Source organism: Ambystoma mexicanum, chromosome 14, assembly GCF_040938575.1.
Source record: "Ambystoma mexicanum isolate Mex_15411 chromosome 14, UKY_AmexF1_1, whole genome shotgun sequence".
NCBI lineage: Eukaryota > Metazoa > Chordata > Amphibia > Caudata > Ambystomatidae > Ambystoma > Ambystoma mexicanum.
This window is the reverse complement of record NC_090940.1, coordinates 30,473,737-31,627,169: the sequence shown is the minus strand read 5'-3', so window position 1 is coordinate 31,627,169 and position 1,153,433 is coordinate 30,473,737. Positions and strand designations below refer to the sequence as shown.

General features: G+C 47.8%; 2 protein-coding genes across 2 annotated transcripts; both read right to left on the bottom strand.

Moving 5' to 3' along the window:
* Positions 1-121,307: 121,307 nt before the first annotated feature.
* Positions 121,308-230,418, bottom strand: EAPP (E2F associated phosphoprotein). Its single transcript, XM_069638457.1, has 6 exons — positions 230,180-230,418; positions 199,698-199,879; positions 170,322-170,432; positions 166,476-166,596; positions 130,743-130,868; positions 121,308-122,220 (listed from the first exon to the last, which is right to left on the bottom strand). The coding sequence occupies exons 1-6, from the start codon at positions 230,290-230,292 to the stop codon at positions 121,950-121,952; spliced, it is 924 nt and encodes a 307-aa protein (XP_069494558.1). The 5' UTR covers positions 230,293-230,418; the 3' UTR covers positions 121,308-121,949.
* Positions 230,419-382,256: 151,838 nt separating this feature from the next.
* On the bottom strand, positions 382,257-853,201 carry SNX6 (sorting nexin 6). Its single transcript, XM_069638456.1, has 14 exons — positions 852,953-853,201; positions 852,781-852,831; positions 750,126-750,230; positions 748,958-749,068; positions 748,044-748,165; positions 713,805-713,928; positions 647,067-647,162; positions 612,501-612,606; positions 530,776-530,851; positions 487,333-487,372; positions 486,601-486,687; positions 439,471-439,630; positions 402,449-402,534; positions 382,257-382,966 (listed from the first exon to the last, which is right to left on the bottom strand). The coding sequence occupies exons 1-14, from the start codon at positions 852,956-852,958 to the stop codon at positions 382,913-382,915; spliced, it is 1,224 nt and encodes a 407-aa protein (XP_069494557.1). The 5' UTR covers positions 852,959-853,201; the 3' UTR covers positions 382,257-382,912.
* Positions 853,202-1,153,433: the final 300,232 nt, after the last annotated feature.

Genomic DNA, 1,153,433 nt, shown 5'->3' with positions numbered 1-1,153,433 from the left:
ACCAAAGGCGGACCTACCAACACTGACATCCCCATAGTGGGCTGTACCCCTGGTGCAGGTGGGTCGGACAGAACAGAATCCCTCCCAGAAACACCTGCCTGCAAAGCCACATAGGTCTCATCATCCGAATCAACACCCGAAAAGAGGTCTGGGGAGGTGCACCCAGAGACACCCCTGGAGAGAACGGTCTGCAGCAAGAGTGGGTTCTCACCCACCACCACACCCCGTCCCCCACTGGTGCCCGGTCCTGCCTGAGATCCCTCCTGGGTCTGCACCATCTCCTCACCCTCAACAGCATCAAGTGCGTCATCCCCTGCAGAAACATGAAAGACAAAAAATGACACATGTCCCACATGACTATAACCCTCCCAGGCATGCACTGTCACTGAGTTTGAAGGGGAGGAAAATGTCAGACACTGATGACACCAAGATGGAAGAGCAACACATTGGCTGCATACTGGCTAGCAGAGCCATCACACATTGGCCTGTGTGTGGCATGTCCAATCCACATACATGACACATGCCATATCATTTGACAATAGGGCTGAGAAATGCGTAGTGAAAGTGGGGGGATCAAAACAATCAGCCTGAATGAACAATGAGAAATACGGAACAATGTTGTTGCAAGATGCCACTTCAAGGGCAACTGGCGTGATGTTGCACAAAAAGTCTACTGTGGGCAGAAGGGATACTGTAATACCCAAATCCAGGGCCGCAGAATGTTTTTGAATGAAGCACATGGGTGACCCAAACCACTCAGGCACTCAGGCACACACACCCTCCCCTGGCACTCAATCCGAACCCCTCACACACACAACATACACATGGATCACACACACATGCATGTGCACTCACCGGACAATGCCTCGTAATCTGGCAGATCTCCCACACCTTGGATCTGTTCCTCTGTGATGTAGGTCCCAGCAACAGACTCATGTACAGTGAGTTCAATGTCCTCTTGTGGAGACCCACCTCCAGTTACCAGTGTAGCGGCATGACTTGAGGCCAGCTTTTTCTTTGCCCTGCGCTTAAGGTCATTCCAGCGCTTGTAACACTCACCAGCTGTGCGCCTCACTAATCCAAGGGCACTTATGATGTCCGCGACGGTCTGCCAGTGTGCCTGACGTTGAGCAGGTGTGGTCTTGCACCCTGAAGTGATCAACATTTCGCTGTCATGTGCGGACACATACTGCACAAGTGCATCACGTTCGGCATCATTGAAGATAGGCTTCCTTTGCGTGCCGGACTGCGTAGCCATGTCTGGGGTATCAGCCTGTAGTGGACGAGCACTCTTCCTCTTTTTTTTGGAAGGTGGTGGGGATCCTGAGTGGCCTACGCCGCTCTGGCCACTAGGGGCAGGAGCACCGGTGGACTGGGTAGTTGGAGTGTGGGAATGAACACTGAGCATGGAACTTGGTGCAGGCATTGGCTGAAGTTTTACGTAGTCAGGGGGGACGATAGCAAGATGGACTGGGACCAACACTGCCCTGGCTGAGAGAGTCAGAGCTGGGGTGGATGGAGCTGCAGCTGCCCCTGCAGCCTCCCCACCCTGCCTACTCGGGGCAGCAGATGACATAGCTGCCCCTGATCCACGTGGCCTGGTGACACCAACTTGCACCGCCACACGTGGTCTAGACTTGGGGACCTGGAAGTCAGCCTGGGAGTCACCCTCTGCCAGGTCAGGTGCCACAATGGGCCGGTCCAACAAGGGCTGAGCAGAGATGGTGTCAGCCACGTTTCCCTCAACTATGGGGGGGGAGGCATGGGTGTCCCTGACTGGTCCTCCACACGTGGGGGGCTAGGGGTACCCTGCAAATCCCAGCCACGTCCCCTACTGCGCCCACCACGGCCACCTCTTGAGGCTCGGCCACCTTTGCCACCCTTACCGCTTGGTCACCTCCCAACCACGGCACTGATGTTGATGTGCGTATGGGAGTTGCAGTAAACTATTGTCCTGGGCAATTGGGTGTCAAAGGGGTAGGGTACTAGATGGAATTCGTACCCTAGTGCTCTAGCAAGGCTGTCTGTGACCCCTGGGGAAAGATGACGGGTCACGCAATGCACAGGCACCCCAAAAACAGAAAATAACGTGCACGTAACCCCTCGTAGACCACGTGCGTGGAAAAATGAACCCGCACTAGGCTGTGGCACCCAGAAACACAAAAATGAACGTACGCGTGTTACATGCAGCCTACAATGACCTCTGAAGGGGTACGCGACACACGGGGCAAGCACAGTTGGTAAATACGTGCGCGACTCACCGTCTGCCTGGAAAATGAGCGTGAAAAATACACGCGTGTGCGCGTTCGCAACACCCCCGCCAAAAAAAGAATTGTACACTGTCTGAGGAGACAGGACAAAAGAAGAAGTGAACGCTGTTTGAGGAAACAGGCCCAACAGAAAATTAGAAAAAAGCTGTCAGAGGTAACAGGGAGTACGAACTAGAAACGCTGTGAAGTAAATCACATGTGAACCGACAAGAAGTACAGAATTCACCCACTCGCTTTCCACGAAAAGCACGTACAAGGAAATGATGTCCTACACGTGCCTTTTGAACCGGCCCACACGTCCAACGTCACTTCTGCGTATACGCGCTAAGGCCCTAACCTCCAATTACACGAGCTGACACTCGGCCGTGCAGTTCTTGGACGTGTAACATGCACCCGGGTTCAGGGAAACGCCTGCGCGCGCACATCACAGACGCGCTTACGTGCTAAGGGCCTTTTGTGCAATGAAATTGTGTACGCGTGCTGACTGCTTACGCGCTAAGGGCCTTGGCTGTCTCTGTTCCTGGACATGGAGGGGGGGGGGTGAGGAATGGGTGCTGATGTCATGTACATGTATGGTGCACATGTGTGTGTGTGTGCCTGAGAAGTGTGTGTGTGTGACTTTGAAACACCATGGATGCACGTGACTTTGAAGGCAACATCTTGGTTTACATGGGCCCTTCTACATGGATGTTGATGTTGATTGCAGGCGCACGGACTGTTTCTGCATGTGTGTTGTGTGCATTCACCCATGTGTTGTGAAATGACAGGATGGAAGTGACATTTGACAGTGCCACTCATGTGTTATTGCTTCCTGTCTAGGGTATTTTGTACTGTACCCTGATGCTTGTGTTCTAATTCTCCCTCTACGCAGCATCAAGTGAAGAAGAGGGTGGAGACGGCGCTGTGGAGCCAAGCGGCGGGGATGCCTCCACTGGGCGGCGACGCAAGGCCCAGCCACACTCCCAGGAATTACCATCATCCGGGAGCGAGGGGGCTGGTGCTGCGTCTGCCTCAACGGCTGTGGCGGAAGGGCCGGGTGAGCCCCCACAGGGGCTTCCAATGGCGGAAGACGGTGGGGAGACATCCAGGTTGGTGGTCTCCACAGAGGAGGAGGAGCCCGCTACTGAGCCGCACATGGGGCCTGGTGGGGGTAGTACCACTGGTGCAAGTGGTGCAGTCCAGGGCCAGGGTCAGGAGGCAGCACAGATCACCGCGGAGGGGCCTGTGCATGTCGCTGTCCTTGACCCTGTGACTGCACCATCATGCACCAGCAGGGAGGCCCCGTCCCATGCCCGTCCGCAGGTAGGGGAGAGTGCCATATCACCTGCCTCTCCACTACCTGCGGACGAGGGGTCCCGTGACCGTATGGGATCCGTCCTGGTGGGTGTCGCGTTGCGCACGTGTGTCATTCATGAGGACGTGCGTTCTTCCTGGGCGGAGAACGCACGCCATCACGAAGAGCAGCGTTGTGACGTGGCACTGCTGGGAGGGGCCCTGGTCGGAGGGTTCCTACATGTGACGTGCACTCTGGCGGACCTCTCCTCCTCTGTGGAGGCTATGCACCGGTTGTTTTCCACATCATCCTCCAGCCCAGATTCCACCAGGGCCCCCTGTGGACCTGGCCTGACCAACACAGCCAGTTTGGTGGAGATCCCATCCCTGCCACAGTTGGGAGTTGGCGGTCCAGCAGGGGTGGACACCACAACTGGAGACCAGCAGATGGAGGATGTGCAGGCACCATCGGACAGGGCACATGGACAGCAGCGGCAGCAGGAGCAGGCTGTAGGTGGGAGCAATGATGGCTCGGGGCCATCGACATCAGGGGGGCAGGCATCGGCCAGAGGGCAGGAGGACCCTGGAATGGATGTGTCTTCCGTGTGGCAGCGGTTGGGCCATGCGATAGATGCGGAGCGGCAGCGGGCGGAAGAGGCACGGCTCACGATGGTCAGGGCGGAGAACTCCATGCGTAGGGCCCTGAGGCGGGCCGAGTGCCTCGAGGCCGTTCGCAGGGACCTGGAGTTCCAGATGTCATCATCCCTGCGAACCCTCGGGGCCATGGAAGAGGACCGCCTCTGGGACATCGAGCAGGAGTTCGATGATGCCCTGGCCCGGAACATCAACATGTGAGCCGTTGGACTTGCCCGCTGCCCTTGTAAATAGTTATTTAGTTAGTATTAGGTTTCCTTTGTTTTTTTCTTTATTTTGGACCTTTTGGACAATGGACCGCATTTTTGTATATAGTTTTTTTATTAGGTAGGAGTTTTTGATAGGTTTCGTTTCTTCAGTTGGGATCATGGACCCTTGATTGTTCATCTGTGTATAGTTGAATGATGGATTCTACTTTTTTGTTTGGATTTCCCCATGGAGCAATGGTTTTCACGTTTTTCCCTTGGATTTCATTTTTGGAACTGTGACTTTGGACACCTTTCCTTTGGATTATGATTTGTTTTTTTTCATTACTTTACAGACATGCATCTTTTCTTTTTTAATTTCCATTGTTGTTTGTTTGATTTTAATTCCATTCATGTTGCTTTTAATACATTTTTTTCTTCAAACTTCGATGTGCGGTATTATCTCATTGGTTTCATGCATGTCATGATATGGGGTTTGAGATTCACTTGCACCCATTGTGTGTGTGTGAGGGACATGTCTTCATCTACATACTTGTTATTGGGGTTGTGTCATGTAATTGGCATTTCTATGTGGGTGGATGAAATACTTGGGTGGGTGTTTGGCATATGGAGGCTGCCCATAAGGGCCAGGGATCGAGATTGTAATGAAGTGTTGGCTGGGGGACATGTGTTGGGGCCTGTTGGCAGGTGCCCCGCATTGCTGGGGGGTGGGGGTTCAAGGGGACATTAGTGGGACATGAGTGGGTGTCTGCTGGCAGGTGCCCCACACTGCTGGGGGGTGGGGGTGCAAGGGGACATGAGTGGGGGCCTGCTGGCAGGTGCCCCGCACTGCTGGGGGGTGGGGGTGCAGGGGGACATGAGTGGGACATGAATGGGGGCCTGCTGGCAGGTGCCCCGCACTGCTGGGGGCTGGGGGTGCAAGGGGACATGAGTGGGGGCCTGCTGGCAGGTGCCCCGCACTGCTGGGGGGTGGGGGTGGGGGTGCAGGGGGACATGAGTGGGGGCCTGCTGGCAGGTGCCCCGCACTGCTGGGGGGTGGGGGTGCAAGGGGACATGAGTGGGGCCTGCTGGCAGGTGCCCCGCACTGCTGGGGGGTGGGGGTGCAGGGGGACATGAGGGGGACATGAGTGGGGGCCTGCTGGCAGGTGCCCCGCACTGCTGGGGGGTAGGGGTGCAGGGGGACATGAATGGGACATGAGTGGGGGCCTGCTGGCAGGTGCCCTGCACTGCTGGGGGGTGGGGGTGCAGGGGGACATGAGTGGGACATGAGTGGGGGCCTGCTAGCAGGTGCCCCGCACTGCTGGGGGGTGGGGGTGCAAGGGGACATGAGTGGGGGCCTGCTGGCAGGTGCCCCGCACTGCTGGGGGGTGGGGGTGGGGTGCAGGGGGACATGAGTGGGGGCCTGCTGGCAGGTGCCCCGCACTGCTGGGGGGTGGGGGTGCAAGGGGACATGAGTGGGGGCCTGCTGGCAGGTGCCCCGCACTGCTGGGGGGTGGGGGTGCAGGGGGACATGAGGGGGACATGAGTGGGGGCCTGCTGGCAGGTGCCCCGCACTGCTGGGGGGTAGGGGTGCAGGGGGACATGAGTGGGACATGAGTGGGGGCCTGCTGGCAGGTGCCCTGCACTGCTGGGGGGTGGGGGTGCAGGGGGACATGAGTGGGACATGAGTGGGGGCCTGCTAGCAGGTGCCCCGCACTGCTGGGGGGTGGGGGTGCAAGGGGATATGAGTGGGGGCCTGCTGGCAGGTGCCCTGCACTGTTGGGGGGTGGGGGTGCAAGGGGACATGGGTGGGACATGAGTGGGGGCCTACTGGCAGGTGCCCCACACTGCTGGGGGGTGGGGGTGCAAGGGGACATGAGTGGGACATGAGTGGGGGCCTGCTGGCAGGTGCCCCGCACTGCTGGGGGGGTGGGTGTGCAAGGGGACATGAGTGGGGGCCTGCTGGCAGGTGCCCCTCAATGCTAGGGGATGGGGTGCAAGGGGACATGAGTGGGGGCCTGCTGGCAGGTGCCCCGCACTGCTGGGGGGTGGGGGTGCAAGGGGACATGGGTGTGACATGAGTGGGGGCCTGCTGGCAGGTGCCCCACATTGCTAGGGGGTGGAGGTGCAAGGGTGCAAGGGGACATGAGTGGGAAATGAGTGGGGGCCTGCTGGCAGGTGCCCCACACTGCTGGGGGGTGGATGTGCAAGGGAACATGAGTGGGGGCCTGCTGGCAGGTGCCCCTCAGTGCTGGGGGGTGGGGGTGCAAGGGGACATGAGTGGGGGCCTGTTGGCAGGTGCCCCACACTGCTGGGGGGTGGGTGTGCAAGGGAACATGAGTGGGGGCCTTCTGGCAGCTGCCCTGCACTGCTGAGGGGTGGGGGTGCAAGGGGACATGACTGGGGGCCTGCTGGCAGGTGCCCCTCAGTGCTGGGGGGGTGCAATGGGACATGAGTGGGGGCCTGTTGGCAGGTGCCCCACACTGCTGGGGGGTTGGTGTACAAGGGAACATGAGTGGAGGCCTGCTGGCAGGTGCCCTGCACTGCTGGGGGGTGGTTCTGCAAGGGGACATGAGTGGGACATGAGTGGGGGCCGGCTGGCAGGTGCCCTGCACTGCTGGGGGGTGGGGGTGCAAGGGGGTAATGCGTTGGTGATCACTAGTGCAAGGTGACATGTGGCTTGGCTGGGGGGGCATGCCCATGGTGGATGGGCTGCCTGTGGGGCATGACCAGGGGTGCAGGGTAGTCCCCTGTGGTGTGGTCTGCCTGCAGGTGCTGTGGAGGGTGTAGACGGAACACCTGGGAGGACCCACACTGCCAATTCACGTGTAGGACTCCCCTGCACCCCCAGAATACACGTACCCCACTCGCACAGGGCCTATCGCGTGTGAAACTTGCCCGCACCCCAGTAATACACGTAGCCTGCTGTAATCGCGTGTGGAACTTCCCGCCCACCCCAGTAATACAGGTACCCTGCTGAAATTGCGTGTGAAACTTCCCCGCACCCCAGTAATACACGTACACTGCTAGAATCGCGTGTGGGACTTTCCGCGCACCCCAGTAATACACGTACCCTGCTGTGATTGTGTGTTACACTTCCACGCACCCCAGAAATACACGTACCCTGCTGTAATCGCGTGTGAAACTTCCCCGCGCCCCAGAAATACACGTACCCTGCTGGTATCGCGTGTGGGACTTCCCGCGCACCCCTGTAATACACGTACCCTGCTGTAATCACGTGTTGAACTTCCCCGCACCCCAGAAATACAGGTACCCTGCTGAAATCGCGTGTGTAACGTCCCGCGCACCCCTGTAATACACGTGCCCTGCTGAAATCACGTGTCAAACTTCCACGCACACCAGAAATGCACGTAACCTGCTGAAATCGCGTGTGTAACTTCCCGCGCACACCAGTAAGACACCTACCCTGCTGAAATCGCGTGTTTAACTTCCCCGCACCCCAGAAATACATGTACCCTGCTAAAATCACGTGTGTAACTTCCCGCGCACCCCAGTAATACAGGTACCCTGCTGAAATCACGTGTAAAAATGACCCGCACCCCAGTAATACACGTACCCTGCTGGAATCGCGTGTGGGACTTCCTGCGCACCCCTGTAATACACGTACCCTGCTGTAATTGCGTGTTGAACTTCCCCGCACCCCAGAAATACACGTACCCTGCTGAAATCGCTTGTGGAACTTCCCGCCCACCCCAGTAATACACGTTCCCTGCTCGCTGTTTGCTGTTTGGCAGCCCTGTATACTGGTCCACGGTTAGCGCAGCCCTTTGCGATGATTTGTGAATATTGATGGCTTTTCCTTGCGAGAGGGCGTTCTTGGGGGCGTAACTGGCGCAGCTGCAGGGTCGCTGCGCCACTCTGCGCTACTGCTGGTTTTGGAGGCTGAAATCCATGAATACGCTGTGCGTGGATATCGATTTTAGCGCACGCGGCTGGCGCAGACATTCGCACGCGCACACTGTGCGCCAGCCGCGTGCGCCACTTTTGTGTGAAATTCTATGAATTACCCTGTTTATCTTTTAAAACATGTAATGATTAATGTATTTTAACCACTTTCTTATAACATTGTTGTGATGTATTTTTCTGTATTCTATTGTAAAGGTTTCTAATGTAAACCATATACAAATACAAAATAAATAAATAAAAAAACACTTATGAGTGACCTCCAGCTTTTGCCTCACTAACTACATAGTTCCATATTAAAACATACCAGAAACAATGATCTAGGTCTTCTTTAACTTGTCACTAATGGGAAACAGTTTAATTAATATCCCAGTGCCTTTGGTCTAAGCAGAAGCAATGGAACATGTTCGGTGCTTTAAATGCGGGGCTATCAAAGGGTGGGTCGATAAAACAATTTGGGGAGGGGTTCTGTCTGCAGGCAGGTCACCCACAATAAGTACTGTAATGAAGAAGTAGTAAGTGGAGGTGATGATTTTTTACCATTTATTTATTTATTTTATTGTTTAAAGCCCAGACGGAGCTCATGAGCAGTGAATGCACTAGCTAGTGTTTCGGCTGGAATATTTAACAGTGGCACAGTACTGTCTGTTGCGGTCAGTGCATGAGTCTATTAATCTATCTGGTTTAGTACTTGGTCAGGGATCTTCTTGTACATACGCTGTCTTATATTGCAATTGTATAGTGCCTACTGCCATATGTTGTAGCGTTGAAATACTGCTCGTCAGAGAGGCAAAGGAGGGGTATCGTGGAGCACTGGGTAGTGGTAGGGAGGAGCAAAGTCCAGGTAGGTATTTGGGATTAGGGTGAGGCGTAGATAAGATGCTGAGGCAGGCATTGGAATGAACGCTGGAGGAGACTGCATTCATCATGGGATGCAGTGCTGAGGAGAGAGGTATTTGCCTCACCGTGGGCTGTGTCTGGAAGTTACTCATCGAATGGGGAGCCTGGCTATGTTGAATCCATGCCCAGGAAGTCACAGACTGCAAAGCCCTTTGACTTCCTTCCTTCCCTAGGCCCCCAACACACATTGGGAAGGGGTTGCATGTCAGAAATCCGAATGTGCCAAGTTTGAAAAATCTCCCCGAAAGGCGAGCAAAACGACCGTGTTTATTTTTTTGGCTTCCTATGTACGTAAGTACAATCTCGCTTAAGATGCAACAGTAATTGCAGGACTTTGCAAGCACACCAACACCGTCCGCGAAACTCTGCAACGACCTTGCAGACCACTTCAAAAACAAAATCATCAACATCCGCAAACCATTCAAAGCAGACCGTCTGATCTGACCACAACCCCAAGCTACACCCGGGAGGAGCACCCAAACAAACTACCAAGCTTTCCAGAAATATCAGTGGAGATATTCGTCAAACTGGTGAATGAAAGCAAACACTCAGGGTCCCCCGAAGATCCATGCCCACCAGACCTATACAAATCAATTCTTAAACAAGGAACGCCCATGGAATATCACAGGCACGTCCTCAACCATTCCATTGCAACTGGGAAAGTGCCACAAGCCTTCAAAACTGCATACATCAGGCCACTACTCAAAGATACAGCGGGAGACGTAGAGGACCTCTCCAACTACAGACCTATCTCCAACATCCTGTATACAGCCAAGCTGCTCGAAACTTACATATACAAAACGACCCAAGAGTTTATAGAAGAGCACGGCCTACTAGACCAGGCACAAGTTGGCTTCAGACCACTGAGAGGAACGGAATCAGCTCTACTCTCAATATGGGACGATCTAAAAATCAACGCAGACTCGGACAACAGCACTGCCTTGATACTCCTAGACCTATCGGCAGCATTTGACACAGTCGACCACAACACACTCATAACAAGATTAGAAACCCTTCAAATCCAGCCCGAGAGATTCCACCCGTGTAGTACCACAAGGATCTTCCTTCTCCCCGCTACTATTCAACATCTACCTGTATCTACTTATCAGAGTCATCAAAAGCCACGGCCTCACCTGCTACAACTACTCTGACGATACACAAATAATCTTCAAAATACAAGACAATCCCGAAAGAAACTCAACGCTAGAAAACTGCCTCTGCGATGTATTCTTCTGGATGAACTCCAATTCCCTCAAAATCAACCCAGGAAAAACGGAAATAATGATCGTCACAAAAAATGGAGGAGAAAACCAATTCATCCCTTGGCCAAGGGAACTCGGGACTACCCCAGCACCCTCGGCGATTGTAAAAAACCTGGGGGTTCTGATGGACAATAATCTCACGCTAGAGCCACAAGTAAATGCTCTCCTCAAGAAATGCTTCTTCCTCCTGCGAGCGGCAAAGAGAATCTTACCGTTCTTATCGTTCGCCAACAAAACGACCACCATCATCGCCCTCGTCATGTCCAAAGTAGACTACGCCAATAGCCTATACCTAGGCTTGCCTGAACGACTCCTAAAAAAACTACAACACATTCAAAACACGGCAGCCAGACTACTTCTGAAACCTCCCCAAAGAGAAAACACTGCACCGGCACAGAAAACACTAAATTGGCTACCAATAAAACAACAAATAAAATTCAAAACAATGTGCATTACGCACAGAGTAGTACACAACGAAGGCGCTGAGTTCCTAAGAGACAAACTGTGCCTACATCGACCAACAATAACGCTCAGATCAAGCATGGACATCTGCCTGGAACTGAAGCCCTACAACAAAAGAAAACTTGGAGGATCCTCCTTCTCTCACCAAGCCCCGAAAACCTGGAACGACCTTCCAAAGTGCATACGTAACACAAGAAACCACCTATTATTCAGGAAATTACTCAAAACCTGGCTCTTCACGTCTTAACTAGAAAGACTGGCCACAGGGGCACCAACATAACTAAAAACATCAATGAACGTAGAGCGACCGCGATACACACCGATCAATCAATGGGAAAAGCTGAGGTAAATATCCCACGGCATACTAAAGGACCAAACGGGAGACAGTCGCAACACGACCAAAGACAGTAAACATAGTAAACTAAGACAGAAAGACTAGAACAAATCATCAAGAGGAACAGGACCTAACTATGACCTTCCCCAACAGCCCTTAGAACAAACATAGAGAGGGAAAGGAAGCACTGCATCACGTGCCCAATGCAATGGGTGAGAAACAGAATGTTTCATCACTACACACGATCCACCAATACAAAGCAGGAAGCACAGTGCCCCACCACACAAAACTACAACTAAACAACAGTCCCAAGGATGTTAACCCACGGAAATCAAAGAACCAGTCAGACAAGAAGGATACGAACGTCTGAATACACACGCTCACCAAGACGGATCCACTAGGACAACACTTCAACACGGCCCCGACCCTGAACCACTCAAAGCCTTAACCGACCAGGGTCACACTAGATCACCTGAGAATAGATATCATCCACCCAGTCCCACACCTGAAGATTAGGTTCAGACGCACCCACCAATCCAAACTATACTCAATAGGATACAGTTGGATCAGCGCAACACCACCAAATTGAGTCAGCCCATGAGGAACCAGCAACATCCGAACCCACAGGTATACAACTCTAACAGAATCATAAGTACCTGAACCAGGATACAGACCCCACTAACCCAACCCTCAATCTTCTGCATACTTAAACCCACACAAAACCACACAACCATCTCTCTCCCAGCAATCCGCAAGCACTTTACCACACGCATCAACAACACATAAACTTCACCCACAGCACTCGAGGCCCTCATCTGATCCGATACTAGCACAAAAGCCCAGCACTCTGTGTATACTGCCAACAGCACATCACTTCTCCCACTCTCCTTCTCCCCTCCTCCCGACTAATCCTACACCCACCCTTCCTGTTTACAGATCCGCGGGACCAATTGCGTTGGTGACGGTGCGCTATACAAGTACTGCTAACATAACATATCAGGTATGTGGCAAGGTTTGCAGACTTTGCGGCCCCTTGAAGGCTTATTTAGAGTTCTCTGGTCCCATTTTCACAACACAATAATATTCAAATACGGTTGGTCTTTCATCCCGAATGAATCCTAGGTTTATTCTGACACTGGCACTTTTCGACTTCACTGCCTGGGAGCTAAGTTTCACACGCAAATATGATGACACGCTTGGGGAAGACAAAGTGAAAAGTGAAACAAATACACACTACCTAGATCATTTGGCAGAATTATCTAATTTGCCACACTGCCCTCAAGTGATTTGTTAAAAAATGTAAATGTAAATGACCAGACCTCAGCACGTTCGTTGGCAGGGCATAGTGTCAAGCTGCCAGGTCAGTGGCATCATCAGTCAAAGCAATGATGCTTTGAACCCGCAAACCCATCCCCTCACAAAGAACTGAAATCAGCTTGCAACAGGACGCATGGCGGGAGCCAGGCCTGGAGCTAAGAATAGCAGTAGGGGGAGGCAGGCACATCAGTAGGGTTGGCAAGTATGCAGAGGTGCCACATCAAGGGGTGTCCAAAGGGGGCCACGGCCACCCTCATAAACACGCTACCCCTCCCCAACATTTCTAGTGACCTCATCAGGCCACCCCTGTGAAAAATATCGTGGGGCGCCATTGCCTGAAGCGTCCCTTCAGATAACTTTTTCTGGTGGTGTTTTTCTGTTTTGCACATAGGCTAGACTACGCCCTGCACACAGCCTAGACTGCACCCTGCACACAGGCTAGACTACGCCCTGCACACAGGCTAGGACTACGCCCTGCACACAGGTTAGCCTACGCCCTGCACACAGCCTAGACTACGCCCTGCACACAGGCTAGACTACGCCCTGCACACAGCCTAGACTACGCCCTGCACACAGGTTAGACTACGCCCTGCACACAGCCTAGACTACACCCTACACACAGCCTAAACTACGCCCTGCACAGCCTAGACTACGCCCTGCACACAGGCTAGACTACGCCCTGCACACAGCCTAGACTACGCCCTGCACACAGGTTAGCCTACGCCCTGCACACAGCCTAGACTACGCCCTGCACACAGCCTAGACTACGCCCTGCACACAGCCTAGACTACGCCCTGCACACAGGCTAGGACTACGCCCTGCACACAGCCTAGACTACGCCCTGCACACAGCCTAGACTACGCCCTGCACACAGGCTAGAATACGCCCTTCACACAGCCTAAACTATGCCCTGCACATGGGCTGGACTACGCCCGGCACACAGGCTAGACTGCGCCCTGCACACAGACTAGACTGCGCCCTGCACACAGGCTAGACTGCACCCTGCACACAGGCTAGACTACGCCCTGCACACAGGTTAGACTACGCCCTGCACACAGGTTAGACTACGCCCTGCACACAGGCTAGACTACGCCCTGCACACAGTCTAGACTGCGCCCTGCACACAGGCTAGACTGCGCCCTGCACACAGGCTAGACTGCGCCCTGCACACAGCCTAGACTACACCCTGCACACAGGCTAGAATACGCCCTTCACACAGCCTAGACTACGCCCTGCACACAGGTTAGAATACGCCCTTCACACAGCCTAGACTACGCCCTGCACACAGGCTAGAATACGCCCTTCACACAGCCTAGACTACGCCCTTCACACAGCCTTGACTACGCCCTGCACACGGGCTAGACTACGCCCGGCACACGGGCTAGACTGCGCCCTGCACACAGACTAGACTACGCCCTGCACACAGCCTAGACTACGCCCTGCACACAGCCTAGACTACGCCCTGCACACAGGCTAGAATACGCCCTTCACACAGCCTAGACTACGCCCTGCACACAGGCTAGACTGAGCCCTGCACACAGGCTAGACTACGCCCTGCACACAGGCTAGACTGCACCCTGCACACAGGTTAGACTGCACCCTGCACACAGGTTAGACTGCACCCTGCACACAGGTTAGAATACGCCCTGAAGGAGCACCTCTACAGGTCCGAAATGCACTGGCCACTGCTGTCTGCCTGCATTGTTAATTTCTACCAAAGCATGTTCACAAGAAAATGATTGCAAGTAGAACAAGCATTTTTTTTTACTCACATATTATGACCATTTTGTGCAGCCATATAGCGGTTTCCTAGAGTGTAGCCATCTAGCTGTTTGCTACAGTGCACCTGTATAGCTGTTTCCTAGAGTGCACCCGTATAGCTGTTTCCTAGAGTGCAGCAATCTGGCTGTTTGCTAGAGTGCACCCATATAGCCGTTTCCTAGAGTGCAGCCATATGTCTGTTTGCTAGAGTGCAGCTGTATAGCTTTTATCTGGAGTACAGCCACATAGCTGTTTCCTAGAGTGCAGCCATATAGCTGTTTGCCAGAGTGCACCCGTATAGCTGTTTCCTAGAGTGCAGCCATCTGGCTGTTTGCTAGAGTGCACCCATATAGCTGTTTCCCAGAGTGCAGCCATATGGCTGTTTGCTAGAGTGCACCTGTATAGCTGTTTCCTAGAGTGCAGCCATACGGCTGTTTGCTAGAGTGCAGCTGTATAGCTGTTATCTGGAGTGCAGCCACATAGCTTTTTCCTAGAGTGCAGCCATATAGCTGTTTGCCAGAGTGCACCCGTATAGCTGTTTCCTAGAGTGCAGCCATCTGGCTGTTTGCTAGAGTGCACTCATACAGCTGGTTCCTAGAGTGCAGCCATATGGCTGTTTCCTAGAGTGCAGCCATGTGGCTATTTTCTAGAATGCAGTGTATAGCTGTTATCTGGAGTGCAGCCATATAGCTGTTTCCTAGAGTGCAGCCATATGGTTGTTTCCTAGAGTGCAGCCATATGGTTGTTTCCTAGAGTGCAGCCATTTGGCTGTTTCCTAGAGTGCATCTGTATAGCTGTTATCTGGAGTGCAGCCATATGGCTGTTTCTTAGAGTACACCTGTATAGATATTTCCTAGAGCGCAGCCATATGGCTGTTTGCTAGAGTGCAGCCATATAGCTATTATCTGGAGTGCAGCCATATGGCTGTTTCCTAGAGTTGCACCTGTATAGCTGTTTCCTGGAGTGCAGCAGTATAACCTATATAGAGTGCAGCCATATGGCTGTTTGCTAGAATGCAGCCATATAACTGTTATCTAGTGTGCAGTCATATGGCAGTTTCCTAGAGTGCAGCCATATGGCCGTTTCGTAGAGTGCCCCCGAATAGCTGTTATCTAGAGTGCAGCCATATGGCTGTTTCCTAGAGTGCAGCCATATGGCTGTTTCCTAGAGTGCACTCGAATAGCTGTTATCTAAAGTGCAGCCATATGGCTGTTTCCTAGAGTGCAGCCATATGGATGTTTGCTAGAGTGCAGCTGTATAGCTGTTATCTGGAGTGCAGCCATATAGCTGTTTCCTAGAGTGCAGCCATATGGTTGTTTCGTAGAGTGCAGCCATTTGGCTGTTTCCTAGAGTGCATCTGTATAGCTGTTATCTGGAGTGCAGCCATATGGCTGTTTCTTAGAGTACACCTGTATTGATGTTTCCTAGAGCGCAGCCATATGGCTGTTTTCTAGAATGCACTGTATAGCTGTTTCCTAAAGTGCAGCCATGTGGTTGTTTCCTAGAGTGCAGCCATTTGGCTGTTTCCTAGAGTGCATCTGTATAGCTGTTATCTGGAGTGCAGCCATAGGGCTGTTTCTTAGAGTACACCTGAATAGATGTTTCCTAGAGCGGAGCCATATGACTGTTTGCTAGAGTGCAGCCATATAGCTATTATCTGGAGTGCAGCCATATGGCTGTTTCCTAGAGTGCAGCCATATGGCTGTTTCCTAGAGTGCACCCGTATAGCTGTTTCCTAGAGTGCAGCAGTATAGCCTATATAGAGTGCAGCCATATGGATGTTTGCTAGAGTGCAGCCGTATAGCTGTTATCTAGTGTGCAGCCAGCCATATGGCCGTTTCCTAGAGTGCAGCCATATGGCCGTTTCCTAGAGTGCACCCGAATAGCTGTTATCTAGAGTGCAGCCATATGGCTGTTTCCTAGAGCGCAGCCATATGACCGTTTCCTAGAGTGCACCCGAATAGCTGTTATCTAGAGTGCAGCCATATGGCTGTTTCCTAGAGTGCAGCCATATGGCTGTTTGCTAGAGTGCAGCCGTATAACTGTTACCTAGTGTGCAGCAATATGGCCGTTTCCTAGAGTGCAGCCATATGGCCGTTTCCTAGAGTGCACCCGAATAGCTGTTATCTAGAGTGCAGCCATATGGCTGTTTCCTAGAGTGCAGCCATATGGCTGTTTTCAAGAATGCACCGTATAGCTGTTTCCTAGAGTGCAGCCATATGGCTGTTTGCTAGAGTGCAGCCATATAGCTATTATCTGGAGTGCAGCCATATGGCTGTTTCCTAGAGTGCACCCGTATAGCTGTTTCCTAGAGTGCAGCAGTATAACATATCTAGTGTGCAGCCATATGGCCATTTCCTAGAGTGCAGCCATATGGCCATTTCCTAGAGTGCACCCGAATAGCTGTTATCTAGAGTGCAGCCATATGGCTGTTTCCTAGAGTGCATACCCTGGTCTTTTCGTCATTGTACTCACACACTTTGTACAGAGGTGTTTTTGGGGGCATGTACCTTTGAACATTACCCTAAAAAATTGAGATATTCAGGTATTAGCATTACAGAGTGGTGCAAACCCCACCTCCAATCCCAGGCGGACTACCGGGTAACAAAAGCAGAGCTGGCAAGGGACTACATGGCAACAGGGGAGGCCCAGCAACACTCCCAGCACCATGCTTGAACAGTGACTCACTAAAGACTGGAGAGAAAGAGAGCAAACATCCCCTCTGGCCACATGGCTGGGTGAAGGAAAAGGAAGACTGAAAAGGTGGCAGGGCTAGGAGGATTTTTAAAGACATCCTGGCCCTCAAGGGTATAGCTCATCTAAAGATTGGCCGCGGTGAACATCTGATTCCAGGAACCAATGGGAGCAGAAGGAACCTCCATAGGTGGGGAGATGTTGGGAAGGAGACAGGGTCTTCCCACCCTCCTAAGGGATACCAAATAAGACACAAACGTTAGGAGACACATTCAGGGAGCACACAAAGGGGGTGGACGGTCACTGCAATGAATGTATTAGAAGCCATAGAAGAGACGCAAATGCAAACGCAATCTTAGACCAATGGCAGCCCTCCTAGAACAGGCCCAAATGTGGCGAATGGGATTAGCTGCTTGACTATTAAGGTCCTCGCATCAGTGCAAACAGCACTCCCACTCCAGCCAGGTCCCACAAAATCCTACATTGTTCCAGAGAGTTACAGGCCCTCGCACACAGGAAAGAATGCACGCTGTAAGGGAGCAGCGCGCCTCTTGGCAGTACCGTCCCACGAGACAGATGGGAAGGCCCCTGCCTCCATGATCCCAGCACGAGACATATACAGCTTTGCAACGTTTTTATCCAGAGACCCCCGCATGCCACAGTATCAGCCAAACCCAGACCATCGACCATAAAACGTTTACACCCCTCGATTGATCACCGAGATCAGAAGACCAGGCTATCGCGCCTATAGAAATGGGTCATGTGATTTGTGCAGCGAGGTGCAGGGTAGCAACTAAATTATAGCCCAAACCTAAGGTGGAGGGCCTTCGGCCTTGCTGAGCTGTCTGGGAAAGAGTGAAGTATGGCCGTTAGTGTGACCTCGACTTTCCTACAGCCCATTGATACATCTGCCAGGTGTTTGCAACAATGATAAGTTAATAGTGCATAACAGAGTAGCCAATTCGTGTTAGACCAGCCTCACCACGGATGACAAACCGAGCAGCACCCACATGGATGGCGATGGACAGATGAAGATGGACCAATGGCTTGGCATACCATATGGAGTAGACCCTACATGTGTAGTGCCCATAAAATTGGGATGGTAGAATTGTATTCTATGGCAAGACAGGAGGCTCTTATTATGCATTCACAATCTTTAATCTGAACCACAGCACCAAAGAAATAAAAAACTTTGTAAAACGAAAGTTTGCAAATAAACACAACGTTATGAAACAATGCAATGGGAAACATCCCAGTCCAACATGGTGGCCAGGGCATGCCCTGGAGGTAGCCAATGGGCTGCGAGCCAGTCCCATATAGGTCCATTCCTCTAGCAACACCTCCTCTTTCTTTGCTGCTGACCCACAGCTAAGTCACACCTCTGTTTTTTTCTTAGACTGTGTTGCATAGTGTTACTTTGTAGCAGTTGGTCATTATTAGCACAGGAAACAGCGTTCGCGGGGAACGTGTTTCCTTTCATGTTATAGCGTAACGTTACTGCTGTTCTTTATTTCCTCAGGCAGGCAAGCGGAGCGTTTGTTTATTTAAGCCCACGTTCGCCTGCTGAGGTGATTTGCTGAGCGCGTCGCCTGAGGGCGTCACACTTCATTCATTGTTCATTGCTTTCATGCTTTATTTCCTCTCACGAGCGTGGCGTTGGTTTCATTAAGCCCGCTTCGTTTCTTCTGAGGTGTTGCATGCCGCCTGAGGGCGTCGTGCATTCATATGTTTGAAGTGTTTCTTTCAGATACTGTTGCGAACGCTTCTGCGTTCCATTTAAACTCGCGTCCCTGTGCAGGGCCGCAGCATTCTCCTTTGTTGTTGCACGTGTCGGCCAGTGTCAGGAGGTTTACATTCTGACTGGCGACACGCGGCTTGTTAAGGAAGCTCTTGGGCACACGCAGTAAGCGTGCTGCTTCCTCTATACAAGGTTGGCGGTTCGAGCCTGCTCTCCGCCTGGAGCAACACTCCCAGCACCATGCTTGAACAGTGACTCACTAAAGACTGGAGAGAAAGAGAGCAAACATCCCCTCTGGCCACATGGCTGGGTGAAGGAAAAGGAAGACTGAAAAGGTGGCAGGGCTAGGAGGATTTTTAAAGACATCCTGGCCCTCAAGGGTATAGCTCATCTAAAGATTGGCCGCGGTGAGCATCTGACTCCAGGAACCAATGGGAGCAGAGGGAACCTCCTTAGGTGGGGAGATGTTGGGAAGGAGACAGGGTCTTCCCACCCTCCTAAGGGATACCAAATAAGACACAAACGTTAGGAGACACATTCAGGGAGCACACAAAGGGGGTGGACGGTCACTGCAATGAATGTATTAGAAGCCATAGAAGAGACGCAAATGCAAACGCAATCTTAGACCAATGGCAGCCCTCCTAGAACAGGCCCAAATGTGGCGAATGGGATTAGCTGCTTGACTATTAAGGTCCTCGCATCAGTGCAAACAGCACTCCCACTCCAGCCAGGTCCCACAAAATCCTACATTGTTCCAGAGAGTTACAGGCCCTCGCACACAGGAAAGAATGCACGCTGTAAGGGAGCAGCGCGCCTCTTGGCAGTACCGTCCCACGAGACAGATGGGAAGGCCCCTGCCTCCATGATCCCAGCACGAGACATATACAGCTTTGCAACGTTTTTATCCAGAGACCCCCGCATGCCACAGTATCAGCCAAACCCAGACCATCGACCATAAAACGTTTACACCCCTCGATTGATCACCGAGATCAGAAGACCAGGCTATCGCGCCTATAGAAATGGGTCATGTGATTTGTGCAGCGAGGTGCAGGGTAGCAACTAAATTATAGCCCAAACCTAAGGTGGAGGGCCTTCGGCCTTGCTGAGCTGTCTGGGAAAGAGTGAAGTATGGCCGTTAGTGTGACCTCGACTTTCCTACAGCCCATTGATACATCTGCCAGGTGTTTGCAACAATGATAAGTTAATAGTGCATAACAGAGTAGCCAATTCGTGTTAGACCAGCCTCACCACGGATGACAAACCGAGCAGCACCCACATGGATGGCGATGGACAGATGAAGATGGACCAATGGCTTGGCATACCATATGGAGTAGACCCTACATGTGTAGTGCCCATAAAATTGGGATGGTAGAATTGTATTCTATGGCAAGACAGGAGGCTCTTATTATGCATTCACAATCTTTAATCTGAACCACAGCACCAAAGAAATAAAAAACTTTGTAAAACGAAAGTTTGCAAATAAACACAACGTTATGAAACAATGCAATGGGAAACATCCCAGTCCAACATGGTGGCCAGGGCATGCCCTGGAGGTAGCCAATGGGCTGCGAGCCAGTCCCATATAGGTCCATTCCTCTAGCAACACCTCCTCTTTCTTTGCTGCTGACCCACAGCTAAGTCACACCTCTGTTTTTTTCTTAGACTGTGTTGCATAGTGTTACTTTGTAGCAGTTGGTCATTATTAGCACAGGAAACAGCGTTCGCGGGGAACGTGTTTCCTTTCATGTTATAGCGTAACGTTACTGCTGTTCTTTATTTCCTCAGGCAGGCAAGCGGAGCGTTTGTTTATTTAAGCCCACGTTCGCCTGCTGAGGTGATTTGCTGAGCGCGTCGCCTGAGGGCGTCACACTTCATTCATTGTTCATTGCTTTCATGCTTTATTTCCTCTCACGAGCGTGGCGTTGGTTTCATTAAGCCCGCTTCGTTTCTTCTGAGGTGTTGCATGCCGCCTGAGGGCGTCGTGCATTCATATGTTTGAAGTGTTTCTTTCAGATACTGTTGCGAACGCTTCTGCGTTCCATTTAAACTCGCGTCCCTGTGCAGGGCCGCAGCATTCTCCTTTGTTGTTGCACGTGTCGGCCAGTGTCAGGAGGTTTACATTCTGACTGGCGACACGCGGCTTGTTAAGGAAGCTCTTGGGCACACGCAGTAAGCGTGCTGCTTCCTCTATACAAGGTTGGCGGTTCGAGCCTGCTCTCCGCCTGGAGCAACACTCCCAGCACCATGCTTGAACAGTGACTCACTAAAGACTGGAGAGAAAGAGAGCAAACATCCCCTCTGGCCACATGGCTGGGTGAAGGAAAAGGAAGACTGAAAAGGTGGCAGGGCTAGGAGGATTTTTAAAGACATCCTGGCCCTCAAGGGTATAGCTCATCTAAAGATTGGCCGCGGTGAGCATCTGACTCCAGGAACCAATGGGAGCAGAGGGAACCTCCTTAGGTGGGGAGATGTTGGGAAGGAGACAGGGTCTTCCCACCCTCCTAAGGGATACCAAATAAGACACAAACGTTAGGAGACACATTCAGGGAGCACACAAAGGGGGTGGACGGTCACTGCAATGAATGTATTAGAAGCCATAGAAGAGACGCAAATGCAAACGCAATCTTAGACCAATGGCAGCCCTCCTAGAACAGGCCCAAATGTGGCGAATGGGATTAGCTGCTTGACTATTAAGGTCCTCGCATCAGTGCAAACAGCACTCCCACTCCAGCCAGGTCCCACAAAATCCTACATTGTTCCAGAGAGTTACAGGCCCTCGCACACAGGAAAGAATGCACGCTGTAAGGGAGCAGCGCGCCTCTTGGCAGTACCGTCCCACGAGACAGATGGGAAGGCCCCTGCCTCCATGATCCCAGCACGAGACATATACAGCTTTGCAACGTTTTTATCCAGAGACCCCCGCATGCCACAGTATCAGCCAAACCCAGACCATCGACCATAAAACGTTTACACCCCTCGATTGATCACCGAGATCAGAAGACCAGGCTATCGCGCCTATAGAAATGGGTCATGTGATTTGTGCAGCGAGGTGCAGGGTAGCAACTAAATTATAGCCCAAACCTAAGGTGGAGGGCCTTCGGCCTTGCTGAGCTGTCTGGGAAAGAGTGAAGTATGGCCGTTAGTGTGACCTCGACTTTCCTACAGCCCATTGATACATCTGCCAGGTGTTTGCAACAATGATAAGTTAATAGTGCATAACAGAGTAGCCAATTCGTGTTAGACCAGCCTCACCACGGATGACAAACCGAGCAGCACCCACATGGATGGCGATGGACAGATGAAGATGGACCAATGGCTTGGCATACCATATGGAGTAGACCCTACATGTGTAGTGCCCATAAAATTGGGATGGTAGAATTGTATTCTATGGCAAGACAGGAGGCTCTTATTATGCATTCACAATCTTTAATCTGAACCACAGCACCAAAGAAATAAAAAACTTTGTAAAACGAAAGTTTGCAAATAAACACAACGTTATGAAACAATGCAATGGGAAACATCCCAGTCCAACATGGTGGCCAGGGCATGCCCTGGAGGTAGCCAATGGGCTGCGAGCCAGTCCCATATAGGTCCATTCCTCTAGCAACACCTCCTCTTTCTTTGCTGCTGACCCACAGCTAAGTCACACCTCTGTTTTTTTCTTAGACTGTGTTGCATAGTGTTACTTTGTAGCAGTTGGTCATTATTAGCACAGGAAACAGCGTTCGCGGGGAACGTGTTTCCTTTCATGTTATAGCGTAACGTTACTGCTGTTCTTTATTTCCTCAGGCAGGCAAGCGGAGCGTTTGTTTATTTAAGCCCACGTTCGCCTGCTGAGGTGATTTGCTGAGCGCGTCGCCTGAGGGCGTCACACTTCATTCATTGTTCATTGCTTTCATGCTTTATTTCCTCTCACGAGCGTGGCGTTGGTTTCATTAAGCCCGCTTCGTTTCTTCTGAGGTGTTGCATGCCGCCTGAGGGCGTCGTGCATTCATATGTTTGAAGTGTTTCTTTCAGATACTGTTGCGAACGCTTCTGCGTTCCATTTAAACTCGCGTCCCTGTGCAGGGCCGCAGCATTCTCCTTTGTTGTTGCACGTGTCGGCCAGTGTCAGGAGGTTTACATTCTGACTGGCGACACGCGGCTTGTTAAGGAAGCTCTTGGGCACACGCAGTAAGCGTGCTGCTTCCTCTATACAAGGTTGGCGGTTCGAGCCTGCTCTCCGCCTGGAGCAACACTCCCAGCACCATGCTTGAACAGTGACTCACTAAAGACTGGAGAGAAAGAGAGCAAACATCCCCTCTGGCCACATGGCTGGGTGAAGGAAAAGGAAGACTGAAAAGGTGGCAGGGCTAGGAGGATTTTTAAAGACATCCTGGCCCTCAAGGGTATAGCTCATCTAAAGATTGGCCGCGGTGAGCATCTGACTCCAGGAACCAATGGGAGCAGAGGGAACCTCCTTAGGTGGGGAGATGTTGGGAAGGAGACAGGGTCTTCCCACCCTCCTAAGGGATACCAAATAAGACACAAACGTTAGGAGACACATTCAGGGAGCACACAAAGGGGGTGGACGGTCACTGCAATGAATGTATTAGAAGCCATAGAAGAGACGCAAATGCAAACGCAATCTTAGACCAATGGCAGCCCTCCTAGAACAGGCCCAAATGTGGCGAATGGGATTAGCTGCTTGACTATTAAGGTCCTCGCATCAGTGCAAACAGCACTCCCACTCCAGCCAGGTCCCACAAAATCCTACATTGTTCCAGAGAGTTACAGGCCCTCGCACACAGGAAAGAATGCACGCTGTAAGGGAGCAGCGCGCCTCTTGGCAGTACCGTCCCACGAGACAGATGGGAAGGCCCCTGCCTCCATGATCCCAGCACGAGACATATACAGCTTTGCAACGTTTTTATCCAGAGACCCCCGCATGCCACAGTATCAGCCAAACCCAGACCATCGACCATAAAACGTTTACACCCCTCGATTGATCACCGAGATCAGAAGACCAGGCTATCGCGCCTAGAGAAATGGGTCATGTGATTTGTGCAGCGAGGTGCAGGGTAGCAACTAAATTATAGCCCAAACCTAAGGTGGAGGGCCTTCGGCCTTGCTGAGCTGTCTGGGAAAGAGTGAAGTATGGCCGTTAGTGTGACCTCGACTTTCCTACAGCCCATTGATACATCTGCCAGGTGTTTGCAACAATGATAAGTTAATAGTGCATAACAGAGTAGCCAATTCGTGTTAGACCAGCCTCACCACGGATGACAAACCGAGCAGCACCCACATGGATGGCGATGGACAGATGAAGATGGACCAATGGCTTGGCATACCATATGGAGTAGACCCTACATGTGTAGTGCCCATAAAATTGGGATGGTAGAATTGTATTCTATGGCAAGACAGGAGGCTCTTATTATGCATTCACAATCTTTAATCTGAACCACAGCACCAAAGAAATAAAAAACTTTGTAAAACGAAAGTTTGCAAATAAACACAACGTTATGAAACAATGCAATGGGAAACATCCCAGTCCAACATGGTGGCCAGGGCATGCCCTGGAGGTAGCCAATGGGCTGCGAGCCAGTCCCATATAGGTCCATTCCTCTAGCAACACCTCCTCTTTCTTTGCTGCTGACCCACAGCTAAGTCACACCTCTGTTTTTTTCTTAGACTGTGTTGCATAGTGTTACTTTGTAGCAGTTGGTCATTATTAGCACAGGAAACAGCGTTCGCGGGGAACGTGTTTCCTTTCATGTTATAGCGTAACGTTACTGCTGTTCTTTATTTCCTCAGGCAGGCAAGCGGAGCGTTTGTTTATTTAAGCCCACGTTCGCCTGCTGAGGTGATTTGCTGAGCGCGTCGCCTGAGGGCGTCACACTTCATTCATTGTTCATTGCTTTCATGCTTTATTTCCTCTCACGAGCGTGGCGTTGGTTTCATTAAGCCCGCTTCGTTTCTTCTGAGGTGTTGCATGCCGCCTGAGGGCGTCGTGCATTCATATGTTTGAAGTGTTTCTTTCAGATACTGTTGCGAACGCTTCTGCGTTCCATTTAAACTCGCATCCCTGTGCAGGGCCGCAGCATTCTCCTTTGTTGTTGCACGTGTCGGCCGGTGTCAGGAGGTATACATTCTGACTGGCGACACGCGGCTTGTTAAGGAAGCTCTTGGGCACACGCAGTAAGCGTGCTGCTTCCTCTATACAAGGTTGGCGGTTCGAGCCTGCTCTCCGCCTGGTTTATTCTATGTGTAAAATTTCCCAATTACATTGTATTTTATGTATATATAATTACAGGGTAATTTATGTATAACATTACTGTGATGTTTTGTTGCCCTCACACGCTGCTTGTGTGATTTGTCAGTTGGACTACAGGGATTGCCTGTGTACTGCCTAGGTGGCCCTTCCCTGAAGGTTTTGCACCCTCGTGAATTGAGGGGTGTCAGCCTGCTCGGCTACAGTTGCTGCAGCATTGAACCTGCTGTTTATTGACATACAAGTATACATATATATTTTACCAAGTAACATTGTTTACGTGCTGTCATGGATAAGGGGGTGCTTCCCTCCTCTGCAGATGCCAGCACTCAAGTACGCACTGCCAAGAAAAGTGATAAGTTGGGAGAAAATATGGGGGATCAAGCCTGTCATTCCCAGCCTTCAGTGGCGCAAGCTATTCAGTCTTCTTTGGACTCAGCCTTAACAGGTTTGAATAACACCTTGGCGTCAGCTTTTAACAGGTTAATTACCTGCATTGCGGATTTTCATCCCTCCCAAGATGCTGCCCCATCTGTTGCAGCAACCCAGGCCCCTAAAAAGTGTACAGCCAAAACTAAACATATCCAGGGACAACTCAGTCCCCCCATAGCCATATCACCTGTGTCTTCCCCTAGGAGAAACTTAAAGCGCGGGTGGGAAGAGCCCCCGTCAACCTATCTCTTCCACCCCCTGGCCAGCCCCCGCGCCTTTCGCGCCGGTGGAGTCACCTATTGCTGTCTTATCCTCAGAGAGTTCAGATGATTCTGATTCGCCCCTTAAGAGGCGGAAAAGGAAGGTGACCTCGGTTGCCCCTCAGGAGGGTACCCTTCTTGATTTAAGTGGAGTCCCATTCTTTGATCCTGCCCTGATACAACATCCCAGGTCAGCCGAGTGGCAGCCCTCTGAAGAGGTTTCCTCTTTCCTCAAGTTCTGGATCAGACGCCCTATGCCCTAAGAGTAACGTAATAAGTTAAGGTCGGAATGTCCCAGACCTATGCTCGCCGACAAGGTGGCTTTAGCACCAGAGATAGACCAATCTATGGCGGCTTTTCGTTCCCAGAAGGGGAAAGACCCCAAGAGGGGGGTCGACAAAGCGTGGCGTAGCTGTCAAGACAGACTGTTGGACATCCTAGGTCCAGTCACGCAGATTTTTGAAATGGCAGAAGAGGCGGTATCCTCTAATACCCCGGTAGATGTTAACGCATTAAGTGGGTGGATTCAGCGCACGGTTTGCCTGCTCGGCAACGCTAATGCCTCCATATGTAGGGAGAGGAGGAAATCATTATTAATGAGGTTGGACTCAAAACTGGCGGACATGTCAGAGAGGGAAGGGGGCCCTTCGGCTCAAGGTAATTTGTTTGGGGATTCTTTCCTCAAGGATCTATCTGCATATGTTCATACATTTACGGCGCTGGACAAAGCGCAAACTAATATAAAAAAGGTATTTGCCCCAAAGGTTTTTAACAAGGCTGGACGAGGTAGGGCCCGCTCCTCCGGCCGGTTTATCCAGGGCTCATCCCGTCTTAGTGGTTCCTGTGTTTCCCCCTCATTAGGAGTTTCTTCAGTTTCAATGGAGGGGTAGAGTATGGCAGTTTGCATCCCTTCCATTTGGCCTGTCTTCAGCTCCATGGTGTTTCACCAAGCTCATGAGGCCTGTGATGGCTCTCCTCAGATCCAGAGGGATTTGGATCATAATTTATCTGGACAACATGCTTCTGCTAGCCCAGAATTATCAAACGCTGTGCTCTCATCTGAAATTCACTGTGACCCTTTTACAGGATCTAGGTTTTGTGATAAATGCCAATAAATATTGAAGCCTACACAATGTCTCCAGTTTCTGGGCTTCAATATAGATTCAAAGCTTTGCATCCTTCTTCTCCCGGACAGCAGACTTTCCAAGATAAAGAAGGAGATTCGTCTGCTCCTCAGGAGAGGGAGGATCTCACTCAGGCAGTTAGCCAGGGTCGTGGGAATGCTGTCGGCATCCATTCAAGCTATCTTCCCTGCTCCCCTACATTACAGAGCGCTACAGCGCCTGAAGGCCAAGCATTTCCGCAAGTGTCTCTCTTACTTGCAGATGGTGGAATTGCCTCCAGAGGACAGGTTGGAACTCCTGTGGTGGCTCAGGCACATGGAGGCCTGGAATGGCAAAGCAATTTTTGGCCCATCTCCGGACGTCATTCTGGAGTCAGATGCAAGCAGGGCGGGTTGGGGAGCCAGATTGGGTCAGGTTTCCACAGGGGGGAAGTGGTCAGAGTCAGAGAAACAACTACATATCAATTGTCTAGAGTTGTAAGCGGGGTCCTTTGCAGTTCGAAGTCTCCTCAAGGATCAGGGAAATTGTTGTGTTCTACTCCGCATGGACAACATCTCTGCAGTGAGGTACATCAATCACCTGGGAGGCACCAGGTCCAAAGCCCTAGCGCATTTGGCAAGAGAGTTTTGGCACTTTTGCCTGGACAGGGATATCCTTTTGAAAGCAGAATATCTTCCGGGAGTAAGCAACGAGGTTGCGGATTGGAACTCCAGGCACCTGCAAGACAGGAGTGATTGGATATTGAACAGGGCTCTCTTTGCCCGCATAGCGTCCCTCTGGGGTCCCCTGGCGATAGACTTGTTTGCCTCAAGACTAAATGGTCAGGTTCCCAGATTTTACAGTTGGAGACCAGATCCGTTGGCTCTGGCCACCGACGCTTTCCTGCAGGATTGGTCGGGTCGGTTGGGGTATGCCTTCCCTCCTTTTGCCATGATAGCTCGGGTTCTAGTCCAGGTTCGCAGACAGGCAATGTCTCTAGTTCTGGTTACCCCCTTTTGGCCCTCTCAGGTTTGGTTCCCGGCCCTTCTGGAATTGGCGGTAGATGTTCCCTGTCTTCTCCCTCTCGATCCCCAGTTGCTGGTGGATCCGGGGGGTCTCCCTCACGAGTTGGTCCTGCAGGGACACCTTGCCCTTATGGCATGGCTTGGAAGTTTTCAGCTCTTCCTGGTGCTTCAGAAGACTTTTGCAAGACTATGTCGGTCATCAGGGACTCCTGGGCGCCCTCTACTAAATCTGGGTATTCCTCAGCATGGAACCGCTGGGTTAGCTGGTGTGTGGCTAGGCACCTCAATCCCGTTTCTGCCTCTCCTGTAGAAGTGGTTAATTTTCTAGTGGAGTTGTTTAAGGAAGGGAAAGCCTACAGGACTATTAATGGTTTTCGGTCAGCTATTTCAGCGGGTCACCTTTTGGTTAAGGGAGAACCTGTGGGTATGCACTTTTTGGTGCGTAGGGCCTTCAAATCTATTCGTATTAAGGTTCCACCAAAACCGAAGTATTTGGTTCTTTGGGACGTTAATATGGTACTTCAGCTCTTCAGGTCCTGGCCTCCTAATGAAGTTCTGTCCTTGCAACAGTTATTTTCCAAACTTGCTATGTTACTATGTCTGGTGTCTATTAAGTGGGTGTCTGATATCAGAGCTCTGGATGTGGATAATAAGAGGTTCACCCCTCAAGGGGTTACTTTCTTTATCTCACGAAGGACTAAATGCTTGACTTCCTCAATATCCTATCAAGCTTTTCCTGAAGATTGTAAATTGTGTGGTCAACTGTTTGAAATGTTTTGAGTTGAAAACTGAAGGTTTTAGGCCTCCGAGTACCTCTCAGCTGCTGATTTCCTACAGGAAACCCCATAAACCAGTCTCCCCTTCTACTTTGGCCAGATGGATCAAGTAGGTTTTGCGGGAAGCGGGAGTTGACATGTCCTCTTTTGGTCCCCATTCAGTCCGAGGTGCTATGGCCTCTAAGCAACCTTCCTGGGGGGTAGTTTGGAGCAGATTCTTAAAGCAGCTGACTGGTCAAGGGAGTCAACCTTTAAAACGTTTTATCATAAACGTATTGCCCATGCTGCTGTGAATGTAATGCAAGGGCTTTGAACTTGCATAATATGAGCCTCCTGTCTTGCCATAGAATACCTAATCCCCCACACTAGCGTGAGAAGGGGGTTTAGAATCTATAAAAGACAAGGAAGGGAGTATTATTACTGGTGTTTGGTTGTTTCAGCTTTCGGTTGATGGCTTCGACTCAGGAAGAAGCAGGATGTTCAGATCCAAGTTGCAGAAGGTTTCAGCTTCTGCCGTTTCCATGGGAGTTTGTTCTTCGTTTTGTGTGGAGAAAATTTTCGGTGGGCGTGTGAAGAGGATCAGTGACAGAAAGAGGAGGTGTTGCTAGAGGAATGGACCTACATGGGACTGGCTTGCAGCCCATTGGCTACCTCCAGGGCATGACCTGCCCACCATGTTGGACTGGGATGTTTCCCATTGCATTGTTTCATAACGTTGTGTTTATTTGCAGAATTTCGTTTTGCAAAGTTTTTTATTTCTTTGATGCTGTGGATCAGAGTAAAGATTGTGAATGCATAATACTCGCCTCCTTGTCTTTTATAGAATCTAAACCCCCTTCTCACGCTAGTGTGGGGTATTAGGTACTGTATAGTATAACGTCACCAGTGACACTGTCTGTAATTACAAGGTACTGCACGTGCTCTCAGAGGGCAGAACGTTCTCATGCAGCAGAGTCCTTTGGTGATGTTTTTCCAGTTTTGTGGAAATAAATACCTGTTACCCTTGCAAAAGCATCCTGGGTCTTTTTTCCGTAGCAGGTTGGGTTTTTTCTGGTGTGAGCGTACAGGGGCGTGCCTTCATTTGGTGACTCTGACGTGATCCCAGCGCCCACCTACAGCGATCAGTCCCCAAAAGCACATAATATCGAGTGGTTTACAGGAGCCGTCTTTACAGAATTCCTGTCTGCTCCTCGGAGCGGGGCGCGGCTCCGCAGAGAGTGCGAGCCGGTGTTGGAACCCCGTGGCGGAAGAGTTTGGGTGAACATGCGCATGTCAGTATACTCTTGCAAGTAGTAACAAGTGAGGGAAGGGTATATAGGAAAGGGTGAGGGGTTGTGAGCATGTGGAGTGCAAGGTCATTGGTGGGGTGTGGTTGTGCGCAGTCTGTGTTGTTTTTATTATTATTGAATTTTTAAGGAGAATATTAAGGAAAGGAAAACAGAGTGTTAGGAAGTTTCCCCGAATGAGGGGAGAAGGTGGTACCACTTATATTGTGTAACAGAGGATTAAGGAAATAAATCAGAGCCCCACATAATTAGTGGATTCGGGAACAGCCGTGGTTTTAGCTTGTTATGTTAGTTTATTTGTAGAGGCATTCTGTGGATAGTGATGTGTGTTGGGTGAGTGGAGAGCACTTGGTAGAGGGGGGAGGAGGAGGAGCGGAGCACCATGGATGAGTTTGAGGATGACGGAGAGAAGGAAGCACAGCAAGCACCCGGCATAACACCTCGGGTGGAAAGCTTGTGGGATGAAAGAGTATGGAGCTTTGGCCGGATGGCAGTAGCAAGGAAAAAGGGAAGTATCAAGAGAAAGGACAGGAAGGGACAAGGTTTACAGATGTCCCTGATACATAAAGGCGTGGGCAGAGCTTGTATGTGCCATGGGTGCAGATGGACAAAAACAATCTGATAAAGGCACTCCCACCGTTGACAGCCAAAGCGGGGAAGAGGATATATACATTTGACAAACAGACTACGGGTGTACCCCTTGCAGTTGGCGACATGAAATGTTTGTTGGTATCACTAGTGGGAGAGCAGGTGGGTGATATGTGGATTAAAGCAGGACACCCAACAGGGAGGTTAGACAATGATGTGCATGATGGCACCCTTCAACAATATCAGGGCACAGGTGTGTGTCGCACTTCGGCGCAACTACACAAAGAGGCCCGATTTGCAGTCCATAAGGCAAAACACTATGGGTGATGATGCAGACCCTGCGCAGTACATTATTAAGATTCAGGAGATGTGGACCGCAGACACGGGAGACCAATGGGACCGATCAATTCCTCTTTTCTATTTTGTCATCAAGAGGTGCTTGCCGAAGGAAGTACAGAAAGCTCTAGACAAAATTATAGGCATTGAGCCAAAGAGGCGGGCGGAAATACAGACGATAATAATACACCACTGCAAGCGAATAAAGGAGTGTGAAAGTGAAGCAGCCCAGCAAATGCATGCAAATTAGGTGAAAATAGTGCAAAAGAAGCTAGCTAAAGTAGCTGTAGAAGGTGCGGTAGCCACACTGACACAAATGGCGAGCACAGTGAATATACAGGACCCATGGAGGTCCGGATGGCAGCGTTTTGGCCAGAAAGAGGACAGGGGCAGTGAGGAGGAAGACAACACTACCCCACCCAGGAGTGGCAACAGGGAGGTCAGCAGCATGGAAGGGATGGATTTAGGGGAAGCTGAGGGGGCTTTGGAGGAATGGGACCAAGAGGAGCAGGCATGGGTCCCTACCAGTGTTCGAATTGTGGGAAGTGGGGACACAGAGAATGCAGAAGCAGACAAGGGGGCGGATATAACACGTACAACACTTACCACCCACCGCCTCAGAGCACTCCACAAATGTCAACACAGAGATTACCTCTATCCCCTATGAGATACACCAAGCTTATATACACAGCTCCTGCCACGGCCCCCAGGGGTGCAAGCACTGCAGATACAGCCCCAAAAACAACAGCATCCACAATAGTCTATGCCGCAGCAGGGAAACGGCACCAACAAGGTCCCGAATGGTACCATAGTGCCATACAGAGGGGTGAGCATGATGGGTACAAACACGTTCACGGGGTCTAATACCTATCCAGACTACGACATCCCACAGAGAGCGCTTGCATGCCCAGTCCAATCTATGAAAGTTCACCCTGATGGGAAACCGTTGGTGTGCGCTGAGATAGTAAACAAACAACTTAATTTTTATGGTTGACTCGGGTGGCACAAAATCATGCATCAGTGAGAGGGATATCTTGCTCTCAAGCAAAACTCTCGACACGCAGGGCTTCTCTGGGGCTGTCTCCACGGTTCCATACACATACATCAAAATAGTGGAGGGAAGGTGGTGTGGGCCCCCCTACTGTATTCTGAAAGTTCACCAGTTAACTTGTTAGGCAGGGACCTGCTGCTTAACAAGCTTAACATGATGATTTAATTCCCTGACAACGGTATAGTTTGCGTCACACCAGGGATGTGCACCATACGGGCAATGTTGATAATACACGCAATGAGGGGTGGGGGAGAGGTGGAGATTCAAGCCATTGTGCAATAGGGATAGGGAGGCAGGAGCCCTCTTTAAGGTTGAGAGAAAGGGTATAGGGACCACCCCTAGACTGGGAACACCAATTGTGTTGTGTACATATTTTAAGTTAAAACAATGTTTTTTTTATTGTGACTCATTAAGCCCCTTGTCAATTGCTCAACGTATCTTTTTGGTAGCCAATGGGATAGGAGTGATTTTGATTTTTTTGATTTTTTTAGTCCTGTTGTCAATTGTTTAGTGTTCTAGAGCTTCCTTTATTTAGGACAACCACAAGATAGTACTAATATGGCCATTCCAATCACATGGGTGCTTTCGGAGCCCACATGTCACTCTCAATATTATTTTCAACTGGTTTAAACTTAGTTTAAGTCTGTAGGACCTATCCCCCACACCTGCCCCCTGTGGAGGTGGTCTGGACTGAGTGGCAGCCCTGATGGCCAACCAGAATGGGTAGCCACACAACATTGTCCTCCCAAGCCCTCTCTAATGATTTGTTTGGCCAGTCACTTTTTACAATGTAATCCAAGGGTTCCCTCAGACCCTGATCAAACCTGGTGAATAACAATGTACGGTTCCCATCTAGAACCCAATCTCGCTCGATCACCAGACAATTTACATAATCATGTTTGAGAAGATTTTATGGTGTCTTGGTTCTCTGGCCCCTCTGATCCATAAAGAACAGAAACGTAAGCATGTTCATGCTAATCCCTGGTTTACTCTAGAAATTAGCTCTTAAAAGAAAAGGCCATCAATTAGAACACTGTTGGTGCTCATCACACCAATGCTTAGACAAGGAGATGTGCAATAAACATTGGTTGACTTATAAGGCTATTGCTCAGGCTAAGAAAGCATATTTCTTAGAGCAGATCTCTAATGCCTCTTCGGATAGCTATGAGCTTTTCAAAATATATGGTGAACTCGAAGGTAGATGTAAGGCTCGATATTCCACTATTCAGTCCCAACAGATGTGTGATGAGTTGGCATCGTTTTTGGTGGAAAAAGTGGCTAAGTTACAAGAGTAGTAAGTTAGAGCTCAGAATATATTCATGCCCTTGTGATTGTATTGCAAGTAATCAAAGAGTATAAAAATGTCCTGTCCGGGGCAGATATAATAAACTAAGTTCATGGACTTAAACCCTCTGCTGTGTCACGGCTCCAAAGTCCAGGTGCTGGAGTGGCGCGAACCAACCACCCCCACTGCGGTCTGGGCACCTGCAAGGCAAGGCTTACACAGGCCGGCGAGACCCCAGCAGGGTAAGAGGGTTAGGATCTCGTTGGTTGGATAAGTCTCGAACAGAGGGTAACCGGAGCGAGGGTTAGGAGAGAGGATGTGGACAGGCAAGGGAACACATGGGAGAAAATGACAATAACAAAAGCACTAACACTCCCCACACACAAACTCTGTGTTTACATTACTTTGTAAATTCAAAAGGCTAGATTCAAAAGGCACTTAGCTCTGTGGTTGAGTGCTGGCCTCCTGCCTGCGCACTCTTAGGTCCGGAGCTCGGACCAGTTCAAATGCTGCAAAAGTGTTTCAGTATTAGTGACCTGTGTTAACTTACATAGGGGTAATACAACATCCACTTAATCCACAGTGAGGGTTGGGTTAGTGTTGGTGCATGCACATGCACACTAGGTACGCCTACTCGCAGAGCTCAACAATACCCAATCATTGAGAGTGAGTTCAGAACATGCGGCCCAAGTTTGCCGCATGTGGCTTAAGCGAAATGAGATCCATCGTGCCGCCAAAGTTTGCCGCACGCGGTCCAACTGTTAGACACCCCGTGCTGCCAAAGTTTGCCGCATGTGGCTGCGATCAGGAAGTGCTCTCCATGCTGCCAAAGTTTGCTGCACGTGGCTGACAATGCGTTTTTACACGTTAGTCGTGATGGGTCGAGGTCGCCATAAGCGGCGTTGATTAAATACTGTTACAAGCGCTAATAGGCACTTAGCTTTTGCCCCTAGCAGGGGACATAAGTATGGTTGGGCGGTGCCCCCTGCGCGAGCCCCTCAGCGGATTTCCAATGCTTCCTGGTTGGTTCCGTACTCTCTCCCCGTGGCTGCGCTTCTAATTCGTTCGCTACAGTTTCGCTGCACTTATCTGTATTATGCGAGGGGCCGGAATGCTGGCTCCTTGGGGCGGGGCCCCTCGCCTGATCAGCGTCGGCAGGAGCTCTGCTGGATGCGTCCGTTCCGGTCGGGAGCTTTAGCACAAGCCTGTGCCTTAGTTCTTAGCGTGTGCGCGAGCCCCTCCCAACCTGGGAGTGGAAAAGTAGTTCCTGGCCCGGAGGCTGCTGGGAATTGTGGTCCGGTTAGCCTGTTGCCTGTAAAAGGGACAGAGAAGCCTTCTATAAGGCTGGAAGCTGTTCCTTTGGGGTTGTTTAGTTTTAGGGCTGGTTCTTCTGCGTCATGGACTTCTTTCTACGCCCTGCACCCTGACATGCTGCTTCCCTGGATTCTGTACCTTCCAAATGTAAAGAGCATGTGGCACTGCTGGCGGAGGACCTGCTTAACATCATTAATGCCTCTTTACAAAGCTGCTGTTATCCTTCTCGTCTGAAAGAGGCCCAAATTGATCAGTTATTAAAAAACAACATTTAGATTCTGTTAGGCCTAAAAACTATAGACCACTTTCTTACCACCTGTTTTAAGCAAGATCATAGAAGGGGTGGTTGCTAATCAGCTGAGTTTTTGGAAAAGGGAGATTTCTTAGCCAGTATGCAGTCAGGTTTCTCGTCATCACACCACGTAAACAGTCATTTGTATTTGTGAAAAGGTGCTGGAGCTACGGGATAGACGCAATCCGGCGGCCCGCATCCTCCAAGATCTATCTGCAGCATTTGATACTGTACAGCACAGTATTCTCCTGCAACAGCCAAGAGGTTATACATTTCTCAGGCTCTGTGTTAGCGTGGCTGAAGTCTTTCCTTAAGGACTGCAAAAAACAAGGGGGGGGGGGTGGTCCTGGGAGTCCCTCTGCCGGACATTAGTCTCAGTTACGAGAGACTTACCCAGAGTCTTTAGCTCACTATCTTTCACAGAGGAGAAATATCCAAGACATATTAGTCTTTGTCCTGCCCAGGGGCAGTCCAGCACCGAAATGCCTGGCAATTCTCCTCTGAACAAGAGTAGCAACAGCAACCCCAGACACGTGTTTCGGCCTGGTTGGACCTCATCAGTAGGGTGGTGCTGTGCCTCTTTAAGAAGTGAGCAAGGGGTCCACGTGTGGATTCCCATATTAACTTAGAGTGAGACCCAAAGGTACTTAAATATGCAAAAAACAAGGGGGGTCCTGGGAGTCCCTCTGCCGGACTTTAGCATTTCCTTAAGGACTGACATCAGAGAGTCCAACCGGGCAATTGTGTTTCTTCTCGCAAGCCTTTATCCAGTGGCGTGCCACAGCAGGCAGCTTTATCTCCCCTACTTTTTAATATTTATAGGCTGCCTATGGCTCAGTTACTTTGAAAGACACGGTTTAAATTTTTTATTAAATGTGTTTGCTAGTTTAATTCCAACATCATGTTATTAGACAACTCTGTTATCCGCTCGACTGCTCAGATAACCAAACTCTCACCCGCCCAGGCCTCCCCTTCCGCTAATACCCACCATAAACGCAGCTGGGCAGCAGGTGTAAGTGGATCTAGGTCACCTGGCCTAAGCCCCGCCCACCTGGTGCCTTCTTGGTTGCCGCTCCTTTTCAACACTTAGCAAGCCCTGCCCACCTGGTGCCTTCCTGCTTGCTGCTCCTTTTCACCACTTAGCAAGCCCCACCCACCTGGTGCCTTCCTGCTTGCCGCTCTTTTCCCTACTTAAGAAGCCCTCCAGCCTCTTTTCCTTTGCAGCTGGGGAGCAGGTGTAAGATGGCCTAGGTCACCTGGCCTAAGCCCCGCCCACCTGGTGCCTCCCTCCTTGCCGCTCCTTTTCACCACTTAGTAAGCCCCGCCCAAATAGTGCCTTCCTGCTTGCCGCTCTTTTCCCTACTTAAGGAGCCCTCCAGCCTCTTTTCTTTTGCAACTGGGGAGCAGGTGTAAGTGGATCTAGGTCACCTGGCCTAAGCCGCGCCCACCTGGTGCCTTCCTTATTGCTGCTCCTTTTCACCACTTAGCAAGCCCCGCCCACCTGTTGCCTTCCTGCTTGCCGCTCCTTTTCACCACTTAGCAAGCCCCGCCCACCTGGTGCCTTCCTGCTTGCCGCTCTTTTCCCTACTTAAGGAGCCCTCCAGCCTCTTTTCCTTTGCAACTGGGCAGCAGGTGTAAGTGGATCTAGGTCACCTGGCCTACGCCCCGCCCACCTGGTGCCTTGCTGGTTGCCGCTCCTTTTCACCACTTAGCAAGCCCCACCCACCTGGTGCCTTCCTGGTTGCTGCTCCTTTTCACCACTTAGCAAGCCCCGCCCACCTGGTGCCTTCCTGGTTGCCGCTCCTTTTCACCACTTAGCAGGCCCCGCCCACCTGGTGCCTTCCTGCTTCCTGCTTGCCGCTCTTTTCCCTACTTAAGGAGCCCTCCAGCCTCTTTTCCTTTGCAGCTGGGGAGCAGGTGTAAGTGGGTCTAGGTCACCTGGCCTAAGCTCCACCCACCTGGTGCCTTCCTGCTTGCTGCTCCTTTTCACCACTTAGCAAGCCCCGCCCACCTGGTGCCTTCCTGCTTGCTGCTCTTTTCCCTACTTAAGGAGCCCTCCAGCCTCTTTTCCTTTGCAGCTGGGGAGCAGGTGTAAGTGGATATAGGTCAACTGGCCTAAACCCCACCCACCTTCTTAGCCCTGCCTCTTCCTCCCTGCTCTTAACTGTTGGATGAAGGGCGTCTTTCGCCCGGGCGTCCAAAGTGAAAGGCAGTCAAAGGAAAGGGCTATTGCTGTTTGAAAAATGAATGGTATATGGGGAAAAAAATTTACTCAAATGCCCCAGTTCTTTAAGAAATAGAAGGTTTCTATTAGGTGAGTCAAATAAAGTTTATTGACACGATCTTCAATTCATAGTTGTTATACAGAAATCAATTCTCAATGTTATCTTCACACTGGTTCCACATGTCATATTATCCAAAATTAAATCCCATTAATCAATTCTCCACATTGGTTCCACATGTCATATCATCCAAAATCAAATCCCATTAATCAATTCCCCATTGATTATTTATTTATTTATTACATTTGTTATACGCCCAGACCCGGGGGTATCACGGCGTAGTTACAGACAACGGGGGAATGCAATCTTAGAAAGTACACAGAGGAAAATACAGGAATAACAGTCAGTAATATACAATAATATGCGAGGCAGTCAAGAATATACAGCAAAATGCAAAGCAGTCAGATATGTACAGTTAATTGGAGCGGATTAGTGCTCTAGTTCAGTTAGAACTTATTGAAGAGCCAGGTCTTCAGGAAGCTTTTGAATTTAGGGTAGGAGGTTTCGTTCATAATGTGGGTAGGTAGCGCATTCCAGTGTCTAGGTGCCAGTGTTTTGAAGCTACCACCCCCTGCTTTCTCTCTTTTGTATCTGGGGGTTTCGAGGTATGCGTTTTTGTTGGACCCGAGAAGTCTAGTCTGGGGCTTCATTGTGACTGTATTGTTGAGGTATTTGGGTGCTTTGTTAGTCCTGCATTTGTGGGTCATGCTCAGGGTTTTAAATAGAATTCTGGCTTGGATGGGGAGCCAGTGGTGGTCTCTTCTGGTGTTGGAGATATGTTCAGATTTTTTGATGCCTAAGGCTGCTCTGAGGGCTTTGTTCTGCATGAGTTGGAGTTTGGCTAAATTGGTTTTGGACGTGCCCAGGAAAAGGATGTTACAATAGTCTAGCTTAGACAGTATGAGTGCTCTGGCTAATGTAACACAGTTTTTGGCTGAGAGGAATTTACGGCTGAGGGAGATGAGTTTGGAGGTGTAGGAGGTGGACGAGGCTAATGTGTTTACCTGTTTGGTCATGGATAGTGTTGCGTCTAAGTAGACGCCCAGGGTCTTGACTTGTTGAAGAACAGGGATTGTGGTTCCATCGATGGTGAATGATTTGAAGGCAGGCTCAAGGGTGTTGATTTTGCTGGAAGAGCCTAGTATGAGGAGCTCTGTTTTATCGTCATTGAGACAAAGGCTGTTATTGGCCATCCAGTTTTGGATGAGTGAGTAGATTTGGTTAACCAGGAGGGAGTCTTGTTCATGATTGCCTGAGAGAGGAATGAGGATTTGGGTGTCATCGGCGAAGTTAGTATAGATGACACCCATGGCATCCAAAGCTGCAAATAATAGCTTAGTGTAGGCATTATACAGTGTGGGGGATAGGCAAGAGCCTTGCGGCACACCTGCTGGGACAGGCACTGGGTCTGCTGATTCTTTGCCGATGGACACTCTGGAGGTCCTATCAGCCAAGAATGATTTGATCCAGTTGGTAGCGCTCTGAGCTAGGTTGAAGTTGTTTGCTAGAGTGTTGCAGAGTTTGTCGTGGTCGACCAGATCGAAGGCCGCTGAGAGGTCCAGGAGCATCAGCAGACAGAGTTTGCCTGCTTCTTTAGTGGCATCCATTTGGATCTTCAGATCAAGGAGGGCTGTCTCTGTGCTATGGTTGGGGCGGAATCCTGACTGGCGGTCTCCTAATAGTTGATGTTGTTCCAAATGGTTCTGAATTTGGCAATAGGCTATTTTGTCAATTATTTTTAGGAGAAATGGGACCGTTGTAATAGGTCGGTAATTAGTGGGTATTGAGGGGTCCAGGGTTGGTTTTTTAAGGAGAGGTGTCACCCAAGCTTTTTTAATACTGGTGGGGACTGTGTTTGTGAGGAAAGAGGCATTGATGAATTCGGTAATTATGGGTGTGAGGGTGGGGGCACAGAGTTTTACTAGATGGGAGGGGAATTGGTCTTCTTTACAGTTGGAAGCTTTGAGTTTCATTATGGTGTCAAATACTTCTTTGTTAGACACTGGTGTAAATTGAAATGGGGGGCCAATAGTGGCATTTGATGTAGTCGTTGATATAGTGGGTGGAGTTTTGTCAGCTAGGAGCGTTTTTTTATTATCAATTTTGTTTTGTAGTAGGAGAATTTTAGATGAGAGTGCGCTTTGTATAGTGGTGCACCAGTCTTTGCTAGCGTTAGAAGGTGCTGAAGTTTGACAGGGGTTTTCGAGCTCCCTAAGGATGGTAAACAGTTCTTTGCTGTCGGAGGACGCATTAGTAATGCGGAGGTTGAAGGCATTGGCTTTTTGAGAGATTATAGCTGATTTATATATTTTGTTAGCTTCAGCGAAGGCTAGTGCCGATTCTGGGGTATTGTTTTTCTTATGGAGGTGTTCAAGAGATCTTTTAGTGCGTCTTAAGGCTACAAGTTCCTCATTAAACCAAAAACAGGAACGTTTGTCAGGTCTACGGGTTTTGGTGGTGATGGGAGCAAGTAGGTCAATAGTTTGGGTAAGGCATTGTTGGTATTGTTCAGCTAGATAGGAAGGGTTGTTAGTGCCTGGAACCGTAAGGGCAAGGGCAGCACTCAGGACTGGAGTGAGTTTGTCGGAGGAGAGTTTTTTGATATTTCTAGTTTTTTTAGGGGTGATGTGCTCTGTACTGGCATTATCTATGGTGAAGTTAATTACATAGTGGTCTGACCAATTGACTGGGAGGATGGAGTCAATGGTGATTAGAGAGTTGAGCGTGAGAAGCCAGTCTAGGGTTCTTCCTTTTGAGTGGGTGGGTTTATCTATCAGTTGTACGAAGTGCATTTCTGACATGGCTGTATAGAATGTAGAAGCTTCTGAGTCCAGGGGGTCATTGTATCCTAGATTAAAGTCACCGAGGACTATGCATTTAGTTTTAGGCTTGATGAGGGGCGTTAGGAGTAGCGGTATGTCCAAGTCAGGGTGTGTATTTTTGTTGGGTGATCTGTATACCACTAGTAAGTTGGTGGTGGTTTTGGGGTTGGAGGTGTACTTCACTAGAAGTTGTTCATAGCCTTGTATCTGTTCTATTGGGCTAGCTCTGATTTCCAGAGTGGTTTTGGCTATTATTGCAACTCCACCTCCTTGGGTGTTTGACCTGTCTGTTCTAAGGATACTGAATCCTGGGGGAATAGCAAGGGCTAGAGATGGTCCTGCTGCTGGATGGAGCCAGGTTTCAGTGACCACCAGCATGTCAAGGTGTTGGTCCTCAATAAGGTCATGGATGTCTATGGCATGGGCACCTAATGAGCGGGCATTGATGAGTGCGCTTTTGAGGGTGGAGGAGAGGGCAGGGGGTGGTGTGTTGTCTAAGATGGTGGAAGAATCAGTGGTTTTGTTATTGGTTTGGTGTTTGAGTGGTGCGTTGTGGAGGCTTTTGTGTTGGAGATTAATGGGCGTGGTGTTTAGTTTGGTTGGTGTATTGGGTGTGGTGGTGAGTGGGGTGGGTAGTAGGGGCATTTTAGTTCTAGACATGAGTCTATTGAGTCTTTCATTACCCAGGATGGGTGTGGTTGTATCATGAATGCTGATAGGTGTGGTGTGATTGTATATGGACGGGTTGGGACTAAGACACGGGTGGTCTAGGTTTGCTCCATTTTTAGTGGAGGTGGGTGTAATGTGGGTCTGAGGGGATGGTATGGGGAAAGGGGGGTGTGTGGGGAGGAAAGGGGTGGGGCAGGGGATGGGGAAGTGGCGTGGACAGCCTGGTCTAACTAGTCCTTCGCCAACCTTGATGAGATGACCTCTTGTGCCTGGTGTAGCATTGGGGACTAAACAATAGGGGAACATGATAATGGTAAGGAGCGCCAGCATTATATTGGTAGGGTCTGAGTAGTCAGTGATATAGTTTGATGAACTATTTAGGCACATGGGCTGGGTACAATAGTCCAGCGCAGGCAGACAAAGCCTGTGTTGCTAGCAGGGTGCACAGGCAATGGGTCACAGGCAATGGGTCACTTAAATTCGATTTTAGCAATTAGGCACAAAAACCATAGGTCACAAGCAGGGTGCATAGGCAGTGGGGCACCTAAATTCGATTTTAGCAATTAGGCACAAAAACCATAGGTCACAAGCAGGGTGCATAGGCAGTGGGGCACCTAAATTCGATTTTAGCAATTAGGCACAAAAACCATAGGTCACAAGCAGGGTACATAGGCAGTGGGGCACCTAAATTCGATTTTAGCAATTAGGCACAAAAACCATAGGTCACAAGCAGGGTGCATAGGCAGTGGGGCACCTAAATTCGATTTTAGCAATTAGGCACAAAAACCATAGGTCACAAGCAGGGTGCATAGGCAGTGCGGCACCTAAATTCGATTTTAGCAATTAGGCACAAAAACCATAGGTCACAAGCAGGGTGCATAGGCAGTGGGGCACCTAAATTCGATTATAGCAATTAGGCCTACAGGTGATAGGTAAGCAGTAGAGAGGCACATGCTACTTAGGTGGTTTTAGATCCAGTAGCTGAGAGGCAGCCTAGTGTTGATTTTTACTTGTGGTAACAGCATTAAATAGTCTGTTTAAAAGAGGCAAGCTCAATATTTTAAGATCATTTGTGAGACCGCATGTGTGGCAAAGTCATGGTTATAGGTACTTGGGTTACCTTTTATGTTGCAGGTGGGGGGTCTGGCTGACGGCAGATACAGGCACAAACAGGAACCAAACAGGTGCTGGCCTTGTAACAGTGGGCCTTGGTGCATGTGGGCCGGCTTCGCCTGCCGGTGATCAGGGATTGGCTAAGGCGCTAGGCCAGCCAATCCGGTTGCAGGCAGGTCCTTGGTAGGGAGTCAGGCAGTCAGGCCGAGGCCAGGGCAGCCATCTTTGATGAATCGGCTCCTCGTGGGCTGTAATGGTGGAGAGGGAGCGCTGGCAGGCATAGATGGTGCACTGATGCTGCATTCAGTGCATCATGAAATTTAAACAGCTTCTTCAGAATCGTGAAGAGCGCTCGCGTTGCAGGCGCGATTTTCGAAAATGCGGGGGGGGGGGGGGTGCACAGGGAACCCAACAAAGATGCCTGGGCTTACCTGGTGCACTCCGAAACTTGCTGGGATGAGGCACTGCTCCAGCAGTGCCTCTCCGGATCTGGCAGCTGGCTTCTAAAGCTGTGCTCGAGATGGGGCTCGTCTTCTGTAGTAAGCAGGAGGATGTAGGCCGGCTTCGCCTGCCGGTCATCAGGGATTGGCTAAGGCGCTAGGCCAGCCAATCGTAATTGATAGTTACAATGGTTCATCAGGAGAAAAATGAGATAATACTGGTCTCCATTTGGTGTACCCGATAGTTTATTTAATAATTGTGCTTGGTATCGTAGGTCAGGAGTTCATATATTGGTCCCGTATGGTAAGTTAGGTTTCATTAGTGATTTTCATTTTTCAATTTTACATTGTTCAAAAAATGCTAGTTAACCAGAAAAGTAGCTGATGGAGGCTATGGTGAGCCGTGCTTTCTCCTCGGATGCTTTCGCCTGCTGTTTGGACCTGTTCGGACCAGGAGGATTCAGGGTCCGATCCCCTGCTAAAACAGCAAGTAAGCATGCACCAACATGTGTTTACACCCTCTGTCCCAACAGGCCATCCCCACCCTCCCTGGTCCCTCCGTGTTGTTCCCTTGTGCAACCCCCCTTCCTGCACACAGGAGTCTGTCCTGATACATCCTGGTTTCACCATCACCGTCTTGTGGCCAATGCTGGATTTGACTTTTATGGACTTCATTGATTCACGGTGCGTCACCCTTTCTGATGGTGGCCCTGAATCATGCTGTTCCCATCATCATCTTGTAGCCTGGCTTGCAACATTATGTGTTACCACTGACTTCTGCAATTGTATTTGCTCTCTTCTCTTGCTTCTCCACTCTTTTTGACTGCTTACTCTCTGTTCTCTCCTCCCTCCTCCCCTTACTTTCTTCTATGCACTTACTCTATCAGAATTGTCCCTGGACCTACTATGATAGCAACCTTGTCTGTCGCTCTCCTATCCCCTTACTGTTGCCCCCCTCCCTCCAGCACTATCTGAAACGTTGTCAGGCCTAGTACGATAGTCACTTGTTTTGTTCCTCCCCTCCCTTTCTGCGCCCATCTCCCTCACCTTTTTTTTCTCCGGCTCTACCAGAAATGTCGTCAGGCCAAGTGCAGTAGTCACCTGTCTGTTTACATTTCCCTCCCACTCTCCCCTCCCTTCCTTATCTATGTCTGAGCTGCTGCACTATCTGAAATGTCGTCAGGCCGAGTACGATAGTTAACTTCACATCCTTACTGTTCATGGCCTGTAAGAATGTCGTTGTATTTTCCCTTGTTCCCTTCCTTGCCTTGAAGCGCTTTGAAACACATTGTGTATAGGCGCTATATAAATAAACTATCATATCATATCATAACTGAACAACATAAAACACGGCTTGTTTTTTGCTCATCTCTACAGAGGATGTTATTGGTAGCTACCCACAGTTGTATTCCCTTAGTGTCCCTAATTGTCTATTTCCGGCTGCTGGTGTCTGTGAGAGTTCAGGGGGGTCTATCATCTGGTGATCCAAACAGGTTTTGCACCAAAGTATTCCAGGTCGTTATATCCTCTGAAGCTTCCCCTCCCTACTTGGATGGCTTTATATCACACTGCCGCCTCTGCCACAGACCACCTTTCAGATTCTCCCACCACCTAATTATACATGGGCCCTATTGTGATTTCCATGCTATTGCAATCCTTCTCTTCGGCAGCACCCAGGCTAGGTCTATCAGCCTGTTTTCCGGCTTGGATGCTTGAGGACATGTGAATATGCCCAGTAGGCAAGCTTCCGGACTCTTTGTCTCACTCCACATACTAAACCAATCTGATCGAACTAGAACTACAAACACCGAGCGCCCAGGTGTTTGTAGGTCCCACAAACCTCTTTCCTTTCCCTATATCTAGTTATGGCCCCTTCCTTATTCATATTTCCATTTATTGCCAAAACAACTGCACCACTGGACAGCACCTAAACATGTGTCCCATTCCAGCTTCCCTTGTTTCACATCGCAGACATACCCTCACCTGAGACCCCGGGAAGTGTGACAGTAGCTGCAGCATCATGTATGTCCTGAGTAAGACGTAGAATTGGGTAAGCTTCAATCTAGCGTTCCTTGAAATAGCTTTCGGGTACAATAGGGCTCTGGACCACTCGCTGTCTGTTATCATTTTACCCGTATCTGATTCCCATGCACTCTTTCCCTTGGTCACCTCTGTCAGCATGACCCCCAGTAAACCCTGATACAGCCTGGACACCCCGTGTCCCCCCTTCTGACATTATATAGGAGCCCTAGCACTTTTGGCATTGTCTCGGGGACTATGGAGCTCGGCCATCTCGTATGTATTGCATGCTTCATCCTGGGATATGTCAGGGACTGCCCCTTATGCACCCCAAATTCCTTCACCATCTGCGGGAATCCCTGACTCCTGCCCTGGGACAGTAAATCTCCTACTGTTGCTATCCCCTTGCTATCCCAATACATCCTAATCTGCGCCAGGTCTTTATCGTTATTCCCGCAGAGGCCTGCCAGCGAGATCTGACGTGAAAAGGGTTCTCTGAGTTTGAGCACCACCTTGGTTCTGGCCCAGATTTTCCTGCCTAGTCGCAAAATAATGGGAGGGTCTGGGATCTTACAGTTTTCCAGCCATATTACATACAGGGCTATCCCTACTGTGGATAGAGTGTGCTCTACATTTTCGTGGTCTGCTAACCATCCTGCAACGTGTTGTAGTTGTCCCGCCAAATAGTAAACCTCAAAGTTTGGCAGTCTCATTCCTCCATCCACATATTCTCTTTGTAAGGGGTCTAGGGCCATTCTGTGTCTGCCCCCTCCCCAGATGAACCCTCCTATCACGGAGTTGAATTCCTTAAAGAAGGATCGTGGTATGAGGTAAGGGGCAGTCACAAAGGGGTATAACAAACAAGGGAGGGCCACCAATTTAAGAAGCGCAACCCTACCCGCCACTGAGAGGGGCAGCTTTTCCCAGAATCTAATGGAAGCCTCCAGCCCAGCTCAAGCTCGTAATGTATTCCGTCGGTGGGTCTCTGCTGCGTCGTGGTGGATATCTATACCCAGGCACCTGAATGTTTTGGTTTTCCACTGCAGGCCCAGAAATCACGACTCATCCACTCCAACCCAACCGCCCAGAAAATGTACAGGACTTCTCCCTACTAATTGATAAGCCAAATAAGTCGGCAAAGTTTGTTAACACCTCCAGGTACGACTCCAATGTGTCCTTCAGGTTTCGCACATACAGTAGTATGTCGTCTGCATATAATGATAACAAATGGTGCACCCTGTTTAATTGTATCCCTGTGTCTTTAGCTTCCTTCCCTTGCTTTGTGCCCCTTTATGTAAGGAATGGTTCTGATATGTGTTTACCAGTTCTCACTCTAGCCACAGGCCGGGTATAGCAGATCTGGACCCATCTTATGAACTGTTTGCCAATTCCAAAGCTTCTTAGGGAGGCAAATAGCCATTCCCACCGGACCAAGTCAAAAGCTTTGATGGCCACCCTCCATAATTCCCCACATTCATCTTCCATTTCTAAAATAGTTTCTCGATTTTCACTGCTCTTAAATAACCATGCCCGTAGCTTCTCTGGCTTGTCCTCTTGTTCATTTAACCTTTCGGTATATCTTGTGAAACCCTTAGTCGCCCTCCACTTGTTTAATTTTTCCCTCTATACGTGACAGGTCCCGTTCCAACTCTTTCCGTAGCCCCCCTGCCTTGGTTATGGCCGCCCCACGTATCACCACCTTAAACGCATCCCAGAGGGTCCATTCCACGTCCACACTGCCCTCACTAAAAGCAAAGTAGGTATGTATTTGCTGGACAAATTCATCCCTTAATGGTCTATTTCGCAGGGATTCGTCCCAGAGCGTGCACGTGGGTATCAGGGCAGGTAGGTGGCTAACAATTCAGTCCACTAGTAGGGGTGAGTAGTCAGAAAGGGTTCTTCCTCCGTATGAAGCTCACACAAAATCCCCCAGCTGATCCACCCCAGTAAGGAAGTAATCTATCTGTGTACACCCCACCCGAGTAATATAAGAAAGCTGTCTTAGGTCCTTCCAACCACCTCCAGATCTTCTGCAATTCTAAATCATCCAGATCTCTTGCAATTCTAAATCTCTCATAAGTTCTAACAGGACCCTTACAGGAGGGGACAGTGGCATATTTTTGCCGTCAGATCGGTCTAGCTTCGGAGCAGTCGTACAGTTGAAATCCACCCTCCCCATATCCAAGTCATACCTCTGAAAGGGGCCAACCTCCCATACGGAGATCTGAAAATGGTAGCAGCGTTGTGGTTGGGCGCGTATGTGTTAATTAAACAGATCTTTGTTTGTTCTAGGTATCCATAGTATTAATACCCTTCTGCCTTCATTATCCATGTGTATGCCCACTGCCCTAAAGGACACTGATGGGGGCACCAAAAGGCGCACCTTCCCATCCCACTCCTTCACCACCTGCGCCTGTCTCTCCCCAGTGAAATGTGTTTCCTGGAGCATCGCTTTACATAGTTATTTAGGCCTCTCGCATCCCAATAGGCCACTCTTTAAATCTCAGCCATGTGAGCTGTTGCCACCCTTTTCTCCATTATACATTATGTTTGCAAGCCCCGTGGGTCCCAACCACACCATTGTGTGTCTCTGGACCAACATCCCGTGGACCGCCCTCCCTCCCAGATCCAAGCCATGTTGTAATTGAAACCAAATTTGTCCAACAAAAACTGAAATAAAAACTGCTCATCAGAGACGTCGTGTAGAGGCATAACCACCATGTGTCCCGTCACACCTTCGGGTCCTGAAGGCTGGGTACCTCCTGGTACCTTAACTACTCCTCCCAAAAAGGAGACGTTAAAACAAACACGTCAACTCAGGGGTGGAATCTACAGGTCACAATAGGTAGACATGTTCCGACCATGTACTCATTCTCCACCTCCCCCCCTCCATCATGCATGTCCCTGAATGGTTTGTGCATCACAGGGCTCTATTTTACATTCCAATCCTGTAACGACCGGAGGGGGGGGGGGTCTGCACTTCCGCTCTCTATATGGTAGAGGGGAGGCACAGAGACCCCTGCCAAGATTCTCTATTATTGGTAGACGTAGTCGAGCAATCAAGGCCTAGCTTCTCAGGAGGTGATGCGAGCTGGTTCTTAAGTACAGTGTAGTCCCCAAGCACCCACAAAGGAATGTCCACACACTGTATTGGTTACAACACAGTCTTTATATAATATTCAAGGTCATATACACGATCACGATAACTCACTTTGTACTCCGAAAATCAACAATGGCAAATATGTACAATTCTAAAGTGGTACCACTAACGTTATTAGATCTCCTTAAAGTGCATACGGTCAGAATGACACACAGATCAAAATAAAGAGGAAACCAGCAGTAGAGAGGAAGGAAAGCAAGATGGTTGAGCAATAGGCAGAATACTGGTACCTACCGTTAAACACAGTTCTGTGTGGAGTTCCCCCACCTGGGCAACCTGTAGAAGAAAGATACAAGCCCAGTCCATATATTGTTCACACTAGACTTTCCAATAGTTCTGCAACCCCAAAGTACCTGGCGTTGTAGTGTTCCACGTCGGGGAAATCGACAACCCTTCTTGAGTGTTCTCCCTTTCAGGCAGGAGTCACGGGTCGTCGAACGTCCGACGGAGAATAGGTCGAGCTACGACAGTGAAGTGGCCGCGTCGTTCCTAGCGTTGCTCGTTGACAGGGAAGCATAAACGTCCTGCCAGGAAGAGGTGTGCAGGGCACCTCGGTGTCGATAGTTCTAGACCGCAAAGAGTTGAAGAACTGTGGCCCAGCAAGTGAGTCGAGTCGTCGGTGTCTCTGTGGTCTTTGGCTTTATCCCTATTATCTGTTCTCCTCTGTGTCCTTCAGTGCAGCCTGATGCTGTGCAAGGTTGATCCAGCACGTGTCCTTCCTCCTGCCACCCAGCTACATCTGTGGTAGCCTGTGAGAAGGAACAAGTTACTTACCTGTAACTGTTGTTCTCCAGCATGGGTCTGGCATGGATTCACATGCTCATGAATATTCCCCGTCGTCAGGCTGGGAATCCTCGGTAAAGAAAAAACCAGTATCAGTTTCGTTTCTGATCTGTCTTTCGTAGTAATAACCAATCACTGGTCTCTGCGTCATACTGACCACAGCCAATGACTGCCCTCTACCTAAGCACCGCCTCTGGCAGCCATCTTCAGATTTGGAAGCACGTGAAGTGGCAGTATGACCAAGTGAAGAGCCGCAGAGGGGTAGGCGGGAGGGTTCGCATGTGAATCCATGCCAGACCCATGCTGGAGAACAACAGTTACAGGTAAGTAACTTGTTCCTTCTCCAGCATGGGGTCTGGCATGGATTCACATGCTCATGAATAAAGAATACATAGCAGTACACACATGCACAACCACGGGAGGTGGCAAAGGCTCAACATTAAGCATCACATCAACTCAACATTAAGCATCTTACCTCCTCACCAGGCTCACCTCAGGCGAACAGGTTGCGCAGCACTGCTTGGCCGACCCTGGACTCCTCCCTGGAATCCCGGTCGACGCAGTAGAATTTCGTGAAGGTGTGCGTCGACCTCCACGTAGCAGCCCTGCATATGTCCAGCAGGGGCACACCAGATAGGAACGCCGTGGTAGCTGCGATCGCTCTGGTGGAATGGGCTCTCGGACGGCCAGGCAGCGGTCGGTTTGCCAACCGGTGACAGCACATGATACAGCCGGAGAGCCATCTGGAGATGGAAGCCTTCGAGAGAGCCTTCCCCTGATTGACAGGTCCAAAGTTCACAAAGAGTTGTGACGTCTTCCGAAAACCCTTCGTGCGGTCCACGTAGAACTTCAGCGCTCTAGCTACATCCAGCGAGTGCAAAGTCCTCTCAGCCGGCGACGAAGGCGACGGGAAGAACACAGGTAACACCAAGGGTTCGTTGAGATGGAAGTCCGACGGTACCTTGGGCATGAAGGAGGGGTGCGTCCTGAGCACTACCCTCGTGTCGTGGAAAGTCAAGTACGGGGCCTTGCAGGAAAGGGCCTGGATCTCTCCCACTCGTCGTGCGGAGGTGATGGCCACAAGAAAAGCTGTTTTCCACGATAGAAACTTCAACGGGGCCGAGTGCAGAGGCTCGAAAGGAGGTCCCATGAGCTTGGTCAGCACCACGTTGAGCTCCCACGCCGGGGCCGGAGCCTTCACCGGCGGGAACGATCTGAACAGTCCCTTCATGAACTCTTTCACCAGACGATGAGACCACAAGGACGTCCGGCCCGTGGTTCTGGTGTATCGGGAGATCGCAGCAAGATGAATCTTGATGGACGCATGTGCCAGACCAGCTTTGGCCAGCGTCAGCAGGTACGGCAGTACTTGGGGAGCCGTAATCCGTAGAGGGTTAATCTTCTGTGCGTGGCACCAGACAGAGAACCTCTTCCATTTGTGTCCGTAGCATTTAAGAGTCGAGGACGCCCTGGCCTTTGCAAGAACCTCTCTGCAATCGGCCGGTATGTCGTATCCTCCAAACTCTAGTGCTGCAGGAGCCAGGCCTGCAAGTTCAGCGACTTCGGGTCGTGGTGGAGGATGGCGCCTCCTTCCCTGGAGAGTAGATCCGCGTCCGCCGGCAGCTTGATCGGCGGGGACGCTGACAAGTCCAGAAGGTCCGGGAACCATATCTGCCTCGGCCACGCAGGTGCGACGAGGATCATCCTGCACCGTGACCTCTTGAACTGGTTGACGAGCCGGATTAGCAGAGGCAAGGGAGGGAACGCGTAGAGGAACAGGCCCTCCCAGGGGAACGAGAAAGCATCGCCCATGCTCCTCGTCTGGGGAAACCTGCTGGCGAACCTCCGGCACTTGGTGTTCGTCGCCGTCGCGAACAGGTCGATCTGGGGTGTGCCCCACCGTCGGAAGAGGCGATCCACCAGATCCTGCCGTAGTTCCCACTCGTGGCACGAGCGCAGCTCCCTGCTGAGTGAGTCGGCGATGGTGTTTTTTATCCCTGCCAGATGAAACGGCACCAGAAAAATCCCTTGGGCGACGGCCCAATGCCACAGGTCCTGCGCCTCCTTGGACAGCGCTGGGGACCTGGTTCCGCCCTGTTTCCTGATGTAAAACATGGTGGTGGTGTTGTCGGTGAAGATCCTCACCATCTTGCCCTTGAGGGACGGAAGGAAGGACCTGAGGGCCCAAAACACTGCACGGAGCTCCAGGACGTTGATATGTAGGGACTTCTCTGTGGGGAGCCAGAGTCCCCTTGCGTGCAGATTTTCGGTGTGCGCTCCCCACCCTTCCAGGGAGGCATCCGTGGTCACAGTCTCCTGGTGGGCTGGGGTCTGGAAGTCCATGCCCGCCGTCAGATGCGCGCGGGTGCCCCACCACCGTATCGCTCGTCGGAAACTCTCGTCGAGCTTGATCCTTTCCTCGAAGCTGCCCGTCGTCTGGATCCAGCGCGCATCCAGGAATTCTTGCAACGGGCGCATCCGGAGCCTGCACATGGGAATGAGGTAGATGCAGGAAGACATCATCCCGAGGAGGGACTTGATGGACCTCACTTTGGCCGCGTCGGCCACCAACATCCGTTGCACCTTGCCCAAGATGGTCCTGGTCCTCTCCTCCGACGGGGAGGCCAGAAGGGACACTGTGTCGAGCCTCGCTCCCAGAAACAGTGCGACTTGCGCGGGCACCAGGTGGGATTTGGCGTAGTTCACGGAGAATCCCAGGTCCGTGAGGAGTTGGACGGTCCTTGCCGTGTGGACCACGGCGAGCTCCCTCGTCTTGGCGCGGATGAGCCAGTCGTCCAGGTAGGGGTAGACGTGGATCCCCTCGCGGCGCAGCTGCGCCGCCACCGGTGCAAGGCACTTGGTGAATACCCTGGGTGCCGACCGTAGTCCGAAGGGAAGGGCTTTGAACTGGTAATGACGCCCTTGGACCACGAATCTGAGGAATTTGCGGTGCCCCTTTAGGATGGGAATGTGGAAGTAGGCATCCTCCAAATCCAATGACGATGGGAAGTCTCCTTCCTCCAGCTGACCCAGGACGTGCTGGAGGGTGACCATCCGGAACTTCTGCGCCTTGATGAACTTGTTCAGACGTCGCAGGTCCAGGATGGGGCGCCATCCTCCCGTCTTCTTCTTCACGAGGAAGTATCTCGAGTAGTCTCCGGAGCCCCGAAGCCTCTTTGGGACGAGTTCGATGGCGCCCTTTCTGAGCATCGCCTTTACCTCCAGGAGAAGTTGAGGGACGTGAAGTTCTTTCCTGGCCACGGGGGGGGACGCGCGGGCACCTTCTTTGAAACTCGAGCGCGTGGCCCCGGGCCAGGGCGTCCAGCACCCAACGGTCGGTGGAGATGGACTCCCACATGCTGACGAAGCCCGCCAGCCGGCCTCCCACCGGGGTGCTTCGGTGGGGGCCCGACCCCAAGGCCGGTTCAATCCTGCTTGGACGCGGCCTTGCCGCCTTGACCTCCTTGGCGACGACGGCGGGGTCCGCTAGACTTGCCTCGTCCTCTGTAGGCCTCTTGCGACGACGAGTGGGCCGCTTGACGGTAGGAAGCGAAACCGCCGCCGGAACCTTTGGAGGCGCCCTTGCCTCCGCCGCTCCGAAAGGGCGTCCGTCGTTGCAGGACTCCAAGGGCCCGGGCCGTCTCAGTATCCGCCTTGATGGCCTGAAGGGAATCGTCCACTGTCTTCCCAAACAGGTTGTTCCCGTCGAAGGGCATGTCCAGGACTCTGGTCTGGACGTCCTGCCGGAAGTCCGTAGCTTTGAGCCATCCACGACGTCGAAGGCAAACACCGTTGCCCAGCTGGCGGAATCCAGTGTCGGCGATGTCCGTCGCCACGGTGATGGCGTGGTCCGAGGCCACCTCACCTTCCTGCAGGATCTCAAGGGCCTCCGCCCTCTTGTCGTCCGGCAGAAAATCCAGCAGGGGAGCCATCTTGTACCAGAGCTCCCTGTCGTAGCGGGCCACGATAGCCAAGGCGTTGGCCGCTTTAATCGTCGTCGCTGCCGACGAGATGACTCTACGCCCCATAGTATCCAATTTCTTTCCCTCGCCGTCCGGCGGGGAAGTCGATGTGGAGGCCGCACCCCCCCCGCTTTCTTCCTGGCTGCCGCGGAGACGACGGAGTCCGGGGTAGGCTGCGCCCGGAGGCATAGGGGGGCCGTGTCCGGGACCCGGTACTTTTTCTCGTACCGGTCTCTTCTAGCTGGCGTCGTGGAAGGGTTCTTGAGGAGGGAAAGGCCCTCATCCCAAATGTCGTCCAACAGAGGCACTGCGAGGACCGTCTTCCTCTTGGCCTCGCGCCGCTGATAAAGGAAGCCTTCCTTTTTCTTCTCCTCAGGGCAGAGTTGGAAAAGCTTGGAAGCCCTGGAGATCATGGAGTGGAAAGATCCGATCTCGTCGGGCGGAGAGGCCCTGGTGGGAGGCGACGACGGAAAATCCTCGTCGTATGCCTCGTCGTCCGTACCCGTCGCTGCCGTGTCAGTCCCCGTATCATCCCCTCGGGTGGACGGGGAGGAGGGCTGGAAGGGGCGCGACGGTTGAAAAGGAGGTGGTGGATGGATCCTTCTTTTCTTGGTAGGGGGAACACCAGAAGGTCCCGGTTCTGGATCCCCCGACGGGAGAGGTTCCTCCGTCGGTAACGGTAGCCTCGTCCTTATCTCGGAGCATAAGGACTGTATGGCCAACAAAATGGCCGCCGAGTTGTCTTGCGGCGCTGGCAGAGGGGAATCCGACGGGCGAGCAGGGGCCCCGTCGGTATCCTCGACGATGTCGCTGTCGTCACCTGCGTCGGGGTCCATTCCGACGGGCTGGCCTTCTTCCACGCCTAGGCCGTGGCTTAAGACCTCGATCAGTTCCTCTTCTGAGGTTGAGGCCGACTCTACGACGACGCCCTGCCCCCCCTTCTTCTTCCCCACGGAGGGTTTCACGGGGGTCCTATCGATGGGCACAAAGGAAGACTCCCTCCGAGGAGGCAGGGAGATTCTGGGCCCTGAGGTCGCCACCACTGGTGCAGCCACCACAGGCTGAGCCAGGGCCGCCGCGACCGTTTCGATAGAGGGCTTGGTCGGATGGATCAAGGCCTTCACCACCTTAGGTGCGCTCACCGCCTTATCCTTGAGGGAGGGGGCACTGCCACGCTCCTCCTCTGCCTTAGAGCTCGACCGGGGCCTCTCCAGGAGCTTCGCCAGGTGCTCGGCCTTCCTCTTACCCGACCCAGAGCGTTGGCTCGTGGTTGATGGTGCCGGGGAGGGTGCGCCCTGCCTGGCGCCCGTAGAGCCCGACCGTTCGGCGCTCCCGGTGCCAGCGGACTCGCGGTGCTTGGCCTTATGTTGGGCCCCCGTCGCCGGGGCCCCCTCAAAGGTCTTAGAAGACCGCTCGGATTTCTTCTTCTTCTCGCCAGACGGGCTCTTACCCTCCAGCCAGTTGGCGAGACGTTGATGGCGGTCCTTCATGGTCCGTTCCGACATGTTGCCGCAAAACGCACAGTCCTTCTCCACGTGCGTCTTGTCCTCATGAAGGCAGTAAAGGCAGAAAGAGTGTTCGTCCTCCTTGAAGACGTTCTGCAGCTGGCATCCAGGGCAGACCCTGAACAGCTTTCCGGGCGTCGAGCTTCCCTTCTCCTGGGCCATCTCCGAGACAGGGCCTGAGAAGCTTCTGGAGTCCTCCGAAGTGTAGCTCGACGAAATCTTCACCCTTGAGGGGCACAGATGAATCCGACACGGGTCCCCGTTGATCGGATGTAGGATCGGTGGAGCTTGAGGCTCTTTTGACCGAAAGAATCGAAGTTTTTTGTAAAAAGCGCGAAAAAATAGCACTAACGCTCGAGAGCAATAGCACGAGGATCCCAACACATGAACGTGCGGTAAAAATCTGAAGATGGCTGCCAGAGGCGGTGCTTAGGTAGAGGGCAGTCATTGGCTGTGGTCAGTATGACGCAGAGACCAGTGATTGGTTATTACTACGAAAGACAGATCAGAAACGAAACTGATACTGGTTTTTTCTTTACCGAGGATTCCCAGCCTGACGACGGGGAATATTCATGAGCATGTGAATCTATGCCAGACCCCATGCTGGAGAAGTCCCCATACCCATGTACCTTTCTCTCCTGGGGGCTCCTCAATCAGCCACTGTCACTGGCCCCTTTCCGGTGCAAGTGCGCTTCTTGAAGAGGGCAGGTATCCAGAACATTCGCTGGTGCTACAGCTCTCCCAGATGCCCTCTGCTTTCCACGTTCCCACTAGTATATATCCGGTGGGTCTTGGGCTGCAGGGCTCAGTTCTACGTTGTTGTCCAGCCACTCCTCCTCTGGCGAGTCCTCCAGCCAACAGTGCCCTTTTGCCTGCCGGCAGCTTGCTGAGTGCTGAGCTCTCTATCTGTAGTCTTCAAACCCCGCACTAGGGCACCACTGGTCTCCCCAACGACCAGTCGCCCTTCTACAGGCCTCATCACCACATGTCTGTCTTTAGAGTGTCGTGCCTGCCATTTTGGATAAAGCAGGCACTAGCTCTTCCTCTTCGGTTTTTCACCTGGTCAGAGCTTTTGACACTTCTCTGGGGATCAGAGAGCTCTTGTGCGGATGCCTCTCTCCCTGGGCTGAATATTTAGGCTTTTTTGTGCCCTGGATGGACGAAAAGAATCTCGATTGAGGATCTTCTTGGGAGCTTGTGCGAAATGCAGCTACCTTACATCACCACTGGCCACACCCCCAGACAGGGCTTTTATGTCAGCTATATACCGACAACACACACATTCTGGTTGACTTTCACAGTAATGCTGATGATGGTCAAGCTGTAGAAGTATGCCTAGGTTTTGGGCATCAATGGATGCAAAATAATGTTCTTCACCTGAATGGAGATGAAACGGAAGCGTTACCGTGAGGCAGGATGGCACAATCACCTCTGCCTTTTGTATGGCCTGGTGAACTTGGAGCTCTCTGAAACCGGTGGAGTCCGTCAGACATTTCTGGGTAGTTTTTGATGATCAATGATCATGTGGTTGCCAAAAAAGCACATTTCCATCTCTTTTTTATTTATTTATTGGACATTTGTATGGCGCCTATAGACAGGTGTCTCCAGACGGTGTCCAGGCAAAGTTTCAAAACAATAGTTTCTAATTACAAAAGTTCTGAAACAAAAGTTTCGAAAAAAAGTGTCGAATGTTTTTGTTTTAATGTTAAAGGCTCTATTTTAATTTCTATAGTAAAATAAGTGTTTTTACAAAAATAAAACAGGGATTTGGAGGGACCCCCATGAAAAATAAAAGAATTTAAAAAATACATTAGAAACTTTTTTTTTTGGACACTTTTGTGTACAGACTTTTGTCATTCGAATATGTGACTGTCGAAACAGTCACTATGAACCTTTCTAGACACCACAAGATGGGGCAGGGGAGACATGGGAATCAAAAAAAGTAGCACAAAGAACGGTTATATTGGCCTTGTGCCAATCCTACCATGCAAGTGCATGACAAGGTGGAGGGAGACATGCAAGAGTGGGGTACCTCAAAGGGTGGGGGCGAGCAAGTGCTGGGCAGGCCAAGGCAGCAAAGTGGAAGGGGGGGTGGAGTGACAGGGAGGACCAAATTGGGCTACTGCAGGGAAGGGAGCCAGAGGGCAAGTGCTAGCAAAGGACGCTGGGGTACTGGTGGGGGGTGGTCTGGCCCCTGTATGACTGTGAAGAGACCAGGCCCCAGTCGCAGATGGAGTTAGCAGGGGAGAGAGAAGGAAGAGGAGAAAAAGGAAAGTTGAGAAGTTTACAGAACTTAAGAAGATCTGGCTCAAGTCTGAGGGGGAGAGGGTGGCCATTCCAGAGGGAGGAGCCATCTGAGGATAGGGATCTACCTCCCACTCTCTGCTTGTAGAAGCGTTTGACCTGCAAAAAGTTGGTGCCAGAAGATCGAAGTACTCTGGCCATGAGGTATTTAGGGAGGGAAAGCTGGATGTAAAGAGATCCCAGGCCCTACACAGCCTTGTGGATGATGCAACCGGTCTTGAATTTGATCCTTGTGAGCCAGTGGAGAGTTTTTACGGGTGGAGAGATGCAGTCCCTGGGCTTAAGGCCAAGGATAAGTCTTTGCAGCCCTATTCTGGATTAGTTGGAGGGAGGCAAGTTGATGAAAAGATGCTGTGGGGGGACTGGTAAGGGGTGGTCTGGCCTTTACTGTTAGCAGATGTGCCAAAATGCTGGAGAAGAAAACATGTATAAAAGCTTATCCAAGCGGTGGTGCTCTGTCGAGCGCAATACTGCCAAACAATATTCTTGGGACTTTCTAAGAAACTGCTTAGGAAACTGGAGGCAGTTTTAAATCGGGCAGAGCGGGTGATCTGTGGTCTTACCATGAGTCTGAAGCAAGACTGCATTGGCTACCTAGTCTCAAATTGAGACAAGAGCCCTAAATACAGATATGGAAGATTGTTCATGGCACTGCCCCTTCCTATCCGACCAACATGGCTTTACCCTACATTCCCAATCCATCCCTTCGGTCTAGTGCCAAGGATTTGTTGATTGTCAGCAAAAACTCGTTTTGGGAGTAGACCGATGTGCACTCAGGGCTGTTGCTTATGGAACAAGCTCCCATTAGCCATGCGAAAATGCTCTTCATCGTCAGCCTTTAAATTCAGACTTAAAACATATGCTGTCCTTCGATGTGCTGTGGTTCCATTTAGTCGCCTTTGTCCAGGGGCGCCCCCAGGGGGTGGCCAAGGGGGGCCATGGCCACCCTTATAAAAATGCTGGCCCCCCCATTGGCCACCCTGCAAAAAAGCAAACAAAATAATACTTTTTTTTCCGCACTGAACTGTGCATGGACAAATAACATGCACAGTTCGGTGCGAAAAGAAATATCTTTTTTTTTTTAATTTTTTGCCACAGGGTTAGAGTGGCACGTATGATGGTGGCCCCCAATTACTGACTGATCTCACATGCTCAGTCAGTGAACCCCGAGTGAGGGCCTGAGGTGGAGAAGTAGAAAGGCATTATGTGGGAGAGAGGACACAAAAGATGATGAGAGGGAGGAAGCAAGAGCAAGTGGACTGGGGATTCAGCGACTACAGAGGGCGGGGGGGGGGGAGAAAGCACGAGCAGGGAAAGTGACTGTCCCCACTCCATCCAAGTAACGGCTTAAATTAGTTACATTTTCCTTTCGAGTTGGGTCCCTCTATATTCTGAACAAACAAGCAAAAAACTTGCTGAGATTTGAATTTATGATGTCCTTCCAGAACACTCTCTTTCTCTCAGCCCACTACATAGAGATGTATGAACATGAAACCCTTCACTCCACGCTACACATTATTGTTAGTACTGAGTTCACACGAGAATAAGCACTGGAGCTGTGGCAGTGAACGTTTTTGTTGTTGCTCTGGGCGAAAGGCCATTTTGTCATCCCATCCAGACACAGACCCTTGCATGGCGCAAGCACCACGGCCACGTGGACTATTTCCCTCTCAGGTTTTAAACTATCTTTTTAAAACATAGCAGGAAAGATTATGAAATGACTATAGCAGGAAAGATTAAAAGTGAAGACCCCCATGCACCTCTGCCCCCAAACACGCACGCACACGCATTGAGCAGGTCATTGCTTCAGCTGTGCAAACCTTTAGCCCATTGAACAGGGGAGGCACCATTAGTCACAAGCACTGAAAACTGCAATCTACCCCGCCAAACGGGACCATAAAGATTCTTCAGCACGAATGCTACAACTCAACATGTAGTGAAGGCCCCTGTACACCTACCTATCTACAAAATGTATAGCATAGCTGAATTCATGATACCCTTGGGAAAATAAAAAGATCCCTGGGTGACTGTGGGGAGCATGTGTTACCAGGGTATCTTTATAATTATTCTAAGTGCAAGACCAGGATCCAAACCTGTGTTGCTATGTATGTTGTCAAGTTGCCCCTGAGCTATCCACCCGGCCTATGTAAATGATAGCATTCATGTCTCCTATTTGTACCTTTACTCAACAAAGGGCTGCTAAATTGATGTATGAACAGGGAGGCCAGAGTTCTAATGCCAGCTCCACTGAAGCAATGTGTGTGATTCTTGGCAAATCACCTTATATCGCTTGTCCTAAATCCCCTAAATTGGCACAATTGGGAGCATTCAAAATAACTTAAACCCTGTATCAAGCATTACATGAAAACTAAAAAGTACATTTTACTATAGAGTTTTTCCTATCCCCCAAACAATATAGATATGCAGTACCTGTCCATCATGAAGGATAATGGATATTTAATTCTTTAACTGGTTTGGGTAGGGAACCCAAGTGAAAACAGTTCAGAACTGGAACCAAAGAGGGATGCTGAGAGCACTATAAGAACATGTTTATTACCACGCTGCGTCTGCACTGCACGTACTAGGAAAAATGCATGTATGTTTGTTGATTTATTTATAAGCAATATCTGACCCAAACACAGGTTAAGATGTATAAGAGGGATAAAGCAATTCAATTCAATTCCATTTAAAAATTGGAACATCTGTACAGTATATCTCAAAATTGGGAATTTGCCCTTCCACCCACAGATGGCTGCAGGAAACAAGCCTCGCTTTCACTGCAGACATGGCTGTGCATGCAATGCCTACCCATGACAGCCACTACCCTGCAATGCTTCCCAATAAGTATCTGAATAAGCACACTGTGCATACCTAGATCCTCAGAACATGAGCGGCCACTGTGACACTAAACAAAGCCGAAAGGTGAGAACACTTGAACGGGCACTCATCTTGCAGAAGCGCAGACAAGCAGACCGCAGGCCGTAGTAAAATGGCAGCATACGCACCCGGAAATAAACACATCCTGAGCCTGGATGTGCGCATTTCTGCATTGGCTCATGCTTCCAGCCAGGCTGTGTTTATTTCCGAGTTTCCATCCTCGACTAGACTGCATGTAGGTTGTTGTGCGCAAAAGGCTTTTAGGAACAATTGTGCAGGGTCTGGTCAGTGGTTTACGTCTTCGGTTCACCATCGCCAAAGGTAGAGGTTTTATTTTGTTGTTGAATTGAAAATAGTGTTTCTGTAACGACGATATGCATTTTACTTAATACAAACATGAGTACAGTTCTTTCCATTTCAGCAGAGCTGTCATGATGTGGATATCTGTTGGTGTGGTTGCAAGTGCTTGCTTATGGCACCTTATTCTAAAGGCACTTCCATGGTGCCTCCAAGTATCAAAGACTGATGATATTCCTTGAAATTTCAATTTCTGTCAAGTCATTTCTATTGGTGCAATCCTTATGCACATTTGGAGGTTTGCATGTATTTTGCCCCAGAGAGCCTGGACAGAGCTCTAATAGATGAGTTCCCTGCATCTGTAATGATTCTGCAATTTTCTTGTTTTTGTCGTGTTAAAATGCCATCTGCCACTAATGTTACCAAAAAAGTAGATTGGGGCAGGTGTGGGTGGATTGGGGGTGCGAGTGAGACCGTACGGAATTGAGGGCACTGCATTTGCGGGGAAAGTAGCAGGACTTTTTTAGTGGCTCACTTGCCCACTCTTGCAATTGCTGGATACTCCCCTGACCACCACCATAGAATATTCTCTTGCCTCATCCATGTTCACTCGAGCTTTCTGTCCGGGTTGCTTCCTCCCTGAATAATATGATTGTGACACTTTAGCAAACTGTCCTCTCCTGCTATATTTCCAGCACACCCCTTTTATTGCTGAACAACCTGGGTCGGACACCATGTGACCTGTGAATTCATACAGGAAACAAGCACATTTGAAGCTTGTTCCCACTAATGGTCTTCCTCGAGCACTTGGAGCTTTGTTCTTCTTGGTCACCACTGCTTTTATAGCTTGCGCTGCTGGAAGTGGATCCGAGGTATTCTTAATAAGGCTTACTTACTGCCTCTTTGCCCGAACAGTTCATTAATGTGGTATGTTTGGGTCCATCCGAAAATGTGTTGCCACCCATTGCTATTAAATAAAACTTGAACAAGTCTTCCCACTCTGTAATGGGTTCTCCCGGTCTGTCCAAAAACTTGGCTGGAGGTGTTATTCCCAGATTCGCCATTCTTTGTTCCTTTTCTACAACTGTCCCTTTCCACAAAACAGGATAATTCAGCTGTTCTCTTCCACGATCTTTACTCCACGTGGAACATTCTCTGCTAGCTGGGTCTTTAGTGGCGCCACACTTAATTTGTAGACTAAGTACATCTACTTGAGTAGCCACTCAGATTTGGCTGGTCTATTCCTGGTGTGGTAGCAACATGTAACATCTGTATGTTTTTGCGTTATGTTTAGTGAATTCACGTTGACTAGTTGCACATACGGCATATCATATTTCTTTGCACTTTGGATGGGCTGTGCATGAATACAAGAGGAGAAACTATGTGGATTCCCTATTAGTGGTAGCAAGCATTGTTATAATTTAGTTTATTTTTTGGTCTATGTGTGTGTGTGGAGTGTTTTGCTTGTAGCATAAGGATATTTAGATTTTGGTGTCTTGTGGGCTGTATTTTGGGATTGTGCGCATGCTTGAATGTGGTACTGGTATTAGTCTATGCTCATCAGATACATTAATTAGTTAACTGTTAAATAATACATGGAACTATATCAATGTGCAATTCGTTCTCTCATATTCACATAGTTTTCAACTGGACTACATACTACATCACCATAAGAGATTTCCTGAAATTCAGTTATGTGTTTGTTTTGGTGTGCCACCCCAAGATTTCATGTGGCCTCATCAGGCCACCCCTATGAAAAATGGCTGGGGGCGCCACTGCCTTTGTCTAGGCTGGTTTCTTAATGTTTTACGCTTGTTTACCTTTGTGCCAGTTTCAGTTTTTTATGTACTATGTTTACACCTTGATACTGCTCACCCATGGTGATGAGTTGCACTAAGTGTTACTACTGCCATCTTGCTGCTTTAGGAAGTAGGTATGTGCACCTGCTGGACAATGAATGGTCAGCAGAGGCAGTTTGTATCCCTCTTTTGGCCACACTGGCTTGATGCAGTGGTTTGGGTATCTCAGTTAAGGATTTCTGTTGATAGTGGTCCAGTCCAGGCTTCCTGTATCGCCCTGCTGACTTTACCTCTGTGTTGTCGGGCCTTTCGTCCTGGGACCATTTACGCTGCTTCTTGTAGTTTCCTGTCTGGGTCTTCCACTATTCTGGGGGTAGCTACCCCCACGTGGAAGGGTAGTGGCACATCACTACCCTGTCTCCTCTGCTCCTTTTTGTCCGTCCTGGGTCTCCACTATGACCAGCCACCGTGGGGCAGTCTTTTGTGTCTGTGCCACCCTCCCTGCCGGGCTGTAGCAATCTTTGCTGGGTTCCCCCATGTTTCTAGCCAGTATTTCCATCGCTTGCTCAAGGGGCTCCACCATGGGAAGGCAGTGAATGATTCCTTTTGGTCATTGGGTCATCTGTCAAAAACATACTTTTATTCAGTGTTTAAACTTCAAGTTCTATAAAAGACAATTCAGAAATATAAACTACAAAATAACATGTATACAGTATTGGTTCAGTGCACAGCTGTGTAGCTAGCAGAAGATGGATGCAATAGTAGTTATGGAGAGCAATGCTTGCCGCCTCCGCCCACTATTCATCAATAACCGTATTAGCAGGGCCATACCTGATGATCCTGCCTCTCAACAGCTATGCCCTGTGGCTAAAACACACAGTGCCAAATACCACATCAGGAAGCAAACATTCTCTTAGATATGTTATGGCCGGCATTGCATGACGAATACCTGCATTATTCAAAATATGTCACAGGTACATACGTCTCAAACGGTCTGTTTTTTTAACAGGTTATTAAAAAGTGCAGAATGTTTTCTATGCCGGATCCACACATTGGGCAGAGGTCAGATTGACTCCCCTGCCACCTTTTAGTTGTGCCGGCTACTGGTAGAAATCCAAGCCTGAATCGGGTATAGAGAGATTTCTCGAAAGGCTAGAGAATAGTGTCAAGATAAACCTTAAACCCTAATTCTACTGTGATTTTAAGATATTCCACTCCAAATTTCAGTTGTGTGGCATCGACTACAGGTTCTTCATACATAAGCCTTTTTACCTTAATTTTCAGAGTATTCAAATCGCAAACCTGAGGTACCTGTGGTTTACTCCATAGATCTGGCATGCTCAACTCAAGGAGATGTTCCTTCACACACACCAACCACTTTAGGCTTTTCTCCCCTTCAAAGTTCATAACATGGCACAGAGCATTCCAATATGCCTCTAGCCCCTCCCCATTCCAAACCCTGGCCCAGAACATTCTGGGTCTGAGCCGAGACCCTGTTATTATCAAGTTCTAAATCAACCAGAGCTGATGGGGCTGACACAGGCAGGAGTAATAGTTTCTTTAAGAATTTATTTTCACATACAGACAGCTCATGGGTGTTAGTATGTCCCCCATAGTTCTGAGCCAAACGTGGATGCTGGTACCGCTTGTTTATTGTAAAGTTCCAAGACAGGGGAACTTGCACCTCTACCATGTTTGGTGAATAAAGACAAAATTACACCACAGTATTTATTTGGGGATAGCGCTGCTTTTCTTACTTGTGGCTTCCCAGCTACCAGAGTCCTCAAACCGTACTCTGAGGTAATCGAACTGAGTGACTTGTTCAATAATGACACAACATGCACACAAGGAACAAGTCACGTACCTGTAACTTGTTCTCCAGCACGAGTCAGGCATGGATTCACCTGCTCATGAATATTCCCTGTCGTCAGGCTGGGAATCATCGGTAAAGAAAAAAACAGTTTCACTTTCAAACTATTTCTCCTCTAAACCAATCACTGAGCTCTGGGTCATAATGCCTCCAGCCAATGACTGCCCTCTCCCTAAGCCCCTCCTCTGGCAGCCATCTTCAGATTTGGTAAGCACGTAAAGTGGCAGTATGAGCAATAAGAGCCGCAGCGGGGACGGTTCGCATTTGTGAATCCATGCCAGACCCATGCTGGAGAAAAATAGTTACAGGTAAATAACGTATTCCTTCTCCAGCACGGGGTCTGGGATGGATTCACATGCTCATGAATAAAGAATATATAGCAGTACAAGAATACACAACCAAGGGAGGTGGCAAGGCTCAACAGAAGCAATTACTCTTACCTCCGGAACAGGCTCACATTCAAGCAAACGGGTCACGTAGAACTGCTTGGCCGACCCTGGACTCCTCCCTGGAATCCCTGTCGATTCAATAGAATCTTGTGAAGGTGTGCGTAGACCTCCACATAGCAGCCCTGCAGATGTCCAGCAAGGGCACACCAGATAGGAATGCCATCATTGCAGCAATCGCTCTGGTGGAATGGGCTCTGAGATGGCCAAGTAGCGGTCGGTTTGCCAACCGATGACAATGTGTGATACAGCCGGAGAGCCACCTGGAGATGGAAGCATTGGACAAAGCCTTCCCATGGTTCACAGTACCGAAGTTCACAAATAGTTGAGACATCTTCCGGACACTGTTCATGCCACATAGAACTTCAGAGCATGAGCCACATCCAGCGAGGGCAAAGTCCTTTCAGCCGGCGAAGGTTTCAGGAAGAACACAGGCAACACCAAAGGCTCATTGAGGTGGAATCCAGAGGGAGCCTTTCGCATGAAAGAGGTGTGCGTCTGAAGCACCACCCTTGAGTCGTGAAAAGTCAGATGCAGCCGTTTGCAGGATAGTGCCTGGATCTCACCAACCCTCCTGGCAGATGTGATGGCCACAAGGAAAGTTGTTTTCCATGATAGGAACTTGAGAGGGACCTGATGCATAGGCTTGAAGGTGATTGGAGTGTTTGCGAGTGTTCCACGTTCCATATTGACATTTTGGTCTTGCTGCAGTCCTTCTACAGTGGTTGCCATCCACTGCTGCTGAGAGGAGTCATTTACCTTAAAACCCTCACCCTCGGCGTGAGCGGAGCGTGATCGGAGTGCTTGTGAGTGTTCGCAAGTGGGAGCGGCGATGGCTGCCTGTGCCTCCTTGGCTTCGCTGCCCCTCATTGTGTCACTCGAGGCTTGTCGTGACTGCGGGGGAAAGCCTGCAGCACTGGGAGAGCTGTACGTGCTGTCCCTGTTACCTTTGGACTCTGACTCTGCTTGGTCTATCGTTGCTGCAGTGGCATGCCAGCCTCCCGAGGACTTCTAACTGGCTGTCCCTCCCTCCAACTGACTACACAGTGCTTGCCAAAGCCGTGAAGGTGGAGAATTCTCTGTAAGGCTAATTTCCCAAACCTAGTGAGTCCCCCAGCAGCTTTGCTGGATTTTTGGGGTTTATTTTTTTCTCTCCTGCTAAGAGTGAGATTCTTTTGCTCCCACTCTTAGACATGATTTGAGGTGTTCCTTTAACGTTCCATGTGTTTTATGGGCTATGGGGGTCTTTTACTCCATAGGGTCTCATGTGTTCTTTTGATATGGGTTACACAGCACCCTCCGTGCCGTAACCCAGGGGTGTCGTAGCGACCCCCCAACATAGACTCCATACCCTGGGACTGACTACTGTCTCCCAGGGCATGTAAAGTCACCATTGGCTTTGCTAGTCCCAAATTATGAGCAGAAACCAGTACAAACCATCATATTGTGGACGTACTGGTCAGGGCAATTCGATTGCCTCGGGATCTGTTGTTCGAGGGGGCACGTCTCCGTCCCCCCGATCGAGTTTTGGCTGGTGGCAGTGGATACTACTTTTTATAATCGACCGCAAATATATCTCTATGGCATTTTCCCATTGTTCGAGGCTACCAACTTTAATTATTTAATTCTTATAGCCTCGAACATACCGCCGGTTTATTTATTTAATATTAATTCACCGGTTGGTATTTTTTGCCAGAACTCGATTCTAAAATGGCTTGTGTGTTCTCTTCTGTGACCCCAACCCAAGTCGAGCCCTTTGTTCCACTTTTTGGCAGGCTTCTCCACAGAAGCCTCCAAAAGTGGTGCCATTCTGTCTGGGTAGCACAGGGGGTGTGGGAGGGGGTTTAGACACCCTGGACTGAGTTACCTTGGTAACTCAAGCCGCACTCTTGTGTGATTGGCCCAAGTGGTGAGCCGGCCGGCTCACCACTTAGCATATTTGATTGACAGCTAGGCTGAGTGAATGGGGGTGTGCTGCATAAAAGCAGGGCTTTGGGGACTGGAACTTCAGAAGTCACCACAGGACCTAAGAATCCGAGGAGGGAGAAGCTGAGCCGACCTGCAACGACGACACCACCGGTGGAGCCCTGCTGAACCGTCTCACCACTTTTCCCGACGACAGAGGAGAGCTCCAGTCCGGAGAGTCTTCTTCCTTTGACTGGTGGGGATAACCAGTTTTGCCTTCTTTTCACCTTCCTGGAGCATCTTGTGGCCGCCTTGCCCGTGCCCAGCACCCCGGCAACCGGAATACCACGGTTTACCACTACCGCGAAGAGAAGGGTAGTGCCTTTTAACCGGAGGACTCCGCGGCTGGTTTCTTCCCTGGTATTGCAACGACCTTCATCTTTCCTCCACGGCAAGACCTCTTCTTCCACTGGACGAAACACCGACTTGCACCTGCTGCCAGGAACAACTGCCCCCGCCTGGCTTCCCTTGCGACAGATCGTTTGCGGTGACAGTAAAGCCTCGACTTTCTAACCTGGGCTGGCCGGGGACAACCTAGCTAACTTTTCCTGACTTTACTTTCATCCTTTTTGCACAAACTATCTACAAAACTCTTTGGGCATAACCCCACTGTGTGAACCTGGACCCCTTCTGCTTGCTCTCTCCAAGTGTGGGCCTTGCAATTGACTTCCTTGCTCTCCAGTAGAACTCTGCCTATCCTGCCTTACTGTGGTTCTTTAAAAAGTATTGGAACTTGTGTGCTTCCTTAACTCTGCCTTTTTCCTCCCTTTCGTTACAACTTATTAGAGTGTCATCTTATGTTAAGCGCTCACCTCTGTCTGAAAATAAGTGGCGTTTCTCACTAAGACTTGTCTAATAAGTGAATAGGGTTGTATAAATATGATAGTGACTGTGTGCCGAATTTACTCACCTCGTTTTTGCTAGTGTAAATTACAAGTGTGTTTTTAAATAAATAATTATATACTTTTACACCAAAGCTCCGGTCAGTGTTTGTTTGTACTACTGTGTCTCTGTACCTGTTGTGTATACTCTGCATACTGCCTAACTCTTCTTGAGGGAAGTCTGACAGCTCAGCCACAGCTACCAAGTGAATCTGGGTGGTACAGACTGCTACCAAGTGGGTTTACTGCCAAACACCTGTAGTCTTAAATATTTTGCAGTGGTCCCAGAGGGAACTGCACAGGTTTCTGCCTAAGACTGCTGCCCTCTGACATTATTCTACCCTGTCAGTTACGTGAAGCCTGTGTGCCCGTGAGAGAAAGTTTGCAGGGCGGGAAATGTTTCCTGTGCGGTCTCTGCTTTATTCGGTTCTTGCTGAGATCGTAGCTCCCACGGCGGTAAACCTGCAGCGCGGAGACAGCTGCGTGAGCTTCCCTTCTCGCGTGATAACTACGTGGTGTTTAGTTACGTGACCCCCCAGCATGGGTGCCCTTGTCATCTTCTCACTGTGTGTTTTGCTTTGGGACTTGCTGAGTTTTTTTCTCTGGGACTTGGGGTGTAACGTTCCGTGAAACTCAGTGCGGTTGTGAGGATAAGTCAGCAGTCCTTTATCCTCACATTAAACCTGCTGCTTGATCTGGAACTCAGGATTTGGGGAGAACTGGATTTTGGTATTTACTGTCATCCTCGGTGGCCCTAGAAAAGTGCACTAAAGAAAGAGATAGAGCATGGATTGGAGTAAAATAACATCACTGGGACAAAGTATTTTTGGTGAGTGTCGGAGTCGATGCCGAGTCTTTAGGACTCTTCAGGAGATGTAGAGTTTAGAGTGACCATCTTACGTCTCCTACAACTGATAACTCAGCACAATGGTCTCGCTGACACGGCTACGTGCAAAGAAAGTGCCCTCTTCTGAATCATCAGCGGTTATTGACTCGATGTCGCTATCCATTCCCATCTGCTCAACATGCAAAATAGACAGAGCTACAATGAAAACAAAGAATGAACAATATACCTCCACAAAGGTAAGTGGAGACGTGCGGTGCCCTGCCATTATGGCCTGAATTGAAGATGCTGTACAAGATCAAGCGCAGTTAGCAAATTACATTCAGGAGAGAGAAGTCTCTCTGAGACAGAATCAATCGACATCTAACGCCCTGCAGCAAGCCCCCACTGCTATAGACTCTATAATACTATCCAGCAGTACTAACCCAAGTCCACAGGGGAATGTGGACCTATAGAGGAACCAGCCCGAAAAGCTGTGATAGACGAGCAAAGAGAGGAATTAAGTCCAACTTCTATTGCCAGCGATGGCATACAGAACCAACCGGAACAAGAGATTATATTTAAGGACAAAAGTAAAGAGAAACCCGCTACCCATAGAACCAATGCGTTAGAGGACGCTAATCTCCCAGACAAAGGTCGGATCTTCGATACAATAATGACCAATGAAATCTCTATCAGAGAAGACAACCAAAGAAGATCAATAAACTGCTGACAGTTGAAATAAAACAGAAGGAGAACCATATGACAGCACAAATGGCTCAACGTGAAAAAGCAGTGCCAGCCAAACGACTATGGCAACAGAAATTCGAGCACGAGACGATTTTTACCAATAATTCCAATTAAACGCACAGCGGCGCAAGTCGCAGGATGGCTAGACTCTCATTAGATATAACAGAAATAGATTTGTTGATGCATAATCATGAAAAAAGAATTATCAGGAATCTAATAAAATTCATGACGGCAAAGATGGTAAAATGCTGAATACTGAAGCCTGTATGAATAGCCTTAGTAAAAAGCAAACCCTAACAGGGCGAGCTAATACACAGCAAAATAGCACAATTACACAAACGCTGGTGGCAGATGGAATTGAATTAGTGCCCTCTATAACAACGGAGAGCACAACTGCTGCTGATAGTAGTGCGGGACAGAGACAAATAAATCATCCAGCCAAACCATCTACCCAAACAAAAGATGTCCTGGGAAAAGCGAAAGCAGATGTACTGAAGAAGAATATAGAAAATCCAGCAGACCATACTTTGCCCACAGCTGAGAGGTTTGCAATATTTGACCCTAAACTAAGCAGATTGAAACTCACAGAGCCCAAAATCTGAAAGAGACAGGAAACAAAAACAGAATAAACCTGCAAAAAAAGGAAACCGGACAGCGAGAGGTTCACACACATTTCTGCGCAATCTGATACTACCAACAAACCCGCCCACAGCGCAACAACCAAGACAAAAATCTACACAACACTCCAAAAACATTACAAAAGGATGATGCTAATTCTGCTCCAACATTAAAATATGCAGTACTGATTAAAACGAGAGAAGAACAAGAAATGCAAGAAATACTATTAAATCTATCGACATATGTGACAGATCGAGAAAATACATTAAGTGGAGCTGAAAGCGGCAGAACCTTGCTTCAAGATCAAGATGAATCATTATACATTGTAGATGTATACGAACAAATCCAGTCCGCGAATACTGATAAAGACATTCTCTCATGCGAAGATATCTCAAATACAGATCTAGAGATATCAATAGCAACATCCGCAACAACTAATAAAACATGGAGGCAGAATGACAGATCTTTCAGACAAGCCAGCATCACTGCATGATAAAACATGATTGCCGAAGTTCTTTATTTTATTTTGTACTTTTTTTAAAGCGCTCACACAGCCCGCGGGCATCGAGACGCTGTTACAGGAATTGTTTGTTTTTTAGTTACATAATTGTTTTTTTTTGTCTTAGTTGCGTATTTATAATGTGCTTAAATACCCAGAGGTTTCTAAGCGTGGACCGGGGGATCAAACCTGTGTTGCTTTGTGTCATCCTGCTTCCAAGGCGTGCACTTTGCTGCTGAGCTATCCTGCCTTCTATAAGAAGGCAGACTCAGAAGGAGCCATCCAGTCACCAACAACAGAATCGCTGTAGAGATCTAAAACGACCAACATTTATTGACGCATGGAGTAAAACCGACCCATATATGGTAAGGATAGAGCATTTAGATGCCCAAAATGACGATCTAATCCTCAAAAGATCCAATACTTTACACCTACTACATGCGATCCCTAATTTCTGTAATATAAGCTCTAAACATATTCTTGTAATAGAATTTCCTATTGAAGGCTAAATGGACATAGTGGAGATACAATTCAAAACAGCGAACACACAACTTAGTCAGAGACAGCTACGCTCAACTGTGAAGTTTGGGCTTCTGCTGTTTAAAGAATCTTTACAATAAGTCACAAGAAACATTTTAAATCCACCATTCGACAGAAGGAACAACACACATGGGAGACATACATTTTTTTAACCAGAAAACAGAGAGAAGTAGGCAGTCCAGAAATGACAGCAATGAGAAACAATCACTCAGTAGAAACCAAGAAAGCAAGCAACAATAACAACCACAACTCACGAAAGATCTGACGATAGCTATATGTTAATGGAATACGAGAGGCTCATTAAATCTTTTTAGAAATGGTAATCCAGACCTACAGTCTTTCGATATTACATGCCTATAAGTGACATGGATATAACAATAACCAGTATGTGATGGATACATAACAACGATGAATCTGGCAATCTTGAGAGCAAAGGGTCGCCCCTCTGCAGGTTTACTTATGGTGATCAAAGCAGAAGCGAACATAAAGATTGTAGAATCACTTAATCCTAATCCATTCACACAAATTACCATATTGGAATTAAAACCATCAAAGAAGACGTATGAAACACGAGATAGATTTGAAAAGAGAGTCGAAAGACTTGCCTTGGTGAACCTATATTGGAGTTCAGCTGCTGTACAGGAGATCGCATTTATCGATACTGTACTTTCGAAAATCGACGCTCTGCAACTGAAATACAAGCAGATAGAGTTTATACTTTGCGGTGATCTAAACATCCATTTATTTGACAGAGATGGAACGAGAACTATCTTTGGAAACCTTGAACCCAAAGCCCAATCATGGGTGAAGGAAATGGACAAACAAGATATGACACTCAAATGGACTGCTGCCAGAGGATTTACCACCCAAACCAACATGGACGAATGGGGCATTAATTGCACATCTGGATTATATCTACACCTAGGATACTTTGAGAACTAAAATTAAAAAAATAAAAGTTATCACGTCACACTTGAGTGACCACCATAAAATGATTATGAGATGGGAAGTGCCATGTGAACAAGCACAAATAAAATCTTTGCCACAACTTAACGGATCAAATAGACTGTGCTTAACGGATTCTCAAGTGGGAAGTCTAAAAGAAGCTTTCCGCAATACGAGATTGTCAGACAGAGAGAAACTGGACTATGAATGGCTATTTAACCCCCTTCAGATCAAAAAAAGGTGGAAGACAGAAAGAGATGCGGAAACATGCCCACGGTTATAATACTCAGATTGTACACAAAAAAAGGAACTGAGGATGAATATTAAAATAGCAAGGAATATGAATCCAGAGGAGGCTATAATCTCAATCCAACATCATAAGCAACAATACAGAAACTGGATTAGAAACGATCAAGCACAGATTGCACAGAACGGTCCGGAGAAAATGCTCAACGCATTGTCAAAAAGAAACACCAGAGACCTATGGAATCTAATTAACGGAAAAGAAAATCAAGCAGAGAGACTCGTATCTGGAGTTTCTGAAGACGAGTGGGTAACATATTTCTCACTCTTAAATGGAAAGCAAAATAATACAACTGAGGAAGAGAATCCAGTACCCAGAAGAAAATGGGATAGAAAATGGGATTAGGAGGAAATACTTAGGCATATTAGACCCCTAAATGGCTCAAGAGCAACATGCACTGACTGCCTTAGCAATGCAATCATCAAAACAAATCCAGAAACATAGGCAGAGATATGCCTACAGCTATTTAATATCAGTAAAGAATTAACCTTGCTTCCATAAACTTGGAAAACCACAACTCTAATCCCAATCTATAAACAAGGAACTAAAATGTCACCGTCCAATAGCCCTCCTGGATCCATTGGGAAAAGTGTTTTCAGCAATGTTGCTGAAAAGACTAACCGAATGGGCCAAAAAGACATGGCGGTTTGATCCAAGACAAACTGGATTTACCAAGAATATGGCATTTAGATTGTTATCCTCTGCTAGCTGCGCTCTACACCTGGGTTTAGTGTGAATGCCAATAAGAGACAGTACAGTTCGTTTTCAAATTTCTGCTTGTGTGGCTCTATTTATTTGTGTTAAGCATTGTAAGCCAACATGAAATCAAAATGGGTGAACTTTCCCAAAAGGATTATTTTTCAATTGAAATCACTAGTGTTGCTACCAGTCAACAGATAAGGAACTTTTTCTCAAAAGGTTCAAAGCCAAGAAAAATAAAGTTTTGTAAACTGAACATTAAACGTTAAACAAATCCTGAATTTAAGCTTATTTGACAATTTGTGTGACAAGAAAAACTAAGTGAATGAAACCAAGTTTGCCAAGTGCTTTACTCTGCTTGCTGCCAAGTGTGACAAATGCTAATTTCTGCTGGTTTGCCGACACGTGTTTCAACCTGCTGCGGTCGTCTTCAGGGCTAAGCAGTAACCATCAATATCATAAAGGATGTTACAATGTTGTAATTCAATATGAAATAATGATATAAATATCTATTTGCACACATTGATGAGAAGAAAACACGAAAAGGACGAAGGAAAAGGAAGTAAAAAAAAATCGGTAAAGAGGTGGAGAGAAAGAAAGAAAACAGTGGATTAGACTATTGTCATATTGATACTTCGTTACACTATCAAAACATCAGAGAATGCACTAGTCATTTACTAGAGTACATGCTGGTCAATGTGAATCCAACTTTCAATTTACCAAGAATGTGGGCACGAAGGTTAATTTAATGCTCCTTAATCTCTTAAAACAGGAAGCCATAAAAAAATAAACGACTATATATGCAATTTTTGTCGATTTACAATTGGCATTTGATACAGTTAATCGACAGAAGCTAAGGGAAAAACTGTCACTTTGGAAATGCCCCAATGAAATATTAGCACCAATAAAAGCTCTATACTCTTAGACTTCGATCCGGGTCAGGCTATCAACAGAAGATGTCTTGTCATCGATAATTCCAACATGGAATAGCCTAAAGCAGGGCTGCCCCTTGGCTGCTACATTATTTAATCTATACACATCGGATTTGGGAGAGAGCCAAGCGATGATAACTGCCAATCCCCCGAACTGAATGACACCGAAATCCTGTACATGATGTATGCAGACGACATTGTCCTCCTTGACAGGACTCAAGTAGGACTTCAAAAGCGACTGACTAACCTAGAACGATACACTGAGCTGAATAAGCCAAAGATCAAAATAAGAAAAACACAAGCCATGACATTGACAGTATGCCCGAATCCGAAGAACAAAATCCTGGCAATTTACATCAAAGGGAAAAAAAAAGGATCTTGTAAAAACTGTTAAATATCTAGGCGTCTGGCAGAATCGATCTGAAATTGAATTAGGATGGTCTGAATATCTAAAAACGAAGTCTCTCTCATTAGCTCGACAAGGACTGGCAATCCCTAAAAAATATGAAAAGTACTCTAAAACCGGTGATTACATTCTATCATCAAAAGGTGCTAGCCATTTTGCCATATGGGAGTGAGACCATGCTTAATCTCCCGAGACAAACTTGGATTCTAATAGAAGGCTTTTGTTTGGAGGAAAATATTGCCATTACTGGCGTCCTATCCAATGCCATGAATCAGATTCGAGCTAGCCCTACAATCGCTGGAATCAGTGGTTAACTGGAAACATCTTGATTTATACAGAAAAACGCTTGTAGATGACAACATCCCCCCCAATAGATATTCTTTGTGAGAAGCAGACTACATCAAATGATGCTGCAATAAAGATCTGGAAAGAAACGTGCATACAATTACTCCAGAATGCTAAAGCAACGCAAGAAATGCTAATCAACCGGCCGTCGAGAGTAAACACCAAAATCCAACTTAACGACTGGATCAGTGCTACAGCTAAAAAAGCATTATATCAGGTGGACATTAAACCAAATATTGAAGTGAGAGCGCTCAACCAATTGCCACACTATTTGATACTGTTCCTAGACCAACGGATGAGCGACATGTTTCTGAGACTAAGATTGAACGTATTGCCCACTCGAGAATACCTCAGTAAATCGAAGCAAATGTCATTGGAAGAAGCCTTCTGCAGATTCTGTAACAGCAGAGTGAATCGCTTTTCCATCTTATCATGGAATGCGCGGCGGTAAAAGAGAAAACACAACTATTTGCATCCATGCTGCTGCAAGAAGCTAGAGAACTAGATCCAGAGGAACGCTGGGCACAGATAGTGTTAGGCAATAATAATGCGCTCACCTACAGAGTATTGCAATTTTGGGACACAATCATAAGTGCTGGTGGCGAAAAGCAAAGATAAGGAGAAAGATATTGACATATGAATTAGAAGAAGAAAACTAAGTTATAGGGTAAAAAAATAAATCGATGAAGCAATTTTTTTTAAAGAGTCTTCATTAACCTGGAATTATAATTTCTTTTTTTTCTTTTTTTAAAATTATTATTATTTGGTTTTTTTGGTTAAAATAAAAAGTGAATAGGCAATGACATTTTCTATGATGTATAATGTAAAGTTTGTTATCAACGAAATCATTTTAATAAACATTTTTTTTAAAGAAATTGGCTCGAAGGGGCCCACCCATGAGCCTCGTCACTACCACGTTGACTTCCCACGCCGGGGCAGGCCCCTTCACAAGCGGGAACAAAACAGTCCTAGTAGGAATTCCTTAATGAGACGGCGGGACCAAAGAAGTGTAGTGGGAGATAGCCGCCAGATGCACCTTGATAGAGGCATGCGCCAGCCCCGCCTTTGGCCAAGGACAAGTATGGAAGAATCTGTGGGGCCGTGACCCTCAGAGGATTAATCTTCTGCATCCGGCACGTCACAAAATGCTTCCACTTGTGCCCGTAGCACTTCAGAGTCGATGATGCTCTGGCCCTGGCGAGGATCCTCCCTGCTGTCCGCCAACAACTCGTACCCTCCAAACTCTAAGGCTGCATGAGCCAAGCATTCAGGTTCAGCGACCCTGGGTCGTGATGTAGGATTGCGCCTCCTTCTCCAGCGAGCAGATACACAACCACTAGCAGCTTGACCGGGGGGTGACATTGACAGGCTGAGATGATCCGGGTACCAACTCTGCCTCGCTACGCTGGGGTGACGAGGATCATCGTGCATCGGCAACGTTTTAATTGATTTATGACTAGCAGCAGGAGAGGCAATGCATGCAGGAACAGGTATTGGTGGTATGACAGGCTTTCCGCGCTCTTCGCTATAATTTACAGAAATAATCATGTTGTATACAATCAGATTTATATCATCGCTGATACTATGCAAAAATAAAAGACCAGCGATGATATAAATCTGATTGTATACACATGATTATTTCTGTAAATTATAGGGAAGAGCGTGGAAAGCGTGTCATACCACCAATACTTATTCTCCATTATTAGGTGTCAGTGGGTACGCCTATTTCATGATTCACGCAGCGCAGCTCAGTTCCATTTATGTAATTTGAAGAGGGCAATAGCGCACTGTTTTAGGGCTACTACCCACAACCACATTTTGTAGCATACAGGAACAGTCCTTCCCCTCGGAAGGCAAACATCCCCCATGCTCCTCGCCTGGTGGAACCTGCTGGTGACTTTCTGGCATTTGGAATTTGTCGCCGTCGCAAACAGGTCAATCTGGGGTCTGCCCCACTTCAGGAAGAGGCAGTCCACTTGATCCTGTCGAAGTTCCCACTCGTGGCAGGAGCACAGCTCCCTGATGAGGGAGTCGGCAATGGTGTTCTTGACTCCTGCCAGGTGAAAAGGTATGAGGAACATTTCTTGGCCAACGGCCCACGGCCCAGTACTACAAGTCCTGTGCCTCTTTGAAGAGCACTGGGGATCTAGTGCCCCCCTGCTTCCTGATGTAGAACACCATGATGGTATTGTAAATGAAAACCCTCACCACTTTGCCCTTGAGGGACAGAAGGAACGACTTGAGGGCCCAGAACACTGTTCACAGCTCCAGGACATTGATGTGGAGATCCCTCTCCTCCAGCAGCCACAGGCCTCTGGCGTGGAGATGTCCGGTGTGGGCTCCCCAGCCCTCCAATGAAGCGTCCATGGTGAACGTCTCCTGGTATGGGGGGCTCTGAAAAATAGCACCCCCAGCAATGTTGGAGCAGACGCCCCACCACCTTATCGCTCGACGGAACTCCTCATCGAGAATAATCTTGCCTGTGAAGCTTTTGGATACCTGGATCCACCGAACGTTCAGGAATTCCTGAAGGGGTCGCATCCACAACCTGCAGAGCCGAATCAGGTAGATGCAGGACGACATCATGCCGAGCAGCGACTTGGTCTGTACCGTGGTGGTCAGTGCCAACAGCCGTTGCACCTTGCCCAGCAAGGCCGCTATCCTCTCTTCCAAGGGAGCCACCCTGCAGGAGACAATGTTGTGCCTGGCACCCCAGGAACAGCACATTCTGCGATGGAATCAAGCAGGACTTCACATAGTTGACGGATAACCGCTACTTCCCTTGACATGGCCTGGATGAGCCAGTCGTCGAAGTACGGGTACACGTGTTTCCCCTGTAGACACAGAGGGGCCGCCGCTGGTGCCAGGCATTTTATTAACACCCTGGGTGGCGACTTCAGTCCGAAGGGGAGGGCCTTGAATCGGTAGGGCCTTCCCTGTACTATGAAGCGCAGCTGCAACGTGACCATCCTGAATTTTTGGCACCAGAGGTATTTGTTGAGACGCTGCAGGTCTAGAATGGGCCTCCAGCCCCCAGTCTTCTTTTTTACCAAGAAGTATCTGGAGTAGACTCTGGAGCCCCAAAGTCGCTTTGGAACCAGCTCTATCGCCCCTTTTCTTATGGCCGGTACTTCCTGCAGGAGCTGAGGGATGTGCTGCTCCTGCCAGGCCACCCTAGGTATCCGCAGAAACTTCTGCTGGAACTCGAGTGTGTCCATGAGCGAGAGTGTCCAGCACCCATCGGTCGGCGTAGATCTTGCACTCGCTGATGAAGCCCACCTGCCGGCCTCCTACCGGGGTGCATGAGTGGGGGTCTGAAGTCCTGGCCGGTTCAATATTGCTTCAGGGCCTGCATGCCGCCTTGGGAGCGACGACTGTCACCTCCATCAAAATCCTTGGAACGGCCTCTGTAGTCCTCCTGTGTTGTGGACCGGCAGGGTTGACGGTACGAAGAGGACCCTCTGCCAAAACCCTGACGATCTGCCAGACTTCCCGCCAGAGGCACGAAAGGATGGGCTGTGTTGAAGAGTGCCCAAGGCACGGGCCATCTCAGTGTCAGTCTTAATGGCCTGCAATGACTCATCGACAGCCTTCCAGAAGAGGTTGTCCCCATCGAAAGGCATGTCCAGAACCCTCGTCTGGACTCCCTGACGAAAGTTGGTGGCTTTCAACCAGCCAGGACGACAGAGCCAGGCACCGTTCCCCACCTGTCGGAACTCTGTGTCTGCGACGTCTACGGCCACCTTGATGGCATGGTCTGAGGCCACCTCCCCCTCCTGGAGGATCTCAAGCACCTCGACCCGCTTGTCGTCGGGGAGAAATTCCAGGAGCTGGCCATCTTATACCACAGATCCCTGTCGTATCAGACCAGGATCGCAAGTGCATTCGCTGCCTTGACCGCCTTTGCCGCCGAGTAGATTACATTTCTTCCCATGGCATTCAACTTCTTCCCCTCGCTTTCCGGAGGGACGCTGGACGAAGACGAGTGGGTTAGATGACTTCTTCCATGCTGCCGCTGAGACCACTGATTCTGGGGAAGGCTGTGAGCATAGGCACTTGGGTGCAGACTCAGCCACCCAGTATTTTTTCTCCAGTCAATCCCTCTTGGCCAGGGCCATGGCCAGATATCTCAAAGCTAGGCCTTCCTCCCAAACGTCATCCAGGAGAGGCACTGCCAAGATGATCTTCCTCTTGGCCTCACGTCGATATAGTAAACCTTCCTTCCCGGTCTTCTCTGGTGTCAATTGGAAAAGTTCTGACACTCTGGCGACCATTATATTTAACAACCCCACCTCGTCCGGGGGAGAAGCCCTTGGCTGCTGCGGACCTCCCTCCATGGCCATGTCGCCCTGCGTCCGTAGCCGTCGTCCGTCCCAGTGTCTTGGGGGGAGAGGGCACATGTGGAGGTTCATGATGCGACATGGGGTGCCACTTTCTCTTTTTCGCCGGAGATTGGTTCGGAGCCACCAGGGCCGGCGATGTCGGCGACATCAGTTTCTAAATCTCTGACACCAGGGTGTGCAGGGTCGAAAGGATGTCCAGCAAATCATCCCTCAGAGGGGTCGGGTGGTAGGCTTACTGGGCCCCGCGCCGTCTTCGGCAGGTCTGCCGTTGCTACCTCCGTCGTCATCCCCATCGGGATTTTCCCTGTCGGCATAGTCGTGCCCCACTTTCTCCTGGATCATGTGTACGAACACCTGGTCCTCCTCATCAGAGGAATAAATATTTGTACCCTGTAGTATGGTTGAAGCATCCTCTTCTGCCCCCCCTCCCCCCTTTTTTGCATCCTGGGGGGTCTGGTTCGGGCTCAGGGATGGCATCCTCTTCTCCGGTGTCCTCTCCACCGGCTTCGCCGATGCCTCCCGTCTCGGGGGCAGGGATACCCTGGGCACTGCCGGGGCTACCTTCACTGGGTCAGCCCCCTTGGCCTTCGAGAGGGCGGCCGCCAGCAACTCGATCGTCGACTTCAACTGGCCCGCCTGGGTCCTTTGGGGCAGGTTGGTAGTCTTTTCCTGTGCCTTAGTCTTCACTGGCTTTTCCCACAGCTTTGCCGGCTTAGCCGATTTCCTCTTCGAGGAGGAGCTGGAGATGGAGGCAGATGGTGAAGATGAGCAAGACCCACTTGTGCCGAACCCCCATCTAGACAGAATTGTGAAGACTAGCATTGCGTCACATCTAGACAGAACTGTAAAACTAGCTTGCGTCACATCCAGATAGAATTGTAAAGATCAGCTTGCGTCACATCTAGACAGAATTGTTGAAGGTCAGCTTGCACCACATAGATAGAATTGTAAAGATTAGCATTGTGCCACATCCAGACAGGATTGTAAAGGTTAGCTTGCATCACATCTAGACAAAACTGTAATACTAGCTTGCCTCACATCCAGATAGAATTGTAAAGATTAGCTCCCGTCACATCTAGACAGATTTGTCGAAGGTCAGCTTGCATCACATCTCGATAGAATTGTAAAGATTAGCATTGCGCCACATCCAGACAGGATTGTGAAGATTAGAATGTGTCACTTCTAAATAGCGATGCCACTAACCAACCCCACTAAACAATCTCACCCCTCTGCATACACTCTACACAAACACACCCACACCTCCAAAGCACTACAAACCGCACGCAGTTCACTACAACGCAACAAACCATAACACACATATCCTCACACAACACCACAACGGCTACCAACCGAAAAGCACACCTAAGCTCAGCGAACAGTGTTAACCCGAACAGAGGCTGCCAGCAGCACATCACAGCTCTCTTGTTTCTTTTCCCGCTCAACCTTACTAACCCATCCTACCCTTTTTCCTTTTCAGACCCACCAGAGGACCACCCCGGTGGTGATAGTGCACAGTATAAATATCCTTTAACATTAACATAACAGAAACAAACTCTTTTTGCTCCCTATTATCGCTTTATATTTCAATCTTAATGCTCGTGCCACCACGTTATCAGACCCCTGTGCGCTGTTAACACAGGACACAATCTCCCTTTTTGCACTATGGCGGGGAGCATCATACCAGCCTGCCTTGGGCAGAGAGTGTTACTTTATTTTAGAAGCTGACTGGTATACCAAGGGAATCAAATTATTTTTGAGTTGTTCAAATTCACACATTATCGTATTATCACTAGAATCTTTATCACAAATGACAGTATTACATTACTCGTGGAGGCATACAAAGATGATTTCGTACCCCGTTTCTGTCAGGGCTGGCTAGAGTAGTGACCTGAAAGAGTATGTACATAGAATTAACATTGTGGTAGCCCAAGTTAAGATGGAGAGAAAGAAACTTAATCTGATTGGTTTAAGGAACAATGCTATGTTTGGTTTGTCTGATTGGCTGAAAGGATAATGGGTTGGATTCTGGGGAGGTGAGCAAGATTCTAAACTGCCTTTCATCCAAAGAAATTCAGTGGCTGGTTGTACATTTGTTAAGCTCCTTAAGTAAGGCCTTTCAGAGTTCAGAAGATTTACCAGAGAAGAGAATCGTTTGCTGAGCCAGAGTGAACAAGAAGACCTCAGGTGGTATCGTTCTTTTAAAAGCTTAAAGATTTTCACAGAGAATTTCCATTTTTTCTAATAAGAAGTTAAAGTGTTAAGTTTAAAATTAACTGAGAGAAAGAACGTTTACAGTTTAAATACAGTAAGCAGACGTGTAAAGACTGTGCGCGCAAGTTTTAAAGTTATAAATTACAAGGAAAGTGTTTCAAGACTGTTTAGCGCCCGCGAGGCCTCGTGTCTTCAGCAACATAGTTATGGGAGCGTGCGGGTATACAGAGCGATAGAGCGTGAGCCCATTTTTACAGAGCGCAAGTTGTTTTTAGCGCGTGTACAATTTTCGCGTGAGTGACGTTGCGTACGACAGCTTGTGTTTGGTTGCGATAGAGCGCGAGTCCATTTTTACGTCGCGTGTGATTTTTCATCGCATGCACGTTTTACACGCGTACGTGAATTAGTTAAGGTGCGCATGTGCTTTTTAGCACGTGTACGTGTTTTCTCTTTAATACGGTGCGCGTGTGATTTTTTCAGCGCAAGGACAATTTTCACATCTTGTGAATTCGCGTGTTCATCGCAAAACGTTCGCACTTGTAAAAAAGGAAAGATTCACATGCAGAAGCAGGAGCAGCAGCATTCAAGAAAGTTAATGAGTTTCATTTAAAGTAACCGTCACGCAAAAGGAATTCAATACTTCTTAGAAAAGACTGCATTGTTTTTAAAAGCATTTAAAACTCAAATCTCAGAGTTTAATGTTCATAAGGAGCAAACAAGAATATCTAAGTCAGTGAACTGCTTGCAAGAGTCATTACTTAGGATTCTAAAGAGACGAATGACTGGTGACAATATGCTCTAAAGTACTACAATTGTTCTATACTCCATGCAGATAATTAACCTCTAAGTCTTAAACAGAGGTTTAAGAGGTAAAGAAGGAGTTGTTTCCAAAATAATTTAAGATAAGAAGTCTACACTAATGTATAAGTAACAAAGTGTATTTGTTTACTACAGATACCAGAGCCTACCAGACGGTTGCAGGGCTGCAGTGTCTCCGTTGTTATTTTATCCAAATTCCACTTTCCCTTTCTTGGGGTTCTCAGCTCAGCTTTACTTTAGGGTTGAGAGGTGAACTCCTAGTGAGGGTCTGTGGGGCCAGCATCAGCTCCTGTGGAATTCGTTCAAGCCGGACCCTGACAGTTTCAACAAATTTTCCCATCTAACCCTTTTTCGGGCATGGCGAGATAATACCACCAGCTGGTAAACATGATGCACTGTGGTCCCGTCTACCCCCCTGCAGTATCCCATAATTTCTGCTACTAGTGAACTGTGGTCCCGCTCTGATCTTTTACAGATTGTGAAATCAACAATCCTCGTCCAGTCGGCGTGGCCAGAAGCAGATCGATGCGGATGTGAATTCCTGAGGCTCCTTCAGCTGCCCAAAGAAATCCTGAAATATCCTGCTATGCATGACAATTCTTGTCAAAAATCATACTAACCGCCCGACAAGTATGCAGAGCACCACCGGGTGAAACTTCAGTCTCGACGGATAACTTGTGGCAGATTGAGGAGCTACGGACCAGGCCCTATGCAGGCGCGAACAGATGAGCCCAAAATGGCTGCGCACTGAAGGAGGTAGCCCAGAGCTGAGGAGGTGGTTGAGAGGCGCCCGCGACGAAGAAGCGATACAGCCCGTGACTACATGACCAGCAGCACTAACAAACTGCTGAGATTGTTCCCTGACCGGAGCTGTGAACCCCCTGCCCGCTGCGACAAAACACTCTCCCACAACCTGTGGTCCGTGCGGGCACATAGTGAGGAAAGCACCCACGGTGCTCCGATGCAACAGGGACCTGGACCCGAAACGAACCTACCAAAATCAGAGCAACGGACTGCTGTGGCTCTGCCCCTCCGGAGCTGGCTAAGCTGTGCCAGCCCTGCCCGATCCATTGGAACACACCCTATGATGGAGCCCCAGTCGAGCCGGGAGGAGGACTGCGTGGACAGCCCGCGGACGCAGGGGTCGATTGGCTGCAGCGGTGTGAGGTGGAGGGTTGCACTCCTGTCGGGAGCCACCTGATCTCCGAGGTCAGGCTCGGAGACAGCAACTCCGACATTCCACCTCTCCCAGACCGGCAGACCCTCCGGCGCCACGGAACTGGAGCCGGGATGGCTGCCGTGTCGCCCAGCCCTAAGGCCGTGCACGACAGGCTGATATGCTCCCATCCACTGCCCAAACACGGCACTCCAGGGGTAGAGGGGTGAACCGATGCTGCCCCACCAGCGCTGCCATATACCTACTGAAAGTCCCACTCCACAAGCAGAACAAAGTAATAACGACGCGCTGCCATGGACACGGCTGAGTGACCCACACAACTGCAAACCGAAGCGACACACCCAGCAGCACAGTGGGTGAGTGCTTGCGAGACCCTGCTACATTGCCCCACCACTGAGGTCCCAGCACACCATCTGCTGCCCCAGGACGCGACTCCAGTAGCTGCCACTGCGGCTGCCGAGGCGCGGGCAGCACTCCAGAGCCCTACTTCTCTTCCCTTGTGGTGGTGTGACTGTTGCCAACAGTGGCACAAGCTAGGGGGCCTGAGTGACCCGGGGGCCTTGCCCACTGCAGATGGCAAAAGGAACCAAATGAAACAATGCAAGGTTTGGCAAAAGTGTGCTCTGACACAGCCCCCCAACCACGCTTAAACAACCTGCCTTAACCACAACGCGACGACCGCCTGCCCCCCTCTTGGAGAGCGAACGGTGGCGCCTCTGACCATCGTCTGCGGTGGGACGTCAATCAGCGAACTCCTGCTCCAACAGCGTACCTACCTCAGCTGTCACGCTGAGACACACAAGCCTTGGACCAAAAACACCACCACGTACACAGGGGAAAGCGCAAACACTAGACTTCTGTCCTGATGACCATGACCCTACTCCCACACCGACAAATGAACCCTAGCCCACGTGGACACAGGAGAGGGTTTGTATGAGGAGCAAACGGACTGTGTGGAACGGAACCACCAAGACACCGAATGGGCAAACCCAAATGAAATATCATGCTCTCCAAGAAACCCTCTGACAACACCTGCCGCGATACTGACTCTCCGCCTTCCCACCCGCTGCAAGCTCGTGGGCAACCAGGATTGGGTGAGGCGCTGGTACCCTGTACCACCTATGAACAAATACACCAGCCCGTGCGGGACAGCCCCCTCCCCTCTCTGACCCGGCCGTGCCCGACACCCAGCCACTGTACCCGACTACGGAACCGGGGCACTCCTATACGGTAAAGGTGTGCGCTTAGCCCTGACCAATCATTGAATAACTCTGGTTCTCTACCCTGGAGAGTGTGGGCCACAAATTGATTCTAAAAGGCAACAGCAGGACAAAGATCTGACCTCATTCTACACGCCAGGCAGTGAAGCGACCACTACCATGCTGACTTGCTTCCAATCACTGTCGTACACCCTCTCTCTGCATAAAAAGTAATAAGCGGAGGGCGAAGAATTGACAAACAGCTGAGCAAACCAACCCATGGTGAGCCATACTAGCGTCACTGACCAACTGACCACTCTCCTACATGAATACAGCCAACGGCCAAGGTGATCAATATCAAACCACAACGACAGCGAACTAAACTGTGAGACCTGGACTCGACCAGCTCTGAGGTGTCCTAGCACACAGGCCACGTGACCCCTTTGCTACTCACATGCGGTAAACATCAATGTGCCGTTGTCTATGTGCCGACCACATTCCGCTCCGATATCGAGGTTTACCGAGAAAAGCCATCCGTTCTACTCTAGGGAACGGACTCCCGGTACTGGCAACCACTAACTGAACCCATAATGGGCAAAGATAAACCTAAAAAGACGACCACCCAGTGCAGGATCGATCAGTACACCACAACACCTGCAACCTTCCCTACATACCAAAAACAATCAGACAACATGGCAGACGCTGGGAATGCTCTGTCCCTAAAGGATGTCATGGCTGCATTCGCTGACTTGCGGGCATCCATGAAGGAAAAAATGGATGGCATCAGCATGGATGTCTCTCTCCTCCGACATGACTTGCAAAACCTAACCTCCCGTACGGGAGAGGCTAAGCAGTGCATCTCTGGAACAGAGGACAGGCTACGTAACATGGAACAGCGCATGACCCGAGTGATGGTGCACCTTAACACAATGGAAGAAAGGGCGGATGAGGGGGAAGGAAGATTAAAACTCAACGACGTCAGCCTCCTGGGACTACCGGACAAGACAGAAGGGCCAAGCATGGAACTATTCCTAGAACAATGGCTAACACTTATTTGAGCCCAAATCGTTCTCCAAATTCTTTTTCATCGAGCGGGCCCATCGCATGCCATCCGGACACCCCACACCTGGTACGCCGCCACGTACAGTAATTGCGAAATTGCTGAACTAGAGGGACCGCGATGCGGTACTTCAGATAGCTCGCACTAAGGGCGTGATCACACAATGGATCCCGAATTGCCTTCTTCCCGGACTATACTAGAGAGGTCCAGAAAGCCAGACAATCTTTTGATCAACTCAAAAAGCACCCCCAGCCCCTAAATGTGAAATACAGCCTCCTCTTCCCAGCACAGTTCAAAATATATCACCAAGGCACGACAGTACACTTCACAGACCCCAAAGATGCATGGAGATGGGCAGAGCAACACATTGAAGGTGACTGGAGTATGGTAAGGACCAATAAAAACAGAAGACCCCGGCTACCACCCCGATCGAAGCCTACCAGCCCTACCACCAGTAGCACAAGAACCTGACCCACCACCACCACCACTGATCGATGACCGCTGACTAAACCATGGAGAGGTAACCTAACCCTATTTTATTTTTATTTTTTAATTATCTTCTCAACAATACAACCAAAAAAAAAAAAACATTACCTGGTCGCTTACAATAACCCAATAACTCCCTCTCCTCCCTTCCTACCCAACTTTCAAGACCAACCAGTTCTGCACCGCAAATTTCGTGCACCGAAAGTTATCATGGGCTATTCGTATCCTCGTAGGAGGAGCTGTCCACCTTCGGGCTGAACAGAGTCACTGTGAGCGCCACCCATTGTAGTAGGTCATTAGTAGTGTCTTGTCTTTGTTGGCTTTTGGCAGTCTCCCAAGCTCCTGTTTCGGCCGTCGGCCATCTCTGGAGGTCTTCCCACCATAGCGATAAGCTTGGGGGCGTTTCCAGCACATGGCGATGCGTCTTTTCGCAAGAATGTACATTAGGTCCTTGAGTCTATTCAAAGGCTTGTTTTTTTTGTTTCTGGGGTATCTACACATGTTGCATGCTTTAGGTGTGTGCCCCTCCAGGGTGATGTCCGCATTGGCTACCTTGGCTTTGATTTGTGCCCAGAAGGTCTGTATTGCAGGGCATCCCCAGAACATATGGGTCATTCCCGCATAGGGTTCTTTGCATTTGGGGCACCCCATAGCTTCGGCTCTGCTGAATCTGGAGATGTCGTCTGGGGTGAGGTATGCTTGATTCATAATTTAGAATTGTATAAGCTGTAGCCGGGCATTTCTAGACACTTTTTTGTGGTAGCGTGTTATGGCCTCCCACTCTATCTCTTCGAGCTGTAGGCCAAATTCCAGTTCCCACTTCTGCTTGCACTTGAAGGCATGCTGGGTGATGCAGTTGAGCAGTGTTTCGTAGATTCTTGAGTTTTCATGGCCCCCCTCAGCAGCCTCTCGGTGCTCTCGTAACCAGTGTCGAGGTTCTCTGTTGTGGGCCAGCGGCCTGCTAGACTTTACTACAGCGTTGTGCAGTAGGAACTGTCCTGTTGGTATCCCAGAGGCCCCCTGCAGCTCGGCAAACATTAGGATACTGTAACGCTCACCTGATTCCCGTAGAGGCGCCGGTCTTGACTGGGCGTATACCGTATCTGCAAAGGTGATGTGTAACACACGGCTGGCTCTTTGGGCTGGACCTCTGTGCACTGTATGTCTGACTTGAAGGGTAAGATGTCTGCAGATAGAAAATATGGGATTAAGGAACTGGGTTATTGAATGTCTCTCTCTTCTTCCCTTTCTCTTCTCCTGTAGAACCCCAAAGGTTAACGCTCTCACCTTAGGTAAGTGAACGCCGTGCTCTCCATCTGCCTCGGGGCAGGGTGCTGTAACCAGTTTCTTCACTGGATAAGGGGAGCAGGCCTCTTGACTTCAGAGGACTGCTGTCCGTCGTTTACTGCACGAACGGTAAGTTTCGAGTAATTCTAATGTCTTTAAAGTCTTTAGTAATGATGTTTCTTGTTTTGCAGGGTTCCGGCGATGGCGGATGACGGGCTGAAGTGAGTTGAAGATGGAGCCCGTGTGATGAATAGAAGCGCCTTGAAGCACGTAAGTAAGCGCTTGTTGCCTGCTTCACGATGCGCTCTAACTGTCTTTTTATTTTGCAGGTACAAGTTCGGAGCGGCTGCAGGGTGCCGGAATACTCACTGGGTTAGATGTGGAAAGGAGTAATGGCACGTGAGTATTAAAGTTCCCCAATGTCTTTAAACGCACCTTGTTTTGTCTTTCAGATGCGGGATGCAGCGCCAAAGGCCTCCGGAGCGTGCGAAGAGTTGGTAAGCTTTTGTCTTTCAGATGCCGGAATGCAGTGTGAAGACCTCCGGAGCGCACAAAGAGTAGGTAAGCCTTTGTCTTTCAGATGCCGGAATGCAGCGCGAGGCGTTGGTGACAGCCGATGGACCAGGTAAGTGAAGAGCTGTCACTGAAGACCGTAATGCTAACCTGTTCTTTCTTGTCTTTATAGGTGTTGCTGAAGACTGGATTCAGGATGGTAAGCCTTTTTCCTTAGGCCCAGGATCAGATGCAGAAGACACGATGAGCGTTCTGCTGCAGAGGATGCAGAATAACGCAAAGCAAGATTCATCCATCGGGTGTGGTTTAAATAGCCTCCTGTAACGCTTAGGTGTCTCCTTCCACAGCCACGCCTAGGTAAGAAAAGAGTTCCTGCTTTCCAGAAGAGTTCCAGTGTTCTGAATCTAGGGAGTGGCTCCTGCCCCACCCAACAGGCAAAGTAGTTCCAAACAGAAGAGGATCAGAGGCTCAACTGGCAGGCAAGTAAGCAGCATGGTCTGATGCAGGTAAGTCCACCCAAGCATTATGAGCCCGGCGCTATGAGCGCTGGGACTGGGCATATTTATGAGCCTGGTGCCACTGGCGCCAGGACTGGGTCCAAAAGGTCCCAATTGGGACTGGTTGGCACTCGGAACCTGGGTTATGGATCTGCTTCCAAGGGAGTTGGGAAAACCCTGACCTTTTGGAAGCAGAGATCATGACAGTACCCCCCCTCAAGGCCCCTCCCAAACCGGGCTTCTCCGGGGGTTTTGGCTTGTCAGGAAATGTTCGGTGAAATCTTTTGATTAGGCGAGAAGCGTGGACATATTCAGCAGGTTCCCAGGATCTCTCTTGGGGGCCGTAGCCTTTCCAGTCAATTAGGTAAAATAGTTTAGATTTGGAGATCTTGGAGTCCAGAATGCTTTTGACTTCAAACTCGAGTTCTCCATCAACTAGGATAGGTTTTGGAGATTTAGTTAGTCGGGTTTGAGGTTGCACGGGTTTTAATAGAGAGACGTGGAAGACCGGATGTATCTTCATGTGCGGGGGCAAGTCCAACTTGACCGCTACTGGGTTTACTATGGTAGTGATGGAATAGGGACCAAGGTATCTTGGGTTGAATGTGCGTGGCCCTTTTAGAGGTAGATATTTGGTGGATAACCAGACTTGATCCCCTACTTGATATTGAGGGGCTTCCTTCCGATGTTGATCTGCTCCTTTCTTGTATTGTTCTTTAGCCCTTTGAAGGTGAGAAACAGCTTCCTTAAAGGCTTGGGTGATTGTAGAATGCAGGTAGTCTACTGCTGGTGTTTCAAGATCTTGGAGGGGATCCATCTCCGAGGTTCGAGGGTGACTGCCGTACAAAAGAAAAAACGGGGTTTTCCCAGTTCCCGAATGGACAGAGTTATTGTAGGCATATTCGGCTATCCAAAGGATGTCTTTCCAAGTTTTTTCAGTTTGTTGCAGCATGCAGCGTAAATACTGTTCCAGAGTTTGATTGGTCCTCTCGGTTTGTCAGTCGGTCTGAGGGTGGTGACTGGTCGATAGTCTCACATCAATTTGAGCCGACCGACAGCAACTTCGCCAAAAATGAGAAATAAATTGACTACCTCGATCCGAAATTAGAACCGAAGGAAAACCGTGCAGTCGGACGATGTTTTCGAGAAATTCTCGGGCCAGAGTTGCTGCTGTTGGCAAGCCTTTGAGCGGAATGAAATGCGCCATCTTGGAGAATAAGTCCACGATTACTAGAATCGTATTGTATCCGGAGCATGGAGGTAGATCGGTGATGAAGTCCATAGAAAGCATATGCCAAGGGCGAGGTGGGATGTCAATAGGGCGTAAGAGGCCTGCTGGTCTTTCCTTTCGACTCTTGTTTTGGGCGCATACTCCACAGGACATTATAAAGTCTCTGATATCTTTTTTCCAAGACGGCCACCAGAAGTAGCGCTTGATCTTTTCTGAGGTCTTGGCCATACCGGGATGTCCTTCCATTAAAGAATCGTGATAACAAGAGATTACTTTTTTCTGTAAATCTGTGCTGGGTAGGTATAATCGTTCTTGGAAATACAATAAATTGTCCTTTACTGCAAAGTCCTTTCCCTGCAGATGCCAATTCTGTATGTCTGCTGGAGTTACAAGTTGCCTGGCCTTATCCTTAACTTCCTCTATGGATTCTGTGGCGATTACACCCAGAATTCTTTGTTCGGGAATGATTGGTACAGGTTTAGGGTTGATCAAGTGTTCTTCCACTCCCATCCGAGAAAGGGCATCAGCTTTACCGTTCTTTGTACCAGGTCGATAGGTAATTATGAAGTCAAACTCTGCAAAGAATAATGCCCAACGGAGTTGTCTAGAGGATTGGGCTTTTGCGGTTTTCAAATATTGCAGGTTTCGGTGATCCGTAATCACAGTAACAGTGTGTCGGGCCCCCAGCAGATAATGCCGCCAAGCCTTAAAGGCAGACTTGATAGCCAGAAGTTCCTTGTCAGTAATCGTGTAATTGATTTCAGGAGGCGAGAATTTGCGGGACCAAAATGCCACGGGATGCAACTGATTGGTTACCGGGTCCTTTTGTGATAGAACTGCCCCCATGGCAAGGCTTGAAGCATCAGTTTCCACGATGTAGGGGAGTTCGGGGCGAGGGTGTTTTAAGATTGGTGCAGAGATATATTTAGTCTTCAAATCCTGGATAGCTTGTTCCGCCTCGGTAGACCATTCAAAACGTTTGTTTTTCTTTAACAAGGCAGTGATGGGCTGGACTATTCGAGAGAATTCGGGGATAAACCTGCGGTAAAAGTTAGCGAAGCCTAACATGCTTTGCACACCTTTTACGGAGGATGGTGATGGCCATTTGAGAACTGCATCGACCTTCTTTGAATCCATACGCACTCCGCCAGTTGACAATATGAATCCCAAGAATTCAACTTCAGTCACGTTGAAAACACATTTTTCCAACTTAGCGAAAAGTTTGTGTTGACGCAATCTTTCGAGGACCATTTTCACGTGTTTCCGATGTTCAGATTCCGATGAAGAATAAACGAGGATGTCGTCAATGTAAACAACAACACACACATCTATGAGCTCTCTGAGGACATCGTTCATAAAATATTGAAAGGCGGCCGGGGCATTGCAAAGTCCGAAGGGCATGACCTGATATTCAAATAGTCCATACTTGGTGCGGAAGGCCGTCTTCCATTCATCACCCTCTTTTACTCGTACCAAGTGGTAAGCTCCTCTAAGATCCAGCTTTGTATATATGCATGCTTTTCTGACTTGGTCCAGGAGTTCAGGGATCAAAGGTAACGGATATCTATTCTTAACGGTGATCTGGTTCAGGGAGCGATAATCTATACAAGTTCTAAGGTCTCCTTCCTTTTTTGGAACGAAGAACAAAGCTGAAGAAGCAGGGGACTTGGAAGGACGAATAAACCCATTTGCCAGGTATTTATCCAGGTATTGTCGAAGGTGAAGGTTCTCAGGCTCGGTGAGGGCATAAATTCTACTACAAGGAGGAGTAGATCCAGGTATCAGGTCTATCTGGCAGTCATAAGACCTATGAGGAGGTAGAGAGTTAGCCTGTTCCTTCCGGAAAACATCTTGGTATTCGGGAAGTAACTGGGGAGTCTCTGAAGAAATTGCTGCCAGTGCAACACCAGGTGGAGGGTGACAAGTAGAGACACATTCTGGAAACTGGACCGTTCTTGCTCGCCAATCGATCAGAGGATTGTGTTTCTCTAACCAAGGTATTCCTAGAATAATCTGAAACTGAGGGGCCTTGATCACATCGAACACGATCTTCTCATGGTGTCCATCTTGACTTACTAGCGTCACCTCTTGAGTGGTATGCGTTACTGGCCCGGAGGCTATCTCCGTGCCATCCACCGTAGTAATGACGTCCTTTACAGCCTTGGGACAAAGAGTTAGATTCATCCTCAAAACCATTTCATGATCCACATAATTGCCGATGGCACCGCTGTCGACGTAAGCTTCAATTGCATGTAATCGATCCGGATTATCAGGGCTAATGAGGACCATAGGTATCACGAAATGCGAGGTCACGGAACTGGTTTTCACGCTCGGCAAGAGGACCTCTATTCTTGTCGGGCGAGGTCGTTTCCCTGCTCAGAGTTTGTAACTTTGGTAACTGCAGCTCCTACTGCCTTCTTGGCAGGTTTCACCGGACAGTCTCGAAGAAAGTGCCCTGAGCTTCCGCAATAGAGGCATAATTGCAACTGTTTTCTCCTTTCCCGCTCCTTTTGTGTTAGAGGACCTTTCAGACCCCCTATTTGCATGGGTTCCCCGGGGTCTACTCCTTTGGAAGGAGTTGGCGGTTTGAAAAATACTCGAGCATCAAACTTGGAACGATCGGCCTTCCTGTTCTGCAGTCTGTGATCTATTTGAACGACTAAGTCTATATAGTCCGAACAATCTTGTGGGGGATTCACTACTTGGGCTAACACATCTTTGAGCTCTCCACGTAGACCTCTATAAAACAGCGTAATCCTTTTGTCCTCAGGCCATTGAGTTTCTACTATCAGTCTGTTGAAAGACGCAATATAAGCCAAAAGGTCTTGATTACCTTGTCGCAACGAAAGAAGCTCATTGTCCAAGGCCTGCCCCTGTGAATGTCTTGCGAACAGTTTTTCCATACTGAGCTGAAAAGCTTGAAAATCATGGAGGACCGGATCATCTTGATTTACTAGAGGGATCGACCAGTCTGCCGCATTGCCACTAAGGTACGAAAGCACGAAAGCTACTTTAGCTTGATCAGTTGGAAAGGCTGCTGGCCGGCATAAGAAATGCAACCGGCACTGATTGATAAATACTGCAAACCTCTTTGGGTCACCAGAAAATCGCTCGGGCGGAGCCAGAGGTACATTCCCAGGTAGGTTGATCTGCACTGGATTCATAGAGGATGTAGAAGGAAGATTTCCCCCAGATGCGGGTAACGGGGTCTGTCCGGCTTGTGACTGTAGCAATTGTCTAGCGAGATCTGTTCGCTCCTTGGAAATAATCAGTTCCCTTCTTAGAGCGTTCGTTTCCTGACGGGCTGCATGCACTTCTGCCCTTAGTTCCCCAAGTAACTGGGCTAGCTGGTCGGTATCCGAGGTTTCCATAGCGCCTGGACGGGAGTTTTGTGGTAGGCTTTGCGTTCTGTAACGCTCACCTGATTCCCGTAGAGGCGCCGGTCTTGACTGGGCGTATACCGTATCTGCAAAGGTGATGTGTAACACACGGCTGGCTCTTTGGGCTGGACCTCTGTGCACTGTATGTCTGACTTGAAGGGTAAGATGTCTGCAGATAGAAAATATGGGATTAAGGAACTGGGTTATTGAATGTCTCTCTCTTCTTCCCTTTCTCTTCTCCTGTAGAACCCCAAAGGTTAACGCTCTCACCTTAGGTAAGTGAACGCCGTGCTCTCCATCTGCCTCAGGGCAGGGTGCTGTAACCAGTTTCTTCACTGGATAAGGGGAGCAGGCCTCTTGACTTCAGAGGACTGCTGTCCGTCGTTTACTGCACGAACGGTAAGTTTCGAGTAATTCTAATGTCTTTAAAGTCTTTAGTAATGATGTTTCTTGTTTTGCAGGGTTCCGGCGATGGCGGATGACGGGCTGAAGTGAGTTGAAGATGGAGCCCGTGTGATGAATAGAAGCGCCTGGAAGCACGTAAGTAAGCGCTTGTTGCCTGCTTCACGATGCGCTCTAACTGTCTTTTTATTTTGCAGGTACAAGTTCGGAGCGGCTGCAGGGTGCCGGAATACTCACTAGGTTAGATGTGGAAAGGAGTAATGGCACGTGAGTATTAAAGTTTCCCAATGTCTTTAAACGCACCTTGTTTTGTCTTTCACATGCGGGATGCAGCGCCAAAGGCCTCCGGAGCGTGCGAAGAGTTGGTAAGCTTTTGTCTTTCAGATGCCGGAATGCAGTGTGAAGACCTCCGGAGTGCACGAAGAGTAGGTAAGCCTTTGTCTTTCAGATGCCGGAATGCAGCGCGAGGCGTTGGTGACAGCCGATGGACCAGGTAAGTGAAGAGCTGTCACTGAAGACCGTAATGCTAACCTGCTCTTTCTTGTCTTTATAGGTGTTGCTGAAGACTGGATTCAGGATGGTAAGCCTTTTTCCTTAGGCCCAGGATCAGATGCAGAAGACACGATGAGCGTTCTGCTGCAGAGGATGCAGAATAACGCAAAGCAAGATTCATCCATCGGGTGTGGTTTAAATAGCCTCCTGTAACGCTTAGGTGTCTCCTTCCACAGCCACGCCTAGGTAAGAAAAGAGTTCCTGCTTTCCAGAAGAGTTCCAGTGTTCTGAATCTAGGGAGTGGCTCCTGCCCCACCCAACAGGAAAAGTAGTTCCAAACAGAAGAGGATCAGAGGCTCAACTGGCAGGCAAGTAAGCAGCATGGTCTGCTGCAGGTAAGTCCACCCAAGCATTATGAGCCCGGCGCTTCCAGCGCTGGGACTGGGCATATTTATGAGCCTGGTGCCACTGGCGCCAGGACTGGGTCCAAAAGGTCCCAATTGGGACTGGTTGGCACTCGGAACCTGGGTTATGGATCTGCTTCCAAGGGAGTTGGGAAAACCCTGACCTTTTGGAAGCAGAGATCATGACAGATACCATGATCATCCACCAGATCGCCTAGGGTAGCTACTCCACATGGCTCCCATGTGCCTCTTATTATCTTTTGGCTCCCTGGTCTGGTTGACATGATTGCAGCAAGCAGGATCTGAGGGGAGTAGGGATCAGTTAATTTAATAGCCTTGCAGGTTTGTTTCCATATCCGAGTTCCTAGTAGGATTAAGTGTGTATATTGTTGTTTTGTTCCTGGCGCGATCCAGAGCAGATCCCCCAGTAGCATTCGGGGGATTGCCGGCTGCAGGAGGCGTGTGTCTGTTGAGGCGTCATCAGCCATCCATTGGATCACGTTTCAGTTGCGCAGCCAAGTAGTAGAGTTCGGAATTGGGGACCTTGAGGCACCTTTATCATAGGGTCTCTGCATTGTCTCCAGGGTGACTCTATGCCTTCCATCTTGCCACAGGAATTTCCTGCAGAGCTTGTTTAGGTCCTTAAAGAATTGTTGTGGTATATTGTATGGGACGTTAGTGAAGAAGTATAGGAGCCCGGGCAGATCCACCATTTTTAGCAGGCCTGCTCTGCCTGCGACCGAGAGCGGTAGTTTGCTCCAAAAGTCTATTGATTTCGCCAAGCCTTCCTTCGCTCCAACTGTATTCAGTCTGTGCTCACTCTTGCGGTCTCGGTGGACTCTAATGCCCAGGTATTTAAAGGAGGTGGGTTCCCATTTTAGGGCTAGTGTTGGGAGTAGTTTGGCGTCAGACTGACCCAGGGCGGCCAGGGGGTACAGGCAAGATTTACCATGGTTGATCTGAATCCCAGTATATCTATGGAATCCCTCCAAGGTCTCCAAAATGTAAGGTAATATGTGTTCTGGGTCTCTTAGGTAGAGGAGCATGTCGTCAGCATACATAGAAATTAAGTGGGTTACTCAGTCTATTGTTATGCCCCCGGTCTCCGTATTCTTGTCTGAGGTATGCTGCAACTGGTTCAATAGCTATGATGTATAACATGGGGGATAGGGGGGCATCCTTTCTGAATGCCCCGAGATAGACTTCATTTGTCGGAGAAGTTGTTATTGGTGCGCACTCTGGCAGCAGGGTTAGTGTAGGTGAGCTTGACCCATTTGATAAAGCTTGGCCCTATTCCCATCCTGGACAGGGTGGCAAGGAGCCATTTCCTGCAGACCGAATCAAATGCCTTAGAAGCGTCCAGGGACGCGACTGTGCATTTTTCCTGTTTTCTTTCGGTACTATATATGACATGATGCAGCTTGCGTAAATTTTCGGTGATGGATCTACCAGGCACGTACCCAGTTTGGTCATGGTAGTTTAGGAGTGGTATGGCTTTCCGCAGTCTCATTGCCAATAGTGCCGTCAGAATCTTGTTATCTACATTTAGCAAGGATAAGGGTCTGTATGAGCCACACTCCATGCTATCTTTATTGGGTTTTAACAATCGTATGACGACGGCTTCCCTCATGGTATCTGGGAGGAGACCTGTTTCATATGCCTCATTAAACACTTGGGACAGTAGTGGAGCAAGTATGTCCTCGTAGGTCTTCTAGAAGTCTCCTGGGAGTCCATCTGGTCCCGGTGCTTTCCCGGAGGGAAGTGATCTGATGACGGCCGTGACCTCCTCAGGGGTGACAGGTCCTTCTAGGGACTCTTCTAGGTCTTCTTCTAGGTTCTTCTAGTTGTGGTGGCCTGATGATGTCTAGTACATCATCTATCTCAGTGTCAGTTGGTGGCGAGGGATCAGTGTAGAGGGCCTGATAGTACTCTGTGAATGCCAGGTTTATTCCTGTTTGCGAGTGTGCATCCAGGCCGTCTGCACCCCGGATTAGACAGATGAGTTTTCTGGGGGTTTCTCGTTTGTAAAGCCACGCTAGTAGCTTCCTGGGTTTATTGCCTAGGGAATGGCTTCTTTCTGTGTATTTTGCATAGCTAAGTTTCCCTAGTGACTCCCAATATGTCAGGCAAGTCTGCTTTAATTCAACTGTTCTGCGTATTTGGGTTGGGTCTGAAGAAGCTATGGTTTCCAATTCTTTCAGCTCTTCCTGTCCGGTCCTGGCGTCTGCGTCTGCAGGAGATGCTGAGCCCCACAGATCTCTCAAGAACGTTTGATCAACAACTGTCTTAAACCCAGTTAAAGAACTAACACTCCCAAGGGAAAAGGGGAAGTGGAGAAAATAAACGACAGATGCCTACTTCTGGTGGGCTGCAATCTGTAGAAGGAGACATTAATGTTTATTAAATAATGAAGACATGCATTAAATTAACTCAATCTCTAAATATCAAATAATTTAATATCTAAACCCATACCTGTCCAATCTCCGAAATAACCTTGGAGATTAATTAACTTCTTTTTCACAAAGACCCATTGAGAATTTATCTTGCACAGTCAATGTTCAATTTCAGAAGGGCAATGTGAATTTAAGAATGCATTTTGTTCCTTAACCAAAATTGCTCAAAATAATGAGTTCAAGAATATGCAATCTTCTTAAATTAAACAGGAATTCACTTTCGAGTGTTCATTCATTCAACTGCATTTCATCCTTTCTCAAGCACATTGTATTCCTGTTCAGATGTTTCTTCTACTTTAGTAACAAATGCGCAATTAAGAGTTCAGATGGTATTTTAAAACTTTTAACATGAACAATAAGAATGAATTCAGATCCTGTTCAACCTTTGAAGCACATGCGCAATGCTAATGGAATCCGAAGCTTTGCTTTTGACTTAAGCACTGTAAATGAGTTCAGATGCTGTTTACCTTTTGAGCACATGCGCAATGCTAACGAAAACAACTGCTTTTGCCTTTGACATGCGCACAGTAGACAAGTTCAGGTGCTGCCTTATCCTTCAGAAACATGTGCTATGCTCATGAAATCAATGTGTCTTTACTTTCCACATGCGCACAGTGAATATTTTTAGATGCCACCTTATATAATGGCGCGCAAGCGTAATTAAAAGCCTTGTGAATTCAAGTTAAACAACATCAAAAACTTAGGCTCAGGTATTTTCCTTAAGCAATCTTCACTCACGCAACCGTACTGAAACTGACAGACTTGAAATCAGATCAGATACGAGACAGCAGTAAAACAAGGACACTTCTCCTTCGCGCATGCGTGAAACAAAAATGAAGGCTCTGAAGCACTGCTCTAAGAAAACTGCGCAGTTAAAATTCCAAACGCTTCTTCCTTCAGTACAACGTCAGAAATTCATAACCGTGTCAATTACACGGAGTCATAAAAAGTCAAGCAGATTTTTGAAGTAAAATGAAACCAATCTAAATACCTAAACTAAATACCTAACATGAATAAAGTGATAAAAATAAAGCAACTTTTCTCCAGCTTGAGAAAAAGCGACGCTCCCACCAAATTATCAGCTGAGCTTGTCCCACGTTGACCAGCTTCTCAGGAAACAATATTTATCTTTGTAAACTTCACCAGAATCTCATCAAAAGGCCTTGACGCAGGAACTTAATCAAAACAGGACCTTCCTTCTTGAAGGTGAACAATGAAAGGCAGTTTAGAATTGTATGGAAGGTCAGAGGTTCATGAAACTTCCAATCAGGAACTGGCACTACTGCCACCATGTTGGTTTGGGGAGTTAGCACTCTGATGAACAGAAGTTAAGATCAAAAACCCAAAATCAGATTAAAACAATAAATTAATTAAATCTATAATCTAATTTCATTTACAAAGTACACCTACCTAACCTGGGACCTGACAGTACCCCCTCCTTAAACCCTGACCTCAGGGCCAGGTTTATTTGGATTTCTTCTGTGAAACTTAGATACTAATCTTTCCGCATGAATATCAGATTCTGACTCCCAACTTCTTTCCTCAGGACCAAACCCCTTCCAATCAAAAAGATATTGAATCTTTCCCCTTACTTTTCTAGAATCAAGTATTCTTTTAACCTCAAATTCTTCTGAATTAGTTTCCAAAACAATTGGTTTAGGAACTGGTCTCATTCTGATTCCTTTTGACACTGGTTTTAATAAACTTACATGAAATACTGGATGAATTTTCAAATTAGTAGTCAATTTAAGTTTGACTGATACTGGTCCTATCACTTCCTCAATCTCAAAAGGACCCAAAAACTTAGGACAAAATTTATTTTTTCCTTTCAATTTAATATTTTTTGCTGATAACCAGACTAAATCACCTTTAGCATAACTTGGACTTTTCTTTCTTTTAAAATCTGCAAATCTTTTATACTCAGACTTACTTTTTTGTAACATTTCTTTTGCTTTAGCCCAACCTTTCTGAATTATTTCAGTTATATCTTTCACAGCTGGACATGTCTCATTTACTCCATCATTCTCACATAGAAACCGAGGATTATAACCTCTTCCACAAAAAAAAGGTGACATGGAAGTAGAGGTTTTAGTAGAATTATTATATGCAAATTCCGCTGTCCACAACAAATCCACCCACTCAAACTCTCCTTCGACAAAACATCTTAAATATTTTTCTAATTCCTGATTGATTCTTTCTACTTGACCATTAGCCTCTGGGTGATATCCTGACGTTAATTTTATCTTCAAACCCAATCTCCTACAAAATTCCTTCCAAAATCTCGACACAAATTGAGACCCCCTATCTGAAATAACTTGACTGGGAACTCCATGCAATCGTACAATTTCTTGAATTAATTTTTTAGCTAGACTTGAAGCTGTAACTCCTCCTTTCATGGGAATAAAAGGACTCTCTTTAGAGAAACAATCTACCACTACCAGAATTGTGGAGAATCCTCTATCGTTAGGTAAATCTACAATAAAATCTAAACAAATTGTATGCCAAGGCCGAGGAGGAATAGGCAAGGGTTCAAGAAGTCCAGCAGGTTTTCCAGTCTCATGTTTTGACTTAGCACAGACTTCACAAGTCTTTACATAATTTAAGACATCTTTCTTAATACTTTCCCACCGGAAAATGTCGTAGAACTAAATCCAAAGTCTTATGAAAACCCGGATGTCCAGCTAAAACTGAATCATGACAATCTTGTAAAATGTTCTCTCTAAGGTCCTCACTCGGGAGATACAACTTATCCTCGAAATAAGGTAAACCATTTTTAATAGTTCTTTTAACATCCAACTGTGCCCATTCTTTCATCTTCTGAAAATTCAGATTTATTTTAATTAACTCCTGCAAATCTTCTTTTTTAGAAGAGTTAGCTGAAACAAAATGTTCTTCAGGAATTACAGGTTCAGGTCTTAACTCCAATTCTTTTTCACAACCAGGAAATTGTCTGGATAAAGCATCCGCTTTACCATTTAATTTCCCAGGTCTGTATGTCACTACAAAGTCAAAATCCGCAAAAAATAATGACCAACGTAACTGTCTGGGAGTAAGAGTCTTAGCTGACTTAAGAAAAAGTAAATTTCGGTGATCAGTAAGCACCGTGACAGGATTTCTGGCACCCATCAAAAAATGTCGCCATTCTTGAAATGCAGCTTTTATTGCAAGTAATTCTTTATCCATTATTGAATAGTTACTTTCTGCTGCAGAAAATTTCTTTGCGAAGAATGCTGTTGGATGAAGCTGACCAGTTTCTTTATGCCTTTGAGATAAAATAGCTCCAACTGCAAAATTAGAAGCGTCTGCTTCTACAAAGAATGGTTGTGTTGGATCTGGGTGTAAAAGAATAGGACCAGAAATAAATCTATTCTTCAAGGTGTTAAAAGCCTCTTCCGTTTCTTGATTCCAAAGAAAAGGTACACCTTTTTTTAAAAGTCTAGTGATAGGAGGAATAATGGATGAAAAATCTTTGATAAATCTCCTATAAAAATTAGCAAAACCTAAAAAACTTTGCACTTCCTTGATCTTAGTGGGAGTCGGCCAATCTTTCACTGCTCTGACTTTTTTTTGATCCATTTCCAAACCTTGAGGAGAAATCACGAAACCCAGAAACTCCACCACTTCAGTATGAAATTGACTCTTATCAAGACTAGCAAAAAGATGATCGTGTAACTTCTTCAAAACTTGTCTTACATGTTGATAATGTTGCTCCAAATTATGTGAAAAAATCAAAATGTCATCAATATAAACTACGACAAAAGGATCTAGAAATTCTTTCAAAACATCATTAATAAAGAATTGAAAAGCCGCTGGGGCATTAAATAATCCGAATGGCATCACAAGGTATTCAAACAAACCAAAACGTGTTTTGAAAGCAGTCTTCCACTCGTCTCCCTCCCTAACCCTAACCAAATGGTAAGCTCCTCTCAAATCCAATTTAGTAAAAATGGTTGCTCCTTGAATTTGGTTTAACATTTCTGGAATCAATGGCAAAGGATAGCGATTCCTAACAGTGACTTTATTCAAAGATCTATAATCAATGCAAGCTCTGAGCTTCCCTTCCTTCTTGGGTACAAAAAACAATGGTGAAGCTGCAGGAGATTGTGAGTGTCTAATAAACCCTTTATTGAGATTTTCCTCAATGTATTCCTTCAAGTAATCATTTTCCTTCTCGGTCAAGACATACACCCTACTACTAGGTAAGATTGCTCCATCCTCTAAATCAATTTTGCAATCATATGATCGATGTGGAGGTAACTCCCCTGCTTCAACCTCATCAAACACACAAGTAAACTCTTTATAACACTCAGGCAAAAAACCCATCACAGCTCCAATAGAATGTTCTTCAAATCCATTTTGAGCTAAAGCCACCACTCTTCCACTTTCAATACTCTCATCTCTGATCTCATACTTACAATTGAAACAATGTTCCTTACAAATTTCTGATAGAAAATCTAATATTCTTCTTCCCCAGTCAATTGTGGGATTATGATTAGTCAACCAAGGCATTCCCAAAATGATTTGTAGCTGAGGAGCATCAATAAGTTCAAAGACAATATACTCAGAATGATCTTTAACCAGTGTCATAAACAAAGGAACAGTTTCATGAGTGATGGGCCCCGAGGTTAACTGAGAACCATCTACTGCTCTTACTTGCTCTACTGCTATTTTTTCAACTAATGGAATTTTCATAGACCGAGCCAATCCCCAATCCATAAAATTACCAGTTGCCCCTGAATCAATCATGGCTGGTCCTGATCCTTTTAAAACATCATTCAAGAATAAGGATACGTTAATTGTTACATGAGGTACAGCCGCTTGAAGGGTATTCGCCACCTGTTGAGATCGAGAAACATTGGACTGCCCTCTTTTGGGAGTGTAAGGACAATTCCCTAGAAAATGACCACTACGCCCACAATATAAACACAAGTGATTAGCTCTTCTCCTATCCTTCTCCTCTTTAGATAATGGTCCTCTTATTTTGCCTGACTGTTCACTGACTTTACTCCTTTCTTCCATTCTAGGTTTTTCAAAACGCTGACCCACCTTGACCTCTCCAAAACCCTTTCTACGTTCATTTCTTCTTTCTCCCAATCGAAAATCTATTCGCATAACTAAGTCAATTAAGGCATCACAAGAAGTGGGACGATCAACCATGGTTGATAAAGCGTCTTTAAATTCGTCCCTTAAACCTCTGTAAAATAAGGACGATCTCTTGTCCTCTGGCCACCCTGTTTCCAAAACTAGAGCTCTAAAAGCTGTTACATAACTCACTAAGTCCTTATTTCCTTGTTTTAAATCTAACAGTTCCCCATCTAACTCTTGTGAAATCATTCTTCTTCCAAACATCTTTCGAAACTCTTCTTTAAATAGAGCAACATCTTTCAAAATTGGATTCTCTTGAGCAACCAAAAGAACTGCCCAAGATGATGCATCCCCAGTTAAATAAGATAACATAAATGCAACTTTAGCCATGTCAGTTCTAAAACTCTCAGGACGACACAAGAAATGTAACTCACACTGTGTAACAAAAGTTGAAAATGTTTTAACATCTCCACTAAAACGTTCTGGGGACGCTAAAGGAACTGATGTCTGACTCAAAATGTGTTTTCCTACTCTATCTTCATCTCTCCCGTCTGCTCTTTCCAGAACTGGGGGTTGTTCACTGTTCCCTGTGGCTCCCAACTCCGAAGACAATCCTTCCCCAGAATACCCTACTCTCTGGGTTCTAGATTCCCCAATGGATTCTTGAATCCGAGTCATCTTAACTCCCAACTCCTCCACCTTTTTATGTAATTTTGAATTCTCTAAATGAGAAACTCTTAATTCTTCTCTCAGTTCTTGGATTACTTCTCCCAACTGTTCCATGATGAAATCTGTGAGACTCAACAAACCAGGCAGACTATTTTTTGGGCCTTTCATCTGTCCGGTCCTGGCGTCTGCGTCTGCAGGAGATGCTGAGCCCCACAGATCTCTCAAGAACGTTTGATCAACAACTGTCTTAAACCCAGTTGAAGAACTAACACTCCCAAGGGAAAAGGGGAAGTGGAGAAAATAACAAACGACAGACGCCTACTTCTGGTGGGCTGCAATCTGTAGAAGGAGACATTAATGTTTATTAAATAATGAAGACATGCATTAAATTAACTCAATCTCTAAATATCAAATAATTTAATATCTAAACCCATACCTGTCCAATCTCCGAAATAACCTTGGAGATTAACTTCTTTTTCACAAAGACCCATTGAGAATTTATCTTGCACAGTCAATGTTCAATTTCAGAAGGGCAATGTGAATTTAAGAATGCATTTTGTTCCTTAACCAAAATTGCTCAAAATAATGAGTTCAAGAATATGCAATCTTCTTAAATTAAACAGGAATTCACTTTCGAGTGTTCATTCATTCAACTGCATTTCATCCTTTCTCAAGCACATTGTATTCCTGTTCAGATGTTTCTTCTACTTTAGTAACAAATGCGCAATTAAGAGTTCAGATGGTATTTTAAAACTTTTAACATGAACAATAAGAATGAATTCAGATCCTGTTCAACCTTTGAAGCACATGCGCAATGCTAATGGAATCCGAAGCTTTGCTTTTGACTTAAGCACTGTAAATGAGTTCAGATGCTGTTTACCTTTTGAGCACATGCGCAATGCTAACGAAAACAACTGCTTTTGCCTTTGACATGCGCACAGTAGACAAGTTCAGGTGCTGCCTTATCCTTCAGAAACATGTGCTATGCTCATGAAATCAATGTGCCTTTACTTTCCACATGCGCACAGTGAATATTTTTAGATGCCACCTTATATAATGGCGCGCAAGCGTAATTAAAAGCCTTATGAATTCAAGTTAAACAACATCAAAAACTTAGGCTCAGGTATTTTCCTTAAGCAATCTTCACTCACGCAACCGTACTGAAACTGACAGACTTGAAATCAGATCAGATACGAGACACAGCAGTAAAACAAGGACACTTCTCCTTCGCGCATGCGTGAAACAAAAATGAAGGCTCTGAAGCACTGATCTAAGAAAACTGCGCAGTTAAAATTCCAAACGCTTCTTCCTTCAGTACAACGTCAGAAATTCAAAACCGTGTCAATTACACGGAGTCATAAAAAGTCAAGCAGATTTTTGAAGTAAAATGAAACGAATCTAAATACCTAAACTAAATAAATACCTAACATGAATAAAGTGATAAAAATAAAGCAACTTTTCTCCAGCTTGAGAAAAAGCGACGCTCCCACCAAATTATCAGCTGAGCTTGTCCCACGTTGACCAGCTTCTCAGGAAACAATATTTATCTTTGTAAACTTCACCAGAATCTCATCAAAAGGCCTTGACGCAGGAACTTAATCAAAACAGGACCTTCCTTCTTGAAGGTGAACAATGAAAGGCAGTTTAGAATTGTATGGAAGGTCAGAGGTTCATGAAACTTCCAATCAGGAACTGGCACTACTGCCACCATGTTGGTTTGGGGAGTTAGCACTCTGATGAACAGAAGTTAAGATCAACAACCCAAAATCAGATTAAAACAATAAATTAATTAAATCTATAATCTAATTTCATTTACAAAGTACACCTACCTAACCTGGGACCTGACACTTCCTCAGTACGTGCCAACAATGACATGATATATTTTTGGGCTCCCCGTTGGCAGCAATCATTTCACCTCTAATCACCACTTTATATGCCTCCCATGCTGTGCTGATCACCGTCTAGATTTGTCTGCCAATAGTCAGTTGTGCCTTGCCTTATTTGCTTGCAAAATGCTTTGTCCAATAGCACTTTGCTCCTGAGTCTCCATGAGGGTATAAGGGGTCTGGGTGCCATAATTGTCCATGTGGAACCTAACCCTACTAAATGCCAATCTACAATAAACTGGTGGTCTAACAAGATAATGTACCAATATGGAAACCATGCATGGACCCTATACTGGGCGGCCCCAGGAGGACACTCCCTCCTCCGGCCTCAGGATATGCCACTGCGGACTAGCGGGGAAAGGTTGTATTTTATGGGACTTACGAACAATTAGCTTGTGTTAATTTTCTTTCTTACTTACCAGTTGGATAGTCGACAGTTTCGTCTATCACTATGTTTGGGCGACAGATACTTCAGGTTGGGTGGAGTATAGAGAGGGGGGGGGGGGAATTTAATGTTAATGTTTTTCTATTTTTTCATGGATCCATCACTCGAACACACATACCCAGCGCAAACTAACCATACAACCAATCTCTCTACACAAACTACCTCCCAACACGGCTGCTCACAGTCACACCCCCAAATGCCCAATACGGTAACACCTGGAAACACTAGGACCCTGAAGCTCCTGACATGGAATATCAATGGCCTGGGCAGTGGGATCAAACTACGCCTAGTAACACAGCTTCTGTGTAGACACACGCCTGACATCACTGTTAGGCAGAAACCTGTGCAGTTCCCTTAGGGACCACTGCAAAAGATTTAGGACTACAGGTGGTTGGCAGTAAACCCAATTGGCAGCAGTCTGTACCACCCAGATTTACCTGGTAGCTGTGGCTGAGCAGTCAGACTTCTCTCAAGATGAGTTAGGCAGTATATAGAGTATACACAATAGGTACAGAGATACAGTTTCACAAGCAAACACTGACCAGAGCTTTGGTGTAAAAGTATATAATTATTTAAAGACACTTGTAAATTACATTAGCACAAAAAGAGGTAAGTAAATTCAACACACAGTCACTATTATATATATACAACCCTAATTACTTATTAGACAAGTCACGAAGTGAGAAACACCACTTATTTTCAGACAGAGGTGAGCGCTTAACCTAAGATGGCACTCTAATAAGTTATATAAAAAGGGAGGGAAAAGGCAGAGTTATGAAAGCACACAAATTTCAATACTTTTCAAGGAACCACAGTGAGGCAGGTTAGGCAAAGTCTACTGGAGAGCAAGGAAGTTCAAATGCCAGGCCCACTCTTAGAGAGAGCAAGCGAAATGTGTCCAGGATCACACAGTGGGGTTATGCCCAAAGAGTCTTTGTAGATAGTTCACAAAAGATTGAGATCAAGTCAGGAAAAATTAGTTTAACAGGCCCCAGGCTAACCCAGGTTAGAAAGTCGAGGACTTACTGTCACCCCGAACGATCTGTCGCAAGGGAAGCCAGGTCGGACACAGTACCCGAAATGGGAAGAATGCTCCAGCGGGGGCAGTTGTTCCTGGCAGCGGGTGCAAGTCAGTGTTTCGTCCAGAAGAAGAGGAGGTCTTGACGTGGAGGAAAGATGAAGGTCGTTGCACTGCCAGGGAAGAAACCAGCCGCAGAGTTTTCCGGTTACAAGGTACTACCCTTTTCTTTGCGGTAGTGGTAAACCGTGGTATTCCGGTTGCCGGGGTGCTTGGCACGGGCAAGGCGGCAACGAGATGGTCCAGGAAGGCGAAAAGAGGGGCAAATTGGTTATCCCCACCAGTCAAAGGAAGAAGACTCTCCGGACTGGAGATCTCTGTTGTCGGGAAAAGTGGTGAGACGGTTCCGCAGTGCTCCACCGGTGGTGTCGTCGTTGCACGTCGGCTCGGCTTCTCCCTCCTCGGATTCTTTAGGTCCTGTGGGGACTTCTGAAGTTCCAGTCCCCAAAGCCCTGCTTTTATGCAGAAAACCCCCATTCATTCAGCCTAGCTGTCACTCAAACATGCTAAGTGGAGAGCCGGGCGGCTCACCACTTGGGCCAATCACAGAAGAGTGTGACTTGAGTTGCCGAGGCAACTCAGTCCAGGGTGCCTAAACCCCCTCCCACACCCCCTGTGGTACCCAGACAGAGTGGCACCCCTTTTGGAGGCTTCTGTGGAGAAGCCCGCCAAAATGTGGAACAAAGGGCTCGACTTGGGTTGGAGTCACAGAAGCAAACAAACGCCATTTTGGAACCAGGTTTTGGCAAAAAATACCAACAGGTGAATTTATATTAATTTAATAAACAGGTGGTATGTTCGAGGCTATTTTAAAAAGTGGTAGCCTCGAACAATGGGAAAATCCCATAGAAATATATTCGCGGTCGAATATAAAAAGTAGTATCCACTGCCACCAGCCAAAACTCGGTCATGGGCGACTGGACAGTGCCCCCTCGAACAACAGACCCCGGGGCAAACGAATTGCCCCGACCAGTACGTCCACAATATGGTTTGTACTGGTTCTGTTCACAATTTGAGACTAGTAAAGCCAATGGTGACTTTACATGCCCTGGGAGACAGTAGTCAGTCCCAGGGTATGGAGTCTATGTTTGGGGGTCGCTACGACACCCCTGGGTTACTGCACGGAGGGTGCTGTGTAACCCACATATCAAAAACACATGAACCCCTATGGGGTAAAGGACCCCATAGCCCATAGAACACATACAAAGTCAAAGGAACACCTCAAATCATGTCTAAGAGTGGGAGAAAGAGAGTCTCACTCTTAGCAGGAGAAAAAAATAAACCCCAAAAATCCAGCAAAGCTGCTGGGGGACTCACTAGGTCTGGGAAATTAGCCTTTACAGAGAATTCTCCCCAACAATCACTCTCCTCACTGAGACCCACCCGGAGGGTACGTTGTGTACCCTGTTCCGACGCACGAACTACCACATAGCGATGCATGCCAGCTTCTCTATGGGCTCGAGAGGAGTTCTGATATTAGTGCATAAAAGACTCCCCTTCAAACTCTCCAATGTAATGTAAGATACGAGCGGCAGATTTGTCCTGATACATGGTACACAGTGGAACCTAACCCTCGTGATCCTAGCAGTCTACTCCCCACCCTCGCTAATTGCCTACTTGATCCATATCACATCACACCCATAATTACTACCAACACAGCCGACATATGGGTGAGGGGACTTCAACGAAGTCATGGACGTTAACCATGGCCCGCACACACCTACGAGGCAGAAGCCCAAACGCCAACACCAAACTGGCCACCTTCACCTCAGCGATTGGGATGAAGGATGTATGGCGAGACCTACACCCAACCGAACTAGAGTACTCTTACCCTTCTAGGGTCCAGGCCTCACTTTCAAGACTGGACTACTTCTTCCTCCCAGCTACAGATATACATAGGACGACCAACGTGACGCTGCTCCCACGAGGCATCTCAGATCACTCTCCCTTGCTAATGGAACTCATAACAAACAGGCCACTCTCCCCCCTCCCCCCTCCCCCCTCCCCCCTCCCCCTCCCGGCGGCTCAACAGGTACTATCTGGGCTTTCCAGATTTCATCGAACATATTCGGAAGAGCACTACCGAATACTTCAAAATAAAGATCGGAACGGTGGATAACCCAGCAAAATTATGGGAAGCATACAAACCAGTTCTTCGTGGAGAGATTCTCTCCTGGACATCGGCCCACAAGAAAACCCATCATCAGTCAATAATTGATGCAGAGCAAGAAGTGCTGCAAAAAGAAGTGACATACGTTGCTACTGGGTCACCAGACACACATCGTGCCCTCTTACTGGGCAAAGAACACTTACGCAATATTACCCTGGACAATACTAGACAAGCGCATTCAGAAATGCGCACTAGGTTGAATGAATATGGTGACAAAACCGGCAAAATGCTCGCCTGGCTGGAGTGCAGAGACGAGGGCCATCCACAGGTCAGAGAATTTAGAACGTCCGAAACCGAACTATTGCAAACGGACCGTGATATTACTGAGGGCTTTGCTAAATTTTATACTGACCTGTATAAATCCCCAGAAGAGCCCTGCAACACTGCGGTGCTTGACAAGATCACATTGCCCCAACTAGACAGAACAGAGAAAACACTCCTCGATAGACATCACAGAAGATGCGATCACAGCAGCCATTAAACAACTGCATGCAGGGAAAACACCGGGACCCAACAGCTTCCCGATTGATGTATGGAAAAGGCTGGGAGGGAATGCACTGGCCCCACACCTACTCACAATGTTCTTACACTACAAGGAAAAAGGGACCCTGTCACCTGACCTCCGAAAAGTTACCATTGTTATCCCAAAACCAGACATGCCCCCGGACAGCTGCAGTTCGTATAGGCAGATTTCTCTAATCAATGGTGGAACAAAAATCCTAGCTAAAGTTCTAGCAAATCGCCTACAAGGAGTAATAACCTTGCTGATTCACCCAGACCAGTGTGGCTTCATGCCAAAGAGATCCACATGTATGTTATGTTACGTTACTTGGCATTTATATAGCGCTTTATATATTACTGGCTGCGTTAGGCCTGAAGGACGCATATGTGAGCAACAAGGCCGGAATGTGCTCGGCAAGCTGCAATTTATTAGGGTGATGGGGTGTTTGAGCAGTCGTATTCATATGTGAACAGCTAGGCCGAATTAGTCAGGGGTGTAGCTGTGTTCTAGTTATATGATGGTGTATAGTAGAGAGTAAGCGTAGTGATGTGAAAAGATGGTCATCATTAAAGCGCCCGAGACCAGGCAGGTGAACAGGATGGCAGGAAACGCAGCGACACATGGACACATAGGGACAGGGGAATATGAAAGGAGGGTACACAGTGATACAGGGTGGCATGTTAACGTTTACATTTCTATCTAGATGCGATTCAGGATAATGTTAGCAACTCCACCCAAGTGTGGGGCATGCTAACATTTGCAATTCTATCTAGAATCGACTAGAATGTTCGTGATTTCATCCAGGCGTGGCACATGCCACCGTTCGCAACTCCATCCAAGTGTGGCAGATGCTACCATTTATAACACCATAAGTGTGGCGCATGCTATCATTCACAATTCCATCTAAGTGGGCACATGCTATCATTCACAGTTCCGGCCAAGTGTAGCACATGCTATGCTTTGTAATTCCATCTAAGTGTGGCACACGTCATCATTCACAATTCCATCTAAGTGTGGGAGATGCTACTCTCTACAACTCCATCTAAGTGTGGTGCATGCAAACTTTCACATCTCTATCCAGATGCGACGCGGGTCAAAGTTAAGAATTCCATCTGAGTGTGGTGCATGTCGACATCCACGCTTCTATCTAGATGCGACGCAGGCAAGAGTTAAGAACTCCATCTGAGTGTGGGGCATGCCAGCACTCACAGCTCCATCCAAATGCGGCACATGCTACCATCCTCAATTCCATCCAAGTGTGGGGCACGCCATCCCTCGCTATTCCATCTAAGTGCGGCACGTCATCCCTCACAATTCCAGCCAAGTGTCGCACACGCTATCATTTGTAACTCTATCCAAGTGTGGGACATGCCACCATTCATAAATCCATCCAAGTGAGGCACATGCTATCATTCAAAATTCCATCTAAGTGTGGTGCATGCTAATATTCACATTTGAATCTAGCGGTGACGCAGGCTAAAGTTAAGAATTCCATCTAAGTGTGGGACATGTTATCCTTCGCAAGTCCATCTAAGTCTTTGCAGGCTCTACCTGGCACTAGAGAGCCACTACCCGGCAAGACCCTATAGCACTCCTGGCCATTGATTTGGAAAAAGCCTTCAACTCGGTCTTCTGGGAAATTATGCAGAGGATGTGATTTGGGGAAGCCTTCATAGGGTGGGTCCAACTCTTGTACGACTCCCGCGAAGCGGAGGTCAGGGTGAACTGTTGGCCACTGCATGACTTCCAATTGGGCAAAAGAACGAGACAAGGATGTTCCCTGTCCTCGCTATCATTTGCGTTAATCATTGAACCCCTGGCAATACTGTTATGTCACACAACATTGTGGAAAGGTTTCTGCTGGCAAGGAGGCGTAGAGGATAAAGTCTCCCTATACGCTGAGGACCTCCTAGTCTACTTGGGAGATCCGCTCCACTCATGCCCAGAGGTCACGAGATTACTAGAAAAAGATCGATGCTTCAGTTGACAGAGTGAACTGGTCTAAATCCATTCATTTCCCACTCAAAGGGGCAGGACAATGTATCCCGGTGAACTGCCCATATCATGTCGAACTGGAACAATTCCGATTCCTAGGAATCCAAATCACAGCAGATCTCTCACACTATGTAACAAAGAACCTACACCCGATCACAGAAAGATTCACTAGAGACGTCCAACATTGGACACTACTCCCATTAACACTACTGGGAAGAGCTGCACTCTTCAAAATGTTGGCTCTACCACGCTTCCTCTATGTTCTACAGAACGCCCCACTTCACATACCGGTCCTAGAATTCCACAAAATTGATAGCACCCTCAGAACACTGCCATGGAGAGGGGGGCCAGCACGGATAGCGCGGCAAACACTTAAGCTCTACATGGGAGGGAGGCATCGGCCCGCCGCACTTTCAAACTTATTACTGGGCTGGGCAAATGGCGGTAGTCAACGATGTGTAGCATGGGGATAGGGAACTACCCCACATTAGAGCACAGATCGTGGTGATGCAAGATATGTCCCCGCTAGAATGCCTCTATCAAAAACGTAAACCTCTATCTCTGCATACAATGAGGACACATTACTTCGGTATGGTACGATTCCCACAAACACATAGGCTGGACTGGGAAAATCATGCCAATACAAAGACTATGGAGAAATGGTAATTTACCAGAGTTAGACAAGCTGCCAACATGGCCTGGGTGGACATCTAGTGGAATAACCAAAGTTGGCGATGTGATTACAGGTGGTAAAATATTGGCTTTTGAAGATCTCGCCACCCATTTTAATCTTCCCAACACGGAACTCTACCACTACCTTCAATTGTTACATGCAGTGCGCATACACCTACTATCCGACATGCCAGATTGCACACCAATCAAAAGAAATATAGCGCTGGACCATGTAGCCGCCCGAGTCACCTCCATCATGTACAATGCTAGGTCCTCTTTCGCCACACCCAAACTCTGCAATCTGAAACTTACATGGGAGGCTGATGTTGGTCCGATACTGCCCGAGGACTGGTGTCGGTGCAGATGTACCTGCGAGAATGTGCAATTTCGGCCAGACTCCGACTGATCGAACTAAAAATCTTACACAGGGTGTACTATCCACGAGTAGCACTTTACCGTTGGAACCGAGGCACCGACCCTAATTGTCTACGATGTTCACACAGAGAAGGCACCTTCTTTCACATACTGAGGAAATGCCCACGAATTCAAGAAGACTAGCAACGCTGTTGTGACAAACCCTCTGCGGTCCTTGGCTGCACCATCTCTAGAGACCCTAAACTGTTGCTACTGGGAGTTGAGGAGGGAGATACGACACAATTCGAAACGTTATTTCTCTCCACAACCACAGGTCTCATTACAATATAGCCAAGTTATGGGGATCCAATGTAACCCCACCCTTTACAGAATGGGTCAGATGTGGACATGTGCATGCTAATGTAGCAACGTATCTATACCGCCAGAGGATGCCCTGGGAAGGCAAAATTATCTGGGAGAAATGGGCAAAAGCACAATGACTAAACAGTATATCAATAATGGATTTATGGTGTTATGCACGCTATGAATGACATTAACTGCATTGTTGGAAAGTCTTGGATCCGTGCTTTCTTTGTTTGGCTTTGGCCTATATAATGTATATATACATGTTCAAAAACTAATAAAACGTTATATATATATATATTTTTTTTTTAAACAATCCTAGTCCAGTCATTTCCTGAAATTAAGTAATCGTTGACAAAGGGGTCAGGTCTCTGGGCACCAATCATTGTAAACCACACCAAGGAAGAAGCCTGTACTTGCACACACAGAAGTTGTTTGTTCTTGTTGGAACAGTTTTTGTCGAAACTGCCACTGAATACTTATCTCTGGGTTCTAGGATGGGCATTCATTAGAAGAACAAGTTACTGATCCCTGGTAACGTTCTTTCGATTGCATGTCCTCCCACGTATTCCTCATCTTTGATATTTCCCAATATCCAACTTGCTGCTTCGGAAAAAATAAATCCCAGTAGAGGGCAATGTGCGTCGATGCCTGTCGAGTCGATGTCCCTTGGAGACTTCCGTGCCGATGTCATCACAGGTATAAGTAGCGCGCGCAGCGTCCGTTGCTCAGTTCAGTTTGAAGCGAAGGAGCGCCTTAAGTTTACTACCCTTGAGGGAGTGCATACTGTGACCACAAGGGAAGTTTTACTTATGGGTAGGTAGGGAGGGGTAATAAGGAATTTGTGAGAGGAACATTCAATTGAAAGAATGTTACCAGGAGTAAGCAACTTGTTCTTTGAATGGATTGTGTCCTCCCAAGTATTCCTCATCTTTGATACTCTCCCAAAGCAGAAATATAATCAGGAGGAGGGAGCAAAAATAGAGTAATTAAGTATGCACAGAGTGCGGTACTGCCTTTCCAAATTTTGATTCTTGGCTAGTGGAGGAATCCAGGCTATAGAATTTTGTAAAGGTGTGTGCAGACGACCATGTGGCAGCCGCACAAATATCCTTTAATGGAACTCCTCTCTGAAGAGCTGACTAAGCTCCGATACGCCTGGTAGAATGGTCCCTTATGTGTTCTGCAGGGTCTTTACCAGCCAATTTATAACATTCTGCAATTGTTAAAATGATCCAACTAGAGATGGTTTGTTTGGTGATGGCTAGACCCAACTTATGACCTGTGTAACACACAAATTGGTGGGTTTGTCTCGGGTTAGCAAGTCTGCTAATGTAAAACCTCAAGACACGCTTTGGATCAAGTTTGTGTAGCCTTTCTTCCCCCTTCCCTGGATGTGGAGGAGGGTAAAAAGAAGGTAAGGTTATCCTCCGAGTAGTGTGGAACTCGGATACCACCCTGGGAAGAAAATTAGGCTTCACTATTAAAGCTACTCTGTCCTTGTGAAAGACAGTGTGAGGAGGCTTGCAAGACAAGGCCTGTAACTCACTCAACCTTCGGGCAGATATTGCCACCAAAAACACTGTTTTGAAGGTAGTCTTAATGGGCACGAATGAAGAAGTTCAAAGGGAGTACCCATTAAAAAGTAAGACTAAATTTAGATCCCACAGGAGCACCTGAAAAGGAGTTGGGGGATAAACATTAGTTAACCCCTTCAAGAATTGTATTACCAGAGGTAGTTTAAAGTAGGAGACTTCCTCAGCAGTACGCTTGAAAATGGAAAGCGCTGCTAGGTAACCTTTGATCGTACCAATCTGGAGTTCCAGATTTGCTAAGTGCAACGGAAAAGACAATACTATCGGTGTATTGCATGAAAAAGGGTCAATATTCTTATCTCTACACCAGCTGCAGAACTTATTGCAACGGCAGCGGTATAAGGATTTTGTTGCTGGCCTTCTGGCCGAAAGCAACAACTCCATTACGTCATCCAGGAGGTCCCAATCTTTGTATCTCAGCCTCTCAGAAACCATGCGTGAAGGCGGAGTCCTGATATCTGGATGGAGAACCTGACCCTCCTCTTGCGAGAGTAGATCCGATTCATTTTCCACAAAGAGGAGGACAGATGACACGTCTAGAAGGTCCGGGTATCACGTTCTCCTGGCTCAATGCGGGGCAATTAGGATCATGGTTTTCCTGAACCTCCTTATTACATGAGGAATGATGGGGACTGGAGGAAATGTGTAAAGGAGTGGAAATTCAGTCCATCCCGAACGCGTCCCCTAGAGCTCCTCTCAGGGGAAATTCCCTGGAGCAGTACAGTTCACACTTCCTGTTGGCACTGGTCGCGAACAGATCCACTTGAGGGGTTCCCCAAAAGTCTCTTGAAGGACTTCCTGAGCTAGTCCCCACTCGTGGGAGACTGCACTGTCTGCTCAGAGCGTTCGCCGTCGTGTTCTTCTCTCGGGCTAGGTGCACTTTCGATAGAGATTCCTTCTTGTATTGCCCAAAACCAGAGCTGCATTGCCTCTCTGCACAGTGGAGGTGACCCTACACCACCTTTTTTTGAGGTAGTACATGGCCACTATGTTGTCCATCATTATCAGGACATTCTTTCCCCATACAGATGGCAGGAAAGCCTTCAGCGCTAGTCTGATTGCTCTCAGCTCTAAAATGTTGATATGTCGTTTGGACTCCGATTGAGACAAACAACCGCCGATGGTCAAATCGCTGGTATGAGCTCCCCACCCCATGAGTGAGGCATCAGTCACTACTGTTATCTCCAGCCATGGTTGCAAAAAAGGTTTCTCCTCTCAAGAGGTTTCCCCCGACAGGTCCACCACTGAAGGTCCAGTGAGACTCTGGGATTTGTAGGCGATCCGACATCCTTCCCGAGAACTAGGACCATTGGTTACTGAAAGCCCATTGGAGGGATCTCATTCTCAGGCGAGCCTCTGGCACCACAAAAATGCAGGATGCCATGAGGCCAAGCAACCTCAGCAAGTCGAAGGCCGAAGGATGTTGGGCATTCTGGAACTTTGTCACCATCTGTAGAATGTCTTGAGCCCTCACCTCTGGTAGCGAGGCTTTTCCCAGGGATGTATCCAGGACTGCTCAGATGAATTGGAGTCTGTGTGATGGTATCATGTGGGACTTCTTGAAGTTGAGGGAGAAGCCCAGTCTGTAGAGGGAGTGGCATGCAAAACTTATGATCTAGGACTTGTTCCAGGGAATTTGCCCTGATCAACCAATAGTCTAGGTAGGGGTAGACATGAATCCCCCCTCTGCCGAGACTCGCCGCCACAGCCACCATTAACTTGGTGAAAATCCTCGGGCGGAGGTTAGCCCAAATGGCAGAACCTGAAACTGATAGTGCAAGTTGCCAATGGCGAACCTCCAGTACTTTCTATGCTTGTGATGGATAGGCACATGAAAGTAAGCATCCTAAAGGTCCAATGATATCAACCAATCCTGAAGCTGGAGGGTCTGAAGGATTTGAGAAAGGGTCACCATCTTGAACTTATCCTTCCTGAGGAACTTGTTCAAGTCTCTTAAGTCCAAGATGGGTCTCAATCCTCTGTCTATTTTTGCTATTAGAAAATACGGGGAGTACCAACCCTTGTTCCTCTCCGCTACAGGTACCGGTTCTATAGCACCTTGCTCTAGCAGGGTTAAAATCTCCTGCATAAGGAGCGGATCCGGAATCTTCAGAGTTGTCTCCTGGTGGATGACCGAGGTGTTTGTAGGAAAGGCAGACAGTAACCTTGCAATACCCAAGCATCTGAAGTAATAGCCCGCCATTCTGTCAGATGTTAAGTTAATCTGCCTCCTACCGTTGTTTTGTCATGGAAGACCTGAGATGTTTTGGGGCTGCTGATGGAGATGCTGAGGGTAAAGCAGCACGCACCTGCTGTTGCGGTCTTAGTACCCCTACCCCAGGGGAATGGTCTGTCCTTTTTTTGAGTTGGCTGTCCTCTCCGAATGCGGAATAGCAGCAAAAGGACCTACCCCTCCAGGGAGCACCTGTGGGGAGGTTTTGGAGTTTTCCTTATCGCAGCTCCAAGGGATTTGGCTGCTGCGTTGGAAGTTTGCAGCTCCTCCAAACTTTCATCAGCTTTACTTCCGCATAGGTGTGTGCCATCAAAGGGCATGTTGAGAAGTCTGGACTGTACGTCTGGGGCAAATCCCACTTCCGCAACTGCGCAAACCTGCGGATCACTCGACTAGCCACCATGGCCCTGCTGATGCCGTCAACAGAATAGAGACCGGTTTGGAGGGATTCGCACATAGCGTTCTTTCCATCCTTGATAATGTTCAAGAAACCGTCCCTTTCCTCCCCTTCAGGGATATGGTCAGCCGCCATTGAAACAACCACAAAGGGTGTGCGTGAATCTCGCCAGCGTGCACGTGGCATTAGCAGACTTTAGTGCCATGCTGCATGCCGAGAAAACGTTCTTGGCCATGGCATCAAATTTCTTGTCATCACGATCTTGCGGGATTGTAGGGTATGCATTTTGCTTTCCCGAACAAGTTGCAGCCTGTACAACCAGACTTTCTGGAGTTGGGTGCTTTGAGAGATAGAGGATCTGAAGCAGATGCTCTATATTTAGCCGTCAATCTCTTGTTAACTGCAGGGATCACCTCCGGTGTTTCCCAGTTGGAAGATACCCTTTTATGTAAAGACTTGTGAAAAGGGACAATAGGGTCATCCTGTGGTCCCTTGTCGAGTATATCTGTCAGGTCATCTTGTTTGAACACAGGTGTGGGCCTAGACCACCCCATATACTCCATCACCCTAGTCATAAGCAACCTGTAATTACTTTCAGCGTGATCTCCTGGAACAGGCCTACCAAAATCAACTTCCGGGGAAGTATCAATTCCACTTGCTTCATGCAAGGATTCCTGCAGGTGTTTTAATCTAGATTCCTCTGATACCAATTCTTCTGGGACCGAGTGCGTCCCATACTCAAGACCAAAGGGTCTTTCCTCTTCAGATGTCTATGCCTCCTCATATATTGAGGATAGGATCTTAAAAAAAAATCTGAACGAGGTTGTGGTGTGTAGTTTTTTCAAAAGTAGAAGCAGAAGGCGTTATGGATGTCATTATTGGCGCCAAAATAGTCGCCACCAGCGGCTTCGATGAAACAGACAAAGGCTTCAAGGTTGTCGATTGAGTCGACAAATGTCGACGTCTTCGACAAGATTGAAGGTATAGCCTTGTGCTGCTTCGAGGTGGTCGACACACGAAGCATCAGTGACTTCTCCTTCAAAGCGTCCGTGACTTCTCCTTCGACAGAGGCACCAAGGGCGTCGATGACACACTCTTTGACTTAACCTTGAGCTGATAGTGACGACTTTTGTGCATTCCAGAGGCTTTTTCTCGACTAGAGGGTTTTTCAAGCTCTTGAGGAGTCTCCCCAGCCGAGGTCGACAACTCATGGCTTCTATGTGTTTTTTCAGGGGTATCGCCTCTAGGTGCCTTGGAGGGGGGCAAGGCTGCATTCTCGAACACCTTTAACATGCTTTTGCAAAATTCCTCCCACTGTGCCGGGGTACTGTTTTTCATTGGACAAATAACTCTCTCGGGAAACTGGGGGATTAGGTGGACAGCGACCTATATTGCCTTTTCTTACTGTGTTTCAAAGAGGAAGAATGATGTGATCCACTTCGAGAGCATGACCGGGAGTGTCTTTGTGACAAGGAGACGAAGGCCTCGACTCGTCTGAAGTATGTTTAGAAGGGGTAATAGACTTTTGTGGCCTACCTCTCTCCAGCTTCCATCTGCTCTCCCTCAAGGCCTTGGCCGTCATGGACATACACTCGTCTTAATTCAGAACATGGATGCTCTGCCCCAAGGCACCACAGACGGACCCTGTGTGGATCCACCATCGACATCTTATCACCCCCCGGTCTCAGCATTTTTTTTAAACCAGACCGGGGCATAGATGGAGCCGATAACTAAACCATATTCGTCGAAGTGTAGTATAAATTTTACCAAAAATCGATGAATTTTGATGTTCTCACGGAACAGAGCGTTGCGTTCCCGAAGCTGCGAAGCGCGGAAAAACAGAACTGAACAAAGGACGCTGTGCGCGCTACTTATACCTGTGATGACATCGGCATGGAAGCCTCCGAGGGACATCGACTCGACAGGCATTGACGCACAGCAGCCTCTACTGGGAAAAATAAATTCCGAAGCAGCAAGTTGAAGATTGGGAAATATCAAAAATAAGGAATACGTGGGAGGACACAATCCTTTCGAAATACTCTTTGGTTGGTCTCTCTGGTCCAGGGGTCGAGGCACAACCGTATTTCCCTTTAAACAACATAGCGGGTCTTCTGCTTTGCTGAATCGTCTTTCGGGGCTCCTATTCTTCCTGAGACCACTGGATATCTTGATTGGGGTCTCCTTTGGCCCTCCCTGGGGTTATCTGGGGCTCAGTCTGCACCTGTGGTGTGAAACAGACTTGGCTTAATTTTCCTTCATAGGCATGTATGACGTACCTTGTCCCTTTGATGTCTAGAGACGTTTCCACTCGCCCTGGAACCTTCTTACTGCTGTTTTGGACTTTCCCCTGCCCCTCCCTTTTGTTCTGTCCCTTTTCCCCCTCACCACCAACATTTTTAAAATAAGTCACTTGACGCATTTGTTTAGCCACTTGTCCGTCTCCCCCTCCCACCTTCTTGTTTCCCTCCTCCTCCTTCCCCACCCAGCACTATCTAAACTGTCAGACAGTAAAATAGTTGCTTGTTCTGTTCTTCTCAGTCTCCCTCTTTCCAATCCCCCCTAACCCCCTGCTCCTCTATTTTCCGGCACTACCTCAATTGCTTTCAGGCATAGTAATGTAGCCGCTTGTCTGTCTCATTCTCCTGTCCACCCCATTCCTCCCCTTCCTATCACCGTCATTATGCTCTTACTCTTCATTTACGTCCTCCTGACCCATCTGATCGCAGCTTGTGTCTCCTTCCCCCCCTTTTGTTCCAACCCCACCCTTACCCCCCCAGCACTATCTGAATTATCGCCAGATCTAGTAAAATTAGGCGCTTGTTCTGTTCTTCTCCCTCACTCCATTTCCACCTACTCCCCCAAACCCCTCACGTTTATTTTCTGACACTACCTCAATTGCCGCCAGGCACAGTATTGTAGCCGCTTGTCTGTTTCATTTCCCTCCATCTCCTCAGTCTCAGCATTTGCACTATCTGAAATGCCGCCAGGCTCGATAACGGATTGTTGTTTTTTCACATTCTGAATGCATCAAGGACTGTAAGAATGGTCATTGTATTTTCCCCTTGTTTCCCCCCCTTTTCCTTGAAGCGCTTTGAACACAACTGTGAATAGGCGCTATACAAATAAACAATCAATCTGAAGTAATTTCGGGGGTACTTACCTGCCCCGGACACACTTTCTATAACCCACAAGGGGTTTAGGAGTTCTAGAACAATTAATATTAACCAGTGATTTAAAAATAAAATGTCAAGTTTTTCTCTCCTTTCATGATAAAGTGAATACAGATTTACACTATAATGCGAGTCAAAAAGAACTACATGTTATGTTATTTTGCATTTATATAGCGCCTTATGTACCATTGGTATGATCTCAAGGCGTGGGAGACTGAACGCCCTCGGCAACCGTAGTTCAAGTCAGTAGGGAGAGTCATAAGGTGCATGTGTACACCGGATATGTGTGCAGCAGGTGTGGCACTCGTATGATAGCTGCTTTTTAGCGGTAGGTGTGGTGGTTGGGAGATCGGTAGTATGTGTTCAATCTCGCAGGGTGATACCAGACATTCTGGCTGTGTTAGACCTGAGGAGAACGCCTAGGCTGGCGGGTGCGATACCAGCTGTGTTTAGTTAGGATGATGGGGAGTATGTGGCAGGTTTTGGTATGATAACAGCTATACCGATAATGTGTCATAGTATCGCTGTGTTCTAGTTGAGTGGTGGTGTATAGAAGAGTGTAAGCGTGGTGATGTGATATGGTGGTTTTCAGTAGGTGCTTGAGATCGAGCGCCTTCATGCTCCAAGCACTCCAACCGTTTTTGCACAATGTCCATCCATGCCCTCCATCTGTTCCATTCTATCCGTCGCATGTACTCCCATAGTTCTATGCACTCCATCTGTTCAATCTGTTCCATGCATTCCTTCTGATCTATGCACTTCGTCCGATCACACTCGTCATCCGCTCCACACACTCATGATAACCTATTCTGTGGGAATTTTCCCACTCAGAGTTAGTGGCTGTGACTTTACCGGCCATGAAGTGAACCGGTCATTGTTTATTTTTATTGAGCATTTGTTAGTCGCTTTATACAGCAGAATTGTGTTTCAAAGAGCCACAAGGCTAAGTGGGAAGCGAACAAGTCCGAGAAAAAATAAAAATAAAAAAAACACAGACATAGTCGTCCTACTAGGCCTTGTGGTATTCCGACCTACAAGTGAAGTTGTTCAGGGTAACGTGATGGGCAAGGTGCTTAGGGAGAAATCAGAAATCAAGGAAAGGGTAAGTGCTGGTGGGGGGCCCAGGAGGGAAGTGCCAAGGGGGAGGCCTCAGACTAAGTGCTAATGCGGGTGGGAAAGTAGAACTGCCAAACAAGGCCCCACAGGGGTAGTGGGGGGGGGGGGGGGGGAGGGTCGGGTGCAGTTGCTGGTATTGACTGGGTAGAAGGTCCTGATATCCTGTGGGATTCATGAGGACCAGGCCACCAGTCTCTGCGGCAGTGGGTTGATTAGCAGGGAAGGGAAAGAGGTAGAGAACAGCCGAGTGTGGAGCAGTTTCCAGAATTTAAGGAAGTCCGGCTGAAGTCAGAGAGCAGGGAGGCTGTTTCCAAGGGAGGCACCAGCCAAGGAGAGACCAGCCCTCCCCACACTCTGCTTGAAGAATGGTTTGACAATCCAAGAGTTAGAGGAGCGGAGGGCTCTAGCAGAGAGTATTTAGGGAGGTAAAGATGGAGATAGCGTGGTCCCAGGCCTCAGAAAGCCTTGTGGATGATGCAGCGGGTCTTGAATTTGATCCATGCTGCCACCGGGAGACAATAGGGAGATTTTAGGGCTGCAGAGATGGTCCCAGGTCTTGAGGCCAAGGATAAGTCTTGCAGCCTTATTTTGAATTAGCTGGAGGGGCCATAGGAAGGAAAGAAGGATATTGAGAAAGAAGCTGTTGCAGTAGTCCAGCCAAGAGAGGACCAGAGCTCTGGAGGCATTGAGCTTCTGGGGGAAGGCAGACTGCCCCTGAAGAGGCGGCGCTGGAAGTGAGCCTTCTTCATGTGGGGGGGCGAAGGAGAGAGTGGAATTGAAGATGACCCAGAGGTTTCTGGCCTCACAAAATGGTGAGAGTAGAGGGCCCAGAGAGGGTGGCCAGAGGGTAGGAGGAAGAGGGGGTGCAGGTGTCCCAATGGGAAGGATCTCCGTCTTACTGGCATTAAGACAGAGCTGGTTAGCTTCACACCATGACGGAATGGCGGACAGGCAATCGGGGATGAGAGAGGAGGAAGTTTGAAGGAAAGCTGTGTCATCAGCATAGCACTGGAAATGGGGAGAAGGAGGAGATCAGGTGTGCCAGAAGGGCGAGATGGACATAGGAGTGCGCCCTGGGGCAGGTAGAAAGTGTGATGGTGGAGGAGAAAGGGCCCAGTTGTATCAGGGAAGGGCGGTTAGTGATGAGGTCAGCCAATCCAGTGACCAGTCAGTGATGCCGAGGGTATCAGTCGTTTTAGGAGGATTGTTTCCAAAACGTTTTTGAATGCCTCTGGCTGTCAACATTTTCTACCCTCTAGCACCATTTGTGTGAAGTGTGCATTCGTATTATTCCAATACTATGCCATAGAGGGTCAGAATTCATGTGGTTTGTGGTGTTGGCCTTAATCTCCATTTTTCCTGTGGCCTTAATCTCTATTTTTCCTGTGTGGTAAATTGTCTGGTTCTGTTGTCTTCCCACCCTTATCTATATTTGTGTGCTTACAGGTCTAGGGCCTACAAAATATAGCAGAAGTAAGTTGCGCCTTTAGGACACTGCCATGTGCTGTGCAGGCACTAGGGATTTGTAACTGCAATGTTAGAATGTCTGTCGCCCCCCCCACCCCCTCCTCCTCCACTGCCCTGTATTTATTTTGTAATGCTGTGTATTATTGACTCAGTATTTAAACTGAGATCTCTATATGGGTAAGCTAATATTTTCTAGAGATGGGTGTGGTCCAATTGTACTTTTGCGTCGGCCTGCTACCCCTACCTGAGTGTAGTCACTGTGTCCACGTTACATACATCTACGGAACGTTTGGCTTCCCCTTTTGGTTGGGTGCGGCGACATCCCTCTACGGGTAGTGATAGTAAAATAAATGCCTTAACACTAGAGAACACACCCCAAGCTTCAGATGCTCTTCAATCCTGAACTGCAGCACCCCTGCTGTTACAGTGCTGGGAGCAAACCACTTCTTTGCCAATGCCGCCGGAAAGAAGCAGTAAGCATCCACTGCAGAGATCTGCGTGCTAGCTGCGGCCGAATCCTGGCAAACCCGGCTCAGCCTTAAGGTCCACAGAGGCAGTATCAACAAGGTGGGAATTCATAATGGCAGTATTTAGAGCACACCTCAGTCCCTGCATGCACCTCCCCCACACTCGCACCCCTTTACTAGAACAGACAGCTCTGACTTGCAGAGCACTGCTTATTCCCCACAATTGAGCCAGACCCAATGGCTCTGAATGTACCACTTGCACTTCCAACAAAGATTAAAAGAAATATTACTGATAACCGTGCCAAACGGTTGCAGAATATTCTCATTCTGGTGCCCGTCTGGAAACAGTCAGCTCCAAGTGCAAGTATGGCAGACCTCCACCAGTAACGATCAGCCAGGGTACTGTACCAGCAGCTTCCTGTAACCCTGGCCAGGCTCCTGAAGAAGCCGAAGCAAGCAGAACACAAAGTTGTCCAGCTGAGCTTCACCAGGAGAGTAAAGAACCACGAAGGGCCTGCAAAGGACAGACTCCCAAAAGCAGACTTCAGGTCTCTGAAATAAAGACTGCAGCTGTAACTTGATAGATGCCATTCAAAAGAGGACAGGGAGAAGCGGGACGACTTACGATGCCAGCCAAAAGGAGAACACAGCAAAGCCACTGTGGTGGGGGCAAAAGAGGCCATACCAGGATCAAAGCTAAGGTTTAAGACCTTCCATGGGGCGTGTAGGGGGGAGCCTAGCAGAGACCCGCTAGGAGAGAGAATTCCCTTCACATCACCCAGTAGAGCGTCTACTAACCGCCCCCCTAACCAGATTCTGGAAGATAAAACACAAAATGTCAAATAAATTGAACAAAAACTGAATGGCAGCCATCCAGGACATTTTTTATTTCAGGCAATGGCTTTTGGTGAAGCAAGTAAACACCTGCACATTTCTTTCCGCCATCGACCTAGTCCTGGTTTGTGACCCTAGAGAATGCGAAAGGCCACTAAACATTGTCACCAACAAGTCCTGTGAGCGAACATCAATTACTGCCTGGGATAAACAAAGTTCCAGCTTAGGCTCAGAGGGCAGATGAGGTGCTCCTGAAAAGGTGCATTTTACTTCATCCTGCATGAAACATGTTTTATTGCAGCATATGGGTGTCCCTGCACCTGGGCGTCCCTGCACCTGGGTGCCGAGACGGAAAAGGCCAGGAATGTGCTTTGCACAGAAAGACCAAACTCACAAAAGAATAGGATTCCTGGCATCAGTCTCTGGTTGATTGGACCACAACATAAAACAGCAGGTCTCACCCCCTGCGGCACCCAGAAAACAGTTGTGAGCAGGCGCGTTTTATCCTGCTGCAGTTTTGAGGCCACCAAACATCAAAATACACTAAGGTCCTTAGGCAACAGCACGCTTCAAGCAAAGTTCCCAAGCCGCAGCCATTTAACGAGCTCCATAGAGAATGCTTTACAAGATGTACAAAGTTTGGTTCATGTAGCTCCACGATTTGCACTCCACTAGCAGTGACTAGCGATCACGTTGAAGAAATGATAGACTTCGTCCTTGTCATAGACTGCCACTTCAGTGGAACACTCCGAGCACTTGACTGGGTGATACGTCTCAGTCTCCTGCTCTGCTGGCTGCTGGGGTGTGTCTGCCACCCTCTTCTTTTTGGGTCTTCGCTTTTTCCGCCGGTCCAGGGCATCTTGATATTTTAGGACCTCTTCCTTGTTGACGGTGCAGTTCATCACAAACATGGCTCGGTACTGTGTCCTGTAGGATTCATGCCTGAGGGAGCGGAAGAGATTAAGGAGTCAAGGAGTGTCAGGTGTCGTAACAAACATACAAATGCTCTCATCCGGGTAACTAGGAATAAACTGCATTCTTTGGTCCCCCACCCAAAATTCCCAGTGACAGGATTCACAAGTGTTCATTTGACGGCTACCAGTGGTCTCGCAGTAATGGGGTGAAAACCAAGTAAAGTAAATTCCTCTGGTTTTTAGCCCAGGTGTCCCAAAAAGATCAACACTGCTTCTGGGCAGATCACACAGGGAAGTTCATAGGAAAATGGGGGAGCGTCAAAAGAGGAGCACGTGCAAAGTGGAGAATGGAGAGAACGATTAGCACAAAAAGGATCATGAACGGTATTAGGACGGCCATGAGCAAGAGCAGAACAACTCTAAAAAGGCAGTAAGGTATGAAGATGGAGTGGTGAGGCTTTTCCAAAGGTGAGCAATGAAAAGGCGACTGCACCCACAGCCAGAGATAGGCAAAATGGAAGTAGTTCCAAAAAAACGGGCAAGTGTAGCTGGCAATGCACATATGAAGGGGCCAAAGAGTAACCAGAAATGGGGCAAGATTGTGTCTGTGGGCTCCCCCCGTCCCCAGCCCCTCCTCTGCCCTGAGGCAAGGCAAATGGCCATTTTTTAAAAAAAAAATTTATTTACTTGCTTTTAATCGAAAAAAATGATTTTTACAAGAACCTTTCTTCTTCAGATGCGCCAAAGGCGCTTTTCATGGTCGTTTTTTTTGCGATGACAATTCTCAGGTCATATTCATTTTCCGCCTTCTCTCTCAGGATTACTCTGTTATTTAATTGTTCCTCGTATTTAGCTTACAATAGGCGACCTCTGCTGTTTTCATATGGGCCTGTGTGTTGGAAATCATTTTGAAAGCTAGATCTATCAATTTTACTGTCGCTATGGTCCATCTCGTTGTTTCTCCTGAGATTAGCCTATTCCAGACCGCCTCTTCATCTAGCGTCGTCGCCCCTTGCAGACATGATTGTAAATATCTGTCTCCGTTTGTGCATCTTAGGACTAGATGTTGCAATGTTTCCACTTCTTTATTTTTGCATAGGCGGCAGCTGTTATCCATTTTCTATGATCTAATGGCTAGAATTTGGTGGGTCATCAGCAGGTTTAATCTTGCCTTCAAAAATGTGCTCCTCATCTTTTTGTTCGGAAACTTTTTGCAGTAATTCAGTGGCTCTTTCACCCTATTAAAAGTCGGTGGAAGGTGGGTGAGTAGCTTATTTACTCTCGCTGTGTCTACAGTACGGATCCAGTCCATGAGTTCAATTTTTATCTTTACTCGATCTGGATTTGTTTTGAGATCTTCTGTGCATGATATTTCCTTTAGCGTTTCTTGTATTGTTGTTGCCCAATTGTTGAGCGCTTTACAGGTGCCCATTTTCAATTCTTCTGATATCACCGCAAATATTGGTAAGGAATCGGCCATTATGATTTTTCTATATAGTCTCAGCTTGCTTTGTTTCACTGATGAGGCCAAAGAGACCAGGCCCAATTCCCTTCTAATTGCGGGCATGGAGGTTGATTTGGGTAGGCCTTATACTGCCTTCCACATGTGCCCTTCCAATTTTTGCCATATTGAGTTCGGTAAGTTGAAGGCGGCTTCCATACCATAGATGATAGAAGGCACAACCTTGGCCTTGTAAAATTTTATCGCTGGGACAATGGAGAATTTCCCAAATTTTTTGTCAACCAGTCTAGTTTGTGCTGTAAGTCTTAACTTTGTCCCATAACTGGTCTTGTATTGCTTTGTCGCCTGTTGATCCATCTAAGGTTACCCCTAGGTATTTAAACTTGTCGACTACTTCCAATTTGGCGGTCTCCAAATGCCAATCCAGCTTCTTATTTTTGTTTGCGTTTTTTTCAAAGACCATCACTTTAGTTTTTGTTGTGTTGATTTCCAAATAATTTGTTGACATATAGTTTGCCAGATTGTTCAATTTTCGTTGCAGCCCAATTGGCGTTTGGTCGATAATGAAGGCATCGTCTGCGCACCATAGTCGTGGTATGATTTCATTTCCAATTTTTGGTGGGAAAGCTCGTATTTTTTCCTCTTCGATCTGGTAGTCACCCAAAAAAGCAATGAACAGGGCTGGGGCTAGTCGGCAGCCCTGTTTTACACCTCGCTGGATTGCAATCTCTTCCGACAAGATGCCTTGTTTACTCAGTTTTACACTAATTTTTGTATTTTCATGAAGCGCTTTTATTGGGGCCATGATGGACGTTGGGCATTTCCACTTGCTCAGTTTTAGCCATAGTTTTTCTCGGTCGATTTTATCAAAAGCTTTTGATAGATCTACGAATGCCAGGTAGATTCTTGGGGCTCCTTTTACTTTCGCTTTCAGGATCTGTAGGATCAGTATATTTATTGTCGTGCCTCCCTTCTTCTGAAATCCTGTCTGAAAAATGTCGAAGCAGGGTGCAGTCTTTGCCCATGTTCTGAAATGGATCAACAGCTGGGTTGCATAGATTTTGCCCACAATGTCTAACAGCGCTATGGGCCTGTAGCTTTCCGGGTCTTCTCTTTCGCCTTTTTTATACACTGGCACAATTATGGCCTTTAGCCATGTTTCCGGGACCATTTTTGTCTGGGCACAATGTCAGAAGATTTTGCTTATTAGCACTGCCCAAGCGTTCGCCGATTGCTTTAGGTCGACATTAGACAGCCAGTCGGGTCCGGGGGCCTTTGATGTTTTTAAATTTTTGATAGTCCTTTCAATGTCTGTAGTGTTTGCCACGTTCACCCAAATGGCTGTCGGGTCCGATAATCCTTTAGTTGTTTGTGTTTTCGGTCGCTCAAATTGTGCCGTTAGATATGTTTTCCAACTTGACACAGGTACTTGATTTGTCAGTTCCGGTGGCTTCGAGGGATTTGTTGCTTTGATTATTCTCCAGAAATCGCTTGTTTTCTTTGAGACAAGACTTTTCAACATTCTTTCCGCATCTTGTTGGTACATCCGTAATCTATGTTGCTTTAGCCACTGATTATATTTCTTAGCCTCCATCTGCCAGTTTTCCCAGTCTTCCTGCTGGTCTCTTTTTCTTGCAATTTTTCTTAACCTCCTCACCACTTTTCTTCTTTCAACCACCAGTTTATCATGTGTGTGCAATGCATTCGACGTTTTCTTCTGTTGACTCCTCGCTGGTTTTTTGTATGGTATTAGAAATGGTATGTAGTTCGGTCGAGTTTGTGGTGCTTGTCCTTGGGCTTCCTCTGGAAGTCTATATCTTGCTGTTATCGTTTTTACATCTTCTTCTGTTAGACGAACTCTAGATTGCTGGTTGTTTATTTCGAGATTGTGTTTGTACACATGATTTTCTGTTTGAGATCCTGTCCATTTACATGTCAGCAGATTATGATCACTGTGTGTGGTTCTTTGAACTTTGTATTCTTCAATTCTGGGTAGGAATTCTGTCGACACAAAGATGTAATCTAGGGTAGCTTTTGCATTCAAGCTCTCCCAAGTTGGGATGTTCTTTTGCTTCGGAAATAGAGCTGCGATGTTATGAAGATTTCTTGGTTTAATCAAGGTCTCCCATGCGATACCTCTCTCTCGGGTCGTGCCTTGACACTTTCCCAACTTTGTTTCTTTGTTCCCCTCCCTACAATCGGCGTTTAAGTCACCACATATGATGATGTCCGCATTCATGTGTTCCGTTTTGATTTCGTCTATCATCTCTGCCATTTTTGCGCAGTACGTTTTGTTTGTCATCTTTTGGGGGTTCCAATACGTGTTTATTATGATGACTTGGTTGCCAATCATCTTGCTCTTTGATTTTCCTTCGTTGGTCCATGTGGTCAGTATTACTAGCATCTCATATGATTCATGCAGTTTTATAGGTGTTGCCAGGCCCACTCCCATTTTCGTTGCTGTCAACAGACCTGAGGATGGTCGGCCTAACAAGCCCTTGCTTGCAGGTGCTATTTTCACTACATAGCCGTCTAGACCGGGTTTTTCTTGTAACCAAGTTTCTTGTAGACATATGATGTCTAGTGCGCTTAAGTCCACGTCGCCCGGTCTGGTTAGATGAGTATATCCTCGTGTTCCATGACCCCAGGATGAAACATTTCTTGCTTTCTTTTTGGTCACCACTACTTTGTTCATCCCACGTAGGTGCCGGTGACCGCGTTAATTGCTAGTTCTCTGTTTTGCGCATTAAGGCTGCTTTTAGCCATGCTAGCGGGCCCGTGTTCATTGACATCTCCTTTGTTTGTCTCCGGGGTGATTTCTTTGCTCTCTCGTTTCTACTGTGGCGGCCAGTTCTCTCTGGGCTAAAATGTCTCTGAAAGCGTCTTGGTTCCGCTCTCCGGTGTAGGTTATGATATTCTGAGCCCGTGTCCTGGTGCTCCTTCCTTGACTGCGTGTTTTGTTGTTGTTTTTCGTCCTTATGGTATCTTCGGTTCTCTTTTCTGTCTTCCGTTCGTCCATACTCCAATTCCAAATCGGTACCCTTTTCTTCTCTATGTTTTCCTATTCTATTAGATCGATACCGCTCTTCTGTCCGTGAAGTAAAATGGTATGGCCGCCTTCCTTTTTCATCATACTGAGGCTCTTTCTTTTCTTTTTGTATTTCTCTTTATTTCTGTCAACCCAAACCCATTTTGGCGCATTTCAATAGCTGCGTTTGCCTCCGTGTCTTGCCGGATTGGTTCTTTCACGTGAATGTATGCCTTTGCGATCTTTCCTCTATGGTAAGGCTCTACTAACGTGATGTCTTCTGTTTTTATCATTTTCAGCGCGTTCATTTTGCTCATTAATTTCAAAATCGTCTTCCTATTTAGGATCATATATCCGCTTTTTGGATCTAGTTGCTCAAGTTTGAATATACGTTCCTGTTTTTCAGCTTTCGACATACCAGTTCTTCTGTTGTCCTCTGAGCTTTTTATCACCTGTTGTCGGTGTGTTGTTGACCGCTCACTTATTCTTTGCTCTTTTGAGGGTTTTCGTCGTTCTTCTCTGTTCTTTTTTTGTATCTCCAATTCTGTCCTCTTTTGGGTCTCACTTGCCTCTTGGCTTCTTTTTGGTGTTTGGGCTTTCATGTTTTGTCTAATTTCTATTTCTTTCTATGATTCTTTTTGTTTTTGTATTTGCTGATCTGTGTTCACCTCCATCACTGAGTTGTTGGAGGCGGTCTCCCAATGTTGGGACAAGTTCATCAAGTTAGTATCACTCATAAAATCTTCAACCGAAAGGGGAGAGCTTCTCGTTTTGTCTCTTTTCCCTTCTCTCAGCCTTTTTTCTGGACTTTCCTCTCTAGTTCCTTTTTTTTTTCTTTTGGTTTTTCTGATTCCTGCTGCTCCGCCTTCTCTTTTGTTGGATCTTTCTCTGCCTTGTCATTATTCTTTAGTTTCAATATTACTGGAGCTTTTCTCTGAGGATGATCTCGGAGTCCTGATTTGATTGGGTATATTTGTGGGGGTTTGAACCTTTCCTCCATCACTTCCTTTATCTCATGGTCTCCTTTGTGTCTATCTGTGATTGCAGCCTTTTTACTTTCCAACTCCGATTTTTAGTTTTCTGATCCTCCTCCTCCGTCCCCCTTTTTAAGCACTCAATTTGTTTTTTTAAGTCCTCCAGTTCTTTTTCCCACCCTTTCTTGTAGGCGTCATTTCTTTCTTTTACAGCTGTGATGTATCTTTCTATATGCGTGATTTTTGTGGACATAGAGGCCAGAATTGATGTGTTATCTTGTATTCCTTCTTTTATTGTTTCATATAGTTTGCAATATGGGGCCAGTGCGATCGTTATTGCAGACATGATTGTTAGTAGATCCGGTTTTTTACTTGGGGACTACTTTTGTATCGACGTGCCTAATTCACTTATCCTTCTGTTTTTCGGCGATTTCGGTGTGCTGGCTATTTTCCCTGGCGTTGCCATTGCTTCTGTAAATAGGCTATCGCTTAACCTGGTTCTGTGTGATGTTTCCTCCGACCTTGTGCACTTAGGTTGTTCTTTCTGTGTTTCTCTTTGCTGGTTCACTCCATGTAGTTCTCTTACTTTCTCCGGGGTACGAAGTAGCTGGTCTAAATTCGGGTGTGCTTTTGCCCAGTCTTGGCAATCCGCGTTTTGACGTTGCTCTTTTGGTTGGAACACCCTCTCCCGGGCCAGGGCCTGTCTTTGGTTGTCGTCTTCAGTTCTTAAGGTATTCCCCCTCCTTCAGAGGGCGCCTCCTGATGTTCTTTTAAGGTGCTTAGCTTCCGTCTTTCTTCTCTTTCTTCTATTTGCCGCTGGATTGCTTTCGCCGCATTCTTTTTTTCCTGCAAGAGCTGCGACAGACCTATAGCTGGTGATCCTTCTAGCCCCATGGTGACCCAGGGGGTCTGTTGGCTATCCCCTCCGGAATTTACCTCGACCGCTTCCAGCAGTTCTGCGTCCGATATATCGTTTTCCGGGTCTAATTTTCGTTTCTGCTGGATGAAGAAAAATGCTTTCAATGTTCCTGACAAGGATACTGGCAAAGGTCCTTTTTTGCATTCCCTCATCTTTTTTTTGCGGTTTCTTTTTTATATTTTCTCCTGTCGTTTTCGTTTTTCCTAGCTGTTCACATCCTTTCTCTTTGGTATTTTGTTCATTTTATTCGTCTTTTCTTGATTTTTTCTTTGCGTTGTTGGTTTATTGGTAGTTATCCTTTTTTTCTGTTTTGCTTCTAGGGCTTTTTTCTCCAGTTCTGTTTCTGAATCTGAGTCTGACGTCCCCGTTTCACTTTCTCTCCAACTTTCTTCTGTGCTGCTTTCTTTCCCTTCGTGCCTGATGGATTTATTGATTGGCACTTGCATCCGATTCTCCTATTGCGTTCTCACTTATGCCTAATTCCTCATCAATGTCAGCAGACCCTGGCTTCCTGTGTACGCTTGCTTGTACGACTGTTTTGGGAACCTTCTCTTGTGGCCAGTCAAGCCTTCTTCCTTCCTCATTCCTTCCTCATTCTCTTGTGGTAAACTGTCCACATCCACACTTTCCCTTTCTTGAGTGGCAGTCAGATTATTAGCCTGGCTCTTTGCCAATTCCGCTATCTGCGTCCCTTTGGTATTCTCGTTTGGGCTGTTTGACCTCGGACTTTCTCACAGCGTTTCTCTAGGCCACTCCCCTCTGTGTTCCCCATCCGCGTGGGGCTCCTCCCAGCCCGCCCTAGGTCAGGCAAGCCTGTCTGTCCTGCTCCGCGGTTTGCTGGCTTTTCCGGTGATTTCTTCTCCCTCCGTTCCCTCCGGTCCTCGGCGTCGCGGCGCTCCTGCTGAGGTTCCGTCAGCGGCTGCCCTCCGGCTGCCGTTTCCGGAAACCCACTCGCCTTAAAAGCAGTGTGCAGGGCACTGGTCACCTCGGATCCTGGTAGGTCTCATTTTCTTTCACCGCTTGGGTTTATTTGCGGGACTTGTGGTTCTGTTGTTACTTGTGCGTCTTCCGCCTCTGGTTCGACGACGCACAAAGCTGCCGTCGTGCAAGCCTCTCTGAGCTCGTTGTTCATGCTGTTGTAACGAGTCCTCGGAGTATGTAGCTCCTTTTTTCCTTCGTGGCCAGTTTCTTCACTGAGAGGCGTCTTGGATTTCAGCCGCCTGGCTGGCGATTTCACACTCCTTAGACGCCGTTTGCTGTTGTCAGTATCTGAATCTGCTACCACCTCGTCCGGTTTTTCATTTCTACTATTTTTTCGCCCTTGATGTAACGGTGGTCTCTCAGATTTCTGGGCTGCATCCATATTGCGTCTGCCTCTGCCCCCGCGGACTCCAGCAGACAACTCTCCTCACCCAACTCCACTCACCGCTCCGCTCTGGGTGCAGGGTTTTTAAGCCCTCCCACACGCTGTAGTAGACAGGGGAGAGAGACTCCAGCAGACTCAACTCTCCTCACCCAACTCCGCTCACCTGGCCATTTGAACAAGGGTAGAATGGTATTAACTCAAGTCATCTCACCAGTCTCACTCCAAATGTGTTCATGTGGGCTTTGATCCTGGCCTCTTTGTAGTTTAAATTCTTTTTTTTTTTTAAAAAGGGTTGTGCCCAGGACCACAACAAGGTGTGGGGAGAACACATGCAAAGGTAGGGAAAAGGAGGCAGCTGCACACAAAGCTATGAGGTGATCAGGGTGGGCTAAAGTGAAAGGTCACATTCAGGAATGTACAAAGTGGGTGAAGCATGGAAAAATTGGCCTCACGGAAGCAACGCTTAAGGGTGGGCAAGGAAGAACGTCCTACTCAACTGTGGGCTTGGTGAACTAATATCAAGGAAACCATGGCTAAGAATTTGATGTGGAAGATCAGTGTCTGGCCAGAGGAAAAGGCTGCACTAAACGAAGAGGAACGCAATACTGTCAGAGAAGAAAAGTTAATGGAAGAGGCCCCTCTTTCAAGGGTGGGCACGAATGCCTTCTAAACCCAAGGTAAGCACCCTTTCTTTGCATTACTCAAAAGATGACTGATATTAACTCTACAGAGTAAATTCAGTACTCCGTATACCTGGCACCAGACTGCACTTCTATAAACTAGAAATGATGCAAGACCCACCTTTGGCAGTCTAGACAGAGTGTAGTCATGCAGGCTGGACAATTCAAGATGGCGTCGCTGTTGGGAAGGGTCTCGGGCTGGAGCTGCTGAGGTTGGCCAGGAAAATCTCTTCTTAAATTACTGTACCTGAAAAAAAGAGACCGTCAATTATGCTGTGATAAAGAAGTCTTCAATGTTAATCACCTTAAAACTGACATCACATTACTTGACATTCCTGCAGAGGAAGGAGTCACTGCAAACATACTTAAAGAAGTCTGAAGTCATGGTCTCCTGTGCTTCATAGTCCCCATCACCCGTGGCCAGTGTGGGCGTCAAAAACGTTGGTTTTATGCCCCTCCCACCTCTGCATTTCTGGTCTCTAGATGCCATGTGCTCCGGTTGTTTGCCCATTCCCTTACCGTGGCTACTATCTATCGGCCACCTGGTCAAATTTCCTCCTTCCTCTCCGAGTGGGCGGACCTCTCCTCAACCACTCAACTCCTCTTTCTTGGAGACTTCAACATCCACCTGGATGCCTCCTGTCTCCCTTCTGGACTCTTTCGCGACCTCTGCGACTCACTCTCTATTCTCCCGTCTGGGCCAACCCATTCTGCTGGGCACACTCTTGATGCCCTGATCTCATCTGACCTTCCCCTCTCTGTCCCTCTCTCCACCCCTCTCTCCTGGAGTGATCACTTTCTCCTCTCACCCTCCCTACCCCTCAGGCAAAACCACCCTCATCACTGCCATCTTCCTTCTCGGTCATCCGACCCGTGAAGCGTGTCAGTTGAGGCTTTCGCTGCCACCTTCTCACCCCCTCTTGGCTGACTCCCACCCTGACACAGCCCTCTCCACTCTCTACTCTGCTATATCTGATACTCTTGATATCCTTGCCCCTGTTATGAGAATCCGCCTGAAGCCCAAAGCCAAATGTAACTCCTGGTATGACTCGGATCTTGTCACCCTTAAACGCTTGTGCAGGGTGGCAGAGAGGAAATGGCGTGCTTCATGTTCATCCTCTGACAAACTGGCCTGTCGCCTGCTCCAAAGGCAATACCGGCTCTCCGTTCTCACCAAGAAGAGAGCCCTTATCCAAGCCTGCATCACTGCGGCATCTAACAATTTGGCTGAACTCTAAAATCTGCAAGGAGCTGGCCAAACCTGCTGCAGTCTCTACCTCTCCTGTCCCCTCCCAGGCCCTCTGTACGGCACTGGCCTCTCACTTCCATTTCAAAAACTCAGGACATCTTGTCCTCACTCTCCTCCTATCACCTCCCCCCCTCTATTCCCTGCCCATCCTCTGGCCCTTCTGCAGCCACCCCTCCTCTCTCCTTCTCTGCCTTTCCCCTTTTTTCTGCTGATGAGGTTGAGACAAGTCCGATCTATGAAAGTCTCGTCAACACAGGTCCACCACTGCTCCTCCAAAACTATCAAGGACCACATCGACTCCTTGGCTCCTGCCCTTGCTGACTTCTGCAATCACTCCTTCGCCTCTGGAGTCTTCCCATCCCCTCTCAAGCACTCCCTTGTGCACCCTCTTCCAACCCGTCCTGCCCAGCTAACTATCGCCCTATCTCTATCACTCCTTTCCTGGGCAAGCTCCTGGAGAAACTTGCCTTCTCCCAGCTTAATCTCCATGCTGAATCTGTCGGTAGCCTTCATGACCATAAGTCTGGCTTCAGAGCTGCCAGAAGCACGGAAAATGCTCTCCTGAACATCCGTGAGGACCTGCTCTCGAACCTGGACTCTAACATTCCATGTGTTCTCATTTTGCTCTATCTCTCTTCTGCCTTTGACACTGTCAACCATACCATCCTGATTAACCGTCTCTGTGATAACTTGGGTATCACTGGTCAGGCTCTGGCTTGGCGGACCTCTTTCCTCTCAAATCGACCCTCCCAGGTCCAACTGGGGTCTTTCCTGTCTGACATCTTTTTCTCTACCTGTGGTGTCCCCCAGGGTTCTAACCTCTCTCCCTGGCTGTTCAACCAGTATCTGGCACTTCTCACCCACCGCATCGCTGCTCTCTGCCCAAACTTTCAGTGCTATGCGGATGATACCCAGCTCATTTTCAGGCTACCCTCGGCCTCCTCTTCTCCTTCCCTCATCTCGGACTGTCTTTCTGCTATCCAGGAATGGTGTGCCGCCAACGACCTCTGCCTTAATGCCAGTAAGACCGAGATTCTACTCATCGGTACACCCACTCCCTCCTTCCCTGCAGCTCTCTGGCCGGCCTCTCTTGGCCCTCTTCCTGCTCCTACCTGCAAGGCAAAAAACCTCGGGGTCATCTTCGACTTCACACACTCCTTCTCTCCTCACATCTGACGTTTCTAAGAAGTCACACTACCAACTGCACCTCCTCAGAGGTATCCTTCCTTTCCTCTCCTTCCCCCAGAAGCTCACTGTCTCCAGAGCCCTGGTTCTCTCGAAGCTGGACTACTGTAACAGCCTCTATCTAAATCTGCCTGCCTCTACTCTCCGCCCTCTGCAACTCATCCAGAACAGGACTGCGAGACTTGTCCTTGGCCTCAAGCTCAGGGACTGTATCTGTCCAGGACTGAAATCGCTTCACTGGCTCCCTGTGGCTGCGAGGATTAAGTTCAAAACCCTCTGCATTGTCCACAAGGCCTTCTGGGGCCTGGGGCCAAATTACCTTCAACTCTCCCTTCCTAAATATCTTCCTTATCGAGCACTTCGCTCTTCCGCCTCCAACTCCCTCAGGGTCAGCCGCTTCTCCAAGCAACGAGTTGGGGGGGAGAGATCTCTCCACAGCAGGGGCCTCCCTCTGGAACAGCCTTCCTGCCTCCCTGAAACTTGAGGAGAACCATCTCCGGTTCCGGAAGCACCTCAAAACCTTCCTCTTTGCTTCTGCTTTCTCTCTCCCTCTCCCCCTGCTAAATCACTGAAACTGTACTGAATCAGCAACTGGGCCACTCACCAATCTTGGTCCTTGGCCCAGCCACACTCCCCTGCACTGCCTTCCTGGCAACCCCTACACTGCGGGACTGTCTCTGTATCCCTACAGCCCCCCTTCCCAGCACTTGTCTGCACTTGCCACCAGCTGGCCCTTATTTATCTTGTTCATTACTAACCCTGTACTGCACTTTCCCCTCTCCCTTTCCCCCCTTGCACTTTTCCCGTCCCCCCCTACCCATGCACTTGCGCGATCTGAATGACACCTGGCCTAGTAGGATCGTTGTCGGTCTCCCCTTGTTCCCCCCTCCCTGCCTCGTCGCGCCTTGAAACACTTGTGTATAGGCACGTTACAAATGCCATATCATATCACAGGGTCCAATGTTCTGGGAGAAACAGGCTTTGGCCATTTAACCATTCCACTGTGCCCCGGGTCTCTTGGTGTAATGGAAGCTGACTGTATATCCTGTCGGGCCACTGGGAACCAGATATGGCCCTTTGCACTCCAAGGAACACAATTTAATTTTTGATTTCAGAGTGACTTGTGCTTGTTGATGGTACCGAGTCAGAGCTTAATGGCATCAGGAGGTTCCAGGTTGGCAGCATGTGCCCACAATGCCTGGGGTGATGAGAGGCAAGTCCACATTGATAAGAGCAGCTCTCTAAACCCGGTGTCTGGGGCCAACAGAGGTCAACACAACTATGCTCTCCTTAGATGGCGGACTGTCTGAGGGGTAAATGTGGCAAAGCAGTCAAAGGATACCGACTCTTATGCCGGGGCGGTATAGTTTAATATGCAATAGCACAGTGAAGGACTAGCCGCACAATACATCAGTACAAATATTCTCTATACAGGTTTTACACAAAGAATTTTAGTTTTGGCTATTTGGTGGCACTAGTTAAACCGCCACTATTGCATTAGAGTCCAGTTAGAAGGGTTTCGGGGTGTTTGGTTATTTACTCACCCAGTGACTGACTCTCCACTACCAAAAACACATCCTCCTGCGATTATTCAGCTAACCTTATCTAGCAGTACACCATAACATTTACACTGTCTGCCACTGTTCTCTCAAAGCAGTCTTCCCAGTGTTAATGCTTTAATTGCCCTTATAAACGCAATACCAGTTTAATGAAAAAATGTCTTCAACAAGTGTGCCTTCAGCTACTTGATTTATAAGCAGTATGCATGTCCTTGCACTGCCATCCAGCTAAAAAGCAGCACTGGAACAGTCAACAGTTTTGACCATCTTCAATTTAGGAAGGCTGTTAAAACCTGTTTTTACTTGTTTCTTGTGATTCTCGGTTGTCAGCTATAGTGCCAGGTTGCCTTTTGGTGTTGGTTACGCTACACCTCTGGTGTGAAAAACTAACATAACAATGGAGACCCTGCAAAAGGACTCACTAAAGGGGCACAAGCTGGCAGCTTGGGTCTGAGGTAGAGTGGAGACTTGTCACACACTCCGGAGCGACTCTTGGTTCAAGGCAAGTTATACCTTTCACCCCCATAGTGCCTTAGGTTAGAAGAAATGCTCGTAGCTGGATTTTCCCCTGTGCAGCAGCAGCGAACCAGTCTCCAGATTCCTCGGTCGGGAGATGAATGAAGGACTCAAAGGGATGTCTCAGAAGCAGTCTCGAGAGAGGACCCTTGACACATATTTCTTCGGTCTCCCTGGTCAGTCTGCAGTTTTGGCGCCTTTTTCTCTCTGCACCAATAAAGGACGATTTTGCCCAGCCGATCTTCGATTCTTAAGTCCTGTACACTGGTGAGGGACCTTGGACGAGTCAGATTGTATCACTGGAGGTTCACATGGAGCTCAGCAAAGACTGGGATGGATTCAGCCTCTCAAAGACACAGCCCTGCAAATGGGTAGGAGGTCTCCCGGTATTCACGCTCTGCAGCTCTGGAAAGGCATAGCACCTCAGAAGATGGCTCAAATTGCAGTTTGTCTCAAGGCTGGTTGGTCCCACCAGCCAAAAGGGAAGGAGGAGTCTTCTTGGAAGCTCCTGTGTCGAGTGGAAAATATGGTCAGGACAGCAGTGGTCACTTCATGGTGATGCAGGGGGTCTGCAAGCGTCTCTGGTTGTCTTCAGCATCGGTTACTTCAGTTTCCAATGGTCGACTTGCCTTTCACCTCAGTAACCTCACCTTTTATTCAGTTTCACCACACTCCTCACAAACTCAGCATTTTACAGAATGGGGGTGGGGGGGTGGCTATCCAATCAGGACAGCCAGCCCACCAATGGGAACTGGTTCCATTCAGGCACTCAAGCAGACAAAGGGGAGTGAATAACTCCTCCCCCACCTCCTGACTGCCCAGACCCGAGCCTAGGAATGATACCAAAGGGTTCCTTCCAAAAGGCAAAACACACACACACACACCCTCCCAGAATGGTAGGAGGAAAGAACAACCACAATGAAAAAATAAGGAACCACCATGTTACAACTTAGGTGACCCCATAGTGCACAACCGGGACAGTGAATACAGTCTGCGGTTAAAAAAAAACAAAAAAACAATAGGTGTTAGAACACGTCCACTGCCACCAGCCATAACTAGAAGGTTGCCTATGTGACTAAAAAGTCACATGAACAGAATGGGTATCCGCTTGGCACTCCACACAAGGTGGTGTGTGTCAATCTCAAACCATAAAAGATACAGAGTATATCTCCATCATTAAGAAGAGCAGAAAGGGTAAAGAAAGAATCTCAAGGAGAACCCAAAAGGTTACCAGCAACACTGCCCCCAAGGAGCATGTTTGCTGCAATAGTAAAATACAGATGCCTTAAAAGATATGGAGAAAAGTAGACTCCATAGTAAAGGTAAACCAGAGAACAGAGTTCCAAAAGACAGAGCCCATAAGAACAAATAAATGGAAAAAGGCTTCACTCCTTCAGGATTAAAGAAAAAGGTCCAGAAGTCCAGCAAAAAGTGCTGGGGGTATCACCAGGAGAGGGGGTGAAGCATAAACATGATAAAACTCCCTAACAGTAACATAAAGGGGGTGGGGGAATGGAAGTGCACCCTTAGAGTTTGAAATGGAGCAGCAATTAAAGGGGAAGTTCACTCAAAAATGTTATGGTCTCAAAAGATGGGCCATAAAAAATACACAAAAAATATTTTTCAAGAAAGTTCCTATGTAAAATGTTGAGCAAATTATGCTCAAACACTAGGAAGCATCCATTTTATGAAATGAATGAGCCTCCTGTGCTTGTGTTAAGCTCTGCTCTCGCGGCAATAAGGAAGCAAAAGCCACCTACTGGTAGCTTTTGCTTATTACAGCCTGAGAGCAGAGAAAGCTTTCAGGCTCCTTCCTCCCCCATGCTGTTGGCGAGAGGTTACATTTGTGATTTAATGTTCCTGCTTTCCCAGAAAGTTAAAGCGAAGTCCAGGCAACTATAAAAACAACGTCGGTGTGGTGCAGTCCTGGGGCAGGTGCGGCAGTGACATGGAGCATGACTTCATGCAGGAGCAATGTAAGCCTTGGGGCGGTGAAAGGCGCCCCGGTTTATACTTTGTATTTGAACGCCTTATTCCTGGAAACTAATCTATTGGTGAAACATGCAGCCGCAACACTAACAGGCCCACTGTGGAAATAGTGTAGTGAAGGCACTAAGAATTACAATCATTTGCCTTGCTTTAAGCTATGCTGTATTGTTTCTCAAACCGAAAGGGCAAAGGCCAGGGCATTGTAGGTACATCGTGAGGAAGGTAGAAAAGGCTTGGGAACAAAGGCAGCAAAACCTTTTCTATTTATAGAAAGCTGTTAAATATTTTCTGAAATGTAACCAAGCCAAACTTGTATCTCGACAAAGAATTCGATGCCAACGAACGAAACACAAAGAGCAAATTGCTGGAACGAGGCCAAGCATGCAAGGAGACCAGTCAATATGGCAAACAAGGAAACACTTCTCCATGTGCTCTAAAGAATTCCCCTATGACGAAAAAAGAGCCAGAGGGCAGGGTGCAAAGCATCAGGGCACGCATTTATGGAGTGTGGTGCAAGGACTCTGAGCAACAGCAGCTTATTTTAAAGGCTTTGATTTTCATGCTCAACATTGACAGTGCCTAAAAACGGAGATTGCCCTGGAGGAGATGCCAGATGCCGCAGCCGTTAGGCAGGGGTTTTCAGGCAGGGTTCAAAACGGCTAGAAGCCATTTATCTCCGGCTACTAGCCAAGGAGAGCCCGTAATCTTGACAACAGCTCCTAGGGGTTACTTTTGGCTTCTGAGGCAAACGGGTGCCCTACAAGCATACATATATGCTTGTAACTATCTGTGAATGTGTATAAAGAAACATTACACATATCTAGATCTAGAAGACATTTAAAGCATGTTAATGTTCCCACTTAAGTTAGATTTGCAGCACACGTATTTACTAGCTCCTGGTTCTCTAGGGGTAGCTCCTGCCTACTAGGCGATGCGCAGCTCCCGCTCATGAAATCTTAATTTCGCTATGGGATTTGGGGAAACCTGCTGGATAGAGGCCAGCCTGCCTCTTCCAATGACCATAGGTTGGGTAAACTACTGCACCCGCACCCAGATCAGAGAGAATGCGGTGCATCCCTGGACACCTTCCCCATCACGTGGAAGCTGGCCTGACATTTTAGGACCATGAACACTACTTTTAAATGAACACGCTGTACATAAATCACACCACCCAGCTGTGCACTCCAATAATCCTAATATTTTTTTAGCAGGCTATATAGTATTACTGACGTTGGAAATGACACCCATTATGAGCTTGCACACATGGAGATCTGTGCATCATCTTGAGGCGGCCTTACCACGACAACAGGGAGATGGAGGGGGTCACATGGCTCGGGCTTCTTAGGGGACCCGAGACCAGCCATACCGTCTGTATGGAGTGACTCTCGATTTAAAGAACACATTTAAAAAAAAGCAATAAGACCATTTTAGAAAACTGCAAATGGTCATGCCCCTACTGCACACAAGTGCGTGCAGGGGCATGACAGGCACGGCCAGATGAGGGAAGTCGCGGGAGAAAGGTAAGTGTATATAGTAAGTGTGCGCGTGTCTGTGCGGGGCAATGTTTGTGGTGGGACCGGAGGGAAATGTGTGTTTGCGCAACTGTGCAGGGGAGGAGATCGATAAATGGTTTACCACCGACTATGGTTATGCTATATAGTACAACTTCCCATGCCCACTTTCATCACTTCAAGGCATATTGAGCACCGGCTACTGTGTTACTTCTGAAGGGCTTCAGTATTTAGTATACATTCTTTGCAACAGAAAATAGAAGAATAGTTCACTACAAGAATCACTGCGCACCATTCTCCATAAAAGTACAGGCAGGCCACTTGCTCATCTCTCCTCTAGTACTCAGCCTATTTTGGAACAGGGAGAACCTCTACACTTCATACTGTAGCTCATTATACCCTCTAGAGCTCATTCTTCACAAGTCTAAGTCTTGGCTCTGACTCTGCTCTCAGCCGGTGAGGCACTACCAGAACTCCTCTTGGTTTTTATCAGCAGAGAATTCCTTATGAATATATCGTTTAAAAGCCCCCACTACTCGTAGGCACTGTTGAGCACACCTAAAGACGTTCACACATCCATGACACGACTCAAACATAATCCACCGTAGCATTGCCTGCCAGAAGATTTACTTGCCATCAATGTGCAGCCTGCTCATCTCTTAATCCAATGTAGTTTCAGGACAGCACTGATAGCTTTACCTGCCTCTTGCTGATCCTCAGACACCTCACTGTTGCATTTCCAGTACACTTCAACTTGCACCCATCTACTTGGCGTTTTACCTTCACCCTCTTGCCCTTGCCACTGCCCCCCCCCCCAAGTTTCCTATTCACTAACAGACATAGCCTGGTCATTTGCCTGAGCAGGCTCACAATTCGTCCATTTGGACAAGGCTCATACCGTAGCGGCGTGCGCAGTATAAAAGATACTTAACATGACTTCTTCCAGCACCAGTTTCTGGGTCCCGTGGGCTTCCCAAGTTGAGGACTGAATCACTTTCCTTTCGGTTCGGGATGCAGAGGAGCAGAGCCACATCTAAGAAACTGCTGCCCGCAGGCTTTCTCTGGATCAACTAGTGGTAGCAATCGCAGAGTAGGAAAGATCGTAGTAGCGCGATTTAAGATACGATAAAACCATATTCGAAAAGGGTAAGGCCACACAGATGTTTTGAAAAATAGTACTTTATCTTCTGAGAAGGGAAGCCAAATGTTATGCAAGTGATAAGAGTGTAATCTCTCTGAAGAGATTTCGAAGATCAAGATCTGTTACACTAGGATCAGTGGCAATGTCAAAGGTCAAACATGTATCATGAGGTGCAAGGAAGTCCATATTCACTCACCTGCAGTCAGCCTCTGGAAGGAATGAATGTGAGAAACAGACAGCATTCTGATTGGCGGACCGCAATAAGTTCCTGATGCAGAGGTACCCTCCCACTCCCCCACGATTAGTAGAGGTGCAGTGAAAACGTTGCAACTTAAAGTTTGCAGAGGCAGCCACAGTCTGTTTTTGGGTAATGACAACTCCAGTCGAGATTAACCTCCAAGGCTGGGCTATCATGCAGCTGCGCTGTTTGCCGCCGTTGTGGTTCTGATACTAAGAGGCAATGTCAGCGTGGCAGCAGTCCCATTACAGGTAAGACTTGTCTAGTTTATGGATGATCGTTTTGAATTTTGAAACAGGCTTCCGCCGCTGACCGTTACCGGTGTTGACTAAGCTCCTCTACATGTCCAAATCAGCTATGGGGTTAACTGAAGGCCTGATCTGCATGCCGTTTGAAGTGAAGGTTTTGGGGGCGGGAGGGGGGGGCGGGTAACAGGAGAGGGGTTTCATCCATGCAATTTATAATGGCAGTCAATCCTGGAATGACGAGGCAGTGGAGAGCTTGGCTTGTAGTAGTTGGGTGGAGCAGCTCTGCTTTGAGGCAGGCAACTTGCCCTTAGTGATCAAAACAGCCAAGTCGTTAAGGCCATCAAAGTGACAATTGAAGACTTGAAAGCATGGCCGGAGACTAGATCAACGGTAAGAAGTCAGAACGCCTGCCAACTCACAGTAACGTGCCACAGAATCAGGCTGTGCCATGGTTAACCAGGCTAAATATGGGGGGGGATTACTGATGGACAATCTAAAGACTTGGGTGGATGGGTGGGTCACGATCAAGCCATCTTTCACATAACCGTGCAGGCGCTCTGGAAATCTGGATCCTTGGAGGCTTTCAACCCGCCTGCGTATGCTGGGTGAGGGAAGAGCACTGGCATCAGTTCCCACTGGTCGTGGAACAGTCAAAGCATCCTACAGCATAAAGCTGAATCCCAATAGTACTCCAAAGAGTTAAATATCCATTAAAAAAAAAAAAGTCAGTGCAGTGCATAAATGGCTTAGTTAAAACCAGACATGGTTACCCCCCCAGAGGTATCAGAACTTGGCACCTCTCAAAAGGTACAAGATAGACTATGTCCATGCATTAACCATGAACACTTGGAAAAAACTAAAATGTTCACGGCATTTTATCCCCTTAACATGAAAATGGAATCTCTCCATTTGGAGAAGGCCGGCCATAGTCCTGGGGATCATCAAAAACAGGATAATGAGAAACCAATACTAAAGCAAGAACCTTTATGGACCATTTACATCAGTCTCTTTATGGACCCTATACGTTGGTGCAAGCCGCCCAAACGTTTTGCTTTTCCTGTGCTGGTTCACCAAACCTTTCTCCTAGTGAGCCTTTATCGAAGGCCAGAATAGCAATACAATTTTGTTTTGCCCACTTAAGAGTACCTAAGACTCACAATGGGCTTTCCCAAAAGGCACCCCCGCATTGTCCCCGAGCAAGTGACCATGCTACGTTACACCGGTGGTGTCCTCCACCCCCAGATCTGGGACGTGTACTGGAGCATCAGCATGGATTGTTTAGCCGGCAGTGAAGCTGTGAACTGGGGCTTCCAAGGAAGTATGCACACGTGGAAAGTTTGCTCTATTCCAGGGTCGGTAGCATAGACGTAGAGGCTTAAAGAGCATTTAGTATTCAGCTGGACATCTTTTTGCGATTTTGGTACTGATGTCATGAGATACGGCTAAAGGCCGCAAGCCAACTGTCGGTTGACGCAAAAAAATGCGGTCTCTGGCCAAGTAAGTGCTGGCTAGAGAGCGATATCCTTCCCTCTCCTCTTGCCTGGTAGGGTCAGGGCTCGGACTCCACATTGTAGTCAGTCATTTTGTTCTGGGAGCAAACTGTTGTGCAAGACACAATGTGCTGGAGAGTTAGAATCTTACTATGAACTCGGGCATCACGGCACGAGGCTAGCTATAGTAAGGGCAACTATTGGCAAAGATTTTTCTTTTGTAGCTTTCCTTTCATTGACTTCAACGGAACCCACAGCTATTTGCTATGGCTTGACCGTGTACTGACTTGGAGGCAAGTTGCTTTACTTCCCTAGCTCAACTATTGTTGTGGGGCGCTGGTTGGCCATGGGGTTACCACTGCCATGTGTAAGATTCCGGAATTGTTTTTCTGTAGCACACATCACCTTACAGTGAAGTGCCGCGGGGGAGCAGTGCAATGCTTTTCTTTTTTAGAAGTAACATTTTCGTTATCATTTTGATGTGCTCAAGATAGGTTGCTGGCAGTGAATCACATTAAGCTGCTTATTTCATGATACTCTGGGCACATTTATTTTTTTACTGCATATGCCTTTATAGGACCACAAACTCAAGATGGCTGTGCATGCGGTTTTCGCCCCGTCCTTCATCAAGCTTGTTTTTTGGCCTTCTTCCAGCCTTGTCAAATACAGCTTGAATCCCTGGCAAAATATTGTGCAATCTGGCCAGATATGGGGGATGGGAACCAAATTCACATTCCATCCAGAGGCTGTCCATGATTGCAGAGCCTTTGTCAGTTTGGGTAACACCCCCCAGCCCGAACTGAGGATGAGAGGGTGTCCTGCCACCGTTCACCAGAAGCCAAGTGTTTCCCAAGGAAGGGGGTGATAGATATGGGGTGGCAATTGGCTGGACAAGACGGGCCTGCAGAAGGTTTTTTCAAGAGGGGGCACACAAGGGAGTGCTTGAGGGAGGAGGGGAAAGATCCAGTAGAAAGAATGGTTTCAGAAATCAGTAAGTACAGGGGCAAGAGAGCCAATATTGTCCTTAATGGTTCTGGAGGAACAGGGGGAGACCCGTTTGTAGGATGCCTTCATGGAGCGGGCTACTCTGGTTAACTCATCCGGTGTGATAGGAGAGAAAGGCAGGGGGGCGAATGAGCAGCCATAGGAGGCAGGAGGGGGGGAATGGGGTGGTGGGGGGTGCTCCGGAGGTCCTGGGTTTTTGAAGTGAAGTGTGTGGCCAGTGCGTTGCAGAGAGCCTTGGAGGGAAGAGGTGGGGGAGCCTGCAGAAGGGTTGGCTAGTTCCTTGCAGATAAGAGTTCAGCTGTGTTGTTGGATGCACCAGAGAGGCAAGCCTGTATGTGGGCCCTTTTCTTGGAGGGAATGGAGAGTCGGTATAGCCTTTGGAGCAGGCGACAGGCCAGTTTGTCAGAGGGGGATCCTGAGGTCTGCCACTTCCGTTCCGCAGCTCTCTACTCGCGCTTCAGGGCTGCAAGTTCGGAATCCTACCAGGTGTTACTCTTGGACGCAACGTTTCAGGCTGATCCTCATGACTGCGGTAAGAATGTCAAGGGTGTTTGTCATGGCAAGATGGAGGTTGCTGACAGAGGTAGAGTATGTAGTGGGGAGAGAGGGGAGGGGGGTGGGCGTTAGAGATATTTCTAATTTCTGTGCTAATTTCCTTCAACCTTAGAGACCTTCAGCTCTTTTGCTGGACTTTAGGACTTTTTAATTTTAACCCTGGAGCGAGAGACCTTTTTCTCTCACTCTCTCGTGTTTTGATCCGATTTGGATTATGTGTTTCCTGTTTTTGGAGTCCGACAAACTCCATAGAAATCTACTTTTTGTATGGCGACACAGCACCTTTAGTGCAGTGACGCAGAGAAATCCTTTAGATTTCTCATAAGAGGTTTAAATACTTTTTCTTGTGAGAACTACTGTTCGAGAATAGCAAAGCCAAATTGACTTTACTTACCTTTTCTCTTTGTAGGTCCAGCACACCATCTTACTTTGAGTGCTGGGCATACCTACTAGCCCCTTTTAAATGGCTGGTGGCAGTGGCTTAATTTACCTACCATTGTACTTTTTTTCTTCAGCAGGCTGAACACTCAGCTGCAGTATAGCACCCATGGGTGACCGTTTTGTCACAAGGGCCCAAGTCTTTTTTCGCCATTTTCTGTTTGTGAGGTCTTTCTTTAGGTTTTACTCTGCGTGCCAACCCAGGTTTGAGCCCTTTGTTCATTTTGCCTTTGGCGGGCTTCAGTCCTGAAACCCACCACTGGCTCCAGTGCGTGAGGGAGGTTGCCAAAACTCCTGTCCTGTGTCTCCTGCTGTTTGAGTGACAGCCTAGGCTGTGCATGAATGGGAGAAACCCGCTTTAAAGGTGAGGCTTTTGGGACTAAAGTGAGTCGACCACTGGGAGAAACACCAGACGAAGAAACCATGAACAAAGCTTGCTACATCCTCCTGGACCTTTGAATTGCCTGGTGAAGCCCTGCTGCTGTGCTGAAATTCCTTTTTCTGATCAACAAGAGAAGTTCCGGAAGGGATGACTTCTTCCCTTGGCTTAGTGGGACCAACTAACCCTGAGACGAACTCCACCGGATGACCTTCCCCGATTGGCTGTACATCGCTGCTGCAAGAACCGAGTGCCAGGGGTCGAGACCCCCCAGAAGCAGGACGACCAGAGCTCGAGTCCCCTCACCAGAATGCAGGACTCAAGTAGTGAAGGAAGCCCAACTGGTATTCGAGATCCGCAGTGGTGCTGTTTAGCACGCACTGAAACCGTAAAGTGCTGCTGATCTGAAAAGATCCCGTAGCTGCCAACGAACTCCAAATTGCTGCCGCAGGAGTCCTCCAGATGTCCTCCCTCATGTCCCCACGACTGAGGCTCAGGGACCCAGGATCTACATCGCTGCACCAAGACAGAATCCAGCTGGACCACTCTTCTTCAAACCAGAGGTACTGTTTAGACTTGGGGTACTTACCTCAGTGACATTTTGAGCTGTGCTTTTCTCAGTTGAGACTTGCATTGGCTTACTTTCAAGTTGATGCCAACTCTGCTTTTCACAAGTGTAACAGCTTGTGACCCTACAAGTGATTTCTACAAAACATTAACTTTGTGCAAGACTTATTATCAAAGACGTGCCTCTGCTCCATAGACTTTGGCTGTCCTGGCTCCCTGCAGACTCTTCTAGTCCATTGACTGATATTGACTGTTATTGCTGGGGAAGGCTTGTCTAGACTTCATTGGCAGATGCAAGTATACGTGCATGCCTCGAGAACCCGTTTAACCTTTCTTCTTCCTTTAATCTTGCAGCCTCAGAATCTGCAAAGTATAACTAGTGATATAGAAATGCCATTACTGTCCTTGTGAATGAAGTCACCTCCGGGTGTAGGAAGTGTGTAAAAAGCATCGCTAAAGAGTATCCACTAAACTTATACTTTAAAATACTTTCCCAGAATCAGCATATTTGATTGTTCCATATCTTGCCCTTTTTAAAGAACGCTTATTTAAAAATGTATGTTAAATAAATGAATAACTATTTATAACTGAAACCTTGAGTGTAAGTGTTACTTGGTTACTTGTATTTGCGAATTTCATTGCTACTGCTCTACAGCTCACATTTACCCCTCTTGAGATAGGCCTGGCTGCTCAGTCACACTACCAACTTGTGTCGTACAGACCTATATCAAAAGGTGCGTTACCTAATACCAGGCAGAAGTGTTGTGTAGTCTCACACAGTGTTACTTCATCAATTCTTACCGAACAGTGGGTGAAGGTAGATGCGAAGGTAGCAGATGACACTCATTTCATCGGAGGGATGTTCGTGAACGAGGTTGGCAGGGGGAGGTGCAGTCAGAGGGCCAAGAGGACCCAGATGAGAGGAGAAAATGGTCTAACCAGGAAAGTAGGGTGATCGGGGGCCGGGTGAAAGATCAGTGTGGATGAAGTCATCAAGAGTGTGTCCTGCCAAGTGGATAGAGCCTGAAGGGAGAAGGGAGAGCAAGGTGCAGGTCACGGAAGAGAGTGGATGCCGGAATTGAGGAGTCAAGGTGGATGTTGAAGTCAGAGGAGAAGGAGTTTAGAGGTGGTTGAGCGGAGGAGGAGAAATCAGCCCATTCAGAGGGTAACAGGGTGGTAGAGCCAGGTGGCCTGTAGATCGTGGCAATGGTCAGAGAGCAGGTGGGAGAGATGACCAGTTTGCAAAACCAGGCTCACGAAGGAAGTGGAAGGCTGGATGGGGGAGAGGGAAGAAGGGACCCACTCAGGGAAGAGAACAACCCTACTGCCAGCACGGCTAGGGCGAGGCTTGGAGATGATTTTATAGCCATCAGGGAGTAGGGAGTCCAAATCAGTGACTGAGCTGGCATTGAAACACATCTTGATAAGAGCAAGGATATCGAGGTCAAGGTCTTCAAGGAGGAGGCAGATGTCGGCAGAGTGTTTGATGGCAGCACGAGCATTAAGCGGGAGTAGATGCAAGAGGTCACCACCTTTGAACGTTTTCTGAGAAGGGGTAGAGGGGCGTGGAACCCCATTCTGCAGGAGTGGGGGGGGGAACAGAGTGGAAGGAGTAGCAGGTGTGGGAAGGAAGTTAATGAGGTGCCGGTCAAAGATTGGGTTGAGGACCATGAACCAAGATAGTGTCAGTGTGACATGAATGATGCGAAGCCCGCCAAGAGTACTTCCCATCCAGTGCCATAGAGATAGAGATAGAGATGAGGAGGAGTCCATAGATCTGGAGAGGGGACAGAAAAGAGGATATTAACCAAGATCTGTCTGGAAGTTGCGCTGACATAGGCGTCTGCGATAGGTAGGCCAGGGTTAGTGGTCAGGATGTCTACACTTTTTTCTTCCAGACTTCGTGAGCGTGGGGGGGGGCTAGGTGATAGTACAGCAATCAGAAAAGATAGGGGAGATGTTTAGTGCCATAGGGGCGGCGGAGGATAGGAGGAGAAAAAAAAAAAAAAAAGGAGGGGCTGCACAGCACAGTACGAGCACAAACTCACCAGGCGGCCGGTTGCATGATGTTCTGCAGGGATGAAAGAAGGAGGGGACCCTCAGGCCTGGACAGGCACAGGCAGGGGCCTTTGAGGGTGGGCTGGCTAATGAGCCTGCCAGCTCTCCTATTGGCCCTTTGTTGTAATGGAAGGCCAATCACTGCAATTGCAGTCAGCGAGAAAGGAGAGGAACTCTGTGCCCGAGAGGAAAGCAAAGGTGGTGGCCATGATGGAAATCAGAGCGCCCGCTGATGGGGAAGCCATGCTGTACAACACGGGCACTGTGGCAGCAGCTGGTGAAACACGCAGGTGCGCGTTTGATGTACAATAGAACTGGAAACTTTTTTTTTAAATGCCCCACAAAATGCACTCCGCGCAGATGCGCCAGTAAATCAGGCAACAACGAAGATCAAGCTTGGCCAATGTTTACATTCACGAATAATCACAAATAAATGTTAAATCGTGCGTGGGGTCTCTGGACAAAACCCCTCATTTTCAAGACCATCCACCACATTGTGCAATTGATAACCCATCATCTTATAATGTTGAAGTTCAGCAAAGACAATCCCATGTATCATTTTAGAAAATAGACCAATCTTGACCCTGTCCACTCTAGTGTGGTCCAGGAATTGAACACAGGCAATATCTGAGGACGTAATTGTTGTCCGGTTAGATATCTCCTTAAATAAAGCCAAATCATACTGTCCATTAAGGGGATAGTAACCTCAGTCTAAAGTACGCTCCAACATTAGATATATCACCATAAGGTGGCTTGGCCTTAGAGGTGCCTGCAGGTTGACGTAATTGCCACCCAGCAGCTAATATTGTAGGTAAAGGACAATTTGTTTGGGCAACGAGGGCCCATTGACTAGCACATGCTTCAGTGATTTGGCTACAATTGCAGGTTTATTAACTGTCTCCTTTCTTCCAAAGTATGGAACATCGGAAACACTTTGTGGAAAAGATTGAAGTAGAGACTAGGTCAGACAGAGGAACTGCATAGCTTGTCCTAAGAAAGGGCCACACTAGGCATCCTTTTTTGATAGGTTAGAAGCAGAGGGTAGAAGGCACCAATCTTCAGGTATAGCCATCAAAGTTTCCCTTGCTTCCACTTTTCACTGATGTGAATGTCTGCATTTTCCTTGGACCTATGAAGGCTCAAGGCTTCTGGAACAGGATCTGTAACGTCCCACCTATCAGAATAAACTGAAAAGCAGGTTTAGTCAAAACTAACAGCCTCTGTGGCCGACATTTTAAATTGATCAATGTCCTCGGGGGGTACATGGCAACTTTACATTATTTTGTTGCAAACTGATTTTTACGACATGGGAGCCAGTTGTGGAGATCACCAATACTCTCCCTTATCTGATCTAGTAGAGGACCATGGGTCTCCGTGTCAATTCTTCTTTGTGTATAATCTTATCAGGGACCAGATTGAGGCCTCACCATCATTTTCTTGAACCCTCGTTTGCTTGGGCATATCCTTCAGATTTTTAGATTTTCTCTTTGAACCTATTAATATTCTTGAGCTGCCAATTTAGGTACCACATCGAGGTCGATCATAATCTTATGACTGCTCACACCATTACACACTTTGGGGTCAAGAACACAACCCCCAGATCTAGCTCGCCCTGAAGAGACTTCGGTACATTTGAGTCTATCAAAGGTGGAGTAGGGTTGTGACATAGAACATCGACTGCGATACACTGCATCACAGACTTAAACATCACACCGCCTCTTCACCTTGGCCACAATAGTCCCTCCTGAACCACAGATTCACTTTGAAATCGAGAGTCATAATGAAACATTCAATAAATGAACCACCACCCAGAGTAGATCCTTTATGGATATACGCACCTCACAGAGTTAATACTGTAAGGTATCGTTCCCTCGATCCAGTGAGTTCAAGATCCACTCCGCAGGTGAAATATTCGCTCTAAAGGAGCAACGATTATTTTCTGACAAAGGGACCTGGGATGACTAATGTGCAGCATTAGCAGAAGTATTACCAAAAATCAATGGTGTATTGCACTGGAGTAAATCCCCGCCCAACCTGAGATTACGTATGAAGAATGATGATGAAGCAGGACAGGAGAAACTTCAGGCAGACCACCAGCTTGAAATCTACGTAAGTGAACGTCCACTTTCAACTCCCTCCCCCAGCACCTGCCACCCCTAGGAGGATCCAGCAGTGGGCCTGGGTGAACTGGATGAAAGTACTCCCAATTACACGAAACGCCCAAAAGCTACACAGGGATCACAAAGGCTTAAGGTAGGTAAATACCCCAACCAACACAGTATTTCAGCACGGACAAAGTTGCAGCAGGGGGGACTTCAGGATCTGCAGCAAAAAATCATGTCAATGAATTCCTTTGTCATAAAGACGGAATACAGGGCTGGAGGGGATTTTGCAGCAGGGATCAACGGGGAGGGGATCCAGTCAAGAGTTTCTTCGTAGCTGGATGCAGCTCTGTGGTTTTGGCGCCCTTTTCATGAGCCAGAAGACTGAATATCGCTGATTGGATTTGCGTCGCTGATCTGGTCCAGAGTTCTGGTGAGGGGACTTCAAGAACTGGAATCACGTCTCTCAAGTTCCAGCAGGATGCCGCCAGAACACACTGGCTAGAGGTCCCAGAGTATTGGCGTATTGCAGCCCCGTAAGGTCGCAGCACGACATGGGATGGCTGAAAATGCAGGTTTTCTTGAGTGTAGTGGATCTCACCAGGTCACTTGGAAGGGTAACAGCAGGTTCTGGTTACACAGCAGGCTCTCGGTCGTTGGTAATCATCTCTGCTGTTTCTTCCTCTTAGGATTCAGGTCCAGTGGTCAACTACGTCTTCAGCTTCCAGGATCTGACTTCTATGCAGGACACCAGCCAATCCAACAGACGTGCAACATTCAAACTTGAAGGATTGGCAGTCCTTTCAGGACAGCCAGCCTCCCAGTTTGAACTGGATTGTCGCGGGCAGGCTTGAAGACAAAGGTGTGCAGAGTTTTGGACTCCTCCCTCACTTCCTGCCTTCACAGACTCTGGAGCCTGGGTGGGTTTGACCAAGGTCTCCTGCCTAAGATAAAAATCACACAAAAGGACTTTTCTGCCCTGGAGGGCAGCGGAAGACCCAAGAAGGGACAAAACGCACTGCAAAATGGCAAAAAATACAACAGGGGCTATTTTGGACAAATGAGCACCCATGGGTGCCTTTACCGCAGCTGTGAAAACAGCAAAGGTACACCAAATATGTAAAAAGGTTCAACTGCCACCAGCCATTAAAAAGGTAAGCTTGTCCCTGTAACAGAATGGTTACAGGGCTAGTGATTAAGGGGATACATTGCATCTCCCCAGCACTCCACATAAGGTGGGGTGTGCTGGTTTCATCTAACAAAATGTAGAAGGAATAGACATATCCTTTCTACCCTTGGGAACTGTAGTTCTCAAAAGACAGATAGTAAAAGGGGGGCCCCACAGGGCAACGCTGTAACAATAAAATGGTATACACCAAAAGTTGTCAGAGGATAAAATTAAAACACTATGGAGGGTCTTAAAAATTACACCCATACAAAGTGTAAAAGTATCTGAGTGTGGAAAGAGGTTCCCACTCATGAGGTATAGGGAACAACAATCTACCAGTCCTGCAAAACGTTCTTGGGTTTTCACAAGCGAGGTAGATTTAGCACTAAAGTAAAAATCTTACGCAACATCCCTCTTAACCTCTTCTTCCAAAATCCTCCTCCTTGGTGGCTTCAACATCTAACTTGACTCCCTTGAATCATCCACCACCCAGTTTAGTTGTTCAGTGTCCTCCGACTCACTCTTTTTCTTTCTTCCGGCCCGACCCACTCTGGACGTACTCATTTCTGGCGACATCCCCATCACTAATCCGGTCACCATCCCCTGATCTGCCCCTTGGCCCTCTATGCGAACCACCCCAGCACTGCCAGCCTCCTTCGCCGCCATCTGACCTATGAAGTAAGTGCCAGTTGCTGCCTTTGCCTCCACCTTCCTCTCCCCTCCCAACTCTCCCTCTGTCCTTGCTAACCATCACCTCTCCATCTCCAACAACCTTGACATCATTGCCCAGTCATGAGGATCCGCCTAAAACCGGCTTCCAAGAACAACTGGTACGGCTCTGATCTAGCATCTCTGAAATGCAAGTGCAGAGTTGCTGAACAGAAAAGGTGGCAGACCTTAGTTTTATGCTCTGACACACTGGCCTGCCACCTGCTCCAAAGGCAGTATCGCTTCTCTATCCGTTCCATGAAGCAGGGCCACATCCAAGCCTGCATCTTTGGAGCCACTAACACGGCCAAATGTTTCAAAATCTGCAAGGAACTTGCCAATTCAGTTGCAGTTTCCACCGCTCTCCTTCCATCCCAGGCAAATTGCTTTGGCCTCCAATTTCACATCAAAAACTCAGGAAGTCTAGTCCTCGCTCTTCCATCGCCATCTCCACTAGGAGTCTGCTCCCCTGCCTCCCTTCCTTCCCTCCTCCCTCACTCTCCTCCCTTCAGCACCAGATGAGGCCTCTGAACTAGTCCGCTATATATATAGGTCTCCTCCAAAAGGGTGCTGCTCTGCTCCAGAACCATTAAGGAAAACATCTTCTTGCTCGCCCCGGCTCTTGTTAACTTCTGCAACCACTCCTTCACCACAGGCTCTTTCCCTCTATCCCTCAAGCACTCCCTTGTGCACCCTCCATTAAAAAAGCTGTCTGCTAACCCATCCTGCCCAGCTAACTATCATTCCATTTCCATGACCCCTTCCCTGGGTAAACTCCTCGGAAAGCTGGTCTTCCCCCAATTTACCCTCCACACTGATCTTGTTGGCTGCCTTCATGACCATCAATCAGGACTGCAGGAATCCAGAGGCATGTAAACCACTCTTCTGAACACCTGTGAAACCATGCTTGCAAATCTAGATTCCAACTCTCCCGCTGTTCACAATCTCTTTGACCTCTCCTCTGCCTTTGACACAGTGAACCATTCTATCCTCAAAACAACTCCATGCATTGACCGGGCACTGGATTGGCTGACCCCTTTCCTCACTAACTGCCCTTCCCAGCTACAGCTGGGGCCTTTCTCCTCCACCGCCACACTCTACCTGTGGCATCCCCCAGTGCTGTATTCTATCGCCATGGCCCTTTAATATCTCTCGCTCCTCTTGCTCACCTGACCTTCTCTCCTCATTCCCAGTGATATGCCGATGACAGCTTTCCTTCAAACTTACTTCTTCTACCTCATCTTCCTCTTATCCCCGACTGTCTGCCATTGAGGCATGGTGAGCAGCTAATGACCTTGGCCTTAATGCCAGTAAGACGGAGATCATTCTCATTGGACACCTGCGCCCTCTTTTCCTCCTACCCTCTGGCCACCCTTTTTGGGCTCTCTACCCACCCCCTCCCCCCCCCATCATCCTGCAAGGCCAAAAATCTCAGAGTCATCTTCAATTCCGGCCCCTCATTCACCCCTCACACCATGGACCTTACCAAGCAGGCCAACTTCCAGCTCCACCTCCTCAGAGGCATGCTCCCTTTCCTCACCTTCCCCCAGAAACTCAATGTCTGTAGAGCTCTGTTCCTCTCTAGGCTGGACTACTGCAACAGCCTCTTTCTCAATCTCACTCTTTCCTCCCTACGCCCCTCCAGCTAATCCAGAATAGGGTTGCAAGACTCATCTTTGGCCTCAAGACCAAGGACCATATCTCTCCAGCCCTAAAATCTCTCCGCTGGCTGGCTGGATCAAATTCAAGTCCCTCGGGTGCCTAGGACGCCATCTCCAACTCTCCCCCCCTAAATACTCCCCTGCTAGAGCCCTACGCTCCTTTAATCCAACTCTGACTGTCAAACGCTTCTCCAGTAGAGTGGATGGAAGGTCTCTCCTTGGCTGGTGCCTCCCTTTGGAACAGTACCCCTGTCCCCTCAGACTTGACCCGGACCTCCTTAAGTTCTGGAAACTGCTAAAAACTCTGCTTTTCTCTACCTCTTTCACTTCCCTATTAATCACCAGAAGCTGCTGTGACCAATGGCCTGATCCTCATGAATCTCACAGGATTCCAGGCCCTTCTTCCAAGTCGGTACCAGCTCCCTGTCCCGGTCCCCCTTCCCAGCACTTCCCCACCCATGGGAGTTACCAGCACTTTGCCTGAGGTTCTCCTCCTTAGCACTTCCCTCCCGGGCCCTCCACCAGCACCTGTCCACTCCTCTTGCTCAAATCACCGGTTCTTGCACTTCTGAATGCCACAAGGCCTAGTAGGACCACAACTGTATATTTACGGTTTTTGCCATTGTTATTATTTCCAGGTCCCTTCCCATTTAGCCTTGTGGCGCTTTGAAACAATTCTGTTGTATAGGCGCCTAACAAATGCTCAATAAAATAAAGGGTCCTGCAAACAAGCCACAACACAGCAGGTCCTACAAACTGCACAGAAACTCACCCAACAACACAACAGACAAAGCAGACTGCACAATTCAAGTTCTAGAAACACAACCTGGAAGCACCTACAAATAAAAAGGAGGATTTGAGATCAGTCAGTTCGCTCACAGGAGCATGTGACTGATTTCCAAAAAGCATCTATTGTGGCCCGAGCATCGCTTACAGGAGATCCTGTACAGGAGTGTTGGGAGGAAGGCGCTAGACTTCCACTAGTAGGGAGTTTTCTATCATTTTTTATTTTGCTCCAATTCACAGATCTCTTTTCACCAAGTGAGGCCCTGGATAGGGACTCCATGGCATCAATTCTGTACATGCGCCCCTGGGATTTCCCAAGAAGCCCCCCCAAAGGTACGCTCTTGTCAGTTTCCCCAAGCAGGTCACTCCGCTTAGTTACTCGTGCAAGTCACTGGCTGGTGGTAGATCCCCTAAACTGTTATGGCAGAAATCCATTTGTTAGTTCTTTTCCATCCCCAACTTTGAGGTCATTAAACTTTTTTTTTTGCTAGCATTTTTAAAAAAAATCTATTTCTGGGTACTATGGGAAGTCACTCAGGAGGCGGACAAGCGATCATTTCAAACAAGCTTTCTTCAACAAAACAAAAATAAGGCCTATTGTATCCCCATCTCCAACAGCCCTCTGTCCTGTCCAAAGCCTAATCTACACCGAACACTGTCCCCAACACTAACAAAAAGGATTACAAAAATAAAATAAAAACATAGGTCCGGCCCGGGCATTCTACTGAACCAAGTGTGAAAAACCAAAGGGTGTTTCACGAGCTAGTCCCTGGGGATCACGTAACATACTCAGGTGGCCTGGGAAAGGCCATTGCTTTTGGATCCATACCCTGGGGGTGGGAAAGCGGGAGGGAAGCACCCAATGGTGAGACATTGTATCCCCACCATTTCCACAACCCATCTAAACCCCTATCCCAATGTATTTTATGGAAAACTACAACTTCCATAATTCCTTCCCACTTGGTCTTGACAAAAGTACTGCACCAAAAATGAGGAATGTGGCTAGAGAGATAACCTTCCCTCACTTGCACTGTTCCTGTAACAAGGTCAGGCACGTAGCTTTAACAACTTACACCTTACACTTATTAGCACTCCCTGTGAAAAAATAAAAAGTTGCGTGCCCAAGCACACTTCGAGCGAGGCTCGGCACGAGAAGTAAAAGCTCTTCCAAGGCTGATGCGAACCGGACGGTGGAAGCTGGAAGGCCAATGGGCTGATCTACAGTAGAGCAAATCGAGAAACGGCTAGGAAATATTTCCAAGCTTTCGCTAAGCCGCAAGTGTTCGAAAAGAAAAGCCAAGTGAGCGGGAGAGAGAAACTGCTTTGAGCTGTGAGAGATGATTGTATTAACACAGTCAGTGAGTTATCAAGAGGAACAAAAGTCTGGTTGTTGTTAAAGAGAAAGTGACTAGCGAAAGATATGAACTGTGAATATGCCTAGAAGACAAAGGTAAAAATATGTTAATTGGTAATGTGTCAAGGAGGCAAAAGCAAAATATCAGAATGTTTTGGAAAATAGCAAATGAAAGCGGATAACTACAAGTACCAAGAGTCATTGGTGCTGTAAGGAATAAGAACTGCAATTACCAAGAAACATTGGTATTGCATATGAACTTTTGGAAAGGCTAAGAAGGCAGACTAAAGAGATTAAGAATTAAAAGTAGCAAGGAGTATTGGGGGTCTCTGGATTACTGTGGAAAGTGAAATGAAAGACTGCTGAAAGAGGTTTAAGTGGTCATGCAGAGGTTTGTGGAAATGCCTTGCAGTCTCGAAAGTCTCGATGAAAAAAAAGATACATTAGATAAAACAGGGGGGGGGGTCCACACAAATGAAAGGCAGGCTCCAGCCCGGCGGAGGGAAGTCTGTGTAGAACTGCGAGACATATGGGTTTAATTCACAGAACGTTTTCCAATGGGGCTTTGTCATTATAAAGCGCTTTTGTGAATTAGGCCCTGTGTGATGAATAGAAATAAGACAGGCTCGAGCCCGGCAGAGGGAAGCATGCGCAGAACAGTGAAAAGCTGAGAAACATATGAACGGTGCATTAATGGCAAGGTGAGTGAAGCCTAAAGAAAGTGACTCAACTTTTGGAAAGTGAAGGTCTAAAATAGAACTGTTAAACTGTGCAAGACGGAAAGCTATGCCATCCACTCCAGAAAACACTCCACCCTGTGGGATTGAACCTGGGGAAGGGAGAGGGTGCTGAAGCCATTGACATTTCTTTTTGAGACACTTTTTCCCTTTTGTATTTCCGTAACACACAAGGAGGGCAGGGTTAGTTTTTTTCAGTATATGCCTTTTTATTTTGACCTGACTTGTACATGGTGGTTATTTAAATGGTCAATATTACTCCCAATGCAGAGTTAGGGCCAGTTAGGAATTCTACCATCCCAAGCAAAACACTGAAGTAAGGTTTTGAAACTTGTATCCATTGCGTCTGTGTCTACTGCTTGATACCATGCCTTCCTTACACAGAAGGATGGGTGGCTTCTGACCCCCACCCAAATGTCGTATGTTTCTCCCAGGCCCCTTGCCCAGTGAGATGGTTCAAAGTTCAGGTTTGCCAAATATCTCTTTATTCTTCTTTTCCCAACAGTCTGTCTTTTTGGGTTGTTGCCCATCTTGAAATATAGTGCCTCTAACTGTAGTTCTTCCTTCTCCCTGCCATAGAGGTTTATTGCTCACGCACCCAGTCTTGGGATCTCTGTTCCCTCAGCCCAGTCTTGGGGTACCTGGTCTCTCGGGCTGCCAGTCTTGTAGAATGCAGCAGCTCTCTGTGGGCTTTCTCGCTATTCATGCAGCCCGTGTGGTGCTACTTCCTGGCTCTGCCTCGATCTCCCACTCTGTGTCAGGTGACCTTTATGTCGCTCCTTACAACGAGATTGGCAATCCTTTCGGCCCCTGCTTCATGATAGGATAGATTATTTAGAACGCGCTTAATACCCAGAGGTTTCTAAGCGCGGACCTGGGGATCGAACCTGTGTTGCTCCGGGTCGTCTTGCTTCCAAGGCGAGCACGTTGCCCCCGAGCTATCCTCCCAAGACCTCATGCAAGGTTCGCAACCGTAAAGGGTCAGAAATCACACCAGCCACTTCTATAGGGATATAGACAGCCGTCTCTTGCAATCCCCATATAGAAAACCCAAGACATTAGTTCTCCAGGGACAGGGGAGGGTAACAGATGTTAATGTTAATGTTAAAGGTCATTTGTACCGCGCACTATCACCACCGGAGTGGTCCCCTGGCGCTCTGGCGGCTCTGAAAGAGGGGGGGGAGGGGGGGTTAGTGGGTGGAGGCTGGAAAAGTGCAAGATTGCAGTGATGTGCTGTTGGCAGCCTCAGCCCGGTGGTTCCGTCGGCTGGGCCTGGGGTGTATGCGGCCGGTAGTCGTGTGCTGATGTGCGAGTCTGTGTTTTTTTGTTTTGTTGTTGCAGTGTAGTGAAGTTTGTGCGGTTTGCTGCGCTAGAGGTTTGTGGTTGTGTTTGGTTTGGAGTTTGATAGGTGTATGCAGAGAAGGAAATTGTTAATGGTATTCGTTAGTCATCTCTATCCTGGACTGAACTGGTTGGGTTCGTGTAATCTTACCCGACGGGATGCTTGTACACCCTGAGCTTCAGGAGGTACGTGCCCGTTTTTCCATTCGAGGCCGTTTGAGGATCTAGCTGTCCCCTCCGCCCGCTCCCTTAATAACCTTGCATGCTCCTCACCCCCTCCACATGACTAGCGCCGCTGCTAGTGTCCATACACCCGGTTGTGTGGTGATTGGTGGTATCTTGTTCGTTCCACAGCCTCGTGGAACCTAGTTGTGGCTGTACGGGCGGTGGGGGGATGGTAAGGGTTGGCTGGAGTAGTTGTATCCATTTCTCTGGGTCTCGCGGGTGGACCCCTGTGTCCAGCGTCAGCCCTACTGGTGCCCAGGGTACTTCTGTCGTTTCTAGGGGTTTGTCAATGTCCTTTTTTGATGAGTCGTTTGTCTTATTGTTGTTTCGGTTTTAGTCTCCGGTGTTGAAGAGGCAGGTTTTTAGTAATTTTCTGAATTTAAGGTGGTCTTTGGTGTTCCTTATTACTTTTGGGATGTTGTTCCAGGTTTTCGCGGCTAAGTGGTAGAAAGCGGTGCCTCCGAGTTTCTTCTTGATGTAAGGTTTTTGTTCGTCGGATTTCGTTGGTTGACCTGAGCGGTCTCGTTGGCTTGTATATTGTTATTTTTACAGTACAGGGATGGTCTGTCCTCTAAGAGGGTGGTGGAGGAGGGGCAGGGGACACCCATAGTGGGATCCTGCTTACCCTGACCCCTAGGCGATAAGCTTAGCAGGCTCACCGCCTTAGTCCCAAAGGGGGTGGCTAGTGCTGGGGAGAGGGGATCAAGTCCCTTGATTTGTCACACTATTTTTGTGCTCAGATGGACTTCTATTGAAGAACCCATTTAAATAGAACTCTTCTTGGGGTACTGCCCAATAGCAGTCCCAGTGGCTCATCTCTTCAGGTGGGCCCTGAAAACCTTTTAGCTGCTGGTCTTGACATTGAATTCCTCGCGCCAAGATGCCCTTGGGTGAACATGCGTGCTCTAGGTGTCCCTAACATAACATGGGAAGTTCTGCTTTTTAGGCACCCCATTTTATTCCCAGGAGTATTCCATCACCCTGTAAGTGGGTTGGGGAATAGGATGGTAGCAACTGTACTTTGTTTTGGGCTGCAGCCGGGATGTAGTAATTAGTTCCGACCAATGCACCTAAATGGTAGACATTGGGGGTACGAATGTATCCTTTTAAGCCACACTAAAGGCCATTTTGTTTCGCAGTATTTGTCTGTGTGGACCACAAGGCATGGCCAAAAGAGCAGTTTTGTAGGCGCACCCTGATCCCACATAGGTAGGCATCCTTGATAAGTGTTTAAGTCAGTCTAAAATGGCTTAAGGCGAGTGTGCACCCATAAGTATGTAAGTATGAGATTTAGATATATAGTTGGGTTGGCGCAGCAATACCAGAATGCTGCATGCATGTGGTTTGGCTTAGCCAGCCCCAGTGAAGGAGTGGATCAGTGGGCTCTGACCCTAAAGTCCCCTGAAAGCAGCAAACTAGATGGGCTGCTGCCAAGAGCCCGGGTGTGGCCATACTGGTGGCAACCTGGCTCCTTAGTCCTATGCATTGCTGCTTTTGTTCATGGGAGAAATCTCTTGCTAGAGTCTTCCATTGCTACTCCAAGCCTTCCTCGCTGGACTGTCTGGCCATCTTCACTTGCAGCCGCTTATCGTCGTTCCTGAAGTGCCTGAAGGTACCTTCTGTACTCTGCAAGCCTTGAACTGGGAGGCTGTTAAATGCTCCACCTCAGCTCCTTGCAGGGTGTCTCGGGTCACCTCAAGATGCCTTCACAGTGGCACCATTCCTGCTGGTTGGTTTGACCCTACCATGACCCATCTGATGTGACCTGCAGCTGTGCCTTCCTGAGCACTTTTACAACTGTCAACGCATCTGCAGTCTCCTTGCCTCTTGGTTAACGGTCATAGGTCTGCTTCCTCGCCAGGACTGCCTCATCTTGGTGCTGGCTGCAACTTGTATTGATTGCCGGCTGACTGGAGACCCCAACCACTTCCAAAACAGACCTAATCCCACCACAGACACTACTCGTGCAGCCCTTCGATTCTGGACACAGGACACAATGCAGCTAGTGCTCTTCCCTAGGCCCCAAATCTGTAGCTAGTTCCCATCTGCCATCCTGGCCCTGGGAACAGAGGTGTTATCCTGACATTCCCCCAACCCAAGGGCCCCTCAGACATCCCAGCCTCCTGCAGCTCTGACTTGCAAGTAGTTCTATAACTACCGTTTACCCATAACCGCAACAGGCCTACAGGATTTTTCCTACTTATCCAGACAGAAGAACTTTTGGAAACATTGTAACATTCTGAAAAGTGACAAACTCGTGCTTACCCGAAATGTGAATTTTTTGCCTGGCCACCTTTGAAGCCATTGTGTTTCCTGAACAACATGTGTAGTTTTAAATAGGTAGCAGCGATTGTATCTACGCCTAAGACGAATACATTGCTGCAGATTGCTAGTCAACATCGCCTGATAAAGCTGAACTGCATTCCCCCATCATGGTTACATGTTTCTTCCTTGTCTTTAAAAATGGGCAAACTGGTGCCAGGGCAGAATTACATTTTGTTGGTTCTAACTTTCTTCCTCTTTTTTTCTGGATCTCAAGCCTTATTTTTGTTTTCAGAGGCACTTCTACTGCCGGCACCCCCTCCCTCCTCACCACCACAGCTCTCCAGGCTAGGGTTGCCTTTTAAGAACCCCATTGCGGCCCTAGGGTAATTATATTGGTTCAATGTTCTTTTGCCGAAGACATTTAATAGGGGGCTCCACGCCACCATACCCCCCTCCGCTAACAATACCACCCCACCAAACCCCTTACCCTAAAAATACATATATGTGCCCCATCGAAGTAATTTTGTCGAAGTAAATTGCCACATTGTAATTTACTTCAGCAAAACGACGCAATACTGATTGGATCACCCTACAATGGTGTAGTGTAGTAGGCTGGTTTATTTATATTATTGCTTCACTAGGTTAGCAGCAGATTTTACCCCTTTAGTAGCCCAATGCATCAGTATGGCAAACCACAGACCTGCAACCAGGGGGCCGATTATGATGGATAGAGAATCAAAGGAGAGGCCATATCCAAACATGCAATATCTAGCCAATTGGCGGCCTGCAGAGGAAACGAAATATGACAAGCCTATGAAAGGCCAGAGACATGGAGAGAAGGAGCAGGGCACAATCAGAGAGCTCGAGCTGAAAGAACACTTTGAGGCGCTCAGAGATGCCAGGCAGGATTCTTGCTTGTGGACTTGTAATCGCACAAAACTAGGAGGGGTCTCCAGGTGGTTAAAAGGCCCAGACCAGGAGTTTGCTCCATCAGCTCAAGTGCTGAAGGGGATTGGAGCACCTTCAGAATTCTGTCCATGGGTAGAAGGCTTAAACAGGGTATATGTTCTGACCCCTTTACAACTAGTGAGAAAGGCACCACAGCCCTTAGAGTGATCTATGGTATTAGAACCCTGAACCAGCAAGAAGTCGACCGGGCCCTTGCCTCCCGGTGCAAATTACAAATCAGACGGGGGGCTATAGCCCTGTGAACAGGATCATTGACAAAGAAGAAGCTGGGTGCAAGATAACAGACGAAGTTGTAATTTGAGCACCTTGGAGAGTAGCGTACCACCACGACAGGCATTACCCTAACAATGGTTTATCCCATCCTGACACGCAAGAGACCCCACTCCAAGGAGAGAACTGCTGTCACATTGTAGATAAACCCCTATGCTGGTACTTTACGACTGACTTGAGCCAAGAAGCAACCAAGCTCTCCAATTGGTAGTGGTGGCAGAGCAGCACAGGCCGGACTCCCAGGAGGCGCTGTTGAGTGGTGAACAAGCAGACGCTTCATTTATAGCCAACGAGAGAACATTCCTCCACCATATTTTTTTTATGGAAATATATGGAATCTTTATTTTTTTTAAAACAACCAAAAATTCCCACCCCTTACAGACATGGAAACTTTGTAAAACAAAAGATGCCACAATGTATCAGGTAAGGGAAATCATTTCAGGAAGCGTTTTTGCTAAGAGTTTAATAAGAGCATCTCCTAGAGGAGAAAATGCAGCACCAGATGGCAACATTTCGCCCGTCGTAGGCCAGAAAGTTTAAGATGACCATGGTAGATCAGTTGCGTGGATTTGGGGCTGTCTTCAGTGGGACAGGGTAACCTGTAAAACTGTCCAAAGGAGCGGTTTCTAGCGTTCTGGTGAAGTGAGAACCACAGAAGACACTTAGTGAAGCAGTGGCCCAGGGATGAAAAAAAGAAAGGCTCACCAGCAATATCCTAGAGTCAGGGTAACAATACACTGGGACTGAAAATGTCTTCAGCCAGCATTTGGCTGTTTCCAGTGGAAGTCGTTCGGCAACCACTTTAGGCTCCAGCAAAGATAGACCCGCACAATAGGGACCCCAAGACTCATGAGAAGCGGGATTATTAAAGATCAAGCGATTCCCAGGACGATAGGCTGAGCCAAATGAGCAGAAGTGCAGAGCAGCTGTGGTCGGTAATGCAGAGTTTCCACATAGTTCTCGGCACAGGATTTGGCTTCCGAGGACAGGGTCAGCTTTAGAAGACCCCAAGAGAATGAATATCGAAGGAAGGCTTCTAAAGTCACACCAGACAGGAGCAATGGAAGAAGGACCAGGAGGCAAGGTCGGCGGTGAAGGCCCCTGGAGCATCCCAGATTTAAGCAGAGCCACAGTGCTTGCCTGAGGCACAGGACACAGTCTCTCTGGTATTCAGAGTTCAGAAAATGAAGGGGCACCTGCTTCTGCAATGGTTGTCCATATCAGATCAGGGGAAGGTGCACCGCAGTCTGTTCCTTCTGGTCGTCTGGAGAGGAAGAGCTTCAAAATCAGATTCTTCAGTGCATCAAGGGATGCTGGTGCAGATCTTTGGTCCTTTGCAGAGCAGCAGGCCTGCCAGAAATGCATTTACAGAGTTACACCAGTAGAGAAGACGAGTGGAGAAAGTGGGTCTGCTTTAATTCCGCTCTGGAAGCAGCAAGTGAACCCAGCACCCAATAGCACACCAAGAATCATTCAACAAAGGGAGAACCAGCCAGTGGCAGAGCATCACTCCAAATGCAGCCACATATTCTGGATAAGGAATGAATCCACACCATCCAGACAGGCATCTGCAGGTGCCACTCAGAACTTGTTTCTGGCCGACTACAGCACCCACTCCTAGTGGGCAAGCATCCCCAGGACAAACATGGCCGCCTCACACATCCACAGAGGGACATGAGATGTCATGTGACTCATATCTATATATGAGATATGATGCATTTTATTTATATCGCACCCATACACAAGTGTTTCAGAGCGAGACGAGGCAAGGGAGTGAAACATGGGAGGACAACAACAATGATCTTACTAGGCCCAGTGACATTGAGAACGCGCAAGTACGGGGAGAGGGAATGAGGACAGTGCAAGGGATAGGGGAGGAATAGTAAGTGCTGAACACATGATCAAAAACAATAGGTAGTGCTGCCAGTGGTTGTTAAGTGCTAGAATAAGGCATGGGTTTCAATAAGTGCAGGAGGGGGGCTGTAGGGTTGCAGATACAAACCCAAGTGCAGGGGTTGCCAGGAGGCAGTGCAATTATGCGGCTGGGTGGGCAGGGATCTGGGCCCCAAATCAGAGGGTAGCCAGATGCCCAATGCCAAAGCAGATAGAACAGGGCAGAGGAAGAGCGAAGGCAGAAGCAAAGAGGAAGGTCTTTAGGTGCTTCCGGAACTGAAGATGGTTCTCAAGTTTGAGAGGCAGGGAGGCTGTTCCAGAGGGAAACCCCAGCCGAGGAAAGAGATCTACCCCCAACTCGTTGCTTGGAAAAGCAGCGGACCCTGAGGGAGGTGGAGGAGTGGAGAGCTCGAGTAGGAAGGCATTTCCATAGGGAGAGTTAAAGGTATTGCAGCCCTAGAAGACATTGTGGACAATGCAATGGGTCTTGAACTTAATCCGTGCAGCCACTGGGAGCCAATGAAGAGATTTCAGGGCAGGAGAGATACGATCCCTGGGCTTGAGGCCCAGGACAAGTCTTGCAGTCCTGTTATGGATGAGTTGGAGAGAGCGCAGAGTAGTTGCAGGAAGATTTAGGAAGAGGCTGTTGCAATAGTCCAGCCTAGAGAGAACAGAGCTCTAGAGACAGTGAGCTTCTGGGGGAAAGAGGAATGGAAGTACACCTCTTAGGAGGTGCAGTTGGTAGCTTGACTTCTTAGCGACGTCAGATGTGAGGAGAAAAAGGAAAGCGAGGAGTTGAAGACCCCAAGGTTCTTAACCTCACAGTGGGAGCAGGCAGAGGGCCAAGGGAGGGGCTGGCCAGAGAGTGATAGGAAAGGAATGTTCAGGTCTGCCGATGAGGTGGATCTCTGTCTTACTGGCATTAAGGCAGATTGTTGGCGGCACACCACTCTTGGATAGCAGACAGTCAGATGAGAGAGGGAGAGGAGGTGGCAGAGGGGAGCCTGAAAACGAGGTGAGTGTCTTCCACATAGCACTGAAAATTGGAGCAGAGCAGCATTGTGGTGGGCAAGGGGTGCCAGGTGTTGGTTGAAAAGCCAGGGAGAGGTTAGACCCATGCGGAACACCACAAGTAGAGAGTGAGATAGAGGAAAGGAAGGAAGGACCAGAGTTGGAACTGGGAGGGTTGGTTGGAAAGCAAGAAGGTCAGCCAGGCCAGGGCCTGATCAGTGATACCCAGGTTATCAGGGAGGCGGTTGAACAGGATGGCGTGGTTGACAGTATCAAAGGCAGAAGAGAGATCAAGCAGGATGAGGACGCAAGGGGTGTTAGAATCAAGGTTGGAAAGACGGTCTTCACGGATGTTCAGGAGAGCAGTTTCTGTGCTATTGGCAGCTCTGAAGCCAAACTGATGGTTGTTAGACAAGATTGTACGCAGTAACCCTGTGGGAGACTGCACCAGCCTTGTCCTCTTGCCAATAGGTAATCCAGCCTTTGGTAGAAGTCTGTACTACACAAGTTGCTAGAGTGACTGAGCAGCCAGGATTCTCCCAAGAGGGGTCAATGTGAGCTGTAGGGATGCAACAGAGATTCAGTGACAAGTGTTCAAATAACACTTATACTCAAGGTTTTTTATTAAAATAATTATTAATTTAACTGTCAGTTTTAAAATAAGCCTTCTTTAGAAAGGGCAATATATTCAACAATAAAATACACTCCTTCAGTTTCAGTTAAGTAATTAGATACCCTTTTGGGAGCACACACAAACAAAAACACTTCCTACACCCTGAGGTGACTTCATTAGCTAGGTCACTGGACATCAATATAGCACCAACACTTAATGCAATACTGGAGGTTATGGAAAAAGGAATAGGTTAGGGAAGGAAACCGGGGTTAACAAGTTTCTCCAAACAGGTAAGCACTTTACAATCCCCCAATGAAATATAGGTTAACCTTTCCCAGCTAAACAAGTAACTTATGTATGACTTTTTGGTGGGACAGATAAACACAAAGTCAGAGGATAAGAAGAGTCTGCGGGGAGCCAGGACAGCTAAGTTCAATTGAACAAAGTCTATGGAAGCAATTGAGTGTTTTGTTGCAAAAAGAATCACTGTTGGGCCACAAGCTGGGAGGCTCGTGAGAAGCAAAGATGCAAGCAACTCTGCAGAAGGCAGCAAATGCAAGTCTCCAGTGAGAACAAGCAAGCTACAGACAACCAGAGGTAAGTACCTCTAGGTACACAGTACCTTGAGTCAGAAGAAAGGGGTCCAGCTGACTTCTGTTCTTATAGTTCGGCAGATCCTGTTGTTCCTGGGCCTTGGGGACAAGAGGGAGGACGTCTGGGGACTCCTGCACTTCGGTTTGAAGATCAGCAGCACATTGCGGTTTCAGCTGCTTCAACATAGCACCAACGCGGTTCTTGGACACCTTGTGAGCTCCTCTTGCTTCTGGGGTCCAGCACTCTGTTGAGGTGGCTCAGGCTTGGGTCCGTCCTGCTTCGAGGGGGGTCCTTCGGATCTTCCTGGAACTCAGGTCCATCTTAAAAACGATGCACTCGATTCTGGTGTTCCTGTCCCCTGGCACTCAGTTCCAGCAGCAGCAGCAAAGAAGTACAGCCAGCAGGGAGAGGGGTTCCAGTCAAGTTCATTTTGGGGTCTGTTGGTCCCACCAACGGAAGGGTAGAAGTAGTCCTTTCTGGCCTTCTCTAGTCAAATCGAAATTTGGAGCTTCAGCACTGCAGCAGGGCTTCACCAGGCAAACCAATGGTCCAGGAGGGTGCAGCAAGCTTCTCTTCAAGTTTCTTCTTCAGGTCGACCGCCTTCCTTGCAAAAGACCTTGCCTTTTATGCAAGCTTCTCCCATTCATGTGCAACCGAGCTGTCACTCACAGCAGGGTGGCTGTCCTCCAAGGACAGCAAGCCAATCACCTTTGGGTGCATTCCTGTAACCAAGGAGACTAAGCACAGGGAGTTTCAGGAACCTCCCTCGCTTCCTGCCCGACACGCTGGAGCCAGAGGCGGGCTTCACCCGCGAATCCTACCAAAGACAAAACAACGGGGCCAAACCTGGTTTGCCGCAGAGTAAATCTGAAGGACTTTACTAACAAGAAATGGCGAACAAAGAAGACTGGGGCCATTTTGACAAAAATGGGCACCCATGCATGCAATACTGCAGCTGAGGATTCAGCCTGCGGTAAAAACGCACAATGGTAGGAAAAATAAACCACTGCCACCAGCCATTAATTGTAGTGAGGGTAACAAAAAACGTTACATGAGAAGGTAGACAAATAGGGGATAGATACTAAGTAACCCCCCGCAGCACTCCATGTAGGATGGTGTGTGCTGGGTCTACAAAGATAAAAATTTAAGTAAAGTCAATTTCACTTTACTACTCTTGGAAACAGTTTATCCAAGAAAAGGTATTTAAACCTTAGGAACATCCAAAGGGCTTCTCCAGCAAAAGAGCTGGGGGTCTCCAAGGTAGAAGGTAATTACCACAGAATTGAGAATTCTCGATAACAATACAGAACCAACAGCAAAGCACAGAGCACAGCAGGGAACCCAGAAGTGAAGAATACAGGCAATGCCACAAACCGTGGAGAACACCACAATATCAAAACAGTAGAGACCATCAAAGTCAATATCATCAACAAGGCACACTACACAAGCCTAGAAGAAAGAACGCAGTGGAGCACAGCAGTGTCAAAAACAGTACAAAATAGATCGAAGAAGGGAAGGGCTAAATGAGAGGCGAAGGAAGGGAATGGAATGGAGGAAGGGCGGGCACGGAACTACAATGCGAGAGCGTGCATGCTGCTATAGAAGCAAGGGAAAGCATGCAGCCAAGTTGCAAGGGAGCACACGCGGCCTGAAGTTCATCCATGCAATCCCTTTTTGTTCTATTTGCACATTGTTACAGAGGACTCCAAATAAGACAGAACCATGTGTCTGAGGCTTCTGTTGGTTCTCTTGTTCAGAGTTGCCCAGCATTTCCGTCATGGACAGCCATGTGAGTGGGACCAATTTGACATGCAAATAGTACATCTCCTCTGTTAAGGCCCAGTAAGCTAAAAGCAGACTCTAGACATTCCTTAGTGATCACTGTCCCATGGCCTTTTCCATTGGCAGTAAAGTAACTCCAGCTTTTGGCAACTGTTACTAAGCAAAGCAGTCATTAAACATGAAGTTAAATGAAGTTGGGACATTGAAATCCCGGAAAGGCTAAAATGTAGTTAGTTCGTGGCCTCACCCTCGTCGCTTGGCATCTATCCAGGCCTGGTCTCGGTCGTCCTTCTGAGGGTCATACAGCAGTTCATCATTGGTCATTATCCGATGCTTTTGCTTTCGCCGTCTCTTGGTTGTTACTTGAGCTGAAGATGGAGATAAGGTACCAGAACAATATTCATGACAATACAAAACGGTTCAAAGGGGTTGAGGAGGTATTAGAAGGCTAACAGGAAGACCACAAATTGGCCAGGAGCTCTGGCCGCAAAGTAACTAGAACGATGGGGAGAAGGAGAATCACAGACCACAAATTGGCTAGTACCTTCGGGCGCAAAGGAAAGAGTTAACTAGATTAATAGTGAGGAGAATCACAGACTCCAGAGCGGCAACTTGAGCCAGGATATCCCCAACATGAATTTCACTAAACTGCTGGATCCATAGGAGTGCATGGCACCAGTAATGATATTATGGGGCATGAATATACAGACACCAAGAGTGGGAGCAAAAAAGTAGCTGGAATGATAGTGGACAACAAACCATATAGAAAGGAAGAGTGAAAGATCAGACACATCTGGATCAGAGAACCCTATGATACAGAAGGGGAGAAAGGTGACCAAAATAACAGGAATGTGTACAGAACCATACTTTCCAGAGTCGGGAGATGAGGAGATCTGAATGTGAAGGACAGGACCCCAGGGCTGAGTTACAATAACCATTAGCCACAGGGCATACCAGATCCGGTAATCCCTCCGTCTGCAGGTGTTTATTTCCATTAGCATCCCAGCAGGTTTATCTAGGATGCAAACAGGGTTTTTTTAAGCTGAGAAAAGGCGCATTTGCCGTTTGTCACCCTAAAAAAATGACAACATGATAGACATCATGGACAAGGGAACTACATATAGTCCCATCTCCCTTTCAATGGTAGCCATTACTGTGACAGGAAAGCGCTTGGAACATGAGTGTTCCCGGTGTGGCGAGGGACTAAGAAGCTTCAGGTAAGTGGGACAGGTAGTAGGAGAGGGAGATGGAGATGGAAACTGATGGGGGGGAGGGGAGAACACTTGCCTGTTGTCCCAGTGGCGTGGTGGTGCGGGACGCAGGCTTTACCATGAGGTAAAGCCCCTGTTTTGAGCTTTCCGATCGGCTGGGAGGCCTCCTGCCCCTCCAGGGGTGCCAATATTAGATAAAGCACTGGATGAATGCCTAAAGGGTCTAGGGCTTACCAACTAAAACTAAACAGGGATCACTGGTCGCAAAACCTACCAGTAAGACGGAACTCAAAATGTTAGAACGTCCAATCTAAAGGACTCCGTCCATGTCGGGATTCCTGTATCCAATACAGAGTGGCAGGGTTTTACCACCCAGCTTACTTCAGTCTCTGTATATAGAGCCCAGCAGTTTAAGAAGGTTCAATGCACTATCAAAGGTGTTTAACCTCCGCCTTGGGGTATTCCTGTGAACATTACTAGAAAGTATCTCTCTTCCTTACTTCACTTGCAGGGTCACTGTTGGGGTGCATTATTTTCATCCCCCGCGTCACCCCAGGGTAGTTGTCCTGGACCAAGCCCCCCTTTGGTGACAAATTCTTAGTTCTCCTAGGGGCTCCCTAGTCTTGTCAGCAGACCCTCCAATTCTCTTCTCTCTCAGTCTGGCATGTAACCATCAGCAGACCCCTCCCTTGATTCTATTCTACTCTGTGTCTTGGCAGCAGATTCTGTGATTGGCTCTTTTCCAGTCCGCTCTATAATTCAGTTTTGTAATGGCTGACTTGTCAGCATTCTCTCTGGTTCTCTCCTCTCACTGGCCCCCACTGGTATGGGAGACCTAGCCCCCTGATTATTTTCTGCTCTCTCCAAGTCATCAACTGGCTGATTTTCTTCTGTTCTCTCAGTGTCTGGCCTCTGGTAGTATATGATATAGCTCCCAGTAGTCCCTCCCAAGATTCATTTCTGCTCTCTGGCTCTTCCCTACGCCCAACGCCTGGGATTTAGCCCTCAGCAGGCTCTTCATTCTCTTGTTTGGTCTGGTGTATGCCAATGGCTGGGTTACTGCCCCAGGCAGGCCCCTTTGATCTCTGACAGGATCTGGAATAAAGTGCCCAACAGGCTTTCAATCTTCTCTCACCCCGTTATCTGCAAGGCACGATAAAGCTGCCTCCAACCACAACAGCAGGTGGGCAGTTCCTGCTCTCTTTCTGGTGCTGGTTTCTTCCAGTATCGGGGCGATAGCATGCTGTGGCTCTTTACTGCTCATCGTGAGGGAAAATAGTCTTACTCCATGAAATGCACTCAAGACTTCTATAGGTCCTTGGAATATCCAGATTGATCATTACTCAATTGGCGTTCCTCTAATTCCTGCTTCCCCTTCGTGTATGACTGGACTGGTAGCATTCCACCAGGTTTTCTGCAAGTGTACGTTCGTCTCAGAACCACCCCTCAGATTTTACTACTTCTCCCCCGCCCCCTACTCCCGATAAGATCTAAACACCTTATCCCTGCAGGTAGCCCAAGATTTAAAGACCTGGCCCGCCATTTTCAGTTCAGGCAGAAGGAGTGCCCAAAATCTCAGGGCACATCACACTGGTGAGACTGTGGCTCCGTCTATAGCTGTGTGGTCATCCCTGTCCAGGGAACTTTGTAATACTTGTGCAGGTGATCACAACTCTACCTCATGCCACACCTTGCAGCAGGCAGGCAGACAGACGGAACACAGCAGCCTGCAAACAGAACCCAGGTAAGGGGGTTTACTAAATGAGTTCTGCTGAGTTGACAAAACCTCAAGTCCAAGAGGGATGCCCCTTTCTCCGGGATCTATTCTGGCACTGCTGTCTAGACACTAATTAACAAGGGTCCTGGGAGTCCCTCTGCCAGACATTAGTCCTGGGTACGAGAGACTTACCCAGAGTCTTTAGCTCACTATCTTTCACAGAGAAGAAATATCCCAAACATCAGTCTTTGTCCTGCCCTGGGGCAGTCCAGCACCGAAATGCTAGGCAATTCTCCTCTGAACAAGAGTACCAACAGAAACCCCAGACACGTGTTTCGGTCTGGTTGGACCTCCTCAGTAGGGTGGATCTGTGCCTCTCTAAGAATAGTGAGCAAGGGGTCCACGTCTGGATTCCCCATGTAACTTAGGGTGAAACCCAAAGTTACTTAAATACGCTAATTATATATTATAACCAGGACTAATGTCTGGCAGAGTGACTCCCAGGACCCCCCTTGTCAATTTGCACATTTAAGTAACTCACCCTAAGTTACTAGGGGAATCCAGACGTGGACCCCTTGCTCACTATTCTTAGAGAGGCACAGCTCCTCCCTACTGATGAGGTCCAACCAGACCGAAACACGTGTCTGGGGATGCTGTTGGTACTCTTGTTCAGAGGAGAATTGCCTAGCATTTTGGTGCTGGACTGCCCCAGGGCAGGACAAAGATTGATATGTTTGGGATATTTCTTCTCTGTGAAAGATAGTGAGCTAAAGACTCTGGGTAAGTCCCTTATAACCAGGACTAATGTCTGGCAGAGTGACTCCCAGGACCCCCCTTGTCAAACTGCTGTCTAGACAGCCATATCTTCCTGCTTTTCAACCACTGATCAATAAATAAAAGGAACTTGGGTCTGCTGGTTCTACCTTTATTAGACCTTAGGGTTTACGAGGGACAAAGAAATGGTGGCACTAGGGTCACAACAGCAAGTTCCTGCGCTTAGGCCCGACCCCTGTTCAGTGTGTCTGAAAGCTTGGGGCCACACTCAATCTGCTCGCGCTCACTGCACTGTGACCTCATGTGCCTCATCAGCTTTGTGGAAGGAGTGACCGCCCCATCACAGTGCCCACTGTGCCAAAAGAAGAGACACAAACACCCATATATTTACCCGGCTCTTCGTCTTCTGAATCAGAATCAAAGTAAACTTCGTCATAGAACTCAGGCTGTCCGGCTTCCACCAGAACACCTTCGGGTCCTGGCGTGGTCCCAGCAGGAGCCCCTGCACAAACAAAAAACAGTACACATCAACTCCTCTGCCAGATTCCAGAGGGAGGCTGAATCGAAAGCAGTAGGTAGAAGGAGCATTTATATGTCAAACCAGTGTCGGGGCATGAAGGACAGGACCTGCCCTCAAAATCGTGAGGTAAGAGACCCTCTATGCATAATGCAAATGCTCATGCAGAAGGAAGGAGTCAGACCTCTGCCAAATCCACAAAGGAGTCCCCGACGTACGAAATAGGCCATTGCCTCAGGTAGATCAACAAAGGTGCCTCAGTGTTTGAAGATTTCTCTTGGCCAGAGGTTAAGTGATCAACATTTTCTTTCAAACAGTAGGCAAAGCAGTGACCCAGATTACTGCCCTGGTTCACCTACTGGTAAGGTGGCGAATGACAAAGCCAGACTCAAGAGGTTAAACATGCTTTATTTTTCCCCATGTGAGGAACCATGAATGAGACATGGACACAAGTGGTTTTGGCCATGAACCTTTATTACAAATAAAAAAAGGGGGTTGGAGAATGCCCCTCTGTCCCTATTCTAAGAGGCATCCCCCCCCCATCTAACATAAAACTAAGGGTCTGTATGATTTCAAGATGTCCAAAGCAAACTGCTCTGTGTCAAAAGTACTATTCTGGCCCTCACATTCAAACACAACTAACTCCAAGGTGAAACGGATAATATCTTTGGACTTAAGTAGCGTGCACATGTTCAGAAGAAGGATACATTCAATTCCAACACAATGGGTTTCAGAAGGCTAGAATTCTTTGTTCCAGAGGGTGGTTCCATTCCCCTGGATTTCTCTTCACTTGTTTTCATCAGTTCCTTAGGTTTCTTTGGATCAACAATAGAATTGGTATACAAAACAACTTGGCTTTTAGTCTGCATCTTTGTAGGATACCTGGTGTACTCGCCCGTCAGGGTACCGAGCGTCAGTCGAGTCCCCCAGGATAAGTACTTTCGGGTCCAGCTGGATGCTAATCCCTGTAAGGTCTCTAATGTGCGAGAGAATCTCCTTCCAGTACAATTGAGATTGGGGACAAGACCACCATAAGAGTCCCAGTTTTCTTTTCTCCCCATAACCCCCTCTGCACCTGGCAAGAGCCCCGAGTTGATTTCATGTAGACAGGGAGACCTAGCACTGGCACACTTTTTTTTACCAACATTCTTTCATCACGGTGCATCAAGACACCTTGTGGGCCCTTTCCCAGATGCGAGACCAAGATTCCAGCTGGATATCCATTTCCAATTCAGCCTGCCACTTCAACATATAAGGTAGGATATCCGAGTCCTCGGCCGGGTCAAGCAACATATAGAAGGCAGTTGTGCGTTTTGAACTAAGTGTCAGGATCCCATGGCACATTTACACATGTTCTAAGAGACACTATACTAGAAAACCCTCATTTAAGAGATTACACCATCACACACATATGTAGAAGTATGGTTGAATGAGGTATAGATGTTGATTCTGAATTTTACATTAGATTATTTAAATACATTTCCTTAATGTTAATCTAATCAGGAAGTGTCTAATTTCCCAAGCCAAGATGGTGAGTCTGTTTCACAACAGTGATTGGATGAGAAGTGCTGTGAGGTAACTTGGAACTTTCCCCAAGATTCTAAACTGCCTTTCATTCCAGTTTCCTTAGAGGAAGGTAGCAGTTATTTTAGCTCTGAAGAAAAAGTAACTAAATTTGAATTTGAGAAACTATTTAAGAAGAAGTTACTCTTGAGAAGATAAAGTAGTTCAAGAAGAACTTATCCTGCATTGAAAGAACTATATTCCATACAGATGAAGCAAGCTAAGTCCATGAGTGGAATGACAATGCATTACTTACCGTAAAAGCATTTCTGATGGTTGTATCTGCTTAGATTCACATGCTGTGCATAGGTCCGACATCCAGTGGTCACTGCGGAGTATTGCATTTTGTTTTTCGTAGTCGAAAAGGGGACGTCGACAAGGCGTGTCTGAAACACTATCCCTATAGTGACGTGTGTTGTACCCACAATCCCTCACGCGTCGAGGTCCCTCTGTTTGTATTTTTCTGCCCTGAGGGAGCCTTCTAGACGTGAGTGAGTACAGAAAAGAGAGATATAAAAGGAAGTCTATGTTCCTTCCATCCGAGCGGGGAGGAAGGGTGGGCGCATGTGAATCTAAGCAGATACAACCATCAGAAATGCTTTTACGGTAAGTAATGCATTGTCTTCTGATGTTTGTTAATCTGCTTAGAATCACATGCTGTGCATAGACTAGCGAGCAGTACCCGGAGTTGGTGGTGGGTTATGAGAAGGAACAGTAGAGAAAAGAGGTCTTAATACTGCCTGTCCCACCTGGGAGTCAGATCTCGAGTGTGCATCTAGACAGTAGTGTTTTGTAAAGGTGTGCACAGAACTCCAGGTAGCCGCTTTGCAGATGGACTCAAGGGGAACATTTGCAATGAATGCTATGGACGCCCCCGTGCCTCGAGTAGAGTGTGCTCTTGGCCTAAAGGGCAGTTCTCTCTTAGCAAGAGTATAGCAGAGAGTGATGCATTGAACAATCCATCTAGAAATAGTGGACTTTGAAACTGCATCCCCTTCTCTTCCTGCTGCCACCGAGACGAAGAACTGATTAGTCTTCCTCAGTAGTCTGGTTCTTTCCATGTAGAACATGACCGCTCTGCGCACATCTAGTGTGTGCAGACTTTTTTCTCCCAAGTTGGAAGGATTTTGAAAGAACGTTGGTAGTTCTATAGAGTGGTTTACGTGGAATTTCGAGATGAATTTCGGAGCAAACCTTGGGTGCGTGCGTAGAACCACCTTATCTCTGAACTGTAACGAAGGGGTCTAGAACAGAAAGAGCCTGTAGTTCACTTACTCTCCTGATGGAGGTGATAGCTATTAGAAAAGCAGTCTTAAGAGTGAGGTCTTTAAGAGATGCTTTGTGCATGGGTTCAAATGGTGAGCCCATGAGTCTGGTAAGTACCACGTTAAGGTCCCATCCGGGAGCTGGGTCAGCTATCGGGGGGGTGTATTCTCTTTACTCCCTCCATGAAGGCCTTTATAACAGGGATCTTCCACCACGACACTGAGTTGGGAAGTGGTGTATGCATAAAGTGCCGCTAGGAGGACTTTAATGGAATTGAACACTAGACCTGAATCTAATAAATGGGTCAGGTATAGAACAATATGTGTGGGAGAGCAGTCAATCGGGTTGATGCTCTTTCCTCTGCACCAGATGACAAATCTCTTCCACTTGCTAGAATAGCAGTGGCGAGTGTTAGGTTTTCTGGCTTCCCTGAGGATGTCCATGCATCTCTGCGGGAGCTGTAGATGTCCAAATTCTATGATCTCAGGAGCCAGGCTGCTAAGTTCATGTTCTGGGGGCATGGATGCAGAGTCCTGCCCTTGTCTTGTGACAGCATGTTGTACGGGCAGGGGAGTTTCACTGGGGGAGATAGAGACATCTCCATCAAGTGAGCGAACCATGGCTGTCGGGCCCACATTGGGGCCACCAGTATCATGGTCACTTGTTCCTGGTGCATCTTGTGCACCACCTTGTTGAGAAGGGGAGTCGGGGGAAAAGCGTAAACACATTTCCCTGACCATTGCATCGACAGACCGTTCCCCTTGGATTGGTTCTGGGGGTACCTGGAGGCGTAACTTTGGCATTGTGAGTTCTCCAGGGTTGCGAACAGGTCTATTTCTGGGAATCCCCATTGTCTGAAGACGTCGAAGACGATGTCTTTGTGCAGTCGCCAGTCGTACTCTTCGGGCAGGGGGAAATCTCTGCTGAGTTTGTCTGCCAGCAGATTGAGTTCCCCTGGTACATGTTGTGACAGTAGGAACATGTTTGGTTTGAGAGCCCACTTCCATATATTTTGGGCCAGTTTGGACAGTCCTGGAAAGTGGGTGCCCCCCTGCTTGTTGATGTAGTACATGGCTGTGGTGCTGTCTGTAAGGACCATCACCGTTTTGCCTTGTAGGTGTTCCTGGAAGGCTTTTAGCGCCTTGAACACAGCTAGTAGCTCCAGTAGATTTATGTGTTTGGATGCTACGTTCGGAGTCCACACTCCGTGAGCAGTCTGATGGGATAGGTGAGCCCCCCATCCTGTGAGGGATGCGTCTGTGGTTAGAGTGGCTTCCGGTGCGGGTGTGGCAAAGGGTTTTCCTCTTTCCAGGTTTTCCTTTGTCCACCACCGTAGCGAGAGAACCAAGGCCTGCGAGACAACCACTAGATCGTCCCATAGTCCGCTGGCCTGACACCACTGGCTGTTGAGCCACTTGCATTGGGCGCATGCGCAGGCGCGCGTGAGGTACCAAATAAATACACGACGCCATCATGCCTAGCAAGCGCATTGCTTTGCGTACCGTCACCTCTCGACCGGCCACATATTGAGGGATCTGAAACAGCATGTTTTGGACCCTCTCGGAGGGGAAGACGAGGCCGTCCTTTGTTTGAATTAGAACCCCTAGGAATTATTTGATCTGGCTGGGGTCTAGGCTGGACTTCTTTTCGTTGATGGAGAAGCCCAGCTGGAACAAAAGGTCTACAGTCTTTTGGGTATTGGAGAAGCACGTTTCGTAAGAATCCCCTGTTATGAGCCAGTCGTCGAGGTAAGGGTAAACTGGGATGGACAACCTGCGCAGGTGGGCCGCTGCCACTGCCAGTACCTTCGTGAATACCCTTGGTGCAGATGCTATGCCGAAGGGTAGCACTCTGAACTGGTAGTGTTTGCCCTCTATCATGAACCCGAGTTATTTTCTGTGCGCTGGCAACATTAAAATATGAAAGTATGCATCTTTCATGTCTAGTGTTGTCATGTAATCTCCTTGTGATAGCAGGTTGATCACTTCCTGTAAGTTCACCATACGAAACCTCTGGGGTTTGACAAACTTGTTCGCTGGGTGCAGATCTAATACAGGGCGCATGGTTAGATCCTTTTTGGGTACAAGGAAGTACATTGAATAAATACCTTCCGTTACCTGAGATAGAGGCACGACCTCTATGGCTCCTTTTTCCAGCAGTTGTTCTACTTCTTGGAGAAGGATGGCAAGATGTTCTGGTGTCATGCGTCGTCCCCTCGGGGGTCTGTATGTTGGGGAACCGTTGAATTCGATGCAGTATCCGTGGGCTACGGTGGAAAGTACCCAGCGGTCTGACGTTATTCCCTCCCATGCTGGAAGAAAGGATGTTAGCCGGCCCCCGACCGGGAATCTTCACGTCACTTGGTTTTGTTGGGGGCTTGGGAGCCTCTGGGGGTGGACCCCCGACCTCTCCCTTTGCCACGGCGCTGGCCTCTTTGGCTGTACTGCCCACTATTGGTCTGGTAATTGGTGGCAGGGTACTGTTGCTGCTGATTCTGCCGTTGGCGTCGGCCACGAAAAAAGCGTTTGTTGCCATAGCCGCGTCTGGTAGTGGGCTTAGAGATCTGGTCAAGAGTTTTGATAGTATCGAACTCTTTTTTAGCCATCTCCAGAGCCTCATCCACCGCTTTCCCGAAGAGGTTTGAGTCTTCAATAGGTTTATTTATTAAAGACGCCCGTGTCTCCGGTTTGAACCCTGAGTTACGCAGCCATACATGGCGTTTTAGGAGTATTCCCTGAACGAGGGAACGTCCCGCTGTCTCTGCAGCATCCAGAGAGTTCTTCACAATGCTCTGGTTGACCTGGGTTCCTTCGCCAATAGTTGATAGCAGGCGTGTCCGTAGTGGTTCCGGCGCTTCCTTAGCGTCTTTGCGCAGTTTGGCCCACTGCGCGTCCGCGTAGCTAGCAAGCAAAGAATTGTTGTTCGCAATTCTTGCAGAAAAGGCAGCCGAGGATGTGACTCTTTCCAAGGGCATATAATCTCTTGCCCTCCTTGTCAGGTGGTCCCTCGCTGGTGGACAACGGCACCCCTGCCCTCTTCCTTGTATTAGTTACTACAATGGAGTCAGGAATAGAATCTCCCCTGATGTACAGCGGGTCTGAGGGTGAAGGAGTGAAAAGTTTTTCAATTCTTGGATTAACTCCTCTGATTAGTGCGGGCGTGGATAGCGAAGGGATGATTCTTCTCTTCACTGAAGCGAGGAGGGGAATGGTCTGGCTGACCGGGGGTTTCTCCTTAATTACTCTTTCCACAAAGTCTATTTCAGGAGAGATCTCCCCAGTGTCCAGGTCGAAATGTGCTGCTGCTCTGCGCAACAGGGCATTGAATGTGGGCTGATCGTCTATGGGAGACGTGTTCTTAACAGGTAAATTGTCAGGAGGATTTAGGTTCAGGACATCAGTGTCCGAATATACTGATGGGGATTGCCAGGGATGTGAAGGCCCTTCTTCTGGATTTTCTCCGAAGCCTTCTCCTACCATGTCTGGGCTGTCTTCCAGACCTTCCTCCTGGTTCTGTCCCTCTTCATCGTCCACAAATTCATCCTCCTCCTCCTCCAAGTATTGTTCCTCACCAGTGAGGTCATACACATTATGGAAATCTGAGGCTGTGTCCTGCTGGGAGGGATTGAATAGTCTCGGATATTTAGCCCTGGGGTCCTCCTGAGGCCCTTCTCTTGTTCTCTTGGGGGTGGGAGGGTTCTGGGTCTTCATAAACCTCTCCATTCTCTCCATGCAGAGATGGAGCCTTTCCATGGTCTCATGGGGTACCCCTGAGCGGTCTAGCGGGGGAAAATTAGTGTCTTCCGCCTGAAAACGGCTCGACCTCTCCCATAACGTCAATGAAAGTGTCCCGTCGCCTTCCGAAAAGCCTTCCGGTGTGCTGGGGTCCCCCCGACTGAAGGGGGTAGTCCCTGTCTTTCTTCAGGCTTTTTCAGCGTGTCTTTCGACCTTTGCGTAGCGCTCGACGTGTCTTTCGGCGTACGCTTCTGGGCGTCGGCTACAACGATCCTCGCCAAGCTCTCTGCGACTCGTTTGTCAGAGGAGGGCTGTGGTTTCGACGTTACGGGTGTCGATCGTTCGACGGCGGCGTGCGCTCTCTGCTGGTGCGCGCCGGCCGATGGTTTGGGGGCGGCGCCCTTATTTGCCAAAAGCCCAGTCGCTGGTTGCGAGAGGGGCTTCGAACCTGAACGGTCCGAGGAGGCCGCTGGTGGAACCTGAGTCTCCTTGGGCGCTGATGCTTTCTTCGTCTTCGACGAAGAAGAGCCGTGGGTTGTGTGCTTATGTGTGGTATCGTGTGCGTCAGTGTCGCCGGGGTGTTCATCCCCATAAGCAGGGCGTAAACCGAGCCCGTCGGGGCCGGGGACAGACGACGAAGAGCGCGAGCGCTCTTTAGAGGGGTCTACGACTTCCGTAGCGGAGGTCGTGTTATCACGTTCCTCGTCACTGTCGGTGGTAGCAGCGGCGGGTGAGGAATCGGCCTTCGACATAGCGTAGGCCGCCCACTTCTTGACCCTACGGTCTTTTAGAGTCTTTGGCTTAAGAAGCCGACAAGCCGTGCAACCCTCCTCTTTGTGATTGAGGGGCAAGCAGCGGTTACACCGTGAATGCTTGTCCTTCCAAGTGAACTTGCCCTTGCAACGCGGGCAAAACCTAAAGGGTGTCCTCTCCATAGCCGAGGCAGCAAATCGTGATAACGACCCCAAGGGAAAGGAAGGGGAAAGGGAAAGGCATTCTCAAAAAGGAAACAGATGTCCCACGACCCCACTCTCCCTACTGTATTTGGCCTGCGAAGCCAGGCCACGTGTTCGGCAACGCCGAAGGATCTCCTCCGCTCGTCCCCTCCGTCGAAGATCTTGCTCGGCGGAGAAACAGCTTCACAACTGCGTCGAGGGAGGGATCTATGTGTTATATATTAATAGGAAAACGACCAAAGGTCGAGGAGATGAAATCTGCAATGTCTCTCGAGGAGCTCCGCGTAAAGGCGACCAGTAGCTGGGCGGAAAAAACAATCTGAGGGACCTCGACGCGTGAGGGATTGTGGGTACAACGCACGTCACTATAGGGATAGTGTTTCAGACACGCCTTGTCGACGTCCCCTTTTCGACTACGAAAAACAAAATGCAATACTCCGCAGTGACCACTGGATGTCGGACCTATGCACAGCATGTGATTCTAAGCAGATTAACAAACATCAGAAATCATTATATTTATTATTCAGGTGAGTCAAGAAATATTTTTTGAACTATAATTCTACAAAGCAATGAACTTAATGTGCTCTAGCTCGAGTTGTTTACCGTCTGATAAGTGAATGTTTGGTTTTTAGTACTTGCGGTTGCAGTTACTTTTCTCTAATTTAGCGTTTAGTATAATAAATGTGCTGAACTTTGGTCAATATTGTATAATAGAGTTTTAAAAATACTAATTTCTTACTAACCAAAAGAAAATATTTATTTGAATGTTTGCGTGCGCGTGGCATTCGTTTTTGATACTTAGAGGAACGGACCAGTAGACGTGTATCCGACGTCCTTTGTTTATATTTACTTCCTGGTTGTGACGCATGAAATATTTTTGTGTAATCGGTTGCGCGGCAGCTGGGTGGATACTTGGATTTCCTTTGGTGCGCAGATCTTTTCCTAATCTCGTGGTGTGCACGGCTCCTTTTTAGTGCGCGGTCTTCTTTAGCAGCGCGTTTTTGTTCCGGTATGCGCGGCTCCTTTACAGTGCGCGGTCATCTGCTACAGCGCGGAGCCTCTCAAGAGTGCGAGGTGTGTGCAGCTCCTCTTCAAGTGCGCGGTTCATTTTATGAAGGCGCGGTTTGGATTTGAGGCGAGTTATTTTTCGTTTGCTTCGTTATTTTTTATAGAGCACATCTTCAACTAGATTCCTGAATCAATTTCAGTCAAGGTATGAGCACACTATTTCCGGACTTTAATAGAAGCCTATTCCTTGTCAACACCTGTTCCTCAGTTAAAGTGAAAGTTACCAAGAAAAAATACCATTAGCAATTCATTGTGATTTGGAGAAGTTAACAAACATTCAGTCAAGGACATTTATTTTCCAAGTCATATTCTTGAAGTATATTTTGGACACTTTAGCTTCATAATAAAGACTCCAAGGTTTTCAGTTTGAATTTAAAGAAGAGATCAAAGAAAATATTTAAAGATACTAAGCAATAATAAGCCTATCAGCAATTCAGCATAGGCTGCAGGTATATATATATAGATGTTAAGTTAACTAATACATACAAAAGTAATTGAAATTAATTAGAGTAATATTAATAGAATATTATATGTGTTTAGATCTTCACACTGAAGAAGCATCTAGCCAGTATACCAGTTCCAGATGAATAACCAGTAGAGAAGAGGTCTACATAGAATACCAGTGAAGATCTGCTTTTGTTTTGTTCTCCATTCCCCTTTGGTTTGCCAGTTTAGTAATTATATCTTTTTGAGATTGTTGAATTGGCACATCTAGGGGGTCTGGTGGGCCAGCATCACTTCTGCAGGAAGATTCAAGATTGGACCATGACACTAAGCCCCTGGGACATGGTCAACTCAATCCCTTTGGGTTCCCTTGTCCCCCTACCGGCAACGTCCCCGTTTGTAGCCCAATGGCAGTTTTGGCTATGCCGGAACCATGCTCCTTCATCAACAGCAAATCTAGCCTTACCCAAGGTCAGCAGGGCTATAGCCACATACATGTGGCCCAATCAGAGGATCCCCGTTAACTCCCCATTTTGTGAAAGCCAACTCCCTATCCGAGGGCTGAATCCAGGGTTCTCCAGAACCAGGGACTGTGGACCCAAACCTACAGGGAATCCCAACATTCGATAGCCCATGTCCCAATACCCTAGGGAAGCGTTGGTCGTATTCAAGAGTTTGCCTCAGTCCTCCCGAACCCTGGGAGGAACAGGATATTACCCAAATGTATCAATGCAGCCCTCGTTCCATTTCCACCCATTTCTTTGCACCCCCCTCCCCCCACCTCAGTCCGTCCGCACATAGAACCAACTTGAGCAGCTACGAAATACCTTTTGAGTGAGGGGATCCCCAAACCTCCCTGCCAAGGTGAGCACAGAAGCACTAGTCTACCCAGTCAGGGCCTATTCCCTCTCCAAATGAACTTCAAGATCTTTGCCTGTAGCTGCAAGATGGGTTTTACTGCAATCTGGACAGTCGGGGCATGGAATGCATATAGCAGCTTAGTGATGAGGGGTATCTTCACCAAGAAATGTTTTGGTGGTCCCACTTTCCCAAATCTTCCTCACATTCCCCAAATAAACTTGGGAAGTTTGCCTTATAAGCATTTAAGCCTGGGGTGTTAAGTAAATCCCTAGTTATTTTATCTCGTCGGGTAACCAGTTAAGGCACAAGGAAGGAAGAATGTCTACTTTGTCTGGTTCCCAAATGCTCACTCCCACCGATTTTCCATAGCTGGAGAATCCAGGGAGAGCCCCAAACTGTTCAATTACCTCCAACGCTCAAAATAACATTGTTGCCATAAAGCCTGATCTTGTGCTGGTTGGTCCCTGCTGTCAGTCCCAAGATGTCGTGGTCTTCTCTTGTTAAGTGGGCTAGAGGCTCCATAGCTAGAGCAAAATGCAATGGTGACAGGTGGGTACCCCCGTCTAGTGCCCTTTTTGATGGCAATCAGGCCTTTATGTACCTTGTTTACCCTCACCCGTGTAGAAGGAGCCACACATCTATCAAGCACCCACTTACAATATTGTGTACCAAAACCATAACTCTAAGACCTCCCGCAGGTAGGGCCATGCCAAACTGTGGAAGGATTTGTTTGCGTTCAGCTTTGAGCGTGCACCCATTTCAATCAGATTCAGTGCTCGCCCGACATTGCCAAATGTGGATCTGAACTTTATAAACCTAATTTGTACCTCATTAACTAACTTGAGCAGAATCCCTGTTAACCTACTGGTTAGAATTTTTGTAATCTTCACATCACAATTGAATAATGCTAGAGGTCTGTAAGATGTACAATCAACCGGGTGTTTCCCCGGTTTCAGGATAAGCTATGACCTGGATTCCCCCATTGATCCCGAGACCCACCCACTCATCCCAAAACAGCTTCACCAGCTGGAGAACTAATTTGGCTCAGAAGCATTTTTAGACGGCATTGGGCAAACTATCAAGTCCTGGGGCTTTGTTACTCGGGAGATTTCCAATGACAGCATCCACTTCCAGGGCCAAAACTAGGTTTTCTAACGTGGCTTTATCGGTCTCCGATAATTTAGGAAGCCGGAGCCTGTCAAAAAGGAATCTGGCCGCCTCCCGCTTAGTCTCATCTCACCCTAAAAATTCAGTAAAGTATAATTCGATTATCTGGACTTTGGCTAGATCATCCCAGCAGAGGAGCCCCTCCTGGTTCCGACCGCATTGCGTGTGTGCTGAATTCAATTTGGCTACTAAGAGTATGCTTGCCTTATCTCCTCTGATATAATATTGCTTACTACACATTACGGAGTTCGCCCCTAACCCTGCCTGGAGCGGCTCTATCTTAGCCTGCGTCACCCTGAGAGCCCTATAAGTGAATGTATCATATTCCACGGTTTATGCTCTTACCCTAGCCCTAAGCTAGAGCCCCCTCCCCTGGGCCTTATCACAGGTCAAGACTGCTGGAGGCTCCACTATGCTTCTCTCAAAAGTAGTTTAATTACCTCACCCATTTCACCACTGGTCCCTCAAAGCTGCAGTGTTTAGTTGCCACAGAGCACTCTCCTGCGGCAGTGCTGTGAGACCCAGTAAATTGAGTGACACTGGAGCAAGGTCAGTGTACTGCAGGGTCTTTCTACCGCATCCGAGTAGCCCACAAGATTCGTGGCCGTCAAGATCAAGTCTAATCTAGAGAAAGATTTATGCACTGATGAGTAGAAAGTGAAATCCTGCTCTTCCTGGTGATGAAAATGCCAGGCCTCCATTACATCCAGCTCTCAGCAGGTTTGTGATTGCCCTGAAATTTCAGAGAGCCAGGGAAGTCTTATCCGTGTGTGGGTTGATTACACAACTGAATCTCTCCCTATGATCAGAGCACACTTCTTGAACCCCAGAATAATTGGTACCAGATCTCAAATCAACCCTACAATTGTCAATGGCAAGCCCTCTAGAGTACCCTGTAAGTCTAAGTATCTCCCTGCAGGATCTGCTTTACCGCACCCACATTAAATGGGAGTCCCCTTTTTAATAAGATACCCAGGACTACTGAAGTACATTTGCGGAGCCCCCTGCTTTGGAGCCTACTCTCATCTTGGGGGAGCAAGTGGATCTCCTGAACGTTCGCCACATCCCATTTCAGCATCCACAGGCATCCCAAATTGTCCTGCACTTCATATGGGAATTGAGGCCACGGGCGTTCCATTTACCCACCAACAGTGTCGGAGGCACATTATCGAATTAGGCCTGGCTGGTTCTGCTTCCGAGACCTCCATGTTGGGCAGCTACCCAACCCACTCAGTCCATCCTTCCCGTACCGTCCCCACCCACCCACGAGAGTTGTGTATACCCTGTGTGTCCGGTCTAAAACCAGATTTTTGCTCTCCGGCAAGTCCATTACAGAGCTTAGCAGGGCTTCGACATAGGAGGGCAAGTCCTGGTCCTGTACCAGTTTAGGAATGCCACGCCCTGAAAGATTTTCAGCATACTCCTGCTTGACTGGAACCACTTCAAGCCGCTGCTCCAGTGCCTCCAACCTCTCCGAGAGTACTGTCTGCTTGCGGGCCTGCACAGCCGCCATCCCTTTCAGTTCTACTATGCCTGATTCCACTCCAGCTGCGCGAGCTTGTAGGTCCTCAACCAATACAACCCTGTATTTCTTGGGTAAGGTCGTGTTTCAGCTCCACCAACATAGCCTTGATGTCGTCCTTCGTGTCCGATGTTCCCTGGGGGGTCCTCTTCTAGCAAAAAAGCGCACGGACCTGCTGAAGCTTTTTTAGCAGACACCTCTTGGTCAGACAGCATTTGCTTAATATTTCCAGAGACTGGCACTCTGGCTTTGCCCCCCTCCCGAGGCCATCGCCTCCCATGGGAAGGTGGCGAGAACCCACCTCATCAGACCTCTCTATGCCAAAGGCTCTGCGGCAGCCATCTCCCCCTCGAGGACCTGTCATACCTGGAAAGGTGGGTCCCTGAACTCCTATTAGCCCTTGCCTCCTGCTGGCTTCCCTTCGACGATGCACTCAGAATTGCGGTGCCTTCTTATCAAGCTTCTGATGAGCTGGGGTGAGGCCACCTCCTGCCAGGCCCTCTGTTGAGCCCAGACCAGTCAGAGCAAGTCTGACCCCTCCCAGGCAAGACACGGTTAGGAAAAATTCCTCTTTACTGCACATTTCCTTCCATTTCTATGGACCCCCAAACTTTTTGCTTTTATTTTCATATCTGACCTGTTCTTTTTTACAGTGCTACACTGTCTTTTCATCATCTGTTATGGGAAAACTGACATGTCCTTCAGGCTGTCAGTTCTGGGAAACATGGTTTCCCTTAGTCTTGATACTTTGTTACTACTTTTAGTAACTGATTATCCCGTGTGGTAACGTTAGTGTAAAATGCAGTACAATGGGGTACACTTTGTATAGCCCTAGACTAACACTCAGAAGGTTTGGTTACTCCAGGTCTGCCAAATGAACAAGCCAGTGGCAGCAGTGACTACAATTTTTTTACACATTTTGTTTAAGCATTTCCGCGTTCGGCTATTAACTGTGGCTAGTGGTTAAACGTGGCCATTCTACAAGATTTTGGCCATCATGTCTTTTAGCCTTCCTGGCCTTTGAGGCCAGGAAAATCCTTATATGGACTTCCAGTGCCTGGGAAAGCAGAGGCTTTTGGCACTACTGGTGGGCTATGTGCGTTAGCTACATAAGTGTCATTTGAAATTAATCAGGCGAATAGCAGTGCATTCTTGTAGGGAAACAATCCTTTGTAATTAAGAAAGCTACTAGAAAAACATTTGGATTAACAAAAGACAAATTTTATTTTTATTGACACATAATTTGAGGTAAAAATTCAAGTTAAGTTCACATAGTAAGTGCAGTCTAAATTAAGTCAAAAAGTGATTTGAATCATAATTTAAAGAGTATGACCCATTACAATTCATTTAGTCATGAGTTTAAATAGTGGTAGTTCATTTTGGAAAAATTCCAATGTTGTTTGTGGACAAAGTAAATGTGTCCTAATGGAGATTTCCTGTCACTACGCGTTTAGAGAGGGAATCTCTTCTTCAGGTGATGGCAACTCAGAGCCTTCCTATAAATTACTCATAAGTGGGCAACTGTCGCAAGCATAAATCATAATTTGCAAATTGGCTCGGATGCGATAAATGGAGAGAACCGACCTGAAAATTCCGTAAAATCTGGCTCACACCAATGTGGTTTGTGTTGGGTGTCGCCAAGACCAGGAAGGATCTGTCTTTAATTAAATTAAAATTCAAATCACTTTTTAGACTATATTACTTACTGAGTGTTATGTGAACAGCTTGTATGTTTTACCTCAAATTGTGTCAATTAAAACAAATATTTTTCCTTTGTTAATCTAAATGTCTTTGTAGTTTTGCCACCAGTGCTCCTGAATGGACTACTGGTGGGGTGCGTGTGTGGGGCAGATGGGTCATTGGCTAGTGGGAGCTGCTGCTCTTACCTGGATTTTAATAAGGAGAGGACCCCTGCACCCACTCTAAGAGATCCTGTCAGAATCTGAATGAGCCAAGACTCCTGTCCAGCTACAAGCAAGACTTGCAAGGAAACCCTGGACCTGTCGGACGGCAGCTTGGCGACCAACTTCTGCTGCTGTATAGAAAAAAAGAGTTTGGAAAAATGTACTCGCATGCGCCAACCATAGAAATTTAGACAAAATATTAGTTCAGTGGTGAGTCAGACAAGTTTTTAACAAAATGAGCTCCAGTTGCTTTTTCTGGAAAGAAAAGTTTCCAATTCGATATTGGTATTTTAAAAATAATTATTCTATTTTTCACAATGAGAATGGACAACCAAATAATAATAGTTATGCGTTACGTGTTTACTTCACACCTTATTTTATCCACACAATGTACCATGCATAGATCCTTGATTTCTGTTAGGTGTTTTCTACACACTTAATATTTTCCACAAAAATTACTTCTTTTCATCATAGAGTTACCACAACTAATACCAACATCAGATCCTTAAATCAAATTTCTTTAAGGTGTTAATTCCACACCTTTTTTCCGGTTTGTCTCTCTCGATCCACTCGTTCGGGAGTTTATCATGGCTTTGAAGGACCATAGAATTCATGAACAAAAGATGAAATAAGCCTATTTTGACCAACCCAACTTACATTTTGGATTATAATGCATCTCCTGTAAATGTCTACCAAGTAAAATCGGACAGAAATATAATCACAAACTTGATACAAATTGCAAAATATGTCCTCTCCGGATGAACCATTGTTAGCCCCAATGGGGAAACACGTGTCGAGAGAGACATTTTCGAATAACTAAGGATCAGTGCATACTACTTGATGTGTAACCGGAAAAAAAGGTGTGGAATTAACACCTTAAAGAAATGTGATTTAAGGATCTGATTTTGGTATTAGTTGTGGTAACTATGATGAAAAGAAGTAATTTTTGTGGAAAATAAAGTGTGAAGAAAACGCCTAACAGGAATCAAGGATCTATGCATGGTACATTGTGTGGATAAAATAAGGTGTGAAGTAAACACCCAACACATAATAAGTTATTTGGTTGTCCATTCTCATTGTGAAAGATAAACTTTATTTTTTAAATACCAATATGGAATTGGAAACTTTTCTTTCCAGAAAAAGCAACTGGAGCTCATTTTGTTAAAAACTTGTCTGGCTCACCACTGAACTAATATGGTCTATAAAACTTTCTATGGTTGGCGCATGTGAGTACATTCTTCCAAAACTCTTTTCTATATTGCATCTGTGTAGCAGCCACACAGCCTTGGAAAAACACTCATGCAGACAACCCAGCGCATCTATCCAAGATTGCTCATTATATATTTCATAATATACAATAGCGGTCGCCAAGGGAGCATTTCTTTATTTGGCTGCAAGGTTTTCTCAACTTTTGCTGCTGCCCTGGTAGAGCCCTGCCCTGTGGAAGATCTCCAGCAGTCCTGCTCGGAGTCCTACGAAGGACAGCCTTCGGAAGTGCGGCGGTCTGAGTTGATGCCTGGATCTTGGAGGATCTTCAGCATGTGCAACCCAACTTAACAAAATGGTGTGGTCCTAGCATCAAGCGGACCAGAGATAGGAGGGGAACGTCTGACCGCAAGTGAAACCCCTTGCGTCGCCGGCATGGGTGGCTGTCATCCTAGACCGCCTACCTGCATCCATTCCCGTCTTGAGAGGGGACCAGCATCGCGTTCTGCTGCATTCTTGTGCTGGGAGACCTTGCACCAGCATTAGACACCGACCGGAGAGCTGCTCGAACCTGCAACCCCTGGCCTGAGGCCGACAGCAGGAAAAGCAGCCTTGGACCCTTGTCAATCGACCTGTCAAGTCCTGTGAAGAAATTTATGGGGGTGAGTTCTAGCGATACTTACCTGCACCCCTAACTCCATTGAAACAAGTTTGGATAACTTTTAGATTACTTTGGCGCTGCCAACACTTGTTCACACAAGCACTCCGATGGTTGGGAACACGTTTGTTAGGTAGTTTAACAGAGACCTTACCTTAATTTTTGTCCAGATTCACAAAACTGTATGGAACTGCTGAACTTTTGGGCACAAGGCCCCATACAGGGATGGACTTCTGCAGTTAGGGTTGATCATCTGTGGACTAGTAGTGCCAATATTAATCTGTACCTTCCTTTTCAGGGGTTTGATACTTTTTTTTAGTATTAAGTGATCGAGTGATATTACCTGTCATTTTCACTGTTATTTGGCCATTAGTAAAAGTATTTTTATACCAGTTTGTCCAAGTGTGTTCCGTGATAATTTCACTGTGTGTGCTCATTGTGAACCCCTTACATGCTCACCACCTCATCAGACTTAACCTAGACCACTCGCCTTGCTACCTTGAAGTGGTTTGGCTACAGCTCCCAGACACAATATAGGTTGGCCTTCTATTCATCTGTCCACCAGGCCAGAGTATAGAAAATCAGTCCCAACAGATAGCCAGCTCAGACCCCTGGCAGTCTGTGTTGAAGCCAAGGTCGCAAGCAGCAACATTGTATGGCGAGCGATGGAACGAACATTGTTAAAACGCGTGTGATAAGAGGCGCAAGTAAAGTTGAACTGCTGATGAGTGATTGGACTCTAAAAGCAAGATACAACACCTTTGACAGAGTGGTCCAGCAGCACGTGGGTGCTCAAAGTTCTCTGTAAGGTATCCAGCTGAAAAGTGGGAAAATCTAAAGTGAGAAATAGGTTGCATCAAGAAGAGAACGAGTAATTGTGAATCAAAGTGGTCTTGCGACGGGTTAAGCAAAATCTTGCACAGTCGAAAGTCTTCGATTTCGAAGCAAACAAAGTTTGGAAAAGTAGATAAGTTGGTCTGAGCCCGGCAGAGGTGGGCGCCCGCGGTGAACAGCAAATCACCCAATAAGATGTACATGAGAATCTTGAAGAGAAAGGAACTTTTAATGTTTGTCACATCAGGCCCTGTAAAGAGACATTGAATGGCAGAGACATTTGCACAGAAGGCCCTGATACTGAGATTTTGAACTGCATCCTCGTGCTAGAAAAGGCAGAGTATGTGCTAAGCTCGAGTATGCCGCCTTGTCCCCGTGCTGAAAACGTGGGGAAGGGAAGCCAACAGCTTGAATAGCCTGACATTTCTTGAACACTTCTTTTGCAGAACATTATTTCCCCCACTATTTGCATTTAGAATTAAGGATTGGCAATAGGTTTATTAGTATAGGCCCTTTTATTTTGGCAGACTCGACTGGGACTGCATTATTTGATGGTTGTAGCTTGCTCCCATCTTTAGATTTAGGATTAGATAGGCATTTTTAAAACCCAAGTTCAATAAACACCCTTGAACTGGGATCTTACTGTTTTATACCATGCCATCCTTACAGGAGTCATACCAAGAGTTGCACTTTGAGGTAGGCTTCAGACAGATTCTCATGGCAAGGATGTCCAGAGTGTTGGAGATAGCAAGATACATGTTAGAGAGGGCTGTGTCAGTGAGAGTCAGCTGCAAGAGTGGGAGGAGCAGAGAAAGTAGAGGCAAAGGCGTTCACTGACATACGCTTCATGGGCCGAATGACTGAGAAGGTAGGTGGCAGTGCTGTGGTGGGCTTAGCCCGAGGGACAGAGTTTCAGATGAAAGGAAAGCAGGAAGTGGTCAGTTCAAGAGAGGAGTGGTGAGGTGGGGCCGGGTGGATGTCTGAGGAGATGAGAGCATCCAAGGTGTGTCCGGCAATGCGTGTCAGACCAGAGGGTAGAATGGAGAGACAGTGTGGAAGAGGTTGCAGAAGAGCCTGAGTAGGGTCTAGAAGCATCCAGGTGGATGTTGGAGTCCAAGGAGCAGAATTGGAGAGGTAGAGGCAAGGAGAGATGGGTAGAGGTCAGTCCACTCGGAGAGGAAGAGGGCAACCTGGCCAGGTTGCCTGTAGATGGTGACCACAGTCAAGAGGCCAGGAGAGAAAGAGCCTGCAGACCAGGCATTTAAAGGAGTAGACCTACGTAGGAATGATAGAAGCAGGGACCCAGTCTGGAAAGATCGAGCTACTCCACCTCTGGGTCGGTTGATTCTCGACTCGGAGAGGATATTTTAGCCATCAGGGAGGAGTGTCAAAACTTGTGACAGAGCTGGCCATTAACCATGTCACAGTGAGAGCAAGGGCGTGGAGCAGGTTGCCACATTCAAAAGACTTCTGTGGTGGGGTACAGGCTCGAGATACGCCCTGCAGAAGTAGTAGAGGGGCCAAACAGTGGGTAGAGGTGGTAGAAGGGGGTGGCATAGTATCCAGAGAGGAGGAGGGTGCCAGAGAGGCAGAAGAAGCTGGTCACGGAGGAGCCAGAGGGGTGCTAGTAGGAGTAGCAGGAGAAGGAAGGAAGTTGGTAAGACGCGGAGATGCCTATCGAAAAAAGTGAAGATTAGGCTGAGGGCCCTGACCAAGACAGTGCCACTCAGATAAGACATTAATGATGGTCTTGGAGGAATGGAAGAAGGACAAGAGGACCTCCTGTGAGGGCTTCGACCATCCGCACGGTGATTGTGCGTTCGCCTGGGCTTTTTTTGATCTTTAAGGAAATGGAATGATGGGAGATCAACCTCCGAAAATGTGTGGGGCTAATCCGCACACATTTTCTAATGCTTGCTGCACAACAAACCTATAGTCCAGTGTACTGTAGGGGGACAGCCTACAAGCGTAGTCCTCCCAGTCACGCTTGACAGGCGACAGCGGGGGGTGCACGAAAACATCCAGAGAAGGGCAACCCCTTCCTCGTCCCATGGCCAGGCTAATTAAATATCAAAAGGCTCCATGGATCTGCCCTGATTTATTGCCCAAGTCCTGTGTGGTGGCGGTGCATATTGATGAGCTAATTGAAGCAGGCCTGGTCACAGAACTTAATGGGCAGGAAAACTAACACCATGTGTCAACTTAGTTCCCACCCCTCTGTATGAATGACATGTCTGGGTCCACTATTTACCGTAGACAACCCCTGCAGAGAGGACCCCTTTCAGAGCTGAGAAGTATGTGGGTTAAAGGGAGCCAGGAAGTCTGCTCTCGTCACAAACTTTAAGGGAGACCTGTGCTTTGATCAAGAGCCACAGAGGGCTCAGTTAACCAGAGACACTTTGATCTACAACAGACAGGAAGATGGGTGGCACTTACGAGTACATGGCGTCACCTCTTACCTTTCCTGTTGCAAAGCACTCTGGTCTGACTTCAGGCAAAACAGAAGATTGTTGGTGGGGAAGCCGGATTGGTTCCTTAAGGTAGGCTTAGCCTGCACTAATCACTGGCGCCCATTTGGCTGTAAAAGAGGGCAGAACCCCTCACTTAACAGAGAAAGAAGAACTCAGCATTGGACCCTGGCTGAACGTACAGTCTACCTTACAGCTTCCGCCAGTGAAGGAAGGCCAGGATTTCCAAGAGGGAAGCAAGATCCCTCCCTAAACATCTCCCAGGGAACAGAGCGAGATACCAGACTCGGGAGCACCCGTCCAGCAGCTCCAGAACCGGTACCCAGCCAGCACACAGCGTGCCCTGCTAGGTTCTGCCAGCAAGCAAAGGACAAGGCCACTGCCTGTAAGCACTTTCCTCAGCTTAGGTCGTCCACCTTGAAAGGATGCCATGAGCACTGCGAAGAAGCTAGGAGTGCCACCCAAGCATCAACCAGCGCCCATCTTTTAAGGACATTTTCGAGGCAGTTAAGCCCTCGAACCACGACTGGCTGCACCACTGACTTATCACGTTGCGGTCAATAAAGCCGCCCGAGACACCTCGACCAGCCTTCCAGATCCACCAACCAGCACAGAGAACGATTCTTGACCCAGAGCCGCCGTGTAGGCCAGCCTGCAGTTGTCCGTCCAGCCTCGCTTGCCGAACTGCCTGCTGCCCGATACCCACAGCAGTCTCCCGTCTTGAGCTGCAAAGCGCCCTGGAACCGACTCAGCGCTGTCTAGCATCAAGATCATCTCAAGCACCAGGTACATTGTGGTTCCGTCCCCCTGGTCCTTCTCCGAAGCCCCCTAGTGACAATTAAGACCCCTTGCTTCTGAAACCAAATAACCTTGAACAGTTAAGACGGATTGCTTTACTGACTACCCTCCTGTCAGAATCCACAGTGCATCCCTTTACTTCATGAAACGGTCCGTCCTCTGTTCCTTTACAGGGTGGGTTGCATTTTGTAGTGCGCTAGAACTGTCTGTTGTAATAATAAAAAAGTAGTTATTTTTTTTTATACAACTTTGACTGGACAGCCTCTTTTGTCATAGGGTAATAATTGTATTTTAGCTGTTTTGCAACTAACCAACGATCCACAACCTTGCGGAGATAAGCCGGCCGTTCCGTCCACATTACCAAAATTGGACAAGGAGGTTTATAATTGACTTGTGCGTTCCAATCTGTTCGGATCCCTTCTGGTGACCTAAAGGTGTGGGGCTGGTTGATGGTTTAGAAACCGATATTCATCCCTGGGCACTGGTGCCCCGGAAGTTAATACATCAGACCTCCCACAAGTGCCACCATTAAATCAGGTAGGGGGTGAGGGGACCCAGACCATATGAGGGGTCCATAGGCCTGGAGAGGGAACAACAAAGAATGTCGGTGAGATAATATAGGTATCAGCTATAGGGAGGCCTTGGCTGGAGACCAGGATGTGCCTCCTGAACATCTTCCTTCCAGACTTAGTGTGAGGGATAGGAGATAAGAGTAGCAGCTAGAAAAGATGGGGGGAGACGTAAAGCACCATGGAGGGTCCGAGGCGGATGTAGGAGGAGGGAGCGAAAGACAGGGGAGGGGGGGGGGTCACTGGGCACAGCCCAGTGCGCACAGCATAGTTATTCACAAATAATTTGAACCATGGGTGGGTCAGTTTAGTAGAATCCAGCAATTTCTGCCCCCCCCCCCCCCACCTACCTGGTTGGTAGCAGCAGGTTGACGGCGGCAGGCTTCACTGCTTCTCCGGCTGACACCGGCCAACACCATATGAGACTGCTTTGAGGGAGTCACCCTTTGCCATTGGTCCTTCGTCAAAGGGGGCTCACCTAATGAGAGCCCAGTTGTCCAATGGAGCATGGTGGGAGGGAGAGAGGGAGGGGAATCTTAACAGGGGAGTGTGTGTGCTAGGCACTGCAGCGCATAGCAAACACTTTTCAATAAAAAAAAAAAGTAAAGTAAGACCTGGTGCCTCAGAGGCACCTTACCTGGAGCCAGAGGAATGGAGCAACGGAGCCAGCAAGGGACCAGACCCTCGTTAAAACAGGACAGTTGTCCGATGGGAGCATGGGGACAGGAATCATGGACGGTGGAGCGGGTGCCAGGCGATTAGTGCACAGCAAATGAGCATTGCAATTTCAGTTTCCTGCCCTTTAGGTCAGACATGGCCATATACAAGAGCCCTGCAGAGGATGTTCTGCTCATTAATTTGTGACTTATCCGGATGGAACTGGAGGAATTGAATCGTCCGTTACCAATCCACATCACAGCACAAGGGTAACCAGTGGCTGGGCTGCTTGTTGGCTGGCAGCCTCTCCATGATTGTACAGCCTCTACCTGTTTGAATGTTGATGGTCCTTTACACTGGATAGGTTGGATCTCCACCAGCCTGAATTTGGGATAAAAAAAATCCCATCACATGATCCAAGCATCGAAAGGACCGCAAGGGAAGCACCAGAGGAGTCCTGCCACAAGTAGCATTGGGTAAAGTGAACCACCACGTTGCAAACCTCTGAATTCAACTAGACTGGAGAGATCTGAGCATCCTGCCTCCCCCCTTTCTTGCTCTGGTGTGACCAACAGTCTGCAGCACTGCTCTACATCCATTGCCTCCTGAAAATCGGGTGCATCATTGGCCTACACTGCTGCAAAGGCACCTTGTAACCGTGGGTCTGGATTATGGCGCAGGTATTCTCTCTGCGCTGCTGTGACCTCATCACAAAGAATGGCCTACCTGGGACCACTCATCTGGGTCCCTCCTGTGCAGTGGAATCGGGAGGGGGGGTGGGGGGGAATACTAATCACAAAATCTTTACCCTTTTTGGAGGTCTCACCACAAGCCTGCACTAAATGTTGGGAGACTCCAAGAACCCAGTGACCCCTCTGCAGCCAAGCGGAAGGTAAGCCTTGTTCTCAGCACAGATGCTATGTTTTTGATTCATTCGGGCCCATATTGCTTACCTCACCCTCTCTAACAGCTCCCATTTCCATATAAATACATTGGACTTAAGGACTGATCTTTAAAGTAGCAACATTAGTAGGAGCCTAGAACAAGAGTCCTTTCTATTGTGAAGGATGGCTGGCAGTCCACATTTTCCTTGGACCAAGGATGTGGAACGCTTTGCTGCTTGAATTCTTTAATTGACTTTCAAACAGTTCAAGCCATCTTGTTGGGCTTATTGTGCCCTATGGTCGAGCCATACGCGTGTGTGAGATCGAATTGCCTCAGCTACCCTTTGACTAGAGTTACATACGTTGCAAAGCTGGACATTGGAAATAATACAGTTGAAGACCTTAAGAACTGTTCAAGTGCTCAGAGAACAAACTTATAAAGCTTGACATTTAAAAAATGTGACCAGTCTTGGATCTGTTCAGTGTATATACTTTGCCGACTCTGGTATCCTATTTGGGGGTTTCAAACTGTGACCGTTTATAATGTTCTATATCTGTAGTAGGTTTACCTAGCAAGAGCATTTTTGCATTCACCAGTGTGTTCCTCAGCTACTTACCAGTCTTTGGGAGCGTAAATTGTCCAAGCCTTTAATCTGCCACTCTACCATTGAGACATTGGTTAGACGCAAGGGTCAACCTTGTTGGATCACGAAATCGACTTCTCAGAACCCCTCACCAAAGTGAGCTCTAAAAAACCCCTTCAACAGGCGCCAATAAGTAAATTAAATTCATAATTTGTGTACTTCATTCTGTACTAGCACCACTAAACACTCAGCTTCTAGACGGCACCACCTGCCCCCATGGTCAAGTTATAAAAAAACATTAAAGTGCGATTCAACTGCAACCTAACCAAGAAAAAGCCAAATCTGTCACCCAATACTGGAAGATACCAAACAACGGACAAAACTAAAAGAAGCATAATGAAGGGCTAGGGATATCAGAAGAGTAAAAACTTAATGGCAATGCCTTTCACTTTGGTCTGCCCATAAAAACAGGCCAAATCTGAATATACCACACAGAATAGAAGGACAGCCATACCATTGTTAGACGCACAAAAAGCATTCAGTAGGGTGGAACGGGTGTCCCTAGAGGGATTACACGGGTGTGGGCCAAATTCCAAAGAGTGGAAACAAGGAATATACTCCAACCCAAAAGCAAGAGTTAGTATTAACAGTATTACTCCCTGTACATTCAGAGTTAGCAAAGGGACAAGAAAAGGCTGCCCAATATTAGTTACCCTTGTAATAGAGCTGCTTGAGGTGGGAGACGTGAAGGGTTTCAAGGGACGTGGACAGGAATATTAAAAACCACTTGTTGGTATGAAGCGTGTTATAAAATAATTATAATATCCTTACCGTGGACCACCCATGGTCCTCCCTTCCAATCCTATGAAGAGAAATAAAGGATTGCGGGATGATATCAGGGTACAAAGTCAACAAGAAAAATAAAGCTGTGATTAATGACCCCCTTGGCACCTGCCGGTCGGATGCACATCAAATATATGTTAATGTTAAAGGACATTTTTACCGCACACTATCATCACCGGAGTGGTCCCCTGGCGCTCTGGCGGTTCTGAAAGAGGAGGGGAGGTTGAGAGTTAATGGGAGGAAGCAGGAAAAGTGCAAGAGAGCAGTGATGTGCTGTTGGCGGCCTCAGCCCGGTGGGTCCGTTGGCTGGGCCTGGGGTGTTTGCGGCCGGTAGTCGTGTACTGTTGTGCAAGACTATGTGCGTTTTTGTTTTGTTGTTGCAGTGTAGTGAAGTATGTGCGGTTTGTTGTGCTGTAGGTTTGGAGTTTGAGAGGTGTATGCAGAAAGGGAAATTGTTAGTAGGGTTGGTTAGTTTGCGTCTCTATCCAGAGTTCAGGCGCTCGGCTTGCGTGGTCTCCCCGATGCGGCTCAGTCCAGATCTGGGTCCGACTGGCATATAGGTTCCTTACTCCTCTGGCCCCCATCTCTAACATGCTCTCTCATATAGACAGGGAAACTTAAATGAGATTCCCTTTAAAGTGTGTGAAGTGGACCTGAGAAGTAGATAAGTTATTTGACCTCGATTTCCTACCTATGAAGGAGCAAAGGTAAACCCATGGGTGAAGTAATCAGTCACTGCCTTCCTCAGAAAGTTAGGGATACAGTTTCCAGGACCAGTTGAGCGGCTGGCGTTTAGGATTCAAGCCAGATTCAATACACAAGAGAAATCCCGGATTGCATTCTTGCAAACCTTTGATGCTGCCCAATCTATTAATTGGGTGCAGAGGTACCCAACTGAGTGCTCAAACTCGTATATAATCCAAGATTCGGCATCCTTACCATGGAGACGAGCCCCAAAGCAAAGAATCAACCAAGACACTCAGGAGCGTGGTCTGCTGGCCTGCCTGCAAAGCACAACCCAGCCTTGAGACAACCCCAAATATCAGACACATTGTGAGCAAATCCTCCATCCCCGTTCAATTTAAATTACACAGGATATAATTGTTCCATAGATGTGAAAGTCTGACAGTCCAGTTGGCAAAAATGGTCTGCCCGTTGCAGGAGAGGGGGAACCTTAATGCATCTATGGTGGTCATGTAGGGTTAAACAAAATTACTAGGCTGATGTTCTGTCCAGGATTAAAGAACTAGATTATAGATCGGTCTGATCCAAGTTGGACACAGATTTCTTTGGTCTCCAAGGCATAAAATAAGAGGGGAGAGGAGCGAAAGAGCGCGAAAGAGAGCAAGATTCTTTTTTAAATAATTGCAAACCAGTGTCCGTTCATGCAGCAAACCTTTACATTTTTGCAGACATTTTGTGTCTTGGGTACAAATAACTTCTGGTGACATTAAAAATATTAGTCCAACATTGCTAATCAAAAATATTTTTCATTAGCAAACTCTGCTAATACATTTTTGAAAACTAATGTATGCCTTGGTTTCAGTGGTACCAAGCCAGGCGCACGCAAAGACAGAAGTCCGGAAGTACAGGAAGCCTGCGGGGTGGCCACTGTAGGAGATTTACCGCACAACAGTGTATACATTGACATCTCCCTATCTGAAGAAGCTCCCACGGCACCTGGACGAAGAAGCCGGTTAGAGGGGGAACACAGGCGAGGCAACAAACCGCAAAAACTTCACTACATTGCAACAACAAAACAAAAAACACAGACTCGCACAACAGTACACGACTACCACCAGCTGCAAAACACCCCAGGCCCAGCCAACAGACCCCACCGGGCTGAGGCTGCCAACAGCACATCACTGTTCTCTTGCACTTTTCCAGCTACTTCCTACTAACCACCCCTCCCTTCCTCTTTCCAGAGCCGCCAGAGGACCACTCTGGTGGTGATCGTACGCGGAACAAAGGTCCTTTACAATTAACATTCATAAACAGACAGGCATTCACTCAGGCCAATACATGCTACATGGCATATTGAAGCGAGAGAGCATATGTCGGTTGCCCGCATATAGCAAACTAATGGCAAAACACAAAATAGTAGATGTTTTATATGACAGAGCAGAGGGCGGACACACCACATCGCGAATATATGACCTCTTGCTGGCGAGCGGGTCTGCCCCCCTCTGGCCGTAAAGGACAAATGGGAAGTGGATAAAAGTTTATTTTTATTTTTAATAGAGACCCAATGGAAGGAGATTTTAGGATATCACAAGAAAGTGTTCGGGAATGCGAGATTACAGATGAAACAATGAGTGACAGAGCATACATGACACCGAAGCAAATCTCTCAGTTGCCGGGGTCAAGGTGCCCCAGGTGCAAGTCAGCTGATGCAGGGATGCTACATATGTTCTGGGCTTGCCCGGTAGTGGGGGACATATAGATTACACAAAGGGCGGCCAGGGCCTACATGCTTTCCCAGAGGCCTACATGCTGGGCCACTTTCTGTGTACAAAGGGGAGGAAACGGGGCACAAAATTAAAAGATTTGGCGTGCATCCTGGCCAGATGCAGGATTGCCATGTCATGGAAATCACCAAAAGGCCCTAATATTGATGAATGGTGGAGAGACATGCATAGGTGGGGCAGGGCGGATTCTGCAGCATGGAGAAGAGCGATGAGAAGAGATACGGTGGATGGCACAGCAGTAGATCTCCAAGGGGACATGGTTGAAGAGACCAAGTATTCTTGGTGTCAGTATAAACCTATGATTGATAACTGATTTTATACCCATTCCAGAGGTGTTTGGAGGAGTGCGGGGGGAGAATATTTATCAAGTGTTGGAAATGGTATTGTTGGTAAGAGAATGGGGAGTAAACTTAACAAGGGAGGAGTATTTCAATTCTTGTATACCTGCAAAAAAAGAAGAAAATAAAATGCTACACTACACACCTAAAATGATGCAGCCATAGCAACAACGTGCTCCCCTCACTTTTTACACTTTCAGCGTCACAACCTTAGGAATAGCCCAGACCACCTTTGGTGGGCCACAAGCTGCAAACTTTATTTAGTGTGCCTGGAATAGTCTGTAAGCGGCAGGGGGGTGGGGGGGGTGGTAGGGATCTAGAGAGTTTTTCCTCATTAAGCACCACAATGCCCCATAAACTCCGCACACAACTGGCACATCTCGTCTCGGTAGCACCAGCACACCACATAGATACAAGTTAAATAAATAGAGAACCCTATCTTGCACCAATGGCACTATGATTTCTGACTATTCACACCTGGTTTAACAAACCACTGAGCGGTCTACATAGGATGCCTCACAGAAGTGAATACTGTTTCCGAGCAGTAAACAGTCTGAGTCTAGTGTGGTTACAACCTGCTGTACCCCGGGGGTGTCCCTGCCAGAAACACATGTAAACGGCAGTGGCCAGACATTGTTCCTATGAGTGAATAGGATACATGTCCCACTCACCCGTGTGTCTGCTGTAGCGATGGACGAGCCTCCCTCGACCCAGAGTCTTCACTTCCCCTATTTCACCCGGAGGAATACCTTGATCTTTAGTAGGATGTGCACTCCATCCTGCATTTGCAGGGGCACGATTCACTCATGCGATTGGTGCTTATGTCTGTAGGCTGAGTTCAGATGCCAAACGCTGTTTTATGCCTTCACAGCGAGGACGGGAGTTCAAGGCGCCAGTTTCATCACTGGCTAGAAAGTCCTTCCCACAAGTGAACGTTGCACGGAGAATGTTGAGTGTCCAAAATTGTCCGTATTGACTTGGTTTGCTGGTATTTTTGTGGGCGAGTAGCGCTGCGTGTAGAAGCTAGCTGCAGGTAGGTTTGCGCAGAGCCTTCAATTGGAGAGCGCCTGGTAATGTCTCTCCCTTTCCCTGGCAGGAGAAATTATGTGGTATTAGCGCCTCGAGTACGGGTTCAGCGCTACTGGAGACTTGGTGGTTAGGTAAGTTTGCACAGAGGCTTTTGGTAAGTATGCACCGCATAGAGAGAGACTTGGTGGTTAGGTAAGTTTGCACAGAGGCTTTTGGTAAGTATGCACCGCATAGAGAGAGCGCAGTGAAATAAGTGTCCGTGTTTTTGGAGCGAGCGCAATGAATAATGTCTCTTTCTTACAGGGGTTTGTGCGCTCGTGCAACTGACCTAGATTCCAGCGTCGCGGGAAGATTCTGTGAGTATGCGCAGCGTCACTGATGTGCGCGTGTTAACGCTGTTTTCATTGTTCTTACAGGTGCCGGTGTAGATGTCCCCTCTTGACTGGAGATAGCTGCGGCGTGGAGTAAGAACCAGGTAAGCTGAAGCTGAATGATCCGGCGCGTGTAAGCAGAAGCAGGATGATCCGGAGCAGGTGAGCAGAAGCAGGATGAGCCGGAGCAGGTAAGCAGAAACAGGATGATCCGGAGCAGGTAAGCAGATGCTGGCTGATCCAGAGCATGGCAAGTGTGTTGCTGATACAGCTCACAGTAAGCAACACGAAGCACTGTTAGAATCTTGGGTGTGGCTTAAATATCCAGACACACCCAAACACTAGAGAGCTCATGAGTTATCATGCACTTCCTGTTTGGCAACAGGAAGGGGTAACCAAGAAGTTACTACGAACACTAGGAAGGAATGAAAGGAGGGATTTGTTATGGGTTTTGTGTGCCTATGCCAGGCCTGCCAAGCCTCCACCCAGCTTGCCCCAACTACCTGCCTGATACCCATAACAACATGGTTATGGCTGCTTGCCTGCTTTTCAGAGCGAGGGCTACAGCTACCAAGCCCAGATATGGCCGGATTGAGAATGGGGTCGGATTCAGATCCAAATTCACAGGAGGAAGCCTGGGAAGGGTTGTGTGAAAGGTGAAGTTGGCCACCCCACCAACTGGTGGGCTGCCAGATGTTTAGATGGATGCAACCCTGCAAGTGGGGAACAGAGTTTGCCCACACTACTATTGTAAAGCAGAGCATCATCCACTTTCTTAGTCTGAACAAGGGAGCCCCTCACTAGTGACCATGCAAATCCTTGCACGGCTGCAACAGCGCAATGCAAGCTATAGCAAGGTCTCCTGCAGCTTCAGCTAGACAAGAGGAGTAACCACCTGAACACTGGATGGAACAATCTGCACAGGGAGGCTGCACAAGGAAACTTAAGCCAACCTCAGTGAGGAGACACAAAAGAGCTTTGCATTCACTTCAGGGAGATGACTGGCCCAGGAAAGTAACAATGCTTCAGAGTACAAAGCCCAGGTGTTCTACTCTTACCTGTGTTTGGAGATTTCCAGCTACCCTCCAAAGCCTTCATGGTGCAATTCAACTCCGCCGCCATCTCCTTCTCAAATTCATCATCACTGGAAGATTCGCTCTCGCCAGTCAGACATTCCCGGATCAGCTTCCGCTTCTGATCAGGCGTGCCATGCAGGAGTACGTCCACCTCATCTTCAGAGCTGCAAATACAGAAAATAATAAGTAGGGGCAGGTATGTCTCCATGGAAGCATAGAAGACTTAATGGGTCAGTAATTCATTGATGTCTAGGAAGCTATTGGCAGATGTGAGCCTTTCCAGAGAGACACAGGCTAACATCAGGGCACTTTGCTCGAGTTGTAAATGAGAATGTATTGACGCAGATTGAATGAATTTGTTTTACAAATATGAAATAATCGATACAACAATAACCATGCAAATGCGTGCATAGAATCACAATCTAATATAACCATATCAATAAGAGAGAACATCAATAAAACCCAGAGTCACTAACTCGTTAAAAACATACTAAAGGTCATAAAAACATCAGGTTGTTGGCTCATGGAGTGAGTAATACAATTCTCCCCCTCCCCGCCCCCAGGCATATGGGATATAGCATACAAACACTATTAACAGACGATTCAACAACCGGCAGAAAGCAGGTTTGCAATAAGATAGCCCAAAGCCTCCAAGTAAGGTTAGGAGATATTTCCTCCACAAATCATTGTACCGGGGAGAAAAAGACCAAAATTTGCCAGATTTTCTATTTTGCCACAGAAACAATTGCCATTTTTATATTTTGTGCCAGACCAGTTGCAAGTGACTGCCTTTACTTGAAAAGTGTTTAGTCTGGCACGAGACGGAAGTAAACTGTGATAGGAATTGGTTAGAAGGTCCAAATATCTGGCCATCCAAGTAGAGGGTGTTGGGGTGGTTGATAAGTGTCCCACGGGTGAAGAGAAGTTTGAATCACGTGCACCATATTGGTGGATAGGGCGACGGCAATGTTGACATGTGACAACATAGTATGAATCTAGTGTAGCTAATGGGAATGAGATCAGCGTTATTTTTAGTGTTTGCGTTTTAGTCGATACATTTTCGAATTGCATGTGCACAGCAAAAGTGTCAAAACTACTGACAATATAAACGCTATACAGGTGTGTCATTTCACATAGTGCTTATCAGGCAGCGGGGAGCTCTACATGTGTATGCAAGGTAAGAGATCTGCAATGAGAAAATCATTGTGAGGGGATGCAGTAGTCCTTAACATATATGTATAGGTACACATGGGGTCTGGGCAGTATGCATACACAGATCTGTTGAATTGTGTGGCTAAAAACCTGTGTTGGGCAATTTAACTGTGTGACTGAGTTTTACAAGGTTGGGGAAAGAAAAGACAGCAGCAGCTGCGATGACTATCAGATGGTCCGTTTAAGACAGGCCTTTTTATGGTGCATTGTGAAGGGGGGGTGCAATCTCTAAGTATATAGGAGTCTGTTACTGAATCACAGGAGGAGTCCGGCCACCTGTTAGTGCTGGACAATTAAACCTGATGCGGGCTGCTTGAGGGGAAAGGAGCACAGACAGATCATTGATTTTCAATAGAGTCGTCTGTGGGTTGGAAAATGTTAAGTCGCATAGTTTAGAATGAAGTGTGACGCCAACATGTTTGGGCAATAAAACCAGCGACAATAGATCAAAAAGGAAATGTGTTCGCTCTCCTCTTTACATCAATAGAATTTCCATAGAATAGCCGTGTGAGTCACAAGTAGGGGTAAAGGTTTCAAACTAGATGGAACCTGCGATAATGGAAATTGTAAATTGTGTAAACTAGGAGATGGGACTATGACCAAATATGGAAAGGCCCCAGAGGGGTATAGTGTAAATATGAAACATGCAATTATAAGTCAGAGGATGGTGCTTAGATGAATGTATCCAATAAGTGTGGGAACTGAAGGGAATATGGTTACATTGTATAGGTTTAACCAACCATGTGTAGGGGTGAACAAAACCTTTGGGAGTGTTAACTGTTGCAAACTGTATATAATACGTGTGAGGTTTGGGGAGACAAGTTAGTTTGACTCTGATGTCATCTAACCCCTCCCGGCTCTTTGTACAACTTGCATTACGGACAAAGCGTGTACGTACTCTTTAAGGGTGGGCCTGCTTTTAGTTACAGTGATCAAAGGCTCAATCCTACATTTGGCGTCCCTGGGTGGGCCCCAGGCTCTCAGTGACATTAGGGGTCTCCGGTCTACCCAGCTTGGCTGTGGAACGGTGTGGTACCGTGGCCCGGCTGCGCAGGCCAGATTAAAGGAGCACCACGTCAGAGAGCTTCGGGGTTCACTTTCGTGAGATTGCATCTTTGCCAGGTAAAGCAAGAGGGTAACAGAGGAAAATATGTTTTTTTTTTAATTCTTGGATAGGGCACGATAGGCACATGTAAGGATAGATGAGGTCAAGCAGGTTGGAAGAATTTTTGGGAGGAGTAAATTCATGGTTCTAGGTCGTACGTTTTTTTACCAAGTTTGTTAATTTAGAGGTGTTGTCTCCCGCACCTGCACGTCCATTGTAAGGAGTCTTGATACCCTTCAGGTTGCTCGTCTGGTTGGCAGGATCCCTTGCCTTAAGGTTAGGTGGCATTTTAGGGTAAAACCACCTGTAGATACCTTTCTGGAGAGTACCCTTGGTAACTCCTTACTTTGTATCGATTGTGAGGACGGAGCCTGCATCTTGCTTTTTCTTGGTTAGTAAAAGTAGTGAAGGGTATCCTCCTGTAGACAAGAGTGTTGTACTAGTAAAGAAGAGATATACAGTATTGTTGTAGGGGAAAGCATTTCACTCCTTTTTATGCTTGAGTAATCTCAGAGAAGTAAAGAGGATTTTTCGCAGATGCGAGTTTTGATAAATATGCTGTCTTTAGTGTATACCTGATTACAGTGACGGTGTGGTGAAGAAGTAAGGAGAGAAAAGTGCAGGAAATTCTTTAAGAAAAAGGGAAATAAAAGGGTGATTGTGGGCAATTGTGCTGTGGGTTTGGTTCCATCGCCATTTTTGAAAATTTGTGCGAGTTACATTGGTCTTCAGTATGGAGACTCCATTGAATCATTTATGTCAGGGGCTCCCTGGATACAAGGTAAAAATGTTGAAATACCATCGAGAATGTTTGAGGGAAACAAAAGGCAAAATGCTTAATTCCTGGCCTAACAAAGGGTCTTATGATAAGGGTATGTTGGAGAACTTTCCTAGTGACCAAGCATAAAAGTTTGAAATTGGAGAATAGATTGAATATCTTGGAGTTAGAGGTTGTACCAGAAGGACGTGAAGACCCATAAAAATGAGGATTTTTGAGGAGGGGACAAGAAAGGAGGGTGTAGGAGTTTCTTCCACACCGTCCCCATATCGGTGCTATCCTTTGACACCCGCAGGATATACGAACCCCAAGTTTGAACCTCCATACTCCCAAGTAGCCACTCCAGCGGTCCCCTCCCCCCTCCCCCAGAACAGAAGTAGAGAGGCAGGAACAACGGAAACTGATAGAAGCAGTTGGTTTAGCAGAGAATGAAGTAATACAGTTACAACAGAGCAGGAGTGAAGAACAGGAAGGAGGTAAATGTAGGTGGAGGAGGGAGATTAAAGGCATGGTTAGATCCTTGCTAGGTACAATAAATCTGTTTTAAAAAGGGAGTAAATGTGGATTTGGAGGAAGGAAATGCCACCACAGGTACAGAATCAGAGCAAGGAGAAAGAAACAGCATGCTATGGCAACGCCAAATATGCTTCCGCCCCATGGAAAGAATAGGGGATGTGGCAATAGGGACAGAGGAAGAAGAGGGTGAATGGGAAACCGATGACAAGCAGGGAGGACAAGGGATAGTAGTTGTGCCTCCTGCTCTAGCAGTAATTTGGGAAAGCACACCATGGGGCCTTTGGACAGGTCATGGGGCTCACATGGCTTTAGGGAGAGGCCAAGGACAGATTGAGAAAACCCCAGTAAACGTAGGGGCAACTCAATTCCCACTACTCCAGAAGGGCCAGGGGAAGGCATAGTATGTCCTGTGGTCACACATGGGCCGGAATAATCTAATGAAGACGCTTCCTTCGCTCACCGCAGAGGGGGGCGTGGATTTATGCTTTGGAAGAACAAACCACTGGTATCATGTTTGCGATTGGGGACATGAAAAGCCTTTTCACTGCCTTGATGGGGGAACGGGCAGATGAGCTCTGGAATATCCAGGAGTTCAATTGAACACGAACACCTATGATGGAGCAGCCTTTAAATAATTATAGGGCACATGTTTGGGGGGCATTGAGAATGATGTACCCAGATGTGTCCGACAATGAACCTAAATGAGTATCCTACGGACCATACTCAATTCAAGAAATGTGGTGGGCAGAGACGGGAGAAGCAAGGGACAAGAATGTGGCTATCTTCTATCACATGTTTAAAAAAAGGGCACACGAAAATAAAGATCCAGGATTCTGCGCCCAGTCATATCAATACATGTTTTAATGAGTTAAAGGGCAACTCATTAAAATATGTATTGAAATGACTGGGCGCAGAATCCTGGATCTTTAGTTTTGTGCGCTTCATAGTTTATGACGGGTTTCCAGTGGCTTACCGTCAATCCAGTGAGATGCAACCTTAACTAAACATTAACTCCAGGAGAAGCAGGGGTTTCCTACTCCTCTCCAACTACATGAACATTCTCCACCTACGTGGATTAACATCACTATTACTCTTATTGTGTAATGGGTCTTCACGTCCTTCTCGTACAACCTCTAACTCCAAGATATTCAATCTATTCTCCAATTTCTTACTGCAAATCTCGAAAGTCATCCTGTGGAAAAAGTGAAAGAATTCAAATACCTGGGGGTAATTTTAGACAGTTCACGAACGGAATTGGCAATGCAGGACCACCTAAAAGCAACGACCAAAAAGCTAACAGCACAAGCAAAGGCAATCAACAGAAAGTTTGGTCGCTTCTCGCCAATTCCAGTTCTGGACTTTTATAAACAAAAGGCGGTCACCACTCTTACGTATGGAGCAGATGCATTGACAAACGTACCGTCGACTGTGTGGCCAAAATTGGAAGCGACTTTGTGGAGATCAACGTTAGGCCTTCCTTATTCCACATCTGTGATGATAATAAGACAAGAACTAAGTTTATTATCACTGGGAGGCTTAGTGAGAATCAATACTCTGATGTTATACCGCAAGTGCATAATGTCTAATGAAACTATACTAAATTTAATTCTCAAAGAAAGCAGGAGCGGTAAAAACAAGACGCTCATGGCTTGGTTTAAACAAAAACCATGAGGTACTGGCCACCACGGAATGTGACGAAGAGACTTAGTAAGAAATCCAACTAAAATTCAAACAAGATTAAAGGAGCTTGATTGGATACAAACTCAAGCAGCAGCTGCACAGAACAAGTTGACACGTCGCTTGCCGTTGAACATCAGGAAGTACAACGAACTGCAACCATAGGTCAAAAAATTCCCGTGTAGGCAGGCGTGCAACTTGTTAATGAGCGCAAGGTTGAATCTTCTACCGACTAATGAAGTTTTGGCGATCAGAGGAGAGTCGTTGTCCAAGGACTGTCGCTTTTGCAAGGGGTCACCAGAAATAGAATCAATCCAACATCTACTCCTGTCATGCCCTAGCACACGCCAAATAAGAACAGTGCACTTGAAGGGAATATTCTCAGAGTTCGAACTTAGTGACCCAGACGTGTGTTGGGCTAAACTGATAGCAGGAGATAGAACCTCATGGCAACTAGTGGCTTTTAAGATCCTAGAATACATGAACAAGACACTCTTTCAGCCGCTTCGGCCAACAGACATCCTGTGATCCCTTTTCCTTCTCTTCCTCTAGCATCATGAAAAGACTTGAGTAGACAAACAGTGTTTTGATTGGTACAAGCAATGCACTTCTTCCTTTTTGTAAAAATCTTTTAGATTAAATCAAATAAAATAAAAAAATAAATAGTCTTATTTGACCCTTCAGTCGCCAAACAGACCAGCTGTACCCATAAGCCTGACATTGTGTATACGTTAAAAAAAAGGGGCTCACCAAATAAGTTCAGCACGACCTGAATGAAGTAGTAGGAACAGAGGGCAAGAGTTGGCAGGAAATTCAAGCACACATTGTGCATTTTTGTAAAAGGCGGCAGGAGAAAGAAAGCATGGAGCAAGCACAGAAGGCAGAGGGCAAGCTGGTTCATAAAAAGTTGGCAAAGACTTGTTTAGAAAGAGCAACGATAACGAGCTCCACAGAGGAACAACAGAGACAATCAGGACAGCAGGGACAAATGGAAACCGAAATGGGACAAGGATGGACAGGTACGTTCCTGGACCGAGACCAATGAGAGCGTTTCCACGGGCTAGCGGGTGATTTTTACGGGGCCCCGGTTTAATGGGCCGATGGGAGGAGGTTATGGGTGCAGTGTTGGGCATGTGGGAGAATGGGACACATCGTACGGGACCATCGAAGCCGGCCACAATATTTCAATGCACGTCCCCCACAAACGAATCCCCAAATTTGCCATATGGCCCAAGCTCTTTGCCATTTTAGCAAGTCCAGGTTGATCAACACCCAGGAGCTGGAATGGAACAGATCTGTGCACCCCCACCGATCGTGTCAGCCCAGGCACCGGTACAGGCTTGGGATAAAAACCCTCTACCCCACAGTTACACCAGAGCAAATCTGTTCATAGGAAATCCTTTTTCACCTGCTGGTGCTCATATGTACCAAGAATAGGACAGCCAGTGCCCCAGATAGGGTGCTAGGAGGACACGATTCCTCGTCACTCCTGAGGCCGCCAACTAAATCCTGCATCAAATCCTGCATTCCTGATTTACTAAACAAGCAAAAAAAGGCTCCATATACAGCAGAACCTTTCCACAACGGACCGCTGCAAGTTGGATGAAAACCGATGTGTACTTTGGGAGCTACACGGTGTTGAAACAATGCAGACCATCTGTGAAGGCGAACCAAGATGGCTGGCGGGACTGAGCAAGGTGCGCATAGAGACGCTGTCGATCCGAATGCCCTGTGGACCTGGGCGACGCTGCGACTCCACAACTGGCCAGGACGAGCAAGCACCGTTTCCAGCTGAAGGAAGACCGGGGAAGAGGAGAGGCCCAACACGTGCAAGCACACGCGGACGCAAGCACACGCGGACATCCCCCGATACCGGGAGTGAAGTGTGCTGCAACGGAGCTGGCCCCACCGCGGTCTAGAAGCCTGAGCGAGATGCGGCCTGCCTCTGATGCACGCCGACAGCACTGAGGTGACGCAGCCCACCTAAAACGGGAGGACAGACCTGGTAACACGGATACACCAGTGTAGCCGGAGGATTCCTCGGGCGAAAGCGAGCCAGGCGGGCGGCAAGATCTTCCTGGCAAGTGAGTGGCAGGAAAAGAGACTTGTGTGCAATAATAAAAAATAATGAACACAGCTGCAGTAGCGCCTATACCCCAGCACGACGGAACGCACTGTTACAACGCCAGTAATGTAAGTCTGAAATGCTATGGGATCGCTGATTGCAGTGCTTGGGAGGTGGACCGTGGTGGTGTGCTCCATGCGATGTGTGACTGATCGATATTAACAAATCAGGCAATATCTTATTTCATTGGCGTACCAAACAAGCTGCGAGCTACACCATGACACGAATGTTGAGCGCCTAAATTAAACGGTAAAACAAGCGTTCTGCACACGCCTAAGTGAAGTAAACCTGCACACCCTGCAATACTACTGCGTGTGGCCACGCACTGCACTACGAACTGGCGGTCGAGCTGGGTACAGCGCTGCATGTAAGCACAAGTGGTGGACATCAACCTACAACGGGGTATTGGTGAGAACATTTGGCGCTAGCCACTAAATACTGCAGCTGACCCCGCTGCCACAAGGCTTGTACCCCTAGTCCGTGACACCCTCACACACACACAATACATATTACCTCAGTGGGATTGAGCGACTGCAAAGGCACTGGGAGTGGCATACACACCCAAGACGTAAGCCGTCAAATTCTCATCGGCGCGCCATTGAACACTATGGAATAAATGCTGTTCTACTTGACCGTATTGCCGCTACTCACATGGAGGAAACGACACGTACACTCACGCAACGACCCCACTAATCTAACACGGTTTGTAATGCTGAACTCATTACGCAAACCACCGACTGTGTGGAGGGAGTGGCACCAAGAATAACTTGCAAGCCTGATTCGCATGAAATAGCTGCCTGCACAGAAAGGAGGTGATGCTGATGCACCGGAACTGGAGAGCCGACCACACAGTGAACTAAACAACCAGCATCACAGTACCATAGATGCAGACAACCAAACACTGATTAAAGCACTGACGAGCGATACATGTAAGGGCGAAGATCGGACAGACTGTTCTGCACAAAGCCCCGGAATAACCGACATCTGGAGTCACCTCGTCGGCACTAGAGACGACGCAGAAGACGACTGAGGAGAAACTAGATAACGGCATATTAAAGCTAGATTGTTCACAATGGGGGAAGAGTGAAAAACCCAACAACGCAGAGCAAAATGGAACAATACACAATCTCTGCTACGCCTCCACAACCGATGCAAACTAAGGTGAGCAACATACCAGAAGTGGAGGATGGAGCTATATCCCTAAAGGATGTTATGAATGCCATCAACTCAAGAACCTCCATGGAAAAAAAGATGGACAGCATAAGTATGGAGATATCGCTACTGCAACACGATCTGCAAAAACTCACGGCCCACACCGGTGAAGCTGAGGGCTGTATATCAGAAACTGAGGACGGCTTGAGAACGGTAAACCACCAAATGGCTGAAACACTGGCACGCCTCAAGGCACTTTAAGAGCGCGTTGAAGAAGGGGAAGGCAGAGCGAGACGGAACAACCGGATCCTTGGCTTGCCGGAAAAAATCGGAGGGTCAGAGCATGGAGCTGTTCCTCGAGCAATGGCTGGCAGACCTATTCGCTCCCAAGGCCCCATCAAAATTCTTTTCTATCGAAAGAGCTCACCGAATCCCAGCAAAAAGACAAATACCTGCAGCCTCCCCGCGGACGGTCATAGCAAAACTCCTGAACTATAGGGACCGGGACGCCGTATTACAGATGGCCAGAACGAAAGGCTCCATCACATACAATGGCTCCAGGATTGGCTTCTTTCCCGACTTCACCAGGGAGGGACAGAAAGCGAGACAGTCCTTCGACCCACTTAAGAAACGTCTTCAAACTCAATATAAAATATGGATTACTATTCCCTGCACAGCTGAAAATGTACCACAATGGCACGACTGTGCACTTCACAGAACCCAGAGAGGCATGGAGCTGGGCCCAAAACCACCTGGAAGGTGACTTGAGAGCGAACCGCAGGCAAGACAACGGTAGAAACCGGCCACGACCAGAGAGAGCACCACCCGAGAGACCACGACAAGAACCTGAACTACTGCCAAAAGGAGAAAATAACTGACAAGAAAGTGGTCAATTTGATAACAAAATACAAATCAGGATGCAAACGATGGCAACGCCATATTTAGACTATTGAAATGAAGAATAAGCCACCAGATTAGTTGGCGGCCCACCCGAACGGACCCCCACTACAGTGCAAAGAGGATAGGTAACGCTCTTATCTATTTACTGCACGCCAGCGATTGCAGACGGGAATGAATGGAACATTGAAAGTGGAGGGGGGATAAGAAAAGTTCTGAACGTCTGTTCAGGCATTAGATGCCGCAAGTTGAATGGGTTATAACGAAGGGGGTTGGGGAACGTTTTAACTATGGTTTTTTATGGGCCCGGTGGGCACAGCACGCTTACTCCTGTGAAGCCACAACACACTGCGAGTCAACAGTTTGAACTTCTTCTCAAAACCTCATACATACTACTCAACAGAAGCCCCCCTACCGCAGATGGCAGCGTCGGGCTCCGACACAAGAACCCTGCGACTCCTGACATGGAATGTCAATGGTCTGGGTGGTGGGATTAAACGTTACACAAGCTATAAACAGGCACTCGCTGGATGTGGCGATACTCACCGAGACCCATCTAGCGGGCACAGCCTGCAATCTATTTAAATGCAGCAACTACCGCATGGCACTGCATGCTGGATTTACTACAGGCTCGAGAGGGGTTCTCATACTGATCCACAAAAGGTTACCCTTCACACTCCAAGGTGTCACAGGACACAGGGGGTAGATTATCTATAGGACCGGGACACTGTGGAACCAAACTGACAATATTAGCAGTGTACGCACCACCCACATTGCGGTCTACATTCATAGAGGATGTAACTCCCCTGATAGTCAATGATACCTCAGACACACTAATCCTCGGGGGCGATTTTAACGACGTCACGAACGTGGGCATGGATCGCACGCACCTAAGGGGCAGGAACCCTGACACTCACACGAAACTGGCTACCTTCATCACGGCATTGGGGCTGAGGAACGTGTGGCGTGACCTCCACCCCTGAAACCACGGAATACTCATTCCACCCAGGCGTCCATGCTTCCCTTTCAAGGCTGGATTATTTCTTTCTACCAACCACAGATATACACAAAGCGGTCAGCGCTACCCTACTCCCAAGCGGAATCTCCGACCACTCGCCCCTACTAATAGAACTGACAAAGATAAGGCCACTTCCTCCACCCTCCTGGCGACTTAATAACCATTACCTGGGCTTTCCGGAACTTGTAGTACACATCCAATAGACCACAAAGACCTATTTCGAACTAAATGCAGGGTCAATCGATGACCCAGGGGTGTTATGGGAGGCGTACAAACTAGTGATGCGAGGAGAGATCCTCTCCTGGACAACAGCACATAAGAAAGCACACGTAGAGAAGGTGAAAGAAGCGGAAGTACAGGTGTAGCAAGCAGAACAATCACACCTGGCATTAGATCTGAGACTAACCGTGCACTAGTTCTTGCCCAAAAGAAACTGCAAAATATAGCCCTAGACAACGCCAAGACAGGGGACAAGGCAGGTAAAATGCTAGTGTGGCTGGAACGCAGAGATGAAGGGCACAAACAGGTTAGAATGATTAAAACCGATAACGCAGAACCGTTGTTAAATGACCAGGACATTGCCGAAGGTTTTGCAGCTCATTACGTTGAACTTTATAAAGCCCTCGAGACCCGCACAAACATCTCTGTACTAGAGGAGATTACCCTACCAAACTTTACGAGCGCACAAAAAGACCTACTAGATGCAAACATCACAGAAGAGCTGGTGTTAGCCATATCACAGCTCCAAACTGGGAAAACGCTGGGGCCGAACGGCTTCCCGGTGGAAATATGGAAGAGAAGAGAATACGCATGTACACACACTCTAAGACACATGGCCAACTGCCCCCAGACCTGAGGAAAGCTACCATGAGCGTGACATCCAAGCCTGATAAACCCCCAGAGAAATGTAGTTCGTACAGGCCCATTTAGTTAATAAATAGCAAAACCAAAATCTTAGCGAAAGTACTGGCGAACCAACGACAGAAAGTTATTACGTCACTGATACACCCAGATCAGTGCGGCTTCATGCCCCAAAGAGCCACACGTATAAATATACACAGGCTGCACATGGCACTAAAAAAGTTCTCCTATTCTTCATGGTCCCCTAGCGTTACTAGCAATAGATTTCGAAAAGGCTTTTGACTATCTACTGGGAGGCACTGTGGGAAATAATGTGCCGTATGGGATGTGGGGATCAATTCATGGAATGGGTACAGCTATTATATAAATTCCCTGAGGCCGAGACCAGGGTAAATGGGTGGCCTTCTAAACCCTTCAGACTGGGTAAAGGGACATAACAGGGCTGCCCTTTATCTGCAATGCTCTTCGCACTGGCAATGGAGCCCCTAGCTATATTATTAAGGGACACACAGATCTCGTTATATGCAGACGATCTGCTTCTGTAGCTGTCCGACCCCATATCCTCCTGCCCAACAGTAACACTCTTACTAGAAAAATATGAATCCTTCAGCGGGTTGAGGGTAAACTGGCCAAAATCTATATTGTTGAACGAATATGAAGCGAGAAATCTCCATCCAATCAGACTGATTGAAGATGTCAAAACCCTGGAATGCCCTACCACTGACCCTATTAGGGAGAGCAGCTTTATTTAAAATTATGGCCTTGCCACAATTCCTATACATCCTCCAAAATGCCCCATTACTCATCCCCACAAAGGAATTTCACAGGATCGACAGAACCCTCAGAAAACTCCCGTGGAACAACGGACATCCGAGGCTAGCACTCAACACCCTACAACTGTCCATCTGGGAGGGAGGCATTGAACCGCCGCGCCTACAGACATACTACTGGGCAAGCCAAATGGCAGTAATAAACTACATGCTACATGGGGATCCATCGCTACCACACATTAAGCCTGATGTCGCAAGAGGAACGACAATAACCCTGCTGGAATCCCTATATCGGAAAACCAACACCACCACCCCCAAAAAGATGTCATCCCACCAGGCAATAATATGGGCAGAGACACACAATCGCATACACTGGGAAGGGAAAATCACCCCTGTGCAGCCACTGTCGGGAAACAAACATATCTCTGGGCTGGATAAACTCCCAAAATGGCAGAGCTGGTTAACAGCGGGGATAATAAATGTGGGTGATGTGATCATGGAAGGAGGGATTGTACCCTTCGATGAGCTAGCTGGTAAATGTAACCTCCCTGTTAATGACCAGTATCGACACACAGCTAAGTCACACCCCGTCACCTCCCTGATATGAGCAATATGGCAGACTGCACCCCCATAGAGAGGAACCTAGTCTTAGACCGAATAGATGCCAAAACCACCTCTGTAATGTACAATGCTCTTACCTCCTTTGCCACACCTGACTTAGTGAATCTGAAATCCAAGTGGGAAAGGGATGTGGGAGAGATCCTGCCAGAAGACTGGATAACAATCCTAATGTACCCAAGAGAGACCGACATATCAGCCAGACTTCGCCTCATACAGCTAAAAATTCTACACAGAATTTACTACCCAAGGGTAGCACTGTATCGCTGGGGTAAAATCACTGACCCTAACTGCCTACGCTGTTGCCAGGAGGGCGGCACTTTTTTTCACATACTATGGGACTGTCCACACATCAAACTATACTGGCAACAATGCTGTGATACATTGTCTAGGGTACTGGGCTGTACTGTGGCCAGAGATGCAAAACAAATGCTGTTGGGTGCAGAGGACGAGGGTGCAATGTCACTCTTTGACAAATTACTGTTTTCAACCTCCACAGCACTAATCAAATGCAACATAGCAAAACTGCGGGGATCTAACGTAACCCCGGAACATGAACAATGGCTAAATGACATAGACGTGTGCATAGTGATGGAGCGAAGAGTATATGCAGCCAGGGGCTGCCCTGGAAAAGCTGATAAGATCGGGGGTAAGTGGGACAACGCTCATTAGGATGTCGGAAATTGTATACCAGAGTATCCATACAATGGATGAGAAAGTGTGGACATGTAATACCGTTATCACTTTGTGCTACGAAACAGGCACCCATGAAGTGTTGGAATGTTAAGGTTGATGGACTCCACGGGAGTCAATGTTCTATTTGCATAGTGCAATGAGAAAAATCAATAAAAATGTTATATCAAAAAAAAAAAAGTCAGTAGTGGTCAAAAAGGACAGGGTGGTTCCGGGCACAGATGAGGAAGGAGACAAATGGCGCACTGTGTTGCGCATCTATCCGACGTCATTGTTAAGAGACGTGTCCGATGAGCAATTGTTTGACAGCGCAGAAGAAGGAGAGATGGTCTTTGAGATTGAGGTGCCTTGCCAGGTAATGATAAAGCATAGGGAAGTACCACAGACTATGCTCGTCAGGAAAACCGCCATATTTGAAGAAGGATTTGGAGAAAGTGCAGGAGCAGTACAGATTAAATTAAAATCAGGAGCAATATTGCCACGAGTTATGTAATAACCCATTTCTAGGAGGAAAGACTAAGGGATTTTTGAGACCATTATGGCATTGGTAAAACAAGGCATTATACAACCATGTGTATCCCCATATAGAATACGACCATCTACCCTGTGAAGAAAGCAAAGGGGTCCAGGATTTGCGACCTCCGAACAACATTGTTAAAGCAGAGTTTCCGGTGGTACCAAATCCTACCACCATTTGTAACGCTCACCTGGTATCCATGGGGAAGTCTCTCAGCCTGATACTGGGTCTTGTTTTCTTGGATAGTGTGCTCTCCGTCCTGCTTTCAGCGCAGGGGCACGTTGATTGATGCAGACTCGTTGCTGCCTAGTTACTTCACTGGCAAGAGTCTGACAGGTAAGTATAATGAGTCTTTTGAACAGTTCTCCAACTTCGTTCCTTTCCTTCCTTAGATGATGGCCGGCGTCCGGGGATGGCGGCGTGCTGCTGAGATGAGTAGCGCTGAAGGTGAGTGAGGGCGCGATGCAGCCCTTTCATATTTGTATTGAACCGAGTTCTTTTTCTGTGTCTTAAGTGCCGCAACGTTTTCAAGATATGGATGCCGGTTATGAAGAACAAATGCGGCGCCTCTAGATGTTTCCACGCTAACCTGGAGTGTCTTTTCCCTCTTGCAGATGGATGAGAAGTTACGGAGACAGAGTTCCCCCAGAGCGGCTGGGATTCAGATAAGCGTTTGAAGCTCGTACAGTCTTTAAAAATAAGCGAAGATTTGCAGAATGCTTACTAATGCCGTTTTTCTGTTCTTTTCCCTTAGGAAGCATCGTGCCGGGATGGGAATGACACCGCCGAAGATGCCCGCAGAACAGAAGGTGCGATGAATGATGGGCAGAAGCGCAGTAAGGTAAGGCTGTTCCCAACGGTGTTCTTGCAAGAGCTGAGCGCAGATGAAAGATGCAGGCCTACTTGAGACCGATCCGAACACGGCGAGTATCACGCTGCAGGTGCAGAAAACACAAAGCATATTTCTCAGCCTGGGCGTGGCTTAAATAGTCTCTGGGTATCCCAGGTGTATCTGGGCTGATCCACACCCAAAAGACTAGACTGCACATGCAGTTCTGGGAACTGAAATATGTGGGGGCATCCATCTTGTCCCCATCAATGCACTACAAGTCTAATCCCCAATGTTATCCTATGGGAGTGAGTGAGTCTGGTGCCACAAGCGGCAAGTGGGTCTTTGGAGGGATGGAGAGGCCCTTCAGGGCCATGTAGGTGATTGTGGCCTGGCTCCAGCCTGACATCTTGGAGAGCTGGGGACATGATGGGCAGGAATCATGACACCATTCTCTAACATCCCTACTGCGGCAACCCATTTTACAGTAATTGATTTTTAAAAATGCCCTTTTCTCGGTCCCCATATATATTCCCAGTACCTCACTGCGTTTACTTAGCGTGGGCAGAGATTTGAGAATACTAGGTTACCCCAGGGGCACTGGGAATCCCCAAGTGGTCATTCAAATGGATTTGGGAAACTTACAAGTGCCCAGTACATGGACGACTTATTGGTCTGTAGCGCTTCAGAAGACCAGTGTCGAGGAGACATCAGCTTCTCACCCTGCTCACTGCGAAGGGGTACAAAGTGGACAAAGAAATTGCAGTATTGCCAGACAGAGGTAGTATATTTGGGCCAGGTAATATTGTCTGCAGGAAGAAAGGTGATGACAGAGAGCCGCTTCAGTCCAGAATACACCTCTGCCAGTTATGCTAAAACAGATGCAGCAGTTTCTGGGGCTCAAACTATTGTAGGCCCTGGATTTTTGACTACTCTAGTTACACGAGGCCCTACTTCAAGCGCTTAAGGAAGCACAGAAAGAGAAGGGCCCCGAAGATGGTCAGAGGAAATGAGAACATGTTTTCGGGAACTAAGACTGCAATCAGAAATGCTCCAGTTTTGGCGACCCTGAATTGTCAGAAACCGTTTTTTTCTATTTCCACATACAGATGGAAAGTTAATGACAGCATTCCTGGCTAAAAAATACGAATTAGGTAACAAGCCCTTTGCTTACTACAGATGGCTTTTGGATTCAGTTAAATATGGTCAGTTTCTGTGTGAAGAAGCTCTCACAGCAGCAGCTTTTGCAATACAAAAGCCTTCAACCATTACTATGGGCTTCCCGGTCACATGTGGAGCATGTAGTTTTTGCTATCTTGGAAAAGTCCAAGTCTACTTTGACAACCCAAAGAGTATCAGGGTATGAAGTTATTTTGTCAAAAGCGTCTGTACATCTGGTAAGGTGTCACCTAGTAAATCTGGCAACACTTAGCCGAACCAGTGAAACCAGAAGATGTTGCCCACGACTGTGCAACTTATGATGGAGAATAAGAGGACAAATGTGAAGGAGGGTGCCTTGGAAGGAGACTAGGTACTCTTTGTGGGCAGGTCATCAACAATTGATCAGGGCACTGTAAGAGGCACACAGGGGCAGCGGTTGTAGTTCTTGTGGATGGGGACACCGGGTTGGAGTGGAGAAACTACTGGCTCCCCATTACTCAGCACAACCAGCAGAACTAGTGGCACTCATCGAGGCTCTAGAGATGAGCAAGGGGAAAGCAGCCACTATCTACTCCGACTCTGCAGATATCACCACCACTGTACATTCTGGGTTATCTAGATGAAAGAAAAGAGGTTTACAGATCAGACAGTACCCCAGTCGAGCATGCTGCGCTGCTATTCTGACTAATCTAAGTGCAATGTTAGCGCTTCGAGGTAGGAATAGTGAAGTGTGTGGTGCATACTAATAGAACAGATTTAATATCGCTTGGTAATGATACCGCAGACAGAGCGGCAAAGGAACCATTTTAGAACCTCCAAAAATGGAAACAGTGTCCCAACAGGTACAATTGCCAGTCCTGTATACTGCAGTCCCTTTGCTTCAAATAGAAGAAATACAGCGAAAGGCAACTCAAGAGGAGAAGGAGCTCTGGGCAAAGAGGGGATGTATGCTCTAGCTCACAGACTTGTTGTGGAGACAGGAGTGGACGGGAAAGGTAGTAATGCCTGTGAAACTGCTTTGTGTGGCTCTAGAGCAGCTAGATTACGCATCACATATGTCCCGACAACAAATAGCAACAGAACTCCAGAAGTGGTTTATACCAAAAATTCACAAAAGAGGCACGTAGGTTCATAGGGAAATGTATCGCTTGTAAACAATTAAATCCTGGTAACACTGGTAACACCATGAAAGCCATGAGAGGGGTAATTCCCTGTCCTTCACATTGACTTTGTTGATATGATACAGAAGTGTAATGATTTCAGGTATTTGAGGGGCGTGGCAAGCGCGCATGCCGTGAAGACGTGTGCTCGAGGAGCTCCTGCAACGGGTGGAATCGTGCCGAATAAATAGTTTGACTCACATCCGAAATAATGCTGGCAGAAAGGGGAACCTCTTCCCTACAACTGGACGCCACTCCTAAAAGAATCGGACCCGGCAAGCCCTAAAACGGGACCAAAGAAGAGGCGCCCCTCGGCCTCACAAGATGGCGGCGCCCGCAGCGCTCGTGGGGTTTTGGGGCCCGGAGTTCCCAGACAATGAGATCCTGATAGGCCAGCGGGGAATCCCCCACGCTTGCCCCTTCCCCACACCATCTGTGGTGGGGTGCCGGCCTGCCCCTGGACCCATGCAGCCTAGCAGCGAAATCCTGTGGCCCCTGGGAGGTCGAATCCGAGAGGCGGCCTGCGCCGGGAAGAAGAGGCGGACCCCTGGAGCGAGCGGACAGGGAACTACAGATGCAGGCTTCACCCTTTCTCCGCACCACCCGAGGAAGATCCCGGCCGGAGCAGGAGGCAGCGGTGATACCGGCGAGGGACAGGAGACACAACAACGTGATCCCCTCCTGCCGAGACCCACGAAAGGACGCCCAGAGCCGGGCCCCAGACGCCACCACTTTTGCATGAGATCGGGTACCTCGCAAGCCTCAGTGGGGATCTCCTCTAACCCTACAGGGCGCTGGGCGCGCCGATCCGAGGTATTGTGCACACAACAACCCTGATACTCAAATAGCTCGATACTAGAGTCGGCCCAGGGACCAAGAGTAACTGAACATAGCGAAACATCTATGGACCAACATGTTTCCCACCTAGCCTGCGGCATCCACTAAACGTGAACCACTAAACCACTTAGTGCGTAAAAAGGGCAGCGCATTGGACCTAAAGACAGATGTCCCCGCCCAAATCAAAGACAAAATTAACTTCGACAATGGACTCCTACACGACGGTGAAGCCTAAACAGCCGCTACAACAAGAGCCTGTAGTCAACGCGGTGCCACTGGAAACAGACCCCAAAGAGACACCAGTCCTACAAGCTATTGCAGCACTATGCACCTCTATTGAAACTAAGATAGAAGAAATGAGGGCGGACATGCAGCTCATGCGCCAGGATGCCCGCAATCTAACAGAGGGTAAATACGAACAAAGATACCCTGCAGGACAACGTGGCAAATACTTCGGACCTGAAGGCAAAAGGTACTGGACTTAGAACTGAAAGTAGCGAGACCGGGGGCGAGATCCGAGGATACGGAGGGGCACGCACGGCACAATAATATCAGGATTTTAGGGGTCCCGGAGGACATGGAGGGACCGGACCCAACAGACTTTATAGAGACATTGCTCCTACAAGAAATAGGGGCAGGAAAACTCTCCCAGGGGTTCTCAGTAAAACGTGCCCAGAGATCTCTCCAGAAGCATCCTCCACCGGGGTCACACCCACGTCTGATAATAGCGAACATTTTAAATTTCCGCGATACAGAAACGATACTACGCCACTCCAGAGAAGGTGAAGAGATTAGAAGACAAGACTCCAAAATAGTCATATACCCTGACTATACTCCCATGGTCCAACGAGCCAGGAACTCCGTCATACCAGTGAAAGCTAGGCTGCGAACACTCAGATACATGCTGCTCTACCCGTCTCGCCTTAAAGTCTTGCATAAAGGAAAGGCAATCTTTCTAGAGTCCCCTAATGCAGCAAATATGTGGCTTGAGCACAATAATTTAGCGGAGAACGAAGAGGAACTACAGAAAAGTAGATCAAAGTGAAACGAACGATAGGAACACAAACACCAATGGAAGGTCCCATCCTGGAGATTAGATGCTCGATTAGATAACGCAAGGGACCACACCAAGAACACAGCAACGCCGGGCAGGAACGCAACGAACCACGAGCAAATACATCGCTGACCCACCCCCTCATGGAAAGGGCAGGTCAAATGCCTACGCACTACCCGCACCGAAAGGCCTGGAGTGGCCCAGAAGGCTCGGGAACCCCTGAGCGCTGCAAGTTAGAAGCAACTGCTGGGGGCAGTTCGCAATTACATGTTTTGGTTTATTCATTCATCCGAATGAAAGTTACACTAGTTGGTAAGTCTACAGAATATATTAATTTGGAAGTGGGGGCGGTGGCAGGAGAGGGGGACACATTGTGGGCAACCTCCCTACAGGACAGTGAAACCACCAATACCCCCCCTAAAATAACATGGCCAGGAAGATAAAAATAATGACATGGAACGTGAGGGGCCTTGGTACTCATCTCCGAAGGAACAGGATTAAGTCATACCTGCACAGGAAAAAGGCAGGAATAGCGCTTTTACAAGAAACGCACCGCACGGCGGGATCCATGGCTAAACTCCAGGAACATTGGGGTGTACAGGGATTTGGGACTGCCTACTCGAAATACGCTAGAGGGGTATACACCTGGATTCTCCCCCAACTCCCTTTCCGACTATTTAAGTTTGTAAGTGACCCAGAAGGCAGATATGTGATTTTGTGGGGACACATTGAACAACAAGAGCTCTGTATAGTGAACTCTTACCCACCCAACAACAACATCTCGTCCCACTTGGCCTTGATGTACGAAAAAAAACATAGAAATAGCCTCTTCATCTGGGGCGGAGATTTCAATTGTGTGCATGTCCCCATGCTAGACAGATCGTTACCACCACCTACCGCCACAATGGCTGCCACGACAGCGTTAAATACGCTGACGGACAGATTAGACTTGGCTGACATATGGAGGGAGCTCCATCCCCACACTCAAAATTACTCGTACTTCTCATCCCTGCATGGCCTCCATACGAGGCTAGACTACATCTTTGTAGGCAGAGAACACCTATCCCAGATGGAAGGAGCAGAATACCTGGGGAGAACAATCTCAGACCATTCTCCCTTAATAGTAGATTGAAATTACACTGGCCCCAGACCCCCTATCCCTATGTGGCGAATGCCAGTAGAGGCCCTGAAGGATCAAGCATTCGGGGATGAATTACAGGACAAGATCGACGACTACATAGAACTAAATAAGAGAAGCGTAGACCATGCGAGCACAGTATGGGAGGCCCTAAAGGTGGTGACCATGGGAGTGATCATAACAAAAGCAGGTGGCATCAGAAGATTGCTACGTGATGAATTAGCGCAGGGTGAGGCAGAGATTGAGAGGCCCAGACTGATCCCACAGACCCACTGCGACACGAAGACAGGCTTAAAACACTTCGCGAGTGCTCGAACGCAAGATTTTGTCACCAGAACGACCTGAGCACACTCAGAAGCGGATAGACCCGGTAGGCTCTTGGTGCGGCTCTACAGGAAGGAACACCCTAGGCACACCATTACTTCAATACAAGACGAGCAGGGCAATGCATACCAGACCCAACAAGACAAATGATACCTTTAAGAATTATTACAAACACGTATACTCTCACGGAACAGAAGTACCTGGGGACCAAATAACAGATACCTTAGAAGAGACAGGGCTGCCTAGGCTCTCTTCAGCACAGGCTGAAGCCTTAGAGGCAGACATTACCATAGAAGACATTGCTGAAGCGATTAAGACACAAGCTACGTGCAAGGCCCCCAGAAGTGATGGGTTACCCTCGGAATTCTACAAAACTTATAGCTCCTCCCTGGTGCCACTCTTACATGAGGTTTTTCAAGAAATATACGAGTGAGGTATATTACCTGACAGCATGAGGGAAACTCTAGTGATCCCAGTTCTCAAACCAAACAAGTCGGCTGAGCATTGTGATTCATATCACCCGTTAGCTATGCTCAATTATGATGTTAAACTGCTAACCACAATTCTAGCTCAGAGGCTGTCCAGGCTGATCGGGGATATTGTGCACTCAGACCAAAATGGGTTTGTCCCAGGCCGGAATAAGACCATAAACTTACGCAGACTCCAACACATCATTAAGCAAACTGACATGAGTACAGAACCCTATGCCCTACTGTCGCTCGATGCCATTAAGGCGTTCGATTCTATATTTTGGGAGTGGCTACTAGCAGTCCTAAAGGAATTTGGATTCGGCCCAAGGTTTGTCAGATGGATCCGAATACTTTACACTGACCCGAGAGCATGGGTAAAAACTGGGAGACACGTATCAGAAGTATGGGAAATCTGCAGAGGTACCCGGCAGGGCTGCCCGCTATCCCCCATGCTTTATGTACTGGGACTGGAACCCATAGCCCTTTATTTTCGGAAACAATTTTTTGATGCCGGAATAAGGCTAGGAGAGATAGACCACATCATTTCACTTTACGCAGACAATGTCCTCATGTACGTCAGAGACCAGCATCTTTATGTCCCAACTATGTTAGAAGTTCGACAATTTTTACAAAGTCTCAGGCATACAATTCAACAGAGCTAAAGCCTGCTTATTCCCTCTGGCAGGCCTTAAAGATAGAAACCTGAAGGATCTCCCAACGCTAGGGATACAGTGGCAGACCACCAAGTTCCGCTATTTAGGCATCCAGATAATGCACACTCCCCAACTAATGCGCATGAACACAACACAAGTGCAGTAATATCCGCATTGCGTAGATCAATGGCCTTCTGGGCGAAACTCCCAATGTCAACAATGGGGAGAATCTCGCTAACCAAAATGATTGTTCTCCGTAGGTTCCTGTATAGATTCCAAAATGTACAATATTACATCAAGAGCCTGTTCTTCCGCCTGCTAGAGTCGATAATCCGCAAATTCATCTGGGGACAGGGCAGGCATAAAATAGCACACTCCACACTAGTTCTACAATACACCCAGGGCGGAATCCAACTCCCGCATTTCGAAAAATACTATTTAGCAGCCCAACTCAGCTTTGTGTCCAAATGGCTGGCCGACGAGACCACATCCGAGACACCCCTACTACAATCCCTGATCTCTCCACTACAACTGAAAGAACTTATTTGGGTGCCACATCACCTACTGCAAAACACACCCTTTACAGTCACCCTGGGGAAACAAATCTGGCAAAGGGCAAAATCACCACGACACCTAACACACCTGTACTCCCCAGAAATACAGAGGATCTGGGACCTGTGCAAAACAGACTCAGACTTGTTACATCTCAGGGCCTGGGAAAAGAAAGGGGTTTACACATGGGGAGACCTGTACAAAGGAGGCTCCCTCAAAGAGTTCAGCTCACTACAGATCACTGATGGAATACCCGCTAGCCAATACCTATGGTAGAAAGATACGCGAAATAGCGAGACATAAATGGGACACGTGGCCAGAAGAGCCCGAGTCAGATCCTTTCACAACTCTATTATACAACTTAAGAGAGGGACAGAGGCTGGTTTGTCAAATATACGGACACCTCAATGATAACATCATTCCAAAAGGAGAGGCTTTGAAAAGCAAATGGGAAACGGACACTGGCCGAGCAATGTCGGAAGGAGAATGGAACAGGGCGCTAACATTTCCTAAGGCCGTATCCAGAAACCACAGATTCTGCTTTATACAACTAAGCGTCTTGCATCGGACTAACCTCACCCCTCACAGACTAATGACATTTAACAAGAATGCGAGCCCCAAATGCCCATGGTGCAAAGCGGACAGGGCGGACCTCATACATATGTTTTGGGAATGCAACACAGTGCAATCTCTATGGGCAAAGGTCAAACGGACATACGAAGAAGCTGGCACCTCCAACTACAGATGGACCCCTGAAGAATGCCCCTTAGGAACATATCCCAGACCGACCAAACTCAAACATCAGGTGAAATTAATGGACTTACTGTGCATGGTGGCAAAAAGACATATCGCCATCTCCTGGAAAAAGCCAGCGGGGCCCAGAAATGGCGCCTGGCACAACAAACTTATTAGATGGATTAATGCCGAAACACGGGCATGGGAGGATAGCATTGCCAGAGCCACCGATGAGTCGAGCACCACACTAGAAGCATGGAAGGAGATAATTAGAACTATAATCTATCCCTCGGACGACAAACCTCCATGAGCAAACAGTCTAGACCACGCAGAACTACAGGAACAAGAAAACCCACAAGGGAGGCCCCTAAACACCTAACGGCATTGCCAAACTCAAGCATTTCCCCCCTTCCCCACATCGCCCCCTGCTGAAGACCTTGAAACTAGACGTTGAAGACCAGATAAGGGGACAGTTAATGTTATCATGTTAATGTTTGAGACGGTTCTCTTTTCTCTACTTTTTTCTTTGTTATAACATCAACGATCTTGCATTGAATGGCACAGCCGGTATGCCTTGCGTTTCTATGTTATGATAAATGGCAATAAACAAATTTGAAAATAAATGATTTCAGGTATTTGATTGCAATTGTGTGTCCATTTTCCCCGATGGCTCGAGGTTGGTCCCTGCGTGCACCCTGATGCAAAATCAGCAGCTACATTTCTGGTGAGGGAGGTATTTTCACAGTGGGGAGTATGCAAAGTCCTGAGATCAGATAATGGGAGCAATTGTTTTTAATGCATCATTTGCCGAGACAACATACCTTCTGGGAATCAAGCACAGATTGTGCTTGGTGTATCACCCACAAGCCAATGGAATAGTGGGAAGGCTTAATGGTTTGCTTAAAATGCAGTTTAAATTATGTAGTGAATTGCAAAAAAGTTGGCTGTACTGTCTTCCATTGGCCCCGTTTACTTACAAAATAAGCCTGGGAAAGACTACCACCTCAGTCCTCAGGAGGTGGTGACGGGGCGTAGATTGAATACACCACACTCACCAAAACGCACGCAGAGGTTCAGGTGCACATAAGGCAGCAGAGATTCTTGGAGAAGAGTTTGGGGAATAGCTTCAGGCCTTGACGAAAGCATTAAGATTGTGTCTTTTCAGGTTACAGCATCACAACAACAAACAATGGGAAAAGACAGCAAGATCAACAGCAACCATTGCTACTCCCCGGGGACTCAATCTACGTGCATTCCTTTTTTCGCAGCTGGAATTAAAGGCATTTCCATGGGCCTCATTGAGTGATCTTTGCTACACCGACTGCAGTAAAGTGGGGGGGGGGGGGAAGCAAAACTTGGATCCACATCCATGTTGTACGAAGGAATACCAGAGTCCCTACACCGACACCAGAGGAAGAGTAATCCTAAAAACATAAGTGTGCCCCAAGGAAACGCAGTTCATGCCGGTGAAAGGGGCGCACTGACATTGAGAAATGTTATTCACACTGTAAAACAAAAGAATGCATGTGTAGATCTATTTCTCTCGATTTATGTGGTGTATGTTCTCAATAGAAGGGATGTAAATTGGTCAGAGTTATCAAATACTATGGATACGGCCGAAAAATTAAGAGCACAACAAGACCTTGAGATAGGTTTTGTAAATAATGATATGGGGTAACTTTAGAAACAGGAAATGGCGCTCACGGCGTTGCATCAGATAATTTGTGGTACCATGATATGAAGAGGGAGAGCATATGAAGAGGGTGGGGAGAGAGCGACAGAGTCGTGTTAGATTTGCTCTCTTATCCCCCATGCTTCTGGTGTCCCTAGATTATTTATTCCCGACGAGGTAGAGGTAGCAGAGGCATGGTGTCTAGTGTACCTAGCCTTGTGCGGGGTCAGACGGCCGTTTCAGGGGCAATCTGTAGCAGCTGCCATCACTCCAGTTGAAGAATGTTTACTATTAGAAGAGGAAAAACAGAAGGATGTCCGTTGCATACAAAGTGTAGTTATTGTTATTTATATAGCACTGCACATATCCTTGGTATGATCTCAAAGCGCTTGTGGGTTGTACGCCCTGGGGGACCGTAGTCCAGGTCAGGGTGCACTCAATATGTGAGAAGCTGGTGAGATTGCCTGATGGTAGCTGCATCCTAACATTGGGTGCAGTGGTATTGAAAGGTCAGTTGAATGTGTGCAGACTTGTGGTTGGTCTCAGACTTCATTCTGGCAGCATTAGGCCTGTGTGGGACGCTTATGTGTGCAGCTAGGCCAATTATTTCATGGGGTATAGCTGAGTTCCGATAGGATGTTGGTGTACATGATTATTGTTTGCATGTGAGCAGCTAGGCTGAAATTGATCGAGGGGTATAGCTGCGCTATATTGTGTGTTGGTGTAAAGTAGAGTGAGCATAGTGATGGGAGAGGCGAGTGTCCGGAGTGGATGTTTTATTCTTTAGTTCAATCTTGAAGGACTAATTATCGTAAACAATAAATGGGAGCAAGGGGGTGAAGAGCAGGAGGATTGGTGGGACTTCCTGAAGCAGGGGTGGCACAAATGAACAGTATCTGGAAGTGTATGGAAAAAACATATGAACTTTTTAACATGGCTCAAGGAGCCAGAGAATCCTGTTAAGATCCAGTTACTTACACATTTTCCTCTGTGTTTTAAGGACGATGGCACAGTGTCTGTAGGCACAAATCGGAACTGCAGCATCACCCTTCGCATTGCTGATATGGTTGGAGGTCCGGCAGCACTTCGACTTGTATTGGGCCCGTGGACCCTTTTCCTACAAGCAGTTACCTCCGGTCTGGAGAGGCGTTTGCAGTCACACCATCTTGCATGTGCCCATCCTTGTGGTTCCCCAAACCCACCCACATTCGCAAAATCCAAATCGGAGTCTTCATTTGTGCCCCCGAACAATTCAGAACTTCAGACTTTCGTAGAAACTGACTCCTTGACATGATCGAGAAGATCAAACTAAATCTCATCAGCATCCACCAAGGCTCTTATGAACATTGCTGAACGATTTTGACTATTTAGCCAGACAGGTGTTTACTTCCCTTTTGGCCCCTGGGGTACAGACTGGGGCCAACTCGAAGTGGTTAAAAATAGTTTGCTATGAATTATTTATGAATTCCTCTGAACCAGCATTTAGGGCAATTAGAGAAGGATTCAGGGCATGTTGCACATGCGTACCTCCCAATGACTTGGACAATGGAACTCTGGGCTAAACGATTGCTGCATTGCCATGGAAAGGGAGGGTGGAATTGCTGACTTTTTTGTTCTCTTTCTTGGGTGCCTTTATGGATGAGCGTGCCTATGAAAATCATACCCCATTTGTCTTTTTTTTTTTTAATTATCTTTTGTTCCCGTCAACTAAGCCTATGGTGCTGCTCTCCCCAAATGCACAGAGCCGCTCTATGATGGTCGTGACCCTATCTAAGGCTAGGGCCACTGCCATTCTATCTCACATGGGTACTCAAACTGATTTTGAAATGAATGCAGGAGTCGTTTTATGTCCTCCACCAGGTTGGGGTGAATATGTAGGACAATGGAATTAGTGGAAGAGCGAATTGGTATTGTTCGGCAGAGGAGCATGGGTGCGAGGGGACTAACATGAGGGATGGCTGTAAGGTTTCATTCCCCCCCAAGAAGGTGAGATTGATGAGTTGGAAATTGGTTTGTTAATGTATTAACTAAAAGGGGGAATGTTGGGATGGTTGATAAGGGTCCCACGGGTAAAGAGAAGTTTGAATTTACACATGCCATATTGGTGGCTGGGGCAACAGCGATGTTGACATAATGTGGCAATTTAGCATGAATCTAGTGTAGCTAATGGGAATGGCCAAAGGAAGGAATACCAAAGAGAAAGGGGAGGCAGGAGCCCCGATGAAGACAATCGCTGTCTTACTGGCGTTGAGGCAAAGGTCCGTTTGCAGCACACCACGACTGAATTGCAGAAAGTCAGGTAGAAAGGCACATAGAGCAGAAAGGCACATAGAGCAAAGAGAAATACAGGTGAAGGGAACCACCCTCTGAAACAAGGGTCTCTATCCTGGAAGAACTTGCGTTGGAGCAATTTTTCCCCCCTGTGTGTATCTTTTTCTAAACCTCCCAACGTTAAAAGACACCTGTTCTCTTGTCTTTTCTGGAAACGTCATCTTTTCTTGGCCCCTTTTTGTCAGGTACCAGACAGGGTGTGGAACCGAGTGTCCTGGTATCCGTTGTGGACGAGCTGGCCATGCCGGTTGACCGGGGTGGAGTGGAAGCCCTGATAATGTTACATCTTGGGGCGGCATTGGCGACCACTCCATCCTGGTATCCCGCATGGCCGCAGCTGGCCTCTCTGGTCCAGTCCTGGTGTACACCCATCCTGACTGACGGGGGCCAATCGCTTTCTCCTTCTCCCCTTCTTTATTCCACCTTGTTCTTGATGCTTTTTAACATCCATGTGCAGCCTTTGGTTGGCCTTATCCGGTCCTACGGCGCCCGGTGCTATTCCTATGCCGGCGACACCCAGACCCATGTCCGTTAGATCTCAAGCAGGCAGAGGTGTTGTTGTCCCTGTGCGAGTACCTGGTGGCTGGATGAACAACTGGCTCAAGCTTAATAGGGACAAGACGGAAGTTCTGGTCATGGGTTCTTGCCCCATAACCCCCACGCCCACCGTCTCGGCTCTTTGGACTTCTTCCTTTTGGCTGTCTGCATTGGATGTTTCTCCTATTCCGGTGACAGCGGTGAAGAAGTTGGTGGTTTATCTTTCGCAGTTTGCAAAACTGGTCACTTCCCCTCTTAATGTGCTCTGCAAGGTTTTACCATTCTTGCCTACTCGTCTGCGACCCCAGGTGGTTGCCTCGCCGGTTAAGAGTCACAGACTACTGCAATGCCATTTCCCGGCCCCGCCTATTGCTCTTGTACATCGGTTGTAGCTCTTGCAGAATCTAGCTGCTTGGGTAGCCCCATCAGGCCCATATGGATGTCAAATCAGCCTTGTGCTCCGCTCCCTTCACTGGCTCCCGGTGGCCAAAAGGACGTATGTAAATCCCTTTGCCTGGACTATCGCCAGGGGGCAGATTACCTCCAAGACAAGTTTCTGCCTTACATTCAAAGGGCAGACTCTCTGCTCCGGTAATGCTTGTCTAGTGATTATTCTGCTTATCAAGGATCGATGTCAGCAAATTCTCACTTTCTGCTAGTAAACTATGGCATGATCTTCCTGTTGCCCTTAGGTGCATTGAGAATCATCTGCAATTCCAGCGCTCCTGGAAATACTTGTTATTTTTAGGTACTAGTGTTGCCCTTTATGATGATTGAGTCCTAGCGCCAACATGCCCTTGAGTGAACGTGTGCAGTAGAAATGAATTTAACTGAGCATTTCCCGTTTCACTGTAGAGTTTAGGCGAAGAATCTGAGTGTATGGGGCAGGACCTGGAAATGTAGATACTGTTGTGTCTTGAAGAGCGCACTTGGGCACACTATTCCAGGGGGTGCTTAACCACAATTAGCGCATCACTCCAAATGGGATTACAGCTTTGAGGGACCCTCAGCACAGCTACATTTAAGCAGGGTTCGAAATTGGCTGGAGCTGGGAGCCATTTAGCTCATGGTTATAGCCAAGGGGAGCCTGGTTAGCTAAAAACCAGCAGGTGCTAGTTTTGACTTCTGTGGCAAGTAGTGCCATAATAACCTAGCTATGTGATATTATCTCAGTATGTTTGGGAAGGTATACAAAAAGCAAACTAAGAACACACCTAAAAGGACAATTAGAGCATATTGGATAGAATAAAATGGACAAAAAGTGGGTTTGCATCTAGAGCAAAGTTGGATATGCTGCACACTATTTACTAGCGCCTGGCTTTCCAGCCGTAACTCCTGCTTAACTGGTTATGCCAGATAGCCAGGAGCTGCGTTTTGCTCCTGCTCAACAAATCCCAATTTCGACCCCTGTTTAAGCACCACTATGCCACCATTCAAGAAGGTCTCACCAGCAGAAAAGCAATCAAGATTGCCGCTCAACAGTAGATTCCCCTAGAAACTATTTGAAAGGTTCCTTACCAAGACCCCCAAAACACCTTTGGATAAATAGCTGCTGGGTCCGTTTCTCCATCCCCAGTTCATGCACAGGATGCTGTGTGGCCACCGCAGGCATTTCTACATGAAGATTTTAGACAAAGCTACCCATTTCCAATTTAATCAAAACACTTGCATTCAGAGTGTGAACCTTTCCCAAAACATCATGTCACATGTGTTAACTGAAGTGGGGGGTGACACAAACGTAGCCATACAACTTCACAGTCTGCCTCGGAAAGTGAGGGCCTCAATCCTGAATCCATAACCAAGAGAAAGTCCCGATTGGCCAGCATCAAAGGTTTGCAAGAATGCAATCTAATAATAGGGACCCGAGGTACCCATAACCCATCAACCGGCACTGAACTTGGACCACCTCAATGGAACGAAATACAAGTGACGCCATACATTGATTAGACGGACCTGGCCAAGATGCAATACATGCCCTGCTCCTAAGAAACCTTGCTCTACAGTCTCTACAGGGGCCTGACACGAAGATGCAGAAGCACTGGGCATAGAGAACACAATCATAGCTAAGAACCAAGATAAAGCCCAAAGAAATGTATTAGAAATACCATGAACCTGTGGAAGCAATCTCCTACCTGGTCCGTCTTTGGAATACTGGACTACCTGGTCTTTCTGGCGCATTCTGGAATGTTCAAGTGATCTAGAGAAGGAACCTACAGTGGCTGGAGGGGGGAGTCTTTAAAAAGGACATCCTAGCCTCGTCTGTAGGGTCTTATCTGGTGGGGACGGGTCGGGGCTTACCTGTTCCGTTCACACACACCCATCTCCGGCTGCAGAATCACAGTCAGGGTGATCCCATGGGTCTGTACCCACTTTCTCTGTGTGGTGGGAAAGTTCCCTGGCTGTGAGGAGCGTACGAGTGAGTAGAGGAGTCTCCTGGGGGCCTCGGCTGCTCTCCCCATACATTAGTAAATGTGTTCTGTACCTAGCTTTGAGCAGGAGCATGGCGGGAAGCCGTCAAGGGAGTCTGGGGGGGGGGCATACATTATCGGGGGGGGGGGCATACATTATCGGTGGGTATGGTGGGGCGCTTTCTTGGTCGGTGTAGCAGGCCCCTCCCTCTCTGGACACGGTGGGGTGCTCTGAGGGGGCCCCTCCGTCTGTGGGTATGGGGGGGGGGGGCAATACCCGGGCAGGTACTTTTGAACATGGTGGGATGCTCTCTGGGGGAGGGAACATGGTCTGATATGGTGGGGTGATCTCCAGGGGCAACGCTCGATCTGGTCCCCTTGTCTAGGGGGACAGTGGGGGGGGGGGGGGGGGCTCTGAGGGAGGGAAGCGGGGTGCTGCCCAGGGGACTGTCTGCAGGGTTCTCCTCTGGCTACGGCCGGGCCCATTACCCATAGCTCTCAACTCACACGCTTTTGGCGGGTGTCACCCGCCTTCTAAACAGCTAACTCACCCGCCAAGCCTCCTGCACGCCCATTCATTTCAATGGGTCTCTCACCCGCCAAAAATAAAACCGGGTGTTTTCACCCGCCTTTGTGACACAAATGGTTGAGAGCTATGCATTACCTGCTCTGGCCGCGCTCCTCGTCGCTCGGCTCTTCCAGCTCATATGGGTCCGAGTCCCGCAGGAGGCGGCTCAGGGTGGGCAGCGGCGCCCGCAGAACCCCCGGATCCATCATAGACTAGCAGTGGCCACTCGGTTTCCTGAGATGCACGCACACACGCGTATCCAGTGTCAGACGTCACTTCCGTCCTCGCAGCAATAACAGCCATTAGGCAGCGCCGCTCAACTTCCGGTACAGAATGTTTATGATGGAAATAGAAAGAGGGCAACAGGAAGCCACATGCCTAAGGGTAGCACAGCATGTTGTGCAGAACCTTAATTCATGGTTGGCCATAAACATTGGCCCTGGTTAACGGTCTGTAAAAATGGTGTCTCCAACCTTTAGCTCTCCAGATGTTATGGATTACAACTAACAGAGCCAGTGATGCACACCTCTAAAATTAGATATTAGAAGAAGATAAGTAAGATTATATGGAAGTGAATTCATAAATTTTAGGTGCAGCGGAGGAACTGAGGTTATGTTACTTGGCATTTATATAGCGCCTTATGTATCATTGGTATGATCTCAAAGTGCTGGTAGGTTGAACGCTGTCATGAACAGCAGTTCAAATCCGTAGGGAGAGAGCGTCATAATGCATAGCTCTCAACTCACATGCTTTTGGCGAGTGTCCACCGCCTTGTAAAGGGCTGACTCACCCGCCAAGCCTCCTGCACGCCCATTTATTCCAATGGGCGTCCCACCCGCCAAAAATAAAATAGGGTGATTTCACCCACTTTTGCAACACAAATGGTTGAGAGCTATGCATAAGGTGCGTGGGCACACCAGATATGTGTGCAGCTGGTGTGGCAGTTGCATGAAAGCTGCTTCTTAGCTATAGGTCACAGTCTGGAGGGTGGACACCAAGACTGAGTTCTGGCTGTGTTAGGCCTAAGGAGATGCCTAAGCTAGCGGTATGTGCTCAGCTAGCTGTGTTTAATTAGGATGATGAGGAGTTTGTGGAGTCATGTTAGTATAAGAACAGCTATACCGAACGTGTCATAGTATAGCTGTGTTCAGTTGAGTGGTGGTGTATAGTAGTGTGTTATGGTGGTTATCAGTAAAGCGCTTGAGACCAAGCGTTCCATGCATACCATCTATTCTATCTGTTTTATTTAGTCTATCCGTTCCATCCATTCAGTTTGTTCCATCCACTTTGCCCGTTACATCCATTCTATCCACTAGTGCCTTCCATCCACATGATCCACTCATCCATTCCATCCTTCCCATCCGTTCCAACCAATTAATCCGTTCCAACCAATTCAGCCGCTCCATCCACTTCATCCGTTCCATCCACTTCATCCGTTTCTTCTTCTTCTTCTGTTCCATCCACTTCATTTGTTCCATCCACTTCATCCGTTCTATCAATTTCATCCGTTCCATTCACTTCATCTGTTCCATCCACTTCATCCGTTCTGTCCAGTTCTATCTACTCCATCCGTTCCATCCACTCCATCCGTTCCATCCACTCCATCTACTCCTTCCGTTCCATCTACCCGATCCGTTCAATCTGCTTCGTCTGTTTCGTCCGTTCCATCCAGTTCCTGCCTGGCACAAGACCCCTACACAAAACAAGAAGCGAGAGAAGATTCAACCTGGGAATCCTCCCATCCCCTGCAAACTATCACATGTTGGCAAAAACCAATTACTCAAATGTTTTAGAAACTATGTAAATAATGTTAAATAAATGTAAAGAAAAATTACATAACAGATTTTTAGAAAAATATAAATGTCTGTATATTTTTGGATTTGCAGGTACAGAATGTACAGGAAGTATACAGAAAGAAGCAAACAAACAAAATAGTCGTCAGTTTTCTGTGGCGACGCATTTCGAGGAATTGATCCTTGGATTACAACTCCCATCAGCCCATGGTCAGCAAAGTCAATGGTGAGCGATTATATTGAGTGGTAGTATAAAATATGTAAAGACCTACAGGTGGCAGAGCCTTGTATTAAGGGGGCGGGGGGAGGTTGTATTTGTAAAGATGTGTGTGTGGCAGTCGTTATGGTTGACCACCCTTCCCAGGGTTTGTGTGGTTTCACGTGCTGATGGCACCATCTGATTCTTCTAATAAAAGCAGCACGCCGCTACCCACGGCCCATCACAGCGAAGACCCTGTGAAACCAGCCCCACTGTGACAAGTCCACACAGACCATGATGACTCCTAACCCACGACTACATACTCAACTCGAGAAGATGGAGTAATGAGGCTCAAGCCTCGGTATCCAATAATCACTGCTGATGGATACAATCTGAAGGACAGCCGTGCGTCAGTTACCCCGTGCATTGCCTGTAGGCCTAAAAATGGGCTCAGCTTAAAATAAAGAAAAAAAAGGCTATCATGAACATGCCATCTTCCTGGAATAAAGGTTTTCAACATGTCCCAGTAAACCGTTAGATCATGAAGCATATCCTAAGGTGATTCAAATCGGCACAGTAAAAGTTGGGATCCCTCATGTTTAACATTCTTAAAGTGGACCCAGCAAAAGCAGAATGCTTAAAACGGATTCAGTGAATGCCATGCTGGTGTTTTCGTTTGTGATGCTACCACCCCACTGTCAAAGATATGTATGTGCGAATGTAATGACTGTGTGTGTAACTATTGTTTCGCCCCGCTACTCCAAAGTGGAAAAACGTGTAGCAAGTGCTTGGTGATATATTTAATGTTGCATAATGTCATTTTTTTTAACTTTATACCTGTGGCATGGGTATGGTTCACTGCACCTCTGAGGGCTTTGCAGTGTCAATTGTCATCAACACGCGTGCCACCATGTCATGCTTCTAATAAAAGGGGAGCATGGCTTTCCGTGCGCCAGTTACCCACTGAAATCACAGGCTCCCGTGTCCAGCATGCAGGAGGGGGTGCGGCCCTACCGGAGTCCATAACAGCAGTTATGTAATAATAATAATAATTTGCATTTATATAGCGCTAAGAACCGAGCGTGCATGGTGTGTGGTGTTCATTTATCGACCTCGATGGAAGGCTGGGATGTCAAAGCGAGCACTCTACTCGCGGTGCTATCTGAACGGCTGTTCACAACGTATGTTGCATCAAAGTAATGTGCTTAAGCCTGTAAGGCATACATGCCAATCCTCCCGATTAGGCTAAAATAATCCTAACCCCAATGCAATCCTATGGGAAACATTAATTCTCCTGATTACTGTGGTGAAATCTCCCTCTCAGGGGCTCCCGGATGTTGGCATGTCTGGTATGGCACTAAACATTTTTTAAAAAATTGTACTGGTGGTGAGCAGGGGGTGGCAATGCCTTCATGCATTTCAACTCTGTAGTATAATACTTGCAAGGATGACAGGAGGCCTCTTGTAACAGTGATGTCCTTTAATCAGCATGCGACATCATTCAACATACATATGCATATATGATTGGTAAGGCCTCTTGGGCAGCTTGCCTCGGTGATAAATGGATGCAGCTGGGAGGCTGTAATGTCTTAGTGCAGGCCGGGGCCGACTTCTCGGAGGAGCTGGGAGAGGACGTCTTCCTGCGTCCTCTGCTGCTCCCGAAATGCGCGCCAGGCGCGCGGGGGCGGCCCTAGTGGCCGGGGCCGAGATCTCGCGAGAGTTGCGGCTCTCGCGACATCTCTACACACCTCCCCCTGATAATGCAAAGGCAGTTCATTGCAATACATAGTCATTGTATCTCACCGGTCTTCTGTGTTCTCTTCTTGGTCGGTCTTCTATCTCGCTGTGGGCATCCTGGTGTTCAGGTTCTCGATCTGCTGTAGGTGCCTCTGGTTCCATCTCTGTTTCCTCCTTTTCTTCGCCATCATTCTCCAGCTCACGTTCTTCTTCTCTCTCGCAGTCCATTCTTCCTACTGCTTCTGATCTCTCCGGGGTCTTTGCTCTCTCTTGTCTCTTCTGGAACAGGGCTACTCTTTCCAAGTTCCAAGTGCGCCCGTCTTCGGTGCGGACGTGGTTGGTTCCTCTGTGGATCACTTTTATAGGTCTGATGTATCGAGAGCCCGTGATTTGATCCTTTGTCGGCAGTCGTATTTTGATCCAATCTCCCTCTTTAACGTCTAACGCTTGTTTAGTTCTTCTCCTTCTGTCGCTCCACGTTTTCATGCGTGTCTTGCTGTTCTCCATTCTCCACACCACCTGTCATGTCTACTTCTTCATCTTCTCTTACTTTAGTCAGCCATGGTGGTATAAGCGTCGAAGCTGCTCTTCTCAATCTTAACATTCGAAACGGGGATATTTGAGTGATCCCGTTGGGAGTAAGTCTGTGGGCCGCTATGGCCTCCTTTGTGGTCTTGAGCGGGTCCATTCCGGAAGCAGTTGCTAACTGGATGGCACCTTTTATAAACCTGTTGGCTCTCTCCACCAGTCCATTTGCTTGGGGATGGTACAACGCTGCTTTCTTCTGGCGTATGTGATGCTTCCTCAGGAATTGATCCATGTCCCTCGAGACTAGTTGTACCCCATTGTCCGTTACCACTTCGTCAGGGAGTCCTTCCCTTTGGAAAATTTCTGTGAGGACTTCAATTACTGTTGCTGTGGTGATGTTGGGGACAAACTCTGCCTCAACCCACTTTGATAAGTAGTCCACTAGTACTACGCCATAGCGATGTTCGGGCGCCATCGCCTCCAAGGGTCCAATAAAGTCTATACCTACTTTTGACCACACAGCCTCTGGTACTTCTGTGGGAATTAACGGCGCCTGTCTGATCTTTAAGCACTTGTCGCTGTTGAGGCATTCATGACATCGCTCTAATATGATGCGGATCTCTTGGTCCATGGACGGCCACCAGTAGGCCTCTCTCACTCTGCGACGGGTCATAGTGTTCCCTAGGTGGCCCGCGTGAGCTCTGCAGAGAATGGTTCTTCTCATACCTGCAGGTGGGATTATCTGGTCCGTTTTCAATATTATTCCATCTGTCTCTGATATCTCATCTGCCACCTTCCAATATGGCCTCATGCCTTCTGGAATCGCTTTTTCATTCGGCCACCCTTTCCTGATCCACTCTCGTATTCTCGCCATGGTCGGGTCCTTTCCGTCTTCTTCCAACCAATGCTTCTCACTGAGTTCTAAGTAGTCCGGATCTTTGAGATCTGTAATGGATGCCACTATGCACTCCTCTTGCAAAAACGTGGTGGCCTTGTCTTTACCCTCAGGTAATCTCGACATGCAGTCTGCCTGCGAGTTCTTCCATCCTGAGATGTGCTGTACCTCAAATGTGTACTCCTGCAGTTTGGCTGCTATGCGTGCCAACCTGGGTGTTGACGCTTTGGTGCCTCCTGGACTGAGCATGTGGATGAGGGGTTTATGGTCGGTTACCAACCTAAATTTTGTGCCCCACACATGTTCTGAAATATTCTACGGCCCATGCACACGCTAACATTTCTTTTTCTATGGTGGAGTAGTTCTGTTCGGCCGAGGATAAGGCTTTCGAGGCAAAGGCTACTACGTGTTCTGTGTCACCTTTCTTCTGTGTTAGAACTGCTCCTAATCCGTATGCACTGGCGTCTGTGGTGATGACAGTACCCCACTCGGGGTTAAATGGTTGCAGACATGGTGCTTCCATTATGTGGCGTTTTATACTTTCCACCGCTTTCTTTTGGGGTTCTTGCCACGAGTACTCCGACCCTTTTTTGAGGAGTTCGCGGAGAGGTGCTGAAGTTTCTGAGAACTTAGGGATAAACTTTGCGTAGTACTCCGCCAGTCCAAGGAACGACCGTACTTCTTCTTTGTTGGTGGGTTCTGGTGCCTTAATTGTGGCCTGCATTAAATTTTGTTAGGGTACAAAATATCCGTGCAAGGGATAAGTCCCAAAGTACTCAACTTCCTTCGCCTTGAATACACATTTCTCGTAGCCTAACCTCACCCCCGCTTCTTGCAGCTTGGTCAGGACAGTTCTCAACGTGGTATCGTGGGTCTGTTCGTCTTTTGCATAGACGAGGATGTCATCCTAAAAGTATGCCACATTTTTGACTTTCCGGAGCAGGACATCCATCATTCGTTGAAACGCCGATGCAGCCGAGGATAAGCCAAATGGCATCTTGGTGAACTGATAGGTGCCAAACGGAGTGATGAATGCTGTGAGGGGCTTGGATTCCTTGTGCAATTGTATTTGGTGATACGCGTTTCTCATATCCAGTTTTGAGAATATTTTGGCGTCTTTCATCATAATAATTAGTTCATTTATGCTCGGTAGTGGGTAGCTGTCCGTGATGACTTCCAAGTTCACACTGCGAAGGTCAATGCAAACCCTTAGCTCTTGAGAGTTGGGTTTCTTTATGAGCACGACTGGGCTTAGCCACTCTGAAGCTTCTACTTCTTCGATGACGCCATCCATCCTCATTTTGTCCAATTGACTCCTGAGTGTGTCTCTCGCGGTTGCTGGTACTGGCCTCACACGATGTTTGATTGGAACCGCATTCATTTTAAGCATAATTTTGTGGACGAATCCTTTGATGTGCCCCGGCTCCTCCGAGAAGAGTTTGGGATAATCACTTTTGACTATAGGTACGCTCCTCCCGCAGACAGAGAGTACTTGGTCTTCCGAACTGGGATCCAGCTTGATTTTCAATTTGTCTTGGTCGTCCCATCCTAATACAGCTGGGCCCTCTTGGCTGAAATATACTCTGGTGGTGGTTTCCCTTCCTTTAAATTCTACTTTCCCATTGATGTAGCCCAGTAGGTCAACTGACGCACCTCCAAAAACCGTGGGTTTGTGCCGTGTGGTGAGCACTCGAACCTTTTCCGTCCCCATCATTTCTTTGTATGTGCGAATGGGAATTATGGTGAGGTCCGACCCTGAGTCCGCCATGACTTTTGTTTCCATCCCATCTATTTTGATTATGCAATGGGGTTTTTCTCTCCTGGCCCGTGTGCTGTTCACCATGATGACGGTGGGCCTACCTTCATCTTCCGAGGACGACTCTCTTTCCGTGTTGCGACTCATGTTGACGTTTGTGACTTTCTTGTTTCTCCAGCGACACACACTCAAGAAATGGCCAATGCGTTTGCAGATAGAGCACTCCTTATCTCTGGCCGGGCACTCCCTGTCGAACGCCAGATGTTTTGTGCTGGTACACCTGTGGCATTTCAGTGGTTCTCTCGTGCTGCCTTTTTCTTCTTTCACGTTCGAAGCTTGTCTCCCTTTCTTCGGGCAAAACGCCACTGCTTGTATTTCAGTGGAGCTAAGGCTTCCCGTGAGTTCTTTTCTTCTCCCAGCTGTTTCTTCGACTGCTCTGGCAATCTCCATTGCTTTCTCTAGCAGTAGTTCCTTCTCCATAATGAATTTATCTTGCACTTTCCTGCTGTTCGTGTGAACTACCAGCATGTCGCAGATGAGGCTCTCCGCATTGGCGCCAAAATTGCACAGCGCTGCCAATTCGCGTAGCTTTGTGACGTAGTCGTCAACAGGTTCTGAGGCTTCTTGCCTGTGGCTATAAAAATGTATTCTGTGCAGAACCGTGTTCTCCTTACTGGCAAACCTTTTTACGATTCTTCTAACTGCTTCTTTGAATACGTCATCGTTGTCACCAACCACCTGGCCCGGGGTGAGACTTTCAAACACCCTCTGTCCTTCTACCCCTAGGGCGTTAAGTAACATTGCCCTGTGCCGTGCCGCCGAAAATCCTGCACCGCCTACTGCCTCTACGTATGTCATAAATAACGGTTGCCATTGCGGCCACGGGATGGCGGGTTTACCTGGAGTTTGTAGGAAGGGCGGATGTGGTGTTGCGCCTTGCATGGTTCGCGTGGGTTGTAGTGGTGATCCTCGTCGCCAATTTATGTAGTATAATACTTGCAAGGATGACAGGAGGCCTCTTGTAACAGTGATGTCCTTTAATCAGCATGCAACATCATTCAACATACATATGCATATATGATTGGTAAGGCCTCTTGGGCAGCTTGCCTCGGTGATAAATGGATGCAGCTGGGAGGCTGTAATGTCTTAGTGCAGGCCGGGGCCGACTTCTCGGAGGAGCTGGGAGAGGACGTCTTCCCGCGTCCTCTGCTGCTCCCGAAATGTGCGCCAGGCGCGCGGGGGCGACCCTAGTGGCCGGGGCCGAGATCTCGCGAGAGTTGCGGCTCTCGCGACATCTCTACAAACTCACAATCCGCCCTGTAATAAGTTTACTCACCCACCAAGCCCCCTACACTTCAATGCACTTGCACCCACCAAAAACAAAATCGGCTGTTTTCACCACCCAGAGGACACAAACGGCTGAGAGCAGTGTGCCATTAAGTTCCATTACACATGCAGGTAGAGTAGCCAGCTTTACAAAATGTTTTCGCAGGATACTTTAGAGGGAGTGGTGCACCAGCATGCGTGCGTACATAAGCCACATTTACAGACACTTTTTCGCAGGATACTTTAGAGGGAGTAGTGCACCAGCATGCGTGCGTACTATAGCCACATTACTTTAGAGGGAGTGGTGCACCAGCGTGCGTGCGTATTATAGCCACATTTACAGACACTTTTTCTCAGGATACTTTAGATGCAGCAGTGTATCAAACAGTCTGCAGTCCTGTACAACATCATCTGTGCTTCTCTTTTTACCTGTATTAATCTTTTTGCTAATATGTGTAGCATAAAGCATTTGAACACATGCACGGCAAACAAATACCAAAGCAACTGTAAGCCATCATACAGTGTACCGAAATATAATTTCTTTACTCCGTGGACGGTGCCCGCGTTTAGGCCTTCAGCAGACAAACATTTCTTTAGGCTTTGAAATAATTAGAAGTGACATCACAGAAATGGTCATCACAAGGAGCATCAACAGCCTTTGACAATGGGGGGCATATCTAGTAAAAATAACAATACAAAAAGTTGCCATGAGCAAGTAAGTGAGTAATAACTTTGTGGTGTGCAAGATATGAATGGACAATATATTTTATGCACGGAGCATATCGATATTCTAGGAAACCACGAGTGATACCTTCTTCTAGTAAAAGATGCAAACGGAATAATTTCCAGTGATTTCGATAAGACACAGTGGGCCTCATCACGGGTTGGGCTGTAGCCCTTAAATGCGCTGGTAACGGTATTACAGCCGCATTTAAGGGCTGGCCCTATCACGAGTTGGGCGCTAAATGGGCTGTTTTACCTCCAGCCTTTCTCTGGAGGTGAAAATCCCCTCTTTTCGGCTGTATTACCGCCGGCTGTATTAGCCCGCATAATTAGCGCTGAAAATACCCCATTGAATTCAATGGACCCAGTTGGGAATGGAGATTTACCGTTAACACCCAACTCGTGATCCGGCGGTAATACAGCCGGACCGGTCGGTGCTAGGGCTATTACAGTCGGCGGTATTACAGCCGGGAATACAGCCCAACTCGTGATGAGGCCCAGTGTGTAAGGTTTGGATTTCTTGAGCTTTAATGATAGTTCATTTCAAAGCATGCCTTGAAAAGTACACACGTCATATATAAACTAACTGACAATATACAAATAGTTTTTAACACATGGAAGAAAGAATATTTTAGCTTACTCGTCCCCATTCTGCATGTAGATTTCTGTATCAGCATGCAAAGTATTGGAAGCCTAAAAAAATCCTTTGTGTTTTAAACATGTAATTATTTTACACAGCTTGCAGCACAGCAAGCTCCCATTTCTCACCTCCACTATTCACAGCACTTAAGGGCCACGGGCCAAACGACCTCCCCACCCCCCCCAAGAAATGGCACTCTCACTACTTTGACTGGGAATTCAAACTCCAATTTTTGCCACTGTATTGTTCTGCTGCCACAAGACAAGGGGCCTCATTACGAGTCCGGCGGTAACCGAGCCAGAAAAACTGGCAGGTTACCGCCAGACTCGTATTACCATTCCGCCTCTGTGATTCCATGAATTACCGGGGCATTACGACCCCGGTGACTCTGGAATTCTGGAGGTGTAATTGTTTAAGTCCCCATTCCCATGGAGCCCCATAAGACTCCAAGGGGACCATGGAAACACCGGTTCAGCCTATGACAGAGCCGGCATTTCCATGTCCGCCTGCAGGCGGGTGGTGTTAAACCCGCCTACAGGACTCGTAATCAGCCGGTCCGGAAGAACTGTGGTGGCGGTTTTACCACCACCGTTCTTTCCGGACCGGCAGGGTCGTAATGAGGCCCAAGGTCTTACCAAGATAGTGACAGAACACAGGGGAAACATTGCACAAAGGGTTTAGCACTGGTAATGTTTTGGTCCTGCCTGCAGACAAGCACAGCCAGACCTTTCCAACATCCTGGACAGGGTGTACACTGGACGTGGGACAATGCCCATAAAATCTGGACAGTCCAGCAAAATACGCCACAGTTGGACACCATACTCCTGGGACATGCAACACTGTGCAATCATTAAACAACAGGATATATCTCCTCTTTATTTAGAAACATGACAGAAACGAAACAGAGCATATTCCTAACATATCAGTCATAGGATAAGTCATTTTAAAACTTGATAGCTAGACTGCACACCTGAGGTGTCTTCTGGATTTACTAATGTTATGTCTTTCATTCAGACAGCCTTGACCTACACTCTCATCGTCTACTCCATGCACACGATCACTCAATTTGCCCTGTGAGAAGCATTTTCTGAGAACTGCATAGCCCCACTTTCCAAAACTCGTCTAGGTAATTTAGCAGAATAATATTTTTCAATAACAACATCCTCCTTCCCGCCATACCACAATTCCACTTTTCCACTTGGCCCACATTAGTCCTGCTGAAACACCCTTTCTTTGATTGATTGATAATTTATTTCTATTGCACTTGTACACAAGTGTTTCAGAGCGCGACAAGGCAAGGGAGGGGAACAGGTGAGAACAAAACAGCAATCTTACTAGGCCCAGTGACATTGAGAACGCGCAAGTGCATGGGAGAGGGGGGAGGGTAAAAGTGCATGGAAGGGGGGAGAGGTGGAAAGTGCGAATCAGAGGAGAAACAGATAAATAACAATAAATAAATAATAAAGGCAACAAACAGTGGTAATGCAGCCAGCAATTTGCAAGTGCTAAGTTTAAGGCAGCAGAAAGGGTAGGTCCGATAAGTGCAGGAAGAAAAAGGGGGGGCTGTATGGGTACAGATACAGACCCCAGTGCAAGGGGTGGCTCGGAGGCAGTGCGGGAGGCTGGCAGGATGAGCAGGTTCCTGGGCCCAAAAGACAGAGGGTGGCCAGGTGCACGGTGCCAAGAGAGAACAGATCAGCAGGGGAGATGGGAGCGAAGGCAGAAGCAAAGAGGAAGGTCTTGAGGTGCTTCCAGAACCGGAGATGATTCTCCTCAAGTTTTAGAGTGGCAGGGAGGCTGTTCCAGAGGGAGGCCCCAGCCAAAGACAGAGATCTACCCTATACACCACTCAATTTGACTGCATTGCAGCTAACAGGTCTTGCATGTCCTTGGAAACCTTATATGGTTTACAAATGCACACCATATCCCCCACTGCAATATCTTGACATGAATTCATGTTGCACTCATCATATTGCAGTTTGTTTTTATATTGATCATTCAACACTCTAGACCTTATATCTTTCGCCATTGGTGTGGGCAACCTCTGACTGACAAACTTGACCTATCCCAGCTGGCACTGGTTTGCATACAGCCCCCTACTTCATAATAACTTGGACAGAGTAACACCCATTACAGAATGTGGTATGATAAGACTACAACAGGTTACTTATTGCAATATGCACGCCCACCTGGTTCCCCACAGTACTCTGAATGCAGCGCTTGATCATCTTATTGGCCCTCTCCACAAGCCTGTTCGCTCAACGGTGATACAAAGCAGTTCTCCAACTCTTGACTCTCAACTCACTCAAAAAGGCTTACATCACCCTTGATACACATTGAATGCAATATTGGTTACCAATGTTTCTGGTACACATTCCCTACAGAAGTTATCACACAAATACTTAGCAATACTATATGTCATTGGACTAGACATAAACTCCACCTCCAATTAACTAGAATAGTACTTGACCGCAAACACAACAAGCAATCATACAAGGACAAGTCCTCCAATGGACTGACAAAATCAGAGGCAATTTTAACCCATGGCCTTTTTGACCAATAACCCATTTGCATTGCCTCATGTCTAGTTGTCATTTGTGAATCAACCGCACTAAGCACAGTACATTGTGAGAAACCAAAGGGAGTTTCACTTGCTAGTCCCCAGGGATCTCTCTCTCAGGTGGCCAGAGCACAGCCATTGCCCTTGGATCCTGACCCTGCCGCTGGACCAGGGCGGGAGGATCATCTGTGTGGGGGATCTTCGGGGATTAGAGGGTGAGGCAGCCGATGGTGAGACACGGTATTCCCCCCTTTTCTGCGCCCATACCCCATCCTATTTTATAGGATTCTCCAAAGTTGCAACTCCCCTCTGTGAGAAACCAAAGGGAATCTCACCTGATAGTCCTCAGGGACTTGTCATCCAGGTGGCGAAGACACAGCCATCACTTTTGGATCCAGTTCCTGGGGGTGGACCAGCGTGGGAGGATCACCTGGGTGAGGGGTCTTTGGGGAGTGGGGTGAGATAGCCGATGGTGAGACACAGTAGTCCCCCCTTTTTTATTTCTCTACCCCATCCTATTTTTTTAGGATTTTCTAAAGTCCCAACCCCCCCCTTTTTTTACACAAACACTGGGTCGAGGAAGAGGCTGACAGAGTAACCAGACTAACTCTCTCACATCCTACTGGACATGTCCCGTTAATCGGGTCAGGCACTTCACCCTAAGTGCATACACCTGATACCAATTAGCTCTCCTCGTGTTAAGAAAGGAAGAAGGCAATGTGCACGGAATCTCACAGTGTACAACTTTGAATCTAAATATGTGCATACAAAACCCAAGACTTGTGTATACTAAAACCCAGGAGAAACAATAATACCTATATATGAAAAGGAATGTGGGGTAAGCACTTAGAACCTCCTTATGACTGAAAGGAAAGTCAGCAAACTCCTTACCCACTATGCTATTACAGATACTGACAGCGCTAAACCCACGTAGAGGGCAAGCAAGGACAGGATCTGTGAGCTGACACTCTGGATGATACAGAATAAGGAACTTAGAAACTGTACTCACGAGGACCGGAAAGACCACTTGAATGTCAGTAAACTCACGAACCCAGTTGATCAAACAGGAACCCTGAAGGCTATAACAGCAATGGGTGGAGGAAACTAAATACATAAGACCCTAGTCAAGGGGCGAGTACAAATAGTGATATAACATAGTGAGGAAACAAAAGGGCATTTACACTGGGACTAGTAACAATAACACCCACACCTAATAATCCATGGGAAATGAATGCAGAAGTGAGATGGAAAACATGGAATGGATCCCAATAGAAAGTAAGGATCAGGAGCAGGGAAAATGATATCACAAAAGGAAACCTTGAGGCAGGAAGCTAAATCTATAAAGGCAAAGACTAAAGCATCAGGTTTTTCAGTAGCAAAGGACAGCAACAAAGAAACAGAAAACACAGGCGAATTGGGCAGCATCAAAGGGTAAAGCACAGAGACAGGCTGTCTGCAGACAGAGGAAGACAGAAAGGGAAATCCAGCGAGCAGAAATCAATTAAGCACAAGAATCCGAAATCCAGGGCAGAGGAACAAGAAACAGGAACTGGGCACTAGGCACAAAAGCTAGGAACAAGGAACAGGAACTAGGAACTCGGCACAAACGCTAGGAATGGAACAGGAACTGGGTACTAGGCACAAACGCTAGGAACAATGAACAGGAACTAGGTACTAGGCACAAAAGCTAGGAACAAGGAACAAGAACTAGGTACTAAGCACAAACGCTAGGAACAAGGGACCAGTCACAACAGGAACACAGCAACAATGACCAGCGCTGGACTGAAGCAAACTGAGGCTTTTAAAGCTGCTTAACGAGCACACCCCTCAGGCGTGCCGCCTGCTGCACCTGCAGCCACAGGTGTTGCCTATCCTCCACCCAGCCTTGTCCTGCAAGGGAGGAGGTGAAGCAGTGAGCCAGGCATTCTGGGAAGAATAGTCATTTGATTAAAGTAGCAGTAGCATGCTGGCTGCCAAAAACCTGGAATGGATCCGGAAGGGAAGTAATTTGGGAAATAAGGTTTTAGCACTCCCAATTCATCAGGACACTGTAGCATAAGGTTCGGAGGAAATGTCCAGTAGGGAATAAACCCCAAAACATGCCCCCAAGTGGCGGGAACGGGAGCGAAGGGAGAAAGCCGTGACACTTTGCACGAATAAAAGGCAACACCTAAAGACACACTCTAAGCAAGGCGGAACACAAGAATGAGCAGGAATTCCAGGATGGAGGCACACCTACGGGAGCAGAGCAACAGATCAAGGGACGAGAGTAGTGGGCTGAAACCCCCAAGGCTTACCTATGGGAGTTCCTTGCCTACGACAGGCCGTGAAAGATGCGTGGAAAAGGCCAGATCCCACAATTGAAGATTGCATTGTGTTTCAAGGACGCCAGCAACCCTCCCGGGTAAACGGCAGAGTTGGGGAGGCGAGGTCAAGCCTGTGGTACTAACCTTGACTCAAAAATCAGAAAGTGCCAAACAAGAAAGAAGCACACACAGCCGGTGAGTTGGCAAGCGACCTGAGAGACCGGTGCGTTACAGTGAATGGAGTAGCAACATCATATCATAAGAGAAGGATGCACGCGTGTGGATGAAACGCGAGGAAAGGAAGACCCGTGAATGAACTTTAAAGTGAACTACAGCTGCAAGATAAGCGATACTAAGTAACGGAGTGGTCTTGTGAAAAGAAGTAGCCCATTCAAAAGTCTCAGTAAAAGGGGTATGGTTTGAAGCTAAAGGGCGAACAAACAGCAAGAGTGAAAATAAATAATGAATGTTGATTCAGAGTGGGCCTGCGGTGGTCAGTAAGCAAAATCCACGCACATTCAAAAGTCTTTGACATCCGAAAGGGGTTTGAGCCTGAATGAGGGAGACCCGAACTGCATTAAGCTTGGGGAAGGGAGCCCCCTTGCAACTTTGTGTGCACTGTATCATAAGAGGTCTGAGCCCGGCAGAGGGGGACCTTTGTGAGAGGTTTGAGTCCTTGCGAGGGGGGCCTGCAAGAACGGTGTGGTGAAAGGTCTGAGCCCGGCAGAGGGGGACCTACGAGAACAATGTGTTGAAAGGTCTGAGCCCGGCAGAAGGGGACCTTTGTGAACCCTTTGGATAAAATATTATTTTGGAAAGCCAGGGAAAGGAACTTTAAAAGTGAAAGGCCAGGTGGGCCTCGATCCATGGTTTTGAACTGTGTACTGTGTTGAAAGCTGAGCCAGAGTGTGTCATCCTGCCTATAAGGATCGCCTTACCTCGCGAGGCCTAATGTGGGGAGGAGAGCTAGTTCACCCACATTATCATTTGAACACTGACTTTTCATTTTACATACATTTTCTTCTTTTTATACTTTTTGTTTACAAGAGATAGGGCAGGCATTAGGTTTTTGTTAGTATAGGTCATTTTGATTTGACAGACTCCACTAGGACTGCTTTATCGCTTGATGGTCGAGACTACTTCCATCTTAGTTATAGGGCAGAATAGGAGTTTCTCCAACCCCAACATTATCAATCTAGGTTTTACAAATTGTGTCAGTGTCAATACTTGTGATACCATGCATTCCCTACACGCCCCCACCTTTCTAAAGAGGCTAACACTTGCATATCTCATTGGACATGTCAAGTTAATAAGGTCAGGCACTTGACCTTAATCACATACATCTGATACCCATTAGCTCATCCCACATGGATAAAAGGCGGAACATAAAGACACACTCTGAGCAAGGTGGGACACGAGAAGGAGCAGATCATCCGGGGTGAAGGCAAACGATTGAAGCAGGACTGATCGAGGGACAAGAGGGAAGGGTATCCCTGCAGGAGGTTGTTACCTCCAGGAAACCGTGAAGGATATGCAGACAAAGGCAAATCCCAGAAAAGAAGAAGCCTGCATTGTATTTCAGGGATGCCAGTGACCCTCCCGGGTGAACGGCGGAGTTGGGAAGGCAAGGCCAAGCCTGTGGTATCAACCTTGACTTGTGAATCAAAGCCGCAAAGACAAGAAAGGAATGTACACAACTGGTGAGTTAGCGAAAGACATGAAGGCCGGTATGTGGCGAGGAAAGATTGAAGCTACAAAAGTGTATCTCACGATTGAAGGATGGGTGCGTGCTGATGAGATGCGAAAGAAAGCAAACGAATAGTGAACTTTAAAAGTTACCGATAACTGTGAAGCCAGTGATAGAGTAGCAGAGTGGTCCGGCAAAAGGAAACAGCCCACTCGAAAGTCTCAGCAAAATGTTTGATGTTTTGTGATAAAGTGACAAAGGGAACAAACTATGAAATGCACAACGGTCAAGATTAATCAAGTCGAAAAGGGAAGTTAAAAGGGGATTGCTTTAAGAGAAAGATTTCTTTGAACTTTTCTCTGTGTGTTTAGGAACTATCAAGACTAAGAGACACTGGGGCAAATAACACAAGGGAAAGCTAAATTTAAAGTTGAAGTGGTCCTGCGGAGGTCTATGGAAAAGGCCTTGCACATTCGAAAGTCTTCGACATCAGTGAAAAGTCCGAGCCCGACTGAGGGGGACCGCGAACAGGAAATAAGTTACGGGAAGGGAACCACTAACGAATGTGAATGAAGCTTGTGGAAGGGAACCCCTGCAAGTGCTGGGATTACGAGGGCCGAGCCCGACAGAGGGAGACCTACATGAACCTTTGTTGAACTTTGAAAGAACATTTGGTGAGCTGGAAATAAGTGACTTTAATGTGGAAGGCCAAGCAGGCCTCGACCCACGTTCTGAATTGCTTTTTTTTGATAACCTGAGGCAGAGTGTGTCATCCTGTCTATGGGGGCCGCCTACTCCATGCAGTCCAACGTGGGGAGGAGAGCTGACTCAGCCACCTTAACCCTTTATGTTATAACACTGACTTTCCTTTGCATACACACTCCCCTTTACACACTTCTTGTATTAGAGATAGGGCAGACATTAGATTCTGTGAGTATAGGCCATTTTGATTTGACCGACTGACTAGGACTGTGTTTTCTTTATTATTTGATGGTAGAGACTACTCTGATCATAGCAATAGGATAAAGTGGGAGTTTTTCCAAACCCCAAGAATGTAATAAAGGTGTTCAAACGTGTAGCTCATCTGTCAGTGTGATACTTGTGATACCTTGCCTCCCTTACAACATCCTCCCAACAACAAATCCACGTCCCTGTCCATACATAGCCACCAATGCTGATCCTGTAACTGTTTGTCATTGTCATTCCACAGTGCCCCCCCAAATGCAATACATCGTAGTTTATTCTGTACACACGTTGAAGGTAAAATTTTATATTCATGCATCAGCAAAGCATCCTTATTGGAGAACTAATGAATTTTAAGAAAAAGTTGAATTTCCATAAGCACTTGTTTCTTTAGGCCAACCGTTCTCCTTATACCACATCACCTCCCTTATGGTTTCATCCTCCTCCAATGCTTTCTTCCATTCTTCATCTGAAACCTCATCACACAGACTTCCCACAACCAATTACACCTCACTCCCTACAATAATATCGTTCTTACTCACTGCCACTGGTAACATAGACAATATGCCCATACATTCTCACTTCCACAAACGTATTCTGTTGTGTAGAAATACTTGTGTAACTTTGAGGCTAAACTAGACAGTCTCACTGGTATTGCAAGATCCTCCAGCTTTAACCTTTCAACAAAGGTTTATGGTTTGTCTGCAAAGGGACTGCTGTACACCAGTACCCCAAAGATAGGACTGAAAATGCTCCACCGTGCGCACAAAGGCATGCCAAAGGTCCTTTTTTTCGTTAACTGAATAATGTCACTTTGCGGAGCACAAAGTGTGTGAACCAAATGCAATTATTTATCTCCCACTTTCTTGGTCATAAGAACCCCCAACCCATACGTACATGCATCTATCGCCAACCCATGGTACAACCTCATAAAACACATGCAAGGTTTGTGTGGAAATAATCACATCCCCGATGCCCTGGAAACCTTTTTTTCGAAACTATTTCCTCTTGGTGCACCCCATTCATACGTCACCCTTTCTTTAACAATTCATGTAAAGGTTCAGTCTTGTTTGCATAACCACTCATGAACTTTGCATAGTATTCACTCAAATCTATAAAGGATAACAACTGTTCACTATCCTTAGGCTTGGGTGCATCCTTGATTCCTTTGACCAATCCTTCCCTTTGCTTTATCCCTACGGCCAATAGACCATGCCGAAGATACTTCAGAGAAGAAGTTAGGAGAACCTATTGTGTTCCTCTACAGGGTCATGTCCATACACTATAGAATACTTAACGTTTGTTAATATTCAGTTATGCTCTTCAATAGTCGGCAACAAATCATTATGGAATGCCACTACTCCTTTTACGTCTTTGAACAATACATGAATCACTCTCTGAAACATCAGCAAAGCAGATGCCTTCTCATATGGCAATCCTTGGAACTGGTATGCTCCTTCTAGCATTGAAAAACCTGATAAGCCACTCAAACGTCAAAGTGGGCACCTCAGGGTGTACTACCTGATCCTGTTACCAAGGTTCGTGCCAAGGAAGAACAGGAATTGGGAGGTGTTGGAAATACAGACGTAATTGGAAATTGCAGAGCTTAATGGTGCTACAGTATTCTCCAAGCTTCACCTATAAGCGTGATACCACCAACTCAAGGGAAGCAACGAGTACCAAGAAATTAAGACTTTCCTAATACATACATCTCTGCAGATATAAAAGACAGATTGTGCCTTCTGCGGAAAGAAGAGTTACAAAACACCAGCCAAACTATCCTCTGTGATCTGCAAGGTCTCAAACACGAGTTATGAAATTCTGGTATATTCACACACTGAAGACAATCTCGTCCCAGACTGACAGATGTTTTCCACTAACTAAAAGATCATAGGCTGACACTTGTGAGAATCCAAAGGGTGTCTCACACACTAGTCCCCGGGGATCTGTCATCCAGGTGGCCAGGACACAGCCATTGCTTTTGGTTCTAGTTCCTGGGGGTGGACCAGTGCACAATGATCACCTGGGTGAGGGGTCTTCTGGTAGTGGGGGTGAGACAGCCGATGGTGAGATGTGGTATTCCTCCCTTTCCCGTACCCATGATCCCTCCTATTACATAGGATTATCCAATGTCCCAACCCCCCCCCTTTTTCACAAACACTGGGCTGAGGAAGAGGGCGACAGAGTAACAATGCTAACTCTTTCACATCGTATTGGACATGTCTCACTAATTGGGTCAGGCAAAGTCAGGCACTTGACTAAGTGCATACATCTGATGCCAATTAGCTCTCCACACACGGATAAAAGGCAGAACATAGAGACACACTCTGAGCAAGGTTGAATACGAGTAAGAGCAGAACTTCCGGAGCAAAGGCAAACCTACTGGAGCAGAGCAACGGACCGAGTAACGAGAGCCACGGGTGGAAAACACCAGGAGTTCCCCACAGGAGGTTGTTGCTTCCAAAAGGCTGTGAAATATATGTGGAGAAGGCCAAATCCCAATCGAGAAGGCTGCATTGTGTTTCAAGGACACCAGCGAACCTCCCGGGTGAACGGCAGAGTTGGGGAGGCGAGGCCACACCTGTTGTCCTAACCTTGACTCACAAAATGAAAGACAGTAAAAGACCAGAAAGAAACACACACAACATGTGAGTGGGCAAGTGACATGAGAAACCGGTGTGTGCTAAAGAAAGGTTGAAGTAGCAACATTATATCACACAATTGAAGGCTGGACACGTGTGGGTGATACACAAAGAAAGGCAGACCTGCAAATGAACTTTAAAGTAACGATAGCTGTAAAGTCAGTGATACTGAGTAACGGAGTGGTCTGGCGAAAGGAAGTAGCCCACTCGAAAGTCTCTGAGAAAGGTAAAAATTTTGTAGTGATAAAGTGAATGAACTGTAAAAGCGAGGTGATCACAATTAACTCAGAGGGAAGGGGCTTTGATGCATAAACAGTGAACTACTCAGACCTGGAAGCACTAGGGCAAATGACACAAGAGTGTAAATTGAAAAGTGGAAGTAGTACTGCAGAGATCTGTAGAAAAATCACACACATTTGAAAGTCTTCGACATCAGGAAACGGTCGGAACCCGAGTGAGGGAGACCAAAAAGGTAATAGGTTAGGGGAAGGGGACCCCTAAAGGAGGAGAATTAAGCTTGGGGAAGGGAACCCTGGCAAGTGATTTCTTTTGCTTTGAGAGGTCTGAGCCCGACAGGGGGAGACCGACGAGAACCTTTGATTTAAGAGGTCTGAGCCTGACAGAGGGGGACCGACGTGAACTTAATGGTGAACTGTTTTGTGGAAATCGGAACCTGAGACTTTAATGTGGAAGGCCAGGCAGGCCTCGATCCACGTTGTGAACTACCTTTGTGTTAAGAATCTGAGCCAGAGTGTGTCATCTTGCCTACGGGTCTTGCCTTGCTCTGTGCTGTCCAATGTGGGGAGGAGAGTTTGACGCAGATACATTTATTCTTTATATTTGAACTTTGCATACATCATCTTCCTTTTACACTTTTTGTACAAGCGATAGGGCAGGCCATTTTGATTTGACGGACTCGACTAGGAGTGTTTTATTTCATATTTGATGGTCGAGACTACTGCCATTTTAGCTATAGGGCAAAGTAGGAGTTTCTCCAACACAATTGAAAATTCACTAAAGGTTTTCAAAACTGTACCTTTTGGGTCAGTGTCTTACTTGTGATTCCATGCCTCCCTTACACACTACACATGAAGGGCTATCAATTACTCAGAGAGATGAACATTTATTGGCCATGTGTTCAGCAAAGATGGTATAAAGGCAGACCCAAAAGAAGGTCTTGACGATTAAAGTTGCCCCACAATCAGTCAGAGAGATGCAAGGCTTCCTAGGAATGGTCAAGTGCCGTGATCATTTCATATCGCAACTTGCAATGTTGGCAAAACCACTAAGAGACCCCCCCAAAAAGCTCCTCCAAGTGGGACTGGGGTGACACACATCAAAAAGCCTTCCAGCCCATCAAAGATGCACTCATTGCTGATACCAGAATGTCATACTTTGACACGAAAAAGAACCATCAAAACAGTGGTAGATGCTAGTCCATGTGACCTTGGAGCTGTGATCGCTGCCTGATTAAAAAGGCAAGACCTATACTGATGCCTATTCCAGTTGGGCACTCAAACCCACAGAACAAAAATACTCGCAAATTGAGCAAGAACCAATCACAGTAATTGTGGCCCTGTCTACCAATGGTGGGACTGCACCATGCAAAAGGCTAATGTGGGGACACTGCCAAGCAGAAGGGCTAAATGTGGTCCAGAACAAGAGATGAGACAAGGTAAGTGGGATGGGGAGGGCTATGGGGAGTGGAAATAGGGTGTGGGGGAAGGGAACCCCAAAAGGAACATGCCCAAGAGCGTGTCACTGTCTGGAGAGAGTGTAGGAGGCTTTTAGGGAAACTGGGAGGGCAGTCCTGGTGATCGTATGTGGGTTGCACAGGGTAGGGACAGCTTTAAGAAAGGATTACCATGATATAAACAAATCCGAAATGACAGAGGGAGAAATAACCAACAGTTATTTTTTCAAAAATAACATTTGGTTTTTTCCTCCAGCAGTCATTTCAGATAGCCTGCTCCCTCCCACCTACTTATTTACCTTCTGGCGGCGCACAGCGATATGTGCCGCCGCCTCGCCATCCCTCTCAATAACATGGAAGGGAACCGGCACTGCAGGGTCCTTTCTTTTTTTAAAACTTTACTTGTCCCCCGCTTTCCTTTTTATGGAAGCAGGGGCACCCCGAAGTCCCTGAATGTCGATTAAGGAGAGCGAGACACACCCCCACAACCCCCGTCACCTTGATCGACATATTTGGCATTCGTTTTTGTTTTCAATGTCTTATTCGGCATTTTAACCTGTACTTTTTTTCCTCCAAAATTTATACAGATACCTTTAAGACATAGAATCATTTTAGTATTACGAGACATTCACAACATTAACACACACGCACACAGACATTGTTTTAAGACCACCACAGACCATTAACTGCTCATCCCCATTATCAAAGTAAAGACCACCACCCACCTATGAGGACTGATAAACCGATGATAAAACTTGGAGCTGGTGTTTGGCTGTGGATACGACAAGCCCACTGACTTCTTTTCCAGACATTGAAGACGAGCAACACCCCAAGAAGCGCAAAGCTGCCGATATAGAGATTTCCATAAACCTTTTTGCAATTGAGGGACCTGCTCAAGCAACTGGAAACAATGAATACTTGCAGCTGATTCTAACAACACTTGAACAGGACTAGTGTAAACATTTTAAACATCAGCAGACACCACACTCTTGAAGCAAAGGCACTTTTCCTCTGCTGTACCAGGAATCTGGCATGAGCTGCTCGACTCCTACGGAACACTCCGAACCAAGAAGCACTAAAATTGTGAATCAGGGGGTGCTCACGAAAAGGACAGTGCTTTTAGCATACAGGAAACAGCAAATGATCGTTAAGACGAAAACGTTCCCTAATGAATAAGTATGGTTTCCAGAACATTATCAGCAGGCTGGGAATGTTGTGTGGACCTACAAACGATGGGAGTCCTGACAACCCCACTGACCAGACACCTCTCCCTGTCTAATCATTAACAAGGAAGAAAGACAATTTCTGCTTGCTCCCGGGAGGATCCCATCTTTTTTAAAACATTTTTTATTTTTTTTATTTTGATTGGTTTATACAAACCTTTAAAACACTTCGAGTTAGTCCAGACCCAATACATAACAAAACAAGACAAAACATATGCATGAGATAAAGTTCCGTCCTTTTGACACGGTTTGTGTCTTTAGTGCCAAAGGAACCTTGTCAGGGAGTGATTAGTTTGCTTTGTGTGATGACTAAGCCATGTTAGACACTATCCTAATGTCCTTGTACTTCGGTGTCAGATATCTCAAGGCTCCTTTCAATCTCATGCAAAAACAGGGTTAACACCCTTGTCAGTTTTGTGTTTGAACCCATGAACATCTGCTGCCACCATTCTTCCTCGTTCCTCAGTGGATATTCATTTAACATTTGGCCAAGATGTTTAGTTCTTAGAGATCTAAAGAAGGGGCAGAATAAGACCAGCTGTTTAAGCGTTTCGTCGCAGGCTTTACAAAACCTACATACGATATTAGACTTATTCTTTCCAGCCCAGTTCTTTGTTCGATCTTTAGTTCTAATCAGGTTTAGGCAGAATCTCATGTATGTGGCTCTCCTCCTGTTGTCTGGGAATAAGACCACATAATTTTGCAGTTTATTGAACGCTCTTGCTTCACTAGGAGCGTCCCTCATTGTTTTGGAAGACCTTCGGTCTTCGCTGGTTTGGATCCAATCGAATTCCCAGATCTTTTTCTTTACCAACAGTCGATTGTCCTGCAGCGTTTTGGTGTTGGTCTCATACATGGTCAGAAGCTCTTCACATTTCTGAAACCATCTTTTACTAATCGACAACTGCTCAAGATATCCAGAAGTAGAAAAGGTCTCGTATACAACAGCGGATTGTCCTGCAGCGTTTTGGTGTTGGTCTCATACATGGTCAGAAGCTCTTCACATTTCTTAAACCATCTTTTACTAATCGACAACTGATCAAGATATCCGGAAGTAGAAAAGGTCTCGTATACAAACACCTAGGAAGTGATCCCGAAATGTAGAACATAATAGTGAGCCATGGCATCCCAATCTCGCTGAAGATAGAAGTTGTGTATTCCATGTATCCACAAAGAGGTTACGTATGCGGCGCGTTCAAATCACTCCTATTTGCCGCAATTGAATGGTGATGCCTAGAGGTTCATGAGAACTCTAACGAATCATCCCTCTAAAGGGGCGAGCCATGAGCTCCCCTATTCCAGGTCAGAGTTCATGTACACAGACATTTCCTTCAGATAAGAGAGTGCGACCAGGTGGCAATTGCAGAAATTCACAAGTGAGCGTCGGAAGGAGCGCAAGGCTTTCTGACATTCTCACAGAGGCAAAGTGCTAGTTTGCAATCTACAACGGTTAGTTTGCAATTCTCACCCACGCGACGGAGCGTGTTGTCCTGCAACGTTTCCTCTCTGCATGCCTTTCATCCTGGAGCTTGTGTGAGAAATAGAGCAGTTTTCTGGCCGGTGTTCGAGGTAGGTGCACCCCTGCACCTCAAATTGAATTGTGGGCACTTTCTGGGAAACATTTGCATTTTTGGAACTTTACATTTTTTTCTCACCATTTTGCCTGGAAATAGCGCATCGTCATCACGCTTCTGGGCAAGTAATTGCTTAAATGTGCCTGCTGCCATGCACCTAGAAAGTTGTCCTGGGGTCGCCTTTCGCCTGCAAGTCCTTGCACAATGCGGTGCTTCGAACATGGCTGCCTGGGCCTTTTCTCCATGTGGGGCATTGTTGTTGTTGCTATCTGCCCCCATCCAGGACAGTGATTGGTGGTGGAGTTTGCCTTCAATCACTGATGAGGGACCAGCAGGATTAGCCGCCCCCCTGCCTCAAAGGCCCACTCTAAGGCCCCTGTCAGCCTACCGGGACGCTACATGACGCTACTACAACAGCCTGACCCTCCCTGAGACTGCCAGCTCCCTCAGCTATGAAACTGCACTTCCAAGACTCTCTCACTTCCCCCTCCATTGTTTAGTTTCCCTCCTTCTGCCTACCCTTTCGATTTCACTTCATTGACCTTCACTCTACCTTCTTGCTTACACTGGTCTTCCCTTCATGCTCTTGTCTAAGCACCCACCTATAATCCTACCTAATTTCTTGTATCTACTGATGCCTTAGCAATTGCCTTGAAAGTCAAATTTGGTGTGTTTAGAAATGTGAAATTTGGGTGTGTTTAGGTAAGTGAAATTTAGGTTTGTTTCTGTAAATCATATTGTGGCTGTGTTTTTTTCTGGGTTTTTTTCACCTTACTTTGGCCCTCATTTGTGACCTGCTAGCCCAATGAATGCTCCATACCTCAGATCTTGTATATTTCTCCTACTGCCACCTCTCTCTACCTGCCGATGGCGTTATCTGTTTCTCCTATTGTTTCCAACTGTTTCTCTATCAACTTTCCTTCCCTTTTCACTAAATCTGGTAAGAAGAAATTCAAAAAGGATATCTTGTTTTCCAACCCAGGTCTCCCCATCGCTGATACCTATTCCAGCGCCTCTGCCAGACAAACCTTCACTGACATCTTCTTTTTCGATCCCTCTACAGATATCTGGACCCCTCATATGATCTCTATGCTCTGTCCTGTCTCCTCCTCTCCCATTAATGGTGGCACCCGTTGGGAAGCCTGTATGGATCTTTTCCCATCCCCCAGAGTCTTCATTAACATCTATCTAAATGGTACTGTCATGGTGCAAGGCCCTCAGGCTAATCTCTTCCTCTTTGATAGGCGGTTCTCTCGCCTCGTCACTTCCTCTCATCTCCAGCTGTCCCCTACTACTTGCCCTCCTCCACTTCCTCCTCTGCCCCATCTCAAGCTCCTTCCACACCTCCGCAGGGCGTACCTCTGATCTGTACTCCTCCACGGAAGGTCTTTAAGGCCGGCAACCTTCTCCATCTCGCCACTCTTGCTTGGCTGTTAAACACTCCTCTGACATCTGTCACCTCCTAGAAGCGGTCGATCTTGATGTCCTCGGTCTCACCAAGACATGGTTCATGGCCAGCTCTGTCACAAGTTTTGACACTCTCCTCCCTGACGGCTACAAGATCCTTGCAGCCCCCAGATCCAACCAGCCTGGAGGGGGTGTAGCCCTTATCTTCCGAGTGGATTCTTGCCTCCCTCCTTCCCACTCAAGATTACTCCTCTTTTGAATGCCTAGTCTGTAGGCTCTCTCTCTCTCCTAGCCACTCCCTTTCTCTCTTACTGTTGCTACTCTCTACCTGCCCCCTGGTCAAATCACCTCTTTTCTCTCTAAGTGGGCTGACCTCGCCTCCTCCCTCTTGGCCTCAAACACTCAACTTCTCCTCCTTGGTGACCTCAACATCCATCTTGAGTCTACCGGTCCCACATGGGCACTCTTTCGCGACCTCTGCAATTCACTCTCCTTCTCTATCCTTCCCTCTGGCCTGACTCACTTTGCTGTGAACACACTGATGTTTTGATCTCCCTCTCTATCCCCCTTACCACTTCTCTCTCCTGGAGAGATCACTGTCTCCTCTCCTCTCTCCATCTCCTCCCCCCAAGCCAAGTCCACTCCTGAATTGCCACCTACCTTCTCTGATATCCGGCCCATGAAGCGTGTCAGTCGAGGCCTTCGCAGCAACCTTCTCCCCCCCATCTCCACCCCAGGCTGACTCGCACCCTGACACAGCCCTCTCTCTTCGACTCCTCTATTTCTTCTACTCTTGACACTTGTCCCTATCATGAGGATCCGTTTGCAGTCCAAAGCCAAGTGCAATTCTTGGTATGACTCTGACCTAGCTACACTCAAACAGAAGTGTTGGGCGCTGGAGAGGAAATGGAGGGCTTCTTGTTCATCCTCTGACAAACTGGCATGCCGCCTACTCCAAAGGCAATACTGACTAGCTACCCACACTAAGAAGAGAGTCCACATACAAGCCTGCGTCTCTGCGGCATCTAACAATTCAGCCAAATTCTTCAAAATCTGCAAGGAGCTGGTGTCATGATTCCTGCCCCTCATGTCCCCAGCCCTCCAAGATGTCAGGCTGGAACCAGGCCACGATCATCTACATGGCCCTTAAGGCCCTCTCCATCCCTCTAAAGACCCACTTGGAGTCAGACCTGGCGCCTGTGGCACCAGACTCGCACACTCCCATAGGATGGCAGTGAGCATTGGACTTGTAGTGCATAGGTGGGACAAGATGGATGCCCCCACATATTCCGGTTCCTAGAAGTGCATATGCAGTCTAGCCTTTTGGGTGTGGTTCAGCCCAGAGATACCTGGGATACCCAGAGACTATTTAAGCCACGCCCAGGCCGAGAAACGCGCTTTGCGTTTCTCTGCACCTGCAGTGTGACACTCACCGTGTTCAGATCGGTCTCCAGAAGCCCTGCAACTTTCATCTGCGCTCAGCACCTGTAAGAACAAGAACACCATTAGGAATAGCTTTATCCTGCAGAGCATCCGCCCATCATCCATCGCTCCTTCAGTTCTGTGCGGGCACCTTCGGCGGTGTCATTTTCTTCTTAGCACGCCGCTTCCTAAGACAAAGGGAAAAGAGCAGAAAGAAGACATTAGTAAGCATTCTGCAAATCTTCACTTACTTTAAAGACTGTACTAGATTCAAACACTTACCTGAAACCAAGCCGCTCTGGGGGAACTTCATCTCCGGAGCTTCTCATCCATCTGCAAGTGGGAAAAGACACACCAGGTTAGCATGGGAAAACATTCAGGAGCGTCACATATCGCGCTTACTCACAGCGTTTCTTCTTCTTCACTGGCATCCACACTGAAAACATTGCGGCACCTAAAAGACCCAGAAAAACAAACTCTGTTCAATACAAGTACGAAGAGGTCACATCGCGCATTGCGCTCTCACCTTCAGTGTTACTCACCTCAAGCAGCAAGCCGTCAGCCCCGGACACCGGCCATCATCTAAGGAAGGAAAGGAACGAGAATTAGAGAATTGTTCATAGAGACTCTTTATACTTACCCGTCGGACTCTCGCCAGTGAACTAACTAGGCAGCAACGAGCCCGCATCAATCAACACACCCCTGCGCTGAAAGCAGGACGGAGAGCACACTACACAAGAAAACAAGGTGAGGTGTGGACCAAGGGTAAGGGTTGGACCCCGGGAAAGAAGGGGTTCGAGCATGCAGAGACAATAGAGAGTTAAACCCTACCAATCCTGTGTTTCAGGCCCAGTCTCCGGTGGAGTAGACTCCAGGGAAGGGTTCAAGGTTGTAGGTGGTCAGAACAGGCAGAGTGACGTCCCCGTGGATACCAGGTGAGCGTTACAGCTGGCCAACCCTGCTGCAGTCTCCACCCCTCCTCTCGCCTCCCAGGCTCTTTGCAATGCTCTTGCCTCTCACTTTATCTCTAAAAACCAGGACATCCTGTCCACCCTCTCCTCTGCTCCCCCTCCTTCTCCCTCTCCCTCTCCTTCTCAGCTTGCTGACCCTCCCTCAGGTACCCCCGCCCACTTTCTCTTCCTTTCCTCTTTTTTCCCCCTGATGAGGTAACTAGACAAGTCCGATCTATGAAAACCTCATCAAAACAGGTCCATCCCTGTTCCTCAAACCATTAAGGACTACATTGACACCTTTGCTCCGGCCCCTGCAGATTTCGGCGAACTCTCCTTTGACTCTGGCTCTTTCCCCTCCCCACTTAAGCACTCCCTTGTGCATCCTCTCATCAAGAAATCCGCTGCTGACCCATCATGTCCGGCAAACTACTGTCCAATTTCCATTACTCCCATTTTGGGTAAGCTCCTGGAAAATCTGGCCATCTCTCAGCTTAACCTTCATTTCAACTCTGTTGGCTCCCTCCATGGCCACCAATCTGGCTTCAGAGTTGCCAGAAGCACGGAAACTGCACTCCTGAACATCCATGAAGACCTGCTCTCCAACCGCGATTCTCACATTCCCTCTGTCCTCATCCTACTTGATCTCTCCTCTGCATTCAACATGGTCAACCATACCACCTCGCTCAATTGTCTCCGTGACAACCTGGGTATCACTGATCAAGCTCTGGCCGACCTCTTTTCTCTCTGATCGACCATCCCAGGTACAACTTGGGTCCTTCCTATCTTCTATCTCCCTCTCCACATGTGGTGTCCCCCAGGCGTCTAACCTCTCGCCCTGGCTTGTCAACCAATACCTGGCAACTCTCGCTTACTGCATCTCCATATTCTGGTCAACTTTCCAGTGCTATGCTGATGACACCCAACTCATTATCAGGCTTCCTTCAGCCTCCTCCTCTCCTTCCCTCATCTCTGACTGTCTAATCGCCATTCAAAACTGGTGTGACGCCAACGATATATGTCTCAATGCCAACTAGACTGAGATCCTCCTTATTGGTACACCATATCCATCCTTTCCTCTCACTATCTGGCCAGACTCCCTTGGCCCTCCTCCTAACACCATCTGCATGGCTAAGAACCTTGGGGTTATCTTTGACTCTACACTTTCCTTCTCCACACACATCTCTGACATCTCCAAAAAGTCAAACTTTTTATTGCACCTCCTTAGAGGTACTCTGCCTTTCCTCACCTTCCCTCAAAAGTTCACTATCTCCCAAGCTCTGGTTCTTTCCAGACTGGTTTATTGTGACAGTCTCTTTCTAAACCTATCTGCCTCCACTCTCCGCCCTCTACAGCTAATCCAGAACAAGACTGCAAGACTTGTCCTTGGCCTCAAGCCCTGGGATCTTATCTCTCCAGCCCTGAAATCCCTTAATTGGTTCCCAGTGGATGCAAGGATTACATTTAAAACCCTCTGCATTGTCCACAAGCCTTTCTGGGGCCTGGGTCCAAAATACCTTCAACTATCCCTCCGTAAATACCTCCCCTCTCAAGCCCTTCGCTCCTCTGCTTCTAACTCCCTCAGGGTTAGTCGTTTTGCAAAGAAACGAGTCGGAGGTAGATCTCTGTCTTCGGCTGGTGCCTTCCTTTGGAACAGCCTCTCAGCCACCTTGAAACTTGAGGAAAACCATCTCTGGTGACGGAAGCATCTCAAGACCTTCCTCTTTGCCTATGCCGTTGCCCCTCTTCTCCACTGTTGATCTGTTTCTTCTTCTTGGCGTTGTGCACCTGGCCACCCTCTGTAATTCGTACCCAAGTACCTGCTCACCCTGCCACCCTCCTGCACTGGCTCCATGCCATCCGCTGCACTAGGGCTCTGTATCTTTACCCATACAGTCCCCCTCTCACATTTCTTCTGCACTTATCAGATATACCTTATCGGACTGACTTTCACCTTCCACTTGCTCGCTGCACTAACATGGTTTATCGCCCTTATTATTTAATATTTCTGTTTTCTCTCCTCTGCGCCGCACTTCTACTCCCCACCCTTCCATGCACTTTCCCCCCTTTTCCCTTTTCCATGCGCTTGCGCTTTCTTAAATGTCACTGGGCCTAGTAAGATCGCGGTTTTCTTTTTTGTTCTCCATAGTTCCCCTCCCTTTTTGCCCGGTCATGCTCTGAAACACTTGTGTACTAGCGCGATATAAATAAAATATAATTTCATTTCCAACCACTGATATGCAGTTTCACACAGCGGCCATGACCGTGACCCGCAGTTAAGGAACTGTTGTCACTGCTCCGGTCACTGCTGCACCCGTTGGTAGGCTCCTCTTGCTCCACACCATCCCCAAGGCATGATCTGAAGACCGCGAGTATGAGACGATCTTTACCCTATTCCAGAGAATAAACTCCAGATTTCCTGGATGCTTCCACAGAAGTCCCTGAGATTGGAAAATAAGCCCTTCCAGGACCATCTGTCAATGCCCCGATCTTTGAGTAGGAGCCCCTATTCTAGAGATTGTCTTAGAGACAATGCTGCCATTCCTGCAAGGACTTTGGTCCTTACAGGTCCATAGTCTTAGGTGCATACTTTGAACATAAATTCCCACGCTGAAGAGGATGTTACGTTTTAACCAGTTTTAACACATGACATTGCAGCTCCCACTGTGCTGAATGACACGCACACAAATAGGACATTAAAGCCTGGGAGAATGGAAGTCGTGCACTGGGGTGGGATGCTAAATGGAGAACTTTGCATCTGCTCGTGACTCCTGAAGTGCCTCGCGAAAACTCCTACACATGCTCCATTCGCTGTCTGCTTCCTTGAGCCATAAGGGTATCGCAAGGGTCTCTGTTCCCCATAAACAAAAAGAGGAATAGCTGCACTGCCACGGGTCCCAACTGGACTCCTCGGTAGAAAACAACACAGAACACTGATAAGGGAGTAGAGGATAAAGACAGGAAGGCCCTGTCCCTCCAATGCATTTCCAGCATCACACCAACGTAAAGTATAGATGATGGATAACTATGATAACCTGAAGGCTGAAAGAAATGAAAGGATTTTGGGAATACCGAACTGTGAATTAAATTAAACTGACAAGGCCAAGGAAGGGCCAGGTAAGCAGTGAACTTTGAAAGTGTGAATAAGCCCGTGATCCGGGTGCTTATTCCCCGCAGGAGAGTAAACTTGGAATTTGAGGTTGCTTTATTCAATGTTACTAATTGAAGTGAAATTAAGCTAATTTTGGATACCGAAAGAAAGCAAGAATGATTGAATACCAATTTGATTGAAATCAGTTAGTGACATTCCCTGATAAAAAGGAATATGTTTAAACTGAAAAGAACAAGCATTGGCAAGTGCCATAAAGATATGAGGAACTGTGTAATTTGAAAGAATAAGCATCTGCAAAAGCTTTCAGAAGAATTGATAATCTACCAAGTTTATGGTGGCAAAACAAGCATTGAGAAAGCTGCAAAAGGATAAGTTCAATACCACTGAACAGTGAAGAAGCAAGCAAGGTTCGCCGGTTGCATGACCTGTAATGGAAGGACTGTGTGGTCTGATGACTGCGCCTAGAACAAGTACACCCAGCTAAAGGAAAGGCCACTTAACTCATCTATAGGTCCATGATTGACTGTGATGGATAAACATGTGTATTTGGAACTGAACTTTGTGATATTGGTGAAAGGCATCGACGCCTGAGAAGCTGGAAACTGTCCCAAGGAATTGTGTTGGTTTTGAACATTGAGGGACTTGAAAGCTTGGGGAAGGGAACCTCTCTTTTTGGTAAAGTGAACTATCCTGAATCCTGGGCACGGGAGAAACCCTTTACAACCAAGAGCTGGAAGAAGTTCTGAACTTTTATTTTAACACTTATTTTGGCACTGACATCCCTACACATTATGTACAAGTAGATGCGAGTGCACGTATAGGTTGTGGACACAAAAAGACATTTACATTGGACTTCCTTACACAGACTATCATTAATTTCAGTTAGGTAGTGTAATCCCCACTTAGCATAGGGCAAGTTAGTCCTTTTCCCAACCCTCTTGATTTGAATAAAGGTTTGTAGCCCAAACTTCACTCAGTTGTCTGCGTCTGCTTTCTGATGCCTTCACAAATGGTGTCAGGGTGGGATACGGCTCAACCGATACAAGTTGGAGAACCCTAACATTTGAAAAGTTAAGCCCCAAAGCGCCAGATCCCTCAGTAGCCACAGAAGAATCTGTTGGTTTTGATATCTGCCATAGTGGGGAAGAAGTAATTCTACAGGTGAAAGAAGATTAATACCCACTGATCTGGTCTTGATTCCACCCGCACATATATACATCAGTTTGGCTCCCAAGTCAGGGTTAGCATGGAAATTTGGTATTGATGTGCAGGTCGGGGTTATAGACCCAGACTTCAGGGGAGATATACAGGAGTGGCTGCAAATCCACGGGAAAGATCGCTTTCAGATCCATCAGTGGGATACAATTGCACAGGAGGTGCTCGAAAGGGCAATGCTTCCTAGGGTAAAGGAAGAGGCCCGGAAAAGAAGTAACAGAGCGAGGTAGCCAAGGCTTTTGGGAAACTGACGAAACACTTGACATCCCATAAAACCCTGAGTCCCGAAGGGTCATGGAAGAAGAACCAGAAACTCTTCCTGACCTAGCCTTTGCCCAAAGGAATGACCCAGTTAGCTAAAGCCTTCCTACAAATTATCCCAGAACAAGTAGACAGTGAGAACGAAGGACCCTTTTTATTTTTGAATCAGTGATTGGTGTACAGGGGGGACATGTCTCCAGAGGGAATGGCTAGACCAGTTATACCCAAGCGCCATAAGCAGGTTGTCCTAGAGATAGCACACTCCCATCTGACAGGCGGTCACTTAGGGCAAACAAAAACCCAGGCACAAATTCTAGACAAATTCTATTGGCCAGGAATTCCCACAGACATTAAGACCTTTATACAGTCTTGTGCAATCTGCTAAAAGACCAGGGCCCATATGATACCTCTAGTACAATTACAACCACTCCGAATCATTGAAGTTCCATTTTCTAGAATAGTCCTGAATATTGTAGGTGCCTTGGAAACATCAAAGTTAGGGAACAAGTATATCCTAGTCATAGTAGACAATGCCACTAGATATCCAGAAGCCTTTCCCCTTAGAGCGAATACCACCGAGCAGATCCTGAAACCCTTTTCAAGAGTAGGGTTTCCCAAAGAAATAGTAACAGATCAGGGCTCTACATTCATGAGAAAACTCATGGGGCAAGTGAAACAACTATTACACATTACCACCCTTAGATCTTCAGTATACCATCCACACACAGATGGCCTTGTAGAAAGGTTTAATAAAACACTGAAGACAATATTACGGAAGGAATTGGTATCAAATGGTACCTTGGGCTTTATTTGCCGTTAGGAAGACCCCCCAGGCTACTACAGCATTCTCCCTGTTTAAATTACTTTATGGGCGGGAAACCTGAGACATCCTGGACATGTTAAGAGAAACCTGGGAGGAAAGAGAGGAAGCCCCAATCTCACTTTCCCAAACCCCACACAGTCTTAAAGAACATATGGCTAGGGTAAGATCTTTAGACAAAACCCATATAGCCAAGGCACAAGAACAGCAGAAAACCTCGTACAATCGAAAGGTCACCTTACGATCTTTTGCGGTACGACAAAAAGTACTAGTGTTGCTGCCAACCTCAGAGAATAAATTAATACCCAAATGGCACAGGCCGTAGGAGGTTCTAGAACAGACAGGAACCTGTAACTATACAATTTCCCAACCTGACCGCTGAGTGAAAACCCAAGTTTATCATATAAATCTCTTAAAAGAGTAGAAAGAAAACCCTACCACCATTTTGTCATGTTTATTACTAGATTACTCTGATAGAAAGGTACTCATCCCTCCGGAACTTAGTAATAACCAGAAACAAGATCTTTATGACCTACTCCTTCAGCTCACTGACATGTTTAAGGAGGAGTCAGAGAGAGTGAAAGGATTCTACCACTATACCTGCACCCCTGAGGGCAAAGTGGTACACCTAAAACCTTATACACTACCTGTTAGGAAAAATTTCATCTGTGTGTAATTTTCCCTTTATTTGTGGACCCCCCCAAACTTTTTGCTTTTATTTGGCTATCCTATCCTGATTTTTGCCAGTGGAGCACAGCCTTCAGCTGCGCTCCCCTTAGGCTTTTGCTCACTTCTTATGAGGAAACTGACACATGCTTCAGACTGTCAGTACTGGGAAACTATGTTTCCCTTAGTCTTCGACTATGTTACCATTTCTTGGTAACTTTTTAACATTGCACAATGTACCTTTCAGTACGGTGCGCTGGTGTCCTTTTTGTTTTATGGCCCTAGACACCCTCAAAGGATTTTTTGGTGATTGCACGAGTGTGCCTGGGACGAACTGGTGGCAGCAGTTACTTTTTATAAGTGTTTTACTTCTTTTTACTGAATCTCATCGCGTTTAATGCGTTGGGTGCAAGACTGTGGCCAGGTTGAAAATGGCCGAGCCACAAAGTCTTTTGTTCTGTCCCATGGCCATTTTGTCCCTTGCCTTCACCCAGGTTGAGTTACCCGGGTTTTCCTTATTTGGACATGCAGCTTCCCACGAAAACCGATCTCTTTCGTGGAGTTCTGCATGTCAAGTGTGTGTGTCCAGAAAGCGGTTTGGGACTGTCTGGTTCCAATCCACACTACTGGTGTCAGTATGTCTGGAGTGCCTGAATGACTGGGACCACTGTAGACCGCGATTGGTCCATGACTGGGATGCCTGCATGATAGCAGATCTTCGATTGGAAGTCTTCGATTTGGCGCTAAGCTGATCTTGGATAGAGAAGGGCTCTACTTCCATTCCAGGCTGATCAACTGAGTTCTCCCCAAACTACAGAAGGAGCCAAGTATCCTGTATGAAGAACTGGACTTTTGGAACCACTGGAGATGTATTAGAAGGTTTTGGCTCCCTTCGCCCTCTGCTGTCCCGTCAGACCCCTGTTTTCTTCATCGATCAAGAAGGGCTCCAGGGCACTTCGCCCCTAAGGAGTACTGGGAACTACTCTCAGTGTCCCCTGCTTACCTGCCGAATGAGCCCCTTCAGAAGTGTTCCTGGGCCATCCAGAACTGTCCAGCTCTATTTTAGGGTATCCCGCAGAACTGCTGCCATCTCGAGTTGAAACCCGAGACTTCAGACATTGCTTGCTTGTGGTCCTGTGCCCTCGCACACCCAATTTCGTAAGCCTAGCTCCTCTAAGTCCCGAATTAGGAGTGTGTGCAACGGGGCAAACATCTGTGATTCACGCCTCACTACCTGTTGGCGACGGTCGCTGTAGGTGTCTTGCTGACCCGCTCTCCTGTGCCCTGAAGCCTGCTGCACCAGAATTTTCTTTGCATCTCCTTTGGAAGGTGAGAAAATGCAACTGTTTCATCAAGGATGATCATTTTATCCTGCAGCCGCTGAGAGCCAGAGCGCTGCAAAACTGCAGGACTTGAACTTACTAGTGACCTCGACTAAACTGGCAAAGTTTGGTCTGGACAGTGCCGAAGGTCGGTGAGTACTTGCATCACTTACCAGCAGCCCCCTGGCACAACCAATCTCTTTTACTCACGAATATCCCTAAAAAAGTATTCGATTTTGGCTCTGTTAGCCTGCGCTCCCTAGCTATTCTCACCATTTAAAAACTACTCTGCCAACATGGGCATACCCTTCTTAAATAGAGGGAACCAATTCTTCATCACCTCAAACCCCTTCCTGACTTGCTACAGCTCTCCCAAGAAGACCTGCTTTTTGTTCTGCCTGCACAATTGTGCGTTTATACGCACAACTGTACTGTTGAGCACAAGGCTCCCCACTTCTTAGGGCTGGACTTGAAAGTTAGGGAACGACTCCGAAGAGTCTAATGCTCCTAAGTGTGTTAACTCACCCTTCTCTTTACAGGTTGTAGCTGTGTTTTACTCATTTGTCGCGTTAGGAAACATATTGTATATATGTTATATAGTAGAGTATTTTGTGTAGTAACAGTTTTTATATAACTGAAGTTTACTGGTGTCTATTGGTCTGGCTGATAAATGTATAGATATTTCTCATATACACTTGTCTAAGAGTAATTTGTGATTCCTTACTGTGTGTGTTCATTGTGGGCTTTCGATCACTCTCACCCCTCCTGAGACTTAGTCTTGACCGCCTGCCAAGCTACCTGGCTTGTCTAGAAGGTTCCCCTGTTTCACTAAACTGAGGGTGGCCTCCTAAACCTCTGCCCACCAGGTCAGAGTTTAGTAATCCAGCATAACACTACCTGAGGCAAGGAAAGCGACCATCATCCAGGAAGTCAAGCAGATGCTTGAAGCTAATATTATTGAATCATCTACTAGTCCCTGGTCTTCCCCCATCATATTAGTAGCCAAACCCGATGGGAGCGGGAGATTTTGTATTGACTTCAGAAAAATCAACGCAGTATTGCCCTTTGATGCTTACCCATTGCCTTGCATTGATGATTTTATTCACTGATTTGGTAGCAGTGTATATCTCTCTACCACAGACCTTACAAAAGGCTTTTGGCAGGCTCCATTATACAGTCCTGAAAAAGAAAACACTGCCTTTTCTACACCCCTAGGCCTATTCCACTTCAAAGTTCTACCGTTTGGGCTACATGAGGCAGTTGATGGACAAAATCTTACAAGCTTACTCTGACTTTTGTGGGGAATACATAGACATTGTAATGCACAGTAAAACCTAAACCTGGGAGGATCATTTCTATCACCTCTATACAGTCATGATAATCTTAAAATCAGTGGTGTTAACAGCTAATCCTAACAAATGCAAATTATCCCAATCTGCAGTCAAATACTTAGGCTTTTTTGTGGGGAATGTCACAGTACAACCACAACACGACATGGTTAAGGTAGTCGTAAATACCGCTACACCCAAAACGAAGAAAGATCTTCTTAGGGCTTTCTTAGGACTAATTGGTTATTACTGTAGGTTCACCCCCAATTTATAAAGTAAAACTGCTAGACTTACTGACAAATTGAAGAATACAGAACCCCAAAAGATCAAGTGGAATGAAGATCAGAAGTGTTATATAACCTTGAAAGAGACCCTCTGTAAGAGCCCCATCCAAAAGTAGCTGACTTCTCCAAAGATTTCATTCTTCAGACAGATGCCGGTCTAGCTGGATTGGGAGCCATCTTTTCCCAAGACCAAGACGGCCTGCAACATCCAATACTCTACATAAGTAGAACACAATTTCCTAGAGAGAGAAACTATTCTGTCGTCATGCTGGAAGCCCTTCTCATTAAATGGACAATTATACATTTAAATTACTATCTGTTAGGATGGAGGTTTAGACTAGTCACTGACCATTCACCCCTGGTATGGATTAGCCAAATAAAAGAATCCAATCCACTGGTTATGCAGTGGTTTCTGGATCTGCAACCCTACTGTTTCACAGTGGAACACAGGAAGGGACGAGATCTAGGAAATGTCGACTTCCTGTCTCGCTTGCCCTGTGAAACGTCCAGACCCACCCGGCATTGGAGAAGATTATGTGAGGAATCTGAGGGCGTCCTCACTTTCCCCAATATATATTCCTCCCAGGTGACCAGGGAAAGACACTAGGGGGTGGATATGTGAGGGAGGATCACCTGGGTGGAGGAGACTTGGGGAGTAGGGATGAGGCACCCTTGGATGAGATACAGTATCCCCCATTTCACTTTTATAAAGAGTCAAATGTCTCCCAGGCTTTTATAGAGTTATCAATATGTTCCCCATTATTCCAGAAAACACTTTCCCAAAACACACCAGTCAGGTACTGAGCCGAGGAAGAGAGCACCCAGAGTCTTGCATCCTTCCATTATTAACTCAGACGTACACAAACACCACTCTGGTACTTGGACGAGGAAAAGGGGTTCTGAGTACCCAGACTGTTATGCAGAAAAGGAATTTTGCCTGCACCTGGGGCAGAGAGGGTGATATAAATGGCTCGCTCATGTGAGGCTTATGAGATTGCCTGTGGAACGCTTGCAGAGAGGCCGGAAGACGTGTGCCCAAAGCGCCAAGGAGCTGCAGTCATTGCAGCGGAAGCAGATTGTGGTGGGAGCATTTGGATGGTCTCCGGTGGCAGGGCTGGTCTGCCTTACTGCTGGCATCAGGAAGACTCCCTCTTTGTGAAACGGAGGCGGCAGAGACCCTGGAAGCAAGGCGTACCGAGCCGAGAGCAGCGACAGCCACAGAGAGCCTGCCGACGCAGTGAACGGCACCCAGAGACAGTGTACCCGGTGAGTCAAAGCAGGCTGACTGACTCCAGGATGCGGTTTGCATGCTTTATGCAGGTCAGATCGCTCGCAAGTGAACGGGATATTGTGTAAGCAATCGGAATGCCAGTCCAACTTAAAATATAGATGATTGAAAACTATGATAACCCGAAGGCTGAAAAATTAATGAAAGGATTTTGTGAATACCGAACTGTGAATGAAATGAAATTGACAAGTCAAAGGAAGGGCCAGTTAAGCAGTGACCTTTGAAAGTGTGAATGAGCCCTTTGTAAAGACTGGAGGGGGGTATCTTTACTCCTGCTTTCTATATGGCAGAATAGATGCACAGGGCACCCCAGCCAAGATTCTCTATTTGGTATTGTCGACAAGCAATCAAGGCTTAAGCTCTCAGGAGGTGATGCAGGCTGGTTCCTAAGTACAGTGTAGTCCCCAAGCACCCACAAAGGAATGTCCACACACTATGTTAGTGAGAACACAGTTCTTTATATAAATAGGCTCAAGTTATGTACACTATCACAATAACACACTTGGTGCTCCAGTTAATCTGAAATTGTAAATATATACAGTTTCTATGTGGTACCACAATTACCTCTTAGATTCCATTAAAATGCATCAACTGTACTCAGTTCAAATGTCGATACAAGACGGTTTGCTGATCTTTAACATCATAGGCAACGAACCTTTGACAACTAAATGTAAGGTGATCCAGAACTGGATAGCTCAGCAAAAACACAGATTGGAAGAACTTGCATGCACAACAGACGATTTGATTACCAACCCTCAAAGAGTGTTCCAAAAGCTGAAGCACCAAGACTGGATAACTACAGGAGAGCAAACAGTAGCGATCAAGTTTTTGACCCACCTTCCACCTATATATAATAAGCTAAAAACTCCTCTGGCGTACTGCATACAATTCCCTGACAAAAAGCTTAGAGCCCTCTTTTTAAGAACTGGACTCAATCTGCTGCACACTAGAGAGATTTTGAAGATAAGAAACCAAGCTACTATAACAACTTGTAGACTTTACAAAATGCTGGACTCCAAAGAATCTGTTTGTCATCTGCTGTTAAATTGCCCTTCTCTAATCTCGGAACGCACAGCAATCTTGTCTCCACTGTGGGTCAACTCTGTATTGGTAGAAGAGGATACATGGTGGTGTCACCTTATTTCCGGGGAAAAGACAGATGGGCAGTTGCTACATCTAAAATAATAGCAATAGCTTTCACACAAATAAATGCCACCATTCCTCTGCCCCAATTAGTGGCTAATTAACCAGATTCCAGAAATGACCAGACAGGAATAATCGGTGGCTGTTTCTCCTTCATATAAAAGGGGCCTCTGTATGCCATGCCCTCTGTGCTACGTCCAACTTCTGGCACTGTGTGGACACTTAGCCTACGGGAGACACTTGCAATTCGGACTGCTCTTCTTCGCTCTCCATTCCCTTAATGAACATTTCCTGATTTAGTTTATCACTGGGCCTGGTATTATTTTTTTGAAATCCTGGACTCTTATTTGCAAGACCACACAGACAATCAACCTGTGATTTGGCTGTTCTCAACATCTGCTGACACAGTGTATCTGTATATAAGATCTTCTACTTGCGATATTTTCATCCTTGTAAAAATCAGTTTTTCCTATTTGATTATATACAAGTAATAAAAAAATAAATAAAAAAAAGTCATACAAATCAGTTAATAAAGTGAACCAACAATAGACCTAGGAGGAAAGCAGGTTGGTTAAACAATAGGCAGAATACTGGGCCCCTACCACTAGACACAGCTCTGTGAGAGGATCCCCCATCTGGGCAACCTGTGAATAAAGATATAATACAAGCCCAGTCCATATATTGTTTATCAGAGTCTTATCTCTTTCTATAATTGTTCTACCACCCCAATGTACATGGTATAGCATATTTCTTCGATGGGTCCTCGACAGATCCTTCTTGAGTGACCCCCTTTAAGGCAGTAGTCACGGATCGTCGATAGGCCTCGAAGAAGGTGAACCTTGGCGTCGAGAGTTGTCGATTAAAAGTTTCGATGGCGTTGAGGCAGCAGCTTTGATCCTGGCAGTGCTTGTCGACGAACAGTCATGGACGTCCTGCGAAGATGAGGCGTGTGGTGCACCTCAGCGACGATAGTTAGTTGCCACAAAGAGTCACTGAAGAACTTTACCCCAGCAAGGGTGTCGGGTCGTCGGCATCTTTGTGGTCTTCAGGTGGCAGGAAATCCACCGGCGGATTCTCCTCGGCGCGTCGGAAGCCTCGACTTTCTCTGGCGGCGAGAGAGTCCTTGGATTCAAATGTTCTTAGGCAATGGAGCATTGCAGCTCCAGCCGGCAGCGGCACGGCATCAAGCTGTCCCTGCTTCTGGGCAACACAGCTTCGACTGGCCTCTAGCGGTTACGGCAGTCCTCCGAACCCTGGTCGACAATAGTGGACTGAATGTCCGGGTGCTTTACTTCGGATTCCATGGCAGTCCCCATCTCCAGGCGATAGTCTTTCAAGGGCTGAATTCCAGGGCGCTTCAGCGAAGGTTTAGCAGTCTGCACAATGTTCCCTCTTAGCTTGGGAGAGGTCTCCTAGTGTCATGCCTACACACTCATCACTCTCTCATCAGTCTCCTCCCTGCATTGCTCATGCCCCTTCCCTTTCACGTACACCTCGGCGGCGGCTCACTGGAAAATGGTTTGGCTCACCTGGCAATTCCGGTCTGTTACAGCCTTTTCTTCATTGGCACCTCCCATGGCGTCTTTCCCCTAGCCACCAGCATAGCACAAGAGCGTGGAATTGTCTGCGTCACGTGACCAGGAAGAGATCCCTGTTTTCATCACGGGTCACGTGACTCTCGCGTGGGGTTCCGCGTTCTCGCATCATGTGATCACATCTTGCATTCAAATAGAGCAAGAGAACGTGGAAGAAACGCTTCACAGCTGATTCTACGCGTCTCTGTTTGGCGTTTGTGCATCTTGTTCAACTCTTGTTACTCTCGACCTTGGAACGCTTCACGGACTGCCTTTGGTTTTTTCCCTTGGATACTTCCGCATCTCTCTGCCTTCTGGAACTCAACCTATTGCATCGTTACTCGGATTGGACTTGGATTTACCTCGGATTGTTGTACTTCTGGCCCTCGACCTTGTTTGTGTATCGGACTACCTACGGATCAAGTCACGCTGTATTTACAACAACTCAGGTGTGTTACAGAGTGTCCTAAAGACTCCTACAGCCTGCTGCTGCCGCCTTCTCATTTGAAGTTAGCTGCCCTTCATGCAGAACCCCTCACACAATAGGTAAGCCTTGGTTTGCACCTCAGTTAACCTGTGCATTCGATTTAGCCTCTGTATATCACTTAACAAAATCTTTGCCTTACAGTGGTCCAGGGGTTTTTCCGGCGTTCTGGTTCCAGGCTGACGACATTCTACACCTGTGGCCTCAAAGATTGCACGAGTAGTGGTTTCACTTCTGCTCGTGTGGTACTTGGGGACGGAGGTATTACAAATCTACACGACCATCAAGTCATAACACCTAGCCAGGTTCTCTCTCGGATTAGTCCTCGACAAACTCGACAGCTTTCGGATCGGGTCAAAACAAATGCAGCAGCAAGTCGTCTTCTTCCAGCTGGACTTCAAGGATAAGCATAAAGTATCAACTTCAGCTTCTGAACAATTTCCATATGTGAGCGGTCCCAAGACACACTGTTTGGTCTCTCATTCACTCTGCTGGGTCACACTCAGGCAAGCAATCACTCAGAAGGGCATTCATGCAGGCAGGTTTCCAATCAGGCTCACAGTGCATTCAGGCCATTCTCCTCCCCCTCCAGACACTCAAACAAAGAATATGTATTGGGACAAGTACCCAGCCATTTAGCACTCCACACTGCATTCAGGCCAGTTTCGGGCAGGGCTGTCTCAGTGTTTGTCTCTCATACCAGAAACCAGACAGCCATAACAAGAAGTGCATATTGGTCACACACTCCATTCACCCAGGTCCCACCCACAGGGTGTACCCACAACATACATTCACTGGGAAGGCTCCAGCAATATGCTGAGAGGATGTTGACCATATGTCCAAAAGAACAGACTGAGGCCTTTAGCAGAGTGTACGGTGTTTACGAAAATTCCGCAGTAGGTAGGAGATCCGCCCAATTATCCTGTTGGTAATTGGTAAAACAGCAAAGGTACTGCTCTAATTTAGCATTGAGTTGCTACATCTATCTGTTCATCTGGGGGTGGAATCCGGAGGACAGGGCTCTTTCGATACCCAATTAAACACACAATGCCCTCCAGAACTGGATGTGTACTGACTTCCACGGTCAGATACAATCTTTTCTGGTAGGCCATGCAGTTGAAAGATATCCTTAGCAAACACAGTGGCCATGGCTGAAGCTGAAGGTAAACCCGGAAGCGGGAGAAATGGGCCATTTTAGAAAATGTATCGACCATGACCATTATGCAAGAGCATCCTTGAGACGATGAGAGGTCACCAATGAAATCCGTTGAGAGATGGCTAAAGGGGCTTGGAAGGGATGGAGTCTTGTTCCAAAAGTCCAATCAGTCTTTGCATACTGTATTTGCTCCGTGCACACGTGGGACACGCCTTAGTGTACCTCCTTGGACCAGCTGATAACCCCGGCCACCAGAAGTTGTGTCGGATGAGTTCTATGGTAACTCCCTCTGTGACCAGCCAACTTGCTGGTATGGCACCACGACAATGCTGGTCAGCGGGATTCTTCATCAGGGAGATACAACCGTTGATTAACAAACAGGAGACTGTCCTTCTCTACCTTGTCCTTGAGTGACACCTTGGGTAGTGTTGCGTTTCAAACAACCGCTTCCTTGAACTTCTGAAGGAAGGTCGTGACCTGGGAGATTATCTTGTTCCGTGGGAAGAGACGTTCCGGGCCGTGCTCCATGTGCTGACCAGGAACCAGACTGCGGGAAAGAGCATCCACCAAGATGTTTTGGTTGCTAGGTAAGTACGTGATGGAAAAGTCATACTGTGGAAAAAAGTGCACCCACCTGGCTTGACGGGAATTGATGCAGTCCATCTGTTGGAGGACCTTCAGATTCTTATGGTCCGTACGGATGATGAAAGGGTGAGATCCACCCTGCAATAAGTGACACCACTCCTCACAGGCAACCTTCATGGCCATTAACTCCTTCTCGATGACCGAGTAGTTGGCTTGAGTGGGGGTGACGGTCTTCGAAAGGTAGGCTGTGGGATGTTCAACCCCTTTAATCTCTTGTAGTAATGCTGTACCGATGGCTGCAGCAGATGCATCTGCTTCTACAACGAAGGGACCACCAGACTGATCTGGCTGGCGAAGAATGGGAGCGGAGCAAAACAAGGTCTTGAGATGTTGGAATGCTTCGTCTGCGTCTTGTTACATAGAAACGAGGTGATGCCCTTTTTTAACAAAGCTGTGATTGAGAGAACAACTCGAGAGAAGTCTTGAACACATTTCCAGTAAAAATGATCTTGGCCCAGGAACCTTTGAACGTCCTTTACTGATGACGGAGTTGGTGACCCAAGCATGGGTTTTAGCTTGTCGGCGTCCATGGTAATTCGCTACTCTAACAGAATGAAGCCCAAATAGGGAACGGAAGACATCTTAAAGAGATATTTTTCAGGCTCCACCAAAAGATGATGTGCCTAGCACTTCGCAGAGATGTTCTTGATGTTGCTGGGGAGAGGCTGAGAAAATCAGCATGTCGTCCAAATACACCATCATGGAAAGAAACAACTGGGCAGAAAACAATTGGTCCATAAAGCGTTGGAACATCACTGGGGCATTGACTAGCACAAATGGCATCACCTTTTACTCATAATGACCGGAAGGGGTCCGGAAAGCGGTCTTCCATGCATCGCCTTCACGGATTCTCAGGAGATGATGGGTCCTCCTGAGATCCAACTTGGAAAAGATCACGGCCCCTGGTACGGCCTCCAAGATGTCCTTTATAAGGGGCATTGGAAAGCGATCCCGGATGGTGACCCTTTTATGTCCCCTGTAATCGATACAGGGCCTGAGTTCTTTGGAATCGCGTTTAGGTATAAAAAAACAGTGATGCCCATGCAGGTGAGTAAGATGGTTGTATGAGGCTGTTCTGTAGATTAGAATCAAGATATTCCTGGAGCGCTTCCTTTTCCAGTAAAGATATCGAGTACATCCTGCCAAAGGGAATCCAGACCTTTGGAATTAGCTTGATAGCGCAGTCTTCAGGCCTAAGAGGAGGTAGATCCTGCGGATTCCTATCCTTAAAAGCTCTGCTATATTCAGCGATCTCGGTAGGCAGACAATGTACTCCACAGCACTCTGCAAGAGAGGTAGCCACGGCCTTCACCGGTTTGTAATGTGCTTCTGGAAGGCATGTCTTCTGACAGTGTGCTGAGTTGAATTCCAGTAGATTCTTTGCCCAATCTATGGAAGGGTTGCGTTTCTGAATCCAAGAAATGCCCAGAATGACAGGGAAATTGGTATCACGGATAATATCAAATCGAATCTTCTCCGGAAGCTGTAGAATAAAGACAGGAATCTCTTCCGTGGAGTGGGTAATAAAGCCAGCACTGAGTGGCTTTCCGTCGACCCCTTCCACCTTTTGATCTTTTTCTCGTTCCACCCTGCGGATGCCGATCTTCTCTGCCCAGATGGTGTCAACAAAGTTGCAGGCGGAGCCACAATCAATGAGAGCCAAGGCATTGACTCTTGTCGGTTGATAAGGAGTTCAATTCCCACGAATGTCATGTGACCATAAGTAATACAACAAGGGATACAATCGGCCTTCATTTCATGTTCCGCTAGGTGAAAAGCTGCTGACTGCGCGAACGGGAGCACACAGACGAGAATTTCCTAATTTATACGGTAAGAAGAGTAGCTTATTATAACCCACAACGGCAGGTTATGAATTAACATTCATCCTGCTAAAACGGATGCATGGCATTGCCCAAAGCAAACCGGGGTGTATTTTGTAAAATTGTCTAGAAGACATAAGACCACTACTCTAACAATAGGAGGATTCCTAATGTGTAAATGAAAAGTGCACTAGCTTATGCACGAAACAAGAAACGAAAATGATGCCAATAAAAGATGCTGAAATGCATTCAGATTTTGAAACTATGTGCGGCAGGGAAAGTAAATAATGTTTTCTTTTCACATACAGAAATTGGCCTGACCAAAGGGGTTGTGTTACTGTGGAATCGACCCACCAAACGCCAAATTAACCACCATTTAACAACCATACCTGTTTTGGGGTGCAGTCCATGTAGATTTAACAACCAGTTGGACTTTAAACACGTAAATGTTAAAAATGTATAAAATATCATAGCCCAATTGAAAAGGGGATCTATAACGGAAGACAACAAAAGTCATTTGTCGTCATTTCAGGTAGCAAAAAAAGGTTAAGATCGATACTACTCAGTGGCATTTCTGAGAAGTCCCTAAATTAGCAGTTTGGACACCAGGTCAGTAATTGTGCCGGTATATCTAGATGATACGTGAGACATCACCTCTAAGACACTGTCATTTTAATATTTCATTGTTTTAACATGTCACCATAAGTAAAATAGTTTTTTTACTTGTCATTTTAGATCAGAAGATCTACCAATTGGGGATTGGATTGATTTCCATGAATAAACTGTTTTGTCCTGAAAATGGCCCAAACACTGAATTGAGTGATAGCACTTGAGACGATGCAGTACACACAATAGAGGCCGAAACATATGTTGACCAGATAAGAAATATTAATTTGACTGTTCCTTTTTCGCAACACCAAATAATGTTTTGCCAGGAATATAATGCTAATTATTTAGATACCTCATTATAGATTTCACAAAAGAAGTAAACATTTCTAAAAATAATTGTTGTATACAAGTGGCAAATGCACTTTAATGAATTGTAATGGTGTATGGCAAAAGGTTTTTTAAGATCTATAAATATGTTGTAAGTGATCACGTCTATTTAATGTTTTTTTTTTAAACTGCAAAGAGTAAATAAAATTGTATAATTTGCAGATAAAGTGTCTTTGTTAAAAGAGGTGTATAATCTACTAAATGCTTGAGTAGTTGTACGATTTAACTGCCCGATGTTCATGAAGGGGCTATAGAGAGGGGTAGTCGATCTGTCATTTCTTTGTTGTACCTCAATACTCTTCCAGCTGTTCAGATCTGACCCCCCGTTATCAAAAAATAGGGAGTACCCAATTCTTTATTCTCTTTCTGCCTCACTTGGGAGTCATTTATTACCAGAGGGTCAAGACACTAGTGTAGTGTAAAGGTGTGCACTGAGCTCCATGTTGCTGCCTTACAAATGCCTTCACGTGGTACATTAGCAATGAGAGCGAGCACAGCCCCGGTACTACGTGTGGAATATGCTCTGGGAGTAAAAGGAAGTGTTTTGCTTGAGAGACTGTAAAACTGTTGAATGCACCTCACAATCCATCTGATGACAGTAGCCTTAGAGACCGGGTCACCTTCCCCTCTGGCTGCAAGAAACACAAAGAACTGATTGGTTTTCCTCAGTGGCTTTGCCTTGTTAAGTTACTATGTGAGTACTCTGCGTACATCCAATGTATGAAGAGCTTGTTCCCCTGAATGTTGTGGGTGCTGAAAGAAAGCTAGTAGCTCAACTGACTGTTTTACATGAAATTTGGATATGTATTTTGGAGAGAAACATGGATGTGTTCTTAAGACAACCTTGTTTTTATGCATGGTGGCAAAGACTAACAGTGAAAGGTTGAAGTTCAACAATCAATTGTGTGAAGTAATGTAATGCATGCAATGAAAGCCCCCTATAAATGAGGTCTTTCAAGGATGCTTGATGCATCGATTCAAAAGGTGGAACCATGAGTTTGCTTATCTCAACATTAAGATCCCCAGCTGGTGGTGGATTAGCTACTGGTTGGTGCAAATGTTTAACTCCTTCCATGAAGGCTTCGATAACTGAGATTCTCCACCAGGAGACCGTTTTAAAATGTTGTGTAAGCCCGCCAGTGTCGCCAGATGAACCTTTATCGAATTACATTCTAGACCCGAGTCAAGTAAATGAAGGAGGTCTAACAGAATATGGGATGGCGAGCAATCAGTAGGATTGTTAGATTTTTTTTTACACGATAGGACAAACCTTTTCCCACTTATCAAAGTAGCAGTGCTTAGTGTTGGGTTTGCTTGCCTCCTTCAAGATCTTCATGCATTTTTCTAGTAAATTAAGGTGACCAAATTCTATGACCTTAGAACACAAGCTGACAAGATGGTTGTATCAGGGTGCAGATGCAAGACCTGCCCCTGACACTGTGACAATAGGTTCTGAGTGGGTGTACTCTTTTTTTTGACAAGATGTTTTTATTTGAGGTTTTGATAACAAGGACATTGTGTACATCCACAACATAGGTTAGTTAACAATATAACCAACCAGTAGTGAGAACATACAGCAGGATCACTATAGACAGACATTAACCAGCCTCTCAACTCACTCTTCTGGCAAAGAAAAAAAAAAGCAAATCTTCCTATCTCCACGTCCTGTTACTATTCTCCCACCGGTCCCCCTTCCCACCCTCATCCTCCCCATCCCTTCTCCCCTCAGAAAGAACTTGCCCGACACCCTCTGTAACTCAACTTAGCCAGTCCTCTCTTCAACCAACTCTCCAAATGATGTTCCCTTGTCCCTCGTGGTCTCGACCCTTCAGCTGAAATCATGTACCCTTATCCCACATGTTTATCAACACAGGTGAACCAATCATATCCAATTGCCCTAGGATGTTCCTGGCTTTCAAATACTCCAGGCCATATTTATTTCGCCTTTCCTACCCATTCCTTATATGAGGGGAGCTGTGGTCTCTTCCAGTCCATTGTCAGGCATTCTGTGTTCGCTAAAATCAAATTCCTTGGCATATGGCCTAGTCTACTTACATGGTCTCTGTTTATTTCTTTCCAGTAACAGGCAAGGGTGGGGTGGGGTGGGGTGGGGTGGGATGGGATGGGGTGGTGGGTTCGGTCAGTCTCACTCTCTTTTTTTTTCTCTTTTCTCTACCTCTCTCTCTCTCTCCACCACACGTGCCAGGATGTCCTGGTTTCCCCACATCCCCTCCAAAAGGCAGGATTCATTCCGACATACCACTTGACCAATTTTTGAGGATCATACTGCCATCTGTTTGAAAGGCGATGATTATGCATTCCATGCACCTGCACACGTGTCCCCTTACCCAATCGTCTATGCCTCTTTCCTAGTCCTTTTCCCATTGGCACCTCATTGTATTTCCTTTCTGTTCCTTCGCATCTCTCAAGATCCTGTAGACAGCAGATACAAGTCCCTTCATTGTTGCATGCCTAACTAGGACTAGTTCACATTCAGTGAGTGGCCTCCCCAGTCTCCCTTCCCATTTAGAGTCTATCAGAACTCCCTTAAATTGTAAATACATAAAGGGCAACAGGGTTGGTATCCCTGGCATAAATGCACCTGGTGAAAGGATACAAATTGCCCCCCTTTCCATAGCTGACCCGCTCTCGTCAAGCCTTGTTCATACCATGATATTGCAGCAGCTTCCGTATGAGCTCCGTGATCGAAGGTGCTCCGATGCAGCTCAGAGGCAACGAGCATGTTGTTACTTTTCTGTTTTTTTCCAGAGATCCCAGAGCATCCCCCAGTACTGGATGCCTTTGGATCCTAGTCAGGAGTTGGGCTTGTGGGCTGTACAGCCCCTCTCCCAGCGTCATCGGTTTGAAATTCTAATTTTCCAGCGATGCCCATTGTCGTTCCTTATTTTCCCTGAGATGGTCAACAATCACTCTTAGCTGAATTGCCATATAATAATGCCCCAGACTCTGGTGTCCCGTCCCTCCTCTCTCTTTACTTTGGCTCAGTGCACTATTCTTTTTTTACCCTGCCACAGGAACTTCATCAAGAACATGTTGGCCTCCTCAAAGAAAGCCCAGGGCACCTTAATTGGCAGAATCTGAAACAAAAACAGGAGCCTCAGGAGGAGGTTAATTTTCAAGATTGTCAGCCTTCCACAGCAGACAGGATATTAGCAGCTTCTCCCATCTCCACATGCTTTCTTGATTGTAGCCCATAAAGCCGGGTAGTTAGCCTCATACCGATAATCTATTGATTTCCTGATATAGACCCCTAAGTATTTGTTGCTTCTGTTCGTGATCTGGATATGCGTATCCTGCAAAACCTTCAAAGTTTCTTCTGAAGCCTCTTTGAGTAGCATGCCCACTGACTTGCACCTGTTTATTTGGAAACCCAATAGATTACCAAACAAGTCCAACAGGTTCAGCATTTAAGGCGCCATCTGCTTCGGTTTCCCCAAGTAGATCAAGATGTCATCTGCAAAAAATGCGGTTCAGCAACACTGTGTTACCTACGGTAAATCCTTCTACCCCATTGTCTCCTCCGATTGCTTTCACTAGAGGCTCAATTGCTAAGGTGAAAAGCAATGGGGAAAGCGGGAAACCCTGCCTCATCTGCCTGGTTAATGAAAACTCCTCCGAGGCCACTCTATTTACTTATGCATGTGCCTCAGGGTGGATATATAGTGCTTCCATCACTGCCATCCACTTCCTCCCAAATCCCATCTTCCCTAAAGTGGCAAACAAAAACATCCACTCCACCCCATTGAATGCTTTCTCTGCACCTAGGGATAAGAGCATTGGATTGCCCTCGTCCCCTTCAATGAAGGCCATTAAATCTAAGATCGTTCTTATTTGCCCAGTCCCCATCTACCCAGTCTCTTCCGAACAAATTCTGACTGATCCGTATAGATCAGCCTCAGGAGAATAACACAATCCACCTGCCATGATAGTTGTGAATAGATTTACATGGCAGTTCAGGTGGGAAATAGGCCTCTCTACCTTGGCCTTTGTGGATGACTATTCTAGCCCTTAGAAATGATTCAAGGTGCCACTGTCCCTTCCAGTATTGAGTTAAACAGCTCTGCAGAAATGGGGTTAGCACATCGGCAATCTCTTATTGAAACTATGCGTAAACCCATTTGGACCTGGAGTTTTCCCCAGCTTCTTTGACTCAATTGACTGAGACACTTCCAACAATGTGATGGAGTTCTCTAAACTCTGCTGGTCCTCTGCGGTCAACATAGAAGTGTTACTCAGTGCAGAAATGATTCAGTCTCTGCCATGTCCGCCCCCACGTCTGTGCTATACATAGAATATTCCAAATCAAGCTGCAATGTCTCTCAGGTGCTTCAACACCATACCCTCAAGCATCAAATTTAGTTTGTCTCTCTTTTCGTAGAAGGCTGGTTTACAACACTTGACTTTAGCCAGTATTTTATCTGGCCATAGTTCTCTCAGGGCTCTGCGTCCCCCCTTTTTGACTCGGTGTGGCCTTACCTGCCTCCCACATCACATTCAGGCCTAGCTCACCATCATTCATACAAAAATAGCTTTTGATATATCCTCTCGCTGCCTCATCAAAGACTGCCTCTTTACATTTATTTTGCATTTCTAAAGCGATCCCATCCCGCAGGCATTCAGGCGCTAAACAGCATGTCATTGCACACCCATCGTCGTTCGTAATCAATCCCATTTCCTAGTTCTATTGTGGTAACTACCATGTCATGGTCAGACCATCCCGCAATTTGAATAGAGGCCTCTTATCAGATATTCCCACCCAGCTCAATGAAAATGAGATCAATACACTTTGATCCGGCAATTGCAGAAAACTACCATCCCATCTCTCTTCTTCCTGCTATGGTGAAACTATTGGAAACTATTGTTAACCCCCCAGTTGTCGGCCTATCTTGAGACCAATCATATCCTCCACCCCCTTAGGTTGGCTTTCGCCCAGGGGTGGGCACTGAATCCGTGATGGTTACACTTCATGAGGACATCGTGTTGTTACAGGACAGCGGAGAGACGAGTATTCTTATTTTGTTCGATTTCTCCGTGGCCTTTCACACTGTCGATTATCAGAAACCCTTGAAGTGCTTTTCTGATGCTGGAGTCTCGGGGGTCCCTTTGAAATGTTTCTCTTCTTTTCTTTCTGATCGCACACAGGTGGTGTGCCTTCCTTAGTTCACTTCTTCTGGCGATTGACTGTGGAGTTCCACAGGGTTCGGCTCTTTCTCCACTGCTTTTTAATTTATATATGGTCACACTGGCCAAACTCATTTCTAGTTTTGGTGTGCATTCTTTCACATATGCCGACGACGCCCAGATTCTCTTCAGTTTAAATGCCCCTAAGGAAAATCTTCCCCAACTACTAAGAGATTGCTGCTCAGCAGTGGGGACGTAGATGGCTAACAACTGGCTTAAGTTAAACGGAGAGAAGATTGACATATTGGTAGTTGGCCAGGCTTCTGTTGGCCCCTGCTGGACCTCAGAATAGTGGCCGGCATGTCTTGGTACCTGTCCAAAACCCTCTACTGTAGTCAAGAGCCTAGGCATAAAAGTCATGTCCTCCAGCTCTAGAGAGCCGCAGATATCTTCAGTATGTCAAACTGGCTTTGCCAAACTGAAAGTTATGAAGACGGTTCTTACCTTTCTGCCTAGCGAGGCCAGAGCTAAAATTGTAACTGCCTCTATCATGGGGTCAATAGACTACTGCAATGGAGTCTATCATGGTCAGCCAGAAGCACTACTCCAGCGCTTCAGAATGCAGCAGCCAGGCTCGCCCTTAACGCTCCCAGACTGTCTCACTCATGTGATCTTCTTCAGCGCCTTCATTGGTTGCCTGTTAAGTCAGGTGAATTTTAAGATTGTGTATTGTTCACCATGCTATTCATTCTGCTACAACTGAATTTCTTCAATCAAAACTTTCTCTTTACCAACCTAAGAGATCTTTTCGATCTAATTGGTTTCTGTTGACTGTCCCCCGCTTTCAACGTGCTCGTGCGGAGGGCATATCTTTCTCTGTATTGGCTCCTTTCTTGTGGAATGCCCTCCCTTACCACTTACGGGCCATCCATATTCTAGCCATCTTTCACAAACAGCTCAAAAATTGCTTTTATAATATCTGCTGCTTCCTACCCTCTCAGGTTTTTTAGCCCTTCGATGCCACCAGGCCTTTGTCGCGCTTTACAAATTCCATTACATTACATATGTGTGTATGTTTTATATGTGGCGAGTAGATTGTGGGACTCCTCACATTTGGATTAGCTTCCCACCAGGTGTTCAATAGGAAGTGGAACTGAACAAGCTTTGTGAGCACCTTTCTAGGTTTAGGGACACCTCTATCCATCCCGGCTTTAACCTGGCACCAGTCTATGGATGGGTCCATCACCATATTAAAATCCCACCCACATATCAACAGGCCCTCCTTCCAAGCCATCAATTTGTTGAGTGGCTGAAAGAAAACTCACATGGGCTAGATTAGGGGCATTCAGTCCACACAATAACAACTCCATGTGTCCCCTTTTGCATTTCATTGTTACCCACCTTCCCCCTTTATCTCTCTTCACTTCTTGCGCAGTTATCCGAGTGGACTCTTTTTTACATAGGATGCCAACCCCTCCCTTCTTTTCTGGACGCGATGCCCATACTGCTTCTCCAAAACTATGCCCTCTGATGGCAAATTCCACTCCACTCCTATATTTTGTTTCTTGTATTAAACCAGGTCTAGATTTACGTGCTTAAACGTCATCACTACCATTGCTCTCTTACCCAGTGAGTTCAGACCTTTGTAATTCGTGGTACCGATTCGAAGTACATTAGTCAACATGGAAATTGAGTTTGAGCCCCTGGAGTTTGAGCAGTCGCTCTTCGAGAAAGCCAGAGGAATCCTAACATCATGATCAGTGCTTTCTACGTTCTTTGAGCTTCCCACCCCCACCCTCCCTTTATCTTTTCCACTTGAGACACCCCAACTAAAAGCTAGGGCGACTCAGGCGGTAGTCTTGCCTCTATTAGCCCCATAACACTCACTGCATGTATAAAATCAACTTGCATGTGATCACAACCCCACATTAAGACCTTCTAGCCTTTAGCACATCTCCATGTCCTGCTCCTCAAGACTTCCCTCAAGTCTTAGGTGATGGTGTGTTTAGCCTTTTGAATTTCTTGCTTTCAGGCATCTTCTCTCTCCTCGCTATGCTTTTCACACAAGGTGCCTGTTGCCTTCCACTGTGTCTCTCTGACTCAGCGCCTTCTCCTGTTCGATCTCTTTTAGATACGTCAGCACACCCTCTGCTACTTCTTTTGTAATGCGAAAGTTCTCATTACCCCTCTCAAAGGTGAGAGAGAAGGGGTATCCCCACCTATATTTCACCTCTCGTTCCCTCAACCATTGAGTGAGGGCTTTGCAGTCTTCCCACCTTGCTAGAGTGAATGCGGAGGGGTCTTGATATATGGCAATTTTCGAGCCTTCGAACACATCTAGTTATTTCCTGGCTCTATCCAAGAAGGCCACTTTGTCCTGGAAATAGTGACATTTCACCAACACCGAGCACGGACCTCCTGGTGGTCGCTCCAGCCCGGTGAATGCAATCTAAGATAGAAATCGCATTCAGACTTGTTGCTCAAGTAGGAGGGACCGCAATACTGACTTAACCTTTTGTTCCAAGGCTAGGGGGTTGCCCCTTCCCCACTCCGATTCCTAGTAAGCACAGATTGCATCATCTCTCCCTGTTTTCCAAGTTATTGAGTTTCAAAGAGATTTTCTTTAACTTTTAGCTCCTTGATCCTGTCATCAAGTCTCATCTATACTATGTTTGGTGACATTGGATATGCTCAAGCACTTCGACCTTCTCCCACTTTCTCTACTCTTCCTCTCAGTGCCTGCATTGATGCCTGGCTATCTCCTCGCTTGGACCGAATTTTCGTCCAATAAGGTATTAATGTCAGTCTAAGTCGCAGCTCTGGTCAGCAGCTTACTCACCATGTTCTTCTGCGGACAGGGCTCAGGGACCCCACTGTTGCTCCCTGCAGTTTACAGCGTGCCCAGTTTCACCTCTCGGAAACTGATCTAGTCCCTATGGCTGGGATATTAAACCTCTCTGCCCCGAATGAGGCACCTACCAGCCTCAGCCAACACTACAGTCACCATGGCTAGTGGGGCGCAGCACCAGTTCAGTGTTGGGTTCCTTTGCTCAAGATCTTGATGTCCCTGTGACCTATCCAGTACCTGTAAGCCTACCCAGAGTGCACCTCACAAAGGCCTCTTCTGGAGTCTCACCACGCAGCGCTGCCTGCTGTCGGGCCCTCACCATAGCCTTCCAATTCCCTGATCTGCTCCTCTGCTGAGGTCGACCGGCGTGATCACCAGGGCTTCTCAACCCATCACTGCGCCGACTTTAGCATGCAGCCTTCTGTACCAGGAGATTGCTCCTCACAAGAGTTTACGCCTGACCGGCATATTTCGAGTGATCGGGGGTAACTTGCTTCAGTCTTCACTATGCCAAGGCCTTTGTGCAGCTGTTGGCTGTCATCCGATGCAACTCAATACAGCCCAGTACTCCATTGCAGCCAGTCAGCGTTGTCACAGGATCCCGGGCCTCCTTCCTCACTTGGTGCCTTCAACTCACGGGTTGTGTCGCCACCACCCAATCTTCTCGTGGAGTGCCCGGACTGAAGATTGTGCTTACGGGGCTTCATAATAGCGCTCTTCCTCCATTGATTTGATTAATATTTGGGCTAATCCGAGCAGCGAGCTGCCCAGGCAGCCATCTTGCCGGAACCCCCTGGAGGTCTTGTGGGTGTCATTTATTGGCAGGCATACAGACATTTTCAGAAGACGGACTGCCATGTTTGCTGTGCCCAAATCGGTGCAATGACTATCATTGTCAATTACTCTGGGTGCATCTTGTGGACCAACCTGCGTAACAGACGTGTTGGGTGGAGAAATGCGAAAGCAAATATCCCCGACCAATTGATCATTCATGCATTCCCCAGGGATCCCCTCTGTGGGTACCTGGCAGAATAACCTGGGCTTTTTACTTTTTGTGCAGTTGTGAAAACGTCTATCGGTGGTTGAGCCCATCGAGCAAAAATGTGTTGGGAGTACGTTTGTGTTCAACTCCCACTCATGCTCTAGCAATTGTGTTCTGCTTAAACTGTCTGCCAGTTGTGTTCCCCTGGAGCGTGTTGAGCTTGGAGGTGTATTGGCTTTTGAAGACACCACCCCCAAAGGTTTTCAGCAAGTTTGGACAACTTTGGGGAGGGTCTTCCCCCAGTTTGTTGATGTAAAACATGTCTGTAGTACTGTCTGTTGCAATGAGAACACGTTTCCCGTTTAGCGGACCCTAGAAAGCGTGTAGCACCATCTAGACAGCAAGAAGTCCTAGAAAGGTTGTGTGCTGTTTCTGTTAGTGTAACTGACCATGTCCCTTGACCTCTGAGGTGAAGAAAATGAATGGCCACCCCAACCTGTTAGAGATGTGTCTTGTGTAATGGATAGGTGAATTGGTGGGTTGAAGATTTCCCTTTGTGCACCATCTAGTCCCAATACAAGTGTGTGCTAGATGCTCCCATTGCCCTCGGCTTGAGACAGATCTATGGTATTTTATCACCCAAAAAATCCAGCAGCCGAAACACCTTTCTACGCACTTATATACAGGGGCACACCCTCCTGTAAACCCTCCCATACTCCCCTTACAATATTTATTACCCTAACCCACCCCCCACATATGAATGCAATGAAACGCACAGTTCAAAATTCAGGATTTTCAGACACAAAATAATGGGGTGATACCACTTGAGACCACTGACTTGCTAACCATTTTTGTAGTGGACACATATTTAGTCTGGCATAATGAAGATGCCAAGTAGGCGTTTGACCCTTCTGACTGCCAACTGGTTATATAATAGGGGATCTGACTTATTGGATTTTGTACCCTCTCGTTGGAGGGGTAGACTAGAGATACTCATGTGTTGCCAATGGCCCCTGAAATTGTTTTTCATGGCTTGGAATTAGACTTGATACTCGTGGATTTAAAACCCTAGTCTGTGCAACAGATTGACTGTGGCATCTTCATGCAGCATTCTCCTGGAGTTTCCCCGTTATTAACCAGTCATCCAATAAGGGTGAAGCGTCTTTCCTGCAAAGGTGTGCAACGCCCACTGCTAGCACTTTGGTGAACACCGAAGGTGCTGAGGCAATTCCAAGAGTACTTTGAATTGATAATGGATTTGATTCAGTTTGAATCACCGGAACTTTCAATGACCTGGGAACACTGAAATATGAAAGTTTGCATCTTTCATATTCAGAGTTGCCAGATAATTGCATTTTCTGAGTAGAAAAAAGCCTTCTTGTACTATTGTTATTCGGAACTTTTGTGGATTTACATATTTGTTTGGAGGTCTTAAATCTAAAACTGGTCTTTGTTTTGTCTTTTTTGGAACAGGGACATACAGAGAATAAACACCCTTATTTACCTGTGATTGAGGGACTTGTTTTATCAATTCCTTCTCGAGCAGTGCCTGGGTTTCTGCCTTCAGGATCTGTTAAGATGGATTTCCGAACTCGGATCTGGTGGGCAGAGGTTCAGAAAACCAGCCTAGTTTTGCCAATCTGGAAAAGTAAATACCCTTCATTTGAATGACAGACGTAACTTGATGGCCGTAGGCCAACCGTCTTATGCACCGAATTATAGAAATATAGACTGTTATGCTTGACCAACAAGCGGCCATTTTAAATGTAGCAAGAATAGCCATTTTGCTTGTTAACCATTGCTCATTGCTTTCTGTCTAAAACTGCTTTGCAGCTTGCAATTCTTGCAGATTCTGCTTACTCTGCTCAACTGATTACATTGTTGTCTGAATATGAAAGGGCAAGGTCGCGGGACTGAGGAGTTCGTTGAAAACTCCTCATGAGTAGCCGAGAAAGGAATGCCCACGCTCCCTCTCTGTAGCCTTGAGGGAGAGCTGCAGGGCATTTAATCACTTCACAGCTGCCAGCCAGTCTCGTACGATGGTATAATATGTTAGAATAAAACAGCTAAAGGCTTGAATTATGCTCTTCCTACGGCCCCCCTTCGCAAAACCCTGTAGAGCGTGTCGGCTCCCAGGACACGAATAGCACCTCATAGCTAGCAAAGCATGGAATGTAGCTCTTCCCCCGTGTGCAGCTTGCTTCCAAGAACAGAACCACCGTGTTCTGTTCAACAACTAAAAGATGCCTCTGCACTTTCTAAATTGCACATTGTTACTAGAATAGACATCGAAAGTGTCATAATTGTCATACCCGTCGGAAATGTCCATCGTCATCCCGAGTTCAAAGAAACTTAATAAAGGAGGGTGTTAAACATGACATAGCTGATTGTATGATATGCATTTTGTAAATATGTAACTGATGTACGTAATTCGCTCTCTTGCGTCCCTCGAGGTCTAGGAAACTCACGTCGTGGGGTGTGAGACCAGAATTGGCCAATTGGGACTATTTTTGCTTGCAATAAACCCTAGCATTGGAAATTTGAACCTTGTGTCTGGCGCATCTTTTCACGTATGGGTATTATGTCCTTGTTTCCATATCACGAGGGACCCCTAAGGGCCCCTTTCAAGATGGCGCCCGAATAGGGACCCTCCCCCACTTGCCCCATCGTATATGCTGTAACGGAGTAAAGGCGGAAGAACGGCGAGGATGGGACGATTGAGCCGGGATGAAGAGGTGTACGCGGTGCCCTGTAGAAGTGAGGAGAGATTCCTACCGCAGATCTACACACATCTGATCCCTGATCGACGTACCGGGCCAGAGGGCAAAGGAGGCGAGGGTCCCGAGATGAGGCAGAAGCCAGAGAAGCGCAGACACAACGTTGGGAGAGGTTGCTTTAGGACAGGCGACTTGTTTTATCAGGGGAGTCATTCCATGATTCAAATAAAAACCTGATTTTTGGTAGAGTATTGATTTTGCAAATTCAAACGTCCAGGTAAAGGTCAGGTAACCAAAGGGGAAGGTTAAGAAACATGCCTGGAGTACTGTCCACTTTAGCGGGGCTTTTCAGCTGCGGTAGACAGTCCTTGGAATATGGCCAAAGTGCACCGCCTGGGGGAACGCCAGCTTATGACATGTATGCAAAATATGGTGTGGGTGCGATAATATTTTGTGAAATTTGGCATAGGCAAACTAGAAAGCAACCCGCCCATCAGTGGCCGATTAATGGTAGCTTTGAGATTGCGAGAATAGATAACCTAGAAAGGGTGCGGATTAGGAAAAAAGCGTGACCCGCAGCTTTTGAGACTGTCAAAGATTGGAGGAGGGAAGCAATGCTCCGACTTAGGAGTAGAGAGAAGCATGCGCGTAGGCACAAATCGAAGCTTGAGGTAGCAGAAGAAAAGGAGGAGGAGGAGTGGACGGCAAGTCTAAGACGAGAAGGGAGACGTGAGCAAATGAACATAGAAGGAGTATACCCGCAGCGGGAACTACACATAGCAGACAAATTAATGGAACATTTGTTAACTAATACGGGTCGAGGCCCAAAACCAGAATCGAAACCAAGCACGCCAGTAGTGACTGCACAGGCCCAACCAGTAGCTCTCATACCCCCTCCCGTAGCCCAAGCACTTCCCCTCACGCAAGCATTAACCCAAGCCCCACCCACAGCTCGAGCCCTCCCACAAGTGCAGACCGCAGACACACAATTTCCCAGCACCCAGGAAGGCCCTTCACAGATGCCACCTGTGTCACTTGTCCCATCTGCACCTCCCGCTCCAGAGACAGATTCAGCACCATCCGCCCCTCCCGAAGTCGAAATTGAGACCGGGGAGGCGTGAGGCGGGGCTGAAGGAACAGGATTTGGATGGGTAACTCGAAGCGCGATCAGCAAAGAAAGAAAGATTGAATTACGGCAAGAGGCAGAAAGGTACATAGAAGGAAACAATGGGACGGCAGCATTGGCCTCATTGTATGGCTACCGAAGAAGCAACGAGAGACAGGTAGTGTTGGAATGCATGGGGGAAATTTTGGTGGGAGAATGGAAAAAGATACTTGGGAATTTACCGTTACAGCGATTGTTAGATTTGAATAAGTTAGCATGCAGTGAGCAAAGAGATGAGGATGTAAGAAAACATGTGTACAAACTCATTGAACTGAAAAATGAAATGGAAGATAGATATGCTGTAATGTTTGCTACACCTGAATATAGTAGTGAGTGTATCAAGAAAGGTAGGAAGGAGGCGTCGAGGTTGTATATGCAAAAATCGTGGCCGAGGGTTTTTTCAGGTGGTGCAAAACATTTGCCGGTACCGGGACAAATAGGTGATAAACAATGATTGCAGGCATGGGTGGGGGAAACAATGCGATGGATGTCGAACAAAAGAACGTCAGTGAAGGAAGTAAGTGAGATATGTAATGGGTACCCATTGGAGATGAGAAAAGAAGCGATGCGAACGATAGTAGGAGTGTTACTGCAGCAGGTCATTGGATACAATAGAGGTAGAGGAAATGCACAAGGCAGAGGAAATTTGAATAATATGCACGGGGTGTCATTGGGAGTAAATCAATGTGCGTACTGTAAGGAGGAAGGACACTGGCGAGCGCAATGCTCACACCTACAGAATAGAGGTGGGTTTGGTCAGAGAAGGCCTTATGGAGGACATCAGGGGTCAAATGGCCCAAGCAGAAATAGCATGCATCAGCAGCAGGGATATACCAATGGAGGTACTCAAAACCAATCCTATGGTCAAAACCAAGCGCAACAGAACCAGGCATTGAACCAAAGTGTTTCGAACCAAAATCAAGGCGGGCAGGGCCAACAGAGAAATGATCAGAGTGGAGGACACCGAGGCGGAAATGGGAATATTTTTGATACACAGCCAAACACGTATTATAGCAGCAGCGGTGACTACACATCGGACGATGTGTTATTTTCGCGAGAGGACAGCCCACGGCAGGGGTCGGAACCAGTGTCTATTCCCGTGAATCAGAGAGGACCCTACGTAGAAATGAGAGTCGGGAATAAGGAGCACCGTTTCCTTGTAGATACAGGGGCACAGAAGTGTTTGATAGACCGCCACTTGGTTCCGGAGATCCCACTGTCGGGGCAAAAGAATGTTTCTGTAGGTTTCGCAGGTACACCAGTAATTAACCCCATGTCCGAAGCTGTCCTAATTACAATAGGACCATTTACGGAACAATGTCCATTTCTTCTGACAGAAAATTGTGGGGAAAACTTGCTAGGATTACATTTGTTGAGAAAATTGGGGGCAGTTATACATTATACGGCAGATGGGGTGTTCCTCACGATGTGGCCTCACGATGCACCGGTGACGGAATTTATGTCAAAAGCGTTACCAGAAGAGCTATGTAGAGTACAAACCTGTCTGTGGGCAATGCATGATAACGATGTAGGATGCTTGAAAATAGAGCCAACAAAAATAACTTTGAAAGAAGGTGTTACATTACCACAAATTCCCCAGTATAACATTTCTGTTGAAGGTGAGAAGGGATTAAAAAGTATTGTTACTGACCTGGTGAGATTGGGGTGGTTGAAGAAATTGCAGGTAGCACATGCAACAGCCCGATTCTTCCAGTTTAAAAGAAAGGAGGCAATGAAGTACCCTATTGTTTCATAATTGATCTGCGCGCATTGAACAAAGTGGTGGACCCACAATTCCCTTTGGTCCCAGATGTCACAACAATACTAACAATGATACCGGCCACTGCAGAATACTTTAGTGTAGTTGATTTGAAGAACGCATTCTTTAGCATTCCAGTGGATAAAAGCAGTAGATATCTGTTCGCGTTCACTCTAGGAGGTCGATCATTCACATTCACACGCATTCCACAAGGATACACAGAAAGCCGAACATTTACAGCAGAGCGCTAAAAGAGCAGCTAGACATGCTAAAATTACCCGAAGGTTGCGTACTCTTGCAGTACATAGATGACTTGTTATTAGCTGCTGACACAAAAGAGATCTGCAAAGAAAGTACTATATTACTGTTGACACACCTAGCGACCCATGGTCACAAGGCAAGTTTGAAGAAATTCCAGTATAATCAGAAGGGGGTGTCTTATTTAGGTTACCTACTTTCGAAAGAAGGGAGAAGATTAACACCAGAATGCATAGAAAGCATTTCTAGTATGCCTATTCCAAAGACTCAAAAAGGAGTGAGAGCTGTAACAGGCATGGCCTCTTATTGTCGGCAGTGGATCAGTAATTTTGCGTTGATTGTGAAGCCGATGATAACATTAACTAAAAAGGATGCAGTGATGCCTTTACAGTGGGATGAGGAATGTCAGAAAGCGTTTGAGCAATTGAAAGCTGCATTGTGTGCTGCGCCAGTTTTAGGCACTCCTAACTATAAAAAGATCTTTAGACTATTTGTGAGTGAGAGTGAAGGATGTACATTGGCGGTTTTGACACAGGAACAAGGTGGAAGAAATAGGCCGTGCGGCTATTATTCTTCCGCGCTGGACCCTTTAGCGCCCGCACTACCACAATGTTTGCGATCCGGCGCAGCGGCTGCTGTGTCAGTAAAACAAACGGAAGGAATGGTATTGGGGCACACTTTAATTCTGATGGTGCCACATGCTATAGACGTTCTATTAAATAGGACACAGATGCAACACCTCACCTTAGCTAGACTAACAAGATATGAGCTCATCTTGTTTGCACCCCACATCCAAATTATGAGGTGTAGCGCATTGAATCCTGCAGAATTAATGCCACTGCCCATAGCAGAAATTGGTGACAACGAATCACCACCCCATGATTGTTTAATGGTCACTGAAGAAGAAACAAAGGGAAGAATTGACTTGAGCGACATCCCACAGAAAGAGCCAGATGGGGAGTTATTTTGTGACGGCTCTTGTTTTAAATCACCTGATGGCACATCAACGGCCGCATATGCAATTACTACCCTAGAGAGTGTTGTAGAAAGCAGAAGAATCCCCTACAATTCGGCACAAGCCGCACAAATAATAGCACTGACCCGAGCCTGTGAACACTCTGAGAATTTGAACGTGAATATTTATACTGACAGCCAGTACGACTTTGGCGTGGTTCATAACTTTGGCCGACTCTGGGCTGAGGGGTTTCTTGACATCACATGGGGCCAGGATTCAGCATGGCCCTTTGATTGTGCGATTGTTGTCTGCACTCACGTTTCCAAAGCGCCAAGCTATAGTGAAATGTGAGGCGCATAAAAAAGTAACATGTAAAGTGGAAGAGGGAAACGCATTTGCAGACAGGATTGCGAAGCAAACAGCCACAGATTTGGGAAATAAAATGATGATAGTACAGACTGAGGAAGTATCTTGTATGATAGAGAATGGGGTTGCCACAGTCAAAGAAATGCAGGCTGAGGCCACGACCAAAGAGATTCAGGGGTGGGCTGAGGGCTCTGCGGAGTTAGATTTGGAGGGATGTTGGGTGGACAAAGACCAAGAACTGGATGTTGCCAAATTGTTATGTAACCGCAATGGTTACAATGGCGCATAGCCCTACCCACATTTGCGCGAAGAAGATGGTACAGCATTTATCCACAGTATGGAAAAATGAGCACATAAAAAAGAATACAGAAAGGCTATTGCAGAATTGTATTACGTGCCTGCAACACAATGTAGGGAAAGGAACCGTGACTCCAGTAGGTAGTTTTGGCCCACCCTCTATGCCATTTGAGGTGATCCATTTTGATTTCATAGAAATAGAAAGGTGCCAGAACTACAAATATGTGTTAGTGGTGATTTGTGCATTCAGCAAGTGGGTGGAGGCATATCCTTTAACAGACACTACTGCCATGTCAACGGCAAAAGTAATGTTGAAGGAGTATTTCTCCCGGTTTGGGTTGTCCCCTGTCCTGTGGTCAGACAACGGCCCACACTTTGTGGGCGCAGTAGTACTACAGATCTCTGCAGGTCTGCAGATAGAGAAACGATTCCACAGTTCCAGGCATCCCAGTTCTGCCGGGCTTGTTGAGAGACATAACGGTATCTTAAAGTGAAAAATAGCTAAAATCTGCGCTGGGAGCAAGTTGAGTTGGGTGGATGCATTAGCCCTAGTGCTATAGTGCATGCGCACGTCTGTGCAGGCTAAAACTGGGCTCTCCCCCTATGAAATTATAATGGGGAGACCGGCAAATGTATGGTGCGCACCGCAGCCCAAAAGATTATGTGAGGTCGAGCATCCTATGTTAAGCACGTACTGTGGCCTTTTAATGCAGAAGTTGCGTTTAATTCATCAGCAGGTGCAGGAGGCGTTACCAGTGCGATACACCGGACCGGGGCACTCGCTGGAGCCTGGAAGCTGGGTCTTAATAAAGAACTTTGAGCGAAAGACAGCATTAGCACCCAGGTGGCGCGGCCCCTACCAAGTACTTTTGGCGACGCAAACGGCCATTCGAGTGGATGGACGGAAGGCGTGGATCCATGCGACACATGCCAAAAGATTCCCAGGACTGCTGACAACTTCCGACGACCAGAGAAAGGAAACGGTCTGAGAAACGAAAGAAACTGTTGCCAGTCCACTGCCACAGCATCAGCCTGAGCGAGAAGTGAAAGTTGAAACAAAGTCCAAGCGAGAAGTGAAACTCGAAACAGAGCCTGAGGAGGCTGCCAGTAAGGGGAAAGGGCGAAAAGTGCCCCAACGTTGCTTGGCAAAAACAACATCACTGCCGAGCGACACAAACCCTGCATTGCAAACACGAGCAGAAACAACACGTGTACCCCTTTGGCGCCCACCAGTTTCTGCAAACGCACCAAAGCCAAAGAAAGAAACTACATCATTGCCACGGCGCTCATCGCTACTCATCATTGTGCCGCAGGCTGACACTGAGCCTGATACTGGAAGTGCAACGGCACTATTCACTGATCATACAATACCAGGGGTGAAACGGTATAATTTGCGGCCTCAACAGGCAAAGTAATCCACAGATCTTTGGTGCTTTTCTTTTGCCTTTGGTTCCACTCACGGACAGAGTAGGAGCCAGGGGCGTAGAGGAGAGAAGTGTGAGAGTTGTGCAAGTCAGACAATTCAAGACTCACGGCTCCTCGGTGCGCTTATAAAGGTGCATATGTCAGGAGCCAGAGCAGGACAAGCTGGACGCACACAAGTACTAAGGCTGATAGAGTGCATGTGTCCTAAGCCAGAGCAGGACAGGCTGGATGCACATAGTACTCTATCAATAAAGAACTGTTCAGAAATCGTCTGAGCAGTGGGAGAAAAAAACCCCACAACTAATCTTGCTCGGAGTGGATAGGTAATCTAGGCTGTGAAAGGGCTGGTAGAATTGAACTGTCACATTTTCGTTGAACTTTTCTGGCATCAAGAATGAGAGACATTTTTGCGACAAACTTTGCCAGCAAGAAGAGGGACGATGAAGAACAAATCAAGACTGGTTTCAGCCTCCTCCTGCACTCCTGCTGAAAAGATGACAGATTTAGAGACTGTAAATTTAGGGAAAAAGCATGGTAAAAGGAATAAGGTACTGATTTTGACATTAGTCCTGTGTTTCTTAAGTATGGTAGTACCAACAATAACAGCTATTACACTATGGTTCCTGGAGTCCGTGCACCCATTAGAAACACTTTTGCCAAAAGCAGCTACTGAAAGCCCGGTTCATGTAATCACTGGTACTTTGCCCCCAATGGAAGAAAGACATAGAGAAGGATATGGCAACAATACATTGTTGCTCATCATGAACATGACCCATGCGGTTTTAAAGCAAAAAGATTGCTGGGTTTGTGCCCATTTACCACAGCACGGTGGGAAAGGGATAGGCTGGTATGTACCACCGTCACCATTGGTTTATTCATGTGAAGTATCATTGAGTGCAATGTTCTTTGGGAAATGGAACAAGAGTAATACGGGTCAGCTAGCTGAGACCAATATGAATGAATTTGAGGAAGTGATCATGAGACCTGTGGGTTGTTCCATATTCCACAAAGCTCGCGTGTTTTCACCAGATCCCATGAGGAAGAATACACGAAAGACAACAAGACTAGATGGATTACATAGGCAGAATACACCGACCCCGCCAGCAGAAGAAACATCAGTAATGACATTTCGAATGAGGGATGAATGGAATAAAGATGCTGTGCCCCCTGCCTATACAGCGGATCACAGCCCTGAAACTGCTCCCCTATGTTTACAGAAAAAAGGTTTCTATAAAGTAGGAACGTTTAGCAGCTGCCTGAACACAGTGGTTTTAAAGCACGAAATAGAACCCGTGTCCGTAGGAGACCCTGTTTACTTTATATGTGGAAAAAAAGCATATCCATGGTTAACTAGGAACTGGGGAGGTACATGCTACCTAGGTCTACTGTTTCCAGGAGTGTTCCTCTTGGAAACAGCAGAAGTAGCCAGACGAACAAAAGGTAGAACTCAAAGGAGTAGCGAGGATGGAATGATAGCAATAGATATAGCCAAATCATTTATACCATTCTTGTCCCAAATAGAAAATTCCTACAATATAAGAAAACTGTCTAGAATATTAAAAAATACAATATATTCAACAACGGATATTTTATTGAATATGACGTTAGAAGAAAAAGGAATAAGACTAATGGCACTCCAAAACAGGATGGCTCTCAATATAATATTAGTTGATCGTGGGGGAGTTTGCAAATTCGTAAAAACTGCATGCTGTGTGTATATAGATGATTACTCGCCTAAGATATTTAAAGCAATCTGGAAATTACATGTCCTAAGTTCCACACTCTCGACTGAAGAAGGGGGTTGGGGGATAGGATCCTGGTTTTGGGGATTATTGCGGTCTTGGGGATGGAAGTTAATTTCGATACTAATGGTGGTACTTGGTATATTCATAACATGTTGCTGTTGCATACAATGCTTACCAATAGTTTGCACTGAAATAACTGATGGATGTACTAAGGGATGTATGCACATGGTGTCGAGAGGAAAACAAACGGATGGCCGGAATAACAGAGACACTGATGAAACAAAAACAGTAAAACAATTCATGGCTATAGACATTAATGATGAAGATGATGCTCATGATAGCATGAAAGATTCAGACATAGATACCCCAGACTTATCCTCATCGGAGGAGGATACAATGAATGAATAAGACGTTTGGCATACGGCCAAAAGGAGGGTTTGTCAATCTGGAAAAGTGAATACCCTTCATTTGAATGACAGACGTAACTTGATGGCCATAGGCCAACCGTCTTATGCACCGAATTATACAAATATAGACTGTTATGCTTGACCAACAAGCAGCCATTTTAAACGTAGCAAGAATCGCCATTTTGCTTGTTAACCATTGCTCATTGCTTTCTGTCTAAAACTGCTTTGCAGCTTGCAATTCTTGCGGATTCTGCTTACTCTGCTCAACTGATTACATTGTTGTCTGAATATGAAAGGGCAAGGGCGCGGGACTGAGGAGTTTGTTGAAAACTCCTCATGAGTAGCCCAGAATGGAATGCCCACGCACCCTCTCTGTAGCCTGGAGGGAGAGCTGCAGGGCATTTAATCACTTCACAGCTGCCAGCCAGTCTCGTACGATGGTAGAATATGTTAGAATAAAACAGCTAAGGGCTTGAATTATGCTCTTCCTACGGCCCCCCTTCGCAAAACCCTGTAGAGCGTGTGGGCTCCCAGGACACTAATAGCACCTCATAGGTAGCAAAGCATGGAATGTGGCTCTTCCCCCGTGTGCAGCTTGCTTCCAAGAACAGAACCACCGTGTTCTGTTCAACAACTAAAAGATGCCTCCGCACTTTCTAAATTGCACATTGTTACTAGAATAGACATCGAAAGTGTCATAATTGTCATACCCGTCGGAAATGTCCATCGTCATCCAGAGTTCAAAGAAACTTAATAAAGGAGGGTGTTAAACATGACATACCTGATTGTATGATATGCATTTTGTATATATGTAACTGATGTACGTAATTCGCTCTCTTGCGTCCCACGAGGTCTAGGAAACTCACGTCGCGGGGCGTGAGATCAGAATTGGCCAATTAATACTATTTTTTGCTTGCAATAAACCCTAGCATTGGGAATTTGAACCTCGTGTCTGGCGCATCTTTTCGTGTATGGTTATTGCCTTGTTTCCATATCACAAGGGACCCCTAGGGGCATCTTTCAGTTTCTTCGTACAGGGTAACCTTCTGGATAAGCCAGACCAATCAAGGTAGCATTGGCGGTGGTCAAGACAAGGTCTCAGGAGGGGTGAGGGTGATCAAAAGCCCACAATGAGAACACACAGTAAATGACACTGCAAATTACTCTCAAACAGGTGTATATATCAATACTACATATACATTTATTAAAGGCCTTTTAAATCATACACAAAGCAAATATCCGTAATAATGACCAAACCAACAGAACACTACTATTACCACATATATACAGTCACCAATGGCCTCAAGGAATAGCACACAGTATGGGTCCATAACCTGTAAAGAAAGGGAGCATACAGTGCAGATATCGTGTAGGCAGTCCTTCACAATTCAAACCCCAACTGAGAGGCAGTCCAGTCCCTAAAATGAGTGGAGCCTTGCACTCAAAAGTACTTTGGTGCTGCTGCATGTGATCATGTGGTTAAGCCAAAACGGGGTCTCTTGGAGTGGCTGTAGCGACTAAGGAGGTTGGGTGTGGCAGTTAAGAATAGGTTCCTACTATTAAAGGACGGTCTCCCCAAGAGGGCAGAACAGGATCCAGGAGTAGCTTAGCAGCACAGTTTACCTTGATAAAGAAGAGTGGCCCTCAGGGCACACTTGTGCATACAAATGGATGGATGCGCCAGGGACCACCGGTAAGGGTTGCAAGTACTCAGCGACCCTCGGCACACTCCAAGCTAAACTTCGGAAGTCGAGTCCACTTCAGTCGCATGTTCAGATCCTGCAGTTGCGCGGCTCTGCTGCTTTCAGGGGCTGTGTTCCAGTAATGATTCCATGGTGGTACAGTGGCGATTTCTCTGCTCCTGATGACGGGATCATGCCAATTCCGCTGCAGCAAGTTTGAGGGCACAGGGGGGCACAGCAGCAAGGCACCCATGAAGTTTGTCACCACAGCTGGGCGACAAGGTGACCGCATGTGCTCGAGTTCAGGCGTACTCTCCTAATTCCAAACCTAGGAATGCTAGGTGTACGAAACCCGGTCAGAGAGTGCCTTATACCCAGGACTTACAGTCTCCAAATGCTCAAGTGTCAACTCGAGATGGCGGCGGTTCCAGGGCAAAGGTCCCGTACAAGCTGGTCAGTTCACTGGGCGGTCCAGGAACACTTCTGAAAAGGCTCGCTGCAGGTTAAGCTGGAGGTGCCGAGAATAGTTGGTCCCACTACTGCAATGGGTCAAAGCGCCTTTGCAAACCTAGGTCCGATCAGAAATAGGGGGTCCAACGGGACGACACCGGGCTCAGGGTGACAAACCTTCCAGCGGGTCACCAGCAGTTCCTCGGCTCTGCTTCTTGGTTTCAGGATACTTGGCTTCTTTACTAAGTTCGGTGTGAACACAGAAATCTACCTGGAATGGGTGTGAGATGCCTTCTCTTATCCAGAATCTCCTTTGCACCAAAATGAAGAGGACGCAATGAGAGATCTGCTCACATACAGCCATCCCAGATGTGGACCATTCGACAGACCACGGTGGTCCCAGTCATTACATCCTGGAGCCACACACACAAGGCATGCAGAAGCACGCAAAAGCTTCGGTTTGCGTGGGGTTCTGCATGACCAAATAAAACATTTCCCAGGTCTGCTCGACCTGGGGAAGACAAAGGGACAAGATGGCCAAAGGACAGAACTAAGGACCTTGTGGCAAGGGGATTTTAGGCACTGGCCCACTGTGCTGGGCCAAACGAGGTATGGACCATAGCAAAGTGTTAAAAATACATGAAAAGTAACAGCTGCCACCAGATCTGTCCAAGGCACATTTGTACATTCACCGAAAACGCCTTTGAGGTTTTGTCGAGGGCCTTAAATATGAAAAGGGGACCTGAGCGCACTGTACTGTAAGGTACTTTGTGCACTGATATAATGTTGCTAAAGAATAGCAACAAAGTGAAAGACTAAGGGAAGCAAAGTCTCCCAGCACTGACTGTTTTAAGGGCATGTTAGGTTCCCCATAACAAAGTGAGCGAAAGCCCAGGGGTGCAGCAGAAGGCTGGGCTCCCCTGGAACAGGTCAGGCTAGGATGGTCAAACAACAGCAAAACGTTGGGGGGGTTTCACAACTGGAAGGAAAATTACACACACATGGAAATCTTTCTTAACAGAAGCCATAGGCGCTCTGGCAGCATTCGGTGGTTCCTTTGAGGTAGATTTGGAAATAAACTTGATGCAACACCCCATCAAGACCCACTTGTCAGACTTTCTCTCCTCCCACAATCTGCCAGCAGTTTTTACCGAAATCAAGATCATTTTTAATAACTGCATTTGTGGATTGTTTGCCCTCTTCAAAGACCTTAAGCATTTGGGATCCCAATGGTTCTTGAACTTCGTCGACTAGGTTTTCCATTTTGTCCCATTGGGCTCTATTATAAAGGGGCATAAGTGTTGTTGAATTGGATATGTGCATTTAATTTCCTATGTGGCAGATGTAGCCACATTTCTCCCTAGAGATGCATCTTTTTGTTCTCCTGATCAGGTTGAAACGCAAAAGACACCAATGGTGTCCCAGCTACACCACCAGTGTTTCTGGCAAATATATATATATATATATATATATATATATATATATATATATATATATATATATATATATATATATATGGGATACATTACTCACCGTAATCGTATTTCTGATGCTTGTATCTGCTTAGATTCACATGCTGTGCATAGGCCGACATCTAGTGGAAGCTGCGGAGTATTACAGTTTGTTTTTCGAAAGTCGAAAATGGGCGTCGACACAGGCGTGCCAGTAATACTATCCCTAGTGTGACGTCCACTGTACCCAAGATCCCTCACGCGTGTAGGATCCTCAGATTGTATTTTTTCTGACATGAGGAAGCATGAGGAGTAGCGTGAGTACAGATAATCCAAGCAGATAGACAGAAAAGGTAAGACTACAAGCAATCATGCGCCTTCTCTCGGAGGGGAGGAAGGGTGGGTCGCATGTGAATCTAAGCAGATACAAGCATCAGAAATACGATTACGGTGAGTAATGTATCCCTTCTGAGGCTTGTGGAATCTGCTTAGATCACATGCTGTGCATAGATTAGCGAGCAGTACCAGAAGAAGGAGGTGGGATGTGAGAAGGGTCATGAGCAAACAGGTGTCTTAGAACCGCTTGTCCCACTTGTGTATCTGTCTTGGAATGAGTGTCAATGCAGTAATGCTGAGTAAAAGTGTGAATAGAGCTCCAAGTAGCCGCTTTGCAAATGGTGTCGAGGGGAACATTTGCAATGAAAGCCAGAGTGGCACCAATGCCTCTAGTAGAGTGGGCCCTTGGCGTAAAAGGCAGAGTCTTGTCAGAAAGAGAGTAACACAGCTGTATACAGTTGATAATCCACTTCGAGATAGCGCCCTTAGAGACGCGATCCCCCTCTCTGCCTGTAGCTACGGAGACAAACAGTTGATCTGTTTTCCTTAGCGGTCTGGTTTTATTTACATAGTATAGGACCGCCCTACGCACATCTAGGGTGTGTAGTTTCACCTCAGCCGAGCTTTGCGGGTTCTGGAAGAAAGCCGGAAGCTCGATGGACTGGTTTACATGGAACTTGGATATGAATTTAGGTGAGAACCTAGGGTGTGTGCGTAAAACCAGTTTGTCCTTGTGGATAGTAAAGAAAGGATCCTGCACTGACAGAGCCTGAATTTCACTGACCCTTCTTATGGAGGTAATGGCTACTAAGAAGGCCGTTTTATAAGTCAGGTGTTTGAGACTACTTTTATGCATGGGTTCGAATGGGGGTCCCATGAGCTTAGCTAGCACCACGTTGAGGTCCCATCCTGGCGGTGGGTTCGAAATAGGAGGGTGAAGTCTCTTTACTCCTTCCATGAAGGATTTAACCACTGGTACTTTCCACCACGAGACCTTGTTATGGGATGTGGTGTAAGCCGAGAGGGCTGCCAGGTGTACTTTCAGCGAGTTAAAAACCAACCCTGCATCCAGCAGGTGGAGCATGTATGTCACAACGTTGGAAGGAGTGCAATCAACCGGGTTGATTTGTTTATTCTGGCACCAGATAACGAATCTTTTCCACTTATCAAAGTAACAGTGCCTTGTATTTGGTTTCCTGGACTCCTTTAGAATGTCCATACACCTCTGTGGTAATTTGAGATGTCCAAACTCTATGACTTCAGGAGCCATGCTGCTAGGTTCATAGAGTTGGGTTCCTGATGCACTGTTTGACCCTGTTGCTGGGACAGTAGGTTGTACCAGGCTGGGAGTCTGATGGGTTCGCACACCGCCATCCTGCGTAGGTGTGGAAACCATGGTTGTCTCGCCCACATGGGAGCAACTAGGATGAGCGTCATAGATTCCTTGTTCATCTTGTACACCACCTTCCTGATGAGAGGAGTTGGTGGAAAAGCGTACGCAAACATCCCTGACCAGTTCATCCACAGGGCATTCCCTTGGGAGTCCGGCTGGGGGAACCTGGATGCAAATCCTGGGCATTGTTTGTTTTCGCTTGTGGCGAATAGGTCTATAGTGGGGAAACCCCACTGAGAGAAGAGATCTTCTACTACGTCTCTGTGAAGGACCCATTCGTGTTCTTCCGGGAGGGAGTTTCTGCTTAGAGCATCCGCTAGGGAATTGAGCTCCCCTGGAACATGTTGCGATGACAGGAAGATGTTCCGTCTGAGTGCCCATATCCATATTTTCTGGGCAAGCTTGGACAGATTTGGCGAACGAGTCCCCCCTTGCTTGTTCAGATAGAACATGGCTGTCGTGCTGTCCGTCCTGATCTGCACCGACAAGTTCAGTAGATGGGGCTCGAACGCCCTTAGCGCTCGGAATACTGCCAGAAGCTCTAGCAGATTGATGTGGTTCTTGGCTACTGAGTGAGACCAGAGACCCTGAGCTGTGTGGTGGAGATGGTGAGCTCCCCACCCAGTCAGGCATGCATCTGTAGTCACCACGGCTTGTACTTCGGGATTGTAAAAGGGTTTCCCCTTTGCGAGATTCTCTCTTGTCCACCAGTGTAGGCTCTGTACGAGTGTTGGCGAAACGACCACTAGATCGTCCCAATGACCACTTGCCTGAGACCACTGTTTCGCCAACCATTCCTGCATGGGACGCATGCGCAGACGCGCGTGGGGGACCAGGTAAATGCATGACGCCATCATGCCCAGTAACCGCATAGCTCTGCGTACTGTTATCTGTTGACCTGACTGATAATGCGGAATTTGCAGAAGTATATTCCGAATTCTCTCTTCCGAAGGGAAGGTCAATCCTTTCTGAGTATCTAGGATAGCTCCTAGAAACTGTTTTGAGGTGCTTGGCACCAGACTTGACTTTTTCTCGTTGATGGAGAAGCCTAATTCGTGGAGGAGGTCGATAGTCCTCTGAATGTTTGACCTGCAAATTCCTGGGGTTTCCCCCGTTATGAGCCAGTCGTCCAGATAAGGGTACACCGGGATTGCTTCCCTGCGTAGGTGTGCAGCCGCCACCGCCAGTACCTTGGTGAATACCCTTGGTGCTGAAGCTATCCCGAAGGGCAGTACCTTGAATTGGTAGTGGCGACTGTCCACCTTGAAGCGCAAGTACTTTTTGTGCGCTGGGAGCATGGAAATATGAAAATAAGCATCTTTCATATCCAAGGTTGCCATGTAATCCCCCTTTTTTAGGAGGGGGATTACCTCTTGTAGCGTGGTCATACGGAATTTTTGGGGCTTGACATATTTGTTGGCAGGCCGTAAGTCCAATACTGGGCGCATTGTCAAATCTTTCTTTGGCACAAGGAAGTAAGTTGAATAGATACCCTTGTTTACCTGGTGTCCTGGGACGAGTTCTATCGCGTCCTTTTCTAGCAGAATGGCGATCTCCTCGAGAAGGATCCTTTGATGTTCTAGGGAGTGCACTCTTTGTCGTGGAGGATGATTCCGGGGACGCTGCAGTAGTTCTATACAATATCCTGCGGATACTGTTGACAGCACCCATCTGTCTGAGGTGATCCCTTCCCAAGCCTGGGTGAAGGTGGAAATGCGTCCCCCTACTGGGGTTGCGTGGCAAGGGACCCTGAACTGAGCGTCACTGTTTTGGTGGAGGCGTGCCCCCGCCCTTGTTGGGGCTGCCTCTGCCTCTTCCACGACCTCTCTTGTTACCCCTGCCGTAACTCTGGGTAGACTGCTGGTTGTTATTCCATTGTGTACCTTGTCCCTGGGCATAGTTGCCTCTTTGTGAATTTTGGCCGCGTGGGCGACGAAAATTATTGTTCCCCCTCTGGTTAGGGGGTTTGTTGGTAAGCTGGCCAAGGGATTTGAGAGTCTCATATTCATCTTTGGCATTTTTAAGTGCGTCTTCGACCGCTTTCCCAAACAATAGGTCGGGTTCCACTGGCTTGTCTATTAAAGAAGCCTGGGTTTCTGTCTTGAATCCCGACTGCCGTAACCACGCATGTCTCTTGATAACAGTACCTTCTGCTATCAATCTCCCTGCGTTGTCAGCGGCGTCGAAAGTTGCTTTTAAAATGCAACCAGACACGGCTCTCCCCTCTGCCGAGATCCGAGCCAGCTGGCCCTTTAGCGGTTCTGGAGCAGAGGCAATGAGCGCCGCGACTTCTTCCCATTGATGGCAATTGTAACTAGCCAACAGGGTGGTGGAATTCGCAATCCTTGCTTGGTAGGCGGACGTTGAGGCTACCTTTCTGCCAAACCCGTAAAGTTTTTTGCTCTCCTTGTCGGGAGGAGCTTCTGATGAAGATAAGGGCGTGCCAGCCCTCTTTCTAGTGTTGGTCACCACTAGGGAATCTGGTTTAAGATGTCCCTTTATATACAGAGGGTCAGACTGGGCTGCCCGGAAAATCTTTTCAATTCTGGGGTTGACAGCTCTGGTGAGGTTAGGATTCACCAGGGAAGGATCTATTCTTCGTTGGATGGATTTGAGGATAGGGATGGTCTGAGCGACCGGTCTTCTCTCTCCTACAAACTCCTCCGCGAAGTCCCTTTCCTCCTGTACACCGTGGGTGTCGATGTGGAAGTGTTCCGCTGCTCGAGCGAGAACCTCGTTAAGGAGGGGCTGGTTATCAACTGGAGAGTCAGTAACTGGGGCTTCGCTTTGTACTGGGGAATCTACTCTGTAAATTTCCTGCTCATCTTCTCCCTCCTCCAGGTCCTCATCCTCTGCATAGTAATTTGTCCCGGTTTGTTCTTCCATAAATGCAAACTCCTGGTCCTCTTCAGGGAAAACTTGTCCCTGATAACTGGGGAGTGGAGTAGAATATGGAGTGGAGTAAGGCTGAACCTTGAAGGGTTCAGGTCTTTCGACCCGGGGCTCTTTACTTAGCGGGATAGGATCGGAGGAGCCTGAGGGTGTGGCCCCTTGAGGGTTATATGAAAGAAAGTGTTCTGGGTTCTTATCATAAAAATCAGCCAAGGAAGACATCCTAGACATAACCCTGTCTATGTCCTCACTGGACCATTCCCTGGAACAGGGTATTACTTTAGCAGGTGATTTATTTTCAAGGGTAGACTTGTGTTTGCTTGTCTGCTTAGGCTTTACAGGGGTGGAAGGCTGTGCTTTCCGCTGTTTCCCCCCTTCTCCGTGCGTGGAAAAATGTTTTCCCTGTCCCTTGGGGGCCCCAGAGACTTTCGACGCCTGGCGTCGAGGGTCTGGAGAGGTATCTGTGTGCTTCGGGCGTGGGGCCTCACTGATGTTAACCGCGGTCTCGGTATCTTGGAGCGCGGCCTGGGGGTGGAAGTCGTCTTCGTCTCCCGACGATCGAACTTCCGTTAGTGTGTGTAGCGAGGCACTCTTGGCAAGAGTGGATGATTGCCTTGCGTCGTGAGGCGATCTCGATCGAGAGCGCCCAGAGGACACCGAGTCGGACCGTTCTTTTTGTGCCTCTTTCCGGGAAGTCGACGTCGTCGAGGTCCGGTTGGTCTTAGTGTGTTTAGTGTGTGTTAGGTGTGTAGCGCTTGCGTCGCCGGGGGTCTTCCCCATAGCCGCCCTGCCGGACGACCTTCCGAGGTCGGGGACCTGCGCTCGTCGGCTGTCTTTCGACGCCGTAATGCCCTCGCCGTCCGAAAGTACGGCGTCGCTGCCATCGCTGAAGGCGCCCTCCGCTGCCATGGCCTCCTGCCTGGCGTGGTGGGCCCAACGCTTTGTCGAACGGTCCTTAAGTGTCTTAGGTTTAAACCTACTACACGCTCTGCAGTTCGCTTCGGGGTGATCCCTCGGCAAGCAGAGATTGCACGTGGCGTGCCTGTCGACCCAAGGGTATTTGCGATTGCACTTGGGGCAGAATTGAAAAGGGGTACCCTCCATACGCACCTTAAGGCAGCGGGCTGCTAAGTGTAGGAATATATATAAATGTAACTATATATCAAGAGTGAAGAGTATGTACCACCCCCCACTCTCCCTACTTGTAAGGGCCGAGGCCAGCGGCCTACTAGGCCCGGGCCGAGGCCAGCGGCCTACCGAGGCCCAGATCCGTCGTGCAGCAGTCGACGGTCGATGACTTCTCCAGCCGTCGTCGAGGTTGAGGGTCGACGTTGGGGTGGGGAAGGGAATGAATAAGAATTAAAATTATAATAACAGCAAAAGTATGGCTAAGGCCAGGGAACTCCGCAAGATGCTTCCGACCAGTATGGCGGAAAAAAACAATCTGAGGATCCTACACGCGTGAGGGATCTTGGGTACAGTGGACGTCACACTAGGGATAGTATTACTGGCACGCCTGTGTCGACGCCCAGTAGTTATGGTTAAATTGCTAATCCCATACGAAGAGCACTTTTGGGGCGGCTTATAACTTCGCTCCCCCTGGACGAATCCTCACCAAACTTGGATTCACAGACATCGGCCGGTGTCCATGGACATCGCGGTAAAACATATTAAAAAACACAACATTGCACTTGTCAAACTTATCAAATAATCTCTGGTGGGGTTAGGGGTGATGAGGATGGGATTGAATATGGCTGCAAGAAGCAAAAAAACAGGTGTTTTTCACTGTGAAAGTCCGAGAACAGTCCAGATATTCGTGAACAGGCGTGTGAAAGTTCGCGGACACCTCTGCGTTACTGGTTTGGTGAAAAGCAGTTCTTTAATGGCTTATAACTTTGGCGCCACTTAATGGAACTGCATGTAATTTTGCAATTATATTCCTAACCTGATCCCGGATGAGTTTGCAAAGTTTGGTGGGATTCTGTCAAGAGGGGGCAAAATTAGAGAGGGGGGGTCCCAAAATATTGTAAAGGCTTATAAATGTGGTGCCATTTGACAAATCTACACAAAGCTTTGCAACAAGATTATAGATCTAGATATAAATGTTTTCTTAAAGCTTGAATGGATTTTGTCAAGTGGGGACTAGGTTATATGACGATTGTATGTGCATCATTTGACACTTTTGAAAAAATAAAACAGGTGGATTTCCAGCAAACATGTGTAAGGAGCATTGAGAAGGACATGAAAGCATGGTTTTGCAAATGTGTCCGTGTTTTATTTTTTGACAAGTGTCTTAATGTAGATACAAAAAATAGAGAGATACCTTTGGTGACTGAGGTGTAGCCTGTGACCATGGGCAGAGGCCAGATTGTCCGGGTCATTGAATAAGGTCATGATCCGGACAATCTGGCTACTGGCCATGACCACGAGGGACAAAACATGGGGTTAAAGTGGCCATATCCACCTGGGACTGGCTTTGTGGTAAAGTTATTCGAAATTGGGATAGATTTGAAAAGGAAGAAAAATGCACTTGTGGTAAAATGGTCATAGAGTTCTCTTTTTGCCTTCTGCAGGCTGCTATGGAAAGCGAATAGGGGCCCTGTATGGAACCCCGCCTTCCCTTTCCATGGTGGACATCTTGGAAAAGGATTTTCCTTCCTACACCGGGACGCCAGAGGCGTCCCGGTGTAGGAAGAAACATCCAGCACCCTGGGTTCCCGCTTTGGGAACCTAGGGTGCTAATGGCCTTCATCCCCCATTACAGGGGCTGGAATGGGGGGATAATGGTCCAGAGACTTCTCTATCCACCATCGCTTCGCTTGCGCTGATAACTTGGGCTGCCAGGCCGGTATCCACTGTTCCATCCCTGGAACGGAGGATGAACGCCACGATATTGCCATTAGCATAACACAAAATGCAAATGGAAAGATTGGAAAATCTTATTGCGTCTATGAACTTTACTGAGGAATATAAAGTAGATGGAGTCTATAAGTTTGTTTTTTTTTAGTTCTATTTTTTAACTGTGAAAGGTGGTTCCTAAAGGAACATTTCTTTTATTGTTTTTGGATGCATTTTTTTTTTGGCAGGAGAGCTTGGAACGAAACGTGGGGAGGGAAACGACAGAAGAGGCACCAAACACTAATATGGAGGGGCAGGTGGACAGCGGAAAATGGTGCGCGTGTGTTATTTCTAAGGTAGGGGGCAGTGTTTCTCATGCTCCTTGATTACAGCAGTGGAGGTGGCACTTGCGGAGGAGGAATGGCATTAGCTGATTCCATTTTAAGATAAATAGCAGTTTTGCTAAAAGTATGTACTGTGTACTAGATTGTTAATGATGGGTGAGTGGGAATAGGTGTTGGAGCTGTGCAAGGGAAATTTTGAAGTTGAAAGGTCCTAGATCAGTAGACAATGCAGTTCTGAACTGTCCGTGAAGCACGGATCTTATCGTGAAGTGCGGACGGGTTCTCGGACACATCATCCCCGCGCGTCAGCATATGGTCATGTGGCACTGTCAGAAATACAATTATGGTGAGTAATGTATCCCTTCTGAGGCTTGTGGAATCTGCTTAGATCACATGCTGTGCATAGACAGTGTTAGGAGAAGGTGATGGGTTGTGAGAAGGTTCATGGGCGAACAGATGTCTTATAACCGCTTGTCCCACCTGTGTATCTGTCTTGGAATGTATCAATGCAATAGTGCATAGTGAAAGCGTGTACTGAGCTCCATGTAGCTTCTTTGCAAATGTTGTCTAAGGGGACATTTACAATGAAAGCCAGCGTAGCTCCTGTGCAACTTGTGGAGTGAGCTCTTGGCGTGAAAGGCAGTGTCTTGTCTGACAGTGAATAGCACAGTTGTATGCACCCGACTAGCCATCTGGAGATAGCATTCTTGGAAATGCCATCACCTTCTCTGCCCGGTGCTACGGAGACAAACAGTTGGTCTGTTTTTCTTAGCGGTCTGGTCTTGTTTACATAGTAAAAGACCGTCCTCCTTACATCAAGTGTGTGGAGTTTAACCTCAGCTGAGCCCTTTGGGTTCTGGAAGAAGGCCAGAAGCTCAATGGGCTGATTTACATGAAATTTAGAGATGAACTTAGGGGAGAACCTAGGATGCATACGTAAAACCAGTTTGTTCTTGTGTATGACAATGAAAGGGTCCTGCACTGACAATGCTTGTAATGCACTAACTTCTTATGGAAGTAATAGCCCCTAAGAAGGCAGTCTTGTAAGTTAGGTGTTAAAGACTTGACTTATGCATCGGCTCAAATGGAGGTCACATGAGCTTAGCGAGTACTACATGGAGATCCCATCCTGGTGATTGGAGGGTGGAGTCTCTTTACTCCCTCCATGAATGTCTTGATGACTGGTACCTTCCAGCATGAGACCTTGTTGTGGGAGGTGGTGTAGACTGACAAGGCCGCCAGGTGGACCTTTAAAGAGTTGAATACTAACGCCGAGTCTAGCAAGTGGAGCATATAGTTTAGAATGTGTAATGGTGTACATTCTATGGGGTTATTTGTTTAGACTGGCACCAAATTACAAATCTTCTCCACTTGTCGAAGTAACAGTGCCTAGTGTTAGGCTTTCGTGCTTTTTTTAGGATATCCATACACCTTTGTGATAGGTTAAGATGTCCGAACTCTATGACTGCAGGAGCCATGCTGCCAAGTTCAAAGAGTGAGATTGAGGGTGTACTGTTAGACCCCCGTGTTAAGTGAGCAGATTGTTCATGCACGGGAGTTGGTTGGGATCACACATCGCCAGTTTGTGCAGATGTGGATACCAAGGCTGTCTTGCCCACATAGGAGCAACTAGAATGAGAGTCAACTGTTCCTTGTGAATCTTGTTCACCATCCTGTTCATGAGAGGTGCTGGGTGAAAAGCGTAAGCAAATTTCCCCGACCAGTTCATCCATAGGGTGTTCCCCTTGGAGCCTGGTTGGGGCAACCTGGACGGGAACCTGGACGAGTAGTCTGGCCATTGACTGTTTTCGCTTGTAGCAAACAAGTCTATTGTGGGGAAACCCCATTGAGAGAAGAGTTGCTCTACGACTTCTGAGTCCAGTTGCCACTCGTGCTCCTCTGCTAGCGGATCTCTGCTCAGAGTCTGGGCCAGAGAGTTGAGTTCCCCTGGAACATGCTGAGATGATCGGAATATTTTCTGTTTGAGTGCCCATTTCCAAATTTGTTGCGCTAGCCTGGATAGATTTGGAGAACGTGTACCCCCTTGTTTGTTGATGTAAAACATTGCCGTAGTGCTGCCTGTGTGGACCTGCACTGCTTGTTTCATCAGGTGTATCGCAAATTTTTGAAGGACTTTGAACACTGTTAGTAGTTCCAGCAGATTGATGTGGTTGTGCACCGTAGCATGAGTCCACAGACCTTGGGCTGTGTGATGAAGGTAATGAGCCCCCCATGCGGTGAGCGAGGCGTCTGTTCCCGATCATGGAAGGGGTTTCCCTTCAACAGATTTTCTCTTGTCCACCAGCAAAGGTTTTGTACTAGTGTTGGCGAAACAACCACTAGACCGTCCCACTGACCACTTGCCTGAGACCATTGTTTCGCCAACCACTCCTGCATGGGTCGCAGTTGCGTGCGTGTTACCAAGTAAATGGAAGACGCCATCATGCCTAGCAGATGCATAGCTTTGCGTACGCTTATCTGGCGGCCGGCTTGATAATGTGGAATTTGCAGTACCATGTTTTGGACTCTTTCCTCTGATGGAAAGACCAACCCCTCTTTTGAGTTTATTACAGCTCCTAGGAACTGTTTTGTTGTGCTTGGCACAAGACTTGATTTTTTCTCATTTATTGAGAAGCACGATTGAAAGAGAAGGTTGATTGTTTTTTTAATGCAAACCTGGGGACTCTCCCCTGTAATCAGCCAATCATCCAAGTAAGGGTGCACTGGGATTGCCACCCCTGTGCAGGTGCGTTGCCACCACCGCCAGTACCTTTGCGAATACCCTTGGTGCAGATGCTATTCCGAAGGGTAGCACTTTGAATTGATAGTGCTAGTTTGCTATCTTGAACCGCAAGAATCTTCTGTGCGCTGGGAACATTGAAATATGAAAATAAGCATCTTTCAAATCCAATGTTGCCATGTAATCCCCCGCTTTAGCAGAGGGATTAATTCTTGTAGCGTACTCATGCAGAACCTTTGTGGCTTGACATACTTTTTTGCAGGGCGCAAGTCTAATACTGGGCGCATTGTTAGATCTTTCTTTGGCACAGGGAAGTAGGTTGAATAAATACCCCTGTTTACCTGGTTGGCCAGACGACTTCATTGGCATCCTTTTGGAGCAGTGTGGCAATTTCCTCGAGGAGCATGCGTTGGTCTTTTTTGGAGTCAATTTTCTGGCACGGTGGATGGTTCCGGGGTCGCTCAAGGAGCACCACACAATAACCGCCCACCACGGTGGACAGCACCCATTTGTCTGGGGTGATTCCCTCCCATTCTTGGGTGAAGTTTGAAATACGCCCTCCTAATGGAGAAGCATGGGAGGGCACATGGAGCAGGTAGTCACTGTTTTGGAGGTGTGTTAACATCTCTAGAGAAGCACCTCCCCCATCCGCAAGATCTGCGCAGACCCCTCTGGTAACTTTGAGAGGCTTGGCCTTGACCGTTACCCCATGATGCTCCTTGATTTAGACTGTAGCTTGACCCTCGTTGGGAATTCTGTCCCCGTGAGTGGCGAAAATTACCATTACCACTTTGGCCAGTCGGTTTATTGGTCAGTTGGCCCAAAGATTTCAGTGCATCATATTCTTCTTTAGGCGTCTTTAAGGCGTCTTCCGCTGCCTTTCCAAAGAGTATGTTAGGCTCTATGGGCATGTTGAGAATAGTGGCTTGCGTCTCCTGCTTGAAGCCGGATTCGCGTAACCAAGCATGACGCTTCATAATGGTTCCTTCTGCGATTATCCCTCTCACATTATCTGCAGCGTCAAGATTAGTTTTCAACATGCAGCTTGAAACAGCCCTACCTTCTACTGCCACAAGAGCTAATTGTGATTTGAAGGGTTCAGGGGCCGATGACAACAAGGCCAAAACCTCATCCCATTTATGGCACACTAACTTGCTAAAAGAGTGGCGTTATTAGCTATTCTAGCTTGAAAAGCAGCCGACGATGCTCCTTTCCTCCCCATTGTATACAGTTTGTTGCTCTCCTTAGCTGGAGGAGCTTCAGAGGAGGCCAGGGGTGTCCCTGCTCTTTTTCTCGTTGTTGTAACAACCAGAGAGTCAGACTTATGCTGTCCTCTTATATATAGAGGGTCGGATGGGGCAGGTTTGAAGATTTTCTCAACGCGGGGGTTAACAGCCCGTGTATGATTAGGTGTCTCCAGCGAGGGTTGTATCTTTCACTGAACAGACCGCGGGAGGGGAATGAATTGAGAGACAGCCTTCTTGTCTCCCAAGAAATCATCCACAAAATCTTTGTCCTGTTGCATCTCCTGAGTTGCAATTTGGAAATGCTCAGCCGCCTTGACGAGCACATCATTAAGTAGCGGCTGGTTATCTATGGGTGAGTTTGTTGCAGGGGGCTCCTGATTAACAGGAGAGTTCATGTTATACATGTTTGCGTCTAGATCAATCTCATCATCTTCATCCCCATAATAAGGATCTGAAGCCTCTTGAGAGGCATAGAGGTCTTCAGTATCAGAGTACTGGTCATACAGATCAATGACTGGTGTGGGTTTAGAAACAGTGGCCGAAACAGGGAACTGAGAACCAGAGGCCGCTGTAGTTGGAGGGGTGGACAGAAGACTTATGAAATAATTAGGGTATTTTTCATAAAAATTTGTCATGAAGGTCATTCTCTTCATGACCCTGTCTATATCCTCAGAGGACCATTGGGTAGAGCTAGGAATTGACCTAGGGTCCAAAGGGTATAAGGAAACTCCTTGATCTAGAGGAGTGAAATGTGTTTCAGGAGGCAATTGTGTCTTCTTCTTTAGGGCTGAAGACAGGGAATCCTGTTCATGTGGGACCATATCGTTGTGAGGGGACCTATACCTCTGTGACCTTTCTCTAGGTGGGGTCTTTGAAGTCTTTTTCTTAGACTCCCTGCCCTTTACTAGGCCTTCTGGGACATGTTTTTATACTAAATGGGCTAGTTCCACTTGGATAGGGTTTTTACCGATTACAGCAGAGAATGTCGAATTTTGGTAGTTGAAAGATTTACCGCCTCGTCTACAGATGTGCAGCGTTCGGGGGGTGGATTTACTCACAATGTCTGTTCTGTCTTTCGACAGTCGGAATCTGTCATGTGGTGACCTGGATCTGGAGAGCCCAGAGGACAGAGATTCAACAGACCTGTCCCTAGACGTCGTGCAATGGCCTTTCGATGGACGTGTCGAGTTTCTGCCGTGGATTGTGTGTTTAGTGGAAGGGGTTGTGGTAGCGCCCTTGCTGCCGGATGTCGTCCCCGTAACACGGCCACCGGCCTGTCCGATGGAGTCAGGGGCCTGCGCTTGGGAGACCGGAGTATCCCCCATCACCCTCGCAGTCGGATACCGCAGCGTTGCTGTCGTCAATGAAAGTCCCTACCACGTCCATGGTGGCCTCGACCTGCATGGCGTGGAAGGCCCAGCATTTAGTTAAGCGGTCCTTTAATGTCTTGGGTTTGAAGAGCCTACAAGCCTGACAAGTCCCTTCGACATGGTCCCGAGGGAGACAAAGGTTACATACAAGGTGTTTGTCGACCCAAGTAAACTTTTTGTTGCACTTAGGGCAACATTTAAAAGCGGTCCTATCAATAGCGGAATGACACGGCAGCTAAGTGAGTTTAATGTACCAAAAGGGACAAATACACTCTTAAATGGCCTCCCCCCTCTCTCCCTACTGTGTGGGCCAAAGCCCGAAGCAGCCTTCCAAGGGCGAACGAATCCGCTGGCGGGAGTCTTCGACGATTGTTCGTTCACTGTTGTCAGATGATCTCGGTAGCCGGTGATATTGCATATAAAGGATAGTAAGAAAAACTATCATTAATTTGCAAAATTCAATGGCGATAAGCCGAAAGGAGAACTCTGCGAAATAGCGTCCCTCTACGATGGCGGAAAAAAACAATCTGAGGGACCTCAACGCGTGAAGGACCATGGGTACAGTGGACGTCACACTAAGGATAGTATTACTGGCACACACTGTCAACGTCCCCTTTCGAATTTCAAAAACAACTGTAATGCTCTGCAGCTTCCACTAGATGTCGGCCTATGCACATCATGTGATCTAAGCAGATTCCACAAGCCTCGGAAATATATATAGGTTACGATTATGGTGAGTAATGTGTCAAATTATATATATATATATATATATTTATACATGATACGTTACTCACAGTAATCGTATTTCTGATGCTCGTTTCTGCTTAGATTCACATGCTATACATAGGCCGACATCTAGTGGTAGCTGCGGAGTATTACAGTTTTTTGTTTTCGAAACTCGAAACGGAACGTTAACAGGGCGTTCCAGTAATACTATCCATAGTGTGATGTGTACTGTACCCATGGTGCTTCACGCGTCGAGGTCCCACAGATTGTTTTGTTTCTGACATGGGTTTGCATGAAGTGTAGCTCGTGAGTACAGGTGTAGTAAAGCAGATTTATAACAGATGAAGCCCGGAGACATCTAAGCACCTTCTACTACACAGGGGTGGACGGGTGGGCGCATGTGAATCCAAGCAGATACAAGCTTCAGAAATACGGTTACGGTGAGTAATGTATCCCTTCTGAGGCTTGTGGAATCTGCTTAGATCACATGCTATGAATAGATTAGCGAGCAGTGTTTGGAGAAGTTGGGTTGTGAGAAGGTATGGCAGCGAATAGATGTTTCAGCACCGCTTGTCCCACCTGGGAATCTGCTTTAGAATGTGTGTCAATGCAGTAGTGCTGAGTGAAAGTATGGATAGAGCTCCATCTAGCTGCTTTGCAAATGGCATCTTGCAGGACATTTGCGATAAAGGCCAAGTTGACTCTGGTACGCCTGGTAGAGTGAGCTCTTGGCGTGAAAGGCAGAGTTTTATTTCACAGAGAGTAGCAGAGCTGTATGCATCCAACTATCCATCTCGAGATGGCGTTTTTGGAAACGTGGTCTCCTTCCCTCTCAGGAGCTATGGAGACAAACAGTTGGTCTGTTTTCCTAAGCGGTATTGTCTTGTTTATGTAGTAAAGGACCGCCCTCCTTACAGCTAGTGCATGGAGTTTTTTCTCCGCTGAGCTTGACGGATTTTGAAAGGAAGCTGGTAGTTCGATGGACTGATTGACATGAAACTTAGAAATTAACTTAGGCGAAAACCTAGGGTGTGTTCTTAATAGCAGTTTGTCTTTGTGGATGACAAAGAAAGGGTTTGGCACTGACAAAGCTTGTAGTTCACTGACATCTTATGAAGGTTATAGCCACCAGAAAAGCATTTTTGTAAGTGAGGGGTTTAAGGCTGCATTTACCATAGCACATAAGAACGGTATTGGAGAACACAATTACAGGGTAGAACAACCAATCCTCTAATGAATTAAGTGAAAACACACATACACCCTGTCCCTAAAATGAAGGACACCCTGTCCCTATCCAGATGAATCTCTCCCTAGGAGACTGATGATGCACCGCCTATCTAAAAGGGATAGCAGAAGGGAATCTTTCTATCCACCATACATTCAATAAAATATCGGATATTAGGTCACAGACATGCCTTACAAAGACAATACCATATCCTTATGTCTTTACCGAGTGTCATGGGCTTATCCTCTTTCTGGAATTTCAATCTGTGTTTTAATCACCAGTTATTGGAGGTAGTCCTGGCCACTCAAACCTAGCTCTGATAATCACTCTAAAATTCTCCTGGAATAAGAGCAACAAAGCCTAGAGGCTAGTATAGCTGTCTGGCACTAAAAAACCTTTAGTTTTAAACGTGTACACATATATTGCGTTGGACTTCGTCTTCTGCATGAGAATGCTCATGCCAAGTTGGGTCGACCAGTTTCGATGATTCTAGTGATTGAAATCATCTTCCTCAGGACCATTTGTATTTTTCATGTGGTTAACTCCTTATCTGGATCAGCATTATGATCAAGATGTCACCTCTGCTTCCTGTAAGGAAACCTAAGGTAGAGAACAGGAGGGTAAGTATTCCCCCTGTGGTAGCACGCATCTCAATGTAAGCATGTTACTTATTGTGTGTATTACTTATACTCTGATAGTTAATTCTGGTGCTATAAAGTAAGGGAACCTATTTAAAGTGTCCTTGTGCAAGCACTTAGTCCATGCAGGGAGGTAGGAGGGGGAAATACCAATATGGTCCCAACACCTGTTAAATGGTGCCTTGCAGCGTGAGCCACCTCGTCATTGTTTATCTATATATAGGGTGGCTCCTCTAGGTTTGTAAAGTAATCCGCATGCAGCCCTGTGTTGTGAAATGTTATGAATCTAGCCAGAGTATCATACCCAGAGTCTGCACAGCAATTACTTGCCACTCGTAGAAAGCACGACACAGGCGCAGGCACCACACATCAGATGTCTAATCTGTGGATCAGCGTCTCCTAATTTCTGTTGGTACAAATATTTCTGTTACACTCTGCCGTGCTGGCATTATATTGCTGAAGTGCTGTTTTCCATGACAACAACAAACGTCTGGGCTTACCTCAGCATGTTCGCAGAGAAGCGTGTGTTCGGAAGGTGAAAATGTGAAAAGACGGAGCACGTTCGGTCTCTCGGTTTCCTGTTGTGGAAACAAGAGAGTGCGTGCTGGCTCTAGACCTTTACAACATAATGTGGTATTTATCTGAAGAGATATATATTTTTCTATTTTATAAGCACAGTCTGCTTACCAGCAATGTGTCTGGATGTGAGAATCCTCATCTGCGTGTGCTGTATTTGGGCGTCTTTATGGTCGAGGAGGCTAACCTAGGGTGTGTTCTAAATACCAGTTTGTTTTTGTGGGTGACAAAGGGTTTTGCACTGACAAAGCTTGTAGTTCACTAGCCACCAGAAAAGTTGTTTTGTAGGTGAGGTGTTTAAGGCTGCATTTATGCATAGGCTGAAAGGGAAAGTCCTATGAGTTTAGCAAGTACTACCTTTAGGTCCCAACCTGGAGGCAGGTTGGAAATGGGAGGGTGGAGTCTTTACTCCCTCCATGAACGCCTTAATGACTGGGATTTTCCACCAGGACACCTTATTTTGAGAAGTGGTGTATGCGGATAGAGCTGCTACGTGAACTTCGAGTTAAAAACTGGCTCAGAGTCTAGTAGGTGGAGCATGTAATGAAGAATGTGTGATAGGGTACATTCTATACAATTTACTTCTTTTGACTGGCACCATAATATAAATCTTTTTCACTTGTTAAAGTAACAATGCCTAGTGTTTGGTTACGTGCCTCTTTGAGAATGTCCATAGATATTTGAGGTAGTTTCAAATGTCCAAATTCTATGACTTCAGGAGCCAAGCTGCAAGTTCATAGACTGAGGTTGAGGGTGTAACATTGTCCCCTCTGTGCTGCGTAAGCATGTTGTAGGGGCACGGGAGTTTGATTGGATCGCTCATAGCCAGTTTGCACACATGTGGAAACCAAGGTTTTCTTGCCCACAGAGAAGCAACTAGTGTTACTTGTTCATTGTGGATTTTGTGGACTACTTTGCTCATTAGTGGAATTCGATGGGAAGCGTAGGCAAATTTCCATGACCAGTTCATCCATAGGGCGTTCCCCTTGGAATTGTGTTGGGGAAACCTAGATGCAAAGTTTGGCCATTGCGTGTTTTGTCTTGTGGCAAACGAGTCTAGAGGGGGGGTACCCCCATAGTGCGAAGATCTGGTCTACAATATTTTTGTCGAGCTGCCACTCATGCTCTTCTGGTAGAGGATCTCTGCTTAGTGAGTCTGCCAGAGAATCAAGTTCCCCTGGAACATGTTGCGATGTTAGAAGCATGCCCTGCTTGAGTGCCCGCTTCCACATTTTCTGGGATAGCCTGGACAGACTTGTCCAGTGTGTGTGCCTCCCTGCTTGTTTATGTAAAACATGGCAGTGGTGCTGTCGACGAGGTCTTGAACTGTCTGGCCTGACACGTGCACTTGGAAAGCTTTTAGGGCTTTGAGCACTGCTAGTAGTTCCAGAAGATTTATTTTCTTCTGTGGTGGGATCTGCATCCATGCACTGTGTGGTGAAGGTTATGAGCTCCCCACCTGGTGAGCGATGCGTCTGTCGTGACAACTGCTTGCACTGAAGGATTGTGAAAATGTTTTCCCTTTAACATGTTCTCCTTTGTCCACCAGCTATGTTATGGGTGCTTATAAAGCGCCGGCAGCCCGCAGGCATCAGGGGGCTGATAAACAATATGTAATGGTCACATTTGGAATTAACATCTGTCTCACCGGGTTTTTATTTTGCTAAGCATTAAAGTTTACTTGAAGAGGCAAGTCTTCAAGCTCTTCCTAAACGTTTGATAGTTCTTTTCGAACCATAATTTAGGAGGTAGTTTGTTCCACTGCCGCCGACCCAAAGACCACATACACCGTCGAGGGGGAGGTCTGAAATGTCCCTGTCCTGTAGGCCATCACGGTCATGATCACCACACGACGGGCCCTGGAAACAGACAGTAAAGTCAGTTTCTTACACTGTGTCTAAACCCTCGAAATCCTCGGGCACCGACGACTCGGCCTTGAAAGACGTGTCAACTGCCTCCAAGAAAGGCGCACAGAGCTAAAAAAAACGTGCGCCCGATATTGTGTTAAAAGGCCGTAAAACGAAAGACCAGAAGTCTTCGACACCACAAGGGGAAAAAGCACAAGCTACAGAAAGCAGGTTTTTCAGTACAACAGAGGGCACTCTGTCAGGGGCTATGCACCATAAACAAAACCTACCCCAGAGCCACCACCTGCTAACACTACTACTCCTGGCCCCTCTGCTCTGCCAAGCTCCTCTCAATGGATAACAGAGCAATTTGATAAGGTTATGAGGAGGATGTCCTGTTTTATTAATTTCTTTGACCACCCCGAGGTCCTGCAAAACCATCACGGAACACCACAAATTACTCTGAGCGGGGCAGCAGCCACCCATCCCACTGCCAAAAAAGCCTGCCTAGACTCCACCGAGGCTTCCACCTCACATCAGGGCCTAGGGAAGGGTACTTACTGTTATAGCACACACGACCCCCATAGACTCCACAGAGGTTTCCACCTCCCATCAGGGCCTAGGGCAGGGCACTTATTATTATAGCACACACGACCCCCATAGACTCCACTGAGGCTTCCACCTCCCATCAGGGCCTAGGGCAGGGTACTTACTATTATAGCACACACGACCCCCATAGACTCCACAGAGGCTTCCACCTCCCATTAGGGCCTAGGGCAGGGCACTTACTATTATAGCACACACGACCCCCCGTAGACTCCACAGAGGCTTCCACCTCCCATCAGGGCCTAGGGCAGGGTACTTACTATTATAGCGCACACGACCCCCGTAGACTCCACAGAGGCTTCCACCTCCCATCAGGGCCTAGGGCAGGGTACTTACTATTATAGCACACACGACCCCCATAGACTCCACAGAGGCTTCCACCTCCCATCAGGGCCTAGCGCAGGGTACTTACTATTATAGCACACACGACCCCCATAGACTCCACAGAGGCTTCCACCTCCCATCAGGGCCCTGGGCAGGGTACTTACTATTATAGCGCACACGACCCCCGTAGACTCCACAGAGGCTTCCACCTCCCATCAGGGCCTAGGGCAGGGTACTAACTAATATAGCACACACGACCCCCATAGACTCCACAGAGGCTTCCACCTCCCATCAGGGCCTAGGGCAGGGTACTTACTATTATAGCGCACACGACCCCCGTAGACTCCACAGAGGCTTCCACCTCCCATCAGGGCCTAGGGCAGGGTACTTACTATTATAGTACACACTACCCCCATAGACTCCACAGAGGCTTCCACCTCCCATCAGGGCCCTGGGCAGGGCACTTACTATTATAGCGCACACGACCCCCGTAGACTCCACTGAGGCTTCCACCTCCCATCAGGGCCCGAGCACACACAACCCCCATAGACTCCACCGAGACTTCCACCTCCCATCAGGGCCCTGGGCAGGGGACTTACTACTATAGCACGCACAACCCCCATAGACTCCACAGAGGCTTCCACCTCCCATCAGGGCCTAGGGCAGGGTACTGTCACGCTCACCTGATTCCCACGGAGGCGCAGGTCTGGCTTCGAGTGCTGATGCTTCTTCTATGGTGAAGCGCAGGACTCTGAAGATGGACTCACTGGCTCGCAGGAATATTCCTCTGTGCGTGAAAAGGGAGCATTACCTACTGACGGAATAATGCTCAGGCCTCCCACTCCCTTCCAACCCTCCACGATACCCTTCCTCGATTCCCCGTGAAGTCTCACCTTAGGGTCTGGAAGGATGACCATCCTGCTTCTGATGCAGGGGCGCGTTGAAACCCAGTTACTTCACTGGATTGAGGTTTGATGGGAGTTCAAATAAGCTTGACTATTCAGGTAAGGCGCTGTAAGAGTTCTGTAGCAAGTTCAAAAGTTCAAGCTTAATAATAATGTTCATTGTCTTATTGCAGCAAGCGCTAACGCTTATGTCTTTTTTCCCCTTAGGGGTCGGGGTTCGGAATGCCGGAGATATGGCGCAGACCCAAAGTGAAACGTGCAGTTCCAGTAAATGACAGGTAAGTTCTGGATGAGCGTTCGGGTAATGTCTTTGCATTCGCTCATTCAATGTCTTTGTCTTTTTTCCCCATAGGGGCCGGGGTCCGGAATGCCAGGAAGCGGCAGGACCCGAAATGAAATGGGAATGACCCAACAGGTAAGTCTTAGAAGGAAACTGAGCTTTTCCTATTCCCTTCCTTCTCTCACCTTGTGTTATTGTCTTTTTCTCTCTAGGCTCTGGGAAGTGGCTGCGGATCCGGATGATCGCTGCTGAAGATGGAGGTGCCCAGGAAAGGTGAGTGAAATGCAGCGCTGCAGCGATCTAATCGAAATGCTTTTAAAATGTCTTCCCTTTCAGGATCGTCGGTGTGAAGTCTCCGTGATGCAGCTTTAGCAGGTAAGGTCTTCTTTCTCTCCAATTCTCTCTTAGCAGGTGACCCAGGATGCTGACCGGCGTGGCTGAAGTCCAGATGCAGGAGCTGACACGGTGAGCGTCCAGCTGCGAGGAGCAGAACAACGCGAAGCGCGAGTTGCTGATCGGGCGTGGTTTAAATAGCTTGGGAAGAAGTTCCAGGTATGTATCCTTCCACCGATCAGGTATGTATCCTTCCCCGACCACACCCAGGGGAAAGTAGGTCCACAGGTAAAGTAGTTCCATTCAGGCCTCAATGAGGGCCTGGATGTAGCAGCATGGTCTGCATCAGGTAAGTGCACCTTAAAACACTTGAACACATGTCTAGCTTTATGAGCCTGGCACCTAAGGCGCCAGGACAGGGGTCCAACATGAGCCTGGCGCCTAAGGCGCCAGGACTGTGTCGAAAGGGCCCCAGCTTGGGCCCGCTGGCACTTCCCTGGGGGAAATGATGCCTGCCTCTGGGGTTGCTGGGTCGGACCTGGCTCCTTGGAGGTAGGCATCATGACAGGTACTTACTATTCTCCAGCATTGGATCTTTCATGGATTCACATGCTTAGAATATTCCCCGTCGTCAGACTGGGATCCTCGGTACACATATATAGCCTTTTCCTATAGGAAATTTTTCGACACTGTGTCCTATCTATGTCCTTTTCGGACCCGCCTACGCATGCTCCGTAGGCCGTCCCCATATAAGAGGCCCGCCCCCGCGGCTCCCCTTCAGATTTCAAACGTCTCCAAAGTAGTGGGATTTTCTCGCGTCGTCTTACTATTTTGTACAAGGTGTTGTACCTGGAGTTGGAGGAAATTTTTCCTCCATGTCAGGAAAATCGCTGTTCCATCCATGCGCGACGTGCGGCTTGAATAAGGTTTACGAGGGGGATGGACATATGGATTGTATATACTGCCTCCACCCTCATCATTCGGCTGATAACTGCGACATATGCAAAGGGTTTTCACAAAAGACCCTCAAAGACCGAAACCGTCGGCTGGTGGCATGGCTGAACTATGGAGCGGGGGCATACCCCCCTTCGGAGGTAGGCTCCACACAATCGGCGAAAACCTCACACCGCGCTGCCTCGTCGGAACCTCCGGCGAAGAAATTTCAAACGACGGAAAAAGAGTAATCTCGGAGCCATTCAGCTAGAGAGTCCTTGTCGAAAAAATCGTCATCTTCATCAAAAAAGTATGACAAGGTCAAGGCCGAAATCCTCCTCGGGCGATCACCACAGATCGACTTCGAGTCGAGAGTCGAGTAAAGGCAGGCCAAGTGTGGAAAAGGCGGGACCGCCTAAACCACCTGCTAAGTCACCGTTGTCGACGGCAGTCCAGTCACCGGCCTCCACCCTGCCACTGACGCAGGTGATATCCACCATCCCATCGACGACGACTGCGACGGTGGCCTCGTCAACGGGGGTTCTACAGGAAGCCTGGAGGCCTGAAGTTTTTGATCCAATTCCCCCCAGATACTTTGCTGCAAGAACAGGCTGTGTCGCTGTCCTCAGGGGAGGACGAGAGCGGGAGAATAGCTGGCCCGGCAGACCTAGGGCTACAAGTGGTTGACAAGTCATCGACGAGGGTATCTGCCCCTCTTCTCAATCCTCAATCTGTTTTGTCGTTGGAAATTCTGTTCACGCTTCAGTTTTTGGTGCAGTCGTTAGACCAGCGACTACCTCAGGCAAACCTGCCACAGTCACCCGTCGACGAGCTGGGCCCATCCCGTCCACCGACGCACTTACGCACGCCAATCTCAGCACTGGCGCCACAAGAGGAAGGTGAGCTGCCCGATTCGGAGTCTGACAGGGGAGCCATGTTGGATATCTCATCATCCCCCTCCAGGGATCCAACCTGGGAGTCAGTGGTGGAGTTAGAAACCCCAAGAAGCACGGCTCTCCCGTCCCCTCCGGACGACATTGCATCATTCCATTCTATGATGGAAAAGGCGTGTAAAGAATTTGGTTTGTCCCAGGAAGAACAGAAAAAGGACTGTTTTTTGTTCGACCACATGGGTAAGAGAAGGAGGTCTGTGTTTTCAATACCAATACTAGACCACGTGTGGAAAGAGGGATTGCAGACAATGCGTCACCCCTTTTCGGAGCCGGCAGTGAAAGGACGCCTCGAGAAAAAGTTTAAGGCTCCAGAGTCTACCCCCAAGTGTTTATCCTCCCAACCAACGCCAGAATCGGTGGTGTCGGCGGCAGCGGCGAGGAAGGCGAAGGCCCAGCACAAGTGCACGACTCCGCCTGAAAACGAGGCAAGACGCCAGGATGCCTTTGGCAAAAACGTGCTATCCGTGGAAGCAACCACGGTAAAGGCCGCAAACTCTCTGGCTATCGTAGCCAGATACGACAGAGAGATGTGGCACAGGCTAGCGCCGTTGCTGGATCATCTTCCGGAACAGCATAGGAAGGCAGCAATGTTACTTGTTCGAGAGGGTGAGAAAGCCTCCAATCACGCAATAAACATCGCGGTTGACCTCGCTGAGTCAGGCTTCAAGCAAGTCAATAATGGGGTCGTATTACGACGACAATCGTGGCTTAAGTGTACCTACTTCAGACCAGAGGTACAATACGGGACCTTCTAATCGGAGAGAAGGTAGACGAGGCCCTAAAGGGAATGAAAGAGGACTCTGACACGGCACGTTCATTGGGTGCCCTCCAGAGTGGCCGAAGCTACAAGTCTTTTCGTCCCTTTAGAGGGGCTTCAGGTAATTCCAGATTCTCCGCGTCTGGAGACAGATCCTTTGGCAGGTCGGCTTACCCCTCCCAGGGATACAGGCGTGCTTCCCAAACGGCAAACCGACACCGGAACTTCCAGACGTCCAGGAAGAGACCATCCTATCCGTCGTCGAGAGACAAACAAAATAAAGATCAGCAGTGACAGCCAACACACCGTTCTGGGGGGAAGAGTGTCAGCATATGTCGACAAATGGGAACGAATAACGACGGATCAATGGGTGCTGGACACTATAAGGAATGGGCACTCTCTACAATTCAAGCACAGCCCTCCGCACATACCACCTGCGTTTACCGCTCATTCCCATCTGAGGATACTGCAACAAGAGGTAACTCTCATATTAGCAAAGGGCGTGATAGAATTAGTTCCAACATCACAGAGAGGTCAAGGAGTCTACTCAAGATACTTCGTCGTAAAAAAGCCGAACAGCAAATGGCGTCCCATTTTAGACTTACGCGGTCTCAACAAGTCTTTAAAGAGCCTAAAATTCAAAATGCTCACGCTGCAGGAAGTGATCCGCGTCGTTCAAGAAGGGGATTTTCTAGCGTCCCTGGATTTACAGGACGCGTACTTCCATATTCCAATGTGTCGGAAACACAGAAAATTCCTGAGATTTGTAATAGGGCAGACTCACTACCAATTCACGGTTCTCCCCTTTGAGCTCAAGACCTCCCCCAGAATGTTCACAAAATGCCTGGCCCCAGTAGCGGCCTGGCTAAGGAAGCAAGGCCACCACGTTTACCCATACCTCGACGACTGCCTGGTAAGGGGATCCTCCTCAGCGTCGACCAACACAAGTTTTCAAGCCACCATGCAGCTTCTACAACAGCTGGGATTTGCCATAAACTTCGAAAAATCCTCTCTGCGGCCATCGAGAACGTTGGTGTTCCTGGGGGCACAGTTCGAGACCCAGTTAGGGCTAGTGAAGCCTTCTCTCGACAGAACCTCAAAACTCAATCAGCTGGCGAGCCGACTACAACAAACCACCAGGCTCTCAGTGAGGAAATACGTTTCGGTCCTAGGGGCCATGGCATCCTGCATCCATCTGGTGGAAAACTGTCGCCTATTCATGAGGCCAGTGCAGGAATTCCTCGCGGACCGATGGACGCAGGCCCAAGGATCGTGGTCGAACAAGATAACCATCGACGACGACAAGCTGCTTCGGACCCTTCAATGGTGGCAGTTTCCACAATCTGAACAACGGTTCAACCCCTACAGGAACCAGAGTTTTCAGCGAACCATAGTCACAGATGCGTCCCTAACCGGATGGGGAGCTCTCTTCAAACGCAAGGTTGCTGGTCTCCAACGGAGTCACTCCTACACATAAACGTGTTAGAGCTCAGAGCAGTACGATGGGCCTTGAAGGCATTCCTACCACACATCAAGGGATCGCGAGTACGAGCTAAAAAGAGCTGTGCTTTGTTTGGTGAGACTTGGTTGTGCTAGTGCTGCTGGGTGTCGTCCCAGTAGCAGAACCGCAAGCCTGCCTGTTGGGGGCTTGCACGCAGGTATCCGATGGATCCCGATCGACCCCAGCGTCACTGTAGACATTGATGCTGCCGTCGCTGGAGGCTCCCTCGATGTCCATGTCCATAGGCCTGAACAGTTTGCACGACTTGCACTGTCCCTCAGCGTGATCCCTGGGGAGACAGATTGCACACCCAGTGCAAGTCTTTCCAGAGGAACTTTCTATTACAAGAAGGGCAAAACTTACAAGGTGTGTTTTACATTATGTATGGGGGTGGCGGCCTGGCGAAATATGTGGGAGTCAAGGGGAATATGCATTCTCTATGCCTCCACCTGCGAGTCCCCCAGCCCTTTTTGCTGGACTCTTGGATGTTTGTCTGATTCCCCTGAGTGAGTGGGACCCTTATTTCACACTCATTCTTCTTCTCTGTTCTTGGTAACCCTTTTGACCTCTATTCGGTATATTGTTTTGGAGTCATGCTTTCCTCCATCTTATCTGGCATCTCCAGCTAGCACACAGCCCTTTCTGTGCGGTGTTACTAGAAGCTCCGAGAACTTCCACTGTAATGTTTACACCCTGTTACCAATGCAGGGGGATACTTTTTATCCTACCTGTACTTTCTTTTGCGAGATCAGCACACCACACCTTATTTCGAGTGCTGAGGGGAAAGATTGTATCCCTTTTATCACTTCTTCAGTACCTTTTTGGTTCCTGTGACAAGTCCCTTTTTTAGGCTGGTGGCAGTTTACATTTTACACAACTTATTCAGAACTTTTATCGAAGGCTGTCATCATGGCTGCAGTAGGGGACACAAAGGTCACCATTGACCCAAAATGGTGGCTGTACTTTTTAAAGTCCTAAACAAGATGGCTTGTCGTTTCTTGGATAGTCATATACCTACATGGGTGGGGGAGGTTCCTCTAATTCCTTTGTCTTTGCCGGGCTTCCCTTGGAAAACCCCCAAATAGTCTGAGTGACTGGCAGGACAGGAAGTGGGGAGGGTCAACTGAACCACTCCCCCCCCCCCCCATGTACCCCATTCTGCACCCTCACTGGAAGAGCTGCAACCTCTGCAACCTCCACGGCCTGCAATTCACCAATAACCATGGTCCTGTGCAACTGTGCAGTGAATCGTTGCCCAAAGAACAAATCTGCCTGGAACTTTTTGGGCATCTTTCTTGACCTGCAGAGACTCGATCCAGCCCCCTTAAGTCCCTTCACATGAGACGAGGACCGAGAAAAGGAGACGAGTACTGTTGCACCAGCCATCTTTCAACAGTGCCTGGAAAAGGTGCCAACAAGCCAGAATCATTAAGATCCGCTGCTGTTGCCAGATCCACCAATGTCCCCTTCTGTTGCAAGACCAAAAAACATGGAACTGGATCTGCTGTTGCCTCTCCACTGGAACCACCCTGCAGCGATTAATTCATCCTAAGGTACTGTCCTGCCCCCTGTAAAACTTACCCGGAGCTTTGTTTGCGGATCCTGTATTCCTGGGGACAGTATCTCGCACCCCTCCAGAGCTCCATAGAGATACATTGGGGTGGACAACTGAGAAACCAGAAGGCATCTCGCCCACTAGGCCCCAGGATCTGTCATCCAGGTGGCCAGGACACGGCCATCACTTTTGGATCCAGTTCCTGGGGGTGGACCAGTGCGGGAGGATCACCTGGGGGAGGGGTCTTCGGGGAGTGGGACACCGGATGGAGAGACACAGTATCCCCTTCCCTGTAACACATTTACCCCATCCAACCAAGTATGTTATTTAAGAACTCTAACCCCTCCCCCCCATTACAACACAAACACATTCACACATACAGCCTGCGATGAGGGAAAACAGATTAACACCCGAGCGGTATACCCGATGTCTTGCAATACAATGGTCAGGTGAGGTCAGGCAATTACTGACCATCACACACACCTGACCTCCATTAAGCTTCCCCCACACAGATAAAAGGCAGAGCATACTCTGAGCCAGGTAAAGCACACAAGGAAACAGCAGTTCCGAGATGGCAGTTTAATGAGAGAAGAAAGACGGCAAAATAGAAGTGGATCGCAAGGAGGGAAGTTCGCTTGACCTTTTCGACAAGGAGCCATTACTTTCATGAAAGCTCGAGAATCGAGGCGGGAAGAAGTGCCAGCTGCCGTGGTACTGTCCTTGGCTTCAAGAGCAAAGCAGCATCAGTGAAATAAACACAGCCGGTGAGTTGGGGAGACTGATACAAGACTGGTCTGTGATACTGTGAATACTTTTGACAGAGTGGTCCGGCACCACGTGGGTGCTCAATCGAAGGCCTCTGTAAGGTACCCCACAGAGAAGTGACAAAAGTAGATACATTTGGTCTCAGCCCAGCAGAGGGAGATCAATTGAAAGAGCATATCAAGAAAAGAGCGAATAATTGTGAATCAAAGTGGTCCTGCGATGGGTTGAGCAAAATCCTGCACACACCCGAAAGTCTGATTTCTGAAGTAAAGAAAGCTTGGAAGAGTAGAGATAGTTGCCTTAGCCCGGTGGAGGAGGACCCGGGATGAATCAAAAATCACCCAAGAGGAGACCACCAGGGGGCGCGGAGCATGCAGGACATGTAAGCATCGCGCTCCTGAAAGCACCGCAGGTCCTGGTGGACTTTCCTAGTCCCTAGCCTGGAGTACGAGACTGAACCAGAGAAGGCCTGTCTCCTGATCAGAGGGCCCCACCCTGAGATCCGCTGCGGTGTGGACCGGGGCCCTGGCTATAGAGGAGTCCTGAGAAAGTGCACATGAGCGACACCGGACACCGCTGCCCGTGGCCCCGTGAAGAGGCCCCACCCCCCGTCCTAGAAGCATATTTCGGAGGTGTGCTGGGGGACGCACCGCACCGTGAGGGACCTGCAGTGGGGCGTGTACGGACGCGGCCCCCACGGACACAGTGAACCCTACGAGAGCCAAGGACCAAGGAGGATACGGCCCGGGCTTCCCGCCCGCTATCAGCGCAGCGCAACGGGTGCAGCACAGAGGGGCGCCCCCCAACACACCGGGGCCTTGACCTCATTCCTGGCCCACACCCAGCGAACGGAGGCCCCTGCGACCGGCATCGGCCCCGTGGACGCCCCGGAAGCGCCTTGGCCTACTCAGCGGAGCCCAGCACAGTGACGGAGAGCAGTTGGAGGTGAGGAGAACGTGGGGGGCAGGGACAATCGAGTGGACGAGCCACCTTCTCCTTGGTTGCATGCAGGTACGCCACCCAGCGTCAGACTTCGGCTCCACCTCCCCCTTCTCCTCACCTGAATCTTCTGATACGGAGTCCTTTACAGTAGTCCGGATTCGGGGACGTTCCTTCTTCTTGGTAGAGATAAGATCTTTAGGTGTTCTAACCTTCTTATCGTGCAAGTAAGGTCTGGCCCCTCCGGAGGCCACCTTGGCAGTAGTGGAAACCTGCCGTGGGGGGCCTCCAGTGGGCCAGCCTCGGTGCCCAAGGGAAAAAGCCGGAACGGCAGAAAAAACCCTTGAATGAAGATCTGCAGGCAAGGTGAGGAGTGGTTCCTAAGGCAAGGTATAAAGCAGGTTATCCCAGGCTGAAAGATGAAGATTCAGGAATGATGGATTGAAAAGCGAGGGCTTTCTCCAAAGTCAGGACACTGTAGAATGTCTGGAGTGCCAGATGCCTCGGACACAGAAGCTGATAGGAGCCGCAAGCGGTATAAGGTACAGGAAGGTAACAACGAGGAGCAGAATGAGAAGGGTTTCGCAAGCGGAGAAAAAGTAAACAGGAAGGTAAGCAAGAAGCTGAACGCGATAGGGATCGCGGCCGGAGAAAAAGGAATCAGGAAGGCAGAGCGAGGAGCAGAGTGCGAAGGGTTTCGCAAGCGGAGAAAAAGTAAACGGGAAGGTAAGCAAGAAGCTGAAAGCGATAGGGATCGCGGCTGGAGAACAAGGAATCAGGAAGGCAGAGCGAGGAGCAGAGTGCGAAGGGTTTCGCAAGCGGAGAAAAAGTAAACAGGAAGGTAAGCAAGAAGCAGAGCGCGAAAGGGGTCGCGAGCGAGAAAAGCTGAACACAGATAGTCGGTTAAGAAAACCACGTAGAACAAAAAACACAAAGCGGACAGAAAGGGGAGAGGGACTCAGGAGAAAAACACAAGCTCACGCCGAAAACGAGAGCGAGAAGGTAAACTCGGAAAGAAAGTTACGAGCAACTCTGAGCGCTGGTAGAAGTGTAGGCAATACACAGATACAACGCGCCGAGCTGGAGGCGGGGCCTAGATTTATAGTGGAGGCAGCCATGATGGGTGAGGACTAGAGCGTCCATCGATCCCACAGTTTCCACCCTCGATTCCTGACACCCGGTCGGGGCGCGACAAGAGCACGGGGCTGCCCGAATTCGACGGATCCTACTAAGCCCAGTATCGCCGAGACTCCTCTCAGACAAACAGGCCCCACCTAGGGCTCAGCGCTACTCACGGATCCACGTGCCCTCACCGCCAGAGTATCCAGTGGCCCGGTCACTGTGGGGGCCCTGGACCGTCGACCCCGACACCGGCCCTCATAACGGGTATAGCGGCACCGCCCTGAGGTGCGCCAGAAGGTTCGGACCCTGGAGCGACCCCCAGTACCCAGGGCAATCTCATCCCTCCAGCGCTTCCGCCGACCCCTCGTGGCCACGGGTGCAGCCCTCAGGGATGCCATAATCACCATGCCAGCGGGTGGCGATCCCCCCTCCCGCAGCACTCACCAAAGAGGATCTCAAGGACATTCTCCAAGAGATTAAGGCAATTCGCACGGACATTCAAGCCTCCATAGTGGATCTCAAGGGGAGGGTGGAGACCCTGGAGGATAAAATGGAAGGCATGGAAAGTAATCACCTCCAGGCAGACCTGCTCAACATGAAATATGAGGCTAGGCTAACGGACTTGGAAATGAGAGAGGAGGACATAATTTTGAAGATGGACGATCTTGAAAATAGAGAACGCCGAAACAACCTGCGCATCATGGGTGTGACTCAAGAGAGGTGAAACTGCGGCGGATGTGGGGAGGAAGGTCCAGGGCCTGATAAATCAGCTTTTCACTTTGGAGGGCGGCAAGGAAGTCCAGCTGGAAAGAGCGCATCGAGGTGGAGGGGGGGCAGGCGGGGGTCCGTGGTCCATTGTGGTGCGGTTCCTCGGGACACGATATCCACCACACTTTAAACCAGCTCAGGGCAGCCCCGACATGACCGGGAAGACAGGATACTTGAGAAGGGAAAGCAATGGCAGTCAATGAAAAAAGGGGCCGGGTCGAGTCACTCAGGGTGGGCTCGCTCAACGTCAAGGGGCTCAACTTGCCGACGAAGCGCTCCCTTCTCGGGAGGGAAATGAAAAATGGAAAGGTGAATATCTTGTTTGTTCAAGAAACCAGAACAGTGAGGGGGGAGGAGAGGGCCATTCCAGGATCTCACGTTGGTCAGACCTTTTGGGCATCAGGCCTTGTAAAGAAAGGCGGAGTGGGCATGCTACTCCAAAGGAACCAGAAACTGACGGAGGTGTCCCGGTGGGAGAGGGAGGATGGAAGAGCCTTGGTAGTGTCCGGCAACCTACATAACTCCAGAGTCAGCCTAGCAGTGATATACTGCCCTAACATGGGCCAGAGGGAATTTGCTCAAGTGGCCCTGGAGGAGTTGATGGATAAAATGGAAGGGCTCTTGAACCTGGGCGGGGACTTCAATATGTGGGCAGATCGAGAGCTGGTCCATAGTGGGAGTTTGGCCACATCAGGCAACAGAGGAGCTGACCCTCGCGGCGGGTTGCAGGAATTAATGTGGGAGCAGGGATTGGTAGACATATGGAGGGAGCTGCACCCTAGACGCAGGGGATAACACCTTCTACTCTGCAGTCCATGGCACCAGGACCAGGATAGGCTACCTTTTCATGGGGAGTCAGCACATGAGCAGATTAGAGGCCTGTGGCATCCACCCGGTCAGCTGGACAGACCACGACATGGTCTGGTCAGATGTCAGCATAGTGGGGCTGAAACCCAGGGAGTCTCTTTGGAAGTGCAATGACTTCCTGCTGAGGGACGCGGTCTTCAAGGAAGAAATGTCTGCCGCAATTAAAGAATTCTTTGAGCTAAATGACACAGGAGAGGTGAGCCGGGATATGGTGTGGGAGGCGGCTAAAGCGACTTGGAGGGGAAGGTTGATCAGCGAAGGGGCATCCAAAAAAAGAACCAGGACCCTCCTGACCCACAGGTTGAGATCTGAAATAATCCGCCTAGAAAGCTCGGAGGGGAAGGCGGAGACAGAGAAAGAAAGGGATCTGAGCATAGCGAGGGAGAAGAGACTAGAATTGAGAGAAATGGAGATGGGGAAAATTGTAGCGGGGCTCCAACATCTACGTCAGAAATACTATGAGAAGGGAGACAAGGCTGACGCTATGCTGGCAGCAAAATTACGAGGCCAAAGGGCTGATAGATGTGTGGCAAGAGTGGTTAGCGCTGAAGAGGGGGGAAAGATCAGATCCGGAAGGGATAGTCGAGAGTTTCGCTTCTTTCTATGAGAAGCTCTACGGGAGGGAAGGGGAGACCGAGAAGGAAGAGAGAGAGGTTTATCTCAACGGGGTCACCTCCCCTCCCTCGATCCCTTAGAGGCGTCGGCCCTAGATGCCCCCATAACTGAGGAGGAGGTCCTTAGAGCCATATCGGGACTTAAACTGAGCAGGGCCCCTGTGGAGGACGGGTTCTCGGCAGGTTTCTAAAAGGCTTTTTCGAGCCTCCTGGCGGGGTTCCTTGCAGACCTTTTTTCAAATATTATGAGAACGGGGAGGGCACCCCCTTCCTTTGGCAAAGCGCTGATCACGGCGATTCCGAAGGAGGGGAAAGACCCTGCGGATTGCCGCTCCTACAGACCCATCTCCCTCCTGAATGTAGATGCGAAGCTATTTACCCGGATTATCGCCTCGAGACTGGACAGCTACATGCCGAGGCTAATTCACTCAGATCAGGTGGGTTTCATACGGGGAAGGCAAGGCGCAGATACCCTGCGCAAGACGTTGCACCTGATGAGAGGCAGCACCGAAGGGTGGGAACCCCGTCCTGGTGTCCATTGATGCTGAGAAGGCGTTCGATTGGGTTGACTGGAGATTCCTTCAGGGGGTACTCGAGAAGCTGGGCTTCGGGGCGGGGATTAAACAAGCCATCAAGGCCCTTTATGTGTCACCTACCACCAGAGTTACAGTCAACAGGCGTCTGTCACGAGTTTTTCATATCCAGAGAGGCACGAGGCAGGGTTGCCCCCTTTCCCCTCTCCTCTTCGCCATGACAATGGAGATTCTGGCAGAGTACCTCAGGGGGGCTTCAATGGTGAGAGGAATTGAGGTGGGCGAACACACCTTCAAATTAGGCCTCTATGCAGACGACATCCTGCTCCACCTGCGGTCCCAGCCGCTTTGCAGGTGATTCAACAGTTTGGCCACTTCTCCGGGTTCAAGGTAAACGTCAGCAAGTCCATGATCTTTCCCTTCGCACCTGATGCAGATAGACACCTTGTGGAACTCGTCCCACTGGGCCTCCGAATCTGCTCGGAGGAGATAAAATACTTGGGGATCAACATAGTCTGTCCCGACGGGGATCTAGGCCAGGCAAACTACCCCCCGCTCTTTGACAATCTTTTCAGGGACATGGAGGCTTGGGGGAAGGAGCAGATCTCCTGGATGGGAAGAATAAACGCCATAAAAATGAATTTTCTCCCCAGGGTGTTGTACGTCTTCCAAATGCTCCCCTTGGAGGCTCCTGAATCATACCTTAGAGAAGCCAAGAGGCGCATAGTGAAGTTCATATGGCAGGGCCAGAGACATAGGATTGGGTACAAGACTCTCACCCTCCCCAAGGATAGAGGAGGGGTTGCTCTCCCGGACCTTAATGCCTACCATAGAGCAGCCCAACTTAGGGCCCTGGCTCCCCACCTTAGAGAGGACACAAATAAACAATGGGTATACATTGAAAATTTCTACCTGCGCCCAGTCACGGTGGGGGAATGGCTATGGGTCCCACTGAAAAAGCTCCCCAAAAGAATTAGGGACCACCCAATACTGGGCACAATGTGGAAAGCACTAGCAGGGAAAGGCTCTAGCGAGAAAGTCACCACATGGCCCTCCCCTCTGAGCCACATCTGGTCAACGCCAGTTCTCGAAGAAATTCCGGGCCACGAACACTATCAGTCATGGTTTGACGCGGGCCTGTGTAGAGTAGGCCAATTGGTAAGGGAAGACACTTTCATAAGTATACAGGAAATCGAAGCGGCTCTGGGAATCTGCAGGCTCTCCCCACTCTTATACCTGCGCCTTAAGAGCGTCCTAATGAAACCTAAACTAAAATCATGCTTACAAAGAGGGCTGACCCCGGTTGAAAAAATCTTAGACTCCCACACAGAAATTAAGGGCCTCACCTCCCTCCTTTACAGAGCACCGTTAACCTCCCACGAGGGAACGACTAAGAGCCTTAGAAGGAAATGGGAGAGGGACTTGGGCTGCACCATCGGGGACGGGCTCTGGGGGAGGCTATGTAGCAGGGCATTTAAGACTTCTATCTCATGCCAGCACAAGTCCCACGCCATCAAGCTTCTCCACAGATGGCAGTACGACCCGATCTCCCTCTCTAGGATGTTCCCAGACACTGTCCCGTTGTGTTGGCACGGATGTGGGGAAAGAGCCGACTACTGGCATATGTGGTGGTCCTGCAGGAAAGAGTCTATTGGTCTGAAGTGCTCAGCTGGCTCGAGGAGGCGGGAGAGGGGGTTTACCCATCAGACCCATTGTTATTGATATTTGGCCTCCGCTACAGGGACGACCACTGGGAGAAACTCCCGGACCTGACACACTTCTTGCTATTGGCAGCCAGAGCTGTACTGGCCAGGACTTGGAAGAGAGCATCCCTCCCCTCGTGGAGGGATGGGTGTTGGTGGCCAAAGACATTTATTTCATGGAGAGACCAACATCAGCATTACACGGCTCCTGCACACAGGTTGAGACTGATTGGCTGCAATTTATGGAAGCGTTCGCCAATGTTGAGGACGATACGGGAGCCTAGCTGATGTACCCCACCCGGCCCGAAAACTGGTTGTGGTAGGAGACTCTTTGCACTTCCTCAAGTAAAGTCCATTTATGTTAATTCCTTGTATGCCCAGTTGGAGCTGCCCGAAACTTTTATTCATGGAGATGTGGATTGTGTGCCTCACCGTTAGGGGTATTGTGCGGGAGGGGGGAGGTAGGGTGTAAACGCAGTTTGTGTCTAATCGAAGTTGGCTCGGGCCAGTGCCCGGTTGCCATTGTTTGTATTAATGCTTTGTTGCCTTGAAAAACCAATAAAATTGGATTTAAAAAAAAAAATAAAATCACCCAAGAAGTTGTACATGTGAAATCCTGAAAAGAAAGGAACTTTAATGTTTGTCGTGTTGCATCAGGCCCTCTGAAATAAGAGACTTTGGATGAGAGAGACTTTGGCACTGAAGGCCCTGATATTAAGGTTTTGAACTGCATCCTCGTGCTAGAGAAGCCAACGATTGAGCAAAGCTCCAGTGCGCTGCCTTGTCCCCGTGCTGAAAGCGTGGGGAAGGGAGCCAACAGCTTGAATATCCAAAATTATCATTTCTTGAACACTTTCCTTTTGCATAACATTGTTTCCCACACCATTTGTATTTAGAAGTAAGGATTGGAAGTAGGTTTATAAGTATAGGCCCATTTATTTTGACAGACTCGACTAGGCCTTCGTTATTATTTGATGGTCGTAGCTTGCTCCCATCTTTAGATTTAGGATTAGATAGGGGTACCTTCAAAAGGAAACCTCTAGGCTTCCTTGACTTGAAAAGCCTAACTTTACCTAAATTCAAAACCAGAAGCGATCATGTTGAACTATGCCACTTTTCAACACTGTATCCTGCTCAACGTCTAACCTCTGGTGGCCTAGGGCCCCACTGAAAAGTGAGAGACTCTCATAAGTTAGGGTTGGACACTTTAAGACAGGCCGGTACAAAGTTATACAAACCTATAAGTATTAAAAGTTTGCATATGTGTTTCAGATGGTTTTACTCAGAGATTTGTTACTGTTTAAGTTATTCTGAAAGTTACTACACCTATGAGGTATTACTTAAGAAACTTCAACACTCAGGTACTACTTTGTACTACCAATCACACCATCAACATGTGCATCTGAGCCAACAGGCATTCATGTGTACACCCAGCGTTTTTACTTTTGCCTTTATTCGGATGCGATTGTTTTCGATGCTCATGTAGGAATATTCTGGGCTCAGTTTGGTTCGGGCTTGTGTTGAGCCAAAAATCATTAGTTCCGTCTTGGCAGGATTTAAGCACATCCAGTTTTGAGACATCCAGCCCTTCACAAGGCCATAGATGTAATTCATTTGGGCAGATGCAGCACCCCAGCATTCTCAAGATTTCCTGTTGCTTAGGAAATAACTTATTTCTTCGCCTTTAAGATTTCCTGAATAAAATCTGTGATTCAAGATTCAAGTGTTTCTATTGTAAAAAGCTCTGCAGCCCTTTTAAAAAGTTCACTGTATAGGGACTGATCATCTGATGGGGATGAAGAAAGTGGAGTAACAATATATGGGGAAGGCATAGGCAAACCTTCAGGTTAAATACTGTGATCCTCTTCTAGGGTGCCTCCTTATCTGTAGAGTCCTCTAAATCCAACAACTCCTACACCACAGGTATGGTGACAACAATGTGTTTTCTCTTGATGGGGTGCTTTTTGAGAAACTCCATGCCAAGGACATTTTATCCATAATTTTTTGGAACCTCTCCTTGGCCCGTGCAACGATGTCCTCTTCAGATTCTGACTGCTGTGGCACACCTTTTCTTTAGAGCGCATGCTGAGGAACCCTAAACCCTCAGTAAGATCAGATTTATTTTACGTGAATGTGTCTTTTCAACCTCCCCTTTAGTTGGCACTGAATATGTATGCAAGGGCCTCTGATGTTTTTGGGACCTAAGACGAGTGTGAACCACTTGAGGCAAGGCGTCTTTGATCAGTTTTCTGTTTTGGCACTGACGCCAAGACAGGCGTGGTGGGTTTGTGTAAGCAGTGTTTCTGTTTTATATGTGTAGCATTGCTGTCGGCAGGGGTAGTCTATGTTGCTAGGACCGACGCCTGCTGTTCGGAGCTGGGGACATTCTGATGGGAGCCCAAAGCTTCCTTAACGCTGGGCTCCTCTGTTTCGCTCTCAAAAAGCCTCTGTCCTGGTTGGCTCCAAGGTTTTCTGCGACTGCAGGTCGATGGATGCTTCATCCTGCATCGCATAGGCCGCTCCAACGCTTCAAACGACTATCTTTAAGTATTTTAGCCTTAAAGAGCTTACATGTACGACACTTCTGATGATGATTCCGTGGAAGGCAGTAATTACACATTGTTCATGTCCTTCTGGGGAAATGTGGTGTTAGAGGAATATTTGCAATGAAAGCTATAATCGCTCCTCTGCCTCAAGTATAATGTGCTCTAGGCGTAAAAAGGTAAAGCTCTTTTTGACAGAGTAACACATTTGGATACATTTAACAATCCATTTAGAGAGACAGGATCCCCTTCACAACCAGTGGCAACAGAAACAAAGAATTGATCTGTCTTCCAAAGTGGTTTCGTTTTTATTGAGATAGTACATCACTGCTCTCCTAACATCTAGTGAATAGTCTTTCAGCTAAACTAGTAGGATGTTGAACGAAAGATGGAAGTTCTATGGATTGGTTTACATGGAACTTTGAGATGCATTTAGGTGCAAAGTGAGGATGTGTGTGCAAAGTGTGGATGCATGTGGCAAACCACTTTGTCCTTATGAATGGTTACAAATGGGTCTTGAACTAAGAGCGCCTGCAGTTCACTTCCCTCATAATGGAAGTAATAGCCACCAAAAGAATCAGTCTTTCAGGTGAGAACCTTAAAACTAGCTTTGTTAATTGGTTCAAAAGGACGGCCCATAGGTTTCGTAAGGACATGCAAATCCCATCCGGGAGTTGGATTAGAAATAGGTGGTCTTTTCACCCCTTCAAGGAAACCTTGCTTTTAGAGGTGGTGTAAGCAGAAAGGGGAGCAAGGTGGTACTTTAGTAAGTTCAAAACTAATACAGACTCTGAGGACGAGTCAGGTAAAGGACTGTGTGTGTGGGTGAACAATCAATTGGGTTGATGATTCGAGTACCACACCAAATGACAAAGCGTCCCCATTTACTGGAAACCAAGTGTCTGGTATTTGGTTTATGCGCCTCTTTAAGAATAGCTATACATCTTTGAGGCAGCTGTAGAATATTATGACCTCAGGAGCCAAGATGCTAAGTGGGGATTTTGAGGGTATGGGTGCAGTGTTGAATCGATTCTGGAACAACATGTTGTAGGGGCAAGGCAGTTTCACTGGAGGATATGACAATTTCATAGGATTGGAGAATCACTGATGACAAGCCCACATTGGTGCTATCAGGATTGGTGTAACTTCCCAACTCCTCTCCTCAAAAGGATATTTTACAAGATGCACCAGGAACAAAAGCGTCAGCAAATTTCCCTGACCATTTGATCCAGAGACCGTTCCCCTTGGAAATCATTTGGGGATACATGGAGGCGTAGTCTGGGAATTGCGCGTTCTCCAGTCTTGCAAAGAGGTCGATGTCACTTGTGTTCTATGGGTAGTTGAATGTCTGCTGAGAACGCCTGCACGATGAAGGAGGAACATGTGTTTGAGTGCCTGCTTCCAAATGCTTTGTTCCAGCTTGGACAGCCCGGGAGAGAGTTCCTCCTTGCTTGTTTATGTAAAACATGGTTATGGTGTTGTCTCTTAGGTCTACAACAGTTTTCCCTTGCACTTTTTGAAAAACATTTAGGGCTCTGAATACTGCTAGTAGCTTTAACAGGGTGATGGGTTTGCCTACTTATTGTGACCACATGCCATGCGCTGTCTGGTGGAGAAAATGAGCTCCCCACCCTGACAGGGATGTGTCTGTGGTAAGAGTGGCCTCTACTGTGAGGGTGGTGAACAATTTCCTTTTCAGAAGGTTTTCCCTTGTCCGCCACTGCAGTGATCGAAGGAGGGCTTTCGAGACAACCACTAGATCGTCCCAGTGGTCACTTGCTTGACACCATTGGCTTGAGAACCACTCTTGTATAGGACTCATGCGCAGATGTGCATTGGTACCAGAAAAATGCAGGAAGCCGCCATTCCCAATAGCCTCATGGCTATATGTACGTTTATCTGATGACTGGAATCATATTGAGGGATTTGGAAGAACATTTTCTGGACCCTCCCATTGGAGGGGAAGAAGAGGCTGCTTTCTGTTCAAATTAGGGTTCCCAGAAATGGTTTTACTTGGCTGGGCACTAGGCTTGACCTATTTTTGTTCAAGGCGAACACCCCAGTTGAAAGCGTAGGCCTACAGTCTTTGGGTATTCTCTTGACACGCCTGAAGACTGTCTCCGGTTATGAGCCAGACGTCTAGATAAGGGTACACTGAACAGATGTCTGCAAAAGTGAGCTGCTGCGACTGCCAGAACCTTGGTAAAAACCCTTTTGACGGAGGCAATGCCGTAGGGGAATACTTGGAATTGATAGGGAGTGTCCCCTATCTTGAACATTAGATATGTTCTGTGCGCTGGCAACATTGAAATATGAAAATATGCACCTTTCAGATCCAATGTCATGTAATCCCTGTGCTTCATCAGTGGAATTACCTCCTGCAGAGTTGTCATTGTGAACCTTTGAGGCTTGACATACTTGTTTGCAGGACACAGAACTAATACAGGGTGCATGGTTAGATTGTTTTTGGGTACAAGGAAGGATAGTGAATAGATTACTTAGTTTACCAGATGATCTGGGATGAGTTCTAGCGCTCCCTTTTGCAGCAGGGCCTCTACTTCTGCTTGAATAATAAGGAAATGGTCTGGATACATTCTTTTCTTTGGCAGGTGATACTGAGGTGTCTGGAGAAACTGGTTACAGTATCCCTTGCCCACTATCTTAATCAGCCACTTGTCTGTAATAATTCCCCTCCCATGTGTGCGTGAAGTATGTGATTCAAACTCCTACTGGAGATGCATCGGAGGGGACCTGGACTGGAGAGCCATTTGTTGACAGGGCTAGTGGAGCATCTGACGGCTGCATTCATACCCCTTCTTTGCCATGCCAAAAACCCCACTGGGGGTATTCTCCCATGTAGACCCTGAGAATCCTCTATTCTGGTGGCAAGAGGAGGGCCATCGCTTTTGGATCCCAACCGTGGGGGTGGACAAGTGAGGCAGGATCCCCTGAGTAGGGGAGGTTGGGGTTGCCCTCTGGAGAATACTACAGAGGAGCAGCCAAATGCTTCTACAGGAAGTTGCACCTCTATTTTGTCTATATGCTGGAAACCGGAAATTGAGACGTGTGCAACGCCAGTAACGGTTCCTATACCACAAAGAATCTTTGAGACAAGGTATCTGTTGAGAAGACCCTATGGGAAGTACTCCCGAAAGACTGATGGTCTCCTGAAAGGAGTGCCTGAAGAAGTGTGAAGCTGCGGAAAGAAGAAGCTGATGTCATGGAAGATGAGATTGACGCATCGGGTGACGGATGACCAGAGAAGATAATGCATAGCTGATATAAAATGTAATGTCGAAGTAAAGAATCAAGAAGACTTTCATATGCAGACTGAAGGTTGCATGTGTGAAGAGCACTGTAGAAAACACAAGTCGTTTTACAATTGTACAGACACAGCAACGCAAGTAGACTAAGTATTCATGAGGCTGGCTATACGTAATATATAGACTGCAGGCGGTGGCACCAACATATATGCATATAGAGTTCTGGACATTATTTGTATTTGTTTTATTTGTAACGCGCACCATCAGGCCCGGAGGCATCAGGGCGCAACTTGTGAGGAGTTACATACAGAGCATATAATATGCAGCATTGTAGACACAGGGCGAATGTACAAACATAGTAATCAACGAGTATATCAATATACATAGTTTACAGATCAGATATTTACATGAGGCATAGAGACAAAGTGTACCGCAGGCGATAAGTAGGCTGATGCTCAGTGGTGTACAGAGCATGTTTCAAAGCTGACTGAAAAGCCATGATTTCGTTTTAGACTTGAATACGTTAAGAGTCTTCAGATCTAATGGAGATGGGGAGGGCATTCCATAGCTTGGAGGCAAGGACAGGGAAGCTTGTGCCACCAGATAAACAGTAGGTCTGGGCGGTTCTTTGAGGCCGGGTAGACGCATGGCGGGATAACAGACTGCAGAGATACGGGGGGGCCTTGTTGGCCAAGCATTTGTGCGTGAGGGCTAGAGATTTCAGCGAGATTCTCTGTTTGACGGGTAGCCACTGTAGATTGGTTCTAGATTCAGAGATGTGGTGGTTGTAAGGGATGTTTAAGGCAGCTCTGATAGCGTTATTCTGGGTGATTTGTAATTTATTCAGGTTCTCTTGGCTAGTTCCTAAGTAGAGGGTGCTGCCATAGTCAATTTTGGACATAATGAGGGTTCTGGCTAGTGTGACACTATTTGGGGTGGTCAGAAAAGGCCTACAGGCTGCGATGAGTTTGCAGGTGTATGCAGAAGCAGATCTGACTGCATTTGTTTGTCGAGATAAGGATAGAGTGGCGTCAAGGTAAAAGCCCAAGGTTTTTGTGTCTTTTGAAACGTGGATGGTATTGCCATCAATGATGAACGACTGGTAGGACGGCTCAAGTTTGCTGAGGCGTTGTGTAGTGCCCAGAATGAGGAGCTCCGTCTTGTCGTCAATGAGGCAAAGCTGGTGTTGTGCCATCCAGGCTTGGATGACCAGGTAGATGTCTTTCAGGGCCTTGGTGTCAGCTGAGTAGTCTCCAGTAATGGGAATGAGTATCTGGGTGTCGTCGGCGTAATTTGTGTAGGAGACACCCAGATAGTCAAGTACATCAAAGAGAGGTTTAGTAAAAACATTATAGAGTGTGGGTGACACGCAAGAACCCTGAGGAACGCCACAGTGGATTGGGGAAGGATCTGCAGCTGCAGACTGAGAAAAGACTCTCATAGATCTATTACTCAGAAAGGATTTAATCCAGGCCCTGGCTGATGGAGAGAAGTAGGCAGCAGAGTGGAGATGCCTGCATAAGATTTGGTGATTGACCAGATCGAATGCCGCAGAGAGGTCAAGGAGGCGTAACATGGCTCGTTTACCCTTGTCCTTCAAGACTTCAATTTGTGTTTTGAGACCTATCAGAGCCGTCTCTGTCCCGTGTCTGGGACGGAATCCAGATTGTCTGAGACCTAAAAGATTATTAGATTCCAAATGCTCTTGGATCTGCAGGTATGCTGCACGGTCTAAGATTTTGAGCAGGAACGGGACAGTAGTTATGGGTCTGAAGTTAGAAGTTATGCTTGGGTCTAAGGAAGGTTTTTTTTTAACAATGGGATCACCCATGCATCCTTAAGGTCGTCAGGGACAATACCTGTTTTAAAGGAGAAGTTGATGAAGGCCGTAATGAATGGGTGCCAAATCGTGGGCAGATTCCTTAATGATGGGAGCGGGGCACGGATCACCTTGGCAATTGGACGGTTTGATCCTCTGGATGATGTTTTCCACCTTAGCACTAGTGAGCGGTGAAAAGGCAAAAGGTTTAGAATTGGGGAAGTCAGGGGAGAAGGCCCCTACAGGGGTGGGAGGGGGATTGTCCAATTTCAGACTAACTTGTTTGTTTTTAATCTTGGATTGTAGCATGGAGATTTTATTCAGTAAGGCTGCCTGGATGTTGGCACACCATTTACTATCTTTAATGCAGGTGTCAGGGGGGGTGATTGGAGTTTCAAGCTCTTTTAGGATCTTAAAGAGTTCCTTAGTGTTGGAGTCAGCTTGTAGGATACGGTTATTGAGCAAGTCTTTTTTTGCAGCGATAATGGCTTCTTTGTATGTGAGCGCTGCAAGGAAGAAGCCGTCTTTATGCTTATCAGAAGGGTGACTTTTCCAGCGATTTTCAGCACAACGTTTAGCTTTGCGGAGCACTCTTAACTGTGGTGTGAAATAGGGGTTCAGGTGTGCACATGGTTTGGCCTTCCTGAGCTTGATAGGGGCGATAGAGTCTATAGCAGTAAGCATACTACAGTTGTAAATGTCTGCTATGGCGGTGGGATCCTTGCAGGAGTTAGTGGCAGCATTGAGAGATGGGAGTAGCAGAGGGACGAGTTTCTCCTTAGTTATGTCTCTTATTTCTAGTGGGAAGGGCTGGAGCTATCAGAGTCGGGACATGGGGGGTGGCTTCAATATTAAAGGTGATGATGTGGTGGTCGGACCATAGGCAGGGGGTGTTGGCAAGGACATTGACATTGCAGTTGGAGCCGGCTAACCAGTCAAGGGTCCTGCCTTTTGTTTGAGTAGGCTCTTGAGTGTGCAAGGTGAAACCAAAGTTGGTTAGAGCGTTCTCCAGGTCCAGTGCAATATGATCTTTAGGGTCGCCAAGTCCCAGATTAAAGTCGCCTAGGATGATAATTTGAGAGTTGGCTTTGGTATTTTCGAGGAGGAGGGTGGATATTTCACCGACAAAGGTAGGTGCAGGGCCAGGGGGCCTGTAGAGAAGGTGAAGGGTGGCTGTCTGATTGGGCATTAGAGTTTGACTGAGAGTAATTCAGCTGACTCAAGTTTGGTTAAGTTGGTCGACACCCTTAGATCGAGTGTGTTTTTATGGATGATGGCCACGCCACCACCTCTGGCCTGGGTAGTAGTGCGGTCGCATCGCATGATACCGTAGTCCGGTGGTAAAGCAGGGGTCAGTGAGGGGCCAGATGCAGCATGTAGCCAAGTTTCAGATATGGCAATAAAGTCGAGATCTGAAGATGTGATGAGGCTGCAATGTCTAATGCGTGCGCTGGAAGAGCATCGACTGTTCCAGAAGGGCACGAGCATGCCAACCAATTGTAGAAGGCCGTATAACGAAGAGCCTTATAGTTTAAGAGCCAATGAAGTGTTGTGCTTCTAATTACTGTCAAAGATGACTTGCACAAGGGGAAGGCATGAGTGCCCACCTGACTGTAGAGACCCAATCACGATCTTATCCCATATAGAAAGTATACTTAGACGTCCCCTTCAAGCCAACCACAATCTCCTGTAGGTTTTCTTAATTTGCCACGTAGGATGGCATCACTTATGATAAACATTTAGTATAAATGAACAAGTTACTTTCTTACCTGGTAACGTTCTTTCGATGGGATGGTCCGACGACGTATTCCATATCTATGACATGTAATCACCACAGCTGTGCTGCTTCGGAAACTTTTTTCGGCGTCTGCGTCCTGCGTCGATGACGTTGATGCGCCGTCGTCGAGGACCTCCTCTGACGTCATCCGATGTGATAAGTAGGACGCACGACGCCCGTAGCCTCAGTTGTAGTTTTTTCCCCCAGAACGTGTGACATTAGTCAACTGCCAGTCAGACACAAAGCCTTGCGGAACGTAAGCTGCAAACGCAAAAGAAATTCTGCAGCGGGGAAGGCAGGGCGGGAGCAATATGGAATACGTCGTCGGACCATCCCATCGAAAGAACGTTACCAGGTAAGAAAGTAACTTGTTCTTCGAGGGGATTGGGTCCTCCGACATATTCCATATCTATGACAGACTCCCAAAGCAGTACCAGAGCAAGGAGGAGGGAAAGAATTTAGAATCAAAATTTAGAATAGCCAATCAAATAGCAGAGCAAAGGACCGCCTTGCCAAAGGCCAGATCCTGTGCTCGGATGGAATCAAGGGAATAGTGACGTACAAATGTAGGTACTGAAGCCCAGGTGGCTGCATCACAGATGTTGCGAATAGGAACACCCCTCTGCAGGGCAGTAGATGCAGCCATACCCCTGGTAGAATGGGCCCGCAAGCCAGCTGGTGGGTCCTTACCCGCCAAGCAGTAGCACTCCGAGATGGCCAAAATAATCCAGCGAGACAAAGTCTGTTTCGTCACAGCTTGCCCTAAACGCTTTCCAGCGTAACCAATAAAGAGTTGATCGTCCACTCTGACCCGGGACATGCGTGAAACATAAAAGCTTAAAGCTCTCCTAGGATCAAGCCTATGGAGCCTCTCCTCTTCCTTACCAGGATGCGGAGGAGGATAGAACGCCGGAAGAACAACCTTCTGGGCCAAATGAAATTCCGTCACTACCTTCGGAAGAAAAGAAGGACGAACTCTAAGGACAACCCTGTCCTTGTGAAATACAGTGAAGGGTGGCTTAAATGAAAGTGCCTGTAACTCACTCACTCTGCGAGCGGAAGTAACCGCAACTAAAAACACAGTTTTCAGAGTTAACAGCCTCGAAGGGCAAGAATGTAAAGGCTCAAACGGAGCACCCATAAGAAACTTAAGAACAAGGTTTAAATCCCAACCGGGCACCAGGAAAGGTGACGAAGGAACAAATTAGTGAGCCCTTTCAGAAACTGTGAAATTAAAGGGATTTTAAAGTAAGAACACTCTTCAGACGAGCGCTTAAAGATGGACAGCACCGCCAGGTAACCTTTAATGGTACCCACTTGCAAGCCCCTGTGGGCCAAAGAAAGTAAAAAGGACAGAACCATGGGGATGTCACATGCAAAAGGATCCACATTCTGAACTCGGCACCAGTCGCAGAACTTACGCCAACGGTACAGAGACTTTGTTGCTGGCCTTTGGGCCGAAAGCAACACCTCCATCACGTCTTCAGGGAGGTCTCAATCCATATACCTCAACCTTTCAGAAGCCAAGCGTGAAGGTTCGAGGGATCTGACCCTTGGATGGAGAACCTGACCCCCCTCCCGTGAGAGCAGAGCGTCTCGGTAGGGAAGACGACGCAGAGGGCAGATGGACAAGTCGAGAAGGTCCGGGTACCACGTCCTCCGAGCCCACGCCGGAGCAATGAGGATCATCCAGGAACCGAACTTCCGTAACCTCCGCAGCACTTGCGGGACGACAGGGACTGGAGGAAACGCGTACAGCAGCGGGAACGAACACTCCACCACGAACGCGTCTCCCAAGGTTCCTTTTGGAGGAAATTCCCGCGAGCAAAACCTTTCGCACTTCCGGTTGACAGTGGAGGCGAAGAGATCCACTTGAGGGGTCCCCCAAAGGGCGAAGATCTCCAGGAGAATCTCCTGAGCCAACTCCCACTCGTGAGAGATCGTGCTCTGCCTGCTCAGAGCGTCCGCCGTCACGTTTTCGTCTCCGGCCAGATGAACTGCCGAGATCGAAACTTCCTGCTGGATGGCCCAGAACTCGAGCTGCATCGCCTCCCTGCACAGAGGAAGTGACCCTGCCCCCCCCCTTTTTGTTGAGGTAGTGCATGGCCACTGTGTTGTCCATCAGGATTAGGACACTCTTTCCTCGCACAGTCGGCAGAAAAGCCTTCAGGGCTAGCCTGACGGCCCGCAGCTCCAACAGATTGATATGGAGTCTGGACTCCGACGGAGACCAACGACCGCTGACTGTCAGCCCGTTGGCATGAGCTCCCCAACCCGTGAGGGATGCATCCGTCACGATCATCACCTCCGGCCAGGGAAGCCAAAAAGGAGCCCCCTTCATCAAGTTGCCTTCGACGGCCCACCCCAGAAGGTCCCGGGCGACCGAGGGCGGCACCTGAACCGGGTCCGACATCCTGCCGGAGGACTGCGACCATTGCGTCTTGAGCGCCCACTGCAAAGATCTCATCCGCAGGCGAGCCTCTGGCACCAGAAGAATGCAGGATGCCATGAGGCAGAGCAGCCTCAAGAACTCGAACGCTGGGAGCGTCTGGGCAAGTTGAAACTTGTGCACCATATGCTGAATGTGAAGAGCCCTCACCTGGGGAGGAAAACACTGCCCCAGGGAAGTGTCGAGCACTGCTCCGATGTACTGGAGCCGCTGTGTTGGCGTCAAATGGGACTTCTTTAAATTGAGGGAGAAGCCCAGCCTGTGAAGGGAGTGGCAGGTGACGGACAGATGATCCAGGACTTGCTCGGGAGAGCTCCCCCTGATCAACCAATCGTCCAGGTAGGGGTAGACGTGAATCCCCCCTTGCCTGAGATGCGCTGCCACCACCACGAGCTTGGTGAAAACCCTCGGGGCGGAGGTCAATCCGAACGGCAGGACCCGAAACTGAAAGTGCGAGTCGCCAACCGCGAACCTCAGGTACTTCTTGTGCTTGGGATGGATCAGCACATGGAAGTAAGCATCCTTGAGGTCGAGTGACACCAACCAGTCCTGAAGCTGAAGGGCCTGGAGGACTTGAGAGAGAGTAACCATCTTGAACTTGTCCTTCCTGAGGAGTTTGTTCAAACCGCGCAAGTCCATGATGGGTCTCAATCCCCAGTCTTTCTTCAAAACCAAAAAATAAGGGGAATACCATCCCATGTTCCTCTCCGCTACAGGCACCAGTTCTATGGCGCCTTTCTCCAGCAGGGCTTGAATTTCCTGCGCAAGGAGCGGATCCGGACTCTGCAAAGAGAGGTTCCCCGGTGGATTGTCACGAGGCCTGTGCCGAAAAGGAAGACAGTAGCCGTGGGTTATGATCTCCAGAACCCACACATCTGAAGTAATGACTTGCCACTCTACAAGATGCTGCGCCAGCCTTCCCCCAACCGGCGAACCATGGGACATGGCCTCATGCCTGAGTGGGAGCGGCCGCGGCGTTACCTGAGGGCAAAGAGGCAACTGCCCGAGCGGCCTTGGCACCACGGGTACCCTGTCGTCCACCTCTGGTACCCCTGCGTTGGCCTCTTTGACTGCCAGCTCCTCTCGCTTTACTGAAGGAGTAATAGCGAAAGGAACCACCCCTCCACTGCTGTCCCCTAGGACGAAAAGGCGGAGGTTGGCGAACTGCAGCGCCCAACCACTTCGCTGCAGCTTTCGAGGTATGCAACCTCTCAAGGCTCTCGTCAGCCTTGCTGCCAAAAAGGTGTTCACCGTCAAAGGGCATGTTGAGGAGCCGAGACTGCACATCAGGAGCAAACCCCGACTTCCGCAACCACGCAAACCTGCGTATCACGGTGCTCGCCGCCATGGACCTACTGACGCATTCAGCTAAATCCAAACCCGACTGAACGGACTCACACATGGCATGCTTACCATCCTGGACCATAGCAAAGAAACCATCCCGTTTGTCCCCTTCGGGAATATGTTCAGCCGCTAACGCAACACAGTTCCACAGATTGTGTGTGAAACGAGACAAGGCACAAATGGAGTTGGCCGCCTGAAGCGCCATACCACCAGAAGAAAACACTTTCTTCGCCCAGCCATCAAAACGTTTGTCGTCCCTATCAGGAGGGATGGTAGGGTACGACGCCTGCTTTGCCGGGGCCGTGGCCGCCTGCACCACCAAACTCTCCGGAGTAGGGTGCCTGGTCAAGTAGCAGGGGTCGCTACTGGCTGGACGGTATTTTCGCGACAAGGATCTGCCCACCGCCGGGAGTCTCTCCGGGGCAGTCCAAGCCGCCGCCACCCTTCTCTGTAAAGCCATATGGAACGGCAGTACCGGATCAGTTGGGGGACCAACATCAAGGATGTCCGTCAGATCATCCTGCACAAACTCCCCTGGGGGAGCAGACCATCCCAAGTACTCAGAAACCCTAGCCATAAGGCGCCGGTACGAGGAATCGGCATGAGAGCCAGGCTCAGGCCTACAAAACTCCACCTCCGGAGAGGTGTCCAGTCCACTGGCATCATGCAGTGACTGTCTCAAATCGTCAAACTGACTATGGCCCGAGACAATTTCATCTGGAACCTGACTAGGAACCAGGCCATCAGAATCCTCATCCGCCTCTGAAATATACTCCAGGTGGCGAAAAGAAGGCACCCGAGAGTGCTTGCTCTTAACCAGAGCCTTCCTAGGGGGTTCTCCCGTGCCACGGGGTACCTCCGACACGAAAGGTGTCGATGGCGTCGAGCGAATCGGTGCCGAGAGGATCGGCGTCGAGGAAATCGGCGTCGACGTCAGATGCAGCACCTCCAGCAACGGCGGCGTCGACACAGCCCTCGAAGCCGGAGCCCCGAGCGTGTCCCTCGACGACCTGAGCGTAGACGGCCTCGACGACTTCCTCGGAGCCTGAGCCTCGAGAAAGCCTGTCGACGCCCTCGACGCCTCAGGCGTCGATGTCTTCCTCGAAGACCTCACAGGTGCACGCGGTCTCGAACGCGTCGAGGACCGGGACCTGGAACGGGTACGTCGAGAACGAGTCTCCTTGTCCGAACGGGACCTCTCCCGTGACTCGTGCCGACCACTCTTGCGAGCGGTGTCTCTCGATCTCTCACGACCGACCCCACTCGGGGGTGCGGACGGCATAGTACCCTGCGACTCAAGAATCGCCAGCATTTTCGTCCCGAAGGAAGCCCATTCCTCCGGCGTCGCACGGCTGGTGGGGTAAGCGACGTGCCGGGCAGAGTCCTCCGAAGAGGACCTGGAAGACGACTGGTGTCGGCGCTTCCGAGAATGCCTCGAAGAGGCTGAGGAGTGGCGAGACCGACTCCTAGAAGGAGACCCATGAGACTTCCGACGATGACGCGGAGAGTCACCCCTCGAATCATCCGTCGAAAGCCCTGCAGACTTCGACTTCCTGGGCTTGGACACCCGACCTACTGACAACTTCTTCTTACGTTCGCGTAAGGCTTTGGACGTGAGCGACTGGCAGTCGATATAGTCATCCGTGTCGTGGGCCTCCCCGAGGCACCAGAGGCAGGCGTTGTGCGAGTCCGTCACCGACATCTTGGACCCACACTCCCCGCACTTCTTGAAACCCGGACGCGGGGTCGAAGAGGAAGTAGAAGACATCTTCACACGAAGGATTATCACAAAACGAACAGGTTCGAAGAACCAAGAAGAACAGAACTCTAAAGAGTCGAGGCGTGAACCGAGAATCACGAAGCAACACGTTCGCGGAAAAAACCAAACTGAGGCTACGGGCGTCGTGCGTCCTACTTATCACATCGGATGACGTCGGAGGAGGTCCTCGACGACGGCGCATCGACGCAGAAAAAAGTTTCTGAAGCAGCACAGCTGTGGTGATTACATGTCATAGATATGGAATACGTCGGAGGACCCAATCCCCTCGAAGTGTTGTTTTTCATGAAATGTTTCGAGATCATGCTGTGCGACATCCGTTGAACTCCTCGTTTTAGACAACTAATATTAAAACAGAGTTATTTGCCAACTTCCTAAGTCAGTCTTATTATTTAGTTTGAGAAGTTATTCTCTGTCCCATCCATAGTACGACATGTTACCTTGAGTAAAAGGGCTCCAAGGTTCACGTGGTAGCATGTCGGATGGTTGACGCAAAGACCCATCGACCTATGGACTCCAGTGCTTCGGACGATTGAGTGCCCTTCACCATCTAGCTGGAAGATCGCAAGGTTTCCTGTGGAGAGCGGCCGATCTAGAATTCTTGCAAGAAGATTAATACAGGTGGGACAGGTCCCTCTGACGAAATCCCTCCTGGTTTCCACAGGCACCTTGCGGACGGAAGGCCAAAGTGGTCGATTGGAGAGGGGAGTCAATACCGAAGGTCTTGAGCTGAAAGAACGAATGGTGAGTAGACTAAGGGGAATGGCAAATTGAGGAGATGGGATTGTGGTAGTTCTAAAAAGTAACAGGGACATAGAAAATAGTGTAAGAAAAGTAATGAGTGGTGTTTTTTGTATATATAGATAAGGAGATGAGCCCAATGAGCCGTGGTTCAAGGGAATTTCAGAAGAAGCCATTATACACTTCAGTCGAAGTAATCTAGGCTATGCAGAGGACAGATCCTTGTAAGAGAACGACTTCAACCCCTATTGGGGTTTATTTAGAGGCAGAGATAAGGAAAAAGCGCTGAGGATTAACGTGAAGAGTCAACTGGTCTGTCCGTATGTATGTGTCTTATGTTGAAGAGCGACAAGAAAAGCAAAGAAAACTAAGGAAAGGTTGACAAAACATAGTAGCTATGGTTTATAGTGATAATGTTATTCGAAATTTTGTCAAAAGTCAAAATGTCAAAAACAATGTCTAAAAAAAATATTTCAAATGTCTGTTTGTTTTTTGTTCGAAATGGGGGGTTCCCCCACCAACCCCCCGTTTTAATTTCTTTTTCCGTTTTAACCTTTATTTTACTTGCGGAACCCAACAAAAAAACATGTAAATACAAAAATAAAGCATTCGAAAAAAAAATGTTTGACATTTTAACCTGACACCAGTATCTACCTAAGAGAAGTTGTCGGTACAGACTTACAGCTAGATTGAGACTATTGGAAAATAGAGAGTTTGAGCAACGATTTGTTGGAGCACGCTCATATTAGTTGTTTTTATAAACATTTTTTGTAAAACACCAGTAAGTATTGACAGTCAATTGAGACTTGTTACAATGGAAGAGGTTACTCCTTTGATGCACTTGTGTAAAAACTTGCCAAAACACATGCCTAAGCTCAAACAGTATAGTGCAGAATGGGTGAAAGGCACGGCAGATAAGATGTTCATGCCATGGCCACAAGGGGGATCTTTGGCAAAAGCGGTATTGCAACATATGACCACATACTTGCACGCTGCGTACACAGGAAAGAAATTGGAGAAGATGTTAGCTATTTTAGAGCTTTGGAAAATGCATCAGGAAGAGAGAGAGTGGATCCGCCACCTGAGGATTGGATGCTTAATCAGTGTAAAGAGCAAGGTGCTGAGCCTTCTGCTTCCCTTGCCTCGCTTGAAGTAAAAAGGGATAGTACAGCAAGCGCAGGGTTGTAACCATTAAAAGAACTGAAAGCGGCAACAGGGTACAGTAATCCAATATACAAACCGCCTGCTTATAGCAGTGACGATATTCCAGAGGAGAATATGAGAAAAGGAGACTTTTAAGGCCTTGCAAAATAGGGAAGAGAAAGATGAGCGATCAAATATAGACAGATATAGGAATAGAAATTAAGAGATGGAAAGGAGAAAAGGAGAAAGCTGACGAGGTGACTCTCGTACAGAATGAATGGATGGGAGGACATATATTGCTTAAGCTAGATGGGAAAAGCATCGACGAAGTTAGGCAAAGGGAAGATCGAGATGAGCAAGATAGAAAAGACAGGCAACAAGAAAAGAGATTAAAGGAAGATGAACAGAAAAGGAAGAGCCAACAGCAGCAAGAACAGCTGTATCAGGAGGAGCAACGAAAGAAAGAAGGGCGGAGGAACAAAGGAAGTATGATAACAGAGCAATGGAAGAACAGGATAGGAAGAAAGAAGAGGAAGTGCAGAAATTAAGAGATAAGAGGATACAGAGACAAAAGGAAGAGGAAGAAAGAAGAGCGGGAGAAAGGAGAAGAAACAAAAAGGAAGAAGAAAGTAGATGGGAGGCGAGAAACTGGAGAGAAATAGATGAAGAATTACAACAAAAAAGGAGACGAGAACGCTAGATTGATCGCATTCAGAATGAATTAATGGAGCCAATTCCAGTAGTGATGCAATTGAGTGACATGGAAGAGTTCCTCCCGTTACAGGAAGCAATGTCAGGGCCATCTAAAGTTACATTAGATGAGGATTTCGATATAAGGAGCATCGGAGATGGGATCGATAAAACCTATCAGGATTTAGCAAATCAGGAAGCCGAGGGAAGGGAGCTTGATCCCTGGTCTTCCAATCCCGAACCGAAGAAAAAGACCCATTCAGTCTCAAGCATAGTGCTTTGTCTTTAGACAGGTTGACTTTAGATAAGGGCAAAAGAGAGGAGAGCCATACTAGCTGGGGGCTAGATGTGTCAGACATTGAGAGATAAACCTTCCGTGGGGAGGAGGGAGGATGTGTATGCGTTCCCGAGGGATGTCTGCAGACAGACAACGGAGTAAGATGGTCTTATCTAGAACAATCTAAGGACAGGACGCCAGATCCTGTAACATATCCAGAACATCCTAGAGGACGATCATATAGCGAGAAGGGCGAGTCACCGCCATATGTGAGCAGGCTGAGGTCATTGCCATTGGAAAAGGAAGGGGCCAGACCACAGTATATTTCATGTTTGTTTGTTTATTTGTATAGCACTCCAAACCCAGAGGTAGAAGGGCGCTTAAGAAGACGGTTACATAACTGAAGTATCTTTGTGTTACATACTTAATACATACATACATACTTATACTACATACATATATTATATAAAGGTATCCAATTTTACAGCTATATATTTAAACAATATACAGTTTGCAATATACAATTTCAATATAGTCATTTACAGTACATGCAGCAATTTGCAGAGCAGGGGGATGTGAAGTCAGGTGTTAGTGGTGCTACTCTGTTCAGGAGCTAGCTGATGACCTGCTTCCTAAAGATCTGGAAGGACTCGATAGTTTTGATGTTGAAAGGTAGGGTGTTCCAGAGTTGGGAGGCAAGTACTGTGAAGCTGGTCCCTCCAGCTCCTTTTAAGTGGAATCTGGGCACTGTCAAGCATAGACTGTTGGAGGATCTAGTGGTTCTGGTGGCTGGTTTCATAGTGAATTTATTAGTTAGATATGGTGGTGCTAGGTGATTAAGGGACTTGTACGTGAGGCAGATGGTTTTCAAAATCAATTTTCTGGCGTATGGAAAGCCATTTGCACGATTTCCTAGCAGTGGAGATATGCTCTCGCCTGGGAATGTTGAGGGCTACGTGCAGTGCGTTATTTTGTAGTACCTGTAATTTGTTGATTACGGATTGGTTAGCACCTAGGTACAGGCTGTTGCAGTAGTCCAGTTTGGATTGTATGAGGGCTCTGGCAAGAGTGAGGCAGCTATTGGATGATAAGAAAAGTCTGCTGGCTCTGATGAGTTTCCCGGTATAGGTTGAGGCGATCATATTGGTTTGTTTGGAAAGGTTAGTGTTGGCATCCAGGTAGAAGCCGAGGGTTTTCACGCTTTTGGCAATAGGGATGGTGTGACCATCGATCGTGATGTTATTGTAGCTGGAATTAAGTTTAGTTAGGTTGCTGGGGGAGCCGACAATGAGGAGCTTTGTCTTCTCATCATTCAGGCATAGGCCATGAGAGGCCATCCATGCCTGAATGATGGAGAATATTTCGTTGATCCGGGTGATGTCTGCTTGGTAATTGCCTGTGATGGTGAGGAGTATCTGGGTGTCATCTGCGTAATTCGTGTAGGTGACACACAGACGGTCCAGTTGGTCAAATAGAGACTTTGTAAATATGTTGTACAAAGTGGGGGATACACAAGAGCCCTGTGGGACCGCACAAGAGATGGGGATGGGGTCTGCTGCAGCTGTTGAGAAAACCTGCATGGTTCTATTTACCAGGAAGGATTGTATCCAGGTGATGGCAGAGGAGGAGAAATGAGCTGCGGTGGCTAGGTGACTGCAGAGGATTTTGTGGCTGACCAAGTCGAAGGCTGCTGAGAGGTCTAGGAGGAGTAGAATCGCGGCATTGCCTTTGTCTTTAATTTCATCAATCTGGCTTTTGAGATCAACAAGGGCAGTTTCTGTTCCGTGATGAGGTCTGAAGCCAGATTGACGTATTCCTAGCAATTGGTGGGATTCCAGGTATTCCTGATTTGGATGTAGGCGACTCTCCAGGATTTTTAGTAGGAATGGGACTGTGGTGATAGGCCTGTAGTTGGTGGGTATGGCTGGGTCTAGGGATTGTTTTTTCAAAAGTGGGAGAACCCACAATTGTTTTAGGTTGCTGGGGACTGAGTTATTGATGAAGGATAGGTTAATAAGTTTGGTGATGAAGGGGGAAAGCGCTCTAGCTGCGTCTTTTATGACCTGGGCGAGACAGCTTTCCCCTTTGCAGTTCAATGGTTTTGAGGAGGTGATGATTTTTTGAACTTCAGCCGTGGTAACTTTCTTAAATGTGAAGCCTGATCTGGTATTGTTGGGCCTAGGTAGGCCAGGGTTGGTGACCTTGTTATTGGAGTTGTTGGCGTTTGTCCTCAACTTTGGTTTGGAGAACTGTCATTTTGCTGTTAAGGGCGTTTTGGATGCTGGTGCACCAGGATTTGTCTTTCAAGCAGGTGTCTGGGGGTGAAATATGATTTTCTAGTTCTTTCAGAACTTTAAATAATTCTTTAGTTGAGGACCCTGCTTGAGCAATCCTAATGTTGTATGCATCTTTTTTGGTGCGAATTATCTCACTTTTGTATAGAGAGGATAAATTGGTGAGGTTAGATTTGTTTTCCACAGAGGGGTTGGTCTTCCATGTGAGTTGTGCGTTAGCTTTTTTTTTCTGAGTAATTTAAGTTCAGGGGTGTACCACGAGTTCAGATGAGCTTTTGGTTTATCTTTACGTAGTTTTTCGGGGGGGCAATGGTGTCCATCGCCTTAGCCATGGAGTCATTGAAGGTGTCAATCAGTAGGTTTAAATCAGCGTGTGCTGGGAGAGCGTTGAGGGTAGGTAGGACCAGGGGTAGTAGGGCTTCGGCAGTAATGTTGCATTTGTTCCTGGTGGGACAGGCTGGTTCCAGGGGGTACTTATTGGGTAGTACATGATTAGTGTTGACCTCAAGAGGGATTAGGTGATGATCTGTCCATGCCAGAGGTTGGGGGTCCTTACAGGTTGTGTTGCAGTTGTAAGTTGCTACCTAGTCAAGGATGCTGACCTTTTGGTGTGTGGGAAGTACATTGAGTTGTGTGAAGTCGTGTTCTGTTAGGACATTGGCTAGGGATGCAGCATGTGCATCGTTCGGGTCCTGGTAACCAAGGTTGAGGTCCCAAGGATAATTTGTGCTGAGGGTTTGGAGTTTTCAGCAATGAGAGATGTGAGGTCTTCTTCAAAGACCCCAGGGGGGCCTGGGGGTCTATATATGAGGTGGAAGGTGATCGTACTTGTGGGGGAGGTTTGCAGTTTGGCTGCGAGTATCTCGCAGGATGTGAATGACATTGAAGAGGCTGATCTGAAGTCTAGGGAGGATTTGGAGATGATCGCTACGCCTCCTCCTCTAGCGTTAGGACTAGCGGCTCTGAGGATAGAGTATTTGTTCGGCATGGCGAGCGATAGGTGTGGTTCGGACGCTTCATGAAGCCAGGTTTTTGTTAGAGCTAGGAAGTCGAGATCATTGGTAAGAATGATGTCAGCAATTTCTGTGGGGTGGGCAGCCATGGATCTGACATTGAGTAGGGCTCCTTTTAGTGGGGGTGGTATGGGCTTATTAGGCGCATTGTGCTTCATATTAGTTTTGGCATTAGGTTTGGCGTTGAGCCTACTAGTTGTAGTGCGGATCCTGGTGCCTAGTCTGTCATTGCGGGCTGTGAGGTTAGGAGTGAAGGAGGAGGGGGTAGGGCGAGAAGGCTTGGATAGGGCAGGATGTTTGGTGTTCAGTTTGGTGTGGTGAGGCTTAGCGTTCGGTCTGGGGTGGCTGTGAGTTGAGTTGACTGGGAGGCCCAGGTTTACAGGGGATGTGCAAGGCTGGTGGTGAGTGGGTAGGAAGGGTGTAGGGCAGGGGATGGGGTGGTGTCTTGGACATCCGAGTTTGGCCAGGCTGTCCTTGTAGGCTATGTAGCTGTTACCGCTGCAGGGTACGTTGTCCAACGTGACGCAGAAAGGGAACATAAGGGCGAGCCAGGAGATCATGGTCTGGCAGCAATGGTACGTAGTGCTGGAGGCTAGAGTAGTAGCGCTAGTTGCTCAGCTCAAGCTATGATGGTAGATTTATATAGGCTTGTAGGGCTGTAACTAGTTTCTGAGTAGGACACTTGAGTTAAGGTGCATTAGGTGCAACAGTTTCTAGAGTTAGAGTGTGATATTTTAGCTAAAAAGCAATGGGGCAACCCCTAGCTTCAAAATAACACCTTTGGTTAAAAGCACCTAGATTCAGAACACATTTGGCTAGAAATGCACCCAGATTCAAATAAAACACATTTTGCAGAGTTGCACCTAGATTCAAAATAATACCTTTAGTTAGAGATACGCCTAGGTACAAAGTAACACATTTGGCTAGAGATGCAGTGGGGCCACACCTAGAGATTCACGTAGTATAGAATGTGACTATGGAGTCAGAGCATATATACTTGGTAGTCGTAGAGGAGCATAGTGATGGGCAGAGGTGAAATGAGGAGATGCCTAACGGTATGCTTAGTGCTAGTTTCAGGTGTCAGGGCGAAACTGAAGGTTAGTTGCACAAGGCAAGTAGCTAGGCATGGTATAGGACCATCTGCAGGTATCAGGTACAGCAGAATATAAGGCGTGACATGATTGAGGGTTAGTTGTACAGTAAGGAATCAAGGCAAAGGAATAAGCAGGATACACAGTACTCAGTACACGTGAGCATGCACCACATGAGCTTGATGCTGCTCGACAATAACGGGGTGCAGCGGCAAGTTAGCAGATACGTAGGCAGTGAGGTCAGGCTCCTTGGAGAGGGAGGCAGGTGGAGTGGGGGGATTAACACAGGATGGCAGATAGTGTCACGACGTTGTGGCGACTAAATTAAATGTTGGCCGTAACGTAATACGAAGGCAGTGCAGCGTGATTGAATAACAGTTGTCAGTCGCTGAGTGAAATTTGCACAATTGCACAGTACCTGGTATGTAGCAATGGTTCACAGCATCAAGTTCCAAGGTGATCCGGCATAGTGGGAGGGCAACATTGTAGAGGAGCAACAAGGCGTTTTGTTTCAAGGATTTTGGAGCATGTAGAGGGGGTCTTAACGGTTGTGATGGGCACATGTGTGGGGACCCAGGACGGAGTCGTGGGAATTTCGGGCAGCGTTCCTGGCCCAGGCTCACAACAGGCTCTGGACAGGGAGCCTAGGGGGTGGGCCGGTGTTCGCCTGCCGGTGAAGCGGATTGGTAGAAGAAGCGTCGATGGGCCAATCAGGGCAAGCCTAGTCCCTTAGGAAGGCAGTGAGATCCGGCGAGAGATGACGGTCGGCCATTTTGGAGTTGGTTATGCCTCCACAAGGCTAATGGTGGCCAAAACAAAGATATGGTTTACAGGGCAGCAGTTGAACCAATCTACAAGGTGTGCTCTCCGAGCACCTTCAGGCGAAATGTAGACATCAAAGCAGAATTCGATTTTACTCAGAGTGGCAGGGTGAAAGATGGGCTGCGGCAGGCTGGGCAGCAGGGGGGGGGTTCATCCTGGCCTCACCTGGGCTGGAGGCAGATGGAGGATAATTTAAGGTGCAAACTCCCCAGTGTAATGCGGGTGCAGGAAAATGGATTTATGAGTTCGAAAAAATGGCCAGACGAAATACCTTGGCAATAGGGGATTTAAAGGGCCTCCTAGTAGCTATTCTTGGGGAAAGAGCAGATGATATTTGGACGAGAGCAGGTTATTCGACGGTCACAGCGCACAATGGAGCGCCATTTAATAACTGTAGGGCAGATGTTTTGAGAGCCCTTAGAGTACAATATCCTGACGTATCATATATGGGAGCGATTACATTCAAGTGCGCTGGTCTCCTGAAACGGTGCAAGCCATGGAGTAAAACAGTGGCAGTATTTTACCACATTCTGTGTCAGGGATCGCCTGAGAAAGTACAAAGGGAACTTAAGAAATTAGTGTCGATGGAAGCAAAACCGTGGCCTGAAATACAGTTGACTATATTGCATCACTGTCGGCTGTTAAAAGAGAAGAATAAAAAGAAAGATTATGCTAGAAAAACCGAGGAAGTTAAGTTAGTCCAGAAAAAACTGTCAAAATGTGCCACACAAGGAGCAGTATTAACAAGCGGAGAAGGGCAACAAGAACATCAAGCAGTGGACACATCACAGGCAAATATTCACAGCCCGATGAATCGAGAAGGAAGTGGGTTTATACCACAAGGTAGAGGCATGGGTTACAGAATGGGCAGAATGAGAATGTGTAAGGAGGATTGAACCAAGGAGGGTTAATTAGACAACACCCTCCTATTTGTTGGACGTGTGGAATGACAGGATAGATCACACGCACATGTGGGAGCCAAGGGTATATACAAATTGGTCAATACTCAAGAGGGAGGGCAGCTTATCCTCCAGCATATAGCTCACAGGCTAGGGATAGATTCGCCCAAGATCAGACAGTGTAGCAGGCACAAGCACCACAAGTACAACAGGTACAGCAACTGCAGCAATTACAGCAAGTACCACTGAACCCACCGCAAGGGCAGTCGCAGCACGACCCCATGCAGATACAGCAGAACGCAAACACAGGGAAATTATTGACACCTAGAATAGGGGGTGTCACAGTGGTAGGAGGGAATCCTTTTACAGGTACGGGGTATGTATGTATCCACAATAGGACAGCTCAAAGGGCTGCTTGATGTGTTCAGTACTATCTGTGACACCAGACCCTCAGGAGGAACCAAGGGTTGATGTGACGATAGGAGGCAAATTCTTTACATTTTTAGTTGACGCCGAGATACTCATTCATGTTTACGAGAGGGAAAATACCCATTGTCGGGAAATGCCACGAATGCTCAGGGATTCTTTGGAGCTACACGTAGAGTTCCTTTTACTGATGAATTACCAGTCTCTATAGGAGAATGTGATGGGTCTGTTCCATTATTGTATTCACGACAGACACCAGTTAATATTCTGGGAAGAGACAATGACAAAACTTAATATGATGATTTCCTATACTGATAAAAGGTATAGTGGCCTACATTCCATGGATACACTATATGAACTTGTGTGAATTTATATTGGCATTTACACGTCAAATGGCTCTGCGAGGGGTGCCGATGGAGCCCTAAATGTTCTTTTTTGGGGTGAGCATTCTGTTAGCATGGCTTCCTGGTTTAGTGGGAAGGACTACGAGGATACCTAATGAATTCCTATTTAGACCACAGGTACCTATGGACAAAGAGGGGGGGACTGACTATTCCCTTAGAATTAGATGCAGCCATATTATGAAGGGAAATGGTAATGCTCGAAGGCACAGATGAGGGTAGGCCATGGAGAACAGTGATTGCCATTGGGGACAAGTGCAGATTGATTGATGTCACTGACAAAGACATGTTTAGAGATGATCCAGCAGACAAAGTGGTGTTCTTTAGGAGCATTACGCATTGGATCCGAACAGAGAAAAGGGAGACCCCACAGTGCATGGTGATAATGCGACAGCATCCAGAATTCTTTGAAGAAAACTTGGAAAAGGTGCCAAGTGTTTTATGGACAACAGGCCCTTATGATGTAGGCCTATTGAAGGGAGTGGGATAGGTTAAGATAAAGCTGAAACCAGGAGCAATTTTACTTCAGGTGAGGCAATATCCAATGTCCCGAAAGGCAGATGAGGGCATTTTTGAGCATTGATGAAGCAAGGTATTTTGGCACCGTCCAAGTCCTCGGTAATACCACGGTGTACCCTGTGAAGAAATTAAAGGGAGGGTCATGGAGATTCATACAAGACATGAGACAGATTAACCAGATTGTAGAGGCTGAGTTTCCTTTGGGCCCGGATCTGATATTATGTAGTATCCCAGAAGAAGCGCGATATTTCACAGTGATTGACTTGAAGAATCCGATAGTCTCAATTCCGTTGCACAAAGACTCACAAGACTTAACTTCCTTTATGTTTCACCAAATTTGACTGAAACAAACTAGGCTGCCCCAAGGGTACTGTGAGTCCCCATCAATCTTTAAGAGTCCTGCAGGTGGACCTTGGCAATATCGATTTGAAGAGTACTGTGATACAGTACGTAGATGATATTCTGATTTGTAGTACAGCATAAGATGAGTGTAGGCAAGATTCGATTCAACTGACTATCCTTGCAGACAAGGGATACAAAGAAAAGAGATGTTACAGTATTGCCAAGAGGTGCTGTACATAGGCCAGTTAATCTCGCATGACGAAAAGAAGCTGACGCCTGAAAGAGTTGAAGCAATTATGAAAACTGCAAAACTGTACACGTAAAGCAGATGCAGTGATTCTTGGGATTATGTAATTATGCGAGAGTGTGGGTGTTTAACTATAGCTAATACACAAGACCCCTTTTGCAGGCTTTAAAGAAAGCACAGGTAAATAAGGAGAAAATAGAATGGACGAGGAAGGATTTGAATAGTTGAAAAAAGCAATTTGTACAGTTCCCATTTTAGGAGTTTTCAATTATGCTGATGAATTCTTTTTATTTTCACACTGATGGGACAGGTATGACAGCAGTGCTAGCACAGAGAACTACACTAGGGTACTGTCACAATGCCCGCTCCCGGGGAGCCGGCTCAGGCCCTGCGTCCCCGAAAGCGGACATCAAGTCCCCGGGGAAGGTCCCAGCAACCCCTTATAGGGGCCCTTTCGACAGCGTCCTGGCGCCAGGCTCATAGAAAACGTCAGTCCTGGCGCCATAGGCGCCAGACTCATTATGAAAGTGTTTGGATGCACTTACCTGATGCAGACCATGCTGCAGAACCCCGGCCTCCTTGAGGCCTGAAAGGAACTACTTTACCTGTGGGACTCATTTACCACCCGGGCGTGGTCGGGGAAGGATACATACCTGATTGGAGGGAGGACACATTCTAGGAACTTCTTCCAAGGCTATTTAAACCACACCCGATCAGCCACACGTGCTTTGCGTTTTTCTGCATCTAGCAGCTGGACGCTCACCGTGTCTGCTCCTGCATCTTGACTTCTGCCACACCTGCCAGCATCCTGAATCACCAGCAAAGGAAGGGAACAAGAGAACAGAAGAAGGAAAAGGCCTCACCTGCTAAATCTGCATCCCAGAGACATTTCGCCGACAATTCTGAAAAGGAAGACATTTATTTTTAAAAGCACATTGCATCGATCGCTGCAGCGCCGCATTCTACTCACCTTTACAGGGCGCCTCCATGTTCAGCAGCGACCATCCGGATTCGCAGTCGCGCCCCCGCGCCTATGGAGAAAAAGACAAGAACAAAGGTGAGAGAAAGAAGGGAAAAGGGAAGCTAAAACTCCATGTCAAGACTTACCTGTTGGGTCATTCCCTTTTTATTTCGGGTCCGCGCCGCATCCAGGCATTTTCGGACTCCGGCCCCTAAGGGGAAAAATATATCAGCGTTAATGAGTGAATGAAAAGACATTACCAAAACACTCATTAAAGACTTACCCGATTTCCTCAAGGATTTCACCGCTCACCTCGAGTCGGTGCCTGTTCCCCGGCATTCCGTACCCCGGCCCCTATGGGGAAAAAGACACTAGCATTAGAACCTTAATGCATGGACACAAGGGGAACCACTTATAGAAAACTTACCTGGAAGCCAAGCAAGTTTGGTTCTCACCCATCCGAAAATCCAGTGACGTAACTGGATACCAACACGCCCCTGCATCAGAAGCAGGATGGATAGCTCGTCCTTCCAGACCCTAAGGTGAGACGCTACAGGGAAGCACAGAAGGGTTTTGAGGAGGGTGAGAGGGTGAGTGGGAGGCCGATTGCATTACCCCGCAGACAGTTAACCCCATATTCTCACCTATAGAAGGATACTTCTGCGAGTCAGACAAGCCAGATCTGGGGCCCGGTCCAGTCCGTCTTCCGAACCCTGCGCATCACCTTAGACGAGGTCACAGCAGCGCGAACCAGGCCAGCACCCCTGTGGGAGTCAGGTGAGCGTTACAGAACGCAAAGCCTTCCTACAAATTCCCACCCAGGCGCTATGGAAGCTTCTGAGACTGATCAGTTGGCCCAATTACTGAGGGAATTACGGGCTGAAGTACATGCCGCTCGTCAAGAGACTAATGCCCTCAAGAGGGAATTAATATCAAAGGAAAGAACTGATGACCTGGCCAGACAGCTTTTGCAAGGTCAAGCTGGACAAACTCCTCTACCCTGCTCCGGAGGGAACCCCGCGCCTGTGGTTCCCAGTAACCCTGTGCAGATTAATCTACCTGGAAACATGCCGCTGGCCCCACCTGAACGCTTTGCTGGGGACCCCAAACGATTCGCCGTATTCATGAATCAGTGTCGTTTGCACTTCCTATGCAGACCTGGGGCCTTCCCTAATGATCAGACCAAAGTAGCCCTTGTATTGTCATATCTCAGCGGCTGCGCTGCCGATTGGTCAGTTCCACTGGTTACTCAAGATGACACGATTCTCCGTGATTTTTAAGGATTTCAAGCAAGCATGGAAAGGTTATTTGCTCGACACTCTCAGGGGCAGGCTCTGGATGACGAACTTCTATCCCTGCGACAGGGCAATCAGGACCTCCTATCCTATATTGCAACCTTTAATAGACTAATTGTGGAAACGGGATGGCCAGAGGATAAAAGAGTCACGTTATTTTATCGAGGTCTACGCGGAGAACTTAAAGATGTCTTGGCCCAAGTTGTAAATCCGCCCCAAGAATGCACAGAATATATAGACTTAGTGGTCCAATTGGATCACAGACTTCAAAACAGGAAAACAGATCGGTCCAGGTTTGAGACCCGGGTGTTGGTCAAGACCCATGCTAACCCCAAGGGAGTTGATGTCTCTGAGCCTATGCAAATTGGAGGGGTTAAAGAACCCTTAACTCAAGAGGAACGTGAAAGGAGGCGGCAGTTAAAATGTCTTTATTGTGGGAACTCTGGACACTTTCTACGAGATTGCCCGGCAAAACCGCCCCAAAAAGCGGTTGGAGCCGCTGATAAAAACCATGAAGACTCTGTTTCGGGAAAGACTCAGCCCGACAAGCGTAGGGGTCCACTTGCCGAGCTTGAAAACTAACTCTCAGACCTCGCATTTCATTGTGCCAATGGTTCTCGTAGATCCAGAAAAGCCTAAGCGGTTGCATGCAATAAAGGCATACATCGATAGTGGGGCTATTGGAAACTATGTGGATCGTGAATTGGCCTCTAGGATTAACCTCCCTCTCCGTCCTAAAACCAGCAAAGATGTCATCACCACAGTCGATGGAACTGAAATTGCCTCTGGACCGGTAACACATTCCACTACTGGGATTCCACTACTGGGACTCTTATTGGTCCTGACGGCCATCGGGAGGCAGTTGTGTTTGATGTAATCAAGGCTCCACAGTTTCAGGTTATTATTGGAATTCCTTGGTTAGAGACACATAATCCTCAAATTGATTGGCGAGCTAAGAGAATAACCTTCCCGGATTGTGCCCAAACATGCTACCCAGAAAACCTGAAGATTAATCTAGCATCTGTAACCTCTGCCTCCATGCATTTACCTCCGGAATACCAGGACTTTCAGGACGTCTTCCAAAAGGAACAGGCCAACACGTTACCGCCTCACCGATCGTACGATTGCCAAATCGATCTGGTGCCCGGTGCACAACCCCCTTGTAGCAGGATTTATGCCCTTACCGAACCTGAGAACCTGCATTTGAGACAATATTTGGATCAATACCTCGCCAATGGTTTTATTCGCCCGTCAAAGTCCCCGGCATCCTCGGCTTTGTTCTTCGTGCCTAAAAAAGAAGGCGACCTTAGAACTTGTATCGATTACCGCGCATTGAACCAGATAACGGTTAAAAACCGTTATCCTCTGCCTCCGATTCCTGAACTCCTTGACCAGGTCAAGGATGCTTGCATATACACCAAGTTAGATCTCCGGGGGGCATATCATCTGGTGCGAGTAAAAGAAGGCGACGAATGGAAAACAGCCTTCCGTACAAAATATGGATTATTCGAATACCAGGTAATGCCTTTCGGGTTGTGCAATGCGCCTGCTGCCTTCCAATTCTTCATGAATGATGTCCTTCAGGAACTCATCGATGTTTGTGTTGTCATCTATATCGATGACATTCTAGTGTACTCCTCTTCGGAATCTGATCACAGAAAACACTTTAGGGCAGTTCTGGAAAAACTGCGCCAACACAAACTATTTGCTAAACTGGAGAAATGTGTTTTCCATAGCACAGAGGTTGAGTTTCTCGGTTTCATCCCGACACCCAAAGGAGTCCGAATGGACTCAAGAAAAGTGGATGCCATCCTCAAATGGCCATCACCTAGCTCTGTAAAAGGGTTTCAAAGCATGCTCGGCTTTGCCAATTTCTATCGCAGGTTTATCCCGGAATTTTCACGCATAGTACAACCCATTACTGCACTCTTGAGGAAAAATAAACGTTTTGAATGGTGTGAAGAAGCCGAGCAGGCCTTCCAGGATTTAAAAGCTAAGTTTACCTCCGCACCTATATTGAAACACCCACGTCCAGATCTCCCGTATGTCGTCGAAACTGACGCATCCAGCCTAGCCATGGGAGCAGTTTTGTCTCAAAGAGATCCTGAAACCAACCAACTGCATCCCGTAGCATTTTGGTCCAGAAAATTCTCGGCACCAGAGATTAATTACGCAATCACTGACAAAGAACTGTTAGCCATAAAGTCCGCTTTTAAAGCATGGCGGCATTACCTGCTTGGCGCTCGACATACCATCACGGTGATCACTGATCACCGGAATTTACAGTATTTGAAAACCGCCAAGGCTCAGTCATCACGGCAGCTCCGATGGGCTTTGTTTTTCGCTGAATTTGATTTCATGATTACCTATCGACCTGGCTGCAAGAACGGGAAAGCAGACGCCTTATCCTGAATTGGAATGGGAGAATCTGATACAAACTCAGAACCAGTACCAATAATTCCCGAACAGAGAATCCTAGGCATGACTTCGTTACAGACGCTTGAAGACATTCAAGTCAGAGTGAAACAACTCCTGGACCCTACAGTCCTACAGGATTGGATACAAATGGGATCAGACTTTACCATAGATAATGGTTAACCTTATTACCAAGGACGCTTATTCCTGCCGCACAAGGATTTACACAAACTCGTTATTTCAGGTTATCATGATACATTAATAGAGGGACACCCCGGTATTCCCAAGACAATGGAAAAGGTGAAACGACAATTCTGGTGCCCCTCTTGGCGAAAAGATGTTAAATCTTTTGTGAGGTCCTGTGGTGTTTGCTCCCAAAATAAAGGTCAAAAGAAAAGACCAGCCGGTCTCCTTCAACCTCTAGACATACCGCCAGCACCCTGGCACACCCCATCAATGGATTTTATTACGGACTTGCCTCCTTGTTCGGGATACAATACCATTCTGGTAATTGTGGATTTGTTTTCCAAAATGGCCCACTTCATTCTTTTGAAAGGTTTACCTTCAGCTTCTGTCCTAGCCAAAGAATTCCTCGAAAATATTGTTTGGCTACATGGATTCCCATCTATACTAATCTCTGACCGGGGAAGCCAATTCATTTCCCACTTCTGGCGCAAATGTTGTCAAATGGCACAAATCGACGTAAGATTATCGACCAGTCACCACCCTCAGACCGATGGTCAGACCGAGAGGACAAATCAGACCCTTGAGCAGTACTTACGGTGTATGTTACAGCAATCTGAAAGCAACTGGAAAGACATTCTTTGGATAGCCGAATACGCATATAATAATTCGGTACACTCTGGAACTGGCCATAGTCCTTTATATACCTTGTTTGGCCATCACCCCCGAACCTCAAACCTCGACTCACCTCAGAACCTCGGAGTGCCCGCAGTAGAACATCTGCATTCTACCATTACCCGAGCCTTCAAAGAGGCAACCACGCATTTACAACAAGCCAAGAGAAAATACAAGGAGAATGCTGACCTACATCGGAGTGAAGCACCTCCGTATCAGATTGGGGATCAAGTGTGGTTAGCTACCAGACATTTACCGCTCAAAGGGCCTCGAACTTTTAACCCAAAATATCTGGGACCTTATTCTATTACGGCAATAATTAACCCAGTAGCGGTTAAACTTGATTTACCAGCTAATATGCGAATTCACCCTGTTTTTCATGTGTCACTTCTGAAACCAGTGGTCCCCGGAACCAGACTACTCAAACCTCCAGAACCTATTCAAATAGATGGGGAACCCGAATTCGAAGTGAAGAACATTTTAGATTCAAAAATGTTTAGGTCAAAGCTTTTCTACCTAATTGATTGGAAGGGGTACGGACCTCAGGAGAGGTCGTGGGAACCCAGTGACGATGTGCATGCACCTCGATTAGTCAGGAAATTCCACTGACTCTTCCCAAACAAACCAAAACCCCCGGAGGGAACAACCTTGGGAGGGGCCTGGGGGGGAGTCCTGTCACGATGCCCGCTCCCGGGGAGCCGGCTCAGGCCCTGCGTCCCCGAAAGCGGACATCAAGTCCCCGGGGAAGGTCCCAGCAACCCATTATAGGGGCCCTTTCGACAGCGTCCTGGCGCCTATGGCGCCAGGCTCATAGAAAACATCAGTCCTGGCGCCATAGGCGCCAGGCTCATTATGAAAGTGTTTGGATGCACTTACCTGATGCAGACCATGCTGCAGAACCCCGGCCTCCTTGAGGCCTGAAAGGAACTACTTTACCTGTGGGACTCATTTACTACCCGGGTGTGGTCGGGGAAGGATACATACCTGATTGGAGGAAGGACACATTCTAGGAACTTCTTCCAAGGCTATTTAAACCACACCCGATCAGCCACACGTGCTTCGCGTTGTTCTGCATCTAGCAGCTGGACGCTCACCGTGTCTGCTCCTGCATCTTGACTTCTGCCACACCTGCCAGCATCCTGAATCACCTGCAAAGGAAGGGAACAAGAGAACAGAAGAAGGAAAAGGCCTCACCTGCTAAATCTGCATCCCAGAGACATTTCGCCGACAATCCTGAAAAGGAAGACATTTATTTTTAAAAGCACATCGCATCGATCGCTGCAGCGCCGCATTCTACTCACCTTTACAGGGCGCCTCCATGTTCAGCAGCGACCATCCGGATTCGCAGTCGCGCCCCCGCGCCTATGGAGAAAAAGACAAGAACAAAGGTGAGAGAAAGAAGGGAAAAGGGAAGCTAAAACTCCATGTCAAGACTTACCTGTTGGGTCATTCCCTTTTCATTTCGGGTCCGCGCCGCATCCAGGCATTTTCGGACCCCAGCCCCTAAGGGGAAAAAGACATCAGCGTTAATGAGTGAATGAAAAGACATTACCGAAACACTCATTAAAGACTTACCTGATTTCCACAAGGATTTCACCGCTCACCTCGGGTCGGTGCCTGTTCCCCGGCATTCCGTACCTCGGCCCCTAAGGGGAAAAAGACACTAGCATTAGAACATTAATGCATGGACACAAGGGGAACCACTTCTAGAAAACTTACCTGGAAGCCAAGCAAGTTTGGTTCTCACCCATCCGAAAATCCAGTGACGTAACTGGATACCAACGCGCCCCCGCATCAGAAGCAGGAGGGAGAGCTCGTCCTTCCAGACCCTAAGGTGAGACGCTACGGGGAAGCACAGAAGGGTTTTGAGGAGGGTGAGAGGGGTAAAGTGGGAGGCCGATTGCATTACCCCGCAGACAGTTAACCCCATATTCTCACCTACAGAAGGATACTTCTGCGAGTAAGACAAGCCAGATCTGGGGCCTGGTCCAGTCCGTCTTCCGAATCCTGCGCATCACCTTAGACGAGGTCACAGCAGCGCGAACCAGGCCAGCGCCCCCGTGGGAGTCAGGTGAGCGTTACAGGTACACACCCCAGGCATATTACAGTGGGATGCTAGACCCAGTTATGCAAGTGCATTTTCAGTCCAAACAGTCTTTGGCAGCAGCCTTGTTCGCAATTGAGAAATCTGCAAGCATTGTAATGGGTTGTTCCATGACACTTTTTGTAGAGCATGCTTTGTTTGCCATTTTGGAGAAACCTAAGGGTATATGGACATCTCCGAGGGCTTCCGTGTACTAAGATATTATATGTAATCCAGCAATTAAAATGGTTAGATGTAAAATAGTGAACCCTGCAACATTTGTAGCTGAGCCAGTGGCAAAGGATGAGCATGTGCATGATTGCACGAACTATGAGGAGTTTTACGATTACATACCACGCATAAAGAAAAACGCATTGTCAGGAGGAGAGATTCTCTTTATTGATGGTTTATCGAAAATTGATCACACAAGCGGGAAAAGGCATTCCGGCACAGCTGTAGTGAGGCATAGGCCAAACAGTGAATTTGAAGTTGTGGCAAGTGCAAGACTACCGTCTCACTTTTCAGCACAAGCGGCAGAATTGGTGGCACTTATTGCGGCGCTTGAAAAACACGAAGGACAGGAAGTGATGATATACAGTGACTGCCTATGTGACGTTGACTCTGCACGCTGGGTTAGCATGTTGGAAAAGGTGGGGCTACCTCTGAGCGGATGGCACTGCAGTGCAACACGCATCACTATTGGACAGGCTTATTAAGGTCCTACAACACTCTGCAGCCATAGCGATAGTTAAATGCGCAGCACATACTAAGCAAACTGATTTTATTTCTTGCTGGAACGAAGCAGCAGACGCAGAAGCCACAAGGGTTGCATGTACACCAGATATTTCAAGTTTTGATGCTCCAGATGTTAAGGAAAAAGTGGTTAAGATTATGATGGTAAATGAAGGGTTTAGTCATTTATCAAGAGCCCCGTTAATGGAAATTCCAAGGCAGTGTAAAACAAGAGCAGGAGCTATGGAAACAGAGGGGAGGCTCTTTATCCCCCACAGAAGCATTATAACGACAAGACAGTACTACCGGAAAGCCGGTGATATCAGTGGCATTATTGAGGGTAGTGCTTGAACAGCTGCACTACCCAGATGATGTAATTAGGAAGAGTCTTGCTGCATCTATTGCAGTAGACGGATTCCTACCGAACCTGTTAGAAAACATTGCATTTTATGTAGTAAATTGCATCATATGTCAAAAGTTTACCGCTGGGCACACACTGATCAATTAGAGGAGTGATTCCTCCACCGAATAGTCCTTTTCAGCATTTACATATTGACTATGTTGATATGCTGCAAGTATGTGGTGGATACAGGTATCTGATAGTGGTGGTGTGTCCCTTCTCTAGGTGGATAGAAGCAGGTCCTTGTACACACCCTGATGTCACTTGTGCAGCGAAGTATTTAGTACGTTAAGTCTTTCCAAGATGGGGAGTGTGTGAAGTGCGGAGATCCGATAACGGGCCACATTTTGTTAATGAAGTATTTGAACAAATGGGATTGTTATTGAATATTAAACATATGTTTTCTTATGCTTATCACCCGCAAGCGAACGGGATATGCCAGACACTCAACAACCTCTTAAAGGAGAGAATTTCCAAGTTAAAAATTGACACTGAAGAAAGGATGGCAATATTGCCTGCCCTTAGCGCCATATGCCCTAAGGAATCAACCTGGTTCGGAGCATCACCTCACACTCCACAAATTAGTGACAGGGAGACGAATGAGAATGCCTTTAACTCCTCCATCGAGGAGCAGAAGTGATGCCCAGAGTTCTGCAAAACTGTTAGGAAATGAATTAAATGAGTACTTGACATGTATGACCTCTAGTATCTGTCATTTCAGATCAACTCAAGCGCTAGGTGGGGTCGGTCTTGGAATACAGATGAAGACCATTCAGAAGCCAGAGTTTCTAAATTACTATCGTCACCCAGGTTGTTTATTGGTGACAGTGCCAATTCAGAACTTCACCAGAAAGTGGCATGAGCCTAGATTTGTTGGCCCGTTTGTCGTGGATGACATTACTCCTTCTGCAGTACAAAGTTTAAGGTAGGAGAGCCTGGATCGATTTAAGCGATGTTAAAAACGTGCATTGGAGAGGCCGACGCAGCCCCAACGATCGATTCTGAAGCAAGGCAAGAAGAATTCCAGCACATGCAGACTTGATGAGGAAGAAGGACGATAAACCAAAGGATTAATTAAAAAGTGCAAATTTGCACTTGGACTCAAGACCACCCCTTATAGGTATTAAATCAGGTGTGCAAATTCACAGCCACAGAGTTCTTTGAAAATTAAATTTAGAAAGTTGTTGACATTGTGAATATATTTAACCAGCAACATTTGATGGAAAATTGGAAACGTGAGCAATACGCAGATTCTTTTCATACAACGCAATTCTTTGGTTGAATCTAAGGTTTTGACCAACGATGTCCATAGGATCCTACTTGGTGTTTTTGCTGTTTTCATATACATCCTTTGAGCTTATCCTGCTCTTGCTGGGTGTAATGTCAATATACATACTTTTCTGCATGATCTTAAAAATGGCCCTGCGGTAGGAGGCTAACAGCGATAATTGAACAGATTTTGCAGCTACCCGATTTACCTGAATTGCCTGATTAAAAAGGTTTTCTCCTTCCATAAAATAGTACACAGCCATAATAAAGAAGTTGGAAAATTGTACAATTTCAGAGAATGATAAAGCCCAACTAAATCCAGAATGTTGCAAATGGTGGAGAGTGATATGTTGGTTTATGATATACACATGTGCCACCATATGTCTCTTTCTGGTTCTTCTGTTTAGCATACCCTATTTTACTAAGTCAGGTTGAGATAGGGACTACTGTGATCCTCCAACTACGTGTACTGCTCTTGATGCATTTACTTCCATTAAGGTGGAGGCTCCTGTGTTTCTCCCCAGAGAGAGAACTCTTTATGATATACTTCACAATGACATATTAAGTACTGATTTGGTATTAGTGAGAAGAGAAATGCAGAGTATGATAATGATGGGATAAACACAGAGCTAGACAGTGTAGCACACTCGAGTAATAACATGTGGTATCAGCACATGGAAAAGGTGGGGGAGAAGACCTCTAAAGAGTTGCCATGTCTGCACACTCATACCTTATGCCATGGATGCAACACAAACTTTAATTTCTAGAGAAATTCCGGAATATGATAGCAGATGTCTCGTTGATCTTGCAGCATGCATTACAAGAGGCCAATTTCAAGGAAGCTGAGCCACCTTGCGATGGAGATCGAAATGGTCATTTCCGTTCCAGGATGACTACATCAAGACTAAGCGGATGGAAAAGGAACCTGCATGGAAAAGCAAGATGCTTACATATCCTGAGAAGGAACATGAAGAGGTGGTAGTTGCAGAGAGGAAGAGACTGAATTGCCCTGATAAAACAGAAGTAGCAGGATGGCCTGGATGTTGGGAACGAACACAAGTTTTAGTTTATGGAAAAGTGAAAGCCACAAAAGGATGGGAAGGAGGCCTAATGTCCTGCACAGCTCATCTATTGAAGTCAGAATATTTGCCAGACGCACAAAGTAAATGATGCTTGTTGAAAGTCCCGGGCCAATCATGCCAGACTATGGACATGTATAAAAGATTAATCAGACCCGGTGATGGTGGTTCCATTGATAAATGCGGCATTGTGCTTCCAAGGAAAGGGGAAGAATTATGTGGGAAGAAACAAAGGCTGCAAGACTACAATTGACGTAATTCGAATAGGAGCAGGGACAGCTGTCCTGATATTGGGCTTGTGGATCCAGAGCTTATATGAAGCTGCCCCAAGGATTGTCGAGGGAGCTGTTCCTTAGTACTCATACATGATCCAGCATTAGTCATTCCTAAAAGTGACTTGAATATTGGAGAATTTCCAAAAGCAGATGCCCCCCTGAGGAAGAGAAGATCATTCCATATGAGCGCAGGTTGTTCAGCCAGACTGCAGCAGTCTTCACGACTATCTTTATGCCTGGGAACCAGATGATGGTCAATGCCAAATGGCTACAGATTACGAGATGGGAACTCTTGCAGATGATCAACACTACTATTAAGGGATTTAATGCGATCAAGGAGTAATTGAGGTCCATAAGGCTGATGACCCTCCAGAACAGTTATGTCCTGGATATGATCACAGCAATGGATGGAGTTTGTGCCAAGATCGGGCCATCATGTTGCACGTGCATACCTTCTCACAATGACAAAAATTGGACATTGACAGAGGTTATAACGCTGCTAACAAACCTGTATAACTAGATGGGAGATGAGAGAAGATATCGCAGATGACAGTTGGTTTGCGTCCATCTTCTCATGGGTTGCACAATGGATGGCGAATATCTTCAAGCTCTTGCGAGCTATATTCTTAATGGCGATGTTTGGATAAGGTGTAATCAGGATAATGATTACACAGTGTAAGAAGACAGCAAAGAAAGGTGTAGGAATGACGATTATAATAGATGTCGAGTCAGGATTCAGACCCAAGGAGTTGACAGATGAAGAAATCAGACTACATAAAGGCCAGTATCTTAGCACCAGAGGAAAACGAAGTACCTACATCCAAGGAATCACAAGTAGTATGTGGGACGATTGATTTACTGCAGCCCAAATGGACAATGTAGTCACATGACCTGGAGTGTTGATGAACATTTAAAATCTGCAGAATCTCTGAAAGGAGTAATGAAAATGTGGACTCTAAAAAAGCACTTTTCCAAAAAAGGATGTCTAGATGTGAAAACTGGTGAAGGAGTGGTCGATGACTCGACTAGAGGGGGGAGTGTAGAGGAGCGCTAAATGCCTCTACAGGAAGTCCCGCCCCTATTTTGCCTACATGCTGGAAACCGGAAATTGCAACATGTGCAATGCCAGTAATGGTACCTGTATCACGAAGAATCTTTGAGACAAGGTATGCGTTGAGAACACCCTATGAGAAGTACCCCTGAAAGACCGATGGTCTTGTGAAAGGAGCGCCTGAAGAAGTATGAAGATGCAGAAAGAAGAAGCTGATGACGTCACGGAAGATGAAAGTGACGCATCAGGAAGGATGCCCAGAGAAGATGCATAAGTGATATAAAATCTGATGGCGAAATAAAGAATGGAGAAGTCTCATGTGCGGAATGAAGGTTGCAAGTGTGAAGAGCACTGCTGAAAACATGTTTTACAATTGTACAGATGCTGCAACGCAAGTAGACAGCATTCATAAGGATGGCTATACGTAGTATATAGACTGCAGGCAGAATCACCAATATATGTATATAGAGTTCTGGACATTCAATGATCCATTTTAGTAAGCTAGTCTCCATGAAGGAAGACAGATTGGAAGCTATGTGTGTTGCAGCAAAGAATAGGCTCGAAATGGAAGCAAGACCAAAGAGGCTGCCTGGCTGGATGTCAAAGACTGGAAACAGCCAAGAACTGCTTATTAGCTGCAAAGAACAGTAAAACGTGAGCAGAGGCATCTCTTGATAAGTTGTAAGGAGAAAACACGAGTGCCAAGTTTCTTCATTAAAGACTATTAAATACTAGAATACGAGCAAATTCACAGTCTCTGATCACGTGAGCGGAGGATGAAAATAGATGATGGGCATGGTGCACCATATTAAAGCTAGCGAGTGCTCACACTCCCTTATATTCCCAGAGATGAGAAGCTCCTAGAAGGCCGAGTTCAAAGACAATATGAATGACAGACGGCATGAGTGATGCGAGATGTCAGGCTAATTGGGTGGGGAGATACGTCAAGTTCACCCACCAGCACCTGGGGTACCAGCTTACGTGCTGCTAGAGCATCGAATGTTCCAGAAGGGCACGAGCTTGCCAACCAATTGTAGAAGACAGTATAACGAAGAGCATTATAGTTTAAGAGCCAATGAAGTGTTACGTTTATAATTACTGTCACAGATGACTTGCACTAGGGGAAGGCATGAGTGCCCACCCGACTGTAGAGACCCAATCATGATCCTATCCTACATAGAACGTATACTTGGACGCCCCCTTAGAGTCAACCACAATCTCCAATAGGTTTTCTCAATTTGCCACGTAATATGACATCACTTATGACAAATGTTTAGTATAAATGTGTTTTTACATGAAATGTTTTGAGATCATGCTGTGCGACGTCCGTTGTACTACCTGTTTTAGACAATTGACAACTTCTTGAGTCGGTCTTATTATTTATTTTGAGAAGTTATTCTCTGCCCCACACATAGTACAACACGTTACCTTGAGTAAAATTGCCTCTAGGGTTAAGTGCCGTAGGGGAAACACAGTATTCCAACCAGACAGTGGTGAAAGAGGAAGTCCCAGATGCCTTCTTGGGAGATCTTGACTCCCATAACCCAAATCTAGGTGGCAAGATCCGTAGCTCTTGCACTATCCATCGTGGCCCCAGACAAAGGAGGGAAGGATCTAATGACCTAGAGAGAGAGAGGGAGGAAGGCACAAGTGACACAGGATCAGAGCACTGAGAGTAAGATGTATTCATTCTCTCCAACTCATAGGGAAAACTACCTAAAGTCCTATACAGATCGGCAGACCAAAAAGGGGGACAATTTCCTCCTGTGGGGACGAACAAAACAGGAGAAATTCATATATCCCCAGGCAATATCCAGATAAGGTGATCAGAACTCAACTTAAATCCTGTTATCCCTTTAAACATTCTCCATTAACCTCAAGGGAATATTTACAATCTCGCCTCATCTTCCCCTCTCCAATAAATACTGAGACGAGGAGGAGGCCACCAAGAGCAGTAGAGATTACCCATAGTAATAACATGGGGAAAGTAAGGGCAACCTACTTTAGAAAAAACTACTGTCCCACTAAGAGTCAGGCATTGTTGGTAAGTAACCATTCACACCTGACTTCACTTGACTGTGTTCAGCTATAAAAAGGTGTGGTCAGTCACAGACAGAAACGAGCTGGGAATGCAATCCGGACCGGTGGAGCCCAGGAGCAAAGAAGCAGGAGCTGCAGGCAGGAGGAACATGGCATGCTGAGACGCTGGCCCGGTGTGTGTGGACCCCAGGGTGGCAAGGGAGCCGGAGAAGTGCTGCCTGCATTCTGCAGGCTAGGTCCAGCAAAGTGCTTATTCCCTTGGGGCCAGTGCTGACCCCAAGGGTCTCTGCGGGGCAGGTGGTGAGACCCTGATATCAACCTTGCATTGCCTGGAGGAACTGCTGAGTTTCATGAAGAGTAAGAAGCTCAGGAGTGGGCATTTAAATGAGAGAGTAGCGGGAAAAAAAGGCACAAACAGGAAAAGCGGCACAGAATCAGAAAGAAAGAAAAAAGTGTGAAAGTTAAAAGTGGAAGCAAAGCGAAATGGCTGAAAGCGCAGCGAGGCAACAAAGCAAAAGAAAAGCAGAACGGAGCGAAAGGCAATTAAAAGCCTGATTGAAGCTGAAAGTGAGAGAAATTGGAAAGAAGCAGCAAGTGGCCCTTAGTGAGAGAGGGGCATGAGAAAGGCAAAGAAAAGTGCTATAGAAGGTGCAAGTGTGCACAGAACAAAAGAGGGTACACAAGTGTGCACAAAAAGGAAAGCGGAGAGTAGAGGTGTGCATGCAAAGGAAAGCAGAAGAAAAGGGATGCAGAAAGCATCTGAAGGAAACAAGAGGGTAACAGAAGAACGTGAGAGCAAAGAGGGGCAAGCGGGTCAGAGTGGTTGCGCCAAGGAAAAGCAAAAAGCCTGGCGTTTTTGAAAGCCACTGATTCTACCCTATGAAAAAATGATTTATGAATTCAAGACAGAACTCTGATAAATGTGTTGTGTTTAGAAGCTGGAAGAGGACTAGAGCTTTGGTGAAAGAGACCCAGAGAGGCCCATTTATGAAATGAAAGTACATCTTGATAAAGAACTGATTTTGTATTTCAAAGTTGAAAGGGGCGGAGCTTCGGCAAGGGAACTCCAAGAGGCCTAACCAAGTAAGAGACTTGTTAGTTTTCTTTTTTTTTGATCCGCTGAGATGATTTAAGCGTGGGGAAGGGAACCCCGAGAAGCTTAGCAAAGGAACTGCGTTACTATTTTCCATGGTGTTTTTGAAACATGATGAAGCTTGGGGAAGGGAACCCCAAAGGTCTTAAAGACACCAAAGGTAGTTAGAATAATTACAAGGAACCTGTGGAGAAGGTCTTAAGAATAGCTCTGTGGATTCAACTAATTTGTCTGACATTGACCCAGCAGCACCTGGTAAGACCACGTGAAACCAATCCTGGTTTACAATTTTTTTGAAACACTATTTTTCTTATTTTTGAAAAGACTTCCTATTACATTTTTGTATAGAGTGCGGGCAAGCATATGTTTAGACACAGACTTATTTTGAACTCTTAGCCAACGACGGCCATTAGAAACACCAGTTTAGGGAATTATCCCTTTAGAGTTAAGGCCAGTCAGGCATTACACCAACCCAGGAACCTTAGTAAATAACAGTTTTCAAACTAACCCATTGGAGTCGGTGTCTCTCTTGATACCATGCCCGTCTCACAGCGGCTTGTGAGAGTCTGGAAAAAGATAGCCCTTGAAAGGAGCAGTGAGAGATAAAACCCCTGTGATGTATGTTCGGCTGGTAGGAAATTTGGTTGATCGACTTTAGAGTCTCGTGCTCCTCCCTTTGCCGTTTCCAGTGCGTCGTCCACTGCTTTCCCAAACAAAGCAGGCTATCTGCTTGTTTATAAGGGAAGCCTGCGTCTTGTGTTTGAAACCAGAGTTATTTTTTTTTAAATATATTTTTATTGGTAAATTTGCAATGTAACATTCGATATTCCACACAAACATTCACCATTTAGATTTTCTGGTCCCCCCCCTATCCCCCACCAACCAAGAAGAAGCAACTAAGCCACCTCTTGCCCTCCGTCCCTCCCCCCTCCCTCCCTCCCTCCCTCCCTCCTTCCTTCCTTCCCTCCCTCCCACATCCCCATTCAAACTATTTATTTAGTGCGATCATCAAGTGCAGCAACTTCTAACATAGCATCGGCCAAACCTACAATAGGATTGCAAGTGCATAACTTTCGATCTGGATCGTGGTATTCGATGAAAGGACCGAGTTACTTTTAACCAAGAGTGGCGTTTGGAAGAGTTCCTTCAGCTAACACCCTGCTCCAACTGTCTCCAAAGTGTTTTAAAAAATATTTTGGATACAGACCAATCTCCCTAATCAACCTAGATGCAAAAATATATACTAAAATCCTGGCAACAAGGCTATCCCCGCTCCTCCCTAAACTGATTAGTGAGGATCAATCAGGCTTCATTCCAGGCAGGCAGACCCACGATAATACTAGGAGGCTAGCCCACCTCATCGAAAAAATAGGGATAACCCGCACCCCAGCGGTACTACTGTCAGTAGACGCCGAGAAGGCCTTCGATAGAGTGGAGTGGTCCATACTGTTAAGGGTTCTGGAATCCATGGGGTTTGGGGAAAAATATATCGCGAGTATTAGAGCAAACTACAATTCCCCATCCAGCAGAATAGCCATTAATGGAGAGCTTACGGGCAAGGTAACGATAACGAGAGGAACGAAACAGGGCTGTCCCCTATCACCACTATTGTACGCTCTCTTCTTAGAACCCCTCCTAATTAAAATACGAGAGTCAATACACATTAAAGGGATAGAAATGGCGGGTCACCAACACAAAGTAATTGCGTATGCAGACGATATGCTAATAACCTTAGAGGACCCTGAATCTACTTTATCGGCCACAGTTAGAGAACTAGAAAACTATGGGACCATCTCTGGCCTAAAAATAAATAGGAAAAAATCAGAGATCCTCATCCTGGCAGGGGATAGAACGAACATAGAAAAGCAGGCAAAAACACTGGACCTCAAGATAGCACAGAAAGGCATTAAATATTTGGGAATGAGTATACCCCCAAAAATAGAACAATTCTACGGGGAAAACTACCCGTCGCTAATTTTAAACATCCGAAGAGAATTAAACAGATGGAACCCACTACAGATATCCTGGTGGGGTAGAATACAATCAATCAAGATGACCATCCTCCCAAAGGTACTATATTATTTTCAGGCTCTCCTAGTGGGGGTCCCAGACACGTTCTTCAAAACCTTAACAAAAATGGTATCGTTATACATATGGAAAGGGAAAACACCGAGAATTGCCAGAAAGGTCCTCACGGCCCCAACCAGAGAAGGAGGAATGGCGCTACCCCACTTTAGAAAATACTATCAGGCAGCACAGCTCAAAGTTCTAAGGGAGTGGGTGGGGGAGGATCCGCAACAGATATGGGCCAAACAAGACAGAGCAGTAGCAAGGACCCCACTGGTAGAACTTCTCTGGAAACAGAAGCAGCACAGGCATGAAAATCTAAGGCTAAGCGAAATCATGAAAACCACGTTAGAAGCATGGGATAGCCAAACAAAAAAAGGCATAATGACCACAGCGATAGGACCCTTTACACCCATCTGTAGAAACCCACTATTTCCACCGGGGATGGAACAAGGGGCATATGACACATGGGAGAAAGCGGGCATTACTAAAATAGGAGAGATGTTCATGGACAAGGAAATCATCCCCCTAGAGTCGTGCGTGGCAACCACGAGAATCCCTAAAAGCGATAGATACAGATATGAACAGCTAAAACACTGGCTCAACTCTCCAATAATCACCGAGGCAGCAACCAGGGACCTTACAGGGTTCGAAACATACATCATATCCAACACGGGGGAGAGGAAGTGGGTTTCAACGTTATACAAATACATAAACTCACAAGGGGAAAGCATTAAATGGTCATACAGAATAAAATGGGGCAGAACACTGGGGGAGGAACCAACAGATAAACAATGGGAGGATCTATGGAAACAGATCCCCAGAATGACCCGCTCGGCACAAACCAGGGAGATGTGGGTCAAAATAATGACACAGTGGCACTACACTCCAGAGAGGCTCCACACAATGTACCCTAACACGTCCAGCCACTGCTGGAGAGGATGTGACGAAGTGGGGACTTGGAGACACATATGGCATGACTGTAAAGGCATAAAACCCTTTTGGGAAGAAGTGAAAAACGAGATGGGCAAAATATTCCCGGATGTGGGGCTGATGGGAGAGAAGGTCTGGCTCTGTGGAATCAAAGACGACACAGCAAGGCAATACAGCAAAACGCAATGGAGATCATTCATGGGACTACTCATTGCAGCTTGGACCACCATTGCACAGAACTGGAAAAATAAAAACACCCCACTGACCTACACCTGGCTACAGAAAGTTTGGGCCCATATAACAGTGGAAAAAATTACTCACAAACTCCAAGGAACAGGAGACCAATTTGTAAGCGAATGGGAAGGGACCCTGCAATACCTCCAGTCAGACTTTATGGAGCAATGGTGCCCCCATAACATAAAAATATCAGACATATTTAACGCTTAACAGGATCCCTGGACAAAATGACTCCATCCATCCCGTGGGGAGGGAGGGGGGAGGGGGGGAAGGGAATGTTATAAGATTCAATGTTAACTTCTTCATGTAATATTTATGTAAAACTAATAAAAAATAAGTTTAAAAAAAAAATAAAAAAAAAAATATTTTGGGTGACTTGCCGTCCCTTCTTTAACAATAGTATGCAGTTGTGACTTGGCTGGTTCAGGAACACTCTCCAGATCTTCCTGTATAAGACCCAATTGGACATCACTAAAGCTGGCAAGCAAAGTGGTGTTATTCGCAATGCGGGTAGTATGGGCAGCTGAAGTTGCACATTGTTTTGCCCAAGACATATCAATTCTTACAGTCTATGTTGGGAGGAGCCTCAGCTAAAGGAACACCTGCACATTTCCTGGTTGTGGAGACCACCAGTGCATCAGGAAGAGTGACCCTGGATATAAAGGGGTGGCAGGCCTGAACATCTTCTCAATGCGCGGGTTAACTACCCGTGTCAGGGAGGACGGGAGTAAAGGGGCAATATGCTTTTTTATAGAATTAAGCCGGGGAATTGATTGACTTTGAGGATATCCTCCACAAAGTCAGAGCTAGGCACCGCCTCGAGTATTTTAAAATGATCTGTTGCCCTTTAAAGATTATTATTAAAGAGCAGCTGGTCATCAATAGAAGAGTCTCAGGACTGCAGAACAGGTGTGGAATCTACAAAAGTGTGGCCAAGCTCTGCCTCATGAGTAGGAGTAGTGGGCCAAGGCCCCTGGTCATCAGTGACATCAAACCATGCGTCTGGGTCCTGGGAGGTGGGACCCTGGGAGTCATCTCCCTGCTGTTGGACATATTACAAGTCTTCATCTCAATCATATTCATCATCCTGAAACATATCCCCTGAAAGATCAGCATGTTTAGGTACAGGAAAGGTAGTGTGGAAAACTGGGGACTGAAGTCGAGATGACCTAAAGGGCCTGGTTTCCTCATCAAGGGGTAGGGATCTCTTAGGGAATCTGTCCGAGAAAGATGAACTCATACACCTTCTCCATACAACTCCTCAAATCTTTCACTTGTCCAAGTCCCTGTAGCTGGGTTATCAGGGAGTGGAAAAACGATCTCCTTATGAACAGGACTGTGGTGGCCCTGTAAGGACTGATATAAGGTGTAAGAGGCTTGGACATAACCTTTAGGTAAGACTGAAGTTTTTTTTGTGTTTTGGGTAACTTCTCCCTTAAATTAATTAAATTCTTTAACTGTTGACTTGTCTTTCGGCTTGTCTGAAACCGCCATTGAAGATTTGAGGGGGAGCACCATGGTAAGTCGAGGACTTCGAACCATGCACTAAACGTGAAGGCGCAAGGACAGCTGGCAGAGAACCGGAAGGATCCCCAGGCTTCGCTGGGCCTGCAGGTTCAGTAGGCTTCTTCAATGGTACCGTCGAGGGATGCCGTGGGGTTGTGTGTCTTTCCTTTGGTGTGAGCATGTGTGCCCATGTCGCCAGTGGGTGAGACCCCGGTAGCAGTGCGTTCGGCATGCCTAGTGGGGATGGGGACGTGCACACTGGTATCAGAGCACCCTGCAACAATGTGTTCGTCCTCTGAGCTGGAGCTGTGGCTGCTGGAAGGTTCCCTGTCCAATGCGACCACGCCAGTGGGGGAATGGGATTCTGCCTTCATGGTGTAGGCTGCCCACCGCTTAGTGTACCATTCTTTAAGCGTCTTAGGCTAAAGAGTCGACAGGCCTTGCAACGCTGGTCGTGTTCATGAGGCAAATGGTTGTTAGACTATTTGTAACTATCCCTTCAATGAAACATCCTATTACAGGAATGGCAACATTTAAATGGAGTTCTCTGAATTATTAAATAGAAGAAAAATAGCAGCCAGACAAGGGAAAGAAAAGGCAAGCATAGGAAAAGTCATTCTCTAAAGGAGGAGAATATAGAGAAGAAAAGCCTCCCTGTCCCACTACTGTGAAAGGCCGAAGCCTGATGGTGAAGGCTGCAGCCAGCTTTCAAGAGTAATCAAATGTCTCCGAACGAGAGCCTGGAAACTGCCGTCTAAGAATGTCAAAAAGGTGCATCGAAGACACGATAATATATTAATATTGCAATAAATCACATAGTTGCGAGTGCTACAATAATGCGACTGATCTGTATGGCGGAAAAAAAACAATCTGGGGGACCTCGATGCGTGAGGGATCAAGGGTACACTACACGTCATAGTGGGGATAGTGTTAGACACGCCTAGGTCAATGTTCCTTTTCGATCATTCGAAAAAGATGCAATACTCCACGATTACCACTAGACGTCAGACTATATGGACAGCATGCGCTTCTAAGAAGATTCAGAAGCATCAGAAATATACTTACCACCTTCTTGTACATACTATTTGGAATATATTTGCATAACCCCATTTATACGCTTCTATTTCCTGTTCATCCCCTCAATTCTGCCCGGACAAGGACCTCTTAAATGGCTATCTTCATACTGATGCCTCAATTGCTCTTAGGGGTGACTGCAAGAAGCTGAAAATCTGCTACGGCCCGACCACTCCACAACCTAGACTCATTTTCAAGGTAACTGTTGTGCCACCCACCCTCACAACTTCAAACGGTACAATGGATATTCATTTGTCATTGGTTATAGAGCCGTTCACCATAATTATGGTCCCAACGCGCTTTTGGTTGAATGTCCACAAATTTGGGAGATATTATGCGTGTGTGCATTTCAGACATTAAAGTTGTGTGAGGGAGGCCAAGACCCTTCTAGTCACCCATGTCTAAATGGAGTCTGTATGGGCGCAGTGGAGGTATACTATGGACTAAAGGGGGGATTGTGTTTAAGGAGATAAGAGTTAAGTTGGAAGCCACAGTTCAAATTTGATGTTAAAAGTAGCTCTATTCTTATGGCAGAGGTGATGCACAATAGTGTTTGTGTTATATGCGAGTGCAGGGTGTGTGGGGTGAACCATGCCTTCTGCTAAGTTGCGAGGGTGGGGTTTGCGAGGGGTGAAATGGGTTAGCTGTTCAAACAATGTCCATTTCCTGGTTTCCATCTATGTACATGGAGCAGTGCTACGTTTCACAGGGGATGTAAGTGCTCGATGAGTGCATAATATCCTCTGAGGTTTTGTCATCCCTAGTTCCTTCTAGTGCGAAAACACAGACTTCATTTTATGCCTGGTCCACCCTCCAGTGCTTTAGTTACCTGCATTGCCAACCACAAGCGAGGGATCCGAGGTGTCTGTTGTCCTCCTACGGGATGATCAGCGTGTTTTTACCAAGGTGCATTTTAAGGGCAATGCATTGCCCCCCTCCAAGCCAATATGAGTGCAATACCTGGCCGACTCAGTATTCGTTCTAGGTGTGAGTTGTTGGAGTTTCGAGCGTGGGGAGCTGAAAGGGGGGGAGAGGGTTAGGAATTCGGGTGAGGGGGGCAGACAGCCAGGTTTTGAGGGCTTTCCAGAAGGACAGGTGATCCTCTATGGAGGTGGAGCACGAGGGGGAGGGAGTTCCAGAAAGTGGGTGCGTGGACAGAGAAACAGGCACCTCCTAATCTGGAGAACTTGAAAGGAGGGACTACCAGATGGTCTACAGAGCCTGATCAGATGATTCTGGCAGGGTGGTAGCGAGTGAGCTTGTTTTGTCAACTATCTAGTGTAAGGTACCCACCGTTGGGATTGCTCCATACATGGTAGGTACACGTTTATAGACACAACACCATGCATGTCCTTGCAAGTACTATTAAACAAAAGTTAACTTCGGATAGCGATAAAAAGTCACCATAGAGCAACTCAAAGGCAGTGACCTACAAAGGACCTAAAATTCAAGTCCAAACAGAAATTAAAAATAATGTAACCATCGCACAGACAAGAGACCATGCCAACGTATTACAAATCAAGGACTTCACAGTTTATTGTACAATATTGGAGGTTTCCGCTACAAGTTAAGGCAAACATACTAATGCATTTGCGGGTTGTGAAATTATACTTAAAAAGATATTAGGAGACTTTTTCCTTCAAAATGGCTAAGAAATGTCTGATATTAAAAAGTGCTATAATACATATGTAGGCATATATGTAATAGGGCTATGATACCTGAAAAATTGAGGTGGAAAACAGCTATAGCGCTCTCCATGGCAACAACATTCGACAGTTAATGACAATATTTAAATCAACTGACCAATAAATGTCTATGAAGTGTCTTGGGGACGGTGCCGTACAAAAGACAGAAAACTCAGCAGTCCTACATCATACAAGAGGACTGACTGCTGTCACAAAGAAAACAAATGGAGGGGGAATTTGGTGCCTGGACATCAGAGAGCATTCATGAACATATAAAGGAGAGGCAGTGCGAGCTCCGTGCAAATTGCTGCACGAGGACATCCTTGGCAGCGGTCTATGCCACTTCTTTCAGGGCACAGAGCACACCTTGTGAGCACTTGCTGCTTTGTGACCCAGCAAGCTACAAAATGCCCATTAACAGTCCGTACAAATGCCTCCCAGATGCGGTTTATGTTGTGGGATTGGATGGGAAGGGAGGCCGCTTATGTGTCTCCATTTAGCACAGCCAGGCAGTTTTGAAGCAGCTGCAAATTACCCTGCATTAAAAAAAAAAAAAGGAAAATTGATTAGAACACGATTGGCTTTAAGTTGAAAACGTCTTGCTCACAGTAAAACTAAACACCAAGGGATGAAGAGATGCACTGAAAAACAAATGAGAAGGGCGTTTGTGGCAGAGAAGCCTGCATAGCTATGAAGGACGACAGACCCCAGGCCTCTCACGGGACCACTTCATGAAGTCACACTCCAATGTCCTTCACCGCAATCAACTACAGGCAATTATGTTCTTGAGGACTGGTATTCTACTAAACCACCTCAAATAGCTACTTATGAGGTTTGAAGGATAGCAATTACCGTGTGTAGCATTTTTTTAGGGGCCTACTCTGACATTTGGAAGTCTATATGCATTGCATCTGCCACCAGTTATACAGCTTACATTCCATTTTAGGAGTGAGTTAGACTTTAACTGGCCATTTACAGTTTTTTTTTATCTACACTATGCTCAGATATGCGTTGTGTAAGCAGAATACTTATTTTTCTCATCAAAAATATTTTCTGTGTGACCTTAGAAAAGAAGTGTATATATTTCAACGTGGTGCATTCTTTTGTGGTGTCTGCTGGGGTTAATTGTACCTCCCTGCTAGCCTTCCCTCTCACTTGAAGTTAAATCTCACTGCTCTGTTGCAGCTACCATTGGAGAGCCAGGTCTTTCCTTTTGGGTGACACACTGTTCTACTCTTAGGTTAGATGTGTACAGAGCTCATCTGAGGGCTGTGCAACAATCCCCCAAACAGTGAACAGCTACCCAATAGCAGAAGCACTCACTAAAAAGGCGTAGGAACTCAACCAAGCAGATCCGGACAGCTCCGAGGGCAAAATTAAGCAGGCAGTCAGTCAGCAAGAACCAGTCCTAAAATGCGGGCGTGAGATGGATTTCTAGCATCTGGCCTGGTGGATAGATTTTAGGAAGTCACCCTAGTTATGGTGAACAGAGTAACAGAGGTTAGCCAAAACCCAATCAAGGAAGCGGAGGAAAGCCAGCGATGCAAATTTAAGGAGAGGGCGTGTGGAGTCAGGGATCCACACAATTTTATTCTACAACCAAAACACACACTAGGAAATGAAACAAGCAGATATTACACAACAATCAATTATAAACAAACATATATAAAGTCACCATAGGTTCTTAGGAAGGCATTCAATAATTTATTCAACAAAAAGACGTTAAGCAAGTGATGTAGTAAGATGGAACCAAGTCACAAGAAATATAACCCAACTATAAGTTCAACCCCTTTGAAGAGTGGGGCCATGTGCCCAAAAGGTCACAGTTGAAATGTTCCAGAGAAGATATTCATCAAAGTTATTGGTAAGTAAAATTATGTTCCCATCTTTCAGGTACAGCTGCTTTAAGACGCGATGATCAAAAAGCAATGGAATGGAATAACCACATTTTATTCTAAGGTGAACAGGGGAGTGGGATTAAATGCTATACTTTTACTTACCCTCCCATACTCTGATTTTCCCAGAGGACTAGGTGGGTCGACTATGTCGCTGGAGGTAGGTTTTCCCACCGTTTGTTCAAGTGAGTGGCCCAGGAGCTGAGGGTGCAAGGTCTTCCGGTTGGTTCCAGGAGCAGAGGGCAGCCCTGGGTGTAGAAGAAATGCAGAAGGCACCGATGCAGGCCTGTTCAGGACACATTAGCAGACTGGGGGAGGCGAGTTCCAGTGACTGCCACCACACACAGGTGTCGGCAGGAGTCCTTCCAGTAGCGGTTGAAGAATACCTTCCACAGCAGGATCCATTGAAGCTAGGAGGCTGAAATTCGGCAGGAAGGCGACTTGCACCACAAGCTGGTGACTACCAAAGTTCCATTTGTGAACATAGGATGACGGTTCTACCGAGGTAGCCAACTGGAGAGCTGGTCAGTCTGCTGGGTGGTCCAGAGACACTTCCGAAGGTTCAGGAAGGCTGGATCCTCGCGAACATGTTGAGAGTGGTTGGTCCCACCAGTCCAAGCGTTGAAACATTGCACACTGCCTTTTGCATATCAGGTAGTCTGCAAGGGCTTCACCAGGCCAAATGCAGGGCCTGGCCTCTTCAGGTATCACCCAGAGAACTTCAGTTGGCTGCTCTTCTATGCCAGATATTTGGCTGCAACGCTGATTTGAAGAAATGGCTGCAGGAGTCCTCTTCTTAGCCAAGATTCTGCCCGCAAGCCTGGTGGGCTTGGACTGCCTGCAAGCAAGTCCAAGCCCACCAATGGTAAGGATCTGAACCATTCAAACCAGCAGCGGCCCTATCAGGTACCACTGTGGGTTTCACTAATGCCACACACCTAGACCTTTGAGCACCATGGATGTGGAATGGGACCGGAGTCTCACCCACTTCCTGGGACCCACACACAGGTATCACTAATCCGTGTAAGGTGGGGTTTTCCCGGGCAAGTGTATGACCTTACGTTAGGACTGATTTTCTATACTCTGGCCTGGTTAACAGATGTATAGAAAGCAAATCTAGTAGTTTAGTGACAGTGACAACTCTGGGAGCTGTAGCTAAACCAGTTCAAGGAAGCCCAACAGATGTTGTAGGTAGGACAAAGGGAATATTCGCTCTACCACTTTCTGACTCCTCTGACCATGGGTTTCCCCTTCGGCCTAGACATTCCCTTAGGCCTGGCTAAGGCAGCCTGGTTCTGAGTTGATCTCTGCTTAAGAGTAACCACTGCTACACCCTGAGTGGGTGACCCCTTGTGTGGGTGGTCACAGAATTCTCATGAAACTGTTCTTCTGCACAAAAGGGTTTTATTGTGAAGTGCAGTGGTGTAGTGATACACTGGTATTTTTCAAAAACATAGACACTCACATTTGAGGACATACAAAGTGTAGTACCTAAGTAATAATGATCAAATAGTCAATATTTGAGACATTTACTTGTACAGTTTGTTAATTCTCTATAGGTTCCTTGGGAAGCTTAGAGAATTCAGTGGAATCAGACAGGTAGGGGGCCCATAGAGAGTGGGCACAATCAAGAGTTGAACAACATATAATACATGTCAACACGACAGTGTTTCGGCCTTTTTGCTTGGAGCTAGGTGAGCTCTAGTGGTGTAGGCATTCATCAGGACAGGAGTGTCTTTACGAGTGGTGGGTCCTATGTGGTCGAATCCGAGGAGCTTAGTGGCTCAGATTCAGAGGTGGAAGGATCCACTTCTCTAGGATGCAGTTGTCATCTTGTCAACAGGCGCGGTCACGCCTATTTCCAGTACATTCAGCTGCCAAGATCGTTGAAGCAGCAGTGTGTCGTCTCAGATGTCGAGGATGCATCCTCGACATCCGAGACGACCGCGCCTGTGACAAGATGACAACTGCATCCTAGAGAAGTGGATCCTGTCCTGATGAAGGCCTACGCCACTAGAGCGCACCTAGCTCCACGCAAAATGGCCGAAACACTGTTGTGTTGACATGTATTATATGTTGTTCAACTCTTGATTGTGCCCACACTCTAAGGGCCCCCCTGCCTGCCTATGATTCCACTGAATTCTCTAAGCTTCCTTCCCAAGGAACCTGTAGAGAATGAACAAACTGTACAAGTAGATGTCTCAAATATTGACTACTTGATCATTCGTACTTGGGTACTACACTTTGTATGTCCTCAAATGTGATTGTCCTATGTTTTTGAAAAATACCAGTGTATTATTACACCACTGCACTTCAAAATAAAACCCTTTTGTGCAGAAGAACAGTTTCATGAGAATTCTGTGACCACCCACTCAGGGTGTAGCAGTGGTTACTCTTCAGCAGAGATCGACCTGACCTTGCTCATTTGTTTGTTGATATTAGTATACCGACCTGGGAAGAGCAAGGCAGTAACCCTTCCGAATACTAGCCTGGTTCTGAGACCAGGTGCTTGAAGAGTCTGGTGAGTGTCTCTCAGGACAAGTATTGAAGACTTCGCTCACCCAGAACTCTTCTAGGAACCACTGTCCTATCATTGACAGATGCCCTAGTCATGTCTCTTTTCACAGCTCCGGTGCGACTGGAACATTGAGGGAGGGCGTACCACCCAAACCGAGTATCCTCCCCCCACCTGATCTCTGGCAGGAACCTGTGGGGTTACCATGGAGGAAGCTAAATCAGTAGGACTAGGCCCAGTGTTCCCAACAGTAGAGGTACTTGCACCTTCTACCCGAACACTATCCTCAGAAGAATTATGACTAAGGGAAAGGACTGGGATGGAACAGCACTACTAGTTCCCAAGGAATGTGGTCTCCAGACGTCACCTGTGGGGAAAGAATCTAAAGGCAAGAACAACCCTGCAAACTCCTCTTCCTCATCCTGAGGAAAGGCCATACTTGCACTGCAGAGTGGAACCCCAATGTCTTACCCTTACACTAGAGGTCCCCCTTCTTGTGGTCAATGGCTCCACAAGTAAAACAAGTCCCACTGGGTCTTGGCACAGGGAGGCTTAGAGAAACTACTCATGCTTGGGAGGATTAGTCCCACTACCCTGACCCGACTCTTGCGACTTCCCATTAAACATGTTGTGGGCCTTATGGGACATAGGTTTATCAGTACCCCCACCCTATTTCTCCTCCTGCTTTTTCCCCGCCTCTTGCTTACCTGAAGCAGACTTGTCCTTATGGGACATTCTGTGAGACCCATAAATCAGCAACAATTGCAAACCTCTTAGGATTTAACACAGTCAGTCAAATAGGGATGTAACGGTATAACGGTATATCGTTAAAGATACCGTGAACCACTCAATTGAACAATAATAACCGTCACATTGTTTATACCGTTAAGTGTGCTTTTTAATCTGATTTGGAAAGGCTGCAGTAAGCAAGTGCTGCACAGTCTTGGTCTTGTACTGTTGGATGTGCCATCTGCGAAGTAGTTTCAGTTGGTGCAGTTTTTAATTACATTCCATAAACCACACATGCCTGACACAAAATCAATATGTTAGCAATAGGAAGAATAAATACAGTGCCAAGAAGGAAAAGGGTTTACTTTGGGTTGGCGGCTTTGGGTTTATATATTTATAATGGATAATGTTTGCTAAACATATGAAAATGGGGGGGGGGGGATTTCCCTGGTTCTATCATTGAATTTACATATAATAAGTCACACTGCGAAAGGCTGTAACGCAAAGAGAGCGTGTGTGTGTGTGTATGCGCACAAGCTTATACTACCATCAGCCTCCATTGATCTGTGGCATGCAGGTTATAAAGATGGCAACATGTTCATCTTCACCAGCAGCCAGTGGGGGACCTAAAAGCCTAAATTACCACTTAAGAAAAGCTATTAAGTTTGCTTTGCCAGTCGCAGCAGGCGTCCCCCCCCCCCCACCCATAGTCCTTTCCACACATGTGTTTGTGTTGTTTGGTGGAAGCAAGGGGTGGCATTTCAGTGGAAAGTATGTTGAAAAGCCCAATTCTGGCCCTGGGTGCCTGGTTTTGTTTCCGATGATAAATCTGACAATTTATGACCTTTTAGAAAATATTTGTTAAGATTAGTTAACTCCACCTGCTATATCGTGATAACCATGATATACCGTCATTTGGCAAGAAGGTTATCATACCGTCATAAAACTAATACCGCGACACCCCTACAGTCAAATGCTACTTACGCTCTAGGAACAAGAGGCAAAATTGTGCTCAAGCATAACCAAATGACACATGCCCTCAAAGTGGTCACTTGATAATCCTCTACCCATCCACACACGTTTGGCAAGGAATCTGTAATAAAAGTAACCTAAGTCGCATTCTTTTTTTCTTGTACTCTCTAAATCTCAAGCATTGGGCAGGAGTCTTCCCCCAACTTTAAAATGAGTTTGCTTAGATTTTACAAAATCTTGCCCGACTGCTTTTGACATTTCCATAACGGCACTGCAGCCAGACAGGGGCCGTCTACTGAGCAACCATGCAGTTCCATCAGCATCACTTACTCCTTGTCCTTCACATGCACACTCAAATGTCACAAGCCAATCAATTATGTTCTTCCTAACAGATGAGCAAAGGCCAGTGACTGCACTGCAAAAAGAGCAGGTCAGATTCAAAAATGAAGCAACAAGTGTGGGGGTCCATAAAAATGGAGGGAAAGGTGTTGGAAAGATAAATGTTTCCCAACACCTTATATGGGATTTCCTGGCATGGCAAAGCAGGAAGAATGCCAAACAATATGGCCAAAGAGCGAGCGAAAATCTCGTGGCGTGGCCATTTTAGGGCACTAGCCACGTTCAGTGGCCATGCACAGTAAATGTGAATGTGCACATGAGCAATAACGCAAAATGGTATAAATAGGTTTGCAGCCACTGGCTTGCCTTTAGGCACATATAAACGTAACCAAAAATCCCAAGTGTAAAAGACTAGGGTGATAGAAAAGGATCTTCACTGTATTGTATTGTGAGATGCTGTGTGCACTGTTAAAAGTTACCAAAAAGGCAAAGGGTAAAAGACAAAAGGAAAACAGTTTCAGTACTGATGGTGATCAGTTTCCCCATAACAATGTGCAAAAGGCCAGTGGAGTGAAGCTGAAGGCTTCACTTCCCAGGTAGACAGACAGGACAGGTTCAAAAACAAAAGCAAAACGTTTGGGGGTCCATAGAAATATGGATGGAAAGTTGCCTAAAAGAGAAATCTTTCCTAACAGAGGACAATCATGGAGGTAGCCCAGGTGGGTCTAAACAACGAGCAGAGGCAGGGAAGTGGTGTCCCATCCCCCCTAGAAGGAGAGTGCTTCCTACCCCAAAGCTCTGTGACCAGGGGACTAACCAGACGGCTGAAAAACTGCCCAGAAATAGACCCCAACATAAGCCACTCAGCTGGGAGGACCAGAAGGGAGACTACTAGCCCAGGAAGGACAACTAGCAACCAAAAGATGAAACAAGCTACATAAGACACAGCTCAGCCATTACAGTCAAACTAGGTCCTACAAATTCAGCAGTATAGCTTTGTGGCAAATCCTCCATCAGCGCAGTTAAGGAAGCCAGCAAAATCATAGTAGACTCGATTAATGGCCAAGACTTTCCCTATATAAATGCATTCACTTGTGGGCTGGCTTAAGCCAGCTCTACAAACGCACAAAAGGTTGTCACAAAGGTTGATGGCCAGCCAATTGGGCTGGCTCTAAAAACACTGCCAAACACTAAAGTCTACCCATACAGTTTGTGTATTGGGTAGGCTAGGGCAAGGTACTAGCAGAAACTACTCCAAATGACCAGTTTGTTCTGGGCTGGGCCAAGAGTGAGCCCATGTTTGCACAACAGCCTTTATAGATCTGCCTAATGGCCCACTCCCCCTCGCTCCCATCAACAAAAAGATTGCACAAAAAGGCATTGAAGATTACAAAAATGCATTAGTAACATGAGGTACAATAGGATACTACTGTAGTAAAATCAGCTGCAAACCTGAAGTGAAAAGGACATTTTTATTTTATTTTTTGTTTTTGCATGGTTTTCAGAAAACCTTTACAAAAATCTTACATGTACACAATGTCTAATCAAATAAAAGAATACACTACATCAATCTTTACAATAGTTCCTCCAAAATAAGGATATCAAATTAACTTATTTACATTTAAAACACTTTAAACAATCAGACTTTCATTAAGTACAATTTAAAAGATGTCACAAAGTTGTTTAGAGGATATCAGCCAAATTGTTCTCTAGTGAGAACACCACTCTGGCACAGTACAACAGTACCTATGCATGTGTTATAGGCCCTATAAGGGCCACCTTGGACTACAACAACACATTTTATGGTTCACATAATTCTCCATTACTCAATAATCATCCTTTCCCAGTTCAGCTTCTATTACTTTTAATAGGCAAACCAGTGCAAAGATCAGGGGATTATGTTTCCCAATCATCCTATTCCAGAGGAATTCCCCTCCATAACACATTTCATAAATACATTTTTTCTAGCTACCTTAAATTGCTTGCATTCAAGCACTAAATGCTTTAATGTTTCATAAGCTTCCTCACAACCAGGGAATCGACAATTAACCTCCTGTTTTTGCCCATTGAATCACCCCAATACTTAATCCCTTCTCTGGTGTAAAATTGATCAAATTTGTAGCATATATAATACATTCATGTTAAATGACAAGGAAACATAACTACATAAGTGCCACGTAGGTCCCTTTTCTGCATAAACTTTGCATATTCAATGTACGTAGAATTTTTTCGTAATTCCTTTCAGTGTGTGAATCCAATCTCTTTCAAATAATTATTTTTTTACTTATACAGGTCGAAGGCATACATTGTTGGACGTCACCTCCAATTCAGTCAATATACTATGCATCCTCCTATGATACTACATGACAGAACCTATACAACTACCTAATAAGATTGCATGATAATCCTGATAAAGAGAATTCTTTGGAGGGACTAACATTTTGGCATAGTTTGTTAGAGCACGCCATTCCCCTCTACATGACAATGACACTAAACCGAACTCATGTCTAATTATACAGTTCGGAATAGCTAGGGAGAGATGCAGTGCAGATTTCACTAAACACCCCTGCAGTAGGTCAAGTTGTTTGCTAAGATTGTACAAACACATATCAAGTGCATACAAGATTACCGGCTCAACCTTAACATTTAAAAATTCTAGCAACAGAACCAATGAACATTTGCAATACTTGGAAAAAATAAGCTTCATTTGGCACAGAAGTGGCCTTGTTTTTAACTTCAATCTTTCGTTCCGAAGACTGATAGAAGGTGCATTGGACACGAAATAGCAGAGATAAATAATCTCGACAGGTGGCGCAATGGAAACTTCATTAAGATTCCAACTATACTGTTTTCATTTTTCCCCCAGCATTGAAGACCATCATCGTAGTTTTAGTTGCTTTAGTTTCAAGACTGTGTGTGCATGTGCAAAGTTCTCAAATAGATGTAACTTTGTTCGTAATCCAGACGGTGTAAGGTTGAAAAGGATGATGTCAGCAAATGCTAGCCAATGGAGCCTCAGTGTGCCAAGCCTTGCTGCAAACACCCTTGAATCTGACCATAAATTATCTAGCTCACATAAATAAAGGTTAAATAAGGCTGCAGCTAAGTTGCAGCCTTGCTTCAATCCAATCCAATCCAATGGTTTCGTCATAGCACCTGCTAGAGTTAATCTCATTGTTTATGCAGTGTTTGTATGAAGCTGAACGATCCGGCATTCCTGATTTTTTTGGGATACCAAGAGCAGACCGCTTCCTCCACAGCATGTTTCTTACCACAGTGTCGAATGCATTGGACATATCAATACATGCCATATAGACCGGGCACGCTCCTTTTACTTTATTGCCAGCTAATATGGGAGCTAGAGTGGTAGCATTCAGCACAGTGCTCATCCCTCTTCGAAAACCTGTTTGAAATTTTGAATAGATGTTATGGAACGCAATGCGCTTTCTTTTCCATATCATGCAAAATCAAGACAGCAAAAAACTTTGCGGGCGCGTCCATAAGGGACATAGGACGATAATGATCTGGATTAACTGGGTCCCCCTTTTTATAAAAATCCATAAAATTATTGATATAACCCAAGTTTCAGGTATATTGCGAGTCTGCAAAATTGAAGAATTGGATTTTTATTCCTGTCCATAACAATGAATCAGTCTTCTATACGCAAGGGTTGATGCCGTTGGGTCCTGCTGCTTTGGAGTGGGTTAGCTTACTTATAGCCCACTCTATATCCACTGTTGACCAATTAAATGCTTGCGTGTCCAGGGCCCATTGGTATCTGGTAAGTACATTCAGCAAAGCGTGCTGGCAATTGATACTGGTTTGTAATATGCAATTCCCAGACCTCCGCAGAAATTATATTTGCAGAGAGGTCATTAGTACGATAGTCGGGGTGCCTAATAATTGACCAAATGTGTCTTGTGTCATGTTTACAAATCGATCTTATTAGTTCGTAATTCACTTTGTTATAAGTCAAGGACTTAATTCCCCTAATTTTATTTTTATAATCTTGTAAAATAAGTATTTTGTTAAGTACACAGAAGCACTCAATTTATCGTATTTTAGAGTTCTCAGGGCTATTCCTTGCTCGCTTCGATAGCATAACATTATGATCAAACATATGCTTTAATAGTGGTAGCTGAGGTTTCTGCCATGCGATTAAATCGGACAGGGCTGTCTTTTCAATATTTGATACAATCACTTCCTTCAGGAGCAAGGAGTCCCGGAAGGGAGATTAGCTCATCGATCTCCTCTAGTTTACAATGGACCTGTCTTACAATTTTTTGACATAACACAGGGTTCCATCTTATGGATAGATTTGCGCGGTCGATTTCTGGTAATTGTATTAACTCATCGACTACATGTTCCGTGAACTGAATACCTATAGTGATATCTATAGGGGCGTGATCACTGTACTCGATCTTGTGAACAATCACTGGATTCACTATATGTGCAAGTGACTCAGATACACAAAAGACGTCAATCATTCAGCACATTGCTCCACGGGACCATGTATATTTGAGGGTAGAATCGGCGCATTTAACAAAGCTCATACCCCAGTCATCCACATATTTCGCCCATTTCCTCCCTCTCATCCTAGCTCTACTAGTTTCTTAATTTTGATGCTCTACAACAGCCTCTGACACTTCCAGACAATATGAATAGAAGTCCCCTCCCACAATGATGTCAGAATAGGATTCATATGCCCATGCACTTTCTAAACAACTGTCAATCTAATCGAACACAGCCTCTATATCGATTTTCTGGGGATTCCAGTAGACTAGCAGTAATGGTTAATGTTTACATACGTTCAGTGTAACAGCAGCAGCAAGCACATGATTGGATGCATACATTAGCTTAGAAGTACAATCAATGTTATTTATTGCAATTGCTAATCCTCTCACAGGCCGCCCCTCTTTTGTCTTAGTTGCATAAACACAGAAAGTACAAAAACCTTGCAATACCAGGACCTCTGTTTTCATAGTTTCCTGAATCAACAGTATGTTTGGTGTTTGCAAAGGCAGTAGCAGAGCCAAACACTTAGAAATGTTATGAAACCCATATGAGTTCCATGAATCTATTAAATTATAATTCAACTGCTGCTAATTCGCAGCCTTATTAAACCTGTTGGTAAAAATTGTTTTCAGCATGGGCTAAACCCAAGCGAGCTCCTTGTTAATTCAATGCTATGGAAAGCAATTGCAAAATACACACTTTATCGGGATTGCTACCAAACATTCCAGTTCTGGACTCCACTTCTTTGCCGTTGCAAGGTAACTGAGATTGTAAGAATTCCTGCGCAACCATTTCATCATTAAATGTATGCAATCTAAAGCCTAGCTCGAGCAATTCTGACCTGTGTGTAACCATATGAACTTTAAAATGCTTACAGAAGGTATGTAACAAATCATTCTGTAGTTATGAGGTGATAAGGAAATGCCTTCAAAGTCCTTTGTAATAAGCATTCTGAAGGGCAGAATGCATGACATAAGTTCTAGCAGGCATTTTCTATTAATCCTAGCACATCCTAATATTTCAGCTTTACCCTCCAGGCCAATAATATTAACGGCCCTACCCATAGTTACAAGGTTAGCCTTTGGTTCGTTATGCCCATCAGGTACATTTACAATGTCAAGATTAGAGGTTACTGGCATATCAGAGGGAGCCAATGTTGTTCTGTCAGCCATGCTCGCCCTTCCCAATCCACACCCCATTCCCACCGTATCCATCTTGTGATGGGACAGGGCTCCTTGAACAGTCATGTGCCTGTCAAGTGAAGAATTTGCATTCTTTTGCAAGTCCAATTCCTTAATCAAGGCTTCCGAGGTCATCAACCCTCCTTCCAAAGCATTTTTCAATGACCCCATAATGGATGCATGTGACTCTGTCCCTACCAAATGTAATGCTTGTAAAGGCCACATAGCCTGCAAGGGGCCATTTTCTTGAATGACCTTGTGAAGAACTGGTTGCCTACTCAAATCAATACACCCCCCTCCTCCCCCAAACCCCCAATAGTAGAAAGTGTAAGACTAGTCAGGTTACAATTCTTATCGGCATTAGACAGATCTTGCAGAGCGGATGTAGCATCAAACTGTTGACTTCCCCCAAGAGAAGACTGCACTACGCTCTTGCCTAATGGGAGTTCCCTGGATTTGCCCGAACCGGTTACTATAATAAAGCCTTTCTCAACCACTAAAGCACTCCCTAGGGTATTCATACTTTCCCCAGAACAGAACTCGGCATATGAGCAACCTTTGCTAATCTCCATGCAAGAGCCCTCCTGCAACTGTCCATTGCCCGCAGGGATCACCACAGGAGGGGCCCCTCCTATATAATTCAGCGGGCTGTAAATGTGCGTTTCTCGTCTTCCTAAGAAAAGTAATTAAGAGTCGTCTTTTTCTCCACTTCTCCAAATGAATCAGATGGTGGAATTATAGTCACCTTTTTGATGGGCCGTCCATTCCTCTCTGCTTCACACTTCCTGCTTCCTCTGGGTACCTCTGTATTCTCCGATTGATCGATGGATTTAGGTCAAAGAAGGGCTTGACTCTCTTCACTCAATTGTTCAACATCGATTATATCATCCTCAACAGTCCTAGTGGAATTCTTTTTAATCTGAGGTTTGGAAGCTTTTGTTTTTTCCCCAGACATACTTTGTTTTTTTTTTTAGCTAATTCCATTGCAGCTTTTTCCTTTCTCTCAACTCTTAACTGCACGATTCTAATTATTTTGCACGTCTGGACAAAAAAAAACCATTTTCAGTGGAAGCACTTGCAGTATCCTCCTCTTCCTCCATTTGTTCAATTATCTTCGTTAGAGCTATGGGGCTATGCAAGGACTCACTCCATCTTGCGGCATCACACTCATTGGACCACCCGTGCTCTGAAGAGTATTATGTCCAATATCTAACGCAGGTTTCATTGCGTTTATGTCAGCAGCAATGTCAGCCATAGTATAGACATTAGGTTCTGAGCATTGCGTACCTTTATCATTAATGGACATCCCATCCTTTAGGTTTGGACGCAGCAATGCAGTGCTAGTTTCCTTGGTGGATTCTTTTCAATTGCAAGGGCAAGTCTCCCTTGCAATTATAAAGCCCTCCAACCTATTAATCTTAGCAAGGATTTCTGTCAGATGATTTAATCTCCCTAATCTCGTGGTGGGTACAATCGTGCCCTTTATCCAAGAGGTCCAGTATACGAATAATTACAGGGAAGGTGAGAGGGGCCTCCGATACAACTGGAGAGGACATGTTGGTGTTTGCTTCCACTCTGTATGGGAGAACGTCCATACCCACCTCCCCTCCTATCGACAAATTACACAGATTTGGTTTACTATTCACAGTGTTATAATCCTCGACCCCATTGATCAAATGAGGCCGATTGGTGCTTTTTACACAGGTACCTCTTAGTGAGGTAACTATTGAGTCTCCACTTCCATCAAAACACCACGGGGGATTTTCCATCTTAGGGTAAGTACCTCCTTCCCATGGGTACGCGGAATTAGAGGAGTCAAGATACCAATAGATAGCCCGACACGTTTGTCTAATTCAGCCATCACGTCCGGGCCAATCTTAGATGGGTCATTCCCGGACCCATTACCCGTGGAGGCAATCAATGTGCTAATTTCATGTGGGTGCGTAAATTCACAGTCCATAGCCACTGCACCTTCGATAAGGGCTTTCTCTGGGCGCCGATGCGGCACGACAGACTTTTCACCCGCATTGAGATCACTCAATGTGAGTGAATGAACCTGCGCAGTGTCGATGGTCTCATTGTTCGGCTTCCCCTCCACCAACCTCCCCTCATGTGACGTGATTGGCACGATAGGTAAACCAAATTCATCATAAACCCCATCACCCATTTTCAATGATTTCAGATAGGAGCAACAAGTCTACAGCACTCATCTATGAGTAGGTGCTTGTTAGGGAGAATTGTCATAAATGTGCTAATTTCCCTTCACCTTAGAGACCCTCAGCAACTTTGCTGGCTTTTGAGGACTTTTTTTTACCTGGAGAGAATGGGGCCCCTCCCCCACCCCCCCATTCTCTCATGTATTTCGATGTGTTATACTCGTGTTTTCTTTGGTTATGGAGTCTAACCAACTCCATAGGCATCTTTTCATTTGTGTCACACAGCACCCTCAGTGCAGTGGCACAGGGAGGCCTTTCCAGGCTTTCCCAAGGTTTAAATACCTTCTCTGGGATCAACTACTGTTTCCCAGGGCAGTGTAGGAGTGAAATTGAATTCATTTAGTCTTTTAAATTCCTAGACCCAGCACACCCTATTTTACAATAGAGTGCTGGAGGGGTTACTTAGTATCCCCTGTGTCTAGATACTCATGTAGCAGTGAAATGCCACCCTTTCCTCTCAGAATGGCCAGCGGATGTGGTTTTACAACAAACTACCATGATTTTTCCCAACCGTTTACTATTGTTGCGCTCACCTGATATCCCCAGGGGCATCTGGAAGGCTCTGAGATCTGGAACCCTGGATGCGCAGTTGCCCAGTGCTGAATAATGAATCTGCAATTACAGAAGGGAGGATTTGTGATAACTGTCTCTAATGTGTGAATCTCCCCCCTCCCTCAGACAGATTCCCTTCCCACCGGGTTCTTCTCTCACCTTAGTTATTTGTAGGGTGAGCTATCTGTCCTGCATTTCTTGTGCAGGGGCGCTTGACGTTTATTAGCAAGCTGCCCGAGTTGCTTCACTGGTGCAGTACACCTTCCTTGGGCCCAGGCCTGCTGTGACCCCGAATCTGCTGGTAGGCAGGTAGGTTTGTTAATTGTAAGTCTTTGTTCTGTTTATGGTGGGAATTCGTTAATGTCTTTAACTCCTTTTCAGGTGCAAAGGTCTTGATGCTGGCGTGCCGTATGGAGAGGCACGTTTTCTAGGTAAGAGAAAGCGCAAAGCGCAGCTCCTTTATTGTCTTTTAAAGCTAACCTGTGTTTTCTTCTTCTCCTCACCGGCCGCTGTGGTGCTGCGAGTGGATGAGACTGCAATGAAAAATAGGCCCCCCGAATCCATTAAAGTACAGCGCTGTGCGGTTGTTTAATATTGAAAGCGAACCTGAATAGGTCTCTTTTCTTTCGCAAATGTTGCTGTGGTGCTCCGGATGGAAGCGTGGCGTAGCGGAATTCGGGTAAGACTGATGGAATTTGATGTTTTGGAAGCGCACGTTCTAATATTGCTTTTCCCTTTCTCGTTATTGCAGTTCGCAATGTTCGAACAGCAGCTTTGGTAGCGGTTCGCCGGAAGTCCTTAAGCTAGTACTCACAGGTGAGTGATGTTTCTTCTTCTCTCAGTTTCCACAGATTGCAGCCCAGTTGAGATGCTGAGTGCTGGCTTGTGTTTTCGCATGTAAAACAGAATAATCTTGTTCTTGCAGGATTAAAGGAAGATGCTGAAGACCAGGAGCTGGACACGGTGAGCGTCACGCTGCGGGTTGCAGAATAACACAAAACCTGTTCTGCAGTCAGGGTGTGGTTTATAGAGCCCAGGTAAAGTAGTACCAGGGAAAGTAGTTCCAGTCCTGCCACACCCAAAACACTAGACCGCATGGCTTGGTTCTTAGAACTAGACTGTGTGGGTGCTTCCATGTTGGATTTAAAGGCCCATGTACATAAATGGGACCTAGTTTGAACAGCCCTTCCTTCCTACATATGAGCCTGGTGCCAAAGGCGCCAGGACTGGCTCCAGGAGCCCTTTTGCAGTGGTTTTAAGGCCCTCATGGTTGTGGTGGGAGCCTGCTTGTTGCATAACTTGTGCCCCCTCACAGTGGTCATGACAACTATTCGTAGCTCGGGTAATGTTAAATCGCAGGAGCCATGTTTTTCAAGATGGCGTCTGAGCCTCCTTTCTTTAAACAGGTCCCGGTCTTTTTTCACAATTTCTTTGTGGAAAGGTCCTTTTAGAATTTCCTTTCTTAAATAGATTTAAAGTCACGGCTGGCTTGATTTCCCTTGGGCGATTCCTTATATTGTTTAGATTCTTACTATGATCTGCACTTAAGGTGCCTTTATTGTGACTGTAGGAATACTTGAACTTAGTTTTAATACCGGTTTGGTACCTCTTGTGCGCTCAGAGTAACTTCAGAAAAGAAAAAAACAAATTTCAAACTTGACTTTTGTATTCAGGTTTAATTTATTCCTGTTCTGTTGAAATGATTTGGATTATTTTTCATACAATATTCTTCCAAAAGCAAAGATTGGTTCGTATTGGTTTCATACACATTACACTTTCATCACACAACACGTGTTCCTCCATAGGTTATGCTATGGTTCATCAGGAGAGAAAAAACGTTGTTGTAATAGGAGTATTCACCCTTCTAATTTGGTTATGAGTTGTTTTCACTAGAGTTCAGTCATAGAATCCTGTCGATGAATCCCCTTTTAAAATTTTAGCCTAATTTGGCTTCATCTATCCTTGAAGTGGAGAAGGAAGCAGCAGTGGTCTCCTTCTCAGCGCCAGGATCAGCGCTGTCAGCGGTTATACAATGAACTACCATGATTTTTCCCGACCGCGAACACCGGTAATGAAAAATCGTGGGAGCCATGTTTTTCAAGATGGCATCTGAGCCTCCATTGTTTAAACAGGTCACGGTCTTTTGTTGCTCTTTCTTTTTTGGAAAGGTCCTTCTAGAGTTTCTCTCTGCATGCCAAACCAGGTTTGGTCTCTTTGTTCATTCGCCTTTGGCGGGCTTCAGGAGGGAAGACCGCCTCTGGCGCCCGAGTGTCTGGGGTGGGCAGGAAGTGAGGGAGGTGCCCGAAACTCCCTATGCTTAGTCTCCCAGGAGACCCAAGTGCACTCTGTAGTGCTTGGCCCTTGCTGGGTGAGTAACAGCTAGGCTGTTATGAATGGGAGAGAACTGAATAAAAGGCAAGTCTCTTGGCTTGGAAGGCAGAGTCGACCACTGGAACGAAGGGACCGAAGAAGAGCTTGAAGAGAACAGCTGCTGCAACTCCTGGACCATTTGTTTGCCGGGTGAACCCCTGCTGCAGGTCTGAATCGCCAAGTTCACATCGACAGAGAAGCCCCTGCAAGGATGACTTCTCCCTTTGAATTGGTGGGACCAATCAACTCAACTAGTAAGCCACCTCGACACCCATCTCGGAGCGGGTTGAATTTCCTCTGAGTTGCTGCAAGAAACTGTCGGACCAGAGAGAGGGATACCAGTTTGTGTGCTTTACTCACAGCCACCGAAATTGAAGTTTGCCAGTTGCGAGCTTGTTGACCAGTCCTAGTGCAGGAGTCCCCCGACGTCCTCCCTCTTGTCCCCACGACAGTGGCCCATGAACAGCGACATATGCAGGAACTGCCAGGAACAGAAGTCATCAGCTGCCTCTTTTTCTTCGTTAAAAGGAACTGTGAAATAAGACAGAGTACTTGCCTCTTGCAGTGAAAGCACTTGAAACCTTTGCAACTCACAGGCCTAATCAGTTTGTGACCCAACATATGATTCTTCCTTTTACAAACTACTTCTGAGAACTTGTGCAGAGACTTTACCGTTTACTTACCAGAACCGCTTTATCCTATCGAAGACTTTAGCCCATTGACTTTGGCCTAGCCTATTGCATTGAATCTTCTGGTGAACTCAAAGTACTTGCACTGTCTAATAATTGTAGTCTTCTTTATATTCCAATAACCTTTGCCTTTTACGCCTCTTTAAAATTATTCTGAATGCCAACAGTAATTGTCTGATTCAGAAATTTAAGAGAAGAGTGTAGAGTATTGAAGTATATTTGTGTGTGATATATGATTGCCTCCTTCGAATGAATGTTTTATAACTGACTGTTAAATAAATTAATAAGTATTTAACCAAGAAACGTTGAGTGTAAGAGTCTATTTGAACACTTGTGATTGTAGACCTCTGTATAACATCATTACTGCTTACATTCCCCTCTTGAGATAAGCCTGGCTGCTCAGCACCACTACCAAAACTGTGAAGTACAGACTTCTACCAAAGGTTGGTTTGTTTACACATGTAGTTCTAGTTGTATGTAGTGTTCCCAAAGGGTATTGCATACAAACTTTGCCTAACAGTGCTCTTACCTGCACACACTAATAAATGCACATTCAAATTGTATGCCAGACGCCTCGAAGCATCTTCCACTGCACAAGCCGCTAGCCATGATTATTTCCTAAGCCACCTACCGCTTAGCAGGTAGCTTAGTGCTCGTAAATAAGCACACTAAGCCCACACAGTTTTAAATTCGAACAAAGGTATAAATATGCTACCTCGCACCCTCTCATCCTAACAGCACACTTGGGCACACTTAGAATGTGTGCGCGCAATGCGCATGCACCACGCGTTATGTGGAGCTTCCTGGAGTCGGGGACGGGGCCAACACACGCAATGCGTCTAGGAAAAACAAAAAGATTGCATGTATAACGTGAGTGATTCACTTTAAAGTTGCAAGCTTTACTAGCCCAGCCCACCACACTACTGAGCCCAGCCCACAACGTAACGTGAACCAGCCCAGCCCACAACCTTCGTAGTTCAAGTTGTAATAACAATAGGCACAGTGTATTTACTTTGAAACATATAGTTCTTAATCCTCGAGTTGTTTTGCCTCGTATGCACAGGGGCACCTTCCTCTTGCCCATACAGCACCAAAAGTCCGCCAGAATAAATACGAGTCACGACACTGTCCTGGCAGAATCCTAGCCCAACAGCGCACTTGGGCATACTTAGAATGCGTGAAAAGGAAATTACAGCTGTGACCAGCCTTCTCCACAGCACCATTGTACAGCCAAGGCAGCGTGCTTTAAATGTACCCCTATCAAGGGAGACATTGGAGATCATAAACAGACACACATTTCTTAATCAGGCTAATTATCAATTATCATAAGTGGTAGGTGGATACGAAACTATATAGTACAACAACATGTCAAAGGTTTTGTGGTGAATTTAAAAAACGAATTTCACACTTTTGTTGAGGACGCAAAATCACTAAGCAGGACTGTCTGATTGGGAAACCACACAGTTTAAGGACCAGTAATCTACTTAGCCATTCAGAAACCTCTACAATTGCTCCTCTTTTTCTTATGAGAGTAAATCCCAGTTGAGCCAATCTAAGTACCAAGGTCTCCCTGGGGAACCCCGTCAAACGTGTTGCCACAAATTCCTGGTTGAAATTTGGGGGAAAGCCAAAGAACACAGACTTCTTGAACCCAAATGAATTGCCTATAGCGGCATCAGCTTTACTCCTCTTTTACAGCATATAAATGATACGGTCATATTTGTGTGGACATTGCTCCAAACAAAGTGATAGTTTTACCATGTATTTATATCTCCTCTGCTCCCTTCTTCAGAGTTAGCCTTGATTATTCAACCACAGTTTACACCAACGCCTAAGAAAGGTCCAGGATAAATTGCCGGTCTACCTAGGTACAGAAAGTTGAACAGACTCATCCCAAAAACCAGAGGGATAGATAATCTGAACTGTGGACTTAGCACTTCATGCACCACTCCTTCCCATAACTAGGCAACAGTTCACACCCTCCGCTACAACATAGTGTGCATCACATCGGGGTGTCAGCATGCTCTGTAAGCTGATCTACTCACCTTTGCATGCTTCAGTTCCAGTTCTGCCAGCTCCACTAAGTTCTTTCGGAATGCTGCAACTCTTCTGGTCTTAAAGTCTATAAGCTCTGTAAAACAATAAATAAATACCATTAGGTTTTGATACGGATATCGAATGATACAAGAGCCCCTGTGGTGCAACGTTGGTCTGGGCAGAGAACCCCCGTCCCCCAAAATAATGTGTGGCAGGGGTTCCACCAGTGAAGCATATGGTGGTGAAGGGGACACCTGTGTGGAGGGAAAACATTACACAGATGGTATGCTAAAAGTGCCAGAGCTTCTTTCCTGCAGCCAGTTATGCTTTGGCTCACAGAACTATACGGAAGTTGAAGAAAAGAGATTCACGACAAGTAAATAAAGGAACAAGTTACTTACCTGTAACTACTGTTCTCCAGCATGGGTCTGGCATGGATTCACATGCTCATGAATATTCCCTGTTGGGCCGGGAATCCTCGGTAAAAGAAAAAAAACGGTTTAACTTTCACTTACAAACTATCTCTCCTCCTAAACCAATCACTGAAATCTGGGTCATACTGCCCCCAGCCAATGATTGCCCACGCCCCAGGCCCCTCCTCTGGCAGCATTCTTCAGATTTGGTAAGCACGTAAAGTGGCAGTATGACCAAGAAGAGCCGCAGAGGGAATGGAGGGAGGGTTCGCATGTGAATCCACGTCAGACCCATGCTGGAGAACAATAGTTACTAAGTTACTTGTTCCTTCTCCAGCATGGGGTCTGGCATGGATTCGCATGCTCATGAATAACGAATACATCGCAGTACAACATTACACAACCATGGGAGGTGGCAAGGCTCGACAGAAGCAATTACTCTTACCCCCGAAACTAGCTCACCTTCAAGCGAACAGGTTGCGTAGCACTGTTTGGCCGACCCTGGACTCCTCTCTGGAATCCCTATCGATGCAGCAGAATCTTGTGAAGCTGTGCGTGGACCTCCACATAGCAGCCCTGCAGATGTCCAGCATGGGCACACCAGACAGAACGCTGTAGTTGCAGCGATCGCTCTGGTGAAATGGACGGAGGGCGTCGCAGTCGTCGGTTTGCCAACCGATGACAGTGTGATACAGCCGGAGAGCACTCTCGAGCTGCAAGCCTTGAACAAAGCATTCCCATGCTTCACAGGACCAAAGTTCACGAATAGTTGAGACATCTTGCGAAAACTCATCATAAAACTCATCATGCCTGCCACTTTTAACTTCAGAGCACAAGCCACATCCAGTGAGTGCAAAGTCTTTTCAGCCGGCGACAAAGGTTTTGGAAAGAACACAGGCAATACCAAAGGCTTGTGGAGGTGGAATTCCGACAGAACCTTTGGCTTGAAGGAGGGGTGCGTCCGCATCACCACTCATGTCGTGAAAAGTCAGACAAGGCTGTTTGCAGGATAGGGCTTGGATCTCACCCACCCTCCTGGCAGAGGTGATGGCCACGAGGAAAGCCATTTTCCATGAGAGGAACTTGAGGGGTCTGATGCAAAGGCTCAAAGCCCCCCCACGAGCCTAGTCAGCACCACGTTGAATCCCACGCCAGAGCAGGAGCCTTCACCAGTCGAAATGATCAAAACATTCCTTTGAGGAACTCCTTGACGAGACGGTGTGACCAAAGAAGCCCATCCCGGAGATCTGGTGTAGCGGGAGATAGCCGCCAGATACACTTTGCTGGAGGCAGGAGCCAGCCTGACTTAGCCAATGTCAACAAGTACAGAAGGACTTGGGGGGCCATGACCCTCAGAGGGTTAATCTTCTGTGACCGGCACCAAGTCGCGAAATGCTTCCATTTATGTCCATAACACTTGAGTCTACGACGCCCTGGCCTTTGTGAGCGCCTCCCTGCAGTCCTCAGGCAGCTCATAACCGCCAAACTCTAATGCTGCAAGAACCAGGCCTTCAGGTTCAGTGATCCTGGGTCGTGGTGCAGGATTGGGCCTCCTTCCCTGGCGAGAAGATCTGCGACTACTGGTAGCTTGACTGGGGAGGACGCTGACATGCTGAGAAGGTCTGGGTACCAGATTTGCCTCGGCCACGCTGGCGCGATGAGGATCATCCTGCACTGTCTGATTTGATTGATGACTCTTTGTAGCAGCAACAATGGAGGGAACGCTTATAGGAAGAGGCCTTCCCAAGGGAAGGAGAATGCGTCTCCCATGGTCCCCAGCTGGGGAAACCTGCTGGCGAACCTCCGGCACTTGGTGTTCGCCGCCGCCAACAAATTGATCTGGGGACTTCCCCACCTGAGGAAGAGGTTGTCCACTTGATACTGCCGAAGCTCCCACTCGTGGCAGGAGTGCAGTTCCCTGTTCAGGGAGTCAGCGACAGTGTTTTTGACTCCTGCCATGTGGAAAGGAACACGGAATATCCCCTGGGCGACGGCCCAGTGCCACAACTCCTGCGCCTCTGGAGAGCACCGGGGATCCGGTGCCCCCGTGCTTCTGGATGTAAAACATTGTGGTTGTATTGTCCGTGAAGACCCTCACCCCTTTGCCCTGGAGGGACGGAAGAAATTACTTGAGGGCCCAAAACACAGCCTGTAGTTCCAAGACGATGTGTAGCGCCTTCTCTGGCCGCCACAGGCCTCGGGCCGTGGAGGCATCTGGTGTGTGCTCCCCACCCCTCCAGGCAAGCATCCGTCGTGAACGTCTCCTGGTATGGAGGGCCCTGGAAGACTCTGCCCCCGGCGATGTTGGAGCGCGTTCCCCACCACCTTATCGCTCGACCAAACGCCTCGTCGAGAACCATCCCATCCTTGAAGCTTCCAGACACCTGAATCCAAAAGGGAGTCCAGGAATTCCTAGAGCGGTCGCATCCGCAACCTGCAGAGCTGGACCAGGTAGATACATGACTACATCATGCTGAGCAGCGACTTGATGGTCCTCACTGTGGCGATCTTCGGTGCTAACAGCCGTTGCACCTTGCCCAAAATGGCCGCTATCCTCTCTGCTGAGCCGCCAGACAGGATACCGTGTTGAGCCTGGACCCCAGGAACCGGGCATTCAGCGATGGATTCAAGGAGGGTTTTGCATAGTTCACCAAGAACCCCAGATCCGTCAGCAGCCGGACGGTCCTCTGTGTGATTGACAGTGATGTCCTTTGACTTGGCCCGGATGAAGCAGTCATCGAGGTATGGGTAAACATGAATTCACTGTAGTTGCAGATGGGCCGCCACCGGAGCCAGCCACTTCTTAAAGGCCCTGGGCGCCGACTTTAGTGCGAATAGGAGAGCCTTGAACTGGTAGGGATTCCCTTGTACGACGAAGCGGAGGTACTTGCAATGTTTCACATGAATGGGGATGTAGAAGCACGTAGCCTCTCGATCCAACGACAACAGAAAGTCTTCCTCCTCCAGTTGGCTTAGATTAGGGTTAGGGGGTGTGCATAGGGGTTTGGGGGAGCTGCCCCCCACAATATACAATAAACAAACAAGTTACTCTCTTACCTAGTAACGTTCTTTCGATGGGATGGTCCGACGTATTCCAGATCTTTGACAGTAATCACCACAGCGGTGCTGCTTCGGAACATTTTCGGCGTCTGCTTACTGAGTAGATGTCGTCGAAGCGACGTCCCCGAGGACCACCTCAGACGGCCGACGTCACCCGATGTGATAAGTAGGACACACGATACCCGTGGCCTCAGTTTTAGTTTTTTCACCCAGAACGTGTGACACCAGTCTTCTGCCAGTCAGACACACAAGGCCTTGGGGAAACGTAAGCTGCAATCGCATAAGAAATTCTGCAGCGGGGAAGGTAGGGAGGGAGCGATATGGAATACGTCGTCGGACCATCCCATCGAAAGAACGTTACAGGTAAGAGAGTAACTTGTTCTTCGAGGGGATTGGGTCCTCCGACATATTCCATATCTTTGACAGACTCCCAAAGCAGTACCAAAGCAAGGAGGTGGGAAAAGAATTTAGAACACAAATTTAGCATGCCCAATCAAATTGCGGAATAAAGGACTGCCTTGCCAAAGGCCAGATCCTGTCCTCGGATGGAATCGAGGGAGTAGTGACGTACAAAAGTATGTACAGAAACCCAGGTGGCTGCATCACAGATGTTACGAATAGGAACACCCCTCTGTAGGGCAGTAGATGCAGCCATACCCCTGGTAGAATGGGCCCGCAAGCCAGCGAGTCCTTACCCGCCAAGCGGTAACACTCGGAGATAGCCAAAATAATTCAACGAGACAAAGTCTGTTTCGTCACAGCTTGTCCCAAACGCTTTCCAGCGTAACCAATGAAGAGTTGATTTTCCACTGTGACCCGGGACATGCGTGAAACATAAAAGCTCAACGCTCTCCTAGGATCAAGCCTATGGAGCCTCTCCTCTTCCTTACCAGGATGCGCAGGAGGATAGAATGCCGGAAGAACAACCTTCTGGCCCAAATGAAATTCCGAAACCACCTTCGGAAGAAAGGAAGGACAAACTCGAAGGACAACCCTGTCCTTATGAAACACAGTGAAGGGTGGCTTAACTGAAAGTGCCTGTAACTCACTCACTCTGCGAGTGGAAGTAACCGCAACCAAAAACACAGTTTTAAGAGTTAACAGTCTCAAAGGGCAAGAATGCAAAGGCTCAAACGGAGCACCCAAAAGAAACTTAAGAACAAGGTTCAAATCCCAACCGGGCACCAGAAAAGGTGACGGAGGGAACACATTAGTGAGCCCTTTCAAAAACTGAGAAATTAAAGGAATCTTAAAATAGGAACATTCTTCAGACGAGCGCTTAAATATGCACAGCGCCGCCAGGTAACCTTTAATGGTACCCATTTGCAAGCCTCTGTGGGCCAAGGAAAGCAAAAAAGACAGAACCATGGGAATGTCACACTCAAAAGGATCCACATTCTTAACTCTGCACCAGCCGCAGAATTTACGCCAATGGCAACGGTACAGAGACTTTGTTGCCGGCCGTCTGGCCGAGAGCAACACCTCCAACACGTCTTCAGGGAGGTCCCAATCCTTATACCTCAACCTTTCAGAAGCCAAGCGTGAAGGTTGAGGGATCTGACCTCTGGATGGAGAACCTGACCCCCCCCCTCCCGTGAGAGCAGATCGTCTCGGTAGGGAAGACGATGTGAAGGGCAGATGGACAAGTCGAGAAGGTCCGGGTACCACGTCCTCCGGGCCCACGCCGGAGCAATGAGGATCATCCGGGAACCGAACCTCCGCAGTACTTGCGGGATGACGGGGACTGGAGGAAACGCGTACAGCAGTGGGAATGACCACTCCACCACAAACGCGTCTCCCAAGGCTCCTTTTGGAGGAAAGTCTCGGGGGCAGAACCTTTCGCACTTCCGGTTGACACTGGAGGCGAACAGATCCACTTGAGGGGTCCCCCAAAGGGCGAAGATCTCCAGGAGAATCTCCTGAGCCAGCTCCCACTCGTGAGAGATCGTGCTCTGCCTGCTCAGAGCGTCCGCCGTCTCGTTGTCATCTCCGGCCAGATGAAAAGCCGAGATCGAAACTTCCTGCTGGATGGCCCAGAACTCTAGCTGCATCGCCTCCCTGCACAGAGGAAGTGACCCTGCCCCCCCCCCCCTTTTTTGTTGAGGTAGTGCATGGCCACTGTGTTGTCAGTTAGAATCAGGACACTCTTTCCTCGCACAGTCGGCAGAAAAGCCTTCAGGGCTAGCCTGGCGGCCCTCAGCTCCAACAGATTGATATGGAGTCTGGACTCTGACGGAGACCAACGACCGCTGACTGTCAACTCGTTGGCATGAGCTCCCCATCCCGCGAGGGATGCGTCCGTCACGATCGTCACCTCCGGCCAGGGCAGCCAAAATGGGGCCCCCTTCATCAGATTGCCTTCCACGGCCCACCACAGAAGGTCCTGGGCGACCGAGGGCGGCACCTGAACAGGGTCTGAAATCCTGCCGGAAGAGTGCGACCACTGCATCTTGAGTGCCCACTGCAAAGATCTCATCCGCAGACGAGCCTCTGGCACCAGAAGAATGCAGGATGCCATGAGGCCGAGCAACCTCAAGAACTCGAACGCCGGGAGCGTCTGGGCAAGTTGAAACTTGTGCACCATATGCTGAATGTGAAGAGCCCTCACCTGGGGAGGAAAGCACAGCCCCGGGGATGTGTCGAGCACTGCTCCGATGTACTGGAGCCGCTGTGATGGCGTCAAATGGGACTTCTTTAAATTGCGGGAGAAGCCCAGCTTGTGAAGGGAGTGGCAGAAGACGGAAAGATGATCCAGGACTTGCTCGGGAGAGCTCCCCCTGATCAACCAATCGTCCAGGTAGGGGTAGACGTGAATCCCCCCTTCCCCGAGATGCGCTGCCACCACCACCATGAGCTTGGTGAAAACCCTCGGGGCGGAGGTCAATCCGAACGGCAGGACCCGAAACAAAGTGAGAGTCGCCAACCGCGAACCTCAGGCACTGCTTGGGATGGATCGGCACATGGAAGTAAGCGTCCTTGAGGCCGAGAGACACCAACCAGTCCTGGAGCGGTACCAACAGAATGGTCTTCCTTTTTGCCTCCCAGCGCGGATAAAGGAAGCCCTCCTCTTCTGGGGTGAGCTGGAAGAGTTCCGACGCACAGGCAATCATGGAGTGGAAGGATCCCACTTTGTCTGGCGGAGAGATTCCAAAAGGTGTTGGTGTCAGTCGTTGTCGTGTCCATCCCTGTATCCCTAGGGGCCTTGAGGGGGTGGGGGCAGTGACGGTTGGAGTGGAGGCGTAGGGTGTCTTGTCCTTTCCTTTGGTGGTGGTGGCCCCGCTGTCAATGGGGTCATCACTGGTGGTGCATCGGCATCCACTTCTGAATCCGACACCAGTGTGTGGATGGTTGAGAGAATATCATTCAACAGGTCTCTGGTAGGTGCCTGGGGAACAGGGTCGTTCCCCTCCTCTGGGATGGTGCGGACAGAAATTACCTCTTCCTCATTGGACGAAGAAATATCTGTGCCCTGGAGCTCTTCCACGCCCAGTCCTCTCTTCGGGTCCTGAGGGGGTCGGCCTCTGACTAACGTCCGGGATCCTCTTTTCCAGAGTCTTCGCCACTGGTTTGGCCGAAGCCTCCCGCCTGGGTGGAAGAGCCATCATGACCGCCACCGGGGTACCTTGGACCGGGTCAGACTCCTTCACCTTTGAGAGGGCAGCAGCAACCACCTCTATAGAAGAGGACAATTTGGCCTGGATAACCTGGGCCTTAACTGGCAGGTAGGACATCTTGTCCTGCTTGGCTTTCTCCCGCCTCTCTCGCAGCTTCTCCAGGGCTAGCTGACTCTCTTTAACGAAGAACTGGAGAGATGGTTGGAGATTGAGGTGGACGGAGATGAACATGCCCTGACCGTCGTTGGACCTGCTTGCAGTGCTTGGCCTTGTCTTGGGCCCCTACGGATGGATCGCCCTCAAAGGACTTAGAAGCACACTCTGGCTCGCTGGATCCAGATGAGGCATGCCCCTGTGGACTACACTGGGTAGATGCCCTGGCTTTGAGCCACGCTGCCAGTGTGACGTGCCGATCCTTCATTGTGCGCTTGGAGAAGCCACGGCAGATCTCGTAATCATCTTACTTGTGCGTCGGGTGAAGACAAAGGCACTGGGAATGCTCGTCGTCCGTGAAAACATTCTGCAACCCGCAGCTAGTGCAGAGCTTGAAGAGGGAAGCCGCGTCCTCCTACTCCTCCGACATGATCCAGCGCAGTGCAGGCCCGATGGTCTTCTGGAAACTTTCCAGAAGAAAACACTCAACGATCTTACCCTTGAGGGGCGATGAGATGCCGAAAATCGGATCCCTGTTAATCGGATTAAAACGATGGAGCACATGGGTTTGATTGAACAAAAAAAGGGTTTTCCTAGTCAAAAAAGCACGAAAAACGCAGAAAGCTCTAAGAGCGAAACACAAGGACTCCCAACAGTTGAACGTGCGGTAAAAATCTGAAGATGGCTGCCAGAGGAAGGGCTCAGGGAGAGGGCAGTCATTGGCTGGGGGCAGTATGACCCAGAGCTCAGTGGTTGGTTTATAGGAGAAAGACAGTTTATAAAACGAAAGTGTAACAGTTTTTTCTTTTACCAAGGATTCCCGGCCTGAATCCATGCCAGAGAATGTCTGGAATTTATGTGGAATGGGGCAGGAGTCCACTTCCCTAGGGCTTTTGGGAGTGATGCATTTGTCTGAAAAGTCAAAAAATTGGGCCATTTTGTCCATATACTTTTCAAATCTCTCCCGTCCTTAGGGAAGATGTAGAATGGTCTGGAGGTGGAAAAAAAATTATGCGGAAGAGGAGCATGTTGCTAATAAGGCCTTCAAGAGAGGCTGGGGGGCTTCAGAATACTCAACGGGAGGGGCTGCCTCTGTGTTTTGTAGTAGCCAAAATAATAACCACAAGGCTTTTGTGGATTTTCAGCGGCTGAATGGAAGGTCTCGATGTGCCTGATGGCACCATCGTGCCCGACGACTCTACCGAGGCCCTAGGTACTTGTGCGCCCTTGGAAGGTGTGTCAGTGACCGTATGTTTTCTGGGTAAGTGCCTTTTCCAGAGGAATGCCCAGTCGCATGCCTCAAAGACGGTTGCGTGGAGGGCGCGGAACGGCAGGGATCGGGAGACGCCAAAGATTTCGTCGGCCCTGTTGGCGTTGCACGCTTCTTCGAGGAGGCCGGAGGGAGGCGGAGAGGTGTGTGTAGGTGTGTGTGTATAGGTGTGTGTATAGGTGTGTGTGTGTGTGTGTGTATAGGTGTGTGTGTAGGTGTGTGTGTAGGTGTGTGTAGGTGTGTATGTGTGTCTCCTTGTCGCCGGGGTGTGAACTCCCCATAAAATGACCCGGTGGCCTGTCTGTTGGAGCCAGGCATTTGGGAGCCTGAAGGTTCTGCCAAAAGGTCGATGGCTTCCAATTTGGAGCCATGGCTGCCGATGGATTCCTCGTTGTCCGAAGCGATGGCGCCAATGGGGGAATGGCTTTCGGCGTGCATAGCATAGGCTGTCCACAGTTTAGTCCGCCTCTCCAACTTTTTCAGTCGAAAAAGTTTGCAGGACTGGCATGAGCGCTCGCCATGGTCTCGAGGCAGACACCGATTGCAACGGCGATGGGTGTCCTTCCAAGGAAACTTGCTGTTGCACGACTGGCAACATTTAAAGGGCGTCCTCTCCATAGTAGAGGGTGACAGCAGCCACCAAATGGAGAAAGAAGGGAAAGGAAATACATTCTTGAAGAATAAACCCAGTGCCCAACTCTCCATACTGTAAGGCTCTGGCCGGAGGCCCGAGGCCATGCGGTTGACAGTTGCCAAGCAGCCGTGGATGTCTTCAGCGGCAGGAAGAACAGGCAAGGGTTGCTCAGTAGATAATTGTATTTTTCATTAAAGAGATGCAGCTGCAATAATCTTCAATTAGTCCAAAGTTGCTAGTATTCAAATTATATTTATTCAAAAGTAATTAGCAGAGGCGCAGGCCGATGCATTTCGGACAGGTCCTTCTACAGGGCGGGATCTGTCAAATAATGTACTGCGCTTAAGTACCCTAGAATTCACTTTCATTGCAGTAATTCTCACACCGCTCTGAGATCCATCAATGCTGTATTTCTGCTTGATTTTTATCCATATTTACATGCAATTACTCAGAAGCTGTAGAAGCCAAATGCATCGCTCATATGACCAACAGATTAGTTTCTTGGTCTCGAATTGTGTGGAACAGCATGCCTCTTCTCAAAGTGAAAGGAAGATCAAATGGTTCGTACTGTGTTGCATCTTGTTGAAAATACAGATGCTGCATATTTGTTTAATCAAAAGTGCAATGGTTTAACTGCGTCACCGCGTCGGCAACAGAGTGTTGGCAGGAAGCCCACGAGGCAGTCGTCAAGATTAGTCAGCCCACCAGATGACTGTAGGTCGTGAGGACAAAGCAAGCAATTATAACTCTTGCGAGCTCTGCATTAGGCGACCAACTAGGTTGGCAGAAAAAAACAATCCGTGGGACCTCGACGCGTGAGGGATTTTGGGCACACTGCACGTCACGGATAGTGTTACAGTCACGTCGACGTCCCCTTTCTATCTTCGAAAGAAAGATGCAATATTCTGCGATTACCACTAGATGTCAGACTATATGTACAGCATGTGATTCTAAACGGATTCACATGCATCAAAAACTCATTTATTAGGCCTTTAAACTAAGCTGGTAAAGTAAAAGTGAAGCAGCTATCCCTGTATAGATGCAGAGTTAGTAACCGCAAAGTGAGATCACCAAACAGGGTTAAAGTGTGAGCAGTAAAGCAAAAAAGACACTGCAATACAATCTTAAACAATATACTCTGCCTTAGAGTAAGTACCTGAGTAGGAATTCTTCAAAGTCTCTCAGAATAAGCTTTGGCAAAGTCAACAGGTGAGTATAGTTCCAGAAACGGAGCACAGAGTTTGTAGGTAAGGAAAAAGGATTTTGGGGTTCTCTCCAAATAGGACCATACTAAGGCTTACCCTCGGGAGGGTGTAGAGGGTGGGAATCCTTGGCCAAACATCTCTTCGGTACGTTTTTCCACAGTCCAATTAATTTTGCACTCTACAAGACATTGCTCCTTGGTGTCAAGTCCCCAACTTCTAATATAGGCCTGTACTACCCATGGTTGGTAGAGTGGCAGAGAAGCCAGGCTTGTCTTAGGAGGAAGAATGTGATCTGTAAATCGGTGCAAGGTAATCAGAACGTACATAGATCCAAGTAAACACATACACTTTTAGTTATATCAAAAATAATTATTTATTTTATATATACACACAAGGCAGTTATAAACTCAAAGAAACATTGTATCAACTAGCAACATCAAACACATTTAGAATAAGAAGGAAGAATAAAGCAGGTGAGTAAATTGTTATATACTTTTCTTATCCACACACGCGGAGTGACTTCAGTTCAGGTCAGTAAAAGTACTTATTTTAAATTAACTCTGACATATTCAAGTCTAGGTAAGTTCAAACATGTAAAGAGCAACAATCACAGGTAGGCAATACTAGTAGCAACTCAAGCTTTAGGCAGTATTTTCCCTAACAAGAAAGGAGGTATACAGTTCTGTTTTTTGGAGCGAAACAAGCAATGCCAAAGCCAGGCGGGTCAGAAGATTTACTGTAAGGGGACTAGCAATTCCAAAGACAAAAGGAGAGCAATAGTTCTGATGCAAATCTCCTTAGCACAGGTATGTAACAAGTTAGTTGGTCTTTGTTGAAAAGCACAGGAGCTTAGAAGAAGCCGTCCTGTAGGGCACAAGCTGTTAGGCCTGGCCGACTACAAAGGGATGAACACCCAAACAGTCAAAACAGTGCTCCAAAAGCAAAGGAGCAACACAAATGGCTTAGGGTAAGATTACCAAGAGCCTCACAGTACCTCGAGAGTGAAGAAGCTGATGGAGCTGGATACCTTCTGGATGAAGGTCTGCAAACCTTGTCTCCTAGTCCTTGGTCGTGGTGATTAAAGGGGGGACCCTGGATGGGCGCATGAAGCAGTAGTCAAGAGATAGACCCGCCAGCACAGAAATCTTCATACTACCGTAAAGGTTTGTGGTTTTGGCACCCTTTTCTTAGCACCAGTAGCTAACCATCACTGCCGGTTGAAATCTTCTTGGTTTCTCGGTCCTGCACTCTGATGAGGGGACTTGAGGAGAGGATTTACGCTTCTAGAGGTCTGTTAGGGAGATTAATCATTGTTATGCTTCATCCCCTCTCCTAGTGAGACCCCCAGCACGTTTTGCTTTTTCTTTCTAGCCTGAATGAGTGGAGCCTTTTTCCACTCATTCTTACTTGCTGTGACTTTTAGAACTCTTCCCTGTGTTTTAGCTTTACAATGGTGTCTACTTTCCTCCATATCTCTTTTAAGGCATCTGTTTAATTTTTGCAGTACACAGCTCCTTATGGGCAGTGTTGCTGGGAACCCTTTGGGTTCTCCTTTGAGATGCTTTTCTTATCTTTACTAACAGTTCTTAATGTTAAAGGACATTTGTACCGCGCACTATCACCACCGTAGTGGTCCCTTGGCGCTCTGGCGGTTCTGAAAGAGGAGAGGAGGTTGAGTTAGTGGGAGGAAGCAGGAAAAGTGCAAGAGAGCAGTGATGTGCTGTTGGCGGCCTCAGCCCGGTGGGTCCGTTGGCTGAGCCTAAGGATAGAGAGATAGTTTGTATCCCTCCTAAAACATTTTACTCTGAGATTAGCACCCTCACCTTATGTGGAGTGATAAGGGGATACCTAGTTTCCCCCCTTCTGTGCTCTCGTAACCTTTTAGTCCCAAGTGACAACCCGTTAGTTATGGCTGGTGGCAGTGGCCATGTTCTACCAACTATTGTGATATTTATTTTTGTACTGCAGTGTATTCAAAGTCTCGGTTGTGTATAATAGGGTCACCTATGCTATAACATGGTGGCTCCTTTTTTAGCGATTTCTAGTGTGATTGTTCTTTGTTAGACATTCTACCATTCTGGGAGGGGGAGGTCTGTGTGTGTGTTTGCCTTTGCCGGGAACCCTTGGGTGTCTCTTCTTAGGCTCCAGTGTGTGTGGACAGGAAAGAAGCGGGGGTGGAGTTCACTCCCCTGCCCTTTGTCCAAGTGCCTGAATGGAACTAGTACCCACTGCGGTGCTGGCTGTCCTGATTGGAAAGCCACCTGCCCCCTTTCTGTAAACCGCGCAGATAGATTGCAGAGGAGTGTGTGCTGAAACCGAATAAAAAGTGAGGTTCCTGAGGTCAAAGGCAAGTCGACCACTGGAAACTGAAGTAACAGATGAAGATGACCAGAGGCGCCTGCAGACCCTTTGCAACACTGAAGCAACCACTGCTGTCCCGACACCGATTTCTATGCAACAGAGGAGCTCTGAAGAGGACGACTCCTTCCCTTTGCCCGGTGGGACCAACCAGCCCTGAGACGTAGTACAATCGGAGCCATTTCCCGAGGTGCTTTGGCTTTCTAGAACTCCAGACCACGAATACCAGGGGACCTCCGACCTAATTACATTGCATCGACTTAGAAAGGCTGAATCCGTGAAAGTCTTTGCTGAGCTACAAGTGAACGTCGAGAAAGACAAACCGACTCGTCCAAGTCCCCTCACCAGAGTGCAGGACTCCAGGAATCAAAGAAGACTGACCGGGCAAAGACCGTCCTTAGTTGGTGCTGCAGAAAAGGCTCCAAACCCACACCGACCATAGAAGTTGAAGAAATCCGTGCAAAGTGTTCTCCCTCAAAACTACTGCTGACATATCCTATTCAGAGTCCCGACTTTCGTCACCAGACCAAGGAATCTGAAGACTGGGTCTATCGCTGCTGCACAGAAGAGAAATCAGCAACAAACATTTCTTCTAACCTAAGGTACTGTTGGGAGAAAAGGTATTGCTTACCTTGATCAAAGAAGTCGCCTCAGAGCATTGAATTGCACGAAGAGGTGTCCAGGGTGTTCACTCTTACCTATGACCCAAACTGCCAGCTTGTGTCGCTTCCTTCTCCCCACTAGTACTTTAACAGTGTCTCCAACCTTGTGTTAATTCGTCTAGCATCTTATCTGTTAAGGAGAATTCTCATCCTGTACTAATTCCCTTCAACCTCCCAGCTCTTTTGCTGGACTTCGGACTTTTTAATTTTAACCCTGGAGTGAGCGAGACCTTTTTCTCACTCATGTGTTTTTACCCGATTTGGATTTTTGTATTTTCACTGTTTTTGGAGTCTGACAACCTCCATAGGCATCTGCTTTTTGTATGGTGACAGCGCCTTCAGTGCAGTGTCACTTAGAAATCCTTTAGATTTCTCATAAGGTTTAAATACCCTTTTTTGTGTGAATGACAGTTCCCAAGAATAGTAAAGTGAAATTGACTTTACTTACCTTTCCTCTTTGTAGGTCCAGCACACACCATCTTACGTGGAGTGCTGGTGGGTCACCTAGTAGCTCCTTACTTTAAATTCTCATGTAACATGTCTGTTACCCTCACTACTTTAAATGGCTGGTGGCAGTAGTTTACTTTTTCCAACCATTGTGCGTTTCTACTGCAGGCTGAACCCTCAGCTGCAGTACAGCACCCATGGGTGACCATTTTGTTGAAATGGCCCGTTTTTTTTTTGTTTGCGAGGTCTTTCCTGGGGTTTACTTTGTGCGTTGAGACAGCTTTGAGCCCTTTGTCTGGACTTTGGTGGGCTTTAGCCCTGAAGCCTGCCTCTGGCTCCAGTGTGTCTGGAAGAACCGGATGTGAGGAAGGGTCCCAAAACTCCCATCCTTGGTCTCTAGGAATGCCTGAATGCAACTAGTCCTAATTGGCTTGTTGGCTGTCCTTTCAGGACAGCCACACTCTGATTGACAGACTATGCTCTGCATGAATGGAAGAAACCTGCTTAAAAGGCAAAAGTGTTCGGGCTACAGGCAGAGTCGACCACTGAGAGAAACACCCGACAAAGAAACCGAAAACGAAGCTCGCTGCAACCTCCTGGATCTTTGAATTGTCTGGTGAAGCCCTGCTGCTGTGCTGAACTCCTTTTTCACCTCGACAGAGAAGCTCCTCCGGAACAACTTCTCCCCTTGGGTTAGTGGGAACAACTAACCCTGAGACAAACTCCACTGAATCACCATCCCTGACTTGCTGTGCCTCTCCGTTGCTTCGGAAGCCCAATGCCAGGGGTCGAGTGTCCACAGTAGAGTGCAATGTCTGCCGCAGAACGAATCTGGCTAGAAGCTTCAGGAGTCTCGCAAGGATCCCCCCAGAAGCAGGACCCTCCAGATATAGAGTCCACTCACCAGAGTGCAGGACCAAGAGAGCGAAGAGTGTCTAACCGGTGTCCAAGATCTGCGACAGTGCTGTTTACTAAGTGCTGAAACCGCAAAGTGCTGCAGAACCGAAAAGAGCCCATAGCCGCCGACGACCCGCAAAGTGTCGCATCAGGAGCCCTCAAGACGTCCTACCTCTTGCCCCCACGACTGAGGCTCAGAAACCCAGGGTCTGCATTACCGCAACAGGGCAGAATCCAGCTGGACCAGTCTTCTTCAAACCAGAGGTACTGTTTAGGGTTGGGGTGCTTACCTCATTGCCTTTTAGCTGCGCTCTTCTCAGTTGGGAATTGGCTTACCTTATTAGAGCCGATTCCAACTCTCTTTTCACAGGCTTAACTGCTTGGGACCCTACAAGTGATTTTTCTAACAATCTCTAACTTTGATCTAAGAAGTTTATCAGATACATAGATTGTGTCCCAATTGACTTTGGCTGTCCTGGCTCCCGGAAGACTCTTCTAGTCCATTGACTTTAATACAGTTTGTCCCTGATAGGTGGTAGCTTGTTGTATACCGTTACTGCTGGGAAAGGCTTATCTAGATTTCATTGGAAGATTTAGTTGTCTTCACATATACTGAGAAGCTGTCTAACCGTTTTCCTTCCCTAACCTTTCCTTTCTGCAACCTTAGAATCTGCAAAGTATACTAGTGAGATATATAAATGTCATTACTGTCCTTGTGATTGAAGTCACCTCAGGGTGTAGGAATTTTGTAAGAAGCATAGCCAAAGATTAAACACTAACTGGTTTTGATTCTGAAAAGTGATTTTAAAGTATATCTGCACTATTACAATGAATTGCCTTTTAAAAAAATGCTTATTTAAAATTGATGTTAAATAAATAACTGAAACCTGTGTATCGCAACCAACTACCAACTAAGCAGTGGCCTTTGAAAAGTAATTATACGTATTCCTATGTATGTTGGTTAAGTGATCTAAGCATTTTAAGACAGTCCTTGTGTAAACATAGTAAATATATGTTTTTATGTAAGTTTATCGGCGTGTTTCTTTGAATTGCATTACTAACTAGGTTCAGTGTACTTACCTACAGCTCACATCTTCCTCTTATGATATCCCCGACTGCTCTGTCACTCTACCAAGGTTCCAGGAGTAGCACAGACTGATACTAAGAGTTGGGGACCTGTATGCCAAGGGATAGTTCTATTAAGTCTTACCTCAATTGGACTTTAGGAAAACTCCCAACACGTGGGTGTAAAGTAATGCCCCTAAATTACTCTTTCCTGATTTAGGTCGGTGGACGCCTGGCCAAGGATCCATTCGTACGCTTATCCTAGTGTGATTGAGTGAGTGCTTCCATCCTTTTGTACTTTGGATAACCACCGTCCAATCTCTTAGTAAATACCTTAGTAAACCTACCTGAAACGTATAACTCTGGAACCGATGACTTTAGGGCACAAGGCCCCAAACCATTTTAGCGCTGGACTTATTAAGTGTTAGGAGGACTGTTCTGTGGTTATCTGAAGGGTCTTTTACTGAAGTGTGTGCTTCCAAGTACTTACCTGTTTTAAACAGGTAATTGAATCCTATGCTCTCTTCTTCTAAGGATGTATGCATATATCTTTTTTATAGTAAGTGTGACAATATTTGCCTAGGGGTTTTACTTGCTTAGTGTGCATTTAAAAGGCCTAATAAATCATTGCATATTTCGGTATTTGCCTGTCTAACTGGAATTATTGGTGTTCTGTGTGGACTCACTGTGCTCTAGCGCTCTCTCACTACTGTCCTGAGACTGGGCCTGGCTGCTCAGCTACCTTTCCCCCAATGGAGTTTGGCTAAACTCCCTTTCCCCGTTCATCATAATCGGATGGCCTCTAAAACCTATCCCCAGGGTTGATTTTGGAAAACCATCTTAATGCTTACCATTTAAAACACTGCCTTGTTTCACTGCATTTCAAAACCCAGGTCGCCATTTAAACAAGCCTCTGTTGCCTTATCACAAAATGTATTCAGACTTCTACAAAACACAAAGCAGCTGCCAGCAGAGTGAAACAAGGAGCTGAACAGGATACCCTGTTCAGAGTATCAGCCAACAGGGTACCTGTGGGCCACTGTGAACAGGTGTTTGTGATGTACCTAGGTGAAGGGGAATCTTATCTCACCTAGTCTTTTACTCTATATGGGTGATCTTTTTTGCCTCTCCATAGTGTATGATTGGAGTCCGTTTCCTATAACTTCTGGGCTTAGGCTGGGTTGCCCCTTTGGGCTTCCCTGTTCATTTCTCTTCAATGTACTTGGGTGAACTCCTGTTCTCAAGGTGTAAAGAGGGATTTTCACCCCCCTTTACATTTTATATAGTGAGCCAGCACACCTCACCAAATGTGGAGGGCTGGGGGGATACAATGTATCCCCTTGCTTACTTACTGTAACATTCATGTTACAATTGCAAGTTTACTGGAATGGCTGGTGGCAGTGGTTTTACCTTACTGACTTTTAGTCTCATTACTCACAGGCTGTTAATTCAGCTTTGTTGATACACAGAAGGGCCACCGTTTTGCTAGAATTATGTGTTCCTTCTGTTTCGCCATTTCTGAGTATCCTTGTTTGAGGTCTTCCCCTGCCATTCTAGGCAGGAACGACCTCAGTGGAAGTTTTATCTTCGGCTGGTTTTGTATTCCCCGCCCAAGCTCCAGAGTGCCTGAGAAGGCAGGAAACGAGGGAGGAGTCCAAAACTCTGCAGATCTTTCTTTTCCACCTTGCTTGAAAGGATCCAAGTCCCATTGGGGGCTGGCTGTCCTGACTGGATCCAGACTGCCCCTTTCTGTAAACTGCAGGGAGATTGCAGAAGCTGTGCTGTAGTTTCTGATAAATACTCTGAACCTGGAAGCTGCTGACAAGTCGACCACTGGAGCCGAAACGGAAGGAGATGAAGAAAAGATGTCTGTGTTAGGTAAGAGTTAAACGAGAGATAATCCTACATCATTTGTGAGAATCCCATACCTCAGAGAGAGTGACACACTCACAGATTATTTTACTCTTTATGGGTATCATTTTTAAGACACTCCATGGTGTCCTTTTAATTTTATCCTCTGACAACTTTTGGTAAATACCTTTTTATTGTTACTCGTTTGCCCTTTGGGCTCCCCTTTTAATTTCTCTGACTAACCTTGTGGGAACTACACTTCCCAATGGAAGAATAGATATTTCTATCCCTTCTACATTTCGTTAGGTGAAAACCAGCACATCCCACCTTATGTGGAATGCTGGGGAGATGCAATGTATCCCCTTGCTCACTAGAATTGTAACAATGCTGTTACAGGGACAAGCGTCCGTTAAATGGCTGGTGGCAGTCAACCCTTTTTACAAATTCGGTGCAACTTTACTGCAGGCTGTTTTCACAGCTGCACTTAAGGTAAGGCACCCATGGGTGCCCATTTGACCAAAATAGCAAGTCTTATTTTGCCATTTTCGCGTTTCTTGTCCCTTCTTGGCCTTTCCCTTGCCCTCCAGGGTAGGACATTCCTTTGTGCGATTTGTATCTTTGGCGGGAGACCTCAGTCAAGCCCGCCTGGGCTCCAGAGTGCCTGTGGCCCGCTCTGGCTCCAGAGTGTCTATGAAGGCAGGAAGCGAGGGAGGAGTCCAAAACTCTGCAGCCCTTTGTCTTCCAGCCTGCCTGCAAGAGTCCAGCTCAAATTGGGAGGCTGGCTGTCCTGAAAGGACTGCCAACCCCCCTCACCCCCTAAAGTTTTTTGAATGTTGCAAGTCAGTTTGATTGGCTGGGCTCCTGTATAAAAGTCAGATCCTGAAAGCTGAAGATGTAGTCGACCACTGGACCTGAATCTAAAGAGGAAGATGAAGAAAACAGCTGTGACTATTTCCAGCAACCAGAGAAAACTGTGTAACCAGAGTCTGCTGTTACCCCTCCTTCCAAGCAACCTGGTGTTAGGGAGAATTGTCAAAAATGTGCTAATTCCCTTCAACTTAGAGACCCCAGCAACTCTGCTGGATTATGAGGACTTGATTTTTTTTTATTTTTTTTTAATTTTTTTTATTTGATTTAATTGTATAGAACAATTTTTACAAAATTGAAGAGGTGTAAAGCGAAGAAAAGAAAAGTTTCCACGTTAACTGTTCCAGGTTCCCCACCGTCATTCTTTGTCCTGCGCCCCAAACATCACGCCCGCGAGGCTCCGTCAGAACAATTCTTTTTCAATTCGAGTTCAGGTTCGGAGTCAGGGTCAAATTTAGCTTCCCCCCAGGAGGAGATGAAATAGGGACGCCCGGCTGGCAAACCAGCCCCCTCTTAACTGCCATCAGGTGAGCAGTTTTAACTCTCGGAAGAAGCCCACCACCGCAATCACCCAAGTAGTCTTTTCCCCACTTAGAAGCCGACACCACCATTCCTCTTCATCATAGATATATAGATTTTTGAACAAGTGTCCCAGATGTCTCTGGCGGGGGCCCGTGACTCCTAAGCAGTTTAGCAGTAGGTGTTTTATGGTTTCTGCCATCTCTAACTTTCTACAGAATCTGCAGGTTTTGTCCGAAGCCAGTTTTCTTCGGAATAGAACTTCTCTTGTGTGAAGAATGTTCAGGCGGATTCTTAAGAAGTTCGCCCTAAGATTCGAATCTGGCACTTTCACCAAGTAAGACTTAAGTTCGTTCACTTTAGTCAGTTGTAGAGGCAGATCAGTGAACAAATTCGAAGCGGCTGCTTTTTCCAGTGTATCAATCCAATCTTGGTGTAGTAGACGCAATTTGACCTTAGAAGGGTTGTAAATTAATTCGTCTTTAGAACTTCCAACACCCTTCAGAATTGCGTCGATCTTTGCCGCCCATTTTGTTAGCATTTTGCATGATCCCGACTGAATTTCTTGATGGATTTCTTGCATAATCAAAGGGGCGCTTGGGAGTAAAGACTTTCGGAATAGCATGGCTTCGTTACGGGTCACAATGGAGGTCAGCGATTGTAGAGAAAGTTCCCTTCTTATTAACACCATTGGAAGCGAGTCAGGGAGATTAAGGACCTTTCTCCAATAGAATCCTTCCAGTTTTAACCAAAAGGATGTTGGGAGGTTTGGTAGAGCTTCTGCCCCGTAGGTGAGTGTTGGGATCACTTTAGACTTATAGAACGTCACCACTGGCGCCATCGTGAATTTTCCATATTTTTTCAATACTGCTCGGGATTGTGAAATGAGTAGTCTCGCTTTGGACATGATGTTCTCCTGCATCATTGTTTCCTTACTGTTCTTGTTGATAATAACGCCCAGGTATTTGAAGCTATCCACCAGTTCAAGTTTGGTGTTATTTACCGCCCATGTGAATTTCTCCAACTTCCTTTCGTTTCCGCCCAGAGTCATGAACTTAGTCTTTTCCAAGTTCATCAAGAGGTTGTTTTCCTTCAGATAGGAGTCGAGGTTGTTTATCTGCCTCTGGAGGCCGATCGGAGTAACATCGAAGAGGATTATATCGTCCGCATATAATAGGCGTGAGATTTTGCTGGATCCCAGTGTTGGGGGGGGAACATCCGGACTCTTGTTTCGTGCTCTTTAAAATCGGCCGTGTATGCGTTGTACAGGGCGGGAGCTAAGGGACATCCCTGCTTTACCCCTCTTTCCGTCTTTATCCAGGAAGATAGCAGGCCTTGATTGTTTAACCGAACACATATTGTAGTTTCCGTGTACAAGGCCTTTATGGGCTCCAGTATCCTTGGGGGACAGGCATGAAGTTGTAATTTTTCCCAAAGACGTTGCCTGTCTACCCGATCGAAGGCCTGTACCAGATCAATGAATGCCATGTAGATCTTCGGGCTGCCCTCGAACACTTTAGCTTTAAGTGTGCTCACCGCCAAGATGTTAACCGTTGTTCCGACATTTTTCACGAAACCCGCCTGGAAAGGGTCCGACAGGCCAGTCACGGAGATCCAATTACTGAAATTATCCAGGATTAGGGCACCAAAGAGCTTTCCTATGGAATCAAGTAGAGCGATAGGGCGGTAATGTGAAGGGTTATCTTTAGCTCCCTTTTTGAAAATGGGGACCAGGATCGCTTTTTTCCATGACGAAGGAATGGTCGAGAGTCTGACGCAATTTGAGAAGACCTCCTTGATGAAAAGTGCCCAGAATTCCAATTTGTTTTTTTATATCAAAATTGGTTATTCCGTCGGGGCCTGCCGCTCTGGATCCATTGAGATGTATTATTTTCCCTTTGATTGTGTTCAGGTCCAGAGGGATTTCCCACCGGTCCCCAGAGCTGGAGGCCTTGCTCTCTTTTTTTTTCTCTTTGACTCCATACAGTTTTTCAAAGTGGGATAGCCATGTTTTTTCACCAATTGAATTTTGCAGTGCCTGGTTCACTACTTTAGAATTACCCTTAATCAGTGACCAGAAGTCACGTGCCTTATGGCCGCTGACAGCGCGCAGCATATTCTCCGCGTCAGCTTGGAACCTGTTTGCTTTTGTTAACTTCAACCAGGTTTTATAGGTTTTTGCTGCCTTAATAGCTTCAACCTTCTTACTTAAGGATGTTGTTTTTGCGGCCTCCCGTTGCAATTTTCTGACCCCCTTTCTTCGTGCAACTAGCTGTTCATTGTAAGTATGGAGTGGGACCTTGTTTTCTTGCTTCAACGCTCCTTTTTTCCGATGGTACTCTGTCAGAAGGGGCGAGTATTCGATCCGTCTTTACGGGCATAAATTGGCAACCAGCGATCGTGCCTTGTATTGGCAATGGCTACTTCTGACAGTCTCAGCCTTATCCCGCTCTGATTTACTTCCAGGTTCTGAGCGTCGTAAACCGCCTCTCTTTTCCGTGAATACCACGAGAAGGTGAGCAAGTTATGGTCGCTATGTTGCGTCCTGGTAATTGTCAAGGTTATGAGCAATGGCAATAGGCTTCTCGAAACCTGTATGTAGTCTATAGTTGCCGCTTGATCCTCTCTCTCCCAAGTTGGGATGGCTTTGAGCTTCTTCACGTCCTTTTGCTTGAGGATGTACATCTCTCTTGCATTTAGAAGGTTGTGCCACATGTTATTTCTACTTTGGAGCACTTTGGAGTGGAAGGTTAGATCAGTATTCAGGTCTCCGGTGATGATCACGTCGCTGGAAGTAGATGTTATCAGAAAGTCGTCTATTAGAGTCTCGATTTGAGCGAGGAAATAGTCGTTGGTCACTCGCTTTGGGTTCCAGTAGACGTTGATCAATAGAATCTCTGCATTTTGATTCAGCTCCGAAGAACCTTCCTTCTTTTCCCACTCCAAGAGCGTCGCCAGAATGAATTCTGAGGCCAGAAGTATCTTTGACAATGATAAGCCAGAGCCCACTCTTATGGCAGTAATAAGGCCAGATCTCGGTCTGCCCCTCTCGCTTCTTTGAGCCGGCGAATGTGCCATTTGGAAACCGTCTAAAGTGGGTGGCTCAATTAGCCAAGTTTCCTGCAGACATAAGGCGTCGAAGCTCCCAAAGTTAACGTCTGATGTGACAGTTAAGTGAGCAAAGCCTCTGGTATTCCACGATCCTAGTTTCAACGATGCTTCTGGGGGTTCCATAGGAGCCCGTGCCTTCCTGAGGGAATCGCCGGAAGGCCCCTCTGGTGGCTACTGCCTTCTGATTTGGGATTTCTGGGAGTGCCTGCTATAAATTGTTCCCTCTGCAACTGGGTCAATTTTTCCCGATAAGCTTCTGCCGTGCTTCGTTGTCTCATCTGTTTTATCAATGCGTTGGAAGATTCTATGAGTTACATTACAAGTCGGGTGTGATGCCGGTGAGAGATCCCTCTCCGAACTCACTCTCCTATTCGCATTCCGTCGAGTGTTCAGAATATTAGATTTGCGCCGGATCCGGTTTTCGACATATTTACTGGGAGCTTGTTCCCCGGTAGGAATCTTGTACAGCAGAGAGCCTCGATCAGGTTCCTGCTGTCTAGATCGGTGATAAGACCACTCCTGCGGGGGCACAGACGGTGTTTTGCCCTCCCTCGCATTTGACAGATCGAAGCCAAGATTGTACAATTTGTCTCTTGCTTTCCAGATTTGTTCTTGAATATGATTCGATCCTATGTGTAGGAACGAACTATCTTTTCTTCCGTTAGGATTCGGTTCCAGGATTTTTATGTCTTTTGTAACATCGATATGAGACAACCGGCTCTCCTGAAACAGTTTGAATAGAGCTTTGCGGTTCAGTGTCCAACTATCCTGTCTATCATGTATTCTTGGCAAATTAAAAGTTCTTGTCGTCGAATTCCTTTGTCTAGGCGGAGGAGAGTGGTTAGAACGGGTGGCTACGTCAACCCGCCGGCCTGGTGATCCCGACGGAGCACGAGCCCCGGTTCTATACTGGCGTTTGAGTTTGTCAATTGATGGGCTCCTATCCTTTTTTCTGTCATGTTGGACCCAAGGGTTCTTCTCCCCTGGAGAGCGCGATCTTTGCTGAGGGTCTCGGGGGTGGACTTCGCCTTGATTTCTCCCCTGAAGCCCCTTACCCCGCAATTGTCCAGAGTTCCTACTTGCTCTTTTTTGTGGCAAAGTAGTTTTTTCCAACACTCGCAGCGAGGTCGAGGGAGAATCAAGAAGCAGAGCCTTTGATTTTGGTTCCTCTGCTTCTCTGTTTTCGCGACTTTCCGTTTTTTTTCTTTTTTGATTCAGCGCTTGCAGAATTTCTGATTCTGAGTCCTCGACCGTGTAGGTACTCATGTTCATTAGGTCAAGTGAATTCCAAGAATCATCTTGCGACCTCTCTGGACTCCGTAAGGCCTTCTGCGTCTTATCCGAGGGTTTTAGTTTGAAGACTTGGCGATTTTGTATTGGTGGGGTAGGTTTCTCTTGGTTACTTTGACCTCTGCTCTCTGTTTTGTCTTTTTGTGCGGGCTGTTGAGGGGGCTTATGTTTCAAAGCCTTCTTGCCCTTACAGACCGGTTCACTTTGGCCTTTGTGTTGGAATATTTCAAAGGTAGACGGGATTTTCATTTTGGAGAAGTCTATTGATTTCGCAACTGATTGGATCGCTGCACTTTCTGGGAGGGCAAATGCAACTGATCCATTTTTCCTTCCTGGTTTACCAGTCGATTCATTCAAAGACTGGCCCCCCTTTGAGCGGAGTTCCGTCTGTGTTGCACTTTTCGCCAAAGGTAGTGGTCTGTCAGTGGGCCAAGTGCCCACCTCTATCTCCCGGCCGAGCTCGAGACCTTGATTCGTCTCGGGGGATTCTCTCGAGCAAGGCCGATCGATCAGTTGTGTCCCCTGCGCGTTTTCTGTCCTGTTTCCAGAGCACGAGTGGTCGGTTGGTAGCTGGTCCACTACCAGGGATTTGCTCCCCCCACTCGAACTTTCCATGTCGTCGCCTTTGTGCTGTTGAGAGGCTGTGATGAACCCCTCTAGGAAATTCAGTTTGGTGTGCATATGTGCGATCAGAGTTGTTTGGTCTTTTAAAGTATCGCTGATGGCTTCATATAATTTCCCAAATGGTGCCAGCGCGATAGTGACTGTAGCTAGAATAGACATAAGATCCTCTTTTTGCGAGGGAGTTTCAGACACTTGGCTAGAAGGAGGTTCGCCTTGATAACTGAGGGGCGTCGGAGAGCCCCGTTCTTTGGGGTGGCTCGGGTTTACCTCGTACGGAGGGCCCACCCCTCTAATGTGCGGTTCCAAGCTGCACTCCAAAGATCGGGGAAAAAAGGGGACGGACCTTTTGGGCAGCGCAGGGGGGCCATTAACCGGAGCCAGGGGCGAGTGTGGCTCTCCCACTAGGGTTCCTGACAGCCCCAATCCCTCTGCTTGTTTGTTAATGGAGCGCGGGGTGCCAGTAACCAAAGTGGCACTTCCCAAGGTCCCCCTTCCAGCGTCTAACTCGGTATGCGGCTGAGTTGACACAGTCGTCTTGTCCAACAGATCACAAGTTCCAGCACCATTAACCGGTTGTGGTATGTCCCTCCCCGTTACAGCTTCTGATCCCGTGTGTATTAAATTTGGACTCTGACTCGCTTGAGCGGTTAAGTGTGAAGCACTATTAGCCGCTTTCTCTAAGGATGCGGTCATCTTAACAGGGAAGTTCAGGGTTGAGGGGAGTATGGCTCTATCTTCAACTATGGCCAAAAGCTCTGCATCTGATACATCTTGGTATCCTTCACCCTCCGTTCGTGTCTTTTTCCCAAAAAACTCTTTCAGCGTTGACATGCAATGAGGGATAAGATGTTTTTTACCCCTTCCCTGTCCTCTTTTATACGGGGGTTTGGCCCTCACCGTTCTACGAGAGGACATCTTTTGTGAGCCTCCCGAAAGTTTCGGCAGGTTGCCCGGAATCTCATTGGCATTTGCTGTTGCCTCGACCACACCGAGTAAGGGTGGGGGGGATGTACTGGGTAGGAATGGATGTTTTTTCGCTGGGCTGGAGCTGGGCTTCGGAATTCCCGACTGAGAGCGGGGAGCAGGGGGTTGGGTACCCCCCTCTTCCAGGGCAGTCCCCACAATCTCCAACCCCCGATGTTCGTCCCTTCCCTCCTCGCCAGCAAGTTCAAACAGCAATTGGGGGGAGGAAGACGGGGCGACTAGTCCCGGAGGTGTTCTTAAATCCTCCACTGCCGCCGCTCCCTCTGTGTTGTGTATCATGATCACTACTGACTCCCCCGGGAGTGAGGGCGGGATTGGGTCTGACCGGGATATTTTCCTGCCGCCCTTGTGCGTTGCTTGCTCCGTGAGGGAGTCCAAAAAGCAGGACGGAGACTGGCTCCCCCCCCCTCCACGTTCCGTATAGGGGTCGTGGGCTGCTCGGACGTGGCCTCTTGTGCTTCCTCCCCAAACAATGGGAACAGCTCCGGGTTTGACGGGCTTCCCCTCCCTGTTTCTGGACCTTGGGCCTCCGTATTGGGTAGAGGGGAGGGGAGTGTGTAGGTAGACGCGGGGCTCGTCGTTATTAAGATGGTTTCTTGAGGGATAGTTTGATCGTGTTCTGTAGTCGGCACTATCAGAGATGGTGTGCCCTCCAAGCCCAAGGATTCAATCGGGGGAAACATGAAGTCACTTACTTCGTTAAGCTCCGCTGGGCGATTTGTATTTGCCTGAATCATTTTGCTCGCGTGTTTAATGCGGGAAATCCGTTGAAGCCTCTGAGTAGCCAACTGCTCCACGCTTTCCGGCGAGGTTACATGGTCCTTGTTATGGGACGGCGGCTGGCGAGGTTTGCCGTTTCTTAGCAAGCGCTTGTCCAGGTCTTCCAAGCCAAGTTTCCGCTTTACGGAATCGTCCAGGGCCGCCATCCGCTGGGCCTGAGGAGCAGTGGCTCTTTATGAAAGAAGTCTCAGAGTTGGATCAGCACGCGATCACGCGGGCCCGCGGACTGCTGACTGCCCTTGTCAGTCCCTTCGCGGTCCGCTTCACGGAGGACTGAGGGTATGTAGAATGGAGGGCTCGGGACACGCCTCTGAGCACACGCCTCCACTGATGAAGCTGGAAAAAATACTCTAACTCCAGCACAGCGTGCTGGTACTGCTGACTGCCCTTGTCAGTCCCTTGATTTTTTTACCTGGAGAGAGTGTGACCCTTTTTGCCACTCATGTGTTTTGAAATGTGTTTTACTCTTGTGCTTTCTTTGGTTATGGAGTTTTAGACAACTCCATAGGCATCCTCTTTTCATTTGTGTCACACAGCACCCTCAGTGCAGTGGCACAAGGAAACCTTTTCAGGTCTCCCAAGGTTTAAATACCTTCTCTGGGATAAACTACTGTGTCCCAGAGTAAGTAAAGTGAAATTGACTTTTAGTCTTTTTAAATTCCTAGACCCAGCACACCTTATCTTACAATAAAGTGGTTTTACAACGAACTACCATGATTTTTTTTACCGCGAATACCGGTAGCGTTTAAATCGCAGGAGCCATGTTTTTCAAGATGGCGTCTGAGCCCCCTCTGTAAAAAAAAGGTCCCATCTTTTTTCGGTGTTTCTTTGTGGAAAGGTCCTTCTAGAGTTTTGCTCTGTGCACCAAACCATGTTTGGTTCCTTTGTTCATTCGCCTTTGGCGGGCTTCAGGAGTGAAGACCACCTCTGATGCCCGAGTGTATGGGGTGGGCAGGAAGTGAGGGAGGTGCCCGAAACTCCCTGTGCTTAGTCTCATAGGAGACCCAAATGCACTCTGTGGTGATTGGCTGGCTGACTGTCCGGCAAGGACAGCCATCCTGCTGGGTGAGTGACAGCTAGGCTGGAATGAATGGGAGAGAACTAAATAAAAGTTGAGTCTCTTGGCTTGGAAGGCAGAGTCGACCACTGGAACGAAAGAACCGAAGACTAGCTTGAAGAGGACAGCTGCTGCAACTCCTGGACCGTTGGTTTGCCAGGTGAAGCCCTGCTGCAGGTCCAAATTGCTAAGTTCATCTTGACAGAGAAGCCCTGCAAGGACGACTTCTCCCTTTGAGTTGGTGGGACCAATCAACTCGACACTAAACTACCTGGATACCATTCTAGGAGCTGGTTGTATTTTGCTCAGAGTGCTGCAGGAAACCGAATAACCAGGTAGAGGGACACCAGCTTGTGTGCTTGACTACAGCTACTGAAATTGAAGATTTGCCAGTTGCCAGCTTTTTGACCAGTCCCAGTGCAGGAGTCCCCCGATGTCCTCCCTCTTGTCCCCACGACTGAGGCCCAGGAACAGCGAGATCTGCAGGAACTGCCAGGAACAGAGGTCACCAGCTGCATCTTTTTCTTCACTTGTAAAGGTACTGTAAAACCAGACAGAGTACATGCCTCTCGCAGTGAAAGTGCTTGAAACTTTCCCAACTCACAGGCCTAATCAGCTTGTGACCCAACATACGACTCTTCTTGCAACAAACTACTCCTAAGAACTTTTGCAGAGACTTTTCCGTTTATCTACCAGAACTCCTTTATCCTATCATAGACCTTAGCCCATTGATTTTGGCCTAGCCTATTGAATTGAAATGACTCTTCTGGTGAACTCAAAATATCTGCACTGCCTAAGAAATAACTGTATTCCTTATATGTTCCGATAACCCATGTCTTTTTGCTCCTCCTTCAAAGTATTCTGAATGCCTCACAAACTTAGAGTTTACAGTACTGAAGTATATTTGTGTGCGATTATATTGCCTCCTTCTTATGAATGTTTTATAACTGACAGTTAAATTAATAAGTATTTAACACAGAAATCTTGAGTGTAAGAGTTTATTTGAACACCTGTGATTGTAGACCTCTGTGTAACATCATTACAGCTCACATTCCCTCTTGAGATAAGTCTTGCTGCTCAGCTCCGCTACAAAAAACTGTAGTACAGACTTATATCAAAGGTTGGTTTTGCTTACACCTGTAGTCCTAGTTGTGTGTAGTGGTCCCAAAGGGTACCGAATACAAACTGCCTCACACCTGGGGACTCTGAAAACGATGAACCCCGACCCAGAACCTGGTGAGATCCACTAGACTCAACAACATCTGCATTTTGAGCCATCCCATGTCATGCTGCATCCTTGTGGGGCTGCAATACCCCCCCCGCCCAAGACCCTAGGACTTTGAGCCAGTGTGCAGTGCACAGTCCTTCGAATTGGTGCCAACCTGCATGACCTCCAGAGACGTGAATTGAGTCGAAAAGTCCCCTCATAAGAGTGCTGGATCTTGCAAGTGATGAGAATCCAACCAGCGATATTCAGTCTTCTTCTGGCTCCCGAAAGAAAAGAGCCAAATCCACAGAGCCGCATCCAGCCACAAAGAAACTCTTGCCTGGAGCCTTCTCAGTTGATCCCTGCTGCAAAATCCCTTCCTAAGTCTGGTCTTCTGGTTTCATGACAAAGGAATCCATGGACTGTGTTTTTGGCTGCCGATCCTGAAGTCTTCCTGCTGCAACTCTTCTGTGCTGAGGTACTGTGTTGGCTGTGGTATTTACTTACCATAAGCCAGGGTGATTTCTGTAAAGCTTTTGGGGTGTTTTCTGTGATTGTGAGTCTTCTCATCCAGTTCACCCAGGCCCACTGCTGCAATACTCCTAGAGTGTCTTCTAAGTCCCTGGACCCCAACTAATTCTAAAGTGTACTAAGTTTTTGAACAGTCTTCCACAGGAACTCTGACTTTCTGCAACCTGAACCCCATCTCATCCTGCCTACAGCTGGCACCTAGACCACTAGTGTCCCTCTTCTGCATCTGAAAGAACTCATGCAATAGAATAGGGAAGGACTAGATAAGAAAAGGATTCTGACTCGAAAAATATAACATGTTTTTAAAGTGTACTTACTTGTGAACTCAGCAGTTCCAAAAGTTCTATCTTAACTTGAATGTGTGTTGTGCCATTCTGAAAAGTATAAGTAAGGTTATTTTACTCACAGGTAAATTGGTTGTGCCTCTTTCCCAAAAGTAAGGCTGTTGGCTTCACTTAGCTATTTCTTTCAAAATATTAGTGTGTAAGTTCAGCAACAGGGTCTTGCTTCCCCTGACCTGCTGTATAGCTTGCCTAAACTAAGTCTGCCTTGGATTTTACCTACCTAGAATAACATTGAGTGTAATTCTTAAAGTATAACATTGGGTTTGGCTTTCCGTGGTCTGTTTTATACAGATGCTAAAACAGTTTTAGGTTTATACCCACCTTTAGATTGCTGTTAGCTCCTTTAAAAAGTATATGGGTTTACTTAACTTGGGCCAAGAGTTCTTGCTTACCATAGTCTGTGTTCCACTGCTCGGAAAAGCAACTGTAATAGTGTATTACATCCTTAGATTCTACCCGTCTAGAATAGTTGTGCCATTCTTTAAAAGTGTCCTCTAGGTGTAGCTGACCTTTGTCTGCCTAAATTATTTTAGAAAGTTATTGCTTACCTTAGTCTGTGTTCCACTTATCTGAAAAGCAACTGTAATTGTATATGACACCAAAAGGTTTTACTCCCCTAGTACAACAGTTATCATGAATGTGGTTGTAGGTTTCTACTGTTCCTTGAATGAGTGTCCCGCAATTCAGAAAAGTATACTTGCAGGTTGGTTTACTACGTGATTTCTTAACTGAGGGTCACTGCACAACTGCTAGGGTCTACTACCCTTGTATTACTGAAACTAATTGGGAAGTAACTTACGGTTTTAATCCCCATGAATAGGTGCGTCCTATACTAAATGTCTTGTGACAAGGTCTGACTTCCCTAGAAATACGGTAAGGATTCTGAACAAGGTTTACTTTGGTCTGTGTACCTTCAAGCATTGTGTTGTGTTTTTGTAATGTGTTTATGATTCTATGACTAAGTACTTAACCCAAGACTTAACTTGGCCTACTTGTATTTATAATAAACCTTTATTTTTTTTTAATAATATTTCTAGTTGTCAGTTTTTTGTTGCACCCTTAGTATACTACAAGTTCTTTGTACTTTCGTACAGCCCTCTCTCCCTCCTAAGATAAGCCTGGCTGCTCCATCTACATTACCACATACTCAGGTGGTACAGCCTCATACTAGGAGTGGAGTCTTGTACTGTTTCAGTTGAATGATTTTGCTAAACCCTTAGTTGGACTTCAGAAAAACTATCCTAACAGTCTATAGCGATTTCCAGTGACAAGAGCCTGATGCAACCCTTCCTTCCAATCGAACTGGAGGTCCTCAATGCGAAGAGGCTGGTGGAATCCGCTAGTCTCAAGAAGACCTGCATTTTGAGCCATCCTACGACTTGCTGCGACCTCGCTGGCCTGCAAACCGCCAATACCCTGGGATCTTGAGCGCAAGTGTGGTGCATGGTCTCCTGAAGTCTGAATCCAGCTGAAACTTTGGTGGACTCCTGCTGGACCGCCAGAGACATGATTCGAATCCCTAAGTCCCCTCACCAGAGTGCAGGACCGAAAGAGTGACAAGAATCTGACCAGCGATATTAGTTCTTCATCCGTCTGCTGTAAAAAAGGCACCAAATCCACAGAGCCACAAGAAAGCGAGACGAGTCCTTTGCCGGAAGACTCCTCCGCCGACTGCTGCTGCAAGTTCCCCATCCAGCGTCCAGTTCTTTTGTTTACAGACCGACAAACCAGGGGCCGGGTCCTGTGCTGCTGTATCCTGAAGGCATCCACTCCGAAGCTCTTTTCTCCTAAGGTACTGTGTGGGCTTGGGTAATACTTACCTTAAGTCTGATGTGCATCCTGTGAGGCAGAGTGTGTGATTCGTGTGGTTGGGAGTTTGCCCATTTCACTTGGCCAGGCCTAATGCTGGAACGCAACTAGGGAGCCTTATGTAAAGTTGTGAAGTCCCCGAACACTAACTCTGAAAGTGAATACTTATCTGTTTAAGAAGATCTCCTATGGAACTTTGACTTTCCTGCAACTTAACCCTATCTCAACCTGCCTACAGCTGGCACCTAGACCACTAGGGTCCCTCTTCTGCCTTAGAGTGAACTCATGCAATAGACTTGGGAAGCACTGGATAAGAAAAGGATTCTGCCGTGAAAGTAGAACAAGTTTAAAGGTACTTACTTGCTAAAGAGCGTCGTGTGATAACTACCTCTGTAATAGAAGTTAGTGTCCTTGGGTTTATGCTTGCCTTCGAGTTGCTTTGTGCCCTCTAAAAGGTATCGTTGGGAAGGAAGCAGGGTCCTCCTGAACCCCCTAGCACTTTAGAGTTAGGAAAGACCTCTTGGTGCTAAAATGGACTAGGGGGGAGGAGGGGCACTGGAAAGGCTCTCTCATGCAAACACACACAGACAGAAGCAAACACTGAAGAAGGTAGTTCTCCTTTAAATATAAGGTGCAATTAACTATTAGCTGGATAGATTTGTAATATCAGATCCTAGGCATCGTAAAATCTTACGATATAGAGGATTCAAGCTCCTTCCCAGAAGGAATGCGGCCTTTGGAATCTTAAAGTGACCACAGGCGTTTAAGTGTGCAGTGTTCGTCACCATGGCCAGCTGTTAGGGGGAATTTTCATTTCTGTGCTAAATTCCCCTCTACCTTAGAGACACCCAGCTCTTCTGCTGGACTTTAGGACTTTTTGATTTCTATCCTGGAGTGAGTGAGTGAGACCTTTTTCTCACTCCCTCATGTATTTTATATCTGATTTGAACTCTCGTTTCTTTTGGTTTTGGAGTCCGACACACTCCATAGGCATCAGCCTTTTATATTGTGACACAGCACCCTCAGTGCAGTGTCACAGAGAAGTTGTTTGGAGTTCTCTTAAGGTTTAAATACCTTCTCTTGGATAAACTACTGTTTCCAAGAGTTGTAAAGGGAAATTGACTTTACTTACCTTTTTCTCTGTGTAGACCCAGCACACAACATCTTATGTGGAAGTACTGGGGGGGTTACTTAGTATCCCCTTTGTCTACTTTCTCATGTAAACTTTTTATGTTACCCTCACTACAATTAATGGCTGGTGGCAGTGTTTTAATTTTCTTACCATTGTGCGTTTTTACCGCAGGCTGAATCCTCAGCTGCGGTATTGCACCCATTGGTGCCCACTGTCAAAATGGCCCTGGTTGTCTTTTTTCGCCATTTCTTGCTTACAATTTCTTTCTTGGGTTTTACTCTGCTTGACAAACCAGGTTTGGTCCCTTTGTTAGTTTTGTCTTTGGCGGGATTCACTGGTGAAGCCCACCTCTGGCTCGAGTGTGTCTGGCAGGGCAGGAAGCGAGGAAGGTTCCCGAAACTCCCTAGGAATGCACCCATAGGTGATTGGCTGGCTGTCTTTGGAGGGCATCCACCCTGCTGTGTGAGTGACAGCTAGGCTGCGAATGAATGGGAGAAACCTGCATAAAATACGAGGTCTCTTGGAGAAAAGGCAGAGTCAACCACTGGACGAAAGAACTGAAGAAGAAACTGGAAGAGCTTGCTGCACCCTCCTGGACCGTTGGTTTATCAGGTGAAGCCCTGCTGCAGCGCTGAAGTTCCAATTTTCGTATCGACTAGAGAAGCCCGCAACAGACGACTTCTTCCCTTGGGTTGGTGGGAACTGACCCCAAGACGAACTCAACTGGAACCCCTCTCCCTGCTGGCTGTACCTCTTTGCTGCTGCTGGTACCGAGTGCCAGGGGACAGGACCAGAAACAAGTGCATTGTCTTTAAGCCAGACCCGAGCTCAAGGAAGATCCAGAGGACCCACACAAAGCAGGGTGACCCATGCCTCAGCCACCTCAACAGAGTGCTGGCCCCCAGAAGCAAGGGGGGCCCACAAGGTGTCCAAGAACCGCAGCGGTGCTACCACGGTGGTGCTATTTGCCAGAACCGGAAACCACAAAGTGCTGCTGATCTGATGTAAGCCCATTGCTGCCGCTGACCTTCAAACCGCAGTGCAGGAGTCCCCAGACGTCCTCCCTCTTGTCCCCACGACTGAGGCTTAGGAACACAGGATCTGCAGGACTGCATCAGGAACAGAAGCCAGCTGGACCCTTTTCTTCAGACCTAAGGTACTGTCTAAGTAGAGGTACTTACCTCTTGTTTGTAGCTTGCTTGCTCTCACTGGAGACTTGCATTAGCTGTCCTTTGCAGAGTTGCTTGCATCTTTTCTTTTCACAAGCCCCCCATCTTGTGGCCCAACAGTGATTCTTTTCAACAAACTCTCTACATAACATTGTGCAAGACTTTGTGCCATCTACAAGAAGTGCCTCGGCTCCCCTAGACTTTGTTCAATTGACATTGGCTGTCCTGGCTCCCTGCAGACTCTTCTGACCCTTTGACTTTGTGTTTATCTCATACATAAATTACTTGTATTGCTGGGAAAGGGTTAAGCTATACTTTATTGGGGGATTGTAAAGTACTTACCTGTTCAGAGAGCTTATTAACCGGTGTTTCCTCCCCTTACCTTTCCCTTTTTCCACAACCTTGGTATTGCTTAAGTGTCCAAGTGATATATCAATGTCCACAGTGTCCTAGCTATTCAAGTCACCTCAGGGTGCAGGAAGTGTATGTGACATCCCAAAAGGGCTTTCGACCTGGTGGACCAACCCATTCTGTCCACCAGGTTGAGTGAAATTGCTAACTTTTCACCCCAAGCCATCCAATGGATCTCTTCTTTTCTTAGTGGTAGGCAGGTTAGGGTGGCTAGTGACTCGGCAGAGGCAAACCCAGTCCCTTTATTATTTGGGGGTACCTCAAGGAGCCTGCATATCCCCTGTTTTTATATTTGTATAATTCTGTTTTTCTTTATGTTAGAGGAGGAAGGGATTGTTTTTGCCAATTACGCCGACGACACGCAATGTGTTAACCCAATTTCAAGAGTACATTCGATGATTAATTATTCAAATTTATTTGAAGATCCAAAAAATTGATGGTGGCCAATGGTTTCACACTAACAGTGCCAAAACGGAACTCTTGCTCGTTGGCTCTGAGACTAAATTGGAGAAGCTGGGTCCCATGTATATGAATTTCTGTATAGATAAATGTGCCATTGAGGTAATAAGCAAGGTTAAGATGCTAGGCATTACATTAGACAAGAACCTCAATATGAAGGCTCAAGTTAGTAGTTTGGTCTCTTCGTCCTCATACTTGATTAAGTTGGTACTCCATCTTCGGCCCTCAATTTCCGAGAAAAACACAGACCCTGGCAAGAGCCATTATTTGCTCCAAACTGGATTACCGTGGTAGCCATTTGATAGTTGTTACCACTACAGATTTCCATCGCCTTCAGGTGGTGCAGAATGGGGCAGTTAGGGTCATCAAAGGACTTCATCGCAGAAACCATGTGTCAGAGGCGAGCAGGAGCTTGCATTGGCCCCCGGTACAGGCAAGGGTCCGCTCAGACACCTGCTTATCACACAAATGCATGAGTGGTCACAGGCCATCTTATCTAACAGATGACATTGTGAAGAAACCCAGCACTCGTCTTCTTAGATCAGACAATACAAATCTGCTGAAAACACTGTGCTACAAGACCAAAAAAAACAAACACGTAATGGAGCTTTCACAATAGAGGCCCCCCCTTGCATGGAATGCCTTAACTCCCACTCTGAGAAACATTGTCTCGACACTGGAATTCAAGAAGAAACTAAAGACCTTTCTTTTTTCCTAATACTGTTATCGGTTGGCCTCGACACCCTCAATCTGCTGAGTAATTATGTTTGTGTCATGTTTTTATGTTTTATGTCTGCGCCCTTAAGCCCTCGAGTACCGGGATGCGCATTATAAAGTCGATAAATTAATAAAATTGAAGGAGTGTATTGTACAAGTGTATTTTATTGTTGCATATAGCCCTTTCTAAAGAAGGCTTATTTTAAAACTGACCGTTAAATTAATAAATAATTATTTTAATAAGAAACCTTGAGCAGAAGTGTTATTTGGATACATGTCACTGTGAATCTCTATGTCACACCTCTACAGCTCACGTTGACCCCACTTCAGAAAGCCTGGCTGCTCAGTCACTCTACCAACTTGTGTAGTACAGGCCTATACTAAAGGTTGGGTTACCTATTGCCAAGAAGACAAGGCTGTTGTAGTCTCCCGCAGGGTTACTACATACAAACTTGCCTAACACCAGCCCACTGACTAGCCAGCTGTCTACTGTCCGTCAAGGGTCCATGTAGGCTAAAAATAGGAATTACATGTTCTGTGCGACACAATGCAGAATGGGTCAAATTATAAGAGTAAAGTGTGGAGGATGAATGAAAAATTGAGAAAATTATTGGAAAATGTTTGTATACATAAAAATGTTTTGTTTTTCCTTGGGCAAGGCCTCAAGGTTTGTAAAAGTCTGCAGAGCTGAATGTTTTTTTGAATAAGCTAGCAAAATGTAGAACAGCAAGCTCTGACAAAATCGCTGACAACGAAGAAAGAAGGTTCTGGAGCAACCCTATTCTGGAAAAAAGATGGATGGGACTCAAGTCATGTTCCAGATCCAGTGACGCCACTACCGCAAGCCAAGCCTATATAAACCCCTGCCTGACACTACTTTGGCAGGAAGAGGGACAGGAGAAGACCGTTCAGGCAGCAGAGTCCTTTGCTACCACCTCATTTTGTAAGATTCTTTTTTTTAATTATTTTCTTTTAAACTGTTCAACAATACTTTATTGTTTTTCATATAAACATTAATAGCAAAAGTAGCAATGCTTCACAATCAGCAGAAAAAGTGAAATTTACAAAAGGACTAGAGCATCATAGATAATACAGCTCAAACAAGGAATCAACCTTAGTGAAGCATAACCACACAAGACAGGACAAACAAACAAAACCTTTTTTCCATCTACCCATCAATCATATAGAGCCATAAAGGGACCCCAAAGATTCAAATAGTCTTCATCCTTATCATTTTGTAAGATTAAACTTGTTATCTTTACAAGATCGCTCTATTTGCCTTATTTCCATAGAAGGGTGTATTTATTCTGGTTTGAGCGTAATTAGGGACACTCTTCCAGTAGATAATTTGCTTCACTAACTTTGATGGTGTTTCCTCCCTTCTAAAAAGTAATAAGTGTTGCTACTGTTTTATGATTTCTTGACTGAATGAAAAAGCAGACCAATAGGGTTTTTACCTAGCTTGAATAACATTGTGTTCTTCTTATAGTGTAATTGGGTTTTGCTTCTCCTGATCTGCTTTATACAGACCTAAAACAGTCTTGAAGTTGTCTTATGAGTTGCCTGTAGCCCCTCTTGGAAGTATATAGGCCTTACTCACTTTGAATAGCTGCTGCTCTTCTAAACTTGTAACCCTGGGTTGTGCTTCCCTGAGCTGCTTTGGTGCTATTCTAAAATAGTTATCGAGTCTTCATACGTATAATTGAGTAGCTTAAGGCCCCTCCAGAAAGTACTAGCTCTGAACAGTTCTGAAAAGCAATGTGGCCAGGAGTATACTTTTAACAGGGTTGGTTTATTATGTGATTTCATAACTGATTGTCACTGCATGATTGACGGGAGACAACTAACCTTGAAATCCCATCCCCATCCCTCCTAAAATGAGCCTGGCTGCTCGGTCTATGCTACCAAATGTTCTGAAGTGACAGAGCCTTATACTATGAGTGGAGCTTATCTACTGCCTCAGATGTATGGTTTTATTAAGCCCTTAGTTGGAATTCAGATCAGAAAAACCGTCCTAACAAAAGGGTTTTAGGAACATCCAAAGTGAGTTACAGAGAGGTCCTGGATGAGGGCTGGCTGGGAAAGCAGTTGGTGAAAGGTGAAGAGGAATCTGAGAAATGACTGGGACTCACTGTGAGCACGGTTTAGGACTTTCATCTCGACACGCAGTTATCTTCTCAACTTTCTAATTTCGAACTAACAGCTCATGATTTCCATACTTTAGACATATGTGCCACGGACTGCGCACTTTAAGGTCATAGTTTTGGCAACCTTATTGAAACGCAGGTTAAGGGAATAGGAACTTGTGTGGCACGTTGGGCACAGCTGCCTGCACCTGATATTTCAGACTGTTATAAGGCAGTAGTGGTGCCACTTCTCTCTGAACACACCTTGCTTTGCAGATTCAGAGATCTTCTCAAATTTCTGGCAGCAGAGCTGCTGAGTGGTTTCAGCTTGAAGAACATCTTTGTTCTTGGATCGTGCCTTGTCCAAAGCTTTGTTGGCGTTTTCATAATCCACCAGAGACCTGCATCTGCGGTACAGAAGATCCTATAAAGAGAGCAGAGCACTGTAAGAAAGGGAGCGTTCCACCTGAAGCACACTTGCTACAGCCTAAATACTGCCCTGGCCCAGAACATAACACATGCACTAGGAATAGCATCAGAATAAAATGACAACCTATTCCACCAGGAATTAGAGACCGTGTGCGAGGTAAGAGGGTTGAGGAGGTGAGAGCAACCATCCTAAGTTTCCTGCGCACGCAGCGTTGCTTACGCTCACACGGTGTGTTCAGGGGGTGAGTAAGCAATCCACAGTCAATCAAAAGGATGTGTGGTAAGCTTTCTCTGCCGTACTTGGAGGTACGGATGGCTGAGCAGTCAAAGGCAACTCTTGGGAGGGTGCAATGTGATTTAAAACACAGTATAACAAACAGGGAGAGTCCACCAAAGTAGTTATGGAAATAGCCCTTATCTTCTGCAACGTGTGTAAAAAAAAAAAAAGAAAAAAGTGTGTGCAGGTTTACAGGTAAGTTCTTCAGGAAGAGTCAGTGGTAAAAACTTGATCCCACCAGTTCGGATAACTTGCAATGCCCAATGTCAAATCAGAGATCTGCCAGTGCGTAAGGGTACTTGGGTATGGGATTTATACCATGCAAGCCTAGCTGGGGAGCTACAGAGTGCTGTACAATGGGGCGGCATCCATGGGTTACAAGTAGGGGCTAGGTGAAGCAGAGGAGCTGGGAGGGTGGGCAGGGGACCATAGAACCTGCATTAACCCGCTGGTTATCTCATACGAATGAATGCAAGTAGCAGACTGGCATTTTATTGTAGATTTATGATGATTATCTGTATAATGTTCACAAAACTGCCAAACCGGTAGATCTGCAGTTAGACAAGTGCTGTTGGTGCTTACCTTGACGGTGAAAAGCGTGCAATGTCAAGTCGAAGATACCAAAGTGATGGCTCAGTTCTCCGCGGTCAGTGACTGCTTCTGTGGACACAAGGTTGTCCAGGTGAAGACAACTGAAGCCCAACTGGAGAAGCTGCTCCAGGAGCTGGGTGCGGTGCAGCTGTGCTGCTTGCCACTGGTACAGTTCCTTTTATGGTGCAGTGTACCTGGTGCCCACTAGTTGCAGTTTACGTATGGCCGACTCCTAGGTGTCCTCAAAGTTATTGGTTGTTGCTTGGTGTTAGTAAACACTGGCCTCCTGCACAATCCCTTATCAGTGCTCTTGGTCCTGATGCTCCTGCATCTGGGTTATATAGAATGAGGGATAAGCATCAAAGATTTCTTTGGAAGTTTCAAGGATCCCCAGTCTCAAAACCATGTTCGGTAGGGAAGTACAGTATCCTACATTCTACCTGGCGCCTCAGAGGTCTGGTATACACTGAGATCAACAGAACTTTACCATGAAAAGGGTGTGGGCAAGAAGCAGCACAAGAGTTTTCTCGCAGCCCATTTACGTTTAATTTCAGTTCCTATTCTTTCTGGCACAGTGGCTGTTCACACTTTCATGGTACAACTTATTAGGACTGAATTTCTATACTCTGGCCTGGTGGACATATATGTGTAGGAGGCCAACCTAGTTTAGTGACGGGGACAACTCTAGGAGCTGTAGCCAAACCAGTTCATGGTAGCAAGGCAATTGGTCAAGGCCAAGTCTCAGGAAGGGTGAGCCCGGTAAGGTGTCCTCAATGAGCACACGCAGTGAAAAGTCAAGGGACACACTTCGACACACAGTAATACAAATACTTATTTACGGCCATATAACATTATGAAAAATGACTAGTAGCATGTAATGTTATCACACAAACTAAATAAATGATACATATATGCAATCACTTGAGTAGGGCAAAATATGTAACAAACCCCTGCAAACGAAGGTGGGTATCAGTATGCAGCACTACAGGTCCACAGAGATACAAGGCCTTTTGCCCAAAGGTTAACCAAAGCTCCGCACAGTTTTGTGAGACGGAAAAATGTTAGTAGAGAGCTTCTGGAGTCCAATGAAGAGTTCCAAGGGGTAGAGGACAAGTAGTTCTAGTGAATAAAAGTGTCCCCCACTTTCGAAATGCTTGCACGAGCAAGCAATGACAAAGCCAAACTGTTATAAAATATTGAATTACCAAACGTTTAAAAAAGGGAGATTTGGGGTACAGGTAAGTACTATTACAACTAACCCCTCCCCCACTACACCGATTCTTCTTAGGACTTGGCAGGTGTTCAGAAGTGGGTCCAAGGTTGCTTTTCCCACCATCGGCTATGGGCCTTGATGCCCAGGGGTTGCAGGTTTGAGCACTTCTCTGGTCGGCGACAAATGTTGGTGCAAGGCCTTCAGGATGGATAATCTAGAAGAAATCGATGCATGGCCCTCACATGACTGGATGCAGGAAAGCTGTTTTGGACAAAGGGCCACAGATACACAGCGACGCAGGGGGATAACTGTTGCGGTCGGACTTTGCCTGCTAGCTCGGGCCCCCTTGATGCTGGAACCATGAAATTTGGCAGAGACGACTCCAGTGGCACAGGCTGTGGATCCCCAACAGTCGACCGCTGCAGCCCGGTAGAAGTTGGCCGCCAGGCCTTCTTCCAACGGGTCCGCTGTCTCCTTACAGGTCTTGCAGCTGATTAGGACACTTGGCTCCTTCAGGTTTCTGCCAGGATCTCTTGAACCGATGCAGAGGTCCTTATCCAAAATATCAGGCCAGAGTCGAAACTACTACTAGCCAATCAATCGAAGATCTGGCCGACACACACACACACACACACACACAACCCAGCAGGGGTCTAATCTGGGCCACTGGTGGCAAAGCTCATGCATACCATTCAGAACCACTGAAACTAGTTTGTGGATTGGGACCAGACAGTTCCAACCCACTTCCTGACAGCAAACACACATGACCCTGCAGTAGCCCGAGAAATGCCTCAGCGTTCCCGGGCACTGGAAGTCCACATAAGGCTTTTCCTGTCTTCACAGGTCAGGAAGAAGGGCTAGTGACAAGATGGCCAAGGGACAAACAAAAAACCTTGTGGCACGGCTATGTTTGTAAACTGCCCACAGTAGGTAGCCCAATAGTTCCATTAGGTAGCCTAAATAGTTCATTGAACTCTATCTCTGCCCACTCAGCCCCCACCAATATGGCGCTCCTCACCATTATCATGTTCCCTTTTTGTATAGTCCCTAATGCTACACCATGCACCAGAGGACATTTCATCAAGGTTGACGAAGGATTAGCTAGACTAGGCTGTTCACGCCACTTCCCCATCCCCTGGCCCACCCCTTTCCTCCCCACACATCCCCCTTTCCCCATACCATTTCCTCAATCCCACATTACACCTACCACCATCAAGAATGTAGCAACCTCAGACATCCCGAGCCTTAGTCCCAACCAGTCTATATACAAACACACCACACCTATTAGCATTGATAGGACCACACCCATCCTGGGTATTGAAAGACTCAACAGACTCATGTCTAGAACTAAAATGTCCCTACGAGCTACCTCACTCGCCACCACACCCAATACACCGACCAAATTAAACACCACGCCCACTAATCTCCAACAAAAAAGCCTCCACAACACACCACTCAAACACCAAACCAATAACAAAACCACTGATTCTTCCCCCAGTTCAGGTAACACACCACCCCTTGCCCCCACCTCCACCCTCAAAAGCGCACTCATCAATGCCCGCTCACTAGGTGCCCATGCTATAGATATCCATGACCTCATTGAGGACCAACACCTTGATATGCTGGTGGTCACTGAAACCTGGGTTCACCCAGCAGCAGGACCATTTCTAGCCCTTGCCATTCCCCCAGGATTCAGCATCCTTAGAACAGACAGGTCAAACACCCAAGGAGGTGGAGTTGCAATAATAGCCAAAACCACTCTGAAAATCAGAGCTTGCCCAATAGAACAGATACAAGGTTATGAACTCCTTCTAGTTAAGTATGCTTCCAACCCCAAAACCACTACTAATTTACTAGTGGTGTACAGATCACCCAATAAAATTACCCACCCCGACTTGGACATCCCACTACTCCTAACGCCCCTCATCAAGCCTAAAACTAAATGCATAGTCCTCGGTGACTTTAACCTAGGATACAATGACCCCCTGGACTCAGAAGCATCTACATTCTATACAGCCATGTCAGAAATGAACTTCGTACAACTGATAGATAAACCCACCCACTCAAAAGGAAGAACCTTAGACTGGCTTCTCACTCTTAACTCTCTAGTCACCATTGACTCCATCCTCCCAGTCAATTGGTCAGATCACTATGTAATTAACTTCACTATAGACAATGCCAGTGCAGAGCACATCACCCCTAAAAAACCAGAAACATTTGCAACTAGAAATATCAAAAAGCTCTCTTCCGACAAACTTACTCCAGCCCTGAGTGCTGCCCTTGCCCATACGGCTCTAGGCACCAACAACCCCTCCTATCTAGCAGAGCAATACCAAGAATGCCTTACCCAAACTATTGACCTACTTGCTCCCATCACCACTAAAACCCATAGACCTGACAAACGCTCCTGTTTTTGGTTTAATGAGGAACTTGTAGCCTTAAGACGCACAAAAAGATCACTTGAACACCTCCATAAGAAAAACAATACCCCAGAATCGACATTAGCCTTCGCAGAAGCCAACAATACTTATAAATCAGCAATAATCACCGAAAAAGCCAATGCCTTCAACCTCGGCATTACTAATGCGTCCTGAGACAGCAAAGAACTGTTTACCATCCTTCGAGAGCTCGAAAACCCTTGTCAAACCTCAGCGCCTTCTAACGCTAGCAAAGACTGGTGCACCACTATTCAAAACGCACTCATCTAAAATCCTCCTACTGCAAAATTAAATCGATAGTAAAAAAACGCTCCTAGCTGACAAAACTCCACCCACCATATCAATGACCACATCAAATGCCACTACTGGCCCCCCATTTCAATTCACACTAGTGACTAACAAAGTAGCATTTGACACCATAATGAAACTCAAAGCTTCCAACTGTAAAGAAGACCAATTCCCCTCCCACCTAGTGAAACTATGTGCCCCCACCCTCACACCTATCATCACCGAATTCATCAATGCCTCTTTCCTCACAAACAGTCCCCACCAGTATCAAAAAAGCTTGGGTGACACCACTTCTAAAAAAAACATCCCTGGACCCAACAATGCCCACTAATTACCAACCTATTACAACGGTCCCATTTCTCCTAAAAATAATTGACAAAATAGCCTACTGCCAAATTCAGAACCATTTGGAACAACATCAATTATTAGGAGACCGCCTGTCAGGATTCCGTCCCAACCATAGCACAGAGACAGCCCTCCTTGATCTGAAGATCCAAATGGATGCCACTAGAGAAGCAGGAAAACTGTCTACTGATGCTCCTGGACCTCTCAGCGGCCTTCGATCTGGTTGACCACGATAAACTCTGCAACACTCTAGCAAACAATTTAAACCTAGCTCAGAACGCTACCAACTGGATCAAATCATTCTTGGCTGATAGGACTTCCAGAGTATCCATCGGCAAAAAATCAGCAGACCCAGTACCTGTCCCAGCAGGTGTGCCGCAAGGCTCCTGCCTATCCCCCACTCTGTATAATGCCTACACGTAGCTATTATTTGCAGTGTTGGATGCCATGGGTGTCATCTATACCAACTTCGCCGATGACACCCAAATCCTCATTCCTCTCTCAGGCAATCACGAACAAGACTCCCTCCTGGTTAACCAAATCTACTCACTCATCCAAAACTGGATGGCTAATAACAGCCTTTGTCTCAACAACGACAAAACCGAGCTCCTCATACTAGGCTCCTCCAGCAAAATCAACACCCTTGAGCCCGCTTTCAAATCATTCACCATCGATCGAACCATAATCCCTGTTCTTAAACAAGTGAAGACCCTTGGCGTCTACTTAGATGCAACACTATCCATGTCTAAACAAGTAAACACATTAGCCTCGTCCACTTCCTACACCTCCAAACTCATTTCCCTCAGCCGTAAATTCCTCTCAGCCAACAACTGTTACCCTAGCCAGAGCACTCATATGTCTAAACTAGACTATTGTAATATCCTATTCCTTGGCACTTCCAAAGCCAACATAGCCAAACTTCAACTCATGCAGAACAAAGCCCTCAGAGCAGCTCTAGGCATCAAAAAATCCGAACATATCTCTAACACCAGAAGAGACCACCACTCGCTCCCCATCCAAGCCAGAATTCTATTTAAAACCCTGAGCATCACCCACTAATGCAGGGCTAACAAAGCACCCAAATACCTCAACAACACAGTCATCATGAAGCCCCAGACCAGACTCCTCAGGTCCAACAAAAACGCATCCCTTGAAACCCCCAGATACAAAAGAGAGAAAGCAGGAGGTAGTAGCTTCAAAACACTGGCCCCCAGACATTGGAATGCGCTACCTTCCCACATTATGAATGAAACCTCCTTCCCTAAATTCAAAAGCTTCTTGTAGACTTGGCTCTTCAATAAGTTCTAACTGAACCAGAGCACTAATCCCCTCCAATTAACTGTTTATACCTGACTGCTGTGTATATTATTGTATATTATTGATTCCTGATTGCTTTGTATATTATTGTATATTACTGATTGCTATTCCTGTGGACCCCTGAGTTCTTTCTAAGATTGCATTCTCCCATTGTCTGCAACTACGCCGTGATACCCCCGGGTCTGGGCGTATAACAAATGTAATAAAATAAAAATAAAATAAATAAAATAAATGCTGTAAACCCAGTAAGGCTAAACCAAAATACACAAACAAATTGCAGAAGGAACAAGTTACTTACCTGTAACTGTTGTTCTCCAGCATGGGTCTGGCATGGATTCACATGCTCATGAATATTCATCATCATCAGGCTGGGAATCCTTGGTAAAGATAAAATCAGTTTCGTTTCTGAACTGTCTTTCTACTAGTAACCAATCACTGGTCTCTGGGTCATACTGCCCGCCGCCAATGACTGCCCTCTACCTAAGCCCCTCCTCTGGCAGCCATCTTCAGATTTGGTAGCACGTAAAGTGGCAGTAGGACCCAGAGAAGAGCCGCAGAGGGGTAGTTGGGAGGGTTTGCATGTGAATCCATGCCAGACCTGTGCTGGAGAACAACAGTTACAGGTAAGTAACTTGTTCCTTCTCCAGCATTGGGTCTGGCATGGATTCACATGCTTACAAATACAAGAATACATATCAGTACACACATGCACAATCACGGGAGGCAGCAAGGCTCAACATTAAGCATTTCAACAACTCAACACTAAGCAACTCTTACCTCCTCACCAGGCTCACCTTCAGGCGAACAGGTTGCGCAATACTGCCTGGCCGACTCTGGACTCTTCCCTGGAATCCCAGTCGACGCAGTAGAATCTCTTGAAGGTGTGCGTCGACCTCCACGTAGCAGGCCTGCAGATGTCCAGCAGGGGTACACCAGACAAGAACGCTGTGGTAGCAGCGATCGCTCTAGTTGAATGGGCACTCAGACGGCCGGGCAGCGGTCGGTTTGCCAACCAGTGACAGTGCATGATGCAGCCGGAGAGCCATCTGGAAATGGAAGCCTTCGAGAGGGCCTTCCCTTGGCTCACAGGTCCAAAGTTCACAAACAGCTGTGATGTATTTAGAAGACCCTTCGTGCGGTCCACGTAGAACTTGAGCACTCTAGCCACATCCAGCGAGTGCAACGTCCTCTCAGCCGGCGACTAAGGTGACGGGAAGAAAACAGGTAACACCAAGGGCTCGTTGAGATGGAAGTCTGACGGCACCTTGGGCATGAAGGAGGGGTGCGTCCTCAGCACTACGCTTGTCTCGTGGAATGTCAGGTATAGAGGATTACAGGAGAGGGTCTGGATCTCTCCCACTCGTCGTGCGGAGGTGATGACCACAAGAAACGCCGTCTTCCACGACAGGAACTTCAACATTGCCGAATGCAGAGGCTCGAATGGTGGCCCCATGAGCCTGGTCAGCACCACATTGAGCTCCCACGCCGGGGCCAGGGCCTTCACCGGCGGGAACTATCAGAACAGTCCTTTCATGAATTCTTTCACCAGGCGATGGGACCACAGAGATGATTGTCCCGGAGTTCTGGTGTAGCGGGAGATAGCCTCCAGATGGATCTTGATGGAGGCATGAGTCAGCCCTGCCTTGGCCAGCGATAGCAAGTACGGTAGCACTTGAGGGGCCGTAATCCACAGAGGGTTAATCTTCTGTGCACGCCACCAGACAGAGAACCTCTTCCATTTGTGTCCATAGCACAAGAGTCGAGGACGTCCTGGCCTTTGCAAGCACCTCCTTGCAGTCCGCCGGGATATCAAACCCTCCAAACTCTAGTGCTGCAGGAGCCAGGCCTGCAGGTTCAGCGATTCAGGGTCGTGATGGAGGATGGCGCCTCCTTCCCTGGCAAGAAGATCCGCGTCCGTCAGTAGTTTGACCGGAGGGGACGCTGACATGTCCAAAAGGTCCGGGAACCAGATCTGCACCGGTGTGGCCGGTGCAACGAGGATCATCCTGCACCGGGACCGTCTGAGTTGACTGATGAGTCGCAGCAGCAACGGAAACAGGTGGGGAGGAGGGGGGGGAGGGGGAAGGGGGAGGGGGAGGAACACGTACAGGAATAGGCCGTCCCAGGGTAATGAGAAGGCATCGCCCATGCTCCCCGGGCGTTCGTCGCAAATAGGTCGATCTGGGGATTGCCCCATCGGCAGAATAGGAGAGCCACCTGATCTTGCCGAAGTTCCCACTCGTGGCATGAGCGTAGCTCCCTGCTGAGCGAGTCGGCGATGGTGTTCTTTATTCCTGCCAGATGGAAGGGTACCAGGAACATCCCTTGGGCAACGGCCCAGTGCCACAGGTCCTGCGCTTCCTTGGATAGGGCTGGGGATCTGGTGCCCCCCTGCTTCCGGATTTAGAACATTGTGGTGGTGTTGTCTGTGAAGATCCTTACCACCTTGCCCTTGAGGGACAGGAGGAACGATCTGAGGGCCCAGAACATGGCTCGGAGCTCCAGGACATTGATGTGTAGTGATTTTTCCACCGGGAGCCAAAGGCCTCTTGCGTGGAGATCACCGGAGTGCGCCCACATCCCTCCAGGGAGGCGTCCGTCGTCACCGTTTCCTGATGTGCCTGGGTCTGGAAGTCCATGCCCGCCGCTAGGTGCGCGCGGGAGACCCACCACCAGATCGCTTGGCGGAAAGTCTCGTTGAGTGAGATCTCGTCTTTGAAGCTGCCCGCCGCTTGCATCCAGCGGGCGTCGAGGAACTCAGGGGTCGTATCCAGAGCCAGCAAAGGCACATGAGGTAGATGCACAAGGACATCATGCTGAGTAAGGACTTGATGGACCTCACCCTGGCCACGTCCATGGTTAACAGCCGTTGCACCTTTCCTAGGATGACCTTCGTCCTTTCCTCCGACGGCGAAGCCAATCGCGCCACTGTATCGAGCCTGGCTCCCAGGAACAGGGTGGCTTGCGACAGTACCAAGTGGGATTTTGCGAAGTTGATCGAGAATCCCAGATCTGTAAGAAGTTGGACGGTCTTCGCCGTGTGATCGACGGCAAGTTTTCTTGACTTTGCTCGGATGAGCCAATCGTTCAGGTAGGGGTAGATGTGGATCCCCTGCAGGCGCAGCAACTGGTGCTAGGCATTTGGTGAACACTCTGGGCGCCGACTTCAATCTGAAGGGAAGGGCCTTGAACTAATAGTGTCGCCCTTGGACCACAAATCGTAGGAACTTTCAATGTCCTTTTAGGATGGGGATGTGGAAGTAGGCATCCTCCAAGTCCAGTGATGATAGGAAGTCGCCTTTCTCCAGCTGTCCCAGCACGTGTTGGAGGGTGACCATCCGGAACTTCTCGGACTTGATGTACTTGTTTAGACGACGAAGATCCAGGATGGGTCGCCACCCGCCGGTCTTCTTCCGGATGAGGAAGTACCGCAAGTACACTCTGGAGCCCCGGAGCCTCTTTGGGACGAGTTCTATGGCTCCCTTTCTTAGCATCGCTCGTACCTCCAGAAGCAGTTGAGGGGTGTGGTTTCCCTTCCTGGCCACGGGTGGAACACGGACACCTTTTATGAAATTCCAGAGCGTGCCTGCGGGCCAGGGCATCTAGCACCCAATGGTCGGTCGAGATTGACTCCCACACGCTGATGAATTTCACCAGGAGGCCTCCCACCGGGTTGCTCGGGTGGGGGCCCGAAGCCACGGCCGGTTCAGTCCTGTTTCATTGACCTCCTTGGCGACGATGACGGGATCCTCCGGTCTTGCCGCGTCCTCTGTAGGCCTCCTGCGACGAGGAGCGGGCCGCTTGGCGGTCCGACGAGGAGCCGCCGCCGAATCCTTTGGAGGCACCTTGCTTGCCTCTGGGGCTCCGAAAGGACGGCTGTCGCTGTTGAGGAACGCCCAAGGCCCGAGCCGTCTCGGTATCCGCCTTGATGGCCTGTAGTGACTCGTCCACTGTCTTGCCGAACAGGTTGTTCCTGTCGAAGGGCATGTCCAGTACCCTGGCCTTGAGCCAACCGCGCCGGCGAAGGCAAACGCCATTGCCCATCTGACGAAAGCTGGTGTCGGCAATGTCCGTGGCCACCGTAATGGCGTGGTCAGACGCCACCTCGCCTTCCTGTAGGATTTCCAGGGCCTCAGCTCTCTTGTCCGGGAGGAAGTCCAGCAGAGGAGAGATCTTGAACCACAGCTCCCTGTCGTAGCGTGTCACGATCGAGAGGGGCATTGGCCGCTTTAGTCGTCGTACCTGCAGACGAGATGACCCGTCGTCCCATGGCATCTAGCTTCGTCCCCTCGCCGTCCGGTGGGGATGCTGAAGTTGACGCTGTCGCACCGCCGCTTTCTTTTTGGCCGCCGCGGAGACCACCGAACCTGGGGACGGCTGTGCCCTGAGACGCACAGGGGTGGAGTCCGGGACCCGGTACTTCTCATACCGGTCTCTCCTGTTCTTTGGGGCAGAGTTGGAAGAGCTCAGATGCCCTGGCGATCATGGCTTGGAAGGAGACAATTTCGTCAGGGGGGAGGAGGGGATGCCCGAGGAGGTGAAGGGCGGTCAATTCCGTCGTCACCACCATCGTCGTCCTTCCTCGTCGTCGTCACCGTCTCTGTTCCCGTCTCAACCCTCAGTGGAGGGGCAGGAGGTGCAGGCTGAGAAGGCTGTGAAGGCTGGAAAGGAGGGGGGGGGGGGGGAGATGGACTCGCCTCCGCTTGCTCAGTGGGCTTCCTGACGGTCCAGGCTCCGCTGGGTCGTCTGCTGGGGGTAAGGGCAACCTTGTCCTTATCTCTGTACACAAGGCCTGAATAGAGCCATCGAGATCGCTCCTGAGCTGTCCTGTGGCATAGGCAACGGTTGCGACGGTTGGGGAGTAGGATCCTCCGTCTCCTCCACGGCCTGCGGCTCCTCGTCGGAATCACCGTCGCTTTCTTCATCCGCCTCGTCGGGATCCCTTGTGTAGGACCGGACCTCCTCGAACTTCTTCTCCAGGATCTATGCGACGCCAGCCAGCTCATCTTTATAGGTGGTATCTGTGTCCGTAATGGCTACCATGCCCCCCTCCCATCTTTCTCTGCCCGGGGTTTCACGGGGGTCTTATCGATAGGCTGAAAAGAGGATTCCCTCTGTGGTGGCATGAAACTCTAGGCCCGGGGGTCATCTCCACTGGGATAGCCTCCGTAGGCTGCGCCAGGGCCGCTACGTCCCCCTCGATCGATGCCTTTGCCGGTTGGATCAGGGCCTTCGCGACTTTGGGCACGCCTGAGGCCTTCACCTTGGGGGGAGGGTCGCTGCCTCGCTCCCCCTTGGCTGCCGCCGTCGGGATCAACCAGGACTTCTCCCGAAGCTTAGCCGGGTTCTCCGATTTCCTTTTCCCCCAGCCACAGTGTTGGCTCGTGGTTGATGGCATCGGTGACATCGCGCCCTGCCTGGCAGCCAAAGAGCCCGACCCATCGGCGTTCCCAGTGCCCGCGGACTCGTGGTGCTTTGCCTTCTGTTGGGCCCCCGTCACCGGAGTGCCCTCAAAGGTCTTAGAAGACTGCTTGGACTTCTCACCTGCTGCTGGGCTCTTCCCCTCTAGCCAGTTGGTGAGTCGAGTACAACGATCCTTCATTGTTCGTTCGGACATATTCTTACAAAACACACAATCCTTCTCAACGTGCGATTTGTCATTGTGAAGGCAGTAGAGGCACCGAGAGTGCTCATCGTCGACATTTTGTAATCTGCATCCAGGGCAGCTCCTGAAAAGCTTGGATCCGGGCGTCATGTTTCCTTTGTATTGGGCCATGTCCATGCGGGGTAGGCCTCAAACATCTTCCGGAATCCTCCAAGAAGCGAAACTCGATGAAAACCCGCCCTTTAGGGGTGTAGAAAATTCCAAAAACGGGTCCCCGTTGATCGGAAGTAGAATCGGTGGAGCTTGATGCTCGATTGACCGAAAAATGGGAGTAAACTCTTTGAAAAAACGCAGTAAAAGCTTGAGAGCTATAGCACGAGGACTCTCAACACTTGCATGCTGTAAAAATCTGAAGATGGCTGCCAGAGTAGGGGCTTTGGTAGAGTGCAGTCATTGGTTGGGGGCAGTATGACCCAGAGACCAGTGATTGGTTACTAGTAGAAAGACAGTTCAGAAACGAAACTGAAACTGATTTTATCTTTACCGAGGATTCCCAGCCTGATAGGGAATATTCATGAGCATGTGAATCCATGCCAGACCCCATGCTGAAGAAAGTAACTACTGCTGCCACCAGCTTGTCCCTTAGGCACTCCTAAAGTAACCAACAATCTCCTGAGTGTTAGTCTGGGGCAAAACAAAAAGTGTACCCATTGTACTGCATTGTAGGATGCATTATACAATGATAAAACGTTACCAAAAGTGGCAACTAAGTAACAAGACAAGGACACAATGTTGCCCAGTACTCGCAGCCTGAAGGACATGTCAGTTTCCCTGTGACAAATGAGCAAAAACCAGTTTAGTGAAGCTGAAGGCTTCACCGTTCTGTAAAATGTGCAGGTCAGATAGAAAATGAAAGCAAAAGGTTTGGGTTTCATAAAAATGGAGGCGAAGATGCTAAAAGAGATATCTTTCCTAACACACCTTTAATGGCTAAGGATGTACGCCTCCAAAGGCCAGCCAACCAATCATCAAGAGTGGGCTCGAGGCAAAGGGTCAGATCAACTATACTGGTTGGTGTGTAGGACAGCCTCTCAACCAACCCCCACAAGAGGTGTGAGCCCGGGGACCTACACTGGTGTAAATCATTTGGAAACAATATGAAAGCTGCCATGTCATCTCAGAAAGGCCATTTTAGGTCACCCCGCAGTTCCCCTGAACAAAGGGCACCATGAGGCACAAAATGGCCAGGAGCAGGATTTACAAAAAATACATTGGTGCCCAATGGTTACCAAAATGACACCTTACCCTAGCAAAGCAGTGAAATGACTTGCACCTCTCCAGTGAAGTCCATACCGAAGTACTGCTACCAACAACCTACTCCCTAAAGCCAATGTAGGGTGTTATAATCACCCTATGGAAAAATTGGGGTCCCCAAGAGGCACCTCTAGGACTGGGCACCAAAGGTGCGGACCAATACCATAAGTAAAGCAAAAATGGTCGCAATGACTGGGGCACTTCAGAAAAAAAGAAGAGCGATCCAGAAAAATGAGGGGGGAAAAAAGCAAATTGAGGGATCACAAAAAGGAGTACTGAAATCCCCAAAACAGGAATTCTGTCTTCACAGTTTAAAGTACAATTAAACACAAGAGACTGTCGTGCATTGGATCGCCCAAACAAGTGTGCATAAAAATACACCTCGCCTAGCACAGTATAGTATCTAAAAGCAGACGCATAAGAGAAAGAATGTTCACAGTTACAAGGTAAAAACTATTATAATAAATGTAATGTTGGGCGAGGTGCAGAGGATGTTAATGAAGTTATCCCAGGCAGCACCTGTCCAGAGCAGCCAACCTTAATGAGTCTCTGATCACTAACCTAAGAAGAAGTGTCCCACAATGATCCCAGAAGTAACTAAGTTATGGCTTCTTTTGGGGAGTGAGGGGGGTGGGGAGGTGTTGCAAAAGATATTCAAAGTTCTATCATTGAAAATCAGCTCAATACAGTAGTTCATACCTTTTAGTCCGTGATCCAATTTGTATGACATGAAAAGTAGGTTTCCTGTAACGGAAGAGGGCAGCTACCAATCCCAGGGAAATGTCAAGGCAAAAGTAGATTTGTAGGTTATTTTTCCCAACTTCGAGACCCTCCCGCCACACTTTTTGGGGGGTTCTTTGATTTATGAATGCCTTTGTCCTACCTTTCAGGCATCATCTAAAATCTCTCTGGGTACTTTTAGAGCACTGCCTTAATATTCCCAAGGCAGAGGTACCCCAAAAATACCCTAGAGTCTCAAGGTGGATTTATCCTCCCCATTAGTCATGTTGCCAGCCTGGTGGCAGCTGTCTTTTCTGCCAGGTGGAACTATTTCTTCAAGTCAGGGTTCCTATTTTCCACTACTCAAGGTACGCAATATGTATTTTGTCTGCTCACATTGCAGTCTGGATGGATAAAAGGTCTATACCATGTCCCTTTGTAGGTGTTATGGTAAGTAGCCCTACATGGCCACTGGATGCTCATCTTGGAGCTGGAGGATGCCGCAACCTGAACGAGTTTGGACTGTCCTATGGCTCTCTGGGAAGAATGTGGATTTGGTATTTGCGTGAAACCCCTCTCCAATGCTTGAGTTAGTGACACACCACTGGCTAGCCAGCAAATGTTTGAATGTAGCCTGCTGTGTGATAGGAGACTGGGATTTCCCCAACCTTTTGAGAGCTTGGTATTGAAACCCTGTGAATCAAGTGAGGCGGATGTACCTGGGCTCTAAAAACAGTGCACATGGAAAATCCTCCTAACGGGAACCGAGACAAGTTGCCACAGTTGCATCACCAAAGGCGAGGGTAGCTGAGGGCAAGGACTTTATGCCCAATGTAAGTGAATGGGGGCTCCAAAACAGGTATTCAGTACAGCCCCTCATAACAGATCAGAATGAATAAGTCATACAACCCAGAGACAACTGCTCTGACTGTAGGCCCCGTCTTTGATTGCCTGTGAGCACAGTCACAACTTTAAAAGCTAGATTTGGGGGGAGGGGGGACTCAGCAGTCTCTGTTTCAGGCAATTAAATAACAGTTCTGAAGACCACATGGCTAGCCTCAGGATGAAAATGTTCTGCTTTCATTTCCACAATGCAGGAGGACCTACAGGAGGCCTTTGCCTCCGAGCATTTGAAGTGACCACAGCATATGGTCTGCAAGCACGACTCAGGACCAGGTCTCCATCAAGATAAAGAACAGCAACAGCTTTTAAGTAAGAATTGATGAAGTTATACTGTGTGCGACTACACAACACTTATCTGCATAGTATTACCACCCACCTTTTGGTATAGGCCTGTACTACACAAGTTGGTAGTGTGACTGAGCAGCCAGGCCTATCTCAAGAGGGGGAAATGTGAGCTGTAGCATTGAAATCCACCAATACAAGTAACCAACACACACTTACACTCAATGTTTCAGTTGTTTAATTAACATACATATTTACATAAGCGTTCTTTAAAAAGGCAATTCATGGAACAAAGTAAATATACTTTAAAATTACTTTTCAGAATCAGAACACGTTAGTGAATAATCTTTGGATACGCTTCTCACACAATTCCTACACCCTGAAGTGACTTCAATCACAAGGACAGTAATGGCATTTATTTATCACACTAGTTCTACTCTGCAGATTCTGAGGTTGCAGAAAGGAAAGGTTTGAGGAAGGAAAAGGTTAAACAGGTTCTCAATATATGTGAGGACAACTAAATCATCCAATGAAATCTAGACAAGACTTTCCCAGCATTAACAGTCTACAACAAGTTACCACCTATGAGGCACAAACAATATCAAAGCCAATGGACTAGATGGGTCTTCAGGGAGTCAGGACAGTGAAAGTCAATTGGGACACAGTCAATGGAGCTAAGGCACTTCGTAGATAAGAAAAAGCCTTGCACAAAGTTAGAGTTTGTAGAAAATCACTTGAAGGTCCACAGGCTGTTAAGCCTGTGAGAAAAGGAGTTGGACTCAACTCTAAAAATAAGCCAATGCAATTCACAACTGAGAAAAGCACAGCTAAGAAGGTGATGAGGTAAGTACCCCAAGCCTAAAACAGTACCTCCGATTTGAAGAAGAGTGGTCCAGCTGGAGTCGGCCTTGCTACAGCGGTGCAAACCCTTGTTGCTGAGCCTCAGTCGTGAGGACAAGAGGGAGGACATCTGGAGGGCTCCTGCAGCGGTACTTGGGAGGTCGTCGGCAGCTACAGGCTCTTTTTCAGCAGCACTTTGCGGTCTCAGTGCTTAGCAAACAGCAATGTTGCGGATCTCGGATACCTGTTGGGATTCCTACACTCCTTTGGTCCTACACTCTGGTGAGGGGACTTGGGATCTGGTCGTCCGGCTTCTGGAGGGTCCTTAGGAGACTCCTGGAGCTTCAAGCCGGATTCGTTACCGCATCAGAGGTTTCACTAGACTACGGATTACTCGACCGCTGGCATTTGGTTCTTACAGCAATGAAGAATTACAGCCAGTCGGGGAAGATGATCCAGTGGAGTTCGTCTCGGGGTTAGTTGGTCCCACTAACCCAAGGGCAGAAGTCGTCCCTTCCGGAGCTTCTCTCTCGAAATGAAAAATGAGTTTCAGCAGAGCAGCGGGGCTTCACCGGGCAATTAAAAAGGTACAGAAGGATGCAGCAAGCTTTGTTCAGAGGTTCTTTGTCTGGTGTTTATCCCAGCGGTTGACTGCCTCTAGTCCCAAAACACTCGCATTTTAAGCAGGTTTCTCCCATTCATGCACAGCCTAGGCTGTCAATCACATAGCAGGGTGGTTGTCCTAAAAGGACAGCCGGCCAGCCAATCAGGACTGGTTGAATTCAGGCATTCCTAGAGACAAAGGACAGGGGAGTTTCAGGACCCTTCCTCACATCCTTTCCTTCCAGACACACTGGAGCCAGAGACAGGCTTCAGGGCTGAAGCCCGCCAAAGGCAAGACAAACAAAGGACTCGAATCTGTCTCACCACACAGAGTAAAACCAAAGAAAGACTCCACAAACAGAAAATGGTGAAAAAAGACGACTGGGGCCATTTTGACAAAATGGTCTCCCATGGGTGTTGTACTGCAGCTGAGGGTTCAGCATGCGGTAGAAAAGCACAACGGTACGAACATGTAAACCACTGCCACCAGCAATTTAACGTAGTGAGGGTAACATACACATTTTACATGAGAGAGTAGGATAAGGGGCTACTAGGTAACCCCCCCAGCACTCCACATTAGATGGTGTGTGTGCTGGACCTACAAAGAGAAAAGGTAAGTGAAATCAATGTCACTTTACTATTCTTGGGAACTGTAGTTCATGTTAGGGAGAATTCTCAAAAATGTGCTAATTCCCTCCACCTTAGAGACCCACAGCAACTTTGCTGGATTTTGAGAACTGATTTTTTTACCTGGAGAGAGCGAGACCCCCCCCCACTCATGTATTTTAGTGTGATTTTATACACTGTTTATTTTTTGGTTGTGGAGTCTAACCAACTCTATAGGCATCTTTTACAATTTGTCACAAAGCACCTTCAGTGAAGTGCCACAAGGAAGTCTTCCAGATTCCCTAAGGGTTAAATACCTTCTCTTGGATCAACTACTATTTCCCAGAGCAGTGGAGTGAAATTGACTTCACTTAGTCCTGTAAAATTCTAGACCCAGCACACCCTATCTTACAAAAGAGTGCTGGAAGGGTTACATAGTATCTCCTATGTCTAGTTGCCCATGTAACATTTATGTGTTACCCTTTCCTCTCAGAACAGCTGGTGGCAGTGGTTTTTGTATGAACTACCATGATTTACCCCGACCGCGAACTGTTTGCAGATCTGTTAACGTTAAATTGCGGAAGCCATGTTTTTCAAAATGGCGCAGAGCCTTCTATGTTAAAATGGTTCCCGCTCTTCTTTTTTCACCATTGCTTTGTGGAAATGTCCTTCGAGGTTTCCTCTGTGTGCCAAACCAGGTTTGGTTGCTCTGTTCATTTCGCCTTTGGCAGGGTTTCTGAGATAAACCCGCCTCTGGTGCCTGAGTATCTGGGGTAGGCAGGAACTGAGGGAGGTGCCAGAGACTCGCTGTGCTTAGTCTCTTAGGAGACTCAAATGCACTCTATGGCGATTGGCTGGCTGACTGTCCGGCAAGGACAGCCACCCTGCTGGGTGAGTGACAGCTAGGCTGAAATGAATGGTAGAGAACTGAATAAAAGGAGAGTGTTTTGGCTTGGATTGATTGTTTCTGTCCCACATTTATTCAGACTCAAATATTCAGATTTCTCTTTTTCTCAATTATTTCAAATCTTTTCTTTTCTCAAGTCAATGTATGGCTTCATTGACTATTTTTCCTTCTCTCCATTTTTAAAATGTTTCTTCTCTCAACACTTGTTTCCCAATGGAACAATCTCCATGGTTCTTCAGGAGAGAATAATGTTTTATTGTTTTCTAAGATTTTCTTCTATGGACTTCTTGCTTTAGTTCTATTGTTTTCCTTACACTTGTGGTGATCTAGTTTCCTCAACGTACGATTTCCTGGATACGATAGTCTAATTCAACGTCCTCACCACCACAATTGACTTGTGAGAAAAGGAAAAATTTGAAATAATTGAGAAAAAGAAATCTGTATAACTGAGAAAGTCTCAATAAATGCGGGAAGGAAACAATCAATGAAGTTGAAAATGATTTGAGAAATTGACTTGTGGAGGGTGCTCATTCTGCAAAAAACGACATTTAATGAAGCAAACATTTGACTTGTGGAAAGTGTTTATTTGTCTAAAGAAGAGTTTTGAAATCTAATGTAAAACAATTAATGAAAATACAATTGATCTGTGGAAAGTCACATTTTGAAAACAAGGTCTAAGGCATTGCTAAATAGTAATAAGATATCAAATAAAGCAAAGTATAGAAAATTGGAAAAATACTAAACGTATCAGTGTAAATGATTTGAAAAATCAAAACAAACACCAATACAGTTGGTGCACTGCAATAGGGCTCAGACTTGAGCTAAAAAAAGGTATTGTGTATTATTTTAACGGTCACAATAAACTGAGCTCAAGCGTGCTGACAACTAAAATACGAATAAATAGAAAGGACTCGCCCAGGAACAATACCTTATATTGACTGGAATCCTCCAAATATACTGTATCGCACCAAGGCAAGGCTTCAACAACATGGCCATGTTGTTGAGGTCCAACTAAGGGCTTAGTAAACTATTCAACTGAGGCAGTGCAAGACTCCACTCTTGGTATAAGGCTGTTCCACCAGAGTATATGGTAGCGTAGACGGCGCAGCCAGGCCGATTTTAGGAGGGAAAGAGGGCTGTAGAATCAGTACAGAGACATTTTAATAGAAATGGTCCAAAGAAACACAAACACTATTTATTGTAAAAATAAATGTTTTATTTAAATACAGGTAGGCCCAGATAAATCTTGGGGAAATAAGTACCATCACATTATATATAACCACAATTATAACACTATATGCTGCAAGGTACACAGACCAAAGCATATAACCTTATTTGTAACAACTAACAGGAGTCCTAGGGAAGTCAAAAACAATAGTTACTTTTTAGATTACTTTCAGTAATATAAGGGTAGTAGACACTAGCAGTTGTGCTGTGATGCTCAGCTAGAAATCACATAGTAATATCAACTGGAGAATATACCTTTCTGATCTAGTGAAACACAGATTCTAGGAACAGTATAAACCTATAACTCTGATTCAGGATAACACAGTTACTCAAGGGGAGTTGGACCTTGGGGTGTAATATTCAATTACAGTTGCTTTTCAGTTCACAGACTAAGGGAAAGAATAACTAACTTATTTTAGGATCAGAGTTCTACTCAACCTATACACTTTTTCCAGGAGCAATAAGTAACCTAAAGGCAGGTATAAACCTTAGACTGTTTTTGTGTCGGTCTACAACAGACCAGGGAAAGCAAAACCGAGTGTTAGATTTTATGAATGACTCACTTATTCTAGGTAGGTAAAACCTAATGCAGACTTATTCTGGATAGACTAACAGCAAGTCAGCAGAAGCAAGACGCAGTTGGGGACACTTGTACATTCAGCCGAACAGGAATAGTGAAGTGAAACCAACAGCATTACTTTTGGGAAGCGGCACAACCAAATCGCAGTTGAGCAATAAACCCTTGCATCTACTTTCTTCTAAAATGGCGAAACAGTTTCTAAACAAAGAAAGATGTTACATATACTTTTCATAATGGTCGAACATTTCTAGGGTAAGTAAAACAACCTTATGCCATGCATTACACAGCGTAATAGCATCTCTGATGATTGTATCTACTTACATTTACATGCTGTGCATATAGTCTGACATCTAGTGGTAATCGCAGAGTATTGCATCTTTCTTTCGAAGAGCGAAAGGGGACGTTGAATGGGTGCAATTGTAACACTATCCCTAACGTGACGTGTAGCGTTTCCAAATCCCTCACGCGTCGACGTCCCTCCAATTGTATTTTTTCTGCCGTGCAGGAGCCTATAGTCAGCATGAGCGAGTACAGAAGAGAGAATGTATAAAATGTCTATGTTCCTTCTACTACATGAGGGGAGGAAGGGTGGGCACATTTGAATCTAAGCAAATACAATCATCAGAAATGCTATTAGAGTGAGTAATGCATGTCTTCTGATGCTTGTGAATCTGCTTAGAAATGCATACTGTGCATAGACTAGCAAGCGGTAGCCAGAGATAGTAATGGGATGTGTGAAGGAACAGTAGTAAAGAGATGTCTTAGCACTGCTTGTCCCACCTGAGAATCAGACCTAGAGTGTGCATCTAGGCAGTAGTGTTGTGTAAAGGTGTGTACAGAACTCCAGGTTGCTGCTTTGCAAATGGACTCAAGAGGAACATTTGCAATGAATGCTATGGTTACCACTGTGCTCCGAGTAGTGTGCTCTAGGCGTGAAGGGCAGATCTCTCTTGGCAAGAGTGTAGCACAGTGCGATGCAGTTTACAATCCACTTTGAAATAGCTGATTTAGAGACAAGGTCCCCTTCTCTACCAGCTGCCACTCAAACTAAAAACGGATTGGTTTGAGTGGTTTTGTCTTTTCCAGATAATAGATAAACACTCTCCTCACATCCAGTGGGTGGAGGCAACACTCTCCTCACATCCAGTGGGTGGAGGCTACACTCTCCTCACATCCAGTGGGTGGAGGCTACACTCTCCTCACATCCAGTGGGTGGAGGCTTCTTTCGGCCACACTAGTGGGGTTCTGGAAAAAGGTAATTAGTTCTATTGACTGGTTTACATGGAACTTTCAAATAACTTTTGGCGCAAATCGTGGGTGAGCGCGCAGGACCACCTTATCTTTGTGAATCGTGATGAATGGGTCTTGAACTGAAAGGGCCTGCAGTTCCCCAACTCTTCTCATCGATGTGATCCCCCACCAAGAAGGCTGTCTTGTAGGCGAGTGCTTTAAGGCTAGCCTTGTGCATTGGTTCAAAGGGAGGCCCCATTAGTCTGGTAAGAACATCATTCAGGCCCCACCCGGGAGCTGGGCTGAAAATAGGGGGATGAAGTCTTTTTACCTCTTCCATAAATTCTTTAAGTACTGGAATTTTACACCACAGAACCCAATTCTGGAACGTGGTGTATGCTCAAAGCGCAGCTAAGTGGACGTTTAGGGAATTGAAAACCAGACCCGAATCTTAATAGGTGGGCTAGGTACAGGACAATATGTGTTGGTGTGCATTCAATAGGATGGATGCCTTTGCCATTACACCAGATGACAACGCGTTTCCATTTGCTGGAGTAGCAATGCCTGGTGTTAGGTTTCTGTGCTTCCCAGAGAATGCCCATACATCTTTGAGGGAGTTGGAGGTGCCCGAACTCTATGATCTCAGGAGGCAGGCTGGTAAATTGAGAGTTTGAGGGCATGGATTTAGTGTTTCCCCCTGGTCTTGCGACAACATGTTGTAAGGGCATGGCAGCTTCCTGGGAATGGAGACCGACAGTGCCATGAGATTAGAGAACCAAGGTTGGCGGGCCCATATCGGGGCAGCCGAAATCATCCTGACTGGCTCTTGGTGCATCTTGTGCACTATCCTGTTGAGCAGGGATATCGTGGGGGAAAAGCGTAGACAAATTTACCTGACCATGTTATGCAGAGACCGTTCTGCTTGGAGCGGCTCTGAGGGTACCTGGATGCGTAGTCTGGGCATTGTGTGTTCTCCAGAGTTGCGAACAAATCGGTCTCTGGGAAGCCCCAGTCTGCAAAGACGTGGAGTACAATGTCCACCTGTAGCCGCCACTCGTGCTCTACGGGTAGGGGGAAGTCTCTGCTGAGTACATGCGCCAGAAGATTGAGTTCCCCTGGAACTTGTTGCGTTACGGAGAATTCTCATTTCTGTGCCAATTCCCTTCAACCTTAGAGGCCCCCAGCTCTTCTGCTGGACATTAGGACTTCTTAATGTTAACCCTGGAGTGAGTGAGCCCTTTTTTCACTCTCTCATGTGTTTTGATCTGATTTAGATTTTATATTTCCTTTGTTTTTGGAGTCTGACAAACTACATAGGCATCTACCTGTTGTATGGTGACACAGCACCTTCAGTGCAGTGTCAGAGAAATCTTTTAGATTTCTCATAAGGTTTACATACCTTTTCTACAGTTCCCAAGAATAGTAAAGTGAAATTGACTTTATTTACCTTTTCTCTTTGTGGGTCCAGCACACACCATCTTATGTGGAGTGCCTGGGGGTTACTTAGTAGCCCTTTTCCCTACTTACTCATGTAAGTTCCTCCAAAACCATCAAGGACCACATCGACTCCCTGGCGCTTGCCCTGGCTGACTTCTGCAATCACTCCTTAGCCTCTGGAGTCTTCCCATCTCCCCTCAAGCACTCCCTTGTGCACCCCCTTCTTAAGAAACCCTCTTCCGACCCCTCCTGCCCAGCTAACTATCGCCCAATCTCCATCACTCCCTTCCTGGGCAAGCTCCTGGAGAAACTGGCCAACTCCCAGCTTAATCTCCATGCTGAATCTGTTGGTAGTCTTCATGACCATCAGTTTGGCTTCAGAGCTGCCAGAAGCACGGAAACTGCTCTCCTGAACATCCGTGAGGACCTGCTCTTAAACCTTGACTCTAACACCCCTTGTGTTCTCATTTTGCTCGACCTCTCTTCTGCCTTTGACACTGTCAATCACACCATCCTGCTCAACCGTCTCCGTGATAACCTGGGTATCACTGGTCAGGCTCTGGCGTGGCTGACCTCCTTCCTCTCCAATCGACCCTCCCAGGTCCAACTGGGTTCCTTCCTCTCTGACATCTCTTTCTCTACCTGTGGTGTCCCCCAGGGATCTAACCTCTCCCCCTGGCTGTTCAACCAGTACCTGGCACTTCTTGCTCACCGCATCACCGCTCTGTCCCAACTTTCAGTGCTATGCGGATGATACCCAGCTCATTTTCAGGCTACCCTCGGCCTCCTCTTCCCCCTTCCCTCATCTCTGACCGTCTTTCTGCTATCCAGGAATGGTGTGCCGCCAACGACCTCTGCCTTTTTGCCAGTAAGACTGAGATTCTACTTATCGGCACACCCACTCCCTCCTTCCCTGCAGCTCTCTGGCCGGCCTCCCTTGGCCCTCTTCCTGCTCCTACCTGCAAGGCAAAAAACCTTGGTGTCATCTTCGACTCCAGACTCTCTTTCTCTCCTCACATATCTGACGTCTCTAAGAAGTCACACTACCAGCTACACCTCAGAGGTATCCTTCATTTCCTCTCCTTCCCCCAGAAGCTCAGTGTCTCCAGAGCCCTGGTTCTCTCGAAGCTTGACTACTGTAACAGCCTTTATCTAAATCTTCCTGCCTCTACTCTCTGCCCTTTGCAACTCATCCAGAACAGGACTGCAAGACTTGTCCTTGGCCTCAAGCCCAGGGACCGTATCTCTCCAGGACTGAAATCGCTACACTGGCTCCCAGTGGCTGCGAGGATTAAGTTCAAAACCCTGTGCATTGTTCACAAGGCCTTCTGGGGACATTGGCCAAAATGCCTTCAACTCCCTCTTCCTAAATATCTTCCTTCTCGAGCTCTTCGCTCATCCACCTCCAACTACCTCAGGGTCAGCCGCTTCTCCAAGCAACGAGCTGGGGGTAGATCTCTGTCCACAGCAGGGGCCTCCCTCTGGAACAACCTTCCTGCCTCCCTGAAACTTGAGGAGATCCATCTCCGGTTCCGGAAGCACCTCCAAACCTTCCTCTGACTCCACTTTCTCTCCCTCTCTCCCCTGCTAAAATCACTGAACCTGCACTGAATCTGCAACTGGGCCACTCACCGATCTCGGTCCTTGGCCCAGCCACTCTTCCCTGCACTGCCTACCTGCACTACGGGACTGTCTCTGTATCCTACAGCCCCTTCTCCTGGCACTTACCCTGCACTTGCCACCAGCTGGCCCTATTATTTATCTTGTATTCTACTAACCATGTACTGCACTCTCCTTGCACTTGCCACCAGCTGGCTCTATTATTTATCTTGTATTCTACTAACCATGTACTGCACTTTCCCCTCTCCCCTTCCCCTTGCTTTTTTCCCAGTCCCCCTACCCTTGCACTTGCGCGATCTGAATGACACCTGGCCTAGTAGGATCGTTGTCTGTTCTCCCCTTGTTCCCCCACCCCTGCCTCGTCGCGTCTTGAAACACTTGTGTATAGGCACGTTACAAATGCCATATCATGTTACCCTCACTACTTTAAATGGCTGGTGGCAGTGGTTTAATTTTCCTACCACTGCGCTTTTCTACCGCAGGCTGAATCCTCAGCTGCAGTATAGCACCCATGGGTGACCATTGTGTCAAAATAGCCCTGATCGTCTTTTTTCACCATTTTCTGTTTGTGAGGTCTTTCTTGGGTTGTACTCTGCGTGCCAAGGCAGGTTTGAGCCCTTTGTTAATTTTGCCTTTGGCAGTTTCCAGCCGTGAAGCCCGCCTCTGGCTCCAGTGTGTCTGGAAGGGCAGGAAGTGAGGGAGGTTCCCGAAACTGCCCTGTCCTTTGTCTTTAGGAATGCCTGAATTCACCCCAAACCGGATTGGCTGGCTGGCTGTCCTTTTAGGGCAGCCACCCAGCTGTTCGAGTGACAGCATAGGCTGTGCATGAATGGGAGAAACCCGCTTAAAAGGCGTGGGACTAAAGGCAGAGTCGACCACTGGGAAGAACACCCGACTAAGAAACAGTGAATGAAGCTTGCTGCATCCTCCTGGATTCTTGAATTGCCCGGTGAAGCCCTGCTGCTGTGCTGAAACTCCTTTTTCTTATCGACAAGAGAAGCTCTGCAAGGGTCGACTTCTCCCCTTGGGTTAGTGGGACCAACTAGCCCTGAGACGAGAACTCCACTGGACCATCTTCCCCGACTGGCTGTACTTCTTTGCTGCTGCTGGAACAGAGTGTGAGGGGTCAAGAAATATGTAGTCGAGTGCAACGTCTACAATCCGTTCAGAAACTCCAGGAGTCGCCAAGAACCCTCCAGAAGCAGGACGACCAGAGGTCGATTCCCCTCACCAGAGTGCACGACTCAAGGAGTGAAGAAAGCCCAACCAGTATCCAAGATTCGCGGTGGTGCTCTTTACCGCGTGCTGAAACCACGAAGTGCCACTGATCCAAAAAGAGCCTGTAGCGGCCACCGACCTCTGAATTGCTGCTGCGGGAGTCCTCCCGACTTCCGCCCTCTTGTCCCCATGACTGAGTTCTAGGAACCCAGGATCTGCATTGCTGCAACCAGACAAAAGCCAGCAGGACGACTCTTCTTCTAACCAAAGGTACTGTTCCGACTTGGGGTACTTACCTCAGTGTCTTTTGCTTTGCTCTTCTCAGTTGAGACTTGCAGTAGCTACTCTGCTAGAGATGATTTCAGCTCTACCCTCCACAAGTGTAACAGCTTGTGATCCTACAGCAACTTTCTTCAGAAACTCTCCAACTTTGTGCACAACTTTGTTATCTAAGAAGTGCGTCAGCTCCAAAGAGTGTGATCTAATTGACTTTGGCTGTCCTGTCTCCCTGCAGACTCTTCCAGTCCATTTGACTTTGACATTCTCTGTCCATCAGAGGTGATATCTTGGTTTTTAGCTGTTATTGCTGGGAAAGGTCTTGTATAGACTTCATTGGAAGATTTAAGTATGCTCACATGCCCCGAGAACCTGTATAACCTTTTGCCTTCCTTTAACTCTTTTCTACTAACCTCAGCATCTACAAAGTGTTCTAGTGATCTATAAATGCCATTACTGTCCTAGTTAGTGAAGTCACATCAGGGTGTAGGAAGTGTGTAAAAAGCATCTCTAAAGAGTATCTACCTGCTTTGTGTTGATTCTGGAAAAGTATATTTGATTGTTAGCTATTTTGCCCTTTTTAAAGAATGCTTATTTAAAAACTGATGTTCAATAACTATTTATAACTGAAACCTTGAGTGTAAGGTTTACTTTTATTTGTGAATTTCATTGCTACAGCTCACATTTACCCCTCTTGAGACAGCCTGGCTGCTCAGTCACACTACCAACTTGCGTAGTATAGGCGTATACCAAAAGGTGGGTGTTGAGGAGAATTCTCAGAAATGTGCAAATTCCCTTCTATCTTAGAGGCCCCCAGCACTTTTGCTGGATTTTAGGACTTTGAATTTTTATCCTGGAGAGAGCAAGGTCTTTTTCCCACTCTCTCGTGAATTTTTCTTTAATTTGAACTCTGTTTATTTTGGTTTTGGAATCTGACAAACTCCATAGGCATCATCTGTTTACACCTTCAGTGCAGTGACACAGGCAAGTCTTTCAGATTTCCCAAAGGTTAAAGTACCTTCTCTTGGATAAACTACTGTGAAATTGACTGTACTTGCATTTGTAACTTTCTAGACCCAGCACACACTATCTTACAATAGGGTGCTGGAGCGATTACCTAGTATCCCCTTTGTCTAGCTTTTCATGTAACATTTTTGTTACACTGTCTGCAATTAATGGCTGGTGGCAGTGGTTTACGTTTTCCTACCATTGTGTATTTTTACCACGGGCTGCAATTGCAGCTACCGTAAAGCACCCATGGGTGCCCATTTTGTCAAATTGGCCCCAGTCTTTTTTCGACATTTCTTGTTGGAAAGGTCCTTCTTGAGATTTACTCTGCGCGCCAAACCAGGTTTGGTCCCTTTGTTCGTTTTGTCTTTGGCGGAATTCACGAGTGAAGCCCGTGTCTGGCAAGGCAAAGGAGGTGTCTGAAACTCCCTGTGCTTAATCTCCTAGGTGGCAGGAATGCACTCAAAGGTGATTGGCTGGCCGGCTGTCCTTGGAGGACAGCCAGCCTGCTGTGCGAGTGATAGGCTGCAAATGAATGGGAGAAACCTGCATAAGGTGAGGCTTTTTGGCTTGGAAGGCAGAGTCGGCCACTGGACGAACAAATCTGAAGAAGAACTTGGAAGAGATGGCTGCTGTAACTCCTGGACCGTTGGTTGCCCAGTGAAGCCCTGCTGCAGTGCTGAAGCTCCAAATTTGCCTTGACTAGAGAAGACCTACAAGGGCGACTGCTCCCCTTGGGCTGGTGGGACCAATCAACCCCAAAGCAAACTCGTCTGGACATCCTCCCGGAGCTGGCTGTACTTACATTGTTGCTGCAGGAACCGACTGCCAGGGAGAGGACCACCAGAATAGAGTGTCTTGTTTTTAGGTCAGACCCGAGCTCCAGGAAGATCCTCCGGACTCCCATGAAGTAGGACTGACCGAGCCTAAGCCACCCAACAGAGTGCTGGAGCCCAGATGCGAGGAAAGTCTATAAGGTATCCGAGAACCGCAAAGTGCCGCTGATCTGAAGCTTGCCCATTGCTGCCACCGTCCTTCAAACTGTAGTGCAGGAGTCCCCAGATGTCCTCCCTCTTGTCCCCACGACTGAGGCCCAGGAACAACAGGATCTGCCATACTACACTCTAACAGAAGCCAGCTGGAACCAATTCCTTCAAACCTAAGGTACTGTAAACTAAGGGGTACATACCTCTTGTTGTGAAGCCTTGCTAGCTCTCAGTGAGACTTGCCTTGGTTGCTTTTGTAGAGTTGCTTGCAGCTTTGCCCCTCACAAGCCTCCCTGCTTGTGGCCCTACAGTGATTTCATTTTCTACAGACTTCTAACACATTGTGCAAGACTTTTTACATACCTGCAAAAAGTGCTTCACCTCACCTAGACTTTCGCTCAACTAACATTAGCTGTCCTGGCTCCCTGAAAAACTTCTTATCTCTGACCTTCTGCTTTAACTATCCCTTAACAAAAGTCACACATTCGATAACTTGTGTAGCTGGGAAATGGTTAATTTACTTTGCATTGGAGGATTCAAAAAGTACTTACCTGCTTAAGAATATGTGTTAACCACTTTTTATTCCCTCATCTTTTCCTTTGGACACTAAACTCAGTATCACTCTAAATGTGCCAGTGATATCAATGTCCACAGTGTCCTTGTTTTTAAGTCGCCTCAGGAGGAAGGAATTGTCTGTGTGACATCCCAAATGGGTATCTACTGATTTAGAGAATTTGAGAGTGTGTATTTATTGAAGTATATTTTTGTGTTACATAATTGCTCTGTTCTAAAGAAGGCGTATTCAACTCACTGTTGAATACTTGTTTAATCAAGAAACCTTGTGTGCAAGTGTTTACTTGAATAACTGTCATTGTAAAACTGTCACAACCCTACAACTCACACTGATCCCTCGAAATAAACCTGGCTGCTCCTGCTCAGTCACTCTACCAACTTGTGTAGCACAGGCATGTATCAAAGGCTGGGTTACCTAATGCCAAGAGGACAAGGCTGGTCTAGTCTCTCCCTAGGGTTACTACATACAATCTTGCTCAACAGCCCTGACTTGCTGTTCGGCAAGATTGCATACAGTACCCTTTGGGTGCACTACAACAACCCTGACCTCCTGGCAATAGGAACCCAACCTTTGGTGTAAGTCTGTACTACACAAGCTGGTAGAGTGACTGAGCAGCCAGGCTTATCTCAAGAGGGGTCAATGTGAGCTGTAGGGTCGTAACAGAGTTTCACAATGACAGTTATTCAAGTAAACACTTACACACAAGGTTTCTTGAGTAAACAATTATTAATTTATTTATCAGTCAGTTAGAATAAGCCTTCTTCAGAAGGGAGCAATATAAATGCAACACACAAGTACACTTCAAAACTACACACTCCTAGTTTCTAAATCAGTAGAGACCCTTTTGGGATGGCCCACAGTCACAACCTACACCCTCAGGTGACTTCAATAGTTAGGTTTCTGGGGTCATTAATATCTTACTTTAGCATTTAGAACATTCTTAGGAATTGGTCAAAGGAAAAGGTTATTAGAACGAACAGGAGATCACAAATATTCTTAAGCAGGTAAATACTTTTGGATAACAGGTTAAGCTAAAGCCAATGGGCAAAAGTCTATATGAGCTGAAGCACTTCTGGTAGAGAAGTAGAAAAGTCTTTGCACAATGTTTTGGAAGTCTTTGAAGAAAAGAAGAATCAATGTAGGGCCACACGCTGTTTAGGCTTGTGAGTAGTAGAAGATGCAAGCAACTCTACAATAAGAGGTAAGTTCTCTGACTTTACAGTACCTTTGGATTGAAGAGAAAGTGCAGCAGATAACTCCTGTTCCTGTGCAGCTTTGCAGATTTCACTGTTCCTGGGCCTCAGTCGTGGGAACAAAAGGAAAGACTTCTGGGGACTCCTGCACTGTAACGGGACTGTCACCCGTCACAACCGGCAATCTTCAAACAAGTGGCTCTTCAGTCTTTCAGCTCTTCGCGACTACTGCAAATCGCGACACTGCGGTTCCTGGCTGTCAGGGTGGACTTTCCTTGCTTCTGGTGTCCCGCACTCTGTTGAGGGGGCTCAGGCTTGGTCAGTCCTGCATCCTGGCAGTCCTGAGGATCTTCATGGAGCTCTTGGACAATTTAAAAGCAATGCACACAATCTGGTGTTCCTCCCCCTTGCTATTTGGTTTCCAGCAGCAACTCTGGAAATTCAACCAGCTCTGAGAAGATGTCCAGGTGGCTTACTTAGTTGATTGGTCCCACCAACTAAAGGCAAGAAGTCGTCCTTGCAGGGGCTTCTGTAGATATTAATTTGGAGTCTCAGCACAGCAGCAGGGCTTCACCGGGCAAACCAACGGTCCAGGGGTTGCAGCAGGCGTCCTCATCAAGATCATCTTCGGTTCCTTCGTCCAGTGGTCGTCTCTGCCTTCCAAGCCAAAAACCTCGCCCTTTATTCAGGCTTCTTCCATTCATTCCATCCTAGCTGCCAATTACCCAGCAGGGTGGCTGTCCTTGCGGGACAGTCAGCTGGCCAATCGCCACAGCGTGCATTTCTGTTTCCTAGGAGACTAAGCACAGGGAGTTTCGGGCACCTCCCTCACTTCCTGCCCCTGCCAGCCACCATGGAGCCAGAAGCGGGCTTCACTTGTGAATCCTGCCAAAGGCAAAGCGAACAAAGGGACCAAACCTGGTTGAAAGAAAAGGCAAAAAAAGACTGGGGCCATTTTGACAAAAAATTAATCCGTGGGTGCCTTACTGCAGCTGCGGTAAACGCACACCACAGTAGTTAAAAGTAAACCACTGCCACCAGCCATTCAGTGAGGAAAGGGCAACATAAAAATGTTACATGAGAAACTAGACAAAGGGATACTAAGTAACCCCTCCAGCACCCTATTGTAAGATGGTGTGTGCTGGGTCTAGAAAGTTAGACATGTAAGTAAAGTTAATTCACTTTTCTACTCTGGGAAACAGTAGTTTATCCCAGAGAAGACTTCCCTGTGTCACTGCACTGAAGGTGCTGGGTGACAGTGTAAAAGATGATGCCTGTGGAGTTTGTCAGGTTCCATAACCAAAAGAAACACAAAGTTCAGAAATCACATTAAAATATGAGAGTGGGAAAAAGGGTCTCACTCTCTCCAGGTTAAAAATCAAGTCCTCAAAATCCAGCAAAGTTGCTGGGGGACTCTAATGTGGAGAGAATTAGCACATTTTTGAGAATTCTCCCCAACACTTGCCTAACAACTGAAAGATGTGTAAAACTAGGGGTTTGATTCTGAAAGGAAATTAATGTGAAATGATTGTAAGGTTAGAAACTGGTAGAGACAAGAGTGTGAGAAGTGTTAGGTATGTTTAGACAGTACAATTGGTATTGGAATCTACAAGACGTATCCCTTGGTTAAGTTGGTGAGGCCCCAAATTCTAATATAGGCCTGTACTACCCAAGGTTGGTAGAGTGGCAGAGCAGCCAGGCTTGTCTTAGGAGGAGGAATGTGAGCTGTAAATCAGTGCACAGAAATCAGAACATACATAGACCCAAAGAAACATTTACACACTTGGCAGTTATATCAAAAATAGTGATTTATTTTATATACACAAGACAGTTGGAAAATAAAGGAATATTGTATTAACTAGCAACAAACACATTTAGATTAAGAAGTTAAGAATAAAGCAGGTCAGTAAATTGTTATATACTTTTCTTATCCACACACAGATTGACTTCAGTTCAGGTCAGTAAAAGTACTTATTTAAAATAACTCTGCGGTATTCAAGTTTAGGTAAGTTAAGAATGTAAAGAGCAACAATCGCAGGCAAGCAATACTAGTAGCAACTCTTATGAGGTTTAGGCAGTCTTTTCCCTAACAATAAATTAGGTATTTAGTTCTGGTTTTTGGAGCAAAACAAGCAATGCCAAAGCAAAGAGGATCAGAAGATTTACTGTTGGGGAAACCAGCACTGCCTAAGTGTTAGGGAGAATTCTCTTATAAGGCTAATTTCCCACCCAAACCTAGTGAGTCCCCCAGCAGCTTTGCTGGATTTTTGTTTTTTTTTCTCCTGCTAAGAGTGAGACTCTTTTACTCCCACTCTTAGGCATGATTTGAGGTATGTCTGACTTATGTGCTTACGGGCTATGGGGTTTCTTTTTACTCCATAGGGTATCACTTGTTTTTCTGTATGTGTGGTACACAGCACCCTCAGTGCAGTACCACAGGGGTGTCACAGTGACCCCCAAACATAGACTCCATACCCTGGGACTGACTACTGTCTCCCGGGGCATATAAAGTCACCATTGGCTTTACTAGTCCAAAATTGTGAACGGAACCAGTACAAAACCATCATATTGTGGAAGTACTGGAAGGGGTTAATTATATTGTCCCTGGGTCTGTTTTCAAGGGGGCACTTTCCAGTCCCCCCTTGTCGAGTTTCTGGTTGGTGGCAGTGGTTACCACGCAAAATATTCCACTGGTTTAAACGCATCACTTTTTGGTGCAATGTTAAAGATACCGCCGGTTTATTTAGTTAATATTAAATCACCGGTTGGGTCTTTTTGCCAGAACTGTATTCTAAAATGGTGTTTGTGTCCATCTCTGTAACTCTGACCAAGGTCGAGCACTTTGTTCCACTTTTTTGGCGGGCTTCTCCACAGAAGCCCTCCAAATGGTGCCACTCTGTCTGGGTTCCACAGGAGGGGGGAATTGGCACCATGGACTGCATTGCCTTAGCAACCCAAGTCACACTCTACTCTGATTGGCCCAGTGGTGAGCCGCCCGGCTCACCACTTAGCATGTGTGATTGACAGCTAGGCTGATGAATGGAGGCTTTGCTGCATAAAAGCAGGGCCTTTGGGACTGGAACTTCAGAAGTCGCCACAGGACCTAAGAATCCGAAGAGGGAAGAAGCTGAGCCATCTGCAACGACGACACCACTGGTGAAGCCCTGCTGCAACTACCTCACCACTTTCCCGACGACAAGAGAAGATCTTCTGCTGGACGAGTCTTCTTCCTCAGAGCTGGTGGGATCAACCAGTTCACCCTTTTCGCCTTCCAAAGACGTCTCTTGGTCGAATCGCCCGTGCCAAGCACCCCGGCGGCCGGATAGCCAAGCTCACCACTTTTGACCGCAAATAAAAGGACCGCACCTTTTAATCGGTAACTCCCGGCTGGTTTCATCCCTGTGCAGTCCAACAACTCCACGTTCCCTCCTCGACAAGATCTTCTCTTCCCCTGGTTGGAACCACAAACTTCAACCACTGCCAGGAACAACTGTCCCCGCTGGAGCTTCCTTTCTCTTTAAGGTACTGTGTCCTGCCTGGCCTCCCTTTCTACAGATTGCTAAAGGTGACCCTTAAATCCTTGGCTTCTAAACTGGGTTGGCTCCAGGTCTTCTAACTATATCTTCTGAATTACCCCAACCTCTTTCGAACACTCTGCAAAGACTTTTAGTGCACTTTAAACCAAGTGATCCTGGGCACATTTCGCTTTGCTCCATTTAAAGTGGGCCTGGCCTATGAACTTTGGCTCTACGGTAGAACCTGTCTTTCTCCCCTTGCTCTGAATTCTTAAAAGTGTTGGGAACTGTTTTATTTTTATGCTCTGCCTTTTTCCCTCCCTTTAACTACATTATCAGAGTGCCATCTTGGTTAAGCGCTCACATCTGTTCTAACAAATCGTAGTGTTTTAACCCTGACTTGTCATAACAATTAGGGGAGGTGTGTATACTTTACCTGACTGTGTTTTAACTTGCTTTTGATTTAGAGTGTTAATATATGCCATAAAGTGTGTTTTAAATAAATAATTATATACTTTTTATACAAAGCTCTGGTCAGTGTTTGTTTGCTCTACTGTGTTTCGGCCCTATTGTGTATACTCTACATACTGCCCTACTCTTCTTGAGAGAAGTCAGACTGCTCAGCCACAGCTACCAGGTAAATCTGGGTGGTGCAGACTGCTACCAATTGGGTTTACTGCTTACTCCTGTAGTCAATCTTTTTGCAGTGTTCCCCAAGGGAACTGCACAGGATTCTGCCTAACACCAAGTCAATAGGAATTCAACAGTTGTGGTGCAAATCTTAGCACAGGTAAGTTACAAGTTCATAGTTCTTTGAAAAAGTTCAGGAGCTTAGAAGAAGCTTTCCTGGAGGGGCACAGGCTGTTAGGTCTGGGCGCCTGAAAATGGGTGAACACCGAAACAGAAGAAACAGTGCACCAAAAGTAAAGGAGCGACACAAACTGCTTCAAGTAAGTTTACCAAGAGCCTCACAGTACCTTGTGTGCGAAGAAGCTGATGTAGCTGGACGCCTTCTGGATGCACGGCTGCAAACTGTCTCCTGGTCCTTGGGCGTGGTGACAAATGGGGGGACCCTGGATGGGCTCCTGCAGCAGTAGAGGGACTCGCCAGCAAAGAATACCTCGTACTCCTGCATCGGTTTACTTGTTTTGGCACCTTTTTCTCAGAACGAGTATCTAAGTATTACTGCCAGTTAGAATCGTCTTCATTTCTCGGTTCTGCACTCTGGTGAGGGGACTTTGAGGGGAGGATTCACGCTGCTAGAGGTCCACAAGGATGCCACTGAAGTTCCAGCAATATTCGTCAACGGCAAGGCAATGCACTTCAAGGAAGGTTGCAGGATGTCGGGGATGGCTCAAATTGAAGAGGGTCATGACCACCAGCCAAGAGGAAGAAGTCGTCCTTGGCAGAGCTTCCCTGTCAGTTCAAAAACAGGGTCAGGACAGCAGCAGTACTTCAGCGGTTACTGGAGGTGCTGCTGGCATCACTGACCGTAGTCGTCTTCGGAGCTTCAGTTCCAGTGGTCGACTTGTGTTCCAAAACCCTTGCCTTTTATGCAGGAAGCCATTCATTCAGTCCTATGGACCCATCAATCACCTGGGGGGGAGGGGGCGCTGTTGCGCACATCTAAAATGCCTGCCTAGTACCGGAGCTCCAGCCCGTATGAATCCTGATCCGTAATCATCCTGCATCAGGGCTGCCCACCAAGCGAAAGAAACACACCGGCAAGTTGCGTATATCCTGAGGCACAGGCTGTGAAAATCTGGTGCCGCTGCAGCTGACCATTCGGGAGTTATATCGTCCCGAAAATCCTCCGTACCTTGGTGGCAGCGCGGGCCGCCCGCGAGCACCAAGAGATTTCCCCCAGCGGAGCCGCTAGTGGAGGGGCGGTGACGCACTGCGAGGACTGCTCTCTCGCTGTACAGCGGAGGCAAAACACTGGCATCCACGGACAACTGGCAGCACAATCCCTTGGTTGATCGGCTCGAGGGGAGCCCTGCTGATATTGGTCTACAGGTGCGAGCCGCTGGTGCGCCACGGACGGGTATCCCACACGCGGCGACTATACTCAGAGGAGGCGGCCCGTCGGGGTCGTGGAGGTGGCGGCGGACCGCGCCCCCTGAACGCTGCAGATCCTGTTGTGCGACCGGCCTTGGGGGTACAACGGGCTGGAGAAGGCCCCCGCCCCCAGTGGCGACGGCCAGGGGAAGGTAGCGGACCTCCCACCCCCCCCACAACATTCTGGTTCATACAATCCTCAAGGCATGACAACAAGTAAGTGCTCATGGGCACTGCAGTGTGTCCCCGCCTGACCATACATACTTGGGCGAGGGGACAGGAAACTGATACTTGGTCTGACTGCGTACCCCAGGACTACACTGTGGTGGCGATGCTCGCGACGCTGGATGACCCAGCACTAGTAACAAACTCAACGGGCCTACATGATCCCTGGCCTAGCGGGCCCGATCGGTGGGGGGCCCGGCTGGTAACTACTCATGGCTACGTGCCAGTGGAACACTACAGTGGCGGCATACCTTTGTTGCTAACGGGGAACCCCGAGTACAACCCTGGGGCTGCAGCAGTACCCCTTCGAAGCAACCGGGCTGGAACCCGGGACGCACCTACGAGATCTGCAGGAAGCAGCACTATACAAACCGCCACGTGCCGTCTGAGAGAAGGGTTCCCCGTCCATGTGCCTTGGACTTGAGATCACCCCTTGCTGAGGCCGCTGCACATCAGAAGACACTCGTATCAAGCTGCGGGGGATCTGCGGTGCTGGTTGGCCCGCGCTGCTCGGGCCGCTGGCACTATTCATTGACCCCGAGATTGGGCAGCGTCATAATCTCCACCCTTGGCAAGAGACCGTAGAGGGGCGACTACAGGAAAGATTGGTCTCGTGAAACCTTTGTAATGGCGGCAATGCCCGAATGAACAGCTAGAGCTTGTCTGGTAACTCCCCCTTCGATCCTGTACTTCGACATAACCTCAGGTCCTTAACCACCTCCTAGTCGAACTTTGGACAACAGAAGTGACCGCTAGCTGGGTGCATGGACCTCTGGGTGCATGGTCCTTATAGGTCCTATATAAAACCACGAGTAATCCGTTGCAGTGATCAGAGAGACGCGGGAGAACATAAGCCATTCGGCTCATCATATGGGCCGCCACGAGCAGAAAGGGGTGCGCTCCAAGAAGACGGGTCCTATGGACTCCTTTGCCAGCTCCCAGCCAGGTGGGCCCATCACACCACCGCCAAAACAAATGGATAACCAAGTGGAACCCCCAACAGATGAGAGAGTGGACCGATTAATGCTAATGGTCCAAAATGGCTTCCGGGCGGTTAACAGCAAACTAGACGACATCGGGGCGACAATCCGCTCCTTGAAGGCAAGGGTCAATAAGGAGAGCACACGTATCACCGAGGCCGAAAATAGGATCGGTACCAATGAGGACTCTATACTACAGTACAGCCGTGCTGAAGGGCGACCTCCAAAAAACCCTGAATAAATGCGAAGACCTTGAATCCCGTTCCCGGATGAACAACATCCGTCTGGTCGGGGTGGCCGAGACCTTCGGCAGGGGGTCCATGGAACGCCAAGTGGAATCTCTCCTGAAAGACTTTCTGGGCCCAGACTCTTTCTCAGACCATTTCCTTGTGGAACGTGACCACCATACTTCGGCACCGCCTCCTAAACCTGGAGCACCGCCTCATACGATAATCGCACGTCTCCTCAATTATAGGGACAGAGACGCTATGCTGCGGAAGTCCAGAGAAAAAGGTACTCTATTCTTTGAAAACAGGATACACATATACCCGGACTTTTCCACAAATATACAAACACTGAGAAGGTCTTATGAACCAGTTAAGAAACAATTGAGACTGCTTAAAGTTCCATACTCTCTTGTCTTCCCAGTGAAAATGAGGATTCAACACGGAGGACAGGCGCATTTCTTTGAAAATCCTAAGGAAGCCATGTTATATGTTGAAGCCTCTATCCCTCTACCTGCCTGAGATCGGGCACTGCATCAGAGTGTAAAACCCCAGCCCGTTGAAGAGCCGGATGAACTTGCCGGCTGATGCACTCCAGTTCTTGCCACACTGTTATACTGCTTAAAACCGAGGGCGGCGAGGTAGCCCTGATTATTACTACTTCTGTAACGTATGGCCGTGAGGCCCCCTGGGATAGCGGCCATGTGAGTATGGCTTACACCCCCAGGAGTGTTCCCAAGTTATGTTTCAAGGGATACATCATCAGGTTGGGGTTGATGATGCGGGTGGGGGGCGGGGTGGGGGAAATAGAGTATGGGCTATACCTGGTGGCATGCCAGGTCTGTTTGAGGAGTTATTGGTTGGAGAAGATATAATGGTAAAATCACAGAGCGGTTGTATAGCAGGATACCCGTACCACTTGTGACAGGGGCAAGGCTACGGACAAACTATTCCTCCAAGATAAGGTTATGACACAGGCTAATAGGGGCTTAAATATTAAGCTACTTTCCTGGAACATCCGCGGGCTTAATAACCCAGTTAAAGCTAGGAAGATCGCAGCATACATCGCACGCCACAACCCTCACATCCTTTTTATACAGGAGACACGCACTAGGAAATGTTAATGCCAAATTCCTACCACGATGGGGCCCCCACAGATACTATACGGAATGCTCAATGCAATCCAGGGGAGTGTTGACTCTCATACACCCCAAGCTGTGCTTTAAATACCACTCTAGTAAAATAGACCTGCAAGGCAGATATGCACTAGTATGGGGGAAGCTGGCGGGGCACCAAATAATTCTGGTCAATACATATGGACCAAATGGGGACGATCCACAATTCTACTGTGCAATACTCGATATGTTGACCATGTCAGGGGAGGCACACATCTGTGGCGTGGATCTCAATACGATAATGGATCAATCCCTTGATCGATCCTCAGCCACCCCTAGGACCCCTACCAGGGCTGCACTGGTGGTGACGCAGATGATGGAACAGGTAGGCATGATAGATGCATGGCGCACACTACACCCACACGAGAAGAAATTCACCTTTTATTAGTCTGTCCACGATTCCTACTCGCGTATAGACTACTGGCTTATTAGCTCATCCCTAGCCGGCACAGTCTCTGGCTGTGAAATACACCCCCGCACCCTTTCAGATCACTCACCAGTAACATTGGATATTAAACTAGGCGATACTCCACCTCCAGCTAGAAGATGGAGAATGCCCCTTCATCCTGAGCGACTCCAACATCTGCGAAGCTCTACATACGGAGATCGCAGAATTTATGGAAGTAAATGAGGGTTCGGTGACCACCTATGCTACCCTGTAGGAGGCATTCAAGGTCTGGATTCAGCGAACTATCCTGGGCAAGTCTACGGGTATGTTGAAAGCCGTAAGTAGGGAACTGGGTATAGCCAAAGCCAAAATAGACTTGCTACAAACTGATTATGGTGTCAGGCAGGACAAGAGAACGTTGACGAAAATTCATGTCACACTAAAGGAATTCAATGAGCTGGCCAACAGGGAAGACCTATAAATGGCTGTCCAGCCAAAGCCCGCAGATACGGGGAAAGCAACAAGGCCGGGAAATTCCTTGCAAATATGCTTAAGACCGACAGGCACCATAACCCGATTCCCAGCATTCTGACACCAGCGGGGGTAATGGTTAACAAAAACCAGGACATTAATTCCACCTTTGCGGAGTTCTACTCCTCCCTATACTCGAATCATGATACAAAGACTAAAGAGGACAGGTACCGGTACCTAGATAACCTAGACCTTCCTACATTTACCACTGAGACCCGCAATATACTAGATCAGCCTATCGCAGTCGAAGAAATTACAGAAGCCATTAAATCCCTGTCAGGCGGCCGCGCCCCCGGCTCGGACGGCCTTAGTGTGAAATTATACAAAGAATTCCAGAAGGTGTGGGAGGAAGCAATGGAACGGGGTGTCCTTCCGGAATCTATGCGCAAAGCTATCATTGTCCTCCTGAAACCCCGCAGACCGGCACAGGATATGGCATCTTACAGACCCCTTTCATTGATAAATACCGATGCAAAGATTTTCGCTAAGGTACTAGCTACCAGACTTCTGCCCTATATGTCGATCCTGGTCCACCCAGACCAGGCTGGCTTTATACCAACCAGATCTACGGCGCTCAATCTGAGGCACCTATTCAATGTAATGGCACAGATAGATCCAGAAGCGAGGGCGGCCGTGTTGGCCCTGAATGCCGAAAAGGCTTTTGACTGTGTCTTGGACATAACTCTTCCTGGTGCTCGAACGGTTCGGCCTCGGCCAATACTTTATCAAATGCGTACGACTACTGTACACTCACCCATCTGCTAAAGTTTTAACTAACACCACTCTATCCCCTATGTTTCAATTACACAGAGGGACCAGGCAAGGCTTCCCCTTCTCACCTATACTTTTTGCCCTTACCATCGAGCCAATGGCGGAATATATACGCCAGAACCACTCACATAGAGGGCTTAGAATGACTGGTCCCCCGCAGATTATATCATTATACGCAGATGACACCCTGTTGTATGTCCGGGACCCAGAGGAGAATGTGCAACACATGTCAGACATTGTTACGCTCACCTGGCTCCAACAGAGGCGTCGATCGGAACTGGACAGCTGCGGTGTCCACCAATGTGACGCGTAGGGCCGAGATGACCGACTGGACTGGCCCACCTAGTTTCGTTTGCTTGGCCCGTAGGAATATTCATCTGCAAATGGAGAAAGGGAATTAACCACCCGTGGAGTTGGGCGTAAATCCCCCCACCCCCGCTGTTCTCCCCACAGATCACCTTTGATGTCCCCTCATAGTCTCACCTGATGGTTTGAAAAGATGAGCTCTCCATCCTGCATTGATCACAGGGGCGCGTTGGTAACCAGTTGCTTCACTGGCTCGAAGGAATTGGTGAGTTCCAGAACAATATGGACTCCGAGATTCCCGGCAAGACGCCGTAAGTATAAAGTTCGTAAGAGTTCAAATTCCTGACTTTCACTCTTGTCCGATTCCTTGCAGGTTGCAGCTTGACCCTAATGAAGAGTTCCTCGTGGCAAACGGTAGTATTCTGGTAAGGATTTGTATTTTCCAACACAGTTCGATAAAATAATGTCAATATGTAACCTGTTGCTTTCTCGCTTATTCAGGCGCTGAGAGAAAGTATGAAGTCTTGGGGAATAATACCTCTGGCGGTAAAATCAGGTAAGTCTATTGTGGTGAGGAGGGTTCCCCTTGTTAGTTCCTTTGTTTCACCTTGCTGTCCTTTTGTTTCCCCTTAGGGGCCGGGGTTCGGCGAAGATGTAGTGGAAGCTCCGCCGACCCGAGAAGAGGAATAGTACCCCCGGTGGTAAAATAAGGTAAGTCTATGGGAGGGTAACTAATATTCCTCTGTGTATTCCCTTGCTTCACCTTGCTGTTCTTGTCTTCTCCTTAGGTGCCGGAGTGCGGCGGGAACATACAGGAGGATGCGTTGGAATGTGAAGATCCTGCGAAGGCCGGTGAGTTCAGCGCGGCATTGCAGCAGGCGAGGCGACGCGCATAAAATAACTTCTTTCTTCCAGCTCGAAGGCGCGATGGATCGGGAATTCAGGTAAGTATTAAAGGTATTGCTCTTGTTCTAACCTTTTCTCCTTCTTTCTCCCTTTTTCTAGGAGCTTCAAACTCGAGGCGGGCGTGGCAGAAGGCTGGATGCAGACTTGCAGGCACGGTGAGCATTACGCTGCTGGATGCAGAATAACGCGAAGCGTGTGCTGCTCTTCGGGTGTGGTTTAAATAGCCTCCAAAGTAGTCCCAGGTAAGTATTCCTCCCCAGCCCTGCCCGAGTAAAAAATAGTCCCTAAGTAAAGTAGTCCCTTCCAAGCCTTTTGTGGCTTGGAGCTCTTGCAGCATGGTCTGCATCAGGTAAGTTTTAATCTATGAGCTTGGCGCCTATGGCGCCAGGACTGACTTTCCATATGAGCCTGGCGCCATAGGCGCCAGGACTGGACCCAAATAGCCCCTAGCAGGGGTTGTTGGGCTTGCTTAGGATAACTTGATGCCTGCTTCCGGGGTTGCTGGACGTGGTCTGGGTCCCCGGGGGTAGGCAGCATGACAGACATACACGAGTTCTCAGAGCACTCGGGATACAGAATCAATGTCCCCGAGTCTGAAATATTTCCTTTGACCGATGGGGCGGGGGACCTCTCCGGGATTGCAGGGTTTAGGCCCGCTCCCACCTGTGTACGCTACCTAGGAATCATGGTTGCTAGGGATAAACAACTTCTGTACACACAACCACGGGGAACTGTTACTAAATTTGACAACCAAATTCCAGATGTGGACGAATCTTCCACTGTCCCTTTATGGCCGAGTGGCAATACTCAAAATGGTAGTCCTCCCCAAACTCCTATATTATTTCAACAACATCCCGATCTGGCCTGGTAAGCCCTTCTTCGTGAAACTCAAGTCACTCGCCTCCACTTTCATCTTGAATGGGAAGACGGCCAGTCTGGGGTGGGACAAAATGGTGGAACCATTCTCACAGGGCGGTAGGCTGTACCAGATTTCGAATTGTATTACTTGTCTGCACAGGCTCAATTTGCTAAACATTGGTTCGATCCCGAGGACACAGCTCCTCACATCCCCATGGAAAAACATGCTGTCCGTCCCAATGACGTACGATCAGTTTTCCTCAACCCCGTCTATGGAGATATCTGCCCGTTTGACCCGGTGTATACAACTACACAGGCTTGGGCCAAGATATACAAAAGAATCAGCCTACAGACCCCCTATGACCCAGAGGTCCCCTTGTGGAACTTCGAGTATCTCCCCAACCTTCGATAAAGCCCTACAACAATCCTGGGATCCTAATAAGCTCTTTACATTGCGGGACATGTTCCCAGATGGCAAATTTTGTGAACTCACAGATTTCATTGGGGTGGTGGGAGGAGGCCAGCTTAAACGCTTTCAGTACCATCGCATGAGAGCCACTTTTGCTGCTAGATGGCCAACTTTCCCGACAGAGCCCCAGGTACACAAATGCATTAGGGCGATAGTATCCACAAACAGTCACAGTAAGGGGGTTTCGATGGTATACTTGTTAGTGCAGACCCACTCCCCATCACGAAATACGATAAAAGAGACCTGGGAAGGGGATACGGGCACCCAGATTGATGATGTCAGGTGGGCCCGCTACTGTCGGCTCACCAGATCGGTTTCTATGAACGCAGGGCTCCGATTGATTCAATTCAAAGTTTTGAACCAACTGCACTATGCCCCTGCCAAGTTAGCTAAATTCGTGGAAAACTGCACAGGAGCCTGCTCCAAATGCAATGCTCCGAATGCTGGGCCATATCACATGTACTAGTCATGTCCTCTGATTGCTGAATTTTGGCGGGAGGTGGCGGAACTCCTTGAGGACATAACGTCGATCCCGGCGACTCTGTCCCCCCTGTAGTACTTGCTTGGCGACATTGGTAAAGTAAGGGAAACCACGAGGAGCCTAATTTAACATCTCATTGCGCTGTATCCTAAAATCATGGAAATCCGCAACTGCACCAACCAGAGCCAATTTCCTAAAAAACCTATGTATGGTAAACGATGATGAGGAACTCTTTGTTCTATCGGTCCCGACACCTTGTCAACCCAAAGACATTTGGACACTGTTGCGCCTTTACTTGTTCAATCTGATGCCAGATGCAAATGTAGCACCCATCTCCTCGCCCTGATATGTGATGTTTCATGCCCAGCGTGTATGTACCAATAATGTAATTACACCTATACTGTGCCATGATGCGTATGCAGTTGTCTTGTTGTAAACCTGCTCTCTCAATAAAATAAATGTTTAAAAAAAAAATCACCTGGGGTGGCTGTCCCTGCAGGACAGCCAGCTGCTCAGTTCAAACTGGTTCCAGACAGGCACACCCTAAAACAAAAGGACAGGGACGTTTCGGGCTCCTCCCTCACTTCCTGCCTCAGACACACTGGAGTCTTGGCAGGCTTCACAAAGGGATCCTGCCAAAGGAAAAACTCAAGGAGGACCCACCCCCCACCTGGAACGATAGAAGAGCCAACAAAGAACACAGAAATTAAAAATTGTGATAATAGAAGAATGGGGCCATTTTGAGAAAATGGTCACTCGTGGGTGCGGTCCTGCAGCTATGGAAACAGCTTGCAAGTAACTAACACAAACATGGTAGAAAAGTATCCACTGCCACCAGCTATTTAGGTTTGACCTGTTACTATACAAGTTACGGGAGCAGTGGGAAAGGAGTTACAATGTAGCCCCTCAGCACTCCACATAAGGTGGTGTGTGTGCTGGTCCCTGCAGAACAGTAGTTCTCAGGAAAAAGTTAAAGAATTAGCAAAGTGAGCCCAAAGGACTCCCCAGCAACACTGCACATAGGGTGCTGCGACAATTTATTACAAATACCTGTAGTGAAAATGGAGGAAAGCATGACTCCATAAAGACTTACAGCAGCAGAAACAATGGGTGCCCATCTCGGAGCAAAACAATGAGTGAGTGGTAAGAAGTTCCATTCACCTAGGAGAATAAAGCAAAAAATCCTAGAAGTCCAGCCAAAGTGCTGGGGGTCTCTCAGGGCGAGGGAAATTGGCAGAAGAAATGAAAATTCTCTCCAACAAGATGACAAAGGACAGAAGAGGTAGAAGGAGAGAGAAGGAGGAAAGGAGGGATAAGTGAGAAGGAAGAGGAGAAGGCTGGAGGAAGTATGTGGTGAGAAGAAAGGTGAGGAGGAGAAAGGGGAGCAACGTGTAAGGAGGCAAGATCAGTGAAAGGAGCAAAAGGGAGTGAGAGGTAGAGAGAGAAAGGGAGCGTTAGGAAAGATTTGTTTGCTATTTTCTTCCCAGTCACATCTATGGCACACCCTGTTTGCTCATTTATTTTTTTACAGCTGGCCTGACTTGAAAGTTTAGTAAAACCCTCAGCTTTACTTCCCGTGTGCCAACTGTTACGGGGAAACTGATCAGTCCCTAAGGCTGTCAGTACTGAGAGACTATGTCTCTCTCCGTGGATTCCATGTATTTTTAAAGCTGGACACATCACCCTAAAGTAAAGTTTAGTTAGGATATACTGTACCCTTATAACATTCTTTTGTAATGTTGTGGTTAAAAAGCACAATGGGTCCAGGATGGGCTGGCGGCAGCAGATATATTTCAATAAGATTAACCTTCAATGTATATGCAATATTCTGATTATAGATTCCATAATTTGCCTTGAAAAAGACTGATGAGGTCGAAACACGTGTCAGCATAGTTAGTGTTTACTAATATCAACAATTCAACTTACCAATGTGGATCTGTATTGTTACAATATCTGTTTAGCAAACAATATTAATTATATCAGCGCATGTACATGGAACAATCTTGTTACTTGTTTCTTATACTAGGCAGGGGTAGCCTAGAGTTCCATAGTATGATAGCATATCAGCTATATTATTTCCCTACACACTCTTGACCTATTAACCACAGCGCCCTAATACCTGGCACCCCCAAACTCCCTTACCTCTCTCATAAGATAGGGTTGGACTCCAAGACAGGCTGTACAAAGTTCCTAACAGTTAGAAGAAGAAGTTGTAAAAGTTGCAGATATGTTTCAGATGGTTTTACTATGCTATTTGGTTATTTGAAAAGCTATTCTAGAGTTACTACCCATGTGGTTTACCATCTAAAAAATATTGCTAATGCTCTTCTGTTTTACTGTGCTATAGTACTTAACTGACTGGAACGTTACAACAGTGTGCCTTAATGTATATAATAAATAAGGAAGTTACTTACCTGCAACTGTTCTCCAGCAAGGGTCTGGCATGGATTCACATGCTCCTGAACATTCTCCATCAGACTGGGAATCCTCAGTAAAAAAAAGAAAACTCTTTCACACTGTCTTTCTCCTATAAACCAATCACTGAGCTCTGGGTCATACTGCCCCCAGCCAACGACTGCCCTCTCCCTAAGCCCCTCTTCTGGCAGCCATCTTCAGATTTGGTAGCATGTAAAGTGGCAGTATGACCAGGAAGAGACGCAGAGGGGAAGGAGGGAGGGTTTGCATGTGAATCCATGCCAGACCCATGCTGGTGAAGAACAGTTACAGGCAAGTAACTTGTTCCTTCTCCGGCGTTGCTTTCTGAGTTCAGGCAAGAGAAGCCTAAGAAGCTAGCTGGACATTTGTTGTTTGTGCTTCTGAGAAAACCAAACAGGAAGAGTGCAAAGCTGAGCCTAACAAAAACTGTGAGCTGTTGTGCTATGGTGACATTTACTTGAAGTGAATCCTGAACCTTGTAGAACTTTACTCCCCAAGTGTCTGAAACTTGGGGAAGGGAGCTGCGGGAGAAAATCCTGAACATTCCAGACATTGTGAGCATTAGAAGTAAGGGCTGGTATAGGTTGCAAAACACACAGCATTTTACTTTGAACTTTTAGACTCAGTTGAGGGAAGTGCCCTCTTAACTGGATCTCTTGCGTCTTTGTTTAACTGTTGATACCATGTCTGTCTCACAGTGGACACCAAACATCTTGCAACGCACTCCAGTGACAAGCAAGCGACTATACAGCTTGATGCTGCTGGATTATTTCCTGTGCAGCAGCAACAGACCCGGTCTCCTGATTACTCGGTCTGGTGATGAAAGCAAGCACTCTGAATGGGATGTCACAGCAGCAGTCGCGAGAAGGGGACCCTACGTAAGTATTTTGTCAGTCTGCGGTTTTGGTGCCTTTTTATCAGCTCCAACAAAGGACGGCTATCACCTGGTCGATCTTCCTCGCTTCTTCAGTCCTGCACTCTGGTGAGAGGACTTGGATGAGTGGGATTGTGCCCCTGGAGATCCAACTGGAACTCATCAAAGTTCTGGACCGATTCATCCATGCAAAGACACTGCACTGCAAATGGGTCAGAGGTGCCCTGGTATTTGCAGTTTGCAGCCCTGGAAGGTTACAGCACCTCGGGAGATGGCACGATCTGCAGTTCGTTTTGGGGATGGTTGGTCCCACCAGCCAAAGGGAAATAGTCATCCTCTTCAGAGCCCCTCCGTCGGTATGAAAACAGTCAGGACAGCAGTGGTCGTTTCACGGTTACTGGACGGGTCTGCATGCATCTATGGTCGTCTTCAGCTTCAGATCTTCTGTTCCAGTGGCCGACTTGCCTTCTGCCTCAGGAACTTCACCTTTTATTTGGATTATTTGGATTTCCCCTTCACTCTTCTGCAAACTCTCAGCAGCTTACAGAAAGGGGAGAGCGGATGTCCAATCGGGTCAGCCAGACGCCCCCCCCCCTTGTAGGTTGGTGTGCGCTAATCTCTCAAAAATTAAAGTTTTAGGAAGGATTCAAAGTATCCCTCAAAACAGTAGTTTTTAAGGATAGTCCAAGAATATCAAAGGAGAACCCAAAAGTGTAACACAGATGCCTTTAAGAGATATGGAGGAAAGCAAGACTCCATAGGATGAGGTAATGCAAAAAGAACAAAAAGTCATAGTAAATAAGAATGAAAGAGGAGAGAGAGAAAAAGGTCTAGAAACCCGCAAAAAGTGCTGGGGGTCCCACTAGGAGAGGGGAGGGGATTATGCATAAAACCGATACATCTCCCAACACCCTGTTCACCCAAGGTGGGCTTTTCCAAGTTCATGCCACAAGATTCTTGCCTGTTTGACCATATTGTTCTCTTGCCTTATTCCTGCCTTCCCGGGCCCGGAATTGCCAGATATGGGAAGCTCTTTCCCAGTGAAAGCTACTGCTTTCCCAGGCAAAGTGGCTGTCTGTGGGTAAGCCTAGATGTGGGTGCTGAGAAGCATTTGACATTGATAAAGTAAACCAACTATACTTGAATGAATACTGTGCATTAACTCCTCACCTTGGCAGCCTGGGATTCTCGCAGGTAGTATTTCAGGAGGTCGGAAAGCTTAAGGTCCTCGTCAGCAGACACGCGGGCTTCAACTTTCTGCAGACAGACATTAAAGAGAATAAAAAAATATGTATCACATTGGACAATCTACAACCAAGGCTTACTACAGACATTGAAAACAAACATGTACAAAAAGGGACAAGATTCAGACATGATAGACACCGCGTCATGAAAGAGAGACTAAAACAGAACCACAATAAGCCAATGTTAAATCCAGTACACATAGCAGACACGCAAGACAGTTTTACAAACCACAGCACACACAGAAAAGACCAATTCTTAACAAATGGCACAAGGAGCAGACAGACCCAACACACGCATCAGACACAAAACACATTGCAGACCCAACAAATCCACAAAATACTGACAATACCTAGACATAAAACACAGCACAGACTAACCACATATCCAGTTCAGAATCATCCAGTTCATAGCAAATATCAGAAATGGGACAGAAAGTATTCACAAGACACCCCAGACCATAAAGGCAGAATGCCCATGAGAGTCCAGGCACAGAACAGACAAATTCAAGGCATGACTATACCATAAATGGAGTTTCAAAGGACGAGTAATGGAAAAGACAGACATGCACACAAGATTTATAACATAAGCTAGATCTAGAACCAGCAATACACAACAAGCAGATTCTCAAATGACATACCAGATAATAAACACACTTACCCTCGTTTTATCAAATAATTCTGATACCCTCAGGAAAAATCTGCATTGTAAAATAGAAAATCACAGTTATTTACACATAGCAGCAGCTGCTGCCGCCGTGTTTTACACTAATTGTATACATGCATGAGAAACCTCTGCCTCACAAGAAGTCAGTCTTGAGGGAAAGTTGGTTTTGTCTGTCTGGCATTAAATGGAGAATTGCTGTTAGGAGGCTTCTTCCAAGTCACTACCTGTGGCAGGACATAGAAAAGCCATCCACGGTTAGCAAGGCATTTTACACCTCAGTTGAGCTAAACCATTCTCATAACTAGCACAGACGAAGCAGTGAGACTAAGGAGGAAGGGGGCACTATTGTGTACTAAAGCCAACCATTTTTTATAAATATTATGTAAAAAGCCCCACTGAGTTGAAACACCAATTCTTTACAGTACTAAACTAAAGCAACTTTAAAAATTCAAAAGGTAAGTAAAAAGATCAACGTACACATACCTAGCTCACAGGTGGATAACCCACTACTTTAGTATCACAATCGGATATTCAGGCAATAAATGCCACCCTCAGAGTAGGGAGAAAGAGGATACACATCAGAAGGAACAAGTTACTTACCTGTAACTGTTTTTATCCAACATTGGGTCTGGCATGGATTCACATGCTCATGAATATTCCCAGTCATCAGACTGGGAATCCTCAGTAAAAGAAAAAACAGTTTCAGTTTAGTGAGCTCTGGGTTGATTTGCCGCCAGTGACAATGAGTGATACAGCAGGAGAGGCACATGGAAATGGAAGCCTTGGACAGGGCCTTCCCATGGTTCACAGGACCAAAGTTCACAAAAAGCTGGGACATTTTCCGGAAACTCTGTGCGGGCCACAAAACCTCAGTGCAAAGTCCTCTCAGCTGGTGTCGAAGGCATCGGAAAAAATACAGGCAACACCAAGGGCTCGTTGAGATGAAATTCCGACAGAACCTTGGGAATGAAGGAGGGGTGCGTCCGCAGCACCGCCCTCGTCTCGTGGAAAGTCAAGTAAGGCCGCTTGCAGGGCAGGGTCTGGATCTCACCTACTCTTCTCGCAGAGGTGATGGCCACGAGGAAAGCGGTCTTCCACAACAGAAACTTGAGCGGCGGGGCCCCAGGAACCTAGTCAGCACCACGTTGAGCTCCCAGGCTGGGGCCTTCACTGGCGGGAACAAGCGGAACAGTCCCTTGATGAACTCTGACTAGACAATGAGACCACAGTGAAGATCGTCCTGGAGTCCTGGTATAGCGGGAGATAGCCGCCAGATGTACCTTGGAGGTGTGTGCCAGCCCCGATTCAGCCAATGACAATAAATACGGAAGTACTTGAGGAGCCGTGACGCTCATAGGGTTGATCTTTTGCGACAGCCACCAAGTCGCAAAGCGCTTCCATTTATGTCAGTAGCAATTCAAAGTCGACAACGCCCTGGCCTTGGCGAGTACCTCCCTGCAGTCTGCAGGAAGCTCGTAACCACTGAACTCTAGTGCTGCAGGTGCCAGGCCTTCAGGTTCAGCGATCCTGGGTTGTGGTGCAGGATTGCACCTCCTTCCCTGGCGAGAAGATCCGCGACCACTGGCAGCTTGACTGGAGGGGATGCTGACATGCTGAGAAGGTCCGGGTACCAGATCTGTCTCGGCCACGCTGGTGCAACGAGGATCATCCTGCACCGGTACAGTCTGAGTTGACCGATGACTCGAAGTAGTAGTGGCAGCAGAGGGAACGCATATAGAAACAGGCCTTCTCAAGGGAAGGAGAATGCACCCCTCATGTTCCCCGGCTGGGGGAACCTGCTGGCGAACCTCCGGCACTTGGTGTTCTTCGCTGTCGCAAACAGATCGATCTGGGGACTGCCCCATTTGAGGAAAAGGTTGTCCACTTGATCCTGCCGAAGCTCCCACGGGTGGGAACAGTGCAGCTCCCTGCTGAGGGAGTCGGCAACGGTGTCCTTTACTCCTGCCAGGTGAAACGGAATGAGGAACATCCCATGGGCAACGGCCCAGTGCCACAAGTCCTGCACGTCTTTGGAGTGCTGGGGATCTGGTGCCCCTCTGCTTCTGGATGTAATACGTTGTGGTGGTATTGTCCGTGAAGACCCTCACCACTTTGCCCTTGAGGGACGGCCCAAAACACTGCCCGTAGCTCCAGGACATTGAGTGTAGCGTCTTCTCTTCCGGCAGCCACAGTCTCCTGGTACGGGGGCGGGGGGGGGGGGGGGGTGTGTTTCTGGAAGTCCATGCCTCTGGCGATGTTGAAGCGCACGCCCCACCACCTTAAAGCTCGACGCAACTCCTCGTCGAGCGAAATTCTGTCCTGGAAGCCCCCGAACACCTGGACCCAATGAGCGCCGAGGAACTTCCGTAGTGGACGCATCCGCAATCTGCAGAGCCGAATCAGGCATGGTGACGTCAGGCAGGACACCATGTTGAGCCTGGATCCCAGGAACAGCGCATCCTGCGATGGAGTCAAGCAGGACTTTGCATAATTCACAGAGAACCCCAGGCCCGTCAGTAGTCGGGCGGTCTTCGCTGTGCGATCGGCAGCGATGTCACTTGACTTGGCCCGCATGAGCCAGTCATCCAGGTAAGGATATACGTGAATCCCCTGTAGTCGTAGATGGGCCGCCACCAGAGCCAGGCACATGGTGAAGACTCTGGGCGCTGACTTCAGTCTGAAGAGGAAAGCCTTGACCTGGTAATGGATCCCTTGAACGATGAAGCGCAGGAACCTGCAATGTTTTTCGTGTATGGGGAATGTGGAAGTACCTGTCCTCTAGATCCAAGAACGACAGGCAGTCCCCCCTCTCCTCCAGCTGGCCAAGCATGTGCTGCAGCATGACCATCCTGTACTTCTGGGACTTTATGTAGTTGAGTCGACGTATGTCGAGAATAGGCCTCCAGCCCCCAGTCTTTTTTCTTACGAGAATGAATCTTGAGCAAACTTCGGACTCGCTGTGGAACTAGCTCTATCGCCCCTTTCCTTAACATGACCCAAACTTCCAGCAGCAGAGGGACTTGTTGTTCCTGTCGGGCCACCGGTGGTATTCGCAGACACTTCCGTTGAAATTCCGAAGCATGCCCGGGGGCGAGAGCATCTAGCACCCATCGAACGGTGGATATGATCTCCCGCATGCTGACTAAGTTCGCCAGCCAACCTCCCACTGGGGTGCATGGGTTGGGGCCCGACATCTTGGCCGGTTTAGTTCTGCTTGGAGGTCGGCGTGCCACTCTAGGGGCCTTGATGACAGCGGCCACCTATGAAGGCCTTGGAGCGACCCCTGTTGGCTTCCTGGGTCGAAGAACGGGAAGTTTGGCAGTAAGAGGATGAGCCCCGATGGAAACCCTTCGAAGACTTGCTAGACTTCCCTCCGGAGGAACGAAAGGACGGCTGGTGTTGTTTCAGAGTGCCCAAGGCACGACCCGTCTGTCTGTCTTTATGGTGTGGAGGGATTCGTAGATGACCTTCCCAAACAGGTTGTCTCAGTCGGCCGGCATGTCCAGGACCCTCGTCTGGACCTCCTGTCGTAAGTTGGTGGCCTTGAGCCAGCCACGACAGTGAAGGCAAACTCCGTTTCCCATCTGGCGGAACCCTGTGTCGGCAATGTCCAGGGCCACTGTGATGGCATGGTCCAACGCCACCTCGCCATCCTGGTGGATCTCCAAAGCCTTGACCCATTTGTCATCGGTGAGGAAATCCAGGAGTGGAGCCATCTTGTACCAAAGCTCCCGGTCGTATCTGGCCACGATCGCTAAGGCGTTGGCCGCCTTGACCATCGTCGCCGCTGAGTAGATGACATTTCTACCCATGGAACCCAATTTCTTCCCCTTTTTGTCGGGAGGTGTAGATTAAGACTGTGAACTCGACGATTTCCTCCAGGTGGCCGCTAAAACCACCGTCCGGTGACGGCCGAGACCGTAGACACTTGGGCGCAGACTCCAGCAATTGGTACTTCTTTTCAAGTCGGTCTTTCTTCGCTGGGGCTGAGGAAGGGTTCCTCAGCAGAGCCAGCCCCTTACCCTAAACGTCATCCAGGAGCGCTACCGACAGAATGGTCTTCCTCTTTGCCTCCCAGCGCTGGTACAGGAAACCCTCCTTTTTCTCCTCGGGGGTGAGTTGGAAAAGCCCTGACGCAAGGGCAATCATGGAATGAAACGATCCCACTTCGTCCGGTGGAGAAGCTCTCGGCGGCAGTGATGTAGTGTCTCCCATCCCTGCATTGTCGTCCATGTTTTTTGTCGCCGTGTCTGTCCCCCATCGCCCCTAGTAGGGGAGGGTAGCAACTGTTGGAATAGAGGTGTAGGATGTCTCCTACTCTTCTTCGCCGGTGGTTGTCCCAGTGTCACCAAGGTCAACGCTGGTGGTGCCGCTGGTGGCGCTGCCTGCATCCTCCTATGAATCTCTGACACCAGTGTGTGGAGTGTAGAGAGAATATCCTGCGATAGGTCTCTGGGAGGCACCTTGGAGACAGGGTCGCTGTGCCGAGCGCCCATATCGTCATCCCTGTTGACGGTGTCACTGCCTCCTGCAGGCGTCTCCCCAAGTTCCCATCATTGTCATCACCACCCTGGATGGTGTGGACGGAAAGTATCTCCTCATCGGACAAAGAAATGTCTATTCCTTGGAGTTATTGTTCCCCTCCAACCCCCCTCTTCGGGACCTGAGGGGTCGGTCTCGGGCTAAGGTCCGGTATCCTCTTCTCCAGATCTTTTCTAGCGGCTTGGACGAAGCCTCACGGCTGGGAGGAAGAGCAACTCTGGCCGCCACCGAGGTACCCTGGACTGGGTCAGCCCCTTTTGCCTTCGAAAGGGAGGCCACCACCATCTCAATCAAGGATGACGATTTGGCCTGGATCACCTGGGCAGGTCAGACACCTTGCCCTGCTTGGCCTTCTCCGGTGTCTCCCGCAGCTTCCCCGGGGTAGCCGACTTTCTCTTGGATGAAGAGTTGGAGCAGTGGCTGGAGATCGAGGCAGTAGGAGATGAATGCGCCCTGACCGTCGCGGGACCCGCTTGCGCAGCGACTCCGACATAAGTGGATTCGCAGTGCTTGGCCTTGTTTTGGGCTCGGATGGAGCGCCCTCAAAGGACTTAGAAGCCCACTCAGGTTGGCTGGATCAGTAAGAGGCATGCCCCTGTGAATCAGCCTGGGTAGAGGCCCTGGTCTTGAGCCACGCCACCAACTGGATGTGCCGATCCTTCATCGTGTGCTTGAAGAAGCTACGGCAGAGTCTCACAATCATTATGTGTCGGGTGTAGACAATACAGGCACTGGGAATGCTGGTCGTCTGTGAAGACATTCCGCAAACCGCAGCTGGTGCACAGCTTGAAGGGGGAAGATCTGGCCTCCTTCTCCGACATGATCCGGCACGGTGTAGGCCTGATGAACTTCTAGAAGCTTCCAAGAACAAACACTCGACGATTCTGCCCTTGAGGGGCGATGAAAGATGCTGAAAAACCGGTCCCCGTTAATCGGAAGGATAAGCGATGGCGAATACAGGTTCGATTGAACTGAAAACAGTTTTCCTATGAAAAACGCAACGAAACGGAGAAAGCTCAAAGAGCGAAACGCAAGGACTCAACACTTGAACGTGCAGTAAAAATCTGAAGATGGCTGCCAGAAGAGGTGAATCTGCACACTTCCTGCCAGCTCACACAAACAGGAAAACCTCTGCAGGCTTTTGGCAAGACACTGCCAAATTGCATGAAGAGAGCGGACACTCCCCTACCTCACAAGGTAGGATGGGCCAACAAAAAGACAGGAAATCTTGAATAGGACTTCGGGGGCGTTTCTCTTTACTACACCTTTCCTTCCAATTAAATTGACCCCCACACTTTTTGCTTTTATTTTTGATCCTGGCCTGTACTTTTTGCAGTGCAGTAAAGGCTTAAGCTGCACTACACTGTCTTTTTATCATCTGTTATGGGGACACTGACATGTTCTTCAGGCAGTCAGTACTGGGACTTTGTTGCTACTTTTAGTAACTTGTTATTCCTTGTGGTAACTTTTAATAATTCTACAAAGCATTTTATCATGCAGTACACTGGGGTACACTTTAGACTAACATGCAAGGGGTTTTTGGTTACTCTAGGTGTGCTAAATGGACAAGTTGGTGCCAGCATTGGCTTTTTACAATTTTTTGGTGCTTTTCCTTTCAGCGTTTGGCTACTAACTGTGGCTAGTGTCCAAACATGGCTGTGCCACATGGTTTTTCACATGGCCTTTGGCCATCTTGCTCTTTAGCCTTCTCCCTGGCTTGTGAGGCCAGAAAAAACCTTATAAGGACTTCCAGTGCCCAGGAAAGCAGAGGCTTTTGGCGGGCTACTGAGGGCACTGTGTGTTTGCTGGCAGCATGTGGGCTGGGACTATCTGGTACCAATTCACAAACTGATTTCAGTGTGTCGGAGTGGTATGCATGAATGTTCCTACCAGTGGTCCTGATTGGGCCACTGCTGGAGTCTGTGTGGGCTAGTCCTGCTATTGGGAGTTTTGGCTCTTACCTGGCTTTTAGGATAGGAAGAGGAACCCGGCACCCATTCTGCAGAGATCCTGAAGTAACCTGAAGTAGCCAAGACTCCTGTCCAGCTTTGAGAGCCGTGAAGAGAGCGGAGACCCGACTGAAGGAGGCCTGGCAACCAACTTCTACTGCTGTCCTGGTGGAGCCCTGTCTTGCTTGTGATCTTCAACAGTCCTGTGGAGGGAGGTGCTACCCTTGGAGTGGCGGGAACATCCATTCCTGACGACTACTCGGTAACCTGCGAAGAAGAGCCTTCCCAAGAGTCCCTGGACCATCCTGTGGCTGACCAGATCAGAGTTTGGGCTACCATGCTGCCGACATCACCGTTCTGAGTTTCGACCTGGAACTTTGGGGATCCTCAGCTTGTCCAACAGGACTCACCTCAGCGAAATGTCGGCGTCCAACCTTCAAGGGGACCCGAGATAGGAGGGAAAGTCTGACCATGACAAATGAGGCCCTTCGCGTCGTGCTGCAGTGACCACCGCCCGAAATCACTTACCTGACCAGAGTCTGGTCCTGAGAGGGGTCCTGCATCCAGTTTTGCTGCATTTTTCATCCAAGAATCCTTGCGAAAGACACCAACCAGAGATCAGCTCGAACCTGCAACCCCTGCGAATCGAGGACTGAGACTGATGGTGGGAAAAGCAACTTCTGACCCTCTTCAATCCACCTGCCAAGTCTGGGGAAGAATTGGAGTACCAAGTGCGCCCAGTCAGTCAGAGCTGGGGTAAGTGCTGAGACGTGCCACTCTCATGGGTCATTGGCCAAGTGCAGGAATGATGCGGCAAGTGCAAGGCCTGAAGGTAAGTGCATGAGCACTAGCGCGGGTGGCTGGGACTTGTGAGACTGAGGTACCCCAGGCGGCCAGTCAGCAAGCTGTGCGGAAAAGGAGAGAGGGATAGAGCAGAGAGCGAGGTGAGCAGGGAAGAGGGAGAGAGAAGACAGGAGAAGAGGAATGTCTTAAGGAGTTTCCCGAACTTAAAGGAGATCCGGCTCAAGACAGAGCAGCAGGGAGGCTGTTCCAGAGGGAGGCCCCTGCAGAGAATAATGATCTCCCTCCAAATCTCCGCTAGGAGAACCGGCTCACTCGCAGAAGGTTGGAGGAAGTTGGGTGGAGGGCTCGGGAAGGACAGTATTTAGGTAGACATTGTTTCAGATAGGTAGGTCCCCAGAACGCCTTGCGGACAATGCAGAGGGTGTTGAATTTGATCCTTACAGCAACGGGTAGCCAGTGGAGGGAGTTAAGGGCTGGAGAGATACAGCCCTTGGGCTTGGGTCCATGGATAAGGCTCACGGTTCAGTTCTGGGTAAGTTGCAGATGACGCAGAGTAGAAGCAAGGAGGTTGAGAAAGAGGCTGTTGCAGTAGTCCAGCCTTGAGAGAACCAGGGCTCTGGAAACACAGCCTCTGGGGGAAGTGAGGAAAGGTAGAATACCTCTGGAGGAGGTGCAGCTGATAGTTGGACTTTTTTTTTGATGTCCGAAATGGGAGAGAAGGAAAGAGTGGAGTTGAAGACGACCAAGGTTTTTGGCCTTGCAGGTGGGTGCGGGCGCAGGGCCAAGGGAGGCCGGCCAAAGTGAAAGTGGGAAAGCAGGCGCAGGGGTTCCAATGCAAACAATCTCTGTCTTGCTGGCGGTGAGGCAGAGGTCATTTACAGCGCACCATGACTGAATTGCAGACAGGCGGTCAGATGCGAGTGAGGAAGAGGAGGAGGCCGAGGGTAGTTTGAAAGAAAAGTTGTGTGCCATTCGCATAACATTGGAAGCTCGAGATGAAAGTGGCAATCACCGGTGCCAGGGCAGCCATGTAGACGTTGAAGAACTAGGAGGATAGGTCAGATCCCTGGGGAACGCCACAGGTAGAAAGAGTGATAGAGAGAAACGATCCATGTTCCACCTCGGATAGACGGTTGGAAAGAAAGGTTAACCATGCTAGAGCCTGACCTGTGATTCCCTGGGTGTCAAGGAGACGTGCGATCAGGATGATGTGGTTTACAGTGTCAAAGGCAGAGTAGAGTTCAAGAAGAATGAGGACAGAGGAATTTTAGTGTCATTATTTGAGAGCATGTAAGAGCAGTTTCAGTGCCTCTGGATGCTCTAAAGCCAGACTAAGGGTCGTGGAAGCAACCAACAGATTTCGTGTGGAGGCTAAGCTGAGACATGGCCAACTTCTCCATGAGTTTGCCCAGGAAAGGAGTGGTGGCCTCATCAGGTGTGAGCAATGAGAAGAGGAGGGGGCCAAAGGAGGCTCCGGAGATGTTAGTGTATGAGGCGGTGTGGAAGCGAGTGAGGAAAGGATGTCTTGGGTTTTTGCAGTGAAGTGTGCAGCCAGGGCTGCGCAAAGGTCCTGGGTGGGTGTGACAGAAGAGGATGTTGCTGCATGATTGGCCAGTTCCTTACAGACTGAAAAATGTGGCTGTGTTGTTAGATGCTACGTAGATGCAGGCTTGAATAAAGACTCTTATCTTAGAGTGGATAAAGTGTCAATGCTGCCTGCGAAGGAGGCGGCAGGCCAGTTTGTCAGAAGGTGTGCTTGATGTACTCTATTTCCGTTCAGCAGCCCTACACTGGGGTTTGAGGGCAGCCAGGTTGGAGTCGTACCAAGAGTTGCACTTTTTGGAAGGCTTCAGTCAGACCCTCATGACAAGTGTAACAGTTTCAAAAGTATTGGAAATTGAGAGATTGAAGTTAGCGAGGGCTGTGTCAGGGTGGTTGTCAGCCAGAGGAGGAGGAGAGTAGGTGGAGGCAAAGGCAGAAACGTCACTCTTTTCATGGGTCCGGTGATTTTGAAACCGGGTGGTAGCGTCGGGTGTGCCAATGGTAGTGGAGAGGAGAGCTTCAAGTGTGAAGGGAGAAGAGAGTGGTCAGTCAAAGAGAGGTAGTGAGAGGTATGTGGGTGGAGATGAGAGCATCCAAAGTGTGGCCCCTAGTGTGTGTGGGGCCAGAGGGTAAGATGGAGAGAGAGAGGTGTATAGATTGCAGTAAGGTCCAGAGGGGTCAGGAGAGTCCAGTTGGATGTTGTGATCACCCAACAGGAGGGCTTCAGAAGAGGAGTAAAGTAGAGAGGAGGCCAGGTCAGCCCATTCCGAGAGGAAGCGAGTGAACTGTCCTGGTGGCCGATAGGGGGTGGCCAGAAGGAGAGAACATTTAGGAGAGAGTGAGAGCCTGCAGTCTAGGCACTCGAAGGAGGAGTAGGCCCGAGTAGGGATGATGGACATAGGTATCCATTCTGCAAAGATCTCTGCCACTGCCCCCCCCTCCTGTTCTTTTGGGCCTGGGCGCAGAAAGTATCTTGTAGCCTTCCGGGAGGAGTGTGTCGTAACTTGTGACAGCTATCCATGAACCATGTCTTCGTGATGGCGAGGACATCAAGATCCATGAGTTTGATGAGGTTTCAAAATGTCCAACGAGTGTTTGACAGCAAAGCGAGAGTTAAGCGTGCCAATGTGGAGCAACTTGCCATCTTTGAAGGTCTTACATGGGGGGCGCAGGGACAGTGAGGAGAAGCAAGGGAGACTGTGCAGAGGAGGAGATAGGCACCGCAGGCAAGGGAGCATGTGCAGAGGAGGCAGGCAGGCAAGGGAATCTATGCAGAGGAGAAATTAGGCACATCAGGCATGGGAGCCTGTGCAGAGGAGGTAGGCACAGCAGGCAAGGGAGCCTGTGCAGAGAAGGAGGTAAGCACAGCAGGCAATGGAGCCTGTGCAGAGGGAGAGGTAAGGTTTGAGAGGCGAGGAAGGAGCCTGTCAAAGAGAAGGTGGTTGGTTTGAGGACCCTGAACCATAATGGCTCCATTCCGATAGACATTAATGATGACCCTGGAAATAGTGGTGGGTGAAGAGGCAATAGGAGAGATAATGGCGACCATGTAACAAGTCCATGATCGGGTGTGTTAACAACAAAGAGGAGGTCTGCAAGTCTCTCTCTGGCGGAAGCCGTGACATAGTATGTCCTTCATGTTTCTTCCTGCCAGATTTAGTGATAGGAGAGGGATAGTTGATAGAGAGGCAGTTCGAGAAGATAGGAGAGATAGACAGCCACATAGCTAGCTGCAGCAGGGAGGACACTTAACCAGGCTAAGGTACCGGGGGGGGGGGGGGGGAAGACGACTGGGGTAGGAGACAAAAGGAAGGGGATTCAGGACAGGGAACAAATAACTGAGCAATCAAGTACAGAGGTGTAGGAACAAGTTATTTACTTGTAACTGTTGTACTCCAGCAGGAGTCTGGCATGGATTGACATGCTCATGAATATTCATTATCATCAGGCTGGGAATCCTCGGTAAAAGAAAAAACAGTTTCAGTTTTGTTTCTAAACTGTCTTTCTCCTATAAACTAATCACTGAGCTCTGGGTCACATTGCCCCCAGCCAATGACTGCCCTTTACCCAAGCCCCTCCTCTGGCAGTCATCTTCAGATTTGGTAGCACGTAAAGGCAGTAGGACCAAGAGAAGAGCCGCAGAGGGGCAGGCGGGAGGGTTCGCATGCAAATCCATGCCAGACCCATGCTGGAGTCTCAACAAAACAAAGGTACTGGTATGCTAAGGGTTAGCCAGTGTGGAGTGAAAAATAAATTCGAAATGTTCACCCGGTCTAAACCCATGTAACCATAATGGTAATAGACCCATGCTGGAGAACAACAGTTACAGGTAAGTAACCTGTTCCTTCTCCAGCATGGGGTCAGTGGCGTAACACAAAATGTGGGAGCCCCCCTGCGAGCCATGCTGAGGGGGCCCCCCCAGCTCGGCAAAAATTCATGGGTCGTGAAACACTCTGGGCCGGCCTAGATTATCACGCTTGCACAATATGCATGGACTTACTGCTGAAGGGGTATACCGCACACTGTACTAGGAGAAAGATATAAATGTGTTTTAATGCAATATACAGCACACTGAGAAAAATTGGCTAAAAAGCCAGAGTGTTTGCCATTGTTTTGTAGGGTAAAACCAATCCAATACATGCAAATCATGCGTTGCTATTAAAAATGCCATGCCACATTGAAAACATGTCCCACTGGCTGCACAATGTAGACCAGTGTAGACACAACATTACAGTAAAGCATGCCAGGCCACATTTAGACATACCTAGACAGGTTGCCCAAAAATGCCAGTCGAAGCAATAACACTCATCAAGAAGAGAGCACACATTGAAGCCTGGGTCACTGCTGCCTCTAACAACACGGCCAAACGCTTTAAAATCTGCATGGAACTGGTCAATCCTTTTGCGGTCTCCACCTCTCCTGTTCCCTCCCAGACCCTCTGTATGGCTCTGGCCTTTCACGTCTCTGCTAAAACTCAAGACATCCTGACAAGGTTTCTAGACAAGTCTGATCCATGAAATTGATGTCCAAAAGGTGCTCCCATGCTCCTCCAAAACCATCAAGGACTATATTGACACCCTTGCTGCACCTTGGCCGATTTCTTTAATCACCCTTTCACCACTGGAACGTTCCCTCTCCCCTTAAGCACTCCCTTGTGCACCCACTACTCAACACGCCGTCTGTTGATCTATCGCCCAATCTCCATCACCCCATTCCTGGGCAAACTCCTGGAAAAAAGCTGGCCATCTCCCAGCTTACTCTCCACATTGAATCTGTTGGTTGTCTCCATGACCATCACTTTGGCTTCAGAGCTGCCAGAGGCACCAAAACCTCTCTCCTGAACACCTGTGAAGATCTGCTTGATTCCAGCATTCCTTCTGTCCTAATCCTCCTTGATCTTTCCTCTACTTTCGACACAGTCAACCATGCCATCCTGATAAATCGACTAAGTGAGAACCTGGGCATCACGGATCAGGCCCTGGAGTGGCTGACCTTCCTCATGGACTGCCCTCCCAGGTCCAACTTGGTCCCTTTCTCTCTGCCACCTCTCTACCTGTGGCATTCCCCAGGGGCTCTATCCTCTCGCCCTGGTTTTTCAACCTCTACTTGGCCTCTTTGGCCTACCTTCTCTTCTAACTTTCAGTGTTATGGGGATGGCTCTCAGCTTTCCTCCAGGCTCCTCTCATCTCTTGCTCATTCCTGACCCTCTATCTGTGATTCAGGATTGGTGCACCGCCAATTATATCTACCTTAGTGCCATTAAGATGGAGATCCTTCTCATTAGGAGCTCTGCCCCTGCTTTTCCTCCATCACCCTTGCCGCCCACCTAGGGCCCTCTTCCTTCACCTTCCTGCGAGGCAAAAAACCTTTTGTCTCATCTTCGACTCCACTCTCTCTTTCTCTCCTCGCATCTCGGATGTTGTCAAGAAGTCCCACTACCTACCAGCTGCTCCTCCTCAAAGGGACACTTCCCGTTCTCACTTTCCCCCAGAAGCTCACTGTCTCCAGAGCCCCGTTTCTCTCTAGGATGGACTACTGCAACAGCCTCTTTCTCAAGCTGCCTTCCTCTTCCCGCCCTCTGCAACTAATCCAGAACAGGACAGCAAGACTTATCCTTGGCCACAAGCCCAGGGATCATATCTCTACAGCCCTGAAATCTCTCCACTGGCTCCCGGTGGCTGCAATAATCAAGTTCAAGACCCTTTGCATTGTCCACAAGGCTTTCTGGGGTCGGGCTCACACTACATCCAATGCTCTCTTCCAAAATACCTTTTTTCTCGAGCCCTTCCCCCGGCTACCTCCAACTCTCTAAGGGCTAGACGCTTCTTCAGGCAGAAAGTGGGGGGTAGATCCGTTTCCTCTGCAGATGCCTCTCTGCGCTTCCCAAACTTTAGCGGACCACCTGATGTTCCGGAAGCAGCTCAAAACTTTCCTCTTCTCTGCTTTCGCTCTCTCCCTCCCCTGCTGACCTACTTGACCTCCCCTGTTGACCTACCGGTCTGCTGTACCGACTGGTTGCTTGGCTACCCTCAAAGTCTCACTGAGTCCAGGCTCTTTCTTGATCTGTCACCCTTGCACTGCCTCCGGCCTACCACACACTTGGGGACTGTAACTGTAACCCTACAGTCCCTTGTCCTCCTTGCACTACCTAGAGCCTCACTGTCCTGGCTGCATTTACTCAGAGCATTAAAGCCCCGTTTTCCCCTCCCTTCTTCCTTGCACTTCCCCATCCCTTTCCCCTTGCATTTCTCATTCTCGCACTTGCACGATTTGAATGACACAAGGCCTAGTAAGATCATTTGTCTTGTCCACCCTCTATCTTCACACCATTGCTTGTCGCACCAAGAAACACTTGTGTACAGGCGTGTTATAATAGACTTATATCATATAATTTTATCACAGATGCTCAAAAAAATATACAATGCTGCAGTAAGAAATGGCTAAACTGGCAGCACCCAAATGACAATCTAGCCAGGTAATTACACCTAGCAGGACTGCTTTATCAGAAATGTGCAGTTAAAAAAAGGTCATAATAAACTGAGGAATAACTAGACTGGGTCCACCAAAATGCCTCTCTAGCCACTAATACCACATATCATGCCTGCTGAGCCTGGACAACCATTATGATTTATCGCACAATCCCACCGCCCACACATCCCCTCTCCCTCCCATGCCCTACCTCAACCTCCAAAATCAGCTCCTTGGCCCAGAATTACCTCCACGTCCCTCTTCCTTGTCCCAGAGCTTACGTTTGAGGATCCTTGCCTCATAGGTAAGTACTAGCATGAGGAAGAGTGGGATTAGGAGTAATGAATATACATGTAGCTAAATCAGGCATTACCTCCATGTACCTCTACCTCATCCCAGTGCTTGTGTATGAGGCCTGGTGCCTCATACCCAAGTACTGCCTCATACACAAGTACAGGGACAAGGAAGAATAGGGCTAGGACTAATGACGATTACCAATAAGTAATTAAGGAATTAAAACACAAGTAGCGGCTTAACAATATTCAGTTGACTGGGCAGCAGCACTCACCCCCAGAAAATGTGGGCTATGTTGACTCAACCTGGCTGACCTTCAGAGCAGTTACCGGACAGAACAGGACACAGATGTTAAATGGCACCCGGGTTTCCCTATTAACAAGGGCCCAGCCGTTACTAAAGTAAAGCATTTCACTGTTAGTACCTGCATCCAAATGCCAAATTTTTAGGCAATTGAAATTTGATGTGGGTTTAGTACTTTCATGCCAGGGAAGTGATTGGAAGGGTAGAAAGGGAACAGGAGACTGTTCATTCTCACAACAGTTCATAAGTGGGTGCTTTTACACTTAAGAGAGAGAGTTAACTGCTTGTAACATTGAAGCTGCACTAGAATAGTCTCATTAAAATGCGTAAAGAAGTTAGATGCCCCCATACAAATAAGTTTGCTTCCCCCACCACCCGTGAAGTTAGCGCCTCTTCCAACATTTAAAGAATCAGCCCCCCGAAATGTAGGTTTTGTTGTGCCCCTGAACACAAGCACAAACACCATTCGCCATATACATGCATGCATGCCCAGCCATCCTTACATTTAAGTGTGCACCCTTTGACCATACACGCACACCCAGTCACCCATATATTTGTGTGCACCCTTTCACCATACACTCACACAGGGTTCCACCTCCACATTTAAGTGTACCCCCTTTCACAAATCACTCACACACCTCATTGGTTTGAGTGTCGCCCTATTACTAAAAAAGAAATTGGGCCTCAGTATAAGTTTGCTGGTCTGGTAACAACGGTACCGGTAAGCTTGCCGGTACCGTTGTTACCAGACAGGCAAACTAGGTGTTCTGCTCCCGGGTGCCTTCCTGTCCGCCAGGTCTGACCTGGCGGGCATACCACCACCCGCGAGCAGAGCATGTCGGATGCACAGGCACCATTCTGAATGGTGCTGGTGCATCCGAGCTCCCCATTCTCATTGAACCCTATGAGGATCAAATGAGAATGGGGAGCATTTTTTTTCCAACCCCCGCGAATGGCCAATTACCGGTAACTGCCCATTCGCAGGTGCCAGAAAAAAGTGCAAGTTTGGCGGCAGCCTACCGGTTTTACCGGCAAGGCTACCGCCAAACTTGTAATGATGCGGATTGTCTCTTTTTGAAATCACTCTGACTTCATAAAGAAATTATTTCTGTTAAGGACCGAACCATAACGGAAATCATTTCTTTATGAAGGCAGAGTGACTTAAAAAATAAACTATTTCTCTATTATTTCAGAGGACTCCCCCAACCCATGACATGGAGGCCTCCAGCCTGGGGTCTTCCATGTTGTGGGGGCAGGGCGAGCCCTCCGACTTCAAAAAGAAGGTTTCTTTTTGTAGTCACTCTGTCTTCATAAAGACATTATTTCTGTTACAGAAATAATTTCTTTATGAAGGCAAAGTGATTGCAAAAAGAAATGTAAAAAATAATATTTTGAAAAAATTATTTGTTTTTCATTTTTTTTCCCCAAGTGGGGCCCCCTCCCAGGCATGTGCTAGCGGGCCTCCCCCCGCCCCGCACTGCGGGGGCTGTAGGGGCCCCTGTTACGCCAGTACATGGGGTCTGGCATGGATTCACATGCTCATGAATAAAGAATGCATAGCAGTAAACACATGCAAACATGGGAGGCAGCAAAGGCTCAACATAAGCATCTCCTACCTCCACACCAAGCTCACCTTCAAGCAAACAGGCTGCGGAGCACTGCTTGGCCGACTCTGGACTCCTCCCTGGATTCCGCCAGGTTGGAAGGTAAGCGATGGAGCTCACAGGCTCAATTGAACCGAAAACAGTTTTTCTAGCAGAAAAACGCAGAAAGCTCAAAGAGCGAAAAGCGATGACTCCCAACGCTTGAATTTACGATAGAAAGCTGAAGATGGTTGCCAGAAGAGTGGCTTGGGTAGAGGGCAGTCATTGGCTGGGGGCAGTATGACCCAGAGCTCAGTGATTGGTTTATAGGAGAAGAACAAGTTACTTACCAACTGGTAACGTTCTTTCGATTGGATGTTCCTCCAAAATATTCCTCATCTTAGATGTATTCCATCCAGCTTTGCTTTGCTGCTCTTTGGAAATTTTTTCGGCAGAGGGCGCCGATGTCGTTGAGTCGATGGTCCCGTGAAGGCCTCCGTCGAGGGTGATGTCATCGGGTGTATAAGTAGCACGCGCGGCGCCCGTTGGCCTCAGTTCTGTTTTTCCCCACTTTTGTATCTGTGATCTTGAACTGTGTAGATTGTGCCGGCAGACAGGTATCAGCCTTGAGAGATTTGAGATGGCAATAACCCGGAAAAAATCTACACAGGGCTATGTTTGGAGGGCGATGAGGAATACGTTGGAGGAACATCCAATCGAAAGAACGTTACCAGTTGGTAAGTAACTTGTTCTTCGAGTGGATTGTGTCCTCCAACGTATTCCTCATCTTAGATAGGCTCCCAAAGCAGTATTTTCCATAGTTCCTCTGGAGGAGGGGCCATGATTTTTTCCCACCAATGCCTTAAGATGGCGGAATAAAGCACTGCTTTTCCAAAAGTCAGCTCACTAGACTGGGAAGCATCCAGGCTATAGAATTTTGAGAAGGTGTGAAGTGAAGACCAAGTTGCTGCTTCGCATATTAACCTTATTGGGACACCTCTTTGAAGGGCTGTGGAAGAGGCGATGCCTCTTGTGGAATGAGCCCTTAACCCTTCTGGTGGGTCTTTTTGTGCTAGTCTGTAGCATTCTGAAATGCAAAGCACAATCCAGCGTGAAATTGTCTGTTTTGTTACTGATTGTTTTCTTCCTGTGTAGCCTATAAACAACTGGTTGTCCACTCTAAGCCTAGAAAGTCTAGAGATGTAAAAGCTTAAAGCTCTTTTTGGGTCCAGTCTGTAATCTTTCTTCCTCCTTAGAAGGATGAGGTGGTGGATAGAATGAGGGTAAAAATTTTCTGACTTAAATGAAAAATCAGATATTACCTTCGGTAAAAATGATGGTTTAACCCTCAATACAATTCTGTCCCTATGGAACACAGTATAGGGTGGCCCAGAAGACAGTGCCTGCAATTCGCTCACTCTTCTTGCTGATGTTAGAGCAACTAAAAAGGCTGTTTTCCATGTTAATAATCTTAATGGACACGTGTGTATAGGCTCAAAAGGGGCACACATTAAGAATGTTAAGACTAAATTTACATCCCAAATCGGTACTTGAAATGGGTGAGGAGGAAACACATTAGTGAGACCTTTTAAGAATTGTGTTAAAGGAATTTTGAAGTAGGAGCATTATTCCGATGAGAGCTTGAAAATGGAAAGCGCTGCAAGGTGACCTTTTATTGTTCCGATATTCAAACCTCTATGTGCGATGTTCAGAAGGAAAGATAGTACTTCCGGAATAGAACATAGAAAAGGATCAACATTCTTTTCCCTGCACCAGTTGCAAAACTTTTTCCAACGGCAACGGTACAGAGACTTTGTTGCTGGCCTTCTTGCCAAAAGCAACACCTCCATAACATCATCTGGAAGGTTCCAATCCCTGTATCTCAGCCTTTCAGATACCAAGCATGAAGGTTGAGTGTTCTGACCTCTGGGTGGAGAACCTGACCTTCCATTTGAGAGAGAAGGTTCTCTCTCTGAGGAAGACGTACTGGAGGACAGATGGACATATCTAGAAGGTCCGGATACCACGTTCTCCTGGCCCAATCCGGAGCAATTAGGACCATTGTAACGCTCACCTGGTTCCCACGGAGGCGCTGGTCTAGTCTGGGTTGCTGTGGCCTCTTCAAGCGTGATGCGCAGAACTCGGACCACCGATTGAACAGGACCCCCAAATCTTTCTTGTCTGGCCCGTAGGAATATGCTTCTGCAGATGAGAAAGGGGATTAACTGTCTGCAGAATAGTGTGCTTGCTCCCCCCTTTCCCCCTTCGTTCTTCTCCGACTTCCTCCAAAACCCCCGGTTTAAGCTCACCTTATGGTTTGGAAGGATGAACTCTCCATCCTGCTTCTGGTGCAGGGGCGCGCGTTCGTCCAGTTACTTCACTGGTTTTCAGAATGGCGCTGGCAAAATCCACTTGACTTTTCTGAGCGATACGCCGTTAGTATGAAGATTCAAAAGTTCAAGTGTGAGCCTCTTTTTATGTTGTCTTCCTAACCTGTGATCTGTCCTTTATTTCAGGTGCAGAACGAAGGCGATGCGTTGAGGGGTTAAATTGCTGATGGTAAAATCAGGTGAGTTCGTGATGAGGGCGACCCCTCTAAATGTCTTTAGAATTCCCCAGTAATGTCTTTTGTCCTTTCCCCATAGGGGCCGGGGTGCGGTACCTGCCAACGAAGCGGCGCCGACCTGAAATGTGGAATGGTTCACCAAGAAAAGCCGGTAAAGTATTATGGCTGAAAATTCGGCTTTCCTCCTGTGTTCCCTCTGCTCATCTTTTGTCTCTTCTTCTCTCCCCTAGGTGCAGAGATGTGGCGACCAGTGCTGACAGCCGCGATGGAGCCGGGAGATGTCTCGAGGACAGGTGAGTGAAGCGCGGTGCTGCAGCGAGCAACGCGATGCTTTTAAATGGAAGTCTTTCTTCAAGAATGTTGGCGTGAAGATTCCGGATGCAGGTAAGAAGTTTGAATAAGTTCTTGGTTTTCACCTTTCTCTTCTTTCCTTACAGGTGTTCCAGGTTCGAGGCAGGCGTGGCTGGAGTCCAGGTGCAGGAGCAGACACGGTGAGCGTTCAGCTGCTGGGATGCAGAACAACGCGAAGCATGTGTGGCTGTCCGGGCGCGGCTTAAATAGCCTTGGAAGAAGTCCTAGGTAAGTATTCTTCCACAGCCCCACCCAAGTAACAAAATAGTCCCTTCAGTAAAATAGTCCCTCCTAAGCCTCATTTGGCTTGGGTCTTCATGCAGCATGGTCTGCATCAGGTGAGTATGCAGCATGGTCTGCATCAGGTAAGTGCACCAAACACTTTCCTTTATGAGCCTTGCGCCTATGGCGCCAGGACTGATGTCCAACATGAGCCTGGTGCCGTCCAAAGAGCCCCTTATAAGGGGCCGCTGGGCTTTTACCCGGGGGCATGATGCCTGCTCCCGGGGGTGCTGGGCCTGGCCTGGTGCTCCGGGGGTAGGCATCATGACAATCATGCGGTTCCCGAAGCGTCTCAGCCTCCTGATGACCTGAGGAATGACGGGAATCGGAGGGAACGTGTACAATAGTGGGAAATTCCAATCCATCACGAACGCGTCCCCCAGGGCTCCTCTCGGGGGAAATTCCCTTGAGCAATACCTTTCGCATTTTCAGATGGTACTGGTTGCGAATAGGTCTACCTGAGGGGTTCCCCAAAGGGCGAAGATCTCTTGAATGACTTCCTGAGCCAATTCCCATTTGTGGGATACAGTGCTCTGCCTGCTCAGAGCATCTGCCGTCATATTCTCTTCCCTGGCTAGATGAATTGCCGTTAAAGAGATTCCTTCCTGAATCGCCCAATACCAGAGCTGCATTGCCTCTCTGCAAAGGGGTAGTGACCCCACACCTCTTTTGTTTAGGTAGTGCATGGCCACTGTGTTGTCCGTCATTATCAGGACATTCTTTCCCCTGACAGATGGCAGGAAGGCCTTCAGCGCTAGTCTGATTGCGCTCAGCTCCAAAAGGTTGATATGTAGTTTGGACTCCGATGGAGACCAACAAACATTTATTGTCAAATCGTTGGCATGTGCTCCCCACCCCAGGAGTGAGGCGTCCGTCACTACTGTGATCTCCGGCCATGGTTGCCAAAAAGGTTCTCCCTTTAGGATGCTCTCTGCACAGGTCCACCAAAGAAGGTCTTGTCTGACCTTGTTCGGAATCTGAAGAAGATCAGTCATTTGACCCGAGAACTGGGACCACTGAGTCTTTAGGGCCCATTGAAGGGATCTCATCCTCAAGCGTGCCTCTGGCACCAGAAAAATGCAGGATGCCATGAGGCCGAGCAACCTTAAAAAGTCGTAAGCCTGGAGATTTTGGGCATTTTGGAATTTGGAAATCATCTGAAGAATGTCTTGAGCCCTCGTCTTGGGAGGCTAGCTCTTTCCAAAGGATGTGTCTAATACTCATATGTACTGAAGCTGCTGGGAAGGTGTCATTTGAGACTTCTTTAAATTGAGGGAGACGCCTAGTTTGTGGAGGAAGTGGCAGGTGACTTTCAGATGATCCAGTGCTTGCTCGGCAGAGCGCGCTCTGATCAACCAATCGTCCAGGTAGGGGTAGACATGAATCCCCCCCCCCTCTCCTGAGGTGTGCTGCCACCACTACCATTAACTTGGTGAAGACCCTCGGGCGGAGGTCAACCAGAATGGCAGGACTCGAAACTGATAGTGTGAGTCGCCAACTACGAACCTCAGTTATTTTCTGTGTTTGAGATGAATCGGCACAAGAAAATAAGCATCCTGGAGGTCCAATGACATCAACCAGTCCTGAAGTTGAAGGGCCTGAAGGATCTGAGAAAGGGTAACCATCTTGAACTTGTCCTTCCTGAGGAACTTGTTCAAGTTTCTTAAAGGGATAGTCCAGCAAAAAAATGTATTTAAAAAATAGATAGGCAACATTAAAAAAAAAAAAAAAATAATACTAGCACTTTTTTTAAAAAAACTTCCTATGCAAAATTTTGAGCTATTCAAGCTCAAAATTCGCAAAAGCAAGCACACGGGCGCATCCATTTTGTGAAATGGATGCCCGCCTGTGCTGGCTTTTGCGGCACCAATGAAGGAAAAGCCAGCCAGCTGTAGTAAACAAAAGCTACCGCTGGGTGGCTTTTCCTTCATTGGTGCTGTACGTGGAGGACGGGGACCGGAGACCAGAGCAGGAAAGCTGCAGCTGAATCTCGGTAAGTGCTATTTATTTATTTTTTTAAATAAGCACTAGCTGCGTTTTTTTTTCCCTAAGTTTTCCGGGCTGAAACCGCAGCTTTAAAAACGTATTTATGTTTGCGGTCGCTTGAAGCGACCGCAAACATAAATACAACGTTGTGTTTGAAAACGCTGCGGTTTTTCTTTCGAAGTTTCTCAGGCTCCTCCGGCTCGGAGGAGCCTGAGAAACTCGTAAAGAAAAACCGCAGCGTTTTCAAACACAACCGCGTTGTGTTTCTGCCTGCTGTGGCTATCACTTTGGGTCTCCGGTGCTCCCTCAGGGGAGCACCGGAGACCCAAAGTGAAAGCCAAGGCAGGCAGAAACAATGCGGTTGTGTTTACATGCCGCAGTGTTTCTGCCTACAGCTGATTTCCCGTTTGGGGCTCTCGGGCTCCCCACGGGGGCCCGAGAGCCCCAAATGGGAAATGCTAAATGCTGCAGTGTTTCTGCCTAAATCTGCTTTCCCATTTGGGGCTCTCGGGAGCCCGAGAGCCCCAAATGCTGGGAGCCCGAGAGCCCCAAATGGGAAATCAGCTGCTGTAGGAGCGGGTTTGAAAGTTTCAACAGGTGTCTCCCTGGTGGATTGCTTTGAGGTTGCTTTAGAAAAGGAAGGCAATAGCCTTGGGCTATTATTTCTAGAGCCCAAACATCTGAAGTAATGGCTCGCCGCTCTTGCAGATGCTGCGACAGCGTGCCTCCTACAGGTGTTTTGTGGTGCAAGTCCTCAAAGTGGTTTTGTGGCGGATGTTGCAGTTGCTGATGGCAAAGAGGCTGCAGCTGGAGCTGGCTTAGCACGTTTTCCTCGTCCACCACGAGTGGCCTTTCTTTGGCCCCTTTGACTGGCCATTCCTCTCGTCTTCCCGTATGAGGTGTAATAACGATAGGATCGTCCCCTCGATGATTGCCCTTCTGCACGAAAGGGCTGAGGTTGCCTAATAGCAGCTCCTAAAGATTTTGCCGCTGCTTTTGAGGTCTGCAACCTCTCCAGGGTCTCGTCAGCCTTGTTGCCAAAAAGGTGAGACCCGTCAAAAGGCATGTTCAGGAGGCGGTTTTGTACGTCCGGTGCAAAACCCGACTTCCGTAACCACGCAAACCTGCGCATTACCGTGCCAGTGCCCATGGACCTGCTTACACTATCCGTAGTGTCCAATCCAGATTGAAGGGATTCCTGCATGGCCTCCTTTCCATCTCTAACAATGGCTAGGAAACCTTCCCTTTCTTCCCCTTCTGGTATGTGGTCCGCCGCCATTGCGATGCACTCCCACAGAGTGTACGAAAATGTTGCCAAGGCACATGTGGAGTTGGCAGATTTTAATGCCATGCTCCCAGCTGAAAATACCTTCCGTGCCCAACCATCCACACACTTATCGTCCCTGTCTGGAGGGATAGACGGGTACGCAAGTTTGTTGGAAGCTGTGGCTGCCTATATGACCAAACTCTCGGGAGTAGGATGTTTTGACAGATAGCCGGGGTCGCTACTGGCTGGGCGGTATTTTGATGCAAGAGATTTATTTACCGGAGGAATAGAATCCGGAGTTTCCCAATTCTTGGCCACCCTGTTTTGTAAGGCTACATGAAAAGGTAGTACTGGGTCTTCAGCGGGACCATGGTCCAATATGTTTGTTAAATCGTCCTGGACGAATTGGGCTGGTGGTCTAGCCCATCCCAAGTAATCTACCACCTTGGTCATTAACTGATGGTAAGATGGACTGGCATGCTCTCCTGGATCTGGTCTACCAAAGTCATTCTCAGGAGAGGTGTCAATGCCACTTGCATTGTGTAAAGACTCCACCAAATACCTCATTCTACTTTCCTCTGAGGTAGAGCATTCTGGGACATTTGGAGTGCCATATTCCAATCCAAAAGGTACATTTTCCTCCTCGGATCTCTCCTTTTCCTCAAAAATTGAGGTCAAAGATTTGAAAAACTCCTTCCTAGGGAGAGGCTTGAAAACCTTCTCTGGGAGGAGGAGGAAGAGGTGTAGTACCGGGCTCTGAAGAAATTACATGTTTTCTAACTTTCTCCTTCTCTTTTTCTGGCTGCACTGGCTTGGTTGGAGCCTTTGGCGCCGAGGGTTTCGGCGTCAACGACGATAAAGGCGTCGATGACATAGTGGTCGTCGACAGGGTCTGCTTCGAGGGCGTCGAGGCGGCCTTGAACAGGTTCCCCTTCGAGGTGTGATAGGTCTCGGACGGCGTTGGTGACCTCGAGCGGTCGACTCGACTCAGCGTTTATCGCTCGGCGTCCTGGAAGGTTCCCTATCCTTCCTTTTATGATCACCCGGGCTCGAGGGCGTGCGGGTGTCGGAGCGATGACGCTCCCGGCCGGCTTCCGAAGAAGGCACGGACCGAGGATACGCCTTCTCAAACACCTCCATCATTTTGACCCTGAATGCTTCCCACTCTTTGGTAGACAAATGTTTTGTGGGGCATTTCATTTTCGGAGACTCGTCTGACGACGAGGTGGAGGGAGATCTATGGCGTCGTTTCTTCGACTTTTTTGACGAAGACGACGAGCGATGAGAATCGCTTCGGGATCTAGATCGATGCCTTTCGCATCGAGGAGATTTTTCCCCATGGGGTCTCGACTCGACGCTAAAGGCTTTTCGATCCTTCCGACATACCTGCAGCTTTCTTCTCCTTTCTCGCAAGGCCTTCCCCGTCATCGCCTGACACTTCGAACAGGCCTCCATATCGTGGCCTTCCCCGAGACACCACAAACACTTGCGGTGCGGGTCCGTGATCAACATTTTTGAGCCGCACGACTTGCATTTCTTAAAACCCAATCTCGGGGGTCGTGGTCGGCATCGATGACGAGGACATAATTACTTCTCGTTACATTATATTTCTTGACAGAACTCGAGGCGCGCCAAATGTCCGAAGCAACGTAACTGCAGAAAAACGGAACTGAGGCCAACGGGCGCCACGCGTGCTACTTGTACACACGATGACATCACCCTTGACGGAGGCCTTCGAGGGACCATCGACTCGACGACATTGATGCATGGCACCCTCTGCCGAAAAAATTTCCGAAGAGCAGCAAAGCTGGATGGAATACATCTAAGATGAGGAATACGTTGGAGGACACGATCCACTCGAAAGACAGTTTAGAAACAAAACTGAAACTGCTTTTTCTTTTACCGAGGACTCCCAGCTTGACGATGAGGAATATTCATGAGCATGTGAATCCATGCCAGACCCCATGCTGGAGAACAAAGATAACAAAATCGGGTGGAGCGGGAACCAAGGAGGGAAAAGGCAACGGATATCGGCACACTGGTAAACAGTGAGACACAGTGGGTGGGGCAGAGGGTGGGGGATGACAGATTAGAACAGAGGGCAGGTGAGTACCAGGCAACGTAAAAGTGTGCACATAGCTAAATTTGATTTCTAGGATAAAAGCAGAAAAGTGCGGGATGTACACACAGCTAAATTCGATTTTATTTACAAGCAGAATAACAGTGCAGGATTACAATGCAGGATGTGCACAAGGAGAGTAGCACATGGCGGGATGTGCACACAGCTAGAATTGGTCTTTGGGCTACAACAGTAAATCGATATCTGGGTAAAAGCAGAATACAGTGCGGGATGAGCACACAGCTATTAAACGATTTCTGGCCAATGCAGGATGTGAACACAGGAAGTTCAATTTAGTAAGGGGTATAGTAACCCGCAGTACAGATGAGACGGAGTGGAGGGTGGGACAGTCAAGGTAGTGAAGGAAGAGTGTGCGCTTACGGTTGTGGCGGCTGACCTTCATGGAAGTAAAGTGAGAGCTTGACCGGGTCCAGGAAGCATGGTTCTGTTGAAAAGCCTCCATTTGTTCATGTTAGTTGAGGTGGTGAGGGGACCCCAGACCCCAGCCAGGCAATGGACAGGTAACAGAGAGGCCCTTAGATGAATGAGCCAGCTCCCGCCTCCCAGCGACACTGATTGGCTTAAGGATGGCAAAGCAGCCAATCATGTCACAGACCACTTCAGCTAACAGCTACTCAACGCAGAAAGGTTGAGGGCAGCCATATTGGAGTGATAGCAGGGTCAGCTGCAATGGGACGTAGAGCCCTATATCCAGACTTAAGGCAGGAGCGCTAAATTTCAAATTCAGGGTGCTTTTTTAGGAATACATTTTTCGAGTGCTCGTGCACAGACTCGATTTTTGGCAGACATGGATAAAGCACAGCGTGCTTAACTTGGCGTCTGAATGATGCGAGGCGTGCTGCTCCTGCTGTAACAAGGGAAGGTGGGTGGCGATGGGACTAATTGTGGACCCTTTACAAGCTCACCACCTCTTGAAACTTAGCTTAGACCCTTGTCAATGGTACCTTGAACTGGTTTTGCTACCCAGAGATGTCCCTGTCACAATATAGGTTGGCCTTCTATAATTCTGTCAACCAATCCGGAGTATAGAAAATCAGTCCTAACAGTGGGAGAAGCCATTTTGAGAAGAAAGACGTCTTAAATGCATTATCATGGCTGAAAAGGTAGCACGTGACAGTGCAAAGGGTAACATTGTAGCGACTGCAGCAAGCCTGTACAGAGGATGCATGGAACGTGACAAACCTGATACTTCGCACAAAGAAAAGAGCACACTAAATGTCCCCACAACACTATACTTAAAATGTCTTGGGCTGCAAAAGTAAAAATACAAGTCATAAAAAGTAGAGGCCTACTCCTGCATTGGTGGACCTATGGGCTACACAGTGCTTCCAAAAAGAACATTGCAAACGGGATCCTGTGAGTCCCTGGCTGCACACCAGATAAGGTGGGGGTTGCTGTGATGGGAAGCCACGGATGCCAAAACTAAGTGGAGAGGTCTCCCCACACCGGACCCTAAAAAGGAAGCTCCAGTGTCTCCAAAACAAACTGCATGCAGGAGGTGAGAGAAGAGTCTCACTCACATTCAAAGTCAATGAAAAACATCCCAGCAAGTACAACAGTAGTAGTGCTGGGAGGCTCAGGGCAAAGGAGCTGAGAGTTACAAAAAGAAAAGCTCTGTAATAGAAGCAATGGAGCTCTGAAAGAACGTGATTTAACAGCAGTAGCCGCCACCACAGCCTAGACTGAACATTCTGGTCCAGAGCAGAGATGGAATACATCTTCCTTATACAAGCCATTAATGACAGAACAGTACATGTATCTTCTGTCAAACTAATCTTTTCACTCAAGGGAATTGCCACCTTGCTATCTTTCCTTTTCTTAGGAAAGCCAGGGGGGGAAAAGTAATACATCATTCTTCAACTAAAACCTTCATCCCCATTTTAGGATTGTTCGATATATAGTAAACATCAATTGTCTGCCTCAAACTTATAGATTACAATAGGAACAAATATTGACCAAAGACTTAAAGGTACATCTAAGTAGTTTAAGAAGCGAGAACAGTTTATCTTCAGAAATCAACGGGACAAAATCAATAGTTCAGCTCCCTGGTATATAATTCTAGTTCAGATGCGCATCTCGCCGAGGATCTGCAGAAACAGCAACCTTCAGGCTGGGGGCATTACCCGACAAGTTACTGGCCTAGGTATCGCAACCAGAGCCCCAGAACAAGAATGTTGCAGAGATGATCCCACAGGATCAGAAGCAGAAGGGATGGTCTGCATAAGGCACCCTCAAGTATTGGAGACAACAACCCATGGCTTATTTGATGTGCAAACCCATAAGCATCTCAAAATGTTTCTCGAGTCTGGCAGAAACCGTTCACAGTTTGAAGGAGCAGTGGTGAGAAGAGATGTCGGATTCAAAAGTGTAGCAGAAAATTTCAGTTGCGTGTAATTAAAGTTTCAAAGAAATAAGACTGAAATGCAATTTTAAAAAGAGTTAGACAGGGGTATAAACTTGGCTCGGCATCAATGAAAATGTGTCATATTAGCAAATGGCAATTCATTCCTTCTGCAACTGTCAATATGAGTAATACTCCAGTGGAGTTTTTTGTTAAAATGGGTTTCAAATTGTGCAACTGTAAGAATATTTGTTCAGTAACTGATCAAAACTATTAGATTCATAGTGCTGTAACTAACCAAACTGTCCCACGCTAGCCAATCAAATTTGTGGTCTCATTTGTGTACGAGCGCGATACAAATAAAATATCAAAAACTAGCCCACTTTGACCAAAAAAAAATGTTTTCAACCACGCATGCACTCTGGGCATTGCTCTATAGGACAGTCTGAGCGTGGTTGCAAGTGAAATCAAATGAAGATAGTAATGCACTGTATTAAGAAAACTGGGCCTTATTTTCCCAGCATGGGCGTGGGATAGATCAAGCCGCCATTTTGAAATTCTATGTGCTTGCTCTAAGAATGGAGTAGAGGCTTGGCTCACAGAAGCAGCGTTTTATTTGCATGTTGGGTTACTGCTGTTTCTGCATACGTCTATGTAACATCGCATATGCAGACAATTTATTCCGCCACTAGTTGACCTAATTTCAAACAGCGTGTTTGTAATACTGTGCCTCCAATTGGATCACGAGTACCCATCTGCACTGATATCGCTTGAAGGCGATAGTAGCGACCCTGGAAGATAGAGAGCTACTATTATTAGGGTATTTGCGGAGTGCAGACCTAGTTACGGAGGCAACAAGCACTTTACAATCATGAGGGGGAACAACATGGTGAGTGAGGCAGAGAATAAGGGAGCAGAGAGCTATTGTATTAATTGGAAGGTGTCAAGTTCGCCCAAAAGAATTCATTAATTATTTTACCAACTCCATTAGAATCAATGTATTGGACATCTCTGCAAGTTGTTGTACTTTGGTGATCTATCTGGGATAGGACTTGGAAAAGCCAACCTAGGGTTAGCAAGGTTTCTTAAAACTTCAGTTGAGCAAAGGCACTCACTTTAGTAGCATGACCAAGCAGCAAGGAGGAAGGGGGCAATGTGGTGTAGTACAATTAACACTTATCAGAACAGTTAAGTAAAAGACCCAAACATGTAAGTTATCAAAATAATGCTCTTTTATTACAATTCTACACTAAGGCACACTTTAAATATCATAAAGTAAGTAAAACTACTTTTGCACATGTATACAACTAGAGTTGTTTACCCATATCGGTTACACACTACTTTTAAAATACGTTAGCATAGAAAATAGGCAGTAAATGCAAACTTTCAAAGTAGGGAATAGGTAAGACCAAAAAACATAAAATGTTAGAAGTCCAGCCCTAGTCTATCCCAAGTCTCTCAAGTTCCTTTAGTGGTCCCATAAGGTTCTGGAGGATGGAGTAGCCAGGACGACACACTCAGTTCAGCCAAGTACAGTACAAAGTTTAGTCAATGCAGGCCATAAATCCAGGTCTTGTTTGAAGAGGAGCAACGACCAACCCTGGGAGTCTTGATGAGGACCCACAGAAGTACTGACCCGAACACCACTGCCCTGGGTCAGCCGCAGACAGCGCTAAGGTAAGCAGGACTTGCGGGGTGGGGGGAGGCGGTCAATAAATATATGCAATCTCAGCCCCCCGAATGTTAGGGAAGGGCCCAGACGATTGCAAATCGCTGGAAGAAGCAAGGCACACTGTTGAAGTCGGGCAGGCTCGTCTGGTCGCGGTTTCGAGGTTGGTAACCCCTGGTTGTCTCTAGAAGCCTCTAGTGGCCTCGGATGGTAGGAAGGATACCTGGATTTGGTTCCACAACAAAGAGGGGAGCCTTGAAGAGATCTTCACAGATGCACTCCTTGCACTGACTCGGGATAAGGTCAGGGGCAACTCAGTGGTCGAACTCTGCTTGCCCTGTAGGCACTTCTCCTGGTGGAGGGTAACAGTGGATTTCTAGAGCCCAAGCAGAGCCTTGAAGATGTCCACGTTGAGTTCCAGCCGTTTCGGCAGCCGTAGGTTCACTCAACAGAAGTTGGCTTGTTTCAGGCCTTGCAGGGCTAGTGCAGAAGCGATTTAAAGCTTGTACCATGCCACATGCCCATAGGCCTCAGGGCGCACCAGCCATAGGGAGGAAAGCACCTTGCAGAGGTCTTCTCTGCCGATCAGAAGGTCGAGGTGCGCAACACAATGGTTTCTACTGGTCCAGTACTGGTCACTTGTGCAGTCCTCTGGCGTCCCTCTATCGTCTTCTTTGGATTTCTTCTGGTTCAGTGGTCGACTTGTGTTCCTGGGTCCAGTTTGCCTCCTTATATCCAAAGAACAGGGGCTGGGGTGATCCCAGCCCTCCAACAGGGACACAAGCAACATTCAAACTTGAAGGTGGCTGTCCAATTGTAGACAGCCAGTGTTACGATGGATTTCTAAAATCTGGCCTGGTGGACAGATTTTAGGAGACCACCCTAGTTCAAGTAAACAGGGAAACTCAGGCAGTTTAGTCAAACTAATCAAGTTAAGCGTGGTTGAGGCCTGGTTTCAGGCGGGGAGTAGTAGGGTCAGGGGGTCCACCAATGAGTCCACACAGTGAAATACACAATGATTACACCTAGACAGTAAATAAAAAAATACTATTATTGTAGGCACAAAACACACTATAAAAATGAATAAAGCAGGTAATGTTATCACACAAAACTCTAAATGATAAACATATATACAATCTCAGTTAGTTAATACAATGCATACATTTCACAATGTATGTGAAAGGAAAAGTAGTTAGGCAATTGTATCAACGGTCCACAGGAATAAAAGCCCTAAACTTTATAAGTCCAATCCCAAATTGAATAGGGCCTCGTGCCCAAAATTTCAAAAAGTACCTTTAGAAGTTGAGAAAAAGTTAGGAAATGTTCCTGTGGGTGTGAAGATTGCACCAGAAGTCTTTCAAAAGAATTTACAAGTAAGTAAAAAGACTTTTCCTAGCCTCTAGAGCAGCTTTTTCAACAAAGATGTTAAAAGGAATGGAATACAAATCAAAGTTCTTCACAAACTTTATAATAGTGGCGATAAGGGCACAGCTAAATATTGGGACTACTCACCGACCTTAGCCCGATTTTTCCAAAAGACTTGGTAGGCCGAATGTGGGTTACTGGAGGTAGGTTTACCCACTGTTGGATTCAGTAGAAGATGCCCAGGAGCTGCGGATACACGCAAGGTTCCGGTCGAGTACAGGAGCTAAATGCAACCCTTTCCAGTGGAGAAATGCAGAGGCAACAATGCAGGACTCTTCAGGAAACTACCAAACGGGGATGGCCGATTCCAGCGACAGTCACCGCACACGGGCGACAGCAGGCATCACACTAGTCCTGAGCAAAGGAAACCTTCCAGAACAGGACCCGACAATGCCGAGACGCTGAAACTTGGAAGGAAGGTGACAGGAGGACTAGCTGGAGACCACCGAAGGTCTGCTCAAAAACGCAGAACAGCGATGCTTCTTGCATGGTAGCCCAAAACGGAGCTGGTCAGTCCATCGGGTAGTCCAGGGACACTTCCAAAGGCTCCAGGATCGTGAGAAGGAGTTGAGACTGGTTGGTCCCATCAGTCCAAAGGGTTGAAGCACCAGAAAGGGACTTCTGAGATCAGGTAGTCCAGTAGGGCTTCAACGGGACAGCAGCAAGAATGGTCGCCAGACCTCTTCAGGATTTGTCCTCGTGTCTTCAGTCGTCTGCAAATACTTTGCTCTTCCACTGATCTGCTGAAAAGGCTGCAGGACTCCTTCCAAGGCTAAAATCAGGTGGGTGATCAAACAGCAGCTTTCTGGGGAAGATGCTCAACCATAAAAGAGAATTGCTGAGCTAAGAAGGCCAAAGAACAAAATGGTCAAAGAACAAGCAAAATATCTCACGGCATGGCCATCCCAGGACCCTAGCCACAGTTTGTAGTCAAAACGCAGTAAACGCGAATGAGCCAACTAAAAATATAGCAACAATTATAAAAATGTAAGTGCTGCCACCAGCTTTTCTTTAGGCACATTTAAAAGTAACCAGAAATCCCTTTGGTGTAAGCCGAGGGCGATACAAAAGTATCCCCATTGCACTACATTGAAACATGCTTTGTGCGATATGAAAATGTTACCCAAACAAATGAGCAAAAGGCCAGGGGATTGAATCGTAAGGCTTTGTTTCTGTGTAAAGAGTCAGGACAAGGCGTAAAACAAAAGCAAAATGTTGGGGGTGGGGGGAAGGGTGCATAGAATATGGAGAACAAGTTGTCAAAAAGAGAAATCTTTCCCAACAGCCAGCCTTCCATAATCTTCTCCAGCAACAGACAAGAATGTGTATTGGGGTCTGGGTGACCCCTCTCCACTTCCTGCCAGCACACACACAAAGTGGAACCATTGCAAGCTTTCTGCAATTAACCTGTGACGGTGCTTGAAAGGAAAAGGGCCCTCCCCCCACCTGGGAAGGAAGGACAAGAAAGGACAGGACACTGAACAGAACTTAAAATGACAAGCGGAGCCATTTTGAGTATATGGTCCCCTATATCACATTCACATTGATCAATGAATAAAAGTAACAACTGCCACCAGCCTATTCAGGGGATGCCTGGAAATTAACAATTTTGTCACTTCCAACTAAGTTAAGTGGATATAAATTGTCCCCACAGCACTCCATTGAGGATGGGTTGTGCTGCAAGGGGTAACAAATACCAGTCACAAAAAGGAGGTGACTATACATGTACTAAAGGCACCCCCCGTGAACCCTAAACGACATTGCAATAGGGACCTTGGGGGTCCATGGCAGCATATTACCTATGGTGGGGGTGCTGCCATAGGAAAGCATGAGGGGTCCAGGAAACCCAAAACCAAAGTGCATGCAGGAGGCGGGTGAGACAAAAAGCGCTCACTCACCTCTGAAGCGAGAAGAATATCCTAGAGAGTCCAGCAGTAGTGCCTGGAGGCTCAGGACAGACAGGGAAAGGTTTGCACCACGTGGAGCCACTATATGCTAGGCAAATGTTGACCACCGGCCTAGACACATGACTAAGAGGAGGTACCATTTCAGGGGCACTCCTTCCTCTGGAGTTATAAGCGCTGTGATAAACCAGTGGATGTCGTTCCTTCTTCCCTAAGGGGAAACCTACCGCATGGGTCCAGGGCAATATGTCCACAGTACAAAAGTCCCCCTGGAGGTGGTGCACAGAGAGAAGATTACATAGGGAGGAAATCCCCTATGGGGTCGGGAACAACTACACTCAGGAAGCATAGTATTTCCCCACCTTGATGCATCCAAACCCTCGTGTAATACCGACCCAATACCACCACGCCCCCTCTATATGCAGAGCAAATGTACTCTGTTGCAATGCCAGTCACTTTAATATACTTGACAAACCTCAAGTAAAACAGAATACTAAGTATCTTGCCTCGGAGTTGAAAACTAGTACTGTAACGAAGGAGAATGGAGAGTGCGAGGATCACTCCGAAGAAACAGACCGAGTGGTCCAGCTTTTCTCGAGATGTCATTCGACCGTATGACTACAGCGGGCCCTCGCAGGAGTTCAAAAGGAACTCTGCTGTGAGACAGAGGGAGAACGATCAACCAAGGAGGAACTTCAGGTCTCCTTCATCCAGTTGATAGATAGAATCCAAAGGGGAAGAAGCCGCGAAGCAAGGTGAACGAGAACCCAAATGCGGTCCAAGCTGGAGGGACCGCTCGGGTTGCTAACGATACTTAACCTCGGGGCACCACATGCTCCATTGAACCGCTTGCAAGGTAGGACACGCTACCGGGCAGAGAGATGCCTGCAGAACTGCTGCAGACACTGCCATTCACCAAGGAGGTGCCGTAGCCTTGAAGAGCGAAGTAGAAGCTGGGGAAACACTGCTATCTAACAAGAGGAAGAAAACAGATATGTAGGTTTGCCAGGAGGAGTTGGAGGTCCGAGGAAGCAAAAGAGGGACTATAGACATTGGAGAAAGAGGGTCTGGGACCCTGATGGGTCATTATGACTCTGGGACCTGCAACCATATAAAATACAAGCGTCTAATGAAAGGCAGGAAAAGAGGGTCTGAGACCCATGTGAAAGAAAGACAGCCCACAAGACGACACTAGCTTGGTAGGAAAGTGAACCAATCTATACTGCACGTTTGGGGATCACACCCATGTGAGAGACTGAAAGGGTCAGGGGCCATGGAACTGGGAAGAGGGAATCTTATTCTATAACAAACTGTATCAACAAGTTGACAAGACAAAGGATTGTGAAGCTAAACAAGATATATCCTTGTGGATTGACCTTGGACATTTGCCTAAGAAGTTAAAAGGGGCTCAAGACCCCAAAAGGAGGGAAACTGAGAACACCACTAGGGGGAAAAGAGCACAACCATAGCCTGTGAATCGTACCGGTTTTTAACATTGTTTATTTCTTCACTTTATATTACCAGAGAGACTGGGAGAACTTCTGTTGAGTGAAAGTACACAGAACACGTGTTACTTGAGAAGAAGAGATCCTTCTTGCACAGTTACTTCAGATTAGTGTTTTGGGCAGAAGTAGGTTTTTGGACATGACGGTGAGACTTTATTCGGACTTCCTGACAATTTCACTAGTTTCCTTTGAAGTAGAGAAAACCCTCTTAGCTTAAGGGAGAAGGGCATTTTTCCAACCGTTCTTTATTTAATAAAAGTTTATATCCAGAAACAAGCCACCATTGTGTCTGAACCTTCCTTCTGCACCCTTACAGCGCCCAAAGCAGGGCACATAAAAACAGACCCACTCTCTGAGTCAGGTTTTGGATTAAGTCCAGCTTGGAGGAAAAACAGGCATGAAAGCCAGCACAATACACGGGGGCTACCCCTCACGATAAAATGGGCTTTCTACCCACCCCCCACGCCAGACTAAGGACAGGAGAGCTCAACCCCTGTGGGTTGGCTCTCCGGTTCGGGTCTGTGATAAAGTTATAGAAAGCAAGGTGTTGAGATTCTTCATTTTTATGCCAAATCTCCTCAACCTGTGAGACCCTCAGCACTTTTTTCTGAACTCTTGGACTCCTGAACGAGGGCAGCCTCCGCCCCGCCCCATCCCCATTCATTTTTTATTTTTTGATCTGACCATGGGAACCTTGTTCATTATGTTTTATGGAGTCTTGCTGTCCTCCATACTCTTTAAAGGCATCTGTGTTTTACTTTTGCAGCACACCGCACCTTTTGTGCAGTGTTGATGGGAGCCCTCTTGGCCATCTGTTAGGTAGGATTTTGTAGAGTCCAAATGGTAAGTGACTTTACAAGACGTATCTGCTTTGTATTAGTGACCCAAATTATAACATAGGCCTGTACTACACAAGTCGGTAGAGTGGCTGAGCAGCCAGGCGCATCTGAGCTGTAGTGCAGTACAATGAAATCAGTAAATACAAGTATTCAAGTAAACACATCCTTACAAGTTGTATTCAATTATGTATTTATATATAGACAAAGCAAATGTATCACTCCAAATATGCAGAAACAAGTTATTCAAGCAGCAATAATGCAGGCGAGTAATTTCTTTTTGTACCAATATTTCCAGCACACGGAGTGACACGAATCAAGGTCAGCAGTAGCACTTATGGTTCACCATACAATATTGAGTTTGGAGGGGAAAAGTGTTGAGCGTAGAATAGAGCACTGTAGCCCTGTAACAATAGTCTTTTCTCCCAGAGGGATGTAGGAAGTCTTTCCCCCAGCAATACGAGTGTCAAACAATTAAAACCTTTATAGGGAACAAGCACTACCAAAGGCTAAAGGGTTCAGAAGGGATGCCTTTAGGGAGCCAGGACAGCCAAAGTCAATAGGACAGCTCTAGTTCTGATGCAATATTCTTAGACAAAGTTAGTTGTACAGTCAATGGTTCTTTGAAGAAAAATCCAGGAGCTCAAGAGAGCCTACTTGAGATGCACAAGCTGTTAATCCTGCACAAGTAAGTAATTCAAAAGGATAGAAAGGAGCATTCCCCAAGATAGGAAGCACTAGATTTGGCTCTAAGTGGTTAAACCCAAAGCCCCACAGTACCCAAGAATTGAGGTGTTCCAGCCGACTTCCTTCTTGATGCAGACCTTTGTTCCTGCACCTTGGTCAAAGTGATGAAAGGAAGCACGTCCGGCAGACCTGAGCGGGAGCACTATCGAGAGGAACTCTGCAGCAATGGATTCCACTCGTTTCATCGGCTAGTTGTGGTTTTGGTGCCCTTTTCTCAGTGCCAAAGAGGAACAAATCTCCCCGGTTGGAACTTCATCAGTACTGAACTCTGGTGAGGGGACTCTGGATGAAGATTTCTTGCTTCCAATGCCTGCGCAGTTTCAGCTGAATTCATCATTCGGAAGACGTCGCACTCGTCGATGGTCCGGTACCCCAAGTATTGGGAAACTGCAGCCCAGGAAGGTCGCAGCAACACAGGTTTTGAGGCTTGCGGGTCCCACCAGCCTAAGGGAGGAAGCCGTCCTTGGCGGAGCTTCCCTGTCAATGGGAAAACACTGTCAGTACAGTTGCAAGGCTTCACTGGTGCTTTTGTGGTCCTGGAAGGTGCTGCTGGTTCTCTCTGCGTCGTGTTCTTCGGATTTGAAGTTCCAGTGGCCGACTTTGCCTGTAGTTCCAAAACCCTCGCCTTATATGCAAAATCACATTCATTCACAGCACTAAGCTGTCAATCACACAGGGGATGTGGGCGGGGGTCGTCCTCTAGGACAGCCACCCGCCCAGTTGGAACTGGTTTCAGCCAGACATGCCTACAAACAAAGGCCAGTGAAGTTTCGGGTTCCTCCCTCACTTTCTGCCTTCTCAGACACACTGGAGCCTGGACGTGCTTCAGGGCCGAAGCCCGACAAAGGCAAAACACACAACGAACTCGAACCTGATCTAAACAGAGTAAAAGCTGAAAGGAACTAACCAAACACGAAACGGTGAAAAAAAGAGTGGGCAATTTTGGTAAAACGGCCACCCTTATGTGTTGTACTGCAGCTGAGAAATCAGCCTGCAGATGCATTGCACAAAGGGTAGTAAAAGGAAACCAATACCACCAGACATTCAAGTTAGTAACAAAAGGTTAGAGAAGTGGGATCAGGAGTTACTATCTAACCCCCCAGCACTCCACATAAGGTGGTGTGTGCTGGACACACAAAGTAAAAAGTGAAGTAAGAAACGTCCTACTATTCTTAGGAACTGTAATTCACACAAGAATATCTATTTAAAATTTGGAGGAGTCCAAACTCAGTGGCACTGCACAGAGGGTGCTGTGTGTCACTATATGAAAAGCAGATGCCTATCAAGTTTAACAGAAGCCATTAAAACATAAGGAACGCAAAATCTTAGTCAGAGGGAAAAGGCATGAGTGGGTGGCAAAAAGGCCCACTCACTCAGGAAGTTAAAATCAAAAAGGCCCCAGATTCCAGCAAAGGGCTGGGGGTCTCAGGTTAAAGGGAATTGGCACAGAAACTGAAAATTCTCCCCAAAACTCGTTCCCCTCATACTAAGAGACAAGAGGACTTAATCCACTCCTGGATTAATCTCTTGTTCTAGTCTTTCATACTTCCTGGAGAGACCCTCAGCATTTTGGCGATTATACCCTGAGCTATGCTCAATGGTAAAATCAAACCCTTGGAGGCTGATAGACCATCTGAGCAGTTTTGGATTTTCCCCCTTCATTTTAAATTAACCAAATCAAGGGTTGGTGGTCTGTTTGAATTAGGAAAGTAGAACCATACAAGTATGACCTAGACTTCTTGAAAGACCACACAGTGGCAAAACATTCACGTTCCATTGTTGCCCACCTTGTTTCTTGGTCTTTCAGTTTTCTACTGATAAAGCAAATCGGGTGTTCCCTGCCTTGCTCGTCCAGTTGGCTCAAGACTGCCCCTATTCCTGTATTTGATGCATCTGTCTGTAAAATAAAGGATTTGGTATAATCAGGAGCTCTTAATACTGGAGCTTTGCCGAGGGCCCTTTTTGATCACTTCAAATGCCTTGGCACACTTCATTCCAACGGACCTTCTTAGGAAATTTTAAGGAAGAGATGACATTCAGGGGGGAAGCTATGGTGCCATAGTTCACAATACAATGTTGGTAGTACCCAGTGAGACCTAGAAAGGCTCTCAATTGGGTCTGAGTAGTGGGGGTGGCTGTTTTCTATATTCTGGCCTGGGTGAGAGATGTATAGAAGGCCAACCTATATTGGGACAGGGATAATTCTGGGAGCTGTAGCCAAACCAGTTCCAGGCAGCAGTAGCGAGTGGTCTAGGCTAAGTCTCAAGAGGTGGTGATCTTGTAAAGGGTCCGCATGCTAGGAGTCACTGATTCACTTAGACAGTATGTATACAAATACAGTTATTTATTTATGGCCAAGCAACACTATGAAAAATGACTACTAACAGGTAGAATTATCACACAACACTAAAATAGAATACACATAGTCACTAGAGAAGGGCATAATATAGATCAAACCCATGTAAAGGAAAAGCCCAGATTAGTTTATGCACTACAGGTCCGCAGAGAATTCACCCTACCTTCAAAAGTCCTTCTCTAAGTTGTCTGTGGCCTTATGCCCAAAAGTTCAGGAAATGTTCCGACAGTTTGTAACGCTGGAAAAAAAATGAAGGTAGGGTCTCTGGGGTCCAGTGAACAATTCCAAGGGTTAGAGGACAAGTTAAACTAGTCAACTAAAGTGTCCCCAACTTTCTGAAGGCTTGCGCACGCAATGGCAAAGCCCAAGTGTTATAAAAGTTTGTAAAAGTTAACAAATTGTTTAAAGGTAGTTTGGGGGCAGGTAAGAACCACTTGAACTCACCCCCTGTACTCTATTCTTCACAGGGCTTGGCAGGTTGATGGAAGGTCCAAGCTTGCTCTTCCCGCCGTCGGCCTCAACCCTTGATTTGCTGGGTTTGCAGGATCTAGCAGATCTCCGGTAGGTGTCTTTGGCTGGTGCAAGGACTCTCAGTGGAAGAATGCAGCAAATCACGATGCAGGACTGTTAGGGAGATTTATAATGTGTATGTTTCATCCCCTCTCCTAGTGAGACCCCCAGCACTTTGCTGGACTTCTGAACCTTTTTCTTTCAATCCTGAATGAGTGAAGCCTTTTTCCACTCATTCATTCTTGTGGGCTCCGATTCTGGAAATCTATTCTTTGTATTCTACCTGTACTATAGAGTCTGTCTGCGCCATAGCTCTTAAAGGCATCTGTATTCTACTTTTGCAGCACACAGCTCCTTATGGGCAGTGTTGCTGGGGACCCCGAGGGTCCCCCTTTGAGATCCCCTTTTCTATATCCTGAAGTGACTACAGTTCTGATCTCTCCCAAAACTCTATAGTCTGAGAGATTGACAAACACCACCTTCAGTAGCGTATCCCCCTTCTCTCAGCTCCTGTGACTTTTAGTCACATAGATAATCACCTAGTTATGGCTGGTGGAAGTGTTCTACCAGTCTATTGTGTATTTTTTTATACCGCAGAGTGAGAGAGAGTGAGAGAGAGTGAGAGAGAGTGAGAGAGAGTGAGAGAGAGTGAGAGAGAGTGAGAGAGAGTGAGAGAGAGTGAGAGAGAGTGAGAGAGAGTGAGAGAGAGTGAGAGAGAGTGAGAGAGTGTGAGAGAGTGAGAGAGAGTGAGAGAGAGTGAGAGAGTGAGAGTGTGCGTGTGTTTTTTTTTGCCTTTGGTGGAAAACTAGTTATCCCTCTCTAGGCTCCAGAGTGTCTGGGGAGGAGTTTTCCGCCCCCCCCGTCCTTCGTTTGCCACAGTGCCTGAATAGGTCCGGCTCCCACAGGGGGTCTGGCTATCCTGTTTGGACAGCCAAACGCCCCTTTCTGTAAAATGCTGAGTGATTGCAGAGGAGTGTGCTGGAACTGTATAAAAGGTGAGGCTTCTGGAGTGAAAAGCAAGTCGACCACTGGAAGCTGAAGTAACCGAAGAAGACTACCAGAGACGCCTGCAGACCCTTTGCAACACCGTGAAGTGACCACTGCTATCCTGACCCAGTTTTCTGTGCGATAGAGGAGCTCCGAAGAGGAAGACTCCTTTCTTTTGGCTCGTGGGAACAACCAGGCACAAGACGAACTTTGAAACAAGTCATCTCCCAAGGTCTTCAGAGTTTCCAGAGCTGCAGAACCCCAATACCAGGCAACCTGCTGCCCATTTCGAGTGCATCATCATGGAAAGGCTGAATCCGTTCAAATCTTTGCTGAACCCGTAATGACACTCCAGAGATCCGATCTAACTCTCCAGAGTGTGGGACTGCAGAAAACAAAGAAGATTGACCGGGCGATTTGTGTCCTTAGTTGGTGCAGCAAAAAAGGCACCAAAACCGCAGAGTGAACCAAGAAGTTGCTGAAAGTCGTGCCACAGTTCCTCCCTCGAGACTGCTGCTGAGAGATCAGTCACCAGACCAAGGAATCCGGAGGTCGGGTCCAGAGCTGCACTGCAACATCGCAGAGCATCCAGCACAAACATTTTCTTCTAAGCGAAGGTACTGTGGGGAAAAAGGTATTGCTTACCTGATTCCAGTAAGTCGCTCCAGAGCGTTGGGAGTCCACGTAGAGGTGTCCAGGGCAACCTCTGATCCAAGAGGTCTTTTTTTTTTAGTTGTTAACTTCCTGCCTCAATAACTCTAGACACTGGCAGAAATCCACAGGAACACTTCGTAATTCGCCGATTGTCAAGAGTTCAAGCACTCTCTGAATTGCCTTTAGATTGCCTTTAGATAGGGTTGCGTTTTTGGACTTAAGACTTACTAGGCGAAGAAACCGTCTCTAGAAACTTGAGCTAAGCTCATGCTAAGCTAACAATTTCCCTCCCTTTAAGAGACTTCACTATATGTGTTTGCAGAGTAAATGGATTACTGTATAAACCTCTGAAAACAGCATGAGTGCGCAATAACTGATAATACGATAAAATTGTCTTTTCCCTTTCTAACTTTGCTGCAAATGTAACCACAAACACAAAGTGAAAGTGCCCTCTGAAGTGTATTATCAAATATTCCTAAGTGTTATAACGTAAACGTCGGAAGTATTTAAAGTGATTCTGGTGTAATTATGATAAATATATATCTTTTATATAATTATATGTCTAAGTGCTTCTTTGCTGTGCCTGTTAAGCTAAGAATCAGAGTACTTACCTACAGCTCACATCTTCCTCTTAAATTAAGCCTAACTGCTCTGCCACTCTACCAAGGTCCTGAGCTAGTACAGCCTGATACTAAGAGTTGGGGATCTACAAACCACTGGGATAGCTTACTTAAGTCTTACTGCCAATAGGACTTTAGGAAAACTCTCCTACAAGGACCCCTCTCAGGACTGTACTCTACTCGGACGTGTGACGCAAAGGGACTCACTTCTCGTGGTCAGACTTTCCCTCCTATCTCGGGTCCCCTTGATGCTAGGACTCCAGAATTTCGCGGAGGTAAGTCTTGTAAGACACGTGGAGGATCGCCCAAGTTCCAGGCCTCAAATTGGAATGGCAGAGTCTGCAGCACAGTAGCCCAAACTCAGAGCTGGTCAGCCACAGGGCGGTCCCGGGGCACTTCCAAGGGCTCTTCTTCGCAGGGTACCGAGCAGACATCAGGAATGGATGTTCCCTCCACTCCAAGGGTTGCAGCTCCCTCGCAGGACTGCTGGAGAAAGACAGCAAGATGGGGCACTTCCAGGACAGCAGCAGAGTTTGGTCATCAGGGCTCCTGTAGACGGGTCACCGGTCTCCTCACCGGTCTCGCAGCTGGACAGAAGTCTTGTCTCCTTCAGGTTTCTCCAGGATCTCTCTAGAGTGGTGCAGGGGTCCTCTTCTTATCCCAGAAGCCAAGTAAGAGCAGAAACTTCCAAAAGCAGAATTAGCCCCCACACACACCACAGCAGTGGTCCAATCTGGACCACTGGCGGTTAACACTCATGCATATCACTCAGGCATCACTCAGTCTGTGGCTTTGGACCAGGCAGTTCCAGCCCACATCCTGCCAGCAAACAAACATAGCCCTCCAGTAACCCGACAAAAGCCTTGGCTTTCCCGGGGACTGGTAGTCCATATAATGATTTTTCTGGCCTCACTGGCCAGGAAGGCGGCTAGTAGACAAGATGGCCGGAGGAGAAGCAAAAAACCTCATGGCATGGGCATGATTGGTTACTAGCCACTGTTAAGGAAGATTTTCATAGTAATGATAAATCTTCCTAACCTGTCAACTGCAGAACTTTTTGCTTTACATGTGGATTATTTTTCCTTACACCAGAATCTTACTCTTTATACGTGTCGTTTTTTAGACTCTCCATAGTATCTTTTAAAAGTTATCCTCTGACAACTTTTTGCCAATAGTGCCTGTTGTTGCTAGGTTGCCTAAGGGGCTCCCCTTTTAACTTTCTTTAGCTAACCGTGAGAGAACTACAGTTCAAAAGGGTAGAAAGGATCCTTGGACCCCTTCTACATTTTATTTGGTAAAACACCAGCACACCCCACCTTATGTGGAGTGTTGAAGAGATACAGAGTATCCCCTTTCACAGTAAAACTAAATTCTGTTACAGGAACAAGCTTACCTTTAATGGCTGGTGGCAGTGATACCTTTTACTAATTCGGTGCACCTTTACCGCGGGCTGTGTTCACAGCTGCAGTAAAGGCACCCAAGGGTGCTCATTTTACCAAAATGGCTGTTGTCTTGTTTTTTCGCCATTTTAGTGTTTCTTGTCCTTCCTTCTTCCTTCTCCTGACATCCAGGGTGGGAAATTCCTTTGTGTGATTTTTTATCTTTGCCGGGAGTCCTGTGGACTCCCCGCCCAGGCTCGTGTCTGAAGGCAGGAAGCGAGGGAGGAGTCCAAAACTCCACAGCCCTTTGTCTTCCTCCTAATGAGGTGCTGGCTGTACTGATTGGACAACCAGACCGCCCCTTGACGTAAAATGCAGGAAGAGAATGCAGAAGTTGTGTTGCAGTTCCTGTTAAATACTCAGAACCTGAAATGAAGAGGATGAAGGAAAAGTGGGTGACATGATTTCCAGCGACCGGAGAGCCTGCTCTGTAACTGGAGCCTGCTGTAGCCCTTCCTTCCAATCGACCTGGTGACTCCAAAAATGCCGACCCCAACCCAGAGCCTAGACTAAAGAAGACCTTCATTGAGAGCCATCCCACGCCGTGCTGCGACCTTGCAGGGCTGCAATACCCTGGGACCTCGAGCCATTGTGCGGTGCACGGTCTTCCGAATCTCAGTGAATTTTTGTTGGCATCCCATTGGATCTTCAGAGGCATGATTCCAGTCCGAAAAGTCCCCTCACCAAAGTGCTGGACCTTTGTAACGACGAGAATCTGACTGGCGATATTCTGTCTTCTTCTATGCTCCTGAAAAAGGCGCCAAATCCACAGAGCCACATCCGGTCGCAAGGAAAACCTTGCCTAGAGCCTTCCCCGTTGATCCCTGCTGCAAATTCCCTTCCAAGGTCCTGTTTTCACCACAACAAGGAATCCACCGTTCATTTGTATCAACAATGTGCGAGAGGGTTAGAAATATCATGATCGTTGTGTGGTGTCTGGGGTCCGGATAATCACTAAGTACATGCAATGTTTTTATTCCCTTATCAATGTATATGTTCAGTCCCCATCAATAGCAAATTAACTTACATGTTAGTGACTGGGGATGGATTGGGTCTTAACTGAGCACTATTTCTTTATCAATAAACTGTTTCCAACATATGTAACATGTACCCAAGATACTTATTTTGCCCAGATGGAGATTACGTGTGACTATTAAAGCGCATATTATTTCAGTATGCCAGTGATGTGAGTTTTCTTTTATTTGTATATCTGGACTAACTGCCCTTTACTAGCAGCCTTCCGTACTCCGAGTTTAGCCGGTGTGCAGCACCATTCCTATCTCAGAGTACTTTGGCTACCACTTCAGTTGGATTTGTTGCTTTGCCGCTAGGTTAGATGGTTGCACATCCCTCACAAAAGGGCTGTGCAGAAAGCTCCCCAACATCCACCATAAATATGGGTCTACCCTTCAACACCTTGCCGGATCTGTCCCAATAACCGGGGGATGGGGCAGGCCTAGCTTGATTTTCAGATTATTCGTTCCCTCTCAGCAGTGCTCAGGAACAGCCTGTGCCAAAGGGGCAGCACATTACCAGACTTCTACTTCTTCCTCAGCCAGTAGGAGAAATCATCCATGTTACTTCAGCTGACTTACTCTCTCTCTTTCCTTGTTCATGGGGGGGATTGAGGGGAAGACTTAAGCTTAAAAGAAAAATCCCACGTTGCGAAGAGTTCCAGGATTTCACAGGAGTGTTTCTAGCAAGTCAAGAATACGGAAGCCCTGTGTGTTTTGAGGGGGGATTTGTACAAACCAAGTCACTATTCCCTTTGTGTTACTTTACTAAGCTCTTCCAGAGTTTAGCCTGTAGTAATTTTAACTCAGCACTACTGCTGATCATAGTTATTAATAATGATGGAAAGTCTTACTTGCATATATCAGTTGCGTCCTGTGTGCCCATGGTGTATAATGAAGATCCCGCTCTGTTGTAGTCATCTGCAACACCTGTTAAACAGAACATTAAAACACAATGAAACTTCACGTGTGCAAAACAAGTCCAATAACTTAGGCGATATACACCAAGAAGGGAGGGGGGGGGTCTTTACCAACCAGTAAGGGCCCTTGGCTGTATGCCATTACCAACCTGTAATGCCTACTCCGAGGTCTATACTGTTATTATCCGGCAGGCAAGTGAGCGGGGTGCAAACCGTTTGGTTTTTTTTAGAAGGGAATCCGTCTGTGCATTTTGCACCCGCCAAATTTCTTTAAAAATAAATTAGAAAAAAGAAAACTACAAAATTAGCAGCCATGAACATCAAAAAGGTGCTCCAGGAGACTAGGCTAATAGCAGCAGCTGAGTGAGAGAATGAGGTGGGAGCAAGGGACTAGAGGGGCTGAGTGTGTGGGGGCAGCAGGGTCCAGTGATCTGGGCCGGCATGAAGTAAGTACAATGGCAGCCTGTGGGACATGGCCCTTGGGCTTGCAGGTTTTAACATGTAGTGAAGCCGAAATTATCAGCCACTTCATTGCAGGTTATTAAGACCCCGGGGTGAGGTGGCCGCCAGTAAGAGCAATTGTAAAAAAAAATGTAAAAAGCATGACACAATGAAATCACACAAAGAAAGAAGCATTGTTCTGTACCTAAACCACCAAAGGTAGTCATTGGACTGGAAGGCTTGTACACACCACAATACTCTGCTCCATCTCAGGAGAGGCTCCAGAAAGGGTTGATATTTTCAAAACGTCCTTTTCAAAGGGAGTGACTAGATTTTGCGTAGAATGTTCTAATGCACCTCACTTCACTGTTAGGAGGCATGTTCAAAACAACCACTGCTGCCGAGGATGTGCAAGTGCTTTTCAAGCTTCGTATACAAACTCTCACTGCGTAGCTGCCAAAGCAGCCTTTGCACCACCCTCTGTTCAGGATACTACAGCCACTAATCCTTATGGTGGGCTAACACCTGGTAGCAAGTCAGAAACTGTACAATTAGTCCACACACCTCTCGAAAATGCACCTTCCATACCGATGTGCTCAAAGATATACATTTATTTAAATCAAACATAACTATCAGATCAAAATACGTGCTTTGCATAACACACAATATTAAAAGATACCAAGGGTCTCATCACAAGTGGCAGTGATTCCATTGTTTTTCCCACATCGCCAAATTATAGGTTTTGGTTGATCCCCCATGGAGCCCTACAGACCCCAAAAATGGGTAATTACCCGCCCTACCACAACTTGTGAGCCCGTGGTAAACTCCATGAGACCAAGTGGTGATAAAGGTAATTTAGTTTGGCAGCAATTGAGTCGGATTTAACACAGAATCACCACCAAACTCGCAATGAGGTCCCATGTATATTATAAAAACAGTGATGCCCATTATAAAGGACTCTTTACTCAAACGTCCATATGTGGGCCCACGGCCAGAGGTAGGCCCCCCCAACATAAAATAACGACGTGAGGAGACTAAGGGAATCACAAAAAATAATATTCAGGTACTTCCGTACAGAGTCCTGAAGGCACAAGCCAGCCATGGTACATGTGGCAGGCCCAAGACCTGGTGGTCAGTGCATAACACAGATTATGTAATAAAAAGGGGTCTCGACAGTGAGGAAAAGTATGCTGACAATCCCTAAGACGACAAAGGATAATCCATATTATTTTGGACTTCCCGGGGCAGTCTATTACCACAAATGCACAGGACAGTACACCAAAGCCATAGAGGATAGCAAACGATTTTGCATCAAATGTAAAGGCTTTGAAAAAAAAGAAAACATTTTAGAAACCGTTACCTTGCTCATGTATTTCAGGAAACATTTACAGAGCTGCCAAAGTCAGTCAAAATCTATAAAATACATACCCATTCAGAAAATACAGAGAAGGACTTAAAAAAATCAAAACCAAGTACTAAAATTATACTTGGCCCAGAGATTACCGAAGTGATGTGGGATCCAGGAAAAAAGTCCAGGTAGGTACCCCAAATCAATTTTACTGAGTTACAGAGTAGGTTAATTTTCCATTGTAATGATTGGGAAAGGAGTACATGGGCCTCTGGTTCTCTTGTGGCTTTGTTCCTGCAACTTGGAAGTGGCAGGTCTGCCAGCCTACTGAAGTTGTTTCTCTGTGCGTCTCACTGTTTTTGCCATTTTCTATAACCCTCACTTGGTGGTGCTTGTTAAGTGCAGTGGCTTGGGCATAGCCCAGTTTGGGTTTCTGCTTTTGGAAGTCCAGTTTGGCTTCTTGAAGACTCCTGCTGGCTCGCCACATTTGCTGGGTCAAGCCTTTAAGTCAGGAACCATCGTCGGGCCGTTTACCACTGCCTCCCGAAGTTTCCTGTCAGGATCATCGGCTTGGTTGTGAGTTATAGCTGGTGAGAAGGGTGCCGAGACATCACCACTCCGCCATTTCTTTTGCTTCGGACGTTGGTGTGTACATCCAGCCATTGACCAGTCCTGCAATCGTTTTTGCTGTTGTGCAGCCTTCATCTTTTGTCCACCATGCCACCGGGGCAGTTTTCATGGGTTACCACATCTTCCTGGATTCTTCCTAGCTGAGTTTTCCATTTATGGTTCGAAGGCAGATGCCGTGGGAAAATCCTTTGTTCCTTTCCTGGGTCACTTGGATTGCCGCTGACTCAAAGTGCAAATTCCTGAGAAAGAAAACCTGGAAACCGCAACTGTGGAAAGGAGCCATACACATACCAGGTTGTTTCATGTTCCGGAGACTGGACAGCTGGAGGACTTACTCCACCCAGCAACATGAGTCACCAGGGCAGGAGACCAGCACACAATGGCAGCCAGTCAAGTCGTGGAGGTTTCAGTTGATCGTCCCTTGAAGATGGACAGCAGAAAGTGATTGCACGATTTCCAGAGAGACCTCATGCACAAAGATGGAGGACCCCCAGCAGTAGTAGATTTGTTGTCTTCTTCCAACATCACCTCCAGGGTGGTCTGCAGCAGCAAAAGGCAGCCGAAAACCTTCACTTGAAGACTATGGGTTGCCAGCCTGTCCCTGCCAGGCGAGGAAGGCAGCACCTTTGAAGGGAAGCAGCAATGGCTTTGAACAGGAGATTCCTTCTGCATGCAGATAATCCAAGAATTCCTCTGGATGCCTCTTAACAGCAGCAGGATGAGATCAAGACAGTTAACGAGGTAAGTGTTTGGGGTCCTCACTTTTATACACACTGAAACCTACATAGGAGCAGGCAGGGTTCTCCCTGTCCTCCAATCACACACTGTGTACCCCTATAGCATTTGGGACTGCTTTGCTATCAGTGTAAAACACCCCACATTCAAACATTCCCAGGCAAACCACCCACCAGATAGCCAAGATAGGGTTTCAGCCAGGAACACACATACACAGTGTATAACAGAACATACTGGTCATGGGCTACTGTGCTGACCAGACTGGGGATGCACATAGTCCATCCCCAAATGTGGCCACATCCGGTCTCCAGTTCAAAGGCTGCACTGGAAAGGCAGACGTCCCTCAAGACTTCAAGGAGAAACTGGTGGGGATAAAACACAATTTTGTCCCATTCACAGGGTTATTAAACACCCAAGAGGTAAGCTGGCTGGGCAGTCATTTTCCACAATGGGTTAAAAGAACCCATCTGCCCTTTGACTCCGCCCCCCCACACCCTCCATCTGGGTGAGAAAGGTCACCCAACGACATTTAGGGGGCACTTCCTTAGGGGCTCCCCAAGGAGCAGCTTAGAAAATGCATGCATTAAAAAATATGAGTGAGTGTGGTGTTTCCCAGTGAGACTGGGGATTAAGTCACATTGGGGCTAAAAATATCAAGGACTCCAAAAAGGAAAACAATAGCAGTAGTCCAATTGGGTCTCCAGCTTTAACCTGGTTTAAGAACTAGCAAACAATAGATTTCGGACGGACGGGCGCACACACACACCCCACCCCATCCCCAATTCCCATTTGAATCAAAGGGTGTCTGATTGGGTGAGATATATTCAGACTCCCAAGGGGGATAAAATCAGACCCCCTCCCCTCTTCTTACCGACTCTCCTGGTCTTCTTTTGGAACTCTGAAACTGGACTGATGCAAGGTGTGCTGCTCAGGGAATGACCGAAGCTCTGAACCAGCATCCTCTGACACGGCAAAGGTTTCCTTCTTCAGACGTCCAGAAAGATTACACTGTGGCCCTTCTTTCCCCATGTCTGGTGGGGACAGCCGGATAACTGTTCCTGCTCGAAGGCCTTATTGCCAGATGTTACGGACTATGCCTGAATCAGCTGACCCAGAAGCAGAGTACCCCTTCCCAGTGACGACTCACTCTCCATGCAGAACTGACCAAGAGTCTTCATCTTCGGAGATCAGGAAAGCACACTGGTTCCATATCCCCAACTGGGCAGCTCCAGGGTCCTGTGTTGCCTCCGAGCCTGCAACCATAATGCCAACCTCTCCAAGTCCATCTGTGGCAGACTCATCTGCAGTGTGAACTTTCTTTTTTAAATGTGCTATTCATTGGACACTCTCCACGCCTACCCACATCGTCAAAGGTTGTACTCTGTGCCCGAGAATGTCATGGGAACCCTGCAACAATGACAACCACAGACTCCCCTTTACGCTCCTCTGCCTGCAACTCTTGACTTCCAAATCAACAAATACTCCTTCACAAGAGTCTTGGGATCCCTCAAAGAACGGTGCGTCATAGCTGAATGATGTGCACAGCAAACATCTAGAAACCGCCTGCTGCATAACTGCTTTTTCAGTCCCAGTATATGGCTCTCCTGATTTAAGTGCTGCTGGTGATCCTTTCCTTCGTGTAGTTAATCCGTGGACGAATTATTCTTCACCAAGAGTCCGTGGGCTCCGTCCAACAAAACCCCAGAAACTTCAGTTTGGTGCACATTTGCACAAAGGTAACTCTTCCCTGCCAAAGACTGCCATGCATCCGCACTACTTGCTGGCCTACATAAGAAAACAATGTTTTTTTTAAAAAAAAAATTTGGTTGGTTCAAAATATTGATCCTTTCAAACATACATTGTTAAAAATAAAGATAGGACACATCCAATCAATTACATCTATACAAATAAAAAGAAAATCCATCATTAACATAACACAAAACCAATTATACACAATTTACAACATATGTAAACAGCAATTTCACACACTCTTAGAAGTGACAATATTTCTCAGATTAAGTTACTTGCTTATTTCTTTTCAGTTTCAAATAGCACATTGAGAAATTGAATAGTTGCAATTCGAACAGATAAGTTGGTATTAGTGAATAACCATTGCCATGTTCGAGTCTGCTCCATAGGAAGTTGTGACGCAGTGACTACCAACATTTTCTTTTCGCATAACTAAATTTGGACATTCCATTAGACAATGTTACAATGTTTAATTCTGTGAATATATACTACACCATCTACAAAAGCTCTGATCTTCTGGTATGAGTTTCCTTCTTGCCAATATTGCCCTTGTGTGCCATAGATTAAATCTAAAGCATAGATATTGGCTTCGCATATGCCGAGAGGGGAATTTCTGCAGATAATCAGCCATGGTGCCTAATTTTTTGTGGCCAAATAGATTGATGTCAAAATCTTTCGCTAGGGAGCATTCATCAATTGTCATAATCCAGTCCATTTGAAAAAGTTTGGTTTTTGCTCTGGAAGGGTTATGTAATAACATATCTAGTGGGATGTTAGCATCTGCAAGAATGTTTGTGTTTTGAATCCATCTGGTGGAAAATACGTCATTTGTTGAAGCTAAATGACGAGCTAACATTTCTACTACATTTGTTGAAGTGAGATTTAACAGACATTTTCTAAGTAGCACACATCTTTTCCATTGATCTTGTGAATGCAAAGATGGTAAGCCCAATGCAAACCGAAGCATCACTCGCGACGTACACATGGGAAGACATAGGGTTTTTTTCTCTCCAAAATTTGTATTGGATTGTATCCCAGAATTTATGGTGTTTGGGTAGTGAGGTTCCACACCATACGTGAGGATGGGGATCACTTTCTGCTTGTAAAATCGGAGGATATGTGTATAAGAGAATTTTGCAAATTTGTATGTTCACAACTTTGCTCGAGTAATTAACGGGTTTAGTTTCTGTTGAATTTCATTCCCACTATCGGTATTTCTTAGTGAATTTGTAATTGATACTCCTAAATACTTATACATTTTAACTTTTTCGATTCCTAAGTGCGATTGAAGAGATTGAGCCTTTGACTTTGATTTACGCTTGCAAACCAAAACTTTGGATGTATCAGTATTAATAATCAGATTGTTCTTTAGTGCGTCAGCATTTAGTGTATTCAACATGTTCTGCAGACCACTAGGTGTTTGAGAAAGACAATCTTGTAAACCGCTTTCCTGTAAGGACCCTTATTGAACTCTTCTTGAAACCATTTCTACTCACCAGATACATTGTGGTATGTTGTTTTTCAAAGTTCTTACCTTTAAGTGGTGGGATTATTTTTTGCCTTTTTGTACATATAAAGATTATATTTTTATAAAAATGTAACATTGACATTCACTCATTGCGCATAAATGAAGTGTGTACTGTACCTGTTGGACAACCCCACTCATTGCCTAAGAGTTAGGCCTGGGCTGCTCGGTCACAACGACCGACCACTTTGAGAGCCTTGTGAGCTTGAGCACTGCAGCACCTTAGTTAGGAAGGCACACCTAAAGACCCTGCACAAAGGACTTAATGGAAAACAAGTGGTGGCAGTAGTGAGATACTGGTTTCGGGACACAGTGAATACAAATAAGTAAATCCTCATGAGAGACTTGCATACAAGGTGATACAAAAAGAGATTTGCCTACTTTGAAAGTATTACTATACAAAACAGATGTCTGCGCTGGCGTGATATATTCCCTTTTGATTGCATATACCCATATTGATCAGTCTTTATATATAATAAATTACTATTTTATAACTGACAGTGTGGACATTACTTATGGTTCTTCTAAGGCCTGGGTCCACACGTCTGCAAGTAAAGCCTAGACTGCTCAGTCATGTTACCAGTTGGAGAGTCTGGCCTAGATTAATGTGCGCGGACCACTCTGCAACCTTAGGGGATTCATCTTGAAATCTCTCCAGGTATAACCCTCCTAACAGTCAGCCAATGACAGACCCCCAAGCAAAAAAAGCATTATGGGAGGGTTCCTCCCAGAAAAGGAATGAATCCACACTATCCTAGAAAGCATTTACATACGCTAGTCAAAAGGTGTTTCAGTCCAAAGTCGTGGTTGTTAGGGAGAATTCTCATAAATGTGCCAATTCCCTTCACCTTGGAGACCCCCCCAGCAACTTTGCTGGATTTTGAGGACTTGATTTTTTTAACCTTGAGAGAGTGAGCCTTTTTCCCACCCTCTCATATATTTTGATGTGTGTTTTACTCTTGTGTTCTTTGACTATGGAGTTTTAGACAACTCCATAGGCATCATCTTTTCATGTGCGTCTCACAGCACCCTCAGTGCAGTGACACAGGGAAGCCTTTCAGGCTGTCCCAAGGTTTAGATACCTTCTCTGGGATAAACTACTGTTTCTCAGAGAAAGTAAAGTTAAATTGACTTTACTAGTCTTTTTACATTCCTAGACCCAGCACACCCTATCTTACAATAGAGTGCTGGAGGGGTTACCTAGTATCCCCTTTGTCTAGAAACTCGTGTAGCAGTCCAATGCTACCTTTTCCTATCGAAATGGCTGGTGGCAGGGGTCTTACAACGAACTAGCATGATTTTTCCCCGACAGCGAACACCGGTAGCATTAAATCACGGGAGCCATGTTTTTCAAAATGGTGTCTGAGCCTCCTTTGTTTAAAAGGGTCCCGGTCTCCTTTTTTCGCCATTTGTTTTTGGAAAGGTCCTCCTAGAGTTTGTCTCTGTGCGCCAAACTAGGTTTGGTCCCTTTGTTCCTACGCCTTTGGCCGGCTTCAGGACTGAAGAACGCCTCTGGCGCCTGAGTGTCTGGTGTGGGCAGAAAGTGAGGGAGGTGCCCGAAAATCCCTGCGCTTAGTCTCCTAGGAGACTCAAATGCACTCTGGTGTGATTGGCTGGCTGTCTGGCGAGGACAGACAACCTGCTGGGAGAGTGGCAGCTAAGCTGGAATGAATGTAAGAAAACTGTTTAAAAGGCAAGTCTACCACTGGAACAAAGAACCGAAGACGAGCTGGAAGAGGTCGGCTGCTGCAACTCCTGGACTGTTGGTTTGCCCGTTGAAGCCGTGCTGCAGGTCCGAATCGCCAAGTTCATCTCGACAGGGAAGCCCTTCAAGGACTTCTTCCTTTGAGTTGGTGGGACCAATCAACTCGTAAGCAACCTAGATACCATTCTCGGAGTTGGTTGTATTTTCCTCAGAGTGCTGCAGGAAACCGAAAAGCCAGGGAGGAGGACACCAGTTTGTGTGCTTGATGACAGCTACCAGAATCGAAGATTTGACAGTTTGCCAGCTTTATGACCAGTCCCCGTGCAGTGCAGGATTCCCCGACGTCCTCCCTCTTGTCCCCACGACTGAGGGTCAGGAACAGCGAGATCTGCAGGAACAGAAGTCCTCAGCTGCATCTTTTTCTTCAAAATAAGGTACTGTGAAAACCCGACCGAGAGAACTTCCCTCTCACTGCGAGAGTATGTGAAACTTTCGTAACTTGCAGGCCTAGTCGGCTTGTGACGCGACACATGAATCTTTCTTCTATGAACTACTTCTGAGAACCGTGGCAAAGACTTTTCCGTTTAACTACCAGTACCGTTTTTACTTATACAAGACTCTAACCCATTGACTTTGGCCTACCTATTGAATTGGAACAACTCCTCTGGTGAACTCAAACTATTTGCACTGTAAGAATAATTCTACTCTTTCTTTTAACTTCTGCCTTTTTGCTCCTACTTCAAATGCTCTGAATGCCATTGTGCTCCTCCTTCAAAGTAGTTTAAATGCCTCAGAAACGGATAGTGTGAAGTATTATAGTATATTTTTGTGCGATATAGATTGCCTCCTTTTGGTGAATGTTTTCTAACTGACTGTGTAATAAATTAATAAGCGTTTTACCAAGAAACATTGAGTATAAGAGTCCATTTGAATACTTGTGATTGTAGACCTCTGTGCAACCTCATTACAAGCTCACATTCCCTCTTGAGATAAGCCTGGCTGCTCAGCTCGCTACCAAAAACTATGTGGTACAAACGTATACCAAAGGTTGGTTTTGCTTACACCTGTAGTTTTAGTTGTATGTAGTGGTCCCATATGGTACTGCATGCAAACTTTGCCTAACACTGGTGTACAGGTATTCGTGGCTAAAGATGGCTACTTCAACTTACGCACACCAAGGACAAAGAATAGTCATGCGATTCCTCAAGTCTTTGGGTCAAACAAAGCCCCTCCAATTTGGTGAAATGGAGGAGGGGGGCAAAAAGGACCTGGCCAGGTAAAAGGGTTCCCATCACATGTAACAATTCACAGGCCAAAAAGTTATCATTTGTCTAGCACCATGAATAACAGAGGTTATTCTATAGTACCCCTGCCTTGGGACTCAAAAGGATTCTTCAAAGCAGAGCACAAACGCAAAGCCACACTCTCACTAATCTTTGAATTAGGCCTAGACTTTGAATTAGGCCTGACCGGAATAAAAGCAAAGTCTCAACCCCAGAAAAGCTGCAAAAAGCACAAGGTGCTGCCACATGTGGTAAAAAGCGGGCTTTCTGCCCAACACCAAGTATTCCACTACCACAGGGATTTTGTTGGTTCCTAAAAAGTAAGCTCCAAGAATGTTTAACAACCCAGTGAGCACACATCTTTCCCAAGTGTTTTTTACAGAATCCAAACAGCCAGGAACTTTAACCTGGATGAACAATGACGACCGAAAAGAAGAACAATCACCCTTCCTACGTGTGGGATCATCAAGCACGAAACAGAGGCAAGGAAGACTCCAAAAAGGTGCCAGACAATAGCAAAGTCGATTCTGGTGGCTCAAAGTAAAAGGGTGCCCAGCCCCAGATAATGATTCCACAATAGGGACTATGGCAGGGGCGACCGAGGATATTCCTGAAGAGCAGATGAGGTGGGGCGTTGACCCTTGCAGGGGGCCAACACTGAAGGGCAGTAAAGTGGTTTGGAGTAGATCCCAGCACAGAAGGCTTGACCCAGTGCACAAAAGAAACCATCAGAACAGACACAGCCCAGGAAGGAACATAAGCAGCTCAAACAAATCTCAACCAGAGATTAGCTCAAGACACAGGGTTAAGCCAATATTGCCAGATTTGATCCTTAAAATGCAGTATCAGGTGGAACACGTTGGGGGGAGTCCAGCAGATGGGAGCCGAGTGTATGCGGCTCTCACACTCACACAGAGGCTGGCCTAAATCAACCCACCAATCACAAGATTGGGCTAAAAACAAATGGTTAGATGAACAAAGTGGTTGGCCCCTAAATCCACCACCCATCACAGAGTACCTCCACAGGATAAGGTACCGGCTGCCCAGGGGCAGGAACTGGTATACAACTGTCCAAACCAGTACAGAGGGTGCATGGCTGGGCTCGCAAAGAGCCAATGTGTGCACAAAGGCCATTTTAGGCCTCCCTCGTGGTTCTTCCAAAGAAAAAAGGCTGTAAAACAAAATGCCACAGTGAAGTAACTAAAGTGCAACTGCCACCAATCTACTCCCCAAGAGGCAGCCCAATAGCATACATCTTAAGTATGGTAAAAGGAGTTGTAATAGCAGGAGGACTTCAGAAGCAGTATTTGGGCTAAATTAACAGGGGGCTACCAATGCAGTAAAATAGCCAGCAGCACTGGTGATTCCAAAACTAAAGTACAGCTGCCACCAGTCAACTTCCTAAAACCCATGTAGGGCGATAGTAAAGCCAACTAGTTTATTTCAAAATGTACAAAAAAATAATCACCCACATTAAAAAAAAACTTGAATAAAACCGAATTTGCTCTAATTTTCATAGGAGTCAATAAAAGTCTTTCCAAGCACCAAAATCATGAGACAATACGATGTAAAAGGACCAAAAGTGAGTCAACTGCAGCAGACTAAGGTGGCGCATGTTTCTCAGAATTTCAGAACACTTAAAGAACAGAAAACGCATAGTACCCGGTGCGCTGCAAAAACATAGAAAGCCATTTACCTATTGGTGGGACATTTGCGAGCCTTACCTTTTGGTAATCCGGTTGCGCTGCATCCCTCGCCTTTCTTCGGTGTTTCTTTTCTTCAGGCCGCTATGGAAAGGGAGAAGTCCTGTTCCATTCCATGGCGGCCATTTGTTTACTTTATTTTACATTTAAGTCATTGGGCGCCATAGAAATGGAAAAGTCCCTTCTCCCGTTCCATGGCAGCTATGTTCTGTGTTTACCATGGCTGTCACGGAAAGGGAGAACAGAGCATGTTTCCCTGACCGCAGTGGCCATTTCTTTGGTTTTTTTCAGGCTGCGCGATGCGTCTTGCAAAAAAAAAGAAAAAAAATAAATAACACAATTAGTACCCAAGTCTAAAGGGACCAGGGTACTAATGGCAATAAGCCCCAAGTCGGTGGGCCACTACTCCGGTAATGTCCGGTAATGCCCCAGGGGCCTCCGATAACTATGGGCCCGGGGCACTAGCCGACACAGTAATGGGCAGCCGACTGGCTCATTTCCTTTACCAGAAACTTCTTTGATCAGCACTTGGATTCCAAGGTGAGAACATTTACTGCTAATGGAAGCTGATCACACACAGGTAATCAGTTTCCTCGCACTGGGATAAGATACGCATACAAGATAAAATCTATAATTAAAATATTATAAAATAACATGCGCAAAGGGTAAGGAAGCTTTCACCAAGAACCTTGATCACTTATGTGCAAGGGAATCAGTATATTGGAGCCACTTTGATCTCTTCACCAATCAAGAGATCAAAGTTCCTTGTCAATCGTGTGCACCAAAACATACCTTTCATCTTAAACTGATGGGTACCAATTTGAAGTTGCAAGCTATCTGCTAGCCATGAAAAATCACTCACAACCTCAATTCTACACACATGCACAGCACACCATTTTCACAGAGTCAATCACTAGCCAATAGCTAGTGCACAATTTGAGCCCCGTTAAACCACAACTTCAAAAGGAGCCTGCTAAAGCTCATCTATTAAGGGCTGGGTTTTCGTTTCATAATGTTTTTTCTGCAACAGGGGATTCACCAAGCACGGAGCGCAACAATGTTAGTGCCACTCTTTCTATCTTTATTGGGGAGATAAGTGCAAGAAGCAGGGAGAAGAATTATTTGAACTAGAAAAAGAATTATCTGAGAACGCAACTATACAAGACACCAAGAAAAAACTGGAAAAATTGGAGGAGGAAGTTGCGAAATTCAAACTTATCACGATCGAAAGAAAGGTACAGAAACATATTACACAGATTTACAACAACAAAACTACAATAGACGCAATAGAGTTGCGACTTTCTTGGGAAGCTCTGCATCATCAAGCAGCAGCGATCCAAGTACCTCAGGAGGAAGCAACACAGCGCTCCCACCCACAACATCCTTTTTTTTAGCGGGGCGGACAACGGGGGCACCCGAAAAGGAGACCACCACAAACAGGCCAACACATGAGAACCCGCCAGTGTTACTCGAACCAACAATGAACCACCATATTCCCATTTTCAACCTGTCCTTTAGAACCATCACTCAACCAGAGAGAAGATGTCTAGAAAGAAGTCTATCCTTTGTACCCTTTACGAAAGCAGATCCTTTCCAGGCAGAACTTGAGCTCAAAAAGATTTTTTAGAAATATTATTAGATTCAAGTACTTTTTCGAAGTCTACTTACCGAAAAATCGGAACAGCACCTCCACTCCAGATAATATGGAGAACACACCCATAGACAACACCACGGGTTTTAAACCAAAATTTACCTTCATACCACCATCTCATACTATACCTGTGGAATTTGACACTTGAAAAATTGGTCACAAGAACAGTGTCGGAAGGTTGAACAAAAAAAAAAAACACTACTACCACGACAACCTCAGCTCAGAAGAGAGAAAAGCTGTAATAGCACTCAATCAAGACCAGTCCATCACAATAAAACCAGCTTACCAGAGAGATGGCATTGTTGTTATGGACACCGCCAACTACAACAGAGAGTGTCAACGGTTATTAGCTGACCACAGAGCCTATAAGAAACTCGACCGAGACCCTACAAAGAGACTGCAAGAGGAAATAGTCTATTTAAACACTCAGAAGACGAAGGATGGATCTGTGAAGGTGAATGCCAATTCTTGAACAAGACGCACCCGAGGATACCTGCGTTCTACATTTTACCAAAGAACATAAGAACGCCTTGCAGCCACCACGAAGACCGATTCGGCCTGCGACTCTCTGCTGGAGCCACTTTCACTATACACTGACTATTTCCTGAAACCTTTTGTAGGAAAAAGTATGTCTTATATTAAGGATACCACAAATGTAATCCAGCTCCTACAGGAAGTGGTGTTACCACAAAACTGCATTTTAGCAACCATGGACGTGGACGCACTATACACCTCCATCCCTCAATTAGTGTTAGGCAGAAACCTGTGCAGTTCCCTTAGGGACCACTGCAAAAGATTTAAGACTACAGGTGTTGGCAGTAAACCCACTTGGTAGCAGTCTGTACCACCCAGATTTACCTGGTAGCTGTGGCTGAGCAGTCAGACTTCCCTCAAGAAGAGTTAGGCAGTATGCAAAGTATACACAATAGGCACTCGGGTACAATAATACAAGTAAACACTGACCAGAGCCTTGGTATCAAAGTATATAATTATTTATTTAAAAACACACAGTTTGAAAGACTCCAGCACTCTTATTGTAAACTATTCTAAACACAGTTACTATTGTAATATATACACCCCTTTTCCCTTATCAGATAAGTCACAGTAAAACACCACTTATTTTCATACAGAGGTGAGCCCTTAACTAGATGGCACTCCAATAAGTTTGTGAGAAAGGGAGGGAAAAAGACAGAATATGGAAAGGTACTCCACTCTAAGATTAAGGAACACTATAAGCAAGGTAGCAGAGCAAAAGTCACTGGTGAGCCAAAGTCCAACGGCTGGGCCCACTCTTAGAGAGAGCAGAGCACAAATGCGCCCAAGATCACACAGTTACACTAGGCTTAGAAAGTCTTGCAGAGGGTTCAAAAAGAGTTGAGAGGCTTAGGAAAGTTTAGCCAGAGTGTCTCAGGCTAACCCAGGTTCGAAAGCCGGGGACTAAATCTACCCCGTACAGTCGGTAGCAAGGGAAGCCAGGCGGGACACGGTACCTTAAGTGGGAAGGATCCTCCAGCGGTGGCAGTTGTTCCTGGTAGTGGGTGCAAGTTGCGTCGTCGTCCAGGGGAAGAGAAGATCTCGACTTGGAGGAAAGATGAAGGTCGTTGCACTACCGGGGCAGAAACCAGCCGCAGAGTTTTCAGGTTAAAGGTGGTACCTTTGTTTCGCGGTCGTGGTAAAACGTGGTATCCCGGTTGCCGGGGTGCTTGGAACGAGCAAGGCGGCCACGAGGTACGTCGGGAAAGCGAAAAGACGGTGAAACTGGTTATCCCCACCAGTCAAAGGAAGACTCTCCGGCGGGAGATCTCCTCTGTCGTTGGGAAAAGTGGTGTGGCAGTCGAGCAGGGCTCCACCGGTAGTGGTGTCGTGGCAGGTCGGCTCAGCTTCTCCCTCGTCGGATTCTTAGGTCCTGTGGCGACTTCTGAAGTTCCAGTCCCCAAAGCACTGCTTTTATGCAGCAAACCCCCATTCACTCAGCCTAGCTGTCACTCAAACATGCCAAGTGGTGAGCCGGCCGGCTCACCACTTGGGCCAATCAGGATGGAGTGCGACTTGAGTTGCCTAGGCAACTCAGTCCAGGGTGCCTACATTTCCCTCCACCCCTCCCAAGTACCCCAGACAGAGTGGCACCACTTTGGAGGGCTTCTGTGGAGAAGCCCGCCAAAAAGTGGAACAAAGGGCTCGACTTGGGTTGGAATCACAGAAGAGAACACAAACGCCATTTTAGAATCAAGTTTTGGCAAAAAACACCAACCGGAGAATTATTATTAATTAAATAAACCGGCGGTATGTTCGAGGCTACCGTAAACAATTAAATAAAGATAGTAGCCTAAAACAATGGGAAATCCCATAGGAAAATATTCACGGTTGAATATAAAAAGTAGTATCCACTGCCACCAGCCAAAACTCGATCAGGGGGGACGGAGACGTGCCCCCTCGTCTAAAAGACACCGGGGCAATTGAATTGCCCCAGCCAGTACGTCCACAATATGATGGTTTGTACTGGTTCTGTTCAGAATTTAAGACTAGTAAAGTCAATGGTGACTTTACGTGCCCTGGGAGACAGTAGTCAGTCCCAGGGTATGGAGTCTATACTGGGGTGTCACTATGACACCCCTGTGTTACTGCACAGAGGGTGCGGTGTAACACACATCACAATAACACATGAAGCCCTATGGAGTAAAAGACCCCATAGCCCATTAAACACATCTAGATTCAAAGAAACACACTCAAATCATGCCCAAGAGTGAGGGTGAAAGAGTCTCACTTTTGGCAGGAGAAAAAAATAAACCCCAAAAATCCAGCAAAGCTGCTGGGGGACTCACTGGGTTAGGAAATTCAGCCTAAACGGAGAATTCTCCCTAACAGAAGGTTGAACGAAAAAAAAAAAAAAAAAAAAAAAAAAAAACTACTACCACGACAACCTCAGCTCAGAAGAGAGAAAAGCTGTAATAGCACTCAATCAAGACCAGTCCATCACAATAAAACCAGCATACCAGAGAGACGGCATTGTTGTTATGGACACCGCCAACTACAACAGAGAGCGTCAACGGTTATTAGCTGACCACAGAGCCTATAAGAAACTCGACCGAGACCCTACAAAGAGACTGCAAGAGGAAATAGTCCATTTAAACACGCAGAAGACGAAGGATGGATCTGTGAAGGTGAATGCCAATTCTTGAACAAGACGCACCCGAGGATACCTGCGTTCTACATTTTACCAAAGAACATAAGAACGCCTTGCAGCCACCACGAAGACTGATTGTTTCGGCCTACGACTCTCTGCTGGAGCCACTTTCACTATACACTGACTATTTGCTGAAACCTTTTGTAGGAAAAATTATGTCTTATATTAAGGATACCACAAATGTAATACAGCTCCTACAGGAAGTGGTGTTGCCACAAAACTGCATTTTAGCAACCATGGTCGTGGAAGCACTATACACCTCTATCCCTCAATTGGAAGGGTTGGAGGCATTGAAGATTTGGCTGGACAGAAGGCCAGCTATCACCACCACCCCAACCAACTTCATTTTGGAATGCGTAAGGCTGGCTATGTCGGAGAATTTCTTTTTATTCCAAGAACAACTGTACCAACAAGTGAAGGGAGTCAGCATGGGGGCCACATTTGCCCCCGATCTTGCCAATCTTTACATGGCTCAATATAAAGAGGAATACATCAACAACCACAACAACCCCTTCAAGGCTAATATCGCTCGGTGGCGGCGCTACATAGACAACATTCTACTGATCTGGACGAGCACCCAAGACGACCTTGGAATCTTCCACCAATGGCTTAACAAACGCAATGACCACATCGATTCACCATCGAGTGGGACTACCAAGCCGTGGATTTCCTAGACCTCCACATTTACAGGTCAGTTAATACCCTGAAAACATAACTTTTCAGAAAACCCACTGACAGAAACAATTCATCAAATTTTACAATCCATCATCCCCAAGGCCTAAAGTACAATCTACCCTACGGCCAGTTTCTCAGGATCATAAGGAACTGCTCTGAGAAAGAGAAATATGAACACGCAAAAACTTCCAATCAAGGTTGACCATCAGGGGTTACCCCAGAAAAATCGATAAGGACTGCACAGGAAAGAGCCGCCAACACGGATCGTGACACTGTTCTAACACCAAATAACAAAATGCTGATGAATCAGATTGTGCGCGTTACCACATACAGTCCCCTTAGCAACCTTACAAAGAATACCATCAACAAGACCTTGCACTTGATAAAACATTAGGGTACTCTAGATAAAAAAAATGAGTTTTTGCATTCAGAAAAAACAGGAATTTAAGAGACACCCTAGTACATACCTACATTGAACCTAAAAGAGAACCAAACACACTGTGGAGCCTGCCTCCCGTGGTAGGACACTTCTGATGTGGACAGTGTGTTGCATGCCGCTACACTTTACCAAAAAAATATTAATTCATAATGACTACCGGTGGACCCTCCAAAGTCATTCCAATTGCAACAGCAAGTGTGTAATATACATCATTAGGTGCCCATGTAACCTGATTTATGCTGGAAAAACCATCAGACCCATCAAGCAGTGCATTTCTGAACACAGGTCAAGTATCAAAAGTAAAGCACCGGACAAACCCCTTGTTGAACACTACAACCAAATGGGACACTCCAATAAAGAGTTGAGTTGGGTAGTAATACAAACCGTGACCACACAAAAAAAAAAAAAAAAAAAAAAAAAAAAAAAAGAGGTGGAGACATCACCAAGTCACTGACCAAATTGGAACAACGCTGGGTACATAGATTGGACATAGTCGAGAACGGTTTGAACATCACCGTTGAGTCGAAACACTTTTGGGACTGAAACATGAATGTACATCACTCTAGTGTAGTAGAATTTGAGAGCTAACACCCTGGGTCTTCAGCCCCATGCCCATACATGGGCCCTACTGTGAAGCTCACAGATGCCGTGACCCACACACGTACTTTCCCCTCACTACCGCACCCTTTTGCCCCCGACATGCACAGATGAGGAACATTGAGTAGGGGTTCTACGAGAAGGGTGATCAGCTGTCACCCCAGCCTTCTCATAAGGATGTAGATGAGTCTGCATTGTTTGAAGTCATTTCAAGTGCCAGCATGTACGTCTAACTGTGATGATCCCTAGCCACTTGTCAATTTTGAAACACGGCATGCCTGGACTGCAAACCCTTGACGGGCATGTCCATTGAATGCTTTGCTTACCCAGTACTATTGTCGGGAGTGACACGTGACCAAGGCCATGTAGACTCATTAGATGGGTCCTAAATTACAATATATGTTTTACCTGTTTAACATATCACTGTATCGCAAGGCTGCAGATTTGTCAGTTCCTCTTTGAAATCACTGTAATTGCTAATATGAGCATTTAATTGTGATGACTTCCAGCCACCTGTCTATTTTGAAACCTGTTGCGTTTTTACTGTAAAACCAAATGGGTGCCTATTGAATGGTCAGATATGCCGATCACTATGGTTCCTAGCTGCATGTGAACAATGTCATACTGACTCTTTCATGGTTTGGCCTTTTCCAAAATATGCCTTTGAACTGCTGGATGGGTTTGAGACAACATGGCACCACAGACTCCGTACCCCGTGCCATATGCAGGTCGGCAATATATTCCATCTCTAGGCAGCCTTGATCTGGCACATGTACTTCGACATCCATTTCGGTCACGCCCGTCCGTGCCAACAATCACACCTGGTATCTATCACTCGTACGCACGGACACTGTGCTTGTTGACAAGTCTGTTTTTAATTTATTTTTTAACATTATCGGAATCCTACGCTCCACACACTGATATTTGTGCCCCATTCTTACCAGGCTTCTCGGTTTATGTTTTCTATGAGTGGGGTGGAGCGTGACGCACACACCCATCAGGAGAGAACACAGTGGTATCTAAGGCCGCCCTAAACTTTTTTAGCTAGCGATCACCATGGTAACGCTGCACAAAGAAACACTTGCCTTCTTCGGCGGCATCCCGGGCCATACAGTAGCTGATGGCAGCTACGCGCGCATACGGTTACAACCAGTTAGTTAATACAGCGCTTTTATGCCAGTCCTCGGTTTTTAAATGTTTGCAATCCTATTCCTGCCACGGCTCAAACCACCCGAGCACGGGCATGGTCTCCCCATCTCCCATTGTGCCCGAGGAGGACTTGCCTTAATACCACAAACACTAGTACTGTACTAGGCGCATTGATCAGCGCGACATCGATCCATATCCACCTTGACGGAAGAGCAGCACTCAATGATACATGCAGCACATACTTTATAGGCACTGTCTTGGGCAGGCCACGGGTTGATACTCTGCCTCACTCCGAAGTAAGCCTTTCATTTTTTCACAGAATATGCACGCAATAATTAGCCTGATTCGCCTCGATACCTTTGGGCACCAGAGCTGGCTTTAACCATATGCACTTCACCACTGTGGCTGCTTAGCTTTGGTTTGTGACGCACTGCACACACTCTTTAAGCACCTATTTCGGATTGCCACCAGGCGGGCTCTTTTACCCCACACCAGAGCCATTCTGGGTTTTTAAATCATCTCTAACAAAACTAGACAAAGAGATTCCGACGGTTCGCACACATTCGAGATGTCCGGATCACATAGTGTACCCTGTATCTGTTTGCATCTCCCTGGCGTTGAGAGGAAATCCTGTTTACGCATGCGTTTCCTCCTAAAAGCCTTAAGATTGATTCCCGCTTCCTGGGACATGGCTTATCCTCGCTAGGATGCATTACCCGCCGGGACAATGAATAACACGTGGTTTCCTAGGTCCTAGCCCATTGAGGTAAGTCGTCCCACGTCCACATGAAATTATCTCTCAGCACAGAGCAAATACACGGCCCATCGTAGTCAAATAGGCCAACCCTGCTTTTTGTCTATTTTAGGCATCTGGGATATATCATCAAGTATCTGGTGATAATCTTTTCTTCCTCCCACTACCCGAGAGAGGACCTGTTCATGAGACTTCACTGTAAAAAAGAACAAGTTACTCTCTTACCTGGTAACGTTCTTCCGATGGGATGGTCCGACGACGTATTCCATATCTATGACAGTAATCACCACAGCTGTGCTGCTTCGGAAAATTTTCGACTGCGTCTGCGTCGATACGCCGTCCCCAAGGACCTCCTCCGACGTCACCCGATGTGATAAGTAGGACGCACGAGGCCCATAGCCTCAGTTGTAGTTTTTTCCCCAGAACGTGTGACACCAGTTTTCTGCCAGTCAGACACACAAGGCCTTGCGGAACGCAAGCTGTAATCGCATAAGAAATTCTGCAGCGGGGAAGGTAGGGAGGGAGCGATATGGAATAGGTCGTCGGACATCCCATCGAAAGAACGTTACCAGGTAAGAGAGTAACTTGTTCTTCGAGGGGATTGGGACCTCCGACGTATTCCATATCTATGACAGACTCCCAAAGCAGTACCAAGCAAGGAGGTGGGAAAAGAATTTAGAACACAAATTTAGCATGCCCAATCAAATTGCGGAACAAAGGACTGCCTTGCCAAAGGCCAGATCCTGCCCTCGGATGGAATCGAGGGAGTAGTGACGTACAAAAGTATGTACCGAAGCCCAGGTGGCTGCATCACAGATGTGACAAATAGGAACACCCCTCTGTAGGGCAGTAGACGCAGCCACTCCCCTGGTAGAATGGGCCCGCAAGCCAGCCGGAGGGTCCTTACCCGCCAACCGGTAACACTCGGAGATAGCTAAAATAATCCAACGAGACAAAGTCTGTTTCGTCACAGCTTGTCCCAAACGCTTTCCAGCGTAACCAATGAAGAGTTGATCGTCCACTCTGACCTGGGACATGCGTGAAACATAAAAGCTCAACGCTCTCCTAGGATCAAGCCTATGGAGCCTCTCCTCTTCCTTACCAGGATGTGGAGGAGGATAGAACGCCGGAAGAACCACCTTCTGGCTCAAATGAAATTCCGAAACCACCTTCGGAAGAAAGGAAGGACAAACTCGAAGGACAACCCTGTCCTTATGAAACACAGTGAAGGGTGGTTTAACTGAAAGTGCCTGTAACTCACTCAGCGAGCGGAAGTAACCGCAACCAAAAACACAGTTTTCAGAGTTAACAGCCTCAAAGGGCAAGAATGCAAAGGCTCAAATGGAGCACCCATAAGAAACTGAAGAACAAGATTCAAATCCCAACCGGGCACCAGAAAAGGTGACGGAGGAAACACATTAGTGAGCCCTTTCAAAAACTGAGAAATTAAAGGATTCTTAAAATAGGAACATTCTTCGGACGAGCGCTTAAATATGGACAGCGCCGCCAGGTAACCTTTGATGGTCCCCACTTGCAAGCCCCTGTGGGCCAAGGAAAGCAAAAACGACAGAACCATGGGAATGTCACACTCAAAAGGATCCACATTCTTAACTCTGCACCAGTCGCAGAATGTACGCCAACGGCAACGGTACAGAGACTTTGTTGCCGGCCGTCTGGCCGAGAGCAACACCTCCAACACGTCTTCAGGGAGGTCCCAATCCTTATACCTCAACCTTTCAGAAGCCTAGCGTGAAGGTTGAGGGATCTGACCTCTGGATGGAGAACCTGACCCCCTCCCGTGAGAGCAGATCGTCTCGGTAGGGAAGACGACATGGAGGGCAGATGGACAAGTTGAGAGGGTCCAGGTACCACGTCGTCCGGGCCCATGCCGGAGCAATGAGGATCATCCGGGAACCGAACTTCCGTAACCTCTGCAGTACTCGCGAGATGACGGGGACTGGAGGACTGGAGGAAACGCATACAGCAGTGGGAATGACCACTCCAATGACCACTCCACCACGAACGCGTCTCCTAAGGCTCCTTTTGGAGGAAATTCCCGTGAGCAGAACCTTGCGCACTTCCGGTTGACACTGGAGGCGAAGAGATCCACTTGAGGGGTCCCCCAAAGGGCGAAGATCTCCAGGAGAATCTCCTGAGCCAGCTCCCACTCGAGAGATCGTGCTCTGCCTGCTCAGAGCGTCCGCCGTCTCGTTGTCGTCTCCGGCCAGATGAACAGCCGAGATCGAAACTTCCTGCTGGATGGCCCAGAACTCGAGCTGCATCGCCCCCCTGCACAGAGGAAGTGACCCTGCCCCTCCTTTTTGTTGAGGTAGTGCATGGCCACCGTGTTGTCCATTAGAATCAGGACACTCTTTCCTCGCACAGTCGTGTAAGATTCAATTCAACACTACAGCTAAGTCAATGCCTAGTCTGGGATACTGAATGGAAACCCTTATTGATAGATCTTTGTTATGAGTTCTGGATGACTACCCCTATAAAACACCCCTCTCTTAGAATCCCCCTGACCCCACTGAGCCAAGAAGTAGTTCTGTTTTGCAAGTTAAAAGGTTTATTTGAGAATTTAAACAATATATATATATACATCACACTTTATAATAAATTAATATCTGATAGTACACTTAGACATATGATGTTGATCAACAATGGGTAATCTGGCACTAGCACACTTCTTTATAATCAATGAGGAGTTAGTATAGGATGGATAAAGTAGCAAAAATACTTTTATGATTTCAAGGGAAAAGCAATGAGGAATAAAATGCAGTACAGAAATACTTGATATGATTTTAGCAAAAGATAATATAATCACTTTTTCTCTGGCAATTCACCCCCCTCCCCTATGCAATGTAAGAAATGGAAGAAAATGGAAGTAACACACACAGTTCTTAGGAATGCAATCAACTATAATTCAGTTCACCCCAGCAAGTTTAGAGAAAACAGGTATGAGTTTTAAAACACAGGCCCAAAATGCTTTTTAAATGTGATGGCAATGGAAGAAAAATATGCTGACAATGCTTTTAATTCCCTTTAGGAGGTTCAGGGTGAGTGAGAGATACTTGGGATGAGCTCAGGCTCGCTTTAGCAATGATTCAGGGATGGTTCTTAAGATGCAAACGAATTTTAGCAGTTCAGGCAAAAGCAGCTATCTTTTTACAAGTAAAGAAATCGGGCCAAATCGCAAATCGCGGCAAAATTCGCGAGTGCGTGCATCGTGATTGCGGAAAAAGTATAGGGAGTAGGAAGTCTGTTCTAGGCTTGTTGGAGAGCTTAGATTCTAAGCTTTCAGAGGAAAGTTAAACCCAAACGGTTCCAGAGATACGGACGATTAAATAAAGGTAGTTTTTCGGATTTTAAGTAAACTCAAAATGACAGGTGACAGCTTTGCAGCTGCAGAATTGACAAATGACAGTGGTGCAGCTTTACAAAACAAGTGACAACTTCTAGGAGGCAGTTCTGGTTAGATTAAAATAGTTTGGATTAGATTATTTTAACTAAGAGATTGGTTCTGCACAGTTCTGCTAGGTACTCGCAATACATTTTTGAAATCGGCCTTGCCACGGATCTGGTCAGGTTTTGGACTGGACTCCGGTTCTGGTCTCGGCACTTCACAGTGATCTGGGTCAGCTCTCTGGTTCTGCTCACAGCGGTCTGGGTCACTCTGGATCTCTGGTCTGTCCGGATACAGCAGTCTCTGCACGGCTCCTGGATCTCTGCACTGGTCCTGGCAAAAGTTCTTGGCAAGGGATTCAAGCAGCTCGCCCGGCTGTGAGTAGCTTGCAATGATTTGAGGCCTGCGGCAGAGAACTCAGCTTGTGGTTTTAGGCCTCTGATTTAGGTTCTAAAGTACAAGTTCTAGGTTCTGGAATATGTAGCTGGAGTCAGTCTGGAACTGGTATCTTCTGGATGTTGTGTGGTCCGGCAAAGCGCGTTGCAGCAAATGGATTTCAATGTCTCCACCTGGGTTTCAATGTTCCTTTTATATGTTTTGAAAGTGGGTGTGTGCGCAGCATCACTAATCCAGCCCCTCTCTCAACTGATCATTGGTCAAGCTTTTCTCTCTTCCTTGATAGGGGAAAGGAAATGTGAGTCATGGTGATGCTGTTTTATGGCCTGCAGAAAGGACACTCCCCTGTCAAATTACACACAAATCTATATTTGACCTAAAGACATATTTCATAGATACACAGTGGTTTGAAATTACATGCACCCATCACGTATCACATGAGGTATACTCTGTTCAAACTCTGATGTTTCTAAGAGCTTGCATCCAGAAATGGCAATATTTTGCGCTTTTTAGTGGGTTATGCAAAATTGGTTTTTCATTAAAATTGATACACATATACACCCCCCTACTACACATATCTCAGTAACTTTCCATTTGTCTAGCTTAAATACAGTGTCTGTGGTGTCAATAAATGGCGGGGTTTTGCCCCAGAACAACACACAAATTGGAGTTTGGGGTTGAATTGTAGGCAAAGTTTCCATTTTAAGGTTCCCCACATTTCACATTTCTGTCATCCGGTTACCAAGAGTAATCAGTGTGTCTGTAAAATATATATTTTGCTTTCAATTCAGTTCTCAGAGTGTTGGAGTCCGCCTCCAAGACTTGGGTGGGTCAGTGATCACATGTCTCTTCTGCTGGGAGCTCTTTGTGTACAGTCAACAGTCAACATCAGCATATTCTATTCAAGTGCAAGAGCCTATTGTGTGGTCTCTGGGAGGTTGAGGTCAGCAGACCAGGGAGCCACTTTGCATTTGGTTAGTATGACCATGTGGTTTCCTGGGCTTCCTGAGGTGAGAAAGGTTCCCAGCCTTTTGGCCTGTTAATTAAATCAGATTGTCTTCTGGGAACAGTATGTGGTTAAGATTTTAATTAACTCCCAGCCTTTGATGTAAAGGCCTCTCCTGCAACTCCTGACATGCAGTTTCCCTGTCAGAGTTTAGACCGCTAGCGGTATTTATGGGTACTGCGTCCATTTTTTGGATCAGTCTTGAATGAATGCATTCCAAACAAGAGATTTCACATGGAAGTATATTATCCAGGTTCAGCACATGGCACTGGTGTGGTTCTGCAGTAAAATAATTTTGTGCCCGTTGAAGGAATGAATTCCCAATAGTTGTGGGTTGCTTTTGGCAATCAGCATTGCCCCTTTTGCAATGGTTTCAGGCTACTGTGTGTAGCCCAATGGTGGTTTTAGGCAGTGCCCTTCTGTGCCCATAACATCGGCAAAAATGGGTGTCAGCCTATTCTTCATGCATTTCCCTGTACATTTTCTGGGAAGCTCTGGCCATCATGATGTTTTCAATGCCAGTAATGCACAGTGTTTTGTGGTAGGGCTCGGATGCATGGGTAAAAACATCCCACAGTTGGCAGAAAAGCCTTCAGGGCTAGCCTGACAGCCCTCAGCTCCAACAGACTGATATGGAATCTGGACTCCGACGGAGACCAACGACCGCTGACTATCAACTCGTTGGCATGAGCTCCCCATCCCGTGAGGGATAGGTCCGTCAAAATCGTCACCTCCGGCCAGGGCAGCCAAAATGGGGCCCCCTTCATCAGATTGCCTTCTACGGCCCACCACAGAAGGTCCTGGGTGACCGAGGGCGGCACCTAAACAGGGTCCGACATCCTGCCAGAGGAATGAGACCACTGGAGCTTGAGTGCCCATTGCAAAGATCTCATCTGCAACCTGGCCTCTGGCACAAGAAGAATGCAGGACGCCATGAGGCCGAGCAGTCTCAAGAACTCGGACGCTGGGAGAGTCTGGGCAAGTTGAAACCTGTGCACCATCTGCTGAATGTGAAGAGCCCTCACCTGGGGAGGAAAACACAGCCCCAGGGATGTGTCGAGCACTGCTCCGATGTACTGGAGCCGCTGTGTTGGCGTCAAATGGGACTTCTTTAAATTGAGGAGAAGCCCAGCTTGTGAAGGGAGTGGCAGGTGACGGACAGATGATCCAGGACTTGCTCGGGAGAGCTCCCCCTGATCAACCAATCGTCCAGGTAGGGGTAGACATGAATCCCCCCCTTTCCTGAGATGCGCTGCCACCACCACCACCATGAGCTTGGTGAAAACCCTTGGGGCGGAGGTCAATCCGAACGGCAGGACCCGAAACTGAAAGTTTGAGTCGCCAACCGCGAACGTTGTGCTTGGGATGGATCGGCACATGGAAGTAAGCGTCCTTGAGGTCGAGAGACACCAACCAGTCCTGAAGTTGAAGGGCGCTGTCATGACCACTGCTTTCAAGGAGTCAGGACCTACCCAACACCCTTGGAAACAGGCTCATAACATGCCTTATCGGCACCAGCAAGTCCCAATAGGGACCTTTTGGACCTTGTCCTGGCACCGGTGGTGCCAGGCTCATAGTAAGGACCCGTCCCGGCACAGGAAGCGCCGGGCTCATATCAAGTGTAAAAGTGCTTGGGTGAACCTACCTGAAGCAGACCATGCTGCTTACTTACCAGCCAGATGATGCTTTACTCTCTTCTAACAGGGACTACTTTTCTTTCTGGGTGGGGCAGGCACCACTCCCTGGATCACTGATGCTGGAACTCTTCTGGAAGCAGGAACTCTTTTACCTGGGCGCGGCTGCGGTGGAAGAAGACATCTAAGTACTCCTATGGGCTATTTAAACCACACCCGATTGGTACCACATGCTTCGCGTTATTCTGCATCTGCAGCAGGACGCTCACCGCGTCAGCTCCAGCGAATCTTCAGCTCCGGATCCTGTAGTTACGAAAATTACCTGCTGGGAACCAATCTTCAATCTTCAGCAGCTCCTGCAAAACAAAAGGCACAGGTTAGACAAAGGCAAAGTTAGCGCTTCAACTCACCCGAGCCATCGGCAGCATCCAAGTCGTTTTCTTTTCTGCATTCCGCGTCCGGCATCGGGCCTGCAAAGACAAAGAACATTGGTTAGTAACGTTCAGTTACAATACTGCTTACCTGTGTTGCGCTTGCTCCAACTTTGTTCGCGCTGCATTCCGGCACCTGTAAAAACAAAAGGGGACATTAAGGTGCATTCTACGGCCCTAAAGCAGTCTTCCTACTTACGTGCCTTCGAATTCACCATCTTCTTGTTACGCTCTCTGCCACGAATCTGGGAGAGCATCTTCTTTGGCATCGACAGCATCCTAAAAGCAAAAGACATAGACATAAGGAAAAAGACATTTAAAGAGAGCAACCCAAGGAGAACTTTAATACTTACAAGTCACGCTCGTGCAGCAAAACGGCGGCATCGCTCTCACCTTCCCTCTGCAATCAAGAGGCGGAACTCACATCCAGTGAAGTAACTGGACCCAGCGCCCCTGCACAAGACGCAGGATGGAGAGCTCAACATTCACTTACTTAAGGTGAGCACAACAATCATCTGAGTACCACGGGGAGAAAGGGAGAGAAGGGCTAGAACTTCTCCCATCCTTCCAGCCTCTAATACCTTGATTTTCCACTTGCAGACACCTCACTCTGCAGGTCAAGCTTTCGGTGAGCAAGGGGCCAAATCCGGGAGCCAAACGAACCCTACGCCTAACTTTGAAGACGTTTGCAGCGCCCAGCCCAAGACCAGCGCCTCCGAGGGAACCAGGTGAGCGTTACAGGCCTGGAGGACTTGAGAGAGAGTAACCATCTTGAACTTGTCCTTCCTGAGGAGTTTGTTCAAACCGCGCAAGTCCATGATGGGTCTCAATCCCCTGTCTTTCTTCGAAATCAAAAAATAAGGGGAATACCATCCCTTGTTCCTCTCTGCTACAGGCACCAGTTCTATGGCGCCTTTCTCCAGCAGGGCTTGAATTTCCTGCGCAAGGAGGGGATCCGGACTCTGCAAAGAGAGGTTCCCAGGTGGATTGTCGTGAGGCCTCTGTCGAAAGGGAAGACAGTAGCCGTGGGTTATGATCTCCAGAACCCACACATCCGAAGTAATGGCATGCCACTCTACAAGATGCTGCGCCAGCCTTCCTCCAACCGGCGAACTATGGGACCTGGCCTCATGACTGAGTGGTAGCGGCTGCGGCGTTGCCTGAGGGCAAAGAGGCAACTGCCCGAGCGGCCTTGGCACCTCGAGTACCCTGTTTTCCACCTCTGGCACTCTTACGGTGGCCTCTTTGACTGACAGCTCCTCTTGCTTTACTGAAGGACGAGTAATATCGAAAGGAACCTCCCCTTCATTGTTGTCCCCTAGGATGAAAAGGCAGAGGTTGTCGAACTGCAGCGCCCAACCACTTCGCTGCAGCTTTGGAGGTCTGCAACCTCTCAAGGCTCTCGTCAGCCTTGCTGCCAAAAAGATGTTCACCGTCAAAGGGCATGTTGAGGAGCCGGGACTGCACATCAGGAGCGAACCCCGACTTCCGCAACCACGCAAACCAGCGTATTACGGTGCTCGCCGCCATGGACCGGCTGACACAATCTGCCATGTCCAAACCCGACTGAACGGCCTCACACATGGCATCCTTGCCATCCTGAACCATAGCAAGGAAACCATCCCGTTCGTCCCCTTCGGGGATATGTTTAGTTGCTAATGCAACACAGTTCCACAGTGTGTGAAACGAGACAAGGCACATACGGAGTTGGCCGCCTGAAGCACCATACCCCCTGAAGAAAACACTTTCTTCGCCCAGCCATCAAAACGTTTGTCGTCCCTATCAGGAGGGATGGTAGGATACGACGCCTGCTTTGCCGGGGCCGTAGCTGCCTGCACCACCAAACTCTCCGGAGTGGGGTGCCTGGACAAGTAGCAGGGGTCGCTACTGGCTGGACGGTATTTTCGCGACAAAGACTTGCCCACTGCCGGGAGACTCTCCGGAGCAGTCCAAGACGCCACCACCCTTCTCTGCAGAGCAATATGAAATGGCAGTACCAGGTCAGTGGGGGGACCAAGATCAAGGATGTCCGTGAGATCATTCTGAACAAACTCCCCTGGAGGAGCCGACCATCCCAAGTACTCAGTGACCCGAGACATAAGGCGCCGGTACGAAGAATCGGCATGAGTGCCAGGCTCCAGCCTGCAAAACTCCACCTCCGGAGAGGTGTCCAGTCCACTGGCATCATGCAGTGACTGCCTCAGGTCATCAAATTGGCTATGGCCCCAGAGAAGCTCATCCGGTACTGTAACCGGAACCAAGCCCTCATCACCCTCTGAAATGTACTCCGGGCGGTGTGAGGAAGACACCTGGGGAGCAAAGCTATGCCTGACCTTAGCCAGAGCCTTTCTAGGGGCTACCCCCGTGCCACGGGGCCCCTCCGACACCACCGCCTCGAAAGGCATCGAGGGCGCCGAACAAGTCAGCGCCTCAGGCGTCAACGTCTTCCTCGTTGACTGCACAGGATCACGTGGTCTCGAGCGCGTCGAGGACCGGGACCTGGAACGGGCATGGCGAGAACGGTTACCCTTGTCCGAGCGGGACCTCTCCCGCGAACTGTGCCGACCACTCGAGCCCGAAGGCGTGCGAGCGGTGTCTCGACCGATCACGACCGACCCCACTCGGAGGCGCGGACGGACCGGTGCCCTGCGATTCAAGAATCGCCAACATCTTCTTCCTGAAGGAAGCCCATTCCTCCGGTGTCGCTTGCATGGAGGGATAAGCGACCCGCCGACGGGCGAGTCCTCGGAAGAGGACGGGGAATGCGACCGATGCCGGCGCTTCCGGGAATGCCTCGAAGGGGCAGAGGAGTGGCGAGACAAACTCCTGGAAGGAGACCCAGCGGACCTCCGACGACAGGGAGAGTCGCCTCTCAAATCATCCGTCAAAAGCCCCGCAGACCTCGACTTCCTGGGCTTAGACACCCTATCTACTGACAACTTCTTCTTGCGCTCCCGCAAGGCCTTGGCCGTGAGCGACTGGCAGTTGACACAGTCGTCCGTGTCATGGGCCTCCCCGAGGCACCAGAGGCAGGTGTCGTGCGAGTCCGTTACCGACATCTTGGACCCACAGTCCCCACATTTCTTGAAGCCCGGACACAGGGTTGAAGACAAGGTAGACATCGTCACGAACAGGTTTTCACAAAAACCGAACAGGTTCAAAGAACCGAGAAGAATACAACAAACTCCAAAGAGTCGAGATTCACGAAGCGAACACGTTCGCGGAAAAAACAGAACTGAGGCTACGGGCGTCGTGCGTCCTACTTATCACATCGGGTGACGTCGGCCGTCGGAGGTCGTCCTCGGGGACGGCGCATCAACGTCATCGACGCAGGAGCCGAAAATTTTCCGAAGCAGCACAACTGTTGTGATTACGGTCATAGATATGGAATACGTCGGAGGACCCAATCCCCTCAAAATATAGTTTACAGTAAGCTGCACGATATGTGACTCCACACCATTGTCCTTCTCCATCTCAATTCAAGCTTTCCGAGCTCCATGTAAATAAGGTACTTAATATTTGAGATCACACCATTTCTAAACCACACATCTCTTGTCATATTTTTTTGACAGAGACCCACAGGACACCTTTCACCACCTACTCCCTGTCCTGATGAAGGCCAACCATATCCAAGCTCCATCAAGCAGCTTCACCTTTTTTGGCCGAAACACAATAGTGTTGACGACTTCTCCACCAGTCCAGTGACCAAAATTAACACTGATATTTGTTCACTGAAAAATGTTTTTGTTCTATGTTCACATGTTATTTGCTTAAGTAAATTATGCCGATCAACAAGCAAAAAACATGCTCCATGTTCACCAATTTCCAGTCTAATTGACTGGATTGTACTTACCAGTACTGTGTTTAACATTGTAAATAGATAAGTGTCCTTGGGGGCTTTTTCACCATGAGAAATATATGTATATTAAAAATCTCAGGGCCAACAATCTTCTTGACCCTGTCAAAAATCTAGAACATTGTCTCATTGAGTACACCTATGAATGCGTGTGAGATCTCTCACCCTGATTATTGCGTGTATTTAAAAGTATATACCCACTTGAGTTTACCAGGGCCTAGCCAGGTGCCCTTTGTCGTTATTTAGGGAGCAAAGTGCCATTAGCCTGCAGCGTAGAAACCTATGCCGCAGGACTTTGCTTGATAAACTGTTATCCAATATTTACTAGGAATCCTTTGCCATCGATTCATTTGATTGATTAATGAAGCAATTTATTCCACCTGCGGTTCCTATCTATGCATCCATTTGTCTTGGATTCTTAAGCTCAACATACTGTTGGTACATTGCCCATCAGGACTACGTCATCTCCGTAGTCCAAACAAGGAGCTTGTCTCTCTAAATAAATGTGGCACATGGGAAGTTGAAGTTAACATAAGCACCCCTTCACAGGGAACCTTCTGGGCAACCCAGCGCCATATCCTCAAAATGAGTGCAGGGTTGAAATGGCAGGGGGGACTTCTACTTTAGTCCCTTCAACTACCCAAAAAATAGGTCAGCGATACAACATTAAAGAATTGTGAAAAAGCAGAAAGTTGAGGACCTAAAAAGTGGCCCTTGGGCTCCCAAAATGGAAATTCTATAACAAAATATTTTACATGTCCCTGCCAGGATCACAGGGGGGGGGTTGTCCAGGAAATCCTCCTCACGGCAAACCAGTGACCCCCACACAAAGCAGGCAGCAGTCCCCTGGGCAACCCCATTGCAAGGTAGGCTGCAGGCGATATAAAATCAAGTAGCCATTCTAGGATTTAATTTAAATAAGTAGGATGACTTCAGAAATGCCCCCAGACAGATCAAATGCCTCCCAATGGTGCAAACAATACATTTAAAATATGCCTTGTTAACGAAGGCTTCAGCGGAAAGGCCCCAGGACACTAGCAAAAGCTTCTCCCTCCAGCCCATTACCAGCACATTATCAGCTGAACTAACTCAGACACTGGTAAAGTCATGGGCCAAACCAGATTTACAGGTAGGTAACTTGTTCCTTCTGCAGCATGGGGTCTGGCATGGATTCACATGTTCATGAACAAAGAATACATAGCAGTACATACATACACAACCACAGGAGATGGCAAGGATCAACAGAAGCCATTACTCTTACTTCTGAATAGGCTCACCTTCAAGCAAACAGGTTGCATAGCACTGCTTGGCCGACCCTGGACTTCTCTCTGGCATCCCTGTCGATGCAGTAGAATCTTGTGAAGGTGTGCATAGACCTCCATGTAGCAGCCCTGCAGATGTCCAGCAGGGGCACACCAGACTGGAACACCGTTGCAGCGATAAGGTTTGCCAACCAGTGACAGTGCGTGATACAGCCGGAGAGCCACCTGGAAATGGAAGTCTTGGACAACGCTTTCCCATGGTTCACAGGGCCAAAGTTCACGAAAAGTTGAGACGTCTCCCGGAAACACTGTGCGTGCCACATAAAACTTCAGAGCACACGCCACATCCACGAGTGCAAAGTCCTTTCAGCCGGCGACAAAGGTGCTGGAAAAAACACAGGCAACACCAAAGGTTTGTTGAGGTGGAATTCCGACAGAACCTTTGGCATGAAGGAGGGGTATGTCCGCAGCACCACCCTTGTGTTGTGAAAAGTCAGATAAGGACGCTTGCTAGACAGGGCCTGGATTTCACCTACTCTACTCTCCTGGCAGTGGTGAGGTCCACGAGAAAAGCCATTATTCACGAAAGGAACTTTAGAGGGGCTTGATGCATGGGCTCGAAGGGCCCCCCTTGCCCCATGAGCCACGTCAGTACCACATTCAGTTCCCATGCCGGGGCAGGCGTCTTCACCGGAAGGAACGACCAAAACAGTCCTTTGAGGAACTCCTTGACTAGACTATGTGACCAAAGAGAAGACCGTCCCATAGACCTGGTGTAGCAGGAGATAGCCGCCAGATGCACTTTGATGGAGGTGTGCGCCAGCCCCGCCTTGGCCAAGGACAACCAGTACGGAAGGATCTGCGTGGCTGTGACCCTCAGAGTGTTTATCTTCTGTATCCAGCACCACATTGCGAAATGCTTCCACTTGTACCCATAGCACTTCAGAGTCAACAACGCTCTGGCCCTGGCAAGGACCTCCCTGCAGTACGCCGGTAGCACGTATCCACTTAACTCTAAGGCTGCAGAAGCCAGGCCTTCAGGTTCAGCGATCCTGGGTCGCGATTGAGGATTGCACCTCCTTCTCTGGCGGGCAGATCCACAACCACTGCAAGCTTGACTGGAGGGGATGTCGACAGGCTGAGAAGGTCCGGGTACCAAATCTGGGTACGCCACACCGAGGCGTCTAGGATCATCCTGCATCAGAACCGTTTGAGTTGATTGATGACTCGCAGCAGGAGAGGCAACGGCAGGAACGCGTACAGGGACAGGCCTTCCCACAGAAAGGAGAACATGTCCCCCATGCTCCCCGGCTGGTGGAACCTACTGGCAAACATCTGGAATTTGGAGGTCGTTGCCGTCACAAACAGATTGATCTGGGGTCTGTCCCACCTGAGGAAGAGGCAGTCCACTTGATAGTGGCGAATCGCCCAATCGTGGCAAGAGCGAAGCTCCCTGCTGAGGGAGTCAGCAATGGGGTTCTTGACTCCCACCAGGTGAAAAGGAATGAGGAACATCCCCTGGGCGACAGCCCTATGCCACAAGTCCTGCGCCTTTCTGGAGCGCGCTGGGGATCTTGTGCCCCCTGCTTCCTGATGCAGAACATTGTGGTGGTGTAGTCCATGAAGACCTGCACCACCTTGCCCCTGAGGGACGGAAGGAACGACCTGAGGGCCCAAAACAATGCTTGTAGATCCAGGACATTGATGTGGCGATCGTTCTCCTCTGGTAGCCACAGGCCTCTGGCGTGGAGACGTCCAGTGTGGGTTACCCAGCCCTCCAGGGAAGCGTCCGTGGTGACTGTCTCTGGATATGGGGGACTCTGGAAATCTGTGACCCCGGCGAAGTTGGAGCGCACCCCCCCACCTTATCGCTCAATGGAACTCCTCAAGCACAATCCAGTCTGAATCTTCCAGACACCTGGACCCACGAGCGTCCAGGAATTCCTGAAGGGGCCGCATCCGCAACCTGCAGAGCCTAATCAGGTAAATGCACGACAGCATCATGCCGAGCAGCGACTTGACTGTCTGTACCGTGGCGATCTTCAGTGCCAAAAGCCATTGCACCTTACACAAAATGGCTGTTATTCTCTCTTCTGAGGGGGCTGCCAGGCAGGAGACTGCGTTGAGGCTGAACCCCAGGAACAGCGCGTTCTGCGATGGAATCAAGCAGGACTTTGGAAAATTCACTGAGCATCTCAGATCGGTCAGTAGCCGGACGGTCCTGTCTGTGTTCAACAGCAATTTCCCTTGACTCGGCCCGGATGAGCCAGTAGCAGAGGTAGGGGTACACATGCATCCCTTGCAAACGATGGGCTGCCACTGGTGCCAGGCACTTCGTAAACACCCTGAGCGCTGACTTCAGTCCAAAAGGGAAGGGCCTTGAATTGGTAGTGCTTTTAAGACAAAGCGCAGGAACCTCCGATACTTCTCGTAAATGGGGACGTGGAAGTAAGTGTCCTCTGGATCCAGCGACATCAGGAAGTCCCCTTGCTCCAGTTGGCCGAGCAGGTGTTGCAAAGTGACCATCCTGAATTTTTGAGACTTGAGGAACTTGTGAGAATGGGCCTCCAGCTCCCGGTCGGAGCCCTGGAGTCGCTTCGGAACCAGCTCTATAGCCCCTTTTCTTAGCATGGCCGTACTCCCTGCAGGAGCTGAGGGATGTGCTGCTCCTGCCGGGCCACCAGTGGTATCCGTGGACACTTCTCCTAGAACTATGGAGTGTCCGTAGGTGAGAGAGTCCAACACCCATTGGTCGGTGGAGATCTTTTTCCACTCGCTGAAGAAGTTTGCCAACCGGCCTCCCACCGGGGTGCCTGGGTGGGGGCCCGACATCCTGGGTGGTTCAATCCTGCTTCGGGGCCCACTTGCAGCCTTGGGAGCGATGACAGCCATCTCCGAAAGCCTCGGAACGACCCTGTAGGCCTCCTGGATCATGGAACGGGAGGCATTGGCGGTACGAGGATGATCCGCCACCGAAACCCTTTGACGATCTTCTGGATTTGCCCCCTGAGGCACGAAAGGATGGGCGATGTGCTGAAGCGTGCCAAGGGTACAGGTCGCCTGTCAGTCTTGATGGCTTGCAATGATTGGTCAACGGCCTTCCCAAAGAGATTGTCCCAGTCGAACGGCATCTCCAGGACCCTCGTCTTAACTTCCTGCCGAATGTTGGTGGCTTTCAACCAACTACGACGACAAAGGCAGACACTGTTCCCCATCTGTCAGTACTTCGTGTCTGCAACATCCATGGTGATGGCATGGTCCGAGGCCACCTCGCCCTCCTGGAGGATCTCCAGCGCCTCGACCAGCTTGTTGTTGGGGATTAATTCCAGCAGCAGGGCCATTTTATAGCACAGCTCCCTGTCCTATCTTGACAGGATCGCATGAGCATTCATTCGCTGAATTGACCGTGGCTGCCGCCGAGTATATCACCTTCCTACCAATGGTGTCCAACTTCTTCCCCAGCTGTCCGGGGGAACTGAGGCAGAAAACGATGGATTTGAGGACGTCTTCCTCGCAGCCACCTATCCACAGAGTTTGTGAGGGCTGCGACTTCAGGGAACTGAGTGCACACTCCGCCACCTGGTATTTCTTTCCCAGCTGGTCTCTTCACCGGGGCTGAGGCAGTAATTCCTCATCCGTGCCAAGCACTCATCCCAAACATCGTCCAGGAGAGGCAATGCCAGAATGGTCTTACTCTTCGCCTCGCGACACTGGTAAAGGAAAACTTCCTTCTTGGTCTCTTGGGGCGTCAGCTGGAAGAGCTCAGATGCCCAGCGACCATGGAGTGGAACGTTACCACTTCGTCCGGTGGAGAAACTCTGCCGTTGTCGTCCGTGTCCATCATTGCCGTGTCCGTCCCCGTATCCCTAGGGGGGAGGGCATGTGAGGCGGCTGCGTGGGATGCAGTTTCCTCTTCTTTGCCGGCAGGGAGCCCGGTGCCACCTGGGCTGGGGGTGCCGTCGGCATCCTCCTCTGGATCTCCGACACCAGCATGTGGAGAGTTGACAGGATGTCCAGTGATACATCCCTGGGAGGTGGCAGGAGGGTAGGCTTGCTGGGCCCCATGCCCACGTCGTAGGCTCTGCTGCCGTCATACCCCTCCGCGCCCTTCTCTCCATTGTAGTTCTCCACGTCCTATGGGACTGTGTGACAGACACCATGTCCTCTTTGTCAAAGAAGAAATATCCGTGCCCTGAAGCACAGTAGAGGCCTCTACTACCCTCCTGCCCCCCTTTTTGCATCCTGAGGGGTTGGAGCCGGGCTCAAGGCTGGCATCCTTTTCTCTGGTGTATTATTCACTGGCTTGGCCGAAGCCTCCCGCCTGGGAAGAAGGGTCACTCTGGGCGCGTCAGGGGTCCCCTGGACCGGGTCAGCACCTTTCACCTTTGAGAGGGCGGCTGCCACCAGCTCGATCGTCGAGAAGGACTTCTCCTGGACTACCTGTGCCTTCAGGGGTAGGTCGGACACCGTAGCCTGCGCATTGGTCTTCTCCGGATTCTCCCGCAGATTCCCTCTTCGAGGAGGAGCTGGAGCGATGGCTTGAGATGGAGGCAGACAGTGAAGATGAGCGGGTCCCGCTTGCGCAGCGACCTCGACGGAAACGTACTCTCAGTGCTTGGCCTTGTCTTGGGCCCCCACGGATGGATCGCCCTCAAAGGACTTGGAAGCCCACACCTCGGACCGGCTGGTCCTGGGTGAGGCATGCTCCTGCTTGCCACATGGGTAGAGGCCTTGGCATTGAGCTACGTTGCCAATCTACTGTGCCAATCCTTGAAGGTGCGTTGGTAAAACCAAGGCAAATTTCAAAATCCGCTTCATTGTGACAAGGATGGAGACGGAAGAGGCACTGGGAGTGTTTGCCCTCCACAAACATTCCTCAATCTGCAGCTGGAGCAGAGCTTGAAGAGAACCTCCGTCCTTCTCCTCAGACATAGTCTGGAGTGCAGTGTAGGCCAGATGGCCTCCTAGAATCTTCGAAGAAACTCTCGATGATTTTTGTCCTTGAGAGGCGTGAAAGACGCCGACAAACGGATCCCCGCTTGCCGGTCAAAGGGACGAAAGAGCACACAAACTCTATTTGACAAAAATAGGAACTTTTTAACGAAAAAATGTACAAAAGCTCTTGAAGCAAAACACGAGGACTTCCAACACTTGAACGTGTGGTAAAAATCTGAAGAAGGCTGCCAGAGTAGGGGCTTTGGGAGAGGGCAGTCATTGGCTGGGGGGCAGTATCACCCAGAGCTCAGTGATTGGTTTATAGGAGGAAGACAGTTTGTAACTGAAAGTGAAACCTTTTTCTTTTACCGAGAATTCAAGGCCCGACGACAGTGAATATTCATGAGCATGTGAATCCATGCCAGACCCCATGCTGGAGAACCCAATTTACAAGTAAGTTAACCCTTTACCTACTTTGTTAGAAAGCGAAAAAGTTTAAGGAAAGTAAGACTGATAATACTTATTAAGAAGCCACATAGCTTATTAAGTAAATCTTAAATATATTTCAGAAATAATGTCTATTAACTCATTAAAGTTACGAACAAACTATTTCACAGGTAAGGAGACTTTTCAACACATGTTCTACTTAGGCAGACCCTTTAAAGTATCTAGCCCTTCCAAATTCTAGTACATGAGTTCTCTCAGAGGCAGAAAAGGGACCCTAGTGGTCTAGAAGGCAGCAGTTGGCAGGGTGAGTTCCTGAGGAAGACAGGGCGAACAAGTAAGTATTTCACTTTAAAAGGTAGTTAGGGTCCATGGACAGAGAAGACACCCTAGGAGGATTCGAGCAGTGGACCTGGGTGAACTGGACGAGAGACCTCCTAATCACAGTAGCACCCCAGGGATACACAGGAATCACAAGAGACTGAAGGTAAGAAAATACCCCAGCCAATACAGTACCTCAGCACAGAAGAAGTGTTGCAGCAGGAAGACTTCAGTATATGCAGACAAAAACCCGCTCGATGAATTCCTTTGTCTAGAAGACAGGACTTTGGAAGGACATTTGCAGCAGGGATCGCTGAAGAAGGCACCAGGCAAGTCTTTTGTCGCAGCTGAATGCGGCTCTGTGGATTGGTGCCTTTTTGGACTCTATTCACATCCCTGGGGGTCCAGCAGGATGCCCATAAAGGCTCGAGGTCCCAGGGTATTTAGAGTATTGCAGCCCGCAAGGTCGCAGCACAACATGGGATGGCTCAAAATGCAGGTCTTGAGTCTAGTGGGTCTCACCATGTGCTGGGTCGGTGGCATCTTTTTTGGGGTCCCCAGGTTGATTGGAAGGAAGGGTAAAGGCAGGGTCTGGTTACACAGCAGGCTCTCCAGTCACTGGAAATCGTCTCAGCCGTGTGTCCATCATCCTCCTCTTTGGATTTGGTTCCAGTGGTCGACTACCTCTTCAGCTTCTAGGATCAGAGTTTCATGCAGGAACCCGGCCAATCAAACAGCCTTTCAACATTCAAACTTGGAGGGGGGGGGGTGAGGGTTAGGAGGGGGGGGATATTGGCAATTCTTTCATGATAGCCACCCTCCCAGTTTGAACTGGAGTCTCACACTCGGGTTGGAAGACAAAGGACTGCAGAGTTTAGGACTCCTTCCTCGCTTCCTGTCTTCACAGACACTCTGGAGCCTGGGCACAGAGTCCACAGGCTTCCAACTGAAGATAAAAATCCCGAACTGGAGGTTGGGGGAAGGAACAAGAAATGACAGGAAATGCTAAAATGGTGAAAGAGAAGACAGGGTCCATTTTGGTTCAAATGAGCACCCAGGTGTGCCTTTAACGTGGCTGTGCAAACAGCCTGCGGTAAAGTTGCACCGAATTTATAAAAAGGTTCACTGCCACCAGCCATTAAAAGGTAAGTTTGTCCTGGTAACATAAATGTAAACTTCAGAATGAGGATGGGGATGGGGATACATGGTATCTCCCCAGCACTCCACATAGGGTGGGGGGTGCTGGTCTCACATAATAAAATGTAAAAGGGATACACAGATTCGTTCTATTCTAGCGAACAGTGTTTCTCACAAGGTTAGCCAAAGAAAGATAAAAGGGGAGCCTTTTGGGCAACCCAGCAACAATAGGCACTTACTGCCAAGATGTTGTCAAAGAGGATAACTTTTAAAAGTCACTATGGAGAGTCTTAAAAATGACATCCATAAAAAGAGTAAAAGATTCTGTGGGTGTGGAAAAAGGTTCCCACTCACAGAGGTATAAGGAGAAAGAATCCACTAGTAAAAGCAAAATGATCTGGGGATGACCCAGGTCAGGAAGATTGATCATTAATATGAAAATCCTACCCAACACTGACTGCAGGGGAACTGGCTACAGGAGTTGTTAGTGTAACAAGAGGAATCTCTGAATGGATGCCAAGGATTGTGTTAGGGGGTAAAGCCCACCTGTGTTAGGACTTTATAAAACTGTGCCCTTGTTAAACAATGCTCCAAACCCGCAGGGGGAAAGGGTGCATGTGTTTGGCGTCCCACTCCTGCCACTGCTCGATGTCCCAGGAGCCCGCTAAAGAAGCCATTTTGGCAATGGCCCCCTGCTGCTTATGTAACCAGGCCTCCCCCTGCAGGGTGAAGCCCACGGGGGAAAGGGCGCAAGTGATGGCCGTCCCGCAGGGAGTTCGGGGCCAGAGGATGGAGGCCCAGACTACAACTGAAGCTGGGGCTCACAGATCTATCAATGCAGAGAATTGGAGGATAACTGGGAGAATGGAGATGAGCCCATATGGTGAAGACCACAGATTGTCTCTTCAACGCTGAGGAGGTGAGCTGGTAGGTAGGGTGGGGGAGTAGGGGGCGGGGGGACCAAGCAGCTGCAACATTGTTGCAATATAGTGGCAGCGGCACAAACCCAGGCTGCCGTGGGCAACCGAATTCAGACATCAAATTGACTTCCACGCCTCCATATTTGCCCCTGCTCTCAACCAAAAGGAAAATCTTAACACTTAAGAGCAAAACCCCTATTGCTCCCTCCCTATGCCCGCTAATAGGAGCAATAATGGACAGGCCACACACCATCTCAAACTCACTGGGGGAGCCACATATACTGATCTGCGAGATCCATCAGTTCCTAGGATTGTTAGGCAAGATTGTTTGCAGTACCCTTTGGGTGTACTACAACAACCCTGACCTCCTGGCAATAGGAACCCAACCTTTGGTATAAGTCTGTACTACACAGGTTGGTAGCGTGTTGAGCAGCCAGGCTTATCTCAAGAGGGGTCAATGTGAGCTGTAGGGGAGTTACAGAGAGATTCACAGTGACAAGTATTCAAATAAACTCTTACACACAAGGTTTCTGGATTAAACTATTATACATTTATTTAACAGTCAGTTTGAGTAAGCCTTCTTCAGAAGGGGGCAATATAATAGTAACACACAAATACACTCCAAAATGCACACTTAGTTTCACTAAATCAGTAAGTACCCATTTGGGATGGCACAGACACTACACCCTCAGGCGACTTAAATAGCTAGGACACTGATTAATATATCACTGTTGCATTTAGGGCAATACTATGTCAAAGAAAAATATTATTAGAATAAAACGAGATCTGACAATTATTCTGAAGCAGGTAAGTACTTTTGGAAACCCCCAATGCAAATTAAGTTGACCCCTTCCTGGAAGGAAGGCAAAACACAATGTGAGAGGGAAGAAGAGTCATTCAGGGAGCCAGGCCAGGTCAAAGTCAATTGGGCAAATGTCTAGGTGAGCTGAAGCAATTCTTGCAAGTAAAAGTCTTGCACAATGTTTTAGAAGTCTTTGTAGAAAATTAGAAATCAAAGTAGGCCTCAAGCTGATTAGGCTTGAGAGGTAAAGAAGCTGTTAGCAACTCTACAGAAGCAACCAAGACAATTCTCCACTGAGAACAAGTGAGGTTACACAACAAGGAGGTACATTCTCTTAGACTTTACAGTACCTGTGGTTAGAAGAAAAACAGTTACAGCTGGCCTCTGTTCCTGTGCAGCTCTGCAGATCCAGTGTTCATGGTCCTCAGTCGTGGGGACAGGAGGGAGGACGTCTAGAGGACTCCTGCACTGCAACGGGGCGGTCGGCAACAGAAAAGGACCAACTTCTATTCAGTGGCACTTTGCGGTTTCAGCTCCTCACGTCTCAGCAAATGGCACCACCAGACTCTTGGCTGTTGAGATGGGCTTTCCTTGCATCTGGGGTCCAGCACTCTTGAGGTGGCTCAGGCTCGGTCAGTCCTGCTTCCTGGCAGTCCTTCCTGTAGGTCTTGGCCATTTTAAAAGCAACGCACACAAACTGGTCCTCCTCTCCCTCGCTCCACGATTTGCAGCAGCAACTGCAGTGGAAATTCAACCAGCTTCGAGAGGATGTCCAGGTGGCTTACTCTGGAGTTGATTGTTTCCACCAACTCAAGGAGAGAAGTCGTCCTTGCAGGACTTCTCTAGTCGAGGCAAATTCGGAGCTTCAGCACAGCAGCAGGACTTCACTGGGCAAACCAACGGTGCAGGAGTTGCAGCAGGCATCTCTTCCAATTTCTTCTTCGGATTCCTTCGTCCAGTGGTCGACTCTGCCTTCCAAGCCAAAAAGCCTTGCCTTTTATGCAGGGTTCTCCCATTTATTCCAGCCTAGCTGGAACATCACCCAGTAGGGTGGCTGTCCTTGCCGGACGGCCAGCCGGCCAATCACCCAGAAGTGCATTCCTGTCTCCGAGAAGACTAAGCACAGGGAGTTTCGGGCACCTCCTTAGTTTCCTGCCCCCACCAGACACCCTGGAGCCAGAGGCGGGTTTCACTTGTGAATCCCGCCAAAGACAACAAACAAAAGGGACCAAACCTGGTTTGGCGCGCACAGTAAATCTCAAGAAGGACCTTTCCACAAAGAAATGTCGAAAAAAGAAGACCGGGGCCATTTTGACAAAAATTGCACCCTTGGGTGCTTTAGTGCAGCTGCGAACGCAGCCCGCGGTAAAGGCACACTACAGTAGTTAAAAGTAAACCACTGCCACCAGCCATTCATTGAGGAAAGGGTAACAAAAATATTACATGAGAAGCTAGACAAAGGGGATACTAAGTAACCCCTCCAGCACCCTATTGTAAGATAGCGTGGGCGGGTCTAGAAAGTTAAAAGTGTAAATAAAGTCAATTTCACTTCACTGCTCTTGGAAAATGTTTATCCAAGAGAAGGTATTTAAACCTTTGGGAAATCTACAAGACTTCCCTGTGCCACTGCACCGAAAATGCTGTGCGACAGACTCAATGTAAAGATGATGCCCATGGAGTTTGTCAAACTCCGTACTAAAAGAAACAGAGTTCAAATCACATTAAAAATACGAGAGAGTGGGGAAAAGGGTCTCACTCTCCCCAGGTTAAAACAAGGATCTAATAATGTCCCTGTAAATCTCGACCCCTGTGGGGTGTCCAAAACCAAAGGGTGTCTCAACCGCAAGTCCTCGGGGACCTCTCATCCAAGTGGAAAGGACACGGCCATTGCTTTTGGATCCAGTTCCTGGGGGTGGACCACTGCGGGAGGATCATCTGCCCAATCCTATTTTTTAGGAATCTCTGCGGTCCGAACCCCCTAACCCCCCCGTTTTTTTTTTAAACTCTTCTTATTAGTGGTCCGGAAAACACAAACACAGTAACAGCAGCATCGTACAAATTGAAATCAACATGATACGGAAATAGAGCGATACAACAGTACATATAACCTGAATCCACCAGGCGTATCGAGTCTAACCATCACTGTCATCATCAGGGATCATATCACAAAGAAACATTCTGAGGGGTCCCCAAATGTCCTTAGGCCTGCACACCGAAGGGCGTGCGAGGACAAACTGTTCTTCAGCCTCGTTTACATAGACCAGCTCCCGGAGGAACTGCTTCACAGTGGGTGGCGCCGGATTTTTCCATTGTTGCAGAGTACATTTTTTGGCCACTGCACATGTGACACTGAACAGCCTTCTGCTCTTTTCGGAGCACTTTCCTAGATCTCCAAATAAGTATTTCTGTGGAGTCAACACCGGGGGAATTTGTGTGATTTCATCAAGTACATCTGCCACCTCCCTCCAGAACCCAGCCACCACCGGGCAGCTCCAATACATGTGGAACGAGCTAGCATAATCGGTTTTGCATTTGGGGCACTGACTCGGAGCATCAGAAGCGAACTTGGCCGGGTTGTAGTGCAACCTGTTAAGAATTTTAAATTGGATCACTCGTAGTCCAGCATTCAAGGAAACCTTCTTGGTGAGAGAGCAGTACCTGTCCCAAGTGTTATCATCTAGAGGGATCTGGAGATCTCTCTCCCATTTATCTCTGTTCAAATTGCCCGTTGGTGAGTGTGTCTGTACTATGGCATATAGGCTGGATACCTTCAAGCGGTCCCCGGCCGTGAGTGTGAGTGTGTGTGTGTTCCCATCCTTGGCTGCACTTGCACGCCCTCTGCCTGTGTGGTCCTGCACAATCCTTAATCGCTTGCATGCCCACGCATCCCAGTCTGCCAACGTGCCCGCATGGTTCCACGCATTCTGATCACACGCGGGCTCACAACGTCCCTAGGATGCGCACGTTTCCCTGTGATCCTTGATCGCGCTGGCCTCTCAACCCTTGATTACGAGGTTCCCGTGCTCCCCTTGCAATCTTAAGTTGAGCACGCTTTGTCACCTAGGTGTAGTGTTCCTTCGATCACATGCGCCCCCCCTTGCAACCCTAGCCCGGTGCTGACCGGCTGCGCATCCCTGCTCCCCCTGCAGACTCTTACCCCTCCTCCTTGCCCCTTTCCCCATCACAGCCCCTTCCTTTACCCTTTGTTACTACTCTGTGCTCGGTTCCTTTTTTCTTCTTCTAGGCACCTATTTGTTTGACTGCTCTATTCTTGAGTGTTACCTTTGACTGCTGTATACTAGTCTTGGGTGGATAGTTTACGGGCAACGTGCTTGCCTTGGAAGCAAGGCAACACGGAGCAACACAGGTTCGATACCTGGGTCCGCGCTCAGAAACCTCTGGGTATTAAGTGCGTTATAAATAACCTATCATATCATACTGCATATTTTTTCAGTCTTCTCTAGGCTCCCTTGACCATTGTTCTGTTACTTCACCCGTGCTCTGCCTGGTTGTTCCCTCACATCATACTGCTGCCAACCCTATTGTGTTCCTCTTCTCTTTCAGGCTCCCCTGATTGTTGCTTGATCCGTTATCTGCTTTTTATTACTCACAACTACATGACTTTTTTGCCCCAACAAGCACTCTTGAATTTAAATGGATTTACCAATGAATATTCTCTGTCTAGTTCTTGTCTCGTCCTCGGCAGAACTCTTTAAAATCTGCAAGGGGCTGGCCAATCCTGCTGCAGTCCCTAGCTCTCCTGTTCCCTCCCAGGCCCTCTACACAGCCTTGGCTTCACATTTCATCTCTAAAAGCAAGGACATCCTCCTGTCCACCCTCTCTTCCGCGCCTCCTCCTACTTCTGGCCGCCTCTCCTCCTCCCATCTTTTCCTTTCCTTTATTCACCCCTAACGATATTTCTAGACAAGCCTGATCTATGAAAGTCTCGTCAAAACAGGTTCTTCCCTGTTCATCCAAAACCATGAATGGCCACATTGACCGCCTCGCTCGTCTTGGCCGACTTCAGCAACCACTCTTTCCCCACTGGAACCTTCCACTCCACCCTGAAGCACTCCCTTGTGCTCCCTCTTCTTAAGAAACCCTCAGGCGATCCCTCCTGTCGGTCTAACTATCGCCCGATCTCCATTACTCCTTTCCCCGGCAAACTCTTGGAAAAGCTGGCCATCTCTCAGCTTACACTTCACACTGAATCTGTTGGTTGTCTCCATGACCATCAGTCTGGTTTCAGAGCGGCCAGAAGCATGGAAACTGCTCTCCTGAACATCAAGACCTGCTCTCAAACATCAAGACTAACCACCCTTCTGTCCTTATCCTCCTCTATCTCTCTTCTGCTTTTGATACAGTTAACAATGCCATCCTGATCACTTATCAGGCCCTAGCCTGGCTGACCTTTCTCTCTGACCGACCCACGAAGGTCCAACTTGGGTCCTTCCTCTCTTCCATCCCTCTCTCTACCTGTGGTATTCTCCAGTGGTCTAATCTTTCTCCTTGGCAGTTCAAACAATACCTGGCACCTCTCGCCCACAGCATAGCTGCTCTCTGCTGCAACTTACAGTGCTATGCCGATGATACTCAGCCGCCTCTTCTCCCTTTCTCATCCCAGATTGTCTGCCTGCAATCCAGAAGTGGTGTTCCGCAAATGATCTCTGCCTTAATGCCAGTAAGACAGAGATCCTCCTCATCGGACCACCAGCTCCCTCCTTTATATGATATATTTTATTTGGATCGCGCTCATACACAAGTGTTTCCTCCCACTCTCTGGCCGCCGAACCCTGGGTCCTCCTTCTCCTACCTGTAAGGGTAAGAACCTTGGGGTCATATTCGACTCCACTCTCTCCTCACATCTCTGATGTCTCTAATAAGTCAAACTACCAGCTGCACCTCCTCAGAGGTATTCTTCCTTTTCTCACTTTCCCCAAAAGCTCATCGTCTCTAGAGCTCTGCTCCTCTCAAGGCTGGACTATTGCCACAGCCTCTTTCTAAATCTACCTGCCTCTACTCTCCTTCCACTACAACTCATCCAGAACAGGACTGCAAGACCTGTCCTTGGCCTCAAGCCCAGAGATCGTATCTTTCCAGCACTAAAATCTCTTCATTGGCTCCCAGTGGCGGCAAGGATCAAGTTCAAGACCTTCTGCATCGTCCACAAGGCTTTTTGGGAGCAAGGACCGCAATACCTCCAACTCTCTCTACTGAGATACCTTCCTAGTCGGCCCTCCACTCCTAACTCCCTGAGGGTCAGTCGCTTCTCCAAGCAAAGGGTTGGGGGCAGATCTTTCTTCTGCTGGTGCCTCCCTCTGGAACAGCCTAACTGCAACTTGAGCAGAATCATATCTGGTTCCGGAGCACCTCAAGCCCTTACTCTTTGCTTCCGCCTTCTCTCTTCCTTGCTGATCTCCTGTCTGATCACGCACTGGTCACCTGGCCACCGTCGTAATCTGGCCTCTCTCCTCCTCCCTCCTCTTCCCTCCCTCTCCCTTTTTGTAGAAGGGCTAACAAAGAACGACCCTACTGTGCACAAACGAGACTATGAATACAGTCTGCGGTATAAAAAAAAACAATAGTTGGAACACGTCCACTGCCACAGCCACTAGAAGGTTGTCTAAGTGACTAAAAAGTCGCAGGAGCAGAGAGGAGAGGGACACTATGTATCCCCTTAGCACTCCACATAAGGTGGTGTGTACCAATTTCTCAGAGATTTTCTTTTTAGGAGGGATACCACATATCCCTCTATCCTTAAGAGTTGTAGTTACTCTATGATAAAGAAAGAATCTATAAGGAGAACCCACAGGGTCCCCAGCAGCACTGCCCACAAGGAACTGTGTGGTGCAAAAGTCAAACACAGATGCCTTTAAAGAGATATGGAGGAAAGTAGACACCATTGTAAAGGTAAAACACAGAACAAAGTTCCAAAGGTCAGAGCAAATAAGAATTATTGCATCGCCCTGAACAATGTAAGACACAAATGTTTTCAAAGTAAAGTCATTGTACATCAGTATTTAGATAAAGACCAAATTTGGTACCTATTTTCAAATCCAAGAACCACGGTACAAATTGCAATAGTTCAATTTTTAGATATCGTGCTACCAGCTATAGAATATCTGAATATCTAAGAAATGTTTCACTAATTTAGAGAAGACTGGATATTTTATTAACCTTACCACTTTTAGGAATATATCTTGTAATGTTCCTAATAAATTGATTTTAATAAATTGATTCTGTTTTTTTCTTTTTTTTATTCCTTATATATTTACCCCCTTATATAGAGATTGATGATTTGGCATTTCTTTTCCTTTCCTTTTTTCATATGCATTCTGTATTGTATTGTGTTGTGAGGCTGTGTCTCTTTGCTAATTAATGTATTTTGCTTTTTCTTTGTTTTCTTTTGTGTCCTTTTTCCATTTATTTTGTATAAAGAAATCAATTTGAAAAGTTGTATATTCAACTAAACAGATTAATAAAAATAAAATGAAAAAAAATAATAATGAATAAGGGGAAAAAGGCTCCCCTCGTTCAGGATATAAAGAAAAGGGTACAGAAGTCCAGCAGAAAGTGATGGGGGCTCAGTAGGAGAGGGATGAAGCTCCCTAACAATATGGTCCAAAAAAACACTTACACACACTGACGGGCCGAAGTAAGGAGACTGACACAGGTGATGGTTTACTTCAATGCTTTTATTTTAAATAAGGGGTTGGAAAAACCGCCTCACTAGCCCCAACTCTATGAGGGGGGAGGATCCCTGCCTCAACAAAACCTACTAATGGACCAGTCTGTCAGGATGTCCAAAATAATATCCACTGTTCTGTGTCAAAACCCTAAACCTAACCTCACACTCTCACTCCAATACAACTACTACAAGGGGAAATAATGTATTGTTGGCTGCTTTCCTGTAGCTTTTCTTCCCAGTTAGTGCATCACAATCTAATTGATACAGGGATACCGGATTGCCCTTTTTAAGGAAGCGCCCCTCTGTTAGGCAAGAATTGATGTACCACCCTTGTCCTCTTGGTATTGGGTAAGCAACCTATTCAAAGAGGTCTGTACTACACAAGTTGGTAGGGTGACTGACCAGCCAGACCTATCTCAAGAGGGGTAAATGTGAGCTGCATAGCTGCAGCATCGAAATCCACAAATACAAGTATACAAATAACACTTTCACTCAAGGTTTTCGAGTAAAATAATTCTTTAACGGTCAGTTTTAAATAAGCATTCTTTAAAAAGTGAAACAATAAAAATACACTTCAAAATACGTTCTCAGAATCAAGCAAAGCAAGTAGATACTCTTTAGAAATGCTCCATACACACTGCCTACACCTTGAGGTGACTTCACTAACTAGGACAGTACTGGCATTTATATATTACTTTTGTACTTGGTAAATTCTGCGGTTGGTAAAAAGAGAAGGTTAAAGGAAGGAAAAAGGTTAAACAGGTTCTCAGAGCATGTGAGCACTTTTAAATCTTCCAATGAATTCTAGATAAATACCTCTCCCAGCAATATTAGTTAAAAACCAATGCATCACCTATGAGGGACAGTAAGAATCAAAGTCAATGGAATAGAAGTGTGTGCAGGGAGTCAGGACAGCCAAAGTCAATTGGAACAAAGTCTATGGAGCTGAGGCACTTCATAGATAGAAAAAAGTCTTGCTCAAAGTTAGAGAGTTTGTTGAAGAAAATCACTGTTGGGCCACAAGCTATTATAGCTACAATCAACTCTAGAAAAGCACCACGGCGGATCTTGGACACCGTTTGGGCTTCCTTCACCCCTTGAGTCCAGCACTCTGGTGATGTGACTCAAGCTTGGGTCGTCCTGCTTCGGGAGTGTCCTCGGGATCTTCCTGGAGCTTTTGGCCGGCTTACAGACGTTGCACTCTACTACGGATTTCTCGACCCCTTCCAGCAGCAGCAAGGAAGTACAGCCAGTTGGGGAAGGTCTTCCAGCAAAGTTTGTGTCGGGGTTAGTTGGTCCCACTAACCTAAGGGAAGACGTTCCGTATGAGCTTCTCTTGTCGATTAGAAAAAGGTGTTTAAGCACTGCAGCAGGTCTTCACCGGGCAATTCAATGGTCCAGGAGGATGCAGCAAGCTTCGTTCACGGTTTCTTCGTTGGGTTTTTCTTCCCAGTGGCCGACTGTCTTCAGTCCAAGAAGCCTAGCCTTTTAAGCAGGTTTCTCTCATTCATTCACTGCCTACCTGTCACTCACACAGCAGGGTGACTGTCTTGCAAGGGCAGCCAGCCACCAGCCAATCCAGACTGGGTGTATTCAGGTAACCATCGGGCACCTCCCTGACTTCCTGCCCTTCCAGACACACTGGAGCCAGAGGCGATTTTTCAGCATTGAAGCCCGCCAAAGACAAAACAAAGGGCTCAAACCTGGTTTGGCAGGCAGAGTAAAACCCCATAAAGACCTCACAAACAAGAATTGGTGAAAAAAGAAGACCAGGGCCATTTTGACACAATGGTCACCCATAGGTTCTACACTGCAACTGATGATTCAGCCTGCGGTAGGAAAGCACAATGGGAGGAAAACTAACCCACTGCCACCAGCCATTTAATGTAGGGAGGGCAACAAACAATGTTACATGAGTAAGTAGGAAAAGGGGCTCAGTAACCCCCCCCCCCCCCCCCCCAAGCACTCGACATGAGATGGGGTGCGCTGGACCTACAAAAAGAGAAAAGGTAAGTTAAGTCAATTTCACTTTACTATTCTTGGTAACTGTAGTTCACCCAAGAAAAGGTATTTAAACCTTAAATCTAAAGGATTTCTCAGTGACACTGTACTGAAGGTGCTGTGCGTCACCATACAAGTAGATGCCTATGGAGTTTGTCAGACTACAAAAACAGTCAAAACACAAAATCCAAATCAGATAAAAACACATGAGAGAGTGAGAAAAAGGGCTCACTCACTACAGGGTTAAAAGTCCTAAAGTTCAGCAAAAGAGCTGGGGTCTCGAAGGGTGAAGGGAATTAACACAGAAAGGAGATTTCTCCTCAACACCCTCTTCCTGACTTGATATCACTTAGGCCAATTTGAATCCCAAGGGGACAATCCTCTTCCTTGGTCTTACCTGCCTTCTTACACGGCCAGGGGGACAATCCTCGTCCCTGCAATTTACTCTTCCTGGATGAGGAAAATATTTCTAGCCTTATTGCTTATTATTTCTAATGTTCTTGCCACATACTAGGGCGAGGAAGAATACCGATTTTCGGCCTAACTTTCAGGTGTTTCACTCACACCCTTTTGCTTGTTGCCCAAATAGCATCTTAATTGGGTTTAGTTGCTCCACAACCTTGTTGTACATGAACAATTAAACCACACTTTCCTGCACATGACGGAGTTGGTCCGCTTCCCTGCCAAAAGGATATATACAAATAAATAAATTCAAGTTAACCTTTCCCCCCAAACTACTAGGACAAGGAAGAGCAGGTAACTTCCTCGCTTTGTAGTACTGACATTGGCATTTATTAGTGTCATGGTTTTAATACTTAAGTTAAACTGAAACTCTCTGTGTATATTCTTCCTCTTTACTCAGATCGAATTGTGCCACCTGTTTATAACGCACATCCATTCTTAACAGCTCTTACCCGTTTCGCCTGTCTGATGCTCCCAGGAGAGTTCTATGGTGTTCAGCTTGCCACTCTGTAGTCCCCAGGAGTGTCGTCTTACCCATTGCGTGCCTCGCTGCTGGTACCGACTAAGGAAACCTGCATGCTTTGCGTTTTTTTCCATCCGGATAGGTCTACTGCCGGGCCAGACTACTGGGTGAGCGGTAGCGTTCCCTTTTCGCGTTCCGCTCTCTGTACTGGGAAGACCCCTTCCTATAGTTTCTATTCGATCTCCATCAATCAGAGGTTTCGGAGAGGGATTGCTCTTGGCTGCCTGCTTTCAGAGCTTTTGTAGTAAGGGCTCACCATACGCCGTTCACAACCTCTTCGCTTCGTAGGGTAATGCTGCCCATGTCATCCGTAACGCGAACACTCCACTTTCCTCCTAGGAAGGGCAGGGGGCATCCCTGTGAATCAGTCGGGCAGTCTACAACTTACCTGTAGGTTGAAGTTTGGCAAATACCTGATGTTAGGCAATATTGTATGCAGTACCTTGTGGGAGACTGCACCTGCCTTGTGCTCCTTGCAATAGTTAACCAAACCTTTGGTATAAGCATGTACTGCACAAGTTGGTAGAGTGACTGAGCAGCCAGGCTCATCTCAAGAGGGGTCAATGTGAGCTGTAGGGTTGTAACAGAGTTTCACAGTGACAGGTATCCAAATAAACTCTTACAAGGTTTCTAAGTTAAATTAATAAATAATTGTTTAATAGTCCGTTCAATAAGCCTTCCTTAGAAGGGAGCAAATATGTCACACAAAAATACACTTCAATAAATACACACTCAGTTTCAATAAATCAGTAGATACCCACTTGGGATGGCACACAGACACTTCCTACACCCTGAGGTGACAAATAACTAGGACACTGTGGACACGGATGTATCACTGGCACATTTAGAGCAATGCTGAGTTTGGTGTCAAAAGGAAAAGGTTAGGGAATAAAACAATGGTTAACAAATATTCTTTTGCAGGTAAGTACTTTTGATTCCCCTAATTCAAAGTAAATGAAACCTTTCCCAGCTACACACGTTATAGAATGTGTGACTTTCTTAAAGCACAAAGTCAGAGGTTAGAAGAGTCTTTCAGGGAGCGAGGACAACCAATGTCAATTGAGCAAGTCTAGGGGTAACTGAAGCACTTCTTGAAGTTAAGTAAAAAGTCTTGCACAATGTTTTAGAAATCTTTGTAGAAAATGAAATCACTGTTGGGCCACAAGCTGGGAGGCTTGCGAGTGGCAAAACAGCAAACAACTCTGCAAAAGGCAACCAAGACAAGTGAGAGCTAGCAAGGCAATACAACAAGAGCAAAGTACCCCTTATTTTACAGTACCTTAGGTCTGAAGAAATTGGTTCCAGCTGGCTTCTGTTCCAGATTCTGTCGTTCCTGGGCCTCAGTCGTGGGGACAAGAGGGAGGACGTCTGGGGACTCCTGCACTACGGTTTGAAGGTCGGCAGCGGCAATGGGCAAACTTCAGATCAGCGGCACTTTGTGGTTTCAGCTTCTCGCAAATAGCACCACTGCGGTTCTCGGATACCTTCTGGCCTTTCCATGCATTTGGGATCCAGCACTCTGTTGTGGTGGCTCAGACTTGGTCAGTCCTGCTTCATGGGAGTCCGCAGGATGTTACTGGAGCTCGGGGTCTGACTTAAAGGTGAGACACTCGATTCTGGTGTTTTCCCTGGCAATCTATTCCTGCAGCAGCAATGGAAGTACAGCCAGCTCCAAGAGGATTTCCAAATGAGTTCATTTTGGGGTAGATTGGTCCCACCAACCCAAGGGGAGAAGTCGTCCTTTGCAGGGCTTCTCTAGTCGAGGCGAATTCAGAGCTTCAGCACTGCAGCAGGGCTTCACCAGGCAAACCCACAGTCGAGGAGTTGCAGCAAGCATCTCTGCTAAATTCAAGTTCTTCTTCGGATTCCTTTGTCCAGTGGTTGACTCTATTCCAAGCAAAAGACCTTGCCTTTTATGCAGGTTTTGCCCATTCATTTGCAGCCTAGCTGTCACTCACAGCAGGATGGCTGTCCTCCAAGGACAGCCAGCCAGCCAATCACCTTTGGGTGCATTCCTGTAACCAAGGGGATTAAGCACAGGGAGTCACTTCCTACCTTGCCAGACACGCTGGAGCCAGAGGCGGACTTCACTGGTGAAGCCTGCCAAAGACAAAAACAAAGGGACCAAACCTGGTTTGGCGCACAGAGTAAATCTCAAGAAGGACCTTTCCAACAAGAAATGGTGAAAAAAGAAGACAGGGGCCATTTTGACAAAATGGGCACCGATGGGTGCTTTGCTGCAGCTAAATTGCAGCTGCGGTAGAAACACACAATGGTAGGAAAAAGTAAACCACTGCCACCAGCCATTAATTGTAGAAAGGGTAACATAGAAATGTTACATGAGAAACTAGACAAAGGGGATACTAACTAACCCCTCCAGCCCCCTACTGTAAGATAGTGTGTGGTGGGTCTACAAAGTTACAAATGTCAGTAAAGTCAATTTCACTTCATTGCTCTTGGAAACAGTAGTTTAACCAAGAGAAGGTATTTAAACCTTTGGGAAATCTGAAAGACTTCCGTGTGCCACTGCACTGAAGGTGCATTGTGACACAATGCAAAGATGATGCTATGGAGTTTGTCAGACTCCAAAACCAAAAGAAACACACTGTTCAAATCAAGTAAAAATACATGAGTGGGGAAAAGGTCTCACTCTCTCCAGGATAAAGTCCAGAAAAAGAGCTGGGGGTCTCTAGGGTTGAAGGGAATTAGCACATGTCTGAGAATTCTCCCCAACATCGGAGAAGCAGCAAGCTTCCCGGCTCAAAAGGGTTTTACTCCAGTTGGCGCATCCACTCACATGGCTGGCGCTGGGGAGACAGGCGACGCATGTTTCTACTGTGTCCACTCCTCGCAAATGCTCCCACCAGCGGGTCACACCTCCAGCTTCCAGTTGGCATCCACGCACTGCCACTGTGCCTGTCCTACGGTTGCGGCACCACTTCTCCCAGCCCTGGTTTTCCTTCTGGTTCCGGTCACCGTCCCTCTCTCCAGCCACTACCACTCCAACCACTTCCATGACCACTGCTACAACAAACACATGTGTTTAGTCTTTCTTTTCTTTTATTGAGGGAACGGTTATTAAACACAAAAGGACGAATATATTGGTTACAGTTCTGTGCCTCCTCATCCCAGTGCTATTGTTAGGACCGTTTTTCTGAAGTCTAACTGGCTCCAGACAACGCCTCAACTAGCTAGATCGCCCATTACACCTCTTTCAACATTGATGGAAATAATATCAAAGCGTCCAATGATGCCAAAACACTAGGAGATTAACCTGGATTCCACCATGTCCCTCTCCAATTAACGCAACAGCATCAGCAACTGCCTACACCACTAAATTAATACATGCGTGTAGACCCTTCTTGCCCACCTCAAGCTGTATCACTCTGGCTAGAGCACGTGAACTCTCTAAATTGGATTACTGAAACACCCTTTAACTACGCACCAGCAAATGTTACTTAAAAAAGTTACAAGTGATGCAAAATAATGCCCTCAGATCCGCCCTAAACAATCCTCGCTCCAACCATATCTCACAAGCGAGGCGAAACACCAACTGGCTTCCAATACAGGACAGAATTACTTTTAGAACCCTGATGATTACCCAAAAAGGTCTATCAAATTCAGCCCCTAGATACTTGACTGACAAGTTCTCCAGAAAGGAATCCTCTAGGTGAGTAAAACAACCTTGCATATACTTTTCAGAATGGCACAACACACATTCAAGGTAAGTAAGAACTTTTTTTACCTGCTCACTCTCAAGTTAGCTACCAACCAAATAATTTGCAAGTAAGTAAACTTTTAAACACGTGTTCTCTTTTCTAGGCAAAAGGCCCAATCATTAGAAAGTCTTTCCCTTCTTCTTGGAGCAGAAGTCTTTTCTCAGTGGCAGATGGCGGGTCACTAGGTCTCTAGTGTCAAACAGGCAAATTATATGATATGATATATGATAGTTTATTTATATAGCGCCTATACACAATGTGTTTCAAAGGACTTCAAGGCAAGGGAGGGAACAAGGGAAAATACAATGACATTCTTACAGGCCATGAACAGTAAGGATGTGAAATTAACTATCTGTAAAGCCCGGTAGGGGTTGGTTGTACTTCCGCTCTCTATATGGTAGAGGAGAGGCACACCGGACCCCAGCCAAGATTCTCTATAAGGTAGCAATGGATGAGCAATCAAGGCCTAGCTTCTCAGGAGGTGATGCGGGCTGGTTCTTAAGTACAGTGTAGTCCCCGAACCCCCACAAAGGAATGTCCACACACTGTATTACTGAAAACACAGTCTTTATATAATATTCAAAGGTATGTACACGATCACAATAACGCACTTTGTACTTGGAAGTCAATAATGATAAATATATACACGTCTAGAGTGGTACCACTAAGGTTATCAAATCTCATTAAAGTGCATCAACTGTACGGTTAAAATGTCACACAGATCAATAACGAGTAAACCAGCAATAGAGATAGGCAGGAACGTAAGATGGTTGAAACAATAGGCAGAATGCTGAACCCTACCACTAGGTACAGTTCTGTGCGGAGATATCCCCACCTCACCCGGGCAACCTGTAAATAAAGATATATAGCACAAGCCCAGTCCACATAATGTTCGATAGTCTTACTTCTTCCTATTAAGGTTTTACACCCCGAATGTACCGGGTGGAGTAGAGTTCCCCGACGATGCACCGACAGATCTTCTTGAGTGCCTCCCTTTCAGGTGGGAGCCACGGAGCGTCGAGAGGTGTCGGGGAATCGACAGCCCTTCTTGAGTGCCCTCCCTTTAAGGCAGGAGTCACGGGTCGTCGAACGTCCGACGGTGAACAGGGTGAACTATGGCCGGGAAGTGGCAGCTTCGTTCCTAACGGTGCTCGTCGACGACAGAGCGTTGGCGTCCTGCAAGGAAGAGGCGTGCGGGGCACCTCAGTGGCAATAGTTCTGGACCGCAAAGAGATGAAGAACTGTGGCCCAGCAAGGGCGTCGAGTCGTCGGCGTCTCTGCGGTCTGTAGGTGGCGGGAAACCCACCGGTGGATGCTCCTTGGCGAGTCGACGGTCGGGCCTTCTCCAGCGGGAGATAAGCGGGTGACGATGCAGACGAGAGCGTCCGATGATCAATTGAAGTTCTTAGGCGAACGGGAGCACGGCGGCTCCGGTCGGCGACGGCGGTCGTCGACAGTGGCGGACAACAGTCCGAGTGCTTCTCCTTGGAGTTCCGCAGCAGTCCCCGTATCGGGTCGGCAGCCTGTCGAAGGTCTGTCTACCAGGGGGCGTTGGCAAAGATCAGCTGTGCACAATGGTCCCTCGTAGCTCGGGAAGAGGGCGCCTTACCAGGTCCTCTCTGGGTCAGTCCTTGGAGGCACAGCAGCTTTCAGATTGTGAAGGAGAGCAACAGCAATTCTTCTCGTCCAGCAGGGCTTCAAGGTCAAGCGTCAGTTAATCCAGTTACTCGTCGTAGTGGACTTCAGCTTCTGAACACGATTCCTAGCAGTGAGAGGTCCCCAGATATACTGTTGATCTCCCATTCATTCCGCTGGGTCACACTCCAGCATCCATTCACGACTACGGGCATTCATGCAGGCAGGCAGCCAATCAGGCACACAAGGTATTCAGGCCATTCACTTCTCTCCAGACACTCACAACAAGTTGTGTATTGGGACAAGTACCGAGCCATTCAACACTCCAAGCTGCATTCATACCGGTTTCGGGCAGGGTTGTCTCAGTCATTGTGTCAACCACCAGATACTAGACACCCACAACACAGAATGCATATTCGTCACACACTCTATTCACCCAGGTCCCACCCACAGGAGGCACCCACAACATACATCACCGGGAAGGCTCCAGCTAGTCTGACTGGGCCTCCACAACACCACCATATATGGCACTTCCATCCAACAGCCAGTCGGGGGAAGGGACAGAGTCAGGGCTTCCCAGGACTTTGGGAAAACAAGGTAATGGGTAATAGAAAGCAAGAGGCCACCGGGGCCATTTTGTTTTCCATCAGGGATCAACTGATCCCAATGGCAGGGCCGGGGTATCCCAAAATGGACGATACTCCGCGCACCTGTCAAATTCAGCATGGAGCTGCCACCAGCCCATACCCTGCTCTGTGGGCCACCCACAGGTGCCCGAAAACATACACTAGGGGCACAGGGTTGTACCCCCACCCATGGGTGCCAAAAGGGTATCCCACGGGTCCGTTCACCAAACCAAAAGAAAGAGCTGCACCGCCAGGAGTCCCACATGAACTCCTGCACGGAAAACACGACAGAACACACGATAAAAAGCAGTAAAGGACAAGGATACGGAGGCCCTGTCCCTCCGATGCATTTCCAGCATCACACTATCGTACTCAGCCCGACGACATTTCAGATAGTGCAAAAGCGAAGACATAGAAAAGGAAGGGAGGGGGAGAGTGGGAAGGAAATGGAAACAGACAGGCGACTACCGTACTAGGCCTGACGACATTTCTGGTAGAGCCGGAGAAAAACAAGAGGTGAGGGAGAGGGGTGCAGAAAGGTAGGGGAGGAACAAAACAAGCGACTATTATACTAGGCCTGACGACATTTCAGATAGTGCTGGAGGGGGGTGGGAAGGAAAAAAACAGTAAGGGGAGGGGGGAGGAGACAGACGAGGTTGCTATCATACTAGGTCCAGGGACAATTAAGGGAGAGTGAATACAATAGCAGAAGTCAGTATTAACACATAATGTTGCAAGCCAGGATACAAGATGAAGATGGGAACAGCATGATTCAGGGCCACCATGAGTACAAGATGCAAAGGAAGTCCAGCATGAGAGTTGAGAAAGGGTGACGCACCGTGAATGAAGTCCATAAAAGTAAAATCCAGCATTGGCCACAAGACTGTGATGGTGGAGGTTTATAGTCATAATACCGAAGTTCTAAATCTCGAAAAAAAAAATCTCGAAAAAAAAGGCCGAAAAAAAAGATATTGAATTTTTTTTTATGACGTTTTTTTTTCGAAATGGGGGGGGGGGGGGGTTCCCCCCAACCCCCCTTTTTTCTATTTTTTTTTATTTTAACCCTTTTTTTTTTTACTTACCTGACCCAAAAAATACATATATATTAAAAAAAAAAAAAATTGATTTTTTTTTCGCCCTTTTTTTGTTGAGATTTTTGTTATTCGAGATTTTTGTTATTCGGTTTTTTGACCGACCGCCGGTGAAGCTAGAATTTATCAGGACAGACTCCTGCAGAAGTAAGCTGGAGGGGTGACGGAGGAGCAGGGTAGAAGAATCAACCAAAACAGGCAACACCTGTATTTGGGAAGGCGTGGTGCACAAGGGAACATCACCGGGGGACCAGAGGGGGTGGGGATGACCTGTGGGGACAGAGGGAGTAACATGTTGGTGCATGCTTACCTGCTGTCTGAGCAGGGGGTCGGGCCCTGGGTCCCCCTGGTCCAAACAGGAATTGCCGTTTTCTTCGTCTGCCCTTCGCTTAAGATGCCTGGGCGAGAGACGCCGTTGATCTAATAGTTAAGAGCAGGAAGGAAGAGGCAGGGCTAAGAAGGTGGGTGGTGCTTAGGCCAGGTGACCTAGATCCACTTGCACCTGCTCCCCATCTGCAAAGGAAAAGAGGATGGAGGGCTCCTCAAGTAGGGAAAAAGAGCGGCAAGCAGGAAGGCACCAGGTGGGCAGGGCTTGCTAAGGGGTGAAAAGTGCGGCAGGCAGGAAGGCACCGGGTGGGCGGGGCTTAGGCCAGGTGACCTAAATCCACTTGCACCTGCTCCCCATCTGCCACTTGCACCTGCTCCCCAAATCATAGAGGTATGTATGTTTAAAGGGTCAAGGGACTTCTGGGAAGACACCCTAGGAGGATTCCAGCAGTGGGCCTGGGTAAGAGGACTCTCAATCACCAGAAACACCCTAAAGCTTTACTGAAATATCACACAGGCTTAATACCCCAGCCAACACAATACCTCATCATGGAAGAAGAGTTGCAGCAGGGGAAACGTCAGGATCTGTAGCCAAAACCTGGTCGATGGATTCCTTTTTCATGAAGACAGGACTGGAAGGGATTTTGCAGCAGGGATCAACGGGGCAGGCTCCAGGCAAGATTTCTTCGTGGGTGCATGCGGCTCTGTGGTTTTGGCGCCCTTTTCAGGTGCCAGAAGACGACAAAATATCGCCGATTGAATTTGCATCGCTAATCTGGTCCAGCACTCTGGTGAAGGGACTTCAAGGACTGGAATCATGTCTCTGGAGGTCCAGCAGGATGCCACCAAAGTTTCAGCTAAGTTCGGAATACCATGCACCGCACAATGGCTCATGGTCCCAGGGTATTGGGGTACTGCAGCCCCAGAAGGTCGGCCACAACGATGGCTCAAAATGCAGGTCTTCTTGAGTGTAGTGGATCTCACCAGGCCCTGAGTCGTAGTTTTCAGTGTCTTCAGCACTTGGAAGGAAGGGTAACAGCAGACTCTGGTTACACAGCAGGCTCTTTAGTCACAGGAAATTGTCTCAGCCGTGTTTTCTTCATCTTCCGCTCCGGATTCAGGTCCAGTGGTCGACTACCTCTTCAGCTATCAGTATTAGAATTTTATGCAGGAACCCAGCCAATCAAAGAGATGTGCAACATTCAAACTTGGGGGGTCAGCAGTCCTTTAAGGACAGCCAGCCTTCCAGTTTGAACTGGATTTCTCGCAGGCTGGAATATAAAAATCCCACAAAGGACATTCCCACCCTGGAGGGCAGGGGAAGGCCAAGGCGGCACAAGAAGACCGTAAATGGCAAAAAAGAAGACAGGGCCATTTTCGTAAAATGGGCACCCATGGGTGCCTTTACTGCAGCTGTTAAAACAGCCTGCAGTAAAGGTCCACCAATTTGTAAAAAGGTTCACTGATACCAGCCATTTAAGATAAGCTTGTCCCTGTAACAGTGCTAGTAAAAAATGGGACACATTGCATCTCCCCATAAGGCAGGGTGTGCTGGTTTCCCCTAACAAAATGTAGAAGGGATAAAAAAATCCTTTCTAGACTTGGGAACTAGTTACCACAGGGTTAGCCAGAGAAAGTAAAATGGGAGCCCCAAAGGGCAACCCTGTGACAATAAAAAGGTATATACCACAAGAGGATACAATTAAAAGGACACTACAGAGAGTCTTGAAAATTGTTAGACAGAAACCTGTGCAGTTCCCTTAGGGACCACTGCAAAAGATGTAGGACTACAGGTGTTTGGCAGTAAACCCACTTGGTAGCAGTCTGTACCACACAGATTCACTTGGTAGCTGTGGCTGAGCAGTCAGACTTCCCTCAAGAAGAGTTAGACAGTATATAGAGTATACACAATTGGTACAGAGATACAGTAGCACAAGCAAACACTGACCAGAGCTTTGGTGAAAAAGTTTATGACAATGCATTACTTACCGTAAAAGCATTTCTGATGGTTGTATCTGCTTAGATTCACATGCTGTGCATAGGTCCGACATCCAGTGGTCACTGCAGAGTATTGCATTTTGTTTTTCGTAGTCGAAAAGGGGACGTCGACAAGGCGCGTCTGTAACACTATCCCTATAGTGACATGCGTTGTACCCATGATCCCTCACGCGTCGAGGTCCCTCTGTTTGTATTTTTCTGCCCTAAGAGAGCCTTCTAGACGTGAGTGAGTACAGAAAAGAGAGATATAGAAAAGGATGTCTATGTTCCTTCCATCCGAGCGGGGAGGAAGGGTTGGCGCATGTGAATCTAAGCAGATACAACCCTCAGAAATGCTTTTACGGTAAGTAATGCATTGTCTTCTGATGTTTGTTAATCTGCTTAGAATCACATGCTGTGCATAGACTAGCAAGCAGTACCCGGAGTTGGAGGTGGTTTGTGAGAAGGAACAGTAGAGAAAAGATGTCTTAATACTGCTTGTCCCACCTGGGAATCAGATCTAGAGTGGGCATCTAGACAGTAGTGTTTTGTAAAGGTGTGTACAGAACTCCAGGTTGCCGCTTTGCAGATGGACTCAAGGGGAACATTTGCAATGAATGCTATGGATGCCCCAGTGCCTCGAGTAGTGTGCTCTTGGCTTGAAGGGTAGTTCTCTCTTAGCAAGAGTGTAACAGAGTGATGCATTGTACAATCCATCTAGATATAGTGGATTTTGAAACTGCATCTCCTTCTCTTCCTGCTGCCACCGAGACAAAGAACTGATTAGTCTTTCTCAGTGGACTAGTTCTTTCCATGTAAAACATGACAGCTCTGCGCACATCAAGTGTATGCAGGCTTTTTTCTCCTAGATTTGAAGGATTTTGAAAGAACATTGGTAGTTCTATAGACTGGTTGACATGGAATTTGGAGATGAATTTCGGTGCGAACCTTGGGTGTGTGCGTAGAACCACTTTATCCTTGTGAACTGTTACAAAGGGGTCTAAAACCGAAAGGGCCTGTAGTTCACTTACTCTCCTAATGGAGGTAATAGCTATTAGGAAAGCAGTCTTAAGAGTGAGATCTTTAAGAGTTGCCTTGTGCATGGGTTCAAAGGGTGACCCCATGAGCCTGGTGAGTACCACATTTAGATCCCAGCCGGGAGCTGGGTTTGCTATTGGAGGGTGTATTCTCTTTACCCCTTCCATGAAGGCTTTGATTACTGGGATCTTCCACCATGATACTTTGAGTTGTGAAGTGGTGTAAGCAGAAAGCGCTGATAGGTGTACTTTAATAGAATTGAATACTAGACCCGAGTCCAGTAAATGGGTCAGGTACAGAATAATTTGTGTGGGAGAGCAGTCAACGGGGTTGATACTCTTCCCTCTACACCAGATGACAAATCTTTTCCATTTGCTAGAATAGCAGTGACGAGTGTTAGGCTTTCTGGCCTCTCTGAGGATGTCCATGCACCTCTGTGGAAGTTGTAAATGTCCAAATTCTATGACCTCAGGAGCCAGGCTGCTAAGTTCATGGTCTGAGGGCATGGGTGCAGTGTCCTGCCCCTGTCTTGTGACAGCATGTTGTACGGGCAGGGCAGTTTCACTGGAGGAGATAGAGACATCTCCATTTCACTGGAGGAGATAGAGACATCTCCAACAAGTGAGCGAACCATGGCTGTCGGGCCCACATAGGGGCCACCAGTATCATGGTAACTTGTTCCTGGTGCATCTTGTGCACTATCTTGTTGAGAAGGGAAGTCGGGGGGGAAAGCGTAAACAAATTTCCCTGACCATGGAATCGATAGACCGTTCCCCTTGGACTGGTTCTGGGGGTACCTGGAGGCGTAATCTTGGCATTGAGAGTTTTCCAGAGTTGCGAACAGGTCTATTTATGGGAAACCCCACTGTGTGAAGACGTCGAAGACGATGTCTTCTTGTAACCGCCATTCGTACTCTACGGGCAGGGGGAAGTGTCTGCTGAGTTCGTCTGCTAGCAGATTGAGTTCCCCTGGTACATGTTGCGATAGTAGGAACATGTTGTGATAGTAGGAACATGTTGTGTTTGAGAGCCCACTTCCAGATGTTCTGGGACAGCTTGGACAGTCCTGGAGAGTGAGTGCCCCTTTGCTTGTTGAGGTAGTACATGGCTGTGGTGTTGTCTGTGAGGACCATCACTGTCTTTCCTTGTAGGTGTTCCTGAAAGGCTTTCAGTGCTTTGAACACCGCTAGTAGTTCCAGCAGGTTTATATGCTTGGATGCTAAACTCGGAGTCCACACTCCGTGAGCAGTGTGATGGGATAGGTGAGCCCCCCCATCCTGTAAGGGATGCGTCTGGTTAGAGTGGCTTCCACTGCGGGTGTGGCAAAAGTTTTCCCTAATAACAGGTTTTCTTTTGTCCACCACCGTAGCGAGAGAACCAAGGCCTGCAAGACCACCACTAGATCGTCCCATTGTCCGCTGGCCTAACACCACTGGCTGTTGAGCCACTCTTGCATTGGGCGCATGCGCGCGTGAGGTACCAAATAAATACATGATGCCATCATTCCTAGCAAGCGCATTGCTTTGCGTACCGTCACCCCTCGACCTGCCACATAATGGGGGATCTGAAACAGCATGTTTTGGACCCTCTCGTTGTAGGGGAAGACGAGGCCGTGCTTTGTTCGAATTAGAGCCCCTAGGAATTGTTTGATTTGGCTGGGGTCTAAGCTGGACTTCTTTTTGTTGATGGAGAAGCCCAGTTGGAACAAAAGGTCTACAGTCTTTTGGGTATTGGAGAAGCATGTTTCGTAAGAATCCCCTGTTATGAGCCAGTCGTCGAAGTAAGGGTATACCGGGATGGATAACCTGAGCAGGTGGGCCGCTGCCACTGCCAGTACTTTCGTGAATACCCTTGGTGCAGATGCTATCCCGAAGGGTAGTACTCTGAACTGGTAGTGTTTGTTCTCTATCTTTTTTTTTTTTATGTGGAAAATATGTATATTTTTAATTCAATTTATTCTTTGTCAGTATTATTAACTCATAAACAATCTCAGACTATTTGTCTGAAAGAATGAAGCAATCACAACAAATCAAACCAAAATCACAAAGGAGAAAGGACCAGAGCTGGTATACTGGTTATCTAAAAAGCACATGCTAGATGGGCCAGCAACAACCATGCGATGCAGAACCCACCGCACAACACCAAGGAAAACACGCAAAAGAGAAAACAGCAGCAAAAAGGCAGCACTGCGTGAAAAAAACCATTCAACATCTGCACACCTGCACATCGCAACGAAACATGCAAGGGCACCAGACACTGGGTCCCCGACCGCCGGCCCAGGCCGCCCGACAACCTGGTCTACCCTTCAATGTCTAAAGGTTTATTTTGAAGGGTAAAAAAGGAAGAAAGGAAAGAACTGGTTGGCCTGGTCTCGGATTGAGCAAGGCACACACTGTCTAGCTATGCTCTAAGGACCTGAGCGATCTAACCAGGGTGGCTGTTAAATTCTATAAACAGAGGACCAAAACCATTGTTAAACCAGGCCACCAAACAACCCGAGCCAACAGCCAGGGGCCCAACATCCGGCGCCCCCACGTACCTATCTTGAACCTGAGGTATTTTCTGTGCGCTGGCAACATTAAAATATGAAAGTATGCATCTTTCATGTCCAGTGTTGTCATGTAATCCCCCTGTGATAACAGTGGGATTACTTCCTGCAAGGTCACCATACGAACCTTTTGGGGTTTGACAAACTTGTTCGCTGGGCGCAGATCTAATACAGGGCGCATGGTTAAGTCCTTTTTGGGTACAAGGAAGTACACTGAATAAATACCTTCTGTTACCTGAGATAGGGGGACAGCCTCTATAGCTTCTTTTTTCAGTAGCTCTTCTACTTCTTGTAGAAGAATGGTGAGGTGTTCCGGTGTCATGCGTCGGTTCCGTGGGGGTCTGTACTTCGGGGAACCGTTAAATTTGATGCAGTATCCGTGGGCTATGGTGGATAATACCCAGCGGTCTGACGATATTCCCTCCCATGCTGAAAGGAACGATGTTAGCCGGCCCCCGACCGGTGATGCATGGGAGGGGACCCGAATCTTCGGGTCATTTGTTGGTATTGGGCGTGGAACCTTTGGGGCTGGAGCCGCGACCTCTTCCCCTGCCACGGCGTTGGCCTCTTTGACTGAACTGGGTGTTGTTACCCTGGTTAGAGGGCCAGTTGGTAGCAGAGTAAAATTGCTGTTGGTTTTGCTGCTGGCGTTGGACACGAAAGGAGCGTCTATTGCCATAGCCGCGTCTGTTAGGGGGCCTAGAAATTTGGTCAAGAGTTTTGATGGTATCAAACTCTTTCTTCGCATGTTCTAGGGCCTCATCAACTGCTTTCCCAAACAGATGTGTTTCTTCTATGGGCTTATTTATCAGGGAAGCCTGGGTTTCCGGCTTAAATCCCGAATTGCGCAGCCAGACATGGCGTTTGAGAAGTGTTCCCTGAACCAGGGAACGGCCAGCCGTCTCTGCGGCATCTAAGGAGTTCTTTACGATGCCCTGGTTTACAAGAGTTCCCTCTGAGATTGTAGCTAACAGGCGTGAACGCAGGGGTTCTGGTGCGTCCTCTGCTTCGCTGCGCAGCTTGCTCCACTGTGCATCTGCGTAGCTAGCTAGTAGGGAATTGTTATTTGCAATCCTAGTTGAAAAGGCGGCGGACGTCGTGATTCTCTTCCCAAGTGCGTAGAGCTTTTTGCCCTCTTTGTCAGGTGGTGCCTCACTAGTGGATAGTGGTACCCCTGCTCTTTTCCTTGTATTAGTAACTACGAGGGAGTCTGGAATAGAATGGCCTCTGATGTACAACGGGTCAGAGGGCGAAGGGCTGAAGAGCTTTTCTATCTGAGGGTTGACCCCTCTGACTAAGGCAGGATTGGAAAGGGAAGGAGTTATTCTTCTCTTTATAGAAGCCAGGAGCGGAATAGACTGACTAACAGGGGCTTTTTCTTAAATAACTTTCTCTACAAAGTCTATGTTAGGAAGAGTCTCTGCTGTGTCTATTTCAAAATGCGCTGCTGCCTTGCGCAATAGTGCATTAAGTGAAGGTTGGTCATCTATGGGAGAGGTGTTTCCAATAGGTGAATCCTTGGGAGGAGAAGGGTGAAAGACATCAGGGTCTGAGTGCACTGATGGGGATTGCCAAGGCTGCGAGGTAGCTGTATCTTCTTCGAAAGCTCCTGCACTAGTGTAAGGATCTTCTTCAAACCTCATGTTCTTCCTCTCCACCCAAACACTCATCTTCCTGGAGGTATTGCTCCTCTTCCGTGAGGTCATATACGTCTGTAGAAGGGGGAAACAGCCTAGGAATTTTGACCCTAGGGTCATCCTGGGGCCATTCTCTTAGTCTTTTGGGTGTGGGTGGGTTTTGGTTTCCCAAAAACCTTTCCATTTTCTCCATACAAGAATGGAGTCTTTCAAGGGTCTCATGGGGGACCCCTGAATAGTCTAGAGGGGGGAAATCAGTGTTTTCACCTTCAAAACGCTTAGAACGCTCCCACAACGTCGAAGAAAGGTTTCCGTCGCCATCTGAAAAGCCCTCCGGTAGTTCCGCAGTGCCCTTAGATGAAAGGGGCAGTTCCTGGCTACTCTTATGCTTTTTCGGCGTTTCTATAGCTTTTTGTGCGGTATTCGACATTTGTTTCGTCGTCCGCTTACGTGCGTCTTCGGAAACAATTCTCGCCAAGCTCTCGACAACGAGTTTGTCAGTAGAGGACTCTGGTGTCGACGTTGCCTGCGTTACGCGTTGTTCCTCGACGGCCGCTCTATGGAGCGTTACGTCGGATGATTTTGGGGTAGCGCCCGTGTTTGATGGAAGCCCAATTGCTGGTCGCGACTGCGTTTGCGGGTGCGGTTTGAGACCCTTACGGTCTGAGGTAGACGCCGGAGTGCCCTGCGTCCCCTTCGGTGCTGATGGATCCTTCGTCTTCGACGAAGAAGAGCCGTGGGTTGTGTGTTTAGGCCTATGGGGTCTGTGAGGGTCCCTGTCGCCGGGGTGTTCATCCCCATGAGCAGGGCGTGAGCCGAGCCCGTCGGGGCCGGGGACGGACGTCGAGGAGCGCTCCTTCTGGGGGTTAATGACTTCCGTAACGGACGTCGAGTTATCACCCTCCTCGTCACTTTCTGTAACAGCGGCGGCGGGTGAGGAAACTGACTTCGATATAGCGTAGTCCGCCCACCTCTTAACTTTGCGTTCTTTAAGAGTTCTTGGTTTCAAGAGCTTACAGGCCGCACAGCTGTCCTCCTTATGATCGAGGGGCAAGCAACGATTACAGAGCTTTTGTTTGTCCTTCCAAGTGTATCTGCCCCTACAGCGTGGGCAAAACTTAAAAGGTGTCCTCTCCATAGCTGAGGCAATAATAACTGGTGATAACAACCCCAAGGGAAATATAGGGGAGAAAGAAAGACATTCTCAAAGAGAAGATAAAAGTTCGAACCCCCACCCCCCCTACTGTATGTTGGCTGGCAAGGCCAGGCCACGTGTTCGGCAGCGCCGAAGGATCTCCTCCGTCTCTTCCCCTCCGTCGAAAACTTGCTCGGCGGAGAAACAGCTTCACAGCTAACGTCGAGGGGAGGGATCTTTAACAATATAATAAGTATAATGAAGGACCGAGGTCTGATAGTAAGTATTTGCAATGTCTCTCTAGGAGCTCCGCGTAAGGCGACCAGAAGCTGGGCGGAAAAAAACAATCTGAGGGACCTCGACGCGCGAGGGATTATGGGTACAACGCACGTCACTATAGGGATAGTGTTACAGACACGCCTTGTCGACGTCCCCTTTTCGACTATGAAAAACAAAATGCAATACTCCGCAGTGACCATTGGATGTCGGATCTATGCACAGCATGTGATTCTAAGCAGATTAACAAACATCAGAAAATTATTTATTTAAAGACACCCTTGTAATTTACACTAGCAACAAAGAGGTAAGTAAATTCAGCACACAGTCACTATTATATATATATATACAACCCTAATTACTTATTAGACAAGTCTTGATGAGAAACACCACTTATTTTCAGACAGAGGTGAGCGCTTAACATAAGATGGTGCTCTAATAAGTTATTAAAAAGGGATGGAAAAAGGCAGTTATGGAAGCACACAAATTTCAATACTTTTAAAAGAACCACAGTAAGGCAGGATAGGCAGAGTTCTACTGGAGAGCAAGGAAGTCAATTGCAAGGCCCAATCTTGGAGAGAGCAAGCAGAAGGGGTCCAGGTTCACACAGTGGGGTTATGCCCAAAGAGTCTTGTAGATAGTTCGCACACAAAGAATGAAATTAAAGTCAGGAAAAGTTAGCTAGATTGTCCCAGGCCAGCCCCGGTTAGAAAGTCGAGGCTTTACTGTCACCCCGAACGATCTGTCGCAAGGGAAGCCAGGCAGGACACATTACCTTAAGTGTGAAGGAAGCCAGCGGATGAAGCTCGTTGCATTGCCAGGGAAGAAACCAACCGCGGAGTTCTTCGGTTAAAAGGTACTACCCTTCTCTTTGTGGTAGTGGTAAGTTGTGGTATTCCGGTTGCCGGGGTGCTTGGCACGGGCAAGTCGGCCACGAGATGCTCCCGGAAGGTGAAAAGAAGGCAAAACTGGTTATCCCCACCAGTCAAAGGAAGAAGACTCTCCGGACTGGAGATCACCTCTGTCGTCAGGAAAAGTGGTGAGACGGTTCAGCAGGGCTCCACCGGTGGTGTTGTCGTTGCAGGTCGGCTCAGCTTCTCCCTCCTCAGATTCTTAGGTCCTGTTGCGACTTCTGAAGTTCCAGTCCCCAAAGCCCTGCTTTTATGCAGCAAACCCCCATTCATTCAGCCTAGCTGTCAATCAAACATGCTTGGGCCAATCACACAAGAGTGCGACTTGAGTTGCCAAGGCAACTCAGTCCAGGGTGCCTAAACCCCCTCCCACACCCCCTGTGGTACCCAGACAGAGTGGCACCACTTTGGAGGCTTCTGTGGAGAAGCCCGCCAAAAAGTGGAACAAAGGGCTCGACTTGGGTTGGAGTCACAGAAGAGAACACAAACGCCATTTTAGAATAGAGTTCTGGCAAAAAATACCAACCGGTGAATTAATATTAAATAAATAAACCGGCGGTATGTTCGAGGCTATAGGAATTAAATAATTAAAGTTGGTAGCCTCGAACAATGGGAAAATCCCATAGAGATATATTTGCATTCGAATATAAAAAGTAGTATCCACTGCCACCAGCCAAAACTCGATCAGGGGGGACGGAGACATGCCCCCTCGAATAACAGACCCCAGGCAATCGAATTGCCCCGACCAGTACGTCCACAATATGATGGTTTGTACTGTTTTCTGTTCATAATTTGGGACTAGTAAAGCCAATGGTGACTTTACATGCCCTGGGAGACAGTAGTCAATCCCAGGGTATGGAGTCTATGTTTGGGGGTCACTACGACACCCCTGGGTTACGGCACGGAGGGTGCTGTGTAACCCACATCAAAACCACATGAGACCCTATGGAGTAAAAGACCCCATAGCCCATAAAACACCTGGAAAGACAAAAGGAACACCTCAAATCATGTCTAAGAGTGGCAGTAAAAGAGTCTCACTCTTAGCAGGAGAAAAAAATAAACCCCAAAAATCCAGCAAAGCTGCTGGGGGACTCGGGGACTCACTAGGTTTGGGAAATTAGCCTTTTCAGATAATTCTCCCTAACAAAAAGGACACCCATAAAAAGAGTAAAAGGATCTGCAAGTGCGGAAAAAGGTTACACCAGAGAGGAGAATAGAGAGGGAGAGCAAGGTGCAAAGGTCACGGAAGAGAGTGGATGCTGTGAGTGAGGAGTCAAGGTGGATGTTGAAGTCACCCAAGAGGAGGAGATTAGAAGAGGTGAGAAGGGAGCAGGAGAAATCAGCCTATTCTGAGAGGAACTGGGTGATAGAGCCAGGTGGCCTGTAGATAGTGGAAATGGTCAGGGAGGAAGTAGGGGATTTGAGCAGCTTGCAGACCAGGCTCTCGAAGGAAGAGTATGGCTGGGTGGGTATGAGGGAAGAAGGAACCCACTCACGGAAGATCAGGGTAACCCCACCGCCAGTACCGTTGGGGCGAGGCTTGAAGATGATCTTGTATCCATCAGGGAAAAGGGAGTCAAAAGCAGTGACCGAGCTGGCATTGAACCACGTCTCAGTAAGAGCGAGACTATCGTGGTCAAGGTCTTCACGGAGGAGGCAGATGTCAGCAGAGTGTTTGATAGCAGAGCAAGCATTAAACATGGGGGGGGGGGTTGGGGAAACAGAGGAAGAAGGAGGAGTAGCAGGTGTGGGAAGGAAGTTGATGAGGGACAGCAAGCACCAGTTGAAGAGGAGGAGGAGGTTGGGTCGAGGACTCTGAGCCATGATAGTGCCATTGCAATCGACATTAATGATACACCTGGATGATGAGAAGCCCGCCAAGAGTACTTCCCATCTAGGGCCACCATTAATGGCTGAAAATGTGAGAGGAGCGAGAGCAGAGATAAGATTAGGAGTCTAAAGATCTGGAAAACAGACAGAAAAGAGGTCATCAGTCACAATCTGTCGGGACGTACCGTTGACGTAGGTGTCTGCAATAGGTAGGCCACGGTTAGTGGTCAGGATGTCTTTTTAAACTTTTTCCCTCCAGACTGAGAGAGAGGGTGGATAGGCGATAGTAGATCAGTTAGAATAGATAGGGGAGATGGTGAGTGTCATAGGGGTGGCAGAGAGATACGGGTGAAAGATAGAGGACAGACTTCACAGCGCGAACACAAACTCAACAGGCAGCCTAATAGCCACGAAAGCAAGAAAACAGATGCAATAGAAACACTTGAGTACCAAAAATGGACATACCAGAATTCGAATTACCAAAAAGCACAGAAATGCACTAAGCAGAGGCATATAGTAAACTAATGGCATAGGCACACCTAGGTTCGACAGCTGTGAGAGTAAGTAAAAAGCCATAACAATGTCCAGGACATGACTCTCTGATTTTCTTGGTGGGAGAACAAAGTTCCAGAGGCACACGTTGGTGGGGTAGGAGGCTGCATGATGGGTGGCTGTTTCATAAGGCTGAGAGGTGGGGGTGTGTGGAGGGAGGCTCCAATGCCCGGACAGGCAGAAAGGGGCATTATGAGGGGGCCGTTGTAAGGGGGCAGCGTTCGCTTGCTGGCCCCCTGATTGGCTCAAAGTAAGAGGCTGGAGCCAATCAACGCACATCAGCATGCTGGGGACACCAGGCACTGCGATGCTTGGATGAGGGCTGCCATTTTGAAATGGTGAAGGCCCAGCTCTGTAAAGGAGTCAAAGAAGACCGTCCCTCTGGATTTTGCGAACACTTGATGATGCCAGCAACACAAAAACAATTACAATTTGAAAAAGTGCAATTAGCGCTCCGCTCGTTGCATAGCGCTTCTTGATCTTATGTTAAGCACAACTGGGCTTACCTCACGTGTTGTAGCGTGCTGTAGCTCCCAGCTGCTCCAGCAGCCTCATGGTGGAGCGAAGGGCTCAGAGGTAGAGTATTCTGCAGGGCCGACCTCCTCCGATGCAGGTGTGGAAGTGCAGGAGAGGAGCATCGGACAGGGGCATCAGGAGTGGGCCTTTGGAAGAGGGTCCGGCGCTTGCCTGCCTGCTGCCTGATTGGCTCAAATGTGGAGGCTGCAGCCAATCAATGCACATCAGCAGGCTGAGGACACCAGGCACTCAGATGCTTGGATGAGGGCCGCTATTTCGGAGTGGTGAAGGCCCAATTCGGTGAAAGAGGTCAAGAACACAGTCACAGAATTGTGCGATCACTCTATACCGGCAGCACAAAATATATTATAATAATCTGCAAAGTCAGATTATACCATCTGTACGCTGAGTTGCTGATTGACATTCGACCAGTCGGAATCTTCCCAGACTGTTACAATAGATCGCCCAGTAGTTCATGGCGATCAAGGGAGATGAAGCCAATACTGAATTTGATCCACACAAATGAAATTGTGTGTGCCTGGAATAAAATTTTGCAGACACTTGAGAGCATGTCGCTTCTGCTGTGTGCCAGAAAAGGTGGACATGCTATGCCACATATTGCTGCATTGCAGATCATAAGAGGCTGGGCGAATATCACACTTTGGACAGCTCATCCAACTTTATGGACAGGTTCACACGGGAAGAGTATGGCAGCTTATTATGAACTCTTGTGGCCATAACAAATGGATGGTTCCTGTGATTCATTTTCTAAAAGAAATTTTAGGCACAGGTGAAAGAGTAATATGATTGTGATATGCATTTTAACAATGCTTTCCCTTTTTACGGGTTGGTACTCATACTTGCTTTTTTTCCTCTTTGCCTTCTCTTTTTGTAACTTGTATTCTAAATGAAATAATTGTATGTTTTCTTATGTTTGTTAAAGGTTACTTGTTAACCAAATGCAAAAATAAAAAAACTATTTTAATTTGAAAAAGTGCATTCAGGATAACCTTCATTTATGCTAGGTGAGTAACACCCAATGTTGTAATAAACTTACCGTTGCTTTTCAGATCAGTAGAACACATATTAAGGTAAGCAATAACTCTCCAACCTATTTTAGGAAGGCAGACCAAGGTCAGTAAAACCCACAACACACTAAGAATTGCACACAGCTACTCAAGGCAAGTAAAAGCCAAGGCAGACTTATTCTAAACAGGCTATACAGCACGTTAGGGGCAGCAAGACCCAGTTGGGGAACTTAAACATTCAGGTCCTAATAGAAATAGTAAAGTGAAGCCAACAGCATTACTTTCGCGAAGAGGGGGGCCCCAATTCACAGCTCAGTAAAACAACCTTACATATACTTTCAAGAATGGCAAACGCATTCAAAGGATAGTAAGAACCTTTGGAACTTCTCATATCTCAGAGTGACAGTTACCAATCAACTCTATTACAAATAAGTAACTTTTTAAAATTTTTTTTATTGAAGTTTACAACAGGTCAACTAAAACGAACATCACCCCCCCCCCCCAATCGACGAGTATTCAAAAGCAAAAACCGCTTCATTCCGAGCGGGTCCCCCAGATTCACTGTAGGTCCAAGAGTTTCAATCGTTGCGGGCACCAGATCACACTGTAGTCCTCTTTAAGAAAAGTCATTATGTCCCCCCAATCTGCAGCAAAGTTCTGCACTTTATCATCCATAGTGTAAATTGCCCACTCCAGGGCCACTATTTCCCAAAATTTCCGTAGCCAATCCTGGCACAATGGGGTCTCGGGGCTTTTCCACCTCTGCGTTGTTCGCATCATAGCTGCAAGAGGTCAGGACCACTTTAGCTTTCTCCCTTCCCCTGCGTCCATCCCCTTCAGAGGCCCCACGGATGCCCAAGAGGATCTTTACCGGTGACCATCCATCCCCTGAACAAAGGCCTGTTCCTGTGCCCTTTGTACCTCTTTCCAAAAGGGTTCACTCTTGGGGCATTTCCATCAAATATGCTCTGCTGTTCCTGCCAACCCGCATCCCCATCAGCAGCTACCCGATTGCGCTGGGAACATTTTATGAAGCCGGGCGGGGGTGTAATGCCACCCGAACAGAATCTTATACCACGCCTCCTGTAGCTGGGACGCCCTGGCCAATTTCGGTATTCTCCTCCATAACCTCTCCCACTCCTCCTTACCGATGGCCCTACCTAGTACCTGATCCCATTTCTGCACGTAAGCCCACTGCGTATCCGTATGCGAGCTGACTAAAATCTTGTATATATTAGAAATAAGGCCCTGCGTTCCATCGTTGGTTAGCAGGAATCTCTCAAAGCTCGTGGGATCCCTTGTTGCTGGGATTCTGATTCCCGGGTAAAGAACCCAGTGCCTTATCTGTGCATATCTCAACCTTTCCCCCTCCTGTATTGCAAATTCTCGCTTACATTCCTCAAACGAGAGCAATTCTCCTCCCCGAAACATGTCACATAGCTTCCTACATAGCTTCCTACAGCCCCCTTCTCGCAAAACGCACCTTTCTCCTGACCCAGGGTGAAATCTCCATTGCCAAAGATGGGGGTAAATGGCGATGGGTATGTTTTGATTCCCCTAGAACACACCAACTTACTCCAGGTGTCTGCCATTAGCTAAGTTATTGTGCTTTCGTAGAGGTGCCGGGGTCTATGGACTTTTGGAAGCCAAAGCACTTCTTCCAACTCACGATGGGCCACCGCTCTATCCATTCCCACCCAGAGTTTATCATTCTGGCTTTCCTCCCCTTTCAACCATTCCCTAATTATTCAGAGCTGAGTTGCTTCATAATACCTCCGAAAATTTGGTACGGCCATGCCTCCCTCTTTGGGGCCATCAGTAATCTACCACTCACCCTGGATCTCTTCCCTTCCCAAACAAAATCTTTAGTCAGTGTGTCCACCTCCTTAAAAAAGCTCAAGGGGACCAGCTGCAGGATCGCCTGAAATAAGTACAATAGCCGCGGGAGTGTTACCATCTTTACTGCCACTATTCGCCCTAACCACGATACCCTAAGACCTTGCCACTTTTGGTAGTCCCTCTTGATTGCTTTAAGGAGGGGGGGGGGAGATTTGCGGAGTACCACCCCGCTAGGGTTGCCGTAATTCTCACCCCTAGATATCGAATCCCTCCCGGGCTCCACAGAAGTTGAGTGCAGCTCTTTAGCTCATCCCGTTCCCTTCCCCTTAGTGTAAGATTTAGGACCTCAGACTTGTTCGTGTTAATCTTTAATCCTGAGACCTCTGCAAATTTGCCCAGCAAGGCCATGCTAGTCTGAAGCGATTCGCTCAGTGCTGTCAACAGGAGCAACATGTCGTCGGCAAAGGCAGCGACTTTCTGCTGTCCTGTCCCCCCCACACGGGATGACCCGTATCCCCACCATCTCCCTTATCGCCTGTAGAAGAGGCTCCAGATAAATCGCGTAGACACTTGGGGATAGCGGGCAACCCTGTTTTGTTCCCCTCTGGAGATTTACCCTTCTGGAAGGGGTCCCATTCACCATTAACCTAATAGAAGGGGCCTTGTAATTAGCTTGGATCATGGTCATGAATTCTCCCCTGAGACCCATCTTCTCCATCACTCGGAACAGGAAGGACCACTCCATGCGGTCAAATGCTTTTTCGGCATCAAGAGCCACCAAGACCACGGGAGTGTTCGTTCTCTGTGCCTTTTCAACTAAACGGGCTACCCGTCTGATATTATCCGCTGTTTGTCTGCCTTTGACGTAGCCTGCCTGATCGGGATGTATCAGGAGAGGGAGAATGGCATCTAACCTATTTGCCAGAATCTTTGTATATATCTTTGCAGCAATATCGATCAAGGCAATGGGTCGATCGGCTGCCCTCTCTTCTGGGTCTTTATGTGGCTTTAGGACAAGGGTTACCTTTGCTTCCTCCATAGACGGAGCGATTCTACCTGACTGCCGAAACAAATTATACAGGGAGGTCAGTTGGGGGGCCAGCTGTGAGACAAACAATTTGTAAAAAACTGCAGTATAGCCATCTGGGCCTGGGGCTCTGTTGATTGGGAGGGCTCCAATTACTCCTCTAACCTCTTCCGTGATTTCTCTGTTGAGGGCCTGCCTCGTCTCCCTACCGATTTCCCGTAACTGTACCGATTGTAAGAACTTTTCCTGCTCATCACTACTGGGATTTTGGGATGCATAAAAGGGAATCTTAATACTCCACCAGAGCTTCCTGGATTTTTTCCCGCTTAGGACTCTCTCCCACGAGGCCGATTTCAGCGCTGAAATTGCATTTTTCGCCCTCTTTCCCCGAGTAACCGTGCTAAAAGGGTGTCTGCTTTATTTGCCTTGGCGTAGTATTTTTGTCTCACCGCCAACAGCGCTCCCTCCGCGTTCTTAGTACGTAGGAGTTCCAACTGCCCCAGCGCTCTCCTATATTCCCGCATAGCCACCTGAGAAGGAGTCCTACCTGCCACCTGTCTAGTTACTTCCACCTAAGCCTCTAATTGGGACTCCAAAATCTTCATTTGTTTCCCTCGAAAAGCAGCTGCTGCAATTAATTCTTCCCGAATGGTAGCCTTAAATGCGTCCTACCTTGCCCCCTCTCCCGTATCCTCCTTCCTGTTGACCGCAAAGAAGAATTTGATCTTCTCTTCAATGCCCCCACGCACCGCCGGGTCCCTTAGGATCGCCCTTGGTAATTTCCAGCCCCATACTCCTCTCACCCTTCGATCCAGATCCAACACTGCCAAGACTATTTTATGGTCCGCTATTCCAATCGGGCCTGTGTTCACCTCCCGAATGCTGCCCACTAGACCCACCAAAGCCCATATGTAATCTATTCTGGATTGCGAGCCGTGAACTCCAGAGATGAAGGTATAGCCCTCCTCTTCCCCCTTTAATTCCCTCCATACATCTCTCATACCCAACTCGCCAATCTGTTCTTTCAAGTCGGTCGACATTACTGCACCTCCTCCCCTTACCCGATTGCCATCTCTGTCCCTCTCCCTATCCCAAGCTATATTCAAGTCCCCCATCAGTACAATCTGACCCCATGCTTGTTCTTCCAACACTTTCAAAACCCGCAATAAAAAATGTTCTTGACCAGTATTGGGGGAATACACAACCGCAATAGTGTAAGGAACGTCCCGATATCTCCCCCCGACCACCAGAAATCGCCCCTCTTTGTCCCTTATGACTGTATCAACCCTGAAGTCAACCGAATTCCTAATGGCCAGAGCCACCCCTCTTGCTTTGCTTTCCCCCGAAGCATGGAGAATCTGAACAAATCCCTGCAACTTCAGTCTCCCCTGATCCTTGCTCACAGGATGCATTTCCTGCAGTCCCATAATGTCACGCCTTTCTTTCCTCGTGAAGTGTTCCAGTTTTTTCCTCTTTAGAGGGGAGTTCAACCCCCCTCACATAATGCGTTAGCCACTTAAGACGTCAGGACTAGAAAACAAATCACCCCTGTAAGCTTTTACTCTCCCGCCCCCCCCTCCCTTGAATGACTCATCAACCCCCTCCCCAGGTCTCTCCCCCAACTCCCCCCCCCCCCCCTAATCCCACCTCTCCCCCCCTGGAAGGACAATCCCTTCCCGCTTACTCACCACTCCTAACTCGGGCATTCCCGCACTTTCCGTTCCCAAAATGGCCGCTCCCGCTAAGACCCCTAGGGCCAAATCACCTTTTAGAGGCCCACCACCCCTTTTAATACTAGCGTAACTCAGGAGTCAGACACAGGTTTGTTTCTCTCTTCACTTGGGTTTTCTTTTCGCAGCTTCTTGTCCTTTCCGTTTCTTCTCCGCCTTTTCTCTCCCACCGTCGTCCATTCCCAGGATTTCGGCCTGGGGCGACCTGACCCACTCTGCGTTCCTGAGCGACGCGGTTTCGTCCAGTTCTATTCGGAGGAGATCAGCTCCTTCCTGCAGGGACGTGATACGCCTCGGGGCCCCTTCCCAATCAAAGAGCAGGCCAAATGGGAATGTCCATTTGTATCGTATACCCTTCTCGTTGAGAACCTTCAACAATGGGCCCATTTGTCTCCTCTTCAGTAGTGTGGTGCTTGCCAGGTCCTGAAACAATGCAATTTGTTTTTCTTTGAACTTTATGGGTTCCCGCTGCCGTGCTGCGCACAGCAACGCCTCCTTCTGGGCGTACCTAGTAAATGCTGCCAGCACATCTCTAGGCCTCGCCATCTGACCTTTAGGCATTCGCCCAGTTCTATGAATTCGATCTAACTCAATCTTCTTGGGGCTCCCTTTGTCCAAGATTTCTGCGAAAATGCCCTGAAGCACCGCTTTCAAGTCCTTGTCCAATACCGACTCAGGCAGCATTTTCACTCTGATATTGATCCTACGGGATCTGTTTTCCAAATCTTCCATTTGAATTTCAAGATTTCGTGTTGCCACATCCAACCTCTCAATGGCTTTGCTATTGGCTGTTTCTGCATCTACTTGTTGTAGGCCCCTTTCCAGCGTATCCGTCCTCTCCCCCAATTGCCACATATCCCGTTTTATCTCCCCTAGGGCTTCAGTCAGATCTGCGCGCATCAATTGAAATTGATCTTGAAAAGTTTGCCAGATTGGATTGTAATGCGTGCAGCTCCCCCAGGAATTCCAGTCTGGACATTACAGTTGGTTCTTCCGAGGCCCCTTGGGCAGAGTCCTCCCCCAACCTCTCTTGAGAAGCCCCATGTCCCTCCTTTGATGTCTGCACAGGCCAGATTGCAGGGATTGTGCCCGACGTGTCGCCCGAAGCTTTGGTCACCTTCCCCCCTTTTCCTTTGGCTTTAGTGGCCATATTGCTCCTTCCCCCATCCCTTGCGCTTAGATAGCTCACTCAGAAGTCGATCCTTGACCAATTCTCGTCCCATGGAACCTCCTCTGGGTTGTGGAAGAGCTGCGATTTGCTGCCGCCGGGGATTGAGGATTTTTGCTTCAAAGAACCATTTTTGAGAAGTAAACCGCCAGTAGACTGCAAGGGGGGGGTTGTGGATTGCCACAACTACTGCTTCTCTCGTCCTCACATCAGTGGCCTCCCAGGTTGTACCACTCACTCTCGCTCTGCAGCACCATAAACAACAAGGGGGGGCACCCAGTCTTCGATCAGACTCATGCTGAAATCTTCTCCACTTCGTTGGGGGGGAGGCAAGACTGCCTGGCCCAGCACCAAGACTGTCCCAATGGCGCCCTTCTCAGAGGCCTGCGTCCCATCCCCGTGCCACTCCGTGCGTCTCTCCACCTCTCCTGCAGCCGGGCAGTAATCACAGTTCTCCCCTATGAAAGGGGCTCCAGCCGGGTGCAGGCCTCCACTGCCGCCCAGACCGATCCCTCTGTCATTCTGTCCTTCAGCTTCTTCCTGACGCCGTTGGTGTCTCCTCAACCCCCATGCTCTTCAACCGCTGCCTCCCTTCCCCTGCTGTGGGGTTGTAGGGTGTCTACTCACGGCAGGGCTCTCATCTACACTGCCGCCTGCCCAGGGGAGCGGGCGTATCCCCAGACAACGATCCCCGGCTCACCCGCTGCCTCTGGCCTCCTCTAGATCCCTGCCGTACCTCTCCTTCAGAGGTGTCTCCTCTCTCCCCTGCCCTGCTCCGGCTCGTTAGGGCCTTTCCAGGCGCTCCACTCATGGTGCCACCCTCTGGGGGGGGGGGGGGGGCGCCGATCAGCAGGCCGCATCCGAGGGTTCACCCGCTCTTCCCGGCGGCCTCCCCCGGAGCCAATCTGCTTGACACTCCGGCGGTCTGCCCCTCCCCCATCGCCACGGCTGACGAACTCAGTCTGCGGGTTCTCTCTCCCCTGCAAGCCGCCTCCAAATCCCCTCGCGGCTCTTCCTCCTCGGGCGGCTTCTGTCTTTGCTCCTCCCGATCACTCCCGGCGCTGTCCTCTACCGCTGCGTACTCCTCCGGCCGCTCGGCTCCCTGCGGCCGCACACGCAGCTGCAGCTCTCTCTCCGGCTGCGCCGCTCCCGAGACATGCTCCAAGCCGCTCGCTGAAGCCGGCCGGCTTCTCTCCTGCTCACCACGTCCCAAGACATTTTCCCGTACAAGACCGTGGTCCGTTAGTGGGGCGGTGGGCACTTTCCCTCAGTCGGGTCCAGGGAACGCCGTCGGCACGTCTACTCAGTGCCGGCGGCCATCTTGGAATCAAGTAAGTAACTTTTAAAGACCAATTTCATTTTCTAGGCAACAGGCCCAAACCTTTTAAGTTTATCCCTATTCTTGGTGCATGGGTGTTCTCAATGGCAGGAGGGGGTCACTAGGTCTCTTGTGGCCAAGAGACCGGTCACGATAGGCACAGACATCTCAGAGGGATTCCAGCAATCCTGTCACGTCAGCACGCCCTGGGAACGCTCAGCGTCACGTTGCCTGGCAACTGTATAGAGTACAGTCCAGTCCATGGCAGACGCCGCTTTTCAGAGTGGCGCGATCTCTTAGCTACAGATCTGCAGGTAAGCACTCAAGGAGAGGGAAGGAGACATTTGATCTGAGGTACACAACTGAATAACTGATTTGGTCTCATTTTATATAACAGTGCAATACTGTGAAATTATGATTACGCCACAAGGTAAGCTAAATTCCTTTCTTTGGTAGCGCAGTGTTAAATGACTAAGCTTTCCATACACAACACACTGAGCTTGCATGGTTTGATTTTTTTCAGAGAATCATGTCGTTGAGATATACTGAATGTATATAAGATTTTAGGCCACATGATCAGGTAAAAGCAATGTCACCAAATTAATGTGGATTATTGAATATCAAGACATTTTTTGCAGAATTAGTTACTTGCAAAGAATTCCAATGGACCATTTTCTGATTTTCTCCCTGATTACATGCTACTCAACTATATCCACATCCGGTATGTGCAAACTGATTTACTGACTTTGTGATACCGATACGAATTTTGAATCTAGTTTTGTTTGTTTTTTTAATTTTGATCATACCTGTACTCTTGATTCTACCTGTGGTTTTGACTTATGAATCATGATTTATATTTTCCACAGCATGGTGACACAATTATGTGCTACACAATAATGAATGGTTATAACTGTATAAAGTGCCTTAAGCCCTGAAGACTGACAGTCCGAAATGCATCAGCAATTACATTTGATGGCACTGACTCTAGGGATGCACTTTTTGCCTTCCGATTATGAAATGAACTAAATGAGCTTCTGGCTTTAAATTTAAATTTGTAATGAGGCTTCAGACAAACTATTGTTAACATAATTCACTGCAGCTCCAGCGGAAAGCCCAACGTGAGAATGGCTAGAATTGGATGGGATTCTAATTCTTTTTGTCAATTATTGGTAACCATGCACCTAGGCCTCAAGGTGTGCTCCGATACACATACTTTTGAAAATTGGAAATGATCCAAGCAATAGCGGTGCTCACCCCTAATCATCTTGAAAAAAGAAGGAGTCTACAATTTGGTGTCCCTTCTGTGCATTATTGAGGCTGAATTAACAGCCTGCGAGTAATAAAGACTAAAAGTCATAAAGGTAAAACTACTAGCACCAGCCATTCATGTAAATTCACAATTGTAACAAAAATGTTAACAGGTAAGAAAGAAAGGGGATACATTGTGTCCACCTTCCCCCAGTACTCCCCATAAGGTGGGGTGTGCTGGCTCACTTATATTAAATGCAAAGGGGATGAAAATCCCTCTTTACTACTTGGGAACAGTAGATCACCTAAGTACCTGAAAGCGAAATTAACAGGGGAGGCCAAGGGGGCAACCCAGCCGAAGCCCAAAAGTTGTAGCAAACTATAACTTCGACCATACATTATTGAATCACATGAAAAGGCCACCCATAAAAAAAAAATAAAAAAAAAAGACTAGGTGAGAGGGGGGGGGGGGGGAGATTCCCCTTCACCCAAGGACGAAGCAAAATAGCTACCAAGTCCAAGCAAAAGATTCAAGGGTTGACACAGGTCAGGAAGATTTATCACAAATATGAAAATCTAACCGAACAAAGGTAAGTAAAAACCACTTTATAGTAAACTTTGTAGAATATTCTATTTCAGGAATAAAATGAAGTTACAAGAACAAACAAGTAAGCACTTTTCAACACTTGTAATTTCTTTAGAGAGGCCTAAGGCTTTAGAAGTCCCTCCCCATCTATTGTCAGTGGCCTGTTGTAGGCAGAGCAGGATAAGGCACAAGCTGTATAAAAGTCAGAATCTCAGAGGATTCTTCTGTAACAAGTACTAAGCTTTTAGTAGGTCAAGCATGTTCAAGGGCTTTGCAGAAGGCTCCCTGAATGCACACCAGTGTTCTAGCACCAGCACTCTACTCCCTCAGCACCTCAGCAGTGAAATGATGCAGGCGGACGCCCTCACAATGCAGCAGTTGCAGGACCAGGTCACCAAATTCTTGGTCTTCAGATGAAAGAAAGGGAGCTGGAAGAGATTTTGCAGCAGCAGTCGAGTGGAAAAGCTCCCAGCAAAGGATTCTTTGTAGTTTCTCGCGGCTCTGTGGTTTGGCGCCCTTTTTAGGATACCGAATGAAGAACGGTTCTCGCTGGTCCATTCGCCTTGCTTGCTCGGTCCAGCACTCTGGTGAGGGGATTTCGAAGCCTCACGAGGTCCGGAATGAGTCCATCGAACTTTCGGAAGGATTCGATCTCCAGAAGACAATGCATTGCACAATGGTCCCAGGGTATTGGCGGTTTGCAGTGCAGGAAGGTCGCAGGTCGTCGTGGGATGGCTCAAATTGCAGGTCGTCTCAAGGCAGTGTGTTCCCACCAGCCAAAAGGAAGGAGCCGTCCTCTTCAGAGCTCTGTCGCATGCAAGAAGGGGTCAGCACAGCAACTGTCCCTCAGCAGGCATCTCCGGTCTTTGGAAGTAGATGGAGATGTCTTTTCCCAGTCTTCCTCTTTGGATTTAGTTCCAGTGGCAGACCGTCTGTCCACCAGGAATCCCGCCTCTTATCCAGGAACACAGCCAATCAGCACTCATGCTACATACACACTTTGGGGGGTCGCTGTCCTGCCCCCCAGTTGGAACTGGTTCCAGGCAGGGATGCAGAAGACAAAGACCAGCTGAGTTTCAGGATCCTCGCTGCTTCCTGTCCTCACAGACACCCTGGAGCCTCAGAGGGCTTCATAAAGGATTCCTGACAAAGACTAAAGTCAAACCAGGACCTCCCCCACCCAGCACAGCAGACGGACCAAGAAAGGACAAGCAAACAAGAAATGGATAAAAAAAAAAAGAATAGTCACTATTTTGGATCAATGATGACCCTTCTGTGCATTACTGTGACTGTGAGCACAGCCTGCGAGTACAAATTACACATAAGTCAGTAGAACACATCTGACACCAGCCATTCAGGTATGCTTGTCACTAACACATGTTACAGGAGCAGTGAGTGAGAAAGGAGATACTGTGCAACTCCTCAGCACATAAAGTGGGTGTGTGCTGATCTCACAATATAACATGAAGAGAGTATAAAAAGTATGCCTCTACCCTTGGGAACATGCGTTCTCACAAGGAGAACAAAATAAAATGGAAGTCCAAGGAGCTCCCCAGCAACACTGCACGGAAAGTGCTGTGTGCTGCAAAAGTAAATTACAGATCCTAAAAAGTTGGAGGAAAGCAGGACTCCAAGAACAAAAAGAATGGAGACCCAAAATGACTCAACACCTGGAACACCACCAGAGTGAGTGGGGAAAAAGATTCCCACTCACCCAAGGTCAGACACAAAAAATCCACAAGTCCAGCAAAACAAGTGCTGGGGGTCTCGCAGGTGAAGGAAATTTGGCATAACACTGACAAATCTACATAACAGAGTGCACGGCCAAAGGACATTTGCAGAGTCCAGGGGCACCAAGTGAAAAATGTAAACATGCCGGCCAAAGATATCTGACTAACCACAGCATGCATACAGGAGTGAGCATTTATGGGGCAGGACTTGAGTATGTAACAAGGGATAGATGCAAAACACTTATTATAAAAATGCATATCTGTTATGCACTAAAGTAACAAAGCAAAGATTACAAAACAGTAGAATAATGGAGTTTTCAGCTACCGAGGTAGGAATGGGGGAGAGGAGGTAAGCGTCTAATAAAGGTAACTTACTTTTGTGTGAGCGAGTCATTTTGTCGGATTTCATCGATGCGTCCTTCACTCGGTTGTGATATTCGACTAGGAAGGTCCGCTCGTGTTCAAAGAAATCATCCACATCCTAAAAGGACAAATAAAAGTGAAGAGACCACGCTAAAATACCCAAAGAAGATCATGCCACAATGCTGTCTGGTATAATCACATACAATTCTGATGCAGTTCTATGTAGCATCTGAATCACCTTTTCCTTCGATTCAACAGCTGAATTCAAACAGAGCCCCACTACTTGGAGGACTGACCCATTCTGCGCCTCCATTGCCAAATCCAGAGCCGGTCTCTGTGGTGCACATAGGCTCAGCAATAACGCCTCTATAGGCAAGCAACAGGCAGGTCCTCTACATAGCAGCACAGAAACAAATCAACAAGAGCAATGGACAAACAGAGAAACCGGTTAAATTCAAACAAGGCCATGTCAGTCGCTATACATAAGCAGATCTGTTCTAGTTTTAAACGACATGGGTGATTTGAAGGCAAGACTAACTCTGGCAATTACCCACGATGTAACAGTCTACTAATGAGGCCTAAACGCTGGGGAATCCGGAAGACCCCCAAGACAGTTTGTTTCCTTCAACAAAATCAGATTATGGGATCAAAGAGGTCACTAATAAAGGCACATGAGTGGGAAAGGGATTGAATAAAGCATTACAAATTAACATCTCACACAAACAAATTTCAAAACCATGTTTACTTGCAGGACATTTGGCTTTTACAACAACAGAGAAATAGGAGGGCGTTCTCACATTTAGCCCTCCTAGGACCTCCTCTCAGATGAATCTATGAGGGAGGGTCACTCGAATGGAAAGTCCTTAAAGAGTAGGAATGGAGTGCCAGAGGGCGAGCCATGGTATCCCCCTTTACTAATACTGACCTATCTGTAATCTCACATCAAGTACCGAGACGAGGAATATGCAACTAAGAGTAGTGCACACTTCCTATTGGGAACACCACTATAGTACTGGGACGAGGGAGGCTGAACACTACAGAGCTGAAGGTCCGGCATGTCCCAGTAATTGGTCTAATTGGAATCAGGCAAAACAGGCAAGAGATGCACACCTGAACACCCCTGATGGGATACAGGTGTATACAAGGGTGGAGTGGCAGCAGCAGAGGAGGAGGAAGAAGAGAGCCAGCGGAGAGGCCTAGAAGGACCGCTCGGAACCAGAAGAGAGCGGAATGCGAGAACACTGGAAAGTTGCAGAGCAGGGCGCTCTGCAAAGCGTGGCGAGGAGAGCCCAGTCTCTAGGGAGCCGGTGAGGTCAGAGGAAGGAAGCCGTACCCAGTGTCAGCTCTTCCCGTTTGGTTCTGCAAGTGCTCGTTTCCCTGAGGGGAGGAGCCGGCCCAGGTGTGCCTGAGGGGCAGGTGGTGAGACCCCGACCTCAGTGCATAAGAAGTTGGGAGAACGGATGAGGCGGCGCATCAAGGAAAGCGATCAATGGGTTTGTGTGTAAAGAAACGCGGTGTGCAAGCTAGAGGAAAAAAGATACATTGTGACAGAGCGGGAGCATGTCGTCAATAAACTTGTGGGTGCTTCTATACTGTTTGAACAATCAAATGCTATGCTAACGAGGCAGTACAAATTGAAATTTAAATCCCGCTCGTAAACCGGTGTTTCAGAGCAAGGCAAGCGAAGGTAACAAGGGAGAACAAAAACAGCGATCTTACTAGGCCCAGTGACATTGAGAACGTGGAAGTGCATGGGAGAGGGAAAAAGGGGAAAAGTGCATTGAAGGGGGGAGAAGTGGAAAGTGCAGAGCAAAGGAATACAGATTAATAACAAGGAACAAGTTACTTACCTGCAACTGTTCTCCAGCATTGGTCTGGCATGGATTCACATGCTCATGAATATTCCCCGTCAGGCTGGAATCCTCGGCAAAGAAAAAAATCAATTTCAGTTTTGATTCTGAACGGTCTTTCTACTAATAACCAATCACTGGTCTCTGGGTCATACTGCCCCCAGCCAATGACTGCCCTCTACCCAAGCCCCTCCTCTGGCAGCCATCTTCAGATTTGGTAGCACGTAAAGTGGCAGTAGGACCAAGAGAAGAGCCGCAGAGGGGTAGGCGGGAGGGTTCGCATGTGGATCCATGCCAGACACATGCAGGAGAAGAACAGTTACAGGTAAGTAACTTGTTCCTTCTCCAGCACGGGGTCTGGCATGGATTCACATGCTCATGAATAAATAATACATAGCAGTACACACATGTACAACCACGGGAGGTGGCAAGGCTCAACATTAAGCATTTCAACATCTCAACATTAAGCATCTCTTACCTCCTCACCAGGCTCACCTTCAAGCAAACCGGTTGTGCAGCACTGCTTGGCCGACTCTGGACTCCTCCCTGGAATCCCAGTCGACGCAGTAGAATCTCGTGAAGGTGTGCGTCGACCTCCACGTAGCAGCCCTGCAGATGTCCAGCAGGGGCACACCAGACTGGAACGCCGTAGTTGCAGTGACCGCTCTGGTCAAATGGGCTCTCGGACGGCCAGGTAACGGTCGGTTTGCCAACCAGTGACAATGGGTGATGCAGCCAGAGAGCCACCTGGAAATGGAAACCTTGGAGATGGCCTTCCCTTGGTTCACAGGGCCAAAGTTGACAAACAGCTGTGATGTCTTCCGAAAACTCTTTGTGCGCTCCACGTAGAACTTCAGCGCTCTAGTCGCATCCAGTGAGTGCAAAGTCCTCTCAGCCGGTGACAAAGGCGACAGGAAGAAAACAGTTAACACCAAGGGCTCGTTGAGATGGAAGTCCAATGGCACCTTGGGCATGAAGGACGGGTGCGTCCTCAGCACGACCCTTGTTTTGTGGAATGTCAAGTACAGAGGCTTACAGGAGAGGGCCTGGATCTCTCCCACTCGTCGTGCAGAGGTGAGGGCCACAAGAAACGCTGTCTTCCACAATAGGAATTTCAGAGGTGCCGAATGCAGAGGCTCGAACGGAGGATCCATGAGCCTAGTCAGCACCACATTGAGCTCCCACGCCGGGGCCAGAGCCTTCACCGGCGGGAACGAGCAGAAAAGTCCTTTCATGAACTCCTTAACCAGGCAATGCAACCACAGCGACAACCGCCCCGGAGTTCTGGTGTAGTGGGAGATAGCCGCCAGATGAATTTTGATGGAGGCGTGCACTAGCCCCGCTTTGGCCAGCGTCAGCAAGTCCGTCAGCACTTGAGGGGCTGTAATCTGTACAGGGTTTATCTTCTTGCACGGCACCAGACGGTGAACCTCTTCCATTTATGTCCATAGCATTTAAGAGTCAAATCAGCCCTGGCCTTGGCAAGTACCTCCTTGCAGTCTGCCGGGATCACGTACCCTCCGAACTATAATGCTGCAGGAGCCAGGCCTGCAGGTTCAGCTACCCTGGCTCGTGATGCAGAATTGTACCTCCTTCCCTGGCGAGAAGCTCTGTGTCTGCCGGAAGCTTGACTGGAGGGGACACTGACATGTCCAGAAGGTCCGGGAACCATATCTGCCTCGGCCACACCGGTGCGACAAGAATCATCCTGCACAGGGACCGTCTGAGTTGACTGATGAGAAGCAACGGAAACGGAGGGAACGCATAGAGGAACAGGCCGTCCCAGGGGAAGGAGAATGCATCCCCATGCTCCCCGGCTGGGGAAACCTGTTGGCGAACCTCCGGCCTTTGGTGTTCGTCACCAACAGACCGATCTGGGTATTGCCTCATCATCGGAATAGGAGATCCACTTGATCCTGCCGAAGCTCCCACTCGTGGCAAGAGCGCAGCTCCCTGCTGAGGGAGTCAGCGACTGTGTTCTTCACTCCTGCCAGATGAAAGGGTACCAGGAACATCCTTTGGGCGACGGCCCAGTGCCATAGATCCTGCGCCTCCTTGGAGAGGGCCGGGGACCTGGTGCCCCCGTTTCCGAATGTAGAACATTGTGATGGTGTTGTCCGTGAAGACCCGCACCACCTTGCCTTTGAGGGACGGAAGGAAGGACCCGAGGGCCCAAAACACGGCCTGGAGCTCCAGGACATTGATGTGCAACGGCTTCTCCTCCGGGAGCCAAAAGCCTCTTCATGGAGATTTCCTGCGTGTGCGCCCCATCCCTCCAGGGAGGCGTCCTTTGTCACCGTCTCCTGATGTGCTGGGGTCTGAAAGTCCGTGCCTGCCGCCAGATGCGCGCGGACGCCCCACCACCGAATCGCTTGTAGGAAAGTCTTGTTGAGGGCGATCTTGTCCTCAAAGCTTCCCGACACTTGCATCCAACGGACGTCGAGGAACTCCTGCAGCGGCCGCTTCCGCAACCTGCACAGCCGAACAAGGTAGATGAATAAAAACATCATGCCGAGTAGGGACTTGATGGACCTCACCCTTGCAACTTCCATGGTCAACAGCCGTTGTACCTTGCCCAGGATGGCTTTTATCCTGTCCTCCGACGGTTAAGCCACGCGCGCCACCATGTTGAGCCTGGCTCCCAGGAACCGAGCGTCCTGCGATAGCAGGACTTAGCATAGTTTATCGAGAACCCCAGTTACGTGAGCAGGCGGACGGTCCTCGCTGTGTGTTCAACGGCAAGCTCCCTTGAGGAGGATGGACTCGGCTCCTCTTAGTTGGTTGATCCTCCGACGGTCCAGGCGCCAGGTCGCTGGTTGGCGTGGGCAGCCTTGTCCGTATCTCTGTGCACAGGATGTGCAGAGCTTGTAGGATGTCCTCCGACCTGTCCGTCGGTGGTGGAGGCGGTTGCGACAGGAGAATCTGTAGTGGCGTGGGGTTCGGTTCCACCCTGTCCTGCCGCTACTCGTCGGTTCCCTCGTCGCTCTCCCCATCCGCCTCGTCAGGGTCCTTCCCATAGGGCCCGGCCTCGACTCCATTCTTCTCAGGCACTGTTAGGCCTGAGAGTTCCTCCTCGGAAGAGATCCCAGAGTCTAGCTGGACCACAGCGCCCCTCCCCCCTCTTCTCGGCCAGGGGCTACGGTCTCGGGGTGATCAGCTTCTTCACGGGAGTCTTCTCAATGGGCACGAATGCGGGCAGGGACACTCATCTTGGTGGATGTCTCCTGGGAACCCGCATCCGCGGCCTTCACCAGGGACGCCACCACTCCATCAATAGACGCTTTCGCCTGGTGAACCTGGGCCTTCACAACCATGGGTGCGTCTGAGGCCTTCAACGTGGAGTGGAGCATGGGGGGGGGGGGGGGTTGGGGCAGTGGGGGGGGGGGTGGTCAGCGCCTCGCTCCCCCTTGGCTTTCTCCGTCGGGAGTCGACCGGGCCTTCTCCCAAAGCTTACCTGGTTTGCTCAGACTTCCTTTTCTTCGCTGAGCCGGAGCGTTGGCTCGTGGTTGATGGCGTCTGCGTTGCTCCACCCAGCCTGGCTGCTGCGGAGCCCGTACCAACGGCGCTTCCGGTGCCTGCAGACTCACAGTGCTTTGCCTTCTATTGGGCCCCCGTCGCCAGAGCGCCCTCAAAGGCTTTAGAAGACCGCTTAGATTTTCTCTTGGGAGAAGTATGTTGGCTCACCTGCCGCCGGGTTCTTGGTCTCCAGCCACTCAGCGAGTTGCTTGCGACGGTCCTTCATGGTGCGGCCAGACATGTCCTTGCAGAATGCACAGGCCTCCTCCACGTGAGATTTGTCTGAGTGTAGGCAGTAAAGGCACCAGTAGTGCCCATTCTCCAGGAAAACGTTCCGTAGTCCACATCCTGGGCAGATACTGAACAGAGGTGTCGCATCTCCCTTATCTTTGGCCATGACCACGTGGGGGAGGCCTCAAGAATCTTCTGGAATCCTCCAAGAAGTGAAATTTGGCGAAAACATTGCTCTACCTAAGGGGTTTAGGTAGAGGGCAGTCATTGGCTGGGGGTAGTATGACCCAGAGACCAGTGATTGGTTATTAGTAGAAAGACAGTTCAGAATCGAAACTGAAATTGATTTTTTCTTTACCGAGGATTCCCAGCCTGGCGACAGGGAATATTCATAAGCATGTGAATCCATGCCAGACCCCATGCTGGAGAAATAAATAATAATATCTGTGTGCTGCAGAGTACTGCAGTCTAAGCAGCTGGCTGGTTGAGACCCTTGGTTCCGAGTCCGTTTACTACTTTCATTCTACTAGGGGGTGGACCGACCTTATAATCACCACAGAGCGGCCGCAGAGTGCTGCAGTGTACTGCAGTCTAAGCAGTCTTGGCAGCGATGGCGAGACGGCAGCAATGGGAAGAAGATTGCTTGTGCATGAGAAGCAGTCGGCTGCGCCGTGAAGGAACAGGAGCTCCGCTTCAGCTGGAGCAGCCTGCGATTTCCATGGCAGCCCTGCTTGTAGCTGACAGCGACAAGCCCCAAGCACTGGAAGAGCCGGACGTTAAAACACCAGGTGAGAGACCCTCGCTGGCGCTGAGCGCCCAAACAAGCTCCCGCTCCCCGGTCCCCTTACCTGCCCCTCACGCGGTCCTTGCGACTCCACCAGGGCCTCCCGCGCAAGGAAATAGCTCCGTCCCCAACCCACGACCGGGTCGCGATTTCTGTTGCTGGGACGCGAGGCAAGCAAGGGGACCCAGAGCGTCCATGTGATCAGGAGCGGGCTGAGCAGGGAGACCTCAAAGCACCATCTACAGAGGGACTCGATAAAGACAACTGGGAAAAACCGTACTCTCATGAAATCCTGCCCGCAAACCCAGACACTTACAACCACGCCGCAACCTGAGAACGGAGATTGTGAAACAATTGGGAAAAGTGTGACAGCCGGCCACAAGAGACAGTCAGCGCAACTTTCCACACCATAGAGTGGCGAGATTGATAAAACACTACCACATCCCCCGAGTATGGAGGAATAAGTCCTTGGAGCAACATCAGCAGCAGAGAAAGAGGGGGGCCAACATAATTTCAAAGCAAACGCTGCAAACTGAGATCGAGGTACATCCAGTCAAAGCTAGAGCGGACTTGGTAAGCCCCTGATACGCTCCAAGTGATTTAAATGGTTCTGTTTGGGAAAAAGTCTACTCATACTCTACAGAAGAGGAATCTGACACACCTGCAACTCCAACAGATCCCAGGGATATTCTATGGGATTGAACACAGAATCACCTCCCATCAATGAAGGATGTAAAGAATATTTTGCCTAACCCCAAGAAGGGCCGGGCAGCAAATTTGGGGGCTTCCTTTCAAAGCAACAGCAGGTCGAACAAAGGCCCCCCGAAAATACAGACACTGAGGAAAAAGCCTGGTAAGTCATTGGTAATCCATTCACAAAACTGTATTAACCTCAGGAACATACCCAACAACAAACAATTATTTGCACAGTTTCATTGTAAGCTCACAAAACCCAACCCACTCCCCCGTTCCACACTCAGCTCACTGGACTTTTCATAAACTGGATAAGCTGACAGCAGCCCAAAAGAAGTGAGCTGTCAGATGCGGCAATGCTGGAAGGGGTAGCAGAGGTTGTAGAAGACGAGTCCTGAAAAACGGACGTTGGCTACACAGGTCCAACACAGCAGGAGGAAAATAAAAGAAATACAACTGATCAAACCTCTACCACTAAAAGGTGGCATTTTGGGAAAGCCCCAGTAAATTTAACTTCAGTATATGGCAAGTTTCTTGGAGTGCCTCAAACACCAAGAAATACAGTAAAGTTACCAGCAACCACTTTAATAAAAGGAAACATGGAACCAGGGGAGTTCAGAGTCAACACCCCTAGTAAAAAGATTCCATCACTGGCAGGAAAAAGTAACATCTACCCCACAGACCCACAAGAAGATACCAATGCAAAAACAAGCCCTATAAAGCGACTCCCGGAGGAAAATCTGATCGAAGGCTCGTTCGGTATTCCTGTCAGTTCAACACCAAGCACGAAGCCAAACGCTCCATCACCTCAGACTACATCCGGCATGGGCCCTCAGGACCTACCGAGCACTCCTCAAACGCCCATCAGAACGCCACCAAGGACTAAAAGACTAAGTGAGATTCATCAAAACGTTGGGAAAGATACACCTAACAAAAAGCCGGACTTGTTTGCAGTCATGTCTGCTGTAACCATAGCTTTGGCCCCCTTCAGTAAATTATATGAATCTCTCAACGACATCTTAAAAGATCATACAACCATGGCAGCCCTAATGCATACTAACTTAATAAACCTGGAAGGTTACATGATGTCAATGGAGGCGCGAAAACACAACACGAGAGAGAGAGAGAGAGAGAGAGAGAGAGAAAGGCACATCAACTGTGGTCACGATGACGAAACAGCAAGAGACCGAAGCCATCCAAATGGAGAATATTGAAGATTTGACAGTGCCCCCAGTCGTGCTAAACAATGTAGCAAGGCCCAATAAAACTTCACAAACCAGAACTGAGAAATCATCATGAGTTTTGAGGGATCTCTTGAAAGAAACTCCTGCAAAAAAGCAAAATAAGGGGAAGGTGCAGATTAAGAACCCATCTATACTGACGCAGGAGCTAACCAAACCCCCATCTCTAAAGGGCACACAAGTAAAACCACCAACTCAAATTCCAATCCGAGTGGCGAGACAAGATGGTTGTACAATCTCAGACAGCCACAAACCACTTCAGGCTATAAGGGAATTGTCAAGCCAAGTGTTGCGAATCTCACCCCTTAAAGGGGCTCACAAACCAAACCAGCAAAAGATCCAGGCGTTCCAGCAAAACGACAACATTAACAAGGTGAAACAAATAGCCTCAAACTTTGAAAAGAGAACAATCTTAAGAGGAATTTGGAAAATACCTCCAACTTTAGTCTGCCTGTCCAACCTCCAATCTGAACGAAGAGCGAGTCCATCACAGAGGAGGACGAGCATTCAATTTATTGGACATTAGTCAATACACAATCGAGGAATCAGAGAGCGAACTAAGCGACAAACTGCAGGGCAAGAGAAAGGCGTAACCTCCCATGTAGAATTCTCCTTTGGGCGAAGCAGAAAAGAAGCTAATGATCCTGGACCCCGAATCGCCTCCATTTGTAACAATTGATGACAAACAGCGGCTGGCGATGGAGAAAGATGAAAAACATGGCCTTTCAAAAATAGGCAAGGAAAAAAAAATAACTGGATGGTCTTACAATGAAAGGGACAAAAACAATTCGTAGAAACGAAGAAACAAAAACTAGAAACTGCACAGAAACAAATAAAAACAAAGAACATGATCCATCAAGAATGCAAAGCATACACTAAACTACGAAACGAAAGAGCTCTATGCATGTACTAACACTGAGAAATCAGGAAAACAAAAGACTGACACGCCAAAAGAGCCCTACTGTCGCAGTTATAGGTCATAGTTTCGAATCCTTTTGGTCGAATGCCAAAGGATTGAGTCAATAGGACCGCAAAAAAGGGTCGAAATTCATTTGGGGGGGAAGAGGGTTCCACCGCCAAACCCTCATTTTTCTTGTTTTAAACACCTTTTTTATGAATACAAAAGCCAAAAAAAAAATATACAAGTGAAAGAAACCAACCCTTTTGTTTTCGGGCCTACTGATTCGATCCTTTTGGCATTCGACCAAAAGGATTCGAAACTTTAACTGGACACCTACTGTCCGGAAACGGCAGGTCAACAAAGACGCAATCCCTTAAACTGGAATGAATATTGGAAGATGTTGGTCACCACATCCTGAACAGGAAAACAACCATGACGTTTTCGCATCACATTACACATTTGAGATCACTCCCGTTGGACGACAGACATCAGAGTTTGCGTGTACCAACTGCATGGATATGGTCTACCTACACATCTCATCACTGGTGGTAAAACAAATGCTTTTGTAGGCAGGCAACCTGAGAACTTTTGGCTATGATCGAAGAGAAATCCAAAAGTTGGAACACGAAAAAGAGACCAACATCAAGAAAAAGCCTTCAAGGACTAGCTGGCCTGTATACATCAGGGCCAGAAATCAGAGAGCACTGGAGAAAGAGGTAGATTGTTAGGGAGAATTCTCAGAAATGTGCCAATTCCCTCTACCTTAGAGACCCCCATCAACTTTGCTGGATTTTGAGGACTTGATTTTTTTTTTAAACCTGGAGAGAGTGACCCTTTTTCCCCACTCTCTGATGTATTTTAATGTGATTTTCCTTTAGTTATGGAGTTTAAAACATCATAGGCATCTTTTAGAATTGTGTCACAAAGCGCCTTCAGTGCAGTGACACAGGGAAGTCTTCCAGGTTTCCCAAGGTTTAAATACCTTCTTTGGGATAAGACATGCATTACTTACCGTAATAGCATTTCTGATGATTGTATCTGCTTAGATTCACATGCTTTGCATATGGTCCGACATCCAGTGGTAACCGCAGAGTATTGCATCTTGTTTTTTGGGGACCAAAAGGGGGCGTCGGCATAGGCTTGTCTGTAACACTATCCCTATCGTGACGTGTAGTGTACCCAAAATCCCTCACGCGCCGAGGTCCCTCCGATTGTATTTTTTCTGCCATGAGGGAGCCCAAGGCTATAGTGAGTGAGTACATAAAGAGAGAAAGTAGTAAGACGTCTATGTTCCTTCCACCCCGAGCAGGGAGGTAGGGAGGGCGCATGTGAATCTAAGCAGATACAATAATCAGAAATGCTATAACGGTGAGTAATGCATGTCTTCTGATGCTTGTTCATCTGCTTAGAATCACATGCTTTGCATAGACTAGCGAGCAGTACCCGGATTTGGAGGCGGGTTGTGAGAAGGACCAGTAGAGAAAAGATGTCTTAGTACTGCTTGTCACACCTGAGAATCAGACCTAGAAGGAGTGTCTAGGCAACAGGTTTTTGTAAAGGTGTGTACAGAACTCCAGGTTGCCGCTTTACAAATGGACTCAAGGGGAACATTTGCAATGAATGCTATGGATGCCCCAGTGCCCAGAGTAGAATGTGCTCTAGGCTTGAAGGGCAGTTCCCTCTTGGCAAGAGTCTAACAGTGTGATGCATTTGACAATCCACCTTGAGATAGCCGATTTAGAGACAGAAGTCCCTTCTCTACCAGCTGCCACTGAAACGAAGAATTGTTTTGTTTTCCTCAGTGGTTTAGTTCTTTCCAGATAAAAACATGACTGCCCTGCGCACATCCAGTGTGTGTAGGCTTCTTAGGGCCATGCTAGTAGGGTTCTGGAAGAAATTGGGTAGTTCGATTGATTGGTTCACATGGAACTTTGAGATGAATTTAGGCGCAAATCTGGGATGTGTGCGCAGAACTACCTTATCTTTGTGGACTGTAACAAAGGGGTCTAGAACAGAAAGAGCCTGTAGTTCGCGAACCCTTCCGATAGAAGTGATAGCCACTAGGAAGGCTGTCTTATAAGTCAGGTCTTTCAGCCTTGCTTTATGCATCGGCTCAAAGGGAGCTCCCATGAGCCTGGTCAAAACTACATTCAGATCCCATCCAGGGACTGGGTGCGAGATGGGAGGATAAATCCTCTTAACCCCTTCCATAAAGGCTTTAATCACCGGTATTTTCCACCACAATACCCTTTGTTGTGATGTGGTGTAGGCTGACAGAGCAGCCAGATGAACCTTTAGGGAATTTAAGACTAACCCAGTGTCCAACAGGTGGGTTAGATACAGCACAATGTGTGAGGGTGAGCAATCGATGGGATTGACGCCCTTGGAATTGCACCAGATGACAAAACGTTTCCATTTGCTGGCATAGCAATAACGTGTATTTGGTTTCCTAGCTTCCCCGAGTATGTCCATGTAACTCTGAGGGAGTTGCAGGTGTCCAGACTGACTTCAGGAGCCAAGCTGCTAAATTCAGAGTTTGTGGGCATGGGTGTAGGGTCTCCCCCCCCCGTCCTGAGACAAGATGTTGTACGGGTAGGGTAGTTTCACTGGTGTGGAGAGGGACATTTCCATAATTCTATTTCTATTTATTTGTTTATAAAGCACTGAAAGCCCGCGGGCATCAGAGCGCTAATAAAGAGACAAGACAACAAGTAGTGAGAACAGGACACAAGTGAATTGACCGATTTCCTCAGGAGAGACTAACTTGTTTCGCGAATTTAGTTGAAAAGAAATGTTTTCAATTTTTTTCGGAAGGAAATGTAGTTGGACTCGAGCTTCAGTGTGATGGGTAGTTCGTTCCATTTTTTTATACTTCGAGTCAGAAAGGCTTTTCCAAGTCCGTGCTGTTTTTAGTTGTGGAGGTTTGTAGTTGTCCTGTATTAGAGGATCTGAGTCGCCTGGTAGGGGTATACCAATTGAAATGTTTTTTGAGGTAAGCTGGTGCATTGCCGTATAAGCAGCGGTGAACCATAGTAAGAGATTTAAACATGATTCTTTCTTTCATGGCCAACCAATGGAGGGCCTTTCTTTCGCCAGTGAGGTGTTCCCTCCAAGTTTTTCCCGTGATGCACCTGATGGCGTTATTTTGAATCACCTGACATTTCTTCACGCAGTTGGTATTTGCTCCTAATAGTAGGGCATTACCATAATCCAATCTGGATAGTATTGTAGCGATAGTCGTGCTATTCTTTTGGTCTAACAAAGGTCTAATTTTTCTTAGTAGTATCTGGTGGTATTGACAGTTTTTCTTTAAGTAAGCTGTGTGTGCTTCAGCACCTAATGAGGCTTGAAGATATACTCCTAAGGTCTTCACTTTTTCTGAGATTGGTATTTGGGTGTTTTTAATGAAGAATAAGGAGTAGAGTGGGCTCAGTTTTCTTCTGGCCTGTGTGGAACCGAATATCATGAGCTCGGTTTTAGAGCCGTTTAAGCACATCCAATTTGCTTTCATCCAGCAATCTATGATGTTGTATAATGATGAGAGCATGTCACTATCCTTGTCGTAGTTCTAAGACCAGCTGGGTGTCATCAGCAAAGTTTGTGAAAAATATGCCCATTTGGGAGAGCATGTTGCAAAGGCAGTGCATGTAGAGATTGAAAAGGAGTGGGGAGAAACTGGCTCCTTGTGGGACGCCACAGTCCACCGGTTTGGTTTTAGATGTTTTATTTCCCCAGACAATCCTCGATTGCCTATTTTGAAGAAAGGAAGCTATCCATTCAATAGCCCCTGAAGAGCAGTTTCCTGATTTTTTCAGGGCTTCTCAGAGTTTTGTGTGGTCCAGCAAATCAAATGCTGCCGAGAGGTCCAACAATATCAGTAGGCCTGATTTGCCTTTATCTAATATAGACAGCATTTCTGTCTGGAGATCTAACAGAGCCGATTCTGTACTATGACTGGATCTAAATCCGGACTGCTGTGGATGTAATAAATTATTTTTGTCCACATAGCTTTGTAGTTGTTCTGTGGCCACTTTGTCCAAGATTTCCAACAGAAAATTGCAGTTGGTTATAGGCCTAAGGTTGGCTGGGTCTTGTTGGTTGAGGTCCGGTTACTTGGGTTAATGGGGTGACCATGACTGTTTTGATGATGTTAGGTACTGTTAAATCCCTAAAAGAAGCGTTGACCATTCTTCTAAAGAAAGGGGCGAAAATAGCTATATTGTCCAGGATACATTTTGGAGATAATACATTTTCCAGACATAATGTGCATCTCATGCTGGAGAGTACTTTTTCCATTTCTTCAAGAGTAATGGACCTGAATTGAAATTTGGGGTGTTCTGATTTGGTCTTATTCTCTAAAAGATTGGTGTCAAATGAGGTATTTGTAGTATGACAATTTATGATGTTTTCTCTAGCTTTGACGATTTTATTGTGAAATGCGGTTTGGACTTTCTCGCAATCCATGTCAGTTGGTTGGAATGGTGGAGTAAGAGTGGTAGGTTTGTCTAAAGATTTTAGAATCTGGAATAGCTTTCCAGTGGAATTTGCCGCAGTACTAATCAGGTGAGCGTACCAGGGTTGGCGGGCCCACATGGGGGCCACCAGTATCATGGTAACTGGTTCCTGGTGCATCTTGTGCACTATCTTGTTGAGAAGGGGAGTCGGGGGGGGGGGGGGGGGGGGGGGAGATGAGCGTAGACAAATTTCCCTGCCCATGTTATCCAGAAATCGTTCCCCTTGGATCGGTTCTGGGGGTACCTAGAGGCGTAGTCTTGGCATTGGGTGTTCTCCTGAGTAGCGAACAGGTCGATTTCTGGGAAACCCCATTCTGCGAAGACATTGGACACAATGTCTCCGTGTAGCCGCCATTTGTATTCTTCGGGCAGAGGAACATTTCTGCTGAGCACGTCTGCCAGAAGATTGAGTTCCCCTTGAACATGTTGGGACAACAGAAACATCTTGTGTTTGAGAGCCCATATCCAAATATTTTGGAACAGCTTGGATGCCCTGGAGAGTGAGTGCCCCCCTGTTTGTTCAGGTAATACATGGCTGTAGTGCTGTCAATTAGAATCAGCACGGTCTTTCCTTGCAGTTGCACCTGAAAGGCCTTCAAAGCCTTGAATACCTCTAATAGCTCCAGTAGGTCTATATGGTTGGATGCTACTTTAGAGGGCCAAACTCCGTGCGCTGTCAAAAGCATGCAAGCCCCCAACCCTGTGAGAGATGCGTCTGTAGTGAGAGTGGCTTCCGCTGCAGGGGTGGTGAAGGTCTTCCCCTTCAAGAGGTTTTCTCTTGACCACCACTGCAGAGAGAGAACGAGGGCTGGCAAGACAACTACCAGATCTTCCTATTGTCCCCTGGCCTGACACCACTGGCTCTTGCATGGGACGCAGCCGCGTGTGGTGAACCAAGTATATGCATGACGCCATCATTCCTAGCAAGCGCATGGCCTTGCGCACTGTCACCTCCCGACTGGGTACATATTGAGGGATCTGAAAAAGCATGTTCTGAACCCTCTCATTGGAGGGGAAGACGAGACCGTCCTTCGTCCGAATTAGAGCTCCCAGAAATTATTTTGTTTGACTAGGGACTAGACTGGATTTCTTTTCATTGATTGAGAAACCCAGACTGAAGAGGAGATCTACTGTTTTTTGGGTGTTCGAAAAACATGCGTCGAATGAGTGCCCCGTGATGAGCCAGTCGTCGAGGTGAGGGTAAACTGGAACCGACAGTCTGCGCAGGTGTGCTGCAGCCACTGCCAGGACTTTGGTAAACACCCTTGTCGCTGAGGCTATGGCGAAGGGGAGTACCTTGAATTGTTAATCCCTGTCCACGATCATGAACCTTAGATATTTCCTGTGCGCTGGCAACATTGAAATTTGAAAGTATGCATCTTCCATGTCTAATGTTGCCATAAAGTCCCCTTGTTTCAGCAATGGGATCACCTCCTGCAGTGTTACCATGCAAAACATCTGGGGTTTTATACACTTGTTCGCTGGGCGCAAGTCTAGAACAGGGCGCATGGTGAGATCCTTTTTGGGTACAAGGAAGTACACTGAATAAATACCCTTCTTTACCTGAAGAATAGGGATGGCTTCTATGGCGTCCTTTTCCAGCAGTGCTTCCACCTCTTGATTCAGGATCTCCAGATGGTCCGGTGAAAGGCGCCGTGAGCGCGGCGCTCTGAATTGTGGAGGTCAGGTGAATTCCACGCAGTATTCGTGGGCGACCGTCTTTATGACCCACTGGTCTGAAGTTATCCCCTCCCATGCCATGAGAAAAGATGTTAATCGCTCCCTCGAGTGTGTGCAGGCTCCTTTCTCCCAAGTTTGATGGGTTTTGAAAGAACATTGGTAGTTCTATAGACTCGTTGACATTGAATTTTGAAATGAACTTCGGTGCAAACCTAGGGTATGTGCGTAGAACCACCTTATCTTTGTGAACTGTTACAAAGGGATCTAGTGTAGAGAGAGCTTGTATTTCACTCACTCTCCTAATGGAGGTGATAGCTATTAAGAAAGCAGTTTTAAGAGTGAGATTCTTAAGGGTTGCTTTATGCATGGGTTCGAAGGGGGAGCCCATTAGCCTGGTTAGTACAACATTCAGGTCCCATTCGGGAGCTGGGTTAGATATAGGAGGGTGAATTCTTTTCACTCCCTCCATGAAGGCTTTAATAACTGGAACTTTCCACCATGAAACCTTATGTTGAGACGTAGTGTATGCAGAGAGTGCAGCTAGGTGAACATTAATAGAATTAAAGACTAATCCTGAGTCCAACAAGTGAGTCAGGTATAGAACAATTTGTGTGGGAGAGCAGTCAACAGGGTTGATGCTCTAGGACTTACACCAGATGACGAACTGTTTCCATTTGCTAGAGTAGCAGTAACAAGTGTTTGGTTTCCTTGCCTCTCTGAGAATGTCCATGCATCTCTCTGGGAGCTGCAAATGTCCAAATTCTATGACCTCAGGAGCCAGGCTGCCAAGTTCAGGGTCTGTGGGCATGGGTGCAGCGTTCAGCCCCTGTTCTGTGACAGCATGTTGTACGGGCAGGGTAGTTTCACCGGAGGAGACAGTGACTTCTCCATCAGATGAGCGAACCAGGGTTGCCGGGCCCACATGGGGGCCACCAGTATCATGGTAACTGGTTCCTGGTGCATCTTGTGTACTATCTTGTTGAGAAAGGGAGTCGGGGTGGAAAAGCGTAGACAAATTTCCCTGATCATGTTATCCAGAGACCGTTCCCCTTGGAGCGGTTCTGGGGGTATCTGGAGGCGTAATCTTGGCATTGGGTGTTCTCCAGAGTTGCAAACAGGTCGATCTCTGGGAAGCCCTATTCTGCGAAAACGTTGGAGACAATGTCTTCTTGTAATCGCCATTCGTACTCTGCGAGCAGAGGGAAGTCTCTACTGAGTTTGTCTGCCAGAAGATTGAGTTCCCCTGGTACATGTTGAGATAACAGGAACATGTGTTTGAGAGCCCATTTCCAGATGTTCTGGGACAGCTTGGACAGTCCTGGAGAGTGCATGCCCCCTTGCTTGTTCAGGTAGTACATGGCTGTGGTGCTGTCTATGAGGACCAGCACTGTTATCCCTTGTAGGTGTGTCTGGAAAGCCTTCAGTGCTTTGAAGACCGCCAGCAGTTCCAACAAGTTTATGTGTTTGGACGCCACACTCTGAGTCCAAACTCTGTGTGCAGTCTGATGGGATAAGTGAGCCCCCCCCATCCTGTGAGGGATGCGTCTGTGGTTAGAGTGGCTTCCACTGCAGGGAGTCTCGAATTGTTTTCCCCAACACAAGGTTTTCCTTCGACCACCATCGCAGCTAGGGAACCAATGCCTGTGAGACCACCTCTAGATCGTCCTATTGTCCGCCTGCCTGACATCACTGGTTGTTGAGCCACTCTTGCAACGGACGCATGCGCAGGCGCGCGTGAGGTACCAAATAAATACATGACGCCATAATTCCTAGAAATCGCATGGCTTTGCGTACCGTCACCTCTTGACCGGCTACATATTGAGGGACCTGAAACAGCATATTTTGGACCCTCTTGTTGGTGGGCAAGACAAGTGTGTCCTTTGTTTGAATTAGAGCCCCTAGGAATTGCTCGACTTGGCTGGGTTCTAGACTGGACTTCTTCTCGTTGATGGAGAAGCCCAGGCGGAACAAAAGGTCTACAGTCTTGGGTATTTGAGAAGCATGTTTCGTAAGAATCCCTGTTATGAGCCAGTCATCGAGGTAAGGGTAGACTGGAATGGACAACCTGCGCAGGTGAGCCGTTGCCACTGCCAGTACCTTCGTGAATACCCTTGGCGCTGAAGCTATGCCGAAGGGTAGCACTTTGAACTGATAGTGTTTGCCTTCTATCATGAACCTGAGGTAATTTCTGTGCGCTGGCAACATTGAAATATGAAAGTATGCATCTTTCATGTCCAGTGTTGCCATGTAATCCCCCTGTGTGAGCAGGGGAATTACCTCCTGCAAAGTCACCATACGAAATTTTTGAGGTTTTACGAATTTGTTTGCTGGGCGAAGATCTAGTACAGGGCGCATGGTTAAATCCTTTTTGGGTACAAGGAAGTAAACTGAATCAATACCCTCCTTTACCTCTGATAGAGGCATGACCTCTATTGCTCCTTTTTTTTCAGTAGCAGTTCGACTTCCTGAAGGATGGAGAGGTGTTCCGGTGATGGGCGTCCTCCCCTTGGGGGTCTGAATGAAGGGGACCGACTGAATTCGATGCAGTAACCGTGGGCTATTGTTGACAGTACCCAGCGGTATGTGGTAATTCCCTCCCATGCTTGTAGGATTGATGTTAACCGGCACCCGACCCGAGATGCATGGGAGGGGACCCGAACTTTCGGGTCATTTGGCGTTGGCAGCCGGGAAGCCTCTGGGAGTGGGGCCCGACCTCTTCCCTTGCCACAACGTTGTCCTCTCTGAGCATGTTGCCAACTGGTTCCCAAATTGGAGGACCAGTTGCCTGCCGAGGAGTATTGTTGTTGGTTTTGTCGTCGACCAAGAAAAAAGTTCCTGTTGCCTTAACCTCGCTTATTAGGAGGTCTTGTGATTTGGTCCAGAGTCTTTGAAACTCTAAATTCCTTCTTCGCTGTCTCCAGTGCGTCGTCAACCGCCTTACCAAACAAGTTTGAGTCTTCAAGGGGTTTGTTGATGAGGGGCGCCTGGGTTTCTGGCTTGAAACCAGAGTTCCTGAGCCAAACATGACGCTTAAGAAGTACCCCCTGGACTAGTGACCGGCCAGCCGTCACCGCAGCAGCTAGCGTGTTCTTAATGATGCTTCTTGTAGGCCTTCGCGCAACATTCCCCATTGGGCATCAGCGTAGCTTGCCAGCAAAGAATTGTTGTTGGCAAGCCGTGTGGAGAAAGCTGCCGAGGATGTAATCCTTTTTCCCCCAAGGCATAAAGCTAATTCCCCTCCTTGTCTGGGGGTGCTTCGCTAGTAGATAGCGGAACCCCCGACCTTTTCCTCGTGGTGGTTACTACCAGGGAATCGGGTATGGAGTGACCCCTAATATATAAGGGATCCGCTGGTGAGGGGCTAAAAAGCTTCTCAATTCTTGGGTTGACACCTCTAACCAATGCAGGTGTGGATAAAGATGGAACCAGGTGTCTCTCGACTGAGGCAAGAAGGGGTATGGCCTGGCTAGTAGGTGGTTTTTCCTTAATTATTTTCTCCACAAAGTCTACTTCTGGAGTAATTTCCCCTGTGTCAATTTCAAAATGTGCTGCCGCCTTGCGTAGCAATGCATTGAAAGTGGGTTGGTCATCCACAGGTGACGGGTTTCTGACCGGTGTGGTCTGAGGAGAGGACAGATCTGTTGATGCCCCTGTAGACTGCCAGGGCTGTGGTCCACATTTGACTGGGTCTTCTTCAAAGTCCCCTACAGGGTCTTGCAGATCCTCAGTATTTAGGAACTCTTCATCTTCGTGAAAATGTGGGTCCAGTGAGGTCATATGTACCAATTTCCTCTTCAAGTGGGTCAAAGAGTCTTGGATATTTGGTCTTAGGATCTTCATGGAGTATCCCTTGGCCTTTTGGGTGTAATGTGTTCAGGGGTGGACCTAAACCTATCTAGTTTGTCCATACACAATTGTAGTCCACTGGGATAACCCTGAACGGTCTAGTGGTGGAAAGGTGTGCTCCTCCGCCTATAGGTGTCGAGATCTCTCCCATAGCGTGGAGGATATACCCCCGTCGCCCTCTGAGAAACTTTGTCGTGGGCCCGAGACTGGGGATGTATCTTTAGGTCTTCCCTTTGACAGGGGGGGGGTAGAGGGAGGTTCCGGCGTACCTTCCGTAGGTTTCGGCGTCTCTCTGGCTCACTGTGAGCAGGTGTCGGCAACTCTTTCGCCGTCAGTCTTTGAGCGTCAGTGGAGACTATTCTAGCCAAGCTTTCGACGACTAGTTTGTCCGTTGAGGGCTGGTCGTGAACGGTTTTCGGCAGTGCTGGAACCTTTCTGCCGACGGTGGCTCTCTTACTAGGCATTTCGTATGATGTTTTGGTGGTAGCACCCTTAGTTGCGGACAGCCCAGTCGCTAGTCGCGCATGCGGCTGCGGGGAGGGCTGGCGACCCTTACGGTCGGCGGAGGCTGGGGCCATCTTCGACTCAGTCGAGGAAGGGCCGTGGGTTGTGTGTTCAGTTTTCACTTTTTCATGTGCGTCGGCGGGGTGTACATCCCCATAATTAGGGCGTGAGCCGAACTTTTCAGGGCCGGGGAGACGCGGAAGCGCTCCTTAGAGAGGTCGACAACCTCCGATACGGAGGTAGCATTATCACTATCCCCCTCGTCACATTCGGCGGTGGGCGAGGAATCAGCCTTCGACATAGCGTAGGCTGCCCACCGCTTGACCCTGCTGTCCTTCAAAGTTTTTGGACAAAGGAGTTTACAGGCCACACAGCCGGCCTCGTTGTGGTTGAGGGGTAAGCAGCGGTTACACCGCTTCTGCTTATCCTTCCACATGAATTTGCCATTACGAGGGCAAAATCTAAAAGGAGTCCTCTCCATAGCTGAGGATGTAATAAGTGATAATGAGGGGGGGGTGGGGGAGGGAAGAAAGGCATTCTAGAAGAAAACAGAAATGTCCACAACAACCCCCAACTCTCCCTACTGTGTAGGCCGGCGAGGCCGGGCCATGTGTTCGGCAGCGCCGATAGGATCGCCTCCGTCGAAACCACCGCCACCAAAGATCTGGACTAGGAAGGGAAGTTGCTTAGCCGTCGAAACAGGGCTGGAGGCGTTTGGATTAACGATAACTGACAAAATGACTAAGGGTCGAATAAATGGTAATGGCAATGTCTCTTACGAGCTCCGCATAAGACAACCAGTATTCTGGGTGGAAAAAAAACAATCTGAGGGACCTCGACGTGCGAGGGATTTTGGGTACACTACACATCACTATAGAGATAGTATTACAGACACGCCTATGTCGACGTCCCCTTTTCGACTTTCGAAAAAACAAGATGCAATACTCCGCAGTGACCACTGGATGTCAGACTATGCACAGCATCTGATTCTAAGCAGATTAACAAACATCAGAAATTTAAATTCTTTGCACCCTCAAGGTGCCAATTTAGGGTTTCTGTCCTTTTCGCCGATTTCTCAAAGATCATGATCTTAGTTTTCTCCTTGTTGATTTCAAGATTATTCAAGCCGATGCAATCAGACAGGTTTTTCAGTTGCCTTTGCAGGCCATTCGGGGTCAGATCCAGCAGGGTGATGTCATCCGCATATAATAAACGCGGCGCTGGGGACGCACCAATTTTTGGAGGGAATGATCTAATACCAGAACATGATTCTTTGTAGTCGCCAAGGTATGCGATGAATAATGCTGGTGCCAGTGGACACCCTTGTTTTACCTCTCTTCTAGTGGCTATCTTGTCAGATAGGAGGCCTTGTTGGTTGAATCTAACTCATCGTGGTAGCAGAGTGTACTGCCCTTATCGGTTCTAAGATTTCTTTTGGGCATTTCCAGGCCAAAAGTTTTGTCCATAATTTTTCTCTATCGACCTGGTCAAACGCTTGCGTAAGATCGATAAACGCAAACACCACCCTTGCACTGCCCTCCATGATTTTACTTTTTACAATGCTCAAGAGCATGATGTTGACTGAGGTACCAGAATTTTCTTAAAGCCTGCTTGAAAGGGGTCAACACTTGGTGATGACTTTGCCCATGATTGGAATTTTGTTAGTTGAAGCGAACCAGAGACCTTCCCAATGGTGTCGAGAAGGGCTATCAGGCGATAATTTCAGGGGCCTTCCCAGTTTCCCTTCTTGAACATAGGCATCACCACCGAAGATGTCCATGATGTTGGGATGGAACTTGAATCACTGCATTTTTTGAAGACCGTTGGATGGTTCTTTAGGTCGATGATTGTGACCCCATCCGGACCTGGGGCTCTTGATGTTTTCAGTTTTTTTGGATTGTTGATTTATTAGATAGGAAAGCCTAAAACGCACTGGGAAGACCCATCAGTGGGGACAGTTCTTGAGGTGGCAGTTGGAATACAGTTGTAAAGTGGGTATGCCACATTGCTTCGCTCACGCGGTTTGTCAAAGTAGGTTCGATCCGAGCGCCTGAGGTTTTAATTAGTGCCCAGAATTCACGAGCATTGTGCCCTGCCACCTGCTTTAGCATATCTTCTGAGTCTTGTTCGTAGAGTCTTACTCAGTAGTAGTTTGACCCAGAACTTATAATTATTTGTTTCTTTAGTTGTCTAAGATAGCGTCGTTTGTAGACCAGTAATTAGTCGAATTTATGGATTTTTGTTTGAACAGGTTGGTTTGTCTTTAAGGGCACCCACTTTGTAGGGCATTAAGAGTGGTCAGTAATCTATTTCTGATGTTTCCCCAGCTATGCTAGGTTCGAGCTGTCTTCTGTAATTGGATGTAGGTTCCTCTATTTCTTTTGCCAGAAGTCTTAGATGGTTTCCTTGCTTATTACTTTCCATGTTTACCGATGTAGTTGGTTTCATGAGTGTTGGCGAGGCCCATGATACAGAAGGTTGTGATCACTGGATTTATTCGGATAACCTCAAAAGAGCTGATTAGCGGCATCATAGCTTTGTAAACAGATATAATCAATGGTTGCTGTTGAATTTTCCCTCTCCCACGTCGGGATCTGATTTGGATTGAAAAAGACCTGGTCAATATGAAAATTCCAGGAATCCATTAGATCTTGTCAGAGCAGACCACGCTTCTCAGATGGAGGTTTGGGTGTTTTCTCAGTGGAGGTTTGTCTTTTTCTGGTGCATATTGCGTGGAGATCGCCACAAATAATGATGTGCGCAACTTGCTTTTCGACGTATGTTTCGTCAATTTTGTTTCTATTGTCGCTAGGAACCTTTTATCGGATGTTTGCGTTTGCGGGTTCCAGCAAATGGTGATTATAACTATCGGAGTGGTCAATTTTTTCCCTGTCACCAAATCAAGGTGGTCCCAGTACACCAGGACCGAAAGGTGACTCAGCGTGGCTGCAAGCGTCTTTTAAATGTTGATCCCACTCCCAGAGCAGACAGCGAGTAAAAGGCCCAAAGACGGTCGCCCTATTGGTCCTTTCAATGCTGGTGAGATTTTGATGGAAAAACTGTAGAGAAGGCTTTTCCACCAGCCAGGTTTCTTGAAGGGAGAGGATGTCGAAGTTGCCAAGTCTAAGCCCCGGTTTTCGTGAGGTGTTGTTGGCCACGTGTATTCCAAGATCCCGTCTTCAATATTGCAGTTGTGGTTTCTGTGGTGTTGTACAATCCGTTTTCTGCTGTGCACCTCTTTGATCGGTGAGTCGCTATTTTTTTGAATGGGTTGAGTGCGCTTTGGGAAGCCAAGCCCAGAGCTGTTTAATAGGGGCAGAAGATAGTTCTTTTGATTGAATGTCGTCTATTTTGTTTGGAACGTCTCTCAAGGATTTCGCTCTATGCCTCTTGGGTATTTTCTCTGATCAGGAGAGTCAGCTGTATGATGTTTTTTCTCAGAAGGTTGAGCCCTGGGCTTTTCCGATCTTTTTTCTCGGGACGATTCATCTTCTTTTAAGTCGTTGAGGTCGGTTTGTGATAATACATTTCTAATTCTTGGTTCCAGTCCTGAGGCTGTTATGGCTTTGTGACTCTGCCTACTGGTTCTGTATAGCGCCTCAGTTATTGACGTGTAATGTCGTCTAGAAGTTGTGTAATAAAACTCTTTCCTGTTTATGTTCTTCGGTGAACTTTTCCTCTCAGTTCAGTTAGACAGTAACCCCGTTTTAGTAGGTGGTCCTCTATTTCTTTAGGGGACAACCTCAGAGCAGTGGCTCTTATGTGAAGGTATGTTTTCGCTTTGTGGTCTTTATGATAGGGTTCCACTAGAATGTAATCAACCGATTTCAATGATCTAAACTAGCAGATTTTTTTTAAAATCTTGAGTCCTGTTCCTCTATTTAGGACTAGGTCCTCACGATTTTCTGAGATTTGCGCCAGTTTGAAGACTTTTTGTTTTGATTTTTTTTATTTGAGTATTTAATCAAAAAATTGATTTTTACATCATCTTAGATCATATTTAGCCTCTTGGCTTTAAGTCTTAAGTAACTGATTGTTTTGTTTGCTGTTGAGAGTAATAGGACATCCATGTCAATACAGAAGATTTATTTATCGTTGCTTTCCAAGGCAAGTTTTTCAGTTAGGGTGTAGAGGATCTTAAATGTTGCTAATTGCCACAATGTACGATCACCACTAATCTTTCTTTTCCACCATGTTTCTTCGTCAGTTACTGCCGAGTGTTGGCCGATGTATTTCATGTAAGGATGCCGAATATCTGTCAGATTTGGGCAGGACAGTAGAAGATGGCGAACAGTCTTTTTCTTTTGCACAAAATCTGCAAATATTAGTCGGCGATTGATTTCTTAAATGACGGATTTCGTTTGTGTCTAAGAGGTTTAGTCTTGCTCTCATAAGATTGCGCGCTGCTCTGCTCGGGAATTTTTTGATGTAGTTCTGGAGGTCGTCATTTTTTCCATAGTAAGGGTAAGTGAGAGACGAGCTTGTATTCGGACGCTGAATCTAAAGTATGTATCCAATCCATTTCTTTTATGTTTTTGGTTATTCTTGTGGGGTATTTGATCAGGTCGTCTTCTGTGCACTCGATGGTTTTTAATAGAGCCCGATTTTCTTCTTTCCATTGGTTTAAGATTGGACAGCTTCCTCGTAAAATATCTTTGTGCACTAGCTCGTGGAGGAAGGAGGGGTTAGAAAGGATACATTTCCTATAGAGCATCAGTGTGTTGCAGTCCACAGTGCCTTGAAGAGAGAGAAAACTGAGTTCTCGTTGTATCAGTGTAATCGGAGTTGAGTCTGGTAGGGCGAGAGTCGCCCTCCAGAAATAAGCTTCCAGTTTTGGCCAGAGTCTCTTAGGTAGACATGGCATAGCTTCTGATCCATATGTTAGACTGGGGACCACTTTTTGTTTGTAAAAGTTCAGTAATGGAATGGTAGAACAAATGTTCCGTCTATTGCTTTGCCTTTAGTTGCTAGGCTTCGAGCTTTGTCAAACAGAGATTCTTGCATGGCCGTATCTTTTGATGAGTTATCTAATGTTACACCGAGGTATTTAAAGTTCTTTACTTTTTCAATTTTGGTTTTTTCCAGGAACCAATTTGGTTTGACTGGTGTTCTGGCTGAGCGCTCCATCACCATGATTTTCGTTTTAATCGATGTTAATTTCTAGGTTGTTTTCATTGCAAAATAATTGTAGGTTGGTGAGTTGGCGTTGCAGGCCTATAGGCGTTAGATCTAGTAAGATAAGATTGTCCACATAAAGCAGTCTGCTGATGCTTGTTTGTGATATTCTCGGTGGAAAAGATCTGATCAGTTTTTCAGAGCACTGATAATCTCCCATATAGGCGATAAAAAGGGGCGGTGCCAACGGGCAGCCTCGTTTTACTCCTCTGTGTTTTAATTCGAGTAGATAGACTGCCTTGGTGATTTAGTCTCACTTTGATGTTAGTATCCATATAAAGAGCTTTGATTGGGTCTAGGATGTTGCTTGGGCAGCCCCAGGTAGATAATTTCTGCCAGAGTCTGATGCGACCGACTGTCAAATGCTTTAGAGAAGTTTATAAAGGCTGTGTACACTTTTGGGTAACCTTTTTTCACTTTGTTTTTTAAGATGGTTAGATGAAGGATGTTGATCGTGGTTCCTAGTGTTTTTTTGAAGCCCGCTTGAAAGTTCATCACAAGGGGCACATGTGGCCCAGGATTGGATTTTTTTCAAGAGGAGCGAGCCAAAGACTTTTCCTATGGGGTCAAGTAAGGCGATAGATCGATAGTTGGAGGGATCTTGTTTGTTTGTCGCCTTTCTTATAAATCGGGACCACTATTGCGGACTGCCATGTTGGAGGGATTGATTTTACGGCCATACATCGTGTAAATACAGTTCTTATCAAATTTAGCCCATTCGACAGGGTGCGACTTTAGATCGAAATTGGTGATGCCGTCCGAACCCGGGGCTCGAGATTTGTTCAGTTTTTTGATGATGTCACTGATATCATCTAAATCGTCCAGCTTTGTCCAGGCATCAGTTTGCTTAAGAATTTTCGCCTCAGTCGTCGATGGATGTAGAAATGTATATTCTGATGAGGCGTCTGGTAGTTCAAAGAGTGATTTGAAGTGAGCCGCCCAAGTGACTTCATCAATTGAATTTGTAATTTCTGGGCCACTGGTTGAAGATGTTTTGTTAAGTAGCGACCAAAATTCTTTCGAGTTATTGGAGCAGATGGATTTCAACATAGTTTCAACGTCTTGCTGGTGTAGGGTCCATCTGTGTCTTCTTACCCAAGTTTTATATTCTCTGGTTAGGTCTTTAATAGCTATAATTCTTTTGTTCATAGGGAGAGATGCTATAGATCCTTTAGCTTTCCTAAAAGGCACAGTGTTTCACAACCAGGAGTTTATCATATGGGTGGATGGGTGCTTGAGGGTATTTGTTATAGTTACCTTTCTGCGTCTTGTATGAAATCAGCAAAGGGGCATAGTCCGTAGCCACAGATTTTAGTGTCTCGTTTGTTTTTGCATACCGATTCGTTAGATCTCTTATATTTTGCGCCAAAAGCTGTAATCTATTTTTTTGGTTATTTGGTTCTAGACCAAACTCCATCTTGTCCTGGTTTGTATATGATGATTTTCATGTAGTTTGATAAATATAGTGGTCGCTAGATGTGGTTTGATTGACGTCGAAGGAGGTTATTAGGTGTAGGATAGGTTCAGAAACAAAAGTGTAATCAGTAGTAGACGCGGATTTATTATTTGCCCATGTTGGAGGGCGAGAGTTGCTTTTATATACTATGTCCAGGTTGTGCAAATGTCTCGAGTTCATCAATTTGGTCAACGCTTCACCTCGTCGTTCGCTTGGTATTTTTTCTTTGGTAGTGTTCTGGTTGCATAGGACGTTAAGGTCGCCACATATTATAATGTGCAACGTATTGTGGGTGGTTCGTATTTCATCAACTGTGGTTTCTATTGGGCACAAAAAGTTTTTTGGGTCGATTGCAGCTGGGTTCCAATAGACATTTAGTATTGCCACAGGAATTAGATGTTGAGGTACCTCATTTGGAGAAGACAGTTTCCATGTTAGTAATAATGCGAGTAGTGAGTAATTTGAGACGATAATGCTCGTTATAGACAAGCCACTATTGATGCAGCATGCAGTGAGCAAGCCCGAGGACGGACGACCAACCGGGGGTTTCGATGCCGGTGCCGGACGGAGATCAAAGCCGTCGAGAGATGGAGTTTTAGTCAGCCAGGTTTCCTGGAAGCACCACAAATCGACTGACCTAGGTTGGCGTCGCTGGATGAGGTTAGGTGCTCAAATCCTCTAGTGTTCCATGATCCAAGTCTAAGATCGTGAGGTGGGCTTTTTTGTGTGTTCGTCGAGTCTCGCAGAATTGGCCTTTCCATGAGTTGCTACTTTGATCGATGCATTGCAAGAGCATTTGGGAGCCATGCCCAAAAGTTAGTTGAGGTCGATTTTTTTGTTTTGAGTGTTGGGGGTCGGTCTAGTGTTGAATGGGTGGTCTTGGAGAGATTCCTATGTTGATCATATCGTTCTTTGCGGAAAGCTATTTTTGCTTCGTGCTTTTCTTTGGAATCATCTAGCTTAGTTAAGGTTTGAGTTGATTGGGGTGGAACTTCGGTCTGAGTCAATGGTGGGGTATTTGGGCTTTGATATGCAGACTGAGTTGTCTTGATAAGAGTGTCTGCGTTCATATGAGCTTGAATTTGTATTGTGTTTTAGTCTTAGGTGATGGCCGTCTTCGTTGTTTTCTGGTCGCTTTTTCCGTATCGATTCAGTGGTTTTGAAACTTGGGCATTCGGAGATGTTTTTCTGCTGTGAGATGGTATCCCAGAGATCTAAAGTCTCTTTCTATCAGCTTGTTTTTAATCCTTTTTGAGCTAATATGGAGTTGGCATCTAGCTCTTCCGTGATAATGGCTTGGTTCGACAATCCTCAAATCGTTTGTTGTGATTTGGATCAATTTTGGAATGAGATGTATCAAGGTCAGGACTCCTATTTAATATGATTTCATCTCTATTGTCCTTCGTTTGTTCCAGCTCAAGTACCCATTTTTCCATTGAGTTTTCAGATTTGGCGTGTTGTGAGTTTGTTGTAGGGTGTTTGGGTCGTGTAGTGTAAATGGTGGATTTTCTTGGACTGTTTCTTCGTTCGTGATTTCGTCGTGATGGGTCATGCAAGTGTTTTTGTAGAGGTAGATTCCCTCGAGTTGCTTTTTGTGGGCAGTTTTGGTCTTTTGCTTGACAGAGACTTGTCGTGGAGAGCGCGGTGATAAATACTTAGTTTGGTCTTCTTTCACTGATGGGTTTGTTCTGGAGCTTTTGCGAATTGGTTTCCGAGTTTCTTGTTCATTCTCAAGAATTTTATTTTTTGCTTGAGGAAATGGTCAACTTTTCATTGCCTCAAAGGAGAGGTAGTGAAGTTTCTCCTATGATTCGGTGTGTCTCCTGATATCCCAGGTCTGGACAATGGTGACAGTGAAGGGATCCGGTCTGTATTAGACCCCAGTTTTTTCCATCCAGATTCTCTTGTCTTTAGGGGGGGTTTCACGCGAATGACATGAGGAGTTTGTTTTGTGAAGTAAATCCTCTTTCTGGTCCGAGTGAAGTTTTTCTAAGTCATGGAGTTCTTCATTTGGGATCTGCTCTCTTTTCTGGCAAAAGGTGTTGGCTGAGGTTCATCAAGTTCTTATCCGCCAGAAAGTTCTCAACAGTGGTTGGTGATTTAGCAAGAGTCTGCCGGGTCAGATTTTGCTTCGTTAGAGTTTCCTGGATCTCTAAGACTATATGTGACCCTCCCTCTTTTTGACTTTTCTTAGAGAGAGTTTGTGCACGAGGTTTGAAAATATCAGAGATCATTTCCTTTCTTGGTACATCTGTTGCTGAGAGCTGGAGGATCACTTGACAGGTGCTATCACAGATTTTATTTTTGCTCCCTCACATATAGAAGATTCCTTATTTACCACGTTTTCTTTTTGAGGTGGTTCAATAATAATACAAGCGGAATCCTCAGTTTGTGATAACTGTCCGTCTGTTAACGAGCAGCCTTCCTTTTGGGGTGAGGTTTGACAGGGCTTTTGTGAGGATCTGAAGGTTTGTGTCTGGGACAGATAGTGTCTTTAGGCGGTCTTGTTGGGTCTTTGGTAGGCAAGAGGGTCCCGGATTTTGACCTTTAAAAAAGGTAAAACTGAGTATCTGGTAGGTTTTCAGAAAAATGCCACGTAATGGTTTGGGTCGCTACGTTGTTTCTTTTTTTTCAGATGGCAGGTCTGAACCAGATTTAGGTGTTATTTACTTGTCGGAGTAGTCGGAGTTGGTTCTAAGCCTATGGTTTGAGCGTTGGTTTTTTGCTCCATTGCTGTTATGTAACCTTCCAAGACAATCAGCCTTGTGTGCATCATTGCTGTTACAGTGGTATGGTCCTTTAGAGTGTCATTTAATGCCCCATAGTTTTCCAAATGGTGCTAGCGCAACAGTGACCGCCAACATAATAGTTAGCAGGTCAGGTTACTTTGATGGCGTTTCTTTTGATGCATAAAATGGAAGTTCACTTAATCTTTGACTTCTCAAAGGTGTGTTCAAAGGTGATTCTTGCGCCACGGTTTGTGTTGGAGAACTGTTTTTTGGCTCATTCATGTTGTTTTGAGGTTGAAGAGAATTGCTGGATGAAGAGTCTTGATCTCCATTTAAGCGAGCAGCTTCCTGATCTTTATGAAGGGTTGCTGGAGGGAGCGTAGAGTAAGGTGGGTTGTTTATGTTAGAAATAGGGCTCAAGTTTCCCAGGGTCAGAGACTTTGGTGCCCAATCAAAAGCCCTTAACGTTTTGTTTTGAGGAGATACAGGTTTGGAGTTGTTTAGGCAGTGAGATGGAATGTGTCTCTGAGTACCAGAAGGTAAAAGGGCGTCTGTGTTGGTTTTTTCATTTCCACCACTTGGAAAAGGCGTTTGGGTGCAGTTCGTTTTTTTCGTCACTCAAGCTCAGCAGGGCTTGCCAGAAATGTCAGTCTTCCACTCTTGTCGATGAGATCGCAGGTAAGTGTCGAGACGAAGCCAACGGTATATTGTCAACTGGGTTGCGTCCGGTTTTGTGCATTTTTATGGCTGGCAATGGTTCTTGAACTGCTTCCAGTATCTCTGCGTCCGACAGTTCCGCTAGGAGGTCAGGTTTCTGCTTGCACTGTCTTTTGAAAAAGTCTTGTAAAGCGTTGGAAAGCACTGGTTTAGAGAAAGGTTTCTTTAATGCAGCATTGTTTTTTTTGTTTTTGCTGCCATGAGGTCTCCTAGGGGTTTTCCTTCCAGGCGAAGGAGTTTGGTAGCGTCTATTTTCAGGAGTGGCCTTTCCGTTGATTTTCTCTGGCGACGAGCCACTACTGACTTGGTGGTAGTTTTTTTTTTTTTTGGTTCGGTACGGAGGGGGATGGGTTCCCCTCCCCACCCCCCCCCACCCGAGTTCGCCCTTATCCGCAGTGTGTTTTATAGAATGTTGCGGATTTGTGTCCGCAGATATTTATTCCCTTTGATGAATCGTTTCATTTTAACTTTGAGATCCAAAAGGCTCTGAGGAGCCTGCCCAGTCGGGAAGGCTCGGTTCTCCGTCGTCACTACAATCAGCATGCAACTCTGCAGAGACAAAGAAGGGTCCATTTGTCCACCCCTGTCCCTGCTGCGGCAGATCCGTCAGAGGAGCCGATGGTTGGAGAGAGGAGACCGAGTGCAGAGGGACCCCCTCACCACCCTGCACTTCACACTTTGCCTGCTCCCTTTCGCAGGGGAGTGCTGCTTCTATGTCACAGGGGAAGAGAGACTCTCCTGCTGTCAGAGTCACGGATGTGGTTCTTTCCCTCTCTTTGGACCAACCAGGGATGTTACCCCCGCAAGCCTGACACCGCTCGCAAAACCAGAGCCGAAACCCTCACGTCTGTCCTTCGACAGGCGGCACTAGGTCACTACGCTCATGTAAGGAGCGGGAACGAATAGAATCTGGGTTTGGGAGGTTCGGTGAAGGTGTGGCGGGGTTCGTTTTTTTCTGGTGACATCCTTGACTTGGATGGCTTGCTCCGGTGCGCAAGACTTGAAATAGAAATCCAGCGCTGCAATATTTGGGTTTATCAGGGTTTGTGGGCTCATGTGTGTAGCCGAGAAGGTTTCAAGAAGTTCTGGGAGCTGAGGCAGGTCAGGAATCGATGAAGGGGCTGATGAAAAGCAGCCTCTACCGGGTGGTAGAGGGAGAATTGCATCACGGCGGAGGCGAGAGCTTCTCAGGAACCTTCTCTCGTTGTCTTCATCCTGCGCCACTTTCGGCAAGGAGCTTGGGACATGCTAGAAAGCTTTGGACTCCATTTTCAGTCATCAGTCCTGCCAAGGACTACGTTCACTTCTGCGGTCAGCTTCGTGGCCGTTGGTAGTGTTTTGTGGGTCCTCCCACAACAAAAGGAGAGAGAAAGACTTTTGCCTTTGGCAGGCTTCAGCCCTGAAGCCCGCCCAGGCTCCAGTGTTTCTGGAAGTCAGGAAGTAAGGGAGAGTCCGAAACATCCCTGTCCTTTGGCTTTAGGTGTGCCCGAGTAAAACCAGGTCCTATTGGCCGGCTAGCCACCCTGTTGTGCGATTGACAGCACAGGGCTGTGAATGAATGGGAACTTGCATAAAAAGCAAGGTTTTTGGGACTAAAAGCAGAGTCGACCATTGGAGGACAACATCCAAAGCAGAAGACGAGAGAAGACGCCAGCAGCACACTCCTGGACTGCAAAGTGCCCGGTGAAGCCCTGCAGTTATGCTGACCCAGTTTTTTGAATCGACAGGGAAGATCCGTAAAGGACGACTTCCTCCCTTAGGCTGGTGGGACCAACCTGCTTCAAGACAAACTATTTTGGTGCAGTCCCCGACTTGCTGCGACTTTCCAAGGGTGCAGAAGCCCAATACCCGGTGTACCTTTATCATCTGCGAGTGCATTGTCTTCCGAAGAGCGAATCCAGACAAATCTTCGTGGGCATCAAGACGGCACTCCAGAAGCAATAAATCCATGCCCAGAGTCACCTCACCAGAGTCCAGAACCGATGGATTGAGGAACTTCTAACCAGAGCTTTTTGTTCTTTGGCGCTGTGAAAAAGTTGCCAAAACCAAAAAGAGCTACTGAATCGACAGAATTCCATCGCTGCCGAGCCCCTCCCTCTCTCGAGTGGTGCCGCAGGAACCCACCAGACCCTTTCGTCATCACAAACAAGGACCGGAACAAGGATCTGCAGCATAGCATCCAAAAGGCGCCCAGCTGGAACAACTTCATTTCAAAGGTATTGTGGGGCTTGGGGTGCATTATCCTTTTGCCATTTGGGGTGCTTCCATGAGAGTGTGATTTAACACTACACTTAGTTGACCTCAACTTACCTGCAATGGCCTTACACCTTGTGCTTTCTAAAAGGGACTCCTCTTGAGTTGCTGCGATTTCACTTTTAAACACTTACTATTTAAGAACATTGTTCTCAGAAGAAGAGCATCAGAACTTTGACTTTGCCCATTGACTTTGGCTATCCTGGCTCTCTAAAGGCCTCCTTCTGAACCTACTGGCTTTGGCAGTGCTGATTGCCTTACAGGTTTTAAATGTTGAACACTTCAATGCTGGGATAATAGACTTCCTGTATCCCTTTGGAAGAATCCAACTGTGTCATGATCTCTGCTTCCAAAAGGTCAGGATTTACCCAACTCCCTTGGAAGCAGACCCATAACCCAGGTTCCGAGTGCCAACCAGTCCCAATTGGGACCTTTTGGACCCTGTCCTGGCGCCAGTGGCACCAGGCTCATAAATATGCCCAGTCCCAGCGCTGGAAGCGCCGGGCTCATAATGCTTGGGTGGACTTACCTGCAGCAGACCATGCTGCTTACTTACCTGCCAGTTGAGCCTCTAATCCTCTTCTGTTTGGGACTACTTTTCCTGTTGGGTGGGGCAGGAGCCACTCCCTAGGTTCAGAACACTGGAACTCTTCTGGAAAGCAGGAACTCTTTTCTTACCTAAGCGAGGCTGTGGAAGGAGACACCTAAGCACCACAGGAGGCTATTTAAACCACACCCGATGGATGAATCTTGCTTTGCGTTATTCTGCATCCTCTGCAGCAGAACGCTCATCGTGTCTTCTGCATCTGATCCTGGGCCTAAGGGAAAAAGGCTTACCATCCTGAATCCAGTCTTCAGCAACACCTATAAAGACAAGAAAGAACAGGTTAGCATTACGGTCTTCAGTGACAGCGCTTCTCTTACCTGGTCCATCGGCTGTCACCAACGCCTCGCGCTGCATTCCGGCATCTGAAAGACAAAGGCTTACCTACTCTTCGCGTGCTCCGGAGATCTTCGCACTGCATTCCGGCATCTGAAATACAAAAGCTCACCAACTCTTCGCACGCTCCGGAGGCCTTCGGCGCTGCATCCCGCATCTGAAAGACAAAAGAAGGTGCGTTTAAAGACATTGGGTAACTTTATTACTCACGTGCCATTACTCCTTCCCACGCCGAACCCAGTGGGTATTCCGGCACCCTTCAGCAGCTCCGAACTTGTACCTGCAAGATAAAAGGACAGTTAGTGCGCATCGTGAAGCAGGCAACAAGCGCTTACTTACGTGCTTCCAGGCGCTTCTATTCCTCACATGGGTTCCATCCGCAACTCACTTCAGCCCGTCATCCGCCATCACCGGAACCCTGCAAAACAAGAGACATCATTACAAAAGACTTTTAAAGACATTTGAAATACTCGGAACTTACCGTTCGTGCAGTAAACAACGGACAGCAGTCCTCTGAGGTCAAGAGGCCTGCACCCTTATCCAGTGAAGAAACTGGTTACGGCACCCTGCCCCGAGGCAGATGGAGAGCTCGGCGTTCACTTACCTAAGGTGAGAGCGTTAACCTTTGGGGTTCTACAGGAGAAGAGAAGGGGAAGAAGAGAGAGACACCCAATAACCCCAGTTCATTAATCCCATATTTTCTATCTGCAGACATCTTACTCTTCGAGTCAGACATACAGTGCACAAAGGTCCAGCCCAAAGAGCCAACCGTGTGTTACACATCACCTTTGAAGATACGGTATTCGCCCACTCAAGTCCGGCGCCTCTGCGGGAATCAGGTGAGCGTTACAAACTGTTCTTATAACCTTTCAGTCTGTTCTGATCTAACCCTAACCTTTCCTAACTCAATACTGCAAAAGTGATACCAATATAAAAGTTATACGGACCTCAACTGACATCACCTCTGGGTGCTGGAACATGTGTAACATATGAATGATTGCATTACTCACCTGCTTTATTGTTCGCTTTCTGAATTGAATCCTTACTTGAAACTAATGTTACAACTAATTGCTGCTTTTTAAAGAATGCTTTAAATATCTTTGTGTATGAATAAATAATTTATCATAACTTTAAGTGTGTGTTTACTTCGATACTTGGGTTTACTGATTTCATTGTACAGCTCACATTACCCCTCTTAAGCTAAGCTTGGCTGCTCAGTCACACTACCAACTTGTGTAGTACAGGCCTACATTAAAAAGGTGGGTTACTCAATACCAAGAGATATGTCTTGTGTAGTCCCACACCAGTTGGACTGCACTAATTCTTACCCAACACCCACACAAACCAAAGAACGGAGGGAAGGAACACAGTCAAATGGCCCAAACTCTGAACATTCCCAGTGCATTTTAGGAGTAGCCATGCATATTCTCTACATATCCTGGAGATTTCATGGCTGGATTGTGATCCAAGTCTGGGGTATAAAAGTGGGGGATACATTAGAAGATGTACATACTCCGAAAAAGCAGATATTTCGACAGGAGAGCTCACCTTTGTGGATGAAACAATGACTCCATCTGCAGACTTGACCATACTTTTGAAGAAATCTTCTAACTTTTCCTTCTTGTTTTTCCCACGGACGCTCAACTGAAATAAACAAATGCATGTGCCAGGTTGGTATATGAATTCTATACATTGTTAAGCAAAGTGTACATTCCAATGTGCAAATGGGGTTTAAAGGATGGCCCCTGCACATTACTTCTCAATTAACAGCAAATCAAGTTAGGACTCTCAGCCCCGTTGAGATGGATTTCCAGAATCAACCTTGTCGACAGATTCTTCTGGGCAACCCTATTCTGGTGAACAGGGAAAAACACTAATGTCCAGTCTAGCCAAACTCGATCAAGGTTGTGTGACTGAACAATACATTAGGCGAGTGTGAGAGTGGTGGAGGGTTCAGTTAGCACACACTGCGCACTCTTAATAACAGAATTTACAGTGTATAAAAATAAAATTATGTATTTAGACCTTAGACAAACTTAGAAATTAAAAGCCACAAGTAAGTATCAGACTAAACATACACTAGTATTATGAACACGTTCACTTTGGGGCCCTCTGGCTGTAGTGCTGCAAAGCAAGGGGAAAAAAAGAACAAGGTAAGTAAGAACCAAATTAGAGAATTAATATGCAAGGAAGAAAGGAGTTAGAAACCCCATACACAGCCATATAATAAATAAAAGGCACTACACCTTAAAAAGTCCTTCTCAGTCTCAAAAAGAGGGTGCCCTAGTGCCTTGGAGTCGCATGTCCCAATAGAGTTATTTCCGAAAGGCTAAAAGTCTTCAAAGGAGACCGAACAGTTTGCAAGGCCAAGTATTTCAAAGTTGAATAATGAGAGTAAAGATCTTGGGAGACCCTCGCCCAATACAACCACCTTAGGGGGAGACCAGGAGGATTAACCGTGACCAGAACTCCATCAATCAGGGTCAGGCAAGGTAGAGCAACGGCTTTATGCCCGTTAAGCCCTATTGAAGTAGGGAGGTACTGTGAGAAAACAGACTTGCACCCGAGCCGTGTACCTGACATGTGCCACTATGGTCAGGCAATTAATGGTAATCATTCACACCTGACTTCCATTAAACTTCCCCACACGGATAAAAGACGGAGCACGAGAGCACACTCACAAAGAGACAAAGCACACAAAGGAACAGTACTTTTCTGACAGCAGTTGAACGAGGGGAGAAAGACGGCAAACCAAGAAGGATACGCAAGGAGGGAGATACCCTTGACCTTTTCGGCGAGAAACCATTACTTTCCAGAACCCTGCAAATTAGAAAGCATAAGGCCCGGAAACCAAACTACAGAATCCTGTATTGTGTGTGTCAGATACCCAGGGCCCTCCTGCACGGCTGACCGAGTCGGGGAGCATCAGCAGGCGCCGTGGTACCACCATTGGCTCCAAGATTAAAGCAGCGCCTGAGATCAACACAGCCAGTGAGTAGAGGAGACGATACAAGACCGGTCTGCGTTGAAGTGAAGGTTTCAAGCAGCAACATTGAATAAAGAGCACAGAAACAACGATTGAAACGCCTGCGATGAAAGACGCGAAGAAAGCTTAATTGCTGATGGACATTTGAACATTTACGGAAGAAAGATACAATACCAGTGACAAGAGTTGTCCGGAACTGCGTGGGTGCTCAATGGAAGGTCTCTGTAAAAAGGTATCCAGCCAAGAAGTGGAAAAAACGAAAGCAAGAACATTGTGTGAAGTGAATCGAAGTGGTCTTGCGATGGTTTAAGCAAAACCCATCGCACATTCGAAAGTCTTCGATTTTGATGTCAAGAGCAAAACGTAGAAAGTGAGATTGCATGGTCCAAGCCTGAAGGAGGGAGACAAAATGTGAATATTGTGCTAAAAGAGATCTGAGCCCGAACGAGGGAGATCCAGGTTCCGAGTCAAAATGAGGGAGATCAGTTGTGAACATTGTAGTAAAAAGGGGTCCAAGCCTAAAGGAGGGAGATCCATGATGAATAATGGATACGAGAACTTGTACATGTGAAAATCCTGGTAAGAAAGGAACTTTGGTGCTTGTTATGGAGAACATTCATTTCTGTGCCAATTCCTTTTAACCTTAGAGACCCCTAGTTCTTGCTGGGCTCAGAGCTTTTTAATTATTACTCCTGAGTGGGAACCTTTTCTCACTCACGTGTTTTGCGGACTTGATTTTCTGTGTTTTACTGTTTTATGGAGTCTGGTAAACTCCATAGGCATCTGCTTTTGCATTGTGGCACAGCATCTTTTGTGCAGTGCCACTGAAGTCCCTTGGACTTCTGTTAAGGTTTAACTACCTTTTCTTGGGTGAACTACTGTTCCCAAGAATAGTAAGATGATGGGGGTCTTGCTTACCTTTACTTTATGGGTCCTATGTGCAGTGCTAGGGGGTTACACAGATACTCCTTTAAAGGGATGGTCTAGTAAACATTTTTATTTAAAAAATAGATAGGCAACATAAAAAAAAAATACTAGCATTCTCCGTTTTAAAACTTCCTATGTAAAATTTTGAGCTATTCAAGCTCAAAATTTGCAAAAGCAAGCACATGGGTGCAGCCATTTTGTGAAATGGAGGCCCTCCTGTGCTGGCTTTTGCTTTTGCGGCACTAATGAAGGAAAAGCCAGCCAGCTGTAGTAAACAAAGGCTACCGCTGGGTGGCTTTCCCTTCATTAGTGCTGTAGGCGGAGGACGGGGACCGGAGACCAGAGCAGGAAAGCTGCAGCTGAATCTCGGTAAGTGCCATTTATTTTTTTTACAAAAAATAAGCACTAGCTGCGTTTTTTTTTTCTAAGTTTTCCGGGCTGGAGGAGCCCGGAAAACTTAGAAATAAAACTGCAGCTTTAAAAACGTTGTATTTATGTTTGCGGTCACTTTTGAAGCGACCGCAAACATAAATACAACATTATTGTGTTGGAAAACGCTGCGGTTTTTCTTTCCAAGTTTCTCAGGCGCCTCCGTTTTCCAACACAACCGCGTTGTTTCTGCCTGAATCTGATTTACCATTTGGGGCTCTCAGGCTCCCCACGGAGAGCCCGAGATCCCCAAATGGTAAAGCAGATTCATGCAGAAACAACGCGGCATTGCGGAAAACAACCACGTTGTTTCTGACTGAATCTGCTTTTCCATTTGGGGCTCTCGGGCTCCCCGTGGGGAGCCCGAGAGCCCCAAATGGGAAAGCAGATTTAGGCAGACAACGCAGCATTTAGCATTTCCCATTTGGGGCTCTCGGGCTCACCACGGGGAGCCCGAGAGCCCCAAATGGGAAATCAGCTGCAGGTAGAAACACTACGCGGCATGTAAACATAACCGCGTGTGTTTCTGCCTGCTGTGGCTTTCACTTTGGGTCTCTGAATTTTACATAGGAAGTTTTAAAACGGAGAATGCTAGTATTTTTTTTTATGTTGCCTATCTATTTTTTAAATAAAATTTTTTACTAGACCATCCCTTTAACCTATTCCTCATGTAACATTTTGTTACAGTAACTCAGTTCAATGGCTGGCAGCAGGGTTTCTTTTTTACTACCTGGTAACATGTATCTGTAGGCCGATACTTGTGTGCTGTAATACAGCACAAGGTTGACCATTTTGACGAAAATTGCCCCTCCCCCCCGCCGTCTTTTTTTGCCATTTCTTCTCAGTTTCTTCTGAGCTTTTACTCTGTTTGAATCAGGTTTGAGCCCTTTGTGCGTTTTGCCTTTGGCGGGCTTCAGCCCTGAAACTCACCCAGGCTCCAGTGCGCCTGGAAAGGCAGAAGTGAGGAAGGGTCCTGCAACTTCCCTGTCCTTTGTCTCTAGGTGTGCCTGAGTGAAACCAGTTTCTATTGGCCGGCTGGCTGTCCTGAAGGACAGCCACCCTGCTTTGTGATGGACAGCCTAGAGCTGTGAAAGAATGGGAACGTGCATAAATAGTGAGGTTTTTGCGACTAGAAACTGAGTCGACCACTGGAGGACAACATCCGAAGCAGAAGACGAGAAAAGACGCCAGCAGCACCCTCCCGTACCGGAAAGGGTCCTGTGAAGCCCTGCAGCTGTTCTCACCTAGTTTTAGAAATCGACAGGGAAGACCTGTACGTTATGACTTCCTCCCTTGCCTCAAGACAAACTCGATTTTGGCGCAACCACCAACTTGCTGTGACTTTTCAAGACTGCAGAATCCCAATGCCCTGGGTACCTCACAGGAGTCCAGGACTGAGGGATCAAGGAACTACTAACCAGAGCTTTTAGTTCTTCTTTGGCACTGAGAAAAGGTCGGGGTGTCTCTCTGAGTGTGTGTCTGTCTCTCTGTGTGTGTCTGTGTGTCTGTCTCTGTGTGTCTGTGTCTCTGTGTGTGAGTGTGTCTGTGTCTCTGTGTGTGTCTGTGTGTGTGTGTGTGTGTCTGTCTGTCTGTCTGTCTGTCTGGAGCCCACCAGACGTCCTCCCTTTCGTCACCAAGAACAAGGGTTTGCTGCATTACAACCAACTGGAACAACTGTAAGTTCAAAGGTACTGTGGGGCTCTAGGTATAGTATCCTCTTGCCATTTGGGGTGCTTCCTACCTTTGAGAGTGCTATTTAACCCTACTCTGAGTTGACCTCAACTCACTTGCACTGGCCTTTCAGCTTGTGCTTTCTATAGGCGACTCCTCTTGAGTTGCTGCGATTTCTTTTTGAACATTGACCATTTAAGAAAATGTTTCTAAGAAGAGCATCAGAACTTTGACTTTGCCCATTGACTTTGGGTGTCCTGGCTCCCTAAAGGCCTCCTCCTTCTGAACCTATTGACTTTGGCACTGCGTGTTCCCTTACAGCTCTTAATTATTGAACACTTTAATGCTGGGATAAAAGACTGCCTACATCCCTTTGGGAGAATCTAACTGTTTTCATAGAATATCAGTCTGTTCTGATCTAACCCTAACCATTCCCTCCTTAATAACTCCATACTGCCATGGTGATACAATAAGTGTTATACTGACCTCAAATGACATCACCTCTGGGTGCTGGAAAATGTCTAACGTATGAATGAATTACTCACCTGTGTCGTAAGTGTTTACTTGGATACCTGTATTTACTGATTACATTGTACAGCTCTATTGCTCACATTACCCCTATTAAAGAAATGGTTCAGGCAGAAAATATTATTGTCCGGGTGGGTCAGCCATGTGGTTTTAACCATAATTCGATCGATCGTACAAACATTTCCTATACACCTTGCCCGAGTTTTCGTCTCTTGAACACAAGCAAAATCAAGCAGCAGAGCGCTGCCATTTTGTGATAATCTTATTACTTTTCGCATCGCCCTGGGTGACCTGCGTTTACGGCAATAAATCATATCCCCCGCCCCTGGATCCTGACATCACTGTACGCATACCGCCCATTTCACAACGCCAAAGCACGTCTCGTGTCAACATTCTCTGCGCCTCAGCTACTGACGTCTCGCCATGGAAAGGGCAAGATGCCTCTTTCCTCGACAAGTTTAAACAGAGTGTTTCACAACACACAACAGCAGATTTTCTTTTCCATTCCTCTCGCTGTATTTCTTTGAGTATTCTGTGACTCGTTTCTGTGCTCTGGTCAGCTACCTTCGTTGCTTGTAGCCCGTGTGAACGGATACCAGTACCATCGCTATAATTTATTTTAGTTTCTTTACCACACAATGGCAACAATAATGCCCTACCTGTACAAGCCTGAGTATTCCGAGGAGGAATTACTGGAAAGAGCAAGCTCTGTAGACGATGGGGGATTTGGAAAACAGTTGGGCGGACGTTCCAACAGATGAAGAGCTTGGGCCTAGTCGCATGGACGGTGTTTCCACCTGGCGTACCTGCAATTGGTGCGCGCTAATGCCAACCGAGGTGGAGAACTGCTGCTGCCGAGAAAACTCTGGATGCTTGTCCTACATATCGCAAGGCGATCCACAGCCGCAGTGAGTTACCGAGCTGCCAGACTTCACGGCAGTCTGTCTCACACGGTCCGTGTTGAGGATTTTGATGGTGCTTATGCACGAACTTCGCGCAACAGTTTGCCCTGGTAATCCAAGCATTGAGTAAGTGTAGTCTGGTTATGATTTCAGTTAGGCCACTAATATTTCACAGTTGTCCCCTATATTCTCGTAACTTCAAGATATCATTGTCATATCCATTTAGTCTTGCAATTCTCTAGTAAAAGTCGCATAAAAGTTGTTCAATATTGTGCAGTGTCTAGCTAGCATTTGTCCTGGCAAAAATGCCATTGTATACAAGAATTGTCATTGACAACTAAGGTTTAATACACTTATTTTGGTCATTTAAAAACAGATTGTATCTTTTTCTTTCAAAGGTGGTACCGGCTGGTGGCCTATCGTTCGTACACATGGTGGCTTCATGGGAGGCTTGGACACCGCGTTCGACGAGTAATACCCACCTGCGTCGTTGGCGCCATTAGACACTTTCCCCAGCGACAGTGGTCAGTACAGGGGATTTTCCCTCGCCGAGCTGCAACCAGACCTTTACAATGTGTAGTATTTTAGTGCCATCAAAATAAGAAACCAAATAAAACGCAACATATTTTTTATCTATGGTTGGTTCAGTTTTTAAGTGAATCAAGTGTGTCTCAATTCAGCAGTGTTCCGATGCCTTGTCTGCACGCCTCCCGACCCATCCATCCCACCCCCCCAATATCAAAGCAGTTTGCGCCAGTGGATGTGCGCTGCCATGGGGGGGGGGGGGGGGGGGGGCTGTCAGGGGCACGAAGGGCCAAGGTGCCAAACAACATGTACACTTCAAAAGGTATCCCACGCCCAGGGGTCATTGTTCACATGGCCTCCTCAGACCCCCTGTCTCCAGGCAGGCCTCCTCTGAAGCAGACCTTGCCCCTGCAATGTACATTATGCCACGACATATACATGTCATTCATTCATTCATTCACAAACACACCCCTTTTTGTTATTCTTTATAAACCACTGGATATTTACCATGAGAACATCCTTGAGCACTGCAAGTCAACTCATGAACGTGCTACTCTGTGACAGCTTCGAGTGAACTCGTCAGTGTGCTACCTGTGAACATCTCCCTGTTCTCCTGCCACTAAATACTCTGCTTGCTGAATCCAACTGTTTATTGTTCAAGGTAAGGACATGTATCCTAATCATATCTCCTTCATTTGTAAATTTATATCTATTCCGAATTATCTAACTCCGTAGTGCTATGTTAATTTGTATCATTGCTATTGACTTGAGTTTCTTTTGTCATGTTATCGGTATATCAATTTTTATCATTGTCAATTGGAATCGTATTGCATCCTTCGCGGACTGTGCCTATAGTATAAGCATGTTTCATTTTCGTGCATGATAGAACATTGAAGGGACGAGTAACATGTTCTGATTTTCAACACATCAATTAATCGTTTGTGAAATGTATCCTATTATACAGCCGCGCACGCTGCACTGGTTTTGCTGTGGTGCCCAAAGGAAAGCGTGCATCGAACAATGTATGGTCCAATTCATTCTTTCTCACATGCTTATGCAAAATAATTTTCTAATAATGTTGACCTTCATTTTGCAGAATTTACAACAATGCCTGCATGTTCTATTTTCGGTTGCCCTTCGAAGACCCATGACAAATCCGAAGGCATTAGAATGCATGTATTCCCCAAGACTGTTGATCGAATAAGAGAATGGGTCGGACGTTGCGGATATCCACTGGAAGACCTTGAAAGTAGAGTCAACCAAGTCTTGAAGGACAAGAGGGGTGATCAATACCGCATCTGCAGCCTGCACTTCTCACCGAATATGTACAACACATCCTTGTACACAAAGAGGAATCAACCGAGAGCAACTCGGAAATTGCTCCCAACCGCTATTCCGACTTTACTCGTGAAAATGCCGCCACAGGTGAGTCACGCTGCAGGATTTAGCTTTATGCCTGTATTTTCGGCGTAAATGCCACTTATAGTACTTTCCATATTTATGTGATTGAATGGCTGCTGAAATAATTACTTTTTTCTAAACATCAGTCGTTGTTTTGTAGAACCCACATAGAAAAATGATTTATGGGGACGGAAAACTGTGCTATATTATGCGTTTCAATAAGTGTAATTTTCTAGTATTCAGTCTCCTTACATGCATTTTGTAATGTTTGAATTTCTAAATCGAATAATACTTTCTCTTTACCACTCCATTACTATCCACTGAAAATGAAGGAACAAGATTCAACATCCACGTGTTGCCTGGAGTCATCAACCACTTCGAGCGTGTATCAGGTAATCTTACATAGCTATTCTGTTCCAGACTGGTTTTATGTATGTAATTCTAGATAATGTGATCATATTGTTTCAACGTATCATTGCATTGGACAATGTTTCTTTACCATTTTACTGTTGATAAGTACCTTTGTCGTCTTTCCAAATTGTGTGTCCCATTTCCAATCTTTTCAACCTTACTAATAAAAGTACTGCGTTTCAGGGAGATTCTGAAGCATCCACTACAATCCGAACACCCCTCGTAGTAGATCCGGTGCCAGGGGTATTGGTCATCATAGCTAATAGGATGAGATAATCGGATCATATTTTCGCAACCTATCATTGCATTGCACAATGTTTCTTTGCCACTTTACTGTAGATATGCACCTTTGTCGTCTTTGTCCAGTTTCCAATCTTTTCGACCTTATTAATGCAAGTACTGTGGTTCTTGGGAGATGCTGCCACATCCGATACAATTACATTATCCATTGTGGTTGTTCCGGAAACAGACCATACAGTTGCTTCAGAGCCAGAGGTATGAGCACTGACAGTACCATCGAATAAAAGAAAGTCGGTCTAATTAATGTAATGTCAATTACTTATTTTAAATGGATACTATTTTTTGTAGGGATGTATACAAGATCCGTATATTGAACCGGTGGAACGTGTATCAGAGTCGGTCCGCCAGTTTGCTGATGTTAGAGTAAAGAAGGTTTCAAACAAAAGAAATAAAAATAAAGTTAGTTATAAACAGGCAGGCGTGGCTTGAGAGCCATGGAGTAGGACGTGCTTTGTGCTGGGCTCCGGCTGATCCGACAGTGAATTGCAGAATTATGCTTTAAAAAGGACACTTGTGCATGGGAAATTGAATGCTCAAGTGTTGGAATACATGGACGGTGTGTATCCTGAACAGTGAGTCATCTGGGCTAGTACATCAAGAGATGCATCGATTTCATTTGGAGCGGCCGCGAGGATACTTTCTTGCCAAGATGGTGGCGAACAATGGAGAAGCGGTCGCATCTTGGTAAGGATACTTATACTCCTTGACTGAGCGGAACGCGGAATAGAAGGCTGCACAGAAGAAACACTGCACGCCGGATGAGGACCGCAATTCTAAAGTTCAGCGCCCGGGCCCAAAGGACCAGAGCGGGTGGACACTGTGGCAAGGTAATCGTGTCTAGCCCCGCGGGACAACTTGCATCTGCGTGCTGCTGTGGCGGGAACAATATCTTTTGGTCCCGAACTGACGGGATGGTGTTGAAATAACCTTGCGCCAGCTGAGAGCGTCCCTGCAGAGACACCTTGAAGACAGTGGGGCTGCGTGTGCAGGCGCGGCTCCCAGCGCCTTCTTGAAACAACAGTGCCTGCACACACATACAAACTGAACGGGTCGCTGCACGAAGCAGACAGCGGGCGCGCCCGCGAGCAGAGAGCCCTTGGCAGGGCGGATTTCTGTGGATCGCACTGAAGTGTGCAGTGCGAGCGTCGGGTAGCACCGAAAATACGAGCGGCAGGGCTTGGGGGCTCGTATTTAATAGCAGCACGAACGTGCAATAAACTGGGAGCGACTGTGGCGGGGGCCGCGGTCGACAGATTCAGCAGGGCCCAACTCCATAATGTTGTAACATACACGTGCACGTGGCTCTACGAGTGTGCCGGTAAATGCAAATGAAAAGGACCGGTGTAGTGTATATCAACGTACCTCTAAAGTGGCACGTAGCACCCACTAAAAAGAACCTAAACATAATAAGTACATGTGATTGACATTACTGCATGGGGGCACCCAAACACATGTACCTAAGCAACCTGGACTCAGGAGGAGGTGCCAGTTGAAGGGGGAGTTAATAAGAATTAGAAGTAAAGAAATAATACGTGAGAGGCTACAATCCATCCAAATGACGATTGGGTGCACCATAGCACATACAAGCCGAAAGACAGCTATCATAGTGACCGAAGGAACAAAGGTGTCGCAATAACAGCTCCGAACTGAAACTGGTCGCAAGTGCAGGGCGGCGCCATGTCTGTGAAAGGATTAAGAGCCAAGACCAAACAACCCACAATGGAGGTCTTTGCAAAAACACAGAGGACCCCCCACGACATCGTCTCAGTGCACGGTCGCCGCTCCTGCGGAAGAAGCCCCAGAAGGAGACAAGCATCCGATCCTGGAGGCCATAACGGAGTTGAGCACGAAATGGGGCTCGGCAATGGCGGACCTACGAACCGCCCTAGAGAACAAGATTGACGCGGTAGGAACTGAGCTTTCCTTGCTACGACAAGACGTCAGGGCGCTGGCCGAGAGAACGAGTGGCCTAGAAAGCGCAGTAAAGACCAATACGGACGTTAGCACTAGCAGTGCAAAAGAAGTCCATGTGCTAAAACAGCAGGTCGCTAATCTTGAGAATCGGATGGAAGAAGCGGAAGGAAGGGCGAGAAGAAATAACATACGGGTGGTCGGCCTGCCGGAGGGGGAAGAAGGCCAAGACCTTACAAACTATGTGGAGAACATGATCCTCCAGGAAATAGGAGCAGACAAGCTCTCATAAGGGTTCACGGTGGAGCGGGCACATCGCGCCTTAATGAGGAAACCACGACCCAACGTTCCGCCGAGACCGATCATCGCGAGGATCTTGAACTATTAAGACAGAGAAAATGCTAGAATATTTTTGTAAGGGCGGAACAATAGAAAGAGCATCTACCACTATAACAGCATACCCGGACTACACTATGTTGGTGCAGAGGTACAGCTACGTGGCCGTCAAAAGAAGGCTACGTGCAGAGAATATCAAGTACATGCTCCTGTACCCAGCGAGGCTGAAGGTGTTACATAAAAGCAGAGCGCTTTTCTTTGACACTCCGGAGGAGGCGGTGTCATGGTTGGGACTTGCAGGGTTGCCCGGAGCAAGAGGTGGCCCGTGACCGGCAGGAGCAGGATAATTGAAGAGTTGGTGTTCAGGGCATAGAGGGGGTAAGTGGGAGGGTGACCCTGGTTACACTGGGGAAGTGAGACCAGATGGAAATTTTGTAGCTTTTTGGGACCTTTGGCTCGGCATGGACTGGCATATAGTGGGTAAAATGTAAAAGGGTGTTACATAGAATTGACATAAAGCATAATAAACTTGGAAATAGGAGCAACAGGATGGAAGCAATCCACCCCGAAATATTAGTAGTTGAGAGGCCATTAGGGCGGCTTCACCCTACTGGGCCCTGAGTGTAGGTTGGTGTTGGACAGGGCCAGATGTGGGGGTGGCTGAGATCCAGGAATGGAGCTGGGCAAAAGTTGGGGAGGATGTTGGGGAAGGGAAGGGAGGGGAGAGGGAAGGGAGGTGGGGAGTTTGTGTATATAGTTATGGGGAGATTAAGTATAGATGTGAGCCTACATAAAGTTGGAAGGTTGTATTTGTTTGGCGCGGGAGGAAGGGATCTGTTAGAAGTAAGGAAGAGGGGCATTGACGAGACATGGATGATCTTAAAATAATCACGTGGAATGTCAGGGGACTTAATAGCTATTTGAAAAGGAAGAAGGTCATGCTGTACCTAAAAAGGCAAAAGATAGACGTGGCACTGTTGCAGGAGACACATCTGACAAAAGAAAAATTGGAGCTAGTAAGGAAAAAATTGAGAGGGATTGTGGTGGGTTCGTCGTACTCTGCCTATGCTAGAGGAGTGCTTACCTGGGTAGCGCTGCATGTCCGTTCCAAATGTTGCAAGAAACGGTGGAGGCAGAGGGGAGGATGGTCACACTGACGGGGCTGGTGGAGAATAGAGAGGTGAGCATTGTAAATACATATGCCCTCAATCATAACACAGCGACATATTTCAGAACTCTGTGCACCAACTTAAGTGAGTGTGTGGGTAGTGCTGTGATTTGGGGCGGGGTCTTTAATTGTGTGCTGAACCCCAAGGTGAACAGATCGGATGGCAAGATTGATAGGCCCACCCCAGCGGCTAAAGCATTAAATACGTTATTAGATGATTTTGATTTGTCAGATGTGTGGAGAACGAAATATCCCCACGGGAAACAATACTCGCACTACTCCGCCCCGCAGCAGTTACATACAAGGCTTGATTACATCTTTGCCACGCCTGATGTAACGACGGAGATCACTCAGATAGAATACAAGGCCAGGGTCCTTTCGGATCACTCGCCCTTGGTTCTGGGATGGCAATACTGCCCCCCCGAGGGCGCGGATTCCAACTTGGCGCCTCCGAGCAGAGGCGCTCAAAGACTCTGTCTTTAGGGAAGATATAAGAGAAGAGATTATTAATTACTTTGAGGTGAACACGGGTAGTGTAGACTCAGCGGGTACATTATGGGAGGCCTTTAAGGTAGTGATGCAGGGAGTTGCCATAGCCAAATCCAAGGGTCTGCTGGGCGGGGTCTTGGCAGACCTGCAGAGAGCAGAAAAGGAACTAGAAGGTGCATTAAAAAATGGAAGCATAGACACGGAGTCAGTATTGGAGCAGCAGCAGAAATGTTCAGAGCACTGGGAAAGGCTCTGCAACCTCAATTACAAAAAATATATAGAGAGGCAGCATGCGGGAGGAGACAAGACAGGACGACTCTTAGCGTGGCTATATTAGAGCAATACTCCTAGACCCCCGATCAGAATGATAACGACGGAGGATGGTGGGGTAGTGGACACTCAAGAAGGAGTCAACAAGGAGTTTGAGGATTATTATAGGGTGCTATATAGAGATAAAGAGGGAGGCAGCCATGAAGAGATAACTGACACTCTAGAAGATATAGGACTGCCCAAGATAAGTGAAGAAGAAAAAGAAGAACTGGATGCACCAATTACATTGGAGGAGTTAAAAGAAGTGGTGAGGCAGTTGCCCACTAGTAAAACCCCAGGGGCAGATGGGTTCCCTAGTGAATTCTATAAAGTGTGTAGTGAGGAAGTGCTCCCCACAATGTTGGAGATGCTTAATGAAGCGTTTGATGAAGGACGGCTGCCGGAGTCGCTCAAGGAAGCGATTAAAATACCGCTTCCCAAGCCTAACAAGCCGGGACATAGCTGTGGCTCGTACAGACCTCTGTCAGTGTTGAACCAGGACAGCAAGATATTGACGGCTGTCCTGGCAAACAAATTGCAAAGAGTAATTAGCAAATTAATACATCCAGACCAAACGGGCTATGTTCCAAACAGGAACATAACCCAAAACCACAGGCGACTCCACTGGGTGGTTGAATGGGCCGGTGGGATTGAAGGCAAAATGGCGGTTGTGTCTAGACGCGGTAAAAGCTTTCAACTCGGTCAGGTGGCCATGGCTGCTAGTGGCCCTGGGCGGGTACGGAGTGGGGCCTGGCTATGTCAGGTGGGCGAAGATATTATACAGTGAGCCACTAGCCAGAGTTCGAACGGGTTCTGTGATATCAGAGCGGTGGCAACTTAGAAGAGGCACCAGACAGGGGTGCCCCTGGTCCCCGATGCTTTATATCCTAGCCCTGGAAGCCCTAGCAATATAACTTAGGCAACAATATGATACAATAGGCATTGAAGTGGGGGGGAGAACGACATTTGATATCCCTATATGCGGATGATTTGTTATTATACTTGATGTACCCGGAAGAAAATCTCCAGTACCTCCTGGATGTGATGGAGAGGTATGCAGGGCTGTCCGGAATTGCGGTGAATCCTCAGAAATCCAGCATTTTCCCGCTGGGTAGCTATAAGGGAACCCCTGCAGAAAGGTTACCGGTGCTGCATATACCATGGGCGGTTAGTTCTTTCAGATACCTAGGAATAGACGTGTATCACATGGCAGAAGAAGAACACAACACCGAGAGGGCCATTGAGAAAATTGGGAAATGTATGAGGTTCTGGGAGAAGTTGCCCCTAGCAATGATGGGAAGAGGGGCGATGCTTAAGATGGTGGTCCTGTCTAGGCTCTTACATTATTTTAGTAATATCCCGTGCATGATACCCAAGAAGTTCTTTGTCAAACTAAATAGTATGTGTAGAGACTTCCTGTGGCATGGCACCCGAAACAGAGTGGTGCTATGGAAGTTGCAGAACTTCTATGAAAAAGGAGGGATAAAACTGCCTAATTTTGAGGTTTATTACGTGGCGAGCCAACTACAATATGTAGCCAAATGGCTCTCTGATGAAGCTACCCCTGAATTAAGGTTGTTGGGGCATGATTGCGTCCAGTTTTACTTAAAGGAAATTATCTGGCTGCCCGATTCAGATATGGCGGAACGTCCTGGGATGATGAGGCTTGGGTGGAAAATGTGGCGACGAGCATGCCAGATGATGGGGGACCCTTTCCCGTGCTCCCCGCAGGTATCCCTGGTTGCTCTGACGGAGGGAGATGGGCAGCTGAGGGTGATAATCAGGACCTACTGGGAACCGGTGGGGTTGGTTACGTTAGGGGATGTTTGGCAGGAGGGGACCATTAGGGATCTCAGAGGACTTGAGGAAGAGGAAGGATTACATACGGGCCAATATGTAACATCATAGAATGGTACAGAAAATTTGGAAAACGTGGCCTGGAACAGTGCTAGCGGAAGAACCAGATGCTATTATAGGGGCTATATATGACATATCGGAAGGTGGGCATGAGATCTCTAGATTGTCTGAGATGCTGATGACAAAGGACAGAAAGGAACTGACGCAACTGAGACTAGATTGGGAAGCGGAAGTAGGGACCCTGGTTGAGGATGGAATGTGGGAACGTGCCCTGGGATACCACAAGAAGGCATCAAGGAATGCCAGACTAAAGCAAATACAGTTGTATGTAACGCATAGAGCTTACATGACTCCCTTAAGAATTTCGAAGTTTGAAAATGTTGTGCGACAGGCGTGTCCCAAATGTGATACGGAAAACGCTGACATGACACATGTTTTGGTCATGCCCAGTGATTGAGCGCTTCTGGGGTGAAGTGGCACTAAAACTAGCAGACACGGGGGTCACATTAACCATAAATACAGCGTGGGCCTGCTTGCTGGGTGGGTTCCCCAGATCACGGAAACTGAAACATGTTGCGAAACTGAAAGACTTAGCATATGTGCTTGCGAAACGAAGGATAGCTATGGGATGGAAGTCTTGTCACAAGCCACGGGTGGAGGTGTGGTGGAAGGAACTGCAAAAATGGGCGGAAGCTGAAACAATGGTATGGCAAGAGGCAAGCAGCATAAGGGGGGAAGGAAGAGGCAGGTTCTCTGACTGCATGGAAATTATTGATAGCAGAACTGTTTGGAACAATACCGGATCCAACAGACTCAGAAAGAGGCGAGACCCTGCTACGCGCAGCAGATAATGCATACGAAGAACAAATAGGCTCATAAGAGGGGTGGGAAGAGGGTAGCAGTGATTTTGATTAATAGGTGAATAATGGAATTGTTGTGAATTACACTGTGTTTGGTTGAACAAACTAACAAAAAATAAATAAAAAAAAAGGTTATAAACACTTTCTATTGTTGGCAAAAGTTTTGTGCTAAGGCCTTCATTATATGCTTTTTTTAATGTCAATTGTACAACACTGTATGGTGGATTTAGACTGAACATCCCTTTTCCTATCTGTCCTGTAGTTGCCCAATCGAGTACAGACTATGCAGACACAGACAGCGATACAAATGACAGATGCTGCTTGCCAAACTGTTTTCACCATGGAGGAACTATTCATTGTGGCGCGTCGTGTTCACACTCGAGATGCCTATGTCCAATGGCCAGAAAATGAATTTAATAAAACCGGCGATTCCAGCAAAGTGTTCTTGACCATTGCTACAATGCGCCCGCTCCGCCAGAGGAAGACGCAATTGAATTTATAGAAGATAGCTTTACATTACTCGATGACCAATTGACAGAATCGACACCCGCCAAAATAATTCCCCCTCAAAAAAGAGTCCACATTGATGTTTTCTCCTATCCATCGTCAAGTAACAGATGTTGAAATGACAGAAACTGAAGCATCAACACTATTGACCAACGAAACAAAGATATCTACTATAGTATGTCCGGTTTGGTTGATAAGTCCACAGCGGTTCAGTCCGAAACAGTGTTGCCAGATGACAGTATAATAAATGAGGCCAAATACATAGTATTCGACAGCAGCTTGATGTAGATTATAAAGATGCTGAACTGTGTGCATTCAGTGGGAGGGGAAGTATGTGGAAAGCCATTGGTGAGCGTGACTCGTCTAACACAAGGTAGTAACCTGAAAATACATGCCACCTGTGAAAAGTCACAAAGCATTTTCATGGTCCGCTCAACCGATGCTGGGGAAACTGCCAGCTGGCAATCTACTAAGTGCAGCAGCTTTACTTTTCAGTGGCTCTAGTTTCACGAAGTTATCGAGTTTCTTTCAGTTTGTGGGACTACATTTCATTTCCAAAACACAATACTACAAATACCAGCGTGATTATCTATTCCCTGCCATTAGTGAAGCTTGGAAAATTGAAAAATTGGCTATTCAACGTACATTCTCCAACAAACGGTTCAGGCTAGCCGGTGATGGACAGTGTGACTGCCCCGGATTTTCTGCTAAGTACTGCACCTACCATCTTCAGGACATCGAAAGTAAGAAAATTGTGAGTTTGGTGGTCGTGCAGGTGTCCCAATTTAAATCCTCGGTGGCCATGGAGAAACTTGGTTTCATAAAATCACTGGAAGATCTACAATCGAGGGGAAAGCAAATCGACCTCATAGCCACGGACAGACACATTTCAATAGCCAAGACAATGAGAGAGCAGTATTTAAATATTAAACATCAATTTGATGTATGGCATGTTGCCTAATCAATTAATAAAAAAATCTCAGATGCAGGGAAAAAAAAAAAGGTTTTGAAAGTTTTTCGCAATGGTCCCAGTCTTTCAGCAACCATCTTTGGTGGAGCTCCAAAACATGTGATGGGTCTGTGGAAATTCTACAGGAAAAATGGCGCTCACTGATGCACCACTGTTCCAACGTTCACCACTGGACAGAAAACCAACATTTCCACCAATGTGAACATGGCCCTTTGTCCCCAGAGCAGGCACGGAAGAAGAAGTGGTTGATACCATCTTCACCTACACACAAAGCCCTTGAGAAGATTGTGTTTGATAAAACTATCAAGAGATCTGAAGGGACTCACAGCATTCTGTCACACAGGAGATTTGGAGGTGTTCCACAATATGTGCCTAAAGTACAGGCCAAAGAGATTGCATTTTGGCATACAGGGGATGAAATGTAGGACTTTACTAGCGGTATTAGCACATAACGAGAATGTGGGCCGGGAACAATCTAGGACTGCAGGAAACTTAGGGATGCTTCGCTACAATATGGCCTTTACAAAAAGAAGCAAAAAATGGGTGGTGAAGACAGTATATGATCAAATGGAATTCGATTTTGTGAAAGATCTCATTGTTAATGTCGTTGAGATGCATACTCATGGAATTGCGCACAAATCTGTTCAGAGCACACATACATTGCCACAAAACATTGCCAGCGTACCATGTCCACCCAAAGCAGAGCTTGTTAAATCGTTCAAATCCCGGTTGAAATGATTACCGTCTGTTTTTATTTTTGAAAAAAAAAGTTTCTATAATCTGCATAAATAAAGTATGCATTCTGTCTTTTGAAATTATCCTCTCAGTCCTTTATCTTAAAAATATATTACAATTATTACGATTGCTTTCACATTTCAGTTTAGTTGAGATATGGTGGGACCTTCATTTTTCGTGTTAATGAACAATGGGTAACCGTGTGTAAGAATATTTGGGTTTTGGCAGTTGACTTGCAATAAAGTTCCGCAAAAAGCTGAATAAATGCTGGACCTACAAAAGGGATTAGACATAGGCCACAAAACATACTAGGCACGCAAGAAGTACTGACTGTGAAAACATGCCATGGGGTAGGAGGCCATGAAATAAGCAGTGGTGGCCCTATTGGCAAATTTCACCTACAGCTGAGCAGCGCCACAAACAACGAGCGGCCCCCTATTTCCTGAGCCCGTGTTTCAAAATTCATTTTATCATGGATGCGTAGACACGGGATGTTGCAAATTAAGAATGTACATTCATTTTGAGTGAAGGGCAGCAGCTTTAAATTTCGGCTTGGGAGCTGGGAGGCCCCACGCGTCCCTCGCACAGTATAAAGTTGTATTGTTTTTTGACCTTGAGTGGCAGGGACCATTCCGAAAGGGATTGAATTGAAGGGGGGTGTAATAACGTATGATATGATTAGTTTGCCCATTCTGAAACTGCACCTAGTTACAAGTAAGTTCAGTTTATGAGAAAACATTGACACGAACGGAGGATTCTGCATCACGGTCTGCATTACGCATAGAGAATGGAAATTGCGAATATAATGTAAGTTTCTCTTTAGACGATTTCATACCGGATCTAATCGAAATAAGAATATCTGACCGTTACTGATGGGTGACATTGTACTTGTTCGTTCTGTTTGGCATTTTGCAATGAAGTGCTAGTACTTCTATCTACCGGGCAACAGGGGCAGGCCAGCACCGAGACGCATGTAGACCACCACTCGTTTCTCGCTGGCTCAACACTAATAAATCATTACATTGTTTTTGCACCTCGAATTATTGCCCCAGTTTACGCATTACGTTTAGAGTTCAACATTCTCATTCGCACTATCCGCGGAAGCAAATAGCAGAGTACTTTGATATTCCACGTAGTATTTTCTCAGTTCACATTGTGTCACCTCTGCGCTAATAAAGGAAATTAATAATTGTAATAAAGATTGGCTACCGAGACACTTTTCGATTTTTATTTTTGCAGTTACATCGTGCCGTTCTGCGATTGTTATCTATTCCAGACCCCGACCGATGGCTTCTTCAACCGCCAGCTGCAGCTACATGTCAATCGCTGGATCTACTTGACCGTATTTTGGGACGACAGACAAGGTCCAATCTGTCCGCACGCGGTACCGGCAATTAGGAGCAACATAACCTTTACGGTGGTCTAGTGCCAAGTTGAAGCACCAGTCTTGCAACTCACCGTGCGACCGAAGTGCTTCGATTACCCAAAACGAACACCCTGTGTATCCAAAAGGAACAGCGCACGACTCACGATAAACATTTGCAGATTTATTAAACGACAGACAGACAAGGTCCAATCTGTCCGTACGCGGTACTGGCAAAAAAAAAAAGTTCCATTTTAATTGATTCAGTTTGCAAAGGTAGCGGGCGCCCCTCTCTCGACAGAACAAGGCCTGATAACCTGTTCAGTGGTTATTAACCACTTGAGAGTTCGCAGCCACTGCTTTTACTCACTGTGCCTTTCACAGATGGGAAATATCCATTTGCATATCAGTCTTTGTCCTGCCCAGGGGCAGTCCAGCACCGAAATGCAATGGCAATTCCAACCTGAACGAGAGTACCACCAGCAACCCCATACACGTGTTTCACCCTTGTTGGGGATCATCAATTGATTCGGTCACACACCGATTGTTATCAAAACATTTAATGTGAAATAAAAGTACTTTACCAATTGTACAGTCTTGTTGTTTCCACGTAAAGTACAGTTTCATATTCCTAATTGTGACGCGCCGCGCTGAGAGATGTGTGTTTTCCGTGTTCCGCATTTAGTCGCGTAGGTGACGACTGGGCACGTTTGGCCACACTGCCCAGCAATGTCACAGAGAGAGGCGGAAAATATAAATGATTTGGTGATGTCAGGCTCAGGGGCGGGGGATATGATTTAGTGCCGCAAATGCAGGTCACCCAGGGCGATGCGGCAAGTGATAAGATTATCACATGATGGCCGTGCCCTGCTGCCTGATTTTGCTTGTGTTCATGAGACGAAAACTTGTGTAAGGTGCATATGAAATGTGTGTACGATCGATCGAATTAAGATTAAAAGCACATGGCCGAACCGTAGGGACAACAATATTTCTGACCGATCCATTCCTTTAAGATAAGCTTGGCTGCTCTGTCACACTATCAACTTGTGTAGTACATGCCTACATTAAAAGGTGGGTTACATAATACCAAGAGAAGTCTTGTCTAGCCCAACACCAGTGGACTCCCCTAATTCTTAACCAACCCTTTTTGTTACGACATGCCCTCTGCAGTAAAAGTGTGCTAGTTGACAGAAGGCTTTGGCAAAAGGCCCAGAAAACTATGCTTTGAGAACTGTATCATTGTGTGTTGGGCAGAGTTTGTATGCAGTACCCTTTGGGACCACTACACACAACTAAGACTACAGGTGCAAGCAAAACAACCTTTGGTATAAGTCTGTACTACAAAGTTTTGTGGTAGCGTTTCTGGGCAGTCAGGCTCATCTCAAGAGGGAATGTGAGCTGTAAGGATGTTACACAGAGGTCTATGATTACAAGTACTCAAATAGACTCTTATACTCAAGGTTTCTTGCCAAAACACTTATTAATTTATTTCACAGTCAGTTGTAAAACATTCACTAGGAGGAGGCAATCTGTATCACACAAAAATATACTTCAGTACGTCACAATATCAGGTTCTGAGGCATTTAAACTACTTTGGAGGAGCAAAATGGCATTTAGAGCATTTGAAGTAGGAGCAAAAAAGCATACATTAATAAAACGAATATTACAGTTACTCCTAAACAGTGCAAATAGTTTGAGTTACCCAGGAGAGTTGATTCAATGCAATAGGTTAGGCCAAAGTTAATGGGCTAAAGTTTTGTATAGGATAAAGCAGTTCTGGAAGTTTAACGGAAAAGTCTTTGCAAAAGTTCCCAGAAGTAGTTCATAAAAGAAAGATTCATATGTTGGGTCACAAGCGGACTAGGCCTGCAAGTTGCCAAAGTTTCAAGCACTTTTGCAGTGAGAGTGAAGTTCTCGGTCGGGTTTTCACGGTACCTTATAATGAAGAAAAGATGCAGCTGAAGATGTATGTTCCTGGCAGTTCCTGCAGATCTCGCTGTTCCTGAGCCTCGGGCATGGGGACAAGAAGGAGGACGTCGGGGGACTTCTGCACTGAGACTGGTCAAAAAGATGGCCAAGGCAAATCTTCAATTCCGGTAGCTGTAGAGAAGCACACAAACTGGTGTCCTCCTCCCTGGTTATTCGGTTTCCTGCAGCACTCGGAGGAAAATACAACCAGCTCTGAGAATGGTATCCAGGTGGCTTACGAGTTGATTGGTCCCACCAACTCAAAGGAAGAAGTTGTCCTTGAAGGGGCTTCTCTGTCGAGATGAACTTGACGGATCCGACCTGCAGCAGGGCTCCACCGGGCAAACCAACGGTCCAGTAGTTGCAGCAGTCGTCCTCTTCCAGCTAGTCTTCGGTCTTACGTTCCAGTGGTCGACTGCCTTTCAGTCCAAGAGACTCGCCTTCTCCCATTCTTTCCAGCCTAGCTGCCACTCACCCAGCATGGTGGCTGTCTCACCCAGCAGGGTGGCTGTTCTTGCCGGACAGCCAGCCAGCATGCCAATCACACCAGAGTGCATTCGGGTCTCCTAGGAGACTAAGCACAGGGAGTTTTGGGCACCTCCCTCACTTCCTGCCCACCACAGACACTTGGGCACCAAAAGCAGTCTTCAGTCCTGAAGCCCGCCAAAGGCGTAGGAACAAAGGGAGCAAACCGGGTTTTGCGCACAGAGACGAACTCTAGAAGGACCTTTCCAAAAAGAAAAGGCTTAGAAAGAAGACCGGGACCTTAAACAAAGGGGCTTATGGCACCATCTTGAAAAACATGGTTCCCGTGATTTTTAGCTAACAGTGTTTGTGGTCGGGGAAAAATCATGGTAGTTTGTTGTACAACCACTGCCACCAGCCTTTTCGATAGGAAAGGGTAGCATTTGATTGCTACATGAGTTTCTAGACACAGGGGATACTAGGTAACCCCTCCAGCACCCTATAGGAAGATGGTGTGTGCTGGGTCTAGGAATTTAAAAAGAGTAGTAAAGTCAAGGAAAGTCTGTGTAGGGCACCTGTGTTGTGTACATATTCATCAGTAGACAACTCAAGGGTAGAGAACTTAGGTGGGCTTCTGTTGAAAAGGAATGTTTTAGTATAGTTTGGAGCCTTGGGCGTTTTAGGCCCAACATTACAGGGTCTACCTTCAAGGTACAAACAGACAATAAGCCCTTGAAGTGGCTTATGCAGATGGAGGGTGAAAACCCGAAACTGCTCAGGTGGTCAATTAGCCTGCAAGGGATAGACTTCACCATAGAGCATAGACTAGGGAAGAGTCACGATAATGCAGATGGCCTTTCCAGAAGGTATGTTGACAGTCTGGATTATAGTGTCAATCTTGTGGGAGATTAGATGCCCTAACTTCAGCCGGGGAGGGGGGGGCTGGAGGGGGTTGGGGGCACTGTGATGCAGGAAATGCATCTGGGGGACAGGGCCTCTGAATCCTTGTCTTTTGTAGCCCTATCATGTATGTTCGGACTTGTTTTCCGCGCAGGAGTTCACGTGGGACTCCTGGCGGTGCAGCTCTTCCTGTATTTGGTTTGGTGAACAGACCCTTGGGATACCTTTATTGCACCCTTGGGTGGGAGTACGACCCTGTACTCCTAGTGTATGTTTTTGGGCACCTGTGTGTGGCCCCACAGAGCAAGGAACGGGCTGGGGGCAGCTCCGTGCTGACTTGACAGGTGCCCTGCGCATCCTCCATTTTGGGATGCCCAGGCCCCAGTCATTGGAATCAGTGGATTCCTGATAGGAAACAAGATGGCCCCTGTGGCCTCTTGCTTTCTATTGCCTGTTACCTTACTTTTCCCGAAGTCCCGGGAAGCCCAGACTCTGTCCCTTCCCCCTGACTGGCTGTTGGGTGGAAGTTCCATATATGGTGTTGTAGGGAAGTCCAGGGCAGACTGGCTGGAGCCTTCCCAATGACTATGTTGTGGGTACGCCCATGGGGTGGGTCCTGGGTGAATGGTGTGTGTGATGAATACGCATTCTGTTTTGTGGGTGTCTAGTATCTGGTGTTTGACACAATGACTGAGACAGCCCTGCCCGAAACTGGTATGAATGCAGTGTGTAGTGCTGAATGGCAGAGTACTTCTCCAAATCCACATTCTGTGTTGCGAGTGTCTGGATGGAGAGAAATGGCCTGAATGCACGGTGCGCCCGATTGGCTGACTTCCTGAATGCCCTTCTGAATGATTAGTTGCCCGAGTGTGACCCAGCAGAGTGAATGGGAGATCAACAGTATATTTGGGGGCCTCTCACTGCGAGAAATCGTTCAGAAGCTGAAGTGGAAGAAGAAGAACTGCTGCTGCTGTCCTTCGCTAATCTGAAAGCTGCTGTGCCTTCACGGAACTGATCCAAGAGAGGACCTGGCTAGGAGATTTCTCCCCGAGCTACGAGGGATCATCGTGCATCAGCTGATCTTTGCCAAATATCCCTGGTAGACAGACCTGCGAAAGGCTGCCGACCGGCGAAGCGGAATGACGAGGAGAACTAAGAGAAGCACCGGACAGCCGACCGGCGTAGCCGATCAGAGCCGCCGTGCTCCCTTTGCCCAAAAGCATTAGATCCAAGGACTCCCTTGCTCATCGTCAACCGCTTTCGTCCTGCCGGAAAAATTAAAGGCCGTTGACGACCGAGGAGAATCCGCTGGTGGGTTTCCCGCCACCCGAAGACCGCAGAGAAGCCGGACGACCAGACGCCCTTGCTGGGCCAAAGTTCTTCAGTAACTCTTTGCGGATACGAACACTTGTCTTCGAGGTGCCCCACACACCTCAGCTTGCAGGACGTTTTCGACCGATCGTCAATGAGCACCGCAAGAACTGAAGCTGCTGCTGCAACGACCGTGTTCACCCTTTTCTTCACCGAATCCCGACGACCAGTGGCTTCTGCCTGAAAGGGAGTGCACTCAAGAAGGGCTCGTTGATGACTCATCGAAGGACTCTACATAACCAGGTACTTTAGGGTCGTAGACTTAGAAGGAAGGGAATAGTTTCTTACCTGTAACTCCATTTCTCCAGCATTGGTATCTTTCATGGATTCACATGCTTAGAATATTCCCCGTCGTCAGGCTGGGAATCCCCGGTACATTATATAGACCCTTTCCCGTAGGAAAACTTTTTCGACGCTTATGCGTCCTATCCACCTCGTTTTGCATCATGCGTGCCCACGCCGTCGGGGCGTCATGACACAAATACAGGCCCCGCCCCCGCGCTCCCTCAGATTTCGGCCCCCAAAGTAGTGGGGGAACCGGTTTGCATGTTCAGGGGAGGCAGGAGGGCGCATGTGAATCCATGAAAGATACCAATGCTGGAGAAATGGAGTTACAGGTAAGAAACTATTCCCTTCTCCAGCATTGGATCTTTCATGGATTCACATGCTTAGAATAGATTACACAGCAGTACCACCCCCAAAGAGGAGGCGTGCATGCAAACCCATATACTTTGTTCGCAAGGCCCGTTCCCTATGATCATGTATACATCAGTAATCGTTAACACAGGAAAACGAACCACATACAGTCATAAATTCCATAGGATGCAACCCCTCAGCCGGGGCTTACCTTACTGGAATAGGTGTCGAAGCACCGCCTGTCCCATCCGGGTATCTTCGGCATGTTGCTGCGACAGGCAGTAATGGCGGGTAAAGGTGTGTGTAGCCGCCCAGGTAGCCGCCATGCAAATGTCCCCCAGAGGGACTCCGGCCCACAGTGCCGTCGACGATGCCGAGGCTCTAGTTGAGTGAGCTCTTGGCCGTCGTAGAAGAGGCTTCCCTGCCCTAGAATGGCAGTACGAAATGGTAGATGACACCCATCTTGACAGTCCTTGCTTCGAAATGGCTTTTCCTTTAGCACCCAAACCATAGGCCACGAACAGCTGTCTCGTTTCTCTGAACGGTTGCGTACGATGGAGATAAAACTTAAGAGCCCTTTTTACATCCAATGTGTGTAGCATGCGCTCCGCTCCCGAGCATGGCTCCGGAAAAAACGTAGGCAACACAATAGAGGAGTGTTTATGGAACACCGACGGAGCTTTTGGTATAAACTGCGGGTTAGTGGCTAGGACTACCTTGTTCTTGAAAAATCGTAAGTATGGTGGGTCTACCATTAGAGCCTGAACTTCTGAAATGCGTCGTGCTGAAGTGATGGTCACCAGGAAGGCCAATTTCCACGACAGAAACTTTAGAGACGATGATGACATTGGCTCAAAAGGAGGCTTCATAAGAGATGTTAAGACCAGATTGAGGCTCCACTCCGGCGGAAATTTCTTCTCTGGAGGGAAAATCCGAAAGAGGCCTTTAAGGAAGTGCTTAATCAGGCGGTCGCTGAACAAAGGTGCCGAGTGCCGTCGACGAGTAAACCTGGAAATGGCTGCTAGGTGTACTTTTATTGAAGATACCGACAGGCCCTTTTGGGCTAAGAGCAGCAAGTATGGAAGGAGCTGTTCTGGCTTAATCGATTGCGGGGCCAAGCCTGGTTGATCCTCACACCATTGACAGAAATTTTTCCATTTGTACGCGTTTGAGGCGTTTGTGGAAGGTGCTCTTGCCGCTTGTAGGATACGCCGACAGTCCTCCGGAATCGTTAGCCGACCAAATTCGGCGAAGTCAGGAGCCAGGCCGTCAACTGGAGGCTGTCCGGGTCGTGATGCCAAACAACACCGTCCTGTCGAGACAGAAGGTCGGGGGTCTTCTTGAATCTCATCGGTTCCGCAGCCGCTAAGTGTAGCAGGTCTGAAAACCACACCTGTCTGGCCCAGTATGGGGCCACCAGAATTACACGACATGGGTACCTGAGGATCCATTGCAATGTCCTCCGCACCAGGGGAAATGGAGGGAATGCGTACATGAATTTGTTCGTCCATGGGAAGGAGAACGCATCCCCCAGAGAGCCCTTCTGAGGCCATCTGCTGGCGTACTGATGGCATTTTTTGTTGTTCTTCGTTGCAAACAGGTCTATGGACGGATGTCCCCATTTCTTGAATATTTGTTGTAGTTGTTGGTCGTTCAGTACCCACTCGTGAACTTCGTTCATTTCTCTGCTGAGGGCATCGGCTTCCACGTTTCTCACGCCTGGTAGGTGGAACGCTAAGATTTGTATGTTGTGTTGTAGGGCCCAATGCCAGATTTTCTGTGCCTCCGTCGATAGGGACCTGGAACGTGTCCCTCCTTGTTTTCTCAAGTAGAACATCGTAGTGGTGTTGTCCGTCATGACACGCACCACCGAGTCCCTTAGTTGTGGAAGAAAAGATTTTAGAGCCCATCGCACTGCTCTCAGTTCTAGCAGGTTGATATGCAGGGAGGACTCCTGCAAGGACCACTGGCCTTGTACCTGTAACATATCCAGATGAGCTCCCCAACCGCTCAGCGATGCATCCGTCACCACCGTCTTTTGGAACTCTGGTTCCAGTAGAGGCATCCCTTTCGTTAGATGAGTAGACACTCTCCACCAGCCGAGTGCTTGAACTAGTTGTTCGTCGACGACCAGTTTGTCGGACCAGCGACCTCGGCTCTGCGCCCAACAGTCCGCTAGAAATTCCTGGCAAGGTCTCATAAACAGGCGACAGTTGTTTATTAGTGGAATGCAGGACGACATGGTCCCTAGAAGGGACATGTACTTTCGCACCGAGACCTTGGTACCGCCTCTCCATTCCGACGCCTTGTTTTGAAGTTTTTGAATTCTTTCGCTGGATGGTCTCACCAGGCTTGTGTGTGTATGAAACTCCGCTCCTAGGAAGACCAAGGTCCTCGAAGGCTCTACGGAGGACTTGTTGAAGTTTATTGCGAAGCCCAGTTCCTGTAAGAGGGACATTGTGGCTCGTAGACTGTCTCGTGTTTGTTCCTTGGATGAACCTCTGACCAGCCAGTCGTCTAGATATGGATAGACATGATGACCGTCCTTCCTCAAATGGGCCGCTATAGGGGCCAAGCACTTGGTGAACGTCCTGGGGGAGGACTTGAGCCCGAACGGGAGGACCTTGAACTGAAAATGCTTTCTCCCGACGACGAATCTTAAATATCTCCTGTGTCGTGGGCGTATTGGAATGTGAAAATAAGCATCTTGAAGGTCTAGTGATGATAGATAATCCATGGGTTGCACCGACCTGATAACCTCTTGGAGCTTTAGCATTTTGAATTTTAGGCTCTTTAGCCACTTGTTGAGTACCCTCAGGTCGAGAATGGGCCTCCATTTGCCGTTTGGCTTTTTTACAACAAAGAACCTGGAATAAACTCCTTGTCCTTCCTGTGCTACAGGAACTCTCTCTACCGCCCCTTTTTGCAACATAAGCGCCGCCTCTTGTCGTAGGATTCGAAGGTGGGGCTGTGTCGAGAATAAAGGAGGAAGACGCGGAGGCTTGTCTTTGAATTGCAGCACATGACCCATGCGAATCGTGTCTAGGACCCATCGATCTGTGGTGATGCATTTCCATCGGTCGAAGTGATGAGAGACTCGACCCCCCAGGACGTTCCGAAGGCCGTCATTGGTTGCTGGTTTGCTTGGTCTTAGTCGACGACGGACCTGAGCCTCGCCGTCTGGAGGCTTGATAATCCCTGCTTCTACGTGCCGACTGGGACGCTCGTCTGAACCCTTGTGAAGAGTAAGAGGGCCTGTTGAATCCACGGTCCCTCGAAGCTCCAAAGCGGGAGTTTCCAGAAGCACCCCTGAAGGGGCGAAAAGAACGAAAATTTCTACCCGTTTGAAGGGCGCCGAGGGACCTAGCAGTATCCGTGTCTTCTTTCATCCCTTTCAGCGCTTCATCAACCTTTTCGCCAAACAGGTGTTCCCCTTCGCATGGCATGTCAAGGACTTTGTACTGTACTTCAGGACGGAAAGTAGTACATTTGAGCCACGCTTGCCGACGAAGCACTACTCCATGGTTGATTTGTTTGAACCCAGATTCTGCTAGGTCAACTGCGATATTGATAGCGTGGTTCGAGGCCTCTTCGCCGTCCCGCACCAGTAACATAGCTGCTTTCCGGTGTTCGTCTGGCAGGTGTTCTAGGATAGGGGCTAGTTTGTGCCACATTTCCCTATCATATCGTGACACGATCGCTAAGGAATTGGCTGCTCTTACTGTCGTCGCTCCGACCGAGAGCACCTTCTTTCCAAAGGCGTCCTGTCTCCTAGCTTCGCTTTCAGGTGGCGTTGAACATTTTTGCTGGACCCTGGCCTTCCTAGCCGCTGCCGCCGACACCACCGAGTCAGACAGAGGCTGCGATGTTAGACATTTTGGAGTGGACTCCGGAGCTTTAAACTTTTTCTCGATCCGACCCTTTATGGCTGGCTCCGAGAACGGATGTCGCATCGTCTTGAGACCTTCTTGCCACACGTGGTCCAGGATTGGGATGGCAAATACTGATTTTCTCCTTTGGCCCATATGGTCAAAAAGGAAACAGTCTTTCTTCTGCTCCTCCGGAATCAAGCCGAATTCAGAACAAGCTTTCCCCATCATTGCATGGAAGGCTCCCACATCATCCGGGGGAGATGGCTGTGACTGGCTCCTCGTAGACTCTAACTCTACATCCGAATTCCATGTTGGGTCCCTCGAAGGTGACATGGAGATGTCTGACCCTGAGTCCCCCAGTACAGAATCGGACTCCGACAACTCACCCTCCTCCTGTGCTCGAGGACGATCTTTTACTGCCTGGGGAGCCGACGGGTGTTTTGTGGTCGATCGAGTCGTACCAGTTTGCTCGTCGACGGAAGGTACAGACAAAAGTGACGATGAAGTCCCGGGCTGAGGGAACTGCGTATCCAGCCGCTGCAGGAGCTTCTGAAGAGTATTAAGCACATCCAGAGACAAAACCGTCTGGGGGGGTCAATAACGTGGACGATATCGGTACCATACCCCCATTCGCACTCGTCGCCGTCGACGTGGAAGGCCGTAAGCCTAAATCCGATGGCTGCAGAACCAGATCACCTTCTCCTTCCGCCGAGCCGGCCGTGTCTGGCTGCAGTAAGACCTCCGGGGGGATCGGGTCATAGACCTCGGGCAGCCAGGCCATGGACTGAGTCTCCGTCGACGGGGGAATCCCCACCGCTGCTGCTTGGACGGTAATAGGCATCGTCAATGACACCGAGGTCGACGAGCAAGTCGTCGTCGTGCCCTTAGACTTCGTCGTCGATTTGGATGCCGACTTCCCGGCTGAGGCTTCCCGACTCATGGAAGACCTGGGACGGTCCCCTGAGGAGGATTTTGACAGCGCTAGCCTCTCCGTCTTAGATGATGAGGAGGAGGAGGACTTTTTATGTGATGAGGAAGATCCATCCTGTTTCCTCTTATGCTTGTCCTCAGAGCGCATTTCAGCTGGCCGTACCTTCTTCGATGGAGGTTCCGACCTACTCCTGGAGGCCGTGGAGCCAACTTCCGAAGCCGGGTAGGCCCCTGCTCCGTCATTAAGCCAGTCGACCAGCCTTCTTTTTCGGTCCTTAAGGGTTTTTTGGGAGAAACCCTGACAAATTTCACATGTATCCGCCGAGTGGTGTGGGTGGAGACAGTAGATACAGTCCATGTGGCCATCTCCTTCATAAACCTTTTTGAGGCCACAGGTTGCACACGGGCGAAATAACGCTTTTCCAGACATAATTCTCCTAGAATTTGAACTTCGCCGAAGCGAAACAGACAAAACAACCTAGTTTTCACTAGTAGTAAAACACGAGGATCCCACTACTTTGAAAGACGGTTGAAATCTGGGGGAGCGCGGGGGCGGGGCCTGTATTTGTGTCATGACGCCCCGACGGCGTGGGCACGCATGATGCAAAACGAGGTGGATAGGACGCATAAGCGTCGAAAAAGTTTTCCTACGGGAAAGGGTCTATATAATGTACCGGGGATTCCCAGCCTGACGACGGGGAATATTCTAAGCATGTGAATCCATGAAAGATCCAATGCTGGAGAAATAAGGCTCTTGGGAACACTATCGACTGGGCTTGTACGATATGACATGCATTACTTACCGTAATAGCATTTCTGATGATTGTATCTGCTTAGATTCACATGCTGTGCATATGGTCTGGCATCCAGCGGTAACCGCAGAGTATTGCATCTTGTCGTTCGGGGTCCAAAAGTGGACGTCGGCATAGGCGTGTCGGTGAAAAACACTATCCCTTTCATGACGTGTGTAGTACCCAAAATCCCTCACGCGCCGAGGTTCCTCCGATTGTATTTTTTCTGCCATGAGGAAGCCCAAGGCTACAGTGAGTGAGTACATAAAGAGAGAAAGTAGTAAGACGTCCATGTTCCTTCCACCCCAAGCGGGGAGGTAGAGTGGGCGCATGTGAATCTAAGCAGATACAATCATCAGAAATGCTATTACGGTAAGTAATGCATGTCTTCTGATGCTTGTTAATCTGCTTAGAATCACATGCTGTGCATAGACTAGCGAACAGTACCCAGAGTTGGAGGTGGGTTGTGAGAAGGAACAGTAGAGAAAAGACGTCTTAGTACTGCTTGTCCCACCTGAGAATCAGACCTAGAATGAGTGTCTAGGCCAAGGTTGTCCAACATACGGCCCGCGGGCCACAATGCGGCCCTCCGAGCCATTTCATGTGGCCCGCGAGGCCATAGCCTGGTTTATTTATTTATTTGCTTGATGTTTGTCGGGTCCGTGGACCCGATTAATTAATGCATTTCTGCAATGCTGGGTCCGACCAGCATTGCAGAAATGAAATTACCAGTTACCATGATACTGGGGACCACAAGTATCATGGTAACTGGTTCCTGGTGCATCTTGTGCACTATCTTATTGAGAAGGGGAGTCGGGGGAGGGTGGGGGGCTGGAGGGAGCATAGACAAATTTCCTCGGCCAAGTTATCCAGAGACCGTTTCCCTTGGATCGGTTCTGGGGGTACCTGAAGGCGTAATCTTGGCATTGGGCGTTCTCCTGAGTAGCGAACAGGTCGATCTTTGGGAAACCCTATTCTGCGAAGACGTTGGACACAACGTCTTCGTGCAGTTGTCATTCATATTCTTCTGGCAGAGGAAAATCTCAACCGAGTACGTCTGCCAGAAGATTGAGTTCCCCTGGAACATGTTGGGACAACAAAAACATCTTGTGTTTGAGAGCCCATATCCAAATGTTTTGGGACAGCTTGGATATCCCTGGAGAGTGATTCCCCCCCTGTTTGGTCAGGTACTACATTGCTGTAGTGCTGTCTGTTAGGATCAGCACGGTCTTCCCTTGCAGTTGCATCTGAAAGGCCTTCAATGTTTTGAACACCGCTAATAGCTCCAGTAAATTTATATGATTGGACCCTACTTGAGGGTCCCACGCTCTGTGCGCTGTCTGCTGAAGCAGGTGAGCCCCCCACCCCGTGAGAGATGCGTCTGTCGTGAGAGTGGCTTCTACTGCAGGGGTGGTGAAGGTCTTCCCCTTCCAAGGGGTATTCTCTTGACCACCACTGCAGAGAGAACGAGAGCTGGCGAGACAACTAACATACCTTGCCAATGTCTGCTGGCCTGACACCACTGGCTGTTGAGCCACTCTTGCATGGGACGCATGCGCAGCCGCGCGTGGGGAACCAAGTATATGCATGACGCCATCATCCCTAGCAAACGCATGTCTTTGCGTACCTTTACCTCCCGACTCGCTACATATTGAGGGATCTGAGAAAGCATGTTCTGAACCCCCTCGTTGGAGGGGAAGACGAGACCGTCTTCCGTCCGAATTAGAGCTCCCAAAAATTGTTTTACTTGGCTGGGGACTAAACTGGATTTCTTTTCATTGTTTGAGAAACCCAGGCTGAAGAGGAGATCTACTGTTTTTTGGGTGTTCGAAAGCGTCAAACCAGTCCCCCGTGATGAGCCAGTCTCGAGGTACGGGTAAACTGGGACTGATCGTCTGCACAGGTGTGCTGCTGCCACTGCCAGGACTGAGGTGATGCCGAAGGGGAGTACCTTGAATTGGTAATGCCTGTCCTGGATCATCAACCTTAGATATTTCCTATTCACTGGCAACATTGAAATATGAACGTATGCATCTTTCATGTCCAATGTTGCCATGAAGTCCCCTTGTTTCATCAATGGGATCACCCCCTGCAGTGTTACCATGCAAAACTACTGGGGTTTTATAAACTTTTTCGCTGGGCGCAGGTCTAGAACAGGACGCATGGTGAGATCCTTTTTGGGTACAAGGAAGTACACTGAATAAATACCCTTGTTTACTTGAATAGGGACGGCTTCTATGGCGTCCTTTCCCAGCAGTGCTTCCACCTCTTGGATCAGGATCTGCAGACGGTCCGGTGAAAGGCGCCGTGAGCATGATGGTCTGAACTGTGGAGGTCAGGCGAATTCCACGCAGTAACCGTGGGCGACCGTCTTTAAGACCCACTGGTCAGAAGTTATCCCCTCCCATCATCTGAGCAAAGATGTTAATCGCCCCCCGACCAGGGTGACATGGGAGGGAACCTGGACTTGGTGGCCATTTCTGACCAGAGGCTGTGGCTACTATGGGATTGGGGCCTCTGCCTCTACCTTTGCTGCGTTTCTGACCCCTTGAGGGGTAGTAAGTGGGGCTTCCAGATGTTTGATTTGTGTTGAAGTTACCCGTGCCGTAGTTGTTTTGACCAGCACAGGCTTGCCCTCGAAAGGACTGCCAAGAGTTATTACCCCTCTGGGAGGAGGGTTTCTGTGTAATTTGATGCAGAGCCCTTATAGTATCATGCTCCTTCTTGGCTGTCTCCAAAGCCTCATCCACTGCTTTCCCAAAGAGGTTAGTCTCCTCAATGGGTTTATTAATGAGGGAGGCCCGAAGCTCGGGTCTAAATCCTGATGTACGCAGCCAAGCGTGTCTTTTCAGTAGGGTCCCTTGAGCAAGAGACCTGCCTGCAGTTTCCGCAGTGTCCAGGGTGTTCTTCACCACATTCTGGTTAACTAGTCTTCCCTCCGTTACAATGGCGAGGAGCTTTGATTTGGTGGGTTTGGGAACCTCTTGGAGGCCTTCCTAGAGCAAATTCCAATGGGCATCAGCATAGCTTGCTAATAGAGTAGTATCATTAGCAACCCGTATAGTGTATCCCCTATGCAGATGCTGACGTGACACGTTTGCCCAGGGCAGACGGCCGCTTAGACTCCTTGTCCGTTGGTGATTCTCCCATGGCAAGGGGTACCCCTGCCCTCTTTCGAGTGGTCGTCACTACCAGTGAATCTGGGATGGCGTGCCCTTTGATGTATAGAGGGTCGGAAGGAGAAGGTCGAAGTAATTTTTTGACACTCTGGTTCACTGCCCGTGTTTGAGCAGGTGACACAAATGAGGGAGCTACCCGTCTCTTAACAGAGTTAAGGAGGGGGATGGATTGACTTGTCGGAGGTTTTTCTTTAATGATATCCTCCACGAAATCCTGCTCAGGTACAGCCTCGAGTGGCAATTTTGAAGTATTCAGCTGCTGTTTTCAACATGGAGTTGAATGCCATTTGGTCATCTACAGGAGAGGCCTGGCGAGCCGGGGTGGACGGAGGAGAGTCTAGGAACAAAACATCAGAGTCCTGATCTTGCTGTGTCCATGGGTCTTGACCTTCCTGCTCGGTTTCCTCCCAGATGTCCGTAGTATCCCGTTGATCTTCCTCATAGTTTTGCGGAAAAGAAGGTTCTTCTTCATTATAGATGTCTCTTATGTGTCCATCTGGACCACGTCTTCATGTTGGAAAACATGAGACTGATCTTCCTGAATTTGGAGGTTAGGATGTACCCGAGCCCTTTTCGGGAGAGGATGATCAGAAGAACTGATAATCTGCTCCAGCCGATCCATACACCCTTCAAATTTTTCTGTAGTCCACTTAGAGGACCCAAACGGGCCTACGTGAGGAGAAACGACGTTCTCTGCATTGCAGCGCCGAAAGGAACCTCTCAGGGTGTCGGAAAGAGGCTCTCGACTATCTTCGTAAGCCTCATCAGAATCGGGAACCCAATCCGCCGAAATTTTTTCTGCGACTTTTCCCATAACCTTAGGCGGAACCGGAGTAAGGCCCGCCGCAATTCTCCCAATGCTACTTTCGATAGTCGCCGAATCGTCGTGAGACAAAGGCTCTGATGATTTTTCGGCAGTTGTAATACCATCTGCAGCACTAGAGGGCCTAGCGGTCGTTTTTCCGGGTCGAGGCCTAGCCGTAGTTTTCAGGCCTAATGAGGCCTTAGAAATCATCGAAGCTGCGGATGCGGGGTAGGCTTTGGATCTGAACAATCCGAGGGAACCGGCGAAGTTTTCGGCGGCCCCGTTGGCGCTTTTGCCTTTTTCGACGAAGGCGTTGAAATTGGCGTAGGGGTTGTGTGCTTAGTGCGATGCGCTTGTACGCTACTGTCGCCGGGTGTAGTCCCTGTAGCAAGACCAGAGTCGAGCCTTAAAAGGTCAGGGACGGGCGTGGCGGACCTAGAAGCGTCCGCCTCAACGTCTATAACAACCGAAACGGACGTTTGGTCACCCGAAGTACCCTCGTCACTTTCAGCTGGCGTGGCGGTCGGGCAAGGGGGCTCCACGCGTCACATAACGTACGCAGTCCACTGCTTTACACAGCGCTCCTTAAGGGTCTTAGGCCATAGGAGTATGCACGCCGCACACCGCTTCTCGTCGTGCTCTAGGGGGAGACCGGCATTACACGTCCTGTGTTCGTCCTTCCAAGGATATCTGACCCTACACTTAGGGCAGAATCTAATAGGAGTCCTTTCCATAGCCAAAGGGAAGGATGACCAGACCAACAGGGAAAAGAGGGGAAAGGAGGAAAGACATACTAAACAATATGGCCACCCGACCCCACTCTCCCTACTGTATAGGTCGGCCAGAGGGCCCAACCACGTGGAAAATCCGGCCGCCGGATCTTATGTGCCGAAATCCACAGCCATAGACGATTCCCCCGTAGTCTTCGTCGAAGATATTCGTGTTGGGCAAAGTGACTTAACGGGGAATAAACCGACAATTCGGTAAAGATAAACAATGTCTCTAGTAAGAGCTCCGCTATAGGGCGATCAGTTATCTGGGCGGAAAAAAAATCTGAGGGACCTCGGCGCGTGAGGGATTTTGGGTACTACACACGTCACGATACGGATAGTGTTACAGACATGCCTATGCCGACATCCCCTTTCGGTCCCCGAAAGACAAGATGCAATACTCCGCAGTTACCACTGGATTTCGGACCATATGCACAGCATGTGATTCTAAGCAGATTAACAAGCATCAGAAATCTTTATTTACAGGTTGCCCAGGTGGGGAGATCCTCATACAGAACTGTGACTTAGTAGCTAAAGTACTGTTCTGCATAACTGTTCTAACCAACTGTTTTCCTCCAAAGTCTATCGTTGGTTCATTGCATTTATTAATTTGTGTGACATTTAAACTACGTCTATTTAATGCACTTTAAAGGAATCAAAGTGATTGTGGTACCAAGTAGAACTGTGTATATAGTTGCCATTGTAGATTAACAGAGCACAAGGTGAGTTATTATGATTGTGTATATAACCTCGAACCTTATAAAGACTGTATTTTAACTAATACAGTGTGTGGACATTCCTTTGTGGGTGATTGGGGACTACAATGTACTTAAGAACCAGCCCACATCACCTCCTGAGAAGCTAGGCCTGGATTGCTCGTCCATTGCTATCAATAGAGAATCTTGGCTGGGGTCCTCTGTGCCTCTCCTCTACCGTATAGAGAGCAGGAGTGCAGACACCCACCTCCAGTCTTTACAGGGACATGAGAGGGAGGGGCGCACAACAAAGAGCAAGAACAACTGACCGAAAAATCAGCAGTAATACAGAACCAACAACAAAGCACAGAGCATAGCAGGGAACCTAGAAGTAGAGAATACATCCTTTGTAAGAACAGCGCCTAGATGCCTCAGGTTTAGGTGTGCTATACAAATTGCAAAATAAATAAGATGGGAACGCAGGGGGGACAGGATGCAGGGCCCTACGATGCAAGAGAGCGCACGCAGCCTAAGTTATGAGGGAGCGCACGCATCCTAAATTGCGAGGGAGCGAACGTAAAAGGGGGAGATGCAAACATATGGGGGGGTGCGACGGTAGATTGCAGAGGGAGAACACATATGCAAGGATGCAAAGAGGCACAAGGTCGGGGGGTAGGGTTGCGTATAAAGTAGCAAAGCTAACTCTCCAGGCACCTTCTTACCTTGCAGCCGAGGAAAGGAGGGTAAAGTCATCCGCACTCACAATCTGCGCAGCAACTGCATTGCCGCCAAACACCTGTGTCGTCCAACACTGCAACCATGTCCTGCGAGGGCTTTGCCGCAAAGGATCCGTACCTAGATTCTTATAGGCACAGTAGCGTGGACATAGCGAAGGGTGCTACATGTAGTCTGGCAGCGTCTCCTGCGCACCTGCATTGCTGAACACTGTGGCCTTGTCCTGCGAGGGCTTTGCCACAGAAGGTCCGTACCTCGTGTCTTATCGTGGACGTAGTTACAAAAGTTCTTACTTTCCTTTGAATTCGTTCTGCCATTCTTAAAAGTATATGCAGGTTTGTTTTACTTGCCTGTGAATAGGGTCCTCTTCTTCCCAAAGGTACTACTGTTGGCTTCACCCAACTATTTATTACAGAGAATAAGGGTGTACAAGTTCACCAGGTGGGACTTGCTTCCCCCGACCTGCTGCGTAGCCTGTCTAGAATAGGTTTGCCTTGGGTTTAACCTACTTTGGTCTGCCTTGTGCATTCTGAATAAGTGTAGAGTTATTGCTTACATTAATCTGTGTTTCACTGATCTGAAAAGCAAGTGTAATAGTTTATTGCAACATTGGGTCTTACTCACCTAGTATAACTGAACTATGCTAAATGTTCATAGGTTCATACCGTCATGAATTTTGTGTTTCACTATTCAGAAACGTATCCTTGTACCACTGGGCTGTGACTCCCCTGAATCTACTTAGAGCATTTCCAAAATAGTCACTGGGTCCATTACTTTCCTTGAAATACCACGGTCTTTCTTAAAAGTGTCAGAGTTTTACTGTCCCCGATTGGCTTACCCCATTTTAAATAGTTGGAGTGTGTTAATACTTGTCACCGAGTAGCTCATGGCCCCTCCAGAAAGTATAGAAGTGATTTACTAACTCTGAACAGAGTTCTAAAAAAATAATGTTGCAAGGAGTATACTTGTAACAGAGTTGGTTGGTTATGTCTCGGGAGGATAGCTCAGGGGCAACATGTTCGCCTTGCAAGCAGGACGGCACGGAGCTACACAGGTTCGCTCCCCGGGTCCACGCTTAGAAACCTCTGGGTATTAAGCGCGTTATAAATAACCTATCATATAGTATCACGGAATGTGATTTAAAAACTGAGTGTCACTGCATAACTAACAGGGTCTACTACCCTTGAATTACTGACTGTATATATAACCAGGTTTTACTCCCCAAGAATAGCCGATTGCATTCTGAATGTGTTGTAGGTTTACCCAACCTTTAACTGCTGACGACTATTCTTAATACAATACCTTGGGTTGTATCCCTTAAGTATCGAGTAGGTTTTTTATAATTGTGTTTATATATAATGTGATAGTACTTATTTACCCAAGATTCATCTTGGCCTACTTGTATTTAAATAAGCCATTTATTTTTACAATACATGGTGTTTCTTTGGACCATATGTATGCTATAATTTCTCTGTACCAAGCTACAGCCCCCTCTTCCTCCTAAAATAAGTGTTAGGGAGAATTCTCATAATTGTGCCAATTCCCTTCAACCTTAGAGACCCCCAGCACTTTTGCTGGACTTTAGGACTTTTTAATTTATTTTTTTTGTTATTTAAAACTTTATTTTTGGTATTTTCAGCTGGTTATACAGTAATCAAGGAAGTTACAACGTAAAGAAACATGGAAGTAACACGTGCTCGGTATACCGCATTTCCCCCAACCCCCCCGATCCCTGCTGCTGCGGCTGTAACTATGCATGGGATTTGATAGCCATTATCAGTTCGTCGACGATCACTGATTGGGCTAAGTGCCTGGGTTATTTTGTTGGGGTTCTGGGGATGCTTCCCGTGAGGAGTCACTGTTTCCGGTGGACATCAAATAGGCGATGTAGGGGCTCCAGATGTCAGGGGGGAGGGGGGGCGTGCGTGTAGGGGTAATAGTCTGATGAAGTTTGATTCCGTGCCCTGGCAGTAGGATAGGTCTTTCAACCATTGCTGTACGATCGGTGTGGGACCCTTTCCCCATGACATTGCGATCCTCCTGTGCGCCTGCAGCAGCCCTCCCAATATTTATGGGGGGGGGGGGGGGGGGGGGGGGGGAGGGGAGTGTTTGGTGAGTCCCAAGAGTGTGGTCCTGGGGTCGGATTCTATATGTACACTTATGATTGCGGCTGTCTTTTCGAGTATTGTTTCACAGAAGTGTTGGATGTTTGGACAGAACCAGGCGAGATGGACAAAGTCCGCCGACTGGGCGCCACAGCGACCACATGACGGGGGAGTTGAAGGGTGATAGTGATGTGTCCTGGCGGGGGTATGGTACGCTTGATGGATGAATTTTAGGTGTATTAGTTTATATTTTGTGTTTAGGGTTTGTGCCAGGATGTAGTCCCATTCTTCATCTGGAAATGTCACTTGGAGGGCCATTTCCCATCTCACATTGGGCGTTATCGGATTCGGGGATGTTTTTGTTAGCAGTGTTTTGTACATTAACGACACTAGTTTACCCTCCCCCTGTGACTGGATAACTCTGTGTAGTAGCTGCCAAGTAGCGGGCTGTTGCGGGAACGAGGGTAGTGTGGCTTGGAAGGCGTGTCTGAGGCAAAAATAGATAAATGTGTTGAGGGCGGTGGTAGCTACGCAGGTTTTGGCCCTGTTGGGGAGTGAGAAGAACAAGTTATTTTCTTAACTGGTAACGTTCTTTCGATGGGATGGTCCGACGACGTATTCCATATCTATGACAGGTAATGTCCACAGCTGCGCTGTTTCGGAAAATCTTCGGCATCTGCGTCCTGCGTCGATGAGCCGTCCCCGAGGACCTCCTCCGACGGCCGACGTCACCCAATGTGATAAGTAGGACACACGGCGCCCATAGTCTCAGATATAGTTTTTTCCCAGAATGTGTGCCACCAGTTTTCTGCCAGTCAGACATACAAGGCCTTGCGGAACGCAAGCTGCAATCGCAAAAGAAATTCTGCAGCGGGGAAGGCAGGGAGGGAGCGATATGGAATACGTCGGACCATCCCATCGAAAGAACGTCACCAGGTAAGAAAGTAACTTGTTCTTCAAGGGGATTGGGTCCTCCGACATATTCCATATCTATGACAGACTCCCAAAGCAGTACCAAGCAAGGAGGTGGGAAAGAATTTAGAATACAAATTTAGCATGCCCAATCAAATTGCGGAATAGAGAACTGCCTTGCCAAAGGCCAGATCTTGCCCTCTGATGGAATCAAGGGAATAGTGACGTACAAAAGTATGCACTGAAGCCCAGGTGGCTGCATCACAGATGTGACGAATAGGACCATCCCTCTGCAGGGCAGTAGACGCAGCCACTCCTCTGGTAGAATGGGCCCGCAAGCCAGCCGGAGGGTCCTTACCCGCCAAGTGGTAACACTCGGAGATAGCTAAAATAATCCAACGAGACAGTCCGTTTCGTCACAGCTTGTCCCAAACGCTTCCCAGCGTAACCAATGAAAAGTTGATCGTCCGCCGTGACCTGGGACCTGCGCGAAATATAAAAGCTCAACGCTCTCCGAGGATCAAGCCTATGGAGCCTCTCCTCTTCCTTACCAGGATGCGGAGGAGGATAGAACGCCGGAAGAACCACCTTCTGGCTCAAATGAAAATCCGAAACCACCTTCGGAAGAAAAGGACAAACTAAGGACAACCCTGTCCTTGTGAAACACAGTGAAGGGTGGCTTAACTGAAAGTGCCTGTAACTCACTCACTCTGCGAGCGGAAGTAACCGCAACCAAAAACAGTTTTCAGAGTCAACAGCCTCAAAGAGCAAGAATGTAAAGGCTCAAACGGCGCACCCATAAGAAACTTAAGAACAAGGTTAAAATCCCAACCTGGCACCAAAAAAGGTGACGGAGGGAACACATTAGTGAGCCCTTTCAAAAACTGCGAAATTAAAAGGAATCTTAAAATAGGAACACTCTTCAGACAAGCGCTTAAATATGGACAGCGCCGCTAGGTAACCTTTAATGGTCCCCACTTGCAAGCCCCTGTGGGCCAAAGAAAGCAAAAAAGACAAAACCATGGGAATGTCGCATTCAAAAGGATCCACATTCTGAACTCTGCACCAGTCGCAGAACTTTCTCCAACGACAACGGTACAGCGACTTTGTTGCCGGCCGCCTGGCTGAGAGCAACACCTCCATCAAGTCTTCAGGGAGGTCCCAATCCTTATACCTCAACCTTTCAGAAGTCAAGCGTGAAGATTGAGGGATCTGACTTCTGGATGGAGAATTTGACCCCCCCTCCCGTGAGAGCAGATCGTCTCTGTAGGGAAGACGACGTGGAGGGCAGATGGACATGTCTAGAAGGTCCGGGTACCACGTCCTCCGGGCCCACGCCGGAGCAATGAGGATCATCCGGGAACCGAACCTCCGTAACCTCCGCAACACTTGCGGGATGGCGGGGACTGGAGGAAACGCGTACAGCACTGGGAATGACCACTCCACCACGAACGCGTCTCCTAAGGCTCCTTTTGGAGGAAATTCCCACGAGCAAACCCTTTCACACTTCCGGTTGACACTGGAGGTGAAGAGATCCACTTGAGGGGTCCTCCAAAGAGCGAAGATCTCCAGGAGAATCTCCTGAGTTAGCTACCACTCATGAGAGATCGTGCCCTGCCTGCTCAGAGCGTCCGCCGTCTCGTTGTCGTCACCTGAGGAGGAAAACACTGCCCCAGGGACGTGTCGAGCACTGCTCCGATGTACTGGAGCCGCTGCGTTGGTGTCAAATGGGACTTCTTTAAATTGAGGGAGAAGCCCAGCCTGTGAAGGGAGTGGCAGGTGGCGGACAGATGATCCAGGACTTGCTCAGGGGAGCTCCCCCTGATCAACCAATCGTCCAGGTAGGGGTAGACGTGAATCCCCCCTTTCCTGAGATGCGCTGCCGCCACCACCATGAACTTGGTGACAATCCTCGGGGCGGAGGTCAATCCGAAAGGCAGGACCCGAAACTGAAAGTGCGAGTCGCCAACCGCGAACCTCAGGTACTTCTTGTACTTGGGATGGATCAGCACATGGAAGTAAGCATCCTTGAGGTCGAGAGACACCAACCAGTCCTGAAGTTGAAGGGCCTGGAGGACTTGAGAAAGAGTCACCATCTTGAACTTGTCCTTCCTGAGGAGTTTGTTCAAACCGCGCAAGTCCATGATGGGTCTCAATCCCCCGTCTTTCTTTGAAATAAAAAAAATAAGGGGAATACCATCCCTTGTTCCTCTCCGCTACAGGCACCAGTTCTATGGCGCCTTTCTCCAGCAGGGCTTGAATTTCCTGCGCAAGGAGCGGATCCGGACTCTTCAAAGAGAGGTCCCTGGTGGATTGCCGCGAGGCCTCTGCCGAAAAGGAAGACAGCAGCCGTGGGTTATGATCTCCAGAACCCACACATCCGAAGTAATGGCTTGCCACTCTACAAGATGCTGCGCCAGCCTTCCCCCAACCGGAGAGCCATGGGACCTGGCCTCATGACTGAGTGGTAGCGGCTGCGGCATTGCCTGAAGCTAAAGAGGCAACTGCCCGAGCGGCCTTGGCACCTCGAGTACCTCAGTTTCCACCTCTGGCACTCTTACGATTGCCTCTTTGACTGCTAGCTCCTCTCGCTTTACTGAAGGACGAGTAATAGCGAAAGGAACCTCCCCTCCATTGCTGTCCCCTAGGACGAAAAGGCGGAGGTTGGCGAACTGCAGCACCCAACGATTTCGCTGCAGCTTTCCCGGTCTGCAACCTCTCAAGGCTCTCGTCAGCCTTGCTGCCAAAAAGGTGTTCACCGTCAAAAGGCATGTTGAGGAGTCGGGACTGCACATCAGGAGCGAACCCAGACTTCCGCAACCACGCAAACCTGCACATTACGGTGCTCGCCGCCATGGACCGGCTGACACAATGCGCCAAGTCCAAACCCGACTGAACGGCCTCACACATAGCATCCTTGCCATCCTGAACCATAGCAAGGAAACCATCCCGTTCGTCCCCTTCGGGAATATGATCAGCCGCTAATGCAACACAGTTCCACAGAGTGTGTGTGAAACGAGACAAGGCACATATGGAGTTGGCTGCCTGAAGCGCCATACCCCCCGAAGAAAGAATTTTCTTCGCCCAGCCATCAAAACGATTGTCGTCCCTATCCGGAGGGATGGTAGGATACGACGCCTGCTTTGCCGGGGCCGTAGCCGCCTGCACCACCAAACTCTCCGGGACGGGGTGCCTAGACAAGTAGCAGGGGTCGCTACTGGCTGGACGGTATTTTCGCGACAAAGACTTGCCCACTGCCGGGAGACTATCCGGAGCAGTCCAAGCCGCTGCCACCCTTCTCTGCAGAGCCATATGAAATGGCAAAACCGGGTCAGTGGGGGGGACCAAGATCAAGGATGTCCGTGAGATCACCCTGAACGAACTCCCCTGGGGGAGCTGACCAACCCAAGTACTAGGTAACCCGAGACATAAGGCGCCGATATGACGAATCGGCATGAGTGCCAGGCTCCGGCCGACAAAACTCCACCTCCGGAGAGGTGTCCAGTCCACTGGCATCATGCAGTGACTGCCTCAGGTCAAACTGACTATGGCCCGAGATAAGGTCATCTGGAACCAGGCCGCCATCAGAGCCTTCATCACCCTCTGAAATGTACTCCAGGCGGGGAGAGGAAGACCTCTGCGGACCAAAGCAGTGCCGGACCTTAGCCATAGCCTTTTTAGGGGCAAACCCCGTGCACGGGGCCCCTCCGACACCGTCGCCTCGAAAGGCGTCGAGGGCGCCGAACGAGTCGGCGTCGACAGAAAAGGCGTCAACGTCAACTGCAACGCCTCCAGCATCTGCAGCGTCGACAGTCCTTGAAGCTGGAGCACCGAGCGTGTCTCTCGACAACCCGGGCGCCGACGGCGTCGACGACCCCCTCGAAGACGGAACCTCGAGAGAAATCGTCGACGACCTCGGCACCACAGGCGTCGACGTCTTCTTTGAAGACGGCACAGGATCACGCGGTCTCGAGCGCATCGAGGACCGGGACCTGGAACGGGCATGGCGAGAACGGCTACCCTTGTCTGAGCGGGACCTCTCCCGCGAGCCGTGCCGACCACCCGAGCCCGAAGGCGTACAGGCGGTGTCTCTCGACCAGTGCCGACCGACCCCACTCGGAGGCGCAGACGGACCGGTGCCCTGCGATTCCAGAATCGCTAGCATCTGCTTCCCGAAGGAAGCCCATTCCTCCGGTGTCGCTTGCATGGAGGGATAAGCGACCCGCCGACGGGTGGAGTCCTCGGAAGAGGACGGGGAAGGCGACCTATGCCGGCGCTTCCTGGAATGCCTAGAAGAGGCAGAGGAGTGGCGAGACCGACTCCTGGAAGGAGACCGACCGGACTTCTGACGACGACGCGGAGTCACCCCTCGAGTCATCAGTCGAAAGCCCCGCGGACCTCCACTTCCGGGGCTTAGACACCCGGCCTACCGACAGCTTCTTGCGTTCCCGCAAGGCCTTCACAGTGAGCGACTGGCATAGATATGGAATACGTCGGAGGACACAATCCCCTCGAAAGGTCCCTTTGGTAAAGAGGTCGCCCATGGTTTTTAGCTTTAGTTTGTCGACCCAGTTTAAGTACACTTTCTCTGTGGTTAGGGGAATTCCAGGAATTAATTTGATTGGCAAGAGAGGGGAGAACCTAGTCTGAATGTCACATTTTTGTGCAATTTTTTTCCATATTGCTATAGTGGAGAGGACTGTGTTTAGGGTGTTGTGCGGAGTGTGTGTTTGGCCAAAAATAACTGCTCTGAGTAGGAAAGGAGATGCGAGAGCTCGCTCTAGCTGGACGTGGGGCCGTACGAATTGTGTGGCGTACCAGTGGCCTAAAAATTGTGCTTGGGCCGCCCAGTAATAACGTTCAAAGTCGGGGAGTGCCATGCCACCCTGCTTAACCAGTTGGATTAGTGATGTGTATGCAATCTGGCTGGTTTGCCTGCCCATAGGAGTTCTAGGACTAGGCTCCGCAAGCGATGTAGATGTTCCTGTGGTACTAGTAGGGGGAGATTTACGAAGAGATGGAGGAGTTTAGGGAGTATCACCACACTCGTCCCCAGAGGGTGAGTGGCAGCGACTTCTATCTGTCGACTTTTCCTTGGAGTGTTTGTATTACTCTACCATAGTTGTCTTGAAAGAGGGTTTGGTGGTCCCTGGACATTTGGGTGCCCAAGTACCGGACGTTTGTGTGTTCCCAATTGAAGCCATAGTCATCTGGAAATACTTGGGTCTCGGGGGTTAGTGGGAATATAATTGACTTGCTGTGGTTGATTTGTAGGCCAGAGAAGTGTCCGAATTTGATTATGTCACGAATTACGGGGTTCAGATTTATTGCCGGGTCTCTAATGTAGAGGGCGATGTCATCTGCATACAGAGAAATTAGCTTGTGGGGGCCGAAGGCGAGGCCTCTGTGTATGTGTCTGGTTCGAAGGTCGGAGGCTAGGGGCTCCATTACTAGTGCGAAGAGCACGACTGAGAGGGCACCCTTGCTTGGTTCCTCGCTGAATGTCAATTGCTGTTGATCTGGTTTTCCCCAGAGTTATGTGAGATTTGGGTTGGTTATACAATAGGGAGGTCCACTGGATGAATCATTTGCCGAGACCCATTTGTTGGAGGACCTCAAAGAGAAAGGGCCATTCAATGGAGTCGAAAGCCTTTTCGGCATCTAGGACCGCTGCTGCTGCTTGTTGCGAGGAATCTAGTGCCTCCATGACTCCAAACATACGTCTGATGCCGAATGTTGTGTTGCGGCCTGGTATAAATCCGGCCTGGTCTGCAAGTACCAGCGCGGGCATCAGGGGAATAAGCCTGCAGGCCAGGATCTTAGCTAATATTTTGTTGTCAAGGTTGATCAATGAGCTCGGTCTGTATCAGCCGCACTCTTCGGGGGGTTTGTTGGCTTTTTGGAGTAGGATCACATTCGCTTTGCGAAGGGTTGGGGGTAGTGAGCCAATCTTGGGATGCCTCAGCGAAAACCTGCAGCAGTAGTGGTGGTGCAAGGATTGGTGTGAATGATTTATAGAACTCGCCTGTTATCCTGTCTGGGTTGGTGCTTTGGTGCTTGGTAGGTTTTTAATGGCCTGGAGGATTTCTTCTTGTGTGATGGGTAGGTTTAGGGGTTCTCTCAGTGTTGCGTCTACACAGTACAGTTCTATATCTGCCAGATAATGCTTTAGTTCCTCTTGAGTGGCGGTGAAGTTGTTCTTGCATACGTTTTGGTAGAAGGCGCGGAATGTTTCAGCCATTTCCTTGTCTGTATGTACCAGGGTGCCCTGAAGGTTTCGGATTTGCTCTGTCTGTGTTGGTTTACGATCGGCTGCTATCAATCTCGCGAGGATGGCACCCAGTTTCTGCCCTTCTCCGTATTGGCGGATACGGTGGCCATGTGATAAGAATTTTAGTTTGCGGTCTGCAATTGCTCTGAAGTTGTCGAGCTCTTTCTTCAATGATGCCAACACGTGTGGTTCTGGTGCTGTGGTCTGAAGGTGCTCGAGCGCCTTTAGTCAGGTCTCGCTCGATGCCAGTTCGCATTTTATGAGTTTGAGAATGCCCTGTTCTTTGGTCAGACAGATCCCTCTGACGTAGCATTTCAAGGATTTCCACAGGGTTCCGGCCGATGCCACTGAGCCTTGGTTGAGTTCGAGGAAGGAGATGATCTCAGAGCGGAGTTTGTCAGCAAATACCTGGTCTTGTAAGGATCCGGGTTTGAATCTCCAGTGTCTTCTCCCCTCTGATGGATCTGGCGGGGTACATTCGACTGACTGCCGAGTGATCGAATATTGCTCTAGGCAGTATTTGGCTGTATGACCATTGGACTTGGCTGTGTGCGGAGACCAGTATGTAGTCAAGGCGGGAACTTGTCTTGTGGACCCAGGAGTGGAAGGAGTAGTCCCGGGTCTCCCCGTGCTGGCGTCTCCATATGTCTACCAAGTCGTATGCTTTACAGATTTTTATCACTTGGAGGGCTGCTTTAAGGACGGTTGTGGACGACGAGTGGTACCTGTTCCGGTGAGGGTCTAGTGCGGTGTTCATGTCGCCTTGCCATATGATTGTTGCGGACCTCGCTTCTCCCAGGTTTGTCATTACCCAGTCGAAGTTGTTATATCCGTCTGTGTTTGGTCCGTAGGAGTTTATGACGAATTCTGTGTTTTCCAGGGTTGCATGTACCATGAGTGTCCTTCCTTCTTCGTCATTTATGACTGAGATTAGTTGAATTTTAGGGATCTGTGTATGAGGAGTGCCACTACTCTAGCGTATGAAGAGTACGAGGCGAAGTATCTATGACAGCACCAGGCTCGGGCACAACGGTTCTCTGTGCCGGGGAGAAGGTGGGTTTCTTGAATCAGAGCAATGTCTACTTTGTGCCTCCGGAGGTACTGTGTCATCTTTCTCGTCTTGGTCGGATTATTGCCCCCTTTAAAGTTCCAGGTAGCTAACTTGAATGTTATTGATGATAGACCGTTTGATTGCCTTTGGAACAAAGGCATTTGATTGTTTCAGGCCCGGTTGCTGTGGTGTTGAGCCCAGCTTTCTGCCCTCCTGTTCAAAAGCCAATTTTGGCGCATCCGCTCTGTGATCTTAGGTGTACGGGGGAGGGGTGCGGACCCATGGCGAGCACACTTCCATAACATTAAGAATAATCCCTTCCAGTCACGGGCAACCCCCTACTTGCCCATCAAATTTCCCCACCCAATTTTCCAAAACATAACTGAGCTGAGCTTGGGGCGCTAGGGAACTTCCAAGGTCGAGCGCACCTTAAAATTCAACATGGTTGTAGAGTCCAGGGGTTCTTTTGAGTGGCGTAAGGCAGCCTAGGCATGGGCGTGAATGGGCGTCATGGCAGGTCTCTTTCAACCCGGTTCCTTCTCTGGGGTCTCGGCTTGCTACTGGTTTGTTTGCATCCCAGCTTGTCGGGGAACAGGTTCGCCTCTTAGGGTGTGTTAAAGAATTGCGATTTACCATCATGTTCAATTCGTAACTTGGTATAGCATGGAATATAGCAGTTTGTTGTCCTGTAGCCGACGCTTCACTACGGTAAATGTTCTGCGTTGCGCTTGGACTGATGGGGAGAAGTCTGGGAAGAATTGAATGTAGTCTGAGTGTTGTAGCTTCCCTTTCTCCCTTGCAAGGCAGAGGATCGTGCCCCGGTCTTTGAAGTTGAGTAGTTTAGCAATTATTGGACAAGGAGCAGACCCTGGGATAGGCCTACTGGTCGGGACTCTGTGGGCTCTTTCCACTACGAATATGTTGGAAAACGCGGGGCTGCCAAATACCTCTTTACATAGGGTCTCCACAAAGTCTTTTCTTCGTGTTCTGCTGTTCTCTCACCCCAAGGATCCCAATGTTATTTCGGCGGGAGTGCTCTTCGAGGTCCTCGTTTTTAGCCAGGACGGCTTTCATTTGGGTTTCTAGTGTTGTTACCTTGGTGGATATGGAGGCCATGTTATCATCAGCATCGGAAATTCCTTGTTCCGCGGTGTCCAGCCTATCTCCATGATATCCAGGCGATGTTGTAGTTGGTCAACTTTTGTAGATAGTGAATCTAGTTTACTGTCGATATTTCCGATGCTGGCCTTTAATTCAAGGAGCATCTCTCCGATGTCTGTGGTTTGAGCGGGATATTCGTCTTGAGGCATGAGCCCCTCAGGGCTCCCTGGTCGATAGATTGCTTTTGGGGTTTTGACTATGGCTCCTGCCTCGAAAGTCAACTTTCTTTGTGACTTGTCCGATTTCCCCATCTTGGGGACTTTGTTGTTCCCAGATTATGTGTGTTGCTATATGGGATGTCTTCGGGACGGGTTCTCCGTTGGTCTGTGAGTGCTCGCCTTCTTAAGTTGTCTTGCGATTGGGGGTTGGAGGGGGGGGGGGGGTCTCCGCCATTAGCTATCTTCTTTAAAAATTTTCCCCCTTTGGGGGTTTACTATTTATTGCTTTTTCGACATAGGGCCGGGGCCCGCGGGTTGGTGAGTCTGCTAACGTTCAGTTGGGGCTTAAACGGCCCTCGTTGATTGCCCCTGCTTGGGTGTTGGGCAAGACGTCACCCCGGGCAATGGTGACTTGACCAGCAGCTTGTGGGCTCCTCACCATTTTGGAAGGCGAGCTGCAGGTGTCTGGGGATGATGCAGGTCTTGTTGTCCTGGGTGGCTTTGCCGACCGGCCCGAGTACCACAGCAGCCAGGCACCCGAGTACGGCAGTTAGGCAGGTGGGGGCTCCGGCACCCACCTGTTAACCGTGACCCCCCCCCTCCGCAGCAGTTCATGCACACGGCCCGTTGGGAACTGCAGGCCTGCCCGGTACGAGGGAGTCCCCATCTTAGCACGGGCCTTCCTTGCATGCCTTTCTTCACTGGGGCTGAGTGATTGGGGTGGGGGGCATGGGGTGACTCTCTGGCGGTGGACCAGGCTGCATTGTTGCACTCTGCCCCGTGTCCGGAGCTCTATAAGACTGTTTTGAATTCGTTGGGGAGGGAGGGCCGGCTCACCTTGGGTATCTATTGCTATCGCCGCCACTCAGCAATGGTGTCCGGGCCCCCGGGCAGCGGGGCGAGCCGGGGAGCCGCCAGCTCTGTAGATGGCCTCAGGGTGGGCTACAGTCCATGCGCCCTGGGGTCCGCTCATCAGGTGTGCCGCGCCGGAGCCCCGCTGTCTTGGCTGCTTCGCTGGGATGATGCTGTCGGTCGCAGGGGACGCTGGGTCTGTTTCTGGACTCGTGCGCGACTCCCTCGAGGGGGCACAGGGATGTTGCAGGCCTTCGCGGCCAAGGTCTTGGGTTCTGCCCTTCACCGCACGGGCAGCACCAGTGATACACTCCTCGCTGTTGCCGCGCCCCGGATATTGCCACGGGGAGCCACTCCGGCGTGCCCTACTCCACACAGGCCTTGAGCACGCCAGATGGTCATGGGATACTCCGCTGCTGCCGATGGGCAACGGGCCAACTTGTCCCAATGGGCAACGGGGCAACGTGTCACGCTTAGGAACGACAGCTTCGTCTTTGTGGGGGGGGTCGGATGGCCCCTGGAACCGGTATTTTGTAAGGATTGATTCAGTGAGCCGCCAGAGCTCACATAAGAGCCACCATCTTGGTTGCGCTCTAGCGCCTCCATAGAACTTTTTAATTCCTAACCTGGAGAGAGAGACCTTTTTCCCCCATTCTCTCATGTATTTTTCTGTGATTTGAACGCTGTGATTCTTTTGAGTTTGGAGTCTGAAACTCCATAGGCATCATCTGTACACTGTCACACAGCACCTTCCGTGCAGTGACACAGGGAAGTCTTAGATTTCCCAAAAGTTTAAATACCTTCTCTTGGTTAAACTACTGTTTACAAGAGCAGTAAAGTGAAATTGACTTCACTTACATTTTGTAACTTTCTAGACCCAGCATACCCTATCTTACAATAGGGTGCTGGAGGGGTTACTTAGTACCCCCTTTGTCTAGTTTCTCATGTAACATTTTTATGTTACCCTTTCCTCGATGAATGGCTGGTGGCAGTGGTTTACCTTTTCCTACCATTGTGTGTTTTTATCGCCGGCTGCAATTGCAGCTGCATTAAGACACCCAGGGGTGCCCATTTTGTCAAAATGGCCTCGGTTGTCTTTTTTCACCATTTCTTGTTGGAAAGGTCCTTCTTGAGTGGCGTGCCACCGGTGAAGCCCGCCTCTGTCCCCAGAGTGCCTGGCAGGGACAGGAAGTGAGGGAAGTGCCGCAAACTCCCTGTGCTCAATCCCTTTGGTTACAGGAATGCACCCAAAAGGTGATTGGCCCGCTGGCTGACCTTGGGAGGACAGCCACCCTGCTGTGCGAGTCACAGCTAGGCTGCAAATGAATGGGAGAAACCTACATAAAAAGGCGAGGCTTTTGGCTTGGAAGGCAGAGTCGACCACTGGACAAAGGAATCCGAAGAAGAACTTGGAAAAGACATCTGTTGCAACTCCTGGACCGTTGGTTTGCCCGGTGAAGCCTTGCCGTAGTGCTGAAGCTCCGAATTCACCTTGACTACAGAAGACCTGCAAAGGATGACTTCTCCCCTTGAGTTGGTGGGACAATCAATCCCAAGTTGAGCTCATCTGGAAATCCTCTCTGAGCTGGCAGTACTTCCATTGCTGCTGCAGGAACCGAAGTGCCAGGGAGAGGAATACCAGAATCAAGTGAGTGTCTTTAAGTCGGACCCGAGCTTCAGGAAGATCCTCCGGACTTCCTTGAAGCAGGCTGCAGCAATGGGCAAACTTCATTCGTGGTTTTAGCTCCTTGCGTCTATAGCAAATAGCACCACTGCGGTCTCTCGGATACCACTTTGGAATTTCCTTGCATCTAGGGTTCAGCACTCTGTTGTGGCTCAGGTTTGGTCAGTCCTGCTTCCTGGGAGTTCGGAGGATCTTCCTGGAGCTCTTGGCCAGCTTAAAAAGTAACGCACACAATCTGGTGTTCCTCTCCCTGGCTCTACGGTTTCCAGCAGCAACTCTGTGGAAATTCAACCAGCTCTGAGATGGATGTCCAGGTGGCTTACTTTAGAGTTGATTGGTCCCACCAACTCAAGGGGATAAGTCTTCCTTGCAGGGGCTTCTCGGTCGATGCAAACTTGACGTTTCAGCACAGCAGTAGGGCTGCACCGGGCAAACCAACAGTCCAGGAGTTGCATCAGGCGTCCTCTTCAAGTTCTTCTCCAATTCCTTCATCCAGTGGTCGACTCTGCCTTCCAAGCCAAAAGCCTCGCCTTTTATTCAGTTCTCTCCCATTCATTCCAGACTAGCTGTTACTCACCCAGCAGGGTGGCTGTCCTTGCCGGACAGTCAGCCGGCCAATCACCACAGAGTGATTTGAGTCTCCTAGGACACTAAGCACAGGGAGATTCGGGCACCTTCCTCCCTTCCTGCCTACCCCTGACACACTGGAGCCAGAGGCGGGCTTCACTCGTGAATCCCGCCAAAGGCAAAGCGAACAATGCGACCAAACATGGTTTGGCGCGCAGAGTAAATCTGAAGGACCTTCCACAATGAAATGGTGAAAAAAAGAAGACTGGGGCCATTTTGCCAAAAATGGCATCCTTGGATGCTTTACTGCAGCTGCGAACGCAGCCCGCCTGTCGACAAGTTAGTGTAAAGTGTTCTTGCTGACCTCAGTCTGTGTTCCACTGATCTGAAAAGCAACTGTAATAGTTTATTACACCATTAGGTCTTACTCACTTAGTATAACTGAATGTTATCCTGAATGTAGTTGGGGTTTTACTAACCTTGGTATGCCTTGTGCCGTACTAAAATAAGCTAGTTATTGCATACCTCAATCTGCGTTCTACAGATCTGAAAAGTAACTAAGAGTTTATTACAACATTAGGTCTTAATCACCTGGTATAACTGAGGGTTATCCTGAATGAGGTTATAGGTTCATACTGTTCCATGAATTTGTGTTCTACTATTCAGAAAAGTATCCTGGTAACAGGGTTGGTTTACTAAATGATTTCTTAGCCGAGTGTCACTGCATGACTGAAAGGGTCTACTACCCTTGTGTGCTCTAGCACCTTGAAACGTCTCGTATGCTAGATTAAATGACCATTAACAATCTTTGAGCCAAATAAGCGGACAGAGTCAAAGAATATGGCAAAGGACTAATTTATTATCTTCATAAAATAAAGTAGGGCAATCTGGCGAACAACAAGCTTTAGTCCACACGCTCACAAACTGGACTATACAAAGGTTTTACACCGCAAATGTACGTTAGCTATGACATCATCCTATGTGGCAACCTGTAAAACCTATTGATCGGAGGGATTGGTTAAGGGAACATATATACCTATAGTATGTATAAATGTTAACAACATCATTAGCTGCCCCATATCCGCTAGGCATGTCTCTAACTACCTCTAAATACGTGTAATACTGATTATGGTGGAAAAATGGCAGCATGTTGGTCTATGCAGCATTGTCTAGCATGATGCTAGATAGACCCTCGGATTGGTTGGCATGACTTCCTCGGCTCCTTGGGTGCCGAGAGTACTTCCCACTTTCCCAATTAGTCCATCTCTCATCGGTCTGGCCCCAAGCCAACGCTTCTCCTTTGTAGTTGATCTTGCAGCCTGTTCTCTATTCTAAAACTTTTAAGGGAGTGTAGGTACAACATTATCTTCACCTGAAGCTTAATGAATAGTCGTTGTTTTTGACTTCTGAATCACATGTGAGGAGACCACAAATGTGTCCATCTTGACCTTCTATTTACTGCTATTTGATTCAATTGTACTGGGTGTCATTACTCCTCCTGGCCTCTAGAGACTTGCTCTCACACTGCTCACTTGAAAGCCCAGCAGTGTGTTTTTGGAGGTCTCCCACTGTGATGTAGCAGCAGTCTTTCCTTTTTGTTTATCCCAAAGCCGGTGGGAGTAGAGGAAAAGACTGCCCTCCCCAGCTGCCACGGTGTACCCCGTAGTTATGCAAAGAGCGTACACAGAGGCGGAATCGAAGGACAACATCCCAAAAACAGGGAAAAGGCCAATGAGGCACAAAAAACCATGAAACAAGTTTGATGTGAATGCGAAGAAATAAGGTTGAATGAACTGTCCATAAGCCCCGTAGTATTACGATGAAGGTGGCTAGGGTGGCAATATACAGCAGGAAGGCAATGAGGGATGGACCCAAGGCACAAGAAAACAGCAGAGGAAAGCACAAAAGGAGAAAACATGGGAGTGCAGACCTGAGCCAGCAAGAGGAAAGGAGGGAAAGAAAACTCACGCCCCGCCCGAAAGAGGGAATCCTGGGGGTTGACACACAGTGAGCGCAGCTCACGGTGTGAGAAAAAAGCCAGAGTCCGGCCGCTATCTTGGAAAAGACTAGACTGGCACCAGGATAAACAGAAGAACGTCACAGGTTAACAAGCGTCCTCCATCTGTGTCACAGTGACCATCGCGTCACTGACATTTGCTCATTCCACCTTGTAGGCTTTTCACACTTTTAATTGTCCAATAATGGCTCTTGCAGAGGTTTACCTCTTAGTTTAATCGAAGAGAAATAAGACTTACGTACATGGCTTATCCTTTGATTACCCTTGTGCCTTGCAATTATTCCTTGAAGTAGCATCCTTGATCCCAGGCCAATTTATTCCTCACACAAAGCCGTTTTTCCAACATCTCCTGACTTTGCTCCTGACGCTGCAGCCCTGGTCTGTCTCGGAGGTCGCTTCATTGGTTTTAATAAAGCCCAGCGTCCATCTTTCCATCATGGCTGTTCTAGTCATGTTAGGTTTTCCTCTACAGCAAGCTTTTATGCGTCTTGTTTATAGGTCTCGTCTACCTTGCGTTTCTGCGTATATACACTTGTTAGTCAGTAGGTTCTTTGCATGTACGATTTCTTTGTATTTGATTACATGTTTCTCTTATTACTTCAGTTACAACTTCATTCCTAAGTATTTGCATATCGTTTCAGTACGTCTCAGTATCTTTCCTTCATGATGTCACTTTACCCTCGTCAGATTTCACTTATAGCTCTATGATGTCCAATGGTGTGCGTCGACATCCTTCCACCCTTTCAGTGCTAGGAGACATTTGGTACAGTTGTCTGGGTCCATATTGTCTCTCATACACTCAATGTGGTATTGGGAGGATTCCTGGTGTCCCACATAGGGCTCTTCTCCTACTGTTCCAGTATGACAGAGGTGATGGGGCGGGAGCTAGGGATGACGTATCTACCTGCTCCTCTACATTTGTATTATTGACTGTATTCAAAAAGTATATGTAAACTGGTTTACTCCCCAGGAAATGCAGATTGCATTCTGAATGTGTTCTAGATTTACCTAACCTTGAACTGCTGACTACCATTCTTAATAAGGTAATACTTGGGTTGAGTTTTTTATATATAATGTGTTGGTACTTTACCCAAGATTCACCTTGGCCTACTTGTATTTAAATAAATCATTTATTTAAAAAAAAAATACTTCTGGGTTTAAGTGTTGAACCATTTGTATGCTACAGGTTCTTTGCAACATCCTACAGCCCTCTCTCCCTCCTAAGATAAGCCTGGCTGCTCGGTCTACACTACCAAATACAGTGGTACAGCCTTGTACTAAAAGTGGAGTTTTGCACCGTCTGAGTTGTATGGTTTTACTAAGCCCTTCAGAAAATCTGCCCTAACACAGTTTACTGTCTTTTAGAGAACCAAATACCCTAAAATGGCCATGCCTCGAGATAGTCGTACATCTTTGCCCCAATTGTATTTTTACCTTCTTCCTATCAGGGTCAGAGTTGCCATATATGGTAAGCCCTTTCCCGGTGAAAGCTCCAGCTTTCCTAGGCAAAGTGCGTTTGTGGCCTGATGTAGAGGCTGGGACGGTCTGGTCCCAGTCCACATCGATGCCAAAGTGTGTATGTTGAGTGGTAGACGTGATGGCCATAGGCTGTCCATGATTAGACAGCCCCTGTCAGTCTGAATGCAGCCGATCCTCGTTGGTGGGCTTGGGGGCGACTCCTGCGCGAATCATGGAGAAAAAGAGGACTTTTGCAGCCATTCATCAGATTGTTGTTGGAGCCAAGACTCCTATGAAGAGGAACATCTTGCTAAACCCACAGCTCAGCCAATCGGCATTGTCTTTTCCAACCACCCCAGCTAAGCAGAGCTCCTTTGCGGTTCTATAGTAGGCATTGATTGGTGCTTCAACCCCTGGACCGGTGGCCATAAGCCATCTCGACTTCTGCTTGAGGATTCCGCCCTTGGAAGCCTTTTGAATTTTTCTGGAAACCATCCTGTGGTCTGATCAGCTTCCTCTTGGGCTACCTCGCTGCATCGGCTGCCGTCGTGAGTTCATACTTGGGAATCTGCAGATCCTCCATTTGTGAAGCACAAGCCCCCCCCCCCCCCCCCCCCCCCCCCTCACCCCTCTGCGTTTTCAGCTCTCCAGCATGAAGAGGGGGCTTGCAGGACCAACTTCTTTGTTTCTATTGAAGCGGCCATCGCTGATCCCCGCATGCATCATGTCTTGGGGGGTCCTCTGAGGTAGTCGATAATGTGATAGTCCTTTGTTCATCGTGGCAGGGTCGTCCAGCTGTCCAGTTCCAGAAACTGCCTCACCAAAGCACAGAACCGCAGACTAGCTGCATCTAAAATACCAATTCAAAAGTGACCTCTGCACCAGAGACTCCTGGACCTCTTTTCCCAGAACCAAGTCTGAGAACAGGGGCCCAGTGATTACAGGAGCTGCCAAAGTGGTCACTGAGTGAACCGGAGTACAGTGGGTGAGTAAACCTACCTGTTCCTAACCACCTCTCGCCCACCTTAATGGGGTTTTAACAGGCGTAAAGTTATTTCCCTACATCTCGCTTGCCCGACAGTGGAGTTCTGGTCAAGAATCCTACCCCGGTGCTTCCCCCTAAAGTTGTTGAACTGTAAGAGTCTTGCAAGAACGTTAATTTTTTTGTTCTTTACCTTTGAGAAACAAATGCCCGATGGCTTTGCCACACTTGTGCAGACTTATGGACCCCTAGCCTGCTGAAAAGAACTGTATTGGCCCTTGTTAGTCTAGGGACAGTATGTCCCTTCTTTCATAACTATGGAAGGACTTTTTACCATGTAGTGCCTTATTTTCTAAGGCTGTGTATGTGGTTTCTAACCACTTTCTTTCCTACATATTAGACTTAACTGTGTTCAAAAGCAAAGATTTTTGATTTCGATTAATTTATATAGCGCACAAGGATGAACCCAATCATATAAAGGCGCAGGGGGTAAATCAACAACGACATGAGGCAGGACAAAGAAACAATCGAGAGGGGCCAAGTTATCAAATAACAAAAAGCACAGAGACCTCTAAAAAGGCCCCTCATTTAAAAAGAAAGGTTTTTAGGACTCTTTGATACTGCTGAAGAGACTCAAGGGCTTGATTTCTCTTGGTATGCAGTTCCACCGCTTTGGGCCATATACAGTAAATCGCCCGTCTCCCCTTGTGACACAGCAAGATCGAGGAAAGCGAGATCGAGGAATTTGCAACAGTTGGACCCCTCACCATAGCACCCTAGATTGTTTGAACCCGAAGGCCCTTTAAGCGAGGTAGCGCAATATGGAATGGATGGGGATGCAGATTTTACTTTTACACCAATAATAAGACCGACTAAGGAAGTTGGCAAATCTTTAGCGGACATTAACAATGATCTAAAACGGGGAGTACAACGGACATTCACACAAGCCTCAACGATTTACATGAAAAAACACAGTTATATAGTAAAAACGCATCATTGACATACTATGTGGCAAAATAAGAAAACCTAAGTTGCATTGTGGTTGGTCTACGGGGAACATCTAGGTACACTTTCTATGGGGGGATAGGATTGTGATTGGTCTCGGAGGTCAGGTGGACAGCTATGCCCACCCCTAGTGCAAGTCATCTTCAGTGTCATAAAATACACGTTTCATGGGGTCTCAAACTATAGGGCTCTTTGCTATGTGGCCCTCTATGATTGGTTGACACGCTTTTACCCTTCTGGAATATTACACTCGCTAGCAGCACGCAAGCTGGTACCCCAGGTGCTGGTGGGTTGGACTTAACCATGCCTCCCCCACCCAATTAGCCCATCTATTATCCATTATCACTCCTGCTGTCTGCCATTTGAATTGTGTTTGAAATCGGCCTTGCAAAGTATCACTGCGCCTGAGAATAGAAGGGAGTGTGAGCATGGTCTTATCAAGTCTCGGTATATCTTGCCCAAAGTCTATTTTCATCTAGACCATGTGACAGGAGACAGTGTTTGAGCTCTTTCTTTCGTTTTTAACACTATTAAATTAATAAAACCTGGCGCTTCTAGTGTTTTTCCATTACACCTCAACAGGAGCTTGCCTCGCTTCTCATGTTCATTGTATCTTCTTGAATAGATAACCAGTTTCTTGGCTGCCACAACCCTTGATACCGGGACAGACAAGCTTTCTCAAATCTTGTTAATTGTCAGCTGTTTTCTTCTACTGTGCCACACTTTCAGTCCTTCTGTTCACAGGGTCCTAGTTTGCTAAAAGATGTTTGGTCGAGGAATTACTCCTCTGATCGTTCGCAGTGTATGCCCAGTGGTAAACTTTTGACATACGATGCAATTAACTACATAAAATGCAATGTGTTTTAACAGGTTTGGTACAAACCAGTCCTGCGCAATAGCTGCTGCGAGGCTTTCCTAATTTACATGCACAGGGTAGTGCAGCTGTTCAAACGCTACCCTTAACAAGACTACAGGCATCACCAGCTGGCCAGTGCTGTCCGGTTGCCACAATGCTTCAGAGAGGGATAAAGAACGCCCCCTCCTTTTCCACAATCCTTGCTCTTCCTGTGGTACTCCGCCTTGAACCTCCATCAACTGTTCTTGACAAATTATTAAGCCCTTTATTTACCATCATAATTGTGACTACTTTTTCCTTTACATTATCAGAACTTGAAATATCTGGTGATTATGCAACCCTTTTGGCCTCTTCGTCTATGGGTTCGTTTCTGCGAGAGAAAGTCATTTTGCTTAGTATGTACTGCGCATTTAACTATTGCGATGGCTAATGGGAGTTGTAGTGCCTCAATAAGGCTGTCCAATAATGCTGCATGTTGCACTGGAGTGCCATCCGCTCGGAGGTAGACCCTCCGTTTCCAACGTGCTAGCCCTGCGTACACGGTTGACGTCACATAGGCAGAGTCACTGTACACTGTTACTTCCTGTCCTGCATGATTTGAGCACAACAATCACCACTAATTCTGCTGCTTGCACTGAGAAGTGAGACGGTAGTCTTGCACTTGTTACAACCTCAAATTCCCAGTTTGTTATATGTCTCAGCATGGCAGCACCTGAACGCCTTTCCTGATCAGTTTGATACATTTTTGAAGACCCGTTAAAGCGCATTTTCCTTTACGTGCAGGATGTCATCATAGAATTCCTCGTAGTTAGCGCAATCATGCACATGCTCACCCTCTACCACAGGTTCTGCTCAACCGTGGCAGGGTTTACTATTTTACACCTGACCTTTTTTTAATCGCTGGATTCGATATAACCACCTCATATGCAGAAGCCCTCTGAGATGTCAATGTACCTTTAGGTTTCATCAAAACGGCAAACAAAGCATGCTCAACAAACAATGTCATAGAACACCCCATCACAATAATAGTAGACGTCTCTATTGTAAATGCGGCTGCTGTCAGCAACTGTTCGCGAGGAAAGTGCTCTCTAATAATTGGATCCAAAATCCCACTGTAATATGCCAGGGGTTTGTACCCCATTGTAGTCCTCTGTGTAAGCACCGCTGTCATAACTGTCCCATTTGTATATGTGAAAACAAAAATAATTTGTCATAGTTGGGAATTCCTAAAACTGGAGCTGTAAAAAATGCTTTAATTATTCAAATGCTCCCTTCATTTCCTCAGTCGGTTCTAATCTTTCCTTATTCACCTGTGCTTTCTTCAGAGCCTGCAGAAGGGATCTTGTGTAGGAACTATAATCAAATAGCCACGCTCTAACAGTTGCATTATCCCAAAAACTGCTGCATTTGCTTTATCATGTGCGGTTTTGCTGCTTTCATAGTGGCCCCAGCTCTTTCAGGTGGGACTCTTCCCTTCATGTGAAATCAACTGACCTATCTACAACACATCTTCTTGACAATATTGCAACTTCTCTTTATCCAAGTTATATCCCTTGTCTGGTAGAATAGTCATTAACTGAATAGCCTTGTCTGCACTCATCTTCTGTTGTACTACAAACCAAAATATCGTCCATGTACTATAGCAGAACGCTTTTCTAATCAATATTGTCATCTGCAGACCCCTATTAAAGATCGATGGAGACTCACAGTACCCTTGGGGCAAACGAGTGCTCTTCAGTTTAGTTTGGCGAAACGTAAATGACGTCAGGTCTTGGGAGTCGTTATGCAACCGGATTGAGAAAAACGCATTTTTCAAGTCAATCACCGTAAAAATATTGTGCTTCTGCTGGGATACTAAATAGTATTGTCGCCGGATTCATAACTAAAATGAAACTGCCTCTACAATCTGGTCTCCTGTCTTGTATGAATTTCCACAACCCTCCCTTTGATTTCTTCACAGGGTACACCACGGTATTACACAGTGACTCTGACGCCACTATGATACCCTGTTACAGTCTTAAAAATGCCCTTATCTGCCTCTCGAGACATGGGATATTGTCTTGCTCGAGGTAAAATTACTCCTGGCTTCAGCTTAATCTTAACCTCCCCTATTCCCTTCAATAGGCCTACATCATAGGGGCCTGTAGTCCACAAAGAATTTGGCACCTTTTCCAAGTATTCATCAGAAAATGCTGGATGCTGCCGCACTATCAACATTCCCTGTGGGATCTTTCTTTTCTCTATGCTGATCCAATATCTAATACTCATCTCAAATATTACTTCATCATCTGATGGATCATCTCTGAACATATCCTCGTCGGTGACGTCAGTCAGTCAATCTATACTCTTCTCCAATGGCAATCACTGTTCTCCATGGCCTGCCCTCGTCATCGGTTCCTTCGAGCATGGCCATTTCCCCTTGCACTATGGCTGCACTTAACCCTAGGGGAATAGTCTATCCACCCTCTTCGCCCATAGGTATCTGGCCTGAACAAAAATTCATCAGGTATTCTCATAATCTTTCCCACTAATCCGGGTAGCCATGTCAACAGAATGCGTACCCACAAAGAAAGACTTCTGGCTCTAGTGGCATTCCTCGGTTAGCCATTTGCCCTGTAAATGCCAATGTAAATTTGCCCACATTCATATAATGTATCTGTGGAGTAGAACACACTATACCTTCATCAGTAAACAAAATAGTCATTAAGCTTCGTCATTAAATCTCATCCTAAATATTAACCAGTATCTGGCTTGAATACAATAATGGAACAGACATGGCACATTCTCCTATAGAGACTGGTAATTCATCAGCAAAAGTATCTCAGCTTGTAGCTCCAGAGAAACCTTGAGCATTCATGGCATTTCCCGACATATATTCCCTCTCGTATACATGAGCGAGTAGCCCCAGTGTCTACTAGAAAAGAAAAAGATGTGCCTCCTATCGTCACATCAACCCTTGGTTAATCATGCGGGTCTGGTGTCACGGATAGTACTGAACACATCGAGTCGCCCTGTGAGCTGTCCTATTGTGGTTACGTGCATATCACTGTACCTGTAAAAGGACTTCCTCCTACCACAGTGACACCCCCTACTCTAGGTGTCAATCACTATCCAGTGTTTGCGTTCTACTGTATCTGCATGGGTGCGTGCTGTGATTGCCCCTATCGGCGGATTCAATGGTGCTTGCTGTGGCTGCAATGCCGGTTGCATTTGCAGGGCTTGTGCTTGATACACTGATCTTGGGCAAACCCGCCCCTAGCCTATGAGGTATATGCTGGAGGATAAGCTGTCAACGCCTCTTGGGAATGGCCCATTCTGTACATACCCTTGGCTTCCACATGTGCACGCAATGTGCCCTGTCATCCCACATGTCCAACATACAGGAGGAGCTCTTCTGACTAGCCCCCCTTGTTTGAATCCTCCTTGTACATTCAGATTATCATTGTGCATATTCTGAAAACCGCCTCTATTATTCTGAAAACCACCCCTTCCTCTATAGCTCAATCCTCTGTTCCACGGCATAAACCCATTCCCTCCTTCATCCATTTGGCGTTGATTATAAACCTGTGATGTACCCACTGCTTGCTGCAATCCCAATCCTACTCTGCTTTGTCAACACTGCCCCTTCTATGGCATACTTTGACAATTTCTTCGGAACTAACTTGGCTTCAAGTTTAGCATCTTCCTTTTTATTTTTCTCTTGTAACGGCCGGCAGTGATGCACTATGGTCAACTGTATTTCTGGCCATGGCATCGCTTCCATTCCCAATCATTTCTTGAGCCGTCTCTGTACCTGCTCTGGCAAGCCTCGACATAAAATGTGGTAGAATGCTGCCACTGTCTTTCCCCCACGGTTCCCGCATTTCAAGAGTCCACCGTTCCTGAATACTTTGAATATAAGCAAGCAGATCTTCGTCTTCTCTCATCTTACATGCCATAATTGCAGCCATATCCGACGTGTCAAGATACTGCACCCCAAGTGCTTTATAGAAATCTGCTCTACAATTGTTAAATGGCACTCCATCGTGCGCTGTGTTCTGTGCCGTGACACTAGATATCCTGCCCTAGTCCAATTGTCATCTACCCTTTCCCCAAGAATGGCTGCTAGGAGACCCTTAATATCCCCTATTGCTAGAGTATTTCCTCCGGTCTTCTTTTCTAGCTCATAAATCAATTTTCCCGCACCCACCGTTAAATTGGGAAGATTGCATCTTAAATGACCCTTATTCATTTGCAGCCATGGAATATACTACAGTCTGGCCCCTCCTTTCTGCAATAAAGGAAACTGTGAACCCAAATCCGCAATCGGCTCCCATTGTCTGCCTATCCATAGTAGGGACAACGGCTCCCGATCGCCTTCTTCCTGGCAATGACTGGATACGCTATAGGATCTGGTGTCCTATCTTTAGGTTGCTCTAAATCGGACCATCTTACTTCCTTGTCTGTCTGCCTCAGGACTGCATGCACTTCCTCCCTCCTCCCCATGGAAGGTTTCTCTCTCTTCGTCGGACATATCTAGCCCCCAGCTAGTATGGCTTTTGTCTCCTTCATCCTAAGTCAGTCTGTCTAAAGACAAGGCTCTGTGCTCGATACTAAACGGGTCACTTTCCTCACTTTGTGATTGGAGGACCAGGGATTGTTCTTTCCCTCTGCTTCCCAGATTGCTGCTTTCCCTCAAGTCTTGATACGTCTTATAGATCCCATCTCCGATGCTCCCCATGTCAAAATTATCCTCTGGGGCTACCCTAGATGGCCCGTACGTTGCTCCCTGTGGCGGGAGGAACTCCTCTATATTGCTGGTGTAGTTTGGCCAAAATCCATTTTCATCTAGACCATGTTTGAGCTCTTTCTTTCGTATTTAACACTATTAAATTAATACAACCTGGTGGTTCGTGTTTTTCCATTACACCTCAACAGGAGCTCGCCCTCACTTCTCACGTTAATTGTATCTTCTCGAATAGATGACCAGTTTCCTGGCTGCCCCAACCCTTGACACCGGGCCAGACATGCTTTCTCGAATCTTCCCTCATAGTCAGTTTTCTTTTACTGCGCCACACTTTTAGCCCTTTTGTTCATGGGCCCTAGTTTGCTGAAAATATGATGTGGAACATATAGGTATAGATATATTTTATATTGGCGGCACCACCTACAGTATATTCGCTACGTATAGGCAGCCTTCATGATTAGTCTACTTGAGTGTGAAGAGGTGCCGGCAGCGGACTTGGGACAAGCCACCAACTCGCACACATCGGACGAACTCGGCGAGCCTGACGGGAGCGGAGCCGCCCCAGCAGAACGCTACGGCAGGGTTAGCTACCCACCTTACTGGAGTCGCCGATCCAGACTGGGAAGGGGGCGGGAACCTTGTCAGGAAACAGGCCGCGGCCGAGGAGGAGTAAGAACCCCGACATTAGGGGCCACCCCTATGACCCCAAGTCCCGGCGCCGCATGGATGCCGCCGATGGAAACGCTTCAGGAACAGTCCCCATCCATGCTACAGGGGCAGGCGAAACTGACGGCAGGGAAACCCGGTCTTAAGGGAGGCGGGGCCAAACCTTCCCAACCAATAACAGACGAGCTAGGCAAGACGTCTGCTCATTGGTGGGGATTTGAAACCAGTGAAGTATATAAAAGCCTGCCTTTTCTAAACAAGGCTGTCTGTTATATTCACAGGACACCGAGGAGCACGCAGGCAACCCCGAGTGGTGGGCCTACCCAGATAACCCGAGTTAGAGGACCACAGCCTTATCCCAAGGGCAATTGGGGAAGGAAAAACCCCACGGTGAAGCAACCGCCAGAACTTTCAGTTTATTATTGATTTACTACACCTTTCAGTTATTGACTCTTTCCTGATCAACCATACGGCAATAATAAAGATTATTGCAGCACGTGTTTTGTCTCCTGTCTTTCATTTCCACATTGAGTTTCAGCATCTGTACATCTATAAAACGGCTTAAATTTTCTTCAGTGCTCTGTGCACATGCAATCTTCATTCTGCACATGAAATGTTGCTCAATTCTTCAATTCGCCATCGGATTCTATAAGATCTATTCACCTTCTTCATTGGCATCTCTTCTGGGTGCATCATTTCTGCTTCATGAGACGTCACCAGCCTTCTCTTCCATTCATCTTCACACTTCTTCTGGAACCTCCTTTAAGAGACTTATTTCTCAGCCGGTACATGATATAGGGCTTTCTCAATTATATGTGTATGCACTCTGGCTAACTTGTATAATTAAGAGTTCTATGTGTGCGCATAATGCACCCTTCAAGTCTAAGCCTTGCTGCTCAGTCACACTACCCAGATAGAGTTTGGCTAGACATTAGCGTCTTTCCCAGTTAGCCAGAATAGGGTGGCCTCTCAGAATCTGTCAAAAGGGCAGATTCTGAAAATCTATCTTAACAGTAGCAAACTGGGTACTAATGCATTTTTGAAATCCCTACTCCCGGCCATTTTGATTTGGCACATCCCTTTGTGGCAACTACGTGGGAAGACTAAAATGGCCAATCCCAAGCCCAGCCCTGCACCCTCCTCTAAATGGATTTAAACAAGGTTTTATTGCATGTTTGCCCCCGATGTGCACAATTCACATCCTGTGTGCAATGTCATGAGTGTGTAGGGATTGTGAGTGCCAGCCTGATTAGCAAACCATCAAATCCTGTGTGTGTCTGCCTGGTGCCTTCACTGGAGGGCTGGTAAATGTGCTGATTTGGGGGAATCCCTAACCATTTCTTAGATTCCTACTTGGATTGTTGGACGACAGCTATGAAGATGGGTTGCTGCATCCGAGAACCTGGTTTGGCAATATTGGGTCTCATTACAACCTTGCTGGCCCGGAAACAACTTTGCCGGTAAGCTTACCAGCTCTGTTGCTTCTGGACTGGCTAAGTACAACTCTGCTCGGCGGGGCCCTCCCGCCCGGCAGGTCTGACCTGTCGGCTGACTGGTGCATCTGACCTGCCGGGCCCACAGGCACCCGCCCACAGAGTTTCAGGGAAGCACCGGCAGCGTTATTACCAGTGCCAGTGTTTCCGTGGTCCCCATTCCCTTACAGTCCTATGGGACTATAGGAATGGGGAACAACATTTCACTGGCGCCCGACTTTCCGTCCGCCGGGGATGTAATACCCCGGTGTTAGCGGCAAGTCAGGCGCTGGTAACTGGTTACGGGTCCGGCCGCTACCTGCCGGTTTTACAGGCACAGTTACTGCTGGACCCCTAATGAGGCCCATTGTCTGGACCCTGGTGCCTTTGTCCTTGCTTCTGCTTTAGTACTTTAACACCAATACTGGGGTCTTCTTCGTCCTCTCCCTGCCGGACTAGCAGTCTCATCTTGGAACTTTTTCCTGGCAGTAGATGTGCAGCCTCCCTACAAAATCTCCCAGAACCAAACACCTCAAGGTGGGGTGCCTTCCTGGCTTGTACGAGTGGTGGGTCGCCATTAATCCACCTCGGCTCCACAGTGGACAGTCCAAAATTGCCTCCACTCATTGCCCCCATTGTGGGAACTGTACTTTTCTGGCTGGCTGCACCCTCTTGACCCTCAAGCTGACCATATTCCTTTGGTCGGGTCCCTCAGTCTTTGTGCCTTCCCCATTGCTGCTTCTGCTTGCCGAGTCTTCCTCCTCTGTACACAGGATTACACTGGTCACCCTTCAGGCCCTGGGTACCAGATTCCTTTACCAGCCCTGTAAAAAGCTGTACCTAACATGTTCTGCTGCAATTTCCAAGCTGAATCCAGTGTGATCGTCACTCCGAGTACTTGTCCTCAGGGTCCTTCAGTCCCAATATATTGCTCTTAATATTAGTCAGGGCTTCCATGGGTCCGGTAATAGAGTGGGTTTGCAGTCCTCGTCTCTATTGCGCGACTTGCACTGGCCCCGAATCCTGCTTTGCGCCCATCCTCCTCCAGCTTGCTGGGTACAAATATGGCCATGTCCAGACCTACTCTTTAAATGTTGTATCTTGTTGTTTACTCTGTAAAGCGCTTTGGCGTAAAGCGCTATATAAATTCAATAAACATAACATACTCGGGATGAAGGTGTCCAACAAAGAGAATGCATCCAAAGAACAGGAGGAACCACTGGAATAATGGTACACTGTAGGACACCTTCAAAAACCTAAAAATGAGTAAAGCCACCAGCCTGATCAGGATCCATTGGAAACTAACAAAATAATTAACAGAAAAGAAAGGGGAAAGAATGTTTCAAGTACTCCCCATAAGGGTGGTAGTGCTGCTCTCCATTCATACATTTGAATGAAGGATTAAGGGTCCCCCTGCACGGGTGTACTGTAGGGCTCAACAATGCCTCCAAAATAAAATGAGTGAAGCAAGTGAGCGAGGTTAAAAAGGCCTTGCATACCAAAGTCAGCAAGGCACCAAATCAGTATGTGGGAAGGTTGTAAAAAGAAACTTCTTTCTGCCCCAAACCCCCACCTCCAACTGCCTTCATGTTTACACGGGTTTCCAACTCACACCCGGACCCTTCTCCTTAACTAGAGCTTCCCGCACTTGCTGCTCCTCAATCCCACTTGCTTCACAATCCATGCCTCTGGCATCACATTGAATCACTGCAGAAAGAGAGACAAGCAGCACATTCACAAAAGTGTCATATGTAAGTGTATGTGTGTTAAAAGCGCATACTTTGGTTGAGTTTCTTAAGGGTGATCCCAACCAATTGGCCATGGGCTTTAAGCTAGATTTCGGATATGCTAAAGTGTGCAATATTAAGAGGAAGGAGAATAGGGAAATAAATCACAAGACTATGAAGGAAGGCAGGGTAGTAAGGGGCCTCACTCGGTTGAGCGAATGCTGGAGTGGAAAACTGCAAGTATAAAAAAAAAACAATAAAAAAAACCACACAGGCTCAGCAAAACCACGGGTGCAATGGCAACGCCTCTCCACGTGTTTGTGTGTAGATCTGGCCTTTCCAGAGTAGGAAGCTGCCTTCCGGGAGCAGAGAGCATGCAACGTTGTAATACTGTGCTGGAAAGAAAATTAAAACAATCTGTTGAAAAAGAAAAAAAAGCTAGACTGGAAATCCCATTCACACTTCTTCCTATTCAGGAAAGGCTGCAAGAGACTGAATTCAGACCTCTCCATTTCAGAAAACCTCACAGTGAAGTTTAAAACCGCAAATGGAAAACCGGAGATATACTGTTTGAAACTGTTATGGCACACTCAGCAGGGGACGCTTCCTATAGCTACCTTGTCTGATTAAAAAGGTCTACGCTAATGTGCTTCTGACCTGGAGCAACACAAGGTAAAATGGACACAGGGGAACCATCCTCCCTATTAGCCACTCGCACATTTCAGAAGGATCCACTGGAGAAAAAAAGGGAATAAAGTGCTTGTTCTTTGACAATACAGACACGAAAAATAGTATGCTTCAGGCTTGGCTTGTACAACAGAGGCGTGCACCATGTGACAGCATACTCACCACCCTCTAACACCAGCCCCACAAAATCCGGAATTCTACAGACTGAAGTGTTGATGCATACTCACATCTTGGTTGTACTCCAAGAAGACGTGGAAATTTAAGTCCTTTCTCAGGATGGGATGTGCTGCCACTCGGCATAGAAACACTTCATGCATTGCCACCGTCTTCTTAAAAATGGCCAAATACTCTCTACAAACAAGGCAGAGAACAGAAGTCAAGAAGCAACACAAAGGTGGCAGATTGAAAACCAAAACCACAGCTGGCCACAGACCAACACAGAAAAAAGTGAAGTTTAAAGACTGCAGTATGCTACAGTGACATTTATATGGATAATGCAGTGTTTAAGGACTACAAAACATTACTGAATTCACAATTAAGACCTCAGAGGTACAGTGTCATGTAGTGAAAATAGTGACATCTCGGAGTACAATATCTAACGTACCTAGCGAAGGCATAGGAAGTAATAACCAAACCTTTGGTTATCTTGAAACACAGCACTTATTGAATTTGGCATTACCTGGCAAACAGAGCTGTGGCAGAGCAGTCAGAAAAGCCCCATGCGCCTTCACCAGCTTCGACACTGACTGGGCCAGTCAGCTGAATATTATCCTAACCTTGATTTGAGGAAACGGTTGTCTTTTGGAAGCGGTCAAAGGTCCCAGCAATGGCTATGCCCTTCCCAAATTAGAAGGTGACCTTTCTCTAGGGGGCGAGTGCTAGGGAGATTTATCATTTGTATGCTTCATCCCCTCTCCTAGTGAGACCCCAGCAATTTTTACTGGTCTTCTGGACTGTTAGGACAGCTTTTCTGAAGTCTAACTAAGGGCTTAGCAAACCCATTCAACTGAGGCAGGACAAGACTCCACTCTTACTATAAGGCTGTTCCGCCCGAGTTCAGGGTGGCGCAGACAGGTGTAATTTTAAGAGAATGAGAGAGAGAGAGAGAGGGCAGTAGAATCAGTACAAAGAAATTGTAATCCAAATGGGTCCAAAGAAACACTGAAACATTATGTATTGTAAAAATGGTTTATTAATAGTAGGCCAAGATGAACATTGGGTGAAATAAGTACTATCACAGATCATATAAACACTACGCTGCTTGAAGGTACACAGACCAAAGCATAAAACCTAATTTGGATCACCCAACAGTAGTTCTAGGGAAGTGGAAACCAATAGTTCCTTTCAGATTACTTCCAGAAATACAGGGTAGTAGACCCTAGCAGTTGTACCGTGATGCTCAGCAGGAAACCGCATAGTAATATCAACTGGACAATATACTTTGCAGAATAGTGACACTTATACCAGGAACAATAAAAACCTAGAACTTCTTTTGGGATAACACAGTTATTTATACTCAAGGTAAGTAAACCCTTGTGTAATCTTACTTACAGTTGCTTTTCAGTGCCCATCTGCCCCCAGCCCCACTCGTGTTGCTCCGTTGCCCGTCTCCTTTGCTTCCCCCTTCCCCACCCTCTGCCCGCCTCCCGGACCTCCCTCCACCCGTGATTGGCTACCTGGGCCTACACTGTGGTGGGTCTGCAGCTACACCGTGGGATAACACCATTTACAACGCAGCGATTCCAGGTGAGCTACAGGGACCCCCCCTGCTCCTTTTGCCATCATGTGGCCAGCAGCCATGTCCACATGTGCCCCCAGCCCCCTCATGTTGCTCCATTCCCGTCTCCTTTGCTTGTCCCTTTCCCACCCTGCACCCGCCTCCCGGACCTCCCTCCCTCCCTCCCTCCCTCCATCCATCCATCCATCCATCCAGTGAATGGCCGACTGTCTGGTCTTAAATGAACCGACCAAGGTAGCCCTCTGCCTGGCAGCCCCTGCGGCTAAGGGCCCCCGAGACAAGGGCGGCTCCTACAATGGCGGCTCCAAGACGTGTCCGCAGGGAAAGCCAGAGAAGCCAGCAGTTAACAGACACCAACAAAAACTTTAAGTGTAGCATGGATGGGGTGTAGAGCAATTACTCTACACCAAAAAGCCCCTGCTACTCTTTCTTACCTTTCCATAACATAGACTAAGATAGACTCAGACCATGCATACTTAGAAAGATTTGTGACCACCAGTCTGAATGTATACATGCCAGTATTGGAAATGTTGACTTGCCCTGTATCCCAACATACTAGTCAATGTTCTTTGGTGTCACACCTAGAGGGAATTGTGGAAGCTGGCCTGCGTCACGTCTGGATAAGTTTGTGAACATCAGCATATGCCTCACTTAAATGGAATTAGGAAAGTTATCATGTACCAAACTTGATAGAACTCTCATAGAAATGATAGAAATGTGAATGGCATGTGAAACAATTAGATGGACTTCTTAGCTCTGGCCTGTCTTGCATCTAGATGGGATTGTAAATGTTGGTATGCGCCATACTTAGAATTGAGAACATTAGCCTGCACAGTATCTAGACAGGATTGTGAATGTTAGCATGTGCCACACCTAGACGTAATCTTGAACATTAGCCGGCGTTGCATCTAGACGTAATCGTAAACACTAGCCAGCGTTGCACCTAGATAGGTTTTAAAATGTCAGCATGTGCCACACTTAGATAGAATTGCGATTGTTAGAATTTACCCAGTTAACCAATCCACTAACGATTTCACCCCTCTGCAAATACCTTTCAAACTCTAACCAAACACAACCACAAACCTATAACACAATAATCTGCACAAACTTCACCACACTCCAACAAAACAAACCACACAGACTTGCATAACAGCACACAACGGCTACCGACCAGAAAACACCCCAAGGCCAGCCAACCGAATTCCGGGTTGAGGCCGCCAACAGCACATCACTGCTCTCTTGCACTTTTCCAGCTTACTCCCACTAACTCACCACCCCTCTCTTTTTCAGAGCCACCAGAGTGCCAGGGGACCACTCCGGTGGTGATAATGTTAAAGGATATTTGTACCACGCACTAACACAGACTAAGGAAAGCAATAACTTGTTAACTTATTTTTGGAAGACACCCAGCTAACACAAGGCAAGTAACACCTCTATACTTTTGCAAGGAGCTACCAGCAACCTAAATGGTAAGTATGACCTACGCAGTCTTATTCTGCACAGGCTAACAGCAAGTCAGGGGATGCCAGACCCAATTGGGGACACTCCTACAATTATCCTAACAGGAATAGGAATAAGTGAAACCAACAGCATTACTTTTGAGAAGAGGGAGCCCAATTCACAGGTAAGTAAGAAGGCACACCGCTTATTCAAAGTAAGTAAATCCTATGTAAACTTTTCAGAATGGCAAAACATAACTAAGGTGATACCCTTCTTTAACTATTCACTCACAGTTCAAAGTTACCAACTAACTCATTCACAAGTAAGTAAACTTTTCAACACTGGTTTTACTTTTCAAGGCAGACCCCTAAAAGTATCCAGCCCTTCCCAATTCTAGTACATGAGCTTCTCTAAGAGGCAGAAGAGGGACCCTCGTGGTCTAGGAGCCAGCTGTAGGGTGAGGTAGGGCTCTATTGCTGGCAAAGTTCAGAGTTCCAGAGGAAGACTGTTCAAACAAGTAAGTATTTTACTTTAGTTAGTTGAGGGTTCAGGGACTTCAGAGAAGACACCCTAGGAGGATTCAACAGTGGGCCTGGGTGAACTGGACAAGAGACCTCCCAATCACAGAAAACTCTCAGATACACAGGAATCACAAGAGACTTAAGGTAAGTAAACACTCAAGCAGGCACAAAAGAAGATTTTGCAGCAGGATCACCTGAGGATTTGCATCCAAAAACCCAGTCGTTGAATTCCTTCATCAAGAAGACGAGACACAGGGCGACATTTGCAGCAAGGGTCACAGGCAAGGCTCTAGGCAAGGTTTTCCTCCTTGCTGGACGCGGATTTGGAGCCTTTTTCAGGAGCACAGAAGACAATGTCACCGGTCGGATTCTCGTCGTTGGCAAGGTCCAGCACTCTGGTGAGTGGACTTTTCGGACTCTATTCACGTCTCTGGAGAACCAGCAGGATGCCTACAAAGTTTCAGCGGGATTCGGAATTCAACAGGCCATGCACCACACAATGGCTCATGGTCCCAGGGTATTGGATTACTGCAGCATGACGTGGGATGGCTCAAAATGCAGGTCTTCACGAGTCTAGTGGGTCTCACCAGGCTCTGGGTCGAGGTCGTTGGTTTTTGCAGCAGGCTCCAGTTACACAGCATGCTCTCTCCAGTCGCTGGAAATCATCTTAGCTGTGAATTCTTCATCTTCCTCTTTCTCTTCGGTTTTGGGTTCAGTGGTCGACTACCTCTTCAGCCTCTAGAATCAGACGTTTAAGCAGGAAACCGCCAATCGAAAAGTCATGCAACATTCAAATTTGTAGGGTTAGCAGTCCTTTCAGGACAGCCAGCCAACCCACTTTAAACTTGATTCTCAAAGGCAGGCTAGAAGACAAAGGACTGCAGAGTTATGGTCTCCTCCCTCGTTTGCTGACTTCACAGACACTCTGGAGCATGGGCGGGAAATAAACAAGATTCTCACCGAAGATAACAATTCACAAATTAATTTCCCACCCTGGATGTCAGGGGAAGGAAGAAGAAAGGACAAGAAACACTAAAATGCCAAAAAAAAGAAGGACAGGGACCATTTTGGTAAAATGAGCACCCAAGGGTGCCCTTAACAGGGCTGTGCAAACAGCCTGCGGTAAAGGTGCACCGAATTAATAAAAAGGTTCACTGCCAACAGCCATTAAAAAGGGATCCAACGATCCTTTCTACCTTTGGGAACTGCAGTATTCCCTAGGTTAGCCAGAGAAACCTAGGGCAACCCAGCAACAATAGGCACTTATTGCCAAAACGTTGTCAACAAGGATAATTTTTAAAATGACACCCATAAAAAAGAGTATAAGATTCTGTGAGTGTGGATAAAAGGTTCCCACTCGCAGAGGTATAAGGAAAAATAATCCACCAGTAAAAGCAAAAGGTTTTGGGGTTGACTCAGGTCAGGAAGATGTATCATTGCTATTAAAATCTTACCCAACATGGACCTTTTTCTTTCTATCCTGAATGAGGTGAGCCCATCTCCACTCATTCATTCATTCTTATTTGCTCTGACTGTTCGAACTCTAAGGAGTCCACTTTCCTCCATACATCTATGTTTAACTTTTGCAGCACACAGCAGCTTATTCTTTCATTAACCTTTATTCGACATATTGTCATTAGGTACAATCACATAAAGGAGTAAAAGAATCACAACACCATGAATCATAAATATATGTACATACAGTATAAAATTAAAAATACTTCCGGGGGAGCGTGGCTAGGCAGCATGCCATGCGGTCGTGTTTCCCCTGAGCTCCATGCCACAGCGCCCAAGTCAAGCAATTTCCCCCGAATAACGGAAGAATTTTCGTCCGACAAATATCTGAAATGAAGATGAAACGCTAGTAAGGCTCTTAATGGGCTTGGAGCTTTAAAACTCCTTATCTGGAGCCTTTTTTAAGCGATGAATCCTGCCTGCAAGGAACCCAAAAATGCCAGCGCGCGCCATCCTGGGTAGCCCCTGAGACGAGGAACCCTTGACCGGCCGCGCCGGAGCCTCCACCGCTAGCCAGGGCGACAACGAGGGGCAGGGATAGCGGATCAGAAGACTCGTAGGCGGACACCCCTGTGGGAACGGAGGTGGAGTGAAAGCAGCAGCGGGGAAGCCCCTGGCTGGGAGGAGGAGCGGTGCCGGTGTCGAAGACAAGCCGTGCTGCCTTCCCGGCAGCCTGGCGGAAAGGTGAAGGACACTGGGGGGAGGGGGGGGGGGGAGAGGGGTGAGATCCGCGGCCCCCTGGCCACGGCTGAAACACAGCGTTCGCTCGGCCTGCCCTGGGACCTCGGATCGGGGGGCGCACCGGCGGCGCAGGAGCCCTAGGAGAGGAGGAGAGGCGGTGCGGGGAAGGGGATCGGCTGGGACGACCGCCTGAGGGCTGGCCTGGCAGCCTGCTGGCCGAAGGGAGAAAATCGCCGGAGGGGAGGTGGGTTCCGCTCCCTCAACTGCAGCGTGGTGCCGCCCCTGCGAGCTTTGCTCGGCCGGTGCGGGGTGCTGTGGACCACACCAAGAGGGGTCCTTCCCCTCCCTGACAGATCGTGGAGCTGGATGCCCGCGAGCAACCCAGGGGGATACTGTGACACGCCGGACGGGAAGAGGGGTGGCCCCCGGCCCCGGAATCTGGTGGCCTGCCTGTCTAGCGGCGGGCGGTCCTCTTGCGGGCATTGTCGGAGTGTCGGGGATAGAGGCGAGCCTTCACCGCCTCGCCGGGCCCGGGCGCTCCACGGCGCCGGCTCCATCCATCCATCACGTTGAACACGGAAAAAAGATCAGAGGACCGCATAGAAACAAAGACCTGGTGAGTGCGGGAGCCCCGGAGTACAGAGCTAGGACTGTGGGTCGTGACTGTGGGGAGCCTCCCCTTTAAGGAGAGAGCTTTGGAGGGAGATCCCAACGGTTGGGTATGGGCTTCCCACAACACAATTGAAGCCTCATACACCCCGCAGGGCTCATATGAACAATAAAAACACACGTTGGGAACCCCTGCATGCCTCTCTCATTGGGTGCATCTGGTTGTTCTGGGAAGGCAAATAGGCGACGCCGACAATCCCGGCAAGGGATGTCCAAAACAGCAGCTAAAAAGAAGTCACACAGCATTCAGGCCTATCTAACACCCCAGCTCGGAGACCCACCCCTCACAAGCAACACCACGGCCGAAATTCACCCCCTCCCAGCCCCGAAGCGACCGCTAACATGGCTGTATCCAAGGAAGATCTGGAGGGAATGTGCAAGTCCTTTAAACAAATCACCACCCAGGAAATTAAAAGGGAGATCAAGACCTCCAAGGACTCCCTGGCCCAGTCACTGGCAGACCTCACATCCCACCTTGGGGGACTGGAGTCCAGGGTTAATGACCTGGAGAATGTAACTTGCGTGCAATCTCATGACAACGAAGCGTTAGCGGGAAGAGTAAAGGCCATCGAGGAGCACCTTCAGGACATTTGGGCAAAACAGGCCGATCTAGAAGAAGAAACAACGTGCGTCTTCGGGGGAATCCCCCGGAAGATTCCCGACCGCGAATTGGCTGAATACGTAGAGACATTGTTTAGAGCCCTCTTGGAGCTGCCACCAAACGAAGACTTAAAGCTAGACAGAACACATTGTGTGTATTCTTCAGCCCAGATGAAGAAAAACCTAACTCCAAACGTGCTCACCTGGGTGCACTTATCGCCAGAAGGAGGATATCATGGCTGCAGCCAGGGACTCAGACTCAATACGTTTTCAGGGCACAGAGAGCCAACTGTTTCAAGACCTGGCCCCCTATACATTGGCGCGCAGACGGCGAATGCAGAAGGTGACGTCCTGGTTGAGGGACCGGGAAAATCTGCTATCGCTGGGGGTTCCCATGTAAGCTGATGTTCGAACTCCATAATCTCATCGGAGGAAGAAGCGAAAAGCCTCATGGGTGAGACACCCGAAGATGGGGCCCCTAACCCATGATCCCATGAGGAGAATGGCTCTACCTTGCGCCCCCCGCCGAGGGCTAGGCGGGGGAGTTCCCGTCGCCGAACGCAGTCCGCTACAACCCCAAACTTCGAACCCGACCCTGGGAAAGCAACCAAAGCTCCAGAAGAGGCTTCACCTCCAGCATCATCGGAGAGAGAGAGCTGGGCAGCAACCTGAACAGTTCGAGGGTAAGAGGTTAAATGATCACTGAGGAGAAACACCCACCTTTTGGACCTCTCTTGGGCCTTTGTGGTCACCCGAAGAAGGCGATTTGTTTGGCAGGATGGGGAATTCTGGACAGCATAAGAAACCTCTTTCTCTCACCTGAAGAGCACCCGGAAACGCCTCACCTGAAGCCTCAACCGAAACAGCAGTAAGAGACTAGCTCACCTCAACTGTAGCCCAAGAAAAGTTAGGGCACTCCCGTGCCCCTACTTGATCTCATGTTTAGCTGGACTTCGGGTTTGAAAATTCTGTTTAATAAGTTGACTTGGGCGCCGGAATGGATGGCGCCCGACATACCTCGCACTTGGCTTAAATTACCCTGGGGACTAAGAACAATGCAATTTTTGCTGAAAGTAGCTTGCTCATTTGATACCGTCTGTTCCTATTATAACCCTTTCTTTGCGTTTTTTGTGTATAACCCCACCCCGAAGATGGTAGGGGGACACTATTTTGATTCACCACAGTTTCCAGTCAGGTTGCACCGCAATGTCCAATCTAAGAAGTTACCCCACTCCGGACTTGGCTAAGAGTCAGCTTAAGGCAAAAACCCAAGCGACCGTACCATGGCAACCCCTAGCTATAAATTCATCTCGCTCAATGTGCAAGGGTTGAACTCCCCCCTGAAAGCAAAGCTCTCCTCCACAGACTAAAACGCTTAGACGCATCATTTTGGTTTCTCCAAGAGACCCATTTACAACCGGCCGATGAATTCCGCCTTAATGATAAGCTCTATCCCACCAAATTCTTTGCCTCAAGCAGGCAGAAGAAGCGAGGGGTTGCCATCTTGGTGCGCAAGGGGATTTCCTTTAAAACCCAGGGAGTGGTCCGAGATAAGAAGGGGAGGTTCTTGCTGATCAACACCACACTAGATGGCCGTAGAGTCACACTGGTCTCCATCTACTCCCCAAATACTAACCAAAACCAGTTCTTCAGGAAGCTGTCAAAAGCTTATTTGATCATGCAGAGGGGGAAGTGATTCTAGGGGCGGATGTTAACGCGGTGGTCAACCCCTTAGTCGATAAAACATTACCGCCAACAGCAAACAATGGGAACAACTTTAAGGCCCTCACCTCCTTGCTGAAAGAACACTCCCTGATTGAGGTATGGGGATACTGCCACCAGGAAGAAAGGAACGACACATTTTTCGGCGGTTCACGGGGGATTCTCAAGGCTAGACATGTTTTTCATATCTGATTCGCTGATCCAAAATGTGCTGGAAGTGTACATACTCCCCGAAGCACTAGCAGATCATTCCCCGGTATCACTGTCCATAACCCCCTTCCGATCGGTCCCTCCCACAAAACCTTCTTGGAGGCTAAATGACTTCCTGCTAGATGACCCAATGATCCGCACCCACATTAGAGAAACTATGGAGTTATACTTCAGCGAGAATGACACGGGTGATGTGAACTGGGGCACGATTTGGGATGCGAGCAAAGCAGTACTCAGGGGCCATTTAATAGACCAGGTAGCACAACGAGGGAGAGCTAGGAAATTGTTAAGAGAGCAATTAGAAGGGGAAGCACTCAGACTTGAAGAAGCGCACAGGAAGAAACCCTCCCGGCGTTCACCAAGGGACCTGAGGATGGCAAAAAAGGCGCTTGAAGCACATCACATGGGAGGGCGGCCTATGGTATGATGCGCACCAAGCTATTTTTTTTTTTTTTTTTTTTTTTTTTTTTTTACACACAAAAGGAAATAAGGCCAACAAATTACTGGCGGCCAAACTAGGTAAACAAACTAAACAAAACCGAATAGATTTCCTGAGAGATAAATCAGGCGAACTAGTTACTCTTACCTTGTAACGTTCTTTCGATGGGATGTTCCTCCGACGTATTCCTTATCTTAGATAGAAATCCTTCAGCTTTGCTGGCCTCGGAAAATTTTTTCGCCAGAGGGCGCTGCGCGTCGATGATCGCCGAGTCGATGACCCTCGACGGCCTCCGTGCCGACGTCGACGTCATCCTGCCTATAAAGGCCGCGCGCAGCGTCCGTTGCTCAGTTCCGTTTTGTAGTCCCCAGTAATGTTTTTGGATTAGACTAATCACCTTGAAGGAGCATAGGCTGCAAACCCACAGGAAGTCATACTGCGGGGATGGATGGGAGGGTCGATAAGGAATACGTCGGAGGAACATCCCATCGAAAGAACGTTACAAGGTAAGAGTAACTAGTTCTTCGAAGGGATTGTGTCCTCCGACGTATTCCTTATCTTAGATAGACTCCCATAGCAGTGGTATTGTGACTGGAGGCGGGAGTAATAAAAGTTATGTTACCCTTCCAGAATGGACAGAGTGTAACACAGCCTTGCCGAATCTAGTTTCTTGACTAGAGGAGGAATCCAGGCTATAGAATTTGGTAAATGTATGTGCGGACGACCATGTGGCAGCCGCACATATATCTCGAATTGGCACCCCTCTTTGAAGGGCTGAGGATGTTGCGATACCCCTGGTAGAATGAGCCCTTAGATTTTGAGGAGGCTCCTTTCCTGCCAATTTGTAGCACTCCAGAATGGCTAAAATAATCCATCTGGAGATGGTTTGTTTTGTTATTGGAAGGCCCAACTTATGTCCTGCATAACCTACAAAGAGTTGGTCTGCTTGTCTGATCTTAGCCAATCTGCTGATATAGAAGCTCAAGGCTCGCTTAGGGTCCAGCCTGTGCAGTCTCTCTTCCTCCTTCCCCGGATGAGGAGGAGGGTAGAAAGAAGGTAATATAATCTTCTGAGTGATGTGAAACTCCGAGACTACCTTCGGGAGGAAGTTAGGCTTCACCTGAAGAACAACTTTGTCCTTGTAAAAGATTGTATGTGGAGGTTTACACGATAAGGCTTGCAACTCGCTAACCCTTCTAGCAGATGTCAATGCTATTAGCAAAACAGTTTTGAGGGTGAGAAGCTTCAATGAACAAGAGTGTAGTGGTTCAAAAGGGGCACCCTTTAGGAAGTTTAAAATTAGGTTTAAATCCCATAAGGGAACTTGAAAAGGTTTCGGGGGATAAACATTAGTTAATCCTTTTAGGTATTGTATTACCAATGGAATTTTGAAGTATGAAGGCTCCTCTGCAGTGCGCTTAAAGATTGATAGCGCTGCGAGATAGCCCTTAATTGTGCCAACCTGTAGGCCTGAATTAGCCAGGTAAAGTAAGAATGACAACACCATAGGTGTACCACAAGAAAAGGGTTCAATATTCTTTTCTCTGCACCAGCTGCAAAATTTGTTCCAACGGCAGCGGTATAGAGTTTTAGTTGCCGGCCTTCTGGCCGAAAGCAACACCTCCATAACATCATCCGGAAGGTCCCAATCCTTGTACCTCAACCTTTCAGACACCAAGCGTGAAGGTTGAGGGTCTTGATGGCTGGATGGAGAACCTGACCTTCCTTCTGCGAGAGAAGATCCTCTCTGTATGGCAGTCGAATTGGAGGGCAGATGGACATGTCTAGAAGGTCCGGGTACCACGTTCTCCTGGCCCAATCCGGGGCAATTAGGATCATGGTCTTCCGAAACCTTCTCAACCTCCTGATCATTTGAGGAATGACAGGGACCGGAGGGAACGCGTACAGAAGTGGGAACTCCCAGTCCACTACGAACGCATCTCCTAGAGCTCCTCTCGGGGGAAATTCCCTTGAGCAAAATCTGTCGCACTTCCTGTTGATACTGGTGGCGAACAGATCCACTTGAGGGGTTCCCCAAAGGGCGAAGATCTCTTGAAGGACTTCCTGAGCTATCTCCCACTCGTGAGAGACTGTGCTCTGCCTGCTCAGAGCGTCCGCTGTCAAGTTCTTCTCTCCGGCTAGGTGAATTGCCGATAGAGAGATTCCTTCCTGAATTGCCCAAAACCAGAGCTGCATCGCCTCTCTGCACAGTGGTAGTGAGCCTACGCCTCCTCTTTTGTTGAGGTAGTGCATGGCCACTGTATTGTCCGTCATTATTAGGACGTTTCTTCCCCGTACAGACGGCAGAAAAGCCTTCAGCGCTAGTCTGATGGCTCTCAGCTCCAACAGGTTGATATGTAGTCTGGACTCCGATGGAGACCAACGACCGCTGATGGTCAAGTCGTTGGCGTGAGCTCCCCACCCCGTGAGTGAGGCATCCGTGACTACTGTTATCTCCGGCCATGGTTGCCAAAACATTTCTCCTTTCAGGATGTTCTCCCGACAGGCCCACCACTGAAGGTCTCGGGCTACTTTGACCGGGATCCGAAGGAGATCTGTCATCCTTCCTGAGAACTGTGACCACTGAGTTCTCAGTGCCCACTGGAGGGATCTCATTCTCAGGCGAGCCTCCGGCACGAGGAATATGCAGGATGCCATGAGGCCTAGCAACCTCAGAAAGTCGTAGGCTGGGAGATATTGGGCATTCTGAAATCTGATGACCATCTGCAGAATATCTCGAGCCCTCACCTCTGGTGGCAAGGCTTTTCCCAGGGAAGTGTCCAGGACTGCTCCAATGAATTGGAGTCTCTGTGATGGTATCATCTGTGACTTCTTTAAATTGAGGGAGAAGCCCAGCTTGTGAAGGAAGTGGCAAACATAATCTAGTTGTCTCTGAGCCTGTTCCGAAGATACAGCTCTGATCAACCAATCGTCTAGGTAAGGGTAGACATGAATCCCTTCCCTCCTTAGACTTGCAGCCACAACCGACATTAGCTTGGTAAAGACCCTCGGGGCGGAGGTTAGCCCAAATGGCAGAACTCGAAATTGATAATGAGAGCTGCCAATTGCGAACCTCAGGTATCTCCTGTGCCTGGGATGGATCGGCACATGGAAATAAGCGTCCTGGAGGTCTAGAGATACCAACCAGTCCTGAAGCTGGAGGGCCTGAAGGATCTGAGAGAGAGTCACCATCTTGAACTTGTCCTTTCGGAGGAATTTGTTCAATTCCCGTAAGTCTAAGATGGGTCTCAGTCCTCCGTCCTTCTTCGGTATTATGAAGTAGGGGGAGTACCAACCCTTGTTCCTTTCCGCTACAGGTACCAGTTCTATGGCACCTTTCTCTAGCAGGTCTAAAACCTCCTGCAAGAGGAGCGGATCTGGAAGCTTCAAAGGGTTGTTCCCCGGTGGATGACTCTGAGGGATATGTAGGAAGGGCAGGCAGTAACCTTGGGCTACTGTCTCCAGAGCCCAAGCATCTGACGTAATAGCCTGCCATTCCGTCAGATGGTGAGTTAACCTGCCCCCTACTGGTGTTCTGTGAGGGGAGACCTCAGAGTGGTTTTGAAGCGGCTGATGCAGTTGCCGAAGGTAAAGTGGCTCCTGCTCCTGCGGGTGCGGCTTTCTTTCCCCTACCCCGTCCACCACGGGTAAATCTTCCTTGGCCTCTTTGAGCCGGTCGTCCCCTGCCCCTTCCATATGAGGAATAGTAACGAAAGGACCGTCCTCTCCACGATGATCCCGAAGGACGAAAGGTATTCTGACGGATAGCAGCTCCCAATGACTTGGCTGCTGCCTTGGACGTTTGCAGTTTCTCCAAACTGTCATCCGCCTTCTTTCCAAAGAGGGTAGAACCGTCAAAGGGCATATTCAAAAGCCTGGTCTGCACGTCAGAGGCAAAACCAGACTTCCTCAACCACGCATGCCTGCGGATTGTGGTACTTGCCGCCATGGCCCTGCTGATACTGTCAGCAGAATCTAGGCCAGTTTGTAGGGTCTCGCACATCGCATCTTTACCATCCCTGATGATGTTTAAAAATGCGTCCCTTTCCTCTCCTTCTTGGAGGCAGTCAGCCGCTGATGAAGCGCACTCCCAAAGGGTGTGGCTGAACCTAGCGAGCGTACAGGTCGCGTTAATAGACTTTAACGCCATGCTACAGGCAGAAAAAACCTTCTTAGCCATGGCATCATATTTTTTGTCATCCCTATCCTGCGGAGCAGTGGGGTATGCAGATGTGCTGCCTGATGAGGTTGCAGCCTGTACAACCAAGCTCTCAGGAGTAGGGTGTTTTGACAAATATTCAGGGTCAGAACTAGCCACCCTGTATTTTGTTGACAGTTTTTTATTTACTGCCGGGATAATTTCTGGCGTTTCCCAGTTTGTCAAAATCCTTCTCTGTAGAGCAGAGTGAAATGGAACCACAGGATCCTCCTGTGGGCCCTTGTCCAGTATGTCAGTGAGGTCATCCTGCTGAAAGGCAGGAGAAGGTGCAGACCAACCCATAAATTCTATGATTCTAGACATCAGAGCTCTATATGGAGTCTCCGCATGTTCTCCTGGGTCTGGTTTGATAAATTCTGCTTCAGGAGAAGTGTCCAAGCCACTAGCTTCCTGAAGTGCATCCTGAAGATTTTTTAATCTTCCTTCCTCAGAGGCGAAAGTCTCTGGCTCTGGTGATGTGGTCCTCTGTAAATCAATATCTTGGTCTGAATCCTCCCTTTCCTCAAAAATCGAGGTTAAAGGGGGATACATTGGTTTTTGGAATGGTATAAACCCCATTTCCAATGCAGAAGGAGCCATCATCACAGGCCTTGAAAACGTCGATGTCGTCGACACCGACGTGAAAGTACTCGAAGGCGCCGTGAAAAGCGTCGAGAAATGTGTACTAGGCCTCGAAGAACTCGAAAGGATCGGAGTCTTGCTCGAGAACGACGTCGACGTTCTCGGCGTCGAGTCGGAGGTCTTTTGTCTAACCGTTGGCTGTGGAGTAGCCGTGGTTCTTTCCTTCACCGGCGTCGATATCGGCGTCGACGTCGGCGTCGACTCGATCGACTGATGCGCCGATGAATCCTTCGACAACGGCGTCGATGGCGCCGACCTCTGTTTCGAAGGAGTTTTCGACGATGGCGTCGATGATGCTTTATCTCCCGATGGCTCGAGGCGCTTTCGGGTTGACTTTTCCGCCGGGTACTGCGACTCGCGGCGTTTAGATTTTTTGGGTTTTTTACCCGGGGTATCACCCTCAGCTGTCTTCGAGGGGGACGAGGCCGCTTTCTCGAAGACGCTTAGCATCTTTTTCCTGAATTCCTCCCACTCAGCTTGCGAGCTGCGTTTTGTGGGGCAATGAACTCTCTCAGGAGAACTCGACGAAGATGACGAAGGGGATCTCCTACGTCTCTTCTTCGAGTGTCTCGATGTCGACGAGTGGTGGGAGCCACTTCGTGATCTAGATCGAGAGTGTTTTTTATGGTGAGGAGACGAACGTCTCGACTCTACCGAAGAAGCTTTCGAGGAAGTTAAAGTTGACCTACCTCTCTCGAGCTTCCCCCTACGCTCCTTCAAGGCTTTCGCCGTCATGGAAAGGCATTCCTCACACTCCGAACTCTGGTGCGTGATTCCCAGACACCACAAACAGACCCTGTGAGGGTCCGTCAACGACATTTTCTTCCCGCAGTCTCGGCACTTTTTGAAACCGGACCGAGGGGTCGTCGGGTCGGAGGAGGATGCCATCGATATCGAGGTAAATAGTAGTTATTATATACGTTATCTTGACGAGAACTGAGCAACGGTGTTCCGAGGCACAACGAAGCGCGGAAAAACGGAACTGTGCAACGGACGCTGCGCGCGGCCTTTATAGGCAGGATGACGTCGACGTCGGCACGGAGGCCGTCGAGGGTCATCGACTCGGCGATCATCGACGCGCAGCGCCCTCTGGCGAAAAAATTTTCCGAGGCCAGCAAAGCTGAAGGATTTCTATCTAAGATAAGGAATACGTCGGAGGACACAATCCCTTCGAAAAAGGCACATACTCTGAGGAGGGCAAATGCCGCATTATAGAACCATTTTTCAGGGAACATGCAAGCCCACATAAGGGAGACCCACAATACGTCAAAGAGTTTATATCCAAGCCTGACCTTCAACAGCTGCCAAAATCTTCATTAGAATCCTTAGAAGTCCCAATATCGGCGGAGAAGTTGAATTCGCCATCAAAGCCCTCCCTATTGGCAAGGCTCTGGGCCCAGATGGATGCACAAACAAGTTTTACAAAACATTTGCAAAGGAACTCACACCGCACCTCACAAAACTATTCAAACACCCTATGGGAAACGGGGTCGGTTACACTATCCATGGCTGAATCAAACACAACCCTACTCCTGAAACCCGGAAAAGACCCAACAGATTGTGCTTCCTACCAGCCCATTGCCTTGCTCAATACCGATGCCAAGTTGTTCAGTAAAATCATAGCGCAGCGCATGGGGGAAATATTACCTAAATTAATAGACAGGGACCAGACGGGATTTATTCAGGGCCGATCAGCCCATGATAACATTCGGAGAGCAATAGACCTAATAGCTCTAGCCCCCTCCATACCAGGTCCCCTTTCTTTACTATCCCTAGACACCCACCGGGCCTTTGACAGCATGTCATGGGACTACCTGCATCTGGTCCTGAAGGGTTTCGGCTTCGGGCCACATTTCTCTAAATTGGTCCTGGCCAACTTCCGGATCCCCTCTACCCAAATACGAGTCAACACTCACTGGACACCACAGATACCCCTCGGTAGAGGGACCAGGCAGGCACTATCGCCTTTGGTTTTTGCTCTAGCAATGGAACCTTTAGCCCAACACATCCGCCTTCACCTCAGAAGGGGAGGTTCTTGCTGATCAACACCACACTAGATGGCCGTAGAGTCACACTGGTCTCCATCTACTCCCCAAATACTAACCAAAATTCAAGGGTTCGAGGTAGGAGACCAGAACCACAAAGTAGCGATATATGCGGACGATGCGCTCTGTTTCTTGAGAGAGGCTCAGACCTCGGTCCCTCCGCTCATGAGCCTGCTTGGAAGTTTTGTGCAGATCGCGGGATTCACAATAAATATGGCCAAATCAAAGGGCCTGAATCTTTCTGAAACGACAGAGGCGCTAAATGCCTTACAGAACACCTTCTCCCTTAGCAGGATACACTCCAAAATAACATACCTTGGGGTGCACTTAACTCCCACATACTCTGGTCTGGCAAAAGCCAATATCCCCCCCCTGATAAAAGACGCAAAGGATTCAATACTAAAATGGGCCCCCCAGGAGATATCTTGGCTGGAGCGTGTAACAGCCATCAAAATGACCTCGCTACCCCGGCTTCTTTATGCATTTCAAGCGCTCCCAGTCCACATCCCAGAGCGAGATTTACATGACTTGCAGAAAGAGATATGCCGATTCATCTGGCAGCGTAAAACTCCCAGAATTCAGCGCAAGATTCTCACCAGAAGCAGGCAGCTAGGAGGCCTGGGGCTCCCCTCCATTTTAAGATACTATCGAGCAACTTAAGTTGCCCCCATCCTGAGCTGGGCAATTCAGGATGATCCCCCCAAATGGCAAGACATTGAACAATTTTTCTCCGGGGCTCCTCTTTCTCACCTCCCTTTCCTACCGCGGGAAGCACGGAGTTCTCAGAGGCCCCTTCTCCCAACTACGAGCTCCACGCTCCGATGCTGGGACAGGCAGACTACCCTAAGGGGAATCGCCCCGGGACTAGGCCCTCTAACCCCAATCATGCAGAACCCAGTGTTTACTCCAGGGCTCCAACTTAAATCATACCAAAACTGGTCAGGAGTTGGGACCCTGAGACTACAGGAGCTATATGTCAATAATGACCCCTTAACTTTCATCCAGTGTAATGACCCCTTAACTTTCATCCAGTGTAAGGAGAAATTCAACCTCCCAGAAACAGAGATTTAGATATATACAACTCAGACACTGGGTCACTAATCCGACGGTAAAAAAGGCGGCCATCAGGCATCCCACGGGCCTAGAGATAACTTTCTCGGAAGGACAATGCTCACACAAAGTGGCAACGTGCTACCGCCTTCTAGAAAACGCCCCAGAGGAAGAAAAACTTTCTTACATGTTGGCATGGGAGAGAGATGGCCCCAGGATCATGGCAGAGAATCTGGGACAGAGCACATAGGTCCTCTAGATGCACAATTATTAGGGAGTGCGCACTTAAGATATGTTATCGATAGTATTTCACACTGCAGAGGCTGCATGCGATGAATGTAGATTACCCTGATGTATGTTGGCATGGTTGTGGGGCAAAGGGAGATCTGGGGCACATGTGGTGGCATTGTCTGATCATTCAATCCTTTTGGCTAGAGATCAGGTCCAAAATTAAGGACTACTGTGGCACTTCTCTCCCCATGGACCCACTAATAATGGTGTTGGGCGACACCCCAGATGATGGATCCTATCCACAATCTGGTCCCAGAGCACGGCTAATCACACAACTACTAATGATGGCCCGCCTCACGCACGCTCGATTCTGGAAAGAACTGGAGGGTCCCCATATTGCGCACTGGTGGGTTAAAGTCTGGGATATTCTGGGAATAGAGAAACTAACGGCTGCAATGGAAAGCCAGACAGACACATTTCAGAACATCTGGGGCCCATTCCTAGACCATGTGGAGGAAAAAGAACACATGTTCTTCCAACCCAGACTGGTTAAATACCTCCTCCAGCCCTGAACAGCTTGGGAATAAAGGAAAGACCTATCGACTTGAAATCAAAATGAGGGGACGCTGGGGGACACTGGGGGCAATACCCGGAACTAATGGCGACTCTGGTGAAGGGGGTAATTTAACTGATCCAATGGTGACTCTGGTGAAAGTTGTAATTTAACTGAATGTTTTTTTTTTTTTCCCTTCTTTTTTCTCTTCTCCAACTAAGTCCGCTACGGAACACAAACTGTAATACTATACCCCAAGGGATATCTATGAAATACATTCACTAAAAGAATTATAAAGATGTTAAAATGAAATGTTAATGCATTGTTATAAATTAATTGAAGTTGGGAGCACAGTGACAAATGTTGAATGTTATGAACTTTATGAATTGGAGTAGATGACTCAATGGACAAGTGCCACTGGGGCGATTGACCGGCGTTTTGTAATCAATCAATATTGCCACTGATTTGGCTTGTTAATGAATTCAATGTTTATTGATGTTTCAATAAAAAAGATTGACAAAAAAAAGTAAAAATGCTTCCATCACAGAGAAAAAATAGTCTTAGTTAAAACATAGGTGCACCTGAAAAAAGTATTGTGTTCGCAGTGCATTAATCACGCATTGCGTTTCAGGATTATAAAACCAAGTTAGTGTAGTATCAAAAGCATCTGCACAGGGATGGCTCCTATAATCGTTTCTCCGCCCCTATTTAACCAAGCTCTGTAGATGTATTTGGTTACAAAAATACAGCGCTTATGCAACTATTCAAATAACTCTACAGTTAAGCAAAGGTTTTAAATATGCGATTATTAACCCCCTATGACCCTCACAAATTAAACTAAAATTAACCAAAGTGTCCTCAGCTGCCCCACAAAGCACACAAACCATTGGTCAAACTCACCCACAGTTTTGTCACAGACGCAACCTTCAATGTGCCCAATCCGAACTCTATAAGGGGTTTTCTTGCTAGCTGAGGACTAATGAAATAAAGATATTGTTCGTAACCAAAATCCTGTTTGCAAAAGAGATATTCTGTGCCCATCCTTGTGGTGCAACAGGATTCTTCCATGCACCTTCTTGCATGAGCCAGAGCAGCTTGTTTTACTGATGTCACAGTGATAGCCTGTATAGCCGAGGAATCAGACCATAAGCCCAGAAAATCCAGGGAATACAACATCTTTTTTACGTGCACCATCCACAGCAGTGATTTCTCCTCAGCTATTGACAGAACATGTTTCAACGCTGCTCTATAAACTGAAAGATTTGGTGAGCTTCAAAACCTTACCCAATACAGGACTGGTCTCAGGGCAATCTCATGACTAATTGCCCAAGATGGGCATTCAGGGTGCTCAATGGAAGTGAAAGTAGGCTCTTCACAAACTTGTTCTCAACTATCTGCAGAGGGCTAGGATTAAGATAGCCCGAAATATCAGCACCATACAGTGCCGCAGCTCTTGCTTGCTTCCAATATATTTCAATGCTGGTGAAACAGCCCCCTTAACATATCTACTAAAAAAAGGTCATGCCTCCACTGTATTCTGCAAGTGTAGTTTAAGATTTGTCCACCCGTTTATTCCAAGTGCCAGCCTCTGAAAATCGTATGCCCAAATAATCATAGGTTTTTACCTGTTCCAACACAGTCCTTTCAAAAGTCGCGCATAATTTTGTCTACATGTTTTGTTGAGCAGGAAACATAGGACCGTGTTTTTCCCAACATTCATGGCTAGGCAAGTTACTTACACTTTCCAACAAAACACTTCATTGTGTATTTCAACCCTATTGGAGTTGTTGAAAGAATTACAGAATCATCCGCATAAAACAAGGTTGATATCTTCTCCATGAACCTTTTTCCACTCATTCATTCTTATGGGCTCGGTCTTTTGGAACTTGGTTCTTTGTGTTTTACTGTACCGTGGAGTCTACTTTCCTCCATCTCTTTTTAAGGCATATGTAATTTTCTATTGCAGCACACAGCTCCTTATGGGCAGCGTTGCTGGGGACCCTTTGGAGTCCTCTGCGATTCTTTTCTATATCCTAGAGAAACTACACTTCTTATCCTTGCTAAAACATTATAGTCTGAGAGATTGGCACACACCACCTTCTGTGGAGTGCCAGGCGGATACTTAGTAACCCCCCCCCCTTTTCTCTGCTCCTGTGACTTACGTCACAGACAAACTCCTAGCTATGGCTGGCGACCGTGGACGTGTTCTACCAACTATTGTGTGAATTTTCCACCGCAGGCTACGTCCAAAGCCCCGGCTATACACGAGGCGTGTCTGCCTGAAACCCTTGGGTGCCCCCGTCTAGGCTCCAGTGTGTCTGGGCAGGCAGAAAGTGGCGGAGGAGATTTTCACTCCCCTTCCCTTTGTTTGCCCGAGTGCCTGAACAGAACCAGCTCCCACTGGGGGTCTCTGGCTGTCCTGATTGGACAGCCTGTTAGGCAGGAATTGATGCAGTAACCATGTGGGAAACTGCACAGCACTTGTACTCTTGGTATTAGGTAACCCACCTTTTGGTATAGGCCTGCACTAGACAGGTTGGTAGTGTGACGGAGCAGCCAGGCTTATCTCAATAGGGGTAAATGTGAGCAATGAAATTCACAAATACAAATAACAGTTGCACTCAAGAGTTTAATTAAAAACTAGTTATTTATTAGCAGTTTTTAAATAAGCATTCTCTAAAAAGGGCAATATAGGTAACAATCAAATCTACTTTAAAATACTTTTCCAGAATCAACGCAAGGCTAGTAGATACTCTTTAGAGATTTTTTTTTACACACTTCCTACACCCTGAGGTGACTTAACCAACTAGGACAGTAATGGCATTTATATATCACTAGTACACTTTGTAGAAAGGAAAGGTTAAGGGAAGGAAAAAAGGTTAAAACAGGTTCTCAGAGCATGTGGGCACTTACATCTTCCAATGAAGTCTAGACAAAAACCTTTCCCAGCAATAACAGCTTAAAACCAAGTTATCACCTCTGAGGGACAGTAAATATCAAACTCAAGTGGACTAGAAGAGTCTGCAGGGAGCCAGGACAGCCAAAGTCAATTGTAGCACAGTCTATGGAACCGAGGCACTTCTTAGATAACAATGTCTTGCACAAAGTTAGAGAGTTTTTTGAAGAAAAATCACTGTAGGGTCACAAGCTGTTAAACTTGTGAAGGGTACAGCTGAAATCACCTCTAGCAAAGTTAACTACTGCAAGTCTCACTGAGAAGAGCAAAGTTAAAGACACTGAGGTAAGTACCCCAAGTCGGAACAGTACCTTTGGTTAGAAGAGTGGTCCAGCTGGCTTCTGTCTGGTTGCAGTGATGCAAATCCTGGGTTTCAGTCGGGGGGACAATAGGGAGGACCGTCAGGAGGACTCCTGCGGCAGCAATTCGCAGGTCGGCAGCAGCTACGGGCTCTTTTCAGATCAGCGGCACTTCGTGGTTTTAGCACTCAGTAAACCGCACCATCGTGGATCTTGGATACCGGTTGGGCTTCCTTCACTCCTTGAGTCCTGCACTCTGGTGAGGGGACTCATGCCCTTGTCGTCCTGCTTCTAGAGGGTCCTTAGGAGACTGCTGGAGCTTCTGGCCAGATTGCAGACTTTGCACTCGACTACGGATTTCTCGATCCCTGGCACTTGGTTCCTGCACCAGCAAAGAAGTACAGCCAGTTGGGGGAAGATGGTTCAGTGGAGTTTGTCTCGAGGTTAGTTGGTCCCACTAACCCAAGGGAAATCGTCGTCCCTTCCGGAGCTTCTCTTGTCGATCAGAAGAACAAGTTACTCCTTACCTGGTAACGTTCTTTCGATGGGATGTTCCTCAGACGTATTCCTTATCTATGATATTTCTATCTCCAGCTTGCTGGCCTCGGAAATTTTTTTTCCCAGTAGAGGGCGCTGTGCGTCGACGTCCGTCGAGTAGGTGTTCCTCGACAGCCACCGTATCGACGCCGACGTCATCATGCCTATAAATGGCCACGCGCAGCGTCCGTTGCTCAGTTCCGTTTTGTAGAGTAAGGTAGTTATTGCATGAATGGTTACTACCCTTGAAGGAGCGTAAGCTGCAACCACAAGGGAAATGTTACTGCGGGGATGGATGGGAGGGGCGATAAGGAATACGTTGGAGGAACATCCCATCGAAAGAACGTTACCAGGTAAGGAGTAACTTGTTCTTCGAAGGGATTGTGTCCTCCGACGTATTCCTTATCTATGATAGACTCCCATAGCAGTGGTATGTGATTTGAGGAGGGAGTAAGAGATGACCTATTACTCTAAGAATGAACAGAGTGTAATACAGCTTTGCCAAATCTAGTCTCTTGACTAGAGGAGGAATCCAGGCTATAAAATTTGGTAAAGGTATGTGCGGACGACCATGTGGCAGCCGCACATATGTCTCTAATTGGTACCCCTCTGAAGAGCTGAGGAGGCTGCGATACCCCTGGTCGAATGAGCCCTTAGATTTTGATGGGGCTCTTTCCCTGCCAGTTTGCAGGATTCCAGAATGGCTAAAATGGCTAAAATAATCCATCTGGAGATGGTTCGTTTGGTTATTGGTAATCCCAACTTATGTCCTGCTTGTCTAATTTTAGCAAGTCTACTGATATAAAAACTCAAGGCTCGCTTAGGGTCCAGCCTGTGTAGTCTCTCTTCCTCTTTCACCGGATGGGGAGGAGGATAGAATGAAGGTAAAGTAATCTTCTGAGTAATGTGAAATTCAGAAACTACCTTTGGGAGGAAGTTAGGCTTCACCTGTAGAACGACTTTGTCCTTGTGAAAAATTGTATGAGGAGGTTTACAAGATAGGGCTTGTATCTCGCTAACCCTTCTAGCAGATGTTAATGCTACCAATAAAACAGTTTTGAGGGTGAGAAATTTCAATGAACAAGAGTGGAGTGGTTCAAAAGGAGCACCCTTTAGGAAGTTTAAAACTAGATTCAAGTCCCATAAAGGGAACTTGGAATGGTCTTGGAGGGTAAACATTAGTTAGACCTTTCAGGTATTATATTACCAATGGAATTTTGAAATACGATGGCTCCTCTGCAGTGCGCTTAAAGATCGATAGCGCTGCGAGATAGCCCTTAATAGTGCCAACTTGAAGGCCTGAATTTGCCAAATAAAGCAAGAAGGATAACACCGCAGGTGTACCACATGAAAAGGGTTCGATATTCTTTTCTCTGCACCAGCTGCAAAATTTATTCAAACGGCAGCGGTATAGAGTTTTAGTTGCTGGCCTTCTGGCCGAAAGCAACACCTCCATGACGTCATCTGGAAGGTCCCATTCCTTCCTCAACCTTTCAGATACCAAGCGTGAAGGTTGGCGTCTCCCAGCCTACGACTTTGTGAGGTTGCTAGGCCTCATGGCATCCTGCATATCCCTTGTGCCAGAGGCTCGCCTGAGAATGAGATCCCTTCAGTGGGCACTGAGGACTTTGAAACCTGGTGACCATCTGCAGAATATCTTGAGCCCTCACCTCTGGTGGCGAGGCTTTTCCCAGGGACGTGTCCAGGACTGCTCCAATGAACTGGAGTCTCTGTGATGGTATCATCTGTGACTTCTTTAAATTGAGGGAGAAGCCCACCTTGTGAAGAAAGTGGCAGACATAATCTAGTTGGATCCGAGCTTGTTCCGAAGAAACTGCTCTGATCAACCAATCGTCCAGGTAGGGGTAGATGCGAATCCCTTCCCTCCTTAGACTTGCAGCCACAACCGACATTAGCTTGGTGAAGACCCTCGGGGCGGAGGTCAGCCCAAATGGCAGAACTCGAAATTGATAATGAGAGTTGCCAATTGCGAACCTCGGGTACTTCCTGTGCTTGGGATGGATTGGCACATGGAAATAAGCATCCTGAAGGTCCAGAGATACCAACCAGTCCTGAAGCTGAAGGGCCTGAAGGATCTGAGAGAGAGTTACCATCTTGAACTTGTCCTTCCTGAGGAACTTGTTCAATTCTTGTAAGTCCAGGATGGGTCTCAGTCCTCCGTCTTTCTTTGGTATGAGAAAGTAGGGGGAGGGAGGAGTGGGGGGGGGGGGGGGGGAGTACCAGCCCTTGTTCCTGTCCGCTACAGGTACCGGTTCTATGGCACCTTTCTCTAGAAGGTCTACAATTTCCTGCAAGAGGAGCGGATCCGGCACTTTCAGAGAGCTGTTCCCCGGTGGATGGCTTTGAGGGATGCGTAGAAAAGGCAGGCAGTAACCTTGGGCAACTGTCTCCAATGCCCAAGCATCTGACGTAATAGCCTGCCATTCCGTCAGATGGTGAGTTAACCTGCCCCCTACAGGTGTCTTGTGATGGGAGACCTCAGAGTGGTTTGGGAGAGGCTGATGCAGTTGCCGAAGGTAAAGCGGCTCCTGCTGATGCGGCTTTCTTTCCTTTACCCCGTCCACCACGGGTACATTTTCCTTGGCCTCTTTGAGCCGGCCGTCCTCCACCTCTTCCATATGAGGAATAATAGCGAAAGGACCTTCCTCTCCAAGAGGATCCTGAGGGACGAAAATTAGTTTGGCGGATTGCAGCCCCTAGTGACTTGGCTGCTGCTTTACATGTTTGCAGTTTTTCCAAACTGTCATCCGCCTTCTTACCAAACGGGGAAGAGCCGTCAAAGGGCATATTTAACAGTCTGGCCTGTACGTCAGAAGCAAAGCCGGACTTTCTCAACCACGTATGCCTGCGGATTGTGGTACTTGCCGCCATGACCCTGCTGATACTGTCAGCAGAATCAATGCCAGTTTGAAGGGACTCACACATTGCATCTTTACCATCTCTGATGATATTTAAAAATGCGTCCCTTTCTTCTCCTTCCTGGAAGCAGTCAGCCGCTGATGAAGCACACTCCCAAAGAGTGTGGCTGAACCTAGCGAGCGTACAAGTCGCATTAACAGATGTTAAAGCCATGCTACAGGCCGAGAAGAATTTCTTAGCCATGGCATCATATTTCTTATCATCCCTATCCTGTGGAGCAGTGGGGTATGCAGATGTACTGCCTGATGAAGTTGCAGCCTGGACCACCAGTCTCTCTGGAGTAGGGTGCTTAGATAGGTATTCAGGGTCAGCAGCAGATACCCTATATTTCGCTGACAACTTCTTGTTAACCGCGGGGACAACTTCAGGAGTTTCCCAGTTAGTTAAAATCTTTCTTTGTAAAGCAGAATGAAAGGGAACCACAGGATCCTCCTGTGGACCTTTATCCAGAATATCTGTGAGGTCATCCTGTTGAAAAACAGGTGAAGGCGCAGACCAACCCATGAACTCCATAATTCTTGACATTAGGGTTCTATAAGGGGTTTCGGCATGTTCCCCTGGGTCTGGTTTGACAAATTCCATTTCTGGGGAAGTGTCTAGGCCACTTGCTTCCTGTAATGCATCCTGAAGGTCTTTTAACCTTCTTTCCTCAGAGGCAAAAGTCTCTGGTTCAGGTGATGTAGTCCTCTGCAGCCCAAAAGGCCTTTCTTGATCAGAATCTTCCCTTTCTTCATAAATTGAAGTTAAGGGGGGATGCTCTGGTCTGTGAAATGGTATAAAACCCATCTCTAAAGCAGAGGGAGCCATCATCAGTGGCCTTGAAAAGGTCGAGGTCGTTGACACCGATGTAAAAATCCTCGAAGGCGCCGACAAAGGCGTCGAGAAAACTGGAAGAGGCCTCGAAGAACTCGAGAGGATCGGAATCCTGCTCGAGGATGTCGACGACGTTCAACGTCGTGTCGGAGGCACTCGGTGTAACCGTTGGCTGTGGAGTAGCCGTGGGTTTTTCTTTTATCGGCGTCGACTCGATCGACGGATGCGTCGAAGAACCCTTCGATAATGGCATCGATGGCGCCGATCTATGCTTCGAAGGGACTTTCGACGATGGCGTCGAAGATGCTTTACTTCCCGATGGCTCATGACGCTTTCGGGTCGATTCTTTCGCCGGCTGCTGCGACTCGCGGCGTTTAGATTTATTGGGCTTTTCACCCGGGGTATCACCCTCATCTGACTTCGAGGGGGTCGAGGCCGCTTTCTCGAAGACGCTTAGCATCTTTTTTCTGAATTCCTCCCACTCAGCCTGAGAGCTGTGTTTTGTGGGGCAATTTACTCTTTCAGGGGAACTAGAAGACGTCGACAAAGGAGATGTTCTACGTCTCTTTTTCGAGTGTCTAGACCTCGACGAGTGGTGGGAGCCACTTCGAGACCTAGACCGAGAATGCTTTCGACAGTGAGGAGACTAATGTCTCGACTCTACCGCGGAAACTTTCGAGGAAGTAAAAACTGACTTACCTCTCTCGAGCTTCCCCTTACGCTCCTTCAAGGCTTTCGCCGTCATGGATAGGCATTCCTCACAATCCGAACACTGGTGTTCGATTCCCAGACACCACAAACAGATCCTGTGAGGATCCGTCAACGACATTTTCTTCCCACAGTCTCAGCATTTTTTTAAACCGGACCGAGGAGTCGTCGGATCGGAGGATGAAGCCATCGAGTACGAGTCGGTTTTCTCGAGGAAATATGAATATATTTCGACTGACGAACTGAGCAACGGTATTCCGAGGCACACGAAGCGCGGAAAAACGGAACTAAGCAAGGGACGCTGCGCGTGGCCATTCATAGGCATGATGACGTCGGCGTCGATACGGTGGCTGTCGAGGAACACCTACTCGACGGACGTCGACGCACAGCGCCCTCTACTGGGAAAAAAAATGTTTGAGGCCAGCAAGCTGGAGATACAAATATCATAGATAAGGAATACGTCGGAGGACACAATCCCTTCGAAAAAGGAGTTTCAGCACAGCAGCAGGGCTTCACCGGGCAATTCAATGGCCCAGGAGGATTCAGCAAGCTTCTTTCACGGTTTCTTCGTCAGGGTTTCTTCCCAGTGGGCGACTGCCTCTAGTCGAAAAACTCTTGCCTTTTAAGCAGGTTTCTCCCATTCATGTACAGCCTAGCTATCACTCAAACAGCAGGGTGGCTGTCCTGAAAGGATAGCCAGCCAGCCAATCGGGATTTGGTGCATTCAAGAATTTCTAGATACCAAGGACAGGGGAGTTTCAGGCACCTCCCTCGCTTCCTGCCTTTCCAGACACACTGGAGCTAGAGGCAGGCTTCAGGGCTGAAGCCCGCCAAAGGCAAAACTAACAAAGGGCTCAAACCTGGCTTGGCATACCGAGAAAAACCTAAGAAAGGCCTCACAAACAGAAAATGGCGAAAAAAGAAGATCAGGCCTTTTTTGACAAAATGGTCACCCATGGGTGCTGTACTGCAGCTGAGGATTCAGCCTGCGGTAGACAAGCACAATGGTAATAAAATTAAACCACTGCCACCGGCCATTTAAAGTTGTAAGGTTAACAAAAAAAAAATGGTACATGAGTAGGAAGGATAAGGGGCTATTAGGTAACCCCCCCACCCCCAGCACTCCACATAAAATGGGGTGTGCTGGACTTACAGTGCTGGACCTACAAAAAGAAAAAGTAAAGTCCAATTCACTTTACTATTCTTGGGAACAGTAGTTGACACAAGAAAAGGTATTTAAACCTTAGATTTCTTATGCAACACTGCACTGAAGGTGCTGTGTGTCACCATACAATAATTAGATGTCTATGGAGTTTGACAGACTCCAGAAACAAAGGAAACACATAATGCAAATCCAGTCAAAACACATGAGAGAGTGAGAAAAAGGGCTCACTCACTCAAGGATTAAAATTAAAACGTTCTAAAGTCCAGGAAAAGAGCTGGGGGTCTGCAAGATGGGAGGAATTAAGCACTAAAATGAAAATTCTCCTTAACACAGCCACCCGCCCCTTTCTGTAAATTGCTGAGCGAGATTGCAAAGGTGTGTGCTGGAATCTTATAAAACGTGAGGGTCCTGAGGTTAAAGGCAAATCGACCACTGGAAAATGCAAGTAACAGAATAAGACGAGAGATGCCTGCAGACACTTTGCAAAACCGTTTAGCGAACACTGATGTCCTGACCCGCTTTCTGTATGACAGAGGAACTCCAAAGAGGACTCTTTCCCTTTGACTGGTGGGAACAACCAGCCTCAAGATGAACTTTGAAACAAGTTGTCTCCCAAGGTCCTGTGAGTTTCCAGAGCTGCGGAACCCCAATACCAGGAGACCTGCTGCCCATTTTGAGTGCATCGTCATGGAAAGGCCGAATTCGTCCAAGTCTTTGCTGGGCCTCAAGAACACTCCAACGACACAATCATCAAACTAGTATAGACCCCCTCAGCAGAGTGTAGGACTGCACGAACTGAAGAATATGGACTGGGCGAATCGCGTCCTTTGTTGGTGCTGCAGATAAGACATCAAAACCGGACAGTGACCAGAGAAGTTGATGAAAGCCGTGCCTGAGGTCCTCCCTCGAGACTGCTGCTGAGAGATCCTGTCCATTGTCCTGCCTTTCGTCATCAGACTAAGGAATCCAGAGGTTGGGTACAGCGCTACCACATAAAGGAGAATCCAGCCATGATCTTTTCTTCTAACCCAACGTACTGTGGGGAGAAAGGTATTGCTTACCTTGATCCTTAAAGTCACGCCAGAGCTTTGGAGTACACGTAGAGGCGTCCAGGGTAACCCTCCTTACCTCAGATTCGAGCCGCTGCTAATGTTCCTTTAGCGAGTCCTTAACAGGGTCTCCAACTTTAGTCTAATCTTCCTACTTCTTAAAGACTACAGGCTCTAAAGTATCCACAGGAACTTTTCGTATTCTGCTGCTTGTCAAGACATTAAGCGCTCCCCGAACTGCCTTTAGCTACGGTTTGGAACTTAATAGACTTGCTGTTCGAAGAAACCGCCTCTAGAACCTTAAGACTTGCTAGTATAACGCTAACCAACTATTTTCCCCGACCAAAAGTCACCATTTTAAATGTGTATGCAGAGTAAATGTCTTTACCGTATTTCTGCTAAGATTCGCGAGTGGGTGTTATTACTGATAATACAATAGAACTGTCATTACTGTCAAAAGCTGTAACAAATGTAACCGCAACCTACTACAAACTAAACAGTGGCCTTTGAAAAGTATTCTAAAGTATTCTGTTGTTCTAAGGCCCACTTCCAAGGCCCGCCGTCAGCTTCCTGTCCGCTGACAGGCCGCCAAGTCAGACTCCTGTTTCTGCCAGAACCCTACCCTCCCTGAGGAGGCTACCCCTGGACTATTGGACTACCATAACTCTCTGATCACATTTTGCATGGGTTAGTTCCCTCCCTCTTATGTTCTCATCTGAAGCAGTTTCCTTACTCACCTTTACCATCTCACTCCCATCTTAACTTCTTTAACCACTGGGCCCTCAGTTAACTGGAAAGTCAAATTTGGGTGCGTTTTGCATTTAACTTTGTCCATTGATTGTAACCTGCTAGCCCAGCGACTGCTCTATACCGCTGTACTTGTTTACTCCTCCCTCCGCCTCCACTCCTACCACTCATGGCGCTTTCTGTTTCTCTCATCTATTTTAACTGCTTCTCTATCAGCTATCCTTCCCTTCTCATTAAGTCTGGAAAGAAGAAGTTTAAAAAGGATATCTTGGCTTCAAACCCTGGTCTCCCTATTGCTGATACCTATAACCAGCACCTCTTCCAGACAGACCCTCACTGACATCCTCTTTGTTGTTCCTTCCCCGGATCTATGGACCCCACCCCCCATATGATCTCTATGCTCTGTCCTGTCTCCTCCTCTCGCATTAACTGTGGCATTCGCTGGGAAGTCCTCATGGCTTCATTCCATTCCTCCAGAGTCATCTTTAATGTCTACCTAAACCGGACTGTCATGGCCCAAGGTCCCCAGGCCAATCTCCTCCTCTTCGATAGGCGGTTCCCTCGCCTCATCAACTTCCTCTCATCTCCAGCTGTCCCATACTCTCCTCCCTTGGCTAACTTACCATTTTTTCCTTCCTCCTCTGCCCCATCTCAAGCTCCCTCCGCAGGTTGTAACTCTAATTTGTACCCCTCCCCCGAAGGTCTTTAAGGCCGGCAACCTTCTTCATCTTGCCACTCTCAACTCTCACTCTGCTGTCAAACACGCCTCTGACATCTGCCACCTCCTTGAAGAACTGGACCTTGATGTCCTCGGTCTTACAGAGACATGGTTCACGGCCAGCTCTGTCACGAGCTTCGACACTCTCCTCCATGATGGTTACAAGATCCTCCCCACACCCAGATCCACCCGGCCTGGAGGGGGTGTAGCCCTGCTCTTTCCTGAGTGATTCCTGCCACTATCACTCCCACTCAGAGTTACTCCTCTTTCAAATGCCTTGTCAGCAGGCTCTCAATCTCTCCTAGCCACTCTCTTACTGTTGCTACTCTCTACCAGCCCTATGGGCAAATCACCTCTTTTCTTTCTGAATGGGCTGTCCTCTCCTCCTCCGTCTTGACCTCTACCACTCCACTCCACTCCACTCCTCGGTGACCTCAATATCCTCCTCAATTTCCCCCCTGTGCCTCATCTCTGCTCTTTCGTGACCTTTGTGATTCCCTCTCCCTCTCTATCCTCCCCTCTGGCCTGACTCACTCTGCAGAACACACACTCGATGTCCTGATCCCCTCTGGCCTCCCCCCTCTCTCTCTCTCTGATCACTCCTCTCTCCTGGAGTGACCACTGCCTTCTCTCCTCTCATCTCATCTCATCTCTCACTCACTCTCTTCCCCACAAGCCAAGCTCACCCCAACACTGCCACCTACCTTCTTGGACATCTGACCTATGAAGCGTGTGTCAGTTGAGGCTTTCGCTGCCACCTTCTCTCCCCCCTCACCTCCTCTGGCTAACTCACACCCGGACACAACCCTGTCCCTGCTCTACTCTTCAATTTCTGATACTCTTGATGCTCTTGCCCCTGTCATGAGGTTCCGCTTGAAGTCCAAAGCCAAGTGTAATTCCTGGTATGACTCCGACCTAACTACACTTAAACGTAAGTGTAGGGCGGCTGAGAGGAAATGGAGGGCTTCTTGTTCATCCTCTGACAAACTGGCCTGTTGTCTGCTCCAAAGGCAATACCGACTCTGTCCGCACCAAGAAGAGAGTCCGCATTCAAGCCCGTGTCTCTGCGGCATCTAACAACTCGGCTGAACTCTTCAAAATCTGCAAGGAGCTGGCCAACCCTGCTGCAGTCTCTACCCTTCCTCTTACTTCCCAAGCTCTCTGCAATGACCTTGCCTCTCACTATCTCAAAAACCCGGGACATCTTGTCCTCCCCTTCCCCCTCCCCCTGTGCTTGCTAACCCCCCTCCCACCTTCTCTTCCTTTCCTCTCCTCTCTGCTCTACCGAAGAGGTTGCTAGACAAGTCCGATCTACGAAAGCCTTGTCAAAACAAGTTCATCCCCGTTCCTCTGAAACCATCAAGGACCACATTGACACCCACGCTCCGGCCCATGCTGATTTTTGCAACCATTCCGTTGCTTCAGGATCCTTCCCCTCCCCTGCCCTACCCTGCCCTCCCCTCTGAAACACTCCCTTGTGCATCCTCTTCTCAAGAAACTCACAGCTGATCCTTCCTGTCTGGCTAACTATCGCCCAATCTCCATTACTCCCTTTCTGGGCAAACTCCTGGAAAAGCTGGGCATCTCAGCTTAACCTTCCTTCTGATTCTGTTGGCTGTCTCCATGACCACCAGTCTGGTTTCAGAGCAGCCAGAAGCACGGAAACTGCTCTCCCGAACATCCGGGAAGATCTGCTCTCCAACCTTGACTCTAACATTCCCTCTGTCCTCATCCTACTCGATCTCTCTTCTGCCTTCGACACGGTCAACCATACCATACTGCTCAACCGTCTCTGTGAGAACTTTGGTATCACTGATCAGGCTCTGGCCTGGCTGACCTCTTTCCTATCTGATCGACCCTCCCAGGTCAGACTGGGGTACTTCCTATCCTCTATCTCCCTCTCTACCTGTGGTGTTTCCAGGGGTCTAACCTCTCGCCCTGGCTTTTCAACCAATACCTCCTCTCTCATCTGATTGCCTAACTGCCATTCAAGATTGGTCTGCCGCCAATGATCTTTGTCTGAATGCCAGTAAGACAGAGATCCTCCTCATCGGCACACCTTCTCTATCCTTTCCCCTCTCTCTCTGGCCATCCTCGCTTGGCCCTCCTCCTATCCCCACCTGTGAGGCTAAGAACCTCGGGGTCATCTTTGACTCCACACTTCCCTTATCCGCCCACATCTCTGAGATCTCTACAAAGTCAAACTTCCTACTGCACCTCCTCAGAGGTACTCTTCCTTTCCTCTCCTTCCCCCAGAAGCTCAGTGTCTCCCAAGCTCTGGTTCGCTCTAGGTTGGACTATTGTAACAGCCTCTATCTAAATCTACCTGCCTCTACTCTTCGCACTCTACAACTAATCCAGAACAGGACTGCAAGACTTGTCCTTGGCCTCAAGCCCTGGGATCGTATTTCTCCAGCTCTGAAAATCTCTCCATTGGCTCCCAGTGGATGCAAGGATTAAATTTAAAACCCTCTGCATTGTCCACAAGGCTTTCTGGGGCCTGTGTCCAAAATACCTTCAGCTATCCCTCTGCAAATACCTCCCCTCTCGAGCTCCTCTACCTCCAACTCCCTCAGGGTCTGTCATTTTTCAAAGAAACAAGCTGGGGTAGATCTCCGTCTTTGGTTGTGGCCTCCCTCTGGAACAGCCTCCCTGCCACTCTAAAACTTGAGAACCATCTCCAGTTCCGGAAGCACCTCAAGACCTTCCTCTTTGCATCTGCCTTTGCTCTCCCTCTCCCTTGCTAATTTGCTCTCTTGGCACTGTGCACCTGGCAACCCTCTATCCCCTGGGCCCAGGTACCTGCTCACCCTGCCATCCTTCTGCACTGCCTCCCGGCCACCCCTTGCATTTGGGACTGTATCTGTATCCATACAGTCCCCCCACTGCCCCCATTTTCTTTTTATGCACTTATCAGACTTACTCAATTCTGCTGCAGTAATCACAGCACTTGCCACTTGCTGGCTGCACTACCCTCGTTTATTGCTCCATTATCTATTTCATTATTTATCCGTCTCTCCTCTGCTCTGCACTTTCCACTCACCCTTCAATCCCCTTTCCACTTTTTCCCCCTTTACCATGCACTTGCACGTTCTCAATGTCACTGGGCCTAGTAAGATTGTTGTTTTGTTCTCCCCCGTTCCCCTCCCTTGCCGTGCTCTGAAACACTTGTGTACGAGCGCAATACAAATAAAATATCCTATATTCCTTCATGTATTGGTTTATGGTGCCAAGTATGTAAAAGTAATTCTTGTGTAAAAATAATAAATCTAAATCTATGTTTTAATACAGATGTATGTTAAGCATTTCTTTAATGTGCATTGCTAACTAGGTTCAGTGTACTTAGCTACAGCTCACATCTTCCTCTTATAAGCCCGACTGCTCTGCTACTCTACTAAGGTGCCATGAGTAGTGCAGACGGATACTAAGAGTTGGGGGATCTACAAACCATTAGTTTGTGAAGTCTTACTTTCCAGAGGACTTGAGAAAACTCCCCCAACACATATTCATGAGAAAGTGAGAATGCTTAGCAGCCTAGTTGTACATTTCCAACTTTCCAATTTGTTCCACAGGGTCTCTCGATTTACACTATCGAAAGCCATTGAAGAATCGACTAAAAGCATACATTCGGGGTACTGTTGAGGTTCTGTTGGAGGTTAGCTTGGGATTGGAACAGATGTAGTACAAAGCCATTTAATACAGTGTTGATACTGTTTCTAAAAATACACATTACCAAAACCATGCAGAGTGGCAACTCACTCAAACCTCAATATGCCTGAGAATCCAGACTGAATGGAAGGGGCCTGCAGGCTATAGCGCTGCAAGTCCAATCATAAAAACATGGGCTCAAAGTCAAGGCTTTCATTTCTCGTAAGTGAGGTGTCAAGCTACTCCACAGAGAAGGGGGTTTGTTCTACTAAGGTCCCATCTTTTAGAATGTTACTCAAGAAGCCCAGTTCAGGCCCTGGGAGCGCTCAATTTTAAAGAGTTTTTCGGACAACAATGAACCCTTAAGATTGACCTCGCTGTTTCGCTATTAGCCAGTACATCTCTTCAGCGATGGACACATGTTTAATCCTATGCAAGGCTTGAGGCAGCAATTAAGCATTCTCATTTTGTTCATAAAGCTCTAGGAAACTACACCACAAAGTCCTGTTAGAAAATTAGTCATTCACATTCGCAGCAACTGGCGCAAAAATGTTCCCCAAACAAACAGAAGCCAGAGAGCCAACACTAAACATGTATCCGTTCTCCCACACCCCAAGGAAAAGAAAACATACGCCTCCAGCTCCTGCTTCATCTTGGTGAACTCCTCCTTCGTCATTGAGCCTTCCCCTTCACCGAGCTTCTGCAACTTTTCTCGTGAAGCATCAAAGTCTGGTCTGGGGGGTGCAGGAGGGATCTAAAAGGGTAGCAGAATACAACATTTACATACAACAGCCCACTTCATCACGAAGCGTTAGACAGTGGTGACCCCCCAGGGCTATTACTTCTGAACTGCCCATGCATTGTTAGCATCATTCGAGCAGTGTACAAAACAGAACGATTTATGTCGGGCAGGTCACACAGGAGACAGGACTGACAATCCAACTGAGTTTTTACAGTGCACAGTAGGGCATGGATCAAGTACTTTTGCACTAGCTCCACTTCTTCCCAGCACTCTTCAATTTCTTACATGTTAAGACCATAAGATAGTATACACACTGCAGTTATAGCTCAACATAAATTGAGAACACTTTTCAACCAGAACTAGTCTGGTGGTTGAGGCACTTAGCTGCCTCCTTTCAGTTATGCAGGAAACTGGTGCAGAAAAATAAGAACATGCATTCAGGTACCAGAAAGCTAGTGAACGACATCTCATACTGTGTCTGGGTAACTTACTGCCTGAGGAGGCCTGAGCAGGAGCTGCTCAAGGAAAACCAACAAATCACTCTCTTATACAGGGATGGTACAATTAAAATGGAGTGGGAAGGATTCGTTCAGGAGAATAATTAGGCAACGAATCACATCTCCAATACTGCAATTGCAAGACTCATTCTGACCAACTAGGTGTGGGCAAGGGCAGGTTGAAGGAAACAGCAGACGAACAAGAACGGCTGTGAGTCTGTGAAGCCCAGCAGCGGTGCGTTTGTGTGTAGAAACGCAGGCCTGGACTAAGGAAGCATGGGTAGTAGCAGCACCTCTGCATACTCACAATGTAACCAGCATAGTCCTCATTCTCCACAAACGAATCGTGGAGCCAGCAGAATTCCTCATGCTGCCGAACAACAGAAAACTCATTCTGTTTAAAATTTGGTAATGAACTCTGCAAAAGAAACAGAAACGAGTTTTGAATTCCCCCCTTCAGGATTAGATGTGTGGCATGCACAAAACATATGCACAACTTTTCATAGTGAGGAGTGTTATCCCAACTTTATAGCCAGCTTTAAGCTTGCCTCAGATCTGTGCTGAGCGCACGGTTCACCAATCAGATCTCAGTTCTGTGGTAGGGACACAGCACACTTCCTACTAGGTCTTAGACCAATGCCTTGCGCACAGCGCACCACCCATCAAAGTCTGCTGTGTGCGCTCGGGGCACATGTTGCCCATCAGGTCTCTGCTGAGCACACAGCTTTCTACTTATCTGTGTGCTCAGGACATAGATCGCCTCCCACTATGCTTCAGATTCATGCTCAACAGTCAGGTCAGCTCTGGGGTTGGGACACTGCTCGCCACCTACTAGGTGTGAGATGTGTCTGGCACAAGGCTCGCCACCCATTGGATCTCAGCTGAGAGCTCAGGATACAGTTGTCCAGTAGGACTTTGATCCATGCCTGGCACAGAACTGGCCACCCATGAGATGTCCGATTTGTGCTCGGCACCCAGTTCACCACCCCACAGGTCTGCACAACACATGGCACATCAAGTGTCAGCTCTGCTGGACTCCAGCCCCACCACTCATGAGGTCTCTGTGCTGTATCCCAATGGCCACAGCCATTGGATGTGTGGGGGAAAGCAAGGCCTGTTGAGCTACAAAGCATCTCCTGGATTGCAGATCCACTTTGACGCAATGTGCTTCAAGTGGGAGGAAAGCAAAAACCCTCTTGCTTCTTCCAAACATAAAACAAATCCTTGCTACATCTGACTTTAGGCTTTCAATAGTAAGTAACTTGCTCTAGGACCACAGATATTGGGAGCTTACTCGGACGTCTAAAAGGTACGAAAGGCAGCGTCAGCCGCACCCGGATTTGAATGACCCATAGTTTGCCTGCAGCTTTCTGCAGGTGAATGTATCCAAATAACCGTCTGAGAACCCTCATGGACGTTCACCCCAGCAGCCAGAGCCACTGACCTTACCCCAGTGACTGCATCACCTGCCTCACCTTTGTGTGAACAGTGAACTTCACTTTGTCCCTCTCGCTGAGAGCATCCGAAATATCAACCTGCAATGTGGCATCTGTCTGCAGGTCAACGTTTATCGCCCGGGGCTGTAAAGGGAAAGAAAGGTCCACTTATTCTACTCATATTTCAGGTACAAGGCCCAGAGAAAAGTGTGGGGACAGACAAGTGCTTTTTAACAGACTCTTCACTTCATTGCGAGTGTAGACCACTACACTTTCTCCTGCCCCAAGGTGTACCTCAGAATGTGCACAGATGCAAAATTCATTCTCACTACTCACAGGTACTAGTCACTTTAGTTTGTCAGATGTGTGCGACTTGTTTCTGAACTGGAGGACTCTGCTCGCTTTTCTGAAGAGAACTCGCTAATGGAAAAGAGACGCTGCATATCAAAATGAAAGCCGGAGCAGGGCATTCCTCCGATCCAGAGACCTGAGAAGAACATGCATATGTAACAGACTAAAATCATGGTGGCCCTTTCAGGTTGACATTTTCAGATGTTATTTAAATACCAGTTTCATGAACGGATAAATAATGTTGCTCTGCTCACAGCACAACCATCATCAACACTGCTGTAGTTCCTTTAATAACAAACATAGAATAAGGCACACTCCTAACATAATAAGTCACAGAAGGGTTCTATGGGTCTCATGCTTACTACAGACATAGATCCCAAAAGGTAACAAAACTTAAAATAAGTTTGCTGGGGCAGCATTTCTCTATAGAGCGAACTAGGATTCCTGCGAGTGTTCATTGACATTAAAACGCATTGGTGACCATACAAAAATCAGGCAATTGTGATATCACACAGAGTATTACAATTACAGCTGCCCTTATACAGCTGCCAAATACTCCCTCCGGAACGTCTCAGTGCATTATGAAGCTACCACTACCACAGAGCAATTATCCAACCAGCTTTGTGCTTTATAAAAGAGGTCACTGAAGGGTGAAAAGCAAAGATGGGCACATTGCAGTTTTTACACACACACACACACACACACACACACACGGCTTGTTATTCAACTTAGCTATACTACTGACAGTCTCTCTTCAAAATATCATGTTACTTAAATAAGCACCGTCAGATGTAATATGACCTCCCAAAAGGTTTGAATTCAAAGTCTGCAAGTGAGTCATACAATGACATCAGTGGGCGAGACATGGTTCACTCCTTAATGCTTACTGGAAACAAACCACACTAAGGAGTCAAATGCTTTCAGTGAGCACTTAGAGATGGCAGCAACAACAGAATAAGGAAGAGTTGCTGATCCCAGCTATGAAAGCAGGCCCAAAGCTGGATGGTAGGAACCAAAGGGTGGGAGTATGCGTGACTGGCCAGTTTTCTATAAAGACAGCATCATACGTTAGCAGTCTGCTCCAAGCATCCAGGAAATGCTACCTGCCCAACTGTATCCCCGTTCACTGAAAGAAAGACACAGGAGGGGGGTTGGCGGGGTCTTTTGAGCTAAAACATGTTTTTGGATTGACATGCACACCATTTACCGTGATAGCTGCAGTTTTGTTATTTGGGTGCGACACCCCCTGCAGCCATTAGCCAGCTGCACACTGATAGATGAAGCGTTCAGGAAGACCAACTTGTAGTAGGTACACAGGGCTTCATAACTCACAGAATGGTAAAGTGGCAGCAGCATGGCTTCACTTGTATCTCTCACACACACACACACACACACACAGAAAATATGCTTTATATAAACGTTGTGCATAGAGAAGCAGCCAAACACAGTGTTACAGATATCCAAAGCAGCACTTACAGTGTCCACCAAGGGCACTTAAGGGCTTTACATCTGCAACCGATTGGATACAAGTGGCCACACATTACAAAGTGGAGAAATCTTTCTTTCCAAAACATTGCAGGACTAAAAGTTAAAGCTGTTATTCCAGTGCCAAAAATCCCACTCCAGTGCCTTGCAAAATGTTCCACAAAATATTACAGATATTACACACATACCTCTGTGTAATTTTAGGTAGATGAACAGGAACCCAAAAGTCAGCTTGCCATTTTAATAGGAAGGTTCTACTTCTATGTTCCAGGAGCTGTGAAAAGTGACGGCCACCTAAACTGGAGAGTCAAGAGGACCCCACCAGAGGAGGAGCAGACCAAGATTTGACCACCAGAGGACTGTTGAAGGATGGCTGCAGGGGTGGACCAAAGGCCCACTGAAGAAAATGGTCATGGTCAGCTCGGCTTGAGGATGGACTGCCCAGTTAGCCCAGAGACCCAGCACAAAAAAATAACAAACCAAATCAGTGTCAGAGGACACAGGAAGACTGCGCAAACCGATAGATGCTACAGAAAAGGCCCAAGGGTCATGGGTGCAGGTCACTTTGGATGTCAGGAGGGACCGGCCTATGGGTTCTGCCTCTGGTTCCGTGATTGAATGATGCAAGGGCTGCATGACAGGTTCCACAACAATGAGGGACATTCAAGCGACCCATGCTATAAAGGGCACTGAAGCGACAGCTGCAAGGAAACATGTTTTAAAGGGGCACATCTGGTCACAAGAACTTTGTAGACACAAAAGGACATAGCATAGGCAGCAGAATCTATCCAACGATGATGATTAGCTACAAAGGTGCGAGTTGAAGTTTCCCACGATGAACATAACACTTGGGGTATGCAGCACCAAATGTGAGCTCTAGGCCAGGTACAGCAGAGGCCCCGACCCAGGATCAGAGGATTTACATTCAAGGAGCATTGGGGAAAGTACCAGAATGCTGTAAGAGGGCTGAGATTGTGCCTGCCAAAATGTTTGTTTTTTGTCGTTAACAGAGCAAGAGCCTTGCCTTCAGGAGAGAATGGGAGTAGTACAGCTTTCAGCAGAATGCTCAGCATACCACTCGAAGAAGTTACTTTCCTCCAGTGTATGAAAAGTATGAGACTCCAGTCTGAGCAATGAGCAGCATTTCAAAAGATTCCCAAAACCTAGGCAATTATTCAAATGCAAACATGTTCCTAAAGCGCTAGAAAATATCTAAGCTTCCAAGCACCTGAAAAGGTAAAAAAATAATTAAAAAGAAAAGAATTAAAAAACAACTCATTACAAATTCCAAAACACAAAAAAGCAGGTTTGCTTGTATGTGGTATCTTCTTAATGAGGACTGGAAAAGGTCCATTCCACCCAGTCGTGCCAGACAACCCTACACAGAATCTGCACGGCATCCCTTAAAAACAGTCAAATAACACCCCCCTACAAAAAAGTAACCCTCCACCCCAAAATATAGGAACCAACTGACATGGAGCCTGCCCCCTGCATCCCCCCCCCCAGCACTACAGAGAAGGTCAGTTCATTGCTACCAGTGGAAAGAGCTCCAATAGAATAGAAACTAAAAAGGTTAAACAAATAAAAATCCCCTTTCTTTTGCATTAATAATTAGCTTTAATGGGGTTAATTTCAAAATGCATCTCTTTAGAATTCAAAAATGTATCTTGCCCAAACAAATATCTTTTATTGTGATTTAGTTCTATTTGAACTTTGCACAATATATAAACATTCATAACATAAAAGAAGCATAATCAGCGCAATGTTATAGTCATTTGATAGGTGCACCAAAGCAACACAAAACAAAGCAAGATAGTAAATAACACACAATAACAGAACAACCAAAACAAGAATAGAATAATTAATGTGTAGATTCAAGATAATATATACTCATCACAATTATTAAGTCGTAATATCAAAGATATAAAATTCATTAGTTGTTTCAATTCATATGGCACAGGACCTTCTTTAGCTCTTTGTTACAATTCCCAAAGTAGGGTTCCATCTAATTAAATCGGGATAGAGGAAGGAAAAACATTTTTTTTTTAAATGAAAAAAGTGCCTCAGGCTGCTCTACCGGAAATCTCATAGATCCAGCAACAGAGTTTACTGATAAAACCTTACAGCTCCATTGCTGAGCCTTTTGAAGAGTAATGCCTTAGGCAGGAGGTTGTGACAATAAAACTACATTTTTCACCTGTGATCAAACTCTATATAAAGCTAATTGGGCTGAAATAGTATTAACAGTTAAGCAGTAGTTCCAAAATGATTCTGACTGAATTGCCTCGTACCTATGGACGTGGTTGCCAACATTGCACATATATAGAGGGCCCAATTTTGCACACTGGGTCAATACGTGTCTGTAGGTTTCACTTTTGCCGGTCGTCTCACAGATACGGCAATGCCGCTTCTCCAGAGTCAAGCTCATCTCTGGTCCCAGGACAGATTAGCACAGGAGTTGATTTATGCAAAGCTTCAGTATGAATTGTCCGACTGCTGGGTCAGTACACAATGTCAGATAAGGCCGGGTCTTTCTATAACGATGGACCACATGAGATACAGAATCATATCCCTTCAGTTTCAAGAGATGGGTACAGGTTTTACACTAGTCCCACTTACTAAATTTCCTCTCAAAGGATTTTTTCAAATGAGCATAGTGAGTATCTCTGCTGAAATCCGGGATCCAATTTATATCCGCCAAGAAAGTGTTATTCAGTGCCTTAAAATTAGAACCCCTAGATAAGGCTTCCAAGTCGTAACGTTTCCCCATAGCAGATAATGGATTACACGCAGGGCTAGCTCTAGATTTTAAATAGAAAAAGCCTCGTGCTCAGAGGGAGGTTGGCCCAAGTTCCAGACAGATATTTCATTGAGAACAAAGGGCCCAAACCCAGAACTGAGTGCCAATAAATCCCCTCAAGTCTATTTAGACAAGAAGAAACTTGCATGGCGAGAGCCTCAAGGCCATATAGTATAGCAGGCACAAAAAACTGTCTATAAAGCATGATGATACCGGTAAAGCTGTATCCAGCATGTCTTTTGGCAAACGTGCAGGCTTGGAGAGTATTATAGATTAAATGGCTGTAATCAGCAGTACCGTTAATATCTAGGCCTGTTAAGCGACTTCAATTCAGCACTCCAACTAAGTCAGTGTCTAGTCTGGGATGCCCAATGAAGCCCTTATTTATATATTTTTATGACACGTTAATATATCTGGATGATAAACCTTTGTATAACGCCCCTCTCTTTGAATCCCCCTGACCTCACTGAGCCAAGAAGTAGGTTGGGTTTGCAAATTAAAAGATTTATTTGAAAAATTAAACAAGATATATCACACTTTCATAAATAAATTAATATTTGATAGCACACTTATGAATATGACAGTGATCAACAATGGATAATATTACACTAGCACACTTTTTAATTACTTAGGAGTTGGTATAGAGAGGATAAAGTAGCTGAGAATGCTTTTATGGTTTCAAGGAAATGCAATGATGGAAAAGAATGCAGCACAGAAATAACGGAGATGGTTTCCACAAGAGAGAATATGATCACTTTTTCTTTTGACAATTCACTCCCCCACTATGCAATATAGGGAGATAGGACAGCACACAATTTTCAGGAATACAATCAAATGCAATACCAATTCAGTTCCCCCCTAGCAAGCTTGGAGTAACCGCCATGCTTTTAAAACATGCTGAAATACTTTTAATGTGATTTACAATGATGTGAAAATATGCTAAAAATGATTTTAATTCCCTATAGGAGATTCAGGGTAGGTGATCGCTACTTAAGATTTGTTCAGGTCAACACTATCAGTGATTCATGAGGGATTATCAGGTTGAAAACGGATTTCAGCAGTTGCAAGCAAAAGACAGCGATTTTTGACAGGTGGAGAAATTTGATTCAAATTGCAATTTGCGGCACTTTTTCCGAGTGCGTCGAGCGCGATTACGGAAAAACTATAAGGAGTAGAAAGTTAAATCTCGTTCCTAGCACATGCGGTTCCAACGATACGGACAATATAGTGGAGGTCGATTCTCAAAGATAAAGTAAAGCTCAGAATGACAAATGAGACTTTCACAGGTTTGAAATCACAGAATGGGCACACGATTTCTATGATGCAGTTTTAAATAGGTGGAAATGGTTTGAATTAGATTATTTTAAACTAAGAGATGACTATGCACAGTTCTGTGGGTACTCGCACTATAAATTTGAAATAGGCCGTCAAGATCTGGTCATGTTTGGGCTTCACTCGCCAGGGACGGTCTCTGGTACCGGTTCTGCTCACAGCAATCTGGTCTGGGTCTCTGGTTTTGGCAAAAGTTCTGGCACTGCACAGCAGTCTGGTCTGGGTCTGGTCTTCTATCGGCACTGCACGGCGGTCTGGATACAGCTCTGCTTTCTGGGTTCTGGCACAGGGTTCTAGGCCAGAATTAAACAGATTGCCCGGCTGTTGAATAGTTTGGTTAGGTTGCTGGATTCTGAGGCCTCTGAAGGATTCAGCTTGTGGACTAGGCCTCTCTGCTACAAGTTCTGAAGTCTGGATTCTAAGTTCTGGTTCTGGAGTCTTCTGGCAAAGCGCTTTGCAGGAAATCAGTTTGAAGTGGGAAGTGAGTGTCTCTACCTGGGGGTCTCAGTGGCTCTTTTTATGTCTTTTGAAAGTGGGTGGGAAGGCTGACTTTCTATGCCCAACCCTCTGAGGATCCTGATAGGCTATAAAATTCTTTGTCGCCTGACTGGGGAAAGAGTTGTGAGTCATCCGGCATTCTTTTTATGGCATACAAAAAGAACACTCCCCTTGTCACTTTGCACACAAATCTATTTTTGACTTAAATGCATATTTATCTATGTACAATTTTTCTAATATTATATGTCCAGTTAACATATTTTCTGTAGCACCAAACCATCCGATCCCTGTCTTTGTAAGATGTTGTGTCCACTTCTGACAGAATTCTGCCCTTTTCATCCAGAACAACCTCTAAACTTTTCCAGAATTTACACAAATGTGCGCAAGGAATATGGGCATCAGATAATGAAGTGTCAGATTTTTAACATACATACATTTGGAGTAATACCCTATTTTCCGCTACTACACCCCAGAACATACCACAGAGTCCTAACACCTCTTAAAATGCGCACAGAAAAATCACAGGAATCATGAGATTATTGATATAATTTTGACAATTATATACTATGAATTATCCATCTTTCTAAAATTATGCTCTGGCCCAGAGAGGTGTGGTTTCCCAAAGCACATGGGGGATTTCTGGTTTGTCCACTTCCTCCAAGCTCAGCTGGCTCACAGAGGCAGCGCTCCTCCCATTTCCATCCAAGAGGAAGCCATTTATGGCCCCCCGATTTAGCATTTGCCTGAGCCAAGGGAAGTTCATTGTTCCGTTTCCTGCAGTCTCAGGTACCCCTCCCCTAATTCAATCAGAGGGGTGTAATCTCCTTTTGGTGGGGGCAGGAGAAGGCAGGCCAGGCCTGTTAATGCAGTTGCTGGGCAAGTTTCAACTCCTGTCGGGGGTAGTTGTCGGGCAGAAGTTAATCCCTTTAAGCCAGGCTTCAGCCAAATGTCACTTTTGTTCCAGTTTTTCTTCATTCAAATCAAACTTACAATTTTGACACATGCAGCTAGAACGCTGATTCTAAGTTCAAAACTATGACATTTAAACAGTTGCAACCCATGTGACACTCCAAAGTAAATCACTCATTTACTTTAAACATTTCGATTTTAGTGGCTTTAAGTCCAATTCCACTTAAGCTGCTGACATCCAGCTTTTTTAGGCTCTTCATCTTTCCAGATTTGGTATGCACACAAGACTTCATTCTACCAGACGTCTGCTGGTGGTCAGTAAGATTTCTGAATATCTTGCAATGTTTCAAATAGGCATTTTGAGCTTGCATTTCAGAGAAACAAATGTGATTTCAAAGCGCTTTTTGAGCTAACAGGCACTGCCGTTTTTCCTTTGGCACCACGTTTCACTCATGGCGCTTCTGGCCCATCACGCTCGCACCGGTGGGCGGCAAGTCAGGCGACCATTTTGGTGTGCGCAAAACTGCGTGGTTTTCCTCGATTCTGGCGCAAATGTGGGCTTTTCGGCCATCTTGGATTTTCTAAGCCAACAGCACCAAATGTTGTAGCATAATAATTCAAACGTGGGTCAGGACACCTGACAAGCCCCCCGCCCGACTGCACTTTGTTTTCGAGTCGAGGGGGAGTCGGGTGCAAAGGATGTTTTGATGCACGCGCTGGGATGCCCACATCATCTTCCGATTCCGCAGATGGCAAAGTTCAGCATCTTTTCCTCCATCAGGGTGGATCGATCAGTTCTCCTTGCAGGTCCTGATGGGAATATTGGGCAGTACCCCGGGCCCCTCGGATCTTTGCCCCAGTCCCTGGGTCATCGTCCTTGGTCAGTCTCCATTGTTTATCTCTCCTAGGATGACAAAGCACAAGCGGCAGAAACATATTCGTAGACATTTCCCCACCACTATTAATGGTGGGGCGAACATATACATTTTATACATCAGGAGACATTTGCATTCAAGAATCAAAGAACTTTATAGGCTATATGTGGAATATTTTAGGGTTGGACTTGTATTACTCTGGAGCGGCTCCCTCTGGGAGGCCAGATGCTGATTTATATGGACCCATTTGTCTTCCCCTTCCGCCAAACTACCCTTGGGGATGCGGATCTTGTAGGCGACCGGGGAGATCTGGTCTGCAATTTCAAAAGGTCCCTTCCATGTAGGCAGAAATGTTCCCTGTTTGGCCTGGTTCCTTTGGAAATTTTATAGATAAACCCGGTCCCCAACATTGTATTCTTTTCTTGTAGTCTTCAAATCATAGTGAGTTTTCATGCTATCGGCTGATCTTTCTAGGTTTCGCTGAGCATAGGCAAAAGCATGTTGGAGGTGTTTCTTTAAATTTTCAACATACTCATGCGTTGTGGAGGCATTGATCAAGGTTTGCTCTTGGGTCCTGTAGAGCAAATGCTGGGGAAGCACCATCCTGCGTCCAGTCATTAGCTCAAACTGTGACATTTTAGTTGCAGATGAAGGGGTAGATCTGATGGCCATTAGGACAAGAGGTAATCGGATATCCCAACTTGGCCCAGAATCTGCCACAAACTTTTTTAAGATGCTCACAATGGTTCTGTTGTATCTATCCACTGCACCAGAAGAGGCTGGTCGGAAAGCAATATGTAGCTTCCTTTTAACCCCCAGTATCTCCCACATCTTAGTCATTACTTCGCTGGTAAAATGGCTACCTCTGTCTGACTCGATCCTTTGGGGTAGACCGAAATGGGAAAAGATGTGGTTGATCATCAGGGCAGCTGCTGTTTCTGCCTTGCAGTTTGGTGCCGGGATTCATTCCACCCATTTAGTAAATAAGCATGTCACCGTCAACATGTACTTATTTCCCCTAGAGGAGCGAATCACGGGGCCTATGAAGTCGACTTGCAAATCTGACCATGGCAGTGTCATCCCCCTCTTTTGGAGAGGCGCACTGTGTGTGAGGGATGTTGGCTGAAATTGTGCACACACAAGACACCCCTTCAAGTATTGGTCGAGGTCCTGCCCCATGTGTGGCCAGTAAGCAACCTCTCTTAAGATCTCAAGTGTTGTATGAAACCCCCCTATGACCGGCGGTGGCCGCATCATGGGCGTGACTTAACATCAGGCTTCGGAATGAGGTAGGGACCACCCACTGATCATGGCCAGCTTGGGATTTCCTTACCAACAAACCGTCTTGGCTCCGGAATATTTTTGGACATTTCATCAACACTCTAAGGTCCTCTTTCCCAATGTAATCGGTATCCGTCAGGGGAAAGTTCTCAGGCTCCTCAATGTGTTGGTAAAACTTACCAATTATTGGATCCCCCTTCTGAGCCGTAATCAAATCAGCATCAGGGGTCTCCTTACTCCATTGTGCAGTTGAAAGATCATTGTGAGCATTTGTCTGGGACCTAGTGATAGCAGTGACCTGGATTTCCCCCAACAGGGACTCCATCTCTATTAGATTCCCTTGGATGGCCGCGGTTTTGGCCAGCTGATCAGCTAAGTAATTTCCTGTTTTGTCTGGTCCGTCTACTTTGGAATGACCCTTGATCTTCCAGTAGATGGTCATCCCATTCACGGTGACCAGATCATCAATGTTTTGAATTAACTTCCCATGTTTCAAGGGTTATTAGCACATAACATGCCTCTGGTTTTCCAATTAATCAGGTGCTCCATGAACCCGTTCCGTACATAATCTGAATCTGTGATGATGACCAGTTCGTGGAGTTGATGTTGGACAGCAGTGAGGATGGCCTGATGCACAGCCATCAACTCTGCCACCTGACTACTTCGGGGACCAATTTTGTACCCAGCGGAGGTTTCTGGGGACTCATTCAGCCATGCATTCCCTACGCCGGCCACAAGTTCTTTTTCCCCGTTGTTGTCAACATGGTAAGAGCATCCATCCACATATACAGTGGGCATTCCCTCACACTTGTCTTCTTCAAAGACTGTGTGGGGAATTAAGGTATGCCTCCATGTTTTCCTTAATCTTTAGACTTTCGTCCTCGAGACAGTTTTCTCTGGCACAATCATGCAAGTCAGGCAGACCTTGCGCGAGAGGACTCTTCTTGTTTTGGCCATACCTGACCTCCACGGGAAAGCCTTGCATTGACAGAATCCAAGAAGTAATTCGGGAATTACTCACATTTCCGGCCCAGATTCTGTCCCTTTGGAGATATTGCAGAGGCTGGTGTGGAGTCTCTACTATGATGTGTTCCCCTGGATAAACGGGCGGTAATTCTTCAATGCCCACACCGTTGCCAGGAGTGCCTTCTCACAATCGTTAAATTTTTCCTCCACAGAGGATAAAGTTTTGCTCGCATAGGAGATTACTTTATTCACCTTGTCATGCTTTTGATATAATAATGCAGTCAAGCATGTATTAGAGAACCCTGTCGCCAAGAAAAACTCATTTCTGACAGGGTAAGCTGGGCAGGGCGCTTGAGCTGTCTTACTGCCTCGAAATGTTCTGGACCCCATTCCCACTTGACCCCACCCCTTCAAGAGATTAATCAGGGGTCTGGTGATCTCTGCGTAGCCCTCAATGAACTTTCTGCTGTAATTAGTCAGTCCAAGGAGGCTCCTTCGTTCCCGCAGAGTTGTGGGGTCTTTCAGTTCCTGAAGTGCTTCCACTTTCTTTTCCTGGGGACAGAGACCCTGAGTAGTAATCTCATGCCCCAAGAAATTAACACGGGTTCTACACCACTGCTTTCTGAAAGGAAAGTTTTGCTCCGGCGGCCCTCAACTGTGTCAGAACATAACGGATCTCCGCTATGTGTTCCTCCACAGATGAACTTTTGATGAGGACATAATCTACGTAAGCCAGGTTACCCTTGCACCTAGGTCAGGAATGGCCTTGTGTAGGAAAATGTTGAATTCATTGGCGGAGTTGAGGTATCTGAAGGGAGTTCGAGTTCATGTGTACTACTGGCCCCCAAAGGTAAAAGCCAGTTTGTATTGGTCCTCCCTACTGACAGGCACGGTCCAGTATCCATTGGCCAGGTCTATTGCAGTGAATACCTGACACCCCTGGATCTGGGCCAGCCCTTGGTCAATGTAGGGAAGAGGCCATTGGGAAGTATGGACCAGTTTGTTGAGCTCCCTAAGGTCGGCGCAGTCTCTCCACTGGCTGTTTGGCTTCAATGTTCCCAGCACCGGATTATTGAAGGTGCTGTGTACTGGACGGATTATTCCCCGGGACTCAAGGTTCTTAATTATTTCAGTAAGGGACTCCATGGATGCGAGAGGCAAGCGATATTGCTTCAAGAACACTGGAGTCATGCCAGGGTCCGTGGGAATTGTTGTTGTGTGGATGTCGGTGCGACCAAAGTCATGAGTCTACCGCAAAGAAATCTTGGAAATCCAAGAAAACTTGTTTCAACTTTTGCTTCTGTTCCAGAGTCACAAAGGCATCAGCTAGGTTGACTCTCTTCCACCATCTGCCTGAAGCCTGGAAAGACTTCTGGTTTGCTATCTCAGCGGCCTCCTCCAGCTGGGTGGAGAAGTCCCTGGTCAGGGTGCTGATTTGAACTGGAGGCTTCAGGTGTGAAATGCAGCCCTCATGGACCTGGAAAATCATCTCATCCCTTCTGAAGTCACAAGTCACGTCTTCCTTACCATAAGGGCAGGAAGTGTACACCAGGAATTTCCCCCTATGCCGGGTAAAGATCCTGTCTGTTGTATTGTCATCACTATCACTGTCAAAACAGTCCTTGGGGATTGGTCCTAACAGTTCATTTCCTAAATCAATGGAAAAATGTCAGTCATCAACCGCCATTCCAATAATGGTGCCTGCGGCTAGAGTAATACTCTTTAAGTCACTGTTATCCACTTCTATTAGAATGGTGTCATGTTCTATGTTTACCCCCAACCCTTGCTGTTGGAGAGAAGCATTTAGATGAATATAAGCATCAGGCTTTTTCAATTTTTGTCCTCTTAACTTTCACTTCCAGGGAGAGTTGTCGGGTCCTTCCTGGGATGGTGACTTCCTCTTTAATCTGAATTTCAACTGCATAAGGTAGCAATTGAGCCAACCTAAATGCTTTTTCTGGATCATCAAAGCCCATGGGATTATCCGCTAATCGGGACCAAGCTTTGAAGTTTATTAGGTCCACACTAACGGCAAAGCGATTGAGAATATCACTGCCTAAGTAAAAGGCGGCAGTGATGTCTCGCACGACCCAACAATTATGGACTATGCTCTTGTTGCCAATGGAGATTTTGAGCATACACCTGCTTGGCAGGAGATGTTTGGAATTGGGCGTTTCCAGATCCAATTCCCATTTGTCTATCAGTTTGAATGTGGGAATGGCTGGATCATTTGGGAGTTGGCGGAACATGGCTTCGCTGATGAAGCTCTTACCGTTGTTCACACACACTCTGGCGAGAACAGAGTCCTTCCCAACATTTAACTGAACAGGGATGAACAACTGCTCTCCAATTTGCTGAATATCAGCCAGGTTCTGAGATGATTTCACATCTTTCTGGACTATTGGAGTGGGAATGTCTGATTGTGGATTAGTAAAGAATTTCAGAGTGTTTCTTTCCAGTGTGGAATACCACCTTAAACTGGAATGAAGGTTGATTTTCAGAAATAGAGAGGACCCCCCCCCCCCATCACCAGTCTGTTGTCCTACTGCTATTACGGTCATGTCTGGAATTTGGTTATTCTGGAAGTGTAATTCTACTTGGTCATATTTTTGTTCAACCATGTGGGACGTGCCGTTTAAACTAACATGGTTGATACTCTGTTTTAATTTTATTGGCTGGCTAGTCTGGGTCCAGAGGACCTTGTTTACGCAATCTATTATGGGTGACAACCTTCTCAGGAGGTCATTCCCTAGTAAACAAGGGGTGCCCTCGGAAGTCACTACTATGACCGGGTGTTTCACCTTGTGTCGCCCAATTTTAATGTTCAAATCTGCAGTCTCCTCGACAGGAATTTCCTTCCCGTCAAAGTTCTGAAGTTGTCCAGGAAGAGAGGCGAGAGGAATACGGTAATTCTCCCCCCTTCCTGCATTTAGTTCATCAAAGGCCCTTCTGGACAGAAGAGTAGCTTGGGATCCAGTGTCCACCAGTGCCAAAATTGTACCCGTACCCTGCACTTGTACCGGGGCATAGTATCTTCCCTTCTCCTCAAGGGGGCACAGATAATGCACATTTTTGGACAACTGGTGGGCTAATTATTTAGTTTTGGACATTGCGAGAGAAGATATTTGGGCAGAATTCTGTGGAGAGTCATGGGAATCTGGAAGAAAAAGTTGGCAACTGTAAATCAGAGCCATTGTGGGTTCCCTGGTTCTGGGCCGCTCCCCCCTTTTTGGAGGCAGTCACCAGGATGGGTTTGAACCAGGGGATTTTGATGCGGTTGGTTCTGGGATGAGATGATGGGCGGCGCTAGCTCAGTCCCCAGTCTGGATTTGGATCCCTTGGGACCCATTTTTCTTTGGGAGGAGTTCCCCCATCTCTGAAGGAGAAGATCCTTTCCCCAGGATCCTCTGAGGATCCCTCTCCCTCAAATTGGAAGATCTGTACCTCCTCCACAAAATGGGTCTGTTTGGGTCCTTTGTTTCTCCTACCTCCTCTCTGCTCCTTGGGTGGCAGACTTTCAGGGGTAGGAGATTTTGTTTCCGGTTCCTGGGTTTCCAGGGGCTGTTTACAAGTGGGGAAGGAAGCTTCCTCCAAGGCTTCACACCCCCCTTCCTCTTGTGCCTCCTCCCTGGGAACCGGTGGGTTATCGGGGTGCTGCCCCAGTCATTGTTCTGGAGCACCAGGCCCAGAGTTTGGGGCATTCTGCGCCGGCATGCTCATCTGAGGGTTCTGTTGAGCCCTCAGCATGTGACCAAGATCCCGTGCCATATTTTGGACCTGGCGCTCTAACTGTGAAACCTGCTCAGGCTGATATGGGGTTCGGTTTTCTCCCCTGGGCTGATCCCGGGAAGGGTAGCTATCCCTTCTCTGGTAGTACCCCGGGTTGGGAAGATTTGGGTACCCCTCCACCCTTGGCCATCCCTCTCCCGGATTAGGTTGCCTGGGCTCAAGGATTTGGGGAAAGAAGGATGGACGATTTTGGGGGTGGAAGTTGTGTGGATACCTGGGGAAAAGGTTCTGCCCAGGGTTTGGTGAATTTCTGCCCTCCTGTGGGAAGTTAGGAGGAAAGTTCCCTGGGTTGGGTGCCTGGTTGGATCCCCCCCCCTCCCTTGGGCTGGAGGAGTCCACACATACCCCAGGATGGGTCAGTTTCCCTTGTAGCGGGGACTTACATAGTCAGGGGAGCGAGGGACCCCATTTGTGGGACTACCTCCTTGACTCCCTGTCTGACTGGCCGAGGGCCTTCTGGGCTGAGAATTTTTCAATGCAGGCAGGTTTATAGGCCTACCCCTCCCCCCCCCCCCCCATCTCCAAATCTAAAATGGGGGCAACCTTTACCTCTGCCACCTTGGCAGCAGCAGGGGTGCTGGTCGATTTGGGGCTTTTCTGGGCGTTATTTTTATTTTCTATGGGCTTCTGCACCTCATAGATCTGGGTAGCCTGTAAATTGACCCAGTCTAGTGACCTTTTCTCGTGAAAATCTCTCACTAGCTGGGTCATTATATATTTGGGTAAGGCATGGAAAAACGTATTTACAAACTCTTTACTGTCCGTGCGCACTCTTTTGGTAGTCTGCGCAAAGGCACGCTTCAATTCCTGCACAAATTCTTGTGGGGCCTGATCCTCCCCAAATTGCAAATTGTAGGCTGCCTTGCGAGCCTCTTGGGGATTTCTGTGAACAGAAAAATGTTTCAAGATGGCCGCCCTATATGTGGACCATCTTGAATGGTTTTGGTCCTCCAGCCCCGCAAAGAAACTGGAGTATTCTGGGGAGAATGTCCATTTGACATTCTGAATGCAGCTACTGCTGTCCTTCAAATGGAAAGTCTCCATCATTTGCTCATAAAGCTCCAAGTGTTCCCAAACAGAATACTTGGCGTTCTAGTGATAAGGGGTGATGACACTCCTTATTGCCTTAATCTGTTTTAAGGGGTCCTTAAGCAAGGTCCTTTTTTGCCTTATTGGCCTTTTTGGTTCGGGTAACCCTGGTCCATTCATCCTCTGACTCAGAAGCACTGCTCCCAGAGGTGCCCGTCTGATCTTCCAGGTTTTCCCGGGTTCTGCGAGCCTGGGAAAGGCTGGCAGAATGTAGGGACCTGGTCTCCTGTGACACTCAGTGGAGTCTTCAGATCCCTCTTTGCTGCCAGGATTTGATGGGTACCCCCTCCCCCCACTGACCTAACTGGGCAGAGGTTTTCAGGATGCCCTTAGAAGGCCTACTCTCCCGGGGTTCCCCACTAAATTGCACTATACTTAGGTGCCCATACCTGGATGCCTGCCCATCCATTCCTGGGTGGTACTGGCCTTTGAGCCCCATACTTTTGGTTGGATAGTAATCTGCCATCCCTGAGGCCCTGTGCTCATGTGCGCCAGGGGACATGGGGGTGGCAGAGTCCAGGGACTGGGAGAGATGAAGGCCTCTGGTACTAGGGCTCCTGAGGTTATGCTCGGGTGTTTCCCTTTCCCAGCAAACCTCATCTCCATCAGCCCCTGCTCCCTGTTGCAATGCAAGAGCCTGTGCTTTCAGTTCCTCAGTCAAGGCCTTACTAGACTATCAGTCTCTCCTGCATGGCTACCTGTTGCTGGAGCCTATCATTGTCCTGGCAGAGAGCCTCATTCTCTCTCTGTGCTTCCTGGTTGGTCCTGGAGTACTGGGCCAGTCTTTGCTGCAGGAGGGTTACCTCCTGAGTCCCATCCCTACTGGCCTGCTCCTTTCTTGCCAGAGCATCTTTCACCTTCCTGATGTTCTCCAACAAGTTTTGATGCTCTTTTTGGAGGTCACCCAGTCCCTGGAGGGCCAGGTGATTTTCTTCCATTTTTCTTTTTAAGTGGCAGACTTCCTGGCCTAAAGTGTCCCTTTCCTGACTAAGAGCCTGCATCTGTGCCGCCAGGTCGTCCCTCTGCCTTTGAAACACACTAGCTTTCTGGTGCTCTTCCTCAAATTCTGTCTGGGTATCCAGGTCTTTCAGAATCAGTTTGTTGCTCTCTGTCTTCTCCCTATCTAGGTGGCGTTTGCAGGGCGTCTACCTGCTCTGCGCATGCCGTATAGAAGTCCAGTTGTTGCTCCAGCTTTTTCTGGCTCTGCAGTAGGGCGTCCAAACCTTCTTGGTACTCCTTCTGCAAGGCCAGAAATCTGGTATCCTGGTCAGACTTTTCCTGTTGCAGGATAGCCATTTCCTCTTTTATTTTAATGATATACTGCCTACTATAATTTTCTGACTCCTGGCTCCTCTGCAGCCTCTGCTCGGAAGAGACCAGGTCCGATTGGGCGTTCTCTAATGCCATCTGTTGCCTATTTGCCAGATCTTGGCCTTCAGCACATTTGTCCTGTATGGCTCCCATATATAAAAACAAATATGCCGCTATCCTAACAATCTTGCTGTGCTCATCTTTGGCCTTAGGGGCCATGTATAGTTCGTTCAGGGCCACGTGTAAGGGACCCTGATCTTTCCAGCTGTCTAACCCAGTTGCATTGACCGGTTGTGTGATCTCCTGCAGCCACACGTTCTGGTCCTGTTCAGACCATTCACCTCTCACAAACAGTTTATGTAAGAGGTGCTCTCTAGCTATCTTCATATCTACCAATGTCGACATTCTGGAAGTGGATTTCCTTCCTGACTTAGAGAAGTTTGTATTTTATTTTGCAAAACAGACCGTCTCCTTAGAGCATCCTTCTTTTGAGGGGTGATTTTACAGTGTAACACAGCGTGGTGATCCCACAGGATTTATGTATCCTGTCAGTTAGCACACTGTATTAAGCTGCACAAGTGGTAGATCTAATCCAGATGTCCCAGCTCGAGACCCCTCTCTGTTAAGCTACTTCAATTCAGCACTCCAACTAAGACAGTGTCTAGTCTGGGATGCCCAATGAAGCCCTTATTTATATATTTATGACAAGTTCATATATCTGGATGATAAACCCTTGTATAATGCCCCTCTCTTTGAATCCCCCTGACCTCACTGAGCCAAGAAGTAGGTTGGTTTTGCAAATTAAAAGATTTATTTGAAAAATTAAACAAGATATATATCACACTTAAAAATAAATTAATATTTGAAAGCACACTTATGTATAGGACGGTGATCAACAATGGATAATATTACACTAGCACACTTTACTTAGGAGTTGGTATAGAGAGGATAAAGTAGCTGAGAATGCTTTTATGGTTTCAAGGAAATGCAATGATGGAAAAGAATGCAGCACAGAAATAACTGAGATGATTTCCACAAGAGATAATATGATCAGTTTTTCTTTTGACAATTCACTCCCCCCCCTATGCAATATAAGGAGATGGAAGGGGAGCACACAATTTTCAGGAATACAATGAAATGCAATACCAATTCAGTTCCCCCCTAGCAAGCTTGGAGCAACCGGTATGCTTTTAAAACATGCCAAAATACTTTTAATGTGATTTACAATGAAGTGAAAATATGCTAAAAATGATTTTAATTCCCTATAGGAGATTCAGGGTAGGTGATCGCTACTTAAGATTGGTTCAGGTCAACACGGTTTAGGGCTTGTTGGAAAGCTGAGGATCTTAGCTTGAAAATGAAAGTTAAACCCCGTTCCTAGCACACGCGGTTCAAAAGATACGGACAATATAGTGGAGGTCGATTCTCAAAAGTAAAGTAAAGCTCAGAATGACAAATGAGACTTTCACAGGTTTGAAATCACAGAATGGGCACACGATTTCTATGATGCAGTTTTAAATAGGTGGAAATGGTTTGAATTAGATTATTTTAAACTAAGAGATGACTATGCACAGTTCTGTGGGTACTCGCACTATAGATTTGAAATAGGCCGTCAAGATCTGGTCATGTTTGGGCTTCACTCGCCAGGGACCGTCTCTGGTACCGGTTCTGCTCACAGCAATCTGGTCTGGGACTCAGCTTGTGGACTAGGCCTCTCTGCTACAAGTTCTGAAGTCTGGATTCTAAGTTCTGGTTCTGGAGTCTTCTGGCAAAGCGCTTTGCAGGAAATCAGTTTGAAGTGGGAAGTGAGTGTCTCTACCTGGGGGTCTCAGTGGCTCTTTTTATGTCTTTTGAAAGTGGGTGGGAAGGCTGACTTTCTATGCCCAACCCTCTGAGGATCCTGATAGGCTATAAAATTCTTTGTAGCCTGACTGGGGAAAGAGTTGTGAGTCATCCGGCATTCTTTTTATGGCATACAAAAAGAACACTCCCCTTGTCACTTTGCACACAAATCTATTTTTGACTTAAATGCATATTTATCTATGTACAATTTTTCTAATATTATATGTCCAGTTAACATATTTTCTGTAGCACCAAACCATCCGATCCCTGTCTTTGTAAGATGTTGTGTCCACTTCTGACAGAATTCTGCCCTTTTCATCCAGAACAACCGCTAAACTTTTCCAGAATTTACACAAATGTGCGCAAGGAATATGGGCATCAGATAATGAAGTGTCAGATTTTTAACATACATACATTTGGAGTAATACCCTATTTTCCACTACTACACCCCAGAACATACCACAGAGTCCTAACACCTCTTAAAATGCGCACAGAAAAATCACAGGAATCATGAGATTATTGATATAATTTTGACAATTATGTACTATGAATTATCCATCTTTCTAAAATTATGCTCTGGCCCAGAGAGGTGTGGTTTCCCAAAGCACATGGGGGATTTCTGGTTTGTCCACTTCCTCCAAGCTCAGCTGGCTCACAGAGGCAGCGCTCCTCCCATTTCCATCCAAGAGGAAGCCATTTACGACCCCCCGATTTAGCATTTGCCTGAGCCAAGGGAAGTTCATTGTTCTGTTTCCTGCAGTCTCAGGTACCCCTCCCTTATTCAATCAGAGAGGTGTAATCTCCTTTTGGTGGGGGCAGGAGAAGACCGGCCAGGCCTGTGAATGCAGTTGCTGGGCAAGTTCCAACTCCTGTCGGGGGTAGTTGCCGGGCAGAATTCAATCCCTTTAAGCCAGGCTTCAGCCAAATGTCACTTTTGTTCCAGTTTTTCTTCATTCAAATCAAACTTACAATTTTGACACATGCATCTAGAACGGGATTCTAAGTTCAAAACTATGACATTTAAACAGTTGCAACCTATGTGACACTCCAAAGTAAATCACTCATTTACTTTAAACATTTCGATTTTAGTGGCTTTAAGTCCAATTCCACTTAAGCTGCTGACATCCACAGCTCAGCCAGTTTTGTTATGAACATTTTAGGCTCTTCATCTTTCCAGATTTGGTATGCACACAAGACTTCATTCTACCAGACGTCTGCTGGTGTTCAGTAAGATTTTTGAATATCTTGCAATGTTTGAAATAGGCATTTTGAGCTTGCATTTCAGAGAAACAAATGTGATTTCAAAGTGCTTTTTGAGCTAACAGGCACTGCTGTTTTTCCTTTGGCACCACGTTTCACTCATGGCGCTTCTGGCCCATCATGTTTGCACTGGTGGGTGGCAGGTCAGGCGACCATTTTGGTGTGCGCAAAACTGTGTGGTTTTCCTGGATTCTGGCGCAAATGTGGGCTTTTCGGCCATCTTGGATTTTCTAAGCCCACAGCACCAAATGTTGTAGCATAATAATTCAAACGTGGGTCAAGACACCTGACGGGCCCAAGTAGGGGTAGGAGCATACGTAATCAACAATTCCAAATGAGGTGTCCATCCTAGTCCAATTAACCTTTTTCCTGGGGACCAGCATTACGTTGGTCTTCTCTTTATGGTCAGTCATATCCCTCCATAAATACCTCCCCTTTCGAGCCCTTCGCTCCTCTACTTCCAACTACCTCAGGGTCAGTTGTTTTTCAAAGAAAGGAGCTTGGGGTAGATCTGTGTCTTCAGCTGGGGCCTCCCTTTGGAACAGCCTCCCTGCCACCTTGAAACTTGAGGAGAACCATCTCCGGAAGCACCTCAAGACCTGCCTCTTCGCTTCTGCGCTTGCCCCGCTTCTCCTCTGCTGATCCGTTTTCTCTCTCGGCACTGTGCAGCTGGCCACCCTCTGTCCTTCGTGCCCAGGTACCTGCTAAACCTGCCACCCGCCTGCACTGGGGTCTGTATCGGTACCCATACAGTCCCCAACCCACTTTTCTTCTGCACTTATCAGATACACCCTATCAGACTAACCTAGCACTTGCTGGCTGCACTACCACTTTTTATCATATTTATTTATGTGATTTATTATTTATTCTGCTCTCTCCTCTGTTCTGCACTTTCCACTTCTCCCCCTTTTCCCTTTCCCATGCACTTGTGCGTTCTCAATGTCACTGGACCCAGTAAGATTGTTGTTTTTGTTCTCCTCTGTTCCCCTCCGTTTGCCTGGTCGCACTCTGAAGCACTTGTGTATGAGCGCGATATAAATAAAATATAAATTTAATTTCATTTACCCCATTATTCTGTGAGATGCCGGAGGTCTCATGTGTGCTGTAGATGTCAGAGAGGTCTAATGCAGAATGGTCATTTCCTGTTTCATATAGCAGATTGGGGCTGGCAATCCACCTTTGGTGGACTCAAGACCTCTGCCACTGTTAGTCTAACTGGCAGAGCAGTTGATTTAGGTGGAAAATATGCCTCCAGGGTGCCTTTAGAATTATCTTGGGCCCCCGCATGAACTGCTGCGCTCCCTTTCTCACCTTCGCTAACGGGTCTGGTCACTGCAAGAGTTTTTTTCTGAGTGGAGGGCATAGGGGTTTTTTGTTACGGCTAGACAGGGCTTTGGAGCGGCATTGAGCTTTGCCTGGCATTCTGGTTGATTTTCTGGGTTATTAGCAGAGAGATAGAGTGCAATAAAAAAAACAAAACAAAAAAAGATTGTTTGGGGCCTGCAAGTCAGGGGTAGACAGTGATACAGGATGCCAGGGATCTTTTAGTTCTCATCTTTGTTCAATGTTTGTGGGAGAGATCCGCTGGATTTCCCACGCCTTCCCGAGGTGCTGATGCCCAGCGGCCAAAGAGTATGCTGCAAAGCCACAGATCTCGAGATCAGTTGACGGCTGTACTAGAGGACAGAGGCGGAGTTCCAGGAGGAGTTCCAGGAACACCTCCAGGAACACCGCCAGGAACACCGCCAGGAACACCCCCGCGTCAAATGGAGTGTTTTGTGCTTTGCGCCATTTGCACCTCCCACAAGCAGTAGAGCACAGAGAAAAACAAATATGGAATAGAAATTACTTTTTTACTGCCTAAAAAATAATTTGACTCCCAAATTCTAAAAAAAAGTAGGGAAGAAAGAAATGTGCAATTCTAAATCTTATCTGGAGTTATGGGTATACCACTATAGCGTGCTTCTGAGAACTCAGTCCCAGACTCTGGTAGAGTTAATAAGGTGTGATTAGAGAATCATCCAGGAACAGGGTGCACGCTACTCCTTGATGACGTTCATCGCCTCCCTTCCATCTACGCACACAGGATTTCTGCATCATACTGCCAACTGCCAGACGCCAAGCCCATTTTTCTACTCTCCTCTGACCCCCCCCCCTTCTCAACAGTTCTGTTTTCATCAACCCACCCAACACCAAAGCTCCTTTGTCCCTGCACCTTCTGTGCCCAGCTCTCCTCTACTTTCACCCGTCCTCATCATGCACCCATCCTCTGCATTGTACAGTTTTGTGAATGAGTGGTCTACAATGTGTTCAGAAGACCTGGAATGGATATTTGACAGAAACATGTGGTTTTAGGTAAGATAGATGCATTTTCCTGGTTATCCAAAGAGGATTTTCAGGTGGGTAGGGCTATAGGGGGCCGTGTGTTGGAACCAAGCTCTACATGTCAACATTCTTTCTCGTTTCTCCAACCGCAAAGAGTTACCATCAAAACTTGGGCGTTACCCAACATAAAGACTGTCAAACCAGACCATACAACTGTATTTCATTAGCGTGGCATTGGCATCTGAAGTGGTAACTTGATGGTTCATCAATTTAAAAACAAATTGAAGATTAGCATTCATTCAACCACTCAAAAGTAAAGGTGATTTGCTTTGGGACGGCTACAAATAATTCTTGCCTACAAAGGAAGGTTATACAGTGAGCAACACTAGGAGGACTTTCCTTATGCACATCGTCCCGTGATGATCAGCATTTTATTTTTTAGCATACAAGACTCGTCTTGTGAGGGTATGGTGGCAAAGCAGCCCGAGCCCAATTCTCAGGAAGAGAGCAGGTTGGTCAAAAGGTACTAAACACTTAAACACAACATATTCTTCGCAAAATATAATCTTCACTTCATAGGAGGTAAGGGATATCATTACAGCTTCAAGTAAGGATTCGATTGCAAGACAAATATGTAAATCAAGAAGGTTCTGGACATGTATTTTCAGTCTTTCAGAGGATGGGGAGCTTTTTTAAAAAAAGGAAAGTAAGCCTTAAAAGGGGCTCCCACTTTGGGGAAAGGTAATTAAGGCATTGCACAGAGCTTTAAAACAAGGACATTTCGCAGGTGGTTATGCAGCGGTACCCACCGAGTCAGAGGGAAAGAGCGGCAAAGACGGGTTCTTCTTGGCCACTGGAGAGGCCGAACTTTGCTGGAAATCCTGGTGAATAGCTTCATTCCCATTCATCGAGCAGGAGGCCTTTTGAATGTGCAGTTTTATGTTGCAGTGGCAAGACTAGGAGAGTGGGTAAGGGGGTCTTCTTTCATCCACACACAGGAGGCTGGGGGGTTCCCCCTAGTCTTCCATCACACAACAAGCTGCACTCAAACATTTGATAGTCAGCCAATGGCTGGCCACCGCTTCAGGCATCCCCAAGCATTCAGTGAGGTATTTTCACACAAAGGATCTCAATTCACACTCACCACAGTAAGAATATGCCAGTCAAACTGGTCTAGGCTGCTACATGCCCCAACTCAGGTGCCCATATAAAACCACTGCCCCCTACACACATGGTCAAACTTGACAAGGTATAGTCATGGGACGACTCTGGACATCATGTACCTAGAGAAGTAGGTCAAATACGGACACTAGCTATACTAAATGGTTCCACCTGATGGGAGGCCATTTTCACAAAGTAAATCGGCCACGAACCTCAGCCAGGTGAATAACTAGGAACATAAATCCACAGAACTCTTAAAGGTTCTTAAGGCAGAGCACAAACGTACAGATAAAACACGAAAGTGACGGCTGAAAGGTTTTGAAGGACTCAACCACTGGCAAAGCTCTGGGCAAGCATGCAGACCACTGTTTTTCAGCTCGCAAGCCCTTAAAGAAGGTGAAAGACCACTTGCATGTCAGGCCTGGTACCACCACCAAAGAGGCAGTCTAAGGTCATATCCATTCCACATGAGAACAGGAGCAACCCCAGACATGCTTTGGCCTCGTTGGACTGTATCAGTGACAGATTGCTTCAGTCACTATACATGACAAGTCAGGACCCACATCCAGCATACACTCTCCACTGAGGCTTTCAATTAGGTTTGTCTTAGAGGAAAAGTACAAAATCAAAACAGTAAGCAAAAAGATGATGGGACCCTGAACGTTAGACAAAAAGAAACATGCAATTCTGCCCCAAAACATCCTCTATGCGTGGGAGGCATGGCCCATCTTTCCAAGCGCTCTCGATCTTTCAAAAACGCAAGATAAAGGGGGTGCTGTTCAGCGGTGAACTAATGCAGACGTGAGCCTGGGAGGCTCCACCAAGGCTGCCAACATCCTGGCTTCATAATCCTGATCCCCGAGTCACCCGGGAGTGAACTCGGCACTGCCGCAGACTGGTTGCCACGTTTTGTGCCAGCCTGGGCTTGCCATGAAGCCGGGAAGCCGTGCAAACAGTGCCTGCACGTGGGCCTGGTGCCATTTTGGATGCGTGACCGAAGTTGTAGCAGGACCCCGGCCAGGAGGTGCCTGCAGCGAGCTGTGGAACAGGAGAGGGAGCAGCGGTGGGCAAAACCCATGCCCATTTGTGAACCTGTGACGATAGGGCATTGCCCCGGCAGGTGAAGAACGACCCAGTCTGCTGAGCAGAGGACCGGGCCGAGGGCGCTGCACGGCATTGCACCCTCCAGCACAGCCAGCAGAAGACCGCAGAGCAAGGAGAATCAGAGTCTAGCCCAGCCAAGTCGCTCAGCACCAGCGCATCTATATCGGTTTACCTGGCTGCGATGGTGAAAGCAGTCTGCCGCTGAGGCAGCCAGGCACTATTGGAATTCGAGTGGCCTGGGTACCGCCGAGGCAGACCAGTGGTGCAGGAGGTACTGGAGCGCAGCACTAGCCGGGCCCCCTGCATGATTATACAACCGCCCAGCTGTTGTCATTAAGCTAACGCAGCCTGGCATCATTCGGGGCATAGATAGAGTCAAGAGGAGGAGCACTGCCTCAGTCAACCACCCGGGGAGTGGCGGTGAAGATTGCTAATACGTGTTATAGCTAATAAATGCCACAGCCCAGGGCCATTAGGGAGAGACAGCACTGCATGGTGTAACACGGGGGCGCCCCAGTGTGCTGAAACAAAACAGCTGGGCCACGTTGGGCTAAGGGAGCAACAGGGAGGGCGCATACACATTGGCACTTGCGAGACGGGCATAGTATCAAGAGAGACACGCTAAGGTTCCTGGGTTGGTATAATGCCTCTAGGGATGGTTCCCTTATTGAGGTTTCCAAAGGTTGTCAATGTCTAATAGTGCAAACTACTACAAGTCTGTCTGTTTCTATACCTATGCTTGCCCTCACTCATTACAAAAATGTAATAGGAATTCTTTAAAAGGGAAAATACGAAACCAAAGTTGGTTTCAGGTGGTCTTCTCACCAGGTGTAGTTTAATCAATTACACAGAAATGAGTGTAGTCAAAAAGGGCTGTTCCTAAGACCTTCTCCACAGAGTCCTTGCAATATTCTCCAATACCTTCACTGTCTTTGGATTCCGTGGGGTTCCCTTCCCCAAGCTTCAACTTGCTCAAGTTCCAAACACCACAAAAGAAATATAACAGTTCCTTTTGAAGCTTCTCAGGATTCCTTTCACCAAGCTTCAATCCTTACAAAACTACAAAATAATAAGTCTCCAACTTGATTATGCCTTTAATGGTTCCCGTTGCCAACACAAATTCTGTTTTGTCAGGATGTACCTTTCCTTTTAAATACAGTTCTTTTACACATACTTCACTTGTGGGGCACAAGACTTATGAAACCACCTGGTTCTTTGCTCCTCCTAGGCGTGACCACTCTGATCAGTAACTCCTCTCTTTATTCCTTGCTCTTTTTTTTTTATAACCTTTCACCTTCAGGTGCTTCCTGCACCCCTTTGGTTTTCCTTTGTTCTTGCTCGTGCACACTTGCACCTTCCCTTTGCTGTTCTTTTTGTTTCACTGTGCACTCTTGCACTTGTCCGTTTCTTTCCTGTGTTCCTGCAAGCTTAACACTGTCCTTTCTTTACCATGTACGCTTTACACTGTTCATTGTTCATGCTTTGCCCCCTCCTTAAACTCTTCACATACCTTTTTCCATTTTTCTTTTCTTGCGTATCACTAGCGCCCCTTTTCTTCCTTCCATTTCTCTTGGTCTGTTTACCTCTTATGCTTTCTGTCCTTCGTACACTTTCAAACCTTTTCATTCTATGCTGATTTAAAACTTGTCGTTAACCCGCTCTGCTTCAAACAAACACACGCTCCCGTGTGCGTCTGCGTGCGTGCCTCTCTTACTGGGTAGTGTCATGTTGACATGCAGTTCCTCTGGACGCATGGGGTTGAAGTCAAGGTCTCACCACCTACCCCTCAGACATCATTGGGACTGGCGCACGTCCCAAGGGAACAAGAATTTTCCCTCAAGCCCCACTAGTAGGATGCAGGCTGTCTTACTCTGGCTCCTTGGAGGCACTGCCCCCTACCCACACTGCAGCCCCTCACAAACACTGGCCCAGCATCTCAGCCCACCCTTCTCCTCCATGCTTTTACTCCTGCTGTTCTCTGCTCCTTGGCTTCTCGGCTCCTAACAGCATTCCCAGCTTGCTCTCCCTGTAAAAAAAAAACCCACACCTTGACAGTTGAACAAACAGTCAGTGGAGTCAGGTGTGAGTGATCATTATTAAATGTCTCACCCCGCCTATTAGTGGGGCTACTCGAGTTATTTCTACAGTAGGTTTCCCTTACTTTCTTCCCCCACCACCATGTTGTTTCTATGGGTAATCTTTACTGCTCTTAGTTGCCTCCTCCTCGTCGTCTCAATGTTTGTTGGAAATGGGAGGGAGAGATGGGGTGAGATTGAAACTATCCCATGAAGGCTGTGGGAGAGTGGGTTGGGGTATTACTGGCATTGGGGAAATACCATGTCTCGCCCTTGGGTATCCTCCTCCCAATGATTCGTGGCCCTCCAACTCAGGTGATCCTCCCTCGATTGTCCACCCCCAGGGTCGGGATGCAAAAGCGATGGCCCTTCCCATGACACCTGAATGGAAAATCCCAAAGGAGTAGGTGCGAGAATACGATCAGGTTTCTCACAGACTTCACCCAGAGACAAGATAGACATTGGTGGCTGTGCAACCAATAGGAAGGAGCAGGCTGTGAGCTGTGGCCCCGTGGACTGTAGTGCTCTGCCCTGCCGGGTGGGGTCCAGAAGTTGAGGTGTGGGGTCTCTGAACGGAAACGTGGCCCTGCATGAAGACAGCCAGGTGGTTACACTAGGTGTGCAGACCGGCAGAGACTAGTACTACGGACACAGTCAGTGGGCTAGAGCGAAGAGCAAGATGGTGAGTGCTTTGTGGGCGGACAGCGAGGGGCCCTTGGATAGTGGAGGCAGACCGGCACGCCTTGAAATACCACAGGCTAGTGCAGCACGAGCAAGCAACAACAGAAGAAAAGGTCCCCCTGGGCCGAGCTCAAGTGGTGGAGGGGCTGTGGTGGGATATGCAGCACTGGAGGCAACAGAGCTACGTGGATTCTGCAGGGCACTGGTAGGGCTTGCTGTGGAGAATAGACAAATAAGTGACAGGCAGTGCAGGAAAGCCACAAGAGAAACTATGCTCAAAGACGAGCCCAGGAAGGGGGCATTCCAAAACAAAAATGGACCAAAAAACAGTGAACATCCCATCAAATGCTTGAATTCCCACCTCGGCGGAAAAGGGTAACGGAGGGGATACCCAGGAGTCCCAACATTACATTAAAGTTATTAGGGGAGCCATCGGGGAGTCTAGACCCTCGCCAGATGGAGCGGAGGACAGAGAGGGAAGATCCAGACTTAAACCTACAGATCCTTGGGATGACCGAGAAGAAAGAAGGCCCCAGTATGGAAAAATGGCTGGCGACCCATTTGACCCAAAGAAACAGTCTTAGTTCTTCTCTATTGAAAGGGCTCACCGGATCCCTACAGGTTGCCCGGTCCCAGGACCCCCACACTCCAGCGCACCATTCTAGCTCAGCTTCTAAACTAGAGAGACTGAGGCGCCGTGGTGCAAATGGCAAGGGCAACTGGCCCGATAACATACAATGGCAACAGGATCAGGCTTTTCACAGATTAAACAAGGGAAGTGCAGAAGGTCCGCCAATCCTTCAACTCAATCAAACAAAAGCCGGCATCCATAGGGGTTAAATATGTCCTCTTCTTCCCGGCGCAATTGAAGGTGTATCATGAGGGGATGGTTCACATGTTCAACAATCCTACGGAAGCATGGAACTAGATGGAAACTCTGATCCTCTTGATTCCAGGTCCCAGACCCCAAGGGGAAGGCCCAGAGCAGAGGTTCCCGCTTATGTTTGACTCGCAGCAGACGCAGCAACCTGACGAACATTAACTCTGAGGGCTCTGCCTGAACTTAAAGCTGGAATGATTCTGACCCAACCAAGCGGGAACGTAAGCAGGGCTGTAGCTCAATATGGGCGGCAGGCAGAGGGAGAGAGGCATGCATGGACTGTCTGGATGTGCACCCCGCACATAGTTGGTTATGTTTTCTTGTATCGGTTTGACACAGAACTATGGCGACAGGTGCTTCTGGGTTGTGGGGTACGTAGGTCATGAGGAATTCTCATAAGGAAATGGGGCGATTCAGGTGGTCGGGGGGGGGGGGGGGAGGTAGAACAGACTGGGGCAAGAGGTCAGAGGTCTGACAAGATTTCTCTGGGATGACGGCTAATAGTGGTTTTAGCTGATGACCTGGAATGTCAACGGGCTATGTTTGAGTGTTACGCACAGGCTGGTGCTACAATTTCTTAACAGGCTGTCCCCCTACATTGTATTCCTTACGAAGACACATCTAGCAGGTTTCTCAAGGGGTTCCCCCAGGACACGTATTCTCCTGCAGAAGAGTATCCCATGTCAAATAGAAGAGGTGAATTCTGACCATAGGGGGCGCTTTGTGTTGGTCAAGGGGGAGCTGTGGGGTGCCACTTGGGGCATGGCGACTGTGCACGTGTACCCACCGCTGGCGCCCAACCTTCTTTCAGAACTGCAGGGGCTCATACCCTTCAGGGCAATGCTACTATTTGGGTCTTAGGGGAGATTTCAATGAGGTAATAGACCGAGGTTTAGACAGAACACAAGTGGGTACCTGGAACCCGGCACTTTGCACTAAACTGTACTCCTTCCCCACTGCCCTGGGCTGGGTGAATGCATGGAGACGGCTGCACGCAACGGAAAGGGGGTTCTCTTTTTTTCTCTAGGGGTCACGTCTCCATATCAAGGGTTGACTAATTTTTTATCCCATCAGAAATAACTCATAGGCTGTTATCCGATAGGTTCTTGGCCAGAGGGATATCAGACCACTCCCCACTATTCAGTCATTGAGCTGAAAAGCAGGCGGTCAAGGCCCACCGGGCGCTGGAGCTTGAATAGCTACTACCTGGGGAACCTGGGATTTGTGGAGGATCTGTCCACCAAGACTGAAGAATAATTCACTATCAATAATTCACTGACAACGGCCATGTCACCCTTTGGGAGGGCTACAAGGCAACAATGCGGGGGGCGCTCTCACTGGTAGCAGCTAGGCGAAAGAAGCAAGTGATGGCAGTGGAGGAGGAGGGTGCAGTAGGGAGGGCAGAGGAGGAGTTTCTCTCCTCCGAGGCACCAGAGGCAAGGTTGGCCTCGGTCACGGCACAGGAGTCCCTGTGCAACGCGTCACTGGATAACGCCAGGGAGGTGCACTGGGCTAGACAAAGGCAGATACATGAAGCAGGGGACAAGGCGGTGAAAATGTTGGCTGTGCTGGAGAGAAGGGATAGGGGAAGGGGCACATGCAGGCTATACAGGATGCACAGGGGAGGGACTTGACAGACCGATATTGCAGAAGCATTCGCCTAGTTTTAACAAACACTTTATAATCCCTCAATGGGGTGCTTGGCGGCGGGGGGGGGGGGGGGGGGGGATGGGGCGGCTACGTTGGACCGGGTGCCTCTTCCAAAACAGTGCTCAGCAGGCATTGGGTATGGAAGAAGACATCTCTGAGGAGGAGATCTCGGTTCCAATGGTGGAGCTACAGACTTGTAAGGCACCGGGACCCAATGGTTTCCCGGTGGGAGTATGGAAACGACTGGGGGAGGGGGTGGTGGGACCGCTGCATCGCCTTTTTCTGCAGTGAAGACAGGATGGGTACCTCCCGCCGGATCATAGAATGGTGACCATAGGGGTTCTCCCGAAGCTAGGTAACCCACTGGAACAGTGCACTTCCTATAGGCCGATCTCTTTGATAAATGAAGAGGCCAAGATCCTCGCCTGGGTCCTAGCCAATCGCTTACTTGGGGTAATCGGTTCTCTAGTTCACCCGGCCAAGTGCATTCATGCTGTCCAGATCCACACAGATGAACCTGCGCATGGCGCAACTCGCCATAGGCTTGGCTTCTGAAACACCGGACCCACTGGCCCTCCTTGCAATTGACTTTGAAAAGGCGTTTGACTCCGTGAGATGGGACTCGCTTTGGCAGACCATGAATCCCCCCCAGCCTGCGTGCAGCCCCACTCTTACCAGACGCCCTCTCTGTTGCTCTAATCTCCCTCCACCCGCCTCCCAGCCCTCCTACCTCCCCCGATTGGCTACTTTTTTCCTGTGTTTTGGTGTAACACATCGGCACTGCCCGCATGTGCCTTCTTTGACCCAGGCAACCCAGGTGAGTTTGCGCCCTTAGGACCATCTTGTGCCTCGTAATTTGGCTTAAAATAAATATTGGAGTCCTCTTTCCCCAGCCCACGTGCAGCCTCACTCTTTCCAGGCCCTCTCCATTGCTCCAATCTCCCTCCCCACCCTCCTCCTGCCTCCCAGCCCTCCCACCTCCCCGGATTGGTCATTACCCTGGTAATAACTGACCTTCCCCCGGCAGCCCTTTGCCAGTGCAGCCCCTGCGGCTAAGGGCCCTGAGGCACGGGGCGGCTCCTACAGGGGCAGCGCCATATCGTGCGGGCAGGGGTCAGCAGGAGAAGCCAGTGCCAGCCGTCAACCAGCAGCAACTAGTAAGGCAAGTGTGGCTAAGATGGGGTAGAGCAATTACTCTACCCGGGAAGCTGTAACACTTTACAAATTATCCATTCACTTTAAATGTTAGCCAATGTCACCCCTTCAATGAGCAATTTAGACTGACCTGTGATAATATTGTATATTCCATCAGTCTTAAACACTTAGATTTGTTGCCGTTAGCCTGTTTCGCATCTACATAGTGAGCCTTAGATACTACTGTGTTATATTCTGCCTGTCTCCAACACCTAGAAATTGTTCCCGTTAGCCTGTCTCACATCTAAATAGTGTACCAAGATTCTGCTGTTATATTCTGCCGGTCTCAATCACTGAGAAATCATTCTGCTAGCCTGTTTATCTGGACCTTGCATCCTTAGATATTACTGTGTTGTATTCTCCCCGTCCAAAACTCTGAGAATTATTCGGGCTTAGCCCGCTTCATTTACCCAGTTTCTGATCCTGAAAACACCCTTCAGGTGGCACTGTGATTTACCTACCTACGCACAGGATTAAAGTGCTTTCACGCGTTCCCCCTACAACTACAAGTGCCGCCTAAGATAGTACTGTAATTTACTTGCTTATGTTCTAGGCGCTGTTTATTCATCTAGACCTCCAACCTACGCCAAACTCTTTAGCCCTCTCCCACTGCCATGGTGTCCAGATCCTAGTCACAGGTTGTACATCGAGGGCCTCTCTTCTGCCACCACTAGTTCCTCAATCCCTAGCTACCAAACATCGGAGACTCCAGTCCACAAGAATCCCCCCTCTCCCACCCGTCCCGATCCCCAGCCTTCCCCCATCACCCCCCCACCCCCATCGCTCGGCTCTCACAGCACCTGGTCCACCCTTTAGCACCCTCCTTCATGACCCCCCCATATGCCCACCCTCGAGCACAACCCTAGACACCTCCCCTCATCACACCCAGACGCCGCTCGCCCACTCTCCTACCACCATCCCCACATACAACTACAAAATCAGAGGTGCACACTAGCGCGCCAATCACCTCCCTCCTCAGAAGCCTATTCCCCACCCCCTTTCCCACCCTAACTCATCATCTTCCACCCTCCCTCTGACACCTATTGAGAACACCCTGATACCCCTCACCATGGCACCACGCCCCCTATCAAACTCCCAAGCCAGGGGAGCCCTCTGGCGCCCCAAACAGCGCAAATTCACCTCTTCCTCCACTCCTCCCGTGCACCTCCCAAGGAACCTCCCTTCCATGCCCCCAGTCCCTCCCACCTTAACCCATCAGAGAACTCACCTCCCTCTCCCCCACCCCCTACTACCCGCTCCTTAACCGCTTTCTCGACCCCCGCCAACAAACCACCCCCTTCATATCCCTTCCTCTCGCTAAAAGCAGCACATTTCGCCCTTGCAAGAACAATACCTTCATCTCCCTCCCCCTCTGACCCTCCTACCCTCTCTCACCCCCCCCATAACACCAAAACCCACAGAATACACAGGTCCTCTTCCTCGACTCTACTCCTCACCACTTCTACCTCAACCGTCCTCCCAACCTCTCCCTCCCCCACCCTCTCACACTCCCCCTGCCATCATCCTGCTTCCATCCACTCTCTTGACTGCTCACCCTGCGCACCAGAACCCCCGACTTCTTCCAGACTCACTCCAATTCCTAGCCCCCTAAACCCCTCACACCCACTGGCCAACTCTCCACCCGCCCACCCCCCCCCCCTGGCTCTACACACACACCCCTCACATATCCTCCTCCGCCCGCCTACTCTTCCCAGCCTCCACTGACGTAACCCCATCTCCCGTCACCCTAAATCCACTGGCACCCTGCTACCTCCCAAACCCTCCTCACCCTGTCTCACCAAGCCAGAATGTTCCACCCACACCCTTCTACCCTCTAATCTCCCAAGCTCGTCATGCTCCCACTCCGATGACCTCCACTAAGACCACATCTCCTCACAAAGTCAACTGCAATGGACCATTCCCCAAATGGTTCACGTCCCACCTGAGGAACACCAAAATACAAAATAACTCTGGAACGCAAATGGCAAGCATTTAAAACAGATTTCAGCACCATAATAACTACAAAGCTGAAATCCGAAAGGCCAAAAAAGTCTATTACAACAAACAAATTCTCAACAGCGGCAACCGCAGCAAAGAACTCCACAGAATCATATCAGAATTTGTCAAACCCACTTGCACCTCAACCCAATCCACCCCATCTCAATCACTCTGCAACTCCCTCTCCCTAATCTTCTACACCACCGCTCTTGACAGGACAACCTCCCTTAACAACAAACTGCCCCTCCTCTCCCCCCTCCCAGAACCGACCAATCCAACAACCCCGCCCGACCCCCAATTCCCCCTCCTTCAACTCCTCCAAACCAATCTCCAGAGACAGATTTCTTGACCTACTATCCGCCAGTAAACCGTCTGGGTCTCCCTTAGATCCCTGCCCCAACTCTGTCCTTAAAGAAACATTCTCATCTACCTGCACAGGAGAACATGCAAGAGCGATAATAAATGACTTGCTCACCTCCAGCATCTTCCCAGATGCCTTCAAAATTGCGCATGTCAAGCCTCTTCTAAAAAAGCCATTCCTCAACTCCCTTGACCCCAAAAACTACAGACCAATCTAGAACCCAAGATTCCTTGCAAAACTCATCGACCGAACAGCATACTCCCAGCTCAACGCCTTTGTAGAATCCAAAAGTCTTCTCGACCCTGCACAATCAGGCTTCAGACCACGACATGGAACTGAAACCACTGACCTCGATCTGAAGGTCACAGCAGACTCTGAAGGATGCGCTGCACTAATTCTCTGCGATCTCTCTGCAGCTTTTGATATGGTTAACCACTCAATCCTCCTTGACCGCCTCCACTCCCCTGGAATCCGTGGCACTGCTCTCAAGTGGATCGCCTCCTTCCTCAGCAACAGGAAACAAATAACCCTCCTCTCCCCATTTGTCTGGGTTAACACTAGAGTACCGGCAGGCCCATGCCTATATGCGCTCCTGTTCAAGCTCTATATGACCCCCCTTCCTGGAATCATCCGCATGCACAACATCTCATGCTGCACCTACGCTGACGATACCCAAATCATCCTACTAAGAATCCCCAATTCGGGCACCAACCCCCAGCCCGACCTCGAAACTGGTCTTCGAGATATTGACCGATGGATGACAAACCACCTCTTAAACCCCACTAAAACCAAACTCATGGTGTGTGGCAAAACTGCCCTTCTACCTCATCCACTCCCATGGCCCCTATCCCTGGACCCACCCCCGTCCCTCCCTCCGACACAGTAAAAAAAAAACCTAGGCTGCACTATGAACTGACTCTTGCGTAACCCTCTCCCGTCAGATCAACAATGTTTCAAAATGTTGTCACTACCATCTCAAACTTCTCAGATGCATCTTTCCCTACCTCTCCTTCCCGAGCAGACTTGCCGCAATTATGTGTATTGTAATGTCGAGACTGGACTATGCCAACTCCCTATACCTAGGAGCCCCGGCTTACCATTTTAAACTCCAAAGAGCGCAAAACGCTGCTGCTAAACTGCTCCTTGCCCTGGGTCCGAGAGACCACATCTCTCCAGCTCTCCGAACTCTGCACTGGCTCCCAGTCGGACGAAGGGCCACTTTCAAGACCCTGTGCATCACTCACCGTGCAGTGCACAAGACTGGCCCATTATACCTGCAAGAAAAGATAAAACCATACCTCCCATCCCACACCCTAAGATCAAGCACTGCCCTCCTTTTAGTGATTCCAACCTCTAACTGTCAGGATCAGAGGATCTGCCTTCTCAACCTCGGTCCCGACTCTGTGGAACTCGCTTCCCCCACATATTCGACACACCCAAGACTATGACATTCCACAAAACTCCAAAAACGTGGCTCTTTCCGTAATACCAACCACAACCTTCTGAAGCGACTGAAACCCTAGCAACCCTATGCCCAATGAAACTTCCAACAATGTCATCAATGAATGCGCTCATTAATTTGGCTACTAAGCAACCGCATGCCTGAAATGCAGAATAATGATCTCCTTAGATCATAACTCCACTCAATTCCCTCGCCTTACTAATATTCACATATCCTTGCCAGTATCCCTGCTGCCTCTTCGCCATACTAGACCCACAACAAAGCCTCCAACTCCCTGCCTGCCTCAGGTACGCTTCCTGCCCCTGTGATGTTGCTATGTACTCCCCTACCCCTCTGCGTCCCTGTGTTGTCGCTGGGTACCCCATCCCCCTCAAGTTCCCCATGAGGACACTATATGCCCCATCCGGTCCCCTGTGTTGTCGCTGTGTACCCCGTGCCCTCTGGTTCCGGTGATGTCGCCGTTTGCCCAGCCCCCTCTAGTCCCTATGATGTCACTGTGTGCCCCGAGCCTCTTTGGTCCCCCGTGTTGTCGCTGTGTACCCCCGCTGCCCTCTGGCTCCCCGTGTTGTCATTGTGTACCCCTCTGGTCCCCCTTGATGTCGCTGTGTAACCCCAGCCCCTCTGGTCCCTGTGATGTCTCTCTGTAGCCCCCAGCCCCCTCCATGCTGTTGCCCCGAACCCCCTGGTCCCCCGCAATGTTGCTGATGTGCCCCAGCCCCTCCGGTCCTCATGTACCAATTCCTCCTGTCTGTTTCTTGGCACTTTCACTGTCTGGGTGTCGCTAGACCGAGTGCAGTGGCTAGTCTTCAAATTCGTGCTGTTCATGGCCTGTGGGAGTGTGCGTTTTCCCTTGTTCCCTTCCTTGTCATCGAGCACTTTTGAAGCGCATTGTGTTTGGGTGCTGGGTGGATGAACCATCATATCATATATCACTATGCTTACTCTCTACTCTACACCATCACACAATTAGAGCGCAGCTAAACCCTTCTATCAAGCTGCTCACATACGAACACTATCCCATGAACACATCATTCTAATAAAACGCAGCTATATCTCGCACAAAAAACGGTCTAGCTGCTCACATAAGGGTCCCGCAGGCCTAACGCAGCCTGAACCCAGTCTGGGTGTCAACCTGCCAGACCGCACACATTTAACCAATGCCATCACACTTAATGCTAGAATGCAGCTACCATCAAGCAATTACATCTGCTGCAAACTTAACTGGTGCACCCAAGCACCCTACTCTTTCAACTGACCTTGACTACGGTCCCAGAGGGCGTTCAACCTACCAGCGCTTTGAGGTCATACCAATGATATATAGAGCGCTATATAAATGCCAAATAACATAACATGCCAAATAACAGAACATCACTTCTCCGGTGGTGACTATTAGAGTGCACAGAGTCTCTTCTCTGAGCTTATCCCTCAGACGGGGTAAGAGGCAGAGATGGCCCCTATATCCCCACTATTGTTCACAATGGCAGTTGAGCCTCTTGTGATACAACTCAGGGAGAGCCCAGATTGAGTGGGATTCAGATGGCCGAGGGGGGTGGGTCAAGAAAGGGTCTCACTATACACGGATGATCTCCTAATCTACATGAGCAACCCAGGGGTTCATGCCCGGTAACCAGTATATTGGCGGCATTCCAAGGTTTTCAGCTGGCTCAAAGTTAAATTGGCAAAAGTCAGTTCCGTTTCCGGTACGGGGGGGGGGAGGGGGCTAGGTTTTGGGGCGAAGATGCGATTCCACGGGACTTCCCGCAATTGCGACTTCGGGTTTCAAATATCTAGGCATCCACCTGAGCTCGTACCCATCAGATTTCTCACGGCTTAACCTATCCCCCGTGGTGAACAGGTTTGCACTAGATACGACGCACTGGCAAACTCTCCCATTGACCCTGTTGGGCAAAGCAGAAATCGAGGGATCCCTTGCGGGCTACTCTGGGGAGGGGAAACAGCTGTGGGTGGCATTGAAGATGCTTGCGCAGTCAGTATGGGAGGGGGGCATAGGCTTGCCCAACCTCTGTAGATACTACAGGGCTACACAACACAATTGGGCCAGTAAATTACTGGTTGCATGGGTACCCGTCACTCCCTCACATTGAGGTTGAGCGTAGAAGGATGAAGGGACCGACACCTAGCCAGGTATTGTACGGGGGAGCAAGGAACAGAGGGGCGCTCTCCAGGTTGACGCTGCACACTTGCCAAATATGGGTCGAAGCACATCGACATTGGATTGGGTTTGGGGGGGATGTTGATCGACCCTTGACCAACCCATTTGGCATAATGCACGCCCGACTGAATTGCTAAAAGTGGGACATGAGCTGGGAGGCAAAAGGGATAGCCACCATAACAGATGAGGTGCAGGAGGGCCGACGGCTCATTTGAGACTCTGCAGGGAATATAGGTCTTCCAGTGGGGAAACCGTTTCGATATGTGCAAATTACACACGCCATGGGTGCTCGGTTTCCCTGCCTAAAAGTGGTGGGGAGGGGATGTGGTGCGGTTGGAACCAGAGGAGTGGGTGGAGGCCTTGATGTTTCCAAGAGATGTAGGCATTGCAGCCAGAATGTGGTGAATACAATTGAAGATACTTCACTGGGTATACTACTCCTGCACCGAATTGGCCATGTGGGGCGTTGGGGGAAGCAATGCATGTCTCAGATGTGGACAGCAGGGCGGCACCTTTTATCACATACTGTGGGACTGTGCACAGGTCCAAGTCTTCTGGGGGAAATGTCTGCATAAATTGTCTGCTACAGTGGGTACTCGGGTGCCTCTAGAACCAGAATTGGTTCTGCTGGGGATCTGGGAGGATACCGAGTTCACAAAACATGAAAAATCATTTCTGGGTCGAACAATGGGGCTTGTCAAGAGGTTGATCGCAGCATCCTGGGGGTTCTGAGTAGCGTCTGAGACTGAGCCAATGGATTGCAGAAGTGGACTGATGTTCGTCCCTAGAGAGGAGAGTATACAGGGCGAGGGGCTCCCCCCCCAATATTTTTTGAAAATATGGGGCAAATGGGTGGGAGAGGACAGAGGGAGTATTGTAGTCAGCTTTGTTTCAATCCCAGACTTTTAAGCTGGTGTACTATTACCCGTTGTTATCCTCCGTTTTATTATGTTATTGCATTTATTTCACCCTGTGGAGACTGTTGTATCATGCGTTGACGTACCTATGTTTGTTTTCTTTTTCTGTTACGGTAAAATCAAAAAAAAGAAGATGTGATAAAAAAACAAGACAAAGGTTAAGCAGTATTGTATTGAATGCTGTTTAAAATTCCATCCTCTCCTCAAATCAGGCCTCACTCGTCCCACTCTGTTCCTTCAAGTCCCAGCTATTAGAATAGTTCAGCACTTCCCTTAAGAGGTCTGTGTGTGTGCTTGTGGGGGCCTTTGTGAGAGTTTGGGCAAGGATATTGCCGCTTTCAAGAAAGTAAAAGGTGTCGCTTTTCGGTGGCTCCAAATACTTGCACTGAGTAGGGCTGCAGAGAGGGGTATTGGGATGAACGAATTAGCTAGGCCCTCTCCTCCACCTGCTCGACTTGTGCAAACACAAAATGGTGGCTGGGCATCAACTATAGCAGCTGGACTGGACTGTCACAGATTAAAGGAGATTGGAGAAATAAGGGGCTGCGACAGTTGACCTGGACCATGCGTAGAAATGCCCTGATTTGACCCGAGAACTGTAGCATGAAACTTAGCAGAGGATATGGAGAACGCACCTGTGGATGTTGGTGCTCTAGTTATGGCAACAGACTCACACACCTGCGATATGAATAGCACAAAACAGGGATTTTAGAGATCAGGTGCTGCGTGTCTCAGGAGTGCTGCGGGTGGCCCGATCATTGGGGGGCAGTTTAGGAGTGAAGTCCAGTCTTGTTGAGTAGTGGACAAACAATGGTTTGTTTGAAATCCAGTGATGGTTATGTCGAGGCAAACCAAGGATTTTCTGGACCTGCCACATGAGCCATCTGTTGCACAATGGAGCACCCTTCTGCTCAAGGAATATTCAAGAGGATTTTGTGATTAATCAGTAGCTCAAGGTACACTTTGGGACACCAAGTTGCTTGAAGAGGAGGGAATCGGGACAATATTGATGCCTTATAATATATATATTTTTTTGAAATTTCAGTTTAATTGGTTTTTACAGGTAAAACAGTGACATCTCTTCAATGCAAGCATGTGCGCGGAAAGAGAACATATAGTCTTAATACAAAAGAAGCCATATAAACGTATGGCATGTGATATGCTGGTAACAACAAAAGGAGAACTTCGCAAACATCAATCACCCCCCCTTTCATTTGCGTCCCAGATGCGAACAGGGACGTTTCTTCTGTTACTTATTAAAGTTCTTTACAGAGTTCGGATGAGAACAGTAAGCACGAGTGTCCAAGGGAAATGAGAACAAAATGTTATTCATACAGGCACTAGATAATTCTGTCAGATCATACTAAGGCATTACACACATCAATTTTCAAGTAATATATTGTGCACGGAAGGCAGCCCATTCGGTTTTCACCGATGTACTATGTCCGTGTAGAGCAGCGGTCAAACTCTCAATTCTGAAGATGTTTCGTGCGACATTCACCCATTCTGTCTTAGTGGGGAGGGATGGTCTTTTCCATGCCATTGTGAGGCAAGCTCTTGCAGCCATCAGCAAACCCAGGATCATCTTAGGTGCCTTTAGGATCATTTCGTCTTCTTCAATTAAGCCAGAGGACCAGTATGGGATGTTTTTCTCTGTCCTCATAATCTATGTCTTTTATCCAACTGAGGACTTCATCCCAATATGCCTGCACCTTGTTACAGCCCCACCACATGTGCCAATAGTTTGCGTCTTGGCCACAGCCCCTCCAGCATTGTGGGTTGACCCCTTGATACATTTTAGCAAGTCTGAGCGGGTCGTACTGCCATCTGTGGAGGAGTTTGAGCGCATGAAGTTTATATTGACATGATATTGATGATTTAGCTGTCTGCCTGCACATGCGCAGCCACAACTCGTCGTGTAGGGGTCTGCATAGGTCTGTTTCCCACTTGATCCTCAGTTTGGTTGAGGGGGCTATATTGGTTGTTATCAAGGCGTTATACATGGCGCTTATCAAACCTCTGGAGCCCGTCCAGGTGTCCAGAATTTTTTCAAAGGGCGTAAGGTCTCTCTGCAGCTGGTCTTTCCACTTTTCTCGTGACATTACCCCTTTTAGTTTTAAGTATTGGAAAACTGATAGAGGACCTATATTGAGCGCCTCCTCGAGTTCTTGTATGGTTATGAAGGCCTTGTTTCTCCACAATTGGCCTGCCCGCTCTAGGCCGGCTTCGTACCAAGACTGGTAGCTTAGTGGTTCGGATATGGCATTGCATATTCCCGGGACCCAAAGATGTCCCAGGGGAGAGAGCCAGTTTGTAATCCCTTTCATGTCCCCATTTGGTTTCAGGATTGACCAGATGGTCCCGAGTATCGGGTGATTTCTGATACTGTTTCGCAGTTGTGGTCCAGGTACCCATATCCATTCGCCAACAGTATACGGACGAAGGTGAAAATTGTCCAAAGCTATCCAATGTGAATCCGTCTGTTGTCTCAGGTGAGGGATCAATATTCACAGCTGAGCCGCTCTGTAGTGTGATTCTAAGTTCGGGAGGCCCACTCCCGCATCATCTTTCTTGAGATAGAGAAGGGATTTGGGGACTCTCGGTTTTTTACCTTGCCAAAGAAAAGCCAACAGGGACTTCGTCACTTCAGTGAAGAATTCTTTAGGCATTTTTATAGGCAGCATCTGAAACAGGTATAGGATCTTCGGGAGAATTACCATTTTAATGGCGTTCAGGCGTCCCATCCATGAGATTGTGAGTTTGGCCCAATTTTTCATATCATTTTGCAATGTTAGTGACATGGGCGGGAAGTTAGCTTGGTACAAAGTATCGAGATCTCGGGTGACGTTGATGCCCAAGTATCGTAGGGTGGTTAGGCTCACTTTCATTCCTAGTGGGGCGAATCTTTCCACTTCATCGTCTCTGCTCTTGTCAAGCGGGAGCAGGATAGATTTCCCAGTGTTGATTTTCAAGCCTGCCATCTGTCCATATTCTTCGATAATATTTAGAGCTGCCGGGATAGATTCGAGCGGGTAGGTGAGATGAAGCAATATATCGTCGGCATAGAGACCCAACTTATATTCCTTGTCTCCGACTCTGATCCCTCGGACCCCGGTGTCTTGTCTCAGCCGTTGCGCCAAAGGTTCCAGGGAGAGGACAAACAGGATGGCTGACAATGGGTAACCCTGTCTCGTTCCCCTTTCCAGGGGGAACCATCTAGAATAGCCACCATTGACAGAGACAGATGTTTGCGGGGATGAATACAAAGCTTTTATGGCAAGGCGGAGCCTCGGGCCAAGTCCCACCTCGATGAGTACCTTTTCTAGAAAGTCCCAGTCCACCCTGTCCAAGGCCTTCTCGGCGTCCAGTGACAGGAGGGTGGGGTCTCCTGGCATGCGCCGTGCTTCGTGTATCAGGTGGAGTGTTTTCCTCATGGTGTCTGCTCCTTGTCTTTGGATCACAAAGCCAACCTGATCCGGATTCACCAGTCAGGGCAAGTGGACTTCCATTCGGGCTGCTATGACCCTTGCGTATATTTTGGCGTCTATATTCAAAAGCGATATGGGATGATATGATTCACATAATTTCGGGTCTCTGCCTTCTTTTGGAATAACCATTAGCAGTGCTTGTGCGAAGGAGGGGGGGGACTTTGCCTGTTTCAAATATTTCGTTAAAGAGCGTTGTTAAGAAGGGGACAATGTGCGCAGTGAATGATTTATAGAATCCAGGGGTGAATCCCCTGGAGACTTCCCTGCTTTGAGTCTCTTGATAGCGTCGGCGACTTCTTCTTCGCTAACAGGGACATCGAGCGCCTCAGATTCAGCACGTGACAGCGATGGTAGTTTGACTCCTTTGAGATAATCTTCTGTGGCACCCGACGGAGATGGCGGGTCACAAGTGTATAGGTCTTCGTAGAAAAAGGCGAACGCCTCCTGAATTCCTTGGGGTGAGGTCTCGATGGTGTCTAGGAGTGTGCCGTCCCTTCTCTCTATTACATTCACCCACCTCTCAGCTCTCTGTGCGCGTAATCTTGCTGCTAGAAGAGCATCCGCCTTGTCGCCTTTTTCGTAAAATTTTTGCTTTAAATACTGTAGGGTTTGGGTGATTTTGCCGACTTCTAATATTTTTAGTTCTTCTCTGAGTTTCCTGGCTTCATTGATGTATTTCGCTCTTTCTTGTGGGTTTGATTGTGCCAGTTTCTCTACTGCGCTCAATTTCTGCCTGATATTTTCTTCGATCAAGGTTCGCTCTCTCTTTTTGCGGGCCCCCTCTCTAATAAGAATACCTCTCCATGTTGCTTTTGCTGCCTCCCATACCGAAGTCTTTGAAATCTCCCCAGAGTCATTGGAGACGAAGAATTGTTTGATTTCGTTTTCCAATTCATCTCTGAACGCCGTGTCTTTCCACAGAGAATCGTTGCACCTCCATTTTGTGTTCTGGGGGATGTGCGTCGCCCATCGTATCTCTGTCAATACCATATTGTGACCTGACCACTAGATCGGACATATTTCTGCAGCAGCGGTTTCTCGTAGTAGGTTTTCGGACAGGAACACGTAATCAATTTGTGTGAGGGTTCCATGAGGGATAGAGCGGAAGGTGAAGCCGCTGTCTGTGGGGTGGAGATGACGCCAACTGTCAATTAGCCCAAATGTCGAGAGCGCTACTTTCATATCAGTGTCCTCAGCCGGGCGTGGTGGTTTAGGTGTGTTTGTCTCACTTTGTCTGTCTAGGGCGGGGTCCATCCACATATTGAAGTCTCCTCCAAGGATCGTTTGCCCCTTTGCCATATTAAACACTTTTTCAATTGCTTTGTGGAGAAACCTCTTTTGACCGTGATTGGGAGCATATACCGTGGCCAGCGTGACAGACTAGTTCTGAATGAGTCCTGTAATGATTGCCATTCTTCCCTCTGTGTCCACCCATGAGCTTTGGACCGACATGCGTAGGTTCTTACGAATTACTATCCCCACTCCTGCCTTTTTTGTTATACCGGAGCTCTATAGGGTATAGCCAATAGGTCTACCTGGGATTGCCCTCTCTTGCCCTTTCATGTAATGTGTTTCTTGGATGAATAAGATGTCAATCTTGGAGCGCTTAAATTCTCTTGCAACCAAGGAACGCTTCGTAGGGGACTTTAGGCCTTTAACATTCAGCGTGCCTATGCGTAGATGATCCATGTTATGTGTGGCTGCCATCAGGGCTTACGGAAGAAGATTTCGCTATTCTCTGTGCCTGTCGTGTTGAGTTTGTGGATTCTCGTAGCCATGTGGTCGAAATGTGCTCCTTGTCACATTGAGTGAGTGTTCTTAGGTCGACACCTGTTTGCAAATGTATCCTGCGTTCTGTAAAAGGAACCTGTAAAAGTCCAACTTTTCTACCCCAAACCCCCACCATGAACAAAGTGTCCCGTTGTAGGGTCACCCCTAAACATTCCCTCCCGCGGTGTCCGATGCAGTTGGTTTGACATCACCCAACTGTTATCGAACCACCAGTGTGAACCGCACAACAATCGGTCCGTACTCAATAAGAACACATAACAAACTTTTGAGCCCCCCTATCGAGTCATTCGATGCCTGAGGGAAAGAGGCCTTCTCCATTACCGGCTAACAGAATCTCGAAAATGGCCCTCCCCGCCCAGGTCTATGCGATATCTTAATCATTTCCCCCCCTTTAATCCCACCCTGTACCTCAGTTCGTATGACACCGCCCACCAACCTCTTACTTGGGTCCAGTTTGGGAGTCAGCGTAGTAAAGGTGTCACCCAGTTCGCTTCTGTCGTTTGAGTTGCCTCTTCATAGTGGGTGTTCAAGATAGTGGAGAAGTCAATGTTCCATGTCTGATGAGGCGTTCATTCTCCTAAATTTCCTGGAACCCTGCATTCTCCGTCTTCGAGGGCCTTTAGTTTGCCAACTTTCTTCAGGATTCTTTTTTGTCGGGATGGGAGTTCCATCCGTCTGGGGGCCTAGTAATTCAGTGATGGCGTTGGAAATGTCTCTTTCTGATGTGAGTTTCATCTTCGTGCCGTCCCATTCGAACGTTAGTGAGAATGGGTAGCCCCACCGATATCTGGCACCTTTCTCTTTGAGAAACTTGGTAATTGGTTGGCATTTCCTTCGCAGCGCTAGTGTAAGGGGAGGACAGGTCCTGAAAAATGGTGATGCGTGACCCCTCCAGGGAAATCTGCGGTGCAAGCCTGGCTTTGTCTAGAATCCGGGCTCTGTCTGCGTAATTGTGGAACCGGGCCAGGATGGACCTCGGGCTACCCGGTTTTCCTCCGGCTCTGTGGATCCTGTCAATTTTGGGTGCATCTATTCCATCGTCTTCAAACAGGAGTTCCAGAATGTCATGTAGGGTTTGTTTGAGGTGTGTCTCTGATTCTCCGTCCACTTCAGGAACACCGAAGACACGTATGTTGTTCCGACGCTCTCCATTTTCTAAATCATCGACTTTTAGCCGAAGTTCCTCCTCTCTGCCCACAATTCCCATAAGACGGTGGTCGACCTGCATTTCAAGGATGCCTGAGGAGGTCTGGTTATGCTCAACCTCCTCAATTCTTTCCTCCATCTTGTCGATTCTGCTTGTGATCTTGTCGATCTTATTGCCTATGTCTGCTCTCATCCCTTTCATTTCCGAAAGGAGGTCAGCGATGTCACCCCTGGTCAGTGCCGCCTCTGGATTTTTTGAGGCCATGGTGGAGGGTTCGCGCAGGGGCGGTGCTTCAGGGACCTGATTATAACGAAATTTGGCCAATTTCTGTGTAAAGTCCATAGATCTTAAGTAGGCCTGTGATCAGTTAGGCAGGGTCCCAATATTGCTGGAACGAGTCTAGTGCGCCAGAGGGACGGCGGGGGGGGAGCTCAATGTCGGAGTGTGGTTTTCTGGGCGCAGGGTTTGTAGCTCCTTACCTCGGTTACTTTGTGCGTAATGAGCGGGTTGCCTGGTTATCAGGAGTAGGAAAGACTCGTCGCTGTGAGGTCTACCCCAAGCGTGTGAGAGGTCTACCTACCGACGTGGGCGGCTGAAGCAAGATGTCCAGTGTACTCGAGGAGGGCACACGCCCCAAGGTTTGGGGGCCCAACCCTCAGCTTGCCAATTGTCACAGTAACCTGTGGGTCTGGGTTATCTTTCCAATTTTCCCCCGTGGATGTCTCTTAGAGGCCTTGTCCGTGGGCCTGCAGTCTGCGACGCAAGTTGTCGAGCTGTGGACTCACCGTAGTGACCCGTTACTGCAGTCAGTGGTCCTTCTTCGACTCGGATCTCATGGGGGTCCGCGGCTCTGCGGTGCTACCCCGCCCCATCCGCGGCCGTCCGCACTGCTAAGAGGGCGTGGGGTGGTGTAGTGCGGTCTTTCGGGCTCCCAGATCCGAGGAACTTTCCGTGGGTCGTCCGCCGGGGGCACGAGCCGTTCCGTTGCAGTTTTGTGGGTCCCCTTACCGCTACAGCGCACGGGCCGCGCGCAGACGGGGCCCCCTCGCAGACCGGGAGCGCACCTCCGCGCACCGTCGGTGCTCCGATGTCTGCGGCTTTCTCTGCCGATCTGCCGCTCGAAACTGTACGGTGGGGGAGGGCGCGGTATGTGCGCTGTGTCGTTGCCGCTTCCAGTCACTCGAAGTTGTCTCTATTTGGGAGCAAGGCCTCCGCTGGGCTCCTGCTAGGCGGGGCCTGCGCTGGGCTCCGGGCGTTCGTGTTGTTTCAATGTGGAGATGGGGGAGAACTTCAGTCGGTCGGTTTAAGGCGAAAACTCCACCGATTCGCTCTGGATTTTTTGCCACTGGCGGGGGGCACCTCCCCAAAGACTCGTCTCGAGTCTCAGCTGTGGGGGGGTCCTAGAAGTGGGGGCTCAGACCTCTCGCAGGACCTCTGATGAGCGAGCTCAGACGGGGCACGACATCACCTGTGCGCCCCCTGGCGGCCAGTCGCCTTATAATATTTTTATATTAACAGTCCCCTACTCAAAGGGCAATTTAGAGCACCTGCTCCAAGGATTGTGAGAAGGTGAAATTGCTTCACTGGAGCAAGGGAAGGTTGTGCGACTCTGCCCGGAGGGTGAAGTCGACCGGCTATTGGAAGCGAGTTTACAGAAGTAAGGTGCCCAGTTAATCAATTAGAATTATGGGAAGCGGGGAGAAAGCATGATGCTACACTGTGCATCATTGTACGTTCCAATCGACGTTTGATTGCTGGAGGACTGGCCAAACATGCGGGAGTGACTTGCCTTTGGGGTCTGTACACCACAATGGAGGATGGTATCTTCTAGTTTTATTACTAATGTTATTTGGGGTCTATATTGAGGGGTGGGGACAGGTGGAACGAAGGCGATAAATGTTACAGGTTACTTTGTTGTTTGAATATTGTAAACTGGGCTTTTTTATCCAGAGTGTAGGAGCTGCATCACATTCTCTTAAGTGAATGAAAGGATTTTGAATAGGATGTGTGTGGCAGCATTCAATACATTTTTTTTTTAATTAATAAAACGATCAGTGTTCTTTCTACTGGCACACAAAAAAAAATACCCCAACCTTTGATGTTTCCGAGTAAGGCATTAGTAATACTATTAATAAAGCGCTAAAAGCAGGGAACCTTATTAGAGGCCATTATAACAGGCCAGACAAACACTGATACTGGGGGAAGTGTTCTAAATAAACACTTCCGCAGTTTCAGTGTGTGGGGGGCTGGCGCTCAGTGCTAGCGCTTTGTTTTTTCAGTCTTCTTTCTATGAACTTGCCAGGTTTTCAAGGCCTCTTGATCTCATGCTTCTGCCTGACAGGTTTAGTTCCTTCCTGTATGATCTAGTTTTCATCAGCCTCCAGTTTTCCGGACTGCTGCTTTTGAGGTTTCAGGTTCCTGCTGGCCACATTGTCATTAGAAGATCTAGCTTTTGATACATTGCGCAAATAGGTCAATAATTTGGTCCCCCATGTTGTCGCTGTGGTTTGGTTGCATATTTTTGGCATGCCAATTTCTAAAGTCGTTACACACACCTAGGCTTTTAACAATAGGACATTGTGTAAACTGACATAAAATGAATCTGTGAGCCCATCTAATCCAAGCCCCAGCCAGCCAACCTAACAAGCCCAAGGCGACAGCCAGGCCTACCAACCCCATCCATTCTCAAACCCCGTCCCTAGCCTGCAAGCAATACCAAATGTCCTAAACTAACACGCAGGTTTACTTATTATATGGCCCTTCAGATGTTTGAACTACAACTCCTATGATCCTTTGCCAGGGACTTGGCTTGATGGGTAATCTGAGCGGGCCACATAGCGAGTAACCAATGACCCTAGATTGCTCACTTCATCCCAGACTGATTTTCAGGATTAGCACTAGCGTGCAGTTCTGAGAGGCCAACACAGTGCAAGGGGTTTTCACACTACAAAGCAAACTCTACTCTGATTAGCTTGGGCTAATCAATGTCTACATTTCTCAGCTGGTTTAGCAATGCTTTTGTGGTCACCGAGGGCACATATAGCAACTGCCCAGTTTAGGAGCAAGAGTGTAGCCCCCTCTGCTGCCATCTCTGACATTTTCCTCGGACATCTTACCAACTTGCATGCAACTTGTGAATTTAAGAGCATTATTTTGTCAAAACCTGGGTGAATACCATGGTTGTTTTTGTGCTGTAACGCAATATCCCCCAGAGACACTTAGCTAGTAAGCGACTGGAAGCCCATCATATACCCAGCCCCAAAATCCCTTCATTCCCCCCCCCTCAACAACTGCTCTTCAACATCCTGCATCCGTTGCACCTTGCATCCCTTTTTTAAGCCAAGGTGCTGAACATTGTTTTTAAGGAATCCACAGTACACTGTGCATCTTTTCAGATTCTCATTTCAGCATCAAGAATCCTCTGCAAAGGAGCAGCGTCGCTGACATTAAAGACCGGATGTTGCATCAAAACCTGGCGAGTTTGTTCCAAGATGGCTGCCGGGGTGTGGACGTACAGCTCCAAGCTCCGTCCCAAGTCTAAATTCATAGCCCTGGGCCCACTGATAGGGGGACAACCATTATTCTCCTGGGGCAACCGGGCCCATCACAGAAGCATAAAGACGGCGAAGAGTCACTCCCTCCTCCCCAGTCCCCACGCCATAAAGGAGTAGCGGACTGAGCGGGATGTCGCTTGAACGTGGCAGAGAGCTGAGAAACGTCAGAGGAGCTCCCTGGCACAGCGCCCATGTAAGAGGGGGAACTCAGTATCAAACGTGAGCTGGGGTCACGAGCAGCAGAGGAGAGCAAGGAAGCAACTGAGGCAGATCCCGGCACCTCACCCACGTTGGATGGGTGCAACGCACCAGTGACCTAAGTACCAGGGCCAGAAGCGCCGCAGGGGGCAGGGAAGCGACTTGACACTGCACCCAAGCAAGGCAGGCAGATCTGCTGTCCTGGCTCCATAAACAAGCACGTTATCTCCTGTGGAAATCGGAGAGGCAGCCGGGGAGCTTCCCGGCAATGCACCCAGGCAGGTGCGGGTGAGCTCGCAGAGACCAGCTGGAAAGAAGGCCACCAGCCCAGGAGCAGAGCAGCCGAAGGAGACCGGGCCCCACTTCCCTACAAGGCGGACAACGCTGCGCCAATTCACAAGAGGTGGGGACAGGGAGGCGAGAGACCCTGGACACCAGATAACAGGCCGGGCAACGGAACCCACGGGTCCCAGAGACTAATGGGGCAGTACCCTGGTACATAAGCCCCAGAATCCCCCGGGAGGCGCTGTGACACAGGGCCCTGTAAGGTTGTCAGGTGAAGGAGACAAACTCACAAGACCCAGGCCACCAGTGAAGGAGTGAAGTCCAGATAGAAACGCAAGCAGTGTTGAAGAATCAAGACCAGAGCAGGCTGAACCCGAGCTGGCCTGGATAAAAAGGCGCCCGTCATTAAAACAATACCACACCTGGACCCAGGGGGACCACCTAGTACCGGTCGGAGGGGAGCCAGGGGGTGGATGCTTGGAGAGACCAACCTAGGAGGAACGGGCGATCAAGTGGAGACACTGGGTGCGTCTGCCAGATGCCAGGGAATAAAAGGAAAGAGCAAACTGGCGTGACAAAAGCAAAACCCCTAACACCACAGGGGCAACTAGAGAACTACTGGTCTTAGCACGGAGAGAGGACATCAGCCGCATCTGGGGGGAACCAAGGCCAGAGAGCTGTGGATAATACCTCAGAGTCAAATGGTATGGCCCTCAGCAAGGAATATCTGAAGCAGTGCCTCAGGCGCCTGGAGGGAAAGATGACAACCTTCCAGGATCGATTCACCTCACTTAAAGAGGAATTGTGCAGCTCCCTTAAGGAGATTAGAGGAGTAAAGGATATGGGAGACAGAGTTGATACCACAGAGCAGGGCTTGCCCGAGGTGGCGGAAGACAAGACAAGACAAAACAGTGAACTCCTGGAGCAGCTGCCGAGGGTATCCCAAAACCCTGGAGATACAAAAGCAGAGGATCTGGAAAAACGTTCAAGACGCCCCAACATTTGGATAAAAGGCCTCTGTGAAACAGTCAACAACACAGATTTAAGAGGAGCAGTACAGCAATCTTTTGGGGACTTCCTGCTAGATACAGCACTTGAAGAGGTGGGGAATTGACTGGATACACAGGGTGGGACCTAGGAAATCGGAAATGGGAGCGAGAGCGGTCCTGATGGCCCCAACTGTTTATGGCCAAAAATAGAGCATTCTTTGAACGGCAAGGACCCAGACGTGTGCACCCATACAATCACATGGTCACATGTGCATTTGTACCAGGATCTGGTGCTGTCAACGCTCCAGAAGCTCAGAGACATGGGCCATGTAACAAGGGAGCTCAAGGCCAAGCAAATTTCATACAAGTGGACTTTCCCTTTCGGCTTGCTCTTCACTCTGGATGGGACATAACGAAGAGTGCGGACGGTCAGTCATTGCTATACCTGGAGGACGAGTGGAACGAAGCAGAGTGGCAGCCGGGGCACGAGATAATGGGATTGGTATAAGGTGCAGGGGAAATCGGAGGGGCAGGGGAGCTTGCCCGAGAGGGCTGCAATGACGAGCAGCGGAAGGGTCAAAATGAGACCAGGCCTTGCCAAGAGGCAGGTTGTGACCTTCGATGGTAATATCAAGGGGCTGACAGCAGTGGGGTGGGAGGGTTAAGGAGGGAACGGGCGGAGAAGAAGGACGGTAAGTGGGGAAAGATCTTGGAACATGTTGGGAGGTATAGGGACCCTAAGGGAGAGAGAGAGATATCCCAGGTATAAACTCAGATTCGGGCTGCAGGGTTAGTCCCTAAGGGTTTTCTGAGATATCAGATCCGGAGCTGGGGAAGTTAGGGGAGGAAGGATTAGGGGGAGAAGACCAGTAGGGGTAGAGGGAGAAGTTAAGGGGGGATATGGGGGGGGGGATTTGGGATCGAGGGGGACTCACCGCACCAGGGAAGCCCGGGTTTAGGACACACCTGGGCGGGAGCGCAGTCAACATAGGGAACCACACACCATAGGGGATGGGACTTAGGATCCTATCACACGTCAGGGGGCTAAAAGCCACAGTGAAGTTTATGAAAGTGGGGATGCAGATCAGACGCGGCCTTGTGGATATAGTAATGTTGCAGGAAACGCACATACGGAAAATGGACAGGGCGATCCACAAGTTCAGACAGTTCTCACAGCTACATCAGGCTAATGCGCAAGGGAAAACCGCTGGGGTACTAATAGGGCTCAAAGAATCGCTCAAAGCACAGATAATTCACACCCAAGCAGATACACAGGGAAGGTATCTATTTTTATAAGTGAAGGTGGGCCACAGAACAGTGACCTTAGCGACGGTGTACGCACCAAATACAGGCCAGGATGGGTTTCTGAGAGAATTGGTGTACAAACTAGAAATGATTTGCAGTCAGTGAGATAATTCTGACAGGGGACTTTAATTTGGTGAGGGACCCATGAGAAACAGAAGCAGAGTGGCCAGGTTGAGCAGACTAGCTCCCCCAGGGCGCTACGGGGTGGCCTCGAGGACTTGGCCCTCAGACGTTTAGCGGGTTAAAAGGGAGGAGGAGAAAGGGTTTACTTGCTTTTCTCATATCTACCAGACTATTTGGAATAGACTATGTGTGGATATGGACCAGCGTGGTGGGGACGGTGGAGGACGTAGAACTAGGAGCGATCGCTATATCGGAGCATGCGCCCGTGACGGTAACCATGCAGTGGTGGGGGCTGCGCAGAGGACTAGGGACATGGACCTTACACCAAGAAATACTACACAATGTGGTAATGATGGAAGAACTAGACAATAAAATCGACAAATACTTTGAAACTAATGCCACGCTGGGATGTCACAAGGTCGTCTCTGGTGACGCCTTTAATGCAGTGATAAGGGGGGGGGTGCGGGGGACTTTAAACACTTAGGGCCCAGAAATCGAAGCAGAGTGAAGCAATGGAAAAGGAACTAGAATCCCAGCTGCGCCAGGTGATGCAGGCCATAGCGGGGAACGCAGGGAAGAAGAGAGGGGTTCTATACAAGAGACTGAAGGAGCCAAGAAGCCAATTGGATCTTCTGCCAACCGGGAGGCCCGAAAGAGCCCTGCTGGGGAAGAAAGAGCGATACTATGTCCAGGCCAACAAGGCAGATGAATAGGCTGCTAGCTAGACAACCAAGTAGGAAAGGTTAACGGCACCATTATATGCATCAGACAACCGGATGGGACAATGGCAACAAAGTTATGGGTTATAACAGCAGCCTTCAAAGAGTTTGTTGAGGGAGTTTTCCTAAAGTCCTACTGGCAGTAAGACTTTGGTAAGCTATCCCAGTCGTTTGTAGATCGCCAACTCTTAGTATCAGTCTGTACTAGATCAGGACCTTGGTAGTGTGGCAGAGCCGTCAGGCTCATCTTAAGAGGAAGAAGTGAGCTGTAGATAAGTACTCTGAATCTTAGCTAAACAGCGACAACAAAGAAACACACATAATTATATAAAAGTTATACATTATATTTACACCAGAATCACTTTAAATACTTCAGACGTTTACGGTACGGTAGAACACTTAAGATTACTAGGTAATACACTTCAAAGGGCACTTTCACGTTTGTTCGCAGTTACATTTGTAGCAACGTTAGAAAGGGAAAGGCAAGGTCGTATTATCGGTAATTGTGCACTCATGCGGGGGGCGTGGGCAACAGACCATGAGATAAGCAGTGTATCTCAATGGCTCCTGCTGATCCTGACATGATCCTGCCAAGCCCGTAATAAGGAGATGAGGCTCAGACCTCTGGAACATCCCTACAGATGTCTAAATAAATGCTGCAAGCAGCACACAAAACTGCTGCCATAACCGGACCCTGTGGAAAGAGTTAAACGCAATAGAAGGGCGAGGAAGTCCCAGAAAATATCAGGCAAAATGGCCACAGCTATAGAACAAAGGGACAGAGAAGCACACACCTCGACCAGTGCCGAGAGGGAGTGAGAGCGCCTGTAGCCCGTCCGAAAACAGGGAAGTGTGTGCTACGAAACGGGCAACGCTGCCGAGACAATAGCTGCCGGCGTGTAGAAGAAGCCGGGACCCCGCATGGTTCAAAGAGGGACGCAGCTAGTCGCCTTTTGCGGAGGGCGGACCGCCTGTTCCTGAAGGAGTGAAGACTAACCCGTGAGCCACCCGGGTCGGCAGAGGAGTGGACCAAGCGGTACGTGCAGGGAAGACAGCAGGGTGCCCTGACCTGGGGACACACACTGCCCCGGGAGCGCGAGGGCCCCGTGGACCGCACAGCGCTGCAGGCGGCCCAGGGAGGGGCTTCAAGAGAAGTCGGCCCCCCCTGTACTGCGGGCTGCCGCCGAATATCAGGAGCTACGGCATAGCGGGACACACGGTTGCTAACCTGGCACCGGGCGGAATGAAAGTGAAAACACCAAAGTTGCAACAAACGTAACACTAAGCCAGCGCTCCGTGAGGGGCGGCGAGGAAGCACTGATTCAGCATGACTCGGGCTGCATGCTGTGTGCATGAGTGTGAGACACATGTTACATGAGGCCCGACTGAACAAGCGGGAAAGGACTGGAGGAGGCTCATAAGGACATTGCCAGTGGCCAGAAAAGGCACATAGTGATTGCAGATTACAATAGGCAGAGGCACTGCAACAATCCCCTGAATAATGTGCCTGTGCGAAGCCCAGTAAAGTGTGGAACACACAAAACCATAGCACTAGCAAACACACCGGCTGGGGGTGGCCAAACCTACAGTGCCAAAAGAGAAAAAGGATGAAAGCCGTGGAATGCTGTGTGGCATAAACCATAAACAGACACAGGCAAAGCACCCACTCCCCAGAGGACCATAATAAATACCGGGCAAGGCGACACTCAGCACGCCCCGGACACACCCGAGGATAGCTGGCAGCAAGCAGATAGCGAGCGCACAGAAACTGAACGGCAAATACAAATAAAACTAACTGAGCAGGCTGTGCGAAGGCTGGGAGCGGACCACGGACCCTAAAAAGAAGAAGCGGTGACACAGCCCAACAAGAGCAGACACACAAAAACAACAAGAGCAGCAGCTAGCAGGAGACGTGGGAGAACACAACCCACTCAAGGGCCAATACAAACAGCACACGTGGCTTAAACCACCGCCTCCCTCAGGGACAACTGCTAAACACAAACTAGTCCCGAAGAGATGGAAGTCACACTCTCGATAGCCGAATTGAGGCATACACCGACACTGGGATGGCAAGAAAACAGACCAAGACAAAAGGGAAACAGCCCACGCTGGAGGAATACGCAAGAGCACCGCAGCCATCAGAAGGAGCAAGGTGTAAAGAGAAGACCCCCTCCACGGACATTACCACGGAACGCAAAGATCAGCAAATCCTGGAAGCGATTGCGGACCTGAAACTAACGTGGGAAACTAAACTGAAGTCAGCCATGGTGGAACTTAAGGCAGCACTGGAACTTAGAGTGGGTACAGACCAAGAGGAAGTGAATCTACTCAGGCAAAATTTCAGAGCGTTAGCAGAACGCAAGGCGAACTGGAAAAGGAAGTGACCCCAAACACAGCTGCATGTGCTTCCCATACATCGGAGATCCACATCCTGAAACAACACGTCAGCAACCTGGAAAATAGAGCGGAAGAAGCGGAAGGATGTACCCGGAGGAATAATATACGAATCGTGGGATTACCGGAAGGTGCTGAGGGATCAAACCCAACTGACTATGTCGAGACGATGTTGTTGCAAGAAATAGGAGATGGGGCGCTCACCCAAGGATTTACAGTGGAAAGAGCACACAGAGCCTTAACAAGGAGGCCACCACCAGGAGCCCCCCCACCCCCAGACCAATAATTGCCAAAATCCTAAACTATCGAGATAGGGAGAAGATCCTAGAACACTTCCGGAAAGGCGGCACGATACAAAGGGCATCGGCGAATATCACAGCGTACCCAGACTACACACTTTTGGTGCAGAGACGACGTATGAACCATGGATCAGTGAAGAAAAGACTGCGAGAGGCAGGCTACAAATACATGCCAATGTATCCGGCGAAACTGAAGGTATACCACAGGAATAGAGCCCTGTTCTTGGACACCCCTGAGGACGCAACAGAGTGGTTGGATGCCCAGAACTGCCCGTCAGAAACAGATAACCAGAGAGAAGCCGGATCAGATAAGTAAGACAGCGACTGCAGTATTTGAGGTGCTGCAATACCAGACACTGGGACTTGAATATAAGCTAGGGTGCTACACAGTGTGATCCAAGCTCAGGGAGAGGGAAGATTGGTGTCAACCTTGTACAAATCCCTTACACAAGACACTCGAAAGCCCAACCCCCGAGCCCAACGGAAGTGGGAAACAGCCATTCTGGAGCCAATACCCACAGAAGACTGGGCATACATCCTCCGACAAACCCAAAAAAAAAAAAAAATACAAAAAAAAATTAAAATAAAAAATCGCACTAAATACGAGATATAAATTAATCCACTTTAACTTTATTTACCAAACGTACTACACTCCAGCCAAGAAAAAGGACCACCACCCAGAGACTTCGGCCCAACGCGAAAGATGCTCATCCGATAACGCAGATTTCTTCCACCTGGCATGGAGCTGCCCAGGCGTGCACCGCTTCTGGTCCGCCGTCATTCAGAAAACTTCCAAAATTGTGGGAGAGCAGGTAACCCCGCTCACCCTGGGAGCCCTGCTGGGACTTACCAGACACATGCAACCAGCATCACGCAGACTGACGGCACTCCTTATGGTCCTGGCCCGGAGAAGAGTAGCAATGACATGGGGCAAAGGCCTGCTCCCCAAGATTGAAGACTGGGAAAAAGATATCCTATATTGTCAAGACTTAGACACAGAATTCATTAGAACGCTTCCATTACATGCGCGTCCCCCTGATATTTGGGGTCTATATGTGTCATACCTGATGAACAGCATAGAATCCTCAGACTCAGAAACCCCAAACTCTCAAATAGGACAGACCGGGATAATTGGTCCTTTAGAGAAGATCACTCAGGAGTGAAAGCATCGAACACAGTTTTGACAAGGCATCTGCACAGAATACGGGAGACGCAAGGGGGGGGGGTGACTGGGAAGGGATGGGTATGTTTAATGTGCACCCTGTGGGTGCAATGTTTGATTTCTCTTTTTGTTATGTACAGAAAATATTAAAAATAAAGTTTTAATAAGCTAGGGTGAAGCCAGCTGGGATAAACATGAAAGGGGTCGAATAAATAAATGTGATCGGGCATGGCGCAATAGTGCACTATTGCAGGAGACCTGAGGGACTCGCTTTCATACCCCCCATAGATAGTTTAGTTAGGTTACCGATAAATCAGTGACTCCCTGCTGGGCTCCTAATATTGGCACCACCAACAAAGGACCAAATGCGGGGTAGCCTGAGATCCAGGGATGGGGCTGGGCAAAAGTTGGGAACGGGAAGGGTGGGGGGGAGGGGAGGAAGTTGGGAGGTATGTAGTGAACTTAGTTAGGGGGACAAGGAGGCGGGGGGTCAGTTGGGATGTGGTTTTGTTGGGGGGAGGGAAGGGAGTTGGGGCGTTAGTAGTTCAGGAACAAGCCTACAGAAGCGCACACCCAAGGTGAAAATGGATAAAGAGAGGGGAGAGAGGAAGGACGGGATACGGATAAGACATGGGAGACTTGAAGATAATGACCTGGGATGTTAGGGGGCTAAACAGTTATTTAAAAAAAAAAGTCATGATGTACCTTAAAAGACAGAAGATAGATATTGCACTGATACAAGAAACGCACCTCAAAGAGAAACTAGAAGTCCTAAAAAAGAAATGGAAGGGCACCCTTATATAAGGGGCAAACTTATGGGTGCAACATATTCCACCTACGCTGGGGGGGTGGTCACTAGGATACTGACGAGGGAATACCACCAATGAATAAAGAGCAAAGGGATGGAGCGGGGTAGGCTTGTTGAAGGGAGGGATAAAGGAAACAGACATCAAGCACATGTCCGCATCATGCAATATAATACAAGCACTGTGGGAGTGTTGGTTTATTGTTGATTGTTAAATGTAATGTTTGTTTGGAAATCGAAAATAAATTAAAAAAAAATTTTGCACTCATGCGGTTTTCAACTGGTTATACGGTAATGCATTTACTATGCAAACACATATAGAAAAGTCACTTAAAGGGAGAAAAATAAGTGGTTACTGCAATACGAGCTTAGTTCTAGAGACAGGTTCTTCGCCTGGCAAGTCTTTTAAGCCCAAAAACGCAACCCTAACTAGAGGCAGTTCGGAGAGGGCTTGAAGTCTGGACAACCAGCGAATAATGAAGAGTTCCTGCAGATTTCTTCCAGTGTCTAAAGTTATTGAAGCAGGAAGTTAGCAACTAACAAAGGAGACCTGAAAACAGACTTGAAAAGGGGACACAAGCAGCAGTTTGGAACAGAGGTAAGAGGGTGTTTCCCTGGACACCTTTGTGCACTCCACGGTCTTGAGTGACTTCTTGGATTCAGGTAAGCAATACCTTTTTCGTCACAGTACCTTTGGTTTGAAGAAAGTGTTCGTGTTGGCTCCTCCGCGATGTGGCAGCTTTGGACCAGACCTCCGGATTCCTTGGTCCGGTGAAGAAAGGCAGGACAATGGATGGTGTATCTCAGCAGCAATCTTGAGGAGGACCTTTAGCACGACTTTCAGCAACTTCTGGGCTCACTCTGCGGTATTGGCGCCTTTTCAGCAGCACCAACAGAGGACACGGATCGCCCGGTCAATCTTCTTCACTTCCTGCAGTCCCACACTCTGGTGAGGGGTTCTGTGTGAGTTGGATCGGATCTCTGGAGTGTCCTCATGGGCCCAGCACAGATTTGGACAGATTCTGCCTTTCCACGACGATGCACTCAAAATGGACAGCAGGTCTCCTGGTATTGGGGTTCTGCAGCTCTGAAGCTCCTAGCACCTCGGGAGATGGCTCGTTTCCAAGTTAGTCTTGGGACTGGTTGTTCCCACCAGCCAAAGGGAAGGAGTCGTCCTCTTCGGAACTGCCCCGTAACATTGAAAACAGGATCAGGACAGCAGTGTTCACCTCGCAGTCTTGCAAAGGGTGTGCAGGTGTCTCTGGTCACCACCTTCTTCGGTTATTTCCGTTTCCTGTGGTCGACATCATTTACACTCCAGAAGCCTCACATTTTATACAGTCCCAGCACACACTCCTCTGCAATCTGTCTCTGCATTTTACAGAAAGGGGCATTTGCCAATCCAATCAGGACTGCCAGACCCCCTGTGGGAGCAGGACCTATTCTGGCACTCTGGCAGACAAAGAAATAGGGGGGTGGAAGACTCCTCCCCCACTTCCTGCCTGCCCAGACACTCAGAGCCTAGGCGGGATACCTACTGGTTCCCGCAAAAAGGCAAAACACACAGACCTCCCCCTCCTAGAATGGGAAAATAAGAGCCAACAAAGAACAACCACGCTAGTAATGGCGAACAAAGAAGGGAGGTCCCAAGTTGGTACTTGGGTGCCCCTATTGTGCACAACCGAGGCTTTGCACATAGCCTGCGATATATAAAATACACAATAGTTGGTAGAACACGTCAACTGCCACCAGCCATTACTAGGTGATTGTCAATGTGACTAAAAAGTCACAGGAGCAGAGAGAAGGGGGATACTAAGTATCCCTTTGGCACTCCAGTGAAGGTGGTGTGTACCAATCTCTCAGACTATAGAGTGTTGAGAGAGACACCAAATATCTCTTTATCCTTGTAGTTACTTAAGGATACAGAAAAATTATCTTAAAGGGGGACACTAGGGGTCCCCAGCAACACTGCCCGTAAGTAGTAAAACACAGATGCCTCTAAGAGATATGGGGCAGACAGACTCCATAGTACAGGTAGTGTACAAAGAATTGAGTTCCAAAAGACAGAGCCCACAAGAATGAATAAGTGTAAAAGGATCCACTCATTCAGGGTTAAAAGAAAAAGGTCCAGAAATCCAGCAAAACGTGCTGGGGGTCTCACTAGGGGAGGGGATGAAGCACAATAATTATGTATCTCCCTAACAGAGTTCTATAGTGCCCTGATCTAGGAGCTGTCGAACAGTATCTCTGTCAAGTGCCCCTGGCTAAACTATCACCCATGGACAGGGAGCAACTAGAGGAAGACATAAGGGGCGACGTGGTTGAGGCGATAATCAAGGCCTTGCCTAGGAACAATGCGCCGGGTCCAGATGGATACCCAGTGGGTTTCTACAAACAAAATACTGAGCTCAAGGCTTGCAACCCTTTTTAACTCGATGCGACGAAAGGAGTGTGTGACACAAACGATGGCAGAAGCAAAAGTAGTAGTCTTAAAAAAAAAGGCCAACAAGGACCCACCAAAATGTGAGTCATATTGGCCCATCGCATGTTGAAAATCGATGCAAAAACGTACACTGGCGTACATAGCAGCGAGACCAAACCCCATGCTGCTAACCCCAATTGGGACAGATCAATCAGAATTTATTAAGGGGCATCAGACGTGGGACAACATGAGACAAATAATACACAGGGTAGAAAAAGCTGGTGTGCAGCGGGTCCCCTCCGTGCTAATATCACTTGACGCAGAGGTGGTTTTGGATTGTGTGGAATGGCCTTTCCCATTTGCAACGGATTCTCAATTCCTACACATGGTCAAGGCAAGCTACAGAAATCTCTTGATGCACCTCTCCATTAACTCCTAGATATCCCGAAACATAAATATCACGAGGGGTACTAGACAAGTGTGTCCTCTGTCCCCGCTTTTATACGCAGTACACTCAAAAGCCATTGTTAACAACAATCCAGCAAAACCTATTCATTCAGGGCACACCATTTGGCGGAGATGTCCCTGACACGCAGAAATATCGATACCTGCCCCATCCTACAAAGCTTGCCATGATGGAACAGGTGGCCGGGCTAAAAATGAATGTGTCAAAATCAGAGTTGCTCAGCCTAGGTTTGTGCGAAGCACAAATAGCCGCTTTACCCGAATACTCCCAGTTTGCAGTTACTAAAGATAGTATAAGATACCTGGGGGTAAATAGAGCCAACTCTGAGCCCAAACTGTACAGTGAAAACTACCCTGTGCTACTTGCTCAAGTTAACGCAGACTTGGGAAAATGGTCACCTCTGCAAATTTCATTGCCTGGTAGGATTGCCACGATAACAACACTCCCCCGGGTAGTTATCACTTCCAAGCTCTCGCGTCCGGATCCCGCGGATCTTCTTTAAAAAAACTCCATAGGATGGTATTGAGATTTATCTGGCAAAATAAGCAACCTAGGGTGGCCCTGGAGATGTTGATGGCACCAAAACATAAAGGTGGGGGGGGTTGGGGGGGCGAAGGCTTCCAGAACTTCTTTAAATACTACGAAGCAACTCAACTGCCTTGGGCAAGAATGGACTAAGCAGTGGCCGGAACACAGCTAGAGGGATCTTATGGCTACACAGACAGGACATGCCCCAGAACACACTAGCTAGGTTCTTTCGGTGGCCTGTATTCTTTAGGAATCGCCTGGTAGAGCAGGGGGGTATTTCCACACACCCGTCCCCCTTTACACAGCGGTTCGGAAATCCTCAATTTTCCCCGGGGATGGTGCAAGGCTCGTTCCATCAGTGGCACAAAATGGATGTAAGAAAGTGGCAGACATGGTGACAGGAGCGGGGATCATTCGAAGAATGTAAGCGACAGATGGGATTGACTGAGAAAGATAGATTGGAGTATTATCAAGTGCGGCACTGGTTGACACACCCAGAAAGGAAGCGCGTGGGCATTAGGGAACTGACGCCATTTATGGTACCACACATACAGGGGACAGACAGAGGCTCTCAAAACTATACTCTATCCTAGCAGTGTCGGAAACGAGCAAGACTTGTTTGGGGGTATATATATGAGGAGGTAGGACACGAATCTGGGTGAGACAACCAGGAGAGATCACTGGGAGTACCTGTGGAGAAATATACCGATGCTAACCAGGTCTATTCAACTTATGGAGACATGGTACACAGTTATGGCTCAATGGCACTATAACCCGGAGAGGTTGCACGGGTTGTACTCCAATGTTTCCCAGGAATGCTGGAGGGGGTGCGCAGGGAGAGGTGACTGGAGAGACATATAGGGGGACTGTCTGGGTTGGAGAGTATTTTGGAAGGAGGTGGGAGCCCAAATACAGTCAATGATCCCATGCCCCTTGACTCTTAACCCCAGGGAATGGATGTGTGGCCCGTTTGCTCCAGAATTCTCACTCCCCTCCAATTCCCAGTTTATGGTTGTTTTCATAAGTAAAATACCAATAAAAATATGTTTTTAAAAAAAACCTAGTGAGTTATATATGTTGGGGGGGGGGTTATATTTTGGACTGGGGGAGACAGAAGGGGGGCGGACAGAGGTATGCATTGGGAGCTACAGACATGGGACCTATCTGCAAATGGCTAGAGGTAGCATTGCAGGTTGTTCTGCATCAGAAGGCCTACTCTTGCCTTCCCAACTAACCGACTTCCCTCTAACATCTCACACTACAACTGCACTCCCCCTCCTCCCCCACAGGCAGCCACCACAAGCCTAGCTTTTGGCACATCCATACTACCCGAGCCATGACTAAGCTCTCCTCTTTGGCCCTGTCGCACTCTCCCACATCAGCATCTAGCCATGACTAAAGCGCTGTAGTCTATCAGATCTTAGGCTCTTCCCTATGGGAGACATACTCCCCAAGTTTCTCCACCAAACTCACACAAAGGAAATGTCCACTTCGGAACAAAGGTACTTCCGACCTGCACCCACCAACACCAGAGTTTTTGCAACTGCCTGTAACACTAATGAACTAGAACCCCCTTTTTTTCTTCCATCGTGGACTGGGGTCACCCATAGTGGTAGATGGGTGCTTTATACGACCACTTACATTACATATAGGGGAAGCGCCTGTGCATAACTGGGGGATTGTCATGAAGATCGTCTGCAGCGGAGGACCAGGTTAGGTTTGTTTTCGCTCTGTTGCTTCGAGCTGGTGGGTCATCATCATGGGGACACCCATGGGTGGACTTTTCATCCATCTGGGTCATCGCTGGTACAGGGTTCAAGTACCAGAGTAGTACTTTTCAAAGAAAAATACAGCGCGACAGGGTTATATGATATTTTATTTACATTGCGCTCGTACACAAGCGTTTCAGAGTGCGACAACGCAAGGGAGGGGAACAGGGGAGAAGAAAACAACAATCTTACTAGGCCCAGTGACATTGAGAAAGCGCAAGTGCATGGGAAAGGGGGAAAGTGCATGGAAGGGGGGGGTGGAAAGTGCAGAGCAAAGGAGAAACAGTTAAATAATAAATAAATAAAATAAATAGTAAAGGCAATAAACAGTGGTAGTGCAGCCAGCAAGTGGCAAGTTCTGGGTTTAGGCAGCAGACAGGGTATGTCTAATAGGTGCAGAAAGACAAGAAAAGGGGTGGGGAACTGTATGGGTACAGATACAGACCCCATTGCAAGGGGTGGCCTCAGAGCCAGTGCAGGAGGGTGGCAGGGTGAGCAGGTACCTGGGCCCGGAGGACAGGGGGTGGCCAGGTGCACAGTGCTGAGGGAGAAACAGATCAGCAGGGGAGAGAGAGAGTGAAGGCAGAAGCAAAGAGGAAGGTCTTGAGGTGCTTACGGAACCGGAGATGGTTCTCCTCAAGTTTCAGAGTGGCAGGGAGGCTATTCCACAGGGAGGCCCCAACCGAAGACAGATCTACCCACAGCTCGTTTCTTCCAAAAACCACTGGCCATGAGGGAGGTAGAGGAGCGAAGAGCTCCAGAAGGGAGGTATTTATGGAGGGATATGTTAGACCCAGACCCCAGAAAGTCTTCTGGACAATACAGAGGATTTTGAATTTAATCCTTGCATCCATTGGGAGTCAATGACGTGATTTCAGAGATGGAGAGATACAATACCAGGGCTTGAGGCCAAGGACACGTCTTGCAGTCGTGTTCTGGATTAGTTGTAGAGGGCGGAGAGTAGAGGCAGGTAGGTTTAGAAAGAGGCCGTTACAATAGTCTACCATAGAGAGAGAACCAGAGCTTGGGAGACAATGAGCTTCTGGGGGAAGAAGAGGAAAGGCAGGGTACCTCTGAGGAGGTGAAGTAGGAAGTTTGACTTTTTAGAGACGTCAGAAATGTGGGCGGAGAAGGAACGCGTGGAGTCAAAGATGACCCCGAGGTTCTTAGCCTCACAGGTAAGGGTAGGAGGGGGGCCAAGGGAGGCCGGCCAAAGAGTGAGGGGAAAGGATGGTGAAGATGTAGCGATGAGGAGGATCTCTGTCCTGTTGGCATTTAGACAAAGATCATTGGCAGCACGCCTATCTTGAATGGCATTTAGGCAATCAGAGATAAGAGGAGAGGAGGTGGTCGAGGGCAGCCTGAAAAGGAGTGAAGTGTCGTCAGCGTAGTACTGGAAACTTTAGCAGAAAATGGCAATGCAGTGGGCGAGAGTTGCTAGGTATTGGTTGAAAAGCCAGGGCTAGAGGTTAGATCCCTGGGGAACACCACAGGTAGAGATGATAGGAAGGACCCAAGTTGGACCCGGGAGGGTCGATCAGAGAGGAAAGAGGTCAGCCAGGCCAGATCCTGATCGGAGATACCCAGGTTATCACAGACGGTTGAGCTGGGTGATATGGTTGACCGTGTCGAAGGCAGAAGAGAGATTGAGTAGGATGAGGACAGAGGGAATGTTGGAGTCAAGGTTGGAGAGCAGATCTTCACGGATATTCAGGAGAGCAGTTTCCATGCTTCTGGCGGCTCTGAAGCCAGACTGGTGGTCATGGAGAGAGCCAACAGAATCCAAATCAAGGTTAAACTTAGAGATGGACAGTTTTTCTAGAAGTTTACCCAAAAAGGGAGTAATGGAAATTGGGCGATAGGTAGCTGGACAAGAAGGATCAGCTGTGGGTTTCTTGAGAAGAGGATGCACAAGGGAGTGCTTTAGAGGGGAGGGGAAGGATCCTGAGGCAAAGGAGGGGTTGCAAATATCAGCAAGGGCCGGAGCGAGGGTATCAATATAGTCCTTGATGGTTTTGGAGGAACAGGGATGAACCTGTTTTGACAAGGCCGTCATAGATCGGACTTGTCTAGCAACCTCATCAGGGGAGAAAAGAGGAAAGGAAAAGAAAGAGGTTTTTTGGTGGCTGAAGGAGGGTCAGCAAGCGCAGACAGAGGGGAGAGGAGGGGCAGGGAAGGAGAGGATGGACAGGATGTCCTGGGTTTTTGAGATGAAGTGAGAGGCAAGGGCATTGCAAAGAGCCTGGGAGGCAAGAGGAGGGGTAGAGACTGCAGTAGGGTTGGCCAGCTCCTTGCAGATTTTAAAGAGTTCAGCCAAGTTGTTGGATGCCGCAGAGACACATGCTTGAATGTTGACTCTCTTCTTGGTGAGGTCAGAGTCGATATTGCCTTTGGAGCAGGCGACAGGCCAGTTTGTCAGAGGATGAACAAGAAGCCCTCCATTTCCTCTCAGCAGCCCTACACTTATGTTTAAGTGTAGCTAGGTCAGAGTCATACCAGGAATTGCACTTCTTTGGACTTCAAGTGGATCCTCAAGACAGGGTCAACAGCATCAAGAGTATCAGAAATAGAAGAGTAGAGCAGGGACAGGGCTGTGTCTGGGTCAGAGTCAGCCAGAGGTGTGGGAAGAAGAGCGAAGGTGGCAGCGAAAGCTTCAATTGACACACTTCATGGGCCGGATGTCAGAGAAGGTAGGTGGCAATGTTGGGGTAGGCTTGGCTGTGGGGTGAGGGTAAGGGGGGAGGGTTGAGTCAGAGGAGATTAAGGCATCAAGTGTGTGTCCTGCAGAGTGAGTCGCGCCAGAGGGGAGGATAGAGAGGGAGAGGGAATCACAAAGGTCGCGAAAGAGCACAGATGAGGAACAGGGAGAATCGAGATGGATGTTGAAGTCACCAAGGAGGAGGATTTGAGGCCAGGAGGGAGGAGGAGAGGTCTGCCCACAGGCACAATTTAATGTGTGCGTGTAGTATATGGTTTTATGGTAACCAATGGGACACAGAGGAGAGGACGGAGTAGGCTGGGTAGCTGTAATTTAGTTTTGGCTGTCCCAGGGGTGCAAAAAGATCTGCTGCATTGGTAGCCCCAGTGTACCTTAATAGTAGCCATTGAGGTTTTATGGCATTTTTTTGTTTTGATCATACTCTCTGCGATTGTGTTTTTGGGCCATTCCTTTAATCAACATTGTTCAAACATGGCCTCACCCCAAGCATGCTCCCTCTTTTAGTGGTTTGGACAGCCTTAGACCAGCCCCTCCATAGGCCAATACACCTACCATGCGGATGGACCTGACCGTTGGTGGTTCTATTAGGATAATGGTCCCTTTTTTGGTTTATCTGATGAATAAATCTCTCATTACTGGATTTATTTCCCCTCCTCTAGGGAGTACTCCATTGCTCAGAAAACGTACCCTGTATCCTGACATTGCGAGTGGTTATCTTATAGACAATTGCCCATTTCTTCTGGAGATCCTCGAAAGATAATGGCTACCCAATTACATGAATTTGTGGAGTCTCGCAACCTGCTAGGAGTGCGCCAGGCTGGTTTTTGCCCTGAAAATGGTATGGAGACCGCTCCATTAAACGCCAGAGGAGGGGTCCCCTGGAAATTGAATAACAATGATGCTTCCTTGAGGATTATGCTCGAATTATCCACATCATTTGATACAGAGGATCACCAAGTTCTCCAAATACTAACATCTGCCGCAGAGTGACAGATTCTACTCTTCGTTGGTTTTCATCATTCATTATGGACCGTCGTTTGTGCCTAACCCTGTGAGATTTGTTGATGGATTTTGGTGGCACTAAATTTGGTGTCCCTCGGGGGTCCACTGTCTCCTTTTGTTTAACATCTACATGGAGCCCCCCATCCCCCCGACTTGCTTACTACTGTGAATGTACCATTTCACTGTTATGCAGACTACGCTATTTTTAAACGTGGGCACTATTCCACCTCAGATAATGATACCGATGTCTGAGATTTGAACTCTCATCAAGACCTGGATGCTGAGCAATCGGCTCAGTCTCAATACAGCCAAGGCTGAGCTTGTGACTGTACAGCCTTGCAGTTATTCCCAGTCTCTACAGCACATGTCTTTCATTTAGATACTTACATTTTTACAATGTTAATGTTAAAGGACATTTGTACCGTGCACTATCACCACCGGAGTGGTCCCGACGCTCTGGTGGCTCTGAAAGAGGAGAGGAGGTTGAGTTAGTGGGAGGAAGCAGGAAAAGTGCAAGGGAGCAGTGATGTGCTGTTGGCGGCCTCAGCCTGGTGGGTCCGTTGGCTGGGCCTGGGGTGTTTGCAGCCGGTAGTCGTCGTGTACTGTTGTGCAATACTATGTGTGTTTTTGTTGTTGCGATGTAGTGAAGTTTGTGCGGTTAGTTGTGCTGTAGGTTTTGGTTGTGTTTGGTTTGGAGTTTGAGAGGTATATGCAGAAAGGGAAGTTGTTAGTAGGGTTGGTTAGTTTACGTCTCTATCCTGAATTGAGGCGCTCAGCTTGCGTAGTCTCCCCTGATGCGGCTCTGTCCTGATCTGGGTCCGACTGGCATATAAGGTTCCTTACTCCTCTGGCCCCCACCTCTAACATGATCTCTCATAGCTCCCCTTATCCTCCCTTCATACTCCTGTGATCAGTGCACCTGCAAATGTCAACCTCTCAGGTCATGTGGTGATTGCCAATATCTCAACAATTCCACATCACTGTGGTGCCTGGCGGTAACTAAGGGGCGGGCAAAAGTGATGGTGGGATTGTCTGGGGTAGTTGACTCAGTTTCCATGCGTGCCGCCTGTGTTCGTCTATCCGGTGTCACCCGTCCAGGTGCCGTGGGAGTTACCCTCTCGGGTCGGGGATGTTCGTGTCCTTTCCGGTTTAGTCATCCTTTTTCTGGTTTTGGTTTCCAGATTTAGTCTGTGGTCTTGAAGAGCCAGGTTTTTAGTGATTCCCTAAATTTTAGGTGATCTTCAATGTTTCTTATTTCTTTTGGGATGTTGTTCCAGGTTTTTGCGGCCAAGTGGTAGAAGGAGGTGCCTCCAGGTTTTTTCTTAAGGTATGGTTTGAGTTCCAGGCGGATTTCGATGCTTGATCGGAGGGGTCTCGTTGGTTTGTAGACTGTTATTTTCTTTTTAGGAATTCTGCTCCTTGTCCGCTGATTGCTCTGTGCGGTTTTGCACATTGTTTTGAAGGTGATGCAGTGTTTTACTGGGAGCCAGTGTAGGGTTTTTAGGGCTGTAGTGATGTGGTCTCTTCTGGATAGTTTGAGGAGTAGTCTTGCTGCTGCATTTTGGATCCGTTGCAGTTTCTTCAGGAGGTATTCTGGTATTCCGAGGTAGAGGCTGTTTGCATAGTCGATTTTTGACATGATTAGGGCGACGATAGTGAGTGTTTTGTGCGTGAAGGAGAGGAAAGGTAGAATTATTCTTGCTGTGTGGAGGAGGAAAAAGCATTTCTTCACTGTTGCATTTATTTGTGGTTCCAGGGTTAGGGTGTTGTCCATTAGGACTCCCAGATTTCTGACTACCTTCGATGGTGTTGGTGCGTTTCCCATTTCCGTAGGCCATGGGATGGTGGTTTCGTTCTCCTGGTCTTTGGATACGACCATGATTTCGGTCTTTCCTGGGTTGATTTTCAGGTTGTTGGCATCCATCCAGTTGAAGACTTCTTTTAGACAGTTGGTTAGGGCTGAGTGGTCGGCATCGGTGTCTTTGATTTTGTAGATGATCTGAGTGTCACCTGCGTAGTCGCAAAGCTTAATAAGGGCAAAATAAAAGCCCAGCATCTTAGCACTGCATTAGATTTTTCCGCACATATTAATCAGTCATAGTAGTACTACTTATTATTTGAGATTAAAGATTCACCCCCACCCATCCAATTGTTTTGAAAACCCCTCATCGTGCTCACTTTAACCTCCACCCCACCTAGCCTTACTTCATCTTCACCGGTTGGCATTTTCATTTAGAATTTCTTTCAAAATGACCTAACTTGTTGCAAAATGAATATCTATGGAAAGTCTCCTACCTATATTATGAATAGACCGATTTATGATTCCACCATCGATCACACACCTACGTTCAAGTTACTAACTTGTGACAGATATAAACTCAATGCTGCATGTGGCAGAAGCTTAATAGTTAAGGTTCTAGAATTTGGTTCAGACCTTAATGAGAAAGGGAATTTGTTCCAATCTGGGTACATTTCAGAAAGCTTTAAAAACAATTCTCCTTCAACTAGATTTGTCTTGCCAACACTGGAGATTAGTTTTATACATTTAAGTTGCAGTTGTGCTCATGCACGTTCTTGAGCCGGATCTCCTTAAGTACTGGAAACTCCTCAAGACCTACCTCTTCTCTTCCTCCTCTCTCCCTCTCCCCTGCTAACCTCCTTTCTCTTTGCTTCTTTCCCTCCTGCCTTCTCTTCCCCAACCTGCTCAGTTAGCTGGCTGGTTGCCGGGTGCACCTACAGAGTCTCACAGGTCCCAGGCTCCACCGCCAGTCCTGCACTTGCCTCCGCACTCTGCAGTATGCTCCATGAGAGGGGCACCCACTCTGCACTTAACCCAGGACCATGCTGGACTGGGCGCACATGTCCCCCTACCCCTCCCTCGCACTTCCCGTTACTCACACTTGCACAACCTTGACCTTGAATGTTCTAGGCCTTGCAAGTCTGTCTGCACTGTCCTCCCTCGGTCACCCCCCTCCCCCATCAGCTTAGGCATGCTTAATATACTCATGCATAGGCGCATTGGATGACCGACTAACAAGCAACCTGTAATGTCGCCAGGTCCGTACTGTAATTTATTGATCTGTATGTTTCTCTCCCTCTTCCCCCTCTACCCCTTCTCCCCTCACTCTTTTTCAAGCACTTCTCTAGGATATATGCCAGTGGCCTTAGCATGTTAGCTATTGTTGTAAATCATTCAGAATCTTCAAGGCCTAAAAATGATGACTGTATTCCCTTGTTCCCTTCCCGCCTTGAAGCGCTTTAGAGCAATTCATTTGTGTATAAGCGCTATACAAATAAACAATGCCCAGGGGTTGAAACGCTTTATTATTTATTTATTTTTTTGACGGCTGCACAGAGGTTGGTTCAGCAATCCCTTCTTGGCACTTCTGACCAGTGACTGAAATGGGCTTGGGAGAATTTAAAGCATATATTGCGGCTGTGGTTGGCCCCAAGTGTTAGGGGCGAATGAACACTTCGCCCCTTAGAACCGGAATTACAATCCTATTGTGTACCTGCAAATGGGATGTGGAGAAGCCTAACAGGTTGAGAAGTTGAAAGAGTGCATTTATTTTCATGATCCTGAGGCTTCTAGGCCCCCCCCCCCCCCCAACACATTTTTGAAAGCACAAACCTGGTTGATGGGCTGCAAAGGCAATAGTGGTTTGCTTCTGTCAGATGCGACCTAGGTTGTGGGTGGACGTGGATCTACATGTTTGTTGTAAGGAGAAGAAAGTGATGCGAGTTTAAAATTGCAGTGTGCCATTAAGCGCTTGCTTCTACCCTAGGAGAGCCTGGTTAGCCCAAAACTAACAGTTACCAAGAGCTACTTTTGGCTCCCGGGGCCAACTGGTGCCTTATAAACATGCATATCCAACATTAACTTTGTGTTTTGGAACGTAAATGAAGATTTAGGATACATTTGAATATAATGGATCATACATAGTGAGCAAAAAGTTGAAGTGTGCACCTCACGTGGAAGTTAGATCTGCAGTGTACTAACTGTATACACTCGTCCCTGGCTCCCAAATGGTGGCTCCCTTTTACTGGGTGATGCCGCACACCCAGGGGCTAGCTTTAGCTCCTACTCATCTCAATTTGGAACTCTGGATGGAGATTTCTAGTAGGGAAGGTGATCACAGAACAATTGAGGGTGAAGTACAGGTTCGAGCTAATTAAAAGGTTATGCTGCCTGGTAGCAGTACCATGGTGCACCGAATGATAGCAAAGACTGAGTTGAAGATTGAAATGAAGTATACAATAGTCATGATTTATGGAACAGAGTACAGGGTATAAGTCTAGATAGTAGCCGTGGGCCAAGGTTGGGACTTGTGTGTGACCCAATCTCAGAATACAGGGGTTAGCGTGCCACACCCATGCATCAGCGTTAGCCACCCACAACTCCGTTCCTCGACACAGACCCTGCAGAGAGCGCCCGACAGGACGGATGAAGTTGTGGGGACAGGCAACATGGGTAGAAAAAGTGATCAAATGCTGGAAGGCTCTAGGGCTGAAGGTCCAGCTCTATGCAGATTCAGAAGAGGATAGCATGCTGTGCTACTACCCGGTCTTAATGCAAGCCAAGAAAAGTGTGCTAGAAATTAGGAGCAAGAAGCCATGGAAATAGTTACCGGAAAAGACTAGAGCAAGTATTGGCTGGAAATTCTGCCCTCGCTTGAGTGGCTAGTCTTGTTTTCTTGACCACAGCTACCAAAAGGCAAGGCAAGCCAAGCAAAACACTGTCATACCTATATTAGCAGTCTACTTACGATTCTGAGAACGCGCCACATACACTGCCACTCTTGCATGCGACAACCACTGCTTGGCCCAACTTACATACACCAACCATCCCTTAGACTCCAGATCAAAGTCTCTTATCAGTTGTTTTTTTTCACTGCTTCCAATTGTTGTAGCCGACACTGGGCCCTGCATGGTTTCATGGACATGGTAACTGGGCATTCAGTCATTTACTGACCATCACCCACCAGACAGTTGGTGGCTCAAGGAGAACAGAACAGCCCTGACGCGGGAGCAAGGAGCTTGCAAACTGCAGCTGCAGAGATTTGCATTCTAAAGCTAATTGTTTACTGAAACTATGCCCACAACAGCTATTCCGATCCACTTGCTAAACACTGCCAGAAACATTCTTCTGTAATGTCGGCCAAGGATGTGGTCAAGGGCAGCTGAAAGGTCCTGCTGAGGAACAGTACAAGATGTCCACACTGTCACCAGAGTCAATACTGAGGCAGAAAAACAACCTTGCAAAGGAAAAAGTCTGGAAAGGCTATGTAAAGATTTAAAATGTGGATCATGTTCTATACTCCGCATCAACTTTGGCAACCGTTTTTCATGCCAACAAAATAGTCTGCATTGCACTGCAACAAAGGAAGAATAGAGATGGGGAGGTGGGTGTAGGGGGTTAAAATAATGTTTGCTGCATGCAACAGGTGGAATGCTTGCTCACTGTTGAGACAGACATAACAGTGTTTAGCCTCCTTGCATTTTCGTTCGCAGGGTAAAGTTTCCTTTGATGTATACTGTTTTCTGTCAAAGAAAGCATGTGAAGACATCATCCACTCTAAACTCAAGTCCACATTATTAGACTCCACCATGCACAAAATGCAGGGGCCATGTGCATGCACGTTGGGGGAACACGATGACCCTTAAAACAATGCAGACTTACTTTATTTTGATGTAGTGGCTCATCTGTCTACTTGGCTACCAAGCCAGGTGACCCAAAAATCAGTTTGTCACCTTTTATCACATGCTTTTGTGCCACCAAAATATTCATTCTGGTAGCTTCAAAGCATAAAAGTGTGTTTTTTTTTTTAGGAAGGAGGGTGGAGTAGGTGTTTGCCATTTATAAAGCCCCTTCATACCATTTGTATGACCTCAATGCACTTGTGGGGGCAACACCCTCTGGGCACTGAAGTCCACGATGGTCAGGCATGTGGATGAATGCTGAGAGGTGGTCAGGAGAGTGCGCGAGTGCAAGAGACTCATAATGTATCCAGCTAGACAGACTGTCTCGTGGGACTTAGCTACATTCTGATGGGAGAGATGTTGTGCATAGTGTTTTAGTCTGGTGTATGGATGTGAAAGCGTGCAGGTGGGAAGCCGTGCCGGCGGCTGGTTTCCACCAAAGGGGTGTGTAAATGCGTGCCTTGAGCATCAGTTGGCATTTTGCTTAGAAGTGCTGTGGAATCGGTTCATCTGGTCTGAGATTATACTTAACCTTGTGCTCAAGGATATACTGGGCAGGAAGAAACCGTTTCATGATCTAGGAGTCATGAAGCGGGGAAGGTTTATTTATGTATTTATTCGCATTTGTTGAGCACTCAGCAGCCCAGAGGCATTGTGGCGCTTGTTACAGACAGTTTTCTTAGTTACAGTTAAGGTGAGAAAGTTTTCAGTGTAGGCATGACAGGGAGCAAAGCATACAATGGGTTAAATGAAGAGGGCGGTTTTGAGTTTCTTTCAGAATGCAAGGAGAGGGTTCTCAGTTCTGATGTCAGTGGGTACGGAGTTCCATAACTTGGCGGCTATGTAGGGGAAGCCTATCCCACCAGCTTTGGCCCCGTTGATGTGGGGTGTGTAGCTGGTTGGCGTAGCGTGTCCTGATAGGTTGTGTGGAGGTAGATTTGATTATTGTTTCTGATAGATATGACGGTGCTGTGAGGGGGGAGGCATTTGTGGGTGAGGATTTTTAAAGTGATGCACTCTTTTACTGGGAGCCAGTGGGCTGTCTGGCATGGGAAATATGTTCCCTTTTGGGAATGCTTAATGCTGCTCTTAGCGCATTGTTCTGTGTGATTTGGAGTCGGTATACATTCTTTGCAGATGTACCTGCTAGTAGGGCTTTGCAATAGTCCAGTTTTGCACCAATAGTTGCTCTGGCTATTGATAGACAGTTAGGCTTGGATAGGTATGGTTTTATTGTGTTTTTGAGTTTAGTGGTGTGTGCTGAGGCGGAGGTAATGGCGCTGACCTGCCTAGTCATGGATAGAGTGCAATCTATGTAGACTCCTCTGGTCTTCACGGATGTGGAGTCAGGGATGATCATATTATCTATGGTGAAGTTGGAATACTGCTTGTCAAGTTTGGCTAATGTAGGCCTGGATGGTGGTGTAGATTGTATGAAGTGCTTCAGCGTCTCTGTTGTAAGAGCCGGTGAGTGGTATGAGCACCTGAGTATCAGCAGCATAGTTGGTATACGTGATACCAAGGACATCAAGCTTGTCGAAGAGGGGCTTTGTGAACAAGTTGTACAAAGTGGGTGCTGTGCAGGAGCCCTGTGGGACTCCACAGTGGATGGTGGTGGGGGCTGGGTTGGCTATGTTTGAGAATACCTCATTGCCCTGCCTTCCAGGAAGAAGGTGACCCAGAGAGCTGCTTCTTTGGAGAAGTTGGCTGAGTGGGTAAGGTGTGAAGTGAAAGTCTTGTGATGCACAAGATCGAAAGCAATCGAGAGGTCTAGGAGTAAGAGGAGGGCTGGCTTACCTGTGTCTGTGATTTGGGAGATCTGTTTTTTTTTTTAGGTCCACCAAGGCTGTTTCAGTACCGGGTGCTTTGCGGAAACCGGATTGCCTTGTCCCGAGAATAGAGTGGGCTTCAATGAAGTGTTGGATTTGGCAGTGGGCAGCTTTATCCAAGATCTTGAGGAGGAATGGCACGGTGGTTATGGTTCGGTAGTTATTGGGCTGAGTGGGGTCTAGAGTGGGCTTTTTTAGCAGGGGGCATACCCCATGCTTCTTTGAGGCTAGTGGGGATAATACCAGTTCTGAAAGAAGCATTGATGAAAGCTGTCAGTAGCGGAGCAAGGAGGTCGGCACATTCCTTAATAAGCTTAGGTGGACAGATGTCCCCTTTGCACATCGAGGGTTTTAGGTTTTTGAGGAGGATGATCACTTCATATTCAGTGATGTCCTTAAAGGAGAAGAGTGGTTTGGTGGAATTGGATGGAGAGGGAGTGGGGTCCGATATGGGCTCAGGATGGTGAGGTAGGGCTTTGTAGTGATCCTGGATTTTCTTTTGAAGGAGATCAATTTTGTTTAGCATGGCAGATTGAATATATGCACACCAGGCTTCATCTTTGATGAACTCGTCTGGAGTATTGGGAGGAGCGATGAGTTCGTTGAAGATGGCAAAGATTTCCTTGGATTGTGAGTTGGCATTTGAGATTCGGACGTTGAAGCAGTTGGCCTTAGCTTTGGTAATGGCATCTTTGTATTTGCTGGAGATCAAGTTAAAACAATTCTTAGTATTGTCGCTGGGGTTGGCTCGGCAGTTTTTTTGTGCCTCCCTTTGGCAGAAACGAAGGGACTGCAGTTCTTCAGTGAACCAGGAGTTGGCGTGTAGAGGCTTTTCTTTTTTACATTCAAGTGGTGCTATGGAGTTGATGGCTTTAGTGAGAGTCTTTGTAGATATCTGCTAGGATATTAGGATCGCTGCAGAAAGGGGGGAGGGCAAGCATTGGGACATTTAGGTAGGGGCGAAGGTTGTCCCCCTTGAGTTTTTTGGAACTTCTCACTTGTGCCCGGGGAGCAGGAGTGAGGGTTTTGGAGCTAGAGGTGATGGGTATTGAGAATTCTATACAATTGTGATTGATCCATGGTAGAGCTGCATTAGAGGTGATATTGTGAGACAGATGTGGTCTGCGACACAATCCAGAGAGCGGCCTTTGAGGTGTGTCGGACTTGAGACTTTGTGTGAATCCTCAATCATTACGTTCCTTAGCTAGGGTGGCAGCAGCCTTGTCTTTGGAGTCCTTGAACCCTAGGTTTAAATCTCCAAGAAATAGCGTCTTAGTGGAGCCTTTGATGTTGTCGCTAAGTAGATGGATGAGGTGTCCCTGAAAGTCTGATGTGAGGCCAGGGGGGCAATATAGCATGTGTAGGTTGATGGTGCTATTCGGGGACAGTGCAAGCTTAACCAATAGAATGTCTGAGTTGCTAGCCCATGGGTGACCGATAGATCTAATGGAGACGGTTTCTTTGAAAAGGAGGGCTACTCCGCCTCCTAGGCGGGCTGGTCTATCCTGTCTGAAGATGGTGTAGTTTGGTGGGAGTGCAAGAGCGATGGCAGGACCAGATGCTTCATTTAGTCAGGTTTCTGTGATGGCCAGTAGGTCATGGTTGTGACCGACTAGGAGATTGTGTTTTCTAAAGCATGGGCAGGGAGTGAACAAACGTTTAAGAGGGCACATTTAATATGTGGTGTGGGTGTAGTTTTGCACTTGGTGGTTGTAGGGATGCTAGCTGAGACTGGAGTGGAGGGTGCACTCGGAATGAGTGGCATTTGTGGCGGCATGGGTGTGAATATGGGTACGCAAGAGCATTTAGGGTGTGTGATGTACGTGTGAGTGGAGCAGGAACCCAGGTGTAGATTGCGAGATTCGGTGGGTGTAGGAAGGCAGCTGAATTCAAGTGGTAGAGTTCGGGCACTGAGTCTGGCGAGTCTGCTACCTGTGGTAGGGAGGCAAGGCGGTAGACCTGATGTAGCAGCATGACAGTAGTAGGGCTGTTGGCTAATGGGGTGAGTGTTCATGGTGGCGTTTAAAAGGGTGCTGGAGTGGTGTAGTACATAGGTGGTTGCATATCCGTGGAGTTAGTATATGATGCAGTAGGTTCAGGTGTGGAGAGAGTGATTACGAGGGCACATACTGTGATAATAGCGGGAAGGCGATGGCTGGAGATCTTGGAGAGGATCTTGCATGTGGCCTTCGGCAGCATGGTGTGTGTGTAATGTGTAGAGGAGAACCGCAAGCAATAGGATTAGATGAGCAGTGTGATAGGGGACACAGGTCAAGGAGCATATAATAACAGCAGTAGTTCAGCATTCCATAGCAAGGCAACAGCTGGCATGGTAAGGAACAAATATAGGTAATAAGTAGCTCCATCTATGGCACAGGGTACATTTAGAAGCAATTTTCGCTCGGTGGGGGTGTTACAGATGCAAGGCGATGTCTGGGGAGGATAGGCTAGCAGAGGATCAGAGGAAGTTAATGCAAGGCTATACAATTACAGGCTAGGCACAGCGAGCAGATAAAAGGTACATTAATGCAGTAGAGAGAGATAAACCTTTGTGCAGGCTGATTATCTATGCAGTAAGAAGGTAGATGAGCATTTGCTTTTTAGGAATAGTTAATTGATAGCACGGGTGGGGAGCGTTCCAGTGCAGAGAGAGTTTGCAGTGTTGTGGTAGCAACAACGTATCTCGAGTCCTGTGGGGCTAAAAGATATCATCCACGCCGCGCACGCAAGTGCAAAACAGGGCATTTTCCATGGCCTTCTCCGCAAGGACGGCTCAGCCTTCCGGTTAACGCTATAGGCTGATATAGCGTGGGTCACCTAGCAACCAAGGCAACAAGCCTCGGTTCCATGCCGCGTTGCGCCAGCCATTTTGAGGGCAGGCATTGGCTCGGCAGCAACGTGCGACTGATGGAAATTAAAGCGGCAAATACACAGGGGCAAGAGCATAAATAGATACACGGCATGTCTCGCCCAATGTGTATCTGGATGCTGGATATTTGGATTGAGCAGCAGATCAGCTCGATGACGATGTGCCGCTGTAGATGCTAAGTGGTGGCTGGCTTGCAGTCGGATCTGGTCACCACTCTTAGCGAAGGGAGAAGGGCTCCTGCCCTCTCCTCTGCTGGGCGATGCGGCTTCTGTGTCTAGGAGGCGCAAAACAGGGACTGTTCCTCGGCCTTCACCGCAAGGCCGGCTCCGCCTTCCGGTTAGCGATATAGGCCGATATAGCGTGGGTCGCCTGACTAACAAGGTTTGTCAGGTTGCTGGAGGGAAGAGCTAGGTTTTGAGGGCCTTCCTGAAGGAGAGGTGATCCTATTCACGGCAGATGCTGGTTGGAAAGGAATTCCAGAGGGTGAGAGCGTGGACGAAGAATGAGGATCTTCCAACTCTAGTAGAACTGAAAAGGAGTGAGGAAGTGAATACACAAGGAGGAGCACAGAGCCAAATCTAAGGTTTCTGGTACGCTCGTAGTGTGCAAACTGGTTTTGGGGGAATTCTGGGCCTGTCCTGTGGAGGGAACAGTGGGTAATGCACATGGCCTTGAAAGTCACCCGTCTGCTGACAGGAAGCCAGTGGAGTACCACAAGGGTGGGAGTAATGTGTTCTCTGGGAAAGAGGGCAAGGAGGAGGCTAGCTGTAGAGTTTTGGATCCGTTGAGTTTTCTCAGCTGATGGGCAGAGGCGCCCAGATGGAGAGAATTGCCATTGTCTAAGCGGGAGAGAATGATAGCCAGGAGTGCTGAGACTGAGGGTAGAAGGGGGCTGGGGGCGGGTGAAATGTTGCTGCAAATCAGGATTTTGGTTTTACCAGGATTAAGGGGGAGGTGGTTAGATGTCATCCAGTGGTCAATTTATGAGAAGCAGGAGTGGGCATCAAAGTTAGTTCAGGAGGGGCAAAGTTTTCAGACATTTGGGCTGGTAAAGAATATGTTGCTGTCGAAAGATGAGAGGCGGGACTACCGCAGCACAGCTCCGGAAAACAAGAATGTTCTACCCCCCCTTTGTCTTCTTCTGGATTTTTTGGGATCAACAAAGGTTTAGGCGGGTGGAAAGTTTGGGCTTCTACCTATGGACAGGTACAGACACACACAACTAACGCACGCCATAAAGGCCCAATTCCATTCTCTGAACGACGTTCCCAACTGCTCTCCCCTGGAGACCAATATTCTCCTGGACCGTATTCCAATTAAAGTCACCTCTACACTTTATCAAGCTAGCACCTCTTTCGGAACCCACGACCTGTCTGGGCTAAAACTGAAATGGGAGAGAAACCTTGTACCACTTCAAACAGAAGAATGGGTGGAGGCGCCAACGTTCCCTATGGAGTTGGGCATTGAGGCTAAGCTGCGGTTGATCCAACACCAATCATACCATTCTAGATGTTCGATGGGGGGGGGGGGAGCCACGAAGGGGTATGCCTCAGATGAAAAAGTGGCGGAATTCACCTCCTTTCATATGGTTTGGGACTGCGACATCCTGCAGGGCTTCTGTGTGGAATGTATTGGGCGAATCTCCAGGGTCTTGGGGGCCCCCCGTCCCACGCAACCCGAAATTGATACTACTGGGAATATGGGGGGGGGGGTCAAGTGGAGTTCACTAAATATGAAAAAGGGTTCCTGGCAGTGGCGCTGGGTGTGGGAAAGCGGCAGACTGCCGCCACTTGGGGATCGGCTGACAAGCTTAGCATGGACCGTTGGTCTAATGATGTTGACAGATGCGCAGCCTTGGAAATGCGGCTCTACCAGGCCAGAGGATGCCCTACAAAATTTCAGAAGTGGGTAGGTTCTGGATAGTCTAAAAAGCCAGACTGTTTGCAATTGTTTTGTAGGGTAACACCAATCCAATATATGCAAGTCACCAACAGTGCACAGCAACATAAATTCTTTGCTACTAAAAATACCATGCCACAATGGCTGCACAATGTAAACCAGTAACATTACAGAAAAGCATGCCAGGCCACATTTAGACATACCTAGACTGGTTGCACCAAAATGTCAGTCGAAGCAATAACACTCATCAAGAAGAGCACACACATTCAAGCCTGTGTCTCTGTGGCCTCAAACAACACAGCCAAACTCTTTAAAATCAGCAAGTAACTCACCAATCCTGTTGCAGTCTTTGCCTCTCCTGTTCCCTCCCAGGCCCTCTGTATGGCTCGGTTCCCTCACTTCTCGGCTAAAACTCAGGACATCCTGTCCTCCATCTCTGCTTCCTCTCCCTCTCTAGGCCCCCCCCTATGGCCAACTTTACTTCTATTCCTCCTTTCTCTCTCTGACAACACCTGATGAGGTTTCTTGACAAGTCTGATCTATGAAAGTGTTGTCCAAACAGGTGCTCCCCTGCTCCTCTAGAACCATCGAGGACCATATTGACACCCTCGCACCAACCTTGGCCAATTTCTGTAATCGCTCTTTCACCACTGGAACGTTCCCCTCTCCCCTTATGCACCCACTCCTCAAGAAGCTGTCTGCCTTTCCTGCCTGCCCGGCAAACTATCGCCCAATCCACACCACGCTGGCTTCAGAGCTGCCAGAGGCATGGAAACTGCTCTCCTGAACATCCGTGCAGATCTGCTCTCTAACCTGGATTACAGCATTCCTTCTGTCCTCATCGTCCTTGATATTTCCTCTGCTTTCAACACGGTCAACCACACCATCCTGATCAATCAGGATCAGGCCCTTGGTGCAACTTGGTCCCATTCTCTATACCTGTGGAGTTCCGGTCGTTGTTCCTCCTCCTCCTCTTCTTCCTCCTCCTCCTCCTCCTGTTCTTCCTCCTCCTGTTCTTCTTCCTCCTCCTGTTCTTCCTCCTCCTCCTCCTCCTCCTCCTGTTCTTCTTCTTCCTCCTCCTCCTCCTCCTGTTCTTCTTCCTCCTCCTCCTCCTCCTCCTCCGCCTCCTCCTCCTCCTCCTCCTCCTCCTCCCTCCTGTTCTTCCTCCTGTTCTTCCTCCTCCTCCTGTTCTTCTTCCTCCTCCTCCTGTTCCTCCTCCTCCTCCTCCTCCTCCTCCTCCTCCTGTTCTTCTTCCTCCTCCTCCTGTTCTTCTTCCTCCTCCTCCTGTTCTTCTTCCTCCTCCTCCTCCTCCTCCTGTTTCTCCTCCTCCTGTTTCTCCTCCTCCCCCCACTCGCATTCTGGCCGCCGCCGCCTTGGGCCCTCTTCCTTCGAGGCAGAAAAATGTTTTCATCTTTGACTCCACTCTCTCTTTCTCTTCTGACATCTCAGACGTCACCAATAAGTCCCCCCTACCAGCTTCTCAAAGGGTACTCTTCCCTTTCTCACTTTCCCCCAGAAGCTCACTGTCTCCAGAGCCCTGGTTCCCTCTAGGCTGGACTACAACAGCCTTTTTCTCAACCTGCCCTCCTCTAATCTCCGCCCTCTGCAACTAATCCAGAACAGTACTACGAGACTTGCCCTTGGCCTCAAGCCCAGGGACCGTATCTCTCCAGCCCTGAAATCCCTCCACTGGCTCCAGTTTGCTACAAGGATCAACTTCAAGACCCTTTGCATTGTCCACAAAGCTTTCTGGGCCTGTGCCCACACTACATCCAACGCTCTCTTCCAAAATACCTTCCTTCTCAAGCCCTTCGTTCAGCTACCTCCAACTCTAAGGGTTCAACACTTCTCCAGACAGAGTCGGGTGGGTGGGGGGGGGAGCTTGGGGGGTTAGATATCTCTCCTCTGCAGGTGCCTCCCTCTGGAAAGGCCTCCGTGCCCCTCGCAAACTTGAGCCTGACCACATGAAGATCCAGAAGCAGCTCAAAACTTTCCTCTTCTCCTCTGCTTTCTCCCTCTCCTTCCCCTGCTGGCCTACCCAACCTACCTGTCTGCTGTACTGACTGGTTGCTTGGCTATCCTCAGAGTCTCACTGAGTCCAGACTCTTTCTTGATCAGTCACCCCTGCACTGCCTCTGGGCCCATCACTTAGGGGCTGTAACTGTAAGCATACAGTCCCTGGTTCTCCTTGCACTACCCAGAGCTGTGCTGCCCTGGCTGGCTTGAGAAGGAAGGTATTTTGGAAGAGCGTTGGATGTAGACCTGGATGACCTTCAGAGCAGTTGCCGGACAGAACAGGACACAGATGTTAAACGGCACCTGGGTTTCGCTGTTAACAAGAGCCCAACAATTACTGTCCCGGAGGATAGCCCAGCTGCAACGTGCTCGCCTTGGAAACAAGACATCACAAAGCAACACAGGTTCGATCCCGGGTCCTCACTTAGAAACCTCTGGTTAATAAGCGCGTTATAAATACGCAACGAAGACAAAAAAAAAAAATCCTGTAACAGCGCCTCGATGCCCCCGGGCTGTGTGAGCGCTTTAAAAATGCAAATAAAATAAAACATTTCACCGTTAGTACCTGCATTCAAATGCCAAATTGTTTAGCCAATTCAAATCGTGATGTGTTTTTAGTACTTGCATGCCAGGGGAGTGATTGGAAAGGCAGAGAGGGAACAGGAGACCACTCATTCTCGCAGCAGACCATAAGTAGTGCTTTCAACCTTAAAAGGAGAGAGTAACTGCTTGTACCATTGAAGCTGCACTAGGATAGTCTCATTAAAATGCGTAAAGATATTAGATGCCCCCACACAAATAAGTTTACCCCTCCCCCACCGCCCATGAAGTTAGCGCCTCTCCCAACTCTTTAAGTGTTAGCCCCCCCGAAATGTAGGTTTTATTGCACCCCTGAACGCAAGCATACAGACCACTCACCATATACAGACATGCACACCCAGCCATCCATACATTTAAGTGTGCACCCTTTCATCATACACGCACATGTCATGGGGTTAAGGGGAGCCCTATTACTTCAAAAATAAATTGTTTCTTTTTTACATTTTTATAGTCACTCTGCCTTCATAAAGAAATTATTTCTTTATGAAGGCAGAGTGAAATCAAAAAGAAAAAGAAATGTTGGCCCCCTCCCAGAACATGTGCTGGTGGGGCCCGTTACACCAGTGATGCATAAGTAAAAATAGAAATTCTGAAGTTAATGTACAATTATTGCAAGAAGGCCTAAAGAAGCAGAATTGGAGCAGGTGCTGGTTTTAATGCTTCGGGGGGGGGGGGGGCAGGGCTCCATGCACCAAACAAATAATTGCTGAGACCCTCCTGGGCTCCTGCACACTGAGACCTATGATGAAACTTGGGAGGCGTTAAAGCACAAGCACCTCCTGAGACCCTCCTGGGCTCCTGCATATGGAGGCGTTACAGTACAGGTGCCTGCTGGAACCCTCCTGGGCTCCTGCATATGGAGGCGTTAAAGCACAAGCACCTCCTGAGACCCTCCTGGGCTCCTGCATATGGAGGCGTTACAGTACAGGTGCCTGCTGGAACCCTCCTGGGCTCCTGCATATGGAGGCGTTACAGTACAGGTGCCTGCTGGAACCCTCCTGGGCTCCTGCATATGGAGGCGTTAAAGCACAAGCACCTCCTGAGACCCTCCTGGGCTCCTGCATATGGAGGTGTTAAAGCACAAGCACCTCCCGAGACCCTCCTGGGCTCCTGCATATGGAGGCGTTACAGTACAGGTGCCTGCTGGAACCCTCCTGGGCTCCTGCATATGGAGGCGTTACAGTACAGGTGCCTGCTGGAACCCTCCTGGGCTCCTGCATATGGAGGCGTTAAAGCACAAGCACCTCCTGAGACCCTCCTGGGCTCCTGCATATGGAGGCGTTACAGTACAGGTGCCTGCTGGAACCCTCCTGGGCTCCTGCATATGGAGGCGTTACAGTACAGGTGCCTGCTGGAACCCTCCTGGGCTCCTGCATATGGATGCGTTACAGTACAGGTGCCTGCTGGAACCCTCCTGGGCTCCTGCATATGGAGGCGTTACAGTACAGGTGCCTGCTGGAACCCTCCTGGGCTCCTGCATATGGAGGCGTTAAAGCACAAGCACCTCCTGAGACCCTCCTGGGCTCCTGCATATGGAGGCGTTACAGTACAGGTGCCTGCTGGAACCCTCCTGGGCTCCTGCATATGGAGGCGTTACAGTACAGGTGCCTGCTGGAACCCTCCTGGGCTCCTGCATATGGATGCGTTACAGTACAGGTGCCTGCTGGAACCCTCCTGGGCTCCTGCATATGGAGGCGTTACAGTACAGGTGCCTGCTGGAACCCTCCTGGGCTCCTGCATATGGAGGCGTTACAGTACAGGTGCCTGCTGGAACCCTCCTGGGCTCCTGCATATGGAGGCGTTAAAGCACAAGCACCTCCTGAGACCCTCCTGGGCTCCTGCATATGGAGGCGTTACAGTACAGGTGCCTGCTGGAACCCTCCTGGGCTCCTGCATATGGAGGCGTTACAGTACAGGTGCCTGCTGGAACCCTCCTGGGCTCCTGCATATGGATGCGTTACAGTACAGGTGCCTACTGGAACCCTCCTGGGCTCCTGCACACCGAGACCTATGATGATTTTATTTTATTACGGCAGAGGTTTATGATGGAGGCGTTACAGCACAAGTGCCTATTGGAACCCTCCTGGGCTCCTGCATACGGAGACCTATGATGGAGGCGTTACACCACAAGTGCCTACTGGAACCCTCCTGGGCTCCTGCACACGGAGACCCATGATGGAGGCGTTGCAGCACAAGTGCCTACTGGAACCCTCCTGGGCTCCTGCACACGGAGACCCATGATGGAGGCGTTGCAGCACAAGTGCCTACTGGAACCCTCCTGGGCTCCTGCACACGGAGACCCATGATGGAGGCGTTGCAGCACAAGTGCCTACTGGAACCCTCCTGGGCTCCTGCACACGGAGACCCATGATGGAGGCGTTGCAGCACAGGTGCCTACTGGAACCCTCCTGGGCTCCTGCACACGGAGACCCATGATGGAGGCGTTACAGTACAGGTGCCTACTGGAACCCTCCTGGGCTCCTGCACACGGAGACCCATGATGGAGGCGTTGCACCACAAGTGCCTACTGGAACCCTCCTGGGCTCCTGCACACGGAGACCCATGATGGAGGCGTTGCAGCACAAGTGCCTACTGGAACCCTCCTGGGCTCCTGCACACGGAGACCCATGATGGAGGCGTTACACCACAAGTGCCTACTGGAACCCTCTTGGGCTCCTGCACACGGAGACCCATGATGGAGGCGTTGCAGCACAAGTGCCTACTAGAACCCTCCTGGGCTCCGGCACACGGAGACCCATGATGGACGCGTTGCAGCACAAGTGCCTACTGGAACCCTCCTGGGCTCCTGCACACGGAGACCCATGATGGAGGCGTTGCAGCACAAGTGCCTACTGGAACCCTCCTGGGCTCCTGCACACGGAGAACCATGATGAAACTTAGGCGGCATTACAGCCAATGTGCCTTTCTGATGTCCGTGCTGTAATGCAAAGAGAGTTGTCGTGTGTGCTCTTTGTATTTACAAAGCATTAGCAAAAATGTAGATTCTTTGCAAATTCAAATACTTGCAGGCTTCCCAAAATCCTACACTGTAGTGGGCAGTGGGTCAGAGGCAGGGGTACACCAATGGGCAGACCCAACGTTCATGCACAAGCAGCAATGGGGGACTGTGTACTGAGGGCCACTGGTGAGAATTGAGGATCCTTCACCCCAGGAAAGGGCAGGGTGAAAAGAGGCGCCCAGCGCTGGTCGACTCCCCTTTGGGGCACAGCCAGTCGAGAGAGAGAAGTGGCACTCTACAGAATAACTGCACCCTTCACCCCCATGTACATGATGCTTGGGGCTGAAGATTGCTGCATACCCCAAGTAAGAGTACTTGTGTGTGCACGAACGAGTGCATATGTTGGGCCTGAGTTTGCACATTAGGCTTTTCTGGGGGAAAACAGGGCATGAGCATTTCTGGAGGAACCGACAATGCGAGAAACGAGCTCTGGGGCAAGGAATGGGACAAGGGTTATGTTCCTGGCACTTGCAGCTCTAGGTGCAACATGGCTTGTGTGATAATGCAGAGGGTAAGCAGACGGCGACATGGGGCAGCGCGAGCGTAATGGGATGTGAAATCGGGCGGTTCTTTGGGCAATGTGTAGAACAGCTTCACTGGATGCTATACCAGGGCAACATAGGTATGCCACGATCAGAGCGTGCAACAGGTCTCTTGGAACACCATTACTCCCAAAAACAGATACATTTTTCAAAATATGCCACGCCAGAGTAAAATAATCTTCTTGATGGCGGAATGGGTTTTGCTGGAGCAACAATGGCATGCCTCGCAATTAAAACCTGAATTACATCTCTCATTACATCTTCAAAAGGCAGACAGGAAGTAAGTCCCGTGGGACTGCTCCCATCCCCTGACAATCACCCGCACGCTGCAGGAGCAGTGCCGTTACTTCAAACACCAAGCCAAACCCTGAAGGGCTTCATCAGTGCAATGTCTGCTGAAAACGGAATCCTGTAACGTGTCATCTTTATTTAACGAGAACCGCTTCATTTTGGTCATCAGTGGAAGCGCATGGGTTGGGCAATGTTCAATGTTGCTGTTTCACTGACGTTGTAGCCAGCGTGCCATTTCACTCCATTGCATGACATGTACTCATAGGTGGCGGCGGCCTCCTCGTTCAGAGGGGTCGATTCCTGCCCCTGCAGGCCCTCTTTTTGATTTGGCAGCATCACGCCTAAAGCACCAATCCAGGGCGCCAGCAGGGCGAAAGCCGGCCCCTTCCAGCAAGGTCCCTCGGTAAGGCTCCTGCCGGAGGCTGCAGTGCTCAGAGGGCTCCCTTCTCCTTTCACCCCAGCCGCACATCATGGAACAGTCTCCAGGCAGGTAGCTTGTTATCCCGTGAGCTTGGGCCTCTGCAACTTTACTGCAGGTTACCTGCGAGTTATGGCCGGACATTATCATTGCTTCTGCACTAGCCCTACCAACAGTTGAACCAAGGTGTGCCTATGCCATTCTGCCTTCCTTGCCTTACGTATTTCACTCATTCCTTCTTTCACCACATTTTGTCTCTCTTGCGCAAATTCAAAGCCGGGTGTGTTGTTTAACATTTCTGCACCCATCTGCGGAACTAAAGTATTCCCAGTGCATCTGTTTCTTGCTTCCCTTGACCACTAGGTTGGTGGCTGGTGAGTTTGTGCTCATGCTGTGCGGTGTAGCCCCTCACCACTTTCTTCCTCCTAACCTTCACGGCCGCAGTGGCACTCCCCCCCCTCCCCATCTTTTCTAATTGCTATACTATTACCTATCCTCCCTATCTCATGCCGTCTGGAAAAAAAAAGCTTTAATAAAATTAAAATAAGACATCCCGACCACTAACCCTGGCCTACCGATCACAGACATATATGTCAACGCAATTTACGGACAGATCTTCACAGATATTCTTTTTTCTGTCCCCTCTCCAGATCTACAGAGTACTCATCTCATCTCTACTCTCTCTGCTCCAACACCTTCACCCATTAATGGTGGTACTAGATAGGAAGTACACTTGGCGCGTTTCACATCATCCAGGTGTATCATTAATGTCCATCACACTGGCACCATATATATATATATATATATTCTCTCTCTCTCTCTCTCTCTCTCTCTCTTCTCCCCCCCCCCCCCCCCCCCCCTCCCTCCGACTGGTCTACCATGCCCCTGTGCCGCTCCTCGGAAAACCTTCAACAGTGGTGACCTCTTGCATCGAGCCACGCTTAATGCTCGTTCTGACAAACACTCTGACACCTGCCACCTCCTTGAAGACCTTGACCTCGATACCCTTGCTCTTACCGAGACGTGGTTCAATGCCAGCTCATTCACTGCTTTTGGATCCCTCCTCCCTGATGGCTATAGGGTAATCTCAAAGCCTCGCCCTAAACGTGCTGGGGATGTTCTGATCTTTCCTGAGTGGGTCCCTTCTTCCATCATACCCACCCAGACTTATTCTTCCTTCGAGAGCCTGATTTGCAAGCTGGTCATCTCTCCCACCTCCTCTCTGACCATTGCCACGATCTACAGGCCTCCTGGCTCTACCACCCTGTTCCTCTCTGAATGGGATAATTTATCATCCTCTCTCCTCACAACAGCCTCCAACCTCCTTCTCCTGGGTGACTTCAACATCCACCTTGACTCCTCAATCACTGCATCCACTGCACCTCGCTTTCCCTCCCCATTCTGCCTTCTGGTCCTACCGACTGAGCTGGATCACCCCACTCTCCTGGTCCGACCATTCTCTCCTCTCACCAGGGTTCCCTCAGCCCTCTGACTGCACCTCCCCCAGGCCTGCCAAACTTGATCACGAACATCCGTCCGATAAAACGAGTGTCAGCTGCTGCCTTCGCATCAACCTTCACCACCCCCTTCTCTCCCCAGTACAGACTCTGCTCTCAGCAACCTCCATCTTTCTATCACTAATACCCTTGACATTCTTGCCCCAGTCGTGAGGATCCTCCTGAAAAGTGTCTCCAAGCGGAACACCTGGTACGACTCCAAACTTGCAGCCCTGAAACACAAGTGCAGAGATGCGGAACAGAAGTGACAGACCTCAGGCTCACCCTGACAAACTGGACTGTCATCTACTCCAAAGGCAATACTGACCGACTCTCCATCCACTCCAAGAAAAAGGCCCACCATCAAGTCCAGGTTCAAGCCTCTGGTGCACCCAACAACATGGCTGAACTCTAAAATCTGCAAGGAGCTAGCCAACCCTTCAGCAGTCTCCTCCTCACCTCATCCCTCCCAGGCTCTCTGCACCACACTGGCCACACCCTTCACTGCAAAAGCTCAGGAAATCCTGAGCACCCTTGCATCCGTCTCTCCCTGCTCCCACCTCCCTGCATCCTATGGGCTCCCATCCCCACTGTGCCTTTTTCTCCTCCTTCTCACCTATCACACCTGATGAGGTCACCAGAGTTGTCCACTTCATGAAGGTCTCCTCCAAACAGGTCTCCCTCTGTTCCTCCAGAACCATGAAGGACAATATTGTCTCTTGCCCCTGCACTTGCTGATTTCTTCAACTACTCTATTGCCTCTGGATCTTTCCCCTCCTCCCTCAAGCACTCCCTTGTGTGCCCCGCCCAGAAAAAAACCTTCTGCAGCCCAGTCTTGCCCAGCCAACTACCGCCCCATATCCATCAAGCCCTTACTTGGGAAACTCGAGAAGCTGGTCTTCCCTCAACTGACTCAGCACACTGAACTTGGTGGTTGCCTACATAACCATCAATCTGGAATCTGAGCATCCAGAGGCACGGAAACTGCTCTTCAGAAAACCTGTGATGATCTGCTCGAATCTCTTGACTCCAACTCTGCAGCTGTTCTCATTCTACTTGATCTCTCCTCTGCACCGATACAGTCAACCACTACATCCTCATAAAATGGCTCCACAAAACCCTAGGCATCTTGGAGCGGGCACTGGACAGGACAACCTCCTTCCTCAAAGACCGGCCGTCACAGGCGTTTCCTGGCTCTTCACCCCCACCATTATCTCCACCTGCGGCGTCCACCGCGGCACCAACCTTTCTCCTTGGCTTTTTAACACCTATCTTGCTCTGCTTGCACACCTCATTTCCACTTTCTCATCCAGCTTCCAGTGTTAAGCAGATGACACACAACTCTTCTTCAAACTTTCCTCCGTCTCTCCTTGCTTCCTCCATCATTCCTGACTGTATCTGCCATCCAGTCCTGGTGTACTTCCAATAATCACTGCCTCAACGCCTGCAAGCCTGAGATCCTTCCTATTGGGACTCCTGCTCTCTTTCTTCCCCTCACTCTGGCCATCTTCTATGGGCTCTCCCCTCCTCCTTCATCTGAAACCAGAAACCTTGAAGTTATCCTCGACTCCTCTCTTTTCTTCCTCCCTCACATTCAGGATCTTGCCAATAAGGCCCACTTTCAACTCCACCTCCTAAAAGGAATTCTTGCTTCCCTCACTTTCCCTCAGATGCTCAATGTCTCTAGAGCTCTTGTGGCTAGACTTATGCAATAGCCTTTTCCTTAATCTAGCCATCTTCTCTACGACCCCTCCAGCTTATCCAGAATGGAGCTGCAAGATGTATCCTTAGCCTCAGGCCCATGGGCTGCATCTCTCCAGCCCTTAAATCTCTCCACTGGCTCCCAGTTGCTGCAAGGATCAAATTCAAATCCCTCTGTATCATCTATAAGGCTGTCTGCGGTCGGGGACCACACTATCTACAACTGGCTCTCACTAAATTCTCTCCTTCCAGATCTTCATGTTCCTCCGGCACCAACACTCTGCAAACCAAACGCTAACAGCGAGCTTGTGGCCGATCTCTTTTCTCAGCAGGCTCCCTCCTACGGAACAGCCTCCCCTTACTCTTTGTCTTGAGCCAGATCTCCTCAAATTCCGGAAGCTCCCCAAGACCTTCCTTTTGACCTCCTTCCCATCCTCCCTCCTCTGCTAAACCCCACAGTTGCTGAGACTGGGGACCAGGGCCCTTATGTGTCCTTCGGGGGCCCTGGCCTCCCACACCAAATTGCCTTCAGCCTCTGCCCGCTCCCAGCACTTGTCTTGGCACCCACTGGCCTATGCTACCACAGGCCTGCACTTACTTATTGCCAGCTGACCACTCTCACCTAGTCACTTAACAGCAGCTAACTCCATAGCACTTACCCCACACTAACTCATCCCTTCTCCCTCTCTGCACTTGGATGTTCTGAATGCTCACAGGTCCTAGTAGGTCTGCCTCCATCTTTCATCGTTATATTTGCTTTAATTCCCATAATCCCTCCCTGTTGCCCTGTGGGTGCTTTGAAACAATTTACTTGATGTATAAGCACCTTCCAAATGCACAATAAAATAAAAAACAAATGGCAATCTGGAAATTGGCATGGCGATTGCTTGAACTGACTAAATGGCATACGGAGGCAAACTTTCGTGTATTTAGTAACCTGGCATGTCATGTAGTGGCCTACATGCAGTTGCAATTTTGGATGCAATAAAAATGTGCAGCAAATGATACACCACCTGGCCGAATATTAAAACAGGGGTAATATCTAATAACATGAGAATTGTGCCACATCTTTGAAACCTTGCCAAGTACATTGAGAAAAAGGCCAAATACATACTGCTCTAGTGTGGACGCAAAGTTTTCATCGGGCGCATACTATTTTGGTTGGCACATCCAGGATTTGCTGAAGCAAAAAGCCAAGTAGTGCTAGCGACTTCTGAAGTAGGGGGATAGGTCATTGGTTCCTCTGCAGGATTGCCTGTGCATCTTTAGCTTTATATAATAATTGCAATGAAAAACAGCTGTAATTATGCACCATTATTTTGACTCGCTTTTGAAAGAAGTTGGGAGGGTGAGGTAGATAGGAAAATTACCACAACCTTATGCGTTTGCTTGCTCCAATTCAGGGAAGATACCTATGCACCACCACTGCACAAATTCACCAGCTGCAGTGTGGTCCAGAGAAAACCTCAGGCCATCCACAAAAGAGGAACCCATTAACAGGAGCTCCCTATCAGAAACCCATTCTTAAATTAAATTCAAGGTTCAAAATTCACAAACATACAGAGAGGTTCAGTACAAATGAACTAAGTCATTGACACAACACACCCCACCCTCCCAGAAAGGTCTTCCTCAGTAATCTGAACGGCAACATTTCCGGCTGGTCGGGACCCTACTGTCCTTCCTGTCCACAGGAGACTTCACAACAAAGCACAATGGCAGTGAAATGCAAGCTGCCAGAGATGGGTAATTCTCAGCAGATCACCTCGAAATAGTCCCGTCAGACCCACCACCATCCCATGATTGCAAAGGTCTCTATATCTGGGTTCCTGCCACCCTGTCCACATTGACCTTAACCACACTGCCAAACACCAACTCATCACGCCAGTTTAGATTGCCTTCTCTCTGGCCCTAGAGCATCTCCTCATTGAGCCTTTGTGTCTTGTGCTCCTTCAGCGCCAGGCCGTAGTCTCTTTTGCAACCCCCCAGAGCCAAGCTGTAGTCCCTTCCATAACATGAGAGCTAGGCCCTGGCCTCATTCACAATCCTAGACACACTTATCAGGCAAGAGACTGAGGCCATGGGCACACTCCAACCCTCATTCAGGCCCACAACACTACGCAGTCAGACTTTGGGTCACTTCTTTGTATCATTGGCACTCATTACAAGTTTGCCAGTCAGGAAAAATGCTGGTAAAAGTGGTGATAATACCGTGACCGGCACTTTTCCCAGACAGGTTTGCCAGTGGGGGTTCCCCAATTTACCTGCAGCCAAGAGTTGGAGTTAAATCAGGCTCCCAAGGAATGGCGATTTACTGCTGTTTCCTGCACCTGTAATATCCCGGGATATCAGGCGCTGGTAACGGTACGTCAGTTTGCCGGCATCCCGCCTGAATTACCAGCAGGATACCACCAAACTCGTAATGACCGCCTTTGGTTTTTCTCATTTAAGGCCCTGGTTTGCTTTTTTCCTTTCATCTTTCCATTCTCTCCTTGGTGCTGCAGGTCCTCTCTCACCACCACAGCCTCATTTCTCTCTTTCTTTTGAATATATTGGCCTTTCTTTTTGTGCCTCATATATATGTATATCTCTAGCCTCCTCCAGCATCCCCCAGGTCACCCCACTGGGGCGCGCCACACACACACGGGCATCTCCTGGTGCTGCGCACTTCCTGTTGGGGAGATAGTCCTCAGCCCCCAGGTATATTTTTCCTGACTCATGTACTACTAGTTATCCTCTCAAGCTTACCAGGCTCTCCAAGTGTCAGTTGTGACTGAGCAGCCCAGGCCCAAGTTCCAGGGGGTGGTTTACAGGTACATCACATATGTTTCATGAATGCCAGGTAAGAGGGTCCACACACACTACAACCTATTTTTGTATTAAAAAAATACAACACTGTAAAGAGGAAAACAATACACTCACAACTAAGTAATACTTTGCATAAAAGAAGATCCTAAAATGTGCCAGTTAACAGTTTTCGATTAGAGTCAATAAAGACCGTCCTGAAAAATAAACCACGGTAAATGAAATGTTTTTCTTTCTAGAGTGGAATGTTCCAGAAGGACCAATAGTTTGAATGGGGGCAATCTTTGGCGTGAAGAACAGCTGTTGTGGGAACATGGCCGAAGGAGCAATTTCTGGGCATCTTTCACAGGGAAGCCCTCAAGAGTTAAATGAAAATGAAGAAGGGGTCCAAAGATTAAGAAAAGAACGAAGAAAAGACAGGCCAGCAGTGCCGGAGGATCAGGAGAGCAAAACCCTGGAACTGAAAAAGTGCATTTCTGTAGTAGGTCAGGGGCATAACATCAAGTTGAAAGCTACTAGCCAGCCACTAAAAAAAGGCACTCCCTCAGTTCTATACAATACACAGCACACCATTTCTTACTCACCAAGAGTCAAATATCACTAGCCAATGGCTAGTGCCAAGTGCAATTGTGTTCCCTGCAGTGGGGTAGGTGGTCTATGCTTTCCAGATGAAGTTGCTGTAAATGCTGTTCAAAGACCGCAGATTCCCCAAGAGCCATCGATATAGAAAGGATTCCATGACCGTTGGGAAAAGGATTTATTTCTCATTCCAATTCCAGTGATTCCCAGGTCAGGGTTGGGGCCAAAGGACCTGCAGTGCAAACTGGAAGCAGTGGGCAAAAGGTTGCTGATGCAGAGTTCTCACGTCGTGCTTGGGTTTAGGATTATTTGTGATTTGCTCAGAATGTTGCACCAGAGGGAGACAACCACAGAAGTAGGACCAAGTAAGCGAGTTTGGCGGTGTGATCACAGGAAGGCTTGTGCGATGTCCCGAAATGGAGATGTTCTCCTTGGTTCGGCAGGGAAATCTGGCAGCGACTAGGCACCCGCTGCTGGGCGATGCAAACACGGTCCTGAGCTTCAGCAAGACTAGGGCTTTGAGCAGGAGCTTCAAGCCAGTTGTCGCCGCCGGATCTCTGTAACAAGGCACCACTATGGGTTCCTTCTGGTATTCCTGAAGAGGTAGAATTCGCCGTCTGATTTGGTCGAGTGGTTTAGTCCTTAATTGAGCAGGTGGTTTTCCAGGAATTAAAGGTTCAGATATACAGCTGTAGACAAGGTGAGTGGGAAAGGTGGTCTGCTTGTACCCCCCTCTGGAATTGCATCCAATCGCACAAAGTAGAATTCAAACTGGAGGGGTGGTCAGCTAGCCGCAAACAATCCCTCCAATGCACTCGAGGGGTCTCTTACACACAGACACACAAGAGATAGTCATGTGACTCATGAGGACTTCGAGGCAGCAAGTACAACCTCCATTTTGATGAATGGACATTGAGGTGCAAAGACATTGGGGTGCAAAATGGACCCAGACATGTGAATCTAAGCCAGCGCAGTGGAACCATTTTAGACACGCAAAAAAAGCCACCACAGACTAGCCACATAGGTTGTTGTCGATGAGTATTCCTAGGCTATCACTGGAAACGCAAGTCAACGCAATAGCCACAAACATTTTCTCCCGCCTACAGCTGCTCAGAGGATTACTCCACTACCTCCCCTTCCCCCACAGAACCCTCACAATCATATCCCTAATACTCACAAGAATTGACTACGCAAACAGCCTCTACCTAGGAATGCCGGATAGACTTTCTACCAAGAAACTCCAAAAGGGTGGAAAATACAGCAACCAGGTTCCTATTGAGACTAAACAGAAGAGATCACATCACTCCAGCACTGAAAAGCTTACACTGGTAGGCTTTTTTAGTTTTACCAGTAAAAAAGCACATAAAGCACTCTGCATCACCCATAAAGCCTTATACAGACAAAGAGCAGATTTCCTCCAAGACAAGATTAGCTGGTATCGCCCAGGAAGAAAACAAGATCCAACAACAACCTACAAATCGAGCCAAAACACTACAAAAAAAGCAAATTCGGCAGAAAAGTGTACACATGTCTAATTGCTAACATCTGTAATAACATGCCCAAAGAAATTATAACCACAAAAGACCACATCACATTCAGGAAACTGCTCAAAACCTGGCTACTCAGCAACCAATGACAACTTCGATAGGACACCGGCAACAACAACAGAACAAACTGGAGAGGCAACCAGATGGGCCAAAGAACCACAAACAACCTGGCTAGATACCGTCAAGCGGCAACCAAAGAGCTGCGCCAGAGGCTCCAACAAACTGACCAACTTACTAACCCGTTTCCCCTTCCTGCTCTTCTAACATAACGGATGCCAATATACCAGACCCTTTACTAGCCACACTAGACAAACGGAGAATCAAAATAATGTTCACACCCAGCATCTCTAGATGCTTAAGCACATCTAGAGTGAACCACCCATAGTCCTTAAAACCATCATCAACAACGCAACTACACCCCAAGATGCCAGACTATCTTACAGCTATGGCCACCCGCGACTCTGGATCCCTTAAGGACACTATCTAACCAGCGCTCACGACCAATCCCACCATGACCCACACAACACACTAACACCAACACAAAACACCACCACACACCTGAGGCACTGAATATTACCCATACGGTTACACAAGGCCTCTCGCACAACTACCACATGCAAAACAACTCACAGATGGCAGTTCTTCCTGGTTCGGAACCCATCCTCTCCCCCCATCCTCACTAACCTCCCAACCCCCGCCACCTCTTGCAGAGCCATGCGAGCGCCTGGAGACTGCCCCTGCGTTGTAGCAGTGTGCGGTATAAATCAACATAACATGATTAACAGAGTAGATACCCTATGTGGACACAGCTTACCTTAGGAGTCACAAGGACTATTAAAGCAGAGCACACAAAAACAGAGAGCCACATTCTAAGTCAGGCTTTGGATGAAACATGGCTGGGACAAAAAAAAAACTAAAAGAAGAACACAAGTACAAACCCGAAATAGCCAGCAAAAAGTACAGGGGGCTACCAAATGTGGCATAAATTGGGCTGTCATAAAACAAAGACAAAGACACACACACACACACACACACACACACACACACACACACACACGTGTGCCATTACCCCACCCAAAGCCAAGCTCCTGCGTCCTTCCCCACACACAATCTGCTGCACCCTTCCCCAACACAAAGTCTCTGGCACTACACCCCACAGCAAGCATTTCACCCACCCCAAGCCTCTCACTATGTCCACCTACACTGTGAGGCCCTGGTCTTTCTCGCTTTGTCACCCTTTGATTTCTCAACCCCAACTCTTTGTGGGACATCAGGCCCTGGTCTTTTTCACCACGGTCTGGTTCTCTTTCACTGCAAAGTCCACAGTCAAGCTTAGGCCCAGACCTCTGCCACCATCAAGGTTTAGCAGCTCTTCCACCCTCATTCTCCATCTAAGTCTCCCCACTGAGGCCATGCACAGAGACCATTCAGATTGTGCGCATTACAAACAACCAATAACTTCACATCCTACGTGTTTTCATGACCACCCCAACACCCACTACCGCTTCCTACTTCCCCAGGTCTACCCTACTTCTCACATTTACAATTTCTTATTGCCGCAAATGCTCTCTTACTGGGCTCTCTCCACTATCAACTCTACAGGACTAAAGATTCACCCAAGAGCATTTTTCACTGCCCAAGAATGTGTTTTGTATTTGTATTTAAAATCATGACTTTTACTTTCTCACGTCTATGGGCTTGCAATAGCTCTCCCCAAGTGTTGACCCTTCTCTTCCCTTGCCTCTAAAGGCTCTCCATCTGCCTCCATTTAAAGCAGGGCCCTGCAACCTTTGGCTTGTCAGACGTTTTGGCCTAAGACTCCCCATCAGCCCTATTTGGCATAGTCAGTAATGAGGTACAACGGTAGTTGCAGTCCAAAGCACCTGGCAAGCCACAGGTTGCAGACTCCTGCGCTAATGGATTACAATCTTTACCCACTAAGGGTTCCCAACAGCTCCCTCTGAGGGCTCCTACCACATACCCCGTAAAAGCATTACAATCTCAGCCTCCCTCACGTCTCCCACTGAAGACCCCTGTGCCTCCCTACTTGCCACCATCAGGAGAAGTCGGCTGCTCTTGCATAGAAAGTGCACTCCAACCTCCCAACAAATGGGTCTTCAGATAAACCCACGCGACCCTCAAGTGTACATACACAAGGACTGGCAACATGCGTCAGAGAGCCAGTGCTACGCAGTTGTTGACATAGAAACGTTGACACATCCATGTGTCGGCCTTACTCTTACAACACTTCTTTGGAACCCACACCTGCGTGACTTCCTGACATTATTGTTCTACTTCTTTTCCACTTCCTGGATTCATAACTTTGTTTCAACGACTTTCCTACTTCTTGAACCGCTGCAGTTAAATCTAAACCAAGTATGAGTCTCTACTAATTATTTTACTCACTTACTTCTAACACCACTATTTGGGACTCGGCTGTTACTTCTACCTTATTTATACAGCGCCATAAGCCTGTGGGCATCTGGGCGCAACATTTAGACGAAGATACAATTACAATACGGGCTACAGGACATGAATAGAAAACAAGCGGTCAGTGGGCAGTTACTTTCATTCCCATGAGAATTATTTAAGCAGGTGCGTTTTAAGTAATTTCTTAAAAATGTAGCCGTGTCAGGAGATTGTTCCAATTTATTGCGGCTTTGATGTGAAATGCTTTTCCTAGTCCATTGCTTTTCTTGAAATGAGCAACCACCAGGTGGCCCTGTATGGTGTATGGCAGGTCTAAGAGAGCGCCCGGGCATGTAGCGGATTATCCTCTTTTTGATGTATAATGGGGCATTGCCATAGATACATCTGCGTGCCAAAGTAAGGGCCTTGAAATGGACTCCATCGTCCACTGCTAACCAGTGCAGGCTTCTCTTTTCTTCACCGATGTCTTCTTTTATGGATTTCCCTTTTATAATTCTTACCGCGTTGTTCTGGATTATTTGACATTTGGTGATTTGTCCTTTATTGGCTCCAAGTAGGAGTGCATTTCCGTAATCCAGTGTGGTTGCCCTTGAAACGGTTGTGCAGTTCCTTTATTCAGGTACGGACGAATGAACCTGAGGAGTCGTAGATAATATGAGCAGATCTTATTTAGATACAGAACATGTGCTTCAGCACTCAGAGATGCATCCATATGGATCCCCAATGTGTTTACTTTGTTGACTTCTTTGATTTGGGAATCATTGCTGTTAAAGGCTTCGAAATGTTTGTTTAATTTTGCTCTGGCTTGTGTGGTTCCGAAGATCATTCGCTCCGTCTTCTTGGCGTTTAAGCAGAGCCAGTTGTTATTCATTATAGCTGCACAACTATTTCACTATCCCGGGGGTAGTTCCCACCCAGTTCGACCTTCTCACTGTGGTCTCCACCCAATATACACTTTGAATGTGGCCACATGGCAATACATAACATCCTACAAAAAGTAAATAAATGGCACTCACTGCACGAATAGGGCACCAATGATTAAATGTATACAGACCAGGGCATATTGCCCTCCCAGAAGATTAGTGCAAGATTTAGGACAATGCACAAGTGTGGCACTCAACTAGTTCATTTGAACATTTTGACTAGAACTGCAGCACCAGAGAGGATCAACTCTTGGCCTGAAATAAACATTCGTAGGCCTGCAATCAGCTCACTGAACCTAGTGCCCTCCTCCGCGCCATCACGCCACAAGTTCCTCCAGCACCAAGCACTGAAAGGTACATGGAGGCACCCGGGACCAATTTCAAAAAGACTGCCCTCCACCACAAACTCTAATCTATTAACGTCACATGACCCCAAGGTTTCCCGCCATCAGCAAAACAAAGGACGCTGCCCATGTCTGAAAGGAATAAGGCTATTCTAGCCCAATTCCTCTGTATTCATTACTTCCACGCCACCTAGAATCTATGGTTACCTTTAGCGCCACACTTCTACCGGGGCCTCCGTGGTGACTTCTACCGCCACTTGCGGGGCCTCCTGTTTTGTGCCCACGATCCTGCATCCACTCCATGGGACGCAGATTTCTATTCCCACTCCCAATTTCCTGAGACCTATTCTTCTATCGTTTTCCTGGCTCAGCCACCACCTTTTTTCCTCAACCGCATCGCACTGTTGACAGCGGCAATACCAGCAGGGATCTTCCTACAGGTCATTGTCACACATCCAGATAGCTACTACAGGGCCATCAATAGGCAGTCTGTCTGTCAGGAACAGTAAGCAAACCTGCATTTTTTCCATGCACAAGTCACAGGAACGTGCAAACCTACGTCCACCAATGCATTCCATTTGCTTCCTTTCTGCTAGGTTCAGTACAAAGTCTGCTTACACCAAATGCTCACTTATTAACACCACCAAAGTCAAATTGCCAACACTACGCATTCTACTCGATACAAAGTTTAAAGGCAAGTGAATGTTCAACCTGCGACTCACGCTCGAAATGGACACGGACAACAAACCAAGAAGGTATCCCGCTAGGCCAGTAAATGGAAACCCTGGCATAGAACCAAGGCACACATGTCTGGATTGCAGCACCAGACTCACTTTTCACAGAGGGAGTCATCCGCCTTTCTCCATCCCTTTTCACAGCACATGGACTGTTTGAGCCCTGAACGTACGAACTTGAAAGACCGTAATTATGAGATTTAAGGTCTTAAGCATGTGCGCATTGTGCCACTGAAAAACGTATGGTGTGAAGAAAAAGTATGGGGTGCTCTGATCTGAGGGAACACCATGCCAATCTCCCCCCCTCTACGCCCACAGTGGGTGCTCTGATGAAGTCCTAACTTTGAGGCTAGTGGGTTGGGACCCTGGGGGACAGGGACTTTGACTGTATCCGTGATGCAGGCACCCGGAGCGGGGGCAGGGGTGAAACAGATGATACCAAAAGTTGCAGCAGGAACCCAGGATGATGAAAAACAAGCGTACCAATTGATAATGTAGTGTAATGCTATGTGCCAAGTGACTTGACAACACCCAGAGATGTTCCAGGAACACAGCTGCAATTCTTCTTTGTTATGAATTGGCAAACATTTTTTGTATCTTATTAACATGGGCGCACATTAATTTTCGACTAGGTTTGCACATTGAGCCACTGCACACTTCTTGATCAAGTTGCATCTTTTAATGAGGTTAAAAAAGATGAAATCCTCTGAAGGCGTGTGATGCATTGGGTGGGGCACTGTAGTACGGGAGGGGGACTAGATAGCACTAGCTTGGTTTACTCAAGTAGATCCAAAATACACCAGTTTGATGAATGCCATGTCAGCATTATACCTACTGTATCATGTATAACAGACGCAGCAATTAGTAATTGTTTAACGTTTTACAATTTTGCACAAGACTTGATACAGCGCTAGTATGACGAAACATTGCGCAACTACAATGTGCTTCAATAAACATTTGAATGAAATACAAACTTCTACAATACTCCCGGCGACACAAAATAGGGAGTAATGTCTCCCACAAAAATAGGAAACAAGCACCACATAACCTTCCTACTCGTTCCACTTCGATGTTTTTATCAGTGGTGTCACTGGTCAAATGCATGTTTTAATTTACAAAGTATGGATTACAAAAAGATAGTTTAAGGTTACAAATATTTTACCCTCCCTAAACAATACCCCCAACTGGTAATAGGAATTACTTTTATGTTCACAACTTCAAAAAACAGGGAGTAAAATAATCCCACTTTCAAATGCTATTCGGTGCCCTGGGCCACCTTAAATGCAGTGTGTACCGTGCAGTTAGACAACGGTTTGCTACTTTTTATTAATTTGTCGTTCCTTGGCAGCAAGGCTTGACTGAACGTGCAATCTTAGTGATCGGCAGCAGGCATATCAGTCAAGTAACACACAGAGGGCCTGAAGATCGCTCTGGATAGCTAAAAACAGCAGAGAATATGAAGTAAGGTTCAAGGTCAGAGACCAACTAACACCAACACAAAACTGTTTTGAACCCAGGCACTACAAAATGCCACACAAGGGCAGTGGTACATCAAGTGCAAAATCTTCAAAGACGGGTACAGCAAAGTAAGATTAATGGAAAAGTCTACATTAGTGAGAAAGAGCACAACCCTGGGGCAGTTTGATACAATAATGAATCATGGATATTGTGGTCGAGCCAGTGGAGACGATAGGGCGGTAGAACCCTATAATGGTCACCCATGAGGTAGAAACTAAACGGCTATGACAGCCAAGGGTGAACAGGAAAACAGAAGTAACCCGCAAAAATCCGCCCTTTCAGTACTGGCGTAATCCCTGAAAAGCCGTGCCTTGTTCACAAAGTTACAACAATAAACGCCGATCGCCAGGTGAAACAGCATCTGCACTCCAAACCCTGAACTGCGTTCATATCTGGTCTCTGCTCCACACATACACACAATCTGTATCCAACCCGATGCCACACTCTCCAAACCCTGAACTGCGTTCATATCTGGTCTCTGCTCCACACATACACACAATCTGCATCCAACCCGATGCCACACTCTCCAAACCCTGAACTGCGTTCATATCTGGTCTCTGCTCCACACACACAATCTGCATCCAACCCGATGCCACACTCTCCAAACCCCGAACTGCGTTCATATCTGGTCTCTGCTCCACACACACAATCTGCATCCAACCCGATGCCACACTCTCCAAACCCCGAACTGCGTTCATATCTGGTCTCTGCTCCACACACACAATCTGCATCCAACCCGATGCCACACTCTCCAAACCCCGAACTGCGTTCATATCTGGTCTCTGCTCCACACACACAATCTGCATCCAACCCGATGCCACACTCTCCAAACCCTGAACTGCGTTCATATCTGGTCTCTGCTCCACACATACACACAATCTGTATCCAACCCGATGCCACACTCTCCAAACCCTGAACTGCGTTCATATCTGGTCTCTGCTCCACACACACAATCTGCTTCCAACCTGATGCCACACTCTCCAAACCCTGAACTGCGTTCATATCTGGTCTCTGCTCCACACATACACACAATCTGCATCCAACCCGATGCCACACTCTCCAAACCCTGAACTGCGTTCATATCTGGTCTCTGCTCCACACACACAATCTGCATCCAACCCGATGCCACACTCTCCAAACCCTGAACTGCGTTCATATCTGGTCTCTGCTCCACACACACAATCTGCATCCAACCCGATGCCACACTCTCCAAACCCTTAACTGCGTTCATATCTGGTCTCTGCTCCACACACACACACAATCTGCATCCAACCTGATGCCACACTCTCCAAACCCTGAACTGCGTTCATATCTGGTCTCTGCTCCACACACACAATCTGCATCCAACCCGATGCCACACTCTCCAAACCCTTAACTGCGTTCATATCTGGTCTCTGCTCCACACACACACAATCTGCATCCAACCTGATGCCACACTGTCCAAACCCTGAACTGCGTTCATATCTGGTCTCTGCTCCACACACACAATCTGCATCCAACCTGATGCCACACTCTCCAAACCCTTAACTGCGTTCATATCTGGTCTCTGCTCCACACACACACACACACACACAATCTGCATCCAACCTGATGCCACACTCTCCAAACCCTAACTGCGTTCATATCTGGTCTCTGCTCCACACACACAATCTGCATCCAACCTGATGCCACACTCTCCAAACCCTGTACTACGTTCATATCTGGTCTCTGCTCCACACACACAATCTGCTTCCAACCTGATGCCACACTCTCCAAAACCCTTAATTGGGTGAAATATTTTCAAGATGCATCCTAGAACATGGAAGAACAGAGGATACACAATGACGTGGATAGCCCAGTTACTAAGAGGACGTGCAGCACACGGCTAAGGAAAGACAAGTGCTGCTTTCTACAATTCCAATTGGACCACTTAGGATGTCCATTCTCTTAACAGAGATTAAACCAAAGGAGGATCTTGTCAGAGATAGCGCCAAAGCCTCCAGCCAAAAGGTTAAAGAGCAATTATAATTCACAGGCATGGCAGAATATTACAACGAGAGCGTCAAGGAGGTTTCAAAGACAACTGGGGCCCACAGAAAAGAGGCACTATACGGATGGACAAAAAAGAGCATTTGCCAGATAAAGAATGAAACTGCAAGGGCCCCATGCAAGCACGTTCATTGCCAGTCTATAAATAATAAATCCCATCTGATGCAAAGAGAGCACAAATGCACCCGCACCACAGATTGCATAATCCAAATATGACAGAGAAGCAACATCCAGTCATTGAGAGAGAAACGATGGCCTCTACACAAGCTATTATTATGATAATTATTGAGCACAGACCTGGCTTCGAGAAGCAACTGAGCACTTAACGGAGATATAAACAACACAGATACATAACAGAGCTTTACAGAGGTGTACAACAGTACTAATGCATAATGGAGCACTTTTCAGAGGTAATGAACAGATACAGCAAGGGGGTGAAATACATAGGGGGACAGAGGAGGGATACCGATCTACCGGGTGGCAGGGAGGAGAGGTGCGGGCGGCATCTAGCAAGTCAGGCGGCGCGAGGGGCGATGTGATGGCCTAGGTGTTGAGGCGGAGAGATTCCTTGAAGATGTGGGTCTTGACTTCTCTGGGGAATAGACCTTTGTCTCCAGATACACCACATGCCATTGGTGAACATATCGTGACCACACCATTCCGCGAAGGAGACATAACGCGGTTACTTCCACTCAAAACTCAGGAGCCCAACTACACCCTCAAAAATATCCCTTGCTGGAAAATCATGCGAGCAGACTGCCCTTGAGGCTACCAATAACGAACAGCTAAGAAAGCACCCAATAGGAGAATGATTAGGGTACCATCAACATACTGAATGGGGACTTTACATGCAGCATACTGTCCTGAGCAAACAGCATATGCACAAAATGGATATTCAGTATAAATGAACCTGTTATACGTGAACAGAAACCTACCTCCTACTGATAGCAAACAAGTTAGTAACCCGGTAGGAACCCACAAGAGACTCAACTACCTGTCAAACAGTGGGCATTTGGGCAAAATCTTGACAACAGAAAGGTTACTGGTGGCCTGCAATGGCCAGGCACATAAAGCAGTGGAGGGAGACATGCAGTGTGTGCTTGGGAAGCAACAAGCAGCTCTGAAGACCAGCACCACTCAAGTGATGAAGGTGGTCTGGAAGTAGGTGGGAGTGAAACGTACAGGACCCTTTGCGCTCAGGTCACCCCAACAAATACATGTCATAATATGTGTCAGATATATTTCAAATTGGCCTACTCCTAGGACCTGGAATTAATCTCTTTACAGGAAGCCACATGTTACTTTATTTGGCAGGGAGGAATCACTGGCCCAGTAAGTTCAGTTCATAATAGCAGAAATGCATTTTTCAATACAAAAATGGCACACACCAGCGTTCAAAATTTCTAGGAGCCTTTTACTCCTGGCTATAGCCTAGGGGTACCTGATTGGCTTCATACCAGCATCTACATTTGGCTCCCCACTTAACTAGTGCAATACAGACATACCTACGGTACATTAACTGTGTATGATTGGCATTGTGTATAAACGAGCGCACATACATTGAGAAGACATGTAAAGCATAATGGAATAAAGTTATAGTTTGCATCTTACACGAGATTCAAATTTGGAGTAGGCTGTATAATAGTGCTTAGTTGATCAGAGGTAGCTCCTGCTTACTGGTGATGCAGGATACACAGGAAATTATTTCAGCTCCTGCAAATCACACTCTATTTTTATTGCTGCAGCACATAAGAGCAGGCTTAGACCACCCCCAAGGAATTGGGCAGGTAGAAAGGATGAACGGGACAGGCATACCACTCAACCTTTTAATTCCCCAAGGCGGGTGAAAAAGGAGAATTTCGTGGTGTGCAGGCGAGAGTCCATCAAAATTAAGTGACAGGTAGTAGGCCTGGTGGGGATGAATTCATTCCAAGGCTGGCGACACCTGCGAGTTGGCAGTGGGACATGGGATTGCCACAAAGCAATCACATTCTTTTAAAATAAGGAGACACATCCCACAGCCCTAGGGACCCATCATATAATTGCCAGCACTCTTTCATCACGCTGCCCAAATTAAGCGTAATTTAAACAACCAAGGGCGCTGGGGCAAGTGTGCTGTGCAAAACAAAAACTGTTCTGCTGACTTGGGGAGGAGTTTTTTTTTTTAATGGTCAATACTTTCGTCAACAAACATTCCAATGGGTGATGCTGGCATGTGTCCCAGGGTAGCCCTCTGTGCCACTGGATACTCTTTCCCCCCCCCCCCCATGCCCGGCTCTACCCCCTCACCTCCACCAGCCCCAGCAGTGTACACCTCCCCATATCCTTTCCCCACCCCCTGCACGCTCTCACGGTGCTTCCCACCCCGTCACACCCTGGCTTCCGTGTCACTGCCCGCCCTCAGTGCTTCCCCTCCACACTGTATCCTGTACCCATCCCATAGCCCCCAGCCCCCACCCCCCAGCCAGCACGTACCCCTCGCTCCTCCTCGGACAAGAAGTCAGGAGCCTCCTCCAGGCCTTCGTGCTGTGGAGACAAGGTGCATCAGGTTAGAGAAGTTACCACTTCGGAGGGGGTTCAGTAGTTCACAGTGACAGGACCCCCCCACTCCCCACTCCCCATCCTTTGCCTCAGTCCAGACACCCACCATCATGGCTGCTCCAGACCAGCGGTGGCGCGGACTGAGTGACGGGCCCGCGGGGCGGAGCCTCGGGGCGAGGGGCGGGGCCTGAATGGGGAACTCAACGAATAACAGGGGGGCACGGGGCGTGGCTTCTGCGGAAGGGCGGGGCCTGGCGTGTGGGCGGGCACTGACCGACTCATACAGCCAAAGGGCGATGCTTGAAGCTACGTGGACAGGGTGCCGGGCGTGAATCGAGGCGATCCGAAGGCGGAGTTCTGTGATGGGCGAGGCCGGACACCAAAGAGGGCGGGGCACGTACGAGGCCGGTGGTTGACCCAGTTCAGGCAGGCGCAGGGCGGAGCCTGCCTGGAGGTGGGCGGGGTAAGCTAGTGATATGGCAGAACCCACCTATGAGCAGGCGAGCTATGCAGAGGGGCGGAGCGAGCGAAGAGGGAAGTCCGTGAGAAATGAGCGGGAAAAAGACCGGCACGCGATTCATGAGGAGAAGATGTGGCGCACGCAGAAGGCTGAGGCGCGGCCGCGGTAAATACGCATCCCCTATCTCAACCAGTGTCCACTACTACTCCCTAAAACACCCAGATGCTGAAGGAAAGGTATACATAGCTCTCAACTCACCCGCTTTTGGCGGGTGTCACCCGCCTTGAAAGCTGATGAATCACCCGCCAAGCCGCTCCTACGCCCATTCACTTCTATGGGCCTCTCACCCGCCAAAAAGAAAATCGGGTGTTTTCACCCGCCTTGGTGACACAAAAGGTTGGGAGCTATGGGTATAGTGCTAAGAATTTCTCTAGGGGTGAAGGCGCCTTGAGGATAGGGAGTTCCCCAGGGAAAGTTTTGTGAAAATTATCAAAATGATAATTATTTTGTTAAAAATTGAACCTCTGCTCACCCAGCATCAAAGAACAATATAGTTTAAAACAACATCTTCAATGTTAAACATTAACAGTACATACATGCCAACCCTCCTGATTTAGGCGGGAGACTCCCGACTTTTCAGTGAAAAATATTGCTATTTTTCTTGTTCTCCCACCTAAAATAATTGTAGCCCCAATGCATCCTTATGGGAAAATGTACATCTCCCGATTTCTCTGACGAAATCTCCCACCCAGGTGCATCAGAATGTTGGCATGTATGACAGTATTAATGATCTGAAGCTACCAGAGCTGCCAATAACCAGAGATCCCAGTACTTAAAAACCTGTGTGAATAGTTCCTCGTCCTCATCTTTGCGGCTCATCAAAGCACTCCGATTATTCAGTATTGACTACTCATTTCTCTGAGCGACTTGTGTAGATGTTTATAGTTGTGTTTTTTTGTCATATTGTTGGTCTTGATAGGTATTTTATTTTACCACGGGGCATGTGAAAATATTCACTGGGTAGTCTCTTTAGTTCTGGTACTCTGGAGCATGTCCTCTCCAAATGCTCATTGAGCCCGTAGCAAGCTCTGGCACTACACCTGCCCACCCTGTCTAACTTAATTCAGTCGATGCAGGCTAGTTGTCCCACCTCCACATGGTGCAGATTGGCCAAGCAGCCAATAGAACCCAAGGGGAAGCCGGCCCCCTATCAAGGACCCCTAATAAGAACGCACCCGTTCAGGCCGCGGAAGGCTGTCCAGTCCAGTAGCAAGCACCCTTCCTTAAGGTATGGCCGTACTAGCATGACTACATCAAAACGTAACCTATGTATTTCACTCCGTCTAACATGCTCAGTCACCATCACCACTCCAACGTCCTGCAATCCTGCACCTTCACGGTAGTAGCTGCCCCACCTAATCCACTGCCTAAGTTGCAAGCTACGATGTCTACAAGCAGGCATACACCCTCACTATGCTTACTGCCTCATGCCCAACACCAGTAGGCGCTTCCGCCTCTCTGCAGACTTAATTTTTTTATTTTTATTTTTAATGTTTTATTGTTTTCAAAGTAACACAAATTAAACTCGGCACCACACATACAAATGCTGCATCAAACAACAATTTAAACCGTATACTAAAACCTACGCCTGCCCAGTCCACTCCCCATACCCCCTCACTCCCTCCCTTTGCCTGCTTCACCTTTACAGTATAAACTCTTCACAATCCGAACAGGTTACAGGAGTCAATCCTCCTCAGCCTCCACCGTACTTGGCTTAACGAACAGTGTGTGTAACAAACTCCCATCCTCTAACCCCTACCGGGGCATGCCCTTTTTCAGGCCACCGTTTCTGCTTCTCCCCACCTAAACAGTTCCCTCCACCATTCCTCAATCCCTGGACCTCTAAAGGATTTCCATGCCATAGCTATCCTGCATTTAACCAGTATGCACGCTAAGTCCTTCAGTTCACTGACATGCGTCCTACCCTTGCGGCGCGTGAAGCAACCTAGCAGGAATGCAACCGGTGAGAGCACCTATAATACCACCCCTGCCTTCTGGCAGGGGCTAGCGAGCAGACTGTAGAACAACCCCACCACGGGGCATGCCCAGAACATATGAAGCATTCCCGCATCCATCTTATTACACCTGGGACATCCCTTTGCTACAGCACCAGAGAATCTGGAGATCCGCTGCGGCGTCAAATATGCCCTATCTGTCACCAACAACTGCATAAGCTGCAATCTTGCATTACGTGACACCTTATTATGATATCCCAGTATTCTCTCCCATTGGAGCCTCAGTATAAGCCCTTCTAAATCCTGTACCCATTTCCCTTTTATCTCCAGAGGGGAGGCAATCCTGTTAGTAGGTCGTATATGCGCAATATGGTGTGCCCGCCCTCAGCGATATCATATAGAATATCCACTATCGAGTGCTTCTCAATTAGTTCCCCGTATGTAGGCCACCTTCTCATAATCTCCTTTCTGAGAGTGTTATTTAACATATATTGGCCCCCATGCACTCCCATCTGTTGTAATTCTATGAAGGGTATAAAAACAGTGTCTTGCAACAGACCTACGGTGGCCACTCAATTGGTCTCCCAGTATTTATGAATATTCATTCTCACCTGCAGCGAGGATGCGACTATTGATACCAAAAGCGTCTGTTCTGACACTGAGACTGTCAACCTCATCACGATCATGCCCTTACCCCACACTTTCAACCCCAAGGACACCAAGTGCGACCCTCGGCCTACCAAAGGTTTCTTGAACCACAGTAACTCCTTCAGATAATAGCAGCTATCCATGGCTTGTAACATCAGCGTGTCCGGAGTAGGGACTTCAGTGAGCCAATCTACCACAAATTGGAACTGTCCCGCTACATAATACAATTCAAAGTTTGGGGCCCCAATGCCACTTGCTGCATGCGGTTTATATAGTGTTGCTAGTGCAATCCTACTCCTCCCATTTTGCCACAGGAAGCTTCTGCAGATGCCTTCCAAGCTCCTGAAAAAGGGCCCTGTGATATAGAATGGGACGTTCACAAAGAAAAGTAATAGTCTGGGCAGCACCACCATCTTCAACAAAGCCGCCCTCCTCATCATGGAGGGGGTCATTTAGTCCAGAACCTCTGATGCCCTCTAGGGTCTGCAGCGTGTTATGTCTGTGTTCGCCCTCCGGACTATGGTACACGTTAACTCCCAAATATCTGAACATTCGCTCGTTCCACTGAAGGACCACCACAGGCAGTGCACCTCGCTGCACTCTGGTAGTCCCGCTATTGGGAATAGTGCTGATTTATCCATGCTAACGGTGATCCCCGACAGCTGTACAAAAATGGCCAAGGCCTCCAGCAGCAACTCCAAGTTGTCCTTTGGGTTCTGGATGTATAACAATATGTCGTCCGCATATAAGGATATCAAGTGTCTGGCCCGATCTATCTCAATACCCGGCTCCCGATATTCCGATGTTTTCTCTGTCCATCCATGCCTGCGCTTCTCCCGGAAGATTAAAGAACCAAGTCTTGTTTTTGAATATGACCTTAAGTTGTGCAGGATAAATCAACATATATTTCAGGTCCACCCTCTGTAGCCTGGCCTTCGCTGCAGAGAATTGTGCTCTGCTCTTCTGCACCTGTAACGTATAATCCGGATAGGCCGCAAGATTCGCAGAGGCCCTCTTCAGTTCACCCCCTTGCTTTAAATATGCCAGTATTTTTTTCCCTGTCCTTATAGTTCAGGACTGTGGCGATGTTTGGTCTTGGGTGAGCCCCGGGGGGGGGGGGCGCCTAGTCAGTGCCCTGTGCGCTCATTCAATTGTAAATCCCTTTGTGAGATTCCCTAGCTCAAGCTCTTGGAGCAGCATATTCTCTATATACGTCGTCGGGTCTGTCCCTTCTTCACCTTCTGGCAGGCCAACAATGCGTATGCTATTTCTCCGAGCCCTCCCTTCTGCTTCTTCAACACTATTTTCCAGAAGGCCGACTTCCTGCTTTAGCACATGGACATCACTTTGCGTTTCCCTGATTGCACTGGAACTCTGACTCACTGTTGTCTCCAAAATCATGGTCCGTTCATCCAAATTCTGCATGTTCTGGTGCAGTAGTCCTACATCCACTTTCACTGCTTCGATTTGTGTCCCCAATGATGCCTTGAAATCTTCTGTTGCTAGCATCACCTGGTTGTTCAATTCCGCGGCCGCATCTCTTTTCTTCTGCTCAGGCTCCATATTCTTCTCAGGTACTTGCTTTGACTTGGCAAAGCCATCCAGGGCTGGTTGGGTTGCCTTTGCTTTGGCCGACTTGGGAGACATTCAGCCAGCAGATCCTCACCCTCTTGTTCCTCAAGCCCACAATAGTTTCCCTTCCGCTTGATTGCAGCTATCTGTGCCGCCTTGGTATACTCAAACAATGTTTAGCGGGGCCCTTCTACTGCTGCCCTTCTGTCTGGGCCCTGCTCGGGTGATGATTTGTAGGGAGAGCCTGTCTCAGTGTGTTTCCAGCCTCTGGTGCAGGTCGGTATCCTGCGCTCTGTGCTCCTGGGCAACAACCTCCTCACCTTCTTGTCTGCCTCAGATGCCTGACTTTTCCACACCTTGCAGTACCTTGGATGCAGGCATTAATCCTACTGTTGTGTACGTCCGTGTCGCTTGCCCCCATCAACAGTTCTATTATTCCTTGGCTCTGCTTAGCACAACCAACCACAACCAAGAACACCACGCAGGGTTCCAACTCTAAATCAGGATTATCCCAACCTTCCTTTCATGGATCCAAGTCCTCCATCCACCGCCAGCCCTTTACTTTGGGGCTGACCACATCAATAGTTGGGCTCTGCCAATGCCTCCCTCAGCCCATGGTTAGGCGTTGTTCCTCCTAATGCCCTTCGTTCCACAATCTGCGCCGGCCGGCCACAAGGTTTGTCCAGCTCCCCAAGTGACTCAGCGGCCCAGGAGCCCCGAGACACTTGCCCAATTTTTTCTGCAGACCAGTCACAGTGTTGACGTTTGCTGTCCAGGTTGCACACCTCTGTTTCTCTTCCTCTTCGTGTTTATTTTGTTGTCCCTCGCCTCAGCCCTCCACGGCATACCACAATAGTGCATCCCACATCAGCTGCTCTCCGCGCCCAGTCCAGGAGCCGACACTGATAAATCCGCAGATGCCGTTCCATTCCTTTGTTAAAATCCACTAGCGCCGGCCATCTTGTTTTCGGTCTGGAGCAGGGGGCATCTAACTCAACGCCACGTATCTACTTCACTGTCGTCCTTCCTCTCTCTCTGCACTTCACCCTCACGCTCCTGTGGGGTTCACCCAGGTGCTCCTCCGCTTTTCGGGGTTCCAAAGCCCACGTATGATTGTCTTGTCCACGGATCAGGTAGGATCTGGCAGGGGTGCTCTCGAAAGCAGACCTACTCCATCAGCCCAAGCCACGCCCCCTCTGCATAAACTTACTGTGCTCCTTACAGGCACAAACACAACAAGTTGCCTTCTGTGCGTAGCAACACTGAACATTTTAGTCTCACCACCCTGCCAGACCCACAGAACCCCATGCGCACAACCCTGATTACTGGCACACTAAGCGGCCACAGAAAAAAAAGCCCTCACCTGGCGACCCGCTCACTCTACAATGCGGCAGCATACACAAGCCTACCCTTACCTCAGGTAGAAATCCACCACCACACAAATGTGCCTCCAAATCTAAAAACGGTACAGTAGGCACTACTACCACACTACACATACCCTTGCCAAGCTCATCCGTGGCTCCCAACTCCACCAGGCTTAGCCCTGCTCCTACCACCCTCACCAATGGCACCTTGCCAGCCCTGACTCACAACAATGATACACCTACAACGGCCATCACTGCCCATCTCAGAAAAGAGGCTAGCTCGCAAGGAACCCACACTCCATCCAATCACCCCACACCTACTATGATGTAAGGCACACCCTGCAAGGCTAGGCCCACCTCGGCCCAAACTCAGATCACCAAAAACAATCTTCAACCAACCTGAAAACCAAAATCCAGACTTACAGATCATAAGAGGAGCATTAATCAATGCCAGATCTGTGGCAGCCCACCCTCTCGACATTGCAGACCTGCTCACTGCCAACAACCTGGATCTTCTAGCAATATCCGAAACATGGCTGCATGCACCTTCAGGCCCAGCCCTCTCCTTGGTGCTTCCCCAACAATACTCTAACTTCTGCAAAGACAGAGCTGATAGATGAGGGGTGGGGCTGCTATCATAGCTAAAGACTCTCTAATAATTGGAGAAACCAACATCCACTCAGGGGAAATACTAACGATCAAACTTACCCTATCTCACACAGCCACAGCAACTATACACCTGATCTACAGACCCCCCACTCTCCTTTGAGGACAACATTGCACCTATCCTCTCTGCTAATTCTAAACCTACCTCAAAAATCATAATCCTGGGCGACTTTAACGTAGGATTCAACGATTATACCGATGCCAGTGCTCGCGCCCTACCAACGCTCTAACTCCCACACACAACAAAGGCTGGATCCTAGGTTGGCTTACCGACCTAACCTGTGGCATCACAATCATATCCAACACACCCTGCTCATGGGCAGACCACAATATTGTTACTTTCCAGTTACCTAGACCACAGGCACAGCACACTAAGCCTGCCCTGCTGCCCGCTGCACCAACAAGAAGTGCCAGAAACAAAACCATGCTAAATATTCTGCCCTTTCTAAGACCTCTCATAGAGCAAGCTAATCCTACCAGTGACCCAACCATCGTGGTCAATAACTACAACCAAACCATGGCTCTAGCCATGGACACAGTAGACCTGTGACTAATCGCAAAGCAAAACCCATTGCCCACATCAATACCTTGTTCACCACAGACCTGAAAATACTCTGTACCTTGAAACATACAGCAGAAACTTCATGGAGAAACAATCCTAATCAGCAAAACAAAATCAAATTCCTAGCCACAACAAACGCATACAAACAGGCTATCCTCCAAGTAAAAAGCACCACTTACAATGCCAGAATTGCCAAAGCTAACTTGTGCACCCGGGAACTCTTTGACAAACTAGCCCTCCTCCTATTGCTAGATATCTCAGCCGCCTTTGACTTGACCCCGAGGCTACTACCTGGATCTCTTCTTCCATCTCAAACAGAACAATGAGAGTCTTATCCATATCAGCCTCAGCTTCTCCTACTCTGGTCATGTGCGGCTTCCCCCATGGGTTATGCGTGCTACCCATTCTATACAGCATTTTCACCAAACCACGTTTTGATCTTCTCGATTTGCAGGGAATCTCTTACACAAATTATGCTGACGATACTCAGCTAATCCTACCCATAACATGCAACTGCACTACCGACTCTGAATCGTTGACATCAGTGTACCAAACTATCCAAGCTTGGATGGCGACACATATGCCCTGACTCAACAACAACGAAATTGAGCTGCTCTTGGTCGGCTGTCCAACCCTCCTAAACAAACTAGACCCAGCATGCAAATCTTTCAACATTGACGGCATCGCCATCCAAGTTTCCAGGAGCGTCAAAACCCTTGGGGTGTATCTCGACTCATTTTCTCTCTCTAGGCAAGTCAATGGCATCAGCCTCATCAGCAGCATACACCACAAAACATATATATGCCTGTAGACCATTCTTCTCCACAGAAAGCTGCCTCACGATTGCAAGAGCCTTGATAGGCTCCAGGTTGGACTACTGCAACACCCTATTTGCAGGCACCTCTGTTGGTAACCTCAACAAACTTAAAATTATACAAAACAATGCTTTAAGGGCAGCTCTGGAAATCCACACCTGAGGATTCGGTATGCCCGTGGTGAAGGGTAGCAGACTCGGGCATGGAAGGAGAAAATACAAAAAAGGTGGTACTGCTACTCAAAAAGGCTCAAACCAATTTTTGTCAGTAAATGAAACAAAACATTTAGGTTATATTAGGGAGTCTTTGCCAATTATACTAATGGACTGTATCCCAAAGTTTGTAGCCCGTGAAATTGTCCAGGAAGAAAAATCACACACACATATCTCCGGGGCTAGGAGTATAAATTGTTTGTATTGAGACAAAACAAAAGTTTTCTTATGAACACTTACATATATAACAAACTTTTAAATTATAAACAAAAGCATATAGTGGAGTCACAAAAATAAAGCAGTGTGAACAGTATTGTGACTCTTGAATTTCTTATTTAAGCAAAAGGTTTCAAGATCACAACGAAAAGTATAAAAAGAACACATATGAATCAAATGGACAAGTGATTAAGTGCCTGTAAGAGTCTGTAAGACTCTTTGTCTTTAAGATGATCCCCAAGTATAAAGTGTCTGGGGCATGAGCCTTTTATGGAATGCACCTTACGTTGCAAATGCCTAATGGGTTCCAGCAGTCTTAGATTTGCCTATTCTATTCTAATAGATTCTGCTGGAAAGGAGAAAGAATTTTTTCTTATAATCATATTCCAACGTAGCAGGGGGTGGGTGAATGTAGCGGGGGTACATGTTTGTAATCATTACCAAATATGTTAAAAACACATGAACAGTATTAATCAAGATCCCCCAAACAGTAGGTTCATTCGTCCCCCTTGCATGAATTTGACATTTCAGCGGCAAGGAATATCCGTCTTGGAACTGCATCAGAGGGATATGTATTTGTACATGATGGCTACCTTCATCAGGGCGATTAAACAGCCCCTATAGTAAAAGAACCAAGAGAGAAAATAAGAGAAAAAAAGAGAAATAATAAATCTATGGTCCTCTTGGCAGTGTTGTGTTTCCTTTCTGGACATTTCTGGGCAAATTAGTAACAACAATTACTTTATATATAGGGAAACTAATGGTAGAAATCAAGTAAAGTACTAGGCTTGTGTCGAGACCGGGTAGGAACATTTTTGCTAATACCTCTGGTGTCCTGTGGTGGGTGTACTAAATAACTTGCTCACCACAGAAAACTTGTGAAAAGACTCTCAGTGGGGCAGGCTCCCCCGGTCGGGAATCCGCAGTCAACAGGACTGTTTCCAGAATTTGAGGTAGAACAAACGCGCTGATCTGGGTGGAGAAGCGCAGGTCCAGGGTCAGATTCTGAGTTCTGTAAATCTGGAAAAAGAGCCGGAGAAATGGCTTTATATCAGTCCATGCTGTAAACATATGGAACGGTATGTGCCAAAAGAGGTGGGAAGGAGCCGAGGTCACATGTCTTATGTCACTGCCACCTCCAGGAATAAATAGGAGCTAAGCCATATTTGATGAGAACAAGACAGGAGCAATTCAGTGCAATGTGAGTGGAAGAATGGAACTTAGAACTTAGAAGGAAACCTGGAATGCAGTGGGTCCACTCCTGGATTCTCGTGAGATTCCTCTGTAATGGGAGTCGGGACGGACCTCAACTTTTATCTGGATGTCTGAGAGAGAGGGCTGGAATTTAATGTTCAGGAGACTCAGTGTCTGTAGCCCCCTATGGAGAAGGGGAGAGAGGAGGACTAAATGAAAATGCAGTGGGCCAGGCTGTTTAAAGTGCAATTATTGAAACGCGGGATAGGGGGTTGTTTCTAATGCTACTGCACAGTGTTGGCCCCTATTTGTACCTGTAAGAACTCGGGATGTTTGTCCTGGGTCCTGACCTCCATCAAGGCTGACTTTGGGCCATGCGTGTAGTTTCCTTCTGGAGCACAGTGCCGAATTCACCTGCGGTGCTTGTCGGTGCTGGGGAGCCGTGAGGAAAGCATCAGCAGTGCTGTGAGCTGCGAACGCTATGAAACTACCAGGGGCATGTTGGAAGGGTGTGTGCTGGCCGGCCAATGAGAAACCTGCACTCGCTCAGTCCCCATTGGTAGTGACGTCTGAAATGCAGAAGCTCAGACACATACAGAAGCCAAGTGAGCGGGCAGCTGTGTTCGAGCGGGGCTGCGAGGAAAAGTGATTGCAGGAGGTACGAACGCGTGTGTGTTATTTGAACGTCCATCAGCAAATGTCTGTAAGATGAAAGAAAGTCATAAAATAGAAAAATTAATTGAATATAGCAAGTTATTAGTGTTGCATCCGAGCTCTCACTCTCACCACACTCCTACACCTATGGCATGTGACCTAAAATCCAATCAGTTGTGCACATGAAAGGCAGTGTGTCTCTGGACCCCCTTGTTTTAAACAAATTACCTAATAGGTGACAAGGATGTGGCCCCACCCCTGGAGAGGGGGGTCTGGGATGGGGAGTTATGGTGACTGTGTGGATATTCAGGGGGGTCAATGGAAACTCATGGGTCTGGACTGGTATGCCATGTGGTGGGCTCACTGTTTCGTGGAGCATCAAAACCTCAAATTGAAAGGGACTGAGGGAGCTCTGTCCTAAATTCGGACTCTGCTCTGAGCTAGAACCAGGCCATGTGTCTGTGTGGTCGGTATGAGTGGAGACAGCCTGTGCGTGTGCAACCTTAATGCGGAAAAAGTTGTTGTTCATTCAGCCCCTGAGCTACCGAATCCATTCTATGTATCCACCTACATTCCAAGTCCAGAATTCTGCGTTGGACGTTGGTACCATTGCGGACCGGTTCGATGACCCACCACTTAATATCTTGTGTGCTGTGTTTTTTCTCAATATACTGTTGTACAAGCAGAGCTGTGAGGTTTCTGCATCGGATCCGTGAGCGGTGTTCAGAGATCCGCGTTCCAACGTTGTGCATAGTTTGCCCAAGGGCAGCTCTGAACATAGCAAAAAAAGAAAATATTTCCCAAGCAAGAAGAGATGCACACTGGCTGCCAAACCAAGAGCGCATTTGCTTCAAAACACTAGCCATACCCCACACATGCATCTCAAATTCTGCTCCGAGATACTGTGCATCCAAATTCACTAAAACTTTGATCACCAGACTCACACAATCTCACACGAATCACCTCATCAACCCCAGATTTTGATTGAAAAGAGCAGATGTAGCCTGCTTTCCGGCAATGGCCGGTAGGAACTGGAACGCCCTCCCACCATCCTTGAGACTGGAACACGCCTATTGGGCCTTCCGTAAGCAGCTCAAAATACTACTCTTCTCCCAAGAAACATAAGGAGACAGATGCATCCCTCTTTTCCAAACACGCTTCCTTGCACTCCCCCTGCACGGCCGTGCAAGCCTCAGTAATGCTTTGCTCATATGTCAATATGTAATATGTCAAGCTAATCTCAATGTTTGACAATGATGATGCTATTATGTCGATATGTAATATGTCTAGCCAATTTCAATGATTGTAACCAGCGCCTTGATGCCTTAGGGCTTAGTGCGCTGAACAAATGCAAAGACTATGTCCCAGGACGTCTTTGAAGATTCCTGCTGGTGAATGCAGTTTGATGAATTGCTGACTGCAACACTAACCCTAGCGATTGCACTCAATCTCTGACCTTTTTTTCTTGACCTCTTTTTTTTCCATGGGCTAGGAAGGCTTAGGTGCGCCATTTCATGTGTTTTTTAATCTTCAGACCACTCTTAAATGTTAGACATTGGGGCTCATTGGTAAGTGCTTGCCTTTCGGACCCTGGAAGTCCCAGTTCTTATCCCTCCAACAGCACACAAAGGATTTGGGAGGATTCATGCCCCTGACATGTGATGTCTGCTCTTCAGACATATACAACTTTCTTGAAAGGATATTGATATATTTGTGCTTTTACATGTGCTGCCTCCTCGGTAGACAGATAAAACTTCTTTAAAGGGATGATTATATTTTATTTTCCAGGTTCACGCTTCACCATCAAAAAAATGACCTAAAGAAAGAATGGTATGTGTATTGTTATGGTATTCACACTGCCTGCTCGACAGATGGTTGTTTCTTCAGAGTTCAATGGTTTGTTTTTTGTCAGTGTACACATTTTGTCTGCCTGGTAGGTTGAAAACCCTTGAAGGGGCAAAGATATATATTTTTAATTTCATCTAGTGCATGTTGGCATAATTTAAACCTTTCGCACAAATCAAGTTCATACAATTCAATTCTCACATTACAAAATTAAATAGATATTTCTTGTTTCATACATTCCATTTTAAAAATAATATTAAAAACATTCAAGGCTGCAATACAGAGAGATTGTTTCTGAGAGAGTTTAACATGCAATTCCAGAAGTAGTCCGAATTCACACTCATTTCATAAGTAATATGTTTAAAAAATAGCTCATGCCTGCATGAAGCTAGAAGGGTACACTCAGTTAATACATGTTTTAAATTTTCCAGACTAGCATTACAATGTCTACATAGTAAAATTACAATGACATTACAATGTCTGCAAAAGTAAAAGCAAACTCAAACTAGCCATTCCAACCTCACATACAACAGCATCTCCTGAACAGCCTACTCCCCATTCTAATGCCTCCTCTCCCCACACATTCAACAGAAAACCACGCCAACCTACCACTGAAACAATCAAAGGCGCACTAATCAATGCAAGATCATTAGTTGCCCATGCCTTAGACATAGCCGACATCATCTCGCTAAACGATCTAGACTTCTTAGCTATTACCGAGACCTGTCTCCACGCAGCTTCAGGTCCTACACTAGCACTAGACATCCCAAATGACTACATCATCTACCGCATGGATAGACAAACAGCCAAAGGCGGAGGAGTAGCCTTCATAGCAAGAAGCTCCCTTAACATAAGACACATACTAAACCAAGCTCTCCCATCTGCAGAATCACTCACCATCAAATTATCCACTACTCACACAAGCACAGTTACCATCCACCTTATCTACAGGCCGCCGGGCCCCATTTCTTCATTTAACGAAGACATAGCACTCCTGCTCTCCAACAACACCAAACCCAACTCACAGATACTCCTACTAGGTGACTTCAATCTGGTCTATAATGATGAGAAAGATGACAAAGCAAGTGCAGTCGCAAACACTATCCCAGAATTAGGACTCACCCACCACATTGCTCAACCTACACATAACAAAGGCTGCACTCTAGATTGGATTGCAGACCTCAACTGCAACACCTCCATCCTATCCAATACACCATGCGCCTGGACTGACCACCACCTAATCACCTTCACAAGCAACAAAGATAAACAAACACCGGCACCCCTTCCCAACGCTCCACCCACACTCACAAGAAACAGCAAAAACATCACAGTCGAGAAAGTCATCCCTTTACTCCACCCTATCATTGACTCCACACCCACCATCACCAACCCCACAGAATTAGTAGACCTTTACAATACAACCATTCTTAAGGCCATCAACACTGTAGCACCACTTAAATTACGAAAAGCCAAACCACACGCGCACCTCAACTCCTGGTTCACACCTGAATTAAAAACTCTCAGCAAAAACAAAAGAAAAGCCGAATCAGCCTGGAAACAGTCTCCCTCCGCTAATAATAAAACATCCTATTCCTTAGCCTCTAACATCTACAAGTCAGCAATCATCCAAACAAAACAAAACATGTATAACGAGAGAATTAGCAAAGCCAAATCCAACACCAAAGAGCTTTTCAATATCCTTCGAGACCTCGAGTCCCCATCTCCCATATCCAACACATGCACCAAAGACATCTCTTGGTGTACCAACATACAAGAAGCACTCCTTGGCAAAAGTGCTATGTTACAATCCATCCCACACCACATGATCGGATAATAATAACCTATTTGAATTCTCCACCATCACTACAAAGGAGGTTGAAGATATAATAAACTCTCTTAAACCCTCCAAATGTCAAGGAGACATCTGCCCGGCCCCAGTTATCAAAGATGCGGCCAAACACCTTGCCCCTTTCATCATCTCTCTTATAAACTCATCCTTCAGATCCAGTATAGTACCCAATAACTTTAAGGACTCTTGGGTTTTACCTCTACTCAAGAAACCCACTCTGAACCCCAACCTACCCACCAATTACAGACCAATTACTACTGTGCCCTTCCTGCTAAAAATCCTCGACAGAGCTGCCTACCTGCAGATTCAGAACCACCTAGAGAAAAATAACTTGCTAGGACTAAGACAATCGGGCTTCCGACCCAAACACGGCACAGAGACAGCCTTGATCGATCTCAAGACACAAATGGACAATCTCAAAGACAATGGCAAACTAGCCCTTCTTCTCCTCCTTGACCTTTAAGCCACTTTTGATTTGGTAAACCACGATATTCTCTGCAAACATCTAACCTCAGCAGCCAAATTCTCTGACAAGGCTAATGCCTGGATCCAGTCGTTCCTGAATAATAGATCCATGAGGTTCTTTGCTCCCACGGCAGCTGCTGAACCGGCCCCTGTCACTTGCGGCGTCCCCAGGGCTCCTGTGTTTCCCCCTCTTTATACAATGTGTTTATGAAACCTCTCTTCGACATACTGGACCATTTGAGTGTCATCTACACGAATTACGCAGATGACACTCAAATACTCATCCCACTAACAGGCGACTATTCCACTGACAACACTGTACTCAACAACATTTACTCCATTATCCACAAATGGATGCCCAAACACGGACTTTGCCTCAATGACAAGACCGAGCTTCTTCTACTAGGCTCCCAATCCAGACTCAACAAACTCGACAAACTTTACCAGACATTCACCATTGACGGTAAAAATATCCCTGTCTCCAACAGTGTTAAAACTCTGGGGATTTACCTTGATTCCTCCCTCACATTGACTAGACAAATCAACGCCATCTCATCCGCCACTGCTTACACATGTAAGCTCATCAATGCCAGCAGACCTTACCTCTCGACCTCTAACTGTACTACGCTAGCCGGAGCACTAGTACTCTCAAAAGTCGACTATTGTAATGCTCTCTATTTGGGCACCAGCCAAAACAACATCAACAAGCTCCAAGTTATCCAAAATAGCGCACTAAGATCAGCATTGAACATACCCAAACACGAGCACTTCTCTAACGCAAGACGCTCCACTCAATGGCTATCCATACCTCAGAGAATTGAATACAAAACATTCTCTCTCACATACAAATGTCTATCTAAACAAGCACCTAGATACCTCTCGGACAACTTCACGTTTCACACCCCATCTCGCCTAACCAGATCAGCCCAAACACAGTGCTTAAATATCCCCAGATGTAAGCTCCAAAAAGCAGGCGGCACGAGCTTCACTGTGCTCGCCTCAAAACTCTGGAACTCCCTTCCAAACTATCTCAGAGCCGAACCTTCCTTTCACCGCTTCAGACATAGAGCCAAAACATGGCTACTTGCCAAAGAAGCCTAAAACGCCAACTTATGTCATGAACTTCAGATCATGCCCCTTTTGGACCTCCTGGTCCTTGTCGCAACGGGGCTTACATTCCATACTACTTCCAACATGGCCGTCCAGAGCTGAAGCCCTTGCTCGCTCCATGCGCTGAACGCAGTGTGATCTATTTATAGACCACGCCTTCTGCGGCTCCGCGTGTGTCAATGCTATTGCAGTGTAGCCTCATACGTGTGTTTGTAGCTTGCAGTATTGTTTCCTTTGTCCCAGTGCTATTACCCGCTCCTGACACTTCCGCTTTCCTGATTCCGAGCATTACTAGCTTTTCCAAGACTCCCGGATTCCTGGACTCCACGTTCCCGGAACTAAACGCAACCTGGAACCAGACGAGACTCGAGCAGCACTGTTCAAGACCAGGAGCGTTCGCAAGAAGGCAGCGATCGAAGACACTGGCAAGCACCGGACCCAGGTGAGAAGGGGGGAACTCCTTGACAACTTATTACTAACGCCTTAAACTCACAAATGTATTTATTCAACTCTGTGCAACCGCCTGTGTATATTTCTGATGTCTATACCACGAGAAATTGATTGTATAATGTCCTTATTACCTGTAATGCCTGTTTTGTACTATTTTTGCAACTCTGTAACCTTGCTAAGCGCCTGGATGCCCCAGGGCCAGGCGGCGCTATACAAATAATAAACTAAACTAAACTATAGTCTTTCATACCTAGGCTCCTTAGCCCTCGCCCCAACCACTTCTTTAGTTAAGAATAGATTAAATCTCAATCTTAAAAACTCAGCTCTAAAAACATGAGAAGGATGTTTAGAAAGATAAGAAGGCAACACATTAAAACCACAACCATAAAAAAAAAAATGGTCCAACACACGGTAGCCCAACATTTTGGTGCTGCTTTCAGACTAGTACATTTCAAACAGATTCCGTTTCACCTTTTGTAGGAGTTATCAAACCCTCATTAGTAACTTCTAATTTCAATAATAGGTTCTGACATTCTGTCACCCAGGTCATTAAAGTTCTACATTGGGGCATCTCCACTCGAGAATACATTTTGTTATACACTGAAAAACTTGGAGGCAACAAAATCTTTGCGTACAATTGAAGCTTTTGCCAGTTTACATGAGCACTCAGAGAGATCAAGCCCAGTTCATGTTGTATGATACTAACGGGGAGATCCTGCGGGAGGTTCAGTGTCTTTCTCCAGATTGAAGCCTCTATTTCATCCCACTCCACATCAGGTTCAACGATATGTGCACCATAAGTGAGTCTCAGAATAATGTTTTGTTGATAAAATAGCAGCAATGGCCTAATTGAACATTTCGCAAATCTCTTATCTAATGATCGCATTTGGGTGGCTGTAATTTTAGCCTGATTTATCTCTCCGGTGCACCTTGCGTTTATTTCTAGTAGCATAAAACATTGCACCCAAATACTTAAAATGATCCACTAGACACAATTTTAACCCATTCAAAAAGAAATAATAGTACATACTGAAAATGGATGTTCCCTAGACGTGGCGGATGTGTTTTGAGATTATCAAAAGTCAAGCCAATGTTATGCATATTAAAATTAAACAGAAATGGTGCAAGGACACAACCTTGCCTTAAGCCATGACTGGTATTAATCTGTTTGCTGTATGTGCCCTAATTATCAAGTCTTATACAAATACGTGTTTCTTTGTGAAGTTCCATTAAAATGTTACGCAGGTTCAGGGGACAATTCCTCATTCTCATTTTGTCCCATAGCTTAGTTCAATGAACACAATCGAAGGCCTGAGAGAGGTCCAGAAAAGCTAAAAACAGCGGTTTATTCAGAACTCTGGCATGGGTGATTAAGAATGGTAAAACAATATAATTTTGTGACGTACTCGGCCCCCTTTTTAAAACCCGCTTGAAATGTATCTATCACACACTCTTGAGATGCCCACTGCTCCAAATCTCTCAGCAGAATATTAGAGACCATTTTATTACGGGCATCTAGAAGTGAAATTGGCCGGTAGTTTTGGGGATTATCTCTGTCCCCTTTTTTAAAGATGACCACAAAATGGGCACATCTTCAAGATGGTGGGATACAGCGTGTATTAACTATATTATGGAATAATCTATACAATAAAGTGGCCCATAACAAAGAATCCGACTCAAATGTCCAATTCGATAAACCATCCGGGCATGGGGCCCTAGATCGTTTACATTTCAAAATCTTTTGACAGATATCCTCTATTTCCAAATTTAGATACCAAGCATCTGTCGCAAACTTACAATTGGTGACTTGCGAAGAAGCCCCACTGCAAAGGACATCAAAATGTTTGATCCAGACCAACTCATCAATTGTGACCACTTATAACGCTAGTATAAGTCTTTCTGTATCATGCACACCTTATGGTTACGTAGCCAGTTCTTGAAGCTTTGCTTTATCTTGCAAGCCTTTAGTAGGCGATCAGCACTATTAATATGCGTCAAAGTTGTAAGGTCGGCACGCAGGACTTTCTTTCTGGCTTGAACCTCACCATCATGTTCATGAGCTTGCTTTTTTGCAAACAAATCCTTGGTTGGATCTAGTTTGCCAATAAAACAGCTTAGTAAAGGGGGTGTGGCTTGAGGCACCGATGATGCGGATGCCTCTCTAAGAGCTCCGTGGGACGCCCGGCTTTCTGCCACAAAATGCCCAGTTTTTAGCCTTACAACCAGCATGGGAACGCCTAAGGAGCCTGTAGCCCAACTTTGCTAGAAAATCAGAGCAGGGAAGCCCCAGTTCACCCAACCGTTAGGGCTCTGCCTGGACCTGGCGCCCAAAATGGTGGCGGTGTGAGGGACGCCAAGCTGGGGGGGGCCAAAGACTTCCTCAGAGACATTTCTCTGCACTGACTCTCCAGCGACTCTCCAGCCCCCCCGGCCCGATGACCAGGACCACAGCTGAGTCACCCCCGGACTCAATAACACGTGGAGGGTGGCCGCAGCCCCTGCCTGACAGAGCCCCGCGTCGTGCAGCCAGTGGGTCCCACGAGGTCCGCAGGCAATGAGACGTACCCCGGAGGGCTGTGGGGCCCTCGCGCCGGGGGGGGGCACTGCTCCCCTTCTACTCAACGCTTGCCGGAGCGTATCTGCACGGGTCCCGCCGGGGCCGCACACAACGAGGAGGGGCCCCGGAGAGCTGCAGGAGCCCGGCTCCTCCTCACCCAGAAATTGCCAGAGCGGCTCTCCCCTGGTGCTGCCGGGACCTGGACCCCCCCTGGGGGAGCAACCGCGGACCTTCAGCAGCAGATAGGGGCCCTCCCCCTCCACCAGCTTCTGGGCTGAGGGCCCCATCACCCCCCCATCACCAACGAATGGCCCAACGGGGGCTGCAAGTGGCGTGGAGGGGCCCCAGAGGGCTGCAAAGACCCCACACCCAGGGGGGACCGTGTGGGTGCCTGCCCCCCCACCCAGCGCTTCTGTCCTGGTGCCACCGGAGCCGCACACAACGAGGGAGAGCCCCGGAGAGCTGCAGGTGCCCGGCTCCTCCTCACTTAGCGCTCGCCGCAGCGTCTCTCTCCTGGTGCCACCGGGACCTGGACTTACCTTGGGCGAGCATCCACGGACCTTCAGTGACAGCTGGGGGCCCTCTCTCTCTCCACCAGCTTCCAGGGTAAAGGCCCCATCACTCCACCATCACCAACAAGCAGCCCAACTGGGTCCGTAAGCGGTGTGGAGGAGCCCGGGGGGGGGGGCCCGCGTGTGTGCCCTGCACCTCCTCTCCCAGCGCTGCAGCAGGAGCCCCCCAGCTTACCAGACAGAGGGCCCCATTACCCCACTAACCACTCAGCCGCGACCAGGGCAAAACAGCAGGGGCCCTGACCACAACTGAGACCAGGAGGTCTCCGGAGCCCTGTTAAACCACGGGGGACCCGCACCATTGCACGCCCCACCAACACCAACTACCATCCTGCTGCCGGGGATGCTGGGGTACCGGCCCGCGACCAGGAGAAGCACCCGGGGGTTGTGGGGACCCTTCACTGACTCCCTGCCTTGACCACTGGATCTGTTCCCCGGTGATCTCTGGGGCCCCACTGCGTCACGGTGGACCCACGCCCTCCCGCTGCCTGCAACCGCAAACCCAACACCAGTCGAGGCTGCACCCTCTCCCAACCTCTCCCAACCTATGCACTGCCAGCAACACCAGGAGGACCTGGGGCGAGGACCCCCCCCGCCCGAAACGGCGCCCCCCCTGAGGCCACATTCACCAGATCTGAGGTAAACTTGAGGTGTCACTCCCTCCATTACACCCAACCACTACCAATCGAAGTGAGGCCCCAGGCCCTGGCACACCCTCCCAGCCTAGCCCGCGCCACTGCCTCGGCCCTCCCCGCCCCCCACTTTAGACATAACACTCAAGCGGAACACTCAAGCGGCAAGTGGCTTGGCCAGCATTCCATCCACTGTAGGAGGAACCAAACCCACGTGACCGGCCAGCTACCCAAACGTCGAAATGTCCAAGCAGAAGGCCCCAAAATCAGCAGACATTGCCAACCTGCTGCAGTCCAAGGACAAATCTAAACAACTGGACCCCCATCCGACTCGACCCCCATATCCCACGAGACCCCAAGGACTATGGGCCACAAAAGACAATATCCAGGCCCTCCTAGCGGATATCAAGACAGAGTTCTGCAACTGTATGACATAAGTCACAACCAAGATAGAGGGCCTGGACGGCCGAGTGGAGGAGGTGGAACACAGGGTGGGGGAAACAGAAGACCAAATCATGGAGCACTCAGCCCAGATTGCGGAACTGAAACGGAAACTCCAATCCCTGGAGGACAATGCCGAAAGCATTCACCGCAAACAGGAAGACTTGGAAAACAGGGCCTGCAGGAATAATATCCGCATCAGGGGGGTCCCCGCTGCAATAACGGACCAAGCTCTCCATGCCTACATTGGGGACCTTTTCTAAACCCTCCTCCCAGACTGTGATAAATCACTGCTCCTCCTGGATTGCACCCACAGACTGCGAGGCCGCAGGAGCACCCCGACTTCCGCTGCCCCTGAGGTGATCACCAGAGTTCACTTCTTCACCACGAAGCAAGAAATTATGATGGTCATCTGCTTTCAGGGGGACCTTACATACCAGGGGGCCACTATACAACTTTACCAAGACCTAGCTGCCTCAACCGTCCAACATCAACGAGCCCTACGACCACTAACGACCTTCTTGCAGGAATGGAAGATCAAATATCGTTGCCTCCACCCGGCCTCGCTCCAGTTCACATTCGAGAGTCAGGCAAGGGTGATCCAGGCTCTTGAGGAAGCCTGTGGCATCATGGGGGGTGAGCTCTCGACCCCTGAAGAAGAACTCACCACCTCCCCAACAGACAAACCACGCAGCTCAACCCCAAGGTCGCAGCACTGTCGCTGGAGGAAAGTCCTGAAAGGCGGGAAGCTCCCTGCCGCACACGACTAATAATCAACTGCCGCTCTCCATGCCGGACGTTATACTCTCGGCAACCGGGCGTCCCACGCAATGCCCCAGCCGAGTGGATGGACAGTCACTCTGGCAGGAGGCCCTTTGGGCCCAGTTTGGTTGATTTTGTATTACCTTTTTGTTGGGCAGGGCTCCCTACCGGCCCCCATGGTTATTGGGCTGCGTTTGGCCCTGGTTGGGTTAATGTTAAAACCTGTTTGCAGCTGACTCACATCTACTACCCTCCACTGGAGAACTCCCACCAGCTATTAATCAACCCCCTCCCACTGCTCGCCTAACCACTGTAGGCGACCAGCAGACCCCCCACCCTCCAAACACCAAGCTATGCTATGTTTCGCTGAATGTATGGGGCCTGAACTCTCCCACAAAACTCAAGTCCACCCTCCGCCGCTTACAAGACCTCCAAGCATCGGTAGCGTTCCTCCAGGAAACACATCTTCTAGCGGAAGATTTCTCCAGGCTGCGGTGCCGGGCATTCCAGACCCAGTGCCTGGCCTCGGGAGCTAGCAATAAAGGAGGCACAGCAATCTTGCTGGCGAAAGGCACACCCTTTAAGGAGAAAGGGACCCTGTGGAGCCCAGATGGCAGATTTGTGGCGGTTAAAGGGGACCTGTATGGCTAACTCCATACGCTGATTGCGGTCTATGTACCAAATTGACGGTCAAGAGACCTTCTTCACCGAACTGGAGTCGTCTCTCCTTCCCTTTCTCGAGGGCCATATGGTCCTGGGCGGGGATTTCAGTGGGGTCCCCAACCCCTTGCTGGAAAGAACAGGTCCGCCATCACCCAGGGACTTCAACATTGTGCTGAGCCTTTGCCACCTGTTCAGAACCCTGGGGTGGTGGACACCTGGAGGGTCCTCCATCCGGACACAGCGGATTACTCATTCTTCTCCCATGTCCACCGCTCCTCATCCCGAATCGACCTGATCCTAGCTAGCCCACAGCTCCTGCAGTTCACGGATGAAGGCGAAAGCGGCACAAGGGCTCCTCACTGCAAGGATCTTCGACCCAGACCCCCCTGAAAGACGTCGATGGGCCTTATATGAACCAATGTTACATGACATGGCGGTCTGTGACGATATATCCAAAGCAATTAAAAACTACTTTAAGGAAACCTCCCCCTCCCCCCCCGACCTCACCTCAACAGCTACGAGATGGGAGGGCATGAAAGCCATAATCAGAGGGGAACTGATAGCCCAAGCCGCCGCATACAGGGGGAGGCGAGCGGTGTGGAGGGGTTAGCTGGAGGAGGAAATGGCTGAGGCAGACTCGATCCTGAAGAAGAAATGGTCACCTAAAGCGGCAAAACAGGTGAGGTTAGCCCGCACGAAACTGGAGGCCCACTATGCGGAGGACACAGCGCAGTTCCTGATCAGGACAAAGCAGAGGCATTATGTAAACGGCAATAAGGCCAACAGAAACCTGATGAGCAAACTAGCCAGAACCCGCAGACGAAACCACATCATCGCCCTGAAGGACCCGGAGGGCAGAACCTGGTATGGGGAAGAAGCTAAACTACAAATAGCGGCAACCCATCTCGCTAACACCCTGACCTCAGCCCCCCGCCCGCAGGCTCTCCAGGAACAATTCGTAGCGGGTGCCCGGCTACCGCAGCTCTCGGAAGCAGACAGAACCGCCCTAGAGGCCCCAGTTACCACCGACGAGGTGGAGGAAACACTCAAGGCCTTGAAACCCAGGGCCCCCGGCCCAGACGGCTTCCCGGCCAAGTTCTATAAACTCTTTCGCCCCCTGCTTCTGAACCCGCTGACAGAGCTTTTCAACTCCTTCCGAGACACAGGATATATAGGCTATAGCCCTATCTATGCAGGAGTCCACGACAAGCATGCTCCTGAAGCCAGGCAAGGACCCAAAAGAATGCTCATCGAAGAGACCGATACCGCTTCTTAATGTGGACGCAAACACTTACTCAAAAGTATTGGCAAACAGGCTGGATGGCGTCCTACCATCTATCATAGACCAAGACCAGAAACACTGTAGACAACATCCGCCGGGCACTTAACCTCATCGAAGTGGTGTCCCGAGACCGACGAGACCTGGCAGTACTGACCTCAGATGCCACCAAAGCCTTCGACAGGGTAAAGTGGAACTTCATGCGGCTCACTTTAGAAGCATTCCGGTTTGGCCCCGCATTCCAAAGGATGTTGTTGGCCAATTACATAGCCCCGAAAACATCACTGAGACTCAACCAAAAGACCTCCACTTCGATCCCGCTCTCATGCGGCACAAGGCAGGGCTGCCCACTCTCACCGCTGATCTTTGCCCTGGCCATGGAACGATTCACCCAAAGGACACGATCCAATTACGAAATCACTGGGCTGAGGATAAACTGGGGAACAGTTCAAGATCTCTCTGTATGCAGATGATGTAATGATCTCCATCACCAACTGTCAGGCCTCATTACCCGCCTTCCTAAAAGAACTAAAGGCATTTGAACAAGTAGCAGGATTTCAGATGAATTACTCCAAATCGGAGGCACTGAGCATCAACCTAGATGCCCCCCTCATAACCACCCTTCAAGCACTCTGCCCATTGACATGGAGCTCTGACTCAACAGCATACTTAGGGATACGCCTCACAGCGGACCAGAAAAAGCTATACGCAGCCAACTTCGCCCCCTATTCAAGGAATTGGAAAATGACCTGCACCGCTGAGACAGCCAAGAAATCTCCCTTCTGGGACGGGTCACAGCATGCAAGATGAAATTCCTCCCCAGATTGCTGTACCTATGCTCCGCTCTACCAGTATCTCCCCCGAAACAAGCCCTGGAGCAACTACAAAAGAAGCTTGCAAAATTTGTTTGGAAGGGTCGCAGGGTCAGAATACCGTTAAAAGTCATGACAGGGGCTGCTAAATGGGGCGGCCTAGGGCTACCCAACATCACAAACTACTTCCTGTCAGCCCAACTAGCGAATGCCTCCACCTGGACGGAACAAGAATCCCCCTGAAATGGGCCCAGATCGAACAAGCCAACTGTCAATTGCTGCTGCTACGCTCCCTACTGCACACCCCAAGGGCCCTCCGAAGCCGCGGACCACAGATGCTAACATCTACCAAAGCAAGCATGGGCATGGGCCCGGCAGAGGAAGAAGCTGCCCAAGGGCCTGGGCCTGCTTTCCCAGATCATCTGGAACCCATACTTCTCCCCAGGGATGGTGGCGCCAAACTTCAGCCGATGGACCACTGGAGGCCTCTGCTCCCTCTCGCAACTCTACGAGGGCAATTCCCCACTTAGTTTCGAACAATGCAAGGACCGCCTCCAGGTAACGGAGAGGTAGTGGTTCACATACGCTCAACTACGCCATTGGATCTCACAACCGGCAGTCCGTCAGGGGGCAACCCGTGACCTGCACCCCCTGGAACACGCACTGGAGGAAGACACACACCAAGGGCGGATGACTAAACTGTATCACCTCCTCCAGGAGGACATATTGGAGGTCAGGCACCCATACATGGCCGGATGGGAGACGGATCTGGGATATCCGATTGAGGACCAGACGTGGGTGGAAATATGGACAAGGATCAACTCAACCTCCTGATGAGTTACGAACAAAGAATGCGCCCTCAAACTCCTCCATCGCTGGTACCTCTCCCCGGTCCGCCTACACCATTGCAACGCATAGCTTGACTCAAGCTGTTGGAGACGCTTTGGCGAGCGAGGGACCTTCTTCCATATGTGGTGGGGCTGCCCAACGGTGCAGGCCTTCTGGAGGGGGATCATACAAATCATTGAGGACATTACCCAACGCAGACTGCCGTTGACTCCAGAGGTGATTCTCCTAGGAGAAGCAAGCCCGGACTGCTACCCGAAAACAGGACGCTCTGCTAAATTGCTGACGCAACTATTATTATCAGCCAAGATCACAGTGGCCTGCAAGTGGAAAACGCAAGAGGGCCCCACACTGCCCCTCTGGTGGTTAAAAGGTTGGGAAATACTAGTGGCTGAGAAAGTTACAGCAGCGAAAGGGGGGACCCTCCATCGCTTCACTGATTGCTGGGCGCCAGTGTTGGACTACCATAGCAAATTCCCAACGTTGACTTTTCAACCACGCCTGGTAACAAACTTTCTAGGGCCACGGAGCCCAGACGAACCTCCAGGTCACTAGAACTCCGCGGACATAGGGGAGACCGCAATGGGGTCCGCCGAGGGGGGGAAATGAACAAATTGCATGCATGTCGCTAATGTTGGGAGTTGTACCACCGTGGTTAATCTACCTGTTATGCTGTAACCGAAATAAATAAAGTTGTTAAAAAAAAAACTGCTTAGTAGATGCTGAATCTGCCTTGAATAGAAGTGAGGATCAGTCAAGTCAGTGTGATTATTTTCTAATAAAGCACCTATTTGCACATTAAATTGTAGACCGCAAACTGATCGCCAGACTAGGGCCTTATTGCTTTCTTTGACCTCTTCTATAAGAGCGCTTTCCAGCCTATGACCATTTGAAACATTATATGTGACTGCTAAGAGCAGCAAACTATGGTCAATGGGCCTCATTACACGGTAGGCGCTAAAAAATGTGATTTACCGTCATGGCGCCATTAGCGTGTCCGCCATCGTAGGAGACCGCTAATAGCGTCACATTACGAGTTAGCGGACACGCGCATAGGGCCATGACGGTAAATGACCCCACCGCCATGGCGGAAAAGCACCTTACCGGCTCCGACCAAAGTGCTGATAGCACCTCCGCCCTCATGCTGCACGCTATTAGCGGCCACCGCTGTTAGCGGTCACTGCTATTAGCGGTCACTGCTATTAGCGGTCACCGTAAAACACCGGAACCGGAAATAGCGTCATCGCACCGGAACGGGAAAGAGCCCGGCGGCCATCTTTAAAAACACAATCCATTGCCATCCCCTGCACTCAGGACCTGCAGCAACACCACGACTGGCAAAACCACATCCCAGAAGAACAAACAATGCCCAAGGCCCTAAAGAAAGCCGATGCGCGCCAGCGCAAAGAACGCTTCTCAAACGAGGAATTGAAAATGCTGGCAGACACCCTGGCTGCAAATGCAGAGGTAGTGTTCGCTAGCGACATGCGGCGCCCGGCACTCCTGAGAAAAAAGGAAATCTGGGCTGAGGTGGCGCAGAAAGTCAGTGCGGTGGGCTCCACCCCCCGCACCGTAAAGGACGTGCGCAAGCGGTGGGATGATCTGCGCCTCCGTGTACGCAGCATTTTATCGGCCAACAGGAATCTGGCCATGGGCACAGGAGGCGGAGGTGGATCCCCGATGAAGATGCAGGAGTGGGAGGAGACATGTGCCAGCACCATTGGCATAGAATCCATCGAGGGAGTGGGCCGAATGGAGTGTGGTGTGGCAACAACGTCAGACGGAGGTGAGTGACCACGCAAGACACAGCAATGCCAAGCATGAGTCCCTCCCCTAAATGTGAATTGGGAATCAGCTAATGGATGGGGTCATCACACACACATGTACACAACCCTGCATATATGCCCTGCACATCCCCACACAACCACATGCATGCAGCACCTCACACACGTGTCACCCTGACACATGTCCGGATGACCCACCCATCTGGCCAACAACCTGCAGGCCCAAAGTAGATGTCCAAATCCAAAGAACTGCAGCAACAACAACATATGCATGATGCACGTTGACCCATCACTGATGTTATCCCTGTCTTGCTCCCCCACAGGGTCACAATCTGACAGTGAGGAGCTGGACGCTGCAACGCAGGCCCCACCACCCAAAAAGCAGGCCAAGGGAAAGGATGCAGGCACCAGGCCCAGTACATCGAGGGGCACTGGGATATCTGGAGTGGCCCAGCGTACAAAAGCCACCCACGCAACGACCACACCAAGGGTCGAAATGCCATCCGACACTGTGGCAGCACCCCCACCACCCACCCCCACCACTCAGGAGCCAGTGCCAGAAGGCACGCCGTCCGCAGCCAATAGCTCCGTTGGGGAAGCAGCAGCCACGGCACCTATGAGTGATGTGGACGACCCATGTCCGACACCGGAAGGGCAGTGTACACCCAGCCCCCAGCTGTCCCCACTCCACAGCCCATGCAACACATCCAATGGCAACATCCATGAGGTGCATGCCGGAGATGCAATGGATGGGTCATTCAGTCCCGTGGCGAGCTCACCTGATGTCGGCCACATGCAGCAAGCTGCGCCGAGGAGTAACAGGGGCAGGGCCGCAGACGACACCATGAGCCTGATACGCCAGCGCCAGGAGGAGCTCAATGCCCTGGTTGCCCGGCAAGTGAGCGAGGCTGCCTCGACCAGGGAGGAGATCCGGGTGTTGTCAAGGGACATGAAAGCTGCCATGGACAGCAACACGACGCGCCTATGTGAGGAGATGGCCGCTGTGAGGCAGGTCCTAACGCGCATTGCTGAGGCGATGGAGAGCATGCGTCACTCACAGGGAGCAGATCAACCAGCCACGCCCTCGTCTACTAGCTCCGACCAGACAACCATCCTGCGCAGGTCCAGCCGGTCCTTGCGGCGGTCAGACTCACAACCCCCCAATGGTGGTAGTGGAGGAGGGAAGTAGGGCCAGCCTGTCCCTGTTGACACTTGGGAACTAATGCAGCACTGATGTGCACACCATGTTCGGTGGAGTTGTGGGGGAAGGGGGGTGAGGGTGTTTGGGGGAGTTGTGGGGGGAGGGGGTGAGGGTGTTTGGGGGAGTTGTGGGGGGAGGGGGGTGAGGGTGTTTGGGGGAGTTGTGGGGGGAGGGGGGTGAGGGTGTTTTGGGTGGAGGGTACATGCACGTTTGAATGTCATAATGCTCAATACAGACGTAATGGCATGGATAATCACATGACTGGACATTGATAATTGTGTATGTGTGTTTTATTGTTGAAGGGTGCACTGTGATTATGTCCTCCATACACCCCGTGCCCTGAGCTGAACACCAATTGCACCCTCCTAATCCATGTGCATCAGAAACAATGGTCTATCAGGTGTTGCCGCACAGCACGTCCCTCATGGGCATCGCCACCTGCATGACCTGCAGCCCCCTCTCCTCCATCCTCATCCCCGTCATCATCCTCAGACGGTGGTCGCAGTTCTATGTCAGGGGGCATTGGCACATTCCGTCTGATACACATATTGTGAAGCATGACACATGCCATGGTGATCTTGGCCACCTTCTCATGCCCGTACAGGAGTGCCCCGCCCGACCTGCTGAGGCACCGGAAGCGTTCCTTCAATAGGCCGAATGTCTGCTCGATCACCACGCGGGTACGGGTGTGTGCATGATTGTAGTCCTCTTCGTGCCTGTTCTGTGGGTTCCGCACAGGGGTAAGGAGCCACCTCTTCAGGGGATAACCTGCATCACCTGCATGGGTGCAACAATGGGTATGTGTAAGTGTCTACATAATGTGGAGCGTGCACATGTCACACAAACAAACATTGCATATTCAACGACATCCACTGATCCAAGCACGCATGGCAATCAGGGTAACTGCAATGTGGGAAGGTGAGGTGGTCCTTGCAAGTGGACATGCACCATGCATGCATACAGCAGGGATTGCCATGTCCCGCCAGAGTTTAAGTGATTTGTGTTTCCTGGCCCTGGCAACGTTAGTGCCACACTGCTAGTACACTGCCATTCCTTAGTTGATGTCCCCATGCTGTTTGATGGCAATTCTGTGGTGGGGTACGGGTGTGCCTCACCACAATGGCTACAGGGGATCCATTTGTATGCACTCATGTGCGCGGACCATTTCTGATGTAGTTCAGCGTACATTTCAGTTGTGATTTTGATATGCATGTTGCTGATTTGTGTAATGGGGGAATGGTGTGTTGTGCGGTGTGCATGTTGTTTGGAATGGCCTGTTTGGCGTAATGGATTGATATGTTTGCCGTGGCACTCACTTCCGGCATGTGGTTTTGTCTCTGGTCCATTGTGGGCTGCCTCACTGTACAGTGATGCAAATATGTATGTCCATTCTTCTCATGACACAAGTTCACGCCCAGTTGGAGTATGCATCTCCCCCCCCCCCCCATTCACGCCCAGTTGGAGTATGCATCTCCCCCCCCCCCATTCACGCCCAGTTGGAGTATGCATCTCCCCCCCCCCCCATTCACGCCCAGTTGGAGTATGCATCTCCCCCCCCCCCCATTCACGCCCAGTTGGAGTATGCATCTCCCCCCCCCCATTCACGCCCAGTTGGAGTATGCATCTCCCCCCCCCCCATTCACGCCCAGTTGGAGTATGCATCTCCCCCCCCCATTCACGCCCAGTTGGAGTATGCATCTCCCCCCCCCACTCACAATCCACATCACACTGACATGTGGTCGGCCTGCTACTCACCAAGTAGCCACGAACGTTGTCCAGCATGTCGCTCCATGTATCGTGGTATTGTCGAGTTCCGCAGGACCATTGCATCATGGGTTGAACCGGGATATCGGGCACAGCAATGTGTGATGATCTTATTGGAGTCACATACCATTTGGACGTTGATGGAGTGGTATTGCTTTCTGTTACGGTACACTACCTCATTGGCATGTGGGACCACCAGTTCTACATGGGTACAGTCGATGGCCCCAATGCAACTTGGGATGCCTGCCAGTGTATGGAAGCCTACTTTGGTGTTGGAGATCTCCTGGGCAGTCCGTGGCATGTATATGTGTTGACTTGTGTGCTGCAGGAGGGCATCGAGCACCTGGTTCAGTGTGCGTGAGAATACTGGTTGTGATATGCCATGCATCTGACCTACTGTATGCTGGTAGGTGCCTGTGGCCAAGAAGTGGAGCACTGTTACTACCTTCAGTAGAGGGGGGATGGCAGTACGGATGTCAATGAGACTCACAATGTCGTTGTATATCATGTCTACTATGGTGGTGATGGTATCCCAGTCCAGACGGTACAGGGTGTGTATCTGCTCAGGGGTTAGGTTGACTGGACTGGCTCTGATCCTGGGAATTGGTGGCTGCCTCTGTGGTATCACTAGGTGCACTGGTGGTGCTTGCTGCGCCTGTCTTGCCCTCCTCCTCCTCCTCCTGCGTCTCCTCTGTGCTGCCTGTTGTTGTAGCTGCTGCACAGCAATCATGTCCTCTAGCCCATGTAATGCTGCTAGTATTGCATCCATCTTGGTGTGGGAATGGGTGTGGGGAGGGGTGTGGTGTGCTCTTTTGTGCTGCCAGTCTCCATTGCCTCCACCTGTGCTGATTTTGTCCACCTGTGGCAGGTTGGAAATCTGCTGTGCTCTTTTAACGTGTGGTTCGCGATGCCGGTATTAGCGCCTTGCCGGTAAGGGTTCTTTGGGTCTAGTACATGCCGGTATTGCCATGTACGCATGGCTCGTGATGCCGTGATATTAGCGCTATGCCGCTATTTCCGGTCTGAGGGGCCGCGCGCTCACGGACTTGCCGCTAATAGTGCCACCGTACTTTGCGGTGCCGCTAATAGCGGTATGTCCGGGTCGTGATTGGGGTGGGGATTTACCGATATCGGTAATCCCTTACCGGTAACGGTATGTCCCTACCGCCTACCGTGTAATGAGGCCCAATGACTTCTGGTGTGGATATAGTCAAATTAACACAATTTATATAAATCTCTTGATCACCCTCAATATTCCCTTTTAAAATGTGCATGTTCCATCAACTCTTCACAAATTAAATGTCCACATTCCCTCTGGGAAAATTTTATTGTAACTCCTGAAGGGTGTACATACCAGATTGAATACAAACATTCACTGTTAAAAAAGATACTTTTTGTTTTCACAGTAACGTTCTGCCAGCTGGGCAGATACATTGCTGGGCAAGACAGTGGTACATTTATTGCCATTGAACACTCTGTCTGCTTGGCAGATGGCTACAATCCCTTAAAGGTACAGTGTTATGTTCATTTAGTGACAGAGAAGCCAATAAATGTCATGGATAGAGCTGAGACGGAGCCAACCCATGGGATCTGGCTTGTCTCTAGAACCCTAATTTGATCCAAGTCCTCAAAAGATGCATACCTTTACATTTACCTCCCCAACTGTAAAACCTATAACTATGATCCTGCATCCTCAACCCCTAAATAAAAACCCAATACCTGGCATCTTCCTCCATTCCACTTGCAACACAAACCTATCCTTGATGTCCTGCCTCCCTGCACCCATAAAAAGAAACCTATTTGTGGCATCTGTGAAGACAGACACAAGTGATCACAGTTCAAGGGTGTTTATTGAACAATTAAAGGATAGTTCCGGGACTTTTTTTTTATTGTCCCTACCGTTCGGCCATGTGTTTTTAAGCATAAATCGGTAGATCGTAGAAAACTTTCCTATGGACCTTACCCGACTTTTCGTCCATTAACGCACTCGAAATCACCCGCCATTTTCTGATAATCCTATCATTTCCCCCCATCGCCCTGGCTCACCTGCGTTTGCGGCACTAAATCAAATCCCCCGCCCCTGAGCCTGACATCAGCAGACGCGTACCGCCCATTTCCCAACGCCAAAGCACGTTTCGTGTCAACAATCGCTGCGCCTCAGCTAATGACGTGTCGCCATGGAAATGGCAGGACGCCTCTTTCCTCAATAAGTATAAACACACCGTTTCACAACAAACAGCAGCAGATTTTCGATTCCATTCCTCTCTCTGTGTTACTTTGAGTATTCTGTGACTCGTTTCTGTGCTCTGGTCAGCTACCTTCGCCGCTTCTAGGCCTTGTGAACACCTGTACCATCTCTGTAAATTATTTTACTTTCTTTACCACACAATGGCTACAATAATGCCGTATATGTACGAGCCCGAGTACACCGAGGAGGAACTACTGGAAAGGCAAGCACGCGAAAACGATGGGGATTCGGACGGCAGTTGGGAGGACCAGTCAACGGATGAAGAGCCTGGACCATGTCGCATGGACGGCGTCTCCACCTGATGCACGTGCAATCGGTGCGAGCTAATGCCAACTGAGGAGGAGAACTGCTGCTGCCGTGAAAATTCCGGGTGCTTGGCCTACATTTCGGAAGGCGAGCCAAGTCCGCAATGCATCACCGAGCTGCCAGAGTTCAGGGAAGCCTGCCTCTCACGGACCGTGTTGAGGATGATGATGGTGCTTATGCACGAACTTCGCGGCACTGTTCGTCCACGTAATCCGAGTAACGAGTAAGTATACTCTGGTTGTGATGTCAGTGATGCCACTACTCATGGTCGTCTCCCACATATAAAATTACATCTACATATCATTCGAACGCATGTAAATTGGTTCCATTGCATCTTTCTTTTTCACAGGTGGTACAGGCTGGTGGCCTATCGTTGCTTCACTTGGTGGCTTCACGGGAGGCTCGGACACCGCGTTCGGAGAGTAATACCTGCCTGTGCGGTACTTGCCATTAGACAACATTTCCCCAGCGACAGTGGACAATACCGCGGATTTTCCCTGGATGTGCTGCAACCGGAACTTTACAATGTGTAATGTTTATTATTTATGTTCAATTGAAAATAAGATCTAAAATAAAACCCAAAATGTATTTTAACAATGGTTGTTTTGATTTTTTAAATGAATCTAGTGTGTCTCCATTGAATAGTCTTCCTGTGCCTTGTCTTGTCACACCACATGTCTCCGGCCAGCATCCTCCCTCACGCTGGCCGCCCACCTTCAATCCACATAACCGTTGAACCCATATGCAGCAGACATACATATGTTATTTTGCGGGTTGGCAACAAGCCTCCCGGCCTTGCCTCCTCCCCCAAAAATACTAACCACACCACTTTGTTCAAGCGTTGGCAATAAAAGGCCGTTGGATTTTATTGATACAAAACATGGTTATAGGTAAATAATCAATATGGTTGATCATAATAAATCATCCTTTTGGGCACCGGGTACAGAGATGACCCCCTCTGGCCCGTGCCGCCTTGCCACCACAGGCCAGCCTGCTGCTGACGAACTGCCTAGGCATGCAGGGTCTCCAGGGTGAACTGCACCCATATATTCTCCTGGGAGGCTGAGGTATTTATAAACTCACCCCCCTGCCTTCCATGTACTAGATCCTGCAGCCTGCCTCTTACATGCAGTTAGATGGCCTCTCCTTGGTGAGGCCCTGCGGCAAACGAGTCTTGTCTGCACGACCACCGCCCCAATCCACCCCCCCGCCCTATCAAAGGCAGTTCGCACCGGGGTACTTGCGCTGGCAAGTGGAGCTGTCAGGGAGCGATAAAGGCCAAGAGGTGCCAAATAGCATGTACACTTCAAAGTGGTCAATAGAGCATTGGTTGTTGTTCCCATGTCTACCTCCAGACCCCGTGTCTCCTGCCAAGCATCCCCCCTCACGCTGAACGCCCCCCTGCAATCCACATAAGTGCGTCTCCATTCACGAGTCTTCCTGTGTCTTGTCTGCACGACCACCGCCCCAATCCACCCCCCGCCCTATCAAAGGCAGTTTGCACCGGGGTACTTGCGCTGGCAAGTGGAGCTGTCAGGGAGCAATAAAGGCCAAGAGGTGCCAAATAGCATGTACACTTCAAAGTGGTCTATAGAGCATGGGTTGTTGTTCCCATGTCTACCTCCAGACCCCGTGTCTCCTGCCAAGCATCCCCCCTCACGCTGGACGCCCCCCTGCAAACCGCATAATGCCACGACATATACACGTCATTCATTCACAAACACACCCCTGTTTCGAATTCTTTATAACCCACTTCATATTTCTAATGAGAACTTCTTTACGCTTTGCTAGTCAACCCGTGAAGGTGCTGGTTATCTGCTCTTCGTCTCTGTGAACTTCCGTGACCACTTCGAGGAAACTCGTCAGTTTGCAACCTGTGAACTGCTCCCTGTTCTACGACAAAAAACTACTCTGATCCCTGCATCTAACTGTTTGTTCGTCAAGGTAAGGCCATGTACCATAATCATTTTGCGTCCAATTTCTTTTCGTTCAAGACAGTACATGCAAGGAACTAGTCACATGTTCTGAGTTTAGTCAAATTATTTTTCTATTTTTTTAAAGTTATTCAAATACTTATCCGCATGTGAATAACGTGTATAGTTCCAAGAACCAAAACGAACCTTGCATTGGACCTTTTATGTGTCATTTAATTTTTTAACACATTGGTATTCATAGAGAATTGTTGATCTTTACTTTTCAGAACTTTCCACAATGCCTGCCTGTTCCATTGGCGGTTGCCCTTCGAAGACTCATAGTAAATCTGAAGGTACTATAATGCATGTTTCCCTAAGACAATAGATCAGATAAGAGAATGGGTCCGATATTGCGGATATCCACCGTCTGAGCTTGAAAGTAGAGTCCTAGAAGTCTTTGCGGACAAGAGGGGTGATCGATACCGCATCTGCAGCAGGCACTTTAGCTCAGACATGTACTCCACATCATTGCTAATAAAGAAGAACACACCGCGAGCGAAGCGAAAATTGCTCTCAACCGCTATTCCCACTCTATTCGTCCACATCCCTCCACTGGTGAGTCAAGTTTACGTATTTATCTCTCGGCCTTGCGGTAGTGTGTAGCATTAGCTAACAATAATTTCCCCATTTATGTATCCACTCAATATGAAGCCGGAAGATTCTCCATCCGTGTCGTTATTGCAGTCATCAGCCACTTCAAGCGCCTATCGGGTAATCTTACTTAGCTATTCTGCCACTGACTTGTTTTAGGCATGTAAATCAATAGTTTTAATTTATCGTGTGATTATTTTACCTAATGGTACACCCTTGTACTCGTCCTCTAGTCTTTGTTTTCAGTTATAATTATTGTTATCCAAAATAATGCAAGTACTGTCTTTCAGGGAGATGCTGAGGAGTCCAACGCATTGACGACAACCGTTGATGTCACTCAGATGCTCGAGGTACGTTTCCGGACAGTTCCATCGATGGCGATCATCAGATCTTGCATTCTTGTAGCGTGATTGTTACACACAATGTTTCTTTCGTTTTTAGCCATTGATATGTCCTTCTGTCGTCGCCCTCCTATGTGCCTTCTTTTTTCAATATTGTGTTCATTACTAATGAAAGTCCTATGTTTCAGGGAGTCGATGGAGCATTAGTCCAAGAAGAAGGGGGAGCATGCAGTTACGGGTCGGCGCAACAGCTTGCAGAAGTGTGCACCGCAGTTACATCGTCCCTTGATGTTCTTATGCATTTCGAGGTATGGATAATGACAGTTCGATCAAGCGAAATCATATGACGTGATTACATCCGCTATACTTCCTTCTTTATTAACGCAAGTACTATGTTTCAGGGAGATGACGGAGCTTCTTCTACAAGAACATCACCCCTAGTAGTTGATGCAGATCTCTGGGTGGTGACACTTCCAACGATCGAGCAAATCGAATCATATTTAGATATCCATTATTTATTTTAGACAACTGATCATTTGTGCAGGTCTGTTTAGATGAGCCGTTGACGCCTGCACAAAGTGTATGTTCTTTTTAACAAAATAGAAAACCATACTAATGCAATTACTGTGTTTCAGGGAGTTACTGAAGCATCATCTTCAATAATATCATCAATGGAAGTCTATGAGGAGCCCGAGGTATGGATGTTGACAGTTCCATCTAACTAGATCAACAATGCGTGAATAATTGTCGTTTGAATGTTCTACACAAAGCGTTCATTCGTGTTTTGCTATTGAGATGTACGTGGGTATTGGTCCCCAAGTACATTTTGTGTTTTCAATATTATTATACATACTAATGAAAGTTCTATGTTTCAGGGAGTCGATGGAGCGTCAGTGCGTGATGGATGTGCTTATCATGAAAATATAGTCGTTGCAGCGCAAGAGGAAGTGGAGACATGCACACACGAGTCGGAGCAACAGCGTCCCGATGTTGAAGTTCGAGGCAAGAAAGTTTCAAAGAAAAGAAAGCAAAAGAAGGTTAGTGTCCTGGTCACTATATTATGTTGTTTTTCACTGTTAATAGTTCAATACTGTAAGTTGTGTTTAAACTGAACATCCCTTTTCCAATCTGTCCTCTAGTTGCGAGTGGGTGTACGAACTAAATCTACACAGACAGTGAAGCGAACGAGAGATGTTGCTTGTCAAACCTTTTGGCAGGGACTTGAGACTGGAGATGCATCGTGCCAATGGGAAGAATATGAAGTGATTGACAACGGAGCTATACCACATCCAGCCATTGATAGTGAATGTCCTCCTGGTAGTTCGGATGCAGTCGGAGATCAATTCACAGAATCCACACCCGCAAAAACTAAGACCGCGAGAAAGTTGAAGAAATTGTTTTATTCACCCATCGCCGGAGAAGGAACAGATGTTGCAATGGAAGAGAATGAAGTGGACGACAATGAAACACCATCAATATCACTGAACATAGTGGAAGACGATATCAGAGATTCTACCTTTCATGTGAGTGACATGTCCTCAACGTTACAGGCCGAACCAGCTGGGATGCAAAGTGACAGTATAAGGAAAGAGGCCAAATTCATTGTATTCGATAGTTGTTTGATTGATATTATTATTCGGATGAAATGTGGGCATTCGGTTGGTGGGGAAGTATGTGGGGAGCCATTGATTAATGTGACTCGTGCAATTCGAGGCACTAACCTTAAAATACATGCCACCTGTACAAAATATCATCCTTTCTCATGGTCTGCACAACCCATGCTGGGGCAACTGCCAGCAGGCAATCTACTTTGTGCAGCGGCTGCACTTTTTAGTGGTTCAAGTTTTAAAAAGTTAGAGTCTTTCTTTCAGTTTGTGGGAATCCATTTCATTGCGAAAACTCAGTTCTACAAATACCAAACCGATTATCTATTTCCAGCCATTAGCGAAGCTTGGAGAATGGAAAAAATGGCTATTGATAGTACATTCGCGGGCAAACGGTTCAGGCTAGCCGGTGATGGACAGTGCGACAGCCCAGGATTTTCAGCCAAGTACTGCACCTACCACTTTCAGGACATGGAAAGTAAGAAAATTGTGAGTTTGGTGGTCGTGCAGGTGTCACAAAGTACATCCTCAGTGGCCATGGAGAAAGTTGGCTTTGTAGCATCATTGCAAGAACTACAATCGCGGGGAATGGTGATCGACCTGATAGCCACGGACAGACACGTTTCAATTGCCAAGACAATGAGAGAAGAGTACAAAAATATAAATCACCAATTTGACGTTTGGCATCTTGCAAAAACAATCAATAAAAAAATGTCGGCTGCAGGTAAAAAAAAAGATATGCAAGGTATTTCACAGTGGTCCAAGTCAATCAGCAACCATCTTTGGTGGAGCTCAAAAACATGTGGAGGGTCGTTGGAAATTCTAATGGAAAAATGGCGGTCAGTAATGTTACACTGTAGCAACGTTCACTCATGGACCACAAACCAACATTTCCACAATTGTGAACATGGCCATTTGTCCACAGAGGAGGCACGGAAGAAGAAGTGGTTGATTCCTTCATCACCCACTCACAAAGCCATTGAAAAGATTGTATTTGATAAAAGTATAACAAGAGATTTGAGGGGACTCACGGAATTCTGCCACACAGGAGATTTGGAGGTGTTCCACAATATGTGCCTAAAGTACAGGCCAAAACGATTGCATTTTGGCATGGAGGGCATGATAAATCGGACTCTTCTAGCGGTCTTGGCACATAACCATAATGTTGGCCGTCAACAAAGTAGGACGACCGGAACTTTAGGGACGCTTCGCTACAATAAGGCCTTCACAAAAAGAAGTAAACAATGGGTTATCAAACCAGTGTTTGAGGATATGCAATATGACTTTATTGAGAGACTTATTGTTGATGTCCTGGATAGGCACATACATGGAGTTGTGAACGAACCTGTGCAGGGGACAACTGCATTGCCACCCAACATTGCCTCTGTTCCATGTCCACCTAAAGAAGAGCTCATTGAGAAATACACATCACGGTTTAAATGATTGTAATTTGATTGTCTGTTCTCTCGAGTCTCCTCATGTCGCAGGCCCATTGAATATGTGTAGCTATGTAATGTGTAAATAAAAGTGATTGCTCAGTGTACATGCAATGTGTCTCTCCACCCTTGCCCCTCCCTTCACCGTGCAGTAGTGCGAACCACCCGGGTGTCACCTGTGACTTTGCTCTCGAGTCTCCTCATGTCGCAGGCCCATTGAATATGTGTAGCTATGTATTGTGTAAATAAAAGTGATTGCTCAGTGTACATGCAATGTGTCTATCCAACCTTGTTCATTTGCGCATTAAATTAAACCAAACAGTAATATAAATCATTTTTCAAAAAATATAGAATGTCTCCGTATTTATGGTTCTGTGGGGCTGCAAAGCACGCAGACAAAATGCAAAGATGGAGTGTGTGCTCGTTCAAAGTGAAGGTCAGCTGCTTTGATTTTTTTCTCGGGTGCCAGAATGGCCCACGACTCAGTATAAGGTTCTATTGTTATTTGACCTTGACAGGCCGGGACCACGTAAGAAACGATAATGAATATAATTTCAGAAACGAAAGCCATTTCATGTTCGTTCATTAGAAGAAATAACGTCGGCATAGAAGGAGTGGTATTTCGGGGCTGCCCTACGCACAGACACAATGGAAAATGCAAATATAATGTAAGTAACTCTTTAGATGAGTTTATACCGCAATTTAATTACTATACAGTAGCTTTAAAGACGGGTTAAGTTGTACTTGTTCGTTCTATGTGGCATATTGTTTTGTACCGCGCACTATCTTGGGGAGAACCGTCTCCTTTTACGGAAGCACCTCAAAACCTTCCTCTTTGCTTCTGCTTTCTCTCTCCCTCTCCCCTGCTACAACTGGTCCACTGTCTGCGACCTCGGTCCTGGGCCCTTCCACTCTCCACCTGCACTCCCTGTCAACCCCTGCACTGGGGGACTGTCTCAGTATCCTACAGACCCCCCTTGACGTATAAAACCCAGTTGCACTGTCCTAGCTATGAAATAATTTCCCGACCTAATATATAAAATGAATAATTTTAATAAAGATCTGATGGTGAGACTAATTTCATTTTTTATGTTTTTCAAACAGGTACATCATCCATTATTGTCTGTGTCACGAGTACCAGACACCGGCGGATGGCTTCTATAATCGCCAATTGCTTCTCCGCGTGAACAACGTTAGCACCCTGACCATTTTGTGGGACGATCGCCAAGTACAAGTATGCCCTTACGCGGTACTAATGGCTAGATGCAACATACAGACCGTTGTGGTGGCCTAGTGCCTCGTTGTTGGAACAGCCATGCGATTATCAGTGCGACCGAAGAGCTTATTTTATCGTAAACCAACACCCTGTGTACTGCACACGAACATCGATTGCCTCAAGACGAACTATTTTGGATCGAGAGCAAAGAAAAATGCAAATCGCAGAATATTCTCTAAACATTTGATGTCCAATAAATGTACTTTGCCAAATGGACAATCTTGCCGTTTGCTTTTAAACCACAGTTTCATATTCCGAATTGTGGCGCTGTATTGTGAGATGATCTAAGACCCTGTGTACAGCAAAGGAACATCGCGTGCCTCAAAACAAACTTTTTGGAACGTGAGCAAATAAAAATGCAAATCGCTGAATATTCTCTAAACATTTGATGTCAAATAAATGTACTTTACCAAATTTACAATCTTGCGGTTTGATTTAAAAGTACACTTTCATATTCCGAATTGTGGCGCGCTGTGTTGTGAGCTAATCTGTGTTGGTTTCCGGGTTCTGTGTGGAGTCGCGTAGAAGACGCATGGGCGCGTTTGCCTACGCAGCACAGAAACGTCACAGAGAGAGGCGGAGAATATGAATGTTTTGATAAAGTCTGTTTCAGGGGCGGGGGATTTGATTTAGTGCCGCAAACGCAGGTGAGCCAGGGCGATGGGGGGAAATGATAGGATTATCAGAAAATGGCGGCTGATTTCGAGTGCGTTAATGGACGAAAAGTCGGGTAAGGTCCATAGGAAAGTTTTCTACGATCTACCGATTTATGCTTAAAAACACATGGCCGAACCGTAGGGACAATAAAAAAAAAGTCCCGGAACTATCCTTTAATTCTGTATGCAGGGTGGAAAAATGCCTATTGTAAACCTAAATCTAAGATGGGAGCAAGCGTCGACCATCAAATGAAAAATAGGGCAGTCTTACTGGCGTTGTGTCAAAATAAGAAGGGCATATACTAAGAAACCTATTGCCAACCTCACAACTAGTACAAAAAAAGTGTGTGTGATATTTCTCAGGAAAAGAAAGAAGTGTTCTCAAAATAATATGTCAGGATGCCATAGCCTGGGGATCCCTTTCCCACGTTTTGACCACGGGGTAAGATGGGAGCTTGGAGCACAGTACAGTCTCTGGCTTTCCAGCACGAGACAACAGTTCCAATGGCAGTTCTCAGGACAGTCGATGGCCAAGTCTCGTTTCCTGTGAAAGTCTCTTGCCTTCGAGGCCTGATGCGGTCATATAAAAAAAAACAAAGTTCCTTTAACAAATGAAAGTTTGTTCTCAATGTTCGCTGGGTGATAAGTTCATCCTGGGTCCCCCTCTTCTGGGCGTGGACCCCTCTTGACTTCCTATTCACTTTATTCTCGAGTGTTACGGAATTCACTTCCCTTGCTTTCTCTCTATGCAGGATTCACTTGCCTTGCTTTCTCTCAATGCAGGATTCACTTCCCTTGCTTTCAAAGTGCTTGTAGATCAAAGGAGTCTTTCGATTGTACCAGGATTTTGCCCGACCCTCTGTATGACCACTTGTACCTATTTCGCTGGCCCTACTACGGCCTTCTGGTAATTGCAGTTTCTCTCATATGGGGCTCGACCAGAGTCTCTCGAGTTAGCACCCACGTGGTGCTGCTTCCCCTCTGTAGCTGGTCTCCCCTTCACACTTTTAACAGTTCATTCAATGTTCATCAGCTTTGGTTCAAAAGTTGCCACTTTGCGATTCTCATTCAACACAGCCCGGTTCTTATCGACTGTCCACTCGACTCACTGGCTGTGAAGAACCGCTTGGCTGTTGCCTCTCTGGAGTCAAGGCCAGAACCACGGGCGTGGAAGCTTCCCTCGCTCCTGCTTATCAGCATAGGTTTGCCCCGTGTACAGCTGCTGCAGGACACTTGTGCTATTGTTTGCGGTCTTAGGCTCTCTTCCATGAAGGCTCTGTGGGTCTTTGACGAAAAGGTCAAAGTCACTTCTCTCCTTGCCACCCTCTCGATTCCTGCCACCTTTCTCTTTCTCTTGTACTGCCGTGTGTTAGCCGTCTCGTCGTGCTGTCTGCCGTGCTCGCCATGCTCGTACTGTGCTCTCTGGCTCCACCTGTGGGGAAGGAAAAGGGCTGTCAGGGGTGTGTGATTCTGATCAATTGCTTGACTTTGCATGACCATTGTGTTGGGACAGGTCAGTTAAACAGCTATGGTGTTAGTCTGTTGTCCTTTGTGTTGTGTGAAAGTGTGCTTGTGTTGGAAAAGCAGGTTGGGCGGGCAGTGGTTTGCAACATCCTGTGAAAAAGAATGGAGAAAAGGTGTTAAAGGAAGTGATGCTCAACAGGGTCAAGTCGGTTTCAGGGCCCTCTGCAGATTCTGCGACAGTGTTCAAGACGGGAGACAGCTGTGGGTATCAGGCAGCAGGCAGTTCAGTGAGCAAAGCTGGACGGACAGCTGCAGGCTGGCCTACACGGCAGCTCGGCATCAGGAATCGTCTCAATGCTGGTCGGCGGTACTGGTCGAGGTGTCTAGGATGGCTTTGGCGACTGCGGCATAACAACAGTCAGCGGTGCAGTCGGTTGCAGCTCAAAGGGCTCGACTGGCACGAAAATGTCCTTTAAGTCGTCGTCAGTAGATGCTTGTCGATGGACTCCTAGCTTCTTCACTGCGCTCATGTCGTCCTTTAAGGTGGATGGCCCAAAGCTCAGGAGAGTGTTACAGGCAGCTGCATTGTCCTTGGTTTGGTTCAGATACTGTCAGGCACTTCCCACCTAGGAAGCTTGCTGCAGAGCCTAGCAGGGCACACTGTGTGCTGGCTGGGTACCAGTGCTGGAGATCCTGGAGGGTCCTCTGTATTCGGTATCTCCCTCTGTTCCCTGGGAGATGTTTAGGGGAGGTATCTTGCTTCCGTCTTGGAGGTCTTGGACTTCCTTCACTGGCGGAAGATGTAAGGCAGACTATACCTATGGTCCAATGGTGAGTTCTTCCTTATAACTTCTTGCAAAGTCTTCAGATGATCTGTCAAAAGAGGCGCTTGGCCCTTTTTTAAAGCCAATTGAACCACAGGGATTGGTGTAGGCTAAGCCTACCTTAATGAACCAATCCTGAGTCCCCAGCAACAGTCTGCTGTATGCGTGAGCTTCTAACCAGAACGCTTGTTAGGGAGAATTCTCATTCTATGGCTAATTTCCCTTACCTATAGAGTCCTCCAGCAGCTTTGCTGGATTTGAAGGGTTTGTTTCTTTTCTCCTGCTAAGAGTGAGAGTCTTTTTCCCACTCTTAGACATTTTTGCTATGTGTGTCCTAGGCTATTTTTTGTGTTTAATGTCTATGGGATTTTTCTCAACCCCATGGGAACCATCTTTATTCAAATGTGTTACACAGCACCCTCCGTGCAGTGACACAGAGGTGTCGTAGCGACCCCCAAACATAGACTCCATACCCTGGGACTGACTTCTGTCTCCCAGGGCATGTAAAGTCCCAATTGACTTTACTAGTCAATTTTTATGAACTTAAACAGCGCAACCCATCTTACTATGGAGGTACTGAAAGGGGTTAATAGTTTTTCCCCTACGTTCATTTTCGAGAGGGTACCGTACAGTCCTTCTCTCTAAAGTTTCTGGCTGGTGGCAGTGGTTACTACTGTAAATATCCGACCGCAAATATTTCACTATGGGATTTTCCCATTGTTCGAGGCTACCACATTTTCTGACAGCCTCTAACAGACCACTGGTTTATTTTTACATTAACTTTACTCCGGTAGGTTTTATTTGCCAGAACTTTAATATAAATTCTTTCTCGTGTCTTTCTCTAAACCCAGGTCGGGGATCCTTTGTTCGTCCTTTTGGTGGGTTTGCCAAGAAGCCTTCCTTTCGGCGCCACTGAGTCTGGGGTGGGTCCATTGTGTGGGAGGGGGAGTAGGACCCCTGGACAGGGTTGCCTCACCAACCGATGTTGCACTCTATCCTGATAGGCTGGAGGGTCTCCCGTAAAGGATGACCACTCCACTCTGTGAGTGACAGCTAGGCTGTATGAATGGGGCTCTTTTTGCATAAAAGCAGGGTCCTGAGGACTGAAAGAGCAAGACGTTGCCACTGGAACTAAGAAGCCAAAGAGGAGAGAAGCCAAAGACATCTGCAACGACTGAACCCCCGGTGAAGCCCTGCTGCAGCGTCTCACCACTTTTCTCCACACGATGAGAGAAGATCTTCGTCTGCAAGAGCCTTCTTCACTTGAGCAGGTGGGGCCAACCAGTTTGTCAATCGCCTTCCTGGACCTGCTTTGGTCGAATCGCCAGTACCCTGTACTCAGAGGCCAGATAGCCAGGCACCAGTCCACCTGGACCGTGATTTAAAGGAACATACCTTTTATTCGTCGGGCAGCACCGCGGCTGGTTTCATCCCTGGGTAGTGCAGTAACTCGAACCTTCCTCCACGACGAGAGCCTCTCTTCCTCTGCTGGATCCCCCGAACTACAAGGAACAACCGCCACCGCAGGAGCCACTTCTTCATTTTAAAGGTACATTGTTCTGCCAGGCCGCCCTTTCTTCGCGGTAGAGCTAAAGGTGTTTTAAATCCTTTAGCTACCTGTTGGGTCGGCCGCCCCTCTCTCTTAACATTGTCTTTCACCTTCTGCATCCACCTTTTCAAAATCGTTAACCAAAGACTTGACTGCAGCTACAAGAACATTTTGCTCCTGGTCCCTTGCCCTGTACCACTGACTCTGGCACAGGCCTTTTGACTCTGGCTAAATTTGTTAGAACTGCCTTCTTTAGATTGCTTCTCAACTAGAACTGTGTTGGTGCACCTACTTCTTATAACCACCTTCTTCTTCCCCTTTTTTAAAACTTGTGAAGTGCCATTTTGCTCAGTTTTCATTTAAGTATTTTCTATACTGATGCACTGTCTTGCTTAAACTGGTTCACAAACTTATGGAAAGTGTTGCTAGGGTGTGTAAGAAGATATTTCTGTATAACTTGTGCTTTCCCTCTCTTGTGAGAAATTGCTAGAGTATCCCTTGTGTGTGGTTTTCACTGTGCCGTTTTGCTCAGTTTTCACTCTGGTTCACTGGATCTACAATTTAACTAGGGAGTCTGTATATTTTTCGTTGGCTTATTTTAACTTGCTTGATGACTGTGATAAATGTGTTTTACTAGAAGTGTATAAAATAAATATATATCTACTTTTTAATACAAAGCTTTGGTCAGTGTTTCCTTGTGCCATAGTACTGTAGGCCTATTGTGTAAACCCTGAATACTGCTCATCTCCCTCTTGAGATAATCCTGACTGCTCAGCCACAGCTACCAACTAAATCTTTGTGGTACAGACTGATACCAAAGGGGATTTATTGCTCTCACCTGTAGTCCTAATCTTCTGTAGTGCTCCCTAAGGGAACTGCATAGGATTCTGCCTAACAGCGCTTTGCAACAGAAAAGGTAAAGGGTTGAAAATGTAATACCTAAGTCCCACCCATCTCCCTGTCTGTTGTGGATCATTGGGTCCCTCTGGTTAATGGAGTTCTCTGTGGTTCCTGATTAAAGCTGCAGGTCTCTGTTGAAGCTGCAGCGAGACCAGACTTTCTGCACTATCAAACCACCTTCTGTATAGTGTCTCTCTGTGGGGATGACTACTGTAAACACAGATCTGGATTGTCTGCCCGCAAACGTTATGTTTGCGGGTGGACTGGCCGCAGTGTAACTGCTCGGGTCCCCGTTTTGACCATTCATTAAAAACGCGGGCCAGAGCAATTTGTGTCCCCCGCCACCAATGTTAAGAATGCAGGTGTCATGACCACAGGCCAGTTCGCAGGTTAAGTTAGTAAAGCCTTGAAGGATTATTTCTGGTGGGTAAAATTGGTGTTACCCAAGGGTAAACAGGCAGGTACCTTTTCATTCCCATAATAACTATAGGACTTTCTGTTTCATTTAATGGCCGCCTGGTTGTCCCAATTAAAGACTAACCTTACTGGTCTAGTCTTGCACAACACCGAGGTGGCTGAAGGAAAAATCTGTATAAGTATGAAGTTTTGGGAGAAGTTGCCGTTGGCGATGATGGGACGGGGGCGATGCTCAAAATGGTGGTCCTACCTAGGCTCTTACATTTTTTCAGCAATATTCCGTATATGATACCTAAGAAGTTTTTTGCCAAGCTGAATAGTATGTGCAGAGACTTCCTATGGCATGGCACTCGGAATAGAGTGGTGCTATGGAAGTTGCAGAATTTCTATGAAAAAGGGGGTATTAAGCTGCCTAATTTTGAGGCCTATTATGTAGCTGGCCAGTTGCAATATGTGGTCAAATGGCTCTCTGATGAGGTAACTCCCGAATTTAAGCTGTTTGGACAGGACTGCACTCCGTTTTACCTGAAGGAAATTATTTGGTTACCTAGGTCAGGAATGAAGGAGCACCCGGGTATGATGTTGCTTGGGTGGAAGATGTGGCGTAGAGTATGTCGAATGATGGAGGACCCGTACCCGTGTTCCCCGCAGGTGCCGTTGGTTGCCTTGGCAGGGGAAGACACACAACTAAGGATGATAATCAGGACCTACTGGGAGTCGGCCGGGCTGGTTACATTGGGGGATGTCTGGCAAGAGGGGGCCATTAATGATTTTGAAGGACTAGGGGAAGAGGCGGGCTTGCATAGGGGCCAGTATGTCACGTATCTAAGGCTGGTGCAGAATATTCGTAACATCTGGCCTGAGACTGTATTGGCGGAGGAACCAGACGCCATTATGGGGACAATATATGATATATCAGAAGGAAGGCATGAGATCTCTAGATTGTATGAGATGGTGATGACCAGGGTTGGGAAGGAATTGACGCATTTGAGGTTGGATTGGGAAACAGAGGTGGGAGCACAGATGGAAGATGGGATGTGGGAGCGTGCTATGGGATACCACAAGAAGGTGTCAAGAAATGCCAGATTACAACAAATACAGCTGTACATAACGCACAGAGCTTACATGACCCCGATGAGAATATCGAAGTTTGTAAATGCGGACGACAAGTGTGCCCAAAATGCGATAAGGAAGATGCTGATATGACACACATGTTTTGGTCTTGCCCAGTGATTGAGAGTTTCTGGGGAGAAGTGGTGCAAAAACTAGCGGACAAAGGGGTCACGCTCACTATAGACATGGCCTGGGCCTGCCTGTTAGGAGGGTTTCCCAGACCACGGAAACTTAAACATGTTGGGAAATTGAAGGATTGGGCATATGTGCTCGCAAAACGAAGGATTGCCATGGGATGGAAGCAGTGCCATAAGCCACGGGTGGAGGTATGGTGGTGGGATTTGCAAAAATGGGCGGAGGCTGAAACGGTGGTATGGCAGGAGGCATGTAGCAAGTGTGGGGAAGAAGAAGTGAGTACCCTGCTAGCATGCAGAGTATTAATAGCAGGACTGTTTGGAACAATAACAGATTCTGCAGTCTCAGAAGAAGGTGATACCCTGCCACACGCAGCAGATACGGAATGAGAGGGACAAACAAACTCGAGGGGGGAGGGATTGGGGGAGAAGTGGTCTTGCCTAATTGATGTTCATGTGTTTGTTGCAAAAAGCGCTGCCAGTTTGGTTTGTATTGTTTGTTTGTTTTAAAAATAATAAAAACCGTTAAAAAAAAAAACCTTACTGGTCTAGTCTTTTGCTGTGTTAGCCTATATGAAGCCAGCCCTTCCGGAGACTCACGCTTTGCGTCGTTTGACTGCTCCGCAGTACTAACGCTTACTGCGGTCTCCCGGAATCCTTCCCGGAATCCTTCACAGCTGTTTTCTTGTCAGAGTGTTTATGATCCTTGTTTTAGCCTCCATTATTATAGCTTCCCCACTGCAGCCCCTTCCATAGTTACGGTCCGTGTGCCCCTTATTTTCCCTTCATTTTCACTAAGTTGCTAAACCATGTCACAGAAGGTTATTTCTCCTCAGCACTTCAGGGGAAGGTGTCAGCACACGCACGCAAGTACATTTGGTGGTTTTGTCACGTTTTGTATTTACCTTTTACCAAGTTGCAATTTCATCACGGATGATTGATTCTCCTCAGAATTTCTTGAAAAAGGGTGTCAGCACACGCACGCAAATACGTTTTGGTGGTCTTGACACGAGTTAATTTAATTCTAGTCAGATGAATATTCTGAGTTAAAAGACGGCGTTTTGAGGTGCAGCATTTCACTGTTAATTAGTGTCTAGTTTTCACACAAGACTGTTCTCAGTTAGTGCGTAGCTCTTTGAATATGCAACTCATGTTTTATGGTCAGCACTTCATTTTCTAATTTAGACTGTTGAACACATGCACATTAATTATTGGTCAGTCCTTGCAAGTGTGATGTTTTCTTATGCAGAAGGATTGTTACCTTATGACTGGGTGTTATGATTGTGTCCCTTCACTAATACATTCATGGTAATGTTTTCAGGTACATTCACAGCAGTATTCCAGGTCCCAAGACTTTCATTTAAGTGACTTCCTCGGCCAGCTAATATAACTAATTGCAACCTTTATTTTTTACCTTGACCCTGTTTTGAAGTCACATTAGTTCCAAATTTGTCCTGCCTTCATTTAACCTCATTATTCTTCAGGACTAGCGCCCCCGTGTAGAAACAGGATGGAGAGCTCAAAAATCTAAAATATCAGGTGAGCTTAGGGAGCTATTTGAAAGATCATTCCATATTGTTCTACTGGAGAAGAAAGGACTTGTGGGTCCAGTTCTAAGGGAAGTTTTCATTTATGTTTCCACAGAAAATTCTCTGGCCTTCTTATTGACAAGAGGGAGTTACCAAAGGCTCCAGGGCATTCCCCGCAGAGTTTCGGGTAAGCGTTACAGAACGCAAAGCCGCATTTTAAAATCACTCTGCCTGGGTGCTATGGAGACTCCAGGGCTGGATCAGTTGGCCCAGTTATCAGGGGAATTAAAAGCAGAAGTCCATGCCGCTCGCTCTGAGACTAGTGCATTGCGCACGGAATTAGTAGTGAATAGAGATCGTACTGAAGAATTATCGCGCCAACTTTTGCAAACACAAGCTGGTCAAGTTCCTTTGCCCGCAGCCAATCCACCAGCCTCTATTCCAGTTGCACCTCCAACTCCAGTTCAAGTAATAGTTCCGGGGAATAGACCCCTGGGGGATCCTAAGAAATTTGCTGTTTTCATGAATCAATGTCGGCTACATTTCCTTTGTCGCCCAGGGGTATTTCCTATGGATCAGGCTAAGGTGGCCTTCATACTATCCTATTTGGGCAGTTATGCTGCTGATTGGTCTATTCCGTTAGTTGATAGGGATGATCCAATTTTAAGGAACCTTCAAGAATTTCAGAAAGAGATGGAAAAACTATTTGCGCGCCATACCCAAGGTCAGGCACTGGATAATGAATTGCTATCACTCCGACAGGGTAACCAAGAATTATTGGCCTATGTCGCAAACTTTAACAGATTAGTGGCAGAGACTTATTGGCCCACCGAAAAGAGGACAACCTTATTTCATAGAGGGCTGCGCAGTGAATTAAAAGATGTGTTGGCACAGGCAGTTAATCCTCCGGAAGGAATTGCCGAATTTATTGACCTAACTGTACAATTAGATCAGCGTTTACAAGACAGAAGAGTGGATAGTTCCCGTTCCGAGAACAGAACCTATTTTGTCCGTCCTAAGGAGAATCAATTAAGAACTGGAGGTGAGAGTCACCCGGAACCAATGCAACTAGGGGTTGTCCGAGGACCCATTTCACAGGCGGAAAGGGACAAGAGAAGACAACAACAATTGTACCTCTATTGTGGGAAGCCTGGCCATTTCCTCAAGGATTGTCCTGTTAAACCATCGCGAAAACGCATTGGAGGTGTCAACCAGGAAAAGAAGGACCAGATTTCGGAAAACTCCAGTGCCCGACAAGTTTAGAGGTCAGTTTGTCGAGCATGAAACAAGGTTTAGTGACCTCACCCTTTGTATTTCCAATCATCCTGTTTAGTCAAGAACAGCCCACTAGAATGCATGATTTACAAGCATACATAGATTGTGGTGCTGTTGGTAACTACATGGATTCAAAATTGGCATCTAAGATGGGATTTCCTCTTGTGGGCAAGTATAAAGCTGAAAATGTATCAGCAGTGGATGGTACTCCCTTAGTTTCTGGTCCTGTTACTCAACGCACGGATAATCTTACCATGCTTTGCCAGGAGAAACATAGAGAGAGGATTATGTTCGACTTTATAAGTGCTCCACAATATCAGATCATCCTTGGTATGCCCTGGTTCGAGAAACACAATCACACTATTGATTGGCGGACAAGATCTTTGACCTTTGCCGCTGAATGTGGAGACTCATGTTGTCTAATGAATGACATGAAGAAGTCTGTTCAAGACCAAAGAATTACCAACTCCACACTTGGATTAATTGGCACCTTACCCTCAGAGTATAAGGAGTTTCAAGAGGTCTTCAAAGAAAGACTGGCCGAGGGCCTTCCTCCCCATCGCCCTTACGATTGCCAGATTGTTCTTCTTCCAGGGGGACAAATTCCTTTTTGTCGGATATATTTGTTAACTGAGAAGGAAGACGCTCACCTGAAGAAATATTTAGACCAGTACTTAGCCAATGGTTTCATTCGACCTTCAAAATCTTCTGCGGCATCCCCTTTTTTTTTGTACCAAAGAAGGAAGAAGATCTCCGTATCTGCATTGATTATCGTGCCCTAAATCAAATTACTGTCAAGAACCGATATCCCACTCCCCTCATTTCCAATTTATTGGATCAAATTAAGGGAGCTCAGATTTTTTCCAAACTGGATCTCAGAGGCGCTTACCACCTAATTAGAATAAAAGAGGGAGACGAATGGAAAACTGCTTTTCGCACTAGATATGGCCTTTTTGAATACCAAGTGATGCCCTTTGGATTGTGCAATGCCCCGGCAGCATTTCAATGCTTTATGAACGATGTCTTAAGAGATCTACTGGACGTGTGCCCTGTAGTTTATATTGATGACATTTAATTTTTTTCAGCTAATCCCCAGGAACATGTGAAAGATGTTATGGCAGTTCTCCAGAAACTACACGAGAATTCACTTTTTGTAAAGTTGGAAAAATATTCCTTTCATGTTTCTGAAATCGAATTTTTGGGGTTCGTGTTGTCCTCTCAGGGGGTCAAAATGGACATTCGAAAGGTGGATGCAATACTCACTTGGCCGGCACCTATTTCTGTTAAAGGAGTCCAAAGCTTTTTTAGGCTTTGCAAATTTCTATCGACGATTTGTGGACAATTTCTCACAGTTGGTACACCCCATCACAACACTGCTTCGAAGAAACAAAAGATTTGAATGGACCAAGGAGGCTGATGTCGCCTTTCAGAGTTTAAAGGTCAAGTTTACGTAAGCTCCTGTTTTACAACATCCTCAACCTGAGCTACCATTCATTGTGGAAACTGATGCGTCCAATGTAGCTATGGGTGCGGTCTTGTCGCGACGCAATCCTGAGACTCAAGTCTTACATCCGTTGGCATTCTGGTCCAAAAAGTCCTCTACCGCAGAACGCAATTATACTATTACGGACAAGGAGTTGTTGGCAATCAAAAGTGCGTTAAAGGAATGGAGACACTATTTATTAGGGGCTCAACACAAAATTACCATTCTCACAGACCATCGAAACTTACAGTACCTACGCTCCGTCAAGGCACAATCTGCTCGACAACTGCGATGGGCCTTGTTTTTCGCTGAATACGATTTCATCATTCCTTTTCGACCAGGGGTTCGAAATGGTAAGGCTGACGCATTGTCTCGAATTGGTACAGGAGAAGAGGCGTTTGTTCCCCCAGTTCCTGCTTATATCGCAGGAGAAAGAGTTTTGGGTTTGGTTCATGTCATAGATCCAATTTTTGAAGACCTGCAAAAGGAAGTGAGGAGGAATTTGACTCAGGAAGAACTGCAAGCATGGGCCAATCGAGGAACCCAATTTAGCATCCAGGAGGAAATGCCTTTCTATCAAGATCGTTTGTATTTACCTACTGAGACGATGAGAAATCAAGTAATTTCAAATTACCATGGCTCCTTGATTGAGGGTCATCCAGGGGTGACCAAAACCTTGGAAAAGATCAAAAGACACTATTGGTGGCCTACTTGGCGCAAGGATGTGACTCGTTTTATCCAGACCTGTGGAAATTGTGCACAAAATAAGAACTCAAAACAGAAGCCGGCTGGTCTTCTTCAACCCTTGAATGTTCCACCAAGTCCGTGGCATACTGTATCCATGGATTTCATCACCGACCTTCCCCCATGTGAAGATTATGACACCATTTTGGTGGTAGTAGATTTATTTTCTAAAATGGCTCATTTAGTGGCATTAAAAGGACTTCCAACCGCTTTCGGTTTAGCTAAGGCTTTTTTTAGAAAACATTGCAAAACTACATGGTTTTCCTTCCATTGTGATTTCTGACAGAGGTAGTCAATTTGTCTCAAAATTTTGGAGGAAATGCTGTGCTCTAGCTGAGATTGATGTACGATTATCAACGAGTCATCATCCACAAACTGATGGTCAAACTGGGCGCACTAATCAGACGTTAGAGCAGTATTTACGATAAATGCTTCATCAGACCGATGACTTATGGTTGGACATTTTGTGGGTGGCAGAATATGCCTACAACAATTCAATTAATTCTTCTACAGTGCTCACTCCGTTCTACACCCCAAATGGACGACATCCTCGAACATTTGCATTTGATACTCCAGAACCATTAGAGATGCCGGCAGTTAAGAGCCTCCATGACAACATCTTAACTGCTACAATTAAGGCCCAAACGAGCTTAACTGCAGCAAAAGAATTTCAAAAGAAGTTCACTGATCGCCATCGAAGTGATACTCCAAGTTTTCAAGTGAGAGACTCAGTCTGGTTGTTCTCCCGAAACCTGGCTCTGAAGGGTTACAAGAAGTTTCTTCCCAGGTATTTGGGTCGATTTATCATAGAAGCTGTCAATAACCCAGTGGCAATGAGATTGACACTTCCAAAGAAAATGCAAATTCATCCAGTTTTTCATGTTTCCCTATTAAAACCAGTTGACCCAGAAACTTGTTTACTACAGGCGCCAATTCCAGTAGAAATCGAAGATGATCAGCCAGAATTTCAAGTTAAGGACATTTTGGATTCCAAAGTGGTGCGGCGCAAGTTATTTTACCTAGTTGATTGGAAAGGTTATAGTCCACTAGACAGGTCCTGGGAACCCATAGAGAACATTCATGCCCCTAGATTGCTAAAGAAGTTTCATCGAAACCACTCTACCAAACCGGCGGAAGGCTTTGAGGAGGGGTACTGTCATGACCACAGGCCAGTTCTCAGGTTAAGTTAGTAAAGCCTTGAAGGGTTAATTCTGGTGGGTAAAATTGGTGTTGCCCAAGGGTAAACAGGAAGGTACATTTTCAATCCCATAATAACTATAGGACTTTCTGTTTCATTTAATGGCCTCCTGGTTGTGCCAATTAAAGACTAACCTTACTGGTCTAGTCTTTTGCTGTGTTAGCCTATATGAAGCCAGCCCTTCCGGAGACTTTGCTTTGCGTTGTTTGACTGCTCCGTAGTACTAACGCTTACCGCGGTCTCCTGGAATCCTTCAAAGCTGTTTTCTTGTCAGAGCGTTTATGCTCCTTGTTTTAGCCTCCATTATTATAGCTTCCCCGTTGCAGCCCCTTCCGTAGTTACGGTCTGTGTGCCCCTTATTTTCCCTTCATTTTCACTAAGTTGCTAAAACCTGTCACGGAAGGTTATTTCTCCTCAGCACTTTAGGGGAAGGTGTCAGCACACGCACGCAAGTACATTTGGTGGTTTTGTCACATTTTGTATTTACCTTTTACCAAGTTGCAATTTCGTCACGGACGATTGATTCTCATCAGAATTTCATGAAAAAGGGTGTCAGAAAACGCACACAAATAGGTTTTGGTGGTCTTGACACGAGTATATTTAATTCTAGTCAGATGAATATTCTGAGTTAAAAGACGCCATTTTGAGGCGCAGCATTTCCCTGTTAATTAGTGTCTAGTTTTCACACAAGACTGTTCTCAGTTAGTGCGTAGCTCTTTGAATACGCAACTCACGTTTTATGGTCAGCACTTCATTTTCTAATTTAGACTGTTGAACACACGCACATTAATTATTGGTCAGTCCTTGCGAGTGTGATGTTTTTTTATGCAGAAGGATTGTTACCTTTTGAGTGTTATGATTGTGTCCCTTCACTAATACATTCATGGTAATGTTTTCAGGTACATTCACAGCAGTATTCCATGCCCCAAGACTTTCATTTAAGTGACTTCCTCGGCCTGCTAATATAACTAATTGCAACCTTTATTTTTTTACAATAAAGTATTTTGAGTTACTGTTTCTCTTCTGCGCCCTTATAGAAAGAAAAAATATGTATACCAAACTTTTTTCTTGATTTTGTAATAAATGGATATCTTTTATTCAAACATATTCTTATGTTTGTTGAATTGCCCTCTATGATAACACGTGTTTCGGCGACACCATCGCCTTTTTCAAATCAGGGCTAGTTAGTAAATCAAAGTAGATAGTGATTTTTTGAAAACATAAGTTGACAATCATGAATCAGGTTGTTGAAACATTAAAGTACATGAGAAATGAAAACATTTTTGTTATATTCATGCAATAATTAAATGGTTCAAAACAATATAAAAACATTTGGTTGGCCATTGGGGAGGGGTGAAAGGACGGATTGGTAAGGGGTAAAAAATAAAACAACAAAGAGCGAGAAAGAAATTTGCAAAAAATAAAGATTAACGAAAAAGTTTTGAAGTACATTGTATTTGAAAGTAATTCATATGCCATATGAATCTTTGAATATCATTGTGTTGGTAAGTGAAATCGAAGAGTTCAACTTCATCACAAATTATTGTGCAAACAATAAGGTACTAAGAAAAATTTTGAGAAAAAATTGGCATTTGCTACAGTTGGACCCAAATGTAAAGAAGTACATAGGAACAAATCCAACAACGACTTACAGACGTGAGAAAATCATCAAAAACATTCTCAGTCCCTCTTTTCTTCCAGAATTTAAAAAAGACCATCCTATTACGTGGCTTCTTCCACCACCAACAGGTTTCCGAAAATGTGGTACTTGTTCCATGTGCAGATATGCACTTACCAACACGATGATATTCAAAGATTCATATGGCATAAGTGAAAGAATTCTAGACTCCATTAACTGTAAAACGAAGTTTGTGGTCTATGCGATTGTTTGTGACTGTCAGAAAATCTATATAGGGAGTACAATTAGGGAACTCGGGATCAGAGTAAGAGAACATCTTTCAACTATAGGAAGCCAAGACATTAATTTACCATTGGCACAACACTGGCAAAGCAATCACCAATTAACAGACAAACAAAAATTAAAATTCCTAGGCCTTAAGAAAGTGACTTTGGGCCCAAGAGGAGGTGATCATGAAGCAAAACTCAGACAAGAGGAAGCGAAATTGATATGTAAATTTCGGACAGTAGAAAGGGGTCTCAATTCAGACCATGAAATGGCTTCTTTCTTATGAAATTGACTGTTTCAAAAATCAGGACCTTTGAAGGATTCTTTCTTAATGTAATTGATCATTTTTATACATTGGTGCTGTCACATTTTTTGAAAGAACTTAAATGTTCTCTTTCCCTGTAAAGGCTCGTTTCAGACCAGCACGTTTCTAATTTTTTAATTATTTTGTCTCAGCTCCAATTAAATCAGGGGCAGACAACAACAACACACTTCAGAGTGTCAATTAATAATGACCATTGTCACCAATTTGACGTTTTTGCGTGCATTTTTGACAAAAAGATGGCCGCGACAAAGAAAACACAAACAAAACAAAAAAAGGAGCATTTGTAAACAAGCAAGGAACACATATATGTTACTATGATTAAAAATAGACACGTAATTATTTACCTGCATAGAATTCCATCATGGATATGAACACATAATGGTCGGAAACAACTTTGTAGCAACACGTAGTATCTATTGGTGCGTAACTACGAGATTAACAAATATTTTCTTTTAATTCGTATCTCACAATGTTTCAAATATACGTACATATAAAAGTCATTTTTCATGCTAATATGTAAAAAGAACGTTGTTAAGTGGTCCTTAGCCTCCCGTAAGTGAGGGAAGGAAACCAACATGGAGAGCATAGTAAACACAATGATAGGACTAGTTAACATCATGCTGAAAGTAAATAGGAAGACGACAAAGAACCGCGAGGACCATTTGAAACAGTATTCGCGGCTGAAGGTAAGCGTACAGGTGGGTCCCCTTAGGGGGCTACATTAGGAACTAGTGAAAACATGTGAGCCCACATGCAGATGTGGAAAAAAGGTTTTTTTTGAGAAATTATCAGGACGTCAGTACAGCGTTAAGGCTTAAAGATTACCCCATTTGCCATTTGCAACTTTAAGCGACAATAGAATGTTAGAATGGTAAAACCAACACAAGCCTTTAAATTAAGCCGAGGCCATTTTTTGAGGACCTAAAGTCCGTAGACGAATACTAAAAATGAGCACCTTAATGTACCAGTAGTGTGTACAGGAACATTGACGCAATGTTAAAAATAAGCGTAAGTATCTAAGTATTAAAAGGGAAATCAACCTGTAAAGCTTAACATTACCTTTTGTGTGAATTTACAGGGATTTAACCCATTATTCGAGTCCACAGTAATGAACGTTTCAAGTATTATGAATATCCAAATTAAAACATTAGGTAAGAAATTTGATGAAACCAAATTTCAATGAAATTTAAATGAATATTTGAATTACTTTCGAATACAATGTACTTCAAAACTTTTTCGTTAATCTTTATTTTTTGCAAATTTCTTTCTCGCTCTTTGTTGTTTTATTTTTTATCCCTTACCAATCCGTCCTTTCACCCCTCCCCAATGGCCAACCAAATGTTTTTATATTGTTTTGAACCATTTAATTATTGCATGAATATAACAAAAATGTTTTCATTTCTCATGTACTTTAATGTTTCAACAACCTGATTCATGGTTGTCAATTTATGTTTTCAAAAAATCACTATCTATTTTGATTTACTAACTAGCCCTGATTTGAAAAAGGCGATGGTTTCGCCGAAACACGTGTTATCATAGAGGGCAATTCAACAAACATAAGAATATGTTTGAATAAAAGATATCCATTTATTACAAAATAAAGAAAAAAGTTTGGTATACATATTTTTTCTTTCTATAAGGGCGCAGAAGAGAAACAGTAACCCAAAACACTTTATTGTTTCTCAACCAAAACAGAGTAGAGAAATCGGAACTCCATTGTTACAGTCTTTTACGACCACCCCGAAAATCAGTGAACACATTACTAAAACAAACAGGGCGCTGAGGTCAAACCCTTGGGAAACCCACACCAGAAAGGTTCCTCAATCATTATTCCTTTATTTTTTTACCTTGACCCTGTTTTGAAGTCACATTAGTTCCAAATTTGTCCTGCCTCGATTTAACCTCATTATTCTTCAGGACTAGCGCCCCTGTGTAGAAACAGGATGGAGAGCTCAAAAAACTAAAATATCAGGTGAGCTTAGGGAGCTATTTGAAAGATCATTCCATATTGTTGTAGTGGAGAAGAAAGGACTTGTGGGTCCAGTTCTAAGGGAAGTTTTCATTTATGTTTCCACAGAAAATTCTCTGGCCTTCTTATTGTCGAGAGGGAATTACCAAAGGCTCCAGGGCATTACCCACAGAGTTTCGGGTAATCGTTACAGCGGGGGACACCTCTGCAACCCCCGAATCTGAAGATACTGAACATGGGGTGCGGGGGACACCACCGTAACCCCTGCTCAAATTAATAGTAGTGACCGAATTCGGTCGCATTTAGCATTCGTTCACATTTTTTGATGAATTTGGGTAATACTGTAAACATGCAATCCCAGCCATGACATTTCACTGTCAATCATTACTGAAGGCGGGAGCTGGCATCAGGTTGACACATTGCATATGAAAGGGTGTTGGTGCTTCCTGTCTTCTTTTTTAGACTCTGCAGCCAGACGGAATTAACTGTGATTAGCATGTGAATGCTGTCACAAGCTACATGGCTCAACAAAAGGACAGGGCGGATCCATGGAGCCTTTGTTTGTTAATTAGGCTGGCCATGGCACGGGGAAGGTTTGGCCCTCCCCCTTCTGGAGAGGCATTGTGTACTCCTCCTGTCAGATCCCAACTAAATATGACAGGCGGTCTATGCGTGTGTTGTGCGGTGAGCAAAGGAAAATATGTGCAGATTAACCCCACACATTTTCCAGAGGTTGATCTGCCATCAATCAATTTAATTTACACTTTAAAAAAAGCTCACCGTGCATATAGTCGAATTCCTCACACACTCCGTCTCACATCCTGCAGAATGTGCTTGATTCCCACAAACGTCATTCCCTCCTTGTCATCCATTTGGTCATGGACAGCCAATTTCCTTGTAGAGATGATGTATTATCCAAAGTTGCAGACATGTTCAGGTGCTCTCTGATCCTGAACCTTAGTTCACGTATGGTTGAGCCCACATACAGTTTGTTACATATACAAATAATTATATACATGACAAATTTAGTCCTACATTTAATCAGATCTTGAATTGCTAATTATGACATACAAAGAATATTTAGCAAACATTGGTACATTCTAAGATTAGATCGTGAGCTCAGAAATAACATTTCGGAAAGGCCTGATTTTGTTTTCACAAAAGCACCCACTTTGAAAATCAAAATGAGTCCAAGTTTCATTCACAAAACTAAACAGGAATCACAGACTAGTGTATTTTCAGGGCTGAGAGTTAGAGGTTTCTACAAATGTATGAGTTGCTCTATGCGTAAACATGCCATGAACATTGTCAAAATGTTTACCAATGACAATCAGAAACTAACAATTCAAAATCTGATTAACTGTAGGACGAAAGTTGTCATTTATATAATGATTTGTATATGTCACAAACTGTCTCTGGGCTCAACTATACGTGAACTAAGGTTCAGGATCAGAGAGCACCTGAACAGGTCTGCAACTTTGGATTATAGATCGCCTCTACATGAATATTGGGCTCTCCATCACCAAATGGATGACAAGCAGGGTATCAAGTTTGTGGGAATCAAGCAGCTTCCACAGGATGTGAGAGGGGGGGAATCGTGAATTGACCCTCCGACGTGAAGAAGCAAAGCTGATTTACAAACTTTGAAGTACAACACAGGGACTTAACAAAGAAAACGAGGTGCAGGTGTTTCTATAATATGTATTAATAACATTATATCACAATCTCCAAGCTCTCATTGGAAGGAATAGGTGATTGTCAAGTCAGTTGCTTGATCTCAGATATCGGGATAGGATGTATATGTGACTTTTGACAGTAGGAATATTACAAATTAGATGAAATTCTGAGGATCAAAAATGTCTGCAGGAAGACCAGAACTGAGAACAGCACAATAAGGATCGACCATTGAATAGTAGGTTGTAAAATAAATGGTTACCGGACACAGTTTAGTGTAGAGATAAAGAGGTCATTCAAACTCGATATTTGATTTGATTTTAGGATGACTTGCACTGAGCTCACCAGGCTCCTAACCTAAAATTGACCTTAAATAGCAACTTGATCTCACTACAATCATTTTTGCCTGACTGATTTTAATACAACACACAGTGGCCATCATGAAAGAGAGAGGAGATGTATAAAGTGCCAGGCCCCTTTTCTTTAAGCATTGGATTGCAAGGATAGAGATGATGCACAATCGGTTACAAGTGAAGGTAATAACAGTGCCAATCAGTAATGAACACGTTTTCATGAAATCCACATGAGAACACACACAGCATAGATTGTCACATGTGTTTTCACTAGTTCAAGTCACGCTATATCATGTGATATGTTTTTGAAACAATATGATTTTTATAACATAACGCTAAATGTGTCAGTTGAAGTGAATGCCTTATCACAGAGATGATGGCAGAAAAGGGGAGAAACATAGTACTAAAACGCAGCCGTCCAGTCCAAACAGGTGGTCTATTCCGTTCATTGCGGCGCTCACCTGCCTCTTTATTGCAGTTATACAATGATAATGTAAACAAACAACGTCACCGTATTATGATGCCATTACATCACACGCTAGTGGAGTAGACGGTATAAATAAAGAATTCTAAATGGCAGCAGCATCCGAACCATGCGGAACGCCACGCAGAGTCAAACAACTTTTCACCATAATCACAGGTAAGGCCTTGATAAATAGATCACGGTCCCTTAGGCTAAATAATAAATATCTGAGGCAAACTGTAGCCTTATTATACACATATGCTTTGCAGGTGATGGACCGACGTATTGGTCCAGAACAACACAGTAAAATACCTTGGAATGATTTCTGAATCATCCAAACCAAATTGTGGGATATCACTGGATATTGCAGGCAATGATGATAGGGCATCATCGTGACTAATATATTGGGTATCAAGATATATGATATCATCATTATGTAACCGCATTTTAAACATTAATTCCCACAGGACTAGTGGGTGTGTTGGGAGAAAGAGTCCTAGATACAGAAGAGGCAGAACATATCTACAACACTATTGGGGTGAGACTGAATAAACAGCAGTCAATACAGAGGATACCGAGATGTAACCCTCCATTTATTAATACTTAAATATATACATGGTGTCACAACAAAGGAACAATTCTCTCACCACAGGAATCGATTTATTAAAAGGCACTGGGTGCACAATAAGGGATCACTTTTAAGACTCATGGAAATTAGTCAAGTACAGTGCAAGATGGTGAATGACTAATAAGTTGTATGGTGTACACACAATATGGGATGCAACCATAATCATAGCAAGGGCAATCACTCTGCTACATATATAATATATGAAATATGAGCACATTACATTTCATCATTGCAACCTTGTGTTTTCTTTTCTGTTTTGTTTGTTGCTCTCCCACACGAGAATTGTGTATCCATCAAAGAACTGTTCCAAATATTGAATTATCTTTCACAATTGTAGAATAAGTATAAAAAGTCTTGCCTAGAAGAAGCCTATATCTTGGCGGAACATATGCACATGCATCAGTTTGGTTAATATTGGCATAAGTTCAAGGCGCACTGTTTTATAGACGCCAATGAATAGACTTTTGTCTAAATAATTTCAAAAACACAATGTACATGGCCCATATGAGTCTTTCTTTTTGATTTAAATACAACAACTGTGCGCACCAGCTAGTTTTGGGGACATTCCTTATTATGTTCTCTTCAGCTGTCTCACATGTTACAGTCGTCCCCCTGAATGGATGCTTCCAGCTGATCATTTACAGAGTGTAGTTAAATGTTTCCCTTGAACTAATTCTATAAATGATACAACTCTTCCAGGTTGGCGCTTCTTACCCTAACACTGTTCTTAGCATTGCATATCCTAAAATTCCCCTCACTTTAGAAGTTAGCGGTCATCCCACTAAGATAAAAGCAGTCATAGTACCCAGACTACCAGAGAGGGTCATCATAAGCACAGACTTCCCAACCTTCCCGGATCTCCTAAACCACCCTGCTGACAAAAACTATTCAAAGAAATAGTCTCCCTAGTCATCTTGGGAAATCTATGTTGGCAACAAACAACCATCTGTGTGGTCCTGGGAAGACGACCACCAACCAAGAATTATGGACCATAAAAAGGGGAGTGTCTTGGTGGAACATCGAAAGGGGAAAGAACAAGGCAATGTGGACTTTTTAAGTCGTTTCCCGCTTCCCAATCAAGGGGGAGCCTCTTGTTTAATGGGAGGGGTATGTGATGAATCTCCACTATTCGTCCATTCTCCCCAGAGGGGTGCCACCCTCTTTGAGGCTAGGAAGAGGAGCCCACTCAGGAAATCCCTCCCTAGGCGTCTGGGCAAGTGGGACCTCACTGGGAGTGACTCCCCTCTTGGTGACAAGGACTCTGATTCCTGTAAGGAACTCCTGTCCAGAGTACATTTTCTGCCTACATGGGAATTGGAAAGACTGCTGTTACTTCTGTTTTTGGCTATCCCAATAATCAGATAATGGTACATCTCATCTGAACTCCACAATCAGAGTGGTGACCTCCCCTCCCCCCCTCCCCTACCTTTTGCAAAAGAACAAGGAACTTGGAATGGAAAGTAGAGAATCTTATGCAGAGGAGAGCTTCTGACAGTAGGACGTCCTGGAGGGGCGGAGCCACGCTAGACCGCAGAGCCAGCAGTAGCATGGAGAATGTGCAAATCGCTAACCAGACGCCAAAACGCTGGCATCCTGACCGCAAAGAAGCCAAGGTCAAGAGCGAGACAGAGACGGTAAAGCGACCATCTCACCTGGTGGCGCAAATACATAGAAGCTGTGTTGGGCCTAGGGCAGTTAACAGATGCCGAGGCCAGATCACAACAGAGAAATCAGATCTCTGATCGCCGCATGAAAGGTGCATTAGCTGCTGAGCAGTGGAAGGGAAGCAAATGCTCCCGAAGAGGTAACGCCATTGAGAGGGGTGAACATTGCTATTTGAGGCGAGGCTGAGAAGGCCACAAGGGTTACAGGAGCCAGAAAAACACAAACCGGCAGACACCCTATCGAAGTCGCAATAAAGCAAGACTATCAGAGGGCTTTGGAGAGCCCTGAGAAACTGAGAGATGTTAGTATTCGAGGCTGGGAAGGCCAAAAGTGGTACGGGACCCAGATAAGCCCGAGCAGGCAAACACCCTACCGTAGCTAAGCAAAAGCAAACCTATCAGAGCGCCAGAGAGCTTTGGAGAGTCCTGAAAAACTGGGAGACGTTAATATTCGAGACTGGGAAAGTCACAAGGGTTACGGGAACTCGAAAAGCCAGAGCGGGCAGACGTCCCACCAAGGCCACGTTAAAGCAAGCAGAGGGCCAGAGAATTTTGCGGAAACATGAAACATAATGAGCAGAACTGGAGAGAGAGAGAACCTGAAGGGTCACAGTCTGTAGGCACGAAACAAGGACAGTGCCAAGCACCAAGATGGAAATGGTGGAATTGTGTTAAGAAAACCATTTCTTCCTGGAAAGAGGGAACCGCATGGAATTAAGATTTGGCATACAGAGCTTGGAGAGAGGTGAAAGACTTTTATGCGAGAAATTGATGAACTTTTAAAACGTCCTGAGAAAGGGATCCAAGTAATTGGACCAGGCAAATGCTAAGGGCAGAAGCTACTTGTCCGACCTCCTTTATTTTTAATTTTTTTTTTCTAAGTGGTAGGGGCAAATGGCTAATAGGGTTTGGATTAAGGACTATTTCTTCTGGACTTTGTTGAGCACCCTTACTTTTAGTGGTAGGGCTAGATAGGTGTTTTCATTATTATTTGAAAAAAAACCCTTGAACTTACTTAGTCTGACTCCTTCTGGTTCACCACATACTCCTGCGAGCTCAGGACCTAGAGAACAAAGATGAAGATTTGCGACCTTAAATCCTTCAAACAATTAGAGCAGACAACGCTCAGCCTCTATGAAAAGGACAATAAGTAACTTGGATGGGCCTGGCTAAAACTATAAAGGGCCACCAGTGGAACCACAAGAAAGAATGGTGTCTTCACAGGACACTCGAAGAGCAACTTTTAACATTATTAAGAAAAAACATCAAAAGCTGTTATACCTCAATCCTTCCCATTGAGAATAAATCTCTCGATCAGAAACAGCGCCAGGTTTTAGAGATAGGACAAGCACTGCTGCCTTCTGGGAAACAAGACCCGAGGGATGGCTGTTAATAAACATTTTTTAATTTGCACCTTCAAAGGGGTGTTTCCTGGAAATAATTACAAAAGAGCTTTAGTCTGGATTCTTATGGACAATATGGACCTAAAAGATATATAATTTGGAATTTTTGGCCCTATGAGAATTCTCTTGGATTCAATGTTGTCATGTGCCCGCCCCGTGCGTTCACGGCTTTCGATGCTCCTTAACTTCATGGAGAGGGTGGAGACTATACCCGCTGTGGTCTCGGCAGCGCAATGGAAGTAACGGGAACAATGGCGTCCGAACCCCGTTCCTGGCCAGACACCAGTTGCAGCGACTTGGCGCCACCCTCTTGTGTTTAGATCGCATTCGCAGAGTTCCCAGAATCAAACCTGCGCATGCAAGGTCGTTCATTAGCTACTATTGCTTGCCAAACAGTAATCACAAGGAAACTACTGCCAGGCTATAAAAACCCTGCTGAGACTGTGCTCCTCACATCTCAACTTCTTCAGTTGTGTTTTGCTAGTTTCTGCTTTCTCGTTTCCCCGTCCTCCGTCCTTCAGTGCTCCCTTGTGGTTCTGCCTTGGCCTTTGCTGGCCCTGCCTTTTTCTCTGCCTTCTTGCCTTCTCTTGTGCTTGGCCTTGCATTGGCTACCTATTTTTACCATTTGTTTAGAGTCCTTGTCCTCTGTGCTGCTTATTGGACCCCAGTTCTTCTTTGCTATTGGTGCCCCGGGTCCAGTGTCTTGCAGTCCTTGTACCATCTCTTGCCGGGCACTTTCTGATGGTGCAGGGAGACCTGTACAAAATTCATGTGAGAGGCTCTCAAACAGTCAGTCTGGCTACCCAAGTTCTCAGACCAATGTGCTTCTGGATTGCTGGACAACCTGGCTCACCCGGCCACTCGCTACGATTTCAGGTACAAAGCGCGAAGCAGTGCATGATAAATGTACTATGGGGGATGTCGCGTCTGGGTATCATTTACAGACCCGAACATTAGAGCGTGCATCTGGGGGAGAAGAGATGGTGATAGCAGACTCTAGGGTGGAAGTATATCTAGGCAGCGCTACAAAGCACTGCCATCCACACGATATATGGTACACCCTGCAGGCTTGAGAAGATTTACTAACCGGGAAAGGATCTTGCCCCCTGTCAAATTTGGAACTCAACCGTCGGACCATTGATTTATTTTTAGATGTGAATCAAAGAGACTTCAACAAATTATTTGTCTGAAAGTAGCTCAAATGATGCCTGACTCAGGTAGGGAGAAAGTCTACAATCACATCCATTTCACTAAGCCATTTGGAAATTGAATTACTCCAGATCCAAAGTGCCTGAAAATCGGTTCTTGGAATAGAGCAGGTCTAGCTGATAAATACTGTGATAATGATTGGGTAGTGTGAGGAGTCAGGAATGAAACTCAGACACGACACAAGGGGTTCATAGTTTTGGTCAAAGTCTTTTATAAAAATAAAAGGGGGTTCAGAAAATGCCTCTCTGTGCCTGCACTAGAGGCGCTTCACTACCTAAAACCAAAACTAAGGATCTTTCAGAATGTCCAAAACAAAACACCCTAGGGTGAAAGTTCTTTTATGACCCTCACATTCTAACAAAGCAAATCTGAAGTGGAAAGGGAACATATATTTGGCCTTGAGTGATGTATAAATGTTCAAAAAGAAAATGCATAACTCCAACACAAAAAGTCCCAACAGATAGAATTCCTTGCTCCAGAGGGTGATTCCCTTCCCCTTGATTTCTCTTCTCTCTTGTTTCCTTTCAGGATTATCAGTCTCTTGAGCATCAACACGACTGACGCACAAAACAACTTGGGCCTCATTACAAGTATGGCAGTAAGTGGTAAAGTTGGTGTTAATTCCGTTCCCGCCAACTTTACCACTATGCCAGTTCACGACCTACCGAAATAATCAGTGGAATTACCTCTGGCGCAATTACCTCTGGCAGTAATTCCTCCAAGAATAAGCGGAATCATCGCCGGGGCTAATTCCATCAGCAGAATTACCACCCAAAAGAAATCAGTTGTAATACCGCCAAACACACATCACAGTTACCTCCACAAAAAGATGGAGGTAAGTGCATACAGGTGCAATAAATCAAGGCACAGGTACATCAGAAGCACTCGGGAGGAGTATAAAAGGGTCACACCTACCCAAAACACACATCCAAGCAGCATGCAGCCACAAGCCGACGTCGATTAGGGGCTCCACAACCTCCTACTATACATCCAGCTACAGCAGCATGCAGGACTACAGCAGGGAAGGATACAGGCACCAAAGGTGCTGGAGACGTATGCTGCGGAGGGCACCCATACCACGTGTCCGCCCATCCCCATGGCCACGGCCAATTTGTGACCCTATATCGATTGGGCCATCCCACCATTTTAGAACTGCTCATCCTGATCCAGCAGAACTACAGAGTGCCTTTGCAACCAGAACTGCCCATCCCTGGAAAAGCCTGTGACAGTCTTACACTTCTGTGGCACGGGTGGATTCCAGCACACAGTTGGGACACTGCATGAAATGTCACAGTCCACTTTCTCCAGGGTGCTGGACCAAGTCCTGGATGTGCTCATGGGGCATGCCCATCTGCATATCACCATACCCATCACCCAGGCTCAGGTGCAAGCAGCAAAGTCACATTTCTACACCATTGCCCATTTCCCCAATACCATAGCAGCATTGGATTGCACACATGTGGCATTGGTTCCCTCCCAGGCAACGGAATAGGCATACCGGAACAGGAAACAGTAACATTCCATGAATGTGCAAATGACATGTTATGTGGGACTCACAATCAGCCACTGCTGTGCCCGATACCCTGGGGCCACACATGAATTAATGATACTGAGGAACAGCACCCTACCAGCGTACATGGAGAGGCACATAGGACAGCTCACCTTGTTTGTGGGTATGTAGTAGGCAGACCTAATGACCAAAATCATGGACACACACCTGGGGTATGTAAGTAGTAGCAATGTGAAACAAGTACAGGTCCGATGATGCAACAAAAGAAATGTTCAGAACAGGCCTTGAACCCTGGCTGACACCCCGCACTGCACAGACTTTAACCATGTGACGACACAGGGCATCCTGCCATGCAAGGCAGCACAATGCAATCAGGGCAACGTCCAACCCATGAAAGCATTGCTATGGTCCCTACATGGCCTACTGCCACACCATAAGTGACAAGTGCATTGCTAATGAATTTGGTTGACATATACTTGATGATTGCCGTTTCCCACACCGTGAATGACTGCAAGTGAACCATGTAGGCCAAGTGCCATCAACCTCGATGCACACAAGGTGCACCATGCACAACCACTGAGTTTTGCACATAGGGGTAGTATGACAAATCCGGAGAGCTCGTCCCAGAAGTAATAAAAAGGAACAGAATTCCCACACCAAGACACAGAAAATTAAGGAAAAATCCCACCACATCCTATCAATCAAATACAATATGCCATATGGGTATATGTATTATGGTAAAGCCAAAACCCATCTCAAAACAGTAGGACAAGGAGGCTACATCTGGACGGTAAAGGAGTGGAAGCTAACATCCAAAACCGGAGTCCTTTTTTTTTTATCTTGTTGGACAAAGTCAATAATAAAAGGAAAGAAGGACTGGGATCATTGTTGGGTGAAGGGAGTTGCAGCAGTGGTGGTCGAGGAACAGTACGGCTGGGGAAAATGGGGTTGGGGCTTACAAAGGTATTAAATAGTTGCAGAAAACCCAACGAAAGACACAAATGACTATTTAATGGACCAAACCACATGCTCCCTGATTACCAGCCCTCTTTTTTTGTTAATCTCAGTACCTCTGGGGAAATTAAAGCAGATAAAAGAAACACTGCACACATAGGTTATGCAATTGTTTATGTATAACAAAATCATGGGCTACCTAAGACACTATGAAGAATCTATGCAAAAAATAGATTCAGATTGAAAGACATGCTTGTGTAAAAACAATCAGCTTGCGCACTTTGCCAGAAAAACGTACTAAGGGACCAACCCTGAAGGACAGAGACAGTGGGCTCCAAATCCCTGACACGCAGGAAAAGGCCAGTTAAGGGGAATGTCGCCCTGGCATTGAGGGCTCCAAAGCCATGACACATGGGAAAAAACCAGAGAAGGGGAGTGTCCCCGTGGCATATATTTCAAGGACAGTGGCCGTGAGAGCAATCACTCGGCTGTGAAGACAGCCAAGTATTGTTTATTTTCCCCGGTAATAGTTTTGATACATTAAGTGTGAGGGTCAGAGTAGGTTTGTTTTGGACATAGGACTATAAAAATTCATTTTTGGCATTCTGACAGACTGCTCCATTATTTAGTTGTGTTAAGGCAGGGAACCCCCTCATAGAATTAGGGACAGTGAGGCATTTTTCCTCCTCTCTTTTGCTTTAAAATAAAAAGCATTGTGAAGCACACCCTTGTGTCTGTGTCTTGTTACTCTGGCATTTCACAGGTAGACACATCAAGACCATAAACATGTTCCCCGACCCACACGCCGCCATGCCTCACACAGTCCATTCATGTTTTGCAGGTGACCCGTAGTTACCATGGCTGATGACATTTGTGAGAAAGCCTGCCACACCACAGGAGATAGCCTACAATGAGGCGCAGAGGAGGACCAGGTCATGCATTGAGCTTACATTTGGATTGCTGAAATCAAGATTCAGGTGCCTTCACCACACAGGTAGTGCCCTCTTGTACAGCCCCGAAAAAGTTGGCAAAATTGTAGTCGTAGGTGCAATGATGCAAAACTTGTGCAAACGAAGGAACATTGAAATGCCTCCAGATGAAGACCATAACTCCCCTAGCTCAGGTAAGGAAGACGCTGATGGTGTGAACAGGGCACCACAGGACATATGTGGGTGTGTGAGGGATGGACGAATGATCCGCCAGGACCTCATGGACAATTTCTTTTGACTTGGGACACATGCAGCCCAAACGTGCAACTAATGCACATGTCTCAACTGCATTGAATAAAGACTTTCAAGATAATCATGATTCAACAGGGTTTATTCTTGACAACAAGATACCCCAGCCTCAACACCAACTCTCACCCCCAGCGTCATCAACAGCTCCCAACTCCCGCCCACAGCCACATCAAGAACTCCCACCCCAAGCCCCATCAACAACTCCCACCCCCAGCCCCATCAACAACTCCCATCACGCACGCCCAGCCCCAAGAACAACTCCCACTAGCGCTTGCGCTTTTCCCCCTTGTCCGCAGGCTTTGCAGCATGTGATGCACGCCGTTGTGAGCGCTGGGGCAGGGTGCTCGTCAATGACGACTCAGTAGGGGTAGCAGACTGTGATCTCTCCTGCACGCTCCCCCGAAGATGGTCCATGGTAAGATGAATGGCTCTGGCCATGGTCTCATGGGACAAGAACAACTGTTCGGTCAGCTCCTGCACCCTCTGGCTTGTGAGGCACTGGCTGACATTGCTGCGCACCATTCTCCTGCACGGACGGTCTATGGAGCTTGACAACCGTCTAGATGCCCCTGAATGCAATCACATATAGCCTGAGAATGCCCCGATTGTCCATGGACTATGGCACGTATCTCTGCCTGCCTCTGTTCCATCTGGTCAAGACATTTCCATATGGCCTGGAGTGTGGGGCCAGGCACTGCCTGTGGTGTATGTCCACTGCCATGGTCATCATGGTGCCTTAAACGGCAAGCATCCTCGACCTGCTCCTCGGAAGACTCCTCTGCATAGCGTAGAGCACAGCGGGATGCCTGGTGGGACGGTGGTAAATGCAGTGGGGCAAGGCTGCACAGAAGGGAGGATTCCGGTAAAAAATGGCAAAGGGGCGAATGTGGCGGGCTCGATGCGGGGGATGCAGACTCAGACTGCACATCTGTGGTACCTGCAGTGGCCTGCTGCGATTGCAGGCTGTCGTCCCCACTCTGGCTCACGTGTGAGTCCACAGTCGCCCCAGCTGTGGTGGTGTTTGGGCCTGTTGCTGGTGGCCCTGCTTCCATGATTGGGGTCTGTGGAGGCCCCGTGGCCGTGTCTGTCTAGATGGTCAGTGTGCCCATCGATGACATGGTGCCTCTGCTTGGGTGGCACACTACCACTCCCCGAACTGCCTTGGCCTGGCTGCTTGCTGGCAATGGTTGGGGCAGGTGTTGTGGAGGGGCCAGCCTCCTCTGTTGTTTCATGGGTGTCTTGCGTGCCTGTTTGGGCAAATTGATATGTGCGTTACCACTTTGGTACTGAAGTGCATGACGATTCAACATTCACTGTCACTTGTACTATTTCATCACTGTGTGTTGGGTCTCCTGGGGGGGCTAGCATCATGTGTCAGCCACTGTGTTCATGGCATGCATTGCACCTAGCCAACCAGGTTCCACGTGTGGGGTGCCCTGCTTGCTTCAGTCGTGCATCCCTGGGATGGGTTGAGCTACAGGATGTCCTGTCCAGAGGTGCGTACGGACTATTGATGCCTGCTTTCTGGTGGTGCACTCATGTGATTTCAGTGGGTTTATTTGTGTGTGAGTCAGGCGGGTATGATGTCGGCCATGTATTCCTCTGTGTCTCTCCATGGAGCATTGCAGTCGATGGGCTTGTGGCTCTGATACAACTATCCCTATGTGCATCCATGGGCATGGGCTTGTCAAATGGTAGCATGATGGCAATGTTGCCTGTGTATGGATGTCCACTGTGCGGGCAAGGGGTGGTTGTGATGTGCAATGTGGATGTGCTTTGTAACTTCTAAGTTGTGTTGTAATGGTGATTCTTGTCTGACCTGATGCCTCCCATGGATGGTGCATGCTTGCTGGGGCTCACACTGTCTGCTTGCATGGCAGTTTGGGTGTTTGGGAATGCCTGCTGGTTTGACCATGTATGGGATAATATTTCGCTGTGGTACTCACCAGATTCCCCTTGTCTGCTGGCTCCTAACTCGGCCATGCCCATGCTCTCGATTCCGACCATATGCAGGATGCCACTGACCATTTCCTACCAGGGTGTCAGTTGCAGTGTATCCACTGACCAACCTCCAGTGGCAGCTGTCTCCCGGCGCTGGAGGGATATGATGCCCCTGACCCTGGCCTTAAAGTAATTCCACCGCCTTTTCATATTGTTGACCTCAAGTTGGATGTGGCCTATGGCCACCACCTTGTCCCTGATTTCAGCCCACATGGAGTTTTTGCGCTGTTGACTGGTCTTCCGATTTTGTGCCCCATACAGCTCCTCAGAGTGGGCGACCACTTGCTCTGCTAATACTGTGAGCTGCTGCTCTGGGAATTTAGTCTTACGCAGCCTTATATCAGGCACGCTGCCTTTGCCCTTTCCTCCTGACATGTTTAGGATTGCCTGGTTATTTGGATGGCACTCCTCTGTCCAGATATAGAACGGATTGTGATTTTCAAAATGGCCACTGCAGTGCTTCCTTATATAGCAATGACGAATTTCCGCCAACAGAATTTCCACTGGCAGAAATGCCTCAATTTACAGGGTTTTTCCACAGCCTAGCCACATAAATCTTAGCGGCCGTCAGCAGGTGAGAGCATAGCTCTGCTCTGTGCCCTGAAAGGGGGAATTGACCCTCCCTGCTTGCTCCCAGTAAGACAATGCCCGGATCCCATGGGATAGTGAGTCCTGTGATCCTGTTGATGTGATCCAGCACGGATCTCCAGAATTGGGTGGCTTTGGGACATGTCCAGAACAAATGGTAGAGTGTGCCTTTATCTGGGCATCCTCTCCAGCACACCGGTGGAATTGTTGGGTTGCATTTGTTGAGTGTTTCTGGGGTCCGGTACCACCTGAAGCATACCTTGAATGCCCCCTCCTTGTTGGAAACACATTTCGAACTTGTTTGCCCTTGCCCAGATATGGTCCCACTCCTCCAGTTTGATGGGCCGCCCAATGTCTTTCTCCCATTTCAGCATGTACGGCTCTTTGCGGGATGGGTCTGTTCTGTCCAGGAGCCTGTAGAGAGTAGATATTCTGCCCTTTGGTGGGGATCCTGTGAGAGTGAGTTCCAGGGCAGTGAGGTCTCTGCTTCCGAGGTGCTTCATATCCCTACTCGAGAGCCAATGTCGGAGCTGGGTATATCTGAATCTTTCGCTCTCCGGCACTTTGAATTTTGCTTTGCAGGCCTCGAGATCAAGGGGGTTTCCCTCCTCATAGAAGTCTTGCACCCTTTCCAGCACTCCATTTTTCCACCTCGCGAAGTTCTTGGGGTTATAGCCCGGGGTGAATTCTGGATTCCTCCAGACCAGGGTGAATGGACCCGTTGTGCTGCGGATATTCCACAGGCGCGCCGCCCTCCTCCAGCTCACCACCGTATTTTCGGTTGCCGTCAGGGGTCCCACGCCCTCGCCTACGCTGGGTCGCTTCAGGTGTGGTAGAGAGTTTAATGGGATTGGGCTCCAGTCCTCTTCCAGCTCCAGCCAGCGAGGCTTTGGGGTGGAGGGAAGCCAAGCGAACGCGAATGAGAGCTGAGCGGCCAGGATATATCTGGTAACCTCGGGCGCTCCCAGTCCACCCAGCGCCCGTCCTCGGAGCATGAGTTTCCTTGGGATTCGCGGCTGTTTTCCTCCCCAAATATAACTCATGATGTTCTTTTGCAGCTTCTGGATCGCCTGCTTCGGTATTGTGGTTGGTAAGGCTGCGCACTGGTAAAGTAGTCTAGGAATGAGGTTCATCTTCAGAGCCATGATTCTCCCGAACCAGGAAATCTCCTGCTTTTGCCAGCGTATCAGGTCATTCTTGAATTCTTTAAGGAGCACCGGAAAGTTGGATTTGTATAGTCTGCTGGGGGCGCATGGGAGATGGACCCCTAAGTATGGGAGATTCTTTTTTGCCCAGGGTATGTGGTATTCTTTTTCCAGATCTAACATTAGAGGACTAGGCAGGTTAATGCTCAGTGCTGTTGATTTGGATAGGTTAACCGTAAATCCTGAGGCTTCCCCAAATTCGAGCAGTTCCCTCCATAGGGCCTTCATGGATTCCCTTGGCTTGATCAGCGCAAGGAGGACATCGTCGGCGTACAGGGTGGCTTTATATGTTTGGGCCTTGATTGTCAGGCCTTGGATCCCTGCATTTTGACGTACCATGTTCGCGAATGGCTCCATGGAGAGGGCGAATACCGGGGGGGCAGGGGGCAACCCTGCCTGGTGCCTCTTGAGATTTTGATTATTTCGGACCTGGCCCCATTGATCCTTAGTCTGGTGGAAGGATGCTGGTAGTTCGCTAATGTCCATTTAATGAAATTTGGGCCAAAGCCGAAGTGCAGGAGTGATTTTTGGATGTAGCCCCAATCGACAATGTCAAAGGCTTTATGCGCGTCGAGGGATAGTACCATCAGTGCCCGCCCCTTCCTGTTGGCAGATTCAATGACATTTATGGTTCTCCTTATATTATCATGGGTGCTGTGGCCAGGGATGAATCCAGTCCGGTCAGGATGGATGATGGCTGGAAGCAAGGGAGCCAGCCTGTTCGCGAGGGTTTTGGTGAAGATTTTAGCGTCGTAGTTCAGGAGGGTGAAAGGTCTGTAGGAGGCGCAATGGCTCCGGTCCTTTCCAGGTTTCAGTAGCAGCACAGATAGTGACTCTTCCAACGAGGGGGTGGTCGTTCCTGATGATAGGAACGAGTTGAAGAGGGCTGCCAAATGGGGTGAGAGGATGTATGAAAACTTCTTATAGAATTGCGCTGTAAGCACATCCGGGCTGAGAGTTGAGTTTTTCATTTTTGCTATGACCTCGCTCACTTCTTCTGCCGAGATAGGGACCTCTAGGGCCGTGAGTTGAGGGTGTGGATCGACCGGCTGTCTTCCTGCAAGATATTTGACTTGTGCTGATGCGGCCGTGGGGCTACCCGACATGATACCTCTGTGATGTGCTGTCATGATTTCCATTTTCTCCGTGATAGAGTAGCGAAGAGTCCCTTGCGCGTCCAGGAGGCTATGGATGGAATTTCTCGATTGTAGCTTTTTTAGCTTGTGGACCAGGAGCCGATTTGCTTTGTTGCTGTGCACATAATAAAACTGTTTGGTGTATGTTAGTGCTCTGGCCGCTTTGTCAGCTAGATGCATTTCTAGGGATCGCTTCGCCCTTTGGAGCACACGACTCACTTTCCTGTTCTGGCCTCTTTTAAGGATGCGTTCCGCTTTTGTCACTTCAGCCTCAAGTGCGTCTTGTTGCAGCTTGCGTAGTCGTCTGAGTCTGGCTGTGCAATCGTTTGCCGTGCCCCTGATGGCGGGCTTCATAGCGTCCCAGATCGTGGCCACTGACGTGTCTTTGGTGGTGTTTTCCCTGAAGTAGTTCTTGAGGGCTTCTGCCATTTCTGTTCTGATTGCGATGTACGTTAAGATCTGGTCTTGGAGTTTCCATTGCCGCTGAGGCGGCTCGGGGAAGCTCGCTACCCTCGGGTTCATTATGACTGGAGCATGATCCGAAAGGGCTCTGTGCCCAATTTGGATGGATTCGATGCAGGGAATGAGAACGCTGGATAGTAACAGGAGGTCGATTCTTGAGTGCCCCAGATGAACATGAGAGAAGAAAGTGTAGTCCCTTGTTCCCATGTTGGCCCATCTCCACACATCTATAGTGTCGGTTTCCTTCAGGAATTCTGCCATGGCGAGGGCCTTGCTGAAGTCCTCCTTAGATGGAGGGAGCGTTTTGTCCAGGTTTGGGTCTGGAGTCAAGTTAAAATCGCCCCCTATGAGTAAGCGACCTTCAGTGAAGGTGACAAGAATGGTCAGGAGATTTCGGAGGAATGTGCTCTGCGCTGTATTTGGGCAGTATATGGCAACGATGGTGATAGGAAGCTCTACTAAGAGGCCTTTTAGCAGGAGATACCGACCCTCCGGGTCACTCTTGGTGGTTATGTTAGTTAAGGGCAAGTCTCGGCCTAACAGAATGGCAACCCCTCTTTTCTTGAGATCAGCAGAGGCGAAGAACCTTTTTGTGTAGCGTTGAAAGGCTATGCAGCGTTCGTCAGTCCTGAGGAGATGAGTCTCCTGCAAGCAAATAATGTCAGGTGCCAATTGGGTGAGCCTGTGTTCCACAGACTTCCTTTTCCGGGGGGAGTTCAAACCCTGGACGTTCCAGGTCAGGATCGAGAGCTCCCTATTCGGTAGAGACATTGGTGGGTCGGTTTGATGGCTGATTTACCCTGCATGTTTCGAATTGCGAAGCTTGAAACCCCCCCACTCCGGTGGGCCAATCCGCCATTGCCATGGCTATTCCGAACAGAGAGTTGAGCACACTGTCAGCTTGTGTTTTGACCCTCGATTCCCCCTCGCCTCCAGCCCACTCCCCAACTCCAGCCCCTCCTTTCCCTCCGACCGGGTTAAACCAACAAAATGAACTAGAACAAAACCTGAAACAAGAAACAAGTGAAGGTATCCAGACCAGCATTCTACCAACAGGGCTGTCGGCTGGGCCGTGGCTACCAGCTGTGTCGGAGACCATGGGGTCTCATGCTGTGGTGGTGAAAATCTTGCAGTTCGAGAGGGATCGCCGCCGGCCACCCCGGCCAACGAGATTGTTGCATTGGGATTCTTTCCGCAGCGGCTCAGGCGGCCTGGATATTTGTGAGGCTCTGGGTTCAAAGTCTGGGCCCCCTAGGGGAGGGGGGGTGGCCACTATTCTCCGAGGAGGAGGTACTAGGATCAGGGCGGATGGGGCTCTCAGCGGTTGTTGTTGTTCTTTCCCCTTGCGGGAGGGCCGCGCATCCTATGACGACCAGATACCCGGGACCAGGGACGGAGAGACTCCCCGACAGCCCCCTCGGGTGAGCGATCCAAGCCCCCCGGGACCTCCCTCCCTGTGTCCGGGTTCATAAACTCCTCAGCATCCCGAGGTGAGGGGATTTGCTGAGTCTTTCCCTCTCAGGTGAAGGCGAGGCCTGAAGGAAAGCTCCAGCGGTAGGAAATCTTGCGTTCACGTAGCCAGCCAGCCATGGGTTTAAGAGCTCTTCGTTTGGCCAGGGTTGATGCTGCCAAATCTTGGAACAAGGCTATCTCCGAATCCCGGAAGTGGATTTGTCCCATGGCCCTGGCCTCCTGCATTATCTCCTCCTTGAGCCTGTAGAAATGGACCCGGACCAAAACGTCAGCTGCCCCACTGGGCCTCTGCCTGGGTCTAGCCCTGTGCACTCTGTCCAGCTCCAGGGGAGAGTTATCTGGGAGGGTGATGGTGTGGCGGAGGAGGTCGGAAACATATGATGGGAGGTCTTTCTCCGAGATTGCAGATGGAATTCCCCGGATTCTGATATTGTTCCGCCTCGAGCGGTTTTCAGCGTCTTCTTGTCTCGCTTCAAGAGCCTCGCACCTGCACTCCAGGGCTCTGATCCTGTCAGCCCCCTCTCCGATCTCAAAGTTCTGGTCACATAGCGTGGTTTCAATCTCCTCGGTTCTTGATTCGATTTCCCCTACTCTCTTGTCCAGCCGGGCAATTTGACTCTTTACTTCTTCGGTACCCTTCTGGAATTCCCTGGTGAGGGCTGATAGGAGGTCATGAAGGTCTGCTTTTGTGACCGCCTGAGCCGCCCCGGCCGCCTGGTCATCGGGGAGGCCATCCCCTGTCGCACCTTCATTGCGCTCACCCTTCTGGCTTTTTTCCCCCCCAGCAGGCATTGTTAATAGCATGGAGATGTCCGTCTGCTTGGCAGATTTGCTGGCTTTGGACATGGTGACTCAACACGGCTCGTTCCACTAGGATATGAGGGGGGACAACCAGGGCCAGACCGCTGCAGGCGCCCGGACCCCAACCAGTCCCAGGAGGCAGCAGAGCGTCCAGGAGGGGCCGAGGCCCAGTCAAGGTGATCAGCCACCAGGGATTATGCTTCGGAGAGGAGAGATCAATGGGCTCCTCGGCAACTCCCGGGCCCATTGAGCGTTATGCGGCAGATGCCGCCTTACCTTGTGACAGAGGCGTAGAGAGATCGATCCGCCGTGGGGAAGGGTACCATAAGCCGGCACAGCCGTGGGACGTTGTTGGCCCCCGAGGGGGTGCACCGATTCCCCATTTGGTAAAGAGCTAGAGCTGTGTGGATAATGATAGTCTGGGAGCCGGGAGGCACTGGGCCAGAGCTGATGGGAGCTGATGGGAGCACAGGTGTTGGGCTGATTACAGAGTTGGAGACGTGGAGAAGCCCTCAGAGGCCCCCGGGACCAGCCGACATCAGGACATCCGAAAGAGGCTCTGCTGCTCCTGCTGAAGCGGATTTGATACAGTGAGATTTGCTGGACAGTTCAGGATGGCAGGAGGAGTGCGGGGGATATTGAGGGGCCCCGAGGCACAGCATAGGCAAAGGCAGGCAGTCCGGGAAGGTGATTGTGGAGCACCGCCGTTAGAAGCAGCGTGGAAAGGGTAGTAGCAGCCCAAGACGGCCACCTTGCTGCAGCAGCGGTGACTAGCTTCTTTGGGCCCGCCGCGGGAGATGGGCGCCCCCCCTGGGCGTCACGCTTGACGGCGAGGCCGCCGGGGATCCCGCGGGCGATTGTAGGCGACGGGCCCCTGATGGCAGCTGCAACTTGGTGGGGGGAGGGGGGAGGCTGATGGAAGGGATCGGGTCCCGGCCAACCTCCCCTCCGACGGAAGATTCAGGAGGCTGAAGATGTTGGGAGCCAAGCCTTCCCCAGGCGAGGAGGGGGCGGAGGAGCGCCCGCGTAGCAGTCCCGGGCAGCAGTCTGGGTGGAGCCCTGGTCCAGCACCGAGGGGGGAGGCCTCCCGGATCACACATCACGGTTGCTGGCACGGGCAGCGGGTGCCGAGAGGAGTCGTCGCGGCTGGGCGTCCTCCAGGACGGATCAGCTCACAGGAGGCCACGGTACCCCAGCGGGATCCCCCACGGAGGTCGGGAAGCAGGCACCGCTGACCGGTAAATTCACTCCGGGGGCTGTGGAACCGGAGCGCAGCACTCCGTGTGGGCCGGGGGGGGAAGGGAGGCCCCCGAGGCTCACAGACTCCGCCGTTGGCGCCAAGGGTTCCGGGCAGGCAGGGCGGGAGAGGAGCTCCGTAAGTCTCTGTGTCTCCGTGTCCCGCTAGGTAGAGGGGATGCCGGCGAGCCTCGAGGAAGGCGACGGGGTTCCGTCGCTGTGTGTATCCAGCGGTGCGCCTCGTCTCCGATCCCCAAGCCCCAGGATCAGTGCCGGGCCAGGGAGGAGTCCACCATCTTGTCCTCCGCACTCGCTCCGTCCATGGCGGCAAGCCCACAACCACCAGATCTATGCGGGTAGCTCTCATAGGGCATCGATACTCGGCCAAACCATGCCGCAGCGCTTCAGCTCTCGACAGCGCTAAATTAGGATAAAGGATTTTAGCTTTTCACCGGGGCATTATCGATGGTAGTGTGGCGCCAGCTGGGAGCTCTCACAGAGCAGGTCCGACCGCCATGGCTCCAAGCCACGCCCCCATGATCCCAGTTCTTTAAACATTTGTCACAATAGCACACCTAATGTTTAGTGGAGCGACATTCAAAACCCATGAGTGACATACATAACCTGAAACAATAACACCTCCAGGTACCCAACTATCATCAAACGTGAACCTTAATCTGCTACAAGTGGCTGCAAAGTAGCCATACCGCAAAGTAGTCCTGGGTGCCTAAAATAATCCTGGGGACTTCACTCCGCTGTCGTACACAGCCACAAATCTAAAGAAACCAAACAAAAATTGTGTCATGCAAGGAAGACAACCCATCTAGAATCACACCCGTGGTTCAAAACTGAAGAAAAAGTACTTGATTAATGTGCAAAAATGCACTGATCTGTTGTAAGCTAAAACAGATCCCATTGTAACAGCGCTCAAATACTGGGAAAACATGTAAAAGTAACTATGACCGAAGGAACAATCATCGAAATGTGTGAACCGCTCGGGTTCAAGTTGCGCTGTACCCTTAATCGAATTCAAATGACAGATCGCTGATGTGTAACAAAAAGGTCGACTATCTGAATGACTTAATTACACATAGTGGAAAGGATGAAATGGCTGGAAGAGTAAGTGGAACGGATGGGATGCATAGATTGCACGTGGATCAGATGGAATGCAACGATTGTAGTGTAGGAATCGGTTGGAGCGCAGGGAACGGCTGGAGAGCAGGGAACGGCTGGAGCCCATGGAACGGCTGGAGCCCATGGAACGGCTGGAGCCCATGGAACGGCTGGTGCGCACGGAACGGCTGGTGCGCACGGAACGGCTGGTGCGCACAGAACGGCTGGTGCGCACGGAACAGCTGATGCGCACGGAACGGTTGGAGTTCATGGAACGGTTGGTGTGCACGGAACGGTTGGTGTGCACGGAACGGTTGGTGTGCACGGAACGGTTGGTGTGCACGGAACGGTTGGTGTGCATAGGAACGGTTGGTTGAGTGCATGGAACGGTTGGTTGAGTGCATGGAATGGTAGGTTGGAAAGTGCGTGGAACGGTTGAAGTACATGGGACAGCTGATGAGCATAAAACGGTGAGAATGCATGGAATATATGGAGCATGAAGGCGCTCGACATTCAAGCAACTACTGAAAACCACCATATCGCATCACCACGCTTACTCTCTTCTATACACCACCACTCAACTAGAACACAGCGATACTATGACACGTTTGGTATAGCTGTTCTCATACCAACACCTACCACATACTCCCCATCATCCTAACTAAACACTGCTAGCTGCACACCCGCCAGCCCAGGCATTCTCCTCAGGCCTAACGCAGTCAGAATCAGTCTGGTATCACCCTGGAAGAACGAACACATAATCCTGATCTCCCTACCACCACACCCACCACTAAGAAGCAGCTAACAAACGAATGCCACTCCTGCTGCACACATACCCGCTGCACACACACACCTTATGACTCTCTCTCTCTCTCTCTACTGACTTGAACTACGGTTCCCGGGGGCGTTCAACCTATCAGCGCCTTGAGATCATACCAATGGTACATAAGGCGCTATATAAATGCAAAGTAACATAACATAACATAACATAGATAAACATGAAAAAAGAGTAATGGAGAATTCCCACCACTGTTAGGGTGCATATCCATAAAAGTAAAGTGAATACAAAATATTCATGTTTTCCCAATATCACTCAGCTACACGTGTATGAAACTAAACATTTTCTCATTAATCATAATGGAAATAGGCAATGACATGTTATTATGGTCCTTTCACTTAACATGTCAACATGTAAGATCAAAGTATTATGCCCTCACTCTATCATAATCTAACAGTTTTAATCACTTAACATCTCATCATGTGGGATAAGAGTATTATGTCCTCAATGACAATTGTTTAAGTGTTAGCCGACAGACAAATCATGACAGTTCCTTCAACGTCAGCAAACTCTTAGAATTCATATATGCATCCTTCTGAAGAAATGAATGTATAGATGAATTACATAGTCTAAGATTACTTTGGTTGCTTAGATGATTTAAACAATCAGTGGTTGCTTAAAAGGCATGATAGACATTTCACTGGTAATGCATGAGCCACTATGTTATGGCCTTGGCCAGACCATCAATTGATGAATAAAGATTAGCACTGTGTTGCCACACCTTGCTGAGGCCTATGATTGTCTTTCTGGACCTGAACCCATCTGGAGGCCAGCTCCTTCTGGTGGTCCTGCAGCTCTTGCATGGCAAAGAGGATCATCATATTGGCCTTAAACTGCAAATCTTCAGAATCACCATTGGCCAAAGGCTGGACCCACCAAGCATTGCAGTGGCGTGCTCTGTGTCTGGAAGGCTGGAAGGGGCCAGCATTGGATACAGAAGCATCCACTGGATGCTATTTGTCATCTATGTAAGTTTCCGCCTGTGGATGATGAGTGTCATCCAAAGAGTCCACTGCCGAAACATCCTGGGTGTTTGGAATGTTGCTAATAGGTTCTCCAATATCCAATGACTGAAACTCCTCAATGGGGATGTTTTGCAGGTGTATCGTCACTGATGGCTAGTGGGCCAGGGCAGATGTCCTTGGATGTAGATTGTGGTGGAGGCTGTGCAGGGACTTTCTTCTTAGCCTCCTTTACCACACACAGAGCCCAGGTGCAACACCACTGGTGGAGGGGGGACTGGTGCTGGCTAATGGCCTGGTGGTAGCAGGGTTGCTGCTGGCTGATTGCATGGTGGTGCCGCTGGTGCTGGTCTGATGGCCTAGTTGTGCTGGCTGATGTCTTGCTGTTTGCACTGGCTTGGAGGTTGCAGGTGCTTTCTCGATAACTGGAGGTCTCATCTGTTGGGAATAGAGATAACATACTGTCAGTCGCTGCACTGCAATCGACTAAACAACTGCACAGAGTCATATATTGGTTAAGAATCTCAGTAGTTAGCTGCTTGGATATCCATCCTTGCCTGTCTGTTCATGGTTGTCTGTGCCTTGTAGACATGTTATCTCCCGGTTACTTGCATGTGCTGTCAAGACAGACTGAACATTCTAATGGCCATAGTTGGAAGTAGCTGTTTCAAGAGATGTTGGATGCATGAGTGTTCATAATAAGTTGTAGATTTTGTGGCTACCTACAACAAATTAATGTGTCCAATGGTAGGATGACACTGCCTGCCACTGCATACTCTGTGTAAGGGTGCATATGTACAGGTCTGACACAGTGGTGGCATGTTTGTTGGCAAAAACTTTTATTTATAAAAGTAAAAGAAAAAGAAAACCCTACATTGCCCTTTTACTATGAGGGGTTGCCCTGCCTCAACAAAGGTACTAAGGGCTCTGTCAGGATGTCCGTAAAGTAAATTGTCCACCGCCCTGTGTCCAAACCTATTTCCGTCTCTAAACTAACTAAGGAAAAACTGTGTGTCTTCTTGATCCAGAAGCCGGTCACTTTCGTTCTGGATACAGCCCCATAGTGTTCAATTCTTGATATGAGTGAATTTTCAACTTCAAAGTTCTATCTTAGATGTTCTTTCATTGTGTATCCAATACAGTACCCAAAGTGGTATAGATTCCTTTCACACAAAAAATACAATGTGCCTCATTGTGACTTTGCTAGTTCGGAAAAAATGGTAATATAGAAAAACAGTAATTCCGCCACCAGCATTTTTTCCAGACCGGCAAAAGACAAGTTTGCCGGTGGGGGCCATGGATCTCCCGGCAGGCCAGACCTGCCGGTAGATCAGGGCCCTACCAGTAAAGGAATGCCTGAATCGCCGGCATAGGGGACTCCATGGAATGGAAACTTACCATTGTCTCTGCCGCCCCCAATGTCCCGGTAATACCGGGATATCGGGCGGGATACTGGCGTAACTGTAATGAGGGCCAATGTCCAAAATGTCTCCAGGTCACCAATGTGGTACAAGTCTGGTTCACTTTCCTGCCATACTTGATTGTATATTTTAGAGTTAAAAAAGTGTATCTTACTTTGGCAAAGGCTCCCTGATCCCTTTCCTGGCTTCTTGTACTTCTTTGCCTTTCTTGCTTTGGCACCAGATCCCTCTGGGCTGTTTCCGAATCTCACAGATTGGTTCTGTTTCACTCCTGGTCATTGGTTCCCTCTACTAAGCTACATACATAATTCTATATGTCCACTAATAATGATTGGATAACTCTTTATCTAAGATCCCACCCATAAAACATCTAATAAAATGTGCTACATCATCATAAACCATCGAGCGAAGGCGGTGGGACAAGGCATTTCATCCTCTCTGCAGCTCCGCTGCGAGAGGTTCCATCTGATTTCACTGAAATTGCAGCTACGAAGAATCCAGGGACATTGGAGATTTTCTATTTCATCCTTGCCGTCTGCTCCACTCCACAAGGACATCTCAATCTTCAGAATTGCCAGGGTTGCCCTAGCTAACCGACAACAACATGCGGGAGAAAGGAAGCATCACCGCTGCTGCCCAGTATCCTGATTGGCCTCCTAGGCCTGCCTGCCCACCCCCTCCTGCCTTAAAGGGAGAGGAGGCAGGCCGTTTGGCGAAGCCATCGGATGAAGGCCATGGGACAAGGCCTTTAATCCTCTCTGCAGCTCTGCTGCGAGAGGCTCCATCTGATTTCACTGAAATTGCAGCTACAAAGAATCCAGGGACATCGGAGTGTTCCATTTCATCCTCGCCATCTGCTCCACTCCACGAGGCCATTCCGATCTTCAAAATTGCCCGGGTTGCCCTAGCAACCGTCAACAACATGCGGGAGGAAGGAAGCATCGCCGCCGCTGCCCAGCGTCCTAATTGGCCTCCTAGGCCTGACGGCCCACCCCCTCCCACCTTAAAGAGAGAGGAGGCAGATCGGCAGGCAAATCCGTCGGACAAAGGCCTTTAATCCTCTCTGCAGCTCTCTGCTGCTCGGTGATGCTGCATTCTGCACTCCCAGCGATTCTCAGTGCAGTGGAAGGTAAGCAGCCTCATGCTAGCTCATTGGATGTTTCCCCTCATATGTGTCACCCTCTCTCCACGCGACCTACCCTTGCCATTAGAGCCACACGCCTCAGGGCACGCACACACAGTGCACCCTTCCCATCATTGGCCCCGTCCTCCTGCACGCGGAACCTGCGGTTAGGTTCCAGGCTCTACTATCTACCATTTGCACCCCTTCCCCTGCCGCATTGGGTCCCCCTCGGTGATAGAGGTTCCACACCCATAGTTGAAAATGAGTCCTGCCTCCAGGGCCCTCCATGTTCAGGTACCCAACCCGACACGACCACCACATGTCTACATAGTTGGAGGCGCTGGGAGGGACGGTGTCCACACGCCACGCCTCAAAAAAGGTCTCCCAGTACCACAGAAAGGCCACAGCATACCAAGGCCCTGGTCACACAGTAGTTTGTCCCATCAGGCATTACACAAGGTACAAACCCCGCCACCACTCCTGCAAGTGGTACCTTACTTCTTGTTGCACACTTGCCTAATGTGCCTGTTACTGATCAAAATGGACTTTTAAATCATGCTGCACCTATGCCCACTGTGCCTGTTACTATTGTGCCTATTACTGATCAAAATGGATTTTTAAATAGGTGGCACCATGATCACTGTGCCTGTTACTATTGTGGCTGTTACTGATCAAAATGGATTTTTAAATCAGGTTGCATTCCTGCCCACTGTGCCTGTTACTGATGAAAATTGATTTTGAAATCATGTTGCACCTGTGTCCACTTTGCCTGTTACTATTGTGCCTGTTACTGATTAAAATGGATTTGTAAATCATGTTGCACCCGTGCCCACTGTGCCTGTTACTGTCCCTAATGGTACCTCAATTCCTGCTGCTCCAGTGCCCACTGTGCCTGTAACTGCTCAAAGTGGAATGTTAAATCATGTTGCACCCGTGCACACTGTGCCTGGTCTCTTAACTAAGGCTATTGTTTGGCCAATTGCACCAGACAGTGCTGCCCCCAAGAATGCGCTCCCCCTCAGCAGCGCCCTTATTAACGCCTGCTCGATCCCAGCCCATGCACTCGACACTCATGTCTTTATTACCAGCCATAATCTTGATTTATTAATTAGTAGTGAAACTTGATTTCATGAAGCATCAGGAACTGCCCTCTCACTAGCCCTCCCGCAGGGCTACACCATCTTCAGGCAAGATCGCCCCATCCAGAAGGGAGGAGGTGTAGCCCTGATAGTGAAAGAGTCCATACCTATTAGGAAAGTGCAAGAAGATTTGGGTTCCAACAGCGACTACCTGCTCCTCAAAGTCAACCCATCACCAAGCTGTACCATCACACTCCACATAGTTTACCGACCTCTAGGCCCAGTTACGGACTTCCAGGACGCCCTCCTACATGTCATCTCCAATAACCTAAAAACAACCTCCAAAGCCATCCTGCTAGGTGATCTCAATCTAGGTCTTCATGACCCGTCAGACTCCCAAGCCACTACCCTCAACAAATCCTTATCCTCTCTAGGATTCCAACAAGCAGTTAAAGTGCCCACCCACATCAAGGGTCGCACCCTGGACTGGTTCGCACATCACAACTGCCCCCCCCCTACTATTACAGCCACCTCACCCATTCCATGGTCAGATCATCATTCCATCTGTTTTAATCTGAACATCGCCAAAGAGCCACCCCGGCCAGTCAACCCACTCCCTCCTGCCGCGTGCAGAAGTGCCTGTCAGCTCACTAAGGAAAGGCTTCTCCCCCTCCTTATGACGCCTGCCTTCCAAGCTCCGTTCTCCAAGGACCCAGAAACCCATGCCTCCACCTATATCGATACCATCACCCAGGCAGTGGACGTCATTGCACCACTTACCCTCAGGAATGCCAAGCGTAATAAACATACAAATACCTGGTTCTCCTCCGAACTTCTCAAGATGCGTGCTAGAAAAAGAGGTGCACACTCTGCCTAGCTAACCAAACGCTGTGACTCTACTAAAGCTGCATTCAAGTCTATTGCCAAAGACTACGAAGCAGCCATTATCAAAGCCAAAAGTATTTCTTTTAACACTAGGATAGCGAACACCAAATCCGACACCAGAGAAATATTTTCTATTTTCTGAGAATTGGAATCACCAGCCCCCACTCTACCGTCCACCTCCAAAAATTCAGACTGGTGTAATAGTATCCAGGCGGCCATGGATGACAAGCTCAACGTATTGCAAAGCAAAATCATCGCCCACCAACAGGCCCTAAGCCAACAAATGGCGGACCTCTCCCGCATGACCTCCCATGACTCCACCCCCCACCCCCCTTTCATTCAAGGAAATGAATGAACAGGAAGTCATCGCCCTCATTAAGTCAATCAAACCATCCAACTGTAGAGGGGATGCTTGTCTCACACAACTGATCAAAGAATGTGCCTCCACCCTTGCCCCTTTCCTTACCGCATTTATCAATACCTCCTTCACATCTGGACTGGTCTCGGCATGCCTCAAAGAAGCCTGGGTACGCCCTCTTTTGAAAAAAAACACACTTGACCCAACCATCCCAGGGAACTACAGGCCTATTACTGCAGTCCCCTTCTTATTGAAACTCCTTGAGAAAGCAGCCTATCTGCATGTCCAAAACTTCCTGCAAGCCAATCACCTGCTTGTTCTTCGCCAATCAGGTTTTCCCCCCGGCCATCGGACCGAATCCGCACTTCTAGACCTTAAGAATCAGATTGATGATCTCAGAGATGCAGGGAAACTGGCACTCCTCCTACTACTCGATTTATCTACAGCTTTTGATCTGGTGGATCACAATACCCTCTGCCACCTACTCTCATCCTGTGCCAATTTCTCACTGAAGGCTACTGCCTGGATCGCGTCCTTCCTCCAGGGTAGAGTTATGAAATTCTTCTCGGACCAAGCATGCACCAACCCAGACCTGATAAAATGCGGTGTACCGCAGTGCTCATGCATTTCTCCTACTCTGTACAACCTCTTCATGAGGCCACTATTCAACTTCCTGGACGAGTTAGGCATATCATACACCAACTATGCAGATGACATGCAGGTGCTCATTCCCCTCACCAGTGACTATGAGGCTGACAGGGAAAATATAATCTCCATTTACTCCAAAATTCAAGCCTGGATGGCAGAAAACTGGCTCTGCCTTAATGGCGAGAAATCTCAACTGTTACTTATTGGATTCCCGGCAACCATAAAGAAAGTGGACGACAAGTAGAGCTCCTTTACCATTGACAACACTCCTATCCCTGTGTTGCAGGCGGTCAAAACCTTGGGCGTCTTCTTAGATTCCAATCTTACCATGAGCAGACAGCCCAGCGCGATTGTATCTTCTGCAGCATACCACTCAAAACTGCTCAACGCAGCCAGACCCTTCCTGTCTACAGAGAACTGCCTCACCATAGCAAGGGCCATAATCGGGTCCCGGTTGGACTATTGCAACACCCTCCTAGTAGGTACTTCTGCTAAAAAAATCAGAAAACTCCAGACCATACAGATCAATGCCCCCGGGCCACTACCGGCATCTCAAAGAGGGAACATATCTTTGCTACCAGAAGATTAGTCCATTGGCTCGGTTATAGGTCAAATGCTCGAATCTAAATGGTCGACAGGACAAATGGTCGACACCAAAAGGTCGACGGGTAAATTGATCAAATGTTTTATTTTTGTTTTTTCACTTTTTTTTTTTTTGGGTGGGTTCCCCCCCAACCCCCTTTTATTTGGTAAATACCCATTTTTTCCCTAAACGAAAACCTACAAAAATATATATAACTAAAAAAAAATTAGATCATTTGTCCTGTCGACCAAATTGTGTCGACCATTTGTCTGTCGACCATTTGTCTGTCGACCATTTGACTAGACACCCATTGGCTCCCCCTCAAGGAGCGCATCACCTTCAAATCCCTCAATATCACGCACAAATGTCTTCAAAACAAAACCCCCCTCTACCTCTCCCAGACATTTGCTAAACCCACCTCGGACAGACCCACAAGAACAGCATACACAAACATGATCACCATTCCTAAAACCTTGAGGACTAGGGCAGGAGGTTCTAGCTGCCCTTTCATCGCTGCAAAACTCACATAGCCTTCAGGAAAGCCATTAAAACGCTGTTGTTTGTATAAAGGGGCTTCAGAATTTCCTGTTGCCTCCAATCTCCTGCCTATCCATGTACTCATGCACTGTAAACTCGATGCATGGCTCTGTATTGTGAGTTATGCAACTTCTCATGTATCTGTTTCCTTGCATTTTGCTTAGCTTTCTGCTCTCTGTAACCCACAAGCAATCTTGCGCACCTGTAACTAAATCACCTGCTTGCAACAGTGCCTCAATGCCTTTGGGCTGCAGTGCGCTTTACAAATACAAAAAATAAAATAAAGCATGCTTGATTATTATTGGTAGGCTCTAAATTACTTCTGCAGTGAAAAGGACATGTGCCTATCGGTTAACATGCGGTCAAACTCTGCGTGAACTGGCGGCATGATTACATGTTTTATGTAGATGGGAGGAGAGGACAAGCGTATCGCCTTTGTTCTTAAATAAATAGCCCATGTTATCTCTGCCATGAGGTCTGAGTTTCAAGGACCAATTTCCAGTAATTCCGGTGCTCCTTATCCTTGCAACAGTAACTGCCATTCTGTTCATGACACATTTATGAATACTGTTATTATGCTTTCACCATGTGCACGGTAATTATTTGTCTTTTTAGCTGCATCCGCGTTTCTCTGTCACGCCTAGCTGATCGCTGATACATTAATCTGTCTACCACTTAGACAGATTAATGTAATTTAGGACATTTCCTGTGGTGATCAGTTCATTCCATGGCCTTCAAATAGTCTGCTGTGTTATCGTAACTTGATTTACCTTAACGGTTGAACGCTCACAATGGTATCTTGTTCCGTTGTGTAACCCTCCCCTACGGAGCCCTGGGCTTTGACATTCCTTTGAGGCAGCTAACATCTAGCCACTACAGCATTTTCCTGAATTAAATGTATATGTTCAAATAGCGTGCTTAGCTGGGGCTTCTTAAAGCTGCAGAGCTTCAGTCTCTGCTGTGTTGGTGCAGTTTAAAATGGCAACTGCTTGTTACGTTATTTTCCTCTACAGGACACATTTAATTTGCCATTTACCAATATCCTGGTGCATGCCTGTCCCATGATCTCCCTTCCTATGGGTAGCCGCAACCTTATCTGCCTACAATTCTTCTTGCCCGGTTTGTGTAGTGAATTCCTATCGTGTGTACACACCTTCCTGTCGCTTAATCTATTCTAATTGTGTAAGCTAATGCCTCATCTGTTCCCTACTTGTGTGGCGGAACAATATTATTTTTTTTGTGCCAGCTGCATTTCCAGGAGAATTTAAAGTGCAGTTTCAAATGTGTCCTTTCTTATCTTATAATTTTGTTTCTTCTGAGGAATGCAGGGGGGCAGAGCCTGAACATGCTCTCTAGTCAATAATTGCCCCACTACATTCCCTCCTCTGGTCGAGTCATCGACTGTCACAATGCAGTAAAATAGGTTACACAGAGTACTCACCAAGGAAGGTTGCCACCAGCCAGAGTAATAGATTGACAGAGTATTCACCATGGATGTGTGAGGTTCAACAGTTGCTCAGGTCGGCATGGTGCCTGAGCACCGAGAGACTCTGGTCTCCTCTTAGCAGAAAAAAGACCTTCCCAGTGATACACCTCGCTAGCTGTATGGAATAGCTAGAGGAGCAAATCACCTGAAAGGGCGCGGGTCAAAGACCACAGGAACACCAGGCTGAAAGCAAGTAAGGAGGTACAGATCAGTAGTGTCCTCGGATAGATTACTGGAGCCCCTGCATAGAGAATCCACTAACCTGGTTGTGGATGTATCCAGGCCTGTGGGTAAGGGCTTGAGAGAGTCTCCTTCCGGAATGTTCCCTGAGAAGACAAGGTAAGTATTAGGAAGGAGTCCAGTCAGTGGACTTACTTTACCCCTACCCTGACCCCACCCCTGGTCCCAACTGTTAGAGAACCTAAGTTGGTTATGGTATCTTACCGAAGCAGCTTACAGTAGTCCAAATTAGGGTTCAGGTTGAGAAGCAGAGGGAAGAGAAACAAGGAGGGGAAGGTTAGTTAGGGACTTTTCCCGAAAGGCACGAGGGACGCACTTGAGCCCAGTTGGTGCATGCTGTAGAATGCAGCAGAGTGTCTAAAAAGTCAAGTGCACTTGTACACAGTAAAGGGGGAACGAAGCAGTATCTGGCAGAGGCTATGTAGGAGGAGAGCAGAGGAAGAAAGTTCGTAGCAATGGAAGCAGTCTAGGAGGAGCAATAAATACACAGTGGTATGCAACACAAGGAAAGTAACAGCTGGAGTAGCAGAAGATAACTTACTGCTAGAACGGTGGTGTGGAAACGTACACCGGGGGAAAGCAGAAGCAGAGTCCAAGGCGGGCTGTGGTCGTATCCGTGCGGTCGGATTTAAGACAAAAACAGCAAGTGGACAGGCCGATGATCAAAAGGAGGCTGACAACAACAAGACCAAAGGGCAAGTGACAAGGGAATTTCCAGTTAACAGGCAAGGTCGGTAACAGAATTATCAATAAGGAGATTACAGGAAAAGGATCAAAGAACACAGAGTAACCTCTAATCAGAAGCACCCGACTTCGGGATGAGCAGTGTTTTATGGGTGCCTGTGATACAGAGTTGCCCAGGTTATGCAGCGTTCCGTATCATGTGACCGCAAACGGCTCCAGAACGTGGCGTCGTCAGAGTGTGTCTCGTGTATGCACTACGCTGCCACAGCAACTTGCCAAACAACTTCTAACGCGCGTAAACGGGGCTACCAGCAGCCCGATGCTTCAATAAATGGTGGAAACGCTGTGATGGGAAGGTGCTGCTGGATCTGTGAGGGGTGGGGGGTCGGGAGGCATGACATCGACCACTCCTTCGTTTTCTCTCATCATATTATAGCCATCCTTGGGCAGCCACACTCTGGTGACTCCCCTCAACTTACCTCATTGTGCTACGTATTCTGCTGGACTGCATGTCCTAAGCCAGCACTCGTCATTGTTGTCACATTTCATCCAGTGCTCATTGTAGTTATGGGTATCTTTTGTGCATGTAAACAATGCCCCAGGTTGTCTAGCTGGCTGACCCAGTGGATACATGGGACAGTACATTTTGTCATCCGTTTGTGTGTACTGATGTACGGTATCAGCCACATTAACCATTAATGTCATTTGAAGTGCCTTCTTGCCATTCTTTTTACATTGGCTTATTGCTATTCTCAAGATGCAAAAAGTTATTAGGACCAGTACCACAATTGCCAACAGAAATTTGAATACATATGTCAACCAGGTAGGCATCCAGGAGAATAAATAACTGAACCAGCTATCACCCTCAGTGTCGTCCACGTCCTCCTCTATTTTATCGTGCAGCTCTTTCAGGGAGTATATGGCCTCTGTCATGGTCCCATACTCCTCATCATGTGCAGGTACATATGTACAGCAACTTGGCCTATCTTTGCGCACACTCCTCCCTCCATGGCTGTAAGGAGCTCCAGAACATACCTGTTCTGTAGGGTCATCAGTCTGACCACTCTTAACTCCTCATTGATGGCATTGAAGCCTTTTATTGTGGCATTAATAGTTTGTAACAGTTCCCACCTAGTTATCTGGATCCAGTGTGCATTTTCTGCTGCTTGCAGGCCAGGCATTAGAAAGAATGTGAAGAACGTTGTTGTTTTACCAAACAACGTATGACTCTCTGGGATTTCATCGAATGCAGCATTGACTTGCTTGGAAAAATAGTTCATTTTTTGCGTTTTTACACCTAGGGATCTTTTCTTCCTGTTGTGTGCCATTGAAGATAAAGTCCCAATGTCAACCTCACTTTGTGGTATTACTAATGCTGGTGCATTTAGTAGCACTATAGTACATATGTCACCTCAAACTGCATATATGCTCTTGTGCCGCAGGCCCAGTAATGGTCCATTAGTACAGCTGTACCAACTTTCATACCTGGTAAATCCATAATGTGTTTGCACCCTTCATTGTTACCAAGCTTTACTGAATCATTATTTCTAAAGCATAATGTCGGTGCTTGTAGTTTGGTTATGGATCGTGGTCCTTCTTCATCCTCTACCCATGTTAAAAATGTTGCAGTTGGTTTCCATTCCTCACGGCACACTCTGTGTTTTTTATCACTTCTATTGCCGCAGTCCCATACTGCCTCTGCTTTGCATCCCATTATTCCATCAACCCATCCTCCCAAGGAACATACTCTACCTTTTATTTGTAATTGTGGTCTGTCGGCACAATGAGGTATCAAATTAAACTGGGCATCTGTACACCTTAATATTTGGTGATCAACTACTTCGACATCTCCTCTTTTTGGACCTGATAGTATGTACTTGAGCACTTTACTTTTCATTCTTTTACTCTCCATAATGTGTGCCTCTTTTACATAGTTGTCTACGTATGGGAATTCTGATCCTGTGAGATACTTCATCAGGGCCGATTGTCCTTGAAATTGTCCTCTGGTCTGGCATACTGCGAGATTTACCAAGCAGTGAGCTCTGTACTCAGGTACTTCTTGAGGTATAAATACTCGAGAGACTGTCATGGCATAGGGGATAAGTGAGGAAACATAGCAGCTTTCCCTTGATAGCTCTCTCCCCACCTTCTCCATTGACCTATACCATGAGTTTCGTTCAATATTTATGGAATTGTCGAAATACCTTCTCATGTAATCATCACATTTCGTATCTTCCGATGAAGGCAGGGGGCAGAGCCTGAGCATGCTCTCTAGTTAATAATTGCCTCACTGCAGTTCTTTTGGGGTTTTCCTGATTCACTTTGGGCCCCAGGCCATTGATTGTATACTTCTTCAACTTTTGGTGGGTCCTCGACCCCTATAAACCTCAGTTGCGGGTTTCATCCCCTTCTATATGGGTCTCAGAACCTGATGTGCACTGGCGGGGCTTCCCCATCTTCAAATGGGTGCCATACGCTGATATAATGTTTCTTTGGGAGCTCTGTCCCTGTTTCACACACTGTCCAATTGAACAGAGCTCGAGTACCCCCCTGCCAGGTACTGCCCCACATAGGGTAAGTGCCAAGGTTTGTCTCACAATGTAAATTTCCTTTGCAATCCCTTTTCGTCTCTCAGGATGTTAATGTGTCTAGTTTTAGTCTATGCAGCTCCCTTCATATCCCAGTAGCCACCCCAACCCTTTCCCTATCTTCGGGAAGCGTGGCTGTGTGCTCTGGTCTATCCTGGAAACAGAGCGGGGCTTCCTTGCAGTTGTCGCGTTCAGCTTTCCCTCCTCGATGGCTCTGCAGCGTTTTTCGATCCTCCAACTGTCGGCTGCATGCCTTTCCCTTCTCGGTCTGGCTTTTCCGGTCAGGTTTCCTGTTTCCACGCCACCAGCCAGGTCCCTCTTGCATGGACCTCTTGGAGAGAGTTGTCTCTCCTTGGCAACGTCTCTGCCTCTTTCCTCCGGGTCCCTCGCCAAGGAACCAGCATGTGGTTCCTCGCTCCTCCTGGGCTGACTTGACACTGGATGCAGTCCTTTCTTTTTTTTTTATCATTGAGACTGCCTCTGGAAAACTATACTGTGTAGGTTGGTTCTGTGGTGGGCTTTTGCCTCCTTGGCTCATCTTCTTTGTTTCTATATGGGTAAGCCTCACTCTTCCTCATCCCAGTATAGTCAATGAAGTGCTCTACTCTACTAAAGCACATAGAGGTGTGGAGGACCCGAAGTGACTCAGTGGGGTACACGTGTAACGGGGATGGCAAAGGAGGGAGTGAATACCACGTTCTCCCAAGTCCATTATCACTGGTCCCATGGAGTGCTTCCCTCCCCATGAGATCCACCTGCTGAGTGCCACCCCCCCCCCTCCTAGGGGGGATATCAGGTAGCAGCCTCACCTCGCTGGCCTCGTGGAAAGGGGCTCCCCCCATGTGAGCAGTGACACACTACTACTCTTCCCTCCACACTGCGACTCAGGTACCCTCCTTTCACTCGCACAAGCACTTCACATTCACTCCCTACACTTTCAGCCTTAACTATACTCATTACACTCCCACGCAAATTCACAATGCAGTACTACTTGTACTCACTAACAATACCTCATCTGATTCAGAATTCGCCTGGTAGAGGTTACAAACAGCAAAGATAACAATTAGCAGGTTTTCTGTGTGTGGGTCCACCGCGAAGCCTGATGGCACCCGGGAGGTAAACTGTCTGGGTTTTTTTAGGGGTCTTGGTCCAGGCTCCCCTAAGATGTAGTCTGTATGGGTTTATGTGCCCTTCTGTTTTATTCCCTGGCGGTCTATGGAGTCTGCTTCTGGCTGCGATAATTCGTAGCCGGGCTGGGAAGTGTGGCACGACTTGTTCGCAGCCACGTGAGCGCTGTAATGCAGCATTCTCTCTCTTTCCTGCTTCTTGTTTTCAGGCAGGCAAAGGGATGCTGGATGATTTATCTCCTTGATTGGGTCCAGAAATATCATGCCTTGTGTGGCGCTGGAGGGTTGCTCTGCCAATGTTTATCTTTGCTTGCATCATGCATGTTGACCCTGGAATTAAAAGACACTGGCAAGCATCTTGATTTGGAGGCATGATGTGAGATAAAAGGGTACTGCACAAACACAGGCTGGCACAAAGAGGGCCAGGAATAGGGGCCCCTCAATTGCCACCATCCTACTCAGGGATAGGACTGGCTCTGGACCTCTTGTAGGCTTCACACCCACGGCGGAGAGGGGTTCTTATCACCTTTTTACAAGGCCAGGGAACTGGCCTAGTCACACTCGGTAAAAATGAAGTTTCCCTGTCAGCTGTTTTGTACACTTGCTTGACAACCATTACATGGTTGGGCCTTTGGTTACCCAGGTCTAGGTGCCAATATGAAGACAGTTACATCTGCCAGAGTTTGTGCTCTAGGACCTTGAAGTGTCGTTTTGTGCTAGATGGAATTACAATAATGATCTGAAACCAAATAATGAGACAGACTCAAACACTATGGCAAAGTACTACTTGATTATCAATTTAATAAAGCAGGGAAAACTGGCAACAGCCTTGATTACATTGATTACATGGAGGTCTTATACCCCTATATGCATCATCTATGATGTCATTCTACATGGAAAAATACAAAACCTATCAAGGGAATGGATTGGATAAGGGAACATATCTACTTATAGAACATATAAGATTAGTGAATCATTGGCTACCCCTTATCTGTAGGGAACACTTTTAACTAACTCTAAATATGTATAATACTGATTATAGTGAACAAAACGACAGTGGATTGGTCTATGTTACATTGCATATTAGGTTGTCCCTCAACCCCAATGATTGGTTTGCATACTATCCTAACCTTGGACTTTTGGCTCTTTAGCAGTACACACATGACATGAAACCGAGTTGTTTGAATCCCATCAGGCTACTCCCATTTTTCCAATTAGTCCATCATCTCTCATCGGTAGGCCATCAGCCACAGTCTTCCTTTTGTAGTTGACCTTGTTGCCTGCTCACTAACCTGGAATATTCAAGGGAGTGTTAGCACACCACTATCTTAGCTTGAGGCTCTAATGAATAGCCTTTATTTTTGACTTCTGAGTCACATGCGAAGAGACTACGAATTTGTCAATTTCAGCCTTCTATTTGCTGCTGTTTGATTTAATTATGCAGGGCACTGTTGCTCCTTTGACCTTTAGAGACTTGCTTACTGTAATTCACATGAGCTTTGTATACCTTTAATTGACCAGCAGTTTTGCGCTCACAAATGTTTTCGTCTTCCTTCATCTCTGAAAAATGTCCCACATTCAGAGCTTATCCATGTATTCCTTGTGTGCTCTGTGCTTCTCAGTCAAAATAGAATCTTCACTCTTGGCCAACCTTGACTCATCATCAGGTCTGCACACTAAGCTGTTTTTCCACGTCTCTGATTCTACAGCCTCGGCCTGTTTCTGAGGTAGCTTGGTTAAGTTCCACGTGAGCCGTCGTCCATTTTCCTAATATGGCCATCCTTGCCACGTTCTATATTCCTCTATAGCAAGCTTCTACACGTTTTCTTTCAACCTTGCGTTATTGCATATTTACAGTTATCGGTCAGTAAGTTACTTCATCTTCTTTAAATCCATGATAACTTTAGCTTTAGGTACATGTTACTCTTAGTGCTTCAGTTACATCGTTACTTAGTATTTTGCTATCGTTTCAGCATAGGTTCATATATTTCTTTATGACATCACTTTGTCCTCGTCAGATTTCCCCTTAACATCCATCCATAGTATTCATTGATGCATTCTGACATCTTGGCAGGCCATATCCTTCCATGTAGCATTCTTCCATGCAACATCCTCCCACACTTTCAGTGCGATGGTACGTTCTGTATGGCTGTCTGAGTGCACACCATCTCTGATACACTCAATGCAGTATGGGAACGATTCAGGAAGTCCCATTTATTGCTTTCCTTTGACTGTTCCAGTATGACAGCGGTGAGGGGGCAGGAGCTGGCAAGATAGCATTGTTGAAACTTGAGTGTTGTGTAGGCAGAAGAGGCCTCCGTCCCCAAATGCAGCACAGAGAGAACTCAAAGCCACTCTCTGTGCAGCCGTTGAGGCCACAGGCGAAGATGTTCAAGTCCGGGACCGCGAACCTCTGGGACCCCACACTGCTGCAAGAAAATGCGGATTAAGTACCAAGCAAGAAATAGTAACCACAGTGTTTAGGAAAAACAGAAAGGTCTTACCAATCAGGGTCAAGGAAGAGGTAATGAACCTAGTGGAGAGTTCCGGGACCCACGTGGACGGAGGTACCCCAAGAGGAGTAATTCTCAGTAGTTCACCTGTTAGCAGGAGCTGTGGAGCTGTGGAGCTGTGAGGCAAGAAGTCCAAAGAGCCAAGGTACAAGAGGGTGATCCAGGATGCAGTCCAATAACAGTCCGTGGTCGAGAGCCGTGTATCACTGTGCAAACGAATCCAAAGGGGCAAATCCAAGAAGAGTCCAGTAAACCAAGCCAGGTCGATTCCGTGAGTGATCCAAAGGTGATTCAAGGTTCGTAACGCCAAACAGAATGCAGAGCACAGCTGTGAAGCAACGAGTACCCGGGTTTCCGAGTTTAAGTACTCGCGCTTCTGGTCACATGATGCGCGGCTGGGTCACATGATCGGGCAAGAGCATCACGTGACATTACAGTCCCGCGACGCGGAAGCGCAGGGCCAGCCCTTCGCGATCCTAGGCGCCAAGGCAATTGTCAATGTAGGAACGGCCGTAACTTGACAGCCGTCCTGTTACGGACCAGGCGCGGATGCGATCGCAAGACGTGTGAGAGTCCACGTGAGTCCCGGGGAAGGGGGGAAGAGAGGGAAGGGCGAGACGGGAGATGGGGGAACGCCTTGGGGACCACATGATGAGGGATCGTGACAGAATCCCCCCCCCCCCCAAGGGCAAACGACCCCGTGGGCAGGAAGGGTGATCCCGGTGGAAGCGAGCCACCAACCGGGGAGCGTGGACGTCGATAGCAGGAACCCAAGAGCGCTCCTCCGAGCCATAACCGACCCAATCAACCAGGTATTGCAAGCGCCCCCTGCAGAACCGGGAGCCCAGGATGGAGGACACCTCATACTCGTCTGGGGATGCCAAGGACACCGGGGCAGCAGAGGCGCGCAAGCGGGAAGGGGCCGGACACGGTTTGAGAAGGGAGACATGAAACACAGGGTGAATCCTCCAAGATCCCAGGAGAACCAGGCGGTACGTGACAGGGTTGATAACCCGGGAGACCACATAGGGACCCACAAAACGGGGCAACAGCTTCCTGCAACCCACTAACCTCAAGTAACGGGTAGAAAGCCACACCCGGGAACCCACCGAGAAAGTCGGAGCCAACATCCGCTTCTTATCAGCCTGGACCTTCATGGATGCCTGGGCCTCACGGAGATGTAATGCAGTCTGGGCGTGGATAGAGGACAGATCCCTAAGACAGGTACTAGCGGCCGGATTGGTGGAGGCCGCAAGGTCATGGACCGGTAGCGTGCGGGGATGTTGGCCATAGAGTACATAGAAGGGGGAGAACCCAGTGGATGCATGAACCGCATTGTTGTAAGCGAACTCAGCGTGTCGGAGAGCACGCAACCAAGAACACTGCTGTTGCAGGATCAAACAGCGGAGATATTGCTCCATCGTCTGATTCGTCCTTTCGGTCTGACCATCCATCTCCGGGTGGTAGGCTGAAGAGAACCGGACATCAATACCCATCAATTTGGTCAGAGCGCGCCAGAAGCGAGAAGTGAATTGAGAACCCCGATCTGAGATAAGAACAGAGGGCAATCCAAAGAAACAAAAGACAGTATCAAAGAACAGGGTGGCCAGGACGGAAGCAGAGGGGATACCCTTACAGGGGATGAAGCGTGCCATTTTTGAGAAGGAATCTACCACCACCCAAATAGTGTCGTAACCCTGTACCCGAGGAAGATCTGTAACAAAATCCATGGTTACTGTATGCCATGGTTTCGGGGGTACTGGTAAAGGGAGAAGTAGGCCTAATGGGCGTCCCCTACGGGTTTTGCATTGTGTACATATGGTGCATGTATTGACGTAGCAATCCACGTCCCTCTTCATGCCCGGCCACCAACACCAACGCTTCAGGAGGGATAACGTACGGCGTTGGCCAGGATGACCGTTCACAGGGGCATCGTGCGACCATTCCATGGCCATATTGCGTGTATCGGCAGTGGGCAAGAATAGGCGATTCAGCACAAATGGGAGACCATCCTGGAATACCGGATCCCACTCCGATAGCTGGTCGGGATGCAAGGACACCCACTTGCGTACCGCGTCCACTAAGGGCACTGAGGGGGTACATAGACAAATAACCTTAGTGTCGTCTAGCATTGTGTCAGGGAATACCGGCAGAGAAACCCCCCCGGGAGAGCGGGACAACGCATCGGCTTTGGCGTGTGCAGAACCAGCCCGATGTCGGATTTTGAAGTCGAATGCTGCGAAGAAAAGGTGCCACCTCACCTGTCGGCTGTTAAGGCATTTCAGGGACGCCAAATCCTGCAGATTTTGGTGATCAGTGAACACCGTGACTCGATGCTTGGCGCCCAAGAGGTGGTGTCGCCACACGCGGAATGCGTCCATAACCGCTAATAACTCCTTCTCGGTCACGGTGTAGTGTGACTCGGGGGAGGTAAATTTGCGGGAATGAAATGCAACCGGGTGCAGACGACCCGTGGCCTGACAAGCTTGGGACAAGACGGCACCAAGAGCGAAGGAGGAGGCGTCGGCTTCCACGATAAAAGGGAGTTCTGAATCGGGATGCTGAAGGACAGGGGCTGTGGTGAAAGCAGTCGTCAGCGAATCAAAGGCCTTCTGTTGTATGTCAGACCAAAGAAAGGGAACTTTAGGACTGGTTAATGCGGTGAGGGGAGACACTATAGAAGAGAAACCAGAGATGAATCTCCTGTAGAAATTCGCAAAACCCAAAAAGGACTGAAGAGCTTTCAGGTTCGTAGGAATAGGCCAATCCAAAACCGCTTTAACTTTGGAGTGGTTCATGGACAACCCCCCAGGAGTGATACAGAACCCGAGGAAATCAACGTTATCAACATGGAACAGGCATTTTTCCGGTTTGGCATATAGCGAGTGTTTGTGTAAGCGCGATAATACCTCACGAACGTGTCGCACATGCTCTTCCAGAGACTGAGAAAAGATTAAGATGTCGTCGAGGTAAACCACGATGTAGACATCTAAGATATCGCTCATGATGTCATTCATAAACCTCTGGAAGGTCGCCGGGGCATTACACAACCCAAAAGGCATGACAGTATATTCATATAAGCCGTACCGGGTACAGAAAGCGGTTTTCCATTCGTCCCCGGAACGGACGCGGACCAGGTTGTAGGCTCCGCGGAGGTCCAGTTTGGTGAAAATGGGAGCGTGTGTGAGTCGGTCCAGCAAGGGCGTGATGAGGGGAATAGGATACCGATCCTTCCTCGTGATGGCATTCAGGCGTCTATAATCAACACATGGGCGTAGATCGCCTTCTTTTTTCGGCACAAAAAAGATAGGGCTTGCTGCAGGCGAGGTGGATGGTCGTATGTGCCCTAGGCTCAAGGCCTTCCTAATGTACTCCTTGAGAGTCGTTTCCTCAGATGGTGAGAGGGAATAGATCCGCCCTGTGGGAATCACTGTGTCAGGGAGTAGATCGATGGGGCAATCGTACGGACGATGTGGAGGCAGTGTTTCAGAGGAACCACGATCAAACACAGTTGCAAAATCTTGGTATACCTGGGGAACGTCTTGCACTAACCCAACTACATGTTCTGATGGTATTTCTTGTGGGTCCTGCACTGTAAGACGAGCTATAGCCTGGGCAGGATTGTCGCTGGGTGCGTCTGTGGGAAGACAGAAATGTTGGCAGACGTCCGACTCAAAGTGAACCAAACCCGATTTCCAATCAATGAGGGGGTTATGTTCCTGAAGCCAAGGGATTCCCAGAATGAGCCCAAACTGTGGCATGGTGATAAGATCAAAACTTATGGTCTCCCTGTGTCTGGATTGTATGGTCAATAACAAAGGGGCTGTTTGTTGTTTTACTGGGCCCGAAATCAAAGAAGAGCCATCTACAGCCTGTACCGGTTCAGGCCTGGTCTTGGTCAAGAGGGGCAGGTTTAACAAACGGGCCAAGGAAATGTCGATAAAGTTACCCGTTGCCCCTGAGTCGATCATCAGAGTAACAGGATGCGAAATGGACGCTGTGGGCTGTAGAGTGGCTTGTACATGAATGGGCCGGATACGCCCGAAAGAGGGTGGTGGGTTCGGGGTGTACGTGGTATAGCTCGATCCCGTCCCCGGTACTATGATCGAGCTATCTGAAAACCCTGTGGCTTGTGTTTGGGACGGCGTGGGCATTCCTTAACAAAGTGACCTAAGGTGCCACAGTAGTAGCAAGCGTTATCTACCCTCCTACGTTCTCTTTCTAGAGGAGATATCGGGCTCCTGACGCCCCCGATCTGCATGGGTTCTTGGGAGGAGTCAGAGGAAGGAACAGCCGTGTGAGATGTGGAGGACTGAGCGAATCCTGCTTCCGCTCTTCTTTCGGACCTACGTGCGTCCACCTGGAGTGACAAGTCAACCAGATCCTGGAATGCAGTGGGTAATGAGGGTACTACTGATAAGGCGTCCTTCATGGGATTACTGAGACCCCTATAGAAGATTACTGCCTTCTTGACCTCGGGCCAAGAAGTTTCAGCGGAGAGCTGGTTAAAACGGGTTATGTATTCAATGAGGGAACCCCTACCCTGGCACAAATCCAGAAGTTCCAGATCTCGAGACTGGACCTTGTGTCTAGTATCAAAAACCCTGGACATCTCAGTGACTAGGAGATCGAAGTCATATAAGGCCGGGTTGTCGTTCTCTAACAAGGGGTTGGCCCATGCCGCGGCTATCCCAGCCAAATGAGAAAGGGTGAATGCTGCTTTCGTGGTGGAATCTGGGAAAGCCTGAGGTCGGCACAGGAAATGCAACTTGCATTGATTTAGGAAGGTCCTGAATTTCTTGGGATCCCCATGGTATCTCTCAGGGGCCGCCAATGGGAAAGGAGTAGGTAGTACCACGGGAACGGGGTTCTGAGGTGGGAGAATCGGAGGTGGAATGGGTTGGGAAACAGAGGGTGTGTCTCCGAATTCTGCATCTGGGTGTAAAGGGTGTCTGACACTTTGTATGTTGTCGAGACGTTGATGAATAGCCGTGTTGGCTGCTGCCATATCGGCTCGTAGCACTGTAATGGCTTGGACTATAGCAGTCATGGGGTCTACAGCGTTCCCCTCCATTGCCTACACGACAATAGGCTTCACAGTCTGTTGAGACTTGAGTGTCGTGTAGGCAGAAGAGGCCTCCGTCCCCAAATGCCGCAACAGAGAGAACTCAAAGCCACTCTCTGTGCAGCCGTTGAGGCCACAGGCGAAGATGTTCAAGTCCGGGACCGCGAACCTCTGGGACCCCACACTGCTGCAAGAAAATGCGGATTAAGTACCAAGCAAGAAACAGTAACCACAGTGTTTAGGAAAAACAGAAAGGTCTTACCAATCAGGGTCAAGGAAGAGGTAATGAACCTAGTGGAGAGTTCCGGGACCCACGTGGACGGAGGTACCCCAAGAGGAGTAATTCTCAGTAGTTCACCTGTTAGCAGGAGCTGTGGAGCTGTGGAGCTGTGAGGCAAGAAGTCCAAAGAGCCACGGTACAAGAGGGTGATCCAGGATGCAGTCCAATAACAGTCCGTGGTCGAGAGCCGTGTATCACTGTGCAAACGAATCCAAAGGGGCAAATCCAAGAAGAGTCCAGTAAACCAAGCCAGGTCGATTCCGTGAGTGATCCAAAGGTGATTCGAGGTTCGTACCGCCAAACAGAATGCAGAGCACAGCTGTGAAGCAACGAGTACCCGGGTTTCTGAGTTTAAGTACTCGCGCTTCTGGTCACATGATGCGCGGCTGGGTCACATGATCGGGCAAGAGCATCACGTGACCTTACAGTCCCGCGACGCGGAAGCTCAGGGCTAGCCCTTCGCGATCCTAGGCGCCAAGGCAATTGCCAATGTAGGAACGGCCGTAACTTGACAGCCGTCCTGTTACGGACCAGGCGCGGATGCGATCGCAAGACGTGTGAGAGTCCACGTGAGTCCCGGGGAAGGGGGGAAGAGAGGGAAGGGCGAGACGGGGGATGGGGGAACGCCTTGGGGACCACATGATGAGGGATCGTGACAAGCATCTACCTGCTCCTCTACATTCCCTCCTTTGGTCGAATTTTGGACCAAATTCTCTTCTTCCATGGTCTTTATCTCCTCTTTATTATTTATCAACATCTTCTCTTCATCCTGTTTCTTCTTTGGAATCCAAATCTTTGTCACTCCCCTCAGGTGACCTGCATTCTATATGTGTTCATCCATGCTCCAGGTAATGCGGCAGCACTCTCCAGAGGGTGAACAGAATATCCATCATCCTATCTATCTTTTCTGATCCTTGGGGTACTGGAACTTAATTCCTAGAGGTGCAAGGGTACATTTCTTTATATTCTCACGGGTATTGGCTTCATTTTGCATCTGCTCACCCGTTCCAGCATCAATGTCAATCATTATCTTCATCCCAATAGCCTTCTTGTCTGTATTCTGACACTGTCCTAAGATTTATTTAATTTATTTATTTATTTGTAAAGCGCAACCATGTCCTGAGGCATCAGAGCGCATAATTTACACGAAAGTGGTTACATACAAGCAGGCATAATATGTTCCCCCGAACGAGCTTACATGAAAGTGGTTACAAGCAGGCATGATATGTTCCTCGAGGAAGCAAACTTAATAAAGATGATACAGAAAACTTAAGCAGGTTACATAATCTGTGTGAAATTCAAATCTAGTTCAGAAAACACGTAAGGATGTTAGGGCCGGGCGTAGGATGCACTGCGGCGTAGGCATAGTAGAAGGAGCAAGAATAGGTGAAGGGGTACAAGTGCTAGTGTAGTTAAGATAGTCGTCTATAATAAAAGTGTCGAGGGCTCATCCAGGTTGTGGAGCCATAGTTTAGTTTTGGTTTTGAAGGAGTGGAACGTAGGTTTTGATCTAAGTGTGGGAGGGATGGTGTTCCAGAGTTTAGGTGCAAGGACAGGGTAGCTAGATCCCCCTGCAGACTGTAGTTTAAATCTAGGTATGGAGAGTGTGCTGACATAGGCTGTTCTGAGCAGTCTATTCGTGGCATGCTGCGTGAAACGGTTGGCCAGGTAAGCTGGTGCCAGATTGTTCTGTGCCTTGTAGGTTAAGGCTAAGGTTTTTAGCAAAATTCTTTGCACGACAGGGAGCCAATGTAGGTTGCGCCTAGTGTCTGAAATGTGAGATCTTCTGGGGATATTAAGGGCAGCTGTGATGGCATTGCTTTGTGTGACTTGTAACTTGTCAATGTTTTTCTGGATAGTCCCTAGGTAGAGAGAGTTGCAATAGTCTATTTTTGCCATGATTAGAGTTCTAGCTGGGATGATGCAGTTCTCGGTGCTCAGGAAGGGTCTGCAGGCTGTAATGAGTTTACAAGTATGAGCCGAGGCAGACGCTACAGCATTTGTTTGTCTGGTTATAGATAGAGTAGCGTCGAGATAGATGCCTAGAGTTTTTGCTACCTTAGACACATTAATGATATTGCCGTCTATGGTAAATGCTTTGTAGGCTGGGTCAAGTTTGGCCATTTTGGAATGTGATCCAAGGATAAGAAGCTCTGTTTTATCATCATTGAGGCACAGCCCATGATGTGCCATCCAAGCCTGGATCATTGAATAGACCTCATTAAGCGCCTTTGTGTCAAGGGCTAGATCACCAGTGATAGGGATGAGTATCTGGGTTTTGTCAGCGTAGTTGGTGTATGAGACACCCAGATAGTCGAGTATGTCGAAGAGTGGCTTGGTAAATAGATTGTATAATGTGGGAGAGACACAAGACCCTTGGGGGACTCCACAAGAGACAGGGGCAGGTTCAGCGGAGGCTAAAGGAGAGAAGACCCTCATAGTTCTATTAGCCAAAAAGGAGCTAATCCAGGATGACGCTGAATCAGAAAAATGTGCTGCAATTTTGAGATGGTAACATAGAATTTTATGATCGACCAAGTCAAATGACGCTGACAGATCAAGCAAGAGGAGGAGTGCCATCTTACCCTTATCATTTAGATTGTCAATTTGAGTTTTTAAGTCAATCAGAGCAGTTTCTGTGCCGTGTCTAGGATGGAAACCAGATTGACGGAGACCGAGTAATTGGTGGGATTCAAGATAGTCCTACATTTGCATGTAGGCAGCGCGGTCCAGAATTCTTAGTAGGTAAGGTACCGTAGTGATAGGCCTATAGTTGGCTGGGTTACAAGGGTTGAGGGAGGGTTTTTTGATTAAAGGGATAACCCAGGCATCCTTGAGGTTATCCGGGACAATACCAGATTTGAAGGAGGCATTTATAAAGGTGCGATGAAGGGCACAAGGTCATGTGCAGCTTCCTTGATAATAGGTGCAGGGCAAGTATCTCCTTGACAGTTTGAGGGTTTGAGTTTTTTGATGATATTTTCCACTTCTTCAATGGATAGCGGAGAACAACTGAAAGGTTTTAGAGGGTGATTGGGGATTGGGAGGTTGAACGGAGGTGTGTTCAAGGTAGAGTCGGTAAGGTTATTCTTTTTGGCATTTATTTTTGTTTGAAGTAAGGCAATTTTATCTAAAAGAGCCCTTTGAATATTCATACACCATGCACCGTCAGGGGAGCATGTCACCAGAGGGGCAACAGGGGACTCTAATTCCTTGAGGATCTTAAATAGTTCCTTCGTGTTAGATTGGGCCTGTATGATACGTTTGTTATAAACATCTTTTTTGCTACAAAGATAGCAGTTTTATAAGTGGAGGAGGCCAGAGCTAGGTTGTTTTTGTTGGCAAGGGAAGGTATATTTTTCCAAAGGGACTCAGCCTTTCTTTATTCTTTACGTAAGTCTCTGAGATGTGGGGTGAACCAAGAGTTCAAATGTGAACAAGGTTTTTGTCTGCGCAATTTCAGTGGAGCAATAGTATCGAGGGCTTTGCATGGCATGGTATCAACAGTAAGACAGACACAAGTGGGTGGGTGTTTATTGAACTTCAACAACAAAGGTAAGATAACAACTATCTAATCCTAAATCTACGGATGGGAGCAAGCTACGGCCATCAAATAATAATAATGCAGTCCTAGTGGAGTCTTGTCAAAATAAAAGGGCCTATACTAAAAAAAACTATTGTCAATCCTTACCTCTAAATATAAATGGGGGGCGGGGTAGTGTTTATGAAAAAAAAGTAGTGTTCACAAAAATGATACGTCAGGATGTTCAGGCCATTGGCCTCCCTTCCCCACGTTTTCCGCATAGACAAGCATAGCACACTCTCTGACTTCTTTGGCATGAGGATACAGTTGAACCCTTAGCATCAGGGCCTTCTGTGCCCAAGTCTCTTTACTTATCAAAATCTCTTTATTCAGAGGGCCTGATGTACCAAAACAAGTGAAAAGTTCCTTTCCTCTTACATGTACTCAATTCAGGTGACTCACTCTTCACCCTGAGCCGGGCTCAGATCCCTTTTATACAACAATCATTACTTTGGATCCCCCCTTACGGACTCAGATCCCCTTTTCCAATCTTCAGAGATGAACAAGTTACTTCTTACCTTGTAACGTTCTTTCGCTGGGATGTTCCTCCGATGTATTCCTTATCGTTGATAGATCATCTCCAGCTTGCTGGCCTCGGAAAACTTTTTCACTAGAGGGCGCTGCGGGTCGACGTCCCTCGAGCCGATGTCCCTCGACGGCCTCCGTATAGGCGCCGACGTCACCACACGTATAAATAGACTCGTGCAGCGTCCGTTGCTCAGTTCCGTTTTGACCTTAATAGATGTTGTACATGAATTGGTTATTGAGCTTGAAGAAGGAGCGTAAGCTGCAACCACAAGGGAAGTATTACTGCAGGGATGGATGGGAGGGGCGATAAGGAATACGTCGGAGGAACATCCCATCGACAGAACGTTACAAGGTAAGAAGTAACTTGTTATTCGAAGGGATTGTGTCCTCCGACGTATTCCTTATCTTTGATAGACTCCCATAGCAGTGGTGTGCAATTGGAGGTGGGAGTAAAACTCCATGTTTCCTTTTAGGAATGAACCGAATGTAATACGGCTTTGCCAAACCTAGTCTCTTGACTAGAGGAGAAATCCAGGTTGTAAAATCTTGTGAAGGTATGTGCGGACGACCATGTGGCAGCCGCACATATGTCTCGAACCGGAACCCCTCTTTGGAGGGCCGAGGAGGCTGCAATACCCCTGGTTGAATGAGCCCTATGATTTTGAGGAGGCTCTTTTCCTGCCAGTTTGTAACATTCCAGGATGGCCAAAATAATCCATCTGGAAATGGTTCTTTTGTTATCGGTAGTCCCAACTTGTGCCCTTAGTAACCTATGAACAGTTGGTCTGCTTGTCTAATCCTAGCAAGTCTGCTGATGTAAAAGCTTAAAGCCCGCCTTGGGTCCAGCCTATGTAGCCTTTCTTCCTCTTTCCCCGGATGGGGAGGTGGATAGAATGAAGGTAAGGTAATTTTCTGAGTGATGTGAAATTCAGAAACCACCTTTGGGAGGAAATTAGGCTTCACCTGTAGGACAACCTTGTCTTTATGGAAAATTGTATGAGGGGGTTTACAAGATAGAGCTTGTATTTCACTCACCCTTCTGGCAGATGTTAAAGCCACTAATAAGACAGTTTTAAGGGTGAGAAATCTTAGCAAACAAGAGTGGAGTGGTTTGAAAGGAGTACCCAGCAGGAAATTTAAGACTAAATTTAAGTCCCATAAAGGAACCAGGAAAGGTCTTGGAGGGTAGACATTAGTTAATCCCTTTAGAAATTGTATTACTAAGGGAAATTTGAAATACGAAGGTTCCTCCGCAGTGCGCTTGATGATCGATAGCGCTGCGAGATAGCCCTTGATAGTGCCAACTTGAAGGCCTAAATTTGCCAAGTAGAGTAGAAAGGATAACACTGTTGGTGTACCACATGAAAAGGGGTTGATATTCTCTTCTCTACACCAGCTGCAAAACGTGTTCCAACGGCAGCAGTATAAAGACTTTGTTGCTGGCCTTCTGGCCGAAAGCAACACTTCCATGATGTCATCAGGGAGGTCCCGATCCTTGTATCTCAACCTTTCAGAAGCCAGGCGTGAAGGTTGAGGGTTCTGATGTCTGGATGGAGAACCTGACCTCCCTTCTGTGAGAGAAGATTCTCCTTGAGTGGGAGACAAATTGGAGGGCAGATGGACATGTCCAGAAGGTCTGGGTACCACGTTCTCCTGGCCCAGTCCGGGGCAATTAGGATCATGGTTCTCCGGAATCTTCTCAACCTCCTGATCATTTGAGGAATGACAGGGACTGGTGGAAACGCATACAGGATTGGAAACTCCCAGTCCACTACAAACACGTCCCCTAGAGCTCCTCTCGGGGTAAATTCCCTTGAACAAAACAGATCGCATTTTCTGTTGGTACTGGTGGCAAACAGATCCACTTGAGGGGTTCCCCAAAGGGCGAAGATCTCCTGAAGGACTTCCTGAGCTAGTTCCCACTCGTGGGAGACTGTGCCCTGCCTGCTCAGAGCGTCCGCCGTCAAGTTCTTCTCTCCGGCTAGGTGGTCTGCCGATAGAGAGATTCCTTCTTGAATTGCCCAAAACCAGAGCTGCATTGCCTCTCTGCACAGTGGTAGTGATCCTACGCCTCCTCTTTTGTTGAGGTAGTGCATGGCCACTGTGTTGTCCGTCATTATCAGGACATTTTTGCCCTGTACAGATGGCAGAAAAGCCTTCAGCGCTATTCTGATTGCTCTCAGCTCTTGATATGTAGTCTGGACTCTGATGGAGACCAACGACCGCTGATGGTCAAGTCGTTGGTATGGGCTCCCCACCCCGTGAGTGAGACCTCTGTGACTACTGTTATCTCCGGCCATGGTTGCCAAAACAGTTCCCCCTTCAAGATGTTTTCCTGGCAGGCCCACCACTGAAGGTCTCGAGCCACCTTGCCCGGAATATGAAGGAGGTCTGTCATTCTCCCTGAGAATTGCGACCACTGAATTCTCAGTGTCCACTGAAGAGATCTCATTCTCAGGCGAGCCTCTGGCACAAGGAAGATGCAGGATGCCATGAGGCCTAGCAACCTCAAAAGGTCGAAGGCTGGGAGACATTGGGCATTTTGAAACTTGGTGACCATCTGAAGAATATCTTGAGCCCTCACCTCTGGTGGCGAGGCTTTTCCCAGGGAAGTGTCCAGGACCGCTGCAATGAACTGGAGTCTCTGTGATGGTATCATCTGTGACTTCTTTAAATTGAGGGAGAAGCCCAGTTTGTGAAGAAAGTGGCAGACATAATCTAGCTGGATCTGAGCTTGTTCCGAAGATACCGCTCTGATCAGCCAATCGTCCAGGTAGGGGTAGACGTGGATCCCTTCCCTCCTTAGACTTGAAGCCACTACCGACATTAGCTTGGTGAAGACCCTCGGCCGGAGGTCAGCCCAAATGGCAGAACTCGAAATTGATAATGAGAGCCGCCAATTGCGAACCTTAGGTATTTCCTGTGTTTGAGATGGATTGGCACATGGAAATAAGCATCCTGGAGGTCCAGAGATACCAGCCAGTCCTGGAGCTGGAGGGCCTGAAGGATCTGAGAGAGAGTTACCATCTTGAACTTGTCCTTCCTGAGGAACTTCTTCAATTCTCGTAAGTCCAAGATAGGTCTCAGTCCTCCGTCTTTCTTCGGTATGAGAAAGTAGGAGGAGTACCAGCCCCTGTTCCTCTCCGCTACAGGTACCGGTTCTATGGCACCTTTCTCTAGCAGGTATACAATTTCCTGCAAGAGGAGCGGATCTGGAACTCTCAGAGAGCTGTTCCCCGGTGGATGACTCTGAGGGATGCGTAGAAAAGGCAGGCAGTAACCTTGGGCAACTGTCTCCAATGCCCAAGCATCTGATGTAATAGCCTGCCATTCCGTCAGATGTTGATTTAACCTGCCCCTTACTGGTGTTTTGTGAAGAGAGTCCTCAGAGCGGTTTGGAGGCGGCTGATGCAGATGTCGAGGGTAAAGAGGCACCTGCTGCGGCTTCTGTGTTTTTACCCCGTCCACCTCGGGTGAATTTCTTCTGACCCCTTTTAACCGGCTGTTCTCTGCCCTTTCCGAATGCGGAATAGAAGCGAAAGGACTTACCTCTCCAAGAGGTTCCTGAGGGGCGATATGGTGTCTGACGGATTGCAGCTCCTAAGGATTTTGCTGCTGCCTTTGATGTTTGTAGTTTTTCTAAACTGTCGTCCGCCTTCTTACCAAACAAAGAAGAGCCATCAAAGGGCATATTCAAGAGTCTGCTTTGCACATCTGGAGCAAAACCAGACTTTCGAAACCAAGCAAATCTCCTGGTTGTTGTACTTGCCGCCATGGCCCTGCTGATGCTGTCAGCAGAATCGATGCCAGTCTGAAGGTATTCGCACATTGCGTCCTTACCATCCTTAATGATGTTGAGAAACGCTTCCCTTACTTCTCCCTCCGGGAGGCAGTCAGCCGCTGATGAAGCACACTCCCAAAGTGTGTGGCTGAACCTTGCGAGCGTACAAGTAGCATTGATGGATTTCAACGCCATGCTACATGCGGAAAGACTTTTTTGGCCATAGAGTCATATCTATTATCATCCCTGTCCTGTGGAACAGTAGGGTAAGCCGATTTACTACCTGCTGAAGTAGCTGCCTGAACAACCAGACTCTCCGGAGTTGGGTGTTTGGATAAATATTCAGGGTCAGCAGAAGACACCCGATATTTAGCTGATAGTTTCTTGTTAACTGCTGGGATAACCTCAGGTGTTTCCCAGTTTGCCAATATTCTCCTTTGTAATGCCGCATGAAATGACACTACAGGATCCTCCTGTGGACCTTTGACCAAGATGTCTGTGAGGTCGTCTTGCTGAAAAGCAGGTGAGGGTATGGACCATCCCATAAATTCTATTATCCTTGCCATCAAGGTTCTATAAGGGGTTTCAGCATGTTCCCCTGGGTCTGGTGTGGCAAATTCCACTTCTGGGGAAGTGTCCAACCCACTTGCTTCCTGTAGGGTTTCATGGAGGTCTTTCAACCTACCTTCCTCAGAGGTAAATTCCTCTAGTGCAGGAGTTGCAGATGCCTGCAACTCAAAAGGCCTTTCTTGATCTGAATCTTCCCCTTCTTCATAAATAGAAGATAAGACCCTGGAGTGGTCAGGTCTTGAAAATGGTATAAATCCCATTTCCAGAGCAGAAGGAGCCAGATTTGTCATGATTGGCTGAGAAAACGTTGACGTCGTTGACGCAGCCATTAAAGGCTTCAAAGCCATCGAAAAAGGCGTCGAGAAAGGTGGTAGAGGCCTCGATGAACTCGAGAGTATCGGGATTCTACTCGAGGTTGTCGACGACATTCTCGTGCTCGAGGCTCTGGGTATGGCCACTGGCTGTGAGGTGGCCGTGGGTTTGTCCTTTCTCGGCGTTGACGTCGGCATCGAAGACGGCGTCGACTCGACTGACCTGTGCGTCGAAGAACCCTTCGATAACGGCGTCAACGACGCCGATCTATGTGTGGAAGGAATCCTCGACGACGGCGTCGAAGACGCAACTTTGCCTTTACTCGAAGGTTTGTGACGCTCTCGAGTGGCTTCTTTCGCCGGGTACTGCGACTCGCGGCTTTTTGATTTTTCGGGTCTTTCACCCAGGGTATCACCCTCAGCAGTCTTCGAGGGGGTCGAGGCCGCTTTCTCGAAGACGCTTAGCATCTTTTTCCTGAATTCCTCCCACTCAGCCTGAGAGCTATGTTTTGTGGGACAGGAGACCCTTTTTGGGGAAACGGAAGAAGATGAAGACGAGGAAGGGGATCTTCAACGTCTCTTTTTTGAATGCTTAGATCTCAAAGAGTGATGGGAACTGCTTCGAGATCTAGAACGAGAATGTCTTTTATGATGGCGAGGAGACGAATGTCTCGACTCCGCCGAGGAAACTTTCGAAGAAGTTTTAACTGCCTTACCTCTCTCGAGCTTTCCCTTACGCTCCTTCAAGGCTTTCGCCGTCATGGACATGTAGTCCTCGCACTCCGAACAATGGTGCTCGATTCCCAGGCACCACAAACAGATCCTGTGAGGATCCATCAACAACATTTTCTTTCCACAGTCTTCACATTTTTTGAAGCCGGACCGTGGAATCGTCGGTTCGGGTGAGGAAGCCATCGAATACAAGTCGGTATTCACGAGGAATATATCGATATATTTGACTGAAGAACTGAGCAACGATATTCCAAGGCCCCACGAAGCGTGGAAAAACGGAACTGAGCAACGGACGCTGCGCAAGTCTATTTATACGTGTGGTGATGTCGGCGCCGATACGGAGGCCGTCGAGGGACATCGGCTCGAGGGACGTCGACGCGCAGCGCCCTCTACTGAAATTTTTTTTCGAGGCCAGCAAGCTGGAGATGATCTATCAAAGATAAGGAATATGTCGGAGGACACAATCCCTTTGAATATTCTTTTGCAGGTGACTCACGGTTCACACAACGAATCCCCCTCAGCCGGGGTCAGATACTTCTTCTTATACAATTAGTCTGCCTCGGCTGGGCTCAGACCAATTTCGGCTTTGAGTACTTTCTTTGGTCCCTCCTAAGGCCTTCTGGGATTTGTAGCTTTTTCAATTATCTTACTTCCAATTTTAACTATTTGACTTTGGATGCAGAGCCTTTCGATAAGGTAATTCCCAATTACCGGACCACTCTGCTACTACAATCACAATGTTTCAGGCTTCTCTCATGGCTTCTCATCACATGCCAGCCTCTGCATTTCTCACTGTGGTTACAATATATTTTCGCTCACGGCTTCACGCAACCCAGCAAGCCTTTCAAACACTATTGTTTCTTTCACTCGTTAACGCAAACCGGTTTCTCAGTTCACTTACCATTAGCGTTCGATACAGTTTATCAAGAGTTCCTCTGAAGTCAAAACTATCGGCACGGCTTGTCTCCTTCCAACTCAGTTGTTTCACCCGAAAGAGATGCCGCCTTAACCTTGTGCATAAGTGGGGAGGTTTCCTTTCAAAGTCTGCAGCGACCTTTGCTCTACAGGTGGTAGGACCGCAGCCTTTCCCTCATCTCTTGGTCCCTTCTGCTCTGCTTCCAGGGTCACTTGAGTTCCACAGTATCAGTTCTCCTGCCGCTCTGCAAACGGTTCTGTTCTCCGTTCTCATCTGGCTCGCCTTGCTCCCAGTGTGCTCTCATGCTCCACCTTTTATCCCAGTGGGGAAAGGTAACAGGATTTATGAGTGAGTTATTAAGGTTAAGTGCCTGACTCTGCCTGACCCCGATGTTGGGACATGTCAAGCGGACTGGTTGTATGTGACTCTGTCTTCCCCTGAAGTGCTTTGTTCATGTAGCAGAGAGTGTGTAGGAAGGGGGTGGGTGAGTAAAGATCCTAGATAGTACATGGAACATGGAAGGTTTATAGGGAAATGGGAATTGGGAGACAAAAGCTCTAAAAGGAACAGCTTCTACTTAGTAAACTCCTGTTGAATAATAATCTCAACAGCGATCCTAAAACTGGTGTCAGCGTTGTACCACCCTCCTTTTCAACTCCCACCAATCTTTTGATCAAAAATAGAATCCCTAATATTGACTTTAAGGAGGATATCATCGCTGCATGCTCTCCCTCAACCATTTGTCTGCATGATCGGTCCTTTGCACCTGAGCCCTCTGTTGATCATAGATTAGTAGGCCATGTTCATATGTGTCAAAAACAAATCCAGTGGCAAAAAGACAAAGGTGCCAAACTGCTTGTGTGCAAAATATATATTCAAAGATGGCAAGCGGGTGATTGTAGAGCGTGTGTATTCTGCCCAATACTCCAGAAAAAGAAAAACAAGTTCGCAAGTTATACAATCACACTGCGCCAATCACTGTGTGGTTTACTGCATGAATGCAGAGATAATTTTAATCTTTCAGATATCAGCCTGACACGTGTTTCAAGCAAACAAAGCTCTTCTTCTGAGGCTGATTACATAATTGTACATATATAATACATAATCCACATAATTTGATTTGTAAATCATAGTAAATTGCACAAAACCCAAGAGTTATACAAAAAGTGGGGCATCATGTACATTCATGAAAATATATTCCATTAGAGCACAATCATGCAGATATAAAGATAGCATAAGCAATCAATGTAAGATACAAAATATTTTTGACGTGATTGTGCAAATACACATGACATTTATATGAATTAGCCCAATTCGGTAGTGTACAATGACACAAGACAAACCTTTAGGAGAGAGTAGAAAGAGGTATGCAAGAAGACAGTTAGTATTCATGAAAATATATTCCATTAGAGCAAAATCATACAGATATAAAGACAGCATAAGCAATCAATGTCAGATACAATGCTTCTATAAGCCTATCCAATAGGGCGCATGTTGCACTGGATTGCCATCTGCACTGAGGAAGCCCCTCCTTTTCCAACCTGACAAACCTGCATTTACAGTTGACGTCACATAGGCATAGTCAGAATACATCGTCACTTGCACATCCTCAAAACTCTGCAGCGCTTCGATGAGCACCACCTATTCTGCAGCCCTTGCTGACTAATTCGAAGACAATCTCATACTTGTTACCAACTCAAATTTACCTTCTTCATTTAGTTTCACTACTGCTGCGCTTGCATGCCTTTCCCCAGTTGTCTGGTCAATTTTCGAAGAACCATCAATGAAAACAACTTCCCCCCTTCTGAGGCCATTTTCTCTCGCTTGGGGAATATCATTATAGCAGTCAGTATGTCACGGAATTCCCCCCTTCTCACCTGAGATCGCGCCTTGCAGGATTTCTTGGAGGAAGTCTTCTTGCGCACGGATCAGGTTTTGTACAAGCCCGTGCGAGTCTCCTCTGGCTCCAGCGTGCGTTCAGTGTTCCAGGATACTCGGATGCTCAGGACGTCCAGCAAGCGAGGAAGAGTACACGAAGGAGGTACACGAAATCCGGGAAACAAGGTAAAGAGATGAGGGAGGAATGAATTGGGAAATTAGAGGGTCCGGGAACCAAGGAAAGGAGATTAGTTCAGCGAACTACGGAGCACACGTCTAGTCACTACCAGCGATAGCGTTGAGACGCGCGAGGCCGCGGGGGCGTGGTCTATTTGTAGAATGTGGAAGCTGGTGCAAGGCGTACCACGTTAGACGGCCATGTTGGGAATATCAAAGAGTGCAAGCCCCGTTGTGACAAGGACCAGGAAGTCCAAAAGGGGCGCGTTCTGTGGATCATGACAGCATGCCTCCTCCGAAAACTTGTTCCACCAGGTTTGCCCGGGTGTATGAGATGATACCTTCTGAGCAATCGAGGGGTATTCAGATTAGAAAGTGGTTCCCAGGTTCTTTCACTCGGAGGATATCCTTTCCACTCGACCAAATATTGAAGTTGACCCTGTTTATACCTGGAGTCGCATATTCTGGATGCTTCATATTCCAGCTGATTGTCCACAACCACAGGGTTGGGTCCGCAGGATTTCTGGGAGGATCGGATGTAAGGTTTTAATAAGGAAGTGTGAAAAACTGGATGAATCTTCTTCCAGGAGTCTGGTAACTTGAGCCGGAATGAGACTGGGTTTATGATTTCCTTTATGGAAAAAGGTCCATAGTAACGGGAGGCTAGTTTGTTTGGTCGTAAATGTCAAGGCAGTAGTTTCGAGGACAGCCAGACCTGATCATCGGCGGCATAAGAAGGCTCTGGTCTTCTTCTGGTATCCGCATAATGTTTAGCGTGAGTCCGGGCCTTTTCTAAATGTTCTTTGGCTTCCTTGTGAACATTGATGAGAGTTTCAATCCAGGAGTCAACTGTTGGTACAGGTGTGGGATGTGGGAGAATGGAAGGTAGAACTGACGGGTGGAATCCTTGTCTGCAATAAAAAGGGCTGGTCTTGACTGCCGAATGATCAGAGTTGTTGTAAGCGAATTCAGCCACAGGTATAAGGAGTGACCAGTCGTCCTGTACCTTGGTGGTGAAACAACGAAGGTATTGTTCAAGGGTCTGGTTCACACGTTCCGTAGCTCCGTTAGTCTGTGGGTGATAGCCCGATGAGAGAGCACGTTGGATTCCTAGAATACGACATAGATGTTTCCAGAATTGATAGATGTATTGAGGTCCTCGATCTGATATGATCTTGGAAGGGAGTCCATGAAGTGAAATATATGTTCCAGGAAAATACCAGCGAGTTCTGAGGAAGATGGCAATTTGTACAATGGTGTAAAATGGGCCATGTGGGTGAATAAATCAATGATGACCATGATTGTTGTATAGCCCTTAGATGGTGGTAATTCCACGATAAAGTCTGTAGCGATGAACTCCCAGGGCCTAGAAGATAGTGTAGGTTGAAGTAGGAGACCTTCCGGTTTCTTGTTATCATGTTTGTTTTGATTGCAGACTGCGCAGGCTTGAATGTACCGTTGAATGTCAGTTTTCATTATGGGCCACCAAAATTGTCTTTGTATGAGACGAAGGGTATTGGTGACACCACGATGCCCGGAGTGAAGAGTGTCATGACAGAGGTTAATAATCCGTAGTTGCAGTCTCTGTGTGGGAATGACCAGGGCATTTTACTTGAACAAATATCCGTCTCTAGTTTTTAGACTCCATCGATTCTTTCCTGTGAATTCTTTCCAGATTTCAGAGGACTGGGTTTGCATTCGAATGTCTTCCAGGAGACTGACTGCTTGAGCTACAAAAATTGTGTGGGGAAACATCTTTGGGTAGGCCCGATCTTCAAGAGTTTCGTAATCAGGACGTTGAGATAGAGCGTCAGCAATTATGTTCTGTGATCCGGGGACTTGATGGATGTGGAACTGGTGCTGGGCAAAGAAGAAGGCCCAACGTGCTTGACGGCTATTCCTACATTCCATAGATTGCAAAACTTGAAGATTTCGATGGTCCGTATGGACCTGGACAGGATGTTTAGCTCCCAGAAGTAGATGCCGCCATTTGGTGAAGTCTTGACGGATGGCCAACAGTTCCTTTTCCAAGACGGAGTAATGAGTCTCGCTGGAAGTCACGGTTCGTGAGAGGTAAGCAATGGGGTACTCTAATTTATCCTCGAATTCTTGCTTTAACACTGCTCCTATGGCGTAGTTAGAGGCATCCGTCTCCACTAGGAATGGTCGATTAATATCGGGTTGAGCAAGGATAGGGGCTTGAGTAAACTCTGTTTTTAATCGTTGGAATGCCTTGTCCTGGGCTGGGGTCCAGAGGAAGGGGGTGTCTTTTTTCAATAATGTAATGATCGGTTGAACTATCTCAGAAAAGGATGGTATGAATTTCCGGTAGAAATTGGCAAGCCCCAGGAAGGATTGAATCTGTTTCACAGAAGTGGGAACAGGCCAAGATAGTATAGCTTTTACCTTTGAATGGTCCATTCCTATTCCTTCTGGACTAAGGACAAATGCTAGATAATGAACAGAAGTGACATGAAAAAGGCATTTCTCGGGTTAAGCTAGGAGTTTGTGTTCATGTAGCTGTTGCAAAACTGCCTTTACATGCTCTTCATGCTTTTGAGGATCCTTGGAGTAAATCAAGATATGGTCCAGGTAAACGATGACGAAGAGGAACAACATGCCAGAAAACACCCTATCCATGAAGCGTTGGAAGACTGCGGGGGCATTAGCAAGCCCGAAGGGCATGACCAAGTACTCAAAGTGACCAAAGGGTGTTCTAAAGGCTGTTTTCCATTCGTCTCCTTCCCTGATACGGATCAGATGGTAGGCACCCCTGAGATCCAACTTCGTGAAGATTACAGCTCCTCTCACCGCTTCCAGGATATCAGAGATTAAGGGCAAGGGATAGCAGTCCTTGAGGGTGCACTGATTCAATCCACGATAATCAAGACAAGGTCTAAGCTCTTTAGTGTCTTTCTTGGGAACAAAAAACAACGAAGCTCCAGCTGGAGATTTAGATGGTCTTATGGTGCCATTTTCAAGGTTGGTATCTAAGTATTCTCTAATGGCCTTTTTTTCCAGTTCGGATAGAATGAACATCCCCCCAAAGGGAATCACTGCTGAAGGTTCTGTATCTATAGTGCAGTCTTCAGGTCTGTGAGGGGGTAGGGCCTGGACTATAGCAGTTGAAAACACATCAGCGTATTCCTGAAAGGCCCTAGGAACCTGTATGACGTTTGAAACCATGAGTGGGCCTTGCTGGTCTGTTGGCGTGCTTTCGGAAGTTGTCAAGGAGGAATCTGGGAAGAGACAGTGAAACATGCAAAACTCAGAACCAAGAAACAAGGATCCTGCTGCCCAATTGATGTAAGGATTGTGTTTCTGCAACCAGGGCATACCCAGTACCATGGGGTAATGGGCTGACTTGATGATGTCACATTTGATCAACTCTTGGTGAAGGTTTATCGAGAGTTGGATTTCTTTGGTCTGCAAGGACATAGGTCCTGAAGTGAGAGGTCTTCCGTCGATCGCCTCCACAGGTTGCATGATACTTTGTGTTTCATATGGAATGTGGTGTTTAAAGACCCAATCTTGATCAATGAATATTCTCATAGCCCCACAATCCACCAAGGCCAAAATGGGGTAGGTCTCATTCTTGGATGACGATAGGAAGGCTTGTAGAATCACTAGATTGTTCTGTCCAGGAGAGTTCAAGGATGGAATAGATGTGGAGCAAACATCTCTCTCCCGAAGCCTTGCTCCATTTAGGATCGGGAGCTGGCGTTTCCCGAACGCCGTAGAGGGGCTAGAGGACATTCTCTAACTAGGTGTTTATCCAAAGCACAGTACATGCATAAGCCCATATGGATCCTTCTCATCTTTTCTTGCGGTGATATGGGTCCACGGAAGGCCCCTATTTGCATGGGTTCTGGATCGCAACCAGAGACTGGAGTAGGGTCGGGTTTCAATGAGGTCTCAAGGGAAACCTTCTGGAAAGGCATCTTGGTCTTTTTCCTCTCTGCCTTCCTTTCCTGGATACGAAAGTCTATCTGCATGGCAAGATCCATAAGGGCCTGGAATGAACTTGGACGTGCCACTCTGGCTAATTCGTCTTTTATCTCTTCATTTAGCCCCCTTCGGAAAAGAGTAAAGCTTGCTTCTGAAGACCAATCCGCTTCCTTGGCCAATAGTTTGAATCGTGTGACATACGTAAGCATGTCCTGGGATCCTTGCTGAAAGTCAAGTAGAGGTTCCTGGGCACTATAGACCTGTTCTGGGCGATCAAACATGGTTTTAAGGGCCTGTATGAATCCGTCGTAATCATCCAGGAGGGCATCTCCAGAATTGACTAAAGGAGTAGCCCAATTCAGTGCATTCCTGGAGAGGTGCGAGATTATAAAGCCCACCTTTGCCCTGGGAGTTAAAAAATAGTAGGGCTTAAAGGTAAAGTGGACTAAACAAGAGTCAAGGAATCCACAAAGGGTTTTTCCAGACCCATCGTATTTGTCTACAATGCCACCCAGTAGCACGCTTTCCTTTGTGGCAGAATCGCGGGACAAAACTAGTTGTTTCAATGTGGCATTTTCTGCCTTTAAATTCTGCACCTCGGTCGTTAATTCTTGCATGCCACGCATGAGATCCTGAACGGCCTTTTCCATGTTAGTTTCAACTTCGGTCGTTTGGCGTCCCGGAATCCCCACCTTCTCACCTGAGATCGCTCCTTGCAGGATTTCTTGGAGGAAGTCTTCTTGTGCACGGATCAGGTTTTGTAAAAGCCTGCGCGATCCTCCTCTGACTCCAGCATGCGTTCAGCGTTCCAGGACACGCAGATGCTCAGGACGTCCAGGAAGCGAGGAAGAGTACACGAAGGAGGTACACGAAATCCGGTAAACAAGGTAAAGAGATGAGGGAGGAATGAATTGGGAAATTAGAGGGTCTGGGAACCAAGGACAGGAGAATAGTTCAGCGAACTACAGAGCACACGTCTAGTCACTACCAGTGATAGCGTTGAGACGCGCAGGGCCGCGGGGGCGTGGTCTATTTGTAGAATGTGCTACGTCCGACGTGGAAGCTGGTGCAAGGCGTACCACGTTAGACGGCCATGTTGGGAGTATCAAAGAGTGCAAGCCCCGTTGTGACAAGGACCAGGAAGTCCAAAAGGGGCGCGTTCTGTGGATCATAACACAGTATACATTGTGCAATCATGTACATAGTCATCCTCTCCTACTGGTTCTGCTATAAATGTTGCTGGATTCACTGAATTACATCTGACAATTTTAATTGCGTACTTAGAAATGATCATTTCATACCCTGATGTGGTTTGTGTGGTCAATGTACTTTTGGGCTTTTCTAAGATGAGAAATAATGCATGCTCTATAAATAACGATATTGGTACCCCATCGCTATACTTGAAGCTTTGTTAATTGCAAATGCAGCAGCAGCTAAAGATTGCTCACAGGGATAGTGTCCCTTCATTTCTGGATCTAAAATCCCACTGTAATATGCCAATGGTTTATGTCCATGTCCTAATGTCTTCTTCTGTGTAAGAACTGCTGTCATGACATCTCCATTTGAATGGGAGAATAAATACAATTCTTCATTATAACCTGGGATCCCCAATGCAGTGGATGTACTGATTGCCTTTTTCAATTCTTTAAACCCTTCAGTCATCTCATCTGTCCATGTGTTTGTGCTCTTATCTGCCTGTGTTTCTTTGAGTACCTTCAGAAGTGGTCGAATGTATGTACTGTAATAGAAAATCTAGGCCCTTTAATAATTGCATAACCCTAGAAACTGTTGCATTTCCCTCACTGTTTTATGTGCTACGGTTTTCATAATTGCTTCTGCTCTTTCAGGTGTCACTTTTCTGCCTTTGTGAGAGATCAACTGTCCTATTTACAAAACTTATTTTTGACAATATTGTAATTTCTCCTTGTCTACTTTATATCCTTTCTCTGAAAGTATGGTCATTAGTTTAACTGAGTCTTCTCTACATCGTTCTTCTGTCTCACTGCACACCAAAATGTCATCCACGTACTGAATGGTTGCCCTTTCGAGTTGGACATTACCCAAGTCCATCTGGAGGACTCTGTTAAAGATTGAAGGGGACTCACAGTACCCTTGGGGCAATCGAGTATGTTTCAGGTGAGTATTTCTATACGAAAAGGAAGTCAAACCATGCGAGTCTTCATGAAGGGGGAATTGAAAAGAATGCATTCTTCAAATCAACAACTGTGAAATATGTGGCCATGGATGGGATGTTACACAGTATCATCGCATGATTTGGAACTAAAGGAAACTCAGCTTCGACTATATTGTTTAAGGAGCGAAGGTTCTGGATAAATCCCCACGACCCCCCTTTGATTTCCTCATGGCGTACACGGGCGTGTTACGTGATGAGCCAGATGGCACCAATATGCCTTGCTTCATTAAAGCAGAAATGGTCTCAAATATACCTTCATCCTCCTCTCTGGACATGGAGCATTGCGTTGCTCATGGTAAAAGAGCTCCTGGTTTTAATTTAATTTTAACTGCACATATCACTTTTAATAATCCCACATCATATGGGCGTGTAGTCCATAAAATCGCTGGCATTTTCTCTAAGTCTTCCTGAAAGAATGACGGTCTTCTCTGCAGTATTTCTATATCCTTTACTTTAATTTAATAAGTGATACTTATAAAGAACACAAATTCATCAACAGAGTAGTCATCTCTAAACAATTCTTCATTTGTCAAATCTGTCAGCCTATATCCTTCAGTGAGGGCTATCATTGTCCTCCATCCCCTCCCTTCATCATCTGTCCCGTGAGGCATCACCCTTTCTTCTCTGACCACTGCTACTTCTAATTCTAAGGGAATAATCTGCCCTTCCTCATGGGGATTTCTGGCCTGAACAAAAGTTAATCAGGTATTTTCAATATTTTGCCATCGAACCTGGGTAAGCATAATAATAGAATAGTCACTCCATACAAAAATACTTCGGGATCTAAAGGTACTCCTCATAATGCCTTCTGGCCTGCAAAGGTTCAAACAGACTCTCCCACATTCATATAGCGTATCTCTGGAGTAACACTATCCCTTTGTCAGTAAAAAATAGCATCCTGTTAAGCTTTGCCATTAAGTCATGTCCCAATATATTAACTCGCGTCTCCCTAGAGTATAGTAATGGCATTGACATATCATGTTCTCCTATATAGATTGGTAATTTGTCTGTAAAAGTGACTAAAACCGTTGCCACAGAGAATCCCTGAGCATTCATGGCATTATCTGATATTGACTATGTTCTCTCACGGACACAGGAACGAGTAGCTCCAGTGCCTAGTAGGAATACGCAGACAGACATAGAAGCCTGGTACCTGCATGGGACAAGGGCACCCTTGTTTGGTTATCCACCAAGTACTTATCATGTTGGATCCGACCACATAAACTGTCACCAAGATATATCGGCCCTTACAAGATAACAAAGAAAATCAATCCAATGGCTTTCAAACTTCTATTGCCCAAACGTATACAAAAAATACATCCAGTCTTTCACTCATCTTTAGTGCGTACTTACCAGCCAGATGTACATTCCCGGAAGAGGTTACCATATCAGATTCTCTCAACAGATGACAGTGATGAATACAAGGTTTCCAAGATTTGGGACTGCAGATTCCAAAAGGGAACCCTGCAGTATTTGGTTCATTGTAAAGGGTTTCCAGCCTCCCAGGATTCGTGGGAACCTATCTCGCATATTAAGGCTCCCGTTTTGCTTCTGCACTTCCATCGATTGCACCCTGGAAAACCTGGACCTGCGAGACTTAAGAGGGGGCACACTGTCATGACACAGAACCATTGGAATGGAAGCTATGGCATGGCTGGCACAATCTCATCCCCACGGGGCCCTAAGGACCTTGTTTGGCCCTCCTCTGATTCCTTGGAGTCAGTCCTGGCGCTGTTGGCATCGGAGACACATGCTGGGACGGGGTTTCAATGGGCAATGTGCAAGTATGGCTGCCCCCATGTGGAATACTGGGGAACTGCATTCAGCGGTCAAGCATCCAGGGCGGGGCACGCCCCAAATGCACCTGGGATACCACCTGGCTATTTAAACAATGCCCGATCAGGAGCACGCGCTTCGCGTTATTCTGCTTTTGCAGCGTGATGTTCACCGGGTCCTGCTCTGCATCCAGATCTCCTGGGGCGAGAAGAGGCAAGCTTACCTGCTCTGTAGCATCTCTGGCACTCGAAGTCGCCCAAGGCAAGAACCATCGCCATCCTTACCTGCTCTGCAGCATCTCTGGCACTCGAAGTCGTCCAAGGCAAGAACCAAGAACCATCGCCATCCTTACCTGCTCGGCAGCATCCTCTGGGAATTGAAATTGTCCAAGGCAAAAACCATCGCCATCCTTACCTGCTCTGCAGCATCCTTCGGCGATTGAGTCGCCCAACGCTTGTTGTCTTCTTCCACCATCTTCAAGACATAATTCGTCTACTAGGATTCCTGGGAACCACTCATCTTCGGATCTTCTCGACCTGTAGGACAAACAATAGCACAGGTTAGCCATTTGCAAGGACGCTATCAGTGCCGCTTGGCGTTCCATCTTACCTTCTCGAACTCGGCTCCGGCTTCCATTGCATCTCTTAGCACCTGCAAGAAGAAGCGAGAAGGTTACTAGTACAAAGCCAAACTAAGACATTGTTTTCACCAAATAAGACTTACCTGAAAAGTAGGAGTCGCAGCCGGTCTGGACTCCAGCCCTCGCCAGTGAAGAAACTCGGTGGTACGGAGCCATTAACGACGCGCCCCTGCCCAGCGCGGCAGGACGGAGAGCGCACCCTTATAGAACGCAAGAGCCAATCCTCGACAGCCCGAACTCCAAAAAGGGTGGAGAGGCCCCGAAGAGCTCACCGGCTTCTCGTGAGGCGTCCCCGTGGAAACAAGGTGAGCGTTACAATGACTGGAGGCACTGTCATTAACGTGCCGCCACTTTTCTCTCCCTGTGTCTGCAGCGGGTTAATATTTCTTTCCAAATGCGCCTTCCCACAGGATATCAAGAGCGTGGCGATTCTAGCCAATGCGTTGCAACCTTGCTACTCCTCTGTATGGGCAAGACGCTAGTTTTCCTTCTTCAACTCTCCAGCTTTCCTTCTTTTACTCTGCCCTGCTCTCCTAGACGGAGTTTCTGCCTTGCTTGCCTTCCTCAACGGTGTCACTTTCCCACGCTGCCTAGCCTCTTTCTGCTAAGCTTCCTTTGTGCAACTTTCTATAGTGTTCTGTCGACCTCATCAGCAGTATACTTATTTCACTTCTTCCGGATTACGTTTACACCTGGGAACCGACACATTCATCACACCAGACCTGTTTTTTCTTGTAGGCTGACCGGCTTTTTCCCCAATTAGGGCTGTGCCTGGGAGCCACTCGGACTTGCTGGGTAATTTTTGCGGGCTGCGTGGCTTCCTCCAGGGGCAGACCTTACCTCTTCGAAGATCAGCGCTCGGCAAGGAAGAAGTCTGCTGCTGTGCAAACAAAGAGCACGTCTTACACAGACCTTGAAACATCAGGTGAGGAAGAGGAAGAGTTTTCTGAGACTACGCTCCTTGTTTTCAAGGCAGAGCTAGCCTTGCCCATTTGTTCCCTTCCTGGTATTGGTCCTAACCTGCTTACATATGGCGGGGATATATCACCTGCATTATACGATCGTGCTTGTCGTCGCTCATTAAAGGGTGTTGATTCTGATGTCCTTTCTTTAGGGTCCTCTAAATATGACCATCGTACCCATTTTTCTGCACTCGATTCCTTTTAAAACATGCATGAACCCTCTCTTTGCACCCTCTCATTCTCCTCCCACTCTTTGCCTGACACCAGTATGCCCCAACTCGTGTGACATTTGTCTTCTTCTGCGTCGTCGAGATCTAATCTGTTTAAAGATAACGTTCCATACTAGTCTGTTATGACGCCATATAATCTACCTTTAGTTCCCTTTAATAGAGATCCCTCTGTATTCTCTTGGGTTTTTATACCTATCTATGTCCCTCATTTGCCTGTATAATTTCCCAAGTCTCTGCTCTATGTCTTCTGCATCCTGCCTACCAGCCCATGCTGATCTCGGCATTCCTTGCAGCCCCCTGTGGGGCTGTTGTGACCTTCTCTCTTCCTCCTAGTGTTCTCGTGCGTCAATTGGCACTATGCTCCTATGGCATATATATTCTATTTCATCGTCTTTTAATCCCCTATTCTAGTTAATTTCTTCTTCTCTTTTCCTCATCTCCCTCAATTCATCTTCCTCTCGCCTTCGTTGCAACCTACGTACTTTCATTCTTTGGGCTTCTATCTATTCTGTTCTAACCTTCCTAATTACTGTGCCGTCTCTCTATACTGTGGTACTAATCTATAATGCATTCACTCCTGCTCCTCCTGCTGCTCCTGCTAACCTCTCCCTATGCTTTGTCCAATCATGCTACAACTTCCTGCTTTCCTATCCCTATTATGAAGCTCACAACTCGAATCTCCCACTACTCCATTTCTCTTCCACAAGCTAACCATACCTCCTCTAACACCTATCCACCTTGCCTCTCTTCATGAGGCTTAACTTCTCTTCCTTACCTCATCAACTGAACATTGCACTCTGGAATGCTCAGTCGGTATGCAACAAAACATCCTTTATCACCGACTATTTTCACTCAGCTCACCTCTCCTAGACCTTCTTGCTATCAGTGAAACCTGGATTTCTCCATCTGACATTGCCACTCTGGCAGCCCTACACAACTCCAAAATATCCTGCGTTCACTCTCCTCGACTCACTGGTAGAGGTGCAGGCGTCAGACACCTACTCTCTTCCCGCCTCAATGCCTCACAAATCTCCTATGCCATGTCCTCTCCTACCTCTTTTGACTTCATCTCTACTATTGATCTGCCTCACTTGGTTCACATCATCTCCATCTATCGCCCTCCTGGTCTCACTGGGCCATTCTTTGATGACCGTGGGCAACTCCTTGATTCTCTTTCCAATAAACATCCCCTCATCCTCTTAGGTGACTTTAACCTTCCCTCTCCAACCACTTATCAGAAATCTGAACTTCAGTCTTTTCTCAGTGGCCATGCTCTCCACTCTATCCATAACCTACCTACCCACAGAGGGGATAACTCTTTGGATCTCTTATTCATCTCCACATGTCTCTCAGTGACTAATACGGTATCCAGTTATAATAACGAACAACATTTTGAACGAATCGTTTTTAACTAAAAGATACTGAATTAAAAAATATATATATATATGGGGGCAGTGTAAGGAGTTACAAAGGGGATGGGGTTGGAGTGGGGTTATAAACAAGGGGAAACAGGGAGTTTGAGGGGACCACCCACATTTATTGTAAAAGAAATTGGTATTTTTTCAGTAAAAAGGTTTTGTTACATTTTTTTCGTTATTTATTGATTTGTTAATATCACAGTGAACCACTAATACAACTGTCACACCATCCATATCTAATCACTGAATTGATTCCACCACCATCTCCTTTCAAGCCTCTGGCCTTTCCTCACCACTAGCTTCACCGATTACTAAAAGAAAATGTAAACCTTCTGTCATTCACCCCTTTCTCTCCGAACTATGGTTCTCACTCTCCTTCACACCCGATATCTCTTCCACCAACACTGCCTTCTCCAGCCTCCAATCCCAACTATATGACTCATTGTCCGCTCACTTCCCGCTGCTTACTTTCACCCCTACGTCTCAGCATCCTCAACCATGGGTCACCCCATTCATACGCTCTCTCCACACAGACATGCGTCTGCTGCTGCGTAAATGGTGGTGTACCCACTCACATGAGGACGCACAACTCTACCTCTATGCCCTGAACTCTCTCAAGTCCACTCTTGAGAGTCACTTCAACCATCCTCACCGGCTACAGGGCATCCTAAACTCACTCCTCCTAAGTCTATGACTATGAGCTCCACTCTCACAGCTAATGACCTAGCTGAATACTACACTGCAAAAAATACCAAAACTAGAGACTTTCTCCTGACCTTCCCTACACTCCGCCTACTCTACCATCAGCCTCTGCCTCCATCTCCTACTTTAGTCACACTAATACTGACAAAGTGCTTTCTCTATTGATGAAGGCTAATCCCTCTTGTACCCAATCAGACTCTCTTGGTCCTCGACTAGTCAAGCCTTGCCACTATAGTGGCCTCTCAGCCCTGCAGAACTCTTCAACCTGTCCATCGACTCTGTTTGCTTTCCCTCTGTTTTCAAAACAGCCATGGTCATCCCTCTCCTAAAAAAGCAGGGGGGTGACCCGAACCTACCGGCTAACTTTCACCCTGTGTCTTTCCTTCCGCACTACTCTAAAGTGCTTGAAAGGGTTGCATTCAACCGTTTTACCAATTTCTTAGACATCCACAACCTTCAAGACCCCCTTCAAAAAACCCTTTCACGCCTTGAAACACTTGTGTATAGGCGTGTTATAAATGCCATATCATATCATATCATATCATACAAGTAGGTTTCCGCTCCTGTCAATCCACGGAAACTGCTCTCATGAAGGTGTCCAACTTCATTGCCTCTGCTAAGCACTCAAACCTATCCTCTATTCAAGTTCTCCTTGACCTGTATGCTGCCTTTGACACTGTCGATAACTATAATCTGCTTAATACTCTCTTTTTTCTTGGGATTTGCGATCAAGCCCTTGCCTGGATTGAATCCTACCTTGCGCCTCACCAATACTCTGTCTCCTGGAACAACAACACATCTCAACTGACTCCTCAAACTGTTGGTGTTCCACACGGCTCCTCCTTTGGGTTCTCATACCAACTCTTCTTGGACGACACCCAAAGCTTCTTCTCTTTTCTTGAACTCTCCACTGATCTCTCTATCAACATTTCCAGTTGTCTCTCTGCCATTAAATATTTGATGGCTTCACACTCTCTGATGTTGAACTCTACCAAAACAGAGGTACTCTTTTTCCCTGCCAAAAGTTCTCTCTCATCTCTTCCTCTCCATATCCGGTTCCCACCTGGCACTCTCCCCTACTCTTCTTTAGCTAGAAACCTCAGCGTCATCTATGATATGACCCTTCTCAGACCTTCTCTACTTTCTTCTCCAAAACTGGAACAGCAACTCGCCTCAACCGCCTAAATATTAGGAAAATCAGGCACCTTATGCCTTTCAACACTACCAAGCATCTCTTAACCACTCTTGTCTTCTCTAAACTGGACTACTGTGCCAGCATCCTCTTTGGTCGCCACCAACTCTGCTTTCTGTCCTCTCAACAAGATCATTAACTTTGCTGCCCTGACACTCTTTGAACTTCCTCACTTCACACCTACTTCCTCCTACCATCACCAGGCTGGATGGTTAATGGTACAAAACAGGGCCAGATTAAAATGTCTTCTCCTGGTTCACAAATCTATCCATGGTAAGGCACCACCTTATCTATGCTCATCTATCCAACTCTATAAGCCTTCACATAATCTCTGCTCTGCCTCCTCGACTACCCTTTTGGCTCCCAACCCTCTGTATGCTTCCTCTCGCTACTGCTCTCTCTCTCTTCTCACTCCACTTGCATGGAATATTCTTCCCCTGGACATTTGAGAAACAGTGCACAGGGATTTGTTCAAAACCAAACTAAAAGCATACCTCCTCACCTCTGAGTTACCTTCTTAACCTACCTCTCATCTGCCTGCTACCTAACATTTTTCCCTCGCCTCTGACCTGCCTCTGTCTCTCACTTCCTCTGCCTCCATTCTAGCACTTCACCCATCATGGTCATGACCCGATCACAGCTGGCCGTACCGCCTACCTGCACTTAAAAATGTCCAATGCTTGTTGTCCTTAATCTATGTGTGTCCACCTATGTATTGTCTGTGGTGACTGTTCCATTTACTCCCCTCCACAACCTGGTCAGAATGTCCCTTAAACTCACCCCACTGTAAGAAGGTCACTGATTCCCGTCAAATCTGATTTCTTATCTATGTACGTTCATTTATGATCAAAAGAGCATTGTTCCTCCTTTATATAAATACATAAAATAAATACAATAGATAAGAATAAGCAAGGCCAACTGTTCCCCAACATATAATAAAAGGGCTGCATTGCAACAGTGCTGTGCCCAATATTTCTCTCAAGGGACACACACTTGTAGATATAGACCACCAAGCAAAAGCCCAGCTTTCCCTCGCCAGCACTTTGTTGATCACATAGCGTCCTGAGTTAGAAAGGTTGAAAAACCTAAACAATTGACAGCCGTTATATTTTTGTTGAAACATCAGTAATGTGGGAAACTAGATCCAGCTGTCATCTTGGAGGTCAGTATGTGGTCACTCAGCTGTTTTTAATTTGTATCAACACAATTGTATATGTAACTAAAAATGGGTAAATCAGATCTACCTATGCGAGAAGAACAGGCCGTTCTATGAATTCATTCAGGCCCATTATGTGATTGTTTGGGTGCAATATCCAAATGGGTTATTTTCTAGTCAAAAGATAATGATAATGATGTGTTATTTATATAGCTCCTTAATCCAAAGCGCTTTACAAAGCGCCTATTTACATACAATATCACCCAAGTTTGCAACTGCCATCTTCATCCAGAGTCGGTACAACAAAAATAGTGCTGTCAAAAAAGAAAGGCATTGTGATTTGGGGGTGGGGGCGGTCTGAGTGTGTGCTTTTTGATGGGCAGGCACCTTAGCATATGCAGGTGTACTTGGCATCCGATAGGTTATTTATAACGCGGTTAATACCCAGAGGTTTCTAAGCGTGGACCCGGGGAATCGAGCCTTTGTTGCTCCGTGTCGTCTTGCTTCCAAGGCAACCCAACCCAGCCCACTGTAACCCAAGATTTATTTTCTGTAAGCGCTCAGTTGCTCAACGGCCAGGTGCGCTCTATAAATAAATAAACAACAACAAGCACGTTGCCCCCTGAGCTATCCTCGGATGGCAGTACCTAGATATATGATGGCCGTACCTAAACACGTGGCATATGATAGTGGCAATGGGAAGTATGAGGAAGTACCTTCTTTGGTGGCATATTTAGGCGCTACCTGAGCAAATGATGACTAGACATGCACACATGGTGGCTGTACCATCATGAGATGGGCACATGAACCTCTGCTTGTGGGAGTTCACTTCACATGTAATGCTAGCATGTGAGGCTGTAGCAGCACACATTGGCTGCCCCAGGGCACAAGAACCTGCACTTAGGCATATGATGGAAATGCCTGGGTTTCCAAGGCTGCACTTGGCATCTGATGTCTTACCTGGGCATAGGGCGGTTGCAGCAGCGCAGGCTCTGCCTTGTGTTGAGCTCCAGTTTTGCTCTTACATTATTCTTGCTATGCACGTCTTTCAAAACCGTTGTCTTCCTTCATTTCCTTGCCACAGCTATTAAGAAGATACATGCTCCTGTTACTTCTGTCTGTTGCTGCCTTTAAGAATACATGTCTTTCAAATCTCTACCATACACAATCACAGTCCTAAAACAAGCACATGTTCTTGCTCCACCACAGAAGCTGTACCTATCGAGGCGAGGGAAAACATGACTCATTAAACGCTACTGCGAGAAAGCGCCAGTAGGTGGCAGCAAAGCTTAAGGTTCTAAAAGTCTATCTAAGAATAGCTGTAACTCGAGCCTGCACATTGCATTAATAGCGCAGTGCCAAAGGGGCACGGTAGTTCCCCCCTGCGATTCTTCAACATTTTAAGTAAGGCCAAGTGACTAAAATATTTTGTAACATGTGCGATGTACATTTGTGTTGAGGTCAGTGTATTTGTGTACCCGTTCCATCGCTATCAATTCATACTCACTATTGCAATAGAGGCACTCTCTTCATTTGCAAATAAGATGCACTTTTCCTTATAGAAACTCATTGGAAACAGTGCAACCTTCTCTATTGACTTCAGGGACCATTTCCCGAAGCCTCACAGCATCCAAGGACCCTTTCTGGGAAGTGTAGAGTATGTGGATAAACGAGTCGCCTAGCAAGGCCAGGAATATTCTAAAATATACCTGCCTTGAAAGGGCGAACATTGATACACAAAAACGTGTAACATATAGAATAGTTAATCGGTAACAAAATAAAAATCCACTCACATAAAAATACAAAATTAAAATAATAAAACGAAATCAAAGCAAAATAGGTTAAGGCAGCTTCCAAGCTATGTAAGATAGCCCAGCTTGTCAAAGCGACTGCTGTACAGCTATGCTTATGCTATGGTGAGTTGATTCCCAACTCACGGTCCTCCCTCAGATTAACCATCTTTCTTCTTTTTGCTTTTTACAACTTCACAATCTTTGTAAATTGAATTGATTCCCTTTCTCTCTTTCTCAGCAAAAATGTCTGCAGCCACCACTTTGGTCCGCTGTCGTTGAGACTATGGTAACTCTATCCCGGTCTCCCTGCCTGCTGCCTATATCGTTTTCAGCTCCTACAGAATGATGCTGCACGCCTTCAACAGATTTTAATTTTTTTTATGTTATTGTGATTTGTAAGGAGCTTATACAACACATAAATTGTGTTTCAAAGCGCCCACAGGGCAACATGGAGGGCACATGGGAATGAAGAACAAATACAACAATGATAGAGAGAGGCGGACCTACTAGGCCTTGTGATCATTCAGAACGTGCAAGTGCAGAGGGAGAGAAGGGATGAGGGATTGGCGGGTAAGTGATAGGTGTACCAAGAGAAAAGTGCTAGGGAGTGAGCAGCTGTAAATGCATAGGTGGAGTGGTCAGTAAGTGCAGGCCTGTAGTGACATAGGCCAGTGGGTGCCAAAGCGAAGTTCTGGGAGGGGTGGAGGCTGTAGGTGATTGGGTGTGGACGGCAGGGACCGGGAGGACACATAAGGGCCCTGGTCACCAATATCGGCAACTGTGGGTTTAACAGACAAGGGAGGAAGGGAAGGAGAAAGTGAAAAGGAAGGTCTTGAGGAGCTTCTGGAATTTGAGGAGATCTGGCTCAAGACAAAGAGGAAGGAGCCTGCTGAGGAAAGAGATCGGCCACAAGCTCGCTGTTTGGTGAAGCGCTTAACACACAGAGGAAGGTAAAGATCTGGAGGGAGAGTATTTAGCGAGAACAAGTTGTAGGTAGCGTGATCCCTGGCCCCAGACAGCCTTGTGGATGATGCAGAGGGATTTGAATGTTATCCTTGCAGCAACCAGGAGCCCTTGGAGAGTTGTTAGGGCTGGAGAGATGCAGTCCCTGGGCTTGAGACCAAGGATAAGTCTGGATTAGCTGGAGGGGGCGTAGAGAAGAAGAGGGTAGATTAAAGAAAAGGCTATTGCAGTAGTCTAGCCTAGAGAGAACCAGAGCTCTAGAGACATGGAATTTCTGGGGGACAGTGAGGAAAGGAAGAATTCCTTTGAGGAGGTGGTGTTGAAAGTGGGACTTGTTGGCAAGGTCCGGAATGTGAGGGGTGAAGGAAAGAGAACAGTCAAAGATGAATTCAAGGTTTCTGAATTCAGATGAAGGAGAAGGGGGAGAGCTCATACAAGATGGCCAAAGTGAGGGACAGAAAGAGGGAGGAGTCCCGATAGGAAGGATCTCAGTGTTGCTGCCGTTGATGTAGAGATCATTGGAAGTACACCAGGACTGGATGACAGATAGGCAGTCAGGAATGATGGAGGAAGTAAGAAGCAGATCAGAGGGAAGTTTGAAGAAGAGTTTTGCATCGTCTGTACAACACTGGAAGTTTGGAGGGAAGGTAGAAATGAGGTGTGCAACCGGAGCAAGGTAATTGTTAAACAGCCATGGGGAAAGGTTGGAGCCCTGGGGGGCACCACAGGTGGAGATAGAGGCGGGGGAGGAAAAAGAGCCCAGAATAACCTGGGATGGACGGTCACTGAGGAAGGAGGTAAGCCAGTCCATTGCCCGCTCCGAGATACCTACGGTTTCATGGAGTTGTTTTACTCCAGTGGTTGACTGTTTCAAATGCAGAGGAGAGATCAAGTAGAATGAGAATAGCTGGAGAGTTGAAATCAAGAGAGGCAAGCAGTTCCTCACAGGTGTTCAGAAGAGCAGTTTCTGTGCCTCTGGATGCTCAGAATCCAGATTGGTGGTCATGGAGGCAACCAACTAGTTCAGAGTGCTGGGTCAGTTGGGGGAAGACCAGCTTCTCCAGGAGTTTCCAGAGGAAGAGGGTGATAGATATGGGGCGGTAGTTGGCTGGACAAGTTGGGTCTGCAGAAGGCTTTTTCAGGAGTGGGGGCACAAGGGAGTGCTTGAGGGAGGAGGGGAAAGATCCAGTAGCAAAAGAGTGATTGCAGAAATCAGCGAGTGCAGGGGCAAGGGAGCCCATATTGTCCTTAATGGTTCTGGAGGAGCAGGGGGAAACCTATTTGGAGAAGACCATCATTGAGTGGACAACTTTGGTGACCTCCTCAGGTGTGATAGGAGAGAAGGATAAAGAGGCAGAGGGAGGATGGGAGGCCAAAGGAGGCAAGGGGATGGGTGAGTGGGAGTGGGAGGTGGAGGGGGATGCAAGGGTACCCGGGATGTTCTGGTTTTTGCAGTGAAGTGTGTGGCCACTGTGTTGCAAAAGGCCTGGGAGGGAAGAGGCGAAGAGGACACAGTGGAGGGGTTGGTTAGTTCCCTGCAGATTTTAAAGATTTCAGCTGGATGCATTAGAGATGCAGGCATGGATGTGGGCTCTTTTCTTGGTGCAGATGGAGAGTTTGTTGCCTTTGGAGCAGGCGACAGGCCAAATTGTCAGAGGCTGAGCCTGAGGTCTGCCACTTCTATTCCACAGTTCTTCACTTGCGTTTCAGGGCTGCAAGTTCAGAGTCGTACCAATTGTTACACTTAGAGGCATGTTTTAGGCGGATCCTCAAGACTGGGGCAAGAATGTCAAGGGTATTAGTAATGGCAAGATGGAGGTTGCTGAGAGTGGACTCAGAGGTAGAGTCTACAGTGGGGAGAGAGGGGGGATGCAGGTAGATGCGAAGGCAGAAACTGACACTCGCTTCATCAAACAGATGTTCATAAATGAGGTTGGCATTGCTGAGGGAGGCATGATCAGAGGGCTGAGAAGACCCATGTGCGAGGATAGGAAAGTGGTGTGGTCAGTGGGGAGGAGAGTGAAAGATCAGTTTGGATGAAGACATCGAGAATGTGTCCAGCCGAGTGGATAGGACCAGAAGGGAGAATGGAGAGGGAGGTGAAGGGGTCATGGAAGAGAGTGGAGGCTGTGATTGAGGAGTCCAGGTGGATGTTAAAATCGCCCATGAGAAGGAGTTTAGTGGTGGTAATGAGGAGACAGGAGAAATCAGTCCACTCAGAGAGGAACAGGGTGGAAGAGCCAGGAGTCGTGTAGATGGTGGCAATGGTCAGTGAGGAGGTGGGATAGATGACCAGCTTGCAAACTAGGTTCTCGAAGGCATAGTAGCGCTGGGTGGTTATGAAGGAAGAAGGGACCCACTCAGGGAAGATAAGTGCAACTCCACCATCTGCACGGTCAGGGCGAGGCTTGGAGATGATCTTATAGCCTTCAGGGAGAAGGGAGTCAAATGCAGTGACTGAGCTGGCATTGTACCACATCTTGGTAAGAGCGATGATATCAAGGTCAAGGTCTTCAAGAAGGAGACCGATGTCGGAGGAGTGTTTGATGGCAGAACGAGTATTAAGCGTGGCAAGATGCAGGAGATCTCCACCTTAAAAGGTTTTCCTAGGAGGGATACAGTGACATGGTACACCAGTCAGAGGGGGGGCAGAGAGAGAGAGAGGAAGAAGGAGTAGCAGGAGTGGGGAGGAAGTTCATGAGGAACAGTAGGCGCCGGTCAAAGTGGAGGAGGTTGGGATGAGGACCTTGAACCAAGATAGCATGCATTTGCTAACTTTATTTCTTGTAACATACGTACTATATCCTTTTCTGCATGTCATTACTATCTAACTATACTTTGTATTGCATTTTGTATTGCATTTTGTAACTCTGTAAACTGAAAATATCCTTGTCCCTGCGCCCTGATACCCTCGGGTCTGGTGCGCATTATAAATAATAAAACATAAACATAAACAACATAGTAACAGTGTGATGGACATTAATGATACACCTGGATGATGCAAAGCCAGTCAAGAGGACTTCCCATTTAGTACCACCATTAATGGGTGAGGATGTAAGAGGAGGGAGAGTAGAGATGAGATGAGGAGTCCATATAGCTGGAGAGGGGGCATAGAAAATATTGTCAGTAAATATCGGTCTGTAAGTTGCACGGACATAGGTGTCTGCGATAGGTAGGCCAGTGTTGGTGGTCAAGATATCTTTTTAAAGCTTTTTTCTTCCAGACTTTGTGCGAGAGGGAGGATATGTGTTATTATAGCAGTTAGAAAAGATAGGGGAGATGGTGATTGGCATAGTGGTGGAGGAAGGCGGAGGAAAGAGGAGGGACTGCACAGTACACGCACAACTCACCAGGTGGCCTAATAGCCAAGGGAAGCAAGAGGCAGATGCACTGGAATAGCAATCACATCAAACAAAAAGTATGTAAGGTCACCTAAATTCAATATTGATGCAAGGCACTCTAAACACACAGAATGAAATAATTAGCAGTACAGATGTAAGGTTACCTAAATTCGGTGTTTGATGCAGGCACTCCAAACACACAAACAAAATTAGCAGTACTGATGTAAGGTCACCTAATATTGTTTTTGATGCAAGGCACTCCAAACACACAAAACGGAATTAGCAGTACAGATGTAAGGTCATCTAAAATCGGTTTTTGATGCAAACACTGTAAACACACAAAAAACTGAATTAACAGTACAGATGTAAGATCACCTAAAATCGGTTTTTGATGCAAGCACTCTAAACACACAAAAACAGAATTAGCAGCACAGATGTAAGGTCACCTAAATGTGATTTTTGATGCAGGCCCTCTAAATACATAAAAACGAAATTAGCAGCACAGGTGGAGGGTGCATGAAGGAACATGCCAGAGTGTCAGAGATGTGGCAGAGATGTTATAAACCACACACACCAGGCGTCGAATTCTCAGAAGGGATACATGTGATATAGTGAGGAATGACTCAGATTAAGTAGGGAAAGAAATAAAAAGTGGTGTAGGCACACCTTGGTTCAGCAGTTGTTAGGGTTAGTGTAGAGGCTGTTCCAATGATTCAGCCATCACTCACTGGTATTTTGCAGGGCGCTTTGCATTGCAGGGGCCCAGGTTAGTGTGATGAGCGGCTGTCCAACCAAAAGAGGTCCTGGAAATTATTTTCAAAGTGGCCCCATGTTACACATTTTCAGCAAGCCCAACCTTTTTCCTGTGAATAAATTTGGAAATAAAATAGGTTTCCACACAAAGGAGGCCCAGGGTGCAGACGTCTACTGGGAAATCTCTAGAGTTCCCTATAGGCCAGCCACCCCTGGCCCTGACCGTTCCCCTTCACAAGGCTCGCCTTACCCAGGCTGGGTTCCCACACCTCGTTAAGCAGCACTGAATGGGATCAGGTGCATGTACATCATGTGCTGGCTCCCAGGTACGATCATCTGGCCCAGACCCCATCCAATCGATGAGGTAGAAGCCCCAGCCTCTGCTCACTCGGGTGTCTAAAATATCATGAACTTCTTATTTATCTTGCCCCTGCACCTTGAATGGGACCGGTTTCTATGGTAAACCTTTGTCAGGATGGCATTCCTTGAGTAGACTGATGTGAAAAACTGGGTGTACCTGCCAACTTTGTGGGAGTTTCAGTCGTAAAGTTAATACAAATCTCTTTCTCCCTTCCGCAACAGTACCACGCTACTGTATAAAACGCCAAGCCCATTCCTGGCACCCGCTCATTCTAAAGAGCTCTGCTGCTCTTAAGCTAGGTTTGCGCGTTAAGCAACAAAATAAATAATAAAAAATACTGGGTTTAGTACCTGAAGTACTTCATAAGAACCCACATACGTGGGTAGTAACTTCTGTTTACCTGGGATATGTAGATGTTTGGTTGAGAACCAAACCAAACACCCCACCTTATAGGAAGGTGCTGGAGTACTATGGTGGTCAGCATGATGTTTTGTGGTCTGCTCAGTGTCTCTTGGGTGTTCTAGGAATGAATTGTGAACTTGCCTAAAATGATTAACACAATCCGTCACAGCAGGTACTTTGGTTGGTATGGGCGGTTTGAAGGCCAGAGATTGAGGGTGTGAGCCATATACAGCAGAAAACGGCGTACATTCAATTGGTTGGTGTACGGAATTGTTGTGTGCAAACTCAGCCGCTCCAATCAGTTCCAGCCAAGTCCCTTGATGCTTAAGACAGAGGAATCAGACGTATTGTTCGACAGAGGCATTTGCCATCTTGTTCTGGCTGTCCATTTGCAGACGATATGCAGATAAATACCTGGCATCTATGCCTACTGTGGCCGTTTAGGGATGCCAAAAAGAGGAGGTGAACTGGGAGCCGTTGTCAGATATTATGATGGATGGCAGTTTGAAAAGGCGAAACACATGTGTAAAGAATAATCTAGCCTGAATCAGGCCGTGGGTAACCCTTGGTAGGGTATGAATCTGGCCAGCTTTGAGAAAGAGTCTATTACCACCCACACAGTTGTGGGGGAAAGTTTGGAATTGAATATTTTATGTACTGCCCTTGCACATTACTGCATTATAATATTTAGGAGATACAGCAAATTGCCATGTCTAAACAACTGGTTCTTGCTTGTGCGAGATGAGGTTTTACACTTTAGTGTACATGTCTTTGCGATGAAGGCTCTTCACCTAGTGTGTAGCTATGCTTGCCTTCACATCTCTCGCTTCTGACATGTTTCCCTTTTGGAATATGTAAGCGTGTTTTATGCTCCTGCTTTCTTAGGAAAAGCAGAGTTAGCAGATGGAAGTCATCATACTGTAAGCGTTCTCACCTGGCTCAGAGCGTGTGTGAATTTTCGAGGAGTATATTCAACTCCACTGAATGTATCACGTTATGCTATCCTTCTGATGACACTGTCTAACATGTATGAACGCAGCCGGTATCAACGACTTGTATAGTGGGGCTGGGTTCCCTGATTTCTACATTGTTTCTCTGTGATTCCTTGCCCTGTTTGGACCACCCCTTCCATTGAAATGCATGTGTTCCTTTGGGTATAAGAGAACAGTGCACGGAAGGTGGGAGGGTTATCACTTGTGCCAAAGTCTTGTACTGTCATTTGTTTGTTTTGTCCTGTTCTCTATTTAATAATACATTGTTCACCAATCCACCGGATTAGTCAGTGGTCATTTTTCCACAACACAGTGGTGGCCTTCTTCACCTGGATGTTATGCGATTTCATACAGAACAATGCCCTCCGCGCTGCCCAATGTATCACGAAAAGAGAACACATCTCTGAGGCCAGAAAACAAGCCCGCTGGCTACCAATGAGGGAAAGAATCATCTTCAAAGCTCTGACACTGGCCCACAAGTGCATCCACCTCACCGCCCCGGTCTACCTCTCACAAAGAATCCACTCCGTCTCCTCCACAAGGCCAACCAGGTCACCATATACCAACATGCTCTGTGTGCCACTAGTAAAAAGAGCCAGAGCTGGAGGATCCAGCTTCCCTTATCTCGCACCATCACACGGGAATGCCTTACCTCCCACAATCCGAGGTGAGCCCTCCCTCATTGCCTTCTGGAAAGCCATGAAAATCATCCTCTTCACATAAGGTCTCTCGCAGCACCATGTTTGCCAATAAACTGTCTGTAATGTAATAACCAAAGATGCATGAGCTGTAATGACTAATCTGTTTGTAGCAATCATAATGCGCTAACGACTACTACCAATCCTGTAACCCCTGTAACTAAGTTCCTGCAAGTAACAGCGCCACAATGCCCTTGGGCTGTCTGCGCGCTATATAAATATGAATAAATAAATAAATAAATACATATACTTTATGAATATCATGCACCATGCACCATGGTTTATGTGGCAGAGGCATTGCTTGAGACTTTCCAACAATGGGTTTACACTGGTACATACAGCACATTTCAGGACATCATCTCTTCATAGTTGTTAGGTCTGGCATTCTGCCTCTGTTTCGTACCTAAGAGACGAGTTGGGTCCAGGAGGGTGTTAGTAGAATTGTAAATGAAAGAAGTCAATTCCCAAGTGCCCTCACAAGAAAACAGTGAGATACTCCCTACACCACGCCTGTGACTTTTCTTGTAAGATCTTTTGATTAGATTTTCAATAAAATACAACTCCATCACATAGGTTCCAATGAATTATACTAACAAAAGCTAATACAATAATGATATCATAACAATAACACTATTAATCTGTATCTAAAATCCCAATATATCCTCGCCTAAATGTACCAATACCCCAGCAACCTGTGCAAATAGCAAAAAGAAAGCAATTACAAAAATGTGACTTTTCTGATTTATTGGGTGTGAAAAATGACAGGGAAGCCATCAGTTTTTAAGTTGCTGATTCGGATGAAGGTGAATTGCCCCTACCATCCTGCAGTTCCACAAAATACTAAACACGTGGCTCTTTCAACAATACCTGTGAGAGGAATACAAATCCCTCGCTCCCTCCACCAACAGTAGCACGCCACTGTAAAAATACCAAGCCCAATTCTTGCCCAATCCTGTTGTAAAGCGCCCTGTTGCTCTTGAGTTAGGTTTACGCTATGAGCAATAAAATAAAATAAAAATAAGGTGCTGGTGTTCAAACATGCAGGCAGGTATGCAGACCGGTGATAGGCAGGTAAGAAGAGGCAAGGTACAGGAAGATTGAGGAAGTAACCAGCAGGTTGGGTATGGGCAGGGAAGGCACAAGGCAGACAAGTAAACTACAGGAAGACTGAAAGCAGGCAGGTATGGGCAGGCAAGGCACAAGGAGGACAAAGAAAGTACTGGTTGACTGGGGACAGACAGGCAAGGCACAGGGCGGACAAAGAAGGTACTGGCAGATTGAGAATAACCAAGCAAGAGAAAAGAACACTGAGGGGCCAAGGGCAGGCAGACTGGAAGGATCCAACAGGAGTAAGGCAAACAGGAGAGTAGAGCAACAGGAATGGGCCAGGGATGTAAATATCTCCCTAGGAGCATTAAGATGGTACGAGCATCGGTGCCAGCTGGCCTTCTGTGCATGTACAGAGAAGACAAGAGGACCACACCTACGGAGGCCGCCTCCACGGAGGCCGCCATGCTCACAGTGGTCGCCTCTACAGCGGTAAGAGCCACAAAGACTGCCGCTGCCACAACCCCCTGTGCGGCCTGCCGTGCCCTGCGATCTGGGCCTGCTGTTTCCTGCGTCCGCCCTGCCGGCCACTGCCAGCGGGAATACATTCTCCAACCAGGTAAGTGGCATGCATAGTAGGCCCCCAAAACCATTGTGACGCAAGAGGTCTAGGGTTTTCCATTGCCCCAGATGTTCGACTAGTTTCATATCATGGTACTATAGCGATACTTGTGCCTGAGTGTCATCAGTGGGGATGTACAATTGTTCCTGTATGTAGGGAAGTGCTTGTGTCACCTTGGCTTGCATATCTCCCACCTCACCAGGGTGTTCTACGGACCAGTTGCAAATGTGATCGAGGTGGAAGGTAGTGGGCGTAAAGGTGCATATGACGTGCTGTGAGGGAAGTAGAGGCTCGTCTGTTTTCTACCTAGTGTCCGGTTCCGCTTGTCTTGACAGAGCGTCTGTCTTCCCAAGTAGGAGACCTGGACAATAGGTGACTTCAGAGTCAGATAGCATAAAAAACAGATGCCATCTGATCTGGAGAGGGCTAGTGCATTTCAAAGCGTCAAGAGGCTGGAGGTTCCTATGGTCAGTGTAGACCAGCACCTGATGTCTTGTCCCCTAAAGATGGGGATACCACTTTCTTTTTTTTTTTTTATTCTTTATTGGCACACTTGGCACGTTACATTGGTACAACAGTATGATGGTACTTATAGCGAGATAGGCAGGCAAACCCTACAGGAAGTATGGTACACTACACAACAGAAGGGTACATGATCATAGCATGAAGGGATGATAATGGTAAACAGCAACCCAATCACTGTGCCAGCTAAAGTCCAGCTCTAGGTAAATCTTCACTCAGGAGAGAAAAGATGTGCGCAAAAGATATACTTTGAGCGGGCACCAAATGTCTCTCGCGCACGATATAATGGGTTGCATACCCGCCCATTGTTCTTCCATGTCGCTGGCCCTCACTACATCCCTCAGCCATTTGTCAGCCGTAAGGATTCTCACACTCATCCCCCGCAACCGTATACAACGCTTGGCCAAGACAAGACACAGAATTACAAATGTACTCATGCCACCCAGCGTGGGCTCAAACATGTGAAACAAACAATGCATTGGGTCAAGGGTCAACATTTCTGTCCGTCGTCTCTGACAGCAACCGACACACATCTTTCCAGAAAGACACAATCAATGGCCAGTCCCACATCATGTGAAGATATTTAGCATCAGCACTATTGCATCTGGGACATGTACATGCCCCCTCCCCGGAGAACAACCGCAGCCTATCCGGCCTATAGTGGTAGTGGTGCAGCACCTTAAATTGCAACAGCTCAAATCTCAAGGTGTATAACACCTGTGCGTCTGCGCACACATATCCTCCCATAGATGATCAGTTATATCTACCTACAGGTCCCTTGCCCATTTAGAGCGTGCACTGGGCTGTGGTGTTTTAGCGAACGGCTCTGAATCATATGATACATAGAAGACACCAAACCACGGTTTTCACTCGCACTTAAGATGTAGCCTAACATTGAGTTACTCTCAGGTTCCACCAGGAAGCCCTCCCATTGTTTCTTACATGCCCTGCGCAGCCCAGCAGTCTGCAACCACAGTGAGGATGTGTGCTGTACAGGTAGTGGGATATCGCTAGTGTAAGTGAAATTCCCCTCCAAGTACATATCCCCAGCGTGTGAAACCCATTTTGCTCCCATTTCTTAGGAAACCAGCATGTGCACGAGGAAATTAAGGTGCACAGTTCCAGAGTGGGAGATCCCAATGGTATGGGATGGTCACGTCAATCTCCCTCAAGAGCTCACGCCAGGCCAGTGCTGTTACGCAGGCCAGGTCGAACTTGCAGCTGTCAACAGCTGAGCGTGGAGAGCGGTCGCCGGTGGCCTGAGGGGAACAGCAGGCCTGGGAAGCCCTGCCTGGGCCTCCGTGAGTGTTTTGTTTTTGCAAACCTAGTTTAATTGTTCTTCGCGCTCCTAGCGCGGTGTTTGGCCTGCTCCTGCTCCCCCCTCCCACTTCCTGGTCTTCCTCTCCCTCACCGCCTCCCTGCCCGCCCACCCCCCCTCTGATTGGCTGTGTGCCTGCCTCCCCTCTGGCCTACTCGACGGCCGTTCCCCCGCTCGCTTCTTTTCTCCAGCTGAGCGTGGAGAGCAGTCGCGGGTGGCCTGAGGGGAACAGCAGGCCTGGGAAGCCCTGCCTGGGCCTCCGTGAGTGTTTTGTTTTTGCAAACCTAGTTTAATTGTTCTTCGCGCTCCTAGCGCGGTGTTTGGCCTGCTCCTGCTCCCCCCTCCCACTTCCTGGTCTTCCTCTCCCTCCCCGCCTCCCTGCCCGCCCACACCCCCCCCCCTTTCCTCTCCCTCTGCCTATAACCTCCCCCCTCCTGGGCAGCCCTCTGCCCGGCAGCCCCCGCGGCTAAGGGCCCCAGGCAAGGGCGACTCCTACAGTGCGGCTCCCTGTGTGTCTGCAGGTGTCCGCAGGGGACGCCAGGCGCCAGTTCCACCTGTTCTCCGTTCCCCGGCCCACCCCTCCTACTCCTGGTTACATCCGCATGGGGCCTTGCCTCACTGTATTCACAGTTGAGGTTAACTATGGTGTTTTTCTCCCCTCGCAGGATTCTCAAACTTAGGTGGCCCGGTACCTAATACGCTCTACTGTTTGTTTGCTCTAATTGTGGTAACTTGTGCTTGCCGCTCACTTCCTGTCTGCGTGCTCTCGTTTCATCTGTCTCCCCCCCCCTCCCTCCTACTCCATGGTGCTCTCTGTCTCGCCTATCTAACTGCTTCTCCATTGACTATCCTGCTCTCCTCACTAAATCTGGTAGGAAAAAGTTTAAAAAGGACATCCTGGTCTCCAACCCAGGCCTCCCTATCGCTGACACCTACACTAGTGCCTGCTCTAAGGAAACTCTCACTGACATCCTCTTTTTCGTGCCTTCGCCTGACCTATGGACCCTTCATATGGTCTCTGTGCTCTCTCCTTTCTCCTCCTCTCCCATTAATGGTGGCACCCGTTGGGATGTCCTCTTGGCCCCCTTCCGCTCCTCTAAGGCCATCATTAATGTCTACGCTAATGGGACCATCTTGGTCCAAGGCCCTCAGGCCAACCTTCTCCTCTTTGATAGACGCTTCCCACACCTCATCAACTTCCTCTCCTCTCCTGCTGTCCCCCCTCCTCTATTCTTGGCTACCTTGCCTCTACCCTCCCTCCCTGCCCCCTCTCGTGCCCCTTCTTCACCTCCTTCTTCAACACCTCCGCAGGGCGTACCTCTGATCTGACCCCTCCCCGGAAGCTCTTCAAGGAGGGCAACCTTCTCCACATTGCCACTCTAAATTCTCGCTCTGCCATCAAACACTCCTCTGATATCTGTCACCTTCTTGAGGAACTGGACCTCGACGTCCTCTGTCTCACTGAGACATGGTTCACAGCCAGCTCTGCCACCAGCTTTCACACACTCCTACCTGACGGTTACAAGATCCTCTCCATGCCCAGGCCTAACCGTGCAGGGGGTGGTGTTGCCCTTATCTTCCCTGAGTGGATTCCTGCCACTGTCACTCCTACGCAGACCTACTCCTCTTTTGAATGTCTTGTCTGCCGACTCTCTCTCTCCCCTAGCCATTCCCTTACCGTGGCTACTATCTATCGGCCACCTGGTCAAATTTCCTCCTTCCTCTCTGAGTGGGCTGACCTCTCCTCCTCACTCCTGTCCTCAACCACTCAACTCCTCTTTCTTGGCGACTTCAACATCCACCTTGATGCCTCCAGTCCCTCCACTGCTCTCTTTCGTGACCTCTGCGACTCTCTCTCACTCTCTATTCTCCCGTCTGGGCCTACTCACTCTGCTGGGCACACTCTTGATGCTCTGATCTCTTCTGACCTTCCCCTCTCCGTCCCTCTCTCCACTCCTCTCTCCTGGAGTGATCACTTTCTCCTATCCTCCCACCTCACCCTCCCTACCCCACAGGCAAAGCCACCCTCTTCACTGCCACCCACCTTCTCGGTCATCCGACCCATGAAGCGTGTGTCAGTTGAGGCTTTCGCTGCTACCTTCTCGCCCCCCCCGCCCCTTCGGCTGACTCCCACCCTGACACAGCCCTCTCTATGCTCCACTCTGCTATATCTGCTACTCTTGATATCCTTGCACCCGTCATGAGAATCCGCCTGAAGCCCAAAGCCAAATGTAACTCCTGGTATGACTCCGATCTCGCCACCCTAAAACGCAAGTGCCGGGTTGCAGAGAGGAAATGGCGTGCTTCATGTTCATCCTCTGACAAACTGGCCTGCCGCCTGCTCCAAAGGCAGTATCGGCTCTCCGTTCTCACCAAGAAGAGAGCCCTTATCCAAGCCCGCATCTCTGCGGCATCTAACAACTCCGCCGAACTCTTTAAAATCTGCAAGGAGCTGGCCAACCCTGTTGCAGTCTCTACCTCTCCTGTCCCCTCCCAGGCCCTCTGCACTGCATTGGCCTCTCACTTCATCTCTAAAACTCAGGACATCCTGTCCTCGTTTGCAACCACTCCTTCGCCTCTGGAGTCTTCCCTTCCCCCCTCAAGCACTCCCTTGTGCACCCTCTTCTCAAGAAACCCTCTTCCGACCCCTCCTGCCCGCCTAACTATCGCCCTATCTCCATCACTCCCTTCCTGGGCAAGCTCCTGGAGAAACTGGCCATCTCCCAGCTAAACCTCCATGCTGAATCTGTTGGTAGTCTTCATGACCATCAATCTGGTTTCAGAGCTGCCAGAAGCACGGAAACTGCTCTCCTGAACATCCGTGAAGACCTGCTCTTGAACCTCGATTCCAACACTCCGTGTGTTCTCATTCTGCTCGATCTCTCCTCTGCCTTTGACACTGTCAACCATGCCATCCTGCTCAACCGTCTCCGTGAAAACCTGGGTATCACTGGTCAGGCTCTGGCGTGGCTGACCTCTTTCCTTTCAAATCGACCCTCCCAGGTCCAACTGGGGTCCTTCCTCTCCGACATCTTTTTCTCCACCTGTGGTGTCCCCCAGGGATCAAATCTCTCTCCCTGGCTGTTCAACCAGTATATGGCACTCCTTGCCCACCGCATCGCCGCTCTCTGCCCTAATTTCCAGTGCTATGCGGACGATACCCAGCTCATTTTCAGGCTACCCTCAGCCTCCCCCTCTCCTTCCCTCATCTCTGACTGTCTGTCTGCTATCCAGGAATGGTGTGCCGCAAATGACCTCTGCCTTAATGCCAGTAAGACTGAGATCCTACTCATCGGTACACCCACTCCCTCCTTCCCTGCAGCTCTCTGGCCTGCCTCCCTTGGCCCCTCCCTGCTCCTACCTGCAGTGCAAAAAACCTTGGGGTCATCTTCGACTCCACACTCTCCTTCTCTCCTCATATTTCTGACGTCGCTAAGAAGTCACACTACCAGCTGCACCTCCTCAGAGGTATTCTTCCCTTCCTCTCCTTCCCCCAGAAGCTCACTGTCTCCCGAGCCCTGGTTCTCTCGAAGCTGGATTACTGTAACAGCCTCTACCTTAATCTGCCTGCCTCCACTCTCCGCCCTCTGCAACTCATACAGAACAGAACTGCGAGACTTGTCCTTGGCCTCAAGCCCAGGGACCGTATCTCTCCAGGACTGAAATCTCTACACTGGCTCCCAGTGGCTGCGAGGATAAAGTTCAAAACCCTCTGCATTGTCCACAAGGCCTTCTGGGGCCTTGGTCCTATATACCTTCAACTCTCTCTTCCCAAATATCTTCCTCCCCGAGCCCTTCGCTCATCCGCCTCCAACTCCCTCAGGGTCAGCCGCTTCTCGAAGCAATGAGCTGGGGGTAGATCTCTCTCCGCGGCAGGGGCCTCCCTCTGGAACAGCCTTCCTGCCTCCCTGAAACTTGAGGAGAACCATCTCCGGTTCCGGAAGCTCCTCAAAACCTTCCTCTTTGCCTCTGCTTTCTCTCTCCCTCTCCCCTGCTGAACAGCCAATTATTCCTCACTGATACTGCACTGATTCTGCAACTGGACCACTCTTAACGGCCTCGGTCCTGGGCCCAGCCACTCTCCACTTGCACTGATGCCCCGGAACCCCTCTGCACTGCGGGACTGTCTCTGTATCCCTACAGCCCCCCCCCCTTTTCCAGCACTTGTTCTGCACTTACCTTGCACTTGCCACCAGTTGGCCCTATTTACTTATTACCTTACACCACTTACCTTTACTGCACTTCCCCCCCCTCCCCTTGCACTTTTCCCCCTCCCCCACCCTTGCACTTGCGCGCTGTGAATGACACCTGGCCTAGTAGGATCGTTGTCTGTTTCCCCTTGTTTCCTCCCCTCCCTGCCTCGTCGCGCCTTGAAACACTTGTGTATAGGCGCGTTACAAATGCCATATCATATCATATCATATCATAACAACTCGGACAGAGAAGATTAAGGACCTAAGGTCTCTGTCACCAGCAGAATAAACCTCTAGCTTAACATGTGTGGGCTCTCGGAAAACCAAAAGGCAGCAAACTGCGCCTGGGCCGCCACCCAATATAAATAGAAGTTGGGGGCCGCAAAACCTCCCTTCTCATATGGTAACGATAATGTGGCCCACTTGAGACGCACCACCCTGCAGTGCCATACAAACCGGCATATTTCTACCTCTAGAACTTCGAAGAATGCCTCGCCAGGCCACAATGGGACATTGATGAAAAGATAGAAGAGTTTAGGAAGCACGGTCATCTTAATAAGCAATATCTTGCCTGCAATAGTGATGGATAACCATCCTAGCCCTTAAATTTAGTTGCCAGCTGCATAATTTATGCAGCATAGTTGCAGTTGTACATTTTATCACCCTGCCGAGCAACCACAACCCCCAAGTATCGGATTGTGGAGGGGGGCCAAATGAACTTCTCCATGTCGCGGGGCTCCAGGTGGTGTAAGGGGAAAGAGTTTGGACTTGCTCCAATTTACACAGAAGCCGGATATCTCCCCAAGGTCCAAGATATCCGTCATAATAGGCGCCAGGTGTGTGTGGGGATCTCAAATATATAACAGTGAATCATCAGCATAAAGGGAGATAATTTCTGGCATGCCGGTCAGGCAGAGCCCCTGGTGTCTGTGTTTGGGTCGTATCAAATCTGCCAGTGGTTCAATTACAATGGCGAATATGAGGGGTGACAGAGGGCATTCCTGGCGCGTGCCTCTGGCAACTGTGAATTTAGAGGACAATGTTCCATTTGTGTTGATCCTAGCCATCAGCGCCATGTATAAGAGGAGCAGGTACGTCAGAAACCCTGGACCGAACCCACATTTCGCTAAAACTGCTAACATGAATTGCCAGGAGATGGAATCAAACGCTTTTTGAATATCTAATGCAGCTGCCACTGCCTGGGCGCTCGGGTCTATCTGCGCTAAGATATTGAATAGGCACCGTAGGTTTCATGTGGTAGACCTCCCAGGGATCAATCCCGTTTGGTCCGGGTGAAAGATGTGAGGCATAAAAGGTAGGAGTCAGTACGCCAAGATCTTTGCAAATTTGTTGACATCAGTGTTAATTAGGGAGAGGGGGCCTATAGGATCCACACAGTTCGGCAGGTTTATTGGGCTTAAAGAGGACTGTAAAAATAGCCTCTCGCATGCTGCCCAGGAGTACCCGTGCTGCAAGGGCCTCATGCCACATCTGTAGCAGATGAGGGGCGAGGGTTGTCTTGTAACTTGTAGAAGACAGACGTGAGGCCATCAGTGCCCAGCGCCTTCCCTAATGGTAAATCGCCAATCGCCCGGTAAATGTCGATTGGGAGATCAAGATGGCCCTGGCCTCCTGGGACAACTGGCCAATCAGAAGGTTCTCAAGAAACCTATCAATGTCTTCTAAGGTATGTGAGTCCTTGTTACAATAGAGATCTGCATAAAATCTAGTAAACACCCTGTTGATATCTGCCTGTGTTGCATCATTTTTCCCATTTCATCTACTATGAGTGAGATGCATCCGCTGCCCGCCTCATGTCACGCCATGCGGGCCAATAGTCCACCCGGCCATTCCCCCTCTCCATATCACTGGGCATTCCTCGTGGCGTCTAGGTACTTGAGTTCCCTGGTACTTGAGTTCCCAGTTAGCATGTGCCCTAAAGTTTTCTACAGCCTCCTTAACCTGTATGTGTGGCCGTGGGTGGGACCACCACCTTCCCCCATTCCAGCTCACCCAGCCGCTCCTCGCAGTTCACTGTGTCTCGCCGGATGGTTTTGAGGACACTAACCTCAGTAGATATGGCTATCCCACTCACATAAACCTTGAAGACTTCCCAAAGTGTACTAGTCGAGGAGACCAAACCAACATTAGTGGCAGGGAATGCTAGGTCCTGCAGCGCCTGTGGCTTAAATCGTCAGCTGTTATGAGGCCTAGGGAGTCACTGTAGCACTAAGGAGCTATTAATGGGAGAATGGTCAGAGTAGAGTCTGGGAAGCATGTAGGCCGCATTGACCCTCCAGAGTAATGTGTCGGATATTAGCTACAAATCTATGTGAGAAAAGGAATCATGAATGGATGAATAAAAGGATTAGGCACGGTCACAAGCATGCACCGCCCTCCAAGCATCCACCAGTCCCAAGGTTGTCTTACTCCCTTTAATGACACAAACTGTTTGTGAGAGTGGTCTGTGGGTAGATCGGTCCAGCTGCAGTTCCAAAATTGTGTTAGCCGCTCCCCACCTACAGAACTAGGATCGATGGATATATGGCCAACTTGTCAATTATATCAGCGTAGAATTGGGGATCATCAATATTGGGGCCATAGACATTTGATAACAGCAGATCGCAGCCCCCTAGTGCCCCATAGCTCAGAATATACCTGCACTGAGGATCTATATCGACTTTTTTGTGCCGAAATGGGAGAGTTTTGTGCATAAGAACCAACATGCCCCTGGACTGCATTGAGTATGTGGTGTGGAATCGATTTCTGCCCCAGCTCTTAGCAAATCCTTTGCAGCCCCCTGCCAGAGCATTAGTTTCCTGCAAATACAGTATTTTGGCATTGTGTCTATCTACGTAAAGAAGTATCTAATGCCTTTTGACTGGATTACCCATACTCCTAAGTCCCGTCCCCTTTGCTCCATACTTGTGGGACATTCCATCCTTCGGGACGGGACTGGAGCACTTTTGTCAGAAAGCATCAAAAAGAAAAATAAAAGAAGTTGTCCTTCTTTTATTTTTACGCGGGGCCACAGCACGTGGCCGTAACCCCGCCCTCCTGAGCTCCGCCCTATGCAATCGCCCTTCAGTCCTTTTCTGCGGGCGGTCGGGCCGGACGCACTAGCATCTCTGGGATTTTTTCTTTTTATTCCCTTTATCCTTCCTTCCTGCTCCCGTTCCACTGTCATCTTGTCCTCCGTCTATGCCGGAGCGTCTGGGATTCATGTCCTGCTCATCCTGCGAACGCTGTTTTGCGAGGGCAGATCCCCACTCTCTTTGCCTGGAGTGTTTAGGCCCGGAATACCGTTGGGACTCGTGCTTTTATTGCGATTCCCTCTCCGTCCCGGCACTCCAGCATTGTCTTGTCCGTTGGGAGGAGGTGTTTCAACACATTCCTCCACCACATTTGCAGCTCTTCATCAACGAGAAAAAGAAACGCCCAGTGATTGCTTTCCTGTTTAGGGTGCCCCGGCCAGGCAACTCCTTCCCGGGGTCTTCCAGTACCGGGAGGGCCTCAAGTAGCTCTTCTACCAGGGTATCCCTGAGGTGTCCCGCAAGGGGCCTAATAGGCGCACCAGAACTTCCTCTGAGGGTCCCCGCAGTGAGCCTGCCAAAACTGGACATTCTTCTGAGTTTCCCCGTTTGGGGGCTAAAGTTGAGCCCAGTTCTTCTGTGGCTCTGGGTACTGGGTTTCGCCCTGAGGTTTCTGTTTCTGGAGCTTTCCACACCGAGTCTCAGCTTGAGGCCCCTCTTGAGGGAGCTAAACGTACCGGGTTCCATCTGAGGTTCCCCCTCCTTGGGGCTAAATCCAATACCGGCAGAATTGAGGGATCCTCTTCGAGGGTCTTGGCGGTGAGGTATATTCCTCAATCTTCCCACGCTCAGAGGTGTGGTGGTACCAGTTATGTCGAGGGGGCAAAGAAGGTGGTCACAAACCACAGGCCTTCGAGTACCGGCTCTGCTGAGGCTCCTCCACCGGGGGCTAATTCTGGGGCAGTCCATAAGGTGCCCAGTAAACACCCTAGATCTCCCAGTACCGGCTCTGCCGAGGATCCTTGCTTCAAGGCTAAGATGTCAAATAAGGCCTCTAACTCCCCTGAACAGACCATTGCCTCACTCTCTGCTGTGACGCAGTTCACCTCAGGTGTCGACAAAATGGCAGCCCAACCACTGCGGACCCCGGCAGCCGTTTTGACTACCTCTCTTACACCAACGTTCACTATGGCTGGGGAGACTTCTTTTGGGGCAGAGCAGCTTTTTCCACCCCATGTGGATAACAAGAACCTGTTCCGCCCTTCAATCGATTGGCGTGCTCGGGCACTGCTGTCTCATACAGTCTCGCTCCCTCCTGGTTCTGCACCCCTGATCTATGTGGACCCAATTGTTGGAGGTCCTTCCTGGCAACCATCCTCATTGCGTTCATGGGGGTATGCCCCTTCCGAGCGGCCTCTGCCCACTCCAGGGCCTAAACATTTGTCCGAGGATGCATTTTTTGGGAAATTTCAGACGCTCATGCATTCTGACTCCATGAAGATATACTTTAAGGATCTGTTTAGAGAAATCTATCCTAGACGTCCTGCACCGCCTCCTGCTTCATCAGATCCTACACAGGCCCCGGTGATGCCACCTCCTCCACTACCTCCACATCTTCCTGCAGGACCTCCTCCACCACTTCCTCCTCTGGCTCTGCTTTCCCCGATAGAAAAGACATTGGGTGCTCTGCCAGACAACACTTTAGGGCCTGAGGCACCACGTGCAGCGGATCAGTCTTCTGCTCCCGCTTTGCTGAATGAGGACCAGGCAGACCAGGACAGCGATGAGCAGCCCCACTCTATTAGAGCATTTCAGGACTGGGTGCTGGACATGAAGGCCCTGCTTAACATTCCAGCAGCCAAGGCCCCCGCTCCACAGGAGGGGGTGCTTTCTGGAGCCTTTACTCAATCTCCTAAGGAGCGCACCGGCCTGTTCCACCAGAAGAACGTCTTGGCTCAGGCCGGGAAGGTCTGGGAAAAACCTAATTCCGGGCAGTATCTCAACAAGAGTAGTGACGCTCGCTACAAGCTTCATACCTCGGAGGACATATCTTTGTGGGCTTGTCTGCTCCCATCGTCGACAGTGGTGGCAGCAGCCACCCTCCAGTCCAAGCTTGCCTCTACATGCTCCACTGCAGCGGCCCAAATCATCTCCAAGGAGGACAAACTTCTTGACGCCATTGGCAAGAAAGTGTTTTTCAATTCGGCGCTCCAACTTCGTCAGGCTAACACCAACCTTATCCTAGCGACGGCCAATGTCAAGCTCTGGAGGGACCTAGCCGATTTCCAGGAATGTATTTGTGCAGATCGGCTTGTGGACTTCAAAGCCGGTTTGTTGGACGTCAGAGGGCTGGCACAGGACATACTGGAGGCTGCGGCACACCACATAGATACCTCAGCTCGAGGCCTTATGGTCGGGGTTGACATCTCCCGCCAAGCGTGGCTCCATGCTACGAAGTTCTCAAAGGAAGTGCAGGACAAGGTGCTGGATCTTTGTTTTGATGGTAAGGAATGGTTCCATTCCTGCACAGATGAGGAACTCACGAAGACTAAGGCGAGCAGTCAAACAGCCAGGTCTTTACCCGTCCTGGCGAAAACTCCAGCTAATGTTCCTTATACACAGAGGTCAGGTTCTCAAACTCGGTCCTTCTCTGGATTCAGGGGTTTTAAGGATCGCTGTGTGCACCGATCTGAGGCTCTGGCTGGCGGGCCCCGCCATAAGCAGCAGCGGCAAGGTGGCCAGTTTTTCTGTCACCCATCAGTCTCCTCTCCAGGGACAGGTAGTATCCCTGCCGACAAATCATCCAAATGATATTTTTTGTCGGTCACACGAGACTCCGGTGGGTGGACGAATTTCATCTCATCTGGAGGCGTGGCAGACCATCACCGAAGACCGATGGGTTTTGTCAATCCTCAGGCGGGCTTCCGCTTGGCCCTCCCCCGCACCCCAACCTTCAACCCTCCCTTCCAGCAGACTGAGTTGCCCTCCCTCAGAGCCGAGGTACAAAAACTTCTAGACCTCAGAGTGGTGGAGCCTGTTCCCCTCAGGGAGTAAGGGGGGGGGCTACTACTCCTGGCTGTTCACAGTGCCCAAACCCAACCAGCTGGCCTGCGCACTACCCTCGATCTTTCCCAGTTCAATCTTTCTCTTCCCCAAGACAAATTCAAGATGATTACCCCTTGCCAGATAAAGTCCTCTCTCCGGAAGGGCGACTGGCTCAGCGTGGTAGACCACCAGGATGCATTCATGCACATTCTGATTTGGAGCCCCAATCGAAAATATCTGCAGTTCTCCGTGGGAGCGGAACACTTTCAGTTTCGTGTACTCCCTTTTGGACTCAGCTCGGCGCCATGTGTCTTTACGAAGATGATGTCGGTCATTACAGCTTTCCTTAGACTGCAGGGGGTTCATGTAGATCCATACTTAGATGATTGGCTCCTGCGCAGTCCTTACCCACAGACGGCCTTGACCAATCTTTAGTCTCTCCTTCAGCTCCTGTTCCATCTTAGCTTGTCAGTGAATTGACGGAAATCGCCCTTGACGGTCCCTCAATAACCTGATTTTTCCAGTGTTTCCGTTGGAATACAGTCAGTACCAAGGTGTTCCTAACGATGGACAGGATTGTAGACCTATCGTCCACGTGTCAGCTCTTCCTCCAGTCCTCGCACATGACGGGCTGGTGGTTTCAAAGACTTCTGGGTCTCATGGCCTCTTGCGTGCTAGCCCCTTGTATGCTAGCCCCTTGCACGTCTGAAGATGAGGCGCCCTCAGCTAGCCCTTCCGAGCTGCTGGTCTCAGGCTTCAGATTCCAAGATAATTCCAGTTCCATCCTTTATGATGGCAGATCTACATTGGGGGTCCTCGACCAACAACCTTTCAGTGGGGGCCTCCTTCCAGGAGCCCTGGCCACAAGTGACGGTTACTACAAACTCCTCCCTTCTGGGGTGGGGAGCGACGCTGCGTCACCTCAAGGTTTTCGACCTATGGACGCCTCAGGACAGGCAGCTTCATATCAATTACCTGGAACATGGCTGTGTTCCTGGCGCTCAAAGCTTTTCAATCATCTATCACCAATAAAGTTTCGCACAGACAATTCTGTGGCGATGTTTTACATCAACAAGCAGGGCGGCACCAAGTCACTTCTCCTTGTGGATCTTGCCATACAAATTTGGGACTGGGCCATTCAGCACAAGGTCTGGCTCCAGGCTGTACACATCCCGGGTCACATCAATGTAACTGCAGATTCACCCAGTCATCATTCGGCAGCCCGTTACGAGTGGGAAATGAACAGCGATCTCCTCTCCAACATTTTTCATCAGTGGGGCACTCCAGAGGTGGACCTCTTTGCAACTTCTACAAACAGGAAACTTCCTCTTTATGCATCCAGGTCTGGGCTTGGAGCATCCTCCCTGGGAGACACCCTTGAAATTCCATGGGACAACATGAAGGCTTACGCCTTCCCTCCATTACCACTGATTCATCGGTCAATCTGCAAGCTCAGGACTGCATCAAACTGAACTGTCCTGTTCATAGCTCCTTGGTGGCCAGCAAGATTCTGGTTTTCGGAACTACAGCATCTGTCAATTCTTCCCACGATCATGTTGCCGCTGACACCCGACCTTCTTCACCAGAGCGATCACCGGCTGTGGCACCCCTCCCCTCAATCTTTCAGCTTGGCGGCCTGGTGCCTGAGTTCAGATCTTTACCACCGTTCAATCTGTCCGAAGACAACATGCGCATTATCCAAGCAGCCAGGAAGTCTTCTATGAGGCCCCAATATAGGAGCAAATGGCTCAGTTTTTGCCACTGGTGCTTAGCTAAACAGCTCGATCCCAGGCATGCTACTGTCGACACCATTTTATCATTTGTGTCTCACCTGGCAGCTTCTGGCATTCATGTTCTGTCTTGCAGGTCTTATTTATCCGCCCTTGCGGCCTACCTGTCCACAGACAGCTGTTCCTTTTCATTGACTAATTCCGTCATCAAAAGGCATTTTGCAGGACTCCTTCATCTCTCCCGCCAGTACGCACTCCTCATCCCAAATGGGATTTAAATGTGGTCCTCACTGCTTTATGCCATAAGTCGTTTGAACCCATGGCCTCTACTGATCTTAAGTATCTTTCTTGGAAGACTGCTTTTCTGTTTGCAATAACAGCTGCAAGGCGTGTAACCAAACTCCAAGTGCTTTCTGTGAACACCCGTTCCACACTTTCCACAAGGATAAAGTTGTTCTTCACACCCTTCCTTCCTTCCTTCCTTCCTTCCTTCCTTCCTTCCTTCCTTCCTTCCTTCCTTCCTTCCTTCCTTCCTTCCTTCCTTCCTTCCTTCCTTCCTTCCTTCCTAAGGTGGTTACTGACTCATTTGAACCAATATATTTCCTTACCAGTCTTCTTCCCGAACCGGGCATCTGATGCCAAGAGAGTTCTACACAATTTGGAGGTCAGGTGAGCCCTGAAGTTTTACCTCGATAGAACGAGTGAACTCAGAAGCTCCTCACAACTCTTTGTTACGTTCGGTGACCCTAAAGGGAAACTAGCTTCAAAAGCATTCATTTCCCGCTGAATTGCCTTGTGGCCATCAACCACCAAAGGGCATCTATGCACATCTAGTCTGTGGCAAGGCGGCTGCCATTGCCTCTAAAAGTATGTTCCTTGGGAGTCCATCGCCAAGGCGGCTACGTGGGCCTCCCCATCGGCTTTCTGCAAGCATTACTGCTTAGACCTGAGCTCCATGGCTGATGCCCAATTTGGCCAGGCTGGCCTCAAAACCTTTTCAGTGAAGGGATTTTCCATCCACCCGTACTACCTCTGGTTGTGCTTGGGAATCTCCCACAAGTATGGAGGAAAGGGGACGTGACGTAGGAGTATAACAAAGTTACTCACCGTAGTGACCACTTTACTCCTGGTCCATAGTCCCCTTTACTAAATACTCCTGCCCGCCGTCCCCTTTAGTATCCTCTATTATTGCTTAAATGGTCTCAGACCTGGCAATAGAAAAGGACTGAAGGGCGAAGCGTGGGACAGAGCTCAGAGGGCGGGGTTAGGGCCACGTTCTGTGGACCTGCGTAAAAATAAAAGAAGGGCAACAAATTAAATTTTTGATGCTTTTGTTAAAAGTTCTCGGTCCCGTCCCGAAGGACGGAATGCCCCACAAGTATGGAGGAAAGGGGACTATGGACTAGGGGTAAGATAGTCACTACAGTGAGTAACATTGTTAGTCCTCTCACATTCCAGCTGAGGTATGTTACTTCACCCATCCCGGAAGTCGCTGTATCATGCTCCCTCCCCCTTTGCCCAGACATCTCCACACTCCCGTCTGAGGACCCCTATAGTGTTCGCCGCCCCCCCCCCCGCCAAGTGCCAGAATGAGTGCCAAAGTGCTATTTGTATAAACCCCAAGTCCCACAAAACCCCCTGTCCGCATCCCCCCAAAACTGGGTGTTGATGTCCCTAAAGTAAACTTCCCAAACATCATAACACAACATTGCATAGGGAGACTGATGCATGGGCACAACCCCAGGCCACTTAAAAGGCTTAGTAATATTGAAAGACAAATATTTTCACAATTCCCATTGTAACATAAATCAGCATTGTGCAGACTCCTCAACCCATCTCTGCAGGTAAATGGTGCTGCCAAGTCAGTCAGAGCAGAGCAAATGATCTGTCCACAAGTCAGGCGCAGATTCGATCCTCGCGCTCTCACGGCGAAAGTAGGTTCTCATCAAGAAACTTCATGGCCTCTGCAGGTCGTGTGAAGAAGTAAGTCTTAGTATTCCATTCTATCCACAGTTGGGCAAGATACAACATCGCATATTTTATGGCCCTCTCTCGTAAACGCTTACTCTTCGCTATAAATGTCTTCCGCTCTTCTTTGCCAGTCACGGAAAAGTCCTGATAAATATACACTCTGCTGGATCCCAACATGAGATCTCCTTGATCTTGAGGGGCACGGAGGAGGGCACCCCGATAACTGTATCTGAGGATACGAGCAATTATTTGGCATTGTGGGGCACCAGATTTGGGCTTAGGTGCTAAGGACCTGTGAGCGTGCTCCACTGCAAATTGATCTAAAAGCTTGGGGTTGCCCAACAATGCGAGAAGTGTGTTCTCAATAAATGTCTCAAGTGATGCTTCGGTACTGCTCTCTGTCACCCCAGTAATTAGGATCAAGATCATCATTTTTCTTGGCAACCGACTGGACCTCCGTAGACAGTGCCGCCACTTCGGTCTTTAGAGTGGATACATTGTCCTCTACTGTGCTCACGCTCTCCTCCACCTCCGTTAGCCTCTGGTCTGTTTTTTCCAGTTGAGCTTTGATAGACCGGACGGTGCTGGTAATGTCATCAAGTTTGCTGTGGACTGCCAAGAACCCCTTCTGCATACAAGTCATCAGAGAGTTCTGTCGAAGTAGTAGCAGCTTCCATGGTCTCATCTGACATCTCAGTCTCCATTTTCTGAGGGGCAGTTTTGGTATATTGGTTTATGGAAATCTGTTTCTTCATGGCCTCTTTCGTCATCGCAGCAGGGAGCAGCGATGTGTGCCAGAGAGGAAACAGGCCAAAGCATAACCACAAGCGCGCACCAGGATACCTCGAGCCAGCCAGATAGCATATCAATAGTGAACCCAGCACAGATCAATGAAGTGCCGAGCCGGGTAGTCCAGAAGATGATGGGGCAGCAGGGCACGCCCCCCAGGCCCTTGCAGTGCGGCCACCCCACTGCACTGATAAAGGCACAAAGCGCCACTCCAGAGGATGAATCCTTGGTCAGGCCACAGCAGGGACGCGCATGTGCAGTTTTATTGCACAGGATATGTGTGTGCTCCTGTGTCAGAGCCCACAGTCACTACACTGCACTCCAGGCCCCAGCCATCACCCAGTAGTGGGCCAGTTGCCTCCTGAAAGAGTGGTCCTGAGCTTCAAGGGTGTACAAAAATAATGATGCGTAGTATTCAGGCCCTCATGACCACCTCAAAGTGTCACCCTGTGTGGACTGCCATGTTTCTGCAAAGCCTCTGCAGTCAAATCCAGACCGTCTCCCCCAGCACATTACTGGGGTCAGACCAGATGGCAGATTGAGGATCTTGGGGGCAAGGGTATCACCACTGTGGGCCTCTTCAATTGAGTAGGGCTGCAGGTCCGTCAGGCAACAAGTAGTACAGACAGTGAGGCCGGGTCCTGCCGCTGTCTCCGGCTCTGTGAGCCTCCACACCCGAGACCACAGTGCGGGCGCTCCAGCCCAGATGATACCGGAGAGCCAAGGAGGGCATCTGGGGTCGCTCTGCCGCCCCCCACCAGCTCCACCTCAACTTCGCTCACCCATCCGTCCGGGGCAGCAGCGACCCTGACAGAGGATGTGCGCGGTGCTCTGGCCCTTCCTCCACATGGGCCTCAGCAGCACAGTGTCTCGCGTCCCCTGCATGGGTTCTCAATCGGGCTGACTCTGGGCTAAGGATGCCGCCCATAGCCAGCAGTACCAAATTCCACTATAATGAAGGCGTTGTGAAGAGTGTGAGAGGGGTTTTCGTACGAGAGGGGTTTTCGTACGTTGTAGGCTGCGGGGTCTGCAGAGCTCTAACAGAGTACTGCCATCTTGGATCCTGCGGAACAGCGCCCCCCTGTGTTGCCCTTCTTAAAGGCTGCTCCGATAGTGAGCAATTCCCTTTAGGTGATCATGTAGTTTCTTTCTGCAGGGGTTGGCTTTTGTGAGAAATAGGCTACTGGGTGTAGTTCCCGTCCCAATCGCCACCATGAACCATCTGCTTCCACTATGAAAGGTTCATGGGGATTGGCGTGTTGTAACGCAGATCAGGGGAGTTGCTAGGTCTGGGAAAGAGCCGGGGCTAAGCTGATGTCAGAACTGTTGGGACTGGGGGCTAGCTCGTCTTTTGGCTGTAGCTCCTGAGATTCTATCCGGGGCTACAACCAAAAGATCAGGGGCAATAGCCCCCTTAGCCCCCCCCACTAGCAACGCCCCTGACACAGATGCTGTAGAAAAGGCTTGTTTAAGTTGCTCAAATGCTTTTTGTGAATGGTCATTTCAACTGAAACCGAGCTGAGCTGGGTTATGTGATGGTGGAAAAGTAGCCAATAAATCACCTGTAAAAGTTTGCGAACCTCAAAAAGAATTGCAGTTTTCCCTGAACTGGAGGAGGCCAGTCCAGAACAGCCTTGATTTAGTTAGTGCTCATTTACACTCCTTTGGGGATTATAAGAACACCCTTACAGATGTCAACTTGGTGGCAGGAAAGACACATTTTTCTAGTTTGGCAAACTGGGAATGTTCCTGAAGTCTTTCTAACAGGTGGGACATGTTTTTCAAGAGATTCTGAATAGATCAGGATGTTGTCCAGATATACTAGAATGCACTGATCGATCATGTCTTTGAAAATGTTGTTCATACATTTCTGGAACGTTTCAGGGGTGTTACATATACCAAACAGCATGACCAGGCATTCAAAAATGCAATACGTGGGGCCTCATTACAACTCTGGCGGTAGCCGTGCCATTAAAAATGGCACGGCTGCCGCCGGAGTTGCATTTTTTCCAGCACCCCGCGAATGGGCAGGAACGGGATCCTGACCCTGGGGGTGGATATGTGAGGGAGGATCACCTCTCATGACATCAGACCCCATTTCCCTCCTGTCAGGGTGACCAGTGGAAACATTCTTCCTGTAGGAAAACTAAAAAGAGACCACCCTGAAGGACCTCTCTCTATATGGGCCAGGTAGAACCCCTTCAAAACTCTTATGATGATTCCAAGACCCCTCAAACATATATCAAATAAAAAAGTAAACAAATCGGAGGAATCTCCCATATCACACAGTCCCTAGCTCTTCCACACACACACACACACTGTGACCCTGAAGTGTATACCTTTAAGACTGCAACGAGGAAGAGGCGACTAGGAGTAATGCACACTTATAGTCAGTTTCACTACTGTGGTACTGAGGCGAGGAAGATGCCTATGAAGGACCAGGCATGTCCAGTTAATTTGTGTAATGAGGGTCAGGCAAGCTATTCACACCTACAACCTATTGGAAGGTTACAGGTGTTTAAAAGCAGCCCCAAGCAGCAGAGCAGAGGGAGCCTGCCTGGAGAGAAGGTGGCAGGCGTGTGGCGAGGAGTAGTCTGGAGCTGGACCGGCAGAGAGGACACTGAATGTTCCCAGGGGAGGAGAGAGGTGCTGTGACCAGAGCGGGGGGCGAGAGGACCGAGGTCACAGCAATTGCCTGGAGCTGTGAAACACAAAGAACTCCTAACTGCCGCGGGATGCTGCCTGAAGGCTTTCCAAAAGCGAGCGCTGCTCACTCGAGCTCCCAACGTCTAACCGCGAATAGGGAGCAAGACGGAGAATGGCACGAAGATGCCTGGTGAAGCAGAGCAGCTCCGGTGAGTGCGAGACATGGAATACTCGTATCGGGGAGCTCTGGGGTGAATCTAAGACATTTAATGTTTGCGAACCAGTGAAAAACATTTGGAACCCGAATGGAGAAATAATGAATCATGAATAAGTTGCCAAGTGTTTTGGGAATTACAATGAAGGAATAATGAATCATGGAAGAGGTGCCAAGTATTTTGGAAAAATACAAAGGTGTTTGTTGAATACCGAACTAAAGAGAAGATATGGAAATTATGTAAAATTATAGCACAAGTGGAAAACATATAACATGCTATGTTGAAAGGAGTGACATTTGCTGAAATCACTGAGAAACAAAGTGAATGCTGTCATGAATATTTATGAATTGAACGAAAAGCAAGAGTAAAAGACACGTTGGTGAATTCAGAGGGGCAGGGTGAATGCAAGGTGGTGGAAGAAGATATATACCACACAACAAGGTGAATGCAAGTTGTGACAAAGCCAAAAGACGGCCAATATACAAATAGTGATTAAGCCCCAAAACGGCTAAAACCACAGCAGATGTTAAGTGCTAACAATGGTGCTAGGTGGGAAACCAGTGTTAATCAAGAAGAACAAAGAACATCACAAAGTGACATGGTTTATCGGTTGCACAACCTGTAATGGACCTTGTGGTCCTACAACTGCTCATAGACTGATTAGCCCAACTTGAGAAAGAGTCAAGAAAAGCCCAGAGATAAAGGCTGAGTGATAGAAGTTCTGAAGCATCCTTTTGATACAAGTAAAAAGGAGTGTAAAGTGAAGCTAAGAATAATGGTGAAAATCAAGAGACTTAAACCTTGTGGAACTATGTGGAAATCAGGGAAAATAACCCCCAGACAAGATTGCAACTGTGTTGAACTTGGGGAAGTTAACCCTGAGATTGGAACTGTGTTGCACTTGGGGGAGGGAACCCTGAGCCTTTTGGGAAACAATTTCAACTTGGGGAGGGGGAAGCTGAAACAAGCCAGAGCTGGAAGAAGCTCAGAAATTTATTTTTGAACACTGTTTCTTTTGGTGCTGCCCTCCCTACACATTGTATATCTTTAGTTGTGAGGCCAAGTATAGGTTTTGGACACAGACAGACTTTTAAGTTGAACTTACTGACTCAGACTATCCTTAGTTTCTTTAGGTAGGGACATCCCACTTTAGCATAGTTCAAGTTTGGCCATCCTGACATATAAAATAAAGTCCTTTTTGTTAAGAACGTGAATCTGTTGTCTGTGTCTTGCTTCGTGATGCCTTCACAAAGGTGGTAATCCCCCCTAAGGTTAAGCTTGGTATAGACCACTGCAGAAGAAAGGAGATCAAAGGAATGGGATACTGTTTTTTTTACAGTAACCACATTCAACTCCCTGTAGTCATTGCATGGACGGAGGTCGCTCTCCTTCGTAGAGAGACAAAAACAGGGGTGGGGCAGCTGGAGAGTGGAAAATACCTGTTGAAGACCTTCTTGAGAGCGTTTTCCTCTTTTTCAGTTACACCTGTCCACCAGGTATTTTTGCCCCAGTTATCAAGTGTATAGGGCAGTGCTAGGGTCTGTGGGGCGGTAACTGCTGGCTTGCTTTTTGTCGGGCCATCTTTTAAGTCTAAGTACGCTTCAGGCAGGACATGCCGAGTGCCTTGGTAAAGGGCCACTATATCAGAGATCCTGGTAATCAGTGCTTCACATGGAGAATCCTCAAGGGTGGGTATCAGGGAAACACCACTCCCCACAGCATTCTGAACTGAATTTTACAGTTCAATACTGGGATTGTGTTTTTGGAGCCAGGCCGTGCCCAATATGATCCCAAAGTGAGGGGCACTGATAAGATGAAAATGCAGTACCTTCTGATGTCAATGACTTGTCTTCATAATGAGCCCCTGTGTCTGATCTACAACCATACCGGATGTTAGGGTAGAGACGTCAACAGCCCACACTGCTTCAGGGCAGGCTTCTGTTGAACGGGGAAGCCCAGACTCTTGGCCTGATGTATGTCCATATAATTGCCTACGGCAGCCAAATCAAGCATAGTACTAGTGGGGATCAAGTCTGTCCGGGGCATAATCCACCTCCAGACATGTATGCATTCCTGACTTAGAAGGCACTGAGCCTGTGGATTGATGATCCGTTCTTATAGCCCTTTTTAGAAATGATTCGAGGTATTTCCCGACTTCTTAGTCAGTCTCATTTGGGACAAGTCTGTATTGAGCGCCCAACTGTCTGCAATAGAGTCAAAAATTAGCAGTATGTCAGTGCTCTCTCTCTTCGCGGGTCAGTGGGCCAGGGCTAGTCCTATTTGCATAGGTTCCAGCTTACTCCCCATTCTGGGGATAGCTTCATTGCCACAGAGTTCTGGGTGTCTAGCCTCGCCTTTTCTCTTTGCCATCCCAGCCTCTAATTGTAGACTAAGTCCAACATGTCGGGGAATGATGTCAGTATAACTGGGACATTGGCTAAGGCATCTTTGAGTTTATCTGCAAAACCACGAAAGAAAAAAAAGTTTTTTGTTTTACGGCCAGGCGGTTTCTGCATCTAACTGGCTAATGCGGGCTATATAGGAAGGCAAACCTTTCTTGCCCTGGGTTAGGTCAAAAAGCTCGAGATCAAGTGTTGAATACCCTATTCATGGCAGACAATAGGGCATCAATGTTGTAAAAAATTTCTCAAACAGCAACATTCCATGATATCTATTACTTATTTATTTATTGCCCATTTGTATGGCACCTACACACAAGGGTTTCAAGGCGCCACAAGACAGTGGGGGGCAACAGAGGAAGAAAATAACAGTAAAAATTGTCCTACCAGGCTGTGTGACATTCGGATCAAGCAAGTGCAGTGACAGTAAGTGCAGGGGGGGGGCGGTCAGGGCCGAAAGGAAGGGAAGAGGGAAAATGGTGGGTGGGAGGGAGAAGTGCAGAAGGCAGGAGGCCCATGGGGCTGGGCAAGTGCTGAGGGGAGCCAAGGAGGGCAGGTGCAAGGGGGAAACAGGGGTAAGGGTCCACTAGTTCGAGGGTGGGCTGGACCAGAATCAGGCTAGTCAGGGTAGGGAGCCCAAGGGCAAGTGCTGGTTAAAGGGTGCTGAGTAGACTGGACAAAAAGGCATCAGTCACACCAGCAGGGGGACATTAGCAAGGGAGGGGGAGAGGTAAGGAAGAGGAGAAAAGGAAAGTCTTGAGAAGTTTCCTGAACTTAAGTGTTCTGACTTGAGTGTCGTGTAGACCGTTGAGACCTCCGTCCCCAAGTGACGCACAGGGGAACCAAAAAAACCCGCTGTGCGACCTTTGGGGCCACAGGTGGGAGATGTTACTTCCCGGATCCACGGAACCTCTGGAACACCGATGCTGCTGCAAAAAGAACAAGGTTAAGTACCAGGCAAATACAATATAGCACAACAACCAAAGGATCTGAATAATCTTACCTATCCGGTGTTTGGAAAAACCGGGAAACCTAGGAGGGAGGTTCGAGCCTCAGATGAGAGGCGGTCCCCAGAGCAAGAGGGAACGCAGACAAGTGTGGACACAGGATATGCCACCTGTAGAGCTGAAGGCGTAACTTGAGTTCCCATGGCGTGGCGTAGAAGTCCAACAAAGTACCAAGGGATGATCCGAAGACAGGTGAGGGTCGTGTCGAGATTCAGCAATAGGTAAGCAGTTCCAAGCAAAGGTACAAAAGGGTAATCCGAGGGAGTCCAGGTGAGAGTTCCAAGATCAAGGTAAACCAACAGAGTTTATCAAACGTAGCGCCAAACAGGGTCAGAAGACAGCTGAGAAGCGATGAGTGCTCCGTGCATCAGGCTTTATATACTGTGCGCTTCTGGGTCATGTGACGTCCACCAAGGTCACGTGGGAAACGCCGCTCTGAATCACGTGAGCAAATGAACGATCGACGCGGAGGTGTTCCGCCGCCCCTTCTGCTGTATGTTCTCCATGGCAACTGCCAATGCAGGAAGGGCTGCAACCGGGCACGTAAATTGTACCTGGTACTGAACTTTCGGTCCTTTGGGGTAACCAAATCACGTGAGTCTCGAACCCTGGAGGGAGTCGTGTGGGAACCCGGGGAAGGTGTTGTGGAGATGTTAGCAGTTTTCTGGTGTGCAGAGGATCGTCTAACATTAAGGAGATCTGGCTCAAGTCTGAGGAGGCAGGGAGGATTCTGCCAAAAAAAGACATCTAACCTCCACTCTCTGCTTGGAGAAACGTCTGATCTGCAGAGAGTTGGAGCTAGAGGACCTACGGTCCTAAGGACTCTAGCAAGGAGGTATTTAGGAAGAGAAAGTTGGATGTAGCGGGGTCCAAAGCCCCAGAAAACCTTGTGGATGATGCAGATGGTCTTGAATTTGATCCTTGCTGTCACCAGTAGCCAGTGGAGCGATTTTATAGCGGGAAAGATGCAGTCCCTGGGCTTGAGGCCAAGGATAAGTCTTGCAGCCCTATTCTGGATTAGTTGAAGAGGGTGAAGGGAGGCAAGAGGCAGATTGAGGAAGAGGCTGCTACAGTAGTCCAGCCTAGTGAGAAACGGAGCTCTGGAGACATTAAGCTTCTGGGGAAAGGTGAGGAAAGCGGGGATGCCCCTGAGAAGGTGGAGCAGAAAGTTGAACTTCTTGCCAGGTCTGACATATAAGGGGAGAAGGAAAGAGATGACTCAAATATGACCCCATGGTTGTTTTCCTCACAAGAGGGTGAGGGACGGGGGCCCAAGGAGGGCAGCCAGAGAGTAGGAGGGAAACAGGGAGCAGGTGTCCCAATAAGAAGGGTCTCAGTCCTACTGGCATTAAGGTATAGATCATTTGCAGCGCGCCAAGCCGGGATAGCAGTCAGGCTTTAAGGTATGAGAGAGGAAGAAGAGGAGGTAGAGGAGGGAAGCTTAATGGAGAGCTGAGTGTCATCAGCATAACACTGGAAGTGAGGAAAGAAGATGGAGATCAAGTGGGCCAGGGGGACAAGGTAAATATTGAAAAGCCACAGTGATAGGATAGAGCCCTGAGGAATGCTGCAGGTAGAGAATGAGGTGGAGGAGAGGAAAGGGCCAAGTTGCACTTGGGAACGTAGGTTAGGCCAGTGCCCCGTCTGTGATGCCTAGGTTATCACAGAGCCGATTTATGAAGATGGAGTGATTTACTGTGTTAAAGGCAGAGAAAAGATCGAGAAGGATCATAACAGAGGGAGAGTTGGAATCAAGATTTGAGAGCAGGTCTTCACAGTTGTTCAGAAGAGCAGTTTCCATGCCTCAGGCTGCTCTCAAGCCAGACTGGTGGTCGTGGAGACAGCCTGCAGATTTGGTGTGGTGGGTCAGCCGGGGGATGACCAACTTCTCAGGAGTTTTCCAAGGAAAGGGGTGAATGTTAGCAGGGCAGGAAGGGTCAGCAAATTGTTTTTTTTGGAGAGGGTGCACAAGGGAGTGCTTGGGGGTTTGTGGGGAAGAGCCTGTGGCAAAGGAATGGTTACAAAAGGCAGCTAATGCAGGGGTGAGAGAGGAGATGTCCTTGATAGTTCTGGAAGAGCAGTGGAGCACCTGTTTGGAGAAAACTTTCATAGAGCGGACTACTCTGGTGACCTTATCAGGTGAAATGGGAGAGAACGAGGGGAGAATGGGGGAGAGTGAGATGGGGGCCAAGGGAAGCAAAAGCGGAGGGGGGAAGGAGTAGAGGAGAGTGAGGACATGATGTCTTGAGTTATGGTGGAGAGGTGGGAGGCCAGTGTAGTGCAGAGGGCCTGGGAGGGGAGAGGAGAAGAGGAGAGTCCAGTAGGATGGGCAAGTTTCTTGCAGATTTTGAAATGTGGTGGCCCCAGAAATGCGGGCTTGTACATGAGCCCTCTTCTTAGAGCAGATGGAGAGTCGATGTTGCCTTTGGAGCAGGCGGCAGGCCAGTTTGTGTAGGGATGTGCCAGAGGCCTTCCACTTCCACTCAGCAGCTCTGCACTTGCATTTCAGAGCGGCCAAGTCGGAGTCATACCAAGAGTTGCACTTGGAGGCAGTCTTCGGGGGCATCCTCATGCCAGGGCCAAGGATGTCTGGAGTGTTGGAGATGGAGAGGTGTTGGATGGCGAGTGCTGAGTCGGTATGAGAGTCAAAAGCAAGGGTGGGAGGAGAAATAAAGGTGGTGGTAAATGCAGCAGCTGACACACCCTCCATCAGTCGAATGACTGAGAAGGAGACTGGCAGTGCGGTCAGAGGCATCCCAGGGGGGCCAGGGAGCTCCAGATGGGAAGAGAGGAGAGAGTGGTCAGACCAGGAAAGAGTTGGGGGGTTAGATGGTTGGAGAGAGTGATGTCTTCTGAGATCAGAGCATCCAAGGTGTGTCCAGCAGAGTGGGTTGGGCCAGAAGGAGGAATTGCGAGGGAAAGAGAGCCAGAGAGGCCCCAGAAGGATACAGTGGCTGCATCCTGAGAGTCAAAATGAATATTAAAGTCCCCAAAAAAGAGGAGTTTGGGGGAGGAGAGAGGAGGAAAGGTCAGCCCATTCAGAGAGTAAAAGGGGGTAGGACTAGTATGGATGGTGGCGGGAGTGAGGGAGTCGGTGGGAGAGAGACCCAGCCTACAGAAGAGGCATTCAACTGAAGAATAAGATTGAGTGGGAATGATAGTGGCAGGGACCCATTCAGGAAAGATAAGGGCAACTCCACCTCCAGCCCGGTTAGTCCTGGGCTTTCAGAGAATCTTGTAGCCCTCAGGGAGGAGAGTGTCAAAAGCAGTGACAGAGCTGGCATTGAACTATGTCTCGGTGAGTGCGAGGACATCAAGGTCAAAGTATTCAAGGACGTGACAGACGTCAGAGGAGTGTTTAACAGCAGAGCGAGAATTGAGGGTAGCTAAGTGAAGCTGGACCTTTAAAGGTCTTCCGAGGTGGGGTACAGGGACGTGGGACCCGAGTCGGTGGGGGCGGAGAGGCCAGAAGACTGGCAAAGGGAGGAATAACAGGAGAGGGGAGGAAGTTAATGAGAGACAGGAGACACCTATCCAGCAGGAGGATGTTGGGCTGAGAGCCCTGGGCCATGATAGTGCCATTTTGGTAGACATTAATAATGCACCTAGATGATGAGAAGTATGCCAAGGGAACCTCCCACCTGGTTCCACAATTAATGGAAAGGAGGAAAAGGGGGATAGGATAGAGACTATATGGGGAGTCCATAGGTCCATAGAAGGGACAGTGAAGAGAATGTCAGTGCTAGTCTTTCTGGAGGAACCATTAACATAGGTTTCGGCAATGGGGAGGCCTGGGTTGGAAGCCAGGATTGCTTTCTTAAACTTTTTCCTTCCAGATTTCAAGAGGGAGGAAAGATGGTTGATAGAGGAACAGTTTGAGTAGATAGGGGAGACAGAGAGCACCATGACTACAGGGGGGTGAGATGGTGGGAGGGTCAGGAAGAGTCTACACTGTGCAAGATGAAATCACCAAGCGGCCTAGCAGCCAATATTGGGTAGATTAAACCGTAATAGAGTAAGTCAGGAGTACAGGGTGAGAAGGTTTAAGTTACAATAAGCAGTAGTATCACAGCATGAATGGGATAGAGGGGGGTCAGGCAAAGTATCTAAGTTATAACACTGTTACAGGAATTACTGCATGGCAAATAGGAGACTTGAAAAAGCAGCACAGATTTGAGTTTCCTGTTACACAGTAGAAAGTAACAGAAGGAATTAGGCTAAACAAGCAGAATGCAGTAGCAGCAGTGAAAAAACATCTAGATTGGAATTTCAAATTTAAGCTAAAAATTGCTAACATGCAGAATGCAGTCGCAGCAGTGAAAAAACATCTGGGTTTGAACTTCAAAATTAGGATAACAATTGAAAATTTGCAGAATGCAGTAGGAGCAGTATCTAGATTTGTACTCGAAATTAGGGAAATAATTGCTAACATGCAGAATGCAGTTGGTAAAAATCAGAAACAGCAAGAGATTGAGAAATGAGGAGGCAAACGGCAGTGGATAACAGAGGCACCGGGTTGGGGTTCACTGGCCTCAGTTAACACAAGGAAGTCTTGGTGGAATTAGGCCGGTAGGCAAAGAAGGTGGAAGTCTGTATCTTGGTAAGGCGAGAGCAAATGCGGGAGCTGGCATCAGGCGGGAGGCAAACAGTCTGCGGCATGCATCAGTAGTGCAGAGTGCGACATACCTTCATACTCCTACGTCCAGTCCCCTTTCCTCCATACTTATGGGACATCTCTCCGTCCTGTGGGACGGGACCAGAGCACTTTGTAAAAAGCATCCACATTTTTTTAAAAAATGTGTCCCTCCTCTCTTTCCTGCGTGGGGCCCGGCATGTGGCCGAAACCCCGCCCACCTTGGCTCTGCCCCGCGCATCGCCCATCAGTCCCTTTCTCCGCACGATCGGGGCCGGACGCACTTGCATCCTTGGAAGATTTTCTTCTGTTTTTCCCTCTCTGACTCTCGCTAGTGTTCGTTTACTAGTCTGTCTATGTCTTTTAAACTAGATTTTCCAGACTGTTCGTGTCACCGTCGCTTTGCGAGGGCGAATCCCCATCCTCTTTGTTTAGAGTGTTTGGGTCCGGAACACCGTTGGGACTCCTGTTTTTACTGTGACTCCCTTTCGGTCCGGGCTCTTCAACGTCGGTTGGAGCGGTGGGAGGAGGTGTTTGGACGGACTCCTCCTTCGCATTTTCAGGCGTTCATCGACGAGAAGAAAAAACACCCGGTAAGTTCTTTGATTTTCAGAGCACCCCGGCCAGGGGATACCTTCCCGGGTTCCTCTCGAGCCGGGAGGGGCGTTGATCGTTCTTTTATCGGGGTTCGCCCTGAGGTGCCTGTCGGGCCTAATAATTCTACCGGAGTTTTCTCTGAGGGTCTCCGTAAGGGGCCTGTGATCACCGGAGTACACTCCGAGGCCCCTCCTGTGGGGGCTGTGTGTAGACCCAGTTCTACTGAGTCATGGGGTACCGGACCTTGCTCTGAGGCCGTTCTTTCGGCTTCTTTCAAAAACAAAACCGGGGTACGCCCCGAGGTCTTGGCTGGGCTTGAGGTTACCGAACGCATGTTCGAGGCCCGTGCCGATAAGGCTTCTACCGGGCCTAGGTCCGAGGTCCCTCGTACAGAGGCTAAGGCTACCAACAGTTCTGAGGGGCCGGGCAAGGCCCTTTCGGTGACAGCGCACCGTTCCCGCTCTTGTGGTGACACCAGATCTGTTGAGGGGGCAAAGAAGGAAGTTTCTTCTTTTACCGGCAGTGCCGAGGCTCTTCCTTCGAAGGCTCAGTTGGCGGTTGGTATGTCGCAGAAACATTCCAGGCCTCATAGTACCGGCTCTGCCGAGGTTCCTTACGTTAAGGCTAAAATTAAGACCCCTGATCCATCGACGGGGACCCCTGCCTCACTTCCGCACGTGCTGCAGTTCCCCTCAGATGAGGACAAAATGGCGCCCGTTCCCGCCACGACCACAGTGGCCATTTTAGGTACTACCCCTACAACTATGCCATCGGCCCCTGGTGTAGGGTTCGGTCCTTCGGGTGAACCTAAGGTCCCGTGTGCGCATCCTTACCGGCCAGTTTATGATTGGAACGCCCGGATGCCTCTTCCGCACAATATTTCGTTGCCCGCGGGGGTGGCTCCCTTGATTTATGTGGATGCGTCGGCGGAGGGGCCTGTGTGGCACCTTTCCCCGTTGCGTCCCTGGATTTTTCCACCTCATGAAAGGCCTCCTCAGGTTCCGAAGCAATCTCCTGAGGACGCCTTTTTCGGTAAATTTCAAGCGCTTATGCGCACCGACCCCATGAGGGAATATTTCAAGGGGCTTTTCAAGGAGATATGTCCACCCGCGCCTCCGGCTCCACCCGTCCACCCGGTGGTTCCGCCGGCGCCTCCCTTGCCCGTGGTGCCTCCCCCTGCGCTTTCGCCTGTGCCACCATTATCCCCAGTGGACAAGGCAGTGCCTGACTCGGCTCAGCAGGAGCCGGACCTGTCAGATGACCCTCAAGGCGATCAGGACAACAAGGACCTGCCCCGCTCTACCAGAGCTTTCCATGACCGGGTACTGGACATGATGAGCTTCTTAGATGTTCCGGTGCCCGAGGCACCTGCTCCGCAGGAGGGCGTGCTTTCTGGGGCGTTCACCTTGTCTCCTTTGGAGCGTACCGGCCTGTTCTTGCAGAAGGACGTTCTGGCCGAGGTCCGAAGAGTTTGGGAAAAGCCACACTCGGGACTTTTTGTCAATAAAAAGATTGACGCGAGGTACAGGCTACATTCCTCGGAAGAAGTGGCCTTGTCGTCTCGTCCGCCTCCCTCCTCTACAGTGGTGGCTGCGGCCACGTTGCAATCCAGACCTGCAGCTTCCTCCTCCGCGACGGCGACTCAGGTCTTGGGAAAGGAGGACAAGCTCCTGGACTCCCTAGGGAGGAAAATCTTTGCCAATTCGGCCTTGCAGCTCAGGCAGGCCAATGCAGAATTCATTTTGGCGGGAGCTAACATGCGGATGTGGAGAGGTCTGTCGGAGTTTGAGGAGCACATTCCAGTCGAGAAGCTGGAGGATTTCAGAGGAGGCCTTTCCGATGCCAAGGTCTTGGCCCAGGATCTCCTGGAGGCTGCGGCTCACCACGTAGACACCTCGGCTCGTGGTCTGATGCTAGGGGTTGATACCTCGCGGCAAGCATGGCTACATGCACCAAAACCCAAGACAGCACCCAGACGGCCAAATCATTGTCTGTTCTGGTTAAATCTCCCTTCAAGACTCAAAGGCTGTTGTCGCAAGGTCGACCTTCCTCTGGTTTTAGGGGCTTCCTCGACCGCAAAAATCACAGAGTGGATACTCCTGCGGGGAATAACCGCCATAGACAACAGTGTACGCGGTATTTCTCCCGCTCCTCAGCCTCCTCATCAGGTTCAGGTGGCACCGCCACCGATAAACCTGCTGAATGAGGGTTTCTGCGCTCGCACGAGACCCCGGTGGGAGGACGCATTGCGTCTCATTGGGAGGCGTGGCAGACCATCACAAAAGACAGATGGGTCTTGTCAGTCGCTCTTGCGGGCTTCCGCTTATCTTTACCCCCTACCCCACCCCTCAACCCTCCTTTTCAGCTGTCGGGCTCACCCTCCCTCAAGGCCGAGTTTCAGAAACTTCTGCTCCTCAGAGCTGTGGAACCCGTTCCCCTTGGGCAGCGAGGGGAGGGCTTCTACTCCCGGCTGTTTACGGTGCCCAAACCCAACCTGCGGACCATCCTAGACCTTTCCCAGTTCAATCTCTTCCTACCCCAAGAGAAATTCAAGATGATCACGCCTGGCCAAATACGCTCCTCTTTGCAGGCGGGCGATTGGCTCAGCGTGGTGGATCTTCAGGACGCGTACATGCATATCCTGATTTGGAACCCACAAAGGAGATATCTACGCTTCTCTTTGGGAGAGGAGCACTTCCAGTTTCGAGTGCTTCCTTTTGGCATCAGCTCGGCGCCGCGTGTCTTCACAAAGATGATGTTGGTGATTGCGGCCTAACTTCGTCTCCAGGGTATCCATGAGTATCCGTATTTGGACGACTGGCTCTTATGCGGGGTGCGCCCCGAGGCCTTGGTGGGGCTTGGTGCTACCGAACGGATGTTCGAGGCCTGCGCGAGTAAGGCTGTTACCGGACCTGGGTCCGAGGTCCCTCGTACAGAGGCTAAAGCTACCAACATTTCTGAGGGCCTGGCAAGGCCTTATCAGTGAAGGTTGTTTCTCACCGTTCCTGCTCTTGCGGCGACACCAGATCTGTTGAGGGGGCAAAGAAGGGAAATTCTTCTTTACCGGCAGCGCCAAGGTCCTTCTTGAGAAGGCTAATTTGGCGGTTGGTATGTCGCAGAAACATTCCAGGCCTCATAGTACCGGTTCTGCCGGGGTTCCTTATTTTAAGGCTAAAGTTAAGACCCCTGATCCATCGACGGGGACCCCTGCCTCATTTCCTCACGTGCCGCAGTTCCCCTCAGGTGATGACAAAATGGCACCCGTTCCCGCCACGACAGTGGCGGCCATTTTGAACGCTACCCCTACAGCTTCGCCATCGGCCACAGGTGTAGGGCTGGTTTCTCGGCCTTGTGCGCATCCTTTTCGGTCAGTTTATGACCGGAATGCTCGGATACCCCTTCCGCACAATTATTTGGTGCCTGCGGGGGGGGGCACCTTTGGTTGATCTGTCCATCCAGATATAGGAGTGGGCCATGCTTCATGGCGTCTGGCTGCTTGCGGTGCACATCCGGGCCAGCTGAATGTCACAGCGGATGCCCTCAGCCGGCGGACAGTGGTCAGCTACGAGTGGGAGTTGAAGGCGGAGGTCCTCTCATGGACTTTCTTGCGTTGGGGCACACCGGAGGTGGACCTCTTCGCTACGGTGGTAAACAGGAAGCTTCCTCGGTATGCCTCCAGAGGGGGGCTGAGAGCCTCCTCTCTGGGGGATGCTCTCGAGATTCCATGGCACAACATGAGAGCTTACGCCTTCCCGCCTCTTCCCCTAGTTCATCGAGCAAGTGGTGGCCGGCCAGTTTTTTGGTTCTCAGAACTTCAACACCTGTCTGTGTTTTCCACTGATCAGGTTACCAGTGACCCCAGATCTTCTTCATCAAGGGGAACACCAGATGTGGCACCCCTCCCCACAATCGGTCAGCTTGGCGGCATGGTGCCTGAGTTCAAGTCTTAGAGCTTTTTAACTTGTCTACGGATAACATGCGTATTATCCAGGCAGCCAGGAAACCCTCAACCAGATCCCAATACAGGAGTAAATGGCTCAGGTTCTGTCATTGGTGTTTGGAAAAGCAGTTGGATCCAAGGGTGGCTATGATTGACACGGTGCTGTCCTTCGTGTCCTCCCTAGCAGAGTCGGGTGTTTACGTTCTGTCATGCAGAACTTACCTTTCAGCGGTTTCCGCTTATCTTGCTATAGACCAATGCTCTTATTCTCTGTGTAACCCAGTGGTTAAGAGGCATTTTGCAGGCTTGACACACCTCTACCCTCCAGTTCGTAGTCCGCACCCGCCTGGGGACCTAAATGTAGTCCTGACGGCGCTGTGCCATAAACCCTTTGAGCCAATGGCTACGGCTGCCCTCGAGTACGTGTCCTGGAAAGTGTCTTTTCTGGTAGCCGTTACGTCAGCGAGGAGAGTGAGTGAGCTCCAGGCATTGTCGGTGGAGCACCCTTTCTTGGTCTTTCACAAGGACAAGGTAGTCCTTCGGACGAACCCAGCTTTCCTACCAAGGGTAGTGACTGAATTCCATCTGAATCAGTTGATTTCCCTTCCGGTCTTTTTTCCGAACCCAGGCTCGGAGGTGGAAAGGGTTCTACACTGCCTGGATGTCCGAAGAGCTCTTAGGTTCTACCTGGCAGGACTTCCGAGCTTCGGAGCTCTTCCCAACTGTTTGTGACCTTCGGTAAGCCTCAGGGCAGGCTGGCGTCTAAGGCATCTATTTCCAGATGGATTACCGCCTGTATCACGGAATCTTTCACGGTCCAAAAGCTGAAACCTCCTAGAGGTATCCATGCACACCAGGTGCGAGTCAAGGCAGCCGCGGTTGCTTTTCAGAAGTATGTTCCCTGGGAGTCCATCGCTAAAGCGGCTACATGGGCCTCCCCATCTGCTTTCTGTAAGCATTACTGCCTCGATATGAGCTCTAGAGCTGATGCTCAGTTCGGCCAGGCTGTGCTGAAGAACCTGTTTCAGTAAGGGGTATTTCCTTCCACCCATAGTTCCTGTAAGGAGTGCTTGGGAATCTCCCATAAGTATGGAGGAAAGGGGACGGGACGTAGGAGTATTACCAGGTTACTCACCGTAGTGACCACCTTACTCCTAGTCCATAGTCCCCTTTCCTCCATACGCCCGCCCGCCGTCCCCTCTAATAAGGTTCCTCTGTTATTGCTAATGGGTCTTTGACCCTGCGATAGAAAAGGACTGATGGGCGATGCGCGGGGCGGAGCCAAGGTGGGCGGGGTTACGGCCGCGTCCCGGGCCCCACGCAGGAAAGAGAGGAGGGACACATTTTTTAAAAATAATTTGGCTGCTTTTTACAAAGTGCTCCGGTCCCGTCCCACAGGACGGAGAGATGTCCCATAAGTATGGAGGAAAGGGTACTATGGACTAGGAGTAAGGTGGTCACTACGGTGAGTAACCTGGTAATTCTTACAGATAAAAGTTTGTAGGCGGTAGGTTGAGGGGAGGTGGTGAAGCAGGAGGAACAGGTGTGCCCACAGAAGTGTGTACACATGGCAAGGATAAAGGCAGGTTGGCAAGTAAGGTAAGGAACCAACAGGCTCAGTGGGAAATGAACAGTGGAGTTGTGAAAAACACTGAAGGGAAGCGCTTACCTGGTGGTTTAGGAGCTCATGCAATGTGATCCCACTGGGGGGGCAAGGCAAGATGGTGCAGCACTGCGGACACGGCTGGACAGGCCAGACAGTGTGGGCCTTGGTCGGGGGGGGGGCTCTCGCCTGCCAGCTTACTGACTGGTTATAGGAGAAGAAGATTAGTCAATCACTGCCGCAGCTGGAGGGGGAGCCAAGGCACTCCTGTGCCTGGATGGACTACAGTGGCGGCGGCCATGTTTAGGAAGTGTTATGCCTCTAATAATGAACAGCCCCACTGCGCTATAGAGGTACTTGTATTGCAGCGCTGCTTGAATCACGATGGTAAAACACACAGAGATGAGTAAAATGCCCCGTTGGGCAATTTGGTCACACCTGTGCGATCGTCGTCAATGAGCACATGAAAATTGCCACAACATCATGTACAGCCCAACTGGGCGTACCTAGCGTTGCTGGGAGGTCCTCTTTTAAAATGCTGCCTCGTGTTTCCAGAGATGGAGGTGAGCACCTGCAAGCGCAGGCAGGCGAAGGTGGAATGAACGAGAAAATGTAGAACTGGCCAGACAGGGGCCTTAGGGTGTGCCTTGGTCGGTGGGCCGGCTCTCATCTGCCAGCTCACTTATTGGCTATAGGAGAAGGAGATTAGCCAATCACTGCCGCAGTTGGAGGGGTAGCCGAGGCACTCCAGTGCCTGGATGGACTACAGTGGTGGTGGCCATGTTTAAGAGGTTTTATGCCTCTAATAATGAACAGCCCCACTGGGCTATGCAGGTACTTATATTGCAGCGCCGCTTGAATCACGATGGTAAAAACCACAATGATGAGTAAAATGCCCCGTTGGACAATTTAAGAACACTTGTGCGGTCGTCGTCAATGAGCACATGAAAATTGCCACAACATCATGCACCGCCTAACTGTACTTACCAGGCTTTTCTGAGAGGTCCTCTTTCGAAACGTCGCCTCGTGGTGCCAGAGATGGAGGTGAGCGCCTGCAAGCACAGGCAGGCGAAGGTACAATAAAGTTGAAAACGTAGAACTGGCCAGACAGGGGCCTTAGTGTGGGCCTTGGTTGGTGGGCCGTCTCTTGCCTGCAGGCTCTCCAATTTGCTATAGGAGGAGATTAGCCAATCACTGCCACAGTTGGAGGGGTAGCAGAGGCACTCCTGTGCCAGGATGGACTACAGTGCCGGCAGCCATTTTTAAGAAGCTTAAGGCCTCTAATAATAAACAACCCACAGGCCTATGGAGGTACTTGTATTTCAGAGCTGCTTGAATCACGATGGTTAACCACACAATGATGAGTAAAATACCCTGTTAGACAATTTAGCCACACCTGTGCAATCGTCATCAGTAAGCACATGAATATTAACACAAAATCATGGACAGCCAGCTGGGCTTACCTAGCGTTGCTGGGAGGTACTCTTTTGAAACGCTGCCTCGTGGTCTCAGAAATGGAGGTGAGCACCTGCAAGCACAGGCAGGCGAAGGTGAAAAGAAAGAGAAAACATAGAACTTGCCAGACAGGGGTCTTCGTGTGGGCCTTGTTCAGTGGGCCGGCTCTCGCCTGCCGGCTCACTGATTTTCTATAGGAGAGGGAGATTAGCCAATCACTGCCACAGTTGGAGGGGTAGCCGAGGGACTCCTGTGCCTGGATGGACTACAGTGGCCATGTTTGAGAAGCTTAAGGCCTCTAATAATGAGCAGCCACACTGTGCTATGGAGGTACTTGTATTGCAGCAGTAAGTAAGGCATGGCATCAAACAGTAAGACAGACACAAGTCATCATAGTTCAAAGGTGTTTATTGAACTTCCATTGGGTTTGAAAACACCTATCTAATCCTAAATCTAAAGATGGGAGCAAGTTACGACCATCAAATAATAATAACGCAGTCCTAGTCGATCCTGTCAAAATAAAAGTGCCTATACTAATAAACCTATTGCCAATCCTTACTTCTAAATGCAAATAGTGTGGGAAACAATGTTATGCAAAAGAAAAGTGTTCAGGAAATGGTATGTCAGGATATTCAAGCCGTTTGCTTCCCTTCCCCACGTTTTCAGCACTAGACAAGATGGCACACTGAAGCTTAGCACACTCTCTGGCTTCTCTAGCACGAGGATGCAGTTCAAAACCTCAACATCAGGGCCTTCTGTGCCAAAGTCTCTTTGCCTTCCAAAGTCTCTTATTTCAGAGGGCCTGATGCAAAACGACAAACATTAAAGTTCCTTTCTTCTTAGGATTTCACATGTACAACTTCTCGGGTGATTTACTGTTCACCCCGGGTCCCGCTCCACCCGGCTGGGACCCACTTTAACACAAAACCTTCAATTGGTCTCCCTCCGCCAGGCTCGGACCAAATTTATCTACTTTTCCAAACTTTCTCTACTTCATCAAAATTGAAGACTTTTGACTGTGTGCAGGATTTTGCTCGATCTGTCGCAGGACCACTTCGATTCACAATTACTCGCTCTCTTCATGATATAACCTTTTTCTAATTTTCACTTTTGCCACTCCTTAGCTGGATACCTTACAGATTTGATACAGATTCGATTGAGCACCCACGCGGTGCCGGACCACTCTGTCAAAGGTGTTGTATCTCGCTTTTAAAGTTCCATCACTCATCAGCAGTTCAACTTTACTTGTGTCTCTTATCACATGCATTTTATTTTCCATTTTTCCACTTTGTATTTATGGGATTTATTCATTAACAACAGCGACATATACTCAACTCAAGAACGAGTCCAAACCGGACCATAGAAAACACCCCAACCCCCCCCCCCAGCCCCCCTGCCCCACCCACCCCCCAAACAATGAGCTACACAGGGTTCCCAGACAAAAGAAGAAGAGGCACCTCATGGTTGGGAGCACGACTCGGTACAATTAATGGCTGTCTGACCGGTTAGCTCTATCTGCAAGGTCCCCGACAAAACTCAAACATTGGGTGCTTTTGTTCAGTAGTCGATCTGTTCCCACCCTCCCCCATCATCCAGCTCCGCACATGATCACAGACCTCAGAGTCTCAATGCAGCACAGTCTGTATTCAAAAGCACTATAGTCCAATCCTGCAAAAAAGAAGGCATGTCGTCATGTACAATAGCTGTAAGCTTCTCATAAGTGAAGATTGTTAAAAGTTTATGAAACCAATCTGTCTTTGTTGGGCTCTGAGATCCTTTCCACTTCTGGGCCAGAGCCATTCTTCCTGCCCTCAGCATCGCACCGATTACCCTGGGGAAGGGGCCTTCCTCACATTCAGGCCTAGGGGCACCCAGTAAAATCTCCATGGGGTGAAGGGCAGGACAGGTTCCCAGAATACCTTTAATCCAACTGAGTAACTCTGCCCAGTAGACTTGAATAACCGGACACTCCCACCACATATGGAACCAAGTTCCTCTACCGGCACACCAAGGACATTTAGGGGATACTCCGGGAAACATTTTAGACAAAAAGGCGGGCGAACGGTGCCAAGAGTGGGGAATTTTAAAGTTATGCTCCATGGCTGCAGTATAAAGCTTCCCCCTAAAGACGGCCCGGAGAACGGAGTCCCAATCCCGCTCCTCTAATGTTATGCCAATTCTCTCCTCCCATACACTCCTAAACGCCTGCCTCCCCTCTAGGTCCGCCGTAATTAACACATTATACATTTTCGACAGGGATCCCTTTCTGGAGCTGGCCTCCACAAAAATCTTTTCAAAGGCGGTCAGCTTACGGGAAAGGGAGGCCACCCAACCTGCCTGCGTAAGAATGCCCTTGAGTCGCAGGAAATCAAAAATGGAGGGAGGCTTTTCCAGAAGTAGCTCCAACAGCTGGGGAAATTCAATAAAGCCTCCCTGGTCAAAAAGCTGCGCGGCCCTCTCCATCCCCTGGTCTGACCACATCTGCGTCCCTCGGAACCCCCTGGCCCCTAAATCAAGCGACGGTCCCCACAGGGAAGACAAGGGAGAGGACCATGATGATAGTAATTTGTTATCCCTACAAGGCCTCCACAACCGCCAAAGAACCGCTAGAATTGGGTGGGACCGAGCTGCAGCTGGCAGCGCGCGAAGAGGGGCCCAGAGCAAGTCCCTAACCTTGTGGGGATGAACATGCACATCTTCAATGTAAGTCCAATATGTCCTAAGGTCATCTCGCAGGTGCTCCAACATGACTTGCAACTGGGCCGCTTTGTAATACAGCTTAAAGTCAGGAAGACCAAATCCCCCGAACGCCTTTGGGAGTGTTAATGTACTCAACTTTATTTGAGCCCTCTTACCACCCCACACAAAGCGAAGGAGTCTCGCCCGAAGCGATAGAAAGAAGGAGTCCGGGACAGCACAAGGCAGAGAAGAGAAGAGATAGAAAAGCCTAGGCAGCACGTTCATCTTCACAGATACCATTCGCCCAAACCAAGAGAGCATCAGTGGAGCCCACCTATCCAAGTCACGACAAACTTCGGCCAACAACGGGGGAAAGTTCAACTCAAACACCTTACTTAGGTCCCTCGGAATTACCACCCCAAGATACCTAGTACTGACTTTCTCTATTCGCATCCCAAACAACTCCACTCTACCCTCAATATCTTCGTCACACCCTCCCATGGGCATAATACAGGATTTAGAAACATTGATTTTGAGACCGGAGAACTTTCCAAAACCACGTATCAACTCTAACAACCGGGGCAGCGAGTCATTAATTCCAGACAGATACACCAGGATGTCGTCTGCAAAAAGAGACAGCTTAAAATCGAACTCCCCACATCGCACTCCTGTAATCGCCTCCTCCTGTCTAACCGCGATGGCAAAGGGCTCCATAACTTTAGCATACAAAAGAGGAGAAAGAGGGCAGCCCTGGCGAGTTCCTCTAAAAAGTGAAAAGCTCGGGGACGTAAAGCAATTGACCAGAACCCGCGCAGATGGAGCATTATATAGTGCCGCGACCCACCCACAGAACCTGTCACCAATACCCATCTTTCGAAGTACCTTCATCATGTAAGACCATTCAACGCGGTCAAAGGCCTTTTCAGAATCTAGCGAGAGGAGATAAGCCTCAGACTCACTCTTGGACACTTCATACATTAAATCCAATGTTTTTTGCACATTATCAGACCCCTGCCGCCCTGAAATGAAGCCCACCTGGTCCCCGTGAACCAAAGAGGGAATAAGTCTAGACAACCTGGTCGCCAGGATTCTGGCCAATAGCTTCACGTCAACATTTAGGAGCGAAATGGGCCTATATGATTGACATAAGGAGGGATCTTTCCCCTCCTTCGGGATGACCCCAATGAGAGCCGACATCATGAAGGGAGGAAGAGACCCCGTCTCCAGGGCCGAATTATACACCTTAGACAAATGCGGAGCCAATGTGGAGCGAAATGTCTTGTAAAAGCGGACGGTGAATCCGTCGTCTCCCGGCGCAGTGCCGTTCTTCAAAGACGCAATAGCATCAACAACCTCCTGGGGAGATATCTGGAGTTCCAAAGAGGCCGAGCGCTCCTGCGGCAGACAAGGGATGGGAAGCGACACAAAGAACCGATCCACATCTGACCCATCACCGAAATATTCAGAAGTATAAAGGGTTTCATAATATGACTTAAATTGTTCCGCAATTTGGTCATCCCCCAGCCACCTTTCACCCCCCCGACCAGATATGCAATTGACACGCCGACTATTACGGAGTTCCCTGAGTTTCCAAGCCAATATCTTGTCCGCTTTTTCCCCCTTCTCCATATACCGCTGTTTCAGAAACGCAAGCTTCTTCTCCGTCTGCCCCACAAGCAAGGCAGACAGTTTAGCTCTTAGCTGTTGGAACTTAGCCCGCTTTTCCAGATCTATCTGCGTCTTCAACTTCCCCCCTGGCTGGATAGCCAGAATCTACTCCCTCAGTTTGCTCTCTTCCCTAGCCTTTTCCCTCTTCCTCCTAGCTCCCATTTCCATCAAAACACCTCTGATCGTAGCTTTAAATGCATCCCACAGCCCTCCAACCCCTACCTCTCCATTATCATTTAAGGTGAAAAATTCAACTATCGAGTCTAGTAGGGACTGCCTTAGCACACTATCCTGCAGGAGAGAATCATTACATATCCACCGCGATTTGCCCCTGACCCCCGGGAGAATCCCCAAACTAACACAAACCATATCAAGATCGGACCATGGGATGGACTCTACCTTGAAGTCGGAGACATATTCATGGACTAAGGAATCAACGAGCACATAGTCAATCCTAGAGAATGATTGATGTACCGAGGAGAAATAGGTAAATAGAGGATCGTGATTACCAACATCAGGGTGAGCATCTAAAAGTTGTAGGTCCATATTTACCTTCCGAAACGAATCTGCCATCCTCCTCTGTGATCTAAGATCAGGACACGGGTTATAGGATTTCCTGTCTTTATCTGGATTCAAAACCATATTGAAGTCTCCCCCTACAATGATTGCTCCCTCTGCAAAATCCCTGATTTTCCCGCTCACCCCCTGCCAAAACACATCCTGATCTTCATTCGGTCCGTACACTCCCACCAAGGTAAACAACCTGCCCCTTACCTCCCCCTTGACCATAATAAAATGCCCCTCTGGATCCACTTTATGCGCTCTGGGAGAGAATTGCGCGTCTGGGGAAACCATGAGCACGACCCCCCGTCTCTTCACCCCATATGATGATCGAAATAGGTATTGAATAGCCCTGGATTTGAAGGCGGGTTCTCTCCCCTTAACCCAATGGGATTCCTGTACAAAGAGAAAGTGCAACTTTAACTGCCGGAATTCCCTGAGCACCAGTGACCTCTTAGTCAGAGAGTTCAAGCCTCGCCCTTTTAGAGACCCCACAGAAAGAGAATAAGGAAACTCATTCATAAGGACAGACGTAAAACCACATGAGAGCGCCGCCCCCGAACCAAGGTGCCCACCAAAAAATCAGAACATACATGTTGAACCCGACAATCATGGTAGCTCCTAACTCCCCCTTCTGTCTCACCCAACCCCATCCCTCCTCCCCACCCAACTTCTGAGCGTCTGAAAGGACTGCATCATCCTACAGTCAAGCCTTCAGACCACCAAGGCTCGCCTCCACCAGGGCGAACAAGCTCACACAGAACACAACAGTTTCCGGGCCCCCCAGACCCAAAGAAAGAAAGAGAGGAAAGAAAAGACAGCATCCGGCATCCCCTCACCACCAGCCAGACCATGAAGCGATCTAGCTTAGGGACCGGAGCTAAACCAACTATACCCAACCCATTTCAAGAACAGTAGCAGTCAGAGGACAGCAGAGGCTCCATCCTCCATTCAGGTCGGCGCTTGTCCCGGGGACGGGGGCGCTATCTTCCTGTATTTCCTATGTCCCCGAACGCGCCGTCGTCCCAGGGACGCCGGAGAATCCCCGCGGGGACCCCCAGCGAGAACGTCATCTAACTTGACCTGCTCCCGAAGGGAGTCACTCAACAGCTCTGTCATTGCTCTCCTGATGTCGGACTCCGAGGTAAGAACATGTCTCTCTCCGTCGAGTTCAAAGGTGAGAGAAAATGGGTGCCCCCACCTATACCGCACTCCCTTCGAGTGCAGCCACCTCGTTAATGGCCCACAGAGTCTCCGGCGAGCCAGTGTGAGTGCAGAAAGATCCTGGTAAATGGAGATCTTGGCACCATTCCACTCGATCACACCTTTTTTACGAGCGAGCTCCAATATCTTGGTCTTCTCTCTATAGTAGTGGAACTTCACTAAGACGGAGCGAGGGCCTCCCGCACGACCTCCTGCTCTATGAGCTCTGTCAATGGTAGGAACATTAGTATTCTCTCCTTCAAAGACAAGGCCTATAACTTCTTTGACCTTTCGCTCCAGGTCAACTTGTATCTCTCCCTGCTGCTCCGGTATGTTAAGGAACCTGAAATTAGAGCGTCTCTCTCGATTTTCCAAGTCGTCAAGCTTGAGGGCAATCTTTTCCTCATTTCTCTCAAGCTCCGCCAGCCGCAGGTAAAACTGAGTTTCAAGGAGATCCACGGAAGATTGATTGGCCTCGAGGGCTTGAACCCTATCCTCCACATCATCCACCTTCTTATCCAGGGAGTCAAGTCCCTTCCCTATGTCTGCCCTAAACCCTCGGATCTCCTCAAGAAGAGCTGCCATACTGTGGCCCATATCCTGGGTATCAACATCTTCTTTTTGGCCGGAGACCTACATATTGATGTCCTCTCTTGAACCCTGGGGCGACCTCCGGAATCGCTGGAGAGCCCTCACTCCCTGCATCCGCACTCCAGTCTCCTCGTAAGCCGGTGTTCAGATCGATTCACCACAGGAGGAGCACTAACAGACAACGGGACCAAGGAGGGCCTTCAACAAGCTCCGAGAGAGCGCCCCTCCAGAGTGCAACCAGAGACCACGTAGAAACCGAAGAAGTGAAAAGAAGCAAGAAGAATCAGGGCTCCCCTCCAGCCGCTAGGCAGCATCCACTCCTCCCACGCCTGCCTCTAGAACAGTACAGGAGAGAGACAGACACCGCCGGAACTCAGGCAGGGTCCACAAGCTCCACAGTGTCTGCAAACGTCGCTACTACAAAGGCCAAGACCCCCACACAGCTGCCACCTCCAGCCAACAACAGCTTCTGGGTCCTTTTTCAGACAGCCTTAGTCTCTCTTTGCCGCCACCTCTCAGCAGGCTCTTCCGACAGGGTATGTGGGGAGCCGGGCTATAACACACCCTCTCCCATCACTGGGCTTCGCACATCTCGCGGCCCCCCTGCCGCGCTCCAGGCACGGTGCAGACCCCCTCCTCACAGGTCTGATCAGACCGGACCCACGCAGCACACCGGCACCTCGCGCCACTCCTCTCCGGTCACTGTACCGAAGGCGGATGTTGAGCAGGCCGGGGGGGACGTCGCTTCAGTCACTGGGCCGCTTGGAACCTCCTTGTTCCACCTCCACCGGCAAGCCACTCCGTTCTGCGCAGGTCCTCCCCCGGGGCTCACTGCAAAATACTTGCTCCACGCTCCGTCTCCTCAGCAACACCAGGGGCCTCTCCTCACTCCGCCCGGGACGCAGGCAAGCGATCACCGCACCTCGCTCCCCCAGAATATAGGCACTCTCTTCTACTCCGAGGGGAACCCACAGCCCCCTCCCCGGGAACCGCCACACAACGGTCGCCGCAGAATGGGGGAGGGCCACGGGCCAGCAGCACGGCTGTGAGGGGGCGCCGGTCCGGTCGCTGGAGCCTCCGCCCCTCCCCCACCGCCAGCGAGACAGCGCCGCGCGGTTCTCCTCGGCGGGGCCGCACTCCCGGCTTTGTTCGGCTCGCCACCCGGGAGGCTGCAAACTCTGCGCTCCCGGGACCTCCGAGAGTTCGCTCTTCTTGGTCCTGGAGCTATAAGCCAGCCCCAGGGAGGGGGGGTCAGGACACGGCTACAATGGGGCTGGGGGGGCCCAGATCAAGAAAAAGGCCGCCCTGGGGAGGAGGTCAGCCGAGAAGCTTCAGCACATCTCGGCGCCCCCTGGTGGCTCATCACATGCATTTTAACAATGTTCGTTCCAGCGCTCACCATACAATATTGCTGCTTGCAACATTGGCTTCAACATAGACCGGTCTTGTATCGGTCTGCCCAGCTCACCAGCTTTGATGATTTCACTGACGCTGCTTTGTTCTTGGAGCAAAGGACAGTACCACGACGGATATTGCTTCTCCCCACCTTGATTATTGACGCGGGAGGGCCCCGGGTATCTCCAACACACAAACACACAATGCAGGATTCTTCTGACTGGTTTCCTGATCTTACGCATTCTATTCTTGAGGCTTTAGGAAAGTAATGGTTCCTTGTCAAAAGGGTCAAGGGAACTTCCCTCCTTGCGATCCCCTTCAGTTTGGCCGTCTTTCTTCTCTCGTTCAGCTGCCATTTCAAAATTGCTGTTTCCCTGTGTGCTTTGCCTTACTCAGAGTGTGCTCTCATGCTCTTCCTTTTATCCTTGTGGGGAAGCTTAATGGAAGTCAGGTGTGCGTGATGGTCAGTAATTGCCTGACCTCGCCTGTGTCCCATTGTATTGCGACACGTCAGGTATACTGCTCAGATGTTAGTCTATTTTCTCCCATAGCAGGGTGTACGTGTGAAAGTGTTTGTGTTGTAAAAGGGGGGATGGGTGGGGGGTTGAGTTCCTAAATATGTTACTTGGTAGGATGGGGTAAAGGTGTTATAGGGAAGGGGATACCGCGTCTCACCATCCAGTGTCCCACTCCCACTCCCTGAAGACCCCTCACCCAGGTGATCCTCCCGCACTAGTCAAGCCCCAGGAACTGGATCCAAAAGCAATGGCTGTGTCCTGGCCACCTGGATGACAGATCCCTGGGGACTAGTGGGTGAGACACCTTCTGGTTTCTCACTTGCCCTTCCCCTATGCGATTTAGCCGCATCTGTTTCACAGGGAAACCGAGAAAGGACATCAACGTTCCCCTGGTCTTTACCTTTTCGATGCTCCACAGTGAAACAGTAGGGTTGTAGTGCTAGCAAACATCGCATGACTCGAGAGTTAGAGTCCTTTTGTTGGCTTATCCGCACTAATGGCGAATGATCTGTGACGAGTGTGAACTTCCTTCGTAGGAGATACTATCTTAGATAGATAGGTGATGGGCCATTTGATGGCAAGGGCCACTAAATCTAACACAGAGTTGTTTTTTCACGTGGGAAGACTTTTTGACTCGTGAATAGGATAGGGTGTTCTAATCCATCACATACGTGGGACAAAACTGCTCCTAACTCTGTAAGAGATTCATCAGTTTGTAACACAAACTCTTTTGAAAAATCTACTACCTTTAGGATTGGGTTCTGGCACAGTGTTTGTTTTAAGCTGTTGTAACATACATCGTCCTCGTCAGTCCAATGAATTTTTTGGGGTTCGGAGTTCTTTAATTTGTCTGTCAACATAGCTGTTCTGTCCAAGAAATTAGGGATAAACCTATGGTAATAACCGATTAATCCTAAGAATGCTCTGAGGTCTCTCTTGGTGTTAGGCATGGGGGTAACTAGGACAGCTTTCACTTTTTCTCATTGAGGCTGCACACTGCCATTCCCTACAAAGAAGCCAAGGTATTTCACGGCTGATTGAGCCAGCCTACATTTGGATGGATTGGCAGTTAAGCCGGCTTCTCTGAGGGCTCTTATAATAGTAAAGATGTGAAAAAGATGGGCAATCTTGCACCCTTTTTGCATGCGCACACCCTCAAGCTTCACTTATTACAGCTGTCAGCAGAGCTCCCAACCCCTTGGCACTCAGTACCTTGCATGGATGAGGGGCATCTCTGGAAATGGTGCACCGTCTCCGTTTTGCTTTTAGGACCGCAACAAAACTTCCACATTGCTTCATGGGAATATTTCGCTTAGTTTCCTCTGCCTGCACTTCTCTCCTTTGCTTCGTTTCCTCTGCAGTTCCTCTGCAGTATGACCACAGGTAGGATCAGGCTGGGGCTGCTTCAATAGATCCTCGCCGCCAGTAATGAGATGCACACTTGAGGAACATTGAAGTAATTGTAAGCATTTATTACTTCTATCAAATTCTCATCAAGTTACATAGTAAGCAGCCCCAACCTGCCATTTCATCAGTCTGCCTTCTTCCTTCAAGTCATAACATCTCTCACCAACAGCAGTACCTCAATGTTCCATTCCAGAATGCAATGTGTTATACTGTACACTCCATGGGCTACAAACATTCACGGTTAAAATAGCAGAATAATGTATTTACTCATGATTTCAATGGGAGGACAATGTATTTATATATACACATTTACCTGATACAACACAGATCTTCCCAAGTCTTACTATAAATGACTATGTTGTTAATATAAGCCCCACAGAAATCAGAGTAGGGCTGTAATATCCTGTCCATAAGCCGTTGGAAAGTGGCGGGCCCCTTTGTAGGCCAAAAGGGAAGACTTTGAACTGAAATAATCCCAGGGGAATCAGGAAAGCTGTCTTTTCCTTATCGGGTCCATGTACTGGAACCTGCCAGTACCCCCTGATTAAGTCTACGGTTGATAGGAAGGTGGCATTTCCGAGTGTATGAATCAATTTGGTGCCAGTCTCTTGCAGGACCTCTGGCGCTAGCAGCTCTCTGCCCTGTGGCTATGCTTGTGTACCTTCTGATACAACCGTGATTTTGCGGTCTATCACCCTAATTCGACTTTCGTGATTTTTGTGAGTTATTTGCATTGCATGCTGGCCAATTGATATCACCGTCATTCGTATGTCCCTTCCTGGGCAAGTGCCAGATTTCTGGTGCTCTGGCAGTGGCTCTGGCAGCAGCATACCATTCTCAGCCACAAAAGCTGTTCCACAATAGAACTAATGTTCACCACCTCACCTCCATAAGTCAGTACTTTTACAGGGGTTCGGCACTGCATGCCCAATCACCTGCGTCTTAAGAAAGACAACATATTTAGATTGCTAATCGTGAGCCACTGCTGATGCTAAACGCCACAGTTTAATATTACTATCTCTGTTGTGTAGCCACGTCTTCTCCTGTGTTTCATTATTGAAATGGGCCCAACCTGCTCATTCCACTGCACCTGCTCCATTCATGTTGGATGGGCTCTCTGATGATCATTTTAAGAGAGCAATGAATTTCAGGTATTGCAAGCAACATCTGGAATACTTTCTAGATTGGAAGGAATGCACAGCGGCAGAACAATTTGAGAGCATACCCTCTCCATCCACACCCCTGATTCGGTTAAGATTTTCCATTCCATTTCACGACAAAAACCTGGGCCAATATGTTTCAGTGGTTAGCGATAATGTCATGTCATGGTCACCTGAGGAAATCCCTGATGCCTTCTCGACTCAGTCCACACGCTTTGACGTGTCTGTGTTTTTCTTGTGCCCTGCTATGAGGTGTACTAGATATGTGAGAGTGGTCTAGAGAGATTTGCCCTTCTTTTTTCTTCTTGGTTACTTTTCTGCTTTCACCATATCCTGTATCTTGATCATGGCAGTGTCGCCTCCGGTCCAGGCAACAATGAGTATACGCGTGTAGCACTGTAGGTAGGTTAAATTATATCATGGTGCAACTCTCTGTAGAAGGATTTAACATAGTGGAGAAACATGTTTAAAGTAGGACAGATGTCTCAGTGGAATTCTCTAGTTACTCATGTGTGAGACACCCTCGTCCACCACCTCCTCCCAGGACAAGGTTCGGTGGACATGCTTTATCAGGGTCTCTCACACTGTGGGGAGGTGGGGGGCGCTTTCTAGGCTTCCTAGCAGGATGAAGACTTTAGTAATGGATCACTGGCAAATCAGGATGCACCTGACGACAACCAACAGGGCATCTCACATCCGATGAAGCAGAGAGAAGCGTGTCAATTGCTGTTAATTTAGAAATAATAACACTCTCATAGACACACATCCTGAGCTGGGTTCAAACCTCAATGTTTAACAGCAGGAAGAAAACGTCATTAGCTTCCTTGAAGTGTGAAGTAACTACCAGACATAGCTAACATCTGGCACTCCAAAGATCTGAGGTCGGCTTCACAAGGGAACAGGGAAGGTGGCATTATAATAATGAGCCCTGCAAAGAAACTGAGTGAAGCATATCAATAAATGCTAATTTAGGACTACATGGGCGGTATAGTATTGTGAGCTTTCTCCTGTGGTGGACGAAAAGACCACTCGCAATTCTGGTGGATTGATGAACACTTTATTGTCACAGTAGTAGCAGACACATAACCAACGGCATCCCGAGAGTTCGGTGCAAGTGTACCCCCCTCCCTTCTGTGGGCCAGTCTCTTACACCCACACAAATACCGGAGTTGGCTCGCTGAGGTGCGAGCAGTCTTCAGCAGCCCCTGTTTTCCTGCCTGGTAGTCTGTCTGCCCTGTCTACTGGACCTGCCTCAGAGGTTAAAAGCCCCTGAAACTACGCGGAGCGGCACGCGGAGTTGGCTCGCTGAGGTGCGAGCAGTCTTCAGCAGTCCCTGTTTTCCTGCCTGGTAGACTGTCTGCCCTGTCTACTGGACCTGCCTCAGAGGTTAAAAGCCCCTGAAACTACGCGGAGCGGCACGCGGAGTTGGCTCGCTGAGGTGCGAGCAGTCTTCAGCAGTCCCTGTTTTCCTGCCTGGTAGTCTGTCTGCCCTGTCTACTGGACCTGCCTCAGAGGTTAAAAGCCCCTGAAACTACGCGGAGCGGCACGCGGAGTTGGCTCGCTGAGGTGCGAGCAGTCTTCAGCAGTCTACAGAGGCTTGGAGGTGAGAGGATATGTCGGTGCAAGACGCTTCTAGAACTCTGTTGCTGCTCCCCAAAACGACCCAACCACACCGTGATAATCCATTCATCTTGGATAAATCGGCTCCCCAGACTCTACAAAAAAGCCCCTCCGGTAGAGTACTGAGGAGCAAGTACGCCCCCCTGCAAAATCGGAAAGAAATTAGCAAAATTTCGAAACCGTGCCCATTGAGTGCGGGGTTTGATGGCGCTACCAAAGTCACTGTGAGCACACCCATACGAAAAACAGTATCTATCGTGTCGGCACAAATGTGCTCAGTCCCTTCTGAGACAACTCCTTGCCTCCCAGAAGATGAGACGACAAACTTGCAGGATTCGCAAGACGAGGAGGAGGGAGAGGAGAACTATGAGGACGCGAGTGGAGACGATTCACCCCCCTCCAAAACACCTTTTCGACCACTCGATTCACCATCTCCCCAATTAGTTTCTACTACCCTGCTGGTAAAACCGACGCAAGTTTTGCCCCTACCTGCTATACTTGATGCGGTGTGCCATTCCGCAGAGTCTTCGCCGTCTTCAGCACCCAAACTGCTGCCGCCTTTCTCGGTGGAGGAGCCTGTGGCGGCCCGACCCCTCCCGCTGCTGTTTACCTACGGTCCGAGAGCCTCCGCCGTGGCGAGTGAGGCTGAGCCAAGCGGTGTCGGAGGACGCAGCGAGGCAAACCTCAGCCCGCGGGCCGGGGAATCCTCAGTGGGGAGGGGGTCGGGTGCGCCATGTGCGACCTCTCACAGAAGGTGGCCGCGGGTCATGTGTGTGCAATCCAGGAGTCGGACCCGGGCACGGGTGAAGCGGCGGAGGGAGAGTCTTCGCGCACCGCCCCCCTGACGGTGCCTCTGCCCAGTCAGACGGGAGAGCCGCCTGGCGATTGCAGCGTGGGAAAGGAGGCGCCCTCTGCTGTCTTGGCGGTCGCACTGCGCCCCATTCTTTTAAACAAAGAGAGAAAAAGCATTCTAAATACCCCCCAAAATTCAGAGGGGAAGGAATACACGGATTCAGATTTCGACGGAGAATCAACACTCACCCCATTGAATGTGACTACAAATGATCTAATTAAACAGAAAAGAGACACAGCTTTAGCGCTGTTAAAAAAAAGAGCGCTAACAAAAAAAAAGATCCTCAAGGAACAAGGAGAACTCTTAAACCAAGATCGCCAACATCAAAGAAAAGGCTTTAGAGGAACAACCCAAAAGGGAGAATCAGGAAAGCTATTCCTACAAAACCCTTTGACGAATCACTCCTTAAAAGATTTCTTCTTTAAACAAACCAAAAGGAAATCAGAATCTGAGGTTGAACTTTCAGATGCCGAATTATTAGATGCAGTCGCTGAAGCTCCCCCAGCATTTTTAGTTTTGAACCAGGGAAAGACTATACCTGCATCATTCCCTCCACTTCAGGAAGCCCCTACGGGGGAGCAGGACACCGTCCCAGATCCAGAAACTTGTGTTGAGATGAAGGAGAGAGAAAACGTCCAAAATTTACCGTCCACAGATACATCCCTGCCTCAACTGAATTTGCTCGATGATGAGGTTCCACCCTATGGCACGGAGAGGTCAGGACTTGGAAATGAGCTCCTAATTCCGTCAACTAACACTTCTGCAATTGAGGGACGGGAACAAAGAAGTTCACGCTCTCTATTGCAGAACCACCCAGTCCCGTCCCAATCGGGCCAAAGAACGACCAACACAGACTCCCCAGTCCGGAGACCTTCAATTCAAAGTGGTCTTCAATACAACATCTCAACTCCTCTAAGAAGCGAAAGACTCAGCAGTAATTCTGGAACCTTACATAAAGAGACTCCATCAAAAAAAACGGATCTTCTCACTATTATGTCAGCAATTACGGTGGGATTAGCCCCTTTTGTTAAGCTGTACGAGTCAATAAATGACTCAATGAAAGACTCTATAACTCTGTCAGCTTCAATAAACACCAAAGTAACTTTCTTAGAAGGTTTTATTACAGCGTTAATTCAACAAAACACAGAGAAAGAAAAACAGCAAGATGACAAATTTGCTCAGCTTCAAAACCTAATTGAAGCGAAAATTATGACAACTTCCCTTCAAGAAGTACATTCGACGACCCAAAAGGAGAAAAATTTAACGTCGATTTCGAAGGACCCAAAAACTGACGGGATAAATACTATTCCTATTAAGATGACCCAATGCCTTGGTTCAAAAAGCCGAAAGGGAAAAAAAAGTGACAACCAAACTAAAATAGCGACAATTTTCAATACCGCAAAGGCAACTTTGCCAATTTCCATCAACCCTGCACTACCATCAAAAATTACCACTATGTCTAAAGGTCCGGCCTGTCAAAACTCAATAAAGGAACAAGAGATAATTGAATTGGATATTTCCTGCGCATCTTCAGTCGGTTCATTGGGAAATATATCACTTTCAGATCTAACAGTTCACCTGGATTATGAAGGAACTCATGATTCACAAGACGATCCTGATCAAAATCGAGATTTGCAAACGAACACACCAGAAAACACTGCCACTCAGGAAAATCTGAAAGAACCATTTAAAACCACAATCATATCTGAAACTCAGAGACCGACAGACATCTCGGGGGAAGAAGCAAAGAGAGCTATATTGGCCCCTTCAAAGAAAATTAATCAAAATAAGAATTCTACTGCAGCGAAAACTGAAAGCCCTAAACAAAGGCAGAACGCCGGTAAGGAACAAAATATGGTGAAATCTCGGACTGGTCTATCTATGAGGGCAAGGCTTCCCCAAGCACGAACCTTCAAGATGGAGCAATTGACGGTCGGAAAAAACTATGTAGTATTAAACAGGAAAACAATCCTTAAAATCTTAGCAAAAATACCGAAATTGGAAACCTTGGAGACGACGGATCTCGTGTTGATCGAACCCTATCATAGACACAAGAGGGCCAAAGCGTACCTTCACGTAACAAAGACAGCAAGCAACCGTCTTAAACCAGACGTGATTACATCCTTGAAAGAAATGGGCTTCGCCCTGGAAGAAATCACAAAACCATCACCGTCGCCATTTGAAAAATGCTTGCATTCCCCGCGCGGACTGACAGAAATCCAGCACGATCATCGATCGGGCACAGAACTCCAGATGACAAAGAAAAGAATTTCCACGCACAGGAGGGACGGGGAGAGCCGACGAGGTAGATTTCAGTCCAGACGTTACGTAACAAAGGAGAACGAAGGCCACGAGAGATCAAACTACACAGAAAATACGAGTAAGAACGACAGAGGTTATAAACGAGGACATGGGTCATCGACGGAGCAAAGTGCGGAATGGTCCCACAACAAAAAACGTGAACCCTCGGGACCATGGAGGTGGCTAAAGAAGGTGCTAAATCCTAACGCTCAAACATAACAACGAAACACCTCACAAACGCCAACTGACAACATAACGCAGGAATCTCGCCAACCTCTTATATCAAAAGAAGCATCGTTGTGTTCGTGGAACACGAGAGGCCATGAACATTTAACCAAGCTAGATGCTTTTGATCTAGCACAGTTCGACATCATCTGCCTCCAAGAGACTTGGCTGAGGGACCTTCCAACGATTGACGGCTATGAAACCTGTATTTCTCCAGCATGTAAGGGCCTGTTTGGCAGACCATCGTCTGGCCTTCTGACCGCAGTTAAACTCGGATCAGGTATCTCCATCAAAAAGAAAGTGGCAGAATCCTACGGTATTTTGGCTTTACAAACAGAATGGATACACCATGAAAATCCATCTCGAAAGAAAATCAAATCCAGTTTAGCCATCATAAACGTTTACTGGAACCCACAAAGGACAACAAATTTGGAGTTCTGCAACGTGGTCATAGACATCTTAGATACATTTACCATCGAATTGGCCACTGACTATATTCTTATCTGCGGAGACCTAAACGCTAGGTGTGAACAATCTGAGACAAGCCTTCATTCATTACCATCCTCGGAACGAGGTGTACTGTGGTCGGACCTCATGGACTCGAGAAATGTTCACAATGTGGCAACGTTGCGTGGCCGCCTCCCATTGATTCCAACTTGGGAACGACTCGACACTTTCGCAACTTTGGACTACATTTTTGCTTCCTATTCTCTTCTGTCATTTATTGACTCCTACGAAGTCTATCGTACAAAAGCTAGCGACCATAATCTGCTATCTATGACACTGAAGTCAGTATGGACTCCAAAAGATTTCTATTCATTCGATTTGGAGGTTTCAAGCAACCTTTCGCGAATACAACTCTCAGCATCAAATATCATAGATATTGCTCGGAAATTTGACGAGGTAGATGACAACAATACTTCCTTGCAAAACAGACCAAACTACCTGCCGTTACTTGTGAAGTACAGGAAAAAGCAAAGATTCCAAAACTCATCAAATGATAACAGATCCCATGAATATGATTTTCAATTAGTACTAAGAAGAAGAGAACTCCGTAAACTGAGGCGTATGGCTAGAGTCTCTGACAGTAACAAGCAAAAAGAAACTGCCATAGCCGCCGCAAAATCATACAAAGCATGGATGAAACATCACAAAGGAGTCATGTATCAGAATGATGCCGAAAAAATGCTCAAAACCTTGATGACCAAAAAAGCGAAAGATTTCTGGGCGCTGATCAAAAACAAAAGCAATGAGAAAGCTAACCAACTATCTAATGTTATACCAGAATTGACTTGGGCGTCGTTCTTTTCTGCTCAATTTGCATCTCTGCCTGAATCATCAGAACCATCTGCTCTTCCGATAACGACCACATGGGCAGATCTTGCAGATCGAGACGAAATTTTGAACGCAATTCTCAAGCTGAAAACTTCTAGGGCGCCGGGCCCTGATGGCTTAACAAATATGGACTTAAAGCAACATCCCAAAGAATGGTCCCTTTTAATATCTAAAATCTTCAACGAATGCCAGGTAAAGAAACAGATCCCCAGAACATGGACAGAAGCACTTATAGTGCCCATCTTTAAAAAGGGAAGTAGAGACAATCCAGCGAATTATAGACCAATAGCCCTGCTAGACATCATGGGCAAGATCTTCGCAACTCTTCTCCTCTCGCGCTTTCACGGGTGGGCAAGAACTGCACCATGCCTTGACGAACTTCAAACAGGCTTTGTGAAAAACGCGAGTACAAGTATAAACATCATGATATTAAATATCATAAAAGAAAATGTGAAGAACGGTGCACCGAAAGTATTCATAGCATTCGTTGATCTGACACAGGCTTTTGACAGAATTGGGCGACGGAAGCTCTGGTCAAAATTATCGAACTGGAATTGCCCGGAAGAAATCTTGGGACCGATGATCGCTCTTCATACGAACACAAAGCTGAGAGTCCGTCTCAATAAACAAGGCCTGTTATCAGCGCAATTTCCATCGGAACGAGGCGTGAAGCAGGGATGCCCGCTTGCTCCAGCCCTCTTTATAGCATTTTTGGGTGACTTCCAACACACCCAAACGTCGTTAAGAGTCTTTCCACCAAAAGTAGGAAACATTGCAATATCTAGACTACTCTACGCAGATGACCTAATCCTTATGGATCAGACACAAATTGGGCTCCAGCGTCAAATTAACAACCTGGCCAAAACGTTGAGGAGAACGATTTGGAAATAAACATCGCCAAATCTAAGATCCTGATCATGGGGAAAACTTGTTCATCTACACGTAGCAATGATCGCTGGTTCCTGAACAACAAGAAGATTGAAACAGTTCCTAGTATAAAATACTTAGGAACAATGTTCGATGCAACGCGGTCAGAAAAAGCCACACGTTTGGCCTTGTGGCTGAAAATAAAATCATTAACCACCCAGACCAAACTTGTTGATCGGAAATACGGAAAATTTTCTCTCCTACCGGCGATACAATTTTATAAACAAAAGGTGGTCCCATCAATGATCTACGCAATGGATTCAGCACTAAACATCCAAGACTCGATATGGCCGAAATTGGAGGGCTTTTTGTGGAAGGCAGTGCTGGGCCTTCCAAAATCAACATCTATCTCAGCTATCAGGCGTGAATTGGGCCTCCTATCAATGAAAGCGTCAGTCAAGCAAAGCCAAATGAGACTTCTGTGTAAAATAATTTCTCCTGATGCTTTACCTCTATTCAAAGCTATTCAGAAGAAATTTACCCAAGGCCACTGCATCGCCCTGAAGAAATGGGAGCAAGAATTACAGGAAATTCTGGCTAATTTGGCTTGTACATCAGAAGACCTAATCCACAATCCTGTAAAGCTAAAGAGAAAAATAGCCCAGGAGGACTGGATACAAACATGCGAGGCAGCAACGGCAAATAAATTACTTGCCCACTTGCCGCCAACTATTAACAAGCTGAATAGACCTCTGAATTACTGCATAAAATTCCCTGACAAAAGGCTACAGAAGAATTTCATGAAATTGAGGCTTAATCTCATGCTAACTCAGGAAATTAAAGCCATCCGATCAAAATCCAGCATAAAAACATGCAGACTATGCCCAGAGTCTCAAGAGGACGAAACTGTAAAGCATTTACTTTTAAACTGTGCAGAAACAGCATATTTGCGTGAAGCTTTTTTGTTACCATTAATGCATGACGCGTCACTCCGAGAAGAAGATACATGGTGGTGTAGACTGGTTGCAGGCGAAAAAACTAAATGGGCAACCGCGGCTGTAAACATTTTGGAGGCAGCTCTTAAGCGAGCATCAGAGCGTGGGTCCACACTTGGTCCCATTTAACAAAACCTCCACGATGCAGTTCAACATTTCATCTCTTCGCTCCTCATGTTGCACTGTTTTCTTTTTCGTCTTCTTTTCCTCTTCATTTTCCATTGGACCTTATCTGTTCTGCAATTTAACAGTTTTGATGATCCATTCACATCTGAGATATGAGACGTGATTTCTTGTAAAAATCAAATTTTTCTTTTGATTGTAGACAAGTATAATAAAAAAAAATAAAAAAAAATAAATGCTAACTCTTCCGCCATACAACAGCTGAGGGCCAATTAAGTTTGCATGTGTGTGTTCTGCTTGGTCTATTCTCTGCTTCCCTGGGACTCAGTGAAGACTGAGGCCTGAACCAGTCACTTGAGGGCTCTAGTCACTAGAGTCCTCTAACACCAAGAGCCAGCTACCCTCTTTTGGATCATCCCAAGACACAGTACACTATTCACTGTTCTCCTTCTCAACGCCAGGCGTAATACTGTTGGGTTATATACAGTGGCGTCGGTAGATGTGTTTGTGCCTTTGTGTGAAGCTGACAGGAGTTTATGTTATTTGAACGACTAACAGAGTGATTACTTGTCTTCCATATGTTGTAAGAATTGCAGCAGAGTAACCTAGAGGACCGTTGCATACATGCGCATTGTAAGGAAGAGGCATTTCATGTATAGAAAATGAGAAGGGGAAAGGAGTGTTAAATTAGTCATGTGTCTCCCTTAAACAGTTGCTCACTCTCAATTTCTCCCTTTCTCGCTCTCTCTGTGTCTCAATTTCCCTCTCTCTCTCTGTCTCCCTCTTTCTCTGTCTCTCTCCCTCCCTCTCTCACTCTCTCCCTCTTTCCCTCTCTCGCTCTGCCCCTTTCTCTCTCTCTCTCTCTCTCTCTCTCTCTCTCTCTCTCTGTCTCCCTCTCTCTGTCTGTCTGTCTCTCCCTCTCTCTCTCTCTATATATATATATATATATATATGTATATGTTTCTCCCTCTGTGTTCAGTGTAACTTCTTCCCAGTGCAGTCTTCCACATGGGAGAAGCAGGGTTTGTGAGAAGCGAATCATCAGCCCCGATTAAGGCGATGCTGCAATGCATTAGTCACATGCTGGATTTGTGTTGTTATTTTAAAATAATAACAACGCCACCAGCCTAGTTTCTAAATACAGGCGAGGACTTATTGGTGTATCCAGTCAGGCTATAGCTCTAATAGCAGTGTGAACGCACCTTCAATGGATTCAGGGAAGCTTGTGTATTTTAACTCTTTACACGTTCATAGAATATAGCTGGGCCTGTCTGCGCTGCTGCAGATTTCACTTCCATCATTACATTCATTCAGAGGAGGCCTTCGGCAAATGGCCCATGGTTATAATAGAATTGGCTGTAAGAATAGAGAAGAAAGGCACAGAGCACAGCTGAAGTCCCTATTGGGGCCTGCAGAAAGTAAGAGGGTGACTGCGGGTGGAGGGCATCTATCGTTTTACTAACAGGGGACTTGTCTGGAGCGGTGAAATGCAACTACCCAGCGACCAATAGTTGCTTTTGCTGCAGCCTTTGTCCTGGGAGACATGCCCTGACTCCATGGTTCACATGTACATTGTTTCATGACCTGGCCTCTTTATTTATCTCTATGTAACATTGTAAAGCCCGACCCAAATCCAGAGTGTGCATTCATCTTTGCGCTTCAATTTCTGGATTTGGAAAAAATGGGTACATTAATCTCTGGCACATTGGTATCTGTGAAACATTAAGAAAGTGGCCTCTAAGCCTAGCGTTCACTCACTGCTGGTTGATGTTAAAGCAACCAAACCAGTCTGCATTCCATATAACATATTTCATGTACAAGGGAGCCATGTGTTCAAAGTGCTTGTTTGCAAGGTAACAACAGTACTAGGCACAGATCCTAAAGCGAGGGAGAACTGCCAACCTGTGGGAACAGATTCTTGAGACCAGTGAAGTGTCTCTTAATCAGAGGATTGGACAGAGAAACATTTTACAAGTCTGAATTGTGGTATGCGCTCAATGCTGATAGGTATGGTCTGAAGGAAGCTAACTTAATGCATGATTTGGCTCATGTATATGCATTAGGATCAGGAAAAAGAGCTTTGATAAAAGCGTACATAAACATGCATGGCTAACTGGTGAGTCTCCAGACTGGCTTCCTTACAATACTGCATGAGAGTCAAAGACTGATACATAAACTTGGAGCAGAATGGATGCGTTGGGACAGTAAGAGAAGAAAGCACCAACAATGATTTCAAGCATACATATTACACAATAAACAAGGAGGGTATATACAGATTCTACGAGATGATCACATTGCAGTATTCACATCTATGCATGGTCGGTAGACAGGATGAGAGGTCAAGGGGTGAGGACATATACCAATGTACAGCTCAGAAGCTCACTCAAGAAAGGGCAGGTGCTTCTGCGGGGAAGTCTTGAAGCCTGATGTAGTGAGAATTGACTTGATGTAAACGGCCGGGGAGTGAGTAGGGTGAATGATCTTAAAGTGAGAGGTAGAAGAGGGCTTGAGATCTCAGGCTGCAAGGGGGTGACAAGGGAGAGATTGAGTAAGCCATGCAAGGGGGTGAGGGGGCTCGTTCATGGCTGCAGGTTTAAACACATTTAAGGGATTTAAAGAGAGAGCCACTCCACATGGACAGCCACCCCGCACAGAGGCAGTGCATGGCATGGGTGGGTGAGGTTTGACAAATTCTAATGTTGGATGCTGGGTGATGGGAATGCAGGGCCGGGGGGGGTGAGGGGGGGCGGACAGAGTGTCTGCAATCGCTACTTAATGTAGGGTCCAGAGGAAATACACTGGGGACCTCAAGTCCTTGTAATCCATCACAAGCCATGACTCACCAATGGTTTCTACATCCGAAAGAGGTATTGGAACAGGGCAGTAAGGCCATGAAACAAATAGGCAGAGAGAGACCGGAGGTACAGGCCACAGTGAAACTTAGGGCCAGAGACCATCCTCCCATACTTAGTGGCTGTGATAGCTCCCCCACAACCTACGAAAGGGGAGGAGTAAAGTAGAGATGTCAGTCACACCAAGAAACCCCTGGCCAGTAGATTTACCAAACGCTCTGCCAATTTACTTACATTAGAAGTGGCCCATCATGGCATCAGAGAACATATGGCTACTGCTCATATCAAAGATCGAAGTTTGACTACTTTTGCCCAGAGTGTTTACTGACATCTTCGCACTGAAAAAACAAGTTAGTTTCAACAGAGATGGTCTGGAATACCAACAGAGCCCCCATGCTTGCAGAGACCAAGAACGCTGGTGCACACGAGACATCTGTGTCGAAGTTCTTTGCCTGGCTCTCAGAGTAAGGGAAGGGTCAACCCTGAGAGCCAGGTAGCCTATCCATTAGGTGATGCAGGACTAGAGGGAGGAGAAGTAGGGAGGATACCCTGGTTTACCCCACCGTATCCTAGTAGGGTCGCAGACACTTGTTACTTGGCAGCACCAACAAGCTCTTCCCTGAGAGAACCGGGATATAACTGCAAAGAAACTCTTGGGCAGCAGAGAGTTCTCATTACAACTGCTGTGGATAGGCCTGCTTCACTGGAAGAAGCCATAAAGGCATTACTTACAAGGCCTGCATGTACAATCCCTGCGTGCTGACAAGCATATTTGTGAGCACCAGGATTCAGAAAGTCACTGAGTGCAGGGCTCTCCAACTGACAGCATGCATAGCCAAACACTAAATCCGAGATGGCACAGACTCCAGATATCTGTTTGGTCTGCAGATCCACGAGAGAAAGGGGAGTGGCTGGCAACATGGTCAGAGGACTGCCCACAAATTCAAAGAAACCAATGACATTTCCTGAACGGTCATTGCACAAATCCGAGAATGGTCATAGTAGAAAGGGCCTAATACACAGGAGCAGGCACTTATAGAGGAAATCTGGCATTTGGGAGTGGGAGTCCGCAGGAGATGTGAAGAAGGATGATTGTGGAGACAACAGAAGCTAAGAAGACTTAAGTCGTATTGCAAATTCTGGTCTGCTCTACATTCCCTTCTTTGTTTTGAACTCCCTATCTAAGTGGCGTCTTCTAGTGCTACTTAACTGAGAATCTGAAGAACCTTTCTGGGACACCTAAAGATTTCCAAAGTCTTGGCACATATAGGGACTGGACTTCTGAAATTAGCTACCCTGTGTATGAGTTGCCTCCTACAGGTAAAGTCTATGTTTTAAAAGTTCTGACAAGGGGAGACCACCAGGGGACGCGGGAAACATGTACTACTAAGATACGGCCTCTGCACCCTCCAGCATAAAGACAACAAGAAAGAGCAACCCCAGTCCGCCCCAGAATGGAGATGCTGGATTGCAGTGTAACGGAAGAGTTGCTGAGCCCCCACACGAAATAAGAAGGCGCAGGCTCCATTTGGCAAGGAGATAGGAGTATTGGCCAGACCCGGGCCAACACGCAGAGGAGTTGGGCGGGGTGTGGTGCTGCACCCGAGGCCCGTGCCAGCTTGAGGCAGCGGATGCACTGTGGAACCGGGACCTGGGTGGGCCCCTGTCCTGTGGGTGCTCTCTTCCCCGAAGGTTCTGTGGGTCTGGGACAAAAAGGGCAAGATCACTTCTCTTCTGGCCACCCTCTCGATTCCAGCCGCCTTTCTCCTTCTCTTGAACCGCTGCACCTGATTTGCTGTCTCGTCGTGCTGTCTGCCGTGCTCGCATTTCTCGTTCTGTGCTCGTTTGCTCCACCTTTTATCCCTATGGGGAATGGAAAGGGCCTTCAGGTGTGGGTGATTCAGGTTAATTGCCTGACTTTGCCTGACCCTTGTGTCGGAACATGTCCGGTAAACAGTTGCATTACAAGTCCGTTCTAAACCAGTATTCATATTGAAAAGGGGAGGGGTTGGAGTGTCGGAATGTCCTACGGGATAGGGTGGGAAAACAGTATTATAAGATGGGGGTTGGTTGGTAGACTGAGAAAGACGAGAGGGGTAATGTTTGTGAAATGGATGAGAATTACTGGGATTGTGAACAGGACAGAGGGGATTGTGGGAACAGTAGTGTTCTGTCATAATAGATTGAGTGTTCAGAAGATGATAATCAGAGTGACGAGATTAGTTTAGTTTAGTTTATTTGCTTGTATAGCACGCTGAACCCAGAGGTAACTAGGCGCTTGACTTGTTGGCGAATCATGTTACATACATACATAGAATACAGATACAGAGAATGTACAAAAGATAATAGAATAATGTTACAGGGTATAGGGATCAGGCACATACAATTTACAAGATATACAATATGTACAAGGCATCGGGGGAAGAAGAGGTGACCTAACTCGGTGGGGGAGCGAGAATAGCCAGGTTTTGACTTTAGAGCGGAAGGCTGGGAAGGATGGTTCCTCCCTGAGCACTGGGGGCAGGGTATTCCATGTTTTAGCAGCTAGGACTGGGAAGCTGGATCTGCCTGATTTTTGGAGTCTGTATTTGGGAATGTTGAGGCAATGGCTGTAGTTCGCTCTGGTGGGTCCAGTAGTGGTCTTCTTGCAGAATTTGTCAGCCAGATATTTGGGGACAGTATTATTGAGACATTTGTGTGTGATGATAAGTGTTCTGAAGGTGATTTTTTCTTTTATGGTGAGCCATTTGACGTTCCATCTGGCTTGGGAGATATGATCCCTGCGTGGAATGTTTAGGGCTGCACGGAGGGCATTGTTTTGCAGGATTTGAAGTTTGTGAAGGTTTTGCTTACTTGTGCCCAGGTAGATGGTATTACAATAATCTAGTTTTGAGAGTATTAGCCCTCTGGCCAGCATAATACATCGCTGCATGGATAAGAATGGTCTGCAGGCATTTATTAATTTGGCAGTGTAAGCTGATGAGGAGGCTGTGGCATTAACCTGTCTTGATAGTGAGGGTTCAATCGAGGTATACTCCCAGTGTTTTGACATCTTTGGAGACCTTGATGAGGTTAACATCGAAGTTGAAGGACTTGTATTGTGGGTTAAGTTTGTTGAGGCGTTGCTTAGAGCCAATCGGTTTTGTCATTGTTTAGACAAAGACTGTGTTTGACCATCCATTCTTGTATTTTGCTATAGATATCATTCAGGCGGGTGGCGTCATTCTCATATGAACCTGAGAGGGTGATGAGGATTTGCGTATCGTCCGCATAGTTGGTGTATTGGACTTCCATGTCATCAAGGAGGTCGGATAACATCTTGGTAATGATGTTATACAACGTTCGGGAGACACAAGAGCCTTGAGGGACTCCACAGGTGATTGGGGATGGTTCAGCGGACGCAATGGCAGAGCATACCCTCATGGATCTGTCAGAGAGGAAGGATTGGATCCATTTGGCTACGCTGGGCGAGAAGGAGGCTAATGTTGTTAAGTGGGAGGTCAGAATACTATGGTCAACCAAATCGAATGCGGCTTAGAGATCGAGGAGTAGGAGAAGGGAGGGGTGGCCCTTGTCTATGGTCTCATCCATCTGGATCTTCAAATCTAGAAGGGCTTTCTCTGTGCCGTGTCCACGTCTGAAGCCAGATTTACGTAGGCCTAGCAGGTTGTTGGTTTCAAGATGGTCCTGGATTTGAATGTAGGCTGCTTTGCCTAGGAATTTTAGCATGAAAGGGACAATGGTGATTGGGCTGTAATTTGTAGGAATACTAGGGTCCAGTGTGTTTTTTTTTATAGAAGGGGCTTGACCCACGCGTCTTTAAGATTCTTGAATATGGTGCAGGAGGCAAAGGATCAGTTGATAAATGCTGTGGTGAAGGGAGCGAATTCTTTGGCTCCTTCTTTGATAATGGAGGCTGGGCAGACATCCCCTTGGCATTTGGAGGGTTTGAGTCCGGCTGTTATGGACTCCACCTCTTTAGTGGTGACAGGGGAGAATTCAAATAGTTTGCAGTGGTTGGGTGGGGGTTTGCAGGTTTTGTTGGAGTTAGTTTTGCCTTCAGCAGCTAGGATGAGTCTTTTAGTTTCTATTTTGGTCTGTAGAAGTGCTATTTTGTCTAAAAGTGCCTTCTGGATGTTAGTACACCCTGGGGCATCATTGTCGCAGGATGGCTGTAGAGGTATGGGTGATTCCAGCTCTTTGAGTATGGTGAAGAGTTCTTTGATATTAGAGTTGGCATTTTGGATTCTGTTGTTAAAGGTGTCACTTTAGGTTTTGATGATGGCTTTTTTGTAAGTGGATGCAGCGGTATTAAAAAGGATTTTGTTTTGAGGAGATGGGTTCTTTTTCCAATTAGATTCTGCTAGTCTTTGATTTCCGCAGGGCCTGTAGGTCAGAGGTGTATCATTTGTTGAGGTGGCTGGGCTGTTTGGCTTTCCTGGTTTTGAGGGGGGGTATTTGTTCTAGTGCTAAGAGTAGGTTGTTATTGAACAAGTTGACTAATGCAGCAGGGTCTGAAGTGGAAGACATGGGGGTGTTGATAATGGGCTGGATAAAGGGGAGTAGGTTTTCAAGGGTGATCAGACGGTTATTTCTGGTGATGGCCGGGGGTGCTTGGTGGGCGTTAGGCGGAGATTCAGAGCAGGTTTCCAGTTCGAAGTATATGACGTGATGGTCAGACCATACACACGGAGTGTTAGAGAGTGTTTTGGTGTTGCAGTTTAAATCGGCAACCCAGTCAAGGGTTCTTCCTTAGTTATGAGTGGGTCCCGCTATGAAATGTTTGAAGCCTAGTTCATGAAGGGATTGTTCTAAGGCTGTTGCATGTGGGTCGAGTGGATTTTTGGAAGACTAGATTTAGGTCACCTAGTAGTAGGATTTCGGATGTGTTTTTAGTGTGGTGTGAGAGTAGGTTAGTGATATCGTCCTGAAATGTAATTTAGCGGAGCGGAGTTCTCCTGATAGGAACGGTTGGGACTCAAGTTCTCTCATGCAGAGCTGTGTTCTCGAGATGAGGGCAGCCCCCCCTCGCACCCTTTTTATTAGTTGTTTGGTCGGCTCTGGTGATAGTGTAATTTTCTGGTACGGCAAGCATAAGTGAGGGACCTGATGCTGGGTGCAGCCAGATTTCTGTGAGTGCTAGGAAGTCAAGGTTATTAGATGTTATGGGGTCCATTATGTCGAGTGCATGAGCTATGCGGGATCTAGTATTTATGAGCGCTCTTTTGAGTTTGGAGACGTTGAGATGGAGGGGGCTGACTTGATGGTTGGGCTGGTGGGGTGGGTGTCTGATATTATTGTTGCTTGCAATGTGGGGCCGGACTGAGTCAGCAGTAGTTTGCATTCCAAGTTTATGGTTCCTTTGAGGTTGGTGGGAGGTGCGGTAGCTAAGTAAGGAGTTTCTACTTTCAAGGGTGCATGGTTGGAGTAGGGCTGGATTATAGGTGTGGGTGGGTGGTGGTGTGAAGTTATCATGTGCAGTTAGGATCAGTGGCACCTGTGCAGGGGGATGCATGGCTGTAATCGGAGATGGAGTGGCTGTGCGATTAGGGATAGTGAGGTGACAAATGGCCAGTATGAGAGTAATTAACACTAGAAATGCCATGGAGGAGGGACGGCCTGCGGCGTCACAAGTGTCAGCCAGGCTACACGACTCAATGCAATAGTGCTGGAATTAGGTTCTAGGTGGTGGGTAGCAAGAGAACATTTAGTGGTTAAGTGGATACAGTGAGGATAGGAGCAAGAAGATTACTAAACGAGAGGAGGCAGGGGTGCTCCACTGGGTTGTTTAGCATAGGTAGTGGTTGCTGTATAGTTGCTACGCACACCTAATCTGAGAGCTAATAGACCGGTGCAGACCTTGAGGCATAGAGGGACAATCATCAGGTAGTAATAGAGAGCAACACTACGCACACCTAATCTGAGAGCTAATAGACCGGTGTAGACCTTGAGGCATAGAGGGACAATCATCAGGTAGCAATAGAGAGGCAACAGTCGTGATGGGTTGGCGCAAATAGATATGCAGTAAATAGGAGTTAGGGTGGCAGAGGCAAAGGTCATTTAGCAGTGCATATACATTCTGAGAGCTACTAAGCGGGTGTAAATGTTAAGACAATAGGTGAGAATCATCCGGTAGCAATGAAGAGGCTAACAGTCATGAAGTCGTGGCACAGAGAGATATGCAGTAGATATGAGCTAATGCGACGGCAGAGGTAAAAGTCATCTGACAACGAGTGAGCGGAAAACGTTGAATAGCTATGTCAAGGAAATATACTGGCTAACAGGCACGTTTAGTAGACTCTAGAGCCATTGTAGGACACTAGCGCATGAACATTGCGAATGGGTGAGCCGAATATGATGCGAGGCGTGAGACCAGGGAGCTAAGTACAAATACAGTATTAGTGGAACACTAAATATGAAACAATTTATACAGGCATTGCATGGAGCTGCAGGTTAGCGGTAATAGACATATTGGTAGCGTTTGTGGGGCAAACGGGAATATCTGGGACCGTGAAGTAAACCAGGTGAACGGGAAGGAAAAGGAATGGGAGAATTCGGGTGAGAATGATCATAGGGACATGGAGAAAAATGTTCAGGCCGGAGGCAAGAAAACAGGGATTCTGGGAGAGATACGTTTTGGATGTAACAGGTTGTTAGTTCGGTACAGAGGGATCATTGGATCCGGGCAGGAGAAGATTTAATGGAAGGAAGCGGGACAGAAGTATCATAGCCTATAAAGATCTTATGGAGTTTGCCCTCCTTTACTTTTCCCTGGCTTGTGCCATACCGCATATCCCTTGGGTTATTCCCTCGAGTATAACCCTGGGTTTCCCCATCCCGGTGAGCTTTTCTCGCTCTTTCACCCCTGGGGTTGGGATCAGAGCGGAAAAAGTTCTTCGCTGGCCACCTGAATAAGAGTCTCTCGATGTTCGCTATTTGAGATACCCTGAGGTATTTCACAGGGCCCAAATGCATGCGTCTCAATGGCCCATGCCCACGAAAGACCTCATGAGTGTACTGGCGAAGGAGAGGTGGAAATGAGCATACGTTGGCAACGGCATGAAGCAACTTAAGGTACAGACTGTTTTTTGTTAAGATGCTGAAGGGTGGAGTTTGATTCCCTCCACAGCTGACCCTCAGTGGAAAGGAGGATGTCTCAGAAGCCTTCACTGCCGTTTACAGCATACAGTTTATGCAGTTTATACAGTTAATGTTTTGGGTGAGTGGAGTCGTTTTTTGGGTGGCAGGTGTAAGCGGTCGAGGGCGACACCATGTTTTTGCAGTAAAGCAATGGGGGGCTGTTAGTTATGAACACAAGATGGCAGGCGCGGGATGTGGCGCAAGGTGATGGGGACTAGCGTGTGGGGGAGTCTTGCTGTGGGGTCCTTGAATGTTTAAGGACTGAACTCACCCACAAAAAGGTCCTTGGTGGCAGGTGAATTTCGCAATGCAGCCCTAGATGTACTGTTCTTACAAGAAACCTGGGTGGTGGAAGGGGAGGAGAGGCAGTTACGGAGTGCCGAATTGGGCAAGTTCACTGGGCGTCGTGGCTGGCAAAGCATGGAGGAGTGGGAATAGTACTGCATAAGCAGCGGGGGATAGAGGAATGTGTAATTGTGAAACTGATGGAGGGGCACTTGCTTATAATACAGGGTATTTTAAATGTGATGAGGGTTGAACTGGCGGCACTCTATGTCCCTAGCCAAGGCCAAGCGGTATTCATCCAGGGGGTCCTAGACGCAATAATGGCCACCACAGGAGACCTGTATATTATAGGTGGGGACTTCAATTCATGGGTGGATGAAAGGCTGGACAGAATGTCCGTAAGGGATTTGCCCCCCTCGGGTGGAGAGCAGCAGGAGGGGCACCTGGGTCACGCAATTGTGACGGGTGGATTGGTAGATGTTTGGAGATTTATGCACCCGGGAAAAGGGGGTATACTTTTTTCTCTGCCCCTCACACTACCTATACTAGAATTGACTACCTGTTGCTGAACAAGGACCAATGAGGGAGGGTGATCAGCAGTGCCATTAGGGTGGTCGGTCCACGAAATAGTAGTAATGAAACTTTATGTCAAAGGGCTTAGCAGAGCGGATTACTGATGGAGGTGTAATGGATCCTTATGGCAGGACCCACTCTTTGCTGAGGAGCTCATGGAAGACATTGTGGCATACTTTGGGATTAATGACACGGAAGAGGTGGATATCATTGTGGTCTGGGGTGCAGGGAAGGCTACCTGGAGGGTGTTCCTCATGCAGGAGGGGCCGTTCAAGAAAGGGAATGGAGACTGTAGGAGGAGGTGCTTAGAGCACAAATTTTAGAAGGGGACTCTTGGATGCACTGAGAAGGGCAATATGATGAGGAAGTGTTGGATTGGACGCAATACAGAAGAAGAGGGATGAATTGCAGGGGCTTCGATTGGGGGATACTCTGCAAACGTACGTATCTTAGGCAAACATTCCATGAGAAAGGTGATAAAGTGGACGCACTGCTGGCCGCGTGGCTCAGAGCGCAAAGGGCCTAAAAGTGGGTTACAGACCTGAAGGATGAGGAGGGTCTCATGGAGGTGCAGCTTGAGGGGATAGCGGAAAGCTTTGCATGCTATTATGAGGGCCTGTATGATATTGAGAGTGTGGGGCTCGGGGAGGAGTCTGAGGACTATCTTGAAGCTGTAGACATGGTGGAGCTCACTGGCACAGACACTGAGTTCTTGGAGAGCCCAATAACTGCTGAGGAAGTGCTAGCAGTGATCCAACGGCTACCCAATGGGAAGGCAGTGGGCGAGGATGGTTACACAACAGGATTCTATAAACAATTTGCAGGGGTGCTTCTGCCGCATATGACCAAGCTGTTTAATAATATACTTGAGAGAGGGACTACTCCGGCATCCTTTAGTAGCATGCTTATCACGGTGATACCCAAGGAAGGGCGGGACCCGAGTCAGTGCCCCGCCTACCATCCGATATCATTGCTTAATGTAGATGAAAACCTATTTAAAAATTGGCTACTCGCTCAGTGGGAATAATGCCCCGGGTTGGTACACTCAGATCAGGTGGGATTTAATGCGGGCTGGCAAGGACCATATGCCATAAGGAAAACCTTGGACCTTATTAAGCACATTTCTGCAGAGTGAGAGGGCTTTGCACTACTTAGCCTGGTTGCCGAAAAGGCATTTGACAGTGTTGAATGGGTTCCATGTGATAATGTCCCTGCAAAAATGCCATCTGTCAAAAATGTCACCAGAAAATGGCTGTGGTTTGCAGGGACATTATCACATTGAACATGCGGGGGACACCCCTGCAACTTCCGCTCCCCTTAGTCACCATATATAAAGTCACCACAGACTTTTCCCGTCGACCATATGTGTGGCGACCATATATATGGAGATAATATTACCAGATACTGTTGAATGGGGGTTCTTGTTTGGAGTGCTTCGCAATATAGGCTTTTGGGAAAGAATGCAGCATGCAATTGGGGCTATACATGCAGCGCCAAACGCAAGGGTTGTGGTTAAAGCAAAGACATCAAGGGCCTTTCACCTCAGCAGAGGCACGAGGCAGGGATGCCCTCACTCCCCCCTGCTTTTTGCTTTGTCCATGGAACTGCTCAGCATCAAGATGAAACAAGGCGTGCAGGTAACGGGCATCAGAGTAGGCAAGGTGGAATACAAGATTAGTCTTTACGCTGATGACATTCTCCTACATTTTTCTGAGGTGGTCACCTCAGTCTGGGGAATACTTTGATTGTTGGCCGAGTACGGACAGGTATCGGGTTCAAAGTCAACATGGATAAGTCAGTCCTTTTCCCTGTGAGTCGAGGGGTGCGGGAGGTGGATGATGATTTGTGTGATTTGGGCATTCCGATTTCAAAGGTCAGTATAAAGTACCTGGGAATATGCATACCCAAGGATGTCAGTGATCTTTACAGGATTAACTACCCCCGTTGTTATGTAAGCTCTTCAAGGACATGTAGAGATGGTCAAGGCTAACACTATTGTGGTTGGGTAGTGTAAGGGAGGCATGGTATCACAAGTATGACACTGACACAAGAGTACACGTTTCAAAACTTTATTCAATATTCAGGGTTTGGAAAAACTCATGCTTTGCTCTATAGCTATGATGGGAGTAGTCTCTTTCTAAGAAAACACAGTTCTAGTCAGACTCTGTCAAATCAAAATGGCTGATACTAACAAAACCTAATGCCTGCCCTATCTCTTATACAAACGTGTGTAAAGGGAAATATCAGTCTTAAGACATAAAGGATCAAAGTGACTGAGTCAGCTCGCCTCCCCACGTTGGACAGCATGGAGTAAGGCAGCCCCGTAGAAAGGATGACACTCTGGCTCAGGTTCTCAAAACAAAAAAACTGTTCAAAACGTGTATCGAGGCCCGCTTGGCTGCCACATTAAAGTCACTTATTGCAGCGTTCCAAAAGTTCTTTCAGAGTTTAACAAAAAGTTCACGTAGGTCTCCCTCCGTCGGGCTCGGACCTCTCAAAGCTTTAACAGTTCACATAGGTCTCCCTCAGCCCAGGTCAGACCTCTCAATCACAGCACTTGCAGGGGTTTCCTTCCCCGAGCTTAATTCACATTCATTAGGAGTTCCCTTCCCCTAACTTATCACACTTCCGGTCTCCCTCAGCCGGGCTCGGACCTTTCACAGATGTTGACGACTTTCGAATGTGTGAGGCTTTTACTATAGATCACTGCAGGACCACTTTGACTTTCCCTTCAGCTCACACCACACTCTCATGTTATTTGCCCCAGTATCTCTTGGGGCCTCATTACGACCCTGGCGGAATGGGTTTAACGGCGCTGGTAAAGGTGCCGGCGCCAATAAACCCATTCCGCCCTATTACAAGGTTCCCTTGCGGGACCCGCTCTGGACGTCTGGTCAGACCAGAAATCCTTTGCGGGTCCCGCGAGGGGATCAGGGAGCTAACAACGGGCCCGTTATTAACGGGCTCGTTGTTAGCTCCCTCCCCATTCCCATTGAGCCCTATGGGGGCTCGAATGGGAATGGGGATGGGTACATTGAATGAGGAATTACCGGGCCCACCAAGGTTGGAATGGCCTGGTAATTCCTCATTCAAGGAACCCGAACCCGAGTTTGGAGGCAGTCATGCCCTTATTAAGGGCATGGTTACCTCCAAACTCGTAATGAGGCCCTTGGTCTTAGTAGTTCAGTGCCCTAAGTGCCAAAAAGTTCAAAGAAATCTTTCTCTTAAACATTCACCTTTTCACTTCCCCTTTTGCTGGGGTTAATCTTGACCATCTTTGTTCACTTTGCCTCTTTATAACAAAACATTTGACATTTCGCAGAGACTTTCGAATTTGCTACTTTCTTTCGCCAGACCACTCCGCTACTCTGCATCACTGGCTTTACAGTTATCTGCCACTTAAAAGTTCATCTCTGGTTAGCTTTCTTTCACGTCTCAGCAGCATGTGCACAACATTCAATTATGAGATATACTGTTGCACTTCAATCTTTCCTTAACACACACTGGCCTTTCGTGTCATTCGCTAACTCACCGGCTGTGTGCATTCCTTTCTTGTCTTTTCGGCTTTAATTCACAAGTCAAGTTGGCCTCGCCTCCCCAACTCTGTCATTCACCCAGCAGGGTCGCTAGCATCCTTTAAACACAATGCAATCTTCTTATCTGGGATTTGGCCTTCTCCGCCTATCCTTGATGGCTCTTCGGAGGCAACGACCTCCTGCCGGGATCTCCTGGGTTTCTCTACCCTTTGCTCTCATCCCTCAATCGGTCGTTCTGCTCCAGTAGGTTCGCCTTCGCCCCGGAAGTCCTGCTCCTTCTCGTGTTTCACCTTGCTCAGAGTGTGTCTCTATGTTCTGCCTTTTATCGGAGTGGAGAGAGCTAATGGGCATCAGATATATGTGATAAAAGTCAAATGCCTGACTTTGCCTGACCCAAATAGTGAGACATGTCCAATGAGAGATGTAAGGGTTAGCCTCTCAGTCGCCCTCTTCCTCGGCCCAGTGTTTGTGCAGAAAGGGGACGGGGGGAGTTGGGACGTCGGAGAATCCTATAAGATAGGATGAGATATGGGAACCGGAAAGAGGAGAATACTCTGTCTTGCCATCAGTTGCCTCACCCCCACTCTCTGAAGACCCCTCACCCAGGTGATCCTCCTGCACTGATCCACCCCTAGGCTCTGGATCCAAAAGTGATGGCCGTGCCCTGGCCACCTGAGAGATCCCCAGGAACTAGTAAGTGAGGCACCCTTTGGTTTCTCACACTATCCAACTGACAGACTTACACAATCATGGATGCAGCAAGCACATGCAGGATGGAGAAACCAAGTTTCCAAGGGCCAAGAGGAGTAATAGCACCCAATATAATTGAATCAAATAGCACTAAATAGAAGGACAAAATTGACAAAATCATGGGCTCCTTACACGTGGTGTAAGACCAGAAGACCAGGCCTATTCATAAAGCTCCAGACGAAGATAGCAATGTACCTTCACTCCCTTTTCAAGTTCTGAGGAAAAGAACAGTCAGCAAGGTCAACTACAAAGAAGCCTTGGTTTAGGGCCTAACTGATGAGAGATGGTAGCCTATTGATCTAAGGAAGCCAGTTGTCTGACGTTCCCTTGCACCTGGGTTTGTTTCGTGGCTTACGTGCTGCTAACAAGCCGAATGTCCAAGGTTGGTAAGAGAGTGGCATCCAAGCATGAGTGTCTATGTAATGGTGGACCATACATTGTTGCAGAAACCTATCCACTGCTGGCATTGCATTATTATCTGTATTGTATGTAGTTAGAGGCAATTCAATGCTTGCCTACCAGATAAGGGGAATCCAATGATTATTATAACACTCATATAAACTATATGTATATGTTTCCCCTTAACCAATCCCTCCACCCAGTAGGTTTCACTGTTAGCCACGTAGGATGACATCATAGCTGACGTATAATGAGGCACAAAACCTTTTGTGGAACTAAAATGCATTGAGAGTGTGCGAGCTACAATCTGCTGACCAGGTTTCCCTACTTTATTGAACTGAGAACAAAGTAGTATTTTGCCATATTCTTTGAGTCTGTCCGGTTAATTGGGCCTTGGATCATTTATTGTGGTAATTCAATTTGGCACTTGGAACGCTCCAGGTGCTATTGCACATTTGATAGCAGAGGATGGTTCAGATCCAATATCTTAGATTATTGATATCTTGCACCATTAGCCAGAAGATCAGAGTTTCCTGTGGAGAGTGGAAGAATTACGTGTGTAAATCGAGACGGTTGGCAGGTGCCTCTTTGAAGAAACTCATGTCCGGTCCCCACAGTCCCCCCACAGACTGAGGCGAAGTGGTAGATTGGGGAAGAATCGATACCGAAGGGCTCGAACTGAGCAACGGATGTAAGTAGAACATCGAAAGTGGCAAATAAAAGGGGAGGGGTTGTATTGCATGTGTAAATATAGTGGGGAAAACATAACAGGGTTTTGTTTAAGAGAGAAAGATTGTCCCGATACCACCAGGAGGTAGAAGAAAACACATCACACTCCAAGTTGGGGTATTTTTAGAGAGGATTCCTATGGCAGGGCCAAAGAAGGATGTTTTACGCTCCAAAATGGGGTAAAATGGAGATGAGATACTTTTTACTAGAGAGAGTAAAGAAAGACGATCGTAGAAATTGTTGTGCATATTTTGTTTGGGGTTATATCAGTGTAAGAATTTGATTTGTTGGGTAAAAGATATGTGGTTTTTATTAGTTGTGAAAGTTAGGTTGTAGACTGAAAATATAGAACAATAGTAATCATTTGACTGTTTATCAGGCCCTAAAACAAAGCGATTGGTGCCATTCATGGGAGAGTAACAGTTGAGGGAAGAAATAGAGCAAAATAAGATTCTTAGATTGTCAATAATAAAACAGTAGGACAGCAAGAATCGATAGAATTGTAATGAAGAAGTAAAAAGAATATTATTGTGTGGGGATGAACATTGTCAGAACAATTGTTTTTGGGAAATGGGTGGCGATTGATGGTGCATGCCCAAATTGATTGTTGTGATATAATTAATTAAAGTAATAGCAGAACAAAAGGTCTGGTAAGTATTAATATTTAAAAACGACTTGTCATCCTGGAGGACCCTCCTCTTCTAGACTTGTGCAAAACATTACCAACGTATACACCTAAGATGAGAAAATAACATGCTGAATGGGTAAGAAGCACGGCTATGAAAATGTTCATGACTTGGCCTCAAGAAGGTTTGCTATAAAGAACAGTATTGCAACACATAACAACATACTTGCATGCTGTGTACACAGGGAAGAAGTTCAAAAAAGGTTAGCCATTTTAGAACTATGGAAAATGTATCGTATCGAGAGAGAACACCCACCCGAGAAGGAGTGGATGCCTAATCAGCATGAGGGAGAGGGCACAACGCCCTCCCCTCCTCTTTATCCTTCTGAAGACAAGATTCTATCCTCTAAAGGATTTAAAAGCAGTGGCAGGGTATATTAATCAGATGTATGCTTCCCCTGCTTATACTAGTGAAGATAGTATAGAAGAAAGTAAGATTAAAGAACGCAAATATATGTTAAAACGTAGTAAAAATGAGGAGCCTAACAAGAGAAGGGATAGACTAATAGAGATAGAAGAAGAGACAAAAAGGAGATAAAGATAAAGCTAGTGAAGTAGCAATAGTACAGAATGAATGGATGGGAGAACAGATATTACTAAAATTAGATGGAAAGGATATCGACGAAGTTGAAGAAAGAGACGAAACAGAGGAAAAGGAAAGAAAGGAAAAAGAATGAGAAGGAGCATACACATATGAGAAGTAAAAAGAGAGGAAGCGAAAGGAAGACCAAAGAAGATATGAAGAGCAGGTAAAGGAAAGAGAGAGAAAAGATGGAGAGAAGATGCAACGCAATGAAATAGAAACACAGAGATTGAAAGAAAAAAGGTTGCAGAGAAGGCGAGAAGAGGAAGAGAAGAGGGAGATGTAAGGGAGGCATGGTATCAAAGAGTGAAGACAGATACAAGTGATCACAGTTCAGTGGTGTTTATTGAACCTCAATGGGTTGGTTGAACGCCATCTAATCCTAAATCTAAGGATGGTAGCAAGCTACGACCATCAAATAACAATAATGCAGTCCTAGTGGAGTCTCTGCCAAAATAAAAGGGCCTATACTAATAAACCTATTGCCAATCCTTACTCCTAAATACAAATGGTGCGGGACAACAACGTATGCAAAAAGAAAAGTGTTCAAGAAATATGTCAGGATAGTTGAGCAGTTGGCTTCCCTTCCCCACGTTTTCAGCACGGGACAAGGCGGTACACTCTAGCTTCGCACACACTCTGGCATCTCTGCCACAAGGATATGGCTCAAAATATAGGTATTACAGCCTTCTGTGTCAAAGTCTCTTTCCCAATGAAAGTCTCTTACAACATGAGGATCTGATGTAACAAATAAGCACCAAAGTTCCTTTCTTATAATGATTTTCACATTCAAAAGTTTGCAGGTTCACAGTTTGCCATGGGTCTCCCTCCTTCAGGCTCAGACCCCCTTTTTAACACAATATTCACAATCGGTCTCCCTCTTTCGGGCTCGGACCACTTTATTACAATGCTCACAATTGGTCTCTTTCATTCAGGCTCGGACCACGGATCTCCCTCTTATGAGTTTGGACCCCTTTAACACAACATTCACACTTGGTTTCCCTCGTTAGGGCTCGGGATATGTAGTTTCACTTCTATGCTTTCTTCTTTGCATCAAAAATTGAAGACTTTCATTTGTGCAATGGGTTTTGCTTAAAACATTGCAGGACCACTTCGATTTGCTTTATTTATCATTTCCATCTCCTCTTTACGTTCACTTCTACCACTTTTTGGCTGGATACCTCACAGAGACCTTTGATCACACTCGCGGTGCCGGACCACTCTGTTACTGGTATTGCATCTTTTTCTTTCAAAATTCAAACTTCCACCCGCTATTAAGCTTTCCTCCTGTCTTTCATCACACGCATCTCCAATCTTCGTTCTTGTGCTCTTTATACAATGTTGCTGCTTGCAACCTTGCCTTCAACACAGACCGGTCTTGTATGGGTCTTCCCAACTCACTGGCTGTGTTGATCTATCTGGCGCTGCTTTGATTCTGGTACCATGGTGGCTGCTACTCCTCGCCTACTCGATTAGCCCCAGGTATCTTCAACACACAATGCAGGGTTCTTCAGTCTGGTTTCCTGGCCTTACGCTCTTTAATCGGAAGGATTCTTGAAAGTGACGGTTTCTCACCTGAAAGGTCTAGGGCATCTCCCTCCTTTCGTACCCTTATTGATTTGACGTCTTTCTCCTCTCATTCAGCTGCCGTCTGGAAAACACTGTTCCTTTGTGTGCTTCGCCTCACTCAGCGTTTGCTCTCGTGCTCCGCCTTTTATTCGTGTGGGGAAGTTTAAGGGAAGTCAGGTGTGAATGGTTTATAGTAATTGCCTGACCTTGCCTGACCATAGTAGTGGGACATGTCAGGTATAACGCTCAGGTTTGAGATTGTTTTCTCCCAGAGCGGGCTGTCAGTGAGAAAGTGTTCGTGAAGGGAAAGGGGAGTAATGTTCCTAAATATCCTTCCGAGTAGGATGGGGTAAAGGTGTTACAAGGAGGGGGATACCGTGTCTCGCCATCAGGTGTCCCACCCCAACTGCCCAAAGACCCCTCACCCAGGTGATCCTCCCGCACTGGTCCACCCCAGGGTCTGGATCCAAAAGGTGATGGCTGTGCCCTGGCCACCTGAGAGAGAGATCCCCAGGGACTAGCGGGTGAGACACCTTCTGGTTTCTCACAGAGATGAGAAGACGGAAAGAGGAAGAACAAAAGGAAATGAGAAGGAGTAGAGGACAAAGGGGTGATGAAATAGATGACATTGTTAATAGATGTGTAATACCAGTTGAAGAATGAGAACGACTAGAAGAGAGAAGGTCACAACAGTCCCGCAGGGAGCTACATGAGATACCTAGAGTGCCGACATGGGCTGATGAACATGAAGCAGAAGGCATAGGGAAAACGATTGGGGAATTATATAGACAAATGAGGAAAAAAGATTGTTATGAGACCAGAGGGAGTACCGAAGGATCTCCACAGATAGAAACAAGAGGTAGATCGGATGATGTAATGATGGACAAGCATAGACCGTTGTCCCTAAGCAGACTAGATCTTGATGGCGAGGAAAGGGATAACAGCCATACCAGCTGGGGTATAATGTCAGATGAAGAAATGGAAGAAAATGAGAGAGCGTGAGGAGAGGGTGCATGTGGCTCTTCAATAGTTCCAGACATAGAAAAAGGGGTAAAATGGTCACATTTAGGAGAATGTTAAAGGTATTTGTACCGCGCACCGTCACCAACGGAATTGGTTCCCAGGTGCTCTGGAGGATCTGTAAACGATAAGGTGGGATGGGTTAGTAAGGTGAAGAGGGAGTAGGATAGTGAGAGCAGTGGTGTTCTGTTGGCAGCTTCAACTCGGTATACACCGGGTGCTGAGCTTTGGTGCGGGTATTGGATCGGTGTCAGTCCGTGTGTGCTGTTGCTCCGGCTTATGTGTTGTTGCAGTGTTGTGAAGTGTGTGCGGCTTGGGGTGCGAGAGATGGTTGTGTGAGGTTTTGAATGAGATGAGTATGCAGAGTTTGAGGTTATATTGGTTAGTGGGTTACCTGACCTTTAGCATGCTGACATTCACAGTATTGTCTAAGTGTGGCACTTGTTGGCCTTCACAATCTTATCTAGATGCGGCGCAGGCTGGTGTTCACAGTTCTAAGTGTGGCACATGCTAACATTCAAGTTTCATCTAGGCGCGGGCATGCTATCCTTCAATCAAAATCCTATCTAGATGCGACGCAGGCTAATGTTCACAATTCTATCTAAGTGTGGACATGCCAATATTCACAATTCCATCTAGATGCGACGCAGGCTTAATGTTCACAATTCTATCTAAGTGTGGACATGTTAACATTTCCAATTCTATCTAAGTGTGGACATGCCAACATTTACAATTCCATCTAGATGCGACGCAGGCTAATGTTCACAATTCCATCTAGATGCGACGCAGGCTAATGTTCACAATTCTATCTAAGTGTGGACATGTTAACATTTACAATTCTATCTAAGTGTGGACATGCCAACATTCACAATTCCATCTAGATGCGACGCAGGCTAATGTTCACAATTCCATCTAGATGTGATGCAGGCTAATGTTCACAATTCTATCTGAGGGAGAACCAGAAACAAAAACACCAGAACCTATATCATATTCCGAACTACCACAAGGATGATTGCATAGCATAGGGGAAAGGTCCCCGCCTTATGTAAGTAGATTCAAGTCATTGCCAGGGCGAAGACGAGAGGGCCAAACCAGCCCCACCTCGAAGACAAGAGGCGTAGGTGGATACGATTGTAGAACAGGATTCACACAATTTGCGTCATTAGAGAAAGGGGAAGGACGACCACAATATATACCGTGGCCGCAGATGGATAAATAAAATTTGTAATGCAAACTACTTAGTTTCACTGCAGGAGCGAGTAAATGGATTCATGAATTAAAAAGAATGACAGCGGGAATGACAATAGCAGTGGGTGATGTAAAAGGTCCACTAGCAGCTATCCTAGGGGAGAGAGCTGAGACGAGCGGGTTATGCGATTGTGACAGCACAAAACATGACACATGATGGAGCGCCATTTAATAATTGCAGAGCAGATGTATCGAGTCTCAGGCGGATAGCTCAAGGGAAATGTGGTCGCCTTGGAAGCAAGACGAGACAGAGCAACACAGGTTCGATCCCCTGGTCCGCACTTAGAAACCCGCTGGGTATTAAGTGCATTATAAATAACCTATCATATCATATCATGGAGGGCACAGAAAACGGGTGAGACTAAAGATCCTGTTGCTTATATTCAAGAGATTCAAGAATGTTGGCATCTTGAGACTAGAGAACCATGGGTGTAAAACCATAGCATCATTTTATCATATTTAATGTCAGGGACTGCCCGAGCCAGTGCAAAGGCAGAAGGAAAAACTGGTAGGGATGTAAGCGTAGCCATGGCCAGAAATAGAGTTGCCTATCGTACATCATTGTCGATTGTTACAAGAGAAGAATAAGAAAAAAGCAGAGAATAGGAAGCTTGAGGAAGCAAAGTAGGTTCAAAAATAATTTGTCAAAATTTCCTCTATAAGGAGCAGTACTGACAAATGGTGAAGGAGTGGTCATACGATATACCGCATACCCAGCCAATCAATGTAGGATACCCCATAGGTCAGGGTGGTTAAAACTTTTGAGTTTGGCCACGTGGTAGAGGGAATGGACCTAGAGGACGAGGAGGCAGGTTTCAAAACCCTCAACAGGGGTAGAATTGTGGGAGGGTGGGACATATAGCCCAAGCATGTAGAAGTAGAGGAGGTATGCAGCAGAGTTGTCAAAACCTAAGACATGGAAAGGGCTATTTTCCACCATATAGTACAGAATCATTGGAGTATTATGCCCAAGATCACACGCAGTATCAGACACGTGCGCCGCAAATGCAACAAAAGAAGCAAATTCTGCTGCCATCACAGTCACCACAAGGGTAACCACAGCAAGCGCCTATGCAAATACAAGTACAGACACAACAGGTAACGTTGCCACAATGGAATGCGAATACAGGAGCCCCACATACACCTACACCCAGGATAGTGAGTGCGACAGTAGTGGGAGGAAATCCTTTTACGGGTACAGGGATGAATTTATATCCACAATAGGAAAGCCCAAAGAGTGACCTGATGTGTTCAGTACTATCTGTGATACCAGACCCCAAGAGGGACCGAGGGTCACAGTAATGATAGGAGGCTAGATATCTTTGTTTCTTGTATGATATGATATGATAGTTTATTTATATAGCGCCTATACACAATGTGTTGTAGAGACGGAAGCGACTTGTTCCTGTTTTCGAGAGGAAAAGTATCTAATGTCTGGCATCGCCATGTAGGCCAGGGATTCTCTGGAGCTCTGAGTATGGTTCCTTTTACTGACAAATTACCAATTTCAATAGGAGAACATGATGTGTCTATGCCACTATTGTATTCTCGTCAGACACCAGGTAATATATTAGGGCGTGACTTGATGACAAAATGTAATATGACAATCTCCTTTACTGACAAAGGGATAATATGTTCCACTCCAGAGATACATTACGTGAATGTAAGAGAAGTTATATTAGCATTAACAGGCCAAAAAGCATTGCAAGGTGTTCCTTTTGACCCAGAAGTATTTTTGTATGGAGTAAATATTTTATTGACATGGCTTCCTGGATTGATAGGTAAATTACTGAGGATACTTGACACATTTTTGTTTAGACCACAAATACCTATGGATGACGAGGATGGACAGGTTATTCCCATAGAACTAGAGGCAGCAGTAGTAAGAGAGGAAAGGGTGGTTGTTCGTGGGACAGAAGATGAAGGAAGAGCATAGAGAACAGTAATAGCTCTTGGCGAAGGGTATAGACTAACAGACTTGACAGGCAAAGAGTTGTTCAAAGATAAGAATTCAGATGAGGAATTAGTATTTTTCATAAGCTTTACATTTGGGTAAAAGTTGAGAACATGATATGATAGGTTATGGCATTTATAATGCGCCTGTACACAAGTGTTCCTAGGCGCGACAAGGAGGGGGAAAAAAGGGAGGACAAAACAACAATCTTACTAGGAATTGTGTCATTCAGATCACGCAAGTGCGAAGAAGAGGGAGGGGAGAAGTGCCAGTGGGAGGGGAAGGGGGAATTGCTGATAACTCAATAAGTGCAGCCAGCAGGTGGCTCATAAGTGCACAGAGGAGGGACTGTAGGATTACAAGTACAGACCCTTAAGTGCTGGGCGAGCCTGGAGGCAGTGCAAGGGCAACTGGACATGCAGGAGCCTGGTCCGAGTTCAGAGGGTAGCCAGGTGATCAGTGCTCGGAGCAGACAAGTACATCAGCAGGGGAGAGGAGGAGAGAAAGCAGAAGCAAATAGTTAGATCTTGAGTTGCTTTGCAACCGGAGATGGTTCTGCTCAAGTTTGAGAGAGGCAGGGAGGCTGTTCCAGAGGGAGGTCCCGGCCAAGGAGAGAGATCTGCCCCCAACTCTCTGCTTGGAGAAGGGTTTGACCCTAAGAGAGTTGGAGGTGGATGAGCAGAAAGCTTGAGAAGGATGATGTTTTGGAAGAGAAAGTTGGAGGTAGAGCGGTCCCAGGCCCCAAAAAGCCTTCTGGGCGATGCAAAGGGTCTTGAACTTGATCCTTGCAACCACTGGGAGCCAGTGAAGAGATTTCAGAGCTGGAGGGATACGATTCCTGGGCATGAGGCCAAGGACAAGTCTTGCAGTCCTGTTCTGGATAACTTGTAAAGGTTGAAGAGTAGAGGCAGGCAGATTTTGAAATAGGCTGTTGCAGTAGTCCAGCCTACAGATGACCAGAGCTCTGGAGACATTGAGCTTCTGGGGGAAAGTGAGAAAAAGAAGAATACCTCTGAGGAGGTGCAGCTGATAGTTTGACTTCTTAGAGACGTCACAGATGTGTGGAGAGAATGAGAGGGTGGAGTTGAAGATGACATCAAGGTTCTTAGCCTCACAGGAAGAGGGCCCAGAGTGGGCGGCCAGAGAGAGAGAGGAAAGGAGGCAGCAGGTGTCCCTATGAGAAGGATCTCATTCTTACTGGCATTAAGGCAGAGATCATTGGTGGCACACCATTCCTGAATTGCGGCCAGACAGTCTTGGATGAGAGAAGGGGCCGAGGTGGCTGAGGGGAGCCTGAAAGAGAGCTGGGTGTCATCTGCATAAAACTGAAAATTGGAGCAGAAAGTAGTGGTGCAGTGGGAAAGAGGTACCAGGCAGTGGTTGAAATGCCGGGCAGAAAGGTTAGACCCCTGAGGAACACCACAAGTAGAGAGAGAGAGATAGAAGAGAGGAAATAACCCAGTTGGACCTGAGAGGGTCGGTTGGTGAGAAAGGAGGTCAACCAGGCCAGAGCCTGATCAGTGATACCCAGGTTGTCACGGAGGCGATTGAGCAGCATGGCATTGTTGACCGTGTCAAAACCAGAGGATAGATTGAGGAGAATGAGGACTGAAGGAAGATTAGAGTCAAGATTGGAGAGCAGGTCTTCACGGATGTTCAGGAGAGCAGTTTCCGTGCTTCTGGCAGCTCTGAAGCCAGACTGGTGGTAGTGGAGACAACCAACAGATTCAGTGGGTAGATTAAGCTTGGAGATGGCCGGCTTTTTGAAGGGTTTGCCCAGGAAAGGAGTGATGGAGATCGGGCGATAGCCGTAGAGGAAGGATCGACCGAGGGCTTCTTTAGAAGGGGGTAGACAAGGGAGTGCTTAAGGGGGAGGGGAAGGTTGCAATGGCAAAGAAGTGATTGCAGAAATCGACCAAGGATGGAGCAAGGGTGTCGATATGGTCCTTGATGGTTCTGGATGAGCAGGTGAGAATCTGCTTTGATGAGACTTTCATAGATTGGACTTGTCTAGAAACATCGTCAGCAGTGAACAGGGGAAAAGAGGAGAAGGGAGTAGGAGAGACAGCCTGAGGCGGGCCAGGAGTGGTAGAGGAGGAAAAAGAAGAGGGTGGACAGGATGACCTGGGTTTTAGTGGTCAAATGAGAAACCAAGGCTGTGCAGGGGGCCTGGGTGGAAACAGGAAAGATAGAGACTGCAGCAGGATTGGCCAGCTCCTTGCAGATTTTGAAAACTTCGGCCAAGTTGTAAGATGCTGCAGAGATGCAGGATTGGATGTAGGCTCTCTTCTTAGAGAGGAAAGAGAGTCTGTACTGCCTTTGGAGGCAATTTTGTCAGGGGGTGCGCTTGATGCCCTCCACTTTCTCTCAGCCACCCTACAGTTGCATTTAAGGGTGGCAAGGTTGGAATAGTACCAAAAGTTGCACTTGATTTTGCTTCATGCGGATCCTCAGGACAGGGGCAAGGACATCCAGAGTGTTGGAGATAGAGAGATGAAGGTTAGAGAGGGCTTTAGAGATGGCCTTGTCAAGGTAAGAGTCAGTCAAAGGTGCAGGAGGAGGATAGAAAGTAGCGGTGAAAGCCTCAACTGACACACGCTTCATGGGTCGGATGACTGAGAAGGTAGGTGGCAGTGCTGGAGTCAGCTTGACATAAAGAGTAGAGAGAGAGGTGGGAGGAAAGGAGAAAATGGTCCTTCCAAGAGAGAGGAGTGGTGAGAGGGTTAGAGAAGGGGAGGTCTGAGGGGATCAGAACATCTAGGGTGTCCCCTGCAGAGTGAGTCGGGCCAGAGGGAAGAAGAGAGAGAGAGAGAGAAAGAGAAAGAGAGAGAGAGAGAGAGAGAGTTGCAGAGGTTGCAAAAGAGTCCCGAAGAAGGGCTAGTAACATTCAGGTGGATGTTCAGGTCTCAGAGGAGGAGAAGTTGAGAGTTAGAGGCAAGGAGGGAGAAGGAGAGGTTGGCCCACGCAGAGAGGAAGAGGATGACTGGGACAGGCAGCGTGTAGATTGTGGCCATAGTGAGAGAGAGGCCTGGAGAGATAGAGAACCTGCACACCAGGCATTCAGAGGCGGAGCAGTCCTGCACTGGAATGATAGAAGCAGGGATCCACTCTGGGAAAATCAAGACAACACCCCCACTGGGACGGTTGGTTCTGGGCTCGGAGAGGATCTTGTAGTCATCAGGAAGGAGAGTGTCAAAACTCCTGACAGAGCTGGCCGTGAACCAAGTCTCGGTGAGACAGAGTACATCCAAATCAAGCTCTTCCAGGAGACGGCAGATGTCAGAGAAATGTTTGACAGCTGAACGAGAGTTGAGAGTAGCGATGTGGAGCAGGTTGCCACATTTGAAGTACTTCTGTGGAGGGGTACAGGCTAGAGGTATCCCCAGCGGAAGTGTTGGATGTGCCCGAGGATGGGCAGAGGAGGAAGGATGAGAAGGCTGGGTAGTCAGAGTGGAGGAAGAGAGTGCCAGAGGGGTGGCAGAGGAAGGCGGCAACAGGGAGGCCAGAGAAGCAGCAGAGGGTGCGGAAGAGGTGGCTGAGGAAGGAGGTGGTAGAGGAGCCAGAGAGGGGTAAGAAGAGATAGCAGGAGAGGAAAGGAAGTTGATAAGGTACAGGAAGCGTCTATCAAAATGGAGGCGATTGGCCTGAGGGCCCTGGACCAAGACAGTGCCATTTAAGTAGACATTAATGATGGTCTTAGAGGAGTGGAAGGGGGCCATAATCAGTACTACAGTACACAAGATCAAGGAAAGGAAGGGGCTAAGAGGAAGGAATGGAATACAGGGGGGGAGCAGAACAGGATGCAGGGACCTATGATGCGAGGGAGCGCACGTGGCTAGATAAGCAAGAGAGTGCACGTGGCCAAGTTGTGAGGGAGCACACGCACGCAAACAGGATGCAAAGACCTAAGCTGCGAGGGAGCACATGCGGCTAGAGAAGCAAGGGAGTGCACGTGGCCAAGTTGCGAGGAAACACACACTGCCAAGTTGCGAGGAAGCGCACACGGCTAGAGAAACAGGGGGTGCACACGGCCTAGTTGCGAGGGAACGCATGTGGCCTGGAGTTGCGGGGGAGTGCACGTATGAAGGAGAGACATGAGTGCATAGGGGGTGTGAGGACTGGTTTCAGGGGGAGCAACGTGTATGCAAGTAGGGGCACAAGGTCAGGGGGTTGTGGGGACTATAGCGAAGCTAACTCTCCCGCACCTTCTTACCTTGCGACCGCAGACAGGAGGATGAGGTCGTCTGCACTCACAATCTGCGCTGCTACCCCATTGCAGCCAAACACCTGCATTGCTCAACACTGTGGCCTTGTCCTGCGAGGGCTTTGCTGCAGAGGGTCCGAATCGCGGTTCTTATAGGCACGAACGCGTGGACGTAGCAATGCTTGCTACGTATTATAGGGAAGCATCTCCTGCGCACCTGTGTCGCTCAACACTGCGGCCTTGTCCTGCGAGGGTTTTGCCACAGAGGGTCTGAACCTCAGTTCTTATAGGCACGGAAAATTGGACATAGCGATCTTGCTACATCTAATCAAGAAGTGTCTCCTGCGCACCTGCGTCGCTCAACACTCCATCCTGTGGAAATACCACAGAGAATGGCATTGGTAAAAAAAGAAACCGTCCTTTTTCCAGGAAGATTTAGAAAAGGTGCCAGGCATCTTATGGACCAACAGTCCGTATGACATGGGTCTATTGAGGGGGAGCAGGAGCAGTTAAAATAAAGTTTAAACCATGAGCACGGAGTAAGGCAGCCCCCGTAGACAGGATGACACTCTGGCTCAGGTTCTCAAAACAAAAAAACTGTTCAAAACGTGTATCGAGGCCCGCCTGGCTGCCACGTTAAAGTCACTTATTGCAGCGTTCCAAAAGTTCTTTCAGAGTTTAACAAAAAGTTCACGTAGGTCTCCCTCCGTCGGGCCCGGACCTCTTAAAGCTTTAACAGTTCTCATAGGTCTCCCTCAGCCCAGGTCAGACCTCTCAATCACAGCACTTGCAGGGGTTCCCTTCCCCGAGCTTAATTCACGTTTATTAGGAGTTCCCTTCCCCTAACTTATCACACTTCCGGTCTCCCTCAGCCGGGCTCGGACCTTTCACTGATGTTGACGACTTTCGAATGTGTGAGGCTTTTACTATAGATCACTGCAGGACCACTTTGACTTTCCCTTCAGCTCACACCACACTCTCATGTTATTTGCCCCAGTATCTCTTGGGGCCTCATTACGACCCTGACGGAATGGGTTTAACGGCGCTGGTAAAGGTGCCGGCGCCATTAAACCCATTCCGCCCTATTACAAGGTTCCCTTGCGGGTCCCGCTCTGGACGTCTGGTCAGAACAGAAATCCTTTGCGGGTCCCGCGAGGGGCCCAGGGAGCTAACAACGGGCCTGTTGTTAACGGGCCAGTTGTTAGCTCCCTCCCCATTCCCATTGAGCCCTATGGGGGCTCAAATGGGGATGGGTACATTGATTGAGGAATTACCGGGCCCACCAAGGTTGGAATGGCCTGGTAATTCCTCATTGAAGGAACCCAAACCCGAGTTTGGAGGCAGTCATACCCTTATTAAGGGCATGGTTACCTCCAAACTCGTAATGAGGCCCTTGGTCTTAGTAGTTCAGTGCCCTAAGTGCCAAAAAGTTCAAAGAAATCTTTCTCTTAAACATTCACCTTTTCACTTCCCCTTTTGCTGGGGTTAATCTTGACCATTACGTCTTTGTTCACTTTGCCTCTTTATAACAAAACATTTGACATTTCGCAGAGACTTTTGAATTTGCTACTTTCTTTCGCCAGACCACTCCGCTACTCTGCATCACTGGCTTTACAGTTATCTGCCACTTAAAAGTTCGTCTCTGGTTAGCTTTCTTTCACGTCTCAGCAGCATGTGCACAACATTCAATTATGAGATATACGGTTGCACTTCAATCTTTCCTTAACACACACTGACCTTTCGTGTCATTCGCTAACTCACCGGCTGTGTGCATTCCTTTCTTGTCTTTTCGGCTTTAATTAACGAGTCAAGTTGGCCTCGCCTCCCCAACTCTGTCGTTCACCCAGCAGGGTCGCTGGCATCCTTTAAACACAATGCAATCTTCTTATCTGGGATTTGGCCTTCTCCGCCTATCCTTGATGGCTCTTCGGAGGCAACGACCTCCTGCCGGGATCTCCTGGGTTTCTCTACCCTTTGCTCTCATCCCTCAATCGGTCGTTCTGCTCCAGTAGGTTCGCCTTCGCCCCGGAGGTCCTGCTCCTTCTCGTGTTTCACCTTGCTCAGAGTGTGTCTCTATGTTCTGCCTTTTATCGGAGTGGAGAGAGCTAATGGGCATCAGATATATGTGATAAAAGTCAAATGCCTGACTTTGCCTGACCCGAATAGTGAGACATGTCCAATGAGAGATGTAAGGGTTAGCCTCTCAGTTGCCCTCTTCCTCGGCCCAGTGTTTGTGCAGAAAGGGGGCGGGGGGAGTTGGGACGTCGGAGAATCCTATAAGATAGGATGAGATATGGGAACGGGAAAGAGGAGAATACTCTGTCTTGCCATCAGTTGCCTCACCCCCACTCTCTGAAGACCCCTCACCCAGGTGATCCTCCTGCACTGATCCACCCCTAGGCTCTGGATCCAAAAGTGATGGCCGTGCCCTGGCCACCTGAGAGATCCCCAGGAACTAGTAGGTGAGGCACCCTCTGGTTTCTCACACTATCCAACTGACAGATTTACACAATCAAGGATGCAACAAGCACATGCAGGATGGAGAAACCAAGTCTCCAGGGGCCAAGAGGAGTAATAGCACCCAATATAATTGAATCAAATAGCACTAAATAGAAGGACAAAATTGACAAAATCATGGTCTCCTTACACGTGGTGTAAGACCAGAAGACCAGGCCTATACATAAAGCTCCAGACGAAGATAGCAATGTACCTTCACTCCCTTTTCAAGTTCTGAGGAAAAAAACAGTCAGCAAGGTCAACTACAAAGAAGCCTTGGCTTAGGGCCTAACTGATGAGAGATGGTAGCCTATTGATCTAAGAAAGCCAGTTGTCTGACGTTCCCTTGCACCTGGGTTTGTTTCGTGGCTTACGTGCTGCTAACAAGCCGAATGTCCAAGGTTGGTAAGAGAGTGGCATCCAAGCATGAGTGTCTATGTAATGGTGGACCATACATTGTTGCAGAAACCTATCCACTGCTGGCATTGCATTATTATCTGTATTGTATGTAGTTAGAGGCAATTCAATGCTTGCCTACCAGATAAGGGGAATCCAATGATTATTATAAAACTCATATAAACTATATGTATATGTTTCCCCTTAACCAATCCCTCCACCCAGTAGGTTTCACTGTTAGCCACGTAGGATGACATCATAGCTGACATATAATGAGGCACAAAACCTTTTGTGTAACTAAAATGCATTGAGAGTGTGCGAGCTACAATCTGCTCACCAGGTTTCCCTACTGTATTGAACTGAGAATAAAGTAGTATTTTGCCATATTCTTTGAGTCTGTCCGGTTAATTGGGCCTTGGATCATTTATTGTGGTAATTCAATTTGGCACTTGGAACGCTCCAGGTGCTATTGCACATTTGATAGCAGAGGATGGTTCAGATCCACAATCTTAGATTATTGATGTCTTGCACCATTAGCCAGAAGATCAGAGTTTCCTGTGGAGAGTGGAAGAATTACGTGTGTAAATCGAGACGGTTGGCAGGTGCCTCTTTGAAGAAACTCATGTCCAGTCCCCACAGTCCCCCCCACAGACTGAGGCGAAGTGGTAGATTGGGGAAGAGTCGATACTGAAGGGCTCGAACTCAGCAAAGGATGTAAGTAGAACATCGAAAGTGGCAAATAAAAGGGGAGGGGTTGTATTGCATGTGTAAATATGTCCCGATACCACCAGGAGGTAGAAGAAAACACATCACACTCCAAGTTGGGGTATTTTTAGAGAGGATTCCTATGGCAGGGCCAAAGAAGGATGTTTTACGCTCCAAAATGGGGTAAAATGGAGATGAGATACTTTTTACTAGAGAGAGTAAAGAAAGATGATCGTAGAAATTGTTGTGCATATTTTGTTTGGGGTTATATCAGTGTAAGAATTTGATTTGTTGGGTAAAAGATATGTGGTTTTTATTAGTTGTGAAAGTTAGGTTGTAGACTGAAAATATAGAACAATAGTAATAATTTGACTGTTTATCAGGCCCTAAAACGAAGTGATTGGTGCCATTCATGGGAGGGTAACAGTTGAAGGAAGAAATAGAGCAAAATAAGATTCTTAGATTGTCAATAATAAAACAGTAGGACAGCAAGAATCGATAGAATTGTAACAAAGAAGTAAAGAGAATATTATTGTGTGGGGATGAACATTGTCACAATAATTGTTTTGGGGAAATGGGCGGCGATTGATGGTGCATGCCCAAATTGATTGTTGTGATATAATTAATTAAAGTAATAGCAGAACAAAAGGTCTGGTAAGTAGTAATAGTTAAAAAACGACTTGTCATCCTGGAGGACACTCCACTTCTAGACTTGTGCAAAACATTACCAACGTATACACCTAAAATGAGAAAATAACATGCTGAATGGGTAAGAAGCACGGCTATGAAAATGTTCATGACTTGGCCTCAAGAAGGTTTGCTATCAAGAACAGTATTGCAACACATGACAACATACTTGCATGCTGTGTACACAGGGAAGAAGTTCAAAAAAAGGTTAGCCATTTTAGAACTATGGAAAATGTATCGTATCGAGAGAGAACACCCACCCGAGAAGGAGTGGATGCCTAATCAGCATGAGGGAGAGGGCACAACGCCCTCCCCTCCTCTTTCTCCTTCTGAAGACAAGATTCTATCCTCTAAAGGATTAAAAAGCAGTGGCAGGGTATATTAATCAGATGTATGCTTCCCCCGCTTATACTAGTGAAGATAGTATAGAAGAAAGTAAGATTAAAGAACGCAAATATATGTCCAAACGTAGTAAAAATGAGGAGCGTAACGAGAGAAGGGATAGACTAATAGAGATAGAAGAAGAGACAAAAAGGAGAGAAAGATAAAGCTAGTGAAGTAGCAATAGTACAGAATGAATGGATGGGAGAACAGATATTAGTAAAATTAGACGGAAAGGATATCGACGAAGTTGAAGAAAGAGAAGAAACAGAGGAAAAGGAAAGAAAGGAAAAAGAATGAGAAAGAACATACACATATGAGAAGTAAAAAGAGAGGAAGCGAAAGGAAGACCAAAGAAGATATGAAGAGCAGGTAAAGGAAAGAGAGAGAAAAGATGGAGAGAAGATGCAACGCAATGAAATAGAAACACAGAGATTGAAAGAAAAAAGGTTGCAGAGAAGGCGAGAAGAGGAAGAGTAGAGGGAGATGTAAGGCAGGCATGCGATCAAAGAGTGAAGACAGATACAAGTGATCACAGTTCAGTGGTGTTTATTGAACCTCAATGGGTTGGTTGAACGCCATCTAATCCTATATCTAAGGATGGTAGCAAGCTACGACCATCAAATAACAATAACGCAGTCCTAGTGGAGTCTCTGCCAAAATAAAAGTGCCTATACTAATAAACCTATTGCCAATCCTTACTTCTAAATACAAATGGTGCGGGACAACAACGTATGCAAAAAGAAAAGTGTTCAAGAAATATGTCAGGATAGTTGAGCAGTTGGCTTCCCTTCCCCACGTTTCAGCACGGGACAAGGCGGCACACTCTAGCTTCGCACACTCTGGCATCTCTGCCACAAGGATATGGCTCAAAACATAGGTATTACGGCCTTCTGTGTCAAAGTCTCTTTCCCAATGAAAGTCTCTTACAACATGAGGATCTGATGTAACAAATAATCACCAAAGTTCCTTTCTTATAATGATTTTCACATTCATAAGTTTGCAGGTTCACAGTTTGCCATGGATCTCCCTCCTTCAGGCTCAGGCCCCCTTTTTAACACAATGTTCACAATGGGTCTCCCTCGTTCGGACTCGGACCACTTTATTAGAATGCTCACAATTGGTCTCCCTCATTCAGGCTCGGACCACGGATCTCCCTCTTATGAGTTTGGACCCCTTTAACACAATATTCACACTTGGTTTCCCTCGTTAGGGCGGGACATGTAGTTTCACTTCTATGCTTTCCTCTTTGCATCAAAAATTGAAGACTTTCATTTGTGCAATGGGTTTTGCTTAAAATATTGCAGGACCACTTCGATTTGCTTTATTTATCATTTCCATCTCCTCTTTACGTTCACTTCTACCACTTTTTGGCTGGATACCTCACAGAGACCTTTGATCACACTCGCGGTGCCGGACCACTCTGTTACTGGTATTGCATCTTTTTCTTTCAAAATTCAAACTTCCACCCGCTATTAAGCTTTCCTCGTGTCTTTCATCACACGCATCTCCAATCTTCGCTCTTGTGCTCTTTATACAATGTTGCTGCTTGCAACCTTGCCTTCAACACAGACCGGTCTTGTATGGGTCTTCCCAACTCACTGGCTGTGTTGATCTATCTGGCGCTGCTTTGATTCTGGTACCATGGTGGCTGCTACTCCTCGCCTACTCGATTAGCCCCTGGTATCTTCAACACACAATGCAGGGTTCTTCAGTCTGGTTTCCTGGCCTTACGCTCTTTAATCGGAAGGATGCTTGAAAGTGACGGTTTCTCAACTGGAAAGGTCTAGGACATCTCCCTCCTTTCGTACCCTTATTGATTTGCCGTCTTTCTCCCCTCATTCAGCTGCTGTCTGGAAAACACTGTTCCTTTGTGTGCTTCGCCTCACTCAGCATTTGCTCTCTTGTTATTATTCGTGTGGTGAAGTTTAAGGGAAGTCAGGTGTGAATGGTTTATAGTAATTGCCTGACCTTGCCTGACCATAGTAGTGGGACATGTCAGGTATAATGCACAGGTGTGAGATTGTTTTCTCCCAGAGCAGGCTGTCAGTGAGAAAGTGTTCGTGAAGGGAAAGGGGAGTAATGTTCCTAAATATCCTACCGAGTAGGATGGGGTAAAGGTGTTACAGAGAGGGGGATACCGTGTCTCGCCATCAGGTGTCCCACCCCAACTGCCCAAAGACCCCTCACCCAGGTGATCCTCCCGCACTGGTCCACCCCAGGGTCTGGATCCAAAAGTTGATGGCTGTGCCCTGGCCACCTGAGAGAGAGATCCCCAGGGACTAGCGGGTGAGACACCTTCTGGTTTCTCACAGAGATGAGAAGATGGAAAGAGGAAGAACAAAAGGAAATGAGAAGGAGTAGAGGACAAAGGGGTGATGAAATAGATGACATTGTTAATAGATGTGTAATACCAGTTGAAGAATGAGAACGACTAGAAGAAGAGAGAAGGTCACAACAGTCCCGCAGGGAGCTACATGAGATACCTAGAGTACCGACATGGGCTGATGAACATGAAGCAGAAGGCATAGGGAAAACGATTGGGGAATTATATAGACAGATGAGGAAAAAAGATTGTTATGAGACCAGAGGGAGTACCGAAGGATCTCCACAGATAGAAACAAGAGGTAGATCGGATGATGTAATGATGGACAAGCATAGACCGTTGTCCCTAAGCAGACTAGATCTTGATGGCGAGGAAAGGGATAAAAGCCATACCAGCTAGGGTATAATGTCAGATGAAGAAATGGAAGAAAATGAGAGAGCGTGAGGAGAGGGTGCATGTGGCTCTTCAATAGTTCCAGACATAGAAAAAGGGGTAAAGTGGTCACATTTAGGAGAATGTTAAATGTTAAAGGTATTTGTACCGCGCACCGTCACCAACGGAATTGGTCCCTAGCTGCTCTGGCGGATCTGTAAACGAAAAGGTGGGATGGGTTAGTAAGGTGAAGAGGGAGTAGGATAGTGAGAGCAGTGGTGTTCTGTTGGCAGCTTCAACTCGGTATACACCGGGTGCTGAGCTTTGGTGCGGGTATTGGATCGGTGTCAGTCCGTGTGTGCTGTTGCTCCGGCTTATGTGTTGTTGCAGTGTTGTGAAGTGTGTGCGGCTTGGGGTGCGAGAGATGGTTGTGTGAGGTTTTGAGTGAGATAAGTATGCAGAGTTTGAGGTTATATTGGTTAGTGGGTTACCTGACCTTTAGCATGCTGACATTCACAGTTCTGTCTAAGTGTGGCACTTGTTGGCCTCCACACTCCTATCTGGAAGCGGTGCAGGCCAATGTTCAGAATTCTATCTAGGTGTGGGCATGCTAACATTCACAATCTTATCTAGATGCGGCGCAGGCTGGTGTTCACAGTTCTAAGTGTGGCACATGCTAACATTCAAGTTTCATCTAGGCGCGGGCATGCTATCCTTCAATCAAAATCCTATCTAGATGCGACGCAGGCTAATGTTCACAATTCTATCTAAGTGTGGACATGCCAACATTCACAATTCCATATAGATGCGACGCAGGCTAATGTTCACAATTCCATCTAGATGCGACGCAGGCTAATGTTCACAATTCTATCTGAAGGAGAACCAGAAACAAAAACACCAGAACCTATATCATATTCCGAACTACCACGAGGATGATTGCATAGAATAGGGGAAAGGTCCCCGCCTTATGTAAGTAGATTCAAGTCATTGCCAGGGCGAAGACGAGAGGGCAAAACCAGCACCACCTCGAAGACAGGAGCCGTAGGTGGATACGATTGTAGAACAGGATTCACACAATTTGCGTTATTAGAGAAAGGGGAAGGACGACCACAATATATAACGTGGCCGCAGATGGATAAATACAATTTGTAATGCAAAGTACTTAGTTTCACTGCAGGAGCGAGTAAATGGATTCATGAATTAAAAAGAATGACAGCGGGAATGACAATAGCAGTGGGTGATGTAAAAGGTCTACTAGCAGCTATCCTAGGGGAGAGAGCTGAGACGAGCGGGTTATGCGATTGTGACAGCACAAAAAATGACACATGATGGAGCGCCATTTAATAGTTGCAGAGCAGATATATCGAGTCTCAGGCGGATAGCTCAAGGGCAATCTGGTTGCCTTGGAAGCAAGACGAGACAGAGCAACACAGGTTCGATCCCTGGTCCGCACTTAGAAACCCGCTGGGTATTAAGTGCGTTATAAATAACCTATCATATCATATCATGGAGGGCACTTACAGTACAATATCCTGATACGTCAGACATGGGTGCGATTATGACACAGAAAACGGGTGAGACGAAAGATCCTGTTGCTTATATTCAAGAGATTCAAGAATGTTGGCATCTTGACACTAGAGAACCATGGGTGTAAAACCATAGCATTATTTTATCATATTTAATGTCAGGGACTGCCCGAGCCAGTGCAAAGGCAGAAGAAAAAACTGGTAGGGATGGAAGCGTAGCCATGGCCAGAAATAGAGTTGCCTATCGTACATCATTGTCGATTGTTACAAGAGAAGAATAAGAAAAAAGCAGAGAATAGGAAGCTTGAGGAAGCAAAGTAGGTTCAAAAAGAATTTGTCAAAATTTCCTATATAAGGAGCAGTACTGACAAATGGTGAAGAAGTGGTCATACGATATACCGCATACCCAGCCAATCAATGTAGGATACCCCATAGATCAGGGTGGTTAAAACATTTGAGTTTGGCCACGTGGTAGAGGGAATGGACCTAGAGGGCGAGGAAGCAGGTTTCAAAACCCTCAACAGGGGTAGAATTGTGGGACGTTGGGACATATAGCCCAAGCATGTAGAAATAGAGGAGGTATGCAGCAGAGTTGTCAAAACCCAAGACATGGAAAGGGCTATTTTCCACCATATAGTACAGAATCATTGGAGTATTATGCCCAAGATCACACGCAGTATCAGACATGTGCGCCGCAAATGCAACAAAAGAAGCAAATTCTGCTGCCATCACAGTCACCACAAGGGTAACCACAGCAAGCGCCTATGCAAATACAAGTACAGACACAACAGGTAATGTTGCCACAATGCAATGCGAATACAGGAGCCCCACATACACCTACACCCAGGATAGTGAGTGTGACAGTAGTGTGAGGAAATCCTTTTACGGGTACAGGGATGAATTTATATCCACAATAGGAAAGCCCAAAGAGTGACCTGATGTGTTCAGTACTATCTGTGATACCAGACCCCCAAGAGAGACCGAGGGTCACAGTAATGATAGGAGGCTAGATATCTTTGTCTCTTGTAAGATATGATATGATATGATAGTTTATTTATATAGCGCCTATACACAATGTGTTTTAGCGACGGAAGCGACTTGTTCCTGTTTTCGAGAGGAAAAGTATCTAATGTCTGGCATCGCCATGTAGGCCAGGGATTCTCTGGAGCTCTGAGTATGGTTCCTTTAACTGACAAATTACCCATTTCAATAGGAGAACATGATGTGTCTATGCCACTATTGTATTCTCGTCAGACACCAAGTAATATATTAGGGCGTGACTTGATGACAAAACGTAATATGACAATCTCCTTTACTGACAAAGGGATAATATGTTCCACTCCAGAGATACATTACGTGAATGTAAGAGAAGTTATATTAGCATTAACAGGCCAAAAAGCATTGCAAGGTGTTCCTTTAGACCCAGAAGTATTTTTGTATGGAGTAAATATTTTAATGACATGGCTTCCTGGATTGATAGGTAAATTACTGAGGATACTTGACACATTTTTGTTTAGACCACAAATACCTATGGATGACGAGGATGGACAGGTTATTCCCATAGAACTAGAGGCAGCAGTAGTAAGAGAGGAAAGGGTGGTTGTTCGTGGGACAGAAGATGAAGGAAGAGCATGGAGAACAGTAATAGCTCTTGACGAAAGGTATAGACTAACAGACTCGACAGGCAAAGAGTTGTTCAAAGATAAGAATTCAGATGAGGAATTAGTATTTCTCATAAGCTTTACATTTGGGTAAAAGTTGAGAACATGATATGATAGGTTACAGCATTTATAATGCGCCTGTACACAAGTGTTCCTAGGCGCAACAAGGAGGGGGAAAAAAGGGAGGACAAAACAACAATCTTACTAGGAATTGTGTCATTCAGATCACGCAAGTGCGAAGAAGAGGGAGGGTAGAAGTGCCAGTGGGAGGGGAAGGGGGAAGTGCTGATAACTCAATAAGTGCAGCCAGCAGGTGGCTCATAAGTGCACAGAGGAGGGACTGTAGGATTACAAGTACAGACCCTTAAGTGCTGGGGGAGCCTGGAGGCAGTGCAAGGGCAACTGGACATGCAGGAGCCTGGTCCAAGTTCAGAGGGTAGCCAGGTGATCAGTGCTCGGAGCAGTCAAGTACATCAGCAGGGGAGAGGAGGAGAGAAAGCAGAAGCAAAAAGTTAGATCTTGAGTTGCTTTGCAACCGGAGATGGTTCTGCTCAAGTTTGAGAGAGGCAGGGAGGCTGTTCCAGAGGGAGGTCCCGGCCAAGGAGAGAGATCTGCCCCCAACTCTCTGCTTGGAGAAGGGTTTGACCCTAAGAGAGTTGGAGGTGGATGAGCAGAAAGCTTGAGAAGGATGATGTTTTGGAAGAGAAAGTTGGAGGTAGAGCGGTCCCAGGCCCCAAAAAGCCTTCTGGGCGATGCGAAGGGTCTTGAACTTGATCCTTGCAACCACTGAGAGCCAGTGAAGAGATTTCAGAGCTGGAGGGATACGATTCCTGGGCATGAGGCCAAGGACAAGTCTTGCAGTCCTGTTCTGGATAACTTGTAAAGGTTGAAGAGTAGAGGCAGGCAGATTTTGAAATAGGCTGTTGCAGTAGTCCAGCCTACAGATGACCAGAGCTCTGGAGACATTGAGCTTCTGGGGGAAAGTGAGAAAAAGAAGAATACCTCTGAGGAGGTGCAGCTGATAGTTTGACTTCTTAGAGATGTCACAGATGTGTGGAGAGAATGAGAGGGTGGAGTTGAAGATGACATCAAGGTTCTTAGCCTCACAGGAAGAGGGCCCAGAGTGGGCGGCCAGAGAGAGAGAGGAAAGGAGGCAGCAGGTGTCCCTATGAGAAGGATCTCATTCTTACTGGCATTAAGGCAGAGATCATTGGTGGCACACCATTCCTGAATTGCGGCCAGACAGTCTTGGATGAGAGAAGGGGCCGAGGTGGCTGAGGGGAGCCTGAAAGAGAGCTGGGTGTCATCTGCATAAAACTGAAAATTGGAGCTGAAAGTAGTGGTGCAGTGGGAAAGAGGTACCAGGCAGTGGTTGAAATGCCAGGCAGAAAGGTTAGACCCCTGAGGAACACCACAAGTAGAGAGAGAGAGATAGAAGAGAGGAAATAACCCAGTTGGACCTGAGAGGGTCGGTTGGTGAGAAAGGAGGTCAACCAGGCCAGAGCCTGATCAGTGATACCCAGGTTGTCACGGAGGCGATTGAGCAGCATGGCATTGTTGACCGTGTCAAAACCAGAGGATAGATTGAGGAGAATGAGGACTGAAGGAAGATTAGAGTCAAGATTGGAGAGCAGGTCTTCACGGATTATCAGGAGAGCAGTTTCCGTGCTTCTGGCAGCTCTGAAGCCAGACTGGTGGTTGTGGAGACAACCAACAGATTCAGTGGGTAGATTAAGCTTGGAGATGGCCGGCCTTTTGAAGGGTTTGCCCAGGAAAGGAGTGATGGAGATCGGGCGATAGCCGTAAAGGAAGGATCGACCGAGGGCTTCTTTAGAAGGGGGTAGACAAGGGAGTGCTTAAGGGGGAGGGGAAGGTTGCAATGGCAAAGAAGTGATTGCAGAAATCGACCAAGGATGGAGCAAGGGTGTCGATATGGTCCTTGATAGTTCTGGATGAGCAGGTGAGAATCTGCTTTGATGAGACTTTCATAGATTGGACTTGTCTAGAAACATCGTCAGCAGTGAACAGGGGAAAGGAGGAGAAGGGAGTAGGAGAGACAGCCTGAGGCGGGCCAGGAGTGGTAGAGGAGGAAAAAGAAGAGGGTGGACAGGATGACCTGGGTTTTAGTGGTCAAATGAGAAACCAAGGCTGTGCAGGGGGCCTGGGTGGAAACAGGAAAGATAGAGACTGCAGCAGGATTGGCCAGCTCCTTGCAGATTTTGAAAACTTCGGCCAAGTTGTAAGATGCCGCAGAGATGCAGGATTGGATGTAGGCTCTCTTCTTAGAGAGGAAAGAGAGTCTGTACTGCCTTTGGAGGCAGTTTTGTCAGGGGGTGCGCTTGATGCCCTCCACTTTCTCTCAGCCACCCTACAGTTGCATTTAAGGGTGGCAAGGTTGGAATAGTACCAAAAGTTGCACTTGATTTTGCTTCATGCGGATCCTCAGGACAGGGGCAAGGACATCCAGAGTGTTGGAGATAGAGAGATGAAGGTTAGAGAGGGCTTTAGAGATGGCCTTGTCAGGGTAAGAGTCAGTCAAAGGTGCAGGAGGAGGATAGAAAGTAGCGGTGAAAGCCTCAACTGACACACGCTTCATGGGTCGGATGACTGAGAAGGTAGGTGGCAGTGCTGGAGTCAGCTTGACATAAAGAGTAGAGAGAGAGGTGGGAGGAAAGGAGAAAATGGTCCTTCCAAGAGAGAGGAGTGGTGAGAGGGTTAGAGAAGGGGAGGTCTGAGGGGATCAGAACATCTAGGGTGTCCCCTGCAGAGTGAGTCGGGCCAGAGGGAAGAAGAGAGAGAGAGAGAGAGAGAGAGAGAGAGAGACAGAGACAGAGACAGAGTTGCAGAGGTTGCAAAAGAGTCCCGAAGAAGGGCTAGTAACATTCAGGTGGATGTTCAGGTCTCAGAGGAGGAGAAGTTGAGAGTTAGAGGCAAGGAGGGAGGAGGAGAGGTTGGCCCACTCAGAGAGGAAGAGGATGACTGGGACAGGCAGCGTGTAGATTGTGGCCATAGTGAGAGAGAGGCCTGGAGAGATAGAGAACCTGCACACCAGGCATTCAGAGGCGGAGCAGTCCTGCACTGGAATGATAGAAGCAGGGATCCACTCTGGGAAAATCAAGACAACACCCCCACTGGGACGGTTGGTTCTGGGCTCGGAGAGGATCTTGTAGTCATCAGGAAGGAGAGTGTCAAAACTCCTGACAGAGCTTGCCGTGAACCAAGTCTCGGTGAGACCGAGTACATCCAAATCAAGCTCTTCCAGGAGACGGCAGATGTCAGAGAAATGTTTGACAGCTGAACGAGAGTTGAGAGTAGCGATGTGGAGCAGGTTGCCACATTTGAAGTACTTCTGTGGAGGGGTACAGGCTAGAGGTATCCCCAGCGGAAGTATTGGAGGTGCCCGAGGATGGGCAGAGGAGGAAGGATGAGAAGGCTGGGTAGTCAGAGTGGAGGAAGAGAGTGCCAGTGGGGTGGCAGAGGAAGGCGGCAACAGGGAGGCCAGAGAAGCAGCAGAGGGTGCCGAAGAGGTGGCTGAGGAAGGAGGTGGTAGAGAAGCCAGAGAGGGGTAAGAAGAGATAGCAGGAGAGGAAAGGAAGTTGATAAGGTACAGGAAGCGTCTATCAAAATGGAGGAGATTGGCCTGAGGCCCCTGGACCAAGACAGTGCCATTTAAGTAGACATTAATGATGGTCTTAGAGGAGTGGAAGGGGGCCATAATCAGTACTACAGTACACAAGATCAAGGAAAGGAAGGGGCTAAGAGGAAGGAATGGAATACAGGGGGGGGGAGCAGAACAGGATGCAGGGACCTATGATGCGAGGGAGCGCACGTGGCTAGATAAGCAAGAGAGTGCACGTGGCCAAGTTGCGAGGGAGCACACGCACGCAAACAGGATGCAAAGACCTAAGCTGCGAGGGAGCACATGCGGCTAGAGAGGCAAGGGAGTGCACGTGGCCAAGTTGCGAGGAAACGCACACTGCCAAGTTGCGAGGAAGCGCACACGGCTAGAGAAACAGGGGGTGCACACGGCCTAGTTGCGAGGGAACGCATGTGGCCTGGAGTTGCGGGGGAGTGCACGTATGAAGGAGAGACATGAGTGCATGGGGGGTGTGAGGACTGGTTTCAGGGGGAGCAACGTGTATGCAAGTAGGGACACAAGGTCAGGGGGTTGTGGGGACTATAGCGAAGCTAACTCTCCCGCACTTTATTACCTTGCGACCGCAGACAGGAGGGTGAGGTCGTCTGCACTCACAATCTGCGCTGCTACCCCATTGCAGCCAAACACCTGCATTGCTCAACACTGTGGCCTTGTCCTGCGAGGGCTTTGCTGCAGAGGGTCCGAATCGCGGTTCTTATAGGCATGGACGCGTGGACGTAGCAATGCTTGCTACGTATTATAGGGAAGCATCTCCTGCGCACCTGTGTCGCTCAACACTGCGGCCTTGTCCTGCGAGGGTTTTGCCACAGAGGGTCTGAACCTCAGTTCTTATAGGCACGGAAAATTTGACATAGCGATCTTGCTACATCTAATCAAGAAGTGTCTCCTGCGCACCTGCGTCGCTCAACACTCCATCCTGTGGAAATACCACAGAGAATGGCATTGGTAAAAAAAGAAACCGTCCTTTTTCCAGGAAGATTTAGAAAAGGTGCCAGGCATCTTATGGACCAACAGTCCGTATGACATGGGTCTATTGAGGGGGAGCAGGAGCAGTTAAAATAAAGTTTAAACCATGAGCACGGAGTAAGGCAGCCCCCGTAGACAGGATGACACTCTGGCTCAGGTTCTCAAAACAAAAAAACTGTTCAAAACGTGTATCGAGGCCCGCCTGGCTGCCACGTTAAAGTCACTTATTGCAGCGTTCCAAAAGTTCTTTCAGAGTTTAACAAAAAGTTCACGTAGGTCTCCCTCCGTCGGGCCCGGACCTCTCAAAGCTTTAACAGTTCACATAGGTCTCCCTCAGCCCAGGTCAGACCTCTCAATCACAGCACTTGCAGGGGTTCCCTTCCCCGAGCTTAATTCACGTTCATTAGGAGTTCCCTTCCCCTAACTTATCACACTTCCGGTCTCCCTCAGCCGGGCTCGGACCTTTCACTGATGTTGACGACTTTCGAATGTGTGAGGCTTTTACTATAGATCACTGCAGGACCACTTTGACTTTCCCTTCAGCTCACACCACACTCTCATGTTATTTGCCCCAGTATCTCTTGGGGCCTCATTACGACCCTGGCGGAATGGGTTTAACGGCGCTGGTAAAGGTGCCGGCGCCATTAAACCCATTCCACCCTATTACAAGGTTCCCTTACGGGTCCCGCTCTGGACGTCTGGTCAGAACAGAAATCCTTTGCGGGTCCCGCGAGGGGCCCAGGGAGCTAACAACGGGCCCGTAGTTAACGGGCCCGTTGTTAGCTCCCTCCCCATTCCCATTGAGCCCTATGGGGGCTCAAATGGGGATGGGTACATTGATTGAGGAATTACCGGGCCCACCAAGGTTGGAATGGTCTGGGAATTCCTCATTCAAGGAACCCAAACCCGAGTTTGAAGGCAGTCATACCCTTATTAAGGGCATGGTTACCTCCAAACTCGTAATGAGGCCTTTGGTCTTAGTAGTTCAGTGCCCTAAGTGCCAAAAAGTTCAAAGAAATCTTTCTCTTAAACATTCACCTTTTCACTTCCCCTTTTGCTGGGGTTAATCTTGACCATTACGTATTTGTTCACTTTGCCTCTTTATAACAAAACATTTGACATTTCGCAGAGACTTTTGAATTTGCTACTTTCTTTCGCCAGACCACTCCGCTACTCTGCATCACTGGCTTTACAGTTATCTGCCACTTAAAAGTTCGTCTCTGGTTAGCTTTCTTTCACGTCTCAGCAGCATGTGCACAACATTCAATTATGAGATATACGGTTGCACTTCAATCTTTCCTTAACACACACTGACCTTTCGTGTCATTCGCTAACTCACCGGCTGTGTGCATTCCTTTCTTGTCTTTTCGGCTTTAATTCACGAGTCAAGTTGGCCTCGCCTCCCCAACTCTGTCGTTCACCCAGCAGGGTCGCTGGCATCCTTTAAACACAATGCAATCTTCTTATCTGGGATTTGGCCTTCTCCGCGTATCCTTGATGGCTCTTCGGAGGCAACGACCTCCTGCCGGGATCTCCTGGGTTTCTCTACCCTTTGCTCTCATCCCTCAATCGGTCGTTCTGCTCCAGTAGGTTCGCCTTCACCCCGGAGGTCCTGCTCCTTCTCGTGTTTCACCTTGCTCAGAGTGTGTCTCTATGTTCTGCCTTTTATCGGAGTGGAGAGAGCTAATGGGCATCAGATATATGTGATAAAAGTCAAATGCCTGACTTTGCCTGACCCGTATAGTGAGACATGTCCAATGAGAGATGTAAGGGTTAGCCTCTCAGTTGCCGTCTTCCTCGGCCCAGTGTTTGTGCAGAAAGGGGGTGGGGGGAGTTGGGACGTCGGAGAATCCTATAAGATAGGATGAGATATGGGAACCGGAAAGAGGAGAATACTCTGTCTTGCCATCAGTTGCCTCACCCCCACTCTCTGAAGACCCCTCACCCAGGTGATCCTCCTGCACTGATCCACCCCTAGGCTCTGGATCCAAAAGTGATGGCCGTGCCCTGGCCACCTGAGAGATCCCCAGGAACTAGTAGGTGAGGCACCCTCTGGTTTCTCACACTATCCAACTGACAGATTTATACAATCAAGGATGCAACAAGCACATGCAGGATGGAGAAACCAAGTCTCCAGGGGCCAAGAGGAGTAATAGCACCCAATATAATTGAATCAAATAGCACTAAATAGAAGGACAAAATTGACAAAATCATGGTCTCCTTACACGTGGTGTAAGACCAGAAGACCAGGCCTATACATAAAGCTCCAGACGAAGATAGCAATGTACCTTCACTCCCTTTTCAAGTTCTGAGGAAAAGAACAGTCAGCAAGGTCAACTACAAAGAAGCCTTGGCTTAGGGCCTAACTGATGAGAGATGGTAGCCTATTGATCTAAGAAAGCCAGTTGTCTGACGTTCCCTTGCACCTGGGTTTGTTTCGTGGCTTACGTGCTGCTAACAAGCCGAATGTCCAAGGTTGGTAAGAGAGTGGCATCCAAGCATGAGTGTCTATGTAATGGTGGACCATACATTGTTGCAGAAACCTATCCACTGCTGGCATTGCATTATTATCTGTATTGTATGTAGTTAGAGGCAATTCAATGCTTGCCTACCAGATAAGGGGAATCCAATGATTATTATAACACTCATATAAACTATATGTATATGTTTCCCCTTAACCAATCCCTCCACCCAGTAGGTTTCACTGTTAGCCACGTAGGATGACATCATAGCTGACATATAATGAGGCACAAAACCTTTTGTGTAACTAAAATGCATTGAGAGTGTGCGAGCTACAATCTGCTCACCAGGTTTCCCTACTGTATTGAACTGAGAATAAAGTAGTATTTTGCCATATTCTTTGAGTCTGTCCGGTTAATTGGGCCTTGGATCATTTATTGTGGTAATTCAATTTGGCACTTGGAACGCTCCAGGTGCTATTGCACATTTGATAGCAGAGGATGGTTCAGATCCACAATCTTAGATTATTGATGTCTTGCACCATTAGCCAGAAGATCAGAGTTTCCTGTGGATAGTGGAAGAATTACGTGTGTAAATCAAGACGGTTGGCAGGTGCCTCTTTGAAGAAACTCATGTCCAGTCCCCACAGTCCCCCCACAGACTGAGGCGAAGTGGTAGATTGGGGAAGAGTCGATACTGAAGGGTTCGAACTCAGCAACGGATGTAAGTAGAACATCGAAAGTGGCAAATAAAAGGGGAGGGGTTGTATTGCATGTGTAAATATAGTGGGGAAAACATAACAGGGTTTTGTTTAAGAGAGAAAGATTGTCCCGATACCACCAGGAGGTAGAAGAAAACACATCACACTCCAAGTTGGGGTATTTTTAGAGAGGATTCCTATGGCAGGGCCAAAGAAGGATGTTTTACGCTCCAAAATGGGGTAAAATGGAGATGAGATACTTTTTACTAGAGAGAGTAAAGAAAGACGATCGTAGAAATTGTTGTGCATATTTTGTTTGGGGTTATATCAGTGTAAGAATTTGATTTGTTGGGTAAAAGATATGTGGTTTTTATTAGTTGTGAAAGTTAGGTTGTAGACTGAAAATATAGAACAATAGTAATAATTTGACTGTTTATCAGGCCCTAAAACGAAGTGATTGGTGCCATTCATGGGAGGGTAACAGTTGAAGGAAGAAATAGAGCAAAATAAGATTCTTAGATTGTCAATAATAAAACAGTAGGACAGCAAGAATCGATAGAATTGTAACAAAGAAGTAAAGAGAATATTATTGTGTGGGGATGAACATTGTCAGAATAATTGTTTTTGGGAAATGGGCGGCGATTGATGGTGCATGCCCAAATTGATTGTTGTGATATAATTAATTAAAGTAATAGCAGAACAAAAGGTCTGGTAAGTATTAATAGTTAAAAACGACTTGTCATCCTGGAGGACACTCCACTTCTAGACTTGTGCAAAACATTACCAACGTATACACCTAAAATGAGAAAATAACATGCTGAATGTGTAAGAAGCACGGCTATGAAAATGTTCATGACTTGGCCTCAAGAAAGTTTTCTATCAAGAACAGTATTGCAACACATGACAACATACTTGCATGCTGTGTACACAGGGAAGAAGTACAAAAAAGTTAGCCATTTTAGAACTATGGAAAATGTATTGTATCGAGAGAGAACACCCACCCGAGAAGGAGTGGATGCCTAATCAGCATGAGGGAGAGGGCACAACGCCCTCCCCTCCTCTTTCTCCTTCTGAAGACAAGATTCTATCCTCTAAAGGATTTAAAAGCAGTGGCAGGGTATATTAATCAGATGTATGCTTCCCCCGCTTATACTAGTGAAGATAGTATAGAAGAAAGTAAGATTAAAGAACGCAAATATATGTCCAACGTAGTAAAAATGAGGAGCGTAACGAGAGAAGGGATAGACTAATAGAGATAGAAGAAGAGACAAAAAGGAGAGAAAGATAAAGCTAGTGAAGTAGCAATAGTACAGAATGAATGGATGGGAGAACAGATATTAGTAAAATTAGACGGAAAGGATATCGACGAAGTTGAAGAAAGAGAAGAAACAGAGGAAAAGGAAAGAAAGGAAAAAGAATGAGAAAGAACATACACATATGAGAAGTAAAAAGAGAGGAAGCGAAAGGAAGACCAAAGAAGATATGAAGAGCAGGTAAAGGAAAGAGAGAGAAAAGATGGAGAGAAGATGCAACGCAATGAAATAGAAACACAGAGATTGAAAGAAAAAAGGTTGCAGAGAAGGCGAGAAGAGGAAGAGTAGAGGGAGATGTAAGGCAGGCATGGTATCAAAGAGTGAAGACAGATACAAGTGATCACAGTTCAGTGGTGTTTATTGAACCTCAATGGGTTGGTTGAACGCCACCCAATCCTAAATCTAAGGATGGTAGCAAGCTACGACCATCAAATAACAATAACGCAGTCCTAGTGGAGTCTCTGCCAAAATAAAAGTGCCTATACTAATAAACCTATTGCCAATCCTTACTTCTAAATACAAATGGTGCGGGACAACAACGTATGCAAAAAGAAAAGTGTTCAAGAAATATGTCAGGATAGTTGAGCAGTTGGCTTCCCTTCCCCACGTTTTCAGCACGGGACAAGGCGGCACACTCTAGCTTCGCACACACTCTGGCATCTCTGCCACAAGGATATGGCTCAAAACATAGGTATTACGGCCTTCTGTGTCAAAGTCTCTTTCCCAATGAAAGTCTCTTACAACATGAGGATCTGATGTAACAAATAATCACCAAAGTTCCTTTCTTATAATGATTTTCACATTCATAAGTTTGCAGGTTCACAGTTTGCCATGGGTCTCCCTCCTTCAGGCTCAGACCCCCTTTTTAACACAATGTTCACAATGGGTCTCCCTCGTTCGGACTCGGACCACTTTATTACAATGCTCACAATTGGTCTCCCTCATTCAGGCTCGGACCACGGATCTCCCTCTTATAGGTTTGGACCCCTTTAACACAATATTCACACTTGGTTTCCCTCGTTAGGGCGGGACATGTAGTTTCACTTCTATGCTTTCCTCTTTGCATCAAAAATTGAAGACTTTCATTTGTGCAATGGGTTTTGCTTAAACCATTGCAGGACCACTTCGATTTGCTTTATTTATCATTTCCATCTCCTCTTTACGTTCACTTCTACCACTTTTTGGCTGGATACCTCACAGAGACCTTTGATCAAACTCGCGGTGCCGGACCACTCTGTTACTGGTATTGCATCTTTTTCTTTCAAAATTCAAACTTCCACCCGCTATTAAGCTTTCCTCGTGTCTTTCATCACACGCATCTCCAATCTTCGCTCTTGTGCTCTTTATACAATGTTGCTGCTTGCAACCTTGCCTTCAACACAGACCGGTCTTGTATGGGTCTTCCCAACTCACTGGCTGTGTTGATCTATCTGGCGCTGCTTTGATTCTGGTACCATGGTGGCTGCTACTCCTCGCCTACTCGATTAGCCCCAGGTATCTTCAACACACAATGCAGGGTTCTTCAGTCTGGTTTCCTGGCCTTACGCTCTTTAATCGGAAGGATGCTTGAAAGTGACGGTTTCTCAACTGAAAGGTCTAGGACATCTCCCTCCTTTCGTTGATTTATTCGTTTGACCCTTATTGATTTGCCGTCTTTCTCCCCTCATTCAGCTGCTGTCTGGAAAACACTGTTCCTTTGTGTGCTTCGCCTCACTCAGCATTTGCTCTCTTGTTATTATTCGTGTGGTGAAGTTTAAGGGAAGTCAGGTGTGAATGGTTTATAGTAATTGCCTGACCTTGCCTGACCATAGTAGTGGGACATGTCAGGTATAATGCTCAGGTGTGAGATTGTTTACTCCCAGAGCAGGCTGTCAGTGAGAAAGTGTTCGTGAAGGGAAAGGGGAGTAATGTTCCTAAATATCCTATTGAGTAGGATGGGGTAAAGGTGTTACAGAGAGGGGGATACCGTGTCTCGCCATCAGGTGTCCCACCCCAACTGCCCAAAGACCCCTCACCCAGGTGATCCTCCCGCACTGGTCCACCCCAGGGTCTGGATCCAAAAGTTGATGGCTGTGCCCTGGCCACCTGAGAAAGAGATCCCCAGGGACTAGCGGGTGAGACACCTTCTGGTTTCTCACAGAGATGAGAAGATGGAAAGAGGAAGAACAAAAGGAAATGAGAAGGAGTAGAGGACAAAGGGGTGATGAAATAGATGACATTGTTAATAGATGTGTAATACCAGTTGAAGAATGAGAACGACTAGAAGAAGAGAGAAGGTCACAACAGTCCCGCAGGGAGCTACATGAGATACCTAGAGTACCGACATGGGCTGATGAACATGAAGCAGAAGGCATAGGGAAAACAATTGGGGAATTATATAGACAGATGAGGAAAAAAGATTGTTATGAGACCAGAGGGAGTACCGAAGGATCTCCACAGATAGAAACAAGAGGTACATCGGATGATGTAATGATGGACAAGCATAGACCGTTGTCCCTAAGCAGACTAGATCTTGATGGCGAGGAAAGGGATAAAAGCCATACCAGCTAGGGTATAATGTCAGATGAAGAAATGGAAGAAAATGAGAGAGCGTGAGGAGAGGGTGCATGTGGCTCTTCAATAGTTCCAGACATAGAAAAAGGGGTAAAGTGGTCACATTTAGGAGAATGTTAAATGTTAAAGGTATTTGTACCGCGCACCGTCACCAACGGAATTGGTCCCTAGGTGCTCTGGCGGATCTGTAAACGATAAGGTGGGATGGGTTAGTAAGGTGAAGAGGGAGTAGGATAGTGAGAGCAGTGGTGTTCTGTTGGCAGCTTCAACTCGGTATACACCGGGTGCTGAGCTTTGGTGCGGGTATTGGATCAGTGTCAGTCCGTGTGTGCTGTTGCTCCGGCTTATGTGTTGTTGCAGTGATGTGAAGTGTGTGCGGCTTGGGGTGCGAGAGATGGTTGTGTGAGGTTTTGAGTGAGATAAGTATGCAGAGTTTGAGGTTATATTGGTTAGTGGGTTACCTGACCTTTAGCATGCTGACATTCACAGTTCTGTCTAAGTGTGGCACTTGTTGGCCTCCACAATCCTATCTGGAAGCGGTGCAGGCCAATGTTCAGAATTCTATCTAGGTGTGGCATGCTAAAATTCACAATCTTATCTAGATGCGGCGCAGGCTGGTGTTCACAGTTCTAAGTGTGGCACATGCTAACATTCAAGTTTCATCTAGGCGCAGGCATGCTATCCTTCAATCAAAATCCTATCTAGATGCGACGCAGGCTAATGTTCACAATTCTATCTAAGTGTGGACATGCCAACATTCACAATTCCATCTAGATGCGACGCAGGCTAATGTTCACAATTCCATCTAGATGCGACGCAGGCTAATGTTCACAATTCTATCTAAGTGTGGACATGCTAATATTCACAATTCCATCTAGATGTGATGCAGGCTAGTGTCACAATTCTATCTGAAGGAGAACCAGAAACAAAAACACCAGAACCTATATCATATTCCGAACTACCACAAGGATGATTGCATAGAATAGGGGAAAGGTCCCCGCCTTATGTAAGTAGATTCAAGTCATTGCCAGGGCGAAGACGAGAGGGCAAAATCAGCCCCACCTCGAAGACAGGAGGCGTAGGTGGATACGATTGTAGAACAGGATTCACACAATTTGCGTTATTAGAGAAAGGGGAAGGACGACCACAATATATAACGTGGCCGCAGATGGATAAATACAATTTGTAATGCAAACTACTTAGTTTCACTGCAGGAGCGAGTAAATGGATTCATGAATTAAAAAGAATGACAGCGGGAATGACAATAGCAGTGGGTGATGTAAAAGGTCTACTAGCAGCTATCCTAGGGGAGAGAGCTGAGACGAGCGGGTTATGCGATTGTGACAGCACAAAACATGACACATGATGGAGCGCCATTTAATAGTTGCAGAGCAGATATATCGAGTCTCAGGCGGATAGCTCAAGGGCAATCTGGTTGCCTTGGAAGCAAGACGAGACAGAGCAACACAGGTTCGATCCCTGGTCCGCACTTAGAAACCCGCTGGGTATTAAGTGCGTTATAAATAACCTATCATATCATATCATGGAGGGCACTTACAGTACAATATCCTGATACATCAGACATGGGTGCGATTATGACACAGAAAACGGGTGAGACGAAAGATCCTGTTGCTTATATTCAAGAGATTCAAGAATGTTGGCATCTTGACACTAGAGAACCATGGGTGTAAAACCATAGCATTATTTTATCATATTTAATGTCAGGGACTGCCCAAGCCAGTGCAAAGGCAGAAGAAAAAACTGGTAGGGATGGAAGCGTAGCCATGGCCAGAAATAGAGTTGCCTATCGTACATCATTGTCGATTGTTACAAGAGAAGAATAAGAAAAAAGCAGAGAATAGGAAGCTTGAGGAAGCAAAGTAGGTTCAAAAAGAATTTGTCAAAATTTCCTATATAAGGAGCAGTACTGACAAATGGTGAAGAAGTGGTCATACGATATACCGCATACCCAGCCAATCAATGTAGGATACCCCATAGATCAGGGTGGTTAAAACATTTGAGTTTGGCCACGTGGTAGAGGGAATGGACCTAGAGGGCGAGGAAGCAGGTTTCAAAACCCTCAACAGGGGTAGAATTGTGGGAGGGTGGGACATATAGCCCAAGCATGTAGAAATAGAGGAGGTATGCAGCAGAGTTGTCAAAACCCAAGACATGGAAAGGGCTATTTTCCACCATATAGTACAGAATCATTGGAGTATTATGCCCAAGATCACACGCAGTATCAGACATGTGCGCCGCAAATACAACAAAAGAAGCAAATTCTGCTGCCATCACAGTCACCACAAGGGTAACCACAGCAAGCGCCTATGCAAATACAAGTACAGACACAACAGGTAACGTTGCCACAATGCAATGCGAATACAGGAGCCCCACATACACCTACACCCAGGATAGTGACTGTGACAGTAGTGTGAGGAAATCCTTTTACAGGTACGGGGATGAATTTATATCCACAATAGGAAAGCCCAAAGAGTGACCTGATGTGTTCAGTACTATCTGTGATACCAGACCCCCAAGAGGGACCGAGGGTCACAGTAATGATAGGAGGCTAGATATCTTTGTCTCTTGTATGATATGATATGATATGATAGTTTATTTATATAGCGCCTATACACAATGTGTTTTAGAGACGGAAGCGACTTGTTCCTGTTTTCGAGAGGAAAAGTATCTAATGTCTGGCATCGCCATGTAGGCCAGGGATTCTCTGGAGCTCTGAGTATGGTTCCTTTAACTGACAAATTACCCATTTCAATAGGAGAACATGATGTGTCTATGCCACTATTGTATTCTCGTCAGACACCAAGTAATATATTAGGGCGTGACTTCATGACAAAACGTAATATGACAATCTCCTTTACTGACAAAGGGATAATATGTTCCACTCCAGAGATACATTAGGTGAATGTAAGAAAAGTTATATTAGCATTAACAGGCCAAAAAGCATTGCAAGGTGTTCCTTTAGACCCAGAAGTATTTTTGTATGGAGTAAATATTTTAATGACATGGCTTCCTGGATTGATAGGTAAATTACTGAGGATACTTGACACATTTTTGTTTAGACCACAAATACCTATGGATGACGAGGATGGACAGGTTATTCCCATAGAACTAGAGGCAGCAGTAGTAGGAGAGGAAAGGGTGGTTGTTCGTGGGACAGAAGATGAAGGAAGAGCATGGAGAACAGTAATAGCTCTTGACGAAAGGTATAGACTAACAGACTTGACAGGCAAAGAGTTGTTCAAAGATAAGAATTCAGATGAGGAATTAGTATTTTTCATAAGCTTTACATTTGGGTAAAAGTTGAGAACATGATATGATAGGTTATGGCATTTATAATACGCCTGTAAACAAGTGTTCCTAGGCGCGACAAGGAGGGGGAAACAAAGGGAGGACAAAACAACAATCTTACTAGGAATTGTGTCATTCAGATCACGCAAGTGCAAAGAAGAGGGAGGGGAGAAGTGCCAGTGGGAGGGGAAGGGGGAAGTGCTGGTAACTCAATAAGTGCAGCCAGCAGGTGGCTCATAAGTGCACAGAGGAGGGACTGTAGGATTACAAGTACAGACCCTTAAGTGCTGGGGGAGCCTGGAGGCAGTGCAAGGGCAACTGGACATGCAGGAGCCTGGTCCGAGTTCAGAGGGTAGCCAGGTGATCAGTGCTCGGAGCAGTCAAGTACATCAGCAGGGGAGAGGAAGAGAGAAAGCAGAAGCAAAAAGTTAGATCTTGAGTTGCTTTGCAACCGGAGATGGTTCTGCTCAAGTTTGAGAGAGGCAGGGAGGCTGTTCCAGAGGGGGGTCCCGGCCAAGGAGAGAGATCTACCCCCAACTCTCTGCTTGGAGAAGGGTTTGACCCTAAGAGAATTGGAGGTGGATGAGCAGAAAGCTTGAGAAGGATGATGTTTTGGAAGAGAAAGTTGGAGGTAGAGCGGTCCCAGGCCCCAAAAAGCCTTCTAGGCGATGCAAAGGGTCTTGAACTTGATCCTTGCAACCACTGGGAGCCAGTGAAGAGATTTCAGAGCTGGAGGGATACGATTCCTGGGCATGAGGCCAAGGATAAGTCTTGCAGTCCTGTTCTGGATAACATGTAAAGGTTGAAGAGTAGAGGCAGGCAGATTTTGAAATAGGCTGTTGCAGTAGTCCAGCCTACAGATGACCAGAGCTCTGGAGACAGTGAGCTTCTGGGGGAAAGTGAGAAAAAGAAGAATACCTCTGAGGAGGTGCAGCTGATAGTTTGACTTCTTAGAGACGTCACAGATGTGTGGAGAGAATTAGAGGGTGGAGTTGAAGATGACATCAATGTTCTTAGCCTCACAGGAAGAGGGCCCAGAGTGGGCGGCCAGAGAGAGAGAGGTAAGGAGGCAGCAGGTGTCCCTATGAGAAGGATCTCATTCTAACTGGCATTAAGGCAGAGATCATTGGTGGCACACCATTCCTGAATTGCGGCCTGACAGTCTTGGATGAGAGAAGGGGTCGAGGTGGCTGAGGGGAGCCTGAAAGAGAGCTGGGTGTCATCTGCATAACACTGAAAATTGGAGCAGAAAGTAGTGGTGCAGTGGGAAAGAGGTAGCAGGTAGTGGTTGAAATGCCAGGCAGAAAGGTTAAACCCCTGAGGAACACCACAAGTAGAGAGAGAGATAGAAGAGAGGAAATGCCCCAGTTGGACCTGAGAGGGTCGGTTGGTGAGAAAGGAGGTCAACCAGGCCAGAGTCTGATCAGTGATACCCAGGTTGTCACGGAGGCGATTGAGCAGCATGGCATTGTTGACTGTGTCAAAACCAGAGGATAGATTGAGGAGAATGAGGACAGAAGGAAGATTAGTCAAGATTGGAGAACAGGTCTTCACGGGTGTTCAGGAGAGCAGTTTCCGTGCTTCTGGCAGCTCTGAAGCCAGACTGGTGGTCGTGGAGACAACCAACAGATTCAGTGGGTAGATTAAGCTTGGAGATGGCCGGCTTTTTGAAGGGTTTGCCCAGGAAAGGAGTGATGGAGATCAGGCGATAGCCGTAGAGGAAGGATCGACCGAGGGCTTCTTTAGAAGGGGGTAGACAAGGGAGTTCTTAAGGGGGAGGGGAAGGTTGCAGTGGCAAATAAGTGATTGCAGGAATCGACCAAGGATGGAGCAAGGGTGTCGATATGGTCCTTGATGGTTCTGGATGAGCAGGTGAGAATCTGCTTTGATGAGACTTTCATAGATCGGACTTGTCTAGAAACATCGTCAGCAGTGAACAGGGGAAAGGAGGAGAAGGGAGGAGGAGAGACTGCCTGAGGCGGGCCAGGAGTGGTAGAGGAGGAGGAAGAAGAGGGTGGACAGGATGACCTGGGTTTTAGTGGTCAAATGAGAAACCAAGGCGCTGCAGAGGGCCTGGGTGGAAACAGGAAAGATAGAGACTGCAGCAGGATTGGCCAGCTCCTTGCAGATTTTGAAAAGTTCGGCCAAGTTGTAAGATGCCGCAGAGATGCAGGATTGGATGTAGACTCTCTTCTTAGAGAGGAAAGAGAGTCTGTACTGCCTTTGGAGGCAGTTTTGTCAGGGGGTGCGCCTTATGCCCTCCACTTTCTCTCAGCCACCCTACAGTTGCGTTTAAGGGTGGCAAGGTTGGAATAGTACCAAAAGTTGAACTTGATTTTGCTTCAAGCGGATCCTCAGGACATGGGCAAGGACATCCAGAGTGTTGGAGATAGAGAGATGAAGGTTAGAGAGGGCTTTAGAGATGGCCTAGTCAGGGTAAGAGTCAGTCAAAGGTGCAGGAGGAGGAGAGAAAGTAGCGGTGAAAGCCTCAACTGACACACGCTTCATGGGTCGGATGACTGAGAAGGTCGGTGGCAGTGCTGGAGTCAGCTTGACCTAAGGGGTAGAGAGAGAGGTGGGAGGAAAGGAGAAAATGGTCCTTCCAAGAGAGAGGAGTGGTGAGAGGGTTAGAGAAGGGGAGGTCTGAGGGGATCAGAACATACAGGGTGTCCCCTGCAGAGTGAGTCGGGCCAGAGGGAAGAATAGAGAGAGAGAGAGAGAGAGAGAGAGAGAGAGAGAGAGACAGACAGAGTTGCAGAGGTTGCAAAAGAGTCCCGAAGAAGGGCTAGTAACATTCAGGTGGATGTTCAGGTCTCAGAGGAGGAGAAGTTGAGAGTTAGAGGCAAGGAGGGAGGAGGAGAGGTTGGCCCACTCAGAGAGGAAGAGGATGACTGGGACAGGCAGCGTGTAGATTGTGGCCATAGTGAGAGAGAGGCCTGGAGAGATAGAGAGCCTGCACAACCAGGCATTCAAAGGTGGAGCAGTCCTGCACTGGAATGATAGAAGCAGGGATCCACTCTGGGAAAATCAAGACAACACCCCCACTGGGAAGGTTGGTTCTGGGCTCGGAGAGGATCTTGTAGTCATCAGGAAGGAGAGTGTCAAAACTCGTGACAGAGCTGGCCGTGAACCAAGTCTCGGTGAGACCGAGTACAGCTCTTCCAGGAGACGGCAGATGTCAGAGAAATGTTTGACAGCTGAACGAGAGTTGAGAGTAGCGATGTGGAGCAGGTTCCTTCTGTGGAGGGGTACAGGCTAGAGGTATCCCCAGCGGAAGTGTTGGAGGTGCCCGAGGATGGGCAGATGAGGAAGGATGAGAAGGCTGGGTAGTCAGAGTGGAGGAAGAGAGTGCCAGAGGGGTGGCAGAGGAAGGCGGCAACAGGGAGGCCAGAGAAGCAGCAGAGGGTGCCGAAGAGGTGGCTGAGGAAGGAGATGGTAGAGAAGCCAGAGAGGGGTAAGAAGAGATAGCAGGAGAGGAAAGGAAGTTGATAAGGTAAAGGAAGCGTCTATCAAAATGGAGGAGATTGGCCTGAGGGCCCTGGACCAAGACAGTGCCATTTAAGTAGACATTAATGATGGTCTTAGAGGAGTGGAAGGGGGCCATAATCAGTACTACAGTACACAAGATCAAAGAAAGGAAGGGTATAAGAGGAAGGAATGGAATACAGGGGGGGAGCAGAACAGGATGCAGGGACCTATGATGCAAGGGAGCACACGTGGCTAGATAAGCAAGGGAGTGCACATGGCCAAGTTGCGAGGGAGCACACGCACGCAAACAGGATGCAAAGACCTAAGCTGCGAGGGAGCACATGCGGCTAGAGAAGCAAGGGAGTGCACGTGGCCAAGTTGCGAGGAAACGCACACTGCCAAGTTGCGAGGAAGCGCACACGGCTAGAGAAACAGGGGGTGCACACGGCCTAGTTGCGAGGGAATGCACGTGGCCTGGAGTTGCGGGGGAGTGCACGTATGAAGGAGAGACATGAGTGCATAGGGGGTGTGAGGACTGGTTTCAGGGGGAGCAACGTGTATGCAAGTAGGGGCACAAGGTCAGGAGGTTGTGGGGACTATAGCAAAGCTAACTCTCCCGCACCTTCTTACCTTGCGACCGCAGACAGGAGGGTGAGGTCATCTGCACTCACAATCTGCGCTGCTACCCCATTGCCGCCAAACACCTGCATCGCTCAACACTGTGGCCTTGTCCTGCGAGGGATTTGCTGCAGAGGGTCCGAATTGCGGTTCTTATAGGCACGGACGCGTGGACGTAGCAATGCTTGCTACGTATTATAGGGAAGCATCTCCTGCGCACCTGTGTCGCTCAACACTGCGGCCTTGTCCTGCGAGGGTTTTGTCGCAGAGGGTCTGAACCTCGGTTCTTGTAGGCACGGAAAATTGGACATAGCGATCTTGCTACATCTAATCAAGAAGTGTCTCCTGCGCACCTGCGTCGCTCAACACTGCATCCTGTGGAAATACCACAGAGAATGGCATTGGTAAAAAAAGAAACCGTCCTTTTTCCAGGAAGATTTAGAAAAGGTGCCAGGAATCTTATGGACCAACAGTCCGTATGACATGGGTATATTGAGGGGGAGCAGGAGCAGTTAAAATAAAGTTTAAACCATGAGCACGGAGTAAGGCAGCCCCCGTAGACAGGATGACACTCTGGCTCAGGTTCTCAAAACAAAAAATCTGTTCAAAACGTGTATCAAGGCCCGCCTGGCTGCCATGTTAAAGTCACTTATTGCAGTGTTCCAAAAGTTCTTTCAGAGTTTAACAAAAAGTTCACGTAGGTCTCCCTCCGTCGGGCTCGGACCTCTCAAAGCTTTAACAGTTCACATAGGTCTCCCTCAGCCCAGGTCAGACCTCTCAATCACAGCACTTGCAGGGGTTCCCTTCCCCGAGCTTAATTCACATTCATTAGGAGTTCCCTTCCCCTAACTTATCACACTTCTGGTCTCCCTCAGCCGGGCTCGGACCTTTCACGGATGTTGACGACTTTCGAATGTGTGAGGCTTTTACTATAGATCACTGCAGGACCACTTTGACTTTCCCTTCAGCTCACACCACACTCTCATGTTATTTGCCCCAGTATCTCTTGGGGCCTCATTATGACCCTGGCGGAGTGGGTTTAACGGCGCTGGTAAAGGTGCCGGAGCCATTAAACCCATTCCGCCCTATTACAAGGTTCCCTTGCGGGACCCGCTCTGGACGTCGGGTCAGACCAGAAATCCTTTGCGGGTCTCGCGAGGGGCCCAGGGAGCTAACAACCGGCCCGTTATTAACAGCCCCGTTGTTAGCTCCCTCCCCTTTCCCATTGAGCCCTATGGGGTCTCAAATGGGAATGGGGATGGGTACATTGAATGAGGAATTACCGGACCCACCAAGGTTGAAATGGCCTGGTAATTCCTCATTCAAGGAACCCGAACCCGAGTTTGGAGGCAGCCATGCCCTTATTAAGGGCATGGTTACCTCCAAACTCGTAATGAGGCCCTTGGTCTTAGTAGTTCAGTGCCCTAAGTGCCAAAAAGTTCAAAGAAATCTTTCTCTTAAACATTCACCTTTTCACTTCCCCTTTTGCTGGGGTCAATCTTGACCATTACGTCTTTGTTTACTTTGCCTCTTTATAACAAAACATTTGACATTTCGCAGAGACTTTCGAATTTGCTACTTTCTTTCGCCAGACCACTCTGCTACTCTGCATCACTGGCTTTACAGTTATCTGCCACTTAAAAGTTTGTCTCTGGTTAGCTTTCTTTCACGTCTCAGCAGCATGTGCACAACATTCAATTATGAGATATACTGTTGCACTTCAATCTTTCCTTAACACACACTGACCTTTCGTGTCATTCGCTAACTCACCGGCTGTGTGCATTCCTTTCTTGTCTTTTCAGCTTTAATTCACGAGTCAAGTTGGCCTCGCCTCCCCAACTCTGTCGTTCACCCAGCAGGGTCGCTGGCATCCTTTAAACACAATGCAATCTTCTTATCTGGGATTTGGCCTTCTCCGCGTATTCTTGATAGCTCTTCTGAGGCAACGACCTCCTGCAGGGATCTCCTGGGTTTCTCTACCCTTTGCTCTCATCCCTCAATCGGTCGTTCTGCTCCAGTAGGTTCCCCTTCACCCCGGAAGTCCTGCTCCTTCTCCTGTTTCACCTTGCTCAGAGTGTGTCTCTATGTTCTGCCTTTTATCGGAGTGGAGAGAGCTAATGGGCATCAGATATATGTGATAAAAGTCAAATGCCTGACTTTGCCTGACCCGAATAGTGAGACATGTCCAATGAGAGATGTAAGGGTTAGCCTCTCAGTCGCCCTCTTCCTCGGCCCAGTGTTTGTGCAGAAAGGGGGCCGGGGGAGTTGGGACGTCGGAGAATCCTATAAGATAGGATGAGATATGGGAACGGGAAAGAGGAGAATACTCTGTCTTGCCATCAGTTGCCTCACCCCCACTCTCCGAAGACCCCTCACCCAGGTGATCCTCCTGCACTGATCCACCCCTAGGCTCTGGATCCAAAAGTGATGGCCGTGCCCTGGCCACCTGAGAGATCCCCAGGAACTAGTAGGTGAGGCACCCTCTGGTTTCTCACACTATCCAACTGACAGACTTACACAATCAAGGATGCAGCAAGCACATGCAGGATGGAGAAACCAAGTCTCCAGGGGCCAAGAGGAGTAATAGCACCCAATATAATTGAATCAAATAGCACTAAATAGAAGGACAAAATTGACAAAATCATGGTCTCCTTACATGTGGTGTAAGACCAGAAGACCAGGCCTATTTATAAAGCTCCAGACGAAGATAGCAATGTACCTTCACTCCCTTTTCAAGTTCTGAGGAAAAAAACAGTCAGCAAGGTCAACTACAAAGAAGCCTTGGCTTAGGGCCTAACTGATGAGAGATGGTAGCCTATTGATCTAAGAAAGCCAGTTGTCTGACGTTCCCTTGCACCTGGGTTTGTTTCGTGGCTTACGTGCTGCTAACAAGCCGAATGTCCAAGGTTGGTAAGAGAGTGGCATCCAAGCATGAGTGTCTATGTAATGGTGGACCATACATTGTTGCAGAAACCTATCCACTGCTGGCATTGCATTATTATCTGTATTGTACGTAGTTAGAGGCAATTCAATGCTTGCCTACCAGATAAGGGGAATCCAATGATTATTATAACACTCATATAAACTATATGTATATGTTTCCCCTTAACCAATCCCTCCACCCAGTAGGTTTCACTGTTAGCCACGTAGGATATCATAGCTGACGTATAATGAGGCACAAAACCTTTTGTGTAACTAAAATGCATTGAGAGTGTGCGAGCTACAATCTGCTCACCAGGTTTCCCTACTGTATTGAACTGAGAATAAAGTAGTATTTTGCCATATTCTTTGAGTGTGTCCGGTTAATTGGGCCTTGGATCATTTATTGTGGTAATTCAATTTCGCACTTGGAACGCTCCAGGTGCTATTGCACATTTGGTAGCAGATGATGGTTCAGATCCACAATCTTAGATCATTGATGTCTTCCACCATTAGCCAGAACATCAGAGTTTCCTGTGGAGAGTGGAAGAATTACGTGTGTAAATCGAGACGGTTGGCAGGTGCCTCTTTAAAGAAACTCATGTCCAGTCCCCACAGTCCCCCCACAGACTGAGGCGAAGTGGTAGATTGGGGAAGAGTCGATACCGAAGGGCTCGAACTCAGCAACGGATGTAAGTAGAACATCGAAAGTGGCAAATAAAAGGGGAGGGGTTGTATTGCATGTGTAAATATAGTGGGGAAAACATAACAGGGTTTTGTTTAAGAGAGAAAGATTGTCCCGATACCACCAGGAGGTAGAAGAAAACACATCACACTCCAAGTTGGGGTATTTTTAGAGAGGATTCCTATGGCAGGGCCAAAGAAGGATGTTTTACGCTCCAAAATGGGGTAAAATGGAGATGAGTTACTTTTTACTAGAGAGAGTAAAGAAAGACGATCGTAGAAATTGTTGTGCATATTTTGTTTGGGGTTATATCAGTGTAAGAATTTGATTTGTTGGGTAAAAGATATGTGGTTTTTATTAGTTGTGAAAGTTAGGTTGTAGACTGAAAATATAGAACAATAGTAATAATTTGACTGTTTATCAGGCCCTAAAACGAAGCGATTGGTGCCATTCATGGGAGGGTAACAGTTGAAGGAAGAAATAGAGCAAAATAAGATTCTTAGATTGTCAATAATAAAACAGTAGGACAGCAAGAATCGATAGAATTGTAACAAAGAAGTAAAGAGAATATTATTGTGTGGGGATGAACATTGTCAGAATAATTGTTTTTGGGAAATGGGCGGCGATTGATGGTGCATGCCCAAATTTATTGTTGTGATATAATTAATTAAAGTAATAGCAGAACAAAAGATCTGGTAAGTATTAATAGTTAAAAACGACTTGTCATCCTGGAGGACACTCCTCTTCTAGATTTGTGCAAAACATTACCAACGTATACACCTAAGATGAGAAAATAACATGCTGAATGGGTAAGAAGCACGGCTATGAAAATGTTCATGACTTGGCCTCAAGAAAGTTTGCTATCAAGAACAGTATTGCAACACATGACAACATACTTGCATGCTGTGTACACAGGGAAGAAGTACAAAAAAGGTTAGCCATTTTAGAACTATGGAAAATGTATCGTATCGAGAGAGAACACCCACCCGAGAAGGAGTGGATGCCTAATCAGCATGAGCGAGAGGGCACAACGCCCTCCCCTCCTCTTACTCCTTCTGAAGACAAGATTCTTTCCTCTAAAGGATTTAAAAGCAGTGGCAGGGTATATTAATCAGATGTATGCTTCCCCCGCTTATACTAGTGAAGATAGTATAGAAGAAAGTAAGATTAAAGAACGCAAATATATGTCCAAACGTAGTAAAAATGAGGAGCGTAACAAGAGAAGGGATAGACTAATAGAGATAGAAGAAGAGACAAAAAGGAGAGAAAGATAAAGCTAGTGAAGTAGCAATAGTACAGAATGAATGGATGGGAGAACAGATATTACTAAAATTAGACGGAAAGGATATCGACGAAGTTGAAGAAAGAGAAGAAACAGAGGAAAAGGAAAGAAAGGAAAAAGAATGAGAAAGAGCATACATATATGAGGAGTAAAAAGAGAGGAAGCGAAAGGAAGACCAAAGAAGATATGAAGAGCAGGTAAAGGAAAGAGAGAGAAAAGATGGAGAGAAGATGCAACGCAATGAAATAGAAACAAAGAGATTGAAAGAAAAAAGGTTGCAGAGAAGGCGAGAAGAGGAAGAATAGAGGGAGATGTCAGGCAGGCATGGTATCAAAGAGTGAAGACAGATACAAGTGATCACAGTTCAGTGGTGTTTATTGAACCTCATTGGGTTGGTTGAACGCCATCCAATCCTAAATCTAAGGATGGTAGCAAGCTACGACCATCAAATAACAATAACGCAGTCCTAGTGGAGTCTCTGCCAAAATAAAAGTGCCTATACTAATAAACCTATTGCCAATCCTTACTTCTAAATACAAATGGTGCGGGATAACAACGTATGCAAAAAGAAAAGTGTTCAAGAAATATGTCAGGATAGTTGAGCAGTTGGCTTCCCTTCCCCACGTTTTCAGCACGGGACAAGGCGGCACACTCTAGCTTCGCACACACTCTGGCATCTCTGCCACAAGGATATGGCTCAAAACATAGGTATTACGGCCTTCTGTGTCAAAGTCTCTTTCCCAATGAAAGTCTCTTACAACATGAGGATCTGATGTAACAAATAAGCACCAAAGTTCCTTTCTTATAATGATTTTCACAATGATAAGTTTGCAGGTTCACAGTTTGCCATGGGTCTCCCTCCTTCAGGCTCAGACCCCCTTTTTAACACAATGTTCACAATGGGTCTCCCTCGTTCGGACTCAGACCACTTTATTACAATGCTCATAATTGGTCTCCCTCATTCAGGCTCGGACCACGGATCTCCCTCTTATGAGTTTGGACCCCTTTAACACAATATTCACACTTGGTTTCCCTCGTTAGGGCGGGACATGTAGTTTCACTTCTATGCTTTCCTCTTTGCATCAAAAATTGAAGACTTTCATTTGTGCAATGGATTTTGCTTAAACCATTGCAGGACCACTTCGATTTGCTTTATTTATCATTTCCATCTCCTCTTTACGTTCACTTCTACCACTTTTTGGCTGGATACCTCACAGAGACCTTTGATCACACTCGCGGTGCCGGACCACTCTGTTACTGGTATTGCATCTTTTTCTTTCAAAATTCAAACTTCCACCCGCTATTAAGCTTTCCTCGTGTCTTTCATCACACGCATCTCCAATCTTCGCTCTTGTGCTCTTTATACAATGTTGCTGCTTGCAACCTTGCCTTCAACACAGACCGGTCTTGTATGGGTCTTCCCAACTCACTGGCTGTGTTGATCTATCTGGCGCTGCTTTGATTCTGGTACCATGGTGGCTGCTACTCCTCGCCTACTCGATTAGCCCAGGTATCTTCAACACACAATGCAGGGTTCTTCAGTCTGGTTTCCTGGCCTTAGGCTCTTTAATCGGAAGGATGTTCGAAATTGACGGTTTCTCACCTGAAAGGTCTAGGACATCTCCCTCCTTTCGTACCCTTATTGATTTGCCGTCTTTCTCCCCTCATTCAGCTACTGTCTGGAAAACACTGTTCCTTTGTGTGCTTCGCCTCACTCAGCATTTGCTCTCGTGCTCCGCCTTTTATTCGTGTGGTGAAGTTTAAGGGAAGTCAGGTGTGAATGGTTTATAGTAATTGCCTGACCTTGCCTGACCATAGTAGTGGGACATGTCAGGTATAACGCTCAGGTGTGAGATTTTTTTCTCCCAGAGCGGGCTGTCAGTGAGAAAGTGTTTGTGAAGGGAAAGGGGAGTAATGTTCCTAAATATCCTACCGAGTAGGATGGGGTAAACGTGTTACAGGGAGGGGGATACCGTGTCTCGCCATCAGGTGTCCCACCCCAACTGCCCAAAGACCCCTCACCCAGGTGATCCTCCCGCACTGGTCCACCCCAGGGTCTGAATCCAAAAGTTGATGGCTGTGCCCTGGCCACCTGAGAGAGAGATCCCCAGGGACTAGCGGGTGAGACACCTTCTGGTTTCTCACAGAGATGAGAAGACGGAAAGAGGAAGAACAAAAGGAAATGAGAAGGAGTAGAGGACAAAGGGGTGATGAAATAGATGACATTGTTAATAGATGTGTAATACCAGTTGAAGAATGAGAACGACTAGAAGAAGAGAGAAGGTCACAACAGTCCCGCAGGGAGCTACATGAGGTACCTAGAATACCGACATGAGCTGATGAACATGAAGCAGAAGGCATAGGAAAGCGATTGGGGAATTATATAGACAGATGAGGAAAAAAGATTGTTATGAGACCAGAGGGAGTACCGAAGGATCTCCACAGATAGAAACAAGAGGTAGATCGGATGATGTAATGATGGACAAGCATAGACCGTTGTCCCTAAGCAGACTAGATCTTGATGGCGAGGAAAGGGATAACAGCCATACCAGCTAGGGTATAATGTCAGATGAAGAAATGGAAGAAAATGAGAGCGTGAGGAGAGGGTGCATGTGGCTCTTCAATAGTTCCAGACATAGAAAAAGGGGTAAAGTGGTCACATTTAGGAGAATGTTAAATGTTAAAGGTATTTGTACCGCGCACCGTCGCCAACGGAATTGGTCCCTAGGTGCTCTGGCGGATCTGTAAACGATAAGGTGGGATGGGTTAGTAAGGTGAAGAGGGAGTAGGATAGTGAGAGCAGTGGTGTTCTGTTGGCAGTTTCAACTCGGTATACACCGGGTGCTGAGCTTTGGTGCGGGTATTGGATCGGTGTCAGTCCGTGTGTGCTGTTGCTCCGGCTTATGTGTTGTTGCAGTGTTGTGAAGTGTGTGCAGCTTGGGGTGCGAGAGATGGTTGTGTGAGGTTTTGAGTGAGATAAGTATGCAGAGTTTGAGGTTATATTGGTTAGTGGGTTACCTGACCTTTAGCATGCTGACATTCACAGTTCTGTCTAAGTGTGGCACTTGTTGGCCTTCACAATCCTATCTGGAAGCGGTGCAGGCCAATGTTCAGAATTCTATCTAGGTGTGGGCATGCTAACATTCACAATCTTATCTAGATGCGGCGCAGGCTGGTGTTCAGAGTTCTAAGTGTGGCACATGCTAACATTCAAGTTTCATCTAGGCGCGGGCATGCTATCCTTCAATCAAAATCCTATCTAGATGCAACGCAGGCTAATGTTCACAATTCTATCTAAGTGTGGACATGCCAATATTCACAATTCCATCTAGATGCGACGCAGGCTTAATGTTCACAATTCTATCTAAGTGTGGAGATGTTAACATTTACAATTCTATCTAAGTGTGGACATGCCAACATTCACAATTCCATCTAGATGCGATGCAGGCTAATGATCACAATTCCATCTAGATGCGACGCAGGCTAATGTTCACAATTATATCTAAGTGTGGACATGCTAATATTCACAATTCCATCTAGATGTGATGCAGGCTAATGTCACAATTCTATCTGAGGGAGAACCAGAAACAAAAACACCAGAACCTATATCATATTCCGAACTACCACAAGGATGATTGCATAGCATAGGGGAAAGGTCCCCGCCTTATGTAAGTAGATTCAAGTCATTGCCAGGGCGAAGACGAGAGGGCAAAACCAGCCCCACCTCGAAGACAGGAGGCGTAGGTGGATACGATTGTAGAACAGGATTCACACAATTTGCGTTATTAGAGAAAGGGGAAGGACGACCACAATATATACCGTGGCCGCAGATGGATAAATAAAATTTGTAATGCAAACTACTTAGTTTCACTGCAGGAACGAGTAAATGGATTCATGAATTACAAAGAATGACAGCGGGAATGACAATAGCAGTGGGTGATGTAAAAGGTCTACTAGTACCATCTAAGTACTGTTGGCTGTGGATTGGACTGGACTGCCCTGTCTTTTGGATTGCTCTTGCAGCGCCGCCTCTGCTCTGCGCGCGCACTGCGCCTGCCTTTCCTGTTGCCGTGTGTACGGCTTGGACTTTCTGTAAGCCAGGAGGACGTCTCACTGTGTGACACACAGTTTGCCTGGCCCTCGAACGAGGAAAGGAGGTGACTGCTTTCAACATACTGACTTGTCCTTGCCCACTTGCCTTGTTGTCCCTCACTTGCCTTGTTCTCCGGGAAGGGAACCTTTCTTGTTACACTATTTTTTGTTGCTTTACCGCCTTACCAGCGTTGCTCTGGAGGTGTGGTTAACGTTCTTTCCTTTGTGTTCCTCCCCCCTAGGTTTCCCTTTCAGAGGAGGCCCCACCCCCCTGTGCCGTGTGACGCCCAGGAAGCCTCTTTGAAAACCAGCCTCCTCGCGCACCCGCGCCGCGCACCTGCCAAGTACCATCTAAGTACTGTTGGCTGTTCGCGGTTCGCGTGGAGCGCGGAGGCGGTTTCTAGGCTTCCAATAGCGTTCCGCATGGTATAGTGTGGCGAGTGCCCAGGTATTCCCTTTGACACTGTTATTGCGCATTCCACTCGATATTTTTGTTGTAAATTCCGGTATTGCGGCCCTCCAGTTCGTACACAGCGGGGTCAGCTTCTGGTGAGTTTCTTTGAGTGGGGTGCTCTCTTCTTTGTGTCCCAGGCTAGATAGATGTGTACCTGCTGTGTACCTGCTCTGGTATAATTCCAAAATGTTTTCCTTATGTGCTTAGAGTCTATGTTTACACCTTGGTAAATTTCTTAGTGAATTTACGGAGGATAGTTCAAGAAGTGTAGGACTGTGCTATTGCATTACCTGGCCTTTTGTTGTTTGACACCACCCTTGTCCCTGGATAAAAAGGGGTGGTTTTCATTGTTTGGTTTTGGGGTGGGTATAGGTGTTGAGCATGAGCCCAACTTTAAGAAGTGGCTGTAAAACTGGCTCCCATCCGCAGGAACCCGCCCAAGAGTCGGTTATTAACACCCAACTCACCCTTCTCCCTCAATTTCTGGCAGCATCTGATCTCTCACCATCTATGGCTGCCTTACTAATAGAGAGGGGGGCTGGGCTGGGCCATGAGGGGTGTAATGAGACTGTCTCAACGGTTGTACCACCATTGGTCTTCCCCCTATCCCTACATGGTTTGCCCCCGTCTTCGGCAGTGTCAACCTTCTCAGTCCAAGAAGCCAATGAGTATGTCGGGGAAGAGGGTGACGTGACTAATCATAGTCACGAATTAGATTGTTCGCCTATCCAAGGCCTTCGAGGCCTTCCTTGTTTCGCCGACACTTCTATGTTGGCCCCCACCATTGTTAGTGAACTAAGCAAAAGAGTGCGGCTCTCGTTGGGACCCTCGTCTCCTGCGTTGACTGCTTTTCCCTTTCGTGAACAAGTTCACTTTCATCTCCCCTCAGAAACCAACAGTGAAAAAGATGGCGGCAACGGACTGTCCCGTCGATCTCCCAGAATAGGGGTTTGGAAGGGGGAGCCGCCTCTTTCTATGATAATATTCAGACTGGTGAAGAGTTGTCTGTAGGGCCCTTTCCTTTAGGAGGTGTGGACCCCTTTTCTTTGGTCAAAGATGAGGCAGACCTTGCAGCCCGAAGGGGTGAAGTGAGATCGGCATCTACCCCAGAGGACTTTTGCTCACACACTCAGCTCAACGAACCTTCCAACTTTCCTGTAATTTCACGTATTCTCAACTTGCTGGATAAGGGTCATGAGCTTACACATTGCTCCATAAGGGAGATGCAGTCTTCATTATCTTTTGTGAAAGACAAGATGGCCAGATTGGAAGGTTATATTATAGCAGAAGAACACTCCAGATCCTTCTATCTGGCCCAATTTAAAAAAATGCTGGAGAATGTCCCAGATAGAGCAACTCAGCACCCTTCTACTATTTTGACTTACACCCAAGGTTCCCAAACCGACCCGGGAATTTGCTCTATAGTTTCCTCACAGACTTCTTGTTTCCGGGTTGCGAAAGGGGATAAGCCGGTTATGTTGGAGCATGCAAACTCGGAGGCCATAGACTTGGTGGAGGTTCTTAAACTCCAGCATGAACGTCTATTACAGATAGAGCAACTTCTTTATAAGATGGCCGTAACCGAGCATCATTTGGATCCTATAGATCCCCCAAGAGAGGCATCCAAAGTTTCTCCAGGTTTTGCTGCTCCTCCTGACAGTCCCTCCCCCCTGATTGACATTATTGAGGCCCTGCCTAGTCCTGTATCGATGGCGGCGGATGTATTCCCGGACTTGGAGGAAGGACCTGTGGTGCATGAAGGAAGACATTTTGTCTCGCGAAAAGCAAGGAAGTCCTTCCTAAGAGCTCAAAAACGCCTAAACCTTACCAAGGCCAGTCAGAAGAAAGCTATCTCTAAAACACCAACTCCCGGTTGTGCCCAGTTGCCCTCTGAATTTAAAGTAAACTTGGGTACTGGGACTAGCCACGATGATCTTGGTCGAGTCTTATGTGATCTTAATGAGGAAAGCAGGAAACACCTACAGATTGCAGCGTTGAAAAATGGCAATATTCAGATCGCCCCATATGGCCCACAAGGAACTCCCACGGTCAAGCTGCAATCTCAGCTTCATTCCTTCTTTCCCAATATCCAACCTAGAAAGGCGAGCACTACGATTCCAGCCGAGGGCACCGTGACACCTGCTGTGAGCCCTACTAGCGCCCCCTTACAGTTGGAAAGAGCGTCGGATGGTAAGGCAGTAGCTGCCATTCCTTCTGCACCTCTCCTTGTGGTAGTTGAAGATCGCGCTTGTCCTCCCCTCCTTTCAGAAGCGCCTGTGATTCTGGCGTCCCCGGTACAGCCTCCTAGTGTGGAGGTTGTGCACTCCCCACATACAGTGGCAGGGAAATCCATTCCTGACACCCTGTCTTTCACACATACACCAAAGGACATGAAACTAATCCTTAGTTGGACTAGTAATCCAGAGACAAATGGCCCTGCCCGTATAAATAGGTCTTTTTTGATGAATTCGTTTTTCCACATTCCAGCGCTTAGGAATCTTTCATCCAAGGACCTTGACTGGGTCAAATTGGCAACTCATAACAACCATAGAGCCCTCTGCAGAGTCCAATCGCAGATTATAACTAAGATGCTGATGGAGTTTGCTGAGGACTTTCATTCCATTGGTCTCATACCATGCCTATTTCCGGATATGGATAGTGCATGGGCCTTTCTTGACTGGGTGCCTCCCACTTTGCCAGTATGTACAGTGGGTCCAGGCATAGATTCGTCCGACTCCCAGGTTACTCAATTATCACTCCAACTAGCATCGCTAACCCAAGTACTGAGTGGGCTGGCTTGGCTGGAACCATTGATAAAAACAGCTGCAGCCATTAAAGGGCCCACTCCGGGCTCATAATTGGCCAGTCTGACTATCTCATCTTGGAATTGTTGTGGCCTGGGCAACCTGGTAGGATGGCATAAGCGGGTTGTCCCTGAGAAGAAACCAGACATCTTATTTCTTCAGGAAACGATGAGCCTAAATGAGATTACTCTCGATGGTTATTCCAGTTTTTCTATTCCAGCCAGCTGCATACTTGCAGGCCGTCCTTCCGGGGGTATCGCTGTTCTTATTAAAAATGGTCTAAAAGCTGTGGCCTCTATACTGGATACCTCGATATCATGCATTTTGGTGGAGTTGTCGTTTGAAACAACCAAGGTCTCGCCCTTGCTTCTAATGTCGCTGTATTGGAATCCTAAGTCAGTTTCTCTTACTTGTCTTTTGGAGGACCTGGACAGGATTTTGGGCCATGCTTCTGTCTCGTGCCCCAATCACGAAATTGTGATCGGAGGCGATTTGAACTCATACCTACAGTTTTCTAATATAACATGCTCTCCTACTTCCTGTTCCTCCTATGCTCAACAAGCTTCTCTTAGAGGGCAACAACTGACAAGTTTCTTTGAAAAATGGGGCATTTACCCAATTCACTTGGCACCTCATTCTCTACAGACTTCATGGTCTCGGGGCAATGTTTCCTCCCTTATCGACTATGTCCTTGCATCCAAAGTGTGTTCTGGGTTGCTTGATCCTATCTCAATTTTAGACCTGGGCCTGAGCGACCACCACATGCTGTGCTCGAAATTCCATATGGGGTGTGATGCCTATATGTCGTCACCTCCTGCCTGTTTGGCGGTTCCCAACAGAAGTACCATCTCTGTCAATTGGAATCCTGTCGTGTGCAGGAAACTGGTGTTTCTGGTGAATAGAGACCTTATAGTTTGCCATGACGACTCCATATCGTTGGGGAATATTGAAAAAATTAACGAAAGAAATATCGATATGATTCAGACACACCTCGTATCCTTAGCGAAGGATGCTTTGTGTAAAGGTATCCCTTTGGATGCCCATCCAAACTTGAAGCAGATAGCAATCTTAAAAAAGCAAAAAAATCGCGAACTGGCTAACATAAGAAAAAAGTCACTCAGTCCTCTTATCTATCATCGTGAAAAAAACTATATCACTCAGCGCTTTAAGCACCAAATAAAGCCCCTACACCAGGCTGCCCTCACCTTCATCAACCAACGTATGATTAGTCTGCTCTGCAAAAAAAAAACTCGAGAGATATGGGCCATTTCAAGAAATCCGTCAGGTAAGGCAGATACCCGCTCTGTGGCGACCATCTCGGGACTGGAATGGGAGAAGTTTTTTTCCCAAAAATATGCTTTGCCAACTATGCATTCCAAAACAGAAAGTAGCTGTATGCAATTGTCCTTTCCGCGGGTTTGCCCCTGGGATATAAAGGATATTATATGGGCAATCTCCCAATTTAATTCTTCTAAAGCAGCTGGGCCAGATGGGCTGCCCCCCTGCGTCCTAAAAGACGATCCCTATTTCTGGGCCAGATATCTCCTTCCTTGCTACCAGTTGATCTACAAAACTGGCAATATTCCAAAATCATGGCTGACCGCCATAATAATTCCAATACATAAAAAAGGTGCTCTAAGCAATCCTCTAAACTTTAGGCCTATTGCCCTTATAGATACAGCTGGGAAAATCTTTGCACGACTGATCTTGTCAGAACTAGAAGTCCATATACATGACCTAAACATTCTCTCAAAAGCCCAGGTCGGTTTTCGGAGAGCAATGGGCACTCAACTAAATGCTTCAATTTTAACCTATCTCCTTCGGAATGCACACTCCAACTCAAATGGAACCATATACATGGCAGCACTGGATCTTTCAGCTGCATTTGATAATGTACTTCGCACTCGGCTCTGGCAAAAGATGCTGGCTTATGGTATACCACCTACACTAGTAGCGTTAATTGCAGCATTACACCGGAATACATCTTACCGGGTCCGTATCAATGCGGAAGGGTTATTGACTGACAACATACCTACATACATAGGTGTCAAACAGGGCTGCAATTTGGCTGCGGTCCTATTCAATCTTTACCTTGCCGATATTGACAAGATTTGGCAGGGTTCCAATGCTTTCCCGGCAATACTGGGTTCCTTGCGGCTCCACTGGCTAGCATTTGCCGACGACGTCATAATATTCGATAGAGTGCCGTTTGAACTCCAAAATAAATTAAACCTGTTTGGCGAATACTGTAAACTGAATAACATGACTATCAACTCAGCCAAATCACACATATTGGTTTTTACCGCCAAAAAAAAGCTTCCGAGACTCAACCTTACAATAAATGCCCAGCCGATCTTGAGAAAAGAAGAGATTAAGTATTTGGGCTATCACTTATCGAATGGGACGTCTATTAGCAAATGGCGCTCAGTGTTGAACGCGAAGTTTAACCCTCTATTGGCCCAAATGAGAATTATTTTCATTAAATATTGTCGTTTTTCTCTCCTGCCACTCATACAATACCATACCATGAAAATAGAGCCCATTCTTCTATATGCAGTTGACATGTGCCTTCTGAATTTGGGGCCCCTCCTAAATCTCCTACAAGGTAAACTTTGGAAGAAGACTTTGGGGCTTCCCGGATATCTACCCAACGCCATCATTATACATGAATTGGGCTTATATCCATTAGAAGATAAATATCTTTGGCGGATTGTAACTGCATTTTCTAAAATGATTTCCCCACCCCCAAATTCACTTTATGAGGACTTTCGTGAAATGCTTGCTGGAAAGTGTCCAACTTCGATCTCCAAAGTGAAAGAGATGATACAAGCGATCTTAACTTCATTGAATATGACGCTGGATGATTTGATTAATACCCCCGCTAAAGTTAAAAGGCGTTTCTTTAAAAATTCCTGGGCTCGTAATTCCGATCAGATTGGAGGCTATTCTTCCTTTACCAACTATGCCACCTTTAGGCATGCAGTTACACCTCGGCTGCCATATATTTTATGTTTCCCGGACAAAGTAGCAAGAAGGTCCTATATGCGCTTCCGCCTGGACCTTATTCAGACGGGTGCTCGTATTAGGAATTGGGACTGTTACAGGGTTTTGGCAAAATGGGAGGGATGCAGATTTTGCCTAGATACATCTGAGCTCGAAACTTTGGAACACCTTTTTATGTACTGCAATTTCTTTGCGAAGGATAGGCAATGTTGCTTGGACGCATATTTTACCTCTTATTCTCTGTTTGAATGTCACCTAGTATGGCTAAGATGCATGCAGGGTAATTCAAATTCCATTATACTAGCAACTGCCAGACTGGTTGCAATAATTGAGGAGCAACTGTTGTCACTCAATAGGACCTTTTGGAGAGGGTACATTTTGGGTGCCTGAGATTCTGTCTTCCTTATGATTGATGGCATTAGCCAACTATCTGTGGGAGTAGTTAAGTTGGTGGAGGGCTGCGATGCCATATTATCATCTTTGTCATGTTATGTTAGGTATGCTATCTGATGTTTTAAGACTCCCATTTGCGATTGTTGGTGATGTATTGGAAATATGTCCAAGTGTTTTTACTATCCTTTTATCATTTTTTAGTTGTTCAAGTATTGATCAACTTTGGTCAAATTGTTTTGTTTTTACATGATTTCTATGTGTTATGTATTATTTGTAAAGGTGTAAATTAATTTTTGCTACCAAAACAAATAAATAAATTTAAAAAAAATAAATTAAAAAAAAAGGTCTACTAGCAGCTATCCTAGGGGAGAGAGCTGAGACGAGCGGGTTATGCGATTGTGACAGCACAAAACATGATGGAGCGCCATTTAATAATTGCAGAGCAGATATATCGAGTCTCAGGCGGATAGCTCAAGGGCAATCTGGTTGCCTTGGAAGCAAGACGAGACAGAGCAACACAGGTTCGATCCCCTGGTCCGCACTTAGAAACCCGCTGGGTATTAAGTGCGTTATAAATAACCTATCATATCATATCATGGAGGGCACTTACAGTACAATATCCTGATACGTCAGACATGGGTGCGATTATGACACAGAAAACGGGTGAGACGAAAGATCCTGTTGCTTATATTCAAGAGATTCAAGAATGTTGGCATCTTGACACTAGAGAACCATGGGTGTAAAACCATAGCATTATTTTATCATATTTAATGTCAGGGACTGCCCGAGCCAGTGCAAAGGCAGAAGAAAAAACTGGTAGGGATGGAAGCGTAGCCATGGCCAGAAATAGAGTTGCCTATCGTACATCATTGTCGATTGTTACAAGAGAAGAATACGAAAAAAGCAGAGAATAGGAAGCTTGAGGAAGCAAAGTAGGTTCAAAAAGAATTTGTCAAAATGTCCTATATAAGGAGCAGTACTGACAAATGGTGAAGGAGTGGTCATACGATATACCGCATACCCAGCCAATCAATGTAGGATACCCCATAGATCAGGGTGGTTAAAACATTTGAGTTTGGCCACGTGGTAGAGGGAATGGACCTAGAGGACGAGGAGGCAGGTTTCAAAACCCTCAACAGGGGTAGAATTGTGGGAGGGTGGGACTTATAGCCCAAGCATGTAGAAATAGAGGAGGTATGCAGCAGAGTTGTCAAAACCCAAGACATGGAAAGGGCTATTTTCCACCATATAGTACAGAATCATTGGAGTATTATGCCCAAGATCACACGCAGTATCAGACACGTGTGCCGCAAATGCAACAAAAGAAGCAAATTCTGCTGCCATCACAGTCACAAGGGTAACCACAGCAAGCGCCTATGCAAATACAAGTACAGACACAACAGGTAACGTTGCCACAATGCAATGTGAATACAGGAGCCCCACATACACCTACACCCAGGATAGTGAGTGTGACAGTAGTGGGAGGAAATCCTTTTACGGGTACAGGGATGAATTTATATCCACAATAGGAAAGCCCAAAGAGTGACCTGATGTGTTCAGTACTATCTGTGATACCAGACCCCCAAGAGGGACCGAGGGTCACAGTAATGATAGGAGGCTAGATATCTTTGTTTCTTGTATGATATGATAGTTTATTTATATAGCGCCTATACACAATGTGTTGTAGAGACGGAAGCGACTTGTTCCTGTTTTCGAGAGGAAAAGTATCTAATGTCTGGCATCGCCATGTAGGCCAGGGATTCTCTGGAGCTCTGAGTATGGTTCCTTTTACTGACAAATTACCCATTTCAATAGGAGAACATGATGTGTCTATGCCACTATTGTATTCTCGTCAGACACCAGGTAATATATTAGGGCGTGACTTGATGACAAAACGTAATATGACAATCTCCTTTACTGACAAAGGGATAATATGTTCCACTCCAGAGATACATTACGTGAATGTAAGAGAAGTTATATTAGCATTAACAGGCCAAAAAGCATTGCGAGGTGTTCCTTTAGACCCAGAAGTATTTTTGTATGGAGTAAATATTTTATTGACATGGCTTCCTGGATTGATAGGTAAATTACTGAGGATACTTGACACATTTTTGTTTAGACCACAAATACCTATGCATGACGAGGATGGACAGGTTATTCCCATAGAACTAGAGGCAGCAGTAGTAAGAGAGGAAAGGGTGGTTGTTCGTGGGACAGAAGATGAAGGAAGAGCATGGAGAACAGTAATAGCTCTTGAGGAAGGGTATAGACTAACAGACTCGACAGGCAAAGAGTTGTTCAAAGATAAGAATTCAGATGAGGAATTAGTATTTTTCATAAGCTTTACATTTGGGTAAAAGTTGAGAACATGATATGATAGGTTATGGCATTTATAATGCGCCTGTACACAAGTGTTCCTAGGCGCGACAAGGAGGGGGAAACAAAGGGAGGACAAAACAACAATCTTACTAGGAATTGTGTCATTCAGATCACACAAGTGCGAAGAAGAGGGAGGGGAGAAGTGCCAGTGGGAGGGGAAGGGGGAAGTGCTGATAACTCAATAAGTGCAGCCAGCAGGTGGCTCATAAGTGCACAGAGGAGAGACTGTAGGATTACAAGTACAGACCCTTAAGTGCTGGGGGAGCCTGGAGGCAGTGCAGGGGCAACTGGACATGCAGGAGCCTGGTCCGAGTTCAGAGGGTAACCAGGTGATCAGTGCTCGGAGCAGTCAAGTACATCAGCAGGGGAGAGGAAGAGAGAAAGCAGAAGCAAAAAGTTAGATCTTGAGTTGCTTTACAACCGGAGATGGTTCTGCTCAAGTTTGAGAGAGGCAGGGAGGCTGTTCCAGAGGGAGGTCCCGGCCAAGGAGAGAGATCTGCCCCCAACTCTCTGCTTGAAGAAGGGTTTGACCCTAAGAGAATTGGAGGTGGATGAGCAGAAAGCTTGAGAAGGATGATGTTTTGGAAGAGAAAGTTGGAGGTAGAGCGGTCCCAGGCCCCAAAAAGCCTTCTAGGCGATGCAAAGGGTCTTGAACTTGATCCTTGCAACCACTGGGAGCCAGTGAAGAGATTTCAGAGCTGGAGGGATACGATTCCTGGGCATGAGGCCAAGGATAAGTCTTGCAGTCCTGTTCTGGATAACTTGTAAAGGTTGAAGAGTAGAGGCAGGCAGATTTTGAAATAGGCTGTTGCAGTAGTCCAGCCTACAGATGACCAGAGCTCTGGAGACAGTGAGCTTCTGGGGGAAAGTGAGAAAAAGAAGAATACCTCTGAGGAGGTGCAGCTGATAGTTTGACTTCTTAGAGACGTCACAGATGTGTGGAGAAAATGAGAGGGTGGAGTTGAAGATGACATCAATGTTCTTAGCCTCACAGGAAGAGGGCCCAGAGTGGGCGGCCAGAGAGAGAGAGGAAAGGAGGCAGCAGGTGTCCCTATGAGGAGGATCTCATTCTTACTGGCATTAAGGCAGAGATCATTGGTGGCACACCATTCCTGAATTGCGGCCAGACAGTCTTGGATGAGAGAAGGGGCCGAGGTGGCAGAGGGGAGCCTGAAAGAGAGCTGGGTGTCATCTGCATAACACTGAAAATTGGAGCAGAAAGTAGTGGTGCAGTGGGAAAGAGGTACCAGGTATTGGTTGAAATGCCAGGCAGAAAGGTTAGACCCCTGAGGAACACCACAAGTAGAGAGAGAGAGATAGAAGAGAGGAAATACCCCAGTTGGACCTGAGAGGGTCGGTTGGTGAGAAAGGAGGTCAACCAGGCCAGAGCCTGATCAGTGATACCCAGGTTGTCACGGAGGCGATTGAGCAGCATGGCATTGTTGACTGTGTCAAAACCAGAGGATAGAACGAGGAGAATGAGGACAGAAGGAAGATTAGTCAAGATTGGAGAGCAGGTCTTCACGGGTGTTCAGGAGAGCAGTTTCCGTGCTTCTGGCTGCTCTGAAGCCAGACTGGTGGTCGTGGAGACAACCAACAGATTCAGTGGGTAGATTAAGCTTGGAGATGGCCGGCTTTTTGAAGGGTTTGCCCAGGAAAGGAGTGATGGTGATCAGGCGATAGCCGTAGAGGAAGGATCGACCGAGGGCTTCTTTAGAAGGGGGTAGACAAGGGAGTTCTAAAGGGGGAGCGGAAGGTTGCAGTGGCAAATAAGTGATTGCAGAAATCGACCAAGGATGGAGCAAGGGTGTCGATATGGTCCTTGATGGTTCTGGATGAGCAGGTGAGAATCTGCTTTGATGAGACTTTCATAGATCGGACTTGTCTAGAAACATCGTCAGCAGTGAACAGGGGAAAGGAGGAGAAGGGAGGAGGAGAGACAGCCTGAGGCGGCCCAGGAGTGGTAGAGGAGGAGGAAGAAGAGGGTGGACAGGATGACCTGGGTTTTAGTGGTCAAATGAGAAACCAAGGCGCTGTAGAGGGCCTGAGTGGAAACAGGAAAGATAGAGACTGCAGCAGGATTGGCCAGCTCCTTGCAGATTTTGAAAAGTTCGGCCAAGTTGTAAGATGCCGCAGAGATGCAGGATTGGATGTAGGCTCTCTTCTTAGAGAGGAAAGAGAGTCTGTACTGCCTTTGAGGCAGTTTTGTCAGGGGGTGCGCCTGATGCCCTCCACTTTCTCTCAGCCACCCTACAGTTGCGTTTAAGGGTGGCAAGGTTGGAATAGTACCAAAAGTTGCACTTGATTTTGCTTCAAGCGGATCCTCAGGACATGGGCAAGGACATCCAGAGTGTTGGAGATAGAGAGATTAAGGTTAGAGAGGGCTTTAGAGATGGCCTTGTCAGGGTAAGAGTCAGTCAAAGGTGCAGGAGGAGGAGAGAAAGTAGCGGTGAAAGCCTCAACTGACACACGCTTCATGGGTCGGATGACTGAGAAGGTAGGTGGCAGTGCTGGAGTCAGCTTGACATAAGGAGTAGAGAGAGAGGTGGGAGGAAAGGAGAAAATGGTCCTTCCAAGAGAGAGGAGTGGTGAGAGGGTTAGAGAAGGGGAGGTCTGAGGGGATCAGAACATCCAGGGTGTCCCCTGCAGAGTGAGTCGGGCCAGAGGGAAGAATAGAGAGAGAGTGAGAGAGAGTGAGAGAGAGAGAGAGACAGACAGTGTTGCAGAGGTTGCAAAAGAGTCCCGAAGAAGGGCTAGTAACATTCAGGTGGATGTTCAGGTCTCAGAGGAGGAGAAGTTGAGAGTTAGGGGTAAGGAGGGAGGAGGAGAGGTTGGCCCACTCAGAGAGGAAGAGGATGACTGGGACAGGCAGCGTGTAGATTGTGGCCATAGTGAGAGAGAGGCCTGGAGAGATAGAGAGCTTGCACACCAGGCATTCAAAGGTGGAGCAGTCCTGCACTGGAATGATAGAAGCAGGGATCCACTCTGGGAAAATCAAGACAACACCCCCACTGGGACGGTTGGTTCTGGGCTCGGAGAGGATCTTGTAATCATCAGGAAGGAGAGTGTCAAAACTCGTGAAAGAGCTGGCCGTGAACCAAGTCTCGGTGAGACCGAGTACATCCAAATCAAGCTCTTCCAGGAGACGGCAGATGTCAGAGAAATGTTTGACAGCTGAACGAGAGTTGAGAGTAGCGATGTGGAGCAGGTTGCCACATTTGAAGTACTTCTGTGGAGGGGTACAGGCTAGAGGTATCCCCAGCGGAAGTGTTGGAGGTGCCCGAGGATGGGCAGAGGAGGAAGGATGAGAAGGCTGGGTAGTCAGAGTGGAGGAAGAGAGTGGCAGAGGAAGGCGGCAACAGGGAGGCCAGAGAAGCAGCAGAGGGTGCCGAAGATGTGGCTGAGGAAGGAGGTGGTAGAGAAGCAAGAGAGGGGTAAGAAGAGATAGCAGGAGAGGAAAGGAAGTTGATAAGGTAAAGGAAGCGTCTATCAAAATGGAGGAGATTGGCCTGAGGGCCGTGGACCAAGACAGTGCCATTTAAGTAGACATTAATGATGGTCTTAGAGGAGTTGAAGGGGGCCATAATCAGTACTACAGTACACAAGATCAAAGAAAGGAAGGGGCTAAGAGGAAGGAATGGAATACAGGGGGGGAGCAGAACAGGATGCAGGGACCTATGATGCGAGGGAGCGCACGTGGCTAGATAAGCAAGGGAGTGCACGTGGCCAAGTTGCGAGGGAGCACATGCACGCAAACAGGATGCAAAGACCTAAGCTGCGAGGGAGCACATGCGGCTAGAGAAGCAAGGGAGTGCACGTGGCCAAGTTGCGAGGAAACGCACACTGCCAAGTTGCGAGGAAGCGCACACGGCTAGAGAAACAGGGGATGCACACGGCCTAGTTGCGAGGGAACGCACGTGGCCTGGAGTTGCGGGGGAGTGCACGTATGAAGGAGAGACATGAGTGCCTGGGGGGTGTGAGGACTGGTTTCAGGGGGAGCAACGTGTATGCAAGTAGGGGCACAAGGTCAGGGGGTTGTGGGGACTACAGCGAAGCTAACTCTCCCGCACCTTCTTACCTTGCGACCTGTTATACGAATCTTCACGGGATCGTGGTTTACCTCTTTTTCCTGTAGACCGTGGAGTTGAGGTTGCCAGTCTGTCGAAGTCTTGATAGCCGATGAAAGAGTAACGCGAGGAATTAGCCCAATCCCCTCCTGACGGTATATGACAGGATGGCACTGAACCAACTCCCAACGCCACGGGTGGCACTTCTCAGGATTAGCGTGACGTCGGGACAGTGTTTCCACTGGCTGAGAAGGCTTGATGAGATCACCGAAGAAAACGGAGAGGAACTCAGGAACTTCCAAGGCAGTAAGGCACAGGTACCGGCAGGGCACAAGACAGGCAAAGGAAGGCAAACTGCAAGAAGAAGCAGTACTGACAGGGGTCCCCACTACTACTAGGAACCCAGACGAAACCTCCTCCACCCTGAACCAGGGACTGGCTAGTAACGAAGATAAGGGAAGAAAGGGTAGGAGGACCAGTAAGAAGGAGTAAAGAGTAGAGGCAGGACTGAGCAGGAAAGGTAGACCTGGAATCTGGAGGACTGAAAACCTAGCACCAGGGCTCCAGCAGCGCATACACAGTAACAACCGCGTTGAGACGCGTTGTCCCTGTGTATGCGATGCCTATTTATGGTCCGGGGTCAAAACGAGGCTTGGAACGCATGTTCCGATGCTGCGCATGCGCGGGACGTCGAATACTGACGATCCGCGCATGCGCAGATCCTCGCAAGATGGCGGCGTCCACGGCGCCCATCCGAACCGCGGGTCGGCGTGAAGAGAGTCGCCACCGCGGGTACAGCCTCCATGAAGGAGGAGACTGCTGTGGCCGTGGACCAGGGACCCAGGTAAGTGGCGCCGACGCCCGCGAGCGAGCGCGCGGCGTGACACCATACCCCCTCCCGGACAACCCCGGAGCACCGGGTTTCCAAGGAAAGCGGAGATAGAAATCCCGAACCAGGCGCGGTGCATGTACGAAGGAGCGCGGTTCCCAAGTGCGGTCACAAGCTGGATAACCCTTCCAGCTGACCAGGAACTGCAGAACACCGCGCCAAATTCGTGAATCACAAATCTCCTGCACCTCAAATTCAGGGACCCCCCGAACCAATAGCGGAGCAGGACGGGAACAGGTACGACCCATAACATCGGGCACATAGGGCTTTAAAAGGGAAACATGAAAGACAGGATGGATCCTCCAAGAGCGAGGCAAAGACAAACGAAAGGCAACAGAGGAAATACGCTCAGAGACGCGGAAGGGACCAAAAAAGCGGGGGGCTAGTTTCACAGGTAAGTTGCGTACTGGTAGATTCTTGGAGGATAGCCAAACCATGTCCCCAACATGAAGGACAGGCTCCGGGCTCCGTCTCTTGTCAGCCTGCTCCTTCATATGTGCTTGTGCCGCTGCCAAGGTACCGGCCGCCAGACGATGTTGATCGCGGATCAGGGACACCAGGGCATCTGCGGAAGGAACGGTGCTGGAATTTGTTGGATGAACAGGCAGCAGGCGAGGATGAAGACCAGTAGAGCAATAAAAGGGGCTGAGTCCAGTAGCGGAATGAACAGCGTTGTTGTAAGCTGCTTCCGCGGTGTCCAACCATTCCGACCAGTTGTCTTGGGTAGCATTGGCATAACAACGTAGGTATTGCTCAAGGGTCTGATTGGTACGTTCTGTCTGTCCATTAGTCTGCGGATGATAGCCGGAACTCAGAGCTCGCTGAATGTCCAAATGTCGACACAGTTGACCCCAAAAGGAAGAGATGTATTGAGACCCCCGGTCTGACAAGATCTTCTCCGGAAGACCATGAAGGCGATACACCTCATGTAGAAAACATCGTGCCATCTGAGATGCAGTGGGTAGCTTAGGAAAGAGCAAGAAATGAGCCGTCTTGGTGAAACAATCCACCACCACCATTATACAGGTAAATCCACCGGACAAGGGCAGGTCAACGATGAAATCCGTGGCGATGGTATGCCAAGGGTACGGAGGCGTAGGCGTGGGTTTCAGAAGGCCAATAGGCCTTTTGCGAGGAATCTTGGTCTGGGCACATACAGGACAGGAGTCCACGTATTGCTTTACCAGTGTAGCCCATCCAGGCCACCAGTACTGTCGTGCAACCAGTTCTTGTGTTGTGCGGACTCCACGGTGACCGCAAACGACGGAATCATGGCAATTCTGTAGAATGATTTTCTGGAGTTCCAATGTGGGAACGTACAGACGATCCTTGAAGAACAACAAGCCGTCACGTTCCTTAATGTCGGCACGTTGTAGTATCTGTGTTCTTGTGGGATCCGTACGTGTGGCCTCAACAAACTGTTGGAGCCGGGGAGTCAGCATCAATAGAAAATGTTTGGATGCAATCAAAGGTTCCGGTTCCTTGACACCTTCAACGTTGTTTTCCAAAGAACGAGACAAGGCATCAGCCTTCGTGTTCTGGGAACAAGGAATGTACGTGACAGTGAAATCAAACTGTGAAAAGAAAAAGGCCCAACGAGCATGACGGGAAGTTCTGCATTGCAAAGAGCGCAGGAACTGTAGATTGCGGTGATCAGTGCGAACCACCACCGAGTACCTCCCACCCAGCAAGTGATGTCTCCATTCCTCGAAGGCAGCTTTTATTGCCAGTAGTTCCTTTTCTATCACTGCATAGTTTCTCTCGCTCACTGACAATTTCCTTGAGTAGTATGCCACCGGGTGTTCTGTTCCTGTGACTGCATCTTGCTGTAGTAAGACCGCACCGATTGCGTAGTCAGAAGCGTCTGTCTCAACCACAAATGGTTTTTCTTCATCTGGATGTCTAAGAACAGGAGCCGACATGAAAGATTTCTTTAATTCCAGGAATGCCTCCTCGGCCCGCGTGTCCCAGATAAACGGCACCTTGGTACTGGTCAGGCGAGTTAGACTGTTGGCCAGTTTAGAAAAGCGTGGGATGAAACGCCGATAAAAGTTGGCAAAGCCCAAGAACCTTTGAAGCGACTTCACGCCATGTGGTGGTTTCCATTCTTGTATGGCTTGCAGTTTTGCGGGATCCATCTGTACTCCTGTGTTGCTGATCACATAACCCAGGAACTCCATGCTTTCCTTATGAAATTGACATTTTTCGATTTTGGCATACAGGCCGTTGTGTATTAACCTCTGGAGGACTTCCTGAACATGCACTACGTGTGCAGTACGAGAGTCAGAAAAAACCAATATGTCGTCAAGGTAAACCCAGACAGAAATCCCAATAAGGTCAGAAAAGACATGGTCCATGAACCGTTGAAAGACTGCCGGGGCATTGCAGAGTCCAAACGGCATCACCCTGTATTCGAAGTGACCAATAGGCGTTTTGAAGGCCGTCTTCCACTCATCTCCGTTCTTGATCCGCACCAAGTGATAGGCCCCTCTCAGATCCAGTTTGGTGAAAACCTGTGCTGATTTCAGAGATTCGATGATGTCCCGGATGAGTGGTAACGGGTACCTGTCTTTCCTTGTGATTTCGTTTAATTGACGGTAGTCGATACAAGGGCGCAAAGTGCCCTCTTTCTTCTTGACGAGGAATAACGGGAATCCCGCAGGGGATTTGGAGGGTATAATGTAGCCTTTGTTCAGGCAATCCGTAATGTACTCCTGTAGGATGCCTTTCTCGAGTTGAGTCAACGAATAAATCTTGCCGTGGGGAATGGTCGCACCAGGCAGAATGTCAATGGAACAATCAAAGTACCGATGAGGTGGTAATGGTATGTCTTCAGGCTTGGAGAACGCCTTGTGGTAGTCAGCATATTCATGAGGTACCGATTGAGTGGCACATAGACGAGTAGACACGTCAGCAGGATTGAGGGACTCCATAACTGCAGGAAAGGTTTCATGGATTACGCAATCACTAGGGCAACGTGTCGAAGTAAACATCAAAGAGCGAGCGGTCCAGTCGACCTGGGGATTGTGATACAACAACCATGGTAACCCCAGAACCACCGGAAAAGAGGGGGATTTGATGACGTCCAAGGAGATACGTTCGAGATGCCCTTCTACAGAGAGCCACAAGGGATCAGAGTGTTGGCAAACAGGACCTGAAGACAAAGTAGAACCATCGATCACCTCGACCACTGTAGGTCGTTCCTTATTATGTAAACGGATCCCCTTGGCAATCGCAAATGAGGCATCGATGTAGTTGCCGGATGCTCCTCAGTCCAAAAGGGCCCAGGTCTGCACACATTTTCCAAGCCAGGCAACACCGATTTTCAGGATCAACAAAGGTACTGAGTTCATGGGAGGAAGGACGGAATCAGAAGGGCGGCCCGTTGCTGCCTTCGCCTCAAACAACGGGCCTGTTAGTTTTCCTGTTTCTTCAGCGGGCGCAGCGGACAGGTGCCCAAAAAGTGGTCAGAACCACCACAATACAGGCACAAATTCTTCTGTCGTCTTCTTTTCTTTTCGGTCTCGGACAACGGACCACGGACGGCACCCAACTGCATGGGTTCTGGACCTACTTCAGTAGAAACAGCTGGTCCGGGGTTCTGTGCAAGAGGAATCGGTTGATACCTGGCAGACCTGCGGCGTTCACTCCGTCGTTCGGTCAACCTGTGGTCTATGCGTAAGACTTGTTCCACCAAAGCAGGCAATGTTTCTGGCTCAGGAATGTGCAGTAATTCGTCCTTGTACTCCTCTCGTAATCCCCGACGAAACAAGGTTTTTTGAGTAATTTCAGGCCATTGTGAATCAGTTGCTAATTGTCGAAACCGACTGATGTAGCGGATTATGTCATCTGACCCTTGCTTGATCTCCATTAATTGATTCTGAGCCATGGCTGCCAAATTGGGTGGTTTAAAGACGTCCAAAAAGGCTTTCTCAAAGGCAGTGAAATCACCCAACAGAGGACTGTTAGTAGAGACTAGAGGTGCTGCCCAGGCGAGTGCATTGCCGGTCAGATTGCCAAGGATGTACCCGATCTTGGCCTTGTCTTGAGCAAAATGAGTCGATCTGAACTGGAAATGGATCCGGCAATGAGTACAGAACTCAGCCACTCGACGCGGATCACCATCATACTTCATCGGAGTCGTGTAAGCCATGGAGTTCTCTGGCGGTGTGACAGGTTGTGCGGGACTAGCCAAACACCGATCCAATGCCTGTCTGAGGGTGTTGTTCTCCTGGCGGAGAGTGGTCATTTCAAGACGCATGGCACGCATTTCTTCACGTAGTTCCTGTATGTCGTCCATGTCGGAACTGGGGTTAAGGCGTCTCAATCTGTTATACGAATCTTCACGGGATCGTGGTTTACCTCTTTTTCCTGTAGACCGTGGAGTTGAGGTTGCCAGTCTGTCGAAGTCTTGATAGCCGATGAAAGAGTAACGCGAGGAATTAGCCCAATCCCCTCCTGACGGTATATGACAGGATGGCACTGAACCAACTCCCAACGCCACGGGTGGCACTTCTCAGGATTAGCGTGACGTCGGGACAGTGTTTCCACTGGCTGAGAAGGCTTGATGAGATCACCGAAGAAAACGGAGAGGAACTCAGGAACTTCCAAGGCAGTAAGGCACAGGTACCGGCAGGGCACAAGACAGGCAAAGGAAGGCAAACTGCAAGAAGAAGCAGTACTGACAGGGGTCCCCACTACTACTAGGAACCCAGACGAAACCTCCTCCACCCTGAACCAGGGACTGGCTAGTAACGAAGATAAGGGAAGAAAGGGTAGGAGGACCAGTAAGAAGGAGTAAAGAGTAGAGGCAGGACTGAGCAGGAAAGGTAGACCTGGAATCTGGAGGACTGAAAACCTAGCACCAGGGCTCCAGCAGCGCATACACAGTAACAACCGCGTTGAGACGCGTTGTCCCTGTGTATGCGATGCCTATTTATGGTCCGGGGTCAAAACGAGGCTTGGAACGCATGTTCCGATGCTGCGCATGCGCGGGACGTCGAATACTGACGATCCGCGCATGCGCAGATCCTCGCAAGATGGCGGCGTCCACGGCGCCCATCCGAACCGCGGGTCGGCGTGAAGAGAGTCGCCACCGCGGGTACAGCCTCCATGAAGGAGGAGACTGCTGTGGCCGTGGACCAGGGACCCAGGTAAGTGGCGCCGACGCCCGCGAGCGAGCGCGCGGCGTGACACGACCGCAGACAGGAGGGTGAGGTCGTCTGCACTCACAATCTGCACTGCTACCCCATTGCCGCCAAACACCTGCATCGCTCAACACTGTGGCCTTGTCCTGCGAGGGCTTTGCTGCAAAGGGTCTGAATCGCGGTTCTTATAGGCACGGACGCGTGGACGTAGCAATGCTTGCTACGTATTATAGGGAAGCATCTCCTGCGCACCTGTGTCGCTCAACACTGCGGCCTTGTCCTGCAAGGGTTTTGCCACAGAGGGTCTGAACCTCGGTTCTTATAGGCACGGAAAATTGGACATAGCGATCTTGCTACATCTAATCAAGAAGTGTCTCCTGCGCACCTGCATCGCTCAACACTGCATCCTGTGGAAATACCACAGAGAATGGCATTGGTAAAAAAAGGAACCGTCCTTTTTCCAGGAAGATTTAGAAAAGGTGCCAGGCATCTTATGGACCAACAGTCCGTATGACATGGGTCTATTGAGGGGGAGCAGGAGCAGTTAAAATAAAGTTTAAACCATGAGCACGGAGTAAGGCAGCCCCCGTAGACAGGATGACACTCTGGCTCAGGTTCTCAAAACAAAAAATCTGTTCAAAACATGTATCGAGGCCCGCCTGGCTGCCATGTTAAAGTCACTTATTGCAGCGTTCCAAAAGTTCTTTCAGAGTTTAACAAAAAGTTCACGTAGGTCTCCCTCCGTCGGGCTCGGACCTCTCAAAGCTTTCACAGTTCACATAGGTCTCCCTCAGCCCAGGTCAGACCTCTCAATCACAGCACTTGCAGGGGTTCCCTTCCCCGAGTTTAATTCACATTCATTAGGAGTTCCCTTCCCCTAACTTATCACACTTCCGGTCTCCCTCAGCCGGGCTCGGACCTTTCACGGATGTTGACGACTTTCGAATGTGTGAGGCTTTTACTATAGATCACTGCAGGACCACTTTGACTTTCCCTTCAGCTCACACCACACTCTCATGTTATTTGCCCTAGTATCTCTTGGGGCCTCATTACGACCCTGGCGGAATGGGTTTAACGGCGTTGGTAAAGGTGCCGGCGCCATTAAACCCATTCCGCCCTATTACAAGGTTCCCTTGCGGGACCCACTCTGGACGTCTGGTCAGACCAGAAATCCTTTGCGGGTCCCGCGAGGGGCCCAGGGAGCTAACAACCGGCCCGTTATTAACAGGCCCGTTGTTAGCGCCCTCCCCATTCCCATTGAGCCCTATGGGGTCTCGAATGGGAATGGGGATGGGTACATTGAATGAGGACTTACCGGGCCCACCAAGGTTGAAATGGCCTGGTAATTCCTCATTCAAGGAACCCGAACCCGAGTTTGGAGGCAGTCATGCCCTTATTAAGGGCATGGTTACCTCCAAACTCGTAATGAGGCCCTTGGTCTTAGTAGTTCAGTGCCCTAAGTGCCAAAAAGTTCAAAGAAATCTTTCTCTTAAACATTCACCTTTTCACTTCCCCTTTTGCTGGGGTTAATCTTGACCATTACGTCTTTGTTCACTTTGCCTCTTTATAACAAAACATTTGACATTTCGCAGAGACTTTCGAATTTGCTACTTTCTTTCGCCAGACCACTCCGCTACTCTGCATCACTGGCTTTACAGTTATCTGCCACTTAAAAGTTCATCTCTGGTTAGCTTTCTTTCACGTCTCAGCAGCATGTGCACAACATTCAATTATGAGATATACTGTCGCACTTCAATCTTTCCTTAACACACACTGGCCTTTCGTGTCATTCGCTAACTCATCGGCTGTGTGCATTCCTTTCTTGTCTTTTCAGCTTTAATTCACGAGTCAAGTTGGCCTCGCCTCCCCAACTCTGTCGTTTACCCAGCAGGGTCGCTGGCATCCTTTAAACACAATGCAATCTTCTTATCTGGGATTTGGCCTTCTCCGCGTATCCTTGATGGCTCTTTGGAGGCAATGACCTCCTGCCGGGATCTCCTGGGTTTCTCTACCCTTTGCTCTCATCCCTCAATCGGACGTTCTGCTCCAGTAGGTTCGCCTTCGCCCCGGAAGTCCTGCTCCTTCTCGTGTTTCACCTTGCTCAGAGTGTGTCTCTATGTTCTGCCTTTTATCGGAGTGGAGAGAGCTAATGGGCATCAGATATATGTGATAAAAGTCAAATGCCTGACTTTGCCTGACCCGAATAGTGAGACATGTCCAATGAGAGATGTAAGAGTTAGCCTCTCAGTCGCCCTCTTCCTCGGCCCAGTGTTTGTGCAGAAAGGGGGCGGGGGGAGTTGGGACGTCGGAGAATCCTATAAGATAGGATGAGATATGGGAACGGGAAAGAGGAGAATACTCTGTCTTGCCATCAGTTGCCTCACACCCACTCTCCGAAGACCCCTCACCCAGGTGATCCTCCTGCACTGATCCACCCCTAGGCTCTGGATCCAAAAGTGATGGCCATGCCCTGGCCACCTGAGAGATTCCCAGGAACTAGTAGGTGAGGCACCCTTTGGTTTCTCACACTATCCAACTGACAGACTTACACAATCAAGGATACAGCAAGCACATGCAGGATGGAGAAACCAAGTCTCCAGGGGCCAAGAGGAGTAATAGCACCCAATATAATTGAATCAAATAGCACTAAATAGAAGGACAAAATTGACAAAATCATGGTCTCCTTACACGTGGTGTAAGACCAGAAGACCAGGCCTATACATAAAGCTCCAGACGAAGATAGCAATGTACATTCACTCCCTTTTCAAGTTCTGAGGAAAAGAACAGTCAGCAAGGTCAACTACAAAGAAGCCTTGGTTTAGGGCCTAACTGATGAGAGATGGTAGCCTATTGATCTAAGAAAGCCAGTTGTCTGACGTTCCCTTGCACCTGGGTTTGTTTCGTGGCTTACGTGCTGCTAACATGCCGAATGTCCAAGGTTGGTAAGAGAGTGGCATCCAAGCATGAGTGTCTATGTAATGGTGGACCATACATTGTTGCAGAAACCTATCCACTGCTGGCATTGCATTATTATCTGTATTGTACGTAGTTGGAGGCAATTCAATGCTTGCCTACCAGATAAGGGGAATCCAATGATTATTATAACACTCATATAAACTATATTTATATGTTTCCCCTTAACCAATCCCTCCACCCAGTAGGTTTCCCTGTTAGCCACGTAGGATGACATCATAGCTGACGTATAATGAGGCACAAAACCTTTTGTGTAACTAAAATGCATTGAGAGTGTGCGAGCTACAATCTGCTCACCAGGTTTCCCTACTGTATTGAACTGAGAATAAAGTAGTATTTTGCCATATTCTTTGAGTCTGTCCGGTTAATTGGGCCTTGGATAATTTATTGTGGTAATTCAATTTGACACTTGGAACGCTCCAGGTGCTATTGCACATTTGATAGCAGAGGATGGTTCAGATCCACAATCTTAGATTATTGATGTCTTGCACCATTAGCCAGAAGATCAGAGTTTCCTGTGGAGAGTGGAAGAATTACGTGTGTAAATCGAGACGGTTGGCAGGTGCCTCTTTGAAGAAACTCATGTCCGGTCCCCACAGTCCCCCCACAGACTGAGGCGAAGTGGTAGATTGGGGAAGAATCGATACCGAAGGGCTCGAACTGAGCAACGGATGTAAGTAGAACATCGAAAGTGGCAAATAAAAGGGGAGGGGTTGTATTGCATGTGTAAATATAGTGGGGAAAACATAACAGGGTTTTGTTTAAGAGAGAAAGATTGTCCCGATACCACCAGGAGGTAGAAGAAAACACACCACACTCCAAGTTGGGGTATTTTTAGAGAGGATTCCTATGGCAGGGCAAAAGAAGGATGTGTTTTACGCTCTACAATGGGGTAAAATGGAGATGAGATACTTTTTACTAGAGAGAGTAAAGAAAGACGATCGTAGAAATTGTTGTGCATATTTTGTTTGGGGTTATATCAGTGTAAGAATTTGATTTGTTGGGTAAAAGATATGTGGTTTTTATTAGTTGTGAAAGTTAGGTTGTAGACTGAAAATATAGAACAATAGTAATAATTTGACTGTTTATCAGGCCCTAAAACGAAGCGATTGGTGCCATTCATGGGAGGGTAACAGTTGAGGGAAGAAATAGAGCAAAATAGGATTCTTAGATTGTCAATAATAAAACAGTAGGACAGCAAGAATCGATAGAATTGTAACGAAGAAGTAAAGAGAATATTATTGTGTGGGGACGAACATTGTCAGAATAATTGTTTTTGGGAAATGGGCGGCGATTGATGGTGTATGCCCACATTGATTGTTGTGATATAATTAATTAAAGTAATAGCAGAACAAAAGGTCTGGTAAGTATTAATAGTTAAAAACGACTTGCCATCCTGGAGGACACTCCTCTTCTAGACTTGTGCAAAACATTACCAACTTATACACTTAAGATGAGAAAATAACATGCTGAATGGGTAAGAAGCACGGCTATGAAAATGTTCATGACTTGGCCTCAAGAAGGTTTGCTATCAAGAACAGTATTGCAACACATGACAACATACTTGCATGCTGTGTACACAGGGAAGAAGTACAAAAAAGGTTACCCATTTTAGAACTATGGAAAATGTATCGTATCGAGAGAGAACACCCACCCGAGAAGGAGTGGATGCCTAATCAGCATGAGGGAGAGGGCACAATGCCCTCCCCTCCTCTTTCTCCTTCTGAAGACAAGATTCTATCCTCTAAAGGATTTAAAAGCAGTGGCAGGGTATATTAATCAGATGTATGCTTCCCCCGCTTATACTAGTGAAGATAGTATAGAAGAAAGTAAGATTAAAGAACGCAAATATATGTCCAAACGTAGTAAAAATGAGGAGCGTAACGAGAGAAGGGATAGACTAATAGAGATAGAAGAAGAGACAAAAAGGAGAGAAAGATAAAGCTAGTGAAGTAGCAATAGTACAGAATGGATGGATGGGAGAACAGATATTACTAAAATTAGACGGAAAGGATATCGACGAAGTTGAAGAAAGAGAAGAAACAGAGGAAAAGGAAAGAAAGGAAAAAGAATGAGAAAGAGCATACACATATGAGAATTAAAAAGAGAGGAAGCGAAAGGAAGACCAAAGAAGATATGAAGAGCAGGTAAAGGAAAGAGAGAGAAAAGATGGAGAGAAGATGCAACGCAATGAAATGGAAACACAGAGATTGAAAGAAAAACGGTTGCAGAGAAGGCGAGAAGAGGAAGAGAAGAGGGAGATGTAAGGGAGGCATGGTATCAAAGAGTGAAGACAGATACAAGTGATCACAGTTCAGTGGTGTTTATTGAACCTCAATGGGTTGGTTGAACGCCATCTAATCCTAAATCTAAGGATGGTAGCAAGCTACGACCATCAAATAACAATAATGCAGTCCTAGTGGAGTCTCTGCCAAAATAAAAGGGCCTATACTAATAAACCTATTGCCAATCCTTACTTCTAAATACAAATGGTGCGGGACAACAACGTATGCAAAAAGAAAAGTGTTCAAGAAATATGTCAGGATAGTTGAGCAGTTGGCTTCCCTTCCCCACGTTTTCAGCACGGGACAAGGCGGCACACTCTAGCTTCGCACACACTCCGGCATCTCTGCCACAGGGATATGGCTTAAAACATAGGTATTACGGCCTTCTGTGTCAAAGTCTCTTTCCCAATGAAAGTCTCTTACAACATGGGGATCTGATGTAACAAATAAGCACCAAAGTTCCTTTCTTATGATGATTTTCACATTCATAAGTTTGCAGGTTCACAATTTGCCATGGGTCTCCCTCCTTCAGGCTCAGACCCCCTTTTTAACACAATGTTCACAATGGGTCTCCCTCGTTCGGGCTCGGACCACTTCATTACAATGCTGACAATTGGTCTCCCTCATTCAGGCTCGGACCACGGATCTCCCTCTTATGAGTTTGGACCCCTTTAAAACAATATTCACACTTGGTTTCCCTCGTTAGGGCTCGGGACATGTAGTTTCACTTCTATGCTTTCCTCTTTGCATCAAAAATTGAAGACTTTCATTTGTGCAATGGGTTTTGCTTAAACCATTGCAGGACCACTTCGATTTGCTTTATTTATCATTTCCATCTCCCCTTTACGTTCACTTCTACCACTTTTTGGCTGGATACCTCACAGAGACCTTTGATCACACTCGCGGTGCCGGACCACTCTGTTACTGGTATTGCATCTTTTTCTTTCAAAATTCAAACTTCCACCCGCTATTAAGCTTTCCTCGTGTCTTTCATCACACGCATCTCCAATCTTCGTTCTTGTGCTCTTTATACAATGTTGCTGCTTGCAACCTTGCCTTCAACACAGACCGGTCTTGTATGGGTCTTCCCAACTCACTGGCTGTGTTGATCTATCTGGCGCTGCTTTGATTCTGGTACCATGGTGGCTGCTACTCCTCACCTACTCGATTAGCCCCAGGTATCTTCAACACACAATGCAGGGTTCTTCAGTCTGGTTTCCTGGCCTTACGCTCTTTAATCGGAAGGATTCTTGAAAGTGACGGTTTCTCACCTGAAAGGTCTAGGGCATCTCCCTCCTTTCGTACCCTTATTGATTTGCCGTCTTTCTCCTCTCATTCAGCTGCCGTCTGGAAAACACTGTTCCTTTGTGTGCTTCGCCTCACTCAGCGTTTGCTCTCGTGCTCCGCCTTTTATTCGTTTGGGGAAGTTTAAGGGAAGTCAGGTGTGAATGGTTTATAGTAATTGCCTGACCTTGCCTGACCATAGTAGTGGGACATGTCAGGGATAACGCTCAGGTGTGAGATTGTTTTCTCCCAGAGCGGGCTGTCAGTGAGAAAGTGTTCGTGAAGGGAAAGGGGAGTAATGTTCCTAAATATCCTACCGAGTAGGATGGGGTAAAGGTGTTACAAGGAGGGGGATACCGTGTCTCGTCATCAGGTGTCCCACCCCAACTGCCCAAAGACCCCTCACCCAGGTGATCCTCCCGCATTGGTCCACCCCAGGGTCTGGATCCAAAAGGTGATGGCTGTGCCCTGGCCACCTGAGAGAGAGATCCCCAGGGACTAGCGGGTGAGACACCTTCTGGTTTCTCACAGAGATGAGAAGACGGAAAGAGGAAGAACAAAAGGAAATGAGAAGGAGTAGAGGACAAAGGGGTGATGAAATAGATGACATTGTTAATAGATGTGTAATACCAGTTGAAGAATGAGAACGACTAGAAGAAGAGAGAAGGTCACAACAGTCCCGCAGGGAGCTACATGAGATACCTAGAGTACCGACATGGGCTGATGAACATGAAGCAGAAGGCATAGGGAAAACGATTGGGGAATTATATAGACAGATGAGGAAAAAAGATTGTTATGAGACCAGAGGGAGTACCGAAGGATCTCCACAGATAGAAACAAGAGGTAGATCGGATGATGTAATGATGAACAAGCATAGACCATTGTCCCTAAGCAGACTAGATCTTGATGGCGAGGAAAGGGATAACAGCCATACCAGCTGGGGTATAATGTCAGATGAAGAAATGGAAGAAAATGAGAGAGCGTGAGGAGAGGGTGCATGTGGTTCTTCAATAGTTCCAGACATAGAAAAAGGGGTAAAGTGGTCACATTTAGGAGAATGTTAAATGTTAAAGGTATTTGTACCGCGCACCGTCACCAACGGAATTGGTCCCCAGGTGCTCTGGCGGATCTGTAAACGATAAGGTGGGATGGGTTAGTAAGGTGAAGAGGGAGTAGGATAGTGAGAGCAGTGGTGTTCTGTTGGCAGCTTCAACTCTGTATACACCGGGTGCTGAGCTTTGGTGCGGGTATTGGATCGGTGTCAGTCCGTTTGTGCTGTTGCTCCGGCTTATGTGTTGTTGCAGTGTTGTGAAGTGTGTGCGGCTTGGGGTGCGAGAGATGATTGTGTGAGGTTTTGAGTGAGATAAGTATGCAGAGTTTGAGGTTATATTGGTTAGTGGGTTACCTGACCTTTAGCATGCTGACATTCACAATTTTTGTCTAAGTGTGGCACTTGTTGGCCTTCACAATCCTATCTGGAAGCGGTGCAGGCCAATGTTCAGAATTCTATCCAGGTGTGGGCATGCTAACATTCACAATCTTATCTAGATGCGGCGCAGGCTGGTGTTCACAGTTCTAAGTGTGGCACATGCTAACATTCAAGTTTCATCTAGGCGCGGGCATGCTATCCTTCAATCAAAATCCTATCTAGATGCGACGCAGGCTAATGTTCACAATTCTATCTAAGTGTGGACATGCCAATATTCACAATTCCATTTAGATGAGACGCAGGCTTAATGTTCACAATTCTATCTAAGTGTGGACATGTTAACATTTACAATTCTATCTAAGTGTGGACATGCTAACATTCACAATTCCATCTAGATGCGACGCAGGCTAATGTTCACAATTCCATCGAGATGCGACGCAGGCTAATGTTCACAATTCTATCTAAGTGTGGACATTCTAATATTCACAATTCCTTCTAGATGTGATGCAGGCTAATGTTCACAATTCTATCTGAGGGAGAACCAGAAACAAAAACACCAGAACCTATATCATATTCCGAACTACCACAAGGATGATTGCATAGCATAGGGGAAAGGGCCCCGCCTTAAGTAAGTAGATTCAAGTCATTGCCAGGGCGAAGACGAGAGGGCAAAACCAGCCCCACCTCGAAGACAAGAGGCGTAGGTGGATACGATTGCAGAACAGGATTCACACAATTTGCGTTATTAGAGAAAGGGGAAGGACGACCACAATATATACCGTGGCCGCAGATGGATAAATAAAATTTGTAATGCAAACTACTTAGTTTCACTGCAGGAGCGAGTAAATGGATTAATGAATTAAAAAGAATGACAGCGGGAATGACAATAGCAGTGGGTGATGTAAAAGGTCTACTAGCAGCTATCCTAGGGGAGAGAGCTGATAACATTTGGAGACGAGCGGGTTATGCGATTGTGACAGCACAAAACATGACACATAATGGAGCGCCATTTAATAATTGCAGAGCAGATGTATCGAGTCTCAGGCGGATAGCTGAAGGGCAATGTGGTTGCCTTGGAAGCAAGACGAGACAGAGCAACACAGGTTCGATCCCCTGGTCCGCACTTAGAAACCCGCTGGGTATTGTCATGATGCCTACCTCTAAGGAGCCAGGCCGGGCCCAGCAACCCCAGAGGCAGACATCATTTTCCCCAGGGAAGTCTCAGCGGGCCCAAGTCGGGGCCCTTTGGACTCAGTCCTGGCGCCTTAGGTGCCAGGTTCATAGCGGACCCCAGTCCTGGCACCTTAGGCGCCAGGCTCATAGAAGAGGATATGTGTTTAAGTGCTTGGGCGCACACTTACCTGATGCAGACCTTGCTGCTTCATCCAGGCCCTCTTGAGGCCTGAATGGGACTACTTAACCTGTAGGACTACTTCACCACCCGGGTGTGGTCTGGGAAGGATACATACCTGATTGGTGGAAGGATACATACCAGGAACTTCTTCCAAGGCTATTTAAACCCCACCCGAACAGCCACACATGCTTCGCGTTGTTCTGCACCTAGCAGCTGGACGCTCACCGTGTCAGCTCCTGCATCCTGACTTCAGCCACGCCTGCCAGCACCCTGGAACACCTGCAAGGGGAGAAAGGAAGAGAATATGAGAAGAAAAGCCCTTACCTGCTAAATCTGCATCCCGGAGTCATTTCTCCAACGGCCCTGAAAAGGAAGACATCATTTTAAAGGCATTTCGTTTCGATCGCTGCAGCGCTGCATTTTACTCACCTTTGCAAGGCGCTTCCATCTTCAGCAGCGATCTTCCGGATTCAGCTACGCCCCGGCGCCTAGAGGAAAAAAGACAAGAACAAAGGTGAGAGGGAGAAAAGGAATAAGGAAAGCTCAGTTTCCTTTTAAGTCTTACCTGTTGGATTATTCCCACTGCATTTCGGGTCCTGCCGCTTCCTGGCATCTCCGGACCCCGGCCCCTATGGGGAAAAAAGACAAAGACATTGAATGAGCGAATGCAAAGACATTACCTGAGCGCTCATCCAGAACTGTTTCACTTCGGGTCGGCGCCATATCTCCGGCACTCCGAACCCCGGCCCCTAAGGGGAAAAAGACATAAGCATTAGCGCTTGCTGCAATTAGACAACGAACATTATTATTAAGCTTGAACTTTTGAACAGAACTTTTACAGCGCCTTACCTGAACAGTCAAGCTTACCTGAACTCCCATCAATCCTCAATCCAGTGAAGTAACTGGGTTTCAACGCGCCCCTGCATCAGAAGCAGGATGGAGAGCTCATCCTTCCAAACCCTAAGGTGAGGCTTCACGGGGAATCGTGGAGGAGGTATCGTGGAGGGTTGGAAGGGAGTGGGAGGCTTGAGCATTGTTCCACAGTTGGTAATACTCCCTTTTCACGCACAGGAGGGTATCCAACGAGCCAGGGAAGCCAGAATAGAGGGGCCCTTCCTGTCCATCTTCAGAGTTCTGCGCCTTCGACGCCGCGCCTCCGTGGGAACCAGGTGAGCGTTACAGAATGCGAAGCCTTACCACAATTTCCCTCCTGGGCGCTATGGAGACTTCCGAGACAGATCAGCTGGCCCATCTTTTAGGGGAATTACGGGCAGAAGTGCACTCAGCCCGCCAGGAGACTAATGCTCTCAGAAGGGAACTAATCCTATCCAAGGAAAGAACTGATGATCTGGCCAAAAGGTTATTGCAGGGCCAGGCAGAGCACACTCCTTTACCTGTTTCCGGAGATATTTCTACAACAATGGGTTCGAATAACCCGGTACAAATCAATCTACCTGGACACATGCCTTTGGCCCCGCCGGAACGTTTTGCGGGGGATCCCAAGAAATATGCCGTTTTTATGAACCAATGCCGTTTACACTTTTTATGCAGGCCCGGGGCCTTCCCCAACGACCAGACCAAAGTAGCCTTTGTACTATCTTACCTCAGTGGCTGTGCTGCCGATTGGTCTATTCCATTGGTAAATCAGGATGATCCCATTCTCCGGGATTTCCAGGGCTTCCAGGCCAGCATGGAAAGATTGTTCGCTCGACACTCGCAGGGACAGGCCCTTGACAACGAACTGCTATCCTTACGACAAGGTAATCAGGATCTTTTGTCCTATATCGCCACCTTTAATAGACTAGTTGTGGAAACCGGATGGCCTGAAAATAAAAGGATCACATTGTTTCATCGAGGCCTGCGCGGAGAGCTTAAAGATGTTATAGCTCAGATAGTAGATCCACCCCAGGCCTGCGCAGACTACATAGACTTAGTGGTTCAACTTGATCACAGACTTCAAAAAAGAAAAGCAGATCGGCTCAAGTATGAAACCAGAGTACCTATCAAGACCCACGTTAACTCCAAGAGTACTGACGTTTCCGAACCTATGCAAATTGGCAGTGTTAAAGGACCATTAACGCAGAAGGAACGAGAGAGAAGGCGACAAATGCAACTTTGTCTGTATTGCGGAACTTCCGGTCACTTTCTTCAAAGTTGTCCAGTTAAACCACCCAAGAAGGTGGTTGGAGCCACTGATAACGAGTTATTGACACCTGGTTCGGGAAACGACCTAGCCCGACAAGCGTAGGGGTCCGCTTGCCGAGCTTGAAAACAAACTCTTTGACCTCGCATTTTGTCATGCCAATGGTGCTTGTGAACCCAAAACAGCCTCAGCAGTTGCATGCTATAAAAGCATACATAGACAGTGGAGCTATTGGAAATTACATAGACCGTGAATTGGCTTCCAGTATTAAGCTTCCTCTCCGCCCGAAAGTAACCCAAGATGTAATTACTACAGTTGATGGAACCGAAATAGCCTCAGGGTCTGTAACGCATTCCACAGTTGAAATCACTCTGGTGGGTCAGGACGGACATCGGGAAGCAATCATGTTTGATGTGATCAAGGCCCCACAATTTCAAGTACTTCTTGGAATCCCTTGGTTAGAAACACATAATCCGAGAATAGAATGGCGAGCAAAGAAGATAACTTTTCCTGATTGTGAACCAACCTGTTACCCAAGGAATCCAGCTATGGGTCTAGCCTCTGTAACTTCCACCCCTGTACAGCTACCATCTGAATACCAAGAATTCCAAGACGTTTTTCAGAAAGAGCAGGCTAACACCTTACCTCCCCATCGATCTTACGATTGCCAAATCGACTTGGTACCCAATGCACAACTACCTTGTAGTAGGATTTATGCTCTTACTGAACCTGAGAACCTGCATTTGCGCCAGTATTTGGATCAATACCTGGCCAATGGTTTCATTCGCCCATCAAAGTCACCAGTCTCTTCCGATATGTTCTTCGTACCTAAAAAGGAAGGTGACCTTAGGGCCTGTATTGACTACCGCGCCCTAAATCAGATAACGATTAAGAATCGTTACCCTTTGCCCCTGATACCTGAGCTTATCGACCAAGTAAAAGATGCTCGTGTGTACACCAAGCTAGATCTCCGAGGAGCTTACCACCTGGTACGTATAAAAGAGGGCGACGAGTGGAAGACTGCATTCCGCACCAAATTTGGGCTCTTCGAATATCAAGTAATGCCCTTCGGTTTGTGCAATGCACCTGCCGCCTTTCAGTACTTCATGAATGATGTTCTTCGGGAACTTATCGATGTTTGTGTCATCGTTTATATTGACGACATCCTGGTGTATTCCTCCTCAGAATCTGATCACAGAAATCATGTTAGGGCAGTTCTTGAGAAATTGCGCCAGCACAAATTATTTGCCAAGCTCGAAAAATGCGTTTTTCATACCACAGAAGTGGAGTTTCTCGGATTCATCCTGACACCTCAAGGAATCCGAATGGACTCGCGGAAAGTGGACGCCATTCTCAAATGGCCATCTCCTAGCTCTGTGAAGGGAGTGCAAAGCATGCTTGGCTTTGCCAATTTCTATCGAAGGTTCATCCCGGAATTTTCTCGAACTGTTCAACCCATCACAGCTCTCCTAAAGAAAAATAAACGCTTTGAATGGACTCTTGAGGCTGAACAAGCCTTTCAGGACCTGAAAACCAAATTCACCTCTGCACCTGTATTGAAGCACCCGCGCCCAGATCTCCCTTACATCGTGGAAACCGATGCATCCAGTTCGGCCATGGGAGCTGTCCTGTCGCAAAGAGACCCAGAAACTAACCAACTACACCCTGTAGCCTTTTGGTCCAGAAAATTCTCTCCACCTGAACTCAATTACGCAATTACCGACAAAGAACTACTGGCTATTAAATCAGCTTTCAAGGCTTGGCGTCACTATCTTCTCGGTGCAAGACACACCATCACCGTAATTACGGACCACAGAAATTTGCAGTATTTAAAGACGGCCAAAGCTCAATCTTCGCGACAACTCCGATGGGCTTTATTCTTTGCGGAATTTGATTTTGTAATTACCTATCACCCTGGCTGCAAGAATGGTAAGGCAGATGCCTTATCCCGGATAGGCATGGAAGAACCCAATTCGAGTTTAGAACCTGTGCCAATCATACCGGAACAAAGAATTCTGGGCTTGACTTCATTGCAAACCATTGAGGACATCCAAGCTCAAGTAAAACAGCTTTTTGACTCTTCTGCCTTACTGGAATGGAGTCAAAAGGGTCCTCACTACACCGTTAAGAATGATTTACCCTACTTCCAAGAGCGGTTATTTCTACCAAGTAAAGAATTGCAGGAACTTGTCATTACCCGTCATCATGAATCATTAATGGAAGGACACCCCGGTATCGCGAAAACAGAAGAAAAGATCAAACGCCACTTCTGGTGGCCTTCTTGGAGAAAAGACATAAAGTCATTTGTGTTGTCTTGCGGAATCTGTGCCCAAAATAAGAGTCAAAAGAAAAGGCCAGCCGGCCTACTTCAACCTTTGGACATTCCACCAGCACCTTGGCACACCTTGTCAATGGACTTTATAACTGACCTGCCTCCTTGTGGTGGTTACAACACGATTCTCGTAATAGTGGATCTATTCTCCAAAATGGCCCATTTTATCCCTTTAAAAGGATTGCCGTCAGCTTCCACCTTGGCCAAGGAATTTATGGAAAATATAGTGCAGTTACATGGTTTCCCTTCCATATTAGTCTCAGACCGTGGAAGTCAATTTATCTCCCACTTTTGGAAGAAATGTTGCCAACTAGCACAAATAGACGTGCGGTTATCCACCAGCCAGCACCCCCAGACCGACGGACAAACCGAGAGAACCAATCAGACTCTCGAGCAATATCTGCGGTGCATGTTACACCAATCCGAGTTGAATTGGAAGGACATCCTTTGGATTGCAGAATATGCATACAACAATTCAGTGCATTCTGGAACCGGACAGACTCCTTTTTATACCCTGTATGGTCACCATCCTCGGACCTCTGACCTAGATCCACCTCTGACCCCGGAGATGCCTGCAGTAAATCACCTACATTCCACAATAACCCAAGCCTTCAAAGAAGCTAAAACCCACTTACAGCAAGCCAAGAAAAAGTATAAAGAAAACGCTGATTTGCACCGAAGTAAAACTCCTCCTTACCAAGTAGGAGATCAGGTATGGCTAGCAACTAAACATCTACCCCTCAAGGGTCAGCAAACTTTTAATCCCAGATTCATTGGGCCTTACCCCATCAAAGCTATTATCAACCCAGTGGCCTTTAAACTCGATTTACCATCCAACATGCGGATTCTTCCCGTTTTTCACGCATCTCTTCTAAAACCAGTACAACCTGGAACCAGACTGTCTGAGCCCCCAGGCCCTGTCCAAATTGATGGAGAATTAGAATTCGAAGTGAAAGACATTTTAGATTCCAAGATAGTTAAGTCGAAACTCTTCTATCTTGTTGATTGGAAAGGATATGGACCTCAGGAAAGATCTTGGGAACCCAGTAACTATGTTCACGCACCACGATTAATTCAAAGATTCCATCGAAGATTCCTGCACAAACCAAAACCCCCGGAGGAAAAGACCTTGGGAGGGGCCTTGAGGGGGGGTACTGTCATGATGCCTACCTCTAAGGAGCCAGGCCGGGCCCAGCAACCCCAGAGGCAGACATCATTTTCCCCAGGGAAGTCTCAGCGGGCCCAAGTCGGGGCCCTTTGGACTCAGTCCTGGCGCCTTAGGCGCCAGGCTCATAGCGGACCCCAGTCCTGGCGCCTTAGGCGCCAGGCTCATAGAAGAGGATATGTGTTTAAGTGCTTGGGCGCACACTTACCTGATGCAGACCTTGCTGCTTCATCCAGGCCCTCTTGAGGCCTGAATAGGACTACTTAACCTGTAGGACTACTTCACCACCCGGGTGTGGTCTGGGAAGGATACATACCTGATTGGTGGAAGGATACATACCAGGAACTTCTTCCAAGGCTATTTAAACCCCACCCAAACAGCCACACATGCTTCGCGTTGTTCTGCACCTAGCAGCTGGACGCTCACTGTGTCAGCTCCTGCATCCTGACTTCAGCCACTCCTGCCAGCACCCTGGAACACCTGCAAGGGGAGAAAGGAAGAGAATAGGAGAAGAAAAGCCCTTACCTGCTAAATCTGCATCCCGGAGTCATTTCTCCAACGGCCCTGAAAAGGAAGACATCATTTTAAAGGCATTTCGTTTCGATCGCTGCAGCGCTGCATTTTACTCACCTTTGCAAGGCGCTTCCATCTTCAGCAGCGATCTTCCGGATTCAGCTACGCCCCGGCGCCTAGAGGAAAAAAGACAAGAACAAAGGTGAGAGGGAGAAAAGGAATAAGGAAAGCTCAGTTTCCTTTTAAGTCTTACCTGTTGGATTATTCCCACTGCATTTCGGGTCCTGCCGCTTCCTGGCATCTCCGGACCCCGGCCCCTATGGGGAAAAAAGACAAAGACATTGAATGAGCGAATGCAAAGACATTACCTGAGCGCTCATCCAGAACTGTTTCACTTCGGGTCGGCGCCATATCTCCGGCACTCCGAACCCCGGCCCCTAAGGGGAAAAAGACATAAGCATTAGCGCTTGCTGCAATTAGACAACGAACATTATTATTAAGCTTGAACTTTTGAACAGAACTTTTACAGCGCCTTACCTGAACAGTCAAGCTTACCTGAACTCCCATCATTCCTCAATCCAGTGAAGTAACTGGGTTTCAACGCGCCCCTGCATCAGAAGCAGGATGGAGAGCTCATCCTTCCAAACCCTAAGGTGAGGCTTCACGGGGAATCGTGGAGGAGGTATCGTGGAGGGTTGGAAGGGAGTGGAAGGCTTGAGCATTGTTCCACAGTTGGTAATACTCCCTTTTCACGCACAGGAGGGTATCCAACGAGCCAGGGAAGCCAGAATAGAGGGGCCCTTCCTGTCCATCTTCAGAGTTCTGCGCCTTCGACGCCGCGCCTCCGTGGGAACCAGGTGAGCGTTACAGGTATTAAGTGCGTTATAAATAACCTATCATATCATATCATGGAGGGCACTTACAGTACAATATCCTGATACGTCAGACATGGGTGCGATTATGACACAGAAAACGGGTGAGCCTAAAGATCCTGTTGCTTATATTCAGGAGATTCAAGAATGTTGGCATCTTGAGACTAGAGAACCATGGGTGTAAAACCATAGCATTATTTTATCATATTTAATGTCAGGGACTGCCCGAGCCAGTGCAAAGGCAGAAGAAAAAACTGGTAGGGATGGAAGCGTAGTCATGGCCAGAAATAGAGTTGCCTATCGTACATCATTGTCGATTGTTACAAGAGAAGAATAAGAAAAAAAGCAGAGAATAGGAAGCTTGAGGAAGCAAAGTGGGTTCAAAAAGAATTTGTCAAAATTTCCTATATAAGGAGCAGTACTGACAAATGGTGAAGGAGTGGTCATACAATATATACCGCATACCCAGCCAATCAATGTAGGATACCCCATAGATCAGGGTGGTTAAAACTTTTGAGTTTGGCCACGTGGTAGAGGGAATGGACCTAGAGGACGAGGAAGCAGGTTTCAAAACCCTCAACAGGGGTAGAATTGTGGGAGGGTGGGACATATAGCCCAAGCATGTAGAAGTAGAGGAGGTATGCAGCAGAGTTGTCAAAACCTAAGACATGCAAAGGGCTATTTTCCACCATATAGTACAGAATCATTGGAGTATTCTGCCCAAGATCACACGCAGTATCAGACACGTGCGCCGCAAATGCAACAAAAGAAGCAAATTCTGCTGCCATCACAGTCACCACAAGGGTAACCACAGCAAGCGCCTATGCAAATGCAAGTACAGACACAACAGGTAACGTTGCCACAATGGAATGCGAATACAGGAGCCCCACATACACCTACACCCAGGATAGTGAGTGTGACAGTAGTGGGAGGAAATCCTTTTACGGGTACAGGGATGAATTTATATCCACAATAGGAAAGCCCAAAGAGTGACCTGATGTGTTCAGTACTATCTGTGATACCAGACCCCCAAGAGGGACCGAGGGTCACAGTAATGGTAGGAGGCTAGATATCTTTGTTTCTTGTATGATATGATATGATAGTTTATTTATATAGCGCCTATACACAATGTGTTGTAGAGACGGAAGCGACTTGTTCCTGTTTTCGAGAGGAAAAGTAACTAATGTCTGGCATCACCATGTAGGCCAGGGATTCTCTGGAGCTCTGAGTATGGTTCCTTTTACTGACAAATTACGAATTTGAATAGGCGAACATGATGTGTCTATGCCACTATTGTATTCTCGTCAGACACCAGGTAATATATTAGGGCGTGACTTGATGACAAAACGTAATATGACAATCTCCTTTACTGACAAAGGGATAATATGTTCCACTCCAGAGATACATTACGTGAATGTAAGAGAAGTTATATTAGCATTAACAGGCCAAAAAGCATTGCGAGGTGTTCCTTTAGACCCAGAAGTATTTTTGTATGGAGTAAATATTTTATTGACATGGCTTCCTGGATTGATAGGTAAATTACTGAGGATACTTGACACATTTTTGTTTAGACCACAAATACCTATGGATGACGAGGATGGACAGGTTATTCCCATAGAACTAGAGGCAGCAGTAGTAAGAGAGGAAAGGGTGGTTGTTCGTGGGACAGAAGATGAAGGAAGAGCATGGAGAACAGTAATAGCTCTTGACGAAGGGTATAGACTAACAGACTTGACAGGCAAAGAGTTGTTCAAAGATAATAATTCAGATGAGGAATTAGTATTTTCATAAGCTTTACATTTGGGTAAAAGTTGAGGATATGATATGATAGGTTATGGCATTTATAATGCGCCTGTACACAAGTGTTCCTAGGCGCGACAAGGAGGGGGAAACAAAGGGAGGACAAAACAACAATCTTACTAGGAATTGTGTCATTCAGATCACGCAAGTGCGAAGAAGAGGGAGGGGAGAAGTGCCAGTGGGAGGGGAAGGGGGAAGTGCTGGTAACTCAATAAGTGCAGCCAGCAGGTGGCTCATAAGTGCACAGAGGAGGGACTGTAGAATTACAAGTACAGACCCTTAAGTGCTGGGGGAGCCTGGAGGCAGTGCAAGGGCAACTGGACATGCAGGAGCCTGGTCCGAGTTCAGAGGGTAGCCAGGTGATCAGTGCTCGGAGCAGTCAAGTACATCAGCAGGGGAGAGGAAGATAGAAAGCAGAAGCAAAAAATTTGATGTTGATTTGCTTTGCAACCGGAGATGGTTCTGCTCAAGTTTGAGAGAGGCAGGGAGGCTGTTCCAGAGGGAGGTCCCGGCCAAAGAGAGAGATCTGCCCCCAACTCTCTGCTTGGAGAAGGGTTTGACTCTAAGAGAGTTGGAGGTGGATGAGCAGAAATCTTGAGAAGGATGATGTTTTGGAAGAGAATGTTGGAGGTAGAGCGGTCCCAGGCCCCAAAAAGCCTTCTGGGCGATGCAAAGGGTCTTGAACTTGATCCTTGCAACCACTGGGAGCCAGGGAAGAGATGTAAGAGCTGGAGGGATACGATTCCTGGGCATGAGGCCAAGGACAAGTCTTGCAGTCCTGTTCTGGATAACTTGTAAAGGTTGAAGAGTAGAGGCAGGCAGATTTTGAAATAGGCTGTTGCAGTAGTCCAGCCTACAGATGACCAGAGCTCTGGAGACAGTGAGCTTCTGGGGGAAAGTGAGAATAAGAAGAATACCTCTGAGGAGGTGCAGCTGACAGTTTGACTTCTTAGAGACATCACAGATGTGTGGAGAGAATGAGAGGGTGGAGTTGAAGATGACATCAAGGTTCTTAGCCTCACAGGAAGAAGGCCCAGAGTGGGTGGCCCGAGAGAGAGAGGAAAGGAGGCAGCAGGTGTCCCTATGAGGAGGATCTCATTCTTACTGGCATTAAGGCAGAGATCATTGGTGGCACACCATTCCTGAATTGCGGCCAGACAGTCTTGGATGAGAGAAGGGGCTGAGGTGGCTGAGGGGAGCCTGAAAGAGAGCTGGGTGTCATCTGCATAACACTGAAAATTGGAGCAGAAAGTAGTGGTGCAGTGGGAAAGAGGTACCAGGTAGTGGTTGAAATGCCAGGCAGAAAGGTTAGACCCCTGAGGAACACCACAAGTAGAGAGAGAGATAGAAGAGAGGAAATACCCAAGTTGGACCTGAGAGGGTCGGTTGGTGAGAAAGGAGGTCAACCAGGCCAGAGCCTGATCAGTGATACCCAGGTTGTCATGGAGGCGATTGAGCAGCATGGCATTGTTGACTGTGTCAAAACCAGAGGATAGATTGAGGAGAATGAGGACAGAAGGAAGATTAGAGTCAAGATTGGAGAGCAGGTCTTCACGGGTGTTCAGGAGAGCAGTTTCCGTGCTTCTGGCAGCTCTGAAGCCAAACTGGTGGTCGTGGAGACAAGCAACAGATTCAGTGGGTAGATTAAGCTTGGAGATGGCTGGCTTTTTGAAGGGTTTGCCCAGGAAAGGAGTGATGGAGATCGGGCGATAGCCGTAGAGGAACGATCGACCGAGGGCTTCTTTAGAAGGGGGTAGACAAGGGAGTGCTTAAGGGGGAGGGGAAGGTTGCAGTGGCAAAGAAGTGATTGCAGAAATCGACCAAGGATGGAGCAAGGGTGTCGATATGGTCCTTGATGGTTCTGGATGAGCAGGTGAGAATCTGCTTTGATGAGACTTTCATAGATCGGACTTGTCTAGAAACATCGTCAGCAGTGAACAGGGGAAAGGAGGAGAAGGGAGGAGAGACAGCCTGAGGCGGGCCAGGAGTGGTAGAGGAGGAGGAAGAAGAGGGTGGATAGGATGACCGGGGTTTTAGTGGTCAAATGAGAAACCAAGGCTGTGCAGAGGGCCTGGGTGGAAACAGGAAAGATAGAGACTGCAGCAGGATTGGCCAGCTCTTTGCAGATTTTGAAAAGTTTGGCCAAGTTGTAAGATGCTGCAGAGATGCAGGATTGGATGTAGGGTCTCTTCTTAGAGAGGAAAGAGAGTCTGTACTGCCTTTGGAGGCAATTTTGTCAGGGGGTGCGCCTGATGCCCTCCACTTTCTCTCAGCCACCCTACAGTTGCGTTTAAGGGTGGCAAGGTTGGAATAGTACCAAATGTTGCACTTGATTTTGCTTCAAGCGGATCTTCAGGACAGGGGCAAGGACATCCAGAGTGTTGGAGATAGAGAGATGAAGGTTAGAGAGGGCTTTAGAGATGGCCTTGTCAGGGTAAGAGTCAGTCAAAGGTGCAGGAGGAGGAGAGAAAGTAGCGGTGAAAGCCTCAACTGACACACGCTTCATGGGTCGGATGACTGAGAAGGTAGGTGGCAGTGCTGGAGTCAGCTTGACATAAGGAGTAGAGAGAGAGGTGGGAGGAAAGGAGAAAATGGTCCTTCCAAGAGAGAGGAGTGGTGAGAGGGTTAGAGAAGGGGAGGTCTGAGGGGATCGGAACATCCAGGGTGTCCCCTGCAGAGTGAGTTGGGCCAGAGGGAAGAATAGAGAGAGAGAGAGAGAGAGAGAGAGAGAGAGAGAGAGAGAGACAGAGTTGCAGAGGTTGCAAAAGAGTCCCGAAGAAGGGCTAGTAACATTCAGGTGGATGTTCAGGTCTCAGAGGAGGAGAAGTTGAGAGTTAGGGGTAAGGAGGGAGGAGAAGAGGTTGGCCCACTCAGAGAGGAAGAGGATGACTGGGACAGGCAGCGTGTAGATTGTGGCCATAGTGAGAGAAAGGCCTGGAGAGATAGAGAGCCTGCACACTAGGCATTCAAAGGCGGAGCAGTCCTGCACTGGAATGATAGAAGCAGGGATCCACTCTGGGAAAATCAAGACAACACCCCCACTGGGACGGTTGGTTCTGGGCTCGGAGAGGATCTTGTAGTCATCAGGAAGGAGAATGTCAAAACTCGTGACAGAGCTGGCCGTGAACCAAGTCTCGGTGAGACCGAGTACATCCAAATCAAGCTCTTCCAGGAGACGGCAGATGTCAGAGAAATGTTTGACAGCTGAACGCGAGTTGAGAGTAGCGATGTGGAGCAGGTTGCCACATTTGAAGTACTTCTGTGGAGGGGTATAGGCTAGAGGTATCCCCAGCGGAAGTGTTGGAGGTGCCCGAGGATGGGCAGAGGAGGAAGGATGAGAAGGCTGGGTAGTCAGAGTGGAGGAAGAGAGTGCCAGAGGGGTGGCAGAGGAAGGCTGCAACAGGGAGGCCAGAGAAGCAGCAGAGGGTGCCGAAGAGGTGGCTGAGGAAGGAGGTGGTAGAGGAGCCAGAGAGGGGTAAGAAGAGATAGCAGGAGAGGAAAGGAAGTTGATATGGTACAGGAAGTGTCTATCAAAATGGAGGAGATTGGCCTGAGGGCCCTGGACCAAGACAGTGCCATTTAAGTAGACATTAATGATGGTCTTAGAGGAGTGGAAGGGGGCCATAATCAGTACTACAGTACACAAGATCAAAGAAAGGAAGGGGCTAAGAGGAAGGAATGGAATACAGGGGGGGAGTAGAACAGGATGCAGGGACCTATGATGCGAGGGAGCGCACGTGGCTAGATAAGCAAGGGAGTGCACGTGGCCAAGTTGCGAGGGAGCACACGCACGCAAACAGGATGCAAAGACCTAAGCTGCGAGGGAGCACATGCGGCTAGAGAAGCAAGGGAGTGCACGTGGCCAAGTTGCAAGGAAACGCACACTGCCAAGTTGCGAGGAAGCGCACATGGCTAGAGAAACAGGGGGTGCACACGGCCTAGTTGCGAGGGAACGCACGTGGCCTGGAGTTGCGGGGGAGTGCACGTATGAAGGAGAGACATGAGTGCATGGGGCGTGTGAGGACTGGTTTCAGGGGGAGCAACGTGTATGCAAGTAGGGGCACAAGGTCAGGGGTTTGTGGGGACTATAGCGAAGCTAACTCTCCCGCACCTTCTTACCTTGCGACCGCAGACAGGAGGGTGAGGTCGTCTGCACTCACAATCTGCGCTGCTACCCCATTGCCGCCAAACACCTGCATCGCTCAACACTGTGGCCTTGTCCTGCGAGGGCTTTGCTGCAGAGGGTCCGAATCGCGGTTCTTATTTGCACAGACGCATGGACGTAGCAATGCTTGCTACGTATTATAGGGAAGCATCTCCTGCGCACCTGTGTCGCTCAACACTGCAGCCTTGTCCTGCAAGGGTTTTGCCACATAGGGTCTGAACCTCGGTTCTTATAGGCACGGAAAATTGGACATAGCGATCTTGCTACATCTAATCAAGAGAGTCTCCTGCGCACCTACGTCGCTCAACACTGCATCCTGTGGAAATACCACAGAGAATGGCATTGGTAAAAAAAGAAACCGTCCTTTTTCCAGGAAGATTTAGAAAAGATGCCAGGCATCTTATGGACCAACAGTCCGTATGACATGGGTCTATTGAGGGGGAGCAGGAGCAGTTCAAATAAAGTTTAAACCATGACCAATTTTACCACAAGCAAAACAGTACCCCATGTCCAGAGAAGCAGAAGGTATATTCAAAACTATTTCCGCTTTAATACAGCGGGGAATACTGGTACCA

What these genes read in the sequence shown, in the direction of transcription:
- SNX6 (XM_069638456.1), bottom strand. An exon ending in TCATTGTTTCATCCACAAAG is followed by an intron (nt 612,607 to 647,066) that starts GTGAGCTCTCCT and finishes TTGTCCTTTTAG; the next exon opens with GATGTGGATGATTTCTTTGA. An exon ending in CTCTGAATCTGCAAAGCAAG is followed by an intron (nt 402,535 to 439,470) that starts GTGTGTTCAGAG and finishes ATTGTTTTACAG; the next exon opens with AGCTTATAGACTTTAAGACC.
- EAPP (XM_069638457.1), bottom strand. Translation starts at nt 230,292, where the DNA reads ATGATGGATCCGGGGGTTCTGCGGGCGCCGCTGCCCACCCTGAGCCGC. An exon ending in TTCAGAAGACGAAGAGCCGG is followed by an intron (nt 166,597 to 170,321) that starts GTAAATATATGG and finishes CTCCATCTTCAG; the next exon opens with CTCAAGTAACAACCAAGAGA. An exon ending in ATAGATGCCAAGCGACGAGG is followed by an intron (nt 130,869 to 166,475) that starts GTGAGGCCACGA and finishes TCTTTTTTTCAG; the next exon opens with GTACAGTAATTTAAGAAGAG.